Source organism: Apis cerana, linkage group LG1 (assembly GCF_029169275.1).
Source record: "Apis cerana isolate GH-2021 linkage group LG1, AcerK_1.0, whole genome shotgun sequence".
In the NCBI taxonomy this organism is placed as follows: Eukaryota; Metazoa; Arthropoda; class Insecta; order Hymenoptera; family Apidae; genus Apis; species Apis cerana.
The window spans coordinates 6,234,878-7,369,514 of NC_083852.1; the positions used below are offsets into that span (position 1 = coordinate 6,234,878).

Sequence of the window (1,134,637 nt, forward strand, 5' to 3'; positions counted from 1 at the left end):
TTTCCCAGAAAAAAATCCACAGAAACCGTTCATTTCTTTCAATTCGACTTTCGTCTCTGAATTTGAGATAATAAACGCGATTTAATCTTATCGAACCGTGCAAAATGGACTTAAATCGGGGACTTTCGGACGAGAATCCCACAGAGTTGAGAAGGATAGTAGGTGGTGCGCAGCGAGAAAATTATTGTGACACAGGGGTTGCGGCACGCGAGGCTTGGTGACCCGCAAACAGCGAGACACCCCCATTCCATAAAACCGTCCATCAAGCATCAATAATGCAGAAGGGTCGTGGTGTGGCCTTGCCGCGAGATATCGACCCGCGTGCGAATATCGATCCCTTCCATCCAAACACCCCATCCAGCCACCAAGTAACCCCCCCCTCGTTCGCCTTGCCGCGCTTTTCACAGCTTTCCTCCCTCTTTCTCTTTCACCTTCGAATCGCATTTTCCTGTCCCTACCCTCTTCTATATAGCGGCTTCCTGTTTCCAAAGGGAGTTTTCTGATTTGTTTGATGATATCGTAATATCGTTGATATTGCTGTTGGTGGTATCGATTCGTCGAAATTGTTGGATGGAATTTTGGAATTTTTAATTTCAGAGAAATTAAATTTACGTTATTTTATAAATATTCAGGGAACCGGAAATTATCTTTAAAAGTGGGAAATTTTGGAATAATACGATTATTAATAAAAATCGTATAAACTACTTTTATTTTCGTTTTAAATTTTAAAACTTCAGCTCGGCGAATGGTGCCAATCTTCGAGCAGAAAATTTCCACTAGATCTCTAGTGATATTAATTTCCACTAGATATCGTCGCAATTTTCGATTCTTCTATCTTCGTTATCTACGGTTAATTTCAATCATCCAGCATTAACAATTTCGAGACAAACTGCCTCGTATCCAATAAATTTGAACGCCCCGATAAACGAGACCTTTTTCGAGATGGAAAAAAAAAGTTACGAGAAGATAAACGATTCATGCGATTGGAAGCTTGCGAAACTTTTCATCGCGCGAAAGAAGCTATTCAAGTTTGATCTCGTATAAAAAAAGAGGGGGGGAAAGAGGGGGGGGGGGAGATGCGATTCAACGAGCGAGAGTGTAAACTCGTCGTGCGAATATCGATGCTCGCTCGATCGCGTACCTGACGCTACGAAGTGTGACCCTTTCCTCGGTTTGAATATTGCTCAGAATCGCCCGCCTCCTTTTCACGCTTCTCTCACCCATTCTTCGGTATAGCGAATTCTTTATTCACGCTTTCGACGATATATCGAGAGCAGGGAAAATACGTACATATCCGTGAGATTTAACGAAAATATAGCGAATTTGCGGGTATGTATCGGAATATTAGCTTCGATTCGTTATGGATTAGCTCGATTAAATTTTTTGAACGAATGAAAAGTATTTTGAATAATTTTAAATGGTTACTTTATTAATAATTATTAATTTGGATTTTGTCAAAAATATTTATGAATAAAAATATTGCTTATATTATTGTGATTAGAGTATTATATGGTGTTTATTATATTAGCTTCGATTTATTCGGTCGAAATTTTTTGAACGAATGAAAAGTGTTTTGAATAATTTTAAATAGTTATTTTATTAATAACTATTAATTTGGATTTTGTGGTCAAAAATATTTATGAGGATAAAAATATTGCTTATATTATTGTGATTAGAGTATTATATGGTGTTTATTATATTAGCTTCGATTTATTCGATCGAAATTTTTTGAATGGATGTTTTGAATGATTTAAATAGTTATTAATAACGATTAATTTGGATTTTATGGTCAAAAATATTTATGAGGATAAAAATATTGCTTATATTATTGTGATCGAAATTTTTTGAACGAATGAAAAGTGTTTTGAATAATTTTAAATGGTTATTAATAACGATTAATTTAGATTTTGTGGTCAAAAATATTTATGAGGATAAAAATGTCGCTTGTATTATTACGATTAAACTGATCAGATACACTGTAATTATTACAATTTTAAATAAGCGATAGAAGATTAGACAAATATTGTATTTTTACCGAACTTGATGAATTTTCAAGATTCAATTTCGTGTAATAATCTCTCGAGATCTCGTGAGAACTAAACATCACGATTCAATTACTGTGACAATAGATGGAGGATACATTCTGTTCAAAATTACACGAAATAATTATACGTAACGAGTTATATATCCAACGATTCGTTTCGAAACGGAAATAGAAGTCGCAGGAATAATTTGGAGAATTTAATTATTCGCGAATAATGGACGAAAAAGAGACGAAAAGTGTTCAAAAAAGAAAAAAGAAAAAAAGATAGCACCTCGAATACTTTGGAATATTACACTTTCCTTTCTTTTTATTATTTCTTTTTTTTATTTTGCAGGGAAAGATACGCTCAGAATCATTTATAACGATATATTGGCTTCCATAGAGCAATCTCACGAAATAATTCACGAGGGCCTTCGAGATTTGATTTTTTCCCGAGGTCGTAACCATTCCCCTTTCTCCATCTCCTTTCGTCGTTTCTTCTTGCATAAGGTATTTTTCTAAAATTCGTTAAAATCATAAATTTTACCAGCCAGTGGATAGAAACCATGGTGACCAATAATAAAATTAATTAATTCGTGAATCACATCATATATATATATTTTTTTTAAACAATAATAGAATTAGAAATATTCAGCAGAAACGTTTTCTTCCAACGAACCAGTTTGTTCAGAGTTATGATAAATTACGAATGACCTTGTGAAAATATCGTCGTGGCATTAATCCAAAACTTTCGATGGGCACTGTACGTATCGACAGGTTTTTTAACCTACTTTTATTCTCTAAAAATATCCATTCAAATTGGATGTACGGTAGGTAAGCTGATACCCTCGTGGGAAAATGTTTGATGATTTCACTAACTCTTACCGTGGATTAATTATTCGCATGATGGATTTACGTAATATCCGTCTAGAGAAGTGAACACGGAAATCAGATTGCAACGCGAGAAAAAAATCTGATAGTTACAACTTATCCTCCTTATCTCCAAGAGTTTTCAAAGCATTACGATATTTTATATCGTAAGTTTGAATGGAAATACATTGTAAATAGTCAGAGAAATAGTACGAATGATAATTAAATAAATATGCAAAAGACAATTATTGGTCAGACAAGAAAAGTAATATGTAAAATCTATTTACTTATAGCAATTAGTGTAAGATATATTTTATATCTATATTAAATCTTAAAATCTTAAATTTGAATGGAAAATAAAATTATAATGTTTTAGTCAAAGAAATAGTATAAGTAATAGTTAAACAAATATACAAAAGACAATTATTGGTCAGACAAGAAAAGTAATATGTAAAATCTATTTACTTATAGCAATTAGTGTAAGATATATTTTATATCTATATTAAATCTTAAAATCTTAAATTTGAATGGAAAATAAAATTATAATGTTTTAGTCAAAGAAATAGTATAAGTAATACTTGAACAAATATATAAAAGACAATTATTGGTCAGACAAGAAGAGAAAAATGGAAAATATACTTATAAAGAAACAAGTAATGTGAGATATATTTTATATCTATTTTAAATCTTAAAATCTTAAATTTGAATAGAAAATAAAATTGTAATTTTATTCAAAGAAATATAATAAATATAAGTAATAGTTAAACAAATATACAAAAGACAATTATTGGTCAGAGAAAAAGAATAAAACTGAAATGTAAAATCTATTTACTTATAACAATTAGTGTAAGATATATTTGAAATCTTAAAATCTTAAATTTGAATGGAAAATAAAATTGTAATGTTTTAGTCCAAGAAATATAAGTAATACTTAAACAAATATGCAAAAGACAATTATTGGTCAGACAAGAAAAGTAAAATGGAAAATCTATTTACTTATGACTAAATAGTGTAAGATATATTTTATAATGTTATAGTCAAACAGTATAAATATAAAAAGAGGACAATTATTGGTCAGACAAGTAAATCTGACTGGAAAATCTGTTTACATATAACGAAACAAGTAGTGTAAGATAGACATTGGTCGGGCAAGTGAATAATTTGATCAGTAGAGCAAGTAGTATACATCAATCTAAACAGATGAAGTAAGATTGAAAAAAAGACATGGAGACAACAAATAATTTTAAATGTTATATTATAATAATTATAAATGTTATATTATTATACGATCATTAGATAAGTAGATTGGAAAAATTTTTGTATTTGGAGGTTTTTCGATCTATGCTCGTCCCGCGTTATCGTTTTGTTTTTCGAGACTGAAAAATTGGTTTTATGCCAATTTTCCTTTTTTGTTTCTTCATATTAAAATTTTCATCGAGTCTTCTTCGAATCTATGATCGAAAATTATTCTTCCAAATAATTTGAAATTTCGAGTTTAAATTTAATATCGTTTCGAATTATTTACAAACAATAATACGTTCGTTTTTCCAACATCCTTATACATCTATATAACCGTCGTAATTTTTGACGTGTGGGGGGAAAAATGTGAAATGGCGATTATCGATCGAGAAATGCTCAAAGCATCGTTAAAGGACCACCTGGTAGTTCTTATCCTTGCGAAATTCCCCCCATCAATTCTCATACATAAATCTTGCATCATAACATTAATGTCCCGCGTGTAAGTCAGGATTTGTTGGGTAAAGCTTATTGACGAGTCCATTAGCGAGGCCAGGAAGGAACACATTTCTCTCGTTTTTTTTTTCTTTCGTCTTCCCTTCTTTCCCTCTCTCTCTCTCTTCCCCCATTCCATATTCTTTCCTTCTTCCTTCTTCTATCCCAAAAATTTCGCGTTTTAACCGCACGTAGGTAAACATTTATTACGAACAAAATTATTTCTTGAAATTTAATTATCGTATTCGATCAAACGTAAATGCAAGACTCGGTCGGTAAAGTTGATTTTTCTTTTTCTCAAGAGAGGAAAGTATATTTCTCTATTTTCCTGAAGTAACAATATATTTTCGATTTGTTTGCAATCAAAAACGTGTTAATAATTAACACGTGCTCCTATATCTAATTAACATAATCTCAGGAGAATAAGAAATGCATTCATATATTCTTCCCATATTAATGAACACGTTTCCAAGCAGTATGCGTGACACGAGCCCACTCAGCTAATTGAAAGAAAATTAGGGAATGGATTTCAGACACGCAGATACTTCCTTCCTTCTTTCCCAACTCGAGATTTTAAACGCGTCCAGTTGATTACGATTAGTTTCTGTCATACAACAAATCTTGGAAGAAGAAATTTTGGAATAGAAGAATTCAATTTTTGTTTCGAACGAGTCGAAATGATTGGATCGTGCATCTTACATATATAAATAAATGTCTTGAAAATTATAGTCGATACAATTTAATTATATACTTCAACAGATTACACGGTTAAAAATATCGTTACCTAATTGGATCTTGTCATTTATTATTTCTTTTCCAATCAATAACTCTCCCGCTCAATCGTTGACTTACACTACTTGTTTTACTCTCATCACCTTTATTCTACTTATCCAACCGTGCCTCTTACAATTCATTTCCTAACGTATTCGCACGTATTCTCTTCGAAACGGCCGCGTATTTTTTTTTAATCCGAAATCGTTAAAATACCAAAAAGAAAAAAAATACTTGAATGAAGATGAAGAAACCGACCAAGCGCAACCAAGACACACTCGTCCAAAGTCTTAATTAGCCGAATCCCAATTCCATCCACGAGCAAAGGCGAGATAGGAAAAAGGTAAAGTGATACAAAGGAAATTCGTCATTAAACCGGGTGACAATGCGGAACGGACACACGGGACCGTATAGAATTATCCTCTTCTTTCTGTCTCTGTGCAAAGACGCCACTCCACCTCGAAGACAATGGTGGGGCCGGGCGGCGAGGTCAGCTTCTTTGGCCGAGAAGATGAAGTAGCGCGAGAGTGGCGCACTCGACGGCTTTCGAGTGCGCAAACAGCTCGCTAATGGCCACCTTTGCACATTCTATTTCGGATCTCTCGAATCGAGCCCCGTGATTTCGTGTACTCGGATCGATTTCGCTTTTCGCGTCGAATCGATTTTCTTTCTTCTTTTTTTTTTTTATAATTAATTATCGATATTCCATGACACACGTTCGTTTTTTATTTTAAAGCGGTTTCGATTACGATCGTTTCTCAAATTTTGTAATTCGACGTGAGAAGCTCGTTAAATCAGGGGACGAAAGGAGGTGGTAATATTTATTTCCATCGTAAACTGTATCTTTGCTGTTTGACGTATCCATTCCCTCGAAGCGGCCTGTGTTATAACGAAGTTCGTTGCGCGGCTTTTGGCATCGTTTTACATCGGCGAAGGGTGATAAAAATAAAATGACGGCAATAAATAGTGGTTGAAAATTTTTTAAACGACTTTTCGTCTCGAATTGAAATTTCGTGTTCGATTTTTGATGAAAAAAGAAAAAAATGATATGGCGAATAAAATTTGCGAACAAAAATTAATTTTGGGAAATTCGAGTAGTTTAAACAAAAAAAAAAAAAGAAAAAGAAAAAATTGCGCATTGAGGAGAAGAATATTGAAATCTCGTAAATGGATGGATATCCTTCCGTGAAATTTATTAATATTCCGCTTAATGAATCTCAATTTTATCCCGATTTATTAATCGATATCTCGTTAAAGAGATTTTTGTTTTTCGGATTAATCGGTTTTTATATAACGCGATAAAATTATCGATGATCGTTATACCATACAATTGCACGTCTCATTTGAATTTCATTTTATCTCGATCTAACATTCTCAATTCCGTCAATTTCATTATATAAAACGTTAATGTAAAATCGATCCATTATTTAGTGGAGTTTCGAAATCTCGTTAATATATTATGGAAAAGGAAACGGAAGTAGAATGGACGGTGAGAGGATTCGGTCAATCGGGATCGTTGGCGCGAAAAATTGTTGCGAACCTGTTCCGCCAGCAAGCGTTCAATTTAGATCGTAATCGAAGCGTTAGTACCTGTTCCATTTTTCAGTATTTCGTTTTATCGTGCTCGCCGTTTTATTTATTTGACAAATGTTTGGATTGAATTCCTGCCACGCCATATCTTCTAAAATGAAGTTTTCCTCTTGTTAAAATAATTCGATGGAATTACTTGCATAGATCGTGATTCGATTTCTAAATCCCATAGAATAATTTCCGTTAGAATAATTTCACTTTGCTTCTTACTTATTAATATAGAATCGCGAAATTAATGCAAGACACGTTACAATAATAATTTATCAAGTCTTCAAGTTATAATATTAATAAATTCTTTCATGCCTGTTCAAAACTTCGTGAAAAGAAGAAAAAGCGTAAATAAATCGCGACCGAGTCGACAATACCGATCGTCGGTACAAAACATGGCGCGAAAATCAAAATCGCCGTTTTTTAAACACTTTCTTTCCATATCCTCTTTGAAAATTCTGCATTCAAATGGGACGATCCGAAAATCGAAACGATAGAAAAGGAACGAGACGAAGAAGAGAAGAAGTTAATTAAACGAAGGAAAGCGTGGAAAAGGAACGAACAAGAAACACGAAGGAACGAGTCCGTCGTGGTTTGCTTTGAGATCAAATACGTGGCTTGGACGTTGGAGCAACTAAATTTAACTCTGAACTCTCGCATTTCGTACCGCATTTGAACCGGTTCGTTTTTTTTTTTTTTTTGGAACGAAACGAGAATTCCTCTGCCGATTCCAAAGTGTACCATGCATTTATGCTTTTTCCGTAAGCTTTTCCGTTCCATAGGCATGGATATGTCTATAAAGCGAGTCGATTGGATTCGTGAAAGGAAATCGAGTTTCGGAGGAGAGAGTTCTTTTCAATCGTGATTGTTGTGATTGTTGCGCGCTGCATACACGGGGTTTAGTGTTGGGAATACTTTTTTTTTTTTTTTTAAGGGACGTTCACTGTGGTGGTGAAGGAAACTTTTCTCTTTTATCGCGATGATCGTGTATACGTTCTTTGTTCTCCTCGTCCATTTTTGCGTTGCTGCAAAGAACGTTAGAGAATATCTCGTACAAGTTTGATCCCCAAGTTTGAAAAAATCTTCCTATGCGATATGATTATTTTTTATTGAAATATAATAAAAGTTAAAATATAACAAAATATACGTACGATCACAATTTACAATTTCTCATATTGTTTCTTAAGTTGACGATAAATATACGACGATAAAAAAATTAATAAGTTTAATCGTAATTAACTGTATATACGTTCTCGGCCGGTTTATTTGCGAATCGATGTTCATTGTGCGTATGCGTGTGTACATGGTGGGTCCCGGTAGGTTGCTGCCAACGCACGATTAATAAACAATGGGTTATATAACCTTGTTGGCTGGAATGTTAATCAAGAGAATCGCGTAGTTAAACTAAGTTAATTAAATGACATTAGAAAGAAAAAATAACGATAACAAAAAAATATCTGTAATTCTCGTATTTCTATTCCTACGTTATTTAATTCAATAAGTAATTAAAATTTACCGGTAAATTTAACCAACGTATATATCTCGCAATATTTTTCCTTATATTTTAACTTTTTCGAACGTAATTGCATCACGTATCGAACTTATTTACCACGCATTATCGGCCTTGACCAGTACGAACTGTCCCATTTGTCTAAATTATCGATCAAATATTACTATTATAATCAAATTTGACAATGCATTAATCTGATCGATACGTTTAATACATTATCACTCGCTTATGCACGATATCCTTATATTAATTACTCGATCGTAACGTGTCTGCCCGACTAATAACTGATCTACGTTACTTGTACATCTAATCTACACTTATCGACCGATACAATAACAATGTCGCTTCTTATCGTATACCTATTCTACTTGCCTTACGGATCGGTTTATACTACTCGGTTTTTTAACTCGATGATGGACGATATTTAACAGCTGAAAAATTTATCGTTCAAAAACGCGACGTAAAGGTAAAAGCGTTACGTCTTGTATTCCAAAAATGTCCGACCATTGATCATTTTATTCTACTCGACAATGCTTTCACCTCCGAAGGAAAGTGACAAATTCCAGCCATTAACGGAGACCGACGAATCCCTACGATATTGCCAATTTCCCGTCAAGATTTCCATGTCAAAGGATTTTCTCGAATCGAGGAACGGAAGTTGATCGAGCGTGGCGCGTGTCTCGAAGAGGCACACAGAAAAGAGATCAGAAAGGTGAAATTATTTTCCATCTATCGATATTACTCTTTCTACACTTTCTTCATTTATTATTTATCTTTCGAAACGATATTTGTTTAAAGATTAATTTTCTGATCGGATAGAATTTTATTTATCATTTTAATATTAAATTTTATTTATTATAATTTAAGTAATTTACGAGTATTCCTTATACGGGTAATGATTTAATAATTTTGGAGCTACTTCAATAATTTATCGTTCAAATTGGAAATAATCGTAATGATTGTACGAAAAGGATCGACTGTAATACGAATAAATATTAATTGTTCCTCTTAATTTTCACGAAAAGTAACGATTGAGGAAAAGAAACAGATCGGTTAAAATAAAATAGAATTCAGTCAAATTATCTCGTAATATAAACGATTGTAATAACCCAAAACATTCAAAGTCGTTCGCGACTTCGAACGGTATTCATAACAATATCTGATCAGTTCTTCTCCGACCGTCGAACATTCAACTCGATATACGTCGAGTATATGATCGATATACTCTTCCTCTTTCGATCTCCATCATCCGTCGTATCCTTCGAAACGACATTCGATTCGAGTCAACGACACCTAACCGTTTGTCCACTCACTTCCCCCTCCCCCAAGTTGCGTTAGCGGTCAAATATCGATCCATACGCTCCTATAAATAGACACCGGGTCGTATTTAGCATTTCGCTTACGAACCGCTCGTGCTTAACGTCCGCGTGCACCGAATGCAAGCCAACTCGTGACGATATTCGTCGTTGGCACAGTTCCTCGAGATGTGCCTTCGTTTTTATTGTTGTTGAGCTTTCGAATTTCGTTTTTCTTCCTCTTTTCTCGTTGCGAGTCGATCGATCGGTTTCTCACAGAGAGCTCGCCTCTTTGTCCGGTTTATTGGAAATGGAAGAAGGGGGCTTATTGTAAGAGTCACGTGAGATTTCGAGGTGTCGTCGATTATCGCGATCAACGTACGATTTTCTTCTTCTTCCGCTTTGTATTGGGGAAATAAAATGATAATCTTCTTTATGGGATTGTAATAATGGAATGGAAGAGTGGAAAGAGGATAAAGTTATCAAAGAAAATTTCTCCCAAAAGCAACAAGATATTCCCCGATTCCATCCAATTAGGGGGAGTTATACTTAACACTGCTGGTATATTTTTCCAAGAAGTGTATATCACATGGTCACGTGGCAGCAATTAACAAAACTGGTTATTACGCTTGGCCAGGGATTATTCCCACGAGTCTTAACCAATTTACTTGGCAACTAAGCAGGTGTACAGGGTACACAACCGTGGTGTAATTGCACGCGGCCACTCTGGTGAATTTACACTCTTGTCCTGCTTGCGCTCGTATAACGTCGCTGCCTCGCCTCTTCCGTCCAACCGATTTTGTCCTCTCTTCTCGAAAGGGGGACACGTCGGATTATATTCGGTTTCTTGGACGGTGCATAATTGAATGAAAATTAATCGATTCGTCGTATTTAAAATAGTTCTTCGCGTGTTATGTTGAACGTATATACAAAATGATTTAATTTAAGATAAATGGAGAGGAGAGAAGAGAATTGAAGAAACTGTTATTTTTTTCCTCCTAGAAATATAAAAACGTTGTCATAAATAAGTAATCCTTCTCATAAAAAGATTTTCAATCAACGGATGAAAAAATATCAACGCTTATAAATACATTAAAATTTCACCAAAATAATGTCATTGTTATATCTTCGAAAACATTGTATTTTATTAAATTCCACGTTTTACTTTGATCGATGCAAAAATTCGCAACAAATTTTCGAAAACGCTTCTTCCCAGTCTCTCTTTGCACAATTTCTCACATCGCGTTTAATAAAATCAATTAATCCGCGTCCCTGATTCAATCGAAGTTTCCTCATTTGTGCTCGGTATGCGCTGTGAACATAGCGGCAAGTCGCGAATAAACTGCGTTTAACTTTAGTTTCGGTGCATGAAGGCAGAGGGATCTCTTTCGACTGTTTCTCGCCCGATACCTTTTCACGCTGACTTATCTCTCTCGAGAAACAAGCGAAGTTGGGTTGTTCGAACGAGGTTTTGGAGGAAGTCGTGCATGGGTGGAAAAGTTTCCGTGAAAGTTTTTGTCGAGTGGTTAGATTAGAATATCGTTATTTAAAAGTATTACAAATTAAATTATCATTACAAATCATAATTAACATATATATATGTATTCTTTTTTATATCATATTGATATTGATACGTTAAAATATTGTGAATTCTGTTTATGTTAATGCATTACATACAGAGGTCGTTTTGTTTTAATATATGTGACGAATATTATGATAGAAATAAAAATGTGTGTGAAAATGGAGATTTCCCTTTATATTAATCAGACTCGCATTCTTTCCAGTAGTGAGCAGTAATTTGATTTAATCTTTGTAAGAAATATCGTTATAGTGTCATAATGAGATATTCGAAGATATCGAACAAAAATATAATATCAAATCGATTAATTTTAAAATAAAATAGTCTAATCAAGCTTATTAGTGTGTACAAATAGACAATAGTGTATACAAGTTTAACTAAAATAATTGGTAATTATATAAATTAAAATTCGTTCGACTAATTTAACTTAACCTAATAGATTTCGTTCAAGCGCGGGAAATTCAAATGAGATGTGCGTTCACGATCGAAAACATCAAACAAACGACACGATGTTCGAATGAAATGATGCCGGTTAAAACGTTGGAGATATATTTTACGAGAAGAATCCTTTTATTACTCATCGTAAACCGTGACGATACTCTTTAGGCTGTGTTACGTGCGAGTTCGAAAGCACGGAACCATCGAAAATTTCTTCTCTCGGTGTGGAAACGGGAACGATGCTCGATTAATCGAGCTTGACGTGAAACTTTGCCCGCACTCGTTCCTTCCTTCGCCGATTCGTGACTGGAATGAACTGATTCTAGGAAACGTCGATTCGAATTGCACAAGTTCCACGAAACCTTTTCTTCGCTTTTCGTTTTGAAACGAAAGAATCCTTTTTTTAAAAAGAATCCTTTTCATACAATGATTAACATGTCAGATTTTTTTCTGAGGAAAAAATTTTTAATCTTCGTTTTAATATATTTGCACATGAAATATGTATCTGTTGTAGATTAATTTTAACGCGATGTAAGTGAAAATTTTATTTTTATTTGGAAATTTTTTAATTTTAATTTTTAAATTTCGATGGAAAATTTTAGTACAAAATTGTTGATATATTAAAGATTTTCAAATATTGAGATTAAGAATAAGATAAATCAATCTATTTTTTCAATCAAATTTTTCTTTTTAGGAATAATTAATTCTCAAAAGATTTTAACTTTTATTGAAAGGATTGGTAACGAATGAATGGACAAAAGATTCTCTGGAAAATGGATCTAAAAGAATTTATCATGAAAATTTGAGAAAAATTATGATTAATGATTGGAATATTTCAGTGGCATGAAAACAATTATATATGTATATTCTGAAAAAACTTCTTATTTCAATTATCAAACATTGAATTTTAAATTTACATTTTTGTCAATGATAGTTATTATCTCTTATTTTTTATCACGAAAAATATTAATCATTTTTAATAATCGTTTTGTAATTAATTTGTTCTTATAGTATTATTTTTTTATTTTGGTAATAATAGATATAAGTCCCTAGATTTTGTTAGTTACAATATATCTGAAATAACATTTAAAGTCTCTAGGATTTAGAAATAGTTCATCAATAATTCATTCATTCGTTCTTCTTTCATAAAATTATTTCCACAAAGATTAGAAAAAAATATTTTTCAGTGTATATTTCATTTCGTATAGAAATCCAGGAATTTTGATGGCGATATTTTTATTCAAACGAAAATTTTCCTCTGGTATCGACAATTGAAAACATACTGTTGCTCGAACAAAAAATCCTTTTAAAATTTCAATGTCTAACTTTATGCAATTCGTGGCCTATTCTTTTTTTAATGTCCAATGTTTATTTGTATTATTTATATTTCTATTTCATATATAAATAAACGAAATGCTGGTATAATCCATTCGAAATTTTTAATTTTTTTTGCAACAAAAAATCTATCTTATTATAAAAATTCTTATTTTAATTACATATAATCGTGCATTTTTCATGAGATTAAAATATTAAAATATAAATTATTTTGGCGCAAATAATCTATTCTCGAAATTACCATCTAACTCTCGAATCTCTTGATCAGAAATCGAGATCCCTCGATATATATGAATCGAGAGATAGGAGATACTAGACTGGTAATCCTACCTTTATATCGATTGCCATTCAACCATGTTCACGTTAGAGATCGAAAAAGATGGCTCTCGAATCCTTTTGTCAGAAGTCATTTATCAGTCGTTTTATCATTTTTAAGTCGGAGTGGTAAGCTTTAAGAGATACACAGAGCTGTGAAATTGGACTTGGCGAATGAAGTTCAGAACATCGTGCCAATAAATATACCGATCGATCTTTCGAGAGACAAGCGAGCCGAAAAAGTATCTTAGCCATTAAAATATACGATGTTGAAAAGATTAGATTTACTAAATTAGTAAAAATAAATTGATATTTATGATACGCTATAATATGAACTTAAGAAAATAATATTTAATGTATTTAATTTTTATGTAATTAATTCAATGTATTACACATTCTTTCATTATTTTACTTTTTATTGTCATTTAATTATTTGTTGCTGATAGTTTGACCGAAAAGAGAAAAGATTTTTTTTCTTTTCCCAAAGATATATCATAAGATTATCTTAAAAATAATTTTGAAATAAAAAAAATAAGAAAAAAGGAATAAACGATTCAAATAGCATTAAAGATAACATTTGAAGAAATATTAGGGAAAAAAGGACCAATCATACACAGCAAAAGGTCGTCGCTTCTTTTCCATTTCTTTTTTAAGAAATATATATATATATATATATATATATATATAGGATTGTGGGATGGTTTAAAGATTCCTGAGGGACGCATTGCTCGTTTATCCAACGACAGAAAAGAATTTCTGATCCGGTTGATAAGAAATATGATCGTAAAAATGACGTCGTTGATATTTACAGTTTACGTTTTGATGGGAAAGGAAAATATTTTTCTTTTCTCAAACAAGGGGGCAAGAAAATGTTTCAAAGAAAATTGTACGCATTATTGCAACGAAGAATTTTTGTTTAAATTTTCTGCAATTGATCATTTAATTAAATTTTCTGTTGCAGAATTTCATAAAAATAATTATAAAAATTATAAAAATTGTACAAAATAAAAATTTAATTGTAATCATATGTGAAACTTGTAATGAATTTATATAGATGAGGTACTAGATTAATAAGAAATTACTAGACTAGTGACAAAGTTATATTCTATACAAAACATTACTTCGTTTCATAGAAATTCAATTCGATCCATAAAAAAATTCACAAAATATTTTTCAACTTTATCTTATACCAAACTTTCCCGATTTCCTCAAGAATGAATACTTTCAAGCAATCTTTCCCTTTTCTATCTGAATAAATAGAATGATATGTAAAAAAAATTCATCGTATTTCTATCTCATTTCGTTTCCAGCGAATTCGACTCGAAATTTTAACATTGACGTATGCAAACAAACGAATTTATTCAACGATTCCGTTCTATAAAACGAAGCTTTCTTCTTTTTCGTTAACTCCTTCGCTCGGATGCACCTTCATCTAATCACAGAATTTTCTCATTAAAGATTCTCCATCTCGGTTCTATCTCTTTTTTTCCTTCTTTCTTCTTCGCGTATTATAACGAAGAAGTACACGCACGAAAAAGTATCATTAACGACTTGTATTTTTCTCCTTTTTGTTGCAAGTTTCCAAGCTTGTTATTTCCTTTGGATGAAGGCAAATTCGTCGAGGATAATTATACGAGATGAGAAATGTGTTAATACTTGCGTAATTACGACTACTACGTGATTATTCTAATATATGGCCTACGTAGTTATTTTTTGAAAATAATAAAAATTTCGTTGTTTGAACAAATTATTGTTAATTAAATTGTTAAAATTTATCGTATGAAAGTGTTATTCCGTAAAACAAAGTTAATGAAATTTATCAAAACCCAATTTATATGAATTTGTACATCGAATATAACAAAAATTCGACAAAACCTAACCTAACTTTTTGTCGAGAAATTATATCATGTTTAAAAGTGGGCGAAAATAATATACATATTTTTAATTAATTAAAAAGTGAAATAAAAGTGTATAATTTTGACTTCGAATTGAAAGAACAATATTTATATGACGAGTATTTCGAAAAAGACAGACAGTCGAAAATGGCCATCCGCGATCGTGGGAGTGAATTTCTTTATGCGTGAAGATTGCAAGCTTAAGAAGAGTCGAGAGTAAGAAAGTTCACAGAGAGAGAATTCTTAACGAGAGATTGAAGAAAGAGTTTCTACGAGAATTTAACGATGCGCGTAGATGGGTTATTTGCATCTTGTTGCTCGAAAAGATTCACGACTGTGATTCGAATTGATCACACAAACATATACTGATTTATTTATACTCTCTTACGTTATTTCTTGAAATTTTTTTAAAATTTACAGAAGAATTTTGTATAAGAATTTTCAAAATCGATTCGAAAAATAGTTAAGTATAGTTACACATTGCGTGATAAATATTTACAATTTTCGAAAAATTTATAACGAAAACAGCGTTTCGTAAGTATTATCCAAAGTATTATCCTAAGTCGAATGTTTAATTGGCACAATCTAATAACATCAGTAAAATACAATTACAAAGATTTGCAGGTGAAGTAATAAATGAGGTTAGGTTACCCGATGCATTTGAATCGTATTGGAAAGATGAAGGAAGAATTTTTTTATGCTTCGATGCTGAAGTATTTTTTCCTCAACGATCTGTAATAAAAGCATTGTTTATAACAATATTAAGAAGAAATCGAAGAAAATTTTACTATTAAAAAAAATACAGTTTGGGACAAGATTAAAAATTACAATTAAGATGGAAATAAGAAGCAAGAAATTCTTCATGAATATTACAATCCTTGAATGAATCAGAGAAATGTAATGTAATCGGGGTACAGGATTTGTACTTTTAATGAATTGCAAACCATTTAATCCAGCTGAAGCCTGCAGAAATTCCAGTTTCACGGATCACCTGTACAAATGTTATAATTTCACGTAAATACTTGCAAGAAAATGTTATCACATCTTTTATAAATGTTTGTGTATTTAAACTTAAACGTACGATAATTTATCTTTGTTGAAAAATAAACATAATATGGAAAATATGAATATCTAAAACACTCATTACAAAAAATAAATCACACTTTTATTTAGCATAATTATGTTATTTTACACAATCAGGAAAAAAAATAATATATAAAAATTAAAATAACACATTTTCGATATTCCCTTGATAACGATTTAAATTATTGTTGTCTCGTTAATTGGAGCAAGAACTAAACACCCACGTGGAGGAGAGTGGACATTTGGACCAAGGGATCATTTAATTACGGTTGACTGACACGAACGTACGGTACGTCTGACTTTAAGCAGACAAGCGACATTAATAGGAGACGCCTCTGAAAATTTATTTACTCGACTGGATCAAATGAAAAAAAAAGTTTTCCCAATTTATTTTTTGAATCTCTGTAAAGAGATGCGAATGCGAGAGCAAGAAAGAACGAGGCATTAAGATATTTTTTTTGTTCACTTTCAAAGAAAAGAATTTTTCATCATGACTTTGAAAGGAAAGATTTCTTTTTTTGAATTTTTTATTATCTTTTGATAAAAGTTTCAAGGATTTTCTTTGGAAACTTTTTCAAACTTCTTGTAATCTTGTAACACCAAACTCTGAATCTCATTCGATTGATACGTATATATATACACTATATTTCTGGTTTTTTTCGAAGAATATCAATATTACATAAAAATATAAAAACAAGACATACTCTACATTTAAGAGATTCTTTCGTATAACAATTATTATAAGTATCTTCACTAATTTCATAATATGTATTACATAATAAATTTGCATTTATAATTCACTGATATAAAACAAAGTTTTTGGTATACCAGAAATATTCAGCCTATTTATCAATTATAACCAATTTCAACTAAAGTACGACCGCCCTCTCTCTTACACTCTTAAATTAATCTCTTTTTCGCCTCATCATCAAACTTCAATTACTCATTTTCACGTCTCTTCCAGTCCTCTAAAGATATCCTATAAAAACAAAAACAAGCGTGAAATTTTCTTAGAATTATTCGAACTGAAAAAGAAGAACAAGAAGAAAATTATTCGAAATTAGAGAAATTGATACCTCGTGTTCGTCAATGGATGAAGCCAGACGGAAACATTTTTCACGGTTTGGGTAAACGGTGCGCGGCGTGCAAGCGCCGAGAGCCACCCCTGTTCGGGGGTGGCGGAACTACAGGGTGGCCAAGAGCCACAGTTGGTTGCGGGCTGTCGTCCTGAGCACATTACGCGTCTTCGACCTCCGCCACGCGACCTCGTGCATCATCCCCCGCGCGTTGCGATTGCGTGATCAAACAGTCGCCAAACCCTCGAGGAACCATTTGTCGAGCCTCCCCCTCCCCCCTCCCCCTCTGTTGTGCTTCCGTATTCGAGTGAGTGCGTGGGACACGTGTGTACGTGCGTGTACGTACGCGCGCGTGATTGCACGTACGTGAAAATCGACCTCTCGAGTTCTTTCCTCTCTCTTCCTTCCTTCCTTCCCTTTTCTCTTCCGGTCTTCAACTTTTTCAACTCGGCAACACAAGGGGGAGGAAAATTAATCTCGATTACTAAACACGATCGTCTCGTTTGCACTGGATTTTTAAGTGGGATCTACGGCGTGCGTTTTCTGAAAGAAAAAGAAACTGATCGAAGGATCTTTCACGAATTAGTTTCCCCTCCCCAGAATCGAAAGGAAAGAAATACCCGAAATCCTCACCTGATCGAACTCGATTTCTGGATTCATCGCCAAGGATTTTTTTTTACTTTGATCGGTGCCTTTGGAAAGAAAGAGAGGGCGGGGAAAGAAAAGGAAGAGAGGGAAAATTGAATCGCCGCGTTTAGAAAGCTCGAGATTGCGACGAAATAATAGGTTGTCCTCGTATTTTTTAAATGTCAGAGGACAGACAAAAGCTCGCTCCCCCGGCGGGAACTTTCGATTAAAATTTTATCGGTCGGGGGGCGGGATTCCGTGAAATGTAATCCGGTCGTTAAACAGTGGAGGGGAGGGAAGAGTGATCGAGCGAAGTGGGATCGTTGCTCGCCTTATTGGATCGCTCTGTGTAACCCGTAACATCCGGTGTTTTATTCCGAATGAATCCGAATGAAATTCTTTTCCGTTCGGGAAACTGAGTCTGAGAGAGAGAGAAAAAGAGACAGAGAGAAAAAAGAAAAGGAAGGAACCGTATCCTGAAACAATCTCTCGTCACAGAGATTGAAGGAAATAAGGGGGAAAATAAGGAGAGGAGGGGGATCGTCGAAGGTTTGGAGTGAGAAGAATGGAAGGAATATCGCGTTCGAAAGATTCACTGGAAGGTTGAATTCTTTTCTCTTCTTGGAAAGATCAAAGGCATCCGGTTATTACGTGGACATTTGACTGAACACGCGTGGTTCCTCCTCGACTTCTGTCTGTTGGAGACGGGACGAAGGATGCTGATATTCAGGGAAGAATATCGAGGAAAAGGGATACTTTTTTCCATCATTTTCGAAGCCTTCGAAAAATTGTTAAATTTTTCTAATCCCTCGTTGTCATCCAAATTTTCCTCGACACGCGTGTCAAGTACGTATCGTTATACGAAACGACAAAGCTTGGATCACGAAAGCAATTAGCAAAGGAGAGAGATTCCTAAATTCCTCTTTTCGTAATTTTTGTCAACACGTAAAATTGAGCCAATTAAAAATTCGACGATCAAATTTCTTTTCTCTCCTTCGAATTTTCCTCACAAACTTTAAAGCTTCCTCCAGTTATACGATATGACGACAACGATTAAAAAAAATAATAATAAAAAGTGCATCGTTTCGAGTGATTAGAGAAAGATATTTCGAACGAGCGTGATCGCTCGCGAGTGTTTGGAAGAGAACATATAAGGGAGAGGAAAGCCAGCCGTTGTCCACCATTCGTGGTACGAATGCTGGCTGTCCAATGCCGCGTGCTCGTGTCGCGGCGATCGACGAAAGGATCCAAGACTCGTCGAGAATGCCAATCTCGTCGACGTGGCTGGCGTGGAAAAGCAAGAGGTGTAATCCCTTTAAAAGAGTCTCGAGGTGAGCCACGACGTTGAGCCTGATGTCGAACTGGAGAAAGACGTCGAAAAGGAGAAAAGATCGTGCCCCCTCTTGACTTTCTGAAGGAGGAATCCGATTTTTTTTTCATAAAACCACCACAGAAAATTGTTATTGTTGTTGACGATACTTTTATCGACGCTTTTATCATCAATTTGATTCGAAGCTGAAAGATCTTCGAATTCGAATTCTGCAACGGAACACTTTTGAACGTGCGAATAATAATTGTTCTGTGATAATTTTCTGTGAAACTTAAGTATGAAAGAATATTTTGAACTCTCAACGCTTCTCTTGTTTTGGATAATTACAAATTTTTGAATTATTCGTTTGTAAATTTTGCATTACAAGATGTCGTAGATGTTGAAAAATTCTTCGAACTCTGGAGCTTTTTTATTCAGCTTTGTGTTACAAGATTGTGGAATTCTTCGATGCAGGAATTTCTTATATCGAATTTATAAATAATTATTGAAGTTGAAGATTGTGGATGTTGAAGAGAATTCGCCAAATTCTGGATTGGTCAAAATTTTGGAATGCATCATCGAAGCAGAAGAACAGACTTGCGTGCAAAAGAAATCTGATTTCGAGAAGAGAAAGGAGGGAAAAGAAATAGCGCAGAATCGTTTCATACACACTGGAAAGAAAGAGATCGTTCATAATTTATTACAGTTTCTGTTCTGAGATTGCAATCTGAATTACAAGCAGAAATCATATTTTGTGAAGATTGATCTTCCAGTTTTTTTAATCGTGGATAGATTTGCAAGAAAATTGGAGATTAACACGATCGGATGTGTAAGTTGTGAAAGGAAAGTTGGAGATTTAATTTTCTTTTTCATTTTTTTTTCAAGAATTTGAATTTTTGGAATCGTTAAAAACACTTTTTCATGAATCCCTTTATGGAAAAGGTTAGAATTAATGAACTCGTGAATGTGATAACTAGTAAATTTGAATTTACGAAAGTATGGTCAACGAGAATTTCACGGAAGATCGTCGAAAAATACAATCCTCAATGCTCGTGGACAGTGAGAGTGTCCCAAAGACTCGTTTGTGATACGATATTAAATTTGAACTTGGCTGTTAAAAAAAAGAAGAAATTAGAAGTACATCAGAGACAGAATGCCACCAGTGTTTAAATAGCGCGTCCGAATTCAAGAACAATAAATATATTTTAGAAAGTTGTGAATTGTGGACAAGTTCGAAAGAAAGTGAAATAGTATCGTCAAACAATTTTTCAATTTCGCCAAGAATTCCTAAAAACCCATCACTATAGAGAAAGAACATTTTCAATATCCAAATATCGTTTACATTTCATAAACCAAGTGTCTTATCCGAGAAACATGATCCTTCCTCGAATTAATAAACCATAAAAAAAACCTGAAATCCTAACCTATCCCTTAAATAACTTCATTAAAAATTTCATTAAAAAGAAAGGAAACAATATCTAATATAAACGATATCTTCAATATATCTAATTAAAATTTTCTTTTCATCTTCGAAAAGAGGTATTAACGACTTTTTAAAATCCTTGTCTTAAAATATAAAAATCGTGTGATCGAAAAGGAAAGGAAAGAGGGAGAGAAAGAGAAGAAACAGTGATCCTGAGACCATGAACAGAAGAGAAAATCTTCCGACGGTGGTGGGTCAGGTGAATGGAAGTTGGAGTCGCAAGAGAGCCTCGGGATGCTGCACGCTGTTATGCTAGGTAGCGGTCCGGGTCGAGGGAGACACGAATGGTATCCGGGATTTTATCTGCAACGTCGACGACTTGGATGCAGGATGAACCGTGGGGAGCAGGAAACATTATTCAGGCAGAGCAGGCAGCTCACGAGGATCGTGCCGTCTCACGAGGACCTGGTGCTGAGCGTGCTTAAGTCGCCGATCAGTCAGCACCAGCAACAGCAACGCCAGCAGTATCATTCCACGCACCATTCTCACGAGCACCATGTCAACTGCCAAGGTCATCAAAATCATAAGAAGTGCACGCATTCAGGTATACTTGAATTAATTGGGGAGCAATCTTGTTATTTATCTTTCGTGGACATCGGCTTTCGTGACGATCGGCTGATTCTTGGCTGCTCACTGGAACAAAAAAACTGGGGATATAGGTTTTTAGCAACTTTTCCTTTCTTCGAGATGATCAAAAATTTTTAGGTTAGAGATTACGATTAAGAAATGATCGGGTGATATTTCTTGAAGTGGCCGCTAGAATTGTGGAAATAGTTTCTTTTTTTTATATTAGAAATCATCACTGAATGATTCTGAATCTATTCACTGAAATTATATAGATTTTTGATTGGGTGATGGAAATTTCTTATTGGATCAGGAATTGTAGTTATAAATTATCGAATGATTCAAACTAAATCACTAAAATCATGAAGTTATTTAGTAAAACGAGATATGTATATTGAATAAATTTCCTTCTAAAATAACATGAAATTTTTATAATCAATTATATTCAATGAAAATTTTTGTTTACTGATAATCAGTGATGAAAATTTGTAGGTTATGAATGATTAACATTATCAATCAGATTAGATTCAAATAAAATTAAAGATACAAAATAAGAAAATTTTTAAATTTATTTTTTTTATTTACGTACCACGTAAATTTCCAATTTGAAAATTTTTCATTATATTTTTCGTTATATTTAGAAGCACTGAAATTTTATCGTTTACGATTACTTTGAAACTAAATCTAATGCCTCGTTTACAAAGAATTAAATTACGTTGGTAAATTACGTTGGTAAGTTTCACGCGAAGTCTGGAAATTTAAAACACAAAGGAGTCTGTAAAGCTCTCAAAGAGGAATTGTAAAAGTCCCATTAACTGCATTTTCAAAGTAGCTAAAAAATATTCCAAAACTATTAAGCATTGTGCAAAGAAACATCTCACTTTAGAGATTATTTTCACGCGTTGTATTACGCGTTCGTTTTTATGTAGAATCTTTGTTAATTGAATTTTATATTACGTATTCTGCAATACATTAATATTCGAACGTTGTTTCATGTTATATGCTTGTGCATTATAATGAAAACAATATCCTATTACAATTAATATGAAAGTATCGAGATAAAATAATTTTAATTCAAAATAATAAATACCAATATGATTCGTAATATTTCTTAAAATTATGAGAATGTCCATTTCAAGTTTATTTTTTTTGAAAGCATTAATAATATAACACACGCGTAACTTTTTCAACAATTAATGATAACCAATGGAACAATTCAAGTTCGAATAGTTCGAAAACGAAACGCTCGTGTCTTGTTAGTTTGGACCAGAGAGCGTGACAACACGATCAAAACACGCATGCGTGAATTTCTATTTTCCACAAATAGGATACGTGAGCACAGTTTGACCGACTTTGAGAACACATTTCCTATATACTATTTTTAGTACTTGTATTTAAGAGATAATCGAATATTTTATGTTAGAGGTTATAGTAGTATTAAAAAAAAAAAAAGAAAAAAATGGAAAGAAAAAAATATGAATTGAAATATCAAAGGATAGGAAGCGCAGTTTGAAAGTTAAGTTAAGCCGTCTGATGGCTTTTAGTCGACTCTCGTTTCACAGCCGATGTTGGAAACTAGGCAACAAGGTGATTTTTAGCTTCTTGCTTGGTATTATACTCGAAGTTTGAAAGTCGCAAAGATTAATCTTTCTCTTAAAAAAAAAAAAAAAAAGAAACTGATTTCACGAGTACGTGGAATAATAGTTTTGTTTATATTAGATGTTTCGTTGTATATATTTCAAATAATTCGTGGAAATGAAGAAAAACAAGTGTTTTTCAAATATATATGATGGTTTTATTCTGTGATTTATGATATAATTTATTATACAAAAAGAGAAATATTTAAGGAAAATTATGTGATAAAATAGAATGCAACAATTTTAAATTATTCTTTGCCAGATAATTTTCGATTATATTTTTTAAATTTGTGAAAGAAGAATATTTCTTCGCGATAAAAACATTCTATTCTTATTGTTAGATCAAAAATAAGCAAGAACAAAGAGATGTTCCCTCGTTAGAAACCAAAGAATGCACACTTCTTCATTACTCAGTGAATGGAACACGATGTTGATTCGTGATTGTCGACTTGACGATTCGTCATAGGAGGTTAGAAAGCTTGATACGCGAATATCCCTATTAATAGGATATCAAGGGAGTTATATTTATTTACAATCAATAATATTGTAGACATCTTTTATCTTACGAATTCTTCTTCTATGAAAAATTTTGCACATAGTACAATTGATACATCTATAATTTTTCTTTTTTTTTTTTTTTAAATTAAAATATTCGAATATTTGAAATATTTATTGTATGATAAGCAAAATGAATAAAATGTTTGTTTATTGTTGAATGATTTCTACAAGTGTTATTTGTAATTACATTTCAGAAGTATCGCATTTAATTAAATTACAAAGCTGCAGGAATTCCGATACAAAGTTGCGGTAAAACGTTTCCAAATTAGGTTAATGCAGTGAACAATGTACTTTTACTTTATCAGAATATTCTTCGTTTAAACAATAGAGAATAGAGGATATATTTCTTTCCAATTTTTTTTTCAATATAATGATTTCGAAAAAAGAAAAATTTGCGTGTCTTTCTTGTTTAGATATTTTTATAATCGAATGAAAAAAAATATATCGATGTATAATCACTTCCAGTTAGAAATATAATAAAAGTTTATATAAATAAATTTACACACTCTTTCATTGCAAAATTATAATCTTATAAAGATCTTCATATTCTGAATATTTAACAATTCAATTGCAATTCACAACATTTGATAATATTTTATTAATTTGAAATTGATATTCTAAAACTTCCAAAAAAATATTCTGATTATTAAACGTGTATACTATACAGGAGAAAGTTTCGGTTCAAATTAGACATTTGTGCTGGTAATACAGTCTAATTAGTTCTTCCACGAAAATTCGCCTCTATGAACTACAATTACATTCGTTTCTAATGCTCTTTGTGTGTCTGTCTTTTTCTCTCTTCAAGATGTTGTTTACCTTTATTTGCCTGCAGTTGATGCTGGGAACTTGAATTATTCGTATTCATGGTTTAACGTTGGGTTTAACGCATTCTTAACAAGACTTCCGTCCGCTGGTTGAAATGCTTGTTCGAAGGATCCGTGAAATTCATTGTCTGGAGGATTAAAATGAAATTATTATGCAAAAAAAATTTCTTGGGATATTTAGATAATTTTCAATTTTTTATAGTTGTATTTATATCGTAGTTTGAAAAAGAGAATTTATCTACCTTCATTAATTATACTGTCTCTTTCATAGAAAGAAGAATTACTTGTAGAAGAATTATATTCTTTTGTTTGTTGCTCGAAACAGAGAATTTATTAACTTTTTAAGAAAGTATATAACTATTTAAGAGAATAATTATTTGAACAATCTGTATTTGATTAAATCTAATTTTTAAATGTAAATGTTACAATATATGCATAATTAAACTTACATTCAAATTAGAAATTTAACGATATTTTCTTCCTCTTCTATAATTTAGATGAATGAACACGTATATGAGAACACGATAGTTCCATTGCTTAGAACGCCATCAAGGATAATACGCCGCATTGTTCAGGGATATAATCTAGATCAGAACGTAATTATTATATTATCGATCACGAGTATGAACGTCATTGACCTTTCCACCACGTCCCTGTAATCCGTACAAAATAGCGAATAAATTCACAGGTAGTGTGGATAATCTACAGCCATGTGAATAAGCGGATGGTTGCGTTAATATTAACACTTATCTTGTCAACATTTCTTTTTTTCTGATTCTAGTTCTTACTTTTCTTATTCTTCCTCGTGTGGAAAGCGTTATTATATTTTAACGATACTTTCATTCTTGAATTTTAATTGCAAACTTCTTGATTTCAATTGTTATTTAATCTTCATATCGATTGGAAATTTTTTTGAAGATTTCAATACATTTTCGTGCAATGTTCCATAACTGTTAAAGATGTTTACAGAATTTTCAAACTAAATTGTGCCGAAAGAAATATATCGAAGTGAAAAGTTAAAGTTTTCTTTAAAACTAATCGAATTTTAAATTTCTGAAATGATATTATCGAATGTATTAAAAATTAGAATAGATACAGATGTCAAGATTCCACTAATAATATTATAAAAATATAAATTTTCACTAGACTTAGATTTTTTCAGCCTGATTACGTCATTTTTACGGAGAAATTATATAATAGATTTTATAAGATCGTTAAAATTGAAAATTTAGGTTAGAAACGACCAATGATTGAAAATATCGATAAAACTGGGAAGGAAAGAAGAGAATTGCTTCCTTTCTGATCTTTTTCATTCTTTTTCTTCTTTCTTCGAAAGCAGCAGCAAATCGGTTTTGTTCTAGGCAGAGTGGTTCTCGATGAATATCTCACAGTTCGCTATAGTACGTTTGAACTTCCGATTCTTCCTTCGTTAATGTCGCAGAGAAATTGCATGTAATCGTTAGAATTTATCTGCATGCACTATAGAGACGGTCGCTGCTCGACAAAGAGAGGAAGTGCTAGTGATGAGCGTGCAGATAATTCGAAGCAATTTATCGGCGTAGCGTGTACAGGTATCTAACGTCCACGTGAACCGTGCGCAACTTTTTATTTCGATCCATGCACCAATCTTCTCGTTGGACAACTGTAACCACGAACCTAGTTTAACCGAATAAATGATGTAAGTGCTATTTGGTAATAAAAATCCAAGAGAAAAAAACTTCAAAGTTAATTAATCGCACGATATTTAAATGTTTATTAATAATTAGAATCAAATATTTTATGTCATATACATAGTATACTCGTTTCAATGCTCTAAATATTGATCACATACTTCTATTTTTGATTATTTTCAAATTGACCTGAAGTAATTACTGAATTGTATATTCGATAAAAATCGATATTCGAAATCGAGTTTTTCCGATTCGTTACGATTTGAAGCAACTATGTGAAGTTTGGCATCCAATTGCGAGAATATCCGAATTTGCCCGAATTTTCCCGATTCGACCCGAACTCACATATATTTAACTACGTACGTTCTATCACAAGGAAAGTTATTATTTTTCGTTTTTGCTTTATCTTATATTATATTTTTAATTATATTACTTATCATTATTTAATATTACGTTTAATAATTTGTTATATATAAATTTTTGACGTTATTTGATTTAATAACGTGTGTTGAGTGAAATAAAAAATTACAAATTTTGTTTTCATTCACAGATAAGATAATTTTATATTTGTGTTTCGAATATTGCTGATTTTTTGGAGATTGATGGAATTGAATCAAGGATTCAGACTCTTTTTACTATCGTATATAATTAGTGTGTAGGTGGACGTGACCTTTGGATCTAAATCCCAAGTGGTTTTTTGTCTTGGAAATAATGTTGGGCGAAAAGGAAAACCACGAGAAATTTTTTTCATGATTCTTTCTTGTATAATTGTGCTTGTTAGGAAGTTTCGTTTAACATATTTTTATATAGATAAATGTGTACATATATTTAAATATTTGGATGTAAGAAAATTTTTTTATCATTGAAGAATTTTTAAAAATAAATTTAGTGTTTTCATTGTTGTAAATATCCAATTTTTTTTATTAAATTTATATAGTTTTTGCAAAGAAATATGAAGTTTCAATAAAATTTTTTTATCATTGTACAGAATAAAACAAAGATAAAAGACTAAGTTGATTTGATGACTTTAGTTACAATTTTTTTATGATATATATAAGAATTTGATAAGATGAATGACATTATTATTTAACAATTCGATATTTAGATTTTAAAATATTATGCTATAATGATAAATAATATCATAATAAATGATAGGAGGTTTTGGAATTGAATGTTATACTGATATATTAATCATTCAACAATTATCTCTGAATTCTCATGGTGTACTATAATTCAATTTTGATTCTACATAAAAGAATTCTCTTCATTTGAATGAGAAAAATTTCATTTTTGAATATTTTAATTGTTATTAATGATAATTTTTAATAATCAGTCTAAGAATTCATTGGATGATGAAATAGAGATGTTAATGAATAATAGTGAATTTTTTAAGAATTATGGAAATCTAAAATATTGATATAATTTGAAAAATAGAGTTTACACAAAATGAAACTTATTTTTATAAAATAAGAAATATATTTGATTAAAAAATTAAAAATATCAAGAAAGTATGACTTATTTCAATAATATAAAGAAGATTATTATCAATATCTTACATTTGATAAATATCATTAAAATTTATCAATTTCTAATTAAAAAGCAAAACTATATTTTTCTCAGAATTCAAGACTTTTTTAGTATTCTAATATAAATATTCAATAATTAGATTTTCCAATAAATTTCTATCAAACAAGCCCTCAAAAATATTAGAAATTTAATATATTTATTTTCCTTAGACTGAGTTAATTTTAATTATCATTTTATTATTATAAAGGAATAAAAGTGAAAGAGTATTCAAATATTTCTTTATTTTACCAATATAAAAAGAAAAAGAAAAAAAAAGAATTAATTCTAATAATGAAAAACTTATACTTTTACACTTATTTAAATAGATATGTTCTTTAATACTTAAATTAAAATATTTTTTTTATTCTATTCGAAAACTTCAATTTTGTGTAACTTCATGCAATGAACAAACAAGAAAACTTTTTTCAATAGCTAATTTTTTTTATAAGTTTTTATAAGTTATTAATATTGTAAAATGTTTGAAAAATTAATATATAATTACAATAGCTTTCTTTTGATGAAATAATTTAATTTAAATTTTATTTTTTAATGAAAAGTTAATATCCATAAAAATTTCAATAATTCCCTAATTAATTCTATTTAAAATAGAATTCGTTATGTTCCATATATATGTATCTAGAATCTGTTTTACATTTGTATAAATTATTAGGTCATCTCGTTATTGATATTGTTTTTACTTGTCTCGATCAAGATGGAATATAATTTCATACAACATCCTTCGAAATATTCATGAGCAGCTGTTGCTAATGCAAAATTAGATCGGAGAAAATAATATCGGAGAAAATAAAATAATTATAATTATCTGGCATTTCATCGAGACTTATATTAAATATCAATTTTATTTTATTTTTAATTTATATTTTAATGAATATTTCTATACTTTCACAAAATTCATTAACCTAATATACGTAATAATACACGTATATAATACAATTTGAGAACCATTGTTTTAAAATTACTAGTGATTTGTAACTAGTATTACCAACTCTATAATATTTAATTATAATTCATTTTCATAGCAATAATAAATCACTATTTTTAAAAACATTTTTTCGATAACTTAAATTTCACTTAATTCATTTTACCAATAATTACAAATTAAACTAAACTTTAAAAATATTAAATTTAAATTTCGTAAAATTAAATTTATTTAGCCCAGACTCTCTCTCTCTCTCTCTCTCTCTCTCTCTATATATATATATATATATATATATATATATATATATATATATATATATATATATATATTAAAAATCGTCTGTCTCTTATTTAATTTTTCACAAAACTCTCTGTCGTAATAAAAAAATTTTTGCTTACTAATAAAATCACGTCGTGAAATATATATCTTCCAATATTCACTCAGTCGATCTTCGATGACGGATAAGCAGTGTGCAGAAGCGAACCGATATACACGAAGCGACATATCGAGCAATCTCGTTACTTCAATTGATGCTCAGAAATATAGCCTCCGCGTACGCGGTCGATAATCGAATCTTCCAACCATTTTCGTTGTCCTCGTTTACACCCGTGGTCAAATAAAAAAATCTTGTGCGAGTTATGACACTCTGGATAATTATCTAGAGTTCGATTTAAGATTTTATATCGAGAAATTATCATCGAATTTATTATGGAAAGATAATTTATAATTAAAAGAAAGAAGAAGAAGAAGAAATAAAAAAATGGCGGAGAGAAAATGTCACATAGTATCAAGTATTACATAGGTTGGTGTTAATTAAAATTGCAAATATCCGACCGGTTTTGGATCAAATATTTCCGAATAATTTCTGCTTTATCTATCTATCAGTGCAAATGGCTAAATCTTTTTCTCATTTAATTTCTTTGTTTGGTTAATTGCACGAGAAGAAAGGAATTTTCGCGATTTTAATGTCAATTCAAAATTTTGAGTTTTTTTATGTAGAAAATATGAATGATCGATCCTGTCGAAATATTTCGTCATTCTGTTCTATTCGTATTTCTATTTCCATTTATTTTTAGAATCTCTACTTGCTACATACGTCATAATCGTACATGCGAAATGTCTCGTATTTTTACGATATTCGAGTGCACAATATTCACTTTATACTTATCTTATCAATCAAAAAAATGATGTGAAACGAAAGTTTTTGCGCAGAAAAGAAAAAAGGGATGTTGTTAAAGTTTTTGTCAATACTTTCTCTTTTCATCATTATTTTCGAAATAGTCAAATTGATCTCTTCAGATTATATTTAATACATTTATATATTTTTATGTATCTTTCGTTGTATATCGTAATTTAATTATAAATGATTCCATGACGATCAACTGGTTAATTCAATGTGAAAACGCATTATTTGAAGTGCTAATAACTGTTGTAGTATTTCATCGATCGGATGATGTTAATTGTTCACCAATAAACTCCAGTAATATTGTTCTTTCGAATAAGATCTTTCCAATTTGCTGTATTTCGCGATTCATTCTCAATTTTTTTCGATTGGCACTTGAAATAATTTTATCAGATTAAAATTGAATCTATATTTCATTCTCTATTCTTTGCACAAAATTATAATAAAAAATGGCAATAACTTTTCCGATAACCAACTAATTACAAAATTTCGTATAATTCTAACATCTGCAAAGAAGGATGCACGTGCCGCTTCTTCTTTCGCGATAACGAAATTTCATCGATTGTGCGCGTAGCATCGTGTGAAATATCTTTATCTAAACATTATCTAAATAGCGTTTCACCTCTCTCTTACCACCCATAATGGAAAATTGAAGTCGTTCGCGCTTACGTGGTACATACTTTCGATAACGATCTCGGTTAAGGAACAAAGGCCGCAATGAAAATACCATAGTTGGCTAAAAAAAAAAAGGATATATAAATATTATCGCTTCGCGCAAAACGTTGGCTTACCATAAGATAATAGCGTTGTCGATATATTTCATCATCGCATGATCTGGATGGTTTATTATAATGAAAAATAGTTTTGTTTTTTTCATTTTTTTTTTATCACAAACATTACGCTTTCTTTTTATTATAGTACGTCGTTATAGTGGGATTGGAAGTGTTTATAACACCAGTAATTTATCGGATAATTGCTTTTTATAGTGGAAAATGTTTTAAGGACGATGTTGCGTGATAAGAATGATTTTCTCGAAGGTTATGGAAATCTTTTTTCGAACCTTTATTTTCTTATGGGTGTTTTTCTTATCGATCGATTTCTGTTGGAAACAAATTATTAATATTTATCTCTTTTATCTCGAAATTTTTGTTTCGAAATTTTTTTTTTTTTATGCTACATTAAATTTTAGGAACATATAGTGATAATTTCTCTATCGAGAAATTGTACGTTAATAAAATAGAATACTGAGAGAGAGAAATGAAATAGATTAAAGAATATAATTGCTCTTTGTGAAAATAGCGGTCCATAGTCAAATACTGAAAGACATTAAGAGAATAAAATTTTATATCGAACGAAATTATCGAGAACAGAGATATATATTTCTTATTAAAAGATTCTTTCTAGAAGTATTCGCGTTGATCGATGAAATTTCCAGACTTGTTCGAAGGGAAAAAGAATTAGTTGTTTCCCCGTGTCACAAAATTTAGACATAAGCCACATCCAGCCGCCAGCATGACAAGATAGAGACGTTGACACGATAGAATTTCTTGTCGATGCAACGTCATTGCGAATATGATTTCAATCAAAAATCTGAGTCTATTGATCAATCGATATACTTGTCGAAGAAGATTCTATAGCATCTTTCTTAATTAATAAAATACAAATACCGTATTAGTAACATTAACCACTTATATGTACTTCGACATTTTGTTATAAATATCTAATCGATAATTGATAAGCAAATTTTCTCCAAAAAAAGTGAGCAGCCAATTACAAAACCCGATCGTACTCGACCATTTAAGCTGAATCTACACCCGATCAACGTATATGAATATTAATAAATAAAAGTGACGAGCAAAATCCCGAATCCCCATAATTACAAACTTATATTTTTCGAGAAGACTCACTGCTTCGTCCAAGAGAATAGACCACTCTTTATTTGATTTAACAAGTTGATATATTCACAGGACGATTTCCGAGAATAGAATCTTTCATTTATATAAAAAAAAAGCTTCGAACATTTCGTTACATAAATTAGATGAATTAGCTCGGAATTCCATTTACCCCATTATTCCTCTATCACTCCTCTAAAAGATGCGTCCTCCCACGAATATATCAACATCCTTGGTCAACACCTTTCCATCGTATCGAAATCGAAAATAAAAAAAGCCGAGAGAAAATAATAAAAAGAGGGGATGGAGAATCGGAAGACAGGCCAATCGGGCCAATTGTGCTGGAAAAAAAAAATTGTCCAGGTGAGAGCAACGAGAGTCTTCCACGAAGCAAGGACCAATGCTCGAGGCTGACGGAGAAGCGTTCGAGCGCCGCCGCTGCATACGCGGCCCTCCAGGCGAGCGAGGATGAGCTGATCGCGGAGCACTGCCTCGAGTCCGAGGACGCGGCGCTGAAAACGCCTGGAAGCGAGACGGAGGACACGGAGGACAACGGGGCGCAGATGGAGGAGGCTGCCTCCTCGCCTGGCCGCCGTTTCACCTTCCTCAGGCGGTTCCGATCGCCCAGATTCGGCGAGGCGCACCACAAAAGGGTGCCCACGCCGATGAAAAGGAAGTACAGGCGGAAGAAGAGCAAGGACGACATCATAAACAACGATATGAACGCGGCGGAGGTGGAGCCGCCGAGTTTGAACCAAGCAGGTGTCCCAGACCCTTATTATCCGATCTATCTGCCGATCGACCAGGCCTTCAAGGCCAAGTACGTGTTCCACCACAAGAAGGGGAAGACGTTTCAGGAGAGGTTGTACGTGTTCCTGGAACACCCCGGCGGATGGATCTGCTTCATCTATCATTTCACCGTGTGAGTACCTTTGTTTCTGTGAAGGGACGGCGAATCCCGGATGGAGTTGTGTGATCTGCTTATTAATCGTGGATCCAGGCCTGGAGAGGATAAATGGTAATTCGTTGATTGAATTCGCCGGTACTTTGGCCTTCTTGGGTGAGGATATATTTGGAAATGAATATTTTTTTTCTTTATAACTACGATCGTGACGAGAATATTCGTTTTTTCGAATTAAAATATTCGAATTCTTATCGAAAAAAAGTTACTGCGATGTTTGATTCTTAACTTTTTTTAGGTGAATGAGATTTTTTTGAGATTATTTCTTCAATTTCAATTCAAACATCTCGAAGATTTTATTCTCGACGATATTTCAGATTCACTTCTCATTCAAAAAAGCGTAGTAGACTGACTTCTCAGCATTTTAAGATAAATTAAAAATTTACTTTCGACCGGATGACCTTTCGACGCTAAAGCGGATAATATTCTATATTCATAAACCTTGACAATCTGCATCTGCAGTCGTTAATATAAATTATTATATTCCTCGATTTTGAATTCGCTTAGAGAACGCATTATTCCTCTATGCGTTCCTAAAGCTATAATCTATCGATGTACGCACACAAGCATCGATACGACTGTGTTTCGGATTAATATTCAAAACTGACATTACGTCGTACGTACTAAACGTGAAATTGATTCGGACTAATGCAAGGATCAACGCGTTACATGGAAGCGTCTCTTCTTCCGAACAAACTGAGCACATGGGGAATTAGAGACATATCGACAGATTCGTTACTCTGTTATGTCCACCGTCGAGGTTTCTATCCATGCATAAACAGCTTACAAACGATACTGGGAATCGAGTGATGGATTTAAGTCAGTGATTCAGAAGATTGTTGTACGTTATTTTATAACGTTGTGCGAGTTAAACCCATCGCTACAGAGTGCAAAGATTCCAAAAGTCAAATAATAATGCAACTAGAGATTTCTAAGGTGATTTCAAGTAACTTTTTCCTTTGCAAATATTTTCGTTTCGATCTTGTTAACGATTTATTAACGAAAAGCATTAACCAATCATAGTGTGATTCGTCGGTCGCCATTGTTTCTATTCTATTCTCTCTTCTTTCCAACAGGTATTATGTGACGAAGGAACAAGTAAAGTTTAATATAAAAATATAATAAAGTTTATGCACGTTGGATCGGGCGAGAACACACGGTCCATGTTTTATGGATGCAAATAAGAAGGAAAGATGGAAATGTTTTTGTGCATAGAGAAATTCCAATAGAAAGTAGAAATGGAAGGAGAATAACTTAGATATGTTATTGTAGCATGAAATACATTGCGGCCAAAACTTTGAAATCGATAATGTTTTTTAATGAAATTTCAAATTGAAATTCTGATCGGAAAAATCTTTGGGGAAAAATTTGTTGCATACAATTCCAATTATAATAAATTTCATTTATTTATAAATATTTTATTCAATTTAAATTCCTACAATTTGTTGAGAAAATAGTATGTAAAAATTTTTCATTTTATCAAAATGCAGGTCAAAATGTTGAATTATAGTTTATATATAAAAAATTATTCATATTATACAATCAATATTTAAATATTATTCGTACGCTTTTACATATTTCAATCAATAATCCTATTCATCCTCTCGAGGATCATTTCCTATTTTCTGTACCCAATCCTCTATCCTGTCCCCGAAGACAAATATTTCTCTGTATTGGAAGCGACGTCTGTTATTCGAAATAGAAATGGTTTGATTCAACAAGTGAATCGAAATTCTTTTGTATCATATATATAGAATGTTAATATATTCGTGGAACAGATTTAGAGGATTCTAGAGGCCAGAGAAATACAAAAATATCGATAGAAGCTTATTTATTAAGTTATAAGTAATTTAAGTTTGCGGTAAAAATAAAACGTGACAAAAATAGGATGGTGCAACGAAGATAGAGCAATCTCACTATTTTCGTTTTAACAAAATTCTATATTTTTGTTTGTTTATAAGGGAAGAAATTATAATTAATTATTATTTTATTATAATACGATAGAAAGTAACAATTACTTTGGACAAAGTAATTAATAGTAATATGTAGTCTTGAAACTTATTGGTAAATGTGATTACATAACTTCCAACGTCATTATGCAACTTTTATAAAAGGCTAATATATAAGAGTTTGAAATTATTAAATATATACTTTGATTAATTGTCTACTTTGGCTCAACGTCAGTAAACTAAGCTTTAAACTTTACGAACTATTGCTCGAATAAAGTTTAACTTAGTCCTATGAATCTCAATCGAGAAAGATTCATAAAAAATACAGGACTCATAAAAAATTTCTATTCTAAGTAAATATTTACTAAACTATCTTCTAATGGATATAAATTTCTTGCTACAATTAGTATTATGATTTATCACAATTTTTTTATCTTTAATTTTTAACTTTTATTCTAATATTGAATATAACGAATATTTCAAAATACTATATAATATATTTAAATATTCTTTGAAATTTGTTTCGAAATTGAAATTTCGAAATAGTACTCCTGGTCATGCATGCATTTGTATGATTGCATAAAATATCACGAGCAGGGATATAGATATCCCATTTGCCCCTTGGTCACGCTGGACGCCATTTCTAAAAAAAAAAAGATAAAATGAAATACAGTTACATGTTAACAAAAAAAATAAATATCTACTCACCTTTCCCAACTCGGAAATTGTGAAAATCGTAAAAATGTTATCACCAAGGTTTCACGTCTTACGAGGTTATTTTTACCCCCGATGGTGCGCGTTTCGCGAGACGAGCGCCACGAATAAACGTCATCGTAAAACCTTCGACTAAAAGGAAGGCACTGTTCGAAAGTATACATGTTTCCACCTCCTCTTAAAACGTGTATATCGTTCCTGACCGTACTGTTTTATTTCCGTTTGCTTCTTCGTTCGTATTGCAAAAATCCATCTTTGATCCGCCCACGATCCCACCACCTGCATAAGTATCAAAATACTCTCGGTTTCTCATGTATTATTCAGAATTTTCGTCGTTTTCCATTATTCTTTCTTTTTTTCTCCCACTTTTTTCAATCGTTCTCTCTCTCTCTCTCTCTCTCTCTCTCTCTCTCTCTCTTTGGGCAGGCGTGTCCTTCCTTTTTCAAAGTTGCCGCGAAGTACCGCAACCCTTTAAATAATTCATTACGAAAACAAAGTACATGCAGAATGGAACGTGGCATCGAAGCCTATCGATCGCATGAATGCGACGTTTATGCTCCTCTTTTTATCTTCACCTTCTTCCCTTTTTTATCGTCTACTATATGACAGCAAAACGATTGTTCTTATCCTTCCTCGTTAATTTCCTGTTGCAGAGAATAGTTTCTACTTGATACTTTTAATGAGGCTGCGTTATGCGTTCTGTTTTTCTCGTTACTTCAAGTTCCGGTTTTACTAATCATTATTAGTCATACTTGTTCCAGACAGCGAGTTTGGACCTTTGGAAATTGAGTCGTAAGCGATTAATTTGCTATTTTGTTTTTAAAACGATTTTTAATAGAGATTACATATTTAAATTTGTACGATACCTTAAATGACTGATGATCATGTTGGATTCTTGAACTATCAGTTATCATAGGAATGTTTAAATATATTTATTGCCTAAATCAGGAATGATCAACTGCTATTCTCATAGAAATTCCTCTATATGTAAAGTAGAATTTTTTATTCGATGTATTAAAGTCAAAATTCTGCAACGTTTTATGATACTGATTCGTCTCTTGTTCGAATTTCCATTGCTATATTCGCTTATCTCTTTTTTCTCTGGACACATATGTTGGAGAATTTTCAACCGAGTGACCCGTGTTGATTCCACGATAATAAAGTACACTATCGCAGTTTTGACGATGCGAAACGTCACGATCGGAAATTATCACGGAAGCATCTTTCATTTTGTCCTCGACGCAGTTACACTCACAATTCGAACGCGCCATTCATTTCCGAATACGTAGATCTCTTTTTCGTCAACTTCGAACATGTTTGAACTGCATAATTTATCTGGTTTCCTGGTATATCCTTCTTTAGACATTTTTTTTTTAACCTAGAAATTATCAACAATAAAATCAGCTTTCTTTATAATTCATTAATAATTTGAATTTTAGTTCAGCAAAATATTGTTGACATACTTGAAAAAAAGAAAAGTCGGTCTACTTCACGCTATATTACCTGATAAAAATCCAAAGTAATAGTTTAACTATACCTGCTCGGTCAATTGATATCTTGGACAGTATGCAAAATAGGAATAAATATTGCACTCGAAGTGATAGTGATCTCAGATCGCGTGTCATTTTATATGAGAAATTTTTCAGTTCAGAATATTTCAAGGAATTTAAATTAGATCACGAGAGTGAATGTAATGATTTTCTATTGCATAGATTGATATTCAAATTATCGCTATTATTGTGTTGTATTAGTACCGATTTAGATTATTTGATAATAATTCAAAATGGAGAAAAGGATATGAGCTTAATGAATTTGCAATACTTCCGTGGATAAATTGCAAGATTATTTCAATGATAAATTATTTCCTATCTATGGAATGTTTCGTCCGAGTTGAATAATTTATTAGTCACAGTATATGTAAGGAATGCTGCATAATTCTATACTATATGAAATATTCTCTATCTTCTAAATTATGTAAAGATTGAGTATTTATTAAGAGGTTATAAGACTAATTTGACTCTATCGCTAATTCACTTTGTGAAATTTTTTTTCAAGAGAAATTGATAAACTTACAATTTCATCTATAAATTTATGAAATGAATTTTAGGAATATTGTAAATTTTTTTTGAAATAAAAGTAACGAATATATGAAAGCTCACCTTTTGAATGTAACTAAAACATTAGTGTAGTTTTATCCGATTCGAATACGAATACATGTCATTCATTTCACTATGCACGTATCATACTCATAACATAGTTTATAAATATAAGCTTATCAATGTATTAATGATTAATATAAAATTGTGAATTTTTTTTAATATTATAAATAATAACTTTTTCTAATCAGAAAATTATATAATTTTATAAAATTTAGAAAAATGAAAATATTTTAGAAGATATTTAATCAGCCAATCAGCAACCTTATACGATGATACGTCATAGGGACTTCTATTAATTACGTTGTCAATAGATGGCACTTCCCGCCTTTCTTTTATTGTTTCTTTTCATAACCTTTTCGAATAAACAATGTAACGTTACTTGTGCGCAGTATATCGCTTTGTTTTCCGAATTCTATTCTTTTTTAACTTGTAGTAGATTAAAATTGCGTAGTGATTATTATTCTAATATATATTTTTTGTATCTCGATATAATAGTGAAATGAATTAAACAGTAAATCAATCTATTTAGATATCTTTTCAATAGTCATTATTGTTGTTGCTTGATGTTTAATGAATTGATGTAATTTTATAAAACGTCGTATACATTTTTATAATGCTTAATCAGTATCAATATCTCATTTATAACGTTATATATAATTTGTTCGTATTTTGAAAAATATTGATAAGTGTTCAGTGACTTAAATGGAAAAGTGTACATTTTTTTATAATTGATATAAAATTGAAGACGAATATTTATCGTTTCTTAGCTCGTTTCTTAACAAAGGAAATAGCTATATTGTGTGTTTAATATAATCGACTATCATCTACATGAAAGATTTCTCAACAAGACGATGACTTTTTATCGAAAATAATTTGCGTAAGTTTTTCATATTCTTTTCGATTTATTCATTTCTTCATTTTTAGTGATTATTTTTAAATTTCTAAAAAAAATCTTTCTAAAATGAAAAGAATACATTATATTTTTAATCTATTTTTTGAACATTAATATTTTTTCATGAAATTTTCTCATAAAATCTTATTAGTATCTATAGTAGCATTTTACTCGAAGAAATGTTACATTAACTGCTACTAATGCTTCGGCCTACTTCTCTGACTGCATAAATAGCAGCATTATTAGATGCAATGCATATGCCGGCTATTTGCGTGTCGCTTGTTATTTTTAGAGAAGAAATCATTCTCAACGATACATACGCGTAATCTTTCCGAGTTAGGCGTGCCACGAATTTTTCGCATTTCTTCATTCCATATATGTGTATCGTTAAATTTTTTAATGGTCGGTTGTGCTCACTCAACATAAAAATGTACATATATATTTACGAATATTGATTTCGTAAACTATATTTCGAATTCGAAGATGCTTTCGAGAATTTATCTAAGCAAATTATGCGACAACTTTCTCGTGAACTTTTGTCAATATTTTTTACGGTTTATCTGATTTATTTTTACTAAAATTTCATATTTTTTAATTGTATTTGAATTGTGAAAATCTTTGGTCCTCGAATAATTTTATGTAAAAAAAATGAATTGTAAAAAATTTATATATTTATTAAAATAGAATATTTGAATCTTGAATTTTTTTTGATCTTGTTAAAGAAAGAGAAATTAATCGTTCATTTTATTTTTAGTTTCATATAGTTTTGAATGATTTTTATTTTTAGTATTCTAATTGTTATCGAAAAGATTTTTTTTTTAAAATCAATTTGAAAAACTATTGGTTAATTGAAGTAGAGAGATTAGTGATTTCCTCAATTTTTTCAAAATTTTTAAAAATCTGAAATATTGAAAAAAATTAGGAAGAATAAAATAGACCTAAAGGTAAAGGAAGATGTAATAAAAGGGATAATATGGAATCATTTTCATGCTATGAATATTTTAAAGCATAAAAAACTCACACATAGTAACTTTATCTATGCAAGTATTGTTAAAAGCACATCGTATAATAATATAGAATATTTTTAATAGGTCATAGCTGGGATATATATTCTTTTAATGGAATCATATAATTATTAACTCAGTAATTGATGCAGCTTCTTTTATTCTCTATAAAAAAAATTAACTTATTTTTTTTAAAAAATACCAATAATTTAGTTTCAATTTTATTTATATAAAAAAGTTTTTTAATTTAAAAAGGAAATTATTCATTGTAATAAAATTGAAGTAGTTAAGAATTTTTCCATTAATTATAGTGATATCTAAAATTTTACCTGAGTTCACATTTTTATTTAAAATAATTCAATATGCTTATGATCTATTAAACAGATTGTCATTAATTTCAGAGTAGTAGGATAGCTTGTTTGAAATTACAATGTGATACGTTTATAAATTTATAAACTTTATGTGTATATTCACTTTGCGTGCTGATATATAATTCAGATTTCAATTGTCTATATTTATTCATAAGTTGATGATAATTCAATGTTTGTTTTGCATTATACATAATTGATGTTTATTTAAACGAGATACTTGTCTATAATAAAAAAAATTCTTCAGAGATATTATTTCAGAGATACTAAATGGCACATTTTTAAATATTTATTAAAATATAAATTTCGTACAATTATATGCATTAATGAAACATTATTAATGGGTACTCGAATATTAATTGCTAGCATTATTAATTCTAAGAAATCTTTCTACAAATTAAAATCAAATTTCAAATTACAATTAAGAAAAAAACTCAATTCACATATTCAAAAAAAAAAAAAAAAAATAAGAGAAAATTTTCAAATTACTAAAATTAATTATTAGAATGGAATAATACACAAAAAAATTCTCTTATCTCTCTCACATAAAGTGCACATCGCGAATGAATCCTATTTTTCTCACGTTCTGCAAATCGCGATCTGATTATCGAAACAATATTGCTCGCAAGTGTTTTATACAATTATAGCATGGAAAGGATTAAAAAAAAAAAAAAGAGAAAAATCTGATTCAGCCGATTCAAGCTTAATAACGAGCGATACAAACAAATCGATCGAGAGTAAAATGCACGGCGTGGAAAATTCATTTTCGGTGAAATTGCGGTGAACGTTTGTGTATTATTTTACCGATCGTTTCCGCCTGACATTAAACTACCACATGCTCGATCATAAACGAATGTCAGCGGCGCCTCGTAATAATCGAGTTACGCCTACACGATCTTATTTTTCTTTCGATTTGTGAAAATGATTCGTCGACAAATGCGCGTGAATAAACATCATCTTTGTATGTTTCTCTTCTCTATTTAAATAAATTTATTTAAAATTTTTAACAAAATGATGAAAATATTTAACAAAATTAAAGAGGAAATAATTAACAAGATGTAGCACAATATGTTGCAGCATTTGCATTACGTGCAAGAAAATTATAGTTTATCTTATGTGTTTAATTATATTTTATCGCTAGGATAGTCTATACGATTAGTGTGCTCTCGACATCGATAGACTCTTCATCGTGGAGGACGGTCGATAGGTGCTCGAGAATTTATCCCTTGTTGGTCGAACGATTTTGTCAAGTGGTATACAACGAATGTATTATAAGCGACACTTTTCTGATTTTCCAAAGAGGATTTATTATCGTTTATTTTCTCGTTTAGTTTTTATAATATCCAAATATATCGTTTCATGATACATTCTCTTCCGTTTTAAATATCTGTTATAATTAAAAATTGCTGAATTATCACCAAATTAGATTTTTAAGGATCGTTTTAAAATAAGCGATCGATTAATTGAAGTTAGATTTGAAATTATAACGGCTTTCAATTACTTTCAATAATTTTCGATAGATGGCGCTATTGGTTCTTTTCTATTACCTTTCTTTCCTATTCTATTCTTAACCTCTTATTCGTTAATTTCTATCTTCCACCTATTCTTCAATAATTCATTTAAAAACTCGCAAACAATTTTCCATTCTTCGTTAAAGAAGAAAAATACATATTTTTTTTGAGCTGTGTCACTTTTGAAATAAAACACATATATTATCTACTACAGACTTATCACAGTTAGGGCCAAAATAATTAATTAAAATTTCGAATAAAATTTCTTTAAATAACTTTATTTAAAATATTTGAATAAAACTTATAGCCATTATCTTATACCTCTTCATAGAACGGCTTCAGTTATCCGCGGTTATTCGATTCATTGAATAATAAATTATTGAAGTAACTTGTAGAAGTAACTTTATATCTGAACTTCGACCGTTAAAATTTCGCCCATCTCTATCGAGGATAATATATCTTGTTTAAAACGAATTTAAGGAGATCTAAAAAAAAAAAAGAAGGAAAAATAAAAGAAAAAAAGATGAAAAGAGGAAAAGCAAACGATAACGAAAAATGAACACAAACTTATCGACACGAAACGGCCAAAGGTTTTGCCCAACACCGTAAAAAGGGCGAAAAGGGTCGAACAAGGGACAATTATCATAGTAGGTCGATGAAGGTGACCCGTGAGGCAACGGTGGCAGTCGAGGGAGGTGTGCAGCCCGGAATTATAGTCGGTCGACACGCCATCTTAAAGCGTGGAACACGTGGAGACTTCGTTAACGCTCGTCGTTACTTAACGATCTATCGCTCGCTAATAAATTACTTGCACAACCGGCCGAGTCCACGCTGATTACCACGATTCCTCTCGATCCACCGCGTTAATACCCCGTGATATCTGATCGGAGGAGATGCTGTCGGCCACGTTTCAGTTTGTATCACTGCCGTTCCTATTTTATCCTCACGGTGCATTATTAATTATTAATTCTTTGCATTTAGAAAATAGTATTGACATTGTTTACAAGATCAGAAAATAGATTTTTGAATATCGAATAATTAAATAAATATATTTATTTCTTCCATTTTTTTTAAGTTGTTTGGAAATAATTTTTAACAGTATCTTTAAAAATTTGTTTTAAGGAGAAAAAAAAAATCTAGAAACGCGGAATCAAAATTTCAACTGTTTGAAATTATCCTCACAATTTTTTTTTTTTTTTTGATATGAGTTAATTAAATAGAATCAATGCACAGGTGTCACGATAGGTCTCGTGCGGTGCACGAGATTGACTTCGAATCGAATCGAATATACCGAGGAAGTGGTGAAATCTCGAGGCATCTGCATTTCCAACTGTTAAATATCGCCCTACATATCGTGCTCGTGCATATTCTATCGCGTTGCTTCGTTTGTTATTCCGCATCGGCTCGTGGATCGTCTTCGCGTGCTGATGCGGACCACGGGCATAAATTAAATTGCTTTCGAGTTCACCGCGACCTGTGTATAATCGATGGAAAAATTTGTTTGAGACGATTTGCAAATTTTCATCGCTCGCGTGACAGTGAAAGTAGCGAGAGAATTTTCGTTGGTATTATCGAGATACAGTATTATTTTTTTTTTTTGCATATTTGTAAGTTTAATTTTAAGTTAATTCTAAAAATTAATTTCAAATAAAAATCGACTTTTTAATTTTTTTCAATCGGCTCTTTTCTTTTGAGTATTTGATATTTATTTCGCTGCCCGATTGATTTCGAAATTATTTATTAAATCATTCATGTAACAGTTTGCGTAAGTAACGATGAAGATATTAAAAATTTTAATATTTTCTTTCCTTCAAAATATATGAAGAATATTACGTACATCAAATCTTGATATATCTTTTATAATATTTCAAAAACATTGATAAGAGTTGCAATCTCGAAACGAGGTTATTTATTCTTTTAGAAAATAGGTCTGTTATAAAAAATGAATATTTTTATTCCTTACGTAAATGTATTTCTTCGTTTATTTTGTCTTTAAATTAAATTTTTATGAAAAGAAAAAATAATAAATTTTATGTATATATATATATAAATGTAAGTGTAGGTTGCGATAAGAATCTTGGAGAGTCGCATAATAGTCGTATTTTGACCATCGTGACTAAATAATTAAATTTCAGATCTCTCGGGAGTCAGAATCGTGAAATTCGTAGTTTCTCGACTGTGGATCAGTTTAGTACAGATCGTATAGTCTTGATATCATGGAGAAGAGCATGCTTCATTTCTCATGCAGTAAATCTTCTATGAGATCGTCCTTGTCTCTGAGTCAGTAGCCTACCGTACTTGAAAATTCGAAAAGGATTCATTCAAGTTACAGTTCCGTCTTCCTAGTTATATCTCTTAGTTTATCGTGTTTCCTCTCTGTAAATTTTATTTTTACCCGACTTTTTCGAGTCCCATGCATTTTAAGTAACTTATTTTACTAGAGTAGAGTAACAGTGCCCTATATTGCTATATCTCGAGGCAATTCCCTCAACTTTCTTTTCTTTTCTTTTCTTTTTTTAGAAAAAATACAAAAATTCTTTTCGTAATATAATTTATACTTTTTTAATATATATAATATTTTAGTGTAGTAAGTTGAAGTTTATTTAATAATATTTGAAATTCTTTAAAGAATTATTAATTCTTTTTTAAATTACTTTTACTTCAAAATGATAAATTTATTATCAAGTAAAGCATTTTTGTAACCATGAAGAAAATGTCTAAACACGCGAAACAACAGTTCGACTTTCGTCGATCGATTTAATAATGTGTGCATTCGTGACCATAAACAGCTATAATTTACCGAATAATTGATCACTACATTGTAATTACGGTACCTTATTGTTTCTTTCAAATTTGTGTGTGAATTCAATTATTCCGTGAGGAGCGTGGGTCATAAGTAATACTATTCATCATAATGATCGTTACAATATTTCATATTCTTTTACTTGAATATATCTCGATATTATTTAGAATTCTCTGAAGGGAAAAATATACTTCACAAGAAATGCTTAACGGCAAAAGCAAGACGATCGTTAATTTTTATTTGCAACGTTTATAGATTGGACGTCAACAAATAGCTACGTAGCTGAGCGTATTAAAATTAGAAAAACTTTGAATCGCTATAACTCCGAACTTAGTTGTTTCTAATGAACGAATGAGCGATCATCAGAAGCGTGAAATTTTACTCTTTAAAACGTTTTTCGATTTATTTCAATACAATTTTTGGTTCTTAAGATATCATCGTGTAAAGAGAATGGTAATTTTTTAATCCGCGGAGTTCTGGCTTCACTAACCTGTTCCAAGCTTCAGACAAGTGGAAGAAATATACATTTCCAGGAAAAAATATAGATCACTAAGTTGCGGATCTATTCATATCTTAAGCATTGTGTCAAGTATTATGGACACTTTGAATTCTTATATCTTGGTAACCGATTGAAATATCGGGATAAAACAAAAAACGAACACCATTGATACGATTTTCTCTATTTTTTGAATGTGTCTTAATGACGTATATATATATATATATATTTTTTTATATTTTTTTTATATACTATAACTGAATAATTTTAATGGTATAAAAATTTATAAATGGATTCTAGATAAATGGATCTATAAATATTATACCAAAGATAAAAATTTTATAAATTTGCGACTTTCTCAACAGATACTGCGTTAATTTTTAATTTTTTATCGTGATAATTGTATGGAAGTAGATGATATCTTGAGTTGGGAGGATTATCGTCGCGTTAATTGCCATAATTTGGAGCAGAGAAGTTATTTCGAGAGTGCAGTTATCTTGAGATGCATTACAGAGTATATGTATTAAAACAACTTTGTGACACGATTAATTACGCGATTACAAAGTAAGATACATTGATACAAGATGGAAATGACTTTTGCGATATTCAAAATGATGAAATACGAAAGAAATAGTGGATTTTCTCGAGATAGATAATTTCTGAATAGATTACAAATTATTCAAAAATGCGTGATGCGGTAATTTTCATTGTATCATAATTTCGAAATGAAAACCCAAGTCTCTTGTGATCATTACTCTAAGAAAGATCTGAATCGTCTCGTTTGATAGCCCAGTAATCCAATACTGGTTTCGTGGAAATCTAATATGGAATTTGAGGTACGGCCTCGACAAAGAGGTGTTGTTTCATGATCATAGGAGGCCGATATCCCATTGCTTCGATTTTACTCGAAAGGGAAATTCTGCGTATGGTATCTATGCGTACCAAGCTTCTCTTCAACGTAATCATCTCATAATATCATATATTATTATCCTAATGATTTATCACGTATCATGGCATATTCGAAAAAACTTGTGTTAATTTCAATTAATATAATAATTACATTTTATGACCCAACAAATTCTGAAATTCAATTTCATTTTTCAATTGATTCAAATGTAATTAAAAGTGATTTTCTTAATCGTATATAACGAGCTAATGGCTAAAAATAAACGCGCCGTTATAAGCGCCTTTCCACCGCATGAATTGCAAAACTTGTATGGAGATATAGCGGACGTCCCAGTTCGGCGGGACTATCTAAATGTCTCGATGATAAAACGGTTAGAATCGATAATGCATATGAATTGGCTTATAAATAAATCGCTTATAAATAAATCCTTTTTCCCCATGACCCTAAGCTGTTATTCCTTGATAATTAACGTCGCGACGATTAATTAATTTGGCGTTTGGCGTCTCATGAATTTCCAATGACTGCAAAATAAAGCGAATCCTCAGCATTCTCGTCATATTCGTTTGATTTTTATTTCATACGAGAATCGATCGATACGGTTTAACTAGTAGTGATTTCTGAAATATAATTTCGAGCAACTTTTTTTTTTTTTGGAAACATTTTCGTTTCGACATTGTTAACGAGTTATTAAAGAAACACGCTTTGTCAATCACAGAGCGCAGCGACGGTAGCGTTGGGTATGAACCACTATCGAGTCGAACGAACAAGTGGAAGCAAATATGCTGAATAATTATTGGAAAAAGTTTATACCGAATTATTATTTTCCTATTCACAACGAATAAATTAATTAGCTTCGACACGTGTTGCTTCGACTTGAATTGATAGAATAATTTTGATTGAAATTTCTATAAATTCTACAATATGTGTGAAAATATACAAAGTTTCCATTTTTCTGTTTATTACGAAAATAATACGAAATTACTTTCTTTCAGGTTCATGGTGGTATTGGTGTGCCTCATATTTAGCGTTTTGTCGACCATAGAGCAATACAGTAATTTCGCAAACGAGACCCTCTTTTGGATGGTAAGTGCTCCTTCATCGATTATTTTTAATCAATAACGTGACAGTTGTAACGTAAAAACAATACGAAAAAGTTTTTATAATTTTGGTGAAGTAATAAATATACACGAATTGTACTTCCTCTTCAACAGTGATCCCTTCAACATCAAGGGATTCGTGGAAATGAAAGTTGACATGCCCTCGTTATTGTTTGCCTGTCAAACTTCCTCGAAATCATGCGAAATCACACGCGCCTAAACACACCGCGCAAACAAAGCATCGTTTCGCGAGTAATTCGAGCGTAGCTTGTTCGAGATAACCGGATTTAATTAATTATAGCGGGATTATAAGCGGAAACTTGGTTCAAAGTTCGACGACTTTCGAGGAGGGAAAATCTTGAGCCATAAAGGCATTCGAACAAGAGCCACTCGCAAAATCACAAGGAACGATCTCCTTTATCCGATGTATCCTCCAAGCGAAGTGTTCCATCGGTCTTTTACGAACTTCTCGAGTAAACTGTGTGCTATTCTTTTATCTCCGTAAGCCTCTTGCCTATAGTTTCGTCGTAGAGAACGGTAGCTCAAGGCCATTTAGCCACTTCCTTTCACTCTATCTATATTCTGTGTCGCGTCGCGTCGTTTTGATTGGTTATACGCGAAACTTATCGCTCTGTGTATCGTTTTAAATATTCTGGTTTTACGCGTAGAAAATTTGGAAGGGAAATAAAATAATAATTGATATTTCTCAAATAAAATGAATAACGATTTACGCGTGATACGCGTAATTAAAATATATCATTTGATCGTAATTATATTTACCATAATAATTGTATCATCCTGAATTATTTTATCGAGATGAAATTATCTACAGATGGTAAAAGGTCATATGTAACGACATTAGTTTTATTAATTAATACCGTTCGATTCCTATAACTATAAATAAAACTTACTCGTGATTTTTATTTTCGTATTCATCTAATTTCAAGAAAATCTTATATCATCGAAAATTAAAACGATTTTCCAACAATTAAAATACTCAACATACCAAAATTCATTCGCCTTGAATAAAATACGATCGTAACGCAATTTCCACTGAAATCTTTCCACTGTAATTGAAATTCCGGCAAGTTTTCGGTGCGTGTCGCGATCCTACGAAAACGTGGTCACGTTTCATCCATAAGTCATTATGCAAATATCACGGAATAAGGGCGGTGGAAGGATCGCCCGAAGGGATTGTCAGCCCCTTTTCGACCTCTAAGTAAGGGGTCTTTCTGTGTAGATACCTGTCCAAAGGTATTGCAAAACTATAGATCTTGTTTATGTGTCTAAGGTATACATCGTAAAAAGCTAGAGACTTGACAAGTTATCCCTAATGACAAGCTATTCCCTGGCTTCCTGTTCTCTTCCGCGTTGACACGATAAAAATAGACGCGAGTTTGGAATTTTTTTTGATAATCAGTTTTTTTTTTTTTTTTTTTTTTTTTTTTTTACATACAATGACCATAAAAAATATACTATTTGTATTGCTATTGCTTTTATTATAGATGGATTGTATTTTTATATGTATTAATTGATTAGATTCAAACAAGATCGAATAACGTTTATTGCGAAATAATTTTTGCGAATAAATTTCTTACGATAATTTAATTTAATTTTAAAATTCCAAATTTAATATTTAAATACAAATTATCTTATATTTCATTTTTATCTAAACAAATTCTAAAAATCTTCAACTAATTTTTCAAACAATTAAAGAGATTTATGTGTAAGCCATACATTTTTGTGATAATAATATTTCTGTTCTCAAAAAATGAATCAGAAATTGTCTTTAACACTATTTTAACTCTATTTCAGATGTGTTATTATTGTACATCTCGAATATCAACGAGTCGCTTATATATAATAAGGATGGGGAAAAGAAAAAAAAGAAATGTGAAATTTTCACGAAACGAGAGAACATCGCGATTCTGTCATCGATGTCCCCATTTTTACAGGGCGTCGTGGCATTGCAATAAAGGTCGTAACAATCGATATAGCATCTCTATATAACGTTGGAGCTCGTTGCACATTTATTTTAAGAACAGGGAACTAATGACTGCGCTACCCCAGAAAGTCATCAGGAAAATGCCTTTCTCGCCGTTATTATGATTATCGGTCGGTCGAGGCAATTTATTTCACATTTTTCTGGCTCATTTACCTGTACATTCGCTTTTTTTTTTTAACGTAATCGCAATTGATCGTTCGATTAAATATACTTTGGATCGAATTTTTATACACGGTTACAATATTTGCATCGATCGTATTTTCCGATTGTGAAGTTGAGAATTATTCAAGTTTAAATTTAAACGTGTAATTTCACTTTTATGTGAATACGTATTTATCGCGTATTTTACGTAAACAATATAAATGAATATATTATTATATATTTCTTCTGATATTAATTTTATTTGGATAATAATTGAACATTTAACTGTATTCTGAACGAAACTTCGTTACAGGTAGATTGAAGATTTTTTTTTTAAGCAAAATTAAATTTTTAAAAAGGGCTTATTTTTTTATTCCTCCTAAATATTATGATTATATTTTTGATGTTTTGTTTCTTTTTTCCATGTCCATTTTGTAGATTTACAGTAATGGGAATAAATGTGAAATTTATTTAAATCGTGGAATATTGTCTTTAAACTTTATCACTCGGACGAAATGCACGGTAAAAATGCATGGAGAAGCAAATTTTAACGCATATTTCATATTTTATCACGCAGAATGCAATAAAACAGAGGGTTTGAAACAAAATGCAAGTAATTAAATATTGTTAAATAAAATTAACAACTTGAATTAATATTTTTACGATTATAAAATTTGATCAAAATTTTCGCGAAAAGATAAATCATTTATAATAAAAAAAAAGAATAAAAAGGAAATTCAAAAAATTTTTAAAATATAACTTAAAAACGGATTATTTATTGCGATAAAGATGAATATCCATGAAAAAAAAAAGTCACGTATTATAACTTTGGATCCGTATGAAATGCGGAGTTAGATATTCTTCGAAAAGGTTAACCCTTTGAACCCAATGGACTATTCAAACTCCTGTTAAAAAAGAGGTTTTTACGGTAACGTGGAGAATAAAGCGCCGTTCATATTGCATGAAAAGGGAGGGGAAAAATCGTGAATGGAACTTCAATTGACAGAATGTACGGAATATGGATACGAAATGAACATGCGATTATTCCATAATATTCTTTATTCATTTTTCAGAAAAATTATTTAAGCTAGATACGTCTTTTATGATTAGAAAGAGATATTGCTAATTATTCATGTAATAATTAATAGCTTAATTTAAACTCTTTTCAGACCATTTAAAATTATGCCTTTTAAATTAGACAAAAAAAGAGAAAAAAGAAAAAGAAAAATATTACTCACTATTCATCGTTATCCATTATTTATTTTCAAAGAATTACGAATTTTTATACAGCTGAAGTAAAAATAGTGATAGAAAATATATTATTACGTAAAAATGATTAATTATGTAATTTTATTTGTAAATTTATTTATTATAAAATTTACACTATAATATTACATAAGAATAATTTCTCTTGTTTATTTGATAAAATTGGATTTGATTGTTTTATAACACAAAACATTGGGATCTTTTGAATAATTTTATTAATATTCAATTATCATATATATTTAATTAAAAATAACATGGCCGAGAAAAATATATATAATATTTAGAGAAAGAAAGAATGAGATATAAAAAAAAAATATATATTTTCGTACATTTTTATTTTTTTCGTTCACAGGAAATATGCCTGGTGGTATTCTTCGGTGTGGAATACTTGGTGAGATTATGGAGCGCGGGTTGCAGATCGAAGTATATGGGCTGTTGCGGCAGGCTCCGCTTCATACGGAAACCGATTTGTATCATAGGTGAGTAGTGCGTTCCACTAATGCACACCTGATCCCAGTTCAATTAGCTCCGTGCCCGAGGGTTAATCCAATATCCGCGTCCTCCGATTGTCATAGGCGAAATTAGAATTACCTCTTTGAAAGGCAAAATTTCCCTCCGGTGTCAAAATTGTTTGTCTTTATTCGTCTCGTTAATGTCTTAGCAAAGGCTGTGACTTATTTCATTTATATATTCCGATTAATATCGAGCGAAAATTTATATGAATTTTTTGAGATTAATACGATTAATATGAATTTTGTGAATTCTTATAATTTATTTCTATATTTCGAAAAAAAAAATTGCGTTGACGATAGACTGAGTAAAAATATGCGAAATGGAAATGTAGTCTATAAGTCTCTTTCATATGTACGCGATATTTATTAAATCGTTTTTTTCTATTTATATATGTGAATTGTAATTTACAGATGAAAAAAGTAAAACTTTCGCAAGTTAGTCTTAAAAATTATTCTTTGTTAATGGATACCATTTATCTTCAGAGAATTATTTACAATACGAGATAAATATTTACAATGTAAGATGCACTTGCAAAAAATATTCGTGAGAATAATTTTATTTTTAAATGTATTTACATCCGAGACAATGTTTAATATCGTAATACTCTTTTTCAGTCTACTACGAAGGACTAATTGTAACGAAAACAAATTGTAACGTAGCTATCGTGCGAATACTATTATTTATTTTTATGTTTCGCCTACTGTTTCGATTCGAAGAAGTCGTCGATAATAGACCGACCGAGTATGTAAACAAAATCGAGACGTAATTCTAAATCGTACGCTCAGTCGTCGTCTGAACGCTTCCCTAAGCGTTACAATTAATATCCGTTATACGTGAATTCTTTTTTTACACTTTACGTATCTTCCTGTTTAAAAAAAAGATTATTGATATATATTTCTTTCGTTCTTTTATACATTTGAAGATAAATACGAATTATTACAGAAAAGAAAAAGATAAGTATATTGCTTTCATTTGTTTTTTCTTTTTATCTTTGTTTAGATTTAATCGTGGTGGTCGCCTCGATGGTGGTGCTGTCTGTAGGAAGCAACGGTCAAGTGTTTGCCACTTCTGCAATAAGAGGCATAAGATTTTTGCAAATATTACGAATGCTTCATGTCGATCGACAAGGTGGCACGTGGCGACTTCTCGGCTCTGTTGTTTTCATCCATCGTCAGGTATTTTATTATTAACTTTATTAACCTAAAGATTTAAATAATCTATTTATTCATAATCTATATATATAAAGTATTATACATGTATAGATTAGGTTATATGCATAAATATATATCGTATAAGTTATATTATTTATAGGTTATAACATATTATTAATTTGTTATTACTATTATTAATTTTCTATCAGATTTAAAATAGAATATATGTATATTCTATTTTACAATAATTTCGATATTTTTTTTATTTTCAATTTTTATAAATAAGAATATTTTCGATATTTTACAGGAGCTGATTACGACATTGTACATCGGGTTCCTAGGTCTCATTTTCAGCAGCTACTTTGTGTATCTTGCCGAAAAAGATGTAATAGGTCCCGATGGAAAAACAGATTTTTCCAGCTATGCCGATGCACTTTGGTGGGGCGTGGTGAGTGAAAATTCGTTTTTTATTATATTTTTTAATGCACGTTTATTCGTTTTCTTTATTATTCGTTAAATTGCGAATGTTTGTGAATTGAAATTTTTATTAGCATAATTAGAAAAATATAAATCTATAAATTCATTCTTTGAATGTATTTTTATATAATTCGATATCCATCAATCTATGTTTCGCATTACATCAATGTATCTATCTCAAAATTTTGATTTTTGATGACGTTAAAATTATGGAATTTATTTTTTTCTTTTTCCAATTTATAATTGTGCAACTTAATTGGTATTTCATTCGGATATTTGTTTAAAGTATTTACGATTAATTTAAAGTTAAAATAAAAATTTAACTGTTAAATCAATTGATGAAATAATTGGAAGCCAATTATTTGGAGTAACTGGTACATTAATGTAGAATCGATAGGTAACATCGGAGTTCGATTGCCCGGATGATACAGTTAAATGAGAAGAAATATAAACGTTCCATTGAATAAAATGAATTTCGAAGCATTTTTTTTTTTTTCAATCATCGTGATTGTCGATCGATTTTACAATTCTAATCTCGCCAGTTTAATAATGATCGATTCGTAATTATTAAACGAAACTTTTCGTTTTAAATAAACGTTACAAAATTAAACAAAAATTTAGAAAAAAACAAAATTATCCTCTCAACAAAAATATTTTCACGTGACATTTGAAATTTTATATTTAAATTCAAAGATATTTCTTTCGATAAGTTTCCCGATTCGAATATTTCGAATTACTTTTAAATATTTGCTTTGAAATATTTCCACTGATTGGTCAGGCAAACATTCACAGACTTTCGTTTTAATTCATAAATATATTTCTCTGTCGTTTTTATTACATTCAAGTTTTTATTACGAACAAATTTTAATAAAGGAAAAAAATTATTATCACGGTTTCATTTGTAATTAATAAACATTTTTATTGTAGAGGAAAAAAAAAAAAATAAAAGGACGTATTAACGCATATCACAAACGCTTAAATTCACGATCCAAAAGATATTTGATCACCCTTTAAAGTAGAATAATCTTTTAAAATTCGATCGAACAATTTTTTTTTTCAACATCAAATACAACACTTTCAAACAAATACACACTTTTTCGAAAGAGAGTCACAACAAAGTATCTATTTTTAATCTCTTTGTTAATCGATTGTATCAAAACCGTGTTTCATTTATTTTTTTTTTTTTTCGTCATTCGAGATTCTCCAAAAAAAAAAAAAAATTCTCCAAAAGATTGAACGAATAAAAGAAGCAAAGAAACCACTCGAAGCAATCAATCCTCCAAACGATCAAACCAAACCAGCCACGCATACGTATCTATCCAATCCCATTCACCCACCGGTTTAATAAGCCTGTCCATTGATACAATTTCTATTAACGCCAATAATTAATTCGGGGGCGGAGCGATTTTCTCCCTATCTGGAAACGAAACGAATCGAATCGAATCCCTACGAGCGTTGTTTGTCAAACGGCGGTCGCTAATCGCTTGGAAAATATATATCTGTATTTATAGCTAGCTCGTTGTCGAACGAGCGCCAAGGGATCGATGGGGGAGGGGGGAGTCAGGGCCGAGAGATTTAAATGCGGGCTTGATTAACGCCGCCTCGCGGATTGCCCGCGTTCAACCGATTTCCATCCGATTTTCCGTGAGGGGAGGGGGGCGGAGGAGGAGGAGGAGGGGATTGGCTTCCCTCTTGGAATCGTTCCTGCGCTCTAACCCTATCCGGGGCGAGACAGACGCGACGGGGAATTGAAATTTTAATTAGGTTGTTTTTCAATTTGGCGTTAATTACCGGGACGCTCGACAGGAAAGAGGTTTTAATAAAATATTCGTCGGACGATGGCGGTGGTTACTGTGACCTCGAATTTGACGAGAAATTATTTTTTTTTTATTTCGTTTATTTTTCTCTTCTTCCCTCCTCTCTCTCTCTCTCTCTCTCTTTCTCTCTATTCGTGGTTACATGTTTGTGAATAGGACGGGGTTGCGTTGAAGCGGTGAGGTTTCTGATTGGTAGCGTGATATTGGTTTTTCACGTACATGCGATTTTACGATTTTAGGATGCTATTTTTAGAATGCAGATATTTTATTTTTGTACAGTTATATTGTTATTAATTTTTTTTTTTTTTTAGATTTTTTAGGAGAAATTTCGAAGATCTAGAAAGTTGTTCTAATGCGATCTAATGAGAGAAAAATTTTTTTCTTTCTTTCAGATTACCGTAACCACAATCGGATACGGTGATACCGTCCCACAAACGTGGATGGGAAAAATAGTCGCCTCGTGTTTCAGCGTATTCGCTATATCCTTTTTCGCACTTCCAGCCGTAAGTTTTATATATATATATATATTTTTATCAAATATTAGAAATTTAAAAAATTTTGTATTTGTTTTCCAATGAAAAGAATAAACGAATTCAAAAATTTCGTAATATTAAATACGAAGCATGAATAATTTGGAATTTCATCTGGACGAACGTACAAATATTTGATGTGCAACATATACCGTATTTATTTGTTGTATATACATTTAAATATTTGTATATATAATACGCTTCAAAGATATTTTGTACAGCAAACATAAAAATATTTGAACAAATACCGGATATTTGTCCAACATAAATTTAATATAAGAATGAGGAGGATAAAGAGAGCCTTTATTTAAAACATTTTCTTTTTCATTATATCTATATATATCCACTAATATCAATATAAAATAATCCACACGTGCAATAGTCACGTGTACCCGCATATTTCATTTATAATTACAAATAAAAAATTTTTCATTCTCCTTATTTTACACGAAACAAATAGAAAATTTCTCACATTTATCTGTCTAACATTATTACACAAAATATCGACGAATTTCCAGGGAATATTGGGCTCCGGTTTCGCGTTGAAGGTGCAGCAAAAGCAACGGCAGAAACACTTCAATAGACAGATACCTGCCGCGGCAATGTTGATACAGTGCCTGTGGAGGTGTTACGCCGCTGACAAAGCCATCAACAGCGTTGCCACGTGGAACATTTACATCAAGGATCCGGCACCGACCGGGCAACCCTCCACGCCATTGGGAAAGGTAAGGTTTTTCTCGCCTAAATGTTTCTTTCCCTCTATCCGCCCGAGTTCAGTGGCAGTAGCTACTATAGCCGTTGGTTGTTGTTGTTTCTAGTTGCTTTTTTTTTACGGTGTTCCTCGAATCAAAATCGATCATTTTCGATAATATATATATATATATTCTTTGCGTCGGATTCGTTCTCGTTTTTCTTGACGATGGAACGTTTATATAGGGGATATGTATATAGATTGGAGGATTGTTTGGTGTTTTTTTTTTGTTGAACAGATTATCATGGTGGATGTTACTGTAAACTTTGTTAACTTTGGATATTTGTTTCTTTTTCTTGTGGAATTAATTCTTGGTTTAAATAGGATAGGGTGAGGTTGTAGAAGAAAGGGTGTCTTGATGATTTTTTGGTGCTTAAGGTGTGAGAGAATTTGGGAGGTAAAGTCTTTAAGTTAAATTCACTTGGTTTAATTTATGAACATATCTGTGTTTAAAAGGTTTTTCAATTTGGTTTGGATCAAAATTAGAAGGTGAAAATTTAGAACAGGGATATTAAGTATTTGGTTTAAATCAGGTTTGAATTGGATTTTGATTTTTGAATTATATTATTATCTTAAAAATAGTTATTTATATTTTTTTAAATTTTCAATTTCTGATTCTCAAAAATCAACAATTTTACAGTAACATTTATACTAATCTGTTTCAACAATATGAAAATCATCGAATTAATTCCAATCTTTGTGTTTTGAACGTATCTCGGAATAGAAAGTTCATTTGTTATTTTTCTGTCGTACGTGAAAATTTATCTCGTTTGATCTCGGTAGATTGGATTAAATTTCAAAATTTACTTAATAATTTTAATTCGTTTCTCCGTATAAAACTAACTATTTAAACTTTTTTCCATCTCAGTTTACTCCTTAGGGGATTATAAATTACCGAGATTGTTCGAGTCAGTACATAAAAGATGCTTTTAAAATGGTGTTGGAAATTTTATTAATTATTTCATTCTAAATGCAATCTCTATTAAATTTCCTGTATCAAATGTATCTTTAAATTTTCCATGATATTTTCCTTGAAATTATCTAAGAAATTTCCAGTTACCATATTTTTGGGACAATAATGATATAATAGCATTCAAAAGCAAAAACTATTCACGACGCCATTTTAAAGACGAATCTGCTTGTATCGAAGTTCTTTGAATTTGAATTTAGCAGATATATTATTTCAAGCGAAGCTAGACTTGTCGATAGAAATCGAGAAAATCCGAACAAATTTATATACATTTAAAAATCAAGAATTATTAAAAGAAAAAGTTCGTACGAAATCCTGTATATCATTACCAGTCACAGGACTTCGATCTATCCCTCGTTGATGCAGACAAATAATTTGGCAGTGGATGGATGTAAGCCAGTGTTTTCCAACATGGGGCGTTTTAAATTAAAGAAATTAAAAATATTTAAAATTACACTGCTCTCTCTTCAAATACAGTATTATTTCACTCCTCGAAATACGAGAAAAGTAGAAGCTTGAAAATTTTTTTCGCGACACGTTTGTTGCAAAAGATAAGACTCGGTTCTCAATTAACCTAACCTCAATTTTTCCAACTTCGTTCGTAGAGGGCGCGCGCAGTTTCAAATATATCTCGATATATCTTGAGTATATATAATAAGATGTTTAATTAAAATATTTAACTTGCTTTCGTTTAAAGTTTGTTAATCGTTGTGAGAGATAATGACAAAAAGCTGATAAAAAAGGTTGGAAAACATTGATTGTAAGCAGAGAATGTGAATTCTGTTCTGTGTTTTCAATGTGCCGCTCTAATATCCGAAATATAATTAAAACTTGAGTATTGCTAGTGATTATTCGTGTTGATGCAGTTTCGAATTATGCTTGGAAGCTTTTTGTATTATTAACGTATTTTTTTTTCTTCTTCGCTTTTCTATTCGTTTTCTCAGTTCCTCAGTTGCAGTTTTTTAGATTTCCATTATTGATTTCCAACATCGAGGATCGTTTGTCTTTTAACTAACGTTTCGTTTGCGTTTCGACAAATTTTCGAACCGCGATGCAATTTGCTCTGTAATCGAATTAGGGATGGTGTTTTGATTAAGGAGTTAAGAGAAAAAAAATCGTTTCCACGTGGAAAATCAACTTTTCGAATGGTTGGTACGATAATTTAATAAATTAATGAGAGAATTTTTTCTCAATTTTTTTTATTTACAATCTTGCAAAATATTTATTTTTATTATTCTATCTGGAATTTTGTGAAAATTTTGTAACAAATTTTTAATCAATTTGGAATTAATAATTGAGAAATATTTTTTTGGGAGATCATAAAAATATATTATGGATTTTTCGAATTATTTTGAAATTCTGAAATATGGCTTTGTAATTTTAAAATGCAAAGTTATAGCGTTCCTTTTCTTAAGAATAAACAAATTAATCCAAATTTTTTTATAGGGGAAAAAAAAATTGCTTTCAATCGAAAATTAAATATTTTTTCTTTTTCGTTCAAAAAAATTCTACTTTTTCTATCGCAAAAAAATTCTCTCGTTCGATTACACTGCGAATGAAAATCTTGCAAATTTTTCAATATCAAATATATTCGAGTGAATGCTTAGTTGAATTTATTTCAAACTTTTCTCTTTCATAGTGTATCGTATGACGTTTCATCAGAAATTTATGAAAGTTAAAGGTGTCGATTAATCATTTTTATTTTTCCACGATATTGAACACTCTTTCGCAGAAACTTGCTTTCAAAACTTCGTTATAGTTGTTATGCAAATCGCTTCTCGCATCCTTCTTATTTAAAAAAAAATTTAAAAAACAAACGGTCGAATTAAATGATCGACATGACTCGGCAAAATTGATTAAAAATTGTGTTTAAATAATAAACTGAAAAAACGAATGTACGAATATTGTAAGTAAAAAATATTTCTCTCTTTCTCGCAATGCATTCGTATTTCAGTTATTTCTTTCGACTATCTACTTTGCAAAAAATGCATCGCGATTAATTGCAAATCTTCATTTCCAACGTTTCATCGATCTAGTGCAATTTTAGTGCAATAATTATTTTTTGCTTGGAAAATTTCATTCGCCGAATTATTTTTGCCAATTATTCTATCTTTTTTTCTTTCCTTTTTTTCTTTCTTTGTTGCCAATCTGCTAATCGAACGCAATGCCCGCAAGCAAGCAAAAAAAAAAAAAAAAAGATCAATCTTTTATAAAATTATATAAAAAAAAAAAAAAGAGAGAAAAATTTATTTCAAAATTTATATACGTAAAAGAAAAGTCCGTGGAAAGAAAATTTTGAATATTTCAAATCTGTCGATTCGAAATATACGAAATTTTCAAACAAATTCATCGGCACATGGAGATTCTACATGAGAAAAAAAAAAAAAAAAGAAGAAAAAAGAAAAAAGAGAGAAAAAAAATATACAAAGAGAAATCTCACTCGTCAGGTATCTCTCTCGCATCTGCTGCCAAAAAAAATTCTCGCGTGTTACATCTCCATTGTCCTCGCTATCTCTTTTTTCCTTTCATACGCCCATCTATCTATCTATCTGTCGCGAATCTATTACATTATAATAATCCCATTCATCGTACCATTATGCATATGTTTACAAAAAAAAAAAAAAAAAAAATGAAAAAAAAAAAAAAAAAAAGCACATCTCTCATCCTTTTGGATACGATATATATAAAATGTACCTAATATATTTCAGTTGATTTGTGTAAAGAAGATGGTATGTAAAGGCTATTTAGATTTATTTCAATTTTTAATCTTTTGCATGTTTATTTATTTATCAATTATTATTATTATTATTATTATTATTATCATTATTATTATTATTATTATTACTATTATTATTATTATTATTATTATTATTATTCACGTTTCTTTATCACGTAATATAGAACGGGAACGATTGGTGGCTGGGTTTTCGTGGGCCAACACACAAGTTCTGTTCAAAATATTATACGAAATTTATCCGACACTCGATCCCGCCCAACTTTTCAAATCACTTCTAGCTTTCGAATATATTCACACAATTTTTTTTTTTTTTTGGGGAGGAGGCTCTGTTGAAATGATTTTTCGATTCTTTTTCTCTCTCTCTCTCTCTCTCTCTCTCCTTCCCCACATATCGGACAATTTTTTATTTTTAATCGAATCGATAAAAGCAAAAGTATCATTCTGAACTGGAGTTTCGAGAGGGGGGTGGAGTGCAAATTGAAGATAAAGTGAAGGAAAAATTTGAAGAAATTGAATTCGAATTTTATCTTATCAAAAGGAGACAATTATCGTGGAAATATTATTGCGTGGGATAGGATAAGTAATAAATATAATACGCCTCGTTTTATAAAGAAGTATATATCTAACGTAGCTTGGATACTTTTGCGATCAGCGAGTCGATCGTGCTCACGATATTAATTAAAAAGATAGAAAATCGAATACGCTTTTTAGCAATTTAAGCTTCGAAGCAATTTGCATTGATTAAGATAACCAAGATGACAGAATAAATGAATAAAACGCATGAAATCGTAAAAAAAAAAAATATATATATCCAAGAAGGCAAGATGAATCTAGTAACCGCGGATGGACTCGTTTATTCGACATATAATACGTACATATAATAACTTATTGCTCCTTTTTATGTGTATCTATATTATTATATATTTTATATTCTCTCTCTCTCTCTCTCTCTCTCTCTTTCTACTGCACATACAAAGCTTCGTCTCGTCACTTGAATTTTTCTGAAAAGTAACTACGATCGTGTGTCATGCAATGTGATACAATTGTGTTTGTCGTGCATGCGCTTGTGTATCGTGTGCGTGTATCGTGTCTTCGTGCAATATGTTGTGTGTCGCTTTAACACGTACAGGGTGTTGAGAAAAAGTCGAGGATAATAATTTATTGTTGAAATTTGCTTGATAGATTCGTTGTATAGATCGCTTTGATTCGTGATTGTGATTTTTTTTTTCTTTTTTTTCTTTTTTTTTTTTTTTAGAGATACGTTTTTTATTTTAGATTTTATGGTGGTTTGTACTCCGTTTCGTTCTAAGGCTTAAGCGCTTAACGTTAAATTTTCCATGCTTTTTATTATACGAGAAAATTAAATCGAGTAGATTCGAGAATTGTTATTTTTAAAACGCTTAATTATTTAGAAGCTTCGATGTCAATTATTTACTTTCTACTCGTATTTGTTCGTATTTGTGTATATTTTTATATCATTCAACCTGCTCTTTTGAATTTTTTTTTTATTATTATTATTTCAATTGCGCTTCAACAAAAATGTAATTATAATAACAAATTAAATTATCTATCTTTAAGGGAATATATGTACGTACCTTTTTTATTATTTTTTTAAACATGTTTCGAATATAATAATGCGATTACTTTTTTCCTTTTTTATTGGAAATTTATATAAAATTAGTTTAGTAGAGGAATGGAGATAAACAGATAAGTGGTTATAAAAAAATTTTTAGGCTCACGCTTTTTCCGGATGTTAATCTATATTCTTGATATTCTTGATATTGTTAACATCCTGTACGTACAATTTGAATCGACGACGACGATGATGATGAAACAATTCTGCTTGAAACGTTTCGAAAAATACGTAAAATTAATAAAAACTTCGATTATTAATCGTTATGGATATAAGCATTTCTTTTTTTTTGCAACAAATTTCGTTCTAGATTAATAATCTTCAACTAGAAATTAATAAAAAGAAAAAGAAATTAGATATTTTAATTCCATTTCCCCGAGAAACTTTTAATATTTAAATTTTCAAATTAAATATTATTTAATTTTCTTCTCGTAAAAATTCGCAAATTTACGTTATGGAACGTTAACCGTGACGAAAAACCACATTTCAACTAATCAAAATTCATTATACTCACAATTTCCGCAATCGAGAAACCGCAATTCGATTGGTCGAAACTCAAACTCAACTAACCTACTAACAACTCTAACCAGTTTAAAACCGCATTTCAATTGATCCGAATTTACACAGTTCCCTCTTATTTCCAGGGGCCACGTATTTCGCGTATATTGCACGTATAATGTAACGATATTACAATGGTTCTACGTTACAATCGTACGTGCCGTTACGAGGAGAGATGTCGCGCGAGAGCAGAATCGTTTCACCGTTGTTTCACTCGGTATATATACACGTGTCGCCATTTTATTTTCGCATCGGCCTGCAAATGCAAAAAGGCGAACGCCTCCTCGGAGAACGAGAATTTATGCTCGTCGGCTGTTCCAATACTTCCGCTACCATCCTCCTTTCCCTCCCAACGATTTATCCACCTTTCGCGCGATACGATACTTCTTGTTTAACTTTTCATCATTTTTTTTTTATTATAACTTTTTGTTATAATAATAAAATTGTTATAAATATATATTTTTTTTACTCTTATGCGTTTTTTCATGTGCATTCGAAAAGTTATACGTGTAGAGTTATTTTTACGTGGTATTGAATATAATGGGATTAAATCTTTTAATCTTTTTTTTTTCTTATTGATTTTTATCTTATATTCTTTTATTGTTGTTCGTTTTTGGCTTTTGGCGCTTTCCAATCGTGAGTTGATATTAATTTATAATCTCTTGTTTTGATTATTTTATTTCATGTTTCTTTATTTTTAAGTATTTGGAATCGTTGAATATAATAGTTTGGACTCGAACCTAACCTCTTTTTTCTCGTATTCTGTTTCATTCTCGGTTCTTATTTAATGTCAATAAAATATAGAATATAATAGTTTAGACTCGAACCTAACCTCTTTTCTCGAATTCTGTTTCATTCTCGATTCTTGTTTAATCCCAACATATAAATTATATTCTTTTTGAGTTATCAAATACGAATTAGAATAAAATATCAAACATGTTATTCGAACATCCAAATATCATCGTCAATTATATTATCAATATTCAGGTATCGAAATTTTTTACTCGATATCGCGAATACAACGAATACGTCCAAAATCATAAAACTTTCTTCATAAAAGTTTCACGAGCCGACGAGCTACGTTGATTACAGGGATTTGATGAACTCGCTTTCAAAATTTCCTTTCCGGAATCTTTCTTAAGCGCTTAAAAGGATGAAATGTGACGTTAAACGTGACTTTATGTTGCCAATCTCAAATATCACAATTTGAAAACTGATAGTAACCCACTTTTGTTATCACGGAAACTCGTTTCGTTTTCGATGTAGCCGTGGACGTATTTGAGAAAAAAAAATGTTTGTGGAAAAAAAAATTCGATAAACCTGAAAAGTAAATGAACCAATTCACCCTCTTGTTTCATCTTTACCGGTACAGTAAACAATTCTTTTCCTCCACTTTCTTTTTCCTCGAGAATTCCGTATTTCCATTAATTAATTTCTGAAAATTTAGTAACTTTTTTTTTAATTACTTTTTTCCGTTTGCTTGGTTTTTGAGATATAAGTAGAGAGTTGTAATTAGATTTTTTAAAATTTTTTTTCTTGCATTTTTTTTTGTAACAAAAAAACATAAAAAGCAAAGGTAATTACGTGTGAAATTAATTTTTTAAAAAGCAAAGAAATTTTCTTATCTAATATTGGAAGATTATTTTTAATCTTCTAAAAATACGTATATAATATATTGGATAAAAATCAAATATATTCTTGTTTATTATCACAAATATGTTATTTCCTCTTATTCCTCCAATTTAATTATTTGAACGTTCAGCAACTGATGGAATAAAGTTGGAAACAAATGACACCGTTAAATGTAGATTATATCATTTTGGAATAATATTCCCACATTTAACCAGTGGCATACCTTATCAAGAATTTGATACGCTATCAGCGTGTCATCGTCGGTAATAATCAGAGACGAACATAGAGATTCATATTAATCACTGGAAACTGGAATTGCAAGGATCACCCAATTCAACCGAATGATACAAATCCTACTTTTGCTATATACGCGATTGTTCGAATAATATGTCTAATCGTGATCGAATTACTTCAAAAATATTGCTGCACAAAGAATATTAAAAAGAAGATGGAGTATTTAGAATTATAGAGATACGAATATAATCGTTTATTTATTTTCAACTTCCTCTTCTCCCCTTCCCCTCTTTTTCCTTTTTAAATGTACATTATAAGCGAAAAATTGGAACTTTCAAATTCATATAAAAATCTTCTGATTCGATTTTAGAGGCGAAAACAAACGCAAATATTGCCGTACAAAAATATCGATCGAGGTTTATCGATTAAGTTACAAGCAATATAAGTTTACGTCGATAAAAAGAGGCTACACCGTTGCACTCCATTCCCGTCTCACTTCGTCTAACTCAATTTGCTCATAACTTGATAAATAAACCTCGACCAACATTTTCACAGATCAATTTTTATTTTAACCTCAACGTAGAATCAAGAATTGTTCGTTCATAAATATAAACGACGATGATAATAAACAAATCTTCAAAATTTTAAATGTTCTATCGTAATAGACATGAATAACAAAATGAGAATATTCGGAAAGAGACAATCCTTGCCCGTATAATAGCCGGCCCGAGCCTAAGTTCTCAAGCGCACAGATGTTACCTCTATTGGCAAGAATAGGAAGCTTTTTCAGATGGATCCATGGCCGAGCTGTGGTGCTCGCTAGTAGGGATAGTGCATGTTGTGTTCGACGTGTGTTGTAATGGGAGGGCACCGGGGGTTCAGTCTCTGATGATCCAGGTGGCAAAGAAGGCGAGCGTGCTGAAGAGGCGTAAATCGAGGAATCGGATGGACGTGCAACAGCAGCAGCAACAGTCGTTGCCGCCGGTCACGATATCCGGTGGCATGTCGAGCGGTGGCGCCACCGGTGATCAGAACGACAATCAAAGGATGGAGAACGAGGGAGACGTTATCTTCTACATGGAGGAACCGAAAGCTGGCACGCCTAATCGCGCTAGACGCGACAATCGGTGAGTGGAGATCGATTTGCATAATTTTTTTCTTAATCACTTAAGGATCCGGTTATTTCATTAAGTAAATTTCATGTATAATCGAAAAGCCAACGTATAATGATTAATGTATAACGTATAACGTATAACGTATGATAGGTTAAGCTTGGCGATTAAACGAGAGAGATTAATTAAATTTTAGAAACTATAGACGACTCATTTGATTAGAGTTGAAAGAAGGGAAGAATATATTGGGTTGTTGAATCGTGACCATTTTTAGATGGATTATTGAAAATTTGGAATCTCACTAATGTATAGCTTGGAATTTGAGAATTGGAACATTTTGAGGTTAGAATGTTGTTAGTGCAGAAGATACTTTTTTTGTGTAAAGTTGTCGTTTAATTAAATTATAATAGACGCAAATTAAGTAAATAATTACGTTATTATTCGTATGTATGCACACATTCTACTTTCACTCCTATAATTTAGCTGCTTAATTTTGTAATTAATTTTGTAATTCGCTCCAGAGAGGGAAGCTAAAAAGCCGACTGACGCGCAATATAAATTTGGCATTAAATAACTTGATAGCTTTTAATTAATAATAATTTTAATAATATAATTCAATATTTAAAATTCTTTAAAGAAAAATTTTAGAAATAATCGTAAATCGTTGAAAAATATATTTATTTTAAAAATCATCTACTTTTTAATTCAAACTAAATTATTCAACATTACCTACTTTTCGATTCTATACATATCTTACAGAATCTCTTCGTATACTAGAGAAATCACAAAGATTTTCGAAATTACTTCGAATACGATTACATTATCAAAAAATTTCGTTTCATCAATATTGAATGTGAAATATCAAAGTACAGCATAATAAGTATGCGTTGTGAAGAAAATCGGTGAAAACCTTTGGAAATTTCGCAGTGAAATAATAGATAGATCGGGGAAAGTTGGCGTGACAGGAAATGTCAGCCGGCTGAAGGGCACTTTCTCTGGAGCGGCTTTGAACGTCGTACGAACTAGTTTCTCGAGTTTGGTAGTGTGAGTAGCGTATTTCCGGTTGGCAGGGGAAGCCTCTTCACCTCGCAGACGAGCTCCGTCACGGAGGCTACCAGCGACGAAATCGACATTGATATCGAGGAACCTCAGAGGGTTACCACGTAAGTACGCTTCTTCCTTATGCCATCTCGTGCGGATTTTCGCGCGAAATATACGTAGAGAACGTTTTAAGGAGGAAGTAGAGGGAGACGACTTGTGAATTCTATCTATATTGAAAAAATAGTTTGGATAGTATTTTTTATGGAGAGGAAGGGATATTTAAAATATATTTTAAAAGAAAGAAGCGGAGAAAATGTTAAAGCATACATTGAAAAATAGATTGAGTAGCTTACTTAGTGTATCTTGAAGTATTTTTTAAAGTTTGGAATAAAATTTGCACAAATTGCTAATGTATCGAGTATTTCTTAAAGATTTCAGTGAATAATTGTTGATACTATTTTATCAGCTTATTAAAGAGCTCTATTTAAATAGAGCTTTAGTTCAAATTCTCAGATTATGTAATAGAAATTTTTCATGGAGTCCAAAAGTAGTAATTATCGTTCGATTATTTTTCGTTTACCGATAACAAACAACGTGGAAAATCGAGTGTTGACCAGAGAATCGTCTGTATCTTTATGCAAATTACTTTCATTTTGCATGCGGGATCGATATTGACCGAAGAATTTTCGTCCGACCCATACATACGTAAAGGTCTTTACTGTGATACAAATGGCTCGAAACAGCAATTCGATTCAACTGGATCTTGTTAGTATTAAACGCGCTACGATTTGTACGAACCCCCACATTCGATCGATCTTTGAATTCACCGCAAAGGAAATACGTAAAGTGTGCGGCTAGCAGAAATTTGAATTGCGGTCGAGGATTGCTGTTGAAATAGTGATAACGGTAGCCTTTATGGAGAGACAAAAAAGGATTTTCGAACGAGGATATTTTTACTTTTAATTTCAAATTGCCAAATTTTCCTCACGATAGATTTATTTTTAATATTCGATCGATATTTTGTTCTCGTTTCGATCATATTTCATAAAAAAGAGAGTAAAATTAATTTTAACATTTTATTCTATTATATCTTTACATAGATTTCTCTTCGGTTTTATTCGTCAAAAATCGGCCACAATCGAGCTCCTCCTATTTTCATTATTGTATCCTTGAACGAAGCCGAACGTATCCGAACCTTGCCGAATTAACGCGAAGTCGAATTATCCGCTCGATCAAACGCCAACTATCGATTAATCGACTGTTTCGAGATCTCGTCCGAATTTTTCCGATTCTCCATTGCAGTCTATCTATCTAACCAATCATTTTTTCTACGTATAAAGAAATTATATTATTAAAAAATGATTTTCGACGAACGCTTAAAATCACTGGTCGTGTAAAAAAGCGAATCTATGAGAGGCAAATCTCTCGAGTTCGTGGCATTGACATTTCGAGGAAGTCTCCATTCTCGAAAGCGGAACGGAACGTTACCTCGCTCTCCTGAAAAAAGCTCTTCTCCTTCTCTCGTCTGTCTCTTCCACTTCTCCCTCTCCCCGTCGAAAAAGCACCGTACGTAAGTGCTTTTTTCACCGGTGCATTACTCCGCTTCACGGACGGCCTACATCCTTTGCTAGTCTGCCACTCGAACCTCCGACACAAAGACAAGTCGCGTTTCGAAGTTTCTCTGTTTTCTATCCGCGTTCTTCTCGTGATCTCTCGACTCGCTGCATCTCTCTCTCTCTCTTTTTTCTTTTTTTCCACTTTCCTTCGTTTCGAAGCGTGAGCCTTCCAACAGCTTTGCCGTTGAAACGTGAAATCGTTTGCGAAAATAGCCGACTGGGTTTTTCGCCCAGCCACTCCAATTTTTTCCTGTGAATTAAGAATTTGTGCGACACATTTGTGAATGAAGAATTGAAAAATACCGAGTTTATAACGTGGAAAGAAGGGGGAGGGTAGGAAGGGAAGGAAGATCTCGTTTTAAATTCTTTCTATTGAAGCGCGGCCACACGGATGTTTTTCTTATTATTTGCACGAACATTGCGGAAGCGTGATTAATTTCTGGATAGAAAAAGTGACGTAAAGAGTTTTTAGAAATTATCTTATCTACGTTTTGTAAAATATATATATTTTTATCTAGTATGAATTCTAATTTCACAACTTCCAATTTAATATAAATGATCTCCTCCATAAGTGCTATTGAATTTTCTTTTGTCCAAAATAAAAATATGTTGACCATATTTATCTTTTCGCGGAAAAGATCAAATTTGTAAAATTTCCTCGGAAAATTAAAATTTCCAAGAGAAAAAAATATATATATATATTTATAAAAGAAAAGAAAAGAACAAATATTACTCGCAATCTCGACAATAATAAGAGATATTGGAATATCAATCGTTCGAGATCATCGTTAGATAACACGAATCCTCTCTCAGAGGATATATACACGAAATCTTTCCTCGTGTTCCATTTTACGCTCCGTGGCGAGGGAAGCGTGTTTACTCGCGGTAAAGCAACGTTGAAATCGTAAACAACGGCGGCCACTTTCCCCCGTAACGTCTCTGTGAAGAGTTGGGAAAGCATAGGCGGATTGGTACACGCGTGTCGCGCCATAGCGGCAGCTACTCGAATCTGTGAACCAACGACGAAGTATGTTTGCGTATAATTTGGTATATCGACAGACGATGTTAGGCGAACGATCGATAACCATTGTCGTTTTCTCTTGAGCCGATAATTATTTTACGATTTATTGGTCGTGAAACGCGATGATAAAAACAAACACATCTCTCTTCTTTAATTTCCTTTTCTTTTATTTATTTCTACTCTATCCTTCTTATCTCGTTTATTGATCTCTCTCTTTCTTTCTTTCTTTCTCTATCTCTCTCTCTCAATTTTAAAATAGGAACGAATTTCGAGCGACAAATATTACTTTTTATATATTACTATCAGAGTAAAGAATATATTATATATATCTTGCGATGGTACTCGATGATGCAGACTTGTCGTGGCGAATTCACTGAAAATAGGATCGCTGTTATTTTCAGGCTGACGGAGGCGCATCGAAACGCAATAAGGGCGATCAGAAAGATCAAGTATTTCGTGGCCAGAAGGAAGTTTCAGCAGGCGCGGAAACCGTACGATGTACGTGATGTGATCGAGCAGTACAGCCAAGGCCACTTGAACATGATGGTTCGAATCAAGGTGAGCTGCGATCCTAATCCGCCCGACCGTTCACCGATCTCCATCACTTACCGACGCATCGTAATGCATGTTACGTGTCCGATAAACGTCCGATCTACGCCACTTGTCAAAGTGATCGCGATCGATCTATTGTTATCTATCTATTTCGTTTTTCTTTTCTTCTACAGGGACAAGTTGATATCGTGGAATTATGGAATAATATAATCGTGTATTTAAAAATTCAAGATCGCATGATCTGTGATTGCACGATCTCTATCGTTCAAAGATTAAAGGAGGTGGGAGGCTCGATTTCCCTCCTCCCCTTTCCCGATACGAATATTAATGTTTACATGTTTGCACACGCGTATCAAATATCACGGCTAATCTGGAAACGGATAAAGAATCAAAGGGAAATACTTTCCAAATGTAAATCCTGGTTTAATAATTTCCTAGAATCGACTACCACTAGCGAAATCAAACGCGACTCTGATACTGATTTAAAAAAAGGAAAATCAAAGTAACTCGAAATATTTCACGATAAAATAAAAAAATGTGTATCTCGAATCACATCTGCTGACTTGTGATCGTTATTATCCGTGATAATGCGCATCGATTCTCAACCGGGGAAAAGAGGAAAGAAAAAGAAAAAATAAAGAAATAAAAGAAAGAAGGAAAGGACGGAACAAAGGGAGAAAGAAAATCGGTCATCGAGGCGAGTAACGTTTAACATTTCGCGATGGAACGCGCTGTGAAAGACAATGGCGGCCTGTGTTGTATCGTTTCTCCATCGGGGGAAATGCAGATTGCGCGTCGTCGACAATTATTACGTCGCTGCCAATCGCTTCGAGCCGAGTAAAGCCAATGTCGGGCCACCGTAACAATAGGCCAACGGTCTGCGTTTGAACGATCGAGGGTCGAGGGGATTCAAAACGCAATTACATTTTAGGGGATAATCTTTTCGTCGAGTTGATATTATTTTAGATTTAAACGTGTAATAATGGGATCAGTTTTTGTGTATTAGTGATAAAGATTGTTTATTACAATTTTTATTAAAGTTCATCATTAACAAGTTGTTCTGTCAAAAACGACATTATCCTCGCAGTATCACTATTAATAATATTATTAACAGTTAGGCTAAGTTGGGAATAAGCTTTCACTTTTTGATTTTGAAGAGAATGTTTCGAGAAAAAATTTATTTTATTATCATTAAACGAATCAAAATTTCGAAAAACGATACATTTTTGATTATTGCAATTTCGTATGCATTATTCAATTAGAAACGTTTGTCCAAATCTAGGTTTAATTATTTTAGAAGCTCGGGATAAATAATCCTCTTCGAATCCCAGGAAATGCACAATAGCGCATTACTATTACATTATCCGGAATATTGCTGTTCAACTAGGAATTGGAATTGTTTGACCAAATTCGACATAATCCACGTTCTATGTCACGAAATATAATGCAACGATTTCCACTGGAAAAAAATGTTATTTAAAATGAACAAATCTTAACAAAATGCGTTATTATTCCTTTTACTTATTATTCAAAAAATGTGCGTTCATAAAAATTTGCACATAATAACTTTTTTTGCGATGTTGAAGACAGTTTGCAATCTCGGAAACGACGAGAAGTGGCGCGATTATTCAAATTCAAATTATCGATCGTGCTGATTCAATGGAAAGATGTTATTTGTTATATTGTTTCGAATGGGGATCAGGCTTTATTATATGAGCCGTCCAGAAAATCGATAACGTCCTTAAGCCTTCATGCTACCACGTTAAAGTGACGTTTCCCTCTTCTCGTAATTCTCAACTTTATAGTATACGTCGATTCATTGTATCATCGTGATAAACGAATAATAGTTTCCAGGCCTTTAGAGAAACTTCGATTTATTATATTATCGAATTGATATTATTAGCTCGAGATATAAATGTAGTTTCTTGAAATTAAATTCTTGAAGGGGTACAATTTTTCCATGTTTCTATGCCAAGTGAATGTTTTAGCAATTTTTCTGAAATTTAAATTTTTTAAAAAACGAAGTCGATGCGAAATTGCGGAGAATTATCGATATTACAGAATTTTGAAAAAGGAGATTTAAATACGTGTGCATGCTTTCTAAATTTAATTGATTAAATTTTTTATTTCTTATATATTTTTCCAGAAAGTTTAAAAAAGAAAGGCGATCTCAAAAAGATGAATTAAATCTAATCTTTGAATAATCTCAAAAAATCAAATTGCAAAAATTGCAATTTCTAAATATAATTTAACATTTTTCGATTGAATGTAATTTTATCCTCGAAACATTGAAATCTCTTGTCAACCTGTATCAATATTAATTTATCATCGACATTGAACAAGTTCGCGCTATTTATCGTTACTTGTTGCCCGTGAAATGGAATTAATTAACAAAGCTAATTAAACGATGCCTCGACATAATTAATTTCGTCCCCCTCGATAATGCATCGACGTTTAATGTTGTTTTTCGATCGCGGATAATGAACAAGATAATGCAATATTCGCACACGAAAATTGGCTATGCTGTGCAATCCAATTAAACGTTTCTCGCGTCTCCATGTGCATGTATACGCGATAGAACGTTCCTCTAACAAGTCGTAAGTTGTAGGTGAATTTGTTAAGTCTAATTGATTTGGATTAAATAAATGTGTTTCGATAGTGGAAAACCGTGTGTTCTTATTTATAAAAATTGAAGAGAAACGTGAAAAGCAACGGTATAATGAATATACAATAGTTATATAATATAAAATTAATCAAAATTTTTTTATTTAAATTTTAAATCTTGTTGAAAGAATTTGAGATGAATTCGAGGGAAAAATTTGTAAAATTTGAATCTGATTTATCTATGAGATTAAATACAATAGAAATGTTTAATAATAGAAATAGTCGAACGAGAAGAAAATTTATATTTTCTTTTGCTTTTAACGTTACTTAAACCAAGTTAAACGTTACCAGTGAATATTAAATTCCTATTAGAATTTCAGACCGCTGCAGAAATCTAATTTTCCTTTGAAATAAAATTATGTAATATAGCTCGAAAAAGATCTCAAGAATTATTCCTTCATTATTTCACTCGCGATTCTGAAAATGTAATATGAAACAATTCTCAAATATATATATATATATATATATATAATATTTCAGATAATAAAATTGAAAAAAAGAAAACCGCTTATTTCTATTTAATTCTGCGCTACGTTATCTCGTTAAGCGTTTAACCTGCGCCTTTTCACAGGAGTTGCAGAGGAGATTGGACCAGACCCTGGGCAAACCGGGCAGCTACCTAGCAGGAATCGACCGAGCAGGGAACGTGAAGCCAATGACTATAGGCGCACGCTTATACAGGGTCGAGCAGCAGGTGAGTTCACGACCTTTCTTCCGGCTCTGTGTCATTTCTAATACTCGTTATTTTCTTTTCGAGGAAATTTTCTTTCACGTATATATATATATTCTCATTTTACAAACATTTATACATAGTGATGGGATAAAGTATAAATTCAATCATTAGTGACTGTAAATATTTGAGATCGCAAATTCGGAATAATTCGGGAAACATCGGGAAAGATCGGTTGAGATACGAGAGGTTCGGGTGGGTTCGGCAAAGATCGGATACGATCGGTTTTTCATCGTACGAATAAGCGATATAAATAAATTTTAGATTTTTCCATCTTTGCAGAAACTTATTCTGTCGTAATAAAATAGAATTTTATGAAACGAAATCTTGATATTAGATTTGACTTGGATTTGAAAATACATATTAAACTTAATCCCATCGCTACAGTTACAAGTGGACGAATGTAATGAGAGGGATATAATTTTCAATTCGATGAAAGTCTGCACAGCTTTGTGCTCGAGCATTCGGTTTCAATTCGATCGGATTAACGCAGACACAATTGTGCCACTGGATCTCCAATGGTAGAGATTAAAAAATTTTATTAAATTATCAATATATATATGTATCTGTGTCTAGAAAACGTGAACATATTATTGTAATATGAATTATTAAATTGCCTTTAAATTATTAGATCATTGAAATTAATCATGCAATTTGAAATATCAATTCTTTGTCGAATCATATTACATTTCATATAACACGTTTTCATAAAGCATTGTTACGATTATTATTCCTTTCAAATTCATCAAGCATTAACGCACTTTGTTACAATATAATTATATAAAGATTATAAACTACAATCATACCAAAAATTAATACGATTGTAATTATTATAAAAATTAATATGATTAATAATATTTATAGATTATTATATAATCTACTTTTTCTATAATTTTATAATATATTTTCGTAACAAATTTTAATCTTAATTTTATTCAAAAAATTTGAAACAAAAACACAAATACAACTTTTCTTACTTCTCCCCAACAAACTCTTTGAACAAACTCCATTTATTAACTTCTCGTTTCCAATTTTCAAAATAAAATCTTCAAATGAGGAAAAAAACGAGAAAAAAGAAAAAGAAAAAATAAGAAAAACGAGAGAAAGTGAAAAGAAAAATACCTCTCTGTCCAGAGAGCAGAGATTCTTCTATCCGCAGGGACGAGCGAGAAGATTGATTCTCACATGGAAACTATTTCTGTCCGCAGTTGTCCGTGATGGACAAGAAATTGGACCAGCTGGTCTACGTGCTGAACGCGGTGGCACAAAAGCAACAAATACCCCTGAGGAGTATAGAGGACGACGTGTAACAGAAAGCCCCCGGCGAACTTGTGCCATCTATTTCGCGATCACCGGCAATTCCATGGACTTTGCCTCGTGTTACCATAACCAACGTCGCGGCGAATATGTTAAGCAAAAGCGGTTGAATCCGCGATCGGCCTTGTACGATCGGCCGCAAATGCAGGGATCTTTCTTACCTACGCGTACATAGATAAAAATAACATTCGAAAGAAACTGGAGATATTGGACGATTTTTGTTTTGATACTCGACGATTGTTTTATATTAGTTATTTATGGATTTCTTATTGCTATTTTGATTGTCGATTAAAAGATATTACATGAAGTGAAGATTAAGAAGTGGATGGTGAGGTTTGAGAGAATTTTGGGAAGATTGATTAAAGAATTTTGAGAAGAAGAAAATTTGGAATAGTTTTGGAAATGACGAATGTTGAGAAATATACGAAGAAATGATGAATCGATAAAAGTTTAGAAGATTTAAAAGAAATTTGAAAGAAGTAACGAATTGAGAAAAATTTGGAAAAGTTTTAAGAGAAGTGATAAATTCCAGAGAATTTTAGAAAATATTGGAAAAAAATTATAAATTGCAAAGAAGAAGTTTTGAAAATGAATTGAATGAAGAATTTAGAAAAATATCAACGAAAAATTCAATAAATAATTTTCAAATATATTGAAAGAAACAACGAATCACGCAAACGAAAGAAAATGATGGATAAATCGAAGATAAAAGTTTAAGATAAATTTAACAAAAGTGAAAATTATGAAATAAGTGGAAAAGAAGAGATGCAGTTATTGGATAAGGATCGATAATTAAGAATTTATAACGAATAAAAAAGAAGAATTATTTAAAATTAAAATTTAGTTGACATCAAGAACTTAACGAAAGTTAAAAATTTGAAAACTTAATTTCTTAAAGAAATTCTATAATTTTATAATTTACATCTATTCTTAAATAATATGGAATCTCGTCGAAAAATCTCGTTGAACTTTATACGAAAATATCCAAAGGATTACAAGAAACAAAATCATCTTTATTTTTTGCATAAACCTGGAACCAATTAAATATTCAACTTTTAAATTATTCAAATATTTAATTCAATTATCATAAACAAAAAAACAAATAAGAAAGATAGTACCTGAACATTCAAAGCAAAAGATCTATAGATAATCAGAAAATCGTCCAACATACAGAAACTCCTTTACAATCGCAAAGAGACCAAACTAAAAAAGGAACAAAAAAAAGAAAAAAAATCAAAAATATAAAAAAAAAAGTTTTCTTTGACATTGTTCGTACCTCGTCGTAAAGAAAAGAAAAGGAAAAAAAAGAATTAGAAAGTAAAAAAAAGATTCGTAAAATCCTCCAGCCCAGAGGGCGCCTATCTCCGGGAAGAAATCGACTTAGATCCTATAAAGGAATTTGGCGGGAGCAAAGCTCACTTTAAACGTCGTCGCTTATATATACTTCCTCTACTGATTTTAATCAGTGGTCCTCGGAGAATAGCCTTCATAAAACCGATCACGCTAAACGCACAGGAACGATTGTTCTCTTCGAACAAAATTGGGAAGCGAAACGTTGGAAGAATATAAAGTTGAATAATAAATTGAAAATAATAATAATAATAATAATAATAATAATAAACGAAAAACAAAGAAAAATATATTCACCGTGTCGATCGTGAGTTCTCGATATATAACCAGGAGAGATCGATGTTTTTGGACTATTCAAAAGTAAACGCATCGAAAGATCGATCGATAAAAAGGTGTTTATATGGTAGAATGATAATAAAACGGTCGGTAATAAAAAATTTGTTCCGAACGAGCAGCTTAGGTACGCGAGAGAAATGAATGTAAACGTATTGGGAACATCATTTGGGCCAACTAGGAATAATAGAGAGGAACAATAAGCAAACATAAAGAAAAACTTCCTAGGCGAGATATATCTCTATAGGCTATACATAATATATTATATATATATATATATATATACACATATGTATACATATATATATATATACACATACATACAGATAAAACTTCTAGTCTCTGCTGGTAATAACGATCAATTATTAAGCCTTAAAATTAATCACGAACTTTGAATATCTTGTTGCTAATCTAGTTAGAAAGGAATCGAAATACATATATGTATAATTGCATGTACCAATGGGTACATGTATTGTACAGATACGCGGTATCGAATTCTTATATATACATTGCTAGAAAATATTTTTTTTTTTCCTCCCTCCTTCTCTCTCTCTCTCTCTCTCTCTCTCTTTCCTTCTTTCGATTTTTAGCACAAACGCGCGATCTTACATTGAATATGCGAGAACGTTATACATATATATACGTGCATATGAATGCTTTGAAAAATAATAAAAATGTTGAAATAATATCGTCTCCTCATACGATTATAGCGAACAGATTTTTTATTATAAAAAAAAAAAAAAAAAGATCGCATCACCCTATTCGATATGGGTTCGTTCCTTTTGCGAGCTGCAAATTCTTTTGGGCTTGCATTTAGCGATCTTTCAAATAGTGAATGAAGCAATATTACTTGTGGGTGTACAGGATATTCGAGTTTTTAAATTTTTTTTTATTATATTAAATTTATTATAGAAAGAATTATTAATTAATGATTAAATTAATTATATAAGTAACAGTATTTGATTCCGTTCGTAATATCGTATGTCTTTCGGAAGTATGTTTTGTTTCGTATTATAAAGGGGAATGGGACACGCGATGTAAATAGAATCGTTCGTCGCTTGTATCGACTGTGATTCAACGGCGACATTATGCTCGAGACCAGAAAGAGTTACGCACTGTCGTACGAGAGTTCAGTAAAATCAAATAATTTTAATCTATTTAAAAGTTAAAATAATAAAAAAAAAACTATTAATAAAATATTGAAAATTCAAAACAACGGTACGTGAAAAGAAAAATTTTAATAATAATTGGAAATTATTTATTTTCAGAATGTCGGGAAAATATTCGGAGAATTTTCATTCGTATTTTCATTTCCACATATTTTTTTATTGGTTTAAATACCTGTCATTGTATCACGAACATCCTGTATAAACCCATACCGCTCGTGGACGTATATAAAACATAAAGAATCTTACATTCTAGTATGCCACGAAATATGTGAAAGAAACAATGGCGGTGTATATATACATATTTCAAGAGTAAAATAATAATGATAAAAATAAAAAAGAAAAAGAGAAACAGAAAATTGGATTATATTCTGCATATATATATATATATATACATATTAATATAAATACATTTATATTTTCTACGTAGGTTATCGAATACGTATCGGCACGTAAAAAACCGTAATATTAATCGACACCGTTAAGATATTATATGCGTAAAACTCACGTCTAATTTCTAAGCGATTTATGTGTATGGATGAGTGTGCGTGATGTAGTGCAGAAAACATTTTCCTATTTCTTATTTCTCATCTTTCGTTGACTATTCGAGTGTAAAAGATTATGATTAAATATGAAGAAAAATAACCAAATATATTTCTCTATAAGACTTAATAATCTGCACATTTCAAATTATTTGAAATATTAGTTTTAATTAGTAATAATTAATATTTCAAATCTCTGAAGATTTGTAAAATTCACATACGTGCAAATGAATGACTAATTTTATTTATTTATATATATCTATCCTTTCCAAATCTAGAAGCTATTAATCTATAAACGGTCAGTATTTTAAAAATCCATTTTAATATATCGTGCAAACACTAAATTTCAAATTACATTAAATTGTAAAAAATGATTTAAAAGAAGTTTGTTTAAAAGAAAAGGAATTTTAATAATCTCGGAATATCAATTTTCTAATTCTTTAAAATATTTAATCGATTGGAATAACTTTTATTGAAAGGAATACAAAAAGAAATTTTTCGCTCGAATGGTTTCAACGGGCATTCTTTATCTTATCTTGAAATCCTATATTGTTCGTTTTTACGAGACACACGAAATTTGATCTCTCGAAATTCACGAAAGTGTTTGCAAAGCGTCTCGTTTTAATCTCGACTACTCACCACACACGTACATACACTCTGTCTCTCTCTCTCTCTCTCTCTCTCTCTCTCTCTCTCTCTCTCTCTCTCTCGCTCTCTCTCTCTTTCTCTCTTTCATCTCGAAGATTTAATCGATCTCTGCGCGGGAAGGACCAGTCTCTTGTTAACTAGGATTACGTTTATCGTCGAGCGAAATATTGCACTGAAAATATCTATCGTCTTAACTTATATTGTTAAAGTATAATACAAATTTGTATATAATATAATATAATATACATATATATATATATAATACATATAGCAAAATAGGAAACAATTTCTCAAGCGAAGCTGCTTTTAGGAGTATTTTGAAATCGAGTGGGCGGATGGAAGATCGTGTAAATGTATTAATTCCATATCTTTTGAAATTCTTCGCGCTCTTTTAATATAATACATTGTAAATCCTTAATTCAATCGTTTTAATAGATCGAAACTTTGAAAATATTTTAAAAAGAAAAAAATTTTCGATAAATTATCCTCAAAAACTGTTTGAAATAAAATATCTTTTAATTATTTTTTTTTTATTATATTTTGGAAAAATTTATTATAGGATAAGAGCGCAAAAGATTCAAAAAAAGTAAGACAAATTTCATTCCTTGACGATATTCGAAGAGTTTCTTACGATTAATTATAATTATTAGTTTAATTGTAAGAAATAGATTTTTTTTATAATTAATTGTTAACAAGACACAGAAATTCTAGTCAATCCATCGATGTACCATTAATAATTTTTATTTCCACGATATATCGTAATTCAACTTGCAATTTGATAGAATTTTTCGTTTCGTGAAAAACGTCGATAAGAGAACGGGAAAAAGAAGAAGAAGAAAAATACTCTGTAAAACGTGCTCGAGCATGATCGTACGTTATAAAAATTCTATGGTGCCTCTCACTTAACTAATTCCACTATAACGCAATTGATAACAGAAAATAGAACATTAGCCTTAAGATAGAGTTGTAAATAAAGTAGAGAATATCGTAGGATTATTAATAAATTAACAATACAATAGTAGGCAATACATAGGTAACGCTCCAAAGTTGAAGCAATTTTTCTATTTCGTAAAACAAAACCCGCTCGACTTTATTTTCTTTCATTCGTATAAATAAGTAAAACGTTTCTCATTCGATATAAATAAATGAATAAACAACAACGGAAAATTTATAGATGGATGAAAAGATATAAATAAAAATTCGATACCATAATTTAAAAAATATAGGATGAAAAATATAATTCTTTTTATTGAAGAGAAATTTATGATTTTATACGACAGTGAAAAACATTGTGAAAAAAGGATTATAAATTGCATTCCTATAAATGTTGGAAAAATATAATAAGAATTGATAAAGTGTGCATACAATTTTTCTTCCATTTTGATATTTTTTTTTCATTAACGATATGTGTAAAATTTTTATGTAAACGAAATTAAAACAAAAATTATCGTAAGCATTCTAATAATCAAGGATTGAATTTTAAGTTTCGAAAATTGAAGGAGAAACGTTTTTTTAAGAAACTGTCTACTTATCGAGTCAGTTCAAGTTAGATGAAACGAAGGAAACGTTAAAAGAGTTATCGAATATTGAAAATGGAGCATCACTCGATGATTATATTGCCGACCATGAGTAGAGACAATCAAACAATGTTGAATACGCGCATAAACAATAAATGTAAAGATTTCGTTTTAACAATAGAATATATATCCTTAAGGTTATCGATTCGAATCTTCGAACACTTTTTAATTATGCAAAAATACTCTGGGAACATTTATCGTAAATTAATTAAGTAATAATCTCGGGACAACAGTGTGAAAGAATCGTGTCGAGTAACTTTGAAAATCTTAAACTCGATAATTTGGTTGTTTTTTGAAATTCGAATTTCTCTGGATATTCTTTGAATCATCGTTACCACTTCTGGAAATTTTTCTAAAATTATTACTTCTTACTTGTAATAATAGAAAATTTATCTATCTATAAAATAGATATGGAAAAAAGAATTAAATAAATTTTATCAATATAACGAACCGTGTTATTCTAATTGGATTTTGAAAATTGCAATTTAAAAGTATCTTTTGAAAAAATCTTAAGAATTTTCTTTCGTTCGTAAATATCGTACAATTTTTTCCAGTCCAGAATGTGTAATAGTCTGGGCTGGAAAAAATCAAATTATTTCCCATTCTTATGTACATATCAATTCTCGAATAACGAGAAATAATTTCATTTTCGCTTCACTTTCTGTCACGTTTCTTATCTAGTGTATTCCTGCCGTGTAAGAGTCAACGGGATGAATAAACTACGCATGTATTTTAAATCCGTGGTATAAAACGAGGCGTCCAAATGTTCTTACATTTTACAACCGTATTCGTTCTTTTTTTTCGAACAATATTCTAACTGGACCACCGATAACTATAATAGAAAACGTTTAACTTAAATAAAAACTTAAAGTTTAAATTAAGAAAAAAAGTAAAGAAAAGAAAAAAAAAAGAAGAAAGAAATCAAATTGCGCGTAAATATTATCATGTATATTCGTATAACACGGTAGTGTTCATCGATGCTCATCAAAACTGTAGTGATTAAACGAAGAGAAACAACATCAAAAAGCATGAAAGAGGGATATTGAAGACATTTTAATCCCTTAACTCTCAAATCTGTTTTCCTTCTTGGTTTTTCATTTTTTTTTCTCTGTAATAATTATGAAAGAATATGACGATTATTAATAAAAATAAGTATATATAAAAGGTATAAAATAAATAAACGATTGTATTTATAATGTTACGAAGGGTTAAGGGATTAAAATAAATTTAAAAAATTATATTAAATCACAGGAATAAATTATTTCGTAATCGAAACGCGTTAGAAATATTATTGCTTGAAAAAAATCGTAGATCGTGCATAATCTTCGTTTGCAAAATTCGATCGATTTATTTTTCTTATTTATTCCGAGCAATGGAGAAAAAAAAGAAGGATTATCACGAATTGTAAAGGAAATGTTTAAAGGGTATGTACAAAAATATATATATACATATATACATATATAACACATCACCCTTTTCATAATGTTATACGATTTTTTTACATTTACGATTACGATTTTGTAACTCGTGGCTCGATTGAAAAAAATTGTAAAACATTTATGACGAGGACTTTGAGAAGCAAGTAGTGTTCGCGAATCGGCCGAAAATATATACGTGTAATGCGATTATTAATAAAACGTTTAACGTGTGTAACCGTGAAACGTAAATAAATAGATAATATAATATATACATATATATATATATACACGCGCATGTGCTTCGTATATAATAAAAACAAATATCGTGTGTATTCGTGGATATTCGATCGAGAAATTATTAAAAGGAATGCGAAAAACCTTAAAACTTCGTTTTAACGCTTTGCGCCTCGGCTGTGGAAACGAAATTGTTAATCGAACATAAGAAAAATTTCTGAAGAGGAGAAAGCTTGTCAGGTTTTATCGATAATCGATTAATCGAAATTGGAATTTTTCATATCGATTCTATTGCTCTCCAGTATAAGATTAACGAGAGAAGAAGAATATCTATTCAGTTTAAATTACGGTTAATTAATAAAAAATTAATGTTATCAAGTGTCAAATATCGAAAATAAATCGAAATGTATATTGACTCTTTCGAAAAAGCAGATGGAAATTTTTAAGGAGTTTGAGAGACGAAGAAAAGAGTAAGGGAAATTGAGAGGTTAAGTTTGCTTTAATCTCGAAAAGTTCGTTTCAATGGACGAATTAACAGTTAAATAAATAAATAAATATAATAACAGTTAAATAAATAACTATATCAAAGTTTTTTTTTTTCAGAGTTTCTCGTGCCCTCGGGTTTTTTTCATTCGAATTACTTTTTAACTACGGATAGAACGTTTAATGAAACGCCACTTGCGTGCAACTAATTACTCGCAATTAATTGGAAGATACGGAAGAATGATGATGTAATTGGACGTATTCTGTTAGGTAATGTTTTTGGATGAAGACTCTCGAAATTCATTGTGACGGAACAATTCATTATATTTATTATATTGAAACGAATATTTCAAGAGATCAGAATGGAATGAAATTTGAATATAAAAGTTTGTGAGATCGTGAAACTGTTGAAACGAATGATCATGAGATGATTAAGTTAGGTTAACTTTTTTTTATTTTTCTATATAAAAAGTGCCAAGAAATATTAAAGAGTTTTGATTTGACTGAAATTCTTCAAATTCTGAATAGTTAGGTTAATTAACCTAAATCAATAACAAAGGAATTGCGAAGGTAATTTAGACAGCCGAACGTGAAGCGTTAAAACGATAATTTTGATCGGTAATTTATTTAAACGGACAATTAGAATTATGAATAACAATTTCACGAAAATTCTGCTGTTGCTCGCAGCTTGCAATTAGAACATGTGATAACGCCGCTACATTCGAAACTCGTAACTTTTTTATTTATTCGAAATTCGTTCGTTCGATTAAACTCTATTTGTAACATACATACGTACTCGTGCTAATTAAAAATAAAACTTATCGATAGAAGGTAACAAATGTAAAATTATCTATTTATCGAACGAGCAAGAGTGGAAAGAAATATCACTTTTTTCTCATTTCGCTTGTAATTCGAAATAATGATCTTTCTCTGATGTCAAGATTATTCTTTTTCAAGTTTTATCCTATATAGCTCAAAAATATTGGATAAACCAATATTAAATGAAGATAATGAATATAGCTCTAGACTTTCTTTTCTATTCACTTATATCGTGCTCTTATTGGATAATCTTCTTCATTTATCTTTATTTTCTCTTAATCTAGTTTACAATATCTTCTCTTATATCATCGCATAAATAATATCAAAGTTCGAAAAAATTTATTATCCTCAATTTCAACACGATATAAGATTCTTTCAACTTTCAACTACTGTAGAAATTTAAATCGCGTAACAATCAATCTCGCAGAATAATGAAGAAACAGATTAAATTCTTGTTACACTTTACACGTTGCTACTTAAGATAATCGCAATATGGCGTCCTATAACGGGTTGAAAAAAAAAAGAAAAAAAAAATTTCCTTTCAGAGCGAATCAATTTTTCTATTTTTCCATATCTTTCTCTCTCTCTCTCTTTCTCTTTCTCTCTCTCTCTCTCTCTCTCTCTCTATTGAACTTCGCCTTACGACTCGCGTGGTTTAGCTTCAAAGGTTTGGATCGTGTCTCGCGATAAGTTTCTCGGTAAATCTGGTAGAGGAAGCATGTGTTGAAAATTAGTCGAAAATAAAGTAAAATTGAACACAACGTTTAATGAAACCGATATTAATATATTGCTATATTGTATATCGGTAATTCGTGTTTTTCATATATGAAATTAATCTTTCGTTTCAAAATGAAGATTTTTTATATTCGTAAAATATACTGTGAAAATTTCGAAAATTTGTAACAAAGACAGGATACTTTTAAAAACCTTCTTCACATGCCTTATGGTAATTTCGATCAACGAAATACGAAAGCAATAAATTTCCTAATTAACGGAATTCTAATCTATCGCCATTTTTACAGACGATAAAAAAATGAATGTATCAAAGATGATTTTCGAACGAACGTACAATATAAATACAAGAACATATATTTCCCTAATCAAAATTCACGCGAAAAAAACAATTTTACGCTTGTAAAATTAAATTTCGTGTAAATATACTATACATTTTTAAATATCCTCGCGATTAAATCAGAAATCAATTGCTTGTTATAAAAATTAATCGCGTTTCCTTCCAATTTTCAAATTTTAAAATAAAATATTTTAACTCGATTAATTTTTTCTGATAAAAGAGAAAAAATAAAATGAAAAGAATGATGCAAACGTACCTACGATCGATAAAAAAATTCAGACGAAAAATTCGAAGTGGAGGAACGATATTGCGATGCAGGAAACATGGAGGGAAAATAAAAAATAGAGAAATTGGAATAATTGCGAGGAAGGCTCACGATCGAATCGTTTGAAGCTACGGAAACGAGATGAATGAAACTCAATCATATCACCGTAGTTGCCTCTACTATCCGCTAGCAGTAGCTCGTCGACAATACTTGTTGACTTTTTTTAACGTTAAAATGGTTGGAACGATCGAGGAAATCGTTATTAACGCGATCGAATTTCGATTTGTTGGATCGATCTGGCATCACAGAGTGCTGAAAGGTACTCTGTTTTTATTACTATTGTCTAATATATAGTTATATAGAATAAACGAGCTATCTAATGCGACTATTAATTACAATTATACTTAGCGATTACGCAAAACTATCTTTAAGATCGTATTTTAAAAAGTTGGAACGCCAATTGATAAATTTTTTGGAGATATAAATGGAAATATCGAAATTATAAAAGAGATTAGGAATTATAATGGATAGGTGAGAGATAAAAATTGAAAATTTATGTCATTTGGCGTTTCAATTCCTTGTATTATAAATACATCGCATGTACATTATGATTACTATTATATTACGTATAGTTGGTGCGAATGAATTACGAAACTTGGAAGGGAAATTGCGGGAATTTATTAGATAATCGTCAGAGCTTGTGGAAAGTTCGTGATAATATTAAATGTAATAATTTAATAATTTGTAGAAACTTTGAAACTCATAAGATAGTTAAATGTTTCGACGTTCGGTCGTTTTCGACTACTTTACCGATGTTAGTCGAAAATAACCGAGGGACGATCGGAATTGGCGATTTTACACGATTGATTTACCGAAGTTAGCCGAAGTTGACAAGAGTTGAAAATTTCTATCTCATCGATTTCGATTTAGATATTCAAGATAATTTTTATCTATTGGATTATTTCACGAGTGTTGAAATATTCAGATACTTATATATTTAAATTATTTCGTTCGAATGAAAAATTCTATTTCTAATTTGAATTTTATACAATATGAAAAGAAGTAAGAATTTAGGATCAAATTTAATTGAATATTATACGAACATTCCAAAAGTTCTAATAATATTATAAATCGATACGTTGTGATAAAGACGCATTGTTAAACTATCATAATTGTTCCAACAGCACATCGCTATACCATTGTAAAATAAAATGTACATAAAAATTAAGAATCACGTCTCGAAACATCATTCTTAAGCGACATTTCGTTTTTCGGCAATCTTTGCGGTATAAAATAAATTATACCGATAAGTTGCAATCGATAAACAGAGATCGACGCATTCAAATCTATCTACAGTCGATAATTCGCTTTGTTTTTTGTGTTTGTCCAACTTTTGCACTGGCTGCGTATATTGTTCCATTTTTTTTTTTTTTTAATTAACGGTCATCCAGTTGTGTGAATATAATTGAAAAAAAAAAAAAAAAGAAATTTACTTCGAAAACATTCGAGTAATCTTTTTTGCACATTTGTTGAAAACATTTTTTATCCGTTATAAAAGTGGGGCCAAGATCTATAATGGAAATTGATTTTGAATATCAAAAAACAAAATGAAGAAGGATACGTTTGCGTAAAGGATAAAGTTTTCGTTTTAATTTTATAAAGTTAATTTCTACGATTTAAACGTGTGTTTTCGTAAAATATTTCTATACATAATTGTCGATCTAAACGAATTTAATAATTTAAAAAAATATTTTTTTTAAATAATTTGTGAAATTTTTGAATTCTTCTTTGTAAAAATTTTGAAATTTCTAAAAATTTCTTTTCGTATCCGTCTGGAAATTGAATTTTTATTTCGAAATGCATATTAAACTACACTTCATGATGCAATAATTACTCGATAAGACCAACTCCATACCTTTTTAAAGATAATTATTTTCAAACGAATCGTTTACTCAAATTCGAAAACGATTCCAACGATTCGAAATAATAATCCGTGACGAAATATTCGCGCTTTGTAGATCAATCTATTATTGATATTTGAATAACAAATTCAGCAATACTCTTCGATCTTAGTCCTCTTGATACTAGAAATCGTTAAGGATACTAGTTTACCGATAGTTTTAACGTGTTCAAACTGGTCCGAGGTTTTGATACGAGTCTTGTTACAGTGAATAAATATCATCACACCATAGAAAAAAAAATATTCCTATTTCCCGTAACTTGTTTTAATCTATTCGATATAAGAATTCTTAAATTATCGTGAATATAATAAGCTTTTAGATAATTTAGATCAACCCTTTGCCTTTGTGTTTCCATAAATTCGCGGATTTTCACCTTTTTTATTTATTTATTTTTTCTTCATCGTTGTTTCTATTTGAATATACGGAGAAAGATTAATCCTTTCGAGACTAATAGGACAATATATCCAAAAGAAAGTTTTACAATGATTAATGGATTAGGCCTAATATCCCATTTTGAAGAATTCATTATTATTTTATCATAATATTTCTTTGATATTTCTCCTCTCCCTCGATAAAATTGCAAGGCAAAGGGTTATATAAATATCAAATTCCACGTACATACAGATAGAATGGACACGTCTTGTAAATTTTAATTTTAGGTATAGATAATAATCGAACTTAGTTAACTAACTAGTTAATATTTAAGGAGAAAGAGAAAAGAGATTAATTAGGCAAGTGTGTAAGTAATATACAAACTAGGTAGGTAGATACAAAAAAAGTTACTGCTGGTTCTGTAACTTCTTTTGCCTTCTTTATCGACTGTTTTCGAGCCGAACACACAGGTGATTTGCGCCGAGTTCAACGTGTTTTGAAGACATGTAAATAATCGATATCGTCGACCGCCTTTTCAAAACAAACTAGTAAATTTAAGCACGAAGAATTAGAAAAAAAAAAAAAAGATTAGCGATTTAATTAGGATTTTTATGCTTGACACGTAATCACTCTTCCCCTTCCTTCCCTCTTCCTTTCCTTTCTTTTTCGTACATTAGAATATCAATAAGAAAGTAAATGCAATTTCCTTGTACACTTTTTTTGAGAGATATCTATTTAATTAGGCTTAGTATCTATTTAATTAGTACTATACCTATTAATACTCATTATTATTGTACTATAAAATGCGTGGGTAAAAATGTAAATAAAGCAAAAATATTGTAGATAAGTATATGGATTTAATTCAGAAGAGCAATTACTGATCCATCGTGCGAATCTATGGAACACTTGTAAATTGAGGTTAGTTATCCTGTCCATTTGTATAATAGTATCCATTATATATATATATATAATAGTAATTGAATCGATTATTTTGTATTTCGCGATTAAATCGTTTATTTTGCAAGAAATTTATTATATTAATTTGTAATGTACTTTGTATTATCTTATCTCGATATCTTATAGGCAATATGCAAATCGAGAAAATATGTTTTAAAAATTTATTTTTTTTTTTTAAATAAAAATTATAATATTGGAAAATTATCATTTGAAGACACTGGAGAAAAATGGTAGAAGAATTTTTTAATTTTAAAAGGAATTTTTAATAAAAATAGATATTTAGTATATATTTAGTAGTACTTTTTCACTAAATTTGTATATACAAAAAAATTTTGTTTTATTATTTTAATTTTAACGATAAACGATAGAAACATTATGCAAATATTATCACATAAACGATTTAATCAGAAACAAAAGTTCCAAGCAGAGACAAAAAGTCCATTCACGTAATTTTAAATAAAAAAAAATATTTTTTAAGTATTTGATCATAGAATATTCTTTCAAGTATGCGATGATTGCAGTTTCGTTATATTATAGATCGTACTGAAATTTTCGTAAAATTTTTTTAAATTATCTTTAAAAAACACTAATAATAAAATGCACTAATAATAAAATCTTGTAATAAAATTGATGAGAAAATACATTTATACATTATTTATTCGACTACGAGTTATTCGATTCGAATTGAAGAAATAACATGCTTAATTTTCAATTGTACAATTTCAAACAAGAATTATATATTATACGAAACGTAATTACAAACTATTTCTTTATGAACATTTTCAAAATCGATACGATTGGAAATTTAGATGATCATAAAATAGTCGATTAGAGGAAATAAATTATTAAAATAGTTGAACACCTTATAACTTTGTTGCACGATGAATTAAATATAATATTTAAGGCAATGTTCGCGTAATAATACGCTTACAATACAGCCAGTACAAAAGCATATTATCTACAGATGTAAAAATTAAAAAATATTGTGCAATAACATACCGATCGAGTCGTCGGTCACCCTGTTTTATCGATTGATTCAGCAAAAAGATGTGTAACGATTCTCGACATTCATGATTAAACGCGATAGATCTTTTCCGCGGCAAAGATATTTTGCAAGTGTCCTTCCAATTAACAAACGGATAAAAAGAAATAAATAAAATAAAAAAAAAATGAACGTGGTTAGGGCGCTCTCAAGTATTCAAGCGACACTCTTAGTTCTTAACTTTTAATTAGTCGAGCTTGTAAAACTGTACATTTTCTTCGCGGTCCATCCTTAACGTCTTTTCATGCGATGGAAATATATATATATATACATATTTATTAAAAATTATATATAATTATATAAAGAGAAAAAAGAATAAAAAAACGAGGACGAGAGGAATTTGAATGAATTGATCGTTTCCTAAAAACGAGAAATATATGTAGAAAAAGAAAAAAGGAAAAATAATCGAAAAATGATGAACGAGGGATGAATCGATGTACGATGTGTATGCGTCACGTATTACGATTATTATAATGCATACATGTAAGCGCTATTTTAACATGAATCGTGCGTAATTATTCGATCTGTCAAATATTGTATATTTGCGCCGGCATTGTCTATACGACTATACATACGTACATCATCATTATTATTATGAGATATTAGTTAAAGTTGAATATACTATATCTACTATTCTTTGGTGTATTTTATCTCTCTATCCTGTCCACTTAAAATATATTTTGCATAAAATAAAGTTATAATAATTAACTTTTATCTAAAATGTTTTTTAATATTATAAACGATCAAGATATTATTCACATGAATAATATCGGATATCCTATTCACATTTTATTACTCGAGATATTTCACTTATTTTTGGAAATATTAAAAAATGTTTCAGACAAAAATTAAATCATTTTGAAAGGAGTATAGTATGATATAATTATTTTTATTTTTAAATAGTACATTAACGTTTTATGAAGGTCAATCATACATTTTTAAGTCGAATCATATATTTTAAAATATATGTAGGTATATACAGTATATTATTCTTTATAAAAACTTATTAAATTACTTATGGCTAAAAACTATTCAATTATAAAGATATTCAATTATAATTAATTAATTCATAAATAATTTTTCGACTTATATAGTCAAATACTTTTTTATGCAGGACATTGAGATATATCAAATCATGCATTAAAAAGAATATGATTCTATTTAAAAAAATAAAATTGAACTTCACAATTTTTTACGCGTTCATTTACAAAAAAATTAATATTGCTGAAACATAACGAGCTTGAAACTATTCAATTTTTATTTAAAACACTTTTTGCTATGGATAATAATAATGAATCTGATTTATCAAAAAGTAAGTATTAAAATTTTTAAATAATAAATTATAAACTTAGAATTAAATAAAATGTTGAAAAAAATTAAATTCTGAAAACATTTCATATTAAAACAAAAAGTAAGTATAAGGTAAGTACATAAAGAAGGTAAGTAAAAAAATATATGATAAAAGAAAATTTACCTTTTATGTAATTTAACATCACAGTTTTAAAAACCGATGAAATTTCTAGAAAAATATCTCAAGCGATCTCCTATCAAATTATGTTCTCCTGATACAAAGTCGAATTTTCGGCCAAAAGTTTAAATTTCTTCCGAGAATTTAAAAAATTCCAGGAATTTAACGTCATTTCCAAGAATTGGCGAAAAATTTGTTAAACGACCTCCTATCGAGTTATATTCTCCTAATACAAAATCGAATTTGTTGAACAAATTTGTTAGCAATTAGAATAGACCATTACCGCCATCTTTTGAGCGTCGAAAGTACTTCTTTGACGATAAGATAAAGTAGAATAAGAATTAAAGTTCAGTGACATCTCTCGGGTATTATAGTACTTCTTTGACGATAAGATAAAGTAGAATAAGAATTAAAGTTCAGCGACATCTCTCGGATATTATAGTAAATACTACTACTAAGAAATTTCTTTGAAACTCAACAGATGGCACCAAAAGTCAATTCTTTTCTATCTTTATCCTTATCTTTTTATTTTCTGTCCTTTCTTTACGAGTTTCATTTGCGGCACTCTAGAGATGGCGTTGATTCCCTAATTTTTACTCTATCTCTGTCCTTTTCTTACTATTCACTCTCCTTTTCTCGTTCAACAAAATTTATGCGTTCAAAAGACAACCGCGATATCCAATTCTTATTATCTTTTTTATTTAATCTATTGATTAAAAATCTTAACAGGATCTCATTTAATCCAATCTTTATATTGTAATTATACCTTATACATCATTTTTATAATTCGAATTTTAACTAATTGTAAAATGATTTAAAATATTTAATAAAATCTTCGTAATAAAGAAGAAAAGAAAATCAATATATGAAAAAATGTTCCAAATCTCTAAGTTATTATATCATCTGTTGACAATTTTCTCATATATGTCTAAATGACATCTTAATTAATCCACATTAGAAAGCAACAAAATTATAATAGAAAAATACGAAACATGAAATTTGTCTTTATAAGATTTTAATCAAGGATAACCAATGAATTTATAATTAATATTTTTCCTTGGAATCTTTCTTTGAAATGTTCATAAAATCTTTTTTTGACAAAAAACATTCGGGAATGGATGATATACAGAACGTCTCGTGTCAAAAACGTTTCGTTGTATCCGGTTCCATCGTCTTGCATTTCTTTCTCTCTCTTTCTCTCTTGCACTCTTCCTCTTCGAGCCACGAATGATCCACGGACATATCCCCTCCAGAAGTCGGGGGTTCTTGCTCTCACTGATTCCAATTCCGATTTTTCGTTTTCGTTGCAGCTGTCGACGCTGGACAAGAAGTTGGACCAGCTGGTGTACGTGCCGGCCACGATATCCTCGTGTCGTATCCTCGAAACTTAGGGATATGGACTTTGCGGTGCACTCTGACGTTCGCAGCGCAAATAGGACCGGTGTAGACCAGTATTACCAACGTTTGCTATATCATAATGTTCCAAATAATCACTTCACACTTACGTGATTAGATATAGACATTTTTAATTAAGAAAATTATATATTATCCAATGATAAAAAGAGCAATAACGGAAAAATGTAAGTAAAATAAAATCAATAAAATATTTACTTGAAAAATAAATAGAAATCTTTATATTTTATATATATTAAGTACCATTATCAAACTGTTCCATTAATGATAAAAATAAATTGATCAATCCAAAATTCATCAAATGGAGAAAAGAAAGAGAGAAAATATTAAAAGAAAAAAGAAATAGTTGTCACCCTACCGACGTTTCCCATTTCCACTCGACTAGAACGGCGCCACATTTGCACGATCGAGAAGAAGAACGCTCGTCTAACAATACGTGTAATTAATCAGTGGTAGAAGAAAAGAGTCGGTCGTGGAGGAGTGGGGATACTTGGTCGCCGTGTCGGTGTAGAAAAATCGAGCCGGAATGGAATCCTGGCTTCGATACGTCCACAGAGCAGGTTGATCCTGTTGTCAGTCAGCCCGCGGCATATTCCGGTTTTCCCTTCGATTAAACGTACCCGGTTAGAATGATGATTTCCGGTGGCGTCTGTTTCTTGCTTTACCCGCTCCTCTCGAGCTGAAATAGCGGCTGAGATAGCGTATTCCGATGGCATTGTACCGATACCAGTTTTCTACGTGCACCCTCCTCTCTCTTTCTGTCTCAGCTCGAGACGAGACGAGCAAAGCGACGAACAAGAGGTGGGACTGTGAGGAGGATGAGCGGGGAAAAGAGGGAAGATGGAGCTTTTTGCCGAACCACAGTCGTGGTTCATGAATGAACCCGTTTTCACAGCGAAACCTCGATGAACGAACGAGGGGGCCGGATGCCGAGGAACGGGCGGGAATGCGGCTCTAAGGGGTTAATTGCGCGAATTACGTGAATTGCGCGAGCATGTCTCGACAAGGTGCATCTTAATCGGATGAAATTATCGGACTGGTATCGTGCTTCACCGTGGAATGGATAGTGGAGGGAGAACAGGGAGCTTATGTAAGAGGTTATGTTTCGTTTGGGTTCCTTTCGGTTGATTTCGATTGGTGAATTCTTGGAGTTGATCGTCCTCGCGGTTGATTGAGTCGTTCGAGAGATGAAAGTGATCTTTTTTCTTTCGTTAGTTGAGGTTAGGTAAAGGAGAATATCGGATTGAAAGAGATTCTGTTTTAAGATTGATCGATAGTAAACTAACCTGAACTATCAACTTTTCGAAAAAGGAACATCCTTGATTTCGTATCGAAAAATCTCACTGACACCAAGATAGCTATTACTCACGCAAAATCTCGATAAAATCTCGTAAACAAGTAATCGGCCAAGCAACAGTAACCGCGGTCACAAAATGAGTCGATAAATCAGAAACCACCGTTTACCAACCCCTAATAGGAACTGAACCAAGAGTTCTCTTATAATAAGCATTTCGATTTCGAGTCGAAACGCTTAAAAGGAAGCACGCATTCCATGATTTACGCGATAATAATTCCACGTTGGATGGATGTATACCGTGGTTGGTGCGGTAAATGGAAGCGTTCGATGAAATACAGTTAATTAATTATTGAATCCTGGCTGCGTTGAGGTGGACAGGACAATGGGCTGGTGTTAAGCAGCACCGGCGTTACTATTTCGCCAATGCCAAATTAAGACCGGCCACCTTGTATGGAGTCAAGGGAGTAGTACACAGACTCCTGGATTTAATTAATGCGTACAGCCAGTTGTTTAAAATCGGTTGACTCCGCCTACGCCTGATGGCGAGCACACGGCCGCCATTCAGACGGATATAATTGCGGGGAACGCGTCGATATCGCGTAAAAAGGAACGTGTTCCTGTGAGAGTATTTTTTGGGATATTGACCGATACTGTTTAATTATCGTTCCTTGGAGAAGGAGCAGAGCGGGAGCGATAAGGAAAGTTTATGGCGCGAAATTTGAACAGCGATCAAGAAAATTATTTGGAATTGAGTCGTGATTTGGTTATTTTTCTTTCGAGGATTCTTTGAATTATACGGTAATTATTTTTGTTTTTATTTTTTTATCGTTGTTTGTTACTTTTTTTTTATCACAGTTCACACTTGCATCGATCTAATTTTTGGATATATTAATAGCATACAGTGTTTCTTTTCTCCTAAAATATTACAAATGATCCAAGATTTTTCCTTAGATTTTATTTCCTCGTTTCTAGAATTACTCATAATCAATAATTTTAGAATTTCAAGAAATCAGTTTCAAAACTTTTGAAATTTGAACAAATTTTCCAAAACATTCCCAACTCTCTTTTGCATACTAAAATTAAACTTCATTAAATCCAAAAACATTTTAAAAAAAAAATTCACAATTCCTTATCAATCATCAAAATTCTCGTTCCTTTCCAAATTTCAATTTCCCTCCAAAAAGAAATAGCAATTCCAAAGAATATCCAACGTTATCGCCACTCGATTTCCCTTCCTGGCGCGCGCGTATTATCGAAGAGATATCCCTGCGCGGATGGGGGAGCGTGCGAGACAAATTGAAGTTTTTCGCGAACGAACCTGTCCTGTTAGACTGCGAATACCTGTCTTCCTTCGAACCGGCCACGCTCTATCCGATCCTGCTCGCTCGGTTCACGCTTCACGCTCCACGCGATTCTCGCTATCTCCTCCGCGCCTCGGACGCACCTTAAATCGCCGATTTACTGGGCGCGCGAACTCCTTATCTTTCTACCGTATAAGGGAGTTGGCGAGGAGAACACGTGGAAACACAAAGGAAAGGAGGAGGGACTCGTCTCTTTGTCTTCGAATGTTGAAAGGATCGAGGACGAGTGTAATTTGTCCGGTTCCGGTTTTGTGGAAGGTGAAGGTGATTGAAGGGGGTGAAAGAAGGAGAAGGATGGAAGGATGGTGGTTTATTTGGTGGTTCGATGTTTCTGGGCATTGTTATCTTACTTATAAAAATTTGGAGACGTTTTAAAACGTGTTCAAGAAGCTTGTCTTTGTTAAGAATGGTGAATGAATTACAATTTGCATAAAATTTGTACTATATGATGATAAAAGAGGTGTGAAACTTGGATTACAGAGTATGTTGATCACATTAATTCAAGTTTTCTCATTTTTTCTTATAAGAAATTATAAATCTTCAATACTAGTCTCTGATATTGAAGACTATAATGAAAAGTTACAATCTGTTTTAATTATTCTTACAGGCAATAAAAATTACTTATCACTTTTCATTATAATAAATTGTGATTTGCAATTCAATTATCCTTTTCTCTAAAACAAAATAATCAAAGTTACAAAAGGATTAACTTTACAAATTTTATATAATTAATAATCAACTCTTTTGTAATATTTTCTAAATTTCTAATCCAAACAATCTTCTTTAAACAATCTTTGATGCTTTATACAGAAAAATCTGTAGTTTGATTATAGTGATCAAAGTCACAGAGGCATTAACTCTTCGACTAATGATATATACTGAAGTACATAGCAAGAGGAAGAGAAAGATTTCGAAGCGGGCAGCGGTCGATTATTAAATTTCTGTGCCGGCAGGATCTAACGCGGGACGTTCTTCCCAGGCCCCCGATGGTGGCCAAAATTCCTCTTTTTTTCATCCAGCTCGGCGACGAGGCCGTATTAGGAAACCTGCAGTCATTGTGCGCGCCAACCTCGACGACGACGCCGACGACGACGCCTTCCCTCTTCCAACAATTCAACGCGTCAAATTTTCTTATCTCTCTTCTTCCTTTCTGAACTAAACGTGGTGGAATTCGCGAGAGGAGGATGAGAATTAAATCATATCGTAAAAAACGTTCAATTAGAAATCGAGGATATGATAACATTTACGTTCTGGAAAAAAAAGTACGAAAAGAACAGTTAGTTGATTGTTTCTAATACATCAAACGAAAGATATTCGAAGATTTTGAATAAACTCGATTCAAAAAAATAAAACGCATATAACACATAAAATATTAAAAATTATAAAGATAATAAAGGATGTAAAAAATTCTATGTAAGTAATATTAAGTGACATAAATGTTGCACTTAAAAAAATATTTGAATAATTAAAATAATTAAAAAAACTTCAAAATTACCATTCTTTGTTGATTTCTCTCATCTCCTCTCTTTTTTTTTAAGTCAAATTTCTCTCGAATCCTTCATCCATAATTTCTCAACTTCGAATCAGCACCCTCTCTGAAAGAGGAGAATACATAGTAAAGTGCACGGTTTGAGTGGCAAAGCGCGCAGCCACGTCCACATCGACCGACGACAAAAAGTGTTCAAGGTGAGCCAGAGAGACGTATGAATGGGCGTATGCATGAATGGCTGGCTGTACGCATCGACGAGCTGAGACCAGCCAGTGCGTGCACACGCATCCTTATTCCCTTTGTGCGTGTAGGCACACGAATGCGTACTTACCTGGCCTTCCAAGCCGCGTGATGGTGTATCGTGTGTGATGCGCATGGATCCTTGGCCGGTGCATCAATGAAACATATCGGGAAAGGTTTAATTAAATTTCTTTCGGGGATTACTTTTGACAATTGTCATGCACGCGTGTTATAATCACTGTAAAACGTGTTATATCGTTTTGCGATATAAGTGGATCCATAATTGATACTTTGTTGCGTGAATTTTTCATACGTCAACGTGATGTTTGGGAGAAATAAGATTTTTCGACAGTCATTGCACAAATGTATAACGTACAACGTTAATTTCTTTCTCGTTGTCACGTATTGGAAGATAAATAAAAAGTTGTTCGAAAGAATTATATGCTTCGTCAATATAAAACGAAATTCGTTTCGATGTTCCATTATTTTTTTTCAGATCGTATCTTGAGTTGCATGTGAATCTTATTCTTCGAGAATAATTTATTAGTCGAATGAATTGCTGTAAAAAATTGTAATCATACATTGATTCGTCAAAAAATCAACAAGAAGAATAACGTTAATATAAGTAACAATTACTTTTTATTATTACAGACTATAAGAATTGATCTCTTTACAATTGGCAATACGTACAAAATGGTCGCTGCACAGGATAATAACGATTACAGATTATAGGACGGTTCCTGTTGCACATTTCCTCGTTCCACCATTAATCATCGCCATTTTGAGCGCAATTTCTCCTCCAACAATGGAGACTCGTCGGCGCGTGCGCGTCTCTAAAACCTGAACCATTTACAAGTCTCGAATAAAGGACGATTCGAGAGCGAAAAATCGAAGGAGAGCGCCACAAGCCTCAGGTACGGATCGTTTTCCAATCTAACATTCCCTAAATTCATCGAACGTTACCTAGCCATCGCCATCGCTTGACAGTCGCAATTTCAATTTTATTCTCGCCAACAGTCCACACATTTCTCTCCATTCCTTGCATTCCGATGTACGCCACGCGCCGACACAAACTGTGAATTATATACATACATAAATAAATCGCTGTGCGTATAATAATAATAATAAAAAAGAAAAAAACACGGCTTTTGATTTAACAAAGAGTATAAATAAGACTAGATTTCGTTAGGCGTTATTAAATAGATTACGATTAAAAAATAATCATGATAATCGTATAATTATACGGGAGTTTCCCGTTTCTAATTATTCCTTTCTCTTTTTTTCTCTTTCTTTCTCTTTCTCTCTCCTCTCTCAAAGAAGAATCTTTTGATTCTTTTTTCATTTTCATTCTCTGTTCTCATCTAGGTGCGCACGAAATGCATTGCAAAATCGAAAGCCGACGAAAGTCTCGCCTCGTCCCGTGCAGGCCGCCTAGAAAGCTGAATTTATCGCGTCACGCCTCTTGTTTCTTAACACACGAAGATTACCTTACTCGCATCCGCTTCTAATCGGCGAAACCACGCTCTTTGGTTAACTACGACAAACACGTCCTTTCAGCGCTATTTACATTCCAGTCTCCCATCTTTGGCACGGAGCTACGATCGAATTTACATTATTATTATAACCGTGACGATACACGAACGCCATCTGTTCTTCGTATCCTCGCTCGCGGTAGCATTTACGATTCTCCTTCCCACTCTCTCACCGATATACGTTCCTTTCTTCTCTCATTCTTCTAGTGAAACGATCGATCAATCGCGCATTGTTATAAGGTTATGTTAATAGTTGTACGTTCGTTCGTTTGATTCACGAAATAATACGTATTTATTTATAAGTCGTGATGATGATTTTTATTAGATGGTAATGAAATGGAAGTGATAGATTGTTGGTATAAATCCATTTATGAAAATTGGTGATCTGCATAACTTTTCTCGTTAGATCGAGATAACTTTGACTCGTAAACGATCGAAATTTTACTTTATTCGATTGAAATTTAACCGACTGGCTTGATGTAAACGTGGTTTGATCATAGGGGGCTGTTTACAAGCATTTTTAACATAAAATTAAATTCGTTAAATCTCGATAAATGAATTTCAATCGATATGTTTTTATATTTTTTTCACTAGGTAATTTTTGAATTGGATATTTTTAAGAATATTAAAACGAATGATCAGTGTTTTTTTTTTGTGTGTTTTTTATCAATTATGAGATGAATTACTACATATCACAGACTTATATATCACTTTTGTGTAAGTAAACGTCAATTAACATCGTGTTTTTTAGTTCATTGTGAATTATAATTGAATATTATAATTTTTCTTCACATTTTTTTTCTTTTTTTTTTTGATATTCAAGGACCAGTAAATATTACATAGATGTAGATTATCTACAATAATAGATATAATGATGTCATAACAACTGGTCAACATCGTTATTGTATTTTTTTCGAATTTTAATTAATTTTTTGCTCGGCTAACAATCAATACACGCTCACGAGATAATACAATATTAATAGATGATAATTTAAAAATCTTTATATTGGTTTAAATAAAATCATGGAAATATACTTTAAAAAAAATTTTCCATTTCTAATAACAAATCAACAAGGTGTTTCGTAATATATCAATTCTTAATAAAATTTAAAGAAAAACTTATAAATTTTTAAATAAACGAATTCAAGAAAGAAAATGTGAATTGAAAATTTAAAAAAGATATCCATTCTTTACTCCGTAAAAAATGTGTGTATACCATTTATGCATTTTTAAGGTGTTATAAAGTTTCGATACTTAAATGTTATGACATTAACAGTTACCTATTATTAATCATGAGTACAAAGTGAAAGTTAATTGTCTTTCACGTTTAACCTATTAGCTGAATCTATCGTTTCCTAATTTCCATTGTCAGTCGCAATTTTTACAATTTTTTATATATTTCATCGTGGAAAATTCTCTCTGAAAAAGACAGAGACACATTTCCTCTTCTCACAGTAATATAATTCTCTTGAAATCCATTTCCAATGATGTAACGCGGTTGAACTTGAAACAACCCATCGAATCTTAAAACTTGAAACTTCCTAATTCAAATAATTCCCGATCGTCCATCTCGCGAGCACAATCTTCTTTATCAAAAATCTTTACGTCCTTAAAAACTTACATCGAGTTCGACTTGCCTCCTCTCCATCCCTCGTACCCCACCTCACGTTGCTTCCTCGATCGAAGCAACGTGGTTCATCAGCGATTTCCCTGATCTTGGCCCCGAGAACCGTGGTTGAAGTTAACGTGAAGTTAGAACCGACCGATCGCCTCGTGGCTGTCTCACGTGAGAGGCAGGGCGCGGTGCTCGTCGACGAAAGCTGACGGCACGTCCACCATATTCGGAACAGGGGACGGTAACACGTTCGTGTCGCTCTCCGCGTCTCCGTCTCCAATCTCATTGTCCGTTGCCCCGGTCAACTCGCGCACGTTTCCCGGCAAATAATCCTTCCAGCTTCTGAACAGATACCTGGTGAACTTTCTAAGTTGTCTAAACTTGCAATAGGTGGCGCCCTCCGCGGATTCCAACTGCTGCGTCTGGATCAGGAACCCCTTCTCCTTGAACGTTTGTTCCAATTTCTCCCTCTGCAACGACTTTCGCGTCTTCCTCTTGCGGCGACCCTCCTCCTGGTTGTTGCCCCCGCTCCTCTGACAGGGAGGCGGTTGAATCCTTTCCCCGGCTGCGTTGAGGAAGGCGCCCGTCGAGGAGGCCGACTGGCCGGCGGACTGTTGAAGAGCTTCGCGCGGGAAGAACTCGTATCCACGCATACTCTTGTCCCCCGTTCCGCTGTAATACCTGAAGTTGCCCCCAGAATCGACGGACAGGCTCTTCTTCTCTTGGAGGCTAGGTTTCGCCCCACCTGTGAACTTGAATTTGCATATGCTCACCTCTGTCGCGGGATTGTTGTTGTTCTCCGTGGGCATAGGCGGTATGAATATGGCGGACCGTTTCCTCTTGGTCGGCTGTCCTCCTTGGGCTTGAGCAACGGGCGCGTTCCTCTTCGGCCTGGGAGAGACCGGAGGTTGGACGGGGGGGACGGTTTGAACGGGTGTCAGCGGTTGAACGGTGGCAGGTGGCGCGGGAACGAGAGGGGGGCTCTTCGCCTCCATCATGGAATATATCGATTTAGGAACGATCCTCTGCTCTTTCGGCCCCTGATCCAAACCTCTCGGATAACACTTGTCGTTCTGCGCCATCTTTTGGTAGTAGAGCAGTTGCGACTGCAGCGCCATCGGGTGGATAAACACGCCCGCGTTGGGCCAGTACACGAATCCCGGATTGGTGGCGAGCATGGGATCGATTATATTGTTGTTGTGGTTCACGTTGCTCCCACTGTTACGAACAACCAGCGGATCCAACAAAGGACGATAACTCGTTTCGGTGGGGAAAGTGGATCCTATGCACTCGACCTCCTCCCCGTCGCTCGACGTCTCGCTCTTAACCTGTCCAGACTCGTACACGTTCCCGTGCTTCCTCAACAACCTGATCTTCAATTGATTCAGATCCCTGATGCACAGGTTCAAAGGCTCGTCCTGCTCCCTCGCCGAATTCTCCACGACGTCGAACGTGCGCCGCGACTCCTGCGTCAATCGTTTCTCCAACAAGCTGCTGATCCTGTTCTGCACGTCCGACCTCTGGAACGGAATCGTGTGCGGGGAGATCCTCTCTCGGCAATCGAGCTTCTCCCCCCTTGGGGAGAGCCTTCTCTCCTCGTGGCCAGGGGTTCCAGGCAGTATGGTCCCGTAATTTTTGTATATCAAGTGGCAGATATCCGCCTTCTTCGGCTTCCTCCCCCGCCTCGGCTTGCTGTTGTCCAACGTGATCTCGCCCATGTAAGGGAGATCCGAGTATTTCATGGGCGGCCTGGCTTGGCACGCTTGGGAAGGGGATTGTTGTTGCTGTTGATTGTGATTATGGTGGTGGGTGGTGGTGGTGGTGGTGGTGGTGGTAGTGTTGTTGAGCGCGTGAGAGGAGGTGGACGTGATCACGGATCTTCTCGAGACTGACGCTTGATTCGCGTTGTTAGGTGCCATCGTGGAGCACTGGCCGGACGAGATCTGAGGGCAGAGCTCTTGCTGCATCGCCGCGATCCGCTGCAACCAGCCGTGCACGTCGGCTATGGGGCTTGGCGTCGAGGTGGAGCTGGTTGGCGCTGGGCTGGCTATCGTCGGCTCCGTCAGTCGGGTCGGCGACGAGTTCAGAGCCTCCTGGGCGAGGGACGCCTCGTAGTGGTCCAGATACTCCGGAGGCAACGCTTGGTGGTGGAACTTGAGCTTCCATCGCGACTTCCTGCGCCCACGACTGCAACAGATTTTCCACGTCCCGAGTTTTAATGGACCATTCCACGGATTTTATGTTATTTCATTTTATTTCGGAGATCGAATTTAGAAATACTTATTTTTATTTATTGTTCAGTCGAATTGACGAGATTGCAAAAAATTGTATTTCCAACAGTAGAAAAGAATATTTAAGATTATTTATCGTCGTTGAACCACGAAATTATTGCAACTTTTCGTCTAATTACGCAAAAATGAAAGGTACAATTTGAAGATGCATAATTGTTAACGCATTTACTACGTGAAAACAACTATACAAATTTTTACCACGCTCGAAAAAAAAAAAGAAAGCAAAAAGATGCGAAACCTGATTAAATTCTCGCAATTCCGAAAGAAAAAAAAAAGAAGCTCCGAATCCTCCGCATTCTCCCCGTTCCACCCATCGTTCCTACGCGTAATTAATTCGTAATTAATTTCTCATCGAGTATTCCGCGTGAAGAGAATCGCATGGAAATCGACTAATAATTACATCGGCGATACGAGGCTTTCGTTAACGTTGTTTTCCACCTAACTGCATTCCAAACCACACCTCGACACACACGTCGATTTATACGTCGAGCCATTCCATCTTACGTGTACATTATGCATAGAGAGTGTCCCGCGCTCCTCTTCCCTACTACTCGTTCTTTTTCTTTTTCTTTTTCTTTTTTTTCTTTTTTTTTAATGAAATTCAATGTAACGGTAATCAACTCGCGGCATTTCAACGAGTCGACGTGCCAAAGAGGTTCTGTTTCTTTCTTCTTTTTTTTTCTCTCTTTTCAGAAAAGAACGCGGGAGAGAGTTCATTTGGAACGAACCAGTTTCTCGCTGAATCCATTCTTGCTTATCTAAAACTCTTTCGCGGCTGTAAACGAGACGAGTTGAAAGGGTCGTTAGAGTGGGAGGGGGAGGGGGGAGAGAAAGAGAGCGAGAAGGTGTCAGCGTACGGGGGATCGAGAAGGATAGAACGAGCGAGGATAATTGGAGGTTGGAAAAGGAAATGATTAATCGATTAAGAAGAGAGGAAATGGTTGCGCAAATGGAATGAAAATTTTTCGTTCTAAGATTTAAATGGAGATCAGGATGAGTTGAAAAGCCTCGTAATGTAAATTAGACGAATTTTTCAATTTCGTGATGTTGATACGAAAATTTATTTATTTGTACTATGTTTAAATTTAATCATTCTATTGAATTAAAGAATTATTTTAAGAAACGAAATATTTTTTTAAACTTTTTTAAAATTCTGTTTTTAATATCATATAAATTTTCACGAGAACAAAAGTTACGATATTATTTTGAAATTTAATAATCCTTGTAATGTATGAATTCTATTTATACATATTAACAATAGTATTGATTAGTATTAATTCCATTGATCGATCTTCTACTCTGTTCCTTAAAATTTAACAATCTTTCTAAATTATAATTGTACAATGATCAAACAAAACTTACTTCGGCCTTCCTCGATTATTCAGATCGGCAACGGTCTGCCCCGGAGTTTCCTCAAGCTCCTGGATCTGATGATGATGGCCCGTTTCGTGTCCATGCCCGAGTTTCCCATCGACGGACGTCGGCGAGGTGTCTGCATCTACTTGTGGACTATGAAATTTATCATTTTTTACAATCTCTCTCAATCGCGACCAGCAAAGAAAAAGAAAAGGAAGCATTCGTATTTCACAGTTGGCAATAAAAATACGAATAAAGTAAACGTGGTGGACGTAATCGGGTGAAAGTTGTTATTCGATACATATTCAGGGGTATAAAGGAATTTTCTGCGCGATATAAACGCCCGTAAAACGTCATAAATCGCATCGAAGTGGTCAAGCGATACAATATCCCTTTTAAAAAACTTTTATTACCCTTTACGATTTCTATATATAATTTTTATACACTTTTGAATGCAGGCAATAATAGTGGAAAAAAAATTTTTTTTTCTTCTACATTATATCTACCAAATGAATAAATACAATTGAAGAAAAAAAAGGAAAAAATAAAAAGGAAGGATTGATTTTATTATTAATTCGACTTACCACGCATAAAATTTTCCGCTTAATTTCTCATAATTTTGGACGAAATTCCGTTCGTTTTAAATTTTCGTTTTAAATCAGGATATTAAGAAAATGAATAATAAAAAAAAAATGGCTTTGCATAATAACACGTGACCGTGTGACCTAACCTTTTGGACGTTACTCGGCTCACGTTTCCATCATTCCTCCGAGACACACATATAAATTATTTTTACGCGACTCGAGATGATCGTATTCGCTATACTAATTTTCGAAAAGGAAAAGAAAAAAATCTGTCGCTCATCGTAAGCGCCATCGGGATCATCCGAGAAAAATTACGTTTCGCGTAATAACAGGCTGACAACGTATTATTTTATTTCGTTATGACGAGATACATTTATCTCGTTACGATGCGCAACACGCGATAATAATAATAACTAATGCCTTTCTTATATGATTTATGTCCGATACGATAATAACACAACTCGGGCTGTCGGCACGAGCGTTTACCTTGCTCGAGGAATACTAATGTTTTCTTTCGTGGGCCCGGTTTGGGTACGTTGATTCGACATAAACTCGCGATAATACGTACGTTTCATCTTTTCGGACGTGTTTTATAATCATTTTCGAAGAAATTTCAAGTATTTTGCATATATATTACAAAATTTCCCGCCAAAACCATGGAATGCCAGAGTCACAATTTTAATTGATTCGTTCGAATTTCTAGAAATTTCTAAATTTTAATGGCAAAATATATAATTACAATGTAATTTTTTATTTGACTTTGATAAAGTCGTTTGGTTTGGTTAGGTCTCTTTAAAAAAGGATTATTTAAAATTATAACCTATATTATTACGATTATTCTTATTTACGTAACAAGTAAAATAAAATTTTAATTGTTCCTAAACACGTGATTCACTTTTAAAGGGAAAAATAATTCGAAAGAAAGCGTGATCGATGCTATCTAAGACGGGTGTTTACGAGTGAAAGCGTAAAGATAGGATCGAGAGAGATGGGAAGTGGCGATTACCATAATCGTAGGCTCACCTCAACGCATTCGTGTCACGACTTCGTTCCTCCTCCTCCTGTGGCTCCTGCTTCACCGCCATGTGGAGCAGAGGTGGCAACGGACACTTTATGTGCGACGTGTGATGCAGATGATGCTGCAAAGAGGCGCTGTCTGTGGGGCCGCCGTCTATACCAGTAGATTGTGTGCGAGACACGATTTCCTCGGTCTGCATAGTGCCCCCTACGGCATCAAAAAATTGATAATTGATTGATTAGAATCAAACGATTAATCATAATAACTAAAATAACGTTTAAAACGCAATGATTTTCATTATCTCATTCCTAATATTCTTCAAAAATATATATAAAATAAATGCAAGGCTCTAGTGATTCCTAAAACGACAAATATGATTGGTTATGTATAATCTATGAATTATTATTTAAATAATTACTAAAGTAGTTTTTCAATTGATCAGAGAATCATTATTTAAATCAAATTAATGTTGCGCAAGAAGATAAAAAATTACTATAGATTCTATAGATAATATAAATTAATTATTCGATATCATCTATGCCATCATCGATCATTTGTTGAAATGAACACAAAATTTTGTGCCAAAAGTGTACAAAATTTATTACAAATTCACAGCCAGTTGGCCAATCCGCAACATGCAACATCACGACATTCGCGCCAACGAATTTTAACTTTCCGTTTCATCTCTAAATCATATGTATATAGATTCGTATCCGAAGTAAAGGTTATGCGTGGGCACCGCATTGACATTAGCGCCGCCACCATGCAACTTGGATATTGCGGAATATTCATAACCTTCTCGTTTTAATGAAACATTGTTCGATTAACCATAAACGTTCGACTAGTGTTTCCACGCGGATTTCTAATCGTGGAAACGCGTAACAGCCGTGAAAAATGAAAGAAACCAAACAAATGCCCACATGCAGATTGTCATCGGATTGTGCGGGAGAATTGCAGCATAGTTAGGTTAGTCCACGTGTGGGCGCGGTAGCCAGTGTGTCCAAGGCTTCGAAATCGTATAAAAAGGAAAACTGACAGCTGCCGCGTATTACACGACTCGGAGATCGGCTTAGGAATGCTTTTCAACTCGTCTCTGCACACCTGTCATGTATAATTTTCTCGTAATGCTCCTTTAAGCTCATCGAAACGTCGATCCGCCACGTATAAATATAGTATCATGGTTTAACGCGTATAATAATAAACGCAGAAATAGAAGGACATGGAAGGCTTTTACGAAAACATTGTAAATTTGTGCGCGAGTGTCGGTAAAAAGAAAAATTTTAAGGTGAAGATAACAAGTTAGGTTAGAGAATTTCTATATTTACACGCGAAAAATATCGTTTAATCGATAAAAAAGGAAAAAGAAATTTTTTGATAAGAATTTAATTTTAAAATAGAAAATTTATAAAAAGAGCATGAATATTCACGAGAAAAAGAAATCTTTTAATGAAACGATGAAAGTAATAAATTTAGGATAAGAAAGGAGACGAAGATTATAGTTTTAAAGTGATTTAAAAAAAAATTCAATCGATGAAATTTTATTAAAACGATGAAAGAAAAAAATTGATAAATTTGAAACGACACGTATTAAACGTATTAATTCAACACGTATTAAAGATATTCGCGAGTAATTCAAAACTGTGTTTGAAACTTTCGTCGATCTTGCACATAACCTCAAACTTGAGCCGTCATCGATCTTCTGGCATCCCGCACGTTTCAAAGCGGGATAAATTTAACGAAAGGAAATAATGATTAATTGATAACGGACGACTATCTGTAAAGCAAAGGGGAGACTACGTGTCGAGACTACCATTCGACCGTGAACGACGTTCAAACGAGATCGTCGCGACGAGACGATATCAAAGAAAGACGTAACTCTTGAACGGGAGCGGAAATGAGATGTGAAAAAAAAGAGAAGAAAGTGGAAGAGAGAGAAAGAGAGTGTAAGCTAACGAAGGAGAGATGAAGAAGAGTATTGTAACATAGAGAGTTTGCAGCCACTGTCGGATAAAAATATTCACGCTCGAAAATAGAAACACGGACACGAGTACGATCCACCCAACACCCGCAATTGCTGGACCGTACTTGGCCTTAGTCGATCGGGTTTCACGAATTGTACACCATCCATTTGTCGAGGTTAGGTGCAACAATGTTCGTCGAATTGTGCAGTCAGAGCCAAACATGGAACATGAAATTTGAATACTGCGAATGTAAAACGGTCGAAGGAAATAAAAAGAGTTTCGAAAGAAATGAAATAAATTAAAAAAAAAAAAAAAAGGTTGTACGATAAAAATAATTTCATAATTTTTATACGTGCACGTTACTGTTACGATGTTGTACATAAACTTGGATAAATAAAGCGCGATTAAAGTAAAAAAAAAATTTAAGGGAGTTTGATGAAGTAATTTTTATGGTGACAAATTTTGGGAGAGAAAAATAATTAAATTTTATTTAATTTTGTTTAATGATAAAATTTTAACGTATCGTGCAAGTTTTCTAGCGTACGTGTAATTAATAAAATCAAAACGATTAAAAATTGAAGCACGTGAAATTTATTATTTCGTTCAAACATTCTAAATTTCGTGACCTACTCTATTCTCAGAGATTTTACGTTCCATGCTTTATTTATTTTTTATATAAAAGAATATTTTTGTATCGAAAATAATCGTGACAATGATCCTTCTAATCTAAAACAAAAATAAATTCATTTACGTCAGCAATAAATCTTGTACCAAATATAAATTGTATATTTATGTCATCTTATATCACCTCTCCGTTATAAATAATACTTCCCGTTCTTTTCAGGCAAACAATTTATTTGACTCATTTTGAATTCAATAACATTAAAAAAGGAGAAAGAAACAAATTAAAACATTATCCTTCAATAATTCGCCTCCTTATAGATATTCGTTACGTAATGAAAATTGCAACAATCTTGATTTTTTCATCTCAAAGTAAAAGAATTACCCACTCGATTCGAAGCTAGCAATTCCCTCGCGGCACGTGCAACAAAAGTTCTAATAACCCCGGACACGTGTCATTTAAAATTAAACGATGCAGCGTCGCGCGAGTTAGATTAATCGAAGCGAAAGTCCCGCCTCCACCCACATCCCCGGCAACACAAAACACGCCTAATACGAGAAAATTCAATTCCTACCAATTTTATACAAGGTGTCAATACATTCGTGGAATACCTTTGAACACCTCGATTCGAAACGAGTTATTTCTCTCTCGATTTGACGCATTTCCTTTCCTAATCTCTTTCCAAAAGTACAAAAATTATAAAGATTCTCGCGTTGCTTCGGTACAATTATTCGAACAGGTTCGAGCGTTAACACCCTGTATATAGATATATTCTAGCTGGGAAGGCTGGCTCGAGCGTAAAACGATCCCCAAACTCGAGTCTCGCCGCTAAAACGCGGTCCAAAAACGGGAACAATATAGCTTACCGGCCCGGTGTATACGTGTGATGGTGTATTAATAACGGCGTGTGCGAGGGAGGTGGCCCGATTCATTGAAGACCAGTTATAGAATGATGCAGGCGGCCGCGTAACTACAATTTATTTTTTGGCTATTTTTAGCGGTTGGCGTAGCGCCACTATTTTCGGTTCTCTCAAATTTCTCACTCCATATTTGGGATTATGGATGACGGGGCCGAGCACCGCGGTGTATCTTTACGACTACGCCCGTTGAGACACTTTCGTGCTCTCTGCCTCCTGCTCCCCTAACTATCCATTTATGCCCAACCTGACTAAAACCAGCCGCGCCGGTTAACCCCGGGTGTCGCCGCCTCGGCAAGAATTTTTCCCTCCTCCGAAACCGCTTCCAAGACGAATCGATGCCCCGTAGGACAATCGTGGAATGGTTATTGGCGCCAATTCGAGAACCGCTCGATTTTATCTTCGATCACAAAAGCTGTCCAATTTTTCGATCATCCAGTCCAAGGTCGAGTCGGTGCGAGATGGAAACGTAATATTATTATTATTATTATTATTATTGAGAATGGTGTTGGTAGGAGGGGCGGGGATAATTCGAGGACCGGTGCGAGGAAGGAGAGAAGAGGTGGGAATCGCGTCCATGGGGGAAGCGTGTGTACGGGATTACGGGCAACAAGTGGACAAGACGGTTTCGTGGCCGCACACGCGGCCGAGCATGCGTTTGGACTGTAATTGGCATGGGCGCAAGTAGGTTAAAAACGGTAAGTCAGCTGCAATGCTGAGGAATATGTCAAGGCGACGCGGCGTCGAGGGGAGCGGTGATTTCTCGAGAAATCCATCCTCGATCTCTATTTCGATCGAATCCAACTCTCTCTCTCGAGAAAAAGGGAGAGAAGAAATGAAAAATCGAAAAGGGTATCGTAGATCAACTCGCACGCACATCGTTCGAATTTACCTGTGACGGGAAACTTGCTTTCCGGCAACATGAAGGATCGTTCTTCCTTTCCGTAAATCCTGATCGACAACAACGGCGTGGGCGACGAAGCACATTCGACCCGGCTACTTGAACGATCTTTCTTCTGGCCGATGATTACGACGATGCTCACTGGCGAACAGGTATCCAAACACGTATATTCGAGGAGCAGGGCGCGGAAACTATCGGTGCGATGAACCCGATCACGCGATCCTCGGACACTTGTTGTCTCGGCCGTCACGTTGGAAAAGCGGGGAAAGCGAGCCGATCGGGTGGATGGGCTGGGTGCAGAATGGAGACGGTGGTCGAAGGAAGGAAGGTAAGTAAGAAGGCGGATAGAGGGCACGTGTCTGGGATGGGTGGTTATCCGCACGAGAACATCGATACGTAAAGAGGGAAGAAGAGGAAGAGAGAGGGAAGGGAGAGAGGGAGGGAGAGAACGGAGCGGTCCGTTTTGAGGCAGTTTTGGCACTGTTACTAGCACGGCCGGCCAAGCACCAACCCCGAGCAGCGCCTCCACCTCCGCCCGAGAGGGGAAAGAGGGAGCGAGATGAGCAGAGTCCTCCCCTCCCCCTTCCTGGGGGAAGAAGAGAGCGAGAGGAGGCGGGGGCGTATATTCTTGATTTGGGCGGATGGAAATCTGAGATTGCTCCATATCGGGCTGTGCGCCGTGACCACGGAGGTGCTCTGTAATAGCAGACGTCTCTCAAACCTTCTCTCTCCGCAGCCTGCGCCTCTTCGATCTTCCTTTCATCGCGTGCCTCGCTCTCTCTCTCTCTCTCCTTCTCCCGTGTCTTTTGCTGCTCATCTTTGTCTCGTCGCGCACCGTTGCTCGTTTCGTTTAGATGGAATTATATATGACGGGTGATCGAATGTGATCGACGCGATTATTATTACGTCTCGATAGAGAAAAAGTCCAAGTGTTAATTTCGATTTTAATTATTCTAGAGATTGTAAATTTTGAGAAATTTAAAAAAGAAGAAGAATTTTTAAATCGTTCGCTTTTTTACTACCGAGAACGGAAAGGGTTAATTATCGAATTCGCTTCTTCGAATCTTATAAAATCTCTCACTCTCGTCCTCTATTTCCAACCCAATCGTAAAATACTTCGCTCCCTTCCCCCCATCTTCCTTCTTTTTTCTTCCATGGGTGTGGTCCAAATCCGATATTTTGGCACCAGTCACCCTTTCCCTTCCTTTTTTCTCTCTCCACTTCCTCTTCGCCCGCGATTTATAACATATATATATATATATCGTTTCTTTCGAACTTTTCTCCTCCCCAACCACCTCTCTCTCTCTCTCCCTTTTCAATTCGCGAACACGAGTGATGCAAAACACGAGGGTATATTTAACCCCGTGAACCAGCGGGGAGGAATCGAGCCGCGTGCAACCGGTTCCTTCCTCTTTTTCAATCTCCTCCCGTTCCCTTTTCCCCTACTTTTTCCCCGCCTCCCCCACTCCCCGCGTGACCCCTCGTGACTCGCAAGGTGCGCGACGAGTCGAAACCATTTGCTCGCCAATGATTAACGTGCTTGATTGAAACGGATCGATTAGCTCATGGATGAATAATTACACTTGCTCGTTTGAAGCTGCATTAACGTGCATTAACCTTTGGAGAAGCGGAATGGCCCACACGTATGCCGCGCTCGTCGGCATCCTGCGAACTTGGAAAGTAATAATCTGGAAATTGTTGAATCGTTTCGAAATGGGAGAAGAAAAGATTTATCGAAATTTGGGGGATTAAAAAAAAAAATGTTCTTTTTCAGACGTCATAAAAGGATTGGACGTGTCGAAAAAACGATCGAGACGACTTCGAAGTTGAGATATATTTAAAATTGAGATTAGTAGTATGATAATTGGTCGTAGTATTTGCTCGAATTCCTGGCTTAAAAAGAAGTTAATCCAGAAATAGCGGAGGAACATTGTAACAGTTTGTTGGCTTGAGCAGAAAATTACGTGGCTGTGCAACAACCGGATAAATGAGAGCAAAAAATCGGCCATCTTGAGTGGTGCCAACAGAACACCGACAGCGTTAAATCGTCCGAGGAGCACACAGGTTTTGCCTATGTGGGGTCGGGCTGTTTACGAAATGAACGAGAATCGAAAATAGTAGCTCCCAAAACTTGAATTATATCTGGAAACCTTATACCATTACCGCCTATAAAACGCTGAAATAACGCAAGATTTAATATTATAGTCGGGAACATTTGGTAACAAGTTTGTTCACTGCCGTTTTATAAAATATTTCTTTGCCTCTTGTATTTGATATGTCTTACAAAATATATCCAGAAACGGGAATATTCTTGGAAATGAAAGTTTGTCTGTGAAAATTGATAAACTTATAAATTATTTTGATTCTCCTTCCATTCAGAATTTGCTAATTTAATCAATATTGCGATACAACGTCGAAAAATATTTGCAAGTTATTTTGAAAGAATTATAATAATAAAAGTGAAATTATTAATAAATAAAATCAAATGTATCGTGGAATCGATTCGAATAGATAAATTTCCTAAGGTAGAAATAAATTCGATTATGCAATAATAGAACCACTTTAGAATCCAAGTGGAGACCAGCCCTGGTCTGCAATAACAAGATAAGCTAACAATAGATATCCACGAATCGAGACATTTTTAAACAACTCGTAAGCCAAGAACGATTCCAGATAAATAACGGTTAAACGATTCTTAGTTAGCGAAGGAAAGCTTCTCTTTCTCTAAAATAATGAATAAGCTAACAATAGGTATCAGAGGAATTATATTATTGGAATCTTTCTGAACAAACGAAGAAAGATTGATTTTACGTTTAAATACAAAATCAGATTCGAGTGGTAATCAAAATTTATACGATCATTCTAAAACTTGCTTTGTATTCGAAGACGATAGTTAATAAAAAAAAATTTTTGAAAAAAAACCGACTCAACATTTGGCTAAAATTGTCATTTAATTCGATATATTCAAATTTTCGTATAAAAAAAAATTCCTATTAAATTCAACATAAATATGCAATATAAGAAAATCAAAGAGAAACACATATTTAATTTACATTTACAAATTCCTTAAGCGATCAACGAACCGTGTTACATTAGCGCCCTCTTTCATTCGTTATTTCAGCTCACAAGGGAACAACTACACCACGACTATATCACGACTATATCTCGTCTGCTCACGCGTATGCAACGACTAATGCCTGCGTGTTTAACTATGCCTTTACCACCAATGTCGCAAGAAACGCTGTTGCAGCACAATGAGACGTCTTTAAGCTGGATAGCGACCAGCTCCAATTATCCGTTTAACTGGTTGATATGTAGCACGGACAGGGGTTACGTATGCACCGGTAACGAGTTGTACGTGGCGAGTTTTGAAGAAAATAGAAATATATTGCGGTAGAAGGAACAGAGGAAACATGTAATGTAAATCTTGGAGTTAATGTTCCTGAAACTTGGTCTGGAAGGTCTGGAAGGATAGCTGTGATCGAATTAAGGAGAAATGCTATTTGCGAGAAAATATATATGTATATATGTACGTAATGGAAAATTGTGTGTGCAAAATGATCCAATTAAGTGTGAAAATAGCGAGGAATTTCAAGTGGAATTTATCTGAATATTTGATATTTTTACGTCTAATTGAAGTCTTGCGTTTAATTAAGTTTCTGATGTTTGTGATTAAAAAAATTAAGAAACGTAATAAATGTCAGATAAAAATTTAATTTTTTTAATTTAAAAATTTCATCGAAAAAAATATCATTTCATCTTGTATTATATTCTTGTATTGCTATCTTACAATCTTAATTAATAGTACAACAATTTTCTCTGCTCGTCTTATCTATCTAAGAGGAATTACTCGTTTGCCATAAACGAAGGAAGAAAAAGTAGGAACAGAAGCGCGCCACGCGTTTGTAATTTTTCGCGCGAATTCCTTGATGATTAACAGCTGCAGCTAAGAATCCAATACGGCAACATTTAACTCACAAATGCAAACACAAATCGTTACTCGATATATTTTTCGTGAATAAATGAGATCGATTACTAATCTTTTTCTCGTTAATTGGCTTGCCCTATAATGTCATTAAGTCAGAGAAATTATAAAAATAATACAAAATAAAAAATTGGAATTAACCAAGAAATAATCGATTCCAAAGTCCAACGATTTGATCGTTTTCAAAAATGATGAAACATCAACTTATATATCATAAAATTATAAAATAATAATTTTAAAAAATCTATATATTTATATAGTTATGATGTAATATTAACATTTATAAGACAGATGACATTTATTGACCATGCATTGGCAGTATTATATACGTTCGAAAACGTCATAAAATATGTTGCATTATGTATCCAATCATGTACAAGAAAACTTACTTATATGAATATATTACCATATATTTAAGACCAACATTTATGTCGCGTCCACATTGACTAGAAATATTCCCTAATGAAAGCAACCTTTCATCCACATTGAACGACTCACAAGCGGTTATATCACGACCACATTGAGTAGAAATATTTGCAATCTGCATATAGCAAAAAAACTTTATATTCCACCTCAACATTTCTGCTACAAAAACCACAAGTTAATCATTCCTAAATGCACTGGTAGATTGACAAAGCAGATTCACTGAAATATTATTTATCAGAAACTGATTAGGTTGAATGGAATGTCTACTTTCAGCAGTAGACCAAAAACTAATAAATTTTATGATCTATCTTTAACGTGCATACTTGCTCGATTGTAAATGCGAACATATCCTTATCATTTCCTGAAATTTATTACCAAACCAATTTTTACATCTTTTTATATCTCGTCAAAGAATATTCGACTTATTTATTTTTTCTTATTCTTTTTCACTCTCGTTTAAAAGTATGCGATAACGCAATTCTTAGAATTATATTAGAATTACTTTTCTAATTAATAGACACTATCTCCATTTTTGTACTTGATCACAGAATTAATATTCTCAATTGGTTTCTTAAACTATTGGTTTTGATTTTATCATCGAAGTTAGGTTATGTTGCGCACGATTAACAAATATGTACTATTTAGATCTCTTGAAAATATAGTATGCTGTTAGTTCATAAATCTATCTTAAACTGTAAATCTCTCACTAATTGTAATCTCTCACAATAACAATAATAATAGTACAGTATCGATTCGTTCATACGCGCAAAAATCATTACAAAGAAATGAACTTTCAATTCTTTTTCGTTTCCACAATCCTCGTTAAATAAAATAAAACTGGAATTTCGTATCGTTTAACAATTATTTATTCATAGATCCTTATAAGGAATAAATGTTACATAATTAATATTCGCCTGCAAAAGCGCATATTCCACGGTCGAACTCGCTATTTCTCGACATAACGCGCTATCTAGTGGGTTAATGAGCCTTGAAACCTTCACGAGATCTCGGCTTTCCCACACCGTGCCACCGGACGTCGCGCAATCTCTTCTCTTCTCAGTCACGTCCGTCCATCCGCGACGTCCATCTGTTAATGCATGCGATTTATTACGCGTTCTGCTATCAAGCGTTCATCAACTGACGTCGCGTACGATCGTTTAGGGAGGAAATTCTGTCTGGTACGTTACGTGGATTATCCAGTATGATGCTTGATTGGATAAGTATTGGGAATTGAAAGTTTCATTTTTGAAATTATTTTAAAATTACGTGTAATATAGTACTTATTGCACATTAATATTTTGGTTGTATATAATTTTATTAAATTCTCGTAATAATTGAATTTCCCATTGTTTTACACGTTGTTAAAATTAGAATTATGAATATAAAATAATTTTAATTAATAAATGAGGTAACCAAAAATATTCTGTCATTGCTTTTTTTTATGAAAAAAAAAAAAGAAAAGTATAAAAAGAATAAGAGTAAGAGTAATTTAAAAGACGAGGATATATTTAATAAAAATAATGATACATTTCAACATAGACATGTATATATCGCTTAGAAGACAACAAATTTATAGCACGAATTTACTTTTAACGAGAAGATTTTGTAATTGCAATTAACGACGGATGTTAACAGTCAGCAGGTTTGCCAAATGATTCGAATACCTACAAACATTTTCTAGTTGTGTCATACGGCTAATAGCTTGGAATATATTTTGTGTCTTATATCGATTGCATGAGCAATAAAAAAACATCTACGTACGTAGCTTTTCTTACATTATCTAGATAATATTACCAGAATAAAATTGGATCACGGATATTCTGTTTATAATTTGCATATATTTCAAAGATATTTTTATTATGCTTTTTGAACTCGATGTTCAAAAACAGCAACCACCTACTGTCTTCGAATAGAAAGCGTAGGTGAGTATAATCAGAGCAATACGCTGTTGATATTCAAATGTGAATCGACTGTGAGAAATCACGAGTGGATGAAATTATCTTTAACATGTACACATGAATTATGATAAAAAAAAAGAAGAGAGAATTAATTATTCTCGATAATTATCGATATTTAATTCTGCGCAAAATTGATAAACCGAGATATAGATCGAAAGTAAAACGATATCATCGAAAATAAATGAAACGAATCTTTTTTAATAGACAGAATATTTTAAACATCCAGGGAGAACATTAAATAAATCCGATTGTCGCACGTACACGCGCAACACAATGGTTTCCTCTTTCCGCTCGAACGCGCATTAAAAAGCGTAATCGCACGTTAAAATGGCAGCTTGTCAACCGTGTTGTATGCTCATGGTCTGTCGCCATGGCCGGCATAATGTCGTTCCATGAGCGTAGCAGATAAAACCTGGTGGCACAGGAGTGGAAAGTAGTTGTTGACATATCGCTGCCAGGTATTGGGACACGTCGTGCAAGTAGGCGGGGTGGCATAACCTATGCGGGATATAATATACGCCTCCACAATATTGAACAAATTTATATGCGACTAAGATGTCTACGCATCATCTTTTCTCTGTTGACAGCAGTTTTGATAATTCTATGTAGAGTAGAAGTCAGTAAAGTAGAATAAAGTGAGTTTAGAATGTGAAATTACTGTGATTTGAATCAAAATATCTTTGAGTTATAAAAAAGACTAGAGAACTTAAACTATTTTAAAAGTATAAAAGTCAAACTAAGTCATAAGTTTTAGAATATTAGACTTGAAATTTCCTAACAAAGATTTAAAGATGGATTTTATGGTTAGAATTATATATGTTCTATGAAAGATGGCTAGAATTAAGAACCTGCAGAACCTGAGTTAAGTTTCATCCCAAAATTTATATCAAAATTGAAATATTCTAAGGAGATAGAATTGGAGATAGATTCATAATAACATGAGACTAGAATTAGACTCTAAAATATAGAAATGATATCATTACAAGTTGTAGATTGAAAATTAGATTAGAGTAGATTAAATAATTCTAAAGCTTACAATATCAGAGATGAATTATCCCAAGAATATAGGATTAGAGATAAGAATTTTATAATTAAAAAATTAGAAATAAGCTGTCATAAGTTATTCCAAGAATTATGCCATCATAAGATTTATAAAATCAAAGCTGACTCATCCCAAGGCTTGATTAATTGAATTATCTTAAGAGCACAAGAGATAAAAAAATCAATAAATAAAAAACTAGAACTAGATTATTTTAATGTTAGAATCAAAATTAAAGCACTTCAAATCTTATAGAATGATAGTTAAACTACTTTAAAATCTACAAGCTAAGGTCATATTTGAGATCATAGAATTAAAAACTTACAAGCACCAGAATTAAATCACCAAAAGATCAGAAGTATGAATTATTTCAAGATTAAAACATCCAAAAATCTAAAGTTAAAATATCTTCAGATTGAAAGATCTTAAAAGTTAGATTATATTTACTGAAACCAGAATATCTCAAGAAATTAAGCCTAGATCATCAAAAGATTTGAAGATTCAAATTGGATTCTAATCATATTCCTGGATGTTTATACAATCTTTATAAAATTCTTCCAGTTTATTTAGATTTCTTCATATTTGGTATAAATTATTCCTGGTTCCATTTTTCCAATTCCTTAGTTTTGATGTAATGTAATAATTCAGATATATACATTTGCATGATTACTCGTTCAAAATTTATTGCCCACATAAATTCCTCGTATATGAATTATCTAAATTATTCTATGTAGTGTAAGTCATTATCATAAGTTATGTTAATTCGACAATTGCTTACGATGCAAAATTTAATTGGTATTTTTCTTATGATCTTTTTTTAGTGATTCACGTATAGTCATACTTGTTAATCTTCATCAACTTTATCTATTACCATATTTACGTAATTTATTTCTCGAAATTCAAACTTATTTCGATATAGCTCTTGCGCGTTGAAACTCATTAAAACTCGTTAGAACAAGTGATCATAATTATTGAATGATAATCGATATATAAAATATATAAAATTATATTTTCTGATATAGTTACTATAGCTTCAATGTATTAATTATCCAATAACGTGACGAGAGATACGTGCGTTTGAACCGGTTCACCGATGAAAAGAGTATACGAGTCAAACTCGAAGGACATATCCTCGATAATATAAACACAGACTGGCATACGTCGAAAACTTGTTTATGCACTTCGAGAGTCCATAGTGGACCGATTTTGCCTTGATGGCTCTGATCTCGAGTAAATCCAAATTCGTATTGGTATACGGAATGTAAATCTGATAATGCAAAACTCTGACTGCTTGACGCTCTCCAATCCTTTTTAAGTGTGTTAAGTTTTACATACGATTCAAGACAATCTTAATCGCTAATATTCTATATAATAAAAATTTTGTATATTTCACAATCTTCAAAGATTATTTAATGTATATACATATATGTAAGTCAATAATCAAATTGACACAAAAGTGATTTTAAGGTTAAGAAAATATTTCAAATACACATTTTACCCAATACTGACGTAACCAATAAAATTTTTTATCTTTGTACTTTCCTCATTGTTCTAAATAGATTATAATAGATTATAAACAGATAATAGATTGTTTCTAATAAATTATTAAAAATTATATATCTTAATGGCAAATTTGTATGCACGAACACGTATTTCTTGCAAGAATTTTTTCTATGATCGACATAATGAAACAAAGATTATTAGATATCATCGTTGATTATATATAATCGCTTATGAAATGTTTGCTTTCAATTCTATTGAATAAATAAAATTATTCCGAAGAGTTCCACCGTCAATTTCTCTCACGCATGTAGTAAAGTAGAGGGAGTTATAATTTCCATAACGTAGATACATATCGTATTTTCCCTTCGTCGAAGCAAGCATCATTATGGAACATAAAAATTTAATAACATGCATCTAGTTGTACACGGCATGTTGTTGATTTACCGCCGAGAGGAATATTTCTCCGTTTCGACACAGGAAACAGACGTCGATTTCCATCAAAACAGAATATAGCTTTCACTTTAGGAAGTGTGTGCTCCATGTTTCTGTTGTAACGATATATAACAGATCGTTATATTCCTTCGTCGTTTTATTATCGTATTACATATCGATAGTAGTTTTATACATATATATATATCGAATTTAGATTCCATTAGTTGAATTTTTCATTGATTTAATATTAAAAATATTTCTGATATCTCGAAAATTAAACACGGACAGCATAAAATACAAGTTATTTGGAATGTTTGATTTTTTAATTTTATTCTTTCAAATTAAAAGTATTATCATCTATTGTTATATTTGCATCTTGTCAAAATATGAGCAAAGAGTCGTCAATTTGTCGCATAAATTCGAATAGAAATGGACGAAACGAAGCAACCACGTTGATTCGAACGATCGAAGGTGTTTCTAAATCCGCCTTTGCTAAGCCTAAAGAAGAGAAAACAAGTATTTCCTGTATTCCACCGATGGGCCACCTTACAGTTAGGCCAATTGGATCGCCCACACATCTAGAAATCTGTGAAAGGAATATATTGAATTGCCAATACCGTTAAATTGTTCTGGCTTTTCCCTTTGAGAAACTATTCAAGGTATACCACTTTTAATTTGGCAGTGACGCAATTCATCCTAAACCTCGTGTCATCGACGTGGGCGATTTTCTATCGAAACGAGTAAAACTAATTCCAAGTTCATTCAGTTTCGCAACAACGATGAGATTGTATCGTGATACGTAATAACTTGATAAAAATTCGTTTTAACGATTAATCTTAAATATACCGATTGAAATATCCTATTATCATTCTAACCTAAAATATTCGTTTCCCAATTATCCTCAACATTCAATTCTCGTATTTCTCGTAACTTACTTATATTCAACACACCTATCCAGCATTTAAAATGAATCATTGTATTAACATCCATAACAAAAAAGTATTCAATTCCCCTAAAGTATTTTCGATCGGTTCGTTATCAACCGCCGTTATTCACGCATGCGCGCGCGCCTGCGCACAAGTTATTACCGCAACGTCGCTTTAGGCGTTCGAAGAAACGGCCCTTCGAGCGATCTTTTTCGCATAAAGCAGGACGATAGGTAACAATCTCCCTGGAAGAAGCTGGGCAAAAAAGAGACAGATCGAATAGGGGACACATCGTGTATAATACCAGCCGGTGTCACTTGCACAAACCACTTCTCTGGAACTTTGATTGGACGATTCGAAAGAAAGAGAGATACGACGTTTGTAAAACTTTTCCCCCAGGCTGGTATGCCCGAATGTAAATGTCAATAGGCGGACAGGCACGCTTAAAAGGTGGGAGAGGTGGAGGGAGACGGGAGGAAAGAAAGAGAGAGAGAGAGAAAGAGAGAAAGACTATTATTTCACCGTTGCAATCCGTCTCTGGATGCATGGGCAATCGTGAATACAGGTTAAACCCGCCGATCGCGATTGGCAGCTCTCTCGATGTGGAAATTCTCCCACCCCTTGTCTCGATGCCCACCTTCGATCCCGTATCCCTCTCGAACGCGGCCCCCCCATTCTAAGGAGGCCTCGTGATCGCGATCGAGCTTACCCTTCCTCCACGCTCGATCGCCATACCCGCTAATTCGAGAAAATATGGCTGATCGAATTGATCGAAAGAAACGCTTAATGGCTTGTTCGTGTGACTGACACTTGTATTTATTTTTTTTAGGAAGGAAGAAAAGGTTTATGGGAATATATTTTGCGAATATTAACTAGAGTATTGCCATGATAAATTATGAACATTATCTCTAACTGGATAAGTTTAAAAAAGATATTTAAAGTTAGTAAAAATCGCTTCTTCTGAAATTGAAAGATAATCGTGGAAATTATATCGTCTCGTTGTGAAACAAATAAATGTCAAATTATATTCGTAAATTAAATTTGTATTTCATCACAGAATACATCAAGTTAACGCGATATGTGAAATATATATAACGATAGCGATGTAAGTGTGATAAAATTTAAAATATCCTTCGAATCAAAAGATGAAGCAATTTTATTTACGACTACTCCGATATAGCTATATACAATTTTATCTTTTCTAATTTTATTTTCAACTTATTTTGTAACTTAAGATTTCCAAAATCTCATTATCATAAAATTATGTTGATATATTAAATTATGGTGATATGAAGGAACACAAATTGGAACAAAATAGAAAGGAATATCTTTCTAACATTTGCAATTAAGATATCCGTAACAGATGTGGAAAAATGAGATACCGTACCTGATCTCCTCTTTCCCCCTCCCCCTTCTTTATTTGTTCCATCCACAACCAGTTTTATATCGAGGAATTCATTTAAATTCTATATCTTTAGAGGATATATCTTTCATCTAGGAGACTATTCTCGATGACTCTCGTATAGCGTTTCGCGTAAAAAAAAAAAAAAAAGAAGGCAAACGCGCAAAATATCGAACATTTTATAACGAAGCTCGCGCTAGATTTTATATTTAGGAAGGCACCATGTAACTCTAGAACTACTGAATTAGGTTAGAACGAAAATACTGGCACCCACGCACGCCACTCTCGCGTCTCTCGGCATTATGCGTCTGTTTATCGGTAAAATTCGAGTAATTTGTAAATGTGGTTGCACGATCTGTCTGTCGAGCCAAACGATTCACGCATTATGCGACCGGCAGAAACGTAGAATTTTAGTGGAAATTTTCGTGATTAGGTAATAGGAATAAGTTTTTTTGGGCAGAAACGTTCGCATCTTTTTTTTTAGATCTGTAAGATACGCTTTTTTTTGGAATCGCGTAACAATCTGAGTTTCTTAAAATATACAGAAGCGAAGCTAGTCGAAAATGGTATTTGAAATGAAAGATTAAATGTCTATGATTCTTGCGAAATTGGAAACCTGGAGAGAATAAATATACGAATCTCTGATTAAAATTCTTATTTAATTTTGATCTCGATTTGATTAGATATAATTCTTCCGCAAAAATTGAAGATATTAGAATATTCTCCCGTTCTTCTATAAGACAAGAAAAATTCATTGCAATCATTATCTTTTTTATCTTTATAATAAAAAAATTGTTGATCGATCCACTAATATCAAAAATAACTGAATTACTTTATATGTTTATGTGGAAGGAGCGAAAATTCTTGATTGAAAAAAGGGAAAAAAAAATTATCTTCAACTTGCTGGAGTAAAATCTCCCATAAGAGTCCCATATTAACAGGACGATTGGGGCGACACCTTGCACTCTTTGAAAGCTCGACGCATGCGCGCACCGCCATAAAAGGCGTTCACAAAAAGCATCGAGAGAAGCCAGGATGTAGTTGTCGAATATAAAACTAGTTCTGCCCACGTAATTACGAATCGATCGGTTCGATTGATAACCAAATGAGAGGCAACGGGGAGGACGAGTTCTCTTAATTAAAAATGACGGTTCGAACTCTTTCGTCGAAGATAAATACGCGTACGTGCCAATAGCATCGATCACGGTATACCATGCTTCGTAAATGGCAGTGCCAGACGTACGCTCATTATTCTCCAGAGGGGAAATAAACTGTTTTACCTATGCAAACTGGGAGCCCTCCATCGTTGAAAGGAGAGGCACAATTAAACGTGGTATCGTGAATAAACTGGAACTACCGTGTCATTAATCAAAAGGTTGGACAGAAACAATTTTAAGAAGCTACTTGGCGGATGAGGTTAGCCTCGGCCCAAGTATTGTCAATGCCTTATCCTCCCGTGGACCACGGATTTAAATAAATTTCAATACGACTGCGTTAAACCACCTTGCAGCGCAACTTTTACTTTTAAAACGAAACTGCTTAATATTTACCAGTTTGATTGATTGCAGGCTTTTTTGCGAATTATACCGTACTGGGGGGAGTTGCGTGGAATGATTTACCATTTCCTTTGTTTGTATAACGTAAACGATGACGTGAATTTTTTTTTCTTCCCTTTTCTTTTTTCTTTTCTTTTTTTTATCTTTCTTTAGAATCCGAATGAAGAACGAGCGTATGGAAAGGGATTTAGTTTTGTTAAGAGATCGTGTTCTTAATGCGAAATATAATTGTTTATTCTTAGCATTGGCACTTGGTGTTTTACCTCGTGGTATAAATAATGATAGTTATAAAAGGAATACCGTGAAACCTGCGTCTAGGATATATTCCTAGATTTAAGAATAATTCTGGAATATTTTAACTAATGTTTTTATTAAGTTTTGTTAAGTTTTGTATCGAATTAGAATTGAACACGTAAAATGAAGTAATCGTATACTACTTTAAATTTATAATTAAATGAGTCTATGAGTCTACGAAATATGCAAATACATATTTTTACATAAATAACAAATATGTATGTATTTAAGCAACGAATAATATTCAAATAAAAATTTTTATTTTTTTTTCTTTTTTAAGGCATAAATATCGCAGTATTAAAAAAAAATGTAAAATTTTTCCACACAATTGTATCTACATCCACGTTTAAACGTCGAGAGATAAAATTATATCTCTTAGATAAAAATCTTTTTCAACGCATCCGTATCTTTTTTAAAAATACCTCGTTACCACCAATCTTTCCAAGTATCCATCCATTATTTAACCTTGTCTTCGTGGCAAAATTTCGCTTTACTTCGCGAATCGGCCGGGCATTGACTAATGAGACGTCGTAACGAGTTCGCCTACCCGTAGTCGTTGCGTCGATCTTCGATCTTTCCCTCGCGGTTAAACAATATTCGATATTGTTCCACGTACTGGAATTTAAAAAAGACGATATTCAATCGCGCAATTATTGTTTTTCCTCCCATAGAAGCGTGAATCAAGATGATGAAATCGCGCTTTATCTTGCGTTAATCTACTCGACTATTTTATTTCTTGGGCAACCATTACACCTGCTCGAGCTATATTTTACTCGACAACCGAGGTCTTTTTCCTCGACGAATGATGGATCACCCTTTCTTGGTCGTGAGATGGAAGAGTCTTCGACTCGATGACGAAACGAAAGATATTGTACGAATTAGAGCGATGTAGGATGTGTAATCTCAATTTCGAAGTGATGGAGAAATTTTTATGATAAATAAAGATCCTTCCCAGAAATATAATCCATCTATTGACAATTCTAATCCTATTTAAAAAATAGGAACTCTTTCCTTCTCGATGAAATAATCCAAATTTTTATCGTCGAAAGGAACGAAGAAAAAATGGCGGGAATCTTCCGCCCTGATCCAAAGAGAATCGATCGGCCCACGCCTCGAATACCTGCTACCATAGAATCTACGCTCCCAAGATTCCAGCCTCTCCCAAAAAAGGGCGTTTTATCTCCAACGGAACGATTTGCATACCCACGTTCATCGAACTTTCTCATTCTCGGAACGTTCATTAATCACCTAGCGCGTTTGGTAAGCCATCCTCCACAAAGGAGCGAAAATATTAAATTGACCAGAAAAGGGATTTCGCAATAGCGCCGGCTCTTTGTCGCGCGCCCCAGCGCGCTTTGACACGGACGTACATCTTAATTAATCACGAGATCGTACCGGCAGATAGCGCTCGTGTACAATCGACAGAGGGAGAACGATCGATTACTTTTCGGGAATTCGAAGAGTTCGAGCGAGAGAAAGTTACATGGGAACGGCCTGTTATAGAGGAAAACGTGTATAGGGAAGATTAATTCGACTCGTGGATTCTCAATTTGTGCAAAATGATTTTTTCGAAGGTTTCTATGCATATGGATATTCGAGGTTATAAGAAATGTTGAGGTTACGTAACGCGGTGTATTCGCAATGAAGACGAACGCGTCATCTGAGTGTTGCGTAGTAAATATGACAATGATAGTGGGAATTCTTATTATGTATAAAAATTCATTGAACTTATGCAGAATAAATGTCAAGTGCATTCTTTATTCGTCCCACGAATAATTTATCTATACTGCTTTTCATATTGATCGATTGGTTTATATATTTTCTCTATGGGAGATATAATTTAAAAAAAAAAAATAAGAAAAAGATACATATGAAATGATAAAATTGGGAAAGGGGAATAGAAAATAATAGGAATTGGTGAATGGATTTTGATGAAATTATTCGCTGTAAGTGAGGTAAAGAAATAGATAGATAAGTGTTTTAGGTTAGGATGCAAGATGAATGTCCTCGTACGTAATAAAATAAAAACGAAGAAATATAGTTCTTGAAGAGAGTCGTTATTTTAACATTGGAAGTCGTTTATCTTTAAAATTACTGCAATTACTTTATAAATATCGTAATTTTAAAACGCAATTAAATAAATTATCGTCTAAACTTATTCATCTAAAACTGGTATTTTCTTACCTAAGAATTGCATAAATATTTGAGTTATATCGCGTAAATTTAAAAAGATGTAGTTAGTCGTTTACATAATAATTTTAACGACGTTAGCACAAATGTTAAATGTGATAATAATTTTTAAGTATGAAATTACAATCGAACAAAAAAAGATCATTATGCATTAATATACATGTTCCATAAACATATATTATCATCATCATCTGACTGTTTCAGAAAACAATGATGGAAAATAAGATTCCAAAGGTTTACACGTTTGTTGTGTGTCGAATATTTATGCATATTTTTTCGAACGAGAAAAATTTAAAAAAGATAACTAAATATCGCTCTGAAATGCATGCAATTGGTGTTAAGCTGCATCCTCATTGAAGCAATAAATTCACTGTCCTATAAAGCAAAGCAATATAATTAGAAACTTTGAATTTTACAAAGCTACATTTGTAATGAAAGCTACATATGCAAAAATCTTTCTTTCATGTTCATCGATCCTTAAATCTCGTTTATATTAAATAATTTTTTCATAATCAATTTTTCATAAGATCATATTAACTTTTTCCTGAATGTAAAATGGCCGATTTCAACAAATGTAAAAATATGAAATCCCTCTAAAATTTGATCAAACTTTCTTACGTTATAATATTAACTAATTACGTTATAATTTAAAGCTTTTTAAATTCAAAGAAAAAAAGTTCTCTTTACTACTTCAATGAGAATCCAGCTTAAAGCTTCTAGTTTTACCAGAATACCAATAGTCCGCCATATTGGCTTCGAAATACAATCGACTCGAATTTAAAGAAATTTATATATTCTTATAATAATTCAACAAACTTTTAAGTTTAAGGCTGCGAAAAATCTTAAACTTAAAGGGGGAAAAAAAAACAATTTTTCTCATTGCTTCGGTGAGAACTCGAGCTTAAGAGATATCTGTTTTTGGCGGAAGAACGATAGGTTAGCTCGCCGCTATGCCTATCTCTAGAATACCAACCGATTCGAAGTGCCGTTGAACCCCTCGATATCTTTCATCGAACGATCTTCCGGGTACCTTTCATACCCTAGCCTCTCGCGTTATTAAATAAACCCAGCCGGTTTGTAAATCACCAGGTGTCATCTGAAACCGCGGTGCTTTCGTGGAAGTCACGCGTGGGAGTGAACAGTTCCCGAGTCAATAAATGATTATTAATCGCTACGCGGATGCAAAGAGAGGGGGAAATGTTTGACACGAGAGAGGGAGAAAGAGAAAAACGGTGTAACAACATTATATCGTGGGTGAAAAAACGCGGTGGACAAGCCTTGCCGGTATCTGGTTCTGCTCACTGATCAAGGAATATATCCTTGATGAGACGAGAAAACGAGGAAATATTCATGAAGCGATTGTTGTAACATGTTATTAACGAATATAATTGCCACTCGTGAATCATGGGGCAGGAGAAGCGGACCTTGGGAATGGAGAAATTAGAGTGCAAATCGGAATAATCCTTTTACAGATGTTTCGATGTTAACTCGTAAAATTTCAGAGAATCGGCTAACGTACTACAATTAACCGGATAATGGAACGGAAACGAACGATTATTATTTTTAACGAACCGCGTCACTTGTTTCGCAGGATTAATGATTAGAGATAAGCATGATTTTTTATAGAGTTGTGCATGATTGTATTTCTTTTTTTTTTTTAATTGAATTAATAATTCATTTGATATTTCGAATTCGATCGTTTTTCATCTTTCGACATCTTGTATATTTCGATATTTATTACTTTGGAATACTTTTATAGGTGGAGAAGACGAAAAAAGAAACTCGTAGTTTATTTTGCTATTATATTCCATTAATAATACATGTATTATATATTCTGACCCATCCATATAGTTCAATACGAAAAATTTTTCAAGTTTTTTAAAAGCTTTTTTGAATTCGAAAATTCACCATTTCAATCTAGAAAAATTACTCTCAAGTCTCATCACTTTCCAGAATCGAAAAGGTTCACGTTCATTACTAAGATTCAACGATTCTTTCCTTCGAGATATATATATATATATATATATATATATATATATATATATATGTACAAGTGTACAAGAGCCTATTAAATTTTATTCCACGACGAACACGAGGATACAAATTTCACGGACACCTCGGCCGAAAACGAAGCGAGTCAAAATCTCTTTTTGCCCGGGGAATTAATAATTACACGACACGAGGATAGGCATCATAAAGCAACAGGGAGGCAAGAAACAGGGAATAAATACGAGTTAACTCGATTCGTTGGCCGGCCATATACGGAGAAAACGAGCGAACGAATTATCGGTGGCTAACGACGCGGGATCGAGAGTTTTAAAAAGGCGGCCGTCGTCTCCTCCGGCTCTTCCCCATTCAAGAGGAAGCGAGCCAGACCCTGTCCGTCTGGTTCACCACCGGCTTCTTCTTCTTCGCCTTCATTCATCAAACATCGTATTCCACCGGCGCATCGCCAACCCGGACATTATTCAGCCGCGTTTTTCGAAGATAATAGCTGCCTCTACAAATAAGATCGGAGTCGGAACTCGAGAAAACTCGTGGCGACTTGGAGAAGCGCGCGGTGGCTGCCTCGTACATTCCTAGAAGAGGCCAGCGGAGCCGGGAAAAGAGAGAGAATCTCGTAAACATTCCTCGTTTCTTCTGCACGAACACTCGACACGTGAAAAGAAGTTTGTTATGCGCCTCTTTGTGGAGATTGTGGTGTCTCGCCGTTGAAAAGTTGCGGAAAAATATCACCAAGAAACGAGGGATGGAAATAAGAAAATCGATTTCATATTTATAAAAGAAATAAAAATAGGGTAAATAGGATAAAATAAAAAGATATAAAAAATAAACGAAAATTAGAAAAAGCGAAATGTGAAAATAATCGTATCCGATATTAATTCGAAAGTGGCGGAATTTAATACTCGTCACCGGACGAGTAAAAAAACTGAAAACGCGCAATTGCCAAAAACCCTGGTATAATTGCATTGGAATAACATGGGTTGGGTAAAAACAGTAAGAACCTGGTGAAAATCGTAAATAAGAAGAGAAGTCGGAACACGATGGATGCCGAAACGCAAAAACAAAGGAATTTATACGCAAGATATCGCGGCTTCTTGCCACTATAATCGTAAATAGAGGTTTATGTCTTCGGGGAGATACGCATGAGCATCGGTAGTATAATCTCATCGGTGAAGCGGGATAATGAAGAGTACAGTGGGGAGTAGAATTTTATTGGATCGTTAAAGGGAATGGTGATTCGCAACAATTTGCCCCGTTTAATCCCCACGATAAGTGACTTTCTCTTCTTTTAAATCGAACCTAGTAATACGCGCCATCGATCGCAAATCTTCCCGACTGCTTAATGCCGCGTGACACTATTCCAGCTATTCCGTTCGTTCCTTCGTTTATATTTCGATAACATACAACTGCGCATGCGCATACGTCTTTTGTTTCCTTTCGTTCCTTTCGCGTCCTGAGTGTTCCGATCAGTGAAAAAGTAAACTTGATTTTGAGCCGTCGTTTTTTTTCTAACTTTACTTTTTCTATTTTTTGATAGTATTTGATCAAGAATTATTAAAATATACCGATTTTTCAATCTAGTTAATTGATTTAAAACATTATACATAATTAAAATCTGGATATATTTTTGTACTGTGTGACTTAGGTTAGGTTAGGTTTGTGTATAATATGATGAATAAAGTATTTGAGTTTGAAAAAAGCATAAAAATAAATTAGAAAATTAATAAAATAGAAATTTAATCTTCACAAAAAAAAGATATACTATATATTCTCTTCTCTTCCTGTACAAATTAATATTCAACACATCATATGAATATCAAAGTTCAAGAGGAACACTTTCTCCAAACATTTTTCCACCGAATCAAACATCACGAGTCTCTCAACTTTTCCACGTAGATTTTACGACGTATCCGAACTTTACCGTTGAAACGTATCTCTCAAACGATCGTAGATCGTTTACCATGTTTCCAATAACGTGGCTCGTGGATCGTCTGTAATTCCACCCACGTGCTGCGTCATGTCCTGCGGTCCATTCATCAAACAGCTCGAGTACTTAAGTTTCGCTCGTAACCAAGAAAGATAGATGCGTTTGCATCCCTCGACGTGGAAACGATCTTATATGAATACGTACACGAACATGTGCAGCCCTTATTCCATATAAGACGAACCTTCTATGGATGAGAAAGAAAGGTCGAGATAGCAGCTCGATATAAAACGATCCGACCCACCATTTATTTATCCCCACTCCTCGCTCTTGTATGCGTGTCGTACAGGGTGATTCTGAGGAAATGGAAGGATTGGATTATCGTTCGAGGTTTATGGGAATACGTGGAAGAAATGTTTGATGAATGAATCGAGTGTTTCAGACGAGGACTGAATATTGTATAAGAAGAAATTCGATAATTCTGTAACTCATTAATATGATCCAACTTTTTACATTTTGCGAAATATATTCTTAATATTCAAATAATCTATATTTATTGCTTCTCCGAGATTATGCGTTGTAACAAAGTTATTTATTCCACAGATAACTCTTTCAAACGATTTGAAATTTATGGGATACGTGGAAGAAACGTTTATTCCATTTATGTGAACTCGTTTAAGTAAGTGAATTTAATTTATTTTATAGCTCAATTGAGACTTAGTTAAAATTCTATATTATTACAAAAATTTTTAATTTTTCAGGATAATATAATTTATAGATATTCATATTATAATCTTTGTTTGTTAAAATTACTTGCAAACAAAAATTGAATACTATCCAAGAACGATCCTGTACATATCCATATATTTATCGTTACAATGATTATTACAATATTATCTGACTCACGATCCTTGATTCACGAGTTCCTGCCTCCAGATTGTCACTGAGAATTGAGGAACCTCGTTGTCGCGCGGTTATTTCGACGTGGAAGCCATTGTTAAAGATGATCTCTAACAGAGATCACACGTACATACCGATCTTCTAGTCATTTACATTACACAAAGTTTCTCGCAAGAGGCCTATAATTGTCGTTGAAACGAGAGATTTTTCCTTCGATTGCGAAATAAAAAAATTCTTAAGATAATTAAAACGATTAGAAAGTCCATGATCTCGATATAGAGAATCGAAGAATAGTATAGGTTTCTCACTGCGACCGTTTCATTTGTAACGCCCTCGGTTCACGCTTAATTGCGTTTCGAGAATGAAGCGTTTAATTTGCATATGTCGCGATCTCGAGTGCGCGCACCAGCAGAGTTAGACGTTGCACGCGAATAGAAAGTGATAATTTATGGTGATTGACCGTTTAGACTTTAAGGAAGAAAGTTATTAGTTGCGTTTGCTTATCTGGTGAAACACGATCGCCGGTTCGAAGTTGTAAGGGGAAAGCGAAATAAAGTATCTGATCTTGTTTGTTCGCATTTTAGACGAAAAATTTTCGAAATTTTTTAACGAAAATACACTCTGTCTATTTTATCGAATTTTATCTGATTTTTAAATGGATTGAAGTATGTGGATAATTTAAATTTTATAAGAATAGAAGTTAACCATGAGAGATTTTCTCACCTCTGACGACTATGCAAATTACTTGGTGGATTACCTAGAAGACAAATATTTTTTGTTGCCGCAATGTAAATCGAGATTTCGAAATATCAATCGATTCCACATTAGTATCTCAATCATGATCGAAATTTATTCAAATTATGAAACTCAACAAAACTAAAAGAATTAATTATTCAAAGTATGAGAATCATATTAATCTAATCTTTATTCGAAATTTAATCGAATATTTGACTCTAGTTAAATACAAAATTATGATAAAATACATCAAATACCGTATCGATTAATTTCACGTTTAGTACTATCGATATCTCGATTACGATCGAATCGTCGTGTCAACAATGGCGCATATAAATCTCAAGCGAACGATAGAGGGACACTGATGCAACACGGGATTGAAATGAGCGTATTGTTCGACGAGGAACGCGCGCGCGCGCGCGTACATCGATGCTCGACGATAGAAACAAAAGTAGAAGGCGGAGGCAGTCGGCGGCGACGTGTGTACGAGGAAAGCCGACCACATGAATGAACCTTCCATTCATGCGTGCCTCTAACCCCTTCCTACAACCCCCGTCGCACCGTCTATGGGATCTTGTCGGCTACCAACGACACGACTATGCGACACACACAACACGCATACATATAAACGTTGAGACACAAAGATGAAGAGAGAGAAAGAGAGAGAAAGAGAGGGAGGGAAAGAGTGCACATGCGCACAAAACGAAGCGCCGCGACACACGTGACCGCCATTGTTGATCGCAAGGAAGAACCGGCAGCGCCAACCAGCCGCGTTATTCCTGGCTTTTTTGCCAGAATCAGGACACTGATAGCATACTCGTTCTCCCGTCTTTCTAAGTGGTACCCTCGAGAGGTATAATACCGGGACGAAGGCTCATTCATTCGTTCAGTCACGTAACCGAGATTAGGAGTGTTTGGCGCCGATGTTTTTAACGGCTAATGACGGTATATTCCTCGATCTTTCGACGAATGGAACACTTTCGAGAATCTTTGATCTGTAGTGAATTACAGATCAATCCAGGTTGTTTTTTGTAAAGTTCACATAGACGAGTTCTTAATTTGGATATAGAGAAAATTGGAATACATGGTAAAAGTTTATTTCGTCATTGAATATAGTGTTCAAGTTTTGTACGTTAAATAACCTAACATTCGAATTATTGAATCGAATAGATGTAATATAACAGAAATAATATATTAAAATAGAATCGAAATAAGATATGAATTGAATTAAAAAATGTTTTGAACAGGAATGATGATATGATGAATTCATAAAATCAAGTAAAATAACCAGAATTAAAATGAGAATCATAACTCGTACAAGTTCAGGAACCATTACGACTGCAATGTCCACATCCATAAACCCTTATTTTCAACATCTCGAGTAATTATACATATCCATTTACTTAATTACTTCATCGTATTTTCATTACCGCTAAAATATGACAATAATTATGGCTATTTATCTTCCAGTTTTATTTCTTTTGTATTCGGACACCGAACCGTGTAAATTCAAGGAAACACAAAACGCCATGTGTAAACATAGATATCAGTAACGTACCCAGTAGCTCAAGAAATTATTCAAATGTTTGTAAGTAGAATACAATAAAAACATGCATATTAGACTTAAAGTGTTCTACTAAATTATAATTAGTATATTTTTAAATATAAATCTATAATAATGTGAAATATAAAAAATTTAATTTTTAGGTTAAAAAATATTTTTATGCAAAAACATAAAAAAAAGAGATGCTAAAAATTTGAGAATGAATTTTAAATTTCCATCAATAATTTATTATATTTTATATACATACAAATCATTATTTGAGTTAATCAAATTTCTCATGGTAAGATACTGTTCTAATACTTTCGTGAGTTACTGTACGTTTCCTGGCTGATTCCAAGCACTCTGTAATATACGATAGGGCTTAACGAGTATCAACGTCGACCAGTTCCCAAGAAGTCGAGGCAGAAAAGTGTACGACTGTTGTCTCATTCATCGGCGACGAGGAAGAAGACCCTTGTCCCATTCATCGTAGTCCCGTCACGCTTGACGGGGACCTAGGTTAGCTGGATTTTAAGCGCGGCAAGAGCGCAAGAAGGCACCAATGGGGACCGTTCGAGTCCCGATGGGAGATGAAGAACACGTTTCTTCTTCCTCGTCAAAAGAGTAACAAGAATGTCATAAGCGGCCAGACGAAGAAGACACGGTGAATTGGTTGTCTGTGTAACGAGACCCCGACCACAATTACAGTACTAATGGAACCCACTACTTTATATGGTAAAATAAAATTACCGCTAATAACCTCGAATTAAAATATCATCGAATAACCGACCCGTGGTATTAACCCTCTTTCTTTTTTTTCATTTTTTTTTTCTTTTATTTTCCACAGATCTGGAGAAACGATATTATGTTGTGATCGATTATTCTTGAGGCAATTCACGAAATTAGGTTCTGTGAAAACAACGAATATGGTTATTTGAGTTTTTAAAATTAAATGATTATTATTTTAATTTTTTTAATTAATAAATATATGTATCAAGGATAAAATATAAAAATTCTTCGAAACTCTTGGATAAAATGGATTTTATAATTTCTTATTGTATATATGAATTTATTTTTATTTGATTAATACAATTGAATTCATGAAACGTAAAAATAAGAAAATAATTTTTTGCAAAAAGAGATTAGATGCTATTATCATTACTTTATGAATCTGACATGAGTTTTGAAATCTAACAATTAAGTTTATATTAACTTTAATACATTAAGATCCAATTATCCTCATTCCATGTAATTAATCAATTTCTCTATTTGTTTGTGTCATTTACACTGAACAAAGATTATTCTACTAGGTATATCTAGGCATTCAAGTCAATTACAAACGTAATATCACATCCATCAGGAAAAAGAAATAAAACGACTTTTACCTCATTCGTGCAATCATTCTCGAACCCGTTGTTTAACCTCACCCACGTTCCCAACGTAACTTCACCAATCATTTACAATTTCACACTCGCGAGAATTATTACAGGTAACCTATAAAGCGATTTATAACAAGAAACAATATTACTTTCCATCAGCAATAACTATTTGTAATTGAAAACTGTAAACCAATCATTTTCACTAGGACCATATCTAGAAACCACATCGATCGATAATGATGCAATAATATAGGATAGTGTTGTTTAGATTTGTAGTATACAATTTTATGCTATTCGATAGGAGTATTCTAGCAATGCAATGTACGGAGATATTAACTAAGCTATTGGCTATATAAAGAGATATAAGATGATAAATATAACAATTTTGACAAAATAAAAATTGTAGAAATATTAGAAATATACGATTCGTAACGCTTCTAAATGTTACAAATACAATCGTTTCCAATTCGAGTAGACAATTGCAGAACAATAATTTCGATATTTTTTGATTATACACTATACAATAAACTGATCTATCATCAACACACAACACTGGTCCAATATTTTTAACAATGCAACAATCCCATTAGAACGATCAAGTAACACAATACCGCAATAACAAATTTTCAATTATTTAAACTTCACCACACGCGAAACAAAGCAAATCTCGTTTTCCATCTTCACGTACAGCGAGACATTTTTTGTCCGTTCTCGCTGTTTAAATAAAGATCATAAATAAATAAAAAGAAAAGATTGGACGGTTGTAATAAAAACGAACAAAATGTAATTTATCAGGGCCAATTATACAAGTTCTCCCCGTGTAGACAACGCCGTTACGAAAGTGATCAATTCGGCGTTGAGGCGGACCGACACCGCGTCGCGATTTATCGATCCGGATCCAGGACCGATCTCCGGCCTTCGTTAACTCATATTTATACCGGTGATATTTAATTGATCGCGAGGATCGTTCAATGCCATTGTGCTCGCCTCTCAATGGAACGCCACGATCCAGATAAGCCCACGCGGCTTCCCCGTCTATTAAATGGTTAACCGGAGCTCGAAACAATGATGGAAATGGCCGACCGGCCGAAGAACTAGTCGAGTTATTAATCACTCACTGGACGGTGATTATTTCTCCTCGAGATAGATACGAGGAACGTTGCGAAGTTACTCTAGTATGGATGGTGGATGGGAAGTTGCGCGTGATATAGAGAGAGGGGGACATAATGTGGTTAGCGATTACGAAAATAAAGTGTATCGAGTGGGATCTGTACGTGTAAATAAAGTAACTATCGACTCGACACTTTTGTTAGCTAGTTTGAGAATTAATCGATAATTGTGCATCGTGTATTTGTCGAAAATTTGGTTAAAATTAGAATATAAGAAGTGAAAATTAACAATGGATTTTTCGACACTCAATTTGAATCATCGTCAACTCTATTGTACTTTCTATTCTATGTACAAAATTAAGTAGTGATAGTTGATATTTGGAATACCACGGAGAGAAGGAGAATTTATAAGTTGAAAAGTAGAAATACGTAAAAATTAAACGTTGAAAATACATATCATCACTTGATAATAATATCTTTCTTCAACAAAATTATCCTGTTTTTATACCATTCGAGCTCAATCAATTAAACTTGCATTACATTCTCATTCGGTTCAAAAGCATATCATAACCTCTCTCGGTTATCATAAGCGCACGAAGTGGATCGTACAAACGGATATTCGAAACCGGTAGACTCGAAAATCAACTTGGTCTGCACATGAATGTGACATTTAAATAATCGTTTCGCACACGTGGAGGGCCGATCGGGCCCCGTAATCATCGTATCTCGGTTTTAAACAATCTCTCTCTCAAGTACGCGTACCAAGAGGATGCAATCAATCCTCGTTTATACGCACGCTTCACCAGCTGGAATCCCAGCATCGTTTTTTAAGAAAGCTGTAATAAATTATTCCAGGCTCGAACGTGTCCCATACGGCATCACACACGTTTCCAACCCATCCTCTCGAACAGCGAGCGGACCGAGCTTCACAATACCGAGCCGCGAACCCGCAATAATAACTGTTTTACCCACGCAGCGGAATTAGAATATATCCGGCCGATAATTTATGGCGGAATTATGCGCGTTATTATGTGCGCCGAGAAGACAAGGGAACAGGCAAATGACAAACGGATATATTCTCATTTATCGTCGATCGAACATGCACCGTTTTCTCTCTCAATGATGTATATATATATACACGAGTCGAGAAATCGTGTTCGGTGGAACAAAAGCGTTTGAAAAGTGGGCTTTTCGAGATATCATCGAATCGATACTTTCCACGCGAATCTTTCTTTCAACGATGAATATAACGAAATAAAAAAGAACTAATGTCTAATTTTCGAAATTGGATAGATAATCTTATTTTTATTTCTGGAGTTCTACGTGTTGTATCCATAGAACGATAATTTCGAGTTTTTCTTTTTCGAGCAAAGTTAGGTTATCCACATATACGTATATGCACGATGCCGTGTTTCGATCTGATTGGAATTCGAGGAAGTATATTACCGTTGAGTGAATAAATTCAAGTGAAAAATAATTACACGAAGGAAAGGATGAAATTAGTTGCACGAAGGGAAAGGAATACGAGGAAATCTTTCGCGTGAGATAGGGAAACCTCGAGATGCACCACGGGATCACAGACGAACATCGTACGGTTAAACGGTCGCGCGTTATTATTATTTCCTCAAGTTTTACTCAAGTATCGAGGGCATAATGACCGGTTGTAAAATTTAACAAGCACCTTATAAAGCACACTCGTCGGCCTGTTCGCTCGCCATACGTAAAATTGCAATCGTGTATCGCGTTTCAAGCTTGCCCTGTGTCCAACGTGCCCATCGCCGTGTACCCTGACGAACTTGCACGATCCGACCCATAAAAAGAAACTGTTAATATATTAGAGTGAACGGCGAGGAATTGTAGAAACGCTTTTACGCGCGAGAGGCGCATATTTTAATCCTTTCACGACAAAGATATGGACAACGGTGAAAAATATACGAATTTTTCCACAAAGAATAAAAGATAGTATCGTTACCTCGATCTCATTCGTAAAGATATATCGATCCTTATCTACTTCCTAATTTTCTCTGAAACTAAATTCAACGAAATTCCAATTACCCCTACTCGCTACGAGAAAAATTGTTAAAGGACGTTTACTTCAAAGAAAAAAAAAAAATAATGTTATTATCGGCCCAAGATCCATCCACTCGTTCGACCTCGAACGGATATAATTGCCCTCGAAATTTTCATCGCTTATCGCGATCCCTCGAAAAAAAAAAAAAGGAAGAAACAAGGTTGTCCAGGAACAGTTGGCGAAAATGAATCCGCGAATGAGCAAGGCTGCCGCGATGAGCGCGATCGTTTCTTTTCCTTCGAAATGACTTCATCCACGGACGATTCCAAGGATTTCGTTCGCGGAGAGGAAGCAAAAAGCAGGTAGCAATCACGTCGTGGAATGCGCGGGAAGGTCGAAATAATAGGCTGGTGCAGCACCAGGGAGGCGAAGACCCTCTTCTCTCTCTCTCTCTCTCTCTCTCTCTCTCTCTCTCTCTCTCTCTCTCTCGCACACTCTTTCCGCGAGAATCTCGAGGATCTCGATGACTAATAACGCGATGCAGCGCGATTCGCGTGAAATTCCAGCCGGGCCCTCCTTCCGGGAGATATCGCGATAGCTTCGCGATTAATTGCTCCCCCTTGGTGCTCCGCTCCAAGTAAATAAACCCGATCTTGACCTTTCGACGAGCGGAATGGAATTTCTTTGTGGCTCTCCGCGAATAAATGAAAGCGCATTCCTTCCTTTTTTTAATGTATATATTTAAAAAGTCGAAGAGATGGATCGGACCTTGTTCGTATTTTTTTTTTTTTTTCGCCAAGAGAAAGTAGGGGAAAAAATATCGCGTGAAATTGCGAATTTTGAATAATCCGCATGTAACGATTTTTTTTTCTGATATCTTTGTCTCGTCCCCTTTTTTAAACTGGTGATTTCAGAATTAATGTAATAAGATTGAACATATAGCTTGGATAGGGAAGAGTAGAAGGAGACTCGAGACTGTGTTGATATATTTTTTTTTGTTTGCAATGAGATACAAGATCTCGAATTATCTTTAAGAGATATATAATTATTGTATATTGTATATAAATAAATAAATATATTTAGTTTAGACGATTTTTTAATTGATTCATAGCGCTGGGGAGAGGGGAAGTTGAGAAGAAAGTGAAGATGATAGTTTGTAAGAGAAAGAAAGTATAAAGTGATTTACGTGGATTACTATTGAAAAGATGGTATTGGTTATCGTCGCATTAAATCTAAAGATTGGATCGTAAAGGAATCGCGGCAAGATACAACGATACAACTGTTATAACCATGTAAACGACAGCTTTTAAGAAACCCGTAAAATATCGCATCCCGTGTTGTCGATAAAATTAAGAAGAGATCGGGCAGGAAGACGATAATTTGCGTAAAACTGGAACTTCGGTAGCGTTCCTGAAACGGGTCCGCGAGGATCAAGATAACGTTGCGAGAGAAGATCTTTATCTTCGATTTATCTTCGCGTTGAAGGTTTCATCTTTGCCGATCGCAAGAAACAACGACATTTTAATGCCGTGTAAAAGCTGCTTTTAAAAATTTCAGAGGACGTACTTGGTGTAATTAGAGGGAGGCGGGGAGGGGGAGAGAGAGAAAAAAACAGGAAGAACAGTGATTCAGTGATGTAAAGATAAATCGAAAATATGGGATAAAATCTTCCCGTTTGAAAACACGTTTACGAGAAAATTGAACTATAAAGGAATCGTATCAGGTTCCGACTCGATAATTGAGAAGATATTATTTTTGCTAAAACGAGTGAAAAATATAATATAGAATTTTTTTATTCTTCTATTTGAGAAAATTTTTTTTTAAAAATGAAAACTTCGACAACGAGTTGTTAGATTTCATCTATTTACATTACGCAAAATTAACTCTCTATTAATTCGTATCCAAGTATCGAATTGGATAAAATGTAATTTCAAACTTGATTTTATCGAAGATAATTCTTTCCTCGAACGAAAAAAATTTTATTCTATATTTCGATTTATTTTCCGATATTTCTATTCTTAAAACAAACTTATTATATGTATACAAAGAAGAATTAGAAATATCGAATAATGCATAAATTTTCATAAAATTAATTTTCGCGATAACGAGATCTTAAACGAAAAAATTATCTTCATTTTACATTTTTGATTTTGATTATTTTTCGAAAGAATCGCTTTCCTCCTAATCGCTAGTTTTAGAATACATCTCGGAAAGGCTGATAATTTGTACGAAATTGGAACTTGGAAGGCATTCTCTGACAAGAAATCCGCTAGGATCAAGATAACCATGGAAAGATCATTATCCTGCTGCTCAATCCGGAGAGCTCATCTGCAACGATTGCAGCAACTAGCGGCACGATTTTACCTCGAGTTCTGCTCGTCCGATTTATCTGCTTTATTACGATCAACGTTGCAAAGATGCGGTGATAATTTTGCAATTAATTGCATGACTTCCTCCAGAGGATTTTCGTTACGGAAATAAATCATTTTAATCTTGACCGTTCCTGAGATTCTATTTTTACGAGCGGAAAATTTTGTAAAACGTATATTTGCGCAAGAAATACGTTATTGCTCGAAAATGTTCAAATAATTTTCTTAATTTGGATTATTATATATTTAAAATTTTTATTTAAAAATCTTAAATTATGATCTCAGATATAATTTGAATATTCTTCTTTCAGTATTTTTAAAATTATAATGTTATTCATATTTATAGCAATTATTTATAATAAAACATTCAATTAGCATTAGGAAATTAACATGAAATAATAGCATATTAAGATTAATATTATTATATATATGTATATTTATAATATTTCAATCTCTTATAAAAATCGAAAAATTATATTTTTGTTATTTTTCAATCTCATTCTAAATACATTTTTTTCAAAACATTTGAAAAAAATTGTTATTATAAAAATTTAATTTTATAAAATAAAAATATGATTAAAATAAAATTTTATATAACCAAAAATTGATATAATCTATATAAAATATATCTATATAAAAATTTCTAACATATTTTACTTACAAATAACTCGTTTTGTAAAAAGTAAATAAAGAATAAAATAAATAAAGAAACGAAACGATGTCATTAAATGCGATGAATCGCAATTTCCCGAATGATAACTTGTTTTTGCGGTGACTCGCGAATTGCTACATTTGCACGGTTCGCTAATAGCCATTTCCAGAGACTGTAACTTACGCCGACCATTATTATCATTCCGTTCACGATTATGAAAATATCCAACCCCTAAGCGCCTATTGTACGTATCGTGTTTGATGACATAATAATACTCCGTTGTTCCAATCGAATGCTTGCTACCAATAATAAGAAATGTCTCTATTTATCGCAAGCATACGACTTGCCTTTCGATAATCGATCTTTACAAGATTCGACGGAATTCAGTGATCGAAATACTTAAAATTTATTACTATAACAAATATAGTTATTTGTTTGAAATTTGATTAATCTAATTACACGTAATCTAATTACACGTGCGCATTAAAAATCTAAATAATACGACATATTACGAATTAAAAAACGAATGATATTCTATATCTTGGTTTGTAAACATATCGACATATGTTGTATATAATTAGAATTTATTCTAAATATTCCTTCAAAATTTTCCTGGTATTTATACACAATAGATGATAACAACACTAGTAAATATTCAACATGTTTGAAAAATTGCAATGTCAGCATATTAGCATATTTCCAGAAAAAGGCGGGATAATATTATTAAAAAACGACTCACCATCGGATAGGAATCCATAACGAGCCTGGTCGGAGAAGCGATTTCCACTTTGTCAACTGATCGATCTTTTATAGCTTCTTCTCCTCTAAGAAGTTCCTCGTGCCACAAATAACCGCGTGCTTCGTATAACCGCGAAAACTTCAGATCGTGGATAGCCACGCGGCACACGCGTGCACTCGCGTAAAGGTTAGTTGTCAATTGGCACATACATCACACCTTCCGTATTCCATGCGTTTTTTTCCTCTGTCGCGCCCTCCGAGATGATTAAGCGAACTACATAGACAACGTTTGTATCAAAATATTGCACACAATTCCGAATGTCGAACGAGCATAATGGGAACCTGTCACAAGCGACAATCGAACCGCGTGTCGGCAATGGATAACGCGCGCGCGTCGACGATCACATTCAAGTGTCACGCGGGCAACGAGTTCATCGAGTCACCACTTGTACTTATAGAAAATGTTCGAACATTCTTCGTAACGTCGTAACGTCAATCGAAAACTATGATCAAATTACACCGATATCGATAGTATGTCGCAGTAGCGCACGTATTTTTGAAAAATCGCTGCCCGTCACGATTTGCAATAATAGAGAAACCAGAAGGGACAAACCTCGAACGACGCACTAGGGAGACAAGCGAGACAGCCAGCCCGTGCGCGCGTTCGAACCGATGCATCGCGGCAGCGCGATTCGAGCCGACTATTCGTCCGTGTTCGCCCGGCTTCGGCCAATCTCGGCCCCCTTCGACGCGCCCGAAGTACTGCGCGGGCGGTTCCGCCGAACGAGAACCGCTTGTCGTCAGAGACATTTCCGACGCTCATTCGGATTTCTCTCTATGAATGAAATCAATGTGATTTCGGGCTACGCTGATTTAAAAAGGTAAGAAGAAACAAAGATTATTCTGGAAAGTTATAATGAATTTATTAAGATATAAATATAAAGTTTTATTTGAAAAATGAATAAGAAATAGAAACGTGATTGATGACTATTTGTTTACGAATGCTAAGTAGATGAATAAAGTTACATTAAGTACATACAAATATGTATAACTTATCTACTTTAACATGAAATGTCAAATTCTATCTAATATGATTTAATAAAAATTGTGAACAACAAATTATCGAATTTATCGTTTATCGTTAGAGAATAAATATAAAATAAATTTAAAAAATATAAATATGTAATATTTATATGTAAACAATTCTATTAATATTAAATTACTTTTATTTTATAAATATATGTATGCATATATGAAAAGTGAAAATATATTCGAATTTACATAAATTTTGATCATTCCAATTTAAATTACGATAATCATTCCAAGAATAAACACATAAAATTGATATTATCCAATATCCGAAATTTGCACGCACATTTTTTTGTATTCAAAATATAAAAAATGAACAAGGTTTCGGATTCAATTCGATGGAAACCGGTCCACTGTTGGCTCATAATTTACACGTTACGAGTGAATAAGTTGAGCGCATAATTTTGTCGCAGAGATGTGTTTATGATTTGTGAACGACATGTACGATGCAGCCAGATGAGAAAATTTTCAAGAATCACGCGGTTACCACATTATTAATGTGGCGTAAATATCTGCTAAATGGCGGCGAATATAAACGGCAGAAGTAATAAATTGTTGCAGAAAATGTGTTAACCAGTGTTTCGATTCCAATTGGAGTGATCTGCCAACTGGATGAAGAAACGAAATTTATATATATTTTTGAAAATTTTGCAATATGCTAACGTGTCAAGTATTTGCTTGCAAAACAGGAAATGATCCTTCGGGGTCATAAAAAATACAGATACTGTTTATCTTGCGTCGATATCAATGCTAACGCGCCATTATAAAAATCTGTAACTATGCAAACAGCAAGTTTAGAGTTTTGCGAGATGTAGTTCGTGTCAGAGTTTCGATATGCGATAAGCGTGCCACTATACATATATGGGGAAACAAGGCGCGTTGCTCAGCTCTTTCAACGACGGCTAAATCAGTTGATAAATGATAAGAGTTCAAGCATCTGTACTTTTACTCCACGTTACGTGTGTAACGTGATATCCGTGATATCCGTGTTGAACAACTAGCAAAACTGTATACGACTCTATTGCCCGATTATAGGTGTGACTAATATAATAGCTCATGATTTGATCGTTCGATCGACAAACGAAAGAAACTTTTTAATATGAATGAGACGAATGATAAATAGATACGATTGAAATGATTTATGATCTTGGATAAAATTTTCTGGAAAAAAGATCCATTTTCTGGAATTTTTATGTTTCACAATTTAATATAAAATGACTTAGAAAACATAGCAATATTTAAGTACATATTTGGATATAATATATTTGGATGTAATTATTTAGTGATAATCTATTTTTTACTGTATGATTATAAGATTAATATTTATGTGAAAAAATAAAAATTCAAATATCAAATATTATATATTTGGAATTGTAAATAAAAGATATAAAAGATCTTACCATCTGAAATTAAATCAATTATTAATTATTATTTTTGTTCATAGTATCATAATTTTGCTATAATAATATTATTCTATTAGAGATCACAAATACCGATTTTCAATGAAAACAGCTTATTTCGCAGATAATATAGTCAAGCACGTGATTGACTGCAAAGGTAATACAGTCTGAATCGTGCTTATTCCAATCACTAAACGGTATCTGGCACTTTACTCTAGTTTTGCATATCCATTACTATTCCGTGTAGATCAAACTATCCACGTGATTTACATTTCTTGGCTTTTAACCAAGTTTCCTTGCTATAATATTATACTTATTGTTGATCCGTATATTAGATTTCATTTATCCATTCAAAGATACAAGTTTTGAATCACGAAAATGCTTGAGCTCCATCCATTTATACATACCATTTAATTGCAAAAATGCATAGTAAAATAAAAATATACATCTCCTGAAATATATAATATTATATTAATTATTATGTAACTATATACATAAGAATAAATTAAAATATCACTTACCGATATTTCCTTAAAAATCAATCCTAAAATTTCCTTGAAGTGATATTCTAAAGAAAAATAATAAAAAAAATAACGAAAAAAATTCCAAATTCTTGGAATATCTTAAATATTCTATTCTTAATCTAACATGAAAATCTTACTTTTCTTACTTTTTATAATATAACATTGCGAATTAACTCGACAACTTCTAACAGTGTCCTAATGTGCGATCCATTTTCCCAACCGTGAAATGATTCAGGTAAAACCAGTTTCTTCCTATAGTGCGACGAATTCTAAATTCTGTAATCAAGGACCACCAAGCTCACATAAGAATCACTTCCGGGCGAATTACCTTTCGATTCAAGACGGTGCATTCATACGTATAATTACGTAAACCAGATGATACGATACAGCGGTCACGGTTCACGATTGCAGTTACTTATACTGAAATGAGTGAGGTAAGATGGAGTAAGTGCAGACTGTAATTCCGTCTGAAGTAAATGCGCCCACGCTGTCGCGCCAAAGAAGGTCAGAACCGAAGCACGGATTTGTCGTATTCGTTCATAGAACATTCAAACCAGCTTAATATATGAGCCGGCCACGGTTTACGTTCCCCTGTAAAACTTGTTCGTTAATGCTCTGAAAACGGCGTAATATTTTTGCTTAATAACACCGTCTCAGAGCACCATGGTTCTCACAACTTCGACGCAGCTATTTGCTCGTAATGACCAGTTTCTCGCCCTTCCTTCTCGTATATTCTTTTTGACCAACATAGATATCTTGTCCCTGGAAACGATTAACATGATTTCTACATAACACAAATTAACCAAAATAACATATAATATCACATGTTTTAAAAAAAATATATGTATATATATATGAAGTTATAACAAAGTTAACCTCTTCTTTGTAGTAACATAAATTTGAAAATTTGTAAGACTCATTAATTGTAGACAAATATGCTTTGTAAAATTTTATAATGTCTTTATGTCACAAACTTTAATACACAAAAAAGAAAAAGATAACAAAGATTCTTATAAAGTTATTGAGAAAAGAAATTTTTTCACCTCCGACGTAAAATACGATCCACTGTCAATCTTTTTAACTACAATCTTTTTTTAAATATTTCACTGTAAAGAGCACAATTAACATATAAAATGGCGAGAGATATTTCCGTACAACAGTTATATTTTCGTGAAATAACAAATGAAAAATTGTACAAAGAAATTATATTCTTGCTCTTTTATGCCGGTAATATAGTTTTTACTATTAAACCGTTACACAACCGGACTCGTTCTTGTATACAAGATGTTAGAGAGGACGTTAGACGTCCTAATGTAGAATAGTTTATCTTTCCATATAAGCTTAGTCCATATTAGGAAATCCTTATCCGTATACTATAATATTTCGTACGCAATTACGATTCAGATGTCAGCGACAAAGCTAAAATGCTGCAACAGTATCACCCGGTATGATTCTAAGATACGCTTATACCGTATTTAGCAAGCGGATGTTTTAACGCGAACATATTGCACTTTCAATATACACGCGTATACGTCTGTATCTGGCACTAACAGTTCGCGTTATGAAATGGATTTATAATTGCGTTTTATGCGTTTCTAACTATTACGCAACCGAGCTATGTTAGCTAATAAACTCTATAAAAATCGAGATATGTTTCCATCTTTTGAGGTTATTTATTAATAAGATAGTTTTATCTTTATAAATTGGAATAAAATAATTCATGGAATAAAAATATATTTTTTAAAATAAGATTTAGTTTGTCATAATCACAGAAATCAATAAATTTTCAATGAAGTCAATGAAAAAGAAAATTATTTTTTAGTTACAAAAATTTTAAACACGTTTTCATTCGAAATATTAAATCGTTATCTCGATTAAATATTAAAATTAATTAACTTTTTCTAACAAGACAAGATCTATTTCATATTTAGACACATGAGTAAATTTAATCTCATAAATCTGCACGAAGCTTTACACGAACGATACGAACAGCGCAGACGAGAGGCAATCGCACGGATGGAGGTCGTTTAAATCGAGTTCGTAAGTGTTTAAATGAGCAGAAACCGGACGATAGTGTTAGTGTACGTAGAACATATATGTATAACCAGGAGACCGCGTGGGACCTGTTAGCCCCGCCCTATACAGACCAGATGTCATTACTCATTACGCGCTACGTCGTTACGGGTTCCTCCTTCTTGATTAAAGGGCCAGAGAAAATCGTTCGGTCGAACATCACCCTGTCTTTTTATTCTTCTTCTTGCTGTGTATTTCGCCTCGTTCCACAGGTGCATGCCACGAATCAACAGCGATCCTTACTTATTGTTCGGAATTTTAATTAGTTTCCATGTTTTACTGTTGGAAAAAAATTCTCAACATCACTTGTTTTCTGATAAAATTTTCTGAATTCATTGTAATTTGTAATCATATCTCTATTTTTTACCTGTCAGCATTAAATGTCGAAGATTAATCGAATCCATCTGAAGTTGTCATAGATTGGGATTAGCCGAAAGGTCGATAACTTGCGAGTTGACGTAATCGAAACTTTCGTCCGCGAACGATACGATATCTAGTGGTGGAATCTATAAAAATTTTGATGTATTTTGTGCATACTGATCAGACGCGGTTCGTGTAACGAAATAATATCGTAGAAAGCAATCATTCACGTCATTTCCCGTGGAGACATACGCGACTCTAGACAGAACGCGGTTATGTACACCTGCCAACGAATCGACCAGCCGGATTATTCACGTAAGTATCCAGCAGAGATACACGAGTCACACCTGTTGCTTGCTTCGATACACCGATGTACTCCCTTGGTGTTCGTTCACCCGTAGCTAACGTTTCCCCTCTGACTCATTCATATGCAAAAAAAAACTCTCAAATTTCGGTCAAACAATTTCATCTTGAAAGTGATTAAATTCATAAAATTCTATTATAAAATTCTAACATAAACAGATATATCTAATTTGATAAAAAGATTTGATTTTTCTTTATATATAATTATATTACATAATATGATTTGTATAATTTAAGTTATTCTTATTTATTTAAATTAATATTTCCATTAATATATATTTTCCATATATTTTCATAAGAAGACAAAGAAAGAAATAACAATGCATTATAAGTAGAAAGCATGCTGACGTTTATATCTAAAACAATCCTTTAGCTCGCTATCGTTCCACATCGAATAGTCATTTCTGTAGTGTATATAAACTTGCATGCACACGCATAGAATCACGTCTGTGAAACACTGTAATACTGGTTCGATACATTATAGTAGGAGCCACGACCTGGGAGGCCTTTCAGATAATATGGAAAGAAGAACAAAATGACGATCGAGGTTAAAGGAAGCCTGTCGAGCATATCTTATATAGATATGCATTATATATTGTGTATGTGTATTCGTTTACCAATCTAGTAATATCATATAATGATGCAAATTTTCTCTCTTATTTTGTATGATTTCAAATTTTCATGATTTATGACATATCAGTCAATGAAAATATAATATAATTGATATTATTATTTACGTTTTATCTAAATTTATAAGAAAAATAAATAGACTTTTGAAATAATACATCCTGTTTCTTAGAAATCATTTTGAACTATTCATAAATACTATTATGTATAATATAATATTTATTATGTAGAATTTATACATATTCTATATTATTTTATAACTATATATTAACATAATTAATAGAATGTTATATTATGTTAATGAAATTCATAATCTTTCATTGACATTTAATACTATTATATTTGCCATCAATTGTTCTTTTAACCAACATTTAACAATAATAAATCATATTTTAGTTAGCATTTTATTTTTCAATTCATTTAAAATTTCATAAAGGTATATTCTATATTTGCAGTTTTCTATATTGTATAATTTATATCTATATTAATATAAATGATATAATTTTTTATTTTTATTATTTTGTTTCAAATACGATAATATTATTTTAAGAAAAGACGAAGGTATTTGAGATTAAATATTTTATTATTTAAAGCGGTATATGATATTATGCTTCTTTTTCGTTTTTCAAGAATATAAATGAAAAAAATTCGTGTAAATCTTGTTTTTAAATCTTGCAATGTCTACAATCGATATGAAGATAGGTCATCTGTTAATTTCTTGAAATAATTATTCGCGTATCAAATTGACAAATCATTCGTTAAATTTATTTACATATATGTATTATATAAATTTAATCAATTTTTTTAAAATCTAAAATATATCATAAAATTACCATCATTAAAAATAAATGGCGTGTAAAGCTTTGTAAGTTAGTATACTATTATCTAAATTTCACATGAACATAACCTAAATTCACAAAATTTATTTATCACTAAAAAATTAAAAATTAGAAATCAATTATTCAAAAATATATTTTCGATACATTTATGTTATTTTTAGTTATAATTTTTTTATGAATCAATATTTTAATTATGTACTTTTGGTATTACAAATAACTTTCTATCTTTTTAGGAACATTGTCGGAACCAGATCGTTAAATTGTTCTGACGTTTGACCGTCTATGAGTACTTGGTATTTCGTAGAGGGACTTAGGGACAGCAATTTGCGTGGGATTGGAATGTTTGGGCGCGATCATGTTTTACTGAAAACATACGTCTGCGAATGTACCACCTATTCTAGGCCATCGACCTCTTGAATAAACTATTTGAACATTGCAACAATATTAATAAATAATCGATCTATCGAACATTATATTCAAATTTCTTTTGTATTTAGAACGATTCAACTTATAGTGTATATATCACTTGTTAAAAAATATTCTGTTATGTGCATATCGTCTTTTAAATAGGTTATATATGGAAAAGCAAATTTATCGCGACAGAAGTTAATTATTAGCTAGTCTTAGAAAGCTATATAGCGGTTAGTAATTTATACTTATGCAATTAGAAATAGAAACGTATGACAAAAAAAAATAAATCTTATAATATGATGTTTAGTAAAAATATATTTATTTATTATATTTTTTATATTTTATTTATGATCATTAATTCTTAAAATTTTTAAATTTACAGTATTTTTATGTTTTTATAACAATCATTGACATATTAACGATTTATTTAAATTTTTTTTATAGAAACAAATTTAATATGTATTAAATATTTTTATAAAAATAATAAAAAAAAAATCACTTATATATAACTCGTAAGTAGAATATCAGAATAATTCTCTATTCCAGGAAATATCGATTCTTGAAAAATATCACGAACGAGGAAATGCGAGGGTCGTGATATTGGCTTACTCTTTCACCTGTTATCGAAAGAGACTTCATTCACCGCGATAGCACAATCTGAATGGTGCTGCCATTAAGTGGCTGCCTCGCTCAGGTAACCTTACTTCCTTCAAATTGAATCTACGTTAATCTTTAGAATATTTATTACTTATAATTTATCAAATATTTTGATTTTTTTACTTTATTTATTATTATATTTAAAAAATTTTATTTACTATATTTTAAATTTATCCTAAAAATTATAATTCTGTTATTGATTTTCATTAACAACAATTCTTTTGGTATATTTTTATTCATTTTGAAAAATTTCGTAATATTACGTACATTTTATGTAAATAAATATCATTTAATGTTAAAGATATTAATAAGTAATTAATATATATATATATTATATATATATATTATAAATAATTAATAGTTATATGAATAAATAAATCTATATACATATAGTTTAAAATATTTTATAATTGTAGTATAAAAACAGCATAAATAGCAATAAATAAATATATTATTTATAATTAAAAATACACATATATTTAATTAATGAGAATAAAACAGGTTTTTGATTTTATTCCTGAAACTGTGTAAAAAATAAGTACACATATATATGTATATGAAAATATACATATATATATATGTATATATATATATATATATATATATATATATATGTATATATATATATATATATGTATATATGTATATACATACATATATGTATATATGTATATGAAAATATATCATTTTTTATTTTTTTACTTTTAATACTAAAAAATATAGTTATTAGCATTTATTATAATCTAGTTATAAAAAAAAATGAATTAAACATAAACCAGATTCAAAGAATACGAGATAATCATTTTTGATCGTACAAATGTACGTACATTTTTATTAGTAATCTGTCTTGTACAAAAAAATATTATCTCTATTTTTTAATATATTCACGTATTATTCAATTATCAAATGACAAAATTTAATATCACTCGATAGAATCGCGAAAAACCAATGATAAATATCTGCATTTGATCGCTTTGTTTTCGACAAAAGTCGATCAAATGCTTAAAAAATATTACAAACACTTCATAAAATATCCGGTAACGCACACGCGATTCAATCCTTTCCCATGCATGTTATTTAATTTTTTCAACGCGAACGGTCCAATATTTTCCTTCGTGAGGCGACAACTTCACCTCGACTGCCTTTCGTACAATCGGTACGAATGGTACGATAGACGTTAAGATCTGGCAGGCAGTTCGACAAGTGCTCGCCTCGTATACATGGAAGTATGCATATCATGAATACGCATACAATGAACGAAGGAAAGAAGAAGACGAGAGTGCAGAAGCATTTCTCGAATCTCAAGCCGCGCGATACCCGTTGTAGTAAAAGCAGCCAGTTACTAGGCAGACACTCCGATCCGATGCAAATTTTCTCGACACCCGAGAGCACAGATCTGCTAGGCGTGTAGGCGAGAGATGTCCATCCTCTTACAGGACCAGTCCTCTACGTATGAGACGCGAACTCATTGGTAGTAGTGCCATAGGCGTCACCTAGAATCAAACTTATGGTTCAATTGAGAAATGTAAAAATAGCTTTGTATTTCTTGTATAGTTTAAACTATTAAGTATTCAGGTTGTTGCGATTGACTGCAGTTGTAATTGTTCATTTGAGAAAATATGTGTATAATGATTGAAAAGAAGAAAGTCGAAAATGTATAGGATAAAATTAAATTTTTTAAAGATTTAAATCTCTTACTGCTTATTTATTAGTATTTTAATATTTTTATTAATTGTTTATTATTATAAAAATGGAAATCATAACATCAATAATATAGAAATCTTATATAAATATTTTTTAAATATAATAATTACATAGATGATTTTTAATTCCATATATTTCAGTATAATTTTGGAATATTTAAATTGAATTAAATATTTTAATATTTAAATTAAATCTTATTCAAAATAACTTATTCACTATATATAATATATGATTTTATAAAATTTAAATTTCTTAATTCTTATATAATATACATACATCTTTATCTTATAAAAACATTTATTTCAAAAATTATCATAATATCGTATTGCGAATAAGGTCTGTATCGTGTAAAGCAAGGAATCTATATGCCTTATGCATGGTGGCGCCCATGGTTGGTACACAGGACCGGCACACATCGTAGTAGTTAATACACGATGCCTATTGGACGACTCTGTAGGTACATACGTACGACTCCTCAGGATCACGTGCAACTTTCCATATTGAGGAGTTTTATAGCTGCGCCTCAGTAGTAGGATAACCAGGGGCGCCTACACGCGTTCGACTTCGACTGCTTTGAACAGAAGTGGTCAATAAGACAAACATTCACGAACGCAAGACTGCATTCGTGAAACGTGAATGCCGGGAGTACCATCGAAGGAAAGAGATGTTCTCTCCTTGCACGAAACATGTAGAAATGTTTCAGATGGAGCGCCTCGATATAATGTCTCATAACTATAATGCGTATATTTATAAATATACAGAAAAAGGAGTTGAAAAGTTTTTACAAGAAAAAAAAAGTAAATTTTATTATATGTATGTTGAAAATACTTGAACGCAATTTCTCTATTAAGCATTAAAATTCTGCTATTATATTACATTAATTGCACATTTATATGTTATACTATATAGGATAGATCATATTAGATAGATTATAAATGAGGTTTTAAAAAAGTAAGTGTAATAAATTCAAATATACAAAAAAATTATATTTGACTTTATTTGCTTATTATCTAATGAAATTTTTTCAATATCATATATTATAAAATATTTTACAATATATGTACAAGATATATAAGTATGTATACAATTAAACGTACATATTTGCGATTATAATTATTTCTAAAGTTCAGACATGTCTAATAAAGCATTTAAGTGCGTCGGCATCCAATTCATACCATTATGACAAACGAATACAACATTTCCGTCTATGTAAGCTTGAACATTACCCACTTTATAAATTTGTTTTGCTTCCCTATATCGATTTGGTATTGGCATAAATAAAATACCTCTTTCTTCGCATTTCTTTTGAACAAGATCTTTAAAACCTTGAGGTATCTGTGATGCTGTTCTAACTGCTTCTGCAAGTCTCTGTAAAAAAAAAAGATCTTATTACATATAATATATTATTAATTTATTATTGATAATATTGTAAATCATACCTCCATTCTTGGTTGTACAGTTGGAGGCATCTGTGACATAGTAGGTTGCGTCCTTTCTAAACTCGTTAAATACGAAACTTGTTCCATCGCACCCGGTTGATGACTTTGTGGCACAGAAACTGCTCTATTCATCAATTCTAATGCTTTTTTAAAATGTTCTGCAAAATCAATGAATATATAAACATAAATTTATGATTTTATTTATTATTATAAATTAAATATTTTTTATTGAATACTTGCCTTTTACTAGCGGTTCAGCCAATATTTTTTCACTCAACATGCCTTTCCATCCCATATACCAATTTGTAACTTGATCATAATTAGGTGAATGATTTAACCAAAGAGCCAAAACTTGTAACCATTTAGGAAAGAAGAATTTATCTAACAATCCTGCCATTATATGAGATGGAATTAACTCTTTCCATTCATATACCCAATTCCATTGGTCTAAATGTTGTTGATGCGGATTTATAACAAATTCCGAAAGTGCTATTTGTAATTTTGGAATGATATTTTTCACCAAGAAAGCTTCCATATCTCCTTTTGCAAAGACATTAGCCCATGGTTGTAACATTAGCCTAGCGGATCTATCGGACGGGTGCCAACCACCTAATGCAGATCCTAATTTACGTCGTATTATTGGATATATTAAAGTATCCAAACGGTTTCCTATAATAATAACAATAATATATCAATATTAGAATAATTTATTTTGTATTTTAAAAATTAATCATTAATAATTGTATTTTTTAAATATATACATACGTAAAAGTGGTAACCAAGGATGAATCCATGTGTGAATAGGTACTGTATCAGTAAGAGGATTCCATTCTTCTACTTCTAAAGTAAGTTTAGGAAGAACTAACATATCTAAAATATTTTCTAATATCCAATTTGGAAGAAGTGGCATCCAATGTTCTATTAATTCTATTAGTGGTTCTGGTTGCCTACATGTCCATTGTCTATAAAAAAAAATGTAATAAAAATTACTTATAATGATTAATTAATTATGATAATTTTTTATAAACAAAACACTTACTGAATAGCTCCCCTAATTGAAGGCATCCATGAATTCCAAACAAGATGATCATATGGATGCATAGTTCTTGTCTGAAGAGTAGTAGTACCACTTTCTAAAATGCTTTTCCATTGCTCAAACAATTTAATTGGTTGTTTTGGTTGCATTAATGGATTCCAACTAATTAAACAATCTTTTACTTTTGGACCAACAAAACTACTAGCTAATTCACCAAGTTCATACATTTTATATTCTTCATAATATTTATCTTGTAAATCTTTGAAAGCATCTGCAGTTTCTTGTAATGTTAATTGATTGGTTTCATCCATCAATCTGTCTACAATTGCAAGAACATTTTCTAATGTATCTATTAATTGACTATGTTGATCTATAACTTTAGACAAATTTTTCTTTTCTGCTTCTAGTGCAACCACCCTATCACTCAGATGTCGTGTTCTTCTATCATTTTGTATAATATCTTGTTCACACATGTCCACAAGTATATTTAAATTATGTTGTAGTTCAGGCAATGCAAAATTAACTTTAGATTTTTTATCAGTAACAACATTTTCATCAGGTCGTTGTTGACCTCCAGCTATTGCATGATATCCACTAAGAATTCTTTGTTCTGGTCCAGTCATATCTATAACTTTAACTTTACTCATTTCATTGGATATTCTTACTTTTTTGTTAGGTTTCAATTTTCCATCCTCCAAAACTTGGTCCACACTTCGATATACATAATTTACTTTTTTCTTAACTGTACCTCCATCTTTTCTCCATTGTGATAATTTAGTTTTCAATTCTTTTCCTTCATCTATTTCATCTTCTTTTTTCTTTTCTGGAACTTTTGGACCTTTTTCTGGTCCATAAGCACCAATTGCGCCTCTGCCTTTTCTTAAATGTGCTTCTACTGGTGTACTTATTCCTTGTAATTGTTTACCTAATCCTTTTCCAGGTTCAAAACCCATCTAAATTATCATCATATTAATAAATATAAACACATTTATATAATAGTATTAATAAAATTATTACCATTTAATATATACCTGTAGCAACAATTTAGCTCCAATACCTTTTGTATAAACTTCCCAACTACCCATTCCACTTTGCATTAATAAAGGATTTACTTTATGTTTCTTTTTACGTAAACCTGCAATATCTCCATCTGTATTTAATGAAAATGATGCACGTTGATGTATAGAATTTGGTCTTTCATCATCAGAACTATAAATAAAAATATAATTTATTATTTATAATATTAATATATTATGTATTATTAAATAAATAAAAATTTTAATATCTTCGAAATATACCTTGAACTATTTGGAAATTCTTTTTGTGATTTTATATTTTCATTATCACTTTCATCATCATCTTTATCGTCTGTTTCTTCTTTTGGTTTCCCAGCTTGTTGAATACCTCCTGCTACAAAATTTACAGGAGTTGTATAATTCTTTGGTCCTTTATCAAAAGTTTTAAATGATGGTCTAGCAGATAATTCTTCTTCATCGCTATCATCAGCCCAAATACCTAAAATAATATTTTGGTTAGATTTTGCAACTCATTACAATGAAAATTCCTTCAATAATATTTTAAAGCAAATATAATATTTAATATAATAATATTAAAATAAAATATTTACCAAGCATTTGTTGTTTTTTTGACAATTTACGCCTAGGGCGATTAATATTGAATTCATTTTCAAGATCGTAATCTGTGATTTCAAAACTTTCTACTTCGTCTTCTGACATTTTGTTAATGTTTATTAATATTATATTTAAAACAAAGTCTTTATAATTGTTATTTTATCAAATCTCTTACATTCTTACAATTCCATGTAAGAATCAAGATTAAAACAACAATAGAACTTAAAAGGTTATGTTATGCTGCGTTTTCACACACAAATTGAACTGCATTCATTTGATTGTATCTGAACAATACTACCATTATATGTAGTAAAACATTAAAAATTATTCCTAAAAATATGCTACAATACGTCGTATAATTTTATATTTCAATTATTTTTTAATAAAAAAAATTCTTATAAAAAAAGGAAATCTTTCTTTTTTTATATCTTATATAAAAAAGATATTATATTAAAGAAAAATATAATTATGTAACTATTTCAAAAGAAAAATAATTTAAAATTATAAGAATATGTCATCTTTTAAGTTTTTAATAATTTTTTATACGGAAATGGAGAAATTATTGAAATGCATTTATCGTACGATAAAATAATTTGTCATTTATTGTAATTATTAGTAATATACAAGTAATAATGTTTGAAATATTATATAAATACATTCCTTATAATTTTAATAAAATTATTATTATCTGATTGTTTGTCAAAAAATTTTATAAAATAAATTAACTTTAATTTTGAAATAAATTTTATAATATGAAAAGATGTCGCTACGTGTATAAGATTATAGGTTGGTACTGCTACAAGCTAGGGTTTTGCAAAAGCTACAAATAATTTTGGGTAGTGGCTTTGAGTAACATCGTAACTTTACGACGCGCGAGTAATACAGGTTGTTGCATGTTATTAATAATATACCGGGGTTTTTGAAATAATATATATTTCATCACTGCCTATTTATTGTAAAGATTAGTGTCAGTGATAATCGTGTTAGTGCTAGTTGTTTGCTTGTGCCGGTTTGTTGTTGTATCTTCATTAAGAAAAAGTTAAACTGACAATGGGAAACGTTCATACTTGTGGTCCAAACGAAGCTCTCGTTGTATCAGGTATGTAGATAAATAAAAAAATAGGTATTTTTCATGGTTTAATCAAGCGTTGCGATATATTAACCTAGAGCTGCCACGCTTGATTCTTTTTGAAAGCTTCTGTTATTGGTTATAGGTAAAATAACATTAACTCTTATTTGATTTATCTAAGATTGATACTTTAGTGTGATTTGTATAAAATTTATGCATTTATAAAATTAATTGGACAATTTTATTTGACAGAATACTGACTTTGTTACTATCGTATCTTTTATGTGTGATATGAATATATAAAATATTTTATTTAAATCGAATATTTAAATTATTGCTGCTATTAAACATAAAGAATGACTGAAAAAAGATTTAAATACTTTCGAGGCATAAAATGATAAAAAAAATCTCTCGAAATTGTTTAGAGGTTATTTCAAAATTTATTATCAACTTTTATGTATAAATATTTGATATAATAAACTGATTAGATTATTTCTCTTGTCTTGTTTTATTTTTATATTGTTTTAACTTATTGTTTCGTTTTCAAGATCATTTTTTAAGGTTATGTCATTGCATTTATTCTGATCGATTACGATATTGCATTATAAAATACTAATATTTATGTATCAAAAAATATCTATAATTTTGACGTAACCTTGATCTTAAAGCTTGATATTTTTTAGTTTGTATAAATATAATCTTTCACTTATTTGATACAATATAAATATAATATATTGTTTCAAATTTCGATAATTTATAATTATTAAAATTATTTATAGTTTATCTCAAATAATTTCTAAATCAAAATATATTAATTTTACGAAAAACTAAATATTAAAAAAATAAAATTAGGTTAAATAATTTCAAGGTGAAATTAATAAACTTGCATGAAGACTTATTTAGTTCAACTCAGGCAATTGGAAATAGGATCACGAGATTAATAATCCAAATATCTATTTCTGAAAAGACAAATAATACATTATTAACTATAAAAATTTTTTATTTTAAAATTTTTTTAAAAATTTCATGAATTACGTTCATTTTTTTTTCATTTTTTTATTTTCTTACAATTTCATAAATATTTTTCTTTTCATAAATACAAGTTAGTCGAGAATATAATTGAATAAAATTAATGATTGTTCATTTTTCTCTAATATTTCGCGAAAATATATTAAACGAAGAAATATGAATCATTCTCCTATATTTTTCTCGTATCATTGATGAACTCGTTGATACTATTCCACGTAGAACTCGCTTTTATTGGAAATGAACAAGTATGTAGGTCATCTGATTGTTGCATGACACATTATTGCATGCAAATTATTTGTGATCTTCTATCGTACTATAAATAGAATTATTTTTTCTTAATAATTCAAAGTTATTACTTCTTTGGTGGTTTAATATGGAATTTTTTTTTAATATTTATAATTATTTATAGAAGAATTTATAGAAGATTTATAGAAGATAAAAGATTTAATTTATAGAAGGAATATTTTATATAAATATTTCTTTTTATTCATTATATAAAATAAAATTACATATAATTTACTATTTATTTTCAAATTAGTTATTACTTTTTTTTTAACATTACAAAAAATGTTTATATTAAATCAATTTAACATTCGAGCTAAAGTGATTTTGTTAAAAATAATTTATAACTTATTGTCATTTGTTCTTATTCTTATAAAATAGAAACATAAAATTAATATTTTTCTTTTTTTTGTAATATGTCGATAAGAATATTATTTTTCCTTGTCATATTAATCTTATCATCGAAATGATTAATGTTTCTTTATATTTTATTCAATAATTATTCGTTTTCCTGTAATTTCTATTCGCAATTAAAATGAAATTACTTTACAAGAAAAATTATATAATGTGTTATTTATGGAACATGATAAATAAAAAAAAATAAATAAATTAAAAATGTAAAAGAAGTAGATACTATCACTGAAAAAAATAGTTTGATATTATATTCTAGTATTGAATAAAAATACGTAAATAGATATAACCGTATTTTTCGATCAATTTATTCCATTAAATTCATTCAATAAGTATGTTCACTTGAATCATTTTTTTTCAACATAGTCTCACTTTTTATTAAAATTTTTATTTTTACAAGACAGTTATAAAGATCGGGAAATATTATGAATGAAAAGTTAAAATTACCTTCTATTATATTCTCTATAATATCAATCATTTATAATTTTGTTAAAACTTTTTAATTATAAGAGTTAATATAAAATAGTAAGAGCTAATATAAAATGCATATATAATATTCATAAAAATTTGATTCTTTCAAATCTTATTAATCCAATTATAATTCGTATAATCGTTTTCCTGTAATTTTCCTTCTACTTTAAACCCTTTTTTCTGCACCAGAATTTAATTCAAACCTGTGATTCTAATTCTTATACCCGATCTGCTACTCTTGTTTAATCATATCAGCCATTTTCTCGCCTATCGTATAAACATCCGCATGTGTCCAGCGGATCCATCACAACGTCAGGATCACTTCTGGGTCTCATTTTAACCAAGCCTACCTCGTGCTTCAACATAGATGGCAAATGTCTAATGGCGCATCTCTAATAATCGTCACTTTCAAATTTGAATATCCTACAACCCGGTACAATTCCATCGTGCTCTCATATCTTCGAAATACTTTCGAATTCGATATATTTATAGCGATTTTAATCCCTTCCAAGATAATTTCCACGTCGAGTAAGTCCGAGAAAAAGTTTGCTCTGGCCGGGTTCTTGGATTTCAAACTTGGATTTCTTCCTCATCCTTATCGCCTCGTTCAAAATCCCCAACAGCATTAATTTTAGGGGAGTCTATAATACCGACCGAGAGAATTACCTCTTTCGTGGCGAATACTTTTCTCCAACGTTTGTTCTTTACGTACATCACACCGTGAACTTATTTCCCGTCGAAAAGTTTCGTCACCTTTGCTCGAGTCACAATGTTCAAGCCTGTTTACTTGTAAATACGCCTTTGCGGCGCTACATCTGGCGCCACTGTCCAGGTTCGCTTGGATGAAGGAGAAACCGATTTGTTCCTCGTCGTTGTAGTCGACTATCTTATAACCAAACTTTTCACCCGCTTTCAGAAAAGCTTTCGCTATTTCCGAGATATATAGGGAATGCTCGACGCACAAATGGCCATAGTAACCGTGATACGAGCTGTTCTTCATGCCTGGACATGAATATACCGCTTAATTATGCTCACAGTATACGTGCGAAGTTTTTAATTTCGCGAATGTTGTGATATTCAAGCGAGATTTTTCAAACAGATAATATTCATTTTTGAGAGATAAAATACTTTTTTTCTTTTTTTAGAAAAAAAAAATCATTTCTTTTAACAAAGAGAGATTTTAACAAAGAGATTTCTAATGAAAAATTTAGATTTTTCGTCTAAATATATTCATAACACGATATTTCTTTTAAGCTTTTTTTTTCTTTATTCAGTTATATAATTTCACTGGAAATTCTTTCTGTCTCTGATTCTTTTTGTCGGGATACAAATAACATTAGCACTATTATCTGTTTCACTTTTAGCTATGTATTGTTAATTATTATTACTCGAAGCTTGAACGCTCAACGGTAAAAGGTTTAACACACAGGTATAAAGCTTAAGATTCTAAAGCTGTTCGAAAATTTAAGACTCGAGGTTAAATAAATTAACCGAACTTTATACCGATGTTTCTTAAACTCTTAACTTAAACTATTAACCTTTCCTTCGAAGCTTTCTTATATACGTTATATAATATACGAGCATTTTTCTAACCTGAAACGTTAAGTCTCTTCTTGAAATAAGGAAACACGTCCCTTAATCTTCGTTCTTCATCGCAGCCCAATAATCATAATCCAATTTATTTCCCCGAGAATAGATCATATAATTGATCGAACTATACCTACGACTTTCCTCCGTGGCCAAGCGCATTGTCGATCAATCATACTTAAACAGGCATTTTCTGAGGTTCCACTTTGTAGCCCCAATTAGAGAGTGACATTTGCATCAACACCTAAGAAGAATAGGACCTGCATCGATAAATATCTCCAGCTTCTAACAGCCGATTGACCAAGACAGATCCACTAGATCCGGCACCAACTATAATAAAATCGTATTGCGTATTATCTCTCTCCTCTCTGTTCAAAATATCACTCGATAGTTTGTAATTGTTTAAGATGGTTCGAGTCTCCGTCAAAGACGTTATCAGCTGCGCTATTTTATCTGGTTCAATCATGATTCTGTAAAAAAAATTTTTTTTTTCTTTTCTTTTTTTTTTTAATCTTTTTTTCCAAAACAATTGAAAATAATTTAATTTTTATTGCTTAAATTAAATTAAGGAATCATAGTCACATGTGGGACGAATGAATAATTGATGTAACTATTGAAAATTCATTTTTATTTAACACTTATAAATCCGTTGTTGGTATATCTGAGTTGATAAAAATGTAACATGTATAATTTTGTTTAATTTCTTTCAGTATCGATTATTTGTCTTAAGAACGTTTTTTAATTTTGTTTTTTTTTTTTTTTTTGTTTCGTGTTCAAGGTTGGGTATTCATATTGTTCTGTATTTACACGTAATTTTACATCATTAGATGATAATAGATGTGTATATACCTTGTCTTGATATGCAATGATTTATATAACATACGTAAGTATTATATATTTTCGGGAATATTTTTCAGCTAAGATTTAGAAAAGATATAAATAAGATGATTATAAGGATTATAAATAAATGATTGGTTTTACATTTATAACGTTTAATATAACAATATAAATAGAAAAGGTATCAAACATTTTCTTTATCGCTATATTTCTGATCACAATTCTATGATTCACAGGAATATAATTTTCTGATTGATTAAATTGATTGATCAATTATTTTTACATTGACGAAGGATATATAAATAACTGAAACGAAGCAAGATGTGAAACAAGGAAAATAGCTTATGTATTTTGCAATCATAGAAAATAATTATTTTTGAATTTTTGTAACTTAATAATAAAATCATCAGAAACAATTATTAAATATCTCATAAATTAATATTTTTTTTGTAAAAAATATCTAGCTGGATTGAAATATTGTGCCTTAATACATGCAACATATGTGTTCTTATTCCATGATGATTGACGTGTCATGGATTTTTTAAAAAATTATGGAAAACGATATCTATCTTTTTTTTTTGGCATTTCAACTTATAATTGTTTCTTATATTTATATTCGAATAAATAAATAAAATATCAGTCATTGGATATTGAATTCCTTCGATTTTTATGTTAAATTGATTTGACGAATTTGTATTAAAAAATATAATATTTATTTTCGCGATACATTTATGTGTAGTGACAATTGAGAAATAATGGTTTATGATACAAACAGGCATTATTCAAAAAGGCTGCACTCAAGCAAATAAGAGATAATCACTTGTTTTGGTTTTACGTTTGCCTCTCGAAGCATGACTCAAGGTTAACTGCAACTTGTTTATTATATAACATTGTTTTATTATGTAACTAATATATATATATATATATATATATATATATATTTTCATATCTAATAGAATGTTATATTGGAATAATTTTGAAATATTCTCAAGATCAAATGAAAATTGATATATAGAAAAATGTCATAATTTACTTATTAATTATAAATGATTCGAATATAGATAGAATTGTATTTTAGTTTATCTAATCACAAATTTTAATTGTTTTATATACAATTTAATAAATAAATGTCAATTTTTGCATTTTCAATTTTTATATTTTAATACATATATTTTAATGAATATATTTATTTTTCTCCATGCGTTTATAGATTATAACAAAATATTATGCAAATTTATAAATGTATCTATACATGTATGATACATGTTTTACAACAATAATTGTAATATAACTATTACAACTTTAATGGCTCTCAATGTCAAACGATGATACGATTTTTATAAAAGAAATTTTATTGTCTTACCCAATTTTATTTATCTGGTGAGTAAAACACGTTTCTTGTGATACTTTCACACTGAATTTAATATTTTAAGGATTCAGGTACCAACTATACGTTTCTCTTTCCAACTCACCCATAAAATTCTCTCTCTATATTCACTTTCAAAATTTAATTTAGCCAAATTTTATTTATAAGAATAAAGATAATAAATTATTAATAGTTGAAATATCATCATCATATGTATTGCATATTTAAATAATGTATTTTTTGAAGAAAATTATTCTAAAATATATATATATATATATATATATATATATATATATATATAGAATATTCAATAACTGATTATTAAGATAACTTTAAGCAATATTTTTCTTTGCAAAAACTGTGATTAAAATTTTTTAATGAGTTATTAAGAAAAAATATTGGCCATTTACAGACTGCATAATCGGTAGCATTGATATATGTCATCGACGAAAGCATGAATAAAATCAAGCAACATATATGAAAAAATGTGTTGAATATAACAAATATTTTTTTTATCGATAAAAAATTATATCGAATTATATCACGAACAATAAATGAATTATAACATTCAACACACTTTCTTCAACATGTGTTGCTTGGATTTGTTTGTGCTCGATGGCGGCACATAGCCAACGCTATTATCATGGCTTCACTGGATTACACGCTTTGTGATTGGTCATTGGTTTTTTTTTTTTTGTTAACTCTTTAAATCTGAAATGAAAATTTTTTCAAAGGAAAATATTGTTTGAAATTATCTCAGAAATTTTTTAGTTAATACATATAAATATTCATTAATATTAAATGTAATTTATTGATGTAAAAAAAAATATATATTATTGATTTACAAGGTAATTTAATCAAAACATTGATGATTATTTTTAATATCACATGAAAACAAAGTAGTGGAAATCTGTGGCATGTTATGCGTGGAAACATGCACCTAATTACGTGAATAACATAATTTCTTTTCAACAGATTTGAAAGAACAATACTCTACAAGCATTACGTAAAATTACAATTGTGTTTATATTTATGTTCTAAATGTGTCCAATTTTGTGATCGTAATTACTTAGTCTAAAAAATGCAGTTGAAAGCTTATAAATACAGTTAAATCATTTTAAAAATAATTAAATCAATTTAATTGATCGATTATACATGATTATATTAAATCATCCAGTTTTACATATTTAAATTGAAAATGTATGTATTTCGGATTGGCGAATAAATAATTATTGCCACATCGAAAAATCTGAAGCGTTATAAAGAAAGAAGAAAAAGAGAAAAATGAATATCGATGAAATTTTATATATATTAAGACATATTTTAATATAGTTTTTAACTTAACGATAAAATGTTATATTTAAAAGTTAAATTTAAAAAATAATTTAAAATATCTCTTTATTCTAAATAGTGGAAATTGAATAATTTGATTAAGAAGCAAATTATTTTTTTCTTTCTATTCAAAAATATGATACAACAAAATCTAAAAAGTTTTTATCTAAATCAAAAATCCCTGAGACAAAGTAAGAGAGAGCATGGTCGGTAAAGAAGCGATAATGGGCTCTTTTTATGACTAGCGGCGGAGAAATTTCTCATTTTTGTCTTCATTCCCAAATATTACACGATATTTTCTCTCCAATAATATGAAATTTTAATAGAGATCAATAGTGTTTCTTCTGAAAAGAGTAAGAAAAGTAATAATTATTACAATAATGATATTGGTCTCTTATTCCCCTCCATATCCATTTGTTAGTCAAATGAACAAATCAAATTCGAAAACTTACCGACGCGACGCTTTGTGATTGGGCAGTATTTTAATTCGTTTAAAATGAAAATAAAATGGGAAAAAAAGGAAAAAGTTAATTAAAATTTCATTTCAGAAATTGTTACAGTTTTTCTATTAATTTTTGTTAAACGTTTTAAACGATAAACAATTAATTTTTCTTAAATTTTTATTTAAATATATTAGATATTATTGGATAAATATGAAAGATTTATTAATTATTCAATTTCACTTTCCTTAATGATTAGAAACAGATTTATTTTTGATATTCGTTTTGATTTATTTTCAATCAGCCTGTGTCATTTTCATACTAACCCTCATCGTTAATCCGATCAATGAATATTTTTAAAAGGGCAAACACCCGTGAAGGACATTCACTTTCGCTTTTTCTAAAGATAAAAAAAGAACATTATTGAGACATTTTGAGAAAGAAAAATTATATGGCAGATTTATTCTCGGAGCAATGAAAAAATTATTCTCGGAAAATGAAAATAATTAATGATCGAACTTAAAAGAATCGAATTAATTATTAAAATTCTTCAATTTTTTTTTCCTATCATAGAATTAAATCGTCCTTTCTGTTTCTTTAATTAGATGAATACGATAAAATGTCACGAGGAATTATATTATTCCTCTTCAAATTATTTTCAATGTTCAAAACTCAAATTGAATACATTATAATAAATATTAAAAATAGACAGTAAAGTTCAAATAATACTCTTCTCCAGTTTAAAAATACCAGTATAAAAATTATAGAAACGTAACCAGAGATCATAAATTACCATGTAGCCATGAGACGAACGATAAAAGGCTAATTTCCTTCATTCTAAATTCTCTTCCATTCCAATTAAATATTTATAGTTTAATTAACCTTGATAATTTCGTTGATTCGTCTTTAACATTAGATCTGATACGATCATCATTATATAGTATAATTTATACTTAATGATAAAATCTAAACGTTATTTAAAACATAGGAATATTCAACTGAATATCTTATTATTCTATATAACGAATATTTTATCTATATATACACCACATTTTAATTTTTATTGCGTATAAATTACTTCTAACTGACAAGATTAATTTCAAATATGATACGTTGATTAATTTGCATTTATACTTAATACGTAGAATGTATTGTGCAAATATCTTACCTATATATATAATTTTTAATTCTTATCGTGTATACTTCAACTGGCAAGATTTCAAATGTACGTTCCTAATTCGTATCCTTTTCTCAATACGTGGAATCTATTAAACAAATATCTTACCTATATATCTATATTACTTTTAATTATCCAACAACAATATTAAGAAGTGGGATATCCCCACTCATCTTTAATCATATCGGATGCCTTTTCCGCGATCATGTACGTGGGAATATTGGTGTGGCCCGACGGTATCATCGGCATTATCGAAGCATCGACCACTCTCAACCCCTTCATACCGATTACCTGCAAAATTTCCTTTGTTCGATAATATTGTATCTAAACTACAAGGATTGCTCCACACTCTTCCCAAAAAAAAAAACTTACCTTCAACGTCGGATCCACCACGGCAGTTTTGTCACTCTCCGGCCCCATTTTGCACGTGCCGCTATAATGGTAAATGGTGAGCGGTAGCAGCCTCAAATTGCACTCCCAATAAGCGTCACTGTCGAAAGGGAGTTTCTCGCACTCGAGCATCGTTTCGTTATTAAGCCGTGCTCCGAGTCTCTGGAAGGCCTTCGTCGTGAGAAGAAACTGGTTGGCCGCCTTGATCCCCTTGATCAGCATCCTGATGTCATCCGGGTCGCTCATGTAATTCGGGAATATCCTCGGCTTGTCGTCCACGTTCCTGGACCTCAGCCTTATCCTCCCCCTGCTCTTCGGGTGCAGCAGCATCGGGAACACCGACAACGCCCGCCGATTACGGTACGAGCTGAATTTCCTCGCTATCTGCTCGTTCAGCCCGAAGTTCTTGCCTATAGTGTTGACGGTGTATATCGAGGTACCCAGGAAAAGTAACTCCATGTTGGGAACATCCCTCTCGCCCGGGTCGTCCACGTCGATGAACGCGAGCGCCTCGCAGCCTCCGAGCGTGGTCAGCGGCCCGTCTCTGTCCATGAAGTAATCGTGGAGGATTAGACTTCGGAATATATCGTTTCTGATCACGTTCACGCGTTGGTCGATGTCGTAAACCAGGCCTCCGTACGCCACGTGGTCCATCAAATTGTCACCGACTCGGGCGTCCCTCACCACCTCTATGCCCAGCTCCTTCAAGTGCTCGGCCGGCCCTATCCCGGACAGCATTAACAGCTTGGGGGTGGATATCGCCCCAGCGGAGACGATCACCTCCTTGTCCGCGTACACGGTGAGAAGCCGCCCCCTCTTCGCGAATTCCACTCCCACGGCCCGCCGCCTCCCGTCGTCGAACAGTATCCTGTGCACCGTGCTCAGCTTCGTCACGCGAAGATTCCTCCTCCGCTTGCCGGAAAGGTACGCTTTGTTGCTGCTCATTCGTACACCCCCGTCGGTGGTCGATTGTAACAGGGAAACGCCCACTTGCCGTGCACCGTTGTAGTCCAACAGGGGGTAGCCGAGCTCCTGGCCAGCCTCCACGAACGTTCTCGCCACCGTTGTGTTGAAACGGGGGTAATTAATGCTGACCGGGCCCTCCGTGCCGTGGTAGGCGGTGTCGTTCCTGTACTCGGGTATCATCATGTTCTCCAGCCTCTTGAAGTACTTCAACACGTCGTCGTACGACCATCCACGGTTCCCCATCCTGGCCCAGTTGTCGTAATCCCACTTGTTGCCCCTCGTTGCGATCATGAAGTTGATCACGCTACTGCCGCCCATTACTTTCCCTTGGGGGAAAGAGCACTTGCGCCCGACCATCCCCCTGCAGTAATTCTCGGACGATTCCGTTTGGTACATCCAGTCGAGGCCTGGTATCCGTTGGAGAAAGTTCGCCAGCAAGGGTATGTCCATGTAGAGCTCCTCCTCGAGCCCTGTCTCGATCAGAAGAACGGTTAGGTCCTCGATCTCGGAGAGTCTGGATGCAACGGCCGCACCCGCCGTCCCAGCTCCGATCACTATGAAGTCGTATCGAGAATTCGATTCCGGTGTGCTGTCCAGTTGGGCTTTCGAGGCGAAGTTTCGCGACTCGTTCAAGAATTTGTTCAAAGCGATCGCGTTCATGATCAGGTCCTTCGTTCTGCCGAACCTCATCAGTTGGGATACGTTTGGAAGAGTGGTAATCAGGAAAAGGAGGAAAAGTAAGCGATAGATGTTGTGGAACGATTTGAACGTGGCTAACATTTTGAGGAACGATTGAAACGCGCGCCACGTGGCGCGTTATTTATTTTGTCGAACTACGTGTTGCGCATGCGCAACGCTCGACACGGTCCACTCCGCCTATTCGAGCCACCAAAGGTTTTCACGAATGTGAGGTTATGGATAAAAGAGAGAAGAATCGTTTCTTGAAAGAAAAAGATGGGATTGATTACATTGAAGATTATTTATGTATTTCTTATTAAGAGTTGTTGTTACGGTTGTAGTAAACATGTGGTGATTTCTTAGATGTGTAGGGATAAGTGGAAAGTGAAAAATTGATCGAGTGTCTTTTTTGCTTAAAGTAAGTGTCTTTCGATTTTCAATATTTGTGCTTTTTTATTTTATTCTTATCTGTGTTCTGATTTTATGTATTTGATTGAAATGTTAGTTTTCATGAGCGATTGAAATCTCAAACAAATTCTAATAAAAACGTATGAGAACCAGCAATAACGGCATATATGCGATATATGCAATACGTTTATTTTTATTTATGAAATCGTTTTAATTAATTATATTGAAATATGATCATAGGAATAGTAACAATATCGAAAATAGAAAATATATGTAAAATAAAACGTTACATTTCAAGAATATTGAAATATATGTAAATATAATGTAAATAAAGTTTCTCAGATAAAAATTAAACGATATCAAAAATATCGTGATTTATTTTATTATAAAATTTAAACGACATTTACAAATTTAAAAAAAAATACTCGATAAACTTTAAAAATTTTGAAAATGTCGAAATGATATTTATATCAAATTAAAATTTATATTTTTTTTTATTTTACATTAAATTCAAAATATCTTTAGTTGTTTTCGAAACAAGTTTTTAATATAAAATTTTATTATAAACCAACAAGACTCAATTCACATAAAATAAATATAAAAATTACAAAATAATAGGATGAACAAACATTGATTCTATACTAGATTCGAGAATATTTTTTATGTAAATAATAGTATTGAATATTGATGAACTTCATTATAAAATTAATGAATTCTAAAATGTTTGATATCTATGTTATAAGCAAATATGTATGAAAAAACAAATGAATCGAAAAAGAGAAATAATAAATAATTTTTTTATTCGAAGCGGATGAAAATGAAATTTGAAAATTCGAATTTTTTGAAAGAAAATTTTATTTTGTATTTTTTACTTATTTTTACACATAAGAATAACTTTTTATCAATAATTCAGTATTCAATTTGGTAAAATTGTTAAAATTTATGCGAAAACGAAATTTCAAACAAGAAAAATTTATTTTATCTTTTCATTATTTATTTTCACCATATAAAATTACCTTTTATACAATTAATATTATCTACAATCTAAAATCATATATTTTATATCGTTATTTATATCGTATTATATCATTATTTTATAAAATCGTATATTTTTACGTTATTTTACTATAATATATATTTAAATAATTATTATTTTGCCAATAAATAATTTCATTTTTGTTTCATTGATTCGTTTTGATAACGAAAAATTTGTTGATATAATTGAAATAATTTTAATTGACGAAGAAAGATTTTCGATTCGAAAAGTTCAAAAAAATATAAAAAAATATTTGAGAATATATACTCAAAATTTGTTTATTCTTATGTATTCTTCAATTTTACGTTATAACTATAAGAAAAACAAAAAAAAATCAATTTTACAAAAATTGTTTGTTTTCTTATAAGATCACTATCTTATAAAACACTTATTAATCATTAATATAAAAAAAATAATAGGTTCTATTATATTTAGTTTTATATTTAGCTTTGGTGAATCACTGATTTTCCTTGCTAAATTTTCAAAAGTTTTTATCATTTAGATATACATATATACATATATTCATTTATAAAATCATCACATACATAGATATTCATTTATAAAATCTTTTTATTTTTAACGAAATTATCAAATTTCTTTATTTTTTTTTATAATGTTATATTATAAAATTCCATAAAAATTAGATTAATATCAATGAAAGGATACAAGTGTATAAATATAATTATATAATAAATATAATATAATATAAATATATAATATATATATAAATATTATATAATATATATAATAAATATAAAGTGTATAAATAAATAAGTGTATAAATATAATTCTTCGTTGGGACGAAATTCATAAAAAAAATATATATAAAAATAAATAGAACTTATTACATCATAAACACGGTATAATAACATAAACATGGAACATTGAGGCGATTCTAGGAAATTTTATTACGTAAGAACAAATTCTATTGGATCTTAAAATTTATTTCTCATCAATATATGATAATATATCTTGGTGGCGAAATTGATTATAAATTAGAGAATAAAATATAATTTAATGTGATGATATTATTCCATACATTCATAATAAATGTCGTAATTATTATAATTTTCTCCTCTCATATCTTAAATTTCTTAAGAAATCTTAAATTTCGCTCTTGTATTTAAATGTAAATTCTTGTCCTTTTTCGTTCGATGCTGTAAATTGATCTACACGATTAGTATACTTGTAACGTATTTTATAACGTAGATAAGCATTTCAATGATAAAACATTCCGAGATCTCATTAGATAAACATTTATTAACGATTCATTCATCAATAAGTTTTTTAGTTAAGTTTTCAGATGTCGCTATATAAATGATTCCATCTTTCTTTCTTTAGAATAATAAAAAAAGAGAGAAATAAGATGATATTGTTGGAAGTATATAGTTGTGTGTAGCAGCGATTATAGATTGTACTACTGTTGTAACGCTTTTTGCTTTTCCTTAAAGCAAGTCAGAATGTGATTCTAGATTGAATCTATTTTCATCACCATTAAAAAGTAATATATATTTTTTCAATATTTCTAATATGAAGTTTTATTTATAATATTTAATTTGTATCTAATTAATTTATATCTGAATATAAATTTGTCTTAATCTTTCTAGATATTATTTTATACGTTCTTTTAAAATTCAATTTCGCGATACTTTGAAATTCTTCAAATTTATTTTTTCTAATTCAAGTATCTTCAAATATCACGAATAATGAACATCAATAGCATTCACGAATATGGATATATTCAGAAATTTTTAACGATTATTCAAATTGATACAAGGCGAATAGATATCAGTAATATATCATTGTTTATGATCCATAAATGTTATGATATATGAGGATGAAACTTTTTGAAATTCATATCTGATATTATGTAAAGTTATTTCTTTTTCCCATTTTTCTGAAATTCTGATATTATGTAAAGTTATTTCTTTTTCCCATTTTTCCAATATAATATAAAGTCGAAGAATAGATGAATTTTTATAGGGTTGATTTCACCTTTTTGAAAAAGATTTCAAATACCAAAAAAAAAATTGTGTATGTATATATTCTCAAAGTTTCATAATTTTTTGAATTTCCGATTTGAAGTTTTTTTTCTTGTAACTGATATTTCCATATAATTAATATTAATATTTTTAATTAAATAATTTAATTAATATTATTTATTAAATAATTCATGTGATGAATTATTCTCTTCAGTAAATTATTTCATGTAATTTAGTTAGAGTTGTAGAATATTTTAGAATATGTTATAAATATTAATGTTAAGACAAATAAAATTTAAATTTTCATAATTCTCTAAATTTTACAATGACAAGAGATCTATTTTATAGATGATTGTTTTAATATTTTTAAGGATTTCAGGATTTCTTAATATTTTGATTAATGATGTATAAATAACTATTTCTCAATTATGCTGTTGATGCATTTTTATTTTCATCAAATACATTCATCTCTGATGCATTCTTATTGTTCTAAAATATACATATCTAGAAATATTTGGATTCAAGTTTCGTTTCTTGATGCATTTCTTGCTGCATCTCTTGATACATTTTAAATTGTACTCTGCATTCTCAAAAAGTATCGATTTTCTTCGATATTATTATCTATTGTTATTGTTTATATATTCTTTTATATTATTTTTATAAATTTAAATTTATATCGTCCATTTGCTACAAGAACGATATGATTGAATAATTAAGATTTCAAATTAAAATTTAAAAAATACAATTTGGAATTTTTTTTATTTTTTTTTCTGTATGTTTTAGGTCATGCAACAAATGGATAATAAAGAAATTGATGAAAAAGTTACATAAAAAAATACATAATCATTGATTCTTTGTTTCACGTGTAAAGGAAATCAATAAGTTATGCAACAAACTATGGCACATGATTGATACATCTTCACCTGAGAAAGAAAATATTTTTTGTAAATAATAAATTTTGTAAATTTAATTTGATATTATGTATTGGAAAGACAAAAAAGAACGATCGATATTATTTATATAAAAAGTCAACATTTAACAAATTAAACTTGACATTTGAATTTTAAAAAAAGATATATTTTTCTCAATATATCTTTTCTCTATAAAATTTTTCTTTTTTGTCTTATTTTCTTAGAATATTAACAATGTTATTATAACTTAAAATATTATAACTTAACAGATAAGACAAATCACATCGCACTCAATATCGAATTTATTAATTTTAATTTTTTAAATCCACCTGTTTCATCATTTTTTAAAAATCTTTTAAATCTTCTCATTTAATGTCATTGATAATTCTATCTATATTAAGACATTTAGAGTATCGTCTAAAATTCGTTCAATTATCCAAAAATGTTTCCACTTAATCGACACACGACGTAACACAAATGAAATTTTCTATTTTTCACATTTATTTGATTCTATTGCTATATCAGACCTTAACAACAATCTTACGATTAATTTAATAAAACATTTTATATACACAAAGTATGTACACTCAACATATCACAATCACAGAAGTCGTTACAAATTTTTGTTTGACTCTTTAACCAACAAAGATTAATTAACCTATCAACAAAGAATATCTATCTTAATCACAAAATCAAAACAACTTCTTAAAAAATCCGTCAATTTCTCGCACTTTCTATCGCCAACCAATCGTTCTTCACGAGATCGGCCCCTTTCTCCCCTATCATAATTACCGGCGCATTCGTATTTCCGCTGGAAATAGTGGGCATGATCGACGCATCGATCACTCTCAATCCTCTAACACCGTATACTCTCAATCTAGGATCGACGACCGCGGTAGGATCACTCGAAGGGCCCATTTTTGCCGTTCCAACTGGATGATAAATCGTCATAGAGATATGCCGAATATGGCATTCCCAATACGCGTCCGAGGCAAACTTCAAATGCTTACACCCAGGCACTTTAATTCCGTGAACTCTGGATCCGAATTGTTTGAACACTTTAGCCTCATTGATTCTCATTGCGATTTTGGCACCTTCGACCAAAGTGGCGATATCTATCGGATCGGAGAAGTAATTAGCATTGATTAACGGACTGTGAAACGGGTTAGAGCTACGTAACCTGACTGTGCCTCTCGATTTAGGCCTCAACAGAAGAGGCATAATAGTCCACGCGTCCTTGTTTGATATAGGTTTGAACACAGTATCGTAAACTTCATCGATTATGCCTAGAACCTTTCTAACTTGAACACCAGCGTCCGAACTAATGGATGCCGGCGCCATATGCAATTGTATGTCCGGATAATCGATGGATCGATTCGCATATTTCGTATTGACGAAAGCATAACCCTCAACGCCACCTAGAGTGGTCATCGGTCCTCTGCCATTGGCCACGTAATGCATAGTTATGGCAGCTGCTTGAAATCTATCTTGGACGATTGCTACAGGTTTATCTATGAGAAACGTAAGACCGCCCATACCTATGTGATCTTGCAAATTATCGCCCACTCGAAGATCCTTGATCACTGGTATTCCTATATGACGCAGGTGCTCTTTGGGTCCTATTCCGGATAACATCAAGATTTGCGCGCTGTTGATCGCCCCTGCCGATAAGATTACTTCCTTCTTTGCCCGCACTATTTGTCTGCGTCCGTCCCTCACGAATTCGACACCAGTTGCTCTCATCGCTATAGGATCTATGAGTATTCTAGTCACGTGACAATTCATGGCAGTGTGAATGTTCCTGCGCAGTCTGATCGGTCTTAGAAAAGCTTTAGCAGTGGAACACCTGCTACCTCTGCGAATAGTACCTTGGGCTATCATGAATCCTGTCTGCCGTTCTCCGTTTATATCTCTATTCTCGTATCCTATTTCCGTTCCCGCTTGAACGAACGCCACTACTAAAGGAGTCTTCCACGGTGATTCTTGCACGGTCAAATAACCACCTGTCGAGTGATATGGACTTTTTTGCAGGTATGGATTCCTATTATCTTCCGATTTTTTGAAATAGTAGAGCGCCTGGTCGTATCCCCACCCAGGATTACCCATCGATTCCCAGTGATCATAATCATGTCTGTTTCCTCTTACGTAGAGCATGTAATTCAGCACACTAGAGCCACCTAGTACTTTGCCTCGAGGCCAGTTGCAACGGCTATCTTTCATAGCCAAACAAGCCCTGCCTGTGGGTTCCGTTTTGTATTTCCAATCGATTTTCGTCAGTTGGAGATATGCTGCCAAAGAAGGCACGTCCGTCACTTCGTTCTCGTCCGGGCCAGCCTCGAGCAAAAGAATGTTCCATTTTGGTATTTCTGACAATCTGTTGGCTACAACGGCCCCGGCTGATCCACCACCCACCACGATAAAGTCGTATTCCGGATAAAGAGGGTATCTGTCGATTGGTCGGCTTTCTGGATCCAGTTGATCGTATCGATAATAAGATAGGCCTGCTATCAATAGTGGAATTAACCACAGGCTCGTGCCCATGAGACTCAAGGCTCCTTTCAAAGCCGATGCAACTACGATCGCGCTGAGAACCATTCTTCATCAATTGGCAGGTTTTTGAAAAATATTTTTGATTTTGGTTGTATGTCATCACGCAGCCTCCCGATTTTATCGAATATCTGGTGGTCGGATGCCGATCTTCTGAATACGATGTACTTTGAACGATACGTGGAGTTTTATGTTCTTCATCGCGCTTTTGATGATTCTCGTAATTTATTCATGGGGATATTGCGTTATTTCTGTAAGTAGATAAAATTGGATTTAATTGACAAATTTTGACGAAGAATTTTTTGGAATTTTAAAATTAATAGAAATTGAGAATTAGCAGAAAGTTTAAAATAAGATTTAAGATAAGATGATTTTTTTTGACAGTAAAATTATTAATATGATAATTCGAAACTTATTAAAGGAAAATTGAGAATTTTACAGTAAAAGAAAGGTAGATGAATTATCTTGTATGTAATTTATAAAAATAATCACACATGAGATTTATTATAGATTTTGAAACTTGAAATATCATAAAATATTTTTTATTAATAAAGTAAATACATCAAATCAATAAATTACGTTCATTTACTAATTTCTTCGATTATCTGATAAAATAGTTGGCAATATATCAATATCATATTAATCAGAGCACCAATTAAGAATGATTGTTATCATGAAAAAAGTACTAAACAGGTAAACGATCTCTATTCAATCTCTGACTTTCGAATGCTGGGTGTTTAGCGTTTTCTCATTGAGCAAGAGAAAGCAAATAGGTGGTAATCAACGCGCTAGATCGCATTTGGATACAATATATTAATCCTATCGGAAGGAAGGAAGAAAAGTTGAAAAAAACATTGAATTCTAATTGGGCTTTCAAGAAAAGAATATCAGATTGATTTAATGGATATTGCTTTTTTATCTAAATTAATTCTCAAAAAAGTTATTTTTATTTTTTTAGCAATATATACAATATTATAATATTAAATAATTAATAAATAATTTGAAAATTATATTGTAATTTCTATTAGCATTCTATTGTGTTCTAATAGTAATAATTCTTATGTTATAATAAATCAGAAAAATTATAAAAAATCATATCAAGAAATATTTAATTTTTGAAAATTTTAAAATGGATCTATATTTTTGGAAAGAAAAATTGATAAAAAATTATATTTAATCGATAATAAAATAATTATATTTAAATCACAATCATATCAACAATCACCAATTGTACAATTTATACAATTTCAAATATATTTGACAATATTTGATAATTATTATTAAATTAAGAAGACCATTTATAAATATTTAAATTTTATTAATTTATAATAAAATACTTTAACTATCATTCAAGAAAAAAAAGATACAATATTTTATTCTCATTATCTTTTTCACGTTTAAAATTTTCTTTAATAATTTTTAGACAGAATAATATCGTTCTTAATTAAACGCATTATATTTCATTATTATTATTCGGTTTTAGGGTTTTAATTAAAATCTCTAATATGGCAATTTATGATATTCAGAGCTTATACGGTAGAATAAGGTGGCAACCCTGATCCTATCTAATCTAGGGATCCTAAAGTAAAATCTAAACCGGTTAACGAAGCGGTTACTATAATTCTGGCATTTGAGCAGAAAATTAACGAATTTATGTATTTGCCAATGGAATGAGCGAGATGGTGATCTCATAACAGGGAAAGGTGAAAGTGTTGCGCCGGCATAAACTTCTGTCATTGCTCGTTTCCTTCCTTCACGGAGGATATTACGTGTCCACTCTCTGCCTTTCTTGCGTTTCAAATATTTCTGACTTTTGTCGTGAGAACAAAATCTTCCTAGTCGTGACATAGATTAATTGTAACATTTACAAAGGAAAGTAAATGATTTTTGTCGAAAAACTTTGCCTTGTTTTTTTTTTCTTTTTAATTCTCTTTTTTATGCAAGATACCTGTTGATAACTATTATTGATTACTGGTTCGAATGAATATTAAGTGAAGATAAACGAGAGAATAGAAAAGTATTTTTATTTTTTAATAAGATAGATTTTTCTGTTGTTATATCGTTTATTAATTAATTTAAATAACGAAAAATTTTTAAAAATTATTAAATTCATGATTTTTTTTAGTAATTTTTTAGTAAGAAAATTCTAGGAACGTAAATCAATAACTATGTCAAATGATAAGAATTTTTTTATTGAAAATATTTTAAAAATAATAATTTAATAAAAATTTTAATAAAAATTTTTTAATTTTATGCCAATTAAAAGAATATTTGTGTATTTGAATTGAAGAAATAAATGATGTTTCACTTAAAGAGTATGAAATTATCATGAAGATTTTCACCATTCACAAATATTCATTTTATACGTATATTATATAATAGAATTCAGTTTTAATTTTACTCACTTTTACTTTACTTACTTTTATATAACTTTTTTATTTTATTTTAAAATTATCTATTTTTCATTTCAGATTTTTAATCCTCAATAATTAAATCTAACCTAACCTCTTCATCGTCTCTAAATAATCCACGATTAATGTGGATAAGGCAAGATTTGGAAAAATATTTGGAAAATAATTCTGGATCTTCTTACTTTTCATTTCAAGAATAACCATCTATTATTAATTCTTAAATCAGCATAGAAATTATATTACGCTTGTCCACAGAGTTCTCACCTTGATGTTCAATACGATTTCATAGAATAATGCTCGTTTTGGATCATGAAATACTGTTGTAGAGAAACGTGTAATCAAAAGGATTGTTGTAACAATTAACGAGCTCGAACCATTGCTGATGTAGTGAAGTGTGGTCGAGAGTGTATGAGAATCGATCACCACTTTATTTGGGTTAATAGGTTCTGGAATAAGTCTTTGTAGGTTTTCACAGTAGATAAATGGTAAGGTTGTAAATTGCTCGAGAAGAGATTTTTTTTTAATATAGGTGACAGATTTTTTTCTATAAAATAATTCTTTTAAATCGTATAAATTTTAAATTAATCTGAAATTTACAGATTTCACTTTTCCCATTACGAAATAACTTTTAAAATTCTCTTTTTTTTCAGTCATTTTATCTATTTAGTAAAAAATTTATTGTTAAAAAATCAACTCATGTACATGTAATTGTCATGTAATTAATATAATTGAATGGATAAATATATTGTTGATAATGGTATGAAATCTATTATATATACTCTTATATAATAAACTATAGCATGAAAAATTAAAAGGAAATTATAATTAAATTAATTATATTAGAGAAAAAGTTTTTACCTATATTTTTAACACTATATTTTTTAAGAGTTTGATTTGAAATTTAGTTGAAATTTAGTTGAAATTTAGTTGAAATTTAGTTAAGATCAAATTAGGTTAAGTTCACAATGCCTGAGGTATGTTTTAGTTTCACTCTATCTCTTAGATATTATAACGGAATTTAAGATATCTCTAAGACTGAATGATAGTTATATAGGGAAAAATGATTATATTTAATAACACATCTCGATGTCGTTAAAACCGATAAGATATATTCTTTTTTTATATATTCGTTTCAGTTATTAACAGAAACAATGCAATAATCTCTGAAAAAAAGAAAAAAAATAAGAGGATTTCTTTTTAAATCAATCTTCCAAGCCAACTTCTCTCGTAAACCAAATAATAAAATTGAACATGGACAATTATACTAGAAATCACACGCAAATGAAAACTATTCGTACACGCTTGAACATATCAAACTCTTGATAAAAAAGAGCTTGGTGCATGCATTTGCTTCGAAGAGAAAACGCTTAAAATATCATTTTCATCATACGCCCAGTCACGAAGGAATCCATATTTTCCATGGTCGAGAAAAAAAAACGCGAGAAAGTTTTTAAATCCGACGCATTCGCTATGGAAAACGCGATGTTTGCGCGATTGTTGGTCGTTGGAAGAAAAGTAAAAGAGAGAGAAAGAGAAAAAAATGAGAAAAAATTGAGAAGAAAAAAAATACGGTCGAGAAATACGACAAAATAAATATTAGAGAACATCGAAACGATTCTTGTGGATAAACAATGGTGAAAGAGAGGAAATGTTGTTTCTGCACGGTATGTTTCTGCCCCCGTGTAATTTGTGCATCGTGTAAGAAAGCAGTGCGGAAGCTGTGTTGCTGGAACTTTTCCTTGTTGAAATTACAAGTTTGATCGGAAACAGGCTGTTACGTCTAAATCGATAATGTAATGATTACGTTTATGCCTCCGGTGTTTGTAACATTAACTTCACAGTGATTCTTTATTGCACAAATAATTGGATTTAAATTAAATAATATTGAGTTCGAGATCAAAATTTAAGAAGAAGAAAGAAAACTTTTATTTCTTAAGTCTTAAAGAATCAATATCAATTTTATTTGATTATGTTATTTGTATTTTTATTATTTATAAACATGTAACTTGAATTTATTATTTTTCTACATCTTATTAATCTCAAGATTTCAAATTAAATTAGAATTCATTGATCAATCGTAATTCTTTTCTATTGAATATAAAGAAAATATTGGCTGCGTAATGATTAAAAAAAGATTACAAATTGTATTTTTTAAGGACTGATATGAATGATGATTTCGTTTTATTAAAATTACATAATATAAATTTTAATAGTGAATTTCAAGATTATAACCTTAATTTTACTTCACATTAAAAGCATTCAGGTTTATAAAACTCGTAGGAAAAACTTTATTAGTGATAATTATTATTTAGAGAAATAAAACTTTTAACATCAATTTACTTGATCGTACATATCCTTTCCTTCCTATAAATCCTAAAAAAAAGAATAAATCATAAATATTACTATCTCCGCTATTCCATTGACTCGCGACAGAAACCATAAATCCTTTATGCACATGCACATTTATAGGAAAATCGATACAACGTGCAACTCGTTTCTTATCGAAACCGTTCACCGTGTAATAGAGACATTAATATAATTCCACGAGATTTCAAAACCATACGTTTAACGATTGAAAAATTGACGATGATACATATGTATCCTATTTTTTTTTTATTTTTTGTTTCAGGTAAGAGAGTTCCATCGATCGAGAATAGACGAATCACGTGAGTTCTCAGTTCAAAGCCGAGTTAATTTTTCTTTCGGCGAAAGAGAGATCAGCTCCTGCGTTTCCTATTGCGTGAGAGTTTCTTCGTTCGAAACGAGGCAAACTTCGTAAAAAATTCGACGATTACTTTACCATTTTCAGATCAAGAAATCTTCATTTATCGTAGATTTTCTTTCCTTACAGTAACGTTCGCTTTAACATCGTTATTTCTACCAATTTTTAGAAACAGAATCTTGAAGTAAAATCTAACCTAACTTAAATGAATTGAAAATCCTTTATTTAACTTACACTTATTTCCTTTTTTTCACTCGATTTTGAATTCGCAAATTCTCGAAATCGAATTTTGGATTGAAATTGTACGAGATAAATCTAACCTAAAAAAATTTAATGTAACCTAATTTAAACAGAATTGGATATTAATTTACATTCACTTCTTTTTGTCTCGCTTGATTTTACAAAAGTCGTATATAAGATTTATATTGCAGATATTAAAGCGAGCATTATTGTATTTTTATTGTATAATAATTTATATCAGTTACGTTACGTTTATTCAATTGAAATTTAATTTCGATGAGATTTTTTAACGAATCGATCAAATTAAAATGTAATCGATTAAAATGTAAACGCAGCTTTAGAAATTAGAGAAATTTAAAATTATTTGCTTCACGAAAGTGTGTGTATATTAAAGGCTGTGTTTACATTAAACGTCATGGTCAAAACTTGCTTAATGTAAACACGCCATTCAAGATTCGGAGGTTTCATGTGTTTCATGTGTTTCATGTGTAGACATAACCAATGTTACATTGTATAAAGTTACTTCAATTTGATTAACAATTCATTGCCCGAGATAAAATTATGTTTATGTAACAAAAGTATTTGTTGAAAAATACATATAGTGATAAAAAATATAATAATAAATATAATATTAAAATTGTTTTCACTATATTGTGAAACATTAAGATGAGAAAATTTTTTGCGAAATTATGTAACTAAAATTCGCGTGACTTTCTTTCTTTTAAATGACGGTGGAAGTAAGTAGATAAGATAATTGAGAAAATGAGTAAAGTTAATATGCAGTTTACCTGAATTTTTTTTTCTTTCATCCATTAAGATGAAAATCTTGACGTGTTGTCTTGAGTGAGGGTGTTTTTGAAAGTAAGTATGAAAAAGTTACGTGAGATTTGTAAAAGTATTTTTTATTTTCATTTAGTTTATTCTGTGTCTCTAAATTTAATTTTCTTTTTATTTTCCTTTTTCTTTTAGAAATTGATCTATTTTGTGTCTTTCGAATTTTTTTTCTTTGTGAATGAAATGTGAATAAAATAATTTATATTACATGATCGTTTATTTTATTTTTTTTTTCACTTTCCTTTATTTTTACATATTTTATGTTTTTATTTATTTATTTTTTTATTTTTTTGAAATGCATTAATTCGATTCGTAATATTAGAAAAAAAAAAAGACTCTAGGAAACCTGATTTAATTTTGCGCGAATTTTGTTGCATAAGCTTAATATTGCATAAGCGAAATATATGTGAAATATTTCAAACAAAAAGATAGACGTAATACTTATATATCATTCTATAAATTTATGAATTATAAAAATAATTTATATTTAAAATTATTTTTGAAAATTATATTTTTTTTGCATTTCATATTCGATTTCTGCATATTTCAATAAAAGTTCAAATTTGTTTATACGTATCTACATTTTCGTTCGAATAATTTTTAATTTTTTTAATGAAAAATGTGAATATTTTTAATGCATTTATATATAAATCTATTATCATTTTTCAATATTTAATTCATTCATTCTAATATTTGATGCTTTAACATTTAAAAATTGAAAATCGATTTAATCGATCACGATTCGTGATGTGTTTGTTGGGTGATTTAATAGTTTTCTTTTTCCTGGTTGAAACACATGTATTTATAAATATTTCGCGTATAATATTTCTTCGTAACAATTATTAGATAACGATAAATTATGATTATATAAATCATTCATAGATTTTTGTAATATGCCAAAATCTTCATCACAAAAAACTTACAATTACTACTACACGTGACTCTAAAAACTTCTTTATCAGTGATCTCAGTGTTATCACGATCCTTTATCTCTAATGAATTTCCTTTAAATCTATTGAATAATAATTCTCATCGCGTCAGCAGAAATAATTTCCCCATTATTACCCAATACACAGAATTTTGTCTTATTAAAATTTTTAAAAATTCTAAAAAAAGAAATGTTCAACAATTTTAGCATTATAATCGAAATACATTTCGATTCTTTCACTTTTAATAAAACGTTCACATTGTTCACATAAAAAACATTTTCCATTTTTCACGATGATGAAATCTTTTCAAAATTCTTCCATTTCCCAAATCAACCCGATGCAAAATAAAGGATAACACAATTTTAAACTCTTACCTCGATTTTCATACAGATTTTCTTCCCATCTCCCAAAAAAATCTCTTCTTAAATATCTCGATCGAATCTCTCTCCTTCTTTTCCTCTTTCTCTAAAAGTAAACCAGTCGGTAACCAAATTCCAAACGATTGGAATGTGAACTACTTTTCTCCGGTTTCTTCGAAACGGTACACAAAAGAGGATCGATTTTCGAACGCCGTGGTTCACTGTGGTTTCGTTCAACGATCGTCGAACAAGGAAAGTCAGGAAAAACGATAGAGAGAATAGTCGCGTGCCCAGGCTGTGCCTAACTCGTTTCACTCTCACCGTCCTTATCCGTCTGGCCTAACAGTCGTCGATGCCTCTAGTCCAGTGTTTTCTCGTCCTTCTCCAAGGCTCCCAACCGTACGTTTGGCAGTGAAAGTATTCTCTTCCTGTGGTTACCTATCGCGATACTATATCCCCCCTGACAATGTGGTAACAACTGGTGCTTGCACACCGGCGTTAACGTTGCGCGTCATATTGTCCAGTTCCTGGCCGCTTCTTCCTTCTTCTTTAACCGAGGAGGAAGATGTTTTATGCGCTCAATTTTGCGATTGGATTGTATAATATTGTTTTGTTTTGTTTTGTTTTGTTTTTTTTCGGAAGGGAGAGAAAGTGAGGTTAGGAATTTCTTAAGGCATTTTTGGAAAGAGATTGGTTTGTTTCTTGATTAAAAGTAAAAGGAAATTTGAGAAAGGAGTGATTTTTAAGATTTTTGGAAATTTTTAGAACAGAAAGAGATTATAAGATTGTGTGATGTTTTTTCTGTTTTATTTTATTAAAAAGTGGAAATTGAAAGGAAATTGGAGATAATAATAAAATAGAATGTTGTTGAATGTTTAATGTTATTTTTGAGAATTGTGAGATTGTTCTTCTTTATTTTTGTAATTAATTAAAATGTTAACAAAATATTTGATTTAAATAGAGGATGGACATAGAGAAAACAGAAAATTCGTGAATAATATTGAAAATTTTTTCGATAGAAAGTCGAGAACTTCTTTAAAGGTTAGAATTAATTTTAGAACGTGACAAATTGCTGCCAAGTTATTGGCCGAATATTTTTCATCTTGTATGGTATTAAGAAATTAATCCACGTAGAATTAGCATTAGTTTTTAGAAGAGGATTTATTCGTGTTGTGAAATGTCTGCAAGCGATACGTGACCACCATCACGTTTAACATCACTATCTATGATGGGACTGCCTACGAATTTCGAATAAAAGAAAGAAAGTTGTTCAATACACGTTTCTCCTCGTTTCGAACTGTTTGTCGTAAAAATGTTGACGTACTGTTGTAACAAAATAATAAACCGTTATGAGTGAATATTCGATCCGTGATAAAATGAATATTCATAAAAATAAGATGTATTACTTATATGATTAATATTTCGAATAAACATCATAAAAAAAAATATACATTTATATAATTATGATCGTTAATCTTTATGGACATTTGTTTCGAAAGCTATTATTAACTAATAAACGTAAAACAAGAATATTTATAGAATAGAGATTTATATAAGAATGGTAAAGACGATCTCTTCTATGTAACTCTATCTACAAAAAGAAAAGATCGATATGATTCTTTAGTATCGAGTAATTTTTATTATTGGACCGCCCTTGATTCAATTTGACATTGGAGAAAAGAGTATCATCGATTTTAGATATTTCTCATTGATTATTCTCGTCAATTATTTTACAAAAGTTTTATAATTCGATCAATAAAATTTTAATAAAATTCATCTTGTATCGAGGCGTGTAATGTTCGCGCAATTCATTTTGAAACCTTTAACCGTGTTTAAAAAACAAATTTTAAAAAAGCTTAAAACTGAATTAACGTTGAAATCAAACAATCGTTCCTTTCTATCAAAATCTCGAAACTCAAAATTCTGAAAAATCAATCTCTTTTTTGAAATGGATCGAGAATCTTTTGCTAAAACAAAGATTCTTTTTTCTGAAACGGCCACCCGATAGTGTAATTAACTGTAAATATTAAATCGCGCGTTATAAATCTGTTGTCGAGCGTGGGATCGAGCCACTGGTCTGGAAACATGGCAAAGTACGTAACATAACCAAAGCCATCGCAAACGTGGTCAAGTATCGTTCGTGAAACGACGTCCATCTTGTTTCTCGATTTGATCGATGTTTCTTGGCATCGATTACACACGATTCGATTACATGATTTGTACAATATGCGCGCGCATATGTGTATACATAACAGGTATTGTTCGTGTGAAATTCTTTATTCTTTTTTTCTATCTCGTTGCTACATCGATCGGGTATATTGTTTATATTTCGTGAAATGAAGTGATTTAATAAATAAGTGAAGAATTCTATCTATGCAATATCAAAATTTTCTCCTCTTTTTTTTTTAAATTAATTGCGATGATTTCTCGGTTATTAACAAGCAAAATATTCATTATATAAAATAAATTATGTGCAAAATGTTTTCATAAATGAATTGATAAAACTGATAAATAGTGAAATAAACGTCTAAAACATTTTAACGAAGCGATATAAATAAGATTTGTCCGTTACCTAATTTATATGAATAAATTTCTTTTCAAAATACACGTGCTCGAATGTACGAATGTGTATTCGAAAAGTGCGATCACATAACCTATAAAATTAGTCACTACCATTAACGTTCCGTTGAAATTTTCTCATTGAATTTTATCTTGGAATTTTAAATCGATATTTAAATTATCTTGAAACTTTCAAAACAAAATTTTTCTAAACATAAAAAATAAAATGTGGAATCTCTTACGTGAACGAAATCAGGTCAGATCGTGTTAAGTAGATTAAACTTTCTTTTCAAACTTTTTGAAAACTCAAAAAAATAAAAAAGTATCTGTTCTATTTAGATTAAATTAAATTTGATTTAATTAATAACACGATAAATAAATTTAAATTAAAAAAGATATCGATAAGGAGGAAGAAAAAGATAGCATGATAAATGGCCACGTGTCAATGTGAATATGAATATTAATAAACTTAAAAATGAAAGCTATCGTAAAATTGAAGCTAGCCACCAATTAACTTCCGGTTATTATTATTAATATAAACGTGTTATTAGTGGCTTCATACGTGTTGCTTTCTAATTGCACGCAAAGTATTACGCGTGAACGATCAATTATCAATTACGCACACCATGAATCCGGTTCTCTACTTGTTCGGGTTTGTGTCATAAGGAGAGATCTCCAACTAGTTTTCTTCGAGATTACGATGGCGATTACGCTACGAGAGAAGCGGAGAAAAACAATCGAGGAAAATTTTGTAATAATTTTTCTTCGATTTTTTTTCCCCCTCTATAATATAATTACACGACACGAGATGTTTATTAACATTTTTTTTTCATTTTTTTTCATCGATTTTAATCGATTCTTTTATCACCCTGTAAAAGATTGAATAATATGCTGCTATAAATGAACGAAAAAAAAAAACATAATTTAATTAATCTCATACGACAATAAAATTTGTATAAATATATTATTAACCGTTTGAATGGGATTCTTAGGTGATTATTAAAAAATATATAATTCGATACACGTATGCAAAATGTACAAACGCCTAACCATTTGATATTTTACTGGTATTTAATTAATATCCATAAAATGAAATGAGGATTGTTTAGAAACTCTCGACATTGCACAATTATAAATTCTAAAAATAATTCTCTAATGAAACGAGAGAGTTGGATAAGTCGGAGACGGTTTAAATCCTTCTTCAAAACTTACATTCGCGCGAATTTCTCAAATTTCTCGAAACATTTGCACCGCACGGAGATATGAAACGTTGGAAAAAGCGGCGGAGCTTTCAAGAAAGCTTTTCGACTTTGCGCGTTCTCCACCGACTGATGAACGCTTTCTTTTATTATTATATTATCTCTTTGTAAAATATTCCCTGCGTGGTGGCTTGTAACCGGCTCGAATCGAAAATACAAATGAATACAATTGCAATACGGCCACGGGCCGACTTTCACCGCCCGCTTTTCCCCTCGATGCGTTCCTCACGGGGAATTCGTGAAACTCGCCCAACTTCTCTCGTCCCTCTTCCGATTTTTCCGCCTCCTCTCGCGGTATTTCACGGTGTTTGTGAAACGAATAACGTATATATAGAGAGTGGAATCTTTTCGTCCAGGGAATACGGATAAAAACTCTTGCTGCGAAAATTCTTTCCATTTCATTGGAAGAAATTTAACTCTTGGAAACGAGGTATGAACCGTGTGTAACTTTGTTTTGTATATTTTTATGATAAACGATTTGAATTTTTTTTTATTTTTAAATTAAATATTTTGCATTTTTAATAAGGAAAAGAAAATACGCGAATTTCTATATTCGATAGAAGCGCACGAATCGAATTTCTTTATTATTAAATTAAACTTTTATTTTTGGTAAAAAGGAGAAAAAGAACTTGAACATTTTTTTTGTGTGTATATATATATATATATATGAATCGAAGAGAGAAAAGGAAATCGAGAAAATCGAGAATGATATATTTTCCCCTATATCCTGTATTCCTGTTTTTCTACGAGTACTTACGTCACGATTAATTGAAAATAAGGCATGGATCAATCTTTTCACTGCATTAATTCAAAGAATATCGTTTGAAGATCTTGGTTCATTGAGAACGATTCATCCAGTTCGTTGGATCTCGCATTGTCTTCTCGCCTCCAATTTCTTCAAAATGGTCTGGATTTTATTAGCGAAATCTCGGGGGAATCAAGATTTATGAACCGCGAGATTGTAAAACGAGATCGAATAATGGGAGAAGAAACGATTTCACTATCAAGGAGATAGCAAAGACTGCTACTGTCTACTGACTATTCAGTATTGTTGTTGCTTCAGCATTGTTACGGAGATTCGTTTTAGATGGAGGATATCAATTTTTTACGCACGCAAATTTCAACTGGATCGGTGAAAGTAAGCGGAAGAATCATCTGAATGAATACATTGCGTTTATTTGAATTTTACAAATAACTTATTCATTTGAAAAAAAATGGTTTCAAAGTGTAGCAATAAACTTTACAAATATTTTTTCAAATTTCCAAGTGTGTATCAGGCTTAACAATCATCTTATAGTCATCAAGAAATATCTTCTAATTGCGTGTCAGGATTAACAATTATCTTAAAATCATCAAGAAATATCTCCCAAACGTGTATCAGGCTTTAGAATCATTTTCAAACGTTAAGATACAATTTCCAGGAAAGTTTATAATTTTTCCTAGTGTGTATCAGGCTTAACGATCATCAAGAAACATTTTCCAAAAAAGAGAGACAATATCCAAGTGTGTATCAAGCTTTAGAATAATTTTCAAACGTTAAAATATAATTTCCAGAAAAGTTTATAATGTTTTATAGTGTAAATCAGGCTTAACGATCATCTTAAATGTGTATCAGACTTTAGAATCATTTTCAAACGTTAAGATACAATTTCCAAGAAAGTTTATAATTTTTTATAGTGTAAATCAGGCTTAATGATCATCTTAAATGTGTATCAGACTTTAGAATAATTTTCAAACGTTAAGATACAATTTCCAGAAAAGTTTATAATTTTTCCTAGTGTGTATCAGGCTTAACAATCATCGAGAAACATTTTCCAAAAAAGAGAGACAATATATCCAAGTGTGAATCAGGCTTTAGAATAATTTTCGAAGATACAATTAAGATACAATTTCCGAAAATTGTTTACGATCTTTTTAAGCGCGTAATTTAACTTGTATCATCTCGAAGTCATAGAGAAAGAATTTCCAAAGAAAAGTGAGAAACATTTTCAGAGAAAATTTTTACGAAAAAGAATTTCTAAAACAAATGTTTGCCATCTCTTTGAGCTAGGCAACGTTAAAACCACCAATCTATAGATAGAAGAGAAAACCTTTCGAAACCCTTATTTCCCCAAATGCGTACTTAATCAACAACGTTCGTCGAGGCTAATGAATCCTTAATTTAATTCAACGCGCGGTCCAGGGAACGGGGAAGCGGAAATGAGAAATCGGTATCCTGTAATGCATTTGGCGCACAACCTCTTACGTAAAATGGTGATTCGTTCGTGAAAGTCCGCCCGCGATCCACGCTCTTCCGAGTTCGTCTTCCACGCTCTCCTCTTCTCCCACGAAAAGATCCTAAGATCGTTCCTTATCGTTGATTTCTACACGCGACAAAGTATTCATCGCCCAACGAAAATTATTAAATATATATACATGTATATTCGCTTTTTTTTTAATTTGACAGTCATTAATATCTTCGCGGAGAATAATATTTTCGTTTCTTTAGATAATTTCGTAATTTCGTTTCATAATGATTCAAGATGAAGCAAAATTTTATATAATTATAAAATATTTAATGCTCTATCATCGAATAGTAAAAAAAATACTTCCAAAGGAAATTGTATACGAAACACAAGAGATTTGATTTGAAATTTGTTTTAAACGAAAAATAAATTATCTAATTATTATGTATATATATATATATATATATATATATATATATATATATATGTATATATATAACTGTTTAATATATTGCTTTACATAAGTTTTCATTAAAATTTTTCGTAATAATTGAATTTTTTTATACGATAGTATATAAAAATTCTTGTGACTGATAAAAGTTGTCGTAAAATATCTCTTGTTTGTTGAGCTGTGATGATACATCGGTGTTCGCGTTGGATGAAGCAAGACGGAGAGATGGAGATAGAAAGAGAGCGAGACTGTCACCGCGATTGGACGGCGATTGACGCATACGGTCGCGTCATGAAATTTTTCAAGAAATGTTTCTTTTTTTTTTTTTGCCCTTATCAACGTCTACCACGAAACGATCTTTTTTTATTCGTTGTTTCTACGTATAATCGACACTCGAAGATCTCGAAGCATCGTTAAAGATTTTTATTATTGAATTTATCGAAGTGTGTAACGTGAAAGCGTTGTTGGAAAATTATTCCCAAGTATGGATTGTTATCATCGATCGTAAGAAGAAATCGTGCGGTTATCATACACTGAATTCGTTAAATCGCAATTAATGAAAGAAGTAGTAGATGGTAATAGATATTCAGAAATTAAGACACGTGTGAAAGTGAATTTAGAATTTATTATTTTAATTAACTTTTTACGTCTTATACTAAATTTCGTAATCGTAAAATTTCGAACGTAATTATTCCAAAAATTTTTTGAATCTAGATCGTTGGAAATTTAGAAATTTAGGAATCTCTGCCGAGATAGAGAAGAATTTGCTAAATAAACTTTCCATTTTCCAGATTTTTCTCTCGTTTAACATTTGACGTTTAACGTTTAAGCGTTCATAGAATCGAAGTGACGAGGAGGAGACTTTATTTAAAAACGCGCTGTTTTTATTCTATTTCGATATAAATAAAATGACATAAATAGAGAATGTCGCGATACAAATAGCGACACTTTTACATCGCGATTATACCGTGACTCGATCTAAAATAAAAGAAAAAAAAAAAAAAGAAATTTCCTTCGCATTTCTTCACAAATAGATCAATTATTGATACAGGAATTGTAATAAATAATGACACATTTAAATTCGTATAAATTATATTATATACACATATAAATAGATCTTTTGTTACATTGTTACAAAAATAATTTACACGCAAAATACATAACGGATTTGAATATCAAGGTGTTCTGATTTGTTTGAAGTATAAGTGTTCTTATTCCATCGTTCACGTAATGTATCTTTGACGAGATACAAGTGACGATTCGATGTTAAATAACTTTCAATACCAAGTTTTTTCACAGCTCGTCGGTAAACGTGAAAGTGTGTTTGACACTTCCTTGCAAGTCGTGCTTGAAAGTTAAGTCGGATTACGTACGTATTACTCGTTGCTCTCCGCAATGTTTGTTCAACATAAAAAAAAAAAGAGTTTCCCTCGAGAGATAAACAGATCGATGGGGTATCGTCTCGTTTTTCGAGGGAACTATTCGAAATTGTTTCGAAAATAATTCGAACGATTTTTTTTAAAAATTAATGATTTTAATAAATTATTAGATCGTTCGCTATCTTCTATTCTTGAAAATTTGCTTCTCTTACCTGCAAATTTAAATATCAAACTTTTCACGCTAGCTGCAATAAATAAAATTGAACGTCTTCGTTTCAAAGCTAAATTTAAATTTAAATCTTTTATATATTATTCTTTAACAATAATAAACAAAAATTGAAAAGACACATATATATTTGGAACGTCCTTTTTTCAAAGAATTTTTCTCAAAATTTTACTATTTTCTCTGCAAATTTAACTATCAAACTTTCCACTTTTAGCTATAATAATTATATGACGCTTTTATCTCTTTTACATTATTCTTTAAAGACAGCAACAATTAAAAAATTCAAACGAACAATCAAACATGTATTAGGGAAAAAACGAATCCTTTCTTCCGTTTCTTTCGTCTCTTTTAAATTATTTTTTAAAGACAAAGTGAAAAGATTAAAAAGGATTTCAAAAATTCACATTCATAATACATTCACAGAACTCAAACGATAATATTTGAAAAAAAACAAATCCTTCTCCTTTTTTTCGTTATTTTTAAATTATTCTTTAAAGACGAATAAAAAGATTAAAAACAATTAAAATAAAACGAACTTACACTCACAGAACTCAAAAAAAAAAATAATAAATCCTTCTCCTTTTTTTTCTCTTTCTTTCGTTTCTTTAAAGACAAAGAAAAAGATTAAAAACAATTAAAATAAAACGAACAACACACTCACAGAACTCAAAAAAAAAAAAAATAAATCCTTCTCCTTTTTTTTCTCTTTCTTTAAAGACAAATAAAAAGAATAAAAACAATTAAAATAAAACAAACAACACACTCACAGAGCTCAAACGATAATTGAAAAAAAAACAAATCCTTCTCCTTTTTTTTCTCTTTCTTTCGTTTCTTTAAAGACAAATAAAAAGAATAAAAACAATTAAAATAAAACGAACTTACAGCACACTTACAGAATTGAAAAAAAAACAAATCCTTCTCCTTTTTTTCGTTTCTTTTAAATTAATCTTTAAAGACGAATAAAAAGAAAACAATTAAAAAAATCCAAAAAACTCACAGCATCGAACGAACACACTCGTCAACTTCTCACGAATCCATTCCCCTCCCTCGCGTAGCGCATCCAATCCTCCTTCACCATATCGCTCGCCTTCTCGCCGATCATAATTATCGGCGCGTTCGGATTCCCGCTCACGATCTGCGGCATGATGGATCCGTCCGCCACCCTCAACCCCTTCACCCCGTACACCCTGAGCCTTGGATCGACGACAGCCGTGGGATCGCCCCTCGGCCCCATCTTGCACGTGCCCACAGGATGATAGATGGTGAACGTGAAATGCCTGATCGCGCACTCCCAATAATCGTACGTGTCGAACGGATACCTGTGGCAGCCGGGCATACGGATCGTGTGCGGCCTCGAGCCGAACCTCCTGAAAGCGGTCGTGTTCGCCAATCTCATCGCTATCCGTATGCCATCCACCAGCACGTCCACGTCCTCCTTCCGCGTGAAGTAATTGGGATTTATGTCCGGATAAACCATCGGGTTCCTGCTCTTCAATCGTACCCAACCCGAGCTCTTCGGCCTGAGGAGGAGCGGGAGGATCGACCACGTATCTGCCCCGGTCAACGGCTTGTACATCGTGTTGTACACGCTCTCCCTCAGCCCGAGAATCTTCTTGATCTGCTCCCCGTCCGAGTTGATCGAGCTCGGAAGGAAATGGAACTGGATGTCCGGATAGTCGTCCGACTTGTCCGCGTACCTCGTGTTGACGAACGCGACGCCCTCTACTCCCGAGTCGGTCATCGGCCCCTTCTCGTGCAGAACGTATTGCATCATCACGGATACCGTCTGGAAACGATCCTTCTTCAGGCTGACCGGCTCGTCCACGACGAACGTGAGCCCGCCCAGACCCACGTGGTCCTGAAGGTGGTCGCCGACCCTGAGGTCGGATATCACGGGGATGCCGAACTCGGCCAGGTGCTCCTTGGGCCCTATGCCGGACAGCATCAACAGTTGCGGGGTGTTGATCGCACCCGCGGAGAGAACGATCTCGCGCCTAGCTCGTATCAACCGGTGGCTGCCGTGTCTCAGCACCTCGACGCCCGTCGCCCTTTTCCCCTCGTTGAACACCACCCTCAACGCGTGCGTTTTCATGGCTATGTGAAGGTTCTCCCTGTTCTTGACCGGCCTGAGGAACGCCTTGGCCGTGGAACAACGGCTGCCCCGGCGGATCGTCGCCTGGTTCAACATGAAACCCGTCTGGTACGCTCCGTTCACGTCCCGATTCGCGTAGCCGAGCTCTTGGCCGGCCTGCAGGAACGCGATCGATAACGGGCTACGCCACGGGGATTCCTGGACGGTCAGGTAACCGCCCGTTGTGTGGTACGGGGTTCTGGCCAGGTACGGGTTCCGGTTGTCCTCGGACTTGAGGAAGTATGGGAGCACGTCCTCGTAACTCCAACCTGTGTTGCCCAGTCTGGCCCAGTTGTCGTAGTCGCGGCTGGAATAATTTGTACTCGTGTGATATATATATATATATACAGAAATGGAGAAACGAAAAATCGGATTTATTATATTTCGTTTGAGTGAGGAGTATATTTTGTGAATAGAGGAATTTTGTGGCGGTTATTTAAGGGGGAAATGGATAATTTTGTCGAGTATTGATTTTTTCGGGTTATCGTAGCGGTGCGGTCGAAAGAAGATTCGAATTACTGAATTACCGATTACCCCGGACATAAACCATGGCGTTCAATACGCTGCTCCCGCCGAGCACTTTTCCTCGTGGCCAGTTGCATCTGTCGCCGATCATTGCGAGGCAATAGGCCGATGAGGTGGGCGGTGAAGTTTGATATTTCCAGTCCATGTCTGATAGCTGGATATAACCAGCCAGTAAAGGGACATCGGAAATTTCAGTCTCGTCGCCACCTGCCTCCAACAGCAACACTGTCCAATTGGATACCTCTGACAATCTCGATGCGATCACCGCACCGGCGCTTCCTCCGCCGACCACTATAAAATCGTACATTCGTAGAAGCTGAAATGGAAATTAGAAATTAATTTTGATTGGTTGGCATTGTGGTATAATAATAATAATAATAATAATAATTGCATAGGATTCAAAAGAGAGAAGAGTTGTTGGAAAAGATACGAGTGGAAATGATAAATATCTATTTATCGACCGTTTCATCTGTTTTATCGACCGTGAGTAACATGGATCGTGAATTTCTCGAGTAAAAGATCGATTGGATTTAATTAAATTCTAAAGAGATTCGATTAACTAATACAATTAATACTCGAGTGTATTTAATAAAGATAGAAATTTGAATCATACCTGTTCTCTATCGAAAGGATGAGATTCTGGATCCTCTTGATTGTATTTGTATATGGTCAAACCGATAGCTACAAGGGGAATCAAAGTAAATCCGAGAATCGATGTAGCACTGAATAAAGTAGTTAATCCTATTGCCATTTTTTTTTTTTTTTTTTTTTTTTTAATTAACACCTCGTCAAGCACGCATCCAATTGCCTCTGATCCAAACTCGATAAGGCAAACTCGATATTAAAAAGTTCAAATCTAAAATGAAGTGAAATTTTATATGATCAATATTTATTAATATTTTATAATTTTTAAGAAAAATTTATACGAAATGTCTAGCTACGCGTTCAAGTATCTGAATAATGAAATCGATCTGATTAAATCCTACTGAAATCAATGTATATATATTATAATGAAATTAATTAATATTTTTTTTCTACGAAGTCAATATGACAAGAAAAAATATTACATATATCACATAATATGAATGAAAAGAAATGGATTAATTATATTATTTTTTTTATGATAATTAATTAAATTGTTATGATAATTTTATATTAACATATTCATAAGCAGTTTAATATATGTTTTATGTAAATATTTATATGATAATTATATATTAAAATAAAAATATATGTACACGTAAATATGAAATATTAGTTTCATAATTGATGCAATTAAATCGATACAAATCATCGAATTAATATATTTTATAATTAAAAAAATATATATATAACATTATAAATATTACATACAAAAATTGTTATTAACGAAAGTATTAATTTGAGAGTTATACATTTAATCCAAAATTAACAAATTGATTTCGAAATTGACTTTCTTTGAACATCTATCTCGAATATTGATCGATAAAAAAATAATTTAGATAATTTCGATAATTCGAAATGATTGAATAAAAAAACTTAATTAATTTATGCCAAATTATTTTCTTTCTTTCTTTTTTTTTTCTCTTTCACAACGAGAAAAATTCGAAACACCTCACTCGACAAAATAATACGCGACAAAATTTTTCATAACAAAAATCACTATTCGTCGAATCACACGTGAAAAAAAGAAAGGCACGAAAGAATTACACTAGAATTTCACTTCATTACCGACTATGTAACAGATTTCCACCAAATTTCCTATTCCCTCGTCTCACAACCGTTTGCACGATCTTTCCAATCTTCGTACGTACGTAAAAAATTTTTGCGGACCAGCGTGGCTGATCGTAGAAAATGAGAGCGAGAAAACACAGCACTGATTGCCGAGAGTGAAAATTAATGACGAATAGGTACAGTCTTTCTCAATACCTAGCCTCGTCTTGACCTCTGTACCGCTAACTTCGTGCTTTTCCTTCTTTCTCCCTCTCTCACCATCTTCCTTCGTCAATTGTCATTACGTTTCTTCCTTCCTGGATGATAAGATCGCGAGATGGATCTTCATTAAACATTTTACCTCATTCTTCGATGCTTCGAACAAAAAGAAAAATGACTTGTGTTAAGATGTATATTCAATCTTACAATCTCGCGTGATAAGATAGTTTTTTTCAAATTATTCTCAAATATATAATTTTTTATTTCGTATGTTTATTAAAATCAGAAATTGTTGTGTAATTTTTGGTTATTTTTTTTTTTTCAAATCATTTTGAAAAAATTACACGATTAATCGTTATTTGTTAGAATTATTACATTCAAAGTTTAAATAACTCTATCGAATTTTATTATTAGAATCACAAATGAAAAAAAAATCTTCGTATCGACACAAGGATTAAATAGTTGGAATTACTTTTTTTTTTCTACTTACCTATCCATATCCATAATCCATCGAGCCACAATGAGATCCCAATCAGCCCAGTTCAATTTTCCTCGATGCCTCTTCCCAGTTATCAAAACTTCCTCGGGGGAAAAATGTTATTTCCACGAGTGGCGCCGCGTCATTATGGGAACCGTTCCAACGTCCGCCATAAAGGGAACCGAATTCCACCGTGCACGAGAGCATTGCGCTTACATTAAAAGTCTCGGCGTGCGCCTGACCTGTCTTTCTCTTTGCTTTCATGGCGGCAGCCATGCTCGATTTTCGTTTATCGAACCGTTTTCAATACTTTCACCCATCTCTTTTCCTTTTTTTTTCACGATCCACGCTTCACTTTGACTATTTTTGAGAATAATTTGTCTATATATCGTTTATGATTCCTTGTTGTTTCGTTTCGTATTTCCTTCTAACCTTGGACTTCGATCGAAATTTACGGTGAAAGAGATCATCATCCTGCCGTTAATTCGCACGATAGACTCAGGATGGCGCTCTCGAGATTGTTCGCGCGCAATGGAAGTTGAGATTATATCGAGAAGTTAGATTTTTTTTTATTGTTCTTAAGTTCTTGTTAGTTAATTATAAGAATAATTGGAATAAAGTGATTGGTCGAGAAAAGATGATGTGTGGTTGGATGTTTGATTACTATTTTAAATGGTGAAAAATTTTTGAGACTAATTATATACTTACTCTTTGTTCTGATTTAAAATTATGATTGTGATTTTTGTAAATTTTTAATTTTTCAAAAATATGATAAATCAAGAAATATTAAATATTTGTTTTTCGAATAATTTTTAATAATTAAACATTGTGAAATTATAAAATATTAGGAAGGGAATTAAGAATATTTATGATATATATGATATATATAATATATATGACTGATTTATTTTTTTTCAGCAATCCTTTTACGAGAATCGGAATCAAAAAATAGCTAAAGATTCCTCTTTACTCGGCATAAAAGTTTTCTTATTTCATAGATTCGTGTTCCAAGAAAGAGAGAATTCTTTATTAAAAGAATTATTGAAATTAAAATTAAGTAATAATAGGAAATTTTTAATAAATAAAGCTATTTAAAAAAACTATGCAAAAAATATTCCATAAAGATATACATTTTTTGCATATCAAGTGTTACAATCTTTTCGATTTCATCAGATAATTAATTAGATCGGTGAAATCACGATTTCTCATTGTTGTTAAAATAAAAATATATAAAGAGTTAAGAAATACAGGAAATATAAAGAGTTCATCGTAATATATGGATGTTGTATTTTATAAATGTTAAATGATATTTTTTTTCTTTTGAAATGACAATCGAAAGCAACTTGACGACGCGTATACTCCGGAAACGTACTCACACGTGTACTACTTTTCTTGGATACCTCTACTCAAATAGTTTCACGCTCTGACTGCGTGTTCTAGATTTGTTTAGTAAATTCATCGTTTTTTAAACATAAGAAAATTGTAAGTAAATTTTGTAAGATTGACAACTCGTGATTTGAAAAGGAAATTAAGGAATAATGATGCATAAAAAAAAAGTTAATTCGAAAAATATTCAAAAATCTAAAAATTTGAAAATTTTTATTTATTTAAAAAATTTCTCAAATTTCATAATCTTATTAATTACGTTAACACGATTTTTATATATTTTGTTTATCAAAATACAATATACAACGTAATGTGAAAATATAAATAAAAAGAAAAGATAAAAGTCGTGTTAGAAAGAATGGATGATATTTCAGAATACTTCTTTATCGGTTAAGAAAGATCGTCTACAATGTAGCACGCATCTTATTATGAATATATGAATATATTTTATAAAATTTAGTGTCTCAGTGTGTGTGATCGATTCCAAAAAAGAGAAACAGTATTTTTTTACCAGCCTTACAGTTAATATTTATCGTTCAAAGATTATTTTATATAATTTTTAATTTTGCATTTTACGGATTTTCGAAGGATTTCAAGCTCATAAAAATGCATGAACAAATAATTTTTAAAATTGATCCACGTACATTATGAATATCGGTTTCTGCGATGCATTTATAAAAAGAATAGATAAATTGCTGACGTATTGCAAATATTGAATTTGTAGATTAACTATTTTTTTATTACCGACTTGACGATGAATTCTAAATTTATATTTTATTGAAATCAACATTTGAAAATAATGTTTTTTCTTCTCACGAAAAAAAAGAAGAAGATTCCAAGATATTTGCATTACAAATAAATTTTATATTATCATTGTAATAAGTTACACGTTCAATTTGTTTCATCTCCTATTAATTCATTTCAATATTCGTGTTAACTCGTTCGTATTACTTCGTACTAGTTCGTGTTAGTTCGTATCAGTCCTTAGTAGTTCAATCTGTTCTACTTAAGGATTGAATGACTCCCGAATTTTTAACAAAGATGATTTTGTAGCGCATGTCCTGACTATTCAGAGGTCGCTGTATAAAGTATGTAGATTTCACATAGTCTACTTTCACGAACGTAAATCACTATGGACTTTATTATTACAATTATAAAGGATGATAAAGGATTTAATTAGCCGTTGTTAATGACATTAACCATATTTAAATTCTTACCATCTCGCTTCTTGTTACATTAATCACTCGAGAAATTGCCGATGGTGTAACTTTTCAAGATTTTTCGAGAGAAATTCATGATTTTGCCTTTTTTCTATTTATATTCCGTTAAAAAATATTTTTTCTTCTTTTTTTTTTGTTTTTGTTTTTGTTTTTAAACGATCAGTTATATAAGTACGTTTTTAAATTTCGTTGAAATTATTTTTATTGCGGAATACACTTATTTTGCAAGATTTCGAGTTATATAACTTTCTTTATAAACAGTTTGCACAAATTGACAAGAGAGATATGTCCGATTCTTTCTTGATTTCTTGTCCAATGATGAATTCAAATTTTTTTTGTCAATGTAGAATATCCATCGTCGTTACATTATTTTTCAATAATTAAATCGTGAAAATATATCTCACCATTGTAATACCATATACATCACATTTCTCTTACGAATTATTTCATCAATTATTTTCAGTTCAAAAGAATATATTAAAATGGATAAAAAAAATATAATGTAGAAAGAAGAGAGAGAAAAAAGAAATGGAGGAGAAAGTCAAGAGATATTTAAAAAATAATACAAAATATCGTGAACATGATTTATCAAATATACGTATACGACATTATTTCAACATTTCATATACGAAGTAGCATGAAAAAATTTTATCTAAAAAATCGAGAGGCAGAGAAAATTTCTCATTATCGTTGCGTTAAGTTACATAACGAATACACACGTGAAATTTACTTTCATTCGTCTAGACGAATCAGCACGATGTGTTCAAGGACGTTTAGAAGGTATATATAATATATATATATACATACAAATAACGAGAAAATTTTTCGTCGATTTTCTTGTTTTTATTTTTTGAATAATTATATGATAAACGAATATATTATTATCGATTTCGTGAGACTTTTCTCTCTTTTTAGTCTACAATTTTTTTACAAACTAGTTTAAACCGAGAACCATTCACCATGTTATACTAGGTCAGTTCATAAGTTCGCTTCTTGGCGGGCTTTTTAAAATGAGTCTTCTCGTAAATTTCGAGAATCGGTTTTTACAAAGAAAAATATATTTGCTAATAAATTTTATTATGTGTATATATGCAATTTTATTAAAGATATCGATACGCAATATATTTATTATTGTTATTAGAAGAAAAAGAAATATTGGCTACAAATTTATTCGGTGTGACGTTTATTTCATTCAAAATATTTTTACACGATAAATTATCAACTTTCGTAATTACATAGAATTTCACACGAAATATTAAAATATTTATTTATAGAAAATAGCTGAACAACAGTCAACAAAAAGTCAATAAAAACAATCTGTTTATCACGAGAAAGCCGTACATATATTATTCTCTCTAGAAATAACACGTCTTTAATCGAAAATTGTTTCCCCTAGGGTTTGTAACATATTTATCTATGATTTCTCCAATTTTCCCGCCATTCTCTCGTTTAAAATTTCTTCGATCCTTCGATAATTAAAATGGATGATTTATTTTCTAAAAAAAAAAAATTTGAACGTGGAAATCACAATATCGTTTTACAATTTTTCGTTTCATAGTTTAGATGGGGAAAAAAGGAAAATTTTTAACGAGTTTATCTCTTTTTAATAAAAATCTAATAATATCTTTTTTTATTACAATAAATCGAAGTAGTAAAAAATAAAGAATTAATCTACTTAATAAAATTAAATATTATTATTATTGTTATTATAAATAGATATATTTATAACAATATAATTAAATTTCTAACATAAATAAAATAATAAATAAATAAATATTAACGAATATTTTAAAAGTTTAAAATATAGGAAAAGTATACATACATATATATATATATGTATGATATGTTAATTATTTGGTCACAAGTAGCGCATTTGTCTCTTTTCGTTCATTGAAATTAACATTTATTCTATCCTTATATCATTTGTAACTAACACTCGCTCTTTCTTAATTTTTAATTCATTAACTATTCCTTAATTCTGACCGCATAAAATCGCAATTCTAATCCGCGTTCATCACACTGTAGATCATCAAATCTGATCCATTGTATCCATGACAATACACGATCTTTCAAAACGCACTATTCTTTGATAACGAACGGGTTAAATTATAATATTACAATTTTTCTTTTCTTTTTTCGTAGAAAATAATGACGTACAAGCATAATAGTCATTTTTAAAAATATATATATGTATAAAAAAAGTTTACAACTGTAGAAGTACAATTCATGAACATACAATTCTTGAACAACATGCTCGAAAGTCTAAGTTAAGATTATATTCAAAGATTTGATATTAGAAAGAATGTTTCATGTTCTTTTTTTCAATTTGATCGTATTTGGCATAAATCTTGGCACGTGATATTTTCAAACTATAATATTGTATTTTAATTTTAGCTTTAATATTTACAAATATCGGCGCGATACCATTTTTTGGTACTTTTCTTAATATCAACTTTAATTAAGAAAATTTATATCGTGATAATAAACGATAATAAAAATCCATTGACCCGATTTCACCGAGCAAATATTCATCGAAAATGTTGCAATTACCGTTGAATTTTTCTCTTGAGAAATATGAAGGCAGGCTGCCTGCTTATTTCGAATTAATTTTATTTCCTTCTATATTTCATTTGTCGAACGAGAAAGTAACAGCATAAGATTATAAAATTGAAAAAAAAAAAGAAATTGCGACAACTTTTTGCCATTGGTTTACCATCAAAACTTTCTTGCACGAACTAACTGATATTGTCAGTTTGAATTTGTTTTATACACAATATAAATTGTACAAGAACTTTGCAGACACAGCAACAAACAGCATGCATATACTTCTTACCGATCCTTTTAATAACATTCTCTTCTCTTATTTTATTATGTAACGTTTACATAAATTTCACGCCGAGTTCACGTTGTTCAAGCACAATTGCTTGCAAAATCAATAATTCTCTCATCAATTCTTTTCAATTCTCTCTTATTACAATTCCATTCGTTTCAATTATTCCATACAATAAAAGAGGAATAACTTCACTATAGATCAATTCCAAATCGATCAATATCCTACTATCAAATATATATATTATATTACAATTTTACAAGGAATAAATAAACAATTCCTTAAACGATTACATTTCACAAGATTGAAATTAAATCCACAATCCTTGAGAAGACATTTTGAATTAAATTCGAAACAACAAAAGTGTATCATATCTCCCTATACGTAAAATCCATCTCCACATAGCGGCCTATCACGACCAGACGGTGGCGTTGCCACCACGTCCGTACCACCATTGCTCCTTAACCAAATCCGCCCCCTTCTCGCCTATCATTATCACAGGCGCGTTTATATTTCCGCTGGTGATGGTGGGCATGATAGACGCGTCGATCACCCTCAACCCGTTCACCCCGTACACCCTGAGCTCGGGATCGACGACGGCCATAGGGTCGGTCCGCGGCCCCATCTTGGCCGTGCAGCTCATGTGGTAAATGGTCATGGTGTACTGGCGTATCGCGCAGTTCCAATACTCGTCCGTGTACAACGGTATGTGCTTGCAGTTGGGGACGGGGTGGCTGTGGAACCTCGCGCCGAACCTCTTCATGCTGCTCGTCTGGCCGAACGCGATGGCGGCCTTCACCCCCTCCCTCAACACGTCGATGTCGTACGGGTCGGTGAGGTAGTTGTGATACATGAGGGGGTAGTCGAGGGGGTCGCTCGACCTCAGCTTCACGAAACCGCGCGACCTGGGCCTGAGCAGCATGGGGAACACGCTGAACACGTCGCGCCTGTTTATGCTCTCGAACACCTCTTTGTAGAACTCGTCCGTCAACCCGTGCGCGTTCTTCACGTGGGTGCCGCCATCCGAGTTGACCGAGGAGGAGGTGAGCATGAACTCGATGTCGGGCCAATCGTCGCTCTTGTTCGCGTACTTGGTCGAGATGAAGCCGACCGTCTCGAGGCCGACGTTGGCCGTCAACGGCCCGTCCTCGGTGATGGCGTATCTGAGGGCCGAGTTGATGTTCACCATCCGGTTGAGCACTATGCTGATCGGATAATCTATGAGGAATATGATGCCGCCCACGGCTATGTGATCCTGCAGATTCTGGCCGACGCCCGGCGAGTCGTGGATCACCGGGATCCCGAGCTCCTCGAGGTGGCGCCTCGGCCCGATGCCCGACAGCATCAACAATTGGGGCGAGTTTATCGCGCCTGCCGATAATATCACTTCCTTCCTCGCGAGCACCACCTCCCTCCGCCCCGCCCTGATGAACTCCACGCCGCGTGCACGTTTCGTGCGCGGGTCTATCAGGATCCTGGTCACGTGGCTCCACAACGAGAGGTCGAAGTTGCGTCGAAGCTGGATGGGCCTGATGAACGCCTTCGCCGCGCTGCACCTCGTCCCCCGCCTCATCGTGTACTGGTACAGGGCGAAACCCGTCTGCTGCTCCCCGTTTATGTCCAGTATATCGTAGCCCATCTCCTCCCCAGCTTGGAGGAAGGCTATACCCAACGGCGTGTTGTACGGGGAGTCTTGTACCGTCAGGTATCCTCCTTTTCGGAAATTTTGACGAATTTTTAGTTTCTTTTTCTTTTTTTTGGTAAGGGGGTAAGGGAGTAAGGGGGAGATGCGATACGTCGTAGCCAATCAATTTCTTGTATTTGTACTTTTTATACTTTCAAATTTATTATTTAGAATTTTCTCAAGTTTTCCTCATTTTTGTTATTGGTAAAAAGAATTTACGATAGAAAGATTCGGGGACTGCAATTTTTTAATGCAAAATAGATAGAGAGATAGTGTTCTTTCCTTTTATAATTTTTTATATTCCAAGTATTTTTGATTAATTGTGCTCAACACTAGAACTACACTAAATGATTGGTTTTATTATTCTTTTTTTTTAAATATTTTTCTGAAAAATAAGATGACTTTTACATCAAATATTAATATATTAAATATTATGGATTTCATTTTTGTTCATCTCTGATAGTTCTAGCGTTCTAAGGTTTCTCAATTGGCTAGAGATTGATTGGGATTCAAAATATATAATGGAAAGGGAGAGTTGGCTTACCTGTGCTGTGATATTTAGTGTTACGAGCTAAATAGGGATTTCTTTGGTCTTGAGATTTTTTGAAATAATGAAGTATATCGTCGTAACCCCAACCAGGATTGCCGAAGCTCTCCCATTGGTCGAAATCTCGTCGATTTCCTCGAATGTAAAGCATCGTGTTCAGCACACTCGAACCTCCCAAAACCTGGAATTTTGAGAATTAAGAAAGAATTTTTTTTTCTTCTCGCCCTCTTTCACTTCCTACATTTGCATAAAAATTCGTATATTTTACAATTTTTAAAAACGAATGTAATTATCGATAACTGCGAGCAAAAAAAATATATATACATAAAACAATTGATCTGATCTTCTTTTTAATAAATATATAGAGAATAAATATTCATACAACGATATATCCTTAAGATACATTTTCGCTGATTCATTTTTTCTTTCATCAAAAAAAAAAAAAAAAAAACGAAAGTTGAGGTAACCTTGGAACTGGTTATTCACACTTTCACTTGACACTGAATCCTGATTACATTCCAATAGACGCGAGTAAGACGATCACCGAGCAATAAATAATCTGATTGATTTATGTGACAAGCGAGAAAAATGAAAAAAGAATCAATTTCTCGAAGAAAATTATTTGAACAATATCGTACGCTTCAACAAATTTTTGCAAACCATTTTTTTTTATTGCTTCCTTGAAAAAAAAATTCCAAATTTTGAAAACACGATCTCTTATCTTTAATACCTCACCTTCCCTCTGGTCCAACAGCATCGTCGATCGACCATCGCCTGACAAGCCGAATCCTGCGGTTGCGTCCTGTATTTCCAATCCAGTTTGCTCTTGTGCAAGTATAGGGACAGTATAGGGACGTCCGTTATCTCGGTTTCGTGGCCTCCAGCCTCCAACAACAGCACACTCCATTCCGGATTCTCGGTGAGCCTGTTCACAACCACGCTTCCGGCCGAGCCACCACCCACCACCACGAAATCGTACTCCTTTCTTAAATTCTTGGTCACCTTCGGTTGATTCTCGGGATCCATTAGATCGTAATTGTAATAAGCTAGGGCCGCTATGATGATCGGTATTATGGCCAATTTCCCGAGGAGGAGAGTGGCAGTTTTGACGGCCAGGGTCGCTGTGCTTATTAACGTCATCTTTCGTTTCTTAGAATTTGTTTTTTTTTTCCCGATCTTAGTGTTTGGGATTCCAAGTTTCAGAGTTATTCCTCTTTCTTATTTTTGGTTCAGAAAATTTTTGGGTAACACGAAAAATTTGTTTTTTTCAAGGAATATACGATAGTTTGTAAAGGATCGGTTTCATTGTTATCAATAAAGTGAGTTACTATGATCGAATATCCTGGATTTACCTAGGGTTTGCATCTTCGATAATGGAACTAGACGATGCCATTGTTGATCGAAACGATAATGACAAACGAATCAAATAATTCCTATTTGAATCGTTATGAATGTCGGTTCCATCGAATTATTTCATTTGAATCTTTGCTTCATGTGTCAGCCTCGGTGTCGATCTGCAAACAGATGTGAATTTAAAAAAAAAAGAGAAAAGATATTAATCGCACAGAATTATTAATTTAACATCATGGAAGAAATAACGTTTAAATAAATTAAATTTTCGCTCGTCATTTGTTCTTTTACATATCGCAAGTTAACTGTACACATGATGTAACATTTTTCGATATTAAAAATATAAAAATATATATACACACACACACGCACAAAGTCATTTCAGAAGTCGACGAATTCGTGAACTTGAACCAGTTATGGTACCAAGGTTATGGTTCTGTTTATTTTCATTGAAACGAGTATAGGAATCAGTTCAGAAAAAAAAATCCAACTGACCTTGAAATGGCCTTGAGACGAGTCTCAAATGACTTCAAAATAACCTTAACCCAACGTACGTGTAATTATATAAGGTACACAAGGCAAATATTGAACCATGACTTTCTAATAATCGCGTCATTTAATAGGCGGGAATTTCAAATTTAATCGACAGGAAAAGAATCTATTAAATTAATAAAAAAAAAAAAAAAAAAAAAACTCTCATCGATTCATTCAAAAACTTAATTTGAAAAAATTCCTTGGAAAATCGAAACTTGAAATTTGTTCTTAACCAAAAAAAAAAAAAAAAAATCAATCGTTCCAACTTGTTATCAATTTATCTCCATTCCTTATCCATTTTATTCAATTAAAAAAAATTAAGGAAGAAAACAAGAAAACCGTTTAACATCCGCGTTAAAAAAAAAAGTAATAAACTCTCGGATGATTCAACTCGCTCGTCCATCATTTCTTAATTGCTTTACGCACCGTTGCATACGCGACATTCCGAATTATCACGAGACAATAAACCTCGCGAACACACTTTCTCACTTGTACGTTAACGAGGCTCGTATTCACCGGCATGGAACACGCGCGCACACACGCACATACACACACGCATACGCACACACATAGTTGTTTGTTTCACGACGATTGTCACGATCCACGCGCACCGCACTCTTCCCAGTCGTACGAGGAAACGATTGGATTCGCGCTTTTGTATAACTTTCTTCATTGGCCGGATAATGCAGTCCAATGGCATACCCATTCACGGGCATCGTGTCGCTCTGTTCGAACTTTTTCGGCTTGCGACACACTTTCTTTTCCCCCCTTTTGCTCATTCGATCCTCGTCACTTTATTTTTTTTCTTTTTCTTTTGCCTTTTTTTTTTTTGGCCCGATGAAAGCGATATGTGCGCGCACGCATATGCGCGTACGGTGTTCTGAAAGTGGATAGATGAAAAATTTGAACGATTCGATTAAAACATTATTTTTGAAGGCGAAATACGATTGTCAAAGCAAGATAAAAGATTCCGTATTTTAATTTCTTTACTTTTGATTCGAGATTAAAATATATATACGTGATATACACGTGTGAATAAGAAATTGTGAAATAATCTACGGAATATTTTTTTTTTGCGAGAATATATATCGTTAGCAATTAAACAATATTTGTCGCGAATTGCAGTCATCTATAAAGCAAACTAAGGATTTCTAATATTTCTTTATTTGCACATCAACACTTCAAACATTATATACAATCGTATTGGCATAAGTTATATACATATACATACATACATACATACATACATATATATATATACTATTCCACCAACACTATTTCCACATAAATCACCAATCATCGCCTCTTTGATACTCACGATATCGATTCGTCTTGATCTGGACAACGAGTCTCCACGAGGAGAGATAATTGCAAATTCGATTCTGTTCAAAGTTTCATTTATTAAGTTTTGCCAAGGAAAAAAAAAAGGTGGCACACCCCTGGTTGGATCACGCAGAAGCACGTGGATCGATTGGACCGATCGAGCAGCTCGCGAACGTAGAGAAAGCGAAAGACTGAATGTTCGAACATCACGTTCCACGTATAAACCGTACGGTAGTACCACCACTTTGATCGACAAGAAACGGGTCGTATTCGCGTGTTGACCTTTAGGGTTGAGTTCTTCATCTCTTTCGTCACGTTCGTTCTTTTTTTCTGCTCGTATTTTTCCATCCATCGTTCGTCCCTTGAATCTTTTCCGAGGAAAATATGCCTCCTTTTTCTCATCAGACGTTATAAGGCTTTATATATTATTCTGCTATTATTCTCTCTAATTGAATAAGAAATAAAATTTATCATCGATTTGGTATCGAAATTTTTAATAATGATCGATCAACGATTCAGTTACTGAAATTTTTCAATAAAATTAGTTCCATTGCTAAATACAGTCGAATGTAACTTACGTGAATAATCTGTGTAATGTTTGAGAATCACTCGAAGTGTATATTGTTCCACCCTATGTATCACCATGTAATACGATCCAACGATTGTAATTTTATCCGTGTGTCATTAGAGATATTATATTCTGGTAATTTAGGGAAAAAGCATCGATTCCTTCCTTGGTAGAAATAACGTGGTAATTTCATAATTCGATATGAAAATAAAAAATTGATACAAATAAATTTTGAGTAAGCAATAAGGGAAAGCAAATTATCTTTGACAATTTTTATTTCGAAAATATGTCTATGGAAAATTTTATTCCGGGAATAATAATAGGATTTTAATTATTGATAAGATTTTCAATAAATGTACGATTCGTATCTCGTTTCATTTCATTCATTTCATTAAAAGAAAAAAAAGTGACTTGGGATGTTGCTTAGTATGTTTTCTTCGTAAATGAGGCTCATCTCATTCAAATGAAATAAACGCATTGAAATATTTTTTGATTTTGTAATAAATTACGAAAAAATATATATATATATATACATAGATTAAGATTGTTCCATTAAGATGTTCAAGGATTCTTGATCTTAATTTCACAGTTGACCGAAATTTCGTAGTAACCATAATGTCTGTATGGTTTATTCATGAACTATTCACATTATACAACCTCATTTCAATATGCTGCAAATAAAAAAACTATTAAATTAAAAGGAATAATTTAAAATAATTTTAATTCATGAAGATTTATTATTTAGATATAAAATATCGAAAATATTTATTTAAAATGCAGTTGTTAGAATTTTTTTTTTTTAATAATTCTGTAAAATTTAATCGTGCATTAATCGTCTATATTTATAAGAAATTATCGTTCTATATTAAACGAGAAAATAAATGATAAGATTGGAAAAAATCAATCTGCAAGATTGAGGACACGCATGTCATCTTAGGATCATTAATCATAGAAATAAAAGACTTTTTTAAGATACGTCCTTCGATAAAAAAAAATTAGAAATAATTAGAAATCTTTACAAATTAAAATTAAATCGGAAAAATATTTTTTCCTTCAAAAAATCTTATATCCAATCTACTATAACCACTTTTGATCAAGTCTTATTTCATCCATTTTCACTTTCATTAATTTTTCACTGGCCAAATTTTCTTTATTTTAATATCCCTTGCTCTTCTTGATATATTTTTATTACTACGTTTCACTTTCCCTCAGTTATTTTGAAATCACCTCAGTCGAGCGTTTTCATTCCTGTTTCATGATATGGTGTCTAAATGCTATCGTGTGCTACAAAAAAAAAAAAAAATTGGGAAAGACCCTTTTAGTGAAAGTTCTTCTTGTTCGTATGTCGTTACATTTACGAACATTTACATTAATGAACGCGTAATTTATCTCCTCGAAAAGACGAGAATTTGATTGGATGATAAAGTTGCGTCATGCATAAAGAATATTCATGGAAAATCTTTTGAGAGTGGATTTTCTAGAGGCGAAAATAATATATATCTAAAAATATACATTTCTTTGTCAAACCATAAGCGATTTAAATTTGCATTAGACGAAGAGTGACAAGGATAGAGTGACAGGTTTTCTTGAATTTCTCGTAAATGAAAAAACAAGTATCGATTGATATACCAAATTTTCTTTAAACCGGTAAAATTGATCTTCTAAGAGTAAATACGTCTAAACATTCTATATATATTAAAAATAAAATTATTATAATTATATGCAACAATCAATATTATGATAAATTGAATGAAAAGTTTGTATCACTTTAGCGATGAGTTTAAATTTAAATTTTAAATCAACTAATGGAGACTTAGAATTGAAAATCGTAATACTTTTGAACTCAAAATGTCGAAATTCATGAGATTGTAATGATAATCGCAATGTTTCTTACAATGTTAATGATTTCTAGAACATTACCTTTCTTGATGCTCTCATTACGTAAAGGCTATGGATAGATAAAACGTGTTTTAAAAGTCCTTGAATTGAATAAAGGAAAGTCATGATCCAAATAATTATTTATTTCATTTACTTTCTGATAAAGTTTTAATTTTGTCTTTTATTTTCTTTTTTTTTTTTACTTTAACATAATTTCATACGTAGAATTGTTTAAAAAAAGAAATTAAGAGAATTTATATAAAAAATGGAAAAAGAAATTATTATTACGATAACTATTCGTAATAACTGTTCATTAATCGTACGTTTTTTGTAACCTAATTATATTCTGCGATTGATTGATATTATTAACCTAACATTTTGAGATCTTGACACAGAATAATAATTAGATAACATTCTTTATATTTTTATTCATTCGACATACTTACAATTCGATATTTCATCATCTAATTAAGAATAGAAATTAATATAACCTCTTTTTTCCTTTGTTTCAGGTAAGATTATTCCAAACAATTCTTTTAATTGACGTTTTGGTTCTATTAATGAAGGTAATTCAATTAATCAACGCTTTTACCCTATCTTATGGTAAGATCGTAAAAATTTTATAATATATACTAAAATCAATATTCCCGAGGAATAACATTACAAACTTTCACTATAATTATTATTATACATCATATTCTACGTATAAAAACGAATTACATTGGCCTACCTCCATATTGAAAACACATTAAGAATCAGTTGGATCGATACCAACTTTTTACTTATTACATCGTTACTGTCCAAAGTTCTCGTCTTCGACATAATCGCAAACTTTTACTTCCACGCATACAACCATTCATCCTTGATCATATCGCTAGCCTTTTCCGCGATCATGATGGTAGGCGCATTCGTGTTCCCTCTAACGATTTTAGGCATGATCGAAGCGTCCACAACCCTCAAACCGGCCACTCCGTAAACCCTCAACTCGGGATCGACCACAGCTTCGGGATCCCAATCTGGACCCATTTTGCACGTGCCTACGGGATGATAGATCGTCGCCGTGTACTCCATCATCGCGCACTTCCAATACTCCCTCGTGCCAAAATTGAAACGTTTGCAAGATGGCAGAGGCGTGTCGATAAGTCGAAAGCCATACTCCCGAAACCACGTGGTACGAAACAACTTCAAAGCAGTCTCTATCCCCTCCACCATCACGTCTGCATCGGGATAGGCAGTGAAGTATGCAGGATAGATAGATGGCGGTCCCCATAGAGGATCTGTATCGTTCAACAATAAGAACCCTCTGCTTCTAGGCGACAGCAAGATAGGTCTAATATTGATGGCGTCGTAATAAGACAAAGGCTCGACCCTAGTCTCCCCAAACTCTGCTGGATCGTTCAAAAAATCCATCTGATTACCAGCATCGAAGGCGTATTGAATATCTGGCAAGCCATGTTCATGTTCGAACGCAGTCTGCAGAAATGCTCCACACACGAGTGTTCCAGTGGCAGACAGTGGCCCCATCTGAGTCTTCTCGTAATAGCAGATGTCACTTTTCTTCATACGGTTGTCTTTCGTCGTCGACGTACTGTTCAACGCGATTACCAAACCGTCCATTGTTACGTGATCCTGAAGGTTTCTTCCAACTGGTAAGTCGCTGATTACTGGAATTCCATGTTTTTTTAATTCGTCGGCCGGCCCTATGCCGGACAGCATTAAAATTTTGGGCGAATTAATCGTGCCGGCTGAAAGGACGACCTCTTTCCTAGCCAGAACAGATTTACTCAATCCTGTCGATGTACACGTGTAATCGACACCTGTCACGCGTTTCGTGGTTGGATCTGTGAGTAATCTAGTGACGTGAGCCTGTGTCTCGATCGTGAGATTCTTTCGTTTACGCCTGATAGGTCTAATATACGCGCTGTTGACGCTTTCGCGCTTTCCATGGAGGGAAGTCATTTGCAATTTCATTACTCCTAATTGTGTCCCTGCGTTTACATCCACCGTCACGTGACCGAGTTCCCGCCACGCGTTCAAAAGAATCTTCGCGTTGATATCGGTATATGGAAATCGTTCCACCGATTGGTAACCGCTTTCGTTGTGGTAGTATGGGTTTTCTTTTACGATCTGGAAAAAATTAATATTGTCTATTGAAATCGATGTGATTTTTAGATCTTTTGTAATTTTTATATATCATTAAGATATGGATGAATTGTTAATTTTGTTTTATTGTTGAATAATGGAATTGGAAAATGTTACTAGATTTTTGGAGATGTGATTTATTTAGTTTTCTGTGATATATTCTTTTATAATAGTGATCGTAGTTATTGCGAATGATAAATTTTCTGTCTAATTTTGATCGAAGAAGAAAGTTAATAAGTTTCGTTAAATTTACCTCTCGATCCTTATTGTTCTCTGACTTGAGAAAATATGGCAAAACTTCTTCGTAACTCCATCCATAATTCCCTTTCTCTGCCCATTCGTTGTAGTCTTTTGGATTACCACGTATATAAATCATATAGTTGATAGTACTGGATCCACCCATTACCTACGACAATCCAATTTATAACATACATCTTAAATATAATAAATGTATAATATTATAAAATTTAATTTTTAAAATTATCGATTGCTACGAAAATAAAAATATTATTTTGAACGTGTAAGATCGTTAATTAAGATTCGAGATTGATATTACGTAATACATACTTTACCCCTTGCCCATGCACAGCTTCTGTCCCTTCTTGATCGACAAGAGTGTCGTTCTGGTTGTGTACGATACATCCAATCGATATTGCTGGCTTGCAACATAGAGGCAAAAGCAGGAACATCAGCCACCAATGGTTCTTCTATGCCAGCCTCCAATAATAATATCTAAAAACGAATATAAAAGATCAAACATTCGTTAACTTTTCACATTTTTTTCTTTATTAATTCAATTTATATTTAATTGTAATGCTGTTCTAAAATTGAATTATAACTATGTTATTGTCATTAATAGGAGATTAATAGAAATCTGTGATGAAAATTGCTTAGACTCGTTAAAAATACAGATAATTTTTTGCATTATTTGCTACGCTGATTTTATTGCATTGACACTACTCGATCCAATAAATAGTTTTATAGTCTTACGCGGTTCACAGTCTGGTTTAATCATCAATCGAAGCCTCTAAGTGAGGCCTCACGATATAATGGTCGACGATCTTCTGTTTCATGATCCTTTTCAAAGAAGCCCTCGGCATTGTTCGACTTTTCAGCTAAGGGATTATCAACTTTCTTTACCTTTACCCATCAAACGCGACAATTTTATTAAAATCTTTCATTTTAACAATTACACAAATTTCTTAAAGATTAAAGTTAAGAGTAGAAATAAATTTAATTATCAAATGAATTATTAGAATTTATTTAATTTCGATAAAGGAGAATTTTATTTCTATTGTTCAATTTCGAACAGAATCGTTTCATGAATCACCATTATACTGTTAAAAGTTGTTCCTCATAAAAACTCGTTCCTTTTTTTTTCTTATTATTATCCGATTAACATTAGAATTCAGCGTGGCCTTTTTTTCCTGTGCACTAAAAACGTTAAAGTTCTGACTAAAGATTTTTCTTCTGTCTAATAAAAATCTACTTTATTTCCTAGAAAGATAAAAAGCCACGAATTATTTTCTGAAAGATCAATTTCAGTTTCGATGAATATCAAAAATATTTGAATTGTAATTCACAGGATAAAAGAATCGATGTCATTAAAAATTGTTTTTCTTCCTAAACAATAAATATATACGAAATAATTAATCCTACTCCAATACAACTAGAAATACCAAAATTACAGACAATTCGCTTTCGAAAGGATCTAATTGGAAACTCGTCAGCCATATTGAATATTTGCGCGGGAAGATACGAATAATACGAAATGAAATTCAAAAAATACTTTCCAACAGTATTTTCTATTACATAAAAATTCTCTTAATCGAACACTTTTGCCTTTCCACTGATCAAAATAACAAAACACGACAAATCTTGGTTAAAATTATGCTCGAATAAATACCTTCCAGTGTTTTACTTCGCTCAATCTATTCGCAAGAACGCATCCAGCCGATCCAGCTCCAACGATAATAAAATCGTACTCTTCTCTAGGAAAGTTCGTGGAAATTTGCGGAAAATTGACACCAGTCTGACTATCCATAAACTTCTTAGGATACATAAAATCCTTGTATTGATTAAAATCACCATCTCTCCAAGCTTCATACGAAGAAATCGTTTGAACATTTTCGTCTCGATTGTCGATGAAAATTCTTTCCATCGCCTTTGAATTATCATCTTGACGATTTACTTGATCCTCGCTCGTTAATAAATACATTGGAGACATTGCAATGTCGTTCAACATTCTTGGAATATAGATTCTTTCTGCAACGATTAATAATTATATTGACAAATCACAAAAGAAAAAGAAATTTAACAAATCCTTAACAAATAATTTTTTCTTTTTATCTATCCTATTCTACATTTCAAAAAAATGTGTAAAAAACGGGACGATCGTTTTTTTTTACCTTGATCAATTCGAACTGCATCGTAAATTCTAGCCAACGGTTCACGAACGATTTCGGCTCGCGGAGGATAGAAGTTACGAATTCCTTCGAAATTCACGATCGATAGTTCGACTGTCTCCCTTTCGTCACTTTCCTCCTTCTCCCTCGACAATTTTATCGATCCATCGCTCGATCCTCTTCTATCGTTCTCCATCTCGTTGCCGCGTAACGCGTCCTTGGACGAGCGTCTCACGTTATATCTCGCGCATTCGTCGAATTTCCACGGGCGAAACGAATCGAAATCACGAGATGGCCGGTGGAAAGGGTCTTGGGAATAGCCGAATAGATGGGCGATCAGAGCCAGGAACATGAAGGCCGGCGGTTGGCAGGTCGACACGGTGGAATGTGGCTGGCAAAGAGTTGCTAGGTCCGGTGGCACCCACGACATAACTTTCGAGAATGACGGATTCCCTTCCTCTGTTGGGCAAAATTTTAGAGATTATTTAAATTGCACGAGGAGAATCGTTTCCCGGAAAAGATCATAGTGGATCAAATGTTCTTGATAACGAGTAAAAAAATTTAGTTGGACGATCATTCTTTTAGAATGGAATTCAAATTGCTTGGATGAGATATTTGATATATAGATGTATTTGACGAAAAGAACGGTTGTTTAAAAAAAAAAACAAACGAAAGATTTTGGATTTGGAAATATTTCGTATTTCGCAGAATAAAATAATTAAAGAAAGTCGAGGAAATAAGAGTGACTCGTCTGTCTCTTTCTTTCTTTTTATTTCTTTTTGTGTTTTTTGTGCCTATTGTGTTCGGCAGAAGAAAGAAGGAGTTTCGAATGTCGTGAGCACTTGAGCGACAAAGAGTTCGTTGTATCGCCGTATACACACACGTATGGAAGTGAAGAAGTTGCGCACAATGGTTACATTTCGTTCTTTTAACAGACGTGTCTTTAACCACGTTTCTTTTTTTCAACTGCAGTGACTAATAACCATTTCACGTTAAAAATTCTTATAACCATCTTAACTAAGTGATCGTTAATTTATCACATGATTGATCGCGTATTCTTATATTATTCCTTTCGAAATATCTATTACATTTTTTTTTTGTTGATTGATTAAAGATACCTGGATTTTTAATCGAACGTTTCGAACGTATAAGTTCTTCTGCATGCAGATAAATAAATAAACTTCGCGTATCGAGTCAAATATCCAGAAAATAAACTCTCATCTCATGATTAAAAGTAGATGAAGAAAAGATCGATCAAAAGTTTTTGATTTTACACTGTTAATCTCGCACTGTTCACTCTCAATTTTTGATAAAATCATGCACAGTGGATTTATTTATTTATTTTTTTTTTTATATAAAAAGCGGAACGACACTTATTTATTTATAAAATGGAAAACTGAATTCTTTAGTGCTGAAAGGGTGGCGGATCATTGACGATTGATTTGAACGAAAGTAGTGCTCTCTCTCTGTGCCTTGGTTTCTTGCCACTTCCCCTCTGTGTCTACTTTTTTTGCTTTCCAGGCTCGAGGTGCACGCTTTCGTTTATTAACGAGTAACCACTTTCCTCGATCCCGATTAAAATTACCACGAAATCCATAACATCGTGATTCGAATTCGACGATGAGGAAGGCAGATCCATTTGTAAAAAAAATTTTATATTCATATTTACCGATATTTCTAAAATTTATCAAGTGTTTTAAAGATTGATATTTTATCAAGTATCTTGAATTAGGAAATTAAGAAGTTTTAAATTTAAAATGTGATATTTCTACAAAAAAATTAAGAGATAAAATGAGATTTGATATCTCCTTTTGATATAATTAAATAAGATTTTTCTTAAATCAAATATAAAAAATGTGATCCAAAGATTTTATTGTCATCGAAAAACCAATACAAATATTAGCTCTAGTTTATATTCCATGTAACATCTTTTGCAATAACAACTCGCTTTAAGTAATATTACTTAAAGTCATTTATTTATTTATTTCATCACGTTTCTACATTATCGATAGCAATAGAAAGGATCTTACAATTATTAGCTTACAGAGCGACCAACCTGATCGTGTTTGCTCTGCTTCCGCTCTACTTCGATACTTTTTATTCCCTATTATTCGCCAGCTTTACAACCTCTTACAATAACTTTTTCACGTCTGCAAATCAGTCTGCATATCATCGTCGATTTCGTTTCACTTTCGCTTTTCACGGTTTTTCTCGGTAATAAAACATCGAAACCCCTTTTTTTCCATCTCGTTATTTATTATCGAATCGCTTATAAAACTGTTATCTCTCTTATTATAAAACAATTATTCTCCTCGGTGATATTATATTAAAACATTATTATTAATTGCTGTGCCGCATTATCGATTATATTTTACATTATATTTTGATTTTGGTATTATTAAAATTTATTTATTATGAATAACGTCCTATAGAAATATTTTCTAAACTTCTTTGCAAAATACATTTTATAAAAATCAAATTCTCTTTTCTATTTTAAATTAATAATAGATTACATTTCGATAAGAATTTTCGCCGTGTCGATTGTCATTGTTGCAGAAGAATTTAACGATAAGTGCGTTCAGTGAATTACAGAACAAAATTACATTGGAATGTTAACGATTCCAAGAATTGTCATTACCTATTGCATTTCAAGAAACAATTTTTTGAAAGTAATTCGGAACATTGTACAAGGATGAATAACATTTATAAAAAAAAAATAATCAAAAATTTTTAACCAAAAATCAATATCATCATGCAATGTGAACGTATAATTTAATATTTTTTTTATTATTTTTTTCTTCTTTTCTCGCGTATTCATTCGAATCAATGTTGCATCTTCTCTTCGAATCGGTATAACGATTGATGTAATAATTACTTAAAATTTCAAATTAATAGCAGTACTTTTGAATTTAATAAGTAATTTTTCATGTAACTCCTACAGTTACAATTGAATAAGTACACGGATGTTTCATTATCCGAACAATTCTAACCACTTTGAACCCAACGATTCGAACAATCAACGCTCCACTGCAAACTTGGACAATTTACGAGCATATCTTTTCTGCCCCATTTCTCTGCTTCCCCACCACACTATGGAAGTCTATATTACTACATATATTAGATTACATATACATACATTAGAGGCAAAGCACGAGAGTATATGAAATTAATTAAGAATGGGCAAACCGACGCACTGATAACGAAAATTAGATTCATGTTACCTTCTTTGTCACTAAAATTGGCCTAATTCCAGAGTTAACCGCTAATCTATTAAAGAAATAAGTAATTAAAATTTTTGAATAAAGTTAAACAACTTTATTCTTAGCTTCAATTAAATTCCATCTCTGTTCAATTGCTTCTCAATTTCCTCAAGAGAAGAATACATGACGTCGTGTATTCGTGTTATCCCTACTACATTGCTAGATTAGACAGAGATACGTCACGTGACTTTGGTAAAAGCTTGCAAGGGAGCTTGCTTGTGAGGGAATAGCAGCAAGAATAAATCACGTATTCTCTTCTCAAAAGGAAATTTACCATCAAGAAGATTGAACCTCTTTTATTATAGGATAAAGTTATTATTTTAATTATTCAAAGTAACTTTATTCGAAATTTTTAACTAGTTTCTTTTTCAACAGGTTATAATGCCCAACTCCGTGCAGAAATCTAACGACTCTTCTCCCCACTCCTTAGGCTTTTGTAGAGGAGAGTGGAGCTAGCAGCTAGCATTATCGTATATGTTATACACTCAATTGAGCATTTGAAAGAGTAACCAGACTTGAAAGTTACTTTAATAATTTTATTATTTAGAATATATTCGAATCTTCTCTTCTACACTTATCCATATGAATAATAAATTATTGAATATTAAATTATTCTCAGCTTCGATACAATTTTTTCTCGCGGACAAAGCATAGAAGTGAATATACAAGTACGTCCTAGCCTGCCACTATACATCCGAAAACGATCTTTTATACGCATGTCTGTTGTGTATTTTCATCTTTCTTCACTCGTCTACATTATCGTATACGTTATATGCGCAGAGCTGAGCATTAATTTGTTGAAAGAGCAACCAGAATTGAAAGTTATTTTAATAATTTTATTATTTAAAATATATTCGAATCGATCCTCTCTTCTATCCACATGAACAATAAATTATTGAAATAATTTTATTCTCAGTTTCGTTATAATTTTCTCTCGCGGGCAAAGCACAATAGGAGTGAATATACAAGTACTAGCCTGCTACTATACTATACATCCGAAAACGATCTTTTATACGCATGCTGCTGTATATTTTCATCTTTCTTCACTCGTCTACATTATCGTATACGTTACGTGCGCAGAGCTGAGCATTAATTTGTCGAAAGAGCAAGAGTTGAAAGTTACTTTGATAATTCTATTATTTAAAATATATTCGAATCGGTCCTCTCTTCTACACGTATCCACATGAATAAATTATTGAAATAATTTTATTTTCAGTTTCGTTACAATTTTGCCAATTTTCTCTTGCGGGCAAAGGACAATAGTGAATATACAAGTACGTCCTAACTTGCTATATTAAATATCCAAAAACGATCTTTTATACGCACGTCTGCCGCGTATCGTCACCTTCCTCCACTCGCAAATCCTTGCACCAGTCCTCCTTAATCATATCCGCCCCCTTCTCGGCAATCATCATGGTCGGTGCATTGATATTCCCGCTAATGATGCTCGGCATGATCGACGCGTCGATCACTCGCAAACCATCGACTCCGTGCACCTTCAATCTCGAGTCGACGACGGTCCTCGAGTCGTCGGCCGGCCCCATCCTGGCCGTTCCACACGCGTGGAACAGGGAGGCGGACACGTGCCTGATGCTGCATTCCCAATACTCCTCGGTATCGGGCTCCGTGTGCCTGCATCCGGGAATATCGAAGTGATGCAACCGCATGCCGTGCCTCTTCAGGGTCTCGGTGTTCACTAGTGCTTTGACCACGTCCACGGATTTCAACAACGTCTCCAGATCGCCCTTTTCGGCGAAGTAATTCGCGTGAATCTTGACGGGATCGGCGGGATCGATGCTGCGCAACTTCACCACCCCTCTGCTCCTGGGTTTCAGCAGTATGGGGCAAAGGATGACCAGGCTCGCCTTCGTGATCACGCGTGACATGTCCGTAACGAGCTCGTCCATTATGTCGAAGCTGTTCATCACGGTCGTTAATATGTTATTGTCGAAACGATAAATCGGCGCCACGATGAATTGAACGTCCGGGTAACGAGATGAGGGATCGGTCACGTTGACGAAGCCTAGAAGATCGATCGGTAGGTCGCGCAACAGGCCGGTTTTATGCATCAAGTATTCGTAGGTCGAATCGTAGATCGCGTCCACGGGCGGGGGTGAAGTGACGGATTCGTTGACGAACAAGAGGTACGTGCCCAGCCATATGGCGTGATCTTGAAGATTCTCCCCGACGGGTAGATCATAGACAATCGGTATCCCCATCTCCTCCAAGTGTCCCCTGGGCCCGATCCCCGAGAGCATCAGTATCTGGGGACTGGCCACGCTCCCTGCCGACAGGATCACCTCCTTGGCCGCCCTCACGTCGATCCTCCGATCGTTCTTCAACGCGATTCTCACTCCGCTCGCCCGTCCATCGTCCTCGAACAACACCTTGTCCACTCGACTCGACTTCATCACGTACAGATTCCTCCTGTGCTTGACGGGAGAGAGGAAAGCTTTGGCGGCGTTCACACGCCGCCCATCGTCGAGGGTGCCCATGGCCTTGCCGAATCCCACGAAACGGTCGCCGTTCAACGGTTCCAGGATTTCGTAGCCCAGCTCTCGCGCCGCCTCCAGTATCACGTTCTGTATGTCCGTTGCCGTGTAATTGTAATGTCTGATTCTCATCGGTCCTCCCGTCCCGCAGTAATCGGAACCGAATCGGGCCACGTAATCCGGCGAACAGCTCAACGATTTTCGAAAGTATGGGAGAACCTGTTCGTAATCCCATCCCTCGTTCCCCTCGCTCGCCCAGCCGTCGTAGTCCATCTTGTTCCCGAACACGTGCAGCATGGCGTTGATCACCGAGCTTCCACCCAGCGCCTTACCCTTCGACCATTTGCATCGTTTGTCCTTGATACTCAAACAGGCACCCTCTTGGTACTCGGTCTTTTTAGAAATTTGAAATAAATTAATGTTGTTGTTAATATGTTATTTTTTTTTATTTAATAATACGAATAATATTCGATCGAGAATTTTATCGTCGAATGAAGTTACAATTCGAATTATAATCGGAACTATCTCTCGATATTTCTTTTTAGAAATTTGAAATAAATTAATATTATTGTTAATATGTTATTTTTTTTTATTTAATAATACGAATAATATTCGATCGAGAATTTTATCGTTGAATGAAGTTACAATTCGAATTATAATCGGAACTATCTCTCGATACTCGGTCTTTTTAAAAATTTGAAATAAATTGATATTGTTATAATTTTTTTTTATTCAATAATACGAATAATATTCGATCGAGAATTTTATCGTTGAATGAAGTTACAATTCGAATTACAATCGAAACGATCTTTCGATACTCGGTCTTTTTAAAAATTTAAAATAAATTGATATTATTATAATTTTTTTTTTATTTAATAATACCAATAACGTTCGATCAAGAATTTTATCATCGAGGCGTCGAATGAAATTACAATTTGAATTACAATCGAAACGATCTTTCGATATTCGGTCTTTTTAAAAATTTGAAATAAATTGATATTGTTATAATTTTTTTTTATTCAATAACACTCGATCGAAAATTTTATCGAGGCGTCGAATGAAGTTACAATTCGAATTACAAACGAGATCTTACGAACAATTCTTCATAAATGTGTTAATATATATGAAATAATACGTTACCATGTAACGATAATCCTGGGATGTACCAAAGGCACTGAAAACAAGAGCAGGTACTTCGGTTTCGGGTAAAGGGTCCTCTCCCCTTTCGATCAGCAGCACGTTCCAATCCTTCACTTCCGTCAATCTGTGCGCCAAAACGGATCCTGCCGTTCCACCCCCGACTATCACGAAATCGAATTCCTTGTTCGAATTTAAAATCTCTTCCGTACGATCGATGGGGTATTGGCGCGGATCGTTTAAATCGTAATAGGAGCTCATTATAGCTTGTAGAAACAGTGTGAAAATGGAGGCTTGGTGAGAGGACATCTCTGGGATCGCCATACACGAGTCCATGTTCCTTCTTCGAATTTGTTGATCGATTTCTTCGCACCGAGTGAAAATTTAATCGAATTAAATTGCTTTTATACTTTTATATTTTTACACCTCGAAATTTGATTTCGAAGAAATCGATTTTAAATATCTCGTACGACATTTTCATTTATATTATTCTCGAACGTATCGAAATACACGAAGTCTCTTCACTATGTTCTTATTTTATTATTTAAATTCAAATAAACATGAAAAATTCAATTTTTAAATTTTATTTATTATTTATTAGTTCTTTTGAAACGAGATTATTTTATCAGCCAAATATATAATTCTAAATGGGAAATACTTGTTCATTGATTGAAAAGTGTAATTGAAAATGAAAATTCAACCGAATATATTTATTTCTTCATGTACAAGCTCCACAGATTTATGACTGACTGACGAGCTGATTATTGATGCGTTGTCATAATATTTGAGTCAGTAGTTTTAGTTTCTCGCGTTGGATGGCGCGGTCTTTGTTTCTATTATTTTTCTCCATAAAGAAATCTGAATAATTTTCGTCAATATATATATATTTAATTTTATTTATATAAATACGAAAAATCAAAATCGATCAACGAAAGTTTATATTAAATAAAATTCCAAAAATTCTATCACGTTATAATAAAAATAAATTCGATAAGTACTTGTAAAAAAAATTGATACGTTTCACTCACATTGCTTCGACAAGTATCCCTTGAGTACGTTGCAATTCCCTTTCCTCGAATAAGAACTTTGCTCTTCGATTCTTTTGCCGTTAAAGTTCAGTTTACATTTGAATACGATAATGTATCACTGTCTTTTTATATATATATATATGTAAATACAACTTCTTCCCTCTTTCATGCATTTTTTCCGACTGCACGAAAATTATGACTCGAAAAACTTTATCGTATTTCAAATATAGTGCGTTCGAAAAAAAATAATCGGAGGGTTTTTTATCGTTTTATTTATCGCGAAAACAATATAATCGTAACGTTGACAAAGGATAAATAATTGATTTATCTATTATATATCATAATCTTGTCTAATAAATCATATTGATAAAAAAATATTCGCTTATCGATGGAGCGATTCGTGAAAATTTAAATTTAATTAAAATTTTAAGTAAAAACTATTCGAAGAAAAAAAAAATATTTTTTGAAAAATATGGATTTTGCGCATAAAAAAGGGAGAAAAATTCTTCGTAATTTATTTATTTATTTATTTTATTTTCTCAATGTATATTCAAGGTATCCATGATAATGAAGGATATCTTAATATCGTTGTCGATTGTCAAATAATTGTCAATTTGTGTAAAAAAAAAAAAAGAAGAAAAAAATGGAGAATTGTTAGAACTAGATTAATTTAACGTACTTGTAATGCTATATGGATTAATGTAATATTATTTAATACCTGATACTATTTACATTGATCCGATCTCGTGTTTCTCCTCGCAAAAGTGACTTAATATTTAATTACATTATATTTATAAACGGGAAAAATAGTACAAGACGAGATACGATGTAAAAACAAGGTCATATATTAACGCGTATTTTTAATATTTTATTGAATGCATAACTACTTCCTGGAAGTGCAATTGGATATCTCGTGTTTACTTTTATAAATGTATATTCTTTGACTGGATGGAATAAAATTATCACTAAAATCGGACTATAAAAAGATATATAAAGTATTTAAAAAAAAAAAAAAAACATTGAACAGATATAAATATATAATATCTCATCATTGTCATCGATGCGATTTTATTTTAATTCTTTCCATGATTTCAAAATGTACTATAAAATACGAAACTCACAAAGATAATCGAAGAGGAGAAAAAAAATATATTCATTTTAAATTCGTAGATTGAATAATAGACGATAATAACAGGCTCAACAAATACGATATAATAAAATAATTAGGAATAATTTATCGTGTTTGAAAAAACAATTTTTATTAAAACAATGTGTCGACTCCAATTCGTCAGAATGGAGTTATATATCGAACGTTGTTTATTATGAAATAAATTTAAAAAAAAATTCTATTTCAAACGATCGAGAGCAGTTCATATGTTAACGAAAGTTTATCTTTCTTCGAGATCATAAAGTTTAAGAATTCAAAGAAACACGTTCTAACAATTACATTATGTAATAATATAGGCCAAGATGTCATTTTTACTCTGAATAATTCAAAGTCTAAAGAAACGTTTTGCTTTTTATCAAACGCTCCATGAATCGCCTAAGAAAAATTCCTAGAATTTTCGAAATAGAATGATCGACGTTGAAAAATGGAAAATATCGAAAAAAAAAAATATATATATATATATATACAATTCTAAGTGTTTTTTTGATCTCTATCGTTCAGTGTCCCTATAATACTTATCTCTTCTTTTTTTCGTGCCACTACGTATTTCGAAATAATTAAAAGAAATAACGGAATGTTATAAACGAACGAATATATTACAAATTCATTTTGAAAAGCTATTAGGAACAATTTTATCCGTAGATAAGATAAACCTGTTTTAAACTTATGTATTTAAAATTTAGAATTTTATTCCAAAATTGATATTCCAGACCGATAACATAAATTTAAATTCAAACATTCGTAACCAGACTAACCGTTCCAATTAATGGGATCCGCGAGAGATAGAAAATACCCATGATTCATTGGTCGGATTGAATTTCAAAACAACGCGAAATTCGTGTGACGAGCAGCGCCCTCTGCATCACAATTCCCTAGAAACTTATATCTTGGACCACGTGTGCGTGATCATGTCTGCGGCTTTCTCCGCGACCATCAAGATGGCGGCGACAGGGTTGCCATTTGGCACGAGAGGAAACACGGACGCATCCGCCACTCTGAGATTCGACACGCCGCGCACGCGAAGTTCGGGATCCACGACGGCTGTTGGATCGTCGTACGCTCCCATCTTGCACGTACCCGATTGATGGTTCTCGGGTCCGGTCGCCGCTCTCACGTAACACTCCCAATACGCGTCGCTGCCGAAGTGGTAACTGCGAAAGAAGAAGAAAAAAATCGCAACGTGTCGAAATGGAGATTGAGAGGTTAATCGCTTACTCCGTGCATAATGGATGGACGACGGTGTCGAGTCTGAAGTCCCATTGCTTGAGGGCCTGGGTGTCGACGAGCTGTATGGATTTCTTGATCCCCTCGATCAATACCTTCAGGTCTTTCGTGTCGACGAAATAATTAGGATAAATAAGGGGCGGGTCCAACGGGTCGCTCGAGCGTAGTTTCAAGTAGCCTTTGCTCGCCGCCGTGAGGGCCGTGGGCCTGACAGTGATCTGCCTCCTTTCCGGGCACAGGCCGAGCGCCCCGTTCAAGCACTCGAACTCGAGCCCCGTCCTCGGGCACCTGGGCGCGAATCCGTCGAAGAACACCTGGATGTCGGGGATACCCGTGACCGCGTAACTGCTCTCGAAGAAAGCCGTGACCTGGGTCAGCCCAGTGCTCGTCATGGGCCCGGTCCTGGTCTCCAGATACTCGTTCACGCTGTTCATCGTCATCGCCTCGTAAGCCGTGTCCTTGATGCTGAATGGGACGGCGATCGACACGTGGTTGTGAAGATTCTTGCCCACGGGCAGATCCTTGACCACGTGCAGCCCCAATTTGGTCAACTGGTCCTTGGGCCCTATCCCAGAATTCAACAGGATGTGGGCCGACCCGATCGCCCCCCCCGTCAGGATCACCTCCTTGTTCGCCTTCGCTATCCTCTTATACCCGTCCTTGTCCACCAGTTCCACGCCGTACGCCTTCCCCTGCCAGTCCATCAGCACCTTGGTCACGTGGGCGTTTATCAACACTCTCAGGTTTCCCCTACCGTGGACCGGCCTGAGGTAATTCCTCGTCGCCGTCCCTCTCACGCCGTTGTCGGTCGTCATCGGGGCGATCATGAAACCCGTCTGCGTGTACTCCTTCAATTTCGACGTTCTGTAACCGAGCTCGGATGCAGCTTTCAGAATCTCGTCGGCGAACGCCGGTTTGTCGGGATAGAATTGGATCTTCATGGGGCCGGGGACGGGTACGGTCCTCGGCTTGTCGGATAATATAGATTGATCGATCGGGTCCTCGGCACGTTCGAAGTAGTGCGTCACCTCGTCGTACGACCAGCCGGTGGCGCCACCACGCGCCCAACCGTCGTACACTTCCGGATGTCCCCTGCTGTACATCATCCCGTACATACCCGCCGTGCCTGACATCATTTTTCCGCGTGGCCACGAGCACACTCCGTCGTTTTCTTATTGGGAAACGAGTAAATATTTATATATAAAATTTATAGTTAGTTCGCTTATTATCGTATATGCGTTTCGAAATTTACTCCAAGCAACTTTAACTGTTAAATTTTGCCCATCTAGAAGTAAATTATGATACGTAAGAGAATGGCCGTTCGACACAGAATATCGAAGAGTTAATAATTGTGATTATATACAATAGCTAGGAATAAAATTTGAGCGTGTTAATCGACCAATCGCTTCAAGTAACTTTATTCGAAATTTTTAATTATTTTACTCGATCACCCGCTATAATTGTTATTACGTTTCGAGCGATAAATTATCTCTAACTACGATCGCGCGAATAATTAATTCGAGTTATGCTTGTTGTCAACGATCTATTTTTCCCAATGCAATTAATTCACCTAAACAGGCCGTGGGGTGGGGTTCGGTGGGCTCTGTTTTGAATCTCCAATCCAACGTCGAGTTGACCGCGTGGACGGCGAGTCCGGGGATCGAAGTCATCGAGGGCTCTTCCGGCCCGGCTTCGATCAGCAGAACCCTCCACCATGGATTGTCGCTTAATCTCCTGGCAATTACAGGTCCGGCCACTCCTGCTCCAACCACGATAAAATCGAACCTGTATTCTCGCCATACGAAGAATTAATTAGAATTATATATATGTGTGTGTGTGTGTGTGTTACATATTAATTTGATGGAAAAAATAATTTGGAAGTGGAGGAAATAAATTTATTTACCATTCATTGGGCACCTCCTCGCTGCCAAGCCTGTTGCAAGGATTAGCGATATCGCAAGTAGAGGCGATAACTTTCTCGACCAAGCTCATAAAAGATGTCTTCACGCCGCAAGTTGATGCCATGTAAGACGTGTCTTTGAAGGAGTTGCACGAGCAACATGATGTTCCGTTGTTGTTGTTGTCCAACTGGTTGATTTGAAACTGATTAACCAGATGTGTAACGATAAATTATTTCTCGTGTGGACGTTTCAGATGTTTAATCTTATGTCTATGTTATTTTTGGAATTAATTAATTTAAAAAATTTTTAAAATTAGAGGAGGAGGAGATTAGACGAAGGAATGAATTTTTATGTTATTGAATATTGCGTTGGGATACGAAACAACGGGCTGGCTCCTAGTTTATTATCTCGCGAGTTATTTTTTCGTAACGGTTGAGAGTTAAGCTCACCACCTTGACTCGAATTGCAACAACACGATGATGCAAGTTCAAAGCAATTAATTTGTTTCTTTAAAGGAAAAATAAATTATATAAATGTGTATATAAATTCCTTCAAATTGTAATCAACTTTAATCTCTGGATAATAATCATTTTAATGAAGTTAAAACGAATGAAAATTTAATTGTTACGATATAATATATACGATTGTTAAACCAATTAACATAAACTTAAATGGGTTAATTAAAATCAAATTGGTGTGAATGAGTATAAGTTTTTCACACGAATGTTACATATTAAAGGAAAAAGGGAAAATTACATCATTTTTTACCAATTTTGCCAATTTTTTTTTCTCAAAGAAATCTGAAAAAATTAAAATAAAATTCATACGAAAAGAAATGAAATTAAAGTCAATGTGAATAAATAATACATATTCGGTAAAAGAAAATTACAAGTACCATTTTTTACCAATTTTGCCAATTTTTTCTTAAAAAAATCTGAAAAAATTCAAACGAAAAGAATGGCATTAAAATCAATGTGAATAAATAATATTCGTTAAAAGAAAATTACAAGCCATTACAAGCAGTATCATTTTTTACCAATTTTGCCAATTTTTTCTCAAAGAAATCTGAAAAAATTAAAATAAAATTCATACGAAAAGAAATGAAATTAAAATTAATGTGAGTAAATAATACATATATTACATCAATACGAAAGAAAAAGAAAAGGGGAAAATTACAAGCAGTACCATTTTTACCAATTTTTTCTCAAAGAAAATCCGGAAAAATTTTTCGAACAATTCAACACGCATCATTCAAACTCCTATCATTATCCATTAAAGCGTGGCAATAATTTCACGTCATTTATCGCCGTCAACAAATTGGAATTTTTTCCCGCATGGATGATAAATATCTTGATCGATCGATCGATTTTATTTACCTGAAACGGTAGTCGAAACGCGAACGCCAATCGCAGCAGGAACGAGAGCAGGATGTAGAATCTCATTTTGTTCGATTAAGGATCACCTGCGAACAGATACAAGATCGATTAAGCAAATCGAGTACATTTTTTTTTTCTTTTTTAATGAAAGTTGGGATTCGATGATAATTGGAAAACTTGGATTGCGCGATAATTTCCCAACTATAATGATGCAAACGTAGTTCTTCCAAATTGAACAAACTTGCAATTTGTGAAATCTCGAGATTACGAAGCGATGGATAGAAAATTTTTTTAGAAAAATTATCTGTTTTTGAACGACATTCGACGATTGATCGTACATAAAACATATAAATATTGTCGAGCATACGTCCAATTTCTGAATAAATTAGATTAGAGCCCTTCCTTGATAACAGATAACACGCGTTTAGATGAATCACAAAGTTGGTTTCACGCTCTACAATTCGTGATGCTTTATGCGTGAAAGTCTTGTCAGTCTTGAAGAGAGCAATTAACCCTGTCTTGGATCGTGCAAAATCGTTGGAAACAGACTTTCGAAAGTCCGGGGAATTTGCTTTTATAAGAGAGGAATGATATATGGGATTTGAAAGTGAATTTTTTTTTTTCTTTTTTTCTTTTTTTCTTTTTTTTTATTTCGTTTAACGTTTCTCGGATGATTGTTTCGAACAAAATGATCGTTTCCCACAATTTGTGCATTCCTTCTCGAATTGTTAATCGTCCGAATAATTATATATTCGATTTTTATAACTCGAAAATTTAATTTTTAATCTACAATTGTATTGCAGGATATTCGAAATAATCGGGAGAAAATCACGCGTTTCTTATTTTTTAATTCCACGATACGAAATATATTCCTTTTTTTTTTTTTTTTTAAATTAGGAATTGTTACGAGCTTCGATGTATCAGAAAATTAATGAAAAAATTTATTTCTTAAGAGAATCGTTGTTTTAAAGAAAATATTCCTTTTGATTTATTCTATCGATACTCACAAATATATATATATATATATACATATATCCATTCAGTTTTCCTTTCACTACGATGTTCAACAATCCCATTCAATCTTCAAATTAAAATTAAATCCACGTGCACGTTATCGCTTTAGTTATTATTACAAATATATTTCTATCTGTCACTTGCGTAAATTCAATAGCCATCCAAAAAAAAAAACCAAATCCAAAATTAAAAAACCAAATAACCTCTTTCTCCCTGAAAGTGAATCAAAAGAAGAGACAGGAAAAACGAAAAACTCGACTAAAATTTCAACCCCAAAAAGAAACTTCCTACTTAAAAAAAGAAAAAATTCTCCTCTCTCGAAAATAAACAAACACTTGATCCCTTCTCCCTGAAAGGAGAGCACGTCTCGATACAATGAAATAAATTTCCGTTTCGAAAACGTTTTTTAACAACCAACCTGCACAAGAAGAGTAGTCGTCGAAGAGGAGGAGATCGATCGATCGAGAGAGGAGGTGGCGGCCTGTTAAGTGGCTCGTCGTCGTCTCTGGATGCAGAGAGACATTTGGGCAAGCCCCGCACACACACACACACGCACAGTGACGGATGGATTTCCTCTTTTCGATCGCCACTCAGAAACAGGGACTCACCCGAGATGAGCCGAGGCTGCGCCACGTGAAAGCTCGATCCATCCGTCCATCCGTACGTTTTTCCACGCGTTGCGGCGGGAGCCGCGTCCACGGCCGCACTAGACGCCGCTAATTAACGAGCTCTTTGGCCTCTTCGAACCCGGGCCGGGAAGGGAGGCTCGCTTCTCTTCCGGAGAAAGAACGAGCTGACGTCACGGAGAACACGCGGAGAATTTTGGGGGGGGGTGGAGGTTCGAAATTCGAGGAGGAGGGGTCATTCTTTTTATTTATAAAAGAATGGAAATTGGGCGAATATTGACAAGTTGAAAAAGGAAAAGGAAAGAGTTGTTGAGTGGGCGGGTTTATCAACCGTTGAGTGGGAGGATGCTCGAGATTAATTCCTCGAGATTTGGGATGGTCAAAACCAATTCCGTGAAACACTCGAAAAGAAACAGATATATAATTCTAATATTCTGATATTTAATCCCTTCTCCGTAAAGAGAGGAGCACGTCTCGGTGTAATAAACGAGAGGATTGGCGAGGATTATTGGAGGAGATATATGAGCGAGTTATTCGGCAGTTTGACTTAGCTTCGAGGATCTGGTTTTCTGGTTAAAAAGGCGAAAGAGGACGAAACGCCGTTATATTATGCGCAGTTGGTGGGAGGGGGAGGGGGAGAGGAGGTCTTTCTTTCGAGGAGCGAATGAGTCACGTGTTTGGACGGATCCTTTCGGAAATATTCGACGACTCGGCTCTATTTGCTCGTCGCGTTTCTTATTCTCATTCTTGCTCGCGAATACGAATTAGTGAAAACTTGAAGAAATGGCGAGGAAAAATTTGTAATTATAATCTGTTGCAATTACCTTCACGTACCTTCGAAAATCAGAAAAAGAAAAGTTTCACTCCTCGATATTCTCGAAAAACCAAACTTGGAGTTGGTTTCTCCCGTCGTTTATATGCGGTTTCATGAATTGGTTGATAAAAATTTGATAATGATATCGATTTTTTCTCCTTCTTCTTTTCTTTTTTTTTCCCCGAACGAATTACAAAACAATTAGAGATTAAAGGGACCACTTGTGCGAAGAGATCGATGATATCAATTACGTGTCAAACGTCGTGCAAGATCGTATAGATAAGTAGATGGTTTTACGGTCAAACGTATATACGTCACCTTCTTTCTCTCTTTATCATTTTTTACTCTCCGTCGTTGTTCGATCAGTTTGTTTCTTCGAATTTTTCTTTTTTTTTTTTTTTTCGTTCGAGTAAAAAGTTCATAGATCTGATTCAAAATAGTAATTTCTTTTTTTTTTTTATCGGTATTATTGTCACTATTAAAATATCCGTAAAATTTAAGAAATTTAAGAAATCTTTTCCTCTCGTTCCTCTTTATTATTTTAAGCCGTTTACAAATATTTTTCTCATGTTCGACTTTTTTTCCCTCCGCACACGTGTACGCCATATGCGATTTAATCGTGGGAGATAAACTGTACATTTTCACACGTATCCTTGTGTATCTCGTTGATTAAAAATCTACGATTCATTCTGAACATTCTGTATCTGTTTCTGCTTCTTTCTTTCTTTCTTTCTTTCTTTCTTTCTTTTTTTTTTCTTCTTCTTATCAATACGAGAATCCTTGCACGTATTATTTATTTTTACGATTTATCAATAGAGAAAACTTATTGAGTTTATAAATCTTATCGTCGTGAATACGTATACTCCTGTGACGATTGAGATATTAATAATAAGAATTATCTAGGGGAAAATCCGAGAAATCGACGAATTTTTCTTCTTTCCTCCCCGCGCGATGAATTCTTTCGACGATATTGACTCGATCGGTAAAAAAGAATTTCCATCGGAATTTTTCACTGCGGAAAAATTGTCTTTGCTTTTTTTTTTTATTTTTTTTTTTTTTTTTGCTGGAAGAGAAAGCGAGAGAATTTCGTCGGAAAACGGCGATCCTTTCTTCGTTTCGAGAAATAATGGAATGGAAATTTATATTTATTACAAATAATACGTGTAATATATTCCACCAGATATTGTTAATTGTGTATCGTACAATTGATAGAATATTGCCAATTCATTAAACGATTACATGTTCGAGTACCTTTATCGTTTCACTCGCGATATTTATCTGTGAATAAAGCTATTAATATGAAATGGAAGGAAAAAAATTTAAATGCCACTTCAAAATCCAATCTTTAACATTAATCTTTATTTTTTTTTTTGACTCGAATTTCCCAATAAATCCAAGAAATATTTTAAAGAGTAAGAGAGAAAGATATTATTTTATGATCGAACAATTAAATAAATTTTTACTCCTATTCGAAAATTCTTACCCAGTTTCGTGCTCCTCCGATCCTCCTCATTTTTTTTTTTTTTTAATCCTCTCCTCGATCACCCTCTTGTTTTCAATTTTTTCGCCGATCACATGTCTTCACTTCCGCCTTTCCAATCCGATACGATTTCGGATTATTTTCCGAGGCAGCGAATTCCGTGCATCCAGAGAATGCGAATGAAAAGAGAAAAAACAATCTATCTTCTCAAATATCCGCTTTTGTAAAAACTATTATCCTCCGTTATTATCTATCTACTGTTATAATCCCCTTCTATAGATGGGATTTTGAAAAAAACTTGCTCCAATGTCCCTCGATCACGATTCCAAGTATAGATCGATCGAATTTGTGAAATTATAGTTTGAGAAAGGAAGATGAAAGAATTTTAATAAAATCACTTACGATTTACATTCCCTATTACGCACGTCACATCGTTCGAAAATGATTGTCGAATAAAATGCAAAAGGATTTTTATTAGATACACGCGTTCACCTTTCAAATTATTATTATTATTAACGTAATCCGTATTTTCGGGATAATAGAAAAAGAAATATGTATATATATATATATCCTTCCAATCAACACTGTCGTTACGAGATTTCAAAATTCGCGCCGAAAACGATCTGAACCGAGGCTAATTGCCGATCGAATTATTCGAAATCGAATTTCAGGAGGGAAAAGAGAACAGCTCGCAAAACTTCCTCGTTCGGAATCGAACACTCGAACCACTGAATCGAGAGGTTTCACTCTCGCCCGATTCTGTTCTGTCGAAAGTGGGACCTTAATTGAGCGGGCTCACCGTTGGAAAATTGTTTTCACGGAGCACACGGAGGAAAGTTGAATCCGTTGCGCTTGTGAAACGTGATGTAGTAGGGACCATTATGGAGGTTTCAACAGGTGGAAGAATCGTTTTGCTTGGTGAAGTGAATTCTATTTCCAGTGAAGGGAGAGGATTTGCTGATTTTGTTGCTTTTTTTTTGATTCGTATCTCTTTGATCGAAGTTTAAGGGGAAATTTGTAAAATTATGAATGGATTGAAATTTATATTTGCAGAGATAATATTTTCTCGATAATCTTTTATCGAATTTCGACTCGTTTCTCCTTGAAATAATTGTTGCAATAGTTGCATCCTCTCGTTACGTTCCGTTATTATCGATATCATCTCCGTGAAGATAATTTTAATTAAAAAATTATCCATCAATCGTATCCTTATTTTTAATTTTCTTCGGTTTTTTTTTCTGAAAAAAATTCACTAAAGCTCGTGCAGAGTTTTCGAAATGTGCTGCATCAAATATGTTCACAAAATAAAATTTCAAAACTCTTCGTTGAATCGAATTCCTTCCTCTAAATTATGCTAGGGAATTTCGATTTATTCCTCAACGATCGTCTTCTTTCATTTCCTTCGAATAAGAAATGTGTTACGATTTCGAATTCGATGTGATTCATCTCTCTCGATTTATTTCCTAATTTTTCATGGTTCTATTATTTTATTTTAAGCAAATTCCCTATTAACAAAGGCTTATCTTCCATCTCGCTTTCTCGCATGAAGGAATACCTAAAAATCGCGGAGGCTCGAAAAATTGCAACAGTTCGGGATTCTACTCCTTTTCTTTTTACGCAATTACGATTTACATTTTTTTTTTGTTTTTCTTTTCATTTCAAAAATAAGAGAAAAGTTGTTTATTCGTCTCGATTTTTCTTCTTCTTCTTCTTCTTTTTTTCCTTTTTTTTTTTTTTTTGCGTCAATTATAACACACAAAAAGTTCAAGAAATAGAATAATGCATCGTCATGGGAACTTTCAATTGTCGGTGATTGATGTAAGAATTTAATTTATCTCGTCGATCGACTAATTATTGAAATTGGTATAATGATATTATAATGAAATTCTGATCGTGAAACAAATGAATAGGAAGTAAATAATTGCAAGTCAGCTAAACGTGCTCGATGGTTGTTAAATAAATTGAGTCGAGAAATACACGTGTATGTAAATGAACTATATATATATATATATATATATATATATATATATATATTATTTTAGAAAAAAAATCGGTGGCTTCGTTCCTTTCTTCCTACTTTCTTTCCTTTCACTAACCATCTGTGTATGTAAAATGTAACTATTGTCGGAAGAACAATGGTACAGATGTAAAACGATTTTGTTTTCAATTCAAAAAAGAATTTTTTATTTAATCAATAAACTATAACGTTAATAATTAGAGTTAACGTCAATTATCATCATTATTTACAATATTAATATTATCTTGTTAAACTTATCCTAATAAATCTCGATTTTATACGACGATCAATTTTTTTCGCCAACAATCAAATCCAAAATTGTCACTCTTTCAAAAGATCCTAGGGAATTTCGATTTATCAAATCCCTCAACAATCGTGATATCATTGATAATTGAATCACAAAATTTGCTCTTTTATTCGTGATAAAATTTCAAAAGTTTTCGATCAATTCCTTCTTCGAAATATCCTAGGGAATTTCGATTTATCAAATCCTTCAACAATCGTGATATCATTGATAATAGAATTATAAAATTTGCTCCTCTGTTCATTCAATAAAATTTCAAAAGTTTTCGATCAATTCCTTCTTCGAAAAATCTTAGGGAATTTCGATTTATCAAATTTAACATAAAATTTATTCCTCTGTTCATTCAATAAAATTTCAAAAGTTTTCGATCAATTCCTTCTTCGAAATATCCTAGGGAATTTCGATTTATCAAATCTCTCAACAATCGTGATATCATTGATAATTGAATCACAAAATTTGCTCCTCTATTCGTGATAAAATTTCAAAAGTTTTCGATCAAGGTTGATCAATTCCTTCTTCGAAATATCCTAGGGAATTTCGATTTATCAAATCTCTCAACAATCGTGATATCATTGATAATAGAATTATAAAATTTTCTCCTCTATTCGTGATAAAATTTCAAAAGTTTTCGATCAAGGTTGATCGATTCCTTCTTCGAAATATCCTAGGGAATTTCGATTTATCAAATCCCTCAACAATCCTGATATCATTTCTGTTATCAATCTATTCATAATAAAATTTCAAAAGTTTTCGATCGATTCCTCCTTCGAAATATCCTAGGGAATTCTTTGAACTCCCCAGTCCTCCTTAATCATATCGGCGGCCTTCTCCGCGATCATGATGGTCGGCGCGTTGGTATTTCCAGAAACAATCGTGGGCATGATGGAGGCGTCGATCACTCGCAATCCCCCGATACCGTGCACCCTCAGCCTCGCGTCGACCACCGCCATTTTGTCACTAGCCGGCCCCATTTTACACGTGCCGCACGGGTGGTAAATGGTCATCGTGTAATATCTGGCGTAGCAACGCCAGTAATCGATCGACGGGTACTCGAACGAGGAACATTCGGAAAGTTTGTTGGGATTTGGCCGGGCTCTCAATCGTTTCATCGTTGCTGTTTTGCTCATGTCGTGGATGAACTTTGCCCCCTCCGCCTGCGGTTCAATTAAAGAAGTTTGACGATATTATCAGAAAGTAATCCTATACCTGTTAATTTATCCAAATTTCTAAAAGATTCAATTAACAAAAGCGGGATGAAATCGGATCATCGACACTGATTATATGTTATTTACTCAATCGTCAATTCGTTTTATTACCAAAACATCGAGATCGTGCGGGTCGTCGAAGTAGTTTGGAACTATGATCGGTTGATCGTTGATGAATCTGGTTCGAAGCTTGACGTATCCTCTGCTTTTTGGCCTGAGCAGCAACGGCATGATCATGTACGAGTCTTGGTATAATATATTCTCGTATAAACGTTCGTAAAAGTTGTCCATTACGTTGCAGTCTCGCTTCCCAAACAGTCCACCGTCCGTGTTGTCGGCCATGGAGGAGAGGAACAATTGTATGTCGGGATAATCTGCCGATTCGTTCGCATATCTGGAACGCAATGTCGATTATAATAAAAGGATTATTTTCAATCAGTATGTTCAATTTTTTTTAATCGTAGAATTAAAGTCTGGAATTATAATATTGATTGTACATGTTTATCACATTTATATGGCAAAATTCTGAGATCTCTAGGATTTTATCTAGTAAGACTCTGTATCTATCCTATTTCTCTTGGAAATTTTAAGTTTCTCTTGGAAAGGGGGATAGAAAAGAGGATGCATTCGAAAATTCTGAAACTGAGAGAATCTAAAAAGATGCAACACAATATGTCTAATCTATAAACTTATATACACTTTTATTAAAATTGTTCCTCTTAAATATTCTAATTTCAACAAAATTGACAAACAACCAAACATCGTATATTCTTCTTTATCAAATATTCATAAAAGTCATAATCCAATTAAATAGCAAATTTCCAAAAATTTAATAGCCAGAAATATTCATAAAAGTCATAATCAAATATGAAATTTTCAAAAATTTAATAGCTAGAAATATTCATAAAAATCATAAAATTTAATAGCCAGAAATATTCATAAAAGTCATAATCCAATCAAATACGAAATTTTCAAAAATTTAATAGCTAGAAATATTCATAAAAATCATAAAATTTTCAAAAATTTAATAGCCAGAAATATTCATAAAAGTCCAATCAAATACAAAATTTTTAAAAATTTAATAGCTAGAAATATTCATAAAAATCATAATCAAAATACCAAATTTTCAAAAATTTAATAGCTAGAAATATTCATAAAAATCATAATCCAATCAAATACAAAATTTTCAAAAATTTAATAGCTAGAAATATTCATAAAAATCATAATCCAATCAAATACAAAATTTTTAAAAATTTAATAGCTAGAAATATTCATAAAAATCATAATCAAAATACCAAATTTTCAAAAATTTAATAGCCAAAAATATTCATAAAAATTGTAATCCAATCAAATATCAAATTTCCAAAAATTTAATAGCTAGAAATATTCATAAAAATCATAATCAAAATACCAAATTTCCAAAAATTTAATAGCCAGAAATATTCATTTTAAATATCTAAACTGAAACCCATAATCTAAACTGAATACCGATATCACGTATTCCTCTCTTCCTTTTTTTCTTCTTAAAATCCGCGGAGAAGCACAATACTCACTTGGTATTGATGAAGGCCATGCCCTCGGCAACATTAACGGAGTACATCGGTCCGCTATGATTTCTGGCGAACAATCTGAGCGAGTGGGCGTTGATCGTCTTTATCAAGTTGAAGGTGAACGATCGTGTGAGATTCGCCGGTTTGCTCACCAAGTAGTTCATTCCACCTATGGCCACGTGATCCTGAAGATTGCTGCCCACTCCAGCCGCATCGCGGACCACGGAGATGTTCAGCTCTCTCAAATGCTCCTTCGGCCCGATCCCCGACACCATCAACAACTGCGGCGATTGTATCGCGCCTGCCGACACTATCACCTCCCTATTTGCCCTCACGATTCGACGCGAGTTCCCTACTCGAAACTGAACGCCGTACGCCCTCTTCTTCCCTCCATCTGGAAAAAGAATCGCACACCTTTTCCCTTTTTCTTTTTTTTCTTTTCCTTTTCCTTCTTCCCAGTTTCAGAACAAGTCTACAGAAATGAACGTTATAAGTTAATAACGTAACAATGTATCTCTTACCGCTTTCACTTGTTTCAGGATCTGAAACAAGTTGAAAGGATAAAAAGAAAATTCTTTATGACTGGAGCTTGTTGATTATACACATTTTTTCTTACCGAAACTTTGATCTCAAAAAAACAATATTCTCAAAATTGTTACTAAAGTAATATATATATATTGTTTGTTAAATCTGATTTAATTTAACAATTAGATAAGAAGTATAAAAATTCGTACAAGATGAACGTTCTCAAATTGTTATTAAAGTAATATATTGCTTCTGATTTATTTATTGAAAAATTTATACCAAAAAATTTTTTATGTATATTTTTTAATTTAATTTAACAATTAGATAAGAAATATAAAAATTGTACAAGATAAACGTTCTCAAATTGTTACTAAAGTAGTATATTGCTTCTTAAATCTGATTCATTTGTTGAAAAATTTATACCAAAAGATTCTTTATGTATATCTTTTAATTTAATTTAACAATTAGATAAGAAATATAAAAATTCATACAAGATGGACAACAACGTTCTCAAATTATTATATTGCTTCTTAAATCTGATTCATTTCTTGAAAAATTTATACCAAAAAATTTTTTATGTATATTTTTTAATTTAATTTAACAATTAGATAAGAAATATAAAAATTCATACAAGATGAACGTTCTCTCAAATTGTTACTAAAATAATATATTTCTTCTGATTTATTTATTGAGAAATTTATACCAAAAGATTCTTTATGTATATCTTTTAATTTAATTTAACAATTAGATAAGAAATATAAAAATTCATACAAGATGGACAACAACGTTCTCAAATTATTATATGGCTTCTTAAATCTGATTCATTTGTTGAAAAATTTATACCAAAAGATTCTTTATGTATACCTTTTAATTTAATTTAACAATTAGATAAGAATTGGTATAAAAATTCGTACAAGATGAATGTTTTCAAATTGTTACTAAAGTAATATATGGCTTCTTAAATCTGATTCATTTGTTGAAAAATTTATACCAAAAGATTCTTTATGTATACCTTTTAATTTAATTTAACAATTAGATAAGAAATATAAAAATTCACACAAGATGAACGTTCTCTCAAATTGTTGAGAAATTTATACCAAAAGATTATGTATATCTACCTTATCTACCTTTTAATTCAATTTAACAATTAGATAAGAATTGGTATGGAAAAAATTATTCAGAAAAAAATGCAACTTGCCTTGTCTCACCAAAATCTTCTCCACCATCGATTTCGTGCTGATATGAAGATTTCTCCTTCTCGAGATGGATCGAAGGAAGGCTTTGGCGGCGCTGCATCTCAATCCATTCCTCAGTGTTCCGTGGGAATAGGTGAACCCGGTTTGCCTCGCTCCATTTACGTCGACGATGTCGTACCCCATCTCCGCCCCTGCTTTCATCAGATGATCGATGATGGACAACCGATAATGGAAGTATTCGACGGTCAGGTGTCCACCTGTCTGGTGGTAAGGCGAGTCTCGATACTCCTCGATCCTCATGTCCTCCGATTTCTTGAAGTAGGGTAGCACGTTCTCGTAACTCCATCCTTTGTTGCCCATCCTCTCCCAGTTATCGTAATCCTTTTTGTTCCCACGAACGTACAGCATCACGTTCAATACGCTACTTCCACCCAGCACCTGGATGTATAGATGAATAATTTGTTGGAATATTCGATTGCTGACAGAGTGTGATTCTCTTGTTTGAATGATTTAAACGATTCTTTATCCTTTCGAGGGTGTATTATTAAATGATTTGTTTGAAGAATCTTATTAATCGGTGATTTTTAATGTACGAATCATTCGAATCGGAATAAGATTTGTTTTCATCTGGGTCTAAGAGTATTATCTCACAAATTAGACGCGTATCTACTTTCTTAATTAGAATAACTTTCTATTTTCACTTGGCGCGTGCGAATTACATAATCTGGCATACTTCGGCATACTCGAACGACGAGATACCAGCGTAATCTCTTCGTGAATAATTCCTAAAAAAATTCCCTCCAATTTTCAATTCCAATTCGTAAAATTTCAACGATTTGGAAAATCCTATTTCTATATATTTTGTCGTGAATAATCAATTTCGTGATCGATATTGTTTATGGTACCTTGCCACGCGGCCAGTTGCACTCGTGGGCTCTCATCGCTTTGCAATAATTGTCCGAGGGTTCCGTCTTGAATTGCCAATCCATGGGGGTAAGTTGAAGAACGGGGAATATCGAGGGGACGTCGGAGAAGTCTGGCTCGTCGGCACCCGCCTCCAGCAGCAGCACCGTCCAATTATTCTTCTCCGACAATCGGTTGGCCAGCACCGAGCCGGCCGAGCCACCCCCGACTATCACGAAATCGTAACTACTTTGAGGGGCCAGGGTTGGCCTCACCCTCGATTCGTGGTCGATGATATCCGACCTGTACATACCGATCAGGATACGAAGAAGCACCAAGAAACTCAGTTCTGGGCCGTAAGACATTGCTATTCTCATGGCAGATATTTTCCCAACGTCGGCCATTTTTTTTTTTTTTTTGAGGGCAAGATCGTGTTATTTCACCCTCGAATTATTATTCGATTACTTCTTCCTTATTTCGTCCCAATATTCGCCCGATTGTATTTTCGAGTCGAGAAAGAATTTCGAGGATTTGGAATTTTTTGAAATTTAATCAATTTTATCAAGTTCGTTTGATCTGGAGTTAGAATCTTCGAGGTGGAATGTCTGTGGTGAATAATTAATTTTATCCGATGAATGTTTATTTAAATTTTTGTAATGTTAGTATATGATAAATCTCAATGCTTGTTTCAATACACATATTTCATTATATATTTTTTACAAAAATTAAATTGGTAGGAAACAATCGTTACTTAAAAAACTAGACTAATGACTAAGTCAAAAATATTTAAAAAAAAAATATTGTTTTACCTAGAAACGATTATCTGTAAAACGTGACAGCTTCCTTTTTCTTTTTTTCTCTTTTTTTTTTTTTTATAACATAAAAATAAACAGTCTTGAATAAAAGTATTTTTTTTTTAATAAATTCTTAAACTTCACCTAGATATATAATTCCACAAAATTGCACAAAACGTCACGCAATCATTGAATCGCACAATATATTTTACGACAAACCACGAAAACCAACTGCCGATGCGAAGACGTAAGCCGCTGCTTACATGTCGCTGAATCAGCTGTTCTTTTCGTTCGAATATCGAGTGCAACAATTGCAAAATTGAACAAAATTAACATACATATATGTAAGATATTGAAAACAATCGATATAAACTTAAATTTTTTTCGAGATATTTACATAAAGTAATGTACATATACTTAATCGTATCGTATTAATAAACTAATAATATTTATATTAAAAAAATAAAAATTAATATCGATGCATAAAATGTAGTATTATACATTTTCTTATTTACATATCTTGTACAGATATTGTTTAACTCGAAATATAAAATTTTTTAACAATTTTGCATTAAATCTGTTGAACTAAAAGTAATTCGATAAATAATAATAATAATATTAATACATTTAAAAAAATACATGAAATTAATTCGATAAATTTTGCACTAACTATCATGGACTAAAAAAGGCTACCAAGAAAACCTAACAACGCTTAAATTATTATACATTAAACATTGTGTAACTTTATACCACCATCAAAACACAATATATATAACTATATATATATATATGTTCTCTTTTTTTACAAATTCATCGTATCTTAAATTCGACTATATTAAATAAAATTACATTAAGAATATAATCGTCCAATCGATATTTACAAACTATATTCATATCTACAGAGGTGCACATTGAGGAATTACTTCACAAAACCAGCTACAGTTCTCCTACTCGTTCTCTTCAACCAAAACTCCTTTATCATATCGGAACCCTTCTCCCCGATCATGATGACCGGTGCGTTCGTGTTCCCACTGACTAAATTCGGCATGATGGACGCATCGATCACCCTCAACCCGTTGATTCCGTAAACCCTGAGCTCGGGATCGACGACAGCCTCCGGGTCCCAATAAGGGCCCATCTTGCACGTGCCCACGGGATGGTAAACGGTGACCGTGTAGTGCCTGATCATGCACTCCCAATACGGGTCGCTGTACACAGGGATATTCTTGCAGCCTGGAAACTGCTTCGAATTTACCTCGCTTCCGAAACGTCTGAAAGCTTGGGTTCGGCTCAAGGCGACGGCGATCTTAACGCCTTCGACCAGCGTGGCGATATCCTCCGGCTCCTTGAAGTAATTGGGGTATATCAACGGATGGGCGAACGGATCCTTGCTACGTAACTTGATCACACCTTTGCTTTTAGGCCTTAAAAGCATGGGTATCACGCTCCACACGTCCATGTCGTTGAGGGCCCCGTACACGGTGTCGTAGAACCTCTTCGTCAACCCGTGGATCTTCCTTATCTGCCTGCCGCCGTCAGAGTTGGTCGAGCCGGACACGAAGTGGAGCTCTATATCCGGAAAGTCGTCAGAGGCGTTCACGTACTTGGTGTTGACGAAAGCCAGACCCTCCACACCGCCGAGCACCGTCAGCGGCCCGTTCCCAAAGATGGCGTATTGCATCACTGTTTGAACGGTGTGCAACCTCTTCTCCACCATAGAGATCTCCTTGTCGACGAGAAACGTGAGCCCTCCCAAACCCACGTGATCTTGCATATTGAATCCGACCCTTAAATCCTGGACAACCGGTATACCGTGTTTGGACAAGTGCTCCCTGGGCCCGACACCCGACAACATCAGCAATTGGGGGGAGTTGATGGAACCACCGGAGACTATCACCTCCTTCTTCGCACGGATCCTGAACATCTTCTGATCCCTGACGAACTCCACCCCGTACGCCCTCTTGGACTTTGGATCTATCAGGATTTTCGTCACGTGCGATTGCATGGCGATGTGCAAGTTCTTGCGAAGCCTCGCAGGCCTGAGGAACGCCTTCGACGTGGAGCACCGACTCCCCCCCCTGATCGTTCCCTGGGCGATCATGAAACCTGTTTGCTGCTCCCCGTTGATGTCCCTGTTCTCGTATCCCATCTCTTGGCCGGCTTGAATGAAGGCAGTTGCCAAAGGAGTGTGCCAAGGTGCCTCTTGGACGGTCAGGTAACCTCCTGTCGCGTGGTACGGTGTTCTGGTCAGGTAAGGGTTTTGATTGTCCTCCGATTTCTTGAAGTAGTAGAGCACGTCCTTGAACGACCATCCCCGGTTCCCTTGGCTCTCCCATATGTCGTAGTCCTTCTTGTTGCCGCGAAGGTAGAGCATGTAGTTGAGCACGCTGCTGCCTCCTATTACCTTACCCCGTGGCCAGTTGCAGCGGCCGTTGCTCATCGCTGTGGACACGGTTTAGTCGAATGTAGGCGGTCAATGTTCAAGAGTTATGGCGTACAGATGAATTGTGGGTATGAATTCTAACAAATAAAAGTAATTTGAAGCCAATTCTAGGGTTCTTTTTCAGATTGCCAATTGAAAATTGCCCATCTTTCTTCCTTTCTTAAACATGTAAGCTCATGGTAAAGAAAGTATGAAAGATTGGAGAGAGGGAATGAGATTTGATATCCATACTCTATTAAATTCATGGAATTTGTTGCTTTGAAACGATTATAGGTATCGATAGTTGTTTACCTAGACAGGACTGTCCATTTGGTTCAGTTTTGTATTGCCAATCGAGTTGGCTAAGCTGTAAGTACCCGGCAAGCAGAGGAATATCAGAGATTTCCGTTTCGTCGCCGCCAGCCTCCAGAAGGAGCACGTTCCAATTTTCTATCTCAGACAGGCGACTTGCCACCACAGCTCCTACAGTGAAAGTTTAATAAATCTTGGTTGAAATTTACATGATACAAAGTCGGTAAACATGATCTATATGTGGAACGTGAAATTTTGAGCAAAGTGAAAGAATATTAGACATCAATTGAAAACAAATGAAGTAAAAGGAACTATGTAATATTGGAATATATATAAAGTAACATCAAATAAAATTAAATTAAATTACTATTCACTGTTTAATTCTCTTATCTCCTTGGACACGATTTTTGGAAAGAAATTTTACTATATTTATTTCAACAATTATGATTGCAACGTACCTGCTGAACCAGCTCCCACCACGATAAAGTCATAAGCAGGCAAGAGCACTTCAGAGGGTATATTAATCGGTGGTGCCTCGTTGTCCATCACTTCGTACTCGAAATAAACGAGGGCTGCAGCGAGCAGCGGAAAGAACCATGAAAGTCCGCTGGATGCCGAGGTCAGGCCTCCGGTTAAAACGCTCTCGATACCCATTCCTTTCTCTCTCTCTTTCTCTCTCTTTCTCTCTCTCCTTATCAATCGTCTGCAATGTTAAATTTCATAAAATCATCGTTCGATGATCAAAAATAAAATAGGAATAATTTATTTTTTTTAATCCAACACCGTCTCTCAATTATTCCCTTGATGTAGTCATTTTTTAAAAAAATTTCTAATAATCGAGAATAAATAAATATTCCAACCTCTACGTGAAGTGAAATTGAAACCAAATGTTCTCGAATAAGTGTCACAATTCTTCGAATTTTTATTTTTATTTATCCAAACGATTCAGCGAACAAAGAGCCACGTCCTCGTGTTCATCCATGGTGGACGATCGTCCCGATACTGTCGAGACGAATTCGTAGCCACGTAGAAATCGATTAAAGAAAAGTCAGAGGCTTGTTGTACACGTGGTTTGATACGAGAGGAATATCAATGGCACGTGAAACTTTCAGTTGTTAAGTAATTCACCATTATCGCGGTCATGATGATCCTCACGTATATCCTATCGTCGAAATATTCCGCGAGCAGGGGAGATCCTGTGCCAATTTTCGTCAAATCGAATCTTGATTCAAGCACGTTTCGAAAATTATTCCTTCGATAAGGGACAAACTTTATCTCTTTCGAATTCGAATATTTTGATAATTTTTTTTTTCTTTTTTAGTTTATTATAAAATTGTATTTTATTGTCGTATTTTCAATTTACGAGGAATCCATGAGAAAATATTGAAAATATTTCTTGATTATTTATCAACGCCGTGTAATTATTACTTTTAAGATAAAAAAAAAAAGCAATAATAATTAAAGAGTCGAAGGAAAGAAATTAAATTTAAAATTTCGCAGCTACTCCATTTGTCTATCTCCGACGAATAATTGTTGAAAATTCTATTAAAAATTTAATCGTTTTATGGCCAATAGAGAAATCAATTATATTTAACCATTATGGTATAATGACACTACGATTATACTGCTAATTTTTTATGTACTATTTGTTTCAAATCATTCCATTGAAATTGTACAGTTACAACTAATCTATCATTTAATTCGTTCGTCTTTAGTTCTGTGCTATGTAAAGGAGGTCAAGCCTACACAACCTATCATCATTATTATTTATATTATAAGCTGCGGGTGTGATAATCACACCCGTTTTCTTGTTTTTTTATTGTTTTCTAGATTTCTGTGCCATTTTCTAATCTAAACTGTTTATTATTTAAAAGCCACTATTTGCACTCTTGCCATAATTAATGTCATTATATTCAATAAAAAGTCAATTGTAACGAAAATTATATTTCTAGATTAGCAGAGAATAAAAATATTACTAATATTTATTGTTGAATTTTAATATGTATTAATGTATAGTGCTATTAAAAGCAAAATTAAACTCGAAAAGAAATAAAACTTTTGTGCAATAAAAATGAGAGAAGGAAGAATATTTTATTGTAATAACGTTATACTTTCATATCTTAGATTTTTAATTTTATATTTGGTAGAAATTGAATATGTTTGAAAAGGAAAGTAATACTTGCTCACCTACTTCTGAAGAGATAGCAAATGCAGTACAATCTAGAAGCTTCTTTTCTTCTAAATAATCGATATACATGAAATTTTCATCACGACACTGCCTTTTTATTTGATTTGCTACCAATCTCTCGCATAATATAATATTGTACATTACAATCTAATGAAGAAATAGCTCTTCGAGTATCATTCTTTCAACAATTAAAGCATTTGTGTAACTTTGCAACAGAAATAACTTTGCTCTTCAATCACAATTAATAAATTCTCCTTGAATTTTTGTTATCCAATCGTTGTTTCTTGACAACAAATTAATACTCGACTCCTCTTCCATTTTACTTTATTCTCTTTGTAAAATTTCCCGAGCAGTATTGGTCCAAAATTTTTAAGAAAACACACTCCAAAATTACCACTACTCTGTTCAAACAATCGAGCAGCCGATCCATTTTCAACGACTCAATATTCCTCCAATCATTCCCAAAAGAGGGAATCGTAATCACGAAACTTATCGAATATTTTTCCACTATAAGTTTCACAAATTGTACAAACAGATCGGCATCACTTCACTTCCTTTACCTCTTTCGTCAAATTCGAAGATAACAGTTAAAAGGTATAAATTTCTACGAGGAATGTAAAGAAAATTTCGTTAATTTTCCAATGAACGCTCGATAGAATCATTTTCTCACGAAGGGAATAATTACAAATTTCACGTGAAGATGTTATGGCGACCAGTTGACGTACGGTGTAACACTGACCACGACCTTGCTCTTGTCAGAGCTTTTCACATGGAGTCATCGTAGTAGAAGAGCGCAAACAGGTTAACAATCTTTTCGAACGCGGTATAACGGTCCTTCCTCTCTCTTCTTCGACCTCTCTTCATCTCCGTTCTCTTCCTGCTCCACCGTCCTCGTAGAAACGAAACTTTACACACGTGCCGTGGAATTCAGAGGACGAATCACTCTCCGTGACCTCTTCGTGTGTTCTATTTTTCGCCATTTTTTTCTCTCTCTCTTTTTCCTTTTTTTAAATTACGTGGATAGAGACGAGATGAGTTTTTAACCTGAAAAAAAGATACAGAAGGTGTTAAGAAAGGATATTTGTCGTGATATTTGGCGAATGTAGAATACAATAGTAGTTTTTTGAATTATTTAGGTACATAGGAACAAATTTTTGATCTGAAAAAGGTATAGAAAATACTTCAACATTAACAAGTAATTTAGTTTTGCTTTAAATGAAAATAGGACTCGAATTACCGTAATATACAAATGAAGATTTCTCAATCAGTGTGCCAGTATTGTAACGTATTCTAAACGCGTGCACGAAACACGAACTCCTCCTAAAATGACCAATTCGTATTAATTTTGACAGTATTTTTAGACCATTAATTTTTAAATTGATCAAGAAATTTCAGACATTTTAAATTTTCTCAAATTTCAATTTTAAATAAATACAACTTTTCGATTTTTATTCGTTAAAAGTTGGTCAAAATTGATCAAAATTTTGATGGGCCAAAGTTAAATTTAGAAGGATAAGGATAAAAAATCGTCGATAACGGTTATAAACGTCGTAAAATGAGTAAATAGAAAAATTCTTGTTAATAAAAAAAATCGTCGATAGCGGATTACGTGATACGCGTCACGTCCATGGCGAACGCGATGCCCCCCATTCGAGGAATTATTTCTTGACGTCATCCAGCTTACGGTAAAAGAGTTGGCGTCGCCGGCCTCTATACAGGAACGTCCTACTTACCGTTGCAACACCATCGCGATTATGTATTGGGCTTAACGATCGTTGAATCACAAATCGAATTGTGACAAACAATGTTTGAGGAAAAGTTGGTCTGTTGAATCATTTTGTTACGCTCGCATTACCGTTCAGAGTTTCTCAATTTCAGTGTTTCAACATTTTCTTACTAAATTATTTCTGAAATTCTTTTAAAAGATATATTCGTATTTCGATTTTAACAAAAGTCGCTTCACTTTTCGCGAAATTAAAATTATAATATTGTCTCTAAACTAATAATAATTTTTCGATGTAAATAAATATGATTCCATTTAATAAAATATGAGTCTCTGAATCTTGCCTATGTTTTCAATTTTCTGTAACCTTTTGAATATTTTCTTTGACACCATTTGGTGATTTTTTTATTCGCAGTAATAAAATTATTTTACATGTATCGAGATATTCAAATTATTGATCCTCGTAATCCACATAATCTCCACTGAAAAGCAATATATAATCTTTAGAAATTAATTGATTATATTTATGATTATGTTTAATCATAGCCTATTCTTATTCAAATAACATATAATAAAAATTGGATTTCAAAATATTTTTCAATTTGTACTAAATTTGTTTTTCGATTTCCAGGAGGATGTTGCGGGTCCATGAAGAAAAGGACCATTGTAGGTGGTTACGCGTTCACGTGGTGGTTCGTGACCGACGTCCAGCGATTGTCTCTCGAGGTGATGACACTGAATCCTGTCTGTGAAAGCGTGGAAACCGCACAGGGAGTACCATTGACCGTCACAGGAGTAGCACAGTGCAAGATCATGAAGGCTGATGAACTCCTCCACACTGCCAGCGAACAATTTTTAGGAAAAAGCGTTTACGAAATCAAATCGACAATCCTTTCCACTCTCGAGGGTCATCTTCGTGCGATATTAGGTATATCTCTAGAAAGAATATTAAAAAAAAAAGAAAAAATGAACATATTCGAACTATGAAAGTATGAGACACTCTATATAACAATTATTATCATGTACAATGAATTGAAAGGTGTATTGAACAAGAAAAACGAGTATTTTTTAACATTAGATTCTTATACATATCAATGGCAAATGTCAAATTCAAATATTTTACAAAGAAATAATTTATTATTCTGTTCATGAATAACAAAAATTTCAAAATTACAATTTCCAAAGATATTGTAAGAAAGATAAATAAATAATCGAATTAAAGATTAAATATAAAGTGACTAACCGTTCCAAATCTCGAATCATTTCATAAATGATTTAAAATATGTATTTGTCCAAAGTTCAATTATTTTATCTCAATTCGTTTCGAATCGTATAAATAATTAAATTTCACATATATTTATATATATATATAAATTTCACAATTCATAACTGTTAAAAATATATAATAATAATAGCGTGCACATTTATAGATCATAAAATTAAATATTCAAATCCGTCTCTTCCCGTTGGGATCCATATTTCAAGTTACAAAATATGGCCGTTTATCTAAATAGGAAAACTGTGGATAACTTTCAGGCACGTTATCGGTAGAGGAGGTGTACAAAGATCGGGATCAATTCGCCACACTGGTGAGAGAGGTAGCGGCGCCAGATGTTGGTCGCATGGGGATCGAAATTTTATCGTTCACGATAAAAGACGTATACGACGACGTTCAATACTTGGCGTCACTTGGCAAGGCACAAACTGCAGCTGTCAAACGGGACGCCGATGTCGGCGTCGCCGAGGCAAATCGCGATGCTGGCATTCGAGTACGTTCACGTCTGAAAAATAATCTCGATTAGAGTTGTGACCATCGATAATATCGACATGTTGTCGATAGGTCGATATGTCGATAATGTCGTTAAAAAAGTCGATGATATATTAAAGTAAATATCGAAATTATTATTTATTTATATTTTTATATTTTTTGAACTTATTATTAAAAGTGTTATTAACGATGCACAAATTGATATTTCTATGAATGTCAATAATATTTCTTTGTTTCTTATATATAGTTATGGTAAAACAGCAGGAACTATAATGTATCTATATCTAGTGAGAAACTAGAAAAATTTTAGGAATCATAATTACGGTATTAGTGAATTTTTTTAAAGTTCTATTTTCATTGTATCAAATTTTTGCAATCAGATTAAATAACGTAAAATATAATTTACATGAATTTAATTAATTAATAAATATTATATTCATTGATATTTATTTCATATGCGAAATTCAACAGGAGGCAGAATGTGAGAAAGCAGCGATGGATATAAAATATAATACCGACACAAAGATCGAAGACAATGCCAGACTTTTTCAACTGCAGAAAGCGAATTTCGATCAGGAAGTGAACACGGCGGTAAGTCACGCTCGAAAGATTCAATTATTATCGAATATTTTCATCAGAGGGATAGAATATAGAATTTTAATAAAACTGATTGGATCGGATATATAGAAAGCAGAGGCACAGCTGGCTTACGAACTTCAAGCGGCAAAGATAAGGCAACGAATACGAAACGAGGAGATTCAAATAGAGGTGGTGGAAAGGCGTAAACAGATCGAAGTTGAGGAACAAGAGGTACGTCGAAAGGAACACGAACTTCAAAGCACTGTGAGATTACCCGCGGAGGCTGAACATTATAAAATTGGCAAAGTAGCCGAAGGAAAAAGGTAATTTGAAATTCTGTACATGTTAAATTAAATTTAAAATGTATGAAAGATACATAAAATTAAAAATATTTATTGAATTTATGGAAAAAATATAGAAGATTAGTCAATTAAAATAGTAATAAAAGAAATACTAAAATAAAAATATATCATTTTTGACTTGGCTATTTTAATTCATAATCTTCAAAACTTCTTAACCTCTTAACAATAAATTTTTAATATATTCTAATTAAAATAATTTATTTATCCGTAAAAAAAATTAGATTGAACTTAATTTTGAACAAAATCAAATCAATTTTCCTCGTTATTCTAAGGATAGATGTGCTTTAACTAATTTCCTCATTTTTAGAACACAGACCGTAAACGCGGCTATAGCTGAAGCTGAGAGGATTCGATTGATTGGAACAGCCGAGGCTCAAGCATTAGAAGCGATTGGAGTATCAGAGGCTCAACGTATGCAGATGAAAGCCGCTGTCTACAAGAAGTACGGCGGAGCTGCTATTCTGAATATTGCACTCAATGCTTTGCCAAAGGTGAGAGATCGTTCACTTGCTCGTTCATGATAATCGTGATATTATCGTGATATTTGAACGTGTATTATAAATTCTGGCATTAATTTTATAAATGTATCGGATTTTATAAAAAAAATTTTGAAATTTTATATTTTTAATCAAATTTTTCAAACAAAAAAAATTGAAATAGAATATTTTTCAAAACTTAGAATTTGTCCCTTTTCATATCAAAAAATATATAATAATACTTAATAATATATTTACGAACATACTATCAATTAATATGCTCCATTGTTTCAGATTGCAGCAGAAGTGGCCGCACCACTAGCGAGAACAGAGGAAATCGTTCTTCTTGGCGGAAATGACGCGACTAGCGGAGAAATTACACGCCTTGTGGGGCAAGTACCTCCAGCTGTTCAAGCACTGACCGGTGTAGATATTTCAAAAGTATGTTTAAGAGGCCAGCGGCCTCTTAGAAAGTGTATAAAGATAACGTTCGGTATCGAAAGTATTGTAGATTTAAATAAAAATTGCACGAACTTTCAAAGATGAAATATTTCAATTTCTCTATTGAATATGAAAAGTAGATTAAATCTAAACAAAATTGAAATATATCTAAGTCTATGTAATTTCATAATTTCATATAGAATATTTTAATAGATAGTAATAATTCATATTGTTGTAATAAGTAATCTAAAATTTTGACGCTTTTTCAGGCTTATATATTCTCCTGTTGTTGTTTAAAACTTCTTACATTAGAATATAGATCATTTGATCCTTAAAAAATCTAGAATACTGGCAAAATATTGAAATAAAATTTCTATTGAACACTGTTATACTCAGATATCCAAAGCAAGCAATTTTCTTACAATTTTCTCACATCTCTTTAATGTAGATATTGCATTAACATAGTATTGCATTAATAAGCTTTTAATTCATTATTATGTAAAACTTTAACATTATATAACGTTTCATCATTTGAACCATTTCCAGGTGTTAGGCAAGATACCAGGAGCAAAGTAATGGCGGAAAAAGCAGCAACGGCGACCAGACGATCAGATACTCGGAATCAGCTGAAGAAAAGAATAAACACTATACTGCCAAAGATTTCTCTGCTATTCTATCATCTACCAGTGACACTTCACTTTGTTCTCTTTCCCGAATTACTCTACCTCAAACGTAGATGAAACGACGCTAAACAAAACCGATCAGATCGGTTATTCCTCCGCTACGAATGCGTCGATTTTAAAGCCGATCATATGACATAAACTCAATATCTTATCTTTCATATCACATTATATTGGATCACTACAACGCACATAATCTATTTCAACTTCATCATAGTTCATGCACGTTCATTTTTCACGTGCATTGTTTTGAAGATTTTTTGGATCCTGCTGAATCCTTCTCAATAATCGAACTTTAATCGGTGCAGTCTACATGAAATTATAATATAGAAAGAAAGAAAAATGTGAAAGAAAAAAATGAAGAAGATGAAACAAATCGGCAAGCAACAAAGAAGAATAAAGGAAGTTTATGGAAAATCAAGTATACATTAAACGTATATCGCTAATTATTTGCGAGTTAACTATTGTGATTGAATACTGTCGACAATTGTGTTCAACTTCATAAATAAGAAACTTAACGAAGAGGATGGTAAGAATGAGAGAAGATTCACGTTCAAGAAAGAGACACGTTCGTGCGGAGTAGGCGTGAAATTAACTGTCCATAGTTACAGTTGTACATACTAGTTACGTGTGTGTCATAGCAACTGGAATTTCTATCTTGCTTATATCGAGACGTATCAAATGAGAAGAGAAATATTGATTTTCAGATGTTTGAAAAAATTGAACATACTGCAATTTTTTTGTTACAGTTTGAAAAACTTAAAATGAAATCATATTGAATGATTTTTGATAAGATATTTAAATTAGAAATGGAAATTCACATATAAGAAAATTCCAAGTTAAATGATGTTCATTCACATTCAAGAGACTTTGCTTCTAAGGAAAGTGAATTTCTATGATCTTACTTTCTAATGGAATATACCTAATGTACAATCACTTTTCTAAATTGCATTGCTATTGCACTGCATGTATTTTCAATATATACTGATTCTTTTATTGTATTTATTGTTTATATACAAATATTAGAATAAGATGAATTATCAATTATTGCTCAATATATTTCAAAACATTTTATTAAAAATTTAGAATTAATTTCAATAATGAAATTTTTTAATTCAATTATTCTTTTTTCAAAAATAATTTATAAAAATTTTTTATAACTTATAAAAACAATTATGAATGTAACGTTATTTCAATAATCAAAAGAAAATTCTGAAAATTATTAAAAAAATTCGATTATTCTCGTTTGATACGTGTTCGCATTTGAAATTCTCTCGGTTGACCACGCATCGGAATCAATCGCATTCCCGCCACCAAAATCTACTCTCCAAACCGAAGAAAGTGCCAATCAATTTGTAAATACAGTATCGTCTTGCCGCCGTATAGCAGAACAAATGATAATTTTTTATTGCGCAATGAGCATTCTGTTGTGTTGCACCTGTTTTTCCATTCGGTTCGCAATAGTGCTCGCATCCAAGCATTAACTTCTATGATGATTTTTTTGCTTTAAGAAGAATATTCGAGACGGGCAGTTCTACTGCGCGAGAAGAATGTCTATCTCGATATCACGATTACGATGATTAAATCGTAATGATAATAAAACTATGATATCGGGCGTCGCCGAGTACAAATTTCATTGTCCTGTCCCGGTATTGTATTTAATACTCCCAAATAATAGATAATTAGAAGGAAAAGAGAGATTGGTTTGATGGTTTATTTTGTTCAATAGAAACAAAAAAAAAGAAAGAAGAAAAATAATTTATGATAATAAAAAAATTCTTTAAGAAAAATTTTATTTTTCTTTTTTTTTTTTTTTTTTTAGGAATTTTTATCTTTTATATATTTTGATGTAATTTTTGTTGAAACTAAAATTATTTATTTATTTATATTTTATTTATATTTATTTTATATTTTTTAATTTATGTATATATACATATTATATTTGTATAACAAATCTTCAAACCAAAGATCACAGAAAGTAAAAAAGAGCCAAACTCTAAAAGGGAAGTGCATGAATATTGCCATTTGTCGCCAAAGTCTTCCCAATTAATTAATTAACCAAAAAAAAAAAAAGAAAAAAAAAGAGAAAAAAAAGAGAAAACAAGAAAATGAGAATGCATAGTACATTTAGAGCAGTACAAAAAAAATGACAGAGAGAATTAATTCAAAATGCACTTATATTCAATAAAAAGTTAAAGAATGAAAGGAAAAAGAAAAGAGATTATTAAAGAAGTCGTAATCCGTAAGTTCAAGGTCCATGTCTATATAGTATTTTTATTATAATAAGAAATCGAAGCTGTAAATGCTAATTATATAAAAATAGAGAGAAAAAAAAAAAGAAAAAGAAGTAGTAGAAAGTTCTATTGCTCTCAAACAGATGTTTTATATAAGCTATTTTTAGTAAATATTTAGTGCACTCCTTCCGATGAGTAGTCAATGCGAGAACTCGCTGTGTGTAAAATGTCTGATTACCTCGAAATGTTCTTCTTTTTCTCAATATCATAGATCTCTAAAAGTTCAGATATTATGAGAGAAAAGAAATAAGAGAAAACGAAGAAAACTGACGTTTACGTGTTATGTGAAAATTGTCTAATGTTGATCAAAATGAATTACCTACACGCAAAGTGTTCGACTTTCGTTCTGCGATCAACGATACTCCGCCGTTCGAAGACTTCTGAAAAATTATAGAAGTCTATATGGTGATATTTTAGAACTTTTCTAAAATCTGTAATAATATACATTTTCTACAATATTATTGTTTTAAGATATGTTTTATTTATTTCAACATATTGTTAAAATGATATTCTCGGAGAGATTTTGTAATTTCATTTTCATATATTAGAGTAATTGGTGGTATTATTATTATTATCTTTTTATAAATTAAGGAATGATAAAATTCATTTTATTCAATTTTAACTCAATTAAATTCGAATTAATTTTAATTTAACTTAAAATTAATTTTAGTTAAATGTATAAATATATTAAATAACTTTATTCATAATAAAACGATATATAAACAAAATGTCAAACATTTTGCAAATATTCGTAAAAAATTATTAACTAGATTATTAATCCAAATGAAATTTAAAAAATGTGAGTCAAAAAAGAAAAAAATGACTGATAGTTGTTCATAGAAATCTATCAAAATATTATTTTGTAATTACATTAAATAATCACCAAAGATAAAAAAATATTGTCTTTAATCACGTATTAAGAGATATATCTTGCATTGATGAATTCTAATTAAAAGTTCAACTTTCTAGAGATCAATTTTTCACACTTATTCACGAATAAATATAAACGATTTTCATATATTTTAACATAACTATAACATGGTGTTTTCTATTAACCTATGATTCACGTAACGGAGGATTTTCTTCAAAGTTTATATAACAATTCATAAAAATCTCTTATTTCATTCAATATGTTCGAAGGGATTGCAATCCCATCAATATATTACTTCTGTAATAGTAGTGCAAAACTTTTGTGTAGTTAATTAAAAGAAAAAAGAGAAGAGCAGAAAAAGATGAAAAAAAGAATACGCCTTGTCGTTCTAACCTAGTTAAGTGAATCGCGAAAAAACGTAGCTGCGTTTTTTGATAGCATAAAGTGTTTATTTTATTATATATTTAAGTATTTAATTTTAACAAGAATATTATTAGCATAATTTACTAATCAAGTGTCAATATTTTATTAATATTTGTTGATTTACTAAAAAAAATCGTTTTTTTTTATGTTAATGAAATGATAATTGAAGACTGGATGTAAAAGAGGTTATAATCTTTTTTTATAATGTAAAACTCTTTCTTTATGATAATTAATAAGATTTTAAAATAAAAATATCAGAATGTGATGCAAAATATTTTATCAATTAATAACATAATCGTTTTTTTGAAAATTTTAATATAGTATATATTCATTTTTACGCCAGTACTCAATTAATACTTGTCATTTCAATATGAATCAGAAAGAATTTATTTTACAAAAATTGATAAAAAATTTAAACAATCTTTGTGGATTTTACAAGTAATTTTTTATGATTTAATATTTTTTATTAGCAACACTATTTTTAAAATTAACTTGAATTTACTTCATTTAATTTATTTTATTTAATATTTATTTTTATTATTTCATTTTGTTATATTAATAGAAAATTTAAAAATCTATTTAGAAATATTTATATTGTTTTAAAAAAATTCTAAATACTTTATTAAATAAAATAACGCATATTATTTATTACATTCTTAGATAAAAAAGAATAAATGAATAAATTTTTTTTATCAATTTTTTTAAAATGGTGTATATGCTTTAATGCATTATGTCATGTGTTGCTAATTCAATTGCATTTTCTTTTAAAATAAATTATATAATTTAGTAGTTTAAAAATTTTATTAATTTTTATGATTGTAATTAAACATTTTTATTGCATTATTAAACTTATTAAAATAATTTAATCGAAAAATTTATAAAATTTATAAACTATATTAATGATAATTACGAACCAATTCTCGAATTTGTGCAAAAATGTGTCATAATATTCCTTATCTATTATAAATTATATATGTGATATTTCTAATATATTGACAATACCTTATTTAAGGTAACAATTAAAATTTTGAATATTATTAATAACTAATTATTAATAAATTTTATTAATAATCAAAAATGAATTTGCATACATCATTGACCATGTTAATATGCTTAAGTATATATATATAAAATTAATGTAACAACAAATCGCTTAAAAATTGCTTTAAAATTAAAAATAAGTAATTAATTATTAAATTATATATCAATATAAATTACGAATTTAAAGTAGTATATATTTCATAATATTATACATATTATCTGATTATAATCTACAAATATTATCAAGAAAAAAAATTATGTTTTAAATAAAATTCTAAATTTTATAAATTTAAGCATAAATTAAATACAAAAAGAAAATTACATGTTTCTAATTCGAGAGTTTGGTTCCAAATATGTATTTGATTTTATATAAATATGAAATACCATACATATATAGTACCTTTATAAAAATATAAATGTATTAATAATATATTTTATTTTATTATATTTTATGTCACATCTTTATATTATAATTCTTATTTTTAATTTTATAATAATTTAAGTCAGTATTATTTTAATGTAATTTCATAACTCTTCAATTTGTAAAGTCGTACAAAGAATCTTAATAGATAGTCTATAATCACAATATACTTTTCATATATTAATTTTCCTTTAATTTCCTTATATACGATATATATATACAAAAAAATTTCGTCCTTTTACGTTATAAGTGAACAAACTTTTAGATTTAAATTAAATTAAGATTCTTTTCAAACAAACTGTTTTGAATATTCACGTATAATTATCAGGAGGATTAAAAGTCATGGGTTAATCATTACAATTGATTAATCAAACAAAATATATAACTATATTTATTAATCTTGTTTTTGATATTTTTCATACTTTTAAAATTTTAATGAAAATATAAATAATAAATTTTTATAAAATACTTTAAAATATCTTTAATTCTTTACATCTTCATATTCGTAAATATTAAATCACAAAAAATTTTCGTTATTTTAATTGCATTATATCTTAAATTTTTTTTTTTCTTAAAGCAAGATACATATCCATGACTTTCAATCACGACAAGGTGGGTAGGTGTACTGTTATTCGAATTGTAAATCTTCGCAAAACTCAACTGTATACTCAGTCTATATATGATGTATATGTGTATATGTATATGTACGTATGCGACACGTATCGATAAATCGCGATGATCTTCGACGAACGAGAAATATCTGTGAAACTGACCAAAAAAATAAAATAAAATTTTAAAAAGTGTGAAATAAAATCACAAAAAGAAATGAAACAAAAGAAGAAAAAGCGTTTAACGAAAAAATGAAAAAATCGTAAAACGGGGAATAAAAAAAACAAATTAAAAACCAAAATTAAATAAAAAAGCGTTCAAGATTCTAGTTAGAAATTCTAAAAGAAATTCTACAATGGAAGCGTCTAGGAAGAATGAATCTAGTCTTTTGTAAACGATGAACACGAGAATATTGTATATTTTGAAAATTACGAGCTAGAAATGTCTCAATGCGTAGATAGAGGACAATATTAACAAATGTGTCATATTCTACTCTAATTGAAAGTAATGGAACACATGCATACACGAAATACACGAAATACACGAAATATATTCACCAAATCCAGTCACTTCACGTATATAAATACAACCACGTGATCAAAATCTAGAGGAATTCAATTCTGAGAAATTGAAAATTACTTTTCGTATTAATTTCACATTAATTTAATTGCAGAATTTTTAATCGTTAATAAAAACATAAATTGAATTACAAATTTATTAATATTCATTTTCGTTATAATAAACAAATTATGTAATAAAACTTGATATCAATCGCTAACCAATAGAAATTGTAAAATATATCACGTGATTTGGTTTATTTATTTCTAGTAACCTGACTTGGTGAACATAGTATAGTGTATACATATACACTAATTATATACACAAGCGTATATAAAACATTACACGAACACATGATATGAATTAGTGCATATTTTTAATAAATGGATAAAAATAAAGTCGAGAATTTTCAGATCAATCCATGAATCGATCGATTCGATGCGGGATCACGTTCGTCGCGATGCGAGCTACTATTGTAATTTTCTCGTTTCTATTTTCTTGTTTTCGACACACGTCTATCATCCTGTGTGCAGTGACAGTGACCATATTAATTATTAACGGGAGAATATTATCTCCTGTATAATAATAATTGTCAATGATAAAATCGCAGTGTGAAAATAAATTGATTTTTCAGTCATAAAAATAATTCTGATTTCTGATTTTATCAAATTTTATTTGAAGGACATTTTAAAAAAACATATTATTGAATATAAAATTTTAATATTTTTTATTTTTTATTTTTAAATAAAATTTCTATTACTAGAATTTTATTAATCCTTTTTTTGTTAAAAAGAAGTAAACAATATTAGAAAATTTGATTAAAATAAAAAAATCTACAATAAAAAAGACTTTTGGTGTACTTGTGATTAAATAACAGACTTGATTTCGATTTTCATTTTATTGAATCTGTTTTTAAAACCTAATTTCTTCTTGCTTGTGTACCACCATAACGAACAACTGAAGAGACGATTGTCCACCTGGTCATCGAGGTAAATTGAGACAAATGAGATTTGAGGTTGTAACATTATATCCATTATTACACTTTCATTTTGATCACGCTCGGGATTTCAAATTCAATATGCATGCAATTTATATTTCTATTATTAGAAAGTTTACATAATTGTGAAGTGAAAATAAAAAATTTAAATAATTTTAGAAATATGCTTATTTCTTTCTATTAAATAATATTCTATACTTTCATCAGAAAAATATTAAATATTAATTCATTAATATTGAAATATAGAATACACTTATTATAATAGTTCTTTCAATTTTTTTTTTATTAATTTCACTTCACGATTTGTACAATAATAGGTCACTATAAAGATTTTTTAGAAATTTTAATTTTCTATCTACAATTTAATAAAAATAAAAATAAATTTGAAAAAATATATATATAGAAATAAATAGATTTTATTAATAATCCTTATAGTAACCCATTATTTATCGAAACATCACACGCGAAGGGATACGATAGACATTCTACTAATTCTGATATTTATAAAAAACATATTTAATATACTTATAATTTCACATTCGTATAACTCATCGAAGAAACTCATTACACACATAATAACTTTCTTGCAATTAAGAAACTCGAATTAATTTGTATATGTTCCTAATGTCACTAATAATTACAAAGTAGTCTAATACTGCTGTTTCCCTTGGGAAAAAAATTCCCACGATATCGTAGAATTTATTCAGAAAAAACATATTCGATTCTCTATTTACACGCTATCTTCATGTTTCCTCCTTTGTCTGGTCAAATTTCACAGCGCTTTATAATATTTCCCTTAAAAACCACACAACAACATCGCTAATTTATTCGACATTCAATCATTTATAAGAACGAAAAACATTACGAATTAATAATTCGAAAACATGATCACTCGTACCCCTTCGCATCGAATTCCCATCTTTTTTTTTTTTTTTTTAATTCTCTTAATTAACACGATCAAGATGGCGGTAAAATTGAAAAAAAAGTAATTTTTATGATCATCAAATTCCAGCGATCTATTAATCTATTTTAAGCCAATATTGGAATAATTTTATTATTTTCTCTGGAAAAGCTTCAGAAATGTACAAGGTTTTTCGTGTAAATAGATGTGAGCATGAGAAAATTTTCTTCATCTTTGATTATTTTAGAAATATTATCCAACTATTTGAATGAAAGATCTAGTACATTTAATTTTATGTACATTAATTCCATAAATATATTAAAATGCATTTCCATAATAAATATTTTTTAATTGATATGTTTCATTAACGATGTTACGATTTTCTATCGTTATATTATTTTTTTTAATTTTTATACAGAAATAATAAATACAAAATATTAATCTTGAAGCAATAAGATAAATCCGGCCTATATTTCTTTAATTTGTATCGTTATTCTAATATTTAATATTTTTATTTCTAATCAAACATATGATGTTAGATATTAGATAGAAGTATCTCCCAATAAATTATTCCACCATCTTGAACGTGTTATGATCGTAATAATCCCTCATGCTATTTAATTTCTTACCACACGTTGAAATTTGGTCGAAAATTATCGGCCAGACATCTACATATGTATATTCAAGGCGGATACAAGGAGGACTGGGCAACGCTTCACGCTTACGTTTTTATTGTAATAGATTGTATTGAAATTTGTCGCACTCTTTTCGAAAACAAAAAGTGTTGCACGCATCTAGATATTCGATCCTTTGTGTGTCACGCTCTCTCTTTCATATTTTTTTTATATTTCCATCGTGTTATTTATTTCATTTCTCCATCTCTCTCTCTCTCTCTCTCTCTCTCTCTCTCTCTCTCTCTCTCTCTCAAACACAACAAATCATTCAAAGAGGTTCATGAGATATATCATGTGTTTCATATATACCAGCGGTGGCATATAACAAAATTCGACATAGACTACAACAACAACAACACTCTTACTAGAACTGCACAAACACACATTTTTTTTTTTATTATTTTCTTCTTCTTTCTTCACTCCTCGTTATTCCATTCACACGAGAAATATAATATACAGAATATTTATCACGAGGGATGCATGAGACACGTTGGAATTACAACTTTTCTTATTTCCATTACCCTCTCCTCCCTCCCTTCCTCTCTTTCCCTCTCTCTCTTTCTCTCTCTCTCACTCTTACATTTTTTTTTCTACTATATTTTATGTTATTTCATTCCGTTCCTGCATTCTTTTGACTCTCGATATAATTATATTTTCTCATGATTTTTTTTTTTTATCTTTTTCTTTCTACTTTATCTTTATCTCGTTCCCTCTCACTCTCGCATTTTACTCTATGTACAATTAGACTCCTTTTACGGTTTCATTTTTTTTTTTAGGATGTTAGTAAATAATAGTTAGCAATCATACATCTACGTTGTAAACGGTTTAACATTTTTCTTTTTTTTCCATTTTGTTTCTGCTTAAACGCTATAGTGCTAAGTAATTTTTTTTTTTTATTAATTACTTATATCACATTGTTCATGTACACATAGATTTCCCGCACGTTTATTTCATTTTCTACTTTCTCTCTCCCCGTCGATCGACGAGATTTCTTTTATTTTTTCTTTCTTTTTTTTTTTTTTTTTAAATTTTTTTCCTTTATTTATGTACAAAACGGATATTTTTATCGTTTGCATTTTTTCACTCCTTCTTTTTCTCTCCCTGCATTCACTTTCATTCGCAATTGCTATTTAACAGCAAATATCCGACTTTGATTCAACTTCCTTTTTTTTTTGTCCTTTCTTCACTAAATGCAAGGTGAGCATAACCTTTTTGAAATTTTCTTTCTTTTTTTTTTTTCAAATTATTTATCAATTTGTTCTTTTTTTTTTAATTGTTATTTAACACTAGAACACTGAATATACTCATATGTAATATACCATAAATAATATAATATATAATATACTAATATATTGTTATTTTAATATAATATATATAATATATTATAAATGACAATATATTTAAGTAACATAGAAAAATGAAAAAAAAAAAAAAAAATTTAAAGACAACAAGATTCCTTCATTTTATGAAGGAATTGCTTCGTTTGATATGAAAATCTTGATTTTATCATTGTATACATAGTAATGAAAAATAAACATTATTTACAATTTCATTTCTATCACAATAAAAGTAAAAAATTAATCCTTTCAAACATCTTCGTTTTTCTATATTAAATATAAAAAAATTTAGTCCTTATGTAATTTTTGGGCTTACTTCCTATATAATTTATGTCTGGGCAATAAAAATAATTATAAAAATAAAATATTTTAAAACCCATTCATTTTGAAGGGTTTTATAATTCTAGTGTTACAATTATACTTTATCGTATCTATGTATTTCATTGTATTAATTTAAAAATTATTTTTTTTTTTCCTTTTTTTTTTTACAAACATAAGATAAATGATATTTTTCGTTATTCGCCTTGCATTCAGCGAAGGAACCGATAACTAATAACATTCGTTTGCGCCTTCGTCTGTTGCTGTTTTATTCTGCGTAATGTGTTAAGAATGCCCCCAACATCTACAAAGTAATCCATTGCACGCTTCACAATGTTGGATTTAAAAGATACAAAAAAAAAAAAAAAAAAAAAAAGATTAATAAACAAACGTGTCTCGAATTGCAATTGGAAAGCTCAGCGGAGAAACGGTTCCATCCAACAAGGAGGGAACGAAAAATGACTAGTGCATGCGCCAAATTCTACGTTCTCGAGCAATTTCTTTTTTCTTTCTTTCTTTCTTTCTTTTTTTTTCGTGTGTCATGCGTGAACTATCTCTACCATTCCATTTTCGTTTAATCATCAATTACCAAAATTAAAGCGTTCAATGAATTCGAAATCGAAAGGTCAACGCAAAGCGACAATTTAATAACAATATAAAATCTGGCAAATTCTTCCAACTCTTTCTACTTTCATTGAAACATGAAAAAGTCACCGTGACCATTGGACGTCATAATACTGAAAAAAATGGCGAACAGAAGAATGTGCGATGCGAAGAATATAAAATTCTTCTTCAATTAAACAGATGTTACAATAAAGTACTATTTTTTTTTTTAATAATCAACTTTGGAATCAACTTCATAACTCTCCTGAATATTCAGGGATGATGAAGATATTTCGATTAAATAGTAAATCGAATGCGTAAGTCGAAATACCATTAATTGATTAATGTTATTAGTAAACTCTACTAATTTAGTAGTGTTTAATTGATAACTATTATAGTTATTTCACAAACAGTACTTCATCGAAACAAGTTCCGAGTAAACGAAGTGTAGCTATTTGTATATTTCCTTTCGTTTAACGCGTTCATTGTAGCAATATGTTGCAATGGATTAAAATAATTACTTTTCAAACGTTGACTTGTAATTAAGATAATTAAGACAAAATAAGAATAGTACGAATATAGTACGAATCAGAGTATTGCTCAAAAAAAAAAAAAAAAAAATTTTACATTTTATACTTCAAGATTATCAAAATTATAACTAAAATTATAATTATTATATAATTATAACTATGTTACAATTATTATTATGTATAATATTATATAATATACCATATAATAATACTATAATTATATAGTATAATATAGTGATATTATAATTATATTTATAGCCATACGTGATCGTTTAATTTCGAATAGCTTAAAATCCGTGACTACAATGAACGCGTCAAAGCATATTTGGTGACGTTTCCAACGTTTCTAAAATAAGATAACAATTCACGAAATCCTAGACGTTTAATCCCTCTCTTGAAAATAATATTGCTCTCCGCTAAACAATAACTTAATAGATCCTTCGACGAATTTCCGCAAGGAGACACAACGCCCACGCATATTACATACATAATCAGCACTTAAACTGACCAAAAAAAAAGCCTTTGATTAAATAATTTAAAAAATAAAAAAAAAAAACAAGATATAATATATATATATATATGTCTGTATACGCAAATACAAGTTAATAATAATACTAATGTACAAATTCTGAAAGAGACCGTTAACAGTCACATGCATACATTCACACACATACGTATAAAAATTCCAATTACAAACGCTTTCAAACACATGACTTTTGTGCGTCGTTCTCGAATTTTTTGAAACTACTTTTTTTTTCTTTTTTTGCATTGTATTATCATTGCATTGTCTTAATAAGAAAAATTTGTTTCAATTTTTTTCCAAAAATTTAGAAAAAAAAAAAAAGAAATTACTTGTATCGAAAGAGTAAAAATTTATGGAAGAATGTGTAAAACAAAAGGAAGAAATAAATTTGCAATCACGAGAGAGAGAGCTTATTTTTTGTACCTTCTGCAACAAGATTTTGACAAGTTTCAAATATTAAAAAGAAATTTGGAACGACGATTGTAGAATTGTCAGCGATCATTCATAAAAATGAATTAAAGATGTTCGTGTAAATTACAAACATTGTATTTTATACCATTTAAACTATTCACACTGAATAAACCACCATTAACGGTCTCGTATCGAGTATATCGAATGAAAGCTCAAAAAGCTTTTATATTGCAAGATGAAACATAAATCACTTGTTTTTTTTTCCTTTTTACTTTACGCATAGAAAAATTAATTTAAAATAGTACGATAATAATATGTACGTATACAATAATTCCGGTTTCCTCTTGCAACGCGAATCAGAAGCTTTCCTTTCTTATCCCGTTCGTTCATCTGAACACTTGCAGAAAAATATTATGCAAAATATAATATCTGCGATTTAAATTCATGTATATACACATTTTTTTCAGAAACAAGAATACTATATAATTAACCCTTGCCTAGTGGACGCCAGATCACCAAAAATCTATCCATACTTTTCTATCTAATTCAAGTTATACGTTTACAATATTGGAATTATAATAATTTTTCTTATTTTTAATACAGAATTCTTTGGCTAAACATAATTCGTTACAATTTTATGGAGAAAACTATGCATATATTTAATTTAGATTACATATTTGTTTGCCATTTCTATATGAGCTATTTTATAGAATAATATAAAATAATTATTGAAACTTATTGGAAATATACTATTGCAATTATTTATATGGTATGATATAGAAAAGTGAAAAAATTTCCTGAGTAAAATAATAACAATTATTTTAGATTAGACAATTGATCCGGCGTCCACAGGATGTATAAGTGCTTTGCGGGTTACTCACTTTTATGTAATATTTTCCCTTATTTCGTTTCTTTCTTTTTCTTTCGTTTGGCTCTTCAACAAAAAAAAGATCACAAATGAATGCTCTTTTGAAATGAACCAGATAAAAATATCAAAATTACGAAGCCAAGACAAAAGTTTTGCTTATGCTCATTGTTGCATTTTGTAAAATAAATAGAAACGAATAAATACTTGAGCATAGTCTACATATGTAGAAAAAAGAAAAACGAAAAATATGCATTATCTACGCAATGGAAATTCAATTTATCATCTAATATCCAAAAGTAAATTATAGGCGTAAACGATTATCGTTTTTCCACAGCCACTATTTAATATATATGATTAATTTAAAAGCACAAGCATATTTATCATCCATCCAATTTCAAGATTTCGATCAATTTCAAACATTTAAACGAATCTTATATATCATACAATTCTTTAATTAAACATCATTCTATCTAAACATTAAAGTCGTTTAGTTTCTTTCCTTTGCTGAACTTCATCAATAAGATACCAAAAAAAAAAAAAAAATATATATATATATATAAATCTCTCATACTCTGCGGTCAAGCAATTTAAAAATCATGCAAACAATATTCCAGTATTACGAGTCCAAATGGTTCCATCTGTCAATAGAATTCATTCAAAATATGCACGATAAGATATATAATCTAAAATAATTCCTGAAAGAAATCTTTTGACAGATAATGTATAACAAGATTATAAGATCATTCCATTTCCCGGGAGTTTGTTGTAAATGAAAAAAAAAAAAAAGAAAAAAAAATAATTCACCAAATAAACGATTGAAACTTTGAATTTAGAATAAATATTAAATGCTCACATTGAGAAATTTCATTGTCAATGTGGTTCCTTCTTTTTCGTTGCTTCTGAACAAAGCGAAGAAAATTGTTTTCATTTGAAGCTGCCTTATTGTATTAATTTTTATGACGCTTGCGTCTGTTCAATTTCCAATCAAAAACTTTGCCTTTGATAAGTACGTCTCTAAAGCATTCGAGGTACTATGCACAATCGCACGAGTTGAGCAACGGCATTTTTAACACCTTTACATGTATTTCAGTCGTCTCGCTCTCTAGAAAAGAGCATAAACATTCAAAATTCAAAACACGAAGGAACGCAATTGAAGTTTTAAAAAATAAAAAATTCTCCTTCGATGTCGGGAATAGCATGACGGGCAGAATTCTCTTCTTCGTATCTATTCTTCCTAATTGGATTTGCCATTTTTATATTTTATCTCCCATCAACATATTGTATCGATCGTGTATAGTCGTTGATTCTATACACGCAAGACGCGTTAAATAATAACAAAACATGGACATCTGTACCGATATTCCGTAATCTCCGCAATTTCGTGCTTCGATACACAGAACGCTAGCCGTTTCTCAAGCTAGTTTCACTTTCTTTTGATTCTGTCAGACGGTCGAATGTGTGGTCGAGGAAGGTTGTGTACTGGAAGCCGTCGTCGATTGCGGTGTAGATGTTGACGGTGAACTTACGACAACAACAGGCTTCACCAGAGTGGTGGTATTGATGTACTGAGCGTTCACGATCGGCATTTGTGCCACAGATTTTAAAATTGGGGTGGTTATCATTTTGCCCGCAAGGCTGGAGGGGGCTAGGATATGAGCAGTCACTTGATTTCCTTGCGAAACAACGGTCATCGGCGTGACAATTGGTGTCAAGCCGGAAAGGGGTGTGTGCGGACCAACGATGTGAGCTATACCCTCTGTGGACGGAGCGTTTTGCATCACTGTCGAACCTGGTTTACCTGTTGTGGTTTGAAGCGACACTCCTGTGTGGCTCAACGTCAATCCTGCAACCCATATAGGTAATTGCACAATAAGATATATTTTATCCTTTAAATTATTGTATGGAATAAATATTCTCGTTATCACGAAAAACTTAGAACCATTATGAACAATATAAAACGATTTCCATTATTTTAAAAAGAATTTCTGTCAGCCACCTTCAAAGCAATTCGTATATGGAAATAATAATCGAGTCGCTCTGCAAGTGAATAGTTTAATCTAGCACCAATTCATTAACAAAATCGCAATAATACGATTTGATCTTGGATACATGGTGCTGTATGTATGTATAATGTACGTGGAAGATGATCATTTTTATAGGAACTGAATAGAGAAGCGACAACTTGCGAGAATTGGAATCATAAATGAACCATCTAGTGGCAATTGTAGGAAACAGAAATCGAATGATTTATTGGTCAAACAGGAGGCAATATAAAACATATTCAATATAAAGCATTACCATTTGCAGGGAGTATGTTTAATTCAGCGCCACCGGGAAGTCTGGTCAACTCCGATCCATTTCCGCCTACCAATGTTACACCACCAACCATTTTATGCGTGGTTTGCGCATCTCCCGCTCTTATCCTTGTTTGAGCATCTGCAATCCAATTCATAAATATTATATTATCCAAAAGATTAATAATAGTTTCAACGGATCATTCTTTTTTACATAATACAATATCCTTCTTCACATTTCTCCATAAAACTTCAAAAATTATATCGTCTAATTATAGTAATGTTGACACAAGATGGAGAAAAATATATATAATCTAATTGAAGAGAATTGAATGAATATGCACAAATAAGACACAAAAAATTCATAAATACACTGCATGCACAAAATAGTCCTAAGTTACTCACTTGACACATTCAATGCAGGAGAATGCGCTGCAAGAACTAACGGCCTTCCCTCGTTTGCAGAGTGCACAAATGTAACTGGCCTGACGTCATTGGCGGACGATTGCACGGCTAGGGCCAACGGCCTGTCGTTGTTGGATAGATTAGAATGCACGATCGTTACCCTGTTGTCGTTGGCCGTGGACGAGTGAACGACCAGCGCTACGGGCCTTGGCTCACTTCCAGTGTTCGATTGCACGGCAATGAGCGGCCTCGATTGATCCGACGAGTTTTGCACAGCTAACGTGAGCGGCCTGGACTCGTTATTGCCAGCTGTGTGAGTAACCAGAAGTTGCCTTGTGTCACCGGGTATCACCCTCAAACTCGGTCCGATGTGTTGAAGCGTTGGGACGATAGTTGGTAAACCTTGACTCGTGTTCAATATCTGAGCGTTGATCGGTAAGTGCAGCTGGTGCGGCTGCTGTACTATACCCGTTGGTGAAGTATTAACTTTCTCCTAAAATGGAAATTTATTATATGTTATATGAAAATATTAATATTAATCTTGGAATCTTCTAACAAGGTTTTTTATTCATATATTTGAAAATATTCTCATATAAAAAGATAAATTACTTTCTTGTCAGCTCATGATTATCGTAATCGTAAAAAAATACAAATAAAAAATAAATTTTTTTAAATAATAATAAGAAACCAATGCATTAAAAAGAATTGTATTAATGTTTATGAATACAATAATAAAAGTTTAAAAAAAAAATTCGTTTTTTACGAATAATAAAATAATAGTGAGTCATCTATCTACAGTTTTTTTAACAATTTGATAAATAAATTTTTAATTAAATATTATATAATTTCTAATATAAAAACATTTTTCTTGATTTATAAAAATAAATATATGTTGTTGCATTGGACTATAACTAATTCATATATATTTTATATAAATTAGTTCCAACCATTCCTTATGCGTTCTTTTTCTTGCACCGTTTCACACACAACGCTAAAGAGAACCACGTTGTGTCCAAGAATAAATAACGGGCTAATAAATTTTAACAACGGTGCTTTTTTTTTTACAGTCTAACCATTTTCAAACGAAGAAAAACTGGTCAGTCACAAATTTTACCCTTCGGGATTCGATCCGGGGACTTGTGGATTACTAGCCATTCGTTTAACCGAATGACCTAATCCAGTAGTCTCTTATATTTTCTTCTTTTTACTTAATACTATACTATCTATTACTACATTAAAAACTTAGATATTTTCAATATACCTGTGCTGGAGTAGGAATGCTAGGTGCGGATGATCCAGGACTTGAACTTGCAGGTGGACTTTCCCTAGAACTTGGTGCAAGATTCATTCCTTGCGTTTGGCAAACTACAGCTGCGGTGGCAACTTGATTATGAATATTGGAAGTCGTACTATTGGTTTGAAGTGTCTGTGGTGAACTGACCGTGGCTGCACTGCTCAGACTGCTGGTACTACTATACCTTGTACCACCCCGAGCAAGTCCAGTCACATCAACCTCCATGTTTTCTGAAACTTTAATAATTACTTCAATATTTGCTAATTTTATTATATTTATTTTTTTTTTATTTTAAATTATTAATTTCATCTATTCTGTCACTTTGTATATTATTTTTTTTATTTCACATTATTTATTCTATCTTAAATTTGTCTACATTGTTTTACATCCTGTTATATTGTGTATATAATACAAATGTTTTTTTTTAATTTTTTATTAAAAGATTTAATAAAAATTTAAATTCTTCTCCAACACATTTTTAAAAATCTTTGAGAATAACTATGTTAAAATTGTACCATATATTAGGAAACTTACTACTTCTCGTAGCCGTTATATCGGCAACCGAATTCTGTTCTGGTAAAAGAGTATTAAAATCAATATGATCCCACGTAGCAGCAAGTTCTTTCTTCAAAGCTAACAATCTCTGTTGTGCAGCAATTTTTTCTCTGGCAAGCCTTTCCATTTCATGTTCATAATCACGTTCCTTCCTTTTCAACATCTGCAAAAAAATCCTCCCAATTAAAAAACGAGACAATTTATATTAATAAAAAAAAAATTTCTTAATTTTTTACATACAAAAAATTTTCGATTAAAAGAATATAAAATAGAAAAAAAAATCCTTGAGATTATGTAAACACGTAAATTGTAAATTTTCAATCAAATTTTAATTATTCACGAATATATTTTAATATATAATATATAATATAATAAAATTGTTGAAGGATTAATTATAAAATTAAATCCATTTATTAAAAATGTATTAGAATAAATAATTTGTTTATATTTTAAAAAAATCATATAATATAAGAATAAATGATATAAATTTTCATGTTTATTCATTGTCACAGTTGCGATGAGGATACTTCAAACATTTCATGTTACAATTTAATGATAGAATTTATGATGCAGTTTCATTTCTAATTAAAATTATTCAATTTTTTTTTTCTTATTTTATATTCGATTATAGACTATTTCGAAAAGTAACCGCGCACGTGAGGAAAACGAGAGAAAGCTGATAGAAATGTTCTCGCATCGCTTTCGAGAATACCTTAGCGAACGTCACATGATACACCTGCAGATTCAGGACACCTCTCCCTCGAAATACGATAAGCCTTGCGTTTGACGTCAGCACGAACATGCGTGAAGGAACGTGCACGTGACAACGAGCATCGACACCTAACAAATGATGCACGCGCTTCAAAGTAAGACAAGAAAGAAAATATGCAAGGATAAAATTCCTGCTGTGTGCAAATTCGAATCTGATACATTTCGTGCGCGTTCGTGTTTGCTCGGTTTACGTCACAGATACCGAAAAAGTTTATAAAGTGGGAAGTTTAAAATCACGATAAAGAAGCGATGCAACTTTTAGAATTCTGAAAATAGTCTAGCATCATAATTCATATTTTTTACAATTAATTTTTTAATCAATATATATTTGTACTGTTATAATATTACGTAAAAATCAAATTTGAAATCTAATATTTTTTTTCTAATTTTTAAAGTATTTTTTTATTTTATATCACAAATGTGCAATTTAATGATTTTAATTTTGAATCAAAAGTGAGTCCAATTAAAAAAATTATAAAATCAATCGAATATAAATATTCGAATTACATAAATAATAGGAGATTAAAATAAAAATATAATTTAAAATTAATTCAAAAATTTCAAGAATAGCAATCAATAAAACTATAATGCGTGACGGCAAAAATCTTGGATTCATTTATGCGATAAAATGTGTTAAATTTTCGATTCGATGTCATCAGAAATTTCGAAAAGGAACGCACGTGACAATAAGTGGCAATAAGTGGCACACATTGAATAGATAGATACACGTGGTAAAATCTTCAAGAGGGAAAGAAAGATGCAATCGTTTGCAAAAAGAAACGCAGACAGAAAATATAACCAGTATCATTATATATAAACTGATAAACGAAGAATGAGATAGAGAATTCATTTCAAAAAAACAGAGGTCTAAGATACTAACAATAAGATCAAGAAGGACAGAATGAACAACAAGGATAGAACATATGAGAGATAAGGAGAGAGGGGAGCAAGCAAATAGAGGGGCATATACATTGCGAAAAAGACAGAGAGAAAGACAGAACAGAAATAGACGAGCATACTGAAGTATAGGTTAAAAGGAGAGAGAATGACAATGGAGAGAGGTGAAGAGGAAGGAGTACGAAGGCCGTTGCATGAATAAGCGCACGCGCGATCTATAAGCACGTGGGTAAACCGCCTCCAACAAGATTCGCACATACAATATTGGACTCGTGGATATACGCAAATAGCGTTTTCGTTTCTTTCTACATCTTCCATATCTGCCACGTCGTGTTGCGGAACTCGTACATGTACTTTATTAAACTTTATCGAACTCGAGACTACGCGAAACTGGTGGATTTTTCGCGAACTAACGAAAACAGAGTAAGTTAAACCAGCTTGTGGCATTTTCATACTAGCAGTGGATTATATTACCCCTTTCATTCGTATCTTCAATGTAAAACATTCTTTTTTTTTAAAAACATTTACATTTATGTCGTATCCTTTTATGTAATATTTATTATTCCGACATATCGACTTTTAAAGGAATGTTTCTTTATCACACCACTTACAACGTCTAATAATTATATTATACTTTAGTTACTTCGAATATGCTTATCAGTTAAGTTCTCGTTTATAGGAAAAATAAAAATAAATAAAAATTAAACGAAATATTTCCACTAGCTGTAAATTTGCAATGGTATTCAAATTTTTAATAAAAACAAAATAATGAAACTTAATTTTTCCGATCATACTAATTTCTGAAATAATAACGATTTTGAAAGTTTGGCAAACTTATTCTTCCATCGATAATTATATTTGCCTTATTCTTATGTTAATCGTAAATTTTACGAAAAGATAAGTTCTTCTTTTCTTTTTAAGAATATAATTATTAATGTTTTTGCAAATGCTAAAAAATACAATTGTAAAAAATGAAAACTTCATAATAGTTTTCTATTGATTTTTTATTACGAGTAAATAATTCGTAATATTTCGTAAATAAAATAAAATATAGTATATGACAAAAAAACTTCAATTTTAAGACAACAGCTTATATCGATAATATTACTTAAAGGGTATATTCAATCGATCATTCAATAGAATTATGGGTGAAATAATTACACAGGAACGTGTCGTTATGGTAAGTCACCGTGTAATTTCAACACGTCGAGCGTCGCCTCGTACTGAGAAGTCACCAACAATGGCGCCGAACGATAAAAGTTCGGATAGTAGCATATGCCGTACGTGCCATGCGGCATGACACCGATGGCCGCACAGTCACGTGGAACCAATACATATAGGTACAACTTCTACGTGGAAGAACGTCGCGTCGGGTACGCACACGCGCAACTGCACAAAATGCCGAAACGAGACGAACATGTGACTTAGACGAAGAAAGTGAACATCTTACATGGTGGGGAGAAGCAAAGGATGACCTAAAGTGAGAAAAACAAGGTTTGAAACAGAATTACATAGAAACTATTAGTCTGACAAAGATACGAAAGCAACTAAGAGGAAAAGAAACTGCAAATACCAAACGGAGAGAAAATATGAGATAGAAGATATATACGGAAAGAAAGGAGAGGTTAAGTGCAGAGTGCAAGAGATAAGAGACATGGCTTGCAAGGAGTGGGGATTATGAGATAGAAGAGACAACAAGAAACGCTGTAGTGGGGGAACAGCATGTCTTTAGAAACAACTCTGCGGCAAATAGAGCAACGATAAGATGAAGAAAGAATGTATATGCACATGTACTATAAAAAAATAGGGGTTAAAAAATTGTCATATAAAAGTAGAATAATATACTGTAAGTGCATGCGATCAAGTTAAAGAAAAACAACTGCAACGATGTTTGCATGTATTTACGGTGAAAACGATACGTATGCCGTTCACATTGGAAAGAAATAAACAGACCGTACAGTAAGTAGACAAAAAGAGAAGCATGCGCAGACTGAAAGAGAAAGAGATACAGAATATAAACGAACCGGAGAAAGATAGATAAAAACAAATCGTAAACAACAAAGACAGACTCAACAGCACTAGAGACTACAGAGGTGCGAGAAAGAAGCGAAAGAGTTGATTGTAGAATCAGAGTTGAAATCACGAAAGAAGGAAAAGGAGGAAGTGTAGTCGACCTTCGCGAGGACGCACATTCGTGATTCTTTGATGATTACATGCAGTTTCACAACTCTTCCGAAATTGCAGCAAAAGGAAAAGATATATGAAAAGGAATACACTCGCGATTGCAGAAAAAATAAAATTTTTCTCCTATATCCTAAATATAGAATAAATACATCTGTATTAAAACTATTATATAAAATGATTTTTGGCCATATATTATTAGTTATTATTATCTTTAAATAGCTAATTAGTATTTACTCTTACAATATGTTATATTATTGATATATAATTTGCGAGATATAATATATTAATCGACTAATGATTAAAATGAAAGATTAATCGATCTATAGAAACTGAATTTTGTACATAAAAATTATTGCGTAATAAAACACGTATCACAAATCGAATCATGAATTCTGCTTTTTTTCGGATAATTTATATTTAATTTATATAACTGATATATTGTGTACATCGAAGAATTATTCCTAGTTTTTATATTCAGGTGCCACGATGACATATTTCCGTGTCGGATTACCATGTGTTAAGTTTTATTTCACGCTAGATCAGACAATTTGAGATAATTCGAAATAATTATAGCACAGCGAAACTGTTATAAAACAAAGAATGCAATTAGCATCTTATGATATCAAAGTATTTTGTAAGCGAGTTTAAGATTTTCGATTTTTACATATATATTTGGATATACATTCGATAAATTTATTTAAAAAGTAAATTTCTGATATATAGTGAGAAAATTAATTTTTCAAGCGATATAAAAAATATTGTATAATAAATTATGAATACATATGAAAAAAAAAAAATTTATATATATCAAATGATATCGAGTTTGCTAATGATACAATTATGCAATCGTATACGGAGATGATGATGAGAGAAAAAAATTTACGATTGAAAAGTTTTATCGTATAAGCAGAATTGTTTATATTTTTTCGATTTCAAAATTATCATAATCAATTGCGGATTATTTTTACAACATAAAGCAGTTAAACATTATCGATGTTATTAAAAATACAAGAATTAACTTACATGTATATGCCTGATCGCAGCATGAAGAATCGAAAGATTCGACGATTTTTTCTCTTCTTGTGAAGGAAGTTGTCTCTTCAACAATTCGAAGCATTCTTTCAGGTGTGCCCTTCGATTTTTCTCCAATTTGTTATGCACTTCTCTGGTGCCAGAACGGATTACGCACGGTCTAGAATAGAGAAACGGATATATGTAGACACGCGATATTTTGCAATTACAGTTGCATTTATTTCAAATTATCTAACTGTCAACAGATTAATTTTAATAATCTAAAAACTATTTCATAGTAATTTCACAAGCGATATTTATTATATCATATTGAAATGTCAAAATATACAATTTTAATATATTTATGATTCTATATAAATTAGAAATTATAGTCATACGTATTCTAATCTGTCCCATATTTTCAAAATGTTGGCATGGATATCTTGTTGAATATAATCTGAATTTTATATATGTATAATGCTTAATAATAAGTTTTTTACTTAGTTTTTTTTTTTTATTATTTTTATTAAAATTTTATTTTAAATTTTTTATAATTATTTAAAATTTTATACAATTTAAATAGAAAACTTTAAAGATATATACGATCAAGATATATTATAATGGTAATAAAAGATTGGACTTTTTGAAAAATAAAAGAATTATTTGAACACTATCATTTAATGTTTTCTTTCTTTAATAATTAAATTTTCATTCTTTACTTATATTTTCATAACTTTTTATTAATTAATAAAAAACAAAATTAAGAAATATATTAATTGACTTCAATTAATTTAAATTTCAAGCTATTTTGATAATTTTTGCCTTAGAAAACAACTCATCAAAGTTATATCGATTATAACCTATAAATCTATATTCAATAAAAATAAATAACAAAAAAAAAAACAATAACCAAAAAAATAAGAAGTACGATCCAATAACAGAGAGAATAATTAAAGAATAATTAAATTAATATCCACAAATTAAACAGACGAGAATAATAAAAATAAAAAAATCTCTGATCAATAAATAAAAAGAGAAAAAACAAAAATTCTCGCGCAACTGAAATATATCCCGATTAAATCGTTGAACTAAATCATCTTCGAAGTTATCCAAATCGGATTTTTAATCAAAAGATGGGAGACAAATTACAATAATCTCTAGTACGAGCACGCACGGGCGTGTAAGTAGTTAGCCATACGCGATAATCGTGCCGACAACGTTAGTATTATATAAATATACGCGTCTCGGTCTCACGGTAACGCGACGTGCACGTGCCATTCACCCTGGACACGTGCACCGCGTGAATGGGTAGCGGAGACTCTCTTGCCTCGACGCTGATGCCTGTGCATCGAGAAAAGAGAGGACGAAGAAGACGGAGAGGGAGAGCGCACGAAGCAACAGGCTGACATATCGGCAGGCAGAAGGAAGACGGAAAAACGTTGAGGAGGAAGTAGAGACGGCGACATCGTGGAAACGTAAGTGGAAAGAAATGCCGAAAGAGAGCGACACGACGACAACAGAGAAAATAATGTCAATGCTGCTTGGTAAGGTCAGGCGAGTCGGTTGCGAGGGAGTGGGGGTAAAGGAGAGGGGAGAAGAGCTCGAGAAGAAATTTGTATAGCTAGAAATAATGATGAGTAACAAGGAGATAGAAATGATATTTGTTCGTTTATTTCTTTTTGTTTTACCAGTATCGACTGATATCGATCGTTAGTTGAGAGTCTATAGAAATGAAATTCTTGAGAAGTACATATATGTATACAGTAGTGCTTCGTTAATTGATCGGAATTTCGCTATGCAAACACCAAATGTGTTTCCTTAATCAATTCTATTTCTTTCAAGACAATATCTTAATCGAGTAGATATACTTGGATTCTCCTAGATAATTTATCGATACGCGGCTAATTAACGAAACAGGTATATACAGATATATACAGGTATATATAATATTCTAATTTAGCAAATAAAGTCACTATAAATAAACAAAATATTGGTATGAACTTAAATTAAATTTTATATTCAATCCTGCTCAATTTAAATGATCATATAATGCATTTTAATTTAAAACTATTTTTTTTTTTCAATTTTGTTGGATAGATGTTTATTTCGTTGTAAAAAAAAAAATGTTTCATTTTATTAATATTAATATAAATTATGGGTTATATATAATATAGAGTTTTATTGATGTAAAATAACAAGAATATTCTTTAATATAATTTTCAAATTGAAAGACGAAGGTCATTTTATTTATTTATTTTCTTTTTTTTTCTTTAATTTCTTAACGTTTTAATGTTTTATTATATGTATAAAATATATAATAAATTTATTATTACTTGCACACATATATGTAGATCATTTGATGCAAATTTTCTATGACTTTTAATACGATATGATATGGCTGGATACAAGAGGCAGGGACAAAAAGGTAATTCATTTTATGAGTTGTTTAACTCGAATCAACTCTCATTCTCTAGAAAATGAAGTATTCTATGGATAATTATAATTGGATTTTAAGAAGTTTTTTCGTATACATCATTTACAATCGCAGCATAGTAACTTTATTCTTAAACTTATTACGAGGCACTTTGAGACTAATTTGTTCAGTGATTCTATTCGCTAAATCAGTGAATAATCCCAAATTATTTCATTTCATTTCTATATTCCTTTGCATCATTTGCTTATCTCCTTTCTATTCTTTATTATATCAATTAAATTTCAATCTACTTTTTCGAAGTAATAAAAATCAAATCGAAGTTTTTTCTTTTTATTTAATATATAATAGATAAAAAGCAAATTGAAAAAATGAATTTTTCACTGAATTATATTTTATTATATTTATAGTAATCAGTAAAAAAAAATTAAAAAAATAACAAAAAATACAAAAAAATTTTCACATAATATTGACGATTTTCACACTGAACGATCTCATCTTAATTATGTATAAACTTAAACTAAACTATGCTAAATTTATTTTATAGTAACTGAAAATACACTGAGAGATTCAAAAATGCACACAAAAAAATATACATAAAAAAGCAGTCCTGCACATTATCCCAAATTGTATGAATTTAACATTTCAACCCTTTAAATTCTGACTATTATCTCATAGTACTTACGAATAATTTAAAAAATACCAGAGGAAAATTTTTATTATTCTTTCAACATGCTCATCTTTTAACTCGAATACAAACAATTTTCAATCAATCGCAATAAAACTGTACGCAATAAAAAATCGTAGAACGAAGCTTAAGTTCAAAGCTTAAAAGGTTGAAATCCAAATTACGCATTATCCTAGCGATTTATCCTATATTATTTTACCTAACGACTTATTCTTATTCTATCGCATAAACGAGGCTACTTAAAGCGACTACATCGAATCGATTACAAGAATGATGAGGAGAAAGCATGAATAAAAAATAATTCCAACATTCTTACCCATTTCGATGTTTCTTATTGTCGTGGCTCGGTTCAACGTCGACGACGAGATTGCCAGCATTCTGTTGCGCGTGATTCGAATTATGATTTTCCACGTAAGGATTATGGGTACTGTTGTGATTGTTGTGATGGTGATGATGATGGTGATGTTGCTGCTGCTGCTGCTGGTGTTGCTGCTGCTGGTGCTGCTGCTGGTGTTGCAGTTGCTGCTGCTGCTGCGCCGGTTGCTGCTGCTGTTGCTGGTGATGAGATAGGTGGTGGTGCGACGCGGAGTGCAGGGCGGTCAGATGAGCCGAGTTCGCGCTCGCCGAGGGTGGCGTTACTCGCGTGTTTGAGATCACGGGGCTACCTCGGGCGCTCGCCGTGTGATTTCCGTTCGTCCTATTATTTTCCAACGGCTCCTCCTCTAAAAAATAACAAAATCAACCTTTCCTCAGAGGATCGTTTGATTCTGAAATAAGAAACATCTTTCTTCGTTACCTGAGAAGATGAAAAGAGGATAAGAAAAGAAAATTATATATCCCAATAAAATTGTATTTATTATAATAGAAAAGGCGTTTATGAGGTGAATAATAAAATTTTGCTCGCACAAGTCGTACAAATAGAAAAATAATTGAAACAATGGCGCGCTAACGACGGGGGAAGGAAAAGAAAGTCGATTGGGATTAGGAGTGGAATCTTGTTAAAAATGATTCTTTTCAAAGAAATGATGGCCTAGGCCATCTATAAATCATCCCAAAATGGTGCTTTAAATCATAGAGAGGAAGGTTTCTTTCAGGGGCGCTGCAATGATGAGCACAGTTAGCGGTTCGCCGCGAACAAATTCTCAGGTAAATACCTTTTCGAAAGGACAAAAGATCTAACAGGGATAATTCCCCCGAGCCGATCAACTTTCATTCTGGATAGCATTCACGGAGGCACAGCAATTCCTCGCGTTCTAAGTTCTCTCTCCCCATTCTATTCTATACCCGAACCTGAATGACTGCGTTTCCTCGCCTAAGATTAGCGAATACATTCTGGAGTGGCGATGGCTTCGATATGTGTCACCGCGAACAACTCGATATTCTACCTTTATAACCTTAACACGGCTGATATTGAGCCGTTTCAAAAGATTTTTCTTACTTAATCTACTATTAACACGACATTGTTAATAATTCTTTTTTTGTAATTAAAAAAAGTAACTAATTCTAACTAAAATTGAAATTAATAGATTAAAAAGAATCTCTTTATCGAACGATAATACCAATGGACTAATAATTGGGGGGAAAAAAGGGGTATAAAATTAGTGGTTCACGAACGACCGAAAGGTTTCGCTACAACGTTCCTACAGGATCTCACAATTTTCGTGCTCGAAGGGCCGGCTCCATTCGTCGCGATGCTATAAATTAGCGCAGCACGTGTACGCACATGCAACTAACTCATTCATGTACCAAGAGACTTGGCAAAGGTTCGTCGCATAGCTCGACGCTTCCTAAATCTATTCCGGGCTTAAAGACGGCGTGTACGCAGCACGAGAACAAGAAGCAAGAAAGCAACCACGATATACCTTGCACTCGGCGCACGCCTGCAACGCCGCCTTCGACGAGTAACGTTAAAACGTGCCTTGAAACGCGACTACGCGATCTCTAAGAAACGAGAGTTTCTTGCCGCCACACTGGCTAGCGATAAAAATGATCTCTCTTTGATGCTTCCTCGTTCACAATAATATTTTGACATTCCCTAATATTTATTATTATTGCAATTTATCGGTATTTAATTTCGTTAAAATTATATTCTTTTTATTTGTTATTATTATTTGTGACAAAATATTTTCTTTAAGAAATCGAAACAATGATATATTAAAAAAAAAAAAGATACGAAAAGTTGTAATTATTTGTAAAACTTGCGTTATAGTCTAGACAAAAAAAATTCCAATAATTTGATCTTTCTAATAAATTTCTCTATCTTCATAAAAATATATAATATACGAAACTATAACGTAGAGCACGGTTGCAATATGTTATTACCAATATTGAATATAATTTTGTGATTATACGTCGGCCTTTATCGAATGGCCTACTTCGCGTGATAAATTTCTGTAAACAGGGACAGGAAGTCTGGTCTTGCGTAAGAAGGTTGACGCAAGGTTCGACAGGTTAAATCTTTCCACCAAATTTTGCATTCAATCTTCACTCGTATCTGCCTTTATTTCAAACATTTATCTCTCTCATTTTTTTTTTTTTGTTACAAGATAAAAGGAAATGTCTGTCTCTCGAATTTTATCCAGAAATTGTAAGATCAAACTCGAACAAATTGTTCAAATAAAATCGTATTGAAAATTTCTAGAAAATTTACCAAATAACATTCCTTCCTTTCCTTTCATTTCGCGAAAAATTTTCCAAATTCTTAGCTCGTTTGCCCACAATTAAAGACGTAAGAATAAATTATATCAAATTATATCGGAATTAATTGCCAAGAGTTATTTGTTAAATAATGAGATACAGACCTCTCCTTTTTTATCCTGGAATCGCGTAAACGAGACGAACTTTACATCGACTGAATCACCTAGTATAACTCGGAGAAGCTTGTTACTAAGGAGAACTATAAAAAGAAAACGGTAGTAAAAAAGTTTGTACTTGAAAAGAAGCTATTAAGAATATCTGAAGAATTTCGAATTTTCAAGTTACACGCGTAAAAATGGAGAAAGCCTTTTCCTTATCCATTAAACCGTTGACACATGTTTTATTAAATTAAATATTATTTATTCATCGTGTGGAAGTAAGAAAATTGCGTTTGTCGATCGTGGATTGAATTATTCAGCCAATGTGAGCCCTTACAATGCAAAAAGTTTCTTTTACGGTTGCTGAAAAGAAAGAATGTATTGATATATTCATACGCACGCGCTTTAAACTTCTCGATAAAATTATAAACATAATTTCAATCTTTAAATTGCAAATAAACTTTCAGGGAAACAATTTAAAATACAATTGCGCATCCAAATTATTTAATAATGTTTAATAACATAGATAAATAGATTTAGTATATATTTTATTGTAAAATACGATTATTATGATAAGAAAGAGAAATGATTTAAAATTTATTCTCAATAAATAGTCATTATTCTCCCCTACAATATATAATCTCTCTTATATATGTAAAATTGCAAAGGGAGAAATTTTCATAATTGAATAATAAATAAAATTTATAAAATTGCATTTAAAATTCTAATTTATTTTATTTATGAAACAAATTTGCAAAGATATCGGGGAGGGGAAAAGGGAGAGGAAATATTCAGGAAAAGAAGAAACGATATAAAGAAATAAAGAAGACTTGAATCTATAATCGATATTTTTCACAGATATTAAAACCACGAATGGCTCTTATTGAGCATATCTTCCAACAAAATCCTTTGGAAGAGAGGAACTGCAGGCTAAGATTAAAGACTATAGAGACGAGCCTGCCCGTCTAGACGGACGTTCGAATGGTAATTCCCCGCGATGAGCTAAAATGGTCAGAGACGAAAGAACGTGACTGTTCTTTTATCTGCGAAATCGGCATGAAATCAGCCTTTACGGTTCGAGGTCAAAGTAACTAGATGTAAATGTAAACACGCCTATTTACGTCCGACATCAAAAGTGAAGTCCACTTCACGTGATAATACGATGCGACGTTTCGCCTGACGAAATCCTTCTGGACCGATTGAATATCCACGATTCGAGATTTGTTTCTTTTTCGAATCGAAAACGAGTAGAAAATTAATTTTTTCTATTTAAATAATAAAGATAAAAAAGTAATTATATTTTTCAATAATTCCCAATTTTAATGATCTATAAACAATTAAGATTTTTCCCAATTATCGTTCCTTTCATAAATTTTATTGCGAATATTTCGATACAAGTAGAATGAGATCCGATCGATCTCTCAAGAAAATTTTCTTACAAAAGTAAACTTCCAAATCGATGGTTCACGGTCAGAATCAATCGTATTTAAAGTTTTAGCCAATCTATCCCTGCTAGCTCAATCAGTGGTCCTGCTGTAACGCGAGAACCCAACGTCCAGCTAAAGAATATTTATAGGCTGTGCGTGCGTAACCACTTTAAAGTCGAAGCATCCTCGATGCTCAAGAAAAAAAGACATGGCTCCTTTTAACGGTGTCTTTCGTTAAACGAAACCTTTTCTAACGGGAGCAGCTTCAACTGCCAATAAAAAAAAGTCACTAGAATTACCTATCCTAATCGAATATCTTTATAAGAACTACAACAAAGTTCTTGATTATAGGCTGTTAATTTAATGTTAATTTCTTTAATATGGAGTCATTTTTTCGTAGTTGTAGGATATTTTATATTATTATGGATCGAGAACGAGTTGCAAATTTTTGCTATTACATCAAACGAAATAAAATTTTATTAAATCGCATAAGCATAGATAAAAGAATTGAACATACGAAATTTTACAATCGTATGATTCGTATAGATCATAAAAATAACTTAAAGGTTTTGAAAAAATAGTTATAAACCAAGTTCAAAAATCACCAATCAAAAGCCGTTCTGGAAAAATACTAGTTTAATGTCACTAGCACCAAAATCTTTGATAAAATTATTGTATAACTTAATTTATTGTATTTTTTCACCTGTTTTAACATATATATATAGAATATATAGAAAGAATAATATATAGAAAGATTATATTTTAAATTCAAATTTCTCAAAGATTCATATTTAAAGATTCATTTTCATGAATACTATGAGAATTTCATAATATTTCATAATATTCCCTATCGTTGAATGACGTCGATAAAGAAGAACATCCTACTCTTCAATAGCCTACTTCTGGATCATATTCTACTAAAAATATTAATCGCGTATATTACATCGATTTGCACGCGTGTACAAATGAACGACATCGGGTAACATAAACGCGTACATACAAACGGTCGTAATGATGTGATCGATAAAAAGTGCGATATATATTTCGCCATGAGTGGGTATGCCTGTCGACCCGGTTGCTCGTCGCGCTCTTGCCGCCACCGTTGAAAACTGTAACCGCAGGGAATTGTTACGACTGCTAGTTGATGGTTAAGTGCAGTGTCACGGCCGCGATACGGCGTCGCGAGCGACCACGTGCCGGCGAGATAACGACTAAGAGTAAAGCGGACACCCGTGGGCAAGATGGAATAGGAAATCGGTGGTATCGCGAGGGGACCGGTAACGTACGGTGTGTGCCGAATGCACACGCGTATAATTGCCTTGATGTCACGCCAAACCGAGTCGGCTTTAAAATTAGAAGCACACCCGTGCACACCGTAGCAATTTTGCAAATCGAACGAGCGGATCGAATGTGCGAATTGAAATCGCGAACGGAAATCTTTTATCCTTTGTACTATGGAATAACGTCGATTTTTTAAATAAATATTTTTTTAATTTTTCAATTTTTTTTCAATCGAAATAATAATTATTCGTGTCTCGATGAAGATATAATAAATAACGGAAGTTTGATAAATTTTGCTCATTTTTCTTAAATTTTATAAAATAAATTAAAATATCGAAAACTTTGATTTCAGTTAAATTGAAAGAAAGGAAAGAAATATGTATAACAGTATATATATCATTTCCATTTATAAATATAATATATATATAAATGTAATATATTGTGATATATATAAAAAAGACTTGTTTGATTATATATTAAAAAATTAAATTTTTATAGTATAATGTCTAAGAGTTAATAGAAAAAAACAAATTGAAATAAGGTAAGAAAAATCAGAGCTGGTTCTTATAATAATTCCTATTCCATTAATTCCAAAACTAGTCACAAAAAAAGAAATTTGTAAATCATCACAATCACACGATACAAATCTACGATCGTCACTTAATGAGCTTCTTCTATCGCATTCATTCATCCATAAATACGGAAACATGATGCAAAAATCAAGTTCCTCTGTAACTAGCCAACACATGTTTAATTGCGTAAATCACGAGTTTCCCTTTCTGTTCATTATCTGCACGACATTCTCCAATTACAGGATATTTGCCCAAGTAATTGATCGATAAAAGACGTTTGAAACACAGTTATCGTCGGATCGAGGCTTTATCGCGTTTTCAATATTGAAGTAACGTGGATGCAAACTGTTTGATCGTTCCTCATGAATCCAGATAATTGAATAAAAAATTGTCCATTCGACAAAAAACGATCCAAGATGAATAAAATAATATATAATGAAAAATATAAAATGAATTAGAAATATTAATAAAATTGAATTTTAAGTCTCGAGTAATGATTTGAGAATATTGTAGAGATGGATCATTCGTATAAGATGGAATTCATAATTAAATATAATTATCTGTAAAAATAAAGGATGAAATATATTTCGTATATATTTAGAAATATATATATGTAGAAATAATTATAATTTATTAATTATAATTTTTATTTCGACGTCTGTTTGATTATTGTTATAGCTCAACAAAATTTCTATAAACTCCATTTCCTGGATTAATTTCAAATTGCTAACTCAAACGCGGGAAACTCAGGATCGATCATAGTTCCTTTTTCATTTTAAGTTTATATTATTCTATCAAACAAATATCATTGTGTACAATTAAACTGAACTTCGTTTTGAAGCGCGAATAATTTTTTTTTTTATTCTTCTAATAATATTCGAATATATTTTTCTATTAGCTAATAACAACACTTTTTTTTTCTTATTATTTTTATTCAATAATAATACTTTTCAGAATAGATTTAACAATTGTATCAAACGATAGTCGTACAACATCAGATATATTAAATAAATTGTATTAAATTATTCCATAATGTTCAATTTTTTGAAATAAAAGTAAAAAAAAATCACTTGATCAATGACATATATTTTTCATTTCCTTATAAATAAAATTCATACGATGACTACAGAATATTCTTCACATAACATTTTACTTACTGAACTATCTAATAATATGTGTAAATTGATACTCTTCGTACAATTATAATCATTCCGATACCACTCGTATCTAAATAGATAATATATATTAATCTTTATACGAACGACATTTCATAAAAACTAAAAATCCGAGGCGTTCAAACCGAGATGAAAGACACACAGGAAAAAAATCATAGAAAAAGATTGGCTCACCGAGCAGATAATGTCGTATCCATTTTTTCTTAGGTGGAGGTGGCATCCAGCTGCGCACCGGCTCGTCGTTGACCACGTTGATTATACCGACGACCTGCGTCGGCATCGGACTATTCGCGTCTCTCAGGCCGTTTACATTGTTATTCGTCTCGTTACCAACGTCGATCGCACGCTGCGCTCCCGCAGCTTTAACAGTGTTCAAATTCATACGAGGTTGAACCGCCGCTGTGCCATCCGATACCAACAGAACTCCCATGTTCTTGACGATCACTCGCGATCACACACACGTTGCTCTCTGTCGTACGAACACGCGTCGAGGGAACGAAAAAAGAAGAAAAGGAAGAAAAAAAACGAGCACACGCTTGTACTAGCCGTTACAGATATACATATACTGATATATATACACACACTCGATATTCTTTCTTTCTTTTTTCCAAGTCTCCTTTCTCAACACGTCTAAAGAACGATTTCTATATCCATTTGCTATTCTCTCCGGCAATCTTCTACTCTATAATCCCAGATTGTCGATGACGCTTCATAAAACCCATGAATTTGCGATCGGGACAATGGCAAGATCGTGTTTCCTTCTATCGATATCTTCTCGTCTGCTTATAACCAAGAAACTAGATATCGTGTGTGACGATCGAACGAAAAGAAGTACAGTATGGCGTAATTATAACGATAGTTTTCCAATATAAAGGACTTGGGAACTTTCTTCGATAGGAACTTCGATCAGTATGCACACGATTACACGTCGTTGAGCTTCTCCTTAAGGGACACGCGTCTTCTCGTCGAAAAACTCAAGAAACATCGTTCGTGTGCACGAGGTAGATAAAGACGTCGTTGGCTGACGGTCGAATCGTTGTGGACGCATAGCCTTTCGATGACCGATAAAATTGTCGTCCAGGACACGTCGAACCAAGTGGTCCGTCGAAAAGAAGTGGAAACGACCGGGAATGCGAAGCGCGTGGAAAGGAGAGAGGGCTGCGTCACAGTTTCACACAGAGAGGGGAAACGGTTACGACAAGTGAACACGACGATGTCGCTGTTTATACCGGCAGGAAAAAATTAGAACTTTCGAAACACTCCCGATACTTTGTGCGTGATGTTGCTTCTGACAAGTCCTCTTGTGCATTCGATCTCGATATATTCAAAACTTGACATGCACAATTCCAATATGAAAATATTCCTTTTTTTTAAACGTTCTGAAGATTCGCTTTATGAATTTTAAATGTCATGAAATGGATATATTCTTCAATTCTATTGATCGATCATACGGATCTCAATGTCTTCGAAGCAATATTGTGATAATAAAATAAATTTCGTGATTTATCTTCAAGAACAATTTTTCGAGATAATATGTAAAAATTTACAAAATTGTAGATCATATATGACACTATCCTAAATCGCAATGTGGTTCTCTCAATCGATTTGTGTAATCGTAAATGATAATGCTGCGTCTTGAATATCGGTGTGCCTGTAACCTCGACCAGCGACCTTTTGCGTATCTAACAGACGGTCTAACTTCTTGTATATATGACTTCACAAATCGAATCGATATTGTACGATGTATTCTTCAAGTGAAATAGAAAAAACTATAACATATCAATCGATGTGGAAATGTCGCGTAGTAGTCATCGAATGATTTTATAAATCGATCATCGGTCGATAAGTAAGACGTATAAATGTATACTGATCGGACGAAATAATGATTGATCACTTGTACCGATCGGACGATTGCGTGGATAAATCGATAAACGAAGGAAACTCATAACCGCGTGAGTCGCGGGTGCCGACTGAAGTCTAAACGTAAGTGCCACCGCCTCCAACCTGAGGATGACGATCCCCTATTCCCTTACCCCACCTCGTCGACCCGTGCACGCCGCCAGTGGCGACGGCGGCAGCGATGCCGACCAATCTCCTCTCGGTCCTCCGCCACCGCTTTCCGTGACATCTCCGTTCGCACGAGAACTGCCTCCAGTCACCCGCGACACTCTGTCCTTGTCGCCCGAGGGCACGCTGTCTATCTCGGTCTGTCTCCCTCTTTAATATATGTATATATTGTACTTACATCCCGCGACGTGTTGAAACTTGAAACGGTCGCCGCGAAGTCGCGTGTGCGTTTCGAAACGTAATCGAAGCGAAAGAAAATCGTTAGATCGACAAATTATACATTCGATGACTTAAAAAAAAGTTATAAATATAAAAAAGGATAGAGAGAGTTAACGAGATTTTGATTGAATCATTTGACTTCGTAGCATGTTCCAATACAAGCTCCTTTATCTCTGTTCAGTAACCGTCACCGTGTTTTTCCGTGTTCGTTGGCACCGCAATGGTTGATTTAAAGAACGACAGACACGGTGCCTCGTCACGTAGAGAAACTGGATCCTCGTCGATCGACAGGTTAGGAATCGAAGGCAACTGCGTGGAACTACTCGAACTCAGTGAATTATGCATGATCACCGTAACAGGAAGGACAATCGATTGGTTAGTTAAAACGGTGTACGCGACTTATTTGTGCGCACCGTGTATATATATACGATTCAAAGTAGCGCAAAAAAACGTTATTATATGTTCTGAATTTTATAAAAGTTAAAAATTAAATAAAATCTTCTCGACTACAAAAACGACCAATTGCGCTAAATCATCGTACACTCGTATCATTTCATATTATTATTTTATGCAAAAAAACGTATGTACGAAATTTAAAATTTTTTTATTGACACTTACCGTCGATAATAAGCATTTTTTCTTCGCAAAATAAATCATCTTGTTCTGTACGTTCCCTTTTTAATTTGGCACCTGAAAAATATAACGAAAAAAATTATTAATTTTAATTTTTTTTTCTTTTAAAAGAAAAAAATGTTAATAGTATTTTTATTGTAAAATTTCAAAATAAATTCCTTTAGTAATTAAAATATATTAAAATATATAAATAAAATTTCTAGAGATTTAAATATATTTTATTTTTCAATATTGTTTCCTTTCCTATTCTTTATACGCAATATTATGATAAATGTAACAGCATACAACGAACAGAAAAATAGTAGCTACTAATGCAAAGCAAATAAATGCTATACGTCACTCCGTTGTACCTTCATCGCATATTTCTATTCCTGATTCTTTCCTAGATTTTCTTAAACGGCATCTTGCCGCGGCATATGGACGGTTGAATCCACAGGTCGATAAGGTATGAAAAATTGAAAGAGGCGCGTCTCCACGTGCTACGACGGTAGGGACAGGCAAGGATATTCCCCTAGGTCGGCAGGGTGAGCGGTAACGATAAGTTGAGTGGTGGGGAGAAATGAAAACGCCGGGGAGCACCGTCTCGCTTTATCTCTCTTCCTCCGTCTTTCACCGGGTCAGCCAAAGACTCGGCAACGTCGCAATTGATCAGGACGCCACGCGGCCGGACATGTATGGTGGGGGTTTGCCGGGGACAAAGCGCATGCGCATTCGTACAACTCATTTGCCCGCGTGCTCGTTCGTCGACACAGTGCACTGCTGCGTTCTGCTCCGCTTTATCTGCCCTTATTTATCCGTTCTTCTAATCTAACCTACTTTGTTTTGCTCCAATATTTGATTCGTGATCGAATTAATGTCTTTGTCCCATTTGTGGTATTTCAGTGATAAATATGTGATTGCCAATTTTTCTAAAAACTATTTTCATATTTCTTATCTATTTTTCTATCTCACAATCCTCTCATATTTTCGTGCTCTGTTTTCCTTTCTCTATGGTGCGCATTTTTATATATGGCTAATCTACGCGTATCTGGTCAGTGTGAGTCTCGACAGTATATAACTACCAATAGATTACGAGCGCCTCTGTAACAGTTTATAGAATAGCAATGCACATTGACTGATGCTGTGCGGTAGGAGTGGTTAGCAATGGTGTAGTGGTCGATCACACACCTAGAATTCTGGAATAGTTAAGCAGTACCATATCAACCTTAATATTGATAAACTTTATATACATATATGAAACAACAATCTATATAATATTTATATACTGAAAATCTTAAAAAAATCATTAATCTTATTTTGTATTATTTTGTAAAAATATATATATTAAAAAAAAGAATATCAAATAGATTCGAAAAATCGAATTTAAATCAATTACATGTAATAATAAGTAGAAATTAAATAATTCTATTATATTCATGGATCGTTTTAAAAAATTTACGCTTTTAGCATAGCCAAAGTACTAAATATAAGCTCGATGCAACATACACTATGAAGTTGTAAACGTGAATTGTAAAGCATCATTCAAGTACACGATAGACAGACTTAAATTATCGTTTAACGCGCATTGCCTGTTATATTACGCACCACCATACCAGTGAGCACGCGCAACGCGGTAACAGACCGGATGCGCGGAGATAGGGAGCGAATTACAATGTTTAAATCATCCGTATTACGATTGAGTTCGTGTGCAAGACCAATACTCGTTATTCATTATTTTAATGAACTTCTGATTTATAAAATTAAATTGCTAATTTTTATAAATTTCAAACATAACTTTTCTAATAGAAAATAAATCTATTTTATTATCAAATAAAACAATATTCATTTAAAAACTAATCATTTGATTCAAAAAAGAAAACATTTCATTTTATTATACAATAAAGAAAAAATATTATTTTTTTAAGAAAAACAACGGACATTTTATTAACAAATCATTTGCACGCATATCTTTGCAAGAAATTTTGTTTGAACTCATTTATCACTAAGTTATCCGATAACGAAAATTTTTGCTTGTGATATCGCTTGTGAAAAAAAATCATACAGTAAGGATAAAATCGAGATTTATCGTCAAATGTACTTTTTCCCATCTCCTGTCGCATTTCAACTGTGCGCATAGAGGCGTGACCGTGAAAACAAGGGATCGATCTTCCTATATGTATATTCACCTTCCTTTAAGGTTTCATCATGACCCACGGGAAAAATAGTCCAACGCAATAACGCATCATTATTACATATGCTTATATTTATATGTAAATTTTCTCTCTTTTTAATCTCATTCTTTAATAAAAATTTCTATTTCTATGAAATATTTGATACATAAAATGATTTTCAATTTTAAACATTCTATACATATGAACTTTGTTTAAATCATCAGATAAAATTATTCATATTTTATTCAATAACGATATATTAATAACGTTCTTTTCATGACAAGTAAATTTAAATTGCATTTGCCAACTCACTTGACACGTTCATTTGGATGTGCGTCGACGCGCACGAACGTATGAAACGAGAAGATCGATCTGACCTGTATCGCATGCATTTTTTTTATGCCTGCCTTCCTTCCTTCCGCGGGCATACAATGCATCTCGTGTGGCTACCTACGCGATCCCCCTCCGCGTTACACCCTACTCCCACCTTCGCCATCGATGGCCTGTGTCCACTGCGTACTCCTATATACTATGTGCAGCAGCGTGCGCACCATCACTGCATGCTCGAGAATTGTTGTTGATCGTAACGAACCGCGCGATAAATCAGATGCGTGCGCGATAACGATGGAAAAAGCCATATAGGTATCGCGCAAGTGAGATGATAGAGAAAAGGTGATACCGACATATAAAACGGCAACCAAAGAAGAGAAAGAAAGATAGAGAGATAAATGGTGAAATTCTGAGTGAAGTGAAAAAGAGGGGAACGAGTGCAGAGCTGAAAAGATAAAAATGGTAAGAAAAGAGAAAAGATGTTCGCTGGCAAACATAAACTGCTGTGCACGAGTAGGTGGCGCGCTCGTGAATGAAGCACAAAAGCTGTCGTAGTTTCTAGAGTCAGTGACCGGGGGTCTGACTCCCCACTATACCTTAGCGTATCCAGGTTCGTTCCTACCATCGTCACCGTAGCACCACGGTCACCATCGTTACCCCTCCAAAAGCGATATCGCGTATCCCCACTTCTCTAATCCACCATCACTTCCCATCTCTCTCTTCGCCAGTATAGCCTCATAGCATAACATTTCCAGCGCGGTTCCCCACACAGGTTAACATGTACCCTTCTCTACATGCGCTCCCACCTAAACCTAACTTCCGCCACTCTTTGCTTGTGCCTCTTTGCCTTTATACGTGTCTAGTGGCCTCTCTGTACATACATATAGACGTGCGCGTCTGATGGCTGGTTCACGTTAGATCGACGACTAGAGGGGAAAATGCATACGGTCACTAAATCGCTCGCCTTCTCATCCCCTCCCTATCTTCTATCTCTTCCTTTACCTTTTCTTGACTTTTCAACCTTCTATCTCCTTGAAACTTGTAAACAGTATGCCTGCTTGCTTGTCAATCGTGATACACTTTCACGCATTGATATTAACACGAAAACTTCGACTTTAACGTCCTCGGAAGATAACGTTTAATCAATATGCGATAAATCCAATATATGAGAAAAATGCGCACAAAATCAAACTTAAATGATGTATTTGCATTCATAAATTTAGAATTTTTATATCTTAAAAATTAAAAAAGTTCATACGGAAAATAATCTTGATTAAAAATCCGGATTTTTTTTATTATAGTAAATCATACACAACCATACACACATTTACTTCAGTTTATTTCAGCAATAACTGTATAACTTATAATCAACTGTGTCAACTGATTCCGCGATCTTTTCACAAAACTTTATTGCGATGAATCATTTGACTTAGCCAAACTTAATATAATCGTAGAAAAAGAGACCGATGGCATAGTAGCGTGCAGTCAGCGCGCGTTTCATGCCCGTCAAGAACTCTTTCGCGTGTGCTAAGACTCGCTTTACAGGATCGGCCGGTTGAGTCATTGACCTGGGAAAACGCGGGAATCAAAGGGATACAAGAATGGTATCCCTCCAGCGATCAACCGGACACTTTTGCGATTATTATCGCATCAACCAGCTACCTCTAACATATCTTCACTGTTGTTTGAAGCATCACTGTGCTCGTTAGAAAAGAAAATATCAAATCTAAACATTAATCTATAGAAATAGATTGACTAAATTGATTAGAATGCAAGAGAAATTCGCACATAGATTTTGAAATATTTTTTTACGGAACTTTCCACTGCGTGACGCATAAAAGGCCGTCAACGTGTCTGAGAATCACTGTTGCGAGGGAAATCATACCTAATTTGGAGGCGGTGAACGCGTGGGTCATCGCGTGCTATTCGCATGTACAGTGCAGTGTTTCTCATTTCATATGAAATTATTTTTCAATTATTTTTTTTTATCATAATAAAAACATTGATAATCATTTTTTACAATATTGTTGTGATAGTGCAATATATAAAAACCATATTTCTTTGACAAATTTTTTTAAACCAGACACAAAGAAAATTTTGCTTCAAATTATATGATTATTTGCCATAATGATAAACATATTGAATTCATAATTTATAAACTCTCTAAATTAATATTAAAAATGATCAAATCTTAAATATGTATACAATATGTATATGTATAACAAAATAAATGAATATTTTTAATCTTTCTCACAATTTATATTTTGTTCAAATTTTATTTTTTAATTAAAATTTATTCTTAAAAAAGCATAATTTTGATATTATTTGTATCAGATAAGTATGAAGCTCATGGAAGATTTTGAGAACGCAACTCGGTGCGTTAAGCTATTCTACATATTCATATGTGAACGGTCGCCGAAAAGTGGCGCGTGGTACTCACCACGTGGCTCGTTGGAATTGTGATGGTTGGAGTGGGGAGCTACAGCAAGCGGATGATCGGAGGAGGAGGAAGAACTGCTTGCGAGGCGCTCCCTCTTTTTCTCTTGCTGCTCGACGAACCGCGCTGCTTCCAGCAACGTTTCCAGGCTCATCCTGACGTTGCCGGTTCGCTCCACGACGAGCTCTGTTTCTCTTTAAGATCCTTTGGGAGATTGAGACTCTGTGATCGGACCGTCGATTCTCGTCGCCGGCTGCCGAGGACGAAGAAGTCGAGAGCCCGTTCTCGTGTCTCAACTCTCCTCTTTTTCTGCTGCTGCCAGCCGCGGGTGGCAATCTACGCACAAAAAGAAAAACGAATAATCTTTTAAAATGCTGAAAATGCATCAGATTATAGTGAAATTATAAACGAAAGAATAGGGGAACATAGTAACCAATCAAATCTTAATTTGTTGATTTTGGAATAATAGAGGAAAAATCACAATAATATAAATATTCGCATCATTTTTATTTGGTAATTAGTATAATACACCGAGAAAAGAAAAAAAAAGATTAATTAGACATTGTAAGATTAATCAACGTCAAGAAAAGTGCAAACCAATATTACAATGAAAAAATCACATATGTCACCTTTTCATTTACTTTATAGATAAACAACTTCAAATTGTTTAATTACATGATTATTTATTTTTGATTATTTAATGTGTAAAACTATGTTGTTCGACAATATTATTAGCTTATTCGAATGGAGTTGCAGACAGAACGGACACGACCGGTGTCTGAGTACACGTCACGTGACGTACGCGTGACGTAACGCAGTCGCGCGGGAAGCTTTATCCCCTCCCACGTACCGTCTTCGTAATACCACAGAGGAAATGCGCAAGCGCAATGCGCGCTTTCCTGGAGCGCAGAGCATTAGCACGCATCTTGAGTTCCGATCACTGGAAACAATCTAACAGTCTCAAAAAAAAAAAAAATAAGGTATAGAAATACTAAATATCATGTATCTCATTATCTATAATTTGAAAAATTCGTAAATATAAATATATAAAAATTATTTTTTATTTTTCGAAAATATCAAATAAATGATATGGTAAATACAAATAAGAAAAATTTTAACTACATATCTTGAATATATTATGATAATATAAAATTTTTGTATCAAAAGTTGAAAATTAATCAATATAAATAATTGATAAATTGTAATATTTATACATTTTTACTGCTATTTATCATAAATACTAATTAAAAGATAAATGTTAATGAAATAAATTAGAAATCTTATAAATATGTAAGCTTATAAATTATTAAAAACTATTGTAAAAAATTTCAAAATATTATTAAATTAAAATAATAATTATGTGCACTTTACATCTTTGCAAAGTTTCAACAATGTTGCAATATTGATTGACATTAAAATTATACTAATCTTCGGTATTAAAATGAGAAATATATTTGTTTCAGAAAATGCTTTATAATTTGACAAGTTACATTAGTTTGATTGTTCTTGTCAAATATATAGCATCGAAAGCAGAAACGAGAGTCATTACGTGGCGTTGATACGCGCAAGAGCTGTATTCACGAATACGAATACAGTATATAGATATGTTGGCTGCGCAGTCTGAGAAATCAGTGAACGAAGAAAAAAGATTCACGAGACAGAGGCGGGAAAGGCGAAATAGAGAAACGAGGTTCTGCCGCTGATTTGAAAAGTAGATATATCCCGGGCAGTATAATCGCAAAATCGTGCCACGACCACAAATGGACACAATTGCATTATATAATAGATACAATCATACAAAAATAGAAAAAAAGAGCGATGCACTGTATCAAATTGATAAAAGAGAGGCTGCCTGGAAGAGTATGAAAAGTCAAGAAGCGTGCAGTATACCAAACGAGCTCCTTAAACTGACAAAGCGACACACACGTTAGACGGGCGACGCACGCATCGTTGGCCAATAGGAGTTTGCGATAATGTGACGTCATGAGTTGAAGTACCGTGCGATTGGCTAGGTCTATTATGGCACGGAAAACACGCCACGCAACTACCTATACACATGTTAATTAAATAGGCGATAGTTCTGACGAGATAATGTTCCGTAGAGACTTTTAAACGGGCGTGGTAACGCCACAAACGCATGGAAAGTAATCAGAAACTTACAGGTATGCCACGACTGTATTCCGGTCACAATGGAAACACGCTGGAACCCACTTTCACGGTAGAAATCAATTTCTTGCAAGAATTTTTGCGATATTATTGCTGTCAAACATGCGACACATGCGGAAAATCACGAGGCACTCGTAAATTTTTTAACAGCGGACGATCTCACAACGTTTTATAATATACGACGGTTATAACCTGATCGATCTAGCGCGTGGCAGAAACATTTTACAAGTGCTAACCACTGCGCATCAACAGCCATGCTTGCTTGGCCACGATTCACGTGTCTGGGGTCCGAGGTATAGACCAATCAAAGCGCGGTTCATGACGTCACCTGGCTGTATCGACCAATGAACGCAGCCCATGTGACGCAGCACTCCGCTGGGCGTGTAAGAGAAGTGTCGAGCTGCTGTATATTGCTCGTTAGTTGGTGCACTTTTTTCGCAATTTTCTCAAGTTTTCTTCCATACCATTGTGAAGAAGGTATTAAATTGAGATCTTGGAGTCAGCCGATATCTTTTACGTGCAGGCTTACCTTCCGGTGGACGCCAGAACGGACGAATATCGCGACAATCGTACACAGCACACCCGACACCCGGCTCGCCCGGGCAAACACTCACTCCGATCTCGGCGGCGTCACCCTCTGCCACCTTTTGTCACGTTCCTTCTCTGTCACATGGATCGGACCTCTACACTGTTGCCACTTCTATTATATAGAAGCATACAGTTCATTGTTTACTTTTGCGCGCGCGCCAAAATCGTATCCTGTCACTTTTTCGAAAGCTAATTCTGTTAATTTTCTTAAATTTGCAAAAAATATAAATTTTAATATTTTTTTAAGATTTTTATAATAAAAAATCGTTTTACTATTTTTCTAAATTACATAAATTATATAAACTAATAAAAATTTCCATTTATTTAAATGATTTAAATCTAGTACATTCAATGATTAATCATAGTTTAAAAGTAAATATATAAATTGCTTTTATTATTTACTATGTACAATCATAAAATTTTTTTCTTAAAAATATTCAACTTTTCGAAATTTTAATGTAATAATATATTATATGTTTAATATTATTTAATGAAAGAAAGCTTCATATTTAATTTGTACATATATATATATATATATAAATATTTATTAAATTTTAGTAATTTTAGTAATTTAAAAAACATGAATAAATTAAACAAAAATATTAAACATTATGTAATCAATATTTAAAATTATAATTCATTTTTATTTTAAAAAGAAATATATATATATATATATATATATATATATATATATATATATATATATATATATTACGAATTAAGTATTTATAAAAATTATGAAAATATATTTTTGTATTTAAATACAAAAACATAAAATTTATTAAAAATGTAAAAAATGTAGAAAATATTATAGTTAACAATAAAATTTAGATTCATTAAATAATAAGGATTATTTTTTAGTAGAGAGGAGAATAAAATATAAAATATTAGATATTATTAAAAATATTTTACTTTTTATATACATTTTGCATAAAATATATATACTATATAGTAATAATATATGGTATAATTATAATATAGTATATATATAGTAGTATATGATATAATTTCAAAAATTTTTGACATGTATTTTTAATTTATTTGTAATTGTTAAAATGACAAAATTTAATTTATTGCAATCTAATTCTAAATTAATAAAATATAATTTAATTTCACTTTTTTGCCCACACATATGAAAAATGAACTTTATATTTTTTTTTTATAATTTATAATTTAAAAACAAATTCAACAGTACAGAATATATATATTATATATATATATATATAAAATAATTCTAATATATATAATATATATATATATATGACTAGAATTTGCACAAAATATTATACACTATATAATTTACATACAGATTTTTGTAAATAATATTATTATGAGATACACTTCACTTGCAAATGTGAAGAAATTTACAATATATTATATATTTTCTAATGATTTTTCTAAATTTTTTACTGTAAATATATTCTTGATTAATTTTTAGACAACTTTTTTTCTCTCATAATATAGATTCAGAAATAATATTTTGTACTATAATTATTTAAAATTATTTTTTTATTAATATGTATTAAATATTTAAATATCAAGAATATATTACAGTTGAAATGTTAGTACAAATTTAATATTGTTAATTATTAAATACATTTAATAAAAACGTACAAACATAAAAAATAGAGTCATGGAACAGAATATATTGCTTTATGTATGTACGTATCAGCACCGTTATTTATATTCAACATACAATTTGTAAGTCTTTTTTTTTCTTTTTAGCACATATAATAGTTTATTTTAATCTATTTAATATCTGAATATAAGTTATTTTATATTCATATATGATTTTTTGTGAAAAAATAAGAATACTGTAAAGAAAATATTACAGATTTAAAACAGAAAATTTAAAATACAGTTTTACAATTTTTAACATAATACTTTTTTTAGACATAAAATACACAGAATATACACACCAATAGTGTGATATTAATAATTTTCAATATCACTAAAAGAATTATTCTTCATTGTTAGTATTTTTTTAATTATATTACATATAATTTATACTTATTGAGCATAATTAATATTATTTTAAAAATAATAAATAATAATAAATGAAAGATACTAAAAAGAAATAATTGAAATAATTAAATAAATCTATTTTCAACAAAAAAATCATCAAAGAGTAATCAAAAATTAAACAATCCAATTATGTTTTCAAAACACTTAAAATAATTAATACATTATATTACTTTATGATACTGCAAAAATAAAAGACTACAAATACTTTATTGTTACTATAAAAATTGTTTAAACAATTAGTTATATTGCAATCGAAATCAAGAAAAAGCTTTATACATGTTTTACCTTTATATGTAAGTTATTTATTTTTATTTTTTTTTTTTTCTTAGATACTGTAAATGTTATCTAAATAAGAAGTAACAATTTTAACTAGATTGCTGTATTAAAGCATTAGTTATCTGCTCAAATTACTAACATAAAGATGTTTAAGTTCTGTCTTTGGTGTATTTTCAAAAAGAGCAGCTCGATTTTGTCCTTCTCCTTTCTTTACCCAATGACCATAAACTCTGAATGCACAACCATCAATAACCTGCAATAAAAATGATTTTATTATTATATAATCAATCTATATAACAAATCGAAAAATATAATTAAATAAAAAACAAAATATATGTTAAAAAGATAATAGAAACATAATACCTTTCGTAAAATTTTGATTCTATAAGGATCAGTGCATGCTACTTGAGTTGAAAGAGGTTCAGGTGTATTGTGAAGTCGTTTAATGCGGACAACTGCACGTACACAAATTATAGCTAACTGGAATCTTTTTCTTGCATTAAATGACTTTGCCTTTAATTCCTGTACAAAATATAAAGAAAAATAAAAAATCTGAAAATTTTAGGAATTTAAACATAATTAAATATTTTTATATCATTTAATATAACAAGAGTTATTAAACATATTTGATTATTATTAAACATAGCAATGAATAAATGTTAAATGATGTATATACAATTAAATTTAATGGAAACAAAATATTACAATACACATAATTATAAAATATACAAAAACAACATAATAAATGGTTTAAGAAATTAATATAATTTTTTTTTACATGCTCGGAAATGTAATGAAAATTTTTATAAAATTTTTACAAAAATATAAACAATGAAAAAGCTAATATGTACATATAAAGCTTTAAATATTCTTCCAATAATTTTTCAACATAATAAATAACATAGTAAATATTGAAATAATATTTCTTTATTAATATTTTATTTGCAGTATATTTTATTATTAATTGAATTAATTAATTTTAATTTAATATCATTAATTGACATTTTTATATTTATATTATGTTTTATCTGAAACATAATGATCAAGTTATGCATATTTATAACTGATATAAACAAATGTATTGCTCCTTAAATAAAAAGAAAATTTTTAATGAAATAATACATTTTATAAACAAAAATAAAAATACAAAAAAAAATAGAGATATCATATTGATTAATTTGAAATATTAACAGAAACTAAAATGTTAATTGTTATATGTATATATTATATGAAAATTAGAATCAAAAGAACTCACATTTAAAGACAAACAAAATAAAAACAAAAATAAATTACCAAAGCTAATTGAGATATCCTACTTAGACGCCGCGAATTAGATGATAGTGAACGTTTTAAAGGAGCGATGTCTTGATCCCATAGCTGTAATTCCAATAATTTTTTATCAAGGTATTATGACTTAATTTTATTTTAAAGGAAATTATTTTTAAATTAATTATATATATATAATTTATTAAATTAATAAAATTAATAATTTTTTAATTAATAAATTAAAAAATTAAACGGATTTAATAATGTTTAATATTTTATAAAAGAATTAAGTTTTTGAATATTTTGAATATAGATAGTTGAACATATAAAGCAAACAAATAAAAACATAAAAATATGAATATAATATATTTATTTTAAATGCATAAAATAATAGATATCTTTAAAAAATATTACATATTATATTAAATTTTTATATAATAATAACATTATTACAATGTTTGCATTGTAAATATGCTATACTAAGATACATACCACTGTATGAAAAAATGAATGTTCCAATGCTTCTTTGATACTAATTCTCTTCTTGGGATCAACAACTAATAATTTTCTTATCAAATCTTTGGGAGCCTCTGAAAATATAATATTAATTTGATTATTATATAAATTTATGAACATTAAAAAATATATTATAAAATAAGATATCTGGCAATATACAAAAAAAACATACATGTAATTGCACCCTATTCATTTATGAAAAAAATGTGCATCATGTTCAAAGATTTGTTAGTAACAACTCTTACCTTTAATATATTTTCCAAATATGAAGCAGCTCACATCAAGATGATATAGCTTTTATAGGTGATTACTCAAGATGATAATACTTTCTGATATTACCATGGATTTTAATTCATGCTTGTGCATCATTACAATTCAATGACAAAAACTTCCACCTAAAATTTTGTCTGTGTCTTGCACAGATTTGAAAATTTTGCAAAATTTTAACTATTGTATAACATTGTACTAGTTTTGACTTTTTAAAAAGACTATTTATATATTTGTTTGTATATAGTAATAATAATTGGTTTTGATTGTTAATAAAATAAAAAAAAAATGAATATATAATTCAAAGAATTTCATGTAAATATATATGCATTTTTACTGTTAAAGCTGAGCAATATCATTTCCATATGTTTTTAAATTCTTATTATGTAATTAATAATATATAATAGTATATAAGTGTATTTATCAATTACAATAAAATTGAAATAAAATTCCCTGAAAATGATGCATACATATACATGCATTATGTTAATTAAGCATAAATTTACTTCACATGCCATATGAAACATAAACTATTATTTCTTTCAAAAAATTATATTTTAATAAGCAATAATAAATACCTGTTATGTCTGCCCACTCAGGAGATGTAAATGAATATTTTCCTTCCATAATATTTCTAAGCATAATCATCTGTTTTCTATGCCAGAAAGGAGGACAACCAACTAATAAAGTAAACATAATTACTCCACAGGCCCATCTAAAAAATACCAATATTAATTTCTATCTTTAATAAAATAATTTTTTATTACTTAATTTTATTTGTTTAAAAAATAATTTTAATTTTTTTATTTTCATTTTTATTTTTTTATTATATGTATCATATTTTAAATACTTACATATCAACTTCATGACCATAGCCTTCTGCATTTTCAAACATATTACATTTAAGTACTTCTGGTGCTAAATATCCAGGAGTACCACAAAGATCTAAAAAACATTAATAGTAAATTTCTTTTTAATAATTAAGTTTTAAATTTTATATAATTATTACATACCATATAATTTATCTCCAGTTTTTAATAATCTAGCAAATCCAAAATCAGTTATTTTTACATTTAAATTATCATCAAGTAATATATTTTCTGGTTTTAAATCTCTATGAACTATCCCCTGATTATGTACATGCTGAACACCTTCAAAGACTTGTCTCATAATATAACGTGTCTTTTTCTCAGAGAGAGTAACAACAGATGTGAGGTAGTCAAATAATTCACCATTTTTACAAATTTCAAAAATTAAAAATATGAATGTACTAGATTCAAAGACATCATGTAATTCAACTAAAAAATGAATATAAATATTTTTAAGAAAAATTTGTGTATTGTTAATGGAAAATAAATTTTTTATAAAAAAAATGTAAGGCAAAAAGATAATTTTATTTTAAGTAATTAATGTTTTTTATTAATATATTAATAAACTTACTAATATAAGGATGACCCGCTACTCTACGAAGAATTTGTACTTCCTGTAATGTGGCATCCTTCATAGTATGTCCATCTTCGTTTTCATTACTAATATCTATGATTTTAGCTGCATACTCTATACCTGTTTCTTTTTCTATACATCTTCTCACAGTGGAAGATATTCCTCTGTAAACATTAGTATATTATTTAATTTATAATATTTATTTATAATAAATAAAAAAAATTAATTTTTAAAATTAAATTTTTTATTAAAGATTTTAAGTATAGGATATTTAAAAAATGATAAAATATATGTAATTCTTTGTTATAATTATCATATCATATTAATTTTTTTAAAACAATTATGATATATATATATGTATATATATATATACATTCTAAAAAAATGTACATTCTAAAAAAAACTTAACATATATATATATGTTACAATTGTGATTTTATAATAATACTTTTTTAAAACAAAATAACGAAAATTAAATTTGATAGAAATAAACATTTTATTTTCATATAATATTTCAAAGTATTATGCTCTGTCCTATTGTACTAAATTATTATTTCGAAATTTTTTCGAAATGCATTTATCAATATAAACTATCGTAATTAAATGAAACGTATTTAATTTCATCAAATTATATAATTGTATAGGTTAATTTGTTATTATTCAAAAGTTATTAATTTCTTCATTTATTTATTGTCATGCAATGCATCAGAATTTAATAATATAAACACTAACATATTTATCATATACACGTATTTATTAAATAAATAAAAATATTATGTTATATATTTTTTTTATATAAAATATCACATGACGAACCTTCCAAGGATTTCTTTGGGTTCGTATTTTGCATAAAATCCCTTAGCAGCATCCTTGTCTGGCAAGAGGTCGTCTCCTTCGTCTTTTGCCATTTTACGCGCAATATTTTTTTCATATATGTAAATCACATTAATAGCCACCAAGTAAATAGCACATGTTCCTTTAATTTGAAAGGAACAAGTTCAAACGAATAGTTCTCCCATCCGATGCAATTGTCATATTACGTATCTATTCCAAAATGTCGCGATGAATACCCGCTACATTCTAAAAAAACGTTAACAAAGATATCACTGATCACCGTACACCGATAATGGCTACGATAGATCCTTGACCAGACGAAGAAAACATGAACACATAAGCACTATGAAAGGAACAATGGCGATAACCAATATAAAGTAACGAATGAAGAGGGCTCTGATGATGCAATGAAGAAAATACTTGATTTGCTGAACATGAAAGGAAAAACAGAAAGCAATCTATAATCGACCTAAAATTGTTTCAAAGGTGTGCATATAATGTATATTGCATTCATCTATATTTTACGGTGAACACGTAAGTTACATCATGTGCCTTTAGCAATTCACTATTTTAAATTATACAACTGTTTCGATTGCGATATCTACAATGCTACAAATATTTTTTTAAATATAATCTCAACCTTATATTCGCATTAATTAATTTCCGACGCGAATTTATCCGTATGTCATTTGTATTCAATAATATGTAAAAATGATAGAAGGTAAATAAAAAATAATTATTTTAAGTTCATATATTCTTATATAAAAGTAATATTGTAAGGAATAAAGGAATGGTTCAATCTTAAATTTTTTTTTTAATTTCACAACAAATTATTCTCTCGAATATGTATCTAAAATAAGAAAAATTTAATATATATTAATGATGTATACATAGTATGAACATAAATAGAAGTTGCTATCTTATTTCTTCCTCGCAGTCTTGCTCTCAACTTTAAGGATTATTGTATTGTTCAAATGACATATCCATTCCTTAAATATAATTTTTTTACGATATTAATTCATATTGGTGAAATAAACAATTAAGAGACAAAAATACGAGGATTTCATGTATTCTATAATAAATAGAAATTAAATCTATATTTACGGACCACGCAATTGTGCGAGCAAGGCCTCATTTTTACGACATTCAATAGTGAGTTGCCTGACCGCAGCAACGTATTTGCGTTGTTGTTCTATTAGAGTAACCAGTTGTCGGCTGAGTGCATCTCTCCTGTTTTTTTCATCAGCACATCGTTTTTCTACCTACATGAAATGCGATCTATATTCTTATCAAAATATAACTCTATACTTTATTTTAAAATTAATTTTATAGACTAATTCTATTTTTTTTTTAATTTTATATTTTCTAATATTAGTTAATTGCTTTTTTTTTAATAAGATATATTTATATTTAGACGATATTTTTTTTTTACCTTTGTCTTATTGCGTTTAACACCTGCGACGATTGCTTCGAATTGTTTAAGAAATTCCTCTTTGCCACTTGTTGATGCCATTGCTCTGTCAAAAAATGTAGAAGAAAAAAATATATAATTTGCAAATTATGCATAAATATAAATATAAATATAAAATTTTATTACTTACTCATTATAATTATCTTGGATCGAATTTAGTAATGATAATTCTTTACTTAAATAAAGTTTCGTATCGTCGAGAGTATTATACAATGTATAATATTGTTTTGTTTCTTTATGCTTTGCCGAAACTGTAAGTTAATAAATAACAATGAAACGACATTGCAGTCATCTAATAAAAAACCGAATATCGATGTATAAAAATAGATTGGCAAACCTTGATTATATAGTTCCATAAATCGTCTTTGGTATTGCGTAAGTTCTGAACGACCAGGAACATCATCCAATTGTCTAGTTAAAGAGGCAATAGCTCTATTCTTTTTGGCTAATTGTAATCTAACTTTCATAACTGCTTCCTTTTGCTCTTCATATTCCTTTAAACGATCTTCTTCTTCTTCAGATGTACCATTTTCGATTTCTTGCAATTTATTTTTCAATAGATTTAAATCAGATTTACATTGTTCTCGAAAATTAAATTCCTGTTCTTTTAAACCATCATGTACTAAAAGAAGTTCTTCCAAACGTTTATAGATACTAAAAAAATAATATTTTTTTTATTAATTAAAAATTATACGATAATGATAATTATAAAATACAATAAAAAGATAATTACCTATCATTTTCATTGATATCCATTTCTTGTGCCTTTTTTAATGAACGTTCAATATCTTCACGTTTTGCACGAGATTCGTTTAATTTTTCAATCAATTCTAAATGTTTAGCAGATAAGATGTCTCTTTCTTTCATTAATTTACGAACACGATTTTGAAGCATGACCTTTTGATTTTCTAATGTAGTCAAAGCTGCTGAAGAATTTGTGCCACCACTTTCCTATAATTAGCAATATCAGTAGTGAAATTATTTAATTATAAATTAAGTTAAATTTATCTTAAAATTAAAAAAATTTACCTCGATTTCAGATGTCGACATCGTCGCATACTTTTCAGCTACTTTAGCAATCTCTTGAGCTTGAATGCCAACAATATTGCCTACTGCCGTTACGCTTAAACGAGTCTAGATAAATAAAATATTATATAAAGAAATAATTATTATCTAATTAATATCAATTAAAATAATAATTGCTTACTGAATTTTCTTCAATAGCAGCTAAATTTCCAGCTAATTGTTCTGTATTTTCCTATAAAGAAAAATATTAAAAAAATCATAAATTTCATCTATTCATATAATTTATTTACTTTTTCCTTTAATTTTTCTTTATTCTCATCTTCTTTAAGATCACTTGAAATAGTTTCGGTCGGCGAAGTAGCAATTTTTATAGAATACAAAGGTGCTTCATATTCCAAAACAGTGCTAAGGAATTTAGTAGATTCTTCTTTTTTAGCACCATCTTTTTGTTTAAAGAGACGTCGAGGTTCATATGATTTCTGAAAAAAAATTATTTTTAATTTTATTTAGACTAATAAATTATATAATAATAGATTAATTATTAATTTTTTATTTAGACTAAATATTTATCTAAATTTATCTACATTATCATCATAATTTGGAAATGCGTTTTACCGTAATCAATTGAATATTTTTTATTAAATTTTCTTTAACTACTTGTGTTGTATATGAATCTTCAGAAAAAGAATGTTTCTTATTAAACTGACTTAAAGCAAACGATCGCACAAAATCTGCCGTTTGCTCTCGAGTTTCCATGGAACGCTTTACCAACCACTAAAAATAATTATTAGTTATTAAAATGTTTATAAAAAAATTAAAAATTCAAGAAATAAAATTATTTACCTGAATGACGGGGAAAATATGAATACAATCTAAACCTTGAATTTGATGTGGTTCTATGCGATATGGACAATTCATTTTGGGTAGCATAGCCACGATTTTTTCGGTTAATGAACTAAATATAAAATATATAAGATATTAAAAAATCAAAATATTTTACAAGTTTACTTACATTTTTTGGCCTATAGTAAGATTTTCTCGAAACAATAAATCGATATCTACATCGAAATTACATGATTCTATACACCAGGTCATTCCACCAATTACCTAAACATAACAATTATGTTAGCTGTTTTTAATAAATTTTTTTAATTTAAATTTAAAATTTATGTTATACATACTTTATCAAAGTTTGATAATCCTTTTATCCTAGCTCGAAAATAGCCTGCTGCTAAAAGTAAATCAATAATATCTTGAAATTTCTTTTTTTGTTCTTCATCTTCGCGAACATCAACCTAAAAATATTTTGTAATATATTTAAATTTCATATTTTATTAAATCATATTTCCCGCTTTCTGCTTATAACAGATTCATTATAAAAAATTCCGATAGAGGGCTACAAATAATTAGAGATGAACATTATATATGTATTTCTATTAAAATACTAAGTAATATTTAAAACAATTTGAGAAAAAGTGCATGAATAAGTATTTTATAAGTTCTATTAAAAAATAAATTGATATAACTAGAAATAAAACAATTTAAAAATGTGAGGATTGTGTGAAAAGGAAATATGTAATAGAAAATGGATATTATATCATTATTTATAACAAATATTTCATTATTGATACATAAAATGATAATATTATGAATAAATTATTAACTTCAATATTTAATTTTTATAAATTTTGATTGTCAATTTGTTAACTATCTACATATAAACATATAATGTTCTATAGACGTACCTCAGTTGTTTCAGAGCTTCGTGATAATCTTTTTGGTACATCGTTTAACATGGTTATGTTCTCTTAAGATTGTATATATAAATCGGGATAATTATTGTATATTTAAAAACAAAGAATTAATATGTTTGTTTAAAAAAATTCAAATCGTATGTGATGTCCTGTCACTTGATAATATGAATTTTTACTGTCATTTCAGCTATTTTACTAAAATCACGTCTTAGACATGAATTAAGCTGAATTTCTATGTGCTATTCGAATGGTACGTAGTTTCCTTTTTCTAAATTAATTAAATTCAACAATAAGAATCATTATGAAGATTTATGTTTGTAAATGTTTAAATACATACATCTTATTATACAACGTGATGCAATAATTTAAATTCATCTTGATTTTTATAATTATATACATTTCTTTTATATATGTATATAGATACATATATAATTTTTAAACGTTACTAATCACGTGATTTATTTTGTAAGTAAAATGACTATATAAAAGTAATTATTATTATGTTATTTGTTATTATCTTATTATGTTAAGTTATTATTATTATTTATAATATAATATTCAGAATTTTATTATTAAAATCATGTTTTATTTAATCGTAATTTAGAAATCGTAAACATTCTTTATTTTTACTTCTTGCCGATTTTATATTATTAATTAGATATATTTCAATCGTAAAATTTTAAAAAACGTAAATAAAGAGAATAAATAATATAGAATATAATAATATAAATAAGAGATAATGTAGAGATAGGATAAGAATTGAACTTCAGTATTTCATTTTTTGAATATTTTTAAGAAGAGATTTTTAACATTCAAGAGATAACGCTGATTTCTCAGTTTTTCCCTATGATTCGCCTACTTGTCTTTTAACACGTAATTACAATGAAGATATCAATTGAATTTCATTATTTCTCTTTCAAAATTACATTGTGCCTTAATCTTTATTTTATCTGTATCATATAACCATAAATGAAATATAGAAATACATTAAAAATATTTTTTGATAAAAATTGCAAATCGATTTTAAAAAATAAAAGGGCATAGAATAGTAAATAAAAAGTGTTATTATATTATTTTTTTTGCAAATCGTTGTTATTAAATATCCAATAATATTGTTTGGTACAATGACTGACAAAAGTTGATGGATTGCATGAAATATACATGCATATGAAATGATATTCTTTGAGCGGCAATCATTCCCACATAATGTACAATTCATTGTAGAAGTCTGGAATAAAAAGGCAGCGAAATGGCATATTCATTATTTACTTTTTTCGTTTTAAATACATTATGATTCCATCTAAAAAATCTTTTAACAACAAAATTTGATTGAAAAGAAAAATCATTCTATTATTATTTTGAACTATCTGTATGTATGTTTTCTTATACAAAATGTTGTATATATACATATAGATATATATATATATATACATATATACACATATATATATATACATATGTATATACATATATATATATATAAAGAAATAATACATGATGTAAAAAGATTGGACGAGTATAAAAGATGATAAAACATGGATGAAGCTTGGTGAAATTTAGCAGTCTTCTATGGCTCGGAAGAAAAAAAAGAATTGTAATTTGTTTCTACCCTGTTCTTAATAAAACATATTTACGTGATACTAAAATTTTAAGAAAATGGCAATAACTACCGTGCATTGTTTAATATCTTCTTAAGATGATCTTTTTATATAATTTTCTCTTTTCATACAATATACACGGTTGAAGAATCATTTAAATTGTTCTAAGATAAAAAAGAACATATCGAGACTTAGATTCTAATCGTTTAACATGTAGAATGTATCATTAAAGATGTTATGATTTAATGACTTTGATATTTTAAAAAATAAAAATCTATTATTTTTTGGATTTTATTTAATATTAAAATATGATCTTATTTATCATAAGAAAATTTCGATTATTTGTTTAAATAATTATTTAAGATAATTCGTAAATATAATATATATATATAAAACAATTAATTAATACCTTAATCATCATTTTAAAAATAAACAAAAATGCTTTTAAATAAAGCTTTTAATAAATTAAAAAAAGAGAAAGTGCACCATCTACGTATATTCTTCGAATAATTAAGTTATTTTCAAATTGAATGAAGTTCAAGGATTTAGAAATTTTTTTAAATATTTCTATAAATATTCAATTTGCAACATATTTAGTCATACATTCTGTTCTGTCTCTATAAGATCCAGTCTTATATTTATATACAATTTCTGCGAAGAAAAAGAATCAAGGCACTAAAAAAACAATATCGCGTATCTTCGAAATATGCACAACAAGAATTTTTTGAACAACGATCGAAAATGATCGAAACGAAAAACGATCGTGCACTCGTAACCTATCGCTGTAATGTAACACGTATTGTGAAGCATATTACTTTGTAAATATAAATAATTCTCGAGAATATAAAGTTCGAATAAAAGCCGAAATTATGTGTTCCAATTTCGTTAATATTCTTACGATCAAACAATTTTAAATTTGATCGATGAATCAATTTAATTTAAAATGGAATACGCAAGAAATGGGTCATTACAAATTTTTTAAATCTTAATATTATTTTTCGAAAAGATTATTAATTTTTTATTATTATCAATAAAAAATTTTTATTTTTATTGTCCTGCAAAATACTTGTCAAAATTTAATCCATAATGAAATGAGTGATTTTCTTTTTTATATAATTTTTTTTTTTTAAGAATTTATAAGAATTTTACAATCTTCGAAAAATTGATCGTCCATTCTATATAAATTCTTAATTATTCTTATCGATGAAAGTGCGCCTTTCAGTTAATTTAGACTTGAGCTTCTTTAAGTCAAGTTAAAGGTCCAATTTATATTTTAATCTCGATTATGATGACGCATAACGCGTCATCATCGATGTCTTTCACTAAACTTCTTACAGACTAGCAAGCGTGCACATCGCGATATTTATCACACCTACGTGCCATTCTATCTCTTATCCTTAATCGATCACTTTTTGCACGTCTTCTTTCGTCTCTTTTTGTGCAATGTGCACTAGGAACAGATGGACAGTTTCCACCAGTTAAATCAATCGATTTTCTAATTGAAGCGTTATTTTTATCAATAAAATGTTATCAAATTTTAATTTTAATTGACAAAATTGTTCTAAATTTCGATTCCAATCATTCAAATTTTTATAAACTTCAACTCAAATTATTACAATTTTTGAAAAGAATTAATTATTACAAGAAAATTTATCATTAATTAAATTAATCATTATTAGATATTAGACGTAATAAATATTTATTTTCGATGATATAAATCGATGAATAACCTTGGAAACTTCTTATCTTACAAATCACTTTCTTGTCGCGGTAAAATTGAACGAACGCACGTTAAAGCCACATGTATATATATATATATATATATGTGTGTGTCTGTATGTGTATATATATATATATATAAAAAATATTAATAAAAAAAAATAAAACGCGAACGGTCCTTGTTCGTAGGTAAAACGACGCTTAAGTATAATTTATATATCTATTAACTTAATGCGTACATACGCTACTAAAAACAAGAAGAAAAAAATGAAAAAAAAACCGTCCTGCAGTTGTGTGAAGTCGATGGAAAAAACTTCGTCGTGCGTACGGCCTACGCAACTTAAATAAATAATAAAAGACAGAGAAATGGGGAAGAAAGAAAGGGCGCTTCCATCCACGTCCTTGATGATAACACTCGTCTCAGTTATTAGCACGGATCACGCGCATCGTGAAATCCACCATCCCGTGGATCCGGGTACTCCGAGCCACGTTGTGCTATTGACTTTTGCTCGGTTAATCGCTCGAACGTATGGCGGTAAAAGTCATTAATGTCGCACGCAAATTCCAACGAATTTTCTTATGAAATCTTATTTCTTTTTAAATTTTTGAAAAAATGTTTGAGAATTTAACAATATAAAGTTTGCGCGTGCAAATTAAAAATTTAGAAGTTGAAAAATTTAAGAATTTAAATTGCATAGAATTTTTTGAGACTTGAAAATTTGCCATTTCTTAAAAATTATTTTTCGAATTTGAGAGTAGCATAGAATTTTCAAATTTAATTAATTAAAAGTGGATGATCGTAATAAGGACGAGTATGTTATCATTTCTGATAAAATTAAATCTTCGTAATCGAGGAAATTATCTATTCAAAGATTAACGTGCCACATTAATGATTCTTACCGTACATTTGGCGTACGGTGTTGTACGGCGCGACGTCAGTAGCGACGACTCTGACGTAATTCGGTAAAAATCGATTATGCTTTCTATAATACATATTAAGCCATATCCTATGTGACATACATTTCTTATTGATTACATAAGTTGCAAAGAAGAATGAAGCAACGATGACGAATCTATATGATACTTTCTACAAAAAGAGTTCGTGTATATCTGTCTTTCGAATCATTTTTTTTTATTAAATATAATAACTAAAGATAAGCAATTAAAATTAATCTCTTATTTCGTTTCATTTTACCGTTTTAATATTCTTTGTGATAGAAGTTTTATTCGTGTTTTTTAATAAACCTTAATACATCTCATGATTAATTATATTTTCAAAATACGACTCTCAAATTAGACTAAATTTATATATATATATATTATACAACATAAAAATATTAAAATATTTAAATCATAACAACCGATTCACGATGATCCAATACTGCAAATAATAATATCTCTATATTAAAAATACACGAACTCCCCTGAACATAATGACTTCTTATCTATTTACAATTAATAGAAACGATAAGAATAACAAGAATATAATAAAAAAAAAAAAAAAAACAAAAGTCTCAGAATTAATCGTAGATCCCGTCTACTATTGACGTCTTCATCGTCGTTACAGTCGTCGTGCTATCGATGCGAAGAGAAATTGCAAGAAGGAGCGAGACGAAGCTGCTAGAAGTTCGGAGAGCTCGCCAGGCCGCTTGACGTTACGCTGGATGACCCAATAACGACGGCGGCATCATCCTCCAGGTGGTCGTGATCGTCGCCCCTCTGGTACGACGAATCCGCTCGACGAGAGCGCGGAAGGTGTCCAACGACACGCCGGCATCTATGGTACGCGCTGAGCGATTATTCCGTCGCACCGCAGCTCCTTCGAACCCGGCGCTTCATTTATTCTCATCGAGAATCTCCTGGATGCTCACGTAGGTACCGGTGAGAAAACCCAGTACGCCGAACGAGATGATAGCCAGGTTCTTCCAGAGCTTCCAGTAACACGCCCCCAATCCGTTTTCCTGATCCCACACGGTGACCAATTCGATTACCGATGGGAACATCAAGCCCAGAGTGGACAGGCACACAGCGCCTACTAAGGAAATGAAGGGCCCTAGATTTGGGATAGCAATTGCAACAGTGACGGTGAAAATCACCATGATGATACGGATTATGTATTCAGCTAAGAGTTTTCTCGAGCCAAAATATTGTTTAACATTTTTCCAGATGATTTCCATGGGTACGTAAAATTGAAGTCCATAAGTGAGGAAGATGGCCACCGCGATCATCAATTTGGCGGACTGGGCAAGGATGTCGCTCTGCTCTGGGTTCAGGGTGATGGAGGCTTTCGTGTCCTCGCCGTATCGCCAGTAGCCGAAGAAACCTACGGTGCTGTATAATAATACTACGAAGAACATGCCAGTGTTCAGAACTCCTGGACAACCGATGAAGTGCGTTGGTGTCTTCATGTTGTTCTCGAGAGGCATTACCTGTGAAAAGGGAAATTAACGATTAGAAAGTCTATTGCATAGAACTTCGAATTTTCATCTTGACTGATAATTGACGAAACATTTTTCAACTGTGTCAATATTCAAAATTTTTAACGATTTTTAATTTCCATAAATTTTTACCGATAAAATTTTATATTTAAAATATATAAATTGATAATAACGAGTATTTCAGCCGAATCTAAAATTTTTTATGAGAAGATATAAATTTTGTTGAATATATATATATATGTATGTATATGCGTATGATGTAAGGAAATTGAAAAATATTTTGATTAAGAAATCCAAAGAATGTCCTTAGCATCGTTGTCGATCATATGACGAACCTGTCATATGATCCAATGGAATTTTACGATTATGACAATGGTGCTTGTTGATTTTGTTATCATATTGAATGAAATAATTGGTATGCTTTGAAAGGAATACACGTAACAAAAGTTAAACGTAAGATTTACTGTTATGCGTCTTTCTTGTAACAAATCGCAGTAATCGTATTACGTGTGATGATAAATTCAACAAAAGGATTTGCAGTTCTTGTTTCTTGTTATACGCCATTATATAATAGCTTGCGTCTATTACATGGTACTTTTACGTCTTAAAACCAATGGCTTATTCAAAGACAGATATTTTATAATATTTCATTTAATAATATATTATATAATAACATATATTTATGTTTATTATATAAAAACAAGTAGTTTATATTTATTTGGATTTAATGATTTTAATATTTTTCAATTTTCGTTTTTATTATAAATAAAGAGAAACGTTATATGATTGAATTAAAAAAAAAAGAAATTGCCAAGTTTCAAGGCTCTTTAAAAAGTGCGCAATACCGAAGGATAAATTTCACCGCGATCGTTCATTGGAATTTTCGATCCGGCATCTAACCGGTAACTCGTTCGTAACCGCTTATAGCATGATCGAAATACTAAACGCGATTCAACTGCTACGTTTGCGATCTGTTATGCTGTGCACGGAATATCAACGATTCGCTCGACTTTTTTAAAATTAATGAATTGTATATTAAAGAAATACGAATATGTATAAATTATTAAAGAAATTATTAAAAAATTTCAAAAATATTGTTTAATAAACTTAATAAAAAAAAATAATATGGAATAAAACATGCTAGAATTCTCAAAATATATGAATATTTGCTAAATAAAATCCAATTTTGCGATATTTAGCCGAATTTATAATTGCAATACATATTTAATTATGTTATTCCAATTATTCCAACTATACTTACTACACCAATGCCTTCGAGAGCGAAAATAGCCGTGCCAAAGAAGAGAGGTAATTGAGACCAGCTCGAGAAGTTTGGTACATCCTTTATGCTTGGTAAATCGCTGAAAATATAGTAGAACGTGATCCCCATTCCAGTGGCGATCAGAACATTTGCAAGCATGGAAAATGGCGCCAGATATTTCAAGTTTCTCACGAGAGAGAATATGATTAAGAAAGGTAACAATGCCGCCATATAAAATCGGATATCTCGGTCGGTTTCCGTATAATAATCAACTACCCCTTTTACATTGGTCGAGATGAAAACAATATACACGCAGCAGCAGCCTATTAAGTCGATCACTAAGAACGAATTGATCGTCGCTCTGAAAATATTCAAAAATTGAAATTACTATTAATTAGTTTCTATTATTTATGACTATCTTTCATTTGTTTAACAATTTATTTATTTCTTTGCTGTAAAAATTTTCACTTTTGTTATTAAAATAATTTCGTTATCTAATTTTCTAATAAATAATTCATGGGTTCTTGCAAAATGTCAAATAATTTATGTAACTAAATATACAAATGATTACAGAGTGATTCAAAATATAAAAAAAATAAAAATTCAACCAATCAAAAGAAAAAAGACAATAAAATCTTACTTTGCTAATCTAGCGTATTTCTGTACAGGTTCAGGACCGACAAGAAATGCCGCTTCTGCGACATCAGCGAACCCTAGGCTCGGTGTTTGAGTCCGCCTGCATAGGTTATGTGCACATTTAACCAAAATATGCACGCAATAAGTGCAAACTGCTCCAATGAAGAACGTAGCGAATAAGCCAAACAGAAGACCAGCATTCCGGAAGGCCATTGGCATAGCTAAGATCCCAGTTCCCAAGCTTCCTTTCAGTAGATGAATCAGTGTGTCTAAATCCGATGTGGGATGTGCTAACTTTCTATGCTCAAACGGATTGTAAAGGGCCGCTTCCTCATCGTTTGGTCGTTCCACAAGTGGTAACGTCGAACCGTTCGTGACGGTAATAGGTATGTCATTTTTCTCGCACTTGTATCTGCAAAACCAACATTGTTAGTATCCGGTCTCGTTAAAGGTTTTCATTTTTATATTAGAAGGGATATTATCATAGTTTTGAGATCGCGAATATAGATGTGTCGTGAGGATTCATGACGACGTAAGTATGCAGAACGTATTTTTCTTGACATATCGATTATGCGAATGTTTCTGTATACGGTTACGAAAGAAAAAAAAAAGAAAAAAAAGAGGTATATTTATGCGGGAATAGTGCAGAGTAACATATGAGAGATTTTTATTTTTGTAGTCGCGCAATATGCACACCACGTATTTACAAGGATCAGTGGGGGAACAGAGAGGATCGAAGTGTTTGTAATCGGTTTATAGAGTAACTAGACGCGATAAAGCTTGCGCAAATGGCGTAGTCAAATGTGATTGGAATGATTTATTTAGAATCTGATTTTTTATATTAATATTCATTTTTTAATTAAATTTAATTTGTAATTACTATATTTTAAAAATTAAATTGAATTTTGACATTTTAAAATTTTATAATAATAAAATATTGAATTTTACGCTATATTGAATAACTAACTTATTTCGTGTCAAAAATAAATCAGACTTTAACTCAAAGTGATGTTTATAACTCATCAATGCTATGTATATTATATTGCATGAAAAGTTGTTAAAAATGTTTTTATTATGTTTGAGGCTATCAACAATTACATTTATCTTTATGTATGTTTATTTCTCAAACTTCACTATGTATAATTAAATTAATCTAAGAATATTAAATAATCTAATTTTATTTAAAAAAAAAAAAGTACTAAATACATTTAATTAAAAAAAAGAAAGAAAATAGGAACAAAATCAAGAATCTGACTACGCCATTGAACGCGTGCTTATAAATAAAACATAGCATTAACGAGGTTGATGATAGCACGATACAGATATGGTTTTGTGGGCGAAATCTACGCGTTTTAATTAGGCAAAAGCTGTAGACTCGTAACACGCATTAATTTAATAATAGAGAACATGAAGTTAGCAATGAGGGTACTGCTTACTGCAATATTTCGTAGATGAAACAGTTTTTGCACTGTATAGTCTCAAATAAATTTGTCATTTTTCTTCACGCTGTGCGTTTAAAATTATGCTGCAAGCGTGAATTTGTTGCATATTGAAGGCGCCAGCGAATAATGTCAAAAGCAAAAACACATTTTTAAAATATCTATTTTGTATTCTATGCGTATAATGATATGTTTATTTACTTCTTAATTTTTTATTAGTTTAATGATAACATTTAATGGAATTGCATTGGTAAAATTTTTTTTTGAATTTATATTGATTTTACTATTATATTTTATATCGTTAAAAAAAATAACGTTATTTTTTTCAAATCGTAATCAATTATATAACAATCTTAAAATAATTGAATTCTATTAATTAATTTTCATAAATGAACGACGTTACTCCCTGGCTCCTTTACGAGATTATACAATTGATGCATTTCATCAAATGCCAATTCTAATCGATTAAACTTTCCAAATAAAACAAATTTCATCAGCAAACTCAATCACTCGATGATGCATTTGATGTTGTAAAATACTCCGTAATTGAATAACCATTTAATTCAATCAATTTTTACGCGCGTTTTTATAAGCAAACGGTCTCTTCAATATTCTCCCTGTCGCCCAACTTTCCGTATGTTCATATCAAGGGAATATATATCGAGGAAATCGATAGAAATAACGAAAGATCGATCAAAAATCTCTCTAAAATTTCGACGCATATTTTTTTGTTCTCTTTTTTTTCTTTTTTTTTTTGTTATTAATTTTTTTTTTTTAATCCTAATTCGATTCTCATTTCGTATCGTATTGTACGAATAACACGAGGTTTATTCTATTTATTTTAACGGAAAAAGAAAAAGTGCATGACGCAACGTGTTTTATGAGATAAAATTTGGCAAGATTTATTTTATACGATAAAATTAGAACAATAATCTTTTGCAAAATTGTATTCTAGAATTTTAAGAAGCATGATTTCATCACTCGATTTATTATTGAATAATGATGGATTGGTGAAACTAAAATTGATTGATTGATTGTTTCGATTCTTGGAATAATAAAAATTATTATTTGAAAAAATATTAATAGTTTTTACTAATATTAGATTAGCTATAATTTAATGTTAAAACATAAAAATGACTAATATATAATGAAATATTGGAAATATTTTAATATTAATAAATCCTTTGTTCTTTACTTTACTTTATTTATTAATAACTTAATTTCATAATAATGAAATAATAAAACATGTGACGTTTTTTTATTAATAATAATTCAAAAATTCGTGCCAAATGATATTATTTATGCATCTAATATTTTTCAAGTTAAAATAGGAAAATAAAATAACAATCAAGTTTTGAATATTTAATTGATGTCAGACCAATGAAATGTTCAAGATTTGATATTTAATATTCTATTTTTAATTCTATAATAAATTTTCCATACATTTTTTATTTAAAATTTGAAATTTGAAATTTAAAAAATTTTATTTCTTTTATTCTAATCAATTTATTGAGACAAATTGTAATAAAATTGTTAAAATATTTTTTTATAATGAATTACAAAAAAGTCCAGCTATTGCAAATTCAAACTAACATAATAAACAATTAAAAAATTTTTTCCTATTTCTGACAAGCTATCACGAATAATAAATTTTATTCTTAAATAATAAATACGTATAACCATGCACTTTTCCTTGATATATGTACGTATAATATAACGTACATATCCCGTAAAATTATCGAAATTTGGATCACGATCGATCTCGAATAAGAGTACAGTTTTGACTATGATCAGCACGGAAAAAACGAGCAAATCTATTTAGACGAGATGGACAATCGGTCGTTCGAGCGTTATCATTCAAAATTTAGTCAGCTTTTAATATTATCCGATCATTTATCGTAACTTATACAATCACGTAGCACGTGTGCGTATATTTGTGTGTATATTCATGTGTATAATAACGAGAGATACTTAGATAATGTACTAGGGGGGGAAAAAAAAAAAAGAGAAAAATACAATTTTGTAAAAAGGTAGGTGTGTAGGCATATAGGTACCCATTTAGGTGCGGTAGTTTCTCTCCTTAGTCGTGCGAAGCTTTCTTAGTCGAGAAAGCTCCGAAATAGGAATAGTAGTAGTAGTAGTAGTAGTAGAGTAGTAGTAGTAGTAGGTCTGTATGTGTCACGTTACACGTGACAAGAGTTCACGCGTCGCGATCAGGCTTAGAGGTAGCTGCAACCACCGCACTGCATCACCGCGACGCCCAGCGCCACGACGCAGTACGACGACTAACAAGCCTTCTTTCATTTCTGACATTTTTTACACTTCTCGCCGAGCGTGTTTTGTTTTCTTTTTTTTAAATTATTATTTAGTAATATTATTGGTTTTCGGTACTTTTAAATTTCATTCCGCATTTTTTTTGTTTTTTTTTTCCGTTGTTGTGACTCGTTTTTTCTTTTACGCACATCAAATCGATCGTGTATTTATTTTCAATGCCAATTTTGCAATTTTTTTGGTTTTTGATTTTGTTTGGTTTTTTTTTTTTAATGATTTCGGACAAGATGAGGTCGCACGACGTCCGAAAAAGATTTATCTCTTTTTCTTTCTTTCTTTTTGATTCTTTTTTTTTTTTTTTTTTCCGTTAATTTTCGTTCGTTTCCGTAATTTTTTCGATATCGTCCGTCGGTAAGTTTGTGTCGCGTTTGCGTCTAGTCGCGAAACTCCGATCACGTTTTTTTTTTTTTTTTTGATTCTAATTTTTATTTATTTTCGTTTTTGTTGATTTTTAATGTTCCAATGTTTCTTTTTTCGTTTTTTTATTATTATTGTTATTATTATTTTTTTTTTGTTTCGTTTGACGAAGCGTTTCACCGTTGCTCAATCGAACGGCGCCAGTACACGTCAATCGTAACAAAACCGTCTCGATATAAACCGCGTTTTGAACCCGCGATCGTCCATCAAAGAGACCGTGCCGTTTCTTTCTCTTAAAACGGTGTACCGTATATGTATATATATTTTTATATTTTTATTTTTATTTTTTTTTTTTATGTTTTATATTTTTGTCACTTTCACATTATTCGCAGAGCACTTTCATAGAGCCCGAATCTATGCCCGCAGTTTATACGCAAGTCTGGAATCATATAAATGCACATATTATATAGTAAAGACAGATTTCATCTTTATTAGAATCCTTCAGAGGAACATAGTTCATATTTGTTTGCACACCGCATGGCCTCAATTACGAAGAAACCGCGAGGATTCTCTCCTTTCTGCACCTTGTTTTTTATATTTTGTATCTCTATCCTCACTCTTTATCTTTTCATAAATTTAAAATTTTTTATTATAAAAAAAAAACACGTGACTTCTTTTTGAAATTTTTTAAATTTTAATGATAAAAAAAAAAAATAAATATAAATCTTTTTCCCTCTTATAAAATTTCGAAATCATTATTAATTCAAATTAATTAAACTTATATGATAGTGTTAATAATTTTATATTACAATCCCATTTACGTAATTATCATTTTAATTTTAATAACTATCGCGAGTAATGAATAGCTTACGTTTATGTATTAAGAAGCGCGTAAAAGATTAATCCACAGAGATAATCCATTTCCTTTTATAAAAAGAATAATAGCAGTAGCTTTTCCATTATGAAATATACTCTTTGAACCGACCTTGTCATTAATTACTTCCTGCATGAAACTTCAAAACACGTGACAATTAAAATGATGTGTTACTCAACAGGTGTTTCGCATGAATTGATGTTCCACTAAAAAAGATTAAACCGTGTTTCCATTGAAGCAATAATTGTGCATTATAAATTTAATTATGTATATATATATTTATATATATCGAGAAAAAAAACGAAGAATAATAATCGTAAATAATTCCAAGATTTCTAATTATCCATTCTCTCTTGTTATACGATCATTTTTAGGTTATACAATTTGTCACATTGAAATTGATCGATTATTGAACGTGGAACCTAACTTATATAACGTAACGTAACGCCGCAATAAGAAACACGAAGACGGATAGTGTGAATTATTTAAAATGACAGGAAGAAACAAAAAGACCGTGGAAAAATATTATTTAAAAGTGCAGTAAGGAGGAATTCCATCTTGTGCGCAAAGGATCCAAGAATTTCGTCGTCTTGCCGCTAAATCTATAGAATCGCTCGTTTGTGCGGAAAATTGGCTCTTTCATGCATTATTTATGTATATTGTGATTTCTCTGTATTTTATTTTGTTTTGTTCCTTATTTTAAATTTAAATCTTATTACAATTTATTAATTGAAAATAAAAATAAGAATATATAACAACAATAATTTTGTTTTGAAAATTAGGATTGAACAAACCTAACCTATAATTATGGTGAAATGTATATTATATTATATATACTATAATATTGCTTGCGTAAATTTCATAAAAATATTTATATTTTTATGAATACATGCATATAGTATTTAAATAATATTAATTTATTATAATTATTTATTAATTACAGTTTAAAATCGTTATCAAATTCTATTTTTACTTGATGATATTACTTCGTGATAACTGGTATTATATAATTTCGTACCATTTAACGAAGAATTATCTAACTAATTATATCAATGGAATTTTAAATTCATTATTATAATTCTATTTTGAAATTTAATCAGTTTAATTTAATTTCATTACACGTATTCAAATTTTCATAAATTGCATGACTCGTGAATTAACTGATATCGATTTTAAAAGTAATATAATCAATATAAAATAAAATATACGAAACAATATCTACATTATACGCTGCCAAAACTCTTTTCATAATTTTTTTAATAATATTTCACTTACGAAACATTGTAAATGTGAATAAATTTAACTCAATTTGAATTAACACATTAAAATTTTCGATCTACGCATTTTTTTATCTATTTCTTAATATTCATGAATATTTAAAAAATTCTGATAATACTTCCATGATAAGAAAAAAAAAAGGACATTACAAAAGACAAATAATCGTATAATACGAATTTATCGTCATTCGGTATGATATATGCAAGAAGATGTAACGTTACAAAATACGTTTTACAAAATCATCTTGTGTTATCTTAAAAACTATTTTTTTTTTTTTTTTTGGATGGAAAAAAATCACGAAAAAGAAGCGGGAAAATGAAAGAATGGAAAATAAAATCGTCAAATGCACGAGTGCATGGCAGCCGGACATTAAATAAAATGGAAGAAGCTCGTTTTTTTTTGCACAAACCAGCGATATCAATCACGATTCGGCGGACAATCGTCAAGCATCCCTGGTGCCAGCTACGCTACGAATTCTACGTTAGCGATCACAGGCGGTATACATGAACTAGTTGTGAAGTTATTTGTAATATTATAGAATATATAATACATATTAAACAAATATAATATATATATTGAAGAAATATATATATATATGTATATGTATATACTAAATATGATATCAAAGAGCACAGAGAATGAGAGAATACACATATATACGATATAATGCACAATATATGATCCTCGGATTGTCACTCACGTTTGCTTGAGCGCGGAGCATTTGAGTTTGGCAAGAAAGCAATGGTGATGATTGGTCGTGGTAGCAGATAGTGAATTGCTCGACTATCGTTGAACCGTTCGTTCGCGTCGGTTTCGTAAACCAAGTTTTCTCACTTACTTGACTAGAACCGTGTCTGACAGTTCTGTTTTCACACCGTGCTTCTTTGGGTCGTATTCCGCTATCATTGGGCGCATTGGTGTTCTCTGTAACAGATAGAAAAAATATTCAATCATTGTCATTCGTTATTTTATAATTTTTCATTGCACCAACATTAAGAATTTTATCGATTGTTATTTAATTTAAAACACTGTTTCTCAACAAGTAAAATTTGCCTCACAAAGGAAATATTTTATTTATATATTTTAGATATTAAAAATATTAAAAAAATAGTATTGCATTCGTTATTAAAATATTTGGATTCATCAGTGTTTCAGCATGTTCGTGTTATCGAAAATATAAAAAGTATTTATTTCGTTGAAGAAAAAAAAAATATAAGGTGTAGATATGCTCACCGAAACTGAAATACACGAGTGCTGGAAATTATCCTAATTTATACGTAACGTGCACATTATTCAACTGTATGTAACTACTTTGATGAACAATGAAATTGCGATTAGACAATAATTATCAAAAAGCTGTGATGTTCTTATTGTATTATTATCACATTCTTTTGCACATCGTGCAATGTATCTTGCACGAATTTTCATTAATACGTTTTATTGACGAATATTAAAAAAGAAGAAATTTAGCGATTTTCTTTTATGATGATATATGAATCATCGTTTTCTGTAATTATCTTAATTTTAGAAAAAAATATTTATCAACTTTTGAATCACATTGCCAATCAACGTGGATAAATTTTATTATTACGATCGTTGAGAGTAAATATTTTGAATTGAATGAACGGCCAATCTTTTCTTGAAACCATTGCTAGTACCATAAACAACCAGTCATTTTTATTGTATATTATTGTATCTTACTCCTATTGTTCTTCTCTTTTCAAACAAAACTTCAATTTTCTATTTTGATCCATTAACTGGGTCGTTTCTGGATTATAAATGTCTCCCACACGTGCATTTAAAAATAAGTCAAAATGAAGTAACTCGTCTGGTAAATGCCAAAAAAAAAAAAAAAAAAATGTTAAAACTAACCAAAAATTTACTTTCTCGATAAAAATAAAAAAATAATTTCAACGATTGAAGAGGCACGGAAGTAAAGTAAAAGAATTAAAAAATAATAAACTAATCATTAATTATACTTGATACAATTTGTAAAATTATCCTGCTGTACATTTGGCGGGAAATTGAAACATAAGTTGAAATAAAATAGCAACTAGAACAAAGTAGATAAATATCAGTGCAGATTTCAATTTTATTGAACTATGCTCAAATCTCAGAGATAAGCATTTATCGTGCAAATACACGATATTAATATCATATTAATAACATGAGACAAGTGATCATGTTTAATTTATTAAAATATATAACATTGTATCGAAGATTTGTAGAAGCAAAATTAGTAAATTTAAAAAAAAAAAGAATATGAAATATGAAAAATAGAAATATTGTTTACGCAGTTTAAAAATAGTCCCTGTTCCACGTAAATGGTGCAACGTGTGGTATCAGTGCGTCAAGATATTTGCAAATGTAGTTGCATATATTTGCATTTTTGTTTAACTAACTCTCGTGCTAAACTAGACATCAATATTGCTTCGTGGTCTACAACCTGTTCAACCTGTCAATAATGCTCTTTCGTAATGAACGAACACGAAAACTCCTGTTGCTCCATTTTGCTCCTTTCCTTATTTTCCCAATTTAGAAATTTCAATTGCTCGAATTGAAAATACAACATATTTATATTATCTTTTCGAAGAGATCGGCACATTATCAACACCATTAATGCACTTGTAAAAAATGTAACCTGCTCGATCATTCCACTCAATCAACAACAACAACACTGCGCTATGCAACAATGACAAAAAATTGGTAAATCACAATATAATCACCTTGATGTAAGGACGATCATTGTCTGCATTGGACAAGGAGTTCATCTCCACGTCGTGGACGCTGTCCGTATTTCCCATTATGTCTAATCAACGTGCCTCCTCCACCATTCCTCCCGTTTACCAATTTTCGAATACCACCCCACACACTTTCCCTCTCTCTCTCTCCCCCCTATTTTCCAAAGATCCTTTCCTTTATTATTATTATATTGCCACGTATCACCACGTGTTTTATTTATCTTCCATTAGCGCCAAATATGTGTATCGCGCGTCGTCTCGAGCGAGATCCAATTCTTCGGCCCGAGTAGCTGGCAACCGTTATTATTACGTCCGATCAGGATCACGAGGGGGAAGGAGCCACCACTCGCCGAAAAGACTCGCCGGCCCAGAGCACGTGGGTTTCAGTTTCGAGCGAATTCAATTCAATTCAATTCAACCGATTCACAGGTCGATCTTTCTAAACCGATCCTTCCCCTCTTCGGCGACAATTGGACGGAATCGCGGAAACATCACGAGAGGCGCGATTCTCCATTATTCCAGTTGGTGGTAGGAAAGAAAGCTCGGAAGGGAGGGAGATCTATCTAAAGGATGGACGACGGCAAGCACGGCGGACGCAACACATCCGGCACGATTCCTCCCGGTAAACTATGCTCGCGTTCGTCTTCTCTAGCGACTCTATCTACGGCGCAGCAAGTGCCGCGGCGCAGAAAACCGCGGATCGCTGCCAAATCTTTCGGCAATGTCCCGAGGACGGGCTCTTTATATACCAAACGGCTACGAAAATAGGAAGAGCAAATAGACGTGGCAGTTTCACGTGAGCAGCTTGTCTCGTTCTACCTCTGTGTTTCACTCTTTGTGCCTGACCGCTAACCAAGCTTAATAGAAGCTCTGTTTGAACTATGCGATTGATAAACGCATCCGCGTCACATCTGCGTTCACCTCGGCCACTGTATAAAAAGACTACTCTAATTGGAAACAGTGGGTTTCCGCCGATAATTATCGATCCTTTTTTCCTTCTAGTTTGATCCGATTGGCGGATTTTCCAACGGAGGGAAATATAATATGTTCGGTGTATCCTCACGATGATTAACAACATCGGAATTTTAATTAGGGGAGTTTAAAATTTTTGAATTTTTATATCTATCCTCTAGAGAGACGTGTACGATAATGATCCGTTATGCATCTGCCACGTGTATTTTCAGATCAATATATCTATACCACCGGTTGGTATAAATTACAAATTGTTGCCGTGAATTTTATTTGATTGATAATTGATATGTATATATATTTAAGAAATGTTATATATCTGGATAAGATGGACCAATGAATAATAATTTCTTACAATAATAGTAGCCGGTGATGAAATTTACATTTATAAATCGCATTCAAATGAAATAATGAGCTTGTATTTCTGTGAATGCGACGTGTTTAGATATACGTTTCATATTGAGAAATATGAGCTGAAGGTATAGATAGAAACTATAAATTATAAACTGAATAATTCCATTTCATAATTTCGCGCCCGTTTAAAATTGGCGGAGGCGCCGCTCAATTTGTTGATGCATTCAAATGTCGTGAAATTTGACGTGTTATTATCTATCGCCTCCTATTTTCGACGAAAGTACGAATGTCGCATAAAAATTCGCGAAACGAAATTTCTTTGGATGAATATTTTCCCGAATACCGATCCCGTGACACGATGTAAAAGAAATATGTGTCACGTCTCATAAAAATCTAAGTCAGTTATGCAAAGACGGATTATGGCGGAATTTTTTGGCAAAGAAAACGTGTTAATATGTTTATTCAAGATTTCTTTGCTGTCCAATGTTACGTTTCATTATTGTATATAAATTTTTAGAAAAATAGGATAGTTTCTTTTCATTAGTTCCGATTATAGGGGTATGAATTTTTTTCTATAGCAATTTATATATCTGTATTTTTATGTAAGAAAAAAAGGAAATTATATAGATAGTCGTATTGAGTATCTTCATGAAATGATAGCAAGTATAATGGTAGCACCCTTTACACGAGCACTTAGTTCGTTTAGTTGTGAATAGTATCAATGTTCCTGTTATTGCAAATGGAACAATTGCAAATGGCACTTTGCAAATGGACTCAATATTATCCATGATACTCCACTCCATAGGATCTCTCGTTTTATTCACTTAAGCATAAGTAACGTTAATTTTTCTTTGATTATGAATAATGATACAAACTTCCTTTTTCTTCTTTTCTTCTTGTACGATTAGACACTTCAATTCGTATTATTATAAAATAAGTCATCACATATAAAATGTGATGGTCACGAAAGAAAAAAAATTTTAAAATTGTAAAAATAAGAATTCGATTGATACATTTTGTACGTGCACAAGTTTAATCATAAGAATGATTACCGTGTATCGAATTTCTATAAAAAAAAATATGAGATATTTGGGTCTAAATTTAATCTCGTACGAGTCAAGTGGAAACAATCGCAAGCGATCTGACATTTTACCTCGTGCAAGTGGAAAGATATTAAAGTCATCGTGAATCTATAGAATTATTTTTATTGAGAGTCAGAAATGCTATGGTTTAAAGATATTCCGAGGAATTCGTGGCGAGATATTCTGAAAATAGAATTTTCACCGCACTTACATCCTGCGCCGTCTATGTTGCTTCATTTCGGTCTCCGCAATGTACTCGTCGAAAGATACTTTCCATTTGCAAAATTTGCAAAAATATCTTGAGATCTATTTTATAAATTGTTGAAAAATGTATATTTTTAATCGAACGGAACGTTATTTTATATTAGTTGACTTTTTAAATTTTGATTAGAATTAAAAATATTGTGATATATGAAGATTAAGTTAGAAAAAAAAGAAATATTAATTTTTCAATGAATTTTATTTCTATAAATGAAAAGATTATTTTAGAAAGTTAATTTTATTTAAATGTGAAGTATTGTACTTGTTAATTATAATTTTAAATATCAAAATTGAAAAAATAGTGATTTTCAAAGATAAATGATTAGGTTAGAAGAAATAGTATTATGATCTTAAAGAATATTATTCTTACCACTAGATCTATTACCAAACTAGTCAAAATGATGGATTTCAGATTTATTTTTGTAATGTTAAAGATGAGTAGATACTTTTGGCAAAATAATGGAGTCCATTTTGTTTGGATTATATCATTTTAAATTATTACATTTTAAATTGTACACATTTATATAAACACAAAATCCGAAGAATAAATCAATTTATCTTGTCAATATTTATTTTATCATAGATTTGCTAAAAACGTATCTTAGATGTGTTTAATAAAAGAGACGTCTAATAAAAGATTATGTAACGTTTATTAGCGTTCTCTATATAAATACACTATTCTCAAAAGTGGATTGTTTGAAAATAGCTAGTAAAGTTTACTTTGATAAAATTTGATAGAAAAAAAAAATAAATAAAAAATTCTAATCTCAACAAATTTGATATAGAAATTCGTATTTTGTAAACGAGAACATCATTGATCGGAGTGTTTCATAATTATATAAATGAAATTGATTATTTCAGTGGTAACATTAAAAAGGGGGAAAGACGTCAATTAACAGGAAACATGAATAAGTTTGTTTAAGCGTTTCTTAAAACTATGAAGTTAATTATTTTGTTTCATTTCAAAATTATGCCTATTAATTATAATGCAAAAATATGTTTATATAAATGACTATTCTCTTATATTTATTCTTATCTATAGTTTATTCTATTATATTTGATTTTTATTATTAATTTTTAAAATATTTCTAATATTAAAAAAAGAAAGAGAAAGATTTTTAAAGAAATAATTTAATATTTAATTTGTACATTTTTTAAAATATATATTATTCATTAAACTTTTAATTAAATTTCCATAATATTAAAAAAGTATTAAAAATACTATTATTATTAGTGATCTTGCACATTATATAAAAGCTATCAGAAAAAATGACTAAATAAATAAACAAGTGAAGAACTGAATTATAATTCTTTTTAAAAAATCATCAATTTTTAATCAATCGGAATAAAATTTTTAAGTTCATAATTATTATTCTTAATATTATGAATCATTCCAATCAACATAGTGTAATACTAAAACAAATTTCAAGAAAACATGAAGATTTTAAAACAAATATGCTTTTTCAATGAAGAAAATACTCTTAATTACTCGTTATATTTTAAAAATAGTATCTACTTAATTATTTAACGAGTTATCATAACGATAATAACATAATAATGTATACTTCTGCGTATATTCCTGAACATAACCAATGCTATCAAAAGCTCACATTATTTTCCAAAGTTCTTTGTTATTAAATAAGAACTCGTAAATATTTAACGACCCTATAAAAATCAATTGTGGCGCTCTCACACCTTTCGAATTCGCAAGTTGGATTATATCGTACATGCTCGTGAAACGTTGGCACGCATTGCGAGATTATTTTAATCATGGCGCCACAATGAAAACGTCATTTCACAAGCATGATATTTCTTTTTTTAATTTGTATTTTTCTAATTTAAAATTTTCTTGAAATTTTATATAAACTTGACTGTTTTCACATTATATTTAAAAAATAATATTATAAATTTTTAATAACAAGTGATACAAATATTGCAATATATATAAATATTTTTGAGTGGTGCAAATCAACATACGTACTTTGATAATTAGGAAAAAATCTTAAATCTTAATTAAATCTTTTATAGATAAATATATATATATATATATATATATATATATATATGTGAAAAATTTTATAATTTTTCAAATATTTTACATATATTCATATTTATTCATACAAGAATCAACCTAACCTAAACGAAAAAAAAAGAAAAAGAAAAGAGCATTTACTATCCAAACACAGGAAGAGACCGATAAACTGTACCAAGTATTCAAACAAACCGGAAAGTAAACTATTTCATTGTTCTCCGATCGTTCGATATTAAGTATAAATCGCAAATGAAAGCTGAAATCGTACAGCAGCCATGCGGAAGCTTCTAATCGTTTGCTGTTCCGTAATTATTTGTACAATTGCACAATATAACACAATGCAGGGATAATGCATGTCTGTCGTGTTATCTCAACTTATGACGTATTTGTTCATGCATATGTTAATGTTAATGATAGAATGACCGTGGTTGATTAGACTGCAAGGCCTTGGTCGCGTCGATCCCTCTTTCGATATATAAACGTATGTATCTCACTTACTAGCCCCGTGTCGCCCTCTATCGTCATGTTCCTACATGAATGATTATGAAGCTCAGCAATACTTTGCTGGATCAACATTTCGATGCTTCCCGTTAATGCGTGCTTCATTATAACGATCTTTCGCTTCCTGCGACGTAATAACGACACAGCGTGTGTCTTTATGAAGTCATTAAAATATATCACCTTAATCGGATGGGTATGCTTCTCTTGAATGAATATACGAGATTGGGATTTAATGGATACTTTAATTAGATTGTGATTCAGTTACGTTGAAATATAATTGAGAAGATTGTTCGAACGTCTCATTGATATCGAAGGAATTTAATTGAGATTTTATTTAATACGTAGATTGAAATACATGGATTATTGGCAAAGAAATTACGTATGTAATTATTGGAATCAATGGAAGCTGTGAAAGAATGAAAACTTTGAAAGGGTTAGTTTAAATCTCTATAATTACTGAAATATTTTTTTATATATAACTGTATACATCATCTTATACGAACAAAATTTGCAAAAAATTTGCTATATCATCTTTGAAACCAGTATGTGACGGCGCTAACAATAAACATTATGTCTCGTTAATGTTTATTTAAAATGGTTGAGCAATTCCCGATTAAGTATGTAGCGGCATTTTTATAATTCAATCAGAACGTTTATAATGAAAGGGATGTAATTTAGTTCCATGATTTACGATAACGATCTGGTAACAGCATAGTCACGATCCAATTATAATAATCTTTTCATATTATTATTCACTACTATTCGTATCAATGCCATAAAATATATCAAATTCATTTACATTAAATCCATCTAATATTTAATGACAACATAACCATTAATGACAATATGTATAGGCAGCCTATAATCACGTCGTCATGAAATAATTAAAATCTCGATCGAAAGTATGCCTGAAAATATAAATCACCATCCATTCTTGTCTACGAATTAGAAAAAAAGAACATAGACTGATGAAAAATTTATAATTGTGAATAAAAAATAATTGCTAAAAGTTGGAATAAATTAGAAAACAGAAAGTAAAAGAGCATTTCATTCTATAATATTGACTATAACTATAATTAAATGAAATATTTTTCTTATCAGGTAAATCAAAACCGAACGAGCTAACCTAACCTTTTCTATATTCCTCACTACGTGAAAGTCATCCACTCACTTTATACCTTCTCCTTGCAGTTAGAACATAAAAGAGGATATAAAAGAGTAAATGGTAATTAAGAAAAACTCAAATTCGACAAGTAAATAACACGAGTTTTTTTTAGAACAAATTTTGTACTAGATCTTTCATATCTTATCATATCTTAAATAGAATTTATTGATAATTCCTTAAAACATGTGAATCATTTTTATCCCATTTATTAACATGCAATGACCGATCTATTGTTGTAACCTATCGACTGTAAGAAACGTCCCACTTTTACATTCAATTAATATGTAATTAATATATAAATCTTGAGGTCGTATGTCAACAAACCAGTCATTCCATTGGAACGCGTCCAAATATAAATCGAGCAAAGTATTTCAAACGATTAAACAAGAATAATAGCCACTATCTCTTCGTTCATTTCATTGAATGAAATTGTGGGCGCGATTAAGGGACTTGTCTCGAGGTCCCAGATTCGAGGTGAATCCGTTTGTTGAATCACTATAGTTCAATGACAAATTCTCTCGAGTTTCACTGGTCCACGCGCGCGCGGTTGTTTTATTATGAGAATCAACCGTGGCCAACGCAGTACATAACAAATTAACAAATCTGAGAGTAACGTCACATCCTCATCTGGTGCAGCGTAACGCGCGCGCGATCATGCGTGGGACGGCTGCGCACACTCTTTCTACATCTGCCCCTGAATTATCAGCTACATTAAACAGATAGGGCGATGAATCGTTGCTGTTGCTGATATTTCTGCCCCACAACAGCATTGACCTTCTTGATTTAATCGCGTGCTTTTTGCCAGACATGAAGGCGAGGCCGTCATGGTCTTAAGCTGGATTTACACGTGCGATAGTTTATATATTGTGCAGAGATGAAGAAATATTGCATCCGGAATGGAGTAAAGACAAGAATACTTTGCTCATTCTAACACTTTTGGCTAATATGTATATTTAGTTGGATGAGTGAATATTTCAGAAAGAAAAGAATTGACTTTTAAAGTGAGTTTAAATGAATTGATTTTTTAAATAGATTATTTAATTAATTGGCGAAAAAAATTTAATATTTTAAAAAATATTTTATGTATTTTTCAAAGATGTAACATATATGTAATTTGTTCAATGGACTTTGATTTAATAAGAATAAAGATAAAACAAATTTGATAAAACTTTCATATATTCGTATATGTATTTGCAATAAAACTGATTTATAATACGAATTGATTGCAACAGTAGATATACGTTATTTAGCTCTAAGAAATTCATGATATTGCAAATTTAAATATTGCAAGATTAGCCTTAATAATTACAAAAAAGTGAATAATGTTACGACACATTGTTCAAGTTTATAAATGAATGATGATATTCAGTTTTATCTTTTCTAACACAAATTGCTTATCTAATCTCAAATAAACCATATGTGTATGTTCTATAAACTTTCCGTCATTTCTATGTAAATTTAATCAGAATAACAAGGAAATTTTTTTACAATAAAGATAAAAATGAATTTATTCAAAGAATGGATCAGTTTTATTTTTAACTGGTTAAAATATGTGCATTTTTTGTATGTTTTATTGTGATATATATTGTATAAATTTCTTAGTTTGAAATTATTTTTTTTTAAGTTCATTGTTTATGTTTACTATTTGCAATTATAATATTGTAAAATGATAAATATCTTGAAAATTCAAAGATAAATCTTGATGCTATGCAAAGAAAATATTCTATTACTATTTCATTTCAAAGCTATTGGATTATAAAATAAAAATTAAAAACTTCATATTTCAGAAATATAATTTTGCTTATTAAATAAAATTATTTTTTTATATAATCATGTCAAAATTTAATTTTAATAATAATTACATAATATTGATAATAAAAATTTGATAATTAGAAAAAAATTCAGAAAAATTTTGCAAAGATATTTCATGTATCTTTATTATCTTTCCTCTTTCGAATAAATTAATTGCAAAACCAGGTGATAAATTAAGCAATTCATTACATAACACAGTTTCCTGCATTACAGTTATCCGTAGACACAACTGTTCATACAGAATAAGGTATAATGCATATCTTTCTAAAAGTTTGTACACAACGTCAAGCTTATCTATATAAAATGTGCCAGTTTATCAGATAACGATATGTCTATATCATTTTTATCACTCGCTTGTATTTCCCTTCGTGAACATAACCAATCAATTCAATATTCACTATTATACTATAATCACTAACGTTATCTTAATATGCGATTCGGTTTTTTATCATAGCCAAAATATTCTCGAAACCTAACCTATATATCAATCTGATTAATTTTTATTCAACAATCGGCTAAATATTCCATAAAAAATTATTAGAATAATAATCGGTAAAATAAAATATACATAATTTCGTACATAAAAGTGCAATAAATACATAAAATTTTGAAAACGTATGAATTAATATTATCCAAGATTAAAAGTATCTACATTAATTATGTGTAATAAACTTTATATGTAGTTGAATGAAATACACAAACGATGTATGACGATAGAGAGTGAATGCTTGCACGGTTCAATTGGCAAATCGATCGACGATATTTATGAAATTACCCTATACATAAATCGCTCGTGAATAGAAGAATAGTCTCGAGACTCGTTCGCGTGATTTCTACTTCTAGGAGAACAGTGAACCCAACGATCGAACACGATGTTGTCAGGCCTGACGCACACGTGTCGCGACGTTCTTATGCCGCGTTCACACTGCTTATTCGCGAACAATTCGTGAGCAGCCAACGAATTTTCAACGAAAAAGAAAATAATGTAATGCGAACATGGCATTATAGCGCGCGTCTCGGGTTATCACATATGACATTAAGTTCACTACTGAATCTCAAGACGCAAATGCGTTTATAAACTAGTTAGCATTGACCTTTTTAATTTGATTATGATGAATAAATCCAACAAAAAGAAACCATTTCTACGATTGCATCATACTCTTAGGACATATCGACACGTATCGTAAGTATGTGATTCTAATAATTGATTTTTATTAATTTATAAACTATAATTAATAATTATAAATGTTATTTCTATTGTATATATTAGAATTTTTGATTACATTTTTGCACAATGTAATTTAATTCTATTATCGTTTACTGTAATGAGTCAGATACATTATTTATTTTATATTCAATTTATTTTCTTTTTGTTTTCCTTTACATTTTTTTCTCTTTATCAATTTATTTTATCTTCATTGTGTTCAACTGTTAATAATGTGGAAAATTAACACGAAGAACAAACCGATTTTATAATATATAATACATACATATATATATATATATATAAATTGGCAATGATTCATAACGAATTACATATCGCGAAAGTTATCAATGACCCACTATAAAATTTATATATCGTGCGAAACTGGCCACGTAAGATGGCCTCTTTGTTTCCTGACGCGTGGGTGCACACAGTATCCATATTAGAAACATATTTCAATTTTTTCTGAACAAATTATATATATCTGTAGCTTTCACATGAAGTAAAATCTTGATGTTTCATACCAAATTAAATATCTCTTCTATTCAAAGAGATATTCTCTTTTTTTTTTTTAAATATAATAACAGAAAAGAGATTTCTTTTCTAATCTTTTCTAATCGATCAAATCATATTTTTCAACTTCTACAAGAGATCTTCTATTTAAGAGATAATATATCTCTAGTCCAATCATGTATTTAAACACATATCACACGAGTTTATTTTATCTGAATTATAATACATTCCAATCAATTCTAATCTCGTTCACAATATCTATGGAGTGTTAAAACCAATCGTTCCACGTTGCTCTACGCAATGCGTGTTCCGCATATTGTGTTTCTTCAAGTCCACGAACTCTAAACGTTGCATACATATTTGCATGTACATCCTTGTTCAAAAGTCTCAACACGAATATACTTATTTCTTATTCGCGTATCGTATATATCATGTAATCTAATGATTATACCTGTATCGCGTCATTGTATATGTATAAAATTACATAAAATTTTTTATGATTAAAATTCGTGTAATATCATGTATCAAGAAACAAAGCATATTTTGACAAAAACTTTTGAACAAGAGTGTAGCATAAGAGTGTACATATATCTACTCGCGTGACTTCTGCTATTTTCAGATCGGTGAACTCGCCCTAGTCGGCAATCGAACATAACCTTTCTTTCTTTCTCTCTTGACAATATTCCACCCTTCGTGGAAAACGATCACGTGTACCTTGCAGTTATGTTAATATACAGGAGAATAACGTGATTAATTTGAATAATCGTTCAACTTTTCTTAAAAAATATTTTGGAATATTTACTCGATAAAACTGAAGTGAAACACATTGATGACACTTTGGAAAAATCGTGATATCATGAAGAGGGAAAAATCTCTTTCCACGATTTTTATTTCTTTTCTAAGAAAGCGATTAAAGGACGAACTATCCCTTCGGTGTCTACTCTGAATCTCTCTCTGTTAATAAAATTATATGCTTGGATTACGACTAGACACGCACAGAGAAGCAAAATGAATCATTTAGCGCCGTAGAAAATTTATATAGAAGCATAAATTATCTAACCTTAGCATGCATCGTGATATTAAAGAATGGATATTAAAGAAGCTAGTGTCTATCTCGATTCACGTAACGTGAATCATCTATGAAATTATCAAATAAAATTCTAATTCAAAATTAAATATACATGTTGTTTGATTCTGTTTTAGCGAAACAGATCATAGAAGAAATTAATGTTTCTTTCCAATTAAAGATTTTATCATTGGTGCTACTTTTTTTTTCTTTTTTTTTCTTAAAACTGGATCAGACGGTTTGTAGCAAAGTATACCGGAAATGCGAGAACTGAAGTGAAACACATTTTAATTAATAAAATGAATTCTCTCTTAATACACGATTATGTTTTCATCAAGATATCAAAGTGAAATGCTAAAGTGCGTGGGTCATCGATGACTCATTTAATGCAAGAGGAAGGCAAACTTTCTTTTGAACGGATCTCCATTTTCCACTTTATGAATTCAACGAATTCAAAATGGCAATGGCATGAAATTAATATTTGTATTGTTAAAGTGCAATCTATTGACTTCAAAGATCTCGTGAATTTTCTCATAGTATTTAATTACAATTAAAAAATAAAATTTATGCGTAGAAATTTCTACAAGTCCACGAAAAAATTATTGAAAAAAAAAAAAAATTAAAATGTTCCCAAAAAACGAACAGAATTTTTGAAACATCGTTGGGAAATAAAAAGTGATTCTTGGAATTTGTGAATGACTGTAAAAAAGAAGATTCTTGAAAAGGACGGGGAAAAAAAAATATATGACATAGATATTTTATTATTCGGCCCGTGAAGAAACAAAAATTTATGTGTTACTATGGTTATTATCATTTTAAGCAGGAAGCGATAAAAAATCTGACATTTTATTGAAAACGGTATTATTAACGACTTTTTTTTAAATCAAAATTAATCAACGTTTGTATTAACTTGATCGGAAAAGATGAAACGAAGAGGAAATACTTAAATGATCTGAATTTAAAATTACAAAAAATTTAATCGAAGTCATGGACACAATAAGTAATCATTGAACCAGATACTTCGAATAAGCTAAATACACATACAAGTATGTAAGTATGCACTTGACCGACTTTTCAAAAGTGAAAAAAATTCCTCAACATCGATTTAATGTTTGTTGTCTACATCCGTCATTTTTTTAAGTTATTAATATAATAGAAAGTGTATTGAGAACCAGACGGATAATGAAATGTGAACATTGAACAAAAGAAAAATAAAGCACTTTCTGGATTTTATTATTGAACCCAATGAAATCCGAAGAACGAGTAGGCAACTCCATTCGAAAATAAGGTACTTCTGAACGAAACCCTTCTACATGAAATACAATACAAATTTCCACTTCAACATAAAAATTTAAAAGAATGTAAACATATATATATTATCGTAAACAAATATATTTTTATTTTTCGAAAAAAAAAATAAATAAATTAAACAATTATTTTTCACGTTCTTCGAGAAATCGTTAATTATAAAAATCGATGTATCGGAATAAAAAAAAAATAAAAAAAGAAGAAAAAAAACTCGAGAAAGGATACAAGTTAACTGTTTCAAGAACTGCATTGAACGATCGAAATTGTATACCGTAACAAATGACTCCATTAATTTCATAACAGGAACCTGCCGCCGCCGCCGCGGATAGTTCCGTTAATTAATCTATTTATCAGCCACGGTTAATCCAACGTATCATTATTCCGCCTCTAAAATCCTCCTTTCCCTTCGCGAATTCAATTTCCTTCAAGTTTTACGCCGAGTTTACAGGAAGTTTGTCGGAGGCAAGGACGTTCCGCTCGAAGCATCTTGGATCAATGGAAAATCGATGTCGGCGGTGTCCATTCACATGATAATTAAATTCCCGGAAGATGGACACGCGGGAAACACGCGGTTGACCGATCCATTACCGGTCGGAACACGGTTGGTAAGAAAAAAGAAAAAAAAAGTCGTCGAGTTGTTTCGAAATAGGAAAAAAAAAGGAAGGGAAAAGGCCGTTCCGGAATGGAACGGAAAGGTGGGAATCGATGGAGGACGTTGAGGTTAGGAATAGCGATGAAGGAGCACCAAGCGATAGAGAGGGAAGGAGAGTGGGGAGGGGAAGGAGAGAGAAAGAAAGAGAGAGCAAGAAAGAACGCGAAAGGGAGATGGGTGGGGAGGAAAGGTGTCCGACGACGAGGAAATTTCCATGACGTAGCCGCGCGCATATTGTGGTCGCCATGACTTCCAAGCACGCGTCATTGTCGGTCACCAATTGGCCGAAACTCGTTCAATTTCGAGGATCGGGTTCTGCCACGCTCGGCAAACTAGTTTTCTGTTACGAAACAAAAGGGTCGAAGGCCCAGCAATTCTCATCGTTCATGAATCCCCCCCTTCTTTCCTCTCTTTTAATGCTCTTTCCTCGTTACTTTTTCTTTTTTTTTTCGCAAGTTTATGCGAGATAGGAGGATGGTCGGAGCGGAGAGACGAATGTTTCGCGTGAATAACGAGGGAACACGGATGGATGGAGCATAGTGAGAGTCCGCTGAAAGGCTCTTTTACACGAGCGCAGGTTTCTCCGAAATCCTTTGCAGGAGAAATCTTTCTTCCCACCCAGCCCCTTTGTTCCGGCACAGGCTTGGCAATCCCACGTTACATGGGGAAACGTAACCGGTGGATGCTCTCTGTTTAGCGGCGAATTCTTTTTGCGCAGTAGCTGATTTTCTCCCCTTGTGTGCTTGATGAATGTTTTGAATTTGAAATGGAGTACATTGTTGTAGGGGATTTCTTTTTTTTTTTTTTGAATACAATCAGCATTTAGCATTTTCGTTGGCGTTTGAATTATTCGAGGAATACTTGGAAATAAATAAGTGAAGTTTATAACGTTATTTTTTCTACTGTAAAAAGTTTTTTATCAATTTTATTATAAATTGAGGTTTTGGTGGTTTCCTTGATATTTATTTTTTAACTTCTTTCGTTTTAAGGTTTTAGAATTGTTAATGTTTTAGAAGTTAGATATATCTTGTGATATATAACTTGTGATATAATTCTGATTCAAAAGTTTATTCCTACCGGAAGAAATTGAAATTTTCCTTCGTATAGATATATTTGTAATTTTCTATTTGTGTTAAAAATATGCACACAAAGATTGCTAATCACGTTATTTATTAGTGGTTATTTCTTAATTTGGAATTATTGACGGAAATTCTTTAATTTGTTTAAAATTAAATGAACATAATGACAAACGAATGACGATATGCTAATATTCGTGCAATAACCGAGATTCTCGGAAGCTCGTTTAAATTAAATAATTCTTATCGGAATTATCTCGTTCAATTGTTTAAATAAATTACAAAATCGTCTAAAATAAGAAGAAAAACCGACAAGCACTGTAAAAAATTTCCATGATATAAATGATTATATCCACCAACGTGTTAAACGTATTACATAAAAAATATTTATTTTATCACTGTTTGAAGAATGTAATTTTTCATTAAATCTCATATCGTAACAATTAATCCTTTAAACAATGATAATAAAACTTGCAATTTTTTTCACTTATCAGAGGTATATAATTGCTTTTATAATTACTATTATCACGTCATCATTATTTTTCCAGGTATTTTTTATAAATAATCTACTTTAAAATATTGGATTAACAATTTCTCCATTTCTATATCTTTCTACTTATAGATAAAATAATTCCATTATCGAGGAGCTAGGATAAAATTTATTTGGCATTATTTAAAACAGATTAAAGAATCTCGATCATATATTCTAACTCGACGATTCATCGATCAGACAGTTCAACGCGTTTACAAAAGAAGTCAACGTTCAGTAACCGAGTCGCATAGAAAACTATTCATTCGTCGATAATCGATCGGGGTCAGACTAGAAACTAGAAATCACTAAAGAACAACGAAGACGTCTAGTTGTCCCGAAAAAATAAATACTCTTTACATTTATCTTATTAAGCTTTTAATCTAAAAGCTCTTTTAATCTTTAAAATATTAAAGTAAGATAAATATACATCTCCATGTATTATAATTTATAATCTGTGATTTTATAATTATGTATTTTTAATTTAGTTTCTCTAGAATTTCTCAACTCTATGCTTGTAAAAATCTCCAAGTTTTCTAAGCTTTTAAAAATTTTGAAAGATTTATCTTTTACTTATCTCTTACTTATCAACATTTTTATTTTTATTACAAAGTTTCCTCGATATTCGAAAGAGAAATTGGAGAACATTCAGGTATTCATCACACATTTCTTGTAGATATATGTTCGAAAAATTTCCCTTTGGACTCAGCGACGCGAATGATATCATACCGAAACATAATACATCATAAATTTCTTCAAATTTTTTTCACTTTGATCATAAATTCATCGCTTCGACTCTTACTACTTTTTTTTCCCCCCGCCTTCGTGTGATTTTCTACTATCGCTTTTGTCGATTGAACATGAAATGAATCGAATGAATTTCGTTATGCCGCGAGTTTATGTGAAATAAATACATCTGTACATCTCGTTTTTCACGTGTAATTCGAGCATATTGAGATTCCGTAACGGGGCTCTGGTCTGTTGGCGGCGATAGTCGGGCAAGGTCGTTTGCCGGAAATATCTGTTGGGATGGACTTCTTTCTGGCTGTGCGAACCCGACCCTCCGAAAAACTTGTTCGCCCGTTGAAAAAATTAAACGAGATCCTCTTATGCGGCTTCGAACGCATGAATTCAGCCGTCGAACAGGATTCACACATTATCTTCGTTTTAGAAACGAATGAATCGACTTTTTAATGAATGGAAAAAAAGTCAGTGCTAAAAAATAGATAAGATTTCAAAAAGGCAAGTTGTCCGTTTATTAGTAGAAAGAATTTCTTATCTGATTATTATTTTATTTTTTTCCAATATGACAAATCGTCCAATAATTAATATAATTTTTATTAAACTTAAAAGGAAGATGGATATCTTTCTGAAAATATCGTTTCATTTTGTATGCCATTTTAACGATAAACAATTCGAATAATTTACGATCGGTATATATTAAGTGAAAAATTATAAATTCAATTATAATTTTAATAACCTCGAAGAATCGCGAAATAAATAAAATTGATTTTATAACCGCAAAGGAAATAAATTCACGATAGAAAGTAAAATGCATTTACAATTCCTTTCCTTGAAAATACGAAAAAAATATCAAACTTCATTAAATACAATATATTAGAGACGAAGAAAAAATACCGCGATCGGATACGAATAAACGTGCGCGCTACTTCTTGCGATTGCGCACAACTCTTGGCGCCTCGCAATCTAGATAAACGATTAGATCTCAGAATATTCAGACACGCTTGCGCGGCAAAAATGCAGAACGACGGCGGCAAAAGGATGCTGAATCGGCGAGATTAGAAAGTAAACACAGCGGCGGGGAATATCAATTTCAATTCGTCTCGACTTTTTTTTTTTTATGATTCTTAGTCTCGATAATACACGTTGCAATCTTTACGTAGGTAAACATATGGTTACCTACATTAAGCATCCTCTTGTTTATATCTTTGTCAGTTCAAAGAAGTGATTAATTAAACCTTATCTCTGATTCAATTGTTATATTTAACAAGGAAAGATTCCGCTGACGACTTTCATATCAAAATTATTAAAAGATAACAAAGGTAATGATAATTTCACCGAAGTTATGACCGAGTTAATCTTTCCATCGACATTTTTATGATACGTATAAATTTCGATTGCTAATAATAGTAATTTCGAGAACAAATATTTTATCATATTTTCTTTTCTATCTTCAAGTTTTATAATTCTTTTTTCGTTTTTATTTTTGAAATAATCTGTGCAATGAGTTTCTTTCCTAAGGTCAGGTTTATCGATCGTCGATATCAACTGAATGACTATGTGAATATCATGAATCTTTGAAGTATCGCATCGCATGAACTGGACGCAGGCGATAATGCGATAAAAAATAATGCAGATACTCGATAATTTTATGATAACGTCCAGAAATTCTTATCGAGGATATTATTGAAAAATGCTTGATTTACACACATACACACGTATTTATATATGTATATATATATATATATATTACGAAATAATATTTATTTTCTGCCTATTCAATGACTTAGGTGAACTGATTAACGGAACATTGCGAAAGTAAATTTTACGAAGAAATGGAAATATTTATCGTACTATCGTATTACCATTGCAAAAAATATTTACGATATTAAATTTTTATTCTATCTTTGTCTAATTCATATCAAGTTATAATAATAGATGCAGCAATAACATACTTGGATTTTTCATTATCTCAGAATATATTTGTAATTGCAAAATTAATTTTTTTGAAGATCAATTTCAGAGTATGAGCGTGTAATATGAATAGTAAGAGTTTCACCAAATTTGGAAGATTTCATTATGCTTGTACAATTAAGAATAAGTAAAAAATAATAAGAGATATTTATTTGCATTGAATTTAGAAGAAAAAAATAAGATATAAACTGATGTATAATAATATATTGTTCTTAAACAATTTTCTTCACGCCATTACTGCGAATGAATTTCTTTTAGGTCACCGTTAATATACAAGCTAATTCTGTAATACGATCTTAATTATGATGAGTGTTTCTCATTCCTTCAAATTTCCAGTATAATTGCTTCTTTTTCTTTCATTCTTTTTTTTTTTTACCGATGACGAATTTATTCCATTTTAACACGATTCGACGCTATAACACTATAAAACTCGTCTTAATCTTTGAAATAAAAAATAGAGATCTCACATCTTTCATTGCGAAAACGGAATCATCTTTATTTTCCAATAATTCCATCCAATTTCAAACATTCATGAATCCTATACGCTGATCTGATTATTATTGGGTAATCATGGAAAATCACGTACGAGAAAAAAATAAATAAACAGAAAGGAACGTGAGGGAAAATTTCAAGGAAATTGGAAAGAACAATATGTACAGATAATATGAAAAAAAATGCGCATCGAAAAATGTACTTTTTCGCAATGACTTTTGCGTTTTGACCTTCTTTTATCAATTCCACGTGACTCTTAATTCAGGTTGAAAATGACTGATTGCTGAGTCAACTCTTCATATGTTCTGCGATAGGAACAGTTTGGTGCTCTAATTCGTAGAACTAGCGCAATGGAGGGAAAAAAAGACCACGTGGCGGTTGTATACTTGACTTCTTTGCATTTATATATGTAAATTCGACACGATGCTCGCCGAATATTCAATCATAAAACATGTGAAATTAGTCTATTTGCATATTAATTTTTTTTTTTCTTGGATCTAAATATATTCGACGAATTACTAGTAATCTTTATTCAACATTCCAAAAAAGAGGTTTATAAGACAAAATGATGAATTATTTTGAAACATTTAAGATGTAATTTTTTTAAGATGTAATAATAAAAGTATTAAAATCTTTTATTTTTGAAAAATAAACCAATTATTAATTATATTTGTGTATATGATTCAGCAAAAAAATATTGTTTTCATAACCAATTACAATTCCATGAAAAATATGAATAGGTCTGATACTGACTCGTTCATTTATCACGATTGTAAATTATAAATGTTTCATAAATTAAGTATAATTTATCTAAATTACGTTTATTTACATATTGAAATTTCAAATCGATCGTTTTATGAATTTTCGTATGTAAATTCGAAATTCTGTTCCGATAATCGCTGCGTGATATTTCGAATATATTTATACGCGTGCGTGCGGCCGAGATTTCCGTCGAGATTTAATTAATTCTCACGCGATCAGATGTCCGCTCCTATTCGACGATATAACCGTTAATCCACCGATAAACCTGTTTCGTCAGCGTTTCGCTGCGAATTTTTAATGGGACATCGTTACGCAACGCGTGGCATTCGTCATAGAGACAATCGCGCCGTTTCGAAGCCAACTCGACGAACAGTTGAAACGATCGGTGGTCGATCATTGAAAAATTGAGCAAGAGAAAAGTGAAAAACAGAAATATCGTAAGTAAATAATAAGATAAAAATAACGCGATAATTATAGAAAAACTCACCTGTGAGTTGCCCCCGTGAACCGACACTCCTTGGCTCAGCATCTTGTGCGACATCCTCACGTTAAAAACTCACGTTCGATCGTATATTAAAAAAAAAAAAGCCTCTGGCAAGCCTCTGTGCGTATTTATTCTCGCTCTGAAAAAGAGCTACTTTATCTTGTGCTGGCTATCTGCTCTGAATCGTTCAATTCACTTTTGGCCGTCTGAACGAAACCCCGTCGTCCTCGTATCAACACGCGTGCAGACAGACTGACACATACACAAATAGTGAGCAGCGTGTCGTTGTATATATCCTAGGAGAACCGCGTGTACTACACAGCCTAGCAGGAACCAACGAATCGTTTTACTTTCAACTATTTGCGAATCAACACCGTCAACGGACGTGCTCACACTGATCCTCTTTCTCTCTTTGCCGACTTTCTTCTACGCTTTCTCCTCGCCTATGTTTCCTCTCGGCTGCTCTCGGGGGATGTGTGACTAGGCTAAAGGGATCTCCAAGGGTGGGAGATAGAAAGATATGAATAGGTGAAGTTTCCACCAGCAAAGGAGAGGGGGTAAATAGTGTATATAGGAAATATATATAGCGTGTATATATAACAGGAAAACCGAAAATCGGTGTATATCGATGTTTGGAAGTTTTTGAAATATACCGACACCACCAAGAGCCAGCGAGGGCACGCTGTTACGACGTGGAGGACCGTGTCGTTTCCGGACAAGCGTGCATGAAGGCGAAATATAAAGGATCAGTCAAGTCTCTAAGGCTGGAGAAACGTCGCGAGCGTGGAAAAGACTCGGCTAGGAATGACGATCCGCGACGTGGGAGGCCGCCGTAGCGCGCGATTCCGTCGCCTCTTTCTCCCACTCTTCGCCGGCAGTACCTCCTTCGTCCCTTTCCTCGTCGCCGACACATGCGTGCAATTCTTATACGTGCACACGCGTACATACACGCGTACAACCACGAACCACTGAACGACCTAACGGCTAAACTCCACTCGCTATAACTATGCTTCTCCCCCACCATTGTGCACACGCAACCTCGAACCCCACTGCACCCTCCTGATCACGGTCAATGCTCACTTCTCTGGGTTCTCGGACGATGTTCGCCACCTCTACCAACAACGTTAAACTACCACCACCATCGTTAGGGACAGCTTCGTTGCCACCACTTCCATCGTCCTCGTCGCGTTGTATTCTTTTTCATCTTCTTCGCTCCACTCTTCTCTTTCTTCGTCGCGTAACATCGCCTAACCAAACTATTTCCTCCCTTCCTCACATATCTAAGTTTTAATCCCCTCCACTCGCTCGTTTTCACCTCTTTTTCTTTCACCCGTCTCCTTTTTCGTCTGCGAAACCATTCGCCACTCCCATCGCACATGCCAAATCCATTTACGTCGAACGCGTTTCTACATCATTATCCACCTATTGGGCTTTGTAATCGTCTTGCATCGGCCGATGCCCACGCCACCACAGGATCAAGGTTAACGATATCGATGCCGACAGATCGCGCATCTGGCGCCGTAACGCTTCCTACGAAATTCAAATATCTTTTTTTTCCCTCTCTCTTGTAATCCATAATTTTGTGCGTGACCTATCGGAGTCGATCGATAGTTAGACGAGTAGAAAGGTTAGTAAACCGACATGAAATCAATTACAACGCAAAATCCCTGCATGTCTGGATCTGGAAGTAAACCAAAGAACACGCGGTGAAATGTGAATCGATCTATTTGCTTTTAACTCTTGCCAAAGGAGGGAAACGGTGTTTCGAACGATGCGACGATAAATATTTATATAGGTAAATTAAAGTGAAATTTTGTCAAATACATATTCTGCCTACTGTATATATATATATATTTTTTTTTCAAGAACGTTATATATGTTTGCTAGAATTAATCGAATAGAAATTTTAATAATTAAATTTTTATGCTCTTTTTTTTATGAGAAAAAGATTTATCATAAAAAAATTTGTTGAATTAATCTATGAATATATATATATATATTTCGTACATGTATAAACTCCAGTAAGGAAAATAATTGTACGACAATTTTATTGCAACATTTATTAGGAATAAAGACGCTATAAATAAAATTGACTTTAAATCAACATATGTTATATCTCATTTTACAATTTAATAGCCGTATCAATTGTATTTTCGTGCTCCTCAAATCTCGTGCTCGTTTAGATTATTTCACGTGATAAATTATCCGAAGCAAAATGAATAAAAAAACTGGAAATCATACAATACATGTTAAAAGCGCAGAATCATGGATTATTGATTCTGAAATTTCAAGGTAACTGTAATTTATTTCACTCTCTTCTCATTCTTAAATGTAAAACGAGAGAAATATTTTCCTTGTTTGAAACCGAATCAAGAATTACGAAATATATATAATATGTTCATTCATTCTTTGTCCAAACAATAAATATAGAATGTAGATACTATTTTAAGATATAAATGGATTAAAAGTCACTGGTTCCTTTGATACTTTTATGACGTAAGTCATTGATTTAAAAATTTTATTATTTATGTAACGATCAATAATTTTAATTTAGCGTGTAATTAAATTTCTAATAGTTTTTAAAAAAAATATATTTTACTTATATAATTAGCGATTTTGAAATAAACAATACTTATTTTTATTTATTGATTTAATCAATGTAAGATTATCATTATGATGCGTTATTTTTAACATGATGGATAATATTTAAATATGAAATACGATTTCGAAGTATTCAAATATATATTACTCAAAATATTTTTATATGAATTGCCATTATTAAATATTAAAAGAAAATATTGATTATAACTTATAAAGAATATACTTTTAATCTTAATACTTTTTTTACGAAATTTATTATCTTTAAATTTTGATTTCAGATATATATCATTATTCTTTAAATATTGTTTTCTTAAAAATCTCTAATTTCATCACAAAATATAAAGAAGAATTATTAATTTTCTAATATTTAGACAAAATCCATAATTATTTTTGCAAACTATCATTATTAAATCTATATAGATATATTTATAACTATTATTAACGAATAATATAATACAAAAAATAATAAGAATAATCATATAATACAAAAAAATGAATCTTTTCTTGGCAAACGTGAAAAAATTCAACTTATCGCATATTTGGAGATCCACAGATGGATCTCTCCATTTAAATGTGATTTGAGAGATCCTACTTCCGGATAAAATCATAAAATCGGTTTAAATGATTTTTATTGAAATTCATACCAACCGGTCTAATTTATTTTGAACGAAATAAAGTATAATCGGGATTTTCCTGTCATAACTTAAACTTGGTTCTTCAACAAATAAGTATTCCCATCGTGATAGGTGAATCACGCAATTTTGCATATTTTCCACTTCCCGTTTCATTGACATCACAGAAATAATCATATGTGCACGTGTCAGCAGTCAAGATTAGACAATTTTATGATCTCATCGTTATTTATTTCGAGCCTATTACATTCTCTCAGGGATCAGGGTTAATAACATCGTTGACACCTTGCCGTCGAAATATGCGCAGATTAAAATGTCGCATCTCAATTATTTTCTTTTTTTTCTTTCTTCTTTTTTTTTTTTTTTTTCTTGTTTTTTTCATTTTGCCTTTCCTACATCCATCACTTTGACACTGATGTCTATGTCATTTTGGAATGCACGCAATATCGTTTTACGCGTAATAAGCAGCTTTTGTTAACAATATCGATAAACGTGTTACATCGTATGACGATGTATCTTTTCGTTCTTTTGTCGGAATATATAGTCTGAAACTTACGAGGAAAACATTGAAATACATTTTTATCTTTCATGAAAAAATTAAAAATAATTTTGCGAAGTTGCAAAAAAGATTATTGCAAAGATCAATACAAAAAGTGGACGATGTGTAGAAAGTGCAATAAATATACGTTCCAATTTTCCTTCGCAACCAATAACTTGCATAAGAAATACGTACGATACTCATCAGATCGGATCAATAGATATTCTTGCGTTAAACGTTCCCGCGTAATAATCTCGTTTCCGTTTCTTCGCGACGAGATTTCTCGCGATGGAATCCTAGAGAATCCGGCGTCCGTTCAACTGGCGTTCGTCAAATAAAAAATTAAAATCGAAACCGGTCGACACGATCCTTAATTACATTTATTCGAATCGAGTCGTTCAACCTCCTCGGTTTAACGTTCGCGTAATCGAAGTCGTATGCTCGCGCGTCTCTCGTCGCCTAATAATAAATATAATGCGGGCACAGGTCGAATCTGTAATTAGAAACGAAAGAACAAATTGTGAACTTTGGTTATTCGTTCGATCATCGTATAAATTGGTTGATATCCATTTGCCCAATTTGTGATCGGGGTTAAGGGAATCGTTGACTCCTCTTTTCGAATAAATTGCCGCAGACGTCTCTTTCACCTATGTCAATTACCGAATCAGCTGTCGATGTGCCTCAATCCGATTGGCGCATTAAAATTATCGAGCAGTATAATAAGGAGTTGTGTAACCATGCGATTATTATATAATTAATTTTTTAATTTTTTTTTTTTATATACACTTGATCGTCTAGGTTTTGCGAATTTAATCTGCGAACGAGACAAACAAAGATTATTTTTAACGCCGAGACGCGTGCTTCGCTTTTTTTAGAGATCAATGTTTTTGTGGCCTCGATGCGGTTTCGATATCGAAGTTTGAAACTGGTGCATCGGTGGTGACATAATGTTTATAAAGAAATAATACTTTTGTATTTAATGAATAAACTGCGGATGTTTGTCCAAAATCAAATATTTCTGAATATGAGCAAAGAAATCGAGCTTAAGTAAAGATTTATTTCATTTTTCTAATATAACGTAGTGTATCTTAAATTATCTTATTCCATATTTTTAATTTTTTTGTGAATTTTCAAATTTTGCATAAATATCTATCAGTCTCTTAATAAGTTTTTGAAACGAAACTAATTTGATTATTCATTTAATCTAAAATAATTATACATATAAAATATATAAATATCTATTTTTGAACTTTTAAATGCGATAAAAAGTTCGAACAGTTCACTTCAATCAATAAGTAATTTTTTTTTCTTCTGTTAATTTCCATATATTTTTAAGTTTCCCAATATTTCAAAAAAAAACGTAACTAAAAGTCATATTTTTCATTAATCACAATATAAAATCAACCAGAGACAGCTAATATAATCATTCACTTTGAGAAATATTCTATGTTAAGTAACGAGATAAGAACTTGTTTCAAGGAACTAACTTGTTTCAAGGAAAAGAAAAAAAACTATGTAATCCTTTCTGATAATAGATAAAAAAAAATATTCAGATAACGTGGAAGAAAGGATTTGAAAGTTCGTATGGAAATAAATGTCGGGATACAAATTATTTATAATTTATCATTAAAGATTAACCATAATTCGTGAATAAATATTTTAATAAAAACACACACTTTTATATATTAATTCGAATCTTTATCTCGAATCATATTTTAAAACATTACAAAATGTTCAAAATTTCAATTTGAATTACGATTAAATCACTACATCAAAAAATATCTTAAGGATAACTCTTTATGAATATCAATCATACAATCGTTACTCAATGTTCTTTCGCAGGTAAAATATCTTTCCTTTTGAGGTCCAAATAAAAAATCAACACGAATTACGTGTCAATTGTATTAAAACGAAAAATGTTACTATTTTTGTATTGCGTCATGTCTTTTCATATGCAAAAACAGCATGAAGTTGATATGACATTTCTTTTATGCGCAATACTATTACATACTACATACTATAGTTACATACTATTTATACACACGTTGGTATCTATGATCATGGTGTTCTGTCTCAAAAATGTAAAACATTAACGACATGTGTCACATTTGTAACTTGTGACGTGATGTCTCGTCCTCGAATGCCAAAACCAATTACTTATCTCTAGTTTCTTCTATTCATTCTTCTATTCATTCTTACATAATTGTAAAATTATTAAAAACCAAGCGGAAATATCAATAATGCTCATTATAATCAATGGCGCTGATTATTTTCATATGTCGATCTTATATGTATATGAAATTAGAGAGATATCAAGGATGTCAATTATATCAGTACTGCGTCTTGTCCCCGGTACGGTGATTAAATTAAAGTGACAACATTGTTCTCTTATTAACTATAATCACTATAAATTCAATATATGATTATGCATGTGAGATTGTTCACGGCGCATATTTTCGTGTGGCGTCGTGTAAAAGATCGCGCGACAATCAAATACGAAACCGTCGACCAGTGGCGCAGCAAAGCTTTATCACGGCAATACGATATTGCGCTCAAGATTTGAACTTTGCGACGCTGATATCGTAGGTAACGTGAAACTACTCGGCTAGCTCTGTTTCGCAACGTGTTCACAAGGAAGAAAATTTTCCACTACGAGGCCAATCGCCAGGATTTCGCTGAGCTTTGTACTTATTTGGTTTCCTTCGTCACTACGTTTAACTGGTATGATCCTGTTTGTCCTCAGTCGATCTTTCTATTTCATTGTATTCGTATGTCATATGGTCGTTGAAACATTCCATAGATTTAATGATAAAGGAATGAGAAGAAAAAAATGAAGTGTTGAGGATCTACTTCCTTGTGTTCTAGTTGAATAAATATATAGGTTAGGAATAAGATGTATGTGACCTCTATGTGGTGCATTGAGAACACAGTTTTGATGTTATATATCGCGGGAATATTAGAATTTTTATATATAATATTTTTTTTTGTAATTTATATTTGAATGGAATAAAGATTGCTTGACAATATATACATATATATATATATCGTACTTATTGAAAATAAGTGAATGATTGTTGACTCCGATGTGACTATTATATCGCTCGAAAGATATTTAAATTATGTTTATACTTAAAATAAATAATTATATGATTATATGACAGAGTAATTAAGGATCATAAAATTTAAATTCGTATAATCTGGTACGTGATTAATCAGTACTTCATTATAATTTTATATTTACATTTATCATGTTTATTTACATTATTATAAAGATTGAAGATATTCTTTTTTTTTTTGACATTTTCATAAATTATACGACATTATTATCTTTTAATATATAAATAAATCCAGTATAAAAATCTGATAAAATTCTAATATATATTCTCAAATTTTGTATGAACATTTTAATTGACTGCTTCAATTACTCGTCCATCAGGATTGTTTTTTCATATCAATCGTACTAATGTTTATCCATATGGATAAGTAATAAACAACAATATTTTATACAAACAAAAAATCACAGCCAAACAAATATTACATTTGAATATATTAAAACGTTCAATTTATCAAAATATCAATTCATATTATATGTTTTATAAAAATAATGTATCTTTCAATCTGATAATTATCTTATCAATGTTAGTAAAAGACATGATGATTTATCAATCCAATGATGGATTGTTCAGTGATCAATGAATATTTAAGATGTTCAAAAATCGTGCAAAATTCAAAAAAAAAGTGAATGTTGAAGGCGCCTTAATGTCGCAATCGATGTTTACTGGATCTGTATATAGGTCGCAATAAGATAGATGGACGATGATGACGCAGATGCATGCAAAAAATTTGCGAAAGTATTACAACGATATTGGTCCTTCGCCCACATGATCTCTCTTGAATTGAACACGTGTGTACATCCAGGTCAGATTTGGTTAAATCGCTTATTTCTAGGATGAAAACCACCCTTGGTACAAAACAATTTGTCCTTGAGCCTTGAACTTTGTTCTCAATGGAGAAACCGTGCCATAATGTGTTCTTCTATGACGCTGTTTACTTACATTGCATCACTTCAATTTTTTCCCATCGAAGACGAAATTACGTTAATACATATATATGAATTCTGAGTGTAATTCATATATTTATATCATATATTTATATCATACATGATATAAATATATGTTGCTATTTTTATATAGAGCGTTATGTAAGATCCATCAAAAATATCAAAAATTATTTTATATTTCTTTTCTCTATCTACCATTTTTCCTAATGCTAATTAAGAAGAGAAGATTGTTTAATAAAAATTAGTTTAGTAAAAGTTTAGTATGATTATCGATCGTAGAAAAATATTAGTTCATTTGAAAGAATTTGATCTCTTTGAATCATTTCCTTCTTAGTTATTTTTAAAAATTATTTTACATATATATATTTGTCTTCGAATATTGTAAATAATAATTTACATTACAAATTTTGTATTTGAAATTACCGCCAAAATCGATTATTGAAATTGTATGGTTTATAAATACTCTTTATACATCACTTCTTTCAAGTGTTATTACTTGCTTTGCATACAGATTGTACTTCCTACGCACAATATACTTCAAGACTTCAATTGTATTATTGTCACTTATGAAAATCATTCTCAATTGATTAGTCTTCTTCTTATGATTTATTGCTGTTATTAATGGATAGCAGAGATTGATCAGCAAACATTAATTAATTTATTACTAAACTAAAGATAAATAAACTCTATCCACTGATTTGAACTAGGATAAGCATCATTCTTATTATATTGCAATCAATAAAAATATAGTTTTATCCATCATTTAATCAGTGATTTAATCATTTCAAGTCAATAATAAAGTAATATTGTGATATATCCATTCGATAATAAGTATCTAACAATATATATGGAGAAATAGATTTCTAAAAATTGATTATTTGATTCTGATTTGACTGACTTTTCTGTATCAAAAATAAAAGCGAGAATGAAAATGAAATAGAATAGATCATTCTTTAGAAATTAAAATTAATACAAAATTTGATATAAATATAATTATTATATCATTTTATTCATAATCTTAATAATTCGATATTAATACGACCATATTGATTCGACTTTTATCTTGCATTGATTCTTGATATAAAACTTTCATTAATTTTTTACATTTATACAGTATATTACATCGGCGCGATAAAATTCAAATATTAATAATTATAATTCAAAAATTGTTAAGGATTAAGCGATTCGTAATTATAAAATCTATAAACTATTTTATAGATGGTATCTTACTGTTTAAAAAAATTCAGGTATTTAAAAAATACGTGTAAAATTTCATCATTTGTTTTTAAAACATATTTACATCTCGTATATGTAAGATTTTTATTATATTATTAAAAGTTAGAACGTGAAATTAAAATGCCGAGGAACTATTATGCAATTCTTCGTACGATTATATAACGTACAATTGAAACATTTTCGTATTACCACAAATATTGACAATTAATAATTTTATGTATGTGTAAACAATTATTTCAAATATTTTAACAATTGAATCTTTTATTTTTTATTATGGTAAAAAATATGTAAGAAGTTTATTGTATTCATTACATATATTTTTGAAAATATAATAAGTATGTAATATATAAATGTATATACAAGATAAGAATGAGAAATCACAATAACTATTTAAAGTTATTGAAAATTTCTTGACAATTGCGAGTTTACGCAACAATTACAAGAAGAAATATTAAAAAAGGAAATTATAAACTTCAATTCTTTGTACTTTTTGTAGTTTTCAATTTTTTTATTTCACATAATAAAACTTAATAACGCGCTATCAAATCGGGCAAGGAATAATCGATTCATGATAATTATAATTGGCACTTAAATATCGTTTGCTTGCTCTGTTATCTTTATAAAATATTAACGAAAACGCAGCAGCACGTGCTTATATTGCAGTCATAAACGTGACTTCATGTTATAGATATGCCTGTACGAAATTCGACCTTGTATTCTATCTATCGCTTGCGTGGTTTTTTCAATTTTAATGCGTAGATCGTGGTTTCAAACTTTTTTTGTAGATAAATGCTAATAAAATTTTTTTTTCTATATTATTTCACTATATATATATTTCACATTTAAATCAATTATTAATAAATTAATGCTTATCATTAATATTTTTCATATCTTTCGATAATATACGATAAATAAATTCCAAAAATACTATTTTTAATTCTAGAAATTCGCTAATGTAAAAGTTATATATTATATGAAAAGCTTACTGTTAATCTAATATTTAATAAGAATAATCGATGTTTACAGATAAGTTTTATCATCTGTAGTGATAACAAGAAACGGATATCTATTCTGATTCGTTGATGGGACTGTAGGTAATGTAGATTTTTAGTTTTCCATGTATATTTCAAATGAAATATTAATTGTTAATTAAATTTTTATTTATTAATATGAATCTTTGGACTTACTACGTCTATATCTAATCCAACAATCTATTAATTCAAATATTCATGTTAATAAAATGATTTCCTAACATTAAAACTTATATTTTTTATAATCTAATATCTAATTTGGAGTAAATCGATATCTCAATAAATTACTAAATAATTTTTTAAAAGACATATAAATTTAAAAAATATATAAAAAGTTAAATTTAATATTATTATATGATAATAATATTTTAATATAATAATTTTTAATTATAATAGTAATCTCAAAATGTCAAAATGAAATTGTAATTTTATTAAGTAAAAGTATTATAGATTTTTGGATAGTTTAATAAAAAATTAAAAATTATTAATTACTACCTAATTATTGAAATTATCGAAACATAACCTCTAAATAATATTTTCTCGTTGCTTTTCATTTTTAAATAATAAAAGATTAACTTCTCTACGCGATAGATATTCATTATACGTAGTTAATCAAATTCATGTAAATGCATAATCAGTCGAACGAAGAATTGATCGAACGAAGTACATTTCTAATACAAAAGCATGGAAGTCTTGCAAACGTTGTGGCAAACGTTCAACCGGGCCCCTTAGGCCTTCTTATCTTGGGAGGGGACCAGGCCACGCGAGGCCTCTCGAACCCTGAGTACATTTCCTGTCAAAAGTATACGATGTTTTTTAATATAGATCAAAAAGTTCTATTTTCTAAATATTGCGACAATATTTCGAATTTAAAATTCCTAACTTGTTCTTTCTCTATCAGAGAAAAGTTGAAAACACGTTCTTTCCTTTTACGTCATTTCATGGCCATTTCATGTTCTCATTATGTCACTATTTCCATTCTTATATTTTATTCGCATAAGAGATTTTACATTTTGCTGCAAAAAAAATTTATATTAAATTTATATAATACATTTTAATATTTTACTAAAAAAATAAAATAAAATTTATATTTTTATAAAATATAAAGTATTTTTATGTTCTTATTGTAATAGAATTTATTTTGGATTAAAACCTATATATTATTTTAAAAATAAAATCATTTATCATTACAATTGTGTTTATAATTCTAGTCATGCCGATTAAATAAGATTAAAATCAATTTATATTTATAAAAAATATTTGATAAAATTTATTTATTTTTTATATTAAAATTATTGTGATAGGAATTGCGATGTATATATCTATTATATTGAAAATTTCTTGAATGGAAAAATACATAAATAATGGTATACTTAAATTATGACACGAGAAATCTTAATTAAGAAATTTTGGTATTTTTTGATTAAGTTTTATTGAAAAAAACCAAAAATAAAGAGATATAAATAATTATATGATTCCATATTTAAATTATTTCATTAAATGTTACTTAATATGCAATAAATATTTCTACAAATTATTAAATGATCCGGAATATAATAAATCTAATTAATCGAAACTAATAAAAAAAACGAGAATGGCCTTCGATTTAGTCTTCTGAAAGATGCAATCTGGTTTTTAGGCGCGGCTATGAAGCGTCTACAAGACGGTGGCAACAGAGTGCTTCAGTGGAAATTTCCATTGCAGTTGGCATGCTGTGTGCTATAACTGTACAGTCCATTATAAAAGTAGCAGTTTTCTTATATTAATTATTATAAGTATTATAAAAAATTGTTCATTATTCTTTATAATATAAATATTATATTTTTTTTTAATATATTTTTTATAAAACTGAGTTTTTAAAACTATAGTATAATTTTTATTCCAAATAAATCAATAAAATAATTTTATATTGTTATCAAGAAATACAAAATTTCTCATTTATAATTATTTATATATGGATTATATATATGGAAAAATTTATATTTAAGATATATCATTTATATTACAGATACAATATATAATTGCGATTTTATTTATTTATTGATAAGTAGATTTCTTTTTAATCGACTCATATGGAATTAAATTCTGATCGCATAAACAAAAAAGTTGATCTAACAATATTAATCTAACAATATTATTTATAGTATTTAAATTGTAAATGAAATAAAAATATATATAAATATATCATTTATAAAAAAATTAATAATTTTTATTTATTTTTGTAACTTAATAAATTAGTAATAAGTAAAATTATATCATTTTTTTGAATTAACATATTAATCATATTAAATAAATATATTAATAATTAAAATATAAAACGATTGCAATTAATATATATATTAATATTTATGTTCTGATATATATGTTATCATTTTTTCTATTCATTTTTTTATTTTACTTTTTTTTCTAATTTTTCAATTTTTCCATATGTTTTAATTTCTCCAATCGTTTTGTTTTTTCTTTATTTTTTTTTTTCAATTTTTATTTTATTTTCTCATTGAATCTCTTTCTTTATTTGTGTTTTTTCATTTCCGTTTTTATCTCTATCATTTCTTAATAAACACTGAATATTTCCTAAAATTTGTTTCTTTTTTTTTCTTCTTTCTATCTTCTTTTCTTCTATACTTGTTGTGCTATTTTTTAAATTTTAAATTATTTATTCATATATTCGAAAAATTCTTTGATCATTTTTTTTAAAAATATTTATTCTTTTTCTTCTCGTTTTTTAATAAAATTTTAATACAAATTTTTAATACAAGTACTAATAGTACTTGTATCTTTTGCTTAATATAATTGCTTAATATAATTCAATTTAAACTTTTGTTCTTTTTTTCTTTTTCTAAATTTTTTTTATTTTCTATTTTTGTATATCATTTTCCATATTTCTATTTCTACTACTACTTTTCACCAATATTTTTTTTAATTTTTTTAATTATTTAAGTAATTGAAAAGAAATTATTTAGAAATATTTCAGGATTGTTATGAAATCATTATCAATTTTATTGAAGAGGATTAAAGTTTTAGAATTTTATATTTAAATTAAGAATAATAGCGGGAAGTAATACGATGTGATTGTTACGCCGTCTATCGGAATGCGCAAAGAATCTAACGCGAAATATACACAAAAATAAGAATAAACTAGCAAAATTTGACAACGCCATCTATGTAATATTTCATAGTACTACAGTTACGGCGTATTATCATATATTTATCATATATATGTAAATAATTAATTTAATTGTAAATAAAAATAAATTTTATATATAATTATACATATATAAAATTATATAATAACATATAAGAAAATATAAGAATATATTTATTGAATATTATTATTATAATATATTTTATGATTAATTTAATTTTATTTTTAATTTAATTATATTATTATTATATCTCATATTTCAGTGAATTTATCTAAATAATTTAAATTTGCTTTATTTAAAAAAAAATAAAATAAAATAATGTTTATAAAGTAAAATGTAGTAGTTTTATAAATAATTTGAAAAAAATAAATTATAACTAAATTTTTATATAAAACAATCAAATTGAAAAATATAGGAAGAATATAAAAAATGAAACAATTTTTCTAAAATAATTAAAAAGAAAATATACAAGTATTATATTTTAAAAATAATATTTTACTTCATCAATTGTTGAACACTTCAATTAACCAATCAAATGATAGAACATTTGTATCATTTATATCTACAATACCGTTATATATATAATAATTTTTTTCAGAATTAAAATCAAGATTAATTTATAATCAAGTAAAATAATTAGTAATAATGAATTTGACATGTTGTTAAATAATTTAAAAAATTATATGTTTTAATATCATATTATATTTATTTTTTATATGTAATGTACAAAATAATATATATGGTCTATGCTGACTCTTATTTTCTGAACGCGGTGTGATTCTGTAATTCGAAATTTACAAATTTTGAATTCTTGACAAAAAAGTATTTTTCGTTCTCTCTATCTTTCTTGTTTTAACCATAAATTATATTTAATAAAATTAACTTACTTCTGACTCAGCAGATTACTAATTATATATTATTCATGTGAACGCTTCTTATGTTAAGGTAATTGCTGTACGAAACACGATCGATCTTACAGTGTGTCATAAAAATAGTGAAATAAGAACTATATTCGATATTACTATCGTTATACATTTTTTCGAGAAAAGTGATATTCAGATTGATCAATTAATTCGAATAAAATTTTCGAATTTGTTTCTATAACTGATCTACGAAAAACTAGATTCTAATTAATAGAATCAACCTAATACCTATCGTCTGCCACGCAGCTGTTGCAACACAATGCAGCGATATGATGTTTATCCTATTGTCAAATTATTGTTTTTTGGTTGGAATATTTGCATTAACAAATCATAGGAAAAAAAGAAATCATTTGCTAATTCAAATGCAATGGTTTACACATATGAATGTCAAAAACTATCTCATCATGTAGTTTTACAAATAAGAAGAGATGCTTTGGCATATTCAAAATTTTATAAAGTTTAGTGGAATTGGATATTTTTAAGCATATATCTGTGTTTGAAAGAAATTTCATAAAAATACAATTAATAGCATTAAAATGTCCACATTAAAATTGAGCATGCAAGATAAAAAGGATTTGGATAAATTCACCAAATTTTTGGCATTAAAAGCTGCTCAAATTATTGTGCAGTCGAGGTCAGGTGAAAAGGTCAGCACAAAGTGCAAGCCAAATTCATCTGGAACAGATTGGGTAAGCTTTTCTATATGATAACTTTATAATAATATATATTATAAATAATTATTTATATTTATATATTTATTTCTCAAATTGATTTAATATATTTTAAATTTATTTTTTAATTTTTTTCTTCTAAATTCATGTATTTTGTTTATATAGTACATTTAAAAAGTAAATTATTATCTTTTATTATTTAAGAAAAATTTATAAATTTATATAAAATTTATATTAATATAAAATTTTATGAAATAACAAATATATAAATAAATATATAAATAATTTTATTTAATATTTTTAGAATATATTAAAAACAATTTTTTATATTAATTAATTAAAATGAATTATTTATTTATTATTTATTAAAAAGTATAGTTTTCTATATGTGACTATTTTCATTATACAGTTTAATCTTGCTATTCATGATCTACCAGAAGTTTTGGCTGAAGCCAAAAGAGTATTATGTGGAGAAATAATAAATTCAACCATACCTCTTTGTATTGAAATTTCATTAAGAACCGTTGAAGGTGATACAATGGTTTTAGAAACATGGAGCCTAGGTGTTTTGCCAGAGCATAGTGATCCCACTGTAAGAGTAACTTACACAGTATATAACAGAATGGGTATTTTACTCAAATCATTATTATCTGTATCAAGAATTACTCCAGCTTATAAATTGAGTAGAAGACAAGGTCCAGATTCCTATGTTATTTGTTATAGAATTTATATGGGAGAACCTCAGCTACATACATTAGGTATAAAAAAAAATATACTTCACTTTTAAATCAAAATTTTATTTATTTTGTTTAATACATTGTAACTTTTAGGTGATAATTATAAACATGTTAGAGTGGGTCAGTTGTGTACACCAGTGGGGACAATTCATTTATCAGTATCATATAGAACAAAAATGACTATATCTCCTACTCATACTGGGCGTGATTCAATAATGTTAAAAAGTGATCATTTTCATTCTGACTTAAGTCCTCGTCATGCTAGATATCAACAAAGGTATTTTATTTAAATATAATTTTTAGTTTTTTAAATTATATATTATATATTATATTAATCTTTTATTTATATTCTAGTGAAGAAACTTCAAAATCCCTTAGTGATACTATTAAAGTTGGAGCATTTGTAGTCAATAAACCTGTTACTGTTAATGAAGAGAACTTTGTTATACCAGATGTACCTTTTAGTTCTTTACTAGCTCCTAGACAAACTTCACCTCCTCCAGTCTCAGCAGCAGAGACTACATGTACAAAGACTGCAACAACAAATATTACCACAGATAGTAGCAATGGAAATAATGAAAGACTTACAAATGATAATGCAACGTCGAAATGCAACTCGCAAAATGGATCAAGAAGAAGTAGTTGCTCAATGGCTAGTGCCAACGACGATTTTATCATGGTAGATTTGGTAATTAACGTTCCTATCTTTTTAGTATAATAGAAACGTTTTGTCTAAATTTTTTAAATATTAAAATTATAGAAAACTCCTTTCGCCGTTACAAATACTAATAGCGATTTAGGAGCATTTTATCGTGAATGTCAAAGTGCACCTCAACTTCAAGCCTTTATGGAGGAAAGAACGCTCGCGGAACAAGTAGGAGATCTTACAAAACAGTTGGAAACATTTGAAACTAATATGCGGCGGTATGAGGATATTCTATCGTCATTATGTCAAACAGAAAATAACAATTAATCAAAATCAAACAATGCAATATTAGGTGCTTCAATGAAAACTGTTAATATATACAACCAGCATATAGTGTCTCGTTATAGATTTATGCGATTTTCATTATACGCATCACAATATTTCAACAAAAATATTTCAATAAAATTTTAAGCCAAGTGCTATTGCTTATAATCATTTATAAGTGAATTGGACTTAATAGTTTAATACATTTAGATAAACATTTATCTATAAATTATGAGAATGAAATAGTTAAATTATATTGTCAATATAACTTATATTTGATATATGGCTTATCAATGTACTTTTTTTTTTACATTTTTGCATTAATTCCTTTTATCACGCTAGTAATGATTAAAATTTTTCATTTCAAATTATTTTAATTTATCTCTATATTAATATCCTAAAAATTCATTCGCATAAACTATTCTAAAATTTGTTTCAAACTATGTACTACATGTGTACAATTTGTTGAACATTATTAATAATGCGAATTAACGAATGGACGGTCAACGATTATTAATATATTTTGAAATTAATTAATTTATTGCTTGTAAATAGTGTAAATTGTATTTTAGTGTTATAATATTAATTAATGATTATGAAAGGATTATATAACTTTTTCATGTTTTATTATTCCAACCACTTAATAAATCAGGCTGTGCTTACAATTTGAGTTAAACTTTTATACTTAAGACACTATACGCAATCCTTAATTATTTAAACAATGAATCTTATAAATGAATCTTATAAATCTGTAGAATAATAAAAAATTTAAAAAATTGAGAATATTGAACTATTTTTATATAAATTTTTTTTTTATTTTAATTTAATTTTATTTTATTTTATTAAAGTTTTTTATTAAATAATAAACACCCAATGCAATATATTTTTTTTGTTTTTCTTTTATTTTTGTTTTATTTATTGATTTTAATTTTTATAACCCTAATTTAGATATTCATGAAAGAAATAATATTACATTGTGATATTGCAATGTATATAATTCACTTTATAAATATCTATATTATTCTAATTATAAAAACTATAGTCAATGAGTATTCTATTTTGAATTTACGATAAATAAATGAAACATGGCGGACTCAGCGGGCAATTGGTGTCTTATCGAAAGCGATCCTGGAGTTTTTACGGAATTAATAAAAGAATTTGGTAAATTGATTGATTTTATTTAAATTTATTTTTGATTACTTTAAATATATATAATATATATATGATTATGTTAAAAGATTTATGTATATATTTGACAGTTACTTTGAACGCACTTACATTTTAAAATATTATTTTTTTGAAATTATAAAATATTTAATATAATTTTTTTTTCTAAAGGTGTTCAAGGTGCTCAAGTGGAAGAATTATGGAGTTTAGATGATGAGCAATTTGATAATTTAAAGTAAATCTAATCTATATGACATAACCTATTTAATATTGTATTTCAATCATCAATTAAATTTGTTTTTCATTTTGTGTAATTTTCAAAATTAATATTATATATTTATATTATAATTTCATTATTATTTAAACTTAAAACTAAAAAATGAATTTATTTTTTTTAAATATTTTTTTTATGATATATTAATAATAATTTCTTATTTATTAGGCCTATACATGGTTTGATATTTTTATTTAAATGGGTGCAAGATGATGAACCTTCTGGAAGTATTGTTTTAGATAATAGATTGGATAAGATATTTTTTGCAAAACAGGTAATTTTTGTATCTTTTATTAAATTTTTTTATAATAATCAAATGACAAAAATATTGAAAATAACTTGTAGGTAATTAACAATGCATGTGCAACACAAGCAATTTTAAGTGTATTATTGAATTGTAAACATTCTGATATATCATTGGGACCAAATTTAGAAGAATTTAAAAATTTTTGTCAAAGTTTTGATGCTAATATGAGAGGACTTGCTCTTAGCAATTCTGATGTGATAAGAGAAGTACATAATTCTTTTTCAAGGTATTTTGCATTTATCAATATAATATATATTTTAATAATATTAATAAGTTGTTTAATATATATTGTTATAATATAGAATAAATATTGTAGGCAAACAATATTTGAATATGATTCAAAACAAGCATCTAAAGATGATGATGTATTTCATTTTGTAAGCTATGTTCCTATAGATGGACGATTATATGAATTAGATGGATTAAAAGATGGACCTATGGATTTAGGCCCTTGTCCACTTGGAGATCAATGGGTTCAAGCAGCTAAGCCAATAATACAAAAAAGAATAAATAAGTAAATATTTTATATTATATAATATAATTTATACAATCATTTATTTCATATAACAATTATATAATTTACAATTATAGGTATAATGAAGGAGAAATACATTTTAATTTAATGGCAATAGTAACAGATAGAAAAACAGTTTATGAACGACAAATAGCAAATGTCTGTGATCCAACAGAATTAGAACGTTTACAAACATTGATAGAGAAAGAAATTCGAAAATCTAAAAGATACCAGATTGAAAATATCAGAAGAAAGCATAATTATTTACCATTAATAATGGAATTACTCAAAATGCTTGCAAAAGAAGGAAAATTAGTACCTTTATATCAAAGAGCAAAGGAAAAAGCATTAGAAAAGGAATCAAAAAAGAATAAAGTTTAATTCTGAATTTTTTTGAATTGCATAAGAAAAATATTGGAATGCATGTATTATATAAACATTATTCAATAAATTACAATGCCTTTTAATTCCATTTTAAAAATAAATGTAAATATTATAAAAAATTTTTTTTTTTAAATTCATAAATTATAATATTGAAAATATCTTTATGCAATATTCATTTATTATATATTGATATCTTCATTCAAATCTTCATTTATAATTTTAACTTTACCATTTTTATAGGATAGTCTAGGAAGAAATTTATCCATTGATTCGTTTCTTATATTTTGTATTTTTTCATGATATAAATAATGCACAATGTCTAAAACATAAAATTAAAAATATTAAGATTATTATAGAACACAGCAATATTTCTTATTTATTTAATATAGAAGCTTACCAGGAAAGTATTTTGTACCTATTTGTATGGAAACATTTTGGACTAGATAAAGAAATGTTCTACATAAAAAGATAGTAGTAATTCCATCAAAATATTTTGCAACATTTGACCAGACAATTTCTCGAGTGTCTGAAATTCCTTTTCCATATATGCTATAATATAATTTTATATTACAAAAGAGATTATTATAATATTAATAGAGAAATGAGGAAGTATTTCTACTTACTATTCAATTAATTTTATTTTTATGTCATTTAAATAAATAGGTTCTGGACAAAATAATTGCATATGTAATTGATATATCCAAAATTTTTTTAGTATTTCATAATTTATATTTAATTTTTCTTCTAATTTTTGCCAAACAGGTTTTGGAATAATAGCATCTTTTAAATCTTCCACTGTTTCACATAATGTCACATGCATAAAAGTTTTTATAAATTTGCCAATTAATGGTAATGTCCATTTTACTTCAGATGTTGCTTTAACAAAAATTATTCAAATAGATTCTATAGATTCAAATAGATTCAAATTATAAAAATTATAACTTCACTAAAAAAAACTTACATTTTTTATTATTTTTCATCTGTTCTGTAAGCAATTTATAACGTAACCAAATTGAATGTTGTGAACGATTTAATATTTTACTCAATTTTAGTAAATTTTTATGTGGTTTTTTTTCATTTTGTTTATTCTCCATACAAGACAAAATTTTTTTATCTTCAGTTAATGTATACCTAAAAAACAAATAATTAGTATAAAATATATAAAAAAAATATATGATTGTTTGAATTATAATAATATAATGATAAATAATTCTATGAATTATATTTAACACAATACCTTTGAAAAGTTTTTGTTTGGTTTTTATATAAGTATTTAAATCTATGATAAACACTATACAGTGATCTCCATGGTAATCCATTTGCTAAAAATTGAGAAAATTTTTGTCTTTCTTCCATGGTTCTTATATAAAATTTATTTTTATTTTTCATTTGAAGAAATGGTTTTACATCTTCAGAATTCCAGTTATGAGTCTACAAAATAAAATATTTATAAATATAAAAAATTATAAAATGAAATTAAACAAAAAATTAAAATTAGAAAAATTATATATAGAAAAAATATATAAAATTAATCAAACATACATTACAAAATGCTTTCCAATTATCTTTAATAATTTTATCTTCATTAGGTGTAAATACACCACTTTTTAATGGTCCATGTTCTAAAAATAGTTTTTTCTCTTTTTTTGTTAATGGTTTTGTACCTGCTGTATGCTCAATTTTATGTTGAGCTGGTACTTCATGCATTAATTTTACTTCTAAATTATATAGTCTCTAAACAAATAATAAATTATTAAAATAATTGATATTATTTATAATATAATATAATTGACACAATATATTTTAATTATATACCTTTAATGCATCCTCAGAAAATTCATCTGATTCATCAATATTTTCCTCTTTTTCTAATGATAATTCAATGTCTAGTTCTCCTAAAATATTATTTATAAAATCATTCTCCATATCAGTCTCTTTTTTTATATTATTGGGACATTTTTTTTTTCGTATTTTTGGGCTAAGTACAGTACATTTGCGTTTCATTTTTTGGCTTGTTATATTTTCTGGAGTTGCATTAAAATTTTCATTATTTGCAATAAAAAGAGGATCAAATTCTGGATCTTGGGATGTTTCTATAGTTTGTTCAATTTGTGTAGGATTATTCATTGTTGAACAAAAAAATTCTGTATTTATTTTATTTTCTTCAAAATCCATTATGGAATTAAAATCATGCAACATGTCAATAGCTTCCATATCATTCACTTCATTATAACATAATTCAGATTTAATCACATTAGATAATTGATTATAATCATTGCTAGATTTTTTTTTTATTTCTTTATTAGATATATTCTCATTATATAAATATTCACTTTTACATGTTGCTAATGTTTCTGGTAAAAAATTAATATTGTTTGAAACTAATTCTTCTGAATATGGGTCTAAATTAAAATTATAACTTTGAGAGCAATTTATATTTTCTATTTTAATGTTATTTACTTCTTCTGAATCTCTTAATGCAACATTTTTTTTTGGAGTCTTACATAAATCTTCTATTTTACGTACGCTTATTGAATATTGAGTATTATTTTTTAGATCAATATTTTGTATTAATACATTTTCATTTTCTTTATTCACTTCTTCTGAAGTTTCATTTAATAATTTATCACTTAATATATGATCTTGAATCTTTTTTTTTTTAAAAACTTCTTTTTTGTTAGCCATTTTTGAATCATAATTTTTTAAATAAAAATATATTACATACTATATAATATAAAATGAAAATTACATAAAATTGTTTACATGAATTTACTTAACTTTCATAATATAGTCTCAATTAATATTCATTAAAAAAACATAAAAATTGAATTGAATGATCTTTTATGATTTTTAATCATAGGTTAAGAAATATATGATAAATTATATTATAATAAATTATTATATATATATATATATGTATATTATAAAAAAGTTTCTTAGATATAAGAACTATTTTGAATATATCAATTTTATAGAACAAAGAGAGCAAATATATATATATAGTACTATAAACGAAACTCGGAAAAAAAGAATATAGAATAGAGAAAGATAAAGTAAGAATTAATTGCTAGCGCCATCTTTTATATCAAAAATATATTTTTGGAATTATTTTTCAGAAGTATTCAAGAGATTGGTATTAATTTTTAATTCTTATTTTATTTTTTTTTCTATTATTTCTCTTTTTGTTTATATCATAGTTTATATATATAGTTTATATAGTTTCATTTATAACATTCTCTAGAAATGGCGCTGATTTTTCAATTTTTAGCCTATTTTTATTTTTTTTTCTATTTGTTCTTAGTATCTCCGAAGTTTTTGAATTTTGAGACCAAAAAATGCAATGAATATTAGATTTATTTTATATCTCCTCATGATAATATAATATATATTTTATAATACAATTAATAAATATTTAAAAAAATACATTTATAAAAAATTTATATTAATATGGAATCTGGATGAAATGGAAATATTTCTTTGTAACGTGAATCTGTATTATATATTTGTAAAAATGGTGATACTTCCTTGAATGTTTCAAGATTAACTGCAGTTCCACCAATAAATAAATTCAAAATAATATTATTAGTTCTGTAATTAGTAGCTGTTACTGCTCTTCTTAATGTAACATTTGTTATGTTACGACATCCAGATAAATCTAATATTTTCAGTTGAGAGGAATGTTGAATAAATTTAGATATTGTTATATCAAAAAAACTACATTCTTGACATATTAGCTGTTTTAAATTATATAAATGTAATAAACCATTGCTGGTTACTTGATATAAATCACGTGTTATTAATATTTCTAATTTTGTAAATTTTTCTATAGCTGCTAAAGTATGATCTGTAATAAAATGACCTGGAACATCTGAAGATGATATTAAAATTTATATAAATTTTGAAACTTAGAATTTATATGATCAAACTTACCACTAAGATCTAAGTAAATCAGTTGTTGACAATGTGAACTTAATTTACAAAGAGTAGAGTTGCAAATAAACCAATTTGCACTTACTTTCAAATTTTTAAGATTACTTAATGTAATTATATGTGATATACCATTGAATTGCAATATACTAGATTTACCAATAATTTCCAATGTTTCTAAATTTGTAGAATATTTGCCAATAGCTTTTGTAGTTTTTTCTAAAGTATCAAAACATTCTGATATTATAAAATGTTTTAAATTATTTAATCTTGTAATTGCCTAAATGTAAAATTCATAAATTATATATAGAAAACAAAAAAATAAAAATAAATTTAAAGATTTAATTTAAAGATTTTTTAACTTTACCTTTGCAACATCATCATCACAAACATAATCACATCTTTTTATAATAATTTCTTTTATTGTATTTGATGGTAAATATAATAAACATTTACCAGATATTTTAATGTCAATTAATTTAAGAAATTGTAATTGTTGATTTACTTTGAATAATTTTTCCAAATCTGTGTCGAAAAGATATATACAATCTAAACTAAGTTTTTTTATGTTATGACAGTTATTTATTATTGATGTTATTCCTGTTGAAGGTACTTGGAGATAACTGACATCAATGATTTCTAAATTAGGACATAAATTACCAATAATAGACAATGCACTTTCTCTACTTTCACAAAATGTTTTTTCTAAATATATTTTATTTAGAAATTTTCCACATCGTAATAATACTTTATTAAGAATAACTGAATTTATTTGTTTTAACTTAGCATTAGAAGCAAATCCCCAGGTATAATTTCTTAGATCTAATTTCTTTATATTATGCCAAGATTTTTGGCTTATTTTCTGCCATCTTTTACACACTAAAATATTATATATTAATATATAATATTAATATACTATAATGTTAATAAATTATTATTGTTTATTACATAAGATTATATATACCCCTTTCTATCCTAATTCTATCTACAATTGGTAAATGAAGGAAAATAAGTATTAAGCAATCATTATTTAATTTATAAATATTGCTATTTATCATAGTTTCTTGTAAATCACATTGATTGTATTTTTCCAATAAATGTTTTTTACATACATTTTGCAATGTACTGTAAAATTGATTTGATGTTTCTAAATTATGCCAGATATATTTATCTGTCATAATTTTTTATTTATTATAAATATTATATTTCATAAATTTTCATATTATATGTTATTTTATTCAGTTTATTATCATTAATACGATTACAAAATAATTTTAAATTGAATATTTATTAGTAATAATATAAATATAAATATAAACAATTTCACTTTTTGGTTATGAATTAGTATTAGTATTATAATTTTAATCTAATTATATTAGATTAAAATTTCTAATAAAAAATGTTTATAACGAAATTCATATTTATTTATATATTTTGATTTTTTAATTCGTAACTAATTAGAATATTTATAATGTTTTTATTATTTAAATGAAATAATATAACAAGCGCGCATTGTCAAACTTGTACATGAGTGAAATAATTATATATATACAATAGACATAATTAAATTGTTTTTTTTTAAATATTAATTTTTTAATAAAATTTAGTGAAAATATTTTTTTCAAAAATTCTAATAATATAAATAAACTATTAAAAAAATATATTTAATATATAAAATAGGACAATTATGAAATAATAAATATATAAATTTTTATAAAGTATATTTATTTAAATTATAAATACTATAATTGAGAAATTGATTTTGTTTCTTTTTTACATCTTTATATATATTGCTCCAAAATCCATAATTAAAATTTGTAATTTCTTCTATTTGATTTAAAAATATTTGAGTTTTTTTTATTATCTTCCTATAATAAAAAAATTATAAATATTATGACTAAAATTAATTATAAAATTATTTTTAATTAATAATTAAAAATGCTTACTTATGTGTATTTGTATTCTTAGTATTTAATTCATTTTCTAAATATTTAAAACATATATCTATAAGATTATGTAATTGATTAAGAAGTTCTAAGCTGAATGATCCAAATTTTTCTTTAATTGCAGCAAGTGTATTTTCCAAACATATAATACTATTTATCCATTGTCCTTAAATAAATAATTTTTCATTATTTTTATATTATTATTAAAAAATTTTAATTTAACTATACAATATGATATATTCACAAACCCATTATTTTATACATTTCTGCCATAAGATTTAATGTAATTGTTATGTCTTCATTATATTTATACAATACAGTTTTTCTAATATGCAAACATTTTTCTAATTTATCCAATGCCTTTTCTGGTTTACCTAAGTTAATATAAACTTCAGATATTTGAAAAATTTCATTAGCTTGTATTATTTTATTTAAAAGTGGAATTTGAGATTTGTCATCACAATCTAAGCAATATGTAGAATTTTTTATATTACATAATGCACCATTACATTTTAAACATTTCATTGCATTAAATCTTTCCTGCAAAGATGATCTTATAATATGATTTTATAATTTAATTATATGTTGCAACATATGTTAAAACTATTTAAAATAATTAAAATTTAAAATATAATTTTAAAATATAAAAACAAATATTACTAATTGGAATATTTCAAAAAATAAAAATATATTTTTTTATATTTACCACGAAATATTGTAATTTTGGTAGAGTGCATGCTTTACACTTACAAATAAAGCAATACTGATTTTTTAAAATTTTTTGTCTATTTTCTGTTGTCATATGTCTGTAGTGTGGACCTAGTAGATGTTTTATTATTTCAATATGTAACTAACATCTAGTTTATAATAAAATAGATTTTATTAAATAAATTTTACTGTACCATAACAATTAAAAATTTCTTCACCTTGAGAAATATTTCTTGATGCTCTGACAATAAGATATTGATTTACAAAGCTAAAATTTAATAATAAAAATATATGAATACTAAAATATAAATGTATATATATATATTATATAAATTTTAACATTACATGTTAATTATATTAGGATCACAAGAATGATTCATTATACTTGCAGAAGGATAAATTCCTGTAGCTACAATATCTTGTTGAATCATGGAAGAATCATTTTCACTTAAAAATATATTTGATTTTGTAATGGCATGTCCATTACTAATAAGTTGAAGAATATATCGTAAAAGTAAAGAACTTATATAAAGTTGTTTGTCATTATTTGTTAAAATATTAAAATTTAAATTGAAAAAATTATCCAAAAATTTTTTCATTAAAGAATCTTCAAGATTATTTGTTTTAAAAAAATTTGTATATTTAAATAAGTATATAGTAAGCATAATAGCTGTCTGCAATAATTATTATTATAATTATTTTATTATTATATTATTATTATTATATATATATTTATTATATATAATTAAATAAAATTTTTTCTTTTCTAATATATATTTTTTTCAAAAATATACATACAATTCCATATATAGTTAAATCATCCATAGATAACTTATCAAAATTAGTAACTAAATTTTGCATTTCATTAAATTTAATCTTATCGGTTATAATTGAACAAGTTAATAAAACTTTGAGAGCTAAATGTCCTATTCCAATTTCTTTCCAAAGATTCATTTGATTTCCTGGACATTCCCAGCAATGATACAAAGACCATGCTTTAGTTAAACAATTTTCATTGCAATAAAAAGTATTTAAACATGTTCTACATCTGAAATGATACAACACAACATAATTTGTATATACAAAAATTAATATATTCATAAATTGATTCTAGAAGCACAAACAAATATGAAAATTGATTTTCTAAAGTTATAAACAATTTACATTAGAGACAGAAAGTGAGCTTGTGATGACAGAATTGTCCCACTTTATTTCATCTTACTTTATCAAAAACAAATTTATAATTTACTAAATAAATTTCAAATTGAAATTTGAAATTTTTGTATATTAATTTTTTTTTACTTAATTTCTAAAATCAACAATTTTTAAAATTTTTAAAGATATTTTAAAAAATATTAATATTTTTAGTATATAAAAAAAAGGAAAAATATTCTGTATCAATATAAATAAATTACTTACGGAACAGGAATGTCAGTGTTCAAATTATTACAGTATTGGCAAAAATTATATGTATCATGATTTAATAACACAAAACTGATAGGTTCTTCTAAGAAAAGAATATCACCTTCTTTAATAAATTTGTTTGCTACTACATGCCTTCCTAATTTTTCATTATGTATTCTATCTATAGTTATAGATGCATTAGGAAAATTTGTATTTTCTTCAAATATAATTTGGGATTTTAATTTTGATATATCATCAGTATTGTGTACAATATTTTGAACACATGACTCAATAAATGTTATGTTACATATTTTTTTTTCAATATTATCTGAAAGTTAATGAAATATTTTATCAAAAATTATTTCAATATAAAAAAATAATTGATATTTAAAAATGTAAACTTATTTATTTATTATTTACCTCTCATAGAAGGTTTTATATAATTAGGATCATGAATTAATTTTTGTATTTTAGATAGTGTTTCTTTAGCTAAATGATGTTTGCCCAATTTTAAATAACATTGTATCGCACGTAAATATAATTTATAATGTAATTCTTTAGGATAATTTAATTTAATTGATAATTCAATATCTTTTATACAATCCTTTTCATCATCAATTTATATTGATCATATAACAAATGTACATCATAAAAATAAATTTTAATATAATAAAACAACATATATATAATCATGTGTATATAGAATAAATAATATTATTTATTTTTTACTTACATCATATCTATTTAAATAAAATAATGAAGCAGATCTATTTGCAATTGCAATTGGTAATTCACAACTATTCACAGGAGCATAAAGAGCACATTTTGTGTATGATTCAACACTTTTCATATAATTCTTTGCTTGAAATTCTTTATTTCCCATTATCTTAAAAGATTGTGCTTTGGTAATAGATTTAAATTCTTTTTTATTATAATGATCTTTCAACCATAAATATATAAGCTTTCTAAACATGAAAGAATATAAAAATTTAAATAATAAAATATAATAAAAATAATTATGTAAATAATGTCATAACAATAAAAATAAAAATTTGTTACAAAAATTAAGATAATCACTAAAATAAATATTAATATTTAAAATCATAAGAATTAAATAATATTTATAAATTAATAATAAATATTAATTCTTTATTATAATTTTTATTTCTTACTTTATATTTTGATCATTCCATAAATGAAACATAATTTCATTTTCATGTTTTACATTCTTTTGTAAAAGAAATGTTGATTTTGATTTACATGTAAGAACTTCTAATACCTTCTGCCACTCCATAATATATATTAGGTTAAAATTAGGTAAAAAATATTAGGTTAAAATTTTAAGGTTATCTTATTTTATAAATATTACAAATATTAGTATTCTTAATACTTTTATTGTTTATGTTATAATATCAAATAATATATAATATTGTTTAATTACAATCTATATTGTAAAAATAATATATTTATTATATATAAAATAATATTCTTTATATTTATGCATTTATAAGAAAATATTTTGTAAGAGTATTACATACAAAAATAATAAGAAATTATAAACATCAAAAATGTTAAATAATTTATTTTTTTGAATTTTCTTGTTGAATGAAATGTAATTTATTATAAATATTATATTATAATATTATATAATAAAAAATTTATACGAAATAATTTATTATATAATATAAATATATAATTAATAGTACTTAAGAATCAAATAAAGTAATAGTATAGTATAGATATGTTTTAAAATTCATAACTTTTTTTTTTAATATAATAATAAAATTTTAATTAAAATCTAAATTTTTAAGAATATCATTTTTTTCAATCTAAATAATCGATATATAACTTTTAATATTACAAAACAAATAAAAATAATATAAATAATTTAAATTTATATTGAAATAATTATTATTTAGAAAGTAATACATAAAAAAAGCAATTTATAATACAGGTTTGCTTTTTGAGGTAATAAGATTTCACTTATAAATAAATAATAAATAATTAATAAAATATTATTTACACATAAAAATATAATAATTATTGTTCATATAAGTTATAATTTAGTAAAGCATATGTACAAAATGTGTTCTGTGACTTCTAATCATTTTGTTTTAAAATTTAAATATTTATATATTTTTATAAAAAAATACAAAGTTATTTATATAAACATTTCCATTATTACACAATAAATAGAATATAGAAATAAAAAATGATAGTTTTTTTGAAGAATTTTAATCTTTTGTATTTTTTTATGTTCTATATTTATAAATAAAAATAATGATGAATATAAAAATATGTACATTTTGATTAAAGTTTCGATTATTAATAGATTTTGGAATAATATTATTGAATGCACATTCATAATTTGAAATTGCAAGATAATTATATTCATTAGTCTTCGTAATATGTGCGAATTATAATATCATAATTTACATATTTAAATATATTAAAGACAAAAAAAGTTTGTATTGATAGTATTTTACTGAAAATATTTTAATTGCACTTTATAAATATTATTATTAAAACAAATCCGATATTAAATCGTCATCGCCGTAATCACTGTAATCATCTGCTCCAGGTGGTACGAAAATTCCTCCGAGTACCCCAGAAAGATTTTCACCTAAACCCATTGTCGATGCAACTCCAAACACAAGTCTCATCATGAGTAATCTCATAAAATTCACTACATTCGTCTCTTTGCTTTGTAGAGATAACTGCGTTGTTTTCTTTGCTTTACCATCAACGCATCGAATCTGTCGAATATTTTAGATATTTAAATAAGTATTTCAGATATTTAAAAAAGTATTTCGGATATTTAAATTAATATAAATATTTAATTAAAAATTTTATTATAAATTCATAGAAGAAAAAACATTCTTATATATTTGTATAAATAATTATTTGAAAATTTATTTTTATTATTTTTTTTACTATAGTTAACATATTTTTTCAAAGTTTTTGTTATTTTATAAAAGATATTTACATACTAATATTTTTTTGTTTAAAATTTAAAATTTGAAAAAAGTTTAATATCATAAAAATCATTAAATCATCATTTATATAACATATAGAATTTATGAATTATAAATTAATTTTTTATAATAGATTTTAGATATATTTTGCATCGTATATGAAAATCTAAAATCGTTTTCCTGTTATATAATAATTAATAGAGAGATTTGCATATCAATATTATAATTAATTGTAATACATGAATCTAAGATTTGAATATATTTGCATGTAACATATTCGTTAATTTCAAATTTTAATCGAGTTCTCGCTTAATCAGTACTTACGCTGACACAAGCAATGACAATTATTGCTAAGGCGAGCGTAATTCTCATTTTGCACTTCCGATGCGTTAATCACTTCCGGCGAATATCAGTGGATGCTTTTGCGATCGTTGGTCGCTCCTTTCCTCTTTATGTTCGTTTTGTTTCCCGCGATTTTGCTTGCATCGATGGGACCGTTCCAACTGACCACGCAGAGTGAGCAACGAGAACTGAACTATGCTTACCTGGGAGAAACGCATTCAGTTTTTATTCTCGTTAAACATTGACACTAATAGAGCACAAGTTGTAACATACAATCGAAAGGATGAACGATGAGGACAAAGTAAAATAAGTAGTACCTATGGTCGCAGAACTGAAGTTATTCTACGATAACGGTACATGACGAAAAAAGGCATCCAGGCCACCTCTCCAGGTTATGTGATACGTGCTTACGATACTATATGTATAATCGCGACTGTCAGAGGGTTTCTACTTATTGGAATTAAAAGAAAAAATATTTTCTTTAATTATTATCTAATCAATAATTTAACTACTGTTTATTGAAGCGCTTATATTTTCTTTCCAATTTAATGAATGAATTTTAAAATATTCAAAGAAAAATGATTTTAAGCGAAATAAATATAAATTTATTATGTGTTCATTAAATATTACAAGAAGTATAATTTAAATCGACTATTTTAGGATTATTTCATTTTATATAAAGAATGTAAAGTTTTTTTTTTTTGATAAATGTGAGAATTATACATGTTTAAAACAGTCAAGAAATATTGACACAAATTTTTGCTTCTTTTCTAACAAACAAAACAAAATTTATTGATGATAACACAAAAATATAATTAATGTTTTATAATATTTTATTATTTATTTTTTGTATTAAATACGTATGTATATTTATTTATTTTTTTATTTATATCCTATTTATATAAGTAAGTATTGTTCACTTATACACGAAACATGAAATAGATCTATCACCATAAACTAGCTTTCATTACCATTCAATGGTTCGCGATCGTTAAATTGTTCGTCAATCATTCGACATCGTAATGAGTCTCACATGTCGACTATTTAGGTTTGTCGGACAGAGAATAAGATTGATGAATGTTAATAAATTGTTTGTTAAAAATGCTGTCTTATATACATTCATATATCAAATCTTAATACCGAACACATTTTTTTTTTAGATTAATTATCTGAATTCAAAAAAAGTTTATCATAATTGATTTATTAAATTAAATTTTTTATTATATAAATTAAAAGATTTCTAATTTTAAAAAATCAGTATATTTTATCCAAATTTTTAAACTATTTGTTCCAAGTTTTAATAAAAAATAAATATTAAGATACTAGAAAGATGCAATAACATATTTCAATTTTACATATATAGAAAGTTTTCTCTTCTATTTTCACTTTTATTTATATATTTATTTATATATCTCTCTCGTCATTCGTAATACCACTGCATTCTCGACGTGATTCGATAGGCGAAAATAGATGGTTGCCAACGATAGTAGACAATCGGTCAGTCTGAACGATTGAATGGAAATGAAAGTCGTTCAGAAATAAGTAGCGGGTGTGACAATGACCGAGGTACGATCACCTCGGCGACGAAGGATGATGCTAATGACGATGTTCGATTTGCGGTGAAGACGAAGGACAGCCAGGGAGGATTCAGTTGGCACGAGGGTTTCCTTTGGAATCGGTGATCGAGCGAACACGGGGAGCTTGTAATGAAAGGCAGGATGCGCTCGGGACCGGACGTGATGTTCTTCGCATACAGAAACAGTTCCAGAAACGAAGGAAACACCGTCGTTGGACTATGATGATTGGTACCCCTCCATCAAGATAATCGTGTCCTAAGTATGGTATGGCAAAAAGACGTCACCGGATAGGTTTTCATGTCTTGTCAACAGTTTGTACATTTATTTTATAACGCGCTACTAATTTTGTCCTCATCGAGTCGGAAATTATTATTGTTCTTTTTTAGAATTTTCCTCTTATGGTCTTACGTTTACTGTTAATCCGGACGCATTGTTGAAATGCACTTGCATGGAAAATTTAGTGTAAGAGAATTTTTTGGAGATTTATTTTAGATAATTTTGTAAAATGAGCAAAAGTTTCCCCTATTTTGAAATAACATCGATGAAATAAAGAATCCATAGAAAAAGTAGCAAATTGAAAATGAAATACGACTGCGAGAAAGATTTTTTGCGGAGAAAAGCGATTCAATAAAACGAAACGATCAATACTTTATCAATGAGACTTTCAATTGCAACCTATACAGGTAAACGCAGAATGGAGTAAACGTCAGGAGTTCATAGACCCAGTCTGGCCTATTATTTAAGTTTGTGCATTTGCATACATTTCCATACGTATATCAGTTGACAGTGAAATATACGTTTTATATTAAATTTTATTGTAATTTCTTATCTCTTTTTATTTACTTGATCAAGAATATTTTAAAATGACAAAATTATAATTTTTAAAATAATATATACATATATCTTCTTCTCATATATTAATAATACTATTTTATACTACAAAATTCTGACTGATCTTAAATCCTCTTTTTTTTTTTTTTTTTTGAAATTTTTTCACATTGCATTAAAAAGATGCGGAAAGAAATAAATCTTAAAAGTTTCTTCTGGTTTCGCCAGAATTATTTGTTATTCTTTTTGCATCTCGTTCAGATTCATTCGGAAGTGGCGGCCACGTCAATGTTTTTTCCCAGAAATACAAAATTCACGTTACGTCAATTTAAAAATCGATTATTATTGACAGAAGATCGTTTTCCCGTGACGTGAGTGCGTTAATGGGATACGTGTCGCCAAGCGTGAAACAATAGCACGTGTTTCTATCCTCGTTCGACTTGACACCGCTAGGAATCGGTTCCTCTTTCGCGCTATCCTTCGAGAGAGAGTTACTCTTCTCTCTGTTAGTGCGTGTCTCACCCTCACGGATGACACTTTGTTGGGGGCTCTGCGTCGAAGTTTTCACTCGAATTTCGTTCGTACACCGCCTCTGAGTGATGCAGCACGTTGATCATATTTCTCTTAAAAAAAATTTGTAAGAAAAGTTCATCCTTACGCGTGCGTTCGTTCTTCTTCTTTTTTTTTTTTTGGGCGATAAAGATGGATAAGTGGATCGTTGTTTCCCCAGTGCATGAAATTTCAACGTCTTCTTGTTTAGTTGGATTCTACATCGTGAATTGTGAATAAAATACTATTGATTGTTTTGTGATTACGTGATTTTGTGTAAATATTGGTAGTAAAAAGAAAAGAAAAGAAAAAAAGTTATTAGAAGAAATGAACGCGGAGGAAGTAAAAGTAGGATGCTTTCAAGTAGTCATAGTGCTGCTCCTTGGTATCAATTATGTCATAGTTGCGATGAGCCACGCATTGCCGGTATTTCATAATTATACGCCTAAATTTTATTGTCAGGTAAATTAATTCTTCTGTCTTTCTTCTCTATTTACATAATTTCTTAATTCAATTATTCGTTAATTTTACAACATATAACATCAAATAGTTATATTAACTATTCAAATTGATTTAAACAGAACAGTAAAATATTCATTGCTTTGACTCATAAATGAAATTTTTCTCTCTTAAGAAATATTGTTAATTGTTCATTCAAACGATTTACTTAACTTTTGTTTTAATGATAAATATATTTGTGTGAACTAGCATAAGTAAACCGAATTTTATTTCGTACATGGTAACAAAAAAATTTAATGATCATCAGTCGGTCGTTCAAAAATTAAATTAATTTTAATACAATTGACTACAGTTTCGAGGAATACAAAAAAATATTTAAATTGGATATTACAGGCCAAAAATGGAACGAAACGAACGTATGGTTGCCAAGAGCTTGGCAATATAACTCTTACAGCCAACGAGACTTCCGGTTTCAAAGAATCTATGAATACAGACTTGTGTTTCGGCGAGTATCAATTTGCAACCGAATTCGGAGAGAATAGCGTAGTGACGGAATGGCGTCTAGTTTGTGAAAAACGGTATTTGACATTCCTTGGGCCGACCGTTTACTATATCGGGGTTTTAATGGGCGCTTGGATCGCTGGACTTTTGGCAGATCGTATTGGGAGACTTCCGGTTCAAGCGCTTTGTCTTTACACTCAGGGCACGATGGCTGTTGCGTTATACGTTGTACAGGTACATAAATTTCCTTGAGAAAAAAAAATGATAAAATAACGTTAATTAAAATATTGAAATGTTTTCTTTTTTTAAATTTTCAACTCGAGGGTCGATCTTCATTATATTCATTTTAATTCGAGTCAACGCGGAAAATAAAAGAAGCTAACGTTGAATACCAAATTAACAGAGTATAAAACCATTTTTCTCTTCTCTTGCTGAATGAGAATCTTCATTTTAGAATTATCCCACGTTTTTGGCTCTTCGTGGATTACAAGGAGTCTTTGTTCAGGGTCTACAAAATTCGACGTATATTCTTTCTTTGGAATTGTTCCCCGCCAAGGCACGGACTTTCGTTGCATTAGTTATGCAAATTGCGTGGGCCATTGGTTTGATACTTCTAGCTGCACTCAGTTACATTATACCGGACTGGAGAATCTTGCAATTAGCAGTTTCAGTTCCCACCGCAATAACTGTACTTTACATTTGGTATATATAATTGTTTTTTTTTTAGCGCGAAGAACAAATAAAATATATATATTTTGAAATAGATTGATGCATGATTATGAATGATATCTCAGGATGATACCAGAATCGCCAAGATGGTTACTGGCAAAGGGAAAAACAACGGAGGCAGATATGGCATTGGAACGTATCGCGAAATACAATGTCTGTTGCACTAGATTATCTCGAAGAGGACATGTTAAGTCGGATGCAAACGTTCTGGAGAACGCGATGCCGACGAAACCGGAAAGGAAGTCGCGCATCTCGTGTGCAGAGTTGAAGAAATCGAAAATCGATAACGAAATGAAAGAAGAAGCTGCGAATTTGCTGAATAGTAATACAACGGATACACTTCAACAAAAAGTTCGAAGTAAAAGATGAATCTTATTGAATATTTCATCAAAATAAAAAAAAATTTTTTTATCAATTATTTATTATTTACAATACACCATAATTAACGCGAACAAAAATGATGTACACTTTCCAGAAACAAGTTTGAGAGCGATTTCAGAAAATTTAGAAAGCAAGCTTGCCAAAACGGAATCGGAAGTGGAATCGAAGCAATACGAAAGTGAAGAAATGGAGAAGAGGAATATCGCATCGAGCTCGAAAAGTCATCGAAAATCGAAATCGATATCCCAGCCAGCTGGAAGTCAAAGACTTTCGATGAAAAATGCGTATGATACCGTAGAATTACGGACGCCGATAAAAAAAGAGATAACGAGCAAAGACGAGTATAAGAAAAAGTGTAATAAGATCGAAGAAAAATCCAGTAACGCGCAAACAAAAGAAGAGTTGTTGGAACTGTTTAAATCTATGCTATTGAAAAAATACGGCATTATAATGATGTATCAATGGTAAGATTTTTCAAATACTTTTTATCGATCGATGCAATTATTTCTTTCTTATTCGTGTAATCATTTATCTTTTTTCTTTTATTCAAGGTTCACATCTTCTATAGCATGCTGTGTCTTTATGACACTCGTTCCAAATTTCTCTTTTAACAGGCATATCGTTTTTGCATTAGGAGGAGCATTAGAAATCGCAACTTACGTGTTTCTCTATTTCATATTGTCTAGATATGGCAGACGATTATCAATGTCAGCATATCAATCAATTACAGGTGCGATTTGTATCTTATTAGCAACCGTAATTATCTTATCGAATCCCACAACTGCAATTGGTATGTATATATGTCTTAATAATATCGTATTTTATTTTTCGACACTCGTTCACTTCTAATGATTATTTTCAGATCTCACGAAGACCATTATACTTTTACTCGGTAGAATAGCAGTAATGAGCACCGTTTCCATAACATACTTGTATACGGTCGAGATATTTCCAACAGTTGTGCGAGGAACTTGCTTAGGTTTATGCATCGTTTTCGCGAAAATCGGCAGTTTATGTACGCCACATGAATTATTATCGGTAAGATTTGCATTCCAGCATTATTTTAGAATTAATTAGCGGAACGTACAGAATTGGTATAGGGAAAATTAAATACGATTCGACACGAATTTCCGCTTTCTCTTTAAAATATTCATTTTGAAGTAATAAATGTAATTTTCATTTTAAGGGAGAATATTTTCCACTTACCATTCCGTTAATAATTATTGGAATGCTCTGCTTAGGATCTGGGGCATTTGCTTTAATTTTACCAGAAACTTTAAACAAGATTTTACCAGATACAACGGAGGATTCTGAACTGCTGATTGTAAGAAGGAGAGATAAAGAAAAAAAAAATAATGAAAATTTAAACAATGAAAACGTCGCGCCTGATATCGAGGATGCTTCGGAAAGGGAAATACTTAGAGCGAAATTGTTTTCGGAGGATTGGGTGGATGCGGGGAATGGCATTTTAGTGAATTTCACAGAGAATAAGAATTCTGAGTGAAATATTTCAAATTTTATATAGGATAAATTAATATCATGTCATAAATATATTGACAAATTGTGATTAATCATTTGGTAAAATGTGATCATTTATATATTATGGCAAAGATTTATTTGAAATTTATGGTATTTTTTTTACTAAAATATTTGAGGTATAAATTCTTGATGAAACAATTACAATGTTTTATGTTTAGTTTTTTTTGTGTAATTAATAGTTAAAATTAATTATTTAATTTATAATCATAAAATATGCATGCATGTGCATTATTAATTTACACGTAAATTAAATTCATACGAATTTAAATTATTAATGAAAAATATTTGCGATACAATATTTTTCATAAAATAATAATTTTTAGAAATATGTATCATTGTGTATTATATTCTTCATGTATACGAATATGTTAGATTATTATAATAGTTTATAATAATCTAATATTATTTATTATTTGTATGTTTAATGTATGAAATGTTAAAACTTATAATAATCAATCAGTTATCACTGCCTATTATACATTTAAGTGCTATAAATTAAAATAATTAATTATAAGTGATATAAATTCTTTAATTTTTGCATTTTAGAGGCTGAATTAACGATGTGTAATAGTTTTTTTTAATATTATTTTTACAATTTTTTTTATTATCAACGTTAAATAAATATATTGTATATATAATTATGAAATTAATTTACAAAAATAACATTTTGTACAAGTGAAATGAAAATAACATTCTTATTTTATTAGAATTATTTTAGAATTATTTTATTTTTAATTTATATTTAATTATTTTAAATAATAGATATTTACATACTAAATTAATAATTTTGTATATAAATCTAATAAATGCCAAAGTTTGCATTATAATAATTTATATATAAGGATTAAGTACTGTAAAGATTATTTTTATATAATAAGCATATATATATATATATATATACTTTATTATTTTGTCACAGTAAGTATATTCTTTTGTCATTTTTTAAAAAATAAAAATTTTGAGTAGAAGATTTACAAAAAAATAAACTAGAATAGAATAAAAATATTACACTGACATATAATGTTTTAAAATAAATTAAACTTTATAAATGAATATTATAAATGGACTTACCAAGATCATTTAAATTTACATTTTTATCCATGTTTTCAATAATTTTCTTCCACAGTCTTGAAGCATAAAGTCACAAACTCTTATGCATTAACAGCTATTCAGATTTCAGCATCATTCGTCCAAAATCAGATTCTACAATTGGAGTGTCTTTATTTCAGATTGTTTCTACATAATATACTTCTCTAAACTTGATATTTAATTTATTAGATATTAAAACTTTTATAATATTATTTATTTATTTTAATTAAATTAACATTTTGTTACTTATATAATTAATTTTTTTATTAATTATATTTTATAATTATATAAATATAAACAAAGAAACATATTAATATAAACAAGAGATAGGAAAAGGGAGAAATGTAATCAAAGATATATTGAGAACATAGAAAAGTATTTTATTTGTGATTTATCACAGCCAAAAAACATAACTAAAACAATTCTGATAAGGAACTACAGTTATAGACATTTTTGTGTAATGCCATTTTAATATTGTAGTTCTTATGGACCCATTTAATAGTTTAATGAGTTTGTCATATATTACTCAAGGAACTTTAGGTTGTACAATACCATTATTTTGAGAATTTGTATGTTGCGTTTGTTCTGCAGCAGTCTGTAACAATCTTGTTCTACGTCTGGTATAATGTTGCCATAATAAAATTTGTTGATCATCTATAAACTTTGTACATTGAGAATTTACTACTTCTCTTCTAAAATGTTCATATTGTAATAAATCTAAAAAGTACAAACACATAGGATATTTCAAATATTTTGCATATTCTGGCTCTTTCCAATATAACAGATATTTAAGATAATTTATAAATGTTGAATCTTTAAAGTAACCACGTTGTGCTAAAACTAAAATAATAATTATAAGTATTTTCTTAATAAATTATAAAATATTTTAATTATTATTTAACATACAATTTAAATAGTTTGGATTTGCAAGACATTGAACAAATTCTAATTCCACTTGAAATCTTAAACGTTGTTGATCATCTGTTTCTGGACCCCCTAAAAACAAATGCATTAAACAAAAAATATAATAAAAATTATCATATAATTTTCAATATAATTTTTAGACTGAATTATTTTTTATATAAGAGAAACAATAAAATATATAAGAGAAATAGAAAACTCTACAAATATAATCTAACCTAAAACTTGTTAAGGAACAAACACGTATAATTTATGATTATTATATTTTAAAATATTTAATTTTATGATATATATATAATTTTAAATAAAGTTAAAATAATAGATATGATAATAATAAAATTCATATATTTGTCGATATAAAAAAGTAATTTAAAAGATACAAGTAACACAATAAATTCAACAGAAAAAAATTTACGAAATATATAAATATATTTTTGTGAAAATATAAATTAAAAAAGAAAAACTAATACTCTTTTAATTCAATAAATTAACAAAATTAAGTTTTGTATAAAATATCGCATGTAATAATATATATATACATTAATACGAATAAAAAAGAAATGACAACTGATTTGTTTACAAAAGCAACAATCTTAAGAGTTTTAAGAATTATAAAAATATAATTTATATATTATATATATAAAAAATACCGTTCATTCCAATGAAAGATGGTTTTCTGCCTTTCATGAGACTCGGAGGATCATCCAAACGGTTCATAGTACATTAATTCGTAATAGTCGATTATTTTCGACCACAATGATTATAAAACACTATTTTTTTTATTAAAAAACAGATAAAATATATTTGAATCCAATTGCAAAATTTATACAATCCTTACCAAAAATTTCTTCACAATTTCTCGCAACTCTGAAAGTTTTCGTATACATATCGAAGCTTATGTCACAAAGTCACAGGTAAGTAAATTGTAATCAAATACATTGTAGCGACAACAGCGCCATTGTTTTCTATGGCCATTTAAGGAACGAAAAAATGCATTTTGTTATAAGAAATCAGAAATCTTTTAGACTAAAAAAGAAATATTAAATTAATATTTTTATTTCATATTTAGAATAATATATATAGATATTTAATATAATAATATAAAAATATAAAATGAATTCATTATATTATTTACAAGAAAGATTAATAAATTAAAAAAATAATAAAATTTTTGTATAAATTATTATATCATATTATTAATTTGCAACATAAGATATTTGTTTAAATTAAAAAAAATTAGATATTTCATTAATATATTAATATTGTATGCTGTTATTTAATGAAATGTTTTTCAAATCATAATAAATAATATGTAACATATGCAAAAATTCTTATTTTTAATAAATTATACTTTATTATTTTTATTATTTTTATTATTTTTAATATTTTATATTAAAGTCAATGTACAGTTTTTCGTGCAAAGAAAATCATTTTTTTTGCTTTATAGATAAATATACTTAAAAATTTTATTTTATTTTGTATGATATAAAATCCCATTCGAAAAATTAATATAATTATTGTTTTTATAATTAGTTTTTAGTTATATTAATATATATTATAATCTTCTAATTAAATATGGATTATTAAGAATTTTATAGTCATCAGGATGTCTGCTTCCAAAGCGGAACATCAAGGAATTAGATCAGAAAATGATTAAATTAGAAAGCGTCGCGATTCTTTTGCGTCGCTGACCTTCATTCCGATAAATGCTTTCATAATTCTTTTGTTCATGTTCCCTTATGAAAATTAATTAACAATCTGATGATATCGACGAATCTTAATGATGAGAAATATATTATATTTAAAATCGGTCCTCAGAAACCGCATAGTTAATCGACTTAGTTAAAATAGTTAAAATAAGTATCTATTATTATTTTTAAAAGAACAATTAACGATTTTTTAATACAATTGCATTTATTATTATTATTTCAGTTTTTATAAAAATTTGATTATTATATTTTTTAGTAAAAAGATTCTTCTAATGAAACAGAATGTTATTTTTAATGTTGATTTTCCTTCAAAATCTTCTTTAATGCATATAAACAAAACGATTGAGAACGTCTAATATATGGTTTGATGGTTACAGTAATTATCTACTTCTTCCGTGCTTGTACAAATCCGGAGAAAAAATATGGGGAGAAAATACGCTACTCTTTAATCGGAAATGAACACGTTTTCTACACTTAACCTAGTGCTGTTGCTTCATAACACGTTACACCATACGAATTTGAGTCCAATTAATTTGTGCTATGAATTAAAAATCAAGACGTTCACAATTTCTTTCACTCTTCGTTGAGACATTAAACCAATTCTCTTGGCGACCAGTGTTACTCTTTTGCCTTGAATTGATATTCACAAGGATAATTTTTTTGCTAATTTCATCAATCGGTAATATTCTAAATGTGTGTCGGTGGAATTAATATGATAGTGCTGCACTTATCGTGATTCAGTGAGCAAAGCTTAATGAATTTTTTATGATTCAAGAATCTTCTAGTAATAATCACCGCAACACGACAAAAACTCTTATTTTTTTTTCTCATTTAGCGGAATTTACTTTTTTAATTTATCTATTTACTACTTGTTTGCAGTGTGAAACAAATATGGCTACAAAGAAGATGATTCCTGTGCCTTATCCGTTTTCAATGGAGGAAGAACTGAAAAAGAATTCGGAATTAAAGATATCAGATATCGAGATGTTGAGGGAATGGTGTGAAAAGCAACAACATTTGCCTAAACCTTCAGATCTACATTTAATTATGTTCTTACACAGTAATTATTATAGTATAGAAGCGGCTAAAAATACTATAGAGAATTTCTTCACCATTAGATCCCATGTTCCAGAATTTTTCGCAAACAGAGATCCTTTAGGATCGAAAGAATTGCGTCAGATATTCAATGTTGTGTGAGTTTTACTTCTTCTTTATATTCTTTATATTCTTTCGTTTATTATTATCGATTATCATTCATATGGTTTCTTTCATCGCGGAAAAATAAATTTAATTTTTTATTGCAATACAGATTCACGACTGAATTACCTGGACTTTCGAAACAAGGACACAAGATACTTTTCGCGAAATTAATAGATACCGATCCATCGCACTACTCTTTCGAAGATAGTTGCAAATATTTTTTTATGGCAAGTGATTTAATTGGTTTGAGAAATGGTATTTGTGATGGGTATATTTTTATTGGAGATTCAACTAATGTGTCTTTTGGCCACGTTGGGCGAATAAATCCTATGGGTATGAAGAAATTGGTGATGTACATCCAAGAAGGAATACCTGTCCGACTCAAAGGAATACATTTTATCAATACTCCATCGGTAATGGATGTGATAATAAATATGGCGAAACCATTCATGAAAAAGGAATTTTGGAACATGGTAAGAGATTTCGAAATTTTACATATATAGAAAACAAGTTGAAACTTTTTTTATTCATTTTTACTATTATTTTTATATACTTGATAATGAAATACTTCAATTTATTACTAAAATAATTAGATTTTATACATTATTATGAAAATATATATAATTATATATAATTGTTTATTTTCATGATTATAATTATTCATATCTATTTTACTTATAAAATAAATTCTTCTAGATATCATAAATTAGTAATTTTAATTATCAATTTATGAAAAAATTATAATGTTCAATAATTACTTATATAAATCTTTATATCTCATGAGAAATCAATTATATTATTGAACAATACAAAAAATTCCGTTTCACATGAAATTATGAATAAAGCATAATAATTAATATATGGAATAATTTTTTAATTTGCAGAATATCATTTGAAACGATGAAAAAATAATCATAAATTTTTTATTATTTAAACAAAAATAAAAATACATATAATATATTACATAAACTTTAATTAAAATCTGATTTTCGGGTTGGATGAATTTTTTTGTAAAATAATGTATGGAAACTTTTGTATATTTATCAATTAGCATAAATCATAAATCGTATATATCGAATTTCTATTTCATTCTCATTCATTTTTTATTTAATGTACATTTGCAATTTGCATTTGTAATGAACATACTGATTGTTTGTAATTTATATTTGCAATGATGAGATTGACATATAATTAAGAGGCATCTCTCTAAAGAATAATTTTATTTGTCTATACACGTATCTTACGTAAGAAATAATTTATTTATATACATTAAACTCTAAGGAAAATAATAAACTAATTTTTCAATCTATAGTGTAATATATTTTTTTTGTCAAATTTATAAATATATATTAAGTATTATATTATATTATATTGCACATATGAAATATTTTGGTTATTGTTATTTTTATTGTTTATCTCAATTATTTGTTCAATAATTTTAGGTAAAATAGATAATATTTTATTAATTTTTTTTTTTAGATACATTTACATTCATCGTTAAAAACATTGGAAGAATTTGTTTCTCTCGATCTTCTTCCTAATGAAATCGGAGGAAAAGCAGGATCGATAATTCAAATGCACGAAAATGAGATAAAAGAAATCGACGATAAACGAGAATGGTTTATCGAAGAGGTGAAATTATCTACTGTAGATGAATCATTGCGTATTGGAAAAAATAAGATTGCGAATGACTTTTTCGGTGTCGAGGGAACCTTCAAGAAGCTTGAAATAGATTAAAAAAGAAAAAAAAGAAATTGTGTGTATTTTTTATTTTTTAATATCAGAAGATTTTTTTTTTCTTATTTTCATAGGGATAATAGAAGATTTATTATAATATTTAGAAGATTTATTATATTTTTTTAATTGTAGTAAACGATAACATTGCATAATATGTAAGATAATTTTTATGATATATATCTTAATTATATATATTTTATGATAATCTTATTGATAAAAATTTCTATTGATATTTAATATTTTCAATCAAACAGAATAATTATAATAATTGTAAATGTATGTTGAAAAAAATAATAACATATATATATAATATTTTAATCTCACAATTTATAATTGTATTATTAAGTGTTAATTATTTTATATTAAGATTAATATATAAAGATTAATATAAAAATTGATATCATATTAATTATCATAGAACATAATTTCATAAAATTTTTTAATTTTATAAAACAGTAGATAATAAAATTACTAGATAATTTGTTAATTTTTGAAACCATCATTCCCAAATAGATAAATTGTTGGAAAACAAATTTATTAACATAATACTTGTTGCATAAAATTTTATTAAAAAATATATTTTTAATGATGCATTTGGAAAATCTATTTTACCTTGTAGTACAGGAATATAAAGTCCGAGGTATTTTTAAACTTATAATTTTATATAATTTCAAGTTCTTATTTATGATGACTTGAATTAAATTTTTCTTCTTTATCATGCAATTTATATTTTGTGGAAAATTTTTCAATGATATTTAAATTTTAGTAATGAAAAATAATATTTATTATTACTGAAAACTATATTTCCAATATTAAAATCATAGTGCTCGTATATTTCATGTATATTCTATTAAATTTTTAAATGAAAAAACTTTTTTAAAATATTGAAATTAAAAAAACTAGATACTGAAATTAGAAAAAATCCATTATTTTTATATATAATTCAAAATCTGTAAATTTCTTTAAAAGTGAATTTAAAAAATAGATCATTAGATGGGAAATTTTTCTAAAAAAAAAGAATTATATTTTTGATTAACATTTAAAAATTTATATGTAATAATAATAAATTTGTTTATTGAAATCAAAAACCAATTATTATAACCAATTGTTATAAAAACTGGATATTATTTAAATTTATTTGAAAAATTATATAAAAACAATTTATATGTTTGCTAGTTAAAATAAAGAAAAAACATATATATTGCATTTATTATAAATTAATATCAAAATTTATTATTAAATATTCTGTATTAATAACTTTTTTTTCATATAAATATATTTGTTTTCGTAGATTTATTTAATACTATAGATAATATGTATATTTATAATTTATATATGTATATAATTGAAAATATATATATAATAATGTATAATTTATATATATTTTATACTTTATAGTATAATTTTCATATGATTCAAAGATAAATATATTATAAATTAACATTTATAAATCTGACAACCTTGCAACTATTATGCTGTTTGCGATTACATGCTAACTCATTTCATTGCTCGATTGTACTTGAATGATAGTCAGTATTATTCAAACCATCAACGTGATCTTTACAAAACAAAGATTTTCCTTCTATTATATAGTAAGTGCTTTACTTTTATTATATACATATATTATTTAAATTATTTGATAAATCCAAGCGTGATTTCTATAAAAATTTAATAATATAAATTCATTTTCATTTAAAAATGATTAATTTAAAAATGAAATAAATATATATCAATAAATAAATTATTTTCATTAAATTTTATTGAAATAACGCTAATTTAAAACACAAATATCTTGAATGTTTTATTATTAATAAAAAAAATTATATTCCTATTATTCAATTATATCTGAAATTATAATTATTATTATAAAATTTTTGTCTTTTTATCATTATTATAAATGATAAAACAATATCGTTAAATGTTTTTATATACATAAAAAATTTTACATATATTTTTAAGAAACTCGTACGCAACATGAGCATATTCCAAGGAATATCATACGAAGAAGAATTGAAAAAAAATTCAGAATTGAAAGATGAAGACATACAAATATTAAAAGAATGGTATAAGAAACAACCTCATTTACCACAAATAACAGATGCAGAGTTGGCCTTATTTTTACACAGTAATTATTATAAAATAGAAACCACGAAGACAACTATTGATTCATATTTCACTATAAAAACCCATGTCCCTGAATTTTTTTCTAATAGAGATCCTTTAGGATCAAAGGAATTAAGGAAATCTTTTCAAACTGTGTAAGTTCTTCTATTTATTTTGTAAATTATTAAATTATTTACTTAACTTTTGTCTTCAATATTTTTCAAATATTTAAAAAAATAATTAAATATATTTAAAATTAAATATAGAAAAATTAAATATGATAATTCCTGCAGAATTATTTCTATATCTTTTTAAAAAGAATTAAAAAATATTGAAAAATTCAATTTTTAAAAACAGTTTTATAAGAAATTAATTTTAATAGAATTATATAAACATATTATGAAATATTCTTCATTTTCATAATCATTATTTTTAATTCCCGTATTTCGATTATCATTATTTCGATTATCATAGATAAAATTTATTACTTATCTTTTAAAAATAAACGTTATCTTATTGAATTATTAATAATAATAACTCTTTTTTTAAAGTGAAAATATTATTTTTTTGAAATATATTTTTATTTTTAATTTTTATAATATCAATATTTATGTAATATTTTATAAAATTCGTTTTAGGACTATTCAAGTCTTAGAAAATAAAACGCCGGAAGGATATGCAATTCTTTATGGAAGATTAATCGATCCTGATCCTTCAAATTATGTTTATAATGATACAATGAAATATCTGAGCATGACTCTTGATCTATGGCTTCATAGGGAAGGCACAACAAATGGACATATAATTTTATTCGATATGAAGAATGTTGTTTTCGGACATGCTGCTCGATTAAATCCTGTAGGATTAAAAAAGTATCTTATTTATTTACAAGAAGCATTACCAGTTCGTTTGAAAGGATTTCATTTTATGAATATCACATCAGTAATGGATGTGATATTAAATATGATGAAACCATTCATGAAAAAGGAATTATTAGATATGGTAATATATACTATTTTAATATTCTAATTAATTTTGAGTGTTTTAATAATTTAAATAATTTTAAAAATTTCTTCTAGCTTCACACACATACAACTTTAGATACATTGTCGAAATTTATACCTATAGATATACTACCAAATGAAACTGGTGGAAAAGCTGGTCCTCTAATGGAATTTCATAAAAAAACGATCAAAATGCTCGAGGAGAATCGCGACTGGTTCTTACAAGAAGAAACGAAAGTCGTTAACGAATCCCTGAGAATGGGTAAAGGAAAAACAGCAACCGATCTTTTTGGTGTTGAAGGAACTTTCAAGAAACTCGATATTGATTAAATTTTCAATTGCATAAATTTTAATGATTAAACTGATTTATTTTTATTTTAAATGATTGTATTATATCTATTTCAGAAAATTTTAAATAATGAATAAATCATTTATGCATTAACAATTTCTTTTATATTTTATGTTACAATATTTTTAATTCTTGAATGATAGAAATTCATGTATAATTATTTTATAAGAAATACTTACTACGTTCGAAAAAGTATCAATGTTAAAACAGACTTAATATATATTGCTTCTACCTTTTCGTCAGTTTCTTATATTACTTTCACTGGCAAACTCTCAGTTTATATCGATTCGTGAAAACGAAAGTATCTACACGAAGAGTCACAATTGTAAAAATGGAGAATTTAATAGTAAGTGCATCACAATTTTATTATAATTTCACAATATTTAATATATGTAATCATTAATAATCATTATTTCATCCTTAGCAATATATCTTAATTTTGATATTTTATTTCAATTTTAAATAATTAAATTATTAAATAATTTCATAAAGTAATTTCTTTGTCGTTCGTGACATATTAAATATTTAAGATTTTTAAAAAATAAAAATAATAATAATTATTATTATAATATCTTTTGAAAAAAAATAATTTTTAAAATAGAATTATACTATTGCATGATGTGATCAGATGATTCCGTAATCGGTTTGGAATTTAACTTGAAATCTTATCATCTGATATCTATATATATGTTTATTAATTCTTTGTTTCTGATATATAAGTTTCACTTTTATTATTAAAAGATCTCTATAATATTAATAGTCTCAAACAACAATTATGTGATTATAAAATAATATTAATTAATTTATATTCAATTAAATTATTTAAAAATAAATCAATAAATATAACTAATTAGATGATTACACTTTCGAATCAGATCGCATTTATTCTGATTAGCCCTTGCCTGGGGAACATATCACATCTTTTGTCAGAATCATCTACAACGACTACTCCATCATCGCCTCCTAAACCTTATAGCTTTCATTATCAAGCAGGACGATATCCTGGAAATATAGATCGTGTTCATCAAGAAAGTGGAGATGGTACTGGACATATTCGAGGTAATTATTAAATGTCCAACATCGAATTTTAGAAAATTAAATAAATTTTTTCTAGTTAAAAAAAATTATGTATTTTTTAGGTTCTTATTCTTTTATCGATCCCAAACATAAAATACGAACAGTACAATATACAGCCGATGAAAATGGATTTCACGCATCTTTAATAAATTATGAAGATACAGTTGTTCAACCTATCGATTCTGAAACAGTGAGACTCGCAAAGGAAAAACATTTTCGATTGTATCAGAAGATAGCTGAAGCAAATGCTCATGGTGTTCCAATCAATCTTCCACAAGTAATGAACATATAATTTTTTTTTCTATGGATTTTTAATTTAAAATTCAGATGATAATAAAAATAAAAATATTGGGTATTGCCAATATTTTAAATTTGATAGAAATAATGATGATGAAAACTATTTTAGGTTAGGAATAACTGTTTTCGATCATAATAAAATTTTTCGAAAAATCATTTATTTAAAATTTGAATTTTTGTAATTATTTGTTAAAATACTCGCAAATTTTATGCATTTCTTTTAAAAATTGTGAACAAATATATTCAAATAAGATTTATTTTCATTGCTAGGTAAAAATAATTTGAAATGATAGTTTTCACCTGTTGATCTATTTATTTATAGGATTCTGCAAGTGTAGAGAGAGCAAAGGACAAACATATTCAACTTTACCAAAAAATCGCCGAGGAACATGCTGCAATCGCAGCTCAAAGGGAAACTGAACGATTAGCCTATGAAGCTACTTCTATAGTAAACGATGTAAATCTCGATCATGCGTACTAATTTGTGCATGACAAAACAATATTAGAAACACAATGATATTGAGTATTATATAATACTGTTTTCATTATAACTTTCATAAAATTTAATAATTAAGAATTTAAATTTAAGATTAAATGTATATAAACTATATAATATATAGACTACTTAATTTGATTTACAAACATGAAGTATTTTAATAGTACAGTAGTTTTTCTTGAAAATCCACCTTAATCGTTCTATCCATTTTCCTTTTATGCAAAAATTTATTTATTTTCTTTTTGAATTGTTTTCCCAAAAAATTATTTTTTTATCATTTTTCAAAACAATTACATTCAAACAATTAAAACAATTTGGAATTAAATCCATGGAATTAAAAAAATAAAATATACTTATTACGTATATTTTCGCGCAATTTATTGTATATAATAACTTGAACATATCTATAAATTTTGTTTCAATATATGGAATAAAATCGGAAAAAAATGGAAAAAAATAAAATAAATTTAGTGGAAAAAAATAATATTATCATTATTTATTACTTATTATTTTATTATTTATTACTAGTAATTAAAAAATAGGAATATCGAAATATAATTTTTTTGTAAAAAAATAATTCTAGTAATATTGAATATATCGATCTATCGTTATTGCACCCGCCATAGTTTATTCGTAACATATTCACAGTGTTCGGTATCAATACCGATACGCATAATTGCTTTTCCTACAAGTGGAAAAATGTCGAGAAAACGTAAATTATCAAATATAAAAGAAAGATGCCGTATTTGCCTCGTTGATCATGCATGCATGACTAATTTATTTGATGAAGTTATACAATCAAGACTAACTGATTTAAGTAAATGTACTTCTATCAATGTATGTTTATATCACTTTTTTTAACTTTAACGCTTATATGCTTTTTTTATTCTATAATTGAATTTTTTTCTTTTTAGATTAAAGATGAGCATGGCTTACCAAATGTTATATGTCATATATGCCTTTACAAATTGGACATGTGGGATGAATTTAAAGAACAATTTATACGATCAAATCAAATGTTATTAAGTCAATTGGAACTTATAGGAACTTCTGACAATGAGGTGAGATAATTATTGTAAAGAAAATAATTTCTATTTTATAAAAGTAAATTCAATTAATCTTAAATTTTTAGTTTTATATAATTGAATATGTATACACACATTTTATAATTCATACGTAAAGTAATATTTATCTATGTGTAATATTATTTATTATTATATAGTATATACTCAATAATATTTTATAATTTTATTCATATATATATATATATTTCATAATTTTGTTATAATTTTAATTATTTTTTTAATTGTTTTTTAGAATTCTAAGTCCAAAAGATCATGTAATAATTTAGAACAAAGTGGAGATGATAGTCTTTCTGATTCTTTTGATAAGGTATAAATAATAATAATTATTACATTATTTAACATTAATAATAATTTTAACATAATTTTTCAATTATTTTTCAATTTTTTTAATTAATAATAATTTTTTAATTAATAAAATTTCATAAAAATATTTATTTCAGAAAAAATCAAAAACAGATGTACCAGCATTAATTCCTTTACAATTTACAAATAATGAAAATATAACAAATCAAACAATGCTCAAAGATATGTATATATCTGAAGATGATGTTACATCTTCAAAGGATTCTTCACAAAAGGCACATGATGCTTCTAATGATGATAAATGTAAAAATAATGAAAAACAAGAAAATAAAGATAAAATTCAATTAAAACCAACATTAGTTCCAATGAAAGTTAAACCATTAACTGGAAGACGCAATATAACTGAACGAAGAAAAGCATCAACTAAAAGATGGGTTGCAAGGAAAAAGGCACTTCTTGCAGCAACAGGAGAAAGCGTTTCAGATACAGATTCTATGGCATCTGATGATACACAATTATCACCGGTGCAGAAGGCACGAGCAAAAACAAATATGGATAAAGAAATTGAGAAGCAAAAAAGATTGATTAGAGTATTAAAAAATTTGGAAACTAATATGACAGATAAATATACAACTAAAAGTGACAGAAATAATTTTATGAGTGTAGATAGTGATTCTGATACGCATAGAACAAGATCTCTTAAAGATATTAATTCTGATGTTTCATTAACTGAAGGTAAAAATATATCTAATATGAAAGAATGCACTGAAGTAAAAAAAGATAAATTTTCTGAAGATTTAAAAGAAAAAGAAAGTCTTCCTGTATTATTGCCAGAAAAAGTTATCGAAAAACAATCATCAGAAAAAAATGGAATAGAAATAATAGAAGATACATTTACACCATGTTCAGTAAAATCAGAATTACAAATTGGAGATGCTACATATATTGTTACTTCTACATTAATGCTTGCAGAACCTCATTATTTAAATAAAGCAAATTTAAATACTTTGTCAAAGGAATTTAAAAATGGGACTATTGAACAAAATTCTCAAGAAAAAAATACTGATATTATTGATGCTGTACAACTTCGTAGAATTAATCCAATTCCAATAGATGCCAATAATAAAAAATGTATTGAGAGATGTTTAAATATAGAAGTGGAAGGAACAGAAATAGAAGCATTAAAACGTGTACAAGTTGAATTAGCAGGTTTTGTAGAGAAAGAAATGAAACATAGATTATTTGGGACAAATAATGATAATGTAAAAAAGAATAAAGGAGGATGTAAAACTTCATATCAAACTTTAGATCAACAATTGAAAAATATTATAGAAAAAACTATAAAGAAAAATTTTGAATCATCTATGATGAGAAGTTGTGGTTCTGATTTTAATTCATACTCCCAACAGTCTGGAAAAGTTTCACCAGCATTTGTAAAAGAAGCTATGAATTCTAAAAAGTATCAACCGAAAGTTCTATTAAAACGTTTAGACTTAGCAAAAGAAAGTATACAACGAAATATTAATAATATGCATGTTTTAATTAAACGTACAGTTAAAAATAAACTCGGCGGACCATTTAGTATGGTTTCTCATAAAAGACAAAGTGTACTACCAATAAGATATAATGACTATAATACTTCAGCTTTAGATTCTGATTCATATTTATCAGATGAGACATCTGAAGCCTCTAAGCCAGATAATCATAATACACAAAAGTTAGAAGATAAAGAACAAATTAACATTATGAAACAAATAAAAGAGCCAAAAGTTGCGGATCCTATTACTGTTAAAAATGAACATAAAATAGAAATTCAAGAAAATGTTTTTAAAATAATTTCATCACATGGTGAGAAACATATATGCGGCGTGTGCGAACAATCATTCGATAATCATAATGATGCGGTAACACATGTTCGTATGCATAAAACAGAAACTACTTCTATATCGCGACATAATAAACATAAAATGATGAGATGTAAAAGATGCCATGAAATAGTAGAAGCTAGATTTGTAAAAGCTCATGTATGTAAATCATCAAAACAACAAATTCACAAATGTTATGTATGTAATTCTACGTTCCGAACTGAAAAACTTTTGGTACGTCATCTAGAAAGCCATGATCAGTCTGAATTTAATATAGAAAATATAACAAAAGGAGATGCTCAGAAATTAAATGCGAATACATCACAAAATTCTAAAGAAACAATACATTTAAAATCCGAAAAAAATCAACTTTCAAAAATAGAAAATAATCTAATAAAATCAGATACTTCTAGAATAGAAATAAGCAATGTTCAGTCAGAGAAAATTGGAATATCTAAAAATCGAGGAAATTTCGTATCAGGAGTAGAGAAACCAAAAGAAACATATACTTGTTTTGTATGTGATAAAATATTTACAGATGAAGAAGTATTAAAAGATCATTTACAAAAACATTGTGATGATATAAGTGAGGATGATCAAAGTCCTGGTAAAGAACAATATCAATGTGCAATTTGTGGAGATTCACTAGATTCTGAAGAAGCACTAGAAGCACATGTTGAGAAACATTTATTTGATGAAGAGGATGATAATCCTAATCTTATTAATATTGCCAATGAAAATGATAAGTCAAATGAAGAACCTTATCAATGTTTGCAATGTGCAGAAACATTTAATTCAGAAATGTTATTAGAAATGCATATGCAAGCTCATGAAGAAGAAGCTGCAATAGCAGAATGGGAAAAACAAGGAATAAAAGCTTGTGAATATCAATGTATGATTTGTGATGAACTTTTTGACACAGAAGAAGATTTATCAGAACATTTAGATATACATAATGGAAATGCACATGTTTGTCAGTTATGTGATAAACCATTTCCCAGTCTTGAGGATTTGCAAAAACATGTTGCAACTCATTAATATAATTTAGCGTTGCCAGAAGAATTCTCTCACAAAAAAATATGCTATATATATTCTAGTATCCCTACTGTCACTCTTTAAATATGAGTGATTAATAATAATGTCATTATCCTATCATTATCATTTGTCTTTTTCCCATTATTCCCTTGATCTGGTAACGCTAATGTAATTACTACTTTTTAAATATATACAAATTTTGTAAAATCGTTTTGTATATTAATAAGCTACCCAAATATTTTCATGTAATTTTGTGTGCAAAGATTCTTGAGTTTGTAATTTATAATATAACTAAAACGATTTTTTATTATAGTAAATATAAATATGTATGATAATATTCAGATATATTAAGAATTTAAAATCAGTTTTTAAATAACGTATAACTCGCTTCCATTTTATTATCTATGAAATATTTGTATTGCACTTGATTTTTGAATGACGTTTGATATTTTTAATAATAATATTATATTTGCAAATGCAAAAATTTTAAATATTGAAAATTTATGAAAATATATAAATAATATGATTATTTGTAAATTAAATATAAGAATTAGTTAAGATAATTATTTTAGCATACAATAGAATTATAAAAAATTCATTTATATATATATATGTTAAATATTTCATATATAAATATAAATGTATTAAAAATTTGTGTACATAATACTTAATAAAAATTGTTCGTAATACAAAGTGATTATTTATATATAAACAATATTTATAATATATGAACATAAAGTCGCGTCTTCATTGCGTTAACATTTAATCGATAAAACCATTCAGTAATGCCAACAAGTGTTGACTTGTGCATCGATTTAGATTATGTGACTTGAAAAATCGAACGATATTTCAATCGATTTACCGATTGTTGTCGATAAAATATCAAAATCGCGCCAAAATCAATATTGGATGGTTGAATTGTTATTAAATTATTGAATACGATTAATTAATCGATAAAATGGGGATGTAGCACAAAAAAATTGATCGATTAAATTATTGTGTAATAGCAATTAGTATTGATTAATATTAATGCAATGGGAACGCGACTTAATATAAAAAATCTCATAATATGTAGCAAATGAAATTGATTAGAAATAGGATCGATTAAAGAAACAATTAATATAAATTGTAACCTGTTTTTTAAGTGAAATTTAATATATGAAATTTGATGAGTATGCAAATATATATTTTTATGATATAATATTACACATTAATTTTTTTCTTTAAATAATTTTCATTGAAAGATTTTACATTATAATTATTTTGGCCAAAGCGTGATTATTATTGAAATCATTTTCGCAATTAAATTTTTCATGCTACAAATTTTTGTAAATGTAATTAGCGTTTGTAAAATGTATCAGTACATTGTAATATTTATAAGTGAGAATAGTCGCTGCATCATGTATTATGTAATATTTCGTACATATGTCATTTATTAAGTTATACATAATAAATTTTATACACAAACTATTGTCTATTTAACAATATTATGGAATCGCGAACATTCTTTACAGAAAATAATTTGGAGGACTAATTATAAACAATTACAAAAATCAGTCACTGGCTGAATTGTAAATGTTATTATATTCTACTATATTTACATAAATACTGTGTGTAGTAACACATCATTTGCTCGTGACGAATAATTAGCATTTATCACTATATACCATGAAAATTTGACTTGATTTGTTGAAATTGATCCTTCTGAGCGCTTAGCAGAATTGTGATATTAAAATAACAAATGATTTTATTAATGCCAACTTTGTTTCTAAAATTTTTTTAATTAGATGGAAAACTATAATAAATGCTTCATTTTCAACCATTTAAATCTACAATTTGTTTGGTTTCACAACTATTCTGCAACATTGTTCTTTATATTAATTTAAAAAGAATATTTCTATATTAGAATTCTTGAAAGAATATATTCATAAAAATTTTCATTGATATCAATGATGAATATTTAATTTAATTAATTAATTATCAAATAATTTATTATGAAAAAACATATTTAATTGTTTTCAATTTATTTTGCGCTTTCACTTTCATATTTCTGAAATTGTGATACATTTATTAAAAAATTAATAATGATTATATGAAATACCTTTAATGCTATACATTTAATTTTATATAAAATTTTTTGTTTAATTAAAAAAAGGGACTTTATTTTCATAATGATCATTCAACATTGCCTTGATATAAGAAATTATGTACAAAAAGCAAATATTTTCAGATTATTATAATTTTTAATTATTTTTTGATTTTTTATATATAAATAATTTTTTTTAATATTAGAACATTGTAATTATTAGAAAAAAAAAACGAAAAAATTGGACAATTCTGGGTCCCAAATTTATTTGTTGGGTACATTTCATGTACACATTTCTCAAGTTTTTTTTTACTTTTCGTACTAATGTACTTTGAACATCATAAAATCTCAACTTCGTTAAACAATTGTAACTTTACATATCGTTTACGTTCTTAAATCTATTATATACAATGATACCATTCGGAAAGAATAGGTTTTAATAGTATCATTTGAATAACAATAAATTAAATATACTTTTCGTCGCATTTGCCGAAATATTTCATAGTAACAATATTAATAATGTCGAAAAATGTATAATTGTACATTATCTCAAAAATCTAAACTTATAATATATTCATGGTATACATATCCATCTTATCATTTAGCACATATTTAATTTATAAAGATGGATATAGAGAATCCTAGCTATATACGAAAAACTATTACTCGTCAAAGTAAAAGTTTCGTTTTAAGTTTTATTGCATCGACCCTACATCGAACCGAGAAATAGAATGAAGTAAATGTATGCATTTTCATGTTTACAATAATTTTTTTGAATTTCAATTTAAATTTACTTATAATTTGAACCATAAGGTTTATCGTATAACTTTTTTCGTCTTTTTTAGCGCTCATTATATGTATAATACACGAAATGAACGATTTCTAATATAAAGTCTCATGTAATTCTTATTTAACGACATTTACAAATTTTCTTCTTTTTAACGAACATGCTATTTCATAGAGAAATAAACAACAAAATAAAAATTTTTTTTTTCCATACGCGTTACGTTTTAAGTAACTAACAATGTTCATATAATTTGGCATTACATGGTAATTTTACGGAGACACAAGTTCTACGTAATTTGCAGGATAAAGACCCACTCTACCATCTTTTCGTCCTTTACACCACCCTTGTTCATCTTCGTCTTCTAATTTATCAAATACATCGCCTGTGAAAATGTAAAAATATATAAATTAATTTCCTATTTAATGCAATTAATAAAATCTCAAAAACAAAAAAATTGTATATTATTTGGTATTTAAAATAATTTTATAATTATATTAAATTATGATAATTACGAGTATGAGAGAATACCCTTTATCATACCTTGTTTAAAACTAAGTTCATCTGCTTCAGCTCCTTCATAATCATATAACGCGCGCACAAGAACACCAGGTTCTCCATTATCAACCAATGGTTCACCACTATCTTCATCCCATTCTTCTTCCTCAAATGGATTTGATTCTTGCTTAACATTTGTACCATTACTAGAAAAATTTATAATTTTTGTTTAATCGCAAATAATAATATATAAAATAATATGAAAATATAATTTCTATGATCTTTAAATATGTTTAACAATGAATAATTAAAAAATAGTATATTGAAAGATAGATATAATTTTAAATTCTTTTGAAAATTAAATTTTTTGTTGAAAATTATTTTAGTTTAAGATAAAAAATAGAATCGATCTTTAAATTATTTTCAATACTTACGTCATCGTGGAGGTCCTATTTACTGCATTGCCATCGTGATTGTTCTTTTCTGAAGAATGTTTGCTGGAGTTAATCGTATCCGTTTTTGTGTCTGCATGACTAACATCTGTTGATATCACTCGGGAAGTGGGCTTCGATTTTGATTTATTATTAACAGGTGGGTATTCCTATATCGATGAAAGATCATGATTATATATACATATAAATAAGTTAATATGTATATAAATATCACTTTACAAAATTTGAAGCTACATTTATATTTACAATTTTACATTGTTTGTAAATAAGAGAAATTATAAATATTTATAATGTTATTTTTTAAATCATGCGTGCAACCAATAGATAATGTATGATATCTATATTTAATTATATTTAATTATATTTAATTATATTTAATCATAAGCATATATATTAATTATTTACAAAATTTTTAATCTGTTATTTCTAAATTGAATAAAATTTTTAGATATAATGAAAATTTTATTATCATGTTATAAATTATTTTGCAACAAAAATTCTGGAGAAAAAATGTAAAGTGATTCATATTGAAACGAAAATGAGTATACAAAATGAATTAAAATTATGATGCTTCACATATATGCCTGTTATTATCATTTTTAAGATGTTGCTTTCATGAATATTGATTTTCTAACTGTGTCATATATTATGCGACAATGAGAATGTAACAATATATTCATTATTACAATGGAAAGATATAATTTATAATTATGGGCATGATAATTGTATTGTGCAAATTAATTGTGCAGACGATTTCTGGTTGCAAACATGTTTGCCTTATGCTTTGATGCCATTTAATAATAAACAATTATGAAAGGATAATGAGACACAATGCTAACAGTCATATTTGCTAAGCATACAAGCAAATATAGAGCGAATTTACAGTTTAGATTTGAAATATACTTAACATATTATTTTAATATATCTATCGCCCAATAACGTGTAATAAAAAATAATAAAAAATGAAATTATTCGGCAAAAATTGCACGATGCAGAAAATATCATTATGTATGTCATCAAATTTTAAATATCTGATGCTTTCTTGAGATCTTTTTGAAGAGATACGATTCCTCTTTACTTTAACTTGCAGTAATTGCTAATCTTATTCATTCACAATCGTCTGCATAATCGACGCACGTTCAATTCACGTCATCGTCACGTTGATTATATTATAAATAGATAAAAACGATCTTCACTGATTAGCTATTGCATTGTTAAATATTTTCAAACATTTGAATATTAATAATTAACAAAACAAAACTTTTGAAAAGTTCAATATTTATAAATTTTAAACAGATTCGTTATATAATCATTTTTTCTGTATCAAGGAACATTTACTAAATTTTTTTCATAATCTTAATTAATTAATAAAAAAGATTAATTGAAACAATTTAATTGACTCAATTCATCGCAAATTCGCTCCAGCATCGAATGGTGGAAACATGCTTGGCGTGTATCCGTGATATAGATCTGCGATTACGTGCAAGAACAAGCGCATAGCGGGTTACGGTTAATTCAGTTAAGTTAGGCGAACCAGAAGCTGAAAAAGGAAACCCATCCTCGGTGACCTCGTCGTGTTTACCAGTTTCGACATTATTTCGTGATTGTCGATCGGTATAAAAAAAAAAGCTCGATTTCCTTTTTTATGCGCATATGTGCTTATATGTGTGTGCATGAATCTTCGCTCATATCTGGGCAGGTGGTATAAACGAAAGGCGCGAATTGGTAGTGTAAAACATAACAAAACTTTACATGCACATCTTCGCCGACCGGACGTTGATTGATGAGCGTGATGGAGCCAGCCGGAAGTGCCTCCTTTGACTTCGAGCCTTTGGCGATGTCACGGAACTCCTCTGTGTAGTCCTGCGTAATAGCAACGCCCAAAAAAAAAGAAAAAAAATAGACAATCACATGCATGCATTCCGGAAAATTGTTCGATCGTCATAGGGGTTATACATTTTTCTTTTTTTTTTTTTTTTTCAAAGATTTGACAGGAATTCAATATTGTATCATTGGGATACATCGTTAGACAGGAGAGAGACGGACACGTATGTTCAATAAAATTATTCTATGTATATTGGATAATGAGAATTTCGGGTTTACATTGTTAAATTTGTAAAATTTCTCGTTAAGAAAAGATTGTAATTAATACGCGTAGAGTAGGAAATTTTAATCTATAATATAATGTATCATTAATAGAAATTTAATGTATCGACTTATATTTTAAAACCCTTAAACGACCCAGTATCGTTGCTTATAACGCAGTTGTTGAATACCAAAGGATATCGAGACATATACAGAGTATAAAAAAGGAACGATATTAATGCAGTTATAAAAAGAGAAGAACAAGAATACATAATATTTTCAATACACGCTACGACTATATTTTCTAACATTAGATCTCAACTATGAGCAAGAGTTTACATGCGATAAAAAAAAAAAAAAAAAGAATGGTTACAAAGCGTAAATTTGTATTTTATCATCTTACCTCGAATTGTGGCCAATTCATTGCCATATTTACACCATGGTTGTTCGACCACCATTTCAGATCTTTCTCATGATCCGCGTTATTAATTGTGTGATAGAATTCTTCGTATATTTGTGGTAATCTATAAATGGGGGATAAATAAAATTTGTTTTAAATATTGTTTTAAATTGTACAGATCTAACAGATCAATCAATCTGTTAACTGAGAGAAACAAGTATTTAATCCTCTATAAATAGATTTTTTTTTTGAAAGGTTAAAGGTATACCAGATAAAAAATCAATATTCTATTCTATTTATCCATATTAAATATAAGATACGTATTAGTGACATTTAGGATTAAAATTAATTCATTAATTCATAATTAAATATTCATAAACTGAGTGCTGAAAAAATTATTGAGTTAATAGTTTTCTCATATTATAATAAAATTATGTATCATATTAAACACACTTACATCGGATCCTGAGATATATTGAGGCATTTATGAATGCCAAATAGGACCTCTTTGAAGAACTGTAACCGTTGCGCCTCCATCTCTTGACACTTTTCGAACACCTGGGTCATATCCTCCATGTATTTAGGATTGTACTGATTAATCTCCTGCAACGCCGCTTCGTACTTTTCTTTCGCCTTTTGAACTTCTTCCTTCGTCTTCTGCACCCTGTCTTGCATTTTCCTCACCTGCCGATTAAATAAAGAAGCGCTCGATGAATATTCACATTTGAAATTCGAACAATCGCACGTACTACATTGAAGGTAAAGATCTTGGTGCATACCCAACCATATTGGTGAGCTAGAGAGGAATAACGAAGGAAAAATATTTCTAATTTTTACATGTTTTCATAAATGATTGCCTTAGCACTTGGGTGTTCTGTATAATGTATTATTTATGACGAAAATCCCAATTCTTTACCCTCAAGCTTACCTAGCGTATAGATATCGTGATGGCATACGTTTGAAAAAAAAATAAGCGTGGTTTCTAATAGATACATTTCTATAAGCTGCGATAGCAAATATTGATTCATGCGATACAATTAATATATATATATAAAAAAGATAGTAATAATAATTTAATTTACACGAAGTTGTTTTCTATTATTAATTGTGTTGTAATATGTTCTGTAAAATCTGTAGTAGAATATATTGTAACAATTGTTGTAAGATTTGTGTATAAAAATATTGTAGAGATGTTGTTATATGTTTTTTTGAAATTACAAATTACTAATTAAGTTGCTAAACAATTAATTGGCATACACTAGTTTTTAAGAAGAATTTAGAATTACGCATATAAAGACATATAAAAGAAAATTCTATATTGAAATATATTAAAGCATTGCACTTTATTTCTAGGTAATAATAACGAGCAATCATCGAGCACGATAACTTTCAGAATTAGATATGAAAAATTGATTGCATTGCGTTTTAATTCCACGTGATATTTAATTTTGTTAACAGTGTTTTTTTATGTTTTAAGAAAAAAACTATTATTCTTTTTTCTCGTTTCGAATTGTTTAAAAAATTACATTCCAATTATTGAAATTATGCTGTTTAAAGGGCCCGATGTTTGCATGATATGAATCATCCACATTTAATCGAAGGAAAGCTTGAATGAGATAAAAATTCGCTTACCAGCAGAGCTTTCTGTAATGAAAAATGAGAGAATGTTAATCAAGATACATGCTGCATGCAGTATTATTATACATACAAGCTGAACGTCTCCTATTTTAGATTTCCTAAAGGCTTTTCGTATTCTGAGGGCCCATGCATCACATCCACAAACTGTCATCTAAAAACGTCGTTAGCCTTTTTTCAGAAGATCGCCTCTCGTATGGCGATTAATCGAATTTCTCAAATGCCGGGACGTATAATAATACTTTTTCTCGTTATTTCTATTTTAAAACAGGTTTCGAAGCCTTCGAAAAAATAATAAAAAGTGAAAATGCAAATTGAAAATAAAAGTATGTATATATATATATATACATATACATATATATGTATATATGTATATATAATTCTGTGCGAAATTCTATGATTTTATTTAACGTAAAATAAATTTTACCTTTTTCTTTTTTCATATAAATCTCATATTGAAAGTTTTTTTTTTAAAATTATATATTAATCAACAATTATTATTATAATGTATTAAAAAGAATTTATGAAGTTAATACTGGCGAGTAACGAATGAAGGATTAATCGACAATCGAAACGTGCAGAAAATGATTAATCGGGCATTCACGAGAATTTGGAAGCAGTAAGTTACTAAACAATTGGAAGAGACATATGTACGTATTATATCGATAATAAATATCGAGGACACAGGACAACACGGCATGCAATACTTTCGATAAAGATTAACACGAGATTTTTGTTCACATACGTTTTCAGAACCTCGGGCCATCTGAAAATAATACTTGCTAAAGAACAACAGTATCTACTTTTATATTGAGCCGCGAATGCGTGATCGTGATGCATACTAATGTTTAAGAGTTAATACACACACGTGTACATATGGTATCATTATGTATGTGTGCGCGTACGCGTATGTATGTTTTGTCAAGAGTACTGTTCGCTTTAGAAGGCGCTTAATTTTTGTTTTTTCTTTTTATACATAATTTTACATCGGTAAAATTTATATTTTACATTTGTAAGTACTGTATTTAATATTTAAAATTTCTCTTTTTTTCCTTCTTCTTCTTTCAAATGGCTCCTGAAAATAGTTGGAGGATTACATTATGCTAGAAAAAAATACCTAAATAAAAATATTCTTCATTTTTTTTCACTTAGAATATCAAGGAAGATTAAACACAGCGTAAAAGAATGTTAATTAAAGAAATGTTTTTTTTACACAAGATTACTCGGTAGATTATTTAATTTATTATCGAGGATGCGTGTAATAACAGAAAAAAAAAAACTTTCTTTTCACTCGATTCTGACGTGAATGAAACATTAAATGAACAATTTTTCGATAAGAACTTTGATCTATACTCAATAATAAAATAATAAATCTTCGGTAACGTGAAACTTTTAAACGGATTAGGTTAGGTTAAGTTAGGTTACGTAAGAACTTTGAAAAAAAACTTTAATCTACAGGCAACAATAAAATAAAAATCACGATAAATCTTTACAAACTCGAATAATATGAAACTTTAACCGAAGTGGATCGAAAAGTTAGGTTAGGTTTTTCCATTCGATAATAAATAATGTTCCACGCAACAAAACAATTCTCTACCTATTATTAACCGTATCAAAATTATTAAGTTGTTTACGTATTGTTACATTATATGGCAATGAAAAAAGAAAAACAACTTTGATTTACACGAAATACGATAAAATAAAAATCACGATAAATCTTTACTAACTAAAACGAATAACGAATAACGTGAAACTTTAGTGGATCAAGTTAGGTTAGGTTTCCCCGATCGATAAATAATGTTCCACGCAACAAAACAATCCTCTAACCATTATTAAGCGTATCAAAATTATTAAACTGTCTACGTGTTGTTACGTATTATATGGCAATGAAAAAAGTACCTTCTGAAAGCGAGGCACTGTGACTTAAATAACGTAATAATTGCGCTAATCGTCGATAACGTATGAGCGAAGGATGATGTAACGGTTGATCAATGTGATCAGCGGCATAGAGGGACGGACTATGGTCTTACCTGGTCAGGGGAAAGCGAACTGTCCGCCGATGCGTTCCTTTCCATGTTGGCCGCTGTCCTTTCGGTTTTGCAACTGTTGTGATACTCGGACTTCGCTTTTTCCACCTTTTGCAAAAGCTTCACCCACGGTTTCTGCGCCTTCTTGAACGCGTCCTCCATCTCCTTCCGTTCCTTCAGCGTCATCATCGACTGCAATATCGAACCAGATCCAACAGTGCAACATATTAACGATAATTATGAGAACCTACGTGGGAAAAGAAATTTTTCTTCTTTTTTTATGCGGAAAGTTGATCGTCAAAAGACAGTTAATCTCTTTCAATTTGATTGGAAATTTTATTTGACTGGAAAGATATATATATAATTCATTGATAGATTGAAATAAGAAAATTTTCATTCCAATATCGTAATGAACAACATTCATGAGGAAAAATTGCACTTACTTTGTGATACGTTTCCTTCTGCCACGTTTTCACCTGCTGAATGATGTCGTTACAGAGATTCTCCTTGACCCTGAGATGAAGATCGCACAGCCTTTCCGACTCGACGAGGACACCTTTCCAGGCAGCCTCGGTGGTTCCATATTCCGGCCCCTTCTCGATCTTGTCGTTCCAATTTTTCGACCAATTCTTCAATGCTTTCGCATAACTCTTCTCGATCTCCGCTCTTTCCTGGACCAGAGTTATCAAGCTGTCGCACAATTTGTGCCCGTCCTCGATCCTCTTGGTCGTTCGTTTGTAATTACCCGGCTCCCAGAAAGAGTCCGAGGTTGCTATCAGCATGTTGTCGTCGCTGTGATGTGACATCCTAGCCTAAGTCGAGAAATTCCTTTCACCTGAAATTAAATAAAATTAATAATTTAGAATAATTTTTTTTAACAAATTTCCTTTATTATATCTACTGCAAATCTTCTATCCGCTTGGATTACCATCGTCGATAATACAGAGCGAACGATTAATTAGATTAGACCTTAGATTCGATCGATATCTTTTTTTAATTTTTTTATTTCTTTTATTATTGTGTTATCCAATCATGGAAAGGAATGTAAAAATATATAAAAAATTTGTCAAAATAATAAAATTAATCTCTCTTTAAACAGAACAAATAAAAAAAATAATGAAATATTCTATATTAAAATGTTAACGATTGAAAAAAGTTTATATCGATTCGCAATGGATTCCATCCATAACGAAGATTATGCATGACGACAAATGGCAATCGGTTTATTTCGAAATTCTCTTCTCTTTTCCAATCACATATATACCTTTTCCATCGTTCGATTAACTTTCACGATACACAGAACGATACATTCCATCGTGGATGGAGATTGTTAAGTTTCCAAGATCTTAGATTAAGTCCAAGATATTTTAAGGTTGATTAAAAGTAAGCGGTTGGGTGTAATATTGATTACGATTGTAATAAAAATCTTGTCTGGTTGTGACAAATTGTGCAGATTGTCAGATTGGGTCAACGGTAGTGTAATGACAATTAGCTGGAATAGCTCGTTGGACTCGTTGCATCTCCTAAATCTGGCACACATGCAAATTTCGCGTCGTATCATAATTGTGGTTTAACATTTCGTAACTGTACAATTTTATCGCGACTTCTATAAAACGGAGATACGAATTTATATATATATATATTTTTTCTTTTTTTTGCGTAAATGAATCAAACTGGATCGAGCGAATAATTAAACGAATTTGCAGTATCCCGATATGTTCATAGAATAAAAAAAAAAAAATAATATTAATTTAATATTATTGGATTTATTAAATATTTAAACACAATAATAATTATTTTAATTATCTTCTCTTCAGTTACAATAATTATAGAAATAAAAAAAAAAAAAAAAAGATTAAAAGAAAAATTTTATTACAATTGTAAAAATATATATTCAGAAGTTACCCAAAGTTCTCGTTTGAACAGAATTTTTCCTATTAAAATTTATGGTAACGTGCTCGGTAAAGTTTAATCACCAATAAGAATATGAGAGCATTATTGGCACGTTGCCAAGAAACTTATATAAACTTATATAGCTGGAAGTTTTGGAGAAAGTAGATAGGTATTGAATCTAAAGAGTCAAGAACCACTGTTCCATGAATTATTTTGTAGACTTCTCTCGGTATAGAAAAGAAACGTAGAAGGAATTTATTTTCTTATTTCTCATTCTACGATTATCGACAATTAAATTAAATATTCATGTCAGTTTCAAAAACTGTCAACGCAATAATATATAAGAAGAGAGAATTTTAAATTTGTTATACAATTTATTTTGAATTGTAAAATTAACAATCGCATATATAATGAAAAAAATTTTAACAGTATCGAATAAGTATAATTTATTATTGGATTATCTCACGGTTCTCTTAATTATCTCTATAGGATTCTCACAAGGATCGCGTCTCGAGTATCAATTTCAAGGAATTATAAAATCGAGTCGACACACTCTTGTTCCCAGAGTTCGATGCTTCGCCAATGCAATCGAGATATTTGGATTGCAAGCTCAGCTCTTTCATTGAAACAAAGTGGTTGTTAATGGGGACACATTGCATCAATATTACTCGAGTTGAACGGAATTACGCCAGCAACATACATATAACGGTCGTAACGATCGTTGATGAAATGGATTTAGATTCACGATTGCTTTTTTTTCAATTCGTAAAAACGAGTTATGCTCGACGATTAACCGAGATCAAAACATTTTATCCCACGATAATCTGTTAAAAAAAATAATCGACGAACTGATCTAAAATAATTATTTATATATTAAGGCCATTCAATTTTTCTTCGTGTAACGAAATTATAGATTGTATACTTGTTCCAATAATGTATCATAATTTGTATTAAAAATCTTTCTATCAATTTTTATCAATTTTGATGATTTAAAATCGTAATTTTTTTTAGTTGTGTCATTACGATGAGTGCATAAGCAATATGAAATAAAAATGATTACAGAGAATGGATCTATTAAATTATTATTCGATATTGTGAATGTATATAATCTACGATATTTGTTATTTCCATATAATTTCCACTCGAAATAAATCAATCAATTTATCATGAAAACATAATTACAAACAAAATTATTTAATTCGAGTATGACTGAATACTAAATTCTCTGTTATTTATTATTTATATATTCAATATAATTTATTACTTTATCGAATTATTATTTATCTCGACAAAATGTGATATGTATTTATATTTTGTATCAATATGAATTTGTAATAATGCGAAATTAAATATTTTATCGTACAGTATGTTTCACTTTGTTATAATAAACTATCTATCGATCCTGTCTAAAGATTTTTGATTATAATATTAAAATTTATTTAAAGTGACCATTTGAAATAAATTAAATTGAATATTTTTTAGATACAAACAATTGAAATTCTATTAGTATTCTTACAAGTAAAGGTTTCTACAAAAGTTAATGCATTATATTGAATAATACTGTTTTAATTGAGTGATATTGTTAAAAGAGATAAAATGTTAAAGATTGAATCGTATCACATTGTAAATTACACTATATAACACGATATATGATACCGTAAGATTTTTCTTATCGTAATCTACGTAAGATGAATTTTAATTACTTTAGAAATGCGCATAGTATAATTTACGAGTTTTAAAAACTACATAATTTACATTGTTTGTCGTGTAGAATTTGCGTGATCCATGACCATAAAATTACGTTCGTTTGTTATGTGAAACATTTCTTGAATTTTATTTCTTGAAACAATTTTTATGGAAATAAATTTTGATCTAGATTTCATAATTTTATTTTCAACTGAAGAAAGAAGATAGAAGATTTAAATCTTCAACAAGTTTGATTCTGTATCTATTTATCCTTGAGTCTCTCTTTCACTTGTTTAATTAACCGTGAAAATATTCTACAAAAGCTTTAAATATTTCTTTACAATAATCAGAAGAAACTTTATTAAGAATTTCTTTTTCTTTATGATTCATCTAAAGAGAATAATATTTCATTATAATTCCAAAAACAATTCTATCCTTGGAAAATTATAAAAAAAGAAACATTTTATACTGTTTCTCAAATGTATTAATGAAATTAATATTAAACTATAGATAATATTTATTAGAATCCATAAATTCCCAAATCTTTAACAAAATTCAATAAATTTTTTTTTCTAATCACTAAAAATTCCTAGAAAATTGTTAAAATACAAAAAAAAAAAAACTATAATTCCAAAACCACAATCAATTTTCCTTAATTACTCTATCGGTATTCACTGCTTACCGATAAACAACTGCTTACCACTTCAATTATCGATCCAAGATAAAAAAGAAATCTATAAACGTATATACGAAGAAATTACAGAATAGCGCGATGAAAAAGTCATCGAAAAAAGAGACGAGATAAAAAGAAGCGAAAGGATGAAAAATGCGAAAGAAGAAGCATAAATCGTGGAATGCTGCCAGTCCAGGAGTGTCGAGAAGCCTTTAGTGTGCGGAGGAGGAGAAGGTCGAATCAAGGCTTCGTGGAGTTCGATTTTCGGCGTCTCTCGAGCGAGGAACAGGTGAACGAAATGGTTTCCTGTTTCTTTCACCTTCACGTGAAATTTGTGTGCGCGTGTGTGAGCGTGTTTACGCTCACTGTGTGGACGAGCGATGCGCAGCGCACGAGCGTGACGAGAGAGGCACTGCACCTTCCCGCAGAATCCTTTCGCAGGAGAGCACACGAGGGAATGAGTGCGGTCATTCCCAAGCGTGGAATGTTGCTCTACCAGCTCGATAAGCGCTACGATACCAGAGGCGCCACGATTATTGCTATTGAATGGTTATTCGTGCTTCTGAAAGGACCCTTTAGCTAGGAAAACGAACGGCGTAATGGTGAATATACGCGCCATCTTTTATCATTTTATTTTGCTCCCTTTTGATTTTGGAAAAAGTGTGCCATTTTGAGATATAGAATGGTTATAAAATATATATGTATACCCTATATCATATTTATATTTGTTTCGTATTATAAGTAAAATATGGATATTTTGAAAGATAAAGAATTATGCTACGAGGAAAATTATGCAATTTTAGAAAAATCTATTGAATACAGGTATATCTATGTTAATGTACTTTGACTGGTTTAACTGGTTTAAACAAATTACAATATTTATCACTTATATCATCCAGTTATATCCAACTCGTTTCATAAATCATTATGATAAATGAATATATATTTTGAAACTACAAATATCGCACAATCTTGAACTTGAAAATCCTTGAATATCATTGAACATCGAACGATCAGATTTCGACGTTTTAGTGTCCGGTGGTAGTTATCCCAGCTTCGTTCCCATTATTGTGCAACATACGATTACATAATGCACCGATCTATTTATAAACAGAAAATACGATCTAATTTTTTTTCTCGTATTACGAAAAATATTACAATAACGAAATATCTCACTGCAAAAGAGGACATCTCCAATGTACACGTCTGGAGAAAAGAGCAAAGATATCATCCTATCATTTGATCATCTTTATCTAAGTAATCACATTTTTTTATCTAAAGCTATTTAAATTTGATTGCACTCTACACGAAAATATCGATAATTCCGTATCTTTCATCTCCTCGATCGATTCGTATTTCGAACGAATTTGAATAATATTTCTTCATCTCGATCGAATCGTAAAACTCGACGATAAATTAATTCCATAATTTTTTTAAAGCTCAATTATCTCCAAGAAAATCTCGATTTCTAATTAATCCAATGTATTAAACTGTTCGTAAACATTTTTTACCCTTACGTAACATAACCAATTACCCGTTAATCGGGAAAATAAAATTGGAGAAAGTGAGTAATTGGGAAACACGGTGTTATCTAAAAATAAAATGCGATGTCAAAGGCGATTCGCCGATGGATCAATGCCTAATAAACGAAACGATACGTAATCACATCAATGACGATTAAATCGTCGCCTTTTACATAATCGCTCGTAAAAAGGAGAAACGAAAACGAGTCGGCGAAATACAATTCCAGATGAATCATCGAGCTCGTTTCGTTTGTTATGTCGCGATTATCAAACCATTCGATTCGATACTGAAAAGAGCAATGAAAGAAAAAAAAAAAAAAAACAGTACATTCGCATTTAGAAATCGTGGCGCATTCGCCAGTTCTTCCAGACGCGATATATATATATATATATATAAATTCTAATATTTAATTCTATCGATAAAACGTTACGATCAATAAAAATTTTGGTCAATAAAAGGGGGAAAATTTATCTTCGATGGTCGTATTTTTCTTTAGATTGTTTTTTTTTACATCGATATGATAAAATTGTCGGCGAGAAAAAAATGTTGATAAGATATTGCGAGATGAGAATAAACGTAGAAACGATTCGATATATACACGTTGTCAACCAATTTTTGTATTATCTTCGATGGAACGAGGCATTCTATAACTTTTTTAAAATAAATATATGTAACACGATTTTAACGAAAGTTTCCAATTTTTATAAATATTCACGTTAAATATTACAATTTCATATATTAACAATTTAAAAAAAAAATTGTAATTTTTGAATCATATGTCGATATTACATCTCGGCCTCGACCGTGACAATCGTTTCCAATAACGGAAGAAGACAAGATTAAATTCAGTTAAGTTTTATGTAAAAATAAACGGTTATCGTTGATACGATTACATCAGAACGTTATATTTTCACTCTATGGTATTAATAGCAAGAATACGTTGAAGAAACTTTTACACGCGTATTCGTGTTTGTCTCTGTACACGCTTGTTATAAACATAATTATAAATAAACCTTTTTATGCACACACATGCACACATATGGAAAAGATAAAAATAAAAGATAGGGAAGAATTTTAGCGAAATCTAAAATTGATAATAAATAACGTGCAATTTTTCAACAATAATAATAACAACAAATATAAATAATTTTATATACGAATACTACTCGCTCTCTCTTATTCATCATTAAGATAAAATCTTGAGCAGAAATGCACAAGATTTCTTTCCTTATCTAAACGGATAATCATCGTATACACATCGAATAGGAAAGAGTAAAACGGCTGGCAAGAACGGAAGAACGAACAAGCTGCGCAAGCTGGTAGACTACTTTTAAACAGATTGTTAACTAAAGGCACGTGAGTGATACCACAAGAGATCACAAATCTCGTCTCGTCGTGGAATTCGTGTCGCGATGCAACGGTGAATACAATGGTGGGAATACACAGGCAGAAGGAAATGGACGGCCTTTAAAAGCGATGCCGTGAGGAGGAAGAAGGAGAAGGAGGAGGAGAAGGAGGAGCAGGAGAAGAAGGAGGAGGAGAGTAAGAACGTTTACGTGTATCGAATTCCTTTTGTGCCAACTATGCGCCTCTATGCCCTTGTTTATTTATTTTTTGGGGACGGGACGTATATGTAATAAACGGGACGTGGCTGGCCTAATTCTACGGACAAATTTGTGCATTTGCACACACGTTGTAGAGAAAATCGATATAACAAAATGTTATTTGTCCAAATTCATTTACTTCATCAAACGAATTTAAAACAATTGGATTTCTATAAATGGAAAATTTCGACGTTGTTCAAGATTCGTATTCGCGTTCCAAGGAGGACTTTTGACTTGAGAAACATAACCTACAAATTCCAATCTATTCTTTTTATTTATCATTCGAACTAACTTTCGACCAACAGATTTCCGCCTGATCAAGGATTAAAAATAAAGAAAATGTAACACGAAGTAATGTAACGCGAGCGAGAATATTAATTTAATATTTTCATCAAATAAATTCGATAATGATTAAGATAATATCGTGTTACGAAACAACGATATTTATACAACTTCACTTCGCATCAAGAAATTATTATTTTCACTGAATATACCAGAAAATCGTTCACAACTGTCCAATTTATGGAGAAAAGTTCAGGAAGTGAGATAACATCTTCACTTCCACGCGTTTGACAGTTATCGACAATCTGTCGATAATTTAACGAAACATTTTTTTTTTTTACGTAACAATTCGATCAACTTTACGATAAATTTTCCCAAGAGATATTTATTTATTGATATTGTTAAAACAAAAATCAAAAAAAAATATCGATATAATAAATTTTTACCACGCATCTCATTCGGAAAATTATCTTTCGAGGATCGAACTCGAACTATCTTCGAGGTAAATGGATGTTGACCTCTCTTATCCACCAACTTCTTAACTCCTTGCTTCCTAGATGTGGCTTTCTGGAGCGTCTCAAAGAGAGCCGGAAACGTGATTGTGCAGGGAAATGAGGCTCTTTCTGTGGCGACACGTTGGGCAATTCATGTTCTCAATGTGGCCCTTTACCTGAAGGGGAATAGATTCGCGAAGAATCATCCTTTCACGGATAGTTTTGAATAAATTATATTCAGGGCAGATCGATGATTGCATTTGAAGAATTGAAAAAAATTTCATCGAAATTTCTTTACTTCTTCTCGATGTATCCTGCAATATGCTGGATGAATTTGGACAAAAGTTTCATCGTAAGTTTTCGATATTGGCGATGAACGATGCGCATCGAGAACAATTTTTCTTCGGATTTCAGACAAAATTTCGAAGATTGGGAAAAAAAATCGAAATAAATTAGTTTTTTAAACGAAATTGTCTGAATCTCTAATTGCACGGAACATGTATAAATCGATATTGATTTTTAATTACATATATAACTTCTGAAAAAAAAATTCTAAATTTCAATGATAATTATATATTGTCGATATAAAAAATATCGAATTTTAAACTCGATACAATCGTGATTTGGATATCGTCGTCAGAATGGGTGCGTTTGACAATGAAACAGTGTAACAGCAATCTGTCGACCACACGACGAGGTTACTAGAGATCGACCCGGTTACGCTTTTCATTACGTCCTTGAATTTATGTGCAGTATCCGTATAATACACCCAATTTTACGGCACGATTGAAATAAAATGGGTTAATGCGTTTCGTCGCTTTGATAAAAAGATCGAAAGACAGCAAACTTATATAAGCGCGTATCTGTCCGCGTAAAATATTTTAATTATAAAAGAAAATCATCACGAATTTTTATATACATCGCGTCATTATACGTGCATACAATTGTGTTATACGTGTTATCCTTATCTGTCCATTTTACATATTTTATCTCGCGTTGGATGATATCGAGCTATTCCCTAAATATAAATCTAGGTTAGCCCGGTTATTGAATTCCGATAAATTAAGCGAACCGAATGTCAATCGGTTTCTATTCATAATTCATTAGTCGAAATGTATAAATTCATCTTTGTTATTATATAATTATTGCATTTCGTTGAAATCGAATTCGGTCTGTCGATTCGTTTACGAATATTTTTATTAAAGATAGAAATATATTGATCGGAGGAAGAAGAAAGTTTCAAGAAGAAAATTTCATTATCCATTCTGCGTGTGAAGGAAATATAATGTCGCGAATAGTGGTCGGTTAGTTTCCGGTTTTGCGTGTATTTTTAGGTTGCTTTGCGGGATGAATAGTGAAAGCTTTCGGGCAAATTGCCAGATTTTCGAAACGTAAAGAGGAAGCGTACGTAAAAACGGAATTTTTAACTCGATGTATAATAATTATGTATTCTTCCTTCCGAGATTGGTCAGAGATATTCAAAAAAAAAAAGCAATGAGAATAATAAGAATATAAACAAAATTATAAAAGTTGAATTATAAATTTTACTTGCTTCTCCTTAATTAAACGCTGTATGTAAATACAGATTGCTGATAAAACAAATAATCGTAACGATATCGAAGTAATTATAACACAATAATATTACGTATTTCTTTATCCGATAATATCTTATTGTTATAGGTAGATTTAAATCGTATCTCAATTCTGTTATTTTATAATGGATACGTATGCGTTTTTAATAATTCCATTATATATATATTTTTCTATATTGTACTCTGTATTACGTTCAGAGAAACACGAAATGCTCGTTGGTTGTATTCTCTCAGAATTTCGAGAGTTGGAAAACACAAGGCACGTTGCAATTAGGCCAAGCTTTTTCCATTGGCCTTGGACAAAAAGCCCTTTAGTTCATGACGTCATTAGAAGACGGGTCACTGTTATGACACTTGGAAATCATCAATTGCAAATAAAGAAATATCATAAACGAATATTTAGTAAATTTGAACGAAATGTGACGAATCTTTTTTTTTTTATTTTTTTTTAGAGAAGAGCAACTGAAGGGACGAAAAATAATTTTTATTCTATCGAAAACGATATTTCTCGTATTTATTAATGTATAATGGCGCTTTCAAGATGATTAAAAAAAAAGAGAGAAATCAATTACTTTTAATATTTTCCAATAAAACGTTTATTTTTTCGTATCTCGAATTTTATTTTATTCGAGATATTGAATTGCGTCGGATGAATCTTTGAATAAAATTGTGATTTAATCGGGTTTGTAATTTCGTCGCAACGAAAAAAAAAAAAAAAAAAAACTAAAAATACGAACAGCAATTATAAATGAAGATAGAAATTGGCATAGCAATACAAAGTTGCACGAGCCTCTTCAATTCAAGGGGCTGTCTTCCTCGAACAAAAGAGCTTTTTGTCAAGACCTATTTCAGCATCGATCCAGATTCAAATCCTTTCTTTATGCTCAAAATCCTCCTTTGGGATTTATACACAAACTTGCCCTATGCTGTTCGCATTTGACATTTCTTTATATATATTTCTTACAATGTATCTCATTCATACTTTTCTTTTCTCTCTCTTTCTCTCTCTAATTGAATATTCACTAGAGAAATTATAATTACCCTAGATTCTATTATTGATCATTAAACGCACATTTAAGAAATTGCGCCAATTGACACGTTTGATATTCCTGATTCAAAAAAGAAAATATAGAAAAAAAAATTCTACGTTCCTTCTCAACATCGTCCGATAAAATTTTCAATTACTCAATACAAATATAATTCTCACTCGAGATAAACCATTTTTAAAGACGGCCATATTTCAAAGAAGAAACGAAGAAATTAGATATCGAAAAGAAAAGAAAAAACTAGAGAAAACTTTAACAATACTAATTTAGGAAGACGCAGAGACACGATGCTAAGGATAAAATCACCTAATTGGCCGATCCTTCGATTAACCGAAGCAACGTAGTATGACGAGTCTCGAGCCATAGAGAATCACTACTTCCTACAACTTCCTCCTCCCCCATTTCCCTTTTTCTCATCGTCTTCTTCAAGCCACTTGCTGCTTTCCAAATTCTTTTCACCGCGAGTATTAAGTAAGCGAAATTCCAACAAAAGGCTGGAAAATGGATGAGAGTAGCGAGCGGAGTGACACGGAGACAGGGGAGGGAGAGGTGGGGGAGTTCTTGAAATATTCGAGGCGTAAAGGTTCCGACAAATCTCAACGCCGTGTTTCATCTTCTCCGGGCAGTCGAGATTTCATTTTCGACTGGAAACCGAAGCGAGACGTTTATGGGTTTAATTATGGCCAACCGAGATTGGCAAGAATGATAATTAACAATTATTATCGTTCATTTCATCTCCATTTTGTATATATCTGTTTACTTGCTCATTTGCCAAACGAAGCGAATAACGAGTTTAATGGAAAACGAGATTAGTCGAGGCAGTAATAATAAATAAGGAAAAAGAAATTTGGAAAATTATTTTTTATATTTTTTTATGTTATTCGAGGACCAATTCATCGTTCAAACCCTTTTCAATTTAATTATTTCGATCTCTATCTCTTTCCAAATTCTCCACACCTGCCACTTCGTTATTTGCCAAATATAAAATTTTAAAATATACGAATCTCGTGTCGGATATCCATTTGAATTATCGCGGAACACGGTGTATTTTTGTACGGTAATTTCACGCCACGGATTCAAACTTTTAATTAACGACGTTCCGTTTCAATTTAACCCAAACTTTCCTTTTGTCATAATTATTTTTCCATTCTTTTAATTCAATTGTGGGTCGGTTTAAAAATATTCCGGAATGGAATGGAATGGAAGTTAGGAAGCCGCGTAGATTAATTATCATCTCCCTGCCTCGTAAACAGGGTCAGATCCCTGATACAGAGGGACGAGCTATGATCGAATTAATTCGTATCGGCGAGGAAAGTCAAGGTTAATGATCAGTATTAGAGCTTGACCAGGACGAGAGCTTTGATTAACGGTGAATCAAAATTGAATGGCGTCGTTCAGTCGGGTTCTCGAAAAGAAAACTATCGAAGAGATTTATTATCGTTGATTAAAATATTTCTCGCCATTTATTTATTTATCTTACGCGCGATTAATTTGAATACTCGTTTCATTCTAATGCCCGTTTCGTGTGTGCATTGTTGTAAATACGTGTCAACCGATGGCCGAAAAATTCTTTTCCAGCCATTATTCGGAGAAGAGAGGTTCGTTCACCTTCTACGATCTCTAAGAAAAATAAACAAAATATCTTCATTATACGGAGGAAGGAGTACGCAAGGATGAAAATGATCTCTTATAAAATTTATTTCATTTGTTTATGCATTCTTAATCCATGCAATTATACTGACAAAATTCAATTTGACTCGTTTAGCAATTCTAATGTCGATGGATATCTTTTCATCAAATTCTCGATCATCGAATAATTATAACTTGAACTAGCTGAACTAATAATTCTTACTAGTATTCTACCACGTATCTTGATCATATCCGATCCATAACCTCTTTCGTGCAACTCGAAAAGGATACTTGGGCTTGCAAGAAAAAAAGAAAGAGGAAAAAAGAAAGAAAGATGCACGAGAAAACATATTTCGAAGAGTCAAGTGTGCGCGAGCGTGTAACGAAGCGAAACCGTAACATGCGTCTGCACACGTAATAACATACGAAAATAACGAAACAGAGGTTATGTTGCAGCATTCAAAAGTTGGATCCTTCCTCTTCCCTTCTCAACTTCCTTAAATTATCATTGTACCGGGTATTTTGTCGCTCGTGCAATATTCGTGCATTTGTTTCGAAAACTTGGTTGAATAGAACTCTCCAGTTTTCTACAGATTTTCCTATTCATTTTCGAATTTTTATTATTTTTTTTTTTTTTTTACGAACATACGAAACAGAAACTACAATCCAATCTTTCGAATTTGAACATTTGTGATATTATAATTTTGTGAAAATTTCTATAATTTATATTATTTATAATTTCAATTCATACGATAAATTGATCAAAATATCGACTGTAATTTCCATTTCTTACCTCTAAAATATCAATCATTTTGAAAACTTCGCAAATTCGAGAACATCGAAATTCAATTTATTACGATTCGATTAAATTAGGACTTATGTATAAGTTTCTTCGTGTTCCAAAGTGAAATTGTTACTTTTCGACGTAATATCTCTCTGTATTCGCATAAATTAACATGGAATATTTATATTCGTACCGTGGCATTCCTCGTACATAATGGCGCGAGTCGGTTCTTCGAGTGGCTCGATTCTCCTATGGCTCCGCTATATAGGAGAGATTACGCTCGCGCGAGCAAAAATAAAATAGAAAAGTGGGAAATTACACGGCGAGGATGAGGTAGACGCGTCCAGAGACTGCGTTTCCTCTGCCAAGGATACAGTTAATTTCGAACGCGGCCGAGGTAGAGAAACATGGCTAGCGGTTTACCATAATTCAACGAGAAGGAAAAGCACAGGGTATGGCACAGGGTACGGCTCTCTCGACTTATTTAAAATATCCCTCGCGTAATAGTGGTCGTTTAGCTCCGTTCTGGAAAGATAGTAATTATATCGTTAATTATTGTAACCGCGCGCAATATAGTCAGCACGGGATTTAATCGTGGAAGAGATTCCGAGATTCCTTTGAATCTTTATCTATCCGGCATTCCAACATTCTGTGTTACCAGAAAATTCATCCAACTTGAATAATTTTAATGTACGTACGGGGGATATGATAGGTTATAATTTTTTTTTTGAAAGAGAAAAAAATTCAAATTTTTAAATAAAATTTTGCGTGGAAATGTTTTTTACCGTAAGACGATAGAATAATAAATGAAAATTTGTTTTATCAAGAATTTACTTCATTCTTTGTTAAAAAAGATTCTCATATGTAATTTCGATACTCGATGTTTTATACTAATTACTTAATACTTTTAAAGTTTAATTTTAACACATTTATTGTATAACAGTTTTATTTACGAGTTTTCGAACATTTTCACGAGTCACTATATGTATTTATAATCGTGTAATTTAAATTGATATTTATTATTAGTTTCTTATTAACCCTTAAGTGGTTATTTCGTATATATAAGTATGTTATAACCAAAGTCATTGAATAGCGTAATGACATACGGTATAATAATATATGCGCATTATTTTGTTACAGGTAATAAGAAATTATATACGAGTACGTTTTATAGGTGTTCATAGTCGTATTTCGGTACATTATAATTAATATTTTATGAAATATAATATTTTATGTTCACATGTTGTATGTGTATTGGTTGTATCATTAGTTCGAAAGTACATTTAATTAATATCCGCAAGGATATATAATTGAGCGTTATAATATTCATTTTCAGATTCAAAATTAATAGTAAAATAGTATTTCAATATAAAAATATCCTGAATAATGTATCTGTTTAATGAGAGCAAAATGTTGTTACAACAAGCAAAAATTTCTATATGTATAAATTTTTCCATAAATGATTTCTCATGCAAAAAGAAAAAATAAATAGAATCTCTAAAATATGGATTAACCGAATGCATGTTTATTTTTATTAATTTATTAATTAAAATTATTCGAATTGAATTTAATTAAGAAATAAAAAAATATATAAATATTAATTGATATATTTATTCCTTAATTTCTATGATAAATAAAAAAATTAATATTTAATTTATGATACAAATTACTTTTCACGAACAACTCTTTCCTATCTATCTCTTTCAGAAAATCGATTTTCATATTTAAATATTTCAAGTGATAAAAATATATATATATATTCATAAATATGCATTAAATGTCAAATAACCATGATTTTATATCGACAATTAAATCTCGATTAGAAAAGTTTGAAGATATATTATATTTTCCTTATAATGGATACACATGTATATATTTTATATACATAACGATACATCCTGTCGTCGAAGCGTATCCTTGATTCGCTTCCCTATATGAATACTTATAGTATTTTGTGTCGCACATTTTATAAGCATACATTGTATTTCCATACTTGCAATTGTTTACTTGTGCAAATCGTTTGAAAGATTCAACACATAATGTATCATTATAAAGCAATTTTGGATCGATATTCGTGTATATTTTGAAACTACTGTATTTCAGTTCGATTATATTTATATTTATTGCACTCATTTATTGCGCAATAATAATATAATTCAAGAATTACGACTTTAAATTTTTGAAATCACTATAAGATTATATAAAAATTTCACACGAAAATGTCAAATTATCGAAAAATGCACAATTATCGGATTTTACGATATAATCGTAATTATTCGTCCATTTTTATTTTTATAAATGTGTGAATACTTATTGGTATTTGTATATAACGCTTGGAATATTATTTTAGGTTATTAGCAAAGTGTTCGTAATTAAAACTGATTTTTGAAATGGAAATTTTTATTTTCTTTTCTTGTAAATTGTAAAAATCAGGAATTTAATTAAAATAAAGAGTAAAATTATTGATAAAGTACACATTAGACAAATTTTTTTAACAAAGATACAAAAGCTTTAAACGATAATCAATAAATAAAGTTCGGAAACGAATATTATAATAGAATAATATTATAATTGAAAAACTAATTATGATAATAAAAATGTTATCATCGTTTATCTGAAATATATGGTTTTATATAAAATAATGGAAAATTCTTAATAAATTGAATTTCTAAAAAATCATGATCCAAAACCTGCACACGCATATCCATCCAAGCATCATTTCAATTCCTAACCTAACATTTACACATTTTTCGTTAATTCACTTATTGTCACTTAATACCAATTTATTATCACTAAATTCCATTTATTATTTTTAATACTTTTCCAAGAATATAGGAATTAACACCACCACACCATTTTAACACATATATTCTACAATATTTCAATTTCCAATTTTCGAAACATTCATAGCTTTTCATTTGACTATATCGGTTGATGAACTATATGTACGACAAAGAACTTTTACCTTGTGAGTATGACATGGTTAAGCAACGACACTCGTCAAATGAAATTTTTCTAATCTTCGACAACTTGAGAAACGAAACTACTTCGAATATCACTCGAAATCCGGCACTGGAATCATCGCATACTTTCGTCGCTTCGAAAAAAAAGCGTGATGGATCGCGCACGAATTTATAAATAACGTGTGTCGAGCGGAGTCACGTTAAACGTGAAATCCCTACAGCGCAACGGTTCGTACTGAACTGACGGTTCTCTCTCCAGAACTGGCCGACTGTGGCTCGACTCGATGAAAAAAAGTATACATACGTAACCTGTATGTACGCATGGCGGTATTACGTGTTCGTTGGAATGGCAATTAGTCGAAACGATAATAATAGGTAACACCTCATCGAATATTCTACGACTTGATCCAATCGATAAAATATGGTATTTTGACTGCGAAATATTTTTTCTATATGTGTGTTTATTTTAAAAACAAAACTGACAATCATTTTTCACAAAAATAAAACGATCCAATAAAATTTATAAGTATATATGTTTCTATAATAGATTTTTTTTATTAATAGATATATTATTCAATAATTAAAAATAATATACTTATGAATGTAATATATATTTAAGAAATAAATATATTAAAACTAAAAAACAAACGAAATGAGTGAAAAAATGATCATCTTTCTTTAAAGAAAAATATAGGTTAAGTGAAGTTATATTAGCTTCATTTTTATGGAAAATATTCAGAATATTTTGCAGCCACAATTCTTATTTTATCATTTATAATTAAGCAATTAATTTCTCAAACCATTTATTCGTAAATCATTTAGAAATGTATAAAGCAAGATGAATGGATTTTATTATTAGGAGGATTTAGATCAATGTTCATAAAAAGATAAAAGATAAAATTTTTGTGTTTTCTCGAGAAAGAGATAAATTGATCGAAAGTTTTTTTTAATAACAACGTAGATTTCAAGATAACTTTTTTTTTTTAGATTTTGTAAATATGTTTTGATGTCGAAATATCGTTCATACGTTTTATCGGATGAATTTCGTCATTTCGAGTAAATAAATAAACATATTCTGATTTATAGTTCATTTATTATTTGGAGAATCTAAAATTGTGATATTTTTGAATCAATAGAAAATTGAATCGTGTTATAATATTATATTATTTTTATTATTTCAGCTATTTCAATGTATTATAATACAATTTGAAATCAATTATGTTAATAATAAAAAATGTAAAAAAAAACAATTGAAAATCGATTTTTAAAAAATAACACTAAAATATTTGAATATTAAATATTTTAAAAATTTGTTATATCTACTTTACTATCTCGTATCATTGTATAAAAGTTATATTAAAAAAAAAAAACAAAAATAATATTGAAACTTTTGATTTTATCCTCTCGAAGTGAAATAAAAAAATTGTTCTACAATTCTAACCTATTACTCACAATGTTTCATATGAAAATTATCTTTGGTTTTGATAATATAATTTATTAGTATGGAATTTGACTAAAAGTATACGAATACTTTTACAAGTGATTATATGCGATGATTCTCAATCCGCCATTTTACAGAAGAGATGGAATTAAAATATAGCGCCGATGTTTGAAAATTAATATTTGACCCATTTTTTTTCTAAAAGTGATAATTACCATGTTAATAAAAACATCAATGCATATTTCCTTTACGTAACCAAAGCTAAAAATGTATATTTTACATTCTCTATCGTTTAACTCTAATCGTAAAAGGCTTCTTATTCTTTTTTATGTAAAATATAATTACCAATATTTTTATCTCAAAAGAATTACATCGCATTTTTCTTCATTTAAACTGCGTAATTCTTTCGAAGTAATAAGATGACGAATCAATGAGTCTTCAGCGTGACACGCGCGAAATCAAGATAGCTATATCCAAAGGCTTGGCACACGTTTTAACCGCTAATCGATTAAGAACAGAAGAGTGCCTGCGTAACCACCACTCCTCCTCGTAAAAATTTATTAGCTTATACCGCTAATTAGCAGTTGTATACGCTTGTATCGTAAATCCGGTCAAGGATGGTTATTCTTCGTTGTGTATGTCACGTCAATTTTCCAACTAATCATCGATTCCTACCTATTTATGACGTTTAGAAAGAAAATTGAAAAATAAGAATAATAAAATCGGATTGAGCATATTTGAATCTCCACTCGACGATTCGCTCTACTCGATATAGACGTAATACTCGAGGAAAAGAAATAAATTTTGAAATATTTGGATATATACGATGTCATCTTCCGTTTTTCGCAAGTAAATAAAACTTAATTGAAAATCGTATAAAAATTGAAGACATCGTAAAAGAAAAGAGATTTATATTAAAATCAATCATAATATATTGCATACCTTTACTACAAATGTTTTGATATCCTAATCTCGATAAAATTAATTTAATAGATCTGTAAATGTATAATGTCAACAACCAAATTACCAAATTAACGATCATAATTTATTTATCCAGAGAGATACGATCGATTATTGCGGTATATACAAGTATATATTATCTATACATCTATTTCTATCTTTAAAAACCACTTATTTCAAAAGAATCTTAATTCGTTTTCCCCGACGAAGATAATTTTTAAACTCGAACAAAATAGCGCCATTTAGATTGTATAACGCGTCGCGAAATGTAATCAAAACTTAATTTGAGCTGGATTAGCATGCACGTGGTATAGAGTATAACAATGTTGGTCAGTTTATCCGAAGCCAACCAAATTCGTTACTACAAGCAGTTAGAAAGCTTGTTTCACTCGGAGGTTATTTCTCGTTTCTTTTTACCTGCGTTTAAAATTTTCTTCATCTTATTTATCTTAACGGATCATTGCCCGTAAAAACTTAATCACTACAACAATGATTATTCATTTTTACAATGATTTGAATGGCAAACATAATTACAAATCTTTTAAAATATATAGGAATTTGTACTAAAAAATATTTTTACACGGCCTTTTTTACAAGACTATAATTTTACTCAATCCATCAAAAGGCTTATCTTATCTTAATCGAAATAGAAGGCTTAGAATTATAGAATAGAATTGTTCGCCATATATCCAGATGCATTATTTTACCTTTATCACTTGAATTTAGAATAACCTCTACAAATCGAATTCTTTTAAAATTATGTATCGATTAAATATCAAAATTTTTTTTTATAAATCGCTACAATTGGAAAATTATTTAATTTTCGTTTCGTTCAAATCTCTATAATTCGAAGATTTTAACTTTCCACGCATCTTACTTCGACCGTGCAACGAAGAAAAAATAATTTTAATAACTCAACAACTCGATAAATAAACATGAATCGATATTCTTACGCACCAACTTTTGTATTACTTGTTTTTAACCTGTAGAATCAAGCTTCTAAACGAATATATTAATACTCTGTATAAAATTCAATGGACAAACAAGTTAGAATCAATTGCCGCTTCATTTTTGCTGCCAGCAATCACGCGTAGTTAATTCATGAGGGCAGAGATGTGGCAAAAGGAAAAACCGTACTATATTTCTTGTCTCTATTGATTATATTACCGATGGAGCGTTCAAAGGGAGTTGGCTTCCTCGACTAGCGAAGCTTGATGGGTCGAGAGGCCCTATTTGTGTTCAATCCTGTTATAAATCTGACGATGATTATATCGTACGTGGAAGAAGGATCGTTTATGTACATTTTATATACATATATACACACACACATATATATATATATATTACATGAATTCGATTTGTATATCCATGGTTAATGAACTCTTACGGTAAAAGAACCAAACTTGGCGTTAGACAATTTACGACGTGAAGCACAAGTAAATGATCGTCACTCGTGAAAGCGACTTGGGTTCTTAGATTTTTATTACACAATACGACACATTTATGCGCTATAAAACTTAATCAATCCGCAACATCGTGCGAGATTGGTGTCTTCATTTGTCCATCCGACGAGGAAACTCGACAATTTACTTTTATTTCAATCATTTCGTGTATTTTATGGAGAAAATTTACGCAGTACTTAACTAATTAATCGTCGATCGATATACAAGGCCAGAATTAATTGCCCGATGCAAGATATAAAGGTTAAATAATCATGGAAAAATTCGTCGAAAGTTCTAATCAATCCAATCTGAACGATATTTAATATTTAAAGATTTAATATCGTAAAAATATTTCCACGAAATCCTTCTATATCTCCCGCCAATGGAACACAAACTGCGATCTAACTGTTCCGCCGCAAGCCGCGAAAAAGAACGGTTCAACGGGATGCTTCCCGCTCCAAATACGACAAGTAATTCCAACCAAATGTATAATTTATTTTTCGATGATACGCAGAACATCAGATCAAAACTTACGTATATTATCTATCGGAGATACCAAGAAAATTTAAAAATAAAAGAAAAAAAAACTTGTAAGAAAAATTTCACATCTTCTCCTCCCTTTCTTTTCTTTTCCAGTCACCGTCTTCCTCCACAGTTGGACAATATAAGTAATGCATGCAAACTCAGTCTGATCGGCTTAATGAGGATGTACTCTGTCTGAATGGCGAGTGCAAATTACGCGCTCGCGCGTTGTATAAACGATATTAATATTACACGTGCTGTTACACATGTTGCATATCCACCAGCAACGCCTCGATTAATCGTATTATCACGTGGTCCCGATTAAACCGGTGTTTATATCATTCCGATTCTGCTTTGCAAAGGCGTGTAATTTAATTAAACGAACGGTCACGGACAATGTTCGAAACAGTTTCGATGGCCGATTCCTCGCTTGCACGAGTGCTATTGGCGAATATTTACGAACTGTTCGTAAATAGCTGTGTACGGATTCAGCTTAAGGATGCGGGAATACATTTGAACTATCGAAAATTGGCCTCGAGAGTTATTTTTTTTTTTTTTCCTTGATGGAAAATTCCTCCTAATCGCGTTGAGAATGAAAGCTATTCTCGGAAAACAGTAACTTGTGAGATGCTTGTGTTTTATTTTCAAATGGATTCACACCCTGAGGGTATAAATATATTTGAAAGTAAAATTCTAGAGATTTACCATCGAAAGTTATTTTTCATTAATGTGCTGCATTTAGAGTTACTCTTGGGATTAATTTTTTACAATTATCAGAAAATAATGTTTCGACTCTCAAATATGCTATTAATTGAAAAAAAATTGAAAAATCTCGACGTACGAGCGGCCATCCACGATTCAATTTGAATACGAATTTAAGGTGGTCGTAAATCATGCTTTTCGAAAACAATTAACGGAATGAAAGAAGAAACGCGCCGCGTTATAAATAACGTGTACGCACATTGTTCCAATCTCTAAAAATACCGCGTCGCGTGCAGTTAGTTTCGTCTCGTTGTGCGCAACGGGGAAACCGTTCAAAGATAGCCGAGAGGGGCTTTTTTTTCCTTTTCTTCACCGTGACACGAAAACGTAGAAAAATGTTTCGGGGTGTAAAGTGATTTTTCTGGTCGCGACGAGAAACGATTTTAGATGGATATTATATCTTGCCACGTGTTTGTTCTGATGCTATGTTTCAGATAGGTGGGATGAAAATAGACTTTTTGCGCGTATGGATTTGCGAACGATGGATTTAGTTTAGCTTTTTGAAGGACTCTTAGGGATGAAGAAATTTGAAAGAAGAAGAATTAAACGATAAATCTTTTTTCAGCGATAATACGGTGATAATATTTATTTATTGAGAACCACTGATATTGGAAAAACGATTGTTGATATAAAATTGCAAAAGCATGTAAATTTATAAAATGTGTTATTAGTATTTTATTTTTGCGTTTTGTTGAAAAAGTTCTTTATTAATATATGACGTAAACAATGTCGACAGTAAGTGAGTAGGCGTTGACGATTCAATACCAATGTTTTAGTTATAGCTATACTTTGTTCATTGTTGTGGCACGAAGAAATGCTCAACGCGTATAAGATAAAAAGCAATCGATTATTTTCTTTTTCGATTTATGAGCAAAACATATTTTTTCGTCAGAAAATATTTTTTAGAATTTTTTTTTCATAATTTTTATGTTTTCGAATTAAGAAATTGTATTATTTAAAACTTTAAATATCACGATAATATATCGAAAATTAGGGAAATAGAATGTTTCAATGTTTCAAAGCTTATAATTTTTCAATACTATACATGTATAATAGCTAACATTAGATAACCAATAAAAAATGATAAGGTATGCGATTAATTTGTACCCCACCCAGATCACCCACATGAAATCTTAAGAACACAGGTGTAAAACGCACCTTCTCCTTCCGTCTTTTATCGAATCCGAAAGAATCTATTGACACCTACATGTTCGAGATAAAACTGCACTGGTATCGAAAGAGTTTACTACCAAGAATTATCGTCGAAACCATTAAACTATTATCGCTATTATCGTATCGCGCCTTGTTTTCTAGAGTAGCACACTAGTTTTCCACGCGATGGAATGCATCAATAAGGTCGTAACTACTCGATATACATGCAAAAAGAAATACTTAAAGATGTCGAGGTTAAAACGACTATAATTTTCACTAAAAATCTGATTTTTGTCGATTTTTTTGTGTCGTCTCCTTCTAAATATGACGTACTTTTAATTTCAATTACGATCATTGTTTCTTATTATTATGCAAAATCATTTTTCACGAATAATACAATTATAATGATAATTCATATAATAATGATATAATTGAGATATTTTCTTTCGTAATTAGAATGTAAAAAGATTGAAAAGAATTGTAAAAGGATATTTTTTATCTACCGATTGTTCTTTTAAAGGGAGCGCAAAAATTTTCGTGGAGTGTTTGTTCTTTAAGGCAGTACTGTTCGTATTCGCGGACAACATTCGGGTAGCATCGGGTAACGTCGGGTAACATCGGATAATAAGCAATTATATACAAGTGGACAAGCCCACTTTCGTTGTTCATAGTTTTACACTAACAGGTGTGACTAAACAGTGCTTACTATCTTTAATTAAAGTCTCAAAACTCTATTCCACTAATTTTATTTCTTATAATTTTATCTTCAGCACTATTCATGAGTAACACGTGTTCGTAAAAACGATAGATCAAACTGCTTTACTTTACGATTACATTTCGTGAGAAATGTATAATGTATAATGTCGCGTGCTGAATCTATTTATTTATTATTTATTGTTATTCATTTGTTTGAATTCATCGGGGAATTCCATCGAGAACTTTAATGGATGTTTCGTAGAAAAAGTGTGGATAATTGATTCGATCATTTATTCTAGTAGATATGAGGATAGAGGAAGTAATGGTGTAGTAGTAAACACGTTTTACATTACAGGGAGAGAAACGTGTGCATTATTGTTGAAAGTTTGAAATACTTATTTATATACGTAGAAAATAAAGATATATACACAATAATTCTCGGATGAGTACGTATTTTCGAAGGAGATATAGAATGTAATTCGTGCTTATAGTTATAATTCTTAATTAAGTATAATTTACGTTTATGAAATCGTATAATGAAAAGGGAAGAATTATCTTTCTGAAGTTTAATTATTTCCGCTGTCGTTATGAAAGAAAGCCTTGTATATTGATTGGAAAATTTTAAACTGCTAGCGATAAAAGAATTTAAGAGTTTGTTTCATAAAATGAAATTCGAATAAAAGTATTTGTTTTTGTTTAATAGAGAATGCGAGAAATATAGGTAAGAGTTTTTATAAAATGTACTGCTCGCGCAGTAGAAGTAGATCGAAGTGAAAAAAATTGAAAGCAACGTGTCGAATGTGCCGTTAGAATTTCAAAGAAGATCAATTCCATTTTCTACAAAAACGATATACTTCTTATAAAATGTAAGAATCATCGTTTCTTTATTATTATACGACCTGATGAAAATACGTACGAATAAGTTTCTTTCTCAATCTTAATTAAATTACGTGTTTCATAAAATGTGACATATAATATTAAAGGACGATCGCCATGAAACCGTTAAGAAAACTGTTTTGAAATCCAAACGAGTTGCATAAGACGCAACGTTACAGAGACACGATCACCTTATTGCAATGTGCGAACACCGTTATTCTCTATCTAATATAACAACGTTAGATCGATGTGACGTTGAGAGAGAGAGAGAGAGAGAGAGAGAGAGAGAGAGAGAGAGAGAGAGAGAGAGAGAGAGAGAGAGAGAGAGAGAGAGAGAGAGAGAGAGAGAGAGAGAGAGAGAGAGAGAGAGAGAGAGAGAGAGAGAGAGAGAGAGAGAGAGAGAGAGAGAGAGAGAGAGAGAGAGAGAGAGAGAGAGAGAGAGAGAGAGAGAGAGAGAGAGAGAGAGAGAGAGAGAGAGAGAGAGAAAAAAATTAAAATTCTTCAGGTAAACGCACCATTTACGATAAGAATCCGCGCTATTCCGGAAGTGACAGACATCATACCAGTGAAAGCGATTGTAAATTGCATTCTTCGTAGTTACGAGACATTAATACCAAAATTATATTCTTGCAATTTAATAATTTCAATTATATAATATATAATTTATATAATTAATAAAAATAATATTAAATTTTTAGAAAAATTTTTTCTAGGTTATGTACAGCCTAATAATTAACATATTTATTCTTAATTTAAAATTAATTTAAAATATATATATATATTAAATTTGGACAATTCATCATGGTACATTCGAAAATTACCAAAACCTTTCAAAGCTATTCTTACATTAAAGAGAATTGAGAAATACAATAAAAGGGCCTTAGAAAGGCCACATCTGTTTCTTCAACAGGAAGTCGCTCGTAGTCGCTTCATGGGAACCATACAACGGATCTAACATTCGTATCTATCTAGAAAATGAATGCTGCGAAATAAAAATATGTATGAACGCGTATATATCCAAATCACAATTCTTGAAAAGAAAAGAGTTTCCCACGATGCGCTGAAGGGTGATAAAGATTGAGGTTAAGAGGTTTCACGGTTAATAGAAATATATTTTTCATAATTTTTAATATCGTAAAAATTCAAACTTTAACCAAATTTCCTTCCTCTATTAAGAGAAAGAAATTGAGAGTGAAAAAAAGGAAGTGAAGTATAGAATATAAAAGGTAAAAATAATAGACAAAGGAACCTCGTAAAAGCTTATTCGTGAACGGAATTGAATGAACAGATATTCTATTGAAAAGATTCTGTTGGAAAAATTAATGAACATTTATCAATGGAAATCACGTTTTGTATAATTGTATGAATCATCGTTAATTGTAAAAGAAGTTGTCATTTGGTCTATGTGTTTGCATAATAATGTTTATGGATAATATGCCCATCGAAGAATCTATATTAAGTAGTAATACGATATTCTATTGAATGCAGTTATGCGTTCGATCCATACATACAATTGAACCACGTTGGAAAAATTATTTTTCTGAAGCAAAATTACAAAGAAATTCTAGAAGTTGATATTTAAAATATTATTGATTCAAATTTTTATTAATAATTTTTTCAGTACGATCTTTATTGTTAAACAATTCCATATGAATGCACGAACACGTGTTATATGTGGTTATGTTCCGATAGTCGTTTTATACTTATGTATAATAAATTTACTTTTAATATATCATAAACGTAATCATAAATTAGATCAGAGAATTTCATAAATTTTTTTTATTTACAGAAATTTAATAAACTTTGTAATGCACATAAAATTTTGTTCAATTCATCACAATGTCTCTTCACGTAAATCGTGTTCTTTTGGAAAATGTTTCTGATATTTTGCCAACATTGTAGTTGGCATCATCAACGATCTAAGGACACGATACGAAAGTGCACTTTCTATTTACCCTTTATTTAAACGCATGCTCTCATTCTGACACGTATATATTCCCTGGCAAAACTTCAAAACTATCTTCCAAAACGATACTCCTCGCACCCGGAAACTTCAAACGTTATTAACGTTATCTCTTTCAAGATCTTCCTTCTTCTAAAAATATCGTATTAATATTTTATGATAATTCACGAGTCAACGGTTAATAAAATAGGAAAACAAGAAACTATAAATAAATTGAATCTTATCACGTAATAATAGACTACATCTGAAACAGTCAAGGACATGCCGTCAACTAATCAATGCTCTTGTGTAAGCAATGTCCAACTACGAAGCAAACAAGAAAGAGAAAAGAAAAAAACAATAGCACGAGAGAATGAAAAAAAGAAAGAAAAAAAAAAGAATAACAAATATCTCGTCACACATCACACATTCCGCAAGAAAGTCCACATTCGAATGACTGGATTCAGTCGATCACTCGTCAGTTCATTCCCACGACAGTTTCTAAAGAGTGCGTTGAAGAGGTTAGGGACAGGTCGAGTCCAGGCGCATGCGCAAGCAATACACTATGTGTTTAGTATTTACGCACAGGTTGATATCGGTAAATCGGTACAGGTAGAACGACTCGGGACCGGTTCTAAAGATCGGGAGGTCTCTTCGCTTGTTGGGAAGAATTTAGAGACGTGAATAAATATATAAAAACGTCGAGACATCACGAAGTGTCTAGTCAATTGGATTGACAAAACGTATAATACGTATATAAATGTATAATGTTTTGCTATAATTGATGGTATCTGCGCTTTCATAATAATTTATCAATACTAGTAAGAAATCTATTTTATAAAATTTTATCATATACATATATTCTCATAATAAATAATGAATAAAAAACAAAATTTTGAATTTAAGAAAATTTAAATTTAAATTAAGAGATTTAAATTAAATTAATTTAATTTAGTAATTTAATCTAAATTTTGATACAAAATATATTTTAACTTTATTGAAATCTAATTCGAAATTTAATTTAAATTTCAATTTAATCTAGTTTAACTATAAATTTTAGATTTTGATTTACTATTTTTTTTTTTTTGGATAATTTCTTATATATCATATTGAATATTTTATAACGCTTTTTATTTTACTAAATAACTAGCTTTCTTCCATTTATTATATGTGATGTAGCATCAAGATTTTATCAATGGTTGCGTGATATAATATCATTTGCATACGATCGTTTGACCTTTTTGTATTTTTACTTTTATTAAAAATATTTTCTTTTATTTCAAACTAATATTATATTATACGACATAACAGTGTAAGAATATATTATACAATACACAAACTCGAAACGATTATTGTGCGTTACGAAACGCGTCTTTGATCACGTAAAATAAAAAACCTCTGGAAAATGGTTTTCCAGAGAGAAATATATTTAAACGAAACGAAAGAAAGATAATTAACGAAGAAAAAAATAAAAAAATAACTAGATTAAATTGGCGGGCGTGACGCGAGCAACGTCTGGCGTCTTAATTGCGTTCATAAACGTTTTAGACGTTGGTCGTGAATGCTAACTCACAGTTAGTTAGATTTTATCGCCCTTAAGGGTCTCTTGATCCTTTTACGGAAGATAAATGTATATCGTTTTAAGTTCATCCAAGTTTACTCGAAATATTTCTGTATACCCTCTTTTACTTATCCTGTGAATTTATATATGAATATTTATTTTAAAATATTTACATCACCTCATTTTCTTCTTATATATTCTTCGAATAATTACGACATTTTTTTTTATATACATATATAACTTACACGAATAATTTTGCAAAAATTTATACGATATAAAAATTTATAGCATATCTACAAAGTTTATTCAAGTAAAAAATTATTTACACTGTATATCAAATATCTCTCGAATATTCGAGGGAGAAACAGATCAACTCAATTGGAATACCAAGATTGGAATTCGAAAATTGGAGTCGGCCATCAACTGATACATATCAGCGTATAATTTCCCATACGAATTACATTGCGCCTCGACTTACAAAATTTATATTTATTATCAGAATGTTGTTACGATAATTATTATTTTACGTAAAAAATGAGTCCTCTCAAATACTATTATTCGTAATGGTTGAAATGATTGATTTCGAATCACAAAATCTTTTCAACATACTTTTACGAAGAACTGGAGGAATTTCGTCGTGTTTATTCGAGAAAACATCGAAGATGTTTTCGATATAATTTTTTTTAAATGTAACATATGCAATATCAATTTCAACGCGCGCACATCCTGATTCGTTAATTTCCCCGTTGACGATCCTTTTTTAGGCTGTCCTTCATTCTAATTCGGAACGTGAAACCTTGCAGATAATAGAAACGTATCGGGGACACATCATACAAGGCGTTATCAATGCAACTGTGCCATATACGACATATCACGTGCTATTGATTTTTACTCGCGAGTCCCGTCTAATTAGCGAATTTCTTTCAACGAAATTGGAAAAAATCTCCTCACCGAAATTTGACCACCGATTATTATCATTAATCATTTTCAATAAAAATTTCGACACGATGAAAAATATATATTTATCATCTCATCATTTTTTATTCCACAATTTTATTTATCCTTTTTTTATCCTGCTTTTTTTATCTTGTCAATTTGTGCAAGGCGAGCAAGTTGATGCGAGACAAACAAGGAATTTATTTATTCTATATATACAACATTATTCATCAATTGGACGCAAGTTGATCGTACAGGGGCGCGTAGTTAAACAGATTAAGACCTTTTATGACTCCTGCTGAGATGTTGATGTATCGAGGCTCTCTCGAACGTGATAGATTCGTTGATAATTCTATACTCGATCGTTGAGTAAATCGGCCGAGAGAGGCGTATTGTATTATCCGGGCTGAATTATTACGCATAAAAGGAACGCGATACCAGTATCGCCAGATAATGTATCGATCGATTAAGCTTCTTCAATATCGGGAATACGCGGCTCTTCGATCTATTACGATCTTTTTAAGAAACGGCGAGCGATTCATTGGAATCGATATCGAAATTGATGGGCGATTTCCAGTTTGTGGAAAAGTGAAAAATTGGAATTGGAATTTACATATCGATCGAAATAAAAGAGTATACATTTTTTATACATATTTATATAAAAGTACTGTTAAACGATACGAGATATAATATATTATAATATACTATTCAAATTGACAAAGAAAGGCAATTAATTCGAAGTGAGATTTATTTTACGAATTAGTTGAGCGAATTTTTTAATTTATACAAATATTTACCACTTTTTTATAGAGAAAAAAAATGAAATCGATATTTCACTGTGACGACGATGCAGAAAATTGAAATCGGATGAAAGGAAAGAAAGGTACGCAATCTAGATTCGAGAGAACCGAGTAGTACGCGGTTGGAATGTCAGACCGCTTAGAAAGGCGTCAATGAATCGAATCAGGGTGAACGCACTCCTGCTGATTTTCAGGTCGAAAGTCACGGTCATTCCAACGAGGAGGAAGAAGGAAATACGACCTTTGATTTCAATTTCAATTTATATAATTAATTTAATTTTCTGAGACAGGACGCGTGCTCGAAAAATATTCCCAACGACCAATTTAAATTACGTTAAACTTTAAAATTAAAAACGAGAATTTAAACGAGAAATTAGATTTTATACGAGCTTTCCTAAAAATGAAATTTAATTCTTTTTTTCCCCCCCTAAGAGATCTTATTATAGTAATCAGAAAAGTTGCACGACAGCTTCAAGGAATAAAACTCGTTTTACTTATACACACTCGTAACTTCATTCTTTAAATAGTTCAAATAGATAAGAGATCATTCTTTCAAAAATACACGTCTATTAAAACAATTAAGTTACGAGATTCGTAAAATTATTGGAGAGAAAGATCGAGTCAAAACGAGCACCAATAGATCTGATTAATTAAACATCTGAATCGTATTATTCAACGACTCGTTATTCTACGAGATTCTAACTCATTACTTGTCCCAAAATATTGATTATAATTTTACAAATTAAAATATCGAGCAACTTAGTTATTACAACTATGATTTTAATTATAACAAACTATTCCAGTTTCAGAACACGTATATGTACACGTATACACGCACGTGCACACACACACACACACGTTCTATTATACGTAGTACGCTTGAACGAGCAGATGGTTTATTCAACAACTGCATATGACCGAGTACCAATCACGAAGCGGCTGCTAACGTTTTCAATGTACGCAGCGCATCGGGGCGCGAATTAAGAATCGAAAAAGAGAAAGAAAAAGAAAAGGTTATCATCGATTCAACGATTGTCTCTCGCGAGAATCGTGAGAGAGTGAACGCGATCGAGAACAAGAACGTGAAATGTTTTTCTTCAGCATACGCGGAGAAATTATACGGATGAAAGTTCTCTCCATACGATTTAAAGGGGGTCGTCGAGTCAGTGACGAGTTCACTTTCGAGAGAGTTTTTGCTAACCACGCATTGGCGGCAAGCGTCGCCAAGTCTGACGCTCCAACTGCCATCTTTTGATCGCTCGCTTATTATGCGCGCCTCGTGCGTCAATAACTTCTATTTGCCGCGTTGACAGTCATCGAATGACTCAGGCCTTTGCGCCGAGAAGTCTAATTTCGATAGCGATAGGTCGATTCAATCAAGACCCATAAATGTACGTTTATTTTTAAACAATGGAACAGGTTGTACGATAGCGATGATTTAATTTGATTCGATCGTGTGCTTATTGCACTTTTATTATCTCGTTATCGAATTGTAATTCATTCATGTTTCGCTGTTTTATTAATGGCATTTAACCAACCATCGCGTCGCGATGTTCAACGAGCTATCCTTTTAACTGTAAAGACTTCACTTTGCTCTTTTCTTTATTATCTAATTTTGAAAATTGTGTTATTAACTCAAAAATAAAGTTAGGAAACACTAGGATCGACGGAATCGAGATCAAACGTTTTTTGAATTTCCCGCCTCGGTTTGCCGCCGCGAATTTCAAACGGAAAGTTTCAGGTTAATTTTCTTTTTTCCAACGATGGACTAATTTTATTGTTCCGATCGTCCAGTCGTTACACTTTGAGTTATATAAACTGATAAATCGCTCGTGAAAAAGAATTTTAGATAAGATTTTTAATAATCTATCATTTATCTCTCTTAGAGAAGAATATATCGTTTTCCCAACTTCGAAACACCAAAAATTTTTCGATATTATTACTTCATTTCTATCGTTTCTTCCATAATCTAATTCACAACAGATATATTTATCACAACTTGTTATTTCGAATATCAGTATTTGTATTTAATCGATAAATTGAAAAAAGAAAAAAAGAACATTATAAAAATTCTTGTGCGCACGAGATTAGATATCGAGCCGCTTCAAAAGTAAATCTACCAGCGAGAAAATGAATAAGAACGAAACGTAAAAATTTCATTTAAAAAATTATCGATATACGAATTTTCAACGATTTTAAACACGGTATTTCAGCCTTTGCACGCACATGTATCTAATATACAGAACTTTTGAAAGATAACATTCTTCCCTCGCGACAACAGATGCACAGGTAAGAATGCAACGTCGAATACAATAGGCGAAAGAGAGCGTTGTTCCCCCTCCCTGCACCGTATCGTGTCCTACAAAAGTGTGTAGATGCGGTGGCCAGCATCGATTTTTCCCTAAGGTCATCTCTCGAAATACCACGTTACGAAATGATGAGGAGTACCTCTCGATAAGAGACGCGCATTTGATCGCATTCCTGCATTGTTCCCCAAAGCCTTTGACGCTCGATCGATCGGCAAAGATCTTGTGAAGAAAAAAAAAAAAAAAGGGAACAATACTCGAATGTACGGAATTTCTCAACGAAGGAAGATTTCGCGTGCAATTTTCTTTCGATACGAAATTGCGAAGAATATTGTTGGCCGATAAAATATTTATTCGAAGAAATTAAATAATTCGAAGAGATATTATGATACGTTGATATCGAATCAGTCGATTGATTCGAGTGGAAAATGTGAGAGATCGGGGAGAGTTATCGGGGGGAATTGTAATGAGAGATCGTGATCGATTAAGTCATAATTGACTTGAGTGATTCATAATTTTTTTCCCGTTGTTTCGATAGATAACTATACGTTACGATGTATTCTATCAGAAAGTAGTTCTTTTTCGTTTTTTTTTTTTTTTTTTTGCATGAATCGATAATAATACGTGCACGATCTTACGTAACGGTTGCAATGTAGGTCGCAGAAATTGTTAGAACGGGAGCCACTTGGAAGAAGTCTTCTTTCGTTTCTTTTCGTTCAAACACACGTTCAAGTATGTATCTGGTGATCTCGTTAATTTTATTAATTATTAACCAAAGAAATTTTGAATCTTTGCACTACGATATTTTATCACTTGTATATATTATTATATACTGCTTATTCCTCCATTTTTGGCAAACAAAAAAAAATGGAACGATATTTAAATAAGAAAAAAAAAGAAAAAATCCGATTTATTTTCATTAATCGTGCGATTGTTCTCCGGATATTTCCATCTTCTGAGAAAAGAGTATTTTACATATGAATATAAAAAAGAAGAAGAAGAAGAAGAAGAAAAAGAAACGATGATACAAAATCAAACGATTTTTTAACGTTTATGCAATTTAAGTAAAGAAAGACTCGGATGATGTAGCAGAGTTAATAATGAAACGTTGGTCAGGTAAACGCGGGACGTTAACGATGTAAAAAGCTGACTGAAATTACGTTGAATACCGTGTAAGAAACGTTAATATTTTCTTGCGCATCTAAGAAAAGTTATTTCCGTGGCCGGATGAAGTCGAGACGTTGGAATCTAATCGGAAAACATCGCACGTTGAAGGAAAGCCTGACTAACAGTTTCATCACCTCGCGCCTCGTGTTTTCTACGAGAGAAGATAAATATTTTATTTGCATGAAAAAAAAGAAAGAAATTTTCGTTCGAATAGGCGCGAAAAAAAGATCTGCCTCGACATCGAACTCGTTGAACTTGTATTCTTTTTAAAGCATCGAAGTGAACGAGCAGACTTGAATCGTGCATTTTCTTTCCGAAATCCCCGAGTTCATATCACTATATTGACATCGATTCGAGAATATCGAGTTTGCGTAATATTTTTCCGAAAATGAAAAAATTCGAAGAAACTTTTCCTTAACGAGATTTTAATCTTTGATTTCGATCAAAATAACAATCCTCAAACATTATATTAACGCCCAAACTATAATTACACTCCTAATTGTTACCATTTTCATCGTTTATTTCTTACTTTTCATCCGATATTAAAAAAACAACAACAAATTTCACGATATTATGAAAATCAAAGGACAAATTTTAAAAACTCATTGATCCTCCCCTAAACTGCTACCATTATTGAATCAATTAAGATAATTTCTCCTCCGTTAGGAGGAAAAAAGAGCTCGCCTTCCGGCGATCAGAAACCTCCATCAGATTCGTCCAACCGTGTTAACGATCCGCTTCTGAACAGTATTGGAACAGTGGGCGGAAATGGATCGACAGAGGAGATTAATTAGCGCGAGATCGCGAGATCGATGGAATTTGGGGCAAATTCATCGAGGGCGAGTTAAGATAGAGGGGTTGGGAAGGTCGAAGGTTAAAAGAGAGAAGCCGTTAAGTGAGAAAAGTTGCTCGAAGGCGAAATCTTTCCACGCGATCGTTGCCCAATCTCTCTGCCTCTTTCCCTCGTTTTTCAGCTCTTACGGCTTATTTTATCGTCAAATCGATCGGATTAAAAAAAAAGGGATATAAATTCTTTTACCTGTTGACGAGAAGACGAAAATTCGATTTCGGGAAATAAATAATTTTCAAGGAAATTTAAAAATTTTTTAAAATTTTAATTCTTTGTTAATCCTTCTCCACGCGTGTTTCTTTTTTTTTTATCATTAGCGCGAAACGAAAGCGAAATATTTAAACAAGAGGAGATGATTTTAATGTGAGGAGAAAGATTTTGTGTTATTGCGGTTGGATAAAAATAGCGTTTGGAATTTGCACTTTCTTCGTTGTTTCAATAGCAAAGAGGATATTTTTGTATGCACGGTGAAAGTTTTATTTTTGCTAGTTGTTGTAACGCTAACACGATGGAACGTGTTAATTGCAGAAAGAATTGCAAATAAAATTTTGCAGTCGTTGTGACAATGTACATGCTGCTTGGAAGAAGAATTTCTGCTATAATTTCCGTACCGTTTAAAATAATTCTTATTAAAAAGAAAACTTCCGAATTTCTTCTTCTTTTTTTTTTTTTATCTTTCAATGAGAAATTGAACAACCGTATCATTTTTCGTATTCATTTCAAAATTTATTATTTATTTAATTTATATTTTTAACACTTCAAACTAGTTACTTATTTCCAAATTATCTGGAAATAATTTTTTTTTAAAAGTTACAGCACACACAACGAGGAAATATTCCTTTTTTGCAACAATAATTAACAACGATTATTACGACTGAAAACAATCCCGTCCCTTTTGTTCCTGATCCATTCCATCCTGACCAGATATGCTCCCATTCATTTCCACCATTCTTCTGTGCACCGTTGCACTCGATGGATTATCACCCATCCAGCCACTTTTACAACGCGTGTAAAAATTCCATCCACGTTTCCCCCATAAATTCGACCTCCGTAAATTCGTCTCCATTACACAGATCGAGAGATCGATCAATCAAATGAAATTGTTTGAACGAACAACGATATATACGTGTACGCAAAACACTCTATAAAAATGCATCGAAAATATTCTATTATCGCGTACACGATTAAGCAATAAAGAGCGTTGGAAAAATAAATATAAGGAAATAAATATACGTTTATAGTACGAATAGAATGAACACGTGCCACGCTAACCATTAAAACTTAACGGCGCGTATATCCGCGAAAATCGAATATGGAAGGCGATATACCCGCCTCTGTTAAGCGTTAAATATAATTAATATCGGTCTAATTAATGTCCGAGGAACCGGCGGAGAAGATATACGGATCCATTGAGATTACGCAATTATAAAACAGCGCTGGAATATCGAATAATTGAGTTTTAAAGAACGCGATGATAAAAGGCATTAGAACGTGACGCGCGGTTATCTTCTATCTAGCGGGCGAAAAAGGAACGAGTGGTTAAATGAATTTTCCGTGACGTGTTGGTGTCGCTGTTGGTGGAAGGAAGCGCTACGCGCTCGCCAATCGAAGCTAGGCGTTTTCATACGCGTGTCATAATTCACAGTGAGTTTAGCGAGTTCACGATAAATTGCATTTCGACGCTTTTAATTTAATCGGCTCGAGTAAGTTTTATTCGAATAAAAGGAGAGATTTCTTTTTTTTTTTTTTATGGATCGATATGATTTCTTTCGAAAATACGAGTGATCGTGAGTCTAGGGATTAACCTTCGATGTCTGGAGACGAATAAGATGTTGTGTTCTCGTATCAGAAGCAATTTCGTACTACCTCATCTTATCTTGTAAACTAGACACGCTCAAATGAAAATATGTTAAAATACGTTATTACAAATTCCACATCAACATTATTATTCAAAACTTTTATGATAAAAAAAAAACTTACGAGAAATTTTATTTGCTTTATATTTACGATATATATTCGAAAGAAACGTTATTCCCGTTAATTAATAATTAAAATTGTAATTTTGTTTCGAACCACTGATTTCGTTCTACGATATTTTCATAATTTTCCTCATTCTTTAAAAGGAAAACAATATATAATAATAGGCTGTATTGCGAAGAACGAAAAAAAAAAAAAAAAAGAAAACGTAAAAATTTCGATCGAACAAATCCATCAACCAAATTCCATTAATATCCCCTTTCATCTTATGCCATTCTACAAAAGTTCAATAAATAATTGCTCCGTCTGTGTTTCCATATTTTTCAAATTAAAACATAATTATATTGCGGAAAATCGTAAATCATATTTTAAAGCGAGGAAAACGTAGAATTTCAATCGAATAATTGCACTTTCGCATGGAAACTCATCAAATTTCATTAATTTCTTCCTTCATCATTTATATATATATATATATATATATATATACAGTTAAGATATCGTCGGAGCATAGTCGAGATGTCTATCGTGCATTAACGAGCCTTCTTGCTAATCGCTGATACTCGTGCAACTTTTAATTAATTTTTCTTTCTTTCTCTCTTTCTACGTTTCGTTTGTAATTCGTTGCCTCGAGCAGACAGACAGAAGAAGAAGTTACGTCGAATGTGGAGAAGAAACCGGTGCTCGTGACTCAACCTACGTATTATCCCTTATATTTTCTATCGTTTAACGAGAAACCGTTTCATTAAATTCCCGAGTTGAATTTTTAATCGTCATTTCACGTACGAGTAAATAAAGAACGAATAAATCGTGTCTTAATAACAGTAATTGTTGCTTAATCTTTTTCCACGTACGTTGAATTTCCTGTTTAACTTTACATCCAAGATTTCAATCTCTCAATTCGAGCACGTACAAGATGAGATCAAGAAGAGAAACGACCAGGATCGAAGGATAAGTTAGAGAGAGAGAAGGAGCGTCTTTATCCTATTCTTCCTGGTAATCGGTACCACAATGGATACGAATGAGGAGGACGTGAATGAATAATTGTTTGCCTTTGACGTGTACTACGATAGGAGAAACGTTGGCCTTTACACTCGATATATATAATCGAGAACCTTTGAAATATCGGATTCTCGGATAATAATCGATCATTAAGCGCAATATGGCGGCAAGAATTTCGAATTGAATTCCAAGGTACGCTATAAATAAAGTTAGCGGGATCAATAACGACGAAGAAGAAGGAGGAAATTAATATTAAGCGCGACAAATGATGATGTCTCAATTTTATAATTGCAAATATACACGATTTATATAATACTCGTGTTATATATCGTGTAACAACAACATCGGATATCTCTCGAGAGACGACGATAGATTCTCGGTTTATTTTTGATTATTTTTCGCAAGGAAATTCTTATCGATGTAAATGGGTATATTTAGATTCTTTTTCGAATTAAAATAAGACGACCACGTGGTCGGATCATTGTATCAAAAATCTTATACGATTTAAGTCTCATTCTCATAAGACGCTATCCGTGTCATTAAACGTGTCTATCATTTTATATGCATATACGCGTGAATAAAAGGCTAAAGTCTTCCATTCTCACATAGTTTATCAACATTATTTGAAAACAATGTAATTAAAAATACACGAATATCAGATCCAGATGTTGAATAATAAAATGGTCTTATCCGTTCATTATTTTCTCAATTACAAGACGATGAAAATATTCAAATAATATTATTTTTCTCTCCACAATGTCGTAACAATTTTGTAATTTTTATTGTCCTGCGATTATTGCCGTGTGACACAGATAAGATTGAACAGTGAAATCAAGAGAGAATTAAAAAAAGAAGGAGGAAGGGAAACCCGAAGATACATCTCCTACTCGTTTTCTCATTAATATTAAATCGTGCGCACGGATGGTATCGCTGATGAAGCAGAAAATTCGTTATAAACTCGATGATGAACGAATCGAGCATCATCGAATTATTTTTCGAACGTATGATCCAGGCTCTCTTGTATAAATTACGTCATTAATCCAATTAAATCCTGGATGAAATTATATTTCCGCCTCGATCCAATTACCTGTGATAATTTCTGTTTCACACTTTTGGCAAATTGATACTTTTTTTCTTTTTTTCTCTCTCTCTCTTTTTATGCTCGTGGACCAATTAATCGAGCACAATGGATACACTAAAGAAGCTGATGAAACGGAATTATTCGTGTTTAGAAAGTTATAATGAGGATTGTAGCGAAATTGAATAGGAACAAAGGTCGTACGGAAGATGAAAGAGTTTATCGTTTATTCCTTTTATTCTTTTCACTCTCTCCTTCTCTCTCCTTGTTCTTCTACGGAAAACTTTCGATAAGCTTATTTCCATCGTCAAAGCGAAATTAAATATAGAAATACACTTTTACACCGTTTTTCTACCGTTTCCACTGTTGTTTCTTCAATTATAAAAACATATATATATCTTTCATTTATTCCTACGTTCTTTTATTCTTTCTTCTTCTTCTTCTTCTTCTTTTTTTTTTTGAGTTCTTCTTTCAACAAATCTTAAATTAATCGTTAATTAAGATTAATTTTTAAACGATGCTTCGATGCTAGCGCTAAAAAAGTTAATTCGTGTTTTCAAGAGTTATTCAATTGCGGAATAAGATAATTAACCCGATCTATTCTATCACACGCGATCACACGCGTTAAAAATGTTAAATTCCTAAGCAAGAAGGATTAATACTGGATTTGATTGACGGGTGTTCACGCGTGACTTCTAATATAGGCTGGCGTTCGTTTGCCTTTCTACTCGAGGCTCGTTTCGTGCATCGCAATTTCTGTGCAGAAAGCAGGCCCGTAAATAAACGGTTGCGTTTCGATCGATTCTCTTGGCACAGTTCTACGATGCGACCCTGTTGTCTGTGATACGTTATTAACGCATTCCATACCGCCCCGTGACCCTCATCGTGAACTTTTCATTCAGTGATACGTATATGTATCAAGTTGGAAAATATTTCTATCGAATTGTTAAATTAAATCAAGACGCGGTATAAGAGTCTTTAATTATCTTTTCGATCTATACAATATTTTTAACGAAGAGTAAATGAAGAGAAATTAAAGGAGAGAAAGAAAAATTATGTAAAATAAATATATTCTTCTTTTTATTGCAAAGAAAATGTTAAAAATTTCAATTTTTCATATATATGTACATTTCAAAAAGTATCGTTTAAGTTTACTTTTGAAATTTTATAAATGAAAAGTTGCGCGAAAAATGTGTTCAAAATTGCGATATCGATCCAATACCCGTGAGATATAGATTAGAACGATTAATTAAACGATTTATTAAAATTAACAAGGTATCCGCGCTTTCACAGGATGATCCGAAGATCATTCTGTAATTATAAGTTTCGATAACGACCGAGAGCTTATATACGAAGGAGCAGCAATTTCACACATCGATAGAGGTTTCGATATGCCGCTCGTTTTGGAGAGAGTGCAATGGATTAGCAGGAAGAACTGCAAGAGAAAATCGAACAGCCACGATACACACGTATATACACACACATACACAACATTTCCATTCGGATAACCTACTTTCGTTCCTCGGTATGTAGCCGTACCGTCTTCGGAAAGACGTGTCATCGTTTCCACGGATTTATGCTTTCGTAACATTGATCTGATTTGGGTGATACACTTTTGCGGTGATACACCAAAGGATATCCTCCGTTTCGCCGTTGAATATGAATAAGACGCGGTTTTAGGTTAGGGACTTTCGTCCTTAGAGGTTATGTAATCTTACGCGTGAATTTGTGCCGATGAAATGAATTTTAAATGAAAATAAATTAATTCGAATATGTGAAAAGTGAAATGATAAGTTTGAAAGAGATGTGTAAATGTGATAAATAAAATAAATATATATATATAAGTGTATCGAGTATTATAATTAAGCTACTTGTGTCATAATGGTCATTGGTTGTTGTAATGTTAAATATAATGGAAATATTATTGTGATAAATGTATTTGTTGCGAATGGCAATTCTTTTTGATTAATTTTATAATTAAATTTGAGATATAAGATAAATTGTTCTGTTTGATGGCTTCGGGATATTCTGATCGTTTTTATATAAAATAATATCTAATAGATTAAAAGAGAGACATAAAAATATTGATAAAAGCAATCATTGAAGGAATGTAATCGTTTTGAGGAAAATGAGGGAGACGATACGATTTTTCTTTTTTTTTTAAGCGAATAAAGTTTTATCCGTTTGGAAATGTACAGCTGTGAAAACCGATGAAAAATACATGTTCCTGAATAATTGATTTCGAAGATTGGCGATAAAAATTATAGGGGGAAAAATACCGACCTAGTTCTTAACTTTCTTCTCGGTATTATTTTCGTTTCTATATCCATATTCATTATTAATCATTGCTAGAATTGATTTTCCATTCGAATATAAATATATATATATTCAATATATTATCAACTTGTTTACTTGTCTTTGACAGAATATTTAAATTTCCATTCAAATTCAAGTGTATAAAAACAAGAAATACATGTTTGATATTCTATGACCACATATATGTACAGACATACATATATTTATGTACCGTATATGGCTACCCATTCGAGAAATCAGTGATCCTTAAAATGAGAAGCTGGGAAAGCACTTGGAATTGGAAGTAGTAGGGAAAACCACTGTATTGATGAGAACAGTAACTATACACTGACTACGGATAAAAATCTATGCAGGAATTAAAACTTATCAAGTGATCCAGAAAATACCAGTTTTATCAAAATAGAAATATAGAATTCGTTGGAATTAATATTACTGGTTTAAACTTTCTCGTGTCAATTTTTTTTTTTTTGGAATTACATTACTAATTTAAACGTTCTTGTGTTAATTTTCTTTACAGATTGGAACAGAAGTTTTTTTTACTTCTTCTTTTGTTTTTTTCTTCGTATCTTTTTAAAAACAGAAAAATTAATTCTTTGCATGCAAGCAGTGCACGACACAATGCATCACGTCGTATAAAGAAAAAAATGTGTGGAATAAATCTATGTTTGTATCATTACGCAATGACAAACATTTTTCGCGTAGTCATCGATAAAAAAAATATAAATAAATCACGATCGATCGAAAACGAAAGTAATTACATTTCACATTTTATTCAATGAACAAAATGTTATATGTCAAATAATTCGAATAAGTTTTAAATGGAAAGTAGCCAATCGCGATAGCGATTGGTGGTTGGCATTTAATGACTTCATAGGTGCTAATCGCACAAATGTTCCGCATTCTTTGAATCTTATTGCTTCGTTGCACGCTTTTGTGAAATATGCTAGTGTCATGAACGAATTTGTCTCGTAAATATTTTATATCGAATCAATATTACTATCTCATATTAATATTATAAGAACAAAGATCAAAATCAACGATTTAAAAATATTTTATTATACTTGATAATAAATTTTGCACACTTAACTAAGATTAATTTATCAAAATAAAGTACGTGAATATAATAACATACGCAATAGTATAAATTCTCTAAAGAAAAAATACTAAAATTCCTAGGGATATATTACTAGATATATATACACTAGATATTCTCACGCGAAAAAAAATGTGAAAAATTTTTCTGTCGCTAAATAATCACGATAGTCATCGCGATTGTATGCGTCACGGCGTGTGATCGAGGCCCTGGCAAAGTAAAATTCGATCGTAACAGCGAATCTGCTTTTCACTTTCCAACATTGACAACGATCTTTTTCCGGCTTATGAAGGAGAATGTATCTGTGAGAAAGAGAAATGAGATTTTGTTGGTTTAATTATTGAACGCGGCTCGCGATTCGCGATCTTTTTCCCCTAGGCGAATCATTTCGATCGATCGAAAAAAGTGGAATCCTAGGGGAATTAGTGGCAACGCTAACGCTAGAATAACTCCGCATACCATCAGACGTTCCATTCGCGGTCGCGCTCAACATTACTCACGTAACGTCCTTTCGGATAGTTAATACGTGTTACGTGATTCGAGCATGTACAGAGTGTCTAAAAATTATTGTCACGCGAAACAGCGATCGATTGGCAACTTTAATATTTTAAATTTCATTAATGGCGTAACTCGAAAATCGCATTGTACAATATGATGTAATTCGAAAATTTTAAATTATTATAAAAAATTATAAAGGAATAAATATTTATAAATAATTTATAACAGTTAGCTATTAATTTGTCAATTGTAATTTATATAAATTTTAAATTGTAAATAAATTATATTAAAATGATATTTCAAATATCATGTATCGTGTACGATACAATATTCATTTTATTTAATAATGTTTGAGTATTTAATATAGGTCAAAAATGGCGGCTCTTCGAATGTTAATAATTTTTTACGCAATTTAATGTATATATTATTTATGGTAAAATCAGAAATGTCAAATGAATATAGAAAAATGAATATAAATACAATAATTCTTGTTTGCTCACGTTGTGAAATGACAATGCATATTTATATCATAAATAACATTTTCTGATCTTCAACTTATGATTTTTTCGTAACTTTACTTTTTGTGACACGTATGGATTTGTTTCAATCGCTTCATTAATCGTACATTTTTATAAATATTTTTATTTATATTGCATTTTAAGAAAATATATAAGACTAAAAATATCTAAAGAAAGTAAAAGAAAGCTTATCGAAAACAAAGAAAATATCAAAATAGAGTCAATTAGATCGATAAAATTAAATTTATGTTTAAAAGAGCATGCAACAAGTCAATAAGCTCTTTATATTAGATTTTCACTTTTTATGGGTTTATACATAGTTATGGAATGAGAGATCGATTTCAACAGGTGGGCTTTCTAAGGTGGATTTACGCGAAAAATGATAAATGAGATGGAAGAAATTCGGAAAAGATACATCAATATACAATAAAAAAGCATTGATTATATCAAAAAGATTATAATATAAATAATATATATTATTATATTTTATAGAATATTATTATATTAAAAAAAAATTTTTTTTTAAAAATAATAATTATGTTACATAAAATTTTATCTCTTAATGCACTTACATTAAAAAATAATTGAAAAATAATTATAATTATTTAGAATAAATCATGAAACAGTTTGTTGATAATTAATATTTTCAAAATACACACAGTTGTTTGAAATAATACCAAATGATCATAGTTTCGTCAATGGTTAATGTATCTTTTCATATAGTAAACATAGTACCGTGATTCATAACAATATATCTACATGTCTCTAACTCATTTCCAGGATTCTATTACCACAAGCAAACCGCAATGACCGTTTCGATGTACTTACATATCCCGCACATGATATTCACTTTCATGCTCACGATATTGCTTTCAAATTTCTAATCGATGAATAGTTTGATCTCGTATTATTAAAAAAATTTAATGAAAAAAAAAAAAATAGGTAATTTAAAATGATTTATTTGAAAATTTATCTATTTTGAAAAATTATATGATAGTTTTTTCAATTTTTCTTGGTTAATAATTACCAAGAAAAAAATTTATAAGAATATTAATTATTAAATTTATCAATTTATTTAAATAATACATAAAAATAGTAATATATCAATATTTAAGGAATTATTTAATATAATTTTGTATTTTTTTAATATTTCATTTAATATCGTATGTAATTTCGAAATCGAATGACATTTTTATAATTATGATTTTAACAAAAACAATTTAGAATTGTATCATGTTATATAAATTAATTCAATTAATGAAGAAATAATATAACATTGAGGTTATGTTAATGCGAAAACAAGACGAAATGAATATTTATTTATATAATGTTTTATAAATAATCTATTTTTATCCAAATGCATTTTAAAAGAATTCAAAGAATATTTTGTAATTATCCGAATTGGGAAGTCATACTTTATAGGCCTTTTATATTTTAAATATCTATCATTAAATCACTATCACGATATAAATACTTAATTTTTGTAATAAAACCTCTTATTATAATATATTATCATTGAAATATTAATTAATTATATTTTATTAAAAAATTATTTTGTAAAAATTTAAGAATTTAAGTTCTCTGGTGTTTATATTTCTATTTTTATTTACAATTCTATTTAAAAAAAAACCGTTACTGAGGTCATTATCTGTTTATAAGTAACGTTCAAATATTATGTATCAGTCGGTAAAAGTAGTTTATACAAAATCATGCGGAAAAACAGTACAGTACGTATATACTGAACAAGGAATGTGATAGCACGAACCCTAAAGACCGAGAACGTGGTGAGAGTACGGAAACTTGGATAGCCGCCAATTTATACAACATCCAAACAGTCTAGCTATGAGGATTTTGCTCCTTTCGAGTTCTTTGACTGATTCAGTATAAAATAGAACGTAACTTGCATTCAACACTTTTTGAGGATATGAATTAAATTAAATTTGACTCCAATTAATATTATTTTTTTCCTATTTGACTACTAATTAAATAATTATCAAATTAATCTTTATATATATTTTTTCAAATAATTATTATTTTTATTCAATATCATACTAGTCGCATATTATGAATTATAACCTATATTAATTAAATCAGAATACGTCATTTTAAGATACCGATTAAAGTTGACATTTAAATTATGACAAATAATAAGATAGACAAGATAATATGTTTCTAGGGAAAAATTCTAGAAACGTAGAAACATAAGATAAATGTGATTTACAATTCGTTATTTGATCTAGCAATCAGATGAAAACCAAAAGTAAAACTATCGACCTAATTCATTCTTCGTTTCTTTGCCAAAGTATTACGTATTGACAACATTTTTCCGATATATCAAAACTACCTGTTAAAGAAGATGAACTAAAAAAGAATTCCCTACTAGATAACTTGTATGATTAGGTTACAAGAGAAAAGAATAATAGTTTTTTTCAGAGGTTAATGTTTTGTCCACGAAAAATTTATTCGGAAAGAATTGTCAACTAATATATATTTTATAGAATATTACTTAAAAGTTTAAAATATCTAAAATTTAATTCGTATCTATTTAAAAGTTATCGTTTAAAATAGTAAAAACGATAGATGACAAAAAAAATATAATTCGAAATAACAATATTTGGTAAGATGTACAATATATGTTTGTTTACTACATAATTTTTTTAAATTTACATTGATACTAAAATTCGTTTTTGTCGATCATACGAAATTGTCTGAATACACTTCTACATGTAACCTTTCATACAAGATGCGACATGTGAGTTTATTGACGACAATCCTCGCACAATCTGTTGGCAATATGTGCAATAATTTGACAGGCACAAAAAACCTTCGCGAAACATACTGTTTCTATATGCTATGTTCTTACTCACTGAAAGCAATTCCTCGAGGCAAATGAACCGACGAGCGGCGATATCCTTTCGAAGCTTGGAAACTAACCAAAAATCGTATCCCGGTGTACGAAACGAAACCAATCACGACACTATATCACTCACTCAATCCGCAAACGGCGCGCGATCGGATGACACTTTCAACGCGCGATTTTACGACTGTGGAATTTCGTCACGTCGCGCGTTTTCTCAAGAAACGGTATAAACGCTCATATTGCTGCTTCGCAGAGTGAATTACCAGCTTCCCTCTCTGACCAGCAGCAATGGGCGTGGTTTAACTCCGAGATCATTCGAATTACTACGAACTCGAACGAACATTGGACATTGGTAGATGGATAGGCCGATTCACATTCGTTCGAGAAATTTGTGACGAATCAGAATTGCGCGTACATTTTAAATTAAATATTTGTTATATGATGTGATTAATTTATGTAAAATAATATAACTTACAAATTATCAAATATTATTAAACGAATTTGGCTTTATATGAATTTGTATTCTATATAAAAATGATATATCATATTATATTTAAGAATATCTTTAAAATGTAAATATTATTAATATTTATTATTTTATTATAAAAATTTTTAATGAATTATCTACTTATTTTGATATTCTTGCGAGTTTTATATTATTATATTTATTAAATATAATTTTCACAAGTTGAATAACAATTTTCCAATAGTCAGTTCAATATTTGTAACGTCATCAATATGGCTGAGAAAATGGTTTTCAGCGCGAAAAATTAAAAAAAAATATACATATATATATTATTTTTTGAAATTAAATTACTTTTTAGATTTTTTGCTTTATTTAATAATTTTATAATGATATATTTTATAAGAATACAATCTATTGCTTATTCATTTTTTATATAAATATTTTATTTTTATTAAGATTAAATAAAATTTTATTATTAATTGTGAATATATCAGACTTGCACCATTGTGAATAGTACTTTACAATGTCTCCAAAGAATCTTTGCTATATTATGTCAATTTATTAAAATCTATTTTATAAGTGATAGCTTAATATACTATTAAATATGCATTCACACGTACTCCCAAATAAGGTATAATATTATTAAAAAAAAAATATATTGATATTATGTAAAATAGTAATGTATATGTAAACCATGCTTACGCTAATATAACCTCCAAGGACTTATTTATTTTAATATAACAATATAAATTTATATACCTGAATAAATATTATGTTTTTTTTTTATAATTACTATCACTCATTCGAATTTGCTATTATGTAATTATTATTATTTATTGTGAAATAATGTATTTATTATAATATTTTTTTAAATAATATATATTTTATTGTAGAGTGAAGATGAGATGACTGTTGAAGAAAAATGGAGGTAAATATCAATTTAAAAAAATATCTATTGTTATAACATGTTGTAAGTTTACTTACAAAAGAAATATTTTAATATTCCAGAGTGCAACACATAAAAATGCACGAACAACATCAGGGACATGAATCTATGCATGCAGAAATGCTTCTTATTTTACTAGGAACATTATTAGTAGCACAAATTGTATTAGTTGAATGGAAGAAAATACATTATAAATCATATCAGGTAAATACAAATTAATGTTTATCAACTAATTATTATTGATTAAATTTTAGCTTATCTGAAAGATTAAATATATTTTCTTAGCTTGTTACCTTAATTGCTATGTGGATTATTCCATTTGGATTAAGTTTAAAAAATCATTGGTGGAGGTTTATATTTTTTTGGTTAGTAACATCTTGTATAACAGGATTAATAGTTAGAAAAGCTGTCCAAAAACCTATAGCAGGTACAACACCAAGGTACTTTTACAATTTATTTTTATTTATTGAATATGTTTTCTATGCAACTTAATAAATTAAAAATATGTATGAATTTAATATTTTACTAAATTTTTATTGTTATAGATTGGTGTATAAATGGTTTCTTTTTATATATAAATTAAGTTATGTATTGGGTATAATAAGTTACATTATAATGTTAGCCACATTTTTTGGTTTACATTTAGTATTTGAAGTTAAACCACAAATATGGATGGATTGTGGTTTACTTTTATTATTTTATGGTTTATACTTTGGAGTATTAGGAAGAGATGTTGCAGAAATATGTGCAGATAAAATGGCTTCACATATTGGGGTATGTATAAAGTAATTAAATAATGATTTATCTTATATACAAAATAAAAAATGCAATATATTAAATAATTTGCAGTACTATGTACCAGGTCATATGCCAACAAGGACTTTAGAGCCTGGAGTGTGTGCAGTATGTGGTAATAGACTCTTGGTATCAGAAAATGAACCTGGTGTTATTGAAAACACATACAAACTTAGTTGTGAACATGTATTTCATGAATTTTGTATCAGAGGATGGTGCATCGTAGGAAAAAAACAAACGTGTCCATATTGCAAAGAAAAAGTCGATTTGAAGAAAATGTTTTACAATCCGTATCCTTTATTAAATCGTATCTTTTTTTAAAGAAAATTATAATTGTAAATTTTTATTTATATATTTATATATTCCTTAATAATGTATAAAGATGGGAACGACCTCATGTTTTATATGGTCAACTACTAGACTGGATCAGATGGTTAGTTGCTTGGCAACCATTAATTTTGTTTCTCGTTCAAGGTATCAATTGGGGCCTAGGCCTCGAGTAAGTAATATTGCAATAGGTTAATTAAATTGCACTTAAGGCACCATTGTGTTTCTGTAAAATTAATGATTTATTCATGTAAACAAATATCTGTTTGTATTTTTCTACACATAGACGTTATTATATTTGTTATTTGTAACAACGAATTCTATTAGAAGTATATGATTCCAATTCAACTCGTGATTAAAATTTTAATCCTATTTCGATATTAATATTGCATTCAGATTGCAGCAAATAACTTGTTTTGTATGATTAGAATGTTTGCCATCATAAATGATGTAAAGATATAATAAGATATAAAATGCCATTTTTTCTGTATTGAGAGATACATAATTTACATAATTTATGTAACACTTAATAATTCTTCCACACAATTTCTTTTTACTATATATATAACAGTTTAATAGTCTCTACTTTAATTAACTTTATATCTGAATGACTCATTTTTTACGACTGTATGACATTTACTAAATAATGTATTTTAATTTAAATATTCATTTTAGAATGCATATAAATTGTGATTATCCGAATTAATTAAAATTTAATATAGAGCAAACATAATAAATAATTTCTCGATAATTTTATATAATAAAAAAAATTCTAATTTGAATATATATATATATATATTATATAAATTAAAAAATTAGATATGATATGTAAATTGTCTTGAAAATTCAATTCGGATAATCCGTACTAAAATATTTGATTGTATTATGATGTGTAGGAATTTTTGAACTGATATGAGAATGATAGGAGCTTATTATACTATTTCTTTTGTCATTCCACTTCCTCACTTCAACTAGTCAATTTAAGTTTTCACTTTACGTAATTTAATTGCGTTCTATATAATATATTTATTGTCAATGAGTTTTTCTGAAAGTGTACTAGTGTATTCTGTATATCGTTCATGAAATTTTTATCAATTATGAAATAATACTATTTCGTAAATTTTAAATTTACATATATTAAAATATATTAAAATATTTCGTAAGCAATTTATTGCTTTAATAGAAATAATTAAATAAGCTTATCAAAAAAAAAAAAAACTTTCATTTTATTTAATGAGTAAAAAATTCAGAGGAAAAAATTAGATTAGAAAATATTAAATATAATATTTCAGAAAGAGAGAAAAAAAATCATATTTATTGAAATTATATTATTTGTGATATTTATATAAGTATTACTTACATATGTTGTATTTTTTTTATTCTTTAAAATCTTTATAAATTCTTTATTTTTATTGGCAAAATAATTTCGCTTTTAAAATAGCGTGGAAAGAAAAGAAATAGTGAAATAGATTGAAAAAAATATTATATTGGAATACTTTATTTCTTAATTTTAATAAAATCTTATTACATCGTGTAATTATGTATTAAAATATCAAAATTTCTATGATAATAAATTTTTGAAACAGATTTTATGAGATTATCAAATTATATCTTACAAAGCATATTGCTCAACAAAAAAAAAAGAACTTTTATTTTATGAAAAGTTGGTGCGTTTTATTGCTATTAGAATAATATAGAAATTTATAAAAAAAAAAAAAAAATGTACAAAATATTGTACCATTGTAAAATAAAAATGTACACATTGTACGTATATTGTACAAAATAAAATATAAAAATTCGATCGTATGACGATCAAATTTTCATAACTTAAAAACATAAAGAACTATATGAATCTTTTTTTTTAATTCATCATCTTTGTAAAATAAGCAAGCAATTGCACGACCATTGTAAATATTTCAGAAAATATATAAATTGTAAGATCCGAAATATAAAAAAAAAAAAACATTGTTCCGTAATAAATAATGTACAAAAATATATCAAATTCATGTAAAATTTATTTCTCATCAATAAAGATTATAAAACAGTCGATCGGTAGGAACTATTAACAATTAGAATTTACTTTTCAATCATTAAGCATTAGATTCCATCTCCTAATCTCTCCTCGACTCATTACTACTTCAACACGGTTAATCAAGCAGAATATAATTTTTTCTATTTTTGTTAATCTTTCCTTCGTTTTATTTTCTAATTTTTCCAGAGTGAAGCATGGTTTCGACAATGGAAACGTGAATGTGAGTGGAAACTTAGACGAGACTGATATAAAAATACTATAATTCCTCAACTGTGCATCGTACGTATTTTGTATTTTGTTACAAAAAACTGAGTAAATTAAAAAAAATTTATGTGTTCTTTTGATAATTTAGCTTCATTGTTGCAAAGGATGCGCGTGTACTGTGACAGGTACGAAGTCTAAAGGAGGGATAAGAATCTTATTGGACACGCAAAGAATCAAAAATTACGGATTTGTACAAAAGAGAGAGAGAGAAATAAACAATGACAACTCTGTCAGTGATGTTACTAAAAGTCTTTAATTTAATCTCTCATCATTATTCGTTAGCAAAAAACAACTTTTTATCACAACACGCATTCATAGGTACTTTTTCAGACCTTCGGACTTGTAGCGAGAGCACCTCAGATACATTTATATCTATATATAAATATTTATTTATACACTTACGTCTAAAAGCCTCTCGCTATTGTCATGGGAAGAAATTGTACGATAGGTGAGACAAGAAAGGCGAGGTGTAAGAACATTTAACGGACGTGTCGTATAAACGGACCCGAACACGAATTTAAAAAAAAAAGAAAAAACAATATGGATGACACAGGATGTGAAACAATCGGTTTTGACAGAATTGGCTATTGATGGGTTCAGACGCCACGAATACGATGGGATCGACAGGATGGGTTAAAGGGCAGACAATCACAAACACGGGGAAATTTTATAGATATATTTATTGAGTACTTAGCGTGTAAGAGTATAGAATATATGTTACCTTATCAATTAAATATCATTACATGGTAATCATTATATAATGATGTAGTCTTTAAAATAAACCTCGCGCGGACAGACTACGCGTGTTGTGTATGTGTTTTCTTATTTTTTTTGTGTTGTCGAAGAGATATATTTACATAATGATCGCAATAATTAATATGTACAATTCTTCACGAAAGGACAAAACGGAAAAAATTACAGAAAAACTGACAAACTGTAATCAGCGCCCGTAAAACGCGGCTCGATAAAAAGGCGTCCCATGGAACCTTCCTTCTAATTGTATTTATTTATTTCGCGCTCGCCAATTACGAATCATGAAGGAAGGAATCATTGTTGCTTTTAATTTATTTTTTCTTTTTTTCTTTTTTTTTTTTCATATCGTTTCTAAATCAATCGTTCTCAGATACGAAAGTACGTATAAAGGGCACTATTATTCGAAATTGATTGTTTTTTTTTTCGTGGATGATGTGCCTTTTCGTGTAAAAAATTATCGCTGCGTTAATAATTTACGGAGATTTTAAAAAAATCGTCAATATCGATGTCGCGTATGTCCGATTCGCTTGATTCGCTGATTTCGTCATGAGCAATAGAAAAAGCATCGTCATTTCGATTACCATTTTATGGAAACACGCTAGCCGAGCCGATTCCTTCACAGTAATCGATAATGTCAAATTAAAAAAGAAAAATATATATATATATATATTTATATATAAAACATATCGAATTGTTCTATCAAACATGTGCAGTTTCATACATGCATATGTACAAGAAGACACGTAAAAATCAGATCATTGTTTCTACGTGTCACGTGGAAAAAAAGAGGAAAAACACAACGAGACACCGATCACGAACAAATATTTCCTCTTGGCGACACGAAATCTTCGAGAGAAAGAATTCGTTCGCTAAAAATGAAAAGAATAAAAAGAAACTATAAAAACGCGCACGAATTTCCCTTCAGCTATCGTTTAACATAACTCGGTTTATATATTAATTTACTATAGAATAGCTCTCGCTCATTCTTTCTCACTCACTCATTCGTCACACGAACGCTTCTCACCTTACACACTTTCTCGCTCGCTTCTATCTCTCCCTCTCTTTCTCTCATCAGTCACATTAGATCTTTTTTCTTTTAGACATACACGATAGTTACGAAGTATTGCTTTCTTTTAGTCGCGTGCCGATCGCGGTTCGCCTTCCAACCGAGTCACAGCGGACGGTTTCCCGTCGACGGCGAAGATTCGTGTCGAGCGTAACAATTAATTTCGCACTTTGCCACTTGGGATAAAGCTTCCGCGAGAATTTTGCGATCTCTCTGTAAAAATTGGGAAGATTTTCATTCAACGATAGACGGATAAAATCGAATCGAATTGAAACAATTCTCGAGTTCGGGGCAAATTTTGCAATTATACAATATAAGTTATACGATATATAATATTTGAAAAATCAACGTTGCTATTTTCTAGAAGCATAATTCTCACGGTGCTGTTTCGCTCGAAGGTGACCATGCGCTAAGCGTAAAGTTAACTCGAGTACGCAGGACCTTTTTAAACGTATCATATTTCCGTTTTTTCTTTCTCTTATTCTCTTTCCCCTATTATTTCGCGCATAAACGAATACACATAGAAACGTGTCTTTTTCCCTTTCGTGGTATCTGTCGGCTCCCTCATGATTTCGAGAGCTTACACAAACCATTTGGATTGCATGCCGAGTATCTAAAACGCTATTACATTGCGAATGACAGGTAACGGCGAGTTAACGGACAAATCAGACAAGCGTCATTTATGAATACATGTCTCTCTTTAAATATCGTACGATATTTTCGAGAGGTCGAAACGATCGTCAAAATGTATAATGAAAAATGATGAAAAAAATGAAGAGAATTTTTGTCACAAAAGAGACCTGACGTTGATCGTAATGCGCGGTGAGAGTCAAGCCCGGAGTTGCTTATCGGCTCAATGCTAAATGACTTCGAAAAGTAGGAATGAATGTAAAAATATCGTGTTAAAGTTACGATATATAAGATTTTGTGTATCGAGGAAATATCGAAAAACAGTGGATCACAGACTGATATGCCTCGTGTTACCCCGGGCTTTGTCCCATCAATCGGATTCGAGAATGAAAAAAAGATCGCGATAACGATCTATCGACGTACGAAAGCGGAGGCAATTCGAATGGAAATGGAGTTGTCGCCGCATTTCGAAAAACGAAATGGGAACAAAAGCTGTTCGTTGAAAATGTTTCGGACATGACGATCGATCGTTAACCGATCAACAAAAGAATCGTTTTATAAATTCGAAAACGCACGTCGTTTAACCATCACTTTCCGTTACTTCGTAGAAAAATGCATTGTTCTTAGAACGTGGACGCGAATCTACTATACTTGCGTGGGTTTGCGACACACTGGCTATACACAACGGATATGTACAGCGGCTTTTTTATCAATTTTTTTTTTTCATTTATTGTTTAAGGTTCACCTAGCACACAAGTCTTAATACCGTTTTACTAAAATCCCTCGTTTAACTCGTCTAGTGTACGTTTACTTTGTTAATTATGATTATGTATGTTTTTTTTTTTTTTGCTTTAAATTCATCCGTACAACTACCTGGAACACAACGTGGTTGAGCGACGTGGCTCGCACGTTGGCTCGCTATTTCTCTATTTTACGTTTATTTATACGTACGTATTATATCGCATCGTCTCATTCTCTCGTTTCTTAGCTTTACTTTCTATGTCAATTTTTTTGTTACTCTCTTTTTTTCTCTCCTCTCCTCCCTTTATATTTTGTCTCGTACCAAAACCATAGAGCTTGACTTCTGAATTTTTATACGCCTTTTTTTTATTTTCTTTTTTTTTCTCTTTAATTACTTCATTTACTCAATACCGATAAACACCGATGAATTCAATTTATACTCTTAATAATAGAGAGGAGATTTTTTTTTTTTTTCTTAAAGAGGTTCTCATATCTCGATGAGGCGCGCAGGGTTGATTTCCACGGGACGATCCCACAGACACACGGTTACATAGGACATCTTTGACGACACAATTCAAAAAATAATTTTTCATTTTTAGTAGAAAGATAGGCGGGGTATTTCCGTACAATAGTATATTATATTATATCGTATTAATATTATTTCTTTTATTAGTTATTATTATTACCAGTATTAGTATTATCATATCATTATTACTATCATTATTATGTTATTATTATTACTTATATCGTTATCATTATTATTAATATTATTGTTATTATTATTATTATTACTATTATTATTATTATTATTATTATTATTACTATTACTATTATTATTATTATTATTATTATTATTATCGTTATTATATTATTATTATTATTCCACCTGGACATTATTTTGACGGATTTCGTCATGACATTTTTTTTGCTCATCTATTGCTCGTCCCGTTACATCACGTTGTCATTGCTACCAGGATCACGCGAGGTACTGACACGAGGCATAAAATACACGGTAACGAATTATTCCACGCCGAATTATTATAGCTTTAGTATGACACGTAAATGTTTTCATATCTATCAAATCTATTTACACGTTTTCCCCCTCAATTTTAACGATAATATAATCGATAGTTCCAATTTTATTTTTTCGATCTAAAAAAATCGGATGTGATTATTTATTTTTTTTTTTTCTTACCGATCCTTCCAGGCGGATGTTTTACGGATACGTAATCTTCTTTTGCGTTCCATTGCGTGGATCGCATATATAAATCTATTAATCCAATTTCAATTCGATATATTTTTATCTTTTTCTTCTTAAAGAAAAATTACCATATTCCAAATTTTCTTAAAAAAGAAAAAAATGTACTGCTTGATCAATTCGCCTATATCTTTTTCTATATATAGTGAGTATAGGTGTCTCGCGTGTTGTTCGTATATGTGTGTATATCTTCCGTGTGTATGTCGCGTGTTCAGTACATACACACGCGCGCGTTCATTTCGCGAATCGTGTGTCATGTAGTATACATATATAAAAGCATTATCGACAGTTTCCACTTAAGTTTACCGGTTTAATCGTATATATATATATATATATATACATATATACATGTACATAAATGTACATGTATATATATATTATATATTATCTACACATTACGATAGTAGCTATATTTACAATCGCACATCTCGCACTAGCACACCACTTGCGTCATGTTAAAAATATCTGCTGTATATTTGTGTCGACGTATCTTTTTTTTTGTTTCTTTTGCATTAATCATCTTGTTTCGTTCGTTCGCATGTTCCGCGACGATTTATAGGCGATATCGCGAAAGTATCATAGTCTGCATAAATATAATCCCTTTCTATAAGAACGAAAACGCCCCGGATACGTCGGGGTCGAAGCGTCCCGTTCGTGCCTACGTGCACGTCTCATTAGACCCTGTTGCATGAATACACCATACCTCCGGATCGATCGATCACTCTGAAAGAACAGGAGTATCTTCTCTCCTCTCTCTTTCACGCACTCGCCCTCTATTTTCTTCCTCTTTATTTCCTATGTTCTTTCTTTTTTATCTCGAATTTCATTATTCACGGACGGCACCTTGAACGTTCATGCACTTACTTCAATGTCTTAACACGTCGTCAATTGCGAATAAGTATCATTTTCTTTGATTATGAATATAAACTAATCACCACATAACAAGCTTTTTCTTTTTCTTTTTTTTTTTTCTCGTGACTAGCTCAATCTTCTTGACGGACCACGATTTTCCCACGAACGTATATACATATATATATATATATATACATATATATATACTGTCGCCGAACAAACATCTTCGATCGTGCTGTCGATAAAAAAAACAATTATAAACACGATTGAATCACAAGCAACGCTATTATGGCACACCGAGCGGGATTTGCTACACACAAACATAAAAAAAAAACGGACAGCATCACCACATGATTCTCAAGCGGTTGATCGAAAGAATACATTTCTATTATTTTCATTCTTGTCCACCATCTTGATCACGAGTGCGGTAAGAGAACAGAGAGAACGATCGGGGAGAAAAGAGGTTAGACGGCACGTATACGCTATCTCGACGAACCTTTTCTTTTTTTTCTTTTTATAATCGGCTCGATGGAACGAACGTTAGTCTTGTCTCTCTTCATTGTTCTTTCGGTATGTTTGTCCGCGGCGCGATTCACGTAGGTGCATGAATCAAGTCCCAAATAGCGTTACGATCCCGCGTCACATCCTCGAATCACGAGTCATGCCTGTGAATCCTATTACGCCTGTTCCCACTCTTCCGTCGTTTTCTTTTTGTATCTCTGGTGAACGCTACGTTACCAGGATCGTCGGCTAATTGTGGATATCTGTGTACACTGTGAATATCGACACCCTCGTAACCGCTTACCGTACCTCGGCTAATTAGTTCATCCTTTTCCTCTTTCGACCAATCACCTCTACCTTGGAAACCAGCCATTACGAGCTGCTTCTCAATCTCCCAGGCTCTTTCCACTGCTCTTTTGTGAGCGTGTTTCAATATCCTATGCCTCTCTTGTTCAGGATCCGCTCCATATTTAATCACGACAGCGGCGTCCGGATTGTGTAACCTCAATTCTTTCCAAGTACCAGAGCCATGTTCCGTGGTTTCATGAGTAGAAACGTTGAACATTCCACCCAGACGACGAAGTTCTTCCATATCGTCACGAATCTTCAACGCGTTGTCCTTTACAAAATAGAACACATCCTGGTCATGGACGCTAAAATGCAACGGCAGGAAATACGAATTGTTGAACACAGATGTCACTACATCCTGGACGACACTATTCACTCCATCTACAACACTAACGAGTGCTCGTCCACCGACGCGAGACACCAGTATGCCTTCTCCAAATACAGCACGACGATGGGCTACACGAGGAAGAAGGTTTCTCGTCTTTGGTTCTAATTTGAGTAACGGTTTGGGGACGAATCCTAAATCGGAAAATTTTTCGTGTACACGATTGACGATGCACTGTAAACCTGACATAACACCAAAGTCTGGTGTCAATTGTGGCGACGTGACTATAGCACTAGGTTGGTACACCATTTGTTTCATGTATTCGGAACCTAACATGGCGGAAATATCGTAGCCATAAAGTTTCAACCAGCTACTTAAATCGGTCATGTATTCGACGTTTTGTTTAAAATTGATGGGATCGTTGTTACGGAAACGATAGATGAAAATGTCCGTTGGAGTGGTGAGCTCGTTTGCCATTTGTTCCCACGCAGGTGTCATCCATTGTCCAACGGTCGGATCGTATAGTCTTTTATTTAAGTAGACTAATTTTGTATTCGGATCGAGAAGACCACCGTGGAAATCGATAGGAAGATAGAAATCTGGATTGGTATCTTTGATTATCTTTCCAAATGGTGTACGTCTCATTTCCTTGATCAGATTTCCATTAGTGTCGAACAGCGCCAGAGGGGAGCCATTTTGATCAGTTGCCACATAGAACCTTTGCTCGGACGTTTCTACTGTCATGAGGAAATTGCGGGAATCGTAGAGGAACCGGAATGTTTTCGAGGATTTCGGGAAGTGAATGTGCGTGATCAGATCCGGCGTCTTCGGGTTCGCGTAGAAAAATTGCGTAATATTTTCGCGATCATCATTCCAAGCTACTAATCGACCACGATCATCATAGAAATACCATATCTGGAATTTCTTGTGCTCTGATGCGTGAATCAATTGGCCACGTGAGTTGTATCTGTACAAAAAATATAATAATTTTGATTATTTTAAAGACAAAACAATAATTATTAGATACACGTCACATTGATCATTAATATGACAATTTAAATGTTAGGAAAAATGAAATTTTCAATACATTCGTGATAATATTTTTTTTTATGAATTAGCCTTTCCTTTTTTGAATACGAAACATATCGAAAGATAATTATCCTCGCTTAAAAGTAAATAATTCTTGAACAAACCTGTATTTGTGCTCTCCTCGAATAACGACGAAGCCCCGTCCATCGTAAGAATTAAATTCGACATCGCCATATTGAACAACACGATCCCCGCTATCATATCCCAATGCGATTTTTTCATTATGTTCCGTGACACCTATCACGTTACCATTTTCGTCATACGCGTATTGCCAATTATTTTCCGTATCCGCTACTTCCAGCACATGTCCATCAGCGTTGTACGTTATCTTTTCCATCTTGGTCCATTCCTTCTTTTCCATGGCATCTTTTCCAATAGAGAGTTTTCTCATCTTTATACGATTTCGATTATCATATTCAAGTTCCATACGGAACACGTCCAACGATCGAATGTTCATTAAAACTGCCTTAACGCGGCCATGTTCGTCGTAATCAGTTACAGTGAAGAATTGCTTGCTACTATCTTGCATTACGGATCTGTTGAACAGATTTCTGTATATTCTGAGATCTCCCACGCCTTCCAATATTCCGAGGTTTTGATTGTACTTTAATCGCAATTGAGGAAGCTGTTTGCCATTGATATCAACCTCGATACCCGATATTCGAGCGTTTCCATCGTATTGGTAGCGGTAACGCGCGTTATCCAAACCACTCTTACTACCGAATTTAATCTTCTCATCTTTGACGATTCCTGCATGATATTTATATTCAATACGCATTTCGAAATTTGGTTCATTGATATCGATGCTGTGGACTAGACTTGTGGTTTCTTGATAGGTGTAGTGTATCGAAGATAGTCCTGTACAAATATAAATTAAATTAAACTTAACGAAATTCTATAAATTTTCTACACTATCTATGTTTTATAGATAAAAATTATAAAAAAAAAAATATACAAATTATTTTAGATAATCGACACCACTTACCAGCAAGAGTGGTCTCCAGTTTTCCGGTATGATCATAAACGTAAGCAACCTTGCCGCTTTGATGAGGATACACCTTCGCTAAAATCTGTCCATCGTCGTTGTATAAAATTTCGTACGGATGCCTGTTCATTGGTGAGTAATATTGATATTTGTAGAATCCTAAAGAGGTTTGTAACGAGAAGGCGTGAATGTGACCTCGCGGAGTAGTTAACGATTGCAATGCCCCGGCTTCGTCGTATTGCAATAAATAATCGCTTCCTCTTGGCGTGGTTACTTTCAGGGGAAGACTACTGAACATATCCTTGAATGCGTACACCATCGATGTGCCATCGCTGTATTTGATTTCGTACAATCTTCCAGCCCTGTCGAAACCATAGGTCTCGCTGATGTCTCCCCAAGTCCAACTGGTCAATCTACTAAACCGATCGTACTCGAGTTCCACACCGGAGAAGATACCATTTCTCGGTCCCCATTTAACCGGTCTTGCCGTTTTATCGTAAGTGACATTTAGAAACTCTATGTCCTCCATGAACACGGCCACGCTATTAGTCTCCCTATCGTATTCCAGAGATAGTAGAACATCTCCATTGACGCGAAGCTTTCTACCAACTTGAGCCACGGACTTGGAATTACCTCTATTCTTGTTACCTTGAAGCTTCCGCAGGAAGTATCGCCACTCGAATCTATTTGCCAAATCTCCAGCGATCTCCGTTTTCTGTTTAGCAGGTACCGGATAGCTCTCGCCCAATAGCGGCTCGATTTCGGCCAGCACGGAATACGGCAAGGTGTCGGTGCTGACTGTATGAGCCCACGGAGTGACCTGACCCACGGAACCATCAGGAAGCACCGTCGTTCTCTGTTCAGCCTCCCCAATTTTCGTCACGACGGAAGATCCCTTGATCAGCATCGAGATGGGTTTTCTATTATTCTGCCCTACCTTCACCACTGCACCTTTCAAACTCAGATCAAAGGTCAAACTGATCACCTTTCCTGTTGGAGTTACCGCGGTAGTAAGCCTGCCAAATTCATCATAATTATAGACGTAACTTCTGCCTGTACTATCCAATTTGGTTTTCAGCAAACCGGTCGGCCCATGATAATCGAACGTGACGTTATAATTATCCGGGGTGCTTAGCTCGTGCAACATTTTCATCCTGGACATCCTAAGCCTGCACTTCTGCCCTTTCGTATTCTCGATGGAATTCACTTGGCTGCTGTAATCTCTTAACAAGAACACTTTGTTACCAGCCGCATCCGTCACCGTGCTGAGCTTTCCATTGCTGGTATTGACATTGTAGGTGAACTGATAAACAGCCTCACCGGTGAGAATGTTTTTGGTAGCCACGTGTTGGCCGAATCTGTTGAACACGTAAATCTCTTGGGTGTCAGGCGAGTAAATTTCATACTCCCTTGCACCGCTGGCGTCAGGAATGCTCGCCATCACAGATCGGATCCTGTAGTTCGCCTGGTCACCAATATGAACAACACCGTCAGGGGATACGGCTACTGCGGATATCGTGTTGAATTTGGAGGTAGATGCGAGATAGTGATCAGCTTCGAAACAATCGCAGCCACGCTCCAGGCAATTGCACTTCGATTCTGCCCCTGCGTACGGCGAGATCTTGCCGTCTGTGCCGATCACTCTCACGCGGTTGATTCTTTGCGAATCGCTTTCCGCGATGTACAGATTTCCAGACGGGCCGAACGCGATACTCTGAGGCATCACCAGAGTCGCATGTGTCGCGAGTTCCGTGTCGAACGAGGAAGACGGGGACGCACAGTGTAGCGGACGCCCGGCAACAACTTTGACGCGGCCGTCTGGAGCCAGTTGAAGTACCATGTGATCGTCGATCATGTGCAACGAGTTGTCCAGAGGGTTGATCGCTAATTCCGTAGGCCAACGAAGGTGGACTTCTTCCACGTTCAGGGTGCCCTCGCAAGGGATGGGTTTCCAATGCGACTTGTGCATGTGATTGCCGATCACGGTGGTGATGATACCATCCCTGTCGACCATTCTGATGTTGGTTCCGTCCGCGAAATACAGTACGTTGTCGGCGGATACAGCTACCCCCTTGGGATAGGCCAGTTTGGCGTCTCTGGCCAGGGCACCGTCTCCGCAATGGGCTTCGTCGCCAGGAAGACAGCGTTCTCCAGATCCAACTACCGTTTCCCAGTTGTGGTCAGGGTCGGAGTAATCGTTGGTATCGCGGACTCGGATAATTTGATGGGATTCCGGGTCGGAAATGTAGAGGGAACCGTCCAATGGACTGAGAGCTATGTGATAACGGTAAGAGACTCTCGTTGCGCTGAAAGGGAAAATATTGATTTGATGAGAATGAAACGATACTTGGATTATTCGAAGCGTGCAAAATTTTCATGAAAATACGTTAACATTCGACAGGAAGCTTACTTGAGCCTGACAACGGTCCTAACGGTTCCATCGACGAGGATCTTTCTCACAAGATTGAAATCACCGACAAAAATGGAACCATCTGGAGCAGTGGCGAGAGCAACGGGCGCAAGAAGCCGCTGTTTGGAAGCTTGCCCATCGCAATCGTAACAATCCAATGGCCTCTGGTGTCCATCTCCCATAGTCGTCAGAATAACCCTGGGTTTCTGTTTCAGATAGATATTCGAACCGTCTCCTTTTTGCAATATACCCTCGTGGAAATTGTATCTATGATGAATATCCAAATTCCACCCGCCAACTTCGGAAATGGACATATCGTGACCGCTAAGTTTCGTCGTCTGCACGTCCCAGATGATGTCTTTGCAGTCGTTGTACTCGTACCCCACTTTCACCATGGCCGTGGTGACACCGTACACGCGTTGCCTATACACGTTCAACCGATTCCACGCATAAGTGAATTTTATCACTGGATCCGCCTCGAACGTTTTCTCGAACAGGATGCCCTCGATTGTAATTCTCAAATGGATTAGATTTAGAGTCGGCGGTATCACTTCCGGCGTCAATTGCAATTGTATCGTGGATAGATAGCCGGCTGCTCTGGAGCTGTGGTAAACAAGATTCAATCCTGTGCCAGGTATTTGCAGGCTTTCTTGTATGACTTGGGACTCGGCCAAAATGGCGCTCTTGTCGGGACAGGCACCTTGGAAGCCGTGCTTCCACGTAGCCAGAACCACTGGCTTCATCAGATCGTAATCGTGAGCCGCGCACGCGTGTGGAACGTGGCTAGGTTGCTTTTCTTCGGCGGTGCTCATCACGATTTTGTCGATAATTACAACCTTCGAGAATGAAAGAGATAATAATGTTTATGTTAGAGATTGCTCGTTAAAGATTATTCTTTCCAAGAGTACATAAATTCTCGTTTTATATAAGTTTTTAATGTCACGGTCGATTCACTTACGTCGAATATAGCGGACGAAGGACATCAAAGTATTTATACGTAAATTGCTAGTTATTTTTAGTAGTTGAGAAATAATTCTAAGCTTGGAAATAATCTTTATCTCGAACGTATATAAATCGCGTGCGTATAAATCGTTTCCTCCCACGAGTACAGGTGCGATTGATTATACAAGTATTTTTAAATTTACTTATTTATAAATTCATTTCCATATTATACTCGTACAAATGAGAAGGATAACGATTAGTTTCAGACATTTTTATTTTCTGCAATTATCAGAAATGCAAAATTATAAATATCACTCAATATGTAATACGCGATAATATTATATATTTAAATAAATATTACTCTGTTCCAGGTATCAAATTCGAATTCATCGAGGAGAAATACTTTGATCATCCTTCTTCTTTTCCATTTGACTCGCAATATCACAATATCATCCATAATTAAATTAATTATGGAACACGTCTATACCTCGTTCCATGGGACGAAAACTATGTGGCTCTGCGGCTTGAAGGGCGACCTGCCGAACTGGAGAGTGACCGCACCACCACCGTTCACTAGGAGATCGAACCAGCCGTCGTCTCTCGTCAGAGTGAAGCCTTCCAGGGGTGTGCTGGTACTGACTCGCACCCCCATCAGACCGGTGCCAAGATGCGTGACAACGCGACCACGGACAACGGCCGATCGGCTGTCAGGAAACAATAACGTTAACGATCCAATGGCTGTCAAGTCGGTCGCGTCAACTAACGTGATTACTTTTTTCCACTGTGCACCGTGGCACACTAACAACAAAGCAACTGTTACTGTCTAATCTAATCTCAATCTACGATGGTATTACTGTGTATACTTCGTTCGTATTTCGTCTTGCAGTGTTCTTAAGTAATAATTATTTCTGGGAACGAAGATGTACTGTTACTTGTTGTAACGCGAAATTGGATTAACTTTACAATACGATAAATATTTTGTAAATTCTAGTACGTTTCTTTTTTTTATGATAAATCTATTTGTACTTCTTCTATCTGTACCTCTTCGTTCTTGTAATTGGTATTCCGTGCGTAGTATAATTATATATCAGAAACAAACTCGAATACGCGGGATAATTCAGTCAACGCGATTTCTGTCTTCTGTCAACGTTCCTCTTCAGTGCTAAAGAGGTGGTTAGTTAATAATCTGAAAGTGTTTATTGTTTATTTTTCCCCCCCTCTTTTATCTCATGTGTAATAATCAGTGCCGTTTCAAAATTCTGAATTTTGTTTTCAACAAATTCGTTTGTATATTAGATCCCAAGATAAATTCATAATTTAATTTACATTAAAAATTCACTACTGTCTCGAGGAAAACGAATAACGAGAACTAAATATATATATATATATGAATTTTTTTCATTTTCTCCATCGAGAGAAATTAACTTGTGAGAAAAAGTCCTCCCTCATTGGCACTGAAGAAGCATTGGTCGAGGTCGGGTTGACAGTAAATACATATATATACACATACACATATAACACGAATAACACAAAGTCAGAAGCTTAACTTAAAAGGCACGAAAGACAACGTAGGAATAATAAGGTAACCAAACCATGCAACGAGAAAGAGATTCGAACACTGATGAGAAGGAGACAAGAGGGTTGGTGTTGTGAGCTTTCTTTTTTTTTTTTTCTCTTTCTTTTTTTTTTTCTTTTCTTAATTTTCTGTGATCAATCGCACGCCACGCCGCAACACATTCGAGAAAAAGAGATTCTTCCTCGCTTGTCGACAGCTGTCGATCGTAACGATTAAGTGTCGGCAAATCGTGAAAACCCTCGTAACTCGAGATCGAATTGAAAGCGCGCGTGCGACCTCATTCGGATGCAGGAAATAGTATATATTACGTAGTTATGTGTTACACACGATACCAAATGCACGAAAATATCGTCAAACAGCATATCAGCAGATATTCAACCACTTTTTTTTTTTTTTTACTTTTTTATTTTTTACTCTTTTCTTTTTTCCTCTTTCTTTTACTTTTTTTTTTCTTTACTCTTTTCTCTCTTGATCGACGAAATGGCTTTCTTACCTTGTGTTGAAGTGATTCCAGAACATACTGAACGGGCAGCACGGATAAAACAGAGCCGAGTTAAAAAATGATGCGATTAAAGGCAAAAATTAGATGGAAGAGAGATAGAAGAAGAGAAGAAAGTTAAAGAATGGAGAAAGGAGATAGATTAGTAAACAATTCGATTAGCTCGGGATAATATTATTAAAAGGATGAGAATAGGTAAATTGCGAGTGTAGATTTCGAAGGATGGAAGATTATAAAAGAAGGATATCTTCGAGAGAAACTTAGATAAAAATTCTTAGGAATCGATAATTATCCCCTCTTTGATCGAAAAAGCTCGAGGCTCGAACATGGAGTCACACATTCACGCAAGCTCCACTCGGACGGACACGTGAGAGAGAAAGAGGTATGTAATGCGTAAATGGAGTCGATCGTACGATCGATCGGTTCGACGATGATTGAGAGAAAATAGCGATAAAAGACGGGATGGAAGAGATGTAATAGAATGATGAGTGAGATATAGAAAGATTGAGAAGGGGGGGATTTCAGTGCAGGGCACACGCTCGCGCACACGTACGTACAAACATATGTATAAAACTTTTGGGATGTGATTTGACACGGGTCACAACAACGCAGAGAATATATCATATATATATCTATGTATACGTCTTCGTGTTTCTTGTATGATATAATATAAACGTGTGTAATATATATATAAAAAAAAAATAAATAAATAAATAAAGATGCATGTGTCTTGCCTTGTTGGCTCGAGGCAGCTAAAGGTTACTAAAGGTTACCCAGGATTTCTTTTCATATTTTAAGCAGCCACCAGCCGTTTCAGGTGATTGATCGTTCGCGAAAACAGATACAATTTATTCTTCGCTTTTTACTCCTCCTTAATAATCTTCAGTCGCCCCGCAAGACATGCATTCTTCTCTTAGACGTATACGCCTGTTTGTTGTAAAACATTGCTCACATTGACATACGTACACGAAGAGTTTGGAGGAAAGAACGACTTTCAACTTTGCGTTTAAAAAAAAAAAAAAAACAACGTGAACTTGTATTGCTTATTTTTTCATCAAGCTCTTCGTATAAAATGTACATTTTATCGTGTTATGCCGAGTTTCCATGTGTTCGATTTGAACACACGTGAAAAAGGAAAAAATTGCACGAAACATGAAAGTCGGGACGAACGACGGACGGACGGACGGACGGATGGACGGACACGGACACGTTCAAGTCGACGAAAATTATGCGTTACGTTTTTCCACGGATAATGTTGTAAACGCAATTGGTGCGATTATAACGTCGTAATTAGAGTCGTAATTTAATAATAACGCTAGACGCGGTGGACGAAGGAGAGAGCCAACAACGAGACGCGCTGGCAATCGTTTAACTCACCTCTCGTTGAAGGTCTCCTGGCGAGCGTAGTTCTGCAGGCTGCCCTCGTCGATTAAAAATTTCATCCTCTCGAAGAAGGAGGCGGTGATGGCCGGCGGCTGCTTTCGCAGAAGTATATCGATCGGCTTCGGTGCCGACACGCAAAGCTGGCTGCTACGGCATATATGATTCGAGCAACATTCCGGATCCGCGCAATCGATGAGACCGTCTGGAAAGTACATTATGATGCAATTAGAAAAGCTCGTTGATATACATATATATAGTTCGAATCAATGTCAATAAAATCTTGGATTCTTCGTTTCTTTGTTATGAGCTCGATGATCCGAATGGCTGACCATCGTTAAAGTATTTGTAAATTAACAAGAAAATGAAACGCATTTACGGTAATTTACTTATAAGTAATCTTCATCTTTTTAAAATCATTCAAAGCTAAAGTGACAAAATTACAAATCCTCTTTATACCTTTGTCGTTGTCTCTCCCGTCGTTGCAGTTCTGTTCGAGGAGCACGTTGCAATCTTTGCCGTCCCAACCGTCGTAACACCTGCACTCCCACTGGCCATCGTTGCTGACTCTGCACTGTCCGTGCCCGGAACAGGAATTTGGGCAACCTTCCATGGTGCAGTGTTTTCCGTTCCAACCGGTCACGCACAAGCAAGTACCGTTCTTACATTGGCCGTGTTCGTTGCATCGTGGATCGCATTGCTTCAAATTGCACAGCTCGCCCGACCATCCGGGCAAACAGTCGCAAGCGTTGTCCACGCAATGCCCGTGGGGACCGCAATCCAGATCGCATAACTCTGCAAATCGGCAAGGGAAATTACGATTTATATTTCAACCTCCTGCGAATTGTATTGTTCGAGGAACGTTAGTGCACGCAAGCGACACAAGAAGCCAGGGGACAACGACACTTTGTTGGTTTCTTTTTTTCAAAAATGGAATTAGTCAACATGGAAAAGAAAAAAACGGGACAGATAATTTTATAGATGTAATACCTGGAAACACAAGAATCGATTAATTTTCGTAAAATGTTGTACGAATTATTTACTTTATTATCCGCCGATGAAAATCATAATAGCTTCTTTCTTTAACATTACTAATCAACATTCCTTCTACGAGAATACCGCAACGATCGGACTCGCGAATATTAAGATAAAAAATTCCTCGAACGCTGTTTGCTTCTCATCCGTGTTTCATCCTCGAGGGGATCGAGAGTTTGAGCAATTAAGACGCGCGATTCTGATATTCTTTACCTTTCGAGCAGTCATCGCCAGACCACATGGGCTCGCAGAGGCACGTCTGAGTCTCAAGATCAAAGTTGCCGTGCCCGCTACAGTCGGGCAGGCACTGCAACGCTTCCTTGTCCATTTGGCTGCAATCCGCTCCTTTCCACCCTTTCTTGCAAATGCAGGTGCCCTCCGCGCAGAAACCGTGGCCGGAGCAAGTCGGATGGGGGCAGTCCACTTCCTCGCAGTACTTCCCCTTGTAGCCACGCACGCAATTGCACTTTCCATTCGTGCAATGCCCGTGTCCGTTACAATCAGGCACTTCGCATTCGTCGTGTCGCAGAGAACATTCCTTCCCCTTCCAGCCAGGATTGCACTGGCACTCCCCGTTTATGTACTCGCCTATCGAATCGAACAGGACGAAATAATAAGTTAAGGTGACGATAAGGTGATCGATGAAAACGTTGTTAGAAATACATTGGAGAAGTTATTTCGATCGGCGCTATATCGAGGGATGATATAATCGTAGTAGGGGATTACAATAGATAACCCAATTTCTAGAAAAATAAGAGGAATCGATTTTCGTTCCATTTATTTAGCAACGTTTATATCTTCCTTCCTTTTGCGCAGAAGATCATTTCTCGCTTACCACGCTGGCTGCAGAGGACCGGGCAGACGCTCTCGCTGCAATCTTCGCCACCGAAACCAGGGTTGCACTGGCAATGACCGAGCAAACATTCCCCCTTTCCGCTACAACCGTTCGGGCAATTATGCGTCATGTCCTCCGCGATAATAGCTATGAACGACACCTCCTGAGGATCCCCGTCGTCGTTGTACAGCGAAAGGAACCAGTGGCCAGGCTCCATGTAGTGCGTCACTTCCTTCTTGATCGACGGCTGGACGAGAAATCAACGAGTCTTTAACGAATCTCTCTTTTCGCCACTCTGCGCGTTGACGAAGGGAGAAAAGTGAAAAGAAAAAATTGGCAACAACTTTTCAATCGTCCATGTGATAGAAAAATGGAGCGACTACAAGATCCAATGTCATTATATGTTCTGGGACAGAGAAAGAAAAATAAAAACGGGGCAGTGGCACATACAATGACACTAACATGGGACGCCCTTGTGGTTCTGGCCTTGAAACCACTCAACACTTCCAGGAGATCGTACTGCGTGTGCGTAGGAAGCGCGTTTCTTCTCGCGTAGACGCCGATGCTCGCTCCACGAGGAATATTATAGTCGAACCGCACGTACGCCGCTTCCGACTGATAGAATTGCATGTTCCAGTAGCTGTAAGGCGGTATCTCTTTGCTCAGCTTCTGCCCCAGCCCCACTTGGGCGAATGTGGTGCCGTCGGGTGGAAAAGATCTGGCTGGGAATGTTCTCGCACCTGGATAACGTTAGACAGGGAGCGTGAGCCGTGTACCCGTGCGTTTCACTTTCGGAGAAATCAGTTTTCGGATGAAAATTCGAATAATAAAAGAGTATTGAAAAAAAGAATTTTTTCTTTTCAGCAACGATTAAAATATTGGCAAAATTTCGGAAAGAGATATCTCGATCGTCCATCAGAAAACTGATCATTATTTATTGCTTATATGTAAAGCTTAAAAGATATTGTAAAAAATCTGCATGGCTTTTTATACTCGGCTAGGCTTGCGAATCTCGAATCATATAGTCCTATTATTATCCCGCTATTATCGGCTAATAAACTCTAATCGTTGAATTCTGGCGAATCAATTTCACATCCTCCTCCGTCGCAAGAACCAATCAGTTTTTTAATCGTGAAAGAAGAAATAAATAAATGAGAGAAATATCCGAAACAAAATTGGTTCTTACACGGGAATTTTCATCACGCTCCTTATTTACAGCGTGATACCAATTTCCCTTTTTCTTCTGCTTCACTTTCGCAACAATTTCGTGCGAGAGAATCGATTAGAGAAATACCTCGGTTTGTATTGCGTACACACCACGATGCACCAGTACCCATATTACAATATTGCACAAAACTTTTCTACCGTATAACCACTACAACCGTTATCAACGTTTAAACACGCCAGGCAAGTTCGAGCGCGATAAGTAAGAAATACCTCGCGAATAGCTACGTGTGTTGTTTTATTCAAGCGAAGACAGAGAGAGAGAGACAGAGAGAAGCTAGCATCAGCGTAACAGTGAGATCGGAATGGTAACGATAAAAAGAAAAAGTGTTGAGAAATAGAGAAAAGAAAGCGGCGAGGGATTGATAATAAGCGAGCAATAATAATAGGCGAGTGAGAGAAACTAGCGAGGCGCGTGTTAAAAGAGAGAGAGAGAAAAGAGCGTTTGAAAAAAACAATCGTAAACGGGGCCTCACCTTCCAGGATCAGTATAGTGGGTTCTGGGGGTAAGGGTGTTGTCCCAGAACACCCCGACACGCCGCTCGACTCTGAATTCGTCTCGTAATTCGAGGTTGTCCAGTCAATGGTACTGCTATTCTCCTCGGTGCCCGAGAAATAATCGTGCTGGCTACTCGTCTCACCCTTTACCGCCTCCTCCAAACTCACCGAGCTCTTCCCCTCCTCCCTCGCTTCCTCCCGCCTCGTGTCGGCGGCCACCGTTCGCACGAGCTCGTCCACGGATTCGTTCGTGTTGCGCGTTCGCTCTTCCCGAGCCTCGAGGCTCGGCGCCTCGTCAACGGGCGAAAAATCGTTGTCCCACTCGTCGGACGACGAGCCCATGCACGGACAAGAGCACTCGCACTCGCCGCCGGCCCATATAGGAGGCGGTGGGGACGAAGGCGGCTGCGGTGGTGGGGGCAATCGATCATCGCCTCCCTCCACAGGACTCGCGATCTTGGCCATGCGATCTTCCTGCTTCGCCGCGCGTTGCGTCTCTTCGCTCGCTCGCGCCTCTCCCCCCACCTCGGCCGCTCCGTGCCCGTCGCCGCTCGTGGGCACCGAGACGGAGAGCACGTAGAGCGGCCTCGAGGCCGAGTCCCCGGAAGCGATCGTGATGTTGACGAGCACCCGGTGCGGCGAGGACGAGGGTGCCGAGGGCCGCCGGTCGACCGGCACCTCGATGATTTTCACTTGGTGGGTCGGGGGGAGTGGGGACTCCGCGGAATTCGATTCGACGGAGGCGTCGCGCCCGGAGGAATCGGTTTCCTCGTGGAACTTTCTCTCGAATTCGCGCAGAAACTCCTCGTCGCTCTCCTCCCTGGTGATCACGCGGAGGTCGCCGACGGAACGGCGAGGCACGTCGTTCGTCTTCACCTCGTCGTCGAGCGAAATCGGGCCCCGATCGTCCTTCTTGGCCGTTGTCTCGTTCCCGTGACTCAATTTCACGAACTCGACCTCGTCCTGGCCGTTGTAATTGTAAATCGGGGAAGGATAGTCCCGCTGGAGGAGCTCCTCCGATTTCTCGAAACTTTTCACGCGACTCGGCCAGCCGACGTCACCGGACTCGGCCGAGGAGTCCTCCTCCCGAGGGAGTTCTCGCGTCTCCTTCACGACTCCCGAACAAACATCACTCGAACAATTCCTGGGCCCACTTCCCTTACCGCCACTCGCCGCCTCGCTCTCCCTCGCTCCTCCCTCCTCCTCCTCCTCCTCCAAAGATTTCGACGAACCAGGCGGTGCTGCGTCTACTGCGTGCTCGCCTACCAGCGCGGGTTCTACATCCTCGCTACTTACGTTGGGCTCGGTGGAAATCCCCTCAACTTCCACCCTCGATTCTACCACGCTTTCGCTAATCGTGCCATCGTCCTCTTCCGCCGTGGTCGACTCCTCGCCCCGAGACTCGTTCACCTCCTCTTCCGCAACTTCGGAAGGGACGCCACTTTCGGTGGTAGTGGCTCGTAGTGGAACGTAGCTCGTGCTCGAGTCGATGGTCCCTTCGACGCGGTTCTCGTCGATAGTCGAGGAGGAATCGAGATCGTTGGCTGGATTCTCGGACGGTGGTTGGCTCTCTTGGTCCGTAACGGGGGACGAAGAAGAAGAAGAAGAAGAAGAAGAAGAATAGGAAGAACGATCGGTGGTGGGGTTAACAGAGGAGGGGGTAGCGGAGGAAGGGTCGTGCGAGTAGTAGTTGTCAGGTGCGGAGGAGCGAGAGACATACGCGTGAAGCGACGAATACGTGGTGGACGAAGGCGGCGACGAGAGAGACGAGGACGGCGGGGAGGAGTTCGGTCCCGCATGCTCCTTATCATGCACAACAACAACCACACCACGTGGACGATCGCCCGTGAGCCGCGCCGATCGCTCCGCCTCGGGCGATCGCGGCGACGTGGCTGCCCCTTCGCCACCCGCCGCCACCCCGGTCGAGGGAAGCTCGTCGGCTTGCTCACGGGACGGGACAGTTTGGTGCAACGCATGCTTGTTATACGTGTCCCTACGCTTACGGTGGGCGTGCTCTAACATGCTAGCCGATGCTTTCATACTACCTCCAGAGGATGCCTGTTGCCGTGTTCGACCGCTCGACTGCGAGGACGAGGCGCTCGCCGACGAAGAGGTCTTGTTCCCGTCCGAGGACAACGGTTTCGTGTCCGTGCTCTCGCTAACCAGTACCGCGCACGCTTTCGTGCCCTGGTAGGAGCGGTTCACTATGCTCGAGACTGAAACGAGAGAAACGGGGGGTTCATATTGGGTCTAGTAGTTAATAAGGTTTAGTAGCTAATTTCGAATTGGATATAAAAAAAATTGTTGCTTATTCAACTTTAAGACAATTGGGATTTATGATGAGAATGTTATCAATTGGTTCAACTGAGTTAGTATTTTTACATTTATTCATGCAATATTTAAATCATTAATATTTATGTGTGTGGGAAGATGTATACATTGTATGAATAGAAATCAAGATATTCGAATTTATTATGGTATGTACTATATTTGTCCATTAAAAAGAATAATTTTAATTTTTTCAATTTTAAGATTATGTGGATTTCCTTTTTTAGTAGGTTATTATTCAAAAGATTTAATTATTGAATATTTTTTTATTAGAAAAATAATTTATCTTTCGGTAGTAAATTTAATTATTGGTACTATTTTTACAGTTTCTTATTCGTTTCGAATAATTTTAGTATTAACGAGAAAATATTTAATGATAAATGTTATTTATTTAAAAGAAGATAAAGTTGTGGCAATTTCTATATCAATAATAATATTATTAATTTATAAATTTATATTATTAGTTTATAAATTGTTAGTATTTAAAATAATAATTTTAGGTATAATTATAGGATTTATTGCTTTATAGGCTTTCTTGCAATAATAATAAAATTTCGGATACGATATCTGGTTCTTCTTTCATCGGACGAATAGATTTTGCATTCGATGCGCGGAAAAAAACGAGATATCTCGTGACCCAATGTGTTTTTCTTTGAGAAAGCAAGTATATGATCCGAGAGAAATAATAATACATTTATAATTTAAAAACCGATCTTGTCCCCACGGTATCAATTTTTTCGAAATTCTATCAATAATTCCGCGTTAATGTAATCGAAACGCGTTGAAAGCGTTTTTTTTAAAAAACTTGGCATTTCATAAATAATAATAAAAACGTTTCCACACGGAGTAATTCGATGTTTGGCGCGTTAAAAAAAAGGAAAAAATTGATCCATTAAAATTATTTAAAATTATCGTCGACACGAAGTACACGAATCGATGAATTATTATCGAAATTAGAGGAGGCGAATACGACTTACCCACGACGTAGGCTAGGGCCGCCGTTATGCACAGCGAGACCATAAGCAGTATCATAGCGATCAACTTCCAGCTGCACCAATCGACCCCTTTCACGAAATGGCAACGAATGCTTTGCCTCCTCATCGGGATCATCGAAGACGCGTGGCCGTACGGCAGAGGTACCCTGCAAAACAATCTCCCATTTCACTTTCCGTTAACGTCATCGATCAATCAATTTTACCTAATCGTTCAGAGAACAACGAAATACGAAAGAATTTAAATAAGCATATACATATATATATAAACACACGACGGATCGTTTATCTTAATGCGATTTTTCGATAAGATTAAACGATACCGGTTGTGGGATCCAATTACAAAACAAACAAGCCTCGAGAACGGAAAAGCTCGAGTAAGGAGAAGGGCACTTTGATCATCGACCTCGTTCCATAACGCGAATCGGGAAAATTTGGCTCGTGGAAATGCAACGTCGGATCTCTTTCTCGCGTCTTCCCTTTCCAGTCACGTTACCAACTCGATTATACAAAATTACCCGAATTTCCCTCTGTTTCAACGATTAAAGGGAGAGGAGGAGGAGGGGTATCCGGTAAAGTGGTGCGCGAGCTCTCCCCCCTCTCTCTCTCTGCGAACGTTGATTTCAAAGGGAGCGCAACGTCGGTTCGCGTCGTTTGATACGCGGCAAATATATTTGTACTCGTCACGTGCTCTCCGCGCAAAAGCATCGCCCGGCCCCTCGAGTATGTTTATGCTGCGAACGTGGAACGTGGAAACGGCCGCTTCCAAGTAACTCGGAAACGTCTAACAAAAATATTTAAACGGGACGGGCCGAGCAGCGAGAGGCTGCCTGTTTGCTTTCGTTGCATCACGCGATAATGGAAAACGAAAGCCAGACGTCGTCGTCGTCGTCGTCGTCGCGGAGGTCTTTCCTCTCCTTGCCTCGTGGAAAATCGCGCCAATTCTTCCTTTCCCTCTGCTTTTTCTCCCCCCTTCCTTCCTTAACCGATTCGAGGCAACGATTCTAAATATTTGGGGTACGAATTAAGTCGGCTCGGGAAAAGAAGAGCGGAAGTTTGTGTTTTTTTTTCGTTTCCCTTTTTCGAATCTCTTTATTAACCGAAGAATTCTTCTCGATGATACAGGGTGAGAATAACACCATCAGACTTTTCGATCCTCGACGAGATCGCAACATTTTCCACGAGGAGAATCGTAAAGGAGCACGATTTTGCACAGAAACCGTTCCTTGGCCTTCAAACATTGACTCATCGCGCGACGCCGTCTGAATAGATGATTCGTTCGTCGTTGTTCTCGAAAATTTTTTTTTTAATCTCCTTTCCCCTTCTTCTCTTTGAGACAGAAACTCGAGAGAGAGAGAAAGAGTATGGAAAAATGAAATAGGCTTACCTGTCCATGTTGTTCTGCAGCTCGACCTTTATCGGACTATTCCCCGTGGACTGATTCTTGTTGTTGTACTCATTCTTCGGTATCTCTGCGAAAATAGAGGGAGGCAACGATAGAGACAATTTGTTACGTTGTGCGGATCGAGGAAATTTCTCGTGGGAGACGGTGCCCTACTTTTTCCATAATCTCACTTTTATACCGTCGTCCCTTTGCTCAGACGTTGCGTATCCGCGCAATATCCTCTTAACACGAATAATTTATCCGCGACGCAACGTTAGAAAAGAGTCGAATGTTCCCTTTCGTTTTATCCTCAAACTATAGCGATAATCGTTCCTTTCTTCCCAGTCGAACACGAAGCATCAACGATAAATCTGCCATTTCGATAATTACTCACCAAGCCAACATTTCTTATCCGTTTTTATCAGCTTTCCAATTGCCCAAGATACAATTAAGAGGGAAAACGAATGGAAACGAGCGTCCATCCTTCGCTTCTATCCCTTTTTTACCCGGTTTCGCGATATGGAAACGGTTTTGCGATGCCAGACGCGACGCGCCCTTTTCTTTTTCACCGTCGATATACAGGAGAGGCGGAGGGAAAAGAAGCGGGTCCCGCGTTGAATCGATAAGTACATGATTCATCGTGGTTTCGGTTTGAATTTCAAGTATCGAAGGTGCATAAGAAAGGAAAAACACCGCGATCGATGTTTCTCGCCGATCCCTGGACTTTCCTCGGCAATTGAAAACGGCGTTGTATAATGAATACCGATTATATAAACGATTGACGATTGTCTCTAAATGCTCGTCCTCTCCTCTCACGTTTTCTTTAACGTGCGCTCGGTGAATAGGATCGTTGAGAACTCGGTCGCGACATCTGTGATCGCAAATTTGCAATTCTTCCCTCCCCTTTTTTTCCAAATTCAAGATTTTACTACACGAGTCAGGTTACAAGATTACTCGATCGTTTTTGGGGATCTCCACAAAAATTTAACTCAAAGAACCATTCAGCAAAGTTTCTTTTTTCTCCAATTGATCAACTACTCTCTCTTCTGAAAGTGAATTCAGAAATTTGTTTCCATTGCGTGAAAGTAAATCACCACATCGTGTGATTAAAGGGGATTCTGGCCACGCCTAACCGTAGGCAACGCGTCCCTTTTTACGATATATTTCCACGCGTTTAGGTCGATAATCACGGACAGGGGGGGAAAAAAGCAAAAGGAGGGAAATATCCGCCTAAACGCCATAATCGTCGGATTATTTCGGGCCCGGCAACACCTGCAATTAGCCGCGTGGGGCCAGGACGTCTTCCCACGCTCCGATTTCGTGTTCACCAGGTATGCGAATCGTAGAATCACGCGAACGATTCTTTCACTCGTTATTTAAAAATTACGAAGGAAGGGACGTGACTAAGAAGATTAATTCCTTTTTTCCCTCGAATCTCTCATATTCGATCACAATTTGAATTAAGTTTGAAAACTTAATTCAAAGTATTCTTTAGAATTTAATGGATGATTATTGACACGATTTCAAACACTTCTTAATCTCTCGATTCGCGTGCAACCAGAAGACCGTTGAGCAGGAGGGAGGAGAAGAAATTTTGCGAACAGCCGTCGATCCTGAAGGAGGCTAGCAGCGACAAAAGACGTTTCGGTGGAAGATTGGCGACGGTGGGCCACCGGGGAATAAAAGGAGGAGCGTGGCGAGGATCGATCTTAGCCTCGAGTGGCACCGGTTCACTTCGCTTTGCTATTCTGTTGGACGGTTATAAGCGTCAGCCAGTGTCATAACCGTGTGGGTCAACGAGTCGAGAGGAGTCGTAATAAATCACCGGCCCGAACCGTCCCACGCTTTCGAAAACGCCGCGTGCTTTTCAAGATTAACAAGGGTGCGTTTAAAAGTACAGAGTGTCCATGGAAAATTTTTTCCAGTCTTCTCCTTTCGAGGTAAAAAGAAAATTCCTTCTTGTATCGGTGGCTTTTCCATCCGGCGTACTCGAGAAACGTCAAGAAGCTTGGAGATTTCGGCTTCGTTTTGTTTTCCCCACGCAACCGATACCCCCGCTGTTACTCTCCAACAGCGTCTCCTTCTTTCACGGTGTATGCTTCTCCTCCCCCCCTCTCTCTCTCCACTTCGTTCAACTGCTGTTTAAAACCGAGACAGGCATTTTATCGTTTCTGGAAAATTCTCAGCATCTCGAGACCCTCGAAGGGTGGTTCGATGGACGGTTATTACGGGGATAATAATCATTGAGTGATGATAAATCGGAAAATTTTGGAAGAGGAGACAACGTTTCTCTCTATCATTTAACGAGAACGATGCTGCGAGTAAAAAAGGAAACAACTTCTTAGAATATTCAAATGTTTTTAGATTTCCGATAAGAAGATAAATCAATCGTTTCGAAAGAATTTCAGTAAACAAAACGAAAACTTTGGAACTGTTCTTGGAAATCTTTCTTCGAAAATGCCTCATAACGGTCCTCCTTGACGGATAAGATATCGGGGTTTTGGAAAATTATCGCACCCGATTGGTTACCACCGATTACTACCCTCGTCAGAAACGTCAGTCAACTTTCTCTCCCTCTTCCTAAGAAGCCCTTCCTTATTGGGAATCCTCGATGAGACGCGTTATCGTTCCACGCACAATCAACAATCGCTTTTCCACTTTTCGTGGAAAGTCACAGCGCTCTCGGCTGTCCGTATCCTTGTTTCGTCCAGCTGGTAAATAATCGATCGACGTATTTTCCAGGATCCAGGAGGGATAGACTTTTTCCGCTATCGGTTAAAAAGTGTTTGAGAGACAAATATTCGGAGAGGGGACGACAGATAAGGATTCTTTGTTTGATGTACAGTGGCTCTCACTCTTTCACGGCTTTTTGCTCACCGGTTCTCATGTTTGAACGGGGATCGTGGCCGATTTCCTCCCTGTTTGCACATGTTTAACACGCCGCGATCTTGAAATTCGAGTTCAAAGGATTCTTCGTTCGAAGAGTTTTTTCCTCCTTAAACGAAATGAAATAAGTTCGATAAATCGATCCTCTTAGGGAATGTAAATAATAACGTGAGAATTGAGAATCTTAAAATTCACGAAGAAGAAACATTATGCGTCTTTTGATTCTCCAATGCCGACCGATCTGTCCAATTATTCAACGACGATCTTTTACGCATTGGAGCAGAATTAAACAATTTTCGAGCACCGTCTTTTCCACCATGGAACAACACCCCTTGGATACTCACTTGGTATACTGTAAAAGCCGCCGGATGAGGTGCGTACGAGGCAGGACGGCTGGAGGTCGGGATCACGCTCGTGGTCGCTGGCTGCGTGACTTCCTGGCAATCTTCCGTTGACGCGACTCATTGTAGGATTACGCGGAGGCACATCGGGCGGGCCCCGCGGCGCCGAATTGTCCAACAAACACCCTGCAACCGAGATCCAAAACTTAGCTCGCGTTCGAACGAGAAGAAAGTTTGAGAGCAATCATGTTGGATGATTTCGGCCGTAAGACTTAGCTTGTATCATTTTTCTTAGTAAATTCGCAAAGAAAATAGAGGAATTTGGCGGCTATTCTGATGATTTACATCGATTGGTTTGTTAATTATATCAAGATCAAGATTTCTCTCTCGCGTTGGAACGAGAACAAGATTTAAAAGCGTGTGCAAAGTAATCATATTGGATGATTTTGATTTAAGATTTACATCGATTGGTTTGTAAAGAATCTTCGTGATTCGGTTTTATTTATAAGATTCACGGTTCAACAAATAGCCTATAATCAAACTATTTTTCTTATTTTATTAAACCAGTAGATTGCATTCGTGGAAAGAAAAGTATTTTGGCAATCAAGATCGCTTTTCTTTGTCTTAAATTGTCTGTAAATTGCACTGCTCACGTTGGAATGGGAGGAAAGTTTGAAAGCGTGTGCAAGGTAATCATAATCAAACTATTTTTCTCATTTTATTAAACCAGTAGATTCATGGAAAGAAAGTTTAAAAGAAAAGTATTTTGGCAATCGTATTGGATGATTTATATTATCGATCCACGAAGAATTATTCGATTTTAGCCAAGATTTTTCTTAGCTTACAGTAAACTGTATTCGTGGGAAGAAAATTTAAAAGAGAAGTATTTTTGCAATCGTATTTGAACCACAAGATTCAAATCACTTTTCTCAACTCAGCATAGAAAGAAGAGTACTTGGAGTTTTATTCGACGATCTCAACTTCCCAATTCGATCCTTTGCAAAGGTGTAAATAATAATAACGCAGAACAATTTTTAATACAATCTTCGAAATTCAATCCGGTCCCCAAACTTCGATTCCTTCCAATTCCCTCGTTTCCAACCCCTATCAAATCGATCGGATCGAAAAAGCAATCTCGAAAGACAACTACGACGCTATCGAAGGCATCGTAAGAACGGTTCGATTCAAGTTGGGGAGGGGAAAAGAGAAAAATAACAATTTTTGCAGTCCACCTAGCCGCCTAACGATCATCCTTCTCGAGGAAAACGGGACAATGACTACGCGTAATCCCGGGCAGGTGGTTTCCATCCGGGCGAAAGGGTTGAGCCGATCTCGCGATCGGGCACGTTTCACACAGGCGGACTCTGTTACAGGGATTACACGAGGTCGAGTGACCCAGAATCGCGGACGCTCCTCTCTCTCCCTTGCGCAACCATGCGAAATGAACCGCTTTTTCGAAAGCAGCAGCCCCCAGCTTTTTTTCCTCCATCCATGCCAGGTATAACAATGTCACCCGTATTCTCCTTTTTTCCCTCCTCCCTCTCTTCCTCCTTTTTTTCGAAAAGCACATTTATAACGGAAGATGCGTTTTTTATTTTTTTTTTTTCCCCCCCGAGAGCCAATACAACGGGATATCTCTGTTAAAATTTTCGCAACAATTTTTACGAGCTTCCATCCCCCAGATACTGTTTCGAGAAAAGATCGATGATTGTGTATATACGTGTATTCGAAATTTTTATTGCTTTATCCGAAACGTGATAAACGTTATTCGAAGAAGAATCGAATTCTAAATTTTTGTTATCGTCGAGGAAAGTTTTCGTTTGATTCTTTATTTCGAAACTAGAGGGATTAGAATCCCATTACCGTACTTGTATATTCATTATCCGGCACGAATCTTTCATAAATTCGGTTGAAATTCATTTTTAGATTTCCTCGATACTCGAAAAGTAGAACAGAAACCAGATTCTTCGAGTAGATTATAAGCCCGTTTCTTAAGCGCCCTCTCTCCCTCTCTCTCTCTCTCACGCGCACACATTATATCGAGCACAATCCGAAACGCCTAACAGACCGATCTCACGTATAGGGTGACCCGTCGGAAGAAACTCGAGCCGTGCTCTTTTTTTACGTTCTCTCTGTATTAGCCAATGAACTGGATCCTTTCTCTCTTTCATTCCTTTTTTACGCCTCTAAAAGAACAGTTCCTCTGACATTCGATCGACCACGGTTCCCAACGAATGGAAGAAGAAGATCTGGAATAAAGGAAACTAAGTAAGACGACGGGAAGAAAGGGGAAGGGAAGGGAAGGGAAGAGGAGCTAGCCAGAAAAGTACAAGTTTCGTTCATAGGCGCGACAAAGATCCAGAAACACTTTTTCTCCCCCGACTAATCGTTCTCTCCCTCTGCTTCCTCCTCGCGCTCCTCCCCCCGGCTTCATCCAAGAGCACTCGACCCTTTTACGAGCGAACTTTCTTCAGTTTTCGACGTTTCCCCCGGAGGGGCAGCCGCCATTTCGCGTTCCTGGTGGCGTGCATCGAGCAAGAAAGCCGGGACATGTAAATTGCCGTTGACACACCGGAGGGGGGCATGGAAATCGGGTATCTTTACGACTCTTGTGAAATTTCCCGTTATTACTTTTCGTACGAGTCGGGGAGAGAAAGGGAGAGCGGAGTATAAACTCAAAACCGATTTATTTCGAGAATAATCAAAGTAATCTCGCCAAAAATCCATACGTTGCGAGTTTATATTTAAATAAATTGGAAGAGAAGGAAGAAGTTTGTCTTCTCAAAATTGATCCTAACCTCCTCTCCAAAAATCCAAAAATCCATTATATTTAAATAAATTAGAAGGGAAGTTTGTCTCGCTCTATTCTCTTCTCAAAACTGATCCTCTCCAAAAATCCATTATATTTAAATAAATTGGAAGGGAAATAAAACTGATCCAGACTCTCTGCTCTCCAAAAATCCAAAAATCCATTATATTTAAACAAATTGAAAGAAAAGGAAGAAGTTTGTCTCTCTTCTCAAAACTAATCCTAACTTCCTCTCCAAAAATCCAAAAATCTATTATATTTAAATATTTAAATAAATTGTTATATCTATTATAATTAATAAATTATATTTAAATAAATTAGAAGGGAAGTTTGTCTCGCTCTATTCTCTTCTCAAAACTGATCCTCTCCAAAAATCCATTATATTTAAATAAATTGAAAGAGAAGGAAGAAATTCTCTATTCTCTTTTCAAAATTGATCTCCTCACCAAGAATCCAAAAATCCATCCTATTTAAATAAATTGAGAAACAAGAAGTTTGTCTTCTCAAAATTGATCCTAACCTTCTCTCCAAAAATCCATTATATTTAAATAAATTGGAAGGAAATATTTAAATGAAACTGATCCAGGCTATCTGCTCTCTAAAAATCCAAAAATCCATTATATTTAAATAAATTGGAAGAGAAGGAAGAAGTTTGTCTTTATTCCTTTCTCAAAACCTCTCCAAAAATTCATCATATTTAAATAAATTGGAAGGGAAGGAAGAAGTTTGTCTTCTCAAAATTGATCCTAACCTCCTCTCCAAAAATCCATCATACTTAAATAAATTGGAAGAGAAGTTGTCTCTCTCCATTCCACAGAAATATTCTCTTCTCGTTTCTTACTATGTAAAACGCAGTAGTAAAATCAATCACGTATTCAATTTGATCGAGGATAACTTTGGAAAAAAATCGATACACCCAAAGAAGAAGAAGAAGAAGCGACCACCGCTCTCCGCAACAAATCGAGAGCATCGAAGCGGAAGAACCATCTCCCTCGCGGCGAATAGTTATTCTTCCTAATAGATCGGCGGGAGTAGTTACACGCCGATCCCATTCTTCCCTCGCGCCGATCGACCGAGTTTTCAAAGGAAAAAGAGCAACGTGGCGCACAAACGCGCTGCTACGAGCCCGCTCGAGAACGATACAAAGGACGAGTATCCTCCTCCTCTGCGAATCCTCGAATTATCCTCGCCCGATAGATCCTTTCTCCGTAAGGAATCCTTCCAAACGTAAACGTCATCGCGTTCTCGAGGACGAGGACGCTTGTTGTTGTCGCACCCGGCCGCGTAATGGATGCGCGCCCATTCAAAAAATGGGAGAACGCGTAACACAATACGAGGGACGGCAAAGAGGCCGTGTCTAATGGAATTTATTAGAGAAGCATATACCTGAACAACCTTTCCTTTCTTTCCCTTCCCTTTCTTCCCTTGCACGCGCAAGTTTTCGAATCAAGAAGGTAATGGTGCCGCCAGTCGCCAAGCCAGTTGGTGGGGCGGTTTCGTCACGTGTGCGTAGAAGGGAGGGGGAAAAGTGGGGGAATTTTAACCCCTTGCGTTTGACTTCTTTTTAAAATTTCCCTACAATTACAACAGATTTCCTAATCTTTTTATGTACGTGGAATGATATACGAACGAGTTAGATTTTGTTTGTGGTGAAATTAGACATCGAACTATATTTTAGAGATATTATTTTCAAAGATTATTTTTGAGTTTTTGGAAATATGCGACTCGAATGAAGATGAGTTTGAGGATGGTAATTATTAAAATAAACGCGCGAAACACCGATATAGACTTTGATATTCCATAAACACACGGTAAAGTTACATCAAGATATTGGAATATAAAGTTTTTTAATTCGTGCGTGAAATCTTTCTAACTTAAAGAAATTCACGTGGAGGAACTTCGTTGGTTCGAAGAAGGCCTGGAATCAACGTACATTTAATTAGAAATTGTGATTTCGCGTTTAATGGACAACAGGAGAGTGGAGAAAAGAAAGAACGAGACATTATAATATTTCCACGGATAGGAAAAGAGAGGGGGGGGGGATTAAAAAGGAAGTCACGATTTTCCCCGAAAAAGACCTTGATCCGAAAAATCACGGACGGGACAAAGCCATCCGTGAAATCGAATTAAATGTTTTTCCAAGCGCAGCTTCATTCGGAGCGGCGCTTTAACAATTGTCGATCGAGAATTTCCGTAACCGGCCATGTTTCGTTTCAATTTACCCCGTCACGGTGGGCGGGGGAAGGGACACAACGGGCTGATTGTAAACCGTCGTCGTTTGTTTAAAGAAGAAAAAAAAAAAAAAGTCACACTCGATCCAAACTCGATCGAACGAAAATTTACATCGACGATGAGAGAACCGATACATCTTGAAAATATTTTTACTTATTTATTTAATCAAAAATTAATCCCCGATAGAAAACTCCTTCTTCGTCTTCATCCTCTCATCCTTCCTCCCCTTCTCGTCTCTCTCGCGTGACAACGAATCCGCCGAGGGTGGATTAATTTTTCCACGAAAAATCCTCGCCCCAGCAAAATGTTAAATCGTTCAGAAGCGAACGACACCGCGACAGTGGGCAGGGAACGTTTACACGGAGGGAGGGAGAGCAAACGATTCGGCTCCCCGGTCACGTATCGAGGGGAGGAGGAGAGGGGGCCAGGTCGACGTATTTTGGGAGGAAAATGGACCAAGGGTTGGCCTCTGGTGCGTGTGGATTAGCTTTCGAACCTAGAATTAATACTGTATCGAGGAAGAGGAGGGTAAAAATTACGCTTCCGCGTGAGTCGTGAGTGGAACAATTGCATACGAAATGCGGCCGTGGAAAATGTTATCGCATTTTTCCTTCTCTCCTTTTTTTTTTTTTAATCTCTTCTCTTTTCGAGGGGATTTTTTTAGGAAGGGGAGGAGTGTAACAAAATAGAGACGAAAAAAGCACTGTTTGTTAATTAAAGTAATTGAGGGTTGTAAATAAAAATAAACTGAAAATCTATGGACGTCCCCTCCTCTCTCTTCCCTTGTAGTTTATTTATTCATTCTCCCCGGGCGTGCATCCCTCGAACAAGTTCTTTTTACGTTGAAATGTTTTTTTTTTTATAATTCCTCGCTTTGTGTCGGCTCTCGACGATATATTTAAATAAATTATCAATCCTGCACCCATCGATCACCAAGGAACAACTATAAATAGTGCTTTGTGATTTCCATATCCTCTTCTATAATTACGTGCTAAACTATCGAGCCTTGTTGCCTCGTGAAGGAAAAAAAAAAAAAAAAATTATATTAATAGACGACGATACATCAAAGTTTCGCATTTTCGCATTTCGAACGACTGTGCATGTACACGTTCGAGAGTGAACATAGTCGAAATAGCACGGTAAATTTTCAGAGCAACCGATCAAAGTCGATCAAACTTTCAAACTTTGACAGCGAAACTTTCCGGATAGATAGATAGATAGATAGATAGATAGACGGAGAGACAGAAAGAGACAGAGAGGTTTTGTCCGTAAAAAGGCAAGACCTCTCGACGTGTCTCGACTGGAAACGTTTCCTTCCGGAAGAAGCTCGTGAATGTGAATTACGCTCCCTCGTCGCGGGATAATTATACACTCTCGTAGATCGACAGCCTTCTTCTCCACGAAAATATTATCGAAACAATTCGATTCAATTTAAAGATTTGAAAATACACTTTACTTGTTTATTATTTTCACCTCGCCTTTCCCTAACGATAAAATCGTTTCAAATTGGAAAACTAGGGGGATATGTCCTCTCCAACTCGTGTTTCGAGATCCACGATAATTTATGGTCGCGGCATTTAGTTGTGTATATAATAATAATAATAATAGCACGGTTGATCGGTTGGCGATTCCAAAGTTCTCGGCGAAAATTTGCCGGCAGCAGCGGCTCCCGCCACTGTATCAATTTGCCGTAATTGAATTGGGTTTCGACGAAATATATAACCGGTTAAAGTGGCGCTATCCGAGAGTGGATCCGATCGAAACCATTCACAAAAGAAGAATAATAATTTTTCCCCTCCCGATCATCGATCCAGCCTAATGCAATCGAGACGAGCTTTGTCGCGTCGAATTATCTAAATATCTTATCACGGCTCCATCAAAGGGATTTTTTCCCCCCTCTTTCTTTCCTCGATCGATCAATTCGGTGCGATCTCCCCCTATTTCGAGAAGAATTTCCTATTATTCGTATCGTATCTCGATTCTCCAGGCACTCTTCATTCAAATTCCTCCTCCCTAAAAATTTTCCAATTAGAAAATCGATACAGAAGCATAATTTAAGAAGAAACTGAAATTACTATTATACTATAGGGGAGAAGGGAAATCTTGAAAAAGGAGAGAGAGAGAGAGAGGAGGAAAACGATTTTAATTGGAAACCAGAGGAGGGAGAGACGACGGTTGGCAGCGTTGCCTGGCCAAAGCTCGAGGTGGAGGCTCTGACTTGAGGGTTGCGGAGAAAGGTTAGGGGTCGATCTCTTCGACCCTCGACGTTTTAAGTAATCGTGCGATTTCCTTTTTTTCAACGAAATAGAAAGAGTTAATTTACTTTGGACGCAAGAGAAAAGTTGTGGGAGGGAGACGTTGCCGCATCTAATCTGTCGCATCATTCGTCTCCACCGTTACGTTCCTTGAAGTCCTCGTTAACATTTCTTCCCTAATTTCAATGTTCCAGAGAAGAAAAATGGAAGAGTTGCGTCTTATAGCAGAGCTCAGCTTTGTATAGAATGCTTTAAAGTCTTACGCGAGTAGTCGAATAACCGGATGTGGCAATTTTATTAAAAAAATTACGAAATTATTGAAATTAGAATTTAATAAAATTTTATTAGGCCGAAGTCAGGACAATTTGGACGAAAAATTGTCTCCTATATGTTTCTTATACTCGACTCATTAAAGCACAACTCTTCTATATTTCTTTTTATACGAATTAGAAAATTTTAACAATTACGACCACTCGTGGAGACACGACGGAGACGAATTATTCTTACTGGCGTTATTAAAATATCAGCGCGTGCCTGAAGAAGATCTCGTTGAAAATGAAGCGCGGCAGTCAAAGCGTTAAACGGCGGCGGTCGAATTTTTTCGCTGGGCAAAATGGAAAGCTTCCCGCGGGTTCTCGGTTCTCGAGAGGGGAAAAGAGCTTAATTCGTTTCCCGTCGGAATTCACGCGGCGGGGAATAAAGGGAGGGAAGGGAAGAGAGAAAGGGAGGAGGGTAGAAGCAGGAATCTCTTCCTTCGTTTCGCTTCGAAAGGAAGTTCGAATTCACATTTTCGTAGGAGCGGATTTACAACGCGAAAGTGAAATCTTGTAAAAGTTGAAAAGAAAACGTTTAAACTCTTTTGTAAAAACACTTACTCTCCATCTTGGAATTAAGAAAATTAATCTTATGTAATATATATTCGAAAATAAAGATCACGCTTCGACGAATCGCACGTTTCATCATGACGAGGAATCGAGGAATCCTAAAACGCACATTGTCGATCTCTGCTTCGACTCTGCTTCTTTTACAAGCGTCGTAAATAAACCTTCGATATCTCTGGAAAACACCCCCTTCTCGAGAGCGTCCTCGAGAATCCCACCCTGACGAAGAAAGGAGCGTCCAACTCGAGGAATATTTCGTTTGGGAGAGGCTTCTTCCGCGGAATAATCGAATGATATATCCTTCATACGGCTGCGTTCAGAGGAGAAGAGAGAGTCCACGGGGGAAATGGGGCAAAGCTTAATTTCTCCATTAGAATTTACGTGCCGCGAGAAGGAACGAGGCCAATGCAGAAGAGGGAGAGAGAAGGAGGCACGAAAAGCCGATCGTTCTTCACGATCGGATCCTCGTTCGAGTGGAGGGGCTTTCCAGTGGAGCAGCTTGATATAACAACAACGGCTTGTTCTCTCTCTCTTCTTTCTTTCTTTTTATTTTTTTCCCCGAACGAGTCGCGTGGAAAGGGCGAGATGGAAGGCGCGAGCGAGGGTGGTGGAATTTTTTCCGGTTTAAGGAGAGGAGATCGAAATCAAAGGAGCGCCGATCCGTGTGAATTCTCGAGGTTCTTCGAAAGTGGGATTCTTAAGAAGGTATGCGTGTGTCCGCAAAGAGGGGTGAGAAAAGAGAGAGAGAGAGTTTTATTTTCACGCTCCTTTCTTCCATATTTTTGCTCGGCTGACGTTTTCGAAAAAGTAAAACGAACTCGTCGATCTTACTCGGTAAAAAATCTTCCAAGGTGGTGTGTTTCGCAGCGACGAGAATAAGAATTGGTAAAAATCGGGGATCTTGATTCGAAAGCGTGAATGTCGTAACGGCATAACATTTAATAGAAAAAAATGTTTCGAAAAACATTTCAAATTCGTGGGTAAATGAATCGTTAATCGTCATTTCTCTCAAATAGAGTTGGTCGAAAAATCGAAAGAAACGTAACATCGAAAAGGAAATATATTTCCTCGCGCGTGGAGAAGAGAAAGATTTTAATTTTTGCGAGATCTCAAAGATTTCAAGGAATTTAATCGAAAAAAGAAAAGCGATGCACATTTTGTTCACGATTAAATGATTAAATTAAGAAATCAACAATCTTATTCGTTCCTCGTAATTTCGTTTCATGATAAAACAATCGACAAAATTCATATTCAAATTCAATCATCTCTCAATAATCGACAATCCAAGAATAAGTTCTTCCTTTTCTTTTTTTTTTTTTTAATAATTCCACCGCGGTGAAATTTCCACGTTTTATGTACATTTCGGGATTCATGGGGAAGACCGCGCGTTTTTCCGCTGACTTTCCAGCGTGTAACAGCGCGTGTTTACCTGCTGTTTAGACCGTCCTTCATAAACAAGCGTCCGTTTTATCGCGACGTGAAAAAAACCCGCGTCCTTTCTACCAGCGAGGGGATTTAAAAAGAGAAAAAATAAAAAGAGGGAGAGGTTAACACACTTTCGAAAGGGAGAAAGTGTGTTCCGTTTTCAATTTTCGAATTTGTCGTGATTCGAAACATGAATTGAGAAAGGATACGCGTTTAAATCCAAGACGTTAAATCGAGTTAGAATTTTAAACCTAGCCTGTTACCTTAGGAAAAAAATACCTTAAAATACGAAAAATAAAAAAGAAGGAAGAACAAAGAAATCTTGCATCGAGGAGAGCGCGCGATTCCCAGGGAGTGTAATTCCATGGTCCGAGAAACGAGGAATAATTAATGCCTGTGGGTGAACTCTTTTTTGGCGAGCTGCCACGCTGCAATGACGTGAGAGACCGAGCCACGGCCACGGCACGAGATGCGCCGACCGGTTCCACGCTCGTTCGCGTCCGATAAACACGACACCCTCCTCTGACGTTTTCCAGAGAAACGAGAGTCGTTTCGTCGCCCACGCACAGGTGACACAGGTCGAATTATTTGTTTCCATCTAATCGTAATTCTTTTACTCATTACTTATTTACTCGAGTCAATAAAAGTAGACTTGAAGTAACGAATACTAGTGACTTGGAAAGCCAACCTCTTCTCTGTATCTTTAATCGATCGTATCAACTTCTCCAGATCGCAAATTTCAATTCTAACACGAAATGTACACAGAAGAGAATCCAAAAGGAACTTTGATGGATCCAGACAGGGTTATAAGCACAACCTGTTCGCTCTTGCGCCCTCGAAAAATAATCCAATGTCGGCGTTTAACGAGCCACGATTTCGGCTTGTGACGCGCCGTCAATGTACTATTGTTGTGGGCTCAGGATGTTACGAGGGGGCGGGGAGCGGATAAATTGCTCGTTGAAACAAAACGATCTTGTCGACTGTGTGTCAGGGCTGCTGCGTGGGCTCGAGAAGCCACTAACATAACTCTTCCTCTTGCTCCTCTTCTTTTTCACCATCAAAAACTTGTGTTTGCAAACTTGTGCAAAATTTATATCAGCGAGAGGCACGATGATAAGAACGATGATGATTTAAATCTATATATATTTACACAGTAGGCGTGTAATTTAAAGTTCGCTTTCACTTTTTCAACGCCTAATACGGGGAGAGCGGGAAGAGGAAGAAACAGAGAACTATATTACCATCTATATTATCATCATCGATTGAAAAATTACTTTTCCGCGTGCAAAATTAATTCTCCTTCGATTCCATCATTCTTTTCGAAACGAAAGCGAAGCCGAAATCCTCGAGAACGAGGTAAGTAAAGGATACGAGAACGGTGTCGACGATCGATATATTTATTCGTGCTAGAAAACGCGCGAGTGGATAACCTTGGTGCGAAAATTAATAGGAGAGGACGAATTCGCGTGGGCGGCTCGCTCTGCCTTATAACGGTCCTTCTCCATCATCGTTTCGCCTCGTTCGGTGATGTAGAATCGAGTTTTAATCCAAGGAAGAGATATGGAACGAGTTTTTCGATCCGATAATTATGCGTCTCTCGATCGTCGATTCTTCGCCAATTTATATCGTAAGAAGAATCCAATTTAGGATTTATAAATTTTTCGAAACCGAAGAAAAATCGAATAGAAAATGCAGGAATAATATTTGACGGTTCTTTTGTTTTTTTTTTTTGGATCGATTCGATTGTTTAACGCGGTCCAGTGTTCAGTGGCCGAACTAATGGCTTCTCGTCTGATCGACGATCCCTTTCTTTTCATCATTTTTACGTTACGTTATTTTACATATGTTTTTATACGTATATCGATTTGCCCCTTCCATACTGGGAAAAATAAAATCTTTTTTTTTCGAAAAATTGATTTCAACGAATACACGAAAACGAAACGAAAAGTTATAACACGTAACAACATTGTAATACAGGAAAATCTGTACTCCTTTTTGTACGTACATGGCGCTGCAACAATTTCGACATTTGCGTTTCATCGTTCGAAATAGTAAGAACGATTATATAAAACATCGAGAACGATCTTCCTGGTGAATCGGTAAAATATATTTCGATCTAGATCCATTAAATTAATATCCATCGGCTCATAACGTTCTATTCATTGGAGGAAATCGGAAGATTTCCCTTTTTAGTCACAATAGAAAGTGAATATAATACACAGAGCTTCGAGTATTTCGATATATTTCGACACAAAAACTATATAAGGGAAGAAAAATATTATTTTTCAAAACTTAACTTATAATCTTTTAAAGAAAGAAAGAATATTCAAGAATTGCCATTCTCGTGCCGACGACACTTTTATTTCAATCATTCCCCCCGAAATGGTTGAGTTTATTTAACCACCTTTGATGAAGTCGGCAGATACGAAAAAAGCTACGTGTTGGCAAAACGCAACTTTGCACCCCGCCGCTTGATATTCCTTATCGAAATTAAACCCTCCCCACTTCAATCTTTCCTCGCATGGCGTTTTCTTGTTACGAAGCTCAGTCGACCCACATCTCGTTGTAATATTTTTTTTCTCACTCCGTAAGCAATTTCCAACATTTAACTGAATGGTAATAAGCGATAATAATGCAACAAAGTGAAGTTAAGCAGGTATACGGTTAACAAATTTCGTAACAGGGAAAAATATCTACTTGGAGTTGGAAAAATATTGTTTAAGATGATAATTTAAAGCTAACTCTCGCTGAAATTATTTCCATCTCGTCGTTCCATCGAAATTTTGCCAAATTTTTATCGAATTATTCAGTAACAGAAAATTATTCATAATACGACTTCCCTCTAACAGAGATGAAACAAATTTTAATTGGCGACGAAGAATATTGTGATACGCCTTTTTTCTTACGAAATGACGATCTCGCGATATTAGAACGAAATAATATAAAAATATACAGTGAGAATTGCTTACATCGTCCGTGAGAAGGAAAGGTGAGACGAACGGAGGGATTTCCATGGTTGGAAATCGTGGATCGTGGTTGAAAAGTGGATTGTTGGCAAAAACGACACAAGGAGCCGTATTGGCGTGGAATTAATTAACGGGAATGCGTGGGCGTTAACAAGGCGCTTTTGACGTCGCTTTTGCCACTCGTTAATCGGCTGCCATTAACGGTGGATAGGAATCGTGTACGTGACTTTCACCTCGTATCGCCTTATAATATCTATTCGGATGCGAATACGGAATCCTTCGAGTATTAATTAAAGTCGATGCGGAGGTGGTCCGCTCGTTAAGCTCACCACCTACGCGTGGAGCGAGGAATTTTTACTTTCCAACGTTGTAACATTCGACTTTTTCTCGAGATATGAACTTCGAAGAATGTACCACTCCTCTCGAAATCGCGCTCTTCCTAAACTCAAAATAAACTCAAAATCAACTACCATTTCTCTTCCTAACAATTGATAAGAAAATGTTGATATTTTGAGGATTTTTGGAAACGATTTATAAACGAAGAATGTACCAAGAATATACTTCTCGAAATTGTGTATTATTTCTCTTTCTAAGAACTTCAAAATGTTAATATTTTGAGGATTTTTGGAAACGATTTATAAACGAAGAATGTACCAAGAATGTACTTCTCGAAATTGTGTATTATTTCTCTTCCTAAGAACTTTAAAATGTTGCGGTCTTTCTAAAAAATTTCAAAATGTTGATATTTTGAAACGATTTATAAACGAAGAATGTACCATTCCTTTTCCTAAGAACTTCAAAATGATTGATATTTTGAGGATTTTTGGAAACAATTTATAAACGAAAAGTGTACCATTCCTCTCAAAATTGCGTATCATTTCTCTTTCTAAGAACTTCAAAATGATTGATATTTTGAAGATTTTTGGAAACGATTTATAAACGAAAAATGTATTCCTTTTCCTAAGAATTTCAAAATGTTGATATTTTGAAGATTTTTGGAAACGATTTATAAACGAAGAATGTACCAAGAATGTACTTCTCGAAATTGTGTATTATTTCTCTTCCTAAGAACTTCAAAATATTGATATTTTAAGAATTTTTGGAAACGATTTATAAATGAAAAATGTATTCCTTTTCCTAAGAACTTCAAAATGTTGATATTTTGAAACGATTTATTAAAGAAGAATGTACCAAGAATATACTTCTCGAAATTGCGTACCATTTCTCTTCCTAAGAATTTCAAAATGATTGATATTTTAAGGATTTTTGGAAACGATTTATAAACGAAGAATGTACCATTTCTCTTCCTAAGAATTTCAAAATGATTGATATTTTGAGGATTTTTGGAAACGATTTATAAACGAAAAATGTATTCCTTTTCCTAAGAATTTCAAAATGTTGATATTTTGAGGATTTTTGGAAACGATTTATAAACGAAGAATGTACCAAGAATATACTTCTCGAAATTGTGTATTATTTCTCTTCCTAAGAACTTCAAAATGTTGATATTTTGAGGATTTTTGGAAACGATTTATAAACGAAGAATGTACCATTTCTCTTCCTAAGAATTTCAAAATGATTGATATTTTGAGGATTTTTGGAAACGATTTATAAACGAAAAATGTATTCCTTTTCCTAAGAATTTCAAAATGTTGATATTTTGAGGATTTTTGGAAACGATTTATAAACGAAGAATGTACCAAGAATATACTTCTCGAAATTGTGTATTATTTCTCTTCCTAAGAACTTCAAAATATTGATATTTTAAGAATTTTTGGAAACGATTTATAAATGAAAAATGTATTCCTTTTCCTAAGAACTTCAAAATGTTGATATTTTGAGGATTTGATATTTATAAACGAAAAGTGTACCATTCCTCTCGAAATTACGGTCTTTCTAAAAATTTCAAAATGTTGATATTTTGAAACGATTTATTAAAGAAGAATGTACCAAGAATATACTTCTCGAAATTGTGTATTATTTCTCTTCCTAAGAACTTTAAAATGTTGATATTTTGAGGATTTTTGGAAATGATTTATAAACGAAAAGTGTACCATTCCTTTTCCTAAGAATTTCAAAATGTTGACATTTTGAGGATTTTTGAAAACGATTTATCTCAGAGATAAAGTTGAGACAAGTTGTTGAACAACTAGTCGAAGAGAAGGAAGATCGAAAGTTTGCTTCGAGCGATCACTTATTAAATACTCGCTCGATTAGCAACATTTATTCCATACAAACCTCTCCGTTATAATTACCTCCGATTATATATATCGAACGATCGAATTGAATCAAGCTGACTAAATTAAATTTTCCATCCCCTTAGAAGATTTAAAAATTCCTTTCAAAGGGGTTCCTCTCCATTTTCGTTCAATTTCAAAAACCAGTGGCACTCGAAAGTAGTGGAAATTCGGGCGGAACCAAGTTAACTCGTCGAACCACCATTACTTACGTATCAAGCCACCATTAACACGGATGGCTATTATCTCAAAGTCTCGCCAACTTCCTGTTCCCCGTCGCTTCCCTCCCCCGCCGGTCCATTGTCTAGGCTCGCGGCAAAGGGAAGCTATTTTCTTCATGAAGACACGGCATTCTTGTGCCCGGGCACAAAGGAACGGGGCCAAAATAAATCCGCAGAGCCAAGGTTAAAATCGATGCGGAGGAGGGAGAGAAGGGTTGCAAATCGTGTGCGGCGATTCTTTCTCTCCTTTTCCTTCCATGATTCGACCCTTTTGTTGTTTTATATATATACATAAAATTCTCCATAACTACGGAGAAAAAGCTTCTGTATTAATTTCAACGTATAGGCGTCTTGGAGAAAAGAAAAATCCTCGTTTAAGAGTATCGTCGAAAAAAGAAAAAATATACCGATCTTTCTCGATTACTGTGAAGTTAAACTTCGTTTAAACTATCAAATAGAGAAATCTAACCTGGCCAAATGCAACACCTGTCGAGGAATTGTCAAATCGTCAAAGTTTGCTCGAGGAGGCCAATTAAATTTCACGACGGTCCAAGTCTTCACGGACTTGTCTCGTCGTGGAGCAACCAACTCTTTCACTTTCTCCTTCTCCCTTCCCAACTTTCCTACCGCCACCACCTATTACTACTGGCATTAGAGACGTTAATCTCGTCGGGACGAGAGTAATTCGAGGCGTTGCATAGAGGGGGGTATTTTAACGTGGTCGATAATAGAAACGTTGGACAGGAGGGAGGGGTAGGTGGTCGTTGGCTACGTGACGCGATGCCAATTCTGGAACTGATGTTTTACGCGAGGGATGGAAGAGAGGGTGGCCGTGGCACGTGCAACCTCGGGGTGCAACGCGTTGGGGTGGCGCTATGGGATGTGATTCGGTGAACGATTGGACATTTAGATTCTTGAAATGTGTGCTAGGAGTGAGAGCAAGTAAGGTGGGGAGTAAACTTTGTTCCAGATAATTAATTTCGCCTCGTTTCTTTCTTTCGTTTGTTCAACGTCCATCTTGATATTCTCGAGTTTCGATTTTCTATTTCGTTGTTCATTGTTCCCCAAGTTACAATCGGAAGAGGTTGGAGTTGGTTGGTTTTTGCGTTGGGACGAATTTCAATAGGAATATTTAAACAGATTATTATTGTATTTTATTTTTTTTTCCCGACATAAAAATCCGAAAATCCGCTTATCCGCGTGCAAAATAACTCTTGCCATAAATAAGCGCGGATGTTTATCAAAAATAAAACGCGTTTAACCCCATTTATTTACCCTCGGCCGCGTATTTTTCCCGGAAAACCGGTTCAAAAGCTCGGAGAACGGGGAAAAAGAAAAAGGAACGAGCATATCAATGGATGAAAAAGACCAGACCCGCGCGAAACTTAAACTCTGCACCGATTCAGAAACACTTGGTCGATTTACAAACTCGAGTATCCTCCACTCTCCAATCCATACAAACCGCGGCCTTTCAACTTCTTCTTCTCTCCACTATCCTATCCAGCAAAGATCTGTCTCCGTCCAATGTTGAACAATTTGTTCTTTTTTCACGTCCATTTCGATCCTCGATGTCCAAAGTTCCCTATGAATTCGCCAAAATCCGGGGAGAGACTCGTGATCCGGGCCAGTCGTCGTCGAGGATCGTTACAACGCATTCAAGAGCGGATAGCACCGGATGGTGCGTCCGGGTTTGGCCGATCGCTTCGAAACTTGAAATAGTTTCAGTGAATAACGCGTCACGTGGCTTGGAAACGGAGGAGGAAGAGGAGTCTCGTTTAAAACCTCGTACGTGAGAAGGAAAGGGAGGGAAATTTGAGAGTTTTTTGGGGGAAAAAAGAGAAACTCGACGAGGCTCGATTATTTATCTTTCTCATTTGGGCGGTAATTTCGAACGTTTTGCTAAAAACTCTTACGCTCGTTTATTTATTCAACTATCTCAGCAATTCGATTACTTTTTATAAGTAACATCGCGAGAGATTCAGGCCAGTTTCCATCCGACGATTCCAGGCATCCTAGAAAAATTTCTAAATACTTTCAGTCGATATTTCCGGAATATGAATATCCAGTTAATCTCTTTCTAAATAAAATAAACTCGTTGTTTGGAGACTTTTTCGAAAGACCAAAACCGAGGGATTAAAAATATCGTGGCACTCGTATCAATTTTCATCCGTTTCATCTATTTTTCCATCGAGAAAATCCGTATTCCATATATCGAACAAGCAGTTTATTAATGGGCAATGCGTACATAAATATACGATTAACTCCATTGGGATTTATTCCGAGTTTAAATTATCGCATTTCGATACTCGATACTCGAAAAACATCGAGGCCAGGTTTACGCTTTTTCATCTTGCGCAATAGGGGATTCGCCCCGGCGAAAATTATTAATCTCCGCTTCCCTCTTAATTCGCGCGCCAATGAGCCGAATATACGGGGTGTCCTCGCGATTTCGATGGCCTAAAAGAAAATTTTTATCTTAATTATATCGAATTTAAGACGAACTATGAGCAGATTAGAATTAATAGGTTTTGTTGTTATTTTAATCTCAAATGACGATTCTCTTGCATCGCTATCGTCGAGAACGAAAGCGTTTTTGAATTAAGAATATTACAGGTTACACGTGCGATTAAAAATAATTCCACGTTGTAAGAGTGTTTAGGTAATTGTTCCCAAATAAATAAATCGAGATTTTAAAATTGATAAACACGTTGGATTACGTGTAATTATGTAACGCGATCACGAAGGCTATATTTAAATTTTTTTTCCGTTGTATATAATATTTCGCTTACACGAAAACTTTTCGATAAAAGCAATTAAAAGATCTCCATTCCTTTTTACCTATTCGATAATATTGTTCCAACAGCATCGATTCAACAGTCCAAGTCACGAACGAAGCAACTATAATAATTTATCGTTCAAAACGTGATAATGGTAATCGTAACGCCCGAGATTGGGTATAATAAAATCAACTGCTCGAATTAAACGTTGTTCATAAGCATTTTAAAACGTAACTTTATTCGAAATTCTCAATCAATCACTTTTCCAAACATCGCATCCGATAGTGCCAACCTAACCTCGAAACACTGTGCCTGTTCCACTCACTTTCGAAAAACTTTGATCCGTTGGAGAAAAGGATTCCTCCATCCTTCAACTCTTTCGTTCCAACGATCCAATTCTCCGACTGAAATCCACTTTTCGTTAACACCGTATTAATATCCCTTTGCCAACATCGATTCGATGCGCCCTAACCTAACATTATTCGTTCTCAATTGGCAGCGATCGTTGCAGCTGCACTTGAATAACCACGTCAAAGTGTCAATAGACGACACAACAGCAGCGAACGGAGGCAATAGCGGTAGTCACAACCCCGTACACTCGGCCACGCGACGCCTTATTATGTAAATTTAATGACGTCGTCGATTCGATGCACGCGTGCTCCCGTCCGTTCCCATGGCCGCGACGCGCGCATGCGCACGAGAGCTCGCCACCACCGCGGAACACCTGATAAACCGCGCGACATTTGGAAATGTCAGCCTGATAAACACACGACCAACGTTTCTTCCTCCCACGAGGAAGGCGAGGGAGGAAAGGAAACCAGACTTTCCCCTTTCTCTGTTTTCTTTCTCCCCCTTTTTTACGTCTATTTTCGTTACGGATCAAGCGGAGAAAGAGACAGAGAGAGAGAGAGAATACCGTATATGTTAATGGACTTTTGAAAGAAGATGATGCGGAAAGATATGGAATGAACGGACGAGTTATTTTAGGATGGAAAAGTACGAAAGCTTTTTCCCTTTTTTCCTTTCCTTTCTCTCTGGACAGTTTCTTTCGTAATGGAAAAATATACAACGGGGCACCACCGTCGAATTTGTCGAGGCTTAAAATTTTTTCTTCCCGCCAAAAAACAAGAAAGTTTTATCCGATCTCGTTTCACGAGTACGATTAAAACGATCCAATTTACGAAAAAGAGTTAGATCGCGTTAGAGAAGTAATATCGTCCCTTACCGAAAATTTATCTTAATAGACGCATTGTTCAAAACTGTAGGGCAAGTATCCGGTGACTTATGGGCAGGAGTGTGTGGAGCGCAGACTGTACGTAATAGTTTCTACTCGGTCGGGTAAAATGAGAAAGTTCACCGAGGGTATTTTATAGTTTCGTAGCGCAACAAAATGCATAGTCACACAATTTCAGACAGGAAACAAGAAGCGATTAATCAAAGTGTACGAAAGACGCCAGAAACACTCATTTAACAGAAATACACCGCCTATATTGCAATTGCTCAAATATAATAGAAAGCATTCCAATCCTCGCCTACCCATTAAATCCTATCGATAACACATATACGTACGAAACTAAAAGAATTTTTAATACTTTCTTATCTTATCATACTTCGCTTCAAAGCTTCACTTTAGAAACTCACGCGTCGAATTACTTAAGATCCTTAAGAGACGATATATAGAAAAAGAAAAACAATAATAAATTCGATTTTTCGACCAAGTACTCGGCCGATAAATCACAGAGAAGACCGTCCAAGACTGGTGAAATATTCAGGCCGGTCGAAACTTTTAAAGAACCTTCGTCATAGCAATTAAGAAGGGAGGGAAAAGGGATTTTTTTTTCTAGGCGAAGGGAGGGGGCAGGCATTTTCCTACGAGGCGCTTATATCACCGCGGCTCATGCAAATACACGGCGTGTATACACGTTTGAACCCCGTGTAAATTCATGCGCCAGGAGAGAGAGAGAGAGAGAGGCTCTAGACCGCGCGCGTGTATCGATTACCACCACGAAATCTCGGCTTATCCACCGATCGGCCTGCTGTTCGCGTGATAAAAGCCTCCTCATCCCCGCCCCCTCCCCTCCCCTCCCCTCCCCTCTCCTTCTCCAGCTCTCCACGCGTCTCTCCCTATTTTGAGCGCGGATCGATTTTCCCTGGGAGCAACACTTTCACCCGTTTAGAAAAAAAAAAAAAAAGAAAGAAAAAGAGCCAAGAGTTTAATCGTCCTCGGATGAAATAGCGTGCTCGAATTATATCAGCTGGAAGAATAATTCGTGACGAAACGTTGATAAATTGAGAAGGATATATGTATATATATATTTTTTTTCATTCGAGAAGCAAGCTTTTCTTTTTTTCATCGGCAGGGATCGTATTTTCCAGCGCGGTGATCATACGTACGCGTGTACATATATATATATATACGAAAGTCTGGCGAAATTTTCGTATCCTTGCCCATTCTCGTCGCGTGAAAAATTTCTACGCGTCACGATTTGGAAACGTCAACGTGACAAATACGTTAGGCGTGATAATGCAGTTGCGTGACACCGCCTTGCCGCCGCGCGAAGAGGAGGGACGATGTTTCCTTCCTCATCCCGTTTCCCCTCCTCTCTTTCCTTTCCTTTTTTTTTTCGCGCGGGACGATCAATTTTAGTCAAAAAAAAAAAGAAAGAAATCCCCCGCTTTTATCCCCCTCGTCTCTCCACCAGAGCAGCGGCATATTTTCTCTTCGACAATGACGGACAGTGAGAAAAAAGTAAAAAAAAAGAAACGTGAAAGGGGATAATAAATAAAGAAAACGCGTGCCGGATATTCAGGAATCGAGAAGACGAGAAACGAGGGATCCAATTGCCAGCAATTAATCGGATAATCGAGGGGAGGGAAGAATGATAAAATTGCGCTTTGTTCGAACGAGGTTGAGATGGACGCGAAAAACAAGATCAAACGCGACAATGCCGGCGAGCATTTTTCGATCGGCTCGAATCGCGTCACGTCCAATTTTTACCGCGGCTGCTGCTTGGTGGCCATAAAAATCGTCTCTCGTCTTCGTTGGAGGATCCAAGGATCGATGGATGGTCGGCCTTTCGTCTTTGCGCGCTTCGAAACCCGCCTCGAAGAAGAATTGGAAGAGAGAGAGGGAGAGAGAAAAGGGATCGAGGACGAAGGGAAAGAAAGAAAATCCTGCACGTACACGCGCACGACCGCACCGACTGGTTCCACCATCCCGGGCGGAGAAAAACTACGCGAGAACACGAAGGGAAGAAGAAGAAGAGAAGGAAGAGAAATACCACCCACCTCGACCACCACCGTAGCAGTACGTGTACTCGTTATAGTCCATGGATGGCCGCTTGAGTAATCCCTCGCTCGGCACCAGGTCCAACAAAGCCGTGGGATCGCACATTGAGACGCGAACTTTGATCCCCTTTCGTCATCGACGATCGAACATGCCCCCGCGATAAACCGAAAACCGTTTATCTGTCCCGTTAATTCTCTCCTTTAATTTTTATCTTATTATTATATTATATACGTTTCTTAAACGCACACACACACACGAGAGAATTTTCTCACTTCTTCTCAAACGACACAAACGAATCCCTTCCGGTTTCTCCGCCTCTTCAAACGGATCGAGCCCTTGGACGTCGATGGATGGACGTCCACGGTACGACGAAGTCAGTACGGAGAAACTCGACGCCACGAAATCCTAAATTAAACTCGGTCGTCGCGTGTTCGCGTGAAATACGAGGAGCACGACGTGGAAAGTTGCGGCCGGAATTACCCTCGTGCACCTGTTTATACTGCCAGGGTCCAACCGCCAGGGGGTGGTCCGTTTCCCTCGCGCGATTCGCACCACGAGCTTTTTCCCTCCTTCGTTGCGATTTTTTCCCCCTCTCCTCTCTTGCCGTTAACATACAAAGTCGAGCGGCTCATCCCGCGCGTTCACGTGCCGAGCTTTTGGAAAAGTTTCTCCGTCTGCGAACTATGTTCCAATTTTCTGAACACTTTCTGAACGAGATCCCTAACGATAAGGTGGGGAGGAAGAAACTTGATAGGAACTTTTTCACTGAATACGTTTCACACGCGATCAATTATTCGAATTTATTGGACGAAACACAGAAATGTAATCACTGGAGACGGCACTGATCACTGATTCCACTGTGAGGATCTCAATGACTAATTCGTAGATAAGAGTTGAAAATGCGTAAATAGTGGCGAAAGTTTTGCTGATCGATAGCCTCGTCCTTCAGATTTCCTTCCTTCCTTCGAAGAAAACAACTTTCTACGATCACTTTGTAAACTTTGTCGTTCGTAACTCGTAACAAAAATATATATATATATATATATTTGTATCCGTCCGTATCACAAGTACGTATATATATATACGTATAAAAAAACCCACCGAATTCACTCGTGCGATATTTCCAGCAACGTTGACCAGCAACGTCGAGTTAGACTTTTTATCGAAAAGATATCGATCCGACGAGAAAATTCGCGTACAACAACAACACCAGTCGCACGGTTGTCGATGCTTCGAAAACGCGTATCGAATGTTTCGAAAGGGAAGAAAGTTCTTTTCAAGGGTGAAACGCGCTCCCTTCTCTCCGTGTCGGGACGAGGACGAACCGCACGCTTGCGCGGTCACTGACAGACTGAGGATACAGGGCCAGCCGATGACTCCCGACACTGTGGCGGATGGAGCCGAAAGAAGAGTGGGGGAAGTAAACGAGCGGCAGGGAGATCTTTCGGAGAAGGGGGAGGGGAGGGGGGGAGGATAGGACCATTCGAACGCGTTTCGGTGCGGAAAGGGTAGGGAAATGGAGGAGGTGGAGGGAAAGGGGGGCACAACAGCCGGTCCTCGACGATCACAGCAACCACTACCTCACCGATGCTGCAGTGGATTCCATCGGAAGACACGTTTTCGTTTGCCGTCCCAATCCGTGCAATCTCCTTTCCCCTTTATTATCCTTTTCCTTTTGTTTTATTTATTTTTCTCCTTTTCTCCTTTTCTTTCCTTTTTCTCCTCGCGACGAGGAGGAACGGGGACGACGATATCGATGCACAATTAAGGGGTTATCGCGATGAAAGCCAGGCCCCCGCCGCCGAGGAAAAAGCAGCTTACTAGCGCGATACTTTAGGAAGGTGTGGAAGATATAAAGAGGACGTTGTTGGTCGATCGGTGATGGAACGTTTCAAGCGAGGGAGGGGGATCCGGAAGGGGCCGAGACGATTGTTTTTATAAGAATAAATTCCTGTCGGCCGAGAGTGGAGATGGAGGAGAGTCGTGTCTGGCTCGATTTAAAGAACGCCCCCGCAGTGGGCGCGATAAATTGACTTGTCGCGGGTGTTGTTTAATTCTTTCTTCAGTGCCGTGTGAAACTTGAAGTTTAACCGTGACGATAGGTGGGATAATTTATTATTGTTTATACATTTGATAGAAAGAAATTCATCGATATAATTTTCAATTTAACGATCGTTAGACGATTGTAATCGATGCGAAACGTGATAATTTCGATGAACAAAGTGCAAGAAATAAATGTTTACATTTTTATTTTTCCTCCTCCTCCCTTCCCTCAATAAAGTCTTTCGACTTTATTTTTATATTCATTGAATATTCGATGTCAATCATCGTCACTTGTCATGATACTATTGTGCATTGTCTCTTGCTTCTAACAATACGTAGCTTTTATTTGTTTATCGTTTGCAATACGAAAAATAAACAAAGCTTTACCACATTGCTTTTGTCCCCCTCTTTTTCTTTTTTAATATAGACGATCTCGGAGCATGAAAAATCAAAACGAATGGAGAAATGTATAGGAAGATAATTTCTCAATATTAACCATTTTTAATATATAATGCCACGAATATTACAACGATCCATCGGTCAACAATCGATAAAACATCAAAACGAAAGAATCGAAAACGATATTGCTTGTTGAAAGAAAGGAGAAAAAAAGTTCGAGATAACAACCTTTTTTCCCCTAAATCAATTCCATCCTAAGCCTCTCGTTTTCAACTTTGACGTAAAAATCGTCCAATCGAAAATAATCGTTAACCATGAATTACCGAGAAATCGTAAACGTCATTCGATTCGTCGAATTATCGCGACGAACATAGACGCAAACATGGAAATGATAAAATTCCTTCAACAAACTTATCATTCGCCTATTCTCGTTTCGTTTCGACACCGTGCCCTTCTTATTCGCCGGAACTTCTGTTATCGAGTAACCCGCCATTTTCTCCATTATTTCCTCTCCCTCCATCGGCAGCAAACAACTCGTTAATCTTCCCGTTTCGACAAATTTCTCCCCCATCATTCGTTTATAAAAATATTCCTTAAAAAAAGTGAGCGAACAATTTCCACTCGAAAATTTTTAACATCTTCGTCCACTATTTTTTGATTGAACAGAGGAGGGGAGTTTTCCTCGCGAATTCTCACACCTTCGGCTCGATTCTCACCCTCTCGTGAATCAATCGCATCGCGAATTAATGGCCGAGAGCGAGTTAACGAGTCAATGGTTACCGTAACGAGACTTGAATGGGCCACCACCGAGCCATGCTCGTGCGTGAATCGCGGGGAATGGTGTGTATATATCGACAACGCGGAACGATAATGGAACTTCCTCTTTTTCCCCCCCTCTTTCCTTCCTTCCGTGCAAAAGGAGGGCAGTTTCTTGCGCGAAATTATGGAGATGGAGGATAATAATACGCGGGAGGAAAATGTAGAAATGAGAAAGGAAGAGAATTCTGAAACACGTTTCGAACATTAATCGATATAATGAATCTTTTAATGAAGGGACGAGCGAGATATTTGGCAGACCGTATATTAGATTCTCGAAGATCCCAAAGGCGAATACTTTCGTTTGAAATATACAACTCGAAATCATAACGACATAAAGAAACGTTTCATCTTCGCTCGAACGAATTTTAGAAGAGTATTTTAAGAGGCTCTATTTTCACCTGGTGATCGGGAGGATATCGTTTATCGACTCGATCGAATTATACATCGGCTGACGAGCGATGGATGGGCGTACGAGAAATATATATATATAAATAGATAAAACCGATTCGCGTAATTATAGTTGTAAATGGGTCAGAAACGATAAGAAGCCCGGATGTCGTAAGAGGCGAGCGAATCGCCTCGTAATAATTTATTAGATCGAAGGAAGGAACGGAGGAGAAACTTTACAGAAGCTGATTGTCTCTTGGAACTGTAATTCGAAAAAATCGTTTATTTTTTTCCCCCTCCTGACGTGATCGACGTTGTGTGATTAGAAAAAAAGAAAAAAAAATTATGATGAATGCAACTTGTGTTCGACACGAAGACATCTGTTTCTTCGTGTTTCTCAGTGATTAAAATTGTGACCGAAATTGTGATATAAACGAGTTAAAATATTTCGAATATTTTATTTGAAACCTGAGAAAAGTTTGACTTTACATTTGTAGATTTTTCTACTAGGAATTTGTCGGATACACAGATCTGCTTCTCTATTCCAATAACCATATCAACATTTGAAAGATTAATCAATTAAAAATAATCGTACGTATCGATACCGAATACACAGAGACAATATTCTAGATCGAAAAGACTCGAGAATCAAGCTCGCTCGTTTATCGAATTCGCGGAATCATTGGGATATCGAGCTGAAAAAACAGAGAAAAGAAACAAAGTAAATTTAAACACAAATATCGAGCAGGCGCAAGGGAGGGGGAAAAGAAAACAGTGACCGATTTTAACTCGCACGACCCAATTCCCTTCTCTCGTTTCTTGCCACTTCGCACGGTCACGGTTCTGGTATCGTGACAGCACGAGGTTCACGAAACTCGAGCATATCCCTCCCTCTCTTCATGAACTCGATGCCGTGTGGCGAAGAAGGAAGTTGAAAACTCGGTCGAGGAAAAATTGTCTTGGACAAGATACCTTTTCCTTTTTATCAACCCAAAAACAAAGCGATTATCACGCGCCACGACGACCGATATTTTTCTCTTCGAACCCTCGAGTCGAAATCTCAACCCACTCGTTTCGTTTATCCACTTGAGAGAGACGAAGAGAGACTCGATTCATCGAGGGGAGGGGGTTTATGCAGCATTTTTATCGAGGATGGATCCGTACAAGAAAGCTCCGTTATTAAAAACCGCGTTGAAAAACGTAAATACGCGCGCTCGATGGCTGAATCGACGGCCGAGCAACACGCAACACTGAAATCCCTGGCAATGGCCACGTGCATCGCGTTTTTATCGTACAGTTTATAACCACGAGATCCTCTAACCACTTACGCCCGTTCGACTAACGGCGGGTCGTTGCAACGAAAGAAGAGAGAGAGAAGGTAATCCTGGTTATCTCGGCGAGTTTACGTCTCTATGGGAAAAAACATTGGAGGAGGTCGCTCCTCTCTCCTCTCCAGCCGACGCTCTAATCTCTTTAATCCACTATCGGCTGTGAAATAGTGAGCTAAGCCAATAAAACTGTGAGGCACGGTTTCGAGCCGCGCGGGAGGTCGCGTTAAGTCGTGTGTGATGATGCTGAAGAGGCTCGAAAAAGGGTTGTCGGCCCGTCCAACCCTCGGGGGCCCAGCATATGCATACTAGGCATACTAGCCTCTCCCCTTCAACGAATCCTTCCGTTGTTTCACTCGACAATTTCTTATCCTGTTCGTCGTGTTTAATCGAACGTGTAAACTTCTTTCTTATATTATTTAGTTAAACCGTATTTCGATATTTTTTTTCAATTTTGCTTCTTATCTTATTTGTCACATATAGGATTCCGATTAAATGAAAGTAGCACCTTTTGTCTTGATTCGCAATTTCTTCCTCTTCCTCTTTCTTATCCTACTCGTCGTTTAACTGTGTTTCGAGCTAACTATGTGGAAGCGTGTTCGAATGATGATATATTGAATTGTTCGGAATCGAATTCAATTTCGTAGCAATTTCTCGAGTAGTTCGCAGTGCCTTTATTTATAGTCGAAATTTTGAAAACTACGCTGTTAATTCTCCATAATATAATAATAAAAAAGTAAACGCTCCTTTCTTGCATCTTTATTATCATCTTTCTTAAATAAATAAACCATGAAATCAACTCTCGAAATATACAATCAACGACCCAGGTTTAGAACGAAATTGATAATTGGATAATTAAAGGATACGCGTTCGACAACCTATTTTTCCCCATCCTTTTCACTCTATCGCCCTATTCGTCACGGATCTCAGTTAAATAAAAACGATAGTCTGGCGTCTTTATTCCCTCGCTCGCCACTTCCTCTTCCTTCTCTTAACTTAACGACTCCGTGAATTTTCTCGCACGGCATCGTAGCCGCCGGCTCGGATGATGAACCACGCGTTCCGTGATCGCGGATAATGATGGGCCCATTCGAAAGAGGCCCCAGGAGTGTTACGGGGGTGGATATTGCCGCGAAAATCATGCATGATCGAAAACATTCCAAGTCACTTGACGTTTTTTATTATCGTTTAACAATCCTCTCCGAGGTCTTCGACTAGGCTTAATAAAATTTGGACGGAATCTTAATCTCTTACAATTTAAATTATACCAATAGAGTACGTTATAAGAAGAATGTCGCGTCTTTTTATACCTAAACATATAAAGTAAGATCATCAAATGGTAAAATAACATTTTTATAAATAAACAGGTATTTTTAAAACATCACATTTTTAAAACATTGCCATCGACAATTTTAATGGTATTCTTTTAACATTTTCCAAGGAGATGACACGATATTAACTTAAAAAAATCGTCAAGTCGATCATCCCCGATCGTCCACTCCGTTCTCCGGCTGAAGTTTCCATTTTCCAGAGTTGTAACGTTTCCAACGGTGGACGTTTTTCCCTCCTCCTCTTCCTCCTTGTTCCAACTTCGCACATTTGTCGAGGCGCGCTGACACACAACCGGAACGCGGCAAGAATCTTGGCCGAGTATAAACTTCCGGCGCACGTCCTCCTCGTGCCTCACGAGGTTAACTGGTTAGCCTCGGTTAAACGCGAGAGAGTTGGAGGACGAAGAAGATGGCCGACCAAGAAGTGGCTCGCCAGAGGGAAAAAATGTTACGCATAGTTGGGCAGAGTAAACAGCAAATTATTGGGGCAAGATTAATCGTGGGTAAGTTTGGACGTGGCTTCTTACCCGATTTATATGTGTGAAGTTGAAAGGGAAAGAGAGTCAACTTGGAAGTGTTTTCTTTTTTGTGCAAGAATTTTGAATTAGAATGAAACAAAATTTATTCAATAATTCGTAATTTCGAACAACACGTATTTTAGTAAAAAGTTGTACGCAACATTTCCTTGAACGAGGTTGATCCATTTTTCGAGCAACGTTCGAATGCGAGTAATATCGAGATACGAGATTAATAACAACGTTTTCGAATCAGATTTCAATAGAAGAACGTTTCTTTTGCCAGAAGCAAAATACGGGTAATCGATTATGTTATTGGTTTGCCCCGAATCGAACATCTGGTTGACGAAGACGGTTCGAAAAGGATCTCGTTCTTCGAGGAGATACTTGCCAAGTCACGGTGAACCTGTTCGAATTACCCGGCCAACTATTCTTCTCCGGGATGGATGACTCGCACAAATTTACAAATCGAATCTCTCCTCGAGTAAATTTTCTATCCTATCGAGGATAAACGTTTTAATCATTCGTCTTTTTTCCTTCTTTAATTTCAATCCTTTACAATTTTCCAAATAATTATCTCTCCGTAATCCTCGGAAAGATCTTACGAAACGAATTAATGATCCTTAACGAAACGTTTTTAATCGAACGAAATTTTTTTTATTTATGAAATAAAATCGGATTCCGTTTAAATTCCATTTAAAAAAACTCGGTATTACACGAAACCCCTTAACACGTCGTGAAACGCGAAGAAGTAGCTCGAAGGAGCTCTCCCTATACTCTTGGATTCGTTCAATGGGGAATTTCGTCCCTCTGTATATTCTTCGTCCCACGTGAAACGAGGGCCGAAGGACACCATTGACCGAGAATAGAATGAAAGGGGTGGATCCACCCCTTTTTCGAAATCTAAGCCCTGCCTCTGTCGTATCCTGTATCTTCGACCACCACTTTCTCGATCCTTAGAAACACGTGTATATATATATAAAATAAGTACAATGGAGAGTACACACATTCTTATCGTGAAATTCGGTGCTTTAGAGGTGGAACGGACCAAGAAAGTTGTCGCTAAGGTTGCAATAATTGGCTCACAATCACGGGAATAAACGCAATAATACAGAGAAACGTCTATCATCGAGTTGTTGAGAAAAATTATAAACACGAATGATCCTAAAAATTACGAGTTTATTCTTTATTTAGTTGTTCTAATTTTTTCATTACCAATATTATATATCATTTATTATACATATTGATTAAATTGTAGATCAAATTTAATATCATTTTTAAAATTCCAACTTATTTATTTCATGGACGATTATTTCATAAGTCAAAGAAAGACTAGTCCACCGATTTTCTTATTCCAGAGTAGCCAGGTAAATCCAACACGTATGAAACGCGTTGCAAGAAAGAAGGGAGAGAGAGAGAAGGTTTACGAGGGTGAACGCCTGCCATCTGGCCGATGCGCAATCTGACTTACTCCTTTTTTTACGTAATCCCACCCGTTTCCCAATCTGGGACGAGAAACTCGTTCCTTCTACGACCCACCAAGACTCCCCATTCAACCCTCTGTATCGCGGCGAAAATCGAATTCCAAATTCTCTCTCTCTTCTCCCTCTTACAATTCCCCTTTGTGTTCGGATTTTCGCTGTTTCGAATCAGCGACGTCGCTTGAAAAAATTATCTCTCCTCCTCCTGAAATCGAACGACGAATCTTTCCAGATCCCCTATCAAGATCTCGAGCTTCCTGGAGCAAATTATTCTCGAGTTTGGAAATTTTGTGATACTTGCAAATACTCGCATCGCATTGGTAACCTTCTTAAGATGAATAAAAATCGCCAAGAGAACGCTTTACTTAATTCACGTTCATCGGTCGAGGATGAAGGAGAAGATCGGCTCGATTTTTCAAAGAAATCACATTTTTTTGCACGGAGAAATCGCAGGGAAAGGGTTAACAGTGAAGCAGCACTCCCTCGACTTCCTCTTCTCGCGACACACCAGAGATCTTATCGCCGTGCCGGCCCGTATCTCACATTGTTTTCCAGCTCAGGGTTTGCGAGCCCCGGTCGTCGTCCCTTATTTCGCAACGCGTGTACGGCCGCTAGGCCACAGCCAGTTCCGGCCTGTTCCTTTTGCCCCTCGAGAGCTTTACGGCCTCAGCAGCGGAGGGGGAGGAGCTCAAGAGGAAGGCAGGAAATCATGGTAAGGTTTCCTTCTCGCAACGGCCTGTCTTGGAAAAAGAAAAATTCGGGACGCGATGAAACTTCCTTGTTTCGAATATTCCGAGACGAGATATTTTTAGAAAGATGATCGTAAAGGAATTCTTTTTTAGGGATATTAAATTGTTTGCAATCGCTGGGAACGCGTCTTAGATAAATAATTTCTGTAATGATTTTGTAAACGAGCATCGGTTTGTTTGTTTGTTTGTTTGTTTGTTCGTTTCGTCTCTCGTTTTGTTAATATTAATTTTAAAGCGGAGCGATACAACGGCCAATATTGGCGCATAAAACTGCGCATCCCGTTGCTTTTAATAATAATACGCTCTATTATTGTTTATGGGAATAATTTCGTTTCGGTAAATTAGTCGCAATTGCGTGGATACGGGACTGTTTGGTGATGGCGTGTGCGACCCGTTTCAGAGAAATTGGGATATAAACTTATGAATAATTAAATGTTTTAAAGCGAATCCCAATCTATTCGCCGTACTCTTTTCCAAGTTGTGGAGTAATGTTGAACGCGGATCGTGTTCTTTCGAGATAACACGTGAATAACGTTTAATGACCAGAGGAGAAAAGAAAGGTCGAACTAGAATCTCTTCGAGGCGTAGTATTTTATTTTATTTTGTGCATTCGTTATGTTTATATTTGAAAGACTTGAAACATCTTTGATCCCTTGGTGTACACAATCGTAGTTGGCCACTTTTCCAAAAATCACTGTCAAGCTCAAAAGTTTGCCGCGACTTACGATCCTATAATAAAACATCGAGACTCTTTTAAAACAACCGGGTGTAATATATTTTTATAACTTGTAAACTTTTTACACCGCGCTGAAAACTTGAAAATTCATTATTCTTCATCTTTATAATTTAAATATAGGGCGCGTTGCGTACATATCCCACTGAACTACTGAAAATTGCAATTACACAATTTCGTAATTTATTTACAGCCTACTATTTAATACTTTAATTCCATAATTCCCCGTGATATATGTATTTTATTTTGCAATTTTATAATTTATATGTAGTCTACTATTTAATGCTTTAATTCCATAACTCGTCGCGATATACATATTTCACTCTCCAATTTCATAATTTATATGTGGCCTTCTATTTAATGTTTTAATGTTATAACTCTCCATGATACATATTATCATTCATAAGTTTGTAATAAATTTAATATCTGACGTATGATGTTTTTATGTTCTTTTTTTTTTTTTGATGGTAATATTTTATCTTGCAATTTCATATTTCTTCTGCGATACATGGAAAATACATCGCGTATGCGTCGTTAAAACGCAGTCAGAAAATAGAGGAAGCCGCGCCGTTGAAGCTCCTTTTTGTTTTATCTAAACATCTCAATCGGTTGCCGAGATATAAGGATTCAAAGTCGTCGCAATACTTGAAATTTATGAACGAGCTCGCGACCCACTGACCTACATTTTTTCCTGGAAACGCGTACTACGTTTTTCCTGGAATCGCGTCTGTAAATTGTCTGGAGATTGGCGTAGGTCAGTGAGACGAGGCGCGAGCGAGAGGTCCGAGTAAGCGACGAGGACGAAGATATTAAACGATTAAAAATTACCTTTTCCTTTACGCGACGATATCTCGGGAACCGGAAGTGGGATCGGGATGAATCAAAAAGCGTTTCAAAGCGGAAGGTTCTGCGCTTCCAACGATCGCTCACTCGTCGACCGGAAGTCACCACCTTCCAAGTTACGGCGCTTCAAAGTTTTCCCAATTTCAATAGGATTTAAGGACCGAGGTGAGCGATTAAAAATTATCCTTTTCTTTACGCGACGATATCTCGGGAACCGGAAGTCGTTTCGCGATAAACCAAAAGGCGTTTTGAAGAGCAAGATTTGACGCTCCCAATGGTCTCTCACTCCTTGTCCGGAAGCCGTTATCTTCGTACTTACATCGGCTCAAAGTTTTTCCTGATTTCAATACAACTTTCAACTCGATATACGTAACATATCGTAACTGTGCAACTCGGAATCGACGACGAGCTGACTCGTACGCCTCTTTACGACTCTCGGTGCTTCTCCGGCCTTCCCTCGGCCACGGGCACCGAGACAAGCGGTCGAGGCGTGCCGCGTACTAATGATAACTAACGGGCGTTCGAGAACAAAGGATTGGAATAAATTTTGGGCGGTCGACAATGCGCGGGAGGGGCGCCTTGGCTTATTTTCTGGCGTTTACGGATGCCGATGCTAATCTCGACGCGAGAAACCTCGTCTCTCGTTCCCCGACGGGGGATCGGCTCCTTCATAGGCCATCCGACGTCCACCTTACGCTGGAATCCGCCGCTTCAGCCTGAATTATGCTAATGCCCTCACCCACGATCCACGTACGTCCCGCCTCCATCGATACGTTTCGGATCGTATTTTTACCTCTCCCTCTCCCATGCCGATCTTCTACGGGTACTGAAGGTATTGTTTCGTTTTTAGCAACACCCGTTCTTTATTATCGAATTTTGATGCGAAGATGAAATCGTGAAGATTTCAAGACCTTTCGTGGAATGTTCTTGGCACAACTTCATTGGTATCTGATACAGAGGAAAGAAATGAGGCTTGAATCGAATTAGAGCGCATAGTTGCTGCTGAATTTCGAAACGGATTCCTGTACGGAATAAAACCTGTTGCGAAAAAAATTTAAATACAGAAAAGTCTCTCCCCGTTTAAATATCAATTCGTTAAATAAATATTTATTAAATAAAAAAAAATCCTTCAAATGGACGAACTATAATAAGTAATGACATTCGAAATTCTACGATTATGTATTTAGTGCGATGTGGAAACGATATTTCAATGGAGCAGAATTGATAATGCTCCTCTCTCTCTCATAGAATTTAGAGAACACACAGGAAAGTGAAATATTCGTGACCAAATATATATAACAATATTAATAGGCAAAGTAGAGGGCACATAAAAGCGTATCTCACGAAACAACCAATCCAATCCAATTCTTCTCCTCCCTTCCCTTTCTTTTTCCAGAAGATTCGTGATTTCGAGAAGTCGACGACGCTGGCCGACAGACAACAGAGGACCCTTTTCTGGCCTATTTCATGCGCGAACACGCGCCGAAAACGTGGAAAACGTGCAGGAAGCTCGGCCTCTCCCTCCTCTCCATCCGTTTCCACCGAAAATTTCGCACGTGAGTCACGCGCCTTTTCTGGCATTATATATCATATACACGCCACGACGAATATCCATCCCCTCTTCTCTTTTTCCACGAGAGAAAGAAAGGAAAAGAGGAGGAGGAGGAGAGACGTTTATACGCTGACGGCTCGTTCCACGCCGGTTTCGTAATCCGCGGCGAGAAAGTATTTTCCGAGACACGCGAGAGCCATTGTTGCAATGGCCATTAGCGGGGAATTTCTGGGGAATTAAAAGCGTGAACGATGATGATGATGATGATGGGAGAAGGAACGTTAAATTAGAATCGAGAAACTTTATTCGATTCGATTCGAAAACGGTTCCGGGATATTTCGCAAAAAACTTGGCAATTTACATCACATAGAATTCGAAGTTTATGATAAATGATTTGTTGAATCTTTTATTAATATCGGGGGATCGAACTTTTCAGACTTCCATAAAAGAGAAAGGAAGATTAAAAGATTGGAAATATCACTTTAAATGATTTATCGGCGCATTGTTCGACTTATTACTGTATCGTTAGAAGCACGTCCAGAGGGGGAGACCGAGCATTTGAATAAAACTCGGGTGAAATTGTCGAAGGGGACGATGGGTGTACACAGGGCATTAGAGTAATTGGCTATCTATTTCCACGAAAAATCGTCTCACTTTTTTTAATTCCAAGAGTTACAATTACACATTACGCATTAGCATATATACAATCCTTGGCTACTTTGGAATTAAATCTAACATACGTCCCTCTCCTGGATTCCTGGAAAATTCTCTTCGACATTTTCTTTTCGTTGATTAACAAGATGCAGCTCACCCTATTGCAAATAACACTCCTAACCAAACAACTCTCGACAACCGATCGAAAAGCCTGATTGAGTCGAAGGACAGGGGTCCACGCTTAAAAGTGTCCCCGAGAACGAACGAAAACGATCCATCCACTGATTGTCCGCCTCAAATGGGCCGTAAACTAGCCGGTGGAACAATGCCAAACGACCGATCTCTCCGACTGTTCCTACGATTTCCGAGCACGCTCGATCGAGACGTGCTCTCTATCATTATGAAAGACACCTCGACCATTCTGTTTAATCCGAAGATTACTCGATCGACTTCTCGAGTCTGAACCGAAACAACGACGTTCCAAGGGAGAGGTGTACACGTTTGACCTCTTTCGAAAGATACGCACATACGGCGAGGTCGAGAATGAATGAACCAGAGAACGAGAGAGAGAGAAAGACAGGACGCAACCCTTTTTTCGAGGGGAGCGAGGCGTGTTTGCATTGTGACGCGAAGGAACGGGATCACGTTTTCCGGTGGGAGCTTCCCGCACTCGAAATTGCCAGGCTGCCACTCAAATTGGCCCGGCGCCGAACAATCGGGCTTATTACCGGCCATTTGTCAGCGGATCTCGCGTTACCTTTTCTCCTCCTCTTTTTTTCCTACAAGGGGTAGCCTCTGCGACTCGTGTTCAAGGGGTTGTTTTTCGATTTAAAAAGGCCGCGATACATTGTAGCGGATCGCCCCACCTGTCGAGGCCCTGTTCGAGGAATTAGGGGAGGGGCGATAATATTTTCTGAAGGGGAATAATATTTTTTTTTTTCGACGACTCGTTGATCGAAGTGTTTAAAGGAAACGAAGAATTCGAGGATACGTTATTAACTCTTCCAAGCTTATAGCGAATAGTGAAAAAGAATTAGAATTTTTGTTATAAACCGATCTTTTCAAAGCTTCATCAAATTGTTCCTTTGCGCGAGCAGCTCTCTTCGAGGATATACAAGACCGATAAATAAGATCGATTTCTCCTCTTTCGAACGAAGAGGAGAGATTCCAGCTTTGTTGGTTAAGCTGTCAATCGATATATTCGTTACCATATTCTTATATTTCTATTAGGAATCAAAACGAATTTTTAAATTGAAGCAAGTTTTGGAATCATCGATGAAAGTACATATATATTATAGAATCTAAAGTTCATCGTTCGGTTAAACCCGTTATTATTTGGCGCGAAATTCTTCGTCCTCTTTTGGAAGATAATGTATCGGTGAAGAGATTGAGAGCTCTGCTTGAAAAAAGAGAGAGAAAGAGAGAAAAGGTCGTGTCTGATTGCGTGGCCGAGACGTGAGCCTTGTTAAAGGTATACGCAACATCTTTTCGACAATCGAAGAAGACGTCACGCTCGAGGGAACACCGTGTTGTTCCATCTTATCTGGTTGTTCGAGGGCCCTCTCGAAACGTACGTGGGATCATCTGGAACCGTGTGAACCAAGAAACTAAGAATCATCGAAATCCTCTAATTTCGTACAAGCAACCCTGCATTAGTAATATGAACAAAAATTACACGTTCAATCGTCGCATCAAATTTTCCGTAAGAACTGGAGGAATTCACAGAGAGTGTAATTGGAAAATTCTCCCAAATTTTTACACTTCGAACAGGTTCCCCCCAGGATTTTCCATCGACTACTTCCTGCGAGGATTACGAGAATAAATCGCGGGGAAGGGTGCACCGTAAACACACGGTTTACCACGACGAAAATGTTTAAATCCGCCGTCGGTGGTCCTCCAAAAGTTGGATAAATTTGTTCCTCGAAAGCCGTGGATAACTGTCTGGAAACGCTTTTAACCGGGGACACGGTTCTCCGCTAATAAAAAAAAAAAAAAAAGAAACCCCCCTCTAATTATCGGCCAGTCTGCCCGCTTTAGTTATTTTAATCCATTTAGAGACCGCGGAGAGAGGAGTTGAAAAGCGACCGTGACGGAGAGAGAGAGAGAGAGAGTCGGACGAAAAAGGGACAGGGACGAACAACGTATTTTAAAACGCGTTCAGATTCGCCGGAAACGTCCAAGTTTCGCGATGAAAAAAAAAAAGAAAAACCGGTTAAATATCCTCTTATGTTTACCTTAATTTCGTTCCGGGGTACGTCGATGCATCTGGAATACAAGGATTGGTAAAAAAATTAACCAATTTATAGAGTTAATATTTAACTCATACTCGTAAAATGCTCTTAAACATCACTATACATTTCTTATTCACAGAACTCGAATCATGCTTTTTGTATCTCCTCTCCTATTGTCGTTCCTGTTAGTGCTTTCAATTCCTCGTGACGAGTTAACGCAACGTGTTAGAAATTGTTGCGAGAGGAAAAAAGAAGAAACCAAGTTTTTCCTTCCCTCCAAGCGCGATAGTTAGCCGAATAGAAGGAGGAGGAGGAGGCTACGATCCACTCGCCCCGTTATTGGATCCTTATTTCACCGCAGACTTTACCCTCTCGACGACGAAATATGCCCGTATCAGCACGCACGGCTTCATATTGACCGGCCCTGTCCTCTCCCTCTTCTCTCGGAAGGAAGAGCCGCGGCCAGCGGTGGTGGATCGTGAGCAATACGTTTAGGCGGTTCACGAGATGAGAAAAAGCGAAGGTGGCGCCCGAGTAAGCACTTTTGCAACCCGCGGTGACGAGATGAAAAGCGTTTTTCTTTTCGACCACCGCGTGAGAAAGGGTCGCCAATAAAAGGGAATCGTGTCGTCGGCCGATGCAACCCGATACGATTAGAAATTTGTTTATTTTCAATTTTCTTTTGCTCCAATAGAGTTGAAAAAGTAACTGACTAAGATAGAGTATTGCTATTGACGTTGTTGGCTAGTTGAGTAAAAAGGAAAGCTAAAAGGAGCCTCGTATACATTTAACAAAATGGAAGAACCGGTTCGATATTGTTATCGAGACGATTCGAGAGGATCGTATCGGGATTCATCGAAGAGAACCGGCGGCTAGAAGACGGGAAGGGAAGGGACGGGATGACTGTTCGAGCAGGAATTTTCGAAGGGCGTCTAATTGCTTGAAAACTTGTCACGATCTCGATGGATCAGTTCGAGCGAATGATTAATGGAACATCTATTCTTGCCCTCGAAACTTTCCACTTCTATTTTCAAAATTCCTCCCTATTCGGATTTGTATAAAATTCTCGACCATCCTTGCATAAAACAAAGAAGAATGAAAGGAGAGAAGGAGACATTCACGGAAGCTCGGCCACAGGAAGCGCTCTCCGCGTTTCTCCGATTACTTGGAGGGGTCTACGAATTCACCACGCATCGGTGGCCGGCAATGGACGCGCAGAGGAACGCTTCCTAACCGTGTCGCTGGCACAAAAAGATGGCCGTGCGTGTTGTTTGAATAACTGTCCCTCCCTAATTCCTTCGAGCACCGCGACGCCTCAAAGTCGAACACGAGCATCCGGCTCGCACAGGCCGTGTAACAGATGTTACCTACGGGCTGAAAGTCCGATTAGTCGCGCTGAAACATCGCCGATTAACCGTGTAAGATGCTTTCCTTTCTCGAACAGGGGATCGAAAAGTAAGTCTTCGGTGGATCCAACGCGATTAGACGGGATTAAATATTTCGTGTTTCGGATATCTAACACTGTCCTTCGTAATTGAGCTTTTTCAATTTTTCTTAAAATGATGAACAGTGAAAAATATGTATACGCTGAACAATGTATTAATTGAAATAGCGAGATTAGTATGCAAAAGTATCACTCTTTTATTACACTATTTGCGAGGAGCACAATCTACCTCGTTCCTTTGTTTGTCCTCCTGGACGGAAGCTGGATTACCACCCTTCCTCGGCAGGGGTGGCGCCGAAACGTCGATTCAAAACTCCAACATGGTGGATTTCGTTAAAGATCTCGCTTTCGAAAACGCGTGCACAGCTGTTTTTCTGTTGCTTGATTCTTCGATATCGAGTGGAAAAGTTAAAAATCCCTCTTCTCATAGCGTTTTTTATTTATTGCAGTTAAAATTGAGGATACAAACTGGAGATCAATTAGAGAACCAGCGTGACAAATCTACAATGCAGGGATTCAGGATCAAGTAGATGATTTTGGCGAGAGGAAGGGAAGAAAAATCGAGAAATCCAAGGGAAGATTTCCGTTTGGAGCGGAGTTTAGGGTACGAAGTGATCGGTATCAAGGGGCAATGCTCGAGGGACGCAATGCAGCTTGGAGAAATTGCTAATCCCTCGCGATCCCCATTTTACGTCACACAATTTCGGTTGCACGTCAACAGGAATTCAGACAGATGTGTTTGAAAAAATTTTCCAAGCAAGATCACGCGATATTTTCGAAAAAGAAGAAGGGATCAATCTCGAGGCTTCCTCAAATGAAACTGTCGCCTTTCTAATTGCGATTAAACTCGAAAAACTGATGGAACAGAGAGATGGAGGATAAAGAAGCGTCTTCTCAGGTTATTATCGCGTTCCACGAAAAATATTTGGAACGTGGAAAATGTAGCAAAGGTCCCTCACTGGGAGGGATGTTTTCTTTTACCATGCTTTCACATCGAGAAACGAGTTTCTTCTTCACACTTGTCTCAGTCACGGCTGGAATTGTTCGCGTTAGAAGAAGAAGTGTCGTTGTCCGTCTGGATCCCGGGTTCAGGGATCACAGGATGTACGTGACCCACGTGCAAACCGAAACGCGCCATATTCTGTCTCCCTTTTCCTTTTTAATATACTCTCTTCAACGACAGACATCGAGATCCGTTTCGACAGTACACATTCGAAATGTTTCAACGATATCAACCCATCGTTAAGTCAACCTCGAGAGACAAATTTCTCCGATTCTTTTAATATTTAAATTCGTCTAACCCTTTCGTACGCGTTACGTTACGTTGCCAGATCTCGTCATCTGGTCTCCGTCTCCGGTTGTTCTCTTAGCACGCGGCCAAAAAGCATCATCCCATTCCGTGAATGCCGATACTGGGCAGATTTGGCGGTGGCGTCTGTCGCTGCTGCCTGCCACCCAAGGCGTATTGTGTGCACCACCACCCCCCTCTGGGTGTATTTGCATTTAAAGGCATAAACAGTCGTGGCGCGGGACACAATGGGAGACGTCTCGGACCCTCTGCTGCCCGCCAGACGCCGTGCCCCGCTGGGCTACTTATCCTCCTCCTCCGGAGATGGAGGATTCCGTACTAATTTCACCATATCTCGCCTCCTCTCTTGGCCTTGCTTTTGAGAATAAATATGAGAATTTGACCCTTTCGTCACCGAAATGCTAAGCTCTACACGAAGTGATATATATATAGTAGAGCGATTGGAGTTATCGTATATCTTTCTCTGGAAATCAGGGAGACATTTTGTCTTTTGTGACTTCTCTCGAGATTCAAAAATCAGCAAAAGGAAGAGAAAAAAGATCAAATCGACTTAAACAGTGTTTCAACTAGCCTTTTTGCACAGGATACCTTATACCTGTCTCTATTTGGGTTATGGAAAGAGAAGCAATTAGGAGGAATGGTGTTCGGAAGTGGCCTGTGACGAGACCACCCTGTCAGTCGCTTCTTGCGAATCTTTATGTTTATCTTGAAATAACCTCCAGTTTCTTTCTTTAGATCTTCTTTCTAAGCTTGGAAAAATTGTTTTAAAAATTGACCATCGCCTTGCGGATAAGCTTCTCTCTTAGAATTTATTCTCGGTAAGATATAGCTCGAATCGAAAAGAGCAAGTGTTCGACGAAGCAACCGGAAAATCGTATTTTTCCATCCGTCAAGAGTTGTATCGAATAACGAGCAGGATATTTGGCGGAAAATTGGTTGGATAAACATTCGAGCGAGGCCTCCCTCTCGACGATCCAGGTGATCGTTGTCCGGATAAACCGTCTGTGGGCGGCTGCGCAAACAATTCACGAGGACTCGAAAGCAGGTCGAAATTCTGGGCAAGATTTAAGGAGGCAGCAATGCCTCGAAAATGTTAAACTCGATTGTATCATCCCCGAGATGTCCTCGAGAAGCGGACTCTTGTTGCCGACCAATCATAATAACACGGCGAAAACGAGCGAGGATCTCTTCGTGGATTTCTTGGAATCCTTGGACGTTTTCTCTCGTGGTTCGTTCAACGAACGTTCTCACTCTCGCTCACGTCGAAAGGATATTCTCCTCCAAAATTGCGCGGATAACGATCTTCGTCCTTGGAACGATTAACGAATCGCTTCCAGGAACGGGGACACCCCGAGGAAAGGATTGCCTCGTCGAACAATGGTGCACGCCAATTAAAAGAACATTAGGCCCGTTCTTGCTCGAGGAAGTCGGGAAAAGAAAAAAAGGAATCGAAAGGATGGAATATCGTAACCGTCCCTCCATTAAGGGGCCGACCACATGTCGTGGGAGTCTTCCCTCTGAACCCGTTTGTGCCTTTGGAAAATCACCGGTGATTCATTCGATGCTCGGCAGAGTCGTAAACAAACAAGCGATTGCGAGGATGGGTTCTCGAGAAGTTGGCTGGCTCTTTTCTGGTCGCAGATGTCGGAGGCCGCCTTCCGTATGTCGAGATCAGAAATTTTCTTGCTCTCGAAACACGTTGTAATTATTACGTCTTTATCATTCGTATACCTTCGTTTTACGCACGTAGAGTAATTTGAAAGGAGGCTTCAAAGGGATCAAATTTTTCTCGAAACGCTGAATTTCGTTTAAGCAACGATTAAAAGGGGGAGGGGAGGAATGTATTCGAAAAATGTATCGATCCTGACCCGTGACGTCCTATCTATAATGTATACCGGGTAAAGTGAAGAAGGTATCGAGTTTTATTCGCCGTTCGAGCGTGAAAATGTTAAACGAGCCGGAGAAAACTTCTCATATAATATTCTTCTTCTCGTTGAATGTTAATAGGTCGCGCCAAATTTTTTTCTCCCTTCTTAAATTTCCAACAACTTTTCGCTACTTTCGGGATAAAAAAAAAATTGTTTCACAGTTGGTTAAATCGATGTCTCGTCGAACGATATTATTAAAATATAAATATGGAAGATTAAAAAGAAGAGTTCGTCGAATAGAAAGAGGGTGGAAAAAGAATCGTTCAAATTTTACTTACACGACGTCTCGTCCGTGTCTGTATTAGTGGAGCGCATCAGTGTGCATCGTATGTTAAAATCGTGTGTACGTACCTGGAAAGGAAAAAATTCTGTTAGACTCAATTTTCCACACGTCAGGAGACGTATGTATCCGTGAGCGAGACGTAGCGCAAACCCGGATCGTTATTTTCGAAACTGGGAAATTATGTTATACTCCGATTTATTATTATAATGCGGTTTAATCCGTTATTACGATTGGCACGGTTTTAACAAGTTCGAAGATGGATGAATATTTCATACACGCAACAGCAAATTTGTGCTCTGTAATTCCCGTTCATTTGTTTATAATTCGAATTGTCAAATCGTTAATATGCCCCTTCCTCTCGTTTCGATAGTGGCCGGTTCAACTATATGTGTGTATATATACCTGGTGCGGCATAAATTACGATATTGTTAATTTTAGTAACTCAATAACACAAAAGCTTGTACGACACGTGCAATATCATCGTATTATTAATCGCATAATTTCCACCGATTATTAATTAAATCGTTATCGTTACCAGAGTCTATCCTTTTTTTCGAAAACTGGGCCACGTGCGCACTATCGATAAAAGGAGGGATAATTCTTTTAGCTTCCACGGAATCTTTTCTCCTCCCCAATTTCTTCATCATCGACTCGCACAACATCCTAAAAAGAAACGGTTGTCAAGCTTAAGTGTATTTAAGAGGCAATGCGTGTTCAGCGGGAGAAACTTTAAACTTTCCCCCCTCTCTCGAATCGATGACTGTCCCTCCGCCCTGTCACCATCAATCTTTGGGGTTGGCGAGGGTGGCACAGGTTGCCACGATCCCAACCCATTTCGACGGCGCTCAAGGTGTCCGGTGACTCTGACTCACGTGCTCGAGTCGACTCGGATTAAAACCCAACCCCAAGTAAATCCAGACGAACGTTTGGAAAAAGGGGTTGTACTTCTTCTTCTCCTTCTTCTTGAAAAGAGGTGCAAACAAATATATTTTATCTCTCTTTCTGTGGAGAAACGTGTTATTATTTTTCAGTTTTGAATAAGTCGATTTTCGGTCCTATATTCGAAGCGGCGCCTATGTACTCGAACATGGCCTCCGCGGTTCCTTTGTCTTTTCGAGTTCTCGCCGCGTTCAAAGACGATGCAGCTGCGAACGAGCTGCTGGAAAGCATCTCGAGGGCCGATGCGGCAGGTGACCACGGCCACGTAACATAACTTATCCCCCTTAAAGTGGTTCCCGTTGGCAGCGTTACTCCTCCAGGATGCCTAACTAAAGGATGCCGGCCGTGGCTACGTAAATCAAAATTACTTGCTCGGTTAATTGGCTTTCGAGCCAACCTGAGAACTCTTCGTTGTTGTTGTTGTTGTTGTTGTTGTTGTTGTGGGCGGTTGAAAGAATGGATGGAGAGGAATCCTCTCACCATCGCGCAAATGTACAAAAATCGAGTCAGAGGAAACGTTAGAAGAAGGAAATTGGGCAAGCTTGATCTCTTCACGCATATAATATCTTTCGTTGGAAGTTTTCGGAGTTTTCAGAATGTGTAATGAATACATGGACCAATTTCAGAGGATCATATTTTTAGTTTAAGTTTCGAAACGGATTCGATGAAGGAAGTAACGTTGGACACTCGTTCGAAGGTGTTTCCTTTCCCGGAGCGAGTCACGATCGTGTTGCTCGCAACAACAACCGCGATTGTTCGTGTAGAGAGTATTTAATAAAAAGTATTATTTTCTCATGGATCGGATACGTCGAGAGGGGATCGATCCTCCCACGAATGGCTCGGCCCTCGAGGCGAAGGCCATTACCAACAGGTAGAATAGACGGGTATCCCCCGACGGAATTATCATGATCGCGGCTTAAGAAGCTTCGCCTCTATAACACCGTAATCTGTAAGAGTTCGCGATGACTCACGATAATTGCAGGCTGAAATTGCGCGGATGGAAGGCCGAGCATTCCGGCCAAATTGGCCGTAGGAATTACGGTTTCCCCACTCATACTTTTTGAACAGCGATTCACGAGTATTTGGGGAACTTTAAATGATAATATAAGTGGAGATGGTGACACTCACACTTTTTGAAGAGAGATTCACAAGTATTTGGGGAATTTCAAATGATTATACGTTTGCAGATAGTGATACTCATACTCTTTGAAGAGTGATTCATAATTATTTGGGGAATTTCAAATGATAATATAAGTGGAGATAGCGATACTCATACTTTTTGAAAAGTGATTCACAATTATTCGAGGAATTTCAACTTGATGAAGAATGGAGATAAGATAATTTTTGAAGAATTCACAATTATTTGGGGAATTTCAAATGATTATACGTGTGCAGATAGTGACACTCATACTTCTTGAAGATTCACAATTATTTGGGAAATTTCAATTGTTGATGAAGAATGGAGATAGGATAATTTTTGACTCACACTTTTTGAAGAGTGATTCACAAATATTTGGGGAATTTCAATTATTGAAGAATGGAGATAGGATGATTTTTGACACTCATACTTTTTGAAAAGTGATTCACAATTATTGTTGACGAAGAATGGAGACAGGATGATTTTTGAAGAGTGATTCATAATTATTTGGAGAATTTCAATTGTTGATGAAGAATGGAGATAGGATAATTTTTGACTCACACTTTTTGAAGAGTGATTCACAAATATTTGGGGAATTTCAAATAATAATACGTGTGCAGATAGTGACACTCATACTTTTTGAAAAGTGATTCACAATTATTTGGGAAGTTTCAATTGTTGATGAAGAATGGAGATAGGATGATTTTTGAAGAGTGATTCACAATTATTGTTGATGAAGAATGGAGATAAGATACTTTCTGAAGAGTGATTCACAATTATTGTTGACGAAGAATGGAGACAGGATGATTTTTGACATACTTTTTGAAGAGCGATTCACATTATTCGGAGAATTTCAATTTTTGATGAAAAATATAAAAGAATTAAACAAAAGAAATAAAAAACATATACATCTCACAAACAAAATTCCTATTATACTCGGGATTAACGAACAAACTATTCCTAATTTTAACCAAACCCAACCAAAAAATCAACCAACCCCATCATCTCCCTTGTCTCTCAAAATCTCGCTTCATCCCCGCTTCGAAGATGTTCCCCACCCACGTCGAAATACATATCCGGATCAAAGAACGAGCGCGAAAGCTTTTTTCTCAAGTGATCCGCAACGGAGGCGGCACGATTAATGGAAATTCGCGTCCGGCCCGGAGGAAATAGGCGATAGACGTGTATGAGAAAGACCCGGGGGCCAGCCTCTGATTGATAAAGGCAGCTTTTAACCCTTAACTGCGGTATTCCAGGCCGTAACGATGATATACGATGTGGCGGGATCACGCCCTGACCTTGATGCCTGCCCGTACGGGGAGGATAAACGGGGTGGAGGGAGGGCGAGGGCGTTTACGTTTCTCATCAACATTCTCTCGCTCGTTCGACATCGATCCCCCCCTCCCTCTTTCCTGCAAGAGAGGCCGTTTAACAGCCACCGTCGGCTGTTTGTCAGATCGGTATCGATATCGAAAGACACCCATTCCGTCGTTGCTGTTGTTGTTGTTGTTGTTGGAAGCGAGGTAATTGTTCCGAAAGACAGGCTATTCAACAGGTGTCGCGATAAGAAGTTCGTTTCTTTTTATTTCCTCTTATATGTGTATACATTTTTGTTCACATATTTTTGTAAATAAATTATACAATTACGAAGTAAAGTTAGATTTCACATCTCTTTTATTTGGAATTAGAAATATATATAATCCTCGAATTACAGCTCTTTTCTGTTCCACACGAACATTCGAAATCGAGTCACGCTCTTGATTGAATTAAATGCGTCGAATCGTGTATCATCATCGATTCGTAAGAAGTCTATTGTCGAGACTTTAAACAGTTTAAGGTTTAAACGTGCAGCGCGAATCAATCCAATCCGCGGATTCGAGGAGGGGGTTGATTTGGACGCACGAGTTGCTCAAATATTGAACGTTTTCCCATCGTTTCGAGAGAAGGGGTAAGTCGATACGCAAGAAACAAGGTAAACAGAGAAACACTCTAGACACTTTTCCAAAAGGGGGACGTTGCTTCTCTCTCCTCTTCCTCCTATTATCGGTATTTTTTCCAAGTTTTTGACGGTTCAATTATCTCAAGCTACTTAAAATTCCTAATTCGGATAAAACTTTTGCTCGACAGAAAAGCTTAATGATTATTATTTTAAATAGTAGTTAAGTACTCCTCGATTGGCACCCGACAAACGGTTAAATTATCTCGAATTATTTGAAACCAATCACGATTAATCAAAGGCCAGAAAGAGAATTCCACTTCGAGCAATTCAATCTCCCCAATATATATATATATATATATATATATATACACACGTGTATTGTTCGTCAGCTTCAACATCGACTCTCCCTTTCTCGTCTGGCTCATAAATTTTTCAGGAATCGGAGTGGTCTGATCGCTGCCGGGCGCTAATCTCGCGAGCAGATGCCACGAGATGCCTCGCAAAACCGATTACAAACCGAGAGAGAGCGAGAGAGAGAGAGAGAGTGTATCGTAAAGAGACAACACGTGGAGGATGAAAGTGACGCTTTTAAATCCATCGTCCACCGCCTATAAACCTGGATAAAGCGTCGAGAGGACACTCGTGCACCGTGACTAAACCGATTTCTCCTCCTCCTCCCCTCTCCCTCATTGAAACATGCGTATCTATCGACGCGTGACCCAAATATCCGGAGATATTTTCGGAGAATCGCCCGAGGGCTTCCCTCAAACGTGTCTTCCTCGGAGATTCTTCCTTTTGGGAAATGAATAAATGAGTAACACGTTTTTAAGATCGATCTATTGAGCTTGTACACAATATTTGTAATATTAAGATACGTTAATAAGATATGCCACGTATAGACTCTCTTACAATTTCACTTCATTCCCCAATTAATTAGAATCAAATCGGAAGTGAAATAAATAAATTCGAGCCTCCATAAATATTGAACGAGAAGAAACGAGAAGAAACGAGAAGAAGAAGAGAAGAAAAGCAGCGGTGCTAATTGCTCCGAACGATTCTCGAGCTAAGGAAAATAGTAAGAGTGGTTAAAAGAAAAGAGAAGAAGGAGAAAAGGGGAGGACGAAGGAGCTGTGCAATCGTTACACGATTTTTCGACTCCCGAAATAAAGGGAGGAGAAGCAGGGAGGGAGCTCTCGTCCCAGCAACCCTTTCCCTCCTCTTCACCATTCGGGGGGGAGAGGAGAGCCATGCTTCTTTCATCCACGAAACGAAACGAAACGAAAGGAAAATCGTGCAACGCCCCATTTGCACCGCTGTTTCCGTAAATAGCTAATGGTTCGAGAAACTCCGTTGAACGCTCGGTGTCGTGTTTCCTCGAGAGAGCAAGCCCTAAACCAACAGTAACCCAACCTCTTCCCTCTCCTTTTCCTATAATTTGTCTCTCCACTCCTTTCTTTTGTAACGACGTGACCCGTGTTACTCGAACGCTTCGGATTCTTCAAATCGTTGCGCCTCATCCACGCGACAGAGTTCCTTCGTGGTGGTCCTCCTCCTCCTCCTCCTCCTCTCCATCTCGTGGCAGCTGAGCTACCGACGTATGGAGATTAATACTCGAACAATCGTATCCGTTGTCGTCTCGATTGTCGTTAATTGATATCCAATGTCTCATCTCCTATTCGCAAATGTTGGATTCTTGAATTTGTTCAATATTGGATCGGATCCAATCGAAAGAATTTTCGGGACGACAATTATGAAAATCGTTGTAAAATTGTTACTCCGTTTTATTTACCATCCAACACGGTTCCGAGGAAACGCGATATTTTCGATATATAATAGAGCTACGCCGTTATCGTCGACAGGAGGCATAAATCCCGAAATTCTCAGTCAGCGAGGAGAGGGGAAAATATAGCGAGCACATCGTGGATTGTTTGTTTTAAAGTCGTAAAGTCTAGGAAAGCCGCGTCGAAACCTGGAATCGTAAAAATACGCTATCCAGAGGCTCAAAGAGTGGAGGCCATAACCTTCTCGGCCGTAAAATTCAAGTACTACTCTCCCCTTTCAACAATTTCAGAATTTGTTGTGAAACTTGGCCGATAACTCTTCGGCCCTTCGAGCAAATTAAATAAATCAAATTAAAACCCGGAGAGGTATTCGCCCTTCTCTCTCATCCTTACTCAATATTCACCTTTCTCGAAACGATCGTTTAAATTTCTCTTAAAATTCCCTCGCGATTCGAATTTCTCCATCTCTCGAGTCTCTGAAAGGGAAGAAGAAGGAAAAAACGAAACGAAAAGAAATATGGACTGCGAAAGCCCTCCCCCTTCCGAACGAAGTTACGTAGCAGATGTTCGCCCCGGCGAGGGAAGAGGACAAAACAGGGGGAGGGCAGAGAGAGTCGGAAGGAACAATGTACGAATCTCGCAATAAGATGCAACCGGAGATAAGCTAGGAGCCCTCCCCCTTCCCAAAGGAGCTTCTCTTTCCCGTGGAAGGTCGAGTTATTATTACGAATGACAGACTCTCCGCGCCAGGTGCCTGTGACAGATCAAAGAGAGAAGCAGGAGAACGCTTTCCGCGATACTCTCTCTCTCTCTCCCTTCATCGATGTTCTCGATCGAGGAACGAGAACGAAGGTTGTTCCCTCCTGCGTGCGTGTGAGTGTGGATACCTCTCTTTTGTATCCTGGAAATTGGGACATCGTGTTCTGGCCGAGGCACGATGCGCCAATCGATAGCGACCAGTGTTACACGGCCACTTCCCCCTTCCCCATTGCTGGTGGTGGACGTGCACGACACCTTTCTTCCTTCCTCTTTTTTTACTTTTTAACGAGCGAGCCTCGAGCAGAACATCTCACCACTTTGAGAACGTTCAAATTGCCGTTGGCAGTCTCCTCCTCCTACTTCGAGTTTCTTTGCTCGTTCTTTCTTTTTTTTTTTGTCGAACGCGTGATGAAATTTCCCTCGTTTACATTTTTCTATATTTCCCTCGATCGAGCAGTTTATTCTCTTTGCGAAAATGTTGGTGATAATCCGATTTAAAATAATTTTCTCTCGCTCGTGAGTTTCACTTCCACGAGTGGAATTATCAGTGGATATTATCAACCAACTGGTAACTCGTTGCGTAATTGCCAGCCCATTACAATTGCATCAATCAGGCATCCTCCGCATCGTGGCCTGAACTAGAGAGAGAGAGAGAGAGAGAAAGGGGGAGGGAAACGATTTAGCCCCCCCATGGAGCCGATCTTGGACTTGGTTACGAGCATAATTATTAACCCGTTAATTAGAGAGCAGATATATCTGCCGTTCCCTGGTATTTCTCTACTTTAATTACGGATCGCTGGTCCATAGATCGGTTGGTTCTCAGAGAAGAATTTTCCCTTTTTGGATTCCTGCAGAATTTTCACGGCAAGACGAGGATCTTGCCGTAAGGACGTTCCGTAATCGTGGCCAAAATATTTCTAAACGAAGAATGGAATATATTTATTATTAAAGCAAATTTCCTCGATCGAGCTTTTCAATTAAGCCTCCAAGGATTACCATCTCCCCTATCCCTCTCCTCCTGAACCAAAGTAGATTAACGAACGGTGGATGCTCCTATTAAGGATTACAGGAAGCTCTTACAACAGAAACGAATTTCATATAAAATGGAGGGAAGGAATCGGGTGGTGTGTTGTCAAGGAAATTTCATTTATTTATGATTCCGCGAGATATCGAGTTGTGCGTTTTATTCGTCTTTCTTTCTTCCTTTCCTCCCTCCCGTATTTTATTAATATCGAACGATTCTTCGCCTCGAATTTAGAAATTTTACATTCAGAGGAGTAGAAATGGAAAAATATTTTTGCCACCGTGTCATTTTTCTTCCTTTCTTTTTTTTTTTTTTTGTATATTTACGAAAGGATTAACAGCATTTGAAAAGATATGAGAGAAAAAAATAATAATAATGATAATTTACAAACTTTGCTTTTATAAAATTTTAAAATTACCGTATGAAAGTAGGTTGAGTAAAAATCTTGCAGAGTGGCATAAATATGAAACTTTTCTCTTTCTCTTGTATTTTCGAAAATATACAAAATTTTAAACGTGATAAATTCGATTGTTAATATTATTTCGTGAAAAATATATTTCAAACAATATATTTGTGAATAAAATCTTCTTAATCTTCTTTAAAATCGATTCGATAGAGAATTTATCTTTAGTGCAGCAATGAATAAATATAGTCGAAAATTTCGAGTGATCGCAAAGTTTTATCAAGTGATCCTTTTCTTCGATCATCGATCGATCGCATTAGTCGATGGTTATCGTTATGGCTATAGGCTAGGATAATTAATATCAAAGTTTCGACGCGCTCGAATATTATCCTACGGCATTCAAGATCGACTATGCTCCGAGCACTTCACTCTTAACGCCCCAGTTAATTAATTCCGATTTAAAACGTCGCTTCGAGGCGAAATATACCCAAGTGTTTGTTCGATTTCGAAGCATTTACGAAATTGATGATGAAAATTTCTTCCTTGGACGAATTATTAATTACCACGTGTCATATTACGTGTTTTACTTATTTTCTTTTTTTTTTTTAAATTAATTTTCGATACAGAAAGTTACAAATATCGAACGTGATGAGATATTGCAGATTTTTATCCAACTAATACATAGAAAATGTGTTATACATACGTCGTTAAAACCCACTCAGAAACTACAGGATATCATGCCAATAACGTCCGTTTTTGTTTTATCCCGATATCTCAAACGGTTGCCGAGATATAAGGATTCGAAGTTTTCGTAATATTTAAGATGGCGCGAGTCTATAAATAGACTTCGCGACACACTGACCTATATTTTTTCCAGGAATCGCATCTGGTGTTTGGGATAGGTCAGTGAGCCGAGGCGCGAGCGAGAGATCCGAGTAAGCGACAAGGATCGAGATATTAAGCGATTAAAAATTAGCCTTGTCTTTACACGACGATATCTCGGCAACCGGAACTCGTATCGGGATAAATCGAAAAGCGTTTTAAAGGGGAAGGTTCCGCGCTTCTAACGGTCTTTCATTCGTTGACCGGAAGTCATTATCTTCCGAGTTACAGCGGTTCAAAGTTTTTCCGAATTTTAATACGAGTTTGATCATATTCACGGTAAGCGGTTAAAAATTATCCTTTTCTTCACGCGACGATATCTCGGGAACCGGAAGTCGTATCGGGACAAATCAAAGAGCGCTTCAAAGTGGAAGATTTTGCGCTTCCAACGACCGCTCACTCGTCGACCGGAAGTCGCTATCTTCGAAGTTACCGCGGTTCGAAATTTTTCTAATTTTAATAGAGTCTAATCACACGTGAAGTAAACGATCGAAAACCAGTCTTTTCTTTACACGGTGATATCTCGGCAACCGGAAGTCGTATCGGGACAAATCAAAGAGCGTTTCAAAGGGCAAGATCCGCGAGTTGTTATCTATGGAGTTCAAGTTTTCCTGCTTCTTCCTTTCCCGATCTCTCATCGCGGAGGGATTAAAGCGAATAATTATGCGTTATCCCGGAACAGGGTTCCACGACGCGTATATTGTACATATCAGTAAAAACGTCGTTGCCCGCCTCAAATTGTTATAGACCGTTGCGCGCGTCGCGCGCGTTATTCACGCGGCGGCCATATTTCCTCCGATTACATCGCGGAACGACGCTTTTACTCTCTCTCTCCCCCTCCTCCTTCACCTTCCTTCCTTCCTTCCGCGTGTTTCACGCGTTCTTCTTGCCCTCGAGCTGACAACGCGCCCGTTTAAAATGCATCCCAGACGCGAGGCTCTCGGCGATATTACAACGACGAGATAACACGCGCGGGCGCGCGCCATCATCTTCCGAAACGTTGATGGCGAGAATCGGCGAGACGACGGGAGGATCAAAATATAGCGGTTCCTCTTTCGAGAGGGATATTCATGGGGGAGGAACGTTTTAATATACTATATGGGGAGGTTGAACTTTTCGGACCTGACATTTAATTGCGGTGTCTGGAACCTCCCCTTTTTCACTCGAATTGAAAAAAAAAATTGTCTAAAACGCAACTATTGAAATTATATCGCGTACAATAGTAATAAAACTCAACTGTCCAACATTTAAATATATCTTCTCGGCCCGGTGTTAACACGCGTGGAACAAAACTGCCCAATTAACGTAATCTCACTGACGACTTTTTAACGAAATAAAGCCAGCGCGACGACGACGACGGGGAAATTAAACATTTCTTCTTCTTCGTCTCGGCTCCCCTCGTCTTCGTTCTCCTCTTCCTTCCTTCCTTCCTTCCTTCCGTGATTTTCGCCTCGTCAACCTCCACTGTGCTTCGCACGGGGCGTCTGCACGTTCGGTTACAGGGAAAATATCGCAACACCCGGCTCGCAGCCGAGGAAGGATTAGATTTATAAAGCCCCTCGTTCGGTGAAAAGGTTCAAATGAAGAAGGACGACGAGCTCCTTCGCGCAGCCTCGAGATATTTTTCTTTCAAGCCCCGTGTGTGTTGCGGGGGTGGGCGGTCAAAGATTTAGCGCTACTTGTTAAATGAATGCACTAATTGACGAGGCATTTCGCGTGGAGAATCTTTGATTCTTCGAAGAAAGAAGGGAAAAAATAAAAGGGTAACGAAGAATTTTTTTTTTATCGTTATTAATTGATAATCATCAAAGATAGGGTTAAACGCCGATCCTTTTTTCCTTTCGCGGAGTGAAAAGTTGTTTTAACGTGGAATTTGTTACTATTATCATGTAAAAAGAATTAAAGGCCTCGAAGATTTTTATAAATCTATTATAATACGATTACACGCGATTTAAAGTGGGATCTACAGATCGATAAATCGCGACGAGGTCGAGGAAAAAAAATATTTCGAACGATATATCTCTTCTCAATTTACCCGTAAACGGGCCATAGATACGAAAGCTGAAAAGGCTTTCGACAAAGAAGAATCGATAACAAGAAAAATACCCAGGCCCGAGTTTCAATCTCTCAACATCGTCAGAACAACGATTTCCATTTGTCCCTTAATACACGTCGATTTTTCGATATTTTTCGAAAAGCTCCGCTTCCCTCCGAGCCAACCAAGAATGTCCATCAGTTTGTCAGATTGATTCCGGAGAAAGCGGTCAAACGGTGTTCAATTTCGTTCAATTATCCATCCCAAGTCCAAGTTCCGTTTGTCCATCCCATTCTCCCTCCCATATTCTCCCGTGGAATCGAGTTCGTGACGAGTTAAAGTCTCTCTCTCTCTCTCCCTTTCCCTCTCCCTTTATTCCCGTAAAACTCAAAATTCCGGAAACGTCGAGGAGAGCGTTTCCCCCGAGAGTATATTATAAAAATGTAAAAGTGCAGAGGACGAGAGGGAAGAGGATCGATCGTCCGCTTATGCAAATCGCCCCTCCGCCCGCGTTTATTTGCCGGCGAATCGCCTCCCTTTGATTATGGCAATTAAACGGCCAATTAGAGGGGTTGACCGCGTTGAAAGGGAATCCACGCAGCGTCGAGTCGAAGCATCAAAGTGGAAAAAGGAGGGAGGAGGAGGAAATTTAGGGTGACGCGTTATTTAAAGATCCGAGAGAGAGGACGTTGGATCGTCTTGCGAGGTGGATCTTTCACCCAGTTCTGCTTCTCATCCGTTTCTTCTTTTTCATCGCTTCCATTTGCCGGAACGCGGAGTAATTTTGGACAACCTCTTTCTCACGCAGATCGATTACTCTTAACGGGTGGAATTGGAAATTATTTTATATTTACGGCAAAAAGACGTTCGCGACAGAATGCAGAGGAAACGCAGACGCGTTTCGAATATAATTAGGAATAATTAGGATTCGTCAGACGTTGGAAACGTAATTTATCAGCGCGTGCGAAAAAATTGGAACGGTGTTTTGTTTGGGAGTCGGGCCACTGTCAGAGCAAATCGATCCCGTTCGATTATTATTAAACGGGGAGAACGTAACAGGGAATCGGGAGTTGCAAGAAATCGAGCGAGTTTAATTAAATTTAATTAATCAGAGGATGACGATGCGTAACGATGATGCAACGTTGAAGAATAACGTTTCCTCCGAATATAATTACAGTAATCGAGATGGGCGACGATCGAATCGCGAATGGATATTTGATCAGGCCGCCATTCGCGAAATGGAGCGGACCACGATTCAACGTTTTAAAATCATTTCGAGTTATTCTCTCTGAAAATTTTCTCAATGAGAAAAAAGAGAATACAACGAACAATGATTGAAATCCTTCAACGTGGTCCACTCTTTTCTAAATAACCGCCAAAAAAGAAAGAAGAAAGATACAGTCGAATTCCAAGCTGAAAATAACAAATTAATCATTGGATCCCGCGGAATCGATCGGATTTCGAGATGAGCCTCCTTGCGAGCTGAAAAATAGTCGTCGCGTTTCCGTGAACGGGACAAAAACACCGCGGGGAGGCCGATGGTGGCTTCTTTACGGGCGGACGAGAGACGAACGACGTTCTTAATTTCGTTGGACGGGAGGAGAGGAGGAGAAAAAACCGTGGCGGAAGTCGTAAAACCGGATAAAGGACACGTGGTTCTCGTGCAGACGTGTCTTCGTTCGAAACTCGCCATTTCTCCGCCTCGTCGTTCTGGAAATTTGTTGAATTTAATGTACGGAGATATATCAGGATTTGGAAATTTGTTGGTAACAGAGATGCTCATCGTTTCTTAAGAGATTTTCTTAGAAACGTTAGAAACCAACGAAACTTTACCTCGATTAAATTCTTGGACGGTTTATTCGGAGTTTCACGCGAAATCCAAAATACTACGAATTGAACGTTAAACGCATTATGCGTAGGATATTTATATTTTGAATTTATTTATTTCCTTGTATGCACATACACACACGTACACGCACAATTCTGATATTGATGTTATTATTGCGAATGGGGAATATTTCGTAAAAATCCATTTCGATTTACGATTATTTCGTTACACGCAGGCCAATGTGTACATCGCTCTCTATAAACTAATAAATTTCGTATTTTTCAATGTACCACGATCGTCAATTAAAACTCCTGCTACTCGCCGGCGTCGCGTCAATGCGGGACAATACGGCATTCTCTCGGATTTATCTCGTGTCAAATAATTCTCTCCAACGGCGAATTAAAATTTCCCCGAGCAGTTTCAAATCGCACGAGATGGAATTACCGCTCTCCCTCTTTCTAATTCTTCGCGTTGATATATTCAATCACCGTCCAACCGCACATACGAGAACGAAGAAAAGATTCTTACACATTTTTGTATAATCGCTATCAGATTACGCACACTATCCCCCTCGTCGTCCAAAAATCTCACCAAGAATCTTTCCTCTCTTCTTTCCTTCTCGAACGAGTGAAATTTTGATCAAATCCAAGGACTCGTCTTCCCCGAGAAAGGATAACAATTTTGCAATGGGGAATCAACGAAAGGGGTAACATCTTCCAAGCAGCCATCCTTTATCTCGAGCAATTTAGTGGACAAGGAGCGCGTTCGACCACCACCGCGAGATTCTAGCCGGTGACAATGGGCGGGACAATGGCGGGCACAATGGTATGCACAAAAGGCCGGCAATATATCGGTAAAAAGGAGAGCAAGTAAATACGGGAGGGACCTCCCATCTCGTACATGGGAATTACATTAATGAAACTAACTAATACCGGAACAATGGAGAGAAAAGAGCGACCTGCTTTCGTTCTTGCTCCCCCCTCGCGGATCCTCGCCATTTCTTTTTCCTTTTTCGTCATCCGATCGAAATGGATCTATATTTTATCGACGGTTTACGCGGAAAATATTGCAACGATTATTACTCCTTTCGCTACAATTTTGTAGAATTTTATTAATGCTGGTGTTTCTGAACAATTTTAACGTTTACTCGGCTCGTGTATTCGATTTTTCGTACGATTGGATCAAACCACATCTATGTTTTTCTAATCTAAAGTTTTCGTGATTTTTATGGACGGAACGAGACGAATAAATCTCACGTTGAACGTGCGTTCCGTTTCGACAGTTTCGAGAGGCGAGAGGAGAGACATTGCATCTCTGTATTCGTTTCTAAATTCCATCTCGCGTAATTAATTACATTTATCAATTATATCTGGACACGTTTATTATTGGATGGAATAATTGAATATCTTATAATTGATTTTCAACGATTGATTGTAATCGATCGAAAAGATAAGTCGACGACACGATGGCGAAATTCGGACATTCGAAGCGATAATTAAGGCTTCCTGTAATTGCCGACCTGTCACGTCAAAATTACCAGGTGGAAGAACAATAATCGGGCTGCACTCGATGGAGAGTGGTTCTCGACGAGAGTTTACGGATCGCCAAATTATTATCCCTTCACTGGCCGGACCCTCCAAGATGAGATTTGCTTCGTTACAACCTTTGTATATAATAAGACTATTTCTGGAAGAAATTATACTTTTCAAAAAAAAAGAAAAATACGTAATTTTATATAAAATAACACAATTTTTGAAAATTTTCAAATATATATTTCTTGAATATTAGAGATATTAAAATCAAATTAATAAATTACCAAGAATGCGCGACTCGAAATCGAATCTTCCCTCGCTGAAGGCTAATCTTTTGACTTAAAAATCTTGCAATGTCCCAATTCCCACGAAAATATTAACTTCTTCCAACGCGAATCTTCCATCACTTCTTCCCAGAAGAAGCAATGCTCGATTCGCCTAACGGTAAACGCTGGAAACGGTCGAATTTATCAAAGCGAAGGGAAACGCGAAACAATACCCAAACCCACTCTCGATAAATGGCGAATAGGCTCATACATTTGCATCGAAACATTTTTTTCGAACGGGTATCGAGTTGCCTCGCATCTTTATTACACGCCCCCCTCTTCTTCCTGAAACACAATCGCGGCAATAAATTTCTCTATCCGTCGTTTCATCTCTTCTTCTCGACGCAACAAACGAAAGGTCGAATGGAATCGCCGTACTCGAAAAACTCGTTTGCATCACGATAAATTTTTGGCGATTCCATCTCTTTGAATCTCTAATGAATTTTCGATTAAATCGAATGGAATCTTAATTGTTAATTTCATTTCCAATTATTGTTTCGAATTTTAGGAAATAGCAACTTGCAACGAATATCTGTACTTCACTTGTAATAATTATCTAAACAACCTCATCAGCGTAATGAACAATCAACCGAATCGAAAACGTCTCCTGTATCTCGAAATTGATCAAATTAGTTCAATAATCGAAGTTTGGCGAACGAAGAAACGCGTAACAGCACTCGTAATAATTATTACATTATACATACATCCACCACTTTCGTTCCCCCGCAAGAATTTAAATCTACCGAGTTACATCAATCGTATATTCATCGAATTTGAAACTAATCGTATCCGCAAAATTATCCTCGAAATTTTCTCCGTTCCCTCCGAACAATTTAAATCCCCGTAAACAGCCGCGATTTATCAATCACACGCGTCGAACGAGAGGATACTCCAAGAGTATTCCAAAAATTGCTGCTCCACCCTCCCCACCCCACCGCCTCAGATCGATATCGCCTCTCCTCAACTATTCCCGGCCGTAAAAACTTGGCCCGAGACGATAGCTCAACCTGTGCACCCGGATTGTTACCAGAAACGGGTGGAGAGAGGAGAGAATTCCGAAGAAAAATATAGCCATCGTCTCGATTACGCGCTCGCCATTCTGAGAATAACCGAAAGGAAATCGGAGCTAGAGACAGAGGGGAAGGAGACGAGAGAGGGGTCGACGAGAGAAGAGTCTCCTGGCGGAGGGTCGAGAAGGGAGGAAAATCTGATTGCCAATACATTCCATAGCCCCGCGAATTTGAAACCAATTTCCTCGGTCTATTGCCAATCACAAAGAGGCCGAAATTCCTGGCTGTCGGCCGGGAAACGAAATACTTGCCGCGACTCCTTTCAAACATCTTACCAAATCTTCTCCTAAGGGGTTACCTTATTATTCTTAGGCACCGTTCACTTCTAAGGGTTATCTCTTCCAGTTTCCTCTTTCTTTATATATATATATATATATATATATATAATGCACGTAGACGATTTAACGAGTGTATCCACGAATCGATGAAACGATTTTGAAATTTTTCCACAATTTTCTTTCCTTCCGAGATACATTATTCAAGGAGGTATCGACTCGTACAGTAGCCATCCTATGTTTTATTATATATTTGTATTACTTTTCAACGACTCTTGTTACTTCGTCATCTTTTTAAATATAAACACGAGCGAAAAGGGTTTTATGTATATATTATTCCAGGGGATGTTACTGGATCTCCCTTCGATATCGATCGAATCACGAACGGATGGAGGGACGACCGCGGCAGCTGGACTCCATCGATCCGTCCACTTGTTTAGAATTTCTTTTCGAGGGTGAACAACGAGCGGAAGAAGCCAGGCGAAGACGGCAGGGTTTATTTTGACGTATCGAGCCACGTTTCCACACGGTTGACCGGGAAAATTGGATTTGGGACGTAAGAGGTTAATAAAGAATGGACTTTTTTCCTTCCATTTTTATAGACACCAATTTTACAGAAAGCCAATTATACCGTTTTCCAGCCGAGAAACAATTGAATACGAATTGTTGTTGTCGACAACAATTTCTACGGTGGCTGCGTCCCGTTTAAAGATTTCGATCCAATATCCGAATTATCCAATTATCCACGAAAATCAACAATCTCGATTTCTTTTTCCACGAATTCGAACGTTGAAAACTTTCGAGCGAATCGATCCATCTTCTCCTCGACCGGATCGAACAAGACAGAGGCGCAAGTTGGAAAAGTACAAACATTATAACCTTCCCTTCGTGACGTAAGCGATCGTTGTATATTTCAAAAATTTTGACAAACATCCTCCATTATTCATGGCAGCGGGCTGTCCCTCTCCCCTCCCCTCCCCAAAGTGTCAGTTTCATCCCGTCCGCTCGCGTATCGAGAAAATTGATTTCGAAATCGCTCATTTCCAGACATCCTGTTACTTCCCGTCTCCCATTCCTTCTCGCCCCAATCTCGTCGTGTTAATGCATTTTACTTTTATACATCGTTCTTTTACATACATTTTCACGATTCCTTGTCCAACTTTGTTTCCAAGAGATGTTATGTATCAACGAATTACTCGAGACAGGCAAGTAAGAAAATTAACTTTCCGCATTTTGCGTCATACATCGAGTTTCAAATAATGTTAAATTTGAACAGCGTTTAAATTACGCTTTCTCTTGTATCCCCTTCCAATCCATATTTCTCCCCTTCAATCCTTGAAAAGTTTATCCGCGAAACTAATCGTTTCCTTCGGTTAAATCTCTTCTTTCTTATCACAATCGGAACATCCGATTTCGACTCGTGAATTCGCAAAAAAAAGAAGAACTGGGTGACCTAGTCGATGACCCGGGGGGATAAGCTTTCCCCCTGCCGTGCGCTCTTTCGTGAGCTTCCACCTCTCGTGCCTCGAAAATCGACGTGTGTATACACACGTATCACACACAGCTGTGCAATGGTCACGAAAACGTATCATAAAGCTAACGATCCGAGATCGCCTCGAAATACGCCCAGAAATAATCTTCTTCCCTTCTCTCTTATTTCTATTATTTAAATTTACATTATCGCGCGTGCTTCCTTATCAACGAGCCTCATAAACGGTTCTATATATATATATATATTGTTTTATAAGTGAAGTTTCGCGCGCAGTTTTCGAAATTACCGGGGATAGGGACACAGTTTATTTACATTATTACGAGAAACGCGTCAGGTGTTGCGTTCTACAGATACAATTTTGTTATATACCTATCGATTTTAACGCGTTTAAACAATTTTCGCGCTCCCCGGGACAAACAACGATCGCGTTTATATATAACGTAACGAGGTTTAACCGATTTGAATAAACATCGTAATTTCAAACACCGCCGAACGTTGAATCGATGCAAGAATCATTGCAAACACCGACTTTATCCACCGCACAAATATGAAGTAAGAAACTCGACCAATGATAATGATGCTTCTCGAGCAAGGAGGGGAATCGATTTCCCTGTACAAACAATGCTGTTGGAGCGAGGAGGAGGGGAAATTGTATATAAGTAACCGGTTCCTTGTTTGTTGTTCTCCAGGAGGGGGGCGCAAGGACGGCTCGATAAAAACTACCCCCCGTGGTGGGTATCCGCCGATGGAATGCATAAAGGCATCGAGGAAGCCAATTTCCCCGGCGGCCGCGCACGGTTACGTCGCTCTTTCTCGATAATAATTGGCAGCATGAATGGACGGGGCGAGTGGTATTCGTGCGCCTCGTACACTCGGTATCCCTGTACGTGTACCCTCCAACACGTTACAATTGAAATTGCGCGTAGACGTACCCCTCTCCCCCCGTCATCTGAATTTGATTCCTGGATGCGTCTGGTCATTAGCAGCGGCCCGGTTCAGCGTATGGGTGAGCAAAGCCTATTCACGCACGTACACCGCCTCTCCAAAAGGGGGTAGTACGCGACTCGTGTCATATCCGACGGGCACACGAAAAGGGGAAATAGGAGCCGATAGGCAGGCCTGTTGAAACGTTGCGTTTACGAGCATTCGTTGTTTCTTTTCACTTTTTCTTTTTTTCATGACCGAAAGGTCGTGAGAATTATATTATACTTGATAAGCGGTTCTTAAATTACGATTACGATTTTTTTTATAGGTGAGGTACGTTCAGGGAGGGGATTGTTATGTTTGAACGGGTTGAAAGAGTATTGAGAAAGATTTTTTATAAGTGCATATTATGGAATATTATATATTTTGAAGACGCGTGGTAATCAGGTATAAATGAATTTTGCACGAAAAGAATTTGCTTTTTTCTTTGCAATCTGTTTCTTACATTTGTTTAGTATACCCTTGTAGGAGGGTATAAGGGTTAAGAAGAACTGCGATGAGCGCTCTAAGAGAACTCTTAATTTTAATTTGGAAGGCGATACATTTTGAAAACAGTAAGATACATTTCTCCTCTCAGCGCCTCGATCTCGTCGCGGTGAAAGAATTATTCGAATTATTCGAGAATTCTTGACGGATGACTTTCCATCCACGCGCGTAACTGAATCTCCCTTTCTTTTAATCTCGAAAAACGTTATTAGACACGCGTGCTTACAATTGCAGCCGCGATTAAATCATTTGCTTCTTTTTCCATTTTCAAGCTCGCGAACACGGAGTTTCGGTTTCGTAAATCGATCGAAAAATCCACCCAAATATCCTCGAGGACCGGGTCCAATCCCGTGGAAAACTACTTTTCCATTTGTATTCATGTTAACCGCGCGCTAACGAAATTAATGGGCGGCCACGATTGGGCGAAACTGGTGATAAAATGCGGGACAATATAAAATCTCATCAAACCGCGGCGGGCAAATGCATTTTCGATGGGAGCGAGCCGATGATATCGGGGAGAGGGTTTGGAGAGTTAACTTCGTTTCGAAGGTGGTTAATTAAGTCGGACGATTTTAACATTTTCGATTTCCGTTCGGATTCGCGCGGCCGTCTCTCTGCTCTCTGATTTTTGGATTTCAATTCTTTCCCTCCCCTTTTCTTTTTGAGGGGGGGTCTTGTTTGGTAAAAAATTTTATATAATTCCGTTAAGAAGGAAAGAAAGAACAGATCGATTTCACAAAGGATTCCGTGGAATTCAAAGGATGCTTTGAAACACAATTTGAACAATAACTTCGTCATCGAATTCCAGTGTTTTTCTCTCGTGAAACATTCGACGATAACATTTGCGTCACAAATTTGCGGAGAGGTTTCGTTCCTCCGAAATCGGATAATCCTTTTTACTTGATTCGTCGCTCTCGAGAAAATTCTCTCAACGATAAATTCTAATCTTTCAGGCCTCGTATTTAAAGAGAGAATTATATACTCGCGTTTTGTGAAAGAGTATAATACCCAGCTTCGTTGTACCCAGTTAGCATAAGCCAACCTACTTTTGTCGTTTCGAGGGTGTCTTTCTCTTCCCTTTCTCGAGGGCCCCGATTGTCCCCAATTTTCCTCTCCAGTAAGAGAGAGAGAGAGGTGACGTTTAATGCGGCTTCATCGATTTCGTTTCCACGGAAAAAGAAGCGAAAAGAAAAGAAAAAATCTCTTCCTTGGAGGGGACACGAGTAACGCAAATCTCGTTCGAGTTATTGAAGCATTTTTGGAACCATAATGGCGGGCCAGGTCGATGGCGCGCCACCCGGGCACACTTTCCATTGTCGATTTACGGCGTTATTAGGGAATTAGGAAGCGGACGACGACGGATTAACCGGCGTACTGTTACGTGTTTCAATGGAGGAACAGGAGGAGACTCCATGTGAATGGGCCTTTGGACCCTTAAGCTCGGTCTTCCGCCTTTTACTCGCCGCCCTTCCGGTTTAGCCCACCCCTCCCCTTTACTTTCAATCTCTCACCCTTCTCTGTCTCCGTGAACTGTAACTGTAATTGGGAGGGAGACGTTGTAATTAATCAGCAAGAGGAATGTATCTCGCCAAAACGATCATCTTCAATTCTTTCCTTTCTTTTAATTCGGTAAGGTAAAACTCAACTTTTGAAAAATTTGCACAAGAATCGGTGTATATAAATTTCGTCCTCGAAAGCAATGCATTTATCCGTGGGTATTATTCGATCGATAACAAATTAACCTCGAGCATTACGTTTGCACGATAATAACAACCACCCTCCTCGGTTTAATCCCGGTCTGAAATAGATAATGGAAGAACGCGTTCGTGATAATTATTTCCAATACTTCAAGTGTCGTTTTTGCAGGGGGAAGAGAATTGTGAACGCGTTGTAGGAGATGATATCATCCTTCCATCCTTATTTTTATATCCCCCGAATTTTGGAGTTGGAAATTCTTGGAACGAGATATATTCGAAAAAAGTCGAGGAATTTCGTATTTTTCGTATTCAGAAAGAGAGAGAGAGAGACGACGCACGAGAGGATCTATGAAATCACAGGAGGTATATATAGGACACGCAAAAATATATATTTAATAATAATGAAGTAGAGAAGCGTAAATATAACCGCAGATTATAACTTGGAATCTCTATTTTCTCTGTACACACTGCCTCGTGGCTCAATTTTCAATTTCCCCGGTTACACAATTCACGTTTCTGCCTTAAAACGGGCGGCAGAGGGGGGAGGATCCACTCGGTTGAACATTTTTCTTCTTTCTTTTTCCCTCTCCTCTTAATAAAAATCATTCTTTCGATCCTTGCGTCAATACTCAAAATTGTCCTCGTTATTCCATTATCTTTTTAATCGCTAATGATTACTCTACGATGAAATTCCAATTGAAAAAAAAGAGAGAACTCTCGAAAGGTATAATATAAATCGACGCGACAAACGATGACGATCCAATTGGATATCGCATTATCCGGGGCTTAAAGGAAGAATATTCCACCAATTCTATCAATTAATCCGCCCTCTTCAAACGGAATTAGTAGTTTGACTACCGTTGGGCCACAAAATAGAATCCCTTACGAATGTTTCGCGGTCAAAATTCTTTTCCACGGCGTATGTAAGACCCGTCGTAAAAAAAGCCGTGGTGTCTACGTCTTTTATTTTTCCCAACTTCAAAAGGGCTCGTATTAGCATTCGTTTTTACGATCGAGCGTTCGCGCCCCTCCACATACGTGCCATCAACAACGAGGAGAGACCTCTGTTGGCGGATGAAAACAGAAATAACGGTCGAGGTCGAAAAGGAAAAGGATCAGACTACTCGGGCTGATCACCCCGATTACTCGAGTTTCACGACGAGTATAAAAAAATATACCCTTTCTCGCCTTTGATCTTGGACCTTTCGAAGCCTCCCTTATTCGAGCAAACATTTTCCAAAATTACACGCTTCTTCCTTTCACCGAGAGAGTACATTATCAAAATTTTAGTAACAAGGGGCCTCAAAGTCTCTTCTCCCCTCTTTTCGTACGATCTCATTCTCCGCGACAAATTCTTGGAAAATAAGATCCAATCCAATCTTATCGCGCAGCGAAATTAATATTGCTCGCGTGAAACACGAACGGTTACAAATAGATTTTAATTTCGTAATTACGCGTTCAATTATTAAACCGGATCCGGTATCGGCTCCTCCGATAGAGTTCCAATATATTCACGCTTGTTATAAAACGAGATATACGTACATATATATGTGTGTATATATCAGTTTCCGGGGCGGTGGATTCAACGTATGCAACGCAAAGATTTTTACCAGTTCAAATATTTGACGATGGATCGAAAATATGCCGATATTTAAACGAAAAATTCAATGCGCCCGCCGATTTAACTCTCGCGTCTGCTTATACGCTTTTCAAATTGCGATGCATTACGTTATCCAATTCGACTGGGGGGAGGGGAGGGGATACAAAACCGATGCAAAAGTGGTGGTTGAAATTAAAACTGCCGATTGAACGGGCAAAAAGGAGGAAGGTAGCGAGAGAGAGAGAGAGAGAGAGGAGGGGAGATACGAAGAATATGGAACAGACACGGGGAAAAATCGATTCCTATTGCGATGCTGAAATACTCTTTTCGATTATTTATAGAATTTTTTTATTTCCAAATCACGCAGAGAAGAAGAAGACTGGTTTTGATCCGACGTAATAAATACACGATTATACATTTACAACATTCAGGTAAATAAAATTTCCCTTCCAAAAGTACAGCGAAAAGATAAAATTAGATCCCCTTCCAATTCATCGTCACTCATCACCGTTTCGTCCAATTTCGCAATATTTCGTTAGAGGGGGTGCTGCAATCGTCCTCGCGACCAGGGACCGTGGACCAAGGGACTCGTTTCGAGGCCGATTTTCCATCTCCTCCTCCTGGATATCGCCGCACGTGAATATCATTATCCAATGTTTTATGGGATTTTGCGGACGCGTGACAAATCGATCCGCGACGGCGTTTCGACGAATTCGCCCTGTCGAGACATTAACGATACAACTGTGTCATCTCTCTTTCTCTCTCTCTCTGCAGCGTGCGTTTTGGTCGCCATTTTTTTTATTCCTTTTTTCCCCGACATCGTCGAGAGAATTGGTCATGGTTGGATCACGATGAAATTGCAGTTTTTCGCGGGAGAGAGGCTCGTTGGTGATTTATTGTTCCATCGCGCGATAGTTTAAATCCAAGTAAATCGGGGAGGGGATTGGAGGTTTTTTCCGAGTCGAGAAGGAGAAATTTGGAAGAATTTTTTTACATATTTACTTCTCGATCGATTTGAATGATCGTATTGAAAATTGTATTTTCACCATCAAATCAAGCAACCGTTCGAGGCAAGGGGGTTTTGTTATTTGTTTGGAAACAAAGGGGTGGTTTCTTTCTTCTTCAAAAGATACGATTCGATGATAATATTTAATCCCGTGCTTTGACGCGATATTATTCTCCTTTCTTCTTCTTTATCGCGTCTTTAATTTAAAAATCGCTGCCCCCTTCCCCTCTGTTTGATATTTATTAAAAATGAAATTCCTCCGCTTCCTCCTCCCCTCCTTTTAATTCCTCCATAGGATTAACCTAGATTCGACATTATTAAGATCCAATAGCCAGGGGACAAATCGTTTCGTCGGTTCTTTAAATTTATTACATCCATGATAAAAATCCATGATTTTTATATCATCAACGTTTCCTTTCTCGTTCCAAACTTCCCAGATATATTCGTACAAACGCGTTCCATATCCACGTTATGTATAATCGATATTAATTATTCAAAAACTTCTCCCTTACATATAAATAAATCCTATCAACAGTGACAAACGCGCCAAGAGACGCGATGATGTATCGGCGTAGAAGGAGATCGAGGCGGAAACGCGGCGTTTCCGGCCGGACACGGGGGCCAATAATCGAGAACAAACTCGATTACGAAGGAAATCCTGTGCTCGAGGAGGTGTGGATACTCGCCCATTCTTCTCCTCTCCCTTCCAATCTCCCTGATCGATGGGTTACGAATAAGGGTCCGGCACCCTCCCCCGCTACGTTGCAGGGTGTAACTCGCGCAATAAGAAGAACTTAATGACGTTGCAGCGGGGCGGGGAATTATCTATCGTGCGTGCTTTGTCGGGGAGTTCTCGAGGGGATGCACAGCCCCCCATTTCTCATCCCTCCCTCTGCAAAGAAAATCGAATCCAACGATTCTTGTTCGCAATGTTCCGCATCGAATTATTTTTTACGATCGAAAATACACGTCTCCATCTTTTCTCTTTCTTCAAATGCGGAAAATGCGGAGGAAATTTTGATTTAAAAAAATACATTGGAGGAATAGGGGAAATGACTTATATATATATATATTCAATTGCATCAAACTCGTCTGCTAGACGAGGAAAAGAAAGAGGCTTCCTGCCCTCCCCTCGATGGCCGTAATTAAGGATAGGCAGCGTGGCAACTTTTTCCAAAGGCTGATTGCCCGTTCAAGATTCGAGGCACACGTGTTCCCCGAAAAGGGTCCCCGGGGTGGTCATTCGTATCGAGTGGTAAGGAGACGATTCTTCGGGGAAACTTTACCCTCCTGTCGTGATGGTATCATCGAGAACTGATGAGGAAGCGAGTCGAAACGAGAGAGAGGAGAGAAGGAAAGGGGCGATATTTTCGCGCAACACACGTTTCGAGATATTGTTCTTCAACCACGATGGCCCCTTTGTGACCAACCCTTTCGCGGGTCCTTTAATAGAGAGAGAGAGGGATTTACGTTTCGGAATTTCTTTTAACATTTTTTAATCTTCTCGTCGAATTTTTACGAAATAATAATATACGTTTTCGAGGATTCGTTGTGATTAAAAAAGGCTTTCCACGAGTGAAACATCCTGCGCACGTATACGCGAGGTATACGCGAATTTCGCTTCGAGCCCTGTATTAGGGCTGTATTTCTGGGTCGCGTATAGCTGGAAAGGTAAACCCGCGGCTTGGCAGCTGGCGTAACGATAACAATACCCGCGGTGCTTGTACAGAAGTCTCAATGTAGCCCGCGTTTTCTGCATAATACGTTGGGTGTATACGAGAATACTGAAATCTCTGAGCTGGCCCGCGGCCGTTCCATTGCATTTATAGGATCGTTAGCAAGGAAACCTCTGTTATTAACGAACAGGGCCTGGAAAACTGCTGTAAAAATATCCTACATCCTTTTGCGGATTCTTCCCTTCGTTATTCTTTGCCCGCTCGTATATGGGGATAGGATCTTTCCCCTTTGTGAAAATGACGACGTTGAAGGAAAATAATAAGCTTCTCGTCTTATTTTTCCAAAATGTGTAAATGTCCGGGTGTAACATCTCTCTCTTTCTTTCTCTCGTTTCGTGAGACGAATTATTATTATTATTATTATCATCGAAATAATGCGTCGAGGAATGTTTTTACTCAAGATTTTCAGCAATTGAGCTTGTATTTTCTTTCCTTCCTCCTCTCCATTTCGCAATCTGCTGTCCCAAAATCGACGAGAAAAAATATCTGTACACCGCCTCTTGCAATTTTTGTATATACGCTATTTACTCGTATTCAACCCTTTCCACGATAACCCTCCTCCCTCGGTTTCGCTCGGTGGATTAATCGATTAAGCCGTTTTATTGAAATTTTACAGGACAAATCACGCGTCCGTCCTGGCCGACGCCAGTCACCGGCAATGACGTGATTAGCGAATTCATTGGGCCGAGTGTTCGGTTTAATTAAAAAGTGGAACAGGTGCACGCATCACGATCATCGCTGGACCGGAATAATTCCGTTGCTCCTTCTTTTTTTTTCTTCTTCTTCTTCTTTTTTGATATTTAATGCCACGATTTACGTGAACGCGATAGCCATTACTTTCCCCTTTTTCTTTCCTCGCGGTGAACGAAAGATCAACGTTTCTTTCCATACGCTTCTATTTTTTCTTTTTTTTCACATTTATTCGCGCACCAAAAACATTTTATTTCGATATTTGGGAAAAAAGAAAAATTGATTTTATTATTTTTGATTTTTATATTTTTTATATATACCCAAGAAACATGATAATTATTTTCCGTTTTAATCGACAAGCAAACATTCCCTTCATTTCGCATTTTATTATAGCAAATATTTAAATTAAAATTGCGTTACACACGATCCATTTTATGTTATCTATTTATTTTCACCAACCCGATATTATTAAATTTTATTTCATATTTACGCTCGATATAGGGAGAAAGGGCAACGGACTCGCCGAAATTAAAGCCGATGGGAAAAGATATGAAGAAACAGGCGAGGGCAGAAACGCGTGCGTCAGAGAAGAAAAGGAAAAAGGGAAAAAAGGAGAGAGAAAAAAAAATGAGGGAGGAAGAATAATGCGATAATCCGCGAGGCAATTTCTCTAGGTAAAAAAAAAAAAAAAGAAAAAAAAAAAACAATATCGTTTTATTAGCACAATTGACGAAAGCTTTCACCCGATCGCCCGATACTACTTTCCATTATTTGACAACGATAGCCATCGTCGATCGTGATTTTTTGGTTTTGAATACACACCGATGCGTGTGTATCCTTTGTGAAAATATCTACGAGCTCTCTCTAAATCGACAAATGGAAACGCAGTCGCATTATATCTGCACGGGCGTGATGAGAGAAATGAAGTTTGTTTTTATCAAAGCGCTCTAATAAAACTAAAAAAAAAAAAAAAAATGGGAGGAGGGGGAGAAATTGATGGAAAAAAAAATCGCAAATTAATATTTTCCCTTCGCTCTATATATGTTGTCGCTCTCTTTTTTTTTTTTTTTTATTCGAGAGTGAATTTTTAAAATCCGTTAGTTGATAGCAATTTAAAATGAATGGGCGAATTTAAAATGTATACATACCATATCGGTTGTCAATTTCTCTTCCCCGCGAGCGGGGAAGAAGATATATTTTCCAACGAAATTTAAAAATTTGCAGAAGGGGAAATATTCTTGGAGGAGAGCGAGTTGAATCCGAATTTTAAAAATGATATAAACGCGTAACGGATAAGTGACATAATATAGACAAGAATTTTAGTAAATTTTACATCTCAAAAAAAAAAAAAGAATCGTTGAAAGAAAAATTTCAAAAACGAATTTTCAATAATACAGATATGATAAATAAATAAATAAATAAAAAAAAAATAGAAAAAAAGTTTCTACGCAATTTTCCAACGTTTTAAAACTCCCTTCGAAAAATTCAAAAACAAACGAATCTCCAATAAAATAAAGAGACATATAATAAATAAATAAAAAAAAAAAAATAGAGAAGAATTTTTATACAATTTCGTATATAATTTTCCAATATTTTAAATTAAAAGAGAAAGCAATATATATATATATATATATATTTTTTTTTAATATGATAACGCGTGTCTCGCACGTTTCATTTTCCTCGATTCTTCCGTTTCAAGGCCAATTGCTTAATAAATAACGTCGACAGGAGGTCGGGACGTTTTATGAATTATTCACTCTCCAAGCGATATTATTTCGTAGCCTTGGATCTTTCTCTTCAAGGAAAGACGGAATGAAAAACAATCAGCGCATCGTGATATATAATCTCGTCTGTACGAAGGGAGAGAGAAAAGTAAGGAAGAGAATAGGTGATAAGACGGTGTTGGGTGGAAAACATTTTTTTCCCAGAACCATGCAAAATTCACAATTCGTCGTGTCCCATTCGGGACGAAGAAATTCTCCGATAAAAAGAAGTTCTCTGAAATCGATGATCGTTTTGTGCGTCAAAGATCACACAGGGATGAGATTGATTAATCGTCGAGTTTAAAGGAGTTCAAATTTTGTCTAAATTGAAAAAAAAAAAAAAAAAAAAGAAAAAAATGAAACGTGAAACGAATCATTTTACATTCAGTCCGTTTGTCCAAGTTAAAATAATTTCGATGAATATATATATAAAATAATATGAAAAATTAACGATATATTTTAATTAAATGAAAATGAAATTTGTACACTATCTAACAAATTCGATTTTTTAATTTTGCATCCTCGATCGATTAAATATTGCATGTGAATTTTGAAAAATCAACTATAAATTATTGATAAAAAAAAAAAAGCTCTCTTTTTATTCCTGCTCAAATATTTCGAAACCCTGGAGGGAATTTTTTTCTTTAACAGATTCTACAAAAATCATCAACCTTAAATAAACCGAAAAATTGGTTTTACGAAGAAAAAAGATCTCGTCGTTAAAAAAAATCGAAATGATCAACAATGGCTTATAACATTACATTTTTATTATTATTATTATCATCATTTTTTTTCGAAAGAACAATGTCAAGGGATTCTCCCTTCGAAATGCGCAAATAATACGAATCCCCCCCCTCCCCGGCTTAAATTTTAATTACACGGTTTCGAAACCGCGTTTTGTTGTTACCGTTTATTAATGCGTTCAAACAAACAGCGGGGAACGAAAAGCGGCGAATGCGGCGTTTCATCGTTCTTTTTTTTTTTTTTTTTTTGAGCAAAAATTCGACGGTAACGAGTTGATTTCGATACGGGGAAACAAGGCATGATCTGACAAAAGGTTCCGTTCGTAGCTTCGTTTGCATATTATATCGGCGATAAATAATCGGATGGCGTGCACCGCCGTTACATTCGAAACTTTTTTTTCTTTTCTATATCGCAATTTTCGATCCTCGCTTTTCCATTCCTCTCTTCATTCGACTCTTTGACCCTTCCTTAAAAAACTTGGCTTAAAAAAAGAATCGAGGAATCCTTTCGAAACGAATTCAGAAGATGAATCCTCGGCTCATCGAGCGATGATCACCGGGGAAAACGATCGCGTATAACTGCGAACTCTCCGGATTTTTGAAGGCGAAATTCAGCGGTGCGCGGGTAGACGACAGCCGGCGCGCGGTTTTCAATCGGCCGGCATCCATCAATCATCGAACCTCCTCGTTTTTCACCCTCCCTCTAATTTTTTCCCTCGCTCTCCGCCGATTTTTACCGTATCTCTCCCTTCGCCATCTTTGAATTTTTATGCGGAAAAAAATGTATCATGCAAACGAGGCGACGCGGCTGCGGCTGGGAACCGGTGCGCCCCCTCCCCAATTATCAATTAAATCCTATCGATCGTTTTCCGAAGCGGGAGTAGGTCGTCGTCGTCTTTTCACCGTCCAACTTTATCGTAAAAATACGACGCTTTCCAGAAGATGGAAAATTTCTTGCGCCACGTTTATTTATATTTCTCTCCCTAAAAAAAAAAATAAGAAATCACGTTTGATAATTTTTAACAACTTTTTACCAAATATCCGGGTAAATTCAATTTATCGAATAAAAATCGTTAGCCGTCCCTTCACGGTGGTATCGGCGCGCTGCAAACGAGCAGTCGATTTCTCCTTTTGTTACACTTTCTCGGCCCCATTGTGCTCGCAACAGAAATTCACCCGTTATTGGAAACGTAATTAGCGATTGTTTGGCCTCCCGTCAATACCTGGAATGATCCTCTCAGGAGAAGAAGGGAAGAATGATGAAATCATCAGCTCGTCGATCCTGTTTTATATATATATATATATTAAACGGGGTCTGGTTTCTCAAGTTAACGACGACTCGAATAGATTGAATATTTTTTATTTATTAAGGAGGATTAGCGGCACGATCACTTCTTTTCATTTTTGCCCCGATTTCCAATGTTGGATCGATCCGGTTTAATTTTGCGACCGAGTAGGGGATTATAGCAAGATAGCTTGCAATCGGTTAATTTAAAATAATATGAAATTATAGGGTAATTTCATTTTCTATCGGTCCGACTCGTGGACCGCCATGATTCACGGCCCTCCATTTATACGATATGATAATATAATAGACCTTGTATATATATATATATATATGATAAACGATACTGTACGGTTATGATGTATCGTTTTTGAGAGAATCAAATTTGAAAATTTATCAAATACATACGGATCTGGGCGGCAGTTGGATTAAATTGGGATATGTTTGATAATCAGTGAACACGTTGACATAGTCGATGATTAATAAAACGGATAAGCGTAAATAATAATCGATGATGTTTCACGATGTATTCGATTTAATCTTCTTTTTTTTTTTATGTAATGATAAAAACGCATATAGAATAATCTTTGTACGAAGATATTCTGTAAACGTGTATTATTTAATCGAGTGTAATTTCGTTGTTCTTAATTTTCAACGCGTGCAAGTAATAACGATAATAATTTATAAATGTCAAATTTAATTCGATATTAATAAATAAGTAATTGGAAATTGTTTTACGAAAGAAATATATTCTACAACGGGAAAAGAGAGCGCGCGATAATAATTGCGATAGAAATATCGTCGCGTATTAAATGTATCGCGTATTAAATGAAAACGATAAGCTTTGGAGAGCCGTTCAATTAAGATAATTAGGTGGAAATTTATTTAGAAACAATTTTTAATATCCTTTCGATTCGAAAGTAACCGAGGAACAAAGTAACAACAGGTAAATAGATGTAAATTTATTTCTTTCGTGTAATTCAAGTGTCGAATAATGATTGCGTTGCAACTTTATTTGCGTACGTTTCGTCCCAATCGCGTGTAAATCAATATTAAACGAATATTCGCGCGTATTATTACCAAAATACACGGCAAACGAAGAATAACAAAGAATATATCTCTGTGATAATAATACCCTCCAAATTTTATTTCACGCTCTTGCAAAATTTCGATCGATGTTATCAATATAGAAGAGACGTGTGCCCCCAACGAATTTTAATTCCCGTTTTTAAACATCGAGGAGCGCCCTCCTATCCAAGAATCCTATCCACATTTCCCCTCCCCGAGCAAAATTCCTATCCACTTTAGAAACTCCGAAGGTACTTACGTCTCTCAAACTGCTTTCGCCAAAACACTTCATCTTCCCCTCCTCCCCCCGAAATCCTTAACCAGCCCTTCTTCCCAACGCTGAAGAACCATCGAGTCAACGTTACGACCACGCGGAGAAACAAGAAAGAAGGAAAAAAAAGTGAAAATTCCACAAAAACTACCATCATCTACTCTCCGCAAAACCAAACCAGGAACATCATACATTCTCGATCTCCCCCTCCCACCTACAACATCTCGCAGAGAGGAGGGTGTCCTTTGAAAAGGACCAATTCGTATTCGAAAGAGAGAGAGAGAGAGGAAAAAGAAAGGAAAGCAGAAAAAGAGAGGGGGAGATTCGCGATCGCGAGGGGAGTGGAAGCGAGCGCAAGAACGAAAACATTGCACTCTCTCGGCCAACAAGCCGGGCTTCGTTGTAATTAGTTTCTGTAGAGCAAGAGTTCAGCCAGCTCAGCACACAGAGGAAAACACAGAGAGGGCCCCCGACGTGTATTCCGCCAACGGGAGAGCACACAACTGCGAGCCCCGTCGTGTCACGAGCGTATAATACTCCTGGCCGTGTACAAACACGCCACGACGGGGCTGTGTGGTGCACGTACACGTGCACACACGCGAGTGGTCGGATAACAGGGAATCGGGCAACGGCTATCTGCGTGTCCTCCGGTTCGGCGCTATTGCGGCCACGCTGATGGCGCGGAGGAGCAAATAGGACGCAATAAACATGGCGCTACATCATCCGCGAGCAACCCTTTATCCGTGGAGGATCCATCGGGATCCCAAACTCCCTGTGTGCTGGAATTACCCCCCTCTGGCTCCGTGAAAAAGGATGGACGGGGAGAGGACGAGGATTGATTAGTTTGCTCGGATGCTCGTTAACCGGATACTCCTGAAAGAGAACGCGAGTTTTCAGCGCGAAAAGTGTTCGGGGGAGGGGGAGGTTGAAGAAAAGGAGAAGAGAAGGGCGTGAAATCGTAGCAGCATTTTAAACAGAAGGAAATCCGAATTTCTTTTAAACGCATCCCTCGAAAGCCTCGTCTATTTAACCGAGTTATCCGATAACGTCATTTCAGAGAGAAATAACGAAATTTCGCATCGATCGTTGGACGTATGAATCGCCAATTTCCCCGCCCCCAATTACCCAGGTCGCTAGTTGGCGGGATAAAGGGCCGAAAGAAGAAAAAGCGAACAAAGGAGAACACGATCCTTTGACCGAGTCCAAGTATTAGCGATAAAACGCGGCCGGGAACAAACGTAACACCGTGGAGATCTCCCTTTTGTTACCCTCCCCCTCTCCCCATCGGTGGATAAATATCGATTGGCGGCGTCGCGCGTTCCTCGTCGTCGCTGTCGAGCCCGATTTCGCCGCGATCGTGACGAGTGCGCTCATCGCATTCCGCCTTTTTCGCTCACACTTTTGTTCGTCCAATTTTTTTTCTCCCTCCTTTTCCCTCCTCTACTCTCGTCGAGGGGATCGATGCCTGTCACGAACGGGAGGGGAATCCGTCGAAAAGGAAATCGGAGCGAAAGGATTTTCGGGGGACGCGCGTCTCGACTAAATCCTTGATAATGCCGCGTCTTATTTGTTTCTCTCTTTCTCTCTCTCGCAGCGATCAGCGGGATTTACGGGCTAATTATTTCGGGATAATTTGCTTTTCTTCTCGCTTTAATTATTCTTAGCTTCGGACGGCAGAGTGAAAGGGGAAAAATTGCCGTTTGAAAACTGGCTCGATCTTTATTTGCTTTTTTTTTTTCTCGTCGAGGAATTTTCGCTCAAATTCCTTCATCTAAATCAAATTTTCAGTATGTATATATATATATACGTATATACTTTATACGAAACGGTTTATCTCGAATCGAATTGGCAAGTTTAATCTGTAATTTCCCGCGTAAAGAAAATTCACTGTGTAAAAATTGAATCAAGAGAGGATTAATTTATGTTTATAGTTTCTCGCGCAAATGGACGATGACAGTAAATTCGAAACTGTTCGCTAATTACGTAAGGCACGTAAGACGATTGAGCAAGCATTGTCGTTGACTAATTAAGAGACGAGTTCGGTTTACTGGAGCCACCTAGCAGGGATTAATTAAACTGAATTGCTCGGTGGGTGGAAGAAAGGCTGCGAGATATCTCGATCCGACTCGGCTCGGTAAACTTTTCTCGAGGGTTCATCGCTCGAACTTGACGGTTCTTTAAAAATGGCGGACGTTTGACGCGCGCCGCCACTCCGTTGATTCGCCGTAATTGCGAAATTTAAGTCGGACGCTGCGACGAGAGATTCCTTCATGATTTCGACAAAGTCGTACGTGATTTAATTAAAACACGCTCGCGTTCTCCAAGTGAGTTGCAGCGTTTTTTTTTCTTCTTCTTCCTTCTCTTTCTTTTGTCTTTTCTTTTTTTTCCCAGGGATTTTCTTCTGTACGACGAATTAATCGTGCAATTACGAACGCAATACGGATATTGTATTTAAAAAGGCGAAAAATCTCGAAAGATTTATAGATTTACAATTCATTCGACGAGGTCCGTTGAAAAAGAACTAAGCCTCTTGCTTAAGAAAGATTTTAACAGATTTTGCGGGGATATGTAGAATATAATCTTTACCAACTAATCGTGAAAAGGAGAAATTTATACATGAATTGTATACGTGCATCCAAAATCCAAAATTAATTAATGTGGACATTTGATTCGATAGATCGATCACGTTAAATGGAATAGTTGAGTCCTTGATTAAAAATTAAAAAAGATTCTCCTCGAATATGATAATCAATTTCGATGAAAAATATCTCTCTTCGATCGGTTTAATCGTTCTTGAAAAATAATCGCAACTTTCTTTTCTCTAGATTTAAATACTTACGAGATATCTTGTGCAACTTAAATCACACCAACACATATTTTTCTTTCTCGTAATATTCTTCTTCCAATTTTTATCGATTCATCATCTCTTCCACTCAACTGATTTTCATTCTCTACCAAGCCGCGACAAAATGTTTCGAAAGATCGAAGCTTTATCAATTCATCATCTTCTTATGAAAAAAAATCCCATCGATTTCGCGCCATTTTCATTCTCCACCAAGTCGCGACAATATATTTCGAAAGATCGAAGCGCAATAATATTCTTCTTCCAATTTTTATCAATTCATCATCTTCTTATAAAAAAATTCCACCGATTTCGAAGCGCAATAATATTCTTCTTCCAATTTTTATCAATTCATCATCTTCTTATGAAAAAAAATCCCACCGATTTCGCGCCATTTTCATTCTCCACCAAGTCGCGACAATATATTTCGAAAGATCGAAGCGCAATAATATTCTTCTTCCAATTTTTATCAAGCCATCATTTTCTCCGCTCGATTTTCGAAATAATGAAATTCAACAATATTTTTTATAAAAAAAATCCCATCGATTTCGCGCCATTTTCATTCTCCACCAAGCCGCGGCAACAAGATGTTTCGAGAGATCGAGGCGCAACGGGAATAATTACACGGAGATGGGAGCAGCTGCTGGACCAAGCGTGTACAAGTCGACCACTGTGCTCCAACCAAGCGTCGCGCTTTCTTTCGCGAGGAAGAAAGAAAGAAAAGAAGAAGAAGAAGAAGAAGAACGCGTGTCGACCCTTCCCCCTGCACAATGGCGTCGATTGTTTATCTCGAGATCGCAGCGGGCAATATTGAAAGCTCACTCGAGATCGTGGTGGATGCGCCCGTCCAAGAGTGGCGCACTGGGATCAAGCGGCGTCATTGTCTTCCCTCCCCTCCTCGCGTTGTCCCTACCCTGTCCACGTCTCGACGAGACACTTGGCACGAGAGGTCGAACGATCGACTCCTTCCCTCTCCGTCGACTCAGCCCTCGTTACCGTTATTCCGCGAGAGATTCCTCCGAGATCGTCTGTCTGTGGAGAACCGCGGGATCGAGAGAGTCTGATCTGTCTCCAAGACAATGGGAGGAGAGAAACTCCGGGGGATTATTTCTACGGGGTTGGAATGGCACCACAGTTTCTTCCTTTTCGAACCTGCGTGCCCGTAATGGAGAATAGTTATTTCCTTTCTTTCTCAATATTCGATTAAGAGTTGTAAATAAACAATGTTCAATGAAACGTTAGAGTTTTATTGTTTCTTTTCCCAAAAAGAAAATCTTGATTCGAATATTCCCCACTCGATATCCTTTTCGTTTCGAGCTTTGTCATTACTCGCGTTCCATTACGAGAAATCTCGTTATCTTCTCATTCTTATTGTCCGACATTCGCGAAATATGCGCGTATTAATCGAGAAGAAGAGAGAACGATTGCGAACTCGTATCGAAGTTAAAATCTACATACGTATGTGTTCGTTTTGTACACACGCGCGTTTCCGTGCACAACAGGTACGTTTCATTCGTGCAGATAACAGATCAAAGTTGATCACAGATTCGAAATGATACGAAATGGTTGCGTAATCGTTAACTCGGTTCTTCGTGCCTGTTGTTATATTTCCACTGTCGATGGAGGGTAAAGTGTGATTACTTATCAGCGATAAACGGGGAGCCGGCCACTTGACACGGAATGTTCGTTACAGTCATTACAGTTTCGATGAGGACACGCGAATCGATACGGTGTGGCGCGAGGGAGGGTTAAACAGCCAGATAAACCGATAGAGAAATAACGAGACGAGTTAAGCGTTGAAATAGGTCAAATGCCCAGGAATTATTCCATTATTCTTCGGATAAGTAGATTTAACGAAGCGAGATTTTTCCGCATCAAAAAAAAAAAAAAAAAAACGAAAGAAACGCACAGTTTTCCGATCGAAAGAAACGCATTAAAGGGAGTAATTAAATTAAATTATATTAAATTAATCGTTTCTCCTTGAAAATATAAACATTTTCGATTCACGCGATCTCTCGAAAATTCGAAGCTTGTTCATAGGAATTTAAGAATTGTATAAGAGGTCGATAAATTCAAATTTTCATCAAATTTTCACTTTTCTAAACGTCCCCCCCCCTCGATTCATAACTTCAACATCATATTACTTCAACTTTTAGATTTTTCGTACTTCCCCTAAAATATCGATTATATATTTTTGAACGATCACAAACTGTTGTATAGGGGAGGAAAGGGAGGATAATTGTTGGAAAATGGTTGAATTCAACGGGGAGGGGGAGAGGGGGGGGGGAAGGGAAGATCGCCGACTAATATTTCCTTAAACGAGTCCGCAATTAATTTTCGTGTCACCGCATATTTTATCGTTCGGTTTTTCATCGAACATTCGCTTCTATGGATCCTTGCGCAAGTATTTCCTCCCTCCCTCCCCTTCCCCCTCCGCCGTGAAAAATGCCGGTGTATTAAACTCTTTGTCGGGCGAAGCAACGATGACGTTGGAAAAGCCTCGCGATGATTAATTATCTGCTTAATGAAACGGGGTTCGATCGGGAATATCTATAAAATATATTAAACCATTAAATATTTCGCAAATATTTTCCTACCGTGAAATGATAAATTTCGCGGATACCCCCTCCCCTCTTGTGAATATTTCAACCCCTAGTCACTTTAACAATACAAATAACAATGTCTTCTTTTTAGACAAAGAAAATTTTCAACAACAATCGAATACCAAAAACCCATTTTGAGCTAAATTAATAGATATGCGTTCCAACATTCGAGCTTCGAATAATTTACTCGTCAATAGATGTTAAAAAAAGTATAATATCCATTATTGGATAATCGTGTTTGGTAAAAAATACTCTCGATCCTTCTTTCCAAAATGGCACCTCTACTCGAAAATTCTACGAATCAATACATTCCGCGATTATTCATTTCTCGATCCTCTTTTCCAAAAATGGCGCTTTCATTCAAAAATTTATGTTTAAATATCTTTAAAGAGTAGGATATCGTTCGCGATTATTCATTTCTCGATCCTTCTTTCCAAAATGGCGCCTCCATTCGAAAATTCTATGTATCAACACGTTCCGCCATTATTCATTTTTCGATCTTTCTTTCCAAAGATGGTGCCTCTATTCGAAAATTCACCACGTTCAAGTATCTTAAATAATAGGATATCGTTCGCGATTATTCATTTTTCGATCTTTCTTTCCAAAATGGCGCCTCCATTCGAAATTCTACATATCAAAATGTTCTGCGATTATTCATTTTTCGATGCTCCTTTCCAAAAATGGCGCCTCTATTCGAAAATTCTACGTATCAACACGTTCAAATATCTTAAATAATAGGATATCGTTCCTGATTATTCATTTTTCGATCCTCTTTTCCAAAAATGACGTCTCCATTCGAAAATTCTACGTATCAAAACGTTCAAGTATCTTTAAATAATAGGATATCGTTCCTAATTATTCATTTTTCGATCCTCCTTTCCAAAATGGCGCCTCCATTCGAAAATTCAATACGTTCAAATATCTTAAATAGTAGGATATCGTTCCTGATTATTCATTTTTCGATCCTCCTTTCCAAAGATGGCGCCAATCGTTAATCAAATTATAAAACGACCCTTGATCCGCGAGTTAATTCCAAAACATTGCACGTGACAATCCAAAAATTCATCGAGGGTGAGCGTGTATCTATTTTCCCCTCGCCGTTGCGGTTCGACGACGCGGGAAAAACTCGGACTCGATATGATTAATCGTTCCTCTTCTTTTTCCTTTCCTTTTTTCTTTTTTTCAAGAATTAGGCCGGGCGGAAAGGAAAAAAGCACAGGCGGGGAGGCACGGACGTCGAGGCATTTGTCCCGATGCTCGTTTCCACGCCGCTCGTGAAACGTGACGAGGTATTTGCACCTTGAAGGCATGAAAGACGAGGGTGGCCCGAATGATTAACGAGCGTGGGCGAGTTTTGATTGTGGCGGGCGCGAAGGGTGGCCCGTCATGCAATTAGAAGATGAATCATTTGTAGGCCGAGATCGCGGCAAATCCGCGGGCGAGGGAGGCGAGAGTGAAATCGAGATTTCGAAAGAGTTATGAATAATTATCAGATCCATTTTCGCTTCGAGTTTAATATCCGTGTCCAACAGATAATTGTTCGTTTTGGATAAATTGCGAGTTTCGCCCCGCTCTGTCGTTCGGCTTCATTCCCGATCAATGTTCTTCCTTTTCTTTTTCAAAGCGCATTTTTTAAACCACCATTTGTCCGTTCTTTTCTTTTTTTTAAGGCGCATTATGCAAGGTGAAATTTTTATTATATGCGCACTCTTTTATATTTAAACTTTCCATAAATAGACCAGCATACTGTAACCAGGTGTGGTCTCAAATTCTTTCTTATTTCTAAGAAAAAAATTTAGGCCAAGTTAAATTAAACTTTAAGAAAGACAGAGAGAGATGACATTCCCTCCTCTCCTAATCAATACATCCTTCGATCTCGAAATTATTTCTAAAATATCATTGCAAATATTATTGTTGGAAACGCGGATCCACCCTCGTATTCAATGCACACCGGAAATTGGTAGCGAGCAGCCAGCATCGAAACTCTCGGTAAATACGTACGTCAACTGTGGCAATTATACCGCGGCCCGATGATATCGATTGCAGAAAGAGATAGCTAGACAGACGGATAGATAGATGGAGAGGGAGAGACCGATTTTAACCGATCGACTCGGTCACGGTTGTCTTCACGGCGAGTTCCGTATATAACGAGGCATTGTCTCGCCTTCAATTTGTATCGTCATCCAAGCAGTGTGCCGGTACGAGTCTCGAGGACTGGAGCGTCGCACGACTCGGTAAAAAGGAAAACGAGAACGAAGGAAGGGAAGGAATTCCGTTTCGAGTGTCCTTTAATCTGTTGCCGATTTATTGAAAATTCGTCGAATTTAAAGTTACACGGCTGGGACGACCGTTTCATATTCCGGGAAACCGGGTCGAATGAACGAGTTGAAACAGGAGATATCGGGGAGGGGTGGTCGATTTGATTGCAAAAAACACGAGTATCTCTGGCTTTACCTTTGCCTCGTTTACAAGTTTGTTTTTTTTTTTTTTTTTTTTTTTGGTTGCTTTATAAATAAATGTATTGCCCGGGAAATACGCACGCACCCCCCCTCTACTACCCGAAAAATACACCCGATCGTCCATTAAAAATTTCTCCATGTATTTCGATGTTTTATCGTCGAGACTTCCCGAGATTCTAACTTCTTAAACGTGATCGAAGTTTTTCGAATAATTTTCAGACCGTTTGTAAATTTGTATTTCGAGGAATATAATGTTTCGGAATAAGGATGACGATAATTATTTATCTCGTACGTAGGAGATATTGTAAAAATATTTGTGTTCAACTAACTATCTCGAATTTTATTTTTGCTTTTATAATCCATCGGCCAGTTGGTACTTTAGCTTTAAAACGTTTTCGAAATTGCTTCGGATGGACAACGATGAAAGATAATACCGTTATTTTGCTTTTCGACGCTTTAAAACCATAATCTAAATTTTATTTTTTTAGAAAAGCCGGGACGAGGAGGGAGAATAAATAAATAATAATTCGAGCGTTTCGTTATTGGAGTTAAAATTTTCTTTTTTTCCTCCCCCGCACAATTAGAGAATCGTCAAAAGAATTATTCTTTCTAAATCGTTACGATTCCACGGAGGAATTTTTCGAAAGAACGGAACGGATGGAACGGAATTCGGGCGCAAACAAGCAAACGGCAGATGCACAGACAATGGAAATCGGCGAAGCGCAGCTGCATTTAACGAGTGATGGATCGCGCTGCACACTTCACGAGACGCTCTTTTGCTGGTTTGCACGATTGCTCGTACTTGTACCAGATTTTCAAAACGGCAACATGACGCTGTTGTTTATCGTGAAAACTGTTCGCCGCTCGAAGATCCGCCTTTTTTTTTTCGCGGGTCGGGAATCGTGTTCCCCCTCCCGGACACGGTATATTTTCCAAACGCACGTGATACCGCACGGATACGAAAAACACTGTGCTTCTAAGCGACGCAAAACACTCGAAATTCGTTCGAAATCCACCATAAATTAAGAACAAGAAGAAGCGGAGAAATATTTCAAATCCTCGACTCCTCCATTGCACGCGAGAATTATTCGCGTAGGAGCGTAATATCTTTGGAGAGAATAGAGAAAGTTACTTACTTGTTGACCGTTGATTCGTCGTAGAACGTTACCTCGCTGTGTTAAAATATTCGATTCGACCCATTTTATCAATTATCGAGGCGTGAAACGAATCGACGGCGTTAAAATTTATCGATAAAATATTAATTGGGACACGAATGTATTCTAATGTTTCTCGAACGACGACCGCGGCGTGAATGATATCGACTCGAGAATTTCCTTTTGTCCTATTACGTACGCGTTCTGTTATTGGTGGGACGCGAGGTTATGGAAGTGGATCTGTTTACAATTCGTTGAAAATACGCAGTAGGAGACGTCTATTTCCAATGTAATATTTTGCCTATCGCAACAGAAACGCGGATTCTTGGAATTTCTTGCCTACGAATTTCTTTGTTTACGCATACGAATTGCGAAGGCACGATAATTAAAATATTTACTTCGTTACTTGATTCGTTATTACTATAATATATTTTTGTATGAATTAAAATTCTAATTTTTAAAATTATTAATTTAAAATTATTAAATTTTCTGAATCAAAGAAAATATTGTCCTTAAATAACATTAAAATTCGATCTTAAAAATTGAATTTTTTGTTGTTAAATTTATCACATAAATTTTATTGAATAATTTTGTATCCAAATTAAATTTATTTTAAAAAAATAGATATTAATATTTAAGCAAAGAAATACAAAATAATATAAATTTACTCTCGAGATCACTAATTATTATTAAAGTAATTTTAATTAACGAAAATTGATACAATTTTCAAATCAGAAATTTTAAATAATTTTAATATTCTACGATTCTACGTCTGTAACGTGTTTTTAATTTTCACGTTATTACAAAATTTGAAGAGTAATGAATTTTAATGCATATAAAATATCTATTTCGATCGATTCAATTTTGCGTTATCGAATAAGGATCGATTAACCCTTCTTTCTTTTCCCCATTTTGAAAAGAAAATTTCTGAAATGCTCGTTTCGAAGTTTCCAATACCAACCTATATATAAACGATCGACAAACGAAATCTTTAAAAACTTTCCTCCGATAAAAATACTCAAACTTTCAGACGAATCATGGAAAGAAAACAGTATTAAAACGCATTCAAAAATATCCTTTCGAAATAGATCTGCTGGAATTTACTTTCGACTGAAATTAAAAAAGGAGAGATTTCCTTCGATCTCTCGACATGAAGAAAAAGAAAGAAAAAAAAAAAGAAGAAGAAAGAAAGAAGGAAAAGTTAGCAATTCAAATAAGATTTTCGGGATTTCCCCTTTTTTAATCAACGGTTAGAAGGGCAAACAGCGTGGCCGTAAGTCTCGTAACCCCTAAATGGAATCATTCGGCCGTAATCAGAGCCATTACTGTCGGCGAACTTGTGTCGGAGTGCATTGTACACAGAGAGAAATCGGTGGCCCAAGGCGATCGATATTTCGTGTGAAAGGTGAAAGGGGTAGGTGTGAAGCGGAGGACGACGGGCAGAGAGCGAAGGTTTTACGGATTATACACAGGGGGTGGTGTTATATACTTTATTCGCTGATGGGATGAGTGGAAATCAAATAACGTTGCCCTGTCACGACACTCGCCACTTTTCGACAACATCGCGCCTTAATGAACGACAACTTTGCTTAAATTAAAACACCAGCGTCGAAATTCGAGTCGAGGCCACCCCTCCCCCGTGGAAACAGCACGAGGTCACTTGTGCCACCCTCGTTATATTCTCCCATTTTGCATGCGCGAAATTTTCCAATAGATCCATCTCCACGAACTGTAAATACGCGTCTTATAAATTTGTAGTATATTCGATCTTTTTTCTTTTAATACGAAACCGAGAATTATCATCGAGTCGTGTTCTGTTTCGCAAAATTTTTACGAACACGAAAGTTAAAATAAATAGTTTAAACGGAGATATCCTTTATTTCTCAAACATCATAATACGTACTGTGCTTTGAATATTTTATCCTTTCTTTTTTTATTTTTTTTTTTCCCTTTTACGTACATTTTACGTAGGTTTTCCGTACATATTCAAATTTTGCATAAATGCATAAATATCCAGCAGCTCGCTCGTGATATTTGAAACGAGATAAAAATTCATGGGAAATTATACGAGGATTTAAGCAACGATGCGTTAAAAATAAAACATCTTGTGAATTTTTAATCACAGCGCGAAGAATGATTAGGAATATTCGGAAAAGACTTTAACCCGATCGAACGCGACGTCAATCGTAAAATAATCGTGCAAATTTACTTACAACTCGTACATTCCCATGCACCTAGTTCTCTCTGGTCAACTTACCTGTCAACAAAACGAAAATGCGTTCATTAGACGTATCGCAATTCACTTTTATTAAAAAAAGCACGATCGATGGAGAAAAAAAAGGAAAAGGAAAAATCTCAATCAAATAAAATTTCAATCGTACTTGAAAACATTCCGGGGCGACACACCCCCGCGCGAATCGTCGTTCCATTCGACGAACAAATTCCACGAATCTCTATTTCAACCGCACATCCCCCCAAGGATTTGACACTCAAAAGGTTCTCCTCCATCCTCCCTCCACCCTACGGATATGGAGGAGGCTCGGATCGAACGCTATTTTAATATCCCCTCCCGGTAATCTATGACGAAGCTATTAATTAGAGCAGAGCAGGTGATGAGACTGAGGGATCGGCGAGGGTAACGAGGGTAACCAGCGCGGTCGAGAGGGGTTGGAGCGGATGGAAGGCAAGCGGCGGAGCAGCATCCCTTCCACCCTCCCTCTTGCCATTCCACACCCCCTCCCCCGTCCTTTCTCTCGGCCAATCTCCTTTCTTGATGTTCCGCGCTCGCGAGCGCGTATATTGAAATATAATTAGGGGCGGTTTAATAAGCGTCGGTCTGTGGCTTTCCGCCACGAGTCTTGAGAAGCGCAAGCTTTGCCCTGTTAACCGGTACGCTTGCTCCGCTCCCGTCTAACGAGCCTCGACCGCCCTCTTAACCCCTGCTCGTGACAGGTGGCTAAAAACGAATATCGGATGAAGAAGCATTCCTTCTTCTTCTCCGAAAACAACGAGTTCTCCATATAAATTTTATAGGCTCTCGACGAGATACAATTCATGGTCGATTCTTTTTCACTGTTGTATTTTCGTTTTCCAGAAATCGAGTACACAGTCTAACCAAAAGGGCAGATCGCATGAGTTAATAAATCATCCGCGGTTGCATAAAGGTAAACGAGAACAAAGTTTCACAGGGGATGGCGAAAGCCGCTTACTCATCAAGGAGAGAAACAGGGCACACGGTTGTAAAACCGGCCCGCGCAACTCAGAATCAAACCTAGAATCTAGAAAATTCGAACGATCCCTTCCTTAAATTAATCCTTCGAAATAAAGTTTCGAAACCCTCCAACTCCGTCAAGGATCTTTCGTGTCGAGTTTATTAACGAACCGATTAATTCGCCCGTCGAATTGCACGCCCGAAGAGGAGATTGTTTCCTTCTTCCACTCTACGATTTCGTTGTTAATAACGAAATCTATGACGAAGCTATTAATTAGAGCAGAGCAGGTGATGAGACTGAGGGATCGGCGAGGGTAACCAGCGCGGTCGAGAGGGGTAATAACACAGTGACATTAATACGAGCGTATGAAAATGTACAAGGAATAAAGATCGGCAAACGGAGGATCGATATCCCCTCGTATTCAGAGAGAGCGCGAATCGAATCAACAAAACAATCACGAAATATCCTCCTCCACATCATCCCGCGATCCGTCCATCCATCCATCCATTTATCACCGTTCGTCGATTTAATAATACGCCCTTATCCGAGAGGATTAATCGTTTCGAAGCCCGATTTTTCCGCGTCGGGAAATTGGCGAGGGCGTGTATTGGAAGGCGTCTTTCGTCGAGCGAATCACGAGGAGAGGATTTTCGAACGGGAATATATATATATATATATATATATATATTTTCGAGCAATTAGTGTCACGATCTTTTTCTAGCTCGCGCGCGCTTAACTTTGACACGGTCTGTCACTCCGTGCCCCGGTACCCTTCAATCCCAGTTGTCTGCTATTCGGATGCGAGTAATTACGCGTCACTCATGCCTCTTACGTTCGACGAGCGTGCCGGCGAAGTTTCCTCGCCTCGAACACAAACTTCTGTCGCGCGTGCACGCCACCCTTTCCGCCGTTTTCGCCTCGAAATATCGGAGAAACGAATCCGAGTCGAGTCAATTAATTCTTTTCCGCTGTGCTCGTACGAATAGGATTAGAAACGCGAGAGATGGTCCGATGTAAAGGCGAAGACAAGGCGACGAAAGGGGAGGGTGGGATATTCCACGAGGAAGGGGGCAATAACTCCGGACGCTTCATCGTTGTTTGAGTTTGAGAAGATAAGGAGAAAAAGTATACGCGGATAACGATGGAATAATAGGGGAACAAAGGCGAATCTATCCGGGATGTATAAAACTTGAGCGGTCGTGACAATGGGATATTCGAAGGAGGGCGCACAAACAGATCCATTCATCGTGTAGTATCGACAAGTTTTTCAAGAAACGACCTCCCCTCGTTTATCCGAGAAACGAATAATGTACAAACAGCGTTTCTCGAGGCTGGTAACAGTAATTATACATGTTTTATAACCGGTTAACGCTTTAATTCTTCGGTGTAATTATCCTCTTTAAAAAATATCACACAACTATAAACGATTGAATCGGGGTGAAGATACATACGTTACGCGAATAAATTTCGTTTATTTCGATCTTCTAGGACCGCCCTTTAAATCTCCTACCCAAACCGAGCATACCGGACGAGGCTGAACGCGTCGATGGGACCTCGAATCAGTTTATTGCGCGCATCTAGTCTGCGCAGAGGTCATCAATCGTCGATTAATCAACCGGAAATGGTCGATTTAATGCGTTACGGCCGCTGATACGAGTTAGCGTATCGGCCTGGTGTTAATTAATGTAATATAGACACGCTCGTATAATATACATATTTTCGACGCATCTAGAGAGATCGTTTCGCACGCAACTCCCTCTCTCTTTTTTTTAATCCTTTCGAGGTAAATCAATTCTCCAGCTGTAACGCTTTTTCGACGACGGGGGCCTCGCTTTTTTTCTCCCCTTTTTTTTTTTTTTTTCGCCGATTCCACCGGTCGATCGTTAACCGGCACGTGCGTTATATCGGGGAAAAAAATATCGCTGTGAAAGTCCGGTCTGCACGATCCAGTTAATCTCGAACGACTACAGAGGATGGAGCGTCGCCGGATGCAGATCCGTTTCGCAACAGTTGAATTTAGTGGAACCGACGGCATTTCTCTCTCCCTCTCCCCCTCTCTCTCTCTCTCCTTCTCGCAACGCTCGATCGAATTATCGTCCGAAAATAATAATTTTTGGAAACGAATCGACGATATTATCGCGTTTATTTTGGAAATATCGAGGAATTTTTTTACATTCTACATTATTACGCTACGAAACGTAACGAGAATTAAGATGGTGTTCCCAACTTCAAGTAGGAAGGAGCTCGTTCAATTCTTTTTAATCGAGCGTACAATAAAATTTTCCTCGATCAAGGAGGAAGGTCGATTCTCCCTTTTTTGACGCTTCTTAAACCGATGACGATTCACGTCCACTTCCTGGACGCGTCGTTTCCTTTCCCCCGGACAGATCCCCGCGAAAATAATCTCGGAGAGTGCTATCAACGCCAACGAATGCCAGCCACCCCCGATAAGCAGGAAACGGTCGTGGGACGCCGTTCATTTGCACGTTAATTAAAAATAAATTTCACTCGTGCGCCGGCCGAGCGTGCACGATGATCGGCCCTCGAGCGCCCCGTATATCGGCGCCAATCGTTCCACGTGTAATTCTGTGCTCTTTCTTCCCGGTTATTATTCCTGCTATACGTCCATTTCGAGGAGAGGGGGAAAAATCGGATCGCAAAATCTGTATAATTCGCCCTATTTTACGTGTTTATACGCTACTTGAAAATATGGTGGTCGTGGTATTTCTATATGGTTTTTCATGCAACGAAATTGTGGGACGTAATGTAAATTATTAATAGAGGAACGAAGTTAATCTTGAACGTTTCATTTTGATCGAAGAAGCGGGTAAAGAAGTAAGTCGAAAGTGCGAGGGGAATTGAAATAATATTCTTGGAGATAAAGATACGTATGACTACGTGTTATCTATATTTTGCTTCAATGTCGAGCTCAAGTCTAATAATAATTGTACCGTCACCGCTCGTCGGTGTATTTAAATATCGCAATCTTTTCGATATTAAAAAAATACACTTTTTTATATTATAACAACTCGATAACGAAATACGTCGAAACGCGTTGATTACGATTCTCCGTCCTCGTGCACGAAGAATATCTCGAATCGAAACGAAAGAAAAAGAAAACAAGCATTCCAAGTTTCTCGCAAAGGAGGAAAAAGATGTTGAAAAATTAAAACACTATCCAGTCTTTCGCTAATTGACCGATCAAATCGCGGAATCGAAGGGAAAAGGGAAGAAAAATGGCGCCGATACAGAATCGCTCTGTTCCCTCTATCCGCGAATAGAGGATGCGAGTCTCGTCCCGGTCCCCACGATTTACGACGTTCTCGAGGACGGGGGAACAAGTCGTGCACGTCGAGGATACATCGTGGCGGGCTGGAGATGAAAGGGATCGGCGAGGAGAGTTAACTTGGAAAAAAGAGAAGAGTAAAACGATGACATACGACGAAACGTTGAGAGCGTGTCACCTATTAATAGTCCGTTAGCTCGATCCTGATTCTCAAAGTTTTCAAGGTTATTCCGCGATTTTTATCATCCAACATTTGGACCGAAGAATATTTTAAATCTTAGTACTCGACTTCAAGACGGGTTTCGATAGGCAAACTTTGGAAGAATAATCGCCTGTATTCCATAATTTATAATTATGCGGAAAAGATATCAGCTTTAAAACGCTTCGACGACGTTAAAATGAATTTCTGAAAAAAAAAAAGAGAAGAACCGACCGATTCCTCTCCCTTTCCATATCCGTGGCGCGTTCATATCGTATTCAATGAATGCATTATGGCCGGGGGATTTGCTTTAATTTCCGGGGAATTCTCAGCCGGTCAAGTCGGAAAGGTCGAAATCATTATCTGCCTCTGCTCCTGATTAATTCCACACATTTTTGATACGGGATTTCCGCCTCGCTCTCCCTTATCCCGACGACACTTATCGGGTTAATTATCTCTCGGCCCGATACCAGGTAATTAGACGACGGAAACTAGATCACGCGTGAGAGTGTACTGGTGGCCGGAAAGATTGACCGGAAACGTTGTTTTCCGCCCATCTTTTCCCTCCTTTTTCTTTCTTTCTGATATCCTCCCCCTCCCTGACGAAAGGGAAACGAAGGTGAAAATTCTTCCCGTCTTGCATTTTCCTCGTCGCCTTGGAAATTCCACACCTTTTCATCTTAGGATATTTATATTTAAAACTCGATATCGGCCGATTTGGAGCGAAACGAAATGAAATTTCACACGAATTCTTCCAATTCCAGCCAATAGAGCTCATTATCTCTTATCTTCGCGCAAGGTGGAATCCCAAAAACACGCCTTTTCTCTTCCCCCTCGCGAGTCAATCGACGAGTTGCACGCGGATCGATAATTCGAATTGTAACCGGTTCGTTACGAAAAACGAATACGGCGCGCTAATTGCGACGCATCAATTACTTAGCCGTACTACAATAAGATAATATTATTTATTATCCTTTATCAGCGGCGACCGCAATCATCGCGCAAATTGGCCTGGCGAGTTAATAACACTCTCTCGCTTAATGTGATTAATAATTAATAGATTGAGGAAAAACACGGAGGATTTTATCAACGATTTACCATCTATAAAATAACTAATCCCACACTATTCTTTTATTCTACACCCTTGCTCGGCCAAACAACGCGCCAATTCGTCCGTTTCTCGCGACACGTTGCGTTGCCTCTCCTGGATACCGTACAAGAACGCCGGGTATCGAGATTAAACTTGGATAGATGGATGGAGGAGGACAGGTTGCGAGTTGAAAAGGCACGGGGAGGGAGAGAGTTTTTATTGGAGCCCCGTAATTGAACCCACATAAGTACTCTTTTCATATCATCGTTGCGAAATGATGGAAGAGGATTACGTCGATCCCGCGGGACGAAGGAGGCGGGCGAAAAGAGCAAAAGAGCGTCCAACTACCCTTCTCTTCTCTGGAATCTCCCCCCCGTTCGAACATCCTGGAAAAAACTAAATTTCGAAACTCTTTAAATACTTCCATCCCAAAAGAAAGCCCAAATCATTGAAATCAGAGGAAGGGTCGGGCAATATTCTTCGTTGCGAATCACGATGAGCTCCACTGCGCGGTTCGACGCGCGGTAAGTGGTCCCGGACGGTTTAAGCCGCGGGAAACGAGCTCGAAATTCACCTCTCCCTTCTCTCCTCCTCTCCAAAGAAGGCTATCGTGTTCGTGGCTCCGGGGCGGAATGGATGTTTCGCAGTTTATAGAATCGGCTACGAGAGCTAAATTGCGCGGGTAGCGCATGTTCCAATCCGTTCTTTATTGGGTTAATTTTCCTTCTTCTTAACCGGAGCAATTTTTCCGAACGGAACTCGAAAATGAGAGAGAAGAGTTTGGCTGTTGGCAGCAAATAATCATCACCGGGCTTTTTACTTTCGTAACGAACTCTGTACGAGGGAGGCTTCCTTCGAGGAGAAGAGAAGAGGAAAAAGAGAGGAAAACGCTGGGTGTTGGCGATAATGCGAGGATTCTGTTGGCGTGGAACGAAACGGAAGTCGGAAGGCGAAGTTGAGCGGCGCGTTAAGCCGTGGTAATATTTTGTTCGAGGTTGTCCGCGCATAACCCGGCTGGAAACCCTCCCCTCTCCGCCCCTGTTGCTTTCTCTCGCCGGAAATTAAAAACTCTTTTCGTCGAATCGTGGCCACGGCCGTGGAAAAGGAAGGGAAAGGAGGGGGAGGGCTTTTTCCTTTTGTTTCTCACGCACCTCGTCTCCCGTGATTGGATACCTCTAATTCCCCGCCTTCCAACCCTTTCGTGAACGTGATTCGTGGATGGAGGCGTTTTTCTCCTCCGCTTTGACCTTTGAATCGTGGAAATTGAACGGTCATCGGGAAGAAGCACGATTTTTCGTCAACTTCTCTCTCCAAGTTTCCTCGATCGGAAGGGAAAAATCAATCTGCACATTATATCATTACTCGTTTCGAGACCACCGTTCCTCTGTTGTGCGAAAAAGAAGGATAAAAACGATCGTAGAACGTTGATTGGAATTCGCGATATCCGAGCCGATGTCGACGAGAAAATTGATTCGTATCGATATCGCGACCCGCTCGCGTTTTCATTGCTATACACCGTGGAAATAAAGTTTCGCTCTTGGATTTTTTTTCCTCCCCTTCCCAGGGCTATTATGGAACACGAAAAATCCCGAAAATCTCTAATAAATCACAAACGAAAGTGTATACGCGCGTAAGAGGAGAAACAATGTTTACACCCGCTATTTATGGATCGATAAATTTTTATATACGTCATACACATGTATCGCTTCTTGCTATGTGCTGGTCGCGAATATTTCTTTGTCCAGCGATTTTTCTTTTTTCCCCAAGTTCCTGAAATTACACTTTTCAAAATACCGGTCCATATCTTTGAACCGGTAACTGCGATTTCAACCGGTGAACCGTTGAGCCTGTCCTGGTAAAAATACACCATGTAAAAACATTCCCGGCCACGAATCCCTGAAACGATCGGTTCTCCGTTAAAAAAAAGGATGGATAGATGAAAGAGAAGGGAGGAAATAAAAAAGTTCGATTCTGTATAAAAGGACGCGAAATTTTGCTGCTGCGCATAATGAACGAAACAGAGAATGACAGAGAGAAGCGAATACTTCAACAGCCTAAATAATCGGGATACGAATTCTCTCTCTCTCTCTTTCTCAAGAGCCAAACGGATCCGAAGAAGAAAGAGGATAAAATTTAGTTTCGCCGTCTTGCGAGATCCTCGATAATCCGCGATGATGCGCGAGACGGAACGAACGCGCGCGAAGATGAAAGCAACTTTCACCGAAATTGTAGAATAGCGTGAGATGTCGCGACTGCCACGTTATCTCTCTCCGGAATTAAACCTTGTCCAGAAGAAGAGCGCTCCTCGCTCGATTCGATTAATCTTCGGGTTACTCAATTTCCATCCCAAAAATTTTCGTGAGATTTACGGGTAAACGCAGTTGATATCTCACGATATGTCATCAAAAGTTAAGGAGATCGTATCAAAAGCAACGAAACTGAAAATTCAAGGAGGAAAGAGAGAAAGAAAGGAGATCGCGCGGATAATTAGATCGTGGCCACTTTGCACACAAGGGGTGCAGTCGGGGAGGAGGCGTAGGTGGTGGCCGGTTTAATAACCTCGTGCCCGAGATTCGTTGTCGACGTGGCGCTTCCGGCCGTTTCCTGCATCGGCGATCGCCTTTGGGGACGGCGGTGTTCAAAAGGGTGGACGCGTAAATCGAACGTTGCACGTTTCGAAAGGCAGAAATTTTCAACGGTGGAAAAAAGAGCGATGTAAATTTCCACCGGCCATTCGCATCGTTATTCCAAGTTCTCCACCGTTTATCAGCTTTATTTTCCTTCCCCTCGAATCCGAAAATTTTCTACAAAAAGACGCGGAATCTTTCCATCTTCTCGAACCAGTCTACACGAAAAATCGAGGATTTCGGGGATTTGGAGAGTCGTTAATGACAAATAGATATTTTTCTTTGTCGTCAGAACAAAGAAAACGGATACACTTATCTCGCTTATCTCGAAACGAGAAACCGAACGAATTTCGACGCGCGTGTACACGTCCCGTTCGATTTATACCCGCGTATTAAATTTCTATATTAACCTGACAGAGGCGAAATAATAGGAATACGGATAATAGATCCGCGAACAAAACAGGGCAAGCGGAAGAGAGGAGAAAGGAGGGGGAAAAAAACGATATCGATATCTGTCGCTATTAAAAAAAAAAAAAAATACCAACAAAGAGATCCCCGTGGAACAAGAAACACCATTTTTTCGTTTATTAGCTTCTCCATTCTCCCTCCCCCGCCTCCCTCCTCCCCCGACACAGTCGCCGGTAATCAAGCATCGACCCTCCGAACTTTTCCTCTCCGTTTCCTTCCCCTTCCCCCCTCCCCTCCGTCTATCTTTATCCTCATAGACAGCGGAGGCGGTAAAATAGCGGCGCCGCGTCGAATTAACCGCGTGTGTTCATTGGAGATACAAAAAGGCGAGACCTTGTACGCGGCGCGTTGGAAGGAACGTTTTCGTTCCTTTTGCCAATAAAGCTCGGCGCGTGGAACAAATAATTCTTCAGCGGCGGCCCGGTTTATATTCAACGTGGCCTGCCCGCGCCAGACTCAAACGATTCGTCGGCGAAACGTGGGGGGAAACGTGACGGTTGGGCTTTTCCTAACGGGCTCGACGCGTTAGCCCAATCAAAATGCACACCGAAACTCTGCGCACGTACGGATCGACACGAGCTTTTCTCTCTTTAAATATATACGTGTGTGTGTATATATATATATATATATATACATGCGCAGTTTTCGAAGGTAAAAATCGAAGAAATTTATACAAGAAGAGGAGATTCGTTTATCGATAAAAAGAATCGAATTGGAAACAAGTCCGTGTAAATCTGATGAATTATTCAGGGAAAATGTCATTCTCGGGCTTGTATTTTCGATGCATGCGAGCTCTGTGTACGGCACAAGAGGGAGGGGAGGGTGTGTCATCGTTGGAAATCAATAGTTTCGGGACAAACCACCCTCTCCGTTTATTAACGGGCTCGCCTTACGAGGAATCTCGGGATTAGAGGCACACCGACAGAGGAGGACAGCCGCCAACACTTGGCCCTTTAACTCCATTTCCCCGCGAACGCATCGATCAGATCGCGAATGTTCGGCTCAACCTCCAAACTTTCCCTCCTCCTCCTCTTCCCGGAATTAACGCCCATTATGAGCCGTGCAACCCTCTCCGCCGTACGGTTTATTTTACAGTTAATCGGCGCCCGCATCGATACGTGCATGTCTATTCGCACTCTGTCAATGCTCCCTCGAAATATTCGATCCTCATTGGCACCACGTATTCTTTTCGCGATTCCATTCGAATCTGGAAGGATACAAGTTTTACCAGGCTTTTAACGTCTCGCTCGGTCCAACCGTTCCCTGTTATTTTCTCTCACAGAGAGAGAGAGAGGGAGGGAGGGAGGGAGGGGGAGAGAGTCCACACGGGCGAATGGAGCAGCTTCTTTGTACAGGGCGATCCTTTGATCTCGAAACAGGATACACAGACACGGAAGCGAGCGCGCTGGTGTTTATACACGTCGTCGTTGGGATACACCAGCGTGTAGAGATATCAGCGTATCGTGTATAATTTCATTCAAAGCTTTTAATCAATGCCGGGCCCTCGCGTTATATAGGAATAAAATTCGACGGGACGCGCGCATCAGTGTTCGACTGCTGCTCGTCGTTGATTAGGGAAAATGTATATCTTTTCATCGATCAAACGCGTTTTTTTTACCTTTCGCTAGGATCGTTGGAGAGATTCGTGGAATCAAATATCGAGGTTATTAATCGGCGAAATTTTAAATGCTGAAATATATCGAAGCGGGGGATGCTATATCTGGGGGGCAGGGGGCGAATAGTGGAACGAAGAAATGTTGAAAATAGGAGAATTCGAGGCCCGAAAATCAAAGGCCTAACATCTATCGAACCTTTTCTCTCGTGCCGGGGAGATCGAGAGGCTCGATTCCGACCGTAACAAAAGTACTTTTCCACCGTGCGAATCACTTCGAGGGGAGTCGATATCGCATGACTCGACGGCAAAAGTGGGTCGACCATCGTGGGTAGTTTCTGGCAGAAAAGGATCTTTTCTGGCGGAAGACAGGCGCGAGCTAAAAGTATCGACCGTAGAACTCGAACGAGAGAAAAAAAAAAGAAAAAGAAAAAGAGAAAAAGAAAAGAAAAGGAAAGGATAGAGTCGAGAGTACGCCTTGAAAGGAAACGAGGATGGTTACGGATCGATCATTCTCACGTACAATAGGAATGTCCACGTTCGATTTGTCTCTCCAGAGCTTTTCTTTTCTTTTTTTTTCTCTTTTCTTTTCCCCCGTCTACCCAGTTTATCGAACGGAGGAGGGAAAAGTTGCTCGGTGTGAGCGAGTGTGGAAGGAATTCATTATTTTAAATCGAAACCTCGAGATTTAATCGAACGATGTATGTAAAAGAATGTATCATACTGCCATTGAAACGTGCTGGAGAAATAGTGGAAATCATACCGTTCAAGCCGCTTTTTGATTCGTCTCGATATCTCGATCGGTTGCCGAGATATAAGGATTCGAAGTTTTCGTAATATTTAAGACGGCGCGAGTCTATAAATAGACTTTGCGACACACTGACCTACTTTTTTTCCAGGAATCGCATCTGGTGTTTGGGATAGGTCAGTGAGCCGAGGCGCGAGCGAGAGATCCGAGTAAGCGACAAGGATCGAGATATTAAACGATTAAAAATTAGCCTCGTCTTTACACGACGATATCTCGGCAACCGAAAGTCGTATCGGGATAAATCGAAAGGCGTTTCAAAGGGGAAGGTTTTGCGCTTCTAACGATCGCTCACCCGTTGACCGGAAGTGATTATCTTCGAAGTTATAGCGGTTGAAAGTTTTCCTAATTTCAATAGGATTTAAGGACACCCGAGGTAAACGATTAAAAAATTATCCTTGTCTTTGCACGACGATATCTCGGCAACCGGAAGTCGTATCGGGACAAATCAAAAAGCGTTTCAAAGTGGAAGATTTTGCGCTTCCAACGATCGTTCACTCGTTGACCGGAAGTAATTATCTTCGAAGTTATAGCGGTTGAAAGTTTTCCTAATTTCAATAGGATTTAAGGACACCCGAGGTAAACGATTAAAAAATTATCCTTGTCTTTGCACGACGATATCTCGGCAACCGGAAGTCGTATCGGGATAAATCGAAAAGCGTTCTGAAGGGGAAAGTTCCGCGCTTCTGTCGGTCTTTTACTCGTTAACCGGAAGTTACTATCCTCGAAGTTACAGCGGCTGAAAGTTTTTTCTAATTTTAATACGAGTTTTTAAATCGAGTTTTAAGGTAAATTATACGATAAATACTCGCGTATAAGGATAAGTTTCAATCGGGGAGAAAAAACAACGTCGAAAACGTTGCTTACGTGAAATATGAGTCGATATAAACAGATTAATAATATATTCGAAGAGAAACTGGAATCAAATCTTCAAATGGTGCGCAAGCAACGCACGAACTGTTCGACTTGTAGGATATTTTTCGATGTTCACATTAATGCATTCCGTTATATTAATGCACGCGAACAGGGAGATAACATTCGAGCTGAACATTCGCAGTGAAACTCGCAGTAACGGTGATAGTTTCATAATGTACGCTATCTAGAATCTGGAACGCGTCCCGTGGAAGAAACGAGTGCTACATGCTTGATTTTTCTTGAGAAGAAAGTACAATGTGTTCTCGTAAGAACTGCATTCTTCAGAGAGAGAGAGAGGGAGAGAGAGGAAGAGAAAAAAAAAGAAAGAAAGAAAGAAAGAAAAGAAAGAAAAGAAGCAAGAAGTGGAAAAAGAAAAAAAAAGAAAAAAGGGAAAAAAAGGAGGGAAAAATATGAAACTGTGACTGGCTGATAAAAAGTGTATTTTATCATGTCGATGTTTTCGAAAAGGATGAATTCTACAGATATCTCATACCCCAGCTTTCATCCCACCCCATCCACGTTATATATTTTAACCTATATTTTTACTTTCGTATCCGATATTTCCAACAGAATCAAATTTCACTGAACAGCCACCGTCATCCCCTATTTCACCCCTCGTACCTATCTCGTATTAAACGATGGAAAGGAAGCCATAATTCCCGAATAATATCCCGAATAAGAACATTCTTGTCTCTGCTTGTTATCCCAAAAAAATTATTCGTTAATTTCGTTCCGTAAAATTCCACAGCGATTCCAGAGAGAGAGACCACTTATATTTCGCCGATTCCTTCGCATCGACCGACAAAACCAATCAATTCGAAATTGGAATACTCAACATCACCCTCCCTCTCCCCCATACCTGGATCAAATCGAACGTCGATATTCCCCCCGCATATCGGCTCTGCTCCCCGAACGATGACAAAGATCTTTTGCAATGAGGATTGCAATGAAAATCCTGTAGTTCCTTCCGGGATCGACAACTTCTTATCGACACTCATCGGCCTATTTTTTTCTCTTCCTCTCTCTCTCTCTCTCTCTGAAGAATGCAATTCTTACGAGAAGGGCAGTCGCATTCTAAATCTATTTCAAGGAAATTCGGTCGCCCAAATTTCGCGCGTATAAAAAGCCAGCAGCTCCTCCACCTCCCTCCTCGTGGATATTCACGGCGACCTCGCATTTTCCAATTGGGACGACGAGCCGCCCCGCACCTGGCGCACTATCCGTTTTAATTCGAAGTCATTTAATCAATGCGTCCAGCCAGCCAGCCAGCCAGCATTGAATCAAAACGTCCGACCGTTACCATGGGCCTCCCAAACATTTCCCTCCGCCACCCCTCGACGCACGTGCGTGCGTGAATGCCACGTCTGTGCGCGCGCAATGAATTAATCAGGCAGAGTGATAAGGGGGCGGGAGGGACGCGCCGTTCCTACATACCTCGATGCGAGATAGCGGAATCGCGGCGGTTCACGGCCGACGTCACGATTTTGACCACGCAGAATCGACGATCGTGATGGATTACTCCGTGTAAAGATTACGCAACAGCTATGGCGATGATAAACAGCGCGCCCCTGAATTAAAGCGTGGACGAGAGAGAATTATTCGGAGAATTTCCGTTTGATCGTGTGTCCCAATTCCGCGAGAATCATCAGAATATATATATATATATGTGTGTAAATGGTATTTGAAAATTTTTATCTATATTCGAAATATGTGTACATACATCTTTCCATCGTCCCTTTAATTTCGTAATGCGCGCCGATCTAACCGATGCTAATTAGCTGTCAATAACGAGGCTCTGTCGAAATCAGAAACACAGGCTCCGGTTATTAAATTGCACACGGAAGCCCATTATCCCGATGAACGTCGATCGAGCGGCGTTCCAAGTATAACGTATATCCTATCCACCTCCTCCTCCTCCTCCTCCGACAGTTTCGATTCGGGCGTACAACGCTTAAGGGCATACTCACTTTCGGAACTATGCCTATTAATACCTTTGCCACGGGACTCTGACTGACCGCACCAGGTCAGAGGGATCCGGACGAAAGGCGGTGGGGTTGGCGACCAAGCGTGAAGCGTCGATAGTCGAACCGATAGTGCTCGATCGCCCGACGCAACGCTCGCGGTGGATGTCTGCCAGCATTCGAGAGAAAGAGGGGGAGAGAATTGATCGATGGCCGAGAGCAAAGACGGTAAATCGAGGGGAAGAGGGAGAGCTCTATTCCTTCGTGAATAAAGGATAAGAAAACAGGGACGATACGAGGAAAAAGTATTTAGTTTTAGGAGGAGACAGGAGACACGGTATACTTGTAATAGTAGATAGAAGGAGTTGAATTAATTCAGGGGGGAGGGAAGAAGCGCGCGCGAGAATCGAATTCGGGCGAGTCGAGCAAGATCTCCGCAACCCCGTATTCTCCGCCATCTTCTGCGGGGCCACCGCCGTAATGCACCTGCTCGATCAATACTGCTTACGCGGCATCGATGCACGCGCCACTCGGCACCGTTCAATCCGAAGGACATCGAATGGAATAATGTTTCGCTCGGCGCTTAACGAAAGTCGTTCGCGGAATCTCAACACAAACATTCTCTCCCTCTCCCTCTCTCTCTCTGTTTCCGCCTTCAACCGGAGCGGCGTACTTGGAGGCGAATGTTTTACTTGGTAACCAGACGAAGGTCTTGATGGTTTTGTTGTAACGAAACTGTGCTTTCATCACAGGTTTCGAACGTGGTCTGAATAGTAAACCGTGGGGCTGTGGAATAGTAATTGAATTTGTTCGGCTCTGTTGTAGATTTTCCTATATATGAGCGAAATGCGCTTGAAAATTAAGTTACAGGTCGGTTGGGGCGAGGGGAAGCTTGACTCTCGAGTCAAGAATTCGGATTAATTCGTGGCGTGATTTGAAAATGGAATTCTTACGTTCGAAAGAAAGGGAAAAAGGAGCAACGACGATAACAAAACGGACGAAAATCGTTTGTGCGTATAAAGAGATTCTACGAAGGGAATATGCCTTCAATTTTTCTCCCCCATCTTTTTTAATTAAAAATCCAAAGTCGAGATCCATTGAATTTTCCAAGCTCCTTTACCCTTGAAATGGGGGATATATACGGAAAAAACGACGATAGAAACGGACGGTCGTCCCAAGGATGGCCCTCGATACCCGAGAATCGATACCCGAGATATCCGTTTTCCACGTGCATCGCCAAGAAGCTCTCGACCTCGTCGAGATAGCGGAATTCTATCTTTCCCCCACTCTCGCCCATCACTCTGTCCGCCTTATCCGCCTACCCATCGTTAAGACTATTAAAAATCGACAGAGAGAGAGAGAGAGAGAAGGAGAGACGTGGAAGACAGGCACGGGACGTGGGTCGATGAATATTTCTCCACCGATTCCGGTGGAGGTTACTTAACCCCGCGCAGAGTTGACGTCGGCTTGCCCAAGGCATGCGATTCGAGCGCGCAACGTGCATTATACGCGCCCAACCGGTTATGCTCGAATCTGTTTCCACTCCCACGCGCCCGTATCCCCCTTCCAGCAGTGCGAAAGAACGACGTCTTGGAAGTCCTCGCCGAGTATATCTCTGTTCTTTGAACTTAGCTAAACTTCCAATACTAATAAAAATCAAAACATCGTCCAAAACTTGGCCGTCTACAATCCGTTCCCTCGAGCGAACGAGTATATATCGCGATGCATCCTCCTCTCCATTCTCATCCTTCGCAACACGACGTGCCCCGGGATCAGAAATTACTCCGAGCTCTGCCCGGTCAACGTGCATTGACCGCGTGCGAGCGCAGCCGAGGATGCAACCGAGCGTGACCCTTGAACGCGCGAGGCTAGTCGTCCATGACCCCTCCTCCCCCAATCCACGCGAATCTCACTCGATCGTTCTTAAATTCGTTCGAATTTAGTACGTTCCTTGTAGATTCCGGGCCGTTTCTCAGAGGGTCGAAACGCAAGCGTGAAACGGAGCTGGGAAATGGAGGGTGAAGGAGTAAATTCGTGCCACATTCTTGTCAGGGAAGATTTTCGTTCCTTTCAAAATTCAATATAAAATACGCGGGAAAAATCTTTCGAAAAATTCTCGCACGCAAGTTTATCGACACAAACGTATCCGTCATCAGCTACCTAATTGTCCGCCCATTTTTTCCACGCCCGAGAAGAAATTGATCATCCATCCGTCCATGTAGCAGTGGCGTAGGTCAGCCGTACCCCGGCTTCGATACGTGACTTGGCCCGTTTCACGGTCCTCGAGATTGCGCTATTACGCTTCCTGGACAATCAGAGCCATGGCGAGACAAATGAGAGGAATACTGATTCGAGGCGGGGGAAAGAAAAGGGAGACAGCCGTCAAATTCCAGTACGGAATGGAGAGCGGGAGAAGAAAAACTCTCTCGTCGAGATTTGCATTGGGACGGGACGGAGAGAGAGAGAGAAAGAAATAAATTAGCCGCGCGGCGAAGAAACGAGTTTCAATTGGGGGACTTTTTCCTCCGGCAAAAGAAGGAAATGGAAATAAAAATAAAAAGGGAAAGACGCGTACCCAGCCTGAAAGGAGGACTTTTTTGCTAATTGCATCCTGTCTAACGTGCCTCGTTAGCCGACATCCGCGAGGGGGAGGAGGGAGGAATACCGCGGACGGGGAAAACTTTGGTGGCCTCCTCCGCTTTCGGATCGCGAAAGAGGTAAGCGAGGAGGAAGAAAGTTGAAAGTGGTGCTTATCGAACGCTGTGATATTCGTCCGCGAACCCAATTAAATTCACCCCTCCCCTTTTTCTCTGCCCTCGTTTGTGTATCGATATCGACGAGTGGCGCTCTCTCTCTTTGAGAAAAAAAATCTCAACGTTGAATGTTTGGTAATACGGGGTTAAAAACGTTAAATGGGAAGGAAGAAGCTCTCGAGCTCAAAGAGTACAATCTAAACGAGATTGTTATTGAAAACTTATTGCAGGCTGTGAAAAGGTAAAGATTAAGAAGAAATCCATTACTTTATATATACATATATATATATGATTCAAAACTGCGTAAATTTTGAAGTAGATTTAAAAAAAAAATTGGATCGATAAATGGAAAACTGTTCTAAACGGAGAAAGAGGAGTTACGTTCCGGATTATATTTAAATATTTAAATATTCACGAAAGCTTTCCGCTCCCGTCGAAAATAACGCGTCACTCTTCTCCAATATCTTTCTCAAATATTCTCATTCCCACAATTTTCGAATTTCTTTATCACATCGACTATAAAAAGGAAGGGCCCGCATCTTCGATTAACACTTTATTCGTCCTCTTTCTCCTCTCTTTCGAAGTCGAGCCAAGTCAGTTTCATATCCGGCTGGCTTTCGGAATAGCCGCTGTCAAAGCGGCGCGCAACCATCGACCGATTCGAAAGGAGTAGTAAGCCGACACATGCCACACGCGAGCCTGCCGTCGAGAATCAACTCCTCCCCTTCCTTTCACCATCGACCGTCCACCCTCTCCCCCTTTCATCCCTCTCCGCACGCGAGGCCGGTCCACTTTTGCAGCCTTGACAAAACGCCTCGAAACGCCAGGGAAAAATCTCGGCTCCGACCCCTGTTCCTGGACGAGGGTGCGCTGACCGCTCCCGCCGCCTCTCCCTTTCTGCCGCCCCTTTGCCGCCACGGGGATTCGACGGTGAATTATCAGGCCTCAGTGCGGAGGCTGCTGCTAATGGAGCAAAAGCTGATACCACCGGGGGAGGGAAAGGGCCTCGTCGATGAACTTTGACGATGAGGAAGGAACGTGGATCGATCGAAAGGGGTTTTTGGGGACCAATGATCGAAACTCTTCTCACGATATTATTTTTTACAGCTTGTGTTATCTCTTCTTCCATGGATTAATTGGATTAAAGATTTTTTCACGGATAATAATCGAGTTAATTGAAGGAATCTTGATTTCTGACGGATTTCTGATTTGTCACGTTGTTTGGAACTTTTCACTTCTCCCCTCTTCTCCCACGTTAAAAGTCAAACGTTCTCCTTCAAGTTCCACTAATATGTATATAATCTGTACAGACGGAAGTTTCAGCAATATTTCGGGAATAGAATAAACCAATTTTTCCCTTATCCGTAAATCAATGACCAACGATAATCCAATTTAATCCGTGGCGTGGCGGGGAGAAATCTGGGCAAGAATTAGCCGAAATTGCCGGAGTTAGCGATGGCGGCGGCCACCGCAGAACGGTCTCTCCCCTTCGAAGGGACGATATCCCACACCCTCGAGATCGTCTAGGAAGCGTAAGAGAGGTCTAAGAGGAGGTCTAATTTCGAATCAATTTCTGCACGATGAATATTACAGCAGCCGGGGAAATAAATAAAGGATGAACTGGACGAAGCGAGTCGAGGGTTCGAGTCTCCCTCTCTCTCTCTCTCTCTTCTCTCGATCAAAACACGGCCGAGTGTATCGATGTAATTTCTCAAGGAGTCACGCGCGAAATCAAAATATATTCGATATTCAGTGTGACGAGAGCGATCGAAGAGGAAAGATCGAATAGAATGGAACGTTCGATCCGAGGTAAGATTCGTGTAAAAAGGCGTCTTGTCTTATCTTTTTCTTAAATTCGTAATTCGATTTTTCTTCCAATCGTTTGAATGTAATTTGAGAAATGCTCGAAGAAAAATCTTGGATATTTACGCAACGGTGGAGATCTTTCTTTCGCGTGTCTCTGAAGATTTTTCCTTTTCTTTTTTCTTTTTTCTCTCTTTGGATTAAGCACGATAATTCTTCCATCGACCGTCAAAAAGAAGGAAGAAAGAGTGTTTTTGCAGCGATTCACTTTGCTTGATAAATGCATTCGATTTACTTATAAATGAAAAATATCCTCTTTCGTATTCCCTTTACTGCTGCTACGTTGCGATCGTTTGACATAATAGAAATACATATATATATATGTATATATATATATATATTCATTCACCCCTATCTGTCTTGAATCGGAGCAAACAGAAATCGATAGCATCGCGACCAGTAAACCGCACTTTTATTGACAATCGCGAATGATATGACCGCATTTCGTTCACTTTACCACAGATGCCACTAATCTTTTCGCGACCGCATGGGAAATCACATCGGCTGGAAACGTTTTCGTTTCGACCGATAGTAACGGAACATTATTATAAAGTTCAGATTCAGAGGGACTTGACAGTGTTACGAAAGGTTTATTCGCGAAACGAGCATTAGAAAGGCCTTGAACAAAGGGAGGATCGATGTAATTCTATCCAAAATTTTCGAATAACTTTTTTTCATAAGTATGTAGCAATTTCGTGTGGAATTAGACGCTTTATAAATCGTCGATTTTTTTTCAATTAAAAATATCTCGCCTTCTTCTATGGAATGGAAATAATAACTCGACTCCTATCCGATCCATCGATGTTTAATTACGGGTTAAACGTCGCGATTAAACAATCCAAACTCGTTTATTAGGGGATAATTGTCAGCCTGGATTTATTACAGGATATTAATACCATTGGAACACCTTTCAACGAGGTTTTCTTTTTTCTTTCACCAACCTCGCGATGAGTTACCATGAATTTCAGAGATTTCGTGATTTCATAAGGATACGAAAGAGTTTTTAGTTGGATAACAAACATGCGAACGACAGTCTTATCGATAGGATAATATGTTAATTAGAAGGAAGGTCGAGATAGGAACGTTGGAATTTATTTTTGAAGAAATCTTGATCGTGAAAATGGTAAATACGTAGCCACAACAACAACGGAAGAGAGATTGAATCTTCTAAATATTTCCAAACGTGGAAAAATAGAACGAAACTCTTCACTTTTTAAACTCTGTTTCCCTTAAGCTGAGTCCACAAATAGTGCGCGACAGATTCCAAGAAAGTTGTGCAATTGATTTAGGTTAATGAACGATTCGTAACACTTTCTAAATTCGTATAACGTTCTCTTTCGTCAATAAAACGAACAATGAATCAGCCAATTACGAATCGAATTTTCTAAATTACACCAATTGTCCATTCTTTCGGATAGACTCTTTTCCACGAGTTCACAGCATTTCCTAAATTAAATCCATCGAAATTACAAACTCTTTAAACATTTTTCAACCATTTTTTAAACTACGTTGGTCCACACATTGTATCATTCGATTTTGCGACGATGAATACTCGCCTTTCATTCGGATATCCGCGTTTCCCCTCGATTTCGAGGGCCTGGTGTAATTAATCGGGTCACTGGGGGAGGGGGGAGATAAGGAGAAAGAAGAGAGGAGGAGGAATCATCGGCGAGCGTATGCAAATGAGCATCGGATGCTTTCCTGGGCTGGAAAACGGCTGGTTGCGTGCACGCTCGCGGAGATAGTCGGCCGCGATTCGAGGAATTTGCATTTTTAGCGAATTTACAATTTGATTAGGGCCCGGGACGAGAGAGAGAGAGGTCCTTGGATCGTCGTTTCGAACCACGTTATCTTATTATCCGTGGAATGCCGGTGTTGCCCACGGATTCGCAGATTTTGGATAATGCGACTTTTAATCGAGCCCCCCTCCTCCTCTCTCTTCTTCTCTTTTTCAACTCGCGTGACTCGGGACGAAAAGTTAATCGTATTTTCATGGATGAATTAAATATCAGAGTCGAAACCACGAAAGGAATTCCTCTCGAACGATTCGAAACAAAAAGTTGCGAACACGATCGTGAAAAACCGGAAAACTAAGGCGCTGTAAACACAGGGCTCGTTCGTAAAGGATGGCATCTGTTTCAACGACGCTTCCCTGATCCACTTTATAAAAATGTTTCGACAACGGGGGGAGGGGAAGGCGACACAATGCTCCAGTTTCGAGTGGAAACGCGAGTGAAAGGGAGTGCAAACGTTCTTATCAAGCGGATTGAAAATGTCTGTTAAAGCGCGACGATTTAATCTGGTAATGCGACGTCATTGAGGAAGCTCGAAGGAATTGGAACGACGCGCCGCTTTTTATGCCCCTTCTTCGAGCTTTTATATTTACGTGCCCACGTTTTTCCTCCTCTTTTCTTCTTCTTCCTCTCCACCCGAAGATTCTTCCATCCGAGGAAAGGAACGAACGAGTTTACATCGATACTGTCGAATTAGATTAGAATTTGGATTCCGATTTTTCATTCGTTTCGAAGAATGAATTTGTGCGCTCACGGGAAAAAAGGCATCAGTGAATCGACACGAAAAATAAAAGATGCAACCCCTCGATTACAAACAATAAATCCCTCTCTATAAAATAGAGAGAAATAAAGATACTCCTTTGCCCCTCCCCAAGGAATTACCCAACACCTGGAGACGATCCAGTAAGTAGTTATCGGTGGCGATCTACACACTCGACCCACTGGTGCTAATTTACATTAGGTCGCTCCATGGTAAATTGTACGGGGCGTTATTCTCGAAATTCCTGTGGGGCGCGTATCAAGGCGGTGCATGCGCGCCCCGAGTGTTCTCTTGTCAAGACGGTGTCCTCGTGGCCATTAAGGTAACACCCACACTTTCGAAGGACTCGTATCGAAATCCTACGCGCAACCACGATTCCTCCAACCGATCGTTCTCTCCCTCGACGCCACCCATATTCGACTACTTAGCGAGGAACACGTCTTCCACGGGGCGCGATGAAACTCTAGAATTTTAAAAAGAATTATTTAGAATAGCTCTAAAGCACTCTTCATACGAACGACGAGGCCACTTCGACATTTCTGGAACGGATGGTGAAAGAAACTAGTCAACGTGTTAAGAAGGATTTATATAACAAAGGGGGAGGGGAAGAAATCGGGCGGGATCGATGTTTTGCATTTATCACCGGTGAACCGTATCGGCGCGCGTGGCCCGTCATAATTAAACTAGCGTTCATTCATGAAATTATTATTGATCCCCTAAATGAATAATTATAATAACCGGGTTTAATCGGGTCCCTCGTTAATATTAACGCTTCGCGTTCACGGGTAACCCTCTTTGTTGTATCGAAAACACGATCGATCGATCCCGGTGGGGAAGTGCAGGTGCTCGTCGATGACGATTCGTTTCCCGGATGATTTTTGGATCGACACGATCTTGGGATTCCGAGTAGGAGGGATTATCCTGCACTGACTTAAAAATTATACAAATGTTTCCTTAAGAATTTTGCAGTTGTCAAGAATATCTTCCTCCCTTCTTAACACGATTGGAAAATATCTCTTGGTACAACGATTCGAAAGCCTAAGTGCGACTTTCCAGTCAGAAATTTTCTCGGATTCGATTATATTTTTATTAAGAAACGATAGCCAAACCAGTAATAAGAACGGGATATCCATCTTTCAGTCCTCGAGCCGGATTTTTGGATCGTCCGCCAAGAAGAGATCTCTTATCTCTCCCTAATCGTAGCCGTATCATCGTCCAGTTATTACGCTCTAAACGTAACAGTTTGTTACGAGAACGAGCTTTCCACCCCCTCGAGACTTAATATCGCGCGAGGAATATTGCAAGAACGAAAAAAAAGAGAAAAGAGACGGAAGGAAGGTGGATGTTTCAGAGCAATGGATACGATTAAAGTGGCGTGGATGTCTAAGGCTAAGGCCAAAAAGCTTTCCGTGAGTATTCCGTGAGGTTCGTTGCACGTGAGCACGTTGCAAGGGGGAGGAGGAGGGTTACTTTCTCACTCCATGCTACGGATAAAGTCTCTTCTCATTTTCCAAGAAGCCCATTCACCCATCCTCCCTTTCGCGCATCTCCTGCTTTTCCATTCTTCTCCCCTTCTTTCTGCCCTCTCTCTTTCTTTCCTTTACCACGAATGAATTTCGTCGCTCCAAACAGAGAAAAACCGGCCGAACGAATTTTCCTTTTTTCCTTCGCGACCCTGCCTTCCTCGAAAAATATTTACGACCATTCCTCTCTGCTCTCTCTGTTTCCCATCCGAACTCGTGTCTCCAACCACGCCTCGTTCCACGATCGATTCCAGTATGATTTCATCAATCCGTGTATCTGTTGATACTGGTTGATGATATCGGGATCCCCGTCGTGTTTGCGTCGAGTTTGTTGTGAAACTTTGTTAATCGACGTTTCGCGGGGGACACGTATATTTATGTATTGAGCAAGTTAAATTGGACCAAGGGTGGGGGTCGAGAAAAAAATGCAAGTCGGTTTTATTCGTTTCTTAAAACCCTGAAACGTTTGTTTGCGAAATTTTTAAGTTTTTATCGGGGAGAGAAGGAATATGGAAGATAATTATTTTTGATAAGATGTATACAAACGTTTCGAGTAATTGATTTATCGTCTCAACAGACAGTTGGACGATTAATCAGGCGGGAGGAAGTTTTAAGTCGATGAACTTGTCGTGAATGCTGCCCCGTTTATTGCTTAGGAAACAATCGTGTCTTTTGAGCGTAACTACCGCCTCCCTCTAATTGCTATCGTTAACGAGGCTCGCTTTAAGCCAATGACGATTCAACCGGAATAAACAGATGGCCGACAGTCGATTTATCAACGAGACGAATAATAATAATTTTCTCTTCCCAAAAATTTCCTTTCCCTCTCAACCCAGTCTCTCCCCAAAGCAAGACCTCTCATTTTTCCTCTCCCGAAAATTATTATTATCGATCCCTTGGAAAGAATTGCGGATCTCGTGAACTCGCGCGTCCCCATCGCGGTCAGCTCGAACCATCGAGCCTGCCCCCTCTATTTATTGCTTGCACCTCTGCCCACCCCCTCCCTGTTCCAGCCAACGAGAAAATTTACGGCACGACGCGAGACACCGAAATGTCGAAACCGCGTTGTTACGCGCTGCCGGCTCCGCTGATAAAGCGGAGTTCCCGGAAATCGGGGGCGCGCCGGAAACGGAAGCTGCGCCATCCTGCGTTCCTTAGATACCGTCGTTCGCTTTCAATCATTATCCATCCCGTTAAAAATAGACCTCGTCGGCCTTGTTTTTCATCGACTCTTCATTCAACAGGATTGCGAGCAGTTGGAAGAGGAAGAAAAAATGCTTACCTCTCGATCGAGCAATTTCTAATAAAACGATATAATATCCGATAATAAAATGTGTAAGATGAGAAAGGATCGATCGAAACGGTATATAATGGAATTGCCGTGCGAAACGTCGAACCACGTTCGGGCCACGAGGCTCTCTAATTAAAATGCTAATTCGCCGGGGTAAACGGAGGCCGGAATTATGGAAAACGACGCTTGAAACGAGCAAACGGAGGCGGGAGGGGAGCCCTATCCTACCAAAGACGCGAATTAAATAATCCCTCGATCCCACCACTTGAAATTGCACGGTCCGGCGAAAGGGCCCGGGTCCAGCCACGTTTCTGCAGACCCAGAGCCGCCATTTAATTACCGCGGCCGTCGAGTTATAATCTGTCGTAAAATCTGAATAACTGCAGCCAATTTCTCAAATTTATCTAAATCTCGAGAGCGGACGAAGCAGATTTCTCGGTACACGTATTACCCTTCTCCTCCCCCCCCCCGTTTAATCTCTCTAAAACGCGAAAGAGAAGTAATTACCGCTCTTCTTTCGCCCCCTCGTGTACCCTTGGATGACTAATTCGCCGACTAATTTCACGAGATTCGTTCCTCTCCCCCGAAAACGTGGTGAAATTCAACGAGACCCATACCAGAGATCGATATTTATATAAATTATTTACATCATCACTCTAATTCAAAATTGCTCCGACGAAATTTGCAAAAATGCACGTATATCAACGAGATATGATAAACCGGTTGGAGATCGATCAATCAGAAGAGAGAAATTTTAGAAAAATAAACTTGCTCCTCCCTGCGATCGATCCTCGCCTTCTCCTCTTCGACGAACGAACAAAAAGAAAGTCGATCGTTCCTCCACCCATTTTAAACGTTATCGGCACACCCTCCCCTGGCTCTCGTTACGTCTCACCCCCTTCAGCATTGGCCGTGGTGGAAGGACACGGAGGGGGTCAAGGTGGACGAATATTCGCCGCGTGTCCGAGCCACATTCGTCACCCAATACGTCGTTGCGAAGCGAGTTTCGAAAGAGGGTGGGCCGTCTAATATACTCATCCAACCCCCTTCCTGATCTCCTTCCCTCCCTGGTCAGAGGGCGACGATAGCATCTCGGCCACACTCCAGTTATGGAGGGGGGAGAGAGAGGAGCGAGATAGCGGCGGTGATATATCTCCTTCGTTCCGACTTTTCGAGCCTCCGCCACCCCACACCCACCTTTCTCGCGTCGCTCCTCCGATTCCTGCTCCCGAACCCACCGTGATTTATGACAGCGCCCCCTCCCACGTTATCGGGCGCACGAATCCTCGCCGCTGCATCTCGTGTAGAAACGAAATCTATACCCGCGGTGGATCCTTGCCGAACGAACCATTTCCATATTTTCTGCCGCGTGTCGTACACGTACACGCCTCTCGAGCTGCGAAAATTTTGCGAATCGTTGGACGAAATTGTTCCCGAGGCCGGTGAATTTTCGATTACGGGGAAGAACAAGGTGGGAACGTGTTTGGAAGAATTGTGGTATTTTCGATCGTGGGATAATTACAAAATGATATAGTCGGGGATGGATGGGTTTGTATCTGGATTTTTCGTTGGAAAAATTGGAATCTTGGAAAATTGGTCAGCCATGGAGAATTAAAAATACGAAGGGAAGCCGGTGAAAATCGTATCTGCTCAATTTTCAATCAACTTGTTTATTTCCGATACACCGTAAAATCGTATGGTTTTCCAACGTTGCGAATCAATTCGTCAGTTTGCTCGCCGATACTTCTCGTTACCAAAACGCATCCTCAACCCCGATACGTGAATGTACACACGCGCGCACACATACACACTACACGACTCTAGCAATTTCAACGAGTCGTGCGCAAGCACAGTTTCCAATGAAATATCTTATCTTTTTTTTTTTTTTCATAGAACAGTCCATATGGATTCAAAACTAGAATTGATTCGGGAAACTAGTCACGATTTCGCGAGTGTGGAAATATATTAATTTACCGTAATCCGTATATTTTTTTAAATATACTCTAACAGTCTTGATAAACAATTTCAACGAGAATGATGCCCTGCCAATTCGAACGGGATATTAAACCATTTCTGATGGAAATAAATACAGTACGTGTTTGTAAATTGTTGCAAATTTTATCGAATTTCTGAAAGAGAAAAAGAAGACATCGATCATCCAAAAGAACAAGGAAGCGATAATAACTTTGGACTGGAATAAAATTATTAATTCCCCTGCAAAAATCTTCTCAATGAAAGAAAAAAAAAACACTTTGACAAGAAGAAGGAAATGGCCGCCCAGTCAGCCGGCTAAGCAAGGCACACGCGGTGTTACACACAACTCTAAACTTTGGCCGAGGAGGACCTTCTTTCCCTCGGCCACGAGGGGAGGGCGAATCGCGACGGTGCGATCAATTGTGTTGCGGAACTGCGGCGAACTGCCATTGTCGGCGGAAAGTTCGGAATTATACATTGGAAAGTTGGAATGGATGGAAGGAAGGAAGGAAGGAAGGAAGGAAGGAAGGAAACCTGGATTCGGCCAGATACTTGGGGGGTTACACTCTTATTCGATCTACTTTAGTCGCCCTCTCCTTCTCCCCACGCGGGGGACCCTTCTCTCCCCCTCCTCTTATCGGAAGTTTTCAGACGATCCGCGCACGCCGAATAAGAGATGATTTCGCGGCTTCGATTTAATTCGATGTTGATTCTGATTTAATTAGCCCATTCCGGGCCAACCGATCGCCTAATGGATATAACAATTTCGAAATCACAGGGGAAGAAGTGTTGCTGCCTCGAATTGCGTTATTGTTTATTCAAGCAACTTACATCCATTCCATATACACGTGTATAAATTTCCAAGAATCGGGATTAAAAATCCGAACGAGGAAGCAATAACCGCAGAGAGAACGAAACGAAACAATCGGCCGACATGAATCGGAATTCACTGATCATTGACCAGAAGCGATTTTCGAAACGCGACGCGATAACACGTCGAGGATGGATGGATGGATGGATGGATGGGAAAGGGTCGATGGATCGATGCTAACGATACCTCCTCCCTCTGTTTTGTTTATGCACCAACCTCCTGGATCGCGCGGCTTAATATTCGGCTCCAACGACACGTAGCGTGGTAGATAAAGCGCGGTATCGGGGGAATAAAGCGATCGGCCCATCCGCTGTTGCGCACACGTCCGACCGACGAACACGTCAGACGAATCTATCCGTTTTAATGTAAATTAACGCGTTCCCGGCGCGGCCCATCATTTCCACCTTCGATTTCGTTTCTTTTTTCTTTTTGGAGGGGATACGTTATGTATAGAGAGAAATATTAGAAATGTTTCATCATCGCCAATGTTGCGTCGACGTCCCATATCGAGGGGAAACGTTTTTGGTTTAAACGGGAGATACGAAATTCATTCAACGTGTATTTTATAGTAATTTTTTTGGAAAAATATGAAGAATGAGTCGGTGTTTCGTTACATCAGGGAAAGGAAAAAAGATGGGCTCGTATCTGTGTCGTGAAAGGTAAACACAGCGGAAAAGGGAAATTATAGTTGGAAGAAGCTATCTCGTGGAGAACGAGAACGTGCGGTTTCACCGTCGGCCTTTTTAATAGACGTATTCGACTATATTTCGTTTTGGAGCACCAATCTTCTTTTTTTTTTTTTTTAAACTTTTATTATATTGATAGCGTTCGATGAATATAGAAATATACCGGTTAGATTACGTTGGATAACTTTCGAACCCATTTCCTCTCCATCCACGGAATATCGTTAGAAAAAAAAAAAAGTAGTTTCCCAAAACGAAGTTTCCACCGATCATTCCATTTCCCAATTCACGGCGAAAATAAAAAGAAAGAAAAAGGAAACAATCCAACCTAACTAAAAAATTTACTCCCCCCTACCCGATAAACGTTATAACGAGAATCGACAGAAATTGCCTCGATTATCCAACTTTCCCCTCTCGAAACTTGAATTTTCGTTGCACTTATGAGGGGAAGGGGGGAGGAGGTTGGCGGTATAAAAGGCGGAGAAAAAGTTGCGTCCAAGTGGCGTCGTTAATTTAAAAAAGTGAGGAGGAAGGCGCCTCCCCCTCCATTTCTCCCAGAAAGAGAGAGAGAGAGAGAAACCTGTCCCACGTATTCGTATTCGTTCAAGTCCAAGGAAAGGAGAACGGGATGGTTTGAAGAGGAGAGGGCGGGCTCCTCCCCCTTCTCTGTGCACCGCACGCTTTTGACCCAGTATTACGCCGGTGGCGCAAGTGGCCCGAGCTCGACGTGCTCAAAAAGCGTATGTAGATAACGAGGAAAACGTAATAGCCACTTTGTCCACGGCGTATTTCCATGATGTATCAACAGCGCAGTTTACCCTGCGCTGGCTGCTCCTCTCCTCGCTTCCATCGGTCGTCGTCTCGTAGCACCGTTTTATTATGCATACGACGCGGCCACGTTCGCACGCACAGAGAGAGAGAGAGAGAGAGATTGGAAATTTTTTGGAGTTTCACGAACGAAAGGGAGATGAAGTGATTGGTCTAAATACGAGATTGATACGATTTGTTGGAGAATTAAAGGGATCGTAGAGTTTTGGATCTCGAGTTACATCTAAAAAAATTTGATCGATATCCTAGGGGGATGTATTGAGAAATATGTAAATACTTGAACGTTCAATTCACGTAATTAATATTTTGCTTCCGTTTCGTAATCTTTATTTAATTACATTATATCGTTACCTCTGCTGTTAAAATAACGTGGTAGTCATGCGAATCTCAAACTTGTTGTTTCATAAATAAACCGATGGATAACTTGTACCACTGATAATTGAATAATAAATAAGAAAGTTTCTCTTAACAGAGATATCCTCTCTTTCTCTTGCGAATAAACTCGTGATTTAAGGCGTCCGAAAAAAGGGATCTTTATTTCGCGTGGCGCACTTATTCCTGTAACCGGGTTGGGTTAAGGGTTGATTAATGGGTGTTAGTTTTATTCCTTCCTCTGCTCCCGGGTTTCTGGCCGAGTTTCTGCTCTTCTGGCCCTTTATCCCGCAGATCGGAGGAGACCAGCCATCCCCATGGAACCTCGTTGCTCGACCATGAAATGATATAATGAAAAAGACGATGTTGCCGACTCTTTATTATTATGTTTCTTCGTCCTCCTTTTCCTTCCATTTCACGCGAGAGAATTTCTTCCTACCCCTCCTCCACCTTTCTTCCTTTATCCGCGATCATTTCTGCCCTCTTCCTCGGACGAACGATGAAGATACGATGAAGGAAAAGGGGGGAGAAGAATTCCAAAGATTCATCAACGTTGTTGAGAATCGTTATCAAGAGAAATAGGTTTCTGAATAATCACTCAACGTCCCCTGGGATTTTTAAATATTTAAAACTTTAGAGAAGACAGAATTTCTATTGAAATAAAAGAGAAAAAAAGTTGGGATCAGAATTAACGAATCGGTTACCGAGAAAGCTTGTAAAACAAGCTTTATCCTCGTTTCTTCTTCCCAAATAGATTTTCGAAGAAAGAAACTTCTCCAGGAATGCTTCCTTCACCGATCATCCTAGCAATATATTTATCAACAAGAAGAGAAGAAACGAAATTTAAACACTTTTCAATTCTCGAGCATAGCCCCTCTCGAGATTTCCGAGGAGGAAGCACACACACGATCTCGTTATCATCGAGAATGGTCGAATTTTTGCCCGCGCCACGGCCACCGAGCAAATATTAAAAAACATGCTCGCGCCGTTTTTTCAACCTCCCCTCTCCCCCTCTCCCCATACCGTTATTTTACATATTTCCGCGCACGAATTTAATAACCGCCCCACCACTACCAGAATCCTTGCGTGCAGCCAGCGAGCTCTCATTAAATTCACCGGGGGCCTTCATGAAAATTTGTCATTTCCCCGGTTTCACGTTTGTTAAAAACGTTGTACACACGAATCCGTCTCTCTCTCTCTCGTACTTTTAACACGGTTAATTGTTAGCCTCGAAAGGAAGATCGACATCGATCATTTTTATTCGAGAAGGTGGATAAGAATATGAAAAATGTGTGTGAATTGCGAGAAAGAATCCTCCTCCTAGGAGTTTTTCGTGTTTCGTCCCATGAAAGAGGAGGAGGGAGTGGAGGAGAGGACGAAACCGCACCCGAATATCGAGGTGCAAATAATCAATTTTCTAAATACCGGGATCCTGCCTGGTTAAAACGATGCCCGGTTAACCGTGGAAACTGCGAGGCCGGGCCAATTTTTAAACCGTGCGCCACCACGAAAACCAAATCCACACCGCATCTGGATCAACCTCGATTAGCCTGAATTTGACCCGCCGCAGGATTCGTTTTCGCCTCCCTCCATTTCCAGAAACGATCTTGTGACCTCCTCCTTTTCGCACAATTAGTCACAATCCTTACGACGCGGTTCCCTGACTTCGGGGCTTTTCTTCCTTCGCTTCTGGAAAACTCGTGACGATAAGATCTTTCGAACGACACAGTTTCGAGTTGGTGAGAAGGAATATTCGAAATTGATAATACTGTATCTTCAATTTTGTATCTGGTTGGACGAGAAGGTTGTTGTTCTGTTTCTCTCGGGTAAGCATCGAACGAACGACGCAAAAGGCATGTCCATCGACGAAATTCGACAGGTATATATATATTTGTATGACTTACGTTACGTTCACGGATCTAATTAATTACATCCGTATAAATGCAAGAATCAACTCGCCTCGTAATTAAATGTATCGAGACATCAACTCGGGTTTTCTTTGCGGAGTGCAATTTTTTCGCGACAGAAATTTACGAAGGGGAATATTATATAATTATTATTATTACTCGAAAGTATCGATTCTTTCGAAAAAACTCCTCCTCCAAATCTTGCGAAAAATATTCGACGTTACATTCGAAGCTAAGAGAACGTGCAACGATACGAAACGAATACCCGAATTTTTTCTTTCTTCCCTTCCACGTGTTCGAAAAGCCGGGACTAGCCATCAACCGGGATTTAATTGATCGTGGCCCACGCCTCGTCACCCTTCCAGCCGCCAACATTCCTAAAACGAACGTTTGATCGATCCAACAATCCGAAAACGAGGCGTAAACCCTTTACTCCTCTCCTCGCCACCCGCCAGGAAGAAAAAGAAGAAGAAGAAGAAGAAAGGAGATGACGAAACACGATAGAGGGATTGTGAGTCACGAGAGAAAAATCGAACGGAATCCTTTCAAACGAATCATCTCGAGAGAGGTGGAAGCCATCCAACTCATCTTTCTCATCGATCGACCAGGAGGATGTAAAACATCGTCCTTTCGGGGATGAAGCGAAATTTCTAAATCGTAATCGATGAAATGAAATTGAATTTATTAACGGGCGCGAGATTAGGACTGGTGGCCGATCTCTCGTCATTTATCGATCCATCTTCTTTGGGCCATCGAAAGATTGGAAAAATTCTGTGCGAGTAACTTAACTTTCCAAGTGGAATTAAAACCGTGATGCACAGTTGAAATTGTTCTTAGATATAATAGCTCAAAATAACTTATTTTCGTTTCCAAAATTGTTCAACCACCAATTCGATAAGCTCTGATACAACAAAGGATAATTATACAGAATCCAATTTGTTAAAATTTTGTGAAAAAGGAAGAAATCGAGGAAAGCGATTGAATCGGTTCGTAAACCGAGTAAACTTTAACACGAAGTGAGAGAACTGTGGCGCAACTATGGCGACGCGTTGTAACATCACGCCTCTGGGACGACGCGTTACTGTATGCGTGCGTGTGAACGAGTAAACTTTTTTTACGGCAACGATTTTTACGATATCGCCAAAGAGGCCATTCGGCTCCCTCCAACTCTATCTCGGCCCAGTAATGCGTCAAGGCAATTCGATTCACGGTTCATGGATTATTTATCATCCCCTCGAAGGGATTAATTTGTAGAGTATACCGTGATCGAATTGCTCGAGAAGAAAAATTCCAACAAGATTTTTTTCAATATTTGAAATCCACTCCCTCAAAATATACGGCACGTTTCCTTATTTCTTTTAAATAAAGCAGAGCAGAACGTGGGGAAATTTGCGAGTGACGTGACATTGGAGAGATTCGTCGCGTGGAATTCTTATTTATTTATTTCCCCGAAGCGGATCGATTTGCCCGGCCACGTAGGCGCCTCTCTGCGAGTTGTTGAAAAGCCGCTTTCAATATTCGAGCAAAGTTGGAGAAATTATCCTCCCCCTCCCTCGTAAAACGGCTCAATTTATGGGTTTCCCAGTTCGCGTGTGATCGCGTCACGCGGTTTACAGTTGTTCTTCCATCTCGAGCTGTGGAGAGAGCTCGAAACCTTACGAGAGGAGGGATTGATAGTCGTTTCGAGAGTTTAATCGCGGAAACGAACGCGCGTTTCTGCGGCGAATAATGTAATTTTTCTTCCCCTTAAATTCGAAATTGAAATCGAAAGAAGAGTTGGAACACGAGAGGGAGTTTACGTCGATAATTCGGGCGAGAGTTGCGGACGAGGATTAAAATTAAAATTAAAATCGTTTTCCAGAGGAGGGGGGAAAGGAGGGAAATTAAGTAGTAGCGTGGATAAGTGTATTAACGCGAATTTAGGCGATACAGAAGTGGGAATGAGAATTGGACAAGAATTTTGATTAACGCGATTGCATAATAGATCCCCGATAATTAACATCTCGATAATTGAAAATCCGTTAAATCGAGATCCCGCATTATCGGCAAATTATCGGTATTTGATTTTAAAAGCAGTAGCAGTTCGTTATCCGAAATCTGCGTGTAACGCAGCCTTGCATGTCTCGCACAATCGAATCGATCTTTTTCGAAACGTTTCGTCGCCCGAATCAAATTTGATTTCTATTTCGTGCCGACATAGACAAAGAAACAATTCCACTTGCGGCGCAAACAATTGCGGTTGCCATTAATTATTGCTTATCGCGCGTTTCATTGGCCAAAGTTTCAATTTCTGATTGGAAAATTGGTTAATTTCAAATCTCTAAGTATTCGCATTCGTTTCGCAAAGAGAATTAATATCAGAATATTCGCCATTCACGTTTCATTATCGTTCATTTTTACGCAATTAAAAGCTCGTTCAACTGGCCAGTTGAGGAAAGAACTTCCAGTTGCTTTCCGTTTCGTCTGAACGTATCTCGATCTTCGTTACAAGATACAAGGCTGAACTCGATGACCTACTATCACAGACCTATTCTCCCCTGGAATCTTCTTCCATGAATCCTGTCTGGATAGATCCGAGGATAATAAACGATTAAAGATCACTCTCTCGTTTACACGACGATATCTGGAGAAATCGTACGGGGATAAAAAGCGTTTGAAAGGGTAAGATTCGAAGACTCGAAGTTCAAACTTTTCCTAATTTCAAGATAGATGAAAGTCATTTTATCGTCTCAAGATAAGTTTCGATTCGCAATGTTGAGATTCCGACTTTTCGAAAAATCGAGAAGAACCAAGAGAGAGAGAGAGAGAGAGAAAAAAGAAGCGCGGTTCTCTATTCTCGTGGTTCCACACACACACACACGGTGGGTCCGCATCGTGAAAAATCGAGGCTGACTTCGGGGTGACCCGGTGCGCCCCCCTTCCCATAAAGGCATTATTAATGCAAGCCAATCCCGGTGCGGCGCGGAACGAATTGCCTCTATAAAATGTAATTTCGGAAGAGTTTCCGATACTAAATTTTGAATAGCGCCGCCGCCTGGATATTTCCATCTCAATGGAGAGGACTTTCGCCACGAAATTTCTAAAGCGCGAGAGCCCGAGGATCCTTTGTTCTCGCAAACAACTAGGAGGAAAAATCGGCCGATTTTCGGATAAAACCTCTCTCCTCCCCCCCCCACTCGCGATTATTTCGCGTGTTTAACGCGATATCCACGCGACGGTGGGCCGCTCCTTTAATTTCCCAACCTCCGAGAGCCGAAACCTTTATTTGGATGTAAATTTCTCTTCTTTGTCCGACGCGTGAGCAATGGTCTCCTTTGTACTATTTCAACGATTAATTTCTTACCAGAGAGAGAGAGAGGAACTTTCATTTCCTTCGTCCAGGTTTTGTTATCGATCTTGGACGATTTTCGAGGCAGAAAATTGCAGATTTAAATTTTAACCTTTCTTTCTCGAAACAACGATTTCGAATTAAAAAGAATCATGAACAAAACGTCCCACGCGCGAGAGCCTCCAAGGATGGTGGCTCGTTCCTTCGATTTAAATTTATTTACATTTGCATCCCTTGTGCACGGGACCCGCTTGCTGCGCGCTATGAACAACCCGACGCCGCTATTGATTTCGTCCTCGCTCACGAACCAGACCTGCACACCCCTTTCGCAGCGACTCCACGAGTAACATCCCTCCGCCTAGCGCGCCCAAGAGCACACCCCACCCCCGCGGAAATTCGCTGTTACGAAATTCATCGATTCGACCCTTTCTACGCCATTTATCGAGCTTTAATGGCCGATGTCTCGGACGATTTGAGTCGACGGGAACAAGGAATCGAAAAATCGGGGTGAAATTCCTTTGTTCTTTTCTTTCGTTATTCGTCACGGTGCTTTTCGTTTCTTTCGGGGATAATTTAAATAAAGGAGGAGCGAAATAGGATAACAAAATCGGTTGGTTTCGATTTTTTGAATATTGGATTTCTTTTATTCATCGAAGAAGAACGATCCATGACTTATGCATAAGAATCGGTTATCGTCCGATTCCCGATCGAGAAAATGTAATAGCTCGTCTCCTTGGAAATTCTGTATACCGATTCGCGCGATCCAACTTTCGATGGCGTTAAATTTTCCCGCTCGAAATCATCGGATTGAGAACAGGACGAATTTTCCTTCTCCCCTCGGCCCTTTTTCAAAATTCCACTTACCACTCTTGGCAAGTTTGATTAAACAGCGAGAGTTTGTTCCCAGAGTTTGTCGCACGCCGTGATCATTGTGTACAGAGAGATTTTTGAAGAATAGATGGTTTCTTGTTGGTACTTGAGTCGGTAGTTGAGAGAGAACTTCTGATAGTCACTTGTTGTTCCATTGTGCGAAAAGTTTTTGTCGTCTGTAGGAATTTAGGTTTGTTGTATATTATATCCGTCCTTGGAAATGTTTATGCACAGAGAGAAACAAGTAACAATCGTGATTCATCCCGAACGAAAGCAAAATACACAGAGAAAACGATCGAGGATATTGATCGTAATAATTTCAATCCCATCTTAAACCATAAACCATTCGCTTCATAATCAATGAGAAAAAGCTCTTCTTCTAATTTTAATTAACCAACATGCTGAAAAATACAAACTCCCTTATCCCTCCTCCTAGATTTATCGAATCCGATAATTTTAATTTTAATTAAAAAACTAACATCGATTTAACGACACGCCAAGATGTCGAGATTAAATTCGAGCAAACACGAATCGCGCGTCGAACATCGAAAGAAGGAGAGAGGAAAAAAGAATCTTCCAATCTAGTTGCGTCCTTGACTCGAAAACGGTCTGGGCTTCGTTTTCGCAGGACAATCGCCGACACCGCCATTACCGGGCCTCCTGTGTTCATTAATGCGCGCCACCGCCGATGAATCCGCTTTTCTTTTGATCACTCGCTCCGTCTCGCTCGCGGCCACCGTCTCTACGCGTGCCATTACGCCGTCTCCGCCGTTTCTTTGTCCGGATCCCGTCCGATTACGGCCGATTCGAGGTACCTCGGATAATCGAGGAGGGAGGGGGAGCTGGGTTCAAGGAGAGAGGCGAGAGAACGAGGGGAGGGGAATCCCTTCTATCATTGCTCCTCGTTCCTCCGGCAATTTCGACGACAGAGGGGCGCGCGCTGTATTTTATGGGACGAGCGAGGATTTTCACGAGGACGCGTGTTACGCGGAATCCTCCACCCCTCACTTTTCGTTCGGATACTGTTTGCCGTTCGAGGAATTCTTTTGCTCGGGATAGAGGGATTCTCGAGAGTTGCTTTGATTCCTCGATCGATTAAATATCAGGAGATGAAACGGTTCGTCGAGAGGATAATTGTTTGTGAAAGAGAGTCAAAGTCCAAGTTGTTCCAATTTGTCTCCGCAATTTATTAAAAATTTGAAAATTATACGCGTCCTTCCTCCTTGATCTTAATCGTTGGGTATTGAATGTTTGATTAGAAACGAGTCGTCTTTGCTTGCGAAAAGAATCGAGGGAATTTTCTCATCCAAAGTTTCCTCTTCCCCTCCACAGTTCTCCCTTTTCGATCATTTCACGCCTCATTAATCGAATCGATCGCGTTACAAGCTGCACGCAATTTATTCATCCCTCCTCGATCGCATTCTTGCTTCTCGCGGGGCAACATTTTTCTGTTTCACCTTGCCTCACGTTTCTTACAGGATCGACGAACGGTATCGGCTCTGGAGATCTGCAAATTTATAAGTTATTCGATCTTTTCTTCACACTTGGACATATTCCAAAATAAAAAGAAAACACCCGTTGAAAAAGTTGAATTGAAATTAAAAATCACGGATAAAGATCTACGATTATTATTATTATTACGTTTCGAATAACAACAAAGTAGCTTCGACTGTTCAAATTTCCTTCATCTTCATCGCCGTCCCCAGAACAAATTCCGCGTACTTTCTTTTGGAGAAGAAGAAAAGGCTCCATCGAGCGCACCCCCTCTAATGCATACATCCGCCCTTATCCTAGCGTACTTTCAGCCCCTTCCATCCCCGTAGGCGCGAGGATAATGTCAATTACTTTCGTCGAAGCTTTTCACCAGGGTGTCTCTCTCTTTCTGGTTATCGTGTCCGATCCGATATAACAGAGGTAATATTCTATATTCTCGACATTAATTTACACCGCAGAATTAAGTTCACTGGCGGAAAGAAACGCCTATTTTTCTTCCTCCAGCGTGGATATACTTTACTATAGCAGCTCCGCTCAGTCGTTGTTTACAAATAATAATAAAATTGCAAGTTGATCGAGCGATGCTGATCCTTCGAAGGGAAGAAATATTTCCAATTTTATAATCCACCCAGACTCTTTCTCTCAATTTATAATACTCCTCGTAGAAAAATCCTCCAAGTCGAGTCTGAGATCGAGATAAGGAGAAAAGAGAGAAACGTAGAAATTTTGGAGACGTCGAATTTCGCGATGAATATTCTTAGCTACTCGGATCCCGCGGTTGTTTCTCGCGGTGGAATTGAAGGGAGAGAAGGTGGGAAGAAAAAAGAAAGAAAGAAAGAAAGAAAGAAAGGGGAAAAAAGAGAGAGAAACGACGTTAAAGCGTTATTCATGAGTCGGCAAGAAAAAGCCAACCACCACCCCTATTTCGCGCACTCGTTCCCGCTCTTTCGCCCTCCTCCGTTTCCCCACACTCGTCTCCCCCTCCGCCCCCCTCCTAGCAACGTAACAACTATCCGCTGACGCGATAATAAATTCCGCTCATTCGTCTCGAGGCTTTATTCCGCGATATTATTTCGCCCCCCTCCCTCGTTTTCTACTCGCGTTTTCTTTCCATCGTCGCGATCACACCCTCCTGTCCAGCCTCCCCCTCCTTCCTTCCTTCCTTCCTTTCTTCCTTTCTTCCTCAGTCTCGTGGTGGATAATCGATAGCGAGTGCAGCTTCGTTTGTCGAACGCGTTTTATTTTGAAATTCACGTTTGCGAATAACGATTCCCGGCCATCGATGATCGAGATCGCGGACGAATGAGCGATATATTAACAAGAAAGGTTATTACTCAACGAATTTATTATTACACCATACTCAGAGGAGAGGAAAATTTAAATGTCGTTCGTGTAACTGTTGTCAAAGTTTCTCGGATTCTCATTGCCTCGAATTTACTGGCACTGAGCTTAATTCGTCCAAATTTTCGAGCTTCGATCGGGATTTTTCGAGAAGGAGGGGTGAGATTTTAAGCAGAGGTGGATGGATGTTAAGCAGGGTAGGGAAAAGGCGGGACCTTGGCCGTTTAGAATAGCTCTCCCTCCCTCGTTCGAGCGAAAGAGGAAGGAAAAGGCAGCCCCGGGGATCCCTCGCAGCCGTGGGCCCCTCCGTGGAACCCTCTTTTCACCATTCGCCGCCATTCGCCCCCACGAGAGGGAGGGGGCGGCGAGAGTGGGGAGAGATAAAAAGGCGGGGGAGAAAAAGGCGTAGATGAATAATCAAACGCTCGGCTCCGACGCTCTGGGACGAGTCTGGACGCTCATTCATGCGCGGTCTTAATTAGACCCCGTCTGCGGGAGAAATACAATTAATGATTGTCCTCCGTCCAGGAATTGCGCGAATCTTTGGAGAGAAGGAAAAAGAACTCGACTTCGTTCCACTCGATTCGTCCTCAGCTTTACACTTTCGATACTGTAAACTGCATAATTCCTTACTCGAGTCAAAAATATGTACAATTTACGCACCACGTGATCATTATATTACCTTTTCAATTCGCAGCCGCGTATTACCTTCTCATCCCTTGACTCTTCCAAACGTGAAACTTGAATACAATTATATACGTACAAAAAATCGTTCGAAATCGCCCTAACGAAATGTCTCGAACTCGTTAAAACCTCATTCTCTGAGAACTAAAAAAAAAAAAAAAAAAGAAAGAAAGATACAAGAAAAGTCGTAAACGAGAATATCGCCGTCGGCGTGGAAGACGAATATTCATTCATCTTCCGCGGTGGATATAATCGAGTGGAGTGTGAAAACGAACGGGGGTGGTGGAGGGTTGGCACCGGGCCCCAGGGGGTGTCGAGATCTCTGGGTGTGCTCCCTCTCTCTCTTCCCGTTATTTCGTTGGCGAGTCGTAAAAAAAAAAAAAAAAGAAAGAAAAAGGGAAAGGAGAAAAAAAAATCACCAAACAACGAGTTGCGCGCACGAGCTCACCGTCGAGCTCGCTCATCATTTATTCAGACGGGGAACCGAGCCCGGCCGGGGATGTAATTCGTCTAAGAAGACAATCGGAGAGAGAGAAAGAGAGAGAAGGAGAAGAAGAAGAAGAAGAAAAAGGAAAAAATGAAAACACGAGTTCCCCGAGTTGCGGGAGAACACGTCAACAACGTTTTGTTGTCTCCACGGTTTGGGTGGAGTGAATCGGAGAACGAGAGAGAGGGAAAAACGCCACTGGGTATTTTGCTCGAGCTCGAGGCTTATCGAGAAAATGGATGGAGATGATACGGGGTGAAATGTTGCCAAAACGAAAAGGAATAATTTTCCTGCAAAAATTGCAGGATATCCGATAAACAACTGTAAGAACGAGCTTTCTCCTTGCTCCTTGATGCGAAAAATCAACGTATTGAAACTGTTAATCGATTCAAAAATCTACTCCCTCTCGATAACCGCACGAAATATCACCCCCTCCCTTTATATTCCAATTCACGCCCGAAAGTCGAGAGAAAATATTATCCACTTTCTACAAGTCGTTTCCACGAAATGATCTGGCACGCCAGCAGGCGCCATATACATATATGTGTGTGGAGAGGATCTCTCCTGCTCGTTTACCTCTCGTTCTTTATCGCAACGATAATTCGGCTCGAGATGGTGGGCGAGATGCGGTTAATATCGAGTATCGGTGCGAGGATCTTGAGAGAAAAAAGAGAGAGAAATCGTTGGAGAGAAGAAAATAATGGAGAGAGGGCGAGTGGTAGTTGGAACGAGGAGAGGCAACTCCCGAAGGGAGAGAAGCTCGTTGCTACGAGGGTTTGGAAGGGCCAAGTCTCGAGTACCAAAGTCTACCAGCCTTCCAACCCTCCCCGCGCAGGCCAATCTTTACAGCTCGACCCGCCTTTTCCCTTGATTCCGCTGTTGAATTTTCACTAATTAATTCCCCAAACTTACGCGTGCCTCGATCTATATTTATTAGGGATGGAGGGGACGGGGAGCTTCGAAACTGGTCGGTTATTAATGGGCCGATAAACGCGGCGAAAATAACTTACCCCCACTCGGAAGACGAGCTTTTACTCTTGGATCGTACGATAGCTGATCGGAACTTACCTGGAACAGAGGAATTCAACGATTTCGGTTAAATTTCGATTCTTAAATTCTTCTCTTCCGACTCAATCGTTGGTTAACAAGTATTTCGATTCTCCGATTTTTATTTAAACGAGTGAGAAGAAAAAAATGGGACGGCAAAAAGGAAAGGGAAAAAGGGAGGGAAAATTCCTCGCGCTCGAATCCCTCCCCTTTTTTCATAAGAACAACACAGGAAAAAACGTTGGAAGGCTGGATCGCGTCCATTATTGGTGATAAAACAATGACGTCTCCGATTTTGCACGGGGCGTGCATTAAATTCGCCGATTACATCACTTAGCGCGCGCAAACTACGGTTGGAACGCTGCAAATTACACGAGCGGGCCCCGACGAGGAAGAGGAAAGGAGAGGGGAAAAAAGGAGGAGAAACGCAATTAAAGCGCCGGTCATTTGAGTCGATCGAAAGCCCATTTGGCCGGTTTCAACGGAGCGTCGTCGTTGAAAATTCCATTTTTCTCCTCTTCGCTCCCTCGACGTTTGTTTCACGGCACACTTTGCAGTTTTCGCGCGTTTCGAAACAGAGGGAAAGAGAGGCAGAGAGGAAGAAAGAGAGGGGAGGAAGAGAAAAAAAGGGTAAAAAATGGAGAAAATGGAAGGAATGTGCGTATTACTTGGCCGGTAGCGAAAATACGCGCGAGCATAGGTTTCGAATTACGGTTACGCGTGGATGGAATAATTGAAAGGCATCCCTGGAACAGCAAACGGCCGTGTCAAGCGCGAATTAAAAGAGAATGGGCCTCCTGTGAAATCATCCGCTCGTCCCAGGGATGTTTGAAAAAAAAAAGGAAAAGGGAATCGCGGTGGTAACGCGATTGGTGGCGATTCGACGAAAGTGGAGGGGGGGAAAAGAGAGATAATGCGATTGATCCAAGCAGCTTCGATTTAACTTTCTTTCCGCTCTTCTGATCTTTGATCTTTGCGCCATGAAACGGGAGCAACGTCGATTGATTCGATTTCGTGTTTCGCGAGAAATCGAATACGTTTATTACACGTTTCGATGAATAATAAATTCGAGCAAAAAAAATAATAAGTTACAAACAAAGCTGTTCGCTCTTCATCAGTCAGGGTTCTTGCTCCTATTTCTTCTTTCCCGTTTTCGCGGGAAACGAGGAGAAGAATTCAGCCAGGGTTGGAATTCAGTGTTAAAAGATAATGGAAAGGATGAAAGTTGTCTTTCTGTTTCTGACAAGGTAATTACAGTCTCATTAGGATCCTTACGAAAAGAAATGTCATTTACAATTATACGAGTTCGTTAATTCACCTTTTGTTGCAACAACGCATCGCAACCCCCTCCCCTTCTTGCCCGACAAATTCGATTCAAATGTGACGCGAAACAATTCCTTCTCGAATCTCTCTTCTCTTCTGCGATCCTGCGTTATTCCTCGAAAGCTCGGCCAATTCTCGTCCGAGGTGTTTATTTATCTTCTCGAAGAGAGGGCAAGAAAGACTCGTCTTTGCACGCGTCTGCCGCGATTTTAATAACGCATCGTTGAAAAAAAAACACTCCGACAACGCTTTTCACACTCTCATCCATTAACTTTTCCACGCGGACCTTTGTCGTTTATTCCCACCTATTCCCTTTCTTTTCTTTTTTCCTACATTCGCCCGTCATTGTCCCTATTTTTCCACCACGTTCGTTCGACTCGTCGCCACGTTCCTGGACATCGCGCAACGGGCGTTATCGTCGGTATTCTAATTAAAAAATTACCGTTAATTACAGCCACAGCCGGTGCACTAAGAGGGGGGAGGGGAGAAAAAGGAGGCGTCGAGACGAAAAATCCGACGAATATATTTTTAATCAACGCCGTCGTCGACGTTTTCTCACCCCTTTCTCTTAACTCGCAAACTAGAAAGTATCGAAGGGTGAACATTCGAATCTCACCACGATTCTTTTTATATTATTAAATAAATATAGTGTCGAACCATTTTCGATCTTGAGAAAAAAAAAAAAAGAAAAATATCGTTTCTACTATTTTTCGAAAATTGCAAATATATTAAAGGTACAATGTATAATTTTATAAATAAATAATTATAGATATCTCGCAAGATAGCAATTGTTACATATTCCATTATGGAAAATTGCATCGAATATATCCTCCAATATAATCATTAAAACGATTAAAATTCTGTTCTCTGTTGATGTTTTTTATATTCGTCATTAACGACATCATTAATTTTCATCCTTCAAATTCGATGAGAATCGAGGTAAAGAAAAGCCACGATAAGCTCCCTGCGAACGGAACAAGTTGGCGACGCTTAAGACTACGATACGACAGGGAAAAAGATTGATGTAGTATTAAATATGGGGGTAAAACTGGTTGCCACGAGTGCAGCTATAATTTATAATAAAATGCTTTCGAAAGGTAAGGATCGATACATTTTCGTGAATATAGATATATATATATATATATATATATGCAAAATACGTGTATCAAAAATTTAGAACGATACGTACGTTTTAAAGTAAAGTGATACAGACTAGAAAATTTTTATTATATCATCAAATATTTGACGGTGAGAGTAAAAGTGTCGGCGGCAAACACACCGACGGCAAACAGATTAAAATTTTAGAGCCACGCAAAAAAAAAAAGAAAAAAAGAAAAAAAGAAAAAAAAATGAATTAACCAACAATAAAAATCAACAGAGCGAAATAAAACCAGGGTAGAAAAAAATCAGTGGACATTGGCAAAAATAATTTTTCATCCCTCAAGATACGTTGAAATATCTTCTTTTAACGTTTAAATAAAATCAAACGATTTCACGTATTTTTAAATGTATCATAAAATCAACTCTAAATTTATTCGTTTTGCTTCCTTTCTTTTACAAACGAGAAAAATAAATTAACATTTTATCTCGAATAAACGGGATATTCTGCGTGCATTTCCTTTAACTTTTAATCAAGATCAAAAAAAAAATCCCTTTTCTTCACACGCGGGATAAAACATTCTTAACCGAAGGAGGGAAATAGAATTCTCCAAATAAAACTGTTACGAAATTCACGAATACTTATGGAGATTCCTATACACACACACACATACACACCAACCACGTAAATACTCGATCAATCGAATCGAACACGAGGGTAACCTCGGCCTGGAATAAAAGGAGAAGCAAAGGCGCCTAGTACCATTTGTGCTACAAGGGTACACTCAACATCTTAACCTCCGGTTCTCGACACCGGTAACCCGATCTCAAGGAATATCCACAAAGAGAGAAAGAGAGAGAGAGGGAGCGAGAGAAGAGGATCGATCCGGCGGCGGTTTAACAGGGTTAACTACCTTCGATCACCAGAGCTTTCAGCCGTTTCCGCTTTGGCGCAAATGCCTCGTCGAGGAATCGCGCGGGCTCAGAAAGGAGAGCTCTCTTGTCTCGAATTCAACACCTTCTCCCTTTCTTTTTATCTCCAATCCACTTTGATTTAAATACGCAACCGCCGTGGCTGGCTATCCAAGATAAATCTCTCTCTCTCTCTCTCCCTTCGTGTCCCCAGGAGAGGCGAAAAGGCCTGGAGCTTAATTGAGTATTTCTCCATTCTCTTACTTCCCCGTTCCACCACCCACCGTCCGTCGCCGTCGACTTGATTAATTAGATTTTAATCTTTAACTGGTCGGATGATTCTAGCTCGCGTTCCACCTCCGATAATAACTGCGATCCGAACGGGGCTTTTATATCGTTTCACGACACCCTCTATTCCTCTCGTCCCGATACTTCCAAATCATGGAATGGGGATGAAAGATCCTTGGAATCGATTTCGACTATCTCGCTCCTTTCAAATTATCCCAAGCTAAAAGCTACGTTAAACTCGCACGATCAAATATTTATATATATATATATATATATATAATCACTTCGTTCGATCCAATACGTAATTGATTACCCTCTCTCCAATGGCCAATATTCCAGGAAGAAGCGAAACGCATCTCGCGGACAAGCGAACAGAGAAAAAAAGCGAGGATCCTATCCATAGAAAAACCCTTTTCATCCCACCCTCTCCTCTCCCCCGGTTAGCAAACCCGTGGGGCGCGTTTCGCGAGAAATACGCTGGGGCTCTAAACAACGACGGCATCAAAGGGACACGGGCATGAAAAGAAACGGTGATGGGCAACGATGACGGATCGACCATCAATCTTGCTGCAAAATGTGCATCGCCGGCTACGTGTATCGCGAGTTGTATACGTAAACGTGTGTATACGCGTGTATACGTCACCGCTTCGACGACTGCGTAAACCTTTTAACCGTCCTCCGGGCTTATTGGTAGCCGGTGGAGAGGTTGGGGATCCGTAACCGCGCCCAAAATCATTAGGGGATCGAAAACTGATTAAGGGGGGCGAGGAGGAGGAGAGTTAAGCCCGGATCGGGCGTATGAAAGAGTCACGGTGGCCCCTCATTGTCGTGCTCTGCCCTATTCATTTGCCGCATTATCTGGCTCGGATCACGTGCGGTTGATACTCGTCTATAATTTGGCATCGTCGCTGATACACACCCTACTGTTCCAACTTTTCGTCTCTGCTCCGTATTTTTTGTTATCTCTTACGAATATATGGATATGTGTGTGATAAAATTTCGTTAAGTGTAATTAATTTTTTTTTGATCTTGTTCCAATTTCATAGAAATTCACAATCTAATTATCGAGCAATTTAACTCCGCGTTGGAAATAGAAGTGTTCTATTTACGTTCCACTTCGACCCGCGAGAACTTTAATTGCTTATAGCACGATAAATAAAGCTCGGTTGCGTTGTTTGTTTTGGTCCCTAGAAATCGAAAGATGATCCACGAATATATCAACGCCGCCTCCCTTCCACCAGCAGGAAATTGAAAGAAAATATTACCATGGCGGTGTGGAATTCTTGGCCGCGCCGGATAAACGGGGGCCACCTTTTGTTCGAATCGGAATTTCGATAACCGTGGAATAAAAAATAAACTCGAGTCAATTTCGAGATTAGAATGTTAGCGTGGATAGGATCGAGTTAGAGCGACGAGATCGATGGTTTTTACGGAGATTGGATACGCTGCTTCGTTGTTCGTCCTGCGATCTCTCTCTCTCTCCTTTTCTTTTCGAATAAATAAAATTTTTCCAATTTTTGGGGATTGAGGAAATATAAAATTATCTCACGCAGCCACAAAGAATACACGGCAAAGCCCGAATCTGCTATTTTCAGGATCTCCCTGATGGTACGGATCTACAATTAGGCTTAATCCTTCGACGGAGGCACGACAAAAAACCGTTTTCCGTTGTACAGAGGGGGCAAGACGCGTTTCGACCCCTCCAACCCCCGACATATGCAACCGTCCCTCCTCGTCGAGTAATTGTTGCGATTTGTCAAAACGATACGTCACGAGCATATCGAGGGCGGTCAGCTGGCCCGCTTATAATCCTCGCTTAGGAAACGAGGAAGGGCGGAGTGAGAAAAAGAGGAAAAATAAAATTCGCCTCCGGCTGCGAAGTTATCTCGAAACTCTCCTCACCGTGCAACCAAAAGGGAAGATTTAATTATACAAAAATGAGACGCGACACAAAAGCGTCGCGGGCCCCTGACAGAGATATACTTATTTTGTCTGGAATATGTAAAAGAACCCGTTCGCGGGAAAGAAGGGAAAATAATTTCGAATCTTTACTCGAGCTCGTCGTTTCATCGCTGTTTCTGGAGAATACGATCCAATTATTAACACGCGTTTAATTATTCTCTCTATAAGAAGAGGATGCACGATTCGAAGCTTCCCTATAAATTTTCCACATAAAATCGTGAATTTCTCCGCGACATTTCTCAAGTTTTATCCGCTTATAAATACAAACCGCGGGTATGCAAAAGAGTTGCGCACACAGAGGCGGGATTAATTCGAGGGTAGGTCGGTTACGCGTAAAATCGAATCCCTTTAAACGAATCCGTCTCGCGTGTCCGTTCCTCGATTGTCGGCCGCGCGAACGCGAGAGATTCGATTAATTCGCCTTTTAATTCGTTCTCGTTACCGAGAATTATCCGGGTCCGCGATCTGAAAGGGCTCTGGCCGGCTAAAAAGGAAATAGGGGGAAGGAAAGGAGGAACGGAGAACGAGAAGAGGGAGAGAGAGAGAATGGTGGGGAGAACGATGGTCAAGGGTTCGTCAAAGCAACTACCGATGGTCATCGTTTCCCCTTCCTTCTCGTTCAGGGGACGAGGATAAAACGTATTCGAGCGTGGATCTATAGCCACCTTGGGAATAGTCAGGAATAGTATACGCAGGGATGGAATGAAAAATAAAATCCTGGAAAATAAAATCGAGAAATAACCGGAGCAAAAAGATCAATTTACGCTTAGAGCGAGAGCCGGAATATAAATTTTCTCCATTAATCATCTTCTCCTTCTTCCTTGACTCCATTCACTTATTCAATCTCCATTTCCTTCTCAGAGAACCCAATTTTTCGTTCTCTCGCGATCGAAAGACAAGGGAGAGGAAATTTCGATTTGTGTTTAAAGCGGTTAGAGGATTACGTATCACGTTACGAATATTTGCTCACCTCGGGGTTTAACCGCATCCACTCGATAAAACGTATCTTTATCCGCATAATGTCGATTAAAGCGAAAAGAATTATTCTGAGGAATAATCACGGACCTATTGGATTATTGGTAAAAAGAAAATTTCGAATGAAATCTTAGCAATAACCCCCTCCTCACACTTTATGCGTAGCGAGGAGAGCATGGAGGGTCGCTCGGGGCCAAGAGTTTTTCCTAACGGGGCCATTTCTACGAGTTACCACTCGGGGCAAAAGGAGCCCTCTGAAAATCTCGCTTAAGGGATTCGTCCGGGGTTCTTTGGGATTGTAAACGGAGGAGGATCGTTGAAGCGGAGGGACAGGACCCTAGGAAACGAGATCGTGGATAGATAGTAGGCGAAAGATAAAAGACAGAAGGGGCGACCCACCCCATCTGATTTATTTAATTTCCTTCTTCTATTTGTAGGAGATCGTACGATCCGATACGAGGATTCGGATCTCGCAAAAGGAAAGAGAGTTCGCTTGTGTCGTTTAAATTGCAATCGCCAATTTCGATTACGAATTATTTATATATATATGTATAAATTTCGTTGTTACATGCACAAATCTAGGGTCAGGAATATTCAGAATTTCTGTTCTCGATCGATCGAGGCCCCTAATCCTAGCAGAGGGGGGCACGCTTTTCAATCAACAACACGAGCGTTGCATCGCGAATCGAGCGTCAATAAGCCAGTGTCGATTCCCAAGCCAGATAACAGCCGCGATAACAGCCCGCTTCTTTCTCCCTTTGTATACATGATGTATATATATATATACACGTGGAACACAGACGCAAGGAAAGGGAGGATCTTTTTCGCCGATCATCCGTGCTTTATCAAGCTGGAATTATGCCGCCCCCCATTGCCGTGTTCTCGGACGACTTGGTCCGATCGAGAATAGGGAAAGAGGCAACCCTTCGTCCCTTTTTCGCTTCCAGAAAGAAAAATCTATTCCGTTAGGAAACGTTCTCGAGGAAACCAACTTCTCCTTCTCCCTCCAAACTTTTCTTGAATTTCTTTCCCTTCTTCTTCTTCTTCTTCTTCTTCTCTCCTCGTTGTCGTTTCGGTTTCTCACTGGTAGCTGGCTCTCCTTCTCCTTCTTATTCTCCAGTGAACGCTGCAAGTTTCACTCTCTCGAAGGTATCGGCCGGGATAGGCGACGAATTCCAGGCACGTAAGCTTTTCCTATTTATTGCACCTTTTTCGGCTGGCCGGCTCGTCTAAATCATTGCGCATCCCCCTTATTGAATGGGAAAACGGGGATACACGGGGTTTACAGCCGCTGCCATCCGCCACCCCTCCCTCTGTCTTTCCAGCCAGGGAATAAAGTTTCCAATATTCCACTCCACTCCTTTCGAACGCGATTGGAGAAGGCGAAAAATCTTGCACGTTCGATCGAGATCAATACTACTTTTCTCGTAAAGAACGAGGCGAGGCAAATTTTTTCGAATACCCTCCTCGAAAATATGCAGAATTAAATTTTAATGACCCGATCGTTTCACCTAATCGTTTCAGATAGTCGAAACGTGAAGGAAAGAAGCAAAGTCCTTTTCTCTCCATCCTGGCCCCATCCTTCTCGACCACCCACCACGTGTCTCTAGAGGGAGAGCTTCCTACGGGCAAGAAAAGGTGGCGCGGAACAATTAAGACCTAATTGCAATGTCGTACGACGATCGGACGTTTCAACACCGTGGAGATATTAAATCGAGTGTGCGGGTGATCTCGCCCTGCCGGGAGGAAACGAGCGATTTCCTTTGTCCCTCGATTTTTAAATAATATTAACGGAGAGCTCGTGAACCCTTGCCTTCGTTTTTTAACCTCGTATCTCTCTTTGCATCGAAACGCATCGAGAGACCGCTTTTAGACACGTTTATTGACTTCGCCTGTTGACTTTGACGTTAATTCCACGTGTAACCACGTTACGATTCCGCTCCGAACACGGGTTTTATTACGTACGAGTTATTGTTACGTGCGTGCGTTGCGAGAATACGTCGAACCGTGGCCAAGTGCGCGAGAAATTTCTCAAATATCTTCTATCGAATCGAGACAACGCTTGTTGAATAATACAAGAGAGTAGCGGCCTCATTTTGAATTACTGTACTTTCTCGAAATGAAATGTCATTTCTATCAATTTATCGAAGGAAAGAAAGGAAAACTTGGAGTGTCAATGTTTGCCCTACCTGTTAACGCGAATTAAACGCGATTCCCCGACGCTAAACCCGTCTTCACGAGTGGGTTACTTGTAACTGGGTACAGCATCGAGGAATGCGATTCACATGTGAGCCGAGTTTGCAGTACAAGGAACACGTGCAGAGCATAATGTGTCGTTACGTCGGCACTCCTCGTCCGGTTCTCCCAGGATGTAGAGGCATAAAACGGGGCCTTTGGTAGCCTGCATCGAGTCCACCAACGATTGGCTACGAGTTTACGACCGCGTCGTGTTGTTGTCGTTAAACGAGCCACTGTTATTAGACAATACGTCGCGCTGGATAGCCGACATATGGACCCTACCCCTGCGATAATAAAATCTATCAAATTTAATAATCCTTTAGCCCCGTATTTTCGAATCTTCAGAGATGGATTTTCCACGAGTTCGCAAAGAGAGAAACACGATAACCCTTTACCAACAATCGGTGCGTGACACATTGCAACGATTAAATCGATATCGCTTCGTTCAACCGAGCTTGGCAATTGTTAATAAAAAAGAGAAAGCGTGAAATTAGCGCGCTTTTCGAGGAATCCGACGAGCCCATTGGATCGGACGAACGGTATAAATCTAAATTACACGCACGCACGCACATACGAGCAACTCCTTTCGAGGCTCGTTAGAGCCGTCTCATTTGAAGACCGACATTCCGCAGGAATGCCCATTAAAAATGGCCCCCTCGTAGATGGTGCGTGGCAGATACGAGGAGGCCATCAGACGACAATTAACGCATTTTTCGGTAATTATTCAGCCGGCGAAACGGGGCCTGGGGTCTCTGCTCGGGCCGGCTCTCTTATTTAAATCCATCTCGGAACACTTGGAGCAAAACCAAGACCCGGCCGCAAGGATTTTCCTGGGACTCGACTCGCATCTATCACTCTCGGTGGACGAGACTCGGCGGAGGGTCGGTTTTTCGAACGCAGGAAGAAGGGACGGACAAGCGCTGTCACGGTTCGCTCGCGGACGAGTGCGTCTGGCTTGTTCCTTGACAAGTACACACCGATACCGGCTTCGTTAAACCACCCTCCCTCCATGCGAAATCTTCCCTCTCGAGCATCCTCTTATTTCTCATTCTTCGATTTCCTCCTCTTTCGCGGAACCTCGCCGTTTCTTTCGCTTCCGCGAAGAACGCTACTATTTGGGGGGCCCTTGAGAGTGATTTAGGGACCCGTGTACAATGGCCTTACGAGCGTGGGCGAGACATTAATTTACGGGGTTACGGAGATAAACCGAGTCGCGATTTTGCGGGATAAAGTTGTATCGAATATGATAAAACCTCGGAGAATATTATTATTAAGTTGAGAATTTTCTTTATTTTGTGAATAAACAATCCCGCAAAATCAAGAAGAAACAATGGAGGCGCGGTTTCTAATAATACCTTTCATCGATGAAATATCGTTATGCGCGGGGCATTGAACGCGGTGTGTACGCGCATGCGCTGAGAAACCGGTCCGCGATATAACGTTGAACTGTTACGGGGCCCCGATTCGCGATAAGAGAACGTGCACGTGGCGTTGCAGGGGCACGTGGCCCCTGTCGTCGAAACGAGGGAAATAGAAAAGAGCGGAGGGGGGCGTAGATGATGGCGCCGTTATCGGCTGAGATCGGCGATGCTGCTCCATGGACAGCGCCGGATTATCTGGGAGAGACGGGGGGCTCTCTGCTCGATTCGATTTACTCTGACGCGTGGATCGTCACGACTACCATCCTCTGTTTATCTCGAGAACCGTATGCGATACATCAGGAAAATCGTGAACGCACAAGTTGGAAATTATTTTTTATAAAGGATAATAAAAGGGAATATCGTTCGCTTTTCATCCTGTTAATTTTTGGCGCTCTCCAATCTCCTTAAAATTGATAATCTTCAAAGTGAGTGAAAAACTGGAATGCTAAGAGCTTCTGAAAACACCTCTCTCCCTGATAATCCTCCACATCCAGGATTATCGTTACACGATAATAATTTTCGGCTAATGGATCGTTTCAAACCGATTAATTCCTAATATAATGTATATATTTTACGAACCGTCCAAGACAATACATACAAGACCTGGACACGAACTTATCCAAGCGAGAGGAAAAATCGAGGGTGGCGAAAGACAAGGATTGCGGTTAACGAGCGATTATTGCCAGGGTCACGCAGGGAGAGGAAAAAAGGAGAGGGGATCTCGTGCGAGCTCGTGGGACGAGTTGGCTCCTCCAAAGCTTCGGAGGCCAACCTCTTCGCGACGCCCACGACTGAAAAACGAGAGTGTTTATATCGGGCCGCGTTTAATCTCACCTCCCTCGAGGCACTCGTGTAATCAGTGGGTCGGTCACCATTCTCCGTTTTCTTTCCCTCCCTTAATTCGGCCATATCGCGTGCACGCTCTTCTTCCTTCGCTAATTTTCGCCATTGTAAATCGTCTGTCCTCGTCCCCCCTTTTCCATTGCGTTACTCTCGCCTCTAATTTAGATATCTCCTTCTCTTCCTTCATATATAGGGGAAGAATTATGGAAGAATTATTAGTCGCGAGATTGTATAACCCTCCTTCAGGGATATTTCAAATTTTCTAATTTTCATTCTTTCTCGCGCAAGATATTATACAAATCTTCTCGATCAATCTCTAAATGAACGAGCCACCTCTAAGAAATTATTAATAATCGAAGAACACGTTTATTCATCGAACGAATCCAAGGAGAATTAATTATACGTCTCATGTTCGAAGAAGAGGAACTCGGTGCGATCGAATTGATTCTGTGCAAGGAGAGGAATTAATATTTTCGGGACACAATAACCGCGTGTTGCTCGTTACCAGGAAAATTCAGAGGCCTTGTCGCGGCCTTTGCACGTGGCCAAACAATGGCCGATTCTATAATGACTTACTTTTTCAACCGGGAGTACAATCGCTAATTAAAGTTGCGAAATTCAGGGGGAGGCTTCGTAACGGTCGGTTTCGGATTCAATTTGTAAATTTTAGTGGAGCAGCGTGCATGATTAAACTTCGAACGGTGTATGGAATAAACGAACGAGATTTTAGAATAGGGATGGAGGAGGGAGGGAGGGTTCTTCTTTTTTTAAATTTTGTTGTTGAACGAAAAGGAGATATACGCGATAGAGTCCTCCACCAGAATTTTCACCCTTTTTTTCTCTTTTTATCCCAAGCAACGTTGCTTTATTATATTTCTTAAGAGAATTATTTATGTTTCAACGAGTTATATTTCAGAACGAGAAAGACGTTGCTCTTTCAAGATTAATTCCAAGGAATTAACATCATTCGGGATATCCATCGACACGTACACGGTTAAAAATAACCGTGTCAGACCATTTAATCCAGGACGAACGAATGTGAACAAGCGTGTATTAAACATTGGGGACATCCTCTTTGTGCATGGTCGGGCAGAGAGCAAGAATCGATAATGTGGAACATAGAAGAAAGGGAGGGAGGAGAGGAAAAAAAAGAAGAGAGCTGCGACAATACAACGAAAATGCGTTTTCCATTATCTACTCGCGTGCAAATCGAACCGAACCGAGTATTCCGTCCGATTCCATCCGACTCGTTCATGGAAATAACGTCGTCTCCCTTCTAGACACTGGAAAAGAAATTCTATTTTTCCCGGAACATCCGTTTTAATCGATAATCTCGCGAGAATAGGTGTTAAATAAGAAAAAGAGATTTGAATTGGTTTTACACATTTGTCACTTACAGCTATGCATAACAGCCGGTGGAAATATTAGAGGAATCAGTCAAATACACGGTACATTATCTCTCACTGATACTGTATCGAGAAAATATTCCTAAAATACAAATGGGGGATGGAATCTAACAATGGATCACGAATGTTTTCCAAAAAAATTGGAATTTTAAAGATCCATCTCCATTCATCTTCTTTCTTACTTTTCTTTTTTTTTTTTTGTGATTTGTAATTTTGAAATTAACGCGATAATTACAACAGGATATATTTTCAGAATTATAAATCTGCATAAAGGAAATGCATGTTATACCGGTTTTATTTATAGAGAGCCGGTGTAGATGACGTTAAACATCGCTCGATATAGATTACGAATAAGTTAAGGGTCATTCAGGAAAGTTGGTTTCGTTCAAAGCCAACTTCCCGTTCAAATGCATAGCGCTGCCCGCTCGATGCAATTGACTTTTTAACTGGCGTTCGGGAAAGCAACAATCATTCCGACGAGATTCCGACCGAAAAACTGTGCCCGGTTTGAAATTCGAGAAGCGCGTTTCGCGATCGATACGACTTTTCAATCGGATATCCCGGAAATGAAAAAGAAGCTCGAAACTCTCGAAACTCGAATAATTAACATAATTCGTTACGATGCTTTTCAAATAATATCGTGAAATACGTACGATTCCTCGTTGAGGAAAAAATTATTTCCTTGCTTCATCTGAAGCAAAGTAAAAATATTCCAAGTTGGAATAATTTCGATACTCAGAGCTCTATTATCTCGATTTAAACTTTCAGGGACGATTCCAAGTATCCTCCTTTTTCCTCCACCCCTCGATAACCGATATTCGAATGATCCGCAATTCTTTCATTAATCGTTCCACAAACGCAAACGCGCTTATTTTCAAAACAAGCCCGGATTAGCCGTTTCGTCGGGTAGAGCACAATCGGCGAGGGAAATCTGCACGCGGAGGGAGGCGAAGGGTGAACGGCCAGGTGGCCGCGTCAACGAGACGCGATGACGTCCTCCCTCTTTTTTTTTTTTTCTTTGTAATACGCTGACAGGCCACAATGCCCCACTTATTTCGTCAGCCGATCAGTTCGGTTGAGAACGTTGCGAATGGAACGCAAGATGAAACCTCTGCTTGAGGGATGTTTTGTCGAGGTGAAAGAAATAAGGGAAGAATACATCGTTGCGAGTTTTATTTATTTGTTCGTATATGGACTCCATTATTTTTCTCCCTTCTTGCCGAGTAAGTATAAGATATTTTAATTTCGGGTAGGAGCGATTTTCTGTTGCTTTTCGGTACGCTAAAATATACGCGTTATTTCTGAGAACATTATTAGGTAGTAAAGGAAAGAAATAGAATCGAGAAAGGATGGAAGAATGCAATGTTTCTAATGTACGTGTCGCGGGTAATGGGCGGCCTGTATCGAGAGAAATATGGCTTCTTAATGCAGAAGGGAAAGTGCATGGAAATTGAATATATTCGAGATTGGGGCGGCGTCTTTCGTGTACACGGAAATTCTTTTCGTCGAGATTAATGGACAGTTTCAGGGACAATTCTAAAAATACAATACTCTCGAGAAGAAGCACAGCGTGTCCTTTTTTGAAACTTAATAAACGTAATAAATATAAAATAACCACTCGGCTATTCAACCCGTATTTCGTTCCCGATCGATATTTTAGAAAAAAAGAAAAAAGAAAGAAAAATTATCGACCCTTTGGACGTATCAAGAATTACATAAAGATCGTAAAACGTGTAAAATAATCGATCAAGCGTGTTCTTTCCCCCCTTGAAGTGAAATGAAAAATGATGGGAAAAGAAAGAGATGAAGGATGAAAAAGGGCAAGTGGTCGTAAATTATCTAAATGGAAATATAACGTTACAGCGATATCGTCCAAACGACTTCGAATGGAGTCTGTTTTATATACCAAGTGGCTCGATCATCTCTGGTCTGGGCTAGCCTAGCTTCTTTTTCAGACGTTCCAGCCAGATTGTTTTAATGGGACTTTTAAGTGCCCCTGCGGCCCTTATCTGCATACAACCCCGCGCTCGGCCCACCCACGAAATTTCTTCCACGAACCGAGTGAAAGAAAGTGTTATATCCCCTGTAGAGCCCTGTCCGTTGGATTCTCACAAAAATCGGTCGAGGGAGAGGAAAGGAAAGGGGAGAGAAAAAAAGGAGCAGAGGACCACACCCTCTTCGCCTATCGAGAAGGTTTTTATCGCTGTTGGGCGAAAGAAGGGGCGCGCCCTTAATCTTGAATTACACTATCGAAACATTGTTCCAATTATCCGTTCGACAGTAATCTCGTTTCATTATTATTTAATTACTCGCCTCGTTTCGAGAATTTTCGAACGATTCGCGAAAATATTCCGACTCATCCTTCGAACAAATTCTTTAAACTATTAATAAAAGAATTTTCGAAATCCCCCAATACAAGATAATATTCAAATAACCGCTACACACGCGCGCGCGCGTTCATAACAAACAAGCGCGTAGAATATTTTTCCAGTTCGATCTGGGAACTGGTTCACGTTCCATCGATAAAACCGCCATCCAACTGGCGAGAATGAAAATCTTTCTAGGGGAGGGAGGGGGGAAAAAAACTTTCGAATCAAAGCGCACGTTTACACGAAGCGGACACGCGCACCACGGATGAAGATGATATATTATACTCCGTGGACACGCGCGAGAATAACGTGAATAAAGCTTACCGATATATCCCCCCTCCCCCCTCGTATTATCAGCGAGCCCCATCTCGAGGGCAGCGACATATTTCAAGATTTGTTATCTTTAATGCCGTGTCGTGTGCAAGAACGTGAGTCGACGCTTAGGCTTATAAGGGAAGAGGGTACCCACGGGTGACATAACCCCATATATATATATGTATATATATGTGTGTACATATACATGTATATCGAGAGGCTTTCATTTGCATCGCGTCCGATCGAAGAGTGGAAAAGATCCGTGGAAGGAGAGGAAAGGGAGGAAGAGAGAATCTGTGACACGCGTGAAGTGGATCCCCATTTCTTTCGAAATTCGAGACGCATTGTTGTTGTTATTATTATTATTATTATTATTACGCGGATTATTTATCATCGGCGGAGGCGTTTTAGATTTATGAGGAAGGGGTACGGGAGGAAGAAAAATGAAAGTTGGCGGAGGTCACGCGTAGATAACCCAGTTTCAAGTGTACATACGTATTAGGGGAGAGGTTTCGAGGAAAAAGAACTATAGGAGATGTCTATAACGATGCGTACAACATGAAAGATTTTCCAACATTCGTGAAATCGATACTTCTTATACGACGTTCTATCCTTTTATACCTATATATATATATATCTATAGAGAGGAAACTTCCACTCGAACGGAACGATATTATTAGATAACATTTAAATCAATTTTTCTTCATTCTTTTCTTTCGATCGAGACGGCGGTTGAAAACTCGACGCACGCAGTTATGAGAATCAGCAGGAGATCAAACACGAGCGACAATAAAAGAGCAGCAACGCGTGATAATTGGATATCTAATTTAATCTCTGGCCTGGTCTCTCCTGGCTGGCAAGTTTACCGACGAAAAATACACCGGGATGTGTTTGAAATCGTCTCGAGCGAGAAGTCCGTCCCGCGTTTCGATTCGGTGGAATGGAGCAGAGATGGAGGAGATAAGAAAGACGTACGAGATGCCTGTGACGAGATGTGCGTTTGTAAAACAGTTTTCCCTCGACAGGTAGTGGCTCGGTACATAGCTTCTCCCCGAGTAAACCAATCAGGTTGAATAACAATCCGTGCAAACACATCGGGCGTGTTTTCCACGCCGGGAGAATCTTCCCTTCCCGTCCCAGTTTGCGCTCGAATTTCTCTGATCCGTGACGGAATCTATTACCGTTCTCCCGCACGCTCCCCGTGAAAACTCGATCCTCGATGCCGATCCGATCCGATCCTCCGCTATCGCGTTATTCTAATTCGAATCTTTTTTCCTTCCAGTCCGAGAAAATTTATCGATCTGGACCAAGATGAAACAGGAAGATTGTGCTCGATTCTCTATCTGGCAGGAAGAAAAAAGAAAGAAATTGGAAAACGCGAGGGGTGGAAAAATATTCGGGTGGTGAAAATTATCACGCGCGAGGGATAACGCAACCGCGCGTTCATTTAAAAATTGCGCTTCACGCGGTGCATGGGGTGTCGCGCGCGATCGATCCATCCCTGAAAATGCCCGATTTAAATATTTACACGCGAGAGCATTGTGGAACGGCGGACGGTGTTTCGATTCGACGATCCGTATCGAGCTTCCGCAACTGCCTCTACCCCTCGGAATGAAAACGTTTCCATCGATCCGGATCGAAGTACCGTCGAGAACACGAACCCGTCATCGCGCACGAGCCAAGATTTCTCTCGAGATGGCGATACAGCACGTAGAGGTGGATACACGTCGCGACGTCGTGTCGCGAATTTTCCTCGTCGAGGATTTAGCATAATTCCGTTGGCTGCCTTCGGTCTCGAGAGGGGGGGAGAAAGAGGCGAAGACGGCCAGAAACGAGGCTGACGGTGTGCTGGTAGAGATGACAGCGTCCTCTCCTCCTCTTTCCTCCGCGCTCGAGGCAGGCATACCTCGACAGCGTGTGGGTCCATTTCAGTTCAGAGGGTCGCCATGGTAACCTCGGCCACCCTCTTTTTCTATCGTCCGCTCCTGTCCCGCTCGGTCCTCTCAAACTCCGTCCCTCTCTTCTTTCGCCTCTCCTCTTTCTATTCCCTCCTCGTTCTACGTGTGTGCACGCGCTTCCGTATCCACCATCCTCCTATCCTAGTCCGCTTGCCATTCCGCCGCTCGGATCCACGCCCCTCACCCCACTTGCGCCGACCGCCAGTAGGCTAAAGGGTTAATGGCTCCTTGGACAACTGCCGAGGGCGAGAGAGGAAAAAATTGGAGCCACGATCGTCCCTCCGTTCTAATACTCGTCGCCTTGCTCGTCACGATTCCTTCGACAATTTTTATTTTTACACGCACGAGATACCACAGCTGGGCGAACTCGTTTGTTATGAGAAGCGGGAGGAATAATCGATCGAAGAAAACCTGGCTTCCTCTAATTGCAACCGAGATTCGAATTTGTTTCGACAATTTCTCAGGGGAGAGGACAAGCCCGAATATTCGAGAAACGCGCGCCGCCAAAGTGCAGACTAATCAAATTCACGTGCTCGTTTCGCTTGCTCCACTTACAGCGGACGAGACCTGTTTTCCTCGGCCCTCTTCGCCCGCGGCGATGGCTTGTTTCGCGAAATTGATCGAATTTCCGCAACGGTCAGGCCGACGCGGTACGACGAACCTTTTAACCGGTATCGCGCACCGCAACTAGATTCGATCGACCCTCCTCCTTGTAATCCGGCCAACTTGTTATTCCCATTTTTGCACCGGCATTTCATTTTCAAAATCTCGAATAAGCTCTCCTTCGAGAGTTTCCCATCCAACGATTTCGAGGAAATGTTAATTTGCAAGATGAAGCAACCCGCTGATCTTGTATTCGATCTATTCGAAGGCGTTCGATAAAAAATGTATTTCGGACACTTTAAGTTTCGTCTGGTCAGGCCTTGAACGTTGATTAATCGGACAGAAGCAAGTTCAGTGGAAACAAATATTCTAGAAAAGCTGTTTGCAGAAATAAAAGGGGGTGGAACGATAACGCAACATCATCATCGGAGAAGTCGGCGATCAATTTTTCAAGCGTTCTCCTTTCTTTTCTCCTTCCCCCGCAACGAAAGAGGCGGAAATAAAAATACCGTAAGTCGAAGCGAATCGATAGAGAAGCGAGGCAGCCACCGAGAGAGAAGGACATCAGAGAGGAGTTGGTGGTGGTGGTGAGGGAATGGGGTAGGGATGGGGATCCACCGTAACGAGAATGAAAGAGGAAGAAGCTTGCCGCCGAGTCGATTCGCGGAAAGAAGCGCGCTAAAGAAATGAATTCGAAAAAGGGGGTTATCCGGTGGGTGAGCCGGTGTATCTATACCCGTATAACATATCGATCTGAAGCATTATTGCTGCAGGAGGTAGCGACCTCAAATTCAACCATCTGTGCCGAGAGAACACGATCATTCATATTTCATCGTCGAGGTGGTTGCACCGCCGTCCCCATCGATGCAACCACCCTGAGATATGCACACACGGCGGTCGTTTCATCAACCCTCCCGCTTCCTTCTTTATCATCGTTGGCCGGCCGTTTGTTTCGCCGCTTTCTTCCACTTGAAAACAGGTCGACCGTCCCCTTCTCTCGCTCTCGATACCTGTCCAACGTTTATTACGTATCGTGAATTCGTGCAGGGGATGAATCTTTGAAAAGAGTTTGGAAGAAATCACCGAGATCCACTTTGGCTGAAGAGTTAAGAAACGATCGCCACCACGCCCTTTCTAAACCCTTCTGTAAACCGACTCGAACGTGTAATCGCGGCACATCTCTCGATACCTGTTAATTAATACCAGATATCGGATATCCATTCAGGGACGGGAGGTAGGGAGGGGATTTAAAGTGACGTTTGATTGATCAGCTCTGGAAACGTCCACGGGATTCTTGCGGGAGATCGAATTTGGCCGGGCGAAATCCGATCAGATTGCACGGTTCGATCGGTTGTTACGAGATTAGCCACCGCTTTCCGTATCCGGCAGCCAGCTTTCTGCTCGCGGATGGAGTTGTCGCGGATCCCGAGCTAAGAGAGCCATAGACAGACGCTGCATTATTCATGAAAGTCGCGCGGATCGGTTGTCGATGACGACAGAGACCCGGTTTCCCCCTCATCCGCCCGAAAGGTTACGTTTTCGAGAATGTATCATCGGCCGGAACAAATCGGCCATCTGTCGAGCCGCGTTAATAATTAAAAGGGATGCGTCATCGAATGCGGGGCTAATTTCAAGTCCCTCCTTGCAAGAATCCTAGATTCGTAACGAGAGACGATTTCGATAATTCATCGTGAATTAACTCGTTTCGAATTAATTCGGTCAAACACTTTTCGACGAGGACGGATTCGACGAGGTCGATAATCGATCGAGCTCGCCAGTAGTCACGAGATCGCGAGGCTGCGAGAGCCGAGCCTAATTCAGCGCGGGATTTGCTAATCCGGGGTTGCGGAGTCGGGTCATTATTTGGTGTCGCGTGATCCCGGGGGGGTAAAGCGTAGCGCTGTATTTATCCCCCGATATATCACCCAAACCCCTCTAAACACCCCGGGAAAGCCCATCCGACCGAAACTGGCCGCGTCGTATAAACCGCGTCAGAAACCTACGGCGAAGCATTTAGCTTGCGAACCCCCTCGCGAAATTGGCCCCCTCCCACTCCGCGTAAATCGAGACCAATTTCCACCATCTCCGTAAATACGACGAGGAGAATTTTATTTTAATCCAACAAGCACGAAGAATCGTGACAATAACAGCTACCTCTAATTTCGGAGCTTCGATCTCTGCCGAATTCTTCCAAGAAGCCACGTTGCCTTCCGATCGATCTTTCTCCAGAGGAGACACGTTCATCTCGCGGATAAACACCAGCAAGCAGGAGAAAAAGCAATGCTATTGTTTTAAACAGCGGGGGACGAAGGGAGGGAGGGTTAAAATCGGAGAGGAGGAAAAAAATTCCTGTCCCGAGCCAGCGTATCTACGTACAGGCCAATAGGTATCGATCCCTGTGCGACTCTATTCAACGATTCTCGGCGGGGATGAGTTATATACCGCAAGCCGCCGCCACGGTAGAGTAACCTCCCTTGTACACGATTGGAAGCGTGTGCGCTTGTGAAAACACCGATATCGTTATTTATGTATCGCGCCGATGGTGGTAGGCAACGGTGCCTATGTATCTCATCCCCCAAACGCCTCGCTCTAACTCTCTCCGCCCGTCTCTCTCCTTGCCAACACACCCTCTCTCCACCTTCTTCCCCTAAACTCGGAGGGGGAAACGTTGACCGGCGTTGGTAAACTTACGGCTGCTACATTCTGCGCCGTTCCGACGAATTCTCTGCATTTTCGCGCGATATCCCTTTTTCGGCCCTCTTTCTCAGGTCGTCGCTGGACACAGCGATGGATACGACGAGATTGGGGACGAGGATCGAAGTGGAATCGCTGGATAACGAATTTGTACGGACGGAGGGACATTTATTACTAACGATTTTAGCCGAGGTTTGGACGGGGATCAACGATCGGGGAGGTTGATTTTACTTCCTCCCTTTTTCCTTCAAATCTATCTTCGGGAGCCAGAAGCCGAGCCTCTCATTATTGCAAAGCCACTAACGAACCGAGCAAGCACTCTCAAGACCATCCAATTTCTCTCTCCCTTCCTGCCGTCCATCAACCTCCTTCTTTGACGCTTCTTCACTCCGGTTATCTCTATTACTTTGCTCGGTAAATCGAGTTCTCTTTCCAATACTTAATAATTGCGAACATCGGAATTAAGGTGGTATCATTCCAGGTTGGAAGTAATCGATAAAATTTTTATTAATTTTCCCGGTCAATTTTTTTTACAAAGAAATCGGTCACGTTGTCAAAATGCAAAGGAAATCTGGTTTTCCAGCAACGTTACTTATCCACGAGTTTAAGATAAGTCAGTGAGAAGGAGTAAGTTGTATATAGCAAATTACTTGAAAGTTTTCCTAGAATTTTCATATCCTTCTCGATCGAAACGAATATTTAGAGATTTATTTCGATCGATTTTTAATCGAAAATAAACCGAAAAGCAATTGAAAAGCAATTTGTTTATCGGATAATCCGTATAAAAAAATATATCTAATTGAATAGTTGGTCAAAAAATTTTTATTCGATTTTATCGAATCGAAACCCGAATACTCTTTCCTCTCTCTCTCTAACGCGACAAACTGATCGATAATTATAGAAACGCGTAACGTTTAAAGCAACCATATTATACCATATATACAGGAAACTCATGAGAGCCGACTTATTGACCGATGATAAAAGGAGAAAAGAAGAAAGAAAAGAGAGGAGGGGAGGGAAAAAGGGCACTTCTCGAATGTTTTACTTCCATTTGCACGATAATGAGAGTTTCAGAGAGAGAGAGAAAGAGAAAGAGAGAACTTATTCGTCTGGAAAGAGCAAAGTTTCGGATTCGAAGGCTTCGCAACGGGTAGGAATAATAAAGACTACCGAAGGTAAATGTTTTCGCGTGGGAGGGTAAGTACGTGCGCGCCCCGTGAATATGCAAATCCGCAACAAATTCTCGCCGCTTGCCAATACACCCGCGTAACACGTTTTTCTCGTTGTCTAATTAACTCCTGGTGAAAGTAAGATTACCGAGTTTCCTCCACCTCCGCCGGTATTAAACATAACTTTATTCCCGATTAATTTCTTGCTATTGTTCTCAATACTCTCTTCCTTTTCCTTTCTTCTTCCTCTCTCTCCCTCTCTCTCTCGCGAAAACTCTGGAAAACAACGCTCGACATCAAAAAAGTATCCAAACTTTGGAACCGCTTCGAATTCACGAACGAGTATTAACGTTATATTATCGTGGAAATTTCTCCGTACCAATCTTTTCCATCACAAGTATTAAAAGAAGAAACAAAATTCGACTAAAAACGAGCGAGAACGATTTGTAAGATTCTCCTCTTCAGCTGTTGGAGCAAACTCGACACGAGTATTTTCGCGCGTTTTTCTTCCTCCCCTCGTGTCTCCGCCCGTTTTCTCCGATCGTCAACCACGTACAACGAGGCAGGCTTGCACTTGGTCGATGGCCCACGGGTAAACCGTATATTGTTTTAGGGCTGCAATCCGAGCATCGAGGGTGGATAAATCCACGGCGGGGACTCGTTTCGTCTTCTCCCCGTCATTTTTCTCTCTCTCTTTCTCTCCCTTCTTCCCCCTTCCTCCTTACAATAACTCCACTACTCCTCCTCTCGTCACGTTCATCTTCCCCATCTCCTTTTCCCTCGTCTCGCTCGTATTTCTTCGTTTCCTCCCCCTCCACGTTTCTCTTTCCCCCGGTTTTCGCGCTTAACGGCGTCATTTTATGGCAACGCTAAATTTCGCCAGGTGCGTGAGACGAAACGATATCGAGCAGTTTTCCAACCGGAGTACGTACGTGGGCAGACGCCAGAGGCGTGCAATCCGGCGCCGAGTAAATCGAGGGAAATCGGCGATCTCGTTCCCCCTTTTCATCCTCCCACCCCCTCTCACCCTTTTATTTTATTTCGCCGCTCGAGCGAGGCCGAGAAGGGTATTAAAAAACCAGTCTAATTGACACCGATAGGGAAAAATTTCGCTGTCCCAGTTACAATTGGTCCGATGTAATTGGCGTGTTCGTTTGGGGGGAGGAGGGGAAAAAGGAAGGAAAGAAAGGAAAAACAAAGCCGACAACGAGCGTCCCGGGAATCGGATGAAAAACGGATACTTGATTTCTTTCATACTTTGTCACGATTTCAATTGATTGTGTCTCGAACACGCGGTTGGAGATTGGCGAAACGATGTGGAAATGAACTAACGTCCGATTCGCAATTATCGTCCATTTCCACGAGGCTTGATTTCGCAAGGGGGACGAAAAATAAATAAATAAATAAATAAATAAAATCGCGTCCAGCCAAGATTACATTAGATATGTAATAAAAACAAATGTCGTGCAACTAGGCGTTAAACGAGAAAAGAGATTCCCTCCCCTTCGAAACGGAATCAAAAGAAATGGGACAAATTTGTAAATGAAATACACTCCTCGCCAAGTGATCGACCGACGAATCACGGGGAGAGAAAGAAAGGAACGGAGAAAAGAAAAGTGGAAGCAGAAAGCGAGCAAGTAGAAGCAGAGAATGCAATTAGTTCCCCTCCTCCCTCGCTAATTGACTACCAGCCAGCTTCGAAAATACCAGCTTCGTTTCCCCCGGTGTTTTCTTTAATTTCTGTAACCAAGTTCGTCCCTCGGCCAACGGCTTGATTCCAGGAGGAAGACCTCACCGGAAGTGACGCGTTGGAGGAGGGGGAGAGAGGACCTTGTTTTCCTACTCGACGCGGAACACGACGGGGATTTATTAACCGTGTCTCCCGCGCAGGAGGAGGAGGAGGGGGGCCACGAGGCCGGAGAATAAACAATAAATTCAGGTTTAAGAAAACGCAGAGGGACGATGGGGAGGCGGTGTATGTATGGGTCGGCGAGCGTAATTGGAGTCGGCGCGCTGCCGCCTCCGCCAGTGCCTCCGCCAACCTTAATCCTAACGTGCTTAAGGTGATTTGTGATGCCGAAGGAACGAAGGCTTTAAAGACTCACTCGTTATCTGACCGTGCCGCGCCGAAAACGCACTGAATCACCCGGGATCCCACCTAGGATCCGGAAACTAACGCCACGCTCCAACGAAAATTGGAAACTTCCCCCTCCCCCTGACTTAAGAGGATGGGCGAGACCTAGGATCGTGGTGCTTCCCTTGACCACCCTGGGCGTGGACACGATCCCAGACGGGGATATAATAAGTGTCGAGGAAGACAAAGGAAGGGAGGTAAAAAGGAAAAGAGGAGGAGGGAAGAGAGGAGAGGAGAAGAACGCAAAGGCGTCACCGATGCTACCGAGATAAACCTTGAAATATTAATATCGGTGCATAATGAACGGGGGTGTCTCGCGGAGAGGTCTTGGGATCCCTTCGTAAATTTTTAATCGAGCTAAGACCGTCGTCTCCCTCCCTCCACGCTTCGATCGGTGAAACGGAGGGATCGCCGCGACTTATCCGTCCCCTTCCACCCCCAATAACCTCAACGCTTTTGATAATTTAATCAGCGGTTACATTACCCCGGCCCGAATCGCGATATCGTAATAAGCCGCGCTTTCAACCTTGTTATGATATTTCATCCCCCCCTTTTTCGCCACTGCTCGCATTCAAATAAACCAGTTTCTCTAAAAAGTGAAAGACTTGACGCATCGTCGTATAAAAGTGCATATACTTTTTTCTCTCTCTTTCTCCCTCGTGTACAGGATACCTAAAAATCCTAGAAATTACGCGCAACTCTCTTCGATCTTCCCTTCGCTCCAACCTACCCCCTTGTGCTGTCGAGCTTTCCACCTCCGATTTCCACACCGAGGAGCGCGCAAACACGTCACACAAGTATTTAACTCTCCCCCCTCCCCATCTTTCCCACATTCCACCTAAATAACGCGCGAACCGTGTAGCGTAACCGACCGAGTTAATACCGGCTCTAAACTGTCTAAATCGAAAACGATTCGGTTTAATTAACGAACGATTGGTTAAATCCATCGCGATAGTTCGATAACGTCCTAGCGTGGGGAGGGGGAGGGATTTCTAGTCTCACGCTATTCGAAACTCGGAGAGAAAAAGGGAACGAGGGGGAGATGGAAGGAAGAAAAAAGAGAGGAGGAGGAGGATGTTGCAAGAGACAGAGGGACGGTGGGGTTTGGCCGGAGGGCGTAGCACGGGTTGCACACTAGGCTATACATTACGAGCTTTAGCAGGGTTTAGCCGTCGCTATATACCGTGTCGTGGTCACCGTCCAGGACCAACCAACCCTCCAACCCTCCCCGCACTCGCGGCCTGTACACAGCCGCACACACACCGACGAATGGCGCGCGCGCAAGTTTGCGTTCGAGTGTCATCCCGAAATTGTACGTGTACTTGCCTTTGACGGATTGACCGTGGAGAGACAATTGGTATAAAAATAGAGAAAGGCAGTACTATCCCTTATTTCTGCTCTCGAAAGCCAAGTTTCAAGAAAAACCGATACGGGGCTGAATCTCGTTATTGAGATGCGTTCGTTAAACGGTGAATTTCCTGTTTCGAGCTAATTCCACAAAAGCCACTCGATGCGACTCGCGAGAGCTGCGCGTCCTCGCGCGTAACGTCTACGTAGATGTGCATAATCAAAAGCAGCCAGCTCGACGCGAGCAGTGCGAGCTCTGCACGCTGCGTAAACCGTCGTGGCGCGGATTCGTCGATGCAGCCAAAGCATGCGCGCCAACGGCGCGTCGGTGTGCGTGCGTGTGGCCCACGACTCGGCGAGGTATGCACGCTTTTGCTCCCAGCCATGTAGTCTCTGTGACATCCGACCTCGGTGCTCGCGATAATGTCTATCAACTTTGTCACGCCCTACAATATTATGGGCTAATTTAAGACGCGATTGAAATCGATCGATTCGAGGCTCGAATTTCCGCGGTCTCGTTTCGATTATTATACACGATTCGACCGAAGGAATTTCGGAAAGGAAGAGAGGTTTACGTTTTCCTCTTTTTTATTCATACCTTCGGGAGGAATATCAAGTTAGAAGAGGTTAGAATGAAGATTACGAAGAAGTGAATCGGAGTTAGATATTTCTTTCAACTTTTTCCCTAGCCTATGTAATCGCTAACATAGTTCCCCTTCGGGCAAACATTGTTCACGGTTAGACTTTTATGCCACTTGAAAATAACACAAGTTTATTTCCCCCGTTGAGAAAACTTGGAAAAGTTCGAACTCTCGCGAAGAAAATAATATTTCAAGATTAGCGGAAACTGTACTGAAAAGTTGTACTCCGCAAATGCGATTGCAACTATGAAATTCTTTCCATACTCGGATCGATTGCCATTTTGTCTCTCCTTTATTTCTTTTATTACATTTCTTCACCCTATATATATATATATATATATATATACCTAAACGTTACCTTGAATAAATTCCCTCTCCTACGTGTATTTCCACGCTTACGTATCTATTTAGACAATTCGATGAACCCTCCCCCTCGTGTCCACTCGATTTATCCATCAGCGACCCTTCTCATCGCCTCCCAATTCCTCGCCCATATCCAAAAATGGCGCTCGCGTTTCCCGTGAACAACCGTGATTTCCTCCTCTCCAAATATTTCGTGCTTTTAACAAATTAAAGCCAAGACAGGGACACGTTGTTCAGGGATAAACAGGAAGCGAAGTAAATCGACGGAGATCAAGGGAGGAGGGGGCGAGCCGCGAAAGGAGACGTGGAGAAATAAGAGGGGTCGAAGGGAAAAAGGGAAGGAATAAAGAGAGGAATTCCTTCTCGGCGCCGCCTCGCTATTATCCTGATTGCATTTTTAAACGGGACTGTCCGCCACGCGTGTCTGCCCCCCTCCCCTTCTTTCTCACCTTCCTTCATCTCACTCGTCTCTCTCGCTCGGTCCAACGCTCACCCTCGCTACCTTTTCTCCGCAAGCGACGAGCTTCGACTCAGGAGGACGATATCGACGATATCTTCTCGCCCTTTCTCTACTATTTTTGCCCGCCAATAAAGCGAGAATATCCCCCCTTCCCGTTTTCTCGAGATATCGCTTCTTGCTTCGATCGAGATGTTCGAGGGAGAGAGAGAGAGGGAGGAGGAAAAAATATCGGTCACTGTTTCGAATCTGAGAGAGAGAGGCGAGACGATAAGCCCGATTACATTCACGATCGATGGTGTCGAGATGAATATTTACCAAGCGCGCCGGGAATATCCTGGAGACGAGGCGAGAAAGGGCGGGAATTTCGATGCTTTTTGCGTAATAGGATGCGCATTTCATTCACGCTCGCCGATCTCCAGGGATCTCCTTTGTTTATACGCTGTAATCTTCGTAGAGAGATACGAAGGGGGGAGAGAGTATTTCTCCGAACGCGAAACACCATCGAAATATCGTCCTTCGTCTCCCCTCTCGCCGCGATAAATCGGGGAACGAGAAATCTGTCGATTAATCAACGGTAATAATAATAAAAAAACGAGTCGGGGGGGTTAAGCCGCCTAATGCTCCCTAACGCGATATTCTCCAAACATGCGATTCGAGCGGGAAGAGAAGGGGGTTATAAGTTAATGACACGTTCGAGAACGATGTAATTGGCCCGGCTTCGATTAACCGTTTCATGCCCGTTGTTTGCACGTTCGAACAACGTGTGCGAGCGTTAATCGCGCGAAAGCGCTGTTACCGAAATTACCGAATCTACTCCAATCGGCTATCTCCTCGGCCTACTGTTGCGTACGCGATACTCGAGCACGGGGAGGTTGATAACGACGAGACGACCATGGATAAAAGCGCGGGGAGTGTTGGAGAATCGAAGAATATGCATAAATATGCAGGCGCGCAGCGTTTGCATGTCGATGGTATCGGCGATGGCCGGGTAGGTCGACGACCGGCCGGTTGGTTAAGTATTTTTAATAGGCGGTCAGACCAAAGGAGAGCTTCGTTCTCGTATTCACCACGATCCATCCATTCTATCAAGAGCAATTGATTGCCACGCAAGCTACCGAGAAGCTAATCGCGGCCATTTGTCGTTGGGCACAAACTTGGTCCCCCTCCCCCTCCCCGGCTGCCGAGGCCAATAGCTCTCGATCGTCTTAAGGGTATCGAATACTGTCGCGGTGAATCATCATCGGTGGTGGCTGCTGCTCGCCTTTTGCTCGACCTTTCGCCTCCTCCTCGCCATTTATTTTGAACGTCCGCTCCGTGAAACGGCCCCGTCAATACGGAGTTAATATACGTTGCCGTGATCGGCTTGTTGCTGCATCGACTTTCCAAGGAATTATGGAGTCGGGGGTCCGAGGATGGATTTCAGACGAGGGAGGAAACATCGATCGTATGAATGTTTAATGGAGTGTTGTTGCAATGCGCGCGGTTTCTAATGTATCCGTGTACGCAACTCGATAGAGAGGTGATTGTTTGAATACGATAAGTAATTGATTTCGTGATAGGTCGTTCAACCCGTGCAACAGTTGAATATACTTTATCTCGTTCCAATTTTCAAGGAACACGTAACGGAAACGTTCGACAAACGATAATATCGGTAATTTTAATAACCGGAAGATAATTTTGTAATAACGGCGCGGCCTGTTTCGATGCAATTTTCGAAACGAAACATCGAGATGATTCATCGATATCGAAAAAAAATTTCAACGAGGAGAGAAAATCCACGATATCGATTCTTCGGCTAAAAGGAAATTCTTTTGTTAAGAAGCTTATCGAAACTTTCGAACTCGGCTCTCGATTATATATTTATAATTCTCGTCCCACGTGTGTGTAGTTTTCTACGTGACAGGGGGGGGGGCCCAATGGCGTGCCTCGAGGCTAACACACGCCCCGCTATTATACGTATATCCTGCTCAATTTCGCCTTTCTATCTCGCCAACGGTACAGTGTGGCGAGATGCGGATCATTATTTTTCGCGCAACTATTTTCGTAGCTGCCAACGGCACGTGTGACACGCTATCCGCACGCTACGAACGTGCTGTCGTTTCGAACAGCGAAAACGCCACGCGTTTGTTTCCATTTAAATGCCACCGATAGGTCGCCTCCTCTAATGCAACGTCCCTTCAAAAATTAATTAATTAATTCCACGGACGGCCAAGAACAATTATTTATTCATTTTTCTTCCGTTTTTCCCCAAGGAAAATTCATAATCCGTATCTATTGTTCAATTCAGTGCGAAGGATCGTCGCACATCCGAAAGTAAACGTGTAAAATAAAGTATCCAAAATTTGAAGGAGATTATTGATTATTGGAAAAAATATTTTGAAAAAATGGTAATTTCATTGAGCAAAGTGAAATTGGAATTGCACGTAGTTTGATACGATTAAACCCGCAACAACTTATTATTCATATTAATCGAGATCTACGTGTAATGTAAATAAAAAATAAGGCACGGTGTGAAGAGGTTAATGCATATTTGATCGGGCTGACACAGTTGCCTAGGATAGAGAGTGAAAGTAACGAGAGAGACTGATGCAATCAATGGGTACAACTACGTTCCTGTTTAAAAATGATTTATACGCCACGCGTGTCACAATGGCTACGCGATACACGAACAATTTTGCTTTGTTTAATTATACTTTCTCCCTTCCCTCTCCCTCCCCCACCCCCTAATTTACGAGATCGTTAATCAGCTCGCACGCAGATTCGAATCGTTAAATTACACACCTCCGTTATCTGTGTTCGTTATCGATATAACGCAATTTAAATAGATAGACTTCTCGATTTATTTTATTCCTACGTAGAATTCTACGTAAACGAATCCGTATACGAAATTAACGAAACAAGCGATTTTTACTACATCGGGAGGTAGGTTTTTTCTCGAGGTAAGATCGAATTCTACTATATCCAATATTTATCTTCGAGCTGATATTTTAAAAATAAATTCGTTACAACTCTTTAATTAATTTCGATCGAACGGAGGAAAATCTATAATGTCTATCGAGGCGAAAGTTTGCGAAATTCACGATTCAACGTTGCCTTTACAACGATACAGCGCAAATTTTTCAATAACTGTTTAATGTTGGTCATGTTGAAAAAAGCAAAAAAAAAAAAAAAGAACGAAAAAGCTCTTGTTTTTCTCTCACCGCGGTAAAGGAAACAATACTCCAATCCATGGTATCGAACTGAAATACGATGATGATGTTTTATAGGAAATAATAGCATAATTCGCTATTATACATATATCGAGAGAAATTTCACTTTGATAATGATGTTTAATGATATTTTATCGTTTATACCTATTACGTAACCATTCGAATTATGTAATTGTATTTTATGAAAATGTAATAACCAAGTTATTCAAATACGTGGAAATTTCAAACTTTTGGAAATTTTCAAGGGCGGATCGAAGTATACGTTTCAGAAATTTATTAATCGTGAATCTTCGTTCAGATTAATAACTTTACTTTCGTATTTCGTCACGGCAACTCGTTTCCTCGACTATATATTTCCACTAAGGCATAGAATGGTTAAAAATTTTCTTGCAAAAAAAAAAAAAAACTTAGAAACTATTGGAATTAAAAAATTTTATTCCTATTTAACAAAAAATTATTCTATGTATCAGTGGAAATATCAACGATAATTCGTTTGAAAATTTTATTATTAAATGATTTACATTGGAATCGAGTAGAATTTTTTTCTGAATTTGAATTTGAAGAGAAGCGAGATAAAATTTTCTAAATTTGACAAGATATGAGATTCATAAGGTGGTATATAAATTTTGATAACATGTTCGTCCCGAATCGTGCGCCATAGGCGAGGATTAAACGAGCACGTTTTCGTTATCCTGCCGAGGAACGCTCTAATCAATCTTTTTCCCTCGGTTTTTTTAACGTTATCACGTCGTCGCGTGAGCTTCTCACGTGACGGAACAGCCGAGGTAAGAAGCTTCTACGAACTTGTTCGCTCACCAGGTCGACGTTTCTTCTAACGCGAATGTCAAGAATGTCGAGGGTCGCCGAACTCGTTTCTAAACGAATTTACATTATCTAGGAACGAACGAGGATAGAGAATTTTTGTTTTCAAGAAAATGTGCGCAGATCGATTTCAAATAACGAAACGCTTAAACGGGGAAAAGTAAGACGTAGATTAATAGTAAAGCTTTCAAAATTTGTAATTTTAATAAAATAATATTCCGATATTTTCCGTATTGATGATGACAGAAAATATATCGAGTTCAAATAATTAGGTAATATTGGAAAAATATATATTTTAATACGGATAAAATTCTCGTAATTAATATATTTTATGGTAATCAGAGATTTTGAAAAATATAATTCTGTATATTTGGAAAATATAAATAACTAAATGCCCCGACAGTTAAAAATAATAAATCAAATAATACGGATGACAAAAATAATTTTTGCTATTCACTTTCGATGGATATTCGATGAAAACTAATAAAAATTGACAAATGAAAATTGATGTTGAATTTTCACGTATTAACAATACGCGAATAAAATCTGTTTTTTTACATACGAGTTCGTTGATCCCGATATTAATTCATTTAACACATGTAAATGTATTCCACTTAATACGAGAAAAAATAATATGATATATTAAGATATCGTTTATAATCGAAAATATTTTCATACACCTTTCGACATGTAAACTAATTTAAATAATTTTAAATAATTAATACAATATAGATCGTAACAAGTGTTTCTACTGCGAAATAATGGAACGTATTCTTTTGTGATGAATTTAAAATTAACCAAATAATATCACAAGTGCTTCACTCGTTATGATCTTTTAACGTATTATAACCTAACTATATTACTCAAACGGATAATCTTTAAATTGTTCCAAGATGCACATACCGAACCTACTCTTAAATAATCCGGAAATTTACAATCTCCTAACCGCATAAGAGACATTGTACAGTAATTGAATCCTCTCGAAAGAATTTCATAAATAATCGCGTATTAAGACGCGTTCTTAATCTACCAATAATTGTCGTCCATTAATTATCGAAACGCGAGAAAAAGGAATGGAGGGCGCCACGCGATTTAAAAACGGAACGCTCGTCAACTTTTGGAACACGAACTTTCGGGACAACGGGCGAGCAATTGAACTCTGGGCGTGGTGGGGAGACAAGAAACACCGAAAGAGCGCGCGATTGACCATGAATAGAAAACATACGCTCCAATGAATATAACAACGCAATAAATAACGTATACATTATTAGTCATCATAGCATAGACGACGAAATTCCCGTACAAAAAATCTTCAAAATAAATATAACACTCACCTAATTGGTACATTTAAGATCCTATAACGTACACCGGCGGTTGCCTCTCTGTCATTGCACAACAGCACTGCACGACACTCTTAAATCACCATCATCATGATCATCATGATCATCATCTTCGTAAGCACCGATAGTAATCGTCGATAGAAAGCACGTCTATCGATTTATCGGTCGATTGTGCAATGCAGTAGCACGAATCCGTGATACGGGACCAGGGGGACGACAGCAGTACCGAACTATATCCAAAGACAGCCGGTGTATCCTGTCGTTCGAAGGCACAACACATGTACACGCCAATGTCCGACACTACCGTTTTTTCACTCAGCCGTTAATTTCGACCGGTACGACGATAAATATCACGGAGCGAGCGAATATGCTTAAACGTCGTAATCGTAAAAACCGTTAACCTATTAGTTCGTGAGTCGCCGCGAGGTGGAGTCGAAACGTTCGAGTCCCTTCGCGTATATATATATATATATATCCGCGTACGTTGCGAAATAAAACGGGGCACTGTGTAGCGACAACCAGTTAAGGGATAAATTCGCGATTATCCAGAAACGTGTAAGTCGAACGTTCGCGATTCAAGAGCTGGCAATGCACTGACTGGCTTCCCGGTTCGACCCGAGTCCGCGGCTATTACTTCTGTGTTGCGCATGCGTGCGACATCATGGCGACATTGCGCCGTCGTCAACGCCGTCGCTGACATCGTCGCCGCCGCCGCCGCCACCGTCGTCGTCGTCGTCGTCGTCGTCGACGTTTTCGTCCTGTTCGTAGTCCTTGTCGGCATTGTTACCCCTTCGTCCCTACTTACCCACCCTTCGTTGCCCTATCCTGTTTTCCGTCCGTATACGTATACAGGGATACGTTCACCTATACGCGGCCTATACACGTGAATCTACTTACTTCCGTGTTTCATCCCCTAAATCGGCACTCCGCGCCCTCGTATAGTGCTCGCTACGGTGCCATCGTTGGAAAAGACCAGGGAAGAAGAAGAGGTGTCGGCTTCTCGCGTCAAATACCCTCTTCCCTCGACCGGCTCGAGGATATAACGCGAGGACTGGCCGCCTGTAGGTAAATTAGGTCCGTTCTCATTGAAGCTTGTGCCTGACTGTTTCGAAGCGGCGGGAAAAATTTTATATTTAAAATTAAATTTCATTAGACCAAAATTATTATCGTATTGAACGCGTAGAGTTTACATTGTAGAATAAACGCGTGTCTTTTTTTTTTCTTTTTCTTTTGAAAATCTTTTTAAACTGATTGATCGATATCAATTCGTGAATTATTTGAAGTGATGTATAGAAAGTGTGAATTAAAAAAATATGTGACAAATTAATCTGATCGAGTGAGTGTATTTATATTTATTATTATAAATATCATTGTGGTTCTATCATTTTTCCATTACTCAATTTCGAATAAAATTTATTCGAAATTGAAACTGTTATTGAAATTACGTTATTATAAACTTAGACGCTTGATACTTTACCGTGTTAAAGTCACAATATGCCTGGCATACGATCTCGTTAAAGATAAAAACAGAGGTAAAACATAGACGAGTGCTTCCCGTTGAAGATAAATTGTCAGATTAACGGATAAACTAAATTGATTTTAGACGCACAAACGGAATTGGTAACGACACACCCACCTGGTTTAAAATTTGTTATACAATGTATCATGGACTCGTATCACGAATTCAAAATTATTCAAAAGTGATTATAAAATTTACCAGCTATCGATATTACCTTGATAGAAACTTCGCGTTGTAAATTACATCTTTCGATCAACGAAAATAAACCTCGTTTCTTCTTTCGTACAGGAAGAGGAACTGCTAAATAGAAGCCATCGTCGCACGTTCCCATTCCCCCTTTCTCGGACGTGACACGGTCAATGGACACAGGCGAACTCGAGTCAACTCTCGCGATTCAGGCTGCGTCTTACAACGCGTCGAACAAAATCTACGGAACATCCGATCGGGAAAGTATATATTTAGCGAGTTCCAATTAAGCGCGAAAGCGGATAGGGTTAAGCAAGCGTGAAGAAGCAGGGACTCGGTTCTTCCGAGCTCGCACTATCTCTTGATACCGGTGGCGGAGCATCGTCTACTGTAATCCTTAATTGGTTCGCGTGATTCATTCGGTCCATTCATCGTAACTAAACTGTTTTCCGAACGGAGAATCTCCTTCGTCCTCGCCTCGAGCGACAGAACGGAGCACGCTTCCACGTTCCCTTTCTTTCTTCCTTTCTTTCTCTTTCTCTTTCTGTCCTCCAACACTCCTCGTTCTTATCTCGCTTTCTCCATCTCCGTCCCTCGAATACGCAAGAGGTAGCCGCCCCAAGGAGCCACCGGTAGCCTGTCTGTCTGTACTTATAACGTGGGATCAGATAAACAAACGCTGGCTTTAACTTCGACTGACATAATCGGTCGTTCAGGTGAGAGGGAAACCGGGGGAGAGGGAAAGGCGGGCGAAAAGAAGGAATAGAGCCGGTGGAGAGGGGAATAAGAGGGAGATATGAAAGGGAAGATTGACGACTGAGGAGGAATGCTCGTATCGAAGGTGAAAAGGCAAGGGAAGAAATCAAGGAAAATGGACAAAATGCCGCGGTGAGTACACGGGAAAGGCTTCCTAGGTGGGGTCACTGCTGGATGATGGCTCGAGAACGATGATTGCCTGGATCAAGGAGGGAAAAGGGTACGTACGAGCAATTTCGTGCGATCAGAGTGATCGTTTCCTTCTCGGCCATTCTCAAAGCCGGGAGAAAAAAATATTTTAGGATTACGATATCGATTATTCGTGTACGATTTTTCGACTCGCAGAAAGGGTTGAATTTTTATAGCATTGTTCGAAATAGTCTTCTTGATGCCTATGGAAATATCTCGGATACGTATAAATGACGTTTTATTCGAACGTCAGTTCAACGATTCGACAAGTGCATTTCATTCACGTGACACGCGTGTCGTTTAGCTGTAGGTAAAAATTATTCGAAAATATTGACACGATTTAGAAACAGCTATATATACGTGCATACATGCTATCCTCGGAAGCTTTCACGGTATAAAATATCATACCGATATCGATCCTTTCTCCTCCCGGTTTGTGGTATTTCATTTGAACGTGAATGAAATTGTTTTATTACGTGAGAAAGAGCATAGAACATGCCGGCGACACTCAATATCGTTATACAGCTTAAGTAACGAGAGAGAGAGAGAAAGAGAGAAAGAGAGAGATAGAGAGAGAGAGAGAAAGCTTTAGAAACATTTTATCGGAGATTGTTGCTGGTAACTACGTTTTAAAAGTGTTCTATCGTTTCGAATTACAGGAAGGATGTCGGTTTTTTCTTCTCCTCTTTTTTTCTTTTCTTTTCTCCTCTTTCCTTTCTTTTTACCTTTCTGCCCCAAGTAGAGTAAAAAAGTAACTGCGTCCTATATTTTCCAATACGATATTACGCTTTAATTTCTACACCTTTGTGATCGACATTATATTATACTCGCAGATTTTTCTCTCTCGTTCGCCCGATATAACGAAAACCACGTGCTATTTCTTTCTTTTTTTTTTTTTTTACTTTTTATCTCCGCTTTCTCTTCAATATTTTCATCTCGTCTAATGCAATATATGAGATACATCGAATATTTCTTTCGTAAGAAATCCGCTTAAGAAAATTATTATCTTTATTTTTCGTGTCACGTTTCTTCAACGTTCTAGAAAAACAGGTGCGTCAAATTCTCCATCCATATTAATCTTCGTAGGAGCAGATCGACTAAAACTAAAACTCGGGCGATAAAACCGGTGGCTTTGTCTCCTCCTCGTCAAAATACACTTCTGACCCTCCCTCCTTCTTCGATCGAATGTACAAAGAAATTTTCCCTCCCCGCGCGTGAAGAAGGCGAAACGGAAGGAGCAAGAGACGAGATGGAATCGACAGGAGGCGTACAGGCGAAACATTTCCAACGAACATTTCGAACGGAAGAGGGAGAGGGACGGATGGGTTCCGGGTGCGCATCTAACCGGAAATGCTCGACGAGAAAGATCTAAGATTCGCGGAGGGGGCTCGCGGAAGGGTGAATAATAACGTTTGAAATTCGAGACGCGGAATAAAATGATGTCGCGGACGAGAGGCGCGCGCGTTCGCTGGATCGAAGGGTACACGAGGAAGGGGGGAGTGGAGGGCAAAGGAGGTGGAATACATCCTCGTATGTAGCCAGGGCAAAGCAAAAGAAGATGCAAGAAAGGGCGTCAGGAAGGAAGGAAGGAAGGAAGGAGGGAGGGAGGCTTCTCTAGGCTTCTCGTTCAATAAAACGGAATATCTAATAAGGAACAAATGCAGTCGAGGAAAGAATGGAGAAATAGAGGAGGGGCTTGTTGGATAGTTCGTTTGGCGGAGAGAGAGAGAGAGGAGGAGGGAATTGGAGAAGCAGCACAGGCTTTGAGACTTTTATTCCTTTCCTTCTCCCTCTTGAATATATCGTGTTATCGGAGAATAGAGGATGATCTCTGCAAGAATGAGGAGGTGTGCCGATATTTATATGATTGTTCCCCGTGTATGAAAGGGAAAGCGAGCGAGTCGATGCGAAATCGGAAAAGAGCGAATCGTGAAAAGTGTTCCTTTCCTGAAATACGTTTCGATTCGATCGATTTTTATTCCTTTATCTTGTAATATTGTAATCTTTTGTGTGTGTGCGCGCGCGTCTTTGTGCCGTCATTCAACATTCCATTCAACTCCTTCGAGTGTGTCTTCTCCCTTCCTCCCCAGCAAGGTAATTTGATTTCGATTTACATATGTAAGAACCATTATCCCTATCGTGCTTTTGTATCGTGCTCAGATTTTAAGTGAAGCAATCTACGAATATGTAAATACGAAAGGGTTTTTCCTGGAACGGTGACGACTTCCATAGTCCTGCATTTCCATACATGCACATTCATTCATGCATCGATCATTCCTCGGAGGAGGGAGTGAGGAGTGGGGGGGACTATTCCAATTTCTCTTATTTTCTCTATTCGAGTTAAAAGAAAAAAAAAAAAAAAAAGAAAAGAAATTGAATTATTCAATGAGGAATAAGAGAGACCTTTTTCTTCGACTCTTTGAAAAAACAATGAAAAGCGAGGAACAGAGGCGGGGTGGAACGAAAGAGAGCGTGGAACGAAAGAGAGAGAGAGAGAGAGGACACGATCAGTGTTATCGGGAAATAAAAAAGAAAAAAAAAAGAAAAAGAGATTGGAAAGGAAGAAAATGATGTAATAAAGGGGCATTGGTGTGAACTGAAGAGGAAGATGCCGAAGATTTAAGTTGTCTCGAATGATCCTGAACGAAACGTAGAAGGAAATTTCGTATAGGGCGCGACATCCTTCTCTCACAATCAGTTGCGGAGGCTGACGTTATCGCGCAAAGGAAGATGGGCTGGAGGGTTGGAAACGTACAGAATAAAACTTCTTCAGAGGCGCGTGTATAAGATGGATGGGCACGGCTTGAGATGTGCATCGGTGTGCGGGACCCGAGTCGATGTGTTCCCCTTTCAGCCGTGTTTCGTGTGTGTGTGTGTGTGTATACCTCGTTGGATTTGAAGGATGTTAGGATGTTATCGGCAACAACGGGCCCTGTGAAGCTTCTGAAGGACGAAAGCCACGGAGCCACCACCTCTTCTTCCTTCCTTCCTCTCTTTGAAATATTCGAGGCGCGGATTCGGGGAAACTTTTTCGAAAAAGTTTGCATCGAAAAATTGTCTCTCCTCGCATTGCAATCCCTTCTTGTCTCTCGAATTCGTTTCTGCGAAAATTTCAAAATTCTCTCTCTCCGTCTTCGAGATTCAAAAAAAAAGAAAATTATCCAATTATCATTTCATTCAATTGAGCCAGGATTATTACTCGTGAATTTTGTACTGCTACCTCCTCCGCGATACGTAAGAGGAAGAAAGATTTTATTCCACTTGCTCGAACGATTGGAATAGAGAGAGAATAAAAGTATAAGAATAAAAGTGTAATTATCGATTCCGAAAAATCAGGTTCGATCAGAACGGACGATAATTCGAGAATGTAATACCAAGTCACAGAGAGGAAATGGAATTATGATTGACGGAATAGGAGAGGTGGGAAGGAAGATGTGATATTTCGAATATACTTTATTATATATATATATATATCAGAGCACATCATACACGTGTCTTCTTCCCGTATCGTAATAACTTTTAATTAACGTACCGTTTCATAATATGAGACAATTATGAAGCTTGTTAAAAATTCTTTATCGAAGCGCGGGGCGAAATACGGCCCATAAACCTTGATTTTAAGGTTGGTGACAAATGTGAAAGTGACATTTTATACCCATTATCGCGAGCGTGGTTTCGTTACGAAAGGTTGGTAATTTCAAAGGTGGGGGAAACTACGGCGGCGTGTCTAATTTATCTGGCAACAATATACAGTAGGCGGCAATTTAAAACCGACTGAATACGGGTATATAATTCAATTATTCACACGGACACCCTCGTAAAGTTTTGTGTGCGCTATGGCGAGAGATTTATCGGCGAATTAAAGGGTGAAATAAAGGAGACCGTTTCTTATTGCTTTCCAAATTACGCTGGCACGGGAAATGTGTTGTTTCTCGTTAGGGTGAAGAGAGGCCTCGCCTTCTTCCGGGAAACCACGTGACAAAACAAGGAGCCACGAGACGTTCATTAATTCAACGTCGGGGAGATTACCCCGAATAAACTGATAAAACTTTCCAGGGAGTTGGCACTCTTCCTCTTAATGATCCCCAAAAGTTCAGAGATTTCCGCTTCTTTGCACCCTGTATATATCCCTGTAAAAACAAAGAATCGGGAAACGATGATCTCCTTCCTTCGTTCAAACAACGAAATTTCATTCGTCTCGATTACCTCGCGTATCTTGAAAATTTATTATTCGCCAAGAACGAGGGGGATGAAATCATCCCACGAACGAATCTATTCCCGCTTTAATAAATTAACGATTTAATTTTTCGTCGAATCTTCCTCCGAGAGTTGATTGGAGATATTGTTGCTCGATCTACTCGACTGGCAACGGATACAACGGACGATAGAAGGCCGTGCTAAGAGGAGCTGGCAGAAGAAGAAAACGGATGGACAAAACCGTGGCCATTTACCATCAGGCGCGAAGAATACAGCAATTTCTTGGGCGGCCGCAAACCGGTGATCGAAGGGCGGCTCTCTCTCTCTCTCCAATCCTTTCAGGATCTTTCGATTCCTGTCTCGTGGCCCCTTCTCCTCAGTGGCGTCTCGCGAGGAAGGACGCGACGGGGGCAATGGCCTGGAATAAAACCAGGACAATCGGGAGGGGAAGAAGGGGTAAAAAGAGAACACGTAGGCGGGGGTGGATGGGAAGTAGGATCTCGTCGGGCTCTCGACGACAAGTTTTCTGCAATCGGTTCGTTTGATGCGGATTCGCCTCCCCTCCTCCCCCACCTGCGACCAAATCGAAGGCCGAACTTGTGATACTTCGCTGCTACGAGGAGCCGGGCGACGACGAGGGAAGGACAGAGAGGAAATGGCGGCGGGTGGAAAAAAGGTAGGAGGAAAAAGTAGGGAGGGGGTTGAAAGATAAAGGAAAGAAGGTGGATAGAGGGAGAGGGAATGATGAAAACGACTCCTCTTCTTCGTCTCGTCTCGGAGCCGCGACCTCCGCCGCGAGGAGGACGACGAGAGGACACGCTTTCGCGAAAGGAAAGTTGAGGGAACTCGAATGTTTACCGCGAGTTTGGTTTAAATCGAAGTCTCTTGCGCCGAACCGTCCTCCTGTTTGTGTTAACTCGCTAAGAAATTGCTTTAGGAATTTCACGTGAGGGAACTGCTAATTAAAAAAAGAAATAGCCAATGTATTCGTTCCTCGCTCCTTCAAATGGAATCGAGTGCGATGAATTTTCCCTTGTTCCATTATTCCCCATATTTTCTTTTATCCCCGATTTCGAATAAATATATGTGATATAATTCTATCGACGTTGAATTAAGGGGAAATTTATTCGATATATTCGAGGACGAGTCAAAATAACTCGTCAGAATTTTCGATTTCCAGAGGGTAAACGAGAGTTTAACGGGACAGGCAAGTAGTGATTCTATTTCGCTTTATGGAAGAGGTTTCGCGGTTTCGTAGCCGTTGTCGCAAATATTTATTCGCTTTGAAGACGAGAGACACAGAGGGAGAGGATCTCTCGAATGATCGGAAGATAGTTGGCGTGCATGTGCGATGAGCGGGAAAAAAAAAAAAAGAAAAAGGAAAGCGGCTGTAGCGTACTCGGAATACCAAATACCCATTTTCGATTCGTCTGACCACCCTCGAATCAGACTTCGACTAGCGAAAGGACTTTTTAACCACCCTCTGAAACTCCACTTGTCTCCGACATCCTTATTCTTCCTTACGATGTACACGCTCGACCGTGTAAACGATAAACAACGGAGACGTGTCTTTTTCTTTTTTTATTTTTTCTCGTAAACTATCGGCAAGTTCTTGTTATTATTATACCAGAATTGGGATAATATTCGAATTTTAAGAGAAATCTTGTATATTTTATGTCTATTAAAAAAATAGATCTTAAGAGCTTAAAATCTTGGATCTATATCTAAGAGAATTATTCTTAAGATAATCGATGGATGTAAATCGATCAATATATCGTAAAAAAAAAAAAAGATCAGACAGGACAAACATTTGTGCAAACTTTTTATCATTTTTATGCGGCGAGTTCATCTCTGAAGTAATAAATTTTATGAAATACTCTGCGCTCGCGATCTTAATTTTCTTCATAGAGGAGGCTCGCTTTGCTCGCTTTAAAAGCAGCTTCACGATAGAAAGATACCGCGTTGGGAACAAGCGAACTTGACGTGTCATCTATGGGAAAACTCGCAATAAATATTACACATATCCATTTCTGTATCATTCGACTTTCAGAAACAACGTTTCGAATTTAAAAATGGCTTTATATATTGCAAAAACTATTTTCATCCCACTCTTACATTTATATCCATACACTCGAGATTGAATTATAATCAACAATTCGCATAATCCTTCGAATCGTCGCGCTTCGTATTTCTCTCGAATGGAATTTCTCTCGAAACTGAAAAAGAAGAAGAAGAAAAAAAAAATCCAATAAACCTCTCCATAAACTACGTAAGAAGAAGAAGAAAACACGTATTTACCCTCTCGAACGCGATTATCTTATTTTCCACGGAGGGGAAAAGAAGAACAAACAAAAGAGAAAGTTGCGTTAAATCGAACATCCTAAGTAGACTAATCCCCAGAACTTTTTGACAAGAAGTTGCGAGGATCCGTTGGCGCATAGTTAGGATGATCCATCGATAAACTTGGGGGGGGGAGAGGTTTATATCGAGGACGGCCGTAGAGTGGCTTACGGTCTCTCCTCTCTCTCTCTCTCTCTCTTTGAGATACTTTACTCGTCCATCGGTAGTTAGCGTGGTTTATTCTAAATGTGGCCTAGGGTGGATGAGGACGCGTCTTGCGTGAGTTAGGGTTGACCGAGCTGAATAATGCATCGAGCTGCCGCCTCTCCTCGCCTCTTCCCCGTATTCTCGCTACCCACGCGTGTGTGTATGATCCTCACGTACGAGCCACGGTTGTATGCCCGCGTGCGTGTTTACGAACACGTATCCACCGTGCCCACCGTCCGCGCCTCTTGCATTCTTGTCTCTGTTTGCTCGGCAATTTCGTACACACACGGCTCGTCCCGCGCTTTACTACACAACAACAACTGCCCCAACTTTATACACTACTATATTTTACGACTTCGTTAAGTCGATGAAAAACGTCGATGGCTTCCCCCTCTCCCTCGACTCTTGTTCGCGTCGTCCTCCTCCTCCTCCTCTTGTTCGTCGAGTATTTGTCGGCGTTATGGAGGAGGGAACGTTTTTTCCTTCGATTTTGATACTCTCCTTCGCTCGATTTTTTTTTTCCCCTTTTTTCGTTGTCGGATCGAAAATATCGCTCGAAGAGCGCAAAGCGTTAATCGATATTAAATTTGAAATTTACGTTGAGATGCTCCGAGCATCTCGTCGGTGATTACAATTAGGAGGAAATCGATCCTTGATCCTGGTAATATTGATTAATCAAATTGACGGGGAGGTTAATTACTATTATAAGAACTCACTTCTCGTTAAATCGTCACGCGTTTTACTCCTCTTTGCTTTCGCGTACTCACCTGAAACAGAGAGAAAAGAAGGTCGTCTTAACTTTTCATATCGTAATAGTAAAGAAGCGGTTAAATAATGTTTGGAAACAGATGTCTATTAACCGAGTTCGTAGCTTCTATAATACTTTCTCTTAATTAAATACGCTAAGGAGGCTTTCTAGTTGAATTCCTCGCACAGGAAGACTATACGATATTTCGATAAATAGAAACGGAAAGAGAGACAGTTCCTCGCTGTTCCTTTGTCCAGATATTCTCATTTCTTATTCCTGTCCAGGCTCCATCTGGATTATGGCTATGTACGAGACGTCAGCCACTCTCATTTTCGTTCTTCGAACTTGTCTCAGAGTTATGAAGGCACATCGTCTGGGAAAGGCAATTTTGTCGCTTAGCACGATTCACGATCGTCTCCGCTGTTCCCTACATTTTTTTCACTTCTTCTCCAGGGAGAGTAAGACGGACAGAATATATAGACCAATATCCATCAACCCTTTCGCTCCTAGAATTTCCAACATCGTTTAAAAATATCAGAGACAGGATTTTTTTTCACTTTCTTTTTTTCGATCTTCGAACAAAATTTTATATGCAATCGAGCCTTTCGATATTTGAACAAAGACGAATAATTTTCCGCCGAAATTGGCAGAAATAAGGCGCCAGTTCGAAAGAATACGACAGTTCGAAAAAGATTCGAGGAGGAATAATTAAATATCGAGTCACGAGATCGCGAAGGAGGGGATTAATTTTTGAAAAACGCGAAGCGATTCGCCGAGGACGGCAGAAGTTTCCCAGAACTCGATAATTCGACGATTCAAGGGAATAACGGCGATATTGCTTTAACTACTTTACTTTGCACTCGAGACTCTCGCTGCGCAGCGTCCAGTCGAGATTAGAGCAACTGCGGTTCAATTACTTGTTAGAGCGAGAGGGCTTATCTGTTCGGGGAGTGTGTTCTCTCTGTGCAGCCGGCTTAAGGGAGGCTCGACAATATCGATGCGAATCTCGAAACACTTGCACGATTTTTTTCTCCCTTTTATCATTCAGATCCCTCGTTCGAAACGAATCACACGGCGAGCTTTGCCGCGCTGTTTAGACGGAACGGGAGTTTAAAATGCAATTCGAACGAGCCGGTTGAGAGAAACGGTGAAAACTCGTGGTTTATCCAATTTCTGGCTGGTCTTGGATTAAAGGAAAATTCAATCATTTTGACTTTCTTCGGTAAATCGATGAGAATTCCAAAAAGAGAAAAACTACGATACGTCCTCTTAATCTGAGTAAAGTTAATTATAAACGTAGCAATATAATTGAAATATTTTTTTCTATATAGAATTATAAAAAGTCGACTGATCCGTCTACAGAGATTCTTCGACGAGGGATGGCAAGTATATATTTCATACGATTCTTGATGACCGATTCGTCAGGAATGTTAAGCAGATTCGATAAAATAATCGTGACACGATGGATGGTAAGCTAATTTCTAAGGAAAACCCAACAACCCAGAGTCCCGACCATCCTCCTTTCCTCCGCGAAAAAGGTGGAGAGAAAAAAGGCGGAAGAAGAAGAGGAAGAAAGAAGAGGGAAGGATCGTTGGTCGGGATCGTTGCTCGCACAAGAAAATCCTGTTATTAATAGTCGTAAGAAGCGATAATTGCCACGGGGGTATCTCGTTTATGTTATACGAGGTTACGCAATGCCTTCACCCCCTGCTACACAGTGTTTCGCGTTAATTATCGGTAACGATCGTAATTTCTCACTGGAAAACGCGGAACGAACCCCCTTGTCGCTCGTTCCCGCGTGTCGTTTTACTCCGTTTACTCCGATTTCTACTCGAAGAACTCGGAAACGACGTAATATACGCACCCTTTCTTCTTCTTTTTCTTCCTCTCACTCCTTTCTTTTCCCATTTTATCGATAATTTCGCGATATTACCATTTTCCCTCCCTCGTCTTCCTCTTCTCGCTCCTATCGTTAACGCGTAATGAACTGCGAGCAAAGCAGAAAAAAAGTAAGCGTTTCAACTTGGTTTGGAGAGGTCTCGTAATTACGGTTCAACGAGTCGGACAGTTACGAAATAATCACGATCGCGCTTTTCACGATCGAATCCGATAACCGCATCTGTATCTGCAACAACGCTCGAAAGAATGAATTGAACGATCCGCGAGACGGGAATATTTTCGCGAGAATCCGTCATCCGTGATCCGCGTGACGGATTATATTTTTTAAACAAACGTTCCACCCTTTTCGGCCTGCTCGCTTCCGATGCGGACTGCTACACATCCCTCTCCCACCCTCCCCACCCTTTTTTTCCTCGCAATTATGCGAATGCTGCTACGTTGGAATGTACACACACACACACACGGATATGCACACAGGCCCAGAAGCGCATAGGCGATGTGTTTCGAGCGGATATATGAATCCTCCTCCGTACTTTGCTTCGTACCTACCTTCGCTTCAACCCTCATGCATGTGTACATAAACTCGGCGCGCGGCTCGGGCTCAGCCGTGTATATTTTAGCGTCTGTGAATAATCAGCAATCAGCAGTAGCTGCGGCAATGGCGGCGGTAACAAATTGCACGTGTACACACACAAACTAGACATGCAAATTCGGGAACCGAGTCCCCGACTTTGCCCCGAATCCCAGCCTACGAGGATGTCCCTTTCGAGGGCTAACGAGTCATGAAACCGCCGCAGAGAATCGACGTATTGCTCTTCGGGGACCGGTGGAGAAATTCGGCTGGATGAACGAGCCTACCACCACCACTCCCTCGAAGAGAGAGCTGATGCTTGAATTTTCGTTTCTATTTAATGGAACGGTAATTTTTTTTGTTTTTCTTTCTTTTTTTTTTCCTCTTTTTGCTACTTTAGCAGCAGAAGTACGCGCGTTACGAGAAACGAGAGAGAGAGAGAGAAATAAAAATTTGGATCCCAAAGGGAGCGTCTGGAGCTCGTGTAAAATATACGTGTATCTATATATTGGGAGCACGGATTACACGATATTTTATAGAAGAATGTGTTATTATTCCATTTGGAAAATTACTTTTATTTCGGGGATGATATTCATCCCCGATAATACAAGACTTACTTTTAATAGATTTCCCGAATATCTGTCAACCGGAATCCCATCAATCACAGAGAGCACAACAGCGATATTTTCAACGGCGGTTGAAAATAATTATTACTTTTATGATGCTTTAACTAGAGGGGAGGGGGAGAAAAATAATATATATACATGCACATTTTAAAAGCTTTTCCTCCCCTTTCCCCTCCCATCCAACCGAACGAATCTCTCTCTTTGCCCAATTTTTTTTTATTTTTTTTTTTTTTTTTTTTTATATGTATATTCTCGTTTTAAAACGCAAACCGTATTTCAATAGAATTCGTTTATTTGACAGGAAATATTTCGCATCCATCGGAACAATTTTTCGGATTGCTAATTTTCGTGATTTTCCCAACAATCCGATGTTGGGCATCGCTCAACGAAAGGTATACGGATTACTTCGTTACACGGTGCGCGCACGTGCCCGTCATAAATCATAACCCGAAATAATATTTTTCTCTCTCTCTCTCCCCCCGTTTCGTTTAACCGGCCTGGTGAATAAACGGTGTCCATCAATGGCGGTGTAACGATCCACCACCAAGCCTCTCCTCGATCTCGATTTCCTCGTGGATTCACGGGCTGGATAATTGACACGAGGCCTCGCGTCTCGTCGCTCCAACCAACCAGGGGAATAATTGGTGGATCATCCTATCGAGATGCGCATCGTGTGTGTACTCGAATCACGAAAGGAGACGAGGTTGTACAACACGAATTCTTACGGATCTCCGTGATCGTGGGCGTTGTTGTCCAGCCCGATGATTTCAATCAAGTGGACGAAGATGAGACGAACGGGGGGAAAGGGTTCCTGTTTATACGCCTCGGTCGTGTAAGATGAGATCGGTACGTTTGTATCTAATCTAGGGGAAAATGCAGACGTAAGAAAACTCGGTCGAAGAGAAACTTGGTCTAACGACGTCGTTCGTGAGGACTCGGCTCGTGAGATCGTGTCGATTTCATTGTAACTTTTATGGCCGGCACATCCCCCCCTCCCTTGCCGGTACATTCTAACTGAATTATCAGATGGTTATCCGACGGGATTACTCGGAACAACGTTTGTTTGATGGTATTTTTTGGAGGATTCTTATCGGTTTCTTGGAAACGTTTGATTAATACGTCGTTGAAGAGCGTTCCTTATGAAATTGGATATATATATATATTTTGATTCGAATTTTTTTGAGAATTTTTTTGAAAATAAAAAAACGATTCGATATTGTCCACGAGTTGAGCATCGTAAAACATGGTGTCGGATTAGAATGCGCTCTCTCATACTAGTGCGCGCGTATCTGAACCGGTTTCGACTCTTATCGAGAAGAAAATATCCATGTAATCAAACGGATGAAGTTATAGTTGGTGGAAATATCGTTTCGAGATTGTTTCTCCAACGAGTACATAGTTTTTCACATATAATCAGTTGCGCTTTATAAATTTTAGACGGAAGTCGAGAGAAGCAAATTCCAAAGTTACATGCAAGAGTGCAGGTGCAACTGTCGATCAGGTTTGATCGTGGAATTGTACGCCGTTGAAACGTTAGTTTATCTCGAAGCGAAAGATTGTGCCACGTGTTATTTTAACAGTTGATACTTTCACAACATGGCGAACGGTTACTCTCGCGAGAAGAAACAAAAATAAACGGAGGAGCCAGAGTAAATAGAAATGGATATAATAAAAAAGAGGAATTCTCGGGAAATCTTGGAAAAAGATTAAGAATGATTTTCAAGCGAGGATAAATTCTAGTTTCGAACATTGCTACGAATTATTCCACGTGTAAAGTATAATAATATAACATTTCTACGATGAAGAACTTAATCGGATAATCGTATGACGAATTTTTCAAACAAAGGTTTTAAATGAAAAGCAACCGAAGAAACTTATTTTTACAATAATCTCCTTCCTCTTCGATTACCATACCGTTAAAAAACAAGTATCGTAAACGAATAAATAAAATAAATAAACACCTCGTGAATAAATGTTTCGTTGCACACTTGCGAACACCATCGGTTCGCTTTCACTCTTACAATTACGGACAAGATTCTCGAACCTGTGAACTTTCAATTTCACGCACACGCTTTGATATTCGTTCCTCTCAATTCCTCAAAACCCGGTTTTTCCCTTCGCCAAAACCGACATAATTTCACTCAGACTTAGCTTTAGATTTATCGAATCGGAGAAAGCGTCTGGCCGCAATTTTGGCAGACGACAAAGTTAACGACATGGTTCGCTTCCTTCCTTCCTTCCTTCCTTCCTTCCTTCCGGCCGGTATCCGAAGGTGATTTCGATTCGCGGAAATCCCATTCGCAAAGCCGTACAAGAAGCAACTTAATTCCCGGCCTCGCGAATTTCGTGCCAAGTCTATCGTTCCACGATTATCCTCACAGGAGAAAGGTTATTTCGGTTATTTCGAAGACGAGGTCTGCCTTTCCCCGCCCACATCCTCCTCCTCCTCTTCTTCTTCTTCGAAGCCACCGGCGGAAAGGTTGCAAAGTCTGAGGCACCGTGTTATTTCGTAGGTTCGAGAGAGAGAATGTGTGTGTGTGTGTGTCCCTGTCCTCCTCTCGACCCCCTCTCGCTCCCTCTTTCCACGCTGTAGGCGCAGCTGTAGATGTTCTCAGGATGCGGAAGACGCGGAAGAGGAGCGACACGAGGGGGACAACGAAATTGAAATGGCGAAAGCGGATCACAGAATAGGTTGGCTTAACCGGGGGAGGGGGTGAAGCAGGTCGCCGGACGAGGGGGCTAATCCGTGCTACGGCTGCAGCCAGCCACTGTGCACAACTCTGTGGACCCTGCCCCACACCGTGCGCCCCTTCTACGTGGCTGAAAATTAATTTAAAATTTCGACGTATACATATATACATACATATATATATATATATCTGTACACCGCGTCTATTAATCGATATTGGCCGAGGAAAATATTATGGCAAATTGGATTCGCGCCGATATTAAACGTGGGAAAAAACGATCGACCCAGGTGTTTGCGCACCGTGGAAAATTAATCGTGGAAAAATTGTTGGGTTACCTCGATGAGAGTATCAACGACGATTGGCTTACTCGTATCTTTTCTCCCCGCTTGACAAAATCATTTTTAATCGTACCTACATTCGCTAACGAATCTATCATCTCCTCTATCATATCCACAGAATATTTTTCCTTCGTTGTTGAGAATCATCCATCGATGATTCGAGAAACGGAAGCGCGACGACGGGAGGAGAGAATCGCGGGAGCTGGCAGGGGTGGCTGAGAAAAGAGACGTCGTTCGAGGAGGAGGAGAACCTGGATTCCTTGGTTCACATATTTCCTTTTTTCTCCCTCATCCTTCCTTTTCCATAAACCTACACACACGTACGAATCTTCAAATTTACACGCATATCGACAGATATACGGAGGAAGAAGCGTAGAGAGGAGAAAGTTTCGGGTTTTAGCACGAGGGCAAGCCTCTCTGTAGCGAGCAAGCGCAGCCTGCCAACCGGTGCAACGACTGCATCGTATTTATTTCAGCTCCTAATGAGTTTGCAGGGCGCTTTCGCGTACGCATACCTAAATGCTTTGCGCCAAGATGAAAACGCGCGCATTTATGGGAGGCTGACTGGCTGGCTGGCTGGCTGGCTTGCTTGGCTGGCTTGGCTGGCTTGGCTGACTGGTTGGTTGGTTGGTTGGTTCGCCGGGCAAGGGACGGGAGGGACGGTCTAAAGCTTTCCTCTACGCGGAAGGAATCGGTGCATACGTTGCCTTTTCGGCGTTTTCTACGGTGAAGTTTCTCTTTTTCCATGCCTCCTCGCTCCAAGTACCGTCTACACTTTCAGTTAAGGGGGTTGCCGGCCCCGACCAGACATTTCACCCCACGCCACTTTCCCCTCCTCTCTCCTCCCCAAACCGTCTCACCTTCGCCTCACTTTCTCTCTCGTTTACTTTTCTTTTCCTGTATTTCATGCTCGCCCCTCTCTCTCTCTCTCTATTTCTTTTTCCTGTCCTTTCTTTCCTTTTTCTTTTTTTTGCACTGGTTTAAACACAGGAAGAAACGAGGCTGTTAAAATGTTCCGCCATGCACAATTTATTATAGGCTGCGAATGGTAAGCGCGCCGGCTCTCAAAGTCGGGGGGGGAAAAAAAAGGGAAACGCGGCTTAATATTTTCTGTACCGTGGAACCGCGAAACGCTGATGCCAAGAAACGTCTTCCAAGAAACGTCTTCCCTCCTTTTTCCCTCTTCTCTTTCGACTCTTTGTTCTTCCTCCTCGATCGAAGCATCGAGGACAGGATGAAAATTTCACGGTGAAATATTTTTCCTCCGTCATTGGGCGGTGTTCTATTGGCCGAACGAGGTCGAAGATAACATCGTTTCCATTCTTAAGCACGCGGATGAAACTCATTGCTCCCGATCGATCTCCAGCGTTTTTTACCATATCCGGGTATTTCTAATGTTTGAAAATAAACGTACCCGTTTTCGATTTATTCCAAGTTATTGTTAAGTATCATTCTTCGAAAGAGGAAAATATTTTCTCTAAAAAGTCTTCTCTTCTCTGGGATAAACAATTATTCGAATTTTAATAACGGATATACTATTTTCGAGAATGGAGGAATCCTAAGAAGATGCACACGAATTTTTCGGCTATTTCATCGGAAAGGGATATTTTCGATGGAACCCGCGCGTGTTTACAATATGTACGCAACACGCCGCCCCCCTCCCCGAACATGTTGATCGACTCGGAAGGACCGAGGTCCTGTTTGCGTTTAATCAGCTTACGATTAAACCTCTTTAAGGACTTAAGCTCGGCTTTCATAGTGTGGAATTATCACGCAAGGTCAACTACCTGCTCGCTCATAGTAATTACATCAAAGAGAAGGGGGGAGGGATAGTTTTCGTAAATTACATCCCGAAGCAGCTCGAATTTTTCAAGCATGTATGGCTTTTGTTAAATCTTACAAAATTTATCCGCTTTTTTTTCTTTTTTTTCTTCCACACCAATCGTTTAAATATGCATGAAAGTGTATATATGTATATATATATATATACATAAAACGATACCGATGAAACGTATTTCTCGCAGAACTTCCAACCGGTATTAAACCAGCGAGGTTTATCATCGTTATTACGTAATTCCTCTGCGTTACATCCTTTATATGTCGTTATAAACATTAAAAACGAATCAGTATACATTTTCTCATTATCGCAACGAGCTTTTATAGGATTATATTTTCGAGCTTCATATCCGTACAAAGTGAAAACCGGGATTATTTATTTATACGCCCCTCCCTCGCGATACAATATCAAATAAAACGAGAATTACTTCACTCTTTGATTTCCTCCCCGTCATTAGAACGTTTCCTGCATATAATGACGCGCCTCCATCCTTCTTTATTGACAATTAAAACACCATTTCCTTCCTTTTTTTTTATTCTCCTTATTAAAGCATTCCAATAACACCTTCGATATTCCAAAATATCGATCACTTCCAAAAATATTCCAAACAGAATCTCTCGACTTGGCTACGAATCTTTTCCGAGGCAACGAGACCGTGAAATTTCCGGAAAGTCGATCCGCCGAATTTCGGTGTCAAACGAACAAGACGTACAACGTTTGCTAATGTAGGATCTCTCTCTCTCTCTGCCCCCTCTCTCCTCGTGTTTACACTCGTTATCGCTCGTTAATCGGGCCCTTGACGCGGACGGCATTTCGCGCAAACACCCCTCCCCTCCGTCCGACAGATAGCGACGTCTCGTTTCCTCTTTCTCGATTTCGCTGCCAATGCCAAACGGAGCAGGTAGGCAAGCCTACCGCGTTGCTCGTTTATGCCTCGCCCTCCTCCCCGCCTGCGAGTGGATTTAATTAAACGCGGGAGACACGCGTAGAGGGGGTCGACGCCTGCGAGAGACGACGATCATATTTATTTTCGCGCATCCGAGTAAAATTAAGTTTTGGAGTTTTACGGCACGGCTTTTATATTTTTCGCGAATATCGAAGGGCGAAGTTTAAACGGAGAAAACATATAATATCTTTTGGACCTTCCAAAAATGGTCGATCTTGCAAATATAAAGTGAAACAATTCGCACTTGATTCTTATTCCATCCACTCCCCGACAATATTTTTATCCGAGTGGAGAGGAAATCAATTCGATCAGAGGGGTTGAACTTTTTACGAAAAGCAAAAAGAGACGAGGAAGAATGATTAAAATTGCAGCAACAAGGGGCACAGCCTTGCGCAGCACCGATTACACGGATTTTTCATCCATCTTACCCCTTCAAAAATTTCCTTCTTTCGCACTCCTCCTTCTCCCCTTCTCCTCCCTTCTCGTGTCAATAATCCACGCGGCGTCTGTCAACCGAGACGAACCGGCGGAACGATGACTACGTTTAGGAAATGGCGATGCGTGATAGGCGATGATGCGGCGGCGAAGAAAAATGACGGGTTCGAAGGAAGTCACCGGAATGAAACGCATGGATTGGTTTAGCCCCGAGCGAGTGCCACGGAACTGGTATAGACAGCCGCGTGATGGATTATACCAGCCACCGACGCATCACTCCCTCTCCATCTTCCGTTTCCCTTTGATCTGCGCCACTCTGATTTCGACGCGTTCGATCCTTCTTCTTGCATAAATACGGGATCGAACCGTGCGCTCCAGTTTCGACTGGCAATTTGCGATCGCTATCTTCGATGGATGGATGGAAACGTATAAGTTGGTAAGGAATAATAGTGGTGGTTAATCGATATTTATTATTTATTGGCGGAAGAATGTGATTGAAAGAGAAGTTCAAGTAGAAATGGCACGTGTTCAGTTTTGAACGGAGGAGCAAATAAAATTGTAAAAAAGCTTAAAATATAAAGTTACGTATTTCTACGTGCTAGTGATATGGATATTATATTCAAGATAGTAGATAAAACTGCAAATCTCTGTGGTTGTATTCTATAGTTACAAAAAAAAAACTGTAGCTGCAAAACAATTAAAAGGAGAAATATTTTGCATATTCGAAAGCGAAGAGGGAGAAATTTCGTTAATAAAATCTCGTATAATTTTGAAGATTCATTATTGGATAAAGCGATTCAATTTTAGAAATTTAAAAGGCTTAGAGTCTTTCGATTTAAGTTAACATCTAGTTTTCCTACTAGAATAATAACTTATGGTAACTTTACTTAACAGATAAATTAATCATCGTATTTTTCGAATGATGAATTTTCCAATTTTTTCCAATTTTGAAACGAGATTCCAAGTGGGGAGGGGGAAAAATTTTTTGAAAGGAACAAGACAAACAAATTTCACAATAAATTTCGCACCTGTACGCAAATGCAAATGAGATTCCCAGGTCTAATTACGCGAGTAATTAACGATTTCCGTCAAACAACGAGGTCTGCGGCTCGGAGAACAATGGTTTCACCAATCAACTGTCTGACAGAAAGCGGACTCCGAAAGGGTGCGTTTCTACTACACTGCTACATCTCTCTATGGGGGTGTTACACAGGTCTGCAGGTGTTTGCGTTAGTCGGGAATTGTGCAAGGAAAATGACGTTCGATAACGCGTTTCGATACTCGTTGTGTTGTCTGCCGAGCATCAGTGGAATGAAATTAGAGGGACAGGGAAAAATTGGATTAAAGGAGTATTTTAGGATATTTGTATAAGAAAAATACCATTTTCGTCGCTTCCCTCAACGGTTACATCCGTTTCCCTTGATTTATAGGATCAACACGGTTGTTTTGTCCGATATTTTCCGCATCATTTCGTGATTTATAAGTTTCGCCAAGTCGTCCCAAATACGTATTCGATTCCGCGTGTATTTCTCGGTAAATCTTGATGTATGTTTTTGGTAACAAAAAAAAAAAAATGTCATTTGTTTCGCGTTTTATCGTTTTCGCGAGTTCTGTTTAAACATGGATCGAAATATCCGAGTATAGAAACATTATTTAATTAGAGATTTAATCAAATGCTCATATTAACAATGATTCGATTCCCGGTATCATTTCTTTCCAGAGAAAATTTATCGACAAAGTTCTCGAATCTCTTGACCATTGATCTTCGCATATATATACTGTTCGAAGATTAAATACCATTTAAAACACTATTACGAACCTTCCTCTTCTTCCTCTTGCAAATTCGAGATCGTTTGATCGAATCAAACGAAACACCCATTAACCGTCACTTCAACCGTATCTCCTTCCATACATTTTGATAAACTGGAATTCCATCGTCTTCCAGCGGAATCCCGAGCGTAACGTACGCCCATAAACCGCGATCGTAAACGCGCAAATCGATTACAGACAGACGGACAGATAGGATAAAACCTTTTTCATTCAGTGCTGCTGGCCTGCGCGGCAATTCCAGCTCGTAAATTCGAATATACACCGTTCATTTTGACAGTGCTCGACTAAACGTGACGCTCCCCTCCCTTCCCTCGCAGAGAGAATCGTGAAATCCACGAAATATGGAGCGGTATCCACTCCCCTCGCGAGAAAATTCCTCCAAGAAATTCCTCCCCTTCGTAAAAATCCAACCTTCGCCTTTTCATTACCGATCCCTCCCCAAGTTTTTTGATCGTTCTACCATTAAAACAGTTTTCCCTCTCTCTCTCCTCCCCTATTCGCGAGATCCGCAAGTCGAGGGCGAGGTCAAAGTGAACTCGAAGAAGCTCGATTCTATTCTATTCCATTTTGTTTGTACGCGAACAAGTATATTCGATGTTGAGAAGCCACCATTAACTCCGCGTATCGTAGAATTCGACTCGAAGTGGAAGATATTATTTAAACCTCGACAATAAATGGAAATAAATATTGAAGTTTTCATTTTCGAGCATCTCTCCTTCAACCGACTCTCAATTATTATCGCCTCGAGATACGTTTCGAGTCTGCCAGGCACGCAAATTTCTCTTTCTTTACTCGTCTCGATGATATATCGATATGCGTTTACCCCTTCGAGAAGGATTTCCGCGAGGGAAACGAAAGTTTCTTTAACGAGAGAGAGAGAGAAAGTTGGCAGGCGTATCGTTGGTTGGCATTCACCGGTTCGAACCGAATCGTTTTGATCGTTCATCCTCAAAAATAGTAGCCCCCGCACAGTGGCTATTTCAATCGGTCGCCTCTGACCGTAACCTTCCTCCTCTTCCTTTGGAACGCCACTTTGACGTTATCCTGCTCGACCGAGCCGAGCAGGTTATCTCGTCGAAAGCGACTTTGAAGGCTTGCGTGTAAATAGGCGCCTCGAATAAATGATGACGGCGTGGAGGGAGGGGTGCGTTTCGAGGATATCGCCCGCTTTGCCTTTTGTGCACGGGATACCGGGGGGCCAGTTTAAGCGGATTCACCTTGTACCCGAGGAGAAAAAGCGTCGCTTATCTGCGACTTTCCAATATGCTAACGAAAAACTTTATCCCGAGGGAGGGTGGCTGGAGGTAAGCGTTACCCGATAGACTCTAGTCGATGGTAATTTCGGATATCTTTCGACAATAGGTCTATTATTAGAAAAATATGTATTATTTATTTTATATAATCCTTTCAACCAATACTTCCTCCCGTAATTCTTGTAAAATTTTCGTCGTGGAAATTATCGTGTACGAATATAAGCGTTCTCGAATTAACAATATTTTACCTTATCCTCTCGTATATCGACGCGTAATAAGTGAAATTAAAATGTCTTCCCGATTGAATATCGACTCGTTGTGTTTACATTGGGTGAAAAATCAAGAGGAGAGCAACGATTCGATCGAAAAATAACACGGAAATTTGTCCTCCCTGTCTGAATAATAATAATAATATCAACAAAATTAACGCGGGACAACTTGTGTCTGCCGATAAAACTAAACAATAGAGGTAATTAAATGTCGGGGGAGGCGTCGAGTCGCAACGCCCGTCGTCTAAATGAAATGAGAGGGGGAGAGAGAGATCGATGGCGGGCCCACGATTCTCTCGCGAGGAGGAACCGTGTTGTTCGAATTCCGCCAATTACTAATTGACAAGTTTACTTCTCGTCATTAAGTGAGCGGAGAGAGAAAGACAAGCGAAGTTTCTCTTCGTATCGGGCCGCAATTACGATCGACGAGTTGCCAAACGATCTTCTCCCATCTTTTTCTCGCTCTCTTATACCCGTCCAGCAAACAAACTTTTCCCGTCTCACCGGTGGAAAAGTCGGAGGGGGCCGACATCCGACCGCCAGGAAACTCTGTCTACGGTTTCTTTGAAAAATTTTAAGGGCACGCGTGTTACGTTCATAGCCGCAACACGATCCCGCTGCAACCTCGATCCGCGGGATAGAATCGCAGCTAAAATATCATGCTTCGTGGGTGTCGATCGTTTCAAGGATATTGGGTTAATTCTTCTGGAGTGGGTCGAAAAATGTAACTTTTTATAATACTCTATACATTTTCCAATCCACGAGAAATTAATTATTATTTTAACAACCACCACTTTTTCCCCTTCTGCCATTCGAAATTCGGCCATCGAATTATCATCCGTTCACTCGAAGTGCCAACTTTCGAAAGTTCGAAGTTTCGCGGAATTTCTCCGTGCCGTTGGCCGCCACCCTTCCCAGAAAACGAGGGGGAGGTGCGAGCCCTTTCGAGGAGAAGGGTGAGCAATACGTCAGAGCGGATAAGCAGTGAGAAGAGGGAGATAACGCATAAACTCTCGCCACAGTTGCAGCGTATAAACGGATATAATGAACCGGCGAGTTTTCGGGGGAGGGAAACACCCCCACCCCAAATTCTTTTCTCTCCAATATGCACGATCTATATGGAAATGTATTGGTATATCGAGATATATTAACAATTTTGTGTCGTTTAATTATTATTGACTGCTGTTATGAGACAGAGATAGGGGAGATTGAAGCAAAATTGATATCCGCTCTTCCTTTCTTTTTATTCTATTCAAGAAAGGGAAGGAAAAATTTGTGAAATTCAATGGAAATAGGAATAATTGCAAGTTTCGAGGTTCTCGCGCGAGCGTCGTCGAATCATCAGGTTTCTCGAATGATTCTTCCAATATTCTTTTCAGCCTCGTTACTGACAGAAGGAAATTCGGTCGTTCGTTGCATGCTATTGACACAACTGTCGATAAATATCGATGCAGCTGACAAGCGTAATACGTGTTGGAAAGGGAGCGTGATTTACCGCGACACTCATATAGATATAAAGTTTCTTGGAAGGAGATCCATGCACGTTCCCTTTCTCGATTCAGAGGCGAACTAACGGTTTTATAAGTCGGATTACTTCTCGCGCCGATATTAGAATATCGTATTATCCCTTTCGCAATTTTTCCAATTCTTTTATTACACTTTTTTCTCAAAGAACGCGAATAATATTTTACTTCTTTACAAATTTACCTTGTGCGCAACGACTAATAACCAAGAGCAGCTTCGAGTTAAGATTTCCAAGAAGACAGTAAATACGTCTCTCAAAAAAAAGGATGGATGGCATCCGTTCTCTATATGGTCGGTACAGGTGCGTAGCAATCGACTGGTTTGGTACGCAATTACGGCTGTTCAAGGCTGTTCTTGGAAACAGTTGGAACAGATTCATTTAGAGATTTCGCGAGCAGCTGTATCCACTCGCTCGACAGCTGATACAGGATCGAATGAATTCGTTTGTCCTCGGCCGCGTAGCTGATCGACATCGCGTCTCGAAGTCGTCCTTGCCTCGGCTTGTCGCGAAATTCGAGAGAAAAAAGTGAAAAACGTTCCCACGATAAACTACGTTGGTTTATGAATGTGTTTCGACGAACAACGGGACGAGAAAGGGAAGCTGTTAGCGGCTATTCTCGTAGAATAAACGCGCTCGCGTTTAGCGGTAGATGCACTGTGACAATAATGGAAAAAAGAATTCAGGAAATGCCACTGCACCGTGTACGGAGTCGATGGTAGGTAGGCAGCCAGGTATTGTTCGCCAGTGAGTAATTTTTAATGCTCGGATGACGGAAGACATTTTCACTTCTTTTTTTGGAATATATTGTTCTTTTTTAACAGGTTTCGCTCCAAGATTTGTATCGAAACGATTTTGAATCCTAATCTCAGAACACATATATATTAAATTATTCGAAAGGCGTTAAATAAAGTTTGAAGGATGGTTGATCCTCCCGTTGGATAAACGTTCGAATCTTTTGCAATTACATCCTCGGGTAATGGAGGAACGGAAAGATTTCCAATCGCGGATAATTGTGGCTAGGCTGGGAAGAAATAACGCGTATTTCGCGTTAATGTCTATCAAGCCAAGGTGCTGAGTTGGCTTTCTGTCGACGTTCTCGCAGGGTCAGACGCTTCAACGAGCTGTCAAGTGCACACGTTATTCTACGAGGCTATCCCACGTTTAGGTTAACGATTCAAACTTAAGCCGCGCGCGAGCTGACGTCGCAATCTGACTTTTCGAGAATTTGCCCGGGAGTTATTATGTCTTCCTCCATCCATTTTGTCGGCGCATGGAGCCTCGCCCCCGGATCGTGAACCTCAATTCGTTTCATCATTTTTCCTCTCGAATAAACTCTAAAAGACGAAAAAATCTATCGAAATAACAGAATTCGTATCACAAGTTTTCTTTCCTGTAAATCCAGATGAAATTAATCGTTTAATAATAATCCAATTCATCCGAAACATGACCTATCTATCCTGATTATTATCTTACATTCAAAGAAAGAAACGAAAAAATAACGAATCTCATAATTATTCCCATCAATTTTATATTTTCAAGAATTTAAAAAAACGTTCAAATGATAGAACAGACATTCTCACTTTCTCCTACTTTCTCCTCATTAATTACTTCACTGAGTGTATCTAAAAAAAAAAAAAAGAAGACAAGGAGCAAAATCGAGCAACAAAGCAGTGGATCGAAGAAATCGGTGCAACGAGGCCAGGATCTCGCGTCACAATTTCTGTGGCGTCACGTTCATTACGCCTTAAGCGGAAATGCAGCCGGCGGGAAACGGAATTTTCGTTCCCCCCAGCCTGGCCCCGATAAATACCGTACACGCCAACCTCTCGTGCATTTCACTGCGGACACTGATTCAAGGCTAGTCGTTGATCCTTGTTGCATTACGACCCACTCGTTCTCGTACGCTATAAAACCGCCAGGATTTTGGGAACCACTCACGGGATTACGCGACGTCTTACGTTGCGCCCGTGCATTTATTGAACGGGGCGCCGTTGAAATTAAAGTAAAAACGGCGCAAACCGTTTCTGGGAACTCGAATCGAACAATTGGGAGAATTTCTCCTCGCTCGGGTGAGCCGTTTAAGTAATAATTCGAGAGGGAACGGAAAGGGGGAAGAAGCGTGGCACGTAAAAGGCACGAAAATACCGTGACATTTATCGTTACGGAGGAGTTATCGCGGGGAGGGGAGGCGTAACTCGATACATAATTGACTTTTAATGCGGCATCAACGAAATTTACGAGCGACATTCGTCAAACGAAATACGACGCTCCTCGCGGGGAGAGATTAGATCGCGTCCCACGCCACCAAATAATCGGATTACGGAGTGAAAAAGTTTCCTATTTCGGGGCGAGTTGCGGCTCGTCTCTCATTAGCCCGGCGGCATTCTCGTTTTCCTGATTATACGTGACCGTAATTTTTGCAAAGGGAACGTTTATCGACGCACTGCGGATCTCTCGAGAAAGTTACAACGGATAAATGGATTATTTTTAGGAATTTCGCTCGCGTCGTAATTGCCGTGTAAGATTCGGGATGATTTTCGCAGCTCGTTTCTATCGTGATCTGTGCAGAAACTTCCACCCGGTTAATACGCTTCTTTGTTGAGACTGCTCGAACGTAACTATTCACGGCATGCACAATTTCGTTGTGTCTTGTTCCAAATGCGGTCTGTGTAATCGGGCAATCCTGCGAGTTAAACTTGCATTATGCGGAATGCGGAAAATTAAATTATCAATTTGGTAATGCAATCGTATCCTCGCTTAAACGCGTACACGACGATTAAAAGATTCCAAGACAACGGATATATAACATTTTTCCAAAAAAAAAAATCCTTGACAATACAAAAAGGTATCTAATTCTTCGCGCAATCTGAAAAAAAAAGCTAATTACGAAAGAATATTCGTAGAAGGATAAAAGAAAAAAAGTTCGTGAAGAATAATCGACAAGAAGAAAGAGAAGGAAGAAAATTCGATGCTCGACTTATTGCTCGAGTTATTATCGCCAATAAAAAGAAAAAAATAAAAAATAAAAACCGAGAGAGCAAATGTAGCGAGTGATAAACCGGTGGCTGGTTAGAAACACACGCATGCCGTGACGCGAGGCGAGGCGAGGCGTAAAGGCGAAGAGGGTTGGGGCGAGGAATCAAACGCTGAATATCGTTTACACGAAGCTGATATAAAACGGTAAACGAGGCGGGCACGAGGCGAGTCGCTCGCATTATATCCCGCGCCTCTCCTCTTTTTTTTTTCATATTTCTCTCCTCCTTTTTCCTTTTTCCCTTCCCGCCACTCCTTTCTAACTCTTCCTCTTCCACGTGCTCGTTTTTCCACCGTCTCGCCACCACCACCACCACCTCCCTCGGAACGTGTTGGATTTTTTCGACGTCCTTTTTGTCCCGCGCACACTCGTCAGTCTCGTTTACGATCGCTTAAGTGGCGCGACCATGAAAATTAATCGCGCTCGCCCGGGGTAATGAAGTCCTCGAGCGGCTGCCGCCTCCAACGTAGGTAAAAATGTTTCTCGCGTGTCTACCAGCCGCGGCCACGCGCCCTTTTCGATAATACCGCAACGTTCGAGATCCCTAACGAGCACGGATTTTAAACGAGCGCGATTCGTTATGTATATATATATATTTTCCTTTCTTTTTTTCGTATCTTCCAAGATGATACCGATCGATTCCGATCCTCGCCGGGGAAATTCTTTTCATAAGTTTGTACAAAGTAATTGAATAAATTGAAACGTCGGAGATCGTTACAGAAATTGAGTTAGAATTGGTTGTTGGAGAGACTTTATTTTTCAATGAGGAATTAATTTGGACAAAATTTTTGGAAAATAGAATAGGAAATCTTGGTCCCGTTTCTTAGTCGCTTATCGAAATTATTTTTACATTTTTATGAAGAATCGATGAAACAGGTTCGATAATGAAACTACTTCGATGATTCAAGATGAGGAAAGAAATATATTTATTCCCATCCCTGAATGATAAAGGATAAACAAAAAATATTCAAAATATGCTGGATCTACAGTTACACGCACTTTATCCTTGCGCAAAAGTCGAGATCGAAGCTTCGTAAACGCTAGATGGATCCTCTCTAAGCATTTACATCGATTTGACGAGTTTTTAACACGGGATTACACGGGAATGATCTTCAAAAAAAAAAGGACGACGATATAAAATCTCAAGACTCGCTTCGATCCTCGATTTACGGCGAGCTCTGAACTTTACGGGGGTTATAAAAAATGATTTCGAATCTCGCGTGTGTAGGCAGCCGATAAATTTTTCAACCCCCTTCCTGCTCCCTTCTTACCCGAACCACTTCCATATCTGAGGGGAGGAGATGGCCTCGAACCCCTCCATTTTCCCTCCCCCTCCCAACTCGATATTTTCACCTCTGGAGAAATTACGAGGAGGGGGGGAGTGGTTGTCTGGCTGCTGCTTATCGACCCTCCCCCTTGCCCCTCCTTAATCGAATAGTTAAAGCGTGGATCCAACGTTAACGCTCTTCGTCGTCGACTTCGAAGAGTGTTGCGGCGAGTCGATGTTTTTCAACCCCTTCCACCCGAAGCAGGTGAAGGAGGGAGGATGGAAACTGCAAGGGGAGGGTGGCCTGCACCAGGTGTTGCGACAGTTTACTTTTAAAGGGGTTACTTTCGAGGTTACCTCCTCTTCGTGTACTACCCGGCCACTCCTACCTAAGGAATTATTGCACGATGCAGTTTCGCGAGCATCCCATTTCCCAACGCTCAACGTTTTCTTAATGGTCGAAACGTGGCCGACTACTCGGGAAAAAATACGAGAATGGGGAAACGTCGGCGATGGGATTGGGGAGAGACGGTTTTGCGCGACAATTTTCAAAAGCCCTTCTCTTGATAAAAAAAAAAAGAAGAAAAGGGAAACGCGAGCTTTGAATTCGCTCGCCTCTCTTTTCTCTCTCTCTCTCTCTCTCTCTTTGGATCTGCGTTTGAAAATTAATTCATTCGGGCAAGGTTCGAGATAATTCAAAATTCTGTCCTTTCCTCGTAATATGGCGCCATGAACACTTGTACCTGACTGCTGTCTTTTCATATATACATGTGTGTGTGTGTACATATATCAGTTTCAAAACGTGAAGCGTGAAAGCCGGTTTTGATTAAATTCCAAACATCCAAAGCCCCGATATTTTTGATGGTACCGCGAGAGTGCACGATGTTGAAATTTTATTAAATTTTTCCAGCTTGAAAAAAAGTGTTTCGAGTTCGTTTAAAATTCATCCAACTTTCTCCCCCCATTTCCTCCCTTTTTTTCTTCTCTCTCTTTATAGAACGAATCCTTTTATCCCCCGACAACAATTACACGATCATTATACACATATAGAGAAATCGTGTCGAGCAATAAAGGATAGTTTAAGCTTGGAATCTAAGCTCTCGATTGGTTGAAAGGAGGAGCTGTTTCAATTCCTCCAACGTGTGTGTGTGTGCGCTATTCATTGCAGGGCCACTCTGAAAAATTTAGCTGCTAGGTAACGAGTGTAAGCTGAGCAGATGAGGTGGTAGTTTTTTCGCGAAGAAAGCTACCGTGCTATCGTTCATTCGGTTCAAGATGTCAATTTTTTGGCGGGGATCAAGAAGGGGATGACTCTGTTATCACGAGTGTAACGGAATATTCGTCTTTTGATACATATCATCCGATTCGCGAGTTTCGTTTATTCAATGGGACAAGAAGAAAATGGCGGCCGACAGACAGTTCATCAAATATGAAAGAATAGGTATACTTGACCTATTCAACGAGATAGTTGAAGTACGTAGCCTTCAGCGACCTTCATTATTCATGGCCAGTATTTCGGTTGCTTCTGGGTTAATAAAGTTCTTATGTATTAATTAAGCGCGATCCTCCTCAACTACTTTACCCTCCTTCGTTTCACCAACCAAGTTCCAAAATTAAATTTTATCCTCCAAAATTTCACCTTGTTTCTGAATTACATTTCTTTTTATAACAATCGATCGAAAAGAATATATCTTCTTTTTTTCAGATGGTACTCTTCCTCATTATTTTTGTCTAGGAAGCAGAGGATGCAAGCAACAAGAGATCAAGCGCGGCCTTTTTTGACGTGGTGGGCGAGTTGATATATATATACGATGATCGTGTGTAAGCAAGGTGATCCCCGATGGAAAACCGCAGTGAAAAGCGGGAAAGGCACTTTGAGCTTCGCCTTCGAAGCGTAGCGAAATAACGTTAAAAAAATTTCGAGACGACATCGATACCCATCCCCTCTTCGTTTCTCACAATTTTTACGCTCTTTATGCGCGACTTTTGTCGAGAAATTTAGGAACCGAAGATTGGAAAAAGAATCTTTTTTGAAATTATATTATTTAAATTAATCCAGCTCGAATAAATTTCCCTTCGTTCGTTCTTTCGCAGAAGGCTGGCCATAAGAACGAAACTGATTGGTCGTTAATCCTGGATTCATGTTTTCTTTTTTCTTTAAAGCCCGCTTTAAAGAGGATGAATTAGTCAGTAATTGGGCATAAATCATCGAGCACGCCTTCTTCTCTTCTCATTGGGAGACATTATACTCGAAGAAAAATATATCCCTCGTTGTTTGATACCATAAATTAGATGTTTCTTTTCCTTCTATCCCTCTCGATAGAGAAATTTCTTCCCATTGTGCGAATTGCGATTATTATTCTCGTAAAACGTTGCTTCTATAAAAGAACTTTATCTTTCCATCCATTCATCATTGAGACGAATCGAGAAATGATTTGAAATAATTTTCAAATCACTGTATGCGATTCAAAAAAAGTATTAATCGTATCCGATACGATTTTTCATATCGTATTCAATGAGAAAGATTCACGAATCTGACAATTCAACTTTCGAAGACATAGTTCGATAGCGGCCCTGGTTTTTATTTTTATTTCTCGAGTATACGCGTTTCGAAAAATAAAAAATCGTCTACCGTGGCAAGCAACGATTAATCCTCCTTCACGGTTTCCCTTTTTTCGAACGAGTCCACTTTTTATCCACCTACTACTAATGGATCTCTTTTCTTGAAACTTTTTTCGGCTCCGCTTTCGCTTCGTCAGCGCGGGAAGGCACGAGGGAAAGGAAATAAAAACAAAAGTTGCGGCAGAATCCAGAAAAGTGTCGATTATTCGGGCGTCGATTAATGGAGATGTCGATTACTCCAAGATGCATTATCCGAAGGATAACATATTAAACATACCTATATAATCCTAAAAAGAAAAAGAAACGTCGTTCAAAATTTAATATAACCTTTCTTCCACTGATCTAAAAAATTATTTCCAAAAAAAAATAAACTCTCCTCTACTCCCCGTAATCCCGTTCGAAAGAAGAAAATTCCAACGTCGAAGAAAGGATTTACAAGCAGCTTCTCACCGAAAAACAGAGATATCACAGGGAAGATACGCGAATCCCATTATTACGCTCGCCTCTATATATACCGAGGAGCACGAAATTACATACATCGCGTACAGCATCCCAAGGGGAATCGCCTCGCCGGAGGAGGATTTAAATCCTCCTCCTCCTCCTCCTCTCGATCCGGCCGGTGTAAAAATCCGAAGCCAGGTGCATCTCTCGCGCGGTTCTATGTAAATCATGTTCGCCCCGAGGCGCGTGTCCGACCCGCCCCTCCACCCCTCCCCGCCCGACTTATCGCCCGTATTAACGCTCTCCGCCAGAGATGAGAAAGCGGACGGAGGCAGGGTCGCGACCTTCGGCCATTAAACACTCGAAACACATATTTTCAGGTTTCGTAACAAGCCTCGGGGGACGACAGCGCCGCCCCGGCGCGCTTGTTCCTACGTCTGTTGTCATTCTCGTTTCACGCGGAGATGAGGAGGGAGGGGTGCTCGACGGGGGTCCACGGGCCACACACGCGTCAAAGACCCCGATTCTAGACCCGTGCAGCGGCCTCCTCCTCTCCTGCTCGACAACCTCTGGTTTACCTGCTTAACTCTGCCCCCCAGGGATAACGCTGTATCTTTTGTTCTCTTTTCCTTCTTTCTTCCGAGATATTACGAGAGAGAGAGTTTTTCATCGACGAGTTTAATCTTGATCGATCGGAATATATCACAGGATTTTATTCGAGTGGCATTAAATATCGTGGCTAGGGGGAGGGAGGGGCAATGAAATAGAGATCTGTAACAACAACGGCTTCCTTCCTCTTCGCAATTATTATTTCTTTGGGATAAGCGAGTTTCATATTCAATTCCATGCGAAATTTGGAAGGTTACTTTTTTTTTGTTATGGTTGTTATATTGGATATTTAATTTGTGTTTTGATCGACGGAAACTGGAAGTGTATTAACGGCGAAATTTATCGCCAACGTGAAAAGTTCACAAATAAATAAATATTGATTATGTTTTTCGGGGTAAACATAAGGCCGGGTGGGAATGGGCGCAAACGTTTATGATTGTGTTCGCCAATTGAACACGAGCAAACAGCACCATTTCGTTTTGATCTACTGCACGGTAGTCACTTAATGAAGGTGATCGATGGGATCGCACTGTTCAATCGGTGAATGACCGTTTTATTAGCGTACGTCGATAAACACATGCTGCGGTATTTTGCAATTATAGACGTTGCGAGCGAGAGCACGAGATCATGGAAACTCGCGAGAAATAGCTTTTCCTTTAAAGAAGAAGGAGCATCAAAATTTCGAAAGATTGTTCACAGGAAATCTGAAACAGTTTCCTTCAAATCGACCATCTTTGCGAGTCACAATCGAACAAAGAACTGGACAAAGACTTTGTCGAGTCATCGTCGAAACGATAAACTTTGAAGACTGATGAAAAGATCCATCTCCTCGTTCTCTTTATTCGATCAATTACAATCGAAACTAGGACCTGAACTTTGGAATAACGAATCGACGAAGATGGAAATTCTTTTAAAAACTCCGATCCAAAAATTCCCAAACACGTGATTCACGCACCATACCCGTTCTTATTGTTCTCTAACGAGACACCATTGCTCGCAAGACGGTTTCTCTCTCTAAAATGATAATCAAGAAACAGAAATTTCGAGTTCTCTCTCTCCCTCGTTCATCCCCTTTCCCTCTCGCGCGCTGCTCGTGACACAATTCGTTCGTTAACCGCGTGAAATAATAATTATTATACGCCCTGCCGCGGCGTAGCCTCGAGCGATCGCGCGGGCTTCATTCAAGCCGCGGACGGGGTTGCTATGGGGTCGGATTGGAGGGGGGCGAATATGATATTTTATGCAGCGGAAACAATCGCTGTGAAAATTGATAAATCGCTCGTTTCTCGTTTGTCTCGGCCGAGGAGGGGGAGGAATCGTGGACGGGACGTGGAGTCGTCAGGGCGGGCATTGATCGTCGACCGATTGGGGAGGGAAAATATTTGCGGATAAATCGAAAACTAATGACTCCTCGATAATCATAATTCCGCGTATGCGTGCGCATTTATGCGCGTGTGACACCTGGAGGAAGGGAGGGAGGAAGATGGAAAAGCGCGGGGGACAATGGGGGAATCTTGAAACGACGGTTTCGTTTCACGCTGCGAATAATTAGTTAATAACGTTGAAATAATTAATTAGTCGGAGGCCGGTCCGGCGTTATTTCGGGTTTCGGCGCGGAATTCTGTCGAATTGTGATGGAAATGACTAATATCCACCGTGGCGAAGCCGTACCTGTCGATTGATTATTTCGGTAGCTGGACGCGGCTTTACAATGGGACCATTTGCCGAGGAATATAATAAATGTAATTATAATGAATTATGTAGTATAGTATCGAGCGGTATCGCGAGTTAAAAATTATAATTCGAGCTTAATTAACAATTCTAGGAAAAATCTGTTGCAAAAATTTTCAAGATTGATTACAATTTTTATCATAGCAGGTTTGCTCGATAATAAAAAAGCTCGTGAATAAGAATTTTACCCCTGTTATGCACATCTCTTCCAAAGTGTTTAGTCTCGATTCGTTCTCCGGCGATTCATCATCCAAGAGAAGGAGGAGGAGGAGGAATGGGAAAAAATCTTTGCGCGGAGAGGTTTATCCAACCATTTGATCTTTAATGGACGTGCTTCCAGCACGGTTATAAGGTCGTCGACTCGGATGCGCCCTCCTCAGGATGCCAAATCCCTGCCGACTTGTCGGCTCGCGATAATTCTGCCCTTGGCACGAGGTATAACCGAATAACAGCGAACTTAGAATTTCGTAGAATTCAATCGACTGACACGTACGTTCCGAGAGACAATTGAAAGAATATTTTATAAATAATTAGATTTGTGTCTTATGGATGGAGGATTCCAAAAATTGAAAACAGCTTTCATAATTTCTTATAAAAACTTTCAAACACGCGAACTTATAAGTGTAGTCTCGATAAAATTCGAATCACCGATTTGTTCCATTTTCCATTTTAATATCTCCCCAATTTTTTCTCCACAAAATGCCAAACACAATTTTAATCGCAATTATCGTTTCACTCAAACGCCAACATTTTCCACGGTTCGTTTCTCCAATTCACGACAACCGATCGCCATACGCTCCAAGACTGTTGCCAATCCTCTTCCAAACCGTTATACTCGATGTATGCACGTAAGCGGGATGTACAAGCGTTCACCCCGGATGGATAAAGATCTTTTCAACGACGACGCCGCAGTTGTATGGCCCGTGTTTTTTGGCAGCCGTCCCAACTCGGCTCCTGGTCTAGACGTCTACTCGGTGCCGCGTCCTGCATTTTTGATCGATTCAATTAATTCCTCGGGGGCTGGGCGAGGCAAGTATCGAACAGATATACGAATCGATTCTCCTCTCCTCGAGTTAGCTCGAGGGAACAGAGGGTTCGATTGGCCGATCGACTGACGATCGATTTCAGATTTTCTTTAAGATCGGCCTCCAAGATTGGCGAATAGAAATGGATATTAGGTGAATACCATAAGAAAACTGATATATATTCACTATTTGGTTAAATAAATTTCCTCGGTTTGTGTCTTTATTTCGTTTTCAACTGATCTTCCAAAACAGAATTCTCTCTTAAATAAGTAAACCACAAAGTGCCAACAAACGCGATTCAAAGTGAATTTTGGCGAGGAAACGAAATTACTCTCCAATATTTATTATTCTTAATCCACATTGATTTGAGACCAAAGAACGATATTACGTGATTTTAAATAATTTAATATCGGCAAATTTTTAATCGCGGAGTATCCCCGAGTTAGAGTTGGCCAAGGAGGCGGCGCTCGTTCGATAAACAGCCGGTTAAGGGCAACCCGTCGCGTCATTTGGCCTGGTAATAACAGTTGCATTGCGTCGCGGGGGAGGAAATTGGCGGTTTCCAAGTCTGGGAAGCCCCGTTCGGAATATTATCGGAGAGGATGGGAATGAGCCGCCTTAAACAACACCGGTCACTTGTTTCGCTGTTCAACGGCCGCCAAACCGCTGCTTTGTCACCGTTATGACGATAGGAAACGCGATTGCACGTGTGCGATACACGCGCCGCAGGAAAAGTGGCACGCGCCAGAAGGGTGTCGTTTAACCATCACTGTCACCACTGTCGCCCCGTCTAACGATCCTTCGACAAATTGGTCAACGAGGTTTCCCTTACTGCACGTGTTCCCAGTTAACCCCTTCCCTGAGTTTTATATATAAATCATTTGGTGAAAAAAAGAAACAAATAAATAAGTAAAATCTTGTGACATGTTTTTTTAATTCACAGTTGTCCAACAGACACGAAATAAAGAATAACGATCAACGTATATTAAGGTCAAGGTCGTCGGACTTTTACTCTTCTCATCTGCTGGAATCATCACCTTTTTTTTTTTTTAAATAACAGACACTAAAAACTTGCTCCAATTCTACACGAATATTAACTATAATATTAGCTGTAACAGACATGGACGATAACAATGCGATTCTATAATCCGTACGGACAATTGACGATTTCCATCCGCCTAATTACGCATTATGCATACACCATCGTAATACAATCATTCGTAAAACAAAACTCCCTCCATTCCTCCATTCCCGTAATTCCCAACAATGCTGGACGTCGATCAATCGAAAAAATCCACACCGCGCGCAACGTGTGCAATACACAGCTCGAAGAAGGAAAATAAAATATATGTTATTAAATTCCACGAGAGGTTCCACAGAGGTTCACAATTGACAATTTTCCATCGGCCTAATTACCCGCACACACGCGCGCGCGTGTACGTGCGTGTATTAGACACGCGTAATGTGATTACTCGTCAAACAGAAACGCCGCCGCCATTACCATCGAGACACGCCACTGAGAGAACGTCATAGAACATTACTATATACACACACACACACACACACAGAGGAGAGGGTTCTCGTTGCAAGAGCCGAATTAAATTTGCTACTTTCGCAACGTGCTGCGCGTAACGTTATTAATCTTATAACGCGGGGAGGGGGAGGGGTGGTGCGTTAATAAGTCGGGATTTCAGTCCTTTCGAAATGCGGCGGGTGATCTGACACACGCGATATTATCCACGCTCCCCCTTTTTGCACGGTTTAAATAGCGGTGGCCGGTGGCTGAGTCACGGTCAAAGTCCAGATACCGGCGCGCGATAGCCGAAGGGGGAGGGAAAAAAGGACACAAACGACGACAGGGGCGTCCGGTTCCGGCATTGTCGCCGCCGGATCTCGGGATCTCTCTTGCGACGAGGGGGAAGAGAAGGGGAGGGGGAGAGTCTTCGTTAATTAACCCCGCCGTGCGTTTTCCGCTTCCACGTTGTGTGACGAGTGTGACGAGATGACATTCGACGATGGCACAGCTATGAATGACAATGCTCCTCTCCCTGCTTCCGTCCCTCCCTTTCAGAAATTGTATTATCATCGCGTGGAAAGGGGATTTTCCTTTTTTCGATCGTGTCGTTGGAACAAATCGGGAGAATTTTAAGACACGATTAAGAGCCGATTCACCCTCCTCCTCCGAAGAATGTTAGGTATATTGTGAAAATAATTTATCATAACGAGTTGTTAATTATTATTTGTTGTAAGGATATTAATGATGGATGAATGAAATTATAATTTTTATAATAATCCTATTACGGGATTAGATGTTGGAGATGAATTTTTAATTAAACTCGAGTTTTGTAATTATAACTTATAAATTTGAATTTAAGCTTTTTATTAGATTGGGGAATTAATTAAATTCCCGTTTTATCACGTTTCGGGTTAAGCTTCCGACCAAATTTTCGCGCCGAAAGTTAAACGGGGTAATTCTTTTCCACTACGAAAATATTCTTGATAAATACGATTTTTGTTTTCGCTCCTTCTTTTCTTCCTTTCTATTTTTCGACGCGTATATAATCTTCGAAATAGAAAAAAAATGAGGATGGCTAGTTTCAAAGTTGCCGAATAAACCGGGAGACATATTTCTGTCTTCCTTCGTTCATTCGTGTTATTCGTGTTTCATTTTAACGACACTTTTTAATCACAAAAAAGTGCGTATTGAAAAAAGAAATTTATTAATTTTTTGAGAAAGGGGGGAGGGGGGATGAAGTATTTACGAGCGCGATTTGTTTCGCGATGTTATCCAAGTTTGGAAAATTTTTGTAACAGTAAGGTTTCGAAATAGTTCACCGTGAATGATGGTATGGGCACGGTATTAACGATTTATCGATTTAACGGCATGACTATCGGGGTTGTTAAAAGTAAAACGAATTTTATGATCGTTTTAGAGGCGCGAGCGAAGACAAAAATTCAATTTTATGGGAAAACTATTGATCCCAAAGTAACGGCTCGTAAGGGCTTCTAATACGTTTTACTGTACCTGTACGTGAAATTGAAAAAAAAAAATATGTTTTATAAATATTTCGATGAATATAATTCCAATACGTAATTAATAAGCAAGACGAAGAGTTATTTTTTTAAAAATATTTTAGTATTTTTATCGAAGAAAAGTACTTATTTTCAAATTTTTGTCAATTTTCAAAAATATATTAATCGTAATCTCTTTATCGTTGTTGCGCTTATAAATATTTATTCCGATTTTATTATAGCCTCCTCCTAAGCGAAGGCAAACACGAGTTTTCAGAATTCTAAATTCTTTTCTGTGTTTTCCGAACCGGTTGGACAAATAAACTTGCGTGCGTGCGTGTGGAAATCTTATTTTCGTATTTCATCCTCTCTCTCTCTTTTTATCGGCTCAAGTATCAAGTTTCTATAAATTTGTATAACGTAACACGTTACGACGAACTCATAATCGATAGAAGAAAAACAAACGAAAGGATGGCGCGATTCCAAATAAAATTATCCGCGAGTATAACGAAATATTCGTACGACGTAAGAAAAAAGAATCTTACGTATATCTTCGCAATAATAAATCCAATTCAATTAGATTCACGAGAATCCTCGACACGGTAATAAAACGGTAATAAATTATCCAAAGACGTATATCAAAAAATAAATAAATAAATAAATAGAAATAAAAAAAAAATATGGAAATAAGAAGAGGAAAATAAAACCACGGACGATCAAGTCCCCTTTCAAGACGTTGCGACATCGAGATGGTTCGTTCGCGATCGAGTCTCTTAGAAATGACGCAAACGAAGATCCATCCGGCTCGACTTAACGAGGATTCATTTATTTCGACCCCGGCAAGGGGCTCGATTCCCGGTATTTATTCCGTAAGAGAGAGTACGACGAATGCCATTAACTTGGAAGCTCTTGCATTTAATCGTGGGACGAGTATGGTAATACCGTTCCCCTTTATTTATATACCGAAAAATCGGGAGTCCACTCGTATCGAATCGTAATGGCCAAGGTGAAAAATCTGATCGTTGCGCGAGACGATTCGTCATTCTTTTAATCGTCGTCGATTTGTCACCCGTTTCCTCTTTTTCTTTGGGAACGATTTGTTTGTTGGAACAAAAATTTAAACGTTAAATATTTGTTATTAATAATTTTCCAATCCGAACTTTTCTTCCCCCGATTTTTTCAATATAATCAATTAAAAAGTTACCAAAAGAGATATTCATCGATACATCAATGGAATATTTAAAATTCACTTCACAAAATGAGAGAAAGATTCGTCGGATTTATCTCTGGAGAAAATTAGACCAAAGGAAATTAGTTAATTCGTTTTTAATTTCTAAATCAAGGGACAAAGATCGCCGTAATTATCACTGCGCGTGATGCGGATTAAAGCGTGGACGATGTTTAACGGAGTTGCACCTTCCCCGCACGTATCGTGCAACGTTAGCCACCTTGTAATCTCACTTATCACGTGTTATTACACCCTTTAAGCGCGGCGTTGCCTCGATACACAGTTGCATAGTTGTCGTGTCTTGGAAAAAGGGGGAGAGAAAAGGAAAATTGCTTCCTCTCCACCGTTTGAAATTACGGTCCATGCTTCCTCCAGACCGGAAGTACGAACATACAGTCGCGGATTCGCTCGAGAATGGGCTCGAAAATTGAATTCTTTTCTTTCTTCGTGTGACGATAAGAAGAGTTTTCGATCCAGTTATCGGATCATTAAATCGGGACAACAGCGAGTAAGTTGGAAATTGTTCGGTCTTGGGTATTGAAAGGGTAATTTTGAAATAATCAGATATGCCTTAGGTACAGCGTACTCCCTTCTTTGACTCGTCTAGTTAGCCAATAAGCAGTTATCGAGGAGAGCCAACTATCAGTAAACTATTCTCGTTACAGGTAATAATCCGTTTCTAAAGGTACGGACATCCTACGATTAATACACAGGCCGGAGAGGGTAATAGTGGATGGAAAGGGATTAGCAAGTTTCCGAAGGATCAGAGACCTGGTTACCACATCTCCCAACTCTCGTTTTTTCTAATCCGTTCTTACATTTCTCCCCTTATTTGACACCATCAACGACAATCGATGCCAAGAGACGATATTCTCTCTCTCAATTTTGCCTCACGAACGTCGTCACGTGTATACATTAACCGTGTTCGTCCTCGTGAGAGGCGAGAGAGAGGCCGAAATTCCTCTCCACCGGCGCTCCCACCAGCTCGAAAAGGAAGGACGACCCCTTAAGGGTCGAAAAGTCGGAAAACTCGGGGCGTCGATTTCCTCCGGGACGTCGCTCCTTCCTCGATGAAAAGTTACGTATTTACAACCGCGCGGGGATGGAATCTTGGTCGTTACTCGCGGAAATATTACCCCGTTTCGAAGCAATGCGTTGCGAACCACGCGATTGATCCACGCATCGTGCGTAGAGGAGGCCAGGGAATTCTTTGTTCTAAGCGTTCATTGGAAATTGGATTTTATTGGATTATTTCGAACGAGCTCGACGACCAAAACTTTCGAGTTAAAAACACGCGTGAAATTACAACACACGTAATTGTATCCCGCTTGAACGTGTTCGCGATTTCGAATTCTTTATTCGATGCGATTACCTTTTTCCTTTTTTTTTTTCACGCGGGGATATTCGACGTTCAGCACCCACTTTGCATTCAAATCCTTCCTCCGGTATATTGGAGGTATTCACGCGCGTAGAGACCGCTTATTCCTTATTCGAATATAAACTATTCGACGAGAAATAGGCACTCTAGGAATATAGAAACTACTTATTGGATCGCGACGAGTATATATCGAGTATTTCATCTCCGTGTCTTTTCACCCATTCCTCGTTTCATTTAGCGACGAAACTAAGTATTCATGAAAACGCAACGTTACACTTATTTTCTTAGATCAGAAGAATCAACGATTGCATCGTACTCGAACAAGGATAATTCGGATAATTTAAAAAAATTAAATCAAAGTACAGCTTTCTCGAAATCCCTTTGAACTTGAATTACTCCCGATTAATCAATTCATTAAAATCGTCAAACCGTTTTTTTTTCGAAAATTTCGCGTTTCATGCTAGAAAGAAGAGAAGGAGGCGTACGAATCCTGCGCGACTTCTCGCGGGTCTAAATAACGCGTCTATGCAGTCAGGGCGATAGAATAGGGGGAAGAGGAAGGGAAGAGAGGGGAGGGGGGAACACTTGTAACGAGGGTTCCCTTAGAGAAAGGAGAGAAAGAAAGCGGTAAAGGGAATGGGCGATGGGATGGCGAAACGCGACAAGGCTCCTGGTAATTGTCACTGTTGCTCCGCCATTTTCATCAGAAGCCGAGAGCAAAGCTCCATGAAAGCTCTACAAATTGCGTACCCCTTGCGTTCTATTCGCCCGTTCCTCGGAGCCATGGGGGGAGGGGGAAGGAGAGGACCCATAAATTTTCATTATTTTATAGTCAACGCCTCGTTTATATCCGCAACAAGCGAGAAGCGCGGGAGAGAGAAAGAAAGAAAGATGGTCGAAACAAAGAAGGGAGGAGGATACTGGAGGAGATGCAAAGGAGGCGAGGGCAGGTGGGGTGCGAACTAATGTAAGTTGGAAGGGGTGGTGGAAATGTGGAGAAAGAGGGAAGAAAGGCTCGAAGAGAGGCTCGTGCACCTTCCCTCCACCTTCTTTCACCTTTGTCACTTTCACTCGTTCGATCCACGCCCTTGCACAACCTTACCTTTTAAATCGTCCTTGTTCCCCGTCGCTCTTAATTTTCTTCCGTGGAAAACAGCGGCCCTTCGCTAGCAATCCCTCGAAATTATCGTTTGAGATCGGTTAAGTTTTCCACGTTTTCCAATTTCCTCTTCGTTCTCAAATTCAAAAGGGAGGTATTTGAAAAGAAGAAACAACGCGAAAATGAAACGCATATACCTGCTGCTGCAAAAGAGGTTGTCCACTTAAAGCATAATTTAATTCCTCCTCCCTTCCTTCCGTTCCAAAATCCGTCCCAACATTTTTTTCTTCATAAACGTAACATCTATATTCTTAAATCTGGAAACCACCACTTTTCTCTTCCTCCACTTCCACGCTTCTTCTTCTTCTTCCAATTCCCATTCCATTCGCGGGATCCTTTCGAAATTAATCGAGATCTCGGTTCGAGAAAGGGAACACGAAAATTATTGCCGAACTCTTCGAGCAATAATTCGCATTCCCACAAGATCCCCGACAAGACTAGGCAGGATTGGTAGGAGTTACGCTTATTAATCGACGATTTATAATTGCCGGCGGCGGCCATGCCTCGCATGGGGGGTCCGAGGTAGGTTGCGTGCCACCCTTGCAAGGTGGTGGCGTTAATGGGGTGGTGCGCCGACGTTTTGATTAGTCCACCGCAAGATCTATGCCCTCTCCTCCTTCCCCCCTTCCTCTTTTTCCCGTCCCCCGTCTCTCATTAACGCGAATCACCGCGGAATTGGCGTTCGGTGTGCATAAAACAGAATGGTAAAATCATCCAGTCGCGTGAACGCGTGCCCGCGTCATTGGCGGGCTCGAGGGTCTTTCTCTCGGTCGAGAGTGATTGACGGAACTGAAATTGCGAGGGGTCGAATTCCTCTCCCGTATCGTGTTCCTCCCGTGTTAAGTGGAATTAAGAATTACGAGTGAATTTACTCGGGGTTGTTAGAAAAGAAAGGAAAAAAAAAAAAAATGGGAGAAATAAATTTTAAGCAAGGAGTAGATGGAAGAGGTATTTTTTCTTTTTCTTTTTTGAGTAGGAGAAATTTTGTACTTTCATTTATTATGGTCTCTCTTAATTATAGAACAGACGAACAATTTTATCCCTCGTAATATTACAGTTTCAAAAAGATTAATCGAACCATCGAAATAATATCGTCGATTATTATTTCCTTTCAATCGAACGGATGTATCGAGGTATGCAGAGACATGGACAACTTTGCGTTCCAACCTATGCCCTATTGTGCGATTTGCATTGCGATCTCCGGTTCCCGGTGACGGTGTTTATATTAATTTTTCAACGAGATCGAATAAGTTGGTGGCGTGGGTGCGACCCGACTTCCTCCCTCGACATTGTTTCTCGCCTCAAACAAAGCTCTTCCCTTCCTGGATGCAATAAAATCGTTTCCCTATCGGCCTGCAAGGATCGTGGACGGGGCGTAAACCGTTGGGCGAAGCCGAAGAGGCCGAAGGAGTGGAACGACGCAGTGCACCGCGAGGCCACCCATGCACTCCAATTTATCGTCTAGTTGCCAGGACGAAAAATCCAGGAGAGGAGGCGAGACATTCTTTTTATAAATTTTATAATTCGACTCGACGAGTCGTTCCCTTAAGAGTCGTTAGGTAATTTTATTATTTGATTTATCGTCGAATTTATTTATTTCGAAACAGTTTAAAGAGAGTGGATCCACGTAGATCTTCCTCTCGAAAATTATGGAGCAAAGATCGATATCGATCTTGGAGGGTGAACGCGTGTGGGCGTCGAACAGGCAAGGAAGAAATCGTCGCGAACAGGGTGCAGTCGAGAGGGTCTGTTACTAATAACCTAAGGCCGAAATCGTTGTTCCTTCGCCCACGATGAAATATCGCCATCGAAGGCCCCAAATTAAAGTAATGGGACACCCTGGGGCGGTAGAAGCAAGGTAGAATAATGTATGGATCGAAATTCTCCAATCCTCTGTTTGCTTTGCCTTATATTCGTGTTAGCTCCGTTGCAACGAAATCCACGGAGAATCTTTTGCGCAATTTCGAGGAATAAAATAATAGGAAAAGTTAGATCGTGGATCGTTTTGCTTGAATTTATGTATTTATTAACGCGATTGGAGGATCGAGGTTGAAAGATCTGTTTCAAGAATATCCTACGTGTTTTTCCCCCATAATTTTAATTACAACAGACGAGATTTTATAGTTGATCTTGTCTTGGAAGAAAGATCGCTCTCGATTCTCGCATCGACCATTAATATCTCTCGAGTCTCCTATATTCCGTTTCAACTTCCAGGGCTCACCGTGGCCCGCGGCTATCGTAGGTAATAAACGAAATTTGTTTTCTTACCTTCCTCACTCCCCTTTTCGCCCCTCGACGCTTTTCACCCCCTATTACTATCTACCCTCTGGCCAGTGTCGTAGGAATTATGTATCTGCAACGTTCTTTCCCTGTTTTTACACCTTCGAAACCGAAGGTGAAAAATTCACGCGAGCTTAACAGATTTTTATATCCCGGTCGAAAATAAATTTTATTTCCTAAACTATTCGAACACAGATTATAAAAAATAAATAAATTTTCGATGAACAATCTCTCGAGTAAGATCGTCGATACCCTTCTCCTTCGGTTTCACCTATTCTTTTGTTATTTCCTCGTATTCGCGACTTCTCGCTGCTTCACAAGAGAGAGAAAGAGAGAGGTACGGTTTTCGATTGGCGTGCAGGGATCGCGAACGTGCGAAGAATACCGTCGATAATGCTATTGCATTCTGAATTTAGTGGTTCGCGACCCGACCTTTGCCTCCTCTTCTCCCTTCGGGCTTTTACGCGCTTTGCATGAACGTTTAAGAAGTTTGCAGACGCATAAAGAGCTCGGTTGAAGTATTGAAACGGCCGCGACGTTATTATCCGACCACGTGAAATCTTGGCGCTCCCGTTATGCTTTCCGACTCGACAAACCGTAAACGGCCACCGGTCGTCGAAACGATGCCCCTCGAAGGGGAGACGAGACGTTTGACGCGGATCGAGTGTGGGATATAACGCGAAACCATCTCTCTGGATTATTATATCTCGCGATATATCGCAAGATTGAAATCTCGAAGCAGATTTAAGACCGATCGAACGTGGCGTCGAGGGAATGCATAGTGAAGGTACACGCAATACAAACGTGTTATAATACTTTGTCTTCGATTTCTTCCCCTTCGAATTTTAATTTTCTTTCTCAATTGCTTCCAGTACTTTTCAATTCTTTGATTGATTCGAGCAATAATGTAATACGAGTTGATACGAGTTTTGAAAAGTTTTGAAAATATAGTACTTTAAACTATGAATTAATGTCGGGGCGATATATAAATATAATGCACAATTGTATGCAAGTATTCGTCGTAGATTTCTTTAATTTCGATTGAAAAAGAAACGCGTTAAAAATATTCAGGGAATAAGGTCATTGATTTAAAATAATCGCAACAAGTTTGTGCGATGTTGAAACCTGCGTTCTTATACGTGGCCAGTGTGTTGCAAAAACACATAGAATGAGAGAATGGAGAGAAAGAGAGAGAGCATCAAGAGAGTTTTTAGAGTGTATATTTCAAAGAGCAGAGAGAGTGCATCATGGAAAGTTGTAATTAAAAGGACGCATTATTCTTCTCTCTGTTATTCTGTTATCGCTATATCTCGCATTACGTAATTTTTAAAACGTTCAAGAATTCTTTTTCTTCTTTTTTTAGATAGGAATAGATTTATTCATCTGGAGGAATGAAAATTCTAATTATTTATCATTGCTTCATTCAATGTACCTCCGAAAGAATATAAGGAAAAGCTTTTATTAACGATCTTTAGAATAATAATAATTAAAAATTTATCCACTCCTTTCTCATTCTCCCTTTTTACCAAACTTGATAAAAATTTCACGAATATTTTTAACAAATAACATCTGTCTAATTTCGTCGCGCAATCGTGCTTCTTCGTATAACATTATTTCTTCGAGGCGGCAATTTTTAACGAACAACATCATCGAGTACACCCATTATTTTCACCCCCATAATTGCACCCATCCGATTCGACAAATAAACGAGTCTCGAGAGTTCGTTTCTCACCCGGGCCAACAAGTTTTCCGCTCGAATTCGACCCCCTTTGCAAAGTAAATCAGAAAAAGTGTCCCATAAGATTCGCGCGGGCTATCTATCTACTCACCCTCCCCGATCACTGCGAACTTTTCTAAGTTCCAGTCTTTCCGTCTCGTTATATCCATCGATTGGGAAAGGAAAATTGTGTCAAGCAGAGGGTATATACGCCCCTCAAGAATAAAATCTCGCAAATTTGGATTTTGGGGATATTTCGTATACTCCTGTTACGTTAACAATTGTTGTCGGCAAATTATTATCGTGAAAATAAAAGCAAGATCTCTCGTAACTCAAACTTGAAATTGACCTTGTTTCCAAGATCGATTAATCGACGATACCAACGGGCGAAAAGAAAGGTAAAATCGAACGATCGCGAAAGATCGTTAAATCTCTCGGAGACGCCTTATTCCCGCTCGATAAAGCACCCTCCTCGACTTGTTTTCTCCGCTACTGGACGTTCGAAGAAATCGTGGGTGGACGGCCGTGTTTGCCGGGCCGAGAGAAAGGAGGATAAATATTTGCATGGTCGCCAAAGACGAGGGACGAGGGAGTGGGGGGCTCTCCTTAAAGATACGAGAGAAGAGAGTAGGAGGACTCCGTTATTTGTTTCAACTTTGACACAATAAAATTAAAGTTTGCGTCTCGCCGCTTTCCGGCCCGTGGAACCAAAGATTCCTAGTGATTTTAAGAGGCAAACAAAGGGCGAAAGAAGAAATTTCGAAGGTAATACCGGCGCGCGTGTGTGTCCTTAACCGGAAGGAAGGAAGGAAGGAAGGAAGGAAGGGTTCGACGAGAGTGGAAGAGTCTCTCTCTCTCTCTCTCGCACGAATTGCCAGGTCCACGGACCGTTGGAATGCGTAGCTATCCTTGGAAAACATCAAAGCTACGTCTCGAACGATTGAAATTGTTTCCCCGGACTACGCCAGAAAATCCTTGGTGCTCGTTGGCCGACTGGTTCTTCCACGAGTATCTGGACGGCCATGATCGAACACGCCGTGGTGTGTGTCCTCCTCCTCCTTCCTCGGCCAATTCTTCGATTGTCTTTTGCAGACAACAAATTACATTCCGACACGTGTGTTCCATCCGATATCCCTCCTCCCCTCGATTCTTCCCGCAGAATCCAACGGATCCTCCCTCTTTCTTTACCTCCATTCTGCAGTATTTTATGCGTTATTCGGGTATAAAACTGCATTCGTCCAAGATTTCTTTCTTTTTGTAAATCGTCCCTTCATCTCACGTGCGTGGAGATCGGAGAATCTAGCGAAATTTTTGGATCGGAAACGTTATTTTTATTTTCGGAAACGGACGAGTTTTCGAATTTTGTTATAAAGGGATTACAAGAGATTTTGAAAAAGTGAAAATTGGTGAAAATAAATAAGGAAGATCGGGAGGAGAGGAATTTTTCCGCTCGGCCGGATTTCCCTCCGCAATGCGGCGATTAAAATCTCTCCAACTCTCTGCGACTCTACATTCTACGTTCAGCCGGCACGTCGCACGAGTATCGATAGGATTCGGAGGAGGGAAAGAGTCGGGCCACCTGACACAGTTGTTTACTTTTATCTCGCCTGCAAACGGACCAAGTAGAAGAGGAAGAAGAGAGAGATATCTGATCCGTGTTTTCCGACCACCGCTGATTGCCTCCCTTCCTCTATAAGAAATATAGGTCGTGTCTCTTCCTCGAAAAGAGTGGTGAATGACGATGACGATGGTGGTGATGATGATGAACCGTGTTACCTGCTTGAGATCGTTTCTTTTCGATGGTTGAAAGGAAAAGAAGAAGAAAAAATGATGGCAAATTTCTACGAGAGAGCGTTATCTACGCGAAAAAGTAATTTGGTTCCATGTTAATAGGCCGCCTTACGTCCCCCTCCTTTTTTCTTTCAAACCTGGCACACCTAGCACGAAATCGGCCGTCTCTGCTCTCCTCTATCTCTCCTTTCTCTGAATAATGCATAGGTTGAACTTGAGCGTGATAACGCGAGGGAAAAGAGCTCCTCGGAATAGAGCTCCTCTCGATTATTGACGGAGAAAGGAAGAACATCATTCCCCACTTAGGCACGATATTAAAAGAGATTCGGGTCGTTCTATTTTCCGTTCGATTCCGTTGGCGAATGCCAACTATTGGAAGGACGGGCGAAAAACGTCGGTTAAAATTAAGCCAGGACCTCGTCCAACATGCTATTCCCCATCCTATTCGCGTACAACTCAACCTGGTGGGTTATATTTAAAGCGTTCTTCCTCCATCGTTTATTCCATGCGTGCGTCTTGACTCGGGTAATTATTTTAAATATCGCGCAATGAATATTTCATCACGAGATTGAGAAATGAAGAAGTGAAGCATAACAAAAATTCGATCATCGTGGAAATTTCAATTCGAGAAAGAGGACGAATGAAATATTACTTTCAAGAATGAAATATACTTTCATATCATCTTGCTAGATATTCAAGGAATAAACAATTGCAAAAGGAAAAAAAGCGTCGTCGTTCCTTTCTTCCGTGTAAGTTTCCGTAAAGACTGTCGATGGTTGATTAGAGAGAGGAGGTTAGGCGAGTTTCATTAGCCTTTACCTGGACGCCTCGATCAAACTACTTGATGCTGGGCTATGCACCGACCTCGAAAAGCGGTCTTCCCTTGAAGGCTGATATCGCGTTATCGTGTTATGGCGCCCGTGATGGTGGATATTCTTCTTCTTTGGCGCACGATCAGGCAATAATCAACTATCAAGCGGTGGCCAACTATTCTCGTTACGCGTGATATGTAATCCGTTTTCAAAGCTTTCGCCTCCCCTCGTAACCGCTCGTTCGATTGTTCTTCGGAGTTTCAAGATTGTTTCCATCCCCTTTTGCGCCCTCTGATTATACCGTGTTTCCAATACGGATAGTATACCCGTCCAAGAAGATAACAACAAAATTTCTCGTTTCGTCTTGTTTCAATTACAAAAATCTCAACGATCGCATCCCTTTTATCGCGCAAACATCAAACAGAATTATCGAACATAGAATTTATATTTAATTCAGGATCGAAATTTCGGCATCTCGGTATAATCCGCTGGATAGCGCAACATCCCCAATTTTCGTCCATTGAGCAATTGTCCTCGAACGAACTTCTCCAATTCGACGAGATATCGGCTCGCGTGCCGCGCGCGAACCGGAAAAAGGACGGGGAAAATGAGGACGGAGGAGGGGAGGCAGATTTGCGAGTCTATCGAAAATTCTGGGGATCGGGGTTGCGGAGCCCTTGAGACAACCAAGGCCGAGATTACTCTGTCTTGGAGCAAGCGCGGAGTCGACGAAGGGTTACCCGTATTTAATTAAACTGTTACTTCCCATTGATTGCCAAACTTGGGGCCCGGGGCCGTTGCAGCCGGAAGATTATCGAAGTTCTCCGCGCTCCCACCTCGGCCATATCGAGAGCCTGCTAAGCAATCTTGCGAACTTACTTCAACCGGCGCGATAACTCGCCAACTTTGTTTTATTGTAATGCACCGATATATGTAAAAAAAAAAAAATGCAAGAAAACGGAGAAAGGAGGAGCTTGCAATTAACATTTAATTGAACTTTCCTCGAACTTTCTTAAATTCTACGGATTGATTCGATATTCGAGTATAATTTATTCGAGCATATAACGAACCACGCTGGTGATCTGATAATGGAAGAAGAAAGATGTATAGTGCAATACAGCGAGCATTGAAGATGAAATTATACATCACGATTCGAGGTGAAATTTATACGTACATATCACGAGGAGGATGATCGAAAACGCGGGAATATCTTTAGAGGCGGCCATTGAACGCGATCATCGTGTAGTAGTTGCAGGATAATCTAAGTTTGTGTCATGATCTTGACAGGAATATAACAAGCAGTTTGTGTAAGCGGTTTCTCAACTGCTCTCACAGCTTTATACGTTCCAAGTGGAAAGTAGGCTAATCCGTGTGTAGGGTTAATCCTATTACCCTGATACGATTTGCTATATCGAATGTGGAACGTGGACAATCTAACGAACGAAACGTTAACGCGAGAAAAGGAGAGAGAGGAGTAATCTGAAGATCTTGGTGGACGTCGCTCGCGTGCACCGTAAGTTTGAGTAAGTTTATTTGAAAATACGGATCGCCCAGAAAACCGTGACTTTTATCTTTTAATCTCCGTAAGTGGACGTGGCCACGAAAAGGAAGGGGAATAATTCGGAACGCTTTGTTGTATGCTCAAGTTCGTTAACTTTTTCCTTCCTCCTCCCTCGCCGTCCAAAGAACTGCCCCGCTTTTTGAAGAAAGAAATCAAAAAGTAGCTAGGAAAAACGTTCTTTTCCTTTGAGTCGAACGGAACGTATCCGAATCCTGGAATTAGATATATAGGAGAACTTGTCTATATTTTCTCAAATATACCAAGAAAAATTGGCTTACAAGGATCTTTAATCGATCTCCAATCGATTCTCGCGTCGAAATCCGCAAAATAAAAGGATGATACACGGATGTGGGGGCGCAGCGGGTTGCGTGCAGCGGGTCGAAGTTTCGAAGGAGCACGGAGTGAAGGAAGAAGAGAGTTGCGTGTAGGCATACGATCGTCTCGGGAGAAGAAGTTCCGCGGGCGTCCCACCGGCGAAGACGAACGACGGTGGTGTATCCTGTCGATCGCGAGGCGAGGCGAGGCGAGGAGGGCGGGGGCCGAGCGAGAGGGAGTTTCATTTAAGTTAGAAATTGCTTCTTCCGCAGCGATGATGGGCCGCAAATTGGGCGCGAAACTGAACGCGAGAGAGAGGAGTACGGCGGATGAGTTGGGAGGGGGAGGGAGAAGAAGATGAGGCGTTAAGCAACCGGCAACCAACTGCGGAAACGACGAGTAGAATAATATATATTGATTTTTGCTCGTTCGGGAGAAGTCGAGGATTGGGAGAGGGGGATATCTTTTCCGTGTTATTTCTTCATTCAGAATGTTCATTCAGCTCGGTAATTTGTGTATCGCGTGTTTGTAATACTCGTAAGATGAATTTAACGATAAATAACGATGTTATTATCGGTTCGAATTTAAGATGTTTGCGTTTTTTAACGAATCGAAGCGAACAGGGAAACTGTAGCGATTATTAACAAAGATTCCCAAGGGGTGGGTGCTCGTTAATTTTGAGACGAAATTCGATAGCCCTGCCCCCCACCCCATCCCCTGCCTCTTTTAACATCACGGCCAACAAAGGTTTTTTGCCTTCTGAAACATAAATCACCGACTCCTTAGATGTAACGAACTGTACATCGCACGACAAAGGATCTTCGGATATCGGGTTAATAACCAGTATCGGATATAATGTGTATAATAAGAGTGCATGGGAGATAGAGCTTATGAGGAAGAACATGGCTCGTCTAAATTATTCGACACTTGTTTAACGTGTAACGATAAGTTATAAATTAATAATAGTTACGGTTATTATTCTCTGTTTTTAAAGGTATCGTTCGATTAATATAATAAATATCAATGTAGAAAACACACAGTATGTAATTCACGGTTTATATTATTACATTCGTTAAATATTGCACGATTAACGATATAATAACACATCGATAAAATTCTATTCGAAGATTTAAAGTTTCTGTATGTTTTATACAGAAATTAAACATGTTATGAATAACTGATGCCAATCATCCGATTAAATGTTATTGATATCACAATTAATTAATTGTTAAAAGTCTACTTTCAAGGTTTCTATTATACGTTCCGCGTAAAATCAATCATATTTAATCAATTACGGGAATGAATATTATCGATATCATGATTAATTAATTAACCAATTAATTAATTAATTGGAAAAAAAAGATGCGACATAAAAATTAGATTATATAATTTTTATAATTTTTCTCTTGTTTAATTCCGTTTATTATTTTTTTTTTCTTTTTATTCTCGTTATTTTTAGACCCAATATATATTATATTCTTTCCACTTTGACGAAAAGTGATGAAAATCGAAATTTCGTCCTTCCATTCTCTCCTTGATAATTATAATTTCCGAATAAAAATTAAAATCATCGTCGATAAAACTCTCTGGAAACATCGAAAATATAATTTCTGGAAAAGAAAACTCCGATCCGACGCTTTAATAAATCGCAAAAGTGCTATCGCTAGTTCCTTCCAGAAATTCTTTTCCTCCTCTGCTTATTTTTTTCCTTTTTCCTCCTTTTTCTTACCTTCGCCTCGGACGTTTTCAATTTAAGAGAAAACCTCTCGCTCGCGTGCTGCGACTCTTTGATTTACCGGAGTGTGACAAAGTGTACGCGTTCAGAAATCGTCGTGAAACGAATTACGTGTACAAGTTCGATGTGTGGCCAGTGATTCATGACGGCCGCAACCCTTTTTAGATCGCGATACGACGATAAAAAGCAAAATGAAAAATCGGGGCGTGCATTTAACGCGACGAAAAACTTCTCGATTCTTCGATTCTTTTCTTTTCTTCTTTTCCCCTCCCCCTCCCCGAAACATGGAATTATTCCGACGAGTTACTCCTTCAAAACTTCCGAATACCAATGGCGGTTTTTTTTTCGCCCCTCCCGAGCCAAGCCAAGTTTTGACACAAACTATTCACTAATAATAGTCTGCGATATCGACTGGTATGTAACGTACAATGGCGGCGGAGAAAAGAGAAGTTGGGTGTGCTCGTGGAATTCAAGGAAGCCGAACGGAGCCAGAGTGGTTGGAAATGGCGGAATGTGTAGATGGCGGAGGAATAGACCGGTTTGTCCGTTCCTTTTCAAAGAAAAACGCGGGTGGAAAAACGAATGGACAAGGTGCGTGTACACAAATTTTTTTCATCGAGAATTCGAGACGTTCTCTTCGAAAAATCTCTTGTCTTCGAACGAAACGATCCAGACAGATCGTTCGAAACTGCAATTTCAATTTAATATTCCGTGGGAAAGGGTTAGATTGATTGTCTCGCGATGCCACTCTCGCGCGCTGTTTTCCTTGGTCGGGAATTTCGTCGTAAATCCGTCCAGGGAGCCATGACCGAGCTTTCAACCAGGATGGATGAATAGCTGAACGGAGGGGAGGGGATTACTTCCGTCTCATTAGCGCGGGCGAGATCGAGGAATACGTCACGCCTGCCGACTATACATACAGGATGCCGAAAATCCTAATTCATTCTATTGGACGGAAAACCCGGCCGATGATTAACCTTTGACGAATTTATACCCCTCCTACACGGTGGAGCAGGCGGAAATAAGCGGGAGCCGCGTCGATTTTTGGCTGTTGCATAATTTATGACGCATAGACACGTGTTGTAGATTGTACATGAATAATGCAGGGAATAAAGTGTATAAAGGAGAGTTTCGTCGATCGTTAGAAGAGAAATTGGCGAATTTTGTTGGTGGATAAGCAGATTTTCTTTTTTAATTAATCCATTTGTCATTGCGATCAGGATAATTCCTGCTGGAAAAAAGTTCTCAACCAGTTACATCACTCGAAACGAAGCAACAAGTAGCTCGAATGGAACATTTGAAAAATCAAAAGGTCGAGAAACTTTTCTTCTTTTTTGAAAACGAAATTAAGATCCTTAAGAAAAGGGGAGGGGGATTGGTACGTTCCACGAGATAGGAGATTGCTCAAGAATTACGATATTGTACGGAGCAAGATTTGAGAGCGCGATACCTTTAATTTTTAAAAAGTTTAGTGTTTAGTATAATTGTAGAATATAACCAGGTATTAATTGAAGGTCCAGGTCGGATCGTACATCTAGTAATTTCACACCCATTGACAGGGGTACGCGTAGAAATTAGATACCCATTGATGATAGTGCATGTAGTAATTATACACACGCTGATGATAGTGGGTGTAGTAATTACATACCTTACAATAACGGAACAAGCAGTAATCTACGCGGTCCTAGCAGCAATACTTGCCACGGATAACGCTTGCCACTGTAGTCTCTATTAACATTGGTAAGTAAGCATGTCGCGGAAGATCCTCCAGGCTTGTTCCACGAGATACAGAAACAGACAGTAGTCAAACGTGAAATTGAAACCTTGTCTAGCAAACATGTGTTACATTCCTCGTTATCTCATTTTTTCCCCGTATCAACTAAACTTCTTGCGAACCTTTCAGGGTCTAATATTTTTTTTAATTAATAATAATTTAACAATTAATTATTTAACAAATAATTTTTGCCTGGAAAGCGTACTACATTTTCGTCCACTGTATAATACTAAATATAGAATTGGTTGCGTGAATTGGAAGGAGATCGTAGCACGGACAGACTTATCCCAGAAGAAAGTGTCGAGAAAGCCACCCCCATCGCGGATGACGCGCCGTTTTCCACTGTGATGCTAATAATCCATCGGATATTTATGCAACAAAGCAGCATTGGGCGTAATGCGTGTCCAGAAGGCACTTAACTTTCCCCCTCCCCCGAAGAAAAAGAGGGAAATCGTTTGATGGACGAGACGAGAGGCCCCCCCGTAAATGACGCAACTCGTCGCATTTTCGCGAAACAAACTCGATGGAAATTCCAAATTCAATACCTCTTCATCCCTCTCCCCGTCCTCGATCACGAGTCACAGTGTCATTGTGATTCAGCTGAAATCTTAATGGAGTATCGAGAACGTTCGAACGATGGAGCAAACGTTCTCCATTACGAGCTGCCCCCTCTCCCATTACGGTCCCAATAAAAGGGGGAGGAATCGAGCCGCCACCATTTCTTCTTTTTCTTTTTTCTTTTGCGTGGGCGGGTGGATGCGAGGAGGGGGAGCCGGTTCAGCAGCACGTTACGCGTTTGCTGACGTCATTTTTAACCAGCGCGATCCATTCTCGCCGGCGACGAGGCTGGCTGGCGGGGGAGAAACACTTCCATTTAGATGCTCATCTCGTGGAAAAGATTTTCACCGGGATATATTACGGGGGAGACGTTATGTCTCCTTTCGTTCCGAGGAAGGAGAGATGGTATCTACGAAATAAACGATCACGGTTAAACGCTTTGCTCGCAATACGAGCCATTAACGGCGCATCCACGCTAATATCCTGCCTCCGATACCAACCCTCGCCCCTTCTCAGACAGTGGTGAGTGTCAGACATAAACACGAGACGTCTTTGCCTTAATAGATTTCAGAATAGATCCCCTCCCCTCACCGAGCATCCCGTAATTCGATCCGATTTCCCTCAACAATTCCTCAAAAAACAACAATTCCGCAATGTTCGATTTCAAATGCTAGCACTGCGAATGAATCGAATATTAAATTTTAAAGTCATCTTGGGACCACGACGAAGACGAAAATATCATAAATATCTCCTAGTTTAAGGAACAAGCCAGGTATAAACGTGATGTTTTCATCGAGCAGTCGCTATTATCAATCTTCGTTTAAAAAGAAACAAAGGAAAAGCCGATGCACTTATTTGTTCCATGCTGCGTAACACCTCATCGAATAATGATAAAGTCGTCGCTCGAGCGTTCTTTCAGCTTGTTTAAACCGGTCGATTGGCTCGTCCTCGGCACGATGATAAATACCTTTCACGTGCAACTGTCCGGCCAAGGACAAGCCTCGTCCGAATTCGAGAGAGAGAGAGAGAGAGAGTTTCCAGGTGTTTCCATCAGGAGCTCTCTGGTGGGGTAGACGTGGCAGCTCTCTGTACCACCTTCGAAGCGATACGTCATCCGTGACAACCGCCGCGCCGATAACCTCCGTCTCCGTGCAAACCTCCCTCACACCTCGTCGCGGCGGCCCACGGCCATCCATCATATTTGAGTAATGTAGGGACACGATTTCGCGTTATTGCGAATGACTGACTCCGCAGGGGGGACAGGCCACCCGCTTACTCCACTTGCAACGCTTCCTTGGATTATTCCACGCCCAAGAAATTGACCCTTTATCGGAGGGCCGGTCGGATGGGCACGATTTCAGAAAGCGTTCGAGGTTAATGTTGCGTCGTCAACGTGTATGCAAGAAAGTAGGAATCATTATTTTCTCGCTGTTGAAGTACATCCAGCACTCTTAGTTCGTGCTTATCAAGTGGATTAAAAATATTATTTCGAAGGTGTTTGTCCGGATGATATCTCTTTCTTCTCGAAGGAGAGCGTTAAGAAAGTTATTCTACCATTTCGAAATAATTTTTTTCACTCACCGTTATGAACGAGCAGAGCAGAGTCGCGGGCAACAGTGATCAGATCACTGTCGGTGAGGGTTTCGTCGGACGCGTTACCGGAGGTCGGTGTGTCGCTAAGTCCAGCGCCAGTGCTGGGCATATGATACAAGGGATGCTGTTGTTGCTGTTGATAGGCACGTTGTTTATGCTGGCTGGCGTTGTAGTGATTTAGGTGCGATTGCGTGGTCTGGTGATTGTTTTGAGGGTAGGCGGGGGGGGCACGGCCTCGCAGGCTTGGCGAATTTTCCTCACCCTCACTGCCGCTCAAACTGTAGGCCGGGTAGAGCCGTCCCTTCCCTGAAATGATCGTCAAAATGATCGTTTTTCTTTTTTTCTTTTTTTTTTCGTACAAACACGCGTAATCGCGAAAACGACGCGATGAGAGAAGGAGCGTTTAATTTCTCGCATTTTTCGAAATATTTTTCTTCCTTTTTTCCCTTTTTTCTATTAGGTAATTAATATCCAGCTTTTCGTAAGGGGTTTCACAACAAAAATGGAACGATTAAAGCCCACTCTTCCGCCGGGGTTATTGAATTCTCGCCTATGGAATTTTTATTACTACACTATTTTGGTATTCCACGAATACGAGTCGGTATTCGCGATATTTAAATCATAATTTCACGAATGAAAGAAATCATTCGAAGGTGGGCATTGAAACGACACGCTTGTGGACACGGCCCGATACCCATCTTCATTTCTAACCTATTTATTAACAAGCACAATAGCTCGATCCGATCCCACATATAATAATAATAATATTTGAACCCGTTGCACGTATTTTTATTAATTCTTTCCAGAATAACCAGTGATGCGTGCGTGGCCGAGATAATAAAGCGGTCGACGTCCAACGAAAGAAACGATCCGACAATCGAGAGAGTTATTCCGAATTCCGGCCGGTTGGATAGAACCTGCGGTGTCCGTTTACACGGAACAGGACACCGAAGAGCAGAAATACCGTGGCGGTTGCTGCGTCGGATAAGTTTCCACCGGTGGCGGAAGGTGGCAAAACAATTCCAACGTGACGCGCACTTGGACAAACAGACGAGGCGAAAACGAGAGGAGGGAAACTGTCCGAGACGAGAAGATTATACTCCTCTTTTTGAACTCGGTCATCATGACGTCATCCCAAACCCAAATGCCACGAGATTCTTTTCTTTTTTTTCCTTTCGCCGCGAAACATAAGACGGCGACAGTCGAATCCTCGACAAGAAGACTAATCGATCCCACGGGTTGACCGCTGCTTGTCATCGGGCAACGAAAACGCGCATGTGTTCTCGGGTGACGAGAGAACAGGAAAACCTTTTTTTTTGCTCGTAAAGATCACGAGGTGGAGGGGAAGAAGGGAAGGAGAGGAGAAAAAAAAAAATAGAAAGAAGAAACGAAAGAGAGTCTTGCGACGGCCAATCTTTTGGGATAAATCGGGCGAGAGGTATGATCGATGCCTTTGACCTTTTTCACTCTGCCCACCTTCCAACCTATCTATCGGCCACTGCATCAACGAACCGTGTTATCGAGACATCGATAACATGCCGCTCTTCCTCTTCATCTTTTTCGCTATCTTTACCCTTTACTTCTCCTTTATCGATCGAGTGGAGGCTCGGTGGAGGAGGGATATGACACGTAGGGGTAGGAGAAGAGTAGATTTGTTGCCGCTTAAAGTCAAGGGGGAGGGGAACACAGCGTTCTCTTTTTTCTCCTCCCCCTTTTTTTTCTTCCCCCTCGTCCGGCCACGATGGTTTCCGTTCATCGAACGATGCTGAAAAATCTTTTGAACTACAATTACCGAGGGAGGGAAAGGACGGCGGAGCTGAAAGGGATGTAAATTATTAATGAAGTTATGGGAAGCGAATGAAATTAGGCGTGTCCATCAGTGATGAGTTGCACGACATTTAATTATGGCCTGCGTGTAATGCATCGAGTTTGCGACTCCCCGCTTGCCGAGTTTTCAAATAATTTTTTCTCTCTCTTCTCTTCTCTTCTCCTTTCTTTCGACCGGCGAGAGAGGGGCCACCTATTATTAAAAGGAGGAGGAACGATCGTGGAATGACATCCTTTGTAACTAGGTTTAGACGCCGTTAATGGATGCAATCCATTGGTACGGAGTTAACTCGCCTTATAATCGAGTCAACGCTTCGGTTTTTATTTTCTTCCTTTATTCTTTGCGTCGTGGAGGAAAGGAATCGATGAATATATATATATATATGTATATATTTGTGACAGGAAACACGTGGAATATTAAGATAAATTGGAAATGAAGAAAGGAAGAGAGAAAGAGTTTTATATAAGATAAGGAAAGAGGTCTTATAAACGTTAAATTGTATTGTTGCAAGGATAAATATTCGTGATCTGTTAGTCGATTCAAAATGATTCTAAAAGGTTCTTTGTACACTTTTACCCCGTGGATTCATCAAAGTTGATAAACAAGTCGAAGTAATATCATCCCATTGTCCTGTCTTATCTCGCAGGATAAGATTGAGATATAAAATAAAAGACATTAACGATAACCCCGGAACAAATTCTTTGAAAGAATTCCTTCGTCGCAATCTCTTCTTACAGCTACACAAATATTCCTTCCATTTTATCCATTAAACTTTCGACGTATCGCGAATTAAATGTTAAATTAATTTTCTTAGTCGAATTAGATTCGAAAACGCACATTTCGTGCATAGATTCCCTAATCACAGATTGCTTCGTTACGAAAACCGTGATATCCAACGAAGAGAAGATGTTCGTTCGTCGAAAGGTAGAAAAAAAAATTCCATTTCCACGGATTGCCGTCAAAGCATAGGAAAAAGAGCGGTGCGAAATTTGGCGACGAATCGAAACAGGAACAAAGCGCGATCGAAGCGTCGAACCGATCTTTCACTCACGCGACGTGTCGCCTCGAGCTCGAACACTTTCTATTTTCCGGTTACGCGAGATTCTCGTCGAATTTCACGTATCCATAATACATTATCGAATTACCATGGGGGAATATTGTGGCCACCATAGAGACTCCCGCGATCATATATCCAACGTTTATGCGCGCACGTGCGTGAAGGCTTGTAAATTTCTTCCTGGCCTCGAACGTGGATTGTGTTAACCCACATAATTCCATCATCGTTCCCATGATACCGCAACAACGGGGCAGCCGTACGCGAGAATCTATAATTCCATTAACGCGTCATGGACAATAGTATTTCGTTAACGTAACGCGGAAATGATTGTTATCGATTGTGCGCGGCAACGGGCGCAACAGCCCGTTCGACAAGTCAATCCTGATCAATCGGTTTCGATTCTGACCATTTCTCCATTTTTCAACGATCCGTCCAAAGATTGAATCTCGTTCGAATCGCGGAGAAATTTTAACATCGACTCTTGCTTATCGCGCTTATTATTTCGGTTGCATTTTCTTTACGATCAAAAAATTGCAATTAGCATTCGTGCAAAAATGAATCTCGATAATTTGGAGTTTTAAGAAAATTGTTTTAGGAAAATTCGTGGATCGATTAGGTTTAATCAACGATCCATCGAGATTTATCCGCGTTGAATCTCGTTTTAAAATTAATCTGCTTATTATTCGGTGCGGATTTTTTACAATCAAAAGATCGTAATTAGTATTCGTGCAAAAATGAATCTCGATAATTTGGAGTTTTAACAGAGGTTGAAGAAAATTCGAGGAAGAATGGAGTAGGAATGTAGAAAGATTTTTCACAATATCTAAGGCAATAACGATTAAGTAAGGCTTAAAATAATACGTGTATCCAAAGATGTGAATAATAAATTATATAATCTTAAATACATTAAAGAAGCTGATTCCACATTCGAATTTCATTCTCCTCATATTATCGAAATCAATTTTAAAATATTCTGAAACGATATCTATCTTTCCTAATTTAGATTCCCTATCTTATTAAGGGGAAACAATTGGCCGTATATAATAAAATATATCGATTATCGATAGGTGGGTACATTTGCCGGGCTGCGAGCTCGAGCTTAAAAATATTTCAATATATTCCAACGCGCGCGCGCGATTTTTCAATGGTACGAAAGTACGACAGTTTTCGGCCCGCCAAATGAATTGCGCCCGGCGAAAAAAAATTTTCCTCCAATAACAGAAACTTTTCCTTTCCGCTGATATACGACCTAACTTCGCCTATATTCACCGTGGCCACCATATCTACATGCATCAAACTTATTTATTTTTCTCTCTTCCTTCCTTTTTTTTCAATTATTTATTTCGTGCAGTAAAAAAAAAAAGAATTCAATACAAAAACATTCCTTCCCAACATCCCTCCAGAAAAATTTATATTAATCTTTCTAAACTTGTGAAATAATTGAGCATCTCGAGATTGGAGATAATCGAGTTATCGAGGAATATTTGACATAAATTCCATACAAATCAAGATTTTATGCTTTTTTTCAACGTGTCAGACACGATAATTTGCGTCCTAGGGAATTTCCATAGATAGATTCAATTGGACTATAAATGCTCGTGTGTTCGATATCACAGACTTTCGTCGCATCATTGACGTCATAACAATATATTCATTCGAGAGAAAGAGAATTTATCTTAATCATGTTTCATGGATTGAGAAAATATAATTATTAATATAAAGAAGATCTTATAAAGGATTATAATACAATCGAAAAGCGGAAAATTCGACAAACAAAGCTTTTGATAGAGAGCAACGTTCGATATTCCCAACGACTCCAAATATCCATCGTCCAACGTAGAGTATACGTTATCATTAAACTTCTAGATCAGAGCATTCGGGCCACGCTCCTTACACTTGACGACGTTTCTCGCGGCGGCAAATGAAATAATATCGTCGTTCGATACGTCGGCTATCATCTGATCGTCTAATGCCGCATTTGCCCAGGAGGCGAGGGTGCAGCACCCACGAAAGGGGGGCGGACACGGCACGGGGCATCGCCGTCCATATCGATTTTCCCCGTGTCTCGTGCGAATAGCTGCGACTTGACGGGGTAAACGAGTTCCCGGAATGGCGCGTTATCTCCAAGGATTATATCACAGGTGAAAAGATTGCTCCGCGGATGGAGGGAGGGGACAACGGATACGTGTTCTTCGCGATCGGTGGAAAACATCGAAAGAGAACATTTATTGAAAATAAATTGTTTAGAGATTAATCGAATTCTTGGATTTCGAAACGCGAGAGCGTACGAGTGTTCGCCAGAGAGAAACGTTCAATTTCTAAAGCTCGCCTAAAGCGACGATCGTCATATTGGTGAACACGGTTTTGATTTGAAGTAGAGTGTTTATATCGGTACTTTCTAGTACTCCGGTTTGTTTAATGGATATTTTGTTGAGCGTTGTTTGTTTTACCGTGTTCGACCATTTCGGGTAAATTTTCGGAGAAATTCATATTTATGGAATTATCCGAGACACGTGATAATAAAGTACGTAAATATTCCAATTTACGTTTCTAAGGTTACGCTTCTTTTTCTTCTTCCTCTTCTTCTTTTTACGTGCGAGACGCTAAATCTTCCCCTCTGCGCGCGAAAAAATTCCCTACCCCTACGTTATTCTCTGGTATGCCGATGCAAACTATTAGCCAATTATTTTCGCCTGACCGATGAACAAAAGGTTGCGAAGATAACCCCTGCGGGACGTGTGAATCGGTCTTCATGGTAACTGACCTATAATAAAGAGAAGAAAGAAAGAAAGAAAGAAAGAAAAAAGAGAAAAAAAAGAAGGAAAGATTAAAATGGATACTTGACGCCGGAGCTGTTTCAAAGGACAGTATCAGGTTAGTCAGACGACCATGTTTTAAAGTCAAATAGCTCGGCGAGAGGTCAAGCTTGTAAAATGGGAAAGTGACACCTCTTGCGTAAACTGTTTAACTTGTGAAACGAGGGAACATCGTGAAAAATTCTCAACTATGTTATAAGTTCTCCCATTAGAATTAAAAATCCCGTTAAAGTGACGGGATGACAAATTACCATAAAACATGGATGAACATTGGCAACAAGTTTCGTAACATTTCCCCCTCCTATATGTAATTTAAAAAATAAAAATGTTTACACGTTTCACTTCGCAAAATTGTATCGTACAATATTTCTTTCTCTCTTTCTTCGATTTCATTTTTATAATTAAAAGAAAAAAAATCACGAAACGATTATTCCATGCGTTGATGCGTATCTTAATTAAGAATCTAACGCAAGGTAATAAATAAAATTCAGTACAGCAATTCTTTCGCAAAAATTATTTCAGACTAATCCGTGGTGCGGACCGCGGTCCCTCCTTCCTCTATTCGATTCCCTGTATTTTAACGTCGTAACATTATCATCCCCGGATCATACACGCCCTCCTCCATAAACATTTCACGAACTTCGACATTTCTCTCATAAACATTTCAGGAAAACACTCTTAATCCTTAACGAGTACAACTGTCGTTTCATCTTTACAGGATAACAACAACCATCATTTGACCATCCCCGAAATTTTAACTATCTTAAAAAAAGTAACTTCTTCGAACGTCTTTCTTTCTACGATCTTTTCGTGCAATGAATTCCACAGAATTAAAATGAAAAAAATTTCAAAATTTTGAAAACGTACAAAGAATTTTATTTAAAAAAAAATAAAAACTCCCCTCTTTAAAAATAACTTCTTCGAACTTTTCCAAAAAATTTTCTTTCTACGATCTTTTCGTGCAACGAATTCCACAGAATTAAAATTAAAAAAATTTTGTTTCAAAGATAAAAATGTACAAAGAATTTTATTAAAAAAAAAAAAAAATAAATAGACCCGCAAAATAACTCTCTCTATAATGAAAATTTTCTTTCCCCCTTTTTCCCCTCTTGTTTCAATTACTACTAATTCTTAACGAGCCACCCTGTATATTTCGTTCCTCCACGTTCAGCCACCCTACTATTCCCCCTCCTGGTCGTTTTCAATTTTTCTCACGAAACCGGCCTCACGCCTGGCCTGGTGGTGCACCGTTTAACGAGATCAAGAATAAATAGCGGCGTAACGTTCCAGCCAGAAATACCGGAGAGCAGGTGGTGCGAATCGATGGCACTGGCCGCAGGCCACCGGCCAATTATCCCTGCCGACTTTATGCGTCTTCGAAGGGGGCGCGCACGCGTGACTGCATTCATCCACCACCGGCATACATACGGTGTCCAGAGATTAACCGGAGAACCGGTTCCGTCGAGAGAAAGAAGATTGGGATTATAATATTCGGGATATCGGAGGCGCGACTGATACCCGTTGTGATAATGCAAAAAGAAAGAAAAAGGGTAAAGATTCATGAAATGGCGCAAGAAGGTTGGCAATTAAACGAGGACCCGAAAATCGAAGGTATGAATTAACACGCAGCTGTCCGCGATTCTTGCGTCGCAAACACCAGATGCGCTTGTGAAACGAGCTCTCCTCCTCGAGGAGAGGGAATTTCTTATCGAACGAGAATAAAAATTGTACGTATGAACATAAGGTTGGGTTAAGTACGATTGTTAGAGGGTGAATTATGAATCTAGTATAACATATGTAAAGTAGATATCTGTCCGCTCGATTTTAGAGTAAGCTGATAAGATTGTCTCGCTGTGAAAATTGATTTAACGCGACGTGAGACTATTAATTTGATTCCATCCAGAAGAAAAATATTGTATAGCAACCAAAGATTATTATACGATACGAAAGAGCGAAGTAATTAAAGATAATTTTTTACTCCTTTCTCTCGAAAATTGTATATCAACGACTCCTATTGGTAGAGACAATTCTGAAATGAGAATGTATATCTATTTAAGACTCGACCACGCGGCGTGACAAATCGGGGCTGACTAATCTTCCACGAAGGATCGTTTAATTCACATCATAAATACGTGAGAACACGCTGAACCGAAACTCGTGGGCGAGGAGTCACGTTTTTCGACAACCACGGTTACACAACGATGACATTTACGGAATATTTTCAACGGACCCTCCTTTCGTCACATCAAACCCCTCGTCATAGCCTCTACGATCAAACGTTCCAGGAAATCAATGAAAATTGTTTTAGATTGTCTACATTAACACTTTTGTAATCTTCCTTATTGGGGAATATTCAAAAGAAGTATTCAAAATTTTTAATTGTACATAGGACACACGTTCAACCGTGTATTCCATTTGCGAAGAAAATAAAAATAACACGAACGTACACGCGAAAATAGGAAAGAAAAGGAAGAAATAAATATAATTTACACGATTGTACATTCACGAGAATAACGTAATTTCACAGAGAGGAAGAGGGAGAAAGAGAGGTACGCAATTTTGTATTCCTAATTTAGTTCTCATATTACGAGAATGAATTTGTATCTCGCCTAAAAAAAAGAAAAAAGAAATCTCGTTTAAAAATTAAAAAACACATCCGTCCATACTTGGCCAGAGACAAGAGGATTCTAGAAAATTGTTGAGAATAGAAGCGAGAGGAGAGAAGTTTCACAAGGTTGTTCGCACAATTTATTCCAAGAACGTTCGATTCGAAGAAGGGATATTTTCCAAGGGTATCAGAAGTGACAAGAAATCGAATATTCCCAGTGTTCATCGGGAGCACGGTGGATAGTTAGAAACGTACTTACAACGGGCTGACCGTTGACTCTAGATCGATATTCGAAGCACGCCTCGAATAGCTGAATCCAGTGCTGAATGCCATGCACCGGGATCGCAAGAAACCTATAATTTTCTCTAAACACCCGTCAGCGGACGGACATCAAACGTTCCTCCATACATGGACGTCGAAGATGTCCGACGAGGCCTGTGTTCTTTCTCGAGCCAAAAGTGAAATTCCTCTCTCCCTCGGCTCTTCTCCCCCCTTCAAGTGTCTTTAACCTCTTATAAAGAGATATCCTATCCGTGTAACCAAATACGATTCACTCGTAAAATGAATCTCGTTAGACATGCGAAATATTCTATGAATCTTTTTTTAAATTAATCCCGATACTCGTATCTATCAAGAAGCGCAATTGTTCATATTAGTTAATTTTTGAAGGCTGATATTTCAGGAGGCGAAGATTGAGCGTATCGACGAAAAGAAAATTTAATTATTTTTTTTACTCCTATCGACGAGATATTAAACGTATTTCAAGGTAAATAGAACAGTCGTAATAAACTTTGCAACGAGCGTTAATACAGGGCAGTTTTTCTCATTAAATCGGAATGCTGCAACAGCACGGGCAAAATTTATACATAATAAATTTACAATATGCATATTTGCACGTTCTTACGCTCTTTTATTCGCTATTGAATTTATCATATTTTGTGTGAAATTATTATATATCCGGTAAGTAATTGCGCTGCAACATATCGATATAACGGATGCTGTAACAAAACGAGGAGAAATTTAGGAAGAACGTTTACGAAACAGAATATTCGTGTGATAAACTTGACCTCGCAGAAGATCATGCTATTTAACCAGCGATGGATACCACAAGTAGAAGGATTAAGTATCAAAAAATTGTTAAATTAATACATTTTTTCCTATCATCCTATCATCGTGCGCATTGACAAATGCGACAACACCTGCTACAACGTAATACCGATATTCACTACCCTTCTCGACTTTGAGGGAAGATATGGGCAAAATGTTTGCACGCAGGGTTAATTAGCGTAGATAACGAGCCGCTGAAAGATCGATCATTCTCCCTCCCTCCCCTTCCTCGTGGAACTAGCGCTCACTCGCATAACTTTTTCTTCCCCTAACTTCGCCCAACACTTAACCGGATAATTCGAATAAAACCCGTGGGTAAATATGTTGTAAAGTTGTATCCCTTTTTCCCCTTCGTTTTTTCCTTCACCCATTCGTGGAAAACGTTGTTCGAACGCCTGAGAAAGATGCGCGGATTAACGCGATAAATAAAAGGCATCGATCGCTCCGTTTCAATCCGCTCGCTTTGCTGGCTCGCGGTGAAATTTTTATGAGTTGCATGTCGAACACCGATGCGCGAACGTTTATTATTAGACGGCTCGAAACGATCATGCCCAGCTACATACACTTTCAAAGTTATGCATTTATTCTAAAAATTCCACTTTTAATCGTAACTAGAGAACTCGAGACATCGTGAGTTTTTAAACTCGATCAAAGTCCGAAGGATCGGAGGAAACATCAAGTCGATTAAAAATACGTTTACAAAGGATCATTTCGATTATCCTTTCATTAGGAATTTCTCGAATTCACCTCCACATGATGACGCTTTACGAGCGACTTAATAAATATAAACTCATCGGATGATTATCGTTGACCGTTAATTCGTCAGAGAAGGAGGAGAGGAAAAATCGCGTTCAATAAATATAATTAATCCCTCGTTAACATCGATAGGTGTAACGAGGCTGCTATCTTCGAAAGAAAAAAAAAAACGCGGGCGGTCGATTAGCATACAGCCACCCCAAACATGGCAACAGATCACAATTAATCCACCCTATCACGGTAAATAATACTCGTAATACGCACCCTCGACGTTATCGCGTGTATAAAAAAGGAGTAAGGATCGATTCGAGGGGGACACGAGCTTTTCATACAAGCCAAGTCAATTACTATCATTTACCCCTTCCCTCCCCCAATCCTTTTTTTCCACACGTTATCGGCTAATCAGTCTGAACGATCATCCGTGCAATTATTGTTATTACTACTTGTCATTGTCGATATAATATCCCGGATGGACGCGCAACAGATCTCCTGTTAACGTAACTTATTAACACGACTTTAAACGCGTTGCGCATGGATTTATCGATCGCATTGTATCGTGATGGACACACAAATCTGGGATGCACGCCTGCACACCCTCTGCTAATAGAATGTATTTAATTTTGAAATTATGCATAAGAGGATCCGGGATGATTTTGTTCCTCGTAATTAATACGAGTACAATGGAATACCGTTTCACCATAAAATTAATTTACGAAAATTTGTTGTCGTAGTACGTGTTTTCCGTGCAATAACGAACAGAGTCCTTCATTCCTATTTTTTTCAATTTACTTTCATTCGGAATATTTTCCTCTTTTTCCCCCCCTACCAAAAATAACTAGCGCCGCCAATGATCAAACGCGTGACCAAATATCTTTCATTTTCTTCGAAATAGAATAACGCACGATGAGAGATTAACAAAGCATCTTATCATTCGCACGAGCTGTACCTTACAGAGGATTAATTTTTAACAAATCCATTATCCATCCGAAAAGAAGAGAATAACCACTAGCTTCCGTCCCCTCCGCTTTGCTCAAAACTCATCGATATTGGCGACGTGCGAAATCGGTCAAGCCGGGCGGATAACGTTTTCTCTCTCTCGCGGTGACTCTTTACATACGGCCGGTTCATATTTTATGAACGGTGGAGAGCACGTGAACCCATGAACTGCCGGAAGGCTCGGGCCGGCTGACAAACTGCGAAACGATTTTCGCGTTGCGTCGTAAATTTCTGCTCGATCGCCGCGCGCTCCCCGTTTTCGAAGCGAGCGCGTGATCGATGGCCCGTGGACCGTGGAGGAGCACAATGCCTCCCTTGTTTTAACCCGCCACGAGCTTTCGCAACATCCCCCTTCTCCTCGATTCGAATTAAAAAACGCCCTCCCAACCCCCTTTGACAAACCCGTTATTACCCAGAGATCTGTAATCGTGTTTAGAAAAATATTACATAATAATAGTCGAATGCGAATTAAAAAAGGAGAAGAAGAGAAAGACGTTGCCCGCGAATTCTCCCCTCCCCCTGTCGGCCGAATTTATTTATTACGGAGGGGGCGTGAGTGGGGCGAAACGAAGAGGCGGTGGGGGGATAAAGTCGTACGTTATCGGTAACGCAATTTGTGGGGCGCATAATGTTGCTTTTATGCGGTGGTGCACGCATCGGCGTGCGTGAGCGCGTTACGCGGCCGCCGCGTGATAAAGGCGTCTGCGCAGACAGATAAACGTTTGTCCCGTCCTCCGTTAATTACCCGCTACGTTATTTATCACCGTGGCCGTGCGCGTATGATGCAAGGGGGTCGAAACGAATTTACGTGTACCGCGGCCCCGGTTCAATTGTTCGCCACGTTACTTTCGCGGCGTTCCTCATAATTGATGCGATGCAGCTAGCACCGATTCTCGATTAATATTAACGGGGCCGCCATGTATTCGATAATTACGGTGACCGCGTACGGAAAACCGCCTATTCTTCGCCATTTCTTACGTTTGATTGGGCGAATTCTCGAGATATTGAAAATCTTGAGATCTTTTGTCAATCGAACGAGAGAGAGAAAAAGAAGAGTACAAATTTGACAAATACCGATTTGAAAGAATTTCTCGCAACGATCGATGGATAGTTCGACGAGTTTCACACGTTTCTTTACGTAGAGTTAACGATCAGAGAAACAGAGATTGGACAGATAGGTTCGCGATCCATTGGGAATTCTTGATGCCGGTAATTGCTTTCGTCGAATCGACCAACGACATTAATTAGAAGTGCTCGTTTCTCGTACGTTTATTAATTAAATCTGCGATTATAGAGTATGTTGTTAATTGGATCTTGAAGAATCACGGGGAGGATGAGATGGAAAGGTGAGAATCCCTCGTTATCGATCTCGGATCGTTTTCTAAAATAGCTACGGTCATACGGTCAGTAATTGTTGGAAACAACAATTACAATTTGGTCAAATGGCGGGCAGCGTAATTAGGAAACTTATTCCGACGATAATAATTGCATAAATTTCAAGTTTCTCGTGGTTATCGATACCGAATTACCGTGAAATCCAATAATAGACTTGGTTTTATCGATCAGGTAGTAGCCTTAACGTTTCGAGAAATATTCATCGATCCAATCGGAGAATTATTATACCTACGATTAATTAAAAAAGAAAAAATTACGGAAAGTTCGTAATATCGAGAATTGCAATAGTAATAGATAGGATAATAAATATTGATAATATCGATGATACACGACAATGTTTGACACGCGTAATACATTAATGGTATTTAACGTATCAATCAAGCTGATTAGGCTGACTATTCCAACTGAAATATAGTTTAAATTTGGACCAACGCAACACAACTCGCGACAAATGTAACAATAATGATTAGCGAAACTTTCTCCACGTAGAATACACCCTGCAAATCATCTAATTATTCCGAAATGACGATGTTATCGATGATATTATCTATTTTCGATTAAGCAAATGCAAACACGAAACTTGTAACCCATATAAATTATCCCATACAATCTCGTTCGAACTATTTCCTCTTACAATAACATAACCAGTGGACAAGAAACGACGATTATCTAACCAATGGATGGAAGAGACTCGTTCTCTTCGATGAATGGAACTTAATATTATAGATTTATCGACAGCTGTTTCGAGTTAAGTTTTCCGAAAAATAACCACGACACTCGACCATTGCACGAATCATCGAATTTGGAATTTTCAATTAGCTGGCTTCGATATTCTGCCGATAGTTAAGGAATTTCGGGATGGCTCGGTCGTAAGGCTCGATCGATAAAGAGGATTAGAGGACTACCTAGAGAGCCCTTAACATCCGAATACGTGTTTACGTGACTTATCTGAATAGCTGTTACGACGCATGGTGAGCTATCGGCCAGATTATACAGATTTATCGAACGACGCGTTGACGTTCGAATTTGCATAAATCTCGATACACTCGGTCTCGATTGGTCTAAATTGGAGGATCGAGCGACGATTTTCAACGCTTCTCCGTTCGAATTCATTCTATAAACGTTATTCTTATCTTCGTTCGATCCAAATTTGGTGGACGAAATAGAGCCGGTCTGTATCTTTCGATGAATCGTACGGATGATTTATCCGCGACAAAGAGAATAGGAACGGGCGAACAACCCGCCCACTATTTCATCCGCCGACATCCTGAAAACGAGTTCAACCATCGAGCCGGTTGATGATGGTAAACACTTTCACCCTCGCGTTTGCCGCAGATGGGCCGCGTCGCGATCCAAATTAAAAACCTCGACAACGATGCGCGCGTCATCGTCGACAGACTTTTTTTCCTTCTTTTTTAAATTCGATTCGCTGTTCCATCGACGAGAATTCTGAGACGAAAGGACGATTATCAAGAATTCAGAGTTACAACTTCGTTTTATAACTTCCGCCCGATTTACGATTTCGTGCACGAGGCGAAGAAGAATGTGTTAAAAGTGCGCGATGAGTCAGGAACAAAAGGATGATTCGACTTTCGGGCCCCGCCGCGTCTTGCATATTCGCCTGTATTGTATTTATTAACATGCGTACGAAATGGAACTGGGACGCGGTATGAATAATTCACTCGACCGTTCAAAATTCCCCGGTGGATTAATAGCGGCGGTGTCCGAACGACAAAATTCGGCCTCTCGAAACGATACGACGCGTCTGTAATACGAGTTTGCGCGCGAAAAAGTAAATTTCATTCTCTTCAGATTGATTCGCGTTATCGAGTTATTACTTTCTCTCTATATACACAGTGTAAACCGTAGAATTTGAACGTCGAATCAACGTCAAATCAACGCTCGAATATCGAAACTGTAGTACCGTAACGGAACGTTAAATAACATGTCTGATAAACAATCTCGAACAAACCGTTCTCCCATCATCATCGAGCGTCATTTGTCCGTCCACCCCGTTCGAATAACACGATCGAAACGAGGCGAGCGAAAAAAGAAAGAAAGAAAGGAAGGAAGGAAGGAAGAAAGGAAGCAAATAGAGAGCACAATCTCGCCCAATCGCATCCCCCGTTCCTTTTTCAGAAAAGCGACGGGGGTGCGCGTTTTGCGGTGACCCCGGCCATACGTGTTTAAACTTGGTCCTTTGAACTCTGTTCGCAACCCCCCTCCCGGCTGATACATTTTATTTACCCGGGCAATATCACAATACTAAGTGCTCGGCCCGGCGCATGGGTAAATAAGGGGCCTCTCTCTGCTCCTGTACCCGCGTTTTAATGCACCTGGCGGCGCGCGTTGCTTGTTTGGACAACGTTACGCCGCGGCGCATAACAGTTTTTCCTCTTTTCCCGCGTACAAAATGGAAACGCGGAGCCCATCCTTCCCCCCTTGGAAAAATTACCGACCGCTTTTGTAGAGGGGGAGCCCTTCTCGACCGTAAAACAGAGAGGTGTGTTTCTGCTCCCGTGTTGATTGCGCGGAAATTATCGTCCCGCAAATCTTGCCCGCCCTGCAAAAATTTCCAAGTCATTCGAAACCATTTCTCTTTTTCTCGGTGGATTCGTAATAAGACTTGTAAGCAGCGATCATACAACTAAAGATGATCGTAAATTCGACGAGGCAAGCGTCGCGACGCATTCGCCAACCACGCGAATTTTAACCCCTTTGAAAATCCAGCCCGATATAATAAAATACCTTGGATGGATGGCGCTCGACGGCGCACAATTCCGGCCAAAATTCGCAAGGGATCCTCCTCCCCCCGCGTTGGTTGTTCGAATCCGCGTAAAAGTAATTCCGTTCCTCAGAGGCGCTTATTTAATTAAGGGGAAGACCGATCGTAATGAATTTCACATCCCGATGCGATCAAGGAATTTCTGGTCTCGTTGAGCGGCACCAGGGCGGAAATTGCCGCGCTTCTATCCTCGAATTTCTCGAAAGTCGGTGGGGAGCGTGTAAACGTGTCCGTGCAGGTGAATGCGAGCGCAAAGCCCCCCTCCCTTGCGTAGCCCCGACAGTACACCAGCCATCCGGTTTCAACGTCGTATACACGAGGAGGGGAGGGGAGGGATCGTTATCCTGCAAAAGCGGCGGAGACTTAGCGACGAATTAGCGTGTGTATCTACCGCTGAAACGTCGCCGTCCCTCCCACCCCTTTTATTCCCTCCCTCGTTAACCGCCTCGATGCTTCTCCTAGCGAATTTGCGGCTTCGCTGTTTTCTATTTCGAATTCCCAACAATGATCCTGAAGGGAATTAATATTCCAACCATCTTAATTATACCAACAGAGATCGATCAACGGGGATCGTTAAAGAAAGAAGCGAAATCCTTTACTCGCGCGGTTACTTTTCAAGCAAAGTGCGTTTGCAAAGTGCGGGATTCCGGACCACCAATATCCGCCGCTTATCTGCACGGTCTAAGGCGCATGCTGCCGCTGCGAGCCTTTGGATTTACTGGATCTCTGGCGGAGCTGGCCATCCGTTAGTTACGTGCTGCCCTCCGCGCATAAATTTCTGTATCGGACAATGGGTAATTGTCCACCGATCCGCCCACCTCGCGCGTTTACGAGCTACCTGTCTCCACCGACAACCGAGAGGAGAAGTTGCTCTTATCGTTAGATGCCAGATCAGATGGACCGTGTGGATAGATAGGTCCGAGCTACCTTCCCTCTCCCAATTCTGCCCAATTGCTTTGGACGTGTACGCTTGTACAAGCGGGGTACACTGTGCGGATCGAAGAGTTGTACGGCGGACGACGGATGGATGAAATTATTTTCCAATGTAATTATTTATTAGGAGAGAGGTGTACTCGAATCCTTGTCTAACGTATTAATTCACATTATATTAATAGCATTAACGATAGCATTAATAATGCAAAATAGGGATATATCGCGCGATATTTTTTACGATATCACGTTCCGCTTGATCGAACGGTAATGATTTCGAAACAGCGTTACGCGTATAACAAGGTGGAAAGAAAGGGAGGAAAATTGTTTCGATGGAATCGATTTGTACGTCTCGTGTATCAAAAGTGGGGCACACTGACGTATCACACAAAAATCGTAAGCCGGTTGCACCGATGATGTACCGAAAAAAAAAGAAGGGGAGGGGGGGAGAAAAAAAAGGTATTGAAATTCGACCGGTAAAGGATCACGCGTCGCGCACGAACGAATGAAGTTATTCGCGTATAGGTGGATTTTTCTCGATACGATCGTGTGTATCGTTCAATCGGAAAGCGATACAGGGCGGGGGGAGGGGAGGGGGAGCCGTGGATGCAGAAAGAGACAGACACTCGCGTTTGTAACGCGTTGTATCTTTGACAGGAATTTTAGGAATGCTCGAACGATATGTGGTCCGATATTAACACGTTAACTGTTGCGCCGGATTTGGTATGTTGTAGCGTGCCTGTTCAGTGCCACAAGTATTTAATCGCCACGCTGTACAACAGGAATTTAAATTTTATGTCTTTCAAATATCGCGGAAAAAGATAGTTGGGGAAATTTAAGCCTGCCTGCGGTGTTTCTCTTTGTCGTTCGCCGGTAAATAGGCGATTAATCCATTAAATTTCTTCGAAAATTAAATTCATAATACATTCAATTTACTTCTCTTACTTCTATCATTTAATCTTGACGTTTCTCCGTATCGTTTCCCATTGAACTCATTGAAAGCCCCACCAACCAAGAAGCTTACTTCTAACAATTTTCTTCCCTCTCCGTTATTTTCTCAACACCGGTTTTAATAAAAAGAAAAGAAACAACAACTTTCCCCCCCGATCTCCGACTAAACCCCTGGCTCGTTCGAATCATCGAAAGTCTTGCCGCGAGTACAATTACGCCTCCCCCGATTTGAATGTCAAAGGGGGCTTTTCGAGCTCGAATTTCGAGCTTCCCTAAAATCTGCCGGGCTCCTCCTGGCCGATATCACACGCGGCGGCTTTTCCACCGGCGCGTAGAAATTCGAAAACGCGGAAGAGAATGGGGGCTCACGGACACGGATAACTTCCGGAACGGTGAAATTGAACGGAATAACGCGCGAGCCTCGACCGTCTCCCTTTGTTCCCTCCGGATTTTATCGCGTATCCGTGTCCAGTTCTGTCCTGCAGTTTCGTTAGCCTCCCCGGAATTACCATATTCCTCGAGTTGCCGCGTTTAATATCGCGTTACACTGGAGGCTGCCGCGGCGAATCATTAGGTCGGGTAACTCGGTCGGAAACGGGGCCAACAGGGACCCGATATGACTGCGTATACGATGGGGAGGAGAGGGCACACTTCACAGCGGCGTGTTATGACGCAGTGGGGAGATCATTTCTTACTTAGATGCGGGGCGAAAAGATCGGCGGGTATTTTCCAAGGATAGGATTTCTGTGTTACTCGATTGATTTGTTGACATCAGGAAAAATTGAATTTCCAGAAATCGGTTGGAACACCGGGGGAGATCGAGGCACGCAGAGTGGAAGAGTCGAATTAGAGGAGACGATCGAAGTTAACGAGACGTTGTGTGCGCGCACACAGAGAGGCAAGCAAATGGTAATTGCATCGATGGATGCCCATCCGTGTCAACAACTTATCGCGGCGGGACGATTTGAAGAGGAGGCTCGGCTACTTTGATGATCGCCGCGCGCGCGCTATTTTGATTGATGCCGCTCTGAAATGTCCCCATGTTGCCGAGCTTATTTCGTTCCAGCCCTTCCCCACGTTGTAGGCCTTCGAGTGAATTGGTTTGTTGGGCCGTGGATTAATCGATAGGGTTAGCAGCGCTACACGACGCTGATACGACCAGTTTTCGAGGAGAAAATTGATCTTGGGATTGAACGGGTACCTTGACTCGTAATTTTCGAGATTGAATTTGACGAATCTTTCTAAATCTTTCTAACTATAAAACTATACGTATAAATTGTATAATATTTGATCAATAATTTCTTTTTTTTTTTGTGACGAAACTGTCGATATCTTTCAATATCTTTACGTACGCGACATGGAACGGCACGAGAAATAAATTTCACGTTAAGCAAGATAATGAATTTTCTCTGTAGATTCTCGGCGGGAGGGTGTCTCATGCAAGAAATTTGCAAACTTTCCATTCCACCTGCCGGATCTTCCGCCATTACCCTCCTCCCCCGCCGTTTCTACCTTTCATCCTTTCATTCCACTCGTCTCTTCTTTCTTTGAGTCCAGGGGTCTGCGAATTGACTCCGGCCCCGTTTTAAGGGTAGTCGTTTGAATCGATAAGCAACCTCTCTCTCTATTTTAGACCGCCTATCGAGAGATGAAAGCGAATTTGATTAAAGGATTCGATTAATGTTTACCGACTTCCTCCTCCTTTTTCTTCCCTCCTCCCTTTTTTTCTTTCTTCTTTTTTTCCTTTTTCTATAAACTTCAAAGAGGATTCGCGTTTCTTCATCCCATCTCCCCGACGTTTAGACTTAGCCTCCGAATCGACGAGCCATTAGCCACGATTTTATAAACGAATCTCTCCATTTTCGATATGCGAGTACAATTATCAATCAAAATGTTCGTTTTGATATATTTCTGATCAGCAATGCTGACTGTAATTTACTGTAATTAAACGTATAGAAAAGAATTGGAATTCTCAACGACATAAAATAAAATAACATACGTATTCGATATATTTGATCAAAGTTCGAGAAACGTTATTTCGTTACAAAGATAATCCGAACGTTCTTTTTCTCCACACATCTGCAGCACGTCGAGCTCCACTTTTTCCGCGCGTGCGTGTTCGCCTCATCCCGTTTCCGTATCCGATTTCGTAATCAGACAAGCATACAGTGGAACAGGGCAGGAGAGAACTTCGTTAACAAGTCGAGTCCACCCTTTACAACCTCAAGACCATTGTTTCGGAGTCCGAGGACAAGAAAGTCGTGTTCGTTACGCCGGATAAAGATGATACGCGACATCGACCACACGTAACACGACACTCGTACATCATACATATTAACCAACCTTGTTCACGATGTTGGACAAATTAGTATTGCCGTTCTTGCTGCTTCTCCCCATGCTCCGCGCCATTTTGCCCTGCTTTTTTATCCCTTCATTCGCTTGCATCCGCCCCGAATCAGAGAATCCACCCAAACATTTCTCTCTCTCCCTTTTTTAACATTAACGCGCTATTTTCGGATTTATTTAAACGCGAATTGAACTCTTCCCTCTTTTTAGAGCGAAAACGTACATTCAAAAACTCCCACGTTCCGAATTTATTAATTCTATCCAACCACCAGGTATTTTTGTACATTTTGAGCAATCGTCGTCTTCGATATCGTATTTTGATTCAACACTTTCGGAGACACGTTCGAGGAAAGGTGCGACTATAAATGATCAAACGCGAGATGTTAAGATCCGTAGGCGTGGAAGATAACGAGGATGGAAGAAGGAGGGCCGGAATAAGAGAGGGGAAAGGCGGTCGTTACTCGGCAGGACGAGCCTGAGAGTTGGTATCCCAGAGGAGTCGTACACGAGCTTAACGGCTCCCAAGGAGTGGATATAGTATTCCACCGTAGCCTACGTGTCCCGCCACTTTCACCCGTACCCTTTACAACCTGGGTGAAAGTATTATCGGCGTGGACGGCGTCGTCCTCCGTTCCAACCTTTTAGCCCCCCTCTCTGACAATATGGACCCCCTCTCTCCTAATCTGCCTCGAGGAATCGGCGATTTATTCCACCTTTATTCCACGTTCTCGAGATGTTCGAGCCACGTGTTTACGACGGCGCCGTAAATGATCACGATCGACCGTTTCCCCCCGTTTTCATTGATTTTCTTCTCTCTATCTAGTAGAGTAGATTTTATCGGTGGCGAATAAAATCCAAAAGGTTTGAATTTAAAAATTCATTTCGTGGAAAAGAAAGAAGATGTCGAAAATCCACACACGGAAAGAAATAATTATAAAACAATAAATAAATAAATAAACCAGCGAAGTCAATTCCACGGGATGTCCCCTTTTGACTGGCGAATAATCGAGTAAGCGTATCGATCAACGCGGTGGCGCGAAATTATCCATCAACGATCGAGAGAGAAGCAATCTATCATCGTGGCGCATATCGATGTCGTCGCAAGAATCGTCGCGTTCTCTCCACGATAACCATCCCTCCCCCGTCCCTACAACGGATTATGAAAAGGAAATCCGATGCGCGGTCGCCCAATCCAATCAGATCTACAAATAGGAATTAACGTTAAGCCTCGTGCAAACAATGCTCTCGGCCCGATTGATTGACTTTTTGCTTTTCTCTCGCCCTCTTGATTGCAACGCGCGCCCGGTATATACACAGGCTCATAACCGTGGGCACGACGACGACCCCCTCCCCTCCCACTGGCCACCCTCGCCGCACAGAACCACCCTATCTAGGTGCAGGGGTCGATAATCCCGAAACGAGATCGCACGAAATTTTCCTTCACGAAATGCGCGCTAACTTCCCCCAACCTCGCCTCCCTCCCTCAAATTTTCGAGATCTCTCTCTCTCTGTATTGAAAATAATCAAATCCGGATTAGAATTCTAAACAGTGGAACGAAGGAAGGAATATAGTCGTGGATCGGGGTTGGGATAGGGCGGATCGAATGGAAAGTATTTTTCTTCTCTTCTCTCGATTGTTTTCTCGGTTTTTTTTCAGACGCGAGGTTGGGATAGGTTTCGAGGAAGCGAAGAAAATTTGTTGCTCGAAAACGTTTCATTATTAAATTATTAACGGGAAATTATCTTTTCGATCATATCGGAAGGATTTTCTCGTTGGAAATACATATAACGTGTACGTGCGAGCGATGTATAATTTGTCTAATTTTGATTGTCCAATAAATCAATTTGTATAATGCGCTTGTCGCAAGACGGGAACGTTAACTACACGACAGACTAATTAGCCATTCGTTAAATGAATTTTCCGCGCTTAACGAGATTCAGTAAAATAATCGGTTACCGTTTTATCGCCGACACCGTTACCCTTTTTGCCGATTTCCCTGTTATTCGGGATTTTCGAATGTCACCGGCGAAATCTCCGCCTGAATTAAACAAGCTACGCTGCATCGATAATTGAAGTTCTCACGGTGTAGCCTACCGTTTAATTCGTTTATTATTACGCGGTTACGAATGTAGCGACGATCGAAAATGTTTCGAAAATTTGTTACAACGCGGAACGGACGGGAATCTGTATTGTGTAAACCTTCTTGTTTCGCGTTTCGAACAATTGATCGATCAATTATCCGTGATGATTCGAATTAAAGCGAGTACACTGTACAGTGAATTAAAATTATACCGTTATATATAAAATAGAAGGTGGAATAACGTTAATTTATAGCGTTTGAATTTTACACGATCGATATTTTTCCATTTTGTAATTTATTTCATAATCAATACGAATATTCTTAAAAATTATACCATCAACGATTTAAAACCTCAACCTTCAAATTTGTCGTCGACAATCTCAAAAAAAACCAAATTCACATTTCCAAATAAACATCGATCTAACTCGTCCGTAACTCAAACCTTGCACCACGATATTTTCACAAAAAAAAAAAAAAAAGGAGAAGGTAATCACTTTTTTTTTTTAAATATTCAGCGAAACACGAACTCCCCTCCACCCCCTTGATGGAATAGAATTGGAGGCCGCCGATGTTGGATGGACCCGGGGGTTTCGGCCATTATACGATAGTGTGCGGCGGATAGGGGAGGCGGGTAGAGGCGACAGAGAATTCGTTCACGCACGTTGACGCAATCGGACAATGGAGCGATTAACTTGCGTCGGCGGGCCCGTTGTTTATCGTACGGGCATTATTTGCCCGCCACCAATCGCACGCTTAAATTATTCGTCGCGGGACGAGCCGGGGCAGACTTTACATTGCTTTAATCGTTCGCCAATAATTCGACAGCTATTGGAACTTCAACCCACCACCACCGGCTGTATCCCGGACACGGAACAATCCGGCCTATAGGTAGACGCGTGTACGAGCTCGTATAAAGCCGCTTTTCCATCCACCCCCTCTCCTTTCCCTCCTGGCCTCTCGAATTATGCCTCAACGTTTCACTCGTATGATTGTCGCCGTTCCGATAATTGCCGCTCGCCGAAAGGAGATGCGTTAATGGCCCAGAGAGAGAGGGAGAGAATGATTTTATGGAGGATTTTATTGCACTTCTCCGATATTGCTCTGGAACGATGTCTCTGGGTGAGAAATATTATTTCGAATGTGGAACATTTTGTTGCGATTAATTTTCTTCGATATTTTATATAAACTTCAGAACGGTCCCTTTCCCCCCTTTTCTTCGAGGAATCGAGGATATTATTTTTACGAAAGACGGAAACGGAGAGGAGGTCAAAAATACCGGGCAGCAATCAGACAAATGTTGGCGAACATTTACCAGTTTCGGCCGACCGTTTCGCGTAACAGGCGAAAAAGTGCGGCGTTTTCCACGCACTGTTTGTCATCGAGGGCCGCCCCGATTTTTTTGTTCGATATGTACGAGCAATTTAGCCGACAGCGGGGCAAATTTGTCGAACCAGGTCTCTCACAGGTGGTTGCCACATTGCGATAACCTTCGCCGCCCCCGCGTTCCCGGTGTTAAAAGTCGGGAGGAGGCTACATCCTTCCGCAATATCTTCGGTCATTCTTTTCTCACACAGAGTGTCTCGAGAATTACGGACAAGAGGATAAAATAAAAAGAACGAATAAATTTTTAATAAATTTTCCTCGACGAAAATTAAACAAGATTTCTCGAATAACCAAAATTTTCCAACTCGAGCCAACAAGCTGGCTCCAAGGCTACGAACGCAATCGAAAGAAGAGATACGCGGGCGCATGTAAACCAAGGAAACGAATTCTGTAAGCAAGAGCAAGTTTGGCAATTCCTACGTAACGTAGTGCCAATAATAAATTTGTAAAATAAACAGTTTCGCGGAGATAGACAGACAGAGAGAGAGAGAGGAGAGAGTATGGCTGGTTGCAACGGTGGGCTGCATAATTGGAGTCGTTCGTTTAACTTTCGAACAGTTGGCGCGCAACTCGCGAAACTTTCACCGATGCTGTTGGCGAAAGAAAAGAGAGAAACGGGAATGGCAGAGGGGAGGGGGAACAGGGAGAGACAGAGGCCGGAGAACCTGCATCGCGTAACCGTCAAGTTCCTCGGGAAAATGTAAAAGGCTCCCTTTTCCAAGCGGCCGACTGTCGCCGATACGCGAATATAGGATCGATTCCTTGGATAAAGAAAAAGAGGTATCTTGCACAAGTTCGTACAAATGTTATGTTCATAACGACGCTTTCTTTCATTTTAATCATAATCGTATTGTTATATTTAGATTGGTATTAGATATAAAAGATTCGTGGACGAAGTTCATCTTTTTTTTCACGTCTCGAAGAAGATACAGAATAATTGTCCAATGTCGAAAGTATCCAGCTACTTTTTTAACCAGCTTATCAGTTCGCGTTTAATCATGTACCTCGTAATATGCTCGAGTTTATTGGAGACTCTATTGGAACATTGTGCGATGTTAATCTCGATACGAGGAGGGGGAGGAATTATCGGTTAATTAGTTTTGTCAATGCGTAGCGAGATTCCTCTTGGGAGGGATAAAGAATGGAATATATGGTTAAAAGGACGACGATCCCATCGTAAGTAATTAACAGCAAAATAAGAGTTTATTTTTCCGTCTCACTGATACTACGGTTAATAAATTTGCTAAATAAACATTTTAAAAGAATGCAGTTTGTTTCATTCGAATTGGAATTTTTGCAAATTTTTTTCTATATAATACGATATTTAATAATATGCAATCGGAGAATGGTAGAACAAAAAGCAGCGTTCGTTTGAAAAATAACCAAAAGTATAGAATGATGGAAAAGCGTCAAGGCGTGATGAATGTTGTTGCATCCAAAGAGGCGATACGGATTTCAAAGGGGTAACTCGAGTTGTACATTATGCGCATAAATCAGCATAAATTCACGCGTGTGTAAAGCACTTGAGCTTTTCTTCGTTATTAAAACGATCGCCGAGATATTGCACTTCGTTTCATTGATTATCCACTTGGAACCCGTCGTTAAAATCATGCCTAAATCTGCCTAAATGAACGAAAACTACGCGATCTCGGCGATTCGTTTTTCTCGAAAAAGAAGGAAGGAGGTTCCATTTACCTCGTTGCTCAAATCCAGACGGTCACGAAACACCGAGTCGCCAACCGTTATCTGCCCGTTTAATCGTCTTCGGATAGGACGCACAGGAAATCCGGCGCGTGTCTCTCGCTATCAGTCGAAGCAGCGCCCACGCGCGTGCACGCTCGTTTTCCTGCAAACGGTCGTCGCTGCCCCGATATCGCTTCCTTCTCTCTTTCCCCACTTCTAGTTTCCATCTAGTTCATTGTCGGTATTTGAATTCCAATCTTCCATTCTAAATCACCGCCACCGGATATTTCCACGAGATAAGAGTATATATATATATATATAAAACCTAATTCCAATGATCATCTAATTAAAATCGAGGATGAAAAATAGAAATTGGACGGTTAGATTTTATTGGCGAGTTATTATCCGAGTTAGATTGGAAAAAGTAAAAGGTCGAATAATATCAATCTTATCCTCGAAAATCTCTTTTCTTGTAATATACATACTCTCACGTTTCATTAATCCCAGTCCGAATAATTAAACTTGCCCTCGAAATGCAATATCAAGAAATGCCCTCTCGTAACTTCCTCCTCCCTTCTAATTTCACTCTGCTAGAATTCCATATTTTATGCTTCCAAAATGCGTGCACACTTTCTCGTCTCATCTGCTTATCTTTATCCGCGGCTGCTTAAAAAACTTTGTCGATTTCGCCCTCTCCCTGTTGCATTCTCAAGGTTGTTGCTTCCTCCAAACCGAAATCCGCGTATCCCTTCCACTCGTTACCAACCCCCTTCTCCCTCACCCTCCTAGTTTCCATTCTCATTAGTCGAGGTTGGCGCACAATGCAGCCGGCCACATTCCATCCGAGTGTCTTCCACTCCTTTATTCCTTTTCGTCTCCTTTCGTTTCGGAAACTATTCCTTTCGGCGCGTCGCTGCTCCTTCCACACCATCTCACGTCGAATTCTTTCTTTCCTCTCTTATTTCGCGAATTGGGCTGTTCAAAATCCTCTCTATAATATTCTACTTGTAAGTTCGAAACCGTGAAAACGTTATAATTATTTTTGGTAAGAAAAGAAAAATTGAATTATTCCAAGATCCCTTCTACAAGGCGGAAAAGTGAAGGTTAAAATAATCGCGGGTTAATTATCGCGTAACAGAGACATGCGCGAAGGAAAAGAAAGATGGAGAATTTAATTTTATTTCTTGGCTTTCTTGGTTTGCGTATCCATCCAGTCCTCTCGACGCGAATAACGTCGTTCTTTAAGGAGGCGTAAACGTGGAACTTTTACTTTTTAACGTTGGATACTTCGAACCCCTGATTCCGATACAAGCCTTCCTTTCTCCTTTCCTCTTTCTCTCTCTCTCTTCGTTCCTCCCCGATAGATTGAATATGAAAAATTGAGTTTGCTTTGTAATCGGAGCAAAAGGAATTGAAATTAAACCGAGATAGCAGCGGAAGATAATCGAAACACGTGAAAAAAGGAGGGGGGAAAAAATATAGAATAGGAGAGAATGAAATCGAGTGGGGAGGAGCTCGAATTCGAAAAAAGAAAGAAAGAAAGAAAAAATCGAGGGGGAGAGAGAAGATCGACCATCGGTTTTGTCTCGCATAGAGATTAATTATCGTCGGGCAATTGCTGGTAGCAGCGATTCGACGAACATATTCGTAGCACATTCGATAACGACGATTCATGATGAAGTCCGTTACATCGCGGTAGAAAAGTTTCTCTCCATGAATGAAGCCAATTTATTGAATGGTTAGTTACCGCGTCTCTTCTTTATTTTTTTTTCCCCCTTTTAATCTCTCTCCCTCCCATTCACCAATACCGCCATTTTCATTTTCCTTCCCTTCCCTTCCCCAGTTTCTTCTCGTTGACTCTCGCTTCGTTCCTTCGTCCATTCTTAGTAATAATCGATAAATATCATCAACCTGTCTCACAGCCACGACAAACGAATCGAGCTGAATTTCAAAAATCGAAAAAGAAGAAGAAGAAGATCATCACACGGCGTTAAGTTAAGAAGGTTATAGATTAATAAATTCGGGTACGCGAGGGGGTCCCGCAATTGGTCGGTGCGATGAGGATGTTCCGGAAGGGGCGCAAAAGGAGCGGCTCGTGGAGTCGCACGGAGATCTATTCCGCGGAATAATCCCCGAGACCCAATTATATTTTACTGCGACTCGACTCCGACTTCCATCCCCGAACCGCGGATGAACGAAGACGAACGAGCGCCGTTTAGGCGATGAAATACGGATTAGCCGTTATAACTGGAAATTGCCACCCGCCATCTCTCTCGCTCCATCCCTCTCCTCCTCGTCCTTCTTCTTCCCGCCACCTCTTCCTTATTTCCTTCCTTCCCGCTCTTCTTTCCTCCTCGAAAATCCCTTTTCTCCCCTCCCACATCCCCCCCAAGATAATTACATCGATAACTGACGAGGATAACGCGAACCGTTGTTTAAAATCTTCTGAAAGGATCCGCCCGAGGAAAGCATCGAACTCCTCTCCTCTCCGTCGTTGATTCGATTCATCGCTCGAAGTTTGGAAGCAGCGATTCCTGCTCCTGTCCCTCTGTCGGATAACTCTGTCGATCGAAACTCGTTAAACCGTGTAATTTTATACGTTAGAAGATTATTACGTATTCAAGGAGAAGTTGGTAGTGGAAGCGAAGATCGAAGATGTAAATTCCGTTGTATCCTTTCTGTGTGCGGGAGTATTTAGAACAGGATTTGGATTGGAAGATGAACGTGTCTCTCCCTTCGATTGCGAATCGCGGTTAAATCAGGTTTAAAAAAAAAGAGCGAGAGTTTCCAAAAATTCCTACACTCTCTATCGTTTACGAGAGGAATATTCATGGCTTCCCTTTTTCTCGGGAATCCCTTGTAAGCCTTGGAAGATGTTCAAAAGAATAGAAAAATATTGGGTTAGAGAGGCTCGATGGGGTCAGGCAGATTCCTTAGGCAGTGTATTCAAGGCATACCGTGCTCTATTCCACGGCCGCCTTATATATCCCCGGGCTCAATTATTAAAAAATTCCCTCCTTTCCTTCTATGGTTCAATATCATGGAAATTACTTGTCTTGCCATCCAAAAGCTTCGAATCTCAATATCAAAGACACGATTTCTTTATTGAAACGTGACAAAGAAGTTTCGGTGCACCGGGGATCGGCCAATTAAATTCAGCATAGATTTCATTAAGTTGAAATAAATAGCTTTTCCCGGTGAATGCATGAATAGCGGACCTCGGGCAGATCTTTTTCCTTTTTTTTCCTTTTTTTTTTTTTTTTAACACCGACGATTTCGTTACAGTTTTTTGCGGTTTTTATTAAACGTATTGCCGTGACAAAGGTGGGCCATGTTTTATTCAGTTACTTCGATTACACTCTTTCTTCCTTCCTTTCTTTCTTTCTTTCTTTCTTCCTTTCTTTCTTTTTTTCATATCGATCGAAACGACATCATATCTTAATAACCGGCTTTGGGTACCAGCTCACAATTATCTTTTGACCGAGGTTAACCGATCGGCCTTCTCTAAGCTCGTTTTTTAATATCTTAGTTTGAATATTTATCGCCAATTCGAGACAACTTGTTGTAAATCGATATTGGAATTCGTTACATTCGCCCCATACAGGATGACACACGCAATTCTTTTTTCTATCGAGGTATACGACGCTCCCTTATTCTTTCTCTCAAATAACGATCCTCTTTTGCGAGAAGTTTCGTTAAGAAATCCAAATCCAGATTCTTCTTAGATTTAGATTCGCGTAACCCGGTGACACGAAACCTCGGAGAGAAAGAAGGTGTTTGGTGGAGGAAAACCTGCGTGGAGAAAGAGCATCGCGTGCCTGCCACCCCATTGTCGGCCGAAAGATGATCCGACTTCGAATCCAGTCAGCTGGAGACCCCGATCCGAGGCTGAGGCTGGCTCGCGAAGGAATTCAACGGGATCAAGCTCGACGGATTCTCGATGAAAAATCCGTTAAAACGTTATATAGCCACGTTGCACGCGGCGTGCAACGCGGTATTACAACGAGGGTTACCCGCTGCTGTGGTATTGATCGTTGAAGAGGCGCCGCGCGCAACGTTTCCGCTCCTCTCGGCCATCTCCGACGATCTTCGTGAGAATAACCTCACCCTAACCCTTAACGTGCCTGTATCCACTCCTCGGAATACCTCGCCGCGTGCTCCTTCGTCATTTCCGTTTATCCCGTCATTTCGTTATTGGCGGCGGGGCGGTGAGAAATCGTCGGACGGATCTTTCTTTCTTTTTCTTCCTTTTCGCGGAGAAGGAGATTTTTAGGTACGTGTCGAACGAGGGTGAACGAGGGTGAGAGAGCTTCCGTCGCGAGGATTGTTGGGATCGTTCGGGGGAGGGGGAGGAAGGAGAGATCGGAGGAAATAAAAATTGGAAATGTTTATTTTTATATTTCGAGGGACTGGCGATCCATGATTTTTCGAAGGTGTTTTCATCGTTGGTGGAAAGTGGAATCGAGATAAGAGTGTGTTTATATTGTTTCTCGTTATTCTAAATTATATATCACGATAGCTTCGTTTCAAGCATAAGCAGAATCATCGTCAATTTCCATTTACAAATCGATCTCTTCGATTCTAAAATACTCGCAAACGAAGAGGTATGTGTCACTTTACGTGCAGATACGGGGAAAAACTAGTTCATCGTCGAAATCCGTTTTTGTTCCAAAAAAATCTTAGCTCAGCTTCGGCTCGATCTTCGTTCTCATTTTGAGAAGTCGTGAGTGGATAACGTTGTATTTGTCGAGCGTTAATTTCAGCGAATTTTCAACCGGTTTCACAAGCCGGCGGGACGACGAAAGTATGGGAAACGAAACAGCCACGTCGACGAGCACGGGACGGTTCTCGAGAGTTCGACTCGAGAGAACTTAACGAGCGGAGGAGGAAGAGGCTGCCTTCCTAAAGCATAACGAGTGGCCCTCCTCCTTCTCGTCGACTAGTGGGAGGGATGGAACTAAGAGACACCGCCTCAAATTGGATTTTAATTTGAATTAATCTTCCTTTACAGAAGGTAGCGTGTCTGGCTTTTGGGCGAGGAAAGAGAGAGAGAAAGAGAGATTAACGGTAGTTACATCGCGGATACATTGATTACAGTCTTTGTTCCCCGCCGCCCCCCGATTTAACACGTATTTGATATTTATTTCATTCATCACGGATGGAATGTTACGAATAAATTCTCGCGAACGAGCATGGTACGGCGATAATTTGGATTATCGGTTGGGGAGAATGATATATTCCATTTCTTCTTGCGCACGAAAATTGTGCTAAAATTGAAAGTTTCGATTCGAGTGAATTATGATAGGGGGCGAGCTCTGTCGGATCATTTCGAACAGTTTTCGTCGCTCGAATGTAGAAAAAGAAAAAAAGATGAAAAACAAAAAGAAAAGAGAAATTTGCGCGACAAGAAACTGTTCCAATTTTTTCCTCCCCCCGCTCGATACAAAATTTTTCCAAACAATTATAACTATTAACACGATTATTGCAACAGCTCCCTCCCTCTCGTCGTAAAACCTCGTTGTAATTGTAAAATTAAAACTTCATCCTTGCCGCCGTGGACGCAATTTCAACGTGTTTTAGTCGCAGCGGGCGGCAAATTTTCTAAATTCGACGTAACAATTCGCGCAACTCGCCATAAAACGGGAGAGAGAAAACGCGCACAACAAGGGATGGAAAAACGTTTTTTTTTCGGAGAAGAATAGAAAGATAAGTAACTTCCTCTCATTGGAGAGGAACAGTGGGTTTCCTACCTTTTATGCGCTTCTTTTTATTTTTATTTCCTTTCTTTCTATTTTTTTTTTTTCATTCTTTCCCTGCCACAGATGAAGAGGAAAAAATTGCAGGTGAACGAAGGAGAATCCTCTCGACCCAAATTTTTCCCAGCGAAAGAAAATGCGAATATTTCCGTCCTAGAATTGGCGATATTTTTTTTAGATTATTCGATGGTGTCCATCTCGATTAATATTCGATCTTACACGATATATTAGTTATACTGTACTCGAATTACATTAAATTCTTAGAGAAAGTGCAGAGAGAGAGAGAGAGAAAGAGAGAAAAATGGAATTTATTAAATAATATCCCCCACGATTCTTTCGTATTGTTCATTCGTTTATAGCATACCATTATCTCGAGAGATATCGCAAGAGAATAATATTGTTATCGCAAAATTTCCCCGACAATAAGTCGATTATAGATGCCATCGAAACACCTAAATATTCATTTACGGCAAATATTCGCTTTACTGGCTTCCCGGGATACAATTTTAATAAAAATCCTCTTATTATACGCGTATAACAATAACGTTCGAATGCGCTCTTGCTTTCGATTATTAACACGAGTTATCGCGAGTTATCAAGAAGTAAAGCTCTGCGCATTAAACCAACTATATTGCTAATTCCATCTATTAAAAAAAAAAAAAAAGAAAGAAAGAAAGAGGAAACGTGTAAAAATCCTTCCTTTTATATCCAAGACGAAACAAATTACGAAATATAACGGAGGATAATAATCCTCCGTTATTCATTAATCTCTAGGTTCTAGGGGTAATCCCTTATCGAAAGCCGCGAATCGTATCAGAACTGCTTAACAAACACCCTTGTTCCCCGAATGAAATTTTAATCGAGAAACCGAATTACGGGGCGGATTTTCGGTTTTAATAATTTCTCGTTTTCCAAAATCATCCAGGAGCCCGGTTCAATTTCACAGTTCTGTTGTCGGTTATATCGATCCTCTCGGGAGGCCGCTAGTAAACTACCCTTTCTCTTGCTAAAGCGCGCGCGCACACTTTGATTTATGGCTTTTAAGAGGATTGCATAAATATAACAAAATCGGGGTTGAATTTGGCGGCAACGTTTTATCAAGCCTCGCGTAATCGCCGTCCTCCAATGATATCGCGTTAAAATTTTTAATTCCGTTTCCATTCTATCGTCGTATTATTATTATTTTCTTTTCACACGCACGAAGATGCTCGCAGGTTTTTCTTCCAGATATTGGAGGGAGAATATTGACAAAGAAACTCGACAAATTGTCCTCGAAATCATCGTTAAAATCCACTTCGAACAATCTCAGAGATCCTGAATCCTCAGACTCATGAAACTTAAAGGAAACGGCTGGCAGTTAGATTTTTACGCAATTAGAATATATATTCAATGCAAATTGGTTCAGGTATTTCTAGATCGGTTTAATTATAAAACTTGAGGATTAATAAAATAACTGTTTCCAGAGGAGAGAACAGAGAAGGGAAAGACTTTTATCATGGAAACGATTCTAAATGGATCGCTTAAAGGATGGTAATAACGTTTGTTACGTGAGAAGGATAACCTTGTTTCTAGTTTTCCTTTCAGCCAGCTTTCGGTGGTGGCCTTTCGCCTTTCGTGGATCGAATAAGGCACGGAAACCCAGAGGCCCGGATACGAAGCGTTATTAGTTGGAGGCTGTACGCTTCAACTTGCGAACTTAACCCAAGATTTTCTCCCTTTTGTATCCTCTTCTTCCTTCCTTAGAATATTTCGTGTACGAAAAATTGTACTGAAAGTAGTTGTACTCGACAAATTCCAATTTGTTCCCCGTCATTTATAGGGAATAAAATTTCGCTCAAGGATTAAGGAGATATTAAGAGAAGACCGTTCAAAATTAATTCTCCCTTCCTCGTATATTTTAATATATCGAGGAAATATTTGTCGTCGAGTTTAAATACTTTTATTCCTTCCTTGAGAATTTTGCAGTCGACAAGTAATGAGGCAAATTCCAAAGAGATTGATACATCGTACGAACGACTCGCGGTTGGAACAGTGATGTGTAATTAAAGGTAGAAACACGACTGGTTGTGGAAAGGGGAGGGGGAAGGAAGATGGAAGGAGAGTAGGAGGACGATGGAGAAGGTAAAGATGGAAAAGGAAACGGTAAAAGCGGGGAAAAAGCAAACAATTTATGTTAATTAACGGGTGGCCTTTGCTCACTGCGCTGTACTCGTCAGATGGGAACGATACGTTGCTTTGCTTCTCTAAAAAGTCGCTCGACGTTTTTCGTTACGTATTTCAGAATCGTGGCGTGTCCTTTGATCACTTTTCAAGGCATGGTTCCCATTATAGACCACTTTACAGGGGTAACGAGTTTGAAAAAAAAGAAGGAAAAAAGAAAAAAGAAAGAAAGAAAGAAAGAAAGAGAAAAGGAAAAAACGAAACAAAAAAAAAGAAATTAAAATTAAAACGAAGACTTTTGAATTTCTACCTACGATTCGAAGAAGGTGATGAAAACAAGACATTTTCTTCATTTTTCGAAGAAGAAGCGAGTGTCAAATTGTACCGTGAATATAAAGTTTTCTTGGTTAAATGATAAAATCGAATCGTGGACAGTTAAAAGCCTTTCTCTCTCTCTCTCTCTCTCGATTCTGTCCCAGGCTTAAAAAGGAGAAATTCGTGGAGAAAACGTAGATTACGGTCGCCACCGCGAAGCCTGACAAAAACTGGGTCCGTCATCAGGAGCCAGTAGTAATAAGATAAGGTTTTGTACCCGTTCGTTTGTTAAGGGCGATAGGGATGAACGACGGAAGTCAGCCTCGAGATTGCCCAGAATAGAATGGTGAAGCGTAACAGGAATGGGAGCGATATCGGCGAGCATAAAAACTACGAGCGATACGCAAGAATTCTATGAGACGCTTATGTATGTATGTGTGTGTAATTCTTAAAACGACATGCCTCGTTTCACCGTGCCATATTTACACAAATTTTTCACTTATAGAGAAGATAAGAGGACCTTATTATAAACGCGATAACGTCGGCCTGTAATTCATAATGGTTTTTTGCCGGACGATTAATATTCCAGTGACAAGATTAGAACGAAAGATGGGAAATGAATTGATACGGGTGGTCTCTCGATTGTAAATAAAAAAGAAATATATATATATATATATATATAGAAATAGGTCAAGTCACAAAACAGTTTGACATTTCCAGCCTATTACGAGTATTTACATTAAAAATAACGATAAAAAATTCTCTTTTTCAGCACTTTTACAATTTTACATTTCTGAATTAAAATCATCGTATCCAATTAGCGACAACGTTCCTCTACTTTATCACACGCGCCACGCTTCCGGTCCTGGTCAATCTATCCGCACACGCATTCTTCTTTTTCCGGAAGAAAAATAGGCTCGAGCACGAATTTCCATTCCTTCCGGGAGAGAGAGGCCCGTATAATCCCCGCAAAGGGATGAAAGTCCTCCCCTGGAACACCTCCTCCCCCACCTTGTCTTATCACGTCACGCCTGCACCTTCCGCGATGCGAATCTCGCCACGGAATCGTGCATAGGGGGGCTTTTAAATTGATGGGACCACCGCCCATCTCTCTTCCGCCCTTCCCCCCACGAGCGAATTGCTTGATGGATGTTCTCCGCGACCTTCCACGTTTCGTTTTCGCGGGGAAATCGCGGCTTGGTTTATCGATTCGAAAGGAAGACCATCTCCTGGTTCGCCGTCATCGAAAGAAAGAATGGGAAATTTGAAAAGAAAAATTTTTCCCACTCGAAGTTTGATCTTGGACGAAAATGATCCCGAATAATTTCTCGTATAAGAGAGGCGTTATTTAATGCGAACGCGTACGGCTCGACGTCTACGTTGCTCTCATCAATCTTCCTTAAAGACACTTTAACATCTTTCCTTTAACGTCCTTCTTTCATTCCCATGCGCTTAAGATGACAGGAATTCTACCCGATTCAACTTGAGAAACTATTATTCAAAATATTCGAAGAGATGGGAAAAAGTTCTATTCCTCGATAATTCTATACGAAATCATTATAAATTCTTTTCTTTGTTAAACAATTGTTGTTGCAATTGTTTGGAAATTTTTTACAAAATTCGCATCGATAATCATCGCTCTTTCGACACTCGTAACATTAATAAATCCGAGGGTCGCAGCGTTTTCTCGAATACCTGAGGAAATCCGGACAATCAGAAAGGAGATAGGAATATAGAAGGATAAAATGAAATCGTTTCTCAAAAGCTTTCTCTCTCTTTCTCCATCCACTATCGGTTTCGTCTCGTATCTTCTGGCGTGTCACGCCGCGGCGGCGGACATCTCTATTCCTCCCCAACTTCCTGTCGCCGCGATGGGAAGAACGGACGCCGGCTGCGAAAATTCCGCCGCGGATAAAGAAACGAAAATGGATGCCGGAATATTGGAAGCCGGCTTCGGGGTTTTGACTCGCTGAAATATTCATTGAGCTAAAGTCCGCGTTAGCATTTCGTCGCGCCTCACCTCTTCTTCCCCTTTCCATTCGACCATTCGAATCTAACCGCTCGTTGCGTACACTTGGGCGCCGCCCCCAACCCACGGACACGACAAAGTCGTCGAAATTCCTTGCGGTGCGAACGGGGCGACTATTGTTATTGCAGTTGTTATCCCACCGGGAATTGAAGGGAGTTTAATCGAATTTAAACATGGAATATTCGCGGTCACGAGTGGAAAGATTTTTCGAATCTTTCTCTCCAAGTTTTTTGGCTAAATATTTTTCTCTCTCTTTCTTTTTTCCGATTCCGTGCTTCATGGATTTGCATCCTTCGTACATCCTGAAAGTTCTTTTATGAATATAAATTAAATATATTTTATTTCATACCTTTCGAAAAATTGTTTTTTTCTTTTAGTAATATATAATTTCTTTGTACTATTATATTGAACATTTTTGGGATCGATTTATAACGTTACTTTCGAGTCAAATTTTTTACTCGTCGAGTAAAAAACGAGAATTATCTTCGTCATTGTGACATTTAAAAGTTGCAAAGTTTTTCATACGTTTTCTCCCAACTAATAACGGAAGCAATATAAAAATTGTGAAAAACTTTTTACAATAAAAAATAAAAAAGGCAAAATTCCTCCTAACACTCCCTGGCGGGCTTTCTATACAAGTTTTCGCATTAATCCCTCAGTTTCCTAAAAATAGTTTAACTCGTCGTGTCTAAGAAGCCTTGCTAAATTTTTTAATGAATCCACTAGTAGGTCCCGCGTAAAACGCAACTCTCCTTCATTTCCTCGACTATTTTCCCTTCTCTCTAATACCCCCAATTTACCAAAACACTGCCTTAACTGTACGCAATTCCTTCTGCAATTGGAAACGGTCAAATTTAGCCGACTAACGAGAGACGATAAAACGAAGAATACGAGTGAAAACGCATGCCCAGACTTCGTTAACTCGTGTCTCTTCCTTTATTTCCCTCGCATCCTTTACACGCCATTTACAAATTCGACTCTGGCAATCATCCAGAGAAAGGTGCCGGCCAAAAAAAAGACGAAAAATTCGAGTCTGATTGGTTATTTCGCACACAAATCTAATACACGATAAGAATGTTTAATGACGGAATTCTGTTAATCACTTTTCTATATTTTAAATAAATTCACAAAAATTCCATTTATTTACCGATGCATTCCACTCAATCATTTATATTATCTGTTTCAACCAATCCCACCCTTAAATTTTCAATTTTCTTGCTTAGATCGATGTTCAGTTTCATAAATTCGAAATTTCTTCTTTATTATTAACCATCCATAAAGCGAACAACAAGAGTATAAGACAAAATGTTAATGAAATTGAATGACTCACAATTTTTCGTCCATCGTATTATCCGTCGAATATCACGATACGACGGAAACGAGAATGAAAATATTTACGCGTTATTTCTTGGAAACGACTTCTCACGTATCGATGATATACGGAGACGAGAAGCGGGAACGCCTCTCGAACCGAGATGTTTCCAAACAATCCCGTTCCACGTTCGAGGATTAATCAAGCAACGATCGTTGAGAACACATCGCGGTTGGTTCAGCGCGCCATTTGCCTCGCGGTTCGACACGGGTAACGCCCGTTCGATTCACTTTTGGTGGGAATTTATGTTTTCGCCAACGGCGCAAAACGGCTCGCATCGGACAGCTACACCGTGGGGGAATTCCACACGCGGCCGGCGCGAAACGCGGGGGAATCCGCGAGCGTGGGAGAAGTCGGCAAAGGTATAAAGGCTTTTGTTAAATTTCTCTCCTCTGTTTTTTCTTTCCTTTTTTTTCCGTTTCGTTTTTGTTTCGTTTCGTTTCGTTTTTTTATCACATCGCCGATTGCGAAGGGTCGCTCGATTTATTTCGAGCAAGCTCTCGCTTTTTTTTTGCAATTCATCCGTCCATTCGCCCCGACTCGATTTTCCAAGAGCGGAGAAATTTAGATTAATTTCTCACTATTACGTTGCAGAGGAAAGCGTAATCAGAATTCAAGAAACTGTTGTTCTGCTGGATTTATGTAAGTGGATAAGGAGGTGAAAATTCGAGAAGGAAAATTTAAGTAGTCAAGTGAATATATATATGTATAAGAACAGGTTCGAGTTACGTTAATCTGATATAATTTTTCGCTAGTTGGTTAAAAATGAATGGTGAAAAAGAAAGAAAGGAGGGAAGAGAAAAATAAAATGGCGAAAAATAGAAAATTGGAGGAAGAAAAGGTACTTTGACTCGAAGTTCATACTTTCCCACGCTAATTAACCGCACATTCTAGCTATTACATAATCCGCAATGATTAAACGACCGTGATAACAAGTCTTCCCAACTTCCTTCTCTCGTTTAAACTTTCAAGCATGCGGCGCATTCGAATAGATTCAGGGTAAAATAGCATAGAAAAGCGGCTGATGCTCTCAGGGCGACGTTCGCGCACTTTGTATAACGTAAGTACGATCCTTATTACAACATCTTGCCACGTTCGATTATTATCCGGAATTTTTATCATTTCAATCTTCCCAGAGAGAAAGAGATTTAAGTGAACAGACTTTAAATTTCCCGAAACGAAATTATCCACGAATGCTAAAATATTTCGAATCCCCCTGTTGCTCTATGAAAATTATAATAATTCTTGCGCGATAATATTATTTTTCCCCGTATCTTTCCGAGGAAGGAAAAAATTATTACGAGGGGTTAACCAGATCAGATTTCTTTCTATCGTCTTGTAACTCCGTGGTACGCGTTCTCTACATTTTTTTTCCATCGAAATTATCGCGTGGAAATTAAATATTTAATTCTTCTCTTTTCTTCCAGCCTTTTGCGTTTTCTCTCTAAAAAAAACAAACTCCAAGATCGAAGATATAATAGCATAAGAGATAAAAATACTCGGGCGAGTAGTTTTATCTCGACGCGCTTAATTTCTCTTTTTTTCTTTTTTCTTCTTTTCAAATCGTTGAGCCTTTCGATTAACAAAACGACTCCCTCTCCCTCTCCCCCCCACCCTTCATCGGGGACCAAACATATAAACATAAAGTCTAATTGAACGCGAACTCGAACGGGTCGTTCCCCTTTAAATCTCGAAATCGCACCCAACTGCGCGCCTATCCGCCTCTTTCTCTCTCTCTCTCTGTCCCTCTCCCCCCTCACTCCCTTTTTTTTATAGACCAAGAGCCGATGGCTATCGGATTTTACGGTAAAACAAATGCATCGGCTCGGTAATCCCGAAACTGTCCTTCCGCCGGCTCAATTTATTTTATAGTTTTGTTTTTTTACCTTCGATTCCGTTGCCTCCGTCGATTCCCTCCTCCCTCCCCTCCACCACTCCTCCCCTTACCTCCGTATAATCGTGCTTTCGGCCGGCTTAAATTTAACCATCGGTCTCGACGTATCAATAATACCTCCGCAATACGGATATTTGTACGCTTGTCACTCGTGTTGTTTGTTCTCTCTGAATAGATTATTTCTTCTTTTTTTTTTTTTTTAGTAATTATACCTCAATAATTGTTCAATAATTGTTGTTTCAGAGAAAGATCTGTATATATTTTCATATAAATTCTAATCTCCATGATGAATTTGATTTGATTACACCTGCACTGAAGCTGGCGTTAATAATAATATCCTTTCGATCCGATTGAAGGACAGCGAAAAATAATTAAACGGGCGTTGAAAAGTCAAGATCGAATTGATCTCGTTCTTCCCCTATTGGAAAGGGGAGGCGAAGAGAGACTCCAATTTCTTCTTATTACATACATATATTCCAACATTATGCAACGAGACGTATCGTACTTACATTAACCGCTCGATACGTATCTTAAATAAGAATATAATGCCTCCCCGTTAATCTCGAGCCCGAGATTCGTGCTCTCTCGAAAGAGCAATCCAAAGAGGTATATTTGTCGTTGGGGGGCCGCGGCAATTTGTTGAAATCCGGCCCGTGTGTACGAAAGACAAACGCCGGGCCAAGTAACGAGGTGCTCTTTCCCCGGCCTCGTTTTTTGCTGTAAGTAATAACGTTAAATGGACTGGCTTATGTAATATAACCGGCACGGTATTGAATCCCTTCGAGGCTTGCGGCCTCGTGATTCGATACGGGAGGAGGGGAAGGAGGTGGATAATTCACCGATGTTACGACATGTCGGATGAAAGATTCATCGAATGACCGAGAAAAATGGTCCTCGATCGGAGGAGTTCTCTTCAACTTGGTCAAAAGTATACACACGCGCGCGCACACATACATGGTTTTACGTGTAACTAACTCGTGTGCAGAGTCGGTTTAAAGGTATTGCCATAAAAGTCGCGTGATGGCCGATTTCGAAAAAAAAAAAAATCCCGGCGATGGCTCATATCTTCTCCATTATCCAAGGGAGTTTATACCATTTATGACGTTTCATGGAACGGGGATTATCGATGGGGCGATATTCGAAGAGGATGGAATTGATCCTACTGAAATTTATCGAGATGAAGTAGTCTTTTTGCGAAATTTTACGAAATAAATAAAATTCTGTTGCGAAGAAAGAAGAAGAAAAAAGGAAATACGAAATAATACGTTCCACACACGCTTTCATTAAAATCAGTATTTCCAACTTATCTCTCTTCGTCTTGTAAAAATATCGTTACAAAGACTTTTGTAACTGAACGTAACTATATAAAATGGTGCAACAAATGCTCTCCTCGAGAAACGAGGAGAGAAGAAAACACAAAGGGTACGGAATACTAGAGGGAAAATATAACGGAAGTAGGGCAAATACAACTTGATAAACCGATAGCGTTAAGCAACGACTCCATCCCTTTCCCCCTTTCGTCAACGAATTACCCCACCCGGCAAAAGAGAAATACGTGATCGAGGGAGGGAACGTTCGAGGATCCGCGAAAAAAAAGAGGGATGGCAAAGACGAGCAGCGTTAATTCCGCGAAAAAAGTTTCGTGATCGATCGCGACGAATCGACGTGAATTTTTAAATTCTTCCCCGATAGAGAGAGAGGGGGAAAAAACTTTCAGCCAAAAACACAAAAGGACACATAACCCGCGTCTATCGGAGTTCGCGAGTTATCCGTTCTCCGGGTGGTTAGGCGTGATTACACGCACAATACACGCTCTTCATCCTCTTTCGTGGATGCAGAGAGGATCCGCCCGCCTCCAATTCGAGCCATTTCCCACCACGCTCGTCGGCCCGGCGACCTTTTAGCATAGACACCCGCCCAACCCCCGGGGGAGACAGATGGACAAAACCGTGTGCACCGTCAGCCCAGTCAGCGTTTCCGGACCCGGTATCCATTTTCCACTTGGATATCGCCTAATAATTTCGGGGATTTTCACCCTAATCCTTTAATGTCCTTACTCACGGGCAACGGGCAAATCGAATATCCCTGGCCGGCGGATCCCTGAACGACTCGTATCACGCATCGGTGCCACGATATCGCGCCCCCCACTCCGCGATACAGATTGTATTACTCCGTTCCGTAGCAGGGAGGAATGTGCTGCTGCTGCTACTGCCACGGGTAATTCACGGGTGCAAAAAAAAAAAAAAAGGAACGAGGTCAGGGAGATTATGGTATAGAAGTGAAAAAAATGAAACGGAGGGGATATTAACGTTTTTTTTTTTTTTTTTAGTTGTTTTCAATCTTCGTTCTTCGAGTTTTTAGAATAACGCGTACGTACGCGTGATATACTTCTTGATTGGATTATCAATTATTCTATTAAAAAAAGAAAAAAAAAGGAGGATGGAATAAAATTTTATCGCTCGAATTTTTTCGAGAAAAATTGAAATTGAACGTGAAATCTGGATGATCTGGGGTTTTCAAATTCGTGAAGCGGTATTCGCTTATTTCTCTTTCGTCATTCCATTAGCAGGGGAATTCTTCTTGATTCTCGTTTCGCGGAATTTGTATCATTGCCTCGTTCGTATCGTGAATTTCGGATTACATACGTATGTAAATGGTGGGTAAGGAGAAGAGGAGATGCTCCTCTTCCTGGAAACGGAGGCGAGGTTCGAGCGATTCGAGATTCAAACGGAAGGGGGGATCTTTTTATTTTCTCGCCGAGCGAGAGGCGATCGTTAACCGGAGTTTTCGCCGGAAGACCGTCGCGATCGGGGATCGTTTCGATGCTTTGAAGTTTTGCTCGAGTATTTTCTCTCTCTCTCCCTCTCTATTTTTTCCATTTTACCCTTTTTTTCCGAGAGAGAACCGATCTTTTCGAGAGTTTTCAGCACAACAGTTCCGGTTGAATTTTTAACGGTATTTCCTTTGTCCGCCGAGTTTTCGACCGGCGGAACGAGCTTGTTACAGGTGGGAAAGTAGATAAATAGAGAACAACTTTTACCATTTTGACGTTAAAATTAGATGGATCGATGGATCGAAAACGGTTTTTACGGCCGAAATTTCGTTACGTTTTTTTCCCCCTCCTCCCCCCAACTCGAAACGCTTATTTCGTTTCCCTCGCGAGAGAAATTGACGATGAAATTGGAAATTTGCTTAGAAACATCTAGTACAAACCAGTACTATTTTCACCGTACAGTAAAAACTTTTCGATCGCCTGAAATAAATGTCAAAATCATCATCCATTCTATTCCTTTTAAGAAACTTTCACTACAGAATCTTATCGACAAAAAAGGAAAGAAGAAACGTCACAACAGCATTTCCAACGATCGAAACCACCGGTTGATCGAACCGGTTGCTCGCGTGGCAAGCAAGCGCCGAAATGCTTTTATAATTAATAAACACAGAGCAACGAGGCAATTTTTATCCTCGTGATGCAACGGGGACCGCCTACCGTGGCCTCGCGCGTGCACCGGAACCCACGCAAGATTTACGACCTCGTAATCATCCGTTGATCCACGAGCTCTGTGCCCCTCAACCCCATCGTCCGCGCCTCCGACCACCCATATTTTCTGTCTCGAGTATCCAATGCTCGTTGCGGGCCCGTGGAGCACGGAGGACTAGCAGGAAACACGGGCGGAAGATGGAGGAGCGAGCTGGAAAGGGTTCTCCTCCCTTATTCTCCCTTGGAGAGGTATGAAGAAGGGGCTGCCACCGCCTGTGTTTAATTCGTTTCGCACCTTCTGCCACTGCTCTCTCCGTCGAGAGAGGGATGCCTCGAAATTTCGCTCCTCCGATCCTCCACTCTCTGTTCGAGATACGCGTCGTATCATCGATTCCCCTTCTAATTAATCCGTAATTAGATCAACGAAAATTCTGAAGCTAAAACAGATTTACGCGTCGTAGGAAATAATAATAATAAGGTAAATGTTTCTACAGGATGTTGATAGAAGATCGTACTAGAGAAATGGAAAAAATAATCTCAATCGTCTCAAAACGCTTGGAAACTGCCCTCGAAAATTTCTATTTCCTCTTATTCTTCCCCACGGCGGAGGGGCCGACGATTAACCAACATCGCCGAGTAAAAGAAATCACGGAACAGGGGCCGAAAGAAACGCAAATGGTGGTTGTTTGGCTAACCGGAAGAGGGTGGAAAAAAGTAGTGGTCCGGCGTGGTGGTGGAAATTCCGTCTCTGGCAGGGTGTAAACGGAAGTTAAAAGGGAGAAATAGGTTAGACAATAGGCGATGGAGAAGTGTCGGGGGAGCAGGTAAGCTGGAAATCGCGCGTCAACCGAGGAACGGAGAGAGGAACGAGGGAGAGAATCGAGCCGCGAGAAAGACGTTGAGGGAGAAATCCGTTTTCACTTTTCGTCCTGAATCTCAATGCCGGATTCTTCTTCCGAGAAACGATGGAACAAAACGGCTGGGGCAACCCGTGGCCACTGCACCTCAGCCAGCCAGCCAGCCTTGCGACTCGGCATGCAAATGCGCGCCGCCCCTTCTCCTCTCTCCATCGTGTTCCTTCCCGAGTCTTCCATCCTTTCCATAACGACTTCTCCAACGAGCTCCAAAGTCTCGCGATACCGGAATATCCGCATCGGCGACTCCAAGGGGCCTTCGATTCTTCTGCTTTCTTTCCTCGAGAAAGGAAACCACCGACAAAGAGAGAAATTCGCGTAGGTAGTTTTCTTTTTTTTTTTTTTGTTTTTCGAGAATCGATCGAGAGTTGGAGAAAATTTATAGCGCTGATAGTAAAAATTCGAATAATTTAATATTAGAAATTGGAAAATTTGGGAGAAATTTGTTGGAATATTGAAAAAAGAAAATATTGAAAGTTTCGAAAACGTGCAAATCGAAGCTTTTTCGAAAAATTCGAGCGAATTTCGACGCTAAAAAATCCGAAAAATTTGAAATCTCGATGCGAGAGGGGCATTTGGAAATTGTGAAAACCGAGAGAACTTGAATTTCGGATAATTTAGAGGGCACCGTTGAAAATTTGAAGAAGATAAATTTTTCCAAAAAAAAAACCTTGGAACATGGTTCATGAATTGGAACCAACTCCGAGTAAATTAACCGTCACAGGTGTATCAAGGTAAAACGATACTGTTGCAAGTGAGTCATCTCGAAACGATCCTTGATAGCTGTCACGTGTGCGAAGGGGGTTAAAACCTCGTATCGTGTATTGTTGAGTAAATCTTTGCATAGTGCGCAAAATAGAGGGGGAGATAAAGCGGCCGGGGGTCGTGGAAAGGGAAGGAAAAAAAAAAGTCAGAGAGGGAGAGAAGGGAATTCGACTCGAGTGGTTAGTACATCCACCGAGTTGCAGAGTGCTCGGTTATGGCACTTATACCTTGATCTGTGTACCCGAACGCGCATATGCACGCGTGTAAACGGTACACGGTTGTTTGACAATCATCGTTTCCGTGTTCCAAGTTAGCCAGCCTACCTCCAATCCTCTCCTCTGTTGATTCTACGGAATCCCTTTCTTCTATTCGCTTAAATTCCAACGATCTCGTCGTATCTTTCTTATATTCCCAATATACAATTACCATTCAAATCGAGTTTACATGCATTCTCGATTAACAATTCGAAACCGTCGCAACCCCCTCTTGCGTATGTAAATTTTCCGAAGCGAATTTCAACAGATTTTCGCACAATTTTCGAATTCTCGCGTCGCGTTTGACAAGATGCTCGGAAGAAAATTGGAATTAATGCAGTCAAACGCAATCGGTATTTATTCCACGCAGAGAAAGAGAGAGGGAGGGAGGGACAAATACTCGCAGTCTGATGATATCTGATAAAGATTTGTTTTAAACGAGTTTCCACCAGTTAAGATTTGTTTCAAATTAGTTTCTGTCTACTTCAACAGAGATCTACGCCGCCGCGCTGTCTACGGCCTTTTCGGTGTTTCTATGTAACTTTCCGCAATTTCCCCCGCACAATAGACGGTACAATGCATCCTGGAGTCGAACTGGGTCAGGGAAAATCTATTATGTATGTAATTACTAGTTACCGCGGTGGATACACGAATTTGGTTGTATTAATAATAGGGATTGTTCACATTAAAATGATATATTAAAGGGTGCGTGTGCCTGGTATGCGTTCCTGCACGATAACCTCTCGTTTTTCGTTAATGCCCTCGCGAATTGAAAAGTGTTAATCGTACGTTAGAAAATCAATTGTCGATAATCTTACCGAAGAAAATTCGTTCTCGTCTACGATTATAAAACAAGCGAATAATTTTTCGACAAGTGTATCGAGGACACGAGCGAGGAATTAAAAATCGAGCGATCTCGCATTTTCAATTGGATTCGATCGATATCGCAAGAATTTATTAATCTCGATAACTCGAAACAATTTTATCGTTCGCTGCCCGTTTTCGAACGAATTCCCTTTGCTCGCCAACGAGATTATTAATCCTAATTTACTTCTGATTACCAGTAATTAATTATACACCAAATCGTTGATAAATTACGTACGAACTTGATTCTTAAGCGAATAATCCCGATTCGAGTGCTCGCTCAAGTTTGAAAAACTGGGTAGAAATTTGGAGAAATAGTTGGAGGTGGGAAATGGAATGGAGAGCCGTTCCATTGGAAGTAAAAATGGCACTTTGGACGTATCGATTCCGGGGGATGCGAAGCGATGAGTCACTCGACGACGAGAATTAAGAAACAAATGGCCCTTATTCCGTTCGAGCTATCGATCTCGCGGGCCATCTTAATTCCTCGCCTTCCAATTAAGCCTCCTTCTTCCAAGGCGACCCGACAGACGGACCTCGCCGAATTATATGGCCCATTGCTCCTTGGATCTTTATACACAGCGGGGAAGAAGGCATGCGTCTTTATTAGTCCGTCTGACCATTTTATTCGATCCTCGACGAAACTGGCTCGATTCTTATTGGCCGAATTTAACTCTCGACGAACCGCGTAGATAAATAAATTATGGATGCAATTCTTCTACGTTACCCGAAGAAAGAGAAATCTAATCCAATCCTAGACTGGAAAAAAAGAAAGAAGAATAAATACGAATATCATTCCCCGTGCGAGGGAAAAACTTGATCGCGTTGCGGCGCATAAACGTCGGCCGAACATTCCTTCGAAACCAGCAACGATATCGGCCGAGCCGAGCGACACGCGTCCGCGACCAGAATAAACGAGGGTTACGAGTTCTCGTTCGGGGAGGAGAGAGAGAGAGAGAGAGAATGCGAGCTATCCCGTGGCAATAATTAGCTTCTTCATGCACGTTAAGTATAAATCAAGACAATGAACCGAGCATCGATTCGCCGGGTAAGGGTCTCGCGTGCCTCCGGAATTAGCTTCGGCGAAACCACCTTTCCGTGCCACGGAAATCAACGCTCGTAATTCCCCGGCATAAAATCGTGAATACTGAAGTGACTTGGGGGAGGGAGGGGGCTGGGCGCACGCATCAACCCGTGTAATTGTATTCGTAAATACACGAGCACGCATCGAAACGATATCGGGATATCATTTCAAGTCGAGAGTTTGTTTTCGCTAGGTATGCGCGAACGAACCAAGTTCCCTTTTCGAATGCGATTTTACGATATGATTTGCAATACAGAAAGTATATTTTACATTAAATCTGGATAAATAATTGTACGGTTTTTTTTTCATTCTATCTTACAGTGCGGCGAGATATCGAGATTCTTTTTCGAATGTCTTTTATATGTATTTGTTTTACAATTGCAAAAATTATTTAAAAGTTTTTTACGATATAATCTACGATGGTGTAGGAACTGTATTTTATATTAAATCTAGGAAATTAGGAAATGATTTTGATTTTTTTTTTTTTTTTCGTTCCACCTTGCTATGCACACGTGTCTATCGCGCATACGCGATCGCATATTTATGCCGGTCCGTGCCCGCTACAACAAAGTGCATTTGCTTGGCCACATGGTATATTACATGCCGAGGGAACGGTGGTCTTTGATAATTTAATTTATACGCCATACCAGGCCTCTCTGTTGCGGACCCCACCGTGTCTGGCTAATTGTATAAATTATTGCCGTCAGTTCGTCGTTCGATAAGCACTGCCGTTCTTGTTTGTCCGGCTCGTGACGCGAAAAAATTTCAAAGGGCCCTGCTGCAACAAATATGTGCCCAACCAAAAAAAAAAAAAAATATCTATCTTCGTCGAAATCTTATTATTGGGCATATCTTAATACTCGATTGAAGTTGAATTAAATTATCCATATAACTTTATTTTTGCTTATATCTCATACTTTTTATCATTCGCATATCGAACTTATTCGCTGCAACATTTCCGATTCCCATAAGGATATTAAAAATTTCAAAGTGGGAGTTTTGTTACACGAAAGTTATAAAACTTTGTCAATCTATCTATCAAAATTGCAAAGAAAACTTTTTTACAATTTTCGAGCTACGTCACTGCTGGAAGAATATGAATAATTCTTTTCTTTAATTCGATCGCAATTTGATTTCTCCAATTCTTCGGCTGTGTTCGCGATCTTTTGTGATTCTCGTGATGCTCGATACGCGACGACGGAATTTTCGGATTTCGGTTTCCGCTCGAACCAGAGACCGACGATCCTATCGAGGAAATTTACGAGGCGCGTTGTCGATCTCGCCTGGAAACACGTATCTTTCCCTCCTGCGGGAACAAAAGGCTACGGGACAGTAAATTAAGCGGCGGTGTGGAAAGAGTTGAGAAGGGAGGACCGATGTATCAAACGAGTGATCAGCATTGTTTGATCCTTGCAACGTTGATGAAGAGTGTTTAGGGATTGGTGATTAATTAAAGATGATTCGCCGGGCTTTAGATAGTAGAATATTGAATAAATTTATAATGTAACGTAAAAGGAAACAAAGTACAAAGCTTCCTCCTTACGGACGTCGAATAATAATTTCTGATCCTCTTGAATACCACTTCGTTTTAAATTATATTATTTTAAAGAACTCGTGTTACAATAATTGAACAATGTTGAACAAATTGACAGAACTATCATATTTTAAACAACCTTTCTTCGATTTTCTTCGAAAACTCCATCTTATCATTCCACAATTAAAAAAAAAAAATCCAAGATCACGCATGGAAACACGAGCTTCGATCCAGGTTGTAAGCGCGTGATGAACCGCGGTGGCCGATCAAACGAAGCGGCGACGTATCGCGCGCCAGCAATTAATTTCCTCCCCATTTATTATCCCCACCCTCTCCCCGTTTCCATAAAAAAGGACGGACAAAAGGAGAAACGAGCACGTGCGTGAATGGAAGGGTGGAAAGGAGAGCGAGAGTGGATCGGGGAGAGTTTCGAGTAACCTGTGTGCAGGGTGACGTCACTGATGACTTATGGCGGTCATAAATCAACCCATTGAATTTCACAGTGTCGATATTTCGTTGCCATCCTCTCTCTCTCTCGATCAACAACCCTTGAGGGAGCGAAGTTGACGAGGATCATCGGTTCGACGCAAGGGAGGGAAAGGAAGAAAAGAGGAAGAGAAAGGGAAAAGTATACCGTTTTCGTGTGTTGGATGGGTTCGATGGAGGCAAGGATGCGGATAATTGCACCCTCGAATGAGAATTCTTCGCGAAGAGAGATTCGTGACTCGTTAAGTTGCTTCCTCTTTTTTTTTTTTACGACGCACAGCGGTGTAGTTGCGTGTAGTGATCCGTGGCGTGAAGTAAAGTTTCGTCGGGTTTGTTTGATCGAAGCTAAGTAACGTAGCTGGGTGGTCATGCAGATCATATAAAATTAACGACGGAAGAAGGCTTTTGATTCCATAAAATGGAAGTTGAATTGTTGAACGAGTGACGCGTTGTAAGGGATTGTATTAACTTTCTGTTGCATACCGTTGTTCCCAATTGGGGAATACTCGCAATTTCAAAAAATAAGAATGCTGTTATTATTGATTTCACGATCATTTCAACTCAATGTTATAAAAATTCGTACGATAGAGAATTGATGTACTGTCAGAAATGATGACACGAGATCCAATCTTTCGATGCAACAGACTTCTTAATATACGCTATAAAAAAACAAGACAAAGACAAAGGAAAAAACGAACCGTCGTAATAATTCAATGACCCATGCGTAATTACCGTACAATAAAACGATCTTGGTCGCGAGAGCCTATTTATCAAAATCCACAGACGTTTATCGCGTATCCAGAATCATTGCCCCGATCAATCACTATTACCCGTTTATATCACGATCAATTCCTCCATTGACAGTTATCAAAATTCATACCCTTCTGCTTTCACCTGACCTGTTCGTTCGTTCGTTCGCTCGTTCGTTGGAATAAAAAAAAAACAAAAAAAAAAGGAGAGCTGAAATTTTTCCCAACTGAATGAAGACTCATGATCGTTCGATGGAATCAACGGTTTCGTCGTGGCGTAATTTTTCTCGCTTAACAGGGACGGAATGGAATGGAAATTTTACGCGAGATTCTAAATTTCGTTGGGGGCGTCGAGAATGGAAAGTTCTCTTCTTCTTTCTCTTTTTTTTTCGACTTTCTGGGATATCTTTAGACAGGCAGAGGGGAGGGGGGAAGCAGGCTACTCAACAGGAGCAACTGGGCTATCGGGTTTGCGGTGTAACCGGACCTGGAAGCTACACGAGCCAGTCTTCCCTGCCTATCCCCCTCTCTCTCGCTCTCTCTCGCCCTCTCCTTCTCGTTTTCCACCCGACCCTGCCTCCTCTTATTTCGCAAGATTTCCCCAGATGCTCATTGCCCTCTTCCCTAACGCCAACTCGTTCCTAACTTCCGAGAGGCGAGTTTATCCTGCTTTTCTCTCTCTCTCCCTCCTTCTTTCCTCTCTCTTTTTTCTCTATCTTCTCCTCGCTCGTTTTCTCACTCGCGATACTTGCCGGCCACGGGAAGTATCCATTCTCCATCTCCATGGGCCGCGAGAACGAGATTGTGGAATCAAGTTCGCGAATCGTGTAGGTAATTGAAACCTAACAACGTTGGAGAACATCGATGCTTCAACTTTTGCTTTTCTTTTCTTCAAACCAGTGATTCAGCTCGATTCTCGAAATTAACGATTTCGCGCGTTTGGTGAAATTTGTGAAACGCGAAAGAAAGGATGTTTTGTGAGAATTATATAATGGAAGGAAGAGAAGAAATGTGAAAATTCTGAAAATCCGAAAATCGCGGGAATTTCGGGATCCCGGCGAATCTCGGATAGTTGGGGTATTGGAAGATCTATGGTGATCCCGAAGGATCTCCAAGGTTTTGGCGATTTGGCGAGTTATTGGAGTCTTGTTAGTTCTACGGATCCAGGAGGTGGTAGCGGTCTATAGAGAGGGTATATAACCCCCTACTAGCCCTGTAAAGGTTTTAGTGGTTCCAGGGGTTCCAGGGATCTTGTGGATTCTGGTAGTTTGGAGGGTGGTCGTGGGGGTTCCAGCAAAATTGTGTCGGTCATAACACAATTCTAATGTAATGGTCCTAAAATAACAAGTCCCTCTAATGAGGCTGAAATTATTTTTATGCTCTTCATATTGCTCGTCTAATTTTGTAGAAAAGGAAAAAACAAGTGTAACAAGCGTTGCATCATCGCACATTATAAGTTTCTCGGGAAAAGGAGATTAAATTTCACTTGTTTCGAAAATTTGAAAGAAGAAAGAAAGAAAGAAAGAAAGAGAAACGATAATATTATTTCTCTCGCGATTCTCAGCAAGTTCAATAGCTCAGGATAAGAAGAAGAAGACTAGAGACATAATATTTATGTTGCCTGTTTATACAAGCCATTCTGCTTTCTACAATATTTATATTTAATTATATCTTATCTGTTGATACAAGGTATTTATCGATATTACTTAGTTAGTTTTCTATCGGTTCACTAACAATAACAATAACTATAATGCGAAGTTGTTTTCGTTCCCTTTTTAAAAAAGTATCTTCGTGTATGTACAATTAAATCGGACACGAGGAATTTGCCGTTACGCGAAATTGTAACGAAATTAAATTTAAAAGAAATTCGATAACATGTCACACAGACACGTGCGCGTATAAATATATTCACGGGACATTTTACATTTTTGTCACGACTCATTAATGAAACCATTCCAGTTTTTTACATACATTTGATGAAATTAAAAAAAAAAAGAAAGAAAGAAACGAGCGCGATAAAATATCGAAATTAAAATTTCAAATAATTTGCCTTATTTTTTTTTTTTTATCCGACCCGTTAATCCCATGATCCACCTATCAAGCGTGTGATAAAATTGAAATCGGGGGAAATAAACGAGGCAAGCGTCAAACGTATAAAATTTCACTTGTCCGCCAATTACGATACGCCAGAACGAAAGTTTCTCCTGTTACAGCGAGAGGAACAACGACACATCGCACACGTGCCGATTTACGCCCGTTTAAAGCATTATTTACGCGTGGCCGTTGCGTGCTCATTATCCCATCCCGTTAAAATTAGTACCCGTTATGGGGGAGGGGAAGAGGGCAATGCGCCATAAGTAATTTTATAGTGTCATTACCGAGATTTCCCGATTACAACCAATTTTCTGTCATTTGTAATTCGAAGTATCGCCAACGTAAAACGAATGGATTGCCGAATCAAACAACGAGAACCCGTTGTTGTTTCCTCGATAAATCTTTTCTCGTATCCCCCTTTCGATTCATCTCCCATTACACGGTGTGTAACGATCCCATTTTTAAAAAACGATCTCTCAAGACTGAAAGGAAGACAGCGAAACAGACGCTGTAATAAGCCAACGGAGAAAGAAGAAGGAAAAAAACAAAAGAAACGCAAAGATCAATTCGAAATACTCGTGCATAGAGGTACGTTTACAGAATGCGTAACGTGTTTGTAACTCGATACAGGATCTGCGTCGTGGAGGTCGATTCATTTGGTACGATTATACGGCCTGAAACGTTGGAAGACGTTTGAGCAGACGTCGAATCGCTGTTTCTCTAGAATTCACGTCACCCCTCTCTTTCATATCAAGCGACCTAACTGGGGCGCACAGTCGAACGACTTATCGGGGGATTAGCCTTGCACGTGTGTTATCCTCGTCATGTATCCTCCTCCCTCTTCTCCTTGACGCGTTCCCGATGTACCCTCGGCCCGACACTCCTAGAAACTTTGCTAATTCTATCATGACGTTACCCCGGCGTTTGCGGATGAATGCGAGCTGCAAATTGGTTGGCCGTTAATCCGTTACAAAGATGCGTTTGTCGCTCCACGTTCGTCCCTCAACCCGTCACGTGCACCGTTCGTTAATTGATTTTGCCGGGATAATTCTTAGTTAGGAGGAAGAGATACGATCATCGATCCTTATTTCGACTGGAACTCGACGGATAATATTTATATCGTGAAAAGACAGAAATATTTCTCTCGTTTCAACACGGGTGGTTAAAAAAGAGAAGTCGTTGAACGAATACGACAGAAAGCGAGGAATCGATGGAAAGAAGAAGAGAAGATTCAAGATCTCTGTGTAAGCCTCTCGATGTAAGCCTCTCGCATAGGAATCTGAACCACGAGGGCCTGGGCGAATTGACAGGGCGGGTAGACGGGTGCACGTAGTTCGACGTGGGGCGGAAGTGTCATTAGTCCCGGATAATTCGCGCGGTGTACGGCGCGTTTCCTCGAACATCCACGAAGGCGGGATCCGAAGCAGGGGCTGGCCTAAATGCAGCTTGCGTGCAGGAATTTTCACACGCTCGAGAGGCCAGAAACAAAGAGGAAGGAGCCCCTCCAGGATTTCGGTTGCTTCGGGGAGGGGGCACAGGAAGGGGGGAGCGAGAAGGGGTGACAATGTCTCGCGAGCCTTGTGCGCGCATTGTGCCGTCTTCCATTCCCTTCTCCACCGCCACACTTCTGCAGACACTCGTGCAGGGAGGGAAGAAGAGATGCTCGGAGAGCATCCTGAAGGGATTCCACGAGTATGGATGCCAAGGACCCTCTGCCCCTCTTCCCTACTCGTAATCGCGCGGTCTCCGCCTTTATCTTTGACTATCTCGCGCACTCCCACCCCTCCTTCCTATCCTCTTTTTCTCTCATTTAACTTAAGATTGGATTGCAGATTACACACTCCTTCCCTTCACCCTCGCTCCCTTTCCCAACTTCCATTCGGTCTCCTATCCTCCATCTCTCTCTCTCTTTCTCTTTCTTTGTCTCCCTGCTATCTTATGCACACTTTTTCCACGGTCAATTTCTTCCTTGTTACTTCCTTTCCCTTTCTTTTTTTTCTTTTAACTCAACTTTTTCGACGAGAAATTGCAGAAATTTAGAAAAATCGATAAAATGGAAATTGGAAATTCATTCGTCATCCAGATCCAGGAATAAATAATACGGATTATTTTTTCTAGTAATAAATTGTCGGGATGAAAGGATTTGAAACGCGTTAAAATTCGGGGGGGAGAATTTGCTCGCATCACGGAAGGAAAATTCCGTTCCCTCGCATTGCGTTAATGACCGGTTTGGAAGTCATCAATTTCCCGTGCAGGCAATATTATCAGCCTGTAACGAAGCCGTTAACGCGTCACGGATGAAATAGCAGTTTGAACTTGTAGTTGTACACGTAGGCTAGGCCGAGGAGGGGGTGGAAACGGTTTAAAAGGAGAGGGGGCGCAATCATTATCGTAACCACAACCGTTTCTGGAACAGTTTGAGAGAAGAAGAAACGGTGCACTGAAACGTTGTGGCACGGATGTGGAAAAATGGCGGTTAGTGGCGGAATGGAACGAAAATTCAGCAACATTTTGGCGCGCGGCAACATCGAATCGGAATTAAAGTGATTCGTCAAAATCACGGCCCCTGTAAAATATTTACTAAAAACCGTCAACTTAGTTCGGGACAAGTTTGACGTCGAAAATGGAACGAAAATTCCGCCCGTTTCGGCTGATGGGAAAAGTTTGATTAAATTAAAGTTAACCATTGTGCTCGTTCAGGAATAAAATATTCTGAAAAAAGGAAGAGGAGAGAGAGAGAGAGAGAGAAAAAAGGAAAACAAGAAAAGGAAAAACGTAGAGGAATATTAGATTAATATTTCGCTCTTCGCGCGGAACTTTGGTAATAAATTTTAATTCACAAGTTGGGTTTTAAATATTTAATTTACACGTACACGAATATACAAAAAACCGTTTCAACAAGTTTCTACTAAATTCTACTTTGTTCCAAGGTAATAGAACCCGCGTATAATAATATATATATATATTGCTCTTCGTATTTAATTTGGAATTGAAATCACAAGAAGACGTACAACCATCCGACTAAACACATCAAACACTTCAAAAATCCACCTTCCCCAAACGATCTCTTACACCATTTTCCACTCTGCCCGATTAATATCCCCTCGAGGAAGGTTACCAACGTCGTTGGATCAGGATTCTAATTACGATTACCGTGGTCGCGTTGACAGGTTCGTCCAGCCGTTGTTTGCCCTTCCGTGACATCTGTCGATTGGGGTGGTTGGTGCACGCGACCCGGCAAGGAGGAGGGCGACGGAGGGGGAAACGAAAACGCGGGTAAATGAAAAGCAGTAAGCCGACTGCTGCAGTCCGAGGGGAGGAGGCGTGTTTGAGCGAGGCACGTGACCAGGCCTCTCGCGGTCCACGGCAGCTGCGAAAAGGCTCTCCTCCTCTTCCTTCCCTGTTTACCCCCGCGATCATACGGGCAAACATGGCGATCACGATTAAAGGCAATATAACGCGACCGCTCTTGACGTGTGCATCGGCACGAGAAAAATGCAGAAGGGAGGGAACGGCCATGATGTCGTCGTCTTCGTCTCCTCGTATTTAATCGAATCCCGTAATTCTGACGGGTAACGCGATCGGTTACGTTGACGCGTAAAGTCGGCAACAGTCGGCTCGAGAGTTCGGGGCTTTTATTAAATTTTACGCCGCGAGAAAGGGAAGGCGATTAAGACACCGCGTGATTAAAGGGAAGCCGGCGTCTAATTTCGCGTGATTATGCGGGGGACGGATCGAGACGGAGAGACGCCTTTGTCGCCCGTGCGACGAAATTTTAAAAGGTGCGTGGATATCTTGGAATTTTATTTGACGGAGGATTTTTAATGAAAGTTACGAACGATATTTCGCGTAATATCTGAATTAGGAGAATCGATGGAAATAGTATAATATTTTTATAGTCGACGCGTGAAAGTTGATTCGAGAAGTTTCGTTTATTAATTTTCGTAAAATTGGCGTGGAACAATCTCCGCGTTATAACGGAATCGACGTTTCATTCGGTAACGCGATAACGATAATAATTACACAGATATCGTATCATAATGGTATACAATGATGCCGAAGGGATATTTAATTATTGTACGTATCGTTTAAATGAAAGAGGATAATATCCATAAATCACTCATCCACGAACATCAGGTAGGGGCCATAAAGGTGAGTGTATCATTATACAATCATTAATTCGCACGCACGTATACTCATGCTCGCTAATTATTTCACGTGACTTTTGTTAGTGGAAATATTTGCGTGAAACATTTCGGTGAGCAGGATATTAATGCAAGATAAACAACGGGGAAAACCTGTGCCTGCAAAGTCACAACGAATTGCCAGTATCGAGTAGAATTTCACGATTCCTTTTCAATCGTATCCCTTCGTAAATAGTAATAACGAATTTACAAAAAGGGGTGTATTATTTTTTAGAATCTTTCGACACCGAGCAAAAATCTTGAATAATTTGTTTGACTTTGATAAATTACATAGATGGACACGCAAGAAGACGATAGATACTTTTAATACCATCCAAACCGACCGCAAACCTGCAAATGAAATTTAATATCGCATCTCCGTCGATGTGTCCTCCTCAGCGCGAGGTGGCCAGTAGAGCAAAGTAATGCAAGTAAAATTTAATCACCACGGGATTAATCCACATCCCGCATAAAAGCCCCACCACTTGGAGCGATCCCGCACTTTCGACTACGAATTAAGGCGGGACAGAGGGGGCCACCTCTGAAATTTCCTCTGACGAGCCGAGAGAGACGGCCCCCGCCAAAGTAAAAATTTGCATATGCGGCCGCGTTTGAAACGCGAGATCTAATTCACCTAGATCCGCAAACGAGGATGCGGAAAATAGGGTAACAACAATAGGGGGTGTTTATCGGCTTCTTTTCGCTATCCGAGCTCTCTTGTTCTCTATCCGGGTATCTTTCGAAGTGTTAACGTGTTTATTAAAAGTGTTAAAATTGCCATAGGGGATATCAGAAGCCTTTAATTTCACCCCGTCTTCTCGTCATCTTTTCTTTTTGAGAAAATATTTTCAAATTCCTCGTTATTATATCAGCTTGATATCGTAGTTGAATCCTGTGAAAGAAAGACAAACGACGCACGACTTTAATTTTGAAATTTCGATGGAAACGATATCAAGTCGCGAGTTAAACCGCGACGATCAAAGGATTTCGAAACTCGTCGAAATAACGCCGATATAAATTCGTGTACAACAACAACAACAACGATACGTAAAATTCGGGCTTCGATATACGTTCGATCGAGAAAATCCAGCTGGCGGAGGGAGGGAGGTATCGTTGCAATTAAGGGAAATCAAATAAAACAAAATACACGTGCGCATATGGATTGTCGTGTGTAAATAAATATGAATACATATATATATATATTCGGCACATCGTGTAACCGCTTTACACCCGGCTTAACAGTCGATGGTTATAAGTCGCGGGTAAATATTGTGCCGGTAAACAGGGCCGGGATCCGAAAGGCCTCAGGGTTCGGTGGCAACGAGCCGAAAGGGGTTGCACGGTGGTTTGCACGTGCCACTATTTACGTAGCGAGATACGAAAAGTGTAGGGGGAGAGAGAGAAAGGCAGATTACGCGTACTTTCTAAAAGGTTATGGGGCGCCGCCTTCTTTTCCCTCTCTTTCTCGTTCTGTCTCCGTCCCGGGATCGAGAAACACTTTCTTCTTCCTAACTATTAATATAATTGTTGAAATGTTGGGATCGTGTGAACGATTTAAATTCGGATAAAATCTAGTCGATTCAATTCCAATGCATCCGTTCGACTCGTCTCTCTCTCGATTTTCGAACACAAAACACGCAAAGAGGGAAAGTTTCGCGATTAATCAGGCCCGCCTCTCGAGAAGAGAAGGGAATTCTCAAGAGGAGGGGGGAAGGAAGGCCGCGAATTCTCTCCCCTTGGCAATCGAACTCCTTATATCCCGTCGCTTCTCCGTCCACGTATCAATGTTTGTGGCGACACTAACTAGGAGAGCATATTTGCCATGCAGATCCCCGGTTATATGCAGTCCAAGTTGGCCAGACGGAGAGGCACTTGCTGCGGCCGCCACCACTCCATCTCCGCTTCAACGGAACTATGTCATGCTTGCCAAACTGTTTGAGTAGTCGTCGAGGGTATATCGAAGGAATCCCAATCCTTGTTATAACTACTTACACCGGCTGAATTTGCTTCCACCCTTAAGCCTTGATCCACGGTTTAATTACACCCCGCAACGCGTGCGAGATGGCCGCCGAAAAGAATTCCAATCTCGAGTTTGATTCGAAACTTATTTTCTACCAATGATATGTCATGTATCGAATAGCGAAGTAAGAATGGAATTAACGATTCCAAATTTTTGAAGAAGTTTAGAAGAAAGATAGATATATATATATATACATTTGGATTTCGTAATTGGACTTGTATCGTTAAAATATCGATATTATTATCTAATTTCCTTGGGCACTTCTTGTTATCTAAAACAAGGGGTATCGAATTTTCCCTAGTAGCCGGGTAGAGGAGAAACTATTTAATCAGAGATTGCTGTTTATTCTAAACTCGACGTAATGATAACAATAATTACTCGGTTAATGTTGCTCAGTATTTATGTTTCATACGCGTGCTGTTATAATGATCCCGACTGTAATAATTAAACGTTTATTGAGGATATATTAACATTTGGAAAGCGAGTTTGGTTAAATAATTAAGACTGTAAGCTAATTATTAAATTTACACGATGGAAATTTTTGAAACATATCATAATTAAATATTTATAAATCTCATTAATAACGTTTCATCATCCACTGATATAAAACATATTTAAGGTTAAAAATATTCCTAACAGAATGGAAATAAATTAAAATAAGTACGCGTTAAAGCGATAGATGCAAACTTGATCGAATTTGTCACCTTGTTTGGTATCCTGGGATCGAATTAATAAAAATACGGATAGGAAATATCGATAAACAGATCAGCGGTTTACCTTCACAATTCTCGAGAGCATAGCTTTGGGGGAGGTTTCTTACATTCCGAGTCAAAGGTCGCACACGCTCTGGCGCACGGTAAAGGAAAGAAACCGCAAAATCAGGAATGTCGTATCAAACGCGCATTCCAACCGGTGGTATGTAAAATCCTTTATACGCGACTATGAATTTTCCCCAGCCAGACAGGCGAAAACAGGGGCGAGCAGCGGGGAATCTCGGCCGTCAAACGGATAGTTAGAACGGATTATTCCGTACGTAATTAATCGCAATTAAATCTCGTTCTTGGAGCAATTTCTTGGAATATATTTTTTACGAAACGAATTCGAGAATCAATCGTGGACGAAGTTGGGTTTATCGAGAGTGGCAAATTACAGTGGCAACGTTAGCAACGTTAAAGCGTACAATTTCATGATGCATAATGACAAGAGGCTCCGTGTCAACGTGAATTACTATCAAGAGTCAAATTGGATTCGCACCAGGAATTATCCGATAAGTCGGAGACCACCGACGACGTAGAAACTAAAATACGAGATCTTCCAGCTACGGAAGCAATCTGAAACGTTTCAAAGGGGACAAATATTGGAGATGGGATTCATCAAAATACAAAGGGCGGACGCGAGAGCTACGACGTTGAATCGTATTAAAATTGCATCCTTCGAACCGACGGAATATCCAAATAACGAACGAATTAATAAAAGATCGATCTATTCCTTCATCCATGTATCACACTGCGTACCCGTTTTCATAAAAATCCAAACACCATACTTATTTACTTACACACGAGGAGGAATCCTTATCGATAATAGTGCCATCAGGCGAGAACGAACAGTCTGGTCGAAGGAAAAAAAAGAAGGGAATAAAGAGAGGGAGAGAGAGGGAAAGAGAGGAGGTCGCTCTATAAATCCACTCACGCTCACGCTCCCAGCATAGCGGCGTACATATTCGCGTAGATAGGTACGATAAGATCGTAGCAGCTTCGCGAGACGTTTCGAAAAATAAATGACGGGGAAAAATATTCCCGGCGATATAGGAACCGATCAAATTCCTTCAGGAAATTGCCTGTGATATTACGAAGGTCTCGCCACCACCACCAGCGCCGCCCTTCCCCCATTGCCCCGCTCTCTTTATTCCTCGCCGTTCCTCGCAAGTTTCTTCCTCGCCCCTCGAAGACGATCTCACCGTCCCCAAGAGAGGCAGCAGCCAGCCTCTAAGCCGGAGTTAGCTCCTCAGCTTCCGGCCAATCCGTGAACTGCGTTATTGTCGACGTCCTGTTACCTTCTTGTACGGTCGTCATCATCGCTCCCATTGCCGTCTACGTCTCCTCTCAAGACGTGATCCTCGCTCTTCCCCTTCTTCTTCTCGAAAGAGCAGGGGGATGTCTGCAAGATACTGAGTATCTTTTCTTTTTGGGAGGAGGGGGAAATGATCGAAAGACGTAGAATTTTGAAGAAGTTGAATTTTGTTCGATTTATAATTTTATGTAGATTACTTTCGGTCAGATCGATAACTCCGAAAATTGTTCCAACGATGTTAAGAGAACGATTCGCCGATATTCCATTCTTTTATACATTCTGTTGAAATTTTCTCGCTTCCCCTTTACGGCGGACCCGTCCTAATTACGAGACACCCGGTTATTCTTAATAAAAAGCATGGCTGGGAGGTCTAGTCTAATAGAATCTGGGTCTCGTGAACGAAAGAATTAAACGAAAGAACAGCTTGTAGGAAGTGATATTTTGAGGAGGGAGAGGGATGTTAACGAACTTAAATGTCGACAAACGTCCACGTTGGTGGTCTACAAGCGTGAACGTAATCGCTCACCTGCTTCACAGGCGTCGAAAGGATGTATGGGAATTGTTCCATTTTTCGGATAAACAATATTTTAAGATATCAGAATGGCAGGCAACGATATTGTTTCGATATTGTTAAAAATTTAAAAAAAATTTCCAGATGACGCATTGTAATAATTCAGAATTATGGAACGGGTATCCAGGCAAGATACTACGCGAGTTTATTATGTATTTTTGGTCGCGGGGTTTGCAAACGCGCCCCAACTTGGTGCAAAGTTTACTATAAGTCCATGAAGTACGAAGTTGACGTTATAGAGTCTCAAAAGTACCATAGTCTCAAAGTTACTCCGAAGTTGCAAGCCCCCAAACTAACTCCAAGTGACTCTAACTGATTCCATAGCTGGGAATAACTGTGGTATTCATGAGTAACGATGATTATGAGTAACTAAAACATCCTTGGCCACTTGGAATGCCCGTATAAAAGGATCCGTCGCAATTTACAAACGTCGTGACGCGTACACGAAATTATTCGCAATTTTCACGATTATTTAATCACGATACCCACTCGTTCCAATTAAATCAAATTATCCAATGCAGTGCTCCTTAATCTCCACTTCACATATTATTAGACACTCGATTCACTCGCTTCGATTTTCTTCTCTTTTCTAAGTTTCGTTACGTTATAACAAAACAACTTGGAAGAAATCTCTCCCCATCCTCTCCGGCACAAGAGGAGCCACCCTTATACTAGTTTTATTCTCGAAATTAAGAAAACAAAGCGGCCTGCACTCGTGCGAGGGGCGAACGTTGGAAAGCCATAAAGCATGGCAGCCGAGTCACATCCGGTGCATAAATCTCGCGGGGGTTAGGCGCGTTGTGCGTGTGGGAGGGAAGGGGAGCGTGACAGCGCGGCACGCACCGAGAGAAACGACACGACAAACGTGTGCCAGCCGGTAGGTAGGTAGGCAGGAGGACAAGCAGTTAATGGTCATTAGCGAGTCGCGCCAGTTTTAAATCTTCTCCCCGCTCTGCCGGCAGGGGCGTGCACCCCTATCAACTCCCGAAAAGGCTTTCACCTAACCCTCTCCCCCTCTCCCTCCCTGCAAATTACCCTCGCTCCACCCCCGTTCGGCCGGCTGGTTATTACGTAATGCGATGTTCAATGTAAGGGAGCGAGCCTGCCAATTATTCGCGTGCCCGCGCGTTTCCTCGCGCACAATGCGCCGCACAGAGGCACATAAATTGTACACCGCTCTGGACTACAATTTCTCTCTGCAAAACGCCTTTTGTATCCTTTCGATTTTACCGAGCGTCTCGTTTATATTATCGCTCGCCGATTAATTTCCTTTCTCCCTCCACTTTTTCACTTCCCTTCCGACCGAGGGAGGGTGAGAGATGTTGAGAGAAGGAAGGGCCTTTTTCTTTTCGAAAATTCGAGAGATAGCTCGATCCAAAGCTCGTCGTAGCGAAATGAAATACATCTCGAGTGTGGTTAATCAGCGATATTTAATCGGCGGAATAATGAAACGATTAAAAACGGATGGCGGGGAGAGCGTGGAAGTGGCAGTTTGTTTTTCGGCCGAAAAAATTTTCCCTCCCTCCATGGGCGTGGGTCGACGAGAAGCTAATAACTATTGGGCCGCAGGCAGCGATACGTGTGTAATGTATCAACCGGTAGTAATTAAAAGCTGTTTCGTAGTGTCGTAATGGCCGGGTCCGTTACGATCATCGTCGACGCCGACCATAAATCCTGCTAGGCTGCAACATCGTCGATGCTCGTTCTTTTTTTTTTTGTTTACGCTTGTTTTGTTCCCGCGCGGCCGTGCTCGAACGGTCCCCTTCGTGGTTTACGCGCGTCTCATAAATAAAAATGAAACATGTGGCTGATCGCTTGGCTGTTAATGATCATCACCGCTGGCACAGTGGTCTGATCTTAAAGAGGGGAGAGAGTGGATTCGCGTTAACACGATTCTTCTTTTTCTGGGTATTTCAACCCTGTATTTTCACGCGCTCTCTCAATGTCCGTATGTTCCTTGTGACGTTTCCCTCAAACTCAAATTGAACACTATTTTTTAAATCGTATTGAACCGACCGTTGGGTTGTATCCAACTTTGATTTTCGAAATTCGGTCCGTTAGACAACGGTTATGCAGAGTGTCTCGAAGGAATGCGTTGAACGCGTCTCCAACGATTAATCCTTTTACCGTGCAACGAGCAGGTCCGCGCTGCGAACAACCGGCTGCTCTTAATCCAGAGACAGATTTTCGAGATCCTGGATTTCATGGGTCCTATGGGCAAGGTGGGAAGGGGGGATCTTTCTACCTCGAGTCATTCCGCCTTTCGTCGCTCGACGACACGGATTTCCGCCGAATTATCGGGGCCTCGTCTCGTTCAGGGTGCCGACAAAGAAATTAACAAAATAAGAAGGAAATCTTGTTTAGTTTCTAAAAAAAGAACAACCCAATTAAATTTCAGTTCACAGTTTCTTAATCCATCGTGCGAGAGAAACGCTCGAGGATATATATTTCACAACTAATATTTTCTCTTTCCCAATAAAGCGAGCAAAATCGAGAAAGAAGAAATCCCAGAACACTTATCTTCCCGAATAATTGATATCGAAAGTTCCAATTCCAATTCCTGTGACATCTAACCAGAATATCCACGACGGCGTTTTACCAAAACGTTCAATTAGTGCCACAAAATAATTTATCCTCCATAGATTGATCTTAATCCTCGATTCATAAATGAAAGAACAGATCAATTCTCTTTAAAAAAACAAAAAGCGACAAACAATGAAACGAAAACTCATCTCCCCTTTCTTCCAATAAACGTTTCTTAAGAATTAGAAACGTAACGTGAGCGGGGAGGGCAATTATCACGGTTTTACCGAATTAAAACCCATCTGCGATCCTGCTATTTATTTTAGGCTTCGGTTCAGTTCGCTTCACACACGGGGCAAGGGTCGCCTGAAGGTTTTCCTAAAGGCCGGTTTTAACTCATATACATCGCGGCGTGAACCACTGCTCCTAGACAGGATGTTCTTGGTGGAGGAGGCACCGGTTTTACCAAGTCGGCGTTAATTGCCTCCGGTGGTGCCCCACCACTGGCACGGTAATTCAAGCATAAATACGTGAAATTACTTTCTCTTATTTAGGGGCTCGTTAAGCAGATCTACTGTTATTGCCCCGGGAAACCGAGAAGGAAAAGTTTCCGCTTTATCGATCTTTCTGACGCGTATGCAGAGCTGAAAACGAAGCTGGTTCGATTGTACCATTCTCAAGATGGATAAGAAAAAACGTTTCCTCCTCGGAACGGATCAACGTCGGAATTTTAACGAAATTCGTACGACTTTGAGGTTCGTATCGAAAAGTGCGATTGGACGATGATGGAACGTTTGGAGAGGAGAAACGAAAACTTGCGCATCCGGAAGGGACGCCTACGCTTTGCCGGGGAGGAACGATCGATTCGGGAATAGGGGAAATGAAACATCTGGTTCCGTGTCAACGCCTCTGCAGTATCAGGCCGATCCTCGCGTTGTATGCTCAAGTGTTTAATCTCGGTCCGCGAGGGAAGCTTCGTATCTTCTGAAGACGTACAATACTCGGAAAAATAACAATAACACCCGCTTCCTTTATAGCCGTAATGTACGGCCTTTCTCAAGTTTATCGTGACATATTTCCGAGAAGGAAATCGTACAGAATCCAAGACTCGTCATAAAGAGAGGGAGAAAGAGAGAGGTTCTTAATTAAGGTTTTAAGTTCGTTATTATGACATTTGCAATTTGGCCAAAATATCCACAACACTATAACGATTTCAAACATCCTCTGTCGTGTATATATATATATATATGGATTATGGGTTTGTTATTATTATCGATGTAGAAATTGGATAAACCGGCCGCCATTGTAAATACATAACATCGAGCTAGGAAATTCGGATTTGTCGAGACGGTAATTCGACCCTTGTCGCACCCCTGAACAGGACACGTTCAACTAATTAATAACGATAAGTACGAATGCGTCTACACCGCAGAGGATAAACTCGTGGTCCAACAGATTACGAAAGGAGGGGAAAGTAACGCAGAGAGGATTTACTCGATAATGCCGAAATATATGTGTTACAACCTTCGCGAAAGAATAGCTCGCTCGCGAGAGGGAGAAGAAAAAAAATTGGAATTAAATCATCGAATCAACGAAAAGTCCACCCTATCGATAAAGAGAATATCGATAAATAAATATTCCCCCTTTTCGAGAATAATTCAAATCCCCCGGACAACTTCCTCTCCAAACACACAAACGAACCCGGTCAAACAAACGTTGAACGTCGCTCTCAACGATACACCTCTTTCCTCCCACCACGTCTCATTACTCGAATAACGTTTCTAACAATCCACCCCGTGTTCCTCGTCGTCCTCGTCGACGTCGTCATAATCACCGGCCGCAATTTGCCCCGGTTTAACATCCATCGCAACACCCCGCCAATCTGTCGTTCCACCCGCGCGCGATACGCCGAAAATACACCGAAATTCGCGCAACTTTTCCACCCCCTCCCCTCCCTGTGGCACGACGTCTCGTCTCGTGGCACGCCGACGAAAAAAACGGCGTCATACACGCATATACACAACCGAGTTTACAACCGAGGCTCGAAAACAATTCCAACGACTTTTCATGGTGTTGGATATTAAATTTCGTTTGCGTCTCCCAGTTTTATTGGATTACGGGTAACCGGGCGGGACACGGCACGCCACTCGAGCGTGCGCCACCCTCACCCCTCTAAGTACTCTCCCTCTCTGTGCGCGGAGTCTGCTCGGCTCGGCTCGGCTCGGCTCGTCGAGTGGTCGGGGGGCTGGCTGTTTGTACGAAAATTAAATTCATAACGATAAAATCCTTTGCGATCCGAGGGGGAGGGGATGCACGTTGATGCGCGCGCGGATCGGGCAATCGGGCAAAACTCGGGGGGAGGGGGGGAAAGCCTCGCCGTTTTCTCCTCCTTCAGCCGTTTGCGCCCAAGTCGAGCACCGACTGAGTAGCCATTAAATGCGCCATTGAATTTCCACCTCCTCAGCCTTGGCCATGAATACGCGCGTAGAACAAACCGGATGAAAAATGAAGGTTGAAAGGGGGAGACCTTTGAGGCCTCAGACGCGGTATCCTCGTCGATCGTTCCGTTCGAATTTTCAGTACTTTTGCGGAATAAATCGGGCTGGTAACATTGGCTCAAATTTTGTCCGGGCTCTGAACAGTCGATCGATGGTTTTCGATTAAGATTAAGAAAGGAATCGAATACGTCGAGCACGAAAAAGAATAACAGAGAAAGTGAGAGAGGTCACGTATCACGTTTTCGAATCACGTTTACGCGGGATATCGATAAAGGGACAAAGTCGTTTCGGGAACGTATCGAACAAGATTTATTCGCGCAACCGGTGTAAATCAGTGGCTCGATAGATTGAGTACCCGAGAGAGAGAGAGAGAGAGGATTCCAATGATGAAGTAACAAGTAAATAGAGGCGAGGCTCGTTTATCGAGGGAGTCGAGATCGCGCGCAGCTGTTGCACAGTCGCGTTTCTCCCACGCGCCTCGAAAATCGCGAGGGTGAAAAAAGGGTTAAGCGGAAGAAGGAGGGAAATTCATCGATCGAGATCCCTAGATCTGGACCGGTCTCAGACCGGAGATAAAACAAAGAGGAGCGAAGCAAAGGAAAAAAGAAGAAAGAGAAGAATAAGCGAAAAAACCTTTCCTTTATTCGTAATGGAAAGCTCGTCACTTTGGGCACCGATCTATCGAAGGTTTCGAATTTCGGGAATTTCGTATCGATATATACGAATGCACGGTGAAAAAGCTCCAACTTCCCCGAAGTCATATCGCAGATGGGTTTCTGATCAATCCCCGGTATGGATGGGTCAGGTATTCAAGCTCAAAGCGAACTTTCCCTTATTGAAAGAAGGGCCGGGAGGGGAGAAGGGGGAGGTAGGATCGTCAAATTGGATCAGGCGTCGATACGAATTACGATATCTCGAAATGGAAATGTATCAATGCGGCCGTGATTCATCCTCATCAGCCTCATCCACAGCGGCGAGTCTCTCTCTTTCCCTCTCCCCTCCCCCGAAGAACAAAAAAAAAAAGGAAAAAGAGAATTCCGCGTTGCGGATCGAATATATAGGATATATGGAATATAAACAGGAATGAATATCTTTTGGCGGATTTTGAAAACGAGGATGAAGTGGTGGATGGAGGAGCGGTTTAATTAATCAAGCGGTGGATTTTATGGTTTCCCCTCTTTTCTTCATTCGAGAGGTTTGTTTGTTTGTTGCGAAACTCGTGCAGAATTTTTTTTTTTTTTATCGTACAGAACGCGTGGCGCAACGGTAAAATTCGTGCAATTAAACGCAATTAAACTGAATGATCCAGGGATAATTCGTGCGGATAACCGGAGTTCGCGAACGAATAAGCGAAGGATATCTCGCGCATATACGTATCCAATTTTGAGAAAGCTGTGCGCGCAGGCTTATTCAAATTTATTTCTATGTACTTTCCACGAGATTATCGCGCGAAATATTTTTTCAATCTGAAAGGGACCGCGTACAGGTTAATTTGGACTGGAATTGTGACGAGTTCCTGAAGATAAATTCGTCACAAGCGGGGGGGAAAGGAAAAAGAGGAACCGCAGGAGTTTGTATCGATGAAAAACGATAGCCGACCGATTGAAATGGCAAATATTTTTATTGCCCCTATTTCTCGTTCGCCCTGAAAATCCTATTTCATCGACTAGCAGCGCGAGCGTAACTCGTGAATGTCCTCGGATTGATTCGCCGTCATTCCATTACAATATCATTGCCGCTGTTTCACAGGCGTATTTTATTAAAACTAGCCAATCGTCGTATATTCCATCTTGGAAAATATTATCCTGCCCAACCATTTCGAATCTAAATTTATCAATGTATATATATATATATATATCCTTATCGTTTCGAAGGAACGATCAACGACTCGTCTTGTATCATTTGCCCACCATCGCTTGACCAAATATGCAAATTTCATGAGCGAAAGAACGGTATTGGGAAGAAACGATGGCCGATTAATTTTTATTCAATCTTCCTTTGCTGCCTTTATTTCCTGCCGGGTTAAATCTGATATCAAGTTTGCACGATCGATTCATCTGTATCTCTTTGTTTGCTAGCGTTGAGCGTCATAATTGCTTGGGTCGGTCATTTTTCACGAGGCCAGTTTTCACCGGGCGCCAACAGTGGTCGAAAGAAGAAAGGTGATTGATGATGTTGTTTTTTTCATTGTTTCATAAATCCTCCGATTATCGATTGATCGGCAACGAAACGGCCGCGGTTCGATCCGCGAAATCTAATCTCTGAGGGAACAACGATCGTTCGATCAAAAAGTCTGACGTTCTCCAATTACAGGATGCTTTTTGGAGGATTGTTTTTTTGCAGAGTAAACGAGAATCCTCCGTTTAACCGAAGAAATCGATTGGAGCGTAACGATTTCGAACGAGTTCCCTCGTGCCTTGTTGGTTGGCTGGATATGAAAATTCGAGAAAACGTGTCACGGTGAATTCCAAGAAAATGCAGGGACGGGATATCATTTAAATTAAAATAAATTTATTCGACGAAGCGGCAACCTATGGAAGTGTAAATTTCAACGCGAGTTCCCCAGCTTTTCCAACCTTTCCACAGGGATACCGTTACAAATTCTACTTAATTTCTACTACAGACGATCGTCAGAATGTTGTTTCGTAGATAATGCAACGGTACGTTTCAAAAATGTGAGCGTACATACATTTACGCGTAGAACGTGGAATTTTAAAAATATCACCGGGTAGAAACTCTCGGAGCCATCCTGTTAAAAAATTTACATTACGGGGATAAGCTAATTTATTTTTCGATAGTGAACCTACCTCGAATTTATATATCGAAAGCAATAACGATATTCGATTACGCGTTATTTTCAATAAAATTTGCGTACGCGACGTGAAATGGGAAAGGAGGATAAAAACGAAAAAGAGGAGAGGGGGAAAAAAAATAAATAAATAAATGAAAATATTGTCAGCGGTAATAATGAAACGAATGAAAAATTGCTTGTCAATTTATCAGCCGGTACAATGGAAGTAATTAGTGGCGGGGATACAATGGTATTAAATTAAATGGTAACAGCGACCGTTCAATGGGACGCCAGTAATTTGTTCATCGCGGCCAACGTATTCAAATGACAGCCGGTAAATTTGTGTTCGTTAAACAATTTCCTGAAATTCTCGAGGCGCGACATCTCCCTACAAATTGTGTAGTATACGAACCGTAGTATACACGAAAGAAACGTGGTTAATGGTTAATATTTTAATCGAACAATGAGCGTGCTCTCCTCGATACACTCTCACACCTGCGCTTTACCACTCCACACGCCCTGAAGAGGATCCACCTTCTGCTTGCGCGCAGGGTTATTAAAACAAGTGCCAAATACGTTTCGCCTCGAAATTCAAGCAACCACAAGAGATTGCACGATCTCGCCCCTTGAAATCTCTCCCTTTCTCCCCAGATTGATAAAAAAAATGACAAGAAACGAACGAAATTACGCAACATTTTCATTACACGCGCGATATAATTTTTTCGTGGAAATTTAATAATTATGCATACTTTAATAACTCCCGTTGCGATAAATTACACGAGCCGGTGACTCGCGCGTACGTTTTCCGATTTTTCTTTATTAAATTTCACGTTCGAACATTTTTATCACTCGCCATTGTACGTAACGATAAAATATTTAACTTTCGAAAAAATAATTGTCGGCGAGAAAAAAATATATACATTTATATAAACGCGCGAAGTTTAATATCGGAGGGCCAGTAGGTTTATTCCGGCAGACAGAGTTAAACGCGGTCATTCCAGCGCTGCTAGTTTCGTTGTGTCAAGTATTAACCCCCGCGTACGTTAACCTGCTCGACTAATTTGCATATATACCTCTCCTCCCCCGTCCCTTTCCCTCTCTGTCTCTCTGAACGACTTGCATGCGGGATCGTGGGACAGGGTTTCCAGGGTTCCACTTGCATAATGGAGCGAACCATTCGGTATCCTTTGTACGCCCATCGTTCGGCTAATTGATTAATATGACATTCCACCGCGGTCGATGCGCTTGAACACTGGCTGGAACCGGGCGGGAGGGTGTTATATGAAAACAAATCGTCCGATGTCGTCGCAAATGCGCGCGTGAATTCGAGCACGACACGTTCGGGGTGCAACTATCGCGGGTTGCGCCACGTTTATATACGTTTTGTCAAATTTTTCTTCCCGTAGGAAAAATGTTTAAACGGAGGATTAAAGCGTAATTTGTTCCTTTGTTTTTTTTCTTCCCCTCATTGCACTTCGAATTAATTTGAATATCGAATATTGTTGATCATGATTCATGATTCTACGTTTGATTTAAATAAATTTTTGTCGTGATAAATATTTCGCAATTAAATATCTCGAAATTTTCGTGATTTATGGATTATTTATTTTCTTGCCAAATCGATCGCGCGAATCGTTGTATTAAGTGAAAGTATGAAGCAACTTCTTCTTGAATCTCGAGGGGATTGGAAATTTGTAAAATACGAAAATTTTAATATCTTTCGTTTCACAATTTGTAACAAAGCACGGGGGAGAATTACTTGAGAAATAATTGCATCCGTTGCGCAAATACGCGAATTGATTCGTAGCTTCGTTCGAACATTTCTCCCCGATTGTTCCTATTTTATATTGTGAAAAAGCTTTTCAGTATTTCCGTTGTTATACTATTTATATTCTCCCCTGCCCCTCCCCCATCCCCTATCCCTACACCATGGCGCGTTTCACACGTTGTACGAAGAAATGTTGTATTCGAACGCATTAAATTGCTTGTGAAAATAAATTTCGATCGATTGCACAAATTGCTTCTTTGTCTCAAAATTAGTCGTCTAGAAAACAACGCTGCGCTCCACGGTGTGTGCGTCGTTTTATATAGCGTCGATATCGAGAAGGGGGGAGAGAAAGGGGGGGAAAAAAGGAAAGAAAAAGGGGCACGAAGATTGGCACGTTTCAACGTCTGGCTGCCACGGCTGTTTAGCGACATCATGTGCGGGGTTTCCGCGTCAACCAGAAGTAGTTTCCGCTCTTTATACAAATTGTGTAATTTATATTCCGCAGCTCGGGATGCTGCCTCGTCCACTATTCCTAGCGAAAATTTTTTTCATTACACCGTACGTATCCGTGGAAAAGGAGAGAAATCATTCTAGAAAAATAAAATTTGTCGCGACAGCTTGCTCGCCTTAATAATCCTAAACGAAATCGAGGCGATGTCACGAAGGAATCGAAATTGATGAACTTTTTTTTTTGGAAGAACCTTTTTTCACGAGATGATTCGTGGGATTATTGCTCTCGAATTTGTCGGGAATGACTGGAATTTTTTTTAAAGGTGTTCCAGTTTCGCGTAATACCCACCACCCTCTCCCTACTTTGCACGTATTTCCCGAGTTTTTCCGAGTTGTTGAAACTTCTGTATAAAATTTTAAATCGGATCGGATCGTCTAAACTTGTTAGAATATTCAACGTCTTTTAAAAAGGGATACTTAAATTTTATGCATCTGAATATTTAATTCACTTTTCAACCTTGGATTTTCTCAATATTCGTATCATATTTCAAATTTGACCCAAAAGGTCTTAATTAATTAGAGAGTTTACAAAGAAACAAATCAACGAAACAAGTCGCGGATCATTCAACTATTCGCGCGAATAAAATGTTTCTTTTAAAAGGATGGACGGTGAAAGTTAAAAGTGGGGCGAATTATCAGAAATTTCATGCCAGTGGGCAAAGAAAACGTGATATTAATGCGCAGAGCCTCGATGTGAATCGATGCACCGATTGGTTCCAAATGTTCGTAGAAAAAGGAATGGGAAGAGTTGTAACGGCAGTTCGATTCGAACGCAGTTCACATCTTCGGTATCGCATTGGAGGCGAATCAAGGATCGCATAGGTACAACCTCGTAAAGCGGAAACGTTTCGCGGATCTGTATCGATGCAGCTACTACCGCGCCTTCGATTTCTGGGGTCAAAATATTCTCCACGGTGTAACCACACCTGAATCTTTTATATGCAGGTAGATCTTTTTTTATCCCATGCTCCGACACGCGCCATTTTAAACATCGAATTCGGGGAATAGCACGACGTGTAGAGATTGATAAGTTGTGGTAAAGTAACGAGCGAGATATTCTATTTATAGAAAATTTTAAAAATATTTTGAAACGGTAGAGAACTCACTCTCGTTGACTCGGTAAAACGGGACGATTAACAATTGAGTGAATAATGTTACACATACCTGAAACAAAGAAGAGGAAAAAAAATTATTAAATATAACATCAGAATATAATTAAAATATTTAATTAAATAATATACAAAACACATGACAAATTGTGTCCCTACGTTCAGATCATTAACCCAATGGAATTTCGATTTTTATTAAAAAATTTTTTATTAAAAAACCCATGTAGAAATTAAAAATTTCGTCATCAAAATCTATTCAGAGAATAGAGGGAAGCGCGCCAATGATATTCCTTTTTGTTTTATCCCGATATCTCGATCGGTTGTCGAGATATAAGGATTCAAAGTTTCCATAGTATTTAAGCGAAAATTATGAATGGGTCCGCGACCCAGTGACCTACATTTTTTCCTGGAAACGCGTACTACGATATTTCCAGGAATCGCGTCTGTCGCTTGTCTGGAGTTTGGGATAGGTCAGCGAGGCGAGGTGCGAGCGAGAGGTCCGAATAAACAACGAGGACGCAGATAATAAACGATTAAAAATTACCCTTTTCTTTACACGACGATATCTCGGCAACCGGAAGTCGTATCGGGATAAATGAAAAGGCATTTTAAAGGGGAAGATTCCGCGCTTCTATCCGTCTTTCATTCGTCGACCGGAAGTCACTATCTTCCGAGTTATAGCGATTCAAAGTTTTCCTAATTTTAATAGAATTTAATCGCATCTACGGTGAACGATTGAAAATTACTCTTTTCTTCAGACGATCATATCTCAGGAACCGAAAGTCGTATGGTGACAAATGAAAAGGCATTTAAAAGGGCGGGATTCCCAGCTTCCAACGATCCTTCGCTCGTAATCAAAAAGTCGCTATCTCGGGAGTTAGAGCGGTTCGAATTTTAAGATAGATTATGTAACAATTTCTCGAACGTAGAGATATTTTTCAGAATTCGATTTTCGATTAACTTAATTCAAAATCATTGGTCCGAGAAAAACGTCCCTTCGCAAAACTTCTAAAGTAAGTAAAATAGAAATTCCGAAATTCATGTAAATTACAGCATAGTGGTTCCAAGAACGATCGGCCCTCCACTATTTCATTACACTCCCTTAATATCCCCCCCTCCCAGCCTCCCAGATTCCATTTCTCCCTTTCCTTCGCTCCCCGTTTGTTGTCTCAAATTATTAATGAAAGCATTATTCCACCGGCACGCCGCGCCGTCTGAAAACTAGTCCCGTACTTCTCTTCCACCGCGGCCGTAATAATCCAATTTACGTCGGCGGGAAGCAAATCGAGCGCGAGATAAGAAATTTATAGAGATCGGGGAATTTTTTAATTAGCGCCTACCCTTGTTTTATCGCCTCCGTAAAATTTCCCTCGCGCCTACAACGTTCGCGACGTACAAACATACGTCGTGGCCGCGGAAGCGAAGCTGGGACGACATAAGGAAAGGTGACGCTTGCTCGGAGAGAGAGAGATAAAGAAGGCCATCCGCCCATTTCGTTTCCTCCTTTCCCCTTCGCGAGTTTTAACGAAAATCAACGTCCCCGCTCTCGAGTGTTCCCAACGGGTCGCCAATGAATTTTATACGAGAGATATACGAGTCTCCCCCTCGTATCCTCCCATTCCTCTTTCTCGAGGATCTATTCTTTCTGTTCCTCGAACAGGAAAAAAATGGAATGACAATGAAATAATCGAGGTATACATACATAACCGCGTTTGTTTCGACGGTCACCCCGATGACGGTCGAGGGGTGGATGCGTGAGCGAAAAAAAAAAATCTGCATACATTACTCCCAGGGCGGTCGTAGATTTTTTTTTTTTTTCCCCCTCGTTTCACTGTTGCTTCCTCCGTCTCTGAAAACGAGCGCGATACGAGACGCCGACTTGGATGTCAGAGCGAGGCGTAACCGTCCTCCTCCCGGTTAAAGGTAGTCAACGAAGTTTCATCTTGGTAGTCAAGCAAGAGCTCCCCCTCTCCCCCGTTTCACGACACCGGCGGCTACGGAGTCATAATGAACAATTAATATGCAAACAGCGATTACTTGATTCCAAGTTAGACGGGTAGGTTTTAATAGGCTATTCGAGAAGGGATAGGAGGAGATCGACGGCGGAGGAGAGCTCCACGTATGTCCCTCTTCTTCCTGCTTTGCGAAGAATAAATTTTTCCAACGATCTTATCGGATGATCAGGTTTAATCAATTACAGAGATTACAAATTTTTTAAATGTACATTTTCTAAAACTACAAAACCACTTTTTAATCTCGCATAACGATGATATTTTCCTGATATCTAAATTCTAGGATGTTGTATAAGCGTTAACCAAGTAATTAGTGCTTGAATTAATTAATCGTAGTATTCGTTTATTTTTCCACGAGTATTTGGAGTGAAAAAAAAAACTGATCAATTTTGCGAATCGAAAAATATTTTAAGGGCAACGACAAACGAAAGATCGCGAAGATTATTCAAACGAATTAAATCGCGATGTTATTCGTATCGTTGGCAAACAAAATCATATTTCATCAACGGAATTTCATTTCATTATTCGTATAAATTGACCCATTTAACCATCGCGAATAAAAACGAGAATATAATAATACATCGAGTATCTTTCGACAAACACAAATAGAGAAACGAAAACTGCGCTTTTATTTAGATTCCGTAACCTCGAACCCTCTTCCCTGCTTCTCGACTCCGTTCGAAACTCGTTCTTCTTCGATAAAGTAAAAGAAAAAAAAAAAAAAGTAATACCCCAAGTTGTTTTTAATATAATTCCTTCTCGTTAATAAAGCGCCACGAAACGAAACCACGGGCCACCTTCGGATCGATAAATCGATGATGAACCGTTCCGTCGAAACTCGGGTCCCGCTCGCTTTCTATTACCTCGGAAATTAATAAAGAAGCACGGGGAATACAGATTCTTGGTAAACGTAGTCTACATTGACAATATTCCTCATTAAAAGGCGGGGGACGGGCGGAGGAGGGGCGGCTCGTCGCTCGAAGGGTATAGTTCTATTATTGTATTCATGAAGAAGCCTTCTTCTCTTCTTATCGTGCCTATCTCTCTCTCTCGATCGAATATCCAACATCGAGATACTCCCAGACTCTATTCTTTCTCTCGTCTCGTATCCTCGAGGCCTCCCCCCTCCCCCCGTACAAAAACGCAATTAGACGGAGATGGGCTATCGATTAAGTATGCAAGGGTCACCGGAGGAATCGACCGTGAAATTGGCCCGATTGTTTTGAATTACGAAGGGAGCACCGACCGAGACGTTGAACTAAGAAGATATAAGCTATAACGATGATCGAGGATAAATATTCTCTCGTATCTAATTTTCGTTTTCCACTCTCGATACTTTTGTTGCAGTAATCTAACTTTATTGAACTTGGTTACTGTTGAGTAATTAGCAGCGATACACAAGGAAGAATTATTACTTCGTATAATGATCTTTAAACGAAGCATGAATTTTTTGATGTATCGAATATAATTCTTTCTTCGTTCGAACAATTTTGCAGTTATAATAATGGAGCAACTAATTTCAATAAATTCACGGGAATGTTGTGATAAATTAGACGTTGCTTTTAGACGGTAGAAAGTGATTTCAAGGCATCGTTCCGCGATATACCGGTTTCCGCGTTACATTGTTCCACAGGATAACAGATAAGAATCGCTATACAAACAGGAACGTGTAGTTGTAATGTATAGCCACCATTCACGGCAATATCTCACGAGATCAGTGCTCCAACCACGTGTTGTTTATCTCCCCTTCGAATCGTTGAAAAATTATTGTTCGAAATATGCGCGACGCAACATTTACACATTTTCACTTGGTTCGTATATAAGAATTCTACGGATTCAAATTTTTAATTACTATTTTATATCATATATCGTTTCTCAACTTGGATTGTTATTAAGGTAAAAACCTATGTAAAAATTGGGTAATTTTAACGGAGAATTCGAATTTTTCCTTCACTATTTCCTTTCAGATTCCACAGATTCCCTGCCTTTTAATTCCACATTCAAAAATATGAATCCGAGCAACTCTGGAATCCAATCTATTTTCCACGATACGAAACGATACATCTTCTGCTCCACAATTATGTGGATATCCAGATTGAAAAGAAATTCGGCACGTTGTATCGAAATATCGCCTAGGAAAGTTTCTACCCAGGCGTGAACGACGCTATTTAACACGCGGGGAGAGTAACAACGATATTAAGCCATCCATTCGCGAGCCGTAGGAGTAGGGGGATTGAAAACGAATTTTATCAACTATACGCATCGTCGTGGCGGGGGCGTAATTCAGGAAAATTGGAAACAACCCTTCTCGCCGGCAGTGAAGTTAGGGGATTTCGTGGGAGGCGAACGCGCGCGCGGGCTCTTGAGGCACTTCGTATGGAAGGTTTTAATAGCCAATCTGCGGGGCGCTGAAACGATCTTTTATAGCTCGACACACAGGCCAACTATCCGTGTATACGTGCGCGCGCGTGTGCAGTTTAATTCAAGGGTGCTGCTCGTCGATTCCAACGTCTCTCGACTGGCTTCACACACACACACACACGAATTACTCGGCGTGTACACACGTCTTGCGCCTTTGCCTCGACCAAACGGCGCGGTCCTGTCAAGATTAATAACAAATCGGCCGTCGAAAATGGAAGTATGCGATGGGCGTTTTAAATTATTTCGGTGCGCCGGCCCGATACCACCGGGTTCACCTCGGCGTGTAAACGGTCGAGCCGGCCGCGATGAATTTTTCATCGTGTAAACAAGTTGATGAGCATTACAGCTACGCTGCCTGAAAGTATGTTATGTAAATTTGCGGAACATTTGATATGAGCACGCGATTTTTCGAGCTTCTGAACGGTGCACGTACGTACGTACGTATGTAGGAATGGCGGCGACAAGCGGGCAAAAGACCTGTTCATTCGATATTCTCGATTAAAGGTTCTTTTTTTCAGCTATGAGAAAGAATAATGCGAGACGAGAAACGTAGATATACACGGAAGACAAAGAATTTTAACGGGATGGAAGGAAAATTTTTTTGGATCAGTAATTACACTTCTTAGTTTAAAAGATCTTAACCGATTTCGAAGAGAGGAAAAAGAAGAAAACGATTTTTCATTCACGAGGAGTTGCAATAGTATTCGACGGAGGGCAGGGACCACAGCAGTTGTATTTTCCACTTAATTTTCCCGAGTAATATTGGCATCGATCAACCGCGTTATCCGCGGAGGAACGGGGTGACGAGAAAAGTATAACGACTACTACGAGCCACGGTGAAAGCTGATTTCATCCCCTCGATTTCACCGAATTGCAGCCGCCCCTCCTCGAGGCGAAGATTTCACAACCCCGTGGGCAAGATATCCCAACCCTGTGGGGAGGGGGCGCGACTCGAGTGAAGGCACTCGACTTCGGTTACCGGCCCACCTTCCACAGATTCGCCGCGTGAACGTTGGCGACGCGTGAAATGGGACGGGCGCCGTTCGTTCAGCGACAGAATTTCGAGGGTGGTAATTATTAGCCGTGCCGATTTCGGGACGCGGATATTGCGTTCGTTGCCCGAAGCGATCCGAAGGAAACGCGTGGGAAGACGAGGAGAGCCGTTCTCCTTTAGAAACGCGCTTTTGACGATGATTCGTTAAGGCAATTTGAATCATTTAATTGGTGAAAAATAAAAAATTTGGAATAAAATAGATAAAAGTGTTCGACGCTCGATATTAAACGTTGTTGAAAACGTAACGCGCAAAAATCGGGCGGGAATATCAAAGCACGGGGAGGAGGAGGAGGATAATGCAGATGATCGCGATGGGGGAGGGGGAGGGAGGAAGAAATTGGAGCAACGTCGATTGTAATATGGTGCAATCGTTCGTGTCAATATTGGAGAACGTATATCGGCGTTAGAAGCTCGATATCGAAAAAGAAGTCTCAGGTATTGAACTATTTTCGCTTCCGGAACTTTCGTGAACATTCATATTCCCGGCTGCTTGCATAACCCTTTCTCCCTTTCCTCCTCCACAATTTCTTCCTCCTCCTCCTCCTCTTCTTACCAATCGCAAGGAGCAGAGATGATGGGAGCCGTTGAACCCTCGTCTTTCTGTTCGTCGGTCATGCCCTACCTAATCCAGAGGACTTAACCGCTCGACTTTACGTATCCTATGGAATTAGAGGATAAAGATTATTAAGTGACGGGTCGAAGGGGTCTTTCGAAACGAAGGGACAGCCGGAAAATCCCTGGCTGACGTCCCGTGAGATTTCCTTCCCCCTTAACGTTTCACGAGTTCAACGTTAAAGGAAACTTGGACCTCGGCTCGTGATAAAATTTTCTCCTTCGAGGGGGAGGGGATGTATAGACCAGGGCTGATGGCCGCGCCCGAAATCGGAACGAACAGTTTAAATATTCTTCCGCGGGAAGAAAGGAATAAAATTCTATATTACACCTAGTAGCTAGCCGGGGAATGATTTGTGGAGGCGGAGGAGAGTTTAATATTCGAATATTCGTGATATTAGATAATAACATTCGAAACAATTCGATTTAAAAATCGAACGAAGCTGCGTGAGCTGCTTTCAATCGTATACAGACAGTCGAAGAAACAACGTTCCAGATACATTTTCTCAACGGTTATTTATCTCTTGTACTTTAATGACGCTTTCTTCAGTTCGAATTAAATTTGAGACGGAACAACGGCGTTCGGACTCGTTTAATGGCACACGATTAGCGAGGTGTTCCGTTCCCAGCCGCGTGAAACGAAAAGCGGGCGTCCGCCCGCCTCTTGGCCAAAATTTCCGGCCCTGCGAATTAACCGGACATTAAACGGGGGGAGAAGAAGGGGGCGGGCCTTTCGTTTGACGAAATCCGTAAACGCGTTACTAACTTTCGGCGAATTACACGGTCCAGGAGAAAGTTGGTCCGCTAACTCTGCCCCCCTCCCTCCTCCCTCCTCCCTGTATCACCCCCTGGGAAAGTTAGCCGCGCGACACGTAAGTCCCCTCATGTCACGTGATCGTACAGTGATCATGTTAATCGGGTAACCGATAAACCAACTTGAACTTCGCTTACCACGTCGAGAGGGCTGATCACCCGACTTGCTTGGCCAACGACCGACCCCCTCCCTCCTCTCGAGACATCGCGACGATTTTTAAAATTAACATTCCAAGAGAATTATCGAACGTGCGGTAATGTTACGGAAGCGAGTACGATCAAAATTCTTTTCCTTGCGAGAGCGTTACGTTACCAACTTAGCTCTTAGCCGAGTGGATGTAATGGTTCGAATGGGGTTGAAAGTTGTCCAACGTGTGAGGGAGGGGAGGGGTGGAGGGAGGAGGAAGAGAGAGATAACGAATCCGTGAACGCGAGAGAGATACACACACATATATATATATAAGATGGATACCGGCAAACTGATAAACTTTCAAGAAGCATAACCGTTACCATAAACCAATGACGAAGTGGCGTTTCCACTTTGGGTAAATTTGCCGCCCGTTCTCGAACGATTTTCGAACGCTAGAAGTATGTAACTTGCCAACTGACATGGATATTTTTTTCAAAAACTATGATCGACGTTGCGAATTCGTTATTAAATTACTACAACAGACGATACAAAACCATTCTCTCTCGTCGTGATCTAATAATCAAGTTCAAAAAATGGATAACGACACCACGGTTTTCACGAGCAAATTACGAAGCGTAGAAATGAATATATTATTTAAACCGAAACGAACAATAAAATAAGCGGATCCGACCTTTCGTACGTAAATCAATAATTTCAATCAATAAATGGTCGACGAAATTCCTCCCGAGGGTAAAAAACAACTGCACTCGAGCCGAACGTATGCGTATTCACGATCCAAGGCTCATAACGTAAACCGCTTTCGCGCGAAACGGCTCGAGCCCCCTTGATTTCCCCGATTGTCGGACTAAAGGGGCAGCCTCCTTCTTCTCTGTGACACCGAGAAAGGGATCCTTTTCAATTTCAAGGCTCTTTGAGCGACGGTAAAAACGAGGTGATCGTGCGAATCTCGTCCAACTGCGAGCCCCAACTCCGATAACGAGCTCTCCTCTCACGTCACACGACTCAAAAATGCTCGTTGCTTGTTCCTGAGGGTTGTCGTCGTCGTCGTCGTCGTCGTCGTTCGAACAGATATCTCCGACGATAGAGTCATGGAACAGGATCAAGAAGGTATACGTGACCTCCCGACAAGAAGAAGCGCATATAAAGAGAGAGAGAGATGAGAGGGTTTGAGAGAAAAAAGAATATATATATATATCAGCAGAGCTCTGGTAGCCCAGTGAGAGTTTCGTTGACGGATAAATTGACAGATTAGCTCGCAGCTGCCTGTCCTCTGTATCGTGAACCTCTTTGGACCAGGGGAAGACTGATGAGACTTTGTCACCGTGTACCACCGAGACGTAGCTTCCATTTTCCAGGAATGGGAAACAAAGGTTGCGCTATCTATCCGCGCTGAGAGATTTCATCGGGTGTGACGCTCCTCTCGTCTTCGTTTCTTTCTTCGAAGGTTGATGTTTCGGGACTGTCAAAGTTTCAGATTTCAGATAGGAAATTGGAGTCTCTTCTATCTTTTTTTTCTTGGAAATTTTCGTGATCGAAGGAATATTATTAAATAATTTTTTCCACTTAATCCTCGTTGTATATGGATATTGGTTTCAATACTCGGATATCCTCTTTCTATCTAGATAGTCGTCCATGTGTTACGAGCAAAATGACGTGCAAAGTGTTGCGAATTCACGATACGATTTCGTGATGGCCGTTACTTAATTAGAATGAGAAACAGAAAAAGAAGATATGAAAGGAATCTATGAGAATATGCGCTTTTTAATTTAAAAAGGGGATCGTTAAAAGGGGAAGGAGACGCAAAGTAGTTTCGCAAACGCGGTTAAACAGCGTGGGATTATTTTAAAGATGAATATCTCGAAAAGATTCCACAGGTACAGCAACGCGAAGATGAACGAGACGACTGATCCTGTCATCGGGGAAACTGATAAATTGCCCCTCGTGCCTCCTTTCATCCACCATGCTCGCCTACCTAAACCCATAGCATTGTCATTTTTAAACAGATAACAAATGATGCTTATAATAAAGCGCATTCAGAACGCATAACCCGTTCGTGCAACAATCGCTCAAGCCGTTTCGAGACTTTCTTCTTTTCTTTTTCTTTCTTTTTTTTTTTTTCATTTTTTGCAAAGAAACAGTGTTCTCAGCGCGGATAAAGAGGATCCTCCATCTTTGTTACTCGCCCGCCAGAAGAGAAACAGGCGGATACCGGACAATTTATAAATGGTTGGCAACTATTGTATGTGATGTCCATTCGAGAGAATGATTCGATTCTACCTTCGAATTTGAAGTAATATTTTCATTGGTATTAATAGATTGTTTATATTCTCCTTTTTTTTTAACACGTTATTACTAACAAATAATATCACAATTAGACAAATATGATTACAACGTGATATTCATTAATATTGTCGAGAATATTGCACAAAGCATGAAAAAAGTCTGAAATTGTCTCGCTCAACGGCCATCCATTTCCCTCTTCCCTTCGAAATCGACACGTTGGCGAGTCACAAACCCCCTTCTGCACCCCTCCGTCCACTCCACGCAATTCCTCCCAAGTTTCGTTTACCTGCCCGTCTCAAGCAGTCGTCTCCTCGCATTTTCATCCCTCTCTTCCGCGCGTGTAGTACCGGCGTCTCGATTCAAATGGGCTCACGAGTATCACGATCGCGCGTATCAGCTTCTGTTTCTGCGACGTACGACTCCCATGAATAACGCATTTCCTGGGGAGATCGATATGCAGATTGCCAAGTGTACCCACGTACGGTACGTAGATACGTATAACTCTCTCCATTTCCCTGTGCACCGTCTCTTTTTTCGCGCCCCCTTCACGGCGAGGATTTGGGTCAGTGGAATCTCTCTCTCTTTTCTTTTTCTTCCGCGAAAAAGAGAGGAAACGTCGGTAGTTTGGAGGGGGAGGGAGGCACGTTTCAGGATGGCTGTCGAAATCGAATCGTCTCATTGTCGGTAAATACAAAGGTATTCGATCGCCATTTAGAATAGGAGTAACTTTTACGAGATTGGATGGAATTGGATTTTTCTTGTTCTCGCAATTGTTTTGTGGAATGTCGGGAAAGGATTGGGTTGTCGCGATCGTCTGCGATCGACCCGATTTTACCATTCGTTTCCCCCTGTGAATCTTGGTGTTTTTTAATCCCTTGACTCCATCTTCTTTTTTCCGTTTAAAAAAAGAAATTTGGAAAAGTTCTTAATCTAAGCAAGCCTTCTTAACCAGCGATACAATAAATCGTCCCCTTATTTTCTTCGCGAATATTTCATCCACTAGAGAAATTTTAGAGAAATTTTCTCGAATTAAGAAATTAACCTAGATATTAATTTTATTAATTGGAGTATTTTGTAGAATAAAGTGATTCGTATTTAGATACGGGAGAAGGTATATCGAAATTATTTCACAACACCGTTAACAATTCATCGGTTTCAAACTTTTCGCAATCTGTGTCAACGATCTTCGCAGCCCCGGATCACTCGGGCTCGAAATGTAGGGATTTTCGATGCGCCGTGATCGTAATTAAACGGCAGGATCGGCAACTAAACGCAACCCAGTTTGTAATAAAGCGGGAGTGCACGCGTACTCGTTCTCGGTGACAATAGCCGTACGATCCGGGCACGAATCAATTAACTGAAGTTGACGCAGCGAAACCGAAGTGTCATTATCAGTGCAGGCTAATGCGTGTAATGCTTTCAGAGATTGATTTCGAACGGTTCGTTTCGAAAATCACGGAGGCAAATAACAAGAAGGGGGAAGGGAAGGGAAGGGCAGAGGATAGGATCGATGAGTTCGATTTATCTCTCAGAATTTTTAACGAGAGGAGGAGTTTCTTATTCCCTTGTTTTTTTTTGTTATTCGCTTCAAGAGGATTATACATACACACACATATATATATATATAAATATATTCGTGACGATCGATGATAAACGATGATGGCTCCAGTTTTATCGACATTTCGTTGAAACTATCTCTAAATATATTAATAATTAATATTGTTTATTAACATCGTCTCATTATATATTGATCAATTATTGATATTAAAATTATTTAAAAATATTTCATCGTTTATTACATATAATTTTGCAGTTACTGATAAATTCATCGAATAATTTTAATGGATGTATACGTTACGAAAGATCAGAATCGATACCTCGCCCATCTATTTATTCCCGATCCCGTGTGAAAAGGAAGATTCTTATCAAGACGACCCTGTTAACGGATAATTTAGCTTTTTGAAGCGTGTAAATTGAGAGGGAGGAAAAAGCGATTAAAAGGAAGTAATAATAGAAGTGGAAGAAATTGGGTTAAAACCTGATTCCTAATGCATTTTTTATACAACAAAAAAGAAATCGGAGGAAGGAAAAGGAACTCTTAGAATTATTTAATTAAGAAAAGAAAAAAAAACTGCCATCCTTTCAACCTATCGAAACACGTCTAATTTTAACCAACGAGCGGAAAATAATTTCAACTGTTAAAAATAGATACATAATAATAATAAAAAATCTGATAGAAAGGGAGAAATTGGAAAAATTAACGATTAATTAACGAATCTCTTCCTGGAACATCGTCGTAGAGAGGAGGAACACTCTCTCTCTTTTACACACACACACACATACACAACGAATCCTCTAATCATCATTGTTACCCGGCCAACAGACACCGTTAACGTTTCAGAAGCAACGAGATCTTCCGGATTACAGCGCTCTTCACTTTTCCCTGATTTATAATAAGACTGATCCCCTCGTCTGGGATCTCTTAAAGTTTTAATTACTCTCGCGTGGCCGCCAACGTTCCTCTTTCTTTTTCTTTTTTTCCTTTCTTTTTTTTTCACCATCACCGTTTTCCAGAAACGAATACGACGCACCTATTAAATCCACGAACCACTCGATAGAGAGCCACGCGAATTCCTTTGAGCAATTAACGTATTTCCAAGTGGAGGAGTTGTAAACGAAAATTTACATATATATATATATATGTACGAGTTGTGCAGAGAAGTTCTTGCGCGGTGTCGATACAAACTCGCGTAATCCAGCGGATAGATTATGCATCGCGGTTTTACGCGTGCAACGATCCCTGGAAACTGGGTCAGGATTCGAACTGGATTAGACTTGGCCTGGCTGCTGCCTCGTATCACGATCGGGGCGGGTATATACGTTTTAACATTCTTCGCTGACCCGATCCTGCACACCTCCGGCGAATAACCGAGAGAAGCGAGAAGCCCACGGTCGCCGTTTCGGTGCAAGCAACTCACGTTCTGAAACCGACAGGCGATTTGGTGTTACGGCGAATTTTTCCGGCCGCGGGATTTACGGGGTGATTCGGGCGGAATTGAAAATTTTTCGAAATTTATTTGAAACCGCGCTTCCCTCCCCCGTGATCCGCAGGTTTCCGCAAGGAAATGTAATTATTTAAAAAAAAAGGGAAAAAATAGAATATTATTCTGTTTAGAATCGCAAGTAAGTTACAAATAGTTTCACAAAATAGTTTCGTTTGTATAACACAATTACCAATCATGATCCTGGATGATATTAACGTAATCAGTGAGATAAGATCGTGATTGTTAATTCGAAGGTAATTCGACGAACAATCCGATTTTTCTAACGGTGAGAGACTCTTTTTTTTTTTTATTTTCTCCTAAACAAAATTATCCTTCTCTCCACTTCTCCTCCAATGTTATTTTTAACCGGTTATTTTTCCAATCTTTACTCAACTCGGGACGATCCCAACTTTTTATCGATCTTACGTGTATTTGTGGATAGTATCGAAATTGGTTGAAATTTCTGATCAAAGGCATCCCCAACTATGGATCCTCGTTAAGTTACATAATAGGACATTGGGGAGAGTTTTTCTCCTCTCTCTCTCTCTTTGAAAGGCGGATCGAACCAGGAGGGAAAAAGTTGAACGGGGAAATCGACGCGCTGCCCCTCCACCCCTCTTCAACTTCTGTCGCGATCTTATTCGTCGGACAGCTCGTTTATTCTGAAGAACTCGAGAGCACGGCTGAGTCCAATTAAAAATCACGGGGTCATTTATTTACGCTTGGGATACAATCGAGCTCGAATAAGGCTGAGGGGGTGGGCGGGGATAGGTGTAAATAATGGTCAAACGGCCAGAAAGGTCGGACACTGGCGAAAGAGGGTGGCGAACAAGCAAAGAGAAATTAAGGTGAAAACCGACTGGAGGGTAATGAGCGAGGAAGGGGGGGAAAAAGGAAGAAATAAAAAATAAAAATTCCAGATGAAAAGAGTGGGCGCCATAAACGAGGAAAAAAAAGGAAGAAAGGAGGAAAGAAAAAAGAGAAGAATTGCAGAGAAATCGGGAACTGGTTCATATTTTTATGTTCGGGATATTCGGGAGAACGATGAAGCTCGTTTCGGCTCCCAATTTTTCGTTGCTCACGATTCAATTATAGAAATCGATTTTTCCGTCGGGATGGCCGTCTTCCAGTCACGATTACTTCCATTTCGAGCGAAAATCGTTCCATCGTTAGCGAAAGAATAATATTACAGATTGGACGTATTATCGAGTGATTTCTTTTTATCGTAAAAGAAAAAGAGGAAAAAAATTTTAATTTCATCTTTCAATTCACGTTTTTTTTAACGTGAATACCTTTCCCTCTCCCCTTTCCTTCGTTTCAGTTTATTATTCGGATTATTTAATTAGATAATTAGTCGGATATATCTCTTTATTCCATTCGTTTAACTCTTCTTTCTTTTTCCCTTTCCATCGATAGATTGCTATTTTACAAATATTTGCATTTCGATATCACATTTGTAAAACTCCGCTTAATCACAGCAACGCAAACAACGAACGTCGAAACATTTTGACACGAATACGTATACCCTCTATATGTACAGTAAATATATTCGGATTAATGTATCATTACTCGAGTAATTGAAAACCATTGATAGCCAATAAATTGCACGAGAAGATCTATTTATTATCTCCGCAAACAACACGTTTCATCGTATTTCACAAAGGAACCAGATACGAAAAGTTATCCATATCGACCCACCCCTTCTCTCATCCCCTTCCAAGTTCGCACGGTTTAACACGGCCGCGATTAAACGCGATTTTCTCTTTCGATCGTGCATTAATTCAACGAAGGTCGAAGGAAAAACGCACGTGACGATGAATAGGTGGAAAGGATGGATTAATCGGGAGAGCTAAGGCAGGGGTAAGCGGGTGCACGACAACCTCGCTCGATAAGAAGTCTCGTAACGTGACTTGTCGGCGGGCTGTTGCAGTTGCTCGTACCTGCTGCCATTCAAATTTCATCGCACAGCATCGAATCGTACAATCAACCGCTTTAATTGCGCGTAACTCGCGAGATTATACACAGAAAAAGAGAAAGAAGCCGCGATATACGATCGAGGTGACGAGTAAGTTTCTCCTAAAAAGTTTTCCTCCAACTTTTGGGATCAGAGATCGAAGAAAAAGAGACCGGAAAATATAACCATTAATTAATATCGACGCCTCGTACGATAATTTCAAAATTTTACGCATTCAATTTTACGCATTTCGAATCTATTCAACTACGCCGTGAAATTTTCATTCGCGAGGGACGTGAAAATCCCACGACCACAGATCATTTTGAGAACGGGGCGGAGGGGGGACGTCGCAGGAGATGGGAATCTAAATTCCGGAAAGATTGTTAGCTCCGTTCCACGATAAATTAAGGAGGCCGTTCCTCTCGTATACCCGTTCCACGGCCCATCCTGAAATGACGGTAATAACACTAACTTCTCGTCAACCACGGGTTGTGAACGACCCTCCCCCCCTCTCTAACCACGACATTTACTTTTTCAACGTGCCAGTTTTATAAAGGACCGAGCAACTTCGATGGAGCCGGTCTCGAGAGGCCTCCCTCCCACGAAGCGAAAGTCGAAAGGAAACGACTTCCTCCCCTCGACGACGACGACGCTCCTCACGCCCACCCATTTCTTCCCGAAACACGCACCTAATTAAACACTTTTCATCCCTGGTGATCAGCATCCTGTATCCCTACGCGTCTTAAATTAAAACGCGTCACGCTTTTCCAAGCAAGCCTCGTTCATTATCATTACTCCCATTCACTGGGGATCCTCGCGGGAGGAAAATACGACGTGAAATCAAGGAAACAAGCTTTGTTGAAAGGAAGGAGGAGGAGGAGGAGGAGGCAACTCGCGGCGGCCGCGCTTATTCCCTCCAATTACATCCTGATTTCGGGGCACCGTGCATCCTCACGCTCGACTAAACTCGCAAAAAGCGGGTTCCTCTCTGAAGGAGGAAGAGGAAGAACGAGTCTCCTCCGTGCGTCTTCGCGGAGGGTTAACGTTCACCGGAGGATGGCCAGAGAGAACGAGCCGGAGAGGAGGCGTGCTCGAGGGCCTCTATTGAATTAACTCCATTCACCAAATTGCTCTCGCATTATGCCGGATCACGCCTGAGCTAAGTTCCAACCCTCGGGCGGTCTCGGCGGTGGTCTCTCTGTGACAAAACGGGGCCAAAGACGGGGACGAAGTTCTGGCCGGCCTCGCGCGATTGAAATTCGTGACCCGTTTGGGAGGAAAGAGGGGGAGAATGGTTATGCTCGCGACGCGCACCCTTTTTTCCCTAATTCATCAAAGAACGGGCGCCAAACTGCACTACTACGTACTACGTACCTCTCCACGAACCACTTTCTTCCTCGCCTCTCCTCCAATTTTCCTTTCCCGACGTCGACGAAAATTTTACCCGCGGATAAGAAAGAAACGTTACGCTGAAAGGATTACGCCCGTTACGCCGCTTGTTCAAATTTAAATTGGGAGGAGGGCGAGGCAGCTCCGTCTTTCCTTCTTTTCACGGATTTTTCTTCTCCTTCCTTTCCTTTCTCGCGGTCGTAATAAACGGCGTAACGATTGTTTGACGATGATTCTGTTAATTCATTAGCGGTGATTTTAGGTTGATTGGCCGTCGGCTCTGATTAGCGGGATTTAGCGCGGGAGAGGGGAATAATAACGCGTTAAGGGGAGAGAGTCTCTTTAATTCTCTTAATGAAGGGAAGGGGGAGGGGATCTCGAGAGGGTTTGATAAGAGGATAAATTTATTCCTAGTTTTTCGAAAGGGTAAGAGAAGAATTCCTCGTTCGAGGGAAGGAAGGGAAAAGTGAAAATTGAATATTTTCGAATTTAAATATATCTAGAAGAACGATCCGTTTTATTTTTCCTCTTCGTTCCTTCTTGTATCTGTCGTGCGTTATTCCCCACACATACAAATATATATATATATATAAAGTCTTGACCAGGAAAATACGAGGACGGAGGAAGATAGAAATCTTGAATTGTAGAGGAATAAAGCGAAAAAGAGGAGAACGAGGGAAGAAAAGCAAGAGGACACTCGCCAATTTCTCCCAAGGCTGCCCCGCGCTACCACTACAACTGTGAGTAAACGAACGATAAATTTGCCCTGAAAAATAAAAATAAAAGGGAGGATGGTCCCTGGACCGAGGAGAAACATCTCGCGCGCGATGCACAATACGAGCCTCCTCCTCCTCCTTCCCTTCCCTCTCCCATTTTCTCCCATTTCCTTCACGTGGAGAACTGTCCACCAATCGGGAATCGTGTCGACGATCAAATTCAATTTCCGTTATCGATTCACTTTCCCTCTTTTCTTCTTTTTCTTTTTTCTTTCTTTTCTTTTTTTTACGATGTAAACAATTCGATAATGAAAATCGGAGGAGGGAAATTAACGAGGCGAACCTGGTATAATTACCACTGTAATTAGCGTTATGCAAGATTATGCAATTTTGTTGTATTGACAAACGATTATACAGGATGTTTTGTGAGAAATATAAATATTGGTACGGGCAATATGAAAAAAATAAATGCAAGTTTATCTTGAAGCCAAACATCCTGTACAATCCCGTATGACATATTTTTTCTCTCCTCCTGTATAAAGAGGAAGAAAACAATTACACGAGAATTATTACGTTTATACCGAAGATATAATTTCGCGAAGGAAATTTGTAAAAAACGGGGAAGCAATTTACAAACTATTATGCAACGTGTTTTATCTCTTTGCATGTGTAGCATGTGTAGAACGTATAAATATATTCGTCCAAGTTACGTTGTACGTTCTATAAGTTGAAGATATTCTTATGCTTCAAAGTCTGCTTCGAATACGGTACCACGTATTTCCATATTGTTCCATAAAGTTGAATTTACACCGTCGTACTTTCTTCATTAAAGTTAAAAAACACGCAAACATTGTTTCAAAAACACGTATGTCTTTGAAAATTTCGAAAACTAAAAAACTTCCGGACAAAATTGTCTCGATATTCAATTTTTTCCCCCATCTCTCACCCCAAGATGCAAATACTCTTTTTAAAAACACGTGTTTCTCTTCTCACAGACAACAAATATTTTTTTTTATATTATTAAAACCAACTCATTTCACCATTTCCTCGATTTTCTTCAATTTTTATTTATTAAAAAATAATACACACGTTGCTGCCATGTTTTGTGTCACAATTCAAAATTCTCGATACTAATTACTAATTTTCACTTTCAACACTCGTATCATCCCAAAAAGTATATTCGAAATATTCGTCGAAGCGCGTTATTCTTTCAAACATCGAATACACCAGTTTTATATATTCGCACATTATCTTTTATCATATATTTATTTAACTCGAAATCTTCGTATATTTAAAACTATATAATAGAATTGGAAACAATCGTTGGTTCGTGCGAATGCGCACAGCCTTATCGTGGAATTTAATATCTCGCTCGTCCAGAGCTGACCCTCTTTCAACCAGTGTACACATTATATCATAACGTCAGCCCTAATTATCGATTGCACGATACACTGGCATCGGCCGTCCCACATTTGGCGCAAGTGGTTCTCGCCCCTGCACACAATTTCTTTCCGTCCCCCTTTCCCACCGCGTAACCCCCTTTACCTCGAGCAAAGGGAGCGCGACGAGGTAAGCCGCGGATCCCGCGGCTCCGCTATTTACTCATGCCACTTTGATTAAAAAAGAAGGCGTGAAATTTCTTGGTAACGAGCGGGCGAGAGAGGGAGTCGCGACGTGGCAACGCCCGAGGATTTTTTAATTAAAAACGGGAGGGAACGGTTGCGAAAACATTCAACATCGACGGCAATCGTGAGCGACGATCTTTCAGCGCGACGAGCAAAAAGAAAAGGAGGGGGAAAAAAAGAAAGAAAGAAAGAAAGAAAAGAAGAAAAAGGAGGAGGAGGAAAAATGGGGGGAAAATTCAGGTCGAAAACACGGGCGATGTTGTATTCTTTGGCCACCAGCCTCGGCCCCGTGGCGAAATTACGAGGCAAAACAGAAAGAACGGCGATGGAACGACGGAAATCTCGTTAAGGCAGCCAACATTATCTTGTATTTGCGGAAGAGAGGGAAGGGAGTGAGAGGGGGGGCATTCGTATTACAACGCGTGTGCCTGGTCTCCATTCGTTTCCTTATTTCCTTTTTTTTTTCTTTTTATTTCTTTCTTTTTTTTTTTTTTTGATCCAACTACCATCAACCTTGGCGAGGCCGTGCATTTCCTACTTTTCCTTCGGCCGGAAGATGAATGGAGTTAACCTGCTTTGTTAATGTCGTCACGGGTAATGGATTGTTCGAGCTAATGGCAGCATTGCTTTCTTGTTTGCAATCAATATCCAGTTTTTCTATTTTTTCTCTTTTTCCTTTTCCTTTTTCTCTTTATTATTTTTTTTTTTTTTAATATAGGGGCATCTGTTGGCGTCTGACATTTTTTTTTCCACCGGTTTCTTCTTTGTTTTATCGTGTGTGTCACCGTTGAAAGAGAAATATCGTTTTGATTTATTTTGAGGGGAAAGGTAATGGCGGTTGTGACGTGGATGGAGAGGAATGATTCTTGCTTTCTTTTTCCGATGAGATTTAACGATAGATTCTTTTTCCCCTCTTTCTTTTCTTTTCTTTTCCTTCCGATTCCGAGAGATTGAGTTCTATTTTCGTATATTTCGCCCCGCCAACTGATTAACCGTCGTGTTATTACAGAAATAAAAGAATATCCAATATCGAAATATTATTATTATTATTATTATTATTATAATAAAAGCAAGCGGATTATCATTTATTATCACGTATCATTTTCCTTATCCTCGTCGCGAAAGATTTTCTCGCGATACGTTCGACCGATAAAATTCCTATTGTAACTGTACTCCATACGAATATTCCATTGAGATCCTCCTCCTCGAGGATACACTTCACTAGAAGAAATCTTTAAGCGAATCCATCGAACCGTTTAAAAACCATTCCATCCTCCTTCCATCGTTTTACGTCGAGTCGCAAAGCGAAGACCCGTTTCTCGAATGGAGAATCTTCATTTCACGAGCATACAAACAACCGAACCGGGAGGAACGAGGCAAGAAGAGGGATCTCGACACGATCTCGAAACGATCGACGTGTTCGTCACGACTGTTAATCGACGTGCAGATACGCTGGTAGATAGACAGAGGGGGAGGAGAGGAGGAGGAGGAGGAGGAGGTTTCGCCGAATTCGCCGCTCTGTCGACGGCAGCAGATTTTTGGTGCGAATGCGTTATGGGTCAGCCCGGTGGCGGACAGTCACGTCGACGTGAACAATCGATGTTAGCCATCAGTTGCAGTTTGCGCGCGGGGCAGAGGGGAGGGGGAATAGCAGCTATACCCGGGACAATTGTTATTGACAAATCGTAATGCCGGTCATCAGTCATGGCCGAGACAGGATGGATGCTCGTAGCGGCCCGCGCAACGTTTCCACGTTTGTCCCCCTCCTCCCCCGCATCCTCTCCACGCGCGTATGCACAAAGACGCGACGCGTCCCTCCTCGAGAACGCGTGTTGGATGCGCGTTTGATCACCCACTTGGACGTTAGATATGATACCAAGAGTGGACGGTGTCAAAGTTGGATGAAAAATTGCGAACAACATAGATCATATATATATACGATATAAAATGTTATTTAAAGAATTAATTAATAACGAAGTTGTTGATCTTACAAATGAAATCATTGATATTAATATTATCGGTTGGCCGAATATTTGAATTGTTAAAGGGGGATTATTAATTTTAATCTGAGATCGAAGATAAGAATCGAAACTGTTCTCTAATTTAAGTTAAATCTCATTCGAATCAACTCTGTTATATATAATTCAAAAAAGTCCATGAATGATTACGCGGCAATTGTCGTATTGAAATAACCCGAAGGTAATGAAATAATCTGGTATGTTATAGAGTTAAATCGTTAAATCCCTTGAAAGGTTGAAACTATATGTAAGAATCTTGAAAGGTTAAAGAAGTAATTTGTGGAAGTAATACGATGAATAAAATGTAAAACGGAGAGCACTAGATCTAGGGAAAAGTAGATCACTTGAAACTATGCTGCCATGCATGATATATATGTATATATATATGGTCGATATAATAAATTTATTGCGAATAGCGGTGGAAACCGGTGATAAATTGAAACTTTCGAACGTGCAATTGACAGTAATGTATAGCGATTTGCGGTACAGGAATAACACTGTTCTTCGTGTTCTTGGAATACGGAGTTCTTGGATTTTCGATTTTTTTTTTTTCACAACTAGGAGAAATGTAACTAAAAATATCGAGACGGGAACGATCAATTTCGAAACGTTCGAAAATCGTTCCAACTATCATTCTAATGCGTATATACGTGACGCAATATTGACGCTTCGTTGCAGCAGGCCAATCGCAAATTCACACTGGGAAGATTTCGCTAAACAGATTACGACCAATTCGCACCATCGTGACGATTACGAAAGAGGTTAGAACGCGATTCATAATGTCTGGTTCACTTATAAATATATTTCAAGATCAAACAGCGATATTACAATTCGTGGATAATTTTTCTTCCTCGATGCTATGTATCAAAAAAATTCTAATTAAATTTAACAATTTTCATCGTAGCTCACACTAACTCGTCGCATTTATCCAGTTTTCGAAAAGCATCGTACCAATTTATCGTTCAAATATCCATTGTCTATCCACGATTGGAATCTCCACCGTTCCATCTATTCCCCTCCCTCATCGTAAGTGTCCACATACCAAAACCACGAAACCAATTCCTAACTCCACTTCCACAACCCCTAATACCCAACTTTCAACTCTGTTTCCCGGAAACAAAGACACGCCTCGACCGTTCGAAGAATATCGCTTCGTTCACCGAGTTTCGAACGCTATCTCGCGTTTCTTTTCTCCGTTCCTTTTCTTTTCTTTCTTTCTTTCTTCTTTTTTTTTTTTTTTAATTAACCGCGTACATCGAAGATAAAATCCTGGAATATCATCTCACTTTATCGAAAACGACGACGAGGTGTTCGTTTCGATAAGATTGAGATCACGTCGAGGTTGAAGGGAGGGGGAGAGGGGCGAGCGAACGGACATTTAGAATCGACTGCGCGAGATCAGAGCGACCCATCCTGCTAAGATGGCTCCTGCTTCGAGGCGGAGGTTCGACGTGGCTTTTGGGGTCGGGATATCGCATTATTCCCGGCTGAATGGGGTAAATCAGGATCTCGTAGAGTTTCGACGTGGAATCGACGGTGCTCTCGGATCGCTGATGCTGAGAGGATGAGGATTGGTTGCCAGCGGCTGCCTTGGGAATTCAATTATAGCAACGGAACAATGGCAACCGCGCCGGTAATGAAGGGACCGTCGCCGAGAGGTCATCGGATTACATGGTATTTACAATACATAAGTCGGATGGTTGTCGAGGATGGTTGGATCCCCCCGCCATCCTTCCTTTCAATTTTATCCTCCACGTTATCCTCCCTTCCGAGAGATGTCCGAGTTTAAAGCGTTTCCCTTTCTTCCGGGGCGGTGTAAAATAGAAAAGTAAAAAGTGCCATTATCTCTCTCTAATTCGAATAAACTATTCGCCGTTCTCCATTCGTTAACCATTTATTTCCAAACCGTTCGAACGATTGACGATCGAGTTGGAATTTCAATTTCAATTTCCTCCACTAGGTTGCTGTAAGAAAGTTTCGTAAAAATGTTCCCAGATCCAGCCTCGATACCATTCCAATCTTATCTGTGTGTTAACGTTTCAGCTTGAAAGTCATCGCTGTGATTCGTGGCGAAAGTGGTCATCCGAGTAAACATCGGTTTTTCACAGAGGGGGAGGAAAAAATTTACAAAGAAACGACCCCTTTTTGCCGAGGACGGGTTTCGTAATTATGTTATCGGGGAGGGGGAAAGCACGGGGGAGATGCTCTCTCGGTCGGCCGGCCATGCGTTTAGAAACAGCAATGGATTCCGTCAATAACCTGTTTAAAAGAGACTAAATTCATTATTTGCCTTCTACTCGGCGCACCCCACCGTTCCCCCGAATTTTTTCCTTTTATATAAATCCCCTAAAGGAAGGTGGCTTACTACCACCGCTAGTCTCGTGATAGGAATCTCGCGCTTCAATCCAATATTCGAAATCGGGATGTATTATTGATCATGCGATATATCGACACCACACCCCTTTCCCTTCCAACGAAATACCGATTCTTTCGGGGATTATAATAATGTATGTACACACACGCGTGAAATTCAATTGCGGGGAGGGGAAACGATGGCGCGTTAACTTTTCGAAAAGTTTGATCTGTTTATCATACCGATGACGGAAGTCAGATTCGTCGATTTCAAAAAATTGTAAAACGGGAGGCACGATAATGTTATTTATTTTCGAATTTACGTTTGCCTCTTTATGTTACAAACATAAAAAGAACGACATTTGAAATTGGAAATATATCTAATTTTATCAATGAATTGGCTATCTCATAAATAATATTCTTTATCTTTATTACGAAAAATTGTTTTCATTTATAATGAATTATAATGCTTCAAGTCGAATATTTCTTTTATACGTGTTTAAAATTAAATTACCATACGTATGAAGCAGTAAAAGTAACATCGTATTAATTCGTTTATAATGAAAAATTTGGATCAACAGAAAGAGTCAAAAGCTTTATCGAAAATTCCTTGCGACAATAACCCACCATAAATTTAAATTTTCCATCAATACCTCAGCAACACAAGGAGGAATTCAACTGTAACAGTACGATATCGGATAATAGCCTATCAAGAAAACATTCTCAACAGCGCACCTGCACAGGAACCTTCTTCCCAGGGAATCGCATTTCCCTTCGAAACGGCCGTTTACGCATTCCACGCACATTGTCAAACGATCGACTCGATTTCCATTCCTAATCCCCCGCATTTTACTCCCGCATTTCCACTACAAAACTATCAGCAGGGCCGACCTGTTAAATGCACAACAACGGGGGGAAACGGAATTACGTTTTCGAATCCTCTTTACCATCTTCCAGCAATAGACAACCGACCACCGCGTATTTGCATATGAATATACCCGTAAAGCCACTCGTGCACACACGCGCACGTTGGTAAGAAACGTCTCCGCAAACGTGAGAACAAATATGAGAACAATTACGGAGGTGGAAGAAGGAGAATACATCTTTGCCGGATAACCGCACGTGTCTTTTCACCCCAGAAACGAAAGCCAAGCACGTGTGATGCTTTTACAATTAAAAACTCGTTCGGTTTAGACGCTCGACTTTTTACCAGCAGCGCCGCATAGCTGGGTCCAGGGAGGGGGGATAGAGATCGGGGTCTTTTACATAATGGCTTTTCGAGCGAAATTAAATTCTTCGGGCACCGGGTACAGGGTCCATTCCGAATGAACATCGCGCAAATGATACTGGACGTGTTCCTTCCCCGCATAATATATATATATATATATAAAAACGGGGAACGTATCAAGTTTATATTACGTTTCGTCGTAGTTTCGAAAGAATTGCAATAAAAACGAATATTTCTCCGTTTTTAAAAAACCTTTACTTGTGAACAATCTGAAAGATCTTCAAAAGAAATTCCAAATTCATCCTAGGCATATCCCTATTTAAAAATTAGAAAAAAGATTAATCGAGAATTCGTGTGGTTTGAAAGCTTTGGAGAAAAGGGGTTAATAGAGAAAAAGAAAGAAGGAAAGACGCAGACGTCTGGAAGAAAATGGGATCGAGGAACGATTACTTTGCCCGTATATTCCATCCGCGATCAAGAAGGAGTCGGACACGTCTGCGTCGAGTCGTTTCCCCTCGTTAAGGGATTCCGTATAGCGGGCGGGTGGGCGGAGAGGAGAGGAGGAGGAGGAAGGTTGAACTGGCGTGCGGATTGCGGAAGCAGTCGCGAGCGTTTTCGCGCTTCGCAGCCGCAGAGCAGTTCGGAGTTGCCATTCGGAGCACGTAGATTGCTAACCTAACTTGTTTAGCGGTTTTAGCGGTATTTGATTAGTTGAGTGAATTTCCGAACTGTTTCAGACCGCCGCCCGGTTGCCGGCTTCGAGCGAATCTCGAGATCGGACGGCGACAAACCTTCCACGAATTTTCCGCGTATACACACGTCTCTCTTGTGTGCGCCGTACGTGTATGTGTGGAATCAGCGCGTGTCAACTCGCAACCATTGAATGGAAATTGTAAAATCGGACTAGCGATTCAAGAGATTCGCGCTTACCTTGAGAGTAGTTCATGTCCTTCTTTCATGTAACCAGATAGTTACTCCTTGCCGGAGTCGCGATTGCACGGATACAAACTGTGCAGACCTGCAACAATCGAGAATTGGTATCGAATTAGGTAAAAATAACTTATAGAAATAATATTAATTGGGCGGAAGAGTGAAATTTGGCAATTTTATTTCGTTATTTAGAAATTTGAGTTTAACGATAGTTCCATGATGATTAATAATATTGATCGTAATAAATATTTCATTAAATGGACACATTTGTAATTTGTATAACACTTCGATCTATCCAATGATGAATGACAATAAATATCAATAAAGCTTATCATCAACGACATCCAATCCGGAATGTTATCGATCAGCTGTTTCACGAATTACGTTCCCCCTTCCCTCCGTCCATCTTGTTCTCCAATGCCGATTGGAAAATCGAAGTATCTACGAGGGTGGTTACGTAGACCCGTTAAACCCCCTTAGTGGTGGCAATATACGAGAAGGACTTATTGGGCAACTAAGCCAATACCGCAAACGACCATGTCCATCTGGCAAGCTAATTAGCAAGTTATGAAATAAATTGCTACGTATATAACCTCCAATAATTCGGCTATTTTACTCGTCGCAATTTAATATAGTTTAAAACAAATTTTCAATAGTGTTACAACGATATAATCATATATATACATTTTTTGATTAGATCACCTTAATGAGTAACTCTGTTGCTCGAAAGAAAGATTTGAATCGAGCGATATATTTTTAAAATTACCAATTATCTCAACAACGAGTCGTCCACATATTCGAACACGTTTCGCACCGTTCGTTAATAACGATATTACCTTATTCGTTGGAATTGCCGAGGGAAAGGAAATTAGAGGAAAGTGGGCAGAGTTATCTTGGCAAATATCACTTAGAAAGAAAATACAATCGGATCGGAGTGGTGGTCGAAGAATGGATTTGTGTCGCGAAATAATCGGATAACGTTTCCCTCCCTTCGGAACGGAATTGTTATATAAATCGAAGAAATGAGAACGGGGGAGGAACACTTACGGATACGCTCGAGATAAATTGATACGGGATGGATCATGAAATATCGCGTAGCCTGGTTAATAACGATTAACGTAGAGGGACGAATCTGATTTTCATTTCGAAAGATATAAGGGATCGACGTTTTTATTTCGTAAAATGTATAGATTGTCGAGTTTAATTTATTAAACATGATGTTTTTGCGTCTATCGAGCTCAAAAGAGAACAACTCTACAATCACGAAGGTCCCTCCTACGAAGCCATCAGTGGTTCGATGCGTGTCCGATAAGTCCATTCAAATCGATATCCTTCGAGGTTATCGGATGCATGTTCATTGACCTATTAGAACAATTGCTCGAAACATCGATACGCTTTCTCCTTTAACTTAGAAAAAATTTTCCCCGATATATTTTTCCAAGATATATAACTTTAATCTTGACTTTTTAATTCAAGAAAATCCTTTAAATCTAAAATCCACCCCTTAACCCGCCTTGAAGAAAATTCAATTTTCACATATGCTCCCTCGGAGATACTCGATGGATGGAAACATTTTGCCCTAAAAAAAAAAAAAAAAAAAAAAGAGGGAGATAAAGGTCATCGACGAACGATCGACAAGCAACGGTAAACGTTCCGTGCCTCGTATACAAAGCGAGCTGTTCGTATCCAAACCGATGTCGAAGAGCGGTTCCTACCTACCTTATACACGATATAAATTTTCTTACGCCCCCAGGCCACGAATCGATCAATTTTCATGCAGTATCGGGGGAAGGAAGGAAGCGCTCCCACCAGTTCCTCACGTATCCAGGGTGGGGAGAGGGAGTATTCAAAATGAATTCACGAAAGACCTAAAGGAGTTGGTATTCTGGATGCTGTTCGCGGCAATATAGGGCGAATAAGGTCCGGCCATTTGCAGGATAAAAAGGTTGAGTGGAGAGGAGAATGGTCGGGGGCGAGGCTTGCGCTGTTGGATCGGCCAGGATGGAGGAGGAGGGCCGGGCCCGGAATCGGCCACGATGGCCAACGATCGGGATCGAAAGGGGAAAAATTGAATTATCATAAAGAAATTGCGTCCGAATATTCCATCCGACGTTCTATTGAATGCCGACGAGTAGATGAGAAGGCATCGATAGGTTTTCCAATATCGCCCGCGGCTCGCGCCAGGGACTTTTGCATCGGGAATTTTAAGAATCGAGGCTATCCTAGGATCTTGGGAAGGCGGTCTTCTTCTCTAGGAGCGCGCGTGTTGGTTCTCGTTCGTGCGTAAGGGTTCCTAAGGGAGGAGGAGGAAGAGAGAGAAGAAGAATTGGCCGGGATCCTCGCTCTTTGAACCCTTTCGGGACGCGAGTCGCTCCTCGAATCGCCTCTCTATGGGCGGGAAAATAAGGGGCGAAGGGGCGAAAGGTGAAAAGGCAAACCTGCGATCCAATTGTCGCGTATCCTCGTTAAATTCTTTTCCCTCCCTCCTTTTTCCCTCCCTGCCTCAATTTATCGCCCCTGTCTCCTCGAGTGGTCAACTCTTTCTGTCGAAACGAAACATGGCGATTGCGTGGTTAACGAAATCGATTTGTTTCGAATCATTGTTGCTCGAAAAGTATTATTCGATGAATGATCGTTCCAGAAGGAAAGAAAAAAAAGAAAAACTCTCGAAACGATCTAATTTATTCTTAAAAAAAGAGAAAAGAAACATTGTTCCGTAATACCGTTTCGCGAGATAGTTACTTATTCCCCGATATACCCCAAGTATGTAACAATTTTAATCCTCTTTCCGTAATACTCACCGAGTATTTTAAGTTTTCGCGTTTTACACCGCTTTGCGGTTTATAACGGTTCAAGGCATTATTAACGGTGCCCATTTAAATTTTATAACGGTGTTATGGCAAGTTTTATTATAACAATTTCAACACGGGGAGATCGAAAAACTCCATCGTTTCGGGAAAACCCGCCGTTTCCAGAACTAGCGCAAGCAACTCCTTTCCTTTCCCTCCCCGAAAGAAATTTCCCGTTTAGAATTCGACGCGAACCGCGGCCGTTCGAATGCGCATATCGATATATCGCTTAATTTTAACGATACGCCGCGAGCGTATATATAATGTAAACTCAATACCTTGGAGCATGCATGTCGGCATAAGCGCCATACGATCCGATCCTGGATACCGGGCATCAAATCCCCGACATGGCCATTATACGCTCATTTCAGGTTAATACTTGGCCGATGTCGGTGCATTGACCTAACGACCGAACGGGCCGGTTAGGACATTAAAGTTGAGCACCGCTGAGCCCCATCGCGCGGGCCGCATTGTCTACCCTTATTTGCGCAGTTGGCGAGCAAATTATCCCGAGGATTTCGCGGAGGGAAGGCGAGGGAAGGGGGATGATATCGATAATGGCGAGAGAAATCTCGTGGAAAGCGAGAAGAAGCGTTTGGGACAAAAGAGCAACGGTTTAACAACGGTCTGGAAGATCGTTCTCCAGTTTTTCTTTTCTCCATTTCGATTTCGACTAGTAGAGATTCGTACTTCGACCTTTCGTCCAACTTCTGAACGTTTGAATTTCGTACGAATACTCCTCGTGTAAACTCGTCTGACTTTTTAATCTGGCTTTGATATCTAATCTAAATTCGATGCCCCAATTTTATCCGAAAACCTGACGATCGACGAAATTGATGAAACATTCTCGAGCAATGACTTTCCAATCGACGTTTGTATCGAGCCGAACGGTGATTAAAATAGAACGAAATTCGAATAGTCACGAGTGAACTATTTCCTAAAAAAGGAATCTTTCGAAAGTAGCCACAAATCGCGCGTTATTTCAATCGGATTCGAACTCGCTCCCAACCTTCAACCCCCTCTCCCCTTGTCCTCCTAGGAACTAATTAACTTTCCAATTACATCGGCACCATTTCATCCGAAAACTTTCTCCCCCTAACGTGGGGAGGAGGAGGAGGCGAAAACTTTTTCGAAAATTACACGGCCATCGCCGATCGTCCGTCAAAGGGACGTACGGTTTCCTTTCACTGGCCCCGCGTGTCTTCCGCGTGGAAACGCAAAGAGTGTCGAAAGTTTCGGCCGGAAACTTTCCTGCCCAAGTCCGAAAACGCGTCGTATCCCCCTGGCAAAATGGAAGGAGGAACGCGGACAAGGCAAGTAGGAAGGAGACTTTCCCACTTCTCGCAAAATTTTAACGAAAGTTGAAACAACCGCGGTGACCAGCATCGAATTACGCTAAAAAATTTTACCCACCATTTTAAATCATCACTTATCCCTTTCTAGTAAAACGATTCTCCTTTTCTAAACATCAAGCAGAAATTTTAACCAATTAACATTTCTCATCTCGTTTGACAAAATGTTTGAATAAGGGCGAGTTCGACACGCAAAATTTCGCCAGGTCGTATTTCCCTCCTGTTTGCAATTTGCAATTTCATTTCTGCCCCGTCTTCTGTTTATTAGGGCGCACATGTGCGCGCCCGTGACTCATTGTCGGCGCGACCGCGTCGTTAAGTAACCGCGAGATCATGCGCGAACGAAGCGTCGTAAACAGGCGACGGCGGGTGGTGGGATCTCTCGGTGAAAGGTGCGTAGACGAAATCCCCCTTTACGAGCGAGGAGGAGGAGGATACGTATGCGCGCATTGCGTGCGATTCGTCGGGGTTACGGTGCACGCTTTGTGTCGAGCGTGTCGCGATGAGTCAGAGGAAGCAGATTCATCGCCGATCTGACGTGGTTGATTGGAGAGGGATCGATCTCAGATCCGAGGATTTCAGGAAAATTGTTTTGTTCGAGCTTCGTTGAAATGGATCGGAGAATAATTTTCCAAGAATTTGCTGGTTGTTGGAATTTCATCTAGGATATATACTTTTTGAAATTATCAAATTTTCAACGAGAAGTGAAACGTTTACAATACGTTTACCATACGATCTTTCATCCGATTAACAATTAATCCCAAGAACGAGAAACGACTTAGCTAACCACGTACCATGGAAATCGATAATCATAGAAATCGAGATTTATTTAAACGTTGAGGCACGTGGAAGCACGTTTCGTATATTTCGATATATATATATATATTGCGTTGAGATAAGCGTTTTCCCCGCCGCATTCGCAGAAAAAGGATCTCTAATCTCGAATATGAAACGAGAATTTCATTTCCCTCCGCCGGCGAAGGAGCTGACGTAAGCGGTGGGTTCTTGACGACAGAAATTAAAAGCGCCCCGTTGATCCCATTAATCTTGAGATGATAAAACGATTAGCGATCCTAATGGAAAGAGATATTGAGGAAACGGAGGAGCTCGTCGTTCGAGAGCCGAACGGATGAAAAATTCTCAAGAAGCGGCCCCCCGTGGATCGTGGAATACCAGCGAAATAATAGTATTCCATCGCAAATTAAAATGGCTTCACGAACAGGGAGAAAAAGAGAGAGAGAGAGAGAAAAGGAGAGATCGGATATCCAATCCCGTAAGCTGGAAATATATGCGTCGCCGTTTTATAATTGTCTACGTCGATCGGTTAAACGTTAACTTTGCGATATATTATTACGTATAATAAAGGCGTGATTATGCATTCTTTTGTTAGATGCATCGAGCCAGTCGCGGAAACTGTTATTCATTGGTTATATATCGTTGCTCAAAATCAAATCTCTTATTCCAAAGGTTTACACTTGTGTGCACTACAATAGCAAAATGGCTTCTCCCCCCGAATCTATTTCCATACTAAACATAATTCTACTTATACAATCTTCAGAAATTCGGATCCCGGGAGGAGGATTTCACAGGCATCACTTCTTCATCGCGTAATGCGCGACCGATTTTAATTTCAAATTAGTTTGCTCGCGTACAGATAGACCGATCAAATTTGTCAACGATCTTAATCTCTTTCCTCTCGTTCCTCGTATCCAATCCCGATTATTCCCAATTTTTGTATCGAAAGATGTTGTCTCTTTCGAAAATTTTCCGTATTAAAATATCCAATATCCATAAATAAAATAAGTTAAATTATCAATTTGATAATGCGCGATACAACCAATATATATATATACACGACTTTATACGAGCATCATTACCCGCACAAAACGTATGCATGAGTTCTTCAAACGGTGTATTCATGCAGTCTGATACATATTAAACTATTTAAATCAACCGGCTCTCGATCGACGGCCGTCCATTCTTCACAATTTCCGCCCTATAATAATACCCTACAGTAATATACGAATTTCGAGAAAAAAAAAAATGATCCCAGATTACATTTGTATCCGCGGTGACGACATCCTCGCCGCCCACCCTTGCTAGATTCCCGGGATATTATTGGGGCTTGCCGCGGATGCAGTTTTATTATCTCATCGCGTTAGGGTAGCTGTACAGCTGTAGCGAAAGGCGCGGCTGATTAAGAATGCACCCCAGCCACGATATCCATGACCCGTGGTTAGGGTTGGTGACATTAATAGCGACTACTATACGAGTCCAAGATCCGACCCCCGAAGCGTCTTATATTTAATTCAACGCCACCGCTAATTCACTGCGACGCATATTCAATCATTTCGAGGTATAACGTCTTTATTCTCGCTCACGTCTGATTCGGGGAACTCGGCTGTGAGACGGGCGCGCGAGAAGATTGTTACGCGAGGAACAGGACACTTTTCCAGGGAATTTCCGAGTTTAATTATAGACTTCGAGGAAAACGCGCAATCGCGATTCTCGCGACGAAAGGGGGAAATTTCGTAGAAATTATCGTACGAACGTTTTAAATGGAATGTTAATTTGCTCGGCAAATTATCGATTATCTAATAGGCGACTACAAAATGAGATACAACTGATCATTTACACGGCTCGAGATATCCAAAATAGGAAATTCGTTGTACGTTTTCTTTGTAGAAGAAACGAAGGTATAGATGTGTCCCTCGTAAGAGTTTATACATTTATATATTTCGACTAACGATGATAATAATAATTTCCTGATAGATCAAAGATCGTGTTCCGTTGGTGGGAATATTGATCGGGAATATTAGGCTTCCATCCAATTCCACGAACGGTGGAGCAACGAGATAGTTACCCGTGTTCTTACAACAAAATTTACCAAAGCGGTGAAATTAATGGCCAGTCATTTGATCAAATCGGAATTATCGTTCAATTAACTATCAGGCAGGACACGTATCCGACAGGGGTACATTATTGGATCAATCGATTCGACATTGAAGTCAATAAATGGCGTAGTTTGTAATGCCAACAGCGTGCGATTAATAATTACGATTAATTAGAGAATCGCGTTGCGCCGATGTAGACCATTTGTAGTAAAAGCAAAATGGGCTGTAAATCCTTATTTGACCGTTCCATAATATACGCGTTTCGTCGAGCCAAGCCTGCTCCATCGATTCGTCGCCTCCCCCCACGATTCATATTATTCGAAATAACAACGCGCTCTACTGCTCGCTCTAAATAAAATATATAGAGAAATTCCTGAGGTAACTCTACACGGTATGAATTATTCTTGAGTACGACTCTAAGTATCGTTAGAAATACGATATCTTTACGTGAAAAACGATCGATCCTCTAAGATAATCCAAGACGAGTTGATCTAAAACCTTTTTTCCACGTTGCTGCTCCACTTCTTCATCCGCCTATCGTAATACATTAAATCTATCGAGACTTTTCGAGGCACTAGCGCTCTGTCATCGCTAGACGACAATGATCGTCGATATATTTCGCGGGGATTATCCCCTTTGCGGATATTTCCCCCCTCCTCCCGGTTGGATCGTTCCAAAAATGATGGTTGGGCAAGCTTTCGAGGGAAAGGTGGAACGGAACGGAGTCAAAAAGAGGATTATATTTTACGTTCCTCAGATTTCTTTGACCAAGCTCTCTCTCTCTCTCGATATTTCATCCCCTAATTCACTCATTGTCTCACTTTTACACGTCCATTGTCCCATATTCCTCTATCCCTCTTCCGCTTCCTCGCATTGTTCCCCTCCTTACGTATATTACATAGTCGACCGACTTATCCCTCCTCGCTAATTCCAACCCATTCTTTATCCCTTTCTCATTCGCGCGAAAAGTATACACTCCATCTTTCCTCCTCCTCTCGCAAGTATATACTGTTCGCAATTCGTGCAACCTCCCTCGTTGCGTCCCGTCGAAACGCCGATTTCCAGGAACACTCGAGGGGACTGCTGCGAATACTGGTGCTCGTCAGACGGAATACTAATTCGGGATCGCAGATTTACAGGTTCTTAATTTCGTAGGCAGGTTTATAAATTGGAATACGGCGGCGCGCTGAACGCTCGTAATGCAACGACTTGGACCAACCCCTTCAACCCTCGCCGCTTCTTTGTCCGCTCTCCCCATTCCACGCCTTGTCTCCCGCGCATAGCCGAGAATACTAATGACACCCGTGGACTAATAAAAATTGTAGCAGCGATTTCGAGGCGCAGTCAACTTATTTGTCTCCCCTCCCCTATCTGCAAGAGAATTTCATAATTTCTTACAGACGTAAATTGAAATAATCTCTTGTTTTCTTCCCTTTCTTTTTCTCCTTTTGTTCAATTTTTAATTCTTTCCCAATTTTCCGACCATCGTGGTGTATCTTTTAATCACCCGAGGATTCTCTTTCCTTATTTTGTAAAGGAATTTTCATTATTTTTCTTGAAATTCTGGTATTTTCAGAATCTTATTACGTCTCCTTCTTTCCACGATTCTTTCCCCTGTGTCAACTCCTCGCTCCTGGCTCTCCAACGTATTCGAGGGATGAAATTAGCGACACGATGAATGAGCACGACGATGAAATTGATTAGATTTCATTCGTCGTTTAATCAAACGGCGCTTTTAAGTGCCATTAAATCCACGATGGAAATTACCACGCCGCGAGCTCATGGTTTAACCTTGTTACGAGTCCCTCGTTACGTTCCCCGATGCGACCCTTCTTATGCACGATGATGTATTTGTCGATGGTTTGCGACCACTTCCGCGTTAATACTCGATAAAATGCCGCGTCTTGCTTAAGAAGAACTTTGGCCTTCGTTCTTTTCAAACAGGGGACAAAGCAACCAAGATGCCATCATAATCGTAATCCCCTCCGACATATATTTGCTCGTCAGATCCATTTAATTCGTGTGTCGAGATACGTTGAACGATTTAAAAATTGCTTGGAAGGACAACGTATACGAATATCGAATTTTAATCAAAAGTTAATTCGACGTTTCATTCATGCATCACTGTGAAAGAATATTTGAAGAATTTTTAAAATTAGTTCCTACGAAAGGTAAAGCATGGTTAAAAGGGATTTTTATTCCCGGCATATCTTACTCGTATGTTTTCATTTCACTCCCGTTGGCCGCAAAGAAAGAAGCACATAGGAAACCGCGCAAAGTCACGGCCAAACGATTTATGCATAGACGTTACTTTCCATGAAAACTTTCGCAATCTCGTTCACCCGTGCGGTATAGGTTAGTTCTCGGGATCGGGTAATATCAAGTTACCTTGTTAAATTGGAAGGGTTTCCGTAGATTACTTCCTTCTACAGGAATTATTCCTCGACTTGCTTGTTACCAAAAATCCTTCACCGAAACAATCATTAATACCCAACTTGTTATCACTGCACACGAATATATAGAATCAACGCAAATTTGTGGCAAATAATTCCATATATATTTCTATATTTTACAATCAAATCTCTTGCTTCTTGATTTAATACATCATTTAATAATCATAACCGAGTTTATACAAATTTCTTAATTTATATTTAAAAAAGGCTTCATCGTTTTCCCTAACGAACATAAAATTCAATCATCGATAAAAACAAATAACAACAAGAATCAAATTAATAAATCTCGAAACTCTATCCAACCGAAAAGAATCTCTCGATTTCTATCGATATTAATCATTTCCAATCAAATTCCTCGCTCGACCCACCCCCTCCTCGTCGAATTTCACGCGCGATTCCCCGGGAGAACCGCGAGAGAGGCAAGTATCCGAAGAGGAAAGTTTCTTCCCGCGGTGGAAACGAAGAAGTGTCGCGAAAAGTATGTATCTCAACGACGTCGTTTATTATTTACGGCGGCGCGGCGCACAAATATCCTCGAAATCCTTGTTACCACCAGGGGCTTAGCCGGCGGAACGATTTCTCCACCGCTTGCTCAATTATTTCAGCCCGCTCTCGCGACTACACGCGTACGTTACGGAGTGATGGATGACGCGCTCGGCAACCCTCACTTCGACCAACCCTCTTTCTTTCCCTCCCCCTCTCTCTCTCTCTCTCTTTCCCCGCCGCCACCCTCTTGCGTGACTCCCCCTTGCCACGGGAGATGCCGCTTGAATAATTACCCCCACGGTGTACTAAACTCCAGTCTGGCTACGTGAAATCCGAGCACTGAATTCGCCAGACCGCGGTGCGGTACTTTAAGGCTAGACCGTGCAGGTGCTTTAAGGGGCGAGCTTCTAATTAATACGTCGGGAGAGAGAGAGAGAGAGAGAGAGACGGGCTCTGGTCAGGCTCTGCAAATTTTGCCGCTGTTATAATACAAAGCCATCCTGGAAAGGTTCAACAATCAAAGGACGAAGAATTCCAAAACCGTCACCATCCCCTCCTCTTCGATACTTGACGATGAACATTTTTGGGATTGGATTGGTCGTATGAAATTTCGTTCGTGAGAATACAAATCGTGTAAAAAAAAAGAGAGATTCTACTCGCGCTGGAATAAGAATCGCGTGCTGAACGAAAAGAGAAAATAATTACCACCGTGCTGCGTAACAACATTCGCCGAACAAAGAAGCGAGGCTTCGAACGAGCGCGTCGAGAACGCGAGCCGTGTCGCAACACACCCCTCCCCAGCCCTCGATCGTTGACCGAGCCGAGTGACTATGATGCATCGGCAAACAGCGTAAGTCGGGAGCGTCCAACCTCTGCGGACAAACGGTTGGAGGCAGGGCCGGCAAGGATCAATAGCTGAAGGCCGAATTGCGTGGCGATCAGGACCAATCGGTACCCGTGACGACCGCGGCGTGTCGTCCCGTTACCAGGGGAGAGCCTCCACCAACTTGGAAATTCGATTTTGCGTGGCAGCCTTTTTTCCTTTTCCTTTTTTTTTCAATCAGCGTTATCGGCCGCTTGCCAACCCTATCGTCGGGGATGGGACGAGGGAGAGAGAGGGAGGGCGGAGAAGAGGCCGATTGCGCGTAACCGGAGGGTGTCGAGGGAACGAAACGCGGGGAAACGCGCGCAGAGAGACACACGGAGGATCAGTCGTAAAAAAGTGAACAAGCCTGGCCCAGGTTTCCTCTCCTCCTTTCGAGGAGAGCCGAGTGGGGGCGGCTCGAATCGAGGCGAGGCCGCCTCGAGACTTTAAGTCTCGTCACGTCGCCGATGAATGGCCTGACGAGACTCCGCGAGACTTTGCGAGACAATCGCTGGGGAAATCTGGGGACCCCGCGCTGATCCACCCTTCTCTCCTCCCCCTCTCTCGCCACCCTCCGTGTTTCGCCCTATTACGTTCCTCCCCTCCCTGTATATCCCTTCGGTATCTCGTCCGCGCGGCCGTGACGTTTAATCGGACGAGAATCGTCCCGCGATTAAATTTCTCCCTCCTCGTCGCGGCTTGCGGTCGTCGAGAGAGACACGCTTTTGGAAAAATTAGGTGGGTGTGTCACGCTCTAAGGTGTAAGCTTTTCCGCGATATATATTTCGCATTCTGTTGATTACGACGCCTCGTTTCCAAGAAAATTATGTACGTAACAATATCGCGAAGGCGACGATAATTTTTCCGAGATACATTATTTCTCGAATATTTATCGAGGATCGGCCACTCCTCCGCGAATGAATTGGAAGAAAGGAAGGTGAAAAATCGTGAAAATTCCTTGCGCGTTGCAATTGTTGGGAGGGAGGAAAGGCGAAAAAGTTGCACGAAATAGCATCTGCTATCTACCATAGCGCGCATATAACTGTTGGGCGAAACGGTCCCAACTTCTCCGCCCCCTGGGCATAAATAATTCGTTCTCCGTTGGATGAAGCGGCCGTTATGTGCAGTATACATTAGCCGGACAATTGGCGATGCGTCAACTTTGCCCGATAATCGATCGGGGACATTTCATTATTCACAAAGTTACGCAAACTCGTTCGGTCCTGACCCAGAAAGTGCTCGTTACACACACACAGAGAGGAGGGAGAGGGCAGTTTGGCGTCTATGACTTTCATTGGATGGAAACGTTTCCGCGAGGCATCGCGCCTAACTTCCCTCCCGTGAACAAAATCGGGGCGAGGAGGGGGAAAAAAGAGCGGAGCTTGCAGAGGATACACTTCTAGGCGCGATAACGAGAGCGATTAGCGAGAGTGACCGTATATAAATCTGCATAGTTTCATCTGCATAGTTGCGGAAACTATAGTCGATTGTTGGACTCGAGATTGCCAACTAAATCTCGCGAGCTTGGAATTGAATTTTTCTTTTTCGAATCGTGATGTACAAGAGGTTGATAAGACGTAATCGATAAACGATAATTATTGCGAACTAAAGGAAGAATATTTACAGATTATTAATAAAAAATTGTCACGAAACACAGAGGCATTTGTTTGGATAATGAATTAGGCTTGTCTCTATTTCGCTTCAGCGAAATTGATTCGATAATTAATTTCGTTTACATATGAAATAAGAGAAATAAATGAAGAAGGAGATTCATAATTAGAAGCGAGAAAGATGAAAATTGCATGGCGAGAGGTGGGATGAAGAGATTTAAAGTCTCGATCGATTCGAAGGAGGAGATCCAGGAGGATGATGTCGCGTATACGTTCCGTCTAGTTCTCGGCGGTTTCGTTGGCACATACCACTTTGGCTGCCTGTCTGTCCGCCAAGAATTATAACGTGACGCTGCGGTTAGCCTGCGTGGAAACTTAACCAACAACCTTTGGTCCTCCTCCATACAGAGGTATCTTGTTTCGTCACCATAGGAGAGTACAGTGTCCTTTTTGACAGTGCATTTTCCGTGGAAAATGTTTCAACGACGAAAGTTGTAAGTGTTCAAAGCTTAAGTTTAAATTAGCTCGTCGCAAGTGCAATACAAGTGGAAACAAATTCGAGTATTTCGAGGTTCATTGATTAAACGGTACAAAAAGAAGAAGAAGAAAGTACAGAGAAATAAATGTAATTCGAGGGGAAACAAGTTTTTCGAGCTCGAATAAAATTATACATAATATCCCGATTGTATCGAATGGTGGTCAACACAGTTTATTCGTGTGAACTCGTTGAAAATGTTTATTTAATCGTTCGAGTACACATTTGTATCCGGTTTGTTCAAGTTCGAGTCGTTAAAAAATTTTATACTATAAAAATTCTCTTTATTCTATTTTCTTTTCAAACATTGTTATACTATACACACGCGGGATTAACCACGCTGAATATTAATCGTAAGTTTTCGAAACAGGATTTCTGTTGTTTGATTTTAATTGTTCTCTACCTTTGCCACCGAGTGAAAACGAGCATTCGAGAGGAAGAAAGTTAAAAAAGGGATCCGTCAATGCGGGTTTAGACGCATTTCAAAGTCACGTTGTAATGAATGTTACGCAGATACAATGCGTCACACGATGCGTGAACGATTACATTCGAATCCCGTTTGTTTGCTTGTAGAGAGAAGAATGATATCAGTGCAGGTGCAAAGTATTTCATATTTGAATTTTCTTCTTACACGAAGCCTGTATGTATATATACGCACAACTTGTTCGGAAGAAAAAGTTAAATACCGCACAGTTAGATTCTTTAAAAGTAAAACTTAAATTAAAGCGAACTCTCTACGTACTTCGTTTCATGAATATTCCAAGTAGTCGCTTATACTTGTTCTCTGTTTTAAGAAAAACGTCGTCGATGTCATTGTCGCTAAGATTTTTCAAAAAAAAAAAAAAAAAGAAAAGAAAAAGAGAGAAAGGAATAAAAATAAGGAACGTACGTAGATGAAGAAAAGAGAGAGAGAGAAAAAAGAGGTAAAAAACGAAATAAGTTGGTGGAAAAGTTACGACACGGTACTAAAAATGTCGTTATATGGAGAGGCGCGAGAATGGTAATAAGAACGAGGAGAAAAGAAGAAACCGAAATGATAATAATGAGCAAGAGGAAGGGAAAAAAAGGGGGAAAAGGAAAAAGTAATGGTACATTGTTTCTGTAACGCCGTTTCGACTCGAGACAAGAAACTTTGAATGCGTTCGCAATGTAATAAAAGTTGGTTATCAAACTTTTTAAACAACGAAAGTGGAGGAAAGAGAGGGGAAATAGTTACGTTTCTTCTGTATCAAGTACAAACGTAGCAAGAAAATAGCCCTAATGGTATTGTACTTTGGAGAATACTGCTTAATTCGTTATTCATTATTGCATATATTTGAAAATCTGCTTTCTTTCCGATAACGGATCGTATATATTCGATAGTACGAAAATAAATATAACAATAAATACGATGGAAAATAAGGATACGCACGAATAAAAGTTTTCAATAATCGGTTACAAATTTTTTTTACGTCTAGTTTCGCGTATCGACACTTGGAACAACGGAAGAAATATTGTTTCCTGGAAAGGAAATCGTTTGACTCGGATAGAACGTACTTATCACCGTCTCAAAGAAGCTGCAATAGTTCAATTCCATGCAAATCTCTGGGGTATCCCCGGCACGCCAGCTTCGATACCGTTGAAACGTCTGTTATCGGGACGGGTCTATTTTACGATCAACTCGAACCGCTTCCTTGACTGGCGAACTGAACGAAATCGGGACATGTTTAACGATCGCGCACCTCGATATAAATAAAATGTTTGCTCGAACGTGCGTAAAATTTGAAAGATCGTTTTCACAAACATCAAAAATACGTGACCCTTTCAATTACTCCCTTCAATTATTGCGCACGAAATTCTGAAAAAATACACTTTCCAATATCTACTTTTAAACTAAATAATTTAACAACACGAAAAAGTAAGTAATCTGATACATAGGATCAACATAATTTAGAAGTAAAAAAATGACGATTAGAACGATTAAAATGACGCGTTCCTCCTAGCTTCGTTATCCACGTGCGTCCGATATTTCAATCACGATCGCTGTAACCGTTCCGTAGGAAACGAACGATTACCGATAAGAAAACCGTAGCGGGTTTCATCATCTAGATCAACAAGATAATGTCAATGTTGTCACGCGACAGTGTGTGTTATCAAAGTGGGGTATATACCGGTAGTAACATGTTGACCATGAATTTTGAAACTGGGCGCCGCAAACCGCCGCTGGTCCACGCTGAATTCGTCGAGCCGTTAGACCCGGCAGAAATTCGTGTCCACCGTAGTGTGGACAGGAGAGCACGACGAAACGACCAAATTTGCATTCTTGACCGCAAATAGCGGCAGAGCGGGGCGGGAGGTAGGTGCGCGCAGAGATGGCGGCACACGTTGAAGCAAGGAGACGAAGCTAAACTGGCACAAACGAGCTAATTTGCTCTCGTTAGTGTGACTGCGTACATCGTCCTCGTTATGAGCGGCGGCGTGTTAATTACACTTACACGTTGTCCGTACAGGGAGATAATGCATCCGGTCATCCAAAGTATCCTACGCTACTGTACGATCCTGCGCGATGAACAGGGATGGAAACGGTGCAACCGTTCCCGTGGAATGTGAACGAATGTCACCGTCCTTCCCAACTAAGTTAAGACCACTTTTTCGCAGGTTGAAACGTACGATCCTGCGGGAAGATTGAGTGGGTCCCGACGAATTCGTGGAATAGGAGGGTATGGTGGTCGGGAAAACGGCGAGAGAAAATTAATTTTTCTTTTCTCTTCTACCCTGCTATTCCCGTTAATCGGAGATTGAAATCCAATTTTGGTTTTCTTTTTTTGCGTACAAATTCATTCGGCGAAGAATGCATTCGTCTCGCTTGATTTGAAAAATTACGCTCCAACGTTTCTCAAATTTGCAAGAATCGAAATATCCGATGACAGAAGCACAACTGTTGTAACGACCGTTCGGAGGAGAATACGACAAAATCCATCCAGGAGAAACTTTGTCCCTCCTCCTTGTAATGAAAAAAGTGTCTACGCGGGGATGAAGTGTACGTACGAAGCTGAGGGTAATAACGGGATGATAAAGTATGGCGGGGGAGAGAAACGATAAAACGACAAGACGATACATCGAAGGGAGAGCCGTTCCACGATTCTGCGGTTCGCGCGAGAAGGATGCGAAGGAGGGCGAAGAGTTGCTGATGAGGTAGCTATCCCACGGGTGGGTGGCACGATATACAGGAACAAGTGGAGACGCGCCAGATGCTGGGCTCCAGCCAATGGAAATGTAAAACTGTGGAAACTCCCGTGGAATAAAGTGGGTGAATAAAATACAACTAAATCCAGCGACGCTCGGCCACGATATACCAGCGTGGATATACCTGGAGCCTAAGAGTGGTTGGAAACGATCTGGACCTGGACACACACACACACGTTACGTCGTTGTTCTTATACGAGATAAATCACGTTGACGAAAATTTATCCACCGGGAAGGAATGGAACTCGCGCTGATGTCGATACAACGATTCGTTACGAAGTCTGTTTTTCTTTCTCGACTTCTTTTCTTTTTTTTTTTGAAAAGGAACATGTCTAACGCTTTCACCTATTATCTCGGGAGAGAGTTGAATATAGTCGAGTTGAAATTCTGCCTGGTGTTTTTCTATAAATAAGAACAACACGAATATTAATGATCAGTGTTGTCGCATACAAAGGAAAAGAAAAAGAAAGAATTTTTCTTTTTTAAAATTACTGCCCACTTTACCGAATTTCATAAGAGAGAAATATAAAATACAATTATCGTTGAATCGAATGACACCAGTTATTCAGCTGAACCGGTAGAGCGAGGCTCGCGTGTATGACTGTATTTCAGAGCTATTACTCGTAATGATTTAATTATCTTTCTACTCGAAGAACGTAGAATTCATCCGCGCGTTTATAATTAAAAAGCAAAATACATTGTTAAAGTTGGAGGCAAAATGCAAATTACGCGGGAGAAAGGAACGCTCGACGGAGACGAGAGCAATGTTACATTTCCTTCTTCCTTCCCCACTTAACAGTGGGGGTATCGAGCCGAGTCTCTTCCTTGTTACATTTCCCCCGCTATTTCCTTCCTTTGCCTTCAGATATTGCGGTTGCTAAATGGATTCATCAGCATTACCACGTCATTCTGAATGTGGCTCAGCCGTGGGGAGGGAGAGGCGGTTCACTTTTCATCCTACTGTCAGACTTCTCCCATCTTCGTCAATATACTTCACCTAGTTTGCGGTGTGCACAGCGCGCAGAGGATACGAGGTAATCTCTTGCGCTGCATTAACTTATTACGTATCATTCTTAGCGTTGCATCCACGCAAATGAAAGAAGAAAAATCAACATCGAATCGATGCTGGGCTGGGAAGAGCATAACGGAGCAAGTTGTATACATGCAAGAAAATGTCTTGATGTTGATCGGATATTTCCTTCCAAAGTTTCGATGTTATATTAATAACAATTTTAATAGCGATAAAATCCATTTTCCATCCGTTGAATCGACCCTGTCACGTCGATTTTATAAACGAAAGTTTAATTTAAGAGAAGAAAACGGTAAAGATGACTTTACAAATATTTGCGTGAAATCGATTTAGCAACTCTATGCACGGTTTAAGCAAGTTCATATACGGGAGTTAATAGAGAGAATCTAGAAATACCACAATCGGAGCACTCGAAGAAACAAAGGCGGGGAGGAGAGTACGCAAATCGGAAATCTGCAATTCACACACAAGTTCCGAATACATTGAGGAGATGGTGAACTATTGAAGAGTCAAACTACTGACACAGTGTACACAGATCCGAAGATTCAAAGGCTGACAATCGCTGGAAACTGAAGATCCAGAACCCTGGAGAACAATGCTTTAACAATTCGGAAATTCAGAATATCAGACCTATTATATAGAGGGGAGCAGAAATGCGACGATCAGCATATTTGGGTTACCTTTCATGGATATTCATGTTTGCGATCGAATGTCTACGAGTGATTAGAACCGTACATACAATGGATATCAAAATATCGCGCGTATAAATAATTGAAATAGACGATAGAATTTTCCAACTTGTTGATGCGAAGATCACGGTTCCGTAAAATTATGGGAGAAAACTTTTTGAAGTAAGTCGGAATTGGAAAAGATGGAATCAATTTTATTCGACATCGAGACCTGATGGTATTATAATTTATCGTGCAATGTACACATTAGATGATGCAACTCGGGTATCCTAATCCCAAAATCCGGTTCGGTTTGCATCCCTTGGCTCCAGAGAGAGATCCAATTTGGGTCTCTTGGTCTCTGGGTAGTGGAGCTCGTGTTCCATGTCCTCGAGGTATTCCAATTCGTGTTCGAAAGTCCTGTTCGATCGATCAAACGATAGGGTCAAATCAAGTCTTTTAATCATAGAGGGAAGACGTTGTTGGAATACGAACTCCGTGAAATTTTCTCAAATTACACATGCCACATCTGTTTTATTTTAATGAATATTCATAGATATCCAAGATAGAAAATCAAAATTCAACATTTGTCCTTGTTAATGTAAATGTTTCCTCCTCGATGATACATTTTCCTGCCCACGGAATAAACAACGAGAATTTACGAGCTTACATTTTTACAAATCCCCGATAACCTGTTAAGATGCGTCTCTTCTCCTTTTCTCAGAGGAAAGAACACGCGCTTAATATAACCGACCCGTCTAAAGAAATTCGAGAGAGGAAATTCAATTTCAGTTTGGAGCGCAACGTGGTTGTCACCGTCATTTATCACAGTTTTTAACGATCATCACTTTCTCGTTCGAGAAGCTCGCAAAAGAGGTGTGAACCGGCCAGTTGTCAGCACAATGGCGCGCGTACAATTAAACGTCTCGTTAAACCAAGCCGCGCGCGCGACTTTGTCGAATAATGTGATTCGAACGCGGCCTCGTGCGCGAAACGCTTCGAGAGAAGCGGTATAAATAAAAGAAAAAGCGAGCTTACTCACGTAGAAAGAGAGAGAGAGAGGCAGAATCATGTACGCGTCTCGTTCTACGTGTTGCATGCAAATTATACAGCGGACGGTAACAAGATCTCATTTCGAGAGCGTCGAAACTGGCCTCGTTCATACCGAGTTAAATTTCTTCGCGCAGGACGTGGCGCAGTTCTTAGACAGCGTGCAATTTGTTGCGTGCACGTGAGGATTGCGACACTTGCGATATTTCGTGTTTTGTTCGCCGGGAGACGCAAGTGCCAAATTGTTGCGGCGAAGAAGTTGTTCTATTCGAGAAACTATTCACATTCTTGTACACATTTCTTCGTTCACATTTCATTCCAAATCGATGAAAAGAGAATAATTACTCCTCTAGTGATGAACCTAATAACGGCGAATTACAATTACCACCAGTATCTATCAGCATCCTGAAACTTTATCATCCCACGTTTTCCAAATACTAGAATCCAGAATCGAATATCTTATCAACGTTGGAAACCGCGATCATTACGAGTCTTTCGAGGGAACAACCCCTCGAGCGGAATCTCGGTTTTCACGTTCGTAAATTATACGAGTTGCATCGTTTCCCGGTGGAAAGCGATCTTGAAGTTTCCCTCGATCGATATATATATATATATATAACCATCTTGATTTACGTCGCCGTACAAGCGAGCCGTGTGCACCTCGTGGTAGACAGAAGAGAGTCTGCATCGCTACACCGGTTAACACAGATCCGCCGTTTATCTTGGCCGTCTAATGGCCGAAGAATAAGCGCGGCCCTCCCTTGTTTTGCATCTACGTTGCAAGCACGTTAATAGCGGCGTTTCCCTTTCGCGATGCACACGTATTTCGGTATAATGGAGTGATCTCGAGGAGAAGAACAAAGAGAGATCCTCGAGGATGTTGCTCGTTACATGTGCGCAGACCAGGGTCTGCCCTTGTCCAATCTGTAAACGCGAAAAAAGAAAGGCAGGCGGATTCGTGCTATACTAATGGAAATTGGAGTGAATGGCTGGTGTCTTGAGTGTTAAGCAAAGCGAAGCGCATTTGAAATTGCTTCGCCAAGCCACGGTATTGCGTGGGGAGAGGGAAAAGAGAGGCGGCATCGTCGAAAGCAAAGTCAACGATATATTCTAAATGTTAAATACGAGACGGGATAGTTTTCTAGGGAAATAGTTTAGTATCGGTCTGTTTGTTCGTCGGAATTGGAAACCCTTTGGAAATTCGTAATTGGCCGAGAGAGCGAGTGAATCATTCGGAATAAATATTTGCAGATGATGGATAATTAAATGTAATTAAATTGCTGCTTGAACTTAACTGCACAAACTGAGAATTAAGTTTATACAATCTTCCATTCTTCCTTCACACCGATCGAACGTATTTAAATCGATGATAGAAAATCTCGAAAGACAATCCGAAAGTAAGGAACGTCACATATATACCCGAACAAGTGAACATCCCGTGATTACAGAATATTCACGCGTCAAAAGCGTCTCGCAAGCGGCGGGTTAGATGACCAACCGTTCGTTCCTCCGCGAGGCGAGGGTCGAACGATCGGTCGATCGAGCATTGTTAATTCCTCAATTATCCCCCTCCGGCCAAATCGAATCCCCATTTATTAATTAACGCCGCGATAGGCGCATCAGCGCCACCAAGCCTTCCGCTGCCAGGCGGCCGCCCCCTAACGACACGTATTTTCCAGCGAAATTGGGCTGACGTGCCGTATGGAGAGCGCGTTGGGAATCGGGAGTCACTCGATTCGACCACCGCCGATTGCCCTGTAATACCCGGCTACGCGTAATACGATGGCCCTGGCCATCGCCATGGGACCGGATCCGCGTTGTTCGCGCAGTTGTCGAGCCACGCTCCCTATTTACGTCGAGCTGGGAACCGCCGCGTAAACGAGTTACATCGTTACCACCACGAGCTGGCTAATTGTAATATTTACTGGACGCTGCGCGGGGCGCAGGGAAGGTGCGCTCTGATACAGCGGCGCCGTGTAATCCGATTCGAAACGATTCGCGATTAGGAGAAATCGGTCGAGACGGCGAAATTTTTGAAACGAAGTGTGAAATAGGTATGAAATATTTATTGCATCTTTCTTTTTAATTCTCTCTTTTTTTTGATTCAAATTTACTTTTGCGTAATTATCGCCGTTAATTAGAATCGCAAAGTATCCTGCGTGGACGGAACGAATTATTTGAACGGGATATCATACGATCAAATATCGAAATTGTTCTATAACTCGAATATAATTCAGCCGATGCATCGATAGCTTTAATACCGAAACATATCCCTTGGTAACGTAATATTCTAATATTTACCAATCACGTTCAATAATTGGACGCAAAGTTTGAACAAACAGATCTACCATAAAACGAATCTTCATTCGCATCAAAGAACCGGCGATTTAAATTGCTTCTATCGCGTAAACCGACCCATCCATAAATATCGTCCATGACACTCGCCAATCGAATCGAAAATCACATTTTTCCATTTTTTCTTTTTTTCTTTTTTTAATTCGGCACCAACCTCGAACGATCCCTCCCAAAAAGCCTCGTCAAAGAATCAACCGCGTCGAAGGAATAGGCGCGAGTATCACGCCGGTCCAACACCGGTTAATTATAATATTTATCGTATGCACGTTTAACCCGGGAGCATCTTGCTAATTATACACGCGGCGACATCAGAGCCCGGCTAATATGCCGGTATATGGCGGTCCGGTGAAATAGTGGGACGCGGTATGGTGTACGGCGCGGTGGTGTACGTGCACGCCGGGACACGTGTGTGCGCGGGGGTGGAAGAGAACACGCGCGTGTACTCGGTGCCCGATCGTTTAATATTTCAGGGTCGCTGCCAGCACCACCACCACCACCACCAGGTTTTAGCGATACACAATCTATCGCACGCGTTGCCGATTCCCATGAGTTTATTGAAACAGCGACGAACGTGTACTCGAAAAGCCTCGTACTCTTCCCTTGCGAATAATGCATCCCACACCGCACGATGCCGCTACGTTTCGCGAGCCTTCCTTCCCTCCGATTGAAAAATGTATTTCCCTCCTTCGCGAAATCATGACGATCCAAGATTTTCATGGCACGGCACGTCGTCGTCGAGCTCGTTCCCTCACGAGCAACCAAGTTCCCCGCGATAAATTCGCGCCCATGAAATTTCCACGATGCCTCTACGATCCGTTTCTTCGCTCGCTCCTTCCTTCGCAACTGGCACCATCTATTAGAAGAGTTCCTCATTTAGAAGAGCCGATTCATCTCGTTTCAAGGCTCGCGAATTTATGGACCAGTTATGCTATTATTAAGCCGAACGTAGGGGAGAATCTATAGAACGAGGCAAATTTCTATTGGAATTAGGTTATTTTGAATACAAATTTACGTCACGTTAGGTTTTTATTAACTTCAACAGAGAGATTTCTCTTACTTCTCTTCTGTGTATATATATTAAAAAAAGAAATAAATTCGCGAGACTTATCAACTTTTCCATTTGTTTTTACGGGACGAACTAGTTACTAGGATAAAAGAATAAGAAAAATCGACGAACGTCTCCTACAATTAGGAGGCGCAGTCTCGAGCAGAGCAACTTAGGAGAAAGGAGCGCTCTCGCCTCGTATCGCTTCACTTTCGCGCTAGGTGGTCCGACGAGTGGGGCACGAAGAGAGCATCGCGCTTGTTAGAGGAGAACGGACTTGCACCGGCTAATTGGTATTCCAGGGGCGAGAAGTGTCAGCCTTTTGACTGATTCTATTTCGAGTAGGTTGCGCGGTGTTTACACTGCGGAAGGAATCGTAAGACGGCAAAGTGGCTGACCAACGGCGACGTCCGCCACAATGCGCCACATCTCGAGGGCCTTGAATCCCCTCAGACCGGTTCCATCCGCCGGGGATTTTCTGCCGTCTAATCGGTCACCGGGCATCGCTGTCCCCGCGCCTCGTGAAACGGGTTGTCTCTTCTTATACAAGTCTTCTCCTCTTCCCTTCCTCTCTCTCTCTCTATCTCTCTCTTGGTCTATTCTCGACCGGGCGGGATGGCGCGTTCATTTTTAACGCGTCGAGGCTTCGCACTTTCTCGAGTGGAACTCGCGTTTCTTCGCGACTCGTCGTATCCCGCGAACGTTCACCTCTCGATTCGAAGGGACGAACGAGGAAGATAGTTTGGCTTCATCTTGTACACGCGGATATATGCTCAGCTTTTTCGGACCCGTGTCGTCCGTCTCTCGGCAGGCTGTCGACGTAATCACCCCTATCCTACCCGCCCCCGCGAGACATTTCGTTACGGCTGCCGCTTTGAAAAGAGCCGACGTTTAAAGGAAGTCTCAGGCGTATCGATCGGCCTCCGTTACAGGTGCACGTTTGTCAAACATGTAGGTATGCATGAACGAAGCAGGTAAATTTTCCTTTTCCGGATCGATCGCGCGAAAGAATGATTTGTAAGCGCAAGCATAGGTTGGAGAATATCTGGTTTTGCGTAATATATAGGTTTAGATACGAGGCATGAGATTATTGTTACACGAGGATGGAGAAAAATGTTTTTTGTAAAAATTGTACGTTAAGCGTCATATTTCAATTTTTTGTTTCACAGTGATACGATATTTCTCGTAAATCATAAGATATCTAATTATGCATAATATAAATGTATATTTATTATAATTAGAAATATGTTTAAACATGGATATTTTATTTAAACGGATGTATGATTTATCTAAATATTACACTTATGTCGGATTAAATAGATAATGTAATATGAAACGAGGCAAGTCTAATTTTATACTCTTATTAAACAAATCGCAAATGGAGCGTGATAAATGTATAAACCATTATATCCAATAAGTTCCACTTGGATTAAATGTATCAAGATATCAGCGTAACTGATGTATGCGCATAATTTAATAATTTCTGAGAATCCAGTATTAATTCAGAAGATCTATTAACTTTGATTTTGGATGTTTAGCATTCTGGGTTCATTACAATTTCACTTTAAAGGAAGTGAACATGGAAAGGGGAAAAAAGGATGGAAGAATAATTTATATTTCTATGTAACTACGTTCTAAATTTATTTCGTACTTTATATACTTTTAATTAGTTAAACTTTAAGGCGAATAAAATTTTGAAAATATTTGCACACTGATCTCCGTAAATTCGTTCGTCAACTCATTGATTACAAAATACAAAGTCGACATGGTTAATAAAATTCATATTCACAATTTCGCATTATATTTTATCACAAAATAAAGCAAATATACAATGCGACAAAGAATTGTGCCTACTACAATAATCACTGACATATCACGAGCATACCAATGAATCTGATTGTTTCCATTAGAAAAGCTAATCGTTGTATTCAACTGAAATTTTCACACGCAGGAACGCGTTTATTCGATATTTATGACGATTTAACCGTTGATAGGAATCGCTAATGTCACTAGATTCATAGAGTAAGCGGTGGAAATGTAATGTATATACAGTAGAAGCATTCAACAGGTTGACGTCGCACAATAAAAACTTTTAAGCGGTCGATACCTCTTTGAACATCGTCGCCGTACGTTAAATAAGAACGATATTGCCGCATTTGATGCAAAAAAACGAGTGATCAAACGTATAATTTAAAAGTTAAACAAGAAAAAAAAAAGGATTCTGCAATAATCGTCATCTATTAGATTCAGGAATGACGAAAAGTATTTGTATGCCTCGAAGAATTGAACTTGCCTAATCGCATAATCGATTTTGAAATCCATGTTAATATTTAGAACAAAAGAAACGCGTAGTTTCGAGTGACACCATTCCTAATCTCATCAATCGATACGAATAAGAAGAAATTCATATTTTCAACCATAAACATCGACGAGTCGGTGAATGTACGGAGACCGATTTTCGCGATCGAAAAGAAACTTATATTTTCGAGAGCTGGCCCATCCAGTCTTGTATAATATTACATGGATCGATTAAAAAAATATATATATGTGTATATGTTTGTATTATACAAATCTACAATATATAAAAAATAGTAATTAATTTAATACATTCTACATCAGTCAATTGATTCCATTTATTGCCTTAACGATACTTTAACGATATATTATTAATTACTGAATGAGATATCGATAAAATATCAATAATCGAGAAACTACGTTTCTCGTACAATCTTCAATCGACTGCATCGTTAACCATAATACGACGAATCGATGAATGCATGGAGTTGACAAGATTGATTTTTGAGATTGATAAGAAAATACACAAACAACATCCGAAATCTGAATCGAAATCTCAGTCCGTCGAAATTGAATTAGAGGAAAGAAAGATGGGTTAGCGAGAACAAATTATTTTTTTACCTAACTACCCTTATCGAAATCGTATCTATTAAGTAATCAAAACGAATTAATTGTATAAATACTTGCATTTACCGCATTAATATGCTTTATTTATTTATCTAATGTAAAATTCTTTGCGAAAATTTTCAAAGTATTAAATATATTCACGATACTTTTTCGTATCCGATGCACAAATCAAGGTTAACCTAACATCCGATGTAAATATCGAGAAGAGATTAAAAATTTTTCACATTTCCCCCGATTTCAAACGAATCCTGTCTAATATAACTTATATTTCTTGTAACTACAGTGGGATACGTGAGATATTTCTTTGCCATAATGATCTGCATCGCAAACATGATTGTCTACGGGTTGAAGGTCAATATAGCCGTAGCTGTCGTAGGCATGGTAAAGCATAAAGACGAAGTATCAGACGCGTCTGACGAATGCGATTTCCATGACGTTGAGGTTGTCGTCGACATAGAAGGTCCGTTCGACTGGACTTCGACGCAACGAGGTTTAGTTGTTAGTTCTTATTTCGTCGGTTACTTAGTAGGCATGTTTCCATGCGGATATTTCGCAGATCGGTGAGTAGTCGAAAATAATTTAAAATAATAATCGAGTAAGCGTTCGAATCGGGGTCATTTTTCATTCAAATTTGAATCGTAGTAGATGATGGATTATTATTTACGACGTCAAAGATAAATGGATCAAAAGTGACCCTGTACAATTGAATACGATAAAATGGATATACTTGAAAAATGAAACGAAATATTTCCATTAAGTGTCCTATTTCAGATTAATCATTAATCGTATTTTCATTCTCCTAAAAACATTATTATCCCTAAATTATCTCGATACTTATTTATTCCTATTATGTATTTTTGTAACCTCAAAATCTTAGAAATTTACATATCAATTTTGATCGATAAACGTTCATTAATAAAACAGAAGATGATTATCAGTAAACAACAGTTTGCAAAGTCTTAGGATATCTTACAGTTTCAACACAAAGAACGCTCTGCTGATCTGCATATTGGGGAACGCGATTCTTACAATGTTGGTGCCAGTAGTGGCGCCCGTGTTGTGGGTACTTTACTTTACGAGATTCGTCATGGGTGTGGTGAGCGCGCCGAATCTTCCTATCGTTGCCATCCTGGTTGGAAAATGGATCGTTTACGAGGAGAAGAGTTTATGGTTCGGTATTATTTATTCCGGCCTATCGATCGGCACCGTCATCTCTATATTGACGTCAGGAATGATACTGCACGCCCTCGGATGGGAGGCGATCTTTTACATCCACGGTTTCCTTCCGTTGATCTGGTGCGCTGTATTCTTCTTGTTCTTCGACGATAACCCGGAAACGCAAAAGTACATAACAGAGGAGGAGAGACATTATATTGTGACCTCGTACGGGCACCGTGGCATTGAATCGAGGAAGATGAAAGTACCATGGAAATCCATTTTCACGTCGGTCCCGTTTATAGCCCTACTTTTGACCAATACATTCGGTACCTATGTTTGGTACTTCCTGCTTACGCTGTTACCTTTGTACATGAACAAGATTCTGAGATTTGATATTCAATCCGTGAGTTCATTTTTTCATTTTTTAAAAAACTTCTTTTCTCGTTATCTCGCAACGAGCATTTATACTTTTTGTTTTTTTAAATATTAAGAATAATTTATCGGTAGAGATTTTTTTTAACCAAGATACTACAAGTTAATATAATCGATGAACAATGAAAAAAATAAAAAGAGTATTGTAATGTAAAAATGAAATACATATTATATTGAAGTTAAAATAAGCACACAAGTGTTCCATATAACCTTCTTCTTAATTCCTTATAGAATCATTTAATTAATAGCTTAATTGTCACTATTCGTGTCGTTTGGTAATTACGCAGAACGCAGTTCTAAGTTGCTTGCCGTACCTCTTAAGCGCAATAGTGAATCCGATTTATGGAGAAATATTGGATTGGGGCAGACTGAGGAATTATTGGGATCAGACAATGGCGCGAAAGATCGCAATGTTCACAAGCAAGTTCTCTCTCTCTCTATCAGATGTAACATACTCTCTTCTACTTTCTTCATTCTATTGTATTATATAAAAATTTGTTGATTATAAAAAATGTTCAACATACATATTTCTTAATCATTTTCACAGGTTGCGTCCCACCGTGTATTTTTCTCCTTATTATCGCTTATATCGGTTGCTATCGGACAATAGTTGTCGTTTTGTTGATGCTGAGCGTAATGTTTGCCGGTACAAGTTTCGTCGGATTTCTTTGCAACCACAACGATTTGGCGCCAAATTATGCGGGAATCTTGATGGGTATAACGAATACGCCAGGAACACTTCCAGCCTTTATTTTGCCCGCCATAGTGGGCGCACTTACGGAAGACGGGGTAAGAGATGAAACCGGAAGTGTGCGAGAACCGGAAAATATCGGGCCAGATCGAAGTAATCAAAATTGGAAGAATTGGAAATGAAATTTTTTATAAAAATTACTTCCATATATATTTATAATTACGATTTATAATCATCAACTTTGAAAAATAGTACACCTATACAAACGATGAAAAGAATTATTTAATTGTAATATTCAATTAGAAAAGATATTTCGGGAAGGGGTTACAATAATTTGATATTAATATAAGATATAAGATAATTGAAATTTTAATTTTAATCGTAATCCCATCGAAATTTTGGAAATTACGAAAGAAATATATATTTATAAGCTGATCGAGTATTGGACAAAGCTGGAAATAATAAAGATTCGAAAATCCAATTCGAATTCGAATACCCGAAATTTTCAGATTATCGCTTTATCTTTTTTGTATTGGACTTTTCGATCCTAAATAATTTGAATCGATGTTCGTAAAATTAATTTCCATGTCTTTTTTTTTAAATATAATACTTCTATCTGATATAGTTTTTTTTCTATTACGTCAAGACTTTCTGATAATTAATATGATTTAATAATCATCACGAATATATAAACTATTTCTTCTTTTCCATTCTTCATTAATCCAATTTGTAAACGTAGCACACTATGGCACAATGGAGATACGCATTTTGGGTGCCCATTATTGCACAGATGATTGCTTTCTTCGTATTCGTCATCTTTGGATCGGCAGAGATTCAAGAATGGAATTATGAGGGAATAAATGAAAATAATGGAACCTAATTTTTAATCCTATATTTTTATCTTAATTCTATTATTGTATATCATTTAATGAAAAATGCATTTTTACTTATACTATTATTATATAAATTTTTTTGATTATTTGTTTTCTTTGGATACGACAATTAATAAGTTTTATTAGTAGTAATAATAAATGTAAATTTATCGAATGTCGTATCTAAAAAAAAAAAAAAAAAGAATTTGCAAGATTGAGGAATCTGCAGGGAATGATAGTATTGAAAGTATTATTTTTTTTTATCGTAATCTTTGAAACTTTTAATTATTTTATTCGCGCATTATTGTTACGTATGTGTATATGAAAAATAATAATAAATATTTATTTTAGTAAAACGTTTTCTTTTTATTCTAGTAACGATATCAATAATATAAAATTATGAAAACTATCTTCATTGGATAACACGAAATTTTATCTTTCTTTTTATTTTACCATTAAAAAATTTAAGCGATGCTGTTCTACAAATAATATCTGAGAATTAATATTTGATTTGTGATCGTATAGTTATATATTTATTCACATACCTATTATGATCAACTATAATAAATTTAAATAAAATTAAAAAAAAAGAATCCTTATGTTCTACTGTTCCAAAATTTCATACGTAATATTAAATCAAAATTGGAGAATCTTCGAAAAACAAATAATAAGAATTATTATACACAATTTTTCAACTCGTTAAAATCATAATCTTAAATATTAATTATAATTCTTTTCCCAAATAATGAAATTTTATTTTCTATCGCGAGACGATCCGTAATGAAGATCGATTAATTAAAGGATGGATCCATCGATGGATGGACAAAAATATTACAAGTTTATCACCATGTGATAAATCTTATCTCAATTAGACCGTGAAGTTTGCGTCTGATCTGCGAAATTCTCACATGAAAAAGAAAAGAAATTCTTAAGAACATCATAACGATGTATCATTAGATATGGATCAAGGTATCGATATTAATAATTGATAGTCGATCTTTAGTACACTTCAGTCGGTTGCATCGTTAACCATAATTCGATAAACGTCGACGAATCGGTGTATGCATGTATGAAAGCTGACAAGAGCGATTTTTGAGATCAATAAGAAAGTAGAAAGGCAACTCTACTCTACTGGATACTATGAGAAACGTAGTGCACATTAATGAGATAAATCAAAAAGATGGGTTAGCGAGAACAAGTTTCTTTTAATATTCGATTATTAAGTATTCAAAAACAATTAATTTTAATACACTTATCTTTATCATAGAATAATAATAATAAAAAAAGATTCTTCTTTTATTGTTTAATGTAATTTCTATGTGAAAGTTTTTTAAAAAAAAAGTCTCATTTTTTGAGAATGACGTACAAATTAAAGTTAACCTAATTAAGGTATCAAAAGTAATTTTCAAGAAGAAAATTAAAAACTTCTCTCGACGATACTTTTCTCATTGAAACAAAATTTATCTACATACAATATTTATATTTCTTGTGAAACTAGTGGGATACGTGAGATATATATTTGCATTCATGATCTGCATCGCGAACATGATCATCTACGGGCTGAAAGTTAACATAACCGTAGCTGTCGTAGGCATGGTTAAATATAAAGATGATAAAAACGACGCTTCGGAGGAATGTGAATTTGAAGCTATAGCCCGAATTATCGATATACAAGGTCCGTTCAAATGGACTTCGACGCAACAAAGTTTTGTTATTAGTTCCTATTTCATCGGTTATTTAATAGGCATGTTTCCATGCGGATATTTCGCAGATCGGTAAGTAAAATCGAGAATAATTAAACAATCGAGTAAGCTTAAGCTTTCGAACTTCGTTCGAAGGGATTACTTTTCATTCAAATTTGAATCGCGGTAGACGATATATCGGATATTATTGGCGTCAAAAAGAAATGGATCAAAAGTTTATTTCCATTAAATGTTGTTTTTCTTCAAAAACAAAATTATTCTCATTCTTATTTCCATATTATTTATTCCTAACATACATCTTGAACGGATCGTTTGTTCAAAATCTTAGATTCGTATACGAATTTCGTTCATTTATAAAATAGAAGAACATTATTGATTAAACGACAGTTCGCAAAGCACGATATCTTGCAGTTTCAACACGAAGACCGTTCTGCTGATCTGCGTATTGGGGAACGCGATTCTTACACTGATAGTGCCATTAGTGGCGCCCACGTTGTGGATATTTTACATTGTGAGATTCGTCATGGGTGTGGTGAGCGCGCCGAATCTTCCTATCGTTGCCATCCTGGTTGGGAAATGGATCGTTTACGAGGAGAAGAGTTTATGGTTCGGTATTATTTATTCCGGCATATCGATCGGCACCGTCATCTCTATATTGACGTCAGGAATGATACTGCACGCCTTCGGATGGAAGCAGATATTTTACATCCACGGTTTTCTTCCGTTAATCTGGTGCCTTGTATTCTACATGTTCTTCGGCGATAACCCGGAAACTCAAGTGTACATATCGAAGGAGGAGAGAGAATACATCACGAGCTCGTACGGGCACCGCGGCCTTCAATCGGTGAATATGAAGGTGCCGTGGAAAGCCATTTTCACGTCGGTCCCGTTTATTGCCCTCATCTTCACCAATTTATTCGGAAATTTTGCCTGGTACTTCCTGCTCACGCAGCTACCCTTGTATATGAACAAGATTCTGAGATTCGACATTCAATCTGTGAGTCTGTCATTCAATTTTCTTACGCTTCCTTTTCCTTTTACGCCATCCCATAAGCGCTTTTCAGTACTCGACTTGAGAATAAATTATATTTATTAATATAAATTTAATTACTTATGGAATGACTTGTGAACCATTCAAATTATAAAGATTCGCCAATATCGATATGGTAATTACGCAGAACGCAGTTCTAAGTTGCTTGCCGTACCTCTTAAGCGCAATAGTGAATCCGATTTTGGGAGAAATATTGGATTGGGGCAGACTGAGGAATTATTGGGATCAGACAATGGCGCGAAAGATCGTAACGTTTTTAAGCAAGTTCTCCCTCCATTTTATTCATCCTTTCCTCTACTTTTTCGTTTTCTTTTTTATATCCGTTACTTAAAACTTGTCCAACGTTTCTTAATCACAGGTTGCGTCCCACCCTGTATTTTTCTCCTTATTATCGCTTATATCGGTTGCTATCGGACAGTAGCCGTCGTACTGTTGATATTGAGCATGACGTTCACCGGTACAAGTTTCGTCGGATTTCTTTGCAACCACAACGATTTGGCGCCAAATTATGCGGGAATCTTGATGGGTATAACGAATACGCCAGGAACACTTCCAGCCTTTATTTTCCCTGCTGTAGTGAGCCTATTTACGCATGACGGGGTAAGAGATGAAACTCTTCTCTTAGAAAGAGGATCGGAAAATATCGACAGATATTATTGCAATAACTAATATCCCTATCTCGTATTTTTTCCATTTTTGATAATTATGTTTTAACGATTATTAACAAATTACGGAAATTTTTTCTTTACTTTTTATTAATCTAGTATATTTAAAACACAGCATACCGTGGCACGATGGAGATACGCATTTTGGCTGGCTGTTATTGGACAGATGATTGCGTTCGTTGTGTTCACGATCTTTGGATCGGCAGAGATTCAAGAATGGAATTATAACGAAGAAAATGAAGAAAATTAGCAAACCGATTTCTAATATTATATTTCTGCATATTTATGTTTCATAGTGAAAAATGTATTTTTACTAATGATATTGTTATAGATTTTTCTTTCTTCGGATACGATAATAATTTTTAATTATTTTTAAGTAGTAATATTTAATAGTAATAATATTTGTAATTTTATCGTATCCAGTGGAAAAGATTGACGAATCTGCAAAGAGTAATGGAATGATTGCTGGACTTTCCAGTTCTTTCAATCGTAATTGTATTTGTATGAGATAAAATTTATAGCAATTATTTTATTTATACATTATTGTTAAATATATATATATACGTTTAAATATATTTCACGAAAAATGATAAACGTTTATTTTATTAAAAACACGATATTGATGATAAAAAAAAAAAAAATTACAAAAATCATCCATCGATACAAAAATCTGCCAAGAAAAAGAAAGAATCGCGGGCTCGGCAACTTTCTACTCCCTTATACTTCAACGATATATGGTTAAGTGTCAATAACATATCGACAAGATATTAATAATCGATAGTCACCCGTCTCTAGCACACTTCAGTCGTGTCGTTAACGATAAACATCGACGAATCGGTGCATTTATGGAGACGACGAGACAGATTTTCGTAATCGGTAAGAAAATAAATGGTGCAACGGCGTGGCACGAGAAACGATAGTGAACGATTAATGCGATAAATCGAAGAGATGGATCAGTGAGAAGAAATTTCTTTTAACCATATTCGTATCGCCTATTAAGCATTCGAAACAATTAACTTTAATCATTTCGTAATTATTTACTTTACCATATAATAACGAATTTCTATGCGAAACTTTTTTAAACTAAGTCCACGATACTTTTTTATCTTAGAAATGACGAGTTAATCAAGCTTAATCTGAACATAATTCCCTGAAAGTAAAGACTTTTCACGATATTTTTCTCATTGAAATGTGGCTAACATGGCACAATTTATATTTATCGTGATATAATTATTGCACACGTTGGTTAAGTATGAAGATGAAATATTCCTCGACACAGAATCGAAACTATCGATAACTAAAAGATAGAGTTCGAACAGATTTGATCGTTATTTACTTATATTTGTTGTGCTTCGCGCAATATTTCGTAGAAAGTTTCCATCAGTTTTACGAAACTTCTCTTCCCGCTGTTGTTGATTATAAAAATGTATTCAGCGTATTTTTTTATTCACAGGTTGCATTTCACCGAGTATTCGTCTCCTATCGTTGCAATCGCACGATAGTTTTGAATTTTAGCTAATGCTGTTCATGAATTGGGATATCTTGGCACCAAAACTACAGGGGAATTTTAATATTACAAATATTCCAAAAACTAATGTAGAACACTAATGTAGAAGATGGGATAAGAGATAAAATCGGAAATGTGAGAGAAATTATCGAATCAAATCCCGAATAATTGAGAGGTCAGAAATGAAATTTCAGGAAATGAAATTTTTATAAAAATTTCTCTCAATAGCATATATCATATTAAACTTTTATTTTTATCTTTATCTTTATTTTGTATAACATATCGTTACATAATGGAGATATTTTGACTGTTGCACAATCGATTGCATTTCTTATATTCGCCATCTTCGAAGTTGTAAGAGTGAAATTATGGGATACGAAACGAAGAAAATTAATAAATTAATTTGTATTATTTGTTTTTTTCTCAGTTTATATTATTTCATCATATCCGGTGAGAAAGAAATTTTTCATAATAAAATTGCTAGTGATATCTATCCAAAGTGAAAGATTTGCTAGATTGACGAATCTAGACAAAATATTCAAAGTGTTATTTATACTTTATTTTTCTATTGTCACGTATATTTAAACACGTACATTTTAAAAATACATTTAAGAAATAAAAAGAAATCTCGTTGATCAGCAAGCTCCATTTCTTGAAATATTTTTATATAACATTGAATACAATTCATAAAAATTTGCCTAAAAAATCCGCACGTTCTATTTTTTTATTCCCGAGTTACAATTACATTTACAACTTGTTAAAAAAGGGGAAATAAGTATTTCACCGATAATGAAATAATTTATCACGATTCTTACGTCGTTAACTACGACGTGCATAAAAATAGATTGTTATATTCGCGTTATTATCGTAGCTTTAACGTTAATTGTTCAACGAACACGCGGCACCATCAGCGAGCGGCAATATTTTAACCTCATCTTTTGCGGTATCTGCGCGTACATGCGATGCACTTAACAACATGCTAATGCACGTGTTAGTGGCATTTTAGATCGTAGTAGAGGTGGAGCAATAAATTCTCCTATGCGTGATTAATTTCTGCTTCGAGTAAAACGATAAAGCGAACGTATTAACTCTAAGAAATAAGCGATACGATATATTCAAAGCATCCAAATTTTCTTTATTGTAACAACGATTAACAATAACATTTCTTGGAGTATCACGTTTTACAAAAATTCCGATTTTCTTTTTCTTTTCTTTAATCCAGGGACAATTTAATAAAAAAAGAAAATCTATGGAACATAAACGAGGATATTCTAATTCTCCACTTGCCGAAGAAGCGATCCCGTCTTGAGTTGCCGATCTCGCGCAACGATTTGTCGAAGGATAGGAGGGCATCTGAAAAAAGTCTGGCAGGATACAGGATCGCGATTTCAATGTTAATCGAGCATTTCACCGGTCGAAGCGAGCCACCCAAGTAGCGCGGCGAATGGGCAACACATGTTTCCAGTCGCGAGCAACAGACTGTTTCGCGCGTCGCGATTAATCTTACATGCGTTCCGCGAATTTCGTCTCGCACGCAATTCGAGGGATACACGGGCGGTCGAGAAAAGAGCGCGAGGTGCGAAAATTGGCAACGATCGGGGCAGGGAAAAGAAAAAAAGAAAGAAATTATTTATCGTGACGGCCTGAATTTCCCTCAAGTACACAAAAATGTGATTCATCTTCCCTCTTCGTGATAACTTTTCGATTTGTCACAGCGTTTCGATATACCGCGAGTAATTAATTGATGTAACGATTATTCAAATTTTTTTCTCACTTGGAAAAAATTTTAATTATACTTGATCGGCCCCCAAACGCGACCAAGCATCATGCATAAGTCGCTGATCCACGTTTAAATAACAGAGGTTTGCGATTCGTGAAATTTATCAAATTTACTATCGTTTTTAAAAATCCGGTTTTAAAGCTCGTGTTATCAGGTTTTCAATTTATCTACATTAATTCCTCGCTTTGGAGGGCCGTTAACGACGTTTCCTTGAATTTAGACTAATTTACACAACGAAAGGATTATGGAGATCGTGTATTAATCGAGGTCAAGATAAAGCTTTCGAGAGATTTCGAGCCGGGACCATCCATCAATGCTATGCCTAGGCGATTAATCAAACTCATTCGATCCACCTCGTCGCTACGACCACTTTTATTCCTTATTAATTACGGGTTGGCTAGAGGCTAGACGAGGCGAACAACGCTATGCACAACGCTTGGTTGTTTCGCGTTAAATATGGGCGTATGGGAAAGAAGGTGCGTGGTTGTTGTTGCTTCTGAATATGGAGATCGTCGCCACCGGTGAAAGAGGAGGAAGAGCATAATTTGTCAAGTGTTAACGCCAACCTTCCAACTTCCCTGTACGTCATCGTATGACTCGTAAAGCTCAGCCCCCTCCTCTTTCTCCGATCGTTTCGCCTAGAAGGCCATGGAACAGGCTCTTCTATTCCTTGAAAATCGCGATTAAACCGAGCATTCTGTCAGTGTAATGGAGTTTACTTCACGTTGCTTTAACAATGACGTTTAAACACGGAGAAAAGAGCGAAAAAGATTTTGACGCGTAATTTTTTTTAATTTTTATTGCGTACTTTAAAGTGCAAATGCGATGAATAATTTAAAATGGATCGAAAGAACAAACCGAAAAGAAGGAATAAAATTATTTCCATTTCCAAGATTCATTTTCGAACAAATCAAGTTTGAGAATTGTTTAAATACAAAATTTTATTTTCCGAGAGAATCAATCGAATATAAGAGTAAGTTGTATCTAATAAAAATTTAAAATTTAATTTTTCATATACACGAACTCATTAAACTCGTCCATATTTTACAAACGCTATTCAGATACTATTTCCTTTTTCTCTCCGGTAAATTTCTCGAGCGATTGTAAGTATAAAGTATCGATTTCAAATGAACCCTACGAACCGTGAAAAAGTTAATCGATCCCCTTTTTTTTCATGTCCCATTACGTACCGTCCCCTTGGTTCCCTGGCTTCTTATTAAGGAAGTCAGCTATGAAGCTATCCTACGGAATGCGAGGAAGAATTTCGAAATTGGGATTACATTGCGAATGGCGAGATTGGGAGAAAGTAAGTTCGCGAGCGGGAAGGAACGTGGAAATCGACGGTTGCGACAGTTGGCAACTGTTCTGCGGTTATTGGAAGCGTATAAACAGTCCACTCGTTCGCTAGAACTCGTGACGTCTCGAAGTTATTGGAGAGTATATAGCGAGGAAATGAAGCGAATGGTTGGCTAAACGATTGCTGGATAACTTGTAAAAGTAAAGTATACGTAAGCGTATATCTTTTCACGGTTCATAAATTTTTATGTTCCAACGTTCTTTTTCACGCACCTGACAATCGTAAAATTGAAAATGCTCGAAAATTATTTATAACGACGAGGTTAACATCTGCATTTCTGCAAGTATTGACGCAGTTTATGGAACTTTTAAAAAAGAAATTTCAACAAACGTCAAATGCTCAAAGATTTCCAACGTGAATGTTTTTATGAAAACTTTGGACTGTATTGATTAATATATCTTAATTGACGAGCTTTAAAAGACATATATATATATGTATAAAAAACTGGCTAACGTAACAATTCGTTTCCTATTTCGCTTTCTTAAATCTAACCTCCGAAATTACAATATTAAATACATTATTAATACCTGGTATTTTACGTTATCCATTCTCGTTGTAATCCCAATTCGTCCACTAACAACAATAACACTCACTTTTGATGACAAAATATTCCACAAAACATTCTAAAAGCCGACAAAAACTTTCACTTAAAAACGAGAAAAAATTCAGTTACGTCGCAATAAGCTATTTGAACCGACAACTGCTTGAAGTTAGGCGCAGCTGCGCGCGCATCAACATCGTTACAGAGCGCCGCTACGTTCATCGCGGGAAGATTACATATATTTTAAATGAATGTATTCTCCCGTTCAGAACTCTTTCACTTTTCTCGTAATGCCATAGAAGTGAAATAAATGCGAAATGTGAAATTCTGCACAGTTTTTAAAATTATATTCGTCTTATATATATTTAAAATATATATAAGAGAGAAAAAAGTTTCAAATAAAAGAATTTTATTCGTACGTTAAAATATTTCTTACGAGATCGGAGACGGGAAATATGACAAATAAAATGACATCGATGTGCAAAGCGTTGAGCATTGATTAACGAGTCAACACTTCGCGAGTCGAGAATCTACATTTCAAGTTAGAATATCGCTTTTACAGCCGATATATATATACTCACTACAATCCTACATTATCCTTCCAAGTTCCAACTAGATACTCGATAAGTTACAGGAAGTGGAGAAACTGAGCTGTAAATATATCATGTACAGAGTAGAGTGTGCGAATATGACCGAGTCAAACTGCTTGCAAGATTCACTATCCTGAAAGCGATAGTTTGTATTTGCAACTGCTATTACAACAATAGTTTATGCACAGTTTATGCTTCGATAATATAATACGTTCTAAAATTTAATATTGAATTTACAATTTAATTAAAGATACACATAAAATTGTTATTTTTCTCTTTCATCAAATGCAAAGAGTCACGATTTTAATTGAAATAATTTTCAAGCAATCTTCAAAATAATAAAATAAATTCTTTGAAGAATTAAAATTTCACGTCACAAATTTGAAAGTGAAAATAACAATTAATTAAAAACTAATTTATTATTCGCGGAAAATGATTTTAAAAATGAATTTAAAGGTAATTATTAACCAAACGTTTTTGATTGATTAGTAGAGATTAATGAAATATCAAGCAGCCAACGTAATTAACGATTAATCTTACACCAACACGTACCAACTGTAACATTCGCGCGTTTCCATGCGATAAACGTAGAAACCAGGTCAACTGCTCAACGAGCATAGTCAGCTGGCGCTGATATTCCGTCTTGCTAGATTCGATCCAAAGGGTTCGACTAATGCTTATACGAACTACGGTTACGAACACCTTGAACGTTCTTGGGATTCAGAGTTGAGGAAACTCGTCCAGCTTCGTGATTACAGCTAAATCGTTGACGGCACCGGCTGGTTGGTAACGAAGTCGGTGCCAAATTACCAACAATGCTGAGAACCGGGGAACCGCTTTCCTGCCCAATCTAAACAAGCGGGGCATAAAGTTAGCAACTTTCCCGACACTGACTCTCTCTCTCTCTCTCTTTGTCACCCAACCAGGACCGGCTCCAAGTCAAGAATCTCGACCTCGCCACTGACTTGGCCAGTATAAATAAATCAACTCGACGACCACTATAGATATCGAAACCGAGGGAATGTAGATGGACTACGATTTCATTGTTCATCTGAGCGAAATGTAGAGGAAAATTTCTCCACGAATTTTTTAACATCTCGCGGAACACGTGGGAAAAGTGTATGATCGAGGGCACAAATTTTCTTATCTAACGTGTCTAATTATAACTATTATCTCTAAATTCAAACGACAATGGATTACAATCGATAAAGGCGGAAGTATAAATTCTCTCGAACCACTGGCAATTATCTCGCGCAATTTTCCTCCATCGATGCGATTCCTCAAAATAAAGGGAAATTCGAGGGGTGGAATTTTCCTCATTTCCCCGAAAGTTATCAGCGTTACGTGCGTTTACGGACCAACTTATCCCCTCCCCTCCTCGAGGAACGAACTACTCTGAACAGACAGACACTGCCCACTACAATTTCCCGAATTCTATCCCACTTCCTACCCCTCTTTGTTTTCCTCTCCTCGTTCTTTATGAAAGTCCCAGGAGGGGATCGATGCGGCACGCTTCAAGATGGCCCAGTTTCAGGGGAACGGCACTCGACCATAAACCCCCAGATAACGGGGGCAAAGTTTCGCCTTGGTAAAAAACTTGGTAACGGCCCCCGAGCATTTAAAATAATCTGTAAATTTTCATAACGATTCGCGGCGAGAAGTTCCTTGGATGAATTTTTAACCAATAACTCTCCTTCGTTCGCACGCGAGAAACTCGTCCGTCATTGAAATTTGATCTCGGATTTTTAAGCATTTTCGTTAATCCGAATCTTGTAATTTTTTTTTTTATTCCAATCGTCGATTCCAAAAAGGAACGAAGAAGCTTCGTTGCAAAGGGTCGATCTGGGATCGACGATTTCACACAGGATTCGCACAGTTGCGTTTGGTGAGATTCCGGTTATTGGTCGAGCACCGATTAACCGATTCGTTGTTGTAACGTAAAGTAACACGTTGACTGACAGCGATATTATTAAGGATTTCTAAGATTTCTAGGATGATGTATACGAGCCATTCTGCAATGGTTACAATGGTAATTAGTCTTATCTTCTAGGATAGGCAAGATTGGGAGAGGGTTTGAATTCGAGGAAGAGAGAGAGAGACGGAGAGAGGAACGAGGCTAAGAGGAGAGGATCGTTTCCGAGGCTGGATTCCAACACGTTTCCCTTCAGAACCGCGTCTGCTAATATCAGAATGTCCAAAATCTAACGTCGAATCTCGACATTCAGATGTCGGTGAGAATACCAATTTCACCCTCCCGGAAACTAGTTTTCGAACGAGTTTCGTTATCTTTCTGGGAGATGACGCCGGGGTAGAAACGAAATTCTCCCTAATAAAATGGCCACGGTTTCGAATGGAAGGCCGTATCGCGAGACGATTGATAAAAATTTTCGATCACTTATTCGGTTATTCACTGTAAATGAAACGGTGGATGAAATAATTCGTTCCTTTCCTTACTCGTTCCTCATTTTCTTATTTTTAACCCACTAACCAATGCTCGTAAGTTTTCTTTATAATTACAGGAACTTTTTAATGAATATATCTCGATATTTTATTCGTGCACGCAATTTAATTTTCCCGGCTCCTCGATCGAGATATTCTTTCGTTCACCTCGGCGTTTTTAAAATTATTCAACCAATAGAACATTGCCTATATTGCCGGTTCGTTGCCAATTGTTGCAGAAGATCATTTCACTCCCATCTTTATTACACTCGTTACCAACTTGTTACTGATAAAAGTGTTTTTCTTTCTTTCTCTCTCTCTCTCCTTCTTTTTTAAACTGTATTTATCGAGATATTTTGTATCGTCCGCTTTCAACGAAACGCGTTCCCACTTGACGGGGGAACAAAGCGCATTATGAATCTCGTACGCTCGCGTTTCCCCATTATCCGATAATCAAACTCAACGCGCAACAAATAGATTTAGTTGATATTTAATTTCAATAGCGGCTCCTGTCGAAGAACGAAGTAGGGAACAAAACGAGGAGAGATTTATTCGCTCGGTTCCTATATTTTCGCTGGCTCGTAACCACCACGGTGTTCCGCGCTGGGATGGAAGACTGCACGCGTGTCCTCTCCCCTCTTCAACCTGCTGCCAGTTGAATTTTAATTAAAACTTCTCGACTACGTTAATTGAAAAAATAATTCACGCAACCCGAACCGATTGTTGCGACCGTGTTTCGCCCATGTCCCTGCCATTCTTTTCGTTACAGACGGATTCGCACAGCGCCATGTATTTCGATACAAATACCCGTGAAACGGTTATAATCCTCTTATAACGCTCTTTAACATAACAAACAATTTCAAATTTCCCACGACACCTTGTATTTTTTCCGATTATCATTAAGCTTGCACTTATCCTCGAATGCGACCATCTTACGACGCAACAAGTGCAACGTTATACACGATACACGAATATATACGTATAAAGGAAAAAAGCAGTTACGAGAAATTGTAACCGCTCTCTCAATTCCGTATGATATTTATTCGAGCAAGTTCCTTCGTGTCGACGCACGACGGTTGTCAATTGCAGCAGCCCGGCCACCGCTACGTTTCCATTAGCAGATACGAAATATCGTGTATCTTTCGAAATTAAACTCTTTGGCCGGCGGTTGGTAGTTTGTAGATTCAGGGGGACTCCGAGGCAAAAAGATCGCGGAGAATTTTAAAGTGGAAACAGGGTAGGATGCACAGCTGAAGGCATTGGGCATGTTCTCATTTACCTGAAATTTCACGTAGACACCCTTGGCGAGCTTGTGCATCGTGTTCTTAAGAAATATCCACGTTTCGAGAGGGATAAGATATCGCTCGCTTCGTCTGGAATTTTCGACAAACTCATATCATACGTATATCCCCATCGATCCTACGAGGATCGAACTTTGTCGTACTTGAAACACGTGATTTCACCCGCTCTTGTATTTTTCGATCGAAAGTGCACGCACAGCTTCGTCGAAACTGGGTTAGCCTTATCGCCTTATAATGGTATCTTTCCACGGTGCTAAAATAAAAGTAAAGTCAAACTTTCTATCTTTCTTCTTACATTTCTTTTTTTCTTTTTTTAGTTTCCTTGCTTATTTGCTTATTCGTTTCTTTCACGAAACTCGCGATCCACTTTTCCTTCGAATGTATAACGCGCAGCTTATTCAAATTACATCCGAAACCAGTTATAGACTTATCCATACTTCGTAAGAGAGATTTTTTTCATCCTACGTACGACTGTAAATCGTGATATAACCGATACGTAAAGATCGTGGAACAACAACTTTCCGATCGAACTCGTGTAAGCTCAGGGGGGATGAAAGCGTGGTGAGAAAGGAAATATTCGTCGAGGGAGGGAAGCATTTTTTAACCGATTAAAGGCTTTACGTCGCGGAGAGAAAGGTATCGGAGGGGGGAGGGGGAAAAAAATTTCTTTTCGGGGACATTACCTTATTCAAAAGGCTCTCCACTTGGAGCGGAGTGGTTTACTCGGGACTGATTCTTTCTTTACAGCCGGGATCATCGACTCAAAGGGCAGAAAAGTCAAATTGCCTATAGCGGGCGGGCACAGGACTCTGACTCTCTTCTTTTCTTACGACTCTCACTTGGCTCAACTAAAGGGAGATGCTCCCTTCGTCCCTTTTTCATCGCGGCTTCCCCGCGGAGGGAATGATTTCAAAGAGAAGTCTGCTTTAAATAATTTCGTCCCGCGCAACTGTGGGATTTTATTGGGAGAGCAGACGTAAAAGCCCGCCATCTCTCCTTCCTTTATACCACCATCCACTCTCTCCTTCTTTATTTCGTTAAATTGATCGTAACTCGGATACGAACTCTTTCTCTCTCCTCACCTTTCTCGATTACACATACGTGCATTGTTAATCGATTTTCTTTTCTCTCAAATATGATTTTCCAAAGCGGTGAATTTTTTAGATATACAAAGTATCGTCATTATCCGAAAATATTCGATTTCTTTTCGAGAATTTAAATTTTTAGAGAGGACGAGTTTTCAACCAAAAATTTTTGAACCAAAACCTCGTGTATGATGTAGGAAGGATCGCTTCGCAAGTGATAGTAGTATTTTTATCCTCTTTATCGAAAATTGATATTGCAATATCGTTAAAATGTTTTCACTCCGCCCCTCCCCCTATCCTGCGTAGTCGATATTTTACGATAATCGCCGGTAGCAAATTCTTGTCGTAAACGAAACGAGACACACACACACACACAGAGGTTAAAGAGAGAAGAGGGAGGAGGGAGGGAAAAAAGGTTAAGCCCCCGAAACTTTGTTGTAATACTTGGCAGCATTAACGAAAGATAATAGGGATGCCATTAAAGCGTAACGTGTTTGAAGGAAGCTACGTTTGCGCATCCGCTTAGAACACGGCTTACGAACCTGATACAACCTAATTATCGTCCGCCATACGCGAGAGCGCGTCTAACCTATTATTTTCAACCGATAGCACGGAACTAATGTAATTATATATCCATTCCGCTTTTGATGCGGTTTTAATCCGTTTCCCCTCGCCATCACCTTTGGTCCTTACCTCGTTCCACGAATATAGCCCGCGATCTATCCGTACAGGCGAAACAACGTATTTCCGGCGGTGGTTCGCGTCTTTGATCGCGATCGTATCGTTTCGCATCGATAGTTCGGATCTTCAATCGATATCACATCCAGATACATTTCGTAATGTTTTAGAAATTTGATACAGAGATTCAGGATTTTTTTAAGAATATATATATATATATAATAAATAAGGGAAAGGTAGCATTGATTGTTGACGGGGAGAGAAAATTGTCGTGGAAGGGAAATATATAGGAGGGCAAAAGTAGCGTCGGGTGAAAAATTTACTCGAGCTCCCGCTGTAAGAGAGGAACGTCTTTGGGAGATGATGTAACAGCGCATAAAGTATAAATGGCACTAAAACATCGAATACGAAGCGCGCATTTTCGCGCATGGCAGAAAGAATATGGAACGAGGATGATATCGAAAATATTTGTTTCGACGGGGATGAAACTTTGATAGTTTATTCCCCAATTCATCGAATTCTACGATCGAGGAAGGCATCGTGTGCTGAAAAAGAATGACAGCCCTACGAGAATGAAATAAAATTTCTAAATATTTTTCCCACGCGTACACTTCGTCAATCTGATATTCATCATATTTCCATCTAACGACAGGTAAAATTATTTGTTTGCGTTCCAGGTGGGAAAACACAAATTTCAAAGGAGAACTCGAGAAAAGACTCGAAGAATAATATACTTCTCGATACGCGTGCACACACACACACACACACACAGAAGCGGCTGCTACTTCATTTGCTCGATTAAACCTTGAGCGCGTTGAAACGCGCGTTGAAGTTTGTCGAACCGTAGCTGTCTCTCGCCTTCACGAATCCTAACACTTACCCGGCACTAATGAGTCTTCTCCCGAAGAGTGGTACGTAAGAGCGACTTCGTAATGATCGTTTATCCAAGTACTCGGACGTAAGTTTCTGCAAATTGACGTTGAAGCGGGGTAGAGGGAGGGAAAAAGAAGCGGGGAGGGGATAAGAGTGGAAAAAGAGAGGAGGAACTGGGGGAGGGAAACGAAAGAATGCAATAATAGAAAAGGCGTGTACGTCTTTCAAATGTCAAAGCGGCCGAGCCAACGCGCTTAGCACTCGCAATTATCCTTGGATTCTCGTTAAGATGGAGGGGGATAGATGTTTTTTACGTCGAAGCCGAGCGCCCTCTCATTAAGAGCTCTTAAAAAACACCTAACCTCGTTCAAAAGACTCTCTCGCTTGTTCCACCAAGGCAACGATTATCGATGCTCCTTCGAATTGGGAGGAGAGGGGAGGGGCCAGAATTATCGAGCATTCGGAAGCTTGCGTTTCCTCCTCTTCCTTCCTCTTCACTTTCTTCTTTTCCCTCTCTTTTCTTTTAATGACCGGTACTTAGTAACTCGGGGGGAGGGGGGGAGAGAACAACGCGGGGTTGAGATCGATTTTATTATAGGAGAACGAGAAGTTTCCAAATTGGTTGTTTGGGTTCGGCAAGCGCGGTGAATTTTACGGTGATTACCGTTAGCGCGGTTGAAAAATATAGTGGGAAAGGAAACAAGCCACGCTATTACATCTTAATGGCACCGGCCACCGTGGTCACAAATCTTTGGCTAACGAGCGTTCTGACAAGAGAGGCGGTGGATCGAATCGCTCGCCAAGGACTCGATCGACAGGTGGATTCGTAGAAATTGATCTGGAGATGATATTACTGTTACATTGGTGGTTTTGCAAGATGGATGGATGGATAGAGGACGAGAAGCGTGATTGGGATAGGAGAAGGAGAATTAGGAGGGGAAAAGTTTTAAAAATTAGGAATAATTTTGTTCTCGGTTCGGAAGGAAGAATCGTGAATTTTTGTGCGATATTTTTGTTCGAAACAGTATTTTATCATTTGCGCATTGAAATAAATTTGACGTTGAAGTGAATATTTTTCCATTTATTGTCTCTCCGAGAGACAATATTCTTAATCTCTGTTTCTTTCCACGGTTTTTAAGATTTGCTGTAGTTGATCTTCTTTTATCGTTTTCTTTTTTTTCTTTTTCCTTCAATCTTTAAGTTTCGCTTCGCTTTATGCAAAGTTGTTTGCAGTGCTTGCTTTATATTTCATGACACGATAAAAGCAAATATTGTGCTAAGTATCGTGTACACGGTTACGTTGTTATTGTATTAAAAGATGATACGATGAAATGGATGTTTTCAGAATCAAACAGATTCTGATACTCGAATTATTTATAGATAATTCCTCTTATTTTATTTTTTTTCTTTGATCAAGATGCTGTGTTGATCAAACGTATACAAATAAATTGTTCTGTAAACACTCACCGTAATCCTTTCATCGTCAGAACAAATTGTTAATAAATTGTACATACCTGAAACAAAAAAAAATTTATCATCAATAAAAATTCCGACGAATTAATGTTCATTTTCTTACTCTTCAAATCTATTATTCCACAGAAAAGATTGAATTAAAGAAAAATATTTTTCGAAATATTAAATATACTATTGTTATTACAAAAATTATTTTCAATTGCTCCAATAAGTACATCAAATTTCATATAATACATATAGTTAAAGGAAATAACAATTTCACCTCGATATTAATGATAATAAAACAATCAAATTTTCTGAAAAAAATAATAAAAACATCAATTTACGATCATACGTGAATACAACTATACTACTTTATTCTAATTATTAAGAAGAGACCAAAGGTGTATGAAAAAATTTGATAACCTATAACAAGTAAATGATCATATATAATATCATAAATGATATTTTCTAGAATTAGATTAGTTTCATCAATCTACGTACGATAAAGGGTTTAAAAAACGGACTATACTCGAATAAAAAATTGCATCTATCGTCGTAATAAAAAAAAAGGAGCACAAACCCTTGAGCTAAGAACCTGACGCGACAGCTGGTGCCTTTGTGAAGCCGGTCTTGTTTAAGGACCGATTTACACAGGTATTAGCGTGTAATGGGAACTAACTAGGCCCTGGCCGTTCGTTCCTTTTATCAAGCCCAACGGCAATTTAACACGGTTTAAACTGTCTGAAATTGATGGCGGATCGTGAACAGAGAAGCCATTCTTTCTTTCCGCCTCGAGACTCAAAATAAAAACTCTATGATATACACAATAAGCTTTCTCCCATTCGTGCACACTTTTCATCTCGTGCGTGGATACGATACATCGCATTCCCGCATCGATGCTACACATAGCAAATAATCAAGATTTAAACTTTAACGAGAAATTTTAAACGAGAGAAAAATTGTTACAATCACTTACGCTTCCCATCTAAAACCATCCATGGACCTACACAAAGACCCACCACGATACGATTAATGCTACCGATCGACGAAGCCTCGCCACACGCGGTCCAATTCCACTTTCTCGCGCGCTTCTCTCGAATTTCGTGGTAAACGTAGCGTCATCTTTAATCCACGTAGAAATCGTTCACGTAGGGAGGAGATACTCGGTCGCATTTTTCTCTCGGTCTTATCTAGAATCTTGGCGCCGCTTCGAGATGGTGGAAGCGCGCGGCCTGCAGAGAAGAGAAGAGAAGGGAGAAAAAGAGTGTCGCAACAACGGTCGAGGAGAGGGAGAAGAAGCCAGGCCGTTCACCGGTTAAGGATTGGGAAGGGAAAGGGATCCTAGAAGAAATTACTCGCTCGAAAGACGACGAGGGGGTGGCGAAGTGCGGGTGAATCGCGGCTTCTATAAAAATTACCCTCAGGCCTGTGGCGAGGCGGCCGTTGCGGATTGGATTGGACGTATCCATCTCTCCTCCTGGGAACTGTCCACCAATGTCCCCCACCGAGCTTCTTTCCCATTTAATAATAACGATTCCTTTGTTGCGAATTGCCACAATCCTCGTTCGTAGCTCGGATCCTCCCCCTCCCCCCATGGGATATCATCGAGAAAAACTAGGATGGAGGAACTGTTTCGTGGATTAGGGAATAATAGGGTACGTCGAGCCATGTTAAATTGATTCTTTCGTTCGTAGATGTTGCGAAATTCTAGAAAATATTAATTAACTATTAATTCCTGGTTTCGCTTTCGAATCTATCCCGAGAGAATTAAAATTCCGTAGAGAAAAATTGGGAACTTTGAGAGATAATCGTCCATCCAAAGAAGAGAGTTGGCATCGAGCATCAACTTGAACAGCTGTCGCATCTGTCATTCTCGTGCAACAAAATGGGTCCTCGATTGTTGTATAGATCCACTTGGCGAGATTTAACGAGAGGGAACCGAAAGCGGCTCGAATAAGATTCATAGAGGTGATCTAGCCACGGAGGGAGAGAAATGACGCGGAGATGGAACGTTTTTCTTTTTTCTCTCTTCCTTCCCTTCTTCTTTCCTTTCGTCTTTCTAACCCGGACGTGAGTAATGAGTGGCGTGGGAGGCGGACGTGGCCCAAACGTTCCTTCGCACCTCGAAAATCTTATCGGGGCACGAATACGCTTGATTTAAAGATTTAAGAAGAGTATGAAGATTCAGAGGGAGATTTTTTTTTTTTAGTGATGACGAAACGGAACGGTTCGTTTTACTTTTCCAAGATGCACGAAATACATTTCTCTCCGCTGTTTTTGGTTAGAATATTTAAAAAAAAAAAAAGGACATCGAGTTGTCGCGAAAGAGAAATTATTATCTCGAGAATTCGATCAGTGAGATTTATCGTCCCACGAGAAATGATTTAATAATCACGTCATCGTGATTTAAAGAATTAAGAGCACCTGTTGTCTTCGCGATCTCACTTCACAATGTCGTTGCGCGCGGTATTGGAAGATGATCGACATTCGAATCCATTATCCATGCCGTCACGTCAAATCAAAATCATAGATTTTCTGTCACGCGGTCCGTATTTCACGAGCCACGAATTCTGCTGAAAAAAAAATAATAATAATAATAATAATGACGCGCGAAACAAGAAAGAAAAAAAGGCATGGCAAGTCGAATTTTCCCCATCATGCGCGTCGTTTATCATGCGGTTGGTTCTCCAAAGTTGGCTCGAAAAATAATAATAATAATAACAATAATAATAATTCCTCGTTTTAACAGCCAGTAATGTTCGAATATTCATCGTGATCCATAAATATAATTTGTGTAAAAAAAAAGAAAAAAAAAAGTTCCACAAGTGTCAGTGATTTAGCCTTGCGTGAAACGAATCGAATTCGTTCGTAATTCCGCGTTTCTGGCTCGAACGGATTGTTTTTTCTTCCGCCCTAGTTGGTGGAAACGGGAAATTGTTGAAAACAACTAGGATATCGTGAAACGATATATCGAATAAAATATGAACGCGTGCAAAAACATACCTTGGTGAACTATTACAAGAACTTTCAACTAGCAAAAGGCGCGTTATTCTTGTCGAGCTCGCTCGATTTCTTCTAAAAATTACGATCGAGAATTTATCTCTGATTGCGATCGCTCTATCTCCACGTTTCTTTGTCACACGACAACTCATTTTTGAAAGTAAATATAAAATATATTTTACGAAGTGCAAACTACACAAACTTCGTAGAGAAAGATTCGTGAGAGATAAACATCTTCTTCTCGAAAAGAAGAAAAAAATAAACAAGCTCGAACTGCATTTGAAACAAGAGATCGATATCTTGATCAAGACAATTGCTTCGTGTCTAATGAAAAACGATAAAAGAAGGGTGATAGAATGAATTAAAAGTGTAACAAGAAGACTCAAAATGGAGAAAGAAATGGCTTAGAGAACGAGTTCATCGATCGTTTCACGCGATTCTACGATTACGTTGCCACATCGATCACGATATCGCGACGTTTTGAAAGGAATTGGAAGCTTGGAACAGCCGATAAAAGTTCCACCTTTAATTCCAGAAACAGAGAAATTACGGGGCCGATGAATCGAAGTACGTAGAGATCTCGATTATAAATTATAACAAGATTTTCGTTGCAAAGGAATAAAGAAATAAAGAAATGAAAAAGGAAGGGGAAAAAATGCAATCCAGCGTCGAAAGAATAGGGAAGGAGGAATGGCAAGAAAGTATTACCTCTGACCATATCGGTGAATCTCAGGTGAGCCCGGAATAACCTTTACTATTCCCCTAGGTTATCGATCTTGGCGGGCTCGTTCCACTTTATTTTATAAACCTTATTTAGGATTAATGACGCGGGAAAGAGATACTGTGGCGAGGATCGATAGCATCCACAAACGGTTCGTTAAAGCCAGATATTTATTTCACTGGCGAACAGTTATCCCTTCCTTATGAATCGATCCCACCGATCGTTTTGTGTACGCGATAATATCGAGTTCTGTCCCCCTCCCTCTCTTCTCCATCTCTTATTATTTTTTAATTCCTTCCTCCTTGCCTTATCCTTTCATTTATGCATTAGAGATCCGGAAGGAGTCGCTCGAGATCGAAAAAAAGGAAACCGATTCGAGGATTCGACGAGAAGTTTAAAAAAAAGGACGAGAAATATCGATCTGTAAATATTAACGAAAGATTTAATAGAAGGAAGGGCCGTTTAAATTTTCGATTCGCAGTGGAGAAGGTTATCAATTTTAATATTGCAAAGTAGAACGAGTTGGGATCAGGAAAAGAAAGAAAACATTGTCACGACGCGTTTAGATTCCTTCCTAATATAAAATAAATGCAATCGATCCACGAATCTAAAATCGTTGAATAGAATCGAACCTCTTTTAAAATTAAAACAACAAACTCACCATTGGATACAGATCGACTTTATCAGGCAACAGGTTCTGTTTAGTTATTTCCACATCCACCGTTTCAGATTTCCACCAATGCGTGTGTGTTAACAATTTAACCATAAAATGATCCATGGAAACTCTCTCTCCTCTCACACTCCCGCAACCATCATCCCTATCCGATGGCCGGCGTAACGAAATCAAAGACTCACGCGATATACTGGGCGCTTATATTCTTCAATCCGAGTCGTGAATCGCCGCGAGATAAGGAGCTGAGAGGGCGTATGTATATAGATGTGGGGGGTAAAGAAGGGGAGGGAGAAGGGTGATCGTTATCGGGCAAAGAGAACCCTTTGACTTTGGAATGTTATCGCGGGAAACAAAGTTCCTCTAGAAAGCATAGTTCATTCGGGGAAGGAGAGAGGAGGCTGAGGTGCCTCCCTGCGGGACGCCCAACAGTTCAGATCGAGGAGATACCGGGATATTAAAAGCGACATTTTCTTCGTCCCGGCGTATATAACTTCGATTCGCGACTGTCTCGATGTTCCCGTGCAGATAGAGACCGTTGATCGAAGGGATAAGGCACAGGAATCGTCTCGATATCGCGCGATTTTTGTGTCCATGTCGTGCTTCTTCCTCGTCTTATATGCTATATATGCGATGAATTTAATTTTGGAGGATCGATTCGAGCGTTAATTCGAGAGATTCGATAAATTTCTTATCGTCCAATCTTTGACGAAATGTCGATTTTAGTCCGAAATTGCGTTTCTCTGTTAAAATTGATCCTTTAAAAGTGTATAATCAAAGGTTGTTATTCGTCCAACAATTTCGGCGAGAATTTCGAGATGTTTCGAGTTGCGTGAACGAAAATTTCTGATGAATCCGAGATTAAACTCGAGAGGAAGTCATATGCGTACGAGCCTTTCCTCTTACGAATCACTCGTTACGAATCAAAGAATGCGAACTTGCATTTTTCTGATCACTTCGTGGAGCAATTTTCGCCTAGGTCGGTCAGACCGTGACTCGCCTTATAAATCGATCCTTTACGAGATCCTTTCCCGATCTTCGTGAAATAAGTTCAAAGAAACGCGCGTGTCTTCGTGCTTTCACGAATAAATTGGAGGGCCGAGTCGAATAATATCGATACTCGACTCGTCCGATAAATTTCCGTCCTTTCGGTGACTAGAAAAATTTTAAAGTCTTCAAAGGAAACGCAGCTGGAAATACGATTCTGGCGCGCATCGATCATGCGATATTAATTCGTCGATAACGCGATAACGAGACATTACGGACGGCGAAACGGGAAGGATCGATGATCGCGATTGTTTCGAACATCGCATTATTTCCAGTCAGAATCGTGCTCTCGTGCATGATCTCGTTGTCAGCATCAATCTCCAACGTGACCCCGTGACCGGTTCAACTTCGTGCGCGCATTCGTCACGCAATCATCGTCCTCCTCCTCCTCCATACATTTCGTAGGAATCTCCCAGGAATTCTTTCACGAACCCCTTGACATTTCCCGCGAAACGGGATCCTCCTCTTCAACGACCCCCGCCGTTCGTTCGAAAAATCGTCTCGACCGCCACAAAGCAAACTCCTCGCCCCTCCTCATCCTCCCTTCTTCTCGTGTTCCCTCTCAAACGAAATCCTCGCACGGATACACCCAGGGATAAAAATCTCCTCGGCCACGTCATTATTTTCGCAATTAAGAAATCCGAGTAGGAAACGCGCGAATTCCGCGAATAATCGCGCTTTTTCGAGGCCCTCTCCCGTCAAAGGCAACAGAGCAAAAGATCCCCTTTTCTCCTATCCTCCCCCCTCGCTGCTGCTCTCTAATGAGCGCTGCTTTTCGCGACAGCTTCTCCCCTCCTTTTCTTTTTTTGATCTCTTCTGCACCGTTTCCCTTTCTTACGTCTCATCAAACGTGCATCGGAATCCACGGTTGGGCTTTCGGTTGCATCGTCATCATCACCGTCACTCGGTATAATGAGGACACCCTCGCGCCGCTAACAAGACGCGTGACGCGCGTCGTCTCCTCGCGCGCGGCCGTCTTCCGGGTTTCCAAGCCTCGCGGGGAGGAGATCTCGAGCGAGTTTGGGCGAATCTGCTTAGTCGGCGAAACAACGAAACGTTCTCTCCGGAAACTCTGAACGATTTTCGGCGGATTACGCGTACGGGGATCGTTGGCTACGCGATAGACAGGAATCGGTTCCGTGGAAATCGGATGATTGCGGCACGTAGCGGGTCGAATAGGCGCACGGCTCGAATTAAACGGTTCGAGTTCTTGGAATACTCGATTGGGATTCGAAGGGATTTCTCGTTTCCTTTGTTCGATAGAATTCCAGAAAGTAACGTGTTACATTTCGTCGATGATTAATTAAAGTTTATCGAAGCTTTTTACACGCGCGTCGTCCAATTCTTCTATTTTAAGTAATTTAAAGAAGTAGGGAAATATCGTACGTTTTTAATATGATTATCAATGTTTAATTAAATTATAGTTTCGTTGTTGCTCGATTACATTTAAAAAGGAAAAAGTGTGGCTGGTCGAGAAGGAACCGCGTGGAACAGTTATCGCACGCATTGTTCATAATAATATGATTTAAGACACGAATCATATTTGACGGTTTGCTGAATTTCTCATACCGAATTGCGAAAAGATTGATTTTAGCGAGGGGAAGGGGGATTTTTCAGTCGATATGGAAAGTTGTCGATAAACGTTAAATTTGAAGGATAGATAGACGGAATAAAGGTAGAAAACGTGAATTTTGAAACAAATGGGCAACGTAATTGGACGAGCACAAAAGAGAGGAAAAACCAATCATTCCATACTTTCTATGCACTAGGAGAATGCTACTAGAAAATTTACTGGAAGACGAGTCTTTCTTCTCTTTTTTTTTCTTTATTCGCATCGAGATGGAATATTCTCGAATATAAAAATATAAAAATACATTCTGTTGCGCGTACATTTCCTACGAGCTGTGCGAAACATAACGGGGTAGGCGACACAGGTTTTTAAACTTGACCTTAAATCGATTACGAAGTATCATCGAAGAGGAGAGGAGCAATTGTGCTCGATGAGACAATACGATGCTGAGAACTCGATCCCTTCGAGCGGCCTGGCTCGTGCACTTCTTCTCCATTCTTCGCCCTTCCGCATCTCTCTAAGACCAAAGGTTAATTGCTCCTTTGAGAAATTTATTCTCTCGTTCCATATTATCGATATTATCTCGCCGTTAATTAAAATTTCCCGATGAATAAATTTGGTCAATCGTACGTCGATACGTAGCAAAATATTCTCGCGGTCTCGAAAACACTCGACACAAGTTAACTCGTGTATAAATACGCGAGTATCCAGCGCGCACACGTTCAATAGGAGCATCAATATGCACCTAAGCCCACGTTCGTCGGGGCTTCCTCGTCCGGCTTAGCCAAGGGGGTGGCTCTCTTCCACGAGATAAGAATTAGGAGGGAATATCATAATACTCGTAAGCCGTGGGACATATTAAGAGGATCATATCGTTCGCGTCCAAGATCCGCGTAAGACGTTTCTGCTTGATCCGAAAGGCGAGAAGGTGAGCTTCTTCCAGAGAGAATCTTGACAGTGGGTGTATAATAAGTGGAATGACGATACGGCTCTGTCCAATCTGACGGCTCATCGCTGTTAATGCGATAAAGGGTGTCGCGCCTTTTGCGAAACACTCGAAAGTCGCCCGATTAATAAAAATTCTCTTCTTCCAATATTTTCTATGATAATTATTTTGATACTTGTTTTGGTGATAATTATTTTCTCGTGGGGATTAAGGGAAAGAGAACCAGTAAACGAAGAGAAATTTAATAGGAGGGAAATTTTGTTTGTAAAAATTAATTCGTATTTTTATCCTTTTCCTCCCGTTCGTAGAGCTAAAGAAAATTTCGTATTCATGGTTCTTCTACATAATTGAAACGATGGAACGAAGGATTAGGAAAGAATTCGAGGAGAGGGAGAGAGAGAGAGAGGAAAAAAGGAGGAATTCATGCATGAATTAGGTCCGTCCTAAGAAACCAGATCACCGTATTAGAACCACGAACGTTTCCACTTGGTGTGTTTGACTTTGTTCCCTACGGCTAATTTGAATATGGAAACGAGCGTCTTGTAAGCTTAATTACAAGGCGAAAAGGTTGTGAAACGGTTTAAAATATCAGCGTTATCCCATGATGAGCGTGTTTGAACCGTGGTCTCGGCCGCTTCTCTTATTTTCTTTTTAACAAAGAAGTTTACATGAAAGAGAAGAAAGAGAGATCTCGTTGCCCATCCATCATCGTTAGCATTTCATTCAACGATAGTCGGTCGAGCGGAAGTTGCCGTTGACTTTGAGAGCTGTGTAAACTGGATGAGCAAACAAACGTTTTATGGACGTCCAATAGTACCATCGTCTTCGCTATCCACCATCGTATACACGGAAATATATGCATATATTTAAGACCGCAATACTAAACGAGCTAAATAAAATCGATTCGACGTTTAAAAGACGCTTCTCCCTTAATCCCGTTACAAAATCCGTGGAAAATATTCACAAAATATTTTTAAAATATCCCTTCCCTTCGAAAAGTAAATTAAAGTCTCTGTTGCTGCCACGTAATTAATTTTTCAAACACGCAATATCCATTGATCCCTTCTCCTTCTCCCAACACGATCATTTCTCTTCCCTCCAAGTGTCAAACAGAAATTCCCTCTCCTTTGCTATAATAAAGAATATTGCTATAATAAAGAAAATATGAGAAAGAACAAGAGACTAAATACCTGTAACTACGATCAATCGATAATTCCTTTCCTCCCTTTCCGCCTAAATTTCAATTTCCAATCGCTACGAATCCTTTCGGCTGTGTCTATTACGGGAGCATCGGTGACTGTTTGTCATTCGAACGCCGTCGATTCGTTCCCTTCGTCCCCTTCGTTCCTGGAGAAATTTCCACGATCGGCTCGACCTGCGCCACGCCACGCCACGACGGGGATGGAATAGTAGATGCTCTCGATGACAAAGGAAGGAAGGTGAATTTGGACACCCGAGATCACGGGCCAGGAATGAAAAATAGTGGCGCGAGACCGCGGGCAAGTTGACGCATTGCGGCGGGGAAATATGGGTCGATCCCGATTATGTCGGGGGATGTGTATCCAGGAGGGGTAGGACGAACGAAGACGTACATCTACATACACTACGTATAACTAATGCCCGCATATATATCAGCCGTTCACTTTCGAGTTTTCCATTTAATCGCCGTTTCTTCCATCTTCGAACGATTTCCCCCGATTCGTTCGAAATGAGATAATGGGGAAAAAATCGGGAAGTCGAAGAGGAGCATAAGATAAGATAATTAATACAATTATTGCGTTTCGTTTCGCTGCTTGATGGTAAAACGCGCGCTGCTTCTCGTCAAAATATTTCGAATTATGAAATCACGGAATTTAAACGAAGTCGCAGAAAAAATGATTCGAGAGAAGTTTCGAATGCTTACGAAATTCTACGATTCAGCCGTGAACACCGAGATGAAAGAGAAAGATGAAAAATTGACGGAGCGCCTATAATTAGGAGTCGACGACTCGGGCGCCGAGCAACCATAGTAACGTAAGAAATGAGCGCTCTGGCCTCGTATCGCTTCACTTTCGCGCTAGGTGGTCCGACGAGTGGGGCACGAAGAGAGCATCGCGCTTGTTAGAGGAGAACGGACTTGCAACGGACGGCTAATTGGTATTCCAGCGGCGAGAAGTGTCAGCCTTTTGACTGATTCTATTTCGAGTAGGTTGCGCGGTGTTTACACTGCGGAAGGAATCGTAAGACGGCAAAGTGGCTGACCAACGGCGACGTCCGCCACAATGCGCCACATCTCGAGGGCCTTGAATCCTCTCAGACCGGTTCCATCCGCCGGGGATTTTCTACCGTCTAATCGGTCACCGGGCATCGCTGTCCCCGCGCCTCGTGAAACGGGTTGTCTCTTCTTATAGAAGTCTTCTCCTCTTCCCTCCCTCTCTCTCTCTCTGTCTCTCTCTTGGTCTATTCTCGACCGGGCGGGATGGCGCGTTCATTTTTAACGCGTCGAGGCTTCGCACTTTCTCGAGTGGAACTCGCGTTTCTTCGCGACTCGTCGTATCCCGCGAACGTTCACCTCTCGATTCGAAGGGACGAACGAGGAAGATAGTTTGGCTTCATCTTGTACACGCGGATATATGCTCGGCTTTTTCGGACCCGTGTCGTCCCGTCTCTCGGCAAGCTGTCGACGTAATCACCCCTATCCTACCCGCCCCCGCGAGACATTTCGTTACGGTTGCCGCTTTGCGACGTGAAAAGAGCCGACGTTTAAAGGAAGTCTCAGGCGGCGTATCGATCGGCCTCCGTTGTCGGTCGTTACAGGTGCACGTTTGTCAAACATGTGTCAAGTCGAGCGGTACACTTGAATGGAGCAGGTAAAATTTCCTTGGATCGATAAAAAGCGAAAACAATGATTCGTAAGTGCACGTGTGAAAGAATATTTGTTTTTTTTTTGTAATATAGGAGGTGTAGGGTGTATAGGTTTAGATGTATACGCGAGGAAAAAATATTTTGGGCAAAAATATTGTTCGATATGCATACACCGTTGTTACGTTATAAGTACGATATTCAAGCATTCTTCGTTATTATTGTTAAGATATTATTTTATTTATTAACGTTCGGTTTGTACGTTATCTCGATACTTATAATTAGAGGAATAATGATTTATATATCTATATTTTATTTAAGAGGAAATGCATGATTTATTCGAACATTACACTATGTTAATGCCAGATTAAACACATAATGTAATATGAATCGTGAAATGCCGCGAGTCTAATTTTATTCTCCTATTAAGCAGACCGCAAATGGAGCGTGATAAATGTATAAATCACTATATCTAATAAGTTCCACCCGGATTAAATGTATCAGGACATCTGCGTAACTGATTATCCACCTAATTTGATAATTTTCTGCGAATCCGAGGATAAATTTATAAGATCTATTAACCTTAATTCTTGATATTTGACATTTTACATTTCCATTCACCGCAATTTCAGGTCGAATCTATGAAACGAGATGCATTGAAAATAATATTTGACATCGAATTAAGATGCAAGACGATATGATTTCATGATACGAAAGAATATTCATAATAACTCTTTCTTTCTTTTTAATTTAATTATAGATACAGTGAAATATTCGAGTCTCGCTTTAACTGATAAGTTACACAAATAAAATTTTAATAATCCTTAATAAAATCAATGTATATTTTATACGATTACGATTTAAATTTATTTAAATACTTTACGTATTTCATAATCACCGTTCCGACACCGTCCAATTTCGAACGTGATATTTGAATCGGAATAAATCTGATAATTCAATTTAAGTGATAAATATATTTTTTTCTTCACTGATCCCTGTAATTTCGTTGTCTCGAAATTATAAATAACAAAATCGACATTTTAAACCGTATAAAAATCATGTTACAATTTTATCATAAAATAAAGGAATTATACGATACGACACGATACAGTGAATATATGCAATAAAAAATTGCGCGTATTATATACAAAAATATAGTATCGTGAACATAGCAACTGAATCTGTTTGGTCTCGTCAGAAAAGCTAATAAATTTATGCAACTGAAATTTCCACGACAACGACAAAAGCGCCGTTTATTCGATATTTATGGCGATTTATCCGTTGATAGGAATCGCTAATGTCACTAGATTCATAGAGTAAGCGGTGGAAATGTAACGTATATACATAGCAGGAGCATTCAACAGGTTGACGTTGCACAATAAAAACTTTTAAGCGGTCGATACTTCTTTAAACATCGCTACGAACGTTAAAAGAAGAATTGATATTGCCACTAGAATGGACTGGGAACGAGGTCAAACTATCGAATCTCTGGCGGCATGTAACTTAAAAATAATAAAAAAAAAGAAAGAAAGAAAGAAAGAAAAATAAAAATTCTGCGTGCAGATTGACAGAGATTGATCCGTTTAATACTTTTAAACGCCTTTAAAATAAAAAATAATTCCTCGATAGCACAATCGATACTCGATATTTTATACTCGATATTGGAAACAAAGGAAACGCGTAATTCCATTGACGTATAATCTCATCTTGAGGAACCGATACATCCGAAGAAGAAGAAACTCATACTCTCAACCATAATTCGATAAACATCGACGAGTAGAGTGGATGTATAGAGGTGACGAAACCGATTTTCGCGATCGATAAGGAAAATAGACACGCAACAGCTGTACTGAACTGCTGTAAATGAGAAGCGTGGTGCTCGTCAACGAGTAAGCAAGAGAATTAGAATTTCTGTCGGTCGGAAGATTAAAACAAGGAAGATTAAGAAAGATGGGTAAGCAAATAAAATTAATATTTCTCTATCCCTATCCCGCCTAACGAAAACGTTAACAACAACCATGCTTTCTCCTTCCGATATGATTCCTCTCCGAGAGAACCTTTCGAAATCTTTCAACGTTGTCCACGATGTACGCGCATTTGCAAGCTCGATCTAATCTTGATATTTAATTCTCGAATCGAAAGTCGTTTCCCTCCCTCGTTCTATTCTCCTTCATTGAAACGTTCCCTCTTTCTTCCTTTACATATACTTACTCATAATTTATACTTCTTGCAACGATACAGTGGGATACGTGAGGTATTTGTTTGCCATAATGATCTGCATCGCGAACATGATTGTCTACGGGTTGAAGGTCAATATAGCCGTAGCTGTGGTCGGCATGGTGAAGCACAGAGACGAAATACCGGACGCGTCGGATGAATGCGATTTTGTTCCTATAGCAGAAGTGATCGATATAGAGGGTCCGTTCGAATGGACTTCGACGCAGCGTGGCTTGGCCATAAGTATTTATTTCGCCGGTTATCTGGTGGGAATGTTCCCATGCGGATACTTCGCGGATCGGTAAGTGGAAGCAATCGGATAATCAGCTTTGAATCGAAAATTCCAATGTTCTTGTATTTTTCTCAGATTCGTATTTGTATACCTCTTTTGTACTTTTCGAAAGGAGAGGAGCTACTACGTTTCTATTCCGTCGAGACACGTTTCCCGACGACGATAACGATAACGATATTGATTTACAGCTTCAACTCGAGGAACGCCCTGCTGCTCTGCGTGCTGGGGAACGCGATTTTGACACTGATAGTTCCAATAGTGGCGCCCGTGTTGTGGCTACTTTACGTTACGAGATTCGTCATGGGCGTGGTGAGCGCGCCCAATCTTCCTATCGTCGCCATCATGGTTGGGAGATGGGTCGTCTACGAGGAGAAGAGTTTATGGTTCGGTATTATTTATTCCGGAACGTCGATCGGCACAGTGATCTCTATATTGACGTCGGGAATGATACTGCACGCCCTCGGTTGGGAGGCAGTCTTTTACATACACGGTGCCCTCTCCTTGATCTGGTGCGTCGTCTTCCTCATCTTCTTCCGCGAGAGCCCGGAAACGCAATACTATATATCGGAGGAGGAGAGGCACTACATAGTGACCTCGTACGGGCACCGTGGCCTTGAATCGGTTCACATGAAGGTGCCGTGGAAAGCCATCTTCACGTCGGTCCCGTTTCTGGCCCTGATTTACACCAACACGTTCGGAAACTTTGCCTGGTACTTCTTGCTCACGCAGCTGCCCATGTACATGAACAAGATTCTGAGATTCGACATTCAATCTGTGAGTCTAAAATTTCTTTCCTCGAGTCGAGCGTTTCATTCTTCTTTTCGTGCAAGAATTTTTCAAGAACGATGAAATTGTCATACCTTTCTCCTTAATTAAACTGTTTCGTTCGTTGCAATTTTTGAATTTAATAGATAAAGATTGTACAAATTGATTATTTATTAAAACTAAAATGAAATAATTATTATTATTAGTTAAGCAATAAGTATACGACGTTCTTAATTAATTAATTATTGGCTTAAATTATAATTGTTAAATTACCAGAACGCGATTCTGAGCTGCTTGCCGTATCTCTTGGCCGCAATAATGAATCCAATCTTGGGAAGGGTACTGGATTGGGGCAGAGCGCGAAATTATTGGACCCAAACCGGTGGGCGAAAGATCGCAGTAGGGATGAGTAAGTAAAAATCTGAAAAACTAAAACTTCTGATGTGAGTATCCAAAATAATTTTAAATCATTTTCACAGGTTGCATCCCGCCGAGTATTTTTCTCCTTATTATCGCTTATATCGGTTGCTACCGAGTAATCGCTGTCATATTATTGATGCTTAGCGTAATGTTAGGAGGTTCCATTTTTGTCGGCCATCTTGCCAACCACAACGACTTGGCGCCCAACTATGCTGGAATTTTAATGGGTATTACGAATACTCCAGGAACTATTTCAGCGTTTATTTTGCCAGCCATAGTGGGCGCGCTCACGGAAGCCGGGGTAAGAGATCGAATAATCAAAGAACTCGAAAATATCGGACCTCTTTTTACTTTGAACAATCGATTGATAAATCGAGGAGGAAAGTGATCGGTAACGGAAACTAGAAATGAAATTTACAGAGAAGTTTTATCGTCGAATACTCTTCGATCGAGAAACGATGCGTGTGTACGATTGGTGGAGGGAAATATTTAATTATGGAAATTATGGAATTCTCGATGAATTAAATTCCTTTCCACCCCTCGTTGCGACGGGCATTCCGAGATTTCGGGGCGAATTTTTTCTTCGATACAATCGGTCAGAATGGAAATGTTTACGAGCTACTGATCGAGTATTTGAGGAAGAAGTTGGTCTCGAGATACCAATATTCATACGTCAGAAGATATTTTCGAGAATTCAATCCATCTTTATCCGAAATATCCGAAATTTTCAGATTTTTCCCACGTTTCTCATCAAATTTATTTCTCGTATACGCTTTGACTGCATCTTGAATTATCGCGCAATATTTTGCACTTTGAAATTGCAATTTGAACATCGAACATGTTAATTAATCGAGTTATTTTTATACGAAAGATAAACCGCGTAACGGTGAATAAAAAAGTTGTAATTGTAAATAATTGTGATAACAATGCGGTCAATGTTCGAAACTCGTGATTAAATTTAGCTCAACACGTGGTGGAATGTAAACTGCGCTCATCTATTCGTTATCTTTAACCGTGATACTTATTATTCTTGATATTCTTGTCAATCTTTCTTTTTTTTTTTCTAAATATTCGCAATGCAATTCGCACAGGCATTTTAATGCGATTGTAATAATAATTATCACGCAGTAAACATATCACTTTTTATTAATCGAAATATTATATTTATAACGCAGCATACTATGGCACGATGGAGATACGTGTTCTGGATAACAATTATTGCACAAATGTCTGCATTTGTTGTATTCACCATCTTCGGCTCGGCAGAGATTCAAGAATGGAATTACTATGGGGTAGAAGCGGAGGAAGATTAGCAAACCGAATTTGTAATACTGTGTTTTTCCCTCTTATTTATATTATTTTACTTTTCACTTCGAGTGAAATATATATTTTTATCGATATTATTATTATATAGATTTTTTCTTTCTTTCTTTCTTTTTTTTTTTTTAATGGATACGACAATCAATAATTTTTATTTAACGATGACAGTATTTGTAAATTTATCGATTGTGTATCCCAAAGGAAAGTGTATCTGGAAGAGAAATGGGTTAAGAATTTGGATACATTAGAGGTATATTATTTATTTTTCTATTGCAATTTGTATTTGTATCGAATAAAATTTAAAGCGATTATTTTATTTATAGATATATATATATTATTATTATTATTATTATTATTATTATTGTTATATACGTTGTATACAAGTTGTTTAAATAACCGATTTTATGAAAATCAATAAACTTTCCATTAAAGATTAATCGAGCGATTTCATTTCTATGATTCGTCTCTCGCATTCCATCCTTCACCCTTAATAAATCCAAGAAATATTTCAAAGAGCGAGGAAAACAAAATAAAATGAAACCACCGTTTAAACAAATTTTCAATTCTTTTCATTCTAAAAATCATAATCTTACTTTTAACAAAAGTAAGATTACTCTTTTTCGCTACAAAAAACGAGAAAACAATTCCCTCAAATTTCTCGCTGCAGAAAGGGACAAGAGGAAAAAGAAAGATCGTAGAAAATCGAAATAATAACAAATACGCGAAGAAAATTGCTCGAAACGTTAGCATTTACGCTGGCAAAGCAGCGGTGGACGCCTTTCGTTATAAATAATTCACTCCTCTCTCTCTCTCTCTCTGCGTCCGTGAAAATCTTTTGAGAGGCGTATAAAGGCCGCGCGTACAGTAATTAGAACCGCGAGACCACCCGTAATGATGGCCGGCCAATTAAGGGCCACCTGGTACAAAAATCCGTCTTATCCCAATTAGATCGCGACGTTTGCGACCGGCGGCCTGCGAAAGCAGCTCGAAAAAAAAGAAAGAAAGAAAGAAAGAAGGGGAAAGCGAAAGAGAGCCGCGCGGGTCGGCTCCAACTTCCAACAGGGAATATTTATGACGGCTGAAATATTACGTTTGTAATCTATTTCGGTGCTATACGTTGCCCGTTTCGACGGGCATACTCGGGCAGCCCGTTGAAAAACGGAAGATTACAGCTAAGTCATTTCCCCTCTCGTTTGAAACCGTTTCCTGTTTCCAACCAGATATCAAAGACTCGGGCGGCACTCGAGAGAAGAGAGAAGAGTAGCTTCGTTCCTCGAATGAAGGTTTCATGAAGATTTTGAACCGCGGAAATTAAGAGGGGATAATTGTGCCTCTTTTTTTTTTTTTTTTTTTTTTGAAAATAGGTGAATATAATTCTAGTTTAGGGAATCGATCGTGACGAAATATTTGGTCGATCTGATTAAAAGATCTTATTGTGAGATACGTTGAATAGAAATAAATATCGCAACAATTGGTTAACGATCTTCCAATCCAAAATCCTTGAATCCTTGGTCCTTTCGATCGAAGGAAACTTTTATTTTCCCTGTGTTTACACGGGAAAGAAACTACTTTAAACGACCAAAAAGAAGAAGAAGAAGAAGAAGAAGAAGAAAAAAGAAAACGCCCTATCTCCACCCCATCGATCGAGAGGACTGACCCGTCTCGCGACGTTTTATTTCCAAAGCCGGCGCGAACCGAAAATTAGCCCCTCGAGCCGAAAAATTATGGTAGACCTTCGTTAAACAGGCCGTCTAAGCCAGCCGACAATCCGTCGAAGAAGCTATTAATCAAGCGTAATTAAGGCCCCGGTGATCCTCCGCCAGAGGATCGAGACGTCGACTCGTTTGCCCAGACTTGGCAGAAGTAGAGTTGCTCGCGCGTCGCTCCAACGCCACGGTTAATCAATCCTGAACCTCGTTACAGTCTCGAGCCAGTCTCCTTAGCTGGCCCCGAGTCAACGTCAACGCATCCGGAGCGACATCGAAACGCCAAGGATTGTTAATCCAGCGCGGCGTAGCGTGTAAACGTAGCATAAACCAACGAACGAAGGAATGAAACGATTCTTGGATACCGCGATGATCAAAGTTTTTACTTTTCTTCCGAATGTATAACAACAACGACAATAACAACAATAATATTGCGGCGGAGACGACAATATTTAAAAGAAAGGGGGTAGAAGACGTATTACGGTAAAAGCGGAGGAATCCTTTTAAAAGAAATCGTTCCAGCGTGGATGTGTTAGGAGTTAATTGCGTGGAAAGAGGTTGTCGATTGCTTTTCGAGGTGTTTGTTCTGGGCACGAATCTGGGTCAGCGCTATCAAAGGGTGAATTGGATACGTGGAACAACTGGAAAATGCAGCTGTGTAACAGTCGGACCAAGCTCCACTCTCGCGGAGCTTTCCTACCACGAATCCCTTTTAACCGAGCTATTAAGGTCTCGACGTGCCACGTGTCCGCGCCTCGTGTCCGCTTCATTCACGCGCGATATTACGGATCGTATTCAGGTGTAAATACGCACGGGTTGATTCCACGCAATTCCCAATTGCCAAGAATTTTCCACGTCGCGATCGATAAATAAACGACGATGAACCACGTCATCCCTCCCCCCTGTGATTTCCAACTCGTTGCTAATTCACGTTCTTTTTTAAATTTAAATCTCGTCGAAGAGACTTTTATATTACGAGAGAGAAGGATATTTTTTTTCTTTATCGGCAGGATCGAACGGTTCGAGACGAAAATTAAAATTACGTAAGGCGATTTTTAGTTGGAGCGAGGGTAATCGACGAGAAGATAACGATATTTGTTATCGTTAAAAGTTTCCGTACAACCAAGCTCGTTTAAGCTCCAAAATTAATGCAAGAAATAAATTACGTGCGTGCTTGTAAAGAGATAATATATTGCTAGGTATATCCGAGACCGCTATCTTCAACGTTACGACACGGAACGTAACAAATGAACAGCTGTACCGTTATACTTTACATTTTCTTCGTATTTTTCAAATAACAGTAATCTCTGCTAAATTTATCGTCTTAGACGATACCGTCCTAGGATAATTGAAATTTCACGATCTAACCGATCTAAAACTGTATAAATTCGCGCCTTCATTTTAAAATTTACTCCGATACGGGAATTACGATCCGCGTGTCTCAATTCAAACTCGATTTATCCCCCTCTTCCTCCAACGCTCCACATCAAACACCATCAAACAGTCTTTACAGCTCCTCGAGCCGCGTTCACGTATACTTTTAACCAGCCGGGTTGGAAGGGAGCGCGGTCGTTAGCCGACTGTTCACCCGTGAGCGTGAACCGGGTCACCGTCTGCACCGAGAGAAAGGGGGAGAGGAGAGAAAAGAGGGGAATCGGCCAAGTTATTCGGAATTATTTCCTTCTTCCTTCCCACGGGCGGAAAAACGCGGGGTTGGGAAGGTCGGAGCTGTGGAAAGGTCGATGCATTCCACGGAGTCCGGCAAAGAATCCGATATGGCCCGATGACGCGTTTGAAAGCGGCAGGAATCCCGAAACTCGGTCACCCCGTTTCCAATTGACCAAGCCCCCCTTTCTCCATTCCCCGGCCTGGCTCCCATTATGCGAACTTCCTGCAGATTAGTTGTCGTCGAGTTTAATATTTTACCGGGTTGATTTTCCGCCGCCGCCGCTCCGTTCCTCCCCCCTCGAGTCCGCGTTTAATATCGCTCGTCTTGGGGATAACTTACCTCGATGTTGTTATTGCTTAACGTTGTGACGCGTGTCATTATTGTGCGATTACATGCAGATCGTGGAAACAAGTTGAAGATTGGCTCGATTCTTTTCGAATATAGGGACGATGATCGAGTATTTGAACGAACTTGCCGGGGCAAACTAATAATTCCGATCGTCAATCTTCCTATTCACTTCAAACAAAAAACTTCTCCGCGTTAATTACTCGGTTAATTTTCCGTAATTTCGTTCTCCGCCATCCCATTATTCCTCTTACCCTATTTGGAAAAAAAAGAAAGAAAGAAAAAGAAAAGAGAGAGAGAGGAATCGCGAAGGGAAGTTGGAGAAGGGAGGAACTCATTGTTGCGCGTTCACGCTTTATTATTATTTCAATTACGTCCGAAACGGGGGCGCGCACCCTTTCAATAGGATTGCGCCGTTTTCCTCTTCTCCGACGTAATACAGCCCTCCCTCCCCGCCACCCTTGACTCCTTCCCCTCCCATCCCGTCCCGGCACCCTTGAAAACCGTCAGCATATTGCGCATGCATAATTGAACGTGTTCAAACAAATAACAAAGTTTTCGCATGCTGATGAGAAACGCATCCGGATTTCGGCTGCCACCGACTGCCGCTGACATATTTTCATTTGACGGAGGAGGAGACGACAGGCCGCCGCCTCTTCTCCCTCCTCGCGAAATCGATCTCCCCTTCTTACTCGGATCGAAACCGAGGAATCGAGTTGCATCGAGAGGAACAGGTTTGTTTTAATACATCGAACTTTGATTTTTGAAAATAAATGTATATTTTTTTTTTTTATTTCAAGAATAGCTATGACACGGAATAATATAGAAACTCGAGATAAATTTATTTGGAAGGTTGTTTACTATGGATTCATGGATAATTAATATCGAATGATGCACTCGAGCGTCGTTAAAGGGAATCGTAATTCACAATGAGGAGTGATCAACGCGCGAGTAATTCTTGGATCGATAAGTTTAACGCGACGCTTGAAACGGCAAGTTAGTTAGGAGGAAATTACTCGTAACCCTCTGAAAGGCTTCCACGCCGCTCAAAAGGGATTTAAATTTTACGTCTGGTCTCATCCCACCAACGATCCAATCTAGCCGGGGCTGGGCACGCGAGAAAACTCGTGAATTTTACGAAGCATAATTACAGGGACGTGCGTATCCGGTTATTTTTTTCCGGCCAACGGTGGTGAACTTCCGGTCGAGTGATGCGATAACCGTTCACGGTGCTCGCGTGATCGTTCCAATCCCTTTCCTGTTCTTTTTTCTGCCCATCAAAAACCGCGTAAAAAAAATATGGGAAACGTCGGTGGATAAAGATAATTGAGATTTAATTGGTGACGATGTGTAAAACAGGGCGAAGGGCTCGATCGATCATCGACGATGGATGTTTGAATTTGCAGATTCCTTCGACTGGAAATCAAAACTTATATAATTTGTTGCTTACATCAGTTTGTGGATTGTAAAGAAATATTCGTACGAGAAAATTGACGCGTGTCGGTGATAATTATTTCGATGTGTTCTCTCTTCGTTCAATTTCAAAGTCGATCGATGTACGGATTGGAAAGATTCCAAGAAAGATTTCTCCTTTTATCTATCTGTTTATGCATTATCATGTCGGGCAGAGGATCTTGAAGGCACACATCTCCGCGATACGATCGTTTCAACGAGAGGATCGCATCTATAGGTTTGGTTATTAACTTCCTAAAGTAAATTCACTCACTTTTCACGACGGCGCACACACGAACACATAACAGAATTACATAATGCTCGATGAAAAGCTAAACTCCTACGTAGCTACGTATGGGAATATGGTATTTGCCAGGCCGGCTGGCAATTTGCCTCCTGCATACTGTGGTCTCACTCCAAGTATGAATAATAATGACGCTGGATATGTGAATTATGAGACGATTATCTACAGTGTTGGCCGCGTTGGTTATTGCATCGAGGTTCGTGCCTAGGACAATCGATCCTGCGACTCCATATTATTACACTTCATGCTACTTTCAACGACCTGGATTGAATGAATGAATGCGAAAACTATCGTATTCTTACACGACAGCTTAATTTAAAATTAATTGGATTATTATTATTATTATTATTTTCATTTCACGAATATTGAGAACCATGTAAAGCACGAAGCACGAGTTGTTCGCTATCCGCCAATTTTGATTTATTCACATCTTGAAGATAAATTGAAATTGAAAATTCTCGAACGATAAACTCTATCGTAGTCATTAAGGTTTTTATTTGGTATGAGTTTATAAGAACAGTTAAAGTTGAATTTCATTATCAAGAGTCAATAACTTTTTGTTAAATATATATATATATCTCAAGATACGTAAAATACGTCGAAAGAAAAAATACGCATCTTTTCTTTTCTAGGATCCTTTAGTACAAAAGTTTCCCAGTTGCGGCGCCACCTATCAGAGCCTATTTGGAAATATATTGATGAAATTCTATCATTATTATTAATTTACAAGATTTAATTTTCCAATATATATATACATAATTTGAAGGTTAAATTTAGCATCTTATCTGAAATTTAATATAATATGTAATAAAAAATTTCCAATAAAATTATAATATTTTTAATGATTTCGTAGTGACTTTTGTTTCGGAAAAATATAATTAATCGACGAACAAATAATAAACGTGTACATCTATATAAAAAAAAATAAATAAATAAAAAAGGATTTTAAAAAGCACATCGTATCTTTCATTCTTCACTGTAGACACGTGTAGACGAAATTAGCAGAAATTATCGTTCCATTTGATAACATCGTTGCTCTCGTTTCACCAACCCAGCCCGCATTTTCACTTATTCTAAATTGGCTTTTTAATATTTTGCATATTAGTAGCTTATGCTACCCGCAGCAGAATCCTTGTTAGTTGTTTCAACGAGTTTAGTATGCAAATTGACATAAAGGGTATATGCGCGTGGGATGTAACTCAAGTGCGGAACACGCGGATAATGAGGGGTACGTTTTACCCTCGGGGGTAGTATGTTTTACATCCAGTCCGCTTATATATCCGACCGATTCGAAAAATCGTCGCTACGTTCTATCATATGGAAGATTTTCTTTTTCTCCTTTTTAAGTTTTCTCCCTCTATAACTCAAAAATATATATTTTTCAAAGATCTCGATGGAATTTTATTTACGTCCATTCGTATATTTTTACCTTCAAATTTTTTTTTTTTTTTCTTTACTTCAAAGAACATCCATTTCGGAATATTCATTTAAATTTAGTTATTCTTATTTTTTATCCTTCAATTTATATATAAGTGAAAGATCGAGGTTGGATACGGATCGATGACACGATTTTAAGATATACGAATATGAAAGGTAAAATGTGAAAGAGCTTGGTGGGGAAAAATTAAATTCGTTTCACATCGCGCATTTTAAATGTCATTACCAGAGAAAAAGTAACACAGGATTCGAGCGCATTCTCGTTTGTTTGTCAAATTTATTTGACCGCTCTGAAACATCGGGGATTAAAGAATTCGTTATTGTTATTGCGTTTGTTATAACGCGTTCTCGAATGGTCGCGTTAGAATAGCTCTATTTATTTTAGACCATCACAGGTTTTTTTTTCTTCTTCTTTTTTATTGGATAATTATGCAAACTGCAGCGAAGCGCTTCTCCACCACCAAGCGCTTCTCGACCACTATTTTTGGATTTTACGATATAACCCAAGACGCGGTTCCTTAGCAGCATGGGATAAATGTGATAAAATTTCCCCAAGCAAGCTTGAATAATTAATCTCTCTCTTCTCCTGTTAAATATATTCGTCCATAAATCCAATACATAAACTTATATCTTCTAACAAGATTTCTCGATATTTTTGAGAAGTTTTTAAAGAATTCATGGAAAAATTAATTCTTTTAAATACATATAAATATATATACGTATCAAGGATAATTTTTCTTTCAATAATTTTTACAATCTATTATCTAAAAATAAGAATTAAATTAGCGTAATAAGAGTCTGAAATATTTAAAAGTTTTTATAATTAATTAATATTCTCAAAAGAGAAAGAGGACCCGTCGAGAGTTAGAGATTTTGAAATCTTAATTTAATCTTCTTAGTTTACTCGCGAAATGAAATTTACTCTAGGACAACTTTGCAATAATGGAGCATAGAGCAAGTAGAATAAGCTAGAGAGAGAAAAAATACTATAAAAACTTAATTAATTGCATTAATTTAATTAAATTTTTAAATTTATTATTTCGTATATTTATTTTTAATAAAAACTATTCTCTTTCTAAAACATTTACCATTAATATTAAAATCATTCGGTTGAAAAATTCGTCAAATATAAAACATCGTTCTACATATATCTACACATTTAGAAGTTTCCTCGTCCAGAACGTTTTTTCGAAGAACGAAAATCTAAAGAAAATACCCAACTTACTTTCGACCAAAGCACTCGAATGCCACGGATATTTCTTCAACTATTTCTCAATCGTCGACGGGGCGACGACGTTTTCCACGGAGGGAATTCTTCGATTCGTAGAACCAGAAAGCCACGTCTCTCGTCACAATTACTAAACCGCTGGCAGCAAATAATCTCCCTCTTTGTCCACGCGGTGTCTCGAAGCGGGCGAGATATTAATTCACCGCGATTAATCACCGGAATCCGGGAGAAACAGCTGAGAATGGCAAAGCCACGAGAGTGGAACAAACATCAGGGCGAAAAGGGGATGTAAACGATAAAACGATCCAGCTGTAACTCATGAGAAAAAAGAAGCGACATTATGATTCATCTCGTTGACAATTTTCCTTCGTGGATCTTTAAAAACGAAAATTTTGAATATTTAGAAATATCGTATTTCTCGTACTCGTTAAAATTTTCCGTTTGTATAAACTTTATATTAGATATTATACAGACAGATTTATATTTTATTATACGTAGAAAATAAAAAATGCGTCACGCGTTATACACGTCGTTAAAACCCACTCAGAAACTACAGGATATCATGCCAATAACGTCCGTTTTTGTTTTATCCCGATATCTCAAACGGTTGCCGAGATATAAGGATTAGAAGTTTTCGTAATATTTAAGATGGCGCGAGTCTATAAATAGACTTCGCGACACACTGACCTATATTTTTTCCAGGAATCGCATCTGGTGTTTGGGATAGGTCAGTGAAACGAGGCGCGAGCGAGAGGTCCGAGTAAGTAACGAGGACGGAGATAATAAACGATTAAAAATTACCTTGCCTTTACACGACGATATCTCGGCAACCGGAAGTCGTATCGGAATAAATAAAAAGGCGTTTTAAAGGGGAAGGTTTCGCGCTTCTATCGGTCTTTCATTCGTTGACCGGAAGTCATTATTTTCCGAGTTACAGCGATTCAAAGTTTTTCCTAATTTTAATAGGCTTCGATCGCGTTCACGGTAAGCGGTTAAAAATTATCCTTTTCTTTACACGACGATATCTCGGGAACCGGAAGTCGTATCGGAATAAATAAAAAGGCGTTTTAAAGGGGAAGGTTCCGCGCTTCTATCGGTCTTTCATTCGTTGACCGGAAGTCATTATTTTCCGAGTTACAGCGGTTCAAAGTTTTTCCTAATTTTAATAGACCTCGATCGCGTTCACGGTAAGCGGTTAAAAATTATCCTTTTCTTCACGCGACGATATCTCGGGAACCGGAAGTCGTATCGGAACAAACGAAAGAGGATTTTAAGGGGCAAGATTCCACGCTTCTAACGGTCTTTCATTCGTTGATTTGAAGTCGGTACGTCCGTAGTTGTAAGAGTTGAAAGTTTTTCTCAATTCTCTTTCTTCCTTAAATCGTATCCCAAATTTTTCAAGGAGATTTCTTTTTAAATTTCTTACGCGTAACGAGTGAAATTTTAATGTGGCACAGGTGCATTATTCAATTAACGAGAACACGTAGAATAGACACGTTAATAAAGTAATTAGGTTTGTAATCTTGAAATTTAATCAAGTTTGAACTGAATTCCATGCAAATGCAAATATCGCAAGGTCAAAGACGTGAGCAGAGACGCTATTTTAATATAAAACGTCATCCCAATTTAGATTTGCTAAATTGTAGGGGAAATTTATAAAGACTCGATGTCGATTGGTTAATTAAACAGACAGAATTGGGACACGAACTCAAACTGTCGTTTAATCGAGCAGAAATTCACGACAGTTTTCGCAGCTAGAAATGTCTCTGATCCGACCTAATGAGCAATTAGTAACAGAGTTGTTCACCGTGTACGTGAAACAGCAACAAACATGGACGTCACATGCATCACGCGCCCGGCTCCTTGCCTTCGGAGATTTACCGTCCCGTTTCACGTGAGTTTCCTGCAAATTATCTGTCGGCAAATCCCTGCACGTTTTCATTGGGCAACGATGAATCAGCTTTCGAAACAAAGCCCAACTTTCGTCACAGTCTTTAACACGCGTTGCCTTCCGTCGCAATTTTCGCGATTAATTTTACTACGTTACACATGGAAGTTATTATTAATTAAATCCTTAATGGAATAGAATAACATGAAAGGAATCAGAATCCTTTCGAAACTTCGAACAACCCTTTGTCACTTTTTCTCGATTCTCGAAATTTTAACGCGCATGGAACAAAAGAGACACGGAGGAAAATTCGAATTTATCAACAACTCGATTCTTCGAAGAATAATCCTTAAAGAATATCAAACACACAATTTCAAACAACGTTTCGCTTCTCCGTAATCGTGCGAGTTAACAGCAAAAGCTTAAATAAGCTTTTTATGATCACCTCACGTGCCACGGGCGCCTTTGCGTTATTAGGTTAAACGCCAGTTAACTTATGCAGTGATTTAAGATAACGACGCTCGCTGTGATTAACATATGGATTTATTGCGGGGAGGCATGCCTTCGCATTGGACGCGGCTCTTTGCGAGCTGCCTTCGCGTGATGTCTTCCTTCGAAATAGACAATTTCAACAAACTTATTTCTTCGTCCTCGCAATAGCCTCGCAACGCATTCCACGTAAAGAAGAAGAAGAAGAACTCGTGCAAGCCAGTTTGCATAAACCGTGCTACTACTTTTCCAGATCGTTGTTGATCCGATAACAAAGGAGGAAAAATTTCATCTTGTCACATTTTTCTCCTCCAATATCGCTTGCTCCGCTTGCAACGTTTAATTACGGATTAACTCGGTATCTTAAGATGCAAGGAGATCTCCAGCGACAAAGTGTAGTAAAAATTCCATTTTTTTTTTTCATCCAGAACGTAAGAGATACATCAAAAAGTAAAAGATAAACTGTTTGATGTTTCCCCTCCGGTAACCGAAAACTACATCCGTCCTTTGAACGTTTTTCCAAGTCAAAAGATGTCTTTGGCTCGATACTTTTTATCTGCGCTACCGTGCACCCCTTTTCTTTTCGCTGCATCGGCGGAAGAAGAACCGAAGGCGATGGATGTTTCGTGCTCAATAGCGCATGGAACAATATCACTAGAAGCAACTGGTAACGTTTCATAAAACTGACGGCCGGTAATAGTCTCCTTTTTCTCTCCCTCGAAACCCTTCGTCGCAGGTTACAACGTTATATTTGTATATACGCCTTCTTAACAACAATTTCACAGTTGCATCCAACAATCTCTTAGATACACGTGTCAAAAGAAATTTCTAAACTATCCTCCACTTCGAATAAGTCTCCATAATTGGACGTTAATTTTCTAATGCGAATAATTTTCTAATGCAATTGAAAACTGAAATATATTTCGCGTACCAATTTGTACATATTTCAAAAAGAAGAAAAATACGTGTCCACGAATCCGCTTCCTCATCTCCCAACACCGTGGAGCGCGAGAATAAGGGAAAGGCGAAGATCGCGATAACATCGGATGTGCGAACCCGACCGGAACAATAGTTTGGACTTTGTTGATTAAATGTCAACAGAGGGCAGACGCTCGAGCCGCCGCTTCTCGACCTATCCGCGCGGGGGTGGTCCGTGGCCGGGCCTGGATGTGGCCCTCCCTGCACCTGACGTCGTAAGGGGAATCGGGAACGAGGCGAGCAAGCGACGAGGTGTGGGGAACGGGGGAGGGGGAGGTCGGGTTAATTGGATGTCGGAAGCGCAATCTTGCGGTCTCCATTTGTCATTCGAGGGCGCCGAGAGCCGATTCATCTTTTCCAACGTGCCTTCTTCTTCCCATTTCCATTTTTCCCCTCTTCCACTCCCCCTCCTTTACACGCCCTTCAAGTGCGAATTTGGTAATCCGCGGCTCTAAGCCATTATTTTATCAATGCTTCCTCTGGAAATCTTCGATCCCTTCTGCGAATTCAGAAAGACTCGCGCTCGATTGTACTCCTTTCCTTTCCCCGTACGTTCAATTTTTAATTTGGAGAGAATATGGAATATATATATATGAATGGAACGATTGCATGGAGAATGGGTCGGATTGATTTTCAGGTTTCGTCGATGACGCGCCTTTTTTAATTCTGGCCGCGAGCGAATACGCGAAAAGCAAGGGATAGGGAGGATTAAGTGGAATTATGATCAACGGAATGGGGAGAACAGAGGGGGAAAATAAAAGGTGCAATCAACGGGACAAAGTACAGGAGAGCGGGGTTTTCGCGATATGACCTTTCGCGCAGGTGGAAAAGCGGGCCCATGATAATGAGTCTGATAACAACCGAAGCGGGAACATCATCCCGGCAAAGTCCACTTGGCTAACTCTCTCCTCGAACTAATTACAGTCAGTGTTGCAGTCAGAATACGAAACGTGAACGGCCACTAAGCGCAATAACGAACGTCGGTTAATTTCGTTTTTGCGAAGTTAGCTTCGGCTATCGTTAAAGCAAGTTCGTAACAAAGAGCCCCGACGATCTTCGGGCAAAATACGTACGCCTGATTTTTCCTCCAGACATTGTTAAATTACCACTCGCGTGTAATTTACGTGAAAATATTTTCACCAATTTTTCGAGAAATCAAATTTACGAGTATGACGAATATTTAAAAATCTCTTACCAATTTGGAATGGTGGTTAGAAGAAGTAAAGTTAGTAAAGAGTCTCTTCCACTTACCTGGAACAAACGGAAAAGAGAAATGAAAATTAGTTGGTTTTTATTCACCGTTGAATAAATAAAGATTGATCGAGTTGATTTGAATTTCGCAAGGAAAGATTTTGTTCTCTGAAAGTATCAGGGACAATGGAATATAGAGAACGATGTGAACGAGCAAATTAATTTACTTGTAATTACTTTATTGAAAGCTACCATTGATTAAACTTCAAGCGTTAATAACGTAATTAATAATGTGCACGCAATTAAGTTTTAGCAATCATCGAATTGTATATAATCACGTGCAAAGCAATGACAAGCTTTCAAAATAGTTGATACGCCGAGAATAGAGTTGGAACATAATAGGGGACATCCCGATTAATTTTTTATATTTTCCATCAAACGATTTCGCTTGGTAAAGGTTTACCGCGTTGAATGAAATTATTTTTTTCGTTACTTTTATATCGTATCGATATTCAAGTTTATAAACAAAACGATTTTTACGAAATGATATTTCCACGAGCTTGCAGCAGAGCTTTAACAAGAAACGAAACGAAATAAATTTTTACATTCCATCTAGGAAATTAATCTTTGTATCTCTGGTAAAAAAAGAAAAAAAAGAGAAAACTGAGAAATATAAATCAACATCGTACATTAAGAATATTAAAATTTAATTTCTTAATTGTAATGTTAATAAAGAAACCGTAGTGAACACAAGTAAATGTGTACAACATGGTCTTAAGCAGCACAATTTTCCAAATTATAACAAAATATTGCCACGCGACGACTCGTTATTCAATTTACGTCATTGAAAATAGATTAATCTTGCTTAATCTTTTCCAAAATAAAAATTGACGGTCTGGCAACTTGTACAAATAATAACGAGAAGTTGCATTTAATTGTGTACAGAGTATAAGTGGAGAAGCAACGCAACCAAAACGCGGAAGTTTCGCAATTTTGCAAAACTCGCATCGCGGATTCACAACAGACGGATAGATGTAAACAGCCGCGTAACTCTCACGCTTGCTCGATAATAACTGAACAACAATATCACATAATGGAACTATACACCTATTGAAGTGAATGAGACACAAAACCATAAATTTGATACTGAAATTATTTTAATTACTTGCCATAGTTTCTAATTTACAAACAATTTACACCAGTAATTTTCCCAATTGCGAATAGATAATTGATCGATGCATGGACGATTTGTAAAATGTTATTATAATATAAAAAAATTAATTAATTCCAAAAGTTTATTTTTTGAAAAAATTATTTCAAATCATCCATCCCTGATTCCGAATAATATAAAATAATTACAAAAGATATCTACAATTATTCGCTTTTTATGTAACTGCACTAAAACTTTTACCTCCCTCTATCACATCGACATCTTCCCTCTACTTTTACCGACATTCGTTTCAACAATTTTCCGATTCAAATTCGGCACATGGCAGAAGAGAAGAATTTTCCGGAAAGAAAATATTTTAAAAAATTCTTAAAAACATGGAATGTATCGGTATCGATGACAGCAAAGCCATCGCTTTATTAAGGAAAAAATGGGGGGAAGGCACAATCGGTTAAGGACACAGATGTGACGAGGAGGAAACGCGGTAAAGACGACAGCCGACACAGATGCGCGGTAGACATCTGTCATTTCTCTCTCTGTATCGGATGGAAAAGGCGAGGGGAGCCGTTCCTTCCGGCGATACGAGAGCGTTTTCCTCGAGGCGTTGCGCTGCAACGCGAAATCCGTCCGCGAGATTGGAAACGCGTCGATTGCCGATCGATCACCGCGATAGGGAAACGAACGAACGTGTCTTCCAGGTGCGAGGAAATAAGTTTCTCGGAAGAGGAGGGGAGTTGGAGATTTGGGAGAAGGATGGATAATTTTCTCGCAGTTAACTCGAACAATTGATCTTTAACTTTTATTCGGTGCAGTTTAATTTATGTAGATACTTTTTCAAAGTAGTTCTACATTTAAAACAATAATATTATACGCGAAATTTTCAAATTTGACTTAATACAATCTTCTTAAAGATAATCATCGTATGATTTGATTCTAACGCGATCAAATTTCAACAAGGATCGATCCTTTTGAGAATCTTGTCTTCTTCCAAATTCCCCCTCGCGCAATTACAAGATACGGATACCCTCGTCATCCAAGACTCGTTTAGGAGCGAATTCCATTTCGAATCCAAAGTATAGGGAGCAATAACTCCTGGTATCCGACTATATAAAGTAATTCTTCCGGATTCAACGAAGGAAACCTCGCGGATTATCGGTAGTGGATCAAGGATCCGTGACGCGTAACTCGAGTTTCGCGGAGATAAAAGCAGAAAATCGTCGTCCTCCGCTCGTTCCTCCCTCCTTCGTTACTTGGCCCTCGCGGTTCCTCCCCGCGTTGGTCCAAAGTCGCGCGAGAGATTAAGCTGCCAGCTGATAAAGGGGAGAGCAGGTGTTGGATCCCGAGAAAGGTTGTGAGGGTAGACTAAGGAGAAGTGGACTGAGAAGAGGAAGAAGAAGAAGGAGAAGAAAGGAGGGGGGAGAGAAATAGGAAGAAATAGGAGGAGAGAAGAAAAGGAAATAAGAAAGAGTTTCCCCTACGGGTCTAAAATCCGGAATAAGAAGTTCCGGGCTGTTCGAGGCTGCGGGCTGTTGGTAGGTGATAGTAAGCTGAAAGGGGCGGGGGAGGGTGAAAGGAGAAAGCTGGAGGGAGGGAGAGAGAGAGAGAGAATAGCGAGATAAATCGAGCACCCGGGGCGACCAGATAAAAGTCACTAACAAGTAACAAAGGTTTCGCCTCTGGCCAAAGAAGGAAGGAACGAAAGGTGGTGGGCGGAAGAAGAGCAAGAGGCGAGAGAGTGGGCTACATATTGGTTCCAGCATCTTCTTTCTCGCTCATCTTCGTCCACCAACGAAGCTTTTGTTCTCTCCGTGCCCCACACGTCCTCTCTCCGCTTCTCCTCCCTCTTCCTATACAGAAACCTCGCCGTCCACCACCACCGGCCACCACGATGAAGCTTCAATTGTTTCTCGCCGCACCACCACCCCCTCCTTCCTCCCACGACTCGAAAATCTCCGGCCAAGGTTACTCGACTGACCATCCCCGTGTGCTCCCTCGTGTTCGCCAACGCTGTTCCAACAATCTTTCCACCCTCTTCCATCCCTCGTGAACAATTCCACAACTCCTGGGTTCAACTTTATTTTATTGCGCCGTCGCTCCGCAACACTTCCCTCTTTGATCGCCGATGCCTCGTTTTTTTGCGAGCCGATCGACCATTTAAGTATGGACGGATATTTCACTTTTCTCCCTATCTTCCTTCCGTTCACCAAAGACTCGAATAACGATTTAAAGTATACTTTCAATTAAAATAACGAACAAGATTTTATTTAATCGAAGAAGAAGAAAAAGAAAGAACGATCAAATAGAACGAAAATCGTCTAATCTACATCTTCTCGACAGTTTCTACATCTCAACGTACGATCAAAGCGGAAAGGAATCGTCGAATAATCGAAATTCCATAACCACGTTCGATTGTCCCCGCCTCACTCGCGTAAAATTCACTGTACTCGCGCGTTTACGAAACGGGATGGAAGGCAACGAAAAGGGGAGGAAAAGTTTTGCCGCTGGTTGAGAAAAAAAGAGAAAGAGAGAGGGGCCGATCGAGGAAGAGGATCATTTGTTATGCGTGACTGGCGGCCAACTGAACTAAAATTGTGGTAGAAACAAGGGTTGTCTGGGTAGTGAAAAGAAGGTGGAGAAAGTATAAACTCGGGAAAGAAGAAACTCGGGCCCGCGAAGAATAAAAAGAAGAGAAAAACTTTAACTTATCGCGCCTCGGGCGAAATCGCGGAACTTGTATCTATGGTGGGCGCGCGACAAAACGTTACCCCGCTCGAATAATATTTTATTCTCTTCCTTTCTCACGCCCCCCTCCCCCAAACCCGCCCACTTACTGAAAATGCAGCTTGAATACGTAACTTCGTATCGATTAGAATATCGATACACGTCCGTGCGGGAACACGTTCGAAACGGGAATGTACGATTTAATGTTTACAACGAGTGATTAACCCCACCAAACGTTCGAACTCGTCGTTCGAAATCCGTTCGTGTAAATATTTCGCTCGATGTTATTGTCGCGTTATTATTACTCGATCGAACTTTACTTTTGTTTTTACATTTATAACATTGTATAACGCGTAATTACGAATATTTGAATGCAAATATATATTGTGCGATTAAAAATAAGTTGCACTCGAAAAAGTGTATAATAATAATTTTTTATATGTAAAAAAATTTTTATATCGTATTTTTATATCATATTATACTATATTATATAATATCATACGTTGTAATTTTTTAATCAAAACGTAATATACACGTTCTTTTTTTTAATTTTTTAAACATCGATGCAAAAGTGGGGATTAAAAATCAAATTTATCGTTTAAAATAAGCGTTTAACCAACATCGAGTTGAATATTTAGTATCAAAATCTATTAAAAAGTATACGTACATTCGACGATGCTTGAAATATCGTCGGGAACGCTCTTAAAAAACTATTAATAAATTACAATTTTTCGAAATTTACCGCGCAACGTGTTACATTTTACGATATTATGAAACGGATGAATTTTTGCAATCGCATCGAGGAGAAAGAAGATCATTGAATCGAAGAATCGTTGCGACGATCTTCGAAGCGATATTTATCATTTTTATCCATTCATATTCGAGCCGTGTACCGACGAAAATATCACGATCCATTCCACGTTACGATCAACATCATAACTCACCGCCGTTTCGGGTCCGGAGATTAAAAAAAGAGCTTAGAAGGCGCAAGGTCGCCGAAGCGACGACGTTACGAGGAGGACGATATCAACTTATCTGTAACCTAGAGGCAGGGTGGCCGTCGACCTTCTATGGGCCACGAAGCCGGGCTTGTGCTCTTCTCAGTCGAGCCGATATCCGACCTTGATTGAAAAGCAGATGACGTGGAATAAGGAGTTTCCCGGAGGTGGAGGAGGAGGTGGTCCAGGGAAAATGTCTTCTACCCTTGGGGCTCTCCAATTTCTCAGAAACGCGGAATTTATTTCATTCCCCCGGCTGCACAGGCGAAGGAGAAGAAGAAGAAGAAGAAGAAGAAGAAGAAGAAGAAGAAGGGAAAGGATGGAGGGCGAAAAGACAACGTTCGTGAAACGTGAAATGTTCGTCGACCGCGTCTGCATTCGCCTCTCTCTTTCTCTCTCGATTCGTTATGGATATGAAACCCGTTTTTCGAATTTATTTGTTTTTTAGAAAAAAAAAAAATGAAAGTTCAGTCTGTTTTTGTTTCCATTCGGGAAATTAACATTTATAACGTTTAATATTTGCCTTCGTGTCGATACGTGCATAGGAGTAAAGAATATATATTTGAACACACGATCAATTTGAATCGAATGAAATAAAATTTTTTCCTTTTTCTTTCCTCATTTTTGTATAACGAGTGATTTAATAAATAATTTTTTGAGGTTGCACTTTACGATTGCTTTGCACATCGACTCGAAATTATACGAAAATTTTCTTCAACTCGTTGATTAAAAAATCAGATATTTAAAAATTATTCAAAACTCTGATAAGCTCGGAATTTCGAATAGAAGAAAATCTGTTCCATCGATTTATCACAGGGAAAGATTCACAGGGGCGGATGTTACACGTGCATCGTTGTTGAGCGTGGAGAATAATATATCTGGCTCGTGTGATGCGTGTACGAAGAAATTCTGGCCATGAAGAGTAAACCAAGCCGGGTCACGTACGGTCTTTATGCGAGGAGCCACTTACCGCTTCCTTTGGAATCACCTGGCCCTGTCAAAAGAGGAGACCTTCGCAATTCTATCGAAAAAAAAAAAAAGGGCGAGATGCCTTTTCAACGGCGATGTGCTTTGCCCCGGGCTTAGAAGAATCCTAAGCCCCGCTTAACCGCCTTAAGGAGATTCGCGAAATTTTGTCCATAATCTTGGCTTCGTGCGCACAACACATCATTCCTTACTCTTATGCTACTCTCGTTGTAAATCAACTTATACGATCGTATCAACTCTCTTTGAAGAATGTTTAATTTCGAACATTTATAGCGTAGAATTAATGCAATGAAAAATTCACAAACTCACAAAAGGTATCGACAAATTTTTGACAATTGAACGCGTTAAAATAAAATCGACTTCCGCTTAAAAATTCGCATCGTGTTCCAAAGCATCCAATCAGCTTCCCTTATTGCCACGGTATAAAAGATATTCGGATATTTAAACTTTACTCTTCGAGCTGACGAGCCGCTTAAGCAACTTGTTCGAACAAAAAACTGTGTCACGATGAAAAAGTCATGAGCATTAATTAAACCTTCCCCCTCCCTTCTTATCAAGAATAACTTGGTAAAAATAAATTAAAAAAAAAAAAAAAAAAAAGAAAGAAAGAAAGAAAAAAAGATATCAAAGGGGAGAAGAACCTTCCTTCCGGTAGAAATGAAATCGTTTTACCGCTCCTCTGTCGGTCGAGGCTACGAGAAGTTGAAAAAAGGAAGAGGTTGGAGGAAGAAGGAGAGGGGGGCAAAGCTGGACGTGGAGCTACGATATATACGGAATATTTTAGAAAAGTATAGAAGTGGAAGTAGGTCATCAATGGCCGAGGAAAATTGCTCGGCCGTGTTACTGGAATTTAAGGTAGCTCGCAGTCGTTCAAAGGATCGTACTTTTCCGGGAGCCACGTTATTCCAACCAACATGTCGTAAAAACCTCGGACGAATACGTTGGAAATTCATGACAAAGCGCGAATATATATATATATATATATACGTGTACGAACCAACGAGCTGTTGGACACGATAAAATACAAACGGAATGCGGCGGGAGCAACATGGTGGGCCAAGTTGGACAGCCGTGCGGTGTACACGCGACCGTGTAGAAATTTGCGATGATAAACCGCGGAGAATTTAGGGGGCTGCGCGTTAACGTCACTTCGAACCGACCTTGTTGTTTTGCCCCTTACTTTCAGCTCGAAATACATCGACTAATACACGAATCACTATCTCGAACCGATCCCCCTTCTTTTTCTCAACCGGTTGACAAAACATCGTGGACGTATCGCAGTTTTCTTGGCAACGGATCTACACGAGTCCACTTTACCGACGTGCGACGTTACAAGAAAATAGAGGAGAAACAAGAAGAATACATATTCTCGCTCGGACGAAGGAGAAGGAGAGGGGATAGGATAACTCCATCGTCTACCACTCCATCGAGGCAAAAATGCGTCCTCCTATCGAGCAGCCAAGACCATTTTCGCCAAGAATTTCTATATAGGGAGAGGATAAAAAGATTGCCCCTTAACGAGGCAAGATTCCTGGGAGGGGAGGGGATAGGAAAAATGCAACGTCGGTCCACGGTGCCGAGACGCGACGGAGGTGATGGTGCTCAGAGGATCCCACGAGGTGGGGTCGTTTGGGCGAAAAGGGAGAGGACCGTGCGAAGGACGCGTCGTTACTCTTCATCTGGGGAATGGCCTTTAATAGCGATGACGGTAAAATATCGCGGCGGGATTTCACCCCCGTGGGGTGAGGATGGGCGGCCAAGAGGGAGGCGGTGCCGGCTATTATTTCGTCGGCCGCTTGACAAACGATTACGCGAGCGCCACTTTTGCGAAAACTAAGAAAACACTCTCGCTAAATCATAAGAAGCCATTACCAGTGGCGCTGCCGTCTCGAATAATGCACGGGTGCCGGTTCAAGGACCGGCCTTTCCTTCCTTCCTTCCTTCCTTCCTTCCTCCTTCGAGGAAGCCGGTTCGTTTATCCTTTTTTTCCCCTGCTCCTCTTCCCTTCCTCCGATTTGTCAAGTTCAAAGGATCCCAGGGTCCAGGGTGTTTATCTTCCCGTTCTAATGTTTCCCTCCTCTTCTTCCGCGGCTCTGATACCCTCCTCCTCGCCTCGATGAATTTTTCAGGGGAGAGAAAAGAGATCGGCGGCGATGTGCGCGGTGATGGTACCAGCAAGTAAATGGAGTGGATTCTCCGTTCGTTCCCCCCTGATGAACCGGGATCTCGAACACGGTAAGCCACTTTTCGACTTGGACACGTTGCTGTCTACCGTATTTGTCCATTGTTAATGAAAGAAACATCAGAGCAGCGTCCGGATAGGCGAACGAAAACGGAGGCGTTGATAAGAGGGAGGGACCGAATATTGGTATAGATTTCACGCCCAGTTAGCGCGTCCCCAGAACCTTTTGCCGGCCTGTTTTATGCCAGTTTAACACGATTCACCGATAATAACGACAGGGTCGTGGCCTCGCGTCCACTTGGCCGGTTTGATGCTCGTGACCGCAAACGGTCACGCGATACACTGTCACGCGAATAAATAACGAACGTTCGCTTCCTTTCTTTCTTCTCCCTTTTGTCAATTGTCAAGGCGTTTAATTATTGTCTCCCTTCGTCCGCGTGTCGTATATCCCACGCGTATGGATGCATCGTGTGCAGGAGGGAGGGAAAAGGAAAAATTTTTTTCTTTAAACACAATGGTTACGTGCAACGGTCCCAACGACGTTGATCGTTCCGGCAGATATCCAGCCACCACCCACGTCCACGGCTCGCTATCGTTTGGGTTAAACGGGAATCTTGGGGCAACGATTGACGAAGGAAACCGCCACGGAAGCAGCCGTAATCTCAGCCGATAACACGGCGAGAGAATACGGTTGACGTGACGGGGGCCGGTTTGCTCAACAACGCCACTGTTAATCAACGCGAATCTTTAGGGTCTTTCGTTGCACGTACCTGCTCTTATGATTCGCTTACGAAAGGTTTTCCAGTCGAATAAAGAGGACGAAAGAAGTTCTCGTTAATTAAGGGAAACGATGTTCCTCATTGGTAAAAAAAAACGGACATATTCAACGCGATGAGGATTTTTTAATATGCATAAATTACTACGATAATTATGACCATACACGATGTAATTGGCGAAATATTTTTGTTAAAATAAAATTATTAATAAAATTTAAGAGCAAGCTTTTTATTGTTGCGCGGAATATATATATATATACATGTAATGGTAACAAAACAAAGGATGAGTCTACCATTCGTGACGTGTACCGAGAATGCAATTTCCCGGCAATTTATCCGCTTGTCTTTCACTTTCTTTTTTTTTTTTTAGAAAAACGGCGAGCAGTAGGTGAAAGAATTGCTGCGTAACGTCACTCCCAACCGCTAAAACACCAGTTGTGGCCGTACGAATGTAAAACAAAGATCACTTGGCGATAGCGGATAGGATACGTCCCTTGCCTTGCGCGGAATGAACCATAAAAACCTCGTAAAATCGTCCAGTTTTACCCTCTGCCAGTTACTCCTCCATTTGCAACTACGTAGATTCTCTTCTCTCGGCCGTTTTTCTATAGATTCGTATTCGACTTCTTCTTTCCTTTTTTTTTTTTCATAAATTATTCGCATCGAATTTATATCCTTGCAACGAATATATTTAAAACATATTTAGAATTTTAATTGGCAACGACTTTTCGATCTTGTTTACGTGTTTTTTAAATCTCGAAAATTTCTTTCGAGTAAAAGTAATTTAATTCGATTGGGAAAGATCGGAAGAGGATACGCGCAACGATTTAAATTTCCCCTTATTTCGAACAATTTGCTCAATTTATCCTCTTTTCCCTATATCGTTTACGTGCACGGCATAACGAACGTGCTAATGAAATAAAGAGATTCGCTCATCTCGAGGCTTCCGAGTTCATAAAGTTTATGCAAAAGACAGGATGTCACGAGTTTGTTTGACGTCCTGTCACGTAACCTGCTGTTGTTTAAGAACAACGCCACGCCATCCTGTTCAGAAGCTTCGAATATGCTTGTAAATATCCCCAGATAAAGATCTGGGTATCGATGATCGGAAGCTGAAAGTCTCGTCATCGGATTGCCGTAGAAAGATCGTCACGGAATAATAATTTCTTTCGAAGATGACATTTTCCGAGGAGAGATACATCTTTAACGTAGAAACGAATGTGGAACATTTCACAGCTATTCCAAAAATATGACGTTCGTGCAATTTTTTAACTATCGAAACGAATATCTACCTATGGAATGTAGAAATTGAATTACCATGGGTCGAGTTTCGATCATTTTTGTTTCGTTCCGTTTTGTTTAACATTTAAATTAAGTAGAACGTAATATGAAACTTTTTCAACTTTTCTTTCAACCTCATGACATCGTACCAATCGTTAAAATTCTACAATATATATATTTTCTTTACAGATCTAAACAAAATCCTTTTCTATTCCGAAATAACTATATTTTTTCATCAATAATACGTTAAATAATACAGGAAATCGTTATTTATTTCGATATTCGAAATTGTCCACCGCTTTTCTTTTACATTTACAAAAAAAAAATCGAGTCGAGAATCGTCGATTCCATCCCACCGTGACCCTTTAATATCAAAATAATTCCTTTTTAAACTTTACACACCCGTACGCAGCGTGAAAAGTGAAATGAATGAGCGATTAAAATAATACAATCCCCCCGTTCGATTCCACGAGCTCGAGCTCGTCGCATCGAACGAATAAAATTTCAATCTTCGGTTAATCAGCCATTTCGATCTTGAACTCTATCCCATTAAATTCATTTACGCGGTTCGATTGGCCGGTAAGTTTTTTTTTTTTCGCGCACTCGATACAAATTAACAATTAGAAATATCGCGATTCTTTTCCTTTTTTCTTTTTTCTCTCTTTCCCCGCCGATAAAACGCGATCACCCGTGTTCAATTACGCTGATCGCGGCGATGCTTTTAATTTGCGGCTAATTCAAGCTCGATCGACTAAATTTAGTCGGTCACAAAGTTTCTGGATTACTCGCGCGCGCGCGCACATATATACATACGCACACACATATACACAGGGGACGGAGCATCAAAGAGCGCATTACAGCTCCATTGATTAATTCCGAACGGTTGAATACAGAGAGAAAAGAACTCCTCGTGGCGGAGATCGTTTGATTTCTTTCCACCCTCAAAGAAACCTGTTCCACGGTAACAGTGTCATTTCTACCCTTGACTACTGATCGGGAATTCTTGAAACGAGTCGCACAAAAAAAAAGAAAGAAAGAGGAGAGAGAGAGAGAGAAAGGGAAAGAAAAATGGAAGGAGAACCGATCCGTGATGTGAAAAGAAACGGTAAAGAGGAAAAAGGTCAAGGGTTACTTTAGGCATGCGTTCCGATAGAGTAAAGGGCTGTTGAAAGGTTAGGGAGCTTGTTCTATTAGCTTCTAAAACGTCTGTGTCCATTCAAAACTGGGGTAGCTTGTTATCTAGTTTAATGACGACGATAAAAATAAGCGTCTGAAAATTCCGTTCCTGAAATTAAATTCGTTCCTTTTCTTTTCTTTCTTTCTTTTAATTAATCGTACATTGCTTTTTTGAGATAATACGTATATACGAATTGCATATATATGTTATTCGTTGTATGAAAATTAATTGTTTAAATAAGAACGCGTTGACAAATAAATTAAATTATTCTTGTTCCCTTTTTACATAATACACTTTTCTACGAAACAACGAAATGCATCGATCGGTGAAAATAATAAAAACGATGTGACTTAATTTAAAGAAAAAGTAATCAAAAGTCTGATCTTCACCCTTTCTTCAACTACTTTAATTGCAATGAACACGCGTGAATCGTATTTATAGATTAAAATAAAAATGTTTTGTGATTTGAAACATACCAAAAGCTTTTTCACTTCACAGTCATTCAACGTAATACAAATACACAACTTTCCGTAAAATATTGCAGAGAGTGTAGCAATAGACTTTCCCCGCCCCCTCGTGTAACCAAGGTAAATTTAGAAGACTTAAATTGCAATTGCATTCGTTATAAAATTCATGCAACAGTTTTAATTTCAGCAATAAAAGAATCACGCGATATATACACGGGGCAAAACGCGGGACACGGAAACAAAGGGGACGTTAAAATCTCGCTAAAACAGTAATTATGTCCCGACACTGCGAGCCTGAATTATAAATTATATTCGTACATACGAATTAATAAGAGCGATAATAAATTCATAACCGTAATTATCAATAAAGTTTGCGTATCGTTTGTAATTTTGTTTTCGATACACGTTAGAAGGAAACGCGCAATTACATTCAACACGAAATGAACGAAAGTAAAAAAAAAAAAAAACACTTATAAATTCAAATGTAAATATTATTATTCTATTACAGCTATTTCCTTTACAAATTTCTATATCCCCCTTCTTTTCATTTTAATATATATATATACGTACAAAACAAATATGAAACAGAAGAAAAATAAATATAAGAGAGAAATTTTATAAATCGGTATTTTTACACACGTGATGAATTACACTTTACTTTATGAGAGAGAAGAAAGGAATAAACTCTCTCCACAAATTTATTTTCCTGTTATTTTCATTAATATCCCCAATAACGTCGAAACGAGCGACTTTGAGAGAGAAACGCTGTTTCTCGAAGACGAATCTTTTCGTAAATGGACGGGAGAAGGGGAAGCACGCGCGATTGAATCGAAATATTTAAATATTCGCCGTCACCTCGTTAAAATGCTTTAAAATTCAGCATCTCTCTCTCTGTATCGTCTGGCAAGGGACACCTCGGCTGACAATCCTTTGTGAGATATATTTATTTTCAACGTTGTTTCCGAATCGCGCAAAAGGATATTACGGCCTCCTTTTATTTCTCCTCGTCCCCCTCCCCCCTCGTATTAATCGGTGCGCCACTCGGAGAGGGGGAGGGGGTGGAAACGGAGGCAAAGGCAAGCCATTTTCCTAATTGGTCGACAAACAACTTCCGATAACCGCCTCAGCATTGTTCCAATTCTTTCTCCCGGCCGAGGAATGAACACAGCTTTTCGAGCGAGTAAGAACAAATAAAATAAAACGAGAGGAAGTAGGGAGGAAAACTGAGAAAGAGTATAAAAATAAAAGAGAGAGGAGGATGGACTAAGGAGGGCTTCTCGTCGTTTTCGCCTGTCCGCCTAAAGGACAAATGAGTCGCTTAGTTGACAATGAATCCTTGTCAACGAGTCGGTTCGTAAAGTAAGTAAAAAATGTATTACTCAAATAATACGGGAATAAATTTAATGAATTACCGCGAATCGCATCGAAAAGAGATGGAAATGCGAACAACAAATTATTCCTCTTGGAGTAAGGAGAGAGAGAGAGAAGAATCCATGGAAATTTTCAAAGATTTAAACGACGAAGAAACCGTGAATTGCAGTAAAACGAAAATGGCAAAGGATAGAAAAAACCGTAACGATAAAACACACTTTTATCGCATCCTTTGTATCGAGGTTCCGGACGATAAAGCAACCGTGGCGTGGTGGTTTTACTTTTTCTTTTCTTTTTTTTTTTTTTTGTCGAAGCAATTTTCTAACTTATTTTATCAAAGGGGGATGGAACAAGTGTAGAGACGCCAGGGTGGATTCCTGGTTCGTTACATCCCCTTCCTCCTCTCCGACGACGAGGGCCAAGTCAACTTCTCATGCATCTGCGTGTTCCCATTGCAGTTAATTCCCGTTGAATTTTCTACTGCTGCATAAACAGATCTCCGTATAATGGAAATTTCGGATAAGCTGCATTCCGATAATCGGCATTGTACCATGCAAGCACTTTACTCGAGCAAGTAACAACACAACTTTTCTATTAATATTATGGAACAGAGAGGAGGGCGTTTCGAGGATGCCTGTGTCCGTTTCAACATTAACCAGCATGCAACGAATCCGAGAATTTTCAGTCTTTCCTTTTCTTTTTTTTTTTTTTTTCCTCCTCCCTCGTTTTCCCAACGAAACGGTCGCAAAAAAAAACTGTCTTGAAACTGTGTTTTTCAAATTAAACGCGGTTAATTTAATTCGCTTCGAAACATCAGGATCTTTACTTTGACGAAAGTAAGCAAGGAAATTTCGGAAATGACTTCTAATTAATGTCCCTTTTTATTGGAACGAGAGGTGAATAAATTTCAAATGGTGGCGATAAAAATGTGCTTCCCCGTGGCTACGATTTATCGTCGGAACTTCTTCCCTGAGAAGAGTGAAAATGTCTACGATTTTCAGTTGAAAAATCACTTTGATAAATATATCGAAATTTTCCGAATGAAAAGACACGATTCATAGTCGATAGAAATAGTAAGAATATCCGTAAAGATTTTAAAAAATGTAAAATCGTATAAATCAGATATTTTTGAGCAAATCAATTTTGGGCAATTTTAATCCCGTGTAAATTTTTAAATCAGAATAATTTAAAGAAATCTATAATTCTATATATATATATAAATCTGACAGATTTAAGAGAAATTGTATCGGTATGAAATGATCATCTTCGCGAGAAACGTGTTCTGTGATAATTCATATCATAAAAATAAAATTATCCGACAAACAAAGGAGTATCGGGCCTGGATCTGCAACATTTGTTTTATTTCGATGTTCTTTTTACTACGTACTTTTTTTCAACTGACATTTGTTACACAAAAATTATCATCAAACCACAAAAGTACTACTTAAATATCCATTTATCATTGGCGCTCAAAATATACGAAATCTTTTTCGTAGATATTAAAATGTTTTTTAGCCCAAATTGATGACAATATTTATACGTTAAAAACGAAAACATCGCAGCAGCGATGTTGGACAATATTGTTAATCCAACAATTACATCAACCGTTGGAATTTTATTTTGTATTTTTCAGTGAACACGATGATATCCCGCGTTAAATTGTAAGAATATATTTTTCATAAATTTTATTTATATATATTTTTTTTCCCTCCTTTTCTGTGCATCGTTTGTAACGAAACTTTTGTGACGAAAAAAAAAAAGAAAAATATGTGTATTCACAAATTGCGGTTGCAAACTGGGTCGACTGGGGGCGAGCACGTTTACGTGTACACATTTTCACAGATGAAGTTCCAACTATTCTGTCAGTCTCGCGGCGTTTAAAATTGCACATTGCACGACACATAAAGCGCGGATTTATTTTTCGCAACCGCACCACTCTTACGACTCATTCGACGAAACTATAGTAGGGACCGAGTGCTTTGCATTATGCTAGCGCTAACATTTTCTTCCTGCACGTTTTTCTTTTTTCTTTTTTTTTTTTGATGAAAAATCCCCGTTCCCTCGCGTAGTATTTTCTTCGAAACGTTACGAACTCCCCGCGATTAATTAAACTACGGAGATTTTTTATCGCGAGATCAAATTTTTGCGAACATAATAAATTAGGGATTTATTCTTTTCTTTCTTCTTTTTCTCTTTTTACAATCATTTAATCCGTTTTTCCTTGCGCTCAATCGCAATTCTTTTTTCGCCAATATGATAATTCAATTTTGTCGAAAAAAAAGGGCTAATAGAATAAGAACAAAATTCAGGAGAGGTACTCAATACTTTCAATATTCATCGTTCGATATTTAATTGTTAGAAACTTTTATCAAGTTATATTAAAATAGTTACTGGCTTATTATTTAATATTAATTCGCAAGAAATTTTTCTGTTAATCTCGTTGCGTTCATCGTGTTGAAAATACGAGTTTAATCGAAGATCAAAAATTATAATAGATCATTTACGGACATTAACATTTTTAATTATTAATGCTCCAAATTTCTATAATTAGCAATGCCCGTGTGATTCAAATCACACAATTCACCAAAGAATCTCCTTCCTTACCATTTTCCTCTTGCAGAGATGTAATTCTTTTTTAAACCTTAATTAAATCCAACCCAAAAATTTTAATTTCAATAAACGAAGCCTGCTTTACCTCTCCCCAAAATTCTCCCCGCGAGGTTTCTCGCTTCGTCTTCTGAATCACGCTTCGCGTCCGGTCCCTTCGAAAAAAAGGGGTCCAATTAATATGCCGCGATAGACATCGATTTGGTGGTGGTAGCACGAGCTCGAAAGTCGAAAACACGGCGTGGGTGGTGGGTCATTAAACCGCAGCCGGGCCGGGTACGTAGGGGCCACGCTGCTTCCGGGACGAAAACAGCTTCGTTTCAAAGTCACGGCTCGTAGACGGAGTCGGTAACGGAGGAATTAACTTTCTCGCGGCAAAATGACGCGTTTTATTCACGCGTGTTCACAAAGCGTAGAGAAGGACTAGCGTGCGCGTGGGCGTGTACGTAGAAAACGTTTCTCTTCTCATTGAACGTTGCGCACATGATAATGAAGGTGGGTGAGGCGTCTCGTTTCTCTTCGTCGCCGGATGTCACGTGACTCTTGGGCGACGCGGCCGCACGCATCGCTCTTCTCTCCACTCCTGGCCCTGGAGAGAATGAAATGACCATCGCTGTCGTGTACACCCCTACGCGTGCGTTGACTTTTCTTCTTCGAATTATTTCGTAACGGTTCGTGATCACACTCTCGACGCGAGAGATTTGACGCGAAGAGGATGGCGATGGATCTGGATGTTCGCGTGTTTTCCTTTCCACTATCCGTCTTTTAGGATGATATAATAAAAAAAATTAAATAATAAGCTGAAGTGAAATAATTTCTGACGATGTTGGAAAAAATGAAACGAGTATTCTTTCGGATGGATTATTAGCAATTTGAGAAAAAAGAAAAACGACGAAGTAAACGAGTGATGATAATTCAAAAATATATGTGTCCACATTTCCAGAGATGTTGTCGCATGATAAAAATATCGAGGGCCAATTTCGTACACGTACATTTCAATTTTTACACTTACACGCACATACATCGTTTCCTGTTGGGTAAATCAAAGACACGCGGAGCTGCGTGTCTTCATAAAATCCCTGTCAGTCATCATTAATAAGGAACCACAACTAATATTGCGACTCTATTGTTGCCTCGTTAAGGCAATTGTTTATCATATTAGTTGAGCGGTACGTTTATGATTTGAGCTTATCTCGGTGTGTCTTACCTCGAAGACGCGTTTCTTCCTCATAAGATAGAATTTAATAAAATTGGACGGACGTCTACGTAACGAATTATGACGTTGATTAATACTTCTTATAATATCACGGTGTATTCGATTTTATTATATAACAGGTTGGAAAATTTATTAATGATGGATATTCGTTATTCATATATCAACGGTTATAATATATTCGATCTTCCGTTTGATAGAGATCGAATAATGTAATTGATTTTATCTCATTTTATTTATTTTTTTTCTCGTTCGTGGATCGTTGTATTTCAATGTAACACAAGACTATAAAGCAAAATGAAGTTTATTACGTTGAAATCGATTGTGTTATACAACAAAATACCACGTGTCAACGATGCAGGTTGAATGGTATTTCAGCAACGAAAATGTAGCTCTCGACAAGCCTATTCAATCCTAAAATGGTGTTACGTTCAAAAAGGAAGTAAGTAGTTTCTCGTCGATGAAACAATTATATAATGTATAACATGTTTTTCGCGCTTCAGCTTTTGATACTTCGAAAAGGATAATTTGTTTTGAAACAACGAAATAATTATAATCTATTTATTTTAAACGACACTCCTCCGCCGTTTAACTCGAAAATTATAAATCGCTGGAAAAATAGAACGCGATATCGATAATTAACAACTGTTTATAATAATTTATTTTTAACACTGTTCGAAATTAAAGATCTTTCGATCCTTACTTTTAAAAACGAAACGATAAAAATAAAAAAGAGAAAATGTTTCGTATTATTATCTCTTACGTTGAAATAACATATTCTTAATTTCGTGACTATCTAAACAATACAAATTGCCGTGATACTTGAGAATAATTTATCGCAAACCTATGTTCAGGGGACGAAGCCACCCTTCATAACTACATAAATTATTATAGTGCTGCTCGATATCTCTTACCGCAGATTTCTAATCTCCGACCGAAGTAAATAGCTCTCGTTTGCCAAGCCAATTATTACGACTTGTTGATCGTTCCCGAAATTATGACGGTAATTAATTAACGACAAACTCGGAAAGGAATATTAATAGATATCGGGAATACATTTAATCAATGTAACGATGCAACAGATTTAAATGCGGAGAGAATATCCGTTATATATTTAAGTTATATTTAATATTCATGATAAAAAAAAAAAAAGAAAAAAAATTGAATATTTTAGCAGAGAGAAAGGGACAGGCGAAATTATTTTTTCCATAATTGAAATTTTCTTATTATATATTACTTGCGCGTATCGGATTTATTATTTGCATTTTTGATCATGTAATCATGTGGCCAATTGTTAATAATCTAATTATGTTGTAATTAACGATTGATTTATGTAAATTATAATATAACAATATTGATATAATGACCATGTTAACGTTTTTCATTTAATAAGTTTATTAAAAAAACGGTGTAATAATAAACTTCGAATCAACATATAATTATATATCTCGAGTGCCTCGTTTTATCAGCTTGTTTTTGGAAATATTAAAATATTTTTGGAAATGATTTCAAATTCAATTTTTACTCGAAAGAGATTAAAAATATATACAAAAATGTTTCGAATTCAATTTGTAATCTGAAATATTTTTTGATATTTCCAACAAACGAGATATTTATCAAAATGATCTCGTAATTTAGCAAATTATTACAAGCATACCGTAACACCGATCCTTTCATAATTTAAAAAAAAAAAAAAACAGAACTCTATAATCATCGCGTAATTTCTTACTCAATTCATTCGAATCGAACGAAAAATTTATATTTAATTCTTTCTTTTATAAATTATCGCGAGTATTAATAGAAATCAATGTTATTCAACGACCCCATCGTCGAATCAAAAAGAATTAGTGAAACCTTTTTCAATTATCTTGTCGTTGGTTCACAGCCGAGTTTTCTCTCTTACGAAAATAAAAAAAAAAAAAAAAAATTGGTAGGATTTAATACAATCCAAAAGAGATTCGGTCCTCCAATAAAGGTAAAAATAATTATTATATTCCGTGTCCATTAAACGAGCACAAATTGATGGGTTACGCGTCCATTGAGATGCATAAATTTTTCATATTCTCGGAAAGCTATTAACGAAATAATTATATTTTTGATGATGTGTCAAAGACATCGCCCGCTGTCGGTAACACGTTCCACTTGCCACGACATCAAAGTTATTTAAAATATGATAAAAGAATATTTTAAATGATATGCCAAAGAGGTAGTAGTAACGAAAAATTGGCGGAGAAACGTATTAAGTTTACAATACCATCAATTTGGTTCAATACACTTTCAATCGAAATTTTCCATTCTCCATTTTCCTATGTAAAATGTAATATTCCAAATTTTTCACATTTCACATTTTTTTTTTTCAATAGAATATGTAGATATTTTTTGGAAACATAATCAACATAAACAAACAACATAAAAAGAATTGTCCACGCTAAAATCTTCTCCTTTTATTTCCTCTTAAATAAGAAACCAACTTATATTCCGAGGCACGATCTTATCCTTGAAACTGAATTTTCCTTTTTTGTCGTGCAATTTAATAATTAAACGAACGAATGTAAAAGAATAAATTGTTCCAGAATCCAAAAAACAAACTGAAAAGTTGACACGATACAACGCACGCGTATGAATAATCGATAAAACGAATATAAATTTAATAGAATACAATTTAAGCTGTTTATACGCTTAAAAAATTCATTCGAAAAGAAAATCTTTGAACAATCTCCCTTTCTTCTCGTAATTACCAATCCAACCGTAAAAGTTTATGATTCCGCTAAACGATATTACTCTTTCTGCCGAAAGCAGAAGCTATTAAAATTCCCAACGGTGTGACCGTTCGTTCAGCTGGTGGGTCTAGTGGGTCCGTGATAATCGTTCCTCGAATTTGTCTTCGTGACGATACCGTGGCGGAAGTAAAAGTGGGGGAGGGGGGAAGTCAATCAATCGGTAATTAACAACCGATGGACAGGCATAACTTTATCGTCGGCCGAAACGCGCGCCATCGTCTGGGATTCAAATGGGTGCACGCGGTACACGTGCCGGCAATTAATAATCAATTCCAGCAGGAAGTGACGGTGATTGGACACGTACGATTCTGACAGTCTCTCTCTCTCTCTCTCTCTCTTCTCTTTGTTCCTTATCGAGGGACCCGCAGAAATTTCTACTCGAAAATGACGAGTTTCCCGTTTCGCGTTACGTGAAATAATATAATTTTGCTGATTTGGAAAATCTCGAGGAATTTAAAAATGTTTCCAACATCGTTGGAAATATTGATATTCGTCTTATTCTTCGACTCTTTCATCTCCTTTCGCTTCTTATCATTTTCAATAATCAGCGTGGTTACAATGCAGATAAATAATACATTAAGTCGATGAAAACAAGAAGGTGTTTGGCGCGCAATTTCTCACACGATCAAGCGTCGATAAATATATTACCATTGTTTGAAGCGCGCCAACGTCAAAATAGGTAAACTGATTAACACAGAATAATATACCATGAATAACAACAAGCCCGTAGTAGCAATTCCAAGCGGGGATGAGCAATTTCATGAGAAATTAAACGATCATAATAATTAACGATCCCCTCCCCTCGTCCACGGAATCAATTAGATCCATCCGTCTAATTAAAAAAAAAAAATCCCTCCCCCTGTCTGTTCAACTCGAAACGTTTTCAAACTTGATTCCCTTGATTCAATTCCTTCCAAAAGAAAATAGAAGACGTAAAATCGTAAATACACGAAAACACTGAAAACTACCATCCGTAATTTCTCCACCCTTCTTATAGAAATCCGCAACACGTCCATTGAACCACCTATATTCGATTATCCTCTACAAATTTGTACAGGCACAATAATCCACGTTAGTCGTAGTACCACGATGCGAAACTGCGTGCGTGTGGGGAGTAGGGAGGAGCGATGTACACACGTTATTACGCCGACTATACGCGTATAACTTAGCCCTCTCTCGAACGAGGGGGAGGGTATAATCCAACGGCGGTATTACAACGATGTGATTAGACGTAATCAAGTACGTCGGCCCCGTGCCTCGAAGAGGCCGGATAGAACTGTCCAACGACACGAACTACATCAAACGGGTAACGGAATGCCTATTAAACGTGGCGATGCATCATCCACTAATTACACCGCTTGTAATTTCTCCCGTGATCGTTGACGGTCAAAGGTAGAGGGGGCAGGGTGACGTCCGAAATGACTGCAACTCGATCGGTCATCCTCCTCTCCCTATCTCTCTTTTATTCCGACGCGAGCAACGAAAGCAATAAAAAACAAAAGGGCGTTGGTGAAGAGAACGAATCGAAGTATATAGTATGTATGTATGTGTGTATATATATATATATATATATGGTTTGTATGCACAGTGGCGGTGGCCGCGATGATTTACTTTCCGGTGAAGAGACGAATATTCGTTTTCCCCGCCGTGGAAATGAACGTCGGGCAAAAATGGCCGCGTAATAAACGTCCCGCGTTAAACACGCACGCCTATTTCATCCGGATGAATTATTGCGGCCGGCTATGCCTCCCTTTCCTTCCCTCCCTCGTAACGTCAACTACCAACGGATACACGTATCGGGCATTACCGAGTCGCCGCGTTCGTTAAGACGGTGTTTACGACCGATTCAGGATCGAGCAGCCCTTCGAAAATTGGTTCGGGACAGATCCAACTTGTTTTAGGTTTCGTTGAGGTTCTTCTCGAAGTGTTGGGGATGAGTGCAGACTGTGGGAGAAAAGCGCGTTGGAGAAGTTGCGTTATATCCGAGAAAGAAATAAAAGAGGTTCCATTCGACTTTAATTATCGTTACGAGATTCCTCTTTCTGCGTAAACATTTCGGGAATGATTTTTAATAAAATTAAATAGCGACTTTGTCGTTTTCTTTGTAAGATAAAGGGAAAAAATTATACGACAACTTCTTCGTCATCACGCACGAGAGAAAAAAAGTGAACGGTTATTGATTAAACGTAAGTTTTCGACGAAATTTCGAAAGAATGCAAAACTTCCGGGCCTGATTGTCGCAGTATCCGCGTAATTGCAACCCTTTCGCTTGCCACATTGTAACTTGGAAGAAACTTTTAACGACCTTTTAAGCTATAAATCTCGTCGGATTAGTGTCCCAGTAAACGCCACGAGTTTGTTCCGATATACCGAGAAGTTTATTAGCACGACGTAAACTTCCTGCAAACTACCGAACCGTTAAGGATAATCTTCAATTTATCGTAAATGATATTGTCGTGGCATAGTATATTGATTAAGGTCGAAGATCTCCATGGGAACCTGTTCTATCTGCGAACAGATAATGATTGCGTATCTCGCGTAAACAGATTACCTAATCACGCGGCGAAAAGTGTTGGTAAATCGAGCCAGGATATATATATATATATATACACCCATCCTTCGTCGATCCCATTCTCCTTTCGTCCCTCTTAATCCTCGATGATCACTCGAAGAAATTTAATTTGATAACCGAAGATTTCCCCGCGAGAAAATTCAAATTGTTCTCCTAATAATAACAATGATATTCCTTGATCGAGAAAACATGATGATATCGGAGAATGATTAATACGGCTTATCCGTATTCCCATTACACTCTTTTATCCCCACAACGTCTCGTATCGATGTATGTAACAAATACTTTCCTGCGTTCGGCCGGTTAATCATATCGATTCAGTCTGAAGCGGAGAACTATATCTCAAATAAACGGAAACGCGTAGGTCCAAGTATCGAAGAGAGAAAATAATTAAAGACGTTGAAAGCGGTGAAAATGCAACGAAATTAGAGAGAGCTGTTCGATAAAAGATTTATGCCACTTTGTTCGTCATTCCTGAATAAATAAAGCTCGAAGGAAAGTGTCACGGATAGCTCTCTATCGTGCAACGTGCCTCATCCTAAAAATCGACGACATCGGTTCCCTTCCCCGCGTCTTAATCCGTCGCTACTTGGAAAAATCGAAAGAGCGGATGGCAAAGGATAACATTCCTCCCGTTATCCGCATTCGTTTTTCCCTCCCCTCCTTTCACCCCGGCCCCGGCCTATTCAGCCTCTCAAACTCTCTCCGCGCGCAGCTTTGACCTCACCGAGATTCCTCCGACGTTCCGGGCTTCTCAGAGCGAAAGGGTAAACTTCAGGGACGAAACTTGCGGAAGTCGGACTAGGTAGAGTACACTGCAGGCTTCGAGCAAATGCTCGACGGCTTTATCGGGTATCCCGCGAGTTGGAGAGGGACGAACCGTATCGTGAGAGTATTCGACTTTCCCCTCCCTATCCTTCGCCAACCAGCCCGGAAACGCGGTACGCTCCTCCAAACTCCTCAGACGACGACGGTTGGTCTCGATTGATTTTTGCTACCGGCCGAATTACACCAGCCCTCCCCCTTCTCTCACCCACCAATTCATTTTGAATTTACGAGGACGATCGGTCGGGGGATAGAATCGTTGTTGATTTCCGGGGCCGATCGACGAAAGAGGTTGGTTCGATTATGGAAATTATTCACATTTTCCATCTTCGATATCGGAATATTTCCAAAATTTCGAAGATGATCGAACGGATTAATACGGATGCATCGAGTGTACGCGCAAAAATTATACGCTCGAACGAAGTTGTGAAAGAAAAAAAGAAATAGAAATATGGTTAGTCGTGCACGGTTAAACGCACAATTCCGTCACACTGAAAAGCAAAATACGTCGTAGCGTAAAAGCAATGGAGGGAAAAATGGAACGACAAGTGGCTATATATCGGAGCCGTGTAAGGGAACTAACTCGCGAAAAATTAGTCGAGCTATGAAACAGGCCTTGTTTATCGAGACAGGCCTCGTATAACCTCGAAGCTGGTGTTACCCGAAAATATCGGACGAGAAATCGCGATAGAATCGCCTATATATACCACCAGAACGACGTTTGTTCCCTTTTTAATCTTCCCGATCGGCCGTACTCTCTCGCTCGCCCGCTCGTTGCGTCCCGCTCCGGCCAACCTGAAAGCTGATACGATCGACTAGCGGCCAATATTGGTGGACCGGGATGTAATAAACCCTCAGGCGTCGCACGGATCATCTATCTCTCTCTCTTGGCCGCCCGTTATTGAGGCAATATTATATGACACGGCGTGTCCCTGCATACGCAACGTGTAAAATGGGAGGCAAACGCGTTTATGGGAGAGTCTTAACGCGTGCTGGGTAGAGTTCGTGTCGTTTGTTTCGACTGCCAATTGACGGACTTTATGGTCAGTTCGAGCAGAAACGCGCGCCGACTTCTAAACGGCCGGTTTAACGTTTCCCTTCACGTCCGCCAACCATCGCGTAATTTCTAGCACTTTCGAGGCTCGTAACCGCGGAATAATCGGCGGAGTGGCCCGATTTTTGCACGATTGATGAAAAACCAGAGCGATGATTTCTTCATCCCGTGTCATCGAATATTATTCGAGAATTTTTTCTCCTTGGAAATCTTCGCGTTTGCTCGTTAATTTTGATTATGGATATGAGAGTAACACGTTATCTCCCGATTTCGCGGGAGAGAATTGATCTTTGAAGTAAGGTTTAACGAACTTTCAAAGCTCGGTTATAATTTATGCGGTATGAACGGACGAAGAAACGAGAGTTTAAGTTCACAACTGCGATACTCTGCTTTCTAAAATTCCAAGACGCTCGATATTGCGTGGATAATTTTCAATAAGGAGGTATTGAAAGCGAATCGATACGACAGTTGCTGTTAAAAGTTCGACATTTTTATGCAGCGTTTGGCTTCGCGCGATATCGAGGCGGCACATTTTCAGAAGAATATCTCGTGGTAAAAACGAAGGATTAATAATTTCAGTTTCGCAATAATATTCCCCTCCTCGAGCGATTTATCAATATTTCAACGGCGATTCCGAATAAAAACTGTTTGTCGGGGAAGAATGATACGAAGAGGGAAAAGTTTAGCTCGGGAACAATTGGAAATTCTAGCTTTAGGTTTCGATGATGGAAACGCAAGATTCAAATTCGTGAATGTTATGTAACGTTATAAGTAAAATGAACAAGAAGAAATAAAATTATGAGATAAATTGTATTATCGAGAAGGAAAATGACACGATGGCGTACAAGTGCGAGGTTATGAATAAATAAATAGAATGAAAGAAAGAAAAAGGAAAAAAAAAGATGGGCGGATAAATATTAATAACATTATATTAATTAACTTCGAATCACGTCGGATAAATGAGATATTAAAAACGCGAGGAAATAAGGGAAAATATATTAAACGAGTTATTCTCACGTGTTGCACACTCCTTGCGCACGCGGGAACCATCTGTTTCGCACATATTACTTTTCCACACGAGAGTCGTTCCTATTTTTTCTCCAGCTTTCTTTTTTTTTTCTTTTTTTTTTTTTTAAATTACTCACTGTACTCATAAAATAAATATTAAAACATTAGCACGTTACGTACATTATTATCACGAAACTTGATGTAAATGAAAAATTGATGAAAGTTCGAGCGATATTTTAATCACCCCCTGTTTCGTTGAATTATTAATACTCCCCCCCTCCCTCCCCCTTCATTCTTCTTCGTGTTTTTAAAAGAGTAAATTGCTGTGTAAACTGATTAAAAAAGAAATATTAATGGCTTTTATCCCGAGGAATTAAAAAAGAAAGAAAGAAAGAAAGAAAGAAAGAAAGAAAAATTAAAAATGACGCGTAAAAGCGGACGAGTTTTCTTACCTCGAAATTACTGTCACCACGACGTGGCCCCGTCCCATTAATTGCACAGAAAATAGAAAAAAGGACCGTGACGCCAACGTCGTGCCACGGAATGTAACGAAAAAAAACCAAAAAAAAAGAAAAGAAAGGAAAGGGAAAATAAAAAAAGCTCTCGAAGAAGGAAGAGAGCTGCCCTCTCGAAGCGAAGAAATTTTCCACCCTCGTCACTTTCTCACTCGTCTCCATCCAATAATAAGTCCGTCGAAAATTTTTCAAAGGTCACAAGGTTCGACTCGTCCAAGATTCAAGACACATTTGTCACGGATCACTTTCTAACGTTCGATCGACGCAGCACACCACCCCCGAAATATATATATATATCCAACCGCCAACAGTACTTACTATACAACCATACAACGGGCGCTAGTTTACGTATACCGTAGAGCTCCCGAACTCTGCCCAGTCCCGCTAAACTTTTGTACCTTTGGAACTCGAAGCTCCAAGAACGAGCGATCCTTCAAGGCCAAGGTTCGCGTCACGTGCCGCCGACTGTCGAAACGTCTTCATCAGAAACGTCAGCTCGTAGATTTCCTTCTCCCAATCTTACTTCTCCACTCCACTGCTCCATAAAGATTTAACGCCGCCCCGATCGGACTCTCCAAGGTATCCGTCTGTGTATAGCGGTCACGAATGGAAGAGAACTCGTTCTATACACACAACACTTACTTGACGCTTACTACTTCCATCTCTACTCCCGAAATATCCCTTCCTCCGAATCACTTTTCTCACGAACCTACTCCCCCATCCGAATCCCTCGGACAAGTCGTATCGCAAACTTGTACCGCATGTTTGAAAGCAGCGGGAGAGTAGCGAGAGTCAACGAATCGGAGGGGTTGGTCGGCGAGGCATCAGGTCGTCTCGAGCGATTCGCGGAGTCCTCCGGACTCGACTGACGGCGCGAGCAAGGGCCACCGAGACGGAGAGTGCAAAGGGGGGGGCGATGCCACCCCCGAGATAGAGGAAGCGCGAGGGAGAACGAGGTCGCGAGCGCGGTGGAGCGAGACGGAGGCGGCCGCCGGACGCGCCGCCGCCTTGACGGCTTCTGTTTCTGTTCTGCGATACCTCTGGATACCCCCTCGCGATACCCGTGGCGAAGGTGGAATGCAAAGGGAGAACACGAGGCACACGAGGAGGAGGAGCGCAGGAGCCTGTCCAAGGAGAGAGGCGAGACAGCCCTCTGTCTCTATCCCAACTTCCCCCGAAAAGAAGTAAGTGGAAATCGTTGTAGAGGTTCCCGGCCAACGAGCGTCGAGCTTGCAAACCGATACCCGAAATTTCTTTCCTTCGTCTATAAGCGTTAAATCGTGTATACGCGTACATATATATTATTTCTTGCCAAGATTTTTCCTTTAAACGATTGATCATAAATTTATATAGATTGGAAGTAAATTCGTTATGAAAATTATTGGAAAATGATTGTACTTTTTAGTCTGTATAAAAGAATCGTAGGATTATTTAAGTAAATGAATTTACTCTCTGATAAATATGATGTGATAAATGTACTGCATTCGCGATATTCTTTTTTTTTTTCTTGCTGAAAATATATTCGTTCCTTTGTGACCGAGGTACCATAATATCCTTCCGTATTTAATATTAAATATCCATTCTTGGAGAGCTGCATTGAACTTGAGAAAAGAGTGAACTTAAAGGATCGAAAAAAGTTAAGGGGATCATTAGAATTTCACAGAGGAAGATCAGTGAAGGCAGTGATGTCAAAGACTGTTTCAACTTTGCGTCTTCTTTCTTCTTCTTCTTCGTTTTTTTTCACCTGAAAATACTTGTTATGTTTCGATATTCCGCTATCTTTTATATAAATCAAATCTGTTGACTCTTCGAATCTATATATATATATATATGGATAAATCTGCGATGTATCGATATCACAGGCCCTCGACATGATCTATATCCAAAGCAAATATGCACAGATATTACAGACGTGTGACGACGCTTTTATGCGCCAGCGTAATGGACCGTAATCTACGATCTCCTACCGTGCCACCGTTCAAAATGTTCAATCGAATATGAACTGACTGTGACACGTATTAATTACAACATCCATCCTCGCGCCCCCTCTTGGCCAAACATGATTATAGAAATTATTTTTTGGAAAACTGCCCAACATAAAATATAATATATCTTTCTATTCGAGTTACGATCATTGTACAAAATCAAACAAATTTTTCCATAGAAAACGAAACTATTGTAAAAGAGGTGCCGCTCCCTGGAATCGGATCCAATTATTTCCGAATTCTAATATCCAAAATTTACGATTTTCTCCCTAAACTAAGCCAAGGTGGAACGAAGCGGTGAAAGAAAGTAAGTGGGATAGAAGCGGAGCGGACAGGATAATTAATTTTATCGGCATCGAAAGAAGAATTGCAGTTTCGTCGAGGATTTAGTAGCTGGTCTAGCTGGAAGAAAGAGGAAGGCAGGGCACGGGGTGCTCGTGCAACTTCCTATCTGCTCCGTGCAGCGCTCCCTCCTCTCCCTCCCCGCGGCCACCGGCATCCCCATTAGCAGGCGCCGCGACGAAAAGGGAGAAATTAAAGCGAAAATAAAGCGGAAGGGAGACGAAAAAAAAGGAAAAAGAGAAAAAGTATCACCTCGATGTTGCAGCGTTGAGTTAGATTGGGCTGGTACCCAGCCGGCAGCTGCATGCATCAGACCTCTCTGCAACAGTTTCATTTACCTACCCGTAATTTCATAGTCGCTCTTCCCTCGTCCCTTAACATACCACCCCTTCGTCTTTGCATCACCCCTCCACGTTTCGCCTCTGCGCACGCCTCCACGAGGCCACTAACGCGTCTTTTCTTTTTTCTTTTCTCACTTCCCCTTCTTTCCACGCGCGTGACCAGAGCAACGGTTCCAAAAAGACGAAGGCGAGAGAACAATTTCGACGATTGATAAAACGAAATATCGAAACATCAATAGTTTTCGCTATTGTCTTAATTATGCCAGAAGAAAAGCTAAATATCGGTAGAAAGAATACGTTTGTTTTTGAAAGATGAATATTCCCAACTGCTTCGATTCGATTCAACGAACTAAAGGAAAATTCCTTCGTATATTATTATCCGTTAAAATTTGCTATATACCTTGCACGCGCGCGTGCACAGTCGTTTTATTTATCGTTCCCTCCTTCCTCGCTGTCCCAGAGTCCATCAAACGTTCGTTTTATCGCGACCCTCCACGGCCGGAAGTGAAATTCACGGTCGAGGAGGGCGTCGGCCCTCGTAATTCGATTCCGTGAGACGCGGTGCACGAGGGTCCTCGCGATTTCGTCTGAATTCGGTTAGCGCGATGTGCATCAACCTGATAACCAAGCACACGCGGCGACTATGTGATGAAATTCTTACGTGCCTTCTTCCTTTTTTACTTTTTTCTCGCCACATTGAATTGAAGCAAAAATCGAACACGCTTCGTTCCCCTAATATTTACCATCCCCTTTCAGCGTGGATGAATAACTCGTCATCAAAATGACGTGGATTCAAATAACTTGAAAATTTGAGGAATTAATAATTAAACTGTTAACGATAAATCGCTTACTCCTTGCTTAGAAGCACCGGCGAGAATCGGAAAGGGGCAGGGCGCAGAGTTCGGGGAACATTTTGATTTGCTTCTGCGAGCGGGCGCAACTGTGCAAGGAGACATAAATAAAAAGTTGGTAGAGAAAGAGAGAGAGAGCGTGTGCCCGTGCATCCAACAGTCGTATTTCTCGGAAGCTCTCCTAGGTACACCCAGGTATACCTATCCGCCTCGGCTTGCGTAGGAAACGCGGGCAGAGTGGCTTGTTCGTGACAGCTGGAAAATAAATATTTGCGCGTATTTCAACGATTAGTCCGGTATAAGCGACGCGAGACGACGACGACGACTACCGAGACGATTTCTTCGGCTATACCATCTCCTCCTTCGCCCCTCCTCCTCCCCCTTTCGACCAAAGCCTGGCTCCATCACCCTGACCGGTTATTCCAGCCGATATTGAAAAAGCCAACGGCATAACTCGCGGGGCACACGACGTGCTGCAACGTGGCTTTCTTCTTTTTAAACCCCCCCGTCACTATATCTCTCATCGAAGGCCGTTACAACGCCCGAAAGCTTTCCTGTCGTTCGACGTTCAATTTGGAGATTTATCGCGCTGATTTAGGGATATGGAGTATTGGCTTTTCCGCCCGGCTCTGTTCTGTAATTTTCGTTCCCTGCGACTGTTTCTTAGCAGACAACCGGCACGCGATCGTGTGCACGAAACCGAGTTTTTCGGCCGAGATTTTTACGCCCCTCGCCTCGCCCCGCCTGTGGATAATAAATTTACGCCCGTAACGCTTTTAATACCACGGAAAATTCAATTTTCTCTGCTTTATCGTTTTTCAATCGATCCATTGAATTTTCTTCCGTATGTCGGCGCAACTTTGAGAGACGTAAACAGGAGAGTGTGATAATTTTTCCTTTCGTATTTCGGAATACTCTGTTTAGCGAAGCTTTTAAAATTGATTTTTAATCGAGAAACGCGCGTGAAATAATGTTTTCAATATATACATATATACACGTAAAAATAAATAAGACATCTGAGAGTAAAGTTATTCAAGAAAAGGGAAAGAAACATGTCGTTGAAAAATGCAAAAATATATCGTAACACACATTCGTTTCGCCCATTCCATTTCGATTAAAAAAAGTTCGCTTAAAAGGACGAGAGGAAGAGAAAAAGAGAAGAGGTCCATTTTCACCGAAAATTCGCTCCAACGTTACAGATTTATCTCGCCCATTGTCCGTTTTCCTTGGAGGCACGGTTCACAGCGAGGCGATACACGTTCGAATCGAACCCAACCCCCTCTCTCTCTCCATATATACATATACATATATATACATCTCCCTCCCCTCGTCCAGCGTCGAAATCGTCACGAACGCGGGGAACGTCGCTGCGGGCCGAATTGAATCTCCACGAAATCCCGGTAGGCGTCCCGCTCGGTGTTGCAAACGTTGCTCCAGTTGACGTTTCAGATTTTCGTGGCCTGGGCATTAGCATGCGCCGTGGATCGCGTTTCGCCGATGCGTGTCACGTCCACGCCAGGGCGTTGCATTCTTGCGGGGCCGGCCTTAAAGGGCGACACGTTATGCCGTTTAGCCAGTCTCTCTGCCGGATATCCGTTAAAGAGAGAGAGAGAGGGAGAGAGACCTTCGACCTCCTCCTTCCCTCGATCTATTTTGCAAAGCTCCCGCGCTGATCGAGCCTTCGAAAGCGAAACGTCGAATCGAAACGTCGACAAAGGATAATCGACGTCGAGCCGGGATAAAGGTTTTTGAAAAATTGATGAAGAGAAGGGAAAAAGTACGTCATCCTTCCCGGATGGCTGCAGTTTTGTCGCCTCGTTTCAAAAACATGAATGGATTGATGGGTGTCGTTCACAGGAGGGAAAGGTGTAATCGTAAGGGGATGTATTCGGTTTCTAAGGAAAATTAGAATAAGGATTTGAGAAAATTTGGGGTTGCTCTTTTGAAATAGCCACGATCCTCGATACAATACGTTCGAAAAATGGAATTTATCGTTCTACGAAGTCTGCGTTTTATTTCAATGAACAAATTATTAATAATTTATTCTTTGTTCTCGATCTTCGTTTTCGACAATTCTAACAAATACAACTTCTATAAATCTATTACCTCTTATTCTTTATATTTTCATTTATTATTGATTTAAGCAACGAACGAATTTAAAAATTGATACAAGGACGACGATTTACGATTTTATTCCTGTGAAATTACATGCCACGAATCCTCGTTATGCGAGGAGGTCATCTTTTAAGTTGTTTAATCGGTTTTAATTCCGCGACTCCGCCCTCCCCCCCGTTTTAAATATTACGAAGCAAATGCGAATCGCGACGTTGTAATAATCGAGTTTTGCGCCCGCCGTTCCAAGTACCGAATAAAACTTTCCTTCTTTCTTTTTTTTTTTTTTCCTCACCCACGAGTTAGGGAATCAGGTCATGGAAATTAGCGGACAATTGAGTTCCAACTTGTACTTTTCGATACCCGCGTTAACCGAGTTTTGATTGTCGAGATTTATCGCTTTAATTATCCCGAAAAGGGAGAGTACGTTTAACCGGATGCGTTTTTGTCCGGTGAGTTAATTTTGGGAGAGAGAAAGAGGGAGAGAGAGAGAGAGAGAAAAAAAGGAACTTTAAATCCAGTTCGAAAAATGGTATTCCACCATTTGATCTTCTCTACTGGAAAATATTCGACATGAGAAATTCAAAAGCTTTCATCAGAATCAAAACAACCCCTGTCCAATTTCAATCATAAAGATTATTTCACGGTTTAATCTAAAAATCAAAATTTTACAATTTAAATGAACTTCTTTTATGTATATTTTTTGTTACAGTATTTACGCAGTAATAGTAGCGACAGTGTGTGATTTTTAAATTTAATTTTATCAGTGAAAAATTGAAGATTTTTAAATATTTTTTTTTTTTTTTTTTGCTCTTCTGGAAAAAGACGAAAATTGGCAAGGATTAATTTTGACACATAGTATATAACATTACAATGAGTTTGATCAACAAGAACATGTCCAAAATTATCAAAAAAAAAAAAAAAAGAATGCTCGGCCACGAGAGAAGATAAACACCATAAACCGCTTCGACTCTGTCGATCGCGTATTATTATGCAAACAATTCTCGAAAGTTTCGCTGGAGCGAGTCAAAGGGAAGAAAATAATATCGCGTGATAGTTAAAAAAAAGTTTAAATTCTTTTACGCGGCTCTCCGTCGTTATTTCTCTCTCTCTCTCTCTCTCTCTGAAAAGTTGTTTATTTGGATCGATCTCCTAAGTTTCATTTCGCACTAGACGTAAGTGTACACAGAAGCGAAAAAGCAAGAGCGTATATAGCTTTCATCGTCGAGCCTGAAACGATTCCGTGGATATAAGCGCTACGTGAAAGCGCTATTTATAGGGGTGCAGCTTTGCGGAGGGCAAAACATCGTTTATAGCTGTTATACGTTTGTACGTGCATGGATACCAATGACCGGGTATTATTTACTTGTGCACCCCTCCTCCCTTCCCCATCCTGTCTCCACTATCTTAAAAAATTTTCGACGAAACTCATTAAAAATACTGGAATTTTCCTAAACGTGAATTGCAAAGTGCGCACGTTTATTGGGGGGAGGGGGAAAAAAAAGAAGAAAATATTATCGTGAAAGAAGTAAGCGTTATCTTTCGAAAATATATCCTGATCTAAATCCATCTTGTCGCCTTCAACTAAGATTTTGACTTTTTTCTTTACGCTTATTTCACAGTTACGTAGATTTACCATTATCATTTTCACATTTATAATAATAGATACGATTCCGAAATACTTTTATGGGGTATCTCTATTCTTTTCAACTATTTACCGTTTCCAGACACCCATAATCCCGGAGAATAACGCTTTTTCGGAACTGCAGTATCTTGAAGCTTTTTTCTATAATGCAGATAGGCTCGGTTCTGTTTGTAACATGGTCGGTGTTGCACTCTTTAAATAAGTAAATGTCTAGAGGCAGCGAGTGTATCGCCACTCATGTTAAACCGAGTTTCGTCGGAACTCTCTTTCTCCCCCTCCTCCCTCTGTCTGTGATTTAAATATTCAGCCTAGTGAATAATGCACGCCAGAGAGGCTAAAACTCTATGAACGGATTCAGCCGGTTCGCTCGGAGTCGTAGGCGCGGAAGTGCGGAGGAATTATTCAGAATATCATTCCGGCTTGCAACGTTTTGTTCTGCATTGTTTCGTTCAAACAATGTGTCGCACGGTATCGCCTCTCCCCAATTGTAATTAACGATATTTCGGAATCTGTCCACAGGAACGGAGAGATCTTCGCGATTCGTTGAATTATTATTTTTCCCACTTCTTTCCTGATCGTTGCAAATAACATCCAACCGTTGTGACATATTATTTAGTAATAGCAATCATTTCTCGAACCGTTACTATCGAGATGCGAATATAAAGGTAAAATACTTACGAATTAACGATACATACACATACAGATTGGGTATCGTCAGTAGTGTCACAGCAATAAACGGTAATCCACCGTTGGAGATGACTTCAGCTGTGGACTGTATACAGGGAACGTCTTTAACTCCATTATTCCCCAGGCACTAAATTCAAATCGGACTGGGACATATACACAAGAACACGGCGAGCAAGCTAAATACCGGCGGCGTGGAACCACTCGGAGGCCACCACCTCCGTGCATCCCTCGAATCGTCCGAACACGATATGAATCATAATTGAAGAACGTCGCGTCAGATAACCGACTAAATAATAATTCCCCCCTCTCGCTTATTGCCAATCTAAATCCATCCATTCTTTTTCTTAATTATCTATAGATACACCTGCAGTGTATACCTGTTTCGCAGGCAAGATTGGCATCCGCCAAGCTAGGTAAGAGGCGTGCACACTCCTCCCGATAAAAAAGCTCCCTCTGACCGGGCGAGTTTCTGTATCTAGGCTCGTAACGTCACGATAAATTCCATTAGCAGAATTTACCGTGCACCTTTACGGCAACGGACAAGACTTAAATCAGTGGGAAAGGAGGGAGGGGTAGTCTCTCGACCGATATCCTACCTGACCATCTCCTCTCCCCCCATCGATCGTTGTTCGTTTGCTCGACGAGCTTCTGCGAAACTGTCGCTTGCGAAATCTCCTTTTGGAGGAGGCGGTCGATGGTAATTAATCGACGAAAAGGTAGAGGGGAAGAAAATGTGGGGAGAGATCGCTGAAGAGGATCGTTAGATGGGGACTGGGAATGGGACACGATCGGGCGTGGAAAAGGGTAGCTGGTAAATAAAATGGTGTCCCCCTTCCGCGCTTCGAGAGTGGAAGAAAATTTGTAAACGAAGCAACGGCCGATAATCTGAACGCCGCTACAGTTTTTCCGCCTTCCAGAGACTAACGACGTCCTCGCCCCCTTATCTCCTCCACCGTCACGTACACGGAACCGTACTCACCCTCTCTCCTCCCACCTCCTCCAAGGGCTCGTCCCCTTTTCCACCACGTGCAGCAACAACAAAAGCTTCGCCTCGATCCTTCTCCTCGGCTGAGGAGGAGGCGAAACACGAGGCGAGGGGGATAAGAATCGTGGTGGCGTTCCTTCGGTTAATTTAGCTGGGTGGCGTAAATAGGAAACGTCCAGCCGCAACTTCCGGAATAGTTCTCATAGAATCGTGACTCGAAACGTGGCTTTGCACCCCCTTTTCACGACTGTTCGCACGGGTGGAGGGCGGTGACGTATAGGATACGGTGGTAATCACCTGGCCGAGCGATACCTCCGCATTGCGCAAGCGCCCATCCATGGAATATTCATGCGTTGCAGTTTCTGTCTTTCGCCCGGATGTCCCCCGTTCCCTCTTATCCGGAGTCACGAAGCACGAGTCCCTTGCACGCCGTTTCATCGGTGTTCCTCCTTTTGGAATTTCGACCGATTGAGGTCGTCAGAAAGGTTGGTAAGCGATTTCTCCACCTGAATTTCTTTCCCTGCTTCCTTCTTGTTTCGAACAATTTCGGGCTGATGATGATCCTCGTTTACTCAGTTGTTTGTTAAGAAGAGGAAAGTGAATTGACTGATTTTTTGATGAAAAATTTATGAATTTTCTTTCCAATTATACTAACCCTGTTGGATTAGCACAACTTTCGATGGTTTATAAGATGAAAATCACGACGAAAAACTTGAATGCAGAAAGATTGTCTCATAGAATTATCATTTTCATAGAAATTAATGTAAAGCATTAATTCTTTTTTTTTTTATTATAACGAAATATCATCGATTGCTCGTTAAATATTATCATCTCCGTTCTGATTATTAACGTTTAATCTCTCGTTCCCATGTATAAATAAACGGGGGAAAACACACTTTTTTCTCCATTTCCCCGTTCAACGCTTTCGTGTCAAGAGGGCGGCAATGGCCGATAATTCAACGGGTCGTTGTATTTAAAACGAAACTGTGTACACGCGAAACTGGGCGAAGCTTCGAGAGAAACAAATGAATGAACAGATACGATCCTCTGCGAAATGAAACAAAACAGAAAGAAAGAAAGAAAGAAAAAAAAGGCACCGTCTTTTAAATTAACCAAGCTCCAGGGAAAATTGATATTTCCGATAGAGTAACGGCCCCTCCGCTTAATCGGCCGTTCATTAAATCACTTAGTATCCGTGCCCGTTGTTCTTATTTCCGATAAATGTGCAATGTAGGCTGGAACGATTTAGCAAACATCGGTTTGCTCGCGTTTATAACGCTATTTACCAACCAATGCTCGAGACGAAAAGATTTCTATTAACGATCCCGATAATTAACGAATCCGCTCCGCGAATTTTCACTTCCCTCTAATCTTTGTCGAAAATTGGAGAATTACGAACTTAAATACTTACTTAAATAGGACGTCAGAATGTTTCTCTAATATTCCACCCCCTCTATGTATCTTCTTCCTTTTACACTCGTTATTATCCCTCTCCTTTCAGTTCTTCGCCCTCCATCCCCGTTCTACGCAACAGAACAGGGGCAAACAAAGCAAGAGCGCAAAAAGCAAGGCCGCATCAATCATGCGAGCCACTTTGTCACGCCGGGATCAACAGCGCTTAAATTGTATTCGCGATTCGAGGAGAACAGCCCATAAATTCTCATCGCGGCGACGCGCCATCCTCCTCCTTAACACGTTCTCTCGCGTACCCGTGATTCGACGGATACTCAACGCCACCTCCCCCTCCATTCTTCTTTATTTCTCGCCTTTCCAAAGATTTACAGCCCTCGGAGTGCTCCTCGTTTCGGCTCGAGCCACCCGTGTAACTCTCTTTATCGCGCCCGACTCTTTTCTTTTTCCTTTTTCTTTTCCTTTCTTTTTTTTTCTTTTGCACGCGCGACACGGATTCATCAGACGAATTCACATAGGCGAGAATCACAAATCTGCTTTGCGAAACAGGGTATCCGGACGAGATGATTGTCAATCGTTTCGAGATAGAAGGGTGTATGCTCTTCTCTGTAGATTTTAAAAAAATTTTTCTTTGATATTCTTCGAGGGCAAGACAGGAGTTTCTAAGGAGGTCTAGCTTGTTGAATTTTGCATGCAACCTGGACAAACTTGTTGTATAGGATATACGGGAGCATAACTCATGCCTCCTCCGACTTAAGAAGCTGGCTTGCGATCCTACATGCTCTCTATTTTGAAATCTGTCGTTTCGTAGGTTTATACGAATACGCCATTCGTATCGAGGAGCCTTCGAGTTCTCTCTATTCCAGAATTTGGAGTTTTCCTTGTCGGGGAATGAATAAAATCCAGAATCAGGAATCGAGCAACGCATATGTTCATACACTTGATGCTCCAGAAACTGACGTGCATTGCCAATATTTATGAGAATATATATATATATACATTTATGAGAGAATATATACTTATAGTTACTCGATTTTCAACTGCTGTTGATATTAACGACGACCAATATTCAGATAACGGAACTATACTTACATAGAAACACAAGTTGGTTTCGAACAAATTTCAAAAAACAAATATCGCAATCGGAACAATCTCTAAAAATTTGGACCTAGAACACTCGCGTTCAAATCAACCGTAAAACAATAAGATTGGATACTTTCCAATCGATAAAGAAATAAAGCTCAATGATAAAGTTAAATATTCCGAATGGACATACAACGCGCGTTACGTCGATAATCCCCTCTAGACAACCCTCTAGAAATCGTGGCCCGTGCACTTGCCAATTATTCTGCCCATGAAATTTTCGCATCGTGGAAGGGGCATCGCATTATGACCGTTATACGACGTTGTTCGTACGGAATCGTGGAGGAGGACGCGCCTGATATAACGCAGGGCCCGGACAATTTCTCCCAGGAAACGTTTCGAACACAACGACGAGTTGGTCGCGTAGTTAGCGTTGAAATACCTGTCGTTAACTAGAGCAATTTAGCCCCGAGCATAAGGAAAACGTATTCACGAGGGAGTCGGATATATCGCGAATACGTGCGAATGTTTCCACGAATAAACACGCATTCTATCCGGAGAGAAGAGTGGCGATCGTTTCGTCTGGATCTTTCGAACGATATTTTGATTTCGAAAGAGGAGTCGGTGACCAAGTATCGTGCTACAAAGTCCTTTCTTTCTTTCTTTCTTCGACGAAATATAGGTTTGATCTTTGAGACACTTCGATTTAAAGAATGAAATCATTGAGTTTAGAGAGAATTATGGAAATATTGTACGTCTTTTTTCTCGGATCAACGTCTATTAATCGATCAATTACCGGCCAATTCTGTTTAATATGTTAATACGCCAAATGACGATAAACAGCAATGTAATCTCCTGCAAAGCATACCACTGCTAATAACTAAGCTTGCCCGCAGGGCGAGCTATTAACTTGGTACACAAAGATGGCTCGCTCCTCGATCTCTGCGTCTAAGATCTTAGACGCGCCTTATTCATTATTATTCCCTTCCCTTTTTACAAATCCATCGATTCAAATTGATGTAATTCTCGTCTCTCTAGAAAATTCAAACGACAAGAAGTTTCCTTTTTTATCAATAACCCTCTCATTTATAATTTTACAACGATAATTTCGATCGTTAATAAGAAAGGGAATTCGATTCGAAAACTCTTAAGAGTGGCGATAATACTTCTTCTCCGCGAGAATCGCTGTGCAGAAATATCGAAGAATCGGCGAAAAAGCGGCGCGGCTTTAAAAATTTTACCCATTTAGAAAAATCGATAGCATTAATAAAGGTCAAATTTAATTTAACACTTAGCCGGATAAACGTATATCGGGAACAGTTACGCTCAACGTGTTTCACGATACGTGTGTGGCTGGATTTTAGCGTTTTGGAGGGCGCACACTCAGAAGGCACGATCGAGTTATAGCCACACGTGACTGCGGTCCGGTACTTACGCAATTAGCGAAATAGCCTTTGCAAATTGAATCTCAACCACGAGCCACGGATACAGAGACGAAGAGCGTGCGTGAGAGAGAGAGGGAAAGGAAGGGGGAGGAAAAAAAAAAGGAAAAGTTAACGTTCACGATATTACGGGAGAGACGATCTAAAAAGAAACGGCGAAAGAGATCGTCGGCCAACCGGTATTCCCGGTAGTCTTCTCCGTTTTCAGATATCGGAGAAATTAATGTTTGCAGTCAAAGAATATGAAAAGCACCTTCGTCCACGGGCCATTGATCGGTTGACGAACCGTGGAACACTTATTCAGTTATATCACGATAATGCGACGATACGGTCAGAAATTACGATTAAAGCTTAGCGATTGAAAGAATACGTTATCCTGGCTTCGTAATATCTCGCTAGAGAAGAACTCTTCGCAATAAGAAAAGGATGATGGCTTCGATCGGGTTCGATTAAAATTTGGAGCTTGTTCTTCGTTTCTTTTATCTTATATTACATTTCTTTTCTACGCGGACAGAATTGTCGCAAGATCCTTAATTATGGACAGACTGAAAGAAAGAGAGAAAAAATTCAAACAACGAACCGAATATTTATTTCGTCGTTGACCAAAGAGCCGATCCCGAGCGACACGCTGTGGAAAGCCATTACGTCTGTCAATAAAATTATTCCCGCGTCGTCGATAATCGAAATAGACGTCTTAGTTCTGGCGCGATGTTGCGGACGAATTGGCGGCGGTGAAAGTGGGCATGGAATCGTGATATTGAAACAGAAGCGACGGAATAGTTGGCCATTAATTACAGGGGGAAGGAAGCTACTTCTACTTGGACGAGCAAGCGACAAAGTTTCCATTCAAGTGTGCCATTAATATTACCCACAATCCTCCCAAACAAAAGATTTCTTCCCTACGCGTATCCTTCTCTATCCCTTCGTCTATAAATTTTAACAAAATTTATCATCCCTCTCTCTATCCATCGTTTCATTAAAATTGCAACTGCCACGCAACAAAACTTTTCGAAATTATTTAAAAAACGATCTCGAGCATATTTCTAACCCTCGAGAAACTCTGCTACTCCAAAAGATACAAAACACGCTCTCGAGAGTAAAACCTCTCTCTCTCTCTCTCTCTGCTTTTCTCAAGAGAGAGAGAAAGAGCACGAGCCACTCTTGGAGGATTCTTGAACGAGCATCCCATATGGAAGTTAGTAAGGCGCGAATTCGTAACGGCATTAATATTGAATCACCGCGCTCGTTGGAAAGTGCACGGCGCCAACTTTCCAACGAACGGAAGAACGGTGAGCGAGAGAAAGGCAGAGTCAGAGGGAGAGAGAAAGACAGAGAGAGGGGGCACGGTGGATGAAAGCTTCGCCGGGTAAATCCGAGCCGAGTAATTCCGGAAGGAGTTTCAAGCTTTGCCGAGGATTTGTTTTGAAGATCGTTCGTCCAACCTTTCTGTATCCTCCCTTTATCCACCCGACCGAGTATACATCGGCGCCGTATCAACCGATTTAATGTGCCCGATCGTCGGTAATTTCGTTATAAAATACTTCCGACTCATCGTCGTCAAAGATCCCCCATCGAAGGAAACCCTCCCCTCGGCGCGTGATCCTCAATTACGCGATATCGCTCGTCCCCAAGCATCTCCATCCACGGAGACCGATATTAACTATTAATTTAATCACACGCTTGACCCAGTAGCGCGTTTCGATCCGATCTTTATTATCCATCACGTGTATCACGACTCTCTCCTCCATCGTTGATAACGAGTATCGAGACGATTCGCTCGCTCTCCCCTTTTTTTTTCGGCGATTTTGTTTAAACTTATCTCGATTGAATTTTTAAACGGTATAATATACACGAGAATTTTCATATCTTTGTTGTTTCAAAAAGATACAAGTCTATGGGATGGTACAGACGAGGAGGGGTGCGCGCGAGTAAATTGAGCAATGAAATTTTATAAGACGAAGAACGGGGTCGGTAAACCTGTTACCCTCCTCAGATATGCACCATCGATTGAAGATTCCGCTAGCTAGTTACGGTACATTTTTATAGAAATCCCTTTACGTAAGATCCTACCCCCTCTCCCTTCCCCATCCTTTAATATCACTCCGTTATCGGAGAGGGGAATATCCCATACGGCCTTTTTTTCCCCTGTAGTAATGCCATTGTATTCCAACTTTTTTTCTTCCTTTCTTCATTTTCAAACCAGGCGGCAGCACTTCACGGAGTTGCGACACGCGTCGTTTCAAATTCTGATCACAAGCGAAACGGAGGTGGAGACGATTGGAAACAGTTCGAAATTAACGAAAGTTTCGAGAGAGAGAGAGTGGTTCGCATAATTCGCAGCAATTCCAGCGATTTTACAAAATTCCTTCGTCTAAGTAGAGGCGAACAGGTGCGAAGAACAGTAGCTCTGGGATATCCTGGGAGCCAGTTTGTCGCGAAAGTTTCGCGCGGACCACGGGCAGAACGATAGTTTTTCTCAAACTGTTCCGAGCTTCCATATTCACGAACGAGACACGAATTTTCGAATGATCGTACCAAAAATGAAATTGCAGTTTCAACAACACGAAGTGTACATGTTACGTCTCGTTCTTACGTGCGAATTAAATTCATCGAACGAAGAAGGGTTTATCCCCGACCTATGCGACGTTGCTCCACACGTTATTCGCAATTATTTGTAGTTTCAGATCGATTTATCAATGATAGTATCAATTAAAGAATTATAGCAACACATCCGGCACGTCTATAAGGGTGGAAATCGTATTTGAAACTGCGGCCCCCGACATCTCTTTTTCCGTATTCGTAATTACTTAATACATTATTAATAGACGGCTGACTTTACATAAGCTCCAGGGGAAAGTCGGGAAATTTCGAGACGAGAAGTTAAGCAGATTGCCGAGACTGGACATTTGCATACCGCCACTTCCACACCAACCGCTTCCACTTATTTCTTCTTGGCGCGCTCGCCACGCCGCCCGAGGAGGACGCGTCATCGAACGAGTCTCGTGACTTTTAAGAGGCATATCTTTCAATAATGAAATCGTCCCGACGAAAACAGGGCCGCGGCCAAACTTGGCGAAAAAACGAGCCGATATTAAAAGTGGCGGCGAGCAACATCATTTCTTCCTGCTGATATTAATAATTGTACAACGATTCGATCGTGGACGAGTAAAAGATAAATTCATTGTTGTTTTCCAATAATCTTCCATGCTCTCGAAAACCAAAGGGAATAAAAGTTGGATCCGTAATCCGGCGAAGAGAAAAATCATCCGTAGTTTACAGTATTTAGTACAGACGATGTGGCGCTATTATTCGAGGAAAGGGAGCAATGGATATCCGAGGCTAGAGAGGAGGACAACGAGGCACCCGATGCAACTTTAGTGGTAAATTGCAGGTAATTTGCGAGAGAGGTGGTCGACCGAGCAGTTAGCAAGCCAGCAACCGCCGTCAGAACAACAGAGTCGCTCGTCCAATGTTCTGCAGTTACCTGAACGTTAGCTCACAAAGGGTTAAAAGGAGCTTGCTCTGGACGGCGCATACTATTGCATCCATTTACATCGAACTTGCCCCCCTCCCCCTCGAACTTCGCACCTCGTTTCAATTCTAATATCCGCAAGAGAGAGAGAGAGAAAGATCCAAAACATCATTGACGATTCGTACGAAAATCTTCTTCTAGAATTAATTAATTCGATCTCGATGTGATCCTCCATTTTTCTTTCAATTAACAATAATTGCGAATTTTAAGTACAAGTTTCGTTTAAAAATAAAATCGAGAGTTTCTCCTCGTTATCGATCTGGCCCAATTGATCGGACGAACGCTCGGTCATATCACATTTGCATTTTAAGGAAGACAAAGGAACAAGATTGTCAGTAAGAAGAACGCTGTTGAGGCAGCGGATTAAAATTGAAGCGGATAAGGGAGATAAAACGGGCGTGGCAAGCTTAATAACTCCCCCCTCCCCGAAGGAAAACATCCAAAATTGGCTCCTTATATTTCCTTCGGACTCCGTAGGAGGAGTCTCGTGTTCACAGATAACACTTTGAATTAAGAAGCGCTCCATCCGATTCTCGTTTACTTTATCACGTGATTGTTCGTTCCTCCTCCTCCGCCGGCAGCGTTCACGTGATAAGATTCAACGTGACAAACGAGCCACGATCGTGCATCATTCCTTCGAATTAATTACACTTGTTGGAGATCGATCTCGATTATCTCTCTCTTTTCCCCCCTCGTGAAACTTTTCCATCGAAAAAATTCCACCGAAAAGGAGAAAGAAAAAAAAAAACTCTCCTTCCAATCTCACCTCAATGCTCAATTATCCGTCGTACAAACACTTTCCCTTCGCCTCGAGTTGCGAGTGAAAAAGAACATAAAACAGAAGCGATAAAATAAGAGGAGAGAGAGGGGAGGGGAAAAAAAAGGAAGCGGTGTTTCCATCAGATTCCACGGATCCCCCCTCCCCTCCCAATTATCCCGAAGGATCGTAGTGAAAAATCGCGTCAGTCTCTTCTCTCGAAGAACTCTCGAAGGATGAAAGCGGCTGAATACGAGCTTAGTTGAAAAGCTGAATCGCACTCCTGGGGCAACGCCTCGCTCGTTTTGCCGCGGAACCCTCTCCCCCCTTTCCCCTTTCTGACTTACGAGCAGATTAAGAAACTCCCAGCTTCTCGAAAACCAGCCCCCCCACCAACCACCCCGAACTTGCCTCGGGTCACTGCTCGCCCGTGAAAACGATATCCCAACGGGGAGCACGGAGGACGCAATTCAACGAGATATTATTTTCAGACCTGCTCCCCTCCATATCTCCCCTCCCCTCCCCCTCTCGTGTTAATTACAGACGAGCTTTATGTTATTAAACCGCCGCCGCCGATTCAATGCTCCCATGAAATTTTACGATCGGCCAAATTTGTCCGCTCACGAACACGGTTTCCACTTTCTCTACGTTATTCTACGGATACCGTTATGCTGTGGTTTTTCTTTTTCTTTTTCTTTTCCAATTTGTCTCGAGCAATTATTGCATAGTTTTATAAAATTGGAATATTTATCGTCGTTATTACTTCATTATTTATTCATTACGGGGAAATAAAAGGGGATTCGTTTCGTCGATCGTTCGTTACTCGAACAGGGGGAGGAAGCTTCTGACATATTTGTACATCGATTTTTGACGCGAGGTGAAATTTTTATCTGATGGATATTTTATATTTTGATAAAATTGTCGTTCGTAGGGGATTAAAAGTGTATGGAATTTTCAAGTTTCGCGGGGATTAATTTAACCGGGGGAGAAGGGGGGATGGAATGAAATTTTAAGGTGGGATCAAAATTATGCAGAACCATGCTCTCGGATTTACCGTGTTTATAATTGATCGCACCTGTTGATTTCCTCGTGTATTAATTAATATATCGTTCGCGTATACCTCAAGAGAACTATCCCAAGGATATTTACGATTACTCTCTCCTCGGTTTATTCATTTAAAAAAAATCAAGTTTCGATTCTAATTCTAAACTCGACCCCTCCGATTATTTCGAAAGTAAATTTCACATTCGATGTTTTGTTTTTAGATCGTTCTGTCATATTGTTCTCGTTTCGAAGGAGGAAAATAAGCAAGTTGCACGAAGTTATAAGAAAGCTACTTGTCACACGTTTGCGCTTCCAGTGAAAACGCTTTAATTACCCGCATAATGAGCAGGAAACTTCATGGAGTTTAAGAATTTGCTGTAACAGTGCCCCTCTCTTGCAACAGGGATTATTCAGGGGAAGGTGGAGAAATATTCCGCCAAGTTCCTCCAACTTGCTGTATAATCCGCAAATAATCCTTCTTCGATTAATCCGGAATCCACCGTGCAATTCTAACACAGCCTTCAAATTTGCCGAGAAAACCAACGATCAAGCTTGTGAAAAACCGTCACGTAAAATTCGCTCGAGAATCTTTCCTAATTCGGTCAAAGCGCGATATAATTATTTCAATTTTAATTTCTCCCAATCGTGCAAACTTATATTTCTCAATCATAATCCTCGATATTTCTTTCCCGGAATATCGTTGCACAATTTTAATGATTCTCTATTTCTTTATCGAATTCGAAGAGACGACGGGATGAGAAGGGGGTGAAATTTTGTTAAGTTCTGATCATCTCGCGGCGAAAAGAGAAATAGGCCCTGAATCCTGTGAGAAATCGCGGGAAAAAGATCAATCAATCGAGCACACTAGAACTAGAACTAAGAAGAGAAAAGTCTCTTAACCGTATCTTTGCAAAATTAACAAATTCTTAATAATTCCCCCGCCGACAATATTTATCCAACAAAGTTTCAGATGCCGCCGACGAAAATGTTTACACCACCAGGCGTAAGACGCTTGCTCCCCGGCAAACAATAGGGCCAGTTCCATTTTTACGCGCCGCCAAGATTAAGGTTTTAATTGCGTGGTAGAATAATTACGAGGAAAACTTGGCCCCTCGGTCGCAATTTTCCCTCTCTTTATAGGGCGGCTGCGCGCGAGAGAAGGGGCAAGCCAAGAGGGGAGGCGCGACCTTTTCCTGTTCTCTCCCTTCCGGTTGCTCGAGCGGTCAAACTCGCGCGATTCGACCAGTTTCTCCTCCTCTGCGTAGGCGAGGGCAGGGAGGAATATCCACAATAAAATAATATTTGTAGATTGCGAGCCGAATGGGACGGAAAAGGATAGAATACGAAATGAATCTCTTCGAAAAGCGTTAATTACTCGGGAAGAAGGTTGCTTGAGAATTTATCTTATTTCTTTCTTCTTTTCGATCGATTCCGCTACGAGAAATAATTTTCTCAAACGCTTACATTCTTATGACGCGGGGAAAGGATCGATCGGATATATAATAATTTACATTATAATTCGAAAAGCAAAATAAAATAAAATATATCGATTTGGGGATGAGGCGTAATTGCAGTTACCTCTCGAGCCTAATCGTGTGCTAATTAACAATAAAAAAATTCCCTAGGCGAAGTTGTTAAGTAAGGAGTTGGAAACTTGCGAACCGAGTTGGATGGCCGCGTCTGTTCCACGTACGCGGGACAACTTGAATAATAGACATTGTTGTACGAATTAGGAAAGAGGGGGGAATGGGTTACGAGAAGCTCGCGCTCGGACCACGCTCGGCTTTAATTAACGGTGTCTGAACAGTCGAGGCCCCCTCAGTCGAGGTATTATTAACTCGTCCCTTGTCGGGTCGGTTTCCATCCACGGTGGAAAACGTCCAGGGAATTCGGAGCTGGTACTCGTCAATCGTTGGATCCCTTTTCAAACTTGGTCGCTCCTTTGCGTACCAAGGGAGGGGGGAAAGAGAGAAAAGAGCGGCTGGACGTTAATATCCCGTCAACAGGTTCATCGATGATCGATCGCATCATTATTGAATTGGAATTATTCCTTTCTCGTTCGATCGACTTTGTTTCTCGTTTCTTCTTTTCGATCGTGGGTCTTAATTTCGGATAACGCGAGTCTCGAAGAGGGACGTGTTCGAAGCTACAAGTATAATATAATAGTAATACGGATGGTTGCTAATTAGCATGTAAGAAACTTCCCTGTTGTTTCACGAGCATCGAATATTTCTTGCATGGAAGGAAGATCCCATCGGTGTTAATCGGGCGTAAGTAATACTTGTATTAATTAGATTCGTTAATTGATATTATTTGCAAACAGCTGGACGAAAAGAGGCAAGATCTTTCCCTTGTTTTCGATAAAAGGAAAACAGCTTTTGATCAAAAGGAAGGTATACCCCCGCCCTAAAAATTACGATCGGCCATAAATAAGAAACCGAGCGTCTCATATAATTCACTGGATTTCCATACGATGATAAAATGGATCCTCGGCCCGGATGATTTATAAGATCCCCTCCTGGTCCAGGAGGCGGCCTTTTTTCGGCTGTGCGCGATTCCCTTCGAGGCTGTCGGGAATGTTTGCCTCTCCTTTCCCCCCGATAACGAAATACCACGTTGTATAACCGGTGCCGCTACTACACTCGCGGCTCTCCTCTTCTCCCTGGACTGGAAGGATTCGTTTCCATTAACGATTCACCTCGTCTTTTCTGCAGTACCTACACCAATGGTTTCGAATGATTTGCACCAATATGTTCCGCGGGATACAGATGGCTCCCGCGAGATCGTGTTAACCGTTATGCTGAGGAATTCTGATACATTGCTTCCGCAGGGACGTAGTAGTTTTTACGCAGTATCCCAGTACCAGTATTCGTAATGAATAATTAATCCTTAAATGTATGGAAGCGCGTTATAATAAAGTAGACCGTAGAAGGAGAAGAAGAATGCGCGGGTTGATCGAATTAAACCTTCTCCAATGTGTATTTTATGCTCCGTTAAAATAGACGGTAGAATAATTAGGATGGAAATTAGAATTTTGTATTTTATATATACGCTTCGAAACGAATTTCTTTTCCCTATCGATCAATATAGATCTTGTTTTATATATATATGTATATACTTTGGAAGAAATTAAATTATGTCTTCGTTTCTTTTTTCCGTCCTTCTTTCTTTCCTTCATGCTGAATTTCGACTGGAAATTTATACGATGCGCCGACAACCGACCATTTGTCAAACGGGTTGAAAATACCGACGAGGAACTAAAAATGTCCACAGTCGCGCGTGGATTCCTTAGGCCTTCTCGAACAAAAACTTGCCTCATCAATCACGCGTTAGAGGCAAGAATCCTCGCGCTTCCTACGTGTCGAGGATTGAAAATACGTGCGCGTTAAAATTTAAAGAAAAAAAAGAAAAAGAAATCGCTCCTCGCCGACGTTGGAACAAGTAGAGCAGGGCAAAATATTGTCAATATTGAGTTGGCGCAAATATTTGTTGTTTACCCGTATGTAGATTTATATATATATATATATTATAAACATCGATGATTATTATTTAATGACCGTGTGATTCGATCGAATATCCTACGAATATCCCGCGTGTAAATTTAAACTTGGCAATGATTCGTGGATCACGAACGATTGAAATGCGCTGATTGAAATGCGTATCGAGATATTCATTTTTTTCCCCTCTTTATCTCGCCGACGTTTGGAATTGGACGAGTTAATTCGGAGACATCATCTTCGAGTAAAAAGTTTTCGGAACGAGCACAAAGACTGAGGGATAAAATCGGGTGGAGAGATAGAAAGGGAGAAGGAGAGAAAAATGCCAAGTCGTCGATCGACAAACGAGCTTCAACGAACATCTCCACTCGACAGAGAGTGTTTCGATGTAACTACCCTCCCCCGACGCCGATTAATTCCTATTTATCAGCCAACTCAATTACACCATCCGAATCCATTCCATCTCCCCCTGTCGAGATCTCCAAGATCTCCGAGGAAGAAAAATGATTCCATCCCTGGACCCGATGACCGGTTTACGAGAAGAGGAGTTTCCCTCCCGCGCAACGTGTACAACGACGACGAGGACGACGACAAGGGGACAATGACGGAAGAAAATCCGAGGAGAGACTCGGTTGAGAAGTTGGTCGGTCGAAGGGGGATATGTCGAGACAATCGAAGCAATTAAAGTCGATAAATAGACCGAGCGGACGGTTTGCGGACCCACGCAAGGGGTGGGAGGGATTACTCGAGTTCCGGTGGATGAAGATCGAGGCGAGCGAAGAAGAGGAGGAGGAAGAAGCGCCGTTTCGTCCTCACCCGAGAAACTTGGCCGCTGAAAGATTCAAAACGTTCAATTAAAAGTTCCCATCGGCCACTTCCCTCAAAGCCTCCTCGCCCGCCCCTGTTTCCTGTCGACGTAAACAACCAGCATCGGGAGAAAGATGCTCCCCGAGCATCCATGACTTTCCGCGTGTCAGGGAATCTCGCGGCATCCACCCCCACCTCCGATTACACCGGATCTCCAATCGACAACTGCATTCCCCAACAAGTTTGGCGTCAACGTCGATAACAATTATCGGCAGGATGCTTTAATTATCCCGCCGTTTCCCCCGGGACCAAGTTTCGGTGATCGAACAAACGAACGGACGGACGGACGGACGGATCGAGGGCCGAGAGGACGGTCGAAGACGTCCAAAGACATCCCGCGCTCCAATTTTCCATCCCGATCGATAATAACGGCGCGAGTTCCAAGTTTGTTGAAAAGGGGGTGGGTGGCCGGTCGCCGTGTACCCCGCGATGTTAATTAATATCGAACAAAGCGAGCTCGAAGATCCGACTTAGCTTCTTTTTCCTCTTTCTTTTTTTCGCCCTCCTCCCTTTCTTAGGAAGAGGGAGGAAGAAAAAGGAGAACGATTCGTCGAGGGATTTCTGTAATTTTCCCTCCACTTCGAACCGATGAGATCTTCGACAAACAACGTTTATTAAAGATCTCGAATGGATCATCCCCCAGTCGTCCCCTCCTTCCTCGAGCGGGGAAAAGATTTTTGGAGAATTGGTTACGATTGATATCGGGGAAATATTATTACAGACTTTTATCTTTTATTTCGTCGAGATTTATCACGTAGAAGGGAGAGTCAAAGTTTCGCGGAGACATATTATGCGCGCCAATTTTCGAGAAATTCGTTAGAGAAAATTTTTCGCGCGAAAGAATTTATTTATTCGTCTCGTCACGAGTTACGCTGAGAAACGAACGTTTTGAACAGCGGAGGAAGCGATCAAGAAGTTTCACGGCTGCTCGACAAGTATTGGTGATGATAGGCAGAGGAAGGCCGCGAACGAATAAAGGGAAAGGAACGAGAGGAACAAAGAAAAAAGAAAAAAAGGGAAAAGATGGATAAAGCGCGGCGGGCGAGAGACCTTGATGTTAATTAATATCGGGGAAACGGAGGCTCCTGACCGAAAACTTTTCACATTTTCCCGCCATCGTTGAATCGCTGACTCAAGAGTTCACGAAACTCTTTTCCTCGTTAAACTCTTAGCTGCATCTCGAATTAACACGGTTTCGTGATTACACCGCGAGTTCCCTTCTCGTCGTATTATTATTAAGTTCGAAGGCAAGAAAGATCGATTAACATGTTGATGAAACGTTAAAACGAGATATTTTTTCCTTTCCCCATCCATATTTTCATCGTGACACGTTTCAAATCGGGACTAGACACTAGATTAAATCAAGTCAAATTCCCGATTTAATTTAACATTCGAATTTGATCATTGCGACGGAATAATATTCTCGCAGCGCAAAATCCTGAAAATCGTTTCATTCGTGGAACGAACAACCGAAGAAAACGAAAAGAATAAGTCGAAACAAGTCGACCCGGTATATCCTTCTTGTAGATAGATATTATCGTTCGTTAGGTGGAAATCTTGGTCGGGCGTGAAGTAAGAAAATCGCGGCCAACAATTTTCGACTCAACGATGATTCGATGCTCGGGGCTCGATGACGCAGGAGAAGCCGTAACTGTACGTCTCGATATTTATTATAGCTGGGTAACGAGACGAGAGACGCTGCATCACGATAACGAACCATCAAGGATTCCGTCCGCTTCTGTCCGCACGTAAACAGATCCATATGGGAACACAAATGCTCGGCCGCGCTATCATATCAACCGAAGTTAGTTTTATTGGCCGGTTCGTTTGCCCACGCATGGAAAATACCGCGATACATAAAAGAGAGAACGCGCCTTCCTCTTCCTTAATTTATTTCCGTTACCAGTGTCCTGTTATCGTGTTCGGCTGGCGTTGTAAAATCCGTGGATAAATTGTTACGGGTGGACAGGAGATCGTCCACGGATTTCAGTGCATAGAGGGATATAAGAGAATCATACGAGCCCGATCAGAATAAATTATATAAGTTACTTTAATTACGATTTAAACTCGACAATGCGATACCAAAAACGTAAGAATACGAAAAAATGTAAATGAATTAAAATTATTACATTAATTATCAAGTTTGATTCATGCCGTAATATCTTTCATATCACAAATTCGTTAATAACGTAAGAGATCAACGCGAAAGAAAATATGCTGTATCTTTGTTCTTTGATTAAAAAATTTTATTATATCTATGCTCTGCCCGTAATTCAACTTATTTAAATGCACAAGTTTCCACACAAATGGAAGAAAAAGAAAAGGAAAAGGAAAAAAGAAAAGAAAAGAAAAGAAAAAGAAGAAACGAAAAAAATTCCGCGACGGAATGCGAATTACTGGAACGTATATCCTTCTGTTTAATTAAAAGAGGGAAGTGCGCTGTTTTGCGCAATGGAGCTGTCAGAAGTTCAAATGCAAAAATTTTGTTCTGTAAATGAACACAATTCTCCTCCTCCCGGGTGTAATAATAAAATTCCGGCTGTTTTATTTATTTGAATCACAAACACCCCGCTCCTCCTCCTCCTTTTTTCTTTCTCCTTTCCCCCTCTCCCTGCTTTAATATATAATCTTTAATTCTCGCGATTACTCCAAGGTGACGAACGAAATTATTATAAAATTATGCGCATATATAATAGAGGTATAATAACCGGATTACAGAGGTGGATCGTTGGTGTGCGATCAGCTGCGAAATACACACACGCACTTTGTGTGGATAATGTACAAGGTGGGTGGAATACGTACGATACAGGTTACACGGACTCGCGGCCAAACTAGGCTTTATATCAAATGCATAACAAAGCTATTACTGCACTCAATTGGTATAAGCCGCAGATTGCGGATAATCCACCCGCTGTCGCCACCCTTTATGCTCTTACCAGAAACACTTACATTTTCCCGTTATTATAATGAACCGACAACCGCGAATGTTAATTGATATTATCGATCCGGAAAATTGGTCGAAAAAAAAAAAAAAAAGAAAGAACATGGGGATTATCTACGAGAAAGTAGAGGCAATTTGTGTTTTTCGGAGAAGGATCGACGATACGATGATAAATATTAATTAACGTTATCGGTTATCCAATTAACCGAGGATAATATTGAGGGATTTGCCGATAAGAGGATACAATTTTATCGGTTAATACGTTTGATTTAGTTTGGATATCGATTCGATAGAAAATAAATGTAATCGCTCTTATTTCAATTCGGTTAAAGAATATTCGTATCGTTTCGTAATGATTCGCAATTGGAATTGTTATTCTTGTCGCTTTAAAAAAAAAAGAAAAAAGTTTCCAACACTTACTTATTTATAAAATTCGGCGGGAAAAATAAAAGTCCCCTCGAAATGATTCGTGAAAACGAGATTTTAATAAATCGTTAGATCCTCCAACTCCAACTCGAGAAACTTTTCAATCCGAGACAGCAGATTTCTGACGGACGTCAGCCGGTGCACTGTTTCCTTTTCGACGGAGCAAAAGATCCGTGGGACAATTCGTCTCGATGGAGGTTCGAGAAGATGTTTGATCGCGTGTTAAAACGAGAACGAGAAATGGTGCACGAAAAACGTTTAAAATGGCGGAACGTGTCTGCCCGCTTGGGAGCCGCGGAGCACACCTGTCGAAACAGACGAATGTCTTTCAGCCGTGGGACGAGCTGACGAGGGACCCCCTCGCTGTTATTTATACCCAGGCAATTTATCTTTTTTACCCGAGCTATTAGCCTCCCGCCACTTTGTCCCCGTTTACATAATAAATACGTCTCTCTCGTTCGTTTTCCGACAACGAAACTTTCAAGCGGAAATGGCCATCTTGCGACTTTCTTCAATTTATAATCAATTTTTGCCAAATCTCTTTCTTCGAATGAAAATAATGATAATAAATATGGAGAGTCTTAGAAAGAAGGAGTAAAATTTATCCGCGACAATTTCATTTCATCAACGAAATGATTGAAATTTTCGAAAGATTCGTAACACAAGTAATAAACGAGGGAGCGGAACATCGAAGGGACAAGTGGAGGACCGGCAGAAATCATTTTCTCGTTCCTTCGTCTGACGATTCTGCGAAACAAACTGTACAATCTTCTAATTAGGCCATCAGCTATAATCAATTACTCGTTCCAATTCGCATCGCGTATTGAAAACGCACTTTCGTTCTAATTTCACGTCCGATAAAAGAAGGGGAGAGAAAGAAAAAAGGAAAAAAAAAAAATCTAAATATAAAACAAAACGAAGTATAATCCAAAACCCTTCCTCCCTTTCACGTCTACTTTATAAGCCCGCCAAGTCAGCCCTATTCGTATTCCGCGTATTCCTCTGTGGCCTCTTTTTCACATCGTTTTCAATGGTAGAAAAATAGCCACGGAAGATCAAACGAAAAAACACGGAGGAATGGAACGCGTTTTTCCGCGAGGGAGAAGGATCGCAAAAGAATAGCGAAAAAAGGAAGAAAGAAAAATGGAAGAAGGGAAGGAGGAGATCAGCAGAACGCTTTTCGAACGCTTTCCGAAAACGCGTGAAAATAATGAAAATATTGACATTCGTGGCAACCACGACGCATTATCTCGCCGCATTCTCCCGTGCCAGACGCCAATCGAAAACGTCGCTCCCAGTGTTTCGAGGAGTCGCGGGGCTTTTAGCGCCCGGTTTTTCGGCCGCGTCCTAAGCAAACAGACGCCGATGTCGCGCCCACCCTCTCGACCGATTTCCTCCTTTTTTCCCCCTTTTTTCTTTCTCGCTTCTATTTTCGGCAGAAAGGAAGGGAGGCCCCCTCCTTCTTTTCCTCTTGGCCCGCGCGTGTAACAACCGAGTGGACAGCACGGCCACCCGATTTTTCACCCGGTCGACGATCCATCGGCAAATATTCTTATATAACTGTTCGCGGCGGCGGGACGTGGGCAAACAAAACACGGACGCGGTGGAAAGAAGTCGAAACGACGACGGGAGGGGGAGGGTGCCCGAAGCGAGAGACACGCTCTTTCCACGAATTCTTGCGCGATTCTCGCGATATTGTTGGAGAAAGAATATTATTCTTTCTTACGTTCTTTTATTCGTTCGAAGCACCGATAATAAAGGATATTTAATCATATTCTTTTCGATTATATTCTCAAGAATTTTGGCAATACCGCGATGATGAAAATTCGGTTAATCAACTGAGATCCTCCGAGTTTTCTTTTCCCAAAGATTGTTGCAATTTACGTAAAGATAAAAGTAATCAATGAATCTGAATTCAGACTTTCCCTCTATCTTCGTTTCCCTGTCTTCTCCCTTCGCAATTCGCGTGAATCACTCTTATGCAAAGGACAGATTGTTCGGTGTTTCCCGTGCAGATAACACAGTTAGGGGTGCATTTGTCAAGCGTGAATCGGTAACACGAATCGGATTGCTCCCTTTCAATCTATTCCACTCACGTTGAGCAATATCGAGCACCAGTCACCGGACGGAAATAGAAAGGGAATAGGAAAGTCGGAGGAACGATATTTGTACTTAGATACACCGTTTCGTGCAGTGCTATGAATTTGGCCGCAGATAACCGGTTAAAGAAAGAAGAAAAAGAAAAGATAACCGCGCGTGATAGCGAAACGAAATGGATCGGCTGGAAATAGAAAAAAGGAAACGTTGGATTATACGTATAAAAGTGTATGCTCGACTTTTTCTTCCCGAATAGTAGTCACGTAAGTGTTGAATCAGATTACGTAAATTACGCTTTGCACTTTTCAACTTTTCATGCTCGAAGGAAAGGATGCTACTACGATGTTAGTAACAAGTTTACGTTATAACTACGAAATTCGATAACGATAAAATCCAATTTGTGTTGTGTGACTCTCCTTCCATCATTCTTCTATTTACATTTTTACGAGGGAGGATCCTTCTATGAAGTATCTGTATCTCGCGACGAATTGATTATGACCAGTTATTTCATGTATAATCGGGATAACAATTTTTTTCAAATTTCGATCGAATTAAGGATCGTTTAAAGAAAAGAAAATTACCATCGCTTCAACATTTTTCAAACGAGTAATATTCCCGCGAAAATATTCCAGCTCGAGCGGATTCGCTCGAGAATCATCATCGCACAGACGTTACTTATCAATGCGAGTGCATTCAACGCCGCTCTCGCTTGCTTACCTCTGCTCCCGGACGGAAAATAATGCATTTAAATGTAAAAATAACTTGCCGCTATACGCACGCAGTTTTACGATCCCGTATCTAAGAAGATACGTGGCTCGCGTGGAATATAAAATCCACGCAGAGAGTCGTACATTTCTCTTCCTTTAATCCCGCATTTCGTGTTTTTCCACACGTCCCTCCTATCCCTCTCTTCCCCTTCTCTTCTTCCTTCCTTTTCTCTCCTTCTCTCCTTTTCTTTTTTTTTCTTTTAACGAAAGATGGAAACGAACGTAATAATAAACGTTCCGAAACGCGAGGAAAAACAGAAAGCTCGGCCTGATACGAAGAAAGATCAAAGCCCCCGAAGAATATTTACGAATTGTCGTCATTTCGTTCCATTATTTTACTTTCTCCCTTTTCCCGAATTATCGTCGAAGAAACGCCTAATTTCCAGCCGCATTTTTCGATCCAATTACGAAACTGTCAACCGGTGGATCCGCGAGACGTTTTAATTTTCACTGGTTCCGGCCGTTTCATTTCGGCTGTGAAGCACGCCGGCCGTTTCGTTAGGTTAATTAACGGTAATTAATTTAATCATTGATCCAGCTGGTCACGTTGTCACGTAAAGTTTCACCCTCGCCGACCTTCCATGGATTCTGGCGGCAGGGGAGGAGTTTCGGGCTCGCAGGATTTACGACGCGTGATTAGCGTGCTGCTTCGCGATGGATGCTCGCGATTTCAGCGAGAGAAATGAAGGTCCAGCTGGAGTGACGCAAGCTCTCCCCAATACAGATTACCCGTGAAATTATTATTAGAAGGAAAAATAATCGGGCGATAAGAAATATCTGTCTATCTGGATCTATTTCTATGCAACGCGTTCTCTGATTTTCATCTTGATTAATGGGAAGAAAAGACTCGATAATATCGATAGATAATTGAACTGTTCCTGAAAACTGATATCGTTCTTCTGACAAGAATAACGAGCGTATTTATTTCATTTCAATTTTATCATTCGTAAGTCAGAATCCATTTACTTTATTTTTACCGAACCGTCGACTCTGGACTTTGGATGATTAAACAAATATTCGGGACAGTTTTTTAAAAGTAAAATCATCAAGGTAGAGATTTCTTAGAACATAATCATCGTGCAAGTAACTTTCGGGGCCAGTAATACATTTTTCGTTTCGTTCTTCGTTTGTTGTTGTTAAGACACGCGAAAAATGTTTCGTCAGCAGTGATCCAGATTCCGATTTGAGGTAGCAGTGCTGATGTCGCGAAACTGGCATTTCACGAGGCCAGGCTGCGCGGTTCGCATCTCTAATAATTGGGGCTTGCACAGCTTGCAAACGCTTAAATGCGCACTGAAGTGGGTTGGCGCGGAACAGAGCGGTACGCAGTCTACATTACAAATTGGATATTATACAATTACTTAATGATTAAATTAGGCGCCGCTGAGTCTGTAACATCCATACTGATACTGAGAGATGGCAAGCTGTACGAACCCCGTTCGAGCAAGCCAAGGCTTTGTGAAATGCCTTCGGTAAGTCCCTATTATGATCAATACAACCGAACGATTCGTTATACCGTTATAACTAATTGCACAATATTGCCACGCTATTGATATTTTAATCTCCTCCCTCCCTCTCTCTCTCTCTCTCACTCTAGAATGTTCGAAAAATTAATTCCAAATTTTTCTCCGTAACGAAATTAAAATTTATCTCGTATATTTTCACGAACTGGTGCGAATTTTAATTTCAATTCAAATTCAGAATTGTGTTTTTAGATAGAATTCTAATTAACGATGTTACATTCTCGATTTCAATAGGTCAAAGTTTATCCGGTGCAAGTTGAACTATTATTATTATTGGTGTTATTGCATTCGTAAAGTGAATCGCGTCACCATTTATAAATAACTAATCGTTCGAGTTTCTTTCGTTAAAATTATCTCGAAAATCAGCTGGAAAATATTTACGAATCTCTCTTTTTCTCTCAATCCCATTGCAACCAACATTTTGACACGTCAAATTTATAAAAAGAGGCGCGCCCATCAAGGAGTGTCTCGGCTATTCTCTTCGTCTTTAAGATTCTTCGTCGATTGAAAAACGAACATATCCGTTTCAACGTTTATCGTATATCGCATTCTTCTAGCGCGACGCCTAGCTGCGTGACAATTTTTTTAAAGAATCTCGTCGTGCGATTTTTCTTTCACTGTATCTCTTTCATCAAATATTCAACGTACGATTTAATTCGTTGTAAAAGGAACAATGGACTCGTTCCAAAATTGATAAAAGAGAGTACAATCATACTACGATAAATCTTTTTTGGACGCAATCACCAAAGTAACTAGCTATTATTAACACGGATAGATAAATAGATAACGCGAAAAACGTGCATGGCACGTGCACGTGTTACGATCCTCCGATCGATCATTCTCAATCTTAACTTTCTTGATTTGAGAAAAAAAGAAATTCGGATCGAATTAACCACCCAGACGTGATATATTTCAACCGTGGTCCGGTATCAAAGGCTCCGTTCCATTCGTGTCTCGCGATTTCCATCACCGAGGCAATTACAAAGTGCCGGTTGGGTGGCCGATTTTCGCCGTCCATCGTCATCTTCATCGTTTTCGTCCACGGTTTTCGCGCGTCCGTTCCGTCGTCGGTTTCTCGAAATAGTTTTCACTCGGTTTCAACCCGTTATTTCTGTAACGCTACAGAAATCCTCCGAGATGCTGGCATTTCCGCTCAAACCGAGCAGGGTGGTCCGTCACGTCACGTCGAGATCATTGACAAATCCACGATCGAATCTCGTATCCTTCCAGAAGAAAGAAAGATCTCTTGATTTTTCTTTCGAAAGGGAGAGTAAATGAAAATCGAAGATGGGAAAAGATCGGAAGAATTGTACTCGAACAAGATTCATGTTCACGGCGGGGCGATGTTAATCGCGTTTCACGTTTGTTACGTCTATTTAAACAGCTAATTAGCTAATTAAAACACGCAGCGGAAATTACGAAAATATTCTGCAAAGAAGAGGTTTAATGCGAACTTTATGCGGGATGCATTATTTCAATTATAAAATAGCGTGTCGTTTAAAATTAATGCGATGGTGAGAGAGAGAAAGAGAGAAAGAGGGAAAATATTGAAGAATCTTTTGTGGAAAAATTATTCCTCCTCTTCTTCTATTTTGTTTTTTCTTTAACAGAAATTTCGATATCGATACGAGTTTGAAAAAAAGTAAAGAAAAAGAAAGAAATATCGATACAATTTTTTATTTCTATCGTATATAGAAATTTCTTTGAATACGTATTTCACATCTCCACGCGTTGGTTAGTTGATCTGAGATCGATTTCAATATTTCGAGAGTGGAACAAGTTTACCGTGTTATTCAAAGCCAATAATTCGATTGATTTTGAAGCACACACGAGGTAAATAAAGTGGATACTTTTAATCTTTCGTGGCAATTTCAATGCAGCTTTTTAAAATAACCGAAATGCGATGTACTCGTTCATCCGCTTTTCGTGGATATTTTCTTTTTTTCCTTTTTTTTTTTTTTTTTTCCCCTCCCCCGATATTCGTGGTTCAATGGATGCGGGTTCCATTTCAAATACTAACTTTTCGAAAACAATGTATACAGAACGGTTAATTCGTTTCCATTAATCCTCTTATGTGTATTTCGTTTGTGCGTACGACGTAGTTTATCAAAATTTCATTTGTTTTATCAAGGATAAATCTTATTGCAGCTTGCTTTATCGAGGAACTCTTTCCCTTTCCATATTTCCCTGATATTTGTCTTTTGTAAATAGCTTTATTGCCCAAGATAAACACCAAGTACCCGTGTCTTCTGCTTCAAAGATAACATATATCAGCTACTTGATTAACTTCTTCTAACGCTTACGTTAATTTCAAAAATCGTACACTTGCAAGCGTACACTTAATACGAATAGAACATAGAATTCGTGATTTATGCACGTGTCTTGATGAGCAGATTCAACGTCAAATCCATCGACACAATTTTCCAAAAAATTGGTCAACGAGTGAATTGTCGATGAATATATTTGGACGACGAAGGAAAGGGAGAAGAGAAAGAAATCTTCCCAAAAACTATATATCCCCTCTCTAAAATAGAACGGGCGATCAATTTTCCACGCGTCATTAAACATTGTCTTCCGTGACTTAACAAACCTCGTTATAAAGGTTATAAATCGCGGTCACGCGAGCCCAAGCACCGATGCGCAAATCGATGCATCAGTCACGGCGCGGATGTTGACGGATCATTTCGATCGGGCGTCGTGTAACCTTTTCTGCGAAGGAAAGGGTGTCGGCGAGAACCGTCAAGGCTGCAGCGTCGAGAGAAGCGTGTGTACTCGCGCACACAAACCTTGTTTTTGTATCCTCGGCCTTGCCACGATGAGAGGGGGGGCTGGCTCCCCTGTTTTGTTATTTATGGTTGCATTACCGAAAGCGGCGCGAGGATGGTAAATGCGTGAGAGATGCCGCGTGCGGGAACTGAAGTATGTATAAAGTGGAGAAGCACATTTTTACGATGCCACGCTGGGCTTAATCCGCTCCCACGATCGATTTCATCCCTCTCCCTCGCGTATTTTATAACGCCTTCTTTTAACGCACAACTCGCCCCTCCCCCTCTTGTCCCATTTTCGCACGTTCGAATTGTTATTACAGAGAAATTGTCCAGATCGTTGACAACTGTCGTCAGATCCGACAGTTGTTTTTGGTTTTGACATTGCCTATGAGGATTATTTCTCGATTATTAACTACATTTTATACCCCCGGATCTCTTCGTGAATCGCAATCGTCCCTATTATTGTCGTGTTTAGTATCGAAGGGAGAAAAGCCTATTTCTTCGTGTGGAAATTTAATTAAAGTCAAAGAAGGGAATCGGGATCGAGAGTCGCCAAACACCGGTGGAAACAAGTCGGGCGACGTTTGACGAGGGTGGAAAAACTTGACTACTCGGTACATAGGCGTGGCCTTTAATTAAAAGAATCTTCATTTGCGCAAGTCCCGAATCACTCGCGTTTTGTTTAATTACACGCAGATCCCCGTTTAAACTTCCGGGAATTGGGAATCGGGGAAATTTGTAGCACAATTTCCCCGCCCTCGTTAACATTTACTCGCATTTCTCAACGGATACAGGTTACGAATCGCGAACGATCGTGAAATGATTAAACGATGGGCCGAGCTTCGTTTCTATTTTTTCCTCTCTCCCCTCCCCTCTCTCTCGTGCACGCATACGCAGATGTATGAAAGTAGATTCGAACAAGCACGAGACCTAGATCTGCCTTATCCGCCGTCGAGATAGACATCGTGATGTATCGGGGCAATTCATTTCTACTCACGATCCTTTCCTCCCTTATAAATACGCCTAATTCCTTTTCCCCTCCCCGAGAATAGAACTCGAAAAAGTATCCGAGATACAACACTTTTAACGAGTTTTATTATCTCTGAAATATATTGATCTTAAACGGGTCGTATCAGAGTTAATTCTTCGGTTCAACGAATTTCAGAGTGTTCGTTTCGTTTTTATCCCGTCACAGATTCCGCACGCGATATCGTACGAGAGATCGGGAGAAGATAAGGAAGGAGGAGCGGAAATTTCGCTTTATCGCCTGGTCGTAACGATTTTGAAACACGTGAAACAACGCGATCGGACGGTTCGAAAAAACGGCGAGAACGGTGTTCCATGAAATCAAGTGAAACGCGATATTATTCGCGGCGGGTTACACGAGAAGGATACGATTTCGAAGGATAGCAACTGCAATCCCCAGGGATTCGGGGATAAGGACACATGTTCTCCAGTGTTTTCGCACTCCGCAAGAGCAAGGGGTCAGTCGTTGGAATAATAAACTCGATCGTTTTCACCCTTGTTCGAACATCCGGTCACGTGGCACCACGTTTAACGCGGTTTCGATACGACGCGAGTCGGTCACGTTTGAAGAAAGAAAGCTTCGAAAATAGCCTCGCCACCTATCGCATAAATAGATATATAATAGACTTCTTACACATCCGCGCGTATTTGTCGAGAATAGAGATCGTTTCATCGTGAGAATACAAAATAATTTTGTTTCTAGAGATACTTTCGAGGCTTCCATTATTATAAAAAAAGAGATTGCAGAAACCACTTTATTCGCGACGATACATGCACAAAATTAATCGTCCAATGATTCTTCCATTTCCACCTCTTGCTCTGTCCCAGAAAAATACGAAGAGGAAGGAATAATAATAATATCATCGATCCGACTCGCTTTATTCGTTTCCTTTGAAAGAAAGGAAATTATATTATCGTCGAAGGTTGTTCGACGCTCGCCTATTAAAATCGGAGGGAAAGAAAGAAAGTATAGACGACACGGTTAATAATATTCATTCTCCTCGAAGAAAGAAACTTGTGGCCGGACGTGTGGCGATCGGAAGCGGAAGGGTCAAGGTGGAAGAGGTGGTGGTCTCTATGAATAATTTAATCCGAACGAAAGGAGAGCGAAAGATAAAAGACAAACGAATCGGAGAGGAGGTAAATCGGCGGCGAAATTCAAAGCTGTTCGTTCATTAATTTGCGGAAGGTTGGACCGTTAAGGAGGAACCGAACCTCCGACAGATACAAGGGCCAGATATGTTAAATGTTAGGCATTGTCGAGGCGAGCCAACGTTGCTCGATTGCGAACGAAACAAACGACAATGTTATCGTACAGTGTATCCCCAGTAAATGGCCGGATTCGATATAAATACCGATATATATATATGTACGAAACGGGCATGGCAGCCTGTTACTAATTTACTGGAAGGCTTTCATGCAGATTTCTTGCCTCGATCCTCGCCTATATACGGGGCTTTGGTTTCGATTCAGTTTTTGCTCCCTCTTTCTCTCTCTCGATATGAATAACGATATTGTCCACTATTAAGTCCGGCGATTCGGAATGAGGAAACGCGAGTGGCGCGTAACGAGAAACGAAAGTTATCTTTCAGCAACGAAGGATTCGTTTAATCGAAAAATTTTTTAATGTAAGTTCGTAGATATATATATATATATATATGTACGTATACGAGATAATATTATTTAATATTACCTCGAGAAATCAAATTGCAAAGCTTGTGAAAAGGATTAAAACTTGAAAATGTTGTAATTTAAAGTTTCGCGTCGTTATAAAGTTATATTTAACAAATTGAAAAAGCATTGAAAACTTGGTTTTACCCCCTTGAAGTAACGTTAAAGAAAAAATTGCTATATATTTATAAATTATTACGGATGTATATGAAAAAAATTTCTATTCTTTTAATAAACCAATTCGTATCCATCATAATATAACGGTATTCGATGCTTCGTTGCAAGCGATGTTCCTACACGCGTTTAAGTTTTATAGTTTTTAACAGCGGCAACGATCTATTGCCGAGGAGAGAATAGTTGTCGAAATTGTTTTCGAAAGTTTCGTAAGTATTATTGTAAAAGTGAAATTTCTGATATATACAGCGTATGTACAGCTTCAGAAACAGTTTTGGCTTCAGCTAGCTAGCGGGGTGCCGTTATTGCCGGGCCATTGCATTTCACGACAACGATCGATCGAAAATATATATATATATATATATATAGATACATATGTATTTGAAACGCACCGCTGATTGGCATTTTAAATTTTTCAGTCCATTTGATATCTAGCTCCCAGCTAGACGAGTTTACAACGCAAAAGTGTATTTTCACCTTTACAGCTGCCTGCCCTATTTGCACGAATGCCTGACTTCTCTCGAATACATCGTTAAACTAGCTCATTGAAATTTCAAATCCCTCCTCCCCTCCTCCGTTCCATTTTATTTCGTTCAACGCATTCCGATTTTATAACAATTTGGCCACCTTTGTGCGGAAATATTCATATTCGGCACGAATTAATATCGCGAATTAATATATAATATATCGATAAAAACAAAAACAAATCTATGGAATCGTTCGAATTAAATTTTCTACGCACAAACACTCCTCTATCTCCTCTATCTCCTCAAAATAAAACTCTCGGCATCGATTTAATAATCACATAAAACTTATCAAATACGATTTCTGAAAAAGTTATTCATCGCTTTAATTAATATCGGGGAGAAAGATTTACAGTACGATCGTTCGTTTTCACCTGGTTCCTCCATATCCTTACCGGACGTTAAATATTTGACCGTATTTTCATATCACGAATTAATAATACGTACGCTTTTGTGCGTAAAATCCGCTATATTATCGCGAGAGGAAGAAAAAAAAAAAAAAGAAAATAATAGAAGAAGCAAGAAAATTAATACCTTTGGCATAAATCCTCGACGGATGTTTCTTTTCTCTCTCTCTCTCTCTCTCCCCCTCTCGTCTCCCTTGACGTCATTAAAGCATCATCGTGTTCGCCTCGATTCTTTTTTTTTTTGAATCCGTGTCAACTTTTCGCGAACTCAGCCTCGTCGCGACGAGGGCCGAGCGTTGAAAGCGTCGTTTTCAAGATTGAAATTTCGCGAACGCAACGGCGCGAGAATTACTCCGCGGTGTGTTTACCTTTCACGGTGAGTATCGGCGCGCGAATAACGAGCGAGTTTCCTGTGCCGGGGCCGAACGTTCGCGACGTGCGGCGAACACGGACGAATTCGACGAAAACATCGATAGATCCGTCCGCCCGTGGAAAATTCCTATCTTTCCGCGCGTTATTCCCTTACGGACAGTTGCTCGGTATCAAGTTTGCGTTGCGCGACGAGCGTGGACAACCCATCTGGGAGGGAAACGATATTTCTTTTTTCTTTCGTTTAATTTCGAGGAGGAAGGAGAGCGAAAAATGCGGAACGAATCTTTTGAAAGTAGAGGAAATTTCGGGAGGGTCGATCGAATTCCCTTTGAAAATCTTTCGAATTTAATTTGTTTTTTTTTTTTTTAAGATTAATTTGATTGTAAAAATTATCCAATTAAAATTTATGTCGTGAGAACGCTATTTAAGATATATTGGAGTCGATATTAAAAAAAATTTGCAAGGAATATTTCGCGATGTCTGCTCGTCGTGATCGTATCTTAATGTTTGCGAAAAGCGAATCCCCTGAAACCTTTGCATCATCTTCCGCATCGGAAATCCATGACAGTCGCGTGTTTATGTAAAACGGTTTCGCGGAATGGCTTACTTCGGAACCGTGTGCAAAAAGAGGAAGGAAAAAGCAACGCAGCCGATTGATCTCGAGAAAAAACGAGCAGACGAGCAAACGAACGAAAAAAAAAAAAAGAAAAAAAGAAGAAGAAGAAGAAGAAGAAGATCGTTCGATATTTCGGCTCCATTAACGAGATATCCACGCTGGTTAAGGGAGATTAAAAATTCAAATTCATTATATTCGACGCTGTAATTGGACGTGATTTAATTTTACAAAAATATCCAGATAGGTGTCGTCCGATAACCATTTTCACGTGAATAAATGCAATTTTATTTTTCATCTAATTAAAAAGCATGTAACACGTAAGAAGTGATGCATAACAAATTTTATGATTGAATTAGAATTATTAATTTAATTATTCGTATCAATATTCCGGTGAAAAAATAAAAAAAGGAACGTTCCTCTCCTCGTTTAATCTATTTATTACAAAATAAATTTAAATTTCATTCTCTGACCAATCTCTCTTACTCAACCTCCGTTACCGACGATTAAAATTTATCAATAAAACTAGCAATAAAAAAAAATGAATATTCTTCCAACCGAATATTATTCTCCTCATATAACATATTTAGAAGAATCGTTTGAAAAAAATGGTATCCTAAATTATAATTTGGAGGCTAATTTCGTGCACTAACACTTCTATCCTACTGCTATCTAGTTCTCGCGCGATGGTGCAAATTCCGGGACAGGACCGATAATTCGAATCGACGCCAAAGCAGCGAGATGGGTCAAAGGGGAAGGGAGGAGGGGAAGTAGTGAATAAATAACGCGGCAAACGCGGCCAAGATTTTTTCTTTTTTCCATCGTAACGCGGATCACACAATGGCAGCCGGTGCTCGATCAACGAGGGCCGCGTTCACAAATTTTCGCAACGTTACGCGTCCGATATAGAGGAATGGAATCGAGTTTGCGGGATGGCAGCCGCTACCACGTTCCGCCATCATCGTCGCCGTCATAGCCTGCGTGTACACACACCGCCTGTTTTCGTCTACCCGCGTTGAACAGCGGCGGCGGCCACTGTATTTACATGTTGCACACAGAGACGGCAAACAAGCGTGGCGCTGATTTAAATAATGTATCGTCAAACAGCGTCCTGGCGAGGTGCGATGTCGCCCCCTCCCCTTTCCCTTTTATTACCGATCTACGTTCAGGACGTCTGAGCTATATCATCGTTTCCAAAAAGATTTCTTCCCTTTCCTCTTCGACTGGAAGAAAACTGCAGACCGTTTTTTGATATTCTCTCTGTATTTATACATTTGCTATGGTTAACGGTAAGAAAGATTTACCACCAAATTTACAACTTCTACCGCGAATTAAAATAGAGGAAAATTTCTCGATCGAGGAAGAAATATTTAAATCGTTATTGCGTGTTGTTTCCATTGTGTAATAATTAATTTTTACCGCAAGATAGTTGGAGGGGGGAGAAATTTTCAAGAAGAATCACCTCGTGTATACGTACAAACCGGTGATCGTGCACGAACGATCCTCCAGTTCCTCCAGTTCTCCATGCGAGTATGGATAGTGGAAAATTGGCCGGGCGGTAACAATGCGGTTTCCCTTGCTGAAGAAGGGAGAGAGGGTGGGGAAGGGCTCGAGGAGGAAAAAGAATAAGGGGCCAGCATCGGGAGGGAAATTAATATGAAGCAGCGTCATTGTCTCCGGCCTCGCGTCGCCTCGATGCCGGGGACCGCGAGGAATTGTGGTCGAGTCCGGGGCTCGGAAAGTTGGAGGGCTCCAAGATAACCGTGGATAATGACTTTTTGATTACAAGACTCGTCGGCGGCGAGTCCTCCCTGGAACACGACACGGAGGAGGGCATCGACAGCTAGATCATTCCCGTTCCCAACGATATAAACGTCACATTTGTTTCCACCCTTTCTTCTCCTCACCGAGATCCTTTCGACGATCGATATCGTTTCTAGAGTTTTCGTTGAATATTGTTGTTGAAAATTAAGCGGAAAACGCAATTGTATATATATATATGTGAATATGAATATACGCGTGTTTTATGTTCGAAAATATGTCGAATAGGTTAAAAGGTTTTGAATGAAATATAAAAGAGCGGGATAGATTCACTTACCATCCGATAGTAACGTATTATCGAGTAAGTTTAAGGGTGAGTACATACCTGAAACAGAAATTTAAAAAGATATGATTGGAATGTGTGTTTGTAAATATTTTTAATATCTTTGTTCGAGAATTGTTTCTCAGGAAACGAGCGTTCTGTCTCTTAAACGCGATCTACAGATTTTTAATCTGAAACGCGTAATTATATTCCGTTTAAAGAAAAAATTAATAACGCGTTTTATCCGACGAAAAATATTAAATAAACTTATTTCATACTAAATTTATTCTTTTAAATTTTCTTTACCAGCATACTTTTTCATTCTTTTTTTTTTTTTTTTAAATCTACGTTAATATTTTTCTCACGGAAATGAACATTAAGAAATAGATTGCAAGATTAAATACATAAATATTAAATTTGTATCCCGAGAAAGGGAGATCCCATAAAAATATTAAAAAATTAAATTACTCTTTTACATCACGTTACATATTTTTATACCAAATTATTCATTCGTTTTCATTTCACTCCGCTGCTCGGAAAAAAATTAATCTGTAAACTAATTAAAACATTTGTAATAAATTTATTTCCTTTAAAATTTGCAACATCGTGAATCATATATATGTATATATATATATATATATATATATTATATGTATAGAGAGAGAGAGAGAAAAAGTATCGCATAGCAAAATGTCGCGGATCCGATTTTTCTATGCGTGTAGAAAAAGGTTATGGAATTGTATCGCGCGCGAGATGATAAATAAGCCAGAACAATACGATACATCGTACGATATCGAGGCTATGGTGGACACGTACACAACCCATAAAGCGGGATGATCTGTTTTCTCCTATCTGCTTTTCTTAAAGCAACCTTCTCGGAGATCCACGGCACCTGAAACCTATCCACGACTCGAGAAAGAGATACCGTTTCGAAACGTAATAACAGAGATTCTAAATTCTCCCTCGTATCTCGTTCACACTCGTATTTCCCAACGATGAGATATCACGATATTCGAGCCGATCGAAATTGTGAACGTTGTAATGATCGTAATGAATTATCCAACAGATGTTAATGAATATTCATACGATACGATAACATACTAGAAATAATATATACGTATTCCATTTGATTTGTAATACGAGTGGTGCATTTATTTGAAATTAGCATCCCGTTATTGTATCAATTTTGATTCCCGACGAGATGTTTTCGTGAATGTATACAGAGTGTCCTGCAACGAACGAACAATATTTCAAAGATCGATTCAAGAACAAATTATATTTTTTTCTATTTGATCATCTCCTATTAGCTTCAAAATCAATTTTAATGCATTTTAATCCACCGAGATTTGTAATCGAGATAATAAGAGATTTAAATTTTACTTTTTCTTCCTAAATGAAACTCGATATTTTTTATTCATAAAATGCTACTAACAACATTACTCGAAATTGGTTCAACGATGCGCGGCAATAAGTAATTCCGTTTTACGTCGAAGATCGTAAAATAATGAAGAGGCGAGAAGTCGGAGCAACACGTGTCGAATATTTAAACCCTGGTTAACCTGAGCAGGATTCAGAAAAAGAGCTCGATTCCTCGAAATAATCGAGTCACTTTATAAAAAGAACAATTAAATATCAAATCGGCTATTTCTTCGGAAATACTTGGAAGAAAAAAGAAAAGAATTAAAAAGAAGAAAAAAATGTGTTCAGAAGAGGCGAGAAATTTTTCGTACGTATATTTCGCTTGTCTGTCCGAAAAAGAGAAACGAGGGGACAAAAACTTGATACGAGAAGCCGAAGAAACGAGAGAGAGAGAAGAAGCGCACATCTCGTAAGAAAGGTAAATTGCCGGCAACAGATCATAGGGCCAGCTTCATCGTGGCGTGCTCGCGGCATTTGACCAGGGCGGACGTAATAAACTTTCGTTTCGCCACCACGAGATCCAGAGATCTAATATAAAATGAAAAATAAATCAAAGCTTTTCTTATCAGCCCGCCCATTAACCTCTGTTTCTTTGTATCGCTATCGTACCTCACCCCCCTTCCAGCAAAATTATTAGTCGCCGGAAAATAATTCTGTCCCGATGCGAGTAACGGAGGCGAGTATAAGTATATAACAGCCAGAGTGTTGATGTATCTCTAGAGGATTTCTGGTTTTTTCTTTTTAGAGAGCAAAAGAAAAAACAAAAAAATGAACGGCTCTTATCTTTCGGATTTAACAATAAATAACTGAATGAATGAAAATTAATTTAACAACGAATATCGTTATATCGTGCAAGATTTTTATTACGCACGCATAATTTTTATTGAAACAATTTAACAACGTGCAAGTATCACGGTATTTCTATTAAACGGTATTTTACAGAGGAATTATTTTGACTATCGATTGAGGTTTATGCGGTTTGTAAAGTTTATTTATATCGCTCGCAATTTATACAAGCATTAGCGAATGAATCCTGAAAAAAAAAAATATATTAACAAATTACACGTAGATAGAGCCGATTTTTTATTCACGGACGATTGTTAAAAAACGAAACGTTTTAACGAAAAAGTTTGTAACACGATTCGTTTTAATTCGACGAAGGAACAATCAAATTGTTTCCCGTGAATCGCGAGAATATTAAGTAGTATAGGGAATTCCATTATCATCGTCTAGGATTTTCTTCTCTCGGGTCGAGGAGGATAAGAAAGCTCGACCATCGTTAAAAAAAAAAAAAAAGAAAGAAAAAAGAAACGGGAGGAGACGAAACTTCGAAACTCATTTCGAAGAATCTCGGAGCGTGCATCTGTAATGGCGATTAATTCCGGCCGCGTGTAAAATGTCGAGCGGTTCCGAGCCACGCGGTACAAGCGAGCTAGGTGTTGCCCGATGAATTTTTAAGGTGTACGTATTTTCCGACTCGTGGTGGAAACGGACTCGTTGATGTCCATCGTGCCAGAAATTAAATTACCTTTCAGGTAGGCCACCACCGTGACTTAACTTTTCCTCCACCTCCCCCTCCCTCCCTGTGCAACGTTAATATGCACTTTGACTGACGTCTCGCTTCCACCACGCTTCACGGAAAGGAAAAGAAATGAATGTCGGCATAATTCCGTAAGAGGCATAACGAGGAGGGGGGTGGACGAAGAGGGGGGAAAAAAAATAACAACACACACGCGCGCGCGCGCGGGTACATTTAAAATGTATAAATAAGAATGAAAAGCGTCGGAACGAGCGACAGCGGGCTGAATGTTGGGGCGTCAGGTGCTTACCTCTCTTAATTCTTCGGCACACAACAAACTCTGGAGGAAAACTGCATCCGCGCTTCCAGCTCTCCTCCTCCTTTTTCCTTTACTTAACCAACCGTCCCCTCGAAATTTACCATTAAAACTGGGCGGAATGCGCTTAAACTATGGCGTTGAAACGAAACTCTACGCGTGTAATAAACCTTTGTCCAACCGGCGGCGGCAACGCCGCGGACGAAACGGCGTTGAATGGGGCGTTAGGCGCATAATATTCGCTAACGATCTCCGTCCGTCCGTCCATTCGTTTCTTCGAGTCGAAATAGAATCGAACCGAGACCGGTGGTAGATCGATAAGTGAGCTCGTTAGTTGGACGATTATCCAACAATTAACACCGCTTTGATCCGTATAATGTCCAAGATCCGCTGAGAACACCGGATATTTCCAAGACATTTCCTTTATCGCGAGATTAAGAAATTAAAGAGCACGAATATAGAGAAATATCGGGAAAATTTTATTGCCGAGAAATACGAGCGTTATAATATAAGTTAATTTAACTTGATTTAATCTTTTTTAATTGTAACTTTGATGCCGTTCCACAGGCGCGTTCCAAAGGATTAATAGTATAAAAAGTTAGATGAGAAAGTTTGATCCACCCTCCCACGTTATTAGCATATACTTGAAAATTTATAACGAATATATAATGAGACATAAGTTTAAATAATTTCCTATTACTGGAACGCGACACCACCACGCGACAATGTTGAACAGTTTCAAATTCTCGCTGACAATTTTAAATCGATCGATAAAAAGAGAGAGAGAGAGAGAAGATCAAGCGATATAACCAATTTATAAAAGTCGATAAAAATCTCTCGTTTAATACCAATGTTCACGATTTAAACTTCCATGGAGTGACTCCGGATCGCGGGCGTATCTGGCGATAATTTCGACAAATTTTTGTCCCGGTGGAAAAATCGACGGGGACGATTTTTTCCATCGGCACGCCCCCGCCATAAATCACCGTGCCAGCGGCCGGCTCTCCTCCGATATCGAGTCACGGCACTCGAATATAAACGCGGAAACAAAAAAATGCTAGTAGGGAACCGTTTCGTACCGCGATCGTGTATAATAAGCTCAAATGTTATATCCCCGGGCTGCAGCTGCAAATACGTTGGCGCATTTATAGAAGTACAATGGCCGGTGTATCCGGCCGATTGTCGACTATAAATATCGAGATTTATCTCGATTAACGTGCCGCCACGCGCGCGACTGAACAAAAATGAGCCGCCGCCTATGCTTCTTCCCTTGTTATCCCGCGTATAATTACATCGCGGCTACGTGCCCAGCCGATTAAATCGAGATAAAATCCCGCCCCATTAGATATCATAATCACGCGTTCATCGTCGCGATTTGTCCGATTAATTGATATACAGGGTGTTCGAGAGCTTTCACCTCTTCTCTCCGTCGATCATCACGAAGGGTTTTTGATCGAAGGGTGAGACGAGTGAAGGATACCTCCTTTGTCCGTTCAAGAAAGTGTTAACAGACTTCAGATAATCTATTGTCGACAAAATTTCTTCTTAAAAAAAAAAAAAGAATTAGGGATACCTTTACGTAATTGCAACACGAGGGCCGGCTTCGGAGAGGCTTCAAAAATCGTGGGGGCCATTACTACGAACACCCTATGTAGGTGTAAGTAAATTTGTCATCGAAACGATTTCGAGAACAAATTAAACACCGTGGGGACGGCGTACGTGCACAGAAGTTAAAATTTCTGGCGGGCGTCGAATATAAATCCAGGACTCAAAATAAATCCATTCTAAGCGGTTCCATATTTCGATTTCATTCGTTTCGGCTTGATTCAACCGTACGCGATGCGCATCGAACCGCTAGCTGCAATTTTCAGTGTTAATATTGACAATTTAATCGCCGTTCCTTCGGGGACCGTAGGGAACATTTTTCCCCGTTTCCAACCGGAAGAAATATAAACGATATTTTATTTTTATTTTCTCTCTCTCTCTTTTTATTATTTTATTTTTTTTCCCCTTTCTTTCCTTTTTCTTCTCTTTTATTTTATTTTATTTTATATTTTTTTCCTCGTCGAAATTCGACGACGATCAGCCGACGGTATAATTCGTACCGGTTGGAAGCATTTATTTTGCTCATCGTGCCTCCCATATATATACACGTGCACACGTATCGGAGAACGTAGCCGGGATAATCCCATAAAGTCAATTATTCCGTGGGGAATATTCCATTGTAGAAATATCGACGAATCATCGACAGAAACGAGTGACTCGATTTAGGCTAGGGAACAGAGCGAAAAAGAAAATTAAATTTACCTAAAATTTCTCTGGTGATCGACGCTCGCTCGACGTGTCCGGACTCTCGACGTCGATCCAGACCAATGGAAAAAAATAAAAAAAAAAAAAAAAAGAAAAAAGAAAAAAGAAAGAAAGAAAGAAAGAGAGAGGGAGGGGGAGAATTCAAACGCGCACGTATTCCTATCCGGGAATGTCTAATAACTAACGACGGATGTCGTTTTTCGATAGTAATCCGTCGTTCAACGGCTCCGTGCCTCCTCCTTCCCCCCAAATCGAATGCAAATTCGAATTCGGTGAACGTGATTCCGTACTTTGCCTTCTGCCCGCGTTGTAGATCATTGACTCGAATTAATAGTCCGTCGTCCTAGTCTAAAACTGGATGGATTCATCGAACAGATTTGATTGAAATTGGAGATTTTTCTTTTTCTTCTCTTCTTGAACTTAAATTTAATCCTTGTTTTTGTATCTCGTCTGTTTACAAATTTATAAGTTTCGATCGTTATTCGACGAAATTGTTGCAAGGATCGTTTATAAGTATAAGCTTCACGTATCACGCGAAAATGAAACTTTTATCGATTGTTAAAAAAAGAAAGAGGGAAAGGAAATATTCAGAATGTACATTTTACACTCGTCGAATGAATTTGTTTCACGTGTCTTCGTTTTCAAAATGAAAAAAAAAAAAAAAAAAAACCAAACTTGTTTTGTTCGATTCCCTTTGTTTTCAATGAAATCGTATATTTTTCTTCCCTATAAAAGCTCATTGACTGCAAAATACGAGTCAATCAATTTCCATCGGTTCCGCGTGGTTCCGAAACAATAAACAATTTTCGAAAAAAGATAAAATTGAAATGGGATATTCCCTTACCTGCCACGTGTCGAAATTTATCAAAACCGCGAACTGTAAAATAATACCGATGATATAATTGTGATTTTATATACGATAAACAAATAAAGGCAATTATTCGAATCCAATTTGAATTATGATAATATTATATACGATTCGTTTTAGGAATCTGGATAATAAAATTGGATTATTTTCAGAAATTGTCGCGATCGTAAAATGGTTGATTTCATAAAGTAAGGAATTTATTTGCATGAAATTAACATCGACCAGAATAAATATAGAAATAATAGCGTTGGATCAACGCGTGGAGAGATTCATTATTCCGTTGTTTCCTTGTAGTCGTGATACAAATATATGTTCTCATTAATGCGACAATGTAAAAGGGCGTTGCAATTGTCTATCAAATTGCTCGTTATCGAATATTCAGACGTTAACTAATGATACAATTCACTAACTTCCGACGCTGATTAAAGGTTGATTAAGCACAAACAATACCAGACATTTTACTGCGTAATATGAATCAAGCTCCATTCGAAAAGCGTGTAAGCCATTGGACACCAAATTACACAAAATTTCACGTAAAAATCATCAATTTTCTTTGAATTGGTATTTAAACGAAACGGTTTCACGAGCTTGAAATAATTACAAACGTGAAGTATTATTTTCGAGCATTCTGTAAATATCACGGGTGTAACGCCGTTTATTTTATTCGATATTGTAATTATTTTTCATCGATTACATATACTAAAAAAAAAATATATATATACATATACGTATTTCAAATTTTGAAAAAACATAAGCATAATTATACGTAAATTAGACATTACGTTTCACATCGGAGGATCAAGAATACAAGACCCGACCCAAAAACGTGAAAATATAAAAAAATAAACTTCCCAAAATATCGCATCGCTACTGATGCGCTATATTTCTCATCCCATCGTAAAGTAATAATAAAAAAAAAAAGCAAACAGAAAAGCGCATATTTACGCACACGAAACTTTTATAAAAATTATACGTGAAAGTGTATGTATCGATAAATTATTGATAGAATGGGAGGAGGGGAGGAATAGCCGATAAAACTATCGGGTTCGATCGGGAACGTGGTTAAACAACGTATTCGAGTTATGAATATGCACTTCCGTCGAAATTTGCAGCCAATACGATTGACAGAGATGGCACGTGTTCTTCTCTCTGTATCTATCCCTCTCTATCTCCATCCCAGATATTCGACGATAAACATCTCGCCCCCGTATAAATTACCCGCGAAATTTCGACTAAAAAGATCCGTTGCTCGATCATCATCTCGTCGCCTGTAGCAACCTGTCGCGCGTATTACGTACGATTTATCAGTTACACGCAGCGCGTTTCGATCCCCTCCCCTCCTCCCCCATTGCGCGCTCGTTAAAAGGGGCCCAATTCGTGGCCGGGGAAGACCTCGAAAAATCCATTCATACCGGTCGAAATATCTGGCTGCGGACGGGAGATTGCGAGCGGCTTTGACAATGAACGAGGAATATATACGCGGGATGAAGGCCGACTGGATGCGTCATTTAAATGGCCACGGCTGGCGACCATCGATGGACCAGAAACTTCATCCTCCGCAGAATTTTCAGTGGGGAGAGTGGAGGGCTTTCCAGAATGCACGGACAACGATTTCTCGATCCGCGTTATTTTTTAATTGGTTTTAATTGATTCACAATGAAATGCGGATATCGTTAATTATAAAGTAGTTCTCGTCACTTTTCTCATTAATCGTTGTCGTTTATAAATTTTTCTTTCATCTTCCGTTGTGGGTCGTTTCCACAGCGACGCGCCATGTGACGCTCGCACACCCATTCACGAAACAACCAACGTCCAATAAATCATGCACCGGCCTCCTCTCGCGCGCATGCACGCGCGGCTCACGGAATAATTTGCCGGCCAAGATATCGGAGTCAAATTCACCGATAAATAATTCAACCCCTTTCCTTTCCGCCGTTCCCGGAATTTCGAGAATTCGTTTCGAGAATCAAAGAGACGCCGCTGGCTGACTCTGTCGCGGTTTCGAGCCAACACAATCGCTATTGTTCGACGAGTCGTGGAAGGAGGAGGAGGAGAAGGGGAGAGGCATGTGCTTGAGTTTAACGATCCGGGGGATTTCACGTGGTCAGCTACGGGTCAACAGACGGATATGCTAATCACCTTGCTGGGGTTAATTAATCTTCCGAGTCAGATGTTCTCAACATCGTATCCTCCTTACTTTTAATGGATAATTCGCGGGATTCGTGACTCGTTGACTTGTTGCGGAAGGGAAACTTGTTCGATAAAGGGTAGATTTGTGGTCGTGCCATGGTCGTAGTGTGTAATCTCGGTTTTTTTAAAGCGAAGAGCGCTCTTGGTTATTTATTTTTCTCTCTTTCTTTTTCCTTCTTCTCGAGTTATCGTGAATGAAAAATATTTATGGCGATCGGCGATCTAGGAACGGCCGTAGTGTAGGTGTAAAGGAACGGTTGCAATGAATCAAGTTGGTGCCAGTTTAGATTTTTAAAAGATAGTTTATACAATTACTCGTACTGGCCTGATAAAAATTTAATAGGAAATAACGAAAGGAGATAGATGGCAATAATGGAATAAACGATAAGTTCACTTCTCGCATCGGTAAACTGAAATAATTCTGACTTTAAAAAAGAGAGAAAATTTTATTTCCTCGATATTTTTTCTCTACAACGAAAAAAAGAAGAAATAAGAATAAAGATTCTCGCGTGATCTCGCGATGGATGGTAAAAATCCCGTTCCACCTTTTTTGTTCCAAAGTTTGGAAAAAAATTTTTCTCCCCAAAGAAAATTAAAAACAGAGCATTGGAGGCATTCTTGATATATGAAATACATTTATATACGAGAATAAACGTAAGATGTATCGTGATCGAGAATGTTCATGGCAGGCCGAATGGTTAGACCGCGAACTTGGTGAATGTCGCGCGTGCTCTCGATCATATCTCGCGGAGTGCACGATAATTCACACGAGACCGAGCTATTAATAATCTCGTCTGACTTGAGTAAAAGCCGCCTGGGACAAGAATGGATGAAGAAGAGCCTACGAGCGAAGAAGAGAGGGAGAGAAGCGGGGCAAAAATGGCGGAGGGGAAGGCGTTGCCGCGGTGGAATCGTTGTGAATAGGTAATTAAGCGAGGTGAAGTGTGCATACTTGTGAGGATATTTCTAACGCGACAACGAGATAAATATACACCAATTGAAAACGTTAAATCTGAAAAACGTATTACGCGCGGTTAAATTTCGAATAAGGGATGGCCATTGTCTAGAATGGAATTAAGTTGGTGGAAAAAGATTAATGCGAATTTATTTTAAATATTTCGTCGCGCTTCGTTCGACGAATGGCTGAGAGATTAGCGAAAATTAAACGCGGAGTTTACGAAGAAAATAGATATGTTGAGCGAGATATAATTGAATAATCCTGCACATCCTCTTCCACTGCTATTCTATGTTTATTTCTTCTTCTATATGGAAATTTTTATCTTAAGAAGCGACACAAGTTTCGATATTTAAGTAAACGCGGTTAATAGCGCGGCGAAAGAAAGAACAAAGAAAAATGTCGATCCGTTTAAAAATCTGTCTCCTCTATTTCTCTTTATCGATGCAATGTTTCGCCGTGTTTTTGTACGAAAACTTGATCAGATTTTTAAGTTTTTATCAGAGTTTTGAAAAGATTCGGGATTCTCTTGTTTGTGAAGACACTTGAAGAAACTAAATCGTGGAGATTCTTAAATATCGAAGTTAGACACCGTAACTCACCCGTTGGAGAGTCACGGCCGACCTCATAAACAACTCGAAAAACTTCGATTGTGAAACTTTTCGGGGAATAAGGTGGCAAGATGTTTCTAACTTGTTGAGAATCCCAATATGCGTCACACGGAGGGATATCCCTCCTCCCCTTTGAAAACAAACGTCACCAAACTATTAAAAATTCCGAATCCCTATAGATTGAGATCCATATATAATTTTCCGCTCGGTTACAATGTGATTTATCTGCAATTCTAATATTTCGGATATGGGTAACCTGATGGTTCGTATACACGGTATCCCATTTCAATCGATTCAACAGAATCTAGCCTGGAAACTATTGACGATATTGAAAAATATTTTGAAGAAAATTTATACGCATTTGATTTGATCGTAAAATGATTTTTTTTTTTTTCTTTCGTAGTGATCAAACTATGAAGAACATTCAAAGATCGATCGATCGTATCGAGAAAATTATTGATTTAGGGAATTGAATTTCAACTCCAATGTTTCTTCTTTTAAATTTAACGAGTGGAGTATAAGAAAAGTATTTGTTTCGACAGGTTTAGCTTTAAATATAAGAACACCCTGTATATCGACCTGTACCTATAGAATTTGATTTCGTCGAATCGATTGGATCGAATTATGTACGTAAATATACGCGCAATGATTTTTTATTTACGCGAGATCACATTACAGGAGATTTTTTTATTTTTATTTTTAAGTTTAAGTTTAATTAAAAAAAAAAAAGTATTTAAATATTTGAATATTCCTTATCGTGTTGCATATTCATCGTGTCATACATTTATGAATGATATCATCTACAATCAGGTCATTCATATACATATAAATGTAATAATAAATCAATGAAATACCACACAGTAGAATTCCATTTATATGAACCCATTGGGGACGTTTCGTGTAACAGGATCGTCCATGTAATAGAAGTCTAATTACTCTCTCTCTTTCTCTCTCCAATTACGTACAGATTTTTCACGAACTTCCGAATCAAATAAATGAATTTAATCATCCAACTCGTTCCTTAAATCATTCACACACACACACTTTACGTTTTATAAGTTATAAATATTCATACGATACGCGAAAATTGCCACTAATTTAAATAACATAATAGAGACTAAACTATTCGATCGATCATTAACGAAAATTGCATTCCATAAACGAAATTATACCGTAAATAATACTTATAATACAATATAACGATACTAATACCTAAAATCACTGATGAAATCAATCCTTGTCCATGAATAATTAACGCAAAATTTGAATTGTATAAGTGCCAACGATTATGTTGAAAAAATAAAAAAACGAAGAATTTATTTTCCGTCGCATGGTTCGAAATTCAGAGAAAAAAACATGGCTTTTTTTTTTTTTTTATTTCGACGAGACAAGTGCAGCCGACAGGCGGTGGATCGTAATCGATGAAATACCACCATCAACCAGCGTGAGACGTCCCGGCGTGCATCTCGAATGCAGCTGAGAACGCAGATTGCAGGTGTCAGCGGCTCTAACAGCGAACTTTCGTCAGCCACTATTTCATAAAAGTCTACGTCGGCCAGCGCGAACTGCTCGAGCCGAGGCTATATATATATATAGATATAGATATATACGCTTGGCGCAGTTTCACGCTGTTCGAGCAACAGCTAGTTTATTCAAATTTGATGTAATGCTTTCCTGCATCACCTTTCGACGCTTCTCGAAAAATCCCCCTCGGCTCGCATCTGAGTAAGTTTTTGTCAAATCTCGAGATTATACAACGTTATTATGTAACGCTACTCTCGGTATTTTTCAGTATAATACTCGTGTTTATACTTGTGTCGTTGTATTTGTACAATATTCTCTTTGATATTCGTTTACGAAGATCTGTTTTTCTTTTTGGGATGAGAAAAACACTAATCAGCTTCGAGCGAAAGAAAGACAATAATCTCCCAATTCTCTTCGATTTTTCTCTCTTCGACAATCTGTTTACTCTCCGCCATCCTGCGCGATTCGATCGATCGAAATAAAATCGCACGAATCGGTTAAACGTTTTATCGACCCTTTATCGACGTCTGTACACGTCCGTTGGAGGAATCGCTCGCAGTGGAAGGTTCGAAGACAGTTCGAAGAAGACAATGGACGAGGGCGATTCGAACGGGGACGGCTAGCTATAAAGGTACGTCATCGCGTATTCGAAGACGTCGGATTTTCCCTGTGTCCACAGGCTCGAGCAAGGATAAAACGTTGTTACGAACTATGCAAAACCTGTAGCTTCTTCCCTCTCTTTCCGCCTTCTCTCGACCCGATGTAAAGAGATCGGAACGGGTAACGGGAGACGTATTTCAACGTTGAGAAGATTTCACGTGTTGCCCGAAGCCTCTGTTATGCGTTTACTTTTTGCGCTTCTTAGCTCCGCGAGTTGAAGGAAATCCGGTATTTGCAAAAATATTAGATTCATGCCCGGAGAGAAGGACAGTAGTATCGTATTATTCGACGAACGGTGCTTTGACGGTTCGTTAGTCAAACAGAAAAAAAAGGAAAAAATTCGCGTGGATATATGAAGATCTACGTGCACGTAAATATTTGCGTGTTCCTGCGTCTTCGCTGGGTTTTTCCCTCCGTTTTTTTTTTTTGCGCGATATTAAGAGAGCGAATGGTAAATATTCATATGGAAACAAAAACTTTATTTTAATATATATATATATATCGATAAAACTATCGTTTTGAATAAATTCTCGTCGTATCGAGAATGAAATTTTTGGAAATTTTAGATACGTTAATTGATAAGTCGAAAATATGGCGAATGACGAATTTTTAAATTTTAAAACGGATCACGTTAGATTTCGAAAAACGTTTGTTGTGGAACATTCGAATCACGTGTTCCCTCGATCAATCCTAATTTTATTTTCGAAATCGGGAAGAACTTTTGTTGCGGATTTTATCGTTCTGCTAGAAACTGAACTTCCACTGCTAATTTACCTAATCTATTTTTCTCGTCCCTGGAAAATTTTCTTTTCACGAACAACACTCGAATAATTCAACGATCGAATAATAGTAAAAAGGAGGGGAGAGAAAAAAAAAAAAAAGAAAAAAAAGAAAAACGTCTACCTTGCGACGTCTTAATAAAACTTCTGCGCTCGCACAATGTCGCTCATTAATCATAACAAACGAAATTGAAACTTTTCTAATTCCACTTTCCCCAATTTGGCAATTCAACCAAAGTTTGGCGACGGTGAAACTCGAGGATTTCGGGCGAAAATTTCAAAGTTCGCGGAAAGGAGGAATTTTTAGCAAACATTATTAGCAAAAAAAAAATTAAGGGGGGCGAAAGTTTATCCGATTGATTGCGACCCTCCCATAATGATAAAAAATTCAGAAGAATCGAAATAAAAGTTACTTTTCCCTTTCGAAAGATAAACGGGGGAGAAGGGTTATGCAAAAATCCAGAAATGATGCAGCCAGTCGAACCAATCCTTCGTCTTTTCGACCATAAAATATTCTAATAAGCCGATCCTCGACAAAGAAGAATAAAGATAAAGGGAATAAAGAGGGACATTCGGATACAAAGATCAAGAAGACGGGTGCTATAAATTAGCATAGACAAACTTCACCCGTCCGCTCTGAATTTCTACGTTCGAAATCGGCGTTATTTATTCCCAGCATCGTGATCCCGCTACTATTAATCCACGACTTATACATTTCTTATGCTCTAACGTTATCTTTCCTTTTGTAATTAAATATTTGTTCGACTATCTGAAAAGAAAAGTTAAAGTTTTCGAATTAAATTTCACAAGAATTGGAGGAGATTCGACGTAAGAAAGGGGTATAATCTAACAATTTCATCAAATTACAATAGAAATCGAATCGTTATCCGTGCGATCCTTCATGCGCGTCCCCATGTTAAACGTGAAATTAGAATTCATAGTGGGCCGCGGAGGGTCACGTGCAACATTTCTCGATCGCTCGCTTTGAAAGGGGAAGGGGCAGAAGACTGGGTATAGAAAAATCGAAATACAACGTCCAAATCACGAATCGAGTTCAGAGACGGGGTTTATCGGAGTATAGCCCGTTGAGCCCGATAGAGGATAGCCAAGATACAACAAGCGAATTTCAATCTACAGTCTTTTGTTTCCCGAATCAAAGAAGCGAAAAGCCTTTCGGACTCTTATAGATAAGAAAGGACGAGCCGATAGTGGATGAGAAAACCTGGCAAAGAATAGCTCGACCTCTGGAACGGAAATAGAAAAGACCGAAATCGGAGGGCAAAGAAGAGTCCCTCGTCCGTCTCTCCTTCATTGTGCAAGAGGAAACTTTTGCCACCGATATTAATTAAATTACAAACGAAACACGTTTGTTCTTTCTTTGGCCAAGTAACACAATGGAATAGATAGAACTACGTAACAAGAATAGGCCCTCCGCGCTCTTCACAGACGCTAACTTTTCATTCGGATCGAAACTATCTCTAAATTTTTTATTCGCACAATAAAGAAATACTTGGTAGAAGCAACAGCGATGGAAAGGATCTTTTTTCATTTGGAAAGATCGAAAGATATTATCCGAATTAAAATCAAAAACCGTTCCAATTGTATTGAAAATAAAAGGTGGAGAAGGTATAAGGTTAGAAAAAAAACGCGGTGATAAAGTGGCGTACTTCCACTTGGAAATATCGAAGGTATAAAAATCTTACGCGAACGGCGGATAGGAGAGGATAAAAACAACCCTCGTTAATCCTTGGAACAGCCACAGCCGGACTATTCGCAACACATAAAACGCCCTCGAGACAGACTTGTCGCGCCAGGCTTTAAATGCGGTTCAACATTCCATAAAACATGGCACTCGTCATGGCTAGAGCACGCTCCGAACCACCACCACCACCACCACCAGTCTGAGTACACTACACTGTCAGAGTCATGGGATTATTTATGCGGAACCTCTTTACCCGATGCTCGTTTTCTCGCTATTTATTGGCCCTGGGAACGCTCGCGGACCAAATCCAGAATCGATTTCGAACAACTTCTTAAACTCACGCTATCGTTGCGAACAGGAAAACGATATACCAGAATCACTTCCATCTTATCGATCAAGGAAAATATTGAACATTTCGCTTCGAAACTTTGAAATTCCTCAAACTCGAGATTCCGAAATTTTTTCGTTGCGTAATTTATTCCGCGAATTTATTCACGTTATTATATTCTATCGATCTTGTCTTTGCAGGTTCAAACATTTAAATATCACGTCAATTATAAATTAACAATATCAACCCCAACAACTTTCTGCGTGCAGAAATTCGACGTTATTTGGGCTATTTTGATACTATTTTCAAACTCTGGGAAAATTCTCGCGATAAATTTCGTCAAAATTTCATGTATCTCATCTACGTCCTTTCGTCTCGAAAATTTGTCCACGTTTTCCAACGTTCTCGAGGAAAGGAGGTCGACATTCTCCATTGGAAATCTCTCTTCTCTTATCGAATTTGCGACGCGACGCCTCGCGGTGCTAATTTATTTGGCCGGCGAATGAATTCAAATCGAAATGATCGGCATTTCTGTTTGCAATGACGTTTCGCTCGGTGACAAGAATGTTTTAATTACGTGGCACGCTGACAGCGCAGAGGTTGAGACCAGGTTAATTCACATGCACTTTGACTGCATTCGGCAAACATCGGGAACAAACTCGACAAGCTGGCTCCGATGTCACAAACCACCCTACCTCCTTCCTCTCCCTCTCCCTCTCTTTCTCGTTTGCTTGTGTATCGTTTTACTGGAGAGTGAACTATTCGATACCGATTCCGGACGTACGTAGATTTCGTTTGATCGTGGACATATTACGGCGCTTACAGAGTAGAAAAAAAGAAAAAAAAGGAAAAGAAAAGAACAGATGTTATAAATATTTCAAACAAAACCCATCGCGTTCGCGCGATAAAATAGAGATGAAGAAAAGCTTGGCGTAAAGAAGCGCGGAGCAAAAAGGTTAAAAATTTTTGTTATCAGAAATACCCACTCGGGAAAAAATAGGAAATGCATTTTAATTTACGAGACACGCGATACGTTTATTTCTGAATAAATAACAATTGTATTGCGGCCAACGTTTCAATGGCTAGTAAAGAAAATGGGAGTAAATCAATTCCGGTTATACGGATGGAAAGAAATAAATGTTATTCCCGTTACAACGAGTTGCTGCTGCTCGTCTAGTTTATAATATAGTTGTCACGTTCAGACGATGAAACGTTTGGATTTGTGTAGACAAAAAAAAAAAATAATAATTTGACATTTTTAAATTCAATTCAATTTTTACAAAATTATACGTGCGTCTATATGTACACGATAATAATTTTTATTGCGCCCTTTAATCTTTATTGTTAAAGTAGTGGTATGTTTTTTAGCGTATCAGTGGGAAAAAAGGAAAAAAATCGAACGGTTATACAAACGGTTGAAAGAGGAATAAAATTACCGTTCACTTTCGGAATAAACATGTTCTTTTATACAGGAAACACCAGGGTAACTATGGTTAACACCAATGCTATGGTTACTCAGATCCCGTTTTCAAACACGATGCTAAAGAATACAATAGTGGTCCGCATGCACACACACACACACACAGGAAGGCGCACGATGCAAAACGGGAAACGAATACAAATGTTTATTAACCTCCGGTTGATACCGAATCGAATGCATTCTATATGTAAACAAAATGCGCATGAGAACATTACTTCACCTATAAAGTAGAACTTTGCTCGCGTATAAAACGTGAACTCGACTGACAAAAATTTGCATCGAATTTATATACCTTGGTAATTTACACCATTACAAGAGGGAGGGAAATCTATTGGACACCGTTTAAAAATATCGAAACAACCTTCCTCTTATCCGAAATCTATCTTAATGAGTAATTTCCACGAAACGCACGCAGAATAGAAATAATAATGATATTCGAAAGAAACATACGATTCCCTAATAATCCTTACGAAAGGCAGAAAAAGTTCATGCAAACATGGGTAGGATACACATTGTCGGGTATACACAATGTAACAGAGTCGATTCGTACACATCCCGAGAACAATTGCTCGTGGTTCCGTGAAGCTCGAAAAATCGAGAGACATTCTCGGCAAGCGATTCAGCGTTACCTCCACGGATGGACTCTGTTTGAAAACACCCCCTCCCCTCCTTACAAGGTACGCCGCGAAAGAATACAATGGCGCGCCGTGTAGGAGACGTACAATTTGAAGGAGAACGCACGCTAGATAGAAATGTCGCTTCAAGTCGTGATACCACAGAGTCGAGTGTGTCAAAGGTATTGTCGTGTAAACAGGTCGCGTGTAAAAAACCGCTGTTAGTCACCGAACGGACTGAATCTTTTCACCTGGCTCTATCGACCCTCTCCTCCTCCTTCCTCCTTCTTTTCGTCCCTCCTTTTTTATATTTCCCTTTTCTTCTTTTCTTTACCGTGTATACTCGCACAATCTGTTCATTCATTCGATTTGCTCGGTACACTGTACTTGTTTCCTCTTTCTCTCTTTTATCACTGCTGATCCAAGGATAATTTATCTCGTCGTAAAAGGGAGGAATTTGAATAAATATCTTTTTAACAATTCTAATTTGTCTAACTAAGTATTAGATAAAGTAACCGTTTATTTTTATTTGGAGAGGACTGAAAGAGCGTAATTGATAAGAAGGTGATTAAATAAATCGATCGATAATCCTTTGCTCGCTTTGTCTTTCGCTTTGTATTATTATTTTCCGATAATAGCTTGTTTATTTCAACAGATTGCTATTTATTTGAATCATTATCATTCGAATCGGTTTCAATTATCGAAAGATATTGGACTCGAAATTAAGGTGAGAAGAGAAAAATTTATTTTCGGAGTAAATCTCAACCATGTCGTCTATTAATATTAGAATTTAATATAGTTAATAGCGATTACTCGAACCATTTCAGACTTCGATATCAGTGATTGGCTACTACCAATCTTATCTGATCCTACCGAAAAAGGCTCAGTCTTTAATTAAAGAATCCAGCTCTACGAATAGCAATCGAAGATGAATTCTCTATAATTAAGCTTTAATTTATGCTAGTTAACCGATGAGAATTTAATAATATTTTCTCTTTTCAAATAGATAAAAATTGAACAATAATAAAAGAAAGGGGAAAAGATATTAAATTAATTTTATAACAAGAACAGTGCGTTTAATTATTAATGCGAAAATTTCATCAAAATCTAATCTAATAATTTTTCAATATAATTTAATATATCCCCCAATAAAAATCATCGAAAAAAAATTGATAATCCAGAATCTTCGAGTCTAGTATTTTCGATTCGGAGCGTTGTTGGAGTTGGACCTCGAGATCAACGACCTCGAGAAAAACGAACGAAAAATGTTCGAAAGAAACGCCGAAAGCTCCAACTGCCTCGTAAAGTTTTAACGTGTGCGCCTCATGCAAGCGTTCAAGTAAAATAATACGATCGTGCGTTTCTCGAAAGTGGTCTTCCCCTTTGCTGCAACCTCCCCTCCCTTTGTAGCCGGCGCGAATTCGTTCTTTAACGAACAACGACGGAACTTTGAATCGTAAAACTTGGCCGTGGAGAAAGCGAGAAAGAAGGTCGGACCTCGACGAGAGGCCGAAACCGTTTTCGGGGCCGTTTTAAAAGGAACTAAATCTCGGGGATAAATCGGTCCCGTCGCAAGAGCAGATCGCAATAACGCGAAAGTTGTGCGACGCTGTAGAGAGACGCACACCTGTGTCGAACAACCTTGTACGTACAGGGTAAGGGATAGGGATCGAAGTCTCGGCCAGTTCTGATAGTTGGGACTTAAAAATATCACTATTTCAAGAATCACGGACTGAAATAAATTTTATACGAAATCTTATTTCTTTTAACGAGGATGGAACGAAGATAGGTAAAAAGTTTAGATCTTTGAAACGTTTCGGATAGGATAAGCTGGACAGGATATAGTAATTTCTTTTCGTGTTACAGGGAAATGTCGATATACACCGATATATGATATATATATATCGTATATCGTTTCAATTACCAAATTCTGAAATAATTTCGTTCATTTCGTGACGTGCAGTCGATGATCGTCGATATAATATAACGTTGATGGACCGCGTTCAGCCGGGAAACAAATGAACATTAACATCGTTATGCAATCCGGCCATCAACTACTGGATTACACGTTATAAATGAATGAAACTATTTCAAAATTCTTGACAGTTCGAATGATACGCGATATCGTTACCGAATTCGCTCTTTTATTCTCTCTCTCTCTCTCCTTTTTTTCCCCCTCCCCTCTATTCGATTCCATTTCATAAATCCATCACCAGCAAGTTAACATTTAGTAGCGTCATTACATCACGTACAAATTTTATATACGAATTCGATACGATTTTTATTACGATAATTAACAAAAAAAAAAAAGGTGTTAATTTCATCGACGAGATACGCATAAACGGGGATGATTAGACGGAACGCCACCTGTAAACTATTCGATCGGGAGATATAGGTTAAAAATAGAGAGAGCGACGTTTTCGTGAAACAAATTGTCGGAATGCAAATCCAGCAGCAGGTGAGACGCGAGGGTTTGGTCGGAGAGACTGACAAAGCGATGCAATCACGATCCACGGCGGGTAATTAGTTAGCTGCGTGTACCGACGCTTGATCGCATTCGATTTTTCTCGGCTCCGCCGGGCGTTAATTACCGTCCACGATCGATTGGCCAGGCCGCGAGCCCCGAGATCACGCCAATGCGTGCACCTCGGTTAACCTTCCACGCCATTTCACCGACTTATTCGCACCCCTGCCCCCCTCCGATGTTCAAAAATAACTCGATCCTTTCCAACGACGAGGATGTAACCGAGGAAACGAGGCGGAAAATGAAAGTTACGAAGTTGGTATTGATCCGTATTAACAACGCGATATCACAAATCCAACTCCAATTGGACAATTCGTATTATACGAATTCGTTAATTTTGTAAAATTCTAACATCGAAACGTAATTTATTATTCCATTCCGTTCCATATCCAACCCGCGAAGAAATGAATAAAAATTCGAACGGAACTCGGCAAAAAGGAATAAAAAAAGGAAAAGAAGAAACGACGATCGATGAATTTGACGAGGGAATTTATTCGACAGTTTGGCGCGCGGTCGAATCGCGGGAATTGGGTACAACAGGCACGGAAGCAGGGGCTGTCGTTTCGCAGAACTCGTTGCGGCGGAAGCCGGTGGTAAAAGTAATGGAAAAGAGAATACATTTTTTAGGTTTGCCGATCCGACTACGGTTGCCGGATTAACAGGGAAAGTGGATAAGCCGGGCGTCAAGGGCCGGCCAGTGGCGAAGGGAGAGGGTGGACTACGTACTGCCAATAAAAGCCGGGGTGTCAGTATATCACGCCGGCTCTGGCTGGCCGTGTCCAACGATACAGTCCAATATATTATCCAGATAGCCATGCTAATTCAGCTCTAGCTCCCGCCGATTCCCCGCTTGGTTGCCTTTGCCTCGCATGCTCGTCCGTTTACGCTCCTCGTCCCTCTTCCCATCTTCCTTTCACCCCCTCGCCACCCCGTAGCGGCGGCGGCGGTGGTGGTGGTGCTTCTTGCCCCGAATCGCCCGTACGTGTGCACCTGTACACCCACCGTTACGTACGGAGGATGCGTTTCGTCATTCCTGTGAATCCAACAATCCTCCGCAGAGCCGCCCCTACGTGGCAGGGATTTCAGATGACATTGCATCCTCGTTACGAGGCATTATACGATCCATTCTGATAAGGGAAGATTACCGGTGCCGGATCTTTGCTCCACCTAAAGCCCGATTTACAAGCCGAGTCGATCGTACCACCGGCGAAAACGTTTATTGTTTGTTTATTGCGGCTACGAGAGTTGAACGAACGACGCTTTTCCTTCTTTTTTTTTTTATTCTTATAGAGAAATTTCCAGCTTCGATGCTCCAATACTCGTGTTTTCGGAGGAGCAAAAATGGGAAATCTCTATAAGAAATTTTCTTTCTGCTCATTCGTTTCTATTTCGAGCGAAAAAGGAACGTAAGTTGGCTCGAATTATTTGTCGTGAAATCATTCGCCCATGTTTTTCTTCTATGAGTGTATCCACGATTTAAACTATTACGACCCGAGAATTTCTCCCTTCGAACAATTATGAAATGCATAGTTCGAGTCGCGAAGGATATACGGGATTCAATATGTACACATTCTAGGCGAGTCTAAAAGGAACGCAGGATTCGCGATCTTAGATTTCTCTCGATGAAGCCAACATCGTGAATCGGGAAGAAATATTAAATCCAATCTTACGCGCGAAATTCAATATCGCATTATTCGAAAGAAATCGAAAATACAGCTCTTGATGCACGGTAATACGTTTTGTGCGCCGTATTACGGCCCCTTTTGCATCCGCCTACAGCGCGCACTGTCCCCCCTCCCCCTCCCCCCTTCTCACAATCGCACGAAAATATTCATAACTCGATTTTCAATTTGCGCGTTGGAATACCAGACGGTACGGTTTATCGTACTATTTTCCCCTCCCCAACTTTTATTTCGCCGCGCTTCTCGAATAATTAAATGTACAAAAAAATACTGGCTCTTGACTTGACAAGCGGGATAATAAATCGCGTTAAACACACCGAAATTGAGGATAAAATCGCGCGAAACATTTTTTTTATTAAATCAATCCCCTCTCTCTCTTTCTCTGTTTCGATGAAATCAGAGGAAGTTCCATGAGGAGAGAAAAAAAAAAAAAAAAAGAAAATCGTCGTAAAAAGAGAGACAAATTGCGACCAGGCTTTGAAGGGGGAGGAGCGAAATAATCAGGTGCAAGGCTAACGAGGAAGACAAGTGAAACGGCGACGAATGATTTGCAAATTACTTTTTTTTTCGCCGCGTCGACATCTTCTCCGACCCTCCTCTCTCTATCTCCCTATTTAAGATAATTAGCGCTCGTAAAGCAATGAAACAGCCTCGCGTTACACCTGTCGCTGCCCCGTAAACTGGTTCCGAGAGAGAGGGATACAGCCGCGTTTTGCCACAGTCTCAATTAGCTCAGCTTCACAGTTCGTTAGACCTTTTAAAACCGGTTTCCAGGACTAAATGTTTTCAGTGAGGACGCGCGTATATAACGGGACACGGCCGACGAAAGGGTGACAACGAGAAAGGAGAAACGAGTAAAGAAAGAGAGGAGGAGGGAGAGGATTTATTTCTCGAGCCACCATCGATTCAACGAAATTGCGTAACAATCTGGACCGATGATCCCGCGGCCTTTGTTCTCGAAACGACTATCCATCACGAGGTAGTTCCTCATCGTGGAAGCTTAGAAGAATAATAATAATAATTTTAAAGATTTCTGAGAAACATGGATGATACGTTTGATTACGAATTTTATATTCATACATACACGCCATCGATACACTTCTCTGGGATCTATCCTTTCGAGTTATACGTCGAATAATGTCAATGCTCATCAAGGGATCGCGAGAAGTATTTGTACATTGTGTATTTATTATAACATTAATAATCAAGCCCATTGTTCGTACCGATCAAATAACCGACACGTTTCTCTCATTTTCTTTTCAACAGATCTCAAAAGAGACAAAATCATTCGACACGGATCCCGCGAGGCAAAGCGGAATCGAAACGAATCGAGCGCTTGATCGTGACGCCGGAAAAACCGGTTAAATCGTTAACGGCTACAACATAACCACGAGTTCTTGATTAAACAAGTTACGTCTCGCGTTCCCTTTGATTTCTCGACGATCGAGGCCACCGCCACCCTCGCCGCGATCGCGACTCAAAGCGGCAAGAGGGTAGGTAGCCGGTGGAAGGGGAGGGGTTGTCGCCTCTTTACCTTGCGCAAGTATTTTCGTGGAAAAGTTAAATCCTGCGCTCGCGCTGCGTGCTCGAGGACTACGTCGGGCGTACATTATTTCATTAACCGTACTTTTCCTCCTCGGCTACTACCGTCGCCCTGTCCCCCCGACGTCGTTGCCGCCCACCCTCGTCGTTACCACCAACGTTGCTTCCAACGAAAGAGAGCGAGAGGGAGGAAGGGAGGGAGAGAGAATCGGGGGCGAGGGGAAGGGTTGGCTAGTAGAGAGAGGGGGTTCGAGAGGGGACCACGACACGGAGAGCGAAGGGGTAGAGCTCCGCGCTATTCTAACCGGCTTTTATATTAATTAATTTGCTCAAGAGTTTTAACGACTTATTGCACTTCAATTAACTCGTTTTAAATTGCATATAATCCGGCGACGCGGCCGTGGCCGGAAAATTCGTTCGGTAATAATAAACCTTGCGGATTAACCGGGCGAGGGCGACCATTGTCGGGACGAGATATTCGGCCAAACTCTGAGAATTGGTCACGCGTTTATTCGTTTCTGGTTTTTCTTTTTTTTTCGTTTATTCTGGAAACGAATTGTTCGAAGAAGAGCCGAGACGTTCGCGATTCTTTTTATAAAGATTAAATCGTATCGGGAACGAGTGTACTTTGATCGGTGGCTCTGGAATTATACGAACGGATAAAAATCTTAGGATCGAGAGATCAAGGAAAAGGAGGAGGAGGAGAATTTCGTCCGGGAGTGAATATTTGGTAAAATATATCGCGACGATAATTAAGGGTAATCGTGATCAATGGGTTTAAATCGTTTATAAGATTCGTTAAATTTGATGGCAATTTAAAGTCTTTTTTTTTTTAGTATATAATTATCCATGTGAAAAATTATTAAGAAAATTGTATAAATTGTGTTACAATTTACATCATTATTGAAAATTTAATCGCTGTTATTATATTTTCGAACAATTTTAAATGAAACGAAATTTGAATAAAAATTTTAAATGAAAAAAACCCGTTAATCTTCTTTCGTTATACGGTATCTCCTGCTTACGAGCAATTTATCGCTCAGAATAATCGGTTATCGATAAAACCTTGTTTATTAAATATCTGTTCCGATATTAACGAGACCATTGTAATAATTCTTTTACGAGACATTACGGACGAGTTATCACCGTGTAAACGCGTGAACATCGTATCAAAAATTGAATTTACTGTACTGCGAGTGTAGAGTAAGCAAAGCGGATTTGAAGTTTCAAAATACACATACACGATGTACGTATGAAGAAGCTGATGAAGAGAAAGCAGAAGAAGTAGGAGGAAGAAGATTTGCAATTCATGAAGGAAAAAGAAACGCGTTTGTTATCTTTATGGGGTAGCAATCCTTCAGACAATAACAAAAACACATTCCGTTTTAGCTATTTTAATTCAAAATGGCGAGAAAGAGCATAAATGTCTGAATTAATCATGACACGAGTTACCCGCTAATTATTATCAAGAACTTTTTTGCTGCACTAAGCAAAATGTAACCAAGTTGAAATTATTTTTGAAGAAAATGCGGAGTAAGCTTGTGAACTTTTTGCTTATATAAAGCCCTTAGAAAAATGGTGGTATCCTGTTTACTTCGAGGAAATTTACTGTAAATTGGAAAATTTGAGATGAATTAACAAACTGCATCGCAATAATACCAGTAATTAAATATTCTCGTGTCTCACGGAAAATATTTTATCGCATATTTTCTTTTCTTTTTTTTTTTTTAACAAATAGCAAATAAACCAGACGGAGAGTACGGAGTGATGAGCGAGAACGGAGCTTAAGCTTCTTTTTCAGTGATACATTTCATCTCGCGATTATTTTCTTACTCTTAATTAGTCTCATCCTTAGCTTCTTATCTTTTCTTCACAAAGGGCGCGCTTACACACACGTATTTTTACACAATTAAGTAAATCCCCTTTAAGCTGACTAAGTCTAAATTATAGGCCCAGCGAGACAACGTGCGCAAAATTCCGTATTTTTTCCCTCCAAGCTTATATTAATAACGCAATTTCTCTTAAATTCTTACCCCCATTCTGATCTATACCTTCTATCATTAAAATAATTTTACCCTCTTTAATTCATTCAAAGGATTAACCGCAAAACTCTTCACAAACTTCTCCAACGATTATTTTCAACGATTAAAAAGAGAAACGATTTATCACCCCACCGATTATCAACTCTAATAAATCTATCTACATCCATATCAAGACCTCGATTCAAAGCTCCCTCCCCCGTTATGCACGCGCGAAATCGTGGAAAGAAAAGCGGAAACGGCTTTATAATACATATTTCCAATATAACCGCAAGACGTACAGATTTCTGTTCCAAGATCGAGCGGTTCGATTGAATGGAAAGTCGAATCCAGGATCGTGGGGATACAAAAGAGCGCGACATCCAGAAAGGGGGAGGCGCTGCGAAGTTTCCGGAAACGGGGGGAGGTTTTCGGATAGAGCGGCTGGAACTCGTTCGTAACCGGAGTCCGATCCGGGCCGTAATTACAATTCGAACAAAGTTATGCCGGCCTGGATCGGGCGGGGATGTGTCAAGTATTTAATCAGGGCCGAGTCGAGTCTACGAGAGACAATAGATGGGCGACCGACCAACCCTCCTCCTCCTCCTAGAGCCTATCCCCCTCCATTACGATCCCTCTTACCACCGTTGTCTCCTTCATCTCCTGCTCTCCTTCCTCTCTCGTTCTGCCTCCACTATGACTAGGGGTGCAATTATGTCGACCTCATTTCAGGACAGCTTCACTCCTTCCTTTGAATCGTACCGCAGCTCCTCGTATCTCTCCTTCCTACCCTCCATCCATCGTCTCTCTCTCTCTCTCTCTGTGTTCAACGAAATCGTCCTTTGCGCGGTTATACACTCCTCTTTTTCCTCTGGTTATCCTCCCTGTCCTCTTATTCTTTCCCGGTAATTTTCCTTGTTTCTCTTTTATTTTTTTTCTTTTTCTTTTTTTAGTTTTTGCAAGAGTTCCTTATCTTTCTCCCCCTTCCTTTCTTTTTCCACGTCTTTTTATTTACGCAGCTTTTTCGGTATTACACTCACCTCGTTGCTTTCTTGACGAGCTTTTGTTTATTCCCCCGGATTATGTGCTCCTTATGTGCTCGAACGAATTACGATCTTTTTTATTTCTCTTCTTACTGCCTCCGCTGATGCAGCGCCGTTGTAATCGTGTTAACTCGAGGGGTAATCGCTCGGAAAGAAGATTGTTGCCGTTTTGACAAGTTGTCGTTTTCCTTTTTTTTTTTTTTTTCTTTGTTGCTCGAGTATCATCCTTGATACTCGAGGGATGATATTCGAGGTGCGGTAAGAGTGTATATCTCTACGCGGAAGGACAATTGAACGGACGGTTCGAACGCAAAATTTTTAAGAGCGAGAGCGAAAAGAAGCTTTCCTTTTTTTACGTTTTAACACGAACGGGAACGAAGAGACGTTGAGTTCGCTCTTTATTGATCGTAATCTGAACACTTGGTTTACAAATTACGGCAATACGCGCTCTTTAAATATACAATGGATGGTATTTTGTCAGACATACAAAGGTAAAAATACCATCCCGGTATTCAGTTTGTAAGCTTCGTTATCTGATTACAGGAGGCATGCTACTCCTAAGTATTCACGATCTTGATCCGTGTCTGTGGCGGCCGTTCTCCGAATCACGCGCGATTTCTACAAATTCTCGAGATACACGCGAACCAACCAGCGATTTTTTCCTCAAAAAAAAAAAAAGAAAAAAAGGAACCTTTGAATTTTACGAATAATCTTTGTACGATTGATCGTCAAAATTTTGAAATTTCCAAATAACAATTTTATCGCGCTATAATAAATTGGGAAATGAAACGATTCTCGAAAAAAATCTTGAATTTTAGGAATAAAATTTACTTTTATTAACCCTCGAAATTACGCAATTATACAATTATGTCAAAAATTCTGAACAACGTATAACAAATTTGATGAATTATCAACAATCGTGAAATGACAATTTAGCTGAAAATTCTCGAAGCGTGTAATAATAATTTGTCGAATCGAACATCGTTTCAATAAGATTCGCGCATCGGATATTTTGTATCGTTCATCAAATTACGGAACGAACGCGTTATTAGTCGCGTTTCGAGGGATGACAGTGGAGGGAAAAGATGACGTAAATACGAGAAACGCATTGTAAATTAGAGTTTCGGAATTGTCACGAAAACCGGTATCAAATTTATGGACAACCCGAGCTGGAAAATCTAAATCCCTCGTGATTGTCTGTCAATTATTTATGATTGGCGGCAATTTGTCCAATGGAGTATAAGCCCCATTGGGATGGGGGGTTTACCGGCTGTCATCCAACGTTTCGGACTGTATTACCCGTTTTTACTCTTCCTCGCCCCATCCGCTAATGTAACAGCCGCTCGAGAGCAAAAAATAATTTGCGGCTGGCAATATCCACCCCGTGTATTACGTGCGTGACAACCATACCGTCTCGACTCCTTTCGAAAATACTTGGAAACGTATATAACCAATCCCTTGGCTCGATTAACCATCCGACATGGATCGTGATAAGGAAACGTCGTGGAGAAGAAAAAGGTCGTTCGTCGTGGTCTTCGTTATCGAAGAGAATTCTCGCGTAATAGGGGTTGTAATGTTCTATGTAACGACATGGCAAGTGTTGCAAAAAAAAAAAAAAAAAGAAAAAAGAGAAAGAGAAAAAAAACGAACACCACGCGTCGGGAATGGAATGGAAAACGAAAGATGAATCGCGGCTGGAATCCCGTGCGAATATTTTCTGGGCCATTTCAGAAAGAGACCAAGGAATTCTTTCCATCGGCTTCATTCCAAGCGGCGATAAGGGAGGACGATATACGAAATGATCCTCGCGTGATGAGGCCACATCGATCCGCTCCTCCCTCCCCTCCCCTCTCCTCCCCGAGGCCTAATGTAACCCTCTCGTTTGACCGATCGTTAAATTATTTTTTGGTTGTAATTTAAATTAACGAAGTACGCGAAGGGATAAGGGATAAGAGTTATTGCGTGTCGTCGTATCGCGCGTTTGATCGATAATTCGTTCACCATTATTGCGACTAGACAGTGAGAAAATAATAATTCCGATTTCTTAGAGAGACGCGTGAAAAACCATGCGGAGAATGTTGTTTTGTATAATTATATTTATAGCGTTGGATTCGATGTATGTATATTTTTTTTTTATTTCGATAAAGTTTGAAAATCGTTTCTTGTCTTATTGATACCGACAATTTTGATTCCGCGATCAAAAGATTGCGTTCAATGGCGGAGCGAGGAAATACGTCGATAAAACGGAACTTATGGAACAGATGTGAAAGAAAAAGCATTTAGAAAATATTTCAAAAGCTATTAAAACTTTTTCAGTCGAATAATCTTTCCTTCTCCCTCTTCCATGCTGCTTAGTTCAGGAAAAGAACCTTTAGGAGATAACTTAATAATTGAACGAAATTGCCTTCGATAAAGTACCACGAAGCTATTTACTCTTTAATTTCTGATTTTCTTGATCTAACTTTATGTCGGTCTAGTTATCAATATTTACTTCTTCTTTTAATAATTCAGAAATGGGAAGTTTTTGCGAAAGACAATAATCAAATATTGCGATTTTTGCACGTATCGACGAATATTTTAAATTTCTAAAAAAAAAAATTTTGCACTTAATCCTTGATGTCTGTATCGTCAAATAGCAGCAGAGTGCAAAATTTTTAACGAAATTGTAATAAATATTAGAAAGTAGAAACGAACGAACGAGAATTGATCTAAATGTTTGGTAAAATTGTAACAAAATTATATTAAAAAATTTATCTGTACTCGATTATATTAGCTTCGTTAAGTTAACGCAAGAATTTACAACTTGTTTCGTGGCTATAAATACTTATCGATGTTCACGATTGATAATACAATTAAATTAGACACGACTTTTCCCTATGTTACATTATTGGGATCAGCGAACCCATTGTTTCTCGAGAAATATCTAATTTTGTTCCTCGTTTAACATCGTTACCGTTTCTCTAGCGAGTCCTAAGATCTTCTTGTTTTATCAGTTACTTTTATCATCCTTATCACGTTCATGAATCACTCATGGATTCGTTCAATTCAATTTTAACATTGATTTTAATTTAATTCCGTGAATGTATTTTCGATACCGATTTCTTAATCTTTGTTCGTTGTTTGCTCATCTTGTAAGATGAAAAATATATCTAATTACCTAAGATTTATTGTACAATTCGGTACGAATGTTGTATCCAACCAATAAAGATTAAGATCATCGATATTACTTTATACAATTTTCAAATTTATACGAATTTAATGTAAAAATCAAAATTTGTAAAAAATTAAGAAAAAGAAAATTATTTATATTATTTTCAACGTGAAGTCGAAAGATTTCTCTTTCCTTTGTCTATTTAAATAACGTTTGATTCGTGAGAAATAATTATGTTACATATATATATATATATATATTTTTTTTCCGAACTCAATTTATAGAAAATACGACGAATACTCGAACTAACTAATGGACAATGTTTACGAATAATTCGTTTAATTAATGTACTCGAACGAAATTTCACGCAAAAACTCGCACGCGCCGTTTTAAAAATGTTGCAAACCGATCGCGATTTAACATTTAACAGATTTGATCATCGTTCGATGTTAAAAACGTTCGATAAATCAGCAAAAACAACGACGCTTCTTGAATATACGCGAAACGAATAAACGGTTCATTTCACGGTTCCGCACGAAAGAACATTTTTCAACGTTTTTATCCCGGGCAAAATCCGCGTCCATTGTTTCACTCTACACGGTGATCGGGAAAAATCAACGGAAATCCTACGAATTTCATTGTCGCGTGTAAACGGGCGCGTGTGCGCTCGTGTTTACAAATTTATATCAAAGATTGTCTCCGCGGTGCAATATCAGCGGCAACACTTGTTGCTCTTTCAACGGAACTCCTTACAAAAGATTGATGTTTCCATTTCACATTCAACGGGACGCATTTTCATTCATGAATCGCTCGAAAATTGCGCCCGTCGTCGTCTCGACACCCCTCGCCAACCGAGTTACCAACCGCCTCGCGTGCACGATAAGGACAAGGTGTTTTAATAATGAATAATACGAGACTTACCAGCCACGTTGACGAAATCCAAGCTACCGAACCAACCACGCGTTCTTTCCAATTTCTTCACTCTCCGCCTCTCCGTTTAACCTCTCCGTGTACGGTTTCCTCCGTCATGTCACGTCGTAAGCGGGCTTTCGTAGTCCCAAGAGTCTCCTTACCACAGATCTCACTGCACGTCACTGCGCCTCTTTCTTCCTTTCCTCCCCCTCCTCCCTTTTCCTGTCCCTTTCTCTCCTTTTTTTCCCACTCTCCGACTCCCCTATCCCGTTTTCCAAACACTTAACCTAACGCGACAGAAGTTCCACGCGGCCGTTGTTACGACGGTAAAATTGGAACAATGTTCACCAATAACCTTCTCTCTTCCTTCACACCACACGCAACGAAAACAAAGATTTCCTCGAACGCTTCTGTTTCCGGGAAAGGTACACGTCATGAAAACAAAGCGAGAGCGTTCCTGGAACGAAACCTTCTCGGCGACCGGCGTATTTACCAAATACGCTTACGAAAATGAGATAACGGACGAGCGAAGGTCCCGCGAGCGACGACAACAGCTCATACGTCGTAATCATCGGACGACCGTTCCACGTGTACGACGCGTACGACGCGATACGAAGATTTCGAAGGATTTAGAAAAATTTCTACCTTCCTTCCTCGATTCGAAGGGTTTCCCGACCAGGAGCGAGCCATTCGAACGGACAGAAGTAAGTGCACCGCGAGCCTTGTCACGTGGCGGCAGACGCAGCGGCGTTCATTGATCGTGGACGACCTTGGTGTCTCGGTGCACGTTCCTCCGAGAAGGTCGACGCCGCGTGCATGGATCGTGAGGAATCGAAATATATCCGTTATACATATATATATATTATATCTAGACACGTGATCGAGGATTTTTTCGAGGCGAGTCTCGTCGACGATCTAAGGAGGAAGCGTTTTCTGACGAGGGCGCGCAATCTCGCCGGCCTTCTCCTGCCTTATCGTCGACCATGAAGAAACGTGTGCGACGAAGCGGACGACCTTTTGCATGACGCGGCCTCTACACGCTGCCACGCCACCCACGAGGCGGCCCACCGGGAATATTCTCTCGTCTCTGGCCCTCTCGTCAGATCAGGTGGTCTTCCGCGTCTCGCCGTGTTTATACTTGGACGAGAGGCGTTCTCCAAGAGGCCACAAAGAACACGTCCGTTCGCGAACTGTTCGCCAAACGCACTGACGAACCCGGCGGCTGGTTCGCCGGTGACGTTGTGCCTCCACGGGTTCGATTCCCGGATGGGCATGCGCCACGTACCACGGGTTTGGAGGGAGGCTGCTTCTATTCCTGCTACTCGCGGAGGTGCATCTATCGGCGGGAGGGTGGTTGCCAGGGGGTTCCAAGTTTCTTCCTTTTTCTCCTTTTCTTTTGTCTCTTTCCGTCTTCCTTTCCCTCCCTCTTCCTTTCCTTTCCCCCTTTTCCCCTCTAGTTACTTCACCCCTCGTTATATTTTTTTCTTTTCTTTCTTTTTTTTTTTTCACTCTCCCGGACATAGCGCGAGACCAACGTTCGCCAACGATCAAACACGCGCGCCAGTTTCGATCTCGACCCTATGTATCGTATATCGCGCGAATTTTGGTGCATCGGCGAAACGTATTTCTTCTACCGCGTCTTCCATTGGAATGGAAACGTGAGGAGGAGAATCAAGTGGAAAGGAGATTCGATGAATAATTTCGTACGTAACGTTTTCTCTTATAGATTGGTTTATTTTACTTTATTATTATTATTATTTATATATCAGAAGACTAGAGAGCGATAGATCAATGATCAAAGTTGCATTAACTTGGATTCTTTATACGTATATATATGTCATCGTTTCACGTATCGATGATTCTATCTATAATCGCGTTTTTGAATATCCGAGAGAAAGAGGAAGAAAGGAAGAGGATCAAGTACAAAAAGATTCGATAAATTATTTCGTACGTAGCGATTGCTTTTTAACTTTTCGTCTATTCGAAATAGTATAGTATCGATCAATGCTCGTCGAAACTCGCGTTAATTTCGATACGATATTTTTTTTTTTTTTTTGGAGAGAAAAAGGAAAAAGACTCGACGAATAAGATTTCGTAGGAAGTTTTTCGTCTCGATTTGCTTTAAGTCGGTCGAAATTAAATTTACATTTGGACGAGAACGCGTCTTTGAACGTTTTCCCCCTTTTTCGGTAACAGGGCGGATTAGGAAGAGGAATTTAACGAGTTCCTTCGAATCCCCAGCGGAAGTTTGACGATTTATTTTGCTGTTTCTACAGGACGCAGATTTGTTAAACCGGGTAACGGTCTCTAAAGCGAAGTTGAGGGGTAATTACGTCTTGAGCACTTGTTGCTCTTGCTCTTGTTACATTTCTGCTTGTATTCCCCGCGTATACGTTACATGTTTAAACGCGATGATTGATCTTGCCGATAATGATATCGCGTCAAAGATATTTAATTTAATCTTGATAAGTGTTTAACGAATGGTATTACGTAATTTTTATATAAATTTTTCTATTTACGGAATAATAAGTCGATTAAATAAGCGACGAATGCGAAATAAATTTTAGAGATTTTATCGGAAATTTCAATCCCTTTCTCGAAAAATATCATAAATTTTCGCGAGTTTGATTAAAATTTGGATTTTCGTTCTCCTATATATCTCTTTGTTTAAATTTTATTATTTATAATCTATTTTGGGGGATAGTTTTTTCGATCTGATTAACTATCTATATTATTTCATTTTTGCTCGGAATCGATAAAAAAAGAAAGACGCGATGAGCAATCCAATCAAGACATCCGAGCAAAATAAAATAAGATAAAATTCGTCGTCGATCGTTCCAATCAGTCAGTGCATTCACTTATACCAGACTTCATTCATTGAACTATTCAATCTCACTGTAGATTTCGAATTTCAAAAGTCGATGTCCGTCTTTTTTATCGAATCGAAAAAAATATCGAAATATATATGTAAATGTTAGAAGAAAGATATTTGCAGAAAATGCGAAATAATTTTTCTTAATCGATAATTGTATACAATATTTCGAATAACAATACAGATACTAAAACATTTCGATCGATTTAAATCGAAGAAAAATTTATTTTCTTTGTTCTAAATTTGATCGGCTTTGAATTTCTATTCTTTTTATATTTTTTTGTAAAATTGAATTATATCGACTGTAAATTGACTTTATATTTATTTATTACTATCGTGATCATTAGATACGGGTACTTTATAAATAATTTTGCTTAATTTTGTATACACTTACCAGAAAGGAAAAATTATATATCTAGAAGGCCATATTGGTCACGTAAAAGTCGTTTTTCCGCCATATTGAAATTTCTTTCTTCTGCGCAGAATGAAATATATTGCAGATTTGATTTCGTCTATAAAAGATTGAAACTTTCTTTTAATAAAATTTATAAAAACTTCAAATATATTTCACTCTGCGCAAGAATATCCTTCACTAACGAATGTCTATTTTAATATACGAAACGATTTTTAACTTCGGTATTCGAAATTGCGTCGCAATTTTTTCGAACGTTCGCGTCGAAAGTTCGAATATTCCCGATTCGAATTAAAATCTCTAATTAAAATATCTATTATCGATCTTCAATATGATCTATCAAATATTTACGTAAATTATTTTATCACAAATCACTTTTTCACATTTTAATTTACACAATTTAACACCGACCGATCAACGTCGAAACGTTCGATCGAAGTATCGACGAAAACTGTTACATGAGCCTCCTACAGGAGACAAAGAGAAACAAAAAAATAATTACGAAAGTGACCGCAAGAGGATCTCAGTCCTTCGTCGTGAGTGCGTTTGATCCCGGCTAATTGGTGTCTCGTGAAGTGCAAAGTTGATTCTGAATTGTTATTGATGCGTATATATTTTATTTTTGTGCAAGTGTCTCTCACTGATTGTCATTTCTTCTTCGCTCAACTGAATTCCCTAAATATCTGCTTATGCTGCCCGTATGCGGATGCTGTCTCGAGTGAGTACAATATTTGAAATAGAATTCATTTCAATATGGCGTCGATGTACGTTAATATGCGTCGTATCGTTTTCAAGATGAATTTTGAATAATTTCTCGTAAAGAATACAATTGTACTATGTCTTACTTTCGAAAAAATAATCGAAAGTATTGATATTATTTGTATTTTATGTATTTTTACGGTTTGAATTATATCAAGATCGTATTATATGTAATCTAAATGCGTAATTGCGTAATTGCGTAATTGCGCAAATGCGTAAATTACGTTCATATTCACATCGTTGTGACTTAATTTCGCTCGTATACTCGTAGAATTTCGTTTTATTTATACGAGATACACGATCGTAAGTATATAATAGCTAAAAACGGAAAGGAAACTGATCTTTCCCATTGGTCGATTGGGTACGAACGTGACGATCGAAACTGAGACAATATGGCCGACTAGCAGTACGGTTGCAAAAGGAATGCACGTAAAGGCACGGTTAGTATCGAGAGAAACCTAGTTAATTCGGCAGGTTGATTACGCGCGGCAGGTGTCACGCGCTAAAGTTACCAAGTCTAACCGCACGAAATACCTTACGAATTACGAGCAAGAGTTCTCGATGCAGTGCTCGGTGCGCGCTTGTCCGTGCTGCAGTTAATTGCACCCGCGACTGGCGAGCACTTTCCATTCGCAAGGGAATGGAAAAGGCGGTTTGTACGCGCGCGGGTGGCCCTCGCCACCGGAAACAAGAGATGGAAGAGAGGTGTCCACCGCAACACCACTTTCTACGCACCGCAGACTACTCCCTCGAACTTCGCCGCCTTTCTAATTTCCTTCCCCACGACTTTTGATTATACCTGATGCGCGAGGGATTGCGACGAAGTAAGAAATGACGGTTAAAAGGGATCGCGAGTTGTTTGGGATGGCTTTAACCTCGGATTTCATCTCTTATATGCAGATATGAGAGAGTTTGCGTTGTCGTTGGGAGAAAAGCTTTTAAATTTATTGGATCTCGAGATTTATTTTAAATTTCGGATCTATTCTCGTGAATTGGGATTGGTAAAAATAATAAGATAATTCTCGTGATAATTTTTTTTTTATTTATAATACGATTGATAGCAGATAGCATTCGTAGGCATGAAATTATTTTTCGTATTGCGACGATATATCCATTCGCGTCACGTTAATTAATAGCAAAGATAATCTCTTCTTCCTCCCTTCCATATTATTATTTTTATCCTAAGAAATGTACATTTCGTTTCGATTTTTTTCATATATCTTTCGTTCTCTCGACTTCTTTGCTCGATTTCACAGATACACACAAATTTCGCATTAACGATAATTTCAAAGGATGCAGTTCTCGCGGATATGAATTCGCTGCATTATCAAAGAAAATTCTGGGTTAAATCTGAATATCTGACAGATTTTCTGTTTGCTCGCGATTCGCGTTGCAATAAAGAAACGTTATTTTCCTCTTTGACAGTATACTCGCGCATTTGTGAATTAGCTCTCGTATGAGCGCGTTATATTTTGTATAATTGCGATCAACCTGTTCCATAATTTGCGTAGATGTTTGCGCATGAATATTCATGTCGTGAACAAGTTGTCGTTGGCAGATTTCGCAAAATCGCATGTTGTGTCACGAAATAAGGAAAGGCTTCACGAAGTTTTTGTTGAATAAAAACTGGAACATTTTTGATGACTGAAAAAACGGCTAAGCTGAATGAAAGTATCAATGTTGTAGTTGAGATTATCTTTGCTTAGTAGGTTATTTCGACGTATGCAAATTCTCCCATCAAAGAGATATTTTATTTTAATAATTTGTTCGTATCATCACAGACTGCGTATGATATATTAATAATCTGTAATATTTTCGTTTAATAATTCAATAGAATAATATCGGAAATAAAATATATAATATCTAAATCGGCATATCGTATCAAAAAAAATATTTTAATCAGATAATCCCGTGCAAAGCGTTGTAAAAAAAAATGATTTCGCATATATTTTCGATTTATCTAAAGAAAAAAAAAATGCACGAGATATTGTCAACGGATTGAATAATGTTCCTTGTCAGTGGAAATGATCGAAATAGTTAATTCATTTCCAACACTCGATCCCAGATTGTATCTTTTTTTTTATCCTATTCGGGCGATGAACAAGCTATACCACTGCTCTCTAAAACGAATTTGGCGAGCTCAAGGTTTGATTTCATCGATAGGTAGGGTTGGCTTTTCATCGGATGCGCGTTCCCACGTAGCGAGCAATTGATTTAAAAATAGGATAGGTCATCGATTCGCCGTGGTCTTTCAATCGGGATTGGTAAATGAATCGGTGGATGAAAGGAGATCCGACGAATTTTCCGTGACTCCGTGTATTTTCCTGTGGCATTATCGAGGCATAACATCGGTTGGTTACGTTTTCCACGATTGGAAACGACATTCGTGGTCGTTATAACTTTAGATCTTTCTTCCAAAACACGTCTCGGTCTACGTATTCCGTTCGAGGACGTGCACGAACTCTGAATTCATCGAAACTTTATAATATACATTCAATTATTGTGAAATTTTTTTTTAAATTTATCATCGCCGTTGAACTTTAACATTGAACCAACGCGAAGTTTTCATCCTCCTATTGTATCCGAATATATATATACATGATTCACATTCACTTTTCGTTTTCGAAAGTTCAATTTAAATCTCCTTCAATTTCTCGAAAAACGCATCTCAAATAAATTTTTAATTATTAATGAAGAACGATCAAGAAAAAATATCGAATGATCCGAATGCGAAATTTTATTTGCATTCCCTGTCGAATCAGCATTTCCCTTCAACTCGGTATCAATGCGTAAAACAAAGAGGAGAGAAGATAAATTCCAGAGTCAAACGCGTTTACCAAAAATCCGATTAAATTTCACGGATCCAGATATCAAAGAACTTCTGCTAAAAGATGCGGGCTGAAGATAGCGCGAAAGACGACGAAAGAGAAAGCGCGACGGATTTAATCCCGAAAGATACGGCGAATGCGGATAAAGGCGTGAAAACGGGGGGTGGGGTGCAGGCTCTATACATCTTTATTCCCGCTGCCTTGGGTATTAATTTCGCGATTATTAATTGTGGGGACATTATTAACTCGGCCCTCGACAGACTTTCGTAGAAAGGGTAAGGTGAGAATATAAGCCTGGGAGGGGATGAGACGGTTTAAAATGCGACGAGGAATGCGCGAGGTCGCTTCGTGGGGCGAGGAGGAGACGAAGGTCACGAAAATACTGCGTTAATGAAAGGGAAGTTAATCACTCCGAGCAGACGATAAAGACGATCCTGACGATGGTATGGCGTGCCTCTTTTCCGCTTCAGAGTTTAAGGGACTTTAAACATCCTTGTACAGCTGTGTTTCCTTCACTCGATGTGTATTCGAAATATTTTCACGTCGATCGGTCGGGAGATGAAGAAAAATTTCGTGCTCGCGTATGCAAATTCTCCGTTTGGAAACTAGCCATATATAAAAATTACACGAGCTTCGAGCTGGAAATACATCTTACGGTATATTTTTTTTATTTCTCAAGCTTCGAATTCAAGAATAATATTGTTTCTTTTCAACTTATTCTCGCGTATAGAATTATTTTTTGGTTGGTTGGTTATCGCCGGTTGGCAGACATCTTGCGCATTCAACGCGTTAATTCGACGAGGGTGTCCGAGGGGCGAAATTTCTGGTAAATATAAGAAATCGGGAGATGAAATGGTATCGTCGAGGAAGCTACCCCACGAAGATCTTTCGTAGCATCGAACCAAAGAAATAACTTATGCCTCTCCCCTCGGTATCCTTGCTTTCGGAAGAAAAATGCGTTTGCACCAGACTCGCGATTGGGGAGGGGAGGGGGTACAAAATGGATGATAGAGATATAATTTTAAGAATGCCGACGGAATCTTAAATCACTCCTTTTATGGTAAATTGAAGAACGCTCTTTCGTTCACGCAAAACCCCATTGAAAGTAATTTCCAAGGGGTTGAAATTTGTTTGCGAGACGAATTAAAAGGATCGCCCATAAATTTGAATTCTTTCTTGTTGCTGCTAATTCGAAAGACCCTCCCTCCCTCCAGTTATACACATATATCGTCGATAATTTAACTGTCTCTTGTTTAACTAACAATTTTTATTTCTCGCGAATAGAATAATTATTCCATTTCGTTTCGGCGTAAAATATTTTTCTCATCCATTCAACATTCGAAATATCTCGTCCTCGCGTTCATAATTCAACAAATTCCGCTTAAATCTCACGTATGCCGTTCGCGATGTGCTCTTCCTGACGCGGTTCAATATTCATTACAAAACCAGATATTAAAACCAAATTAGAAAGAGGGACGTGTGCGCTAATTTATCCTTTCTCTCTTTTTCTTTTTTTTACAAACTTCCCTTTATCCTTCAATTATCCACCCCCCGTTTCGAAAATAAACTATCGAACTTGAAGAGGGGGGGAAAAAAAAAAGAAGGCACGAATTAAAAGGGTACATGCGAGAAAATTTTTTCCCCAAATTCCACCCCCCTTTTTTCTCTCACTTGTAATTGGTCTCAATCTCGATGGTCTAAATCACGCTCCCGCTCCGCGTTTCCCTTCTTCCTTCTCCTCTCCACCCTTCGCATCCACTCCACCCTCTCTCCACCGTTCCGCGAGAGAATCTAATGAATTTAAGCCGTCAATAATACGTGACGTCGGAAGGGCGCGCGGAAACCCTCTCCCCTGTGGGAACCCAAAAAGCTGGTACGAGAGCTGTGTCGTGCCGGTTTCCCCGATATGGATTTCACCCATACACGAGAGAAACACACACGTGGAAAAGGCTTGTACACAACGGGGGAGGGGACGAGGAACAACTGGTCGTAGCCAGTCACTGTGAAATTAACGAATTTTTCACGATGGGCACATTAACTGCTGCCGGTTGGGTCAGCAGAAGCGTCGAACCGTTTATGACAATGATGCGACCGATCCCGCGGAATGACAGGAATACAATCGAGTGGGCTTCGTGGGTGGGTTGTAACGAAAAACACGGTGGTGAAAAAAAAAAAAAAAAAGAAGAGGAAGATTACGCACGGGTGCAAATTTCACGAGCCGTTCCTGCGTGATACGAGTGGGGGAGGAGATTGTAGAAATCGAACCGCGAATCGTGATCCATCGGGAAAACTACGTGAAAAAAAGCGGTCAACTTTTATCGGGGAAAAATTCGTTTTGGAAGAACGATTTATTTAATTTTTTCACCGCCGATCTTTCTCGATGATTTTTCTTAACTTATTTAAAGATTCGTTGCGCGTCACGAAGAGGAATCGGGAATCGATACGTTATGTCAAGTATCGATATGGCAATGATAAAAATATATTCGAATCCTCGAATATTCAATAGATGTATATATATATATATGAAAATTGAAAAGAATTTCACGATACGTATTAATATCTACTAATATCAAGTAGGAAATAACGATCGAACGATTTAACCGTAATTTTTCGTCGCTCGTTTCCACTTTAAACTCCCCAAACTCATGGACGTAATAACAATTCACTCGCTCAGGAGATAAAATCGTATCTCCTTCCTCTTTTTCTCTTCCAAATTACGTTTTAAACTGCATAAAATCGGTCCGTCGGAGTCGCCGCCGATCCGACGCACCGAGATTTCGCGTTCGATGGGGGAGCCGGTGTACAGGAGTGGAGTTTAGAGAGAACGATCCAATTAAACGAATACTTTCGAAACGTATAATCGTTGCACGCTTCGAAATGAACCCTCCCCGGGACGCGGGGACTCTACTATTGGTTCGAAAGTCGAGAATCTCGAAAAGTCGAGTATCGCGGAAGGTGGGGTAGGAAGTGGGCAGAAGAGAGAGGTGGCTACCAGTAGAAAATTTCCGCCTTCCTGCACCCACGACCGTTGGGCAGGGCTAATAGGATTCGCGAAATTAATTACCTGCATTTGCATAAGCCCCCGTAAACGTTTTTCTTTTCTACCTCGCCTTCCCCTGGCCGAGCAACGGAGGAGGGGTCGGTGGACGAATAATTTTCACGGAGAAATTCGTGATTACGTTAACGATATCCTCCTCTCTGTTGCTTCCGAACCCACCTCCTCCTCGTTTCGCCCCCTCTCGTGAAACCTCCTCCTCACCTGGATCGATCTCTCCCTCTTCCACCCTCCTCTATTCTCCTTTTTCTTCTATTCCAACTGGAACCAACCCGCTATGTGCGTTTACGCCGTTGCGTTTCGCATCGTCAAGGACGACATTGTCCTCCTCCTCGTCCTCCTCGTCGTCGTCGTCGTCGTCGTCCTCCTCCTCGGGTATGGGCATAGCGCGGCTAACGAGATTTGTCGTCCAGGATAATTAGATTATCCGCACTCTGGACGAGCGGGGGAATTCGCGTAGACACGTAGACGGGAAAACGAAAGCATCCATACCGCAAGACCGGTGTGGTAACGAGCTGGGCATGTGTTTGATAATTCGTCGGCGGGGAAAAGAGAAAAATCGGCCCCGTTATAAACGGATATGCGTGGCGCGCGACTAACGAGTATCGAGTCGAGACGCTGGTGATTCTCGGTGATTACGAGCGGCGTGGAAAAGTTTTATGAAAAACTTGCCCCTGCGTTGGTAGATGTGAATATCACCCGTAAGATATTGCGAGGGAACGTTTTCTTTTATTTCGACAACGTACACGTATGAAAGTCTCGCGAGTGTCGTTCACGTTTCTCGGCGAATCGATTGCATCTCCAATTAAAAATTATTTTTCGTAAACCGGCAAATTGACGGTACTCGGCGGAAAGAGGAACCGGTCGAAGAATTATCGAGGAATAAAACGTATCATTGATTAAATGTAAGAGCGTTAAAGAGAAAGCATTTCTCGATCGCGATTCCATTTTCGTAGGCAGAAAATTCGCGATCTACTTCGTGGACAGATGCGTATATATGCATATGCATACAGTATATATATATATATCCACGATACGTGTAACAAGAGGTTGCCTTATCAACCTCAACCCGGTACCGTGTCCAATCAATTTTCAACGTGACGGCACACGCCGCTTTTGTGGTAATATCTATTATTCGTTGTCCCGGGGCCCACTGTTACGCATCACACGCGTGATCTCCCCGTGACAATAGGCTCGCGAATGGTATCCCTCCGCTTTCTAGATCAAAAAGCGCGCAGATCGCTCGTAATTTCGGCTCAACGTCCGCTTTTCGAAGGGGGACACCGTTCTCCGATACGTGGGATCCACGCGTATTTTCTTAAAAGCCTCCGATCAAATGGAACAGCTTTCGATGGACCTCGCGATAAAGAGAGGAATCGAGATTTTTGAGGAAAGGGAGTTGCGTTCGAGTCGAGACGATCCATTGTGATTTGTAGAGAGAGAGAGAGAGAGAGAGAGAATAGTCGAAAAGACGAATGCGGTATTTAAGTATCGAAATCTTACGAGAGGAAGCAAATATTGGAATTGTGGATCTCCGCGATGATTTATTGCAACTTGTAAATGTGGTGAGTTTAAGCATCGAAGCATTCTCGTGATAACGCGTCAAAGAAAGCAAATATTGGAATTGTGGAGGAAAGAGAATATGGTGTTGGTATTCTTGCATATTCTGAGACTTCAAACTTTATGAATTATAGTCGACGAAATGGCATAAACTGAAAGTAAAAGTAAGAAACACGATTACGATTCTTCGTAACTAACGTCATTCTTGCACAATCGTCCGTTAAATTTCCAACGAAGGCGATACCGCTTTTTTGCTTTTTCAATAGGATATTGACGTGTATACGTAACGATGAATGAATTACGGCACGCTTTCACCGTATACGGATGCTTCGTGTAATCGGAGCAATCTCGGATTTAATCGAAAGTGAAAGCAAATGGCACGAGCACGAACATTCTCGAGAACCGTGTCAATTTCTTGCCAGTGTTGGAGGGGCCAGGCGGCAAATAATAACACCACGATTCTCCCAAAATTGATTATTCACAGTTATTACCGTGATTGGCGTGATCAAACGGCCGATTCAACCGGTCGGTTATGTTTTACATAATAATATCCCGTCATCGGGCGAAATTATTATTTCCAACGGCATTCTATGGAGATGTGACGTTTCTTAGCTCGGGTAAAAGGAAATGATCCCCGTGTGTGTAGGTGTGTGTAGGAATACTGCTTATTGTACCCGACGTCCCCACCTTTTTCCCATTACACGAACGGGGAATAAAAATAAAGAAGGAAGGAAACAAGAAATGAGAAAGGTTCGCGTAATAGTGGTCTTCCAGCCTTGATTCAATATTGTATATACTCGTATTAATACGATGAAACCGTTAAAAAGAATATTTATACGTACGTATATTCATTTTACATTTTTCAATGTAATTACATATAAATACCCTCGAAGGTTGAGAATCATTTGCAATTACGTGTTATTACCCCCGTTATCGGGGAAGAAGGAAAAGTTGAATCGAGATGAAGGGAGATGCGAAGCGAAACCGGTTGGAAATCGATAGATACAATGCGCCTAATGCTCGATGGAAACAGGAGGAGGGCCCCTCTCCTTTCGTCCAGTCCCTCGCGAGCCGACACCATCCAGAGATTGAAAGTCGATTGAATGGCGACGCTCGACAGTGGCGGGCGATAGATACACATCAATTGTACCTGTGAACTTGAATTGGGGGGCACAATGGATCCAATGAAACGCATCATTATTGTCCGATTCCTCTCCCTTCCCGGCTTTCTCTCTGTGTATATCCCCCTCGCCTCCTCCCTCCGCTCTCGAAAACGCGATCTCCGAGCAGAAAGGTCCGAGCAGAGATCGCGGGCATCGATCGTCCCTCGTATCAACCGCGGGATTCGTGCTCGACGCCAGAAGAGCCTGGCGTATCCGAACGATTGATCGGAAAGTTGAACTGTCGCGATAACCGATTTTCCGGCCCCCTCAGGGGACGCACTTACGTTCCAAGTCGTTACGAATGTCGGATTGACGCGTGGATCGATAACGTCGATGCGAAACGTGTATTTATCGATGCTTTGCGCCACGATGACGGGGCGGGGATCGCGTCCAACGATTTTCGATCGCGGATGTAACGTCGTGTTAATTGCCCTCCCGATCAATCGTCGATAAACGCGTCAATAATCGATGACATTATCGCACGGACGGAGAAACGAACGGCACCTGTATATTTATATACCCGAGCTGGATATATGTGCTCGCAAAAATCTCGTCTACTCCCCCCCCAAGGGATCGGTGTTTAATATTTCTATCTAATGTTCGTACGACGCGGAGGGACGATTGATTGGCCGTAAAATTTACGACTGTATGATAAGAGAAGAGCGCTTGTACGAGGCGATCGTTGAGTTATTTTTTTTTTATCCGCGCCTTCTCGTTTCAGTTCAATGAAACGAAAGCTTTATTTGTTTTCGCTTCTCTTCGGGAGGAGCGAAAGGTGGAAAGATTAAAGTTAACCCTTTAAAAGGATACTTTTAATCCAACGTCGAATAAATCTCGTCGATCTTTCCAATCGATGAAAACGCGTTCGAATCGCCGGTATTCCCAAAGATTTCGCTCTGTAGTGAATCGTTGAATGCTCGATTGCGAGAGAGGGGTGATAAAAAGAAAGGGAGGGGAAAGAAAAATAGTTCGAAACTCGGACCGATTAACCTTGGGAGCGGTCGAGGGTTAATTTCGATGATTAATAGGAAGAGAGGTTAAATCATTACGCGGCTGGCACAGAGGCTAGTAACGAAAGAGAGAGAGAGAGAGAGGAGGGGAAGTGGAAGGGCCGGACACAATACGAAGGAGGAAGAGGCAAAGGAGGATAAGGGCCATGGAGGTTCCTCTCGATGAGGGATCCTGTGCCGTGGGGCACAAAGAGAAAGAGGAAGACGGGGGAGAGGGGTGTATGGCATTGAATGCTGCACCGGCCTTCCTCTACCGGCCCCGCAGTCGAGCAGCTCCCTTTAGTTTATTTTTCCATGCGTAATGAACTCCTCCTCCTCTTCCTCCTCCCGACCATTCGTCGTTGCATCGATAGGGCCGGCCACCCTGCCACTCGCTACTCGCCACAGACTAAACCCTGTTTCGGAATTCTATGCTTATTCCATGTCCGTCCGTTTCCCTCCATTTCTCCTTTTGATGCCTGTACGGCCAACAGGCTCGCGGATATTTTTGTCCCAAGTTCCGCTCAACTTTGTTGCCCGCGAAGCATAACGGAGGGGGAGGAGAGGGTCGGGCATCCGGGCGGCATAAGCGGTCTCTCGATGGGTTTGGGAAAGTGGCTACTAGGCAAGTTTGATTTAACGTAGTTGTCCATGTTAATGGTTTATCGGCGGTTCCAGTTTCCCCGAGCAGTGTGTATTAAAGACGATCGATTAATCTTTGAAATCCGGCAAGGGATAAAATTTGAAAAGACTCGTAACGAATAGGATGATATCATATTGGCGGGATGTATTTTTAAACAGATATTTTTCTTATCCAAACGGATATCTATCATCGAGCGTTTTATCTTGGAATCGTTTTATCTTTTAAAAGTAGTACGGATACAGTTTCTCTCCTTTTCCTTTTCTCTTTAAGACAATGAACTTCTCCTCGCCAAATTTGTCAACACTCTCGAAAAATAAAAAAAAAGGAAGAAAAACGGAGGATTCTTCGAACACGCTCGCTCGAATCTTTTTATCCCTCATCTCATCGTTTTGCGTTATCGGGGCGATACCCGAGTTTGCGAATTAAGTGGCGCGAATATAAATAATGCTTTCTTTTTTTCGCGGTGGGTAAATTCGCGGCACGGGCTAAAGAAGGAAGGAAGCGAATCCCCGGGAGAATTCTCCGTTGCGAATCCGAAGCCCTCCGCTTTATCGCGTATAACGAACGTCACTGAATTAAACCCTGTTGCAGTGGTAAGCGATGGCGCCGTCGGCTATTGCGTAATCTGCAATTTTATGCACGCCTGTCCTAAACGCGGGGAGAGAAGGAAGTGGAGAGATTTCGTGGTCCGTGTAATTGCTCGCGCGCGAAAATAGCGCGATAATAAATACGGATACGTTAAGGATGGGGGAGGGTGTGCAATAACCGACAGAATGGGTGTGTATGCGTGCGTGTATAAGCGCGGATCTTTCTAATAAAATTAATATCGTTCCCAGAACGTGACGTGAACCGACGTGACGTTGCCTCGTACGTTACGGGTACGAGATCATTAACGTAAGGAGAGATGATGCAATTACCGTGAAATTAGTCTTTACGAATTTTTGGTAAACGTTGGATCGTCGGCGAATCGTATGTATGGCTGCATATATATAAAAAAAAATAAATATATATCAGTCGCTTTTTCACAACATAACCAACTTAATAATTACAAAATTATTCCCTTATATCCAGTCTTTGTTAATTTAAATTCTCTCGCGAAGAGTAGATTTTTCGAAATTCGAAATTCGCACGAATCGATAAGCAATTTTAAATTATCCGATCGCTGGCTTATCGCAAGATAGGCAGGAGGTTGTTTCAGATTGGCCGGAACAGTCGATGTTGTTGTCCTGCCGGCCACCACCGTGCACGTGTATGTAAGTGCACGAACAGTTGTATTCAGAGAGGCAAAGGATGCGTCGTGTAGGTAAAACACGGAGAGAGGGTGAGGGGGAAGGAGAGCAACAAGATACCGGTCGTCCGTATAATCTATAGATCCGACCGTGCGTGTTCTGCCCACGTGAATCCCATGGGTGGTAACCCTCGAGGGCCTGATTTACAGGTGTAATAACGATTCGCAACAACGATCCAGCGAAAGAATTTCGCGAATCGATCGATCGAGCGAGTTTTCGCGCTTCCACTTTGGGCACCGATATTTGCCGATAGGGAAATAGATCCGGTTAAATTTGATTTCGAAATTTGTAGAAAACATCTATTTTGCGCCAACCTTTATCCTGATATCCGTCAAATAATTCGTTCTTTAAAATTAGACGTAAAATTAGGTATTTTTCCGTCGAGTTAAAAACAAAATGAAAACAAATATATTTTATATATTCGATAGAAATATCCTTGTTGAAAATAAAAATAAAAATACGAAAGATCCGTTGCAACGCAACATCTTCTTCGACCATACAATCGGTAATTAAAAAGAAGGAGGAACTGGTTGAACGATATATACCGAACTGGCATTGCGAACTCGCTCACGGTTGGAATCTCGTAACATTGGATTGACAGATGCAAATCCCTTCGCGCGTTCGCGACAGCTATTACGTGATTTCACGATGTACGATCGCATTACTATGCAAGATCGAAGATGCGTCTAATCGATAATCACCGGTCACGTTCACCTGATGAAAGCACTGGAGCGCGATCGGTTGAAACGTACGTGACCAATTCACGCAGAGACGTGTGCCGATATATAACGCTCTCGCCCCTCTCTCGTGGAACAAGACAAGTTTACCGGATCCGTTCTGTTTGTCCTCTTTAAAAGAAAAAAAAAAGAAAGAAAGAAAGAAAGAAAGAAATCCGTTCCCGCGTGTAATCGTGATCCGATAACTTCCGAATTAGCCGCCACTTTGCGAGAATCTCACTAGGGTCGAAAATGATTCATAATTTCGATGCAAGCGACGAACCTCTTAGCGATCTACTTTGCCCAAGTTTTCATCGGAGATACTCTGGAGCGCTGGTATCACGCTTCGATTAATCTTTCTCTCTCTCTTTCTCTTTCTCCCCTCCGCCGTCAATGTATCCGCTCAAACAGGAAGAAGTTTGAAAATCGGGTTAACTTTTAGTTTACCGTGGCATTAATTATCGGTCTCGGTTTTATTTGCTTCGAGTCAGGATTATGGGCGAGGTGAAAATTTGATACGTAAAATAAGAAAAGTGGGGGGAATAATTTTTTTTTCTTTCTTTTTTTCAAGGATACTTTATGATTTTATATATATATGCACGCGCGTATGTATTTGCAATTAAACGTTTGAACGATCCGTTTTCCTTGATTTTCGCTCGTTTGATCCGGTTTCTCTTAAAAAGAAAAAAAGGAAACGCGAGCCATCTCAAGTATCCTCATTACCTTTACCGTTTTCAACTGAAAAGTCAAAGGTAATAACTTTGAATCGCGGAACAAGTTGTTACTTCGACCCAGATTCCCGAATTTTCGATTAGATACCTGTGACAGAAGAGTCGGTGTTATTTTTGACATTTTCTTCGTTCCACTTTTTCAAATATCAAACTTTTATATTTTTACTCGTTGTTTTCCTCGTTTTCATGATTTTTAAATACTTTTTAAATACTCTTTCGCGGTCAAGATTATTTTTATCCGAAATTGAATCAGCGTTTGCAATGGGATCATCCGGTTGTTCCAGACGCGCTGTGTCACGATTACTGTTTTTACAATCCAGAATATAAGATATACGTGGCAATAATCAGGTGTTCGAACGCAAATCGAGAACGAAAGTAACGCGTGTTGGAGACGATGGAATCTCCGAATGTGATCTGCATCGTGCAGAGCAAGGCAGGTGCGCGTACACCGCTTGAGAAATCGCGACGAAATCTCCTCTCGTCTTTTCGTGTCCCTTTTTCTCGGCCAATTTTACGTGCCGAAATTCGAAAGAAATTATTCGTTTCAATTTGCAACGTTTGCTAATTATCGTTTTAAAGATCGTTTCATATGAAAGTAACCGAATTTGGAATCTATTCGGAATAGCGTTAAAGAAAAAGATTCTTCGTGAATTACAACATCCATGATACGCGATACAAAGCAGAATATTCGTAAACTCTGATCATTAGAGTTAGTTGCTCTATATTTTACTGAACATATATAAAAATATCGCCGCAAACTCGATTCCAGAAATCATTTCCATTAATTATTCAATTTATCGTTGCGTTTATTCATTATCTCTGTGCATTGTCTTGTGTAGAAGACCATCGACGGCGAATTTCCCAACTTTCTCGCGAAACCGTGACGCGTGAATCACGTTAAAATTGCCTGCTAGGCAATCCATTTCGCGAATTGTTGCGTAACGAATTGCTGGTCGAGAGGAACGCCCCTGGGTTATCGCTCGAAATTGAAGGATTTATTATATAATTAAAGTTATAACTTCCATCTCTCTCTCTCTCTCTCTCTCTCTCTCTCTCTCTCTCTCTCTCTCTCTCTCTCTCATTCGATATATATAATCTCAACGGCGAGCGGAATCGAATTTCGAAAACGAAGTGAGCTGCGTCATCAGCACCTGGACCTTGATAATCGCTAATTAAAAAATTAGCAACGAGACTCGTTCGTTGGAAGAGGAAGACAATCGTGTCGAGAATTTTTTCATAAGTGGGCCGCGACGCGCATTTTTTTCCGTTTTTTGTTTTTTTATTTATCTTTTTTTCCCCATCCCCTCCCCCTCTCTCCTCTTTTCATTGCCCAGATGCAGTTGTTGGCCGCGCGAGTGTTCTGGCAGGTGACATCTGCGAGGTTATCGTGTTATTTTTACTGGCGTTGTCGCGCGTGCACACGCGGTGTCCCTGCAAATACACGGCCACGGAGAAACGCTTATTCTTTGGATATGTATATATATATGTGTGTGTGTACGGGGGGAGGGTGAAGAAAAAAGGATCCAAAACGTGGCCATGTTGATCTATCTCTCGAAATCGCTATATGGAATATTTATCAAGTATATATATATTCATTCTCTTATATTTTCACGAATAAGATTGTGTATCTTGGAATATAATCAAGCTTCGTGCCCCGTAACCCTTTGAGGACGAATAGTATAGCGGTTAAATTAAGTGAAATTACCATGTAGAAATCTCGTTTGGTATGGAAAAATATCCTTCCATCCGTCGAGAATCAGAGTTTCAATGGTTTAAATTTTCAGAAAATTATAGATAAGATTTTTGAAAGTTTTCAAGAACGATAATTATTAAAATTAAAAATTTACTCCTTAAAACTCGCCCCCCTCCCTTCTTATTCCTTTCTTTTATTTCAACGAATCTTGTAATCTCGATTCGATCCAATTTCGAAGCAATTGTCGCCGTGACAGAGGGTGGAAGAACCACGTATATTTCCTCCCACCGTCTTCTCACCGAGATGTGTCGTCAAGATCGCGCGATCTTCGGGCTTTATTTATGTTCAGAAAGATAATTCTTTAAATTTAGCGAGGAGATAAAGCACGGTTCGCGCCACTATACCATGGATAAAATGTTCCGGCTCTCGGTGTGCCTCGAATTCGCCACTCTTCTAAAATTCATACGATGCCCCATTGTTTTGTATCTTCGCGCGAAAACCCCCTTATGAATTTTTAAACCGGCCAGACCGTGACGCTCGTCGTCCACGCAAAATTTGTATCTGTTTATCCGTTGAAAAATAGTAGCTGCGTGCTGCAGTTTCCACAACTTCCTCTCCCCCCTCCAAGACGAATGGCAAACTCGAAAACGAATAATTTTAACACCATCAAAATACTCTCTGCATATAGATATCGATGGTACGAACGAATCTCTATTTTATTTAATCTATATTACAGTTAATGGCTATAGGAAACTGTTTTGTATATATAAACAATTATACGATAGTCTAACGTGCGTTTAATCAACAAATTTTTTTCGTATCGCGCCAAAACCTTTGCCTGTTTCACAATGGGACAATCGGTAACGAAAAGAATCGCGCGAAAGAAACGGAGAGAGAGAAAGAAAAAGAGAGATGAGTAAATTGGCGGGCGATGATCGGTTTTGGCGCGCGTCATCCGGCAGAAGTGGCCGCGATAAATGGACTATTTGGGGAAAAAATATTCCGGTGCTCGAAACTTTGCGTTCGCCGAATGTCCAAAGGGCCGGACTTCCAGGCCTGGCATATGGGACGCGGCAAAGGGTGCACGAGAATCGCCGCCACTTGAACGAGAATCCAGCGTGAAACCGGTTCGTATTCGCCGCGGGATCGTGCGGGCCAACTCTTTCGCCATTGTTCCCTCGGAAAACGGCGGCCCCACGAGATCGGCTTTCGGATATCTTTCATCTTTGGGCCCCCGACCGTTTGGTAACACGCGTTCGAATACAAGGCTGGTTAAACGTTATTTTGTGAAACATGGTTTCGTGTTTTGACAGGAGAATAGGTTTCGGGACGCGATAGTGTTACGGATCTTTACATATTTTAAACGTGAAAATGGAGGGGAGTGCTTTTGAAAATGTATGAAAAGAGAAGAGGAGAATAAAGTAGATTAATATTCGTAAGTTTGGACGGTTAGATTAAATTTGAGACTCGTGATCGAGATGTGCGTATATATTAACGAGACTAGAATGTAAAATTAAACTGTTCGATGGATTTAATGTTTACGTACAATATTTATAGTAGAAGAATTAGTCGAATCGAACAAAGGTTTTTTCCAATGATGTAAGATGAAGTTTCGTCTGGTTATTTTATGATTCTCTCTCTAATTTCTTCTCCAGCCAATAATTGGAGCATAATGAATCTCAAGGTGCAACGGTGTGAGAACCTGGGCGGCGTGAATAGAGAAATAAATTGTTACATATGTACATACGGTCCTTTTGTCAACCGATAGGCATTGTCTTCTTTTCACCGAGACCGAATCAAATTCCGAAAAGGTTTTCATTAAACGAAAAACGTGGCTCGTTTCGCATTGGCCGTGGCATTGTATGCAGGCGTTGCACCGGCGAGTTATCGGCGGGTGAACTGCATTCAAAGCGTTCCCTGCAATGGAAAGATGGGGGCGAAAATACGAAGGGAGAAAAGTAGCAGGGTCTTTGATGCCGATGCATTATTTATCACCGTTGTATGACAAGCATTTTCATGTTAATAGCGGCCCTCGGGGTCATTACCTCCATATATAACATCGTAACCATGCAGGATTCGTGCCCCAGAAAACGTAGCAGTATATAGAGGGCATACGGTGAGAGTGAAACCCGTCGCTGGCAGATTGTTACGTTGATGCAATGATTAGCTTCGATTCACTTGGACGTTACGAAATTATCCCGAAAAAAGAAAAAACGATCCATCTGTAATTGGAGGAATGGAATTTTTTTTTTTTTTTTGGAAACAAAACAAAAGAAGGAAACAAATTGATGTCTACGGAAAATCGATATTGTCGAGCACAATTGAAGGAGAAATGAAACTTGAGCGTGAATTTATTTCCACGAACGCATAAAAATTTGCAATTCAGTTAATCGTAGTGAGAGGATGTACAATCCCCGTCATCGTGATAAATACATTTTTCTGATGGTTTAAGTTCTTTTATTTTAAAAAGTCACGAATAATTCATATTTTCGCGACTTTGAGCAGCGTGAGATTTTTCTATCCGCAATACCGTATCACGATGTTTCGCGCGTATATTAAAAATATTCCGTGGAAATATCGTCGAGAAAGGTTAAAATTATCGCAGACGATGCATCGTGCCAACTTGTACATCTCCCCCGTTTGCAATTTTCACCTACGATATTCACCGCCTGGAAATCCAGTAATTTGGCGAATCGGTCGGGGAGAGCTCCTTTTTAATTTTCCATATTAGCCGCGAACCTTTAGTCCTTCGCGTATTCTCGTATTTTTTTTTCTCTTTATATATATATGCACACAACCGTATCGCGCCACGTGTGTATGCAGTTTTCATTTGCGTAAAAGGTATCTACATATCACCCGAATCGCGGGGGCAAAAGCGAGAAATATCAACACCGATGAAACCTCGATCCGAAAACGCACCTGTTTCCTTTAAAATCAGGATTTCCAATCCGAAACGAAGGGGGAACGAAATTACATCGACACCTATGCTGTGCAGCCTTACATAATTCCATCGACGTTACGCGTGTTTTCTTTTTTTAACGTCATCGATGAAACCTCGATTAATTTTTAAGGTGAAAGGTATTACGTTAGTATGCCGTTGCGTAAGATATTATTTTACAATGCGATCCAGGATCATTAGCGCGCGGCGAAATGTATAGAAATTTAAAGGTTTACGTAATTTAAATTTTGTTTAAGAAAATACTCGTATGAAAGAGAAAAAGTATTACATGGATCATTTTTTATCACGAATTATGTTACAAAATTTAAAGAATTTTCGAATTTTCTTTTGTATTCAATCAAAATATATTCGAAAAAAGGTTTTAAGGAAAATCGTAGCATGATACCGACGTGGCACTTCGAAAGAAAAATCGGAAGCAGTTAAATGTAAAAGATCTTTTGTTTGTTATGGTATAAAGTTTAAGTCCCTATCCCTGATAAAATTTCCATCGTTTCGCACGAGGAGAGTTGAGTTTAAAAATCGTTGGAAAGCGAAACAATGACTTCAGATTTACCGAGCTTTTCCACCCACGGCTCTTTCCTTGGACGGGGAATAAATTACTTCTAAGACGTTTTCCATCTGCGGTTCGATCGTCAATATATCAGCGACTTATCCGCGAATTCGTAAGATGGCGAAGGAAAAAGGGTGAAGTTCGTGGAACGATCCGACGATTTTCTGCCCTGGTGAATGGGGCATCGGAAGGAAACTGTCCGCGCGAGAGGAACGCCGATTTAAAGTGCCGTTTCGAGTTTTAAACTGCCATTGATACGGAACGTGTGGCGAATAGTTAGGGGAGAGGTGTGCCGTTGGTAAATGAAATCTTTAACTAACTTTATCCAGCTCGTAGAAATCTGTTTCTCTTTCATTTATTCGCTAACATATAACATGGAAAGTTTGGAATGAGGCATAATGAATTAACTTAATAAATTGAACGATGAGTCTGAAATGATCAAAATTCTCAAAATCAGATTAATTAATTTTACTTTTGACAAGGTAATACATACGATGATGTAAACTATTGATATATAAGTATCTGTCTCGAATCAACAAAATTAAATTTAAGTCTATCTGCATAAGATATTAATTTCGCGCTATGTTTAGCGTAAATAAAAGATTTTAATTTTTCGCGGGGTTCTCGTTTCGAGGTCTTTAATGGCTTTATATATATATATAATGCAAAGTTAATCGATGAAGAAGGAACTGATTGCGCTTTTCGACCGTCAACGAGACCCTTTACAAGGCTATCCTGCACCTCGAATGTGCGGTTCGGTCGTCACATGCATATGGATCGTTGGTGCTTTCATCGTGTACACAAGTCAGGAATAAATATGTATGAGACCGTGTGCATCGAGATTATTCGTTACTACCTCGTTTCCTTCTATACACGGATAGTCGCGATTTTCTTTTCGTACATGGCCATCGTTAAATTCTATGCAAATTTCCATGCCGATCGCGGTTGATTATTAATACCTCCGCGGTTGATGCGGAGGATTTCCTTGTTCCCGTTTTACTTTGTTCCAACGCTGTTGTAATATCGATATCGGTTTCTAATATAATTTTGACGTAAAATCGTTACACACGCACACACACATATATATATAATCGATTATTTTATTCATTCGCCTTCCCAATTTCGTTTACGATTTCACGCAATAAATCGTGCAATAAGTGGATCGATAAAGGATAAATTAATTATGACGTTTCGTTATCGACCATTCAATTTACTTGCGACACGAGATCTAAATTCGAAATAATAAACCTTATGCTAATTAAGATATCGACAAAAATCCGATAATGTGCGTTTACCGTAGAAATGCAAATACGAAATGCATTTACCCCCGAAATGAATATATGAAGCGTTTACAGATGCATTATATGCATTCAGTACACTCGATACTTCAAATTAAATATATGCGTATATATGTAGCACATAAATATGCTTTAATTAAAAACGAATAAACGAAGGATCGAATGTTTTCGAATTAGGCAACACGTATAGAATTGAAGTAGAAAACGTTATTATATAACTTCAATAACAATTCCACGATCATAAAATATTCCACAACTGGAATAATACACATCTGTGTGCGGATCCACCTAATTCGAGATCCGAATTCAAAGCATTCGATCTTGCATTACATCCGTCCTTGATCGAGATATCGAGAAAATTCGAATTTCACATTTAGTTTCTAACCATCACAAATACCGGAGGAAGGGGAGATGGAATTCAAGTTCGAAGGGACTCGTAAAAGACCGAAGCCGATAATTAACACGTTGCGTAAATACGAGAGCGCGAGAAATCAACAGAACCCATCCCTCCCCGCTCCCCCTTTCTTTTCGCCATTGAAAAACCTCGCCTTTCGACGCGTGTGTACGTGTGTGCGTGCTCCTCGGCATCGTTAATTAAAAATTAATAACAAAGATAAATCGTGGACGATTTGAAAGAACCGGCGTCGATTTTGTAACGTTGAATCGAATGGGATACGAATGACGAGCGTCTTTTCTTCTTTTTTCCTTTTTTATATCAACGGGGTAAACACGTCTGTTCAACGTTTGAGCTCCTCCTCCGATCCTCGAGGGAGAGCCTTCGTACTACGTCCTTTGTAGCTATTAAAATCTCGTCGGGATATCGATTCGTTTTTCGACCGTGCTCCCCGTTTCCTTTTCTTTCATCCCTATCTGACCAACCCATCGGGAGTTGGCTCGTGATTAAATAGAAATGACTAATACAATAGTCCGTCTCTCCGTGCGGATGATTGCTCGATTAATCTCGACGGAGTCCAAGGAAGATCGCGTCATAATTTTCGTGAGCAATGATCATTAAGAACATGTGAGAATAAATTGTAAAACGAACATATATTGGAGAAACACGATGTTATACGTAGAGAGAGTGGAGGAGAGAGATGTAAAAAATTGGAACAAGCGATTATCCACGGTATACTTACCAGATTACGCAGCCGGGACTCGGAAAGTAGGAGGAAGTTGGGGGGAAGGGAGTGTGTATAAGTAGACAGCAAGCGGTGGCGAGATAGTCTTTCAATCCAATCGGGTCTTATTTCACGCGGCACAGACTCATATTTCACCGGTCGGATGTAAAGCCAATTGAATCCCTTTATAAAATTACCTACGAGGCGTCTCGAGTCGGAGAAAAGGTGGCGTAAACGAATTTTGAATGCGATAATCCCCCGTGATTCATTCGCCTCCTCGTCTGCTCTGTGGACTAACAGTGGCGAGCCTCCAATCTGCGAGGTTGGCTTTGGCTTCGACCGATCGATTTCAAGCCTCAAAGAGAGGAGCGTATCACTGTCCGAGGATTTTAATCCCCCTCTGTAAATTCTAACGAATCGACGTCGCCTCCGCTCGTTGGATTTCACTATAATTTTGTATTCGAGAGAGGAGGATATTCCGTTCGTATAATTTTATATATTAAAATATCACAGGATAGGAAATTGTTGTAATGGCGGACGAAGGATAGAACGATACGTATTTTCGAAAAGAAGATGGATATTAAACGAATTGGATGAACTAAAAATCCTAAAGAGGATAATATTTATTAGAAACCTTGTCTCTCGACTGCTTTTTAAACGTTCTCGTTTAAATTTTTATTTATTTACACAGAACGTTTTCGAAACAGATGTTTCGTTCGAATTCTATTATTTTTCACATTTCGCGCTCTTACAGTATGTGAATTCAATTAACGTGATGCGAATTTAATAGTGAGGGAGCAGAAACTAAAGTGTTCGTCGAAAACGTGATCGCTTGGTTACTTCGAGGCTCTTTTTTTCTTTTTTTCTTTTTTCTTTTCCCGCTCTCGGGGAATTATAGAGCGAACGAACAAATTCCCTGTCATAATTTATGGCCCTATCCGGCCACGACTTGTCGGATAATCCTCCGTGCCGGTCGCTTGTCGGCGCTACCCCTTGTTTTCTACTCGCCATCGCTACACAGGGGTGGCGCACACGCGCTCGCCAACCACGAAATTCCCGCTTTCCAATAGCAGATATTGTTATTAAAAAATGATCGATGAATCTTTGGCGTGGCCATTAAAAAAAAAATATATATATATATCGTCGCGATTCTTGATCTTTGTCGATTCTTGACACTTGACGCGCAAAATTATTATTTTCATAACGTTGTTATTCCGATTACGCGGAAGATTGTTAAATTAAGATTTATTTATCGATTTATTTATGAAACGTTGAATGTTTCAATCCCTTTTTCAAAGATATTTCTTTGAATGCTTTTACTTTTATCGCAGATTTACATTTTTATTGCAAGCATCATCGTTACTTTCTTTCCCTTTCGTTCACTTCCCCTTTACCTTTATTCCAGCTTCTTTATTGTCCCCTCTCCCTCCTCTTCAGAAACCGCACGCAGAAACGAATGAATTTATTTGCATTTCAGATAGCAATTTGTGAATCATTTACACAGGCATCCCCCCGTTTCCGCGTAGAACATTACGCGCAGTTCGTCAATTACCTTCCATCTTGCTTAATGCGCGGCTTACTAGTCTCGTTGTTCCAATTTTCGAGAGAGATTTCGAGGGACAGTTATCGAGTACATCAAGATTCCTTTTTCTTTTCTTTTTCATCCACAACGATATAAGCCTCGTGCATTTTGCAAACGTGCAATCTAGTTTACGAGGAATTACGAATACTTTTACGAATCCTTAAGAATTGTCCGCTTATTTTTATCCTAATTGCTAACAAAAAAAAAGAAGAAATAAAAGAAATTTTGCTTCGATAGCGAACGAAACGAGGGGCGAAAAGAATCTCCGCAAGCGAATTATCCTAAAACCGATATCGACACCGATAAGTAAAACCGCCGCCAGGAGGTTGAACGCGTAAATGATGGTAATTAGCTGTAGGCGGGAAAATCGTGGAAAAGTCTCATAGGATAAGATAGCTGAGCACGAGGAGGAGGGGGAGGGGATCTCGCGTGGGTATATCGGCTCTCGATCCCGTGGCGACACTCCGCTAAATCTGATAAACTCGCCTAATTTGAATATCCCGGCGCATTATCAAAATGCGATATCGGTGGCAGCCAAGTGGCTAGGTGTGCGTATCGGAACACGCTTTTAATGCATATAGATTAGATCAATTTATAATAAGCCGGTTTCGGTGTTGGAGCCTATCCCCTCCCTCCGCTCCATCCGCGAGGCCATCCACCACCACTTTGGGGGCGCAATATCGTCGTTCGGCCGGCTCACTTTCGGCCAAATTTGTATTTATATTTTCCGTTTATTGCTATAATGCCGGCCGGCATTATCGCTATTTATTGGCCGTGCATATGCGCGCAACCGCGCCCACCATACAACTTTGAGCCGCCGCGTGTGCACGCACGTGCCGCACCAGGCCATTGATAAAATGTTAAAAGCGGCGCTGTGTGTCGCGGCGCGAAATTCCACGGAGATAATAGAATAGCCGGGCAAACAAGCGCCGCGGTGCCACGCGGTTCATTAACACATTAATCTGCGACTTTTTAACTAGCCCGCACGTTAATCCCATTAGCCGTGCACATAAATGAATCTTAATGCCGTTTTCAACTCCCACCACCGGGTGCACGCTCCCTCCCCCCGCCTAGGGATCCCTCGTTATCGCCCAAATGAAATTCCCCGATTATTTTCTCCACTCTCGTAAAGATCGCTCCACTCTCGCTCGTGATCCTTTCCAAGATTTTGAAACCTTGAACTGTTGGAGCCTTGGCGAAAAATTGATACATTTCCCGTTTTATTTCGTTGAAAAGGAAGTTCAAGACAGTTGGAGCGTTGGATTTCTTTTTTCTTTTTCCCGTATCGGAAAATAAAAATTAATTCCCCTCGATTCTCCAAGATTTTCCCCTTATCGCTCCTTCCCCCGATTATAATCGAACCTCCCCATAAGAGTCTCAAAGACAACGGAGAGAAGCTTTCAGCTGGAATCGGATAGCGTCGTTAGACACGGCGAGCCCGAGTGCTTAAGCGCAATCGAGATTCCCGGTAAATAATCGAGGGAATAAACGTGTATACACGAAAGTGTTCCTTCCCCGGTTTAACCAAACAATTTCTTCCATTCTCCTCGTCAACAACACGATCCGCCTCCGCGTTGTATAGCCGCCTCCCCCGCCGCGAACAATTTTATTCCCTATCTGTTTATCTGCGCTTCCGTAGGAGATGTTCTTGGATCCCGTGGTATTCCAATTTCCAAGGGCGATGTATCTTCCCGGTTGGCTGGCTCCCTCTCACGGGCAAGACCGCGTCGGCTTGCCAACTCGAAGTTCATTAACGAACTAAATTACCGTATCCGTTACTTTTATCGTTGCCACCGCGAGCGTAGCCGTAGCGCGCTCTCCAACCCGCGAAATCGTTTCTGACGATATTTGGCTCCGTACACGGTTTCCCGGACTAACTGGCGCAAACAGAATTTGCGAATATCCCTTATTGAACTGGGCCACGGTTTCGAGGAGGAGCCGCGACGCCTATAACTGTAACTCTCTCGTGTACAAGATCCCGCTCGTTTTCTGCTGGCCCATCGTGTCATCCGTGATAACGGTGTTTAATTAGCCGAGCTTAGGAGTTCTTCTCAGCCATTCATTTCTTTGCATCGATTTAAATTTTGAAGATTAATTATCGATTATTAGTTGCTCTTGTTAGTTCTTTTTATCAATGAAGTATTTATCGAACTCGTGATAACAGTTTATTATTATTATTATTATTAATATTATACGATGAAGAAAAGAAAGTTAGTAGTTGGATTGAACGTTGCTTCTATTATGTATGTACACAGTGTGCACACTTGGCGAGAATTATTTACGAGAATTCATCTGTCCAATTTGAAAGATTAATATTTTTTGCTACACTTTTTTTCCCCTCTCTTTTTTTTACTAATTAAACAAATTGATATTGGATAAAAAGATTAAATAAATTTTAATTGAACAAATTGGAAATAAAGTCATAGAATTTGATTGACAATGATCCATCAGAGTTTCCGCCGCAACAATGCGTGTGTTTTTCTTTTTTTTTTTTTTTTTTTTTTCTTTTTTTTTTTTTTTCTACCAATTTCCCGCGCGAGGGAAAATTCGTTATTTATCGTGGGGAGGGGGGGATCGATGTTAATGTTTATGCACGATGTAAATTCGCGTATGAATCCGATAATAGACACCGTGTCCATAAGTTACGTTCACATGGGCGTGTCACATATGGTAGCTACAACTAAACTATTATTTTTAATTTATGTTCTCAATTTACCGACTAACGAAGCTCAACACAGACACCGGAATAATTAATGCTAAACCGCCGCTCTCGTAAAATTATCTGCCCGATAATTTTTGTTGAAACTCGCCATTAAAGCGTGTGTACGCGGATAATCACCCCCTGTTTACGCACACGCGTCCCTCTCATTTTCTTTATCAAGCGTAATGATGCTAATTTCCACGCGTCCCGGCCAACATTTTTTCCTTTCCACGCGATTCCTCCCCCACACGTCCGCGCTTAATTTTTTCGCTGTATCGAATATGATTCGATTCGCCCCCCCCCTCTGCCCGTGAAATAAAATGAAATCCGCTCGATATCCATTCGATCTTTTACATTTTTGCGCAAAAATTTCCTTTTTTTCCCGCTTTCTATTGGTATAATATATAAATTAGTTACCGTAATTATCCATTTTACGCGTATTTTATGTTATTTAGACTCGAGGAATCTTTTCCAAACGGAGAATATGATTCGATTGGCCCCCCTTCTGCCCGTGAAATAAAATAAAATCCGCTCGATCCGCTTTCCATTCGTATAATATATAAATTAGTTACCGTAATTATCCATTTTACGCGCAATTTTATTTAGACACGAAGAATCTTTCCCAAACGGAGAATAATAATAGAAAGAAAAGTTATCCGTAAAAGCTGTACATCGGGATACGTTGAATAATAATCCTTTTTAATTTTCATCGATTCCGAGCTCCGTCGCGGATAAATTTATAAACTCCTCCGCAAATAATCCAGACCCAGCCCGTTACACAGCCCTGAGAGACAATTTGGCTGCCGAAAGTGTACGACCGTTCCATCCATATAACTCCACAGACACTTTCCTCGGGGACGTGGATCGCGGCCGAACTCTCGCCCCCGTTAATTGCACGCGAATCGAGAAAGTCTATTTAAATTCACGTTTGCTCACGGAGCCCGCCCATCCCCGAATCTCGCCGGGACGACCCATAAATTACGCCTTTTCTCGTTGTTCCCGTAACGAACGGAGCAACGTTGGATTCCGCTCGCGGCTGCCCGCCAGGTGTTTCTCCTCTTCCTCCCAGATATCGACGCGACCCGCAATGGGGGAAAAAGACGAAAAGAACGAAGAGATAGAAAGGGAGGAGGAAGAAAAGGGGCAAGGAAAGAAGAAGAGGAAGAAAAGGAAGAATCTCTCCAAACGGGTGCCTTCCTCGTTGGCCCCCTCCTCCGTTTTGCTTCCTCCCCCTCTCGTGGCCCTGAAACAATGGGCCTATATATCGTGGGCGGCACATGCGTGCGAAATCGTATTAATTTATCGCTGGGCAATTACAAGGAGCCATATATTAGGCAGCCGGCTACACGTAGGCTTGGCTGCTCAACTCTCGTGCAGGAGAGAAACGAAACGTAGCCGACGGAAAGGGGAGAAAATTGGTGGGGGAAGGTGGGATCAGCCACGGTTCGAAAGAGGAGGAGGAGAAGGAGGAGGACTTTTGCCCCGAGATTCGAGGGCAGAGTTCATTTCGATTCGCGGGGGTGCCTGCAGCGATAACGCATCTGTCGCCTTCCACCCTTCCTCCTCTGATACACACCCCTCCAACTTTGATTTTTCGTTAATCGAAACGAACGTCTTCGAATTTTAGAATTCAACGTTTTTCGGCGCGATTCGAACGATTTTTCTCGAGAAATTTTCTCGAAAAAAATTAATTGTTTGGCACTTGTTTTCGCGAAAGTATATTTGTAAAAAAAAAAAGGGGGGTGCTTGATTGCTATTAAATCGATTTATTACAATGCTCGATTAAATTGAATATTCAGATTGATGTTTATTTGCATTTTTCGAATCGCGTGGATCGTGAAATAATTTTATTACGTAATAAATTCGAATTGGTTAAATTTTACCTATTTACATATTTTAGAGATTACAGAGATAGACGTTTAAACTGTATTTTGAAACGTTTTTCGTTGCTTGTATAACGAGAATAAAAAGATAAAAAGTTCGAAACCGATATAATGACATAGTCGATAGAGATTGGAACGTTGTATCGAAGTCTGCCTATGCTCGAATTCAGATAAAGTCGGACGCACATGAATGTCTGGAGATACGGTACCCATCTCAGGGGATGGGTTTAGGATTGGACTTGGAATGTGTTCACGAAAAAGAACGTGCCATTCCGTTCTGGGTAGATCCACCGGCATTTCTGAACCTGATCGTAAAATCGTTCGAATTTTAGTCGAATTCGAAAATTGAATTTGAACGGATGTTAATTTAAAAATAAGAAAAATGTAAATTTAAGAGAAGGAATTAGAGAAACAGAATTATTGGAGGAAGATCGGGACAAGGGAAATGTTTCTCTTTTCTGATATAATATCGACCGGATTTAATCCAATCACGAAACTAAGTTTGTGAAAAGGGGGATAAGTAATGTACTGAATAATTTGATTCGGATTCGAACATAATATATTTTTCGAGAAAGTGCTTGTTGCTTAAAACGTATCAGATTTAACGTAAAAGGACCTTTTACGATCGCTTTTACCCAAGTACAAAATTGGATTGCTTCCTTCAAAGAGATACCGGTGGCGCCATCTCTCGGGGATCGAATATACCAAGAGGGTTGTCAACTCTAAATCTTGATCCGCACTACTTTTCATCACTTTATCGCTTATTCGAACTCCTTGACGGATAAAATATCCTTCGAAAAAAAAAAATAATAAATAAATAAGCGATTAACGCGCACCTTATTCCATTACTTCAAGATGTTAAATTTTGAAACCACGTCACGAACGACTCTATGTAATCTCTGAATCATCGTGTTACGTCGTAACAAGGAAACGATTTTCAGATAAAGCTACGGATCGAAAGTAAAAAAAAAAAAGTTCGTTTATATCTGTCGCGTGGATGCACACGCACACATATACATATCGTGGAGAGTATATCTCGTTCACGAGGGATGAAACGAAGGGGGATAAAGGACGAAGAGAAAATGGGGATGGATACGATTGCAACTTTGATTCCCTCTCTTAGCGATGAGGAAAGAGTCGGTGCACACACACGCACGAAGGAAGAAGGAAGCGGAGACAAAAGCGATCGTGTAGGAGGGAAAAAAAAAAGGGTTTAGCCGGAGAAAGTGTAGTAAGAAAGGAACGAGATACGGGTCTTATCCTCGCCTCTGGCCGAGGGAAAGTGTACGAAGAAGAGGGTTGCACGGCTCCCACATCCATTTGTCTCGTTATAGTTTATCGATACGAGGAACGAAACGAAACGAGTCGAGTCGAGTCGATGTCTCCTCCGCCCGAGAGTGTGCGCTATGACACTTTAAAACCACTCGAAACTTCGTGCCGGACTTGCACGTGAAACGAAAGGACGAGCGCAAAAAGGGATCGTTCGATCCGGCCGACTGAAACTGTCCGTCCCCTAAGTGTTGAGAATTTATTGAGAAATAATGGACCGAGTTTGTTCGTGGATCATCATAGGCGTCCGATAACTCGTCGAGATGGAATCCTTCTCCGGATCCAGACTACTCCTTTTTATATGTTTTATATATATATATATATATATCCTTTATACCGTACCAACCCTTTGAAGTCTAAATTGACCCTCGGTCGACGACCATTACCCAAGATCTTTTCCTCCGCCTCACTCTTCATCCCCCGTCCAGGATTTCCTATGTTCTTCATTTACCTCGAACGGTCGATTCTCTCCTCTCCCATCCCCCTTTTTCCTCAAACGCGTTTCCACGTTGACCACGACGATTCTCAAACAATCATCCCCCGAAAATTACCGGCCACCATCTTCAGGAGCCGGCGATTAGGCGATTTCCTTTTTTTAACGCGCGAAAATAAGACGCGGGGGATGTAACAATATAAACGATTTTTCAACGGGAGGCTCGAAGATTTGGCGGAATTTAAAACGTATCTCGTTATACTCCTCGTATAATCTTCTTTCCTTTAAGGATAAAAAAGGTTTGTTCGATCTAATTTTTTTTTTGCGTTCGATATTAATTTAAATAGAATTTTCTCGTCACAAAGGAAGGGGGATACGTTTGATCTAAAAATTTTTCCTTCTTAACATTAATTAGAAAAATGATAGATGTATTTCAGATGCGTTTCAAATCCGAATCGCTTCCCATCCGTTCGGCTAATTACAAAAATTCGTTGTTTTCCCTTTACCTATTTCATTATAACGAGATTTATCCGTTATAATACGAAATATCTTTCGCTCTAACGAACAGATTCGATTCGTTATACATTTTCCTTTACAAGGAAATCCGTCTCCCCTTTTCCCCCCCTTTTCCCTTTTCGCGCTCGTCCGTTTATTTATTTTTTTTTCTCGCATTTCTCGCGATACAGAAATTCGATGCGTGTCGCGCACATTTTCCTGAAAAAATTCTTCGATAGATCGCGAGCGTATCGAGTTAAGAGCATTAACAATAAATGTTTGTCCTCGTATCCTTGATTGAAAATTCCTCGAAATGTCGAGCGTTGATTTTCACGATCGATTCGTTGTGACGATTTCCAATATATATACGTTTATACATATACAGTTGGACACAGTTGCAAAATCACGCGATCGTAATTATACCCGACATCGTCATAGACAACGCAGCTGCGGTTAATTAGACAAATACAAATGAACTTTATTGACAGGCCAACCAACCCCCTCTCGTACACCGATGGCGGGACAATCCGTCGAGTAACAATCCGAAAGTGATTACGGCTAGCGTTAACCTTCCACAATGGTCTGCGTTAATGGCGTTAATACCTAATGTTTTCGTTTGTTGCTCGAAATGGTGGTGCGAGCCGAGATCGATCGACCAAGAAAAATATCCCACGAGATTTTGCGAGAGAGAAAAAAGAATCGAAGTTAAGTTCCTGTATCAACGTTAATTCTCGACCAACGAACGATGATTTTGGGGGGGAGGGAGGAATGGATCGAGGTGTCGTTCGCGAATTAGCATGGAAAAAGGATCCCCTCCCCCTCGATGGGTTGGCGTTCGATTGCCGGCGGAAACACAACGGCCGGCTTAATCGCGTCTTAACGGAACTTGCCGGTACACAAATCGATCCCCTTCCGGGGATGGCCTCCCTCGCAGGCCTGGGATGGAACAAGTGCACCCTTCTTCGCGCAGATTCCAATTTGCCGCGCGGCTCGGGACACGTACGCCCGAGGGGCCGTTATTTCTAATAGGAGATTTTCAAAAGTTGCATCCGCAACCCCCCTCGTTAAGGGGTCAGTAATTGCACGCTAGAAACGTGCTAAGACGGTGCGAGGAGATCTCCTAGAGAGGCGAGGGGGGAGGGGGAGTGATCAGGGGGGAGGGGAAGCATCCAGCGCGAGATGACGAGAGGAGTCGTCCGTGGAGGAGGGAAAGAGGGGGAGAAAGAAGAGAACGTTATCGCTGGAGATCACGCTAATCTAACGCCTACTACGTCCCCCTTCACGAGTGTGCAACCCCTCGACTTGATCCGACTTGACTTTTTGTAACGACTTCCTCCACCTCTCCACCCTTTTTCCACTCCACCACGCCTCCGCCTCTCCCTCAGAGGCGGTCTTTCCTCGTGTTCCACGGAAGGGAGGGAGGGGAAGGGGCCCTCTCGTTCCATTCCGCGGCAGGATGAGACGATTTCATCCCCGTAATTATCCGATAAGCGGGGAGAAAACGCCCCGTTATCCGGCGGGCTGTTGATACATAGGACGATCCTCGGCACGGTTTCCAATTACAAGGCGAAGGGACGACGGAGGGGGATGGCCCGATTCCTTCGTTTTCACCTTCGTGTCTTCGCTCCCCGTGTTGGACGAGATGAACTCTCTTCTTCCGGCTCGAACGTGCGTCAACTCTATCCCCACACGAATTAGGATCATCGAAATTGCGATTTTTTTGATTCGGGATCTTTTCCTCGGGTACTTGCGATTAGATTAGATACGCGGATCGACGCTTGTCTTTAGGGGTGTAGGATTCTCATCCTCGGGTATCCAACGATTTATCGACTGGTGTTTGGGAATATTTAATAATATTTAAAAATTGGAAGCGTTTTTGAGAGGGTTGGGCGAAATATCGTGGATATCATCTCCCGTTGCGTTACGAAAAATTTATATTTTCCAAGCTTGCATCAATAACAAGTTGACGGATGAATTATATAAAAAGTTTACCGTTCGAAATTAATAGAAGAGCGATAAATTTGTATAAACGGAACTGTTGGTAATTTCATAGAATTCCAAGTTTTAATTCCACGCTGCATTATATTTTCATTCACAAAACAGTTTCCGAATAACAGTTATTTCCATTTCTAATTTTTTACCTTTCTTACTTTCGTTCGCCGTGTAAAATCTTTAATTAATCGGAGGCGAAGAAAGGGAGCGAGAAAATTTCGTGAAACGCGCGTGTAGTTTGTAGGAAAAAATCGGTCGCATCATCGAAGTGTTAAAAATGACGTTTATTTACTTTGCCCCAATTATCGTTTCGCTTTTATGTGTACAAGAAGTTTAAATTACTTTTTTTCCTTTACTCAATCTCGATTGATATCTCGCTTGATGAAATTCTACTTCATTAAAAAGGAAAAGAAAGGAAAAAATGGCAATTATTAAGCCGACCACCGAATGGGCCACGAGGTTGTTTTTAAGAAGGAGGAAGAAAATTCGTTATCGCGTTATACGGTGGATGATAGCCGTCATAGGAGAATGAATTGGCCCCGTAGCACGTAGCATAACCGGCGTTTATAGTCCACGGTGCTCCAATAATATAAATCCTGGCCGTTATCGGGCCAAATTTATTGGAGGATATTATCGAACGTCGATTATCACGATACCATCGTAACCGTACGTACAGGGCCGGTGATCTGGTTGCGTGGACCCCGCGCCCGTCGCCCCGCTTGGGCTACGTAATACGATTATTTATTACAAAAGCATTATTTATTGGTCGGCCGATCCTTGGAGCCGGCCGCCGATTCGTTATTGTTTCGCCGATCGAAATTTCACGCTGCTCCGAGCCCTGAAATCACCTCCCTCCCGCCGGATTTCGGAGGAACGAGCCCGATTTTTGTATTCTTTTACTCGAAATTCCTTTGTACCCGTCCTTTCTCGTTCGGTAAATTCGAAAAGAGACTGCGTGAGCACGGAAAACGATTCAATTATGGAGTACTTGCGGCGTAATTGAAGTGTCTTTTTTCTTTTTTTTTTTATCGTTGGAGCGAAGTTTTTCAGGTTGAATGGGAATTATTTGGAATTTCTAGATATAACGAGTCTTCCTTCGATGGTGACCATAATTATTTTGCATCGTGATAATAAGTAAAGGTGCGAGTTTGTTTGAGTCTGAGAATATTTTGCGAAAATGGATGCGATGAAAATTAAAAATTACCCTTATGGAGAGAGATGATCAACGTGATATCCTATTTTGTGAAAAGTAGTAGGTTTTTCTTCCTGCTTTTATCGTTTCGGAACAGCATATTCGTGTATAACACATCGAAATGAAACAGGTTAATAAGTGAATGTCTTTCTTTATTATATCGAATTATTATAACGATTTTAGGGGGGAAAGTTACTTAGATATAGATGAAGAAGTAAATAATTCTTCTCCCCGAATTCCTTTAGATTTTTCGCGCTCGGTTTATTAAATAACCCACTTAAGTAGGAATGTCCCAAGTTGTGAAAGCAATGATAATTTGATTCGTGGACGTTTTAGTTATCGCTCAACAGCTTACCAACTACATCCTCGCGTTTAAACTTTACGAACTGTCTTTATGACCGCATAAATGTTTCATGTTCATCGACTCTCCTCACAGCTTCGTTCTTCCGCTTTTTTCCCTCTCCATTGAACGTCGCGTGAAATTAACAGATGGTAAAGTGAAGGGATTGATGGAGACGAGTTGTAAAAACGGTTATTACAATATTCCGTTGCATCAAGAACGATTGAAAACCAATGTATCGTAACATAACGCAAATTCGAAAACGAAAGAGTATTACATTCATGGATTAAAATTGTGCAACTAACGATAATTTTGGCTATTAAACATTTCTCGTTTATCGATTATATATATATTGCATACGAATTTTGAGATAATTTTAACATATCTAAGTTTTAATTATCTCGTCAAGTGTCTTTCAGCCTTCAGAAATGGATCTTCATGATAAAAAAAAAATTTTAACGAAGAACAACTCAATGAGACACTTGCTAGAATGAAATATCGATCGTTAAATCTTTATCGCGCTGTTCGTCGATCAATGAGAAACCGCGACAATTCTCTCTCTCTGAAAGATAAATCACTGGAAATATTCCACGTAATTATTCCGAGAAGATTCGTTTCGGATTATCAGAAAGAACCCCCTCCTTTCTTCCCCATCTTCTCGTTGCTCCACGAATCGTTTTATATCGCAACGTAAAATATCGTCATCATCGGGCTTAATCGCGTAATAAAACGTTTTTGTTCCCCTGTTTGTCTAGCCGGTCAACGGTTCCCCGTGGATGAAGTTTGCGCGGAGAGAGAAAAATAAATAAATCGGTGGTGGCGGAACGCCAAAAACCTTCTAGCTTCTCCCATTCCCGCTACGTTTCTTCGCCTTCGTTCGTGAATTCCTTCTCAAAATTTACGGACGGAAGGCCAAGGATGACACGGAGAACTTTTCCTCTCCTCCTATTGCGACGCGACTAACGCGTCTTTTATCGGCGTGAGGAAAAGGAAAAGTTCGAAACAAAACAAGGGATAGAAGGACGAACTCGTTCGATGAAATTTCACGTAGAATTCAGGAGGGGTGGAGAGCCAACGTCGTGATTTCGAATTTTCTCGTACGATCGAATACGATACGATTGCTCCATCTCTCTGTACGCGTTCATTTCGTTCACATTCCACTTTCGATATAAGTATATTAAAATCGAGCTGTATTTATTATTCTCCAAAGCGTTCGAACGAAGATGGAAAGGAAAGATTATTGCTTCGCAATTGTTTCATCGAAAAAAATAGCGTCTTATGTTTTAAATTGTTGTTCGATAATTTGTTCGTCTTCGCAACAATATTCTTCGCACAATTTCTTCGCTCGACTCGTTCGAAGGAGATAACAATCACGGAAAGATGCTCGAATCTTACGCTCGAAAGGCGTCGTTTGAAGCGATACGAAGGGGTGGCAAGTAAAAACTCTTCTTCTCTCGTGAAAGGAGAGATATAAAATACGAGAGGGTGCGTGGCATTTAAAACCGCGGTTGGAAAGCGCTTTTAAGGGGTACTTACCGTTTTAACTTTTACGCTCTCGTTAAGCCAATGGCCAACCCCCTTCTCTCCCTTTTCTCTCCGTTTCCTCGCGATCTTACCGCGCTTGTTACATCTCCTCGTTTACATGGCCTGCACAATAGTCGAGTCGAGCAAGCACCGAGCGAGGATCGGCGGCTGCCGCGACCGGGCGTGCAGGAAGGAGAATAAAATCGTAACATCTGTTGTGTAGAGAGGCGCGAAACTGCAGTAACTGCGAAAGTGATTTTTGCCGGGATTCCAGACGTTATCGGGTCCAACCTCCCTCCCACCCTCATTTACATTTCAAATTTTAACGATCCCGCCCCAACTTGAAAACCGTTTTGCATGGGACGTAACCGGTTACGTCTCGGGGGTTCAATAATGGAAGACAAGCTACTTGCTTCGAGTGGGCCACCCGCGAAAATCCTTTCAACGCCTCCTCTTCTCTCCGCTATGGCATTGGTATTTCCGAACGCTTTCGATCGCCGCACGATCAGCCCTCTTCCGTTCCATACAATTGCCATTGCCGTTTCGTTTTATTTAGCTGTCCTTTTCCTTTCGAAGCCTTTTCGAATCTCTGTATACCCCTCGGATGGGGGAAGGCACTTATCGTTACCGATAAGCTGTCGTTAGGGCAATGGATGGAAGGATTTAAGAAATATTAGGAAGGTTTTTTCTCTATATATATATATTAATTTATCATTTGTCGCGGAAAGGATTTGTTGTATCTTTTTTATTTTAGAAATAGCGTTGACGTTACGATGAAAATAATTTAGAGAGAGAGGAAAAATCGTACTCGTTCAATTTACGAATTCTTTTATGTCTGTCAATACGTAAAATAAATTGGTATTGCTAATTTCTTGTTTATACAGCGAATAACTTTAATTACTATCGATCCCACGAAAGGGGTAATAACTGACCGTTCCACGTCATTAATTCATCCTTCATCCAATTTTTTTATCCGTACATTTTGATAAAATTCAAAAATGTCGTTACATCGAACTTAATCACACACGTATATATAAAAAATATATATATATATTTCAATTTCAAATTCGTTTCGATTTTATTTATATATCCGGGGGAAGGAAAGAAAATAAAAATAAAAAAAACCATCGATCACCACCATCGATCCCCTTCCACCCGTCGATCCTTTGAATCGGCGGTGAATCCAACCATTTCCTCCCCTCCCTCATATTCCATATCCCACCTAATTTCGCGCGGATCAAACAACGAGGCTCGTTGTCTCGTTTCCCGCGGACGCGTTTCAAATTCACGTGAGGGGAGGGGAGGGGGGAGGAAGAAGGGGGATGAAAAAAGAAAGAAAGGAAAAATATATATATATATATACATATTCGCGGTCCGAGCTTACGGTTCATCGAATACAACAAAATTGGCGGCATCGATCGAGCGCAAACCTCGGTGCGCGCATCCTCCGCGCCCGGTCCGGATGAAAAATCAACCGATCGAATATTTCGATTCGAGAGGGATGGATTCTTGGCGATTCTGGTTCGATAGGTTGGACAAAGGTCGGGCAATCAATTTCGTATCGTTGCCAAAATTGATCGAAATTGAATCGATAACCGGGGGGGTGAACCGAGCGGGCTTTTCTGGCCGTTGTGCGTGAGGAGTGGGGTGGGGTGTCGCGTACGAGAGGGGTGGCATTGAACATGAGCGGCGGGACAGAACGATGATCCTCTCTCGTTTGAAACGAATTGGGGAAGCGAGGGGGTGGGGGAAGGAGAGGGAGAAAACTGTTGCAATTTATTCAATGCCGAAGTGGAATGGCCGCGCGATGGCGGCGAGGAATTGGACTCTATCGGGCCATAACAATTATTAGCATTGCGACGCGGGTATGGAAGTGGCACAATAATATGCATAGGGAAGGCTTACAGCGTTTCCATTACATTAGCCTTCGCGCGGGCACGCGGTCGCGTCAAACGATCCGGAAATAAAGCGGAATTGCATATCGGGAGGCTGGCTCGGTTGGCGGCCGGCCAGCCAAGGACCTCCTAATTCTGCTCTTTCGAAAAATCGTCGCTTTATTCGAGGGTGGCGTTCGTAAGTTTGCGGCAAGCTGGAAGGGCGGATCGACGAGAACAACCCAATCCCTGAGTTGGGAGGAGGGGGTGAAGAAACGGCCGATTATTATTGCCGGAGAAATCGTGCTTTCGTGGTTCAATTTTATTTTTTTTTAAACCCTCTCTAGTTGGTCATTTTTAAAGAACTTTTCGTTTATATCTCTCTTTCCCTCTCTCTCTCTTTCTACCAGTTGGAGTTTGGATAAGAAGATTAAGTCATAAACGTTTCATTTTTGGGGAGAGATCGTGCGTGTTTTAACTCTTTTTTGGATAATAGGAGATGGAGTGATATAATGATGAATGAGGAGATCTACTCTCACGGAACGGTGGTTTTTAACTTTCGAAAAATTTGTGAAACTATAAAATCGTCGAGACACGTATTTCTCATTCCAGAATATCGATGTGATGAAATCCCTCTTCGTTGCGATTCGTACCGTGTTGAATTTCTATCTCGATAAACGATATTTATCCCCTAAATCGGACGATTGTAAAATCTAATCTCCTATTTTAAAGCAGTTCCGAACGAATACTATTTAGAGATCTGGTAAACGTAATGGTACATTGAGCAAGACCACGTTATCGACACGAGTCATTCTGCGGTGCATAAAATCGGTACAGTGCGAATCGAAACGAACCGAAATACAGTTGTTCGATCGGCAATAATTTATGTTATTACAGTAAGAGGACTCAGGCTCGATCCCACCCCATCCCCTCCTCCCAGAGTCCAAGAGTTATAGAACTAATTAAATCGGTGACAGAGCGTATTTGCGCTTTCACCGAGGGCACGCGACTAATTACCAGTTTACAGCGAGCCAGTGCACGTTAGGTGCAGCCGATTTGTCCGTCCCACCTTCTAATCGCTTGCATAGACGTAATTTTACGTCACATGTGCGCACCTACGATTCGTCATTCCTCCAAACCGTCTCATTCATTGTCCCAGAATTAATACAATTTTCTCTCATTTTCATTTATCGAAATTAAAATATTTGCACACACTCGCACTCGCTCCATCGCTTTCGAAATTCTTTCGAAAAAGAAAAAGAAAAAAAATAACAAATTCAATCTCGGTAAAATCGAAAAGCTTGGTTATATTTCTCACAATTTAACATGTCGTAATGGAGATGTTGTTCGAGTTACGTGTTATTACGACGTTTCTTATTCAGTGGAAAAGATTGGAGAGCCGAACCCTTTCAAGCAAGGAAGGGGGGAGGGGCGTTGGGCGCGACAAGCGCGGATCGAATCGGGAACGCTGATTTCGCGAATGAATCGGGCAGAGTTATGAAAACGCTGTCGGCTACTGCCTCTACACGATGTCTTTCAAAGAAAATCCATTTACTGCAGAACCGGGTTCTGGGCCGTGTCCAAGATACTCTAATGGTAGCCATTCCTATCGGTCCAATTGCCGCTACCGCCCCTGCCACTGGCAGGACCCGATTATACCGTGAGCAGATATCGTTACGTGAAAGAGATGGCAATTGCCGATACACTTTTCAGACGTATTCATAAGCTTCCGTCCCTATTCCAACGAAATAACGCGTCCCCCCGATCGTGCCAATCAATTTTGTCGCTTCTCGTTTATTGATGCCACTTCGACGAAGAAATTCCGGCCAGCAAGATTTCTAATTTCTCTAATTCGAATTTTACATATATGCTACGAGATATTTTTACATTTCCGCAAGAGAAAAATAATCTCCCCTCTCATAATCTTCGAGCTAACGAAGAACCTCGAAACAAAAAAAAAAAAAAGAAAAAGAAAGAAAGTAATTTCGAACATTTCTCCCCAGCTATATTCCCTCGTCCATGCGAACTCTTTCCCCACCTCTCCCTCTTTTTACCGGATCAGGTTACAACAGTTGACGACTTTATCGGGCAAATAGACGATAAAAGACACGTCGTAACCCAGTAAACCGGGGGAACAAGCCGCGGCTTCCAACCGTCCCCGCCTCTCTCTCTCTCTCTATATCCGGCGTCTTTCATAGGAAAGTTCACGCGGCGTGCGAACTCGTACAAAGTACGTACCGTATACGCCGCGGCGTGTAGAGAATATAATCGGATCGCGGGCTAGTGTAATCAAACGGAGCGCATCGACTTTGTCGGGTTTTCTCCTGTTCCGTGATGGTCGTAATGCCAGGAAATAAGGCTGCGCTAGACACAGGGAGTTCTTCCCTGCTGCGTTTCCTGAGCGAACGACGGAGAGAGAAGGACACAGAGAGAGGGAGAGGGAGAAGTGAACGCAAAGCAACCCGATCCAGCCACGACAGCTACACAATTCCATAGGAGTCAGTTCGACTAATCCTCTTCCCTATCCTTCGGTATGGACACGTTTACTTTTCCCGTACGTCTGTCCCGTTCCATATTCAAACCCCCTCCCCCAGCTCGTAGCTACGGTAAGTCCGTAATAGAATGGACTTCCATCCTCGCCGCCGCGAAGCCGAGACAACGGTATCTGTACACAAAGGTATCTCGTAATCACGCACGCTTTCACGCATTCCGCGTCCATTGCAGCGGCCGTGTATCCGCGCGCACGCAGATTGATGCACGAGTTTCGACATCGGACCGGGGAACCCGTACGAATGTCCAGAAGCCTTTTGATCCTTTGTCAGCGGGCCGATTCGACAGCGGCGTATTCTCCCTGATTTTGAAATGATGAATTTCCGCAGGGGGGGAGGGAGAATCCGCGGATCGCGCCTCTCCATTGTCGCGCCATTTTTATTGTTCCCTGTTTTTTTTCCTTTTTTCTTTCTTCTTTTGTTTTGCGATCACGCCGATTTGCTTATTACAGCTCTTGGACGCCGTTTATATATACTTCGATCCATCTTTTGATAAAAATAATTATATTCAATTGCCGTCGATTGCCGAAATGTTTCGTTTTCCTCGATATCTTGAGAATTCACGATCGATGAAATAGGGGAGTCACGAGTAATCCGTGCGGTGGGTGGGGGGGCGTCGTGGAGGTCTCAGGTTGTTCGACACGTTCCAAATGTTGACGCTGCAAATGTCAGGTTTGAGTCAGGTTTCCGACCTCGCGTAATGCGCATGTTAATCGGTTCAGGCTACCGTCGTGTACCGACGGCATAATTCGCTCAATTTACAAGCCTTATCGTAACCGTTGCGTTTAATCGTGGAGAATTAGGTTGTTATGTAGGTAAGGATGACATAGGTTGCCCCTATAACGGACTTGATTCGTCAAAAATAAAATAAATATCCAGTTAATCATCTGGTTAAATGATAATAATAATAATAATCTGAAATTTATAAAATGCGAATATAAATTGAGAATCGAAACGTTTCATTGTTTGTTTCCTTTTTTTTTTAACAACATGCACGAAAATGTATGAAATATAGATCGAATCGTGCTCGATCATTAGTGAAATTATTTAAAAATTGTCACAATCGTAACATACGTATATTCACGATACGTAATTAATACGATTCATGTATATTTATTTTGACTAATTTTACAACAAATGTTACGAGATTGATATGTTTTCGAAAGACTGTTTATCGTTCGTTTCGAATCTTAATACTCGCATAATGTCTGTTTACCGATTACGCTTCTTTCGTTTACTTTGGATGAATCGTGCAAATATCCCCAGGATATAGATTGTATACTCTTCTTCTTCTTCTTCTTCGGCTTAACTTCTTCTTCGGAAAGCTCGCTCCTCTCTTTTTTCCTGAATCATCTTAAAATACGATTTGATAGTCCGCAACAACAGTCCACAAATGCAAAAAAGTGATGTGTGAAACACATTGATCTTTCATTTCCACCTCTCTCCTCCTCTAAATCCCAAGTATTTCATCCCAAAGGTATTCAACAACGGTTCGATTAATCCCGATTAAGAGTAGCGTAAAAATAATTCACGGCACAATTATTCAGGGATGCCAAAGATTTACAGCAAATCCGAAGGAGCAATCGAATTGACGGGGAAGAGGGAGGACGGCATTGTGCGGAGGCGGCCACGGAACCAGTTTGTTTCGGATCGATGAGGATCTTTTTGAAAGTTTGCTCCGGCTCAGAGTGGCGAGACGAAAGTATTGTAGCGCCCGCCCCACTCCCACCTCCCCTCGTCACAGAGTGGCACAAAGGGGTTTACCGCCGCTGGATTCGTTTGTTTCGCACACGTAACAACCGATAACGAGAAATAACGGTTCCGGGCGTCCCGCTTACCATCCACCACCATCCAGCTCCTCCTCTCTTATCTTTTCTACGAGTGGCCCTCTCATATTATTGTCTCATCTGTAGGTCGGTCAAAGGATAATCGGAGGTGGAAGCGACAAAGTCCATCCGGTCGGACGGCAATTGTCTCTCTGGCCCCGATACTCATCCTCCCCCTCCCGCGAGCCCCTTCGATCGGCGAACGGTATCCGCGCGGAGAATCCCAGATGTCAAAAAGAAAGAGGGTCCACTTTTTCTCCCCGCTAACAAGAGAGGAACGCGGAATAACGAGAGAGAAACGTCTGGTGGAATCGATAAACTGGTGGAAATAAATGGAATAAATTCGAGGGGGGGAGGCCTTTGTTTCTTTCTCGCGAAAAAAAAAGGAAAGGGGGCGAGCGGAAGTGATGAAGAGTGTACACTTGCGAGACGAGACAGATCCGTGACGATAAAGAGGGAGTTGGTTAGTGTTGTCGTTTCTTGCCCGCAAAGTGTGAAATTGTTCATTCGATAATAAGATAATTCGAGCCGATTCGCCGAGGATCAAAATAATGGATAGAGTTAAGAGTCAGCGAGTGGTAGGAGATGAATTAAAGTGCATTTCTTTGTATAACAAATAATGGGATGAAATGAGAATACTTGCCGTTAATTCATTTCTTCCCAACATCTTTAATCGAAAGATGTTGAATTTGATTCACAAAAATCAATTGAAAGTAAAATTGTCTTCGAATAAAGTTACTTATTTATTTGAAAGGAAATCACGCGTACATATTACATCATTTGGAGATTCGTTTCATCATTAGGAGGAATTTCTTGATCGAATTTTTCGATTTCATTTTATATCGTTAAATCTTAATAACGAGACTATTAAATCAAACGATCCCTTGTTCGAATATTCCATAAGTTCGCGAAGGAGGTCCTCCACTATTCTTCCCGAAATTTCACTGCCATCCATTATCATGGTATCCCAGTAACCTAATTTTCGGATAGGAGATTAATCGTATAATTCAAGTTCGGTCGAACTAGAGACGCAGCCGATAACGGTGTACGCGAGCCAATAGCATTATACGTGGATTCGGGAAAATCGGCTTCGAACGATCCGATCATTCCATGAATGAGAGCGTAAATCAGACAGAAGAGGAAATTAGATCGCGAACCGTTTGCCTCTCACAGAAACGTGAAGTCGATTCTAATGCCCGTTCCCTCCACCGATTTTTCCCTCCTTCGACCGAATAATCCATAAAATTTTCTTCGACCGATCGACACGTACTTACTCACCCCCCTTTATATAATACAGTAAAATCGCGTGGAAAGAAAGATCGATTACGCTATCGTCATCCTAAAAAAAAAAAGTAACGTTCTGACTCGAACAGTTCTCGTTTCCCCTTTTCTCTCTTTTCTTTTTCCCCCCGAAAAAATATTTTTCGAAAATACTGTTCGAAAATTGGGATCCTTTCCTCCAAACTTCCTTTCCTTTCTCTACGGCGAAGCGTAGTTGTCGTTGGAATGCAGAGGAAAGGCGGGACGAGTGATATACGGGGAAACGACATACGCGAGATAGAAAGAAAGAAAAATGGAGGAGAGGGTATGCAGGGGGGAGGAGGAGGGACGTGTGGCGGAGGGAGTAGTAGACAGTGTCCCAACGTGCGATTAGATGACTTGTCAACCTACGAGAAAATTGCGTTTTACAAACTTGTTTCGAGAAAAGAATTGGAGGGAATTGCGGATGAGGGCGGTCGGAAGGAGGCGGCAGGTAAAGCAAAAGGAGTGCGGAAGGGTGAGGTCCATTGCGGAGAGAAAGAGAGAGATGAAGATGAGAACGAACGACGGAAAGGAAGAAGAGGAGGGAGCAGCAGCCCCTCTTTATATTAGGGCGAAATAGTCTAAACCGAGCTTCGAGCGATGCAAAGTCGCCGCCTCTGTAGCACCCTGTCCTCCGCCTTTCTTCCTCTTCCTCTTCCTCTTCCTTCTTCTCCTCCTCCTCCTCCTTCTTGTCTTCCCCACCTACTCCTTACAAAGAGGGACACAAATTGCCTCAGAACTTAGTTTCACCGGATATAAAGGACTTTCCGATTACGTTAGCCGTACTCCGTGATTGATCCGAGATGACGATTGCGAAAGCAACTCGAATACGTGCGCTTTTGTGTTTCCATCCGTGTGACCTTCTTTCTTTCCTTTCTCTCTCTTTCTCTCTCTTTCTCTTCTTACTTCGACGTTTACCATCGTGGATGGGCCAAAGGATCAAAAAAGATCTATCAGGGAAGGGGATTCTTTGAACGTGCGATTCGTAATTCTATATACAGGATATTATACGAGAGACGATCGAAATTTTTCTTGCTTCAGTTTTAACCGTCGAGTTACGTTACGTTATTTAAAAATAAGCGAAGAATTTCTCGATCCAATTTCTTTTTTTTTTTTCTTTCTTTCTTTCTTTTTTCACGTAACTTACATCGCGAATACATCGATTTCGATCCCTCTCGATGTAAACAAAGTATAAATACATCGGTCATCAGAGCGCAAACACGGATCGAATTGGCGAAGGACGGGGCACGAGAGCGAATTTCTGATCGTGGACCGCGCGTGCACATATGCCAGCCGGACACGATATTCAAACAAGAAGAGCAAACGTGATGGTAGGCGGTGGTCAGTGGCAAAAAAAATAAAAGAAGCACCGAACTTATTCAAACAGGGTTAATTCGGTTGAACCGAACACCGTAGGGAGGGCGATTCTGTTCCTTCGAAAAAGAAAATTTCGAAACAAACAATTCTGGGCCAGCCTCGTTTGGCCAGTCTTCGAGAGAGAGAGAGAGAGAGAGAGAGAGAGAAATCCTCCCCTTCGAACGACCAAGGCTACGTTTATGAAGTTTACATTACGCGTGATCGAAAAAAAAGGCTTTGCCCTTTGTACGGCGGATAAGCTCGGCTCTTTTCGCTTTCATCCCCCTCCTCCCTCTTTTTCTTCTTCCTTTTTTTCTTTTCCCGCCTAATATAACGATAAAATAAGGAAAGGCCGTGGCAACGGACTAAAAATGATTCGTGGCAAAGCTTGTGATTCTTTCGGATTTTACGGTTCACAGATACGGTTCCAGTCTCACGAGTTTCCACATCGATTGGCGTAGAGGGACGGCTCGATGCAACCACGGATACGGAACACTTTTATTTATATCGCGTGAACACGGAGTAAAAGGGCGGAATTATTATTTTGGCACCGTTCATTTATTCACGCGTCGACTCGTTCAATCGTCGAATTAATCCTTACGGGAATGCGGGATTGACTCCATTCGCTGATGGATATGTTATTTCGTTAGATTTTTATATTCTTATATCGCTTTTCTGTACAATTGTATTTTTCCTCCTATTGGATCTACGAAGAAGTTGCGCTTTATAGACTCGATTAATATTAACCAATCAATATTACATTTCGAAAAACGCGAGTACGAGATCGAGCAAATCTTAATCGTAATCTTTCGACGATACTTTTGGTCCTTTTCGAAACGAATAAATCTTCCCTGAAACAAATCTCTTTCACCCCCGCGCAGTACGAATCTGCTTACGCGAGAACGTAACAAGCTTGCGATTCGTGTGTTTATCGAGGCAAAAAAAAAAAAGAGGAGGAGGAGGAGGAGGACGGTGGTTGCACGCTCGCGCGGCTAACGACCATAGGGTGGACCAAAGGGCTGGACAAACGAGTTTTCGAATTTTCCGGCCGACCGCACCGATGCAAGGGTGAACCAGGTTAATGTTTCCCTTCTGCTCGTTTCCCTCTCTCTCGCCCTTTCCTCGTCGCCGTATGCATACGCCGTGCCATACTGTCTTCCACACGTCCCTCCTCCCCCTAACCTGTTTTCCCCGTGCAGAGGGGGGCGGTTCACTCCAATTTACGTTTTCAGACGTTTTGACCCGTATTTTTCGGGGCACCGTGGCCGGATGAAGGGGAATGGCGGCGAAATTCGAGGGAAAAATTCCCGAATCCCGAATGAAATATTCCCCGTGGGTCGATTGTGTGAGTATGGACGTTTTCCGGGTGATCGGGCGTTGCAGCGGGGACCGACGACGTGGAAACCTCCATCCTGTTTCCGGCAGACCGCGCCGCAGCCGCGTCACTTCGTAATCTCTGACACCTACTTTCGCCTCCCCCTCCCATCACGCGTCCAAGAACAATTGATCCGGCCGCGTGATCCCCGGAATCAACGGGGAATCGAAATGATCGTGGACGATGGACGATTCTAATGACACGCGAAATATATTTTTGAAATCGCTGTGAAACATTCTGAATCAGGGAAGGATTGCGAAAAATACGAATTCTATAATTCGAATAATAATAAAATCATTGAAGAAATAGAATGAATTGCATTTGGATGTACGTGTATAAAATTATTGTAAAACAGTGGTCACATTCTTGACAAAAAAAAAGAAATATATCGAATCTTTCATTCCAACAAACTGAAACGCGTTTAATAGGGGAAAGGAAATTCTAAATATAAATAGTTGGACGATTAAAATGATTGAGTCGAGGGGTTGGATTTTAGGTCGACGTTCGTCTTCTTTTTCGCCTAGAGCGATACCTCGTTTATCGCTATACCGGAAATACCAGCCAGGCTTTCAGATTATTGCACTTGTCGGACGGTTTCGAAATTTACTTGGAAATCGTCCGTTCCATTTTATACGTCTCTGTCCGGTGGACAGGGAAAAGTTGGGGAGGAAACGGTTGACCGGTCGCCGAGTTTAACAGTGGTACAATGTTACAAACTTACAATAAGGCGCATCGTTGTGGACGTAAATATCTTGTATCTCCGCTCGGTCAATACTTACCCCCCATGTCTTTGCTCCCGGCTATTTCCATCAATGGAATCTGGACACAATTCGTACTTCTCGGTATTCTTGTGTACGTTCCGATTATCTTCTTTTTTCTATTTTTTTTTTCCTTTCTTTCATTCATTTTTCTTCTTTTAACGTTATTGCGACGCCATTGTTGCGATCCGTATCGCGTATAAAAATTTTCCTCAAATCGAGATCGATACGAGAGCGATCCGAGTTTGGACGAGAGACGAACAGATTTGTTATAAACTGGAACAAATTACAATTGAAACGAACGTCTTGCCTCTCCCTTTCCTTTTTTATTGAATTTCTCAAACAGATGGATAGAAGAAATATTTGTCATAAATTTGTCATAAAATTTCTTCCTATTCTGCGTAGAATTTGTTCCGGGGTAACCTCCTAATTTTCCACGTTCCAATATATCCCCCTTCCCTCCCCAGCCCTCGTTATGACCCGATTTATCGAGGTACAGCCTGCAGATTGCATCGATTCCAGGATGTAGTTAGAACTGCTCCCGAGCCTGATCAACCTTCTCCCCCTTTCCTCGAGCCAATTGAAAACACAGGTGTACGAAACAATAAGGTTTGCTCGTTGAAGAGGGGCCGGCCTCTAAAGTAGCTGTAGTAAATGTTTAGAACGATTCTAACATTGGTGGGGAGGGCGCGAACCGACGGGGCGAGGTGCGGGATGATTTCACCGATTACGAAGAACGAATCTCTTCGAAGGATCCCTTTCGTGCTCCCGTTTCAACGAACGAAGTCAAGTAACAATTCCGAGATTACGCCGCTTCCGAAATGAAATTTCATTCGCGAGTCCCAGAGGAGGCGGCGTTTCAAGGGGGTTCGCTGCCCCCTCCCTCTTCATCCACGTCTCTTTCTCTTATCCGGCCGCGCAACCGGTCGCCTCCTCCTCCTCCTCCTCCTCCTCCTCTTCCAATTTTCTCTTCGTTTCGTTTCGAGGAGAGGGAAAGCTTAGGCTAGGGATACGCCACCAGGGAGTTTGCCGGAAAGATTTCGTCACAGGACGATATTATTCCGCCTTTTCCAACGTGCGAGGGCTACCCTCGCACGAGGCTCTGCGCCACCTCTGAGAACGATTCTCTCGATATTCTCTTTTTCCCTCGATTTCGTTTCCTTCCTCCTCCTCCTCCTCCTTTCCCTCCCAGGTTCACCTTTAAATGACAGGCCCGTAATCAATGCAACCAGGGAAGGGAGAAGGAGGAGGGGGTGACCCGTAGCATGAAATTCGGCAGCATGAACGAATCCGTCAGATGTAACGGCGGTGGTCTCTGTCTGCCGTTCGTTTGTTTGCCGACGACGTCTCTTTATTTCTTCGTTCGGCCTGAACTGCAATTTATTTTCCGGAGAGGAAACTGCCCTTCCTTCTCGCCTCTCCCCCTGTCTCTACAACACAGATGTTGATTCGCACACAGGAGGAATCCAACTTTTCCTCCTCTCGAGGAATCGAAGATCCCCCGAAACCCAACTTTTTTCCCTTCGATTTGGAACGAAACTGTCGGGGAACGTATTAAACGAACGGGATTCGAGCGTTCGGGCAAACGTGGAAATAGAAACGAAGATAAGCTCGAAACGGCGATCGGGCCCGTGATTTGTCCCGGGATTATTTCGACAAATCGAGATAACTAGCCGGAAACGTTGAGCGCGTATAGATGTAGCGTTCGCAGTAACCCGTTGATTAGCATCCCACCGTACGTAGATAAGCGGCCTAACCGTGACGATATAGTTGGTTGTGACGGGTCTATAGGCTATTCGGCACCCGACAATTTATATTGCTATGTTTATAACCATCGATACGAAAATATAATAATTCGTGTTATATGATACATGCTCGTGAAATGGGATTAACCGAGTCGAGTTAATTCTGCCAACGATGCAAGTAAATCGATGATTTTATTTACGCCAATATGAATGATATATATATATATAATTAACGTAACATTTTCTTAGAATTTATCAAAGTATCGTGACTTGGGTATTTTCCGACATACTTTTCTTATTCTCTTCATAATAGAATTAAAAAGAGGAGAAACATACATCATTCCACGTATCCATTAATAAATAACGTTAATAACCTCGACGGAAGAATTGGAGAAAAATTTCATCTTTGAAGCATCGAGCATCGTAAATTACAATAATTAAGTAAAGGACGGAACATCTTGACGCGATTCTCGCAATTTCGACGGAGATACAATTTTACATTTGCCATGTAAGAAATATGCGGGCTTATCGGGGCGAAGGGGAGGCGATAACCGTTATCTCTGGCGGTTCCCTGATATTAGCCCGAAAATGCTGGAACGTAAACATCGTAACGTGACAGTTTCTAGAACACAGGATAGCTTACTTCCTAATAACAGCAGGAAGTGCGGCGAGCTCTACTCAGCCTGGCTTCGTTGTTGCTCGACGCTCCAGGCCGGCGTGACGTAGATAGGAAGCGAACAATAATTGATCGAACCCTCTAAGCTCCGGCTATAAGCTCGTGATCCTGTTATTGCAGATACGCATGGCCACTGAGAGGCCGCCATACCGCTGCCCACACGTCTAAACGCGCCAGTTTTGCCACAGATTCGTATCGCTGTGTTTGTGTTGCGCCGCAGAGATTCGTTTCATTAAGAATTCCAAGCAAAGATCTCTCCTTTTCTAAACTTTCAAGAAATAAATTGTTTGGACGATCACTTGGTCGGGCAATTTTACGGATGTACGAACTGTGTTGAATTATTGACCAAGGAAACTAACCGAGCGGTGTCTGTCCCGTGTCGAATCGAGCGACCTCTATCCATTCCTAGCGAATTAAGGAGCGTTTCAAGGAGGGATGGTAAGTTCGGAGGATTCGCAAATTGACGATTTACGGTCACCAAACAGGGCGATAAGCGAATGCCTGCAAGCTTAATGGGTCCCCGGGCCATAAGCGGCGGGGTTCCGACACAAGATTTGCATGACAATGCCCTGTCATTACGCGCCCGGCCCAATCAAACGTCGAGCACACACCGTTTGCTCAGCAAGTGTTTATTACCGATGCGCCATGTAAATGCTACTACGGCTTCTGTACATGCACCGCGCCGGTGCTCGCATTAGTGATTCCTCCTTTCCGCCGGCAGATAGGATTCGAGCAACTTCTCCCCCGAACCTGTCAAATTCTCGACCTTATCGAAAATCACCTCCCGTATTGAAATTGAGATTAACCGTTCTTCAAATATCGGCACGGTTAATTCGACTCATCATTGAATTTATCGTTGCTCGAAACGAAGGGATTGAAAAAAAAGGCGTCTGTTTTTATTACCAAGGTAACTTTATCATAAATAATTTTTGTATTTCATACGTAACGACATTACGAATCGAAACAGGCAGCAGCGTATTTTTATAACGAATTAACTTGAATCGGCTTCCATAAATTTTTCATCGCAGAGATATAAAACTCCTTTTAAAAAAAAGCAAAAAGAAAAGAATAAATATTCTCCCTTTTTCGTCAATTGAAAGTCAAAGCGAGGGAGGACAAGACGCATACGCCTCTCTCCTTCATAATCGGTCGATTATCGGTAAACATTTTACAGGATGGGTCGCGAGGTGGACTTTCACGAGGGTGGACTGTCGACTTTAAATTGTTGCCACCCTACTCTTTCTCGTCGTCCCCCTCCCCCATTCCTCGGCAGGGCTGTTAGCCGGGCTCCGGGAGCGCGTCGACGCCATTGAGGAACAATAAATGATTATTGTCGAGACTATTACCGGCGGAGTGGCGAGCAGGCCCCATTGGAACTGTTCGGCGGTCAGTTTCTCCCGGTGCATGTGGTCTTGTGTGTACAAGCGGCGCGCGTATACGTGCCACCATTATTTCTCGTATCTCGCGAGTCCATGCACAGCCCACCCACCATCCACCGTTACCACTACCTATCCGCCTCTCTTCGGTCTTTCGTCCACCCCTCTCTTTCCAATCCCTCTTTCGTTCGCCCTCTTTCCCTTTCCATTCTCTCTCTCTCTCTCTTCATCCCCCTCACTCCACTCGCTCGCTCTTCTTTATCTCTAAAATACTGTCGATACGAGCAAATAAACTGCACTCGCTTAATTCGACGCTAGGATCTGCCGTAAGAAAGATAAAGCGATTTTCGGTGAGATTGCCGGCGAAAGAATGGAGCCGGGAGTAATTACTGACAGCGAACCCTCGGGGGTTCGTTAGGTGACTGGTCACTCGTGATAAGTAATTGTTGCAACTATTTATTTTGTCCGTTACAAAAATGATCTGTTCTTTTTTTTTTCTTCGTCGAATCGAGGGGAGATTCGAGCGATACTTTGCGTAATTAAGATCGTTCAATTTGGATATCGTTTTATAATTTCGACGAGGGTATTGTATTAATTAATTTGAAAATTTTTGAGAATTGACAAACTATTTCGAATCCTCGGCGCGGAGAATCCTTCTTGCGTTACTACGCGCGTTTTAATTTAATTTTCTTTGCTTAGCAGCGTAATCTCACGTGTCACGTACATCAAATGAAATTGTTACCTCATCCCTGGTGCACGTGTTTGAAAGGGTTGCAAAGCCGTGATTGATCCTGTCGCCCCGCCATGCGTACGTTACGCAACGGACAAAAAGACTCGTTACAAACGTTCAAATACAATTAGACAGGATACTCTATTAAAGAATCTCAACGCTTCCTCGACACAAGTAGAAAAAAGGTAAATGGGAAGAATCGTTGGAGAGATCGTCTCGTTCGCCTTATTTTCTTATCTTCGAAAAAATAAAAACTCTCTTGATATTTTTCAATGTCAAAACTGTACGCCGTTCGAAAAAAGATATACACCAGTTGCATCCATTGTCAAATTAGAACCACGTATACTCCAAACTTAATGTACGTTGAAAGAGGGATCGGCGAATTAGCATAGGACGAGTGGGACTCGTTTAAATCGCGAACTAACAAAGCTTAAGCCATATTTGCATGATAAAGGGAGAAAAGTCGAATTTGTTAGAAAGGACACTTCAAAAATCTCTCGTGTGAATCGCTGCAGCTGAAAAAAAAATGAAAATAATAATAAAAATAAAATTAGACGTGAAATTAGGCCCGTTGAATTTCCTCTTTAATGCCGCAGATGTTTCCGTCATGGCATAATGGTCAAGATCAAATACTCGAACTGTTCTCCGATCGCATCTGATACGATAATTTGCATAAGAAGGTATACAGAGCAGATGGAGTATCGTTCGAGTCGTTGGCCTAAAGCGCGCCATCCATGCGGATACGGATCGAGGTATAAGCGCGGCGTAGATGCGTTGCGATTGAAATTGTTGATTCCCGCGTTTATTCGTTTATAACCGGGCCGAGTCGATAAATTTCCGGGCCTCTGTGTATATATATATATATAGTCTGGTAATCAGCCGTTCCCAAACGCCGTTAGATAAAGCCCGTTGATACGTCTTAAAGTTGTAAAGGTCGGAATTGAAAAGGGTCGTGAAGGGTTCGTGATGTCTATCGTGGAGAACGTGCGTCTATCCGGGCGAAGGACGGCGAAGAAGGAAGGCGTTTGAGAAAGAAACGGGGATGAAGAAGGAGAATCCGAAGAAAGAAGAGGAAGAGGCGTGGGTTCGAAGCTCGATTATGTGATATAAAGTTGGGTGAACGAGGGGCGGATAAGGGAGGGAGAGAGGGGGCGAAGAGAGATGCACCCCCGTTGATTGACCCGCCACCTTCAACGTGCCGTGAACACATGTGCTGATGGCAACACTCTGATTGGAAGCCAGATGGGCTCTTCACCCCATCTTACCTTACCTTACCACCCTCTGCGTCCCTCCATCGATGACTCCCCTTCCCCCCACCCGATCCTTCGCCTCCCCGTTTCCATCTCCCCGCCGCGCTCTTTTTCTCCCTCGACACCTGAAACACAACCCCCTTTCGCAAAGTACCTATCCCGCTATATACGACTGTATATATATATATATATCATCCCACGCGTGAAACGTGCGCGATATGCGCGCAGGTTGGCGAACACCTCGCCAATCGATCGAATCGAAACGAAGGGGAGGAGGAGGAGGAGGGTGGGTAAGGAAAAGGAGCGGATAAAGCCTCGGCCGATTTCGATAGGCCTCCCACGGATTTAACGCCGTATAAAATTAACATTTGTCCGGAAGCGGCGATTGGCCGCCGAGTTTCAAAGGGATATTTCATAGGGCCTCGATCGAATCGAATCGAGTTTTGGGATCATCCGGTTTCTCATGCCAGTTTTCATGTTAAGAAGTTGAGGTTGTTACTGCTATTCAAATTCTTCGCGAGTTCTAACGCGGTAGGTAAGAACGGCCTAGTCGAACGGGATCATTCGAGGAATTCGAGGTATTTTACATTAATAGGATTTGGAAAGTTGGCCAAATGCCACTTGCGTATTCTTTTCGACGCGGAGGCGTCGACACGGTTAGCATGTATTAACGTATTGATTTAGTTAAAACTTCGCAGCGCACACTTTGCAACTCGTTCTGGAGAGGGAGAGGGGATTGGGATTCATCTCACGTTTCTATTTGTATAATTTGAATGAATTTGGTGACGAGTTCGTGAATAGTGAAATTCCATTTTTGTATACAAAAGTTTGCAAATTGCGACACGAGATACGAAACTTGTTCGAACCATTAATAACTCAAAAAAAAAAAAAAAGAGAAACATAAACATTGTCACTCTCTATGCAAACGTGTACAAATGTAAGATCTCTCGATCAGAATTATTACTTAACTCTTTACGATCTTTACTGTCTTCCAATTCACAAAAAAATTATTATTTAGTAATCAGAATTATCGGATTCGAGAAGCAGTCAAATTGTACGGAGGAGAGAAGTTGTTGAGGTACGGCAAGCGTTTCGATGACAGGCGGATCGATCAAGAAAGGATAAGAGACTCGGTAACGAAGCGTGTGGCGTCCTGACAATTAGTCGCCTCGATCGATTAACCACTACTTTATTTAACTTCGCCATTCGAAGTCGTCTGCCGGTGACACCAATTATGAAATGGTTTCTTTTGTAACGCTAGATCCAAAAGTGGTAATTAGAGTGTCCGGTAACTAGACCCCGTTTCCCGAGGAAACGGCAGACGGGGATTTTCTGTCTTTAACAGGAACGAGGTGATGCCTGACTTTATACTCTGTTGCGACTCGTTAAAGCCCTCCCCCTCTCGCTATTGTCGTAATTGTGGCCTCGGTGAAATTCTGCTTCGTTACAATGGGGGTGGACTCGCTCTTGCAAATGTACGGGAGGAGGGATTGGAACAACGTTCGAGATCTTTTCTCTTTTTCCAACGAAACTCTCCAGCATTTAGAGACTTTAATATTTACTTATTTCGCCGAAACACGTATTCCGTGCACATTAACCTTTTAAAAATAATAATACAATCTTCTAATTCCAAAAAACACATAAGCGCCGACATAATTAAAAATTGAAAATTCTTGGTCGAACGCGTGTTCGACGACGAAATCGCGGTCGTTTCTATCGTCTGTCGTCTTCGTTCGTTCGAAACGGGTCCCGAATAAATCCGTGTCCCTCTCCCCGTATCGAAAAGCCAGAAGAGCGTGTTCAGACGTCTCGTCGGTGTAAAGGGCGGTGTAACGTCACCAGGTTTACAGGGTGAACGTAAACGGGCTTGTTAGGACGGGTGGATAGGTTCGAAGGTTTTCACGGCGGGTGGGGAGGGAGACAGAAAGGAAGGAAGCAGGAGTGGGTTTCCAGCCGGGACATGAGGGACAGTTCACCGGCTTTGCCCGCGGGCAGTCCCCAGAGGTGGCAGTCCCGTTGCAAGCTGAACCTAGTCTGTGGTTGCTGGCTTGTTAGATCCAGTTTGGGGTCGGCACGGTCTGAAGAGGGGGGGTTGCTGCCCAGTGGAGGGCGCCACTCTTCAGTAGACCGCAATCGGGTATGCAATTTACGTGGTGTCCGACCTCTGCGACCTCTCGCCCCGTCCACCTCGCCCGTCTCGCCGTCCACCCTCCTGCTGCTCTCTCCCTCAGTCTGTCTCTCTCTCCTCCAAACCCACAGGTTCTCCAGGTTCTCTGTGCAGAAACGAAGGAAGAAACGAACGCCCTCGACGTTGTACTCGACGCTCGATACGCAACAATGGAAAAGGCGGTGAATATTGAGGGCGATTAGGGGATGGCGAGGATATGGCGATGATTGTCGAGTGCAGTTTCTTCCTCGCGAGGAACGAGACTTGGTACTTCTTCTTCTTTACTTACGAATACCGGTAATGACGGCCCCCGGAAATTGTGGGAACCGAGAAGGATTGAAATTGGACGGGCATAGTGGTGAGAAGGTGGTTTGTCGATGATCGAGCCTTCGTTCGGTTAACGTGACCGATTCGATTCCTTCTTTATTCCATCTCCTCGCTCCTTCATTTCCTTCGTGATAGATGTATACTATATCTGGAATGTTTCAATTTTGATTCGAGCAGTTGACGATCGAATTGAACGAACGAGGGGTTTTAAGAGTTCGAATATATAAAAATATCATTGATTAACGTCACGCGTTAAAATCGGGAGGAGATCTCGTTTATTTTCATAATCTTGGACATCTTGGAAGAATTTCGTTCGTAATTTACAATCAATAAAATTGAGAATTACGAGTAATTCGTGGTGCAAGGTGTTGTAGTAGAGGTCTCGGATTGTTCGACACGTTCCAATGCAAATGTCAGGTTGAACGTTGCATTACTCTCGCGTAATGCGCGTGTTAATCGGTTGAGGCTAACGTCGTGTACCGGTACGAACGGCATAATTCGCTCAATTTACAAGCCTTATCGCAACCGTTGCGTTTAATCGTCGAGAATTAAGTTATATCGTCGGTCTGACGTTGCCGGTATAACGGATCGATTCGTCAAAAACGTATTTTCGAACGACGATGAAATTTGTTTTCTCGATTAACGATTAAAAATATCTTCTACAATGCGATAGGCGAGTAACGAACGAAATAAATTATAATAAAATACGCGTTTTGTTCTTTATGGAAAATAATGTTGAAATTTTACCGCAATTTGTTAATAATAATCTAAAGTTTATCGCGATGTTCGAGAATCGAACGTTTCGTCGCTTACTAGATTTTCTTCCTTTCGATAACATACGTGAAGAACATTGAATGTAAAACATAAATATGACAATCATTCATATTTAATTGTCATGTGTTTTAATTCATAAAATTTCATTGAAATTATTTGAAAATTATTGCAACGGATAGACTAATTAGGGGAAGAGTCAATGAAGAAGTAGGGAAAACGGAAAATAACTTGGTAATAATTTTCGAATTTCGATTTTGTTTTGGATTGGTTATATTTCTTTTTAATTAGTTTATAATATCCATCGTTTGTTATGGTATAGGCTTGAAAAATATTTCATGGAGGGATAAAAGAAGCAGAACTCGATTCATCGTATTTTGATCATTTCTTTTTCTTTTATTCTTTCCTTCCTTTTTTTTTTACTTTCGAAATACTCACGATTCTTATCTAAATAGGAAATTTTTCTAAACTGGGCAAGAAGAAGTAAGCAACGAGAAACATCTTAATTTCAATCCTTTAACAAGGAAATGTCAAAATGGGAAAATTGCAGGTAAAATACACGAACAATCTTCCTTCTTGTATTTTTGATAGATCCTCGTTAAATTTCAATATTTTCATATTTCGGAAAATACACGACGCGATGATTATAAATACAAAAAAAAAAAAAAAATAAAAAACAAAAATAATAATCAATTATTATTAATGAATATTCAGCATATTGTCGCTTACGTTACTGGAGGCGCGAACGGTATTGGAAAAGCATGTGCGGAGAAAATTTTTCAACAAGGTGGTAAAGTAGTGGTAGCTGATATATCTTGTAATGGAGCTAAAGTTGTCGAGAATATGGGTGATAAAGCTATATTTACGTGTACCGACGTAAGTTCAATTGCTCGTAAGAATTTTATACATACAATACCTTAATCGCTATCGCTATCGTCGAACAAAATAATATAGTAAATATATTCTTAACTTTCCAAGTTATCTTTTCTTCGAGATTTCTCTTCCCGTATACATTCACCATTTGACATTCTGTATCTCAAAAGCAACAAACATTTGTATTACGAATTACACTCGATAAAGATAATCGATCAAATATATGATGGTTTCAATAGGTGAGATTAGAGAAGGATGTGATAGACAGCATGAAATGCGTGAAGGAGAAATTCGGGGGTGTAAACGTGTTGATTAACTCGGCCGGTGTCCTTGGATACGAGACAATAATTGATTACAAGACAAAGAAACCGCATTCCGTCGACTTGTACCGATGCATCTACGACACTAACGTTTGGGGTCTTTTCAACGTGACACGTTTATTAGCTCCTATGATGGCGGAGAACAAGCCCGATGAAAATAAACAGAGGGGAGTGATTATAAATCTTTCGAGCATGATGGCGTACGATCCTCCAGCCGGTTTAGTTGCTTATGGCTCTTCGAAATCCGCCGTTTCTGGAATGACGATGCCGTTGGCCAGAGGGCTCGCGATGAAAGGAATTCGGGTTATTAGCATATGCCCTGGTTACATAGACAGTCCCATGACAGGTAATATCAGCTGGCAATGCTGCGAATCTTAATTATTAATTCGTTATCTCTATCTATCTGACGTAAGATATTACAATTAAGTCCCGATTAAAGCAAAATTTAAAATAAAAATTCATCGGGATGTCGTACGTCTACAGCTCCACAAAAACCACCCGAAAGAGCGAAATGGATAAGAATGAAGTTATCACCGAAACGTTATGGGACTTGCGAAGAAGTTGCCCATCTAATCCAAGCTTGTATCGAAAATCCATTAATAAACGGTGAGAATATACGCATAGACATGGGCTTCAGACACAACCAGATAGAAGATTCGGAACCATCATTCGCTTGTTAAATACAATTTTTTTTTTTTTTTTTTTTGTGTGTGACGATTAATCGTGAGTACATTTTACGATACATGCCAGTTATTGACAAGAGAGATGTGTATCAACAAGAATAAATTAATTTAAAGCGTTCTTATAATTGAACCCCCCACAACATCATTGTTTTCTGTAATATTCGAATCTATTTGAACGGAAAAAGAGAGAAAGAGAAAAAACACGATTCATTTATATATTTACTTCCTTTGTTCTTTTTCTTCTTCTTCTTCGTACTCGCCATCGACGGCATAATTCGCTCAATTTACAAATCTTATCGCAACCGTTGCGTTTAATCGTCGAGAATTAAGTTATATCGCCGGTCTGACGTTGCCGGTATAACGGATCGATTCGTCAAAAACGTATTTTCGAACGACGATGAAATTTGTTTTCTCGATTAACGATTAAAAATATCTTCTACGATGCGATAGGCGAGTAACGAACGAGATAAATTATAATAAAATACACGTTTTATTCTTTATGGAAAATAATTTTATTGAAATTTTACCGCAATTTGTTAATAATAATCTGAAGTTTATCGCGATGTTCGAGAATCGAACGTTTCGTCGCTTACTAGATTTTCTTCCTTTCGATAACATACGTGAAGAACATTGAATGTAAAACGTAAATATGACAATCGTTCATATTTGACTGTCATGTGTTTTAATTCATAAAATTTCATTGAAATTATTTGAAAATTATTGCAACGGATAGACTAATTAGGGGAAGAGTCAATGAAGAAGTAGGGAAAACGGAAAATAACTTGGTAATAATTTTCGAATTTCGATTTTGTTTTCGGATTGGTTATATTTCTTTTTAATTAGTTTATAATATCCATCGTTTGTTATGGTGTAGGCTTGAAAAATATTTCATGGAGGGATAAAAGAAACAGAACTCGATTCATCGTATTTTGATCATTTCTTTTTCTTTTATTCTTTCCTTCCTTTTTTTTTTACTTTCGAAATACTCACGATTCTTGTCTGAATAGGAAATTTTTCTAAACTGGGCAAGAAGAAGTAAGCAACGAGAAACATCTTAATTTCAATCCTTTAACAAGGAAATGTCAAAATGGGAAAATTGCAGGTAAAATACACGAACAATCTTCCTTCTTGTATTTTTGATAGATCCTCGTTAAATTTCAATATTTTCATATTTCGGAAAATACACGACGCGATGATTATAAATACAAAAAAAAAAAAATAATAAAAAACAAAAATAATAATCAATTATTATTAATGAATATTCAGCATATTGTCGCTTACGTTACTGGAGGCGCGAACGGTATTGGAAAAGCATGTGCGGAGAAAATTTTTCAACAAGGTGGTAAAGTAGTGGTAGCTGATATATCTTGTAATGGAGCTAAAGTTGTCGAGAATATGGGTGATAAAGCTATATTTACGTGTACCGACGTAAGTTCAATTGCTCGTAAGAATTTTATACATATACCTTAATCGCTATCGCTATCGTCGAACAAAATAATATAGTAAATATATTCTTAACTTTCCAAGTTATCTTTTCTTCAAGATTTCTCTTCCCGTATACATTCACCATTTGACATTCTGTATCTCAAAAGCAACAAACATTTGTATTACGAATTACACTCGATAAAGATAATCGATCAAATATATGATGGTTTCAATAGGTGAGATTAGAGAAGGATGTGATAGACAGCATGAAATGCGTGAAGGAGAAATTCGGGGGTGTAAACGTGTTGATTAATTCGGCCGGTGTTGTTGGATACGAGACAATAATTGATTACAAGACAAAGAAACCGCATTCCAGCGAAATGTACCGATGCATCTTCGACACTAACGTTTGGGGTGTGTTCAACGTGACACGTTTATTAGCTCCTATGATGGCGGAGAACAAGCCCGATGAAAATAAACAGAGGGGAGTGATTATAAATCTTTCGAGCATGATGGCGTACGATCCTCCAGCCGGTTTAGTTGTTTATGGCGCTTCGAAATCCGCCGTTTCTGGAATGACGATGCCGTTGGCCAGAGGGCTCGCGATGAAAGGAATTCGGGTTATTACCATATGCCCTGGTTACATAGACAGTCCCATGACAGGTAATATCAGGTGGCAATGCTGCGAATTATTAATTCGTTATCTCTATCTATCTGACGTAAGATATTACAATTAAATCCCGATTAAAGTAAAATTTAAAATAAAAATTCATCGGGATGTCGTACGTCTACAGCTCCACAAAAACCACCCGAAAGAGCGAAATGGATAAGAATGAAGTTATCACCGAAACGTTATGGGACTTGCGAAGAAGTTGCCCATCTAATCCAAGCTTGTATCGAAAATCCATTAATAAACGGTGAGAATATACGCATAGACATGGGCTTCAGACACAACCAGATAGAAGATTCGGAACCATCATCCGCTTGTTAAATACGACTTTTTTTTTTTTTTTTTTTTTTGTGTGTGACGATTAATCGTGAGTACATTTTACGATACATGCCAGTTATTGACAAGAGAGATGTGTATCAACAAGAATAAATTAATTTAAAGCGTTCTTATAATTGAACCCCCCACAACATCATTGTTTTCTGTAATATTCGAATCTATTTGAACGGAAAAAGAGAAAAAGAGAAAAAACACGATTCATTTATATATTTACTTCCTTTGTTCTTTTTCTTCTTCTTCGTACTCGCCATCGACTGTTGCGCAATCCCCCTACCTTATACCTTTATATTTATTCGCGAGAAACCGATAAATCCTGGGTCCAATATCCAAGAATCTAAGAATAGTGACGGGGAGGGAAGAATAATGATTCTTCTAAATAAAACTGGCGAAAAAACGGAGGAGGATCAAGCAACGGATTCTCGAGCACGTCGCTCGCCAGGATGCGGCGCATCATCATCAGAGGGTGCGACGTGCAACCCAACCAACCAACCAACCACCCACACTTTCTCCCCGGTATGAAATTTATGTATGGAAATATTCGCGCGAGCATTACGCATGTAGAATATCACGACCAGCAGCTGGAGGCCCTCCCGTGACGACACTTCGTAGGAAAATGTATTTTAGCGCTCGCGACGGAGGCGGCAAGGTGGAAATACGCGCTCGAACGACCCTTCCCTTTTCCCGCGCCATTCGTTTCCTCCAGGTTGCCTTCGCCCCGCGAGCCTGTCGTCGAACCTAAACCTCTGGAGTCTTCATCGACAACCCTACAGGCATTCACAACTACCAACCACCTACTACGTACGATATATACTTCCTCCCGTATTTTTCGCCCCGCGTTAGACTCGCGCGATCCTCCTCCTCCTCCTCCTCTCAACCCCGCCGCTCCTCGAAACGTCTGCTCATGTTTTATGCACGCGCGATGACAATTTTACGAGGTGGGAACAGATTGTTAGGAGAACCGGGGGATGAGAATCGGTCAGCGACCGTGAAAACCGTGTTTACCTTCTTGTTTCTCTCTCTCTTTCGTAATACTCGTAAAATAGAGAATGTTTTTTCGAGAATTTTTTTTTAGAATCTCAACAGTTAAGAGATTCTTTCGAGTGTTCGCTTTGGAACGAAATTTTTCTCACGGTTTAAATTGTTATTTTTACTCGTGGGTTTTATCGCGTAAATAGGATGGTTGGTTATGTCTTTTTGGATATAATGTTTGTGCATGGAGAGATTTAGTATGAATGCATAATGAGAAGGGATAGTATAAGAAGGAAGATAGGAAGAAATTGAAAGTCGTGAAATAAGGGACGAATTCGTTCGATTATTCGAGATACGAGATTTTTTTTTCACATGATACCTTTTTAATCAACTAATATCCATATTCACAGTTAAATTTTCGATCGAGAAAAAATACAATTACAATTTTTCGTCAGAGTCTCGTTATCGTTTTCTTTCTTTTTTTCTTCTTTTTCTTTTTTTTTTTTTTACGCCTTCAAAGCTGCCTTCATACTTTCGACCATGGCTTGACATATCAGAACACCGTCTTCGAGTACGCTCAGACCAACGGTAACTGAATTATTTATCGCTATTTCGAAATACACGTCCTTAATGGTGTCGAAGGTCTCCACCAAACTTTCGATAGGTGCTGTGCTGCGGAGAGCTAATTGTATGGCATCCTTGAGAACGGCTAATACGTCGGATGAACCTTCCAGCAACGCGTTTGCAACTTGATCTCGAGCCGCGACGATCTGTGATTTGACCTCCTTCGAATATTTCGCGAGATTCGGCAATTTCAATCGTTCTTCCGCCGATTTGAGCACCTTGGTCAAATTGACAGTGCCCAAGTTACCTTTTGCCACGGCTACAAAGTGAAATATTTTTCATCAGAATAATCATTCGATTTTAAGCTTTCGAGATCGCAAGCTAGGTTAAATTAATGATATTTAACCAATGTTTGGAATAGACAACAAAATTATATCGTACCTGAAAATCCTTTCCCGAATTGTTTTATTATGTTGTCAGCAGATTTGCCTATGTTCTTAAGTGCATCTACTGCTGTTTCCTTCGATTCGCTGGAGCTCTGTAAAACGTAAAAACAGAAAAAAAGTGTCGTTAATTTTTCCACAAACGTGAAAGCAATTTGTGATCGATATTCTCGATCTCTGTGACGATATATCTACGAAAACGAGAGAAGAGACGTTGCAAGGAAAATTTGAAAAATTTTAGACGATATTTTTTCCTTTTTTTTCAAGAATTCTGACAATCTTTAACAGAATCAAGGTGAGAGAAAGAAGAATTGGATGATCGAAAAATTATAATTTACTTACACTGTCAGCGATAGCGTAGGAGATGGTGGCAACAAAGAGAAAGAAGAACAATACTTTCAACTGCATTTTTGCGATTGGTTTGTAATACGACTTTCGGAATACTACACGTTCTGGCAGAAAAACGCCAAGTATTTATACGATTCTGATCAATAGCGGTTTATTAACAAAGGAAACGGCACACAATGGCACACAACTGCTGTACACAATGGCAATTTACAATTATTCTTACGTCAAGATATTCAACTGCATCTTCTGCGAGATGAATGAATGTCAAAGACTGCACATATGTTGCATAATTGTGTTTAATACAATACATTTGTTCTTCTCGACTAATTTGATGTAATTTTGAATATCTAAAATATCTAAAATATCCAAAATATTCGACTTTCGTGCGGACAATCGGATATCCGTACTTTCTTTCTTCTCGCAATCGACAAGTATCGTAATAAAATTCGTGTAGAATTAAAAGATACCCAAAGAATACTTTTTTTGCAATACTTTATTAAAAGTAGATCCAAATTTTATATTTCCAATGTTATTATATCATAACACATAATCGCAAAAATAAATATTACGCATCAAGATCCTGATGTGCCAGGATTAAAAAAAAGAAAAGAAAAAAGTTCAAACTTCTCGTACGTTTCGTAAATATATCGAGGCGGGAAATAATAAGAAACAATTCAATTTCTCTTTTTCATTCGTGCCAAATGCATCGAGAATATTAATTCCAATTTAATAAATTCTTTGCCGAGAAGACTTGGCGAGGAATTTTTGAGCGGAGGATCGAAAATCTTTGAGGGGAATTTTCGGTTGGAGAGGAAATGAACACGCGGCATCCCGGCTTCCAAAGTTTTTCCTTTCACCGGAATCCACCGATTCGTGGAGCGAAGACAACGTGCCTCTTCTTACGTGCACGTAAACAAAATCCACCGCCACTATGCGGTGCGTGTCGTGTCTAGAGGAGGAATTCCACGAATCTTGACTACCCGGCGTTTCGTTGTTCTTCCACTTTCGTATCCGAAACCGCCTCCGACGCGACGATTCTGTATGCTTGGGGGGAGGGAGGGGGATTTTCGTGTGCCTGAATGAAAACGACGCCGCTACTACGTCCAACTATCGAGTAGAACTCTCAACTATTCCTCAGATCTTCGTCCCCCGTTGAAAAAGGGATCACGGTCAGAGATGAAAGGGAGTTGGCGCGGGCAAAGAAAGAATGGCCTCGTTCTGCCGACTTCGCCCTTGGAATTCAGCCATTCTCTTGCCCCAAGACGCCATTGCTGCTTCCTTCCTTCGAACGTTCGTTAAAAGTTGCTTCGAATTCCGTCGGTATCGATGATGAGAGGATATTTTATTTTATTCCGCTCTTGTCTCTCTCTTTGACGTTTCGTTTGTCAAAATATTGCCGAAGGGAATTATTATTGATCGAGAATTATTGCAAGGTAACTGTACATATTTTTTTTAAAATACGTTCCTTCGAAAGGAATTCTTTTAAGTTAAGTTAAAAGAATTAGCTTCGTTCGTACGCCTTCGATGGAAAATTTCGAATCGCTTACGATTTATTTCAATCTACTCCCATATTACTCCCGCATATAGATATCGATATATCATTTTTGACAAGTGAATGTAGAAGAAGGAGTGGAAAAAAAAATTGTAAGAATTGCTTGCGAGAGGCGAATGAATCTTCCCTTTTGTACGTCCGCGCCCCTTGCATCGAGTACAGCAACGAGGAACAGCATTATTAACAGCTGCGTCACTTGTAACGTCCACACGTTTATTACAAACGTCCATGATTAATCGTTATCGCATACGTCAATATTTGAGAAATAAAATATTCGACGAGTTATTCTCCTTAAAAAAAAAAAAAAACACTCGTCCGTCTCTTTTCAAATAGCCTCCAATTTTTCGAACGGAATCGAAACCTTTAAGACCATATATCATCCGGCCAAAGATCTTCGTACGTAGAACTGTCGAACCCAAACTGGTCGAGAATCCAAAATCCTAATCGGGACGAAACATTTCTACAAGCTCGCGTGTACATATACAGAAATTACAGCCTCCGCGACGAAACTGTCAGAAGCAGGCGCGCCTTGCACCCTCTCTGAACCGAATAATACGCGGAGAACAAGCGGCGAGGGATGCATAATGGGGGAGGGTGAATGGAAAGAAAGGCGCGTCTCGTCGATCGAGAGAGAGATGGTGTACATGTGCTCGTCCGTTTCACCCTTACTCATCGAAGACGACAATCGAATGCTCGTCCTGTTCGGTATTTAATACGTTCTCGTCTGTCATCGACCGATTCGATAACGCGTATCCACGTCACCTTACCGTGGAAGCGAGGCAAAAAAGAGGAGGAGGAAGAAGAAGAAGAAGAAGAAGAAGGGGAAGGAGGTAAAGGGAGATGAGCCTTGACAAGAAAAGGGTTCGCGCCTTTTGATTTATGTAGTCGTGCCTGTGAAACGACGGTGAACATCAATCAACCAGGAGCATGGAAGCATCGATGGAGGAGGGCGATGGCGAGCCATCGAGCGAATCCTGCGACCCGAATCGACAGCTCGGATGAAAAAACAGAGTCTTGGTAATCCTACGTTATCATCCCTCTCGCGCATCAGAAAGTTGGATATGTAAAAATGACGTCGATCGTTGATTTTATTGAAGAACGTTTTCATTAAAATTTTTGCGTTTAATTCGAGAATAACACGTATATTAATCTACTTCAAATTATTTTCAACGATCTAGGTGTCACGAAACTTTGTTAAAATATTACACCAGCTCGCCGATTATTTACGTTGCCTCTGATACGTGTTTTACCGAAATTCCATGTTGGAGAGAGTTTGAATTTTTTTCTTCTCTCCCGTTTTCCCCTTTTTTTCTCTTTTTTTCTTCTTTTTTTTTTTTTTTCGGTGACCGATAGCCTGGCAAACAGTCGGGTTACCCAATGATCGCGGCGTTGACGCACGTGCGTGATTGGCAGAAATTCATTTCACGCGATTTACATGCCACGGAAATTGCGTGTCTGCGCCGCGTATATATCCCGAGACCCTTTGTTTAGATGGCAACGTTTGTCATCGCGTAGGTGAGCTGTCGTCCCGATCTCAGACGACTCGGGCTGGCGACGACCCTTTCACGCTCGAATATTGGGCACAGATGCAAAACGTTGAGATTGGTGACGCGTCTGAGGCCTGTTCGAGATCATTCGACCCATTATCCTCGCGGACGACAACACGTTCTTCTTCGAGACGATGTGTTTGGAAAGTTTAAAATTTTCCCATATATCGTTAAAAATTATATTATGAATTTAAATTTCCGTGGATAAATTTCGTGGAAAAATGTTTAAGATGGGGGAAGGGGGGCGGTATATCGTTCGTTAATTCCTATTTTTACCGCGAAGATTTATCCTTATATCTCTCTTAACTTTACAAATATTATCCTGTCAACTTGAATTGACGATATCGCGAGAAAACTGAACAAAATGTTGGAATATTTATACGCGCAAGTATACGTTACGCGCAAAGTGAGTAAAGGCGTAAGTCACGAGAACACTGAAGAAAGGAGCGCATCGATTTTTTTTTTTCTTTTTCAGCGCGAAATCAAATCAGTGATCAAGGTTTAGGGGATTGGCAGAGGCTGGATGTCCGCTGGATGGCGTGAAATTGTAAGATTATTCGTTTTAGCAGAACCGATTCCGCAATCAAGTGCTACAGAGGGGTTGAAACGGTTTCCTGCCTCTCCTCTCTCCCTCTCTCCCTTCTCTCCCCCCCTCCCCCGGTGGCGGGACCGGCCACGCGATGCAGGCAGGCCGCATGCATCGACGCTGCAATGTTTGCCGATCAAACAGACTTTATAACGAGATGAACGCGTGCAGTTTGTTGACGGAAAATATTGAACGATCGTAAGGCCCCTCCCCCCCTCGACATTGTGCTCGACAAAAGGCCGGCTGGTATATTTTCCATTCAATGAGGGGAAACGATTCTTCCACCAGCCACCAGATATATATATATATATACACATATGCATATGTTATATCCCTGATTTCTGCTTCTACGTTAAATAAATCCGTATTCAAAGGATATCGTCGTGTGCTCGTGACACCGTTTCGTGGATATGTCAATTTAACGATGGGACACGATCAATGGCCAATTTCTTTTTCAAAGTACGAAGACGTTCTCCAAAAAATTCGTGATACGTATGCGTGTGTATTTACAGATGTAGAAGAAAAATGCATTTCTCTCGAGAGACGGTGTTCCTCCATTGTCGTGTCCGTGTTCAATCACCTATGGTTTTTCTACCTGATACGTTGATAACGAGTTCTTACGCAGAGATCCATTGTGAAACTCTCTTCAAGAGTCGGAATATCCCGCGCCGCGGACGAGGGTGGGATATTCGTTGGTAATTGCGTCTGACCGCATCGTGAAATCCAATTGCTTCTGTAATATCGTAGTTGTACGGGCTGTAATTGATTGTGCCCGATAATTTATTCCCTGTCGTTTTCGACTTAGGATCGAATTTTACGCTTTTTTCCTCACGAAGCGATATTATTTATTACATAAACGTATAAATACGAAAAGAAATAAGGAATATCGATCGAAACGAATCCGAAAATAGATTTCCGAAGAAATTATATCGGAATATTTCGTTAGGAAGGAGTTAAGTGAAAAAGAAAAAAAAAGGAAACCAAGATAAATCCTCCTGCTACGGTGAAATCTCATAAATTATTAAATTGGACGGAACCATCGACGACAATACTCGACGGAAAGGAGAGAAAGAAAGAGGAAGGGAGAATTCTCGACAGGAGGTTGAATCGAAGCTCGAGTTAGAAATGCAAATTAATCGGGAACGGGAGTGATCCATTTAGCGAGGTGGGGGAGGGGGAGAGAGGAAGGGCATCCTCTAACCGAGACCAAACAGTGGCCTCGTAATGAGATAGCTTGAGCCACAATACACCCTTCATCCGAGCGGAAGAGAAACAAGAGAATAGCATTAGCGGGCGAAACGTACAGGCGATCTCGACCGATCAATCGTTACCGAACCTTGTATCTCTATCATCGTCAAAAGCGGCAACAACCGTAACCGCGATCGTTGTCGATTATCCTAGCCTATAGCCTCCGAAAACGCCTAAAGTCCAATTAGTCGGAGAAGCTTATCGGTTTGTAATCCGATCGTTCGATCCTCTCGTTTTCGAAAAAAAAAATAACGCGAAGATGAATTCGAATCGAATCGAATCGGATCGGATCTCTTTCTCCCCCCTCCCTCCCTCCCTCGAGACAGATCGATCGATCCGGTTCTACCTCGATAAATCCAGATCGCGCACGTTTGCACGCGTTGTACAAGGTACTCGTGAATTTCCACGTGGCTCGATCGAGTGGACGATCCATGGTCCTCCGCCTCGGAGGAATCGGAGGACGTGTGATCCTTGATGAAGTGGTCATCGAGGCCGGGGCTTGAATCACCACGAGAAAATCGAGTCCTGCGGTGCTCCGTTAGATGGGTTACGAGGCAGTTACCAGGCCGTTACCGTGTCGATGGTGCCACTTGTCTCGAGAGGTTGCAACCAAACTGCTTCAAACCTCGCCCTCGCCTTCGTCGATCGAGTCGGTCGAGATGACTTTGACGTGGCGCCGCCGTTCGCCAATAACCGGTATTATTGCACGCGTTGAGGTTTCTGTAATACGCAAGAAATATTTTTCAACCCCGTTGCAAGATATCGATCGATCAAAATACTGTCGAGATATAGCTGTCGAGATAGCTTCGAGGCTAGTTCGATTAGACGAATTGGTGTATTGAGATGCAAGAAAAGCAGCGAGTCGATCGAAGCGAGTTTATGTACGAAGTGAACGAGAGTCGAAGGTAAGACGAAGGAGACGACTGCTGCACTTCGTAGATAAAACAAACTGAGGTCTGGGAGCGAGCTAGATGCAGTGGTTCGGAGGTTCAAGGCTTGGAGAGCTCCTTAAATCACATGTAATCGTTTCCGACCACTCGCTGTCCAGACCCTTACCGATCGGACCAGTTCAGACCAACGTGTAAGTAAGTCTCGTCTTTTTCCTCCCTTTTTCTTTTCAATGTTAGTCGAAACCATTCGCACCTTGTTCGAAATAAAAAATATATATATATTATGGATCCAATGAATTTATTCATTTTAAAAAATCATATTGATCGCTGAAAGGTTCTATTATTCAAACTAAGATCGAAACGACTCGATCGTCAATAATTACAGCTGTATACCCCCGCTCTATAAAAATCGTTATCTCGATCTTCGCGTTGTTAATGGAAGAATTATCGACGCAGCAACAACCAGACGTCGTGTAACGATGGATCCCGCCTCGATATAATAGAAATCGTAACCCCTCGCGGAAGATTAATCGTCGTCGATCGGGTCAAATTGCCGGTGAGACGTGAAATTCAACGCAGATCCGTCTGCAAATAAAGTTTCGTCTTTCCATTCTCACCGCCGTGGCGAGGAAGAAAGTCTCGCCGCCTCGGGTCGATCGATGGAGGAGGGATCCGTCTTTCTTTCGGGGATGGGATTCAGTTTTAACCGAAATACCAATTTCGACTCGAAATGGCGGTTAGGAGGAAAGGGAAAGCTTCTGGTTTTCTGATAGAGAACGGATGGATGGTTAGACGATGATAATAGGTGTGGGTGGGAAACGAAGTTGGCCAGCACAGCGAATCGAAGCGAAAAGCTGAGCGAGTTGCGGTACCGGTGACAGAGTTGCGTTGTCGCGTGTAACGAAGTAGATTAGTCAGTGTGACAGAAGACCGTAATTTCCTAGGCAAATGACACCGATCGTGAAACCGGCGCGGGGGCGTCGCACCTGTTCCTACGGCATTTCTAAAGCATTCGCCATTTTTGGATACCGCGAACTTTCTTTGGAAAGATCAGCAACAGGAGATCGATCGATAATTAATTAATATGAGGTTTTTTGGGGGGAGAGAAAGGTATGGTAGTTAGATTGGAGCAAGAGAAGAAATATCTATGAATAGATTGTACTTTGTATATTTTTTTAATCGAATTATTATTGACCATCTACCAGTTCCTCTATATTGGATTAAATATAATATTGGAACAACGAATGTTATATGATTGTTGATGTAATTAGAAAGAATGCGATATGTTCGCAGTAATAAAAAGAAACTTTTTCCCCTCTCTAGATCGCATCGAAAGAAGAGTAACAATCTACGCGTACCGTCGCGAATGAGATTTATTTCTGGCAAGAGAGCATAAACGAGGTAGAAGTTGCGAAGGGTGTCTCGGTTCGTTGACCACAGCTGATTCAGCTTTGCACCCTTCCGATCCCAAATGCCATTTTATCATGCGTAATAGATCGCAGGGGGTGCAAGGATGTAGCTTTCGTTATTGGGATTGTACGAAGAGTAAAAAGTCACGTAATCACTTTCCCTTCTGTTTCAAAGAGTATAAAATAAAAAAAAACACATGCATCCATTTTTTTTAAGGAACAATCTTCTTTTCCTTCTTTTCTCTTATACTGAAACTTACACATCGATCGGATCAATTATCGCGATGATGCTCTCTCGTATATAATTCGTTGTATTCCCGAAAGTGGTTAATTGCCGATCAAATAGCGACATATAAAGTTGTTCGAACGCTTGATCATTGTGTTCTCCATTGTTCCGTCCGTTGAACGGGGGACGACTTGTTGCCGATTCCAAGTTGCATATAGGTTGTTATACGATTGTATAAAGATCGGAAACGCCGGTTGTTCGATTAAACCGGGTGCTAGAGTCTCTCTGGAATCAATGATCCCGGCTTGTCAAAACATTCATCCCGATGATTTGGCCCTTTAACATTGCATCAGCGTAATGGATTCCTCCGCAATCCCATCACGGGCAGAGAGATATCGGGTGGTGGTAGCTTAAAATAAGCAGAAAGTTGGATCGGCCCAGACAGAAGTATTGTAATTATGCTAATAGCTTCGCCGCTTCGAGCCCTTCTGTGATGTGGTCTAGTGCCGGGACTCAGCAGCCCGGGTTTAGCTGATCAAACCAACTTTTCCTTCTACTTATTAATATTACCTTGATCTTCCGTCCCTTTTTTCGCCCCCCTTCCTCTTCCTTCCCCATTTTTTCCTCTCCTTTCTTTTCTTTTTCTTTACCTCCCCTCCCCATTTTTCTTCCCAACCAGAAGTTCCCTTTCCGCGAAAACTCTCTCTCCCAGCATCTCTCGTTCGTCAAAGTAGTACCAGTTTCAGAGTTATGCTGGGCTAAAGTCTTGAGGATTTCTTCATTACTTATGCTTATGCCGAGTTGCTGGAGCGGGGGAACGTGAAACGGCACGGTGCTTGACCAAATAGAAATTATATAGGATGGGAAGGGGGGAAAGGTATATGTATACACCGCGAAGAAACGAAGTATTAAGATGTAACGAGGTAAAAATTTCATGCTACGCTTTCCGTACCTTTTTCTTTTTTTTTTTTTTTCTTTTTCTTCTTTTTTTCAAGAGTTTCGGGCTCGCTCCCGGCGAATAAAGTGCCGCGAGTGGTTATATTTCAGTTTCCCTCCCATTTCTTTCCCTTCCTCTACAATCCCGTGCAAATTAAACGTTTAATTTTTTAATCTAATAAACGCCCGTGTTAATTGCGATCGAGAACTGTTCACGACGCGGTGATAAATTATTGTTTAAACGTGATAATTGCGGTCATAGAAGATGACAGTTTCTCATTTACACTATATATAGGGGAGCTATCGTATAATCAGGCACTTGCTACCATCAAAAACAAATGTCGATCGAAATTAAACGTTAAGATTAAGGGAGGCGCTGTGATCTTTTGAATTTATAGCTTGCCAAAGAGGATCAAGAAACGCGTTCGAACGAGTATAACATCAACGTCCTATTTCACAATTTATTATCACTATTAAACATCCGATCCGAATAACGCGGCGGGCGCAAACTTTCCTTCCTTCCTTCTCTCCTTCCTTCCTTCCTTCCTTCCTCGCCTTTTTTACCCACCTATTCGAAGCAAATGAACCGAGCGCGATAATAAGGCGGAAAAATCTGACGCTTTCGTTCCCGCGAAATCCCCTTACCTTACGTTGGACGGTTCCAGATCGCCGCCTGCGCCTCGTACCTGCCTCCCTCCCTCCCTCCCTCCTGACATTATACGGATACACAGGTTGAACTTTCCAGGCAAAATATCGTTGCGAAAGTCGAGGCGTGCAGAGATTGGGGGTAGGATATTATCTAAAGCCGGTCCCTGCGACCCGTACGTCTATCGGCCCGTACGTCTCGTTGCTCCATCGAATCTCCTCCCTCGGATCTCGAGGCAGAGAGAAAGAGAGAGGGGGGGATGATCGGCGCGGAGGAAAGAAGTCGGCTTCCAAAGGAATATTTATCGAGTGGATATTGAAATTGATGGTCGCTACCTCAGACATGCTAATCCGACGAGCGAGCGGATTTCTGATAACGCCCGACGACGGCCCGAGAAATAACAGAAGGGTAATTCAAATCGAAGACGCGCCCCCGGCGAGATTACTTATGAGGTTTACTTACGTGCACCCGCGTTTCGTCTCTCCCCTCCCTCCATCTGTCTCTCTTTCTTTCCCCGCGAATGGGGCAGGGGGAGGCGAAGTCATTTTGTCAAAACCGCGAGAGCAAACCGACCACCCCGAGGCAACAGGTACAGTTGCCTGTGTTTCTTGCTCTACAATCCCCGGCTGTCATCGCGGGGAAACTGGAAAACTGAGGGTGTAATAGGAGGAGGGGAACGGCGGATGTGAGATTAATTTGGAATCCTATGGATCGGTATTTAGAATTGAAGAATTAACCCGAGGTGTAATTGATCTTTCCTACGAAGGAAGCAAGAAATTTCAAATTCCTTTTTATTCTTTCTATTTCTTTTTTTATGTTTTAGAAAAAAATCCGTGACACGATCTTGAACTTTACATACATGGCACGAGCCACGTCGAGTTTTTTGCACAAGGGAGGGGCTAATAACGGTGAAAAAAATTTCGATTCTTTCGAATCTTGCGTACGACACGTATTTAACAATTTTTATTTGTCGCGCGTATCCAAAAAGAAAAAAGAATTCCACGCGTGACGCGATTAAACATCCAGCTCGAAAATCCACCGACCGCCCACAAATCCGCTTTATATTCGAACGCTCTCCGCGCCCCCGTAATTCCGCGCCGCGTAACTCTTGGAAAAGTGGAGTCGATACCGCGTTCGAACGTTCGAACGATAAGTTAAAATGGAAAAAAAAAAAAAAAATCGCGGTTCGCGCGTTACAGCGCGATAATGATAGTCGCAGCGTGCGCCGCCACCCCCTCGACACCCCCGGCGGCACCTATGCCATACCCTGTAGCTCGGTTACCTCGTTAAAAGTACACAACGGCCGTTTATTCGCGAGCAGATTGTGCATCGTCGTCGTAAATACCTCCCGGCGATTTTATCAGGGGAGCGGAGGCGACCAGAGAAGGTGGAGGAGGAGAGTCGTACCTCTCTCCGCAAAAAGGGGTAATATTTCCGTGACGCTATTACACTTAGCGGAATAGAGGGGTTGGTGTCGAGGTAACTACCCAGTTAACGCAACGCGCGGCCACGACGTCGGACGAGAGGGCCCTACAAAAGGTTATAAAAATTCAATTAACTCAGCAGTTTTAATTAATTCCGTATTTATATGACGCGATAAACAGAAACTGCCCCCTCCTCCCTCCTCCTCCCCTGCACGACAGTTACGTTTAATCCACGTTGGGAGGAAGAGGGAAGGAGGAGGGCACGCTCTGTTGCCAGAATGGAATCCGATTTCAACCGATGTTCCCTTCTTTCTTCTTTTTTTTCCTCGGAATTTTCTTTTCCTCGGGATTATGTAATAACTTTTTTCTTTTCTTTCATTTTTTTTTTTTTTTTTTTTTTGAGAGAGAGTGAGGGGAGGGTTGGTAAGGAAGTGGAATTGTTGTTGGAAGAAGTTTAATCCTTAAAGTTGTTGTTGTTGTTGTTTGTTGTTGTTGTTTGCCGTTGAGTTTTAACGGTGTTCGGGCGTCGCTCAACTCGCTTCATTTCCACCCTTATGCTCGATAAACTGGATAACATCATAGTATCCTAGACTTATTACTTGTACTCCTGCTCTTTCTTAACTAGATTATTATAACTTGAGATTGATTAAATTATTATGGAGTGTTACATTGCTAATGAAATAAATATGCGAATAATATTTTACAAGATATTGAAAAAATTTTTCTTCTTTTTTAATTTCTTTCTTTTTCTTTAAATTTAAATTTTCTCTCGTTAGTTCGGAAGCAAGAGTGGTTAGATCGTATGTTATTTTGTCATATATATTTTTATTTCGCATATGCGTATTTTTGAATATTTATTCTCGTGAATATTTATCACGCGTCTTCAATTCGTGTATTATTTGTTTTGATTTTACGCTCAAGCCTAGATAATAATCCTATAATCCGTTTCCAGGAAATTGTCTGTTTATATTCGTGTTCGATACGTCGCACGACTTTTCGTCGAACAAATCCCCACTCCAATATATAATTTCGTAAACAAAATCGTACGCGACGTATTATTCTATTATCGAAAGTTGAACGGATAGGACGCTTCGCTGCGAGTGCGCGATTATTTATTGCGTAGAATATTCTTTCCACTGTAATTTTATTACTTTTCGCGTACTAATATTAATATTTAATCGATAATTTATCAAATATTGTATTTTTTCGAAGAATTTTTCTTACTTTTAAAAATTTATTTTCCTTTTTTGTTCTTAGTCTTAATACAATATGTCTTAATTTTGCACATTTTTCTAAAGATTTGATTATTTTTTGTGCAGGTTAAAAGCTGATTGCTGAGAAAGGACTTTCAAGATGTGATATCGATGCAACGCGATCGATGGAATCAGTGTTTGTCGATTCGTAATAAAGTATTTTTATTTTTTATTTTTTCGAGCACAGCTGCTCTAATTCAATTTAGTTGTAACAATTAATTCGCGAAATTAGAATCAGTGTTTGTTCCCGATTATAAATTGAACGGACGCGTCTTTCATTTTTATTTTTTTTTACAAATTTTCGTTTTCGTGACAGTGGTTTCTAGTGGTTTCAGTGGTAAAGTTAGTGCTTCTTTCAAGAACATGAAGGCGATCATCCATCACGCGAAGAGGTAATTATCTTTGCAATTATTTTCCGCCATAGTTTCACCCTTTTTTCATTTTTCTTTATTAATCGATATATAGACCGCATCTTAATAAAAATTGCGCTATTCGTTTTTCCTTACAGTTTTCATCCTCCTACTTGACGACAACTTCGCGATGAGTCATCGATGACGACGGGGATTCTTCGCATCTAACGGTGAGTCGCATGCATCTCGATTCCCCTTGTCACTCAATCGTGTCGCGGGATAGAATTTTGCACGGGTATTTATTATAGTAACATTCCATTCGCCTGTGTCGATTATTTCGAAGTGATTGGAAGATTTTTTTCCCCTTCCCAAAAATAAACTCCTCGGAATATAAATAAAATTTTGGGATACGGCAATTTAAATATAATATCCCCGAATAATTGGGATAATTGTTAAAATGTTTAAATGTCTCTGAAATACACGATTACAGACCATTGCTATTAAGCTTATTACTTTTCGATTTTCGTAAATTTCTCCACGGAATTTGGTACGATTTTAAAATATCGCGATAGATGATAACAACAAAATTACAACATGGAGTACTGCTTGGTATAATCTATTTATAATTTATGACTGTGCAAAATGTCCGGTTAAATGCATTTATCTTGCTCTTCATTATATTTCGCATTAGATTATCGTATAAATGAATTTTCGTACGTTTTACACGTTTTAAATAATTATATTTTTCATTGTATTAAATGCGTCGTGATATTTGCCATGTTTCACGATTAATTCGTTTAAACGCTCCATTATAATATAAAAGTATTTGTGCACGCGGAGAATAAATTGAATCGATAACTCGGTAATGAAAGTAAACGTGCGAGCAGCTAGTGAATAACAAACGATCGAAATATTCGAGCAAAATTTCCACCCGTCTAATATGTAAATTTATCAATGCAGCAAAATTAATCACCGCGTCGTTATCGATCAATCCGTTTAATCCGTTTCCTATACTGATTTCGCGCGTTCGATTCGCTCGCCGTCTCGGATTTTTCGAAAAATTGCGTTGGAAAAGCTGCGTAGAAGGCGCGCGAACGCGCCCACGTATATATGCAAATCCCATGCAAATGTAATTAAAAATAGTGATGGCCGCGGATTTTGTACTTGTCGTTGGTAAATCTGAGAGGGGAGAGGGAGAGAGTTGTAGGAGAAACGCGTGTATGCAAAATTGTTAATGTCACGTCGATAAAGAGCGAAGCTTTGCCAACGTTTTTAAAAATCCCTCGAAATTCGTTAATTAGTTTTCCATATATGTTGTATTTTATATTCCGCGTCGAGATCTTGTCGAGCAAAAAAATGTTGTTGAACAACTCTCAGTTCGAAAAGTGTTCGATTTCGTCGCTTTCACTATTTTTAAAACGTATTTCTCTAACGTTAATCTTGTTAAACGTCGAAAGATGGAAAATTAATTAAGGAAGAAGGAAGCTCTGACTCTCCTATTCATATTTTTTTATAATATTATATCAAACAAAAACCTCTCGATCACGATGAAAATCCAATTACTCGAATCTTTCGCTCGAAGATATCGATCGTATATCTCTCGTACGTTTCACGTACCGTTCTTCACGCGTGAAAGGCTCGATCCGAAGGAGATGATCGGCCGGCATTTAAATTCAGACACCGCAGAAAATTCTGAAAGAGGCAATCCTAGATGGGGTGAGGGGGATCGGGTGGTGGTGTCAGTGGCCGAGTCCGTGCGCGCGGGGTTTGCGGTTAGCTGCAGGATTGGCTGGTTAATTTCACACTCCCATGATTATATAGACGAGATGGAGGGCATTTATATTCGCGCGCGCACGGGAGCCGAGGGTGTCTGATTGGGTCCGATATTTAGAGAATAAAAAACTTTCGACCCGCTCCATCCCTCCGCCCCTTCGTGCTTCGATCCTTCTCTCTCTCTCTCTCTCGCTCTCTTTCCTGGTATTTTTTTTCTTCCTCTGCCTCCCTTTTCCCTCCCTCTGTAACCGTATGCACACGCGGGGAAAAGAGCATATGCGGCCAGAGGGAATAACCGTGGATTTCACGGGGTATTATATCCCTCTCCTCGACCATCCATTCGAAATATTCGATGCACACGCGCCCAGGATGACCGTCCACCGCCGATCTTCGTGAACGAAGCTTCCAAGTTGAGGAAAGGAAGGAAGATAGAGAGTTATAGAGCTTCGTTCAAGATGGAATCCATTTTAATTCGATCCGTCTCGAGTGTGGAGAGATAATGGGTACTTAAAATATTACGGATTTTAGTCGAAGGAGAATATTACGAATCTTCTCAAATTGTTGGCTCTGTAAGAGAGGAGGATTTTTACGGGTCGAGTCTCGTTCGAGTCCTCTCCTAGAAATCGTTCCATCATTTCTCGATATAATTTTTCAATCCGTGATTGAATCCACTTTTCATAGAAATAGTTTACGATAATAAACTCGACCTAAAATAGAATCCCACCCATCCCAATTCGCCCCGCAACTCTGCTTGCTCCCAAAAATCGACATGATCCGAAAGCTCTGCCAATTTTGGAGGAAGAATCGAGCTAAAAAAAAAAAAAAAAGCTCATAACGCAGTGATCCGTGCCCCGAATCCGCGTGACGAATTGCGCGCCCCGTTTCTCCCACGCGTGTGCGCGGCAACGAACTTCGAAATCCGCGTCATCCATCAAATGGTGGGCTGCTCCACCGGCCGGCAAAGTCATCAATATTTTCGCTTCTCGGTGAAAAACGGCGTTCGGTTAGCGACAAAAATAGGGAGGAAGAGCCAAGTTCGCTCGCGTCTGAACTATCGTCGCCCCCTGTAATCGCGCGAATTTGGAAAAGGGTTGAACCGGGCGAGGACGTGATGGTTGGGGGATGGGCAGATGGTGGACGAGTGGCAATCCGTAGCGAAAATGCGACTCGCGCGGGGCTCGTTTCGGGACAACGTAGCGGGACAACGCCAGCGGCTTTTAGTGTGAAATGAATGCTTGTAATTACGACGGGGGCGAAGGGGTGGTGGTGTCGGCGATGGCCTGGTGGTGGTGGTTGCAAGAACCGGCTTGGAACATTTGATGGAGAGGGGGAGGGGGTTGGGACCGGCGAAACTGCTCGGATGGAGAGGGGAGGGGGGCCGGTATTCCGGTTGCGATAGACTCGGGTTAAAGGGTCGGGGGAGGGGGATGGCTCGGTGGAGAGCCGCACGCTCTGTGCACGCAATGATAGACTGTACCGATCCGCGTCGGTCAGCTCGTTTTCGTGTTGGTACGGTGCATGCCCATCCCACCATAATGTCCACTAATTGTAATAGCCACCCTTTGTGCGAGTCGCCGCTGTACTTTGTCGAAGGTGAAAGAGTGTCGTAGGGAAGGGAGGGGTGATGAACGGGAAAGGGCATAAGTCGACAGGTACGTTGTTTCGCGTGCGTGGATGAAAGATCAAGTCGAACGATGGTATATATATAAGAGGCTCGAAGGGTGTCACGATTGGAGAAAAAAAGTGGGAAGTCGGAATTGGCGGGCGATCGAATTAACAGGGGTGAAACGAACGGGAAGAGGGGCGCGTTTATTTTTTTCCTTTTCTTTTTTTTTTCATTTGATTTCAAGTCGCCAATTCGAAGGGAGGAGGAGGAGGAGGAGGAGGTGGCGGCCGAGTTGACGAGGAACGGCGTGGAAAGCGGCGTGATGACTCTGCTAGGACAAATTACAGGTGACCTCGTTGCTTTTGATCATTTTATCAAATTCTCCGGATTCAAAGGGGTCGCGCCGCGCTTCGGTATCCACCCGTTCATCAACCCTGGGTCCGGAATTTCGTTTAATTGCTCGTTGTAGTTATTTTCGATCCGTCCTCCGTGAAAATGGGGCCCTCTCCATTATCGATCCGAACGCGAGTTAATGAAGAAACTCTTTCGGTCAAATCCGATTTCGCGTGGTAGTACTTACTACGCTCCTGTGTAGGCGGGGAATAAAAAATTAAGTAAACGAGTAAACTTGTTAGAAAACGGCCGAGGAGAGGCGCCCGACTAATCCTAAGAGAAATTTATTTTGAAAGAGTGCAGACTTTGTTTAATTTTACACGAAACTTTCAAAAATTTAACGCTTATAAAGGGTGTTTTTTTCTTCTTCTTCTATCCAAATAGGATGAAATATCTTGCGAAGAAATCTCGGGAAGAAAATATTTTTAAAATTTTACGCAAAATTATTAATATCTTTTGCGGACGAACTTGTGGAAAGATTTGTTAATGAACAATGTACGGAATATTTGAAAAGAAATCAATTTAAGTTGTAGAGATATTTTCCCCGTTCTTTCTTCAAAACGTATTTCATCTAAATAAATCGTGTAAACCGCTCGTATCGACTTTTGCGTTCCGATTCAACGCTCGATTCCATTCATAAATTTCCACGAAATTCACGAAATTACATCCCGTGCATCTCGCAACAACTCGGACAAAATAAAAATAGAAATAAACGCCACGAACCGCTTAACCTCTCGCCTGATCATTTCGAAAGGCACAACCAACCGCCTGTTATTAATCCTTCTTCCCGACCTAAGCATTCGAAATTCCCGAAACCAATCCGATTCATGCATATTCCCCGCACGCACACGCTTAACACGTAGGAAATCAATAGCCCGTGTGCCGATCGTGCACGGGAGGTGGAGGAAAAAAAAAAAAAAAGAAATCCGATCCGACTGAATGTGCCTGACTTATATCGTTTTATTTCCTCTAAGTATTCAATTTATATTCGAGCGAGCAAAACTACGCCATTCACGCGATAAAAAATAAATACGCTCGGCCGATGACGAGGCTACGAGACGAGTTTGGCCTATCCGCGTCCGCGCGCATTCAGCCGGCGCGGATAAATATTTCCGCGTTTTGAATCGGCCGTTGAAGAGGCCGTAATGCAACGTACGCATCGCGTGTAAAGGTACGCCTCTTCGAAAAAAAAAAAAATAAAACAGGAAAAATAAAGAATAGAAGAGAGAGAGAGAGAACTCTGTGAAAGGTACATACGTCGTTGGGCGCGACTGGATTTTTATTACGCGCGCGATATTGCGACAAATCGCCTCCGCCGTATCAATGCAACCTCGTTATTCGCATCTCGGCCCGGATTCTTCCCCCATCCCTATGATAATTGTAACTCGGATCACGATGTCACCCACGCCACTCTCTGCTCGGCGACGTGTCCCTATTGACTCGTGTCGTGTCATCGAGGGTCGCTCGACGACGATTAAACGAACGTCGGTTCGCGAAAACCCCGCGGATGGAATTGGGACGCGTGGATGGATTCCTGTTTTTGTATCGCCGCGCCGACTTTTCATCGCGTTGGGCAAAGCGATAAATTCGAAAATGCCGATTTTTAAGCAAAGGTTTTATTTGCTTGGAGCATAGTGGGTTGATGTTCCTCCTTGAGAATTTGTTCAGAAGAACAATGTTCGATTTATGACGGATATATGGATGGAGTTAAATGTTTGAAGTTTCGTTTTTATTTCCATGCGAAAAATCTCACGTGCGTTTAATTTCAATTTCGGATAACGTTTAATCTCAAAAGGGACGGTGAATGTTGTAATCTAATCTCCTTCGAGTTAATCTCTTTTTTTCTTGCGAAAAAAGAAGGAAATCACTTCGTTAAAACAAATAATGCTATCGATCCGACGAACCCCTCCCTTTTTAACGAGGGACGATATCTCTCGTCAACGCGAATTAACTTTGATTTACAGAAATAGAAACGTTCAAACCGACGCTTTATAATGAGACATAGAGATAATGTCAATTCCGTGAAATATATTCCGTGCCTCGCAATAAATCTCGCGTCGCGTTTTATTTTCAAGGTGAGCGCGGGCGGGGGGGGCGGTTGATCCGCGTGGACAAAATATTTGCGCGCGCTCAACCTGCTGGCGGCTACATTAATTCACTGATTCCGGGTAATATATTCCCGAGTTTGCCAGCCGAAACAGCTTTATGCGGCAAATTTAATTAATAATCTGGATTAAGATATATGGATCGCGTTACCGGGAAATGTTCTTAGCTGGCAGATACGGCTTCTGCCGCAATTCTCTCCCCCAGTAATTGGACCGATACAGGAAAACTTAACCCTCCTCCAACCCTGTCTAATCGGTTATCTATCGTGATCGAATTTCGCCAAAGTTCAATGCGTCCCGTAGACAATGTCTGGCCTTCTTCCATCCAAGATTTGGGAAAGAATACTTTAAAAAGAAAATATCTTTCATCGTGAAAAAATTTCTTCGATACGAGTCTTATTATGAGAAGAGAATATTTCAAAATTTTCGAAAAAAATGATGTGTTGCTACGTAACTCGTGAACTCGTGAAATTTTGTAGATTCTTGAAGAAGTTAAATTCAGTTAATTTTTTTTTTTTTTTAAGAGAATATCGTATCCTAAAAATTATACGAAGATTCTTAGGACACATCAAGAGAAAATGCTAAATCTGTTTTAATTTCTTAAAAAAAATTCGATTCTTGGAGATGAAGATATTCCTTCTTCCCGTTTGCAATTTCAATTATGGTTTTCAAGTGGAGGCACAATTCGAGAGAGATATATAATTATGGGTATCAGATTCGAAGCTAATAGTTCTGCGTCACCCGGAGCACGGTGTATTGTTGCCACCTCCCTTCCCGCCTCGAGGCTATGTAATTACCATTACCCACAAGCTGATACCCGCTATGCTTATCATATTCTACGGCAATAATGGCGTTGATACAGCGACTGTACCGTGATTGCCTTCGATTTGAGAAACAGCATCTTGATCGGAAATGCCTCGGAGACGTTTCGCCTAGAAATCTTCTGTTTATCCAATTCCCGGTTAAAATCTCAATTGATGAATCATACCGCTTCTAAGGATGCATCTGAAGATACTGGGATCCGGTGTAAAATAATTTTCTTCTTCGCCAGAATGATTTTTTTCTTCGAGAGGGCAAAATATGTAACTTTACGAAATCGGTATTTCGTTACTCGTGCTTAATATTCTATGCTTCCACGAGACAACGGAAACGCTTTACGAAGTATCGTATAATACAGTTTTAAGCGAGGACTTCTGAGCTCTCGAGACCAATGATAAACTGGTGACAATAATAACCGATTTATCAAGCGTTCCCTTGAAGAAAATTCATCATACAGGATCATGCATATATATATGGACAAATATAATATTATCTTTACCAGCGTGTTTTATAATCTTATTCTCGTCGTATTGAAGAAAAATGAAATATTATTCGGAAAATTACATTCTTCGATATCCTTTTCCATTTAACTTTCAATATTTTTTCTTGTTCAACTTCCTGAAAAAAAAAAAAGAAATGAATGCACTCAAAGTTAATAAGTCGAGAAACACAATCTGTTTTCTCAACATCAGAAGGCGTAAATAGCAATTCTAGAAGAAAAATTAGCTATTAACCGTGGGCGAGATTGGTTTTTCTGAAGAAATTTGCCACCTGTCGGAAGGATCTTCAAGAAGGCCATATTTAACGAAGTCCTTTTTTTCTCGTCATGGATATCCGTTAAGACAACGGAGCGGACAAAAGAGCGAGTAAACGGTTTTCTCCCCTCCTTCGAACAAGGAAAAATAAAAATTAATTACGAATATCGCAAAAGAGTTCTTGTTATAATATAACAACGAGACTCTGCCTCGATCTTTCGTTCTCGTCTCGACAACACGAGAAGAATCTTAAAAATCCAACGTAAAATATGTAGAGATTGAAACGAGAGAGGGGAATCTCGTAAACTTCTTACAACGAATGCAATAATAACTGATTAATATTTAATTCTTGATATTCTTAATCTTTTTTCTTTTCTTAATTTATTTGATAATTTATGCGATATATTTATGTGTATAAATTATGTGATAATTTGTACAGCTGTATGAACAAAACCGTTTCTCTTTGCATTCGTATGCAAATGTGCAGCCGTTCGATTACGAAATTGAATTATCGTTTCACCTTGAGTACAGCGACATACGTGCCGATAATATATCTTCCGGGTGCGAGCAAGGTTAAAAGAAACGTCAGAGAAAACGTTTGTCTCGATTCGACAGGGACAATGAAAATTTCGTTAAGAACGCGCGTAAAATTTAAGATATGTACAAATTAATTTCCCGATCGAATTGATTCATCAATCATCCCCTTTGGAATATCCATTTTGAATGAGATTTCAAGTGGAAACGACGAGAATTTACACGAGGAATCTTACCTCCTCTCCTTTCTTTTCGACCTTGCTCGCATTTCGCTCGCCCTCCCGTGAAAACGGGAGCGTAGAACTCTTGTCAGAAGCACGTGTGCACGCCGCAACATAGCTCGACGGAAATGACACGGTAATTAATGGTCACGTATCAATTAGCGGCCGCCTACTATGCCGCCAGTTTTAAATCGGTCCGCGCCACCGTTGCAAATCTCGCTCCTTTCCTCCCCCTGTGTCGCGCGCGCTTTCTCTCTCTCTCTCTCACACAGGTTCTCAGTTCCCTCTATTAATTACGAAGGGGTCCATCAATTTGACACATTAACGTATTGCCCGCGCAGGTGTTGCTCGAAACCGCGCCGCCATATGCGGCGAAAAATGTTCCCGTGTGCGCGCCCGTGTGACTGAATGCCTTTTCGAAAATGAACGAGAAACTAATCGTTGCCGCGCGGTATTTTCGCAACGGTATTTTCATGGCTTGGAACGTCTCGGGAGATGTATCGTGCGAATTCGAAACGCGACGATACGAAACGAACGCTTGGAATCGATGACGTTATCGTTAATGCATCCATAAATCCTTCTTTCTTCTTCTCTTTGCGCAAGAGGAACGTAAGGAAAGTAACAGTTTCTTGCGATTAAATATTGAATTAGAAAAAAGAGAGGGAAGAAGAGGGAAGCGAGAACGGCGGGAGAGGGCTTAACGATGGCTATGCATCAACGTGAAGAGCAAAGGAGAGAGAAAGGAGGAGGAGGAAGGACGGAGAAGGCGAGGAAGAGGGAAACTGAAAAGGAGGGAGGCGCGGAGGGCGCAGCTGGCACGGGAACCAGAGACCACCGTGTCATTATTTATGGGGTTTACGGGGGTTCGGTCAACCGCAAGGGCAGCTGAAGGCACTGCGCCCTTGAGGACTCGCGCCTGGCAAGTCTTGTTGCCAAGTGTGAACCGGGGAAGGCGTTGCTGTTTACTATCTCGCCGCCAACCTATCCGACCGACCTCCCGAGCATACGTTCGCGTATATTGTTGGCCCGCGGTCGCATTCCCCGGCCCCATCATCTCCCCCCGAAACAACGGGTTGAACAGTGAGCGCTTCTCAAGGGAAGTTAACGTTCACTCGTTTAAGGTAATACGAACATCAACCAACGCTAATGAACGCTACCAGGATCTATGCTCCCCGTCCATTAATTGCGCTTCGAGTAATGGAGTGGCTGGATTTATAATTTCCTACGTCGTTCTCTTTCCTTTCTTTTCCCTTTTTATTTCGTTCCTTCAAACTATTATATTCACAGTTTTCGCTGTAACGTATTAAGAAATTTTAATAGAGATTTGCAACTTACGTTTAACAATGGTTATACTAAAATTACGATACTTGGAAGATGAGATTGGGAATCTGAATCAGTATTAGTCACGAACGCATTTACGTTAAAAAAGGAAAAGACAATATAGTGGAGGAATTATACGTTTCACGAGTGTTTATCGAGGGAGGGAGGGGAGAAGTTGGAAAGAATCTTGTAACAAGAGAACGTTCTGGACGTTTGATACAGATAAGATTTGAACGGGGTAACTATATCTTGTTATTGCTTCCTAAAGAATCGTGGAACATCGTTAGGGAGCCAGACACCGCGTAACGGACTTAACGGCCCGCGAAAGTTCCGCTTTATTTGACCAACATGTCTTCTAAGTTTCTTTTCTAAGTTTTCCTCGCTAACGATTTCCTCGCAGAGAGTTCTGAATCTTCGCCCTTCGCAAACAGCCCGCTATATAGCGGCACCTTTCCTCTTCGACTCGTGCAGTTCGTTTCATTAAGAGTCTTTTATCTCCCTCTCCCCCCAATTATAGAAATGATTACGAACTTATATCATCGTTGTTATTTCTTTTTTTTGTAAATACGTTTCTTTATTGGATTCGTTATAGACATTCCCACGCGATTTATTCGCGTATAAATATAAATCGATACCATCTACAGACCAATCTATGGGAATAAAGTTTTCACCGTTTCTTTCTCTTCCTCCTCTTATCTCTCCTTTCCTTTTCTTTTCTCCCAACTTTGAAGAATGTTTCACGATGTCACTCGCGTGGACACCTTGGTCCCCTTCCTTCGAATTCCTCGAAAAAAACGAGGCCCTTTTTTCGACGTATCTCGCTTAAGCTCGAAATCCGCTTGTTTATACAAACTAAAGTATGGAAAGGGACGAGGGAGAGGAGGGGGATGCCGAACGAGACGAGGGAAATTCTTGCACGGACGCGTGGCCCGTACAATTTCACCCCTAACCGGTAAACTTTTCTTTTTAGCCCGACAAGCCTCTTATTGTGAGAGACAATTCTAAGAACTGGTGCTCTTTCCTAGCCCTCCCCACACCCTCTTTCCCACGAATCCTGGATCTTCCTTCTGCGTGTGACTCGCGAGCACCGAGTTTCAGACTTTTCCATCTCGTTTCGTTTTCGGTAGGCTCGAGCTCATCTTCTCCACCCCTCCTCATCTTCTTCTTTCCATCCCCTCGAAACCTGTTACATGCCTCTTCCTCCCCAAAAATCCAGACAGACTTCGACACCGACGAATTTTTCAACGTTCTTGGGATTTCGATGGGGATCGTTCCTTTCTTCCCACGGTATATATTTTTTCCATTGCGTCGTTTCCGTTCATCTTTTAATTAGTCGAGAAGTTTGATTGATTTCTTGTAGGAGTAACGTTCGAGAATCGAGAAAATCGTAGTTTCTTTCTTACACTTTTTTTAACAAATATTTACTACTTGCACGAACTGGTGCATCGGATGCGAAAAGCCCTTCCCTTTGAACCGATTCTCTCTTTCTCCCATGATTTTCTACATCATAGTTATTCCAACTATTGGAGCACGATTGTTAATAAAGCCCAAGGTCAACACGAGCGGCAATCTCGCGCATTTAAACCTCTCCCTCTGCCCCCTCCGTGCATAACAAGCGCGCTACAAGCGGGTTCGGGGGAAGAAAAAAAGCGCCGCTCTCAAACACGCACGGTAATGCTAATTCCCCTCGATGACCATTTCATCGTTACACGGCGCCATCAGTGCACGGCAAACACTACCTTCGACAGTGATTGTCAGAATCACATCGACGAAAACCCGATCATTAAACCCGCCGTTCCCACCCCCTCCTTTCCAGAACTCGAACTGACCTGGACACACACAGGTCCAGTTTGTTTTACGAGACATTCAGAAGTGTGTAACAGGCCGATTTGCATTTATATTAGCGCCCGGCGAACCGTGAGTCTTCGACTATTGTCCGCGCCACCCCGCCAATTTGACCGTTATACCCGACCCCGTTTCTCTAAATCCTCTCTCCCCCTCCCTCCTCCTCGATGGAAACTTTAAACTCTCCAGGGGGGGAGTCTGTGTTTAATCGCACGGAATGATAGCCAGAGATATGAGTGTGCGAAATATGGCGCGCAACAGAGGCATCCATCGGGACTTGACAAGTGGAAGGGTGAAGAGTGTTCGTGAGGGAGAAGAAGAAATGTAAGAGCGTTTCTTTCTCTGTTTAGTAAAAACTTTAGGAAAATTCAGGATTGCTCGAAGACGAAGAACGTTTTAAAATTTAAAAGCAACTGTATTCGATCTTCGATTAAATTTTGTATCTGCCTGTGAAGAATCTGTGTAGCTCATATTGGAGGGGTTGAAGGATGAAGGAGGGACGGAGAAGAGGAAAATTTTTGTAAGCTGTGGTTATTTGTATTTAATTGTCTCGGTTTGGAGGGGGCACGAGCGCGAAAACTATTATTGAACGTGGTTGTAATATAATTCGCGAACGAGCGACGTCACCGCGAGAGTTTCGTAAACCGGTTAGAATTATCAATTAATCGCGCATTCCGCGCCGCGAATATCAGGTTACGTGACACGAATTCGCGGATAGCCTGGTAATATGCTACGCTTGGAGCACACCTCTGTTTTGGTTTTGAACGTTTCTGGTATAACGTCGACAGCTCGGAAATTTTAAACGTTTCCATTCGAAATATATATCTTGATTCGGTGATAATGTTTCGGACAACTCGAAACATTCTTATATCATAATATATTTTTATCTGTCGTTTATTTTCACTTTCTATTTTTCTCTTGATTGTGAAGAAAGGAGGGAGGAAACAATCGGATACGTTTAATTTGATTCGTGTTTAATAAAGTGATAACGATTTTTACTATTAAATTATTGGAAACCTATCATCGGTAAACTCGATACCATCGTTTGTTATCCTTTTATCCACTCGTGTGTGATACATAACAAAGACAAATATTCGATAGAGAACAATTAGAAAGGATATGGATGGACAGAAAACGAGAATTCTATTCCGCGAGGTCGTTAATATCCGTTTTAATCGCGCGTAACGGAAACGCACGTGGATGGTCCTTAAGGATATTTGTCGGATCGTAAGCAACCGAGGAATCCAGGGGGAGAAAGGGTGGTGGTAACCGACGGTCTATAAAGCAACGGGAGGATGTAGCTTCGCGTAATTGCGAGGAAACATCCCCTGCCTAACCTTAACTCGACCCGTCTTACCGCGCCTTAAACCAACCAACCCTTCTAACCACCTTGCGTTTCCATAAGGGGGTACAGTCTTTTTCGTGACTGATATATATATATATATATATACGAAGGTTTCATAAAACGAAATTTTTCTTTTTTTTTTTTTTTTCCAATTACGGAGCGCACACTCTTCGCGCGAATTTTTATATTTAGTGAAATTTTCGTTCGTCGCGTTCATAAGTTAAAAAATTGGGAATTCGATGGAATATTTTTTTTGACATTGCAGAAATTAAAGGTAGGTTTTTAGATAGAAATGGGGAGCAATGATCAAGGAATTTGTCGAATCGTGATTTAGGATAATTGAGAGTATCGGTTGCAACGTAATATAGTCGCGATATTGTAGTACGTAAATGATTCAAGTTGTAATAATTTGTGAGCGAGGCTGTACTCACGTACGTACAAGCCAAAGTATACGACTACGTGACCGAGAGAACATTACTAACGCGAGTTTGCAATGAGAATAGTTCCGTCCTGTCGTGGAAACTAATATCTGGCATGTGACTCCGATGTGTGAACAAAATGAGTCGTCTCGAAATCACGTTTCTTTACCGGAATTTTAATGTGCACCCGGCCTGATTCAATTCGTTACGCTTTCGGGAAGAAAATTAAATTTCTCCTTTTAATTATTCGGAGAGCAACGTCTATTTTGTTAATAATCTCGAGGAGATTAAATTCAGGGTGTAAATAATGGAACAAATATTCGTAAGATGTTTGTATAAATCGAATATCAGTGATAACCACAGGATCGTTCCTCCATCGATCCGCCGCAAGAAACACGGGGGAGGAAGAGGAGAATCAATTAAATTTCCCAACCGCAACGAACGTGACTCGATAATTTTTCCATAAAACGCGTATCTAAACGAGAGTCATTTCTCCCCTTGATAGCCGCATCTCGTGTGTGCACGAGTAAATAATAATCATTGCTCCCCAAGTTGAGTTAAGGGGTTGAATCGTACGGGGGAGGCGAGAATTATCAAGTTACGTGTTGCATTTTCAACGAGTGCGCATTTACCATCTGGCGGGGGGGACAGGGGTTTCTGCCTAGCCACGGCAGAAATAGCGAAACATTTTTCTATCCCGCCTTATCTGAACCGCGTTACCTTACCAACGACTGACGCTTGACGGGTTAATTCTACTGGCTGACTGCCGCGGCGATTATCCGCGGCTTGTTCTTGCTAAGAAATTAAACCGATATAAGCTTGTTTTACGTACACGCGAGAGAAACCCTCTCTCTCTCTCTCTCTCTCTTTTCTTTCGTGCGAAGAAAAATCCCATTTAGCTGTATATGAATATTCAAGATAAAAAAAGGGGGAGAGGAGAAGGGAAGAAAGCGCGGAGCTGAACATGGTTTTTGAATTTTTGCGCGGTAGATAAACGCAAGGCCGAGATACGATTGGCCGAGATACGATTTCGTTAAAAGTATTTAACAGGATTTTAATTCAGATTGATTCAGAGAGAGAGAGAGAGAAAAGAATAGAAAAACAATATTCGTAGCTAAATATTTAAATATTTAAGCTAGATAACGTTCAATGATAAATTAGATTATATTTTAGTTTCATTTTTATTTAAAAAAATTACACTCGAATCTCTATGCTTGTGACATCGTTTTATTTCGCAGTAGAAAGAAACGCGCGAAAATATTATTTTCTAAAAAGACTAGATACGAACAGATCTTCTAACAACGAATTAAAAAGAAACAATAACGATTCGAATTTTCGAGAATCGAATCGGTCTCGATATCTTCCTTTCGTTGTCTTCAACAGCGACGATCGGGTGGGAGAAAGTAAGCAACTGAAAACGCGACACGCCCAAAAACAAGCAGACTGTGTGGAAAATTCAAGGGAAGGAGGTCTACTAATCTAGCTGACTACGTATATACATAAACGATGTACACATAGGCATGGCCTACGTAATATTCAAGCCAAGTGCTCGTGACTACGTTCCGCTTTTATGTACGAGGCCAGGCAGGGTGCTAAGCTTGTCCACCGCCACCCTCTACAGTCGCCGCAACCACTTGAATTAATCGTGGCGCGTTGCGAAAATAATTATTGCTCGTCGCTTGCCTCGCGTGCGAGCCACGATAATTAACGTTTACACGTCGCGCTCTTAAGCGTTTAAGCCGCGTTTCTTTTCTCGTGTTGCGAGGTAACCGCCGGTTACCACCTCGTCGAAGCGTGATTTCTTTCTTCCCCTTCGCCACGTTTATTATTACTTTTTTCCCATCCTTTTCTCTCTCTCTCTCTCTTTCTCTTTCCCTTTCATTCGTTTGTGCGTTTCATTTTCTCTATTCTTTTTTCTCTTTTTTTTAATTCGTTTTTCTTTTTTCTTTTTTTACTCTTCTCGCGAGCCGCGACGGAATTCATTGTCGCGGGCGTAGAAAATCTTGTAACGCGGAGCTTGTCGCTACCACCGAGCCATCGATGAATAAATAACAACGAGTGGGAGAAAGGGGACGCGGGATTGAACGTCTCGTTTCGTTTTGCAAAATTAATTAAGTGCCTTTTCAAACCGGTTCAAAGTCATTGTAAGTATCGTTGTACGGTTTTACTACTCGTTGTTATTTCGTATATTGCTTGTTTTATTCTTTATCTTTATTTTTTTTTGTAAAGCGGTTAATCTTTCTCTTTTCTTTTCTTTTCTTTTCGAGCGCGACGATCAAAAGATGATCGAAGGAATTGAAAACAAGAACGATATATTTAAGTGAAAATATGATAGGTGTTCAATTTAATATCAATTGCATAAATTTTACGATAAATAAATACTTCTTAAGATGAAATTATGGGAAAGGACATTTTCACCGTTGCGCAACCAGCTTCATTCCAAGAAATATCATCATATCAAGCCAGGAAGGTGGCCAGTAATGACTTTAAAAATTCGCGGTCCATCCTAACGAAGCACGACGTAAGTCCAATTCGCTTCAGGTGACCGATCGTGCCCGGAATCGAAAGATGGCTCCTCTTCTCCGTGCGCTTACGTACACCTGGCCTCCGGATCTTTAACCCCCCCCAGTTCAATGGAGGGGGTGGAGGGCGGTCGGCTTCACCTTTTTCGCCTCACCCACTCTACCATGACTAATCTAGGTTTCCGTAACGCCTGGCAAAAGACGGTAACTGTCGCAGCTCCTTTTGGCTGCCGATCACGTCTTGACCGCACCTCGTCTCATCGAATCCGAGGGGGGGTTGCTGGCTTCAACCCTACCGTGAACCAGCTTGATTGTCCATATTGTCCAGTCCAGTTTGAAGTTATGGAGATTTCTAACGTCGGTCAAATTGTTCTTAACTTGAAAGATTTTATTGTTTTTATCGTTATTGAATTAAATGTTTCGTTTTGTTGGAATTAATTAACGTGGAAAATAATGAAAATTGGGGATCGTCGATTAATTTTGTAATGCGAAAATGAAAACGCAAACGAAAATTTCAAAGAAGAATTTTTCGATATTCAAAAATTACGAGTTCTTGTAAATACAACGATAAATTAGCCGCAAGCAGAAGAAGGATAGAAGGATGACGCCGCTCAGAGACACGATGGTTGACGTTCTTTTATCAAGGACGACGGCTCGTTTAGGAACGGCGAGAACCGCATGGATGAACGACGAGGGAGCACGCAATAAAGGGGTAGTGTCGCGAGATAATTGGAAGCTACGGTTGTCCTAGACGAACGCAAAGACGGGGAAGAGATTCTAATGCGACTCCCGACGTGTCTGCCGGCTGGCACGTTCACGGTTCCCATCGTTATTGCACACCCGATTTACGGGGCTTGCATGGTCGGATCCAGACTTGCGAATCGTTAATCCGCCATTTTATATTCGAACCCGCCTCATCTCTGTTTGCTCCATTTAATTTACCACGTTTTATTTCTAATTTTACTTCCTAACGATACGATAATTTTTTGTCGAAGCTTTGTTTAAAAATTAATATATATATGTATATAAATGTGTTAATTTTGAAAATGTTTCGTATATCGAAATATATTCATCAAGATTTATAATTGATGTAAACAAGTTGATATGGTCTATACGGTATCTCGACAAAGCAAAGCGTATAACATTTTGGTATTCAGTTCTTGGATGAATACTGCTTTGATCCATTACATAGTAACAAGTCAATAGAAGTCTCATTATACGTTATTACAGAGTTCATTGCACATCCACGTAACAAGTTTCTGTCATTAAGCTTACGTAGAAAGAGTACATTCGCCGCTATAGGTTTCATATCGAAGGTAGCAAAAGGGTTGAAATGCAAACCTGCCTGTTTTTTTTTCTTTTTTTTTCTTTCACTTTTGAATAGCTGACGGCTGCCACTCATACACTTTTTCTTTCTTCTTCCTTTTTTTTTTTTTTTTCAATCCATATTCATATCTCGTATTACTTTTCTCTTACTCTTGTCAATCATCAATTCCAATCTAATCGTACAGCGATTATAAAAAGTCCTTTTTATTTCTGCCAACGATCATTTCGTACATGATTGCAACAACAAGATGAAAACTTTGATTATTCCAGGATATTTCTCAGAAATTAGCCGAAAAAAAGATAGAGAATCGTTATTTATTAATTTGCCAATTTTTCTCTTAAAACTTCTACGAGACGAAAGATTCGAGGTAGAGTTAAGCGTATAACCCATTCTCGTTCCGATCGATACAATTATATCTCCAACAAGGCACTCGAAAAATTTTCCAACGATCTAATTTGCGCCTCGCGGCGTTCACCAGAAGTGGCTCTTAAACGTAAACAGGTATGAATGCTCGCTACACGTCTCATTCATAGCTGTGAAGCGGCGAACTCGTCGTGGAGGAGGAGGGGGAAGACCAAGAGTAAAGAAAACACGCGACCGGATTTACCGTCGAGAGCCTTGTCGAGTTAAATGACGTTAAGACGTGCGCCGTGTGAATGACACTGAAACCAACGACCATAAGAAGGGAGGATGTTTCTAGCCCTCGTTAGTAGCGCCACTACCCTTCTCTGCTCTCGTTTACGTGGATGTTCTCCTCCCCGAGAACGTATCCATTATGCGTGCCCAACGGGACGAACAATCGTCCCGTGATTCTTCCCTAATCAATTGTCCCAAAACTTATCCTGTTCGACTGCCGAAAAAAGAAAAAGGAAATGGAGAAAGGAATTGATCCGATGGAATCCGTTTTTTGGAAAGATATAATATACACAAAAGATATAAGATTCATTGAGAAATATATGTGTAGGTTATCAGGAAGTATAAAATTCTACGCGTTTATTTTATAGCAAAGGTGGGCGTAATTAAAAATTCATGAAGGGAAGCCCCGTGAATTAATTAAAAGTATAGAATTCTACGCTTCCTTTGCAATTATAAGACATCTTATTCTACGCCTTATTTGTATTTTCATAATTAAATCTAGTTTTAAATTATTGTTGTTAAAAAGATGCTTTATTTTTTCTTCTTCTTTCTTTTTTCATAATGGAATCAAAGTTTTAATTCAATTGATCGATCACCGCTGAGAAGATATTAATCCAAATTGCGATTTAATCCTTGATATTATAGATAGATAGAAATCTCGAAACGAAAAGGGGCGATAAAAGCGATGGATCTAACCTCTGTACCTCGATCCCAAGCCTCTCTCTAGCAATAAGTGCAGTCAATCGACCGGCAACGATGCCCATTGTGTTTTTATCGAGGCCCGTGTTAAGGGATGCATTTACGTTTCTTCTCTTCCCTCGCGCTATTACGCTACAGATTTAGCCAGTTAAGAAAATTGCCACCCTTTTCGAGTTGTAAAAACTCGATTGGCCATTTGGCTCGTGTCAAGAATAAATGGAACACAGAGATCTCTCAAATTAATCGTTAACGAGGCGAAATTATAATTCCATTGCGAAAATTCTTGCTTCCGTATTCTCTTCCCCCTTCCGAAAAAAGCACGATATAACAAGTTTACAACGATTTTCACAAAAGAATACCTAATTCTCGGGAAAAAACGATCGAAATTACATTTGCATGTCCTAAACTTGGACGAACGACGCATTTCAAAAACTTAACACATTTCAAAAGTGTTTTCGAATTTTTTCTTCTTCTTCTTCTTCTTCTTCTTCTTGTTCGGGAGAGATAAAGAAAAGAGAGGAAAGATATGGAGAAGGGAGAAGGGAGAGGAAGTATGGAAGTGTATGTTTAAAAACAAAGTTCCGAAGTACGTTGGTTGAAGTACCATTGTTTTCCCGGCCGGTTGTTCCCGGCCCGTATTAAAATACGGGGGAAGAAAAGAAGAGGAGAGTTAGGAATTGGCCATTGATAAAGTTCTCCGAAGGGAAACTCGTGGCTCGTAGCTCGGCGAGATCGGAATCGATGGAGGAAAGGTAGCTGCCTCTCTCTCTCCCCCCCTTCTTGACCCTCCCTCCGCCATCCGTGTCCGCGCCAGACCAATTTTATCGACCGACCCGTACCCAACTAGCGTTTAATCTCGCGGTAATCATTAAGCTAGGCCACTCGATGCTAAAAAATTCTCATAAAGACTTCACTTAGTTCTAAATCACGGTTCTTTTCTTCTCGAGTGTCGTTGGAACGGAGGAGGGGTTGGGAAGAGAGGGGGAAAAAATACGGGTAATCGTAATAAAACTCGCTCATAATGTTCGAGACTAAATACCTGCGTCCGCGCCGTTAATAACCTGCTGCATTGAAAGCATTTGTGGATTGAAAACTTGGACGAGGTAAAAAAAAAAGAAAAGAAAAAGAAAATGAAAGGATAGAGCTCGATAACCGTGTTCGATTATCGAAATTTCGAGGAACAATGGAAATCTTAAACAATTTATTGTCTGATGATTAATGGCAATTATCGTGCTAATCCACTTTGAATCCTGTGTTGGATGGATTTCCTCCGTGTTGCATCAAATTCTTATCACGACGCGTTGGAAGGAATTGTGGGAAGGAAGTGGAAAGGAACGTTGGCCCTCGACGAGAGCAAACTAATGATATCCATCGATATTAAAGTCGAATGCCTTTACTTACGTTGGGTCATCTGCATTTAAATGAAATCCCATAGGTTACGATCCCAGTCCTCGATCCTCCACCTCGATTTTCCACGTTTACTGAAACGCGTGAAATCAATCTTTCGAACGTCCTGCATCGGCTTCCCTCTGCCGGAAACCACGATCACGCGATCCGTTTGATGCCACCATTAAGTCTTCCTTGAATGCATCGCTCGTTTTACGCCGCGAACATAATGGCATAATTCGAGGAATTATTGCTCCGAGGAAATTACTTTTTACCTATTGGGATTTTTCTCGAATTGACGAAAAAGAATAAAATAAAATAAAATAAAAAGGAACGATTAGAAATTAGAAATTAGAAATTACAATATTTCTTTTTGTCCCAAATTATACGAACGCTCATACACGGTAATAAGATTTTACTGCGGCATCTAGAGGCACCGCAAATCGATCAATGCATTTGGAATAAACCTCGTAACGAGGAATTGCCATTACCATGGAAGAGATCTATAGTGGAACGGCGAACAACTCGCATAATGGAATACTTTTATCAACGCGGCCACGCCGTTTAATTATTCAAGATGGATCACGTGCGTTAACCAACCGCCGTCGATTGTGTGACGAGACCGTATTTGGTAGTCGTGTGGGTTAAAATTCTCTATAGATTCGGTGGTTAAAGCGATCATGGCTACTGAATAAAAACCCTACCCTTCCTACGCTCCCCGTAATTTATTCAATGCAATTTAAATATTGTAAATTTTAATCCGAAAACAACGATGACATATCAATTTAAAAACCGTGAAGATACGTAATTGAATTTGGCCCGCTTGCCGCAAATTGGAATGCATAATCGGAATCATCTGCTGGATGCTAGAAATATCGAGATCCATTATTACGAGTAAAATAATATTTCCATATAAACGAGTCGCTTTCTCGTCGAAGGTCGAGCCACTTGTTCGCCCTTGTTCGAAAGTATTATCCTTGAAAATTTTTAACTCTCTCGATAAAAAACAAGGACTCTCTTTGAAAAGTTATTCTCAAGAAAGATACCGATTTTTGAAGAAGATTTTGAAGAATTTCCAACGAGAAGAAATTTAAATATCGTTTGAACTGTTCGTTACTTGACAGTGAAGCAAAGATGATATGCTTGAAAACGGGGAGGATATTTGCTACAATCGTACTCGTTTATTTCGCATGGCGATAAATTAATAAACTATGTTTCATCTTTTCACCAAGGCGAACGATTTAATAAATCTTTCACCGCGTAAATTTCAACACTTTGCCGGGATCGGGGCCCAGTGAATTTATGCTTCTACGCAACATTGTGCGGTATAGTTTCTAGCGTGGCCCCTATGTTATTTATAGTCGTAATTTATTGTATTTTACGTTGAATGGAAACACACCTCTCCCCTATTATATTTATATAACAGAATTTTAACGAACCAATTTATTTAGTATAGCAAACCGGTAGGTAGAAAAGAATGTCAAAATCCAGCTCTCGATGTACCCGACACAGAAATTCCAATTTTAATTCATAAAACTGTCCTTTTATTCTTTCGTCCAATATCTCTTACCCGATATTAATCTTTCAACGAAATGACCAATCGACAATGACAAACATCCAATCGACTATGCCGATCGACCAAATTTACCCTCGTAACATACATGCCCCACTCCGTTCTCCATTTTTCCCCTCGATCCGAAAATATTATTTACCTTGGCGCGATTATGTCGCACAGTTATGTTTCTCCCGTGTCAAGTGAACGTCCAAAACGGAACGGAATGGAACGGAACACGCTTCTTATGGAAACTACGTAGCCGTATACGCGTCTGGCCGTATACGAATCGGAAATGCAGGCAGAACTGATGCATGGTCGAAGGAAACGTAAGCCCGCGATGCACTCGGAACACGAGAGGCCTGAACCTGACCCGATCATGCGAGCCGGATCTCAGTCCTAACCCAATTGAGGGGAAACGATACACAACATGGTTGCGAACACGAGGTTCGTAAATAACCGCGTTTCCGCGGCTTGCAAGAACATCAGGAGGTTGGACCTCCTCGTTCTAACTCGGTGCTGGAGATTTATCGTTTCCCAGTTGAACGGGAAATTATTCCACGGTTTAACATAAAGATTCGAAAGAGACTGGATAGGTGTGAACAAACTCATCCGAGCAACACGCAATTTGATTTAGGTATCGGTAGCTAATTTGCACATCTTGGGAAATGTGTTTTAGAGAGCTTAAAAGCTTTATTTTTTACCATATAAATATTGTCGTCTAATTAATGTTCAATTTCCAGGGGGATATAATAAGTGGAAGGAGAATAATCTCTTATACAAATATAATAATCTACGATTGAAGATGGTTCAAAGATAGTTGATATTTGAATAAAGTTATCTTGAACGACGAGACGAATCTTTGAAAATATATCTTTTTCACTCGTTATACATATATTCTATCGTCCGCATAATCTCACTTTCTTTCTTTTCCAGTTTTTAAAAAGGATGTAATCGTAGGATATCCCTAAAAATCTTAAGTCTCGAGTGAACGGCACTCGATAATTCATGGTAAGAAGGCTTAAGCCGTGCATCCACGCGGGAGTACGGCGAGACGCGTTCAGACGCTGTCGTCTAACAGGTGCCGATGGATATATCATCGGAATGGTGGGGTAGTTTGCATTGGGACACCCCTTGTCGTTCCTATAGGATGGTGACGTCAGCCGGTGATAGATCGCCTGAATTTTAGCCACCCTACCAAGGTCCTTACGTCCCTAGATCACCTTCCATGAATATTTTTTCCTATCGTGGAACTAGTTATACTCCTTAGGATAAAATTAATGTGCTTACGTCACATTTCCCAAGCGGTAATTTATTATATTTCGCCAAACTTGAGTAAGTAGTTGGAAACTGTATGTAATTTTTGATTGGAAGTATCGTCGAACAAACGTGTTTACGTGCATTTTATTTCCTTAATCGATTCCAATTCTTCTTTCTCCCTCGTAAAATAGAGAAACGTTGTTACACGATCCAACGAAGAAACGGAGAAGAAACGCGTGCCAGTCGGCGAAAATTTTTTCGCCGCTGCGGTTTTTCAATAATCCACATCCGCGCGTGGTTGCTGCCTATCCCCTGATGGGGGGCCGGTAGGCAAAAGGAAAAAAAAGAAAAGGAAAGGAAAGGAAGAAAGAAAGAAAGAAAGAAAGAAAGGGAATCAGCGGAGGAAGGGGTGAATTTTCGCTGGCGAAGTCTCGAAACCAGGCGGCCGGAGACAGGAATAGCTCTTCGGGATTCTCAGACAGCCCGAATCAATGCAAACAACTGGATATTGCCGGCAATATCAGTTTCCTTAGAGCGGCGCGCCGCTCAACTGCGAAACGCGCCCAGACGACGACTACGGCGTCGAAGGTGGATCGGTTCTTGGGCGAACAAAGCGGCAAAGACGGGGGAAGGAAGAAGCGTGCACCCCATCCGAGCGAAAGTTTGTCTTACCTTCCCTTCCCTTCCCTTCCCTTACCGCCCCCTCCTGCCAATCGATCTTCGTATACCATTCCAGAATCCTCACCTCCACCTTCCTCCGCCGCCGAGATGCCTAGATCTCTCTCTCTTTCTCTCCCCTTCTCTCTTCTCTTACCTTTGACTTAGTGATTTATTCAGCCTAGATCGTCATGAGCTTGGATATTTGGATTCCGACTCTCTCCTAGGCATTGTTGGTTTAACGTATTTAATCATTTGTGAGATATCGTTATTGATATTCGTTCACGCTGTGACGACGAATAGTTGAAAGGGTTGGTCCTTTATGCGTGTCAGGATATCTTCTTGAAAGCTTGAAAATTAAATTTTCTCTTCTCCTTCGATCGATCGAGAAAAAATAATATATTGATGGGGCACGGAGGGAGGGATGCATGTGTAACTATTTATAGGAGACGTATAAAGGGATATTAGGGAAGAATTTTAGAATTGTTCAGTTCGTGGAGTCTTCAGCGTTGATCCATTTAGTTAATGAACCCTGGGACCGTTTAATTGTCAGAATTGGGCGCGTAATTAATGTATGCCGGGGCAGATCTATTTAACAGGATCCTAGTGTCAAAGATCCGTTTGACTATCGGAAAGGATAACTGGAGCGTTAAATTTGACGCTTTCGGTAATTTAAAGCGGGATTCCTCTTAACAGGGATTCGAAATCTGTACAGGATGAATCGGAACAATTTCGATGCGTGATTCTCCTCTCTCTTCTTTTCTTTTTTCGATTTATTCGTAATCTCAACTTTCGTTATTTGCGTGAAGAAAGAGAGGAATATGGTATATATTTTTGAACGAGCAATAACAAAATAATTATTGGGAAGTTTATAAGTTAAGCGTAAAAAAAGTTACGCGTAATTGCGCTTCTACTTTAAATAACTGTAATTTTGGGATAACCGTGGGAATTAAGACCAAAAGTTGAATCGTAATTGAAGACTTCTGCCTGGTAGTTTGATTCCATTGAATCATAGAATCGATGCTCGAAGCATTGTTCCATAAGTCGATGACGGAAAGGGAGCAGGAAAGGGAATTTAAAAGGATTTAACGGGCGTCTCATGAATTTGTCAGGAAGATTGTCTATAATCGTTGATTCGAGCCGAGATAGACTTTCTGCCACCACCTCGAATCCCCTAATATTTATTTCATGATCTAATCTCTCCTAACGTTCGCGCTTCGATTTTTTCATCCCTCTTCCTCAACTCGTTTCCTTCGTTGACGTTTCGTTGTCGTTTATTTTCTTCTTTTTTTTTGCGGTGCAATTTCGAAAATTACAATCAATCAGTTATCGCAACGTATATCAAAATGCAATTTTTAAAAAAAGAGCGCGCAGCTTCGCTCTAACAAAGCGTACAAGTTGAAGATTGAGAAAAATTGAGAAATTTTCGAGGATCGGATTAATCACTGGCAGAGTTTGAGCCGGAAGCTTTATCAAGTTGCCTTGAACAAAGCAAAACAATTTATTTCGGAATCTAGACAAACGGCCTTGGATACATTACTTTTCGTTTCGCTTTAACTCTCTGGCCTATCCCAGGGCTAATGCATCGTCTGCTGTCACAGGGTTAGCATAATGTGCTTAGCAACCCTAGGATCACACCACGGTCACCCACCGAACAAGTCCTGTACAAGAGCCAGCACTTAATGCCTCCATATGGGGAGGAGAGGGGCAGGGATTGGACATTCCCATCGAGGGATTAATTTTTTTTTATCCCCTAGACAGATCGCCAACAATTGATTTGACGATAAATATTATTTTTCGTATAACTGTGTTAGTTTAACGACCGATCCCAGGATTTTCAATCAAATTTTATTTGCCTCGATACAATTATAAAGGTGTATGTATGAAAGGATTGATTTATCCCCAAATATATTTATATATATTTTTTTATTTTCATAATTTTCCACATTAAAGATTTCAAGTTGTTTAATTCGAGTTCTTTCTCGTTTATATCCTTTCTGTTATTTACACGGCTAATTAACACGAGATATTAATGTGACAGAATTTTAATTAATAAGCAACAACAAAGACAGTTAGAAATTAATTTTATGTGCAACGTGTAAAAAGAATTAAATAAAATTCAGTGACACTCGCAATTAGGAAATTATTAATGAAAAATTTAATGATGTTTAATAAGTTAAATAAGTAATTTTTGTGGAGAATTATTAATTAAAAAGTTGATAAAAACGCGAGAAAGATTAATGGCAAATGGCGCGTTGTTCTCCACATCCGAGCATTCGTTCGAATAATGCTCGTAACATTTCATTGCTCGAAAGAAAATGGAAATTGAAACGATGAAAAAAAAATTAACGTGCAATTACGGCATCAAAGAATTTCGTAAAAAAAAAAAAAAAAAAAGAAGAAGAAGAAGCTCTAAAATTTCGCGAAATTATTTAATTCGATAATAATTATCCATTAAGCTTTCAAGTATGGTAAACGAGAATTTAATTTGTTCGGTGAACAACCGAGGAGAAGATCTTTGAAGGGTCTTCCCAAATTCGCAATTAACTTACATAGGAGCTGTTCAACCCTAATTAATAAGTAAGGAACTTACGCGCCACGATTCAATTTCCGATGTATCGGCAAATATTTAACGAACTTACGAATCGTTGGTGTAATTACATCAATGAATCTCGATAATTTTCTTATTTTCGCATCCACGTGAATCAATATTTAAAATATCCTCCAAAAAATCCTTTTTATTAAAAAAATAATCACCAAACTTAATTAATCTCCAACATTAAAATTTCTTAACTTCTTTCGTCCTTCCTCCCCCTCTGGTGATTTGTCTCCACGAATCATTATCGCGTCATTTTCAAAAGCGGTCCGTTGGATCGGTTCACCCGAGGAGGACGAAACGCAATCACCGATAATAATCGTCGAGGTTTCCCCTTGAACACGCGGGTACCGAGATTCTGATTTTTAGCGATGATGAGACGACGTCAAAGCGGCACCCCTATTTGCCCTCCTCGGCCCGTCATATTCCGGTTCATCGAACCCGTTGGTTATCAGATAAGACGCGCTTCTCTTAGACGGGCCCGCAGCTCCGCCAGTAAATCAAACGCGATATTATTTGTTTCCGCATTTATTAACCGAGGCCGTCTCATGCTAAATTGTGTTAACAGAGACTCGTTATCCATCCCTTGCCTTTCGAGGTATCGGCGAATTAAATATTTATCGAAGAAAATCTCGGAGAATCTTTTAAGATTTAAATCGGTTCCAAAGTAATTTGCTTTGTTGCAACGTTTTTTGAATGGGGACGGAAGAGAAGGAGTCTGTTGTTTAATCAGGCAATCGTTTTATCAAATTATTTAAACGCGGAGTAGCAGCTTGTAACTCTATCGTTGAAAATATTATCCGATGAAGGATGCCTTATTAATTATTTTAAATTGATATTCGTATTTCTTCGATGGAGCAGATCCTGAATTGCGGATCTCGATGGCAAAAGAAAAAGAAAGCAAGGGAGATACGACATGCACTTTCATCGTTGAAAAGATATTATTATCGCACGTTGAACGGAACGCGCGTTAAAATAGCGTTGAACGAAGTAAGCGCGTATGATCGAACTGATCCCGTTGATATCGGCGTGGCATTCGACGTACAACGGATGAAGGCCAGACAGCGCAATAATTGGTTCGTCCACTTAACACCGGTCCACCGTCCAGTGAATGTATTCGTTGAGATTACGCGAAATGGTTGTAAATGCCAAGAGAACTCCGGTCTGCTGGGGCGACCCTTTCCTCACCCCCGACAAGGGCGGGCCACTATCTCGCAACTGCAGTTACAACTGCACAAAGGTTAATGCATGCCATTGTCGCTGCCAGACCGACAGAACTATTGCGCTTTTGGTGGACACTGGGCAGACGCATTCAAACGAGTCACTACGAGCGCACGGCTTATACATACATACATATATTATACGTATCTCGAACGTCGTGATTTGCTCGTGTAATCGACAGCCTCGCGACCAACTCCTTCTCTCCCCGACAAAATTTACTCGTCCAGCCTTTTTCCTACCTTACGACGAGTCGATACGAAGGAAATTCCAAAGATCGACCAAAGTGAAGTGGAAGGAGAAATTGAAGAAGGAAATTAATTCAATAATATGATACGTTTTCACCTCGCTTTACGTCTCAAGACATAGAGAGAGAGAGAGAGAGAAAAGAAAAAAAGTTGCTCGAGCGTTTAACCGTTCGATTTAATGGAATCCTTTGCGAGGATCCTGCGTATGCTTTCAAACGAACCCATTCCCTTATTTTCTTCCCGGTTGTTGCTGTTCCTCGTTAAAAAACACCGTAACCGCTAAAGCGGCCGGCTTTAAAAAGCGTTGCCACGAATAATAGCTGCCCGTTCCGATAGCGGATCTCGTTCCATGAACGGTGATAAAGCGAAACGAGACTCATCACGCGAATGGAGGAGACACCGGCTGTCAGGGGAATCAAAATCAGCCTGCGTGGATCAAAAGCCTTGCGGAGCACACGTAACATCGTAACGGGTGAAGAGCGAGTCGTGAAATGCTCGTCGAACGAAAATTATGTGTGTAAGCGTGTATATACCAGAACAGAGAGAGAAAGAGAGAGACGAGGGGAAGAAGGACGAAGAGGGTATAAGTCGATTTTAATTTAACGGGAGGACAAATTAAAAGGTATCAATCCGGGGGAAAGCACTGCAGGAGATTAACAGTTGCCTCTCAAGGATCTGGAAATATAGGGGTGGTTGGAGGGGCTAACCCTTCGCTCAAAACTACCAACCGCATATCCGATTCCCTTCGTCCGGAATTTCCGAAGGGAGCAGCTTTCCTTCCCCCTCCCCCTCCCCAGGAGGGCAGACTTGGCTAAAAAATTCGCGGACCCCACGAATTTCGAAGGTTGGATCGATCAATTACCGATAATTACACCGGGCCTACGTTTGTCGAGGAACCCTTGTTCTCCCTTCCCTCTACGCTCCGCGATAATGGCTTTGGATTTGTCTTCCGCTCCCTGATTTTTGAAACCGGGGAAAATTAAAATGATCAGATTGAAAATGAAGTGGTCGAAAAATGTTTACGACACATCAGCGAATCTTCTTCAACGACCCCTTTTAACAAAGAAATCCTCTTGAAATCGTGCGATTCAAGGTATATACATTTACTAAAATTTTATATCTTAAATTTTCTCCTCCTACAAACGTTCCAAATATTCTTTATAATATACATATGAAGTATTATCATTATTATTATTATATGATAAACAGAAGAAGCGATCGAATGATGAATTTTTCCAGGAATTTCAAAAAAAAAAACTTTGATCAATCGGTAAACCGGATCGTGACAAAACTCCGACCGGTGGCAATTTTCCGCCGAGCGAAAATCGGGCCAGCGGCGGAATATTTCCAACAGAATGTTTCGGCCTATTATCAAAATTGATCGTCCCACGGCAGGATTACTCGATCGCCCATTGTACCATGGAATGCACCATGAGCCACGTCTCGGCTCGCCTCCGACAAGTGGGCAAAACGATCGGGCATCGAATCGCATTGTTCGATAATGGTGGCTTCCCATAAGCCGTGGCAACTTACAAAAGCCTGTAAAACCTGTGGGCATCTCCTCGCTCCCGGGAACTCCTCGCCGGCCCCATCTTCTCGCCAATAAAAACGAGCTGGTGGAACGATACCGCTGGTGAAACCCCCGCTTTCGAAAACGCTTCGCGACCCGATATTATTAGTATTGCTTCGGATCGGGACACAAGTGGGAAATGGAGGGAAAAGTGACGAGGCTGGTAATAGGTCCTTAGCAACGAATTTCTGTTACGATCGATCGGGGGATCGAAGAGATAACCCGATTACGATTCGATCAGTGTGTGGGGATCGTATCGAGAAGAAGAAGAAATCGACAGCGGCTATTGTTCTTGCGTAATTGCGATTAATTGTTTTCTGACTCGTGGTGCGAAGGATCTCGAGTTTTCCAAGTTCGTTGGACGAAGGGATTTCTATTTGTTTTTTCTTATTATATTTCGTTTCGCTTTTGGTGAAACGATATTCGACTTGGAATTTAGTGAAGAAATACGATAGCGCGAGGATTGTTTTTCACGGTTAATGATGAGAAATTAAAAAGTAAAATCTGTGGATAGACGAAGTGAAAGAAATCGTTCGATGAGCGACTTCTCTTCGTCATTGCGGGGGGAGGGGGGATGAAAACAGGAATCTCCGAGGGAAGATTATTTAAAGAAAGTGGAAGACTCTTTGGACAACATTTTCTCTCCGTTTCCAGCAATTAGCAGTCTTGACGCCAACTCATTAGCGGTTTATAAGGAAGCGAGCACATATAAAAGTTACTTACGCTTTACTTTGAGCCCTCGTTTCCACGGGGGAACGAGCACCAAGGTGGAAGTCGTACAAAGAATTTAAGTGAAGCTAATTTTCAGGAAAGCTGTTACGCTTCCGGCCTATTTCAGACCGTATTATTAACTTAAGCACAGCACTGTTTTCTCCTTACATTTTCCACGAGCATCTCTCTGTCCCCTCATTCCCTTTTTATTATTGCGTCTTACCGAAACACCTCCGCCTTCCTATTCAACTTCGATGGCCCTTCCAACTTTCCTCTGTCTTGATTCTCACTTGCAAAAGCACGTTCTTCGTTAGCTTAATAATTCAATCGAAAATATCGATCGAAAAGAATCTCCAATCTCAAAAAAAAATATTTCACATTTTTAACGAAATTGACACCCGGTATTATCGAAGCTTTGTCAAACTTATTTTCAGACAGTTCTTACTTTTATTTATTTATTTTTTTTTATATGAAAGGAAAAAGACTCGATAAAACCAGATGGTTCCTCCTCGATGATAAACTCGAATCGGTAAACACTCGAAGCAACATGAACGTTTCAAAATCAACGAAATAATTATCGCGTTAAATTCCAATCAACCAAGACCCAATGATCGATCAATTAATTAAGCAAAAGTTTCGAGAACAGATATAAAATTACCCGAGCGATAAAGTTTCGTGGAGGAGGAGGAGGACTTTCGTTAAAGGTGAATTTTTAATCGGCCTGTCTCGCCGATGTTTTCAAATTGGGCCAAGTTAAAGGGGTGTCACGGTCCGGTGTCGGACAGGTGAAGCTAGGGGAAGACCGGTCGCTAATTATTTCCGAATTAACGGCACATTAGTCTTGTGTCCCCATTACGACGTAGTTCGGACAGCATCCTGAAGCTCGGATTAACGTGAATGCAGAATTACCGGGGGGAGGGAGGACAGAAATTAAACCCGATGTCGGGTGTTAAATAGTTTCCACTCGACCCCGCTCTCTCCCGAAAGTGACGGTAATGATCGTAAATTAGTCGACTACGCGTGGTAGCTGATCATGACATTTTCCGTCGGCGGCCAAAAGTGACGGAGACCAAGAGCGAAAGATCAATTTGCGCTGAAATTTTTAACGGGGGAGTGAAATTTTCAACGATCGAGAGATTTTGAATCGAATCAAAATCTCCTCCAATCTATCGTTATTAGTCATGGATGAGATATCGATGTTAAAAGTTTCGAGTACGAGAAATATTATATATTTCTATCTTTCCTCTTGAAAGGCGACTGAGAAATTTAGGAGGAAAAAATTTTCGCAGATTCTCGCGATCGATCGCCGATAAATGGCGGCGGGATATCTGAGGATCCCTCCAGTCAATGGAGTATGCACAATAACGAATCCCATAAAGTAAGAGGATTAAGCGAGACAGAAGGATGGCCGAGGTCCGTCGAGTTTCCCGATGCTTTAACCGTTAATTCGACGTGGATTAATTAAAACAGTTCACAGGGGAGAAGAACCCTTCGTACCGGTTGTTGCCACCGCTCTGAGACAGACAATAACGAAAGTAATATTTCGTGAGCGACGACTAAAACCGCTGTCCCGTACGTATATACACGTGCACACTTATAAACGAGTGTTAAGCTGGCTGGCAGACGTTACAAGGGCTACTCTCTACCCTCGTCCTGATGAAATTCTCCGCCTGGAAATTATTTCCAAGCTTGAAGGCGAATTAACGAAGCACCTCGACATCGAAAGTACCGGCAAGAGGGTCTCCCCGACGAGATTTTTCTTATCGACGACGCGAACGTTAAATGCGTCCTCCTTGCCGTCCCCGGGGAGAAACTTCTTCGTCGTATCAAAAATATAATTCCGTGCCCTCTGTACGGATCTTTCGTTCTACGATACTTATTTCTCTTTCTCTTTCTCTTTCTCTTCCGCCTTTCTTTTCTCGAGAGAAATCCTGTAACAGGGATTTAGTAATTGATCGGTTCTCGCTCGATCAATCTTTTTTTCTTAAACTTTAAGATTTATTCCTCGATCCATGCATTTATTTTATCTGCAGAAATTAATTAGATTAATAGACGAGCGTCAGATTACATCAGAAACAGTAGCCAATTATTTGAATACTAATTTCAAGTTGAAGGAAGAAGAAAAATCAGATACACATAAATACGAGGCAGTTTCTTTCTAATAAATTAAATTTAATACAAATTCGAATAATAATAATAATAATCTTTTAACGAATGAATAATTATTACTTGAAAACTTTGGAACGAAAAGAGAGACACCAGTCCAAATAATTACCTTTCTTTGATAAATTGCAGAATTTAAACCGCGTCAAAATGTGGGCGAAATGCGCCGTTATCAAAGAGCATAAACCTTACGGTTAGTGGAGCAATTCGAAAGCAACGTACAACAACACTTTTTTTGCTCCGTCTCGTTCCGGCGGAATTCCAAGCGTTATCGCGGCCGTGGCATCGCCAAGGCATAGACGTGGTGTACGTGTATACGCGCGTGTGTGTCACAAAGCGCATCGTTTGTCGATTTCCTCTCTTCTCTCTTAGCGTGCAAACGTAAATTAAAAATGCTCCGCTCCTTCCCGGCCCCGGCATTTAATGAACGAACGACAAAAGAGCACCCGTCGAAACGTGGGTGGCGCGCGCAAAGGGACGCGTAGAAACGCCGGTTCCGGCAAAAATTAATATCACCCTCTTCTCTGCCGACGCTTGTTACGCGAGCACGCGCACCACTTGCCGCAAAAAGCGTGTGCAACACGGTCTGAAAGGCGTGCGGATTCGCCGGCTGGTTTGCCGGTCCACCGAAACAGTTTCCACCGTTTCTCGCCCGCGATCTTCTCGATCGCGAGGGTATAACCTGGAGAGGAGGTTAATTCGGTGTCGAAAATATTTTAGAAAAAGGAGAAAAAACGAAAGAAACCAAGATGAAGCCAAATCGAGCCCTCCGCGTGTGGCTCCAACGCGTTTCCGCTCGACTCGCGCGGAATTATTCTTCGCTCGGTTGGGGCGCGAGCACGAAAATTATAAGCGCGCCCCCAAAGTTCAAAGCGTTGCCTCTCGTTATTCAGCAAAAATTGTCCGACGACCCACAGCATTCACGGTTGAAACTTGTTTTTGGTCGACCTGATAACGTTTAAACATTTGTTTTCCATTAATTACGAGCGTGCAATTGTGCCCGACCGAATTTCGTGTCGATCGTTTCTTATTATATAATTTGTACGGATGAAAATTTTTCCAAGTGAATTAAAATGCAATGGATATTGCAACATTACTTTTGTACTTTTAAGTCTTGGAAAATTCGAGGTGGAAAGAAAATGTGAATTTATTAAAAATATGCACGAAGTGAGCGAGAGGTACATGTACTCGTTATTTTTTTAAAATAACGTTTCTCGAGAGAGGATTCCTCTTTCGGTATTGGTATCACAAGAATTAAGACATGACGTCATTTAGGAACGATTCATTGACATTTGCCACCGTTCCCTCGGAATCCTGAAAAGATTCTTTTGAAAGGTGTGCGAGCTTATAGCTTCCTGCCACGGAGGCGGTGATTGTTTGAAATCCGGCTGTTCTCCAGCGCGAGGAAGCACACGAAACTCATTAGGCTTTGCTATTTGATCGCTCGCGTTTCACTCCTTCATTAAGTACCGCTGAAAGGCGAACTCGTTTTTCCTGACACATCCCTCGTTCCTTGTCTGTTGCCGGGTGTCACTAGGTCAAGCCTGTTTTTACATCCTACATTTCAAAAAAAAGAAAAGAAAAAGAAAAAATCTAGTTTATCGAGCAAACCCGTCGTCCCATTATCTTCTTTTTCCAAGTTGAAATTCTCCGTTCCGTTTTTTAAAATGTCATTTTAATTAATTTCCGATAACAAGTTTTCGTCAGAAAATTTATACAGCGAGATCATCCGTGAGGAAAGGAGCAAGGAATTAATTAAAAACATTCGATTGTTCGATTATTGTTCGGATACGTTGCGATTCGTCGTGTACCACGATTCGATTATACTATATCTCGTTCGAACAGAGTGGGATACCGTAGTAGTTCAACTATGGAAGAGTACATTCAACGAATAATCCATTTATGACAAGTGAACCGATGATTTCAGTAACGAAGAATCGTCCCCGATATCAATGAAATTTCCACATCGATCGGAAGGGCATAAAAAATTCAATTTCTTTGTCCACTTTTCCAGAAAGGGACAGACAAAGGTTCGATCGCCGATGAATCTCACTCGCTCTGTGAGTTGAACAGAGGCCGGTTTCTCTGTTTGAAGTAATTCAAAGAGAGCCAAGAGAGCCGGATCGCGATCATTATACACGCAGCCTTAATTGCGACATTTAGACGGTACGGTCGAACGATCTGGCGACGCGAGAGAATTTAATTACACGCCAGCCCGAAAAAGACCGCGAAAAGGCGAAAGTGGGCTGTCGTGAGTCCATGTGTGCACACGGAGGCGGAAGACGCGAGGTTGAAAACGCGGGGCGACGGGGAAAAAGCACGATTAGAGCGAGTGGAATTAACCTGAGCACGAAGCTGTTGCCCCTTACACGTGTGTACAGTTAGAACGGTATTGCGTAATGATCTTTCCGCGACTGCCATCGGGAAGCTCAGGAGCAAATACGGAAAGAGGAAGAAGATTCAACACGAACATCGAAAACGCAATTTTGAACACCACCGGGTAGATATTCTTGATCCTCCATTTGGATTGGAGTTGTTCGTGAAATTGGAATTTGTTTCTGTAAGTAGCACGCGGGTATTCATGAAAATGTATATATTATGTATAAATGTAGATGTTGAAAATTACAGAATCCACTAAAACGGTAGTTTTCCAGAAAAAGAATATATTCATTGTGTAATTTATCTCAGAAGTTGGATTAAAACTTATTAAAATTAGGAAAAGTTTGAACGGCTATAACTCCGAGGATACCGACTTCCGGTCAACGAATGAAAGATCGTTAGAAGCGCGGAACCTTGTCCTTTAAAACGCTTTTTTATTTATCCCGATACGACTTCCGGTTCCGGAGATATCGTCGTATAAAGAAAAGGGTAATTTTTAACCATTTCGCGTTAACCGGATTAAACCTTATTAAAATTTGGAAAAGTTTGAACCGCTGTAACTCGGAAGATAATGACTTCCGGTCAACGAATGAAAGATCGTTAGAAGCGGGGGACCTTCCCTTTTGAAACGCTTTTTTATTTATCCCGATACGACTTCCGGTTCCGGAGATATCGTCGTGTAAAGAAGAGGGTAATTTTTAATCGTTTACTATCTCCTTCCTCGTCGCTCATTCGGATCTCTCGCTCGTGCCTCGTCTCACTGACCTATCCTAAATTCCTAGAAAAATATATCGCCGAGTCAGCATTCCAAGAAGAAAAAGTAGGTCAGTGTGTCACGGGCCCATTCATAATCTTCGCGCCGTCTTAAATACTATGAAAACTTTGAATCCTTATATCTCGGCAACCGATTAAGATATCGGGATAAATCAAAAAGGAATTTCAATGGCACGGTTTCCTCTATTCTCTGAGTGAGTTTTGATGAAAAAATTTTGAATTTTTTTCGCGTTTTTTATACATCAAGTTTCATCTGTAATTTCACTTATAAATGTAATAATTGTTTCGATACGAAGATATATATATATATAATTTGGCATACATATTATGAAATATTTTGGGTACATTAATTGGATATTTGAATACGTAAAAATCCATTTGATATTGGTCCCTCTATCTTCTCTCCCTTAATAATTGAAACGAATTTTTCGCAGTTATCGTACGAAGCAGTTTCGAAGAACTGATTTTCGAAAAAAGAAAAAAGTAATCGTCGAAAAATAAAATTACACCGAGGAAGAATAATCGGGAAAAGGAAAGAAATAATAAATAGTGAGAGTAATTCCGAATGAAAAATAGTAAAGAAAGGGGAAGGAGGGGATAGAAAAACGAAAGCAAAACGGTATCAACGCGAGCTGATGAAAATGGCCGGGTATCGCGGCACGAATGAAATAACGGGTGCGTTAGGGTGTGCAGCCACGCGGCTCGCGCGCAACGTCGATGAAGTAAAACGTAGCCAGGGTAATTGGCGCACCTTTCAGATGTAAATGCGGTTCGTTAGGGGGTTTCCACGAGCGATGCATCGCCGACGGCCACGCTAGGGTGTCGACAGCCACTGGACTCGTCCAGTTGGAAATACTCCCCAGTCGTCCATATACTGACACGGCTCTGTCCAACGTTACCATTACTTCCTACCTCCCATTGGGGAGGTATAACTCGGCTAAGGTGTTAAATGCCGTATGCACATTTTCATGCTAATGCCGGAAATGGCCTGGAATTCTTATGAATAATAGTACGAGCTACGATATTTGTGGATGGTGTAATAATTAATTAACAACGGGCAGGATGGATGGGGAAGAATTTTGAAGAGCGATGAAACGACAGAAGGGTTAAAGAAAGTACGATTTGTTACAAGAGGATTGGTTAGATTGGATTCCATATGTAATTTATGAGAAATTTGTATATTTGAATTAATATTTTTCTCATAGTTATGATATATTATGATGCAACACTTCATTGAAAAATAGAGAATATGCATCGTTGTAAGATTCTTTATTTCAACGCGATATTGTACAGAGGCTACTTTGTACAGAGGTGAAAGTTTGTAATACTGAAAGTTCGAAATAGCTTATATATCGTGTTATGAATAATTTACAAGTGTAAATATTATTCGACGAATTTCGTATCGTAACATTGCAAAATATTTTTGCTTCATTTCTACCGAATTCGCTATAAAATGGCCGTGCACCGAGTGTACGAGTGTGAAATTATCAAGAGGACGCATCTTTATCTTTGAAATATTTATCACGAAATGTTATACCGGATATTAATCGTGAAATGATAGAAGATAAAAATATAAAAAAAATATATAACTTTCAAATATAAAACGTTTTTAAAATAGAGATGGAATTTTTTCAACGATGAAGTAAAACCGCGTATCACTTATTCTCATAAAAGATATTATCTAACGTTTTCAAAAATTCGAAAACTATCTAATTAATATTCACAGAAGGGCGTAGAAAAATTTAAAAATAATCAAAGAATAAACAATTTTGTGAGTTACGTAATATTTATTACTTCGGCTGTCATGAATTGTAATAGCTTGAAACGCGTTTAACTGATAAATAACAGCAATTATTAAGTATAAAAAAAGAAAATTAAAAAGCTCACGATCAATGAAAAATGTATCTTCATAACTTTTCATTCATATTCTCTTCTTCCATTATTGAAACGTGTACCTCTCATTTCCCTCGAAAGAAATATTTTTCAATCGTTATTTAAACTCGATCAAGAATGAAACTTCGAAAACGATGTATTGTCCTCCATCGTTGCTGATAAAAGTAATAACGACGCCCCATTATTTAATAATGACAGAGTCGGCGAATAAAGGTATTCGATTCGAAAACCACTCTACCTAAATAGTGAAATAAAACGCGTCACCGGGCTCATCTCCTTTTCACAGAGCGTATTCCCACAATGGGGGAACGAATACGTTTTAGAGATCGATCCGATGGTTGCCCGATTATTGACATAGAGAAAACGCGATATCGATTAGTTACGACCGTTATCAGAACGTTGTATGCCGAGATTCGAAACACACCTCGGAGGGCCTCGTCACGAACACGATCCCGTATAGACCAGCACGGTAATTATCTGCTCGTAATTGCTAATCGATTGCCGCCAATCTCTGATCACCCGTGAAACAGTATCAATAGAGGGAGGGAATGGAACATCGTAGCCGGTGAGGTCGTAAGCACTATTGATAAATTTTCATCAACAGCCTGATTCAATGAAAGATTGGAGAGGAATTTCACGCGAATAATCGTCACACGAGCGATTACGACCCGTGTTTTCCCTAAACGCGCATTTTGTAATTCATTCTCCCTTCTCATTTCGCCTCCGGATCCTATCGATCGTTTATCGATCATTTACTTCCCGAAGTATATTACTCGCGTTGAAAATTTCAAAAGTTGAAACTCATGATATCCAAGGCGAACACTTCCAAGGAACTATGGAAATCAAAATTCCTTTATTTCGCTAAATGTAAAAGGACTGTTCGCTTTTCTTTACACGCCAAACGAGTTATAAATATATGAAAAATTAGAATCACGCGCGATTTTTGGGAAATTCAATTTCGAGATATAATTACATGTTTAGGAAAATTGGAAAGTCAACTTTAAACGCTCGACTTACACTCGTGAAACTCGATGCACGATCTCGCTCGTTCCTAATCAAACTTCTATAACTTGGCGTTATGATACGACGGAAACTTAGCCTCGTGTTTTGCGGGCCGCTGATTAGCAGAAGTCAAGCTGTAGATTAATAGCATTTACCGATCAGCGTTAGTTACGGTTAGTGCGTTTCAACGCGGTACCTTGAAATTAGGCACGTACGATAATTAGACGGGGGTTGTACTACAATATTACCCTATTGGCTATTCCAGAGATCTCATCGTGATGCGAGGGATAATTCGTACCGTCAATAATACTTGTACGCTGTGACACTCGTGATCGATATGAAGTTGATAGCTGATTGCCCACCCCGTATGACGCCCACCCCCTTAATCTCTCCCCTAAAAGGTGAACGAAACGCGTTTTGAATATTCTTGAAAATTCAATTACACGATTAAAGTCACTTAAATATAAATAGTAGATCGAACAAAATCGCAATGTTCCCTTTGATCCTCTCCCGTTTCATCTTGTTTAAGAGAGAGATTATCTCCAGGGAGTTGAACAGGATTTCGAGACGAGTATCGGAATAAATAATCACACTGATTGTAGATAATTTAATCAATCCTTAAAATATAATATTGTCCCTATACGACGATGATTTAATTTCTCAAATTGACAAACGTCCTCGCACAATTTTGCAATTTTGAAAAATATTCCTTTTTTTTTCACAAAATAAAAGAACTTTGTTCGCCAAATAATTATTTATATAATTCCAGACTAACTGCATCGCGTAGAATGTAAAAATATCGACCGGAATAACCTCGAACGACATCCCAAACTTGCGGATCCGCGGATAATAATTCCCCTCCGCCCTTGCTCCTCCTCGTCAAGTTTTGAAACGAGGGCCAAAGGCGGAAAAGCGTCTACGTGGGTGGGTGACGATTGAGCGGGGGCGGTCGATAGGCGCGATACGAACGATTTCGTCTAGACGTTGGGCTCGATCGGTCGGAAACCGATTTGTCCCCGAGGCGGTGCGGGGGATGTTCGCCACGGGGATCTTGGTAGATGGGGGAGGGAAACGTGGCCGCGGAAGTCGGTAACGACCAGCTTGGAAAAAAGTTTTCAAAAGTAAATATCGTAAAAATTCATTTCCTACCGGCAATACGTTCCCATTCGTCCTCTCTTGCGTCTGTTTCCTGCGGTCGTTTTTACCGCCCCCCCTCTCTCTCTCTCTTTCACGCTCACTTTCTCTCTTTTTCAACTCTTTTCTACGTCTCCTCCACCCGCGCCCGAATACAATAATCCCGGCCACTCGTATTCGTAAGCGTTAGGGAGAAGGGGGAGAGGGGGGGGTTAAAACGCGAGGAAGGCTGAGGAAGAAGGGGGTGGCCGGCGGCTGGTGCTGTTAGGGGTGGCTGCAGGTGTTAGCATACATCGTTTAAACGAGTCGGTTCTTTATGATGAAATTAAAACAAGCGAGTACGCGCGTAGACACCGGTTTAACGGGTATTTGTCGACACGGAATCGCTGCGCCGCGCCGGTTTCTCACGCCAGACGTTCGATTCGTTTAAGAGGGGCACCTCTTCCGTTATATCGATGCGTGTAATAAGCGTTCGGCTAATTGAAACCCGTTGAACGAGCGATTAAAATCTCTCTTTTTTTTCTTGATTAATATCAAATGTAATGTATATATATATATATATATACATGATATTGCGAGCGTGATGTTTTTTTTCGCGTAATTTTTTTCTTATCATTCAATCTTCGCTCGCCAAGACGAATATATATTATTCGTATGGATTAGTGAACTTTAATTTATTTATCTAAAGTTTATCAATAATATAATATAAATGAGAGATGTAAAAAGAATGTTATATTTTTTTATACAAAGAATATCAATATATATACACAATATATATTATTAACTTATTCAGAGATGTATAAAAGAAAGAAGAAATCACGATAAACGGAAATTTCTATTTTTCCTCGACAAATTCTACCTGCGTTCCTCTGATAGCAGACCGGGATAGATCGGATTTTTTCAAAGTGTCGAAAACAAGGGATCTCGAAAAAACAGCTCTCCCCCCCCCCCTCGCTCGGCTAAATTTTTTCGATTCGCCATTGGCAATGTAAACTCGCCTCAATCGTGTATTATGCATGCCGGGAAATAGAGCGTGGAGAACGGTTTCCATACGATACGGTTTTCGAAACGGGATACATGTCCATGGGATCGGTGGCTGCGAATTCTGATAATCACGTTACACCGAACGAGTTGTAAAATTCATGCCTCGTAAATACGAGATCGGTATTGGCGACGGTTCGATCCCCTCCCCTCCCCTGTGATAGCCGTGTCACGTGCTTTCTTGCCGTTTCACAAACCGTTGAAATGGATTTATTTGCTTTCCCCTACGTAGCTTAAGTAAAAACGTTTTCGATCGTGGCCAGTTATCGATGGAATTTGATGAACCTCGACGCGGATAAAACTCGAACAATTCCTCGTTGCGACCAAGTAAATATGCGCGTGTAATCGTTGAAAATTTACTATCGCGCTCGTGCGAAACGTATTCGATATGTTTTTTTTTTCCTTTTTTTCGAATCGTTCAAATAATTCGTAAGGATCGAAATATCGATCGGTCGTCCTTGAACGTCATACGAGATGCGATCGGTTAAGCAAAAAAAAAGATCTCGAAAGAATCGGGCAACGAAGCTTTTCAATTAAAGATTTCTAAGGTGATTAGAAGATTTCAAGCAATTTTTTTCATAATTTACAATCTTCGCGGATACACGTTCGGTTTTCCGAAGAAAGAAAGGGGAGAGGGAAGGGAGGAGAAGGAATTCGTGGACTGTGAAAGCGAAAACGTTCGATGGAATTTCAGTGGAAACGGCGACAGAGTCCCGTATCTGGTCGGACGGGGCCGGAATCCATCGTCTTACCCGTTCTTCTTTTCCTCGTCCACGCCTCCCCGTTTCGCTAGCCGAAAGTCAATAATCTAGAGTAATCTGTCTTTCCGACAAAAGCTATTTTCATTGTACTCGAGATCCGGTAGTGAGTCACGGTCGGCGTGCGTTAATCAACTAAAAGCTGGTAGTCTGAGTTTACACACCGCGTCTCAATAACTACTATCGTCTATCTCTCATACCGATAGTGAACCTGTGTGTTGAACATTAGCCGTGGAAGATGCAGATACGATCGAATCCCCCTCGCAATCGCGCAGACATTAGCAGATTATGGAATAATAAGACTCGATTTCCGAAGAGAATCTAACGACAATTTGTCGCGATTATTGGTTTGCGCATTTAAAAATTACTGTTCGCGAAACAAGACATCCTCGACGAGGATAAAACCTGATGAAATTCTTGTGTTTCACTCTTGACGCATCGACGTTTCGGCAATTAACCGTGGTTAACGGCGGTTATCGTTCGATTGATGTCTGTTCTCGAAACGAAAATCGGGCCAGCGATTTCATGTCTCGAGGGGTGATAAAGAAGATAACCGAAAGATAACCGGATTCTCGAACGGTGTGTAGGCGAACGTGTAAATTCACAAGCTGCGATGTACTGGGTGCGATACCGAGGGGGGGAGGGAAGGAGATATGTTCTCGAACGAATGCCGTTGTAGAAAGAGAGGACGGGAGGGTTGTATCGTGGCGGAGGATACGCGAGAGGAGAAGGAAGGGAAAACGTTGTGCACGCTACCGTAACTTCGCGTCACGGCCGGTGAGCTTCATCGATCACCGGCCAACTCAATTTGTCTCCATTGATACCAATCTGCTGAGCAAGCTCGTTCCCCCCTTCCATCCGCCCTCTCCGTCTCTCGCACGCCTCCTCTCCCCTCTCGCTTTCTCTCTTTCGCCGACGAAATTCCTCCTAACGGCGTAACACACGCCGTAGACGATGTAGATCTTTGTTGGCCCGGCCTCCATTTAACACCAGCCTCATCGCGTGCACCTCCACCTGTTTACCGGCTCGAGATGCGTATAGTAAGATGAAGCGAGGTGTCGGTCGATATCTGCAGTTTTTATCGAGAAATGTCGGACGGAATTTTCTCTCGTACGATAACAATCCACTTATACATTTTTTAAGTTTCACAGTTGCCGATTGAATCGGTTGAAAACTTGAAAATCATCCAAGCGTCAGGACTCAAGGTCAACATTCATTCGATTCGTTCATCCGCGATTCTTTCTATATCTCGTCTTTTAGAAAAATCGATACCAAGTCTCGGAAAACTTTCCGACTTAAACGCGTAATAAATCGTCCACCGGGAGGATCGAACGAAAGCTACGTGAAAGCAATCGTATGCGAATGCACATACGATCTTGCGTCCAACTCGCGTGGAAATTTCTAGGAGAGAGCTAGCCGCAATCGCCAAAAAGAGAAAGGAAAAGAAACGAAGATGGACACTCGTGATGAGTGACACGTGCGTTTGCAGGGTGGACGAGCGGGAGAGGAGAGGGAGGGCAGAACGAGGATGGGTGTCGAAGCGGTACAAGCGCAGTACGAAGCGGGTCTCTATCAAATTATAAGTTGTCACACGGATGACGACGCAGCAGCCGAGCTGACTCCTGGCTTAGCTTTCCCAGTTAACGCCGCCGCCAATCAGACCCACCTTCCCCCTTTCACCCTTTCGTCCTCCGTTTCATCCAGACCAGCCTCTGTTTCTTCTCCGTCTCATCTCTGTTCCCTCTCCTCGATGTTTGATCGTTCTCCTCTCCATCCTCTTCCATTCTTTTCGTCTCTCTCTCTCCTCGTTTCCATACGGTGCGCGACAGCGCTGTCTCTTCCGCTTCTTGAGCGCCCACACGGAAGGAAGCGACGAACGACTCCGCTCGTAGGCGCTTCGCAGTCACCGACCTGGGGATTTGCATACGAGGAATTTATAATTGGCCACTGTTTATCTTATGCCAGGTAGAGAAAGAGAGTTCCGTGGACAGGAACGTTGATCCATCCAACCTTTCGTTGCCTCGTTCGTTAGCTCTTTGCTCGAGTTCACCGGTGGAATCGGAACGGTATTAAATGACGAAGACCTTGGGAAGAAATTGCTCGCGCCACGGGAATCACGGGTCTTAACAAAGGAGGTTTATATATACGGTATATGACGACGTATATTCGCAATTCGAGGAGGAGAAACGAAATTTGCAGATGATTTCGTGACTGAATATTCATTCGGGAATATTAACATTCGTCAATTAATTCTGATTAAATTGTGTTACATGTAATAATAGCGGGGTTACAGCACACGTGATATATACGCGAAATTGAAAATTTGTAATCAGGATAGGAAAACGTAATGATTTCCCCCCTTTTTTTCTATATCTGTCGAGATAAATATAAATAAAATACCAATAATCGTGTCTGGATAATATTATCCCACTTTTAAAAAGAACGTTTCAGAATCGAAATTGTTTTCCTCCGATATTACAAAAATTTAGTAACTTGTACTCGCGTGTAATAAGAATTTTCAGGTCGAAGGGGATATATGCGTCGGTTTCGAGTGTATTCTTTAAAAAAGAAAAAGAAAAAAAAAAACTATTAGTTTCCGGGGATATCCTAGTTTGCCAAGGATTTTTAGGCGATGTTCCAAGCATATGAGGCTCGAAACGAGCCCTCCACGATTTGGCAGTTCTTCCATTCTGTAGACACACCCATCGGGGGTGAAAAGATATCGCGATATTATACGATGATAATGGGGCCCGTTCAATAACACCGTGAAGAATAATAGCAGCGGCATTGTGTTTAATGGCCGGGGTAGTCTACGAAGGGAATCGAACCTCTCCGGTTTATCGTGACGGGTAGACGTTAGGGTTCCCCGGTGACGAATAGCCACGTCGAATCGGTCTTGTCGGCTCTTCTCTTCTGATTTCGCGATTCGAGTTTACGTTCTTTTCTTCTGACGAAACGTTCCTCGTGCGTGCGCAAATAGAGTCAAAAATGCATCACAAAGTAGTAGTAATAAATCGATGGAATAAGATTCTATTAATAGAACGTGACTCGACTTTCAAATCTAATGTAAAAATCTTGTCGGAGAAAATATCTCTGCACGATAATTAATCATTTCTAATGGTTTCCACTTGATCGAAACGATCGAATCTCGTCGCGGATAACCTGGCCGTAATCGGTTGACGATGGAACAATTTCAAGTAGGGAGATAATGTTTGCAGTTTACCCAACCACGATGGATCTTGGCGGTGCAATGCAAACTCGATGGCCGATCCCTAAAACAGAGAGACAGAGAGAGAGAGATGTTGTCAGTATCGTTGTCAAGCTGGCAGCGAGTAGCAACCGGGTTAACAACAGCCTACGACTGCGACAAGAAGCAGCAATGGCAACTTTGAGGTCAGGGTGTGTGGTGGTGGATGGTGGATGTAGCGGCGGCAGCAGCACCAGCCTCTACCACCCCTCAACCAACCAGCGCCGCATCAAGTATCACTCTATTTACCCGTCAAATATTTGTGCTTTTACCGTGGAGCGCGTATCCGAGACTCCTCTCCTCGCTTCTCCTCTTAGCTATCTACTCTATCCTCTAGTGCCACTTTGTATACAGTGAACACCGTCGGCTGAATTTCCCTAACGAAAACTTGCCGAAAATTTGCAATTCGTAAAGAGGCAGGGCCGCCCTTCTTGCCAAAGGGACGGGGGAGGAGAGGAAAGAAGAGGGAACGAGCGAGGAGCCTTCTGGAACAGAGGAATCAGAAACGTTCAACGGTAACAAGAAGGGAAATGGAAGAGGTTTAAACGGTGTTTCGAAGTTCGTTTCGAGATCGATGGAAGATAGAGGGAAGTTGTCCAGTAATTTTCTCTTTGTTAATATTTTGTAAAGATTGCGAGGATGTTGGTTCGATTCGTCATTGTGGAAAAGTTCGTCTATCGAGTTATGGATATTTATGTAAATTCGAATTTTTTGGAGCGCACAAGTGAAGGAAAATAACGATCCACTTGCTTTTTTCTATAAATTCCTTAGATATTTTCCAATCTAATAATCATTATTCCGTTAAATCCGATACTATCTTCTTTCTTTTAAATTAATTTTCGTTGTTCAAAGACGCATCGATACGGAATAGTTAACAAACCCTTGCCACGGAAGGAGTAAACATTTCAAGATCTAACGTTTTTCCCCTTACACGGAATAATTGTTAGAAAATGGAATGGCGAAAGAGAATGTCCCAAAAAGATATAAATTTCTTTCGCGAAGAAATTAGACGACGAAGACCTGTGCAGACGGGGTAGGCTGGTCACGGATGTGACGCACGAACGGGTACCACATAGCCCTTCTTTCTTCTTTTCCTTTTTCCCCCTTCTCTCCCTCTCTTTCTACCTTTTCGTCTTCCTTGGCCCCTTTGGCCATCCACCCCTGGGAATCCTAATATCCACGTTTGACGTCATGCCAAATACGTACCCTTACTCGTCTGGAATAAGTCACGAGCGACGCCGCAATAGAGGATTGGAGCAAACGTGGAGGAGGGAAGAGGAGGGCCTGTAATACAGATGTCCAGAATCTTCTTGACGACGTATTGTATCGGTACCTGGTACGGGGCAGTTATCGTTAAACAACCAAAACGTAATAAGTACGATTTCATCCCCCGCGCGTACACACGTGGAATTTATAAGCGACCGATATACGAAAATTGGTCGAAAATTCCATCGAGGAAAATTCGAAGAAGACGAACGGCGACTTGATAATCTCGATAATAATTAAAATCGTAAAGTGGAAAAGTAGAAACGTATTTTCGGTATTTCCTTGAGAAAGAATCGTATAAATATTCGTCTCGATGATTTGAATATAATTGAGGAGAATGTTCGTTTTACGAACTAGGATTTGTAAAAAAAAAAAAGAAAGAGAAAATTGAGAAAATTAATATATTCAAAGGGGGTCTCTAATGATGGATATAGAAAAACAATTTTAAAATGCAAAGGAATAGCTGCGATGACAACACTCGTAGTGAACGGGGGTATGCAAAAGGAAAGGCGGAAATATGGAAAACTCTTTTTCATTCCCTCATATTTCTTGGAAAAATTCATGACATAGACGTAGAATAGAAAATTCTCGTGACGCATACATCATCCACGTTGAATACGTTAACGAATACCGAATAAACGTAATATTTTTGTCAAAAATTAACCTCGTTTCTTTGCAATCTTTTCAGAAGTTCAATTGAGGGCTAGCTATTTTCCGCCATTAAATCAAAAATATATATATAATTGCAAGAGATATCTCGATTCGCCTCATCGAATTATCGATCCCTCGTTCGACCAGATGTCGATTTTTCTCGATGGGGAGGAGGAAAAACGGAACGAAAAAAAAATCGAACGAGTTTTCTGCTCCTCCGCGACGGATGGATGATTTCTCGATCAGAAATCGAGAAAATTATCGCGAACGATGGAAATAGGCGCGGGTCAGGTAAGCGGAATCGTACCAACAGGCTTTCACGCGCACGAGCTGGACGCTGGCCCGATTTGAATACATAACTGGCCGGATATAAACGAGCCTATGAATAAAATTTAAATTCCAATCAACGGCTGAACAATGCGACAATACCTGCGCTCGTACGGTAGAAATCAAGTCGTATAATACGCGTCCGCCTGTCTAGACCTACTATATCGTTTATAATCGGACCAGCGTTCTTTTTTCTTTTTTTTTTCTTCTTCTTTTATTCTTATACACAAATATATTTGTGACGATTAAACTTTCGAATGCTCGTACATTCGTTCGTAATTTAAATTTAAATCGGCAGAATGTATTCAAAGCACGTATCATTCCAGGTATTTCTGGAACAAGGTAAATTTCTATAATATAATCTCCGCGTCTTTAATCTCGTTCGTTTAAATTTTATTCTTATATCTTCACTTATATGCGCTGCTCTATAAAGTATTCTAAACTCTCTTTACAATATAAATTATCTAATCCCTAGTGTATCTTTTCAGATTTTATTATCCGTTGAAAATTGTGATATTTTTGTCCTGTTAAAATTTGGCAAAGAATTAGAAGGGATGAGAACGTATTAATGAAACTCTCTTGATCATTTTCCTTCGAGCCGAAGATAGGAACGTCGAATCAATGCGGGGTTGGAATTACTAACGAAACCGAGGTTATTAACGCGTTTCACGAGCCAACGAGCAACGGCATCGACGAAAAGCAAACGTCATAATTGCCACGTAATTATGCGCATTTTAATTTGCGAATCTCCCGTCCCTCGATACAAAATCACCCTCCCCCATCCCTACTAACCACCCCTCCGCCCCCGTTACTTTGTTCGCGGTGCGGTATCAACGCGGACACGTTGCGTAGCGCGTGCAATCGCAGCAAATTACAATCACGCCTGTTTGACGTGCGTGAGAGTTTGATTTATTAATCATCGGCCCGCAACGGGACAGCAGTTCCGCGAATATTTTCGCGCCAATCCGTAATTTTCCCTCCGACCCCTGCAAATTTATTTCCGCGTATTATCCCTCCCTGCGTCCCTCTCCTCGTCTTTCTTCCGTTTCTCCCTTTTTTCTTTGTAATAGACGCTCTGGTTTCGCTCACTCGAGTTACATTTATTCGTTCATTTGAAGATGTTTGGGACGGGATTCGCGAATTCGCGGAGGTTTCATCAGAAATTTGTCCTCTTTCTAAATCCATCATCGTTGAAGAACGTGGATAAATAATTATTTATTCGAAATGAAAGGAAATATCGGGTGGATATTTTACAATTACAATGAAATATGAAAAATACGAATAATTTTATTGTTTGAAAGTGTGCAGCTCGTTTTGATTAATTGGCATCATCCCTTCGAAGAATCGCGAAACGACACGAAACTGAACACGCCACCGGGACGAAATGTTCAACGGGCGTAGATTCTTAAAATTCTCGCGGAGGGGGCGTGGAACATTGGCCAAATTGCTCGCTGGATCTTTTTCATTTTCGATCGACGATTTAACCGGCGCCGAGTTTCATCACCCACCAGTTTCGGCATACGTTTCCGTGGCCGCGATTAAACGATTATCTGTATCAGCGAATTTTCCTCGAATTAACGGCGACCCGCGAAAACTCGGTTCCGCTCGGCCACCGCAGCGGCCATCGGCGCGACGATAATCGGGGGAGGGGAAGGGGAGAGCCTTCCCTCCCCTCCGTTTTCGATTTTTCCCGACGCGGTCGGTCGACCGGTCGGCTCGACTCGAAATTTCACTGCTGACACCGAAACGCCTCGTTAATGTCGATGAATTCGAGAAACGCGGCGGGGAGACGACATAATGCGTATCCGGGTATGCGTATCGAATTTGTGAATGACACTAACGAGTAAATAATACGGAAGGGAGGGGGGGGCGTTGACGCTGGCAAACAAGTCGGTTCATTATGCCCGTGTTTTCGCCGATCGTCGCTTGATTACTAATATTTGATCGATCTCGCGCGCTTCGTTCCATCGGATTGCGTTGATTTTCGCGGCGGTCGTCGAAATATTTTCAATTATCGCTTTTGCATTTTCGATTTTCGTTCCGGCCGTTCGTGTTTCGCTCCCCCGTTTCCGTCCTCTCGGACGGATTCTACATTTCGGATTAATGATCCATAATTTGGTTAAATTTTATTTTTGAACTCCTATGCTTTGAAGCTACCTCGGTTCCTCTTAGAAAAATTAAAAGTTTTTAGATTTTGTGGAGCAATATAGCGACAGAATATACGATTTTGAAAGAATTTATGTTGTGGTTAAGCTTTTCGAGCGATCTTCAGCTTTGTTACATTCGTCTTGAAACGTCATCTATAAACAAATTATAAATTTTAATTATGACGTTTATTCTTGTTGGAAAAGCAAACGGATAACATTTGATCAAATAATAGGCCGATTGACCCTCTGTTAAACCGGTATTTTATTAACGCAACAAAATCACAAACACGTTAGTGGCGTAACATTACTGCGAGTCCCGTACTTTTGCTCGGTCGGTAATGAATCGTTTCGGTCACGGTCCGATTCCCCGTTCGCGGTATCCTTTCGCGCTAGTTCACGCGATTTAGATCGAGTATAATAACTGGCGGAACGACGTCACTAACATCGACGCCGGTTAGTTCGAATTTTAGTTTAATTGAAGTTAAGTGTCCATTAGAAACTCTCTCTCTCTCTCTCTCTCTCTGTCAGAGCACACCGCCAACCGATGTTGGCGTTACAATTCAAAAGTATCCTATTCGGAGAACCGCACGATGCCCGTCATTTAAATGCGGTTACCAATATTACCGACCGCGCAGCAATACTCTAGCCCGTTCCATACTTTACGGACACCACGCTCCGCTTCCTCCACGTATTTACAAATTTAACTTTTCCGGCCTCCGTTGCAAAATGCCCTGAGACGGGCACCGCCTAGTTTTTAAATCTCCGTTACAATTCTCTCCTACGGAACTCCTATTATTCCCCATTTATGTATCCTGAAACAAGAGGATGAAACTGGATTCGTAAATGCAAATCGATGGATTCGAACGAATGTTAATATTATAAGATGCAAACGGCCGATCGCATATGTATGTAACGAGCGATTATGAAGTATCGTTCCTTTGAAACGTGCGATTCTTGTTCGGTTTTCTTGGCGCGCGCACTTGGGACTCGAGAAGAGGATCTTGTAGGAGGAAAAATAGCAGGTTTCGGAATTGAAACGAAGAGCGTTCACCGGGATTTCGAGGAAGTCGGCCGAGACACGAAGTTACGGTGGGTGGGGAATAAAAGAGGGATGGAAAACGAAACAGCAGCCGTTGAGTGGAAGTCGTATACGAGGCTACGGGTAACTTATCACTTTTCCTTAATCCGGATCAGCGGCACGACGATCCGGAACCCGGCGATGTTCGGGGCTTGCACCGTTAAATATTCAGAAGAAGTCTGGCTCGGTGTAAATCAGAGGTGGCAACCCCTCCAACCCATTCTTGGAACCCGATGCATTGCTCCCACGTGGGATCCCTCCCCCCTGTCCCGCCCCGCTCGAAACACCCGTGCAACCGGCCAATGAGATTTAACTACCGACTCTTGTTATTTACACCGACTGTCCACGTGAAAAAGAGAACGGGAAACAACAAAGTGCGTGCAATTCGAATAAAAGTGCCCCCATTTAATGCGGCCCGGGAGTAATTGTTTAATTCCATCGCCGGAACGATGCAGCTCTGGGCCCAGAGAGTCGGAAAGGAACGGTATATCGATGGAAAATTGGCGATATTTTATCGAAATATAAATATAATTACAATTAACTCGAGATTGTTTTTATCGGATTGTAGATCGGATGCCAAGAATTTCTTCGTTTTCTTCCAATCAAATTCGACGTTAAAAGAGAAGGATGATTTAATATGAAGAGTGTGGTTACGTATCCGGATACTTTTCTATTTTATAAGGAAAACACGATCGAAAGGGAGAGATTACGCGTATCTGAAAGCGTAGAAATCAGCCGGTAGATCAAGATGGAGGGAGTTCCTTTTGTCTCGTTGCGTTTCCTGCGGATAATAACGTAAACGGTGGTAAATCAAAATGATCGATGTCACATGGCGCACGCGAGGATTCCAAGGATGCGAGGGTGAGGGAGGAGGGGGGCGGTGAATCCTCTAAGGAACATGGAAAAGGGACTTGGAAGGTGGAGAGACAGTGGAGGATAGCTATTACTATCAATTTGCATGCCTCCGGTCACTCGACCTGCCTTTATCGTCCTTTCATCTTGACGATGCCAGGGGCTTATTTCCGCCTATATATTTCTTGGACCCCAATAAGAGACTCGCAACTACCTTCCTTCGCCTCCCACCTCCTTTCCCCCTACCATCTGCTCTGTCCCTCGCCCATACCACCCTCGGGAATAGCACGAAGAAAGTTCCTCTTCCACCGCCGAGAATTTCCCCGTTTCGAGTCGTACGATTATGAGCTGATAATCTTGGAATTAACATATATGAGATATCGTATGGACCGATCTTAACCGTACATCATCGCCGAGATAATAACACATGGATAATCGCAATATATAAATACTTACGAGAAATTGAATAGAGATATAATTGTGATAACTTTTCGAAGGAATTCTCTATCGAGAAGATGGCGATTCTGGATCGATCGAAGAGAAGAAAAAAAATTCTTGCGTGGGAAGAAGAATCGTTTTTCTCTCTTTTTTTATTTTTTTTATTTTTTTTTTGAGTGAAATTGCGGCGATGCATGAAAAAGATTTTGAAGCAGCGGTGGCCTTTTCTCCGTTGCTTCGGTCAAAGAACCTTTTCGCCACGCTAGAAGTTGGCCGGTGGAAAATACGCCTGGTACGTAGGAACCACTCGACCCAAAAAGCGTTCGAGGAGGTCGTCGACGAAATATGAACGACCGGCATGAATATAGCCCGGGGTAGTCGGTCGGGATCGGGTTATTCATTCCTGGCCCGGCTTGTTTCACCAACCGCCTCCCTGGAAAAGTGCAAAAGTATGGCGACCTCTTCAAAATCCGCGAAGAGCATCACTCGAAACTTAAAAACTCGGGGGAACGTACTGAAACATATGCTTCTTTGCCTCACGTATTCCATCACGCGGGGCGAGATACGCGCCGCATCTCTCTCTCTCTCTCTCCTTCTGAAGATCTCTTAGGTCTTAGTTCCCATGGAACTGCAAACTCGGCTAGGACAACTTCGGTTTTGACCCTGTTTCGCGTATACACGTTTCTTTAATACGTCGAAGCAATGCTTCAACTTTGGAAAGTGTTTCATAAATATTGCCCCCCTGGTCTCCTGGAGGAAACTTGCCAGACTTTTGATCAACCAGGTTGAAAGTTATCACAAGATTGAATTAATACAAGTTATACTTGAATGTAACTGCACGTAATATGTGTAAATAATTACACGTACATTTTTTCCTTCCCCCGATATTGGTAAATGATTTTCGTAAGATTTAAGAGACGAACGAAATTGTTCAACAATTTAATTCTTCTTAATATCGGTCGAAGTTATAAAAAAAAATAATCTATACAAAGATTCGATTCCATTCTTCCGCGCGTACGTTTAAATTTCTCGTAAATGAACCAACGTTCGCAATGTATTAACGTCTCGCGTAATACGATACTCGTGATTACGTCGGATACGTCTGGAAAAATGTACGCGAAGGAAATAAAATAATTTCAAGCTCAAAGATTACGGTCGCAAACAATCCGTGAAACCCGACGTGTCAATGGGGGGATTAAGATTCATCGTCTCTCGCCTCGGATACACGCTCACAATGTTTTACGTCACGTAGGAGAATGGTATTCTGGTTGGCTCAGTCACAGTCCCTGATGACTGTGCAAAGAGCTTCGTATCCATCAACCCACATTGTTTCCCTCGCCCCCTTTCATCCCTCTCCCTAGCCCGCTCTCGCCACTCTATACTCTATCACACTTGCCACCGCCGCCGCCGTCGTGGAACTTCTTTGTCCCGAAAATGGGATCGTGGAAGAGCATTGAGAATAGCTAGATCGTTACGCATTCTTGGTGTTTAAGCGCAATTTTAGACAGTCTAAATTGCCGCCACCTCGGACCATCGAGAGAGATGATAATCTAATGAAAATTTATAGAGCGTTTGAGAATTTTATTTCGGAATTTAGGGGACCCGATCCAATTATTTACAAATGATTCAAATACAATCCTTTTTATTTGTTTGTTGTCTCGTTTGTTGCGTATTTCATTTTTGTGTTTTAATTTTCATTTCGTTCCTTTTATTTAAAAATTAGGCTATCGTCATTGTGAAATAATAATCATCTCCCGGATAAGTAAATTTAAACTTAAAATTAATACGAAAAAAAAAATGTATTGAAATCTTTTCCGTTTATTCGCGTTTTATTAGTTCCTTTATCGCGAAAGGCTATTGTATCACATCTGAAAGCTTGATCTCGTTAGAGTTATTCTGGAAATCAAAAGAGATTCAACGTTCTTTGGCAATTAAGATATACCGTTCCTGAACAAACTTAAAAAAAAAAGAAAGAAAGAGAAGAGGGGGGGAAGAAAAGGAGAAAGGAAAAGGGGAAAAGGAGGCATAACGAATTTCCCAACGAGCTTTCAAGCTTTTCATTGAATATCCAACAAATTTCCGCAACGATCATTATGCCTGTCTACTCGGTCGTGATGAAAATCTCATACCGGATAACGAAAATCATTCAAATTGTATTTATGAATTCCAAAGTTTTTCCGACAAACCACACCAGCCATGTCCGTGTCCGTAAGAAACTTTAAATAAAATTCATTTGGGAGATTCGTGATCCGGTATTACCATAAATTTGCAAGTTACCCACCGCTGACTTGGAATTTATTTCAGCTTCGGCTAGCAGGACAATCCTGAGAGAATCTCGAAATTTTACCTCGAACGCACTTTCGAACTTCTTTCTCATCCTAATGGTACTTATAAGTTGTTGGACGTATAAGAAGAACGTTGTTATACGTATACGGGAATGTTGAAATATTCGTGGACAACGTTTTTGAAGAGTCTTGGATATTAGAGGTGAAGGCAGAAACGTTTGAATTAATAGACAGTTTGGACGAATTATTTCGTCTTCGCATGTGCGGGGAAAATTGAATCGTTAAGAATTTGGTGAACAAAATGAAAAGCAAATTGAAATTTATTAACTCGCCGAACAATGTACGAACAAGTGTATGTAAAATTGAATCAGATCAATTTTCGTTATACGTCTACATATTATAGATTCATGGTTACGTCGATTGACAAAACTAAGAAAAGTGATGGTCGATGCGCCAAGGAAAAATCTCACCTCGAATTCAATGATCTCGCTATTAAACGCGGCAAGGGTCGTTCCACTTAAACTCGTAGTACTCGTCTACGCGAGGCCGTTCCTCGGAACTACTACATTATCCCCTGTTGCTACATCCCCCTGACCAATTGTCCCGGACGTAAATTACGGGGGCCAGTCCCCCCAGAAATTCCGCGCGGGATTCCTCGTCGTCGTCGCACTTAGTCGCACGTGTGCGTGCTCTTGAACGCGTAAACATCTCCAAGGTAAGGATTATGCGCGTGAATTTGGAAGGCCGCCACTCTCCACGCCCAACCGCTACGAAACGCGGTGCCAGAACCCATTCTGAAACACCTAAAATAATTTCGCGGGGGAATGAAAATGAATTTTTAATTGTATCACAACACTATATTTCCTTCGGGTAATTTCATCATCCCCCTCGTCGTAGTTTTTTAATCGCGAAATCAACAACCGAGATAACGCTTCGACAAGTGGAATTAGACGCGTTTTAATTAAACTTCTTAAATTCTCCACTCCTTATTGCGATATTTCAAATAGAAGACCGCCATTGTTAATAACCGAACTTGCCTGTAGGATGCGCCACCGACCTGGCGTGCCAAAATAAATTACCTTCCCCTCCTCATTATCGTCACTTCCAACACCGTGAAATGGAATCGGAACTCTTTCGTTCCTTACTTCATTTTACTTCTAAATCCATACTATAGAGTTTGCCGCGTTCAATCGTGCGTCGCGCGAAACTTTCGACTTGGAACATCGCGAGGGACGCGCGAAAATATTCGTTCCTCTCTCTCTCCCTCTCTCTCTCCCCCTCTCCAGATCTTCTTCATCCCGATTCGGCGAGGTGGCAAATGGCGGCGCCGTTATAGCCGGAGGAAATCAAGAAGAAGGGGGAGTTGGATGCCGAAGAGGGAGCAGAAACCACAGCAAGGCTTTGGGTATAATATCTTCGCAACGGCCGAGCCGCGATATTACAACCGCAATGCGTACCGCTTCCTGCGACGCATGCGCGCTTCCTTGGTTAACGTGCATCCGGCCGAACGAACGGAGGTAACTCGAGGAGGTAACAAGGGGAGGAAGAAGAATCGGCCGAAGAGGGGAGGGGGTGTGGGTGGAAGGAACCTTAGCGCAATTGCCGATATATCGTTAGTACGAGAACCGGATGTTAAATGGGGAATTATACCAGGTGTGGAGGTGAGAAGGGGAGGGGATTGCGTAACCGTGCAAACGAGGAAACGTGCGAAGATTCCGGTGCCTCGAATCGAACCTTTCTTTCCTCGAACAGGGAACGAATGGTTGCGTTTAATTAGGGAGAGGATACTTTCTTCCTGTCGTTTTATATATATATATACAAAACGCGTTACTATTTTTTAGCTACTTTTTTTTAACTACTTCACAGAATATACGAATACAATTTTCCTTTCCTCAGAATGATAAACGGAAAACTGCCTATTTTCAATCCAAAAAATTCCTATATCCTCTTACCGTCACGAAATTTCCGAATAAATTACAATCACTCGTCTGCATCCACTGTCTCCGTTAGAAAAAGAAGAAGAAACAATAACAGGAATATAGAGATTCCATCTCCAGATACACCCGCCGCTCGTCGTATCTGATTACCCCGGTCTCACCTCTCCTCCTCCTCTCAATGATGGAGCAATTAACAAACGGTGAAATCTTAACCGAGGAGGGAAACGGGAGGGTATCCTCCTCCCGTTCGCAAAACTTCGTCCCTCCCACTCCCGAGCGTTTAAACTCGCTCGATTTCTCCTCGCGCTTACCGCCGCCGATTATTGTTTCCGCCACGCCTCGGCATATATCCGGCCGCGCATTTCGCGCGGTATTAAGACGCCTATTTCCCTTACGCTCCTTACACTCCTAACAAGCGACGAGCTCTTGGAAGGAGAAAGGGGGGAAGAGGGAGACGAAGTCGTTCCGCGTTACGGCCAACAACAACAACAGCAACCGAGGCCCACGCGAAAACGGGAAACGGAAACGGGAAGCGGGCGTCCGACAGCAGGCTTCTCGAAACGGATCGCCAGGGTTGTTGGCGCTAGGAGGGAGGGCTTCCAATTAACCGCCCACATTCAGCCCAGCTTCGAATACAATAACATAGCCCGGGGATGCCTTGCATCGGTTCGAAGAAGGATACGGGAGAGGAGGATCGTCGGGGGTGGAAGTTGGAACGAGCAATGGGGAGAAGCCTTTCCTTCTTAATGTAGCTGCATTAATTAACCGCCGAAGTGAGACTTGCCCGGGAATATTTCTCCTGGAATCGTTTCGAGAGAGAGGGGGAGAAGAATCCTGGGGATACCCCGGTGAATTTCCGGCACGAGGCTGGAAAACGTAAATTAGAGGCCTATAGGGATAATTCCCTGTTGTTGGGTGTACAACGCGTCCTAAGGGGATGCCATGGTTTTTGCTGGAATTGAAGTTAGAAAAGGGGTGGTGGTGGTAGGTTATGTTGAGCGATACAGGTTGGAGGAAAGCGCCGAGTGAAAACGAAGGATCCTGATCATCTTGAATATACATTTTTTCATTAAAGTAATTCACTATTGTAATTGATGATATTCGAGAAGTTTGAAAGGTTCTTTGGATTGTTCATTGCGAACGAATTGTTGCGGTAAAATGAACGAATATATATTTTTACGTTTGCATATATTCTCAAACTTCCTGGCCCCCTGGCCTCTCATTGAATCGTAACTTTTAATTTGAATTTCTTCGCGAAAATACGCAAACGGAATCAATAACACGCCCTACTTCCTACGTCTGATCTTACTTTGAAAACTTTCGCAAACAAGTCCACGCAACTCGTATCCAAATGTATAACAGTGTAAGAAATTGAGGCAAAGTACGTAGAAAGTTTCAATCGAAGAGTCATTAGACTAAGAAATTTCATTTCGATAAACCGTTTATTTTCCATAATTGCGCGAAACGTCTTTTCTCCTTCTCCCATATTCTGAATATATATAATATATATCGAATTAAATTAAAAACACAAGATAACATGAGCTAACCGAACAAACTAACCTTTCAATAATGCATACGTAATAATAGAAAGAATATATGAAAAATCGTAGAAATTCAAACAAAAAGATAACTTTATAACAATCAAATCTTTCAAATTTCCATCATCATACAATTTCTCCCGGTCACACGCTCTATTGGCGGAATATTTCGTTTTTCGGTTTTCCTTGCAACTCGTTTCCATTTCCTCCAATTCTTTCCCACTGTCTGCCGTTCCCTCTTGATTTTTTCCGGAGGAGCCAAGAGGAGAGCAAAAGTCTGCGACGGCTCGCCCCATCATTCCCCGGAGTAAAGGCATCCTGGACCCTTACCTCTTACCGGGTCTTCACGTTGCAATAAATGGTTTCATTCTCGGCCTTGCGTCTCGCGATATAAAAATCTCTTTCCTTCCTTTTCGAATGAAGAGAAGAACCACGGATAGAGAGAAAGAGAGAGAGGGAGAAAAGTGGAAAGGGCAAAGAGAAACTGGAGCAACGGCGTGCGACGATGAACGAATGGAATCAGAAAAATGCAGGCATCTCCGGGGAAATTAACGTAATGAGGTAGTTCGATTCTTCTTAGAAGCCGAACCTTGCTATATCCTCTTCCCTCTGCTCTCCATCCCTCGACTCGTAGTCCCCCGTAGTTATCGGTTTCTTCGAATCGCTTACTTTCTTAATTCGTCTGGATCAGCCGGCAAGAGGACACCGGGTGTCTCGTTAAAGAGCAACCCATTCCCCTCATCGAAATTGTCCCACTAATTATCGCCCAAATGGACCCCTGTTTTCGAATTTAGATGGACGATGGGATGATTAAAGGCCTGTTTTGTAGCAGACATTTCGATTCTGCCACTTCGGAAGCGCGAAGAAGCGGTAATTCTGAATTGAATTGAATTTTAGTTTAATCGAGATAAGAATCAACACGTCTCGTTTATGCTAGAGATTGAGAAGGTTTATTGGAATATGTTTGTACTTTATAATTTGAAATTTGTCATGTATATATAATACCTATCAAAAAACTTTGAATTGTAACGTCTGTATCAATAACGAAAAAAACAGTGATTGAGTAGAGTTTGTTGAAACGCGTATATTTCCCGAATCGAGTACGAAACCGCAAAACCCTCCAAAAAACGCGGTCCCTTTCACAGTTTCGAGAGCTCGTTATTTCGCGACATATCAATAGCGGTATTGGATATTACGATCAGGTGAACAAAGGTACAAACATATTTCACCATCGAATAACTCTCGAAGTTACAAACTCTCGTTACGAACTCTCCCCGCGATATCGTAACATCCGTTAATTAATTTGAACGATCGCATATTTTTTCCCCCCCTCCCCGTATTAAATCGTATAGAAACGCGACACGAAGAAAAACTAGTTACTCGGATCTGCACGAGAAAAGGATCGATACAGAGGGAACCGATCGACAACAAAATTCGCCCCTATCGAATTGCACGAATTACAAATTAAACTCACCTTTATTGGCCATTGAAAGTTTGCCTCCTTCGGTTCGGCATACGTTAAAGGCAAATGAGATCGGCCATTGAACGCCACGGAAACTTATTTGCCAACTAACGAAAGGAGATTTCTTTTCATCGAAGTCTCCCCTCGAGTCCGAGCAATTACGCCAGAATAGCTGTTGCAAGAGTCAAGATTCTCGCATCGTTATTCGATCTTCCCCTTGCCCTCCCGGTATCCTATTCCCTCTCCCTCTTTCCCCTTCTTCCCCACAGGTTCCACGTAATTCAAGACCTCGATGAATGAAACGTGGACCGGAACCTTTTCAAATCCAGTTAGTTTTGTATACCTCGTTTCCAATCAATTTCTACCGCGATCACGTTTTCTTTAAACATTTTTTCCCCCTTCTAGATATACTTATTATCTCAAAATTTTTCACGGTATCAATAATTAATCTTCTTTCATTTTGAATTTTGTTATATCTCTTTGTAAATAATGAAACAACAAGATGACGTCGTCTTATATAACTATTTAACAATTAATTGTTGATTGGTCGTCGAAGGGATCGCATTTACAGGCAATATGACGTGTATACGTTTATATCGGACAGCCGCGTTATTTCATCTCGATTCACGTTCACGTTCCTTCATCCGACTCGGATAGTTGTTTAAGAAGAAACTTGGTCCATCCTTCTCCCTAACCTGGGCCCTTCCCTTAAGCTGGCATTGCAGTTCAATTGTCCGGGAGAGGCGGGAGAAGGATTCTATTAAAAGTTGACGACGAGGACGATGACGACGACGACGGACCCGGACTTGCGAGTTTTAATGCACTTGTTATAATCGGCCCTCTTACCACCGCCGAAATAACCGGGGGAACACACCTCTCTTTCACCGCCTCTCCCCTACCTAATTCCCTTCCATTCGCCCCTCATAGGCATTCTCGCAAATTACGAAAATAATTTACTCTGCCTTAACGAACGAAGGCTCACGAATCGACTCCTAGCCGCTCCTCTTTTCCTCTCCCTCCTCAGTTTCTTCGCCTTAGTTCTCTCCCCTTGAGAAAACGTAGGCTCTCGGTTGGAAATAAATTACCATTTACGCGCAATGATATTTCTCTATCCAACGTTGATAATTGTATCCTTGATATTTCAACGTGTATGATACGAGTCTATAAGAAAAGTATATTTGTTATTCGTCATGTATAATATCGAATTCGAAGTATCGTAAAGATATAATAATGCAACTAAAGGCACTTTGTGTTTGTTATGGATAAATAAATAAAAAAGAAAGAAAGAAAAAGAAAGGCGTGATATCTCCAACCATTATAAAACCGGGAGATATTTAATTTCAGTAATAAAGTTTCCGCATTGCGAAACTCCATAACCTTGCACTCGCTGATTCAGAAGATAAACTCTAACTTTATGAAATTGAAATCGTAAACTAAATCCTGTACACACTTTTGTAGAAACTTTTGTATCATCTCACGATGTATATATATATATATATATATATATATATATTTCAAAAAGAAAAAAAAAATCGTATTTGCAGAGACAGGACGAGATTCGTGGGAGGGGATGAATTTTTAAACAGTGCAAAAGTAACGGGGCTGAACACCTAATCTATATAAGGAACAATAAGAGAAGGAGGGAACGAAAAGCCAGATTAATAATACAGCCCTGGTATCATTAGCCGCGGTAATGGTGTGAACTTTTAATTAGTTGTGCAGTTTCATTCGGAAACACTTGCACGAACGGCAAATCCATTGTGTTTTTATTCATGGGCCAAGAGATAGGCAACAGTCCTATCTTCTCCTTGGAATCGTGCTCCATACCCGACTAACCGGAAGCCCCCAGGGGCCCCGAAACTTTAACTTTCTTCTATCCTCCCCTAACAACCTTGAGAAAGAGGTGCACATCACGTGTATTTGTCCATTTACATGAACGGTTCTGTTTCGTCGTTTAAAATTCATCATTCTGGAAATGGATTGATAAAGCACGAGTTATTCGTACGCAAATATATCGTATTTTGGAAAATTTGGAATGGAAAATTTCTGTCGTCGAAATATTCGATGAATGGCACTCGATTCCTCGTGAATAATTAAAGTGTAATAGAAGAAGGGAAACCTTTTATTTATACAGGATTGTATGCATGTAAATAAGAATTGAATAAATTAACCTCGATTCGTAAATGAGACGTTATGAACGAGATATGTCTCGTTTATTAGGTTGAATATATAACGTGAAAGATATTTCTGCATCTGACGAATCAAAATATTTTTCCCGTGACACACTGATTAAAACAATTGAAACACGCAATCGCGTGGAAGAAAGAAATTATTTTCAAAAAATTGTCTCGCGAAAGAAAATGTCATATTGTATAAATATTCGCAATTAGAGATCAAACAGTTGGTTCTGTGTTGGCGTCACAGAAATTGGCCATGAACGAACAGATCCCTTTTCCAGATAATGGCCTAGTCCCTTAAAAGGATTCGGTTTGCTAATCCCTTCACGATCCGCCCATAAACCCAAACACTCTTTGCCTGAAACCATCGTGGTCCATCGAATAGAACCGCGCCGCGTATAAAACGAGTTTGGATGGGTTTAATTACTCAGCTCTCGACCGGCGATGTAAATGATGGCCATTAAATCGCGGGGCTCGATGTTTACCTCGAAACCACGAAAGTGGAGAGCAATACGTACGAGGAGGAACAGTTGATGGATACCGGACAATGGGAGGGGGAGGGAGGGTTGATGGTGGTGGTGCTGGATTTTTATCAGCGATACTCGAGCGATTTTCTCGATCCGCGAAATCAATATGAGCAACGATTTCGATTTAAATCGAGTGCCTTTCCCGTTAATTTGCTTAATGGGAGAAGTGGCGGAATACGCTGACTGGGGGGAGAGGGGTATGCTATTTATCACGATTTTAATTGCCCGCTTACACTGGCGCACGAGCCCAGCATCCACTGGTAATCCGTACAAATATACGACTTAGGCTCGAAAACTGCGATGATTTTTTCGTCTCTCTGGTTATCTTTATTTCCCTTCGTTAAACAATTTAGCCGCACGATTTAATCGGACGTGGATAGTATTGACGATTTGATTCGAACGCGAAACGTTCCCTTTCCATCTGGCAATTTCAATTTTTGGAATTCTTTCTTGAATCGTATCTTAATTGGACACGTGTATATATACATATTTCAAATTAGATTATTTCGAAAATTGATAAAAGAAGAAGGCAAAGATTTTTCGTGAAAAATCATTACATATTTGTATATATTTTTCAATTATATCCATATAATTCGTGGTAATGCGTATAAATCTAAACACTTCTCTGCAATTGATAACCAAATAAACGATATTAAATTATTCATCGTATAAATAATTAATTTGCAAAATTTGGAATCGGCCCACGTGTAATTACGAAATAACGAATAATACAGAGAAATGCAAATGGTGAAATGGATGGATCGAAAAATTCCCGATTTACCAGAAATAGGGGGGAGGGGAGGAAAAATAGTGAATTGAGAGGAAAGCATCTCTCGGAATGCATAATTCGCGAGTTACAATTTTACGGGATATCTATGGGTCTCGGAACCCCCGTATTATGCGTGTATCCACTATATATCAGTCTTACAGCACTCCTGATAACAATTTCATACGAGGATTACGGGGACGTTGGTGGTGGGCGGGGATGAGAAGAGACACACGCATGAGTGCACCACTCTACTGAAAGCGAAAGGGATAATCCCCTGAATAATGCGCATGCTGTTACTGCAATATTAATCGGTTTCGAAAGGAAAACAGAGAGAATGCTTTTGACTCTCGGCCGTTTATGCAAAAGAACCGCGTTTCACCCTCTTTGAAAACAAGCGAACCGTTCCACGTGCTCGACGTCACGTGCCCCAGGATCGAGAAGACGAGAGTGCAAGTGAGCCGTTAATCTTCTTCGGGATCGATCTTCGGGATCGTGGGAAATTTAAAGGGAAACTGCTCCAACCGCCGTGTTTAATTTATTGATAAGCAAATTTTAAAATTCGTAAAATTCAATTCGTACTTTGTGTCGTAGAGACGAGATGAATTGCGGGAAAAATGGAAAGCTCTTGCATAAATTTTTCACTTATAAGCGGTACCTCTTATTAAATCAATTTATTTGAGTTTAACGTGCGACGCGTTACTTATATTTAAATATGTATATTATACAGAATGCAAATGGATTTAATTTCGGTATCAAATTTAATGGTTCGATTAATTGGTTGATTAGTTAAACCAGGGAAATAATAACCGGGGGAAGAATTTCATTAAGCTCGATATCCCATAATTAGAATTATTATATTTAATTCTCGTATATAATTCTATAATATAGTAATCCAATCCGATTTCTCGATGATAATATCCTTATTAACTTATTAATCCGCTCCATTCTGTAACAACGACAAATTGAAAATTTTATTCAAAATTTATAATAATTACAACATCTCCGATCGAGAACTTTACAAAACTTCAAATTAAAACAAAATTTTCACGCATATATAAATGCGTAAATCTTGAAAAATATTTTTCCACGTACGATACGTCGGCTTGCAATGTCGTAATCGAGCCAAATTCTAGGCAGGATGGGGTGTAGGGTGGTGGTGAACAGGGGTCGTGAGCTTTTTCACGGTCGAGCCGCCTGTGATCGAATTCGCAAGTCGCAGGAAATGACGGGACCCCTTTATCCACAGGCCTGACTGGATGAACTCTGAAATGGTGGTGGATTACGATGTCACGTGGTGGCCAGGGGGGGCGCCAAATATATTGTCTGTCGCATGCATCGCGTACGTACAGCCAGCCCGAGGCCGGCGAGCGTAACGCTGACGCGACAGATTGGCTCGGATAAATTAATTTCATTTACCGGTGATTTAGGCGATCTACGAATACCGGGGGATTCCCTATTTGACATTCTACACGCGGGGCCCCCTCGTTTCGATTCGGAGGAATCCGCGGCTCGTCATCCCCTTTGCAGCCTCGAGTGCATCTAAATGCAATTTAGCCTTCGAACGGTTGAAAGTATATGTAATTTTAATCCCTCGGTTCTGCTGCAACACGTTCGCGACGCTGCGATTGTTTTAATTTTTATAAATTTAGGAATTTGTATTTGTAGTTTGCACGCTGGATCGGATGGGAGAATAACGTGGTAACGTTGTTTTTGTATCCCTCCACTCGTAATAGATACCTTTTTTTGTATAAAATTTTTCGCAGGAACGTACAAAATTTGCTTAATATGAAAATCTTATATATCAAACTTTACATGCTCGATAATTATTCGAGTTCCTTTCTTTCTTTTTATCTTCTTTCGGAGAGCGATGAATAATCACGGTAAAGTTGATATGATTATCGTACGATTTACGTTTCGCGCTTTGTGGTAATTAAAATCGGTGAATTAGAAACACCGCTTGTTTCCGCACATCATCGAATGCTGAAGGAAATAGTTTGGCTAGTGGTGATCCGCAACTTTCCAGCTGCGCAACTCTGGTTTTAATACAATTACGACAAAATACCCCACGGGAATGCCGTGTTTGTGTCAAAGATGGGTTTCCAGATCGCGCTGGGAACAAAATCGATATCGCAAAAGGGAGATATAATTCATTCCAACTATATGTAATACAATCGAGCGGAGAATCAAGCGCAATAAAATTTTTATTTTCCGATAAAAGAAAAATATTAACACGCGTGCGTATATTAATTTCCTCGATAATCTACCTCACCCTTAAAATTCGATCATAAATCATTTCCCGTTAACGTCGGAATATCGTGTGTTATCGATACGATAACACGTATTGTCGCAACACCGTAACATTATCCACTAAAAGCTTCCATATTTCTTTCACATTTACTACATCCACCCCTCCAACTCTCAATCGAGTCGAAGATGTGTACCCTCTCGGCAACAAGGCGTGTAAGAGAAGCGCAAAGCACTTCATATCCCTTGTAAATAGTAAACGGTTCCTAAATCTCCTTAGAAAGGAACACTGCACGCGGGGGGAGGAAGAAACAATTCGTGGGTCGAACGTCGGCCTCCCTGGAGACGCGTTGCATCGCCTGCCGGAAGATATGAATTTTTCTCCGCGAAAAAGAGAGGGAGAGAAAAGACGGAGAGGAAAGTAGCCGTTGAAGGAGAGACGACGAGGAGAGAGAGCAAAGAAAGTGGAAGATGTAAGTTCGAGCGATATAAAAAGCGGAAACTCCGGACATTGCATAGTGTAGTCGCGATATTTTAGAAGCGGTCGGATGAAATTATACGGAGGGGGGAGGCGCAATTACAAGTTGAAAAAAAGTTTTTTTCGGGGGAACACCGAGTTTAAGAAGCGACATTCGTCTCGTGAAATTAACCCGGGTCCCGGGCACGTGCTCCGCGATACGAATGGCCGCCGCCACCTTTTCAACCATTCGGTGTGAAAAGGAAGCGTGGATGCAACATTAGGCAGTGGCACAATGAAATAGAGAAGAGGCGAGGATACGACGTCCCCTCGCTCTAGCCGCGTCAAGAGATTTGAACATCCGAAAGTTTACGCGGAAATTATCTCCATCTTTTCCCCGTGGTGGTGCTACGTGTCCACGGTTATTACGCGCGGGATTACACAATGGAGGACGTGGAGAAAAGTTGTGGATTCGGTCGTTATGGATTCTGGAAATGGAGGATGTAAGTTTAACCACCGGTGTTATTTCGTGGCGCGTAATACGCGATACGGTGAAGAAAGGGGTGTAACAGGTGCGTGTTGCATAATTTAATTTCTCTCGTTCTGCGCTTCGTCGCGTGGAGAGATCGGACGTGGATGGGAGAAGAGATAAAATGTCGGTTACCGATCGAGGCGATATTAAATTTATAATCAGAGTGGGATAAAAGGACAATATGTACGACAATCCTCTGATTTTTGATTAAAAGGATTAATTTATTCGTTTGTGAAGTGATATTTAGAGCGGTAACACGAAATATTTTTTTTTTCTTTTCTACTACTGTTTCATCGTGTAATGCACATTTTTTTATTAATTCGATCGACTTTTATTCCCGGAACAAAAGGGGGAGGGGAGATCAAGATAATTATAATTAAACCGGCGTGCAATGACGTAAGTTTGGAAGCTCATTTTATTCCAATTTGGAGAATTTAAGCGGTGCGACCGACTGCTAAAACGGTCGGTATCCCCCTAGTAGCATCGATCAGGTAGGCCAGAACGGTGTAACGTGAAATTGGTACTTTGAAATTTCATTAGTGAAGTCAGGTGGCGTCACAGATTCAATTAGCTTTTTATTGGATTTCGAACTGTGCGAACTGTCAAAGCGATAACCGCGTGCCTACTGCCGTTTCACCAACACCCCCGTGCGTTGTATATACGAGTGTACGAGTATAGATCAGACACCTTAAACGATCACTTTTTCATTTATTCTCAACCCTTGTCTCATTAATTGCGAGCGTGGGATTAGAAAAATAAAAGATTAATTTTTATTGGTTTTCGATGATAAATTATTTGGATATTCCGAAAAAATTTATCGATTCTTTATGAAACAGGCATTTTGGAATTTCTAATTTAGCGTGAAAATAGTTGTTAAGTGTTTAAAACTTTTTCCCATAATTGGAATTTCCGTTTAATTCTGGGATTATTGACGAAGAATTAACGATATCGATTTGATTCAATATCAAATTTATAGAAATTCTTATAATTTCTTTTTAAAATTTAAAATTTATTTATTTATTATTACTTACGCGCACTTTTATATATTTTATTGCGTTTCTTTTTTTATAAAATTATAAAATTATATCTTGACAAAAGATTTCCCGCTGTGTTATATTTTTATGAAATTTTCAGGCAGGTTTCCTACAGAGTGTGGAACAATAATTTTCATTAAAGAGCTCTTCTAATCGTAACGGAGATCTTGTTTGTATTGGATCATCCAATGTTTTACTTTCTTACCTCCCATCTTCCGAAGGCAGTTTGTCTAGACAGGAAAAGGAAACTCCATTTCTCGTTAAGTTTCCATTGATAATGAGCGGGCTTCCCTAATTATTCACCGGCTCTAACAGAACGCCTTACAAATAAAACTACTACCAGTAAATCCGTTTCTTTCCTCGTTCCTTTTCTCCCTTCCTTTTTCACTCGTTGAACGCACGAGATGCCTTTTCATACAATCCAAATCGCGCTCGTGCAAAAAGCTTCGAAGAATTCAAACTCATTTAAAAAATAAGAAATATACCATAGTCTTGCGTTCGTGAATAGTCCGTACAGAAGTATTTGATCATAATTTCAATACCATTTTAAATTCTATTCAACGAAATAATTAATTTTCGTATTTTCGTCTCAATATATCCTTCCTTCATCGATCGAAGGTATAAAAAAAAATTATAATTTATTGTAACAGAATTCGCTGTTAAAAAGAAGAAGCATCCAATAATAATTAAGAGATTTTCTTCTGAAATTAATAAAAAAAAAATCGCCGTATATAAATTATAATCGTCGATTCGAGAAGTATGTTCGGGTCACGGTCGATCGAGCCCCACGTTCCGTCTTGACATTCCGTGAAAACGAAAGGGAGAAGACGACGACGGCATCGACTCAACGGCAAAAACTGAAACTTGGCGAGGATGCTCGTGCATCATAGGTTTATGGTTTCGCGATGGCATTTATAAGGTTTGCTCGACTTGGCGGGTAAGTTCCACGAGCGAACTCAGCCCCCAAGGTTTGGGGTGGCGATGCTGCAAAGCGCGTCATTATCGTCGTGATATATATACCGGGAGTGCCGTTAATGCGTCTCGGGTTTCCTTATTGAAAAATATTGCGCTCATTCCGCATTAAAGCAACGGCTCGCCCTCGCCTATCCCATCCCCCTTCCAACTTTTTCCTTTCCACTTCCACTTTCTATTGCTTTGTGGGTCAGCCACCAACCAGCCAGTTATATTTCCTCTGCCTTCGAATTTCAACAACAAACCCATAACGATGCGTTTCTCTTTTTCTCGTATCAATTGAAGCGTTCGTTCGTGTTGTTTATGCGAATTTTATTTCCTAAAATATATTACCCGTTATTTACTTCTATATTTTTCAAATATCCCCTAAGTGGATATTACTTGAAGTAGAATGCGCCATAATCGCAATTGGTGATTCCTCGTTAATCTCTTGATCGGTTACGACTATAAATTAACGAAAACACCTTGTCTCTGTTTCAGCAAGAGGCAAAAGGAGAACAGGATGATACCTAGAGCCAGACATCGGTAGCGTCGAAGGGTCAGAGGTTGCGATGGGCAAACATCCGGCTGACTGCGGGACGCCTCCGATAAATCACGGCGGAAACGCGTAACGCGCTCGAGCAGCAAGAAGACGAGGAAGGAAGACGATTCGTCGCGTGAGGTGGTTTTATCAAACGCTCTTATATGTGTGTATATATATATACATGCGTTACACAGTTACTCTCCCAATGAGACACTAAATTTCACCGGCAAAAAGAATTCCCTGTTTTTATCTCGGAACGAGATGGCGTTAAGCTTAATTTTCTTTTAGCGAGCCGCGGCAGAGAGCGTACGCTTTGAATTTGTGTGCAAGCTTTTGGGGAAGAAATTTATTGGCAGAGGTAAAGAACTTTCGAAGATTAACCTGGCCTTGGACAGTTGGATGTTTATCTTTCAGATAAGATTGTTTGTAATTTTCCTCGTTATTGAACTGGTTTACATTAACGAATATATCTTTGTATGAAATTTTATATGAAAAGAGATGCGCGAATATAAATATCGCAAACTCTCAAGAGAGGTTTGCGAATTTTTCTGAAATTAGAAGTAAAATGAAATAACGAAAATATCGGATATTTGCAGGAGCGTGTCAGGGTACAATTCGAGCAATTAATTCCATCGTTAATTCCATCCCCTATCCGTGTGATTCGCAGGAAACGTGAAGATATCAAAAACACGGGGAGATATCCGCACGGGGGTGGAGAGGGAGCGAGCTAGGGAAGGGAGTGTGACGTTGGATAAAAAGGGGTGAGGGGAAAACATCTGTTGCCGCGCTCTATCCCGATTATGGGTGGCCTCCTTGCGCCTTTCGGGAGGAACGTGTTATTTGGCAGCCCTTTGCCCGTGCGAGAAGCCGCGAACGCGTTCGCATCTGAAATTATGTGCTCGTTTACTCCGCGGCCTCCGTTATCATGCGAACAGTTATGACGCCGCGAGCCACGACCCGTGCGGTAAAATTACATTTCCAATTCATGAAACGTCAGTTATACGGGGAGGAGGGGGGCGTGGAATGACTGAACATGGCCCTTCGCAACGCCATCCCGCGAAAAGAGCACGCAAAAGCATCCCGCTCCTCTCCCCACCCCCACGCCGCTCCCCCTCTTTAGACCACGTGTTTCGAAACAATGAGGTCGTTTAATCGGATGCCTGTCCAATTCCGCTAGACTGATGTCGCTCTTCTGAAGTTTCCAAATTAGCTGTTTTGTGTTTGGAATAGCGGTACAAGCGAAATTGCGATGGCGCTTAGGCGGAGGAAGGATGCTCGATGCGATCTCGTTCGATACTTCAATTTTCCGTATCGTTGTTTTCTTTTCTTTTCTTTTTTTTCGAAAAATTTGTACATAATGAATTTTTATATTCGAATCGTGAATCGTCTCGAAAGAGAAGAATTCAAAATTTTTTCACGATCGAAGATTAATCAATTGATAAATTTTTAAATATTTGTGGGGGGAAGTACATTTGGATACAGGGGAGAAATATTTATTTGGAAAACTTTAAATCTTCTCCGCTGGAAAGGGAACGAAATCGAATCTTGGCTTGACAGAGGCGGGGGAGGGGCTCTCTGGCAAAACTGGTTTTTAGAAGATAATAAATTTTTCCCTTCTTTATCTTTTACGCATGAATAAAGATAATGATCTCGAGTTATATTGGAAAACGGCGCGCCTGGAAGTGGAAGTTTTATACTCATAGCCATCGATAAGTATCTCGGGCAATATCGATAACTTTTTACGGAAAGCAAATTACTGGATGGCATTTTGGAGATTCGATCATATACCAATATTAGTAATATTTTTTTCCCCCCCCTTTTCCTTCTTTTTCTTCTTCTCGAGTCGGGGAAGGATTCCGGCAAATCTTCTCGAGAGCTTTCTCCGTGGTATCGATAAGGTCCCAAATCTAAAGGACAGGAAAGATAAGGCCGCCTTAAGGTATGAATCTTCCAGAAGTCCATTTCAAAGGATTTCTCCTTTCCCTATCGAATCGAAAAATGTTAAAAGATATCCATCATTTCTGTGTTTGTGAAATTTAAAGAAAATCTACTCACGTTAGGGTATTAATTTTTTGAACGAGAAAATATCTTCTCGATTCGCAAAATTATATCTTTTTATTGTACACAAAAGAATTTGAAACGAGAGAGAAAGAGAGAGAATCGTATAATTATGAGGTCGTCCAATCTAATCAGCGCCAATTTGTCCGCACCTTGTGAGATTAAGCCTTAGGAGGAGAGCGTAGTGTCAACTGTTAGTATACACAGGGATGACGGCGTCACCCTTGCGAACCGTCGTAATCCGCAGTGCAAACAAATCCTCGGAATGTTCAACGAACATCCGGTAAATAAGCCGATATATGTAACGTCGGTTCATACGCTTAACCGGTGCTTCGTTTCCACTTTATCCGATGTGGTTACGCCTCGTACCATCATCGACCAGCTTGCTTATAACTTTGCCTAATTACGTTCCATTTAAATCCTCGAGAAACTTGGCATTATCCGATTTAGAGTTTATCATTTGTTTTTTAGTCGTCTTCGTTTCGATCGTTCGAAACGAATTGAATATTTACAAATTGTCGATTAATTTTAGAGAAGAACGATATTGAAAAATCCGATAACGTCTATGAGAAGTTTAATCGAAATAATCTTTCATCCGTTTCGTTGCTTTGGAAGCTAACCTGAGCCACGGTTCACCTCGTCCCAACCAATCTTCCTCCGCTCTCCAACCGCGACCAATTTCGTTTTTCTTTGCTCGCAACCCTCTTTTAAACGGGCGCCATTTAAATAAATCATATAAATACAGCTGCGTTTTCGCCTTCTTTTCGCGCGGCCATGGCCGATGCCGTGTCTCGTTTCAACGCATTCGCCGTTTTAATCTAATCTGGAGGCGCATGTAAGAATATATTAAAGAAAAACTTTGCGCAGTGCTACGACCTGCTCTTGAAAATTATACTGTCTCGAGTGGGGGGGTCGAGAAGTGGGCAAGAAGGAGGAAGAAAAGGAGAAGGAGGAAGAAGAGGAAGTGAAAGAAGAAGCAGGTGAAAAGATGGATGAAAAAGAGAAGAGGAGGAGGGGGTGGGAGAAACTAAGAAGGGATAGAATGAAAGAAGCCAAAGTGGTTTCCACATCCAGCTCCACTCCTTCCATAGCTTTAGTTACCGGCCAACTCCAACCAGGCAACTATCCAGACCCATACATTTATTTACATGTAATTACGTTACACCCTCGTCGTCTTGTCGAGTCGCTACAAAACTAATAAACTAATAAACTTTCCCATAATTTATTTATGACGACGTCTGGACTGACACTGGTGAAAAGGGATGTATGTATTAAGAAATTTAATGTGTCGCTTAAATAATGGATGATACGAGCCGTTTTAACTGGCTGGTGAAATTGGAAAATACTTTTTTTCAATATCTCTTCAACTTCGATAAACGATCGAGATGTTGGTAAAAATTTTTCTAATAAAAAAAAACATCAAAAATCACGCAAGAGACTACTCTCCCCCGAAAATTATAATTTTGCAAAAAAAAAAAAAAAAGAACGAGACGAGAATTTCAGACAAATATTCCGGTGAAAAATTAATAATATCCAGATCGAAAGCGAAATGCAAGAACCACGGAGACGAGAGATACAATGATAATAGAAAAATTGGCGGATCGAGAATTTTTTTGCCTTTAATGTCCCCGGAGGATGAAAGTATTGACACGCGAATACAAGAAGTCCAGATGATGACTATATATAAGCGAGGGGATAAGGCGTCGTGGTGGCGTGTAAGGCGCTCGGCACACGAACCATGCCATGCAAGCAGACTCCAGAGGGGGGTGGGGGGCGTTAGTAAGCGCGACTACGTGGGTCTGGCGAGACCGGAGGAAAACGGCTGCCTTATCTCCGTGCACCGAGATTGACTTCCTTTCTATCCATTCAACCGCTCAAATGAGTTCCTTTGATAACTGTTGTGTGATCGAGTGTGCTGAATACTGAAGGGTTTCGAGCTCCGGCCCGCGAATCTGCCAGGGATGCCTCGCCCTCTGACTTCGCTATCGGAACCCAGCCTTCGCGAAAAAGTTTTTCGCCGACAGTTGTCACGCCATCCTGCCCTTGAAATCTCGTCCACTAATCTTCTTGCGGAAACCTCGGCTTGTTCTTTTTCTTCTTCTTCTTCTTCTTCTTCTTCTTTCTCTTTTTCGAGATAATTATTATTTGATCAATGACGTCTAAACGTGAATTTTTGAATGTTAAAGGGAAAATATGTGCTTTTATCGTTTTAGTTTTTGTATTTCTGAATTGAAAAGTGTTGTTGAGAATCGAAAAAATATTCGAATATCTGTTCTCGATTTTTATTTTAATTTATAAAGTAGAATACGAATAAATATTCGTATTATCGAAAATTAAACGAATCATTAAACAAATCATCTGTTAACTTGAAAAATTAAATCTAGCAGTAGTTGATAAATTGTTTTAATATAATTTTCTTGTTTTATTATCTAATTCGAAAAATTCGAGCAATTGAAACTAAAATTTCTTTTCGTATTGATCCTTTCTTTTTTTTTTTATATACTCAGGAAATATCATTAAAAGCATCATGTTGATGTTAATCATGCTTGTAATATCATTATTACGGTAATTTTTATGGTAATGATAACCGAATCGCGTATCCGAACTTCGCAACTTTAGCCATTCCAGCCTGAAATATCATGGACCATGACTACTGTCCACAACGTGGGATTTACTGACAGAGTTTATTACAAGGAATAAATCCTTTTGCCGATGCTTTAGTCACGTAGTTGAATTATTATACGTTGGAATTTGAAACGTACAAGACTTACTATGATTTCCTGGCGAACAAATCAACCTAATGTTACGAATAATAGTTATTTAAAATCAAGTAAAACTTTCACAGTAATTCACAATAATCACGAAACCAAACAACTACAATACATCAAAACTCGTTCGAATTAATCCAATTTTCTCGCGGAAAATTAATCGAAACACGTGCAATTTCCACATCCAGTTTTTTTCTTTACTATTACATCACTTTTTAGTATAAAAATGCGCAGAGAATTTCTATCCGATCTGTATCTGTAAGATCCAGCTAGATAATTGCTACGTTTCCAAGTTATTGTTGATAAATATTTTTTTCGTGGACGATACACCGAATTGCGCGATTGCTGTCTCCTCGCGGAAAATTGCACCCTTTCCAACCCTTAGAAGCTCTTAATTAATGGCGCCGACATGCCAACCGAGGTCTTTCGAGGTGTAAGGAGGGTTTGCGCCGTGGACTTGTAATCTCATGATGCCGTAACTTATTCTAAATGCACTAGTGGGACTTGCGAGATATCCTTGCTCTTGTCTAGGGGTGGCAAGTTTCCACCTTCTCCCTTTCCTTTCCCTCGCCACCCCGTTACTGGTCGATGGTTAAACGCACCTGACATTCCGGCGGTGCCGACCAGGAATGCCGTTGGACACACGTCTTACGCACTCCATTACCAATTCAACTCGCCCCCTAATTAAAACAAACGTGTCGTTCTCTCTTTGAAAAAAAAACAAGCATGTCGTCTCGACAAGAAAAGTGGGGGAAAAGTTGATTTTTTCAGATTGAGAAATTTAAAAAAATCCATTGAATAGATTTAAACTGATTTATAATTTAAATGCTAGCTTGCTGTGAGATAAAGAAAATGAGAGGAAAATCAAAAAGCCTTGAACTATTGACGTTTCCAATTGTAATTATTCCCCTTCTTTGAATGGGTCGTCGTTTAAATTTTGATCAAAAGAAAATTTCTTGAATGCACGCGTTTTACATTACAATGCGATTGCGATCGCATTGGGAGACACGCGAAATAGGTGCAATCCGTATACGATGTTACAAGAGCGTGTCACCCTCGAGGACACGCTCGCAAAGATTCTTGGAAGGTCACGCGAGCCCAAGGGCCATAGCGAGTAACGAAGAGGTCGAGGGGTGATAATCGCTGGGATACCATGAATTTACCCCTTGGCCCCACGAGGCCGTAGATTACCAACTCTGCCTTCCGTCTTCCCTTTCTCTCGACCAACCCTTCTTCCCCTCCTTATTGTTGCCCGTTGCCCGGTTAAAATATACATTTGTACGGATGCCATTCTCTCGTCTTCCCCTCCTTCCTCCAACGTTTGATTTATCACGGTGACAATGGTGTTATTATGCCCGCGGTTAGATAACGTGACGTTATTTCGTGGACCTTCCTTCAACTTTCTCGCTCCCTGAAACGAATAATATAATACTCCTCTCTCCATCTTTTTCTCCCCTCCTTCGGGACATTGAATGAATCGAATGTCACGAAATGCGCGGCATAAGATGGATCGCCTTTAAGAAGATTAAGAAGACCGGGGAATCGTCATTATCAAGAGCTTTATTTATATACATACCCAATAATGAAAATTTACCTTTCTAAGCGATCAAAATATGGGTTTGACTTGTTCTTCGTAATAAAATATCTTCAATTTTTATTTAAGAAAAAAATCTTCGATTCCGTTCACGCGCGAAACATCAAAAACTGTACCGTGAATAAGTCACCCAACACGAGCGATTAATCAACCGCGCGTTGCGTTTCTCCCTGTCGCAATTAACGTTCGTCCGTGTGTTTCACGCTCGTGTGTCTTATATATACTCGCTCCTCGTCGTCATCGTCGTCGTCGTCGTCGTGGCCTCATCCTCCACCGTTCAACGATGGTCGTTTCAACGAAGACAAAGCGCTTCCTCGCAAGATCCACGACCGTTTTCCATACATTTCCACGTCCCTTCTCCTCCTCCCCCTCCCCCTTCCGCGTGTTTCGAGTGCCACCCTCGAGTGGATCGCGAAATGAAATCCTGCGATATCGCGCAGCGTGCCGTTGGGATGGAGACAAGTATCGAAGAAGAGTAGACGAAGAAGGAAAGAAAGAAAGAAAAAGGGGGAGGGAAAAAGCGGCCGCTTTTCGCTTGATGCTACCACTCTCTCCCTCTCTCTCTCTCTCTCTCCGTTGCTACGGATGGATCGAAGGCATCGCGTGATTCCGCCGCGTATTGGTGGCCGGATATACCGTATGCGAGTACACGATCGAAGGAAGACGTTAGTCGCGGGAGCTAAGCGGAAGGATCGCGAGCACGCGTTCGAAATGCCGACAGCCGTATTTATGCCTCGGTAAACGTTATCGCCGTTGATGCTGCACGATTTCGTATAAGATGGAATAAATCGAACCGTGGAGAGAAGAAAGTTCATTCTTTGGGAAGGGGAGGGGGAGATATCTGTTTGGCATGGGGGATGATAAAAGTTTCTCTCTTAGGGAAGCTTGGAATAATCGATTGGAGACGATTGTTTCGTCGAGAAAATTCGTATTTTGGGAAATACGGATAAGTCCTTACGAAAAGAACGTTCAAATACGAATTTAATTTCTTTGGAACATTGAGAAGATACGTGTCGCGAGTTATCAAGATCGAACATCAGGTAACTTTTTAAGACTCGAGAAACCCATGTCTTAATCCGTTGAAAATACCAAGACGAACAAGGGGATGGGGGTGACTCGGTTGCCGGCTCATTGAATACAAAGTGCATTTGCATCGGCGAATGGCGAGGCCGGAAACGGATCGTAACAAACTTATATCCCGCGCCTATTCCCAAGGGCCGTGCGGCTTTCGATTCGAGATTGTAAATAGTCCCGATGTCGATCGGCCGCCCGCAGGGGAGCCAAGTAATTTCCATCGAATTCGAGAGTCGACGACTGTTAACGCGAGAAACGCCCGATCCCGGCGCGGAAATGAAGCTTGTCACTCAAGCCAGAAGCCAGAAATCGGGAGAAATTCCATCCGGTTCGTGAATTTCTCCGCAATTTCTTGTAACCGGGGCCCGGCCACGGGCAAGACTTCTCTTTAACAACGCGTGCGTGCACGCGACCGATATATTGTACCGTTTTGTGCATCTCGTTCCGATCTGTCAACAGGGATATTAACATTTTCGCCGAACCCAGAGACGACGACTCGGGAAATTGAAATGGTTCATGGGGTAGGTGATAAGATAGGGTGAATTGCGCGTGAAGGGAAACGATTGCGGGGATGTGCACGCGTGATATGAAATAGAATTCGACGGCAATTTTCTACTTGGAACAGTTCGTTTTAATATTTTTCTCTTTTTTCTTTAAGTAAACAAAATTTACAAATTACTAAATATCGTAAGATAAATCGTCATTCGTCCCTGAATGGACACGTACTACCATTCTTCCTGCGAATCACTTCAATATCATCGCATTCAATATATAATAGTTCAATTTGAATCGATTCAATTTCTAGAGCCACGTTCCTAATATCCCTACCACTTTCCAAAAACCACTCGTCCCCTTCCACTCTACAAAAAGACTCTACACAATCCGGAACAGACGTTCACCCTTCACCCTTCAATCAGGCACAATCGCGCGAAAATCCAAACGCGTCCCAGCCCACCGATTTGCTCCGTTCTGAACGAGCATCGGGGAGAAGAGAGTGGAAGGGGGCGAACAAACTCCCGGAACAAACCCGAAGAATTAGTAGTAGTTATTAGGGGTTTCTGGATAAAGGCTGGTGGGGGAGGGTGCCAGAAGAAGAAGAAGGCAGGCACCTATCCATCCATGGTGGCGCTCGCTCTGTCTTTCTTGTCTTGGGCCGTGGCGATGGTGTGCGGACCGGATGATATAGCGCGTGAAATTTGTCGCCATTGTGCCACGGCGAGAACTACGCGAGGGTAATGCGGCGGTGCCGCTAACTAGCCCTTGTTATAACGCCGTTCGTTCGTTGTTCGTCGTTCGTCGTTCCACCCGCCTCCTCCACGTCCTCCTCCACCCTTCCGAACACCCTTCCAACGCCCAACGCCGAAGCGGAGGCGCAGTGTTTCATTTTGACGGGCCAGCAGCCAGTGTGGCTGGTCGCCTGTGCCGAGTCGTCGAAACTATAACAGCTGTAAATGCCCTACGCTCCATGGATTTCGCCGAAATCCGGTAATTACCTCCATTCTCGTCAAGTGAGGAAGAGGCGGGGGAGGCGGTCGAAGAGGGTGAGGCGGAATTACTCGAGATCGGCGAAGCTTTTGCCGGCCGCGGTCCGAATTTCACTGAACGAGCAATTTTCTATCGCACCGACGCTCTTCAATGCGAGCGTACACCTATACTTTTCCCTCTATCTCTCCCTCTTCCCCATGCGTGTGTGTTTTTCTCTCCCCTTTTTCCTCCATTTTCCCCCTTCTCCTCCTCTTTCTCTCTCTCTCTCGTACGCGGATTCTATTTCTTTCTCCCCGTTTTTTTTTCCCTCTGCGTAGATATTTCTTTTTGCTCGTTGCTCATTCGTTTTACGCCTCCCTCCCCTCCCTCCTGTGAACGTATATGCGTGTGTCCATGCGCGAGGGGCCCGAAAGCCCGTTTACACTGTTGAGTATATCGTTGCCGCGATTCGATGGAACGTTCGATGCGCTCCTTTATGACTGGTTACTTTTTTTTTTGGTTTTTTTTTTTAGTACCCCTTTTTGACTTTGGACTCTTCTTTTTTTCTTCTTCTTCTTCTCTTTTTGTGAAGCGTTACGGTGGAAGGATAATTTTATCAAAAGGATTATGTTGTTCGAGGTTTCAATACTTTTGAGATTAAAGGAGGTAAAGGTGAAAATAATTGGGAAGAGCGAAATAATATTTATCGATAGTTTTCGATCCATCCAGTCGAAAAAATGAAATAAGATAGATGTTCGCGAGTTGCATGGGATTGTCGATATCCTGTCTCGTGCGATTAAATATTTAATCGATTTATTTTATTAAAATAAAATGATCGTATCAGAGTTATTCAATGATGAACACAAATTGTATGTCGTCGATATGCGCGTGACTGGAAGAAAGAAATAGAAACTATCGTGTGACTTAGAGGCGGTGCAACGTTTCATATTAAATAACCAGGACCTATCAGTCCCTGTGTTACTGCAGATGTTGCCAGGAAATATTGTTCCCCGTTTTCGATATTCAGTCTTGCATAATTCTTATGTTCTATCTCACGATCCCCTTATCCTAGCTACATAGGTAAAATATTTTGAACATCACGCTTCTTTGCAGACTTTCAAACGCGTATATTCTCGAATGATAAAAATTACAGATATATTCTCTACGTCGAGAAAAAAATAAATACCTTCTTCAACTGTGAAAATCAAACGCGCAATTATTATATCTACTAAGATAGCAAAAATATCGAATTTTGAATTTTGACTTTATTATCCATATTTCATCCAAAGAATAACTGAGTAAAGTTAGAAACAGAGTTGTCTACTTTCGATGAATTACACGAATGATTTAGCAGCATGGCAAGATTTAAATGAACGGACAGCCGTGGCAAACCACTCGCTATTTCACTGGCCGACATTTTGAAAACTGATGAAAATGAATTCGAGTTGTTCACCTTTTTGTACCCGTGGATGGACGAATCGGACGAACGTGCACAAAATTCAATTTCCCAAGAAATAATAATCTCCAAACGGATACACGAAACGGATGAAAAAAAAGCCAGCAGCGCGAAAGGGGAAAAAAAAAAAAGAAAACGTTTCCAAAGAATCCTGATGTTATTGCGATACTCGGATTCAGCATGGCATCGCCCTTTGTCCACAGAAGGCATACCACGAGTAAATCGGTTTCTTTGAGCGATAGGAATTCAGCATACGTCTTCCTTTTCAGTACCCGTGGAATTTCAAGTACAGTGGACAGTTGTTCGGCTAAGAAATTCAAGCTTCGTGCCCTTTGTGAAACTTTAACTCGCTTGAGACAAAGTCCTCAAATGAATCAGAAGTGGGCTGGCCTCCTCCTTTTGGGGGAGGGGAGGAGGAAAAAGCTCGGCGGCCGCAAAAGAAAAGCGGGAGGGGGAGGGAGGGAAAAGGATGAAAAGAGATTCGGCCCGATTCCATTAAAAAATTCATACGGCTGCTTTACGGCCACAAAGTTTTTTGAAGCGGCCATTAGCACGTAAAGTACAATTTTACGGTAAGTGGTTGACTTCTGACAAGCCTCGTTATCACTGCTTTTTACTGCATCGACCATTCCGCCATCGACCACGTGTTTACTTTCGAAACTTCCATCACGATCCGCAATCATCAGTGGCGATTCACGCGTACGATCTTAATCGAAACTCGTGGATGATGGAAGAGAAGTATTCGCATATATATTTCTTTTATACGTCAGCTTTTCCAAATGTCTAAATAGAAAGCTGAATTCCTCGTAGATCGAAGCAAGAATGATTTTCGTCCTATTTTTCGTCTATATAATTCATCCGATTCGAAAACGACAAGAGCCTTGCACAAAGAAAATTATTCTTGACTTACTCGGCTCCCATATTTAAGGAATCGTTGCTTAAAAAATATTCCGCGCAACTACTCTTGCTCCTAAATCGTGAATTATGATTAATTCAGGTCTCGTGTCAACGGGGCAGTTTTGACTTAAGCGACGGTAAAATAAATTATTTCCACGCTGTCGCATAGGGGAAACGGGAGATCCACGGGGAGAGACGGCGTGAAAGGAACGACAGAGGAAGCACCATATTGCGTGGCAGCATTGCGAAAAAGCTGGATTTAATGCAGCAGATATTGTAGAACTCGGGGAGGGGGAGGGGGCAATAAGATGTCGACAAAAAGTGAACAACCGGTGCATGCCCTCCGTGTTACGTGGGCCAGCACCTCCTCAAGTCCTCCTGGAAGAACAGCACGGTGACAGGACAATTTGTGCGCATAAATCACCGGCCTGTTTCTTTATATCGTTTAATATGAATCTACCGGCCTGTCCCGTCCCCGTAACGTACGAGGCGTCGAGAACAACGGTTGTACCGAGATTGATTGCGAGCCGCGACTCCGCTCGACAACGCGACCAATTTGAGAAATCATCCCCCGTGAACACCCATTCGTTCGATCCTTCGATCGATCTGCGTCACGTGGAATCCTGGACGCTTTTCATACATCACGATATTCGAACGGTTAACAAGCGGAATTAGTAAAACGTCAATCCGACTTTTTTTTTTTTTTTTTAGCTTTTGCGCTCCTTGTATTTTTTCGAGGCGGCACAACGGGTACGGACAATTTGTCGGCAAGATAAATTCTCTCGTCGATTTCATCGAGTTTGTCGAAAATATGTTCGTTGAAAAATTTCCGATTTTATCACGATTTCTCTATAGATCGTGTATAGGATATTTAGGATCGAGGGAAAATTTTAGATAAGCGTTAGAGGATGGAACTACTTATTTCTCAATCAAGAGGAGTGTATATTCTTATATGTTCGAAGTCGTTGAATCACGATTCCTCGCTTTTTTCAACAAGTTGATCAACAATAAAAGGACAAATAAAAATCTTCCACGCTATGAAAGATCAAACGTGCAAGAAGATAAGGCACGACTCTCTAATATTTTCCGCGTGTTACGTCACGAGCATGGACTTTAAGGTAGTGGCGGCGTGGCGGCCGCACCGATTCGGCTCACGTTTACATTTATCCTTTTTGCGAAATGAGTGATAATTCGTTGAAATCGAATTACCGGTCTGGCCCGGCGTGAAAAGCGCCGAAGTTAGCCGCAACGGACGGCAGAGCGGCGCGCAACGCGTTTTCGAAATTCGATTATGACGTAGTGCACGTGCACGAAGAAGCCTGGCGTCGTGCCGTACATAACTGATACGAATTCGCAAGGGCGCGTTCAGGCTTGGAAAAATGGTCAGCCGAGATCCAGATGCCTCCCCTTTCTTGATCGTGTTTTTACAGAGGAGGAACAATCTCCTCTTTTCCAACGAATTTCTATTTTTTCATCGTAGAAATTTTCAATGGTATCGAGATCAAGTCGTAATAATGATGTGACACGATATGATTGCGGGGAAGAGAACAAATTGGTTCAATTAATAATAGCTCCGTTACTCGGAAGGAAAGAAGATTTCAAGGTGTGACGCATTTCTTTTTATTATTATTGTTATTAAAAACTATGTATTTCAAAAGTTTCGAACACGAATCACGCTTCCCTTTAATCGATTCGATCGTTCGCAACTGCGTGTCGCAAAATCTCGAGACGAGACACCCCTCCCCCCTCGAGCATTATCAAATAAACGAGTCGAAGACGCACGATCGACGAGTTATCGGGCAAACTCCCATAAAACGAGAGAAGAAGAGCGTAAATCGGCGGGGATGTTCTCCTCCGGGGCGAACGATCGCCGGGGAAACGAATTGCCGGACGTTTTAAAGTTGTCCTCCATCCCTTACGGGGTGCCTCGGCTACGAGCGAATTCGAATTCGGCGAAATATTCACTTTGCAAGATTGACCATTCGTATAAGCCTTCCATAAAACGCGTATGCTCTGGATGCACGCGTGGATGCACGCCGCTCCGTGTGCACGCACCCTCCTCCTCTGGAACGGAAGGGAGAGGGGAGGGGATGCAAACTCTAAAAAACGGGTCTGTATATCCCCATTCGGATCGAATCCGGCTCGGAATCCTTGAAAATTTATATCGATTTATGCCGACGATATCGGGGCGAGGGCGGGGTAGGAGGGCGAAGGGGTTGGGACTCCGAGACGTCAGTTTGATCCACCCTAACTGCGTCCCCAAGCTCGATTTATTACAAAGACCGATCTGCTCCCAGAGACGCATTATCGATAAGGCGAGAGGCCGGCTTCGACGGCTCGAAAACGACCCGCTGATATAATTCCGCAAGCTCGATTGCTTCTTTTATTTCTTTCGCTTCCTCCCCTCCGTCCCTCCTCTTCCATCTCCTTTCTCGTCATTATTACACGAATCGAAATTATTCGAGGAGGGTGATACAGCGAAATTGTACACCGAGGTTGTTGTCAATGTAATAGGTTTCTTCGAGGAATGGGCTGAAATTCTGTACGAAGCGTATATATACTTTTATATTTTTCCTTCCTCTTCGTATTCTTTTCGAAATTCGCGAATGTGGAATTCTGGAAAGCGCACTGGTACGATTATTTATGGTTGCCGAGTGACATAACTCCCTTAAGAGAGAATTGTAAAGCTTAAAATGGAATACGCTTTGTGTCATCTCTTTTCTTCTTCTTTTTTTTTTTTCCTTTCCAAAATTCGTGAATGGAATTTTTATTATCGCGATATTTATGATCATCGAACGGTTTGTGCTCGTCTCTTATGTATAGATGAACTCTGTATTATTTTAAAGAAACGTTTCTCGAAACTCGTTGAAGGATAATTTGAATTTTTTTTTTTTTTTTTTGAAAAAAAATTAGAAAGGGAGCGATTCAAGAGGGGGGAAGGAAGAAACGACCCATAACATCGAGAAGGTCGATAAATTTGCTAGAAGTTTAATTTCATTTTATAGGCGTGATACTTTAGCGAAAGCACCTTCACTTTACACTAACAGCGCACCGCTACCCATCCGCCGCTAGATGTTCGCCCTCCACCGTTGAGCCAGGAATTATACATTACGTCTCGCCGTCTTAAATCATAGCTCAAACGTGTACTTCGTGTAATTATATCGTCGTTTTTGAAACCACTCTTAATACACTACTATATGCCGCACGATTCTGTAATTTCGAGTATCTTCTTTCCCGCCGTTCTCCCTTGACTTATTACAACTATTGTATTATTTCCTTTTCGCGCGTTAAAGTTTATATCTTTATATCACATACTTTTTAAAACAAATTCCCTATTGAATTCTTGCAATTTGAATATCTCTTGAAAGAATCTTTTAAAAATCCAATCTAACTGAATCTAATTTTGATTTGTCAATTATATTTTAATAGATAATCTTCAAGGCTCTGATTAACCATTTGTTTTTGATAAATCTTCCTCCGAGGTTATTAAAACAGCGTCTATTTAAGATGAAGCGTAAGATCGAGATGCAAGAAATGAATCCCGCGGCAAAGAGCAATGGCGGAATTTGAAAAGGGTGTCTCGAACGAGGCCCCCGGATTGCCTACGAGCGAAGACAATGAATACAAGGAAAAGCAGGCACTGATCAAACACTTGATTAAAGAAAGTTTCCGATAGGTACTCCGCGAGAAAACCGACATCGGCCATGGTGATTGGATAAGGTAAGGCACCAGAATTTTCAGCGGCTCTCTTCCTCCGCGCTTCCAAGCCCCCTCGCTTCCGCCCCTCCCTTCCCCCCACCCCTTATCCCCCGTACTTGAAAGTTTTTCGACCGCGCCAGGAGACTACTCGGCTGTTTTCCCTTCTTGCCAATCCTTTGTTTCCACCCGCTGGAAATTCGTAGTTTCGACGGTGCTTTAATTAAATTAATCTTCGACGCCAACAAATTTTTTTTCTTCTTCTTTTTTCTTTTTCCTTTTTTCTTTTTTTTTTTTGTTTTTTTTTTTCTTCCTCTTTCACTCTTTTGCCCTTTACACTTTTCACCTGAACTGCGGAACGGTCGAGGTAAAACAAGCCCACTAATGAGAAACCAATAGCACCCGGGCTAAACTTCCCTCATTTCAACCGTAATTACCGTCGAATCGATGTTATTCCTTGATTTTTATTCCTACAGATTTCAGACGATTTCTTTATTCGAATTATTTATGTTTATTCGGTCCGAAAGTTATAATAAATTAATGATAGAGTTTTTCTTGTTAATGAAATGAATATTCGGGGGGAATATTCCGAGAAATGATCTTTTTTTTCTTTTTTTTCTTTTTCCTTAAATCCTCTGCTGTTTAACGCAGCAATTTCTCGAAATCGTAGACATTACTTGCCTTAACTTGCCTCTGGCTATAAACGCCATCCTCATTTATGACGATACACTCTACTCTGTATACGATAGGCTTATAGGATTTCGTGGCTCTCGCGAATTAATTTTCTACTCGATTATCGTCTAAAGAGGTGACCGAATTGCACGAACGTGGAATCAGGGATTAAGTCGAGAAATATTCGATTTAAATAGAAATCGAACGTTTGATATCGAAATTGTTCCAAGAAACGTAAACGTGCGCCCCATCGTAAAAATAAAATATAAATGTCTTAAAAAGATTTTTATTAAATATATAGGCAGGTACGTGAGAAACTTGAGGAGTGTCGTGTCAATATTTTCCATAATAACCATCAATTTATTAGGGGATTTTATGAGAATTCCAGAAGAGTAAAGTCAAGACAGCATATGTTACGGAAACATCGATGTAAAACGTAGCAAAGTTTAGACAAACCGTAGATAAAGTTTGCGCCTGTGCAAACGACAGACCAATATCGTAATTGACTTCAGAACTGTTGGCACAGAGGTCCTCAACTTAATATCAGTATGTATACATTCGAAGATAGTAGTTCGCAACTTAATTTTATTAGATTTCCCTTCAAATATACATATAACGAGATCAACGTCTGGGAACAGGAAATGAAATATTCCATCGCCTCTTCCGGTTGCTGCATTAGAAAATTAAATCCTATCGCGCGATTCGATATCGGCGTTCGTAAAACGGGTGAAAATAAAGGAGTTTCTTTTCGATACACGTTTTATCCGAAATAAATCGATCGACGTGATCGCACCTCGTATAAATTAATTAATCGCGAGTTACGATTAAATGTACAGAGTGATTATTGTTTTCACACGTTACACTACATTACACTGCACCTTTATAGGATCGTTTTTAAAGAAGAAAATGAACTGAATATATAAAAATAGCAACTGAAGCTTATTATTGAATCGTGAGTTAATTTGAATAACATCTTATTTCATCCAATTTAAATTGCTTATAACTTAAACAAGTATTTTGCTATACTAAATTCATAGATGTATGTAACAATATTTTTAATATAATAGATAAAAATTTGTTGATACATAAATCTTCTTTTTTTAGCAAAGAATCTTCAGTACAAGAAACGATAAAATATGTTTGCTTGATTTTTTATTTATTTTCACATATTATGCAAACGGGCTATACTAAGTGAAGAAAGTACGTTAAGCAATTATCCACCAAATTATACGGATATATTATAATTAATATTATCAACCTAATGAATAAAAGAATGATTTAAAAAAATTGGAAAATGCAATCGAACGAATGATATTCACATTGTTGAACAGTGAAATAATCGTCATAGTTTAGCGCATAGAATTTTCGAAACATCGTTTCCGGACATACAACATTTTCGGTACAACGTTTCAAGTAATCAAATTTCAAGACAGTGTTAACTGAATTTCGATATGTCAATAAATGCAATTTCAAGCCCGGACAATCGAATTTCAAGGAAAAAGGTACCGTAAAAAGGTTAACGATATGCAGATGCGAAAGACCGCAGTTTTTAAATGACCCACCCTTGAAAAAAAAAGCGAAGGAAAGGAAAAAAAAAAAAAAGAAAAATAGAAATGAACCAGCACCAAGGGCGGAAGTGGGTTGGGATAGATGGGTTGGATGTGGGAGGAGGGGAGGGGAGGGGAGCGAGACAATTCCGAACGAATGAAATGTAAATCGGGAAATAAAGGTAACGTTGCGGAAAATTAAATACCATTTGAATAACGCAAATGGTAATAGAATTATCGAGCTGATCGATTAAAGCAATAATACTGCCTATCTTCCCTGCTATACTTCCCATTCCACTCAACCACATCTCTCTCTCTCTCTCTCTCTCTCTCTCTCTCTCTCTCTCTCTCTCTCTCTCTCTCTCTCTCTCTCTCTCTCTCTCTCTCTCTCCCGAAATAGGTCTTTCAACCGTTTCATTCGTTATCCTTCCTTCGATCCTCCCGCACGATAGAATAGATACAATTTTACATATTCCATGTCAACTTAATCGTTTCACACATGTGTGTGTATGTGAGTGCGTGTGTGTGAACGAATGAAAAGTAGATCCGGATAATGATAATGGATATATTCCATAAAAAGAGAATTTAATAAAGAGAAACAAGTTGGGCTCTGTCGAATTCTTCGAGAAGAATGGGAAAATCGATTACTCATCCTTGTTTAGGTTCATTCTTTATGATTGAAAGGTGTTTATGTTTCATAGAAGAAGGAGAGAAAAAACAACCGGAAGAATCTAAATTAGGGAAGGAGAGAGAAAGGGAGAATACGTTAGCCGGCCGTTGTAAATAATCACGGTGGGGAAACGAACGTCTTGGTACTCGATGGAGGGTAACTTGACTAGAAGCCGTGAATCTTCGCTATTGCAACGAAGGATGAGGAAACCCTCTCTTACCCCACGGCTTTCCTTAACGAATGCCACGCAGGTACGATTGTTTAACGCAGCGAGCGTGAGGAGTGAAGCTTTTAGTCAAGACGAATGAGACGACTAGCTCAGTCTCGGCACCAACAGCAGGAAATTGCGTTTCATTGTAGCGAGACGGTGTTTGCTTCCAAGCTACGATACCTAGCAGCCACCGCTTCGTTCTACTCTAGTCTATGCTCTCCTCCTCCCCCTCCTCTCTCTCTCTCCCTCTCTCCGTCCTTTCCACCTTTCCTTTTGCCTCCACCTCTCGTCCTTCGTCGCGGCTGCTTGGAATAAGATACGAATGACAATTACACCGAGCAGATATCAGGGCTTGGGCTTGGTTCGCCTAGAGCCTCGTTTGCAGGACCTTAAAATTCTCCCGGTCGCCCCGCAGAAAACTCATTTCCATTGTTTCTCCCCTCGCTCCCCCTCCCTCCAACTTGTCTCACCCGAACAAATCGATCCGCAATGAACAACCTTCGTATCGACGCGCAAGAGATCGCCCCTTCGTGATCTCTCCACCTACGAGACACGGTATTTGTTACGAGGGATCGAATTGGTTCGAGGGTGCTCTCGAACTCGGCTCGTTGTTTCTCCCGTTTCTACTTCAACTCGTATCGATCGGGTGATTTTTATTTATTTAAGAACGAGTACACTGCAAAGAAGCCGGTACTTTCGAGCCAGGTGTAAATAGCGTGAGAATAGCGGAGCAGTAATCGAGTTCAAATTCGTGGAATTTTAAATAAGAAATTTTCGTATAATAGCAGAAAATATATGTATCTATAGCATTTTTCAAGAGAATTCACCTTCTATGCTTGATATACTTGTTGTCAACTTCATAAAACTCCAAATAAAGAGAAAAATAATAATAATAATGATCGGCCTGTCGATCGATCGTTGTGCGCAAAAGAGAGAAAAGAAAAAGGAAGCGAACAGATTGGCGGAAGGATGGAAGAGAAAGCAGGCTATGCGGTCGGCTCTCAGTTATTTATATTCATATCGATGCATGGGAAAAGTTGGCAACCTTCTTGCGCGGCCACCGCCATCACTCCCCCTGCCCATCTTCAACCCCTCCCTCCTCCTCCTTTTCCAACGGCCTACCCTCGCCGCGTCTTCGCCGGCCATAAATACAAAAAACTCGCAGGGACAAACCGCTCCGCCACGATTTATTGCATATGAGTTCTCGGATTTGTCAATCGCGGCAACGTGCCTCTCTCCCGTAACCGCAGACCCTCACCTTCCCTCTCGAGCCTCGGTTTCGAGCGCTGCCTCGCGGTCGGGCGCTACTTATTTCCCCGGAACAAACGCCATGAATCACGCCTGCCCCCGCTACGAGTGCTCCTCCGCAGATATCAGAAGCGGATGTAGCGTGCCGGCCACGATCCGAGACTTCTCGATATCGTGCATTTTCACCCCGTGGTTTCGATACGTTTTTCAGAAGGAACGAAGGTGTTTCTTTTGTTCGAAAACGATTAAATCGTATTTATTTGGAAATGGATGGATATTCGTTGCTGCGTGGGAAGAAAATTCATTGATTTCGAATTCGTTGTTAATATGTGTGGTTTAATTTTAATTTTGGATTTTAATTTCTATGTATAAGAAATTGGCTCAGAATAGCTTCATTCTCAAACGTATTTTCAAGATTATTGAAATTATCGTCTTTGATTAATCGAGATATAAATACCAGAATTATCGTTGCTAGATATTTAATTGCAATATTTCCTCGAATAAAATTGAAATCATTACCATTACTATTATCTTTTTCTTTTATTCTTGATTGGAAGGGAAATTCTATCGGTTCCCTCCCCCTGGAGAAAACGTTTTCACGGTTGTCTTTATTTTTTCCAACATTACGTGCACGTCGTGGGATTGCCTGTGCTGGCCGGTCGATTTATCAAGCGAGACAATTTATGGTGGAAGCAGCGTGAAGCTTATCTCAAAGCAAGTGAAGGTGGTAGATCGAACTTGCGGCCACCCAGAAAATGGAGTGTCCTGAAACGGGCCGAGCGTGTCGGCCAATTTATGACACGTAATTAAAAAGTCAAGCGCCCGCGGCGGCATCGTTCCTCCCAGGCACACTCTCGATCTGGCGCAAACTCGATAAGACCGATAAGTGGATAACTCCAATTACCAATATTTTGATAAGAAATAAATCAGTTATTCGACGGCCATCGTCAATTTCTTCCTATGCATATGTATCCCACATTTTAATTGTTCTTATAAAAGATTAGATTTAATTTCGCTGTGTTCCTCTTGGGAACAAGTGTGTGTTATTCTTTTATTCTCGAAATATGAAGAAATCGTTATTTGGTCTCGGTTTTTTGATATGATTTTTTTTTTGAAGATATTCTCTTTCGTTTGTGAAACGAAGAAGCGAATTGTGAAAACGAGAGAATAACGAAAGTTCGATGAATAATCTCTTCGATGAAGAATGAAAAATCGTTGGAAATTTGTTCGAAGAATTGATTTAGTACAAGACTGATTGTAGAATTTGTGTTGTTATTAAACATAGAAGATATTACGACACAGGTTTAAGTAAGGACTGTTTGATTAAATTTCATTCGTGCATATAATGACGTTAATGTTAATATGTTCAGAGGTAGAAAAGAAGGACTTGAGGTTGTTAAAGAGAAGAAAGAAAATAGTTTCCTCCTTTCATCATGGCCGGAACACGGTCGAATGCTAGAGTACCATTCCATTGGCAAACTTCCTTGGAAATTCAGGCTGCAAAGCAGAAACTTTTTTTAATTTCATTTACTCTAATTTGTAAAGTAACTTTTCAATAGTAATTCTCTTGCAGCCGCAACGGACGATAGGAAAAGAGAAATGTTGGTGGAAAGGGACAGAAGGGAGTGGAAAAGAGTGAACGACAAAATCAAAGAGTTTTGTTATCCAATCGGATCTTTCTATTTTCATTTCACTTTTAAAGATAAATAAAATTTAGTAAATATCCCTCGAGTGTATACACGATATGATAAAATATTGTAAAGATTAAAACGGACCGTATTAAGACATTTGACGGGGCAAATTGGAAGATAGCGAAAGTGGATCCCTCGTTGGCGATCCTTCGAAGGAAAAACAAGAATCGAGGGAGGTAAGAGGATAGAGGTGGAAGAGGGATTCCCCGAAATCGTGCGGGATTAATCCAGAATGGCGTGCCGCAGGCGCAATTACGAGCGCAAACAATGGCGCTATGACAGCGTCATTGTCCTGCATATGATATTAAAAAGAAGAGAAAAGAAAAGGGAGGGGAAGAAGGGTGGAAGATAGAGAAAAAAGAAGAAAATGTAAATGTCCCTTAGTTTATAATCACATGCTGCGGAATATCTGAGCTCGCTCGGAATTCGAGGTTGTAATTTAAAATGGCGGACAAGAGGAGCCGTTTATCGGCGTCCGATATCGCGAGTATAATAATTACCATCTTTTTTTCCTCTCTTTCTCTCTCTCTCTCTCTCTTCCTCCCTCTCTCCACTTTTAAACACTCATCCGCGCGAATTCCACACACGTCCATGTCATTTTCAATTTAGAAATTCAATGTTATATACACAGAGCCGGCACGTTTCGAAGCGCGGAGGAAATTCCGCGTTACAAACGCGGGCGTCGCTTTAACCGCGGAATTATACATTCAGAAAAGGTCCTCGCTGAATTCTAAATTCGTTTGCATTCCACCTTTTATTCTTCCTACGTTCAATATGTAACACGGCGAGATTAAGTCGCGGGGAGAAAGTCGGCCGGGCAAATTTAATCCCTAACGTTTCTTACTCGCGGACCCTTTTACAACATCCCAGGAATTAATTAATTCGTCTTTAACTAGAAACCTTTCAACGGATGGAGAATCTCCCCCCTCCCCTCCTCTCTTTCCTTTTCTTCCCCTTTCTTTCCTCCTTCCCGCTTTTTGTCGGAAAGCTTCGGCTATTGGTCGGTATTTAATTAATTGAGAATAATCCGAATTCGTCTCGATCCAAGCCAACTTACCCTCCCTCCCCCCGATCTTTGTTTCCCCCCTTTTCACTTTCTCTTTCCAATTCTGCACCGCTTCTTCCAGTAGTTTCTGGCGCCTATTGTTCTTGTCTCCGGAGCAATCTTCATATCAAAAGGTATTTCATAATTGCGCCGTGTGGAAAAGTATTTTTCCAGTGTTATAGTAATACGAGATCGAATTTTGGAGCAACGGTGAATCAAAGGAGATATTGGAGATCGGAAGCAGATTCTAATCCGGTGTAATTATCCTGATAATTATAACGGTATGAACATGTGTGATCAAAGTGGAAGTGAATATCTGTGAGAAAAGAGAGCGTTAAACCGTTCCATTTTGGCCTGATGAAAACACTCGAGTCCAATTGAGCGAGTCACCCTGTTATTTCGAGTAATGGCGTGTGTTTATGCACGCGAAGTAACTAAACTTACTTACCTACTCCTCAAACCGAACGAACCTAACCCTAACCTCGTTTCTCGCAACGATATCCCGTTCCTCTTCCGCTCGTTCGTTTGCAAGTTCCTCCTTCCTACTGTGAATAATAATAAGATTGGACTCGTTAGAAGTTTCATTAGAGCTTTGTTTGTTTATCGTATTTAACTCGGATAGTTCTAGAGATGAAACGAATTAGCAATTTCGAGGCACAATTAAAGAATAAGGGGATAAATGAAAGATTACGAGGGGGAGAAAAAAAAGAAAAAGAAGAAAATATCGTCAAGAATGATTTTGATAATTTCAACGAGCCTTTTAAATCTTTAAATCGATGAGATATAATTTTGAAATTAATTATCTTTTCTACTATTTCACGTCTTTTCGTGATGAGTTGCATTATGTTAATTTGAATTTGATAATTTCGTACGAAAATTTATATAATTTAATAATTATTACTTCCTCGTTTATCCATGTGCAATGCATAATTACATTTTCTACTAAATCACCAGAATTAATATTTGTACTAAGAATAATTTATCTTAACTGGATTTTCCTTATCAACTGTTACGTAATATATCATGTTCACTTATTTGGGATGTAAATATTCTCAAAAAAAAAAAAAAAAAGAAAAATTCTACGTGTTTCCCTTCCTTTCACGAGCGAAGGATACGATATGAAAAGCATAAAAAATTAACTTTGACGTCGATTGCCAAAGAAGACAATGATTTATTATCCTCTTGAAGCGCTCCTCCCTTTTTTGTCCAGAATTGCGTTTGAATTCGTTTAATTTTAGAGGAGTAATTAGAAAAAGAAGAAGAAAAAAAAAGGGAGGAAGGGAGGAGAAGGGACGGGCGAAATCGGAGAAGGAGAAATTCGAGCTGGCAACATGAATATCTTTTTATCTCTCGACGGCCGTACTCGAAGCTAGGCGTAAGTGCCCATTCATACCGGCATTCAAATTGCGAGATGGAAGCTCCGGAGCTCCATTATTTTTTATGGTGAATACGAAGAAAGGGAGGTGCTCGCGTTTGTACTTCTCGAAGTAATTACATCCCGCGTTGATCGCCGTGATTTTTTTAATTTCGCAATGATTCGCCCCTCGTCCCTTTGTTCGCTCGTTTTTCAACCGGGCAAGCATCCTCCTCCTTCCATTCCTGGTCTCCCGGTGATGTCTTATTCTTAGAAAAAATTGTTTACGATGCAGGGATGAATTGGATTTTTGAGTATGGAAATTATATTCCGCGGATAATTTCTAGAAAAATATTTGATTTCAATCTTTCATTCTGAATAATTCAATAAATTGTTGAGCATAAATGTATCTTAAATCTCGTTACAATTGGCAATTATTGAGATTTGGAAATGAAATTCTGAATATTTAACTTTCTTCGGTGCGTATCTGATATCGATACTCTTCGACAATTTTTCGTAATTATTTCTTTACACTGTGAATTATAATAATAAAATTAAATAGTTACAGACGAAAGAAATATTATCTATCGTTAGTCTGCGTAAAAATATGAATTTTTGATGGATGGGATTTTCCTGGGATAAATGAGCTCAAGAACCAAAACATCGAAATCCTTTTATGATATTTCTTCAATACGCATCGGTGTATGCGCACGCTTTGCGATAGTATTCAGAATTCGTTTCTTGACGATAATAACGCAGCGGCAGGCAGAGAGGCATCAGCGCGCATGCCTTTAGGCGATATAAGTTCTTCACAATGAAACCGGAAAATTAAATTCCAGGCCTGCCAGTATTCAGCAACTTGCTTCTACGCACCTCTGCCCCACTCACGGCGGTGACGTTAGCACGAAAATAGAAAGGAAGGAAAAGGGATCACCTACTTGTTAGAAATCTCTATTGATTTGGCCCTTTGTCAAAGTGAAAATTCATCTGTACGCACGGCTAAACGTATTCTACGTATCAAAGCGATTTCGAAAAGAACGTAATTGGCTTCTTGACTCGGGTATCCAAATATTTTATCATTCTCCAAAATACAAGAGATCGAACACGATGTATCCGATTAAAAAGATTTATACATTAATTAAACGTATGTATTTAGAAGAATATTTAAAAGTAATAATAAAGTGATTTCTCCACCGTTATAAAAGTAAAAAAAAGAAAAAAGTAGAAGAAGAATTAAACTTAATTAAAAGCATATGATAATCGTAATAAAAATTCCATCCTGCCAATCCTCTCGTCATAAATTAATCGCACGGGAACAATGAAATTTTCCGTAAACGCGTAAACGTGTCAATTCGTAGAATCGATATCGAGCCGTGAACGAGGAGCCGCGGACGTGGATTTAAACGGGATTCGAGACACGGCATTTTAGGTGGGAATCGATAGAAGAATCGGTACGGTGGTAAATCGATTATAGGGGTTGCCACCTGCATCACGCCGTGGGCGTATTTCAAATAGGAGGGGAGGCACGAGAATGGAAGCTGACTTATTATCGCGACGACTGGGTAGATTGGCCCGCGGTATGAATGATAAATCTCCACTAGGCAAATACAGTAATTTAACATTCGCTAACGAGTCATCTATATGGTAAACAGAGGGGTCCGCTGGCAGCTCACGGCCGCCTATACCGCAACCACCTCTGCTGCCACAATATTAAATACCTCTCGCCCGCGCATGGATTTAACCGATGAGCTAACATTTGGGCGAGTTCCCAAATTCACTTTTACCACGATACACGCCACCGTTGCACCGGTGGTGGAAAGGACGTGTTATTTCATTCCTCTCCCTGGAATAATATCTATCGGCCTCGGACCAACGAAAACAGCTGGCCTTCTCGCCGCCTATTTTGCCCTATAACTTTTCGATCCCTCGTGCATCATAGACAAAAATACGTGCAAGATGCTGCTCGTATCGGTGCAAAAGTTTTCACGGGCTTCGTTCGTTTTTTGGGGAAGGTAATTTATTTTCTGAATATGTAACGATGATATTTTTCTTGTAACGATAGGAAATTTAGTAATTGCATTCCTTTTTTTGTAATAAGTACTCTCATCTATACGAGGAAATAATTAATTTTGTAAAATATTGTTGGGAAGCGGATTGGAATATGTTAATATCTTTTTAATATTTTCCATATAACGTTATATAAATAATATCAATTCGTTACTAAGAAATATCAAATTCTTGGGAAAAGAATTATTATCGCATAATTACAAACCTCGTTCTTTCAAGAGCTTACTTATTCGTATAAGTAAGAAAGCTTTATCATCCGCAGATTCTGATGACAGTATCAATTTTCAAGGTCCAACTCTGGAAAGTCTTTTCTTCCAAGAGCAGGAGATGGCTCTTCGATAAAGCTTTATCGAACGAAAGGAAAGCCGGCTAGGTATGCCAGGGCCATTTTTCCATAGCTTGATCTATGGTATCAATTTGACCGCGGCGAATTCTTGGTTGACGTTCGAAATCGTTATTTATTACTCGCAAGTCGATGGAACACTGAGCCAACCGTGAAACGAATCCTACCGAAAGATCGAAAGTGAACGAAAGATTTCGTTTTTCGCGCACTTATAAGTTTAATATTAGCTTCCAAAACGTGTTTCAATTTCACTATTGATGAAATTTGTAGTACGAATTTATTGGGGAAAAAAAAGAATTATTGAAATTTTTTGAGGGATTAAAATATAAAAAGTTTTTATTTCAATTTTGTATAAAAGCTATTTTTAAAGGTTCATCGGGATACGAATTTTCGCGAAAGATTTCAAAATGATTTCTCTTCTAGTTCCGCTCCAGATTGGACATTCTCCAAATTACTACCAATTTTAGGACAGTATGTTGGCACGATGACATCGAATGTGAAATACGCACCTATAGATCCAATTTCACTGTAATATATCCTATATCAAGGAGTCTTATTCCAGAATATTTGTCAAACTCCTCTCCGTTATAGCTACTATTTTTTCTAAAAATTCGATCGTGTTTGCGCATTCCCTGCAATGTGACTAATAATTATTAAAATTAATATATATTTTACTTTAAAAAAAAATCGGAACATTCGTCGCTTTCAACGTTTTTAATCATTCAACAAATATTAATTAAAAGATGTACGGAAAATTCGATCGATAATTAAATCTCTCTTTCAAAGATTATTGATTAAATCCGGAAAAATTACTCGTTTATTTACAAATATTAAGAAAATTATGGAAGGAAAATCTTGATTATTTTTCTTCTAATAAAAATAAACAATATATCTTGGAAACAAGAAAAGAATTCCGTCGAGGCAATGCTGTCGAACTGCACTCTTAATGAGACTGACATCAAAACTTAGATGTTAGACACGGAATGAGTACGTTGTTAATTCTGCACTACAATTTTCCAGAAGCACCAAGCCTGTTTCCTAGCACTAATTGCAGTTATACTTTCATACGTTCAGGTTGTTACAGCGTTTACCCCTGCCTTCCTTTGAAGTATACTTCACGACCGAGGCACCCTCAGAGTCAAGGTGAAATTTAACGAGACCTCTGTCACGGTGAAGATACAAAAGCTAAACGCGAGACGCATCACAAACCTCATATAATTGGCCGAGAATTTAGCAGGCGGTAAACAAAGCGGATGCACCAGCCCGTGAAACCGCACTGTTTCTAGCTCGTGTGTCCGAGATTAAAGCGGTTTCCATATTCGCCAAAAATTTATTTTAGCCTAATTTGCACCCGCAAAAATATCCTCGTCTCGTTTCCCTTCTCCACGTTTTATATTTAATGTTAATATATAAATCGCTCATCTTCAACGGTAACTGAAATACAATTGAATATTTCTTTTTTTTTTACTTTATAATATCTTTTCAAAAGATCTTTGAAATCTTAAGAAAAAATTCAAAGCATAGATACAAGTAGCTGCATATCCATTTCTTTCAAAAGAACGATGATCCAAATGTATATAAATTCCTTATTCATTCAATACCATGAATTTCAACTCAAAAAAAGTAGACTTTATTAAAAAATACTCTCATTGGAACTACTATCGAAAGAACCCTTAACGCCTAATCGATCAATTACAATCGAATAATAACTATTCGACAAGGGGCATCCACCCTCTCGCAAAATGCATAGTTTAGCGGATAGATCGAGCAACGAGTTACATCGGTTTGCCCGGGACGAAATCCAGGATGGCGGCCCTTTCTCCAGAAGGCAGAAAACCTCAAGAAAGATTTCGAAGGTTGGGGTAAGAGCGAACCGCTGTACCATGCAATGGATCGGATTAAATATTATTATGAGGAGGAACGAGACGTGTCGTGCGCCACGGTACACCCTTCGTTCCTCCTTAAACCGCCCCTCCTGGCCGCCCCTCCTCCGCGTGTCTCCTCGCTCGAAGAAGCTGCGCCCGAGCCTGGTGAAACCGAAGTCTCGAAAGTTTGGCCCCTTCCCAACGGTCCCGCCATCAACTACACCGCGAGGAATGCATTTTTCATATCCCCGCGATATTATCGCTCCCGTTGGTTGTATTAATCGGTTTGGAAAGGGAAATAACGAAGGGAAAACTTCGCGCCGCTACGAGGTGAATTCCAAAAGAATTATGTAAACGGGAGGGGATGGGTAGGGGATGGGTGGATCGCGTATTAGATCGTGGTTACGTTCGAAACAATGTACACTCCAAGAAAAAAATATCATCATTTAATAATTTAGAATATACGGTATGAATTATAATAATTTACTTTGTTATATTGTTTTCTTTTTCTTTCTTTTTTTTTTTTTGTTACATAATTTGAACTCGGATATAAGGGAATGTAAATCTATATTAAGAATACGATATAAAACGAATCAATTCATTGAATTTTATGTTGAAACATTTATTAAGTTTCACATTCATTCCGTGAGTTATATCGTTTTAAATAATAATTTCGATTTATAACGAAGTTCTTCTAGAATTTTACGTTAAAATGATCTAAAATACGATATACTAATTTATTGATAATATGTTAATAAATGGCGTAGAAATAATTTTTATAAATATAATTATACATACTTGTAAAATTCAATTACGAGAAACGATTGGCACTATTAATGCGGAATCGACTCGTCTCTAGATTCACGAACGATGCACAAATAAAGGTCGTCGACTCCCTAATAGCACAATACAGGGGAAAAAAGATCGGAAAGAAAGAAACCGGGCTACCGATCGACAAGTAATTAAAGCCGCTCGCGAATCAAAGAGCGGTGGAATTTAAAGATCTTTTCTTCGCCTTTGGAAACGACTTCCTTATTCATTGGCCGGGGATATCCATCGTCAACGACTATGTCTACCGATATTCGAGGAGCAGAGAGCTCTCCCGATTGCTCGTTAAAGGATCGGGGACGATCTTCCTCGCGGAAGCGTAGCTTCATTCCAGGAACGATAGTCACCCGATAATTCCAGTGAAGAGCTCCAATAATTTTGATATGTAAATACAAGGTGGTATCCTTGCCTCGGGATATCGACCTGATTAAAATTTCCCAAGACAAGGATTATCGTGAATCCTTAGAGGTTGCCTGCCCAGACGTCTTATCCCCGCTTAGGAATTCTTTCTCCTCCTCTCCCTCCCTGATTTAAATTTCATTGTCGAATCATCGGAACTTTCCGCTGAACAGGACTGTCTCCATTTACCAAAACGTGAAACCATCGCGTTTTATAAAAACAAAGGGAGAGGATAGACTTGGAGACAAAGAAGAAAAAGAAAAATTGATCTTTCGAATCGAAAGTCGAAGTTGGAGCGGGGAAAAAAACGAACGATCCTCAAAAAAAATATCACGGTGCTCGCCATCAAAGGTGGCTCGAGTGAAAACACTTATCGAGAAATAGTATTGAATAAGCTATCTCAAAATATGATCTTCAATTTAACACGGGCTACGCTCCAATTACGAAGCTACCTGCTCGGCTCGCTTTTTAAGAAAAATGTACAACGAAGGTTTTAACGTTGGCGAGCGACCATCTCATAATCTCATTATTCCAACGACGAGCAAGTTTATCGTTTATTATTATCGTGGGAGAGACGAATCGCGAAGGATCGAGCAACGGGAGTTGAAATCGAAAAGTAAGAAAGGAAAAGAAAACTGGAAAAACGATGAGGCGTGCGGCCCCGATAAGGGGTGAATGAACAATTAATAGTGAAGATGGAATAAGAAGTGCGAGCGGCTCGAGTTATAATGACGAGGCATTAAATAACAACGAGAACCGTTAAGGGATGACGAGATAAAAACCTTGGTGGATCGTTAGCAGGCGTCTCGGCTATTTCTTATTCTCTCCCCGCCTCTCTCCCCTCTCTCCCCCTTCCCTAAATGGACTCCTCCGCTCCTCCGTCCAACGTCTCTCCCTTTCTCTCCCTCCCCGCGTACCCTCGCCGCGAGATCCTCTTCCATCCTCCCCCGATCTTGGCCTCTCGCTCCGCTTCGAGATTTTCTCTCTTTATCCCAGTCTTCCCGCTCAATTCTCGCGCCCCTTAAAGAAACTTTTAATGTAATTGCCGCGGGACGTGAAAACCGCTGATACCGGTACCCCTGGCCCTGGAAGAAATCCGATCCGTGAAAATAAGTCGAGATAGCGTCCCACCTAAAATCCCACCCACTTACCCTCTTACGCTTCGCCGTTTCCTTCGATCTCGTCTCTCTCCCTCTCTCTCTTTCTCCTTTCACACCCTTGGGAGAGGTCTTCTCCACCTTTTCACCACCCGCCTCCACCTCGGTTCATCGAAAAATTGTTTCATCCGCGATGCCTCGTTTAATTTCCAACTTTCTCCTTCGCCTGGAATAACGCTGGAATCACCGATCGAAATACCCCTGCGTCATCGTTTTCTTCTACCTCTTTTATCTAGATAACGGTCATCATTGTGATGGAAATACTCTTATCACTTTCTACGTGTCTCCTTTCCATCGATCGAACTAGTCACGAAGTTGAAGAAAAAAAAAATATCCTTCGTACAAATAATCATGCAAGTTGAAAATATTCTCTGTCGTGAGATAACAGTCCTCATTGACATAGATATTATCCTCTGTCATCGCTTTCCATTGATCTCCTTCGATCTAAATCATCACTGATGGAAATATCCTCTATCATCGTCGATCCTCGTATACGAGAACATACCCCCGCCCCACCGACGAAATTGTTCGTCGTCAGTCACTTTGTCGTCAATGACAGATTGGCGGCGCGTGGGTCGCGGCGTGGCCGCTTCAACGCGCTGGAAACAAAACACCCCTACCCCTTGTTTTTCAAACGATTTAGGCGTTGTTTGCCCGCTGCTGGACGCATCAGAGCGCGAAAAAACGGGCCGTTTATTCCCGTGGAAAATCTCGGAATTTTCGGTCCCGCCGGGAATGAGCGGAACCGAACATTTGACACGCGCCCAGGTCGAAATTGATTGCGTTACACGTATCGTTACTTCCTTCGTCGACCACGTGACGTATCCGTCATGTTTCAACGTTACATCCGTCCATATGCTCGAATTTGTTTCTCTCTCTCGATCTGTGATTTAACTATTTCTAAAATCATTCTGTATCATTCGACGGCTTTTGTCTCAATAACTGTTATTTTAAGACAGGAGAAGTAACGTAGAAGTAAATATCAATCTCATCTTATTCCGTCTTTCAGATGAATTTTATACATCTGAATATAATAATTGATTATATAAATATAGTCGATCTTTTATTCCAATTTTTTCTCATTACACAATCTCATTTTTCCTAAATTCCGATCCCAACTTAATCATAAATTTATTTCTCGTCATCTTATTCCTTACACGTCGCTGGTTGTTACTGGACACTTATCCTATCTCCCTGTCTACCTGTTACGTAACGATAACTACAACACTAATTTCCTACGTACTCTCCACTTATTGCCCATCCACGAATCTGGATCTAGCACGCGCAACACGTACACGAATATATATCCCTCTCTCGGCCCAACACTCAGGACGTTGAAGTAACGAAAAGAGGCCCGGTGTTCGCAACGGCGAAATACCTCTAACGATATTATTACACGGTTCATTTAAGTTAGATAACAACAACTGTATAGCCGAGTCGGTGGCAAGGTAACAGGCAGCGTGCTACAATATCCGCTACATCTCTCGCCTGCAGCCTAATTACTTTCCGGCCTCCGGTACCAACGCTCGTAGAACCAGGGCAGAGTTACAGACACCGTTACCTCCATCGACTTACCGCCGCCATTCTCCATGTAACAGTCCACAGTTACGTTCCCAGACAGACGGTCTGCATTCCTCTTGGAAACGTTGGAAGGATGTCGAAACGGAACGCGCATCGATCTTCACCCGAAAGAACGATAATCATTCTTTCTTTTATTCCACTTCTTATGCCCCAGTTTAATTAGTTCCCTGATAATACCTTCTATCTCTTCCGCGCGGTGGAAAGAATTATTTTTTCCTCCCTATCGTACCTACGATGTTACTATCGTAATATTTGGGCCTCGATATATAACACGATAATTCGAGTTACTCCAAGATTTCATTGATGATGAGAATAATTATGTTTCATATTTCGCATATGGAATGTTAATTCCTTGAATGAGTATTTTGGGTTTTCGTTTTTTGATATATATATATATATATGTCCGATATAGGCTCGATACATTTAATATTCTAGATATCAAACGAATGAAGATAACTCTCCATAATTCCAACAAATCGTTAAATTACTTAATAAATAAGCTAGACCTCCGCGTACCAACTTCTACTGTATTTGTTTCCTGTCCCTGAATCGAATATATTCTTCGTGCATATTAATCACGTACCGAAGCTTATTCGTTCAAGTAAAAATTGTCGATATTCTCAAAAAATTTCCACTCGTAAAAAAACAGAGCGTTTAACGTCGATAATCGTGGAATCGAACCGGTTCGATCCGGTACAAAAAAGGGAGGACAAATCCTGGTCTAGCCGGTGTTGAAAAAATAACGAGTATTTGGGAATCGACGGGTTGAAGGATCGTGAAGCGAAGCAGGTTGATGACCATAACTCGCCACGCCGCTGCCCTTCTACTCTACAAAGTTTCGTGTCGATTTTCCAGGGCAGGTTTCCAACCAGAAAACGATTCGAGCCGTTCAAGTCGTATGTTTGTTTTGGAACTTGCGCACCGTCGCTTTCCAGACCACCGGCGGCCCCCTCCTCCCTCCAGCCGCCATCTCGACTCTTCACCCAGGCAACCGGCAATATCTCGTGCCACCCACCCATCCGCCCGGCCGATGGTGGCTGGGTGAAAGAGCACCCTTTTGGGGTTTGTGATGCGTGCAGATGGCCGTGCACAGGGAAATCACGCGTGGCTGCGCTCAACTGCACGGTTGCACCGAATACATGCCCGACCACCGGCCAAACGTTCGACCGACCAACACCAATTAAGCCAATGACGTTCTCCGACACCGATGATAATGGTAACGCTGCATTTTCACTACCCTGTATCCTATAACGAGACACCAAAGAATCACTGATACGGGAGGGGGTGGGAAAAAGATAATAGACGAGAATTTCGGATGCGGATGGAAACTCGTTTATCGCGATCAAACATTAACCTTTGGTTAATCGGAGTTAGAATTGCTTAGCTGATCGAATCGCTGATTCGATTGATCATATTCGCATATTTCATCATTTCTCATCATATTGTAGACATCTTTATATTCAACGAGAGAATTATTAATTATATTCTCTCAAAATATTAATATTCGGATAGGATGTAAAGATTATTGCTTCATATTTATTTAGTATTCATTCTTCGCAAATATAAATTTTTGAATGGATTAAACAGATTAAATAAAATTCAGCATCATTGAAGAGTATCGGATAACATTCAAGTTAAATTTTGCATTCACATTAAAAAATATTGTATATTAATAATAGAATCGACTGTCCAAACATATTGTGAGTAATCTCTTTTCTCTAATGTTTATCGTACTGATATCTTGTCTCAAGATAATACATTTAAACTTCAAAGTAAACTGCAAAATAATTACACAAGATCGCATTTCAATATTCGTCGATTAAACGTCTTATTGCAGATATTTTTGAGTCTTGTACTCTCTATAATAGACACTCCCTTGCCTTTAATCCGGATAATAGTGTTGCTAAGTAATTAAGCTCTTTGTCTTTTCCGTCTTCTCGTATTTAGTTACAAAGAAAATGTCAAGAAGCTTCGTGACTTGTTGCACGAACTGCCATATCATCCGATGAAGCGTCCCGTATAAAAGTTAAAGCATCTTATTCGTCACGAAAGGACTTCCCTTCTTTGTAATAGATCACGAGACTAACCGTGGAAAACACGTTCCTTTCTATCTTTCCACCTTTCTTTAACTTTCAACCATTCTCGTGAATTATTTTTTTAATAGTTGCTTCTCTCGCTTTAAAAAAATTTATAAATTTTAAAAATTTATAAGATTTGTTCCGCCTTGTTTCATCGTGCATGGACGATCAATTTCTCGAATATTTATTTCTTATTACATCGAGTTGCCCTAGTTAGAACTTCTGTTCACTGTATTACATAGCAATAGTTCCCAAAGGAGAGTGGTAAAGTAGGATCGCTTCCCTCTTATGCACCATTGGGAATCACGTTGTGTCAATTTGGCTTCCAACATCGTAAACTACAATTCAACGATACACGTTCTTTAATCAAATTTTATCTTTTTAATCTTTCCGATCCTCTCTCGACCTCTTTATCAATTTTTAATGACACAACGTTCTTTCTCGTTAATTCGATTGAATGTATTTCAAATTTATAACAGCAGACAAATTTTTTGTTTTATACAATTTTCTTCAAAAATTGGTAAAATATTAAAACACTATCCTAAATTTTCACTATACTTATAATTTTCAATTTTTTTTTTTTCATATAATTGCATACATATATATATATATATACACGCGTATACGATAACTAATACAGCAGTACAATGCTACCCCACTAAGCAGCACGTGACTCGAATCAAATATGCATCTATAAATCCCTTCATAAATATTTCTATAAACGAGTTAACGCAAGAGGTAACTCAATTTCGTTCCGGAGAAATAAATAACACCTTACCGTTACAAAGATTTAAACCGTTCAACGGAAAAATTAGTGGATCCCACGAGGACATCGATTCATCGAGATGGGTGAAGGGACCGATGCCTTTCAGTGGCAATGACCCGCGAAATTGCTTTACGCAATCGGCCATTATGCGTCTGAAAATTTCGCGAGGCATTCGAGATCAGCCTGCCGTTTGATGTGATACGAATATTATATATTGTTCATTGTCGGCCGCGTTTGATTGCACCGATCGCGCAATTATCGACACCCCTTTGTCCTGTAATAAAATTCAACCACACGCATCCGCGCGAGGGGAGGGATGCGCCAACGTATCTGCGAATAAACTGTTTTCGAGCGTGTGTGGAGGAATGCGAGCGAGAGAAGATCGATGGAATAAGACACAGCACTTTAAAAGAAAGATAATTAATAATAAGGTGGGTTTCTATGTTGACATTTGTACGAATTCGATTCGAGAATTAAAAAATAATTTCGAAATCATGATAACTCCAGTTTAATCTAGAATCGAGAAATCGGATTTGCTTATGATTCAAAATTAACGCTATTAATTTCCAATGTTATAATTCTATGAATAGTTTTAGGGTCAATCGGTGACATTCCATCTTTCATTTGTGAATACCATTATTATTCGATCCTGAGATGATTATTAATAGCGTTCCAGGATTTCGATTGCGTAGATTACGAACGATTGCATTGTTCTCAAAACGAGTATTGTCTCTCTCCTAATTCATAGACATCGCATATCGAAATATCAGGGATCGGGAAAATCTCACAGTGACTTCTCACTGTTGTTATATTTAAAAGCGTGCGCATCATTGCGTGCGATCCAGATTTATAGAAAGGGAGAGGGTGGATAGTGTGTAACGGAGTGGTTGAATTTGGAGGGAAGAGCACCTTTTAGGAGCTTAGAGATTACACTTGGGACGAGCTAGTAGTAATGCAGAGGTGAGTCTCACAAGAGCAAGCCGCTCATTCCCACGAAGGATTCGACAGAACTTATAATACCTACGATGTGGGATCGGTTGCGGCACGCTTCTACCACCTACTGTCACCCTCTTGACGCTATCGTTTCGCTTATAGACACCCTCCCTTTCCTTGCGTCGCTACGCATTCATAATTCAATGTCAAGCACCACTTATCGGCCTCTTCGACCCTTTAACCCTTGAACGAGTTTGATTTATTCCTCTTTTCTTTTTCATGACAGCCTCCATGGGAAATGACTGTGTAAAATATAATTACTATCACTAATCGTTAAATATCGAAACGAATATTCTTCTTCGAATTTTCATATTTGATTTCAATAATTTTTCCAGCAAGAAAATCTTAAAGATCAATGCGTCGAGGACGATAGAGAATCCGACTTAAAAATCTTTCTGAATTCTGACTAAAAAAAATTTTAAGTAAAAGTAACATTCGAAAAAGATGTTTATCATTTCGTCGAGCGGGAAACGAGCATCGTTGTCTATAGAATATTAGGAGTCAGGGATGAGGGACAAGAAAAAAAGGAAAAGAATTAAGTGTCGCATCGAACCGCAAAATCTTCTCCTCGGTTGGATATATACGGGGAACGTCATTTAACGCGAGAAATACTTTGAATAGCAATATCCATTATCGCGAAGTTACACCCGAACGAACACCTCGTTCCGTGGTAATCCGATTAGGGCTTGAAAGACAGAACGAGAGGGGCCATCGAGTCGAAGACAGATCGACGAGGACGCGTACAGGCAGGAATGGAAGGGACCAGGAGACGATAAACGGATAGAGGATGAAGATGAAAGAAAGGAGGAGAAGCATTCTTCAAAGTAGACGAGAAGTATCGCCCTCAACAGTAACAGGAGGGGAGGGGGGTATTGCTTTAATCCGCCTTGGGAGAAAATCTTGTAAATAATCGAAGCAATTATCCGACCGAGGCCTGAGCGACACGATACGAGAGAAGTGTGGGAAGGAATCCTCTCTTCTATTCGAAAATAAACGGTGAAATAAAAGTTTTGATCGGCGTTGTTATCAGCGTTCTATCGAATCGATTGATAATATCGGCTCGAGTAGATGAGCCCCCATGCCAAAAGCGTCTCTCCTCGCAATGTTAAGGAGATGTCTCCTACGTGTTTAGCTGTCTCCACGCTACGGGAAATTGCTGCGCCGGAAATTGGGTGGCAGACCTCCCTGCGCGAGTGTTTGACGTCGAGCGATAAATTGAAACTTACTACGACTGAGAAAGATTCACGTGGTGATATTTTATGAGCTCGGCGCGAACAATGCCCGTCATATTCTAACATATCGATTCTTTCGATTTATAAATAAATTTTTCTATTTAAAATTTATATATCGATCATCTTGGAAGAATCTGTGAAGACTGATGAGAAGAAATTCTATTGAAATTAAATTTTCTTCCAAATAAGTTTTTAAACATTTGCGAATTGTTTTCGGATCTTTTTTTATTTTTTTCGAGAAAAATAAAAAATCAAGTCTGAAGAATAAAAGATTTAGAGCTGTGCATGGGAAAGAGGTCAATTACGATTAATAAACTATCAATTGTCATGCAGTGTACAACTTTCTGAAATAATTCCGAGAATTTTATCGAATAAGTGACATCCAATGTATATTATATACTCATAGTTTCAAGTGTACTCAACGTAGCAGCAACGTATCTACAACCTCTTCAACGCTCTCTCACTTACTTTGCGAGAACTGTTGCGTATTCGCACAACAATCCCGGATCGTGTAATGCGCCGACGAAAGCTTTCCCTGCATGAATACCCAAGTATGCAAATGCCACCACGGCATTAGACGTTTCTCTTCGCCTTCGAACATCACTCGAGGGTCCTTTTCGTTAGACGTTTCTCTCCCCTTTTCCTTAGCTAACGCTACCGTATTATAGGTAAAGACTCTTTTCCTGAGATCGACTCCTTGAACAACATTGATACATATTTTATATCTCTTTAACATTAACACTGCTGATATCGTTCGCACATATTGATTTATCAAATCGTAGATTAACTTATAAAAAAATATGGAACATTATGGAAAGTCTTCTATACATTTCAAATCAGAAGAAATCAA

The 1,134,637-nt window shown here is 37.4% G+C and overlaps 35 protein-coding genes and 16 long non-coding RNA genes across 155 annotated transcripts; 23 read left to right on the top strand and 28 right to left on the bottom strand.

Annotated features, from left to right (window-relative positions):
- The first annotated feature begins 17,459 nt into the window (after window positions 1-17,459).
- Window positions 17,460-79,273, top strand: LOC107994867 (potassium voltage-gated channel subfamily KQT member 1). 9 transcript variants are annotated; one of them, XM_062080635.1, is made up of 14 exons: window positions 17,470-21,462; window positions 32,116-32,674; window positions 46,509-46,599; window positions 50,378-50,504; window positions 51,538-51,713; window positions 51,997-52,137; window positions 54,376-54,486; window positions 55,032-55,238; window positions 58,943-58,963; window positions 63,911-64,155; window positions 65,193-65,303; window positions 68,220-68,376; window positions 71,606-71,728; window positions 72,973-79,273. In XM_062080635.1, the coding sequence occupies exons 1-14, from the start codon at window positions 21,153-21,155 to the stop codon at window positions 73,072-73,074; spliced, it is 2,481 nt and encodes an 826-aa protein (XP_061936619.1). In that variant the 5' UTR covers window positions 17,470-21,152; the 3' UTR covers window positions 73,075-79,273. The 9 variants fall into 9 exon arrangements, with proteins under 9 accessions (XP_061936652.1, XP_061936619.1, XP_061936622.1 ...); XM_062080638.1 differs by having other exon boundaries at window positions 63,926-64,155; XM_062080639.1 differs by having other exon boundaries at window positions 17,473-21,462; window positions 65,211-65,303.
- On the bottom strand, window positions 23,809-26,113 carry LOC133666822 (uncharacterized). Its single transcript, XR_009831516.1, has 2 exons — window positions 24,951-26,113; window positions 23,809-24,629 (listed from the first exon to the last, which is right to left on the bottom strand). It is a non-coding gene; the product is annotated as an uncharacterized LOC133666822 (long non-coding RNA).
- Window positions 35,091-36,882, bottom strand: LOC114577137 (uncharacterized). The gene is made up of 3 exons (XR_003696951.2): window positions 36,243-36,882; window positions 35,371-36,152; window positions 35,091-35,305 (listed from the first exon to the last, which is right to left on the bottom strand). It is a non-coding gene; the product is annotated as an uncharacterized LOC114577137 (long non-coding RNA).
- A 10,513-nt stretch (window positions 79,274-89,786) lies between the features above and the next one.
- Window positions 89,787-107,888, bottom strand: LOC107994892 (uncharacterized). 6 transcript variants are annotated; one of them, XR_003696948.2, is made up of 10 exons: window positions 107,377-107,888; window positions 102,990-103,191; window positions 101,389-101,535; window positions 96,076-99,922; window positions 95,279-95,661; window positions 94,680-95,147; window positions 94,355-94,454; window positions 91,488-94,109; window positions 90,560-90,805; window positions 89,787-90,255 (listed from the first exon to the last, which is right to left on the bottom strand). XR_003696948.2 is itself a non-coding variant. In XM_017052022.3 (4 exons), the coding sequence occupies exons 1-4, from the start codon at window positions 107,405-107,407 to the stop codon at window positions 97,903-97,905; spliced, it is 2,400 nt and encodes a 799-aa protein (XP_016907511.1). In that variant the 5' UTR covers window positions 107,408-107,888; the 3' UTR covers window positions 95,200-97,902. The 6 variants fall into 6 exon arrangements, 1 of the variants encoding a protein (XP_016907511.1); XR_009831525.1 differs by having other exon boundaries at window positions 95,279-99,922; XR_009831531.1 differs by having other exon boundaries at window positions 90,555-90,805; window positions 95,279-99,922.
- LOC133666835 (uncharacterized) lies at window positions 91,062-94,353 on the top strand. The gene is made up of 2 exons (XR_009831555.1): window positions 91,062-91,291; window positions 93,813-94,353. It is a non-coding gene; the product is annotated as an uncharacterized LOC133666835 (long non-coding RNA).
- LOC133666834 (uncharacterized) lies at window positions 96,699-101,154 on the top strand. Its single transcript, XR_009831554.1, has 2 exons — window positions 96,699-96,837; window positions 99,648-101,154. It is a non-coding gene; the product is annotated as an uncharacterized LOC133666834 (long non-coding RNA).
- A 21,485-nt stretch (window positions 107,889-129,373) lies between the features above and the next one.
- Window positions 129,374-131,415, top strand: LOC107994895 (uncharacterized). The gene is made up of 6 exons (XR_001765426.3): window positions 129,374-129,746; window positions 129,907-130,040; window positions 130,130-130,247; window positions 130,367-130,503; window positions 130,582-130,937; window positions 131,050-131,415. It is a non-coding gene; the product is annotated as an uncharacterized LOC107994895 (long non-coding RNA).
- Window positions 131,416-139,361: 7,946 nt separating this feature from the next.
- Window positions 139,362-144,049, bottom strand: LOC114577135 (uncharacterized). 11 transcript variants are annotated; one of them, XR_009831543.1, is made up of 7 exons: window positions 143,914-144,049; window positions 142,350-143,825; window positions 142,136-142,235; window positions 141,620-142,064; window positions 141,471-141,517; window positions 141,043-141,400; window positions 139,362-140,952 (listed from the first exon to the last, which is right to left on the bottom strand). It is a non-coding gene; the product is annotated as an uncharacterized LOC114577135 (long non-coding RNA). The 11 variants fall into 11 exon arrangements; XR_009831534.1 differs by having other exon boundaries at window positions 140,727-140,952; window positions 142,517-143,825; XR_003696942.2 differs by having other exon boundaries at window positions 139,362-141,400; window positions 142,517-143,825.
- Window positions 144,050-144,078: 29 nt separating this feature from the next.
- LOC107994993 (uncharacterized) lies at window positions 144,079-147,045 on the top strand. Of its 2 annotated transcripts, none has more exons than XR_009831550.1 (3): window positions 144,079-144,221; window positions 144,754-146,376; window positions 146,693-147,045. It is a non-coding gene; the product is annotated as an uncharacterized LOC107994993 (long non-coding RNA). The 2 variants fall into 2 exon arrangements; XR_009831549.1 differs by lacking the exon at window positions 146,693-147,045 and having other exon boundaries at window positions 144,754-145,761; window positions 145,969-146,650.
- A 557-nt stretch (window positions 147,046-147,602) lies between these two features.
- On the bottom strand, window positions 147,603-152,908 carry LOC107994724 (tuftelin-interacting protein 11). The gene is made up of 8 exons (XM_017051752.3): window positions 152,610-152,908; window positions 152,281-152,497; window positions 152,014-152,191; window positions 150,986-151,935; window positions 150,712-150,908; window positions 150,187-150,615; window positions 149,947-150,104; window positions 147,603-149,875 (listed from the first exon to the last, which is right to left on the bottom strand). The coding sequence occupies exons 1-8, from the start codon at window positions 152,716-152,718 to the stop codon at window positions 149,627-149,629; spliced, it is 2,487 nt and encodes an 828-aa protein (XP_016907241.1). The 5' UTR covers window positions 152,719-152,908; the 3' UTR covers window positions 147,603-149,626.
- Window positions 152,909-153,402: 494 nt separating this feature from the next.
- Window positions 153,403-269,165, top strand: LOC107994734 (flotillin-2). Of its 7 annotated transcripts, none has more exons than XM_062080979.1 (11): window positions 153,414-153,712; window positions 243,329-243,625; window positions 244,234-244,466; window positions 244,937-245,056; window positions 245,153-245,367; window positions 245,714-245,897; window positions 246,177-246,323; window positions 246,870-254,209; window positions 261,829-262,240; window positions 263,142-267,021; window positions 267,764-269,165. In XM_062080979.1, exons 1-8 carry the CDS (start codon window positions 153,664-153,666, stop codon window positions 246,897-246,899), a joined length of 1,275 nt encoding a protein of 424 aa, XP_061936963.1. In that variant the 5' UTR covers window positions 153,414-153,663; the 3' UTR covers window positions 246,900-254,209; window positions 261,829-262,240; window positions 263,142-267,021; window positions 267,764-269,165. The 7 variants fall into 7 exon arrangements, with proteins under 7 accessions (XP_016907268.1, XP_061936963.1, XP_061936953.1 ...); XM_062080969.1 differs by having other exon boundaries at window positions 261,829-261,936; window positions 262,017-262,240; window positions 263,142-269,165; XM_017051779.3 differs by having other exon boundaries at window positions 153,403-153,712; window positions 246,177-246,274; window positions 263,142-269,165.
- LOC133666846 (glucose dehydrogenase [FAD, quinone]-like) lies at window positions 162,429-164,750 on the bottom strand. The gene is made up of 2 exons (XM_062080895.1): window positions 162,987-164,750; window positions 162,429-162,905 (listed from the first exon to the last, which is right to left on the bottom strand). The coding sequence occupies exons 1-2, from the start codon at window positions 164,748-164,750 to the stop codon at window positions 162,762-162,764; spliced, it is 1,908 nt and encodes a 635-aa protein (XP_061936879.1). The 3' UTR covers window positions 162,429-162,761.
- On the top strand, window positions 164,804-177,689 carry LOC107994735 (uncharacterized). The gene is made up of 6 exons (XR_003696839.2): window positions 164,804-165,066; window positions 168,858-169,018; window positions 174,004-174,428; window positions 174,594-174,700; window positions 175,080-175,607; window positions 176,573-177,689. It is a non-coding gene; the product is annotated as an uncharacterized LOC107994735 (long non-coding RNA).
- LOC107994731 (glucose dehydrogenase [FAD, quinone]) lies at window positions 168,501-179,814 on the bottom strand. 4 transcript variants are annotated; one of them, XM_017051774.3, is made up of 3 exons: window positions 179,043-179,814; window positions 170,166-171,783; window positions 168,501-170,100 (listed from the first exon to the last, which is right to left on the bottom strand). In XM_017051774.3, the coding sequence occupies exons 2-3, from the start codon at window positions 171,578-171,580 to the stop codon at window positions 170,052-170,054; spliced, it is 1,464 nt and encodes a 487-aa protein (XP_016907263.2). In that variant the 5' UTR covers window positions 171,581-171,783; window positions 179,043-179,814; the 3' UTR covers window positions 168,501-170,051. The 4 variants fall into 4 exon arrangements, with proteins under 4 accessions (XP_016907263.2, XP_016907262.1, XP_016907261.1 ...); XM_017051773.3 differs by having other exon boundaries at window positions 168,501-168,997; window positions 169,778-171,783; window positions 179,043-179,800; XM_017051772.3 differs by having other exon boundaries at window positions 168,501-171,783; window positions 179,043-179,782.
- Window positions 186,596-192,622, bottom strand: LOC107994733 (glucose dehydrogenase [FAD, quinone]). Of its 6 annotated transcripts, XM_062078593.1 has the most exons (6): window positions 192,184-192,622; window positions 191,493-191,849; window positions 190,396-190,638; window positions 189,785-190,098; window positions 188,124-189,564; window positions 186,596-187,112 (listed from the first exon to the last, which is right to left on the bottom strand). In XM_062078593.1, the coding sequence occupies exons 3-5, from the start codon at window positions 190,531-190,533 to the stop codon at window positions 188,145-188,147; spliced, it is 1,872 nt and encodes a 623-aa protein (XP_061934577.1). In that variant the 5' UTR covers window positions 190,534-190,638; window positions 191,493-191,849; window positions 192,184-192,622; the 3' UTR covers window positions 186,596-187,112; window positions 188,124-188,144. The 6 variants fall into 6 exon arrangements, with proteins under 6 accessions (XP_061934577.1, XP_061934649.1, XP_061934685.1 ...); XM_062078665.1 differs by having other exon boundaries at window positions 186,596-189,564; window positions 191,691-191,849; XM_062078701.1 differs by having other exon boundaries at window positions 186,596-189,564; window positions 191,576-191,849.
- Window positions 195,944-201,349, bottom strand: LOC107994728 (glucose dehydrogenase [FAD, quinone]). The gene is made up of 3 exons (XM_028665183.2): window positions 200,574-201,349; window positions 199,836-200,019; window positions 195,944-199,320 (listed from the first exon to the last, which is right to left on the bottom strand). The coding sequence occupies exons 1-3, from the start codon at window positions 200,976-200,978 to the stop codon at window positions 198,020-198,022; spliced, it is 1,890 nt and encodes a 629-aa protein (XP_028520984.1). The 5' UTR covers window positions 200,979-201,349; the 3' UTR covers window positions 195,944-198,019.
- LOC107994725 (glucose dehydrogenase [FAD, quinone]) lies at window positions 205,653-218,257 on the bottom strand. 2 transcript variants are annotated; one of them, XM_017051753.3, is made up of 6 exons: window positions 217,956-218,257; window positions 210,042-210,497; window positions 209,540-209,898; window positions 208,201-208,365; window positions 207,887-208,039; window positions 205,653-207,618 (listed from the first exon to the last, which is right to left on the bottom strand). In XM_017051753.3, the coding sequence occupies exons 2-6, from the start codon at window positions 210,466-210,468 to the stop codon at window positions 206,326-206,328; spliced, it is 2,397 nt and encodes a 798-aa protein (XP_016907242.2). In that variant the 5' UTR covers window positions 210,469-210,497; window positions 217,956-218,257; the 3' UTR covers window positions 205,653-206,325. The 2 variants fall into 2 exon arrangements, with proteins under 2 accessions (XP_016907242.2, XP_016907244.2); XM_017051755.3 differs by lacking the exons at window positions 205,653-207,618; window positions 207,887-208,039; window positions 208,201-208,365; window positions 209,540-209,898 and adding exons at window positions 214,625-216,183; window positions 216,931-217,292 and having other exon boundaries at window positions 210,195-210,497; window positions 217,956-218,237.
- LOC107994729 (glucose dehydrogenase [FAD, quinone]-like) lies at window positions 219,189-240,036 on the bottom strand. Of its 7 annotated transcripts, none has more exons than XM_062080888.1 (6): window positions 240,025-240,036; window positions 223,625-223,711; window positions 222,251-222,450; window positions 221,918-222,132; window positions 220,339-221,518; window positions 219,189-220,274 (listed from the first exon to the last, which is right to left on the bottom strand). In XM_062080888.1, the coding sequence occupies exons 2-6, from the start codon at window positions 223,688-223,690 to the stop codon at window positions 220,004-220,006; spliced, it is 1,932 nt and encodes a 643-aa protein (XP_061936872.1). In that variant the 5' UTR covers window positions 223,691-223,711; window positions 240,025-240,036; the 3' UTR covers window positions 219,189-220,003. The 7 variants fall into 7 exon arrangements, with proteins under 7 accessions (XP_061936872.1, XP_061936876.1, XP_016907254.1 ...); XM_062080892.1 differs by lacking the exon at window positions 240,025-240,036 and adding an exon at window positions 227,562-227,580 and having other exon boundaries at window positions 223,625-223,710; XM_017051765.3 differs by lacking the exon at window positions 240,025-240,036 and adding an exon at window positions 226,099-226,239 and having other exon boundaries at window positions 223,625-223,710.
- On the bottom strand, window positions 234,447-236,024 carry LOC133666857 (glucose dehydrogenase [FAD, quinone]-like). Its single transcript, XM_062081011.1, has one exon. It carries the CDS (start codon window positions 235,660-235,662, stop codon window positions 235,252-235,254), a length of 411 nt encoding a protein of 136 aa, XP_061936995.1. The 5' UTR covers window positions 235,663-236,024; the 3' UTR covers window positions 234,447-235,251.
- Window positions 236,159-242,847, bottom strand: LOC107994730 (glucose dehydrogenase [FAD, quinone]). 3 transcript variants are annotated; one of them, XM_062080898.1, is made up of 6 exons: window positions 242,708-242,847; window positions 242,212-242,294; window positions 240,974-242,018; window positions 239,245-239,489; window positions 238,787-238,957; window positions 236,159-238,494 (listed from the first exon to the last, which is right to left on the bottom strand). In XM_062080898.1, exons 4-6 carry the CDS (start codon window positions 239,438-239,440, stop codon window positions 236,972-236,974), a joined length of 1,890 nt encoding a protein of 629 aa, XP_061936882.1. In that variant the 5' UTR covers window positions 239,441-239,489; window positions 240,974-242,018; window positions 242,212-242,294; window positions 242,708-242,847; the 3' UTR covers window positions 236,159-236,971. The 3 variants fall into 3 exon arrangements, with proteins under 3 accessions (XP_061936882.1, XP_061936889.1, XP_061936894.1); XM_062080905.1 differs by lacking the exon at window positions 242,708-242,847 and having other exon boundaries at window positions 240,974-241,578; window positions 241,660-242,018; window positions 242,212-242,349; XM_062080910.1 differs by lacking the exons at window positions 240,974-242,018; window positions 242,212-242,294; window positions 242,708-242,847 and adding an exon at window positions 239,647-239,984.
- On the bottom strand, window positions 248,794-292,731 carry LOC107994726 (max-binding protein MNT). 5 transcript variants are annotated; one of them, XM_017051756.3, is made up of 10 exons: window positions 290,159-292,731; window positions 288,002-288,334; window positions 283,067-283,138; window positions 273,229-273,634; window positions 269,806-269,974; window positions 264,910-265,093; window positions 264,343-264,611; window positions 263,082-263,574; window positions 262,681-262,818; window positions 254,104-262,225 (listed from the first exon to the last, which is right to left on the bottom strand). In XM_017051756.3, the coding sequence occupies exons 2-10, from the start codon at window positions 288,150-288,152 to the stop codon at window positions 261,825-261,827; spliced, it is 2,283 nt and encodes a 760-aa protein (XP_016907245.2). In that variant the 5' UTR covers window positions 288,153-288,334; window positions 290,159-292,731; the 3' UTR covers window positions 254,104-261,824. The 5 variants fall into 5 exon arrangements, with proteins under 5 accessions (XP_028521159.2, XP_061936829.1, XP_016907245.2 ...); XM_017051757.3 differs by having other exon boundaries at window positions 290,694-290,925; XM_062080856.1 differs by lacking the exon at window positions 290,159-292,731 and adding an exon at window positions 288,628-288,911.
- A 325-nt stretch (window positions 292,732-293,056) lies between these two features.
- On the bottom strand, window positions 293,057-297,965 carry LOC107994806 (phosphorylase b kinase gamma catalytic chain, skeletal muscle/heart isoform). Of its 4 annotated transcripts, XM_017051861.3 has the most exons (9): window positions 297,362-297,965; window positions 296,543-296,709; window positions 296,116-296,400; window positions 295,957-296,047; window positions 295,681-295,817; window positions 294,812-294,909; window positions 294,347-294,430; window positions 293,417-293,575; window positions 293,057-293,306 (listed from the first exon to the last, which is right to left on the bottom strand). In XM_017051861.3, the coding sequence occupies exons 1-9, from the start codon at window positions 297,451-297,453 to the stop codon at window positions 293,172-293,174; spliced, it is 1,248 nt and encodes a 415-aa protein (XP_016907350.1). In that variant the 5' UTR covers window positions 297,454-297,965; the 3' UTR covers window positions 293,057-293,171. The 4 variants fall into 4 exon arrangements, with proteins under 4 accessions (XP_016907350.1, XP_016907351.1, XP_061936983.1 ...); XM_017051862.3 differs by lacking the exon at window positions 294,347-294,430; XM_062080999.1 differs by lacking the exon at window positions 293,417-293,575.
- A 150-nt stretch (window positions 297,966-298,115) lies between these two features.
- Window positions 298,116-301,819, bottom strand: LOC107994805 (coiled-coil domain-containing protein 93). 2 transcript variants are annotated; one of them, XM_017051860.3, is made up of 14 exons: window positions 301,622-301,819; window positions 301,058-301,171; window positions 300,889-300,983; window positions 300,720-300,831; window positions 300,492-300,650; window positions 300,167-300,355; window positions 300,058-300,108; window positions 299,880-299,984; window positions 299,584-299,801; window positions 299,188-299,504; window positions 298,981-299,101; window positions 298,812-298,896; window positions 298,488-298,641; window positions 298,116-298,229 (listed from the first exon to the last, which is right to left on the bottom strand). In XM_017051860.3, exons 1-14 carry the CDS (start codon window positions 301,670-301,672, stop codon window positions 298,210-298,212), a joined length of 1,791 nt encoding a protein of 596 aa, XP_016907349.2. In that variant the 5' UTR covers window positions 301,673-301,819; the 3' UTR covers window positions 298,116-298,209. The 2 variants fall into 2 exon arrangements, with proteins under 2 accessions (XP_016907349.2, XP_016907348.2); XM_017051859.3 differs by having other exon boundaries at window positions 298,116-298,368.
- LOC133666858 (uncharacterized) lies at window positions 301,320-306,458 on the top strand. Its single transcript, XR_009831618.1, has 2 exons — window positions 301,320-301,425; window positions 301,818-306,458. It is a non-coding gene; the product is annotated as an uncharacterized LOC133666858 (long non-coding RNA).
- On the bottom strand, window positions 302,881-338,667 carry LOC107994803 (proton-coupled amino acid transporter-like protein pathetic). 2 transcript variants are annotated; one of them, XM_062080947.1, is made up of 5 exons: window positions 337,283-338,667; window positions 316,400-316,485; window positions 309,287-309,694; window positions 308,647-309,007; window positions 302,881-307,376 (listed from the first exon to the last, which is right to left on the bottom strand). In XM_062080947.1, exons 1-5 carry the CDS (start codon window positions 337,334-337,336, stop codon window positions 306,783-306,785), a joined length of 1,503 nt encoding a protein of 500 aa, XP_061936931.1. In that variant the 5' UTR covers window positions 337,337-338,667; the 3' UTR covers window positions 302,881-306,782. The 2 variants fall into 2 exon arrangements, with proteins under 2 accessions (XP_061936931.1, XP_016907345.1); XM_017051856.2 differs by lacking the exon at window positions 337,283-338,667 and adding an exon at window positions 318,288-322,325.
- A 2,054-nt stretch (window positions 338,668-340,721) lies between these two features.
- LOC133666862 (uncharacterized) lies at window positions 340,722-342,184 on the bottom strand. Its single transcript, XR_009831621.1, has 2 exons — window positions 341,246-342,184; window positions 340,722-341,063 (listed from the first exon to the last, which is right to left on the bottom strand). It is a non-coding gene; the product is annotated as an uncharacterized LOC133666862 (long non-coding RNA).
- Window positions 342,185-342,345: 161 nt separating this feature from the next.
- Window positions 342,346-349,627, top strand: LOC107994804 (uncharacterized). The gene is made up of 3 exons (XR_001765395.3): window positions 342,346-343,771; window positions 347,373-347,440; window positions 349,017-349,627. It is a non-coding gene; the product is annotated as an uncharacterized LOC107994804 (long non-coding RNA).
- A 1,650-nt stretch (window positions 349,628-351,277) lies between these two features.
- LOC107995010 (autophagy-related protein 13) lies at window positions 351,278-354,614 on the top strand. 2 transcript variants are annotated; one of them, XM_017052233.3, is made up of 5 exons: window positions 351,278-352,135; window positions 352,527-352,875; window positions 352,948-353,131; window positions 353,209-353,533; window positions 353,615-354,614. In XM_017052233.3, the coding sequence occupies exons 1-5, from the start codon at window positions 351,983-351,985 to the stop codon at window positions 353,825-353,827; spliced, it is 1,224 nt and encodes a 407-aa protein (XP_016907722.1). In that variant the 5' UTR covers window positions 351,278-351,982; the 3' UTR covers window positions 353,828-354,614. The 2 variants fall into 2 exon arrangements, with proteins under 2 accessions (XP_016907722.1, XP_016907721.1); XM_017052232.3 differs by having other exon boundaries at window positions 351,279-352,135; window positions 353,209-353,542.
- Window positions 354,615-354,731: 117 nt separating this feature from the next.
- On the top strand, window positions 354,732-356,553 carry LOC107994960 (ubiquitin carboxyl-terminal hydrolase isozyme L5). The gene is made up of 6 exons (XM_017052152.3): window positions 354,732-354,985; window positions 355,163-355,226; window positions 355,434-355,539; window positions 355,611-355,798; window positions 355,889-356,086; window positions 356,164-356,553. Exons 1-6 carry the CDS (start codon window positions 354,910-354,912, stop codon window positions 356,465-356,467), a joined length of 936 nt encoding a protein of 311 aa, XP_016907641.1. The 5' UTR covers window positions 354,732-354,909; the 3' UTR covers window positions 356,468-356,553.
- Window positions 356,080-360,875, bottom strand: LOC107994959 (uncharacterized). The gene is made up of 8 exons (XM_017052150.3): window positions 360,765-360,875; window positions 358,286-360,616; window positions 358,013-358,204; window positions 357,708-357,901; window positions 357,432-357,601; window positions 357,094-357,346; window positions 356,868-357,019; window positions 356,080-356,789 (listed from the first exon to the last, which is right to left on the bottom strand). Exons 2-8 carry the CDS (start codon window positions 359,153-359,155, stop codon window positions 356,650-356,652), a joined length of 1,971 nt encoding a protein of 656 aa, XP_016907639.1. The 5' UTR covers window positions 359,156-360,616; window positions 360,765-360,875; the 3' UTR covers window positions 356,080-356,649.
- LOC107994662 (uncharacterized) lies at window positions 359,908-361,455 on the bottom strand. Its single transcript, XM_062085728.1, has 5 exons — window positions 361,362-361,455; window positions 361,180-361,276; window positions 360,903-361,080; window positions 360,401-360,677; window positions 359,908-360,338 (listed from the first exon to the last, which is right to left on the bottom strand). Exons 1-5 carry the CDS (start codon window positions 361,453-361,455, stop codon window positions 359,908-359,910), a joined length of 1,077 nt encoding a protein of 358 aa, XP_061941712.1.
- Window positions 361,456-362,105: 650 nt separating this feature from the next.
- On the bottom strand, window positions 362,106-366,273 carry LOC107994661 (SET and MYND domain-containing protein 4). Of its 2 annotated transcripts, none has more exons than XM_062081060.1 (11): window positions 365,628-366,273; window positions 365,189-365,420; window positions 364,876-365,059; window positions 364,471-364,783; window positions 363,850-364,099; window positions 363,397-363,725; window positions 363,270-363,319; window positions 363,050-363,162; window positions 362,592-362,883; window positions 362,344-362,509; window positions 362,106-362,265 (listed from the first exon to the last, which is right to left on the bottom strand). In XM_062081060.1, exons 1-11 carry the CDS (start codon window positions 365,747-365,749, stop codon window positions 362,109-362,111), a joined length of 2,208 nt encoding a protein of 735 aa, XP_061937044.1. In that variant the 5' UTR covers window positions 365,750-366,273; the 3' UTR covers window positions 362,106-362,108. The 2 variants fall into 2 exon arrangements, with proteins under 2 accessions (XP_061937044.1, XP_061937037.1); XM_062081053.1 differs by having other exon boundaries at window positions 363,246-363,319.
- Window positions 366,274-366,822: 549 nt separating this feature from the next.
- Window positions 366,823-367,898, bottom strand: LOC107994923 (uncharacterized). The gene is made up of 2 exons (XM_028665200.2): window positions 367,755-367,898; window positions 366,823-367,211 (listed from the first exon to the last, which is right to left on the bottom strand). The coding sequence occupies exons 1-2, from the start codon at window positions 367,800-367,802 to the stop codon at window positions 366,978-366,980; spliced, it is 282 nt and encodes a 93-aa protein (XP_028521001.1). The 5' UTR covers window positions 367,803-367,898; the 3' UTR covers window positions 366,823-366,977.
- Window positions 367,899-369,472: 1,574 nt separating this feature from the next.
- On the top strand, window positions 369,473-374,970 carry LOC107994922 (organic anion transporter 3-like). Of its 2 annotated transcripts, none has more exons than XM_017052079.3 (8): window positions 369,473-369,613; window positions 371,579-371,920; window positions 372,141-372,388; window positions 372,481-372,773; window positions 372,891-373,260; window positions 373,348-373,586; window positions 373,659-373,834; window positions 373,983-374,970. In XM_017052079.3, the coding sequence occupies exons 1-8, from the start codon at window positions 369,611-369,613 to the stop codon at window positions 374,298-374,300; spliced, it is 1,989 nt and encodes a 662-aa protein (XP_016907568.2). In that variant the 5' UTR covers window positions 369,473-369,610; the 3' UTR covers window positions 374,301-374,970. The 2 variants fall into 2 exon arrangements, with proteins under 2 accessions (XP_016907568.2, XP_016907567.2); XM_017052078.3 differs by lacking the exon at window positions 369,473-369,613 and adding an exon at window positions 370,321-371,188.
- An 813-nt stretch (window positions 374,971-375,783) lies between these two features.
- On the bottom strand, window positions 375,784-377,321 carry LOC107994921 (mediator of RNA polymerase II transcription subunit 31-A). Of its 3 annotated transcripts, XM_017052076.3 has the most exons (4): window positions 377,184-377,321; window positions 376,996-377,115; window positions 376,331-376,420; window positions 375,784-376,264 (listed from the first exon to the last, which is right to left on the bottom strand). In XM_017052076.3, exons 2-4 carry the CDS (start codon window positions 377,060-377,062, stop codon window positions 375,951-375,953), a joined length of 471 nt encoding a protein of 156 aa, XP_016907565.3. In that variant the 5' UTR covers window positions 377,063-377,115; window positions 377,184-377,321; the 3' UTR covers window positions 375,784-375,950. The 3 variants fall into 3 exon arrangements, with proteins under 3 accessions (XP_016907565.3, XP_016907566.3, XP_061937077.1); XM_017052077.3 differs by lacking the exon at window positions 376,996-377,115 and having other exon boundaries at window positions 377,184-377,292; XM_062081093.1 differs by having other exon boundaries at window positions 376,996-377,292.
- A 925-nt stretch (window positions 377,322-378,246) lies between these two features.
- On the top strand, window positions 378,247-384,543 carry LOC107994660 (uncharacterized). Its single transcript, XM_017051671.3, has 8 exons — window positions 378,247-378,733; window positions 378,934-379,247; window positions 379,364-379,727; window positions 380,734-380,989; window positions 382,522-382,583; window positions 382,951-383,249; window positions 383,733-384,096; window positions 384,174-384,543. Exons 2-8 carry the CDS (start codon window positions 378,946-378,948, stop codon window positions 384,426-384,428), a joined length of 1,902 nt encoding a protein of 633 aa, XP_016907160.2. The 5' UTR covers window positions 378,247-378,733; window positions 378,934-378,945; the 3' UTR covers window positions 384,429-384,543.
- A 93-nt stretch (window positions 384,544-384,636) lies between these two features.
- LOC107994920 (cuticle protein 7) lies at window positions 384,637-386,483 on the top strand. 2 transcript variants are annotated; one of them, XM_017052074.3, is made up of 4 exons: window positions 384,637-384,793; window positions 385,323-385,506; window positions 385,587-385,801; window positions 386,144-386,483. In XM_017052074.3, the coding sequence occupies exons 1-4, from the start codon at window positions 384,779-384,781 to the stop codon at window positions 386,300-386,302; spliced, it is 573 nt and encodes a 190-aa protein (XP_016907563.1). In that variant the 5' UTR covers window positions 384,637-384,778; the 3' UTR covers window positions 386,303-386,483. The 2 variants fall into 2 exon arrangements, with proteins under 2 accessions (XP_016907563.1, XP_028521000.1); XM_028665199.2 differs by lacking the exon at window positions 384,637-384,793 and having other exon boundaries at window positions 385,155-385,506.
- A 457-nt stretch (window positions 386,484-386,940) lies between these two features.
- On the top strand, window positions 386,941-392,434 carry LOC107994998 (putative leucine-rich repeat-containing protein DDB_G0290503). Its single transcript, XM_017052213.3, has 4 exons — window positions 386,941-387,154; window positions 387,232-387,378; window positions 387,635-387,709; window positions 387,843-392,434. Exons 1-4 carry the CDS (start codon window positions 387,017-387,019, stop codon window positions 390,606-390,608), a joined length of 3,126 nt encoding a protein of 1,041 aa, XP_016907702.1. The 5' UTR covers window positions 386,941-387,016; the 3' UTR covers window positions 390,609-392,434.
- Window positions 392,435-392,932: 498 nt separating this feature from the next.
- Window positions 392,933-445,837, bottom strand: LOC107994917 (protein kinase C and casein kinase substrate in neurons protein 1). Of its 17 annotated transcripts, none has more exons than XM_028665193.2 (12): window positions 445,502-445,811; window positions 401,016-401,407; window positions 400,576-400,764; window positions 399,291-399,311; window positions 398,619-398,699; window positions 398,543-398,554; window positions 397,368-397,594; window positions 396,914-397,034; window positions 396,178-396,288; window positions 394,408-394,574; window positions 394,019-394,179; window positions 392,933-393,860 (listed from the first exon to the last, which is right to left on the bottom strand). In XM_028665193.2, exons 2-12 carry the CDS (start codon window positions 401,376-401,378, stop codon window positions 393,748-393,750), a joined length of 1,566 nt encoding a protein of 521 aa, XP_028520994.2. In that variant the 5' UTR covers window positions 401,379-401,407; window positions 445,502-445,811; the 3' UTR covers window positions 392,933-393,747. The 17 variants fall into 17 exon arrangements, with proteins under 17 accessions (XP_028520994.2, XP_028520995.2, XP_016907556.2 ...); XM_028665194.2 differs by lacking the exon at window positions 445,502-445,811 and adding an exon at window positions 416,745-417,023; XM_017052067.3 differs by lacking the exon at window positions 398,619-398,699.
- Window positions 445,838-446,452: 615 nt separating this feature from the next.
- LOC107994940 (E3 ubiquitin ligase Rnf121) lies at window positions 446,453-450,572 on the top strand. 3 transcript variants are annotated; one of them, XM_017052118.3, is made up of 9 exons: window positions 446,453-446,591; window positions 446,854-446,888; window positions 446,969-447,110; window positions 447,192-447,346; window positions 447,452-447,680; window positions 447,756-447,991; window positions 448,084-448,200; window positions 450,247-450,339; window positions 450,413-450,572. In XM_017052118.3, the coding sequence occupies exons 1-8, from the start codon at window positions 446,565-446,567 to the stop codon at window positions 450,320-450,322; spliced, it is 1,017 nt and encodes a 338-aa protein (XP_016907607.1). In that variant the 5' UTR covers window positions 446,453-446,564; the 3' UTR covers window positions 450,323-450,339; window positions 450,413-450,572. The 3 variants fall into 3 exon arrangements, with proteins under 3 accessions (XP_016907607.1, XP_016907608.1, XP_016907610.1); XM_017052119.3 differs by having other exon boundaries at window positions 450,429-450,572; XM_017052121.3 differs by lacking the exons at window positions 450,247-450,339; window positions 450,413-450,572 and having other exon boundaries at window positions 446,461-446,591; window positions 448,084-450,094.
- Window positions 450,573-450,989: 417 nt separating this feature from the next.
- LOC107994843 (teneurin-m) lies at window positions 450,990-953,897 on the bottom strand. 16 transcript variants are annotated; one of them, XM_062081213.1, is made up of 18 exons: window positions 953,033-953,897; window positions 783,190-783,277; window positions 688,059-688,376; window positions 477,206-477,388; window positions 473,979-474,063; window positions 472,577-472,740; window positions 469,250-471,487; window positions 468,012-468,289; window positions 467,550-467,796; window positions 466,928-467,302; window positions 466,139-466,474; window positions 465,677-465,884; window positions 464,294-464,320; window positions 462,712-462,928; window positions 461,283-462,118; window positions 458,873-461,178; window positions 457,992-458,745; window positions 450,990-457,765 (listed from the first exon to the last, which is right to left on the bottom strand). In XM_062081213.1, exons 2-18 carry the CDS (start codon window positions 783,203-783,205, stop codon window positions 456,277-456,279), a joined length of 10,077 nt encoding a protein of 3,358 aa, XP_061937197.1. In that variant the 5' UTR covers window positions 783,206-783,277; window positions 953,033-953,897; the 3' UTR covers window positions 450,990-456,276. The 16 variants fall into 16 exon arrangements, with proteins under 16 accessions (XP_061937197.1, XP_061937181.1, XP_061937272.1 ...); XM_062081197.1 differs by having other exon boundaries at window positions 468,000-468,289; XM_062081288.1 differs by having other exon boundaries at window positions 468,000-468,289; window positions 471,317-471,487; window positions 953,033-953,246.
- Window positions 456,953-465,017, top strand: LOC133666900 (uncharacterized). Of its 10 annotated transcripts, none has more exons than XR_009831782.1 (7): window positions 456,953-457,094; window positions 458,855-459,004; window positions 459,153-459,368; window positions 459,441-459,882; window positions 459,951-461,159; window positions 461,274-461,916; window positions 462,596-465,017. It is a non-coding gene; the product is annotated as an uncharacterized LOC133666900 (long non-coding RNA). The 10 variants fall into 10 exon arrangements; XR_009831772.1 differs by having other exon boundaries at window positions 459,599-459,882; XR_009831780.1 differs by having other exon boundaries at window positions 459,153-461,159; window positions 461,274-461,428; window positions 461,502-461,916.
- LOC114577146 (uncharacterized) lies at window positions 494,438-498,283 on the bottom strand. Its single transcript, XR_003696964.2, has 2 exons — window positions 495,331-498,283; window positions 494,438-494,685 (listed from the first exon to the last, which is right to left on the bottom strand). It is a non-coding gene; the product is annotated as an uncharacterized LOC114577146 (long non-coding RNA).
- Window positions 809,153-815,577, top strand: LOC107994845 (sialin-like). Its single transcript, XM_062085735.1, has 8 exons — window positions 809,153-810,089; window positions 810,406-810,598; window positions 810,666-810,962; window positions 813,180-813,456; window positions 813,796-814,381; window positions 814,563-814,695; window positions 814,794-815,035; window positions 815,216-815,577. Exons 1-8 carry the CDS (start codon window positions 809,559-809,561, stop codon window positions 815,348-815,350), a joined length of 2,394 nt encoding a protein of 797 aa, XP_061941719.1. The 5' UTR covers window positions 809,153-809,558; the 3' UTR covers window positions 815,351-815,577.
- Window positions 840,334-844,947, top strand: LOC107993134 (sialin). Its single transcript, XM_017049380.3, has 6 exons — window positions 840,334-841,455; window positions 841,743-842,019; window positions 842,199-842,784; window positions 843,052-843,184; window positions 843,255-843,496; window positions 844,371-844,947. Exons 1-6 carry the CDS (start codon window positions 841,452-841,454, stop codon window positions 844,506-844,508), a joined length of 1,380 nt encoding a protein of 459 aa, XP_016904869.1. The 5' UTR covers window positions 840,334-841,451; the 3' UTR covers window positions 844,509-844,947.
- On the top strand, window positions 953,598-958,934 carry LOC114577149 (uncharacterized). The gene is made up of 2 exons (XR_003696967.2): window positions 953,598-953,727; window positions 953,896-958,934. It is a non-coding gene; the product is annotated as an uncharacterized LOC114577149 (long non-coding RNA).
- A 52,923-nt stretch (window positions 958,935-1,011,857) lies between these two features.
- LOC133667400 (3-hydroxyacyl-CoA dehydrogenase type-2-like) lies at window positions 1,011,858-1,013,084 on the top strand. The gene is made up of 2 exons (XM_062085738.1): window positions 1,011,858-1,012,750; window positions 1,012,888-1,013,084. The coding sequence occupies exons 1-2, from the start codon at window positions 1,012,354-1,012,356 to the stop codon at window positions 1,013,082-1,013,084; spliced, it is 594 nt and encodes a 197-aa protein (XP_061941722.1). The 5' UTR covers window positions 1,011,858-1,012,353.
- A 1,090-nt stretch (window positions 1,013,085-1,014,174) lies between these two features.
- On the top strand, window positions 1,014,175-1,015,503 carry LOC133667402 (3-hydroxyacyl-CoA dehydrogenase type-2-like). The gene is made up of 4 exons (XM_062085746.1): window positions 1,014,175-1,014,189; window positions 1,014,354-1,014,515; window positions 1,014,749-1,015,175; window positions 1,015,307-1,015,503. The coding sequence occupies exons 1-4, from the start codon at window positions 1,014,175-1,014,177 to the stop codon at window positions 1,015,501-1,015,503; spliced, it is 801 nt and encodes a 266-aa protein (XP_061941730.1).
- A 1,344-nt stretch (window positions 1,015,504-1,016,847) lies between these two features.
- On the bottom strand, window positions 1,016,848-1,018,720 carry LOC107995020 (uncharacterized). Its single transcript, XM_017052245.3, has 3 exons — window positions 1,017,837-1,018,720; window positions 1,017,493-1,017,589; window positions 1,016,848-1,017,370 (listed from the first exon to the last, which is right to left on the bottom strand). The coding sequence occupies exons 1-3, from the start codon at window positions 1,017,900-1,017,902 to the stop codon at window positions 1,016,994-1,016,996; spliced, it is 540 nt and encodes a 179-aa protein (XP_016907734.2). The 5' UTR covers window positions 1,017,903-1,018,720; the 3' UTR covers window positions 1,016,848-1,016,993.
- A 10,653-nt stretch (window positions 1,018,721-1,029,373) lies between these two features.
- On the top strand, window positions 1,029,374-1,097,580 carry LOC107995019 (uncharacterized). The gene is made up of 5 exons (XR_001765450.3): window positions 1,029,374-1,029,444; window positions 1,029,626-1,029,951; window positions 1,030,068-1,030,139; window positions 1,096,991-1,097,171; window positions 1,097,322-1,097,580. It is a non-coding gene; the product is annotated as an uncharacterized LOC107995019 (long non-coding RNA).
- Window positions 1,036,260-1,037,713, bottom strand: LOC133666929 (uncharacterized). The gene is made up of 3 exons (XR_009831832.1): window positions 1,037,340-1,037,713; window positions 1,037,105-1,037,223; window positions 1,036,260-1,037,039 (listed from the first exon to the last, which is right to left on the bottom strand). It is a non-coding gene; the product is annotated as an uncharacterized LOC133666929 (long non-coding RNA).
- Window positions 1,097,581-1,134,637: the final 37,057 nt, after the last annotated feature.

Excerpts from the sequence above, each read along its gene's own strand:
- LOC107994867 (XM_062080635.1), top strand. The coding sequence starts at position 21,153 with ATGCTGCACGCTGTTATGCTAGGTAGCGGTCCGGGTCGAGGGAGACAC. Across the intron at positions 51,714-51,996 it reads TTGTTTTCATCCATCGTCAG|GAGCTGATTACGACATTGTA; the intron begins GTATTTTATTAT and ends GATATTTTACAG. Across the intron at positions 65,304-68,219 it reads GAACCTCAGAGGGTTACCAC|GCTGACGGAGGCGCATCGAA; the intron begins GTAAGTACGCTT and ends TGTTATTTTCAG.
- LOC107994892 (XM_017052022.3), bottom strand. The coding sequence starts at position 107,407 with ATGTTGCCGGAAAGCAAGTTTCCCGTCACAG. Across the intron at positions 103,192-107,376 it reads AAGCAAGTTTCCCGTCACAG|GGGGCACTATGCAGACCGAG; the intron begins GTAAATTCGAAC and ends TTGATGCCGTAG. Across the intron at positions 101,536-102,989 it reads CGTGACACGAATGCGTTGAG|TCCACAAGTAGATGCAGACA; the intron begins GTGAGCCTACGA and ends TAAATTTCATAG.
- LOC107994724 (XM_017051752.3), bottom strand. The coding sequence starts at position 152,718 with ATGTCAGAAGACGAAGTAGAAAGTTTTGAAATCACAGATTACGATCTT. Across the intron at positions 152,498-152,609 it reads AAAAAAACAACAAATGCTTG|GTATTTGGGCTGATGATAGC; the intron begins GTAAATATTTTA and ends ATATTATTTTAG. Across the intron at positions 150,105-150,186 it reads GGCTGAACCGCTAGTAAAAG|AACATTTTAAAAAAGCATTA; the intron begins GCAAGTATTCAA and ends TTGATTTTGCAG.
- LOC107994734 (XM_062080958.1), top strand. The coding sequence starts at position 153,664 with ATGGGAAACGTTCATACTTGTGGTCCAAACGAAGCTCTCGTTGTATCA. Across the intron at positions 153,713-243,328 it reads CGAAGCTCTCGTTGTATCAG|GAGGATGTTGCGGGTCCATG; the intron begins GTATGTAGATAA and ends TTCGATTTCCAG. Across the intron at positions 244,467-244,936 it reads ATCGCGATGCTGGCATTCGA|GAGGCAGAATGTGAGAAAGC; the intron begins GTACGTTCACGT and ends GAAATTCAACAG.
- LOC133666846 (XM_062080895.1), bottom strand. The coding sequence starts at position 164,750 with ATGTTAGCCACGTTCAAATCGTTCCACAACATCTATCGCTTACTTTTC. Across the intron at positions 162,906-162,986 it reads TGGTGGATCCGACGTTGAAG|GTAATCGGTATGAAGGGGTT; the intron begins GTAAGTTTTTTT and ends GAAATTTTGCAG.
- LOC107994731 (XM_017051772.3), bottom strand. The coding sequence starts at position 171,580 with ATGGTTCTCAGCGCGATCGTAGTTGCATCGGCTTTGAAAGGAGCCTTG.
- LOC107994733 (XM_062078665.1), bottom strand. The coding sequence starts at position 190,533 with ATGGCAATAGGATTAACTACTTTATTCAGTGCTACATCGATTCTCGGA. Across the intron at positions 190,099-190,395 it reads ATCCTTTCGATAGAGAACAG|CTTCTACGAATGTACGATTT; the intron begins GTATGATTCAAA and ends TTTCCATTTCAG. Across the intron at positions 189,565-189,784 it reads GTTTATGTCCGGGGTAATCG|CCGCGACTACGACAACTGGG; the intron begins GTAATTCAGTAA and ends AAATTATTCCAG.
- LOC107994728 (XM_028665183.2), bottom strand. The coding sequence starts at position 200,978 with ATGACGTTAATAAGCACAGCGACCCTGGCCGTCAAAACTGCCACTCTC. Across the intron at positions 200,020-200,573 it reads GCTGTTGGACCAGAGGGAAG|GTTTTGGGAGGTTCGAGTGT; the intron begins GTGAGGTATTAA and ends TCAAAATTCCAG. Across the intron at positions 199,321-199,835 it reads CACTAAATATCACAGCACAG|GAGGATACCTGACGGTACAA; the intron begins GTAAGCCAACTC and ends ATTTCCGAAAAG.
- LOC107994725 (XM_017051753.3), bottom strand. The coding sequence starts at position 210,468 with ATGTCGTGGGTGCCACCGGACCTAGCAACTCTTTGCCAGCCACATTCC. Across the intron at positions 208,366-209,539 it reads GCGAAGTAAAACACTGGAAG|ATATTATTATTGGAGGCTGG; the intron begins GTATTTATTCGA and ends ATTCGTTTTTAG. Across the intron at positions 208,040-208,200 it reads GTGCATGGGCAAGGGGTAAA|GTAATGGGTGGATCCAGTAC; the intron begins GTATGTATTACG and ends GGATTGTCGTAG.
- LOC107994729 (XM_062080888.1), bottom strand. The coding sequence starts at position 223,690 with ATGAGATTCTACATCCTGCTCTCGTTCCTGCTGCGATTGGCGTTCGCG. Across the intron at positions 222,133-222,250 it reads GAGGAGGTGCCCAATGAATG|GTTCGATTTTATCGTGGTTG; the intron begins GTAAATAAATTT and ends GCGAGAATACAG. Across the intron at positions 221,519-221,917 it reads CCACCCCACGGCCTGTTTAG|AAAACGACGGAGTGTGCTCG; the intron begins GTGAATTAATTG and ends TTTCCCAATAAG.
- LOC133666857 (XM_062081011.1), bottom strand. The coding sequence starts at position 235,662 with ATGGCCGACGTTGGGAAAATATCTGCCATGAGAATAGCAATGTCTTAC.
- LOC107994730 (XM_062080898.1), bottom strand. The coding sequence starts at position 239,440 with ATGGGTATCGAGAGCGTTTTAACCGGAGGCCTGACCTCGGCATCCAGC. Across the intron at positions 238,958-239,244 it reads GGTGGGAGCTGGTTCAGCAG|GAGCTGTGGTGGCAAGTCGC; the intron begins GTACGTTGCAAT and ends CTTTCACTGTAG. Across the intron at positions 238,495-238,786 it reads AAATGGACAGTCCTGTCTAG|CGATGAGCAACGGCCGCTGC; the intron begins GTAAACAACTAT and ends CCGTGTCCACAG.
- LOC107994726 (XM_062080845.1), bottom strand. The coding sequence starts at position 280,592 with ATGGGAGTTCTGTTGGTATCGGATGGCACAGCGGCGGTTCAACCTCGT. Across the intron at positions 263,575-264,342 it reads GCATTCCTACTCCAGCACAG|GAGAAAGTTAATACTTCACC; the intron begins GTATATTGAAAA and ends TTTCCATTTTAG. Across the intron at positions 262,226-262,680 it reads AAACATACTCCCTGCAAATG|GATTGACGTTGAGCCACACA; the intron begins GTAATGCTTTAT and ends TATGGGTTGCAG.
- LOC107994806 (XM_017051861.3), bottom strand. The coding sequence starts at position 297,453 with ATGGCAAAAGACGAAGGAGACGACCTCTTGCCAGACAAGGATGCTGCT. Across the intron at positions 296,048-296,115 it reads AACTGGAGATAAATTATATG|ATCTTTGTGGTACTCCTGGA; the intron begins GTATGTAATAAT and ends AATGTTTTTTAG. Across the intron at positions 295,818-295,956 it reads TATGGTCATGAAGTTGATAT|ATGGGCCTGTGGAGTAATTA; the intron begins GTAAGTATTTAA and ends GGTATTTTTTAG.
- LOC107994805 (XM_017051859.3), bottom strand. The coding sequence starts at position 301,672 with ATGTTAAACGATGTACCAAAAAGATTATCACGAAGCTCTGAAACAACT. Across the intron at positions 300,356-300,491 it reads AAAATATTCAATTGATTACG|AAATCATATGAACCTCGACG; the intron begins GTAAAACGCATT and ends ATTTTTTTTCAG. Across the intron at positions 299,985-300,057 it reads CTGCTATTGAAGAAAATTCA|ACTCGTTTAAGCGTAACGGC; the intron begins GTAAGCAATTAT and ends TTATTTATCTAG.
- LOC107994803 (XM_017051856.2), bottom strand. The coding sequence starts at position 318,365 with ATGGGAAATACGGACAGCGTCCACGACGTGGAGATGAACTCCTTGTCC. Across the intron at positions 309,008-309,286 it reads AAATACGCTAGATTAGCAAA|AGCGACGATCAATTCGTTCT; the intron begins GTAAGATTTTAT and ends GAATATTTTCAG. Across the intron at positions 307,377-308,646 it reads CTCTCGAAGGCATTGGTGTA|GTAATGCCTCTCGAGAACAA; the intron begins GTAAGTATAGTT and ends CCCTTTTCACAG.
- LOC107995010 (XM_017052232.3), top strand. The coding sequence starts at position 351,983 with ATGTCCACATTAAAATTGAGCATGCAAGATAAAAAGGATTTGGATAAA. Across the intron at positions 352,136-352,526 it reads ATTCATCTGGAACAGATTGG|TTTAATCTTGCTATTCATGA; the intron begins GTAAGCTTTTCT and ends TTCATTATACAG. Across the intron at positions 353,543-353,614 it reads ATTTTATCATGGTAGATTTG|AAAACTCCTTTCGCCGTTAC; the intron begins GTAATTAACGTT and ends TTAAAATTATAG.
- LOC107994960 (XM_017052152.3), top strand. The coding sequence starts at position 354,910 with ATGGCGGACTCAGCGGGCAATTGGTGTCTTATCGAAAGCGATCCTGGA. Across the intron at positions 354,986-355,162 it reads GGAATTAATAAAAGAATTTG|GTGTTCAAGGTGCTCAAGTG; the intron begins GTAAATTGATTG and ends TTTTTTCTAAAG. Across the intron at positions 355,799-355,888 it reads GTACATAATTCTTTTTCAAG|GCAAACAATATTTGAATATG; the intron begins GTATTTTGCATT and ends TAAATATTGTAG.
- LOC107994959 (XM_017052150.3), bottom strand. The coding sequence starts at position 359,155 with ATGGCTAACAAAAAAGAAGTTTTTAAAAAAAAAAAGATTCAAGATCAT. Across the intron at positions 357,902-358,012 it reads ATTGGAAAGCATTTTGTAAT|ACTCATAACTGGAATTCTGA; the intron begins GTATGTTTGATT and ends TTTATTTTGTAG. Across the intron at positions 356,790-356,867 it reads AGGTACAAAATACTTTCCTG|ACATTGTGCATTATTTATAT; the intron begins GTAAGCTTCTAT and ends TTTATGTTTTAG.
- LOC107994662 (XM_062085728.1), bottom strand. The coding sequence starts at position 361,455 with ATGATAAATAGCAATATTTATAAATTAAATAATGATTGCTTAATACTT. Across the intron at positions 361,081-361,179 it reads GGATTTGCTTCTAATGCTAA|AGAAAGTGCATTGTCTATTA; the intron begins GTTAAAACAAAT and ends TTGTGAAAGTAG. Across the intron at positions 360,339-360,400 it reads GATTTACTTAGATCTTAGTG|ATGTTCCAGGTCATTTTATT; the intron begins GTAAGTTTGATC and ends TATCATCTTCAG.
- LOC107994661 (XM_062081053.1), bottom strand. The coding sequence starts at position 365,749 with ATGGAGTGGCAGAAGGTATTAGAAGTTCTTACATGTAAATCAAAATCA. Across the intron at positions 365,421-365,627 it reads TGGAATGATCAAAATATAAA|AAAGCTTATATATTTATGGT; the intron begins GTAAGAAATAAA and ends TTTCATGTTTAG. Across the intron at positions 362,884-363,049 it reads CAAAATTACAATATTTCGTG|GAAAGATTTAATGCAATGAA; the intron begins GTAAATATAAAA and ends TCATCTTTGCAG.
- LOC107994923 (XM_028665200.2), bottom strand. The coding sequence starts at position 367,802 with ATGAGAATTACGCTCGCCTTAGCAATAATTGTCATTGCTTGTGTCAGC. Across the intron at positions 367,212-367,754 it reads TTGTCATTGCTTGTGTCAGC|ATTCGATGCGTTGATGGTAA; the intron begins GTAAGTACTGAT and ends AATATTCGACAG.
- LOC107994922 (XM_017052078.3), top strand. The coding sequence starts at position 371,054 with ATGAACGCGGAGGAAGTAAAAGTAGGATGCTTTCAAGTAGTCATAGTG. Across the intron at positions 371,189-371,578 it reads CGCCTAAATTTTATTGTCAG|GCCAAAAATGGAACGAAACG; the intron begins GTAAATTAATTC and ends TGGATATTACAG. Across the intron at positions 373,587-373,658 it reads GAATCCCACAACTGCAATTG|ATCTCACGAAGACCATTATA; the intron begins GTATGTATATAT and ends GATTATTTTCAG.
- LOC107994921 (XM_017052076.3), bottom strand. The coding sequence starts at position 377,062 with ATGAACCGTTTGGATGATCCTCCGAGTCTCATGAAAGGCAGAAAACCA. Across the intron at positions 376,421-376,995 it reads ATCTTTCATTGGAATGAACG|GGGGTCCAGAAACAGATGAT; the intron begins GTATTTTTTATA and ends ATTTGTTTTTAG. Across the intron at positions 376,265-376,330 it reads AAATCCAAACTATTTAAATT|TTTTAGCACAACGTGGTTAC; the intron begins GTATGTTAAATA and ends TTATTATTTTAG.
- LOC107994660 (XM_017051671.3), top strand. The coding sequence starts at position 378,946 with ATGGCTACAAAGAAGATGATTCCTGTGCCTTATCCGTTTTCAATGGAG. Across the intron at positions 382,584-382,950 it reads GATTTTCCTTCTATTATATA|AAACTCGTACGCAACATGAG; the intron begins GTAAGTGCTTTA and ends TATATTTTTAAG. Across the intron at positions 383,250-383,732 it reads AGGAAATCTTTTCAAACTGT|GACTATTCAAGTCTTAGAAA; the intron begins GTAAGTTCTTCT and ends AATTCGTTTTAG.
- LOC107994920 (XM_028665199.2), top strand. The coding sequence starts at position 385,302 with ATGATTACACTTTCGAATCAGATCGCATTTATTCTGATTAGCCCTTGC. Across the intron at positions 385,507-385,586 it reads TGGTACTGGACATATTCGAG|GTTCTTATTCTTTTATCGAT; the intron begins GTAATTATTAAA and ends TGTATTTTTTAG. Across the intron at positions 385,802-386,143 it reads TTCCAATCAATCTTCCACAA|GATTCTGCAAGTGTAGAGAG; the intron begins GTAATGAACATA and ends ATTTATTTATAG.
- LOC107994998 (XM_017052213.3), top strand. The coding sequence starts at position 387,017 with ATGTCGAGAAAACGTAAATTATCAAATATAAAAGAAAGATGCCGTATT. Across the intron at positions 387,155-387,231 it reads GTAAATGTACTTCTATCAAT|ATTAAAGATGAGCATGGCTT; the intron begins GTATGTTTATAT and ends TTTTCTTTTTAG. Across the intron at positions 387,710-387,842 it reads TTTCTGATTCTTTTGATAAG|AAAAAATCAAAAACAGATGT; the intron begins GTATAAATAATA and ends TATTTATTTCAG.
- LOC107994917 (XM_028665193.2), bottom strand. The coding sequence starts at position 401,378 with ATGTCACATCACAGCGACGACAACATGCTGATAGCAACCTCGGACTCT. Across the intron at positions 394,180-394,407 it reads AATAGGACCTCCACGATGAC|TAATGGTACAAATGTTAAGC; the intron begins GTAAGTATTGAA and ends AAATTTTTCTAG. Across the intron at positions 393,861-394,018 it reads TGAACTTAGTTTTAAACAAG|GCGATGTATTTGATAAATTA; the intron begins GTATGATAAAGG and ends ACATTTTCACAG.
- LOC107994940 (XM_017052118.3), top strand. The coding sequence starts at position 446,565 with ATGCATTCACACGTACTCCCAAATAAG. Across the intron at positions 446,592-446,853 it reads CACACGTACTCCCAAATAAG|AGTGAAGATGAGATGACTGT; the intron begins GTATAATATTAT and ends ATTTTATTGTAG. Across the intron at positions 447,347-447,451 it reads ATAGCAGGTACAACACCAAG|ATTGGTGTATAAATGGTTTC; the intron begins GTACTTTTACAA and ends TTATTGTTATAG.
- LOC107994843 (XM_062081197.1), bottom strand. Across the intron at positions 474,064-477,205 it reads CGGCTTTTACAGTATACCAA|AGATACCGAAGAATGAGTAC; the intron begins GTGAGTATCCAA and ends CTATTTTCGCAG. Across the intron at positions 462,929-464,293 it reads TGGAATCACTTCAACACAAG|CCGATCGGCCGTTGTCCGTG; the intron begins GTAAGAAAGCCA and ends GTTTCCTGACAG.
- LOC107994845 (XM_062085735.1), top strand. The coding sequence starts at position 809,559 with ATGTTGGTGCCAGTAGTGGCGCCCGTGTTGTGGGTACTTTACTTTACG. Across the intron at positions 810,599-810,665 it reads TCTACTTTCTTCATTCTATT|GTTGCGTCCCACCGTGTATT; the intron begins GTATTATATAAA and ends TCATTTTCACAG. Across the intron at positions 814,382-814,562 it reads TGAGATTCGACATTCAATCT|AACGCAGTTCTAAGTTGCTT; the intron begins GTGAGTCTGTCA and ends GTAATTACGCAG.
- LOC107993134 (XM_017049380.3), top strand. Across the intron at positions 842,785-843,051 it reads TGAGATTCGACATTCAATCT|AACGCGATTCTGAGCTGCTT; the intron begins GTGAGTCTAAAA and ends TTAAATTACCAG. Across the intron at positions 843,497-844,370 it reads GCGCGCTCACGGAAGCCGGG|CATACTATGGCACGATGGAG; the intron begins GTAAGAGATCGA and ends TTTATAACGCAG.
- LOC133667400 (XM_062085738.1), top strand. The coding sequence starts at position 1,012,354 with ATGAAATGCGTGAAGGAGAAATTCGGGGGTGTAAACGTGTTGATTAAC. Across the intron at positions 1,012,751-1,012,887 it reads CATAGACAGTCCCATGACAG|CTCCACAAAAACCACCCGAA; the intron begins GTAATATCAGCT and ends GTACGTCTACAG.
- LOC133667402 (XM_062085746.1), top strand. Across the intron at positions 1,014,516-1,014,748 it reads CTATATTTACGTGTACCGAC|GTGAGATTAGAGAAGGATGT; the intron begins GTAAGTTCAATT and ends TGGTTTCAATAG. Across the intron at positions 1,015,176-1,015,306 it reads CATAGACAGTCCCATGACAG|CTCCACAAAAACCACCCGAA; the intron begins GTAATATCAGGT and ends GTACGTCTACAG.
- LOC107995020 (XM_017052245.3), bottom strand. The coding sequence starts at position 1,017,902 with ATGCAGTTGAAAGTATTGTTCTTCTTTCTCTTTGTTGCCACCATCTCC. Across the intron at positions 1,017,590-1,017,836 it reads CCTACGCTATCGCTGACAGT|AGCTCCAGCGAATCGAAGGA; the intron begins GTAAGTAAATTA and ends TACGTTTTACAG. Across the intron at positions 1,017,371-1,017,492 it reads ATTCGGGAAAGGATTTTCAG|CCGTGGCAAAAGGTAACTTG; the intron begins GTACGATATAAT and ends TTCACTTTGTAG.